The following is a 1,091,482-nucleotide window of genomic DNA, read 5'->3' as shown; positions in this document are numbered from 1 at the left end:
CGCTAGTAATAAACAAATAAAATGTAGAGTGATTGTTTGTCTGTCTGTCTAATTGAAGTATGTATCTAATTGAAGTATGTATTTGCTTTCCAGGCCCCAGCGGTGTTTGCCTCAGTGATGCTGCTAAAAATCTTCGGTCGCAAGAAAGTTTGCATCACATTCTACACACTGGGCGGCGTGTGTGTACTCGCCTTAGGTTTCGTGCCCAAGGTCTTCTGGATGACCTTGACTTTGGGCTGCATTGGAGCTATATGCGTGACGATTACCACCACCAGTCTGCATATTTACACATCGGAGTTATTCCCGACGGTGGTGCGTAACATGGGGATGGGAGCATGTTCGACGAGCATGCGCGTGGGTTCAATGATCGCGCCGTTCGTGGCGGATTTGTCAAAGACGGCGCCGTGGATGCCGACCGTCGTGTTCGGGCTGGCGCCGCTGGTGGGCGCGCTGGTGTGTCTGCTGCTGCCCGAGACCAAGGGCACCGCGCTGCCTGACAGCATCAGAGACGTTGAGGACAGCGCCTAATGCTGGATATAGACTAACTGCACCGAGTCCTCGTCTGCGCGGTACAGATAAGCCGACTAAAGACCAAATGTGACGAGTTCGTTTACGCGGTACAGATAAGACGACATGAATGAATGAGTGAATGAATAAATGAAGAGTGCGCTTGCCATTCATCATGGTATTAAAGATGTTAGACCGATACCAAAACTATCCTTATACAAACCTCATTGAATTCTCGTCTGCACGGTATAGAGTGCCGGGTATAACGTTATGAATTACCTTCATTTAACTTCACAACATATTTGAATGCTTTTTTAACGGACGTTAAATAACTCTCGTGTGAATGAGGGCTAATAGATGTTAGACAGTGACAATAATTCAAAGACAAACCGCGTCGAATGCTCGTCTCTACTACGGCTCAGGGTTGTAGGATATGACGACATGAATGAATAAAATTAATGAATTAATGAAGACTATATCTATAAGATGGTGTTATGCGTGTAACCAATGATTATTTTATACTAAAGATATATTACGTGCCTACAAAATCACCGCAAAAGTGATCTGAATTTAGCGACTCCAATGAGCGCACACATGCACAATTTTGTGTTTAATTACTTTATATATATGTCTATATATAATTTTTACACTTCTTAAACACAACTCGACATTTTAAACAATATTATGTGTTTAAGTATTATGTGTTTAAATAACTTTCGTTGTTCAATAAGCGACTAAATGAAATTAAGACAATTATTCACATTATTGTCCGTCTCAGTTTTGATGCGCCAGTGCCCTATCTATAGTATAAATATCGTTGCGTGTAGCCAGCAAATGAGAGAGATTGAACGAGACGAAGTGGACACACACACTGTCGAGTTATAAAAGCAATGTTACAGAATAACGCTACTGAATACGAATCTCTCGCATAAAGTCTCTCTTTCCTACCTAAAAACTGTGGAGCGGGTACAGTCAACAATAGTTCAATGGTCGGGCATCAAACCCATGGCCTTACGGTGATGAGACTTGCACCTGCGGAGCTATTAGCAATTATTATTTTATAATGTTTAAATACCTACATAAGCTGATGATACTTATTTGACGTTTACTTACTTGACTTGTATTTAAATAATTAGGAATATTTATAGTTATTTAAATCAATACACAAACATATTGTAAATGAGAATGTAATCACTTAATTTTGTTGTTCATTAAAATTATAACATTTTGAGTTTAATTTCCCTCGTTTTAAGGTTTCCTCACTCTTCCTAAGAATATTTTTTTTTAATTATTAATAATGAAATTAAATGGCTACTCACGTTAAGCCAGAATGTGCTTAACTAGTTTTAAATTAATCTCCATTATATTGTTATTATAATAAAGGCTTCTCCTTTAAATGGGACATAAAAAAAGCTTACAATACCTACCTGATAGTCGTCTCGCACTCACTCTACCAACTTCTTAAGCTCTTATAAAGATTTCAGTTCAGTTAGCATTTTCGAATTCAATGTGGTTGATCGTAGAGAGCAACATTTCAAATGAGAGATGGTAGAGATTATATTATCTATACTTGATATTATAAAAGCGAAAGTAAGTTAGTCTGTCTGTCTGTCTGTTACCTTTTCACGGCTAAACGGCTGAATCGATCAAGATGAAATTTTGTTATAATGGTAAATGGAGCCTTGAAGCAAAATATAGGGTACTTTTTGACCCTAAAATAAAAATAGAAGGGGGTGAAATAGGGGTTGAACGTTTGTATTCATTTTTAGAGTTACAGTTTTAAAAATTTGTACATAAATCTTAAAAAAATACGTAATATAATGTGATTCAAGATTTTTAAAATTCATACCCTAAAGAGGTTGAATGGGGGATGAAATTTTACATTACCGTGTCATATCAGGGAGACAGAATCAAGACCGGGAGCCGCAGCAGAAAAAGCTGAAACCGGTAAGTGGCTCAAGTATGCCTCTCTGACAGAGAGTTACATATTTGTACCTTTTGCCGTGGAGACCCTTGGGCCATGGAGTCGCAGTGCCAAAAAATTTTTCCGTACTATTTCACCGCGGCTTGTTGCCTCGACTGGTGACAGAAGGGCTGGCTCATTTTTTGCGCAAAGGATCAGCCTGGCTGTCCAGCGCGGAAATGCAGCCAGTATTCTTGCCACCATTCCACGTGGCATGATTTGTATAGTTATTAGGATAAGTTAGCTTAAGTTCCTTATTGTATTCTTTCTCACATTGATTAAAGATATAAATTTTTCATTTCGAATTCTATAATATGATTGATGGTAGAGATAATAATATATAATGATTTCAGATGAGGTTGTGATTTATAAATCTTTGCATTTTCCTGATAACATTCAGCAAGCAGAAACTTGCATAGTTATTTTTTCAAATTTGTCACGTTTCGTACGAAAATTGCAAAGGTAAAAAAAGATAATTGTAGTAAATATTTAGTAAACCCAAGTTAACAGACGTGAACAATTAGATCTGAGTAACTCTTTTTTTTCTTTTACTAATGTGTTATACTATACAGGGATACAAATTAAAAGCATATCGTCAATAATTATTTATTTACAATATCAATATCATTTATATACAAAGTTATGTCTAAAAATCTAAATAACAATAATCTTATCTAAAACTATAAACAATCAAAAAATATTTCTGCTGGCCTATTCACTATTTTGGTCTTTATTATCAACCTATTGAAGTGGACAACAAACTGTCATCTATGATATCCACCGTAACGTAAGCACCGGATGACGTTGTTATTTGTAACATATTATGTGGATGACTTTTTGTCAATTGATTTGTTTTTTATTTTGATGGATTGATAATACAGACCAAAATAAGAAATAGGTCAACAGGGCAGCCTATTATAATTTATATGCATCATCAACAAATTGTACTTTTGCATATGTATGAATCATCTAGTTTTGTCTGTCAACCCATATTCGGCTCACTGCTGAGCTCGAGTTTCCTCTTAGAATGAAAGGGGTTAAGTCCACCACGTTGGCCCAATGCGGATTGGCAGACTTCACACACGCAGATAATTAAGAAAATTCTTTAGTATGTAGGTTTCCTCACGGTGTTTTTCCTTCTCCTTCGCATTCTTCACTCATTCATTCATGTCGCCTTATCTGTACCGCGCAGACAAGTGCTCACTGCAATTAGTCTATGCACAGCATTAGGCGCTGTCCTCAACATCTCAGATGCTATCTAGCAGCGGGGTGCCTTAGTCTCGTTTCTCATTCATTCCTTCTTTCAATCACTCATTCATTCATAACGTCATACCCGGCAACCTATATCGCGCAGAATTCAATTGTTTTTTAAAAAAAAAAAGAATATTTGCCATATTTTTTATAATATGACCAATATTCCTATTCCCCTCCGACTAGTAGGGAAAGACTGTGCTAATAGTGGGTACGACAATAATAGACCAACGGGGCGGGTATCGAACCACCACCCCTCGGTGATGAGTCCAACCACTCCTACCGTTGAGCTATTGAGGCTTAGATCATCAATGCGTTTTGTCTATAGATAGTCTTGGTATCTGTCTAACATCTTTAATACTATGATGAGTGGCAGGCGCATTCATCATTCATTCATTCATGTCGCCTTATCTGTACCGAGCAGACGAAGACTCGCTGCAATTAGGCTATACACAGCATTAAGCGCTGTCCTCAACATCTCTGATGCTGTCCGGCAGCGGAGTGCCCTTGGTCTAGTTTCTCATTCATTCCTTCTTTCATTCATCCATTCATAACGTCATACCCGGCAATCTATACCGCGCAGAATTTAATGAGTTTTGTCTATAGATGGATTTGGTATCTGTCTAACATCTTTAATACTATGATGAGTGGCTGACGCATTCATCATTCATTCATTCACCCATTAATTCACTCATTCATTTCACTCATTCATTCACTCATTCATTCACTACAAGTAAGACATGAGGTCTTACTTGTACCGTGCAGACGATTACTCGCTGCATACCCAGCATTAGGCGCTGTCCTCAACGTCTCTGATGCTGTCAGGCAGCGCGGTGCCCTTGGTCTCGGGCAGCAGCAGACACACCAGCGCGCCCACCAGCGGCGCTAGCCCGAACACGACGGTCGGCATCCACGGCGCCGTCTTTGACAAATCCGCCACGAACGGCGCGATCATCGAGCCGACGCGCATGCTCGTCGAACATGCTCCCATGCCCATGTTACGCACCACCGTCGGGAACAACTCTGATGTATAAATATAGATACAGGTACATACTATGGATACGCAGCTGACTCCTATGCATCCTAATGTTAAGGTGATCCAGAAAGTGTCGGGAACAACGCCGAGGGTCAACACGCAGAGCCCTCCGAGAGCGAGGAATGTCACTACCGCGGCTTTGCGTCCGATGTGTTTCAGCAGCCAGACGGAAGTCAGGATTGCTGGTACCTGAAAAATATTGGAAAATTTATAATCATTTTAATTTGGGAAAACGATACAGGCATATTCATAGCTTTAAATAACTTCCACCTATTGTTTCTTTATTTTTTTGGTTTCTTTTTTTTATTAGGCCAAATCTTGAACCAATAGCCAATCAATTGAAATCAATGCGCAATTAGCTAATCAAAATAAATAATTTGCGGAGAAGAATACGAATTGGTCATGTCCACCGTACTTTTACTTTTACGAGGGCAAAAACGACAGTAATCAACTCTGGCTATAAGTCCTTAATTATTAATATTGAATTTACGTTAAAAAATAATTTGAAAGTTACCTAATTAGATTTCTTTCTTTAATACATACTTAACCGGAAAACGACTGAAACTTTATTTTATTTAGTATCGACTTGCGCTTGATGGCTGGAGGAAAGCAATGATGAAGTCTTGATTGGAGCGCTTGCCTAAAAGATGCCTATTCACTCTTGCCTTGTATATACACAAATCATAAGTGTTAGGGAAGACAGAAGCCGTACAGAAGGGCATTCCATATCTGCGCTGTTTTTATTAGAAACTAGCCGACGTCGCGCGGATTCCGCTTGGTTCCTGTTCCCGTAAGAATACGGAGATAATATATAGCCTATAGCCTTCCTCGATAAATGGGTTATCTAACACTGAAAGAACTTTTCAAATCGGACCAGTAGTTCTTGAGATTAGCACATTCAACCAAACATACATACAAACTCTTCAGCTTTATAATATTAGTATAGATGTCGAGTCGACTGGACATCACCAACAAAACGATGCCAATTCTAAGGAACTTCTAAATGGGCATTGCACAGCAACCAATAATACCCACCTACTTCAATGAAATACAAACCTGTATAGCACCAACGGTTGCTACAGTGAGGAAAGGGTCTGGACTGGTCTGGCTGACATACTGATTGAAGCCATAGTACGTGAAGCCAGCGATCATCCAAAGGGTGGTGGATGCAGCAGTTTTGAGGACGAGGCCCGGTCTGATTAGATCTCCATAGTTCGGCTTTGTATCTGTAGACTTATCTTTAATGTCTTCGGACATCTTTTTCAGTGTCTCCTCTATTTTTTCTGTGGGCAGACCATTCCTGAAACATTTAATATTATAATCAAAACCTTAATTATAAAACATAGTTGGTTTGGTTTGTTACAGCATTTATATCTCCAGAATTTATTAATGAATATGGATGATTTTTTGGAATAGCAACTTTTATTATTAGTTAAGTATGAAGTCTGAAATACTTATAGAAAACATTGGGACAAAAAGCGCACAGGGCTGAAATCGATTAAAATATGTATTAAAAAGTCATAAAAAGTCATAAAGTCATTATTTGTTCATACAAAAATTCTAACTTTTTGTATGAACAAATAATACGGGGACAATATATAGCCTATTTGCCTTCCTCGATAAATGGGCTATCTAACACTGAAAGAATTTTTCAAATCGGACCAGTAGTTCCGGAGATTAGCGCGTTCAATCAAACAAACAAACTCTTCAGCTTTATAATGTTAGTAAAGATGTCTAGTCGACTGGACATCACCAACAAAACGATGCCAATTCTAATGGAAAAACTTCTACATGGGCATTGCACAGCAACCAATAATACCCACCTACTTCAATGAAATAAACTGGAAGTTGTTAGCCGTTTTTTACACCATTTAACTACACAAAAAGACATTTTTACGGAGCTCCCATTCGCTGCCCGCGAGTATTTTATCGAAAAACCCGTCTGCGTTGAAGAAGCCTGACAGTCAGGGAATGCGGTTTTAATCTTCCGTTGTGAGCCATTTGAAAAATCTTTATATTCCTCTATCGCGCAGAGCATGATATTGTGTTCGCATATTGCCCTTAGTTTACTTTATATTTTTTTACATGTCACGTAACGGATACGATGGGCGACCGGTCGTCCATTTAGGAGTCAAGTGGTTAACCGACGAACACGGTTACAACTATACGATACATCGATTCTATAAAGACAGTTTTTGTTATCGCATCGTTGATCATTATACTTACATTTCCGCGGCTCTGCTCACAATCTTGGTCGCTTCCTCCACCTTGCCCACGCTCACCAACCATCGCGGGGACTCCGACAACAGGAAGAAGTACCCCAGATATATCAGCGGAGGCACCGCCATCGCCAAGCTATATGTATTCCAATTTCTGTAGAAGTATGCGAAAGCTGGTATCGTTATGTGCCCCACAAGGAATGGTATTTGAAAGAGACAACCGCATATCTCTCTGTACTTCGGCCCAACTGTTTCCATTACAATGACGAAAGAGATGACCATAGTTCCAGATGTTGCTATCCCCAAGAAGAATCTGAGGATCGCGAAGGTTATGTAGTCTTTGGGAAATGAGACGGCGAATCCCATTACTATTACTGAAGTTATAGATGCCAGAAAGGTGTATTTTCTGCCGTATCTGAAAAGAAAATTTTAGAAATTACATTTTTACTTCAACATCGAAACTATTTGACAATCTCTCTGGTGCAAACGATGGTCAAGGGTTCGATTACCAGCTTGGATTTTATCTCATCATCATTATCAGCCGATCGATAGGCCTCTTAGACCTCCAAGCACAAGGGTTTCAAGCCGCCAGCATCCAGCGGCTCCCTGCAACCCGCTTGATATCCTCGGTCTACCTAGAATTTTATCTATCATCATCATTATCAACCCATATTCGGCTCACTGCTGAGCTTGAGTCTCCTCTCAGAATGGGAGAGGTTAGGGCAATAGTCTACCACGCTGGCCCAATGCGGATTGGCAGACTTCACACACGCAGAGAATACAGAAAATTCTCTGGTGTGCAGGTTTCCTCACAATGTTTTCCCTTCACCGTTTAAGACACGTGATATTAATTTCTTAAAATGCACACAACTGAAAAGTTGGAGGTGCATGTCCCGGATCAGATTCAAACCCACGCCCTCCGTAATCGGAGGCCGAGGTCTTATCCACTGGGCTATTATGGTTCTATACTAATACTTTATTATTAAGAGCCACAAAAGCTCAGACATAAAGAACTTAAGCTATTTTATATTCGTGGGCTGCTGGCTATTTACTAAATACTTATGTTTAAAAATTAAGTCGAATACTTTAAACTCATACGTCATTTGTATGACAGTTAGGTTAGGTACCTATCACAACTTTTAGCAGTCGCGTCGTTAACTCGTTACGCAAGTAATTTAAATAATAGACGCCTAACTGCAGTTAATATCTTAATTACAATACAATTCAGTATAATTAACGCGAAAATTGAGATTTAGAGCATAAATTATGTTTTAAAGCAAGCACTTTTACTCTTTTGCCATGTAATGCCTTGTTTTATTTACAACTAGCGGACTTCCGCGACTTCGTCCGCGTGGTTTTTAGTTTTTCACAAATTCTTAGGCTAACATGGATTTTTCCGGGATAAAAAGTAAGTGTTAATCCTTAATACCAAATATATATCTCAATACCAAATTTCAGCTAATTCGGTTCAGTAGTCGAGGCGTGAAAGAGTAACAAACATTCATATCACCAAAATCATCAGTTTTCGCAAATCTCGGGAGACCACGGATTATTTCGGGATTAAAAGCCTATCTGTTAATCCAGAGTAAAGTCTATTTCTATTCCAAATTTCAGCCAAATCGCTTCAGTAGTAGCGGCGTTAAAGAGTAACAAACATCCAAACTTCCATACAAACTTTCGCGTTTATAATATTAAGTAGGACTATCAAATGTTAGTGACTACATTCGGATTCAATTTAGTTAATTTATGATATTTTTTTACCAATAAATTTAATGAAACAAGGTTAGTTGGTAATTTCGGAGATTAACGTAGACCGACAACAATACGAACTTACTTATTTATGTCTTGTGTCTTTTTCGTAATAAATTGCAATAATAAGTGATTCGTAAAATGTAAAATTCTTTATATATCCGACAATTAGGTTTAAAGATTTAGTGCGTCCAAACAAACTGACAAACATACAATTAAAATCGATAGTTTTGATACAGATTATACGATTGTATTGTGTATTAAATAATTTTCGCTAACACACATTTTAGCTAATTATAATTAACACAATATTTTCAAAGAAACAATGCAGTAATGCATTTAAACTTGTTGTTCGGAAAAAATTGCGATTACTTTTATTGACCAATTTCCACGGATTTTGTTTGCCCTAATTCCAAAAAGAAACACAAAATTAAAAATAAATTCCAAAGGAACTAATTTTAGAACAAAAAAGAATTTGGTAATTTCACACTTTTATTAGTTCTGAATTTCATAGATTTATTGTGTCAACTACCTCGTTGATCTCGGTTACTCTATATGGCTTCGAATCACAAAGTCCTGGGTTCGAGTAGGTTCGAGTAGTGGCTTTAAAATACTGAGCTTTTTTTATTCTAGTATAATTTAGCCCTTGACTGCAATCTCACCTGATGGTAAGTGATGATGCAATCTAAGATGGAAGCGGATTGTTAGGCATAGGATGAAAATCCACATTTCCATTTCGATTTCTACATCGTACCGGAACGCTAAATCGCTTGGCGGTACTTCTTTGCCGGTATGTAGGTAACTAGCCATACGTTGGCTGAAGCCTCTCACCAGCCAGACAGACCAATTAGCCCAGCCGGGAATCGAACCCAGGACCTCTTCTTGTAAATCCACCGCGCATACATGGTGGGTACTATAATATCCCTTCTATACCTAATGACACAGACATTTTTATTACATTTTATATTTCGGTAACAATGCGATTTTTTTTTTTTGTATATCTTTACTGTGGTAGGACTAAAAAAAACATTGGAATTTTCTATGGAATATAAGTGAATGAATGAAATAGCTCTGTAATCTGCCGCCTGTTTAGCCTTTTTTTTTTTTTTACAAGTTAACCCTTGACTACAATCTCACCTGATGGTAAGTGATGATGCAGTCTAAGATGGAAGCGGGCTAACTTGTTAGGAGGAGGATGAAAATCCACACCCCTTTCGGTTTCTACACGGCATCGTACCGGAACGCTAAATCGCTTGGCGGTACGTCTTTGCCGGTAGGGTGGTAACTAGCCACGGCCGAAGCCTCTCACCAGCCAGACCTGAACAAGTTAAGAAAATCTCAGCCTACTGGTAAATCCACCACTGCATAGGCCTGTTTCTGTTGTGGCCTATTTTAAAGGCCATAACGATCAATTGTGGCAAAAAGTTCACCGGGTCAGTTACGTAGTATTGCATAAGTATCAAAGTATCATAGTTCACAGGAGGTTTGAGAAGCTTTCTATTACTTCCTACTTAGAACTCACTCGACCTCAAATACCTTTAAGTTCTACGCACTTACAGTCGCGTGGTTGCTCAAGGCTTAACTAAAATGCCAACACTTTCACAACTATGCATTATTATAATTTAAAATTCTATGCATTAGTAATTAAAAACCAAATTGAAACTATTTAAATAAATGTTTGGCTGAGGTTATTTCGAATTCACAGCTGTCTAAGAATAAAATAAATCTATCTATACCTACATATAATAGGAAATATATTTCCAAAATTATCAGGCTGATGCCAAAAATGCAATTAGTAAAATGTTTGTCTGTCTGTCTGTATGTTCGTCATAGAAACAAAAACTACTCGACGGATTTTAACGAAACTTGGTACAATTATTTTTCATACTATATGGTTATGGTTTTCGTATTGGTAAAGCTATAAGCTAACTTTATATAAAGTAAGTACTCGGACCAAGATTCAATGTACGCCTGCAAAACGTAAACGTTATCGTAAAATCTGCCTATTATAATAATTGAGATTTTTTTTAAACTATACTAATATTATAAAGAGGTAAAGTTTGTGGTGATTTAGGGAACAGATTTTAAAAATTTTATTACCACTAGACAGCCACATTATTTGTGAGTGTCATAGACTATATTTTATCCCCGTATTCTCACGGGAACGGGAACTACGCGGATGAAACCGCGGCTAGTACTATATTATGTTTTATAACGAAATTTTTGTCGATAGTGCCTGTGTTAGTAAGTCTCATAATTTTTGACTTACGGAGTGATGTACGTCTGTTAGACGTGTTAACATTGTAATAGGTAGATGTTTATAGGGTTAAAAATGCGTTGGAACTTGGAGTTTTAGAGATAGTTTTAGAATTTCGAATTCGTCTCTATCTTACTCCATCTACAGTATTATGTTAGACAGAGAGGCATACAGATAAATTCGGGACTCAAAACTGTCGAAAAAAGCATCATTACAGAATGGTGCTAGTGACCTTCTGTGAACATAATTTTTGTATACATTTTCATGTTCAGTGCAGTTTAAGAGGTGGGATCTTATATATTTTAGGCAAATCTTATCGTAAGATCTGGTAATGTTGGCTTATCATTATTTATCTTCATCTTGAAATATCCGCTTTTATTTATAAAATATTTTATTTATATGATATGAGTATTATATAATGCACAAGTATTATTTTCATTCAAGTGCCTGCTGGGTAACTAGCTATTGTCCACGACTTCGTCCGTGAAAAATTATAATAGTTAGGCAAGTGTACTATTTTTAGGGTTTACTCCTTAAGAATCAATTTTTTAAGTGTGAAAAAAATATGGGCAGCTAAATTCGATGAACGAATGACCGCATTACGATTTTTGTGCGCAACCTATTCTGCGCACCTTTCACTAAGGCGTAGTATTGGGACGTATATAGTGTATGCTGTGGGGCAACATACACTTATTTTTTTTGGTTCTCCATACAAACTATTGACTCCTATTATCAACCCATATTCCGCTGACTGCTGAGCTCGAGTTTCCTCTCAGAATGAGAGGGGTTAGGCCAATAGTCCACCACGTTGGCCCAATGGGGATTGGCAGATTTCACACACGCAGAGAATTAAGAAAAAACTCTGGCATGCAGGTTTCCTCACGATGTTTGCCTTCACCGTTTGAGACACGTGATATTTAATTTCTTAAAATGCACACAACTGAAAAGTTGGAGGTAATTCCGAATCCAATTCAATTGTCTAGTAGGTATACCAAACTTATAAATATTGCAGTAGATACTATATTGTTTATGTATCTAAAAACTGTTAAAGCATAACTTGTAAAGAGTTTTTTGTGTACCTTTTTTAAAAACAAGACTATAAAAAAATAATAACATTGTTTTTGTTGATTTGTTTACAACCAATAAGGTTGTAATCAAATCAACAATAAAAAATAATAAAAACTCCTGCGTCGGAAAACTCGTGGTAGATTTTGATCAGCAATTTGGTTTTAAATTATACAATACAACAAATCTTGATGGTGTTTTATACTTATGAGCTACAAAAACTGGTACATAAGTAGTTAACAAGTAATTACTTGTTACAAGTCAATATTGTATTGTATCTCGAACATGGACTTAGACCGCAGTCCGCGATTATACGTAATTTTTGCACCAAACTGTATGCGTCTATTTATTATAGGTATGACGCATCCAATAATAAGTACCTACAAGTATCTTACCAGGGGCGTAGCTAGCGCCGTGTCAACCGTATCAATGATACTGCAGGCTACAGGGGGCCCTTGCGTGTAAATGCAAAAATTGTAAAAAAAAACATACATACAGCCGAACGTAAAACCTCCTCCTTTTTGGAAGTCGGTTAAAATATAGGTAATCCATCAATCTCTTGTTTTCCCTGGTCAAGCGTGCGCCCAAAAGTTAGGAACATCCTACACAGGGGTGTAGCTACAGGGGGACTACAGGGCCCTTAAGTGTAAAAGCAAAAATTTGTAAAATTAAAACCACAATTGCACTCAGTCTGATGCTTCCCGAGGAAATCATACGCTTTGATTCCGTCCATCGCCCGCATATCATGGGAGTGTTATCAACGATCTTGCTAGACTATAGTACACACCATGAAACATACCATGTTTGACATAATACCTCAGGAAGACAAAAACATATTCGTATCGTATCGGCTGCCATTGGTCGATTATGTATTTTTCTCTTCACGATATACCTATGTCGTGGCGCGCATCGTAGGCTTCCTGGTCAAACCAAGACTGATAGTTGTTAAACAGCAAGATAAGCAAGACCCTTCAGTAGAAGGATCTCTATAGCAGTATAAATAACGCATACCAGCGCCCACTGCGTGATGATCGTGTTCTGGAACGGCTTGTCAGTTCTACGGTACCTGTCGGAGAGGAAGCCGAACATGACGCTGCCGAGCAGCACGCCCAGCTGCAGCACCATCTGCGCGAAGCTCGCCATCCACGTGCGCTCGCAGACCAGCGCCCACTGCGTGATGATCGTGTTCTGGAACGGCTTGTCAGTTCAACGGTACCTGTCGGAGAGGAAGCCGAACATGACGCTGCCGAGCAGCACGCCCAGCTGCAGCACCATCTGCGCGAAGCTCGCCATCCACGTGCGCTCGCAGACCAGCGCCCACTGCGTGATGATCGTGTTCTGGAACGGCTTGTCAGTTCTACGGTACCTGTCGGAGAGGAAGCCGAACATGACGCTGCCGAGCAGCACGCCCAGCTGCAGCACCATCTGCGCGAAGCTCGCCATCCACGTGCGCTCGCAGACCAGCGCCCACTGCGTGATGATCGTGTTCTGGAACGGCTTGTCAGTTCAACGGTACCTGTCGGAGAGGAAGCCGAACATGACGCTGCCGAGCAGCACGCCCAGCTGCAGCACCATCTGCGCGAAGCTCGCCATCCACGTGCGCTCGCAGACCAGCGCCCACTGCGTGATGATCGTGTTCTGGAACGGCTTGTCAGTTCAACGGTACCTGTCGGAGAGGAAGCCGAACATGACGCTGCCGAGCAGCACGCCCAGCTGCAGCACCATCTGCGCGAAGCTCGCCATCCACGTGCGCTCGCAGACCAGCGCCCACTGCGTGATGATCGTGTTCTGGAACGGCTTGTCAGTTCCACGGTACCTGTCGGAGAGGAAGCCGAACATGACGCTGCCGAGCAGCACGCCCAGCTGCAGCACCATCTGCGCGAAGCTCGCCATCCACGTGCGCTCGCAGACCAGCGCCCACTGCGTGATGATCGTGTTCTGGAACGGCTTGTCAGTTCAACGGTACCTGTCGGAGAGGAAGCCGAACATGACGCTGCCGAGCAGCACGCCCAGCTGCAGCACCATCTGCGCGAAGCTCGCCATCCACGTGCGCTCGCAGACCAGCGCCCACTGCGTGATGATCGTGTTCTGGAACGGCTTGTCAGTTCCACGGTACCTGTCGGAGAGGAAGCCGAACATGACGCTGCCGAGCAGCACGCCCAGCTGCAGCACCATCTGCGCGAAGCTCGCCATCCACGTGCGCTCGCAGACCAGCGCCCACTGCGTGATGATCGTGTTCTGGAACGGCGCGCTGTCGTACGCGTAACGCGCGCACTGCGCGTAGCACGTGCCGTTCTCTCCCACGCGGCTCGAGTTGTCGCCGAAGTCCTGGCACCAGAACACCAGGTTCGGCGTCAGGAAGATGATGGCCATCTGCACCCAGCCCGACGACAGCTTCACGAGCGACACCGTCGCTATCACTATGCATTGCCATTTCCCGAACTGTCCGATCAAATTCGCCAATGGATCATCCTTCTTTATTTGTGTGGATTGCACCGGAATTATTCTTTGCACCATTTTGATGTTTTATTTGGTCGGTAAATTATGCAGCTATTGAGTTAAGAAGAGAGCATTGTTGCGTTGGTATCTGTAATGATAAAAAATAATACTACCTTTAGCGGACTTAGCGGGTTACATAAATAACAAAACCAATGTCGAACTAAAAGTTCTAATTCGTAACATTTGTCAGGACAACTTAATTAACAAATCAAAATGTTTTTCAAAATAACACCCTAGAATTGCAGAGAATGATCTTGAATGGAGTCACGCACTTGTGTACGTTGTCTGTAGGGTTAAGGGCCTTTTCAACTCAAGTCACTCTCCCCACCTATCCCATGTAACCCATAAAGAATCACACAAAAAATGTGGACGGCTCGAACGCCACGACAATACTGAAGTCGTTCCCGCCAACCGATTGTTACCCCTCTCTAACTCCCCACTTGATTTTTTTTTAAACACAGTAAACGTAGTAAAGTAACTCATAATTCTAGGTGAGTTCTAATCTCAAAAATGCTATGTTTGTATAGATAACTTTGTATAAAAATAACAATGAATAAACAACCAAAGTTCCGTATATAACTATAAATGTAGGTAGTTCAAATATCATAAGATATGCACACACTTGTGCACCAGACAGGTTATATGATAAAGCTAATCCTTATCACTTTACATTTGTGTCAATATAATAATATCATAATTATGTTACTTATGTATGTTACTTACGGGTTCGAGTCCCGTGTTGGACTGTGAAATAAAGATGTATTACACCGCCGTGCCTCAGAGATTACGTTATGCTGTTGGTCCGGGACATTATCATTAGCCAGTTACTTATAGTGTTAAAAGACCTAGTTAAAAACCTTATGCACGCTGTTTTGATAATGTTTGTTTAAAAATCAAAACATAACCCTAAAACCCGTCAGCGCTCATTGAAGCAGCGTGGAAGGTCCAAGCTTCGTATCTCCTGTTTTATAAGAAAGGAGAAAAGGAGATATTTGTGTGTATATTTGTATTTGGCTGTTTACGATGTTAATAACGTAGAAAACGGCAGAGATTTATATTGATAGAATATTGACAAAGGTTTCAATTTCTCCTTCATAGAAACATGACCTTCCTTCAATTAAAAATATCCTGGCTGAGTTTGTTGTGGGCTCTTTACTTCATATGTTTAATTCTTAAGTCTTCGACTTCAATCATGACATAATTTGATGTTTGACGACGTGCTTGTAAACTAAGCCTACTGGAAATAAATGAATTTTAACTTTGACAAGGATTTAACGATTTCTTTTTATTTCTTCTACAAATAAATACGTTGCCTAAATGATAGAGGTTCGTAGAGTCTAGCGTTAAACTTTAATTTGACCATCGATTAATGGTGGCATCCACAGATCCCCACTGTTGTGACGCATCGCATCTAACGGATTTTAGTATTCTTTGTATAGAAAGTCCACTGATCCGCATCGTAACGATCGCATCGAACGGATTTTATCTACCTATCGTAAAATTAAAAATCCGTATAATGCGATGCCTCCGATACGTACAATGTTGATTTGTGGACGTCTACCATAAATGGTAGAGGAAAGTAGCGTCATGCGATAGACATTACTTTGAATAGCTTGTTTTTCGTAATAAAACTTTGAATTTCGAACAAATCACTTCCTATGTGTTATACTTTATGATACTTTTTATCCCTATGTCTCTCTATTTTCTTAAAATCGAACCCAGAACCAAACATACAAAAGCAATTTTATCTGCGACAGAGGTCGTCAAACTTTATGTGTGACGAACTAATGACGTCATGTTAGATACCGATAGACGCCATATTTCGTTCAAGGTGATATTTTTAGGTTAAAATTGCATAAATTTGCAACTTTATTAACTCAGATTTGGATTTTTTACAAGTATAATTACCATTTGCGTCTTCAATTTTGGAATTTTAATAATCCAAATTGAAATTAATCTTATTTCATAAGTAAATAACGGTCATTTGATTAATGTTTTGTCCTCGAAACTGAATTCTATTATCTATACCTCTTCTATTTAAAAATTTTGATACAACATATTTTCATTTATAATGTTATAATTTTCGTGTGGTTTTCACTAAATGACTGAGTGTTTTTAACTGAATGTCTGAGTGATTCATTTGGAAGATATAATATATATATAATTCATCAAGAAAAACAATTTTTTACGAGTAACAGAAGTAAAAGAAAATTTTACGCGCGTTTTGTGTTTCCCATAGGTATCCATAGATGATCTCAGACATCTATACTTACTAATATTATAAAGCTGAAGAGTTTGTTTGAACGTGCTAATCTCAGGAAATACTGGTCTGATTTCAAAAATTCTTTCAGTTTTAGATAACCCATTTATCGAGGAACGCTATAGACTATATATTATCTCTATATTCCTAAGGGCACGGGAACCACGCAGGTGAAACCGCGCGGCGTCAGCTAGTAATATTATATTCCTATTTTACAATTTGAATAAGAATGCTATGATAATATTATGCAAAAAATTAATTCAGTTGCGTATTCGCATAAATAAGGTCTCGGGCGATATATAAATTTTGAACCCAAGGTCACACCACCAAAAGGGGCTTTTTAACCGACTTCCAAAAAAATCTGTTCAAAACATGGTATTATGAGTGGAAGTGACCTTGGTGATGATATCTCTCATCACCGAGAAGTCGTGGTTCGATATCCGAGCGCTGTACTATTTTCAAACCCACTTTTATCCTGATTCCTAATCTAGTCTTTTCAAGTGGTAAAACGAGTAAAAATCATTTGAGATCTTTTAGTCAGGTTATTGATTAACTCAGCTACTACAATCAAGAATTTTCGTTAATAAAAAAGTTGAACGTCTCATCGAGTTGAAGCTACTCACGGAAAATTAACTTGATAGTAGTCAGAATTTACAAGATGGAGGTCCTGGGGATTGAGGTTTTTCTTAATTGTTCCAGATCTGGCTGGTGGGAGGCTTCGGCCGTGGCTAGTAACCACCCTACCGGCAAAGACGTACCGCCAAGCGCTTTAGCGTTCCAGTACGATGTCGTGTAGAAACCGAAAGGGGTGTGGATTTTCATCCTTCTCCTAACAAGTTAGCCCGCTTCCATCTTAGATTGTAGCTAACTTGTAAATAATAAAAAAAAAACCGTTCAGGGCGATTAAAGTTACAAAATCCATGTATGACGGAATTGTTACCCTTTAAAAGTTATATATATAGCTGCATGTAATGTTTTGTCAAGGGTTTCCATGCAGACGAAGTCGCAGGCGTCCGCTAGTAGTTAATGTCTATACAATTTTACGATCCTGTTTATGCCAACGACTTTCCTAAAAGGACATCAAACGCTTATGTAAGCTTGCAACTGGTTGGAGTAATTGGTACACCACCGGTTACTTCAATTAAGTTATTTTAATATCACAGATTAAAGATTAATAGGCAGATAGAGCGCACAGAACACTCTATATACAAAAGTCAAAAACGAATACATTCTCGAGTCAGTACGAATCGAAGCGTCGCATCAGTAATTTTCCATATTATTCAAGAAAAATGGAGTCATATATGTTTTTAAATATTTTAAAAACTGTTCACAAAAATAAAAGAACTAAGATGGAGTATTTTTATTGGTATTCATTGATTATTATATTAATTTACGCAATTGTTGTTAGTGTTAAATTTTAAAATACAAATTATAAAAAAGGTTTGTATTTGCGGATGTCAAGGCTCACTCTGGATCATCTTTATTCTGTGATTGATAAGTAGTTTTGTCGCATGTTTTCACCTAACTACCGGAGAAGAGAAGAAACCTATAAGTAGTACATTCATCAGTATAATTTCCATATCATCCTAATGGAAGAGGGGTTTTGGAGTCACAATTACACTACTCCCAGTGGCGGTAACATGCAACCAAGTGAAGAGAAATAGACAAAAATATCATCCAATAGCGGTGGAGTTGTCCCAGTCCCATCTCTTTCGTCCCAGCGCAACGAAAGAGATAACGGTGTTTCCGGTTGTACCTCCATTAATTGCATTTTGTCTATTTCTCATAACGATCTCTGAGCTGAGGCAGCGTCCGATTCAGCTGAATGACTTCATATTATATTAAGTACTAGCGGACGCCCGCGACTTCGTCCGCGTGGAATTCAGTTTTTCACAGATCCCGCGGTAACCATGGATTTTTCCGGGATGAAAGTAGCCTATGTGTTAATCCAGAGTAAAATCTATTTCCATTCGAAATTTCAAATCGCTTCAATAGCCGCAGCGCGAAGGAGGAACAATACAATACTTACACACTTACACACAAACTTTCGCCTTTAGAATATTAGTGTGATTAGTGTGAAGTGTGATGGTGTGATAGACAGACTAACTATGTAAATTCTGAAATATATATTTTTTTTTTATTATTCTTTACAAGTTAGCCCTTGACTACAATCTCACCGGATGGTAAGTGATGATGCAGTCTAAGATGGAAACGGGCTAACTTGTTAGGAGGAGGATGAAAATCCACACTCGATTTCTACGCGACATCATACCGGAACGCTAAATCGCTTGGCGGTACGTCTTTGCCGGTAGGGTGGTAACTAGCCACGGCCGAAGCCTTCCACCAGCTAGACCTGGACCAATTAAGAAAATCTCAATCTGCCCAGCCGGGGATCGAACCCAGGGCCTCCGTTTTGTAAATCCACCGCGCATACCACTGCGCCACGGAGGCCGTCGAATTTAAGTGTCTTTAAGTAGTTTGTAAGCTCTGTAAGTTTGTCAATTTTTTTTTGGCTGAATATAGGATTTTATTATTATGACCATGGGTTTTAGCTAAAGCTATGCTACTAAGTCTTAATATTTTTTTTTATTCTCTACAAGTTAGCCCTTGACTACAATCACACCTGATAGTAAGTGATGATGCAATCTAAGATGGCAGCGGGCTAACTTGTTAGGAGGAGGATGAAAATCCACACTCCTATCAGTTTCTACACGACATCGTACCGGAACGCTAAATCGCTTGGCGATACCTCCTTGTCGGTAGGGTGGTAACTAGCCGCGGCCGAAGCCTCTCACCAGCCAAATACATATATTTCGCGATCTTGACCCGCCCTGTTGCGCAAGTCGGTTACGTTAGAGCACTTTATACAGCATCTTAAGGTTACGTTACTATGTAAGGCATTGTAGAGAGTGATGTAAGTTTTGTGTTTATGGTAATATTGTGAGTTACTGTTAACTGGCGGACGCCTGCGACTTCGTCCACAACAGTGACGAGAATACGGTTGCTGATCAGGGTATGCACTAGTTAGACAAATTAACTAAACTGCAAAAGTCTGCATTTGATAAAAATTAAGAAAAAAAAATGTTAGCCGTCACTAGTGGCCCGGCAAATGTGAAACATCGATATTATATTATATTGGCCCTGAAACATAAGATGATTTTTTTAACTCGTATATTTTATGGTGCCTACAAAATGAAATAAACGAATAAAAAAATTAAACCCTAGTATAGTTAAATAGGTCTTTGAAAGATATGCGGGGTCAGATACCTACATATTGTCGATGTAGGAATCCGTTTGTAAAATATTAAGCTTTTAAAAGCTAATTTTTGTTAGAGCCTGGTGTCCCCATCCTCTACCGGCTAAATAGTTGGATACATGACAAAAATCACGAGAGTAGAATATATAACGAAATCACATGGAAAACTATAACAGTTAAGTAACAATGACTGAGTAATGTCGACCAACTTAAAAAAACGTAATTGGAATTCGAAACTTACATACTAATTCCGTTGATAATTCAAAAATAAAGTTGTCATTAAGATAACTAGAAACCTGAAATATGGTAGAGGTATGTATATATATTTATTACTTCTACAAAGTGATAAAAAGAAAATTAGAAAAAAAAATTTTGGGTTCCTTCCCTTCCCATGCAAAGTGAGGATGAATTTTTTATCGTCTATCCCATGGTGTAAAAAGCTCATTATTCGCAGTGGATACGTTCTCTAAATGTGTCGCGAATACAGAAACCGTGAATATGGAATGGTATTTTATATGGGATTATAAGGGATACGTTCTTGGGTGACAAAATAAATAACAAATATATAAAAAAAAAAAACAATTAATTGAAGTTATTTACTAATAACTATTATCTTCAGTCTTAGTTTAGGTTTGTGACTTGTGAAACTATTTTTTGCTTGACATTTTTTAAAAGCTTCTTTATATTCAGAGTAATTCTGAATATAAAGAACCATTTTAACCATCCATTCGCAATTTCGGCAATAGGTATTTGCAAGTTAAAGTTCAGCACATTTTACGTGAGTTTCGTCAGTCAGATCCGCGAATAACGAAATATTTAGCGAAATAGGAATTGGGACGCAATTTTTTAATCTGCGAATAGTGAAAATGTGAATAAAGGAAGCGTAAATAAGTTGCTTTTACTGTACTTTAGTGAAGTATATTAAAGTGCTAACTTATTCTACAGAACACTACACTGCGCGTGGCCCGACATACACTTGGCCGGTTTTTTTAAGACTGTCTAGGGGTGGTTTCCTCCGTTTTTGTTAGATGGTCGGAGCCCAATCAAGTTTTGAAACCGCTGCGATAAATGTTTGGCGACTGGAAACATGATTTCCCATTATTATTATTGCTAAGAAAATTTAGTATTTGAAATAAAAACTTCGGTCTAAGAATTATTAGAAGAATAAAATCTTTAAAAAAAACAACCAAGTTCAAAATCACAAAAATAAACTAAAAACCGAAAATAACAGCGCATGTTCTACCTAATCACTATGAAGGTGGTGCCAATCCAGTGGAGTATTAATAAAATAAAGCCGTTTTTGAAAGAACTGTCTGAAAATCCTAAAACATCATGATAAAAACGGCTTGATTTAATACATCACAGTGTTGGCACCGCCTTCAAAGTTATCAGGAGATCCTTTCTGATCCAAAGCCATATAAGCCATCCACTGCACCTACGGAGTAGTTAAATATGCCAACATATAATTACAATGTTCAATGATTGACGTGTTAAGTAGGTCTGAAGATATAGGTATACGTAATACGGGGTCATTGGACTATGAATGAGTTGTTTAATGAATATCGATGTACGTAGAATCGGCACAGTAAAAATTTTTTTGAACAAATAAATCATAACTTAACAAAGATATTATTTAATTAAAATATGTACCTTCCAAAATGATTTTTTTTGAAGATTATGTCAGTAGGTATAATTTTAGAAATTATACTATATATATAATCATATTTATATTTCAAAGTTATTTCGCAATTATATAAAATATTTACTTTTTATTTTGAAGCAAAATATGCTTAATTATTAATTTATCTATCGTATAAAAACTATAAGCTATCATCATACTTCTACGAAGCTCGCACTTATCCAATAACAGCTTGACAGGTTTTCAGGCAATAAGGCGCCAGCCAAACTCTCCAATGAGATCCGTTATATTTCGGGATACAATAATCCGTTGTTTTTCGTCGTCATCAACCCATGTTCGGCTCACTGCTGAGCTTTCCTCACAATGTTTTCCTTCACCATTTGAGACACGTGATATTTAATATCTTAAAATGCACACAACTGAAAAGTTGGAGGTGCATGCCCCGGACCGAATTCGAACCCACACCCTCCGGAATCGGAGGCAGAGGTCATATCCAGTAGTTTTTGAGCCTATTCATTACAAACAAACAAACATACAAACAAAGTTTTCCTCTTTATAATATTAGTATAGAAGTATAGATACGTAATAAGCCACAATGTCCTACAAATTGCGTGGTACATTATCTCGTTCCGACGCTCTGAAATTTTCATTTCCTGGTAACTCAGTTAGCTACCAGAATCAAGATATTTCGTAAATAAAAAAGTTAATCGTCTCATCGAGATCTAGGGATCCCTAACTATTACTGTGAACTCCTAGGAAAACTCGGACTTTGCGATGATCATTTCTCCACCTCGCGATTCGCGTCCAAGTTGCCGGTAGGTAAATTAAAAGCAGGCATCTCACCGAAGTGAAACATGTAGTTCCCGTGCCCATGACAATAGGCTGTGACACTCACAAATAACTTAGCTTTCTAGTGGTGAAAGGATTTGCAAAATCGGTTGAGTAGATCCAGAGATAACCCAGTAGAACACAACAAACTTTGCGTCTTTATAATATTAGTATAAAGACGCTTTGTTGTCCTGTTTTGTCAGGAATCAGGAGTACAAAATGTTCTAGGGATCCCTCACTATAAGGAAATAAATATAATAAATACTTACATTAAATAAAAATATTATACTATGAATTAAATTCAATATTTTAACTGGCGCGTCTCTTCGCGGCAATGCACAACACAAACACTGAATCTGTACTTTGTGTTCAACTGCAAGTTACATGTGAAATATGTATTCAGACGTATTGCGAAACTGCCGGTTCAGTAAACTTGCAAGCTCTATCTAAGTTCTACACTACATACGATTATATATGACGCCGACGCTCCTGGCAGCGTTAATAATTAGAATTTTTAAAATTTTTAAGTAAGGCCAAAAGCTTAATTTCGTTTATTTATTGAGAAAAGTTCATTTTGAGTCGTCAATACCTTGTTTTGTTTATGTTTTTTTACAAATAAGAGTGATAGCAGCAAATTTGTTTTTTTAAAACTAAAGGTATGAAGATGCTTGACGTGAAAGTCTGAGTCCACGATAAATTCAGCTAGGGTTCTTTTTGTTGTTACCATTTCTCAATTTTGTACGCTTTGTAGGCAGCCACTTATGCTTATAATGCAATTAACTTCAAGCTTTTTCATTTTATTTTATTCGTTAGTGTAACTTTAAGCATTGACAATATGAGCATATTATGTATATGCATATAATAATTATGAAACAAACCAAGCATTTGACCATTTAAATATTTTTTTTCCTCCATTAAAATAATTATAATTCCAATATTCAAAATTATAAAATTACTAAAATCATAGTACACAAATCATGCGACGATGATACTGATCTCATAAAAAGAAGTCCTAAACTTCTTCATATAGAAAGTTTTCCAGTATCACCTATGGTTTTATTAAATAATTATTAATATACAGTAATAAAAAATGTTAAATACTTACAGGATTTAAAATCAAGTGTAGGTATATCTAATTAGGTTATGTTCCAGTGTTATATCAATATATCACAAAAGTAAACAACGAAAATTATTTATGAGAAATTGAATATTATTATTAAATTGTCCTTTTTCACACGCGTCTAGTCGAGGCAAACTACTACACAAATACTGAGGAAATTGTATCTCAAAGTTGTCAATCGGTCAGTGTATGCTGCGTGCGAAACGACAATTCGGATATATTGCAAAATTTCCGCCCCAATAAACTTGCAAGCTTTCGCGTCGAGGCTCTACTGTAGGATTAAATGAAAATAGAAAGTATATCCATATTAGGGTTGCAACCACCATTTTTACAGTGATGTAATTTTTTTCTGTCATAAATCTATAATAATAATCATCACCATCATCATCATGACCCGATGGACAAGTCTTTTGCTTTATGTAGGCCATTTGATATCCAAGCACCAATTTTTACTGACATCCGTCAAAAGAAAGGACATGTCCCAATTTTGTATGAAGGCTGGGCCTTTATTCCGAGTGTCGACTGAGGGGAATAAATTATTTTTATCTTGAAAGAACATTAAATACAGTTTTTAAAACCTAAAATAAAAAAAAAATAAAAAAAAAATTTAAATTTAAATTAATTAAATAAAATGTATTTTTTACTATCTAGCAACATTAATTAAGAATTTTTATTATGGCAACATGCTTGTAACTCACACCCTCACAGATTGTCAGTAATCTTCGCGTTCGTTTATGGCGTTTTTAAAAACTATTTAAGGATTTTTTTGGTTAATGCTTCTCAGTCTACGATTTAATGTTAACTTGTGTTTTATTGACATTTGACAATATTACATGACATTGACAACTTACACTGGATATGAATTCAATTCCAGTGTTTTTTTATTGGCTGTTTTGAACACTTATACTGTATTGTCTATGCTTAATTTGTAGACAAGGAGCGAAACAAAAACAATATTTATCTAATTAATACGGGTTCCAAAAATTCTGAAATTATTTTCTCAGCAGCAATTTGTATCTTTTATCGGTAAAAAATACTATCGACCTGCTTAAATAAATAATAAAGGCCCATTAAAAATTGTTACATACCCATGCCTCGGAGAACACGTTATAACTTCGTTCCTGATCATTTTTTTTGGTATGCGCGGTTAGTTTTACAAAACGGAGGTCCTGGGTTCGATTCCGGGCTGGGCAGATTGAGATTTTCTTAATTGGTCCAGGTCTGGCTGGTGGGAGGCTTCGGCCGTGGCTAGTTACCACCCTACCGGCAAAGACGTACGGCCAAGCGATTTAGCGTTCCGGTACGATGCCGTGTAGAAACCGAAAAGGGTGTGGATTTTCATCCTCCTCCTTACAAGTTAGCCCGCTTCCATCTAAGACTACATCATCACTTACCATCAGGTGAGATTGTAGCCAAGGGCTAACTTGTAAACAATAAAAAAAAATCATTATCATTAACTCTATATCCCATACTACAGGAGTTGGGCCTTTTAAATATGCTGGAAGTGATGATTATTACTAATCATTCATTCGATCATACACATACAATACTGAAATCAAGATTTTTTTTATAGTAAGTAGTAAAGTTACGAGGTCGAGTTTGTATGAAAGGTCCAAGGGCGGTCAACGGTTCATTATGACCTTTCGAATGTTAATAGGTAAACATACTGTAAAACCATTGAACTGTTTGGAAAGTTTAATGAAACAAAGATTTGTGTTTTACGCGTGCAAAATTAAAAATGTTAATGTTGATAACTAAAATATATCTCTCAAGGCTCTACTTGCTACTTGTGTTGCGGGTAAACTATTTCTTCAGACGTATTGCAAAATATCCAAATCATTAACTATTTCGTACCTCAATGTGTCTCATTAAGATTTAATTTATTTTATTACATTAAAAACCAACACATTAACCACATAGTGAGGAAATATCACTTACGTCGTGTTGATGGCAAACTGTATCATAAGGAGTGGCGTGCATAAGGTGGTCTGTCAGGGTATGCACTAATAAAAAAATAACCGAACTGGGAAAATTTGCAGTGATAAGCATAAAGAAAAACATCTCTTAGGGTATGCAGTACTTTAATGCATATATGAAGTGCACGCCATTGATAAGGTGTAGGCTATTTATGTCCTGAAATTCTAATGAGCATTTTCAATACTATGCTGCTACCAGCCACCCAGATGGATAAGTTAAAATCTTTATTAAAATGAAAAAAAATCTATCTTTAACTCTCAGTTACTTAATCTCATTTAATACTAAAATTTCAGTCATCGACTGTCAATGATTTGTTACGAGTAATTTACAATAACGATTTAAAAATATGATCAAGGCATTAAAATTTTGCATAATAAGTAATAACCAACGGCAATTATCTTTAGAGTTTATCAGGTCAATCTAAGTAGCAGTTTATTTCACAGTTTTATAGCATAGTCATTAATTTATTGCACAAATTAAAATTAATAAAACTGTTATTATTAGAGATTCTGCATTACATATTGGCTGCCTTGTTGGTCCAGTGGTTGACCTATGTTGATCCGGATTCCGAGGTTCAGGCTATAAAAGTCTGAGCTTTTCAGCAAAAATTTGAGTATGTTGTAGTTATGAGTAGTTATGAGTTGAGAAAATGGCGGTATTACACCTCCATGCCTCAGAGAGCACGTTACGCCATCGCTCCCGGTCATTATCATTAACATATGACAATTATTGTAAAATAATTTCACATTATCATCTTAAGCTCAACAACCTGCTTATGGAGCTGGTGGGTCTAAGCTCCATATCCACTCATTTACAAGGAGGGAGGCCAGTAGGCTTAGTATGCGACCAACGACAGATCTCGTGTAGAGAACTAGACAACTGTCAATCAATGGCGGCGGAGATGACCCAGTCCCATTTCTTTCGACACAACGCAATGAAAGAGTAGCGATGTTGATAGGTGTCCATTTCTCTGCATGAGTTATGTCGCATGTTAGGCCTACTGGCTATGTAGTGGGCCGGTAAAATGGGGCTGATAATGATGAAAACTTTATTTACGATTGCATTATGTAAGTTCTACGACGTCTAATGCTTTAGATTTATTTAAAACTAGCGGACGCCCGCGACTTCGTCTGCGTAAATTTCGATGTCAACTTTACTACTACCCCTACCCTACCCCTACCCCTACCCTACCACTACCCCAACCCTACCCTACCCAACCCCTACATCTACCCTACCCCTACCCCTACCCTACCCCAAACCTACCCCAACCCTACCCCTACCTTACCTACACCCTACCCTATCCTACCCCTACCCTCCCCGTACCTTATCCCTTTCCTACCCCTATCTCACGCCTATCCTACCCCTACCCTACCACTTCCCTATCCTACCCGTACCTCTACCCTACAACTACCCTACCTCTACCCCTACCCTACCACTATCCTAAACTCGGCCCTAAACCTACCCTACCCCTACGCTTTCCTACCCGTACCCTACCCTACCCTACCTTGTAACTTCTCTATCTTACTCCTACCCTTGGCAAAATCGGTCCAGCCCTTCGAGAGTGGTGTGATGACCAAGGGAAATAGAGACTTCTATGCTAATAATAAAAAGTAAAGTTCGTGTGGTTGTAGGAGATAATCTCTGGATCTACTGGACCGATTTAGAAAATTGTTTTACCAATAGAAAGCTACGTTATTTGCGAGTGTCATAGGCTATGTTTGTTCCCCATATTCACACGGGAACGGGAACTACGTAAATGAAAGCGCCGGGCGTCATGTAGCGGAATTTCTGCGTCTTTTAGAAATTTTGTATTATCTCCGAAACTATTTAACTAATTAACATACTGTAAAGGGCAAATCTTATCTCCATAATATCCTTGTGATTATTAAATAATTTATTTTAATAAGGATTAAAGTTTAGTTGTATAAATAATGACGTAAACCTAAGTATATAAAATTAATAGTTTTTAAAACACAAAAGGTACTATATCTGCTAATATATAGAAGATAGATATATGGTGTCGCGGACTTTTTTGTAGAACTTTTAAAGATACATAAAGTCTCCATACATTAATTTCAATTTTACACAATAGTTAAGGCAGCGCATGCGAATAAGTCTGTTTAAGAGGATTTTCAGTCCGACCTGTATGACAAAAACTGTGATAACTCGGCTAATATATATGATACCAATATAAAATATAGCCTATAGCACTCCCCGATAATGTAGCATTCTACTGGTGAAAGAATTTTTAAAATCGGACCAGTAGTTCCGAAGATTACCCCATTTAAAAAATGTGACAAACTTACAAACTTACAAACTTTACCTCTTTATAATATTAGTATAGATTATTTCATAGTATATTTCTGTTAAATATAAAATGTAAGTAGTATTTAAGTAGTTAATTTAAATAGTATTAATATTATTGTGCACTAGCGGACGATCGCGACTCGTGGAATTCAGTTTTTCACAAATCCCGCGGGAACCATGGATTTTTCGGGATGAAAAGTAGTATATCCAAAGTAAAATCGATTTTCATTCCAAATTTCAGCGCAATCGCCGAAAATTGACAAAGTTTCATACAAACTTTCATCCCCTATTTTATCCCCTTGGGGGTAGAATTGATCAAAATCCTTTATTAGCGGATGCCTGCATCATAACATCTACCTGCATGCCAAATTTTAGCTTGATCCGTCCAGTGGTTTGTGTTGTGCGTTGATAGATCATTATGTCAGTCAGTCACCTTCGAGTTTAGATACTTTTGTAATTTTGAAGTTTAAAATAAAATGTGGGGTAAGCAAAAAGTTATATTTTGAGTGTCATTACAGATTCAACTTAAGTGCTTAAATTGACCGTGAAATGTCTCTTTGACCGTGATGTCATGTTTTCCGGCCGTTTGACACATTCAATGGTTTCACAGTTCACATGCAGCATAATAATGAGCTACTTCGCAAGGATTTACTGATAACTCACTTACTGTTTATTTACACGAGTGATTCTTCACTTTTAATACATTTACAACCACTTTAGTACACTTGGGAGTTATTAAGATATTTGCGTCTTAGAAAAAGTAGGCCGTTTACATATCAACGAGAAAAGAAGGTTTTTGAGAATATTTGTAATAGAAGGTAGCACACAATGTCACCCTAAATCCGCAAACCCGTATTGGGGCACCGTGATGAGTGTACTATTCTATAATTCTATACTAAAAAAAATATATAGAGATAAAGTGTGTGGTGTTTTAGGGGGTAATATCTGGATCTACTTAACCGATTTTGAAAATTCTTTTACCATTAGAGAACCACGTTATTTGTGAGTGACATAGGCTATATTTTATTCCTGTATTCTCGCGGGAACTACGCGGGTGAATCCGCGGGGCGTTGGCTAATATCTAAGTGAGAAGGCCTTGTAGACTGCTAGGTGCGTTATCTACAATTGGGGATGATGACTAGGTTTGAATATATTGATTTTTATGATACATTCGGGTAAATAAGGTCAATGTTAACTAATTTATACATAAAAAGCAAAGATTGTCAGGATATTTGCAAAATAAATAAGATTATAAAATTTCTAAATCTTTAATCGTAATTAAATGAAAATTCATTCAGTTTTAGCTTTCTTAAAATAAATGTGACATTTTTTAATACATGACCTATAAACATTAACGCACAAATTACAAAGATATTAGTAGTTTTGTTTGAACGCCCATATATAAATCTAACGATCATTATGTACCTACGACGTCATTATAGTAGGGGAGCCCGGGATGCTAAATTTGCAGTTACTCGAGCGTCATTGAGACCGATTACATTTGGTAGATTAAATTATAGGAAGAATAAATGGTTATTTACTTTTTCCGCTTTTAACGGTGGAAAAAAACTACAGACTTTAAAAACAATTTTTATTACTTTGGCTTACTGAAATTGTAAGAAAATTTTAGCGATTAATTAGGAGATTATTTCCTTAAAAATAAGTAAAAAATTAATCGCACTCGTACCTCGAGCACTAAAATATAAGGGTTTAATTTTGTTACTTTGAAACCCTCCCATTCCATTACGTTACGCTCAAATCGTCAGATTTTCGAAATGTGCAGTTTTTAGCTATCAACTCACCTACCTTATCTTAATCTGACGTGCTGGTTGAGTATTTATGAAGTTAGTTTTTTTTTGGTTGCCCTAAACGTACCCACCAATATTAAGGGCTCATACTCGGTGGAGGTACTCGACAAAGTGTAAGGTATAGTCCCTTATGATTATCTGCCGCGCTCGAGTAACTGCAAAAATCCCCTCTTCGGCTCCTCTACTATTAATTCGTACCATTCAGTATGGGGCGTTTTACAGGGATCCGCGCCAGCGCTGAAAATCTGACTTCATAAATCCCCGTAGCTTCGAAAGTAATGATCGCAGAAACCCTGTTACTTTTACAAAATTGCTTTACTATTAGTATACTCTTAATTTATATACAATTTAAACAACTGTCATCATCCCTATTGAATCGGCCGACGACTTTGTCGATGATGATGATATTGATTCGGTGGATCCACAAACAAGGCTATATAGATGTTACCAGATGTTACACTTAAGTTTATACTGATAACAGTATCAGACACTCAACTTTGTGTTATGTAGGATGATGGACGTATCAATACGTAAAACGCGTTGTGGATTATCTTAAAATATGCAGATGAAGATTAAATTTTGGTTTTGATATGAAACTGAAACATATGATATACTTTGTTGGGTTTGATATGAAACCCCCAAAAACTTGAGACTGCTTTTTTTTTGACGGCCGCGTATTTTTGTACCTACTTCCCTCTTCGTCAGTAGGTAGAGACCTTGCTTTTTGCATCCACATCCTTCGGTTCGATTCCCCTGGAAAATATTTGTGTATATGGGTGTTTTCAGTATCAGGTTGTGTATCGTTATACAGGATGATCGAGAGTTATTTCCCATATATACAAGGTGTTGACAAGTCTGAACTGCATAACATGTTTTTTTAATGAAACAAAAAACTTTTTGTGTTTTGATACAAAGTAATTCAAATAATTCAGACTATCCATGTAAGACACGCCTTTATTTAAAATTGCATTTTAAAATTTTACACATTGGCAAAGTCATAATTTTACGGATTAAGGGACACATTTTAATATCTATTTATAAAAAAATATATTAATTAATTTACTCTGAAAATATTAATTTTAAAACACAAATGTTCTTTGAACATTTTTAATTATTATTCGGTAAATGTTTTTATTTTATTCTTTACAAGTTAGCCCTTGACTACAATCTCACCTACTACTAGGGGCTACCTTGTTAGGAGGAGGATGAAAATCCACACCCCTTTCAGTGTTTACACGACATCGTACTGGAACGCCAAATTGCTTGGCGGTACGGTTTGTCGGTAGGGTGGTAACTAGCCACAGCTGAAGCCGGTGGGAGGCTTCGGTCGTGGCTAGAAGAAGTTACCACCATACCACCTATCAGACCTGGAACAATTAAGAAAACCTCAATCGGTCCAGACTCCGTCTTGTAAATCCACTGCGCCACGGAGGCCATCAGACCCTCAGACCAATTATTGTATAGGACCTGCCTCGCTAGACGTTACTTTTCTGTCAAAGTATATGATCAACGATCTAATGCGATTATAAAAACTATCTCTATAGTGTCGATGTTAAATAGTTGTAATCGTGTTCGTCGGTTAAAGAGCTCCGTAAAAATACCTTTGTGTAATTGAATTGTGTAAAAAACGAGCAAAAACTTCTAGTTTAGTATAAGATATATACCAAATCTAAGCTCGTTTTCCTCAGAAAACGACAGACAGGTCCTTCTATAATTGGTCTGAGGTCAGACCTTATGGTCGAATTGCGTACCCTAGTTAAAAACTGTGTGCAAGCCACTACTAGCAGAGTATGTCCTACATCCTGTTCTACTAAGCTTCTAATAAACCCTATTAGGGTATCAAGTGAGGCAACAATGCCATAAGCCGCCATGATGTCATATCACTTTCTACCACCTACGCAAGGAAGTGGACATTTCCACCACACTTGCGTTTCCGAGTTGAGAGTGTGCAGTCAAGCAGACAGATGGTAAGTCAGATTTTGTACTCAAACTATCTATACTAATATATTATAAAGCTGAAGAGTAAGTTGAACGCGCTAATCTCTGGAACCGATATGAATAATTCTTCCAGTGTTAGATAGCCCATTTATCGAAGAAGGCTTATAGGCTATTTATTCCCGTATTCTATAAGAAATGTAAACAGTAATTGTTATCAATTGTAAATTATAATACTGTATGACTTTTTCAAAAGAGCAACTGTTGAGTTTTTTGCCGGTATCTTCTCAGAAGAACCTGCCTTCCGGTGGTAGAATCTTTACAAATAGTCAACTGACGTGTCAAAAGTGCTTGTAAACTGAGCCTACTTGAAATAAATGATTTTTGATTTTGATTTTGATTTTTGATTCCTGCGGGAACGGGAACTGCACGGGTGACACCGCGCGGCGTCAGCTAGTTTTTTTATATATGTCGCGTTTTCTGACGAAAGATACGTACTTTTATCGATGCAAAAATGCACCTCTTTACCCTGTGGCAGAGTAAAGATATATAGAGTAGTCCGACTCGGCCGTATTTTTGAAATAAATACCTACAGCCGCGCGGTACGTAAACATGTGATAGGGCTGCCAGCCTCCAGCATTGTTTATTTATTTATTTATTTATATGGAAGACCAACCGCAGAACATTGTATCGTGTATACATATTGATTACATACGTTGTGTTCAATGGTGAATGTTCAACTTATTATAGATCTTCACAACGTTTACAATATTTAAAAAAAATATAATACATAGTTCATGTCATCTAACTACAATATATATCTTAATTCTAAAAATTAAAAAATATTACAAACTATTTACTACAAATTGAATTAAAACAAAAAAAAAATAAAAAATACAAATTAAATTAAAACAAACAAAAAATGAAAAAATACAAATTAAATGAAATTAACAGAACAAAAGTACAATAATTCAATTCAATTCAATTTAAATTTTTGGTTTTATGGGTACAATAATTGAATATCGGTTATTAAATGAAAATGTAAAATAAAATAATGTCAAATAATGTCAAAAAAATGCCAAGGAATAAAAAAAAATAAATGTCAAGGAATAAAAAAAAAATGTCAAGGAATAAAAAAAAAATGTCAAGGAATAAAAAAAAAATGTCAATAATGTCAATAATTTTCAATAATTTTTCGCCGAAAGTCGATATATTTGTTGTGGAATAAATCGATGTCTTTCTGTTTTGTCGCAAAATTATTATAAGTATCTGATATCCTTGGTAAAGGAGAATGTTGACCTAATTTAGTTCTATATGGCTTGTGGTATAGCAATTTGCAAGGATACCGAGGTTTATTCGTGCGTGGTGTTCGAAAAGAAAAGCTTTGTATTAGCTCTGGACAATCGATTTCATTATTGAATAATTTGTATAAGAATGACATCGACAATAACCGTCTTCTATTTTCAAGACTGTCCCTCTTAAAAAATGTAAGTCGGTCCACGTAATTACTAAGATTTTTATTAAATCTAAAGGAGAGTTGCCGTAACAACCGTTCCTGTACCCGCTCAATTCTTTTAATATGAATATTAGTGTATGGAGCCCAGACTGCACAGCAATATTCGAGTTTGCTCCGTACGTAGCAATCAAATAGTTTTATAATTGTGCTACATTGCTTAAAGGTTTTAGAGGTCCTGAGAACAAATCCAAGTGATTTATTTGCTAATTGAAGAGTTTTGTCTATATGTGGCACAAACGTAAGTTTGCTATCTAAAACAATTCCTAAGTCCCGAATAGTGTCTACTTCATTCAACTGTTTGTCATTGATACTATAGACAGATAATATTTTTTTCCTGTTCCGTGTGAATTTGATATGATAACACTTGTCAACATTTAGAGTCATTTTGTTTGTAATACACCAGTCATTTAACCTAGTCAAATCTTCCTGTAATAAATTTATGTCAGCATTGCTTCGAACAATTCGCGTCAGTTTCAAATCATCCGCAAAGAGACTTGCGTTGCTATTATGAAATATGTCAGTTATATCATTTATAAATATGTTAAAGAAAAGAGGTCCTAGGTTAGATCCTTGCGGTACGCCCGATTCAGCTATAAACTCTCCAGATTGTTGTCCATTGATGACTACCCTTGACTTTCTATTTTCAAGATAAGATTTGCTCCACTTTAAAAAGGTATCTGTGATGCCATGTGCTCGAAGTTTACTTAGTAGCATACGGTGATTAACCTTGTCAAAGGCTTTTGAAAAATCAGTATAAATTGCATCGATTTGACTACCGTCATCGATACATTCTGCAATATTTGCAACGTGCAATAGTAGATTGCAGTTTGTTGAGCGTTTGCGAATAAATCCATATTGCTTGTCACTGATAAATCTTTTTAAATGGTTATACATATGTTGGTAAACTAATGACTTAAAAGCCTTTGCCATGGTAGATATAATAGATATGGGACGATAATTTTTTACACTTTTCTGTTCCCCTGATTTGTGGACAGGAACGATTCTGGATTCTTTCCAAGTGTCTGGAAACTGGCCATCTTTTAAGGACCTGTTAAAAATTATTGTAAGCGGTAAAGATAACTGCCATGCACATTTGATTAGGAAGATCGGAGGTATATTATCTGATCCAGCGCCTTTGTATTTGTCAAGTCTTTTTAGTTTTTTATATACATTTGACCGAGAAAGATTAAGATATTCGATTTCATCAAGAAAGTTAGAATTAACAATGTTTGATTCGCTCGCGTAGTTCATATCTCGTTCATATACCGAGGAGAAATGGGTTGCAAATAACTCACAGATTGACTTAGTGTCATTAGCTTTTATATCATTCAATGTCATAATGGGTGGATATACGCAGCTTTTGTTTCTAATGTTTTTTAAATGTGTCCAAAAATACTTGGGGTTTTTCCCTATTTCTGTTTCTATTCTGCTTATATATTGATTATAGCAAGTTTTAATTAACTTATCACAGTCCTTCCGTAGGTATTGAAACTCTAATAAATCTAATGGGTTATTATACTTTTTAAATTTCATATGATATTTACGTTTTGTTTTTAGTAATTTTATTAGTTGGGGAGAAAACCAGACAGGGTAGGTTATACATTTGTGTTTTTTTAAAGGGACATGTTTATTAATAATATTACGCAAAATCTTATAAAATTTAGCAACCATTGTATTGACATCATTGCAGTCGGAAAATTCATCTATCCACAATATAGCGTTTAAGTCATAAATTATTTTATCGTAGTCCGCCTTATAAAAGTTCAAAGAATTTCTAGATGTATTTATATTCTGATGGTCGCATACTGGTAGATTGACGTTCATTTCTAGAGGGGGATGATAATCATCTATATTTCTTATTGGATTATTACTTTCGCTGACCGTAATTTCTTCATTACTTAAAATCAAGTCCAAAATTTTATTTTTATGGTTATATACGAGATTGTATTGCTTTAAACTGTTAAGAGATACAAAATCAACTAAAGAGCTTTTAAGTATGCAGTTACTATAGGAAGAAGGTAGTGCCTCAGAAGCATTAACTGCAGAAGCAGACCAGATTATGCCACTCAAGTTAAAGTCACCAGCTATTAGTATTGAGCTTTTAGTTGTACTAAAAACTTTGTTGGTGTTGTCAATAAAATTGTCTAGTAGAGTGTTATTAACTGGTGGTGCTAAGTAAACGCCACATATATGAAAGGAATGTTTGCCATGCTCAGTCTTTAAATCAAGAGTGACCCAAACATCCTCACAGTCACTTTCCCAATCCATTTCCCTTCGTGATGTGAGGTGTTTAGTGACGGCAATAAGTACACCGCCTCCAGTTTTTTTATGCATAGATGATAAACAAGTCTCCCTATCACGTCTGTATACTTGATATCTATCATCGAATATTTCCCTGTCAAAAATACTATTATTGAGCCATGTTTCGGTTAATATTATAATATCATAATTATGGCTAAGTATTTCGCGGTACATTTCATGAGTGCTAGACCGCAGCCCCCTGACATTCTGATAATAGCATTTTATAGTATTGAATTTTGAAAAAAAAAATGTAAATTGTCAAGCATTACAACTCTTATAACTAAAAACTATTTTAAATTATTAATCGTGTCCATATTTCTGATAAACTTATACTCAGTTGTCTCGCTTTTGCGCATATATATAAATCCACGCTTAACCCATACGAACTTATAATTTAATTCTTTAGCCTTCTGACGCGCAGCAGCATGCAGACTTTTTTGAGTCGGCGATAAGTGTTCGGCTACATAGAGCGGTTTCTTTTCACCACTAAGGCCGACATGGCCGGTATTTAACTTATCCCCAACTTTCCCACCCTTTTTGTTGAAATTGATAACTGCAGCTAAATACTCGTCACGTATTCTCGGACAGCTGAACTTTACTACGACAGATCTGGGCCTGTGACTTTCTTTTTGTATCTTAGATGTTCTTGTGCAAAGGTGAACATCTGATTCGTTAAGGCTGTATTTGGTAGTGTTTGCTATCTGCTTGATTATTGACAATAAGTTTTCATTTCTATGCTCTGGAAGACATTGAATTTCCACATTGTTTGCACGCGAATGTTGCTCCAACTGAGACAGTCTTGTATTAAGATCGTTTATTTTAGTTTTTAAAATCATATTTTCATTTTCCAGCAGGTTAATACCCGTGATTTTTTGTTGTATTTCTCTCTTGAGCTCTTCATGTTGCTGTTCCATAAATGAAATTGAATGGGTAACTTGAGTAATATGATCGGTTATTTCCTGCAGTTTAGAGTCAAATTTAGATACTATACTAGTTTTAAAGACATCAAGTAAAGCCTTCAGTTCCTCTCTCACGACCTGGCGTACATCGTCCAATGATAAGTCGTAAGGTGCGCCGGAGTCACTGTCAGACAACTGGGATTTTTTGCGCTTATTTCTCTTGGTGACATTCTTGCTGGTTTCATGATTGCCACTTATATTATTATTTTTATAGTTATTTGTTGTGATACGAATTGGAGTATTTGTACTGTCTGTTCCAGGCCTAGGACGATTGCACGAGGGGCACAACCAAGAGGATAGAAATTCTGGAGTTAAGTCTTTAAATAGATCATTTGTAACGTTCACACAGCCAAAGTGATAGTTTCTCGTACACGATGCACATTGCAGGATTTCGTTTGTTTTGATATTAACGCTGCAGCACTCGTACGTTTTAACTGGCCGTGTTTTCGAAGAGCTTGCCATAATTATTAAATTTTGTCGTTTTTCGAATTCGAGCTGTCAATGTTATTTACACACTAGTATTGGATGAATTGCGTAGAAAATTTAAAATTGAAAAAAATCATCTCGCACGCTAGCAGGATTCGATCTCGGGGTCCAACGGTTCAAGTCCAAGAGCTCTCCAACTACGCCATTCGGTCATTGATTAAGTCGGCGTAATTGTAAATCCGTATTAGGGTGTCAGGTAACTTGTTACGTCAATGTCAAATGTCTATTTGTTTTACTTATACCGCACTTTAATTATTATTCATTTATAGATACCGGATCACAAATAATTTTCAAAAGCCGCTATGTTGATCACTAAAACTTAAGTTTATTAAATGGGTGTTGCTTTCACTTCCACGATAAGGTTTGCAATTGATCAGTTTATGCTTTTATATCCTCTATATTTGCAACTTTAATAATTACTGGGCACTTGTTTACATTTGATAATAACGGTCACTGTATTCACAATTCGGCGAAACATACATGTTAATGTGATTTTTCGGTTTTACTCGTTTCGGTAGTAATAATAAGTAACTTATATTGAGATTAACACTAACAATTATTGATTATATTGTAGTTAGACTATTAAAAAAAAGAATTAATTAGCGGAGCCAATGTTGTTCGTTTAAATGACAGCTGTCAACTTTTGTAATAGGGATGATGACAGTTTTTTAAATTGTATATAAATTAAGAGCACGCTAATATTAAAGCAATTTTGTAAAAGTAACAGGGTATCTGCAATCGTTTTTTCGATTTAAAGGGCCAGTTTTGCGGCACTGCCGCGGATCCCTGAAAAACGCCCCATACAAAATGATACGCACGTATCATCTAATTACGATAAAATATTTTTAGTAGATTTTAAAATTTTATAATCTTATTTATTTTGCAAATATCCAGTCAATCTTTGCTTTTTATGTATAAATTAGTTAACATTGACCTTATTTACCCGAATGAATCATAAAAATCAATATATTCAAACCTAGTCATCATCCCCATTATATTTGCTAACTTTGTGTTTCCATTTAGTTTTGTGATTGATAAAAATATTAATCAAACTTTATAAAAATAACGCGAGGCTTTTTTTCCTAGTCGTCATAATTAAAAAATTCAATACACCGTGCGTTCGTCTGTCTGCACCACAAGCACGCCCCGAGTCAAAGTCAAACTACTGCTTTTGTATATTCTGCCTGTGGATTTTCTTTTTGTTTAATTTTTTTACAACTCAGCCCTTGACTACAATCTCACCTGATGGTAAGTGATGATGCAGTCTAAGATGGAAGCGGGCTAACTTGTTAGGAGGAGGATGAAAATCCACACCCCTTTTCGGTTTCTACACGACATCGTACCGGAACGCTAAATCGCTTGGCGGTACGTCTTTGTCGGTAGGATGGTAACTAACCACGACCGAAGCCTCCCACCAGCCACCTGGACCTGGACCAATTAAGAAAATCTCAATCGACCCAGCCGGAGATCGAACCCAGGACCTCCGTCTTGTAAATCCACCGCGCATACCACTGCGCCACGGAGGCCGTAAATTGGAGGATTATTTACGAATCTGTATTGGAGAAATGAATTGAAGAAGAAATTTTACATTTTATACAGTCTGTAGGGGCGTAGGTACCGCCGTATCAGCCATATCATTGATACGGGTCCCCGGAATACAGGGACCCCTAACGTGGGGTCCGTTAGTATTATAAAATATAGGAATATAGAAATCTATGATAGCGATTCAAAAATTAAGAAAAGTCGCCCTCTGAAGGTATTAAAGTTTGAAACTTTGATAAATATCTGTTATTTTTCGTTAAAGAGGCCCCCTAAATTATTTTCAGGTGTAATATGTATTTCATAGTATTGTATATCTTTTATTTTATTTTTCGATAAAAAGCCTCCAAAATAATTTCAGGTGCAATATGTATGTCCTAATATTGTCGCAGTTGATGTTCGCAGCAAACGTGTTAAGTCAGACGCCTGATACTAAAGTATTAGCAAAATATGATCCAGCAGAATTGCTAAGGTAAGCCAAAGCCAAATTACTTATTAATAAAAATATTTTTTTAGGTAATTAGAATAATTAATCAGTCCTGGATTAGCTTATACCTAAGCTGTTTATGCAATTGCATATGGCATCCCGTTTAGGGGCACCAGAGTCGACCGGGAAACAAAAAAAAATAGCACAAGAAGTTGAAATGAAATCCAAAATTATTAACAATTTTTACGATTATTTCTTTTTACTTCGTTCACTTATGGATAGAGGGGCATACAAAGGAAGATTGCTGGCATCGAGTTACCTTAATCCGGCACTTTAATTAATAAATAATAATAAATATAAATACAGAATCAATGCTTCTACGGAATTCAGCTGCAAATCTCGCAATAGGCGTACCCTATTTAGTAATACAAGGCCCTATAATGCGCAATTAAGAATATAGATGAATATCTAAGTACTAAACATGACTCCATACTTCTTTTTCAGAAAAATCTTCAACACAAACGATACAAATACCATATTACCTAGAGCTTATGGCTTAATACAATTCGAGGGCCAAACATTGCGACCAAATTTCGTCAATTTCGAAACAGATAATCAAGAGGTCAAAAATGATGATATTTACACACACGATACTGTTAAATTTCAAAACGACGAACCCACGTATAATAATAATGCCCAATACCAAAATACCAAAGATGGTTCTAGAAAGAAGAGGCGTAGGAAGAGAAAGCCTAAGCAATATAACTATGGCCTACAAGATCCGAGTAGTCCTTATAGCCCTGAATTTGGCCCTGTACCGTATCCAACGTATCCGGGACAATATTATAGTAAGTTTTTAGGGTTACGTACGTACGTATAGTACATAAACGGAACCCTTTTTTAATTAATGTATTACTATCGGCCGCACGCGATTACTTTCAGAACAGTCATCATTATCAACCCATATTCGGCTCACTGCTGAGCTTAAGTCTTCTCTCAAAATGAGAGGGGTTAGGCCAATAGTCCACCACGCTGACCACTGCGGATTGGCAGACTTCACACACGTAGATAATTAAGAAAATTCTCTGGTATGCAGGTTTCCTCACGATGTTTTTCCTTCGCCGTTTGAGACACGTGATATTTAATTTCTTAAAATGCACTTACCTGAAAAGATGGAGGTGCATGCCCCGGACCGGATTCAAACACACACCCTCTGGAATCGGTGGCAGAGGTCATATCCACTGGGCTGTCACGGCTCAGTAAGAGGTGTGAGTAAATAATTCTATCTACGCCTTCTTTCAAAATACCATTATTTAATGGCTACCATATTTAGACTATATTATTACAATGTCACATTGTTAGTTAACATCTATACCTACTAATATTATAAAGCTGAAGAGTTTGTTTGTTTGTTTGATTGATTGAACGCGCGAATCTCAGGAACTACTGGTCCAATTTGAAAAATTCTTTCAGTGTTAGATAGCCCATTTATCGAGGAAGGCTATAGGCTATATATTATCCCTGTTTTCTTACGGTACTGTAGTTGATATAAAAGTATGAACGCCTGCCAAAAAACAATTGCAATACGAGCAATAGGGATGCTTGCCAATGAAATGACGTACCTATATTACAACTGCCTCTGGTAATACCTGGTATTGGTCGGTTAGTAGTGCCTATACATTCTTATAGTGTAGTATTGCAGGGGATGATTTTCCATTTCAGACACCCTTATGATTTGACAAGCACGTTAAGCTGAGTCTTGCCCTAATATAACCGAACCTACCCTTATATTTCGTCCCTCATTAATTTTGGTGTGCCAGCCCCAATGCTTCATGACCTTTTAGCCGATTGGAGAGATGTAATAAAAGACTCGGTTTGTAGTCAGAATGGAATATCAATGGAATATATTTCGATCAGAATGTATTAATTATATACAGTTTACATTAAATAATATTAGGTACGCGCGACAGTAATCGAAATCCAAACGACCAATCACAATAACGTTGGTTGATATTGCGTTCTATATAATCGCGGCGCCGATGGTGATGGCACTAGAATTTGGTGTAGGTACGTACTCCGATGATCGGCGGCTCGCGAAGACTGCACTTGTATATCAGCTCGCCTTGCGCGCATAGTTAGTCAGCTGCGGCAAGGTGCAGTGAGCGGATGTATGTAGGTAGGTAGCTACAACCTGAAGAAGTGTTTGCACACACATCTGTGCAGTATAATTCTTGCGTGTCGATAGCCTCTCTCAAAATGGCCGCTGAATTTATCAGTCGGGAGAATATTAAAAATGAGTAAGTAGTATAACTGGAAGTAATACCAAATGTGTTGTCTACAGGACCGCCTCGCCCACGACCGTCTCTCGCTTCAGAAGCCCTATCAGCGGTGACCGGAGCCCTAACATCCATCGCCAAGTATGACGACTACCAGTGCGTGCCGCGACTGCTGTGCGAGGCGGCGGCGGGCGGCGCGCTCGGCAACTCGGGGATATTGCAGACTGTGTCAGGGCTGCAGCCTTTACTGACGTAAGCACTCGCCTAGATACCTAACATCCATCGCCAAGTATGAACTACCAGCGCGTGCCGCGGCTGTTCTGCGGGGCGGCGAGCTCGGCAACTCGGAGATATTGCAGACTGTGTCGGGGCTGCAGCCTTTACTGACGTAAGTACTTGCCTAGATACCATTTACTTGACTTACTGGGAGAAAAAGTGGATTATGTGGGACATATCCACTAAAAGCCCTTCTTAGCGACCCTCTGCTTATTTCAATAGGCTCTGGGACCTCAAACATACTCGCTGGTGCATCCATAGCACTACGTCTCTGGTGCTTGTCTAGGGGTGAGTATAATTACTGCGTATAGCAGCTTGTACAACTGCAAGCTACTATCTTCCCGGTAATTAAGAGAGGACAACGCCCTGATCACTATTACCCCTAAACCAGAGGAAGACCTGGACGATGTAAGCAGAGTCCCCACTCTGGCCGCTTGCGACTCTGAGGTCCATACTCACGGGATTAATAATGGAGAGACAGTTTTGGAAAGCTTCTTCGTCGCCGTCTCACAGCTTGGTTGGCTGGCTATGTTATCCTCCTGCCTCTATGCCTCTTTTTAATGTCAACCAAGTAAGTCTATAGCTTGTAAGAGAGTCAGTAGGTAATAGGTATATTCTAACGCCAGGCGACTCTTTCGCACACATTCCAGAAATACTTACCTACATAGGTACCCCGCACCCCGCACTAGAAAGCGCAGTGTTGGCCGACCCCCCATTAGGTGGACTGACGACATCAAGCGAGTCGTAGGGATTCGCTGGATGCAGGTGCCTTAGGATGTTTGGAAGTCCCTACAAAAGGTCTATGTACTGCAGTAGACGTCCATTGGCTGGATAGGATAATGATAATGACGTAGGTACCTACTTACTTTGAGCTGTCTTCAGGCTTTTTAAAAGTCTTAAGTAGGGTAAAAGCCTTCAAATGATTATGATGGTTTTCAGACTTCTATCAGCGTACAACGGTGTGACCAGCAATCCGCTATTCGTGTTCGGTCGCGCCGCGCTGCTTGGTGCCTCATCTGATAGCAGTCCTTCCACGTGCCGGTACGCGTATCCGCTGTGTCCCACCGACCCTGAGCAACTGGTCCATTATCTGAACAACCATAATGGAGGATTCTTCAGGTAGGATAAAACTAAACACCTACGTTAATTTATACTTTTACATTTCATAGCAGTCGTCCCATGTGGTTTCAGCTGCTGCGTAGGTATTTATTTCCACTCTCGAGGAAATCTGGAGATAAAAAAAAGCCTTTGTTATTTTCTGATACTGAAAGAAAAGAAAGAAAGATCTTTATTTTTAATTAATGCCACATATCACATTAAATCTAAATTATATTATGGCTTAACTGTCCACTGAAACAGTGGAGCACTAAAGAATTCCCTGTAACATGTGGCATAATCTAGAAAAAGGCCCCAACTCAGCATTTTGCCGCATACTTTCAATAAATAAGGATGCAGTATTGATCTTCAGTTAGGAGCCAGTTCAGGTGCCTTTACTGTACTGTAGCTTTTTATTGGTGAACGAATTTTTAAAATCAGTTCAACAGTATCGAAACCGATTCGTAACAAATAAGAGCATGCAAGAGGTTCAGATCCAGCTGTAGACGTCCATCGGATATTAATGATGATGAAGATGATGATAAAACAAAAAATAATTACCTCTATATACCTATAATATTAATTGGCTCAGCAAGGCTGATCTGATGATAATGATCTTATGCAATCATATTCATAGCCTGGAATAGGAAAGTTATTGGAGTTACTTGTCCATGTCTTGAAGAGAACGGTCTTAGTTATTATTAGACTAGCAGACGACGCTCGGTTTCACCCGCGGCGTTAAAATATAGCCTTTAGCACAGAAAGAATTTTTCAAATCGGTTCATTAGTTTCAGAGGCTATTGAATATAAACAAACAAGCAAACAAACAATCAAATATTTCCTGTTTATATTAATATTCAGACCATAAGCCCACTAACCTGAATTCCAGTCTGTGGTACGATTAAACGAACAAAATGCACAAATATTTTGTACCTATTTACTTAATTGCGTAATTCCTTTTTCATGTATTTTTGGTTATAGGTTCTTCAGCGCACCACAGCAAGGACAGCAGGACGTTGAACAGTTCTACAACCAACTGTCGCAAAACTACGGTCTTTATGACCCCAACCAGGGTTACGATCCGATTGGTAATCAACAAAACTATGGATTACATAACCAACAGAATTATGGCTACTACAGACCAGGTCTTTATTCTAATTACGACCAAAATTATGGAAACCGCTACCCTTATCAAAATAATCAACACATTCGTTTCAAAAACAATGACAATTTCAGCGAAAGTTCTAATAAAATCGAAAAACGTATTCAAAACAAACCAAATACATTTTACATTGACGATTTAGAAGATGAAAATCCAAAATGGACGTTTCCAGAAGGCAATGTAAAGCCAGTTAATTATGCAAACAACCAGGAATTTAATTCATATAGCTCTTATGATAGTAATGATAATAGAATAAATCAAAATTACCTTTATAATAGTAATCGATTTAATGATAATAGAAAAGGCAAAACTTTAAAGTTTCCGGGAGCCAAAAATGAGGAAGATTACTTACAAACTAATTTAGATAATAAACCTGGTCATTTTTTCCCGGATCAGAGCAATGCACAATATCTAGAATATAATACAGCGACGCATTATAATCATGGTAACAAATATGACCATTTACAATATTTAAATTCAGATTATAATAAATATGATAATAAACAAGACTATTATGCTCAACTAAATCAGAATTATGATAACAAATATGTGAACAATGTTAATGCTAATCCATATTATACAAATAATAATAAATATTACAATCATAATAACGGTTACATAAATAATAATAAATATAGCAATTATAATAACGATTTTCAAAATGGAGTGCAAACAGTTTACGTTGTTAGAGGTAACGGTGATCCAAACAATCCTGAAGTTTATAAACTAAGACCAGGACAAACCATACAATAAAGGGGAATATAAACACATATACTCATAAATCAACCACACACACACACTAAAATTATAAAGGCGTGTGTGTGTGTTTATGTTTGATACTCCTGCACACCACAAATACAGAACCGATTTAGAGATAGGCTACTTCTAAATCAGGTTAATCCATAGTCCTCACGGGATTTGTGAAAAATGTAATTTCATGCAAAATTGTGTCGTATAGGAAATCATAAATTACATCGTAAACCGGTAACCTAACCAAAATAATGTTGTTTTATTTTAATCCATTATTATTTATTATTATAATCTATACTAATATTATAAAGCTGAAGAGTTTGTTTGTTTGTTTGTTTGTTTGATTGAACTCGCTAATCTCAATTTTTCAAATCTGAACTACTGGTCAGATTTGAAAAATTGAGATTAGCGAGTTCAATTTGAAGTTCAATTTGTTTGAAAAATTCTTTAAGTGTTAGATAGCCCATTTATTGAGGAAGGCTATAGGCTACATATTATTTCCGAATTCTTACGGGAACGGGAACCACGCGGGTGAAACCGCGCGGCGTCAGCTAGTTAAATATAAAGTACAGTTAGCCGTTGGCTTGATAACTTTATCACGTTTGGGTTCTCTATTTTTCTCGTCTCTTTTTTTCTTTGATGAATATGCATCTGTATTCACTTATCAGCAGGCTAATTCACTATCTTTGACGTACTTATGCTAGTTGACATAATATTATTATACGAAACTATCTTTGAAGCACGCTAGTTGACGAAAGTATCTAATGTCGAAATTGTAAAAAATGTCATCCGGTGTTTACTAGTGGATGTCATACAGTTATGTAGATGACATTTTTTTAATTGATTTGATGTTTATTTTAAAAGATTGATGATAAATACCAAAATAATAAATAGGCCAGCTTTGCTTTTAATAATGAAAGCCACAGAACTCGTTTGTCATTAAGTGGTTTACCGTAATTTTTTTTTATACGAAATATTTTTTTTTTGTACCTTACAGGTTGATGGACCCTGTTGATAGATGGGCAGCACTTTAAGCACGTATGAAATGTTGATCTGTTTATAGGCAATGGTTTGCTACTTACTATCAAGTGAGACTTTTGCTTTGTTTGCAATTATCACTAGAAAAAAAAACTGGACACTCAATGGGCCACTACTTTTTTTTTATTTACAGTTAGCCCTTGACTAACTTGATGGTTGATCTCACTTGATGGTAGGTCATGATGCAATCTAAGATGGAAGCGGACTAACTTGTTGGACGATGAAAATCCACCCCTCTTTTGGTTTCTACACGACTTCGTACCGGAACGCTAAATCGCTTGGCTAAAACCACGGCCGAAGTCTCCTACCAGCCAGTATAATGCAGGATGGCCGTGTAATATCACGTATAATATCAAGTTTGAGCCATTTGCTTGATCCACAATTATTTCAAATATAGCGTCAATTGAAGTTCAGTTACTGTCATTGTCGAGAATATTAAATTCAATGAAAATTCCACTTATCATAACACGACGACGAACGACCTTAACTTTATTTTCGTTAAACCGCTCGCCCTTTGGAAAAGGCGAACAGGGCGTCTTCTCTGTTCACGACACGACATACAATCGTATCTTGATCGTATAGATTAAATTCGATCGAGGTACGATTGTTTCAACATACTACACTCGTAGTTGACGAATATCGTCATGTTTGACTACTTAAAATTAGATAGACCATTTACATACTAAATTCACCCACGTAGACGCCGTGCGGTTTCACCCGCGTGGTTCTCGTTCCCGTAGGAGTATGGGGATACTATACAGCCTATAGCCTTCCTCGATAAATGGGCTATCTAACACTAAAAGAATTTTTCAAATCGGATCAGTAGTTCCTGAGATTAGCGCGTTCAATCAAACAATCAAACGAACGAACGAACGAACGAACGAACAAACAAACAAACAAACAAACAAATAAACAAACAAACAAACTCTTCAGATTTATAATATAATATAGTATAAATTGTGTTACACGCTGATCATTGGTGAAAGAATTTTAAAAATCAGTTTACGCCTGAAAGCGTAATAAACATAACCAACAAACCCAACCCTTATACAAGAATGCCTCAATCCCGTAAGGGTCTAGAAGAAACCACCGGGGGTAAAAGTTTCCGTAATACCCGGGCAAGGAGGCAAAGCCTTAAGGCCCGTACCTTCACCTGACTCACTCGAAAGGACAAGACAACATGCAGTAAAATACAAACAAATTGAAAATCGTATTTTTAGGAATATATAAGCAACACGTAAGCCTGTTTGGTACGTTGTAAGATAACAAATCGATTAAAATGCGTGTTTTATATAGAAGTAAATGGACTTTAATCGGGATCATGGATGGTTGCTGCCCACAGCGTGGAAGCTCTTTCATTGTCACATGTCTACTTGGAACAAGATAGCGTTAGTTCGGTTTGCTTTCAAGAAGACAAGTCTAATGAAGATGACATTAATGAACCGTCGGAGAGTGTAACGGAACCTTCACTCCCCACCACTCAACCCCTCTCCCAGCGCGAAATGCGAGCAGCGGCGCGTCGCGCAGCCGCTTCGCAGTTTGGATCGTGCCGCGATGCAGGAACCAGCTCATGACTAAGGGCCCCGTATGGGTTCGAAACTTGTCGGGCATACTCCGACCTAATATCACGTGAGTTTTAGCCGTATTTCAATTAAGTAAATGGAACTTTAATGAAGAATTACTTTAGAAGTAGTAATGTTACGAAGAAAAAAATATAAAGGGTGAAATAGGGGTTATATAAAAAGTTATTATTAAAAGAGTTAATAACGTACGAGCATGAACTTAAAATACCGACAGATAGGTCACTTCTAGTAAAACGTTAAAAATCTTGGCAAGGTAAGCCAATGTATGCAAAACGCAACATTACGCAGAATCTTGCTCTTATGCCGATCACGACGAGATAAATTATTTAACAGGCAAGTAAGAAGGCGATCAGTTTCTAAGAAAACTTGGTTTGCTTGGAAAATCGCTTTAAAGCCCCTTCACACTGGTTTCCTGGATTACAATGTCAATGAGTGGGATATGGGGCTTAAACCCACCACTCACCTTAGGTTGGCGGCTTAGTGATCACTAATGATCGGCATTGACTTCTGATTCGAGTAACGGAGGTGACAACACAATCTTCCCAACTCCAGGCTGAGAATCTTTAGGTAACGAAAATTTCAATGTAGGAAGATAAGTTCAGGAATTCATAGCAAGACTAGAACGGCCTCCGTGGCGCAGTGGTATGCGCGGTTGATTTACAAGACGGAGGTCCTGGGTTCGATCCCCAGCTGGGCCGATTAAGGTTTTCTTAATTGGTCCAGGTCTGGCTGGTGGGAGGCTTTGGCTGTGGCTAGTTACCACCCTACCAACAAAGACGTCATCGCAATCGCCAAGCGATTTAGCGTTCCGGCTAACGGGAGCTTAACCAGACGTTAATGGTAATGTCCAGGTTTAATAGGTCAAAGTCAAAGTCCGTGGCTAGTTACCACCCTACCAACAAAGACGTCATCGCAATCGCCAAGCGATTTAGCGTTCCGGCTAACGGGAGCTTAACCAGACGTTAATGGTAATGTCCAGGTTTAATAGGTCAAAGTCAAAGTCCGTGGCTAGTTACCACCCTACCGGCAAAGACCCCGAAGTAGCGTTCCGGAACGATGTCGTGTAGAAACCGAAAGGGGTATGGATTTTCATCCTCCTCCTTACAAGTTAGCCCGCATCCATCTTAGATTGCATCGTCACTTACCATCAGTTGAGATTGTAATCAAGGGCGAACTTGTAAAGAATAAAAAAAAAGAACCCAAAGACAAATTGTCAATGAATAACGCATTGTCCCAACGCAATGAAACAGAGGGCGATATTGGTTCACATCCACCTACACCTACAGGAATGTGCCGTTTACAAGTTACGACTTTTTACATCTATTCGAAAAAAGTCGTGACGTATAAACGGTAGGTAGAGTATGTTCGTGACATTTGCCGTTTTAGGCAAAACGAGGGTTCTCGCCGCCAGGGGGCGCCTTGAACTTAAATTGTTTTTACATCGCAGCTAGCTTCTACCTCTGACCTTGTGCGTGTACTTGTGCGTTAATTATATGATTCTTAATCCTAATATGCCCGCCAAACCGCATTGTGTTAACATGGTGAGTCTAAACTCCATGAGCCCTCTGTTATTGGTACCTACTTTACCACATTTAAATATATGGAAAGTATTGTATTATATTTTTGACGTGGATACGTCTTTAAAATTGCTTCCATTCCAAAAAAAACGTATACCTACGTACGAAAATCGGGGGATAAAGTTAGCTATTGTAGCTACGTAACTATCATATCTATACAAAATGTAATTACACCATTGGATAGCTGAAGAATCAAAGAATTATATACGCTAAGTTTAAATTATGATACGTCATATGATTGGTCTCGGTTTTCGAAATTTCAATTTCAAAAATTGCTGAGCTCGAGTCTCCTCTCAGAATAAGAGGGGTTAGGCCAATAGTCCACCACGCTGGCCTAATGCTATTGACAGACTTCACGCATACTAGAGAAGAAGTTTCCTTACGATGTTTTTCCTTCGCCGTTTGACACGTGATTTTCTTAAAATGCACACAACTGAAAGTTTGGAGGAGCATGCCCCGGACCTTATTCGAACCCACACACGGAATCGGAGGCAGAGGTCATATCCACTGGGCTATTACGGCTTACAGCATACAATGAGTAAAAAATACAAAACAACAATGATATTAAATACTGTTAGATATGTTACTAGCGCATGAAAAGTGAGGCGCTCAAAAGAATAAAACAGTCAACTCAATGTTAGTTGTGATCAACAACGAACATTATTTAAACAAATAATACCTAAATATCGTCTACAATGTTGAGTTACAATTATTTATAGCCAATTTATAGCCTCAATAGCTCAACGGTAAGAGTGGCCTCATCACCGAAGGGTGGTGGTTCGATCCCCAACCCGTTGGTCTATTGTCGCACCCGCTCCTAGCACAGTCTTTTCCGACTAGTTGGAGGGGGATATTGGTCATATTATAAATGACTAGCGGACGCCCGCGACTTCGTCCGCGTAAAAATTGATGTAAACTTCTCTACCTCTACCTTACCCTGCTCGTAAACCTACCCAACCCTACCCTACCCTACCCCTACCTTACTCCTACCCTACCGCTAACGCTAATCCTACCCTCCCCCCACCTTACGCCTACCCTAACCCTACCCGGAACCTATCCATACCCTATCCTACCCCTAATGTACCCCTACCCTACCCCTACCTTACTCCTACCCTAACCCTACCCTACCCGTAAGTTTGTGTGGTTGTCGGGGGTAATCTCTGGATCTACTGGGCCGATTTGGAAAATTATTTTACCAATAGAAAGCTACATTATTTGCGAGTGTCATAGGCTATGTTTGGTCCTCATATTCATACGGGAACGGGAACCACGTAATTGAAACCGCGGGCGTCATATAGCGGCATTTCTGAGACTTTCAGAAATTTTGTATAATCTCCGAAAATATATAACTAATTAACATACTGTAAAGGGCAAATCTTATCTCTATAATATCCTTGTGATTATTAAATAATTTATTTTGATAAGGATTTAAGTTTAGTTGTGTAAATAATGACGTAAACCTTAGTTTAAAATTTAAATAATTTATTAAAGTACTAAAGGTACTATATCTGCTAAAATATAAAAGCTAGATATATGGTGTCGCGGACTTTTTTGTAGTACTTTTAAAGGTTCAAAAAGCCTCCATACATTTATTTCAGTTATACGCAATGGTTGAGGAAGCGCATGCGAATAGGTAAGTTTTTCGGTTTGACCTGTAAGAGAAAACCCGCGATAACTCAGTAGTTATATATGATAGGAATATAAAATAGTAGCCTATAGCACTCCCCGATAACGTAGCATTCTACTGGTGAAAGAATTTTTAAAATCGGACCAGTAGTTCCGAAGATTACCCCATTTCAAAAAATTGTTACAAACTTACAAACTTACAAACTTTACCTCTTTATAATATTAGTATAGATATAGATATGGCAAATATTCTTTTTAGAAAAAAAAAATTGTCGAGTTGTATGTTCAGGATGTGTAAAAACTATAAATTCATAAATATATAATGTAATAAAAGACAAAGTGTGCATGAGTGCGTTAGTGTTCAGTGCCTATTATTCGGATCACTTTTCACGGTAATTTTGTAGGGTCATAACCAAACAAACAAAGCGAATAGTACTCGTAGAGCTTACTGTGCCGTGGGAGACTAACATTCCGAAGGACCACAGTTTAAAAGTGAATAAATATTATGGCAACAAATGAACTAACTAAAAATGGCTGTGTAGTTAGTCTGTACGCCGTAGAAGTAGGTGCGAGAGGATTACCAGCAAAATCTCTCTAAAACTTGCTTAAAGACCTTGGCCTCTCTAGAAGTGCAGCTAGTTCTATATTAGAACGAGTATCCAAAGCTGCTCTAATAGGATCTTACCAAATTTGGATAGGTAGGGAGAACAACACGAGCAGAGAAGGGGAGTGTTGATCGTTCGTCAAGGAATTCCTTAACCCTACATCCAGTAGTAACAAGTCCTGGACTTTGCTTGGTGTATTTCTCTCTACCACGCGATGAACCCGGCACCCGCACGGTGAATCCATGGAATGCTAAGATATTCGTCTCTGATCTTTAGTATAAAATTATCATTGCAAAACAATATCAGCACAAGCATTTGTAAGATAGCCAGCAAGTCTTGTGAGAACTGGTAGGTAACGTCGTATTGTCATTTAAAATACAAAATGGCGTGACTTGCTCTGAATCTACACAAGTCGTATAAGGGCACAAAGCGAATGCAAATCGCTGTAGTATATAGCCACATGTTATATAACTCTACGCGCCGTGCATCTCGAGTCAAATAAACAAATGCAAGGTTTTCCACTGCAGTGTTGCCAGTGAAAACGCTTTTTACCTTATTATAGGATACATTTGGTGACTATGTTGAAGAACACCTATACCTCGGACAGTTGATATCACCTAAAGGTAATGTAAAAGAAGTCGAAAGAAGAATAGCAAACAGTTGGAAAAGGTATTGGGGCTTAAGGGAAGTAATGAAAGACAAAAACCTAAACATAGCAACAAAGACCAAATTATTCAATGTCTGCGTCCTACCAATCCTAATCTATGGAAGTCAAACATGGGCCATAACGAAAAACGTAGCCTGCCATAAAAAAAATAAAGTTTATTTTTAACCGACTTCAAAAAAAGGAAGATGTTATCAATTGGATGCGTATTTTTTTTAAATTTGTTATTTCATAACTTCGTCATTTACAAACCAATTTTAAAAATTCCTTTTTCGTTTGAAAGAGTATACTTCCAGATTGGTCCCATTTAATTTTCATCAAAATCGGTTTTGTAATTATGTCTGAAAATCAAAATAACAAATACGTCTTTGAAGTCGGTTCCATTTTTATGTTACAAAGATTATTATATTTACATTTTCTTTTTCTTTTATTTAAATTATATTCAAAGTTTTTATATGCATCCCCTAAGGATAAAAACCTCCTCCAATGTTTTCCACCTTTCTCAGTTTTTAGCTGAAGCTTGCTTAGGGGTTTGGCCTACCACGCTGGCCCAATGCGTATTGGCAGACTTCACACACGCAGAGAACAGACAGACTGACAGAAATTATAACACCCCTCTTTTTGCTTCGGGGGTTATTTAAGTCATCGACGAAAATTAAAACGCTGTTATTGTTATTTTAATATTATTGACTATTTTTAACCGACTTCAAAAAGGAGGAGGTTCTCAATTCGGTCGGTATTTTTTTTGTATGTACACCGATTACTCAAAGACGCCTGGACCGATTTCAAAAATTCTTTTTTTGTTTGATACATACATCACCGGCTTAGCACCGCCTTCATACTGATCAGCAGGTAGAACATATTATGATGTTATTTTTCGCTTTTTAGTTTAGTGGGTACGTTTTTGGGTTTTGAAGTCGGTTGTATTTTTTTTATTAAAATTTTTATTATTTGTATAAAAAACGGGTAGTTTTGGTATTCAACACTGGCAACACAGCCTAAGTTATTCTCCTCACACAAGAGCGGCGCTTTTGTTGATGTGTCGGTATGATTTGTCACGCAAAAACGCATCGGTATGTCTTTATGTAACCGTTTCCGTACTTTGTTTGTCATCAAACGTCGCTAACTGCACCTGCTGAGAGGAACGCCTAATAAGGTTTTCCGTGTTTGCATAACACATTTTTATGTGTTTCTTGGAAATAGCATAACTTAATTAAGAGAAAAGCGATTTATCAGTAGCGCTGTTCCACAACAATGCCTCTTTGGCCCAGTGGTTGGCTAATGCGGCTTCGTATTACAAGGTCCTAGCTTCGAGTCATGTAATACTGAGATTTTCTTTACTGTAAGCAATTTTCAGTTGGATGATGAGAGCCGTGATAGCCCAGTGAATATGAAAGCCTCAGCCTCCGATTCCAGAGGTATGGGTACGAATCCGGTCCGAAACATGCACCTCTAGTTCAATTATGTGCATTTTAAGAAAGTAAATATCACGTGTCTCAAACGGTGAAGGAAAAACATCGTGAGGAAACCTGAGAATTTTCTTAATTCTCTGCGTGTGTGAAGTCTGCCAATCCGCATTGGGCCAGCGAGGTGGACTATTGGCCTAACCCCTCTCATTCTGAGAGCTCAAACTCAGCAGTGAGCCGAATGGGTTGCTAATTTATTAAAATAAAGAGATTTATCAGTAGAGCTATTCTATCAATACCTCATTGGTCTAGTGGGTAGCCAATGCGGCTTAGGATCACGAAGGCCCTAGGTTCGAGTCAGGGTATGTAATACTGAGCTTTTTTTTATTCTAAGCAATTTTCAGTTGGATGATGAGAGCCGAGATAGCCCAGTGGATATGACCTCTGCCTCTGATTCCGGAAGGTGTAGGTTCGAATCCTGTTCGGGGTATATACCTCCAAGAGTTATATTTAAAAAAATTAAATATCACGTGTCTCAAACCACAGTTCTACTCTGCTCAAACGGTAAAGGAAAAACATCGTGAGGAAACCTGCATACCTGAGAATTTGTTTAATTATCTGCGTGTGTGAAGTCTGCCAATCGGCATTGGGCCAGCGTGTTAGACTATTGGCCTAGTCCCTCTCATTCTGAGAGCTCGAGCTCACCAATGAGCCGAATGTGGGTTGATAATGATGACGATGAATTTTCAATTAAATTTTCCAGCTATAGAATGAGAAGCTGGTAGAGTGTACTGATGTTAGTTGTCCACATATTCGCATCGTACGTATCGAACGCATCGTATCAAACGGATCGTAATATTCTTCGTGAACACACAAGTGCGTCCACTAATCCGCATCGTACGGATCGCACTATACTACCGTAACGAGAGTTTTTTTAACGGACGTTAAAAATGCGTTCAAAGAACTACGAAGTTAAATGAAGTCAATGAAAATTTTGACGGCCTCCGTGGCGCAGTGGTTTGCGCGGTGGATTTACAAGACGGAGGTCCTGGGATCGATACCCGGCTGGGCCGATTGAGGTTTTCTTAATTTGGAAGCTTCGGCTGTGATCAGAAGGTAACACATACGATGTTATTTTTCGCTTTTTAGTTTATTTTTGTGATTTAGAAGTCGTGTAATTTTTTTTGTTAAAAAGATTTTATGTACTAGAAAATTCAGTGCCGCAACTAGGTATACCATCAGGCTTGTAGCGAATTAATTGGATGAAGCAACAGAAAAGTCTCAAAGTAATTTTTTATTGTTAGATTACTTCTATAGACAAGCTCTATCACTAAAAGCTCTACTAAGCCCTACTACGAGTTACTATGAAAACCCCTAGATGCATTAAGACGAAAGTGTTATCGTAAAACTCACAACAACCGTGGCCGTGACCGTGAATGGCTGAAGTGGGTGCATAAAAGTTGCTCTTCACGCATCCAATTAGTTTTTATAGCGTCCGAGAGAATAACCTAGGCATTCAGACCGCGCCTTGGTCTAAAGTTGACGCTTGAGGTCATAGATATACGTAAAAATAGATACAACACAAACTCTGTCGCATCATTCTTTTATTATTGTCGACACTTACGGATCATGCCTTCCTCTTTATTTTTTTTTCTGATAACTATGGGTACTATACTAATAACCTAAAACCAGATTTTATTTTATTATCACACAGCGGGGCTAAACAATCGGGGTCAATTTGTAAAGTTATTTTAAAGCTAAAGTAATTTTGTTTTTTTTTTAATTTTAGTCTTTTACGAGTACAAGCCTACTATAAAACGAAAAAGGTTTAATTCGTAAATAGTTTAATTAAAATAATGAACTATATAAAACGAAGGAGGTTTTATTCGTAAATAGAATCGTAATAGGTACTATACGAGTACATAGTAAGGCTCTGATTGTTTGATAAAAATACTAAAATGCAGTGTCCAAAATGCGTATTTTTTTTTTGATTTTTTATAGAGTTGCAATCGGAAAATTTGATACTTATTATTACAATCAGATGGAACTTCGAAGATTAATATTCATTTAAGAAAAATTAAACGGTAACACATAAACAAGATAAACATGGCTTTGCCTCAAGAATTTCATTGACGTCTGAACAGGGTGAATGGTGAACGATCTTTGCCTGTCGCCAAATTTAGTTGAAAACACATATTAGACAAATTCAAAAAAAATATAGAGCTTCAAGGTGCGTTTGCAAAAAAAAATTAACATTGACGATGGTGATGCTTCTGTGCTCGATAAACTACGCAAGCAGGAATAAAAATATAAAAAAAAAACTATTTTCACCTCCTCACTTCCATGGTCTCATCGGGGGTTTTGAATGAGCGCAGAAGCATCACCAGAGAAGTACCTAGTAGTAGTATCACACTATTATCAGTGTAGTAGTAGTAGTAGATAGTAGTAGTATCACACTAGTAGTAGTAGTAATAGGTGGAACGTTTTTTTTTTAAATTTGTGTACTGAAGTTCTTCTAGCTAGTTAAGCTCCTTAATGGTACCTCAGTGGCAACGCCGGGCGTTTTACGCGAATGCAGAAGCATCACTTGATGGTGTCTGAAGGCAGAAGCAGAAGAGATGAGGGAAACGATTCTCTCTCAGAGTTTGGCTTATAGCCGTCCGGGAAGGAGCATATAAGTCCTGACGGCTCTGTGACCGCGGATGAATTCGACGTTCGGGTGACTTTAAAAATAGGGGACCTCGTCTTTGTCGGCGAACGTTAAAGATTCTAGGATTTACTATATCAACGCTGGATACCAATATTTTGTCGTTCGCAGTGAAAGTCGAAGGACGCACGCCAGTCTGCCTCCGACGCCCGAATAGCGTGGTCGTGTCGCGTCCGGTTAAGTGAACGCGCGTTCGAAAACTTAACGTCTATCACTCAAGTTCTGATTTAAGTATGTCACCTTTTGTTTTTAATATTATATAAGCCACTAAACGGATGTTAACGGTTGTTAAAAATAATTATCGTGTATTTATGACCGTTGCCAATTTTTCGGCCCCTTTCGGTTTGTATGTGTGCATAAATTATTTTTTTGTTTTTTTTTCTTGTTTGGAGTCGTCACCTTGACTAAAACGTTAGCGTTTGAATCTTTTGAATTCGTTAATATGTTACACAAGTTAGTTATGAATTTAAGATTATTTAACGGTTATTTGAGGAACTAATAGTTTAAGAAGCTCTATGTGGTATAATTTGAAATTAACTGTTGGAATTTCGTTGCAAAAATAAATGACTCAAACGCTTGCAGTTGGAAAGAGGTTTTATATTTTTTATACATAACTAGCGGACGCCCGCGACTTCGTCCGCGTAAATTTCGATGTCAACTTTACTACTACCCCTACCCTACCCTACCCCTACCCTACCACTACCCCAACCCTACCCTACCCAACCCCTACATCTACCCTACCCCTACTCTACCCTACCCCTACCCGCTCCCTACCCCTACCCTACCCCTACCCTACCCTACCCCTACCCGCTCCCTACCCCTACCCTACCCCAACCCTACCCCTACCTTACCTACACCCTACCCCTACCCCCATCCTACCCCTACCCTCCCCGTACCCTATCCCTTTCCTACCCCTATCCCACCCGTACCCCTATCTCACGCCTATCCTACCCCTACCCTACCACTTCCCTATTCTACCCGTACCTCTACCCTACCACTACCGTACCTCTACCTCTACCCTACCCCTACGCGTCCCTACCCGTACCCTACCCTACCATGTAACTTCTCTATCTTACTCCTACCCTTAGCAAAATCGGTCCAGTCCCTCGAGAGTGGTGGTATGACCAAGAGAAATAGAGACTTCTATGCTAACAATATAAAGAGGTAAAGTTCGTGTGGTTGTAGGAGGTAATCTCTGGATCTACTGGACCGATTTGGAAAATTGTTTTACCAATAGAAAGCTATGTTATTTGCGAGTGTCATAGGCTATGTTTGATCCCCATATTCACACGGGAACGGGAACTACGTAAATGAAAGCGTCGGGCGTCGTATAGCGGAAATTCTGCGGCTTTTAGAAATTTTGTATTATCTCCGAAACTATTTAAGTAATTAACATACTGTAAAGGGCAAATCTTATCTCCGTAATATCCTTGTAATTATTAAATAATTTATTTTAATAAGGATTAAAGTTTAGTTGTATAAATAATGACGTAAACCTAAGTATATAAAATTAATAATTTTTAAAAACAAAAAAGGTACTATATCTGCTAAAATATAGAAGATAGATATACGGTGTCGCGGACTTTTTTGTAGAACTTTTAAAGATACATAAAGTCTCCATACATTAATTTCAAATTTTCACAATAGTTAAGGCAGCGCATGCGAATAAGTCTGTTTAAGAGGTTTTTCAGTCCGACCTATAAGAGAAAACCCGCAATAACTCAGTAGTTAAATATGATAGAAATATAAAATATAGCCTATAGCACTCCCCGATAACGTAGCAATCTACTGGTGAAAGAATTTTTAAAATCGGACCAGTAGTTCCGAAGATTACCCCATTTAAAAAATGTGACAAACTTACAAACTTACAAACTTTACCTCTTTATAATATTAGTATAGATTAAGATTTTAATACATAAGCGAATAATCAAAAGAATTTTCTAATTATAACACTTAATTGCTATGAGTTCTTTTTTATGATCAAATAAATTAAGTAAAAGTTCCGACAGACTGATGAGTAAGCTTCTGTTTTTTTTTATTATTCAAATACTAATAGGTTTCTACTATCTACCTACATAATATGTACGAGTTACTTAGCTGCTAAATTACTTTTTTTTAACTAACTTTACAGTTTACACTGCTTAGAGCTACGAGTGAGATAAATGGATCTGACTCTATTTGATAAGTTTTGTTAGCTTGAATGGATAGGCGATGGTTTATTTACGATTTATGGATCCTCAGAATAGAGAATTTCATAATCTAAGGATTTACCATAACGTTTTTTTAAAGAATAGAATACATATGAAATTCGTTGCTAAATAATGTTAATTTTATCTTGCTTTGTTAAACTATGAAATTGGATTAACTGGTAGGTATTTTCTCTCTGTAAATTATTAATATTATAGATAGGTAAATACCTACACAATAATATTAATCATTTACGTAAACCTAGATAAACGTTGATTTTTTTAAAAGAGTAACTTGAGTTGACTTAACTACTCTGAACCGGTAGTAGAGTCACTACTAACAGATAGACTGATTCAACCAACTAACGAATAGGTTATCGATAAAGATAACGCCTCCGTGGATATTTTGACGCCCCCCGTGACGCAGTGATATGCCCGATGGATTTACAAGACGGAGGTCCTGGGTTTGATCCCTGGCTGGGCCGATTGAGGTTTTCTTAATTGGTCTTGCTCTGAGTTAGCGTTCCGGTAGAAACCGAAAGGGGTGTAGATTGCCATGTCCGCTTCATAAATTGCATTATCACTTACCATCAGGTGAGATTGTAGCTTGGCTTTTGATCGTTCATAACACTCGGCGACGAATGAAAAACCGACGACTGATGCACCTCCTTCCCCGCACGCACGATTTCACACCCATGCAATCTTTCCCCCGTCGCCCGCATACCTATCATGGGAGTGTCATCAACGAACTTGACAGACTATAGTCAAGAGAGAAAATTAAAAAAAAATATACCTTTAGCTTACCTACTTCATAGATACTTAAACACACTGTCTTCTTTTAGGATTCATTTGGAACCTAAAGAGAAGGAATGTTCCATCTAATACAATATCACGTTGTCTTACCTTAGTTAAAATGCTTGTGTACACCATTGCCTCTAGGCGACAGGTATTTTTGTCTTCGGCTAGGTTTATCTTAATATTTCGCTTCGTTCGTTAGATAAGTGTGTAATTTTTATTACTAGTTTTCGGTAATCCTTTGCAAGTATTTTGGGGTGTACGTGAGAAAATGATAGTGGAAAACTGTGACGTTTCATCATTATGTGTGTTATCGTTGTCAACTGATAAAAATGATGTTTTGGGCGTTAACACAACGGTGACACAACACTGATTAAGAGTGTGCAATATGTAATTTGGTGGTTACAAATGGTTCTGGATCTCAGATTCTGGAAAAGTTAGGAGCCTGATATTTGGGTAAATGATATTTCAAAGTGTTAGCTTCGTTATGACTATACAAAATACACAATTTGTAAAACTTTTCTCGATAGTTTATTTTTTTGAAAAATACATGTTTTGTTCACATTTTACTTTCAATCTCAGGAAAAGGAAACTTATTTTCTTACATTTTTGTTTTGTATAGAAAATTAGGTATATATCTTGAACATGCCCATTTTGTTTTTCGTTATGTTGTTTAATTTACTTGCAATTAGGTAAAAATGGTTTTGGTCGCTCACGTCATAAAATTTCAATCAATCGTCAATCGCTCCGTGCTTTTCACTCACGTGAAAGTCATAATTCGGCGTCTCGCTTGCGCTTTGAATTTTATCTACATCGTACCGACGCGCTGCGTGCTCTTAAGTACTACCTAATCGAATGATTATAAATTGTGTACACGTGCTCACACTTATTTGTTTTCACTGTCTGTTATGATGAATTGATTCTCGGGTCATCATCACTTTGTTCACGTGGAATTTAGTTTTTCACAAATACTTCGGGAACCATGGATTATTCCGAGATGAAAAGCCTATGTGTTAATCCAGAGTAAAATCTATTTCCATTCCAAATTTCAGCCTAATCGCTTCAGTAGTCGCAACGCAAAGGAGGAAAAAACATACACACACATACACTTGGCTGGTGGGAAGCTTTGGCCGTGGCTAGTTACCACCCTACCGACAAAGACGTACCGCCAAGCGATTTAGCGTTCCGGTACGATGTCGTGTATAAACCAAAGGGGTGTAGATTTTCATCCTACTCCTAACAAATTAGCCCGCTTCCATCTTAGATTACATCATCACTTACCATCAGGTGAGATTGTAGTCAAGGGCTAACTTGTAAAGAATAATAAAAAAAACACACACACACCACACACACACACACACACACATAAACTCTCGCCTATATAATATTAGTGTGATTCATCATTATCAGCCGTTGCCACGATGGACTCCTGAACATAGGCTTAAAAAGTTTTTTAAGAACGTACAACCAACACAACGTTGAGCCACCTGCATCCATCGGCTATCAGCATCCCGCTTGATATCTTCGGTCCACCTAGTGAGGGGTCGACCAACACTGCTGGTCGCTATTCCAACACCTTGGGACTCTAATGCCCATCGGTTTTTCGAACTATATGCCCCACCCATTGCCCCTTCAGCTTCACTCGATCATGGGCAAGGTACGCAAAACGCTGGCGCTATTACCTCTCTCTATTATAGATACGTGATAGCCCAGTGGATATGACCTCTCCTCCGGAGGGTGGTTCGAATCCAGTCCGGGGCATGCACCTCCAACTTTTCAGTTGTGTGCATTTTAAGAAATTAAATATCACGTGTCTCAAACGGTAAAGGAAAACATCGTGAGGAAAACTGCATACCAGAGAATTTTCTTAGTTCTCTGCGTGTGTGAAGTCTGCCAATCCGCATTGGACCAGCGTGGTAGACTATTGCCCTAACCCCTCTCATTCTGAGAGGATACTCGAGCTCAGCAGTGAGCCGAATATGGGTTTAACGATTAGTCCACTGGAAAGCAAGACCTATTCGTCAGGTCTTGGATCAAATCATGGGTCAGACATAGAATTAAAAATTGTTTTTGCTATCTGATGACCATGGGCCTAAAATCACAAATACTTAGTCATTAGATTTAATTCTTTAATTAAAGATTCCTATTTAAATAATGCGATACACGCAACTGTATATTATTTCAAAATAAGTACGAATTAATATCTATATCAAGTAGACAACACAATTGATTAGTGTAACTTTGTAAACAGTTATTGTTTCATGAAAATGAATATAACCCGATAAAACTACATTGAGATGTGTGTAGTGTAAATTAACTGCTATCTATAGATAAGGCAGTGTATATGAAAATCTGATTACATACGTAATGGGTTTTTGAGATAAGAGCGAGATACGAGCACACAAGGCTGTTGATAACCCGATTACTGGACCAGTCGGTTTCTATTAGTTTTCTCTTACACGGAATAATAATGCACGGAAATAGGTTTGATTATTAAATATTTGACAGACAGACATACAGACAGACAGACAGATTGACAGACAGACAGACGGACAGATATATAGAGAGACAGACAGACAGGCATATACATAGACAGACAGACAGATTGACAGACAGACAGACGGACAGATATATAGAGAGACAGACAGACAGGCATATACATAGACAGACAGACTGTATCCTGTCCCCATTGTGGACAAATTAAAAATGACGTAAAACGTTGTAGAAAACTTTTGAAAAACTTTTTTTGAAAACGAGTGGACAAACATGCTACTGGACAAACATGCTACAATTTGAGACACGTGATATTTAATTTCTTTAAACACACAAAAAATTTAGAGATGCATATTCGTTTCGACCCTACGCCGTCCGAATGGAAGGCAAAGGTCAAATCCACTATTAAGCTTATAGACAATATTACCACATTTTATTATTTGTAAAATAGGCATAAAGAATGAGTAGCATTATAACCAGTAGTTACTCTAACACATGCCAGCTATTCGCGTGGGCTAACGGCTGTATCCGACAACTCACTTGTTACTGTCAATGACAGCTTTTGCTTTTGATCACTGTCTGCCCACGCGTGAACTTGTACATTGAAGGCTCTGTCGAACTATGTTATAGAGATGCCTGTCGATAAATATTGCTTTGAGTCCAATAGACAGACTGACACCTGTTTTTCAGCCTTCTTTTTTTTCTGTTGTAAAGTACCAATTTGTATTTCCTAAGATTACGATCTAGTTTTATGGTCTAACTAATTAGTAATTTGACTTTAACCTAAACCTTGTAATATATTACTAATTTATCGTCCAGTAACTTATAGTCCGGTCAATTTAGACATTTGAAGTTACATAAATTCCCACCAAGCTGAATATCGGTAAGATTGTTTAAAATATCATTAAAAATAAAATCTGAAAGTTCCCCATCTTTCCCCTGTAAGGAAAAAATTTTATTCAAGGTTTCACGATTTTCAGCAAAACGGTAAGTTTTATCATAAAAATACCTCAGAAAAAAATTGTAGATCATAAAATTATCTACAAAAATTTATTAAATCTTTTTTTTCTACGAGCCACTGTTTTTGAGATATAACGATTCAAAAAGTTGTAAAAGTTGTAATCGTCATATTATGCACAAGTACACCACGTATTGATAATTGAAACAGCAATTGAGTAACTCAATTTGACAAATACAGCTATTTTTGTTGGTGAAGATATAATTCTTTTTGAATCGTTATATCTCATAAATGGAGGCTCGTAGAAAAAAAGTTTTAATAAATTTTTTTGTAGATAATTGTATGAGCTACAATTTTGTCTAAGGTATTTTTATGATAAAACGTACTGTTTTGCTGAGAATCACGAAAAACTCATTTTTTTTACCTTTGACCTTAAATAAATTTTTTTCCTTACAGGGGAAAGATGGGGAACTTTCAAATTTTATTTTTAATGATATTTTAAACAATCTTACCGATTTTCATCTTGGTGGGAATTTATGTAACTTTACTCTTATTTTTTGGTTTAATTTGACCGGACTATTAATCTTAATCTTAACTATTACTTGGGCCATGAAATCGCAGTGTCAGAAATTTATCTGAATCATTTCTCCGCGGCTAATTGCTTCGATTGGTGACAGAAGGGCTTGCTCATTTTGCGCAAAATATAAGCCTGGTTGTCCAACCATAGAATTGCAGCCAGTATTCTTGCTACCATTGCACGTGGCCATGATTGACATATCCTAATAACTATACAATAGTTATTGTGTATTTTATTTAGATCTTAAAGCGGAACAAATTCGTCACACATGATTTTATTAACACAGCGCACGCAAAGTAAGGTCTCATAAGGATTATTTCCCGTTTTTGCCACATTTTTAATAGATGCTCCGCTCCTATTGCTTGTAACGTGATGTTATATGGTCTATAGCCTTCCTCGATAAATGGACTATCCAACACTACAAGTTATTTTCAATTCGGACAAGTAGTTCCTGAGATTAGCGCATACAAACAAAACAAACTTGCCAGCATTATATTAGGTATGGATGGAAAGTCCCAATACATGCCCAATCGAAATATCGAAACATAAAACGGATATTTCCAAGTGTGTGTTAGGCTGCAGCCAAAAGCTTGTACGACACAAATACGAGTTCAAGATCAAATAAAATATAAATGAAAGCGAAACTCGTTCAAGAACTATTTAAGAGAAATCTCGGGTCAAAACATTTGAAATACGCCGCTGGGACCAGGTGCTACCAGGTCAATGTGTGATGCCTCTGTTACCAGAGACCATTTTTTTGTGTTTGTTGTAGGTTCCTAAAGGTGAACATCTTTTAAATTAAAAATGTCTATGTCTAGTTATTTTATATGCCGTAAAAGTAGGTGCGAGAGGAATAACAACAAATTCCCTGTACAGAGATTTTAGGATATTATCCTTAAAGACCTTGGCCTCGCTAGAACTGCAGCAAGTTTTTCTATAGAACGGGTATCCAAAGCTGCTCTAGTAGAATCATAGGCATCACCAAAGGCTGGTTAGGGAGGACAGCACGAATGGTTCGTTCGCGTTGATCAGAATGGGCTATGCTCTGAGTTTTTTTTTTGTGACACTCGGTGGACCTGACACCCGCATGCTGAAACTCTACAATGCTAAGATATTCGTCTCATACGACCACAGCAGTGTTATTGGGATATGAATGAACGAAACAGAGACGAGCTTGAAGGCTACAAAAAGGCAAGATGTCATTGCAAGACACCGAGTAGGTTTTCAAGCCTATGTCATAAACATTCCTAGACCTCGTACTCAGCGTTTTGCCGCTTCATTTTTTACACGCATGTCTAAGGCACGGAACTCTCTCTGTATTTCCAGATTCTTACAACCTAGACATCTTTAAGAGAAGAGTGAATAGGCATCTTCTAAGCAAGCAAATTTTAACTTAAGCCATATTTACACATACAATCAGATGAGATCCTGGTTCATCTTGCTACTCTACTATCTATTTCCTATTGCAACTCTTTTTCGATTGTAACTTTACTGCCCTAGGGCAGGAATACAAAATTTCCGGCCGATACTTGGACCAAATCGACCTACTTTTCCGACAGGGTAATACGAAACGTACGTTTCCGTTAACCACCAAATTGGCTTAAACAGTGTTTAAATATACAATTTCTACATACGTCACATTAACTATGGGATTCTATTTTATCTCATCTCGATCTCGATTGATCTCAATAGCCCTTTATGAATAATTCAATAGCGATCGGTGATGGTTCGGTTCTTTATGGGTGATCTGGGTTATTGGGCCTAGCGAGTCTGGGATTTGGGTTATTATTGGGTTTTCTATGTATATTGATCGTTAATAGCTGATAGATAAATGGTTAAACAAGATTTTGTTTGGCCAACCATTTTCTAAAGGCGTGACCGTCCTACGTAGATTATACCTGAAAGCTATGGTCTGAGAGCTAATGGAATTTTTTGAGTAAGTATTTGAGTACTTTTGAATACTTTTGTATATCTCTTGTACTTTAACACAGAACTGGAGATCCAGCTGGGAGTAAAGCGTTTCTCTCTTTTGCAAATAATATGATTGAGAAATTTTTTCTTTGGGATTTTTATGCAAAAAATATTCTTGGGGCAATCTAAAATCTATACAATCAGGAAGCCCATCTGCTGTGTTCGTAAATTTTGACATAAAAAAATGATTTATATTTACTTTAATTAGGTACAATTCCAGTCCAACTCACTGTCAAAAACTTTATGTTAAAAGTGGATAATACGTTTAGCAATAGCCCAACGGGCAGGATTCAAATCTGTGACCTCTCAGTATTGAGTCCTCTTAATCACGGAGCTATTAATATTAATATAATATTATTGCGAAAGTAAACCGAATTTAGCTCCATTAACCAGCGAAACGAAGATGGCTTGTTAACATTCCGCGCGCTGGTTTTGTAATGGCGGACGTTGGGCCCGACCGATACTACGAGAGCCAGTGGTAGCTAGACATGATTCATTTTTGTATCCTTTTAAAGAATGAAAGAAATAAAAGAAAGAAAGCAAGATCTTTATTTTTTAAAAACCGTTTTGATGTTTTCTGTTTTCACCCCTTTCGGTTTCTACAGGAATTCCGTAAGCCGGTAGTATACGTTTGTCTAACAAAGCCAGACCTGGACAAATTAAGAAAATCTCAAACGGCCCAGCCGGGGATCGAACCCAGGACCTCTGTCTTCTCCACCGCGCATACCAATGCACCACGGAGGCCGCCCAAATCCTACTTTTTTCTGTTTTTGGAATTATTGTATACAAATAAAATAAGAATAAATTAATAAATCTATACTGATAATAAAACTGTCACAGGTCAAAATTTGTACGTTGAAGATATTAAGAAGTAAGAGCCCTATATAAACGATAGAGAAGCAAAAATTTTTTTTTTTATTTTTTGTCTGTCCTTATTTTTGTTGACCGGGCATCAATCTTAAACTTAGCCCACTTACATCTTAGATTGTATCATCACTTACCATAGTCAAGGGCTAACTTGTAAAGAATAAACAAAAGAGGTTTGTCTTGCCACCACAGGCTCTCAGTCCACGACGGAAGGTGTCCGGCGGTAGAACAAATATAGCTGGGTCACATTCTAAGGGCCATCGCTTCCTGGTGGAACGCCGAAATAGATCAAACGAACTACCCGATCACTGTATATTAATTTTCACTACTTTAAGTAATTTTTAACCCCTCACCACAGATTAATCAATAATATACAGATGGAGCTAGCTAAATGCGGATTGGCAGACTTCACACACGTAGAGAATAAAGAAAATTCTCAGGTATGCAGGTTTCCTCACGATGTTTTTCCTTCACCGTTTGAGACACGTGATATTTAATTTCTCGGAAAAAAGTCGGAGATGCATGCCCCGGACCGGATTCGAACCTACATCCTCTTAATCGAAGGCAGAGGTGATATCCACTGGGCTATCACGAAACTGTCTACTTAAAGGATACTAAGACAAAGGGCTCAAAAGGGCTAGAACCCAGAGAATAAAAAAGGAGTCGTAAAGCTTATTATTAAAAAACAAAAGAAAACTTTTTAATTTGTGTCTGTTTATGGAGCCTTATTTAACAAAGGAACGTAATAATCGTAAAATATTTACTATCACAACGGCTTTTCTTTTTATGGCGATTTTTCCATGATATACCTTTCAAAGGATTATGGATATACCTTTCAAAGGATTATGGATTTAGATCCATCTTTGAAGAAATTGAATTTTACTCGTAAATTGCATCGTAATATTTTTATTATTTTATGGAATACTAAATACTTACCTATCGAAACTCAAAAGATCAAAGTTTGGATTTTTTGAAATTGGATCGTTTCATTCGGTCAATTCTGTGACCTCTGTAAAAAGTAGTATTTAATTAAAGACAAATACAGTAAATAATATTATAATTTAAGTTAATCTATATATGAAACGTTAAACTGTACAATACAATCAAAATATAAATTCTTCGACTTAATAAAGTTTAAATAAGTTCTTTAATACACGAAGTTTTTTCCGTAACATTTCCTGATCCAATGTTGACGAGCTATTATGGCATCCAATCCATTGTATACAATAAAGAACCCTATTTTAATAAAAATAGAAATCAAAGTTGATAACAGCCTAAAAAATCATAGATGCAGTGTTATGTGACAAATTAAATGATGTGGTTGATAAAAATTAATAGTCTTTAATGTGATATAAATAAGAGTTATTGTTGATTAAATAATCGTTTTGTGACTGTAAAATGTTTGTCATTGGACGGATGCGTTTCAAATGTCGAACGTGAGGGGGTTCTGATATTTTTTTTTATTGGTTGACAGATATCGCGGGAAGGAAGATTACCGTTTAGAGTAAATGTCGGTCCCGGATTCAATTCCCGGTCGTTTATTTATTTATTGAACTAGTCAGTAGTGTTTTGTTGCACTTTATATTCGAACTGTTGCAATTAATTTTATGATCACAATTTACAATGATTTTTGACAACATGTTTGTTCAGAGAAAATTTTTTCTTATTACCTTTTTTGTTTTTTTTTTTTTTTAATTTTTTTAACAACTTTAAAGAATATGTAAAGAATTCCTTGATTGCCGTCGATTTGTCTAGAATCCCATAATCATATATTGACCTGGTAAAAATATCTTTAAATCGGCCAAGACGTCTTTGAGTAATCGGGGAAAAAATAAAAAAAGTATCCCAAAAAATTGAGAACGTTCGCCTTTTTTGAAGTCGGTTACTGCTATTTCCATCGTGTAGATATTTAAATATCATAAACGTATGTCACAGATATAAAATTACGCCACAAAAACCAAGTTTATTTACTCGGCGAGACTTGGAAGCTTCTTTGATTGAAATATAGTTTTTAATGGTTATCAAATAACAAGTATTAGTTACATTTGACTTAAAATTTTGTTTCAAGTTCAAGACTAAATCGCTCGACACCATATTATTAGTTTTTTTTTTTTAATATTTGTTGTATTAATATACAAAAAATATTAAAAAAAAAATATTTTCTCGATCACTAATGAGGCAACCGCTTTCTTCTTAGGCCACATCTATAGGTACTTATCATCAGATATTGTAGTCAAACGTGACTTGAGCCTATCTATACTTCTATACTAGTATTATAAAGCTGAAGAGCTTGTTTGTTTGTTTGTTTGTTTGTTTGTTTGAACGCGCTAATCTCAGGGACTACTGGTCGGATTTGAAAAATTCTTTCAGTGTTAGATAGCCCATTTATCGAGGAAGGCTCGGGGATCAGAGTCACTCGCGTCCGTAGGTAATACCGAAGTTTGGTTCCATCCCTTGATACCCTACACGTGACCCCTGGGTGGTGCTAAATGAGTGACATTTCATGAGGTGGTAGACTTCGGTCGTGGCTTGAAAAACCACCCTGCGATCAAAGCCGCGTCGCCAAATGACTGATTATGGCAGGTAACTGTTATGATTAGTCGTGTTCCGGCGTGTTGGTCGCAAAAGCCGTCATAAGGAATTGGGTCTGTACAGTAGCTCTGCTTTCTGTGACAGAACCTGATCTGTGGAATTGATGCACCGGAAGTCTCGATTTGGAGGGTAGCGGGATCCGAAGCACGGTTCTCCGCTGGCCGACCGCAGTTAGTAGGGGGCCCAATTGTAGGTTAGCCACCTACGAAAGGCTGCCCCGCCAACTAGCGAAAAATCCTGGAATGGCATCCATCGTGCCGGTTGGCGTCCGGAGAGAGGGTCCGATGGCGAGTTCCAGGGGGGTTCGGGCGTCCCCGCAGTCTCCATTCGAGCCTTTCATTAGTGTATCTTTTTTATCAGATTGTGGAGTCTATGATTGCAGAGCCTCGTACAACTTCCACTTCCTTTACCCTATTCACTTCATAATTATGCAGCACAAGAAAAAGAAGAGTAAATTTGTTCAGCGGTTGCACCCCCTCTCTCTCAAAGTGCATCTCACTAATATAAGGGGATTGCACTCTAATCTCGTTGCAGTCCATCATCATCTTGAGACTGAGAGGCCGAATTTATTCTTCTTGACGGAGACGCAAATCAGTAGTCCAGCAGATGCAGCGTACCTGCATTACCCGGGATATGCGTTGGAGCACAATTTTAAATCTCACGCTGGGGTGTGCTTGTTTGCTCGTAATGACATCTGTTGCCGACGTCTCCGTAACTTGGAGGTGCCCAACTTCTCCATCTTGTGGTGCTTATTGGATATGGGCATGGAGCAGATCGTGTATGCTTGCATCTATAGGTCGCATACCGGTGATCAGGAGACAACTCGGATGTTTCAATATCTTACCCAGACGGCTGACATTGCCCAGCGTCGGTATCCAGCTGCTCAAATAGTATTTCTGGGGGACTTTAATGCTCATCACCAAGACTGGCTGTTCCCATACCAGACTACAGACCACGCTGGAAGAGAGGCTCTTAAATTCTCCTTGTCATTAGGTCTTTCTCAGCTAGTCCATGAAGCGACGCGGATACCCGACATTGAAGGTCACACACCTAATTGTCTGGACCTTCTGCTGACTTCCGACCCAGACCAGATTACAGTGTCAGTTGCCGCACCCCTTGGCACATCCGATCACTGTGTGGTCAAGTCGGTCTCAATGTATTACCCTCCAAAGTCTGGCTCTGCCGGTACTAGGCGGGTATGGCGGTTTAAGTCGGCAGACTGGGATGAGATGCGGCACTTCTTTGCATCTTACCCTTGGCGGCAGATATGCTTCTCTTCTAATGATCCGTCGAGCTGCGAACAAGCTATATCAAAGGTGATACGTCAGGGTATGGAATTTTTTATTCCATACGCTGACATATCTCTGGATGGCAAGGTTCCTCGGTGGTATAACTCTGCTTGCGCTGATGCTGAAATTCTTAAAAACTCAGCGTTTGCAGCGTGGGCTGAAGCCCGTACCACTAAAGCTCCGGATATCTCTGCAAAGAAGAGAGCATTCAACTTAGCTGCCAAGTCCTACAAGAAGGTTCTAAAGAAGGCTCGTTTCAACCGTACCAACCGCATTGGGGCCAAATTAGCATCTTATCCACGGGGTAGCAAAGCTTTTTGGTCTCTTGCGAAATCGTTTGAAACCAACTTCTGTCGTCCTTCGCTTCCACCCTTGCTGAAACCGGATGGATCGCTGGCTTTCACCTCAAAAGACAAGGCTAACATCTTAGCGACTCTTTTTGCGGAAAATTCACAGCTCAATGCTGGGAGCACCTCCCCTCCAAACATACCATCATGCGACACTGTTATGCCAAAGATTCGCATACGCCAATGTGAGGTTTTGAAGGTGCTCCGCAGCTTGGATGTGAATAAGGCTAGTGGTCCTGATGGAATACCAGCAATTTTATTGAAAACATGTGCCCCTGAGTTGTCTCCTGTTTTAACTCGCCTGTTCCGTCTCTCCCTCAAGTCTGCTCAGGTTCCGAAGGCTTGGAAGGTTGCTAATGTACAACCTGTACCAAAAAAGGGAAGCCGTGCCGACCCGGCCAATTACAGACCTATTGCAATCACTTCCATACTTTGTAAAAGTATGGAACGTGTATTGAACAACAGGCTCCTGGCATACCTCGAGCAAAATGATCTCCTGTCGGACCATCAGTACGGTTTTCGTCGCAACCGTTCGACAGGTGATCTTCTAGTGTATGCCACTTACATCTGGGGTGAAGCCATCGAGAAGCATGGTGAAGCGCTCGCAGTTTCACTAGACGTCTCGAAGGCTTTTGACCGGGTCTGGCATGATGGCCTTTTAAGTAAACTTCCTGCCTACGGGATTCCCTCTAGCCTATGTCGCTGGATATCAGATTTCCTGAGTGAACGATCATTTCGAGTTGTCGTAGACGGCAGCTCGTCTGATCCAATGGCAATCAATGCCGGAGTTCCTCAGGGATCAGTTCTCTCCGCTACACTCTTCCTGCTGCACATAAACGACCTGCTCAAGCCAGGTTTATTTGGGTATGCCGACGACAGCACTGTAACGGATAGATATATGTCCAGTCCTCGCGCTAGTGGGGCTGAGACCCTTGAGCAAAGAAAGACATTGGTAGAACGTGTCAATTTGACCTTAAACAAGGTGTCCGACTGGGGAGACGCCAATCTAGTCAAATTTAATGCTACCAAAACACAGGCGTGTTTATTCACTGCGAAAAGGAGTCCATTCCAGTTTACTCCTACTTTCCGGAATACACCTGTTCCGATCACCGACAGTATTGAGCTTCTAGGTATTACAATATCGTCCAAGCTCAACTTTGGAGAATGCATTGAGTTCAAAGCAGAAACAGCTGGTAAGAAGCTCGGTATCCTAAATAAGGTGAAGCGCTACTTCACGCCGGAACAGCTTCTTACTCTTTACCAAGCTCAGGTTCGTTCGTGCATGGAGTACTGCTCCCATTTATGGGATGGATCGGCCAAATACCAGCTTGCTGCTCTGGACTCGGTGGATCGCCGAGCTAGAAGGCTCATCGGTAACGAGGCGCTAACTAATGCGAAATTGCAATCATTGGAGCATCGCCGAAAAGTTGCCTGTCTGTCGGTGTTCTACAGGATTTATTTCGGAGAGTGCGCTCAGGAACTTTTCGATCTAGTTCCCTCTTCACCTTTTTACCATAGAACTGCCAGGCATCGCAGAGGTCTGCATCCATACGTAGTTGATGTCCCCTGGACTCGTACGAAGCGTTTCGGTTCTTCGTTCCTGATCCGCACTGCGAAATTATGGAATGCCCTTCCAGCTTCCGTTTTCCCTACCACCTACAACATGGGTATATTCAAGTTAAGAGTGAATAGGCATTTTCTAGGCAAGCGCGTTCCACCTTAGGCTGCATCATCGCTTACTGTCAAGCATGATTGCTGCCAAGCGCTAGCCTATATAACGTAAAAAAAAAAAAAAAAGGCTATATATTACCCCCGCATTCTTACGGGAACAGGAACCACACGCGAGCTAGTTTCATATAAAAAACCACGTACCGGTCAATGTCAAAATATCATTATACCTTACCTTACCTTATCAGCCGATAGACGTCCACTGCTGGACATAGGCCTCTTGCATGGACCTCCAAGCACAACGATCTCGAGCCGCCAGCATCCAGCGGCTCCCTGCAACCCGCTTGATATCCTCGGTCCACCTAGTGGGGGGTCGACCAACACTGCGCTTTCCGGTGCAGGGTCGCCATTCCAGCACCTTGAGACCCCCAACGTCCATCTGCTCTTCGAACTACTTTGCGACTCGTTGAGCTATGTCAGTGACTTTGCTTCATCTGCGGATCTCGTCATTTCTGATTCGATCACGCAGAGAAACTCCAAGCATAGCTCGCTCAACCTAATCCTTTAATACCATTCATAATTGGTCTAAAATAAACCAATTATTCATTGGCATTTCAAAAACAATTCATACTTTTTTTTTATTCCCAATTTTTTTTTTTTTTTTTTTAATCAAGGGCTAACTTGTAATTCCAAATTTACAAGTTAGCCCTTGATTACAATCTCACCTGATCATCTGTCAGTGATGATGCAATCTAAGATGGAAGCGGACTAATTTGTTGGGAGGAGGATGAAATCCACACCCTTTCGTTTTGTACACGACATCGTACCGGAACGCTAAATCGCCAGGACCTCCGTCTTGTAAGTCCAACGCGCGCCACGGAGGCCGTCCATTCATAGTTGGTTTAAAATAAACCAATTATTCATTGACATTTCAAAAACAATTCATACTTAGTTAAGACGAGTTAACGTGAAGTTAATTTAAAACGAAACTCAACCGCCAAAATGCGAATCGATTACTGCCAACTCAACTTTTAAAAATTTATGAAAAATTAACTTTATGCCAAACACAATAAGGTTCATAATACGCTGTGAACGTGCATATATCGTATAAGGCACGAGTCGACCGTGAGTCAAAATGTACTGTGACTAATGCGAGGTTCCGACCTTAGTCAATAGTCAGGAATACGTATTGTTTCATGCGACTTTACTTGAAATTAATCTATACTAGACTTCTACATACTATATCTTTTTGACGGCCTCCGTGGCGCAGTGGTCTGCGCGGTGGATTTACAAGACCTGGTCCTGGGTTCGATCCCCGGCTGAGCCGATTGTGATTTTCTTAATTGGTCCAGGTCTGGCTGGTGGGAGGCTTCGGCCGTGGCTAGTTACCACCCTACCGACAAAGACGTACCGCCAAGCGATTTAGCGTTCCGGTACCATGTCGTCTAGAAACCGAAAGGGGATTAGATTTTCGTCTTCCCCCTAACAAGTTAGCCCGCTTCCCTCTTAGATTGCATCTTCACTTACCATCAGGTGAGATTGCAGTCAAAGGGCCTAACTTGTAAAGAATAAAAAAAAATACTAATATTATAATCGTGATAGCCCAGTGGATATGACCTCTGCCTCCGGAGGGTTTTTCGAATCCGGTCCGGCGCATGCACCTCCAACTTTTCAGTTGTGTGCATTTTAAAAAACTAAATATCGCGTGTCTCAAACGGTGAAGGCAAACATCGCGAGGAAACCTGCATACCAGAGAATTTTCTCAATTTTCTGCGTGTGTGAAGTCTGCCAATCCGCATTGGGCCAGCGTGGTAGACTATTGGCCTAACCCCTCTCATTCTGAGAGGAGACTTGAGCTCAGCAGTGAGCCGAATATGGTGGGAAAATGGGTATAGATAAGGAATATTATAAAGATGAAGAGTTTATTTGTTTGAATCAATCTCAGGAACTACTGGTCCGATTTAAAATATTCTTTCAGTGTTAGATAGCTATTTATCGAGGAAGGTTATAGGCTAAGACCAATAAGAGCGAAACACCAATGAAGAACGGAGAAGAATAATTCAAAATAGAGGATTTTTGCCTATAGAGAGCTTACTTTGCTTGCGCTGCAAATAATCCCCCTTAAAAGTTAGACTAAGTCGCGGGCAAAAAACCCAAATCTGACAAATACTGCTTTTAAGCTCGTTGATTTGACCAATAAAAATCTTTATGGGCATGAAAATTCAAAACATAACAAAATAGTCGCCATACCATAAACGCGGATGTAGTTTTGAGCTTAATTTGTATTCCTTAATGATGAAGAAGCTTGGAGGTCATTAGATAAGCTACCACCTTCACACAGAAAGTAAAACTAAAAGAAATTGTATTGATTTTAAGTAAGTATTTTAAATTACAATATTTTTTTTAAAAGAGCAACTATTGAATTTCTTGCCGGCTCTGCTCAGCAGAACCTGCCTTCCGAGCCGGTGGTAGAGTCTTTAAATGGCTTAGACGCTTTTGAAAAAGAATAAATACTTAAAACAACAAAAAAAATACAAAATTAAAATTGAATAATTTAGACAAAGAATTAGCATGCAAATACGCCCTTATTGCTATAAGCAATTTCTACCAGGCAACCCCTAACGAGAGAACTTGCGAAGAGAGAGCGGGAGAGATAAGGTAGGTACTTATGTCTCGCCACCGAGGGTTCTCTTTCTACCATAGGCGTACCCACCCTAAAATGGACGTGTGCCCACCCTAGGATTTTGGGCTATCAATATGGAATTCTATTATGATACTAATAATAGACTTGATGTGGGGGGCCAGACCCCCCTAGTAAATAATCCTAGATACGCCAATGCTTTCTACAATATTTAATGCCTATTTAATGTAAAGATATTCCCAAGGCAGGTAAATGCCTGACAATTTGCGATTTCAAGCAGCGTCTCGTTAACCTTTGCCCTGTCGCCCATCAATGGGCAATGGCCATGTCAAATATTTGTGGAGACAGCCCCCTGCGATGCGCTCGCTTAGTAATTGCAACTTCCAATCATAAATATCTATTTATTCTTAGCTCTATGACTCGATGGTCTAGTGCTTTACGTGCTTCAATTTATGAGGTTTCGAATCTTTGGGTTCCGCTACCTACCTTTTTTTTAATATGTACAAGTTAGCCCTAGACTACAATATTACCTGATGGTAAGTGATGATGCAATCTAAGATGGAAGCGGGCTAACTTGTTAGTAGGATGAAAATCCACACCCCTTTCGGTTTTACACGACATCGTACCGGACCGCTAAATCGCTTGGCGGTGCGTCTTTGCCGGTAGGGTAACTAGCCACGGCCAAAACCTCCCAAAAGCCAGACCTGGATCAATTAAGAAATCGGCCCAGCCGAGGATTGAACACAAGACCTCGGTCTTGTAAATCCACCGAGCACACCAATGCGCCACGGAGGCCGTCAAAATACCTACCTACTGATAATGAATCTTTAGTGTAAGTACTTCACGTTGCATTGCTAAATTTATCTCCAATAGGAGATTGTCCAAAATTGTATGGAGCCCAGGTCTCGTCAGGTACCCTAGCGGAAATAAAAGAAAATATTTTTTTAACTATATTTGATTATACAAATCTACGAATTTACTGTAATTCTTTTGAAATAATATTTATTCTCTCCCAAGAAATGCAACACTATTAAGGCGGATTAATAATGGCGGATTAATGACATTTTCAATGCAGTAATCGATTTGACGTTTGCTGTCAATTGTCATGTCATGTCAAACATGTAGTTGCTTTAAAAGCGCCATCTTGATATAACTCAAAAACTTGGGTTTTAATTTTATTTATTTCTTTTTATTTGTTACATTTATTCATTTTAATAAATTTTAATAAGATCGTTGTATATTTAAAATTTTATTGATACGGAGTACAAGAGTGGACCTGAAATGGACCATCTCCTTTGTGTTTAAGAAAGTGCTGGTATATCGCCTAGTCAGGTAGCAGGTAGCGGCGGGTAAACGTTAGGATCTCGGAAACCTGCGGCTGGCGTGGTGGGCGTGGGCGCAAGGCCGCGCGTGGGATGCGCAGGCGCTGGCGCTGGGAACTCGTCTGGCGGGTTCATTTTTGTGTGAATTTATCGAATATTTGCCGCTGGCTGCCTAACGTTTCGTAAGGCTTAAGTTGTTGAATGTTAACTGTAATCTTAATAAGAAACAGTTAATTTGTCTCACAAACTAATTTGTACCATGTATCAGCGCATAGGCCTCCCCTTCCCCCCCCCCCTCGGCCTAGGGGAGGCCTATGCCAAAAGGCAAATTGATAATTCTGATACCGATGTCGAAGAGTAGAATAAATTGATTTATAAAATAACTACATAAAATAATATTAATAACATCAAAATTAAATGCATGAAATAAGTATAAATTACGTTATAGGTATTAATGTAAAATGTAAAATACTAATAATAATTATGAAATGTATCTATTATCAGTAATAAAGGCTATTTGTATTTGTATTTGTATCAGCGCATATGCAGCGTGCTCTTTGTTCTGTGATGTATCAGATTTTTATTGTTCTTTATAAGTTCTTCTTCTTAATCGTACACTCTTGGCAGAGTGGTCGTGGTTGCAGCGATGATCTTTATAAGTTAGCCTACTACAATCTCACCTGATAGTAAAGGGTGATGCAATTTAAGATGGAAGAGGGCTAACTTATTAAGAGGAGGATGTAAATCAACACCCCTTTCGGTTTCTACACGACATCGTACTGGAACGCTAAATCGCTTGGCGTTACGTCTTTGCCGGTAAAGTACTAGCCACGGCCGAAGAAATATACTAGCGAAACTTTATGTATTTTTATAATGATGATCCTGAAATACATATAAAATATAACTTGTTTCTGAGAAAACTAGATTATAAAAAAATATTTATAAACTATTTCTATACAAAACATAAGTATATATATTTTACTATAATAGCCGGTTTAAATATATTAGAAGTTGGACCCAACTGACAGTTAACCCAGTTTAGGGCATAATCAGTAAAAGTGAAAACCGCCCAAACACCGAAAGTGAGATAAAGTAAACACACATACAGACACACTAACTACTACCTGTAGTGATTAGCATATACAAGGTCGGAGTTTCACTCGTTAACGCCCTTTGGTCACTTTCGATAACTCCCAAAAGATTAGCGATTTTTCCCTTTCCATTTTCTTTTACTCGTAAGTTAAAGAACAGAGAGCTTTTACATCACAGAACACAGAAAATTTGAAAGCATAGACAGACATACTATACTATGGTGGCGGCAGATCGTTCACTTTACGGGTTGACTCGTATTTATTGTTTGATTTTTTTTGTTAATTTAGTTTCCCATATATGTTAATTTTGTTATTTTTTTTTACTCTGTTCTTTTTTGTTTTTTGTTTCATTATTTTATTTTACTTAGTATAAATTATCTAATATGTAATCTATACTTCTATACTTCTATATCTATACTAATATTATAAAGAGGTAAAGTTTGTAAGTTTGTAAGTTTGTCACATTTTTCAAATGGGGTAATCTTCGGAACTACTGGTCCGATTTCAAAAATTCTTTCACCAGTAGAATGCTACATTATCGGGGAGTGCTATAGGCTATATTTTATATTAGTATGATATATATTCGCCGAGTTAACACAGTTTTTGTCATACAGGTCGGACCGAAAATCCTCTTAAGCAGACTTATTCGCATGCGCTGGCTTAACCATTATGTAAAATTGAAATTAATGTATGGAGGTTTTATGTATCTTTAAAAGTTCTACAAAAAAGTCCGCGACACCATATATCTATCTTCTATATATTAGCAGATATAGTACCTTTTGTGTTTTAAAAATTATAAATTTTATATACTTAGGTTTGCGTCATTATTTATGCTACTTAACTTAAATCCTTATCAAAATAAATTATTTAATAATCACAAGGATATTATGGAGATAAGATTTGCCCTTTATAGTATGTTAATTAGTCAAATAGTTTCGGAGATAATACAAAATTTCTAAAAGACGCAGAAATTCCGCTACATGACGCCCCGCGCTTTCAATTACGTAGTTCCCGTCCCTATGTGAATATGGGAATCAAACATAGCCTATGACTCTCGCACCACGCTAATAGGGCTGGACCGATTTTGCTAAGGGTAGGGGTAAGGTAGGGAAAGTATAGGGTAGGGTACAGGTAGGGTAGGGGTTGTGTAAGGGTAGGGTTAAAGGTAGGGTAGGGGTAGGGTGGGGTAGGGAAGGGTAGGGGAGTGTATGCCTAGGTTAGGGGTAGGGCCTACCCCTATCCTAGCACTATCCAAGGGGTAGGGAAAGGGTAGATTACGGGTAGAGTAGGGTACGGGTAGGGTAGGGGTAGGATACAGTTAGGGTACGGGTAGGGTAGGAGTAGGGTAGAGGTAGGGGATCGATACTGAAAATTTTTTGACCGGGCATCACGCTGAAACTACAGAATGAATTCAAATGATACTTAAAACGATTTGGAACCATAATACGGAGAAGGATAATAGGATACTTTTTGTCGCGAAAACAAAATCAGAAATGGGTGAAGTAGGGGTAGAAAGTTTGTACGGAAAGTCCTTAATTTTTCTAGGTACATTTGTAAATGTAAAATGATAAGTAGACTATTTATTAGGTATAAGTTATAAAACTTGCAAAATAGAATGTGAAATAGGGGTTGAAAGTTGACATCGATTTTTACGCGGACGAAGTCGCGGGCGTCCGCTAGTACTTATAATAAATCTGTAGAGAGGTCAATTCTGTACATGAAATATATTTCCAAAATTACTATCAGGGGGTGATTAGTGATCGATACTGATGCCAAAAATGCAATCAGTAAAATTTTTGTCTGTCTGTCTGTCTGTATGTTCGTTATAGAAACAAAAACTCCTTGACGGATTTTAACGAAACTTGGTACGATTATTCTACATACTCCTGGGCAGGTTATAGTATACTTTTCATTACGCTACGATTAATAGGAGCAGAGCAGTGAAGAGAAATGTTGAGAAAACGGGAGAAGATACTCCATTTTTTGAGCTTCCGTCGCGTGTACAGCCTTAATGGTTAAGGCTACATAGAAATCACGTATGACGGAAATGTTCTTCTTAAAATTATGTAAAAAACCACAATAGCATATATATGTCTATCTTTTATGGTTGACTCACAATAACACGTGTAACTCCCGATAGCTTAGCAGTTCGGAGCTTTCTAATAATATTTGTCTACTCTTATGTTTATAACACTCTTCACTCATCCCTAATTAAAAAAGGTAACATTATTACCTATTCAATAAAAAAAGAATCATATAAATCGGTAAAGAAACACCAAAGTTATACATGAAATACGGTAAGCCATTGCGCGTGAATACTGATTCATGCTATACGGATTATTTTTGTGTTACGGTCACCGCGCTCGACGCGACTTGCGGCGGGAGGAATAAAGAGATAAATAAAGAAGTGCAGCCTTAATGGATAGGGTAGGGTAGGGTAGGGTAGGGGTAGGGTAGAGGTAGTGTAGGGTAGGGGTAGGGCAGGGTTAGGGTAGGGATACGGTAGGGATAGGGTAGGGTAGGAGTAGGGTAGGGGTAGGGTAGGATAGGGGTAGTTGAAAGTTTACAACGACTTTCACGTGGACGAAGTCGCGGGCGTCCGCTAGTCATGTATAAGTTTTAAGTTAAGACACGTCACGTAGACACGTCCGTGAACACACAAGGTTTCACCTGAAAACCAGCGCCACAGCTCGCTGTGGTATCGTGCTGAGGTGGATACCATTTTTGTCCACGAGCAGATGTATGTATTGTACGTTCTGTTTGTTTATTTTTATTTCATTACTTGTGTGTGGACAAATAAAGAGATTCTACTCTACTCTACTCTACAAAATTTCAACATTAACGAGGACAAAATCAAGAAGCCCTTTAGCGCTATTCTCTAATAATGTATTTTTATACTGGACACGTTGGGTTACCGATTTATATCTCTCGCATTCCATTTTATCGTGTTAGGTTAGAGTTAGACAAAGAGCGATAAAAACAATTATATTTTAATACTGTAGATCGGTTACGTACCTACAAAATCACCTCAACAAATGCTCAAATCTATCTTTAATTCCATTATATATTTATGTTTATATAGTTTTTACACTTCCTGAACACACAATTACACATTGTAGATGATATTTAGGTGTTATTTGTTTAAATAACGTCCATTGTTGACCACAACTAACATAGAGTTGACTATAAATTTCCTCTTTTGAGCGTCTCATTTTTCATGCACTAGCAACACATCTGACAGTATTTAACATCATTGGATAGAAACGAATTTAGTGTTAAGATGTTGAAATTGGCATGCTATTTTGTTCACCATTTGTATCAAGATCTGTAACAATTTGCAAATAAATAAATTTGAATTTGAGACTTACTTTTTTCGAGTTTTAAAAACATAGTCGATACATTCCTTAATCACAACTATCAATTATAAGCGACTATACTTAAATTAAACTAACTTGTCATTTCTATCCTCAGACGAATTAATAACTCTATGTTTATATCTGATCAATCTAAAATTTTATAAGTTAGAAACATTCAAAACAAACAAGTAAATAATCTTAATGAAGCGAGCTATGCATCGGCTATGCAACGCAGTTAAAAATAACAGCTTTATGCCGACGCGGTATTTATAGAAAGTTGATAACGCTTATGGGTAACGGCCCTCTTTGCCATGCTGTTTATGGTAAAGGAAATACATTGCTGCTAAATGAGATAATTTAATGAACACCATCGCCGATAGTTACACCATGCAAATAATTGCATGGTTAGATTTAATCGGTTTCAATGACTTTCTTGTTTAATCTTTTCCTTATAGCAATACGTGTGCCCCGCATTTTAACTCGCGTAGTTACCGTTCCTTTGGTGATACGGGGTTAAAATATAGCCCATGTCAGTCGCTAACAATGTAGTTTTGCACTGGTGTATGAATTTTTAAAATCGGTTTAGTGTAAAGCAAAACAAATTGACATTAACTGGATAGCTTTTAATTTCGCTCGCGTTCTTTTTGTCGATCTTTATGGTTATTTTTAACCCGCAAGAAAAAATAGGGGTGCTATGTATACTGTCTGTAATATCATAAATCGCAGACAGATGGAACGATTTGGATGCGTTATTTTAATAAAGAGTTAGTTATTTTCGATAAACAAATCCTTAGGATTGGCCATATCAGCTTATTTCTACAATTACATTCTGTTAATTCGACGCGTATGTTTTTTTCGTCATTTAATAACCAATTTAGAAAATTCTTTTTTTGTTTTAATCTGAAAACCAGTTTACTAAATTCTTAGTTAAACTCAAAATAACTGAAATGCATCTTTGAAGTCGGTTCCATTTTTATGTTAAAAAGATTATTATTATTGTTATGCGATTACTCAAAGACGCGTGGACCGATTTTAATATATATTTTTTCTTGTTACAGGTTACAAGGTCACTTAAATACAGCGACTGTGTTCCTCGACTCATTGCAATGTGAAGTTATTTCGAAAAATAATCCAAAATAATTTGTGTGTGTGTGATGTGACAATGGTGGACTAATAGTGCTGCGATTTTGTGGGATTTCTTACTATTGGTAAGTTAATATTTTTTTTTCTCCCTCATTTATTTATTTCTGCTTTTTTTTTAACTTTTAACAATGTTACATACAAAATATAATAGAAACACGATTTAAAATTTATAAAAAAAATATATATTTTTTTATTGTTAAATCAAAGGAACAGAGTTTATTATTGAATTATTTCTAGCGGACGCGCGTGACTTCAATTCAATTTATCACAAATCCCGCGGGAATCATAGAGTTTTTCGGATTAAAAAGTAGCTTAAATGTTACTAATTAACAGTTTTATCTTCCAGTAAAAGTTCCATTACAATCAGTTCAGTTATTTCAGAGATTAGCCAGAAATAATTATACAGACATGGGGGAACTTGAAAAGCTTGTTGGTTTATCAGTCCTTCCTCCAAAGTGATCACATACAATGTTATTTTTCGCTTTTTAGTTTTATGGAAACATTTATGTGATTTTGAAGTCGGTTGGATTTTTTTCGTTATTTTTTTTTTTTTTTCGATTTTTAGTGATAAACACATAATAATTTTATTTGTTATTTTTTTTTGTATACCGGTTTTATTTTCATTTTTGTTGCCTTAAATATGAAATGCGAATAAACAAGTAATGCATTGCTTCTTTATTTTTCTTATTTACCAAAAACAGCTGATCCGAGTCATCGAAACGTATTGCATACATAAGTAAGTAAACATTCTGTTGGGACTGAGGGAGAGCCTGCTATAGTTAGACTTACTTTATTTTAGGAAGGCTGAAAGTTGATATGAGAGCCGTGATAGCCCAGTGGATATGACCTCTACCTCCGATTCCGGAGGGTGTGAGTTCGAATCCGGTCCGGGGCATGCACGTCCAACTGTTCAGTTGTGTGCATTTTAAGAAATTAAATATCACGTGTCTTAAACGGTGAAGGAAAAACATCGTGAGGAAACCTGCATACCAGACAATTTTCTTAATTTTCTGCGTATGTGAAGTCTGCCAATCCGCATTGGGCCAGCGTGGTGGACTATTGGCCTAACCCCTCTCGTTCGGAGAGGAGACTCGAGCTCAGCAGTGAGCCGAATATGGGTTGATAATGATGAAAGTTGATAAGCTGGAGTTAGAGGCTATTCGTAGTAACGACGATTTGTATAACTCGCAAGTGGGAGTTCCGAATTCAAATCTATCTTTCTCTTTCTGTAGTATCGTGTTAGACAGAAAGAGATAGAGGTGAATTCGAAACTCGCACTTGCAAGTTATACAAAACATCGTTACAGAATAGTCATGCATGTCCTACCATAGGTATACCATACCAACCATACCTATATATACCATATCTACGAAAAAACACCATTAAAGAGAATTCTAAGGGTTTCTGGTGAATAAAGCTACTTCATCATCATCATCATATCAGCCGATGAACGTCCGCTGCAAGACATAACCATTCTGTAGAGACTTCCAAACACTTGTTGTCGTCAGTCCACCTGGTGGGGGATTGACCAACACTGCGTTTTTTGGTGCGGGGCCGCCAATCCATGAAGCTACTTAATTATATTATTTATTATTATATTATACAATACTTTACATTCATTTACAAGCTGACGCCGTGCGGTTTCACCCGTGTGGTTCCCGTTCCCGTAGGAATTCGGAGATAATATAATATAGCCTATAGCCTTCCTCGGTAAATGGGCTATCTATATCTAACACTGAAAGAATTTTTCAAATCGGATCAGTATTATATTCTCTTAAGACATGATTGATTATTCATAATATTCCGCAAAATGGATATATCAAAAAAAAAATAGCTTCTAAGACCCTTGGGCCCAATTCTTGAAACCTGCTTCTTGAAGCCAGCAGTCCAAACTCTTTGATTGATTTCCGTAAACATACCTATGGTAGGAGCTTAGGCTGACAAATTTTCAGCCTACCGATGAGGTAAGTCTAGCGACCGCAGGTTCAGTCTAAAATAAACATTCATTTGTTATAATAACATTGACCTATTCCGGCCTACCAAATACACATTTCACATTCGTTGTTTGTTCATCTTGCCATACATTACAAGTGGTTATCTTGGTAACAGATATACCTAAGTGCAAGTGGTTATTTGGCAACGGATAAAAGTGCAAGTGGTTATAAAAGTGAAGTGATAGAGCTCGGTGGTGTTGTTGACCAACTTTTTATAAAGCGCGTAATATGTATTTTGATAGGTTATGAAAGAGATTCTCAGCTCATGCTTCTATTTAGCTAAAGGGGATGCCTCAATAGTGCGTTGCGTCGTCGCAATGGAGAAACGCATTGTATGCCGCACGCCACGTTGTGTTAACGCAAGACGTTGCAGTGCAAGAGGACAACGCACGCACCAGTGGCGGATTTACCTTGGAGTGGCAGATTTTAGAGGGCGGTAAATTCGTTTTGTCTTACAGAAGTAAAGAAAAACATCATTAAAAACGAGTACTTAGAGAAAACAAGTTGTGTGAAAATTTTATGAATAAACGAAATAGAAATGTAATCAAGACTAGCATAAATTTTAAAATTACAATTTTTTATACAGAGCAAAATGAAATTTTAAGATAAAGCCGTGATAGACCAGTGGATATGACCTCTGCCCCCGATTCCGGAGTGTGTGGGTTCGAATCCGGTCCGGGGCATACACCTCCAACTTTTCAGTTGTGTGCATTTTAAGAAATTAAATATCGTTAAGCCGGTCATGATTATTATTATCTGATAATGGCATCGCCTTAAGCAGTCGCCTCAACCCGCTTTCGAGCAGTGTGGTGGTTCTAAGCTCTATATCCCCTCTCTTATATGGAGGGAGGCCTGGCTAGGCATATGATGATGCTCTCTATCAATTTCAAAGTATTGTTATAATAACATTGACCCACTGTCTGTCCAAGTGTCTGTATGTCACAGTGCAGTGAGATTGAGCACTAAGTGCCTATCTGTCAGCGCACAACTCGCGGTCGATTGATAGAAATTACACAATTGCACTCACTTAGCGCCCATTGACCAAGTTTCTAGAAGCTTCAAGTCAGAAGCGGAAGCGATTTTTGACGTAAAATACAGCTTAAACAATATACTCAATTTTTATAGTAGTAATTGAAGAACCTAGTAGGTGGCCCACTTCATGGTAATTGGAAAACCATCGCTTATAAATAGAGAAATACATTAATCGACTACCGTATGTCCAAGTGTTTGTATGTCACAGTGCGCCACTCGATAGAGCAGTAAGTGGTTATCTGTCAGCGCAAAACTCGCGGTCGGTTGATAGAAATTACACAATTCCACTCACTTAGCGCCCATTGACCAAGATTCTAGAAGCTTTAGGTCAGAAGCGGAAGCGATTATTGACGTAAAATACGGTTTAGACAATATACTCCATTTCTATAGTAGTAATTGAAGAACCTAGTAGATGGCTCACTTCATGGTAATTGGAAATATATCGCTTATAAATATAGAAACACATTAATCGACTACCGTTTGTCCAAGTGTCTGTATGTCACAGTCCGCCACTCGATAGAGCAGTAAGTGGTTATCTGTCAGCGCAAAACTCGCGGTCGATTGATAGAAATTACACAATTGCACTCACTTAGCGCCCATTGACCAAGATTCTAGAAGTTTTAGTTCAGAAGCGGAAGCGATTTATGAAGTTTTTTAAATATAGTCCAAGTTTTTCATAGCAGTATTTACGGACCAAGCCCCTGAATGGTAAGTAGAAAATCATCGCCTATAACAGAGGGACATTTATTACGACATACAAGATATTATGTGCCTTGCAATGACGCCTTTTGTGCGTTTATCTTAGGCATAAATGTTAAGCCTCGTGCCTGTTATTTAATTTCGTACCATAACTTTCAGAGCAGAATACAGTGATGCTTTCTTAGCATCAAAATCTCACTACAATATAAAGGATAACATTACTACCTGTTTATTCCATTAACCTATTACTATAAAAAGTTAAATGTAAATTCAGCTTATAATATTATAGTCTTTGCTTGTATTGTATACCTAGAGGATTCAAATTACGTGTCTGTCATGAAAAATTATTTTATTTTTTATTTAAATATTATAAAACGCTATCTCCTTTAACTTACGCCATAGAAGAGTAAACAATTTACTTAACGGTGAAGAAACAAGCCTGTCAACCGCAAATTGAGTTTTTGCTTACTGTTAGTGTTTTGTTTTATTTGCTGCCACACACACCCTGTATAATATACATGTTGTTTGGTCTTTGTATTTACAAACTATGCAATATACAGTTGCTTCGTGAACTCACAGAGACCGTTTTCTTCGCTCTCTTTACAGCCTTTTGTTGAAGTTACAGCCCGTATAAAATACATGATGTTCGGTTTTTGTTTTTATAAAAATTTACGTAACGTATAGTATCGTCGTCGTTATCAACCTATATTCGGCTCACTGCTGAGCTCGAGTCTCCTCTCAGAATGAGAGGGGTTAGGCCAATAGTCCACCACGCTGGCCCAATGCGGATTGGCAGACTTCACGCACGCAGAAAATTAAAAAAATTGTCTGGTGTGCATGTTTCCTCACGATGTTTACTTTAACGTTTGAGACACGTGATATTTAATTTCTTAAAATGCACACAACTGAAATGTTGGAGGGGCATGTCCCGGACCAGATTCGAACACCCTCCGGAATCGGAGGCAGAGGTCATATTCACTGGGCTATCACGTATAGTATGCAATAGACAATTACTTGATGAATTCACAGACAAACTTGTAACCCTTTGTTTGGGTCCCTTCCCAGCTATTGTTATGAACTTACTAGAACAGCTATGGACACCCATGGTATGCCGATCTTCACACACTTGGATATTAAAAGTAACCACATAACTAAGCATCCCAATGAAATACAAATATCAGTCTAAATTAAAACTTGTCTTTAGTAATAGTAGCGGACTAGCCGCGACTTCGACCGAATGTAGACCTCCTTAATCCGGCCCGCTCGCATAATTCGTTCTTAGTATACGAAGAATCTAATAAATATGTTCAATCAAATTATGAATCAATCATGCACCGTGACAAATCTAATCACCAATTTAATGACAGTCATGTGTCAAAATTCGAGCAGCTCCAAATAGTTTTATGGAACCCAAATGGCCTGTCACACCACTCTTTAGAAGTTAAACTATTTTTTAGAAACCAATGGCGTAGTATCGGAAACCCACTTCACACAAAAGAGCTGGTACGTTACAACTTTCAAAAGGCTCACGAGACCGAGCACCACAAGATGTCATGAAATAGACACTACATTATTATATTAGGGCAAATCACTGGATTTCGCACCAAACACGCCAAAATTACTTAAAATCCCGCTGAATGTCTCACGGCAGATTGCAGGAATAATGAGAGACTAAAAAAAAAAAAGTATACGTCTACTACCTATAAACTACCTCCCTGCCAAATTTGAACTTAGTACGTCAAGCGGTTTTTAAGATATCGTGATGAACGCATTTATGTATTAAGATGGTAAAGAGGAAAGATTTGATAGTTTGTTTGCATTAAAAAGGCTCTAAAAGTACTGGAGTGATTGGAAAAATTCTTTCACCATTTGAATCATACATTAATACCTATGAACATAGGCTATATTTTATCCCCATATTTCCTCAGGAACGGATACTATACGCGGGTAAAACAGTGTACTAGTAGAAAACTAGTTCAATATGAAACACGATTTGAATCTGCAACCCATCGTATATCAATCCACCCTTAAACCACTAAACACGAGGTGTAATGTGCGGAAAAAAACATAAAGCCTAATCATCAGTAGGCTGCGTGCAGCCAACCTTCGTCAACAGATGTTCGCGGGAATGCCTTAAGGTGGGTTTTCGCAAGCTTACGTATATGGTGAAACGGGTCATTGCTAGCCGAACGTGACCTTAGGCAGGCGCCACACTCGCAGAGATCGTGTATCTTAGAGATTTACTAAATTGATATAGTGTTTATTTAAACTGATAAATTATGTATTAACTGTCGGTAGGCGCTGTACAGAATCGCGATACTTATATTTATTGCTAGACTAGCGGATCTCCCGCGGTTTCATCTGTGTGCACAAGGTTTTTGGACTATACCTACGTACAAATTTTACAAAATTGGTAAATGGAACCTTGCAGCAAAATATAGGGTACTTTTTGACCCTAAAATAAAAATAAAATGGGTGAAATGGGGGTTGAAAGTTTGTATGGAAAGTCCTTCATTTTTAGAGTTACACTTTTAATTTGTTCATAACTCAAAAAAAAAATAGGAAATTTAAAGTGATTTAAGAATTGTTAGAATTTAAACTATCGTGAGTGTTATTCATAGGCTAAATCTCACGTGAAATTGATAATATACATGTTGTTTGGTTTTTGCATTTACAAACTATGCAATATACAGTTGCTTCGTGAACTCACAGAGACCGTCTTCTTCGCTCTCTTTACAGTCTTTTGTTGAAATTACAGCCGTGTTTAATAATCAATCATTATAAATCAAGAATTTTTAAAATACAACCCCTGATGTAGTGAAATAGGGGTTAAAAGTTTTTTTTTTATTCTTTACAAGTTGGCCCTTGACTACAATCTCACCTGATGTTAAGTGATGATGCATGCAGATGGAAGCGGGCTAACTTGTTAGGAGGAGGATGAAATCCACACTCCTTTCGGTTTCTACACGACATTGTAACGGAACGCTAAATCGCTTGGCGGTAGGGTGGTAATTAGTCACGGCCGAAGCCATAGCAGTTTACATTGATTTCCGCACGGACGAAGTCACGGGCGTCCGCTAGTAACAACATACTGGTCAAGTTAAGTAATAAGCTTATTTCATTGAATGTCATGTTTACCATTAAACGTGGCTTGACCTTATTTTAACCCATAGTTCTGATAAAACAGCCATATGGCTATGAGCAAACTTTGACAAACCTACCCTTGACCTCAAAACGCGGACTAAATGCCGACTGACCTCAATATTGTACAAGTAAAGGAAAAAATGTAATAATGTTTAATGTTGTAGTTACTTTTCTAAGTAACTCAATCTGTATGTATAAATAGAGTTAATATATATCAATAAGTTATTATTTATTATACAGAGTGTGTATGTTTTCCATAACTCTATGGTTATATTCTTTAAGGGAAATTAATTAAAAATGTCTCTAAATAGAATAAGGATGATGACAGTTTTTTAAATTGTATATAAATTAAGAGTACGCCAATAGTAAAGCAATTTTGTAAAAGTAACAGGGTATCTGCGATCATTACTTTCGGATCTACAGGGATTTAAAGGGTCAGATTTGCTGCGCCCACCCACCCCATACACAATGGTACGAAATAATGACGTCGTAGGTATATAATCGATCGAATCGATCGTTGGATTTGTATGGGCGTTCCAACAAAATTACTTCTTTATTATTTGGACGTTTATGTTTATATTAATTGATTATGAAACACGGCTAAAACTCACGTGATATTACGTCGGAGTATGCCCGACTAGTTTCGAACCCATACGGGGCCCTTAGTCATGAGCTGGTTCTTGCATCGCGGCACGATCCAAACTGCGTTTTATGTTTATAGTTCATGTATTAAAAAATGACACATTTAATGTGAGGAAGCTAAAACTGTATGAACTTTTATCTAATTACGATAAAAGATTTTTAATAGATTTGAATTGTTATAATCTTATTTATTTTGCAAATATCCATAACATTGACATTATTTACCTGAATGTATTATAAAAATCAAGATACTAAAACCTAGTCATCATTCCCATTGCACTCAATAACAAAAACATTTCAACATAAATAACTATAATAAGTAAATCGAGTTAGTATACTCATCAGAATATGAGGAATGTTAAGTGAATCAACAAGTGCATCCCGGGCCGACTCATTGCTACTAAAAATAATAGCACTTCAGAGAATATTTGTCATTTTATTGATATGCGTGTAATGAGACGGTACAAAAAAGGATTTGTGTGATGCGTAAGGTCTGCTGATAAGGGAAAAATAACTTGAAGGCCCTTGGAGGAACTTGAAGGAAGAAATAGTTAGAAGGCCCATCACTCATTTAATGAAATAAGAGATTTTATAACACGCATTTTCAGATTTAATTATCTGTGATTATGATCGGAATTCGATATTCAAATAAATTTTATTCGAAAGGTGTCTTAATCTTAATTAAAATTCAGTCAAATTGTTTTTAGTTCGTGTATGCAATGGATAAACTGAAATAAATGAAACGCCTTCAAACCAACTTCAAACTAATCAGAAGGTGGAACATAATGTAAGTACATTTATCGCTTTTTCGGTTGAAGTTTTAGTTTTTTTATTGAGAAAGAGTACAAATAGGGAACTTATGCTAACTTACCCTAATAACTATAGAAATCAAGCTAACGTGGAATGGTGGCAAGAATACTGATTGCATTTCCACGTCGGACAGCCAGTCTTATGTAATTTGTTTTTTAAATAAAGAAAAACATGTATTTTGCTCAGCCTTGTACGTATTCGATATTCCATATAATAAGCTGTTAGGTACCTCATTTAGGTTTAAGATGATATTTATTCTCATAAAATGTCCTTCCAGCTTTTGGTTATCCCTACCACTTTTACAGTGGACTAGCTAGCTAGTAGCTGTTGCAGGGGCACCCGCAGGGGACCGTTCACCCGCTGAGTTTCGAAACGGTCCCCTGGGGATGCCCCCACAACGTCTATGATTTCCACTGTTTGTGAGAGCCGTGATAGCCTAGTGGATATGACCTCTACCTCCGATTACGGAGGGTGTGGGTTCAAATCTAGTCCGGGGCATGCACCTCCAACTTTTCAGTTGTGTGCATTTTAAGAAATTAAATATCACGTGTCTCAAACGGTGAAGGAAAACATCGTGAGGAAACCTGCATACCAGAGAATTTTATTGATTCTCTGCGTGTGTGAAGTCTGCCAATCCGCATTGGGCCAGCGTGGCGGATTATTGGCCTAACCCCTCTCATTCTGAGAGGAGACTTGAGCTCAGCAGTGAGCCGAATATGGGTTGATAATGATGATGATGAATGATGATGTGTGTCTTCAACTCAGGAGTAAATAGGCATCTAGGCTTGTTACAACATTGCAGTGGCGTAGAGTCCATAAAAGCCGATTCCCGCCGGGTTACCGTATAAAAATCATTTACATATTCATAATAGTAATGAGTATTGTATGTATGGATTTATGTGAAACCATATAACGCAGTATGAATTTCCTTTTCTTTGGGTTACCTTCGACAATATTCCAACCTTCGCCACTGCAACATAGGCTCACCTTACTTATATCAGGCGTGATTGGAGTCAAGCGTTCGCCTGTATCATAAAAAAATATATAAAAAATCTTCTTTATAACCATTTTCCGCAATTTCACGACGTTCATCATAATTTTACCATCCATTTAAGGTTGTACCGCCCACACGATTTGAAGACATTTCGTGATGGATACGGATTTATGTAAAGTTATATGAACATTATGGTAATTTTATTAGTTTTAAAGGGAAAGAATTAGTGGCCATTCTTCATGAATACGTAACACCAAGGGAATGGTGTTACGAAAGATGTTTTCTATTCATTATGCCAAGTAGTTTGCAAAGATAGAGAGATACCTTTGTAACATACGTGTATATGGTGAAACGGGTCATTGCTAGCCCAGATGGCGTAGGTTCGAATCCTGTCCGGGGTATGCAGCTCCTTTACAGTAATGTGCATTTTAAGAAATTAAAAATATACCATGTTCCAAATGTTCCAAAGGAAAAACACTGTGAGTCTACATGTACCTAAGAATTGTCTTAGTTCTCTACATGTGTGAAGTCTGCCAATTCGTATTAGACCAGCGTTTTGGATATTAGCCTAACCCCTCTTAGTCTGAGAAGAGACTCGTGCTCAACAGTTAGCCGAATATGGGTTGATAATGATGATGATGATATATCAAGAATCGTCGACTGAATTCAACCAAAGCAGCCATCTTTTCTTTGCAAACTATATAAACCTAAACCTTTCTAAAAACCGTTTAGTTGTTTGCGAGTTTATCGCGAAAAGACAGACAGACGCGACAAAGAAATGTAATAATGCTTACGGTTTACTAATAATCTGAGGTTATCAATTCAATAAATGTTTAAAATATATCTAGGTATACTAATATTCTAAAGAGTTAAAGTTTGTGGTGTTTTAGGGAGTAATCACTGGATCTACTAAACCGATTTTCAATATTCTTTTACCACTAGAAAGCCACGTTATTTGTGAGTGTCATACGCTATATTTTATCCCCGTATTCTCACGGGAACAGAAACTACGCGGGTAAAACGGATAGTCACTAATAAAATAGATGATGTGTAATTCGTTTCCAATCCACTTACAAGTCTAAATAATTCTGTACCATTTCCGTTTCTAAATTTTTTAAATTCCAAAATAATCCCCGCAGTACAAAATAAGAGGGGAGTGAGGATAGGTCGGGGATCGGAAATATATTTAGCTTTCTAAAGTCTTAACTAAATCCCCTACACAGGTGTCCAAATTGTAACTAAATCGTCTATTTTTGGTTACCAAAAACAAATTTTTATCTTTCGTTATTTAATACGTATGATTACGGATAAACACTTGAGTGTGCAGTTATATCGAATGGTTTTAACGTTAACTGAAATAGTTGTTGTTTTTGTGCTATAGGAGCAGTTTTTCACGTTTTGCTGTGATTTTGAACAGAAAGGTCTTGAGTTCCTTTAAGTTCCCAGCTCAGTTAGTTTAGTTCCACGTTTTCAGCTTTCCACTCAAGTATACTTGAGTGGAAAGCTGAAAACGTGAACTTTCCCTAAATTACCCCTATCCTACCTCTATCCTACCCCTTTCCTACCCCTATCCTATCCCCTCAGTAAAATTGGTCCAGCCTTTTGTGTGTGGTGCAATGACCAAAAGACTATAATTTCCCAAGCGACTTCTATGCTAATACTATAAAGAGGTAAAGTTTGTGTGGTTGTCGGTGGTAATCTCTGGATCTACTGGACCGATTTGGAAAATTCTTTTACTAATAGAAAGCCACATTATATGCGAGTGTCATATTCACACGGGAACGGGAACCACGTAATTGAAGCCGCGGGGTCTCATATAGCGGCATTTCTGCGACTTTCAGAAATTTTGCATTATCTCCGAAACTATATAACTAATTAATATACTGTAAAGGGCAAATCTTATCTCTATAATATTTTTTTGATTATTAAATAATTTATTTTGATAAGGATTTAACTTTAGTTGTGTAAATAATGACGTAAACCTTAGTTTAAAATTTAAATAATTTATTAAAGTACTAAAGGTACTATATCTGCTAAAATATAAAAGATAGATATATGGTATCGTGGACTTTTTTGTAGAACTTTTAAAGGTTCGAAAAGCCTCCATACATTTATTTCAGTTATACGCAATGGTTGAGGCAGCGCATGCGAATAAGTAAGTTTTCGGTCCGACCTGTAAGAGTCGTAACTCAGTAGTTATATATGATAGAAATATAAAATATAGCCTATAGCACTCCCCTATAACGTAGCATTCTACTGGTGAAAGAAATTTTAAAATCGGACCAGTAGTTCCAAAGATTACCCCATTTCAAAGAATTGTTACAAACTTACAAACTTACAAACTTTACCTCTTTATAATATTAGTATAGATTTAAAAAACTGTCATCATCCTACCAAATCTAATAACTTGCCGCGACCGAGTATACGTTTAGCATGATGGGTTCTCCCTACCATAACATTCGTAAAGGCACGCTCGACAAAAGTGTCTGACATAAGAGCGTGCCCACAAAAAAGACAAAAATAAATCCTATTCGGGGAATATGGCGCGGAATGCAGCTGCGATGATAGCTGATCGCTTGCATTCCTCCCAAATTAACTGGTGGACTCGTGGATTAAGCGAAATCATTTTTACTGTGAAACTCAATGATTTAATACTATTAGATATGACAGCGTGTAGTAACTGAGCCGAACAATGTCACTTCAATTGGCTTAATTTAATTTAGTCGCATAGTAACTAACGAAACTTTTTGACGGCCTCCGTGGCGCAGTGGTTTGCGCGGTGGATTTACAAGACGGAGGTCCTGGGTTCGATCCCCGGCTGGGCAGATTGTGATTTTCTTAATTTGTCCAGGTCTGGTTGGCTGGCTTCGGCCGTGGCTATTTACCACCTTATCGGCAAGCGATTTAGCGTTCCGGTACGATGCCGTGTAGAAACCGAAAGGAGTGGATTTTCATCCTCCTCCTAACAAGTTAGCCCGCTTCCATCTTAGACTGCATCATCACTTACCATCAGATAAAATAAATAAAATAAAATAAATAAAAGTTAAGGATTTCTTATAAATTTAATTTAAATTTCATGTATTTTTTAAAATTTTCCAAAAGCTTGATGTGCTAAATGCACACAACTGAAAAGTTGGAGGTGCATGCCCCGGACCGGATTCGAATCAGAGGCAGAGGTCATATCCACTGGGCTATCACGTATCCGTATATCGTATTAGGTACTATTAATGAAAAATTAACTAACCTATTCTCAGACGTACCGAATATACACAAAAATATCATGAAAATCATTTTAATAGAAATCGTTTTGGAGGAGTATGACAAAGCAACTAACATGACACGAGAATTTTATAATCAGAAGAAGGTTAGTGCGCTAAAACCTGAAGAAGTTTTGTCGGTGTTGTTCCAACCAATGGCCAGGATATACTGGAAATTGGTTGGACCAACTGGCCACTTTGTAGATTATGAAGACCTCTGTCACAAAAATACACAAAGTTAGTATATATGCCCCTCTGGAAAAACTCGTTAAAGTCACCGATCCACGAAAACGATCCACGAAAAACCTGCTGATGGCCGTCTAAAGTCCTAACCACCAGACCGGACTTGAGCCAATTGAAAAATTGAGCTGAGAATAGGACCAGGACCTCTGTTTTATACTAAAGACTTGTATTTACCAAATGCGATACAAATTTATACGAAATTCTTTTTGTTATTCGTAACAAGACCAAATAATCTATAGTTTATAAACAGTTAAGGCTTTCGGTCCTGTATTAGGTGCTTAACAAGTCCATATTGTAACAGGCCATTATTAAATTAAGAACCAAGATACCATAACAAATATTTCAATTTAATATTTTAATATCTACGATAAAGTTGCAACTTTTCCCCGTTGTAAAGTAACAAAGAACCTTGTCACAGTAATAGCAGCACTAGGTAAGGCTCAGGAGCTAGTGGCAGCTAGTGGCCACATAGCAGTCAAGATGTCAGCGTATTATTAATCTGTTGTTAGTAGGAATCGAACCAAGGACGCCCGGCTACGACAGATTGATACTGTACCGACGTTTGTTACTGCACAGGGTTGTCAAACGGTCAGATATTATTTTATCTTTTTCTAGCTGACGCCGCGCGTGTACACCCGCGTGGTTCCCGTTCCTGTAGAAGTACGGAGATAATATATAGCCTATAGCCTTCCACGATAAATGGGCTATCAAGGAATTTTTCAAATCGGACCAGTAGTTCCAGAAATTAGCGCGTTCCAGCAAACACACTTACTAACTTTTCAACTTTGTAATATTAGTATAGATATAGAAAGAAAGAAGGATGAAGTAATTCCATGTGACTAATTTAGTTTTTTGATTTTTACTTGATTTAGTTATGAATTTAGCCTAATTCTTTTTGTTATTAACAGACTTCAAAAAAAGGAGGAGGTTTAAAATTCGATGAGTAATGTTTTTTTTTAAATGTTTGTTACCTCATAACTTCGTTATTTTTTAAACAATTTTGAAAATTATTTTTTTGTACTATGGCGTATGGCGTACTATGGCGCTTTCGTTCATTATACTAGGACACATTTAAATATTTTAAACAAAAAAATTTAATTGACTTCCAACACAGTGATGCATTAACTCAAGCCGTTTAAATTATAAAGTTTTAAGATTTTCAGACGGTTCTTTTCCGTGGTTCTTTTAGAAACGGCTTTAATTAATACGCCACTTGGCGTAGCAAATACGATGTTATTTTTCACTTTTTACTTTACTTTGTGATTTTGAAGTAGGTTGAATTATTTTGGTAAAAAAAATTATATTCAAAATGCGTTTTAAATTATTAGCAGCTCGAAAAATATAAAATACTTTAGAAAATTGGCAACCCTACGAATCAGGCTGCCATTGTTAAGAACGCACAGCTACACTTGTCTGAATTGATTACAATAACACATCTTAATATTTCCTCGCGCACTGAGGTGAGTTACACGGACTTTTAACTCGTTATTAGGTATATACTAACAGATGCCCCGCGGTTTCTCCTGCGTAGTTCCCGTTCCCATTGAAATATGGGGAATTTAATTAGTCCATGATACTCACAGATGACGTGGCTTTCTATTCATATATTTTTTTCAAATCGGTTCCATGGATCCAGAGATCCTACACAAATTCAAAAACATGCAAATACACTAACCTCCTTAAATTATTATTAGTATAGATTTGCATATCGCAGCTAAAAATATCTTAAGGCTATATTTGGATATTTTATTTTTTGTAGTCTGATTAATGGTAGGATTAGCCGTGGCTTGTAGTCCAATACTTACCGCTTAACGAATTAGTTAAGCGTATAATGCACTGCTTACTATTCACATGTTAGTTTCTACTTAGACTCAGAGATTCTCATCTAAGAGAACTTAGAGATAAAACGAAGCCAGACCCCATCCCCAGACGTATGTGCGATTCGACTAACGGTCGTGGGGTCTGGTTTTTAAACCTTCTCGTTACCTTGCAAAGCCAGCCTCTCAACTCTGGTAGGGGTATATATAGGCTGTCGAATTTTGAACCTTCATTAAATGAGGTAATAAAGGATCCTGTATAAATACGGGCATAAAATAAAGCCTAAACTCACACAAATATGGCTATCTATTGGTAAAAGAATTTTTAAAATCGCTTATGTAGATCCAGAGATTAACCCTAAAACTTTTATGCTCACTAACTTTACCATAATATTAGTATAGAATACCTATAGATTTGGAAATCGATTTATGAATGTATTCAATTATTCATTCAATCGCCATTCACAACTGATCTACTTGTATCAATGTTTCATATCACTCTTGGTAAAGTGACAAATATCAGACGCCATTACTAGATAGTGGCCGCGGGACAAGGGTGGCGACCCCACAAACTTGGTTTTAGCTTTATACTGACCCCCCTACACAGCAAAAAAATAAAATTGCGTCCTCTAAAAAACGCAAGTAAGGCCTAAAAAATGTAACATTTCAATGGACTATATTGTTATTGCCTTTGGAAAGGATTGTGTAAGTGCCGTAGGCTCCAATGAGACCACAACGGCGTCACTGGGGGTTTTGGGCAAGCGCAGTAGCATCGCCTCATGGGGTCCGAAAGCAGAAGCGAAACGAACAAAGCGTAAAGAAGAAATGTGGGCGGAACGTCTCTTTGAGCGCGTCTTCTCTGCAACTCGGTCCTCGGCTTAGAGTGCCGTTCGGGAAGGGTGTTTTAGCATGAATGTATCAGTCCGGGCGCCATCGAGAACGTGGGTTTTAACCCACGTCTGGGTGACGTCAGATATCGGGGACCTCGTCTTCGCCGGCGACGCGAAGCTTGAGTTTGTGTTGCCTGGGAAGCATTGTCGTGATGTCATCGTCAGGATCGTAAAGGACGTTTTTCGGGCGTCTAGATTTACAATCGCCTATATACATATTGCCCATGTTATCGTTATGTTACAAATACAAATTGCGCTATATTTCTCTGCGTCTGCGCGAGAAAGGCCTTTGATTATTTTGCACACGCAGATCACATGAGCTTTTTTTTTTATTAAATAGCATAGATTGAAGATAGCAGCTCCGTTGTTTCCAGTTAATCAGTGCTTTTGAGCTTACCAGGTCGTTGACCCTAACGGCTTGCATAGTTATGGCTTGACAACTGATTGTATGAATATTAACACCGGCTGGCTGATTCTCTTATGTGATAACTGGTTTATGCTTTACGATTGAGGCATGCTAAGTCATGATTTTATTTTTATTACATGCTTTTATTTGCATTGTTGGTCTAGTAGATATAATAAATGGTTTCGATTCAGAATGTCCTGGATTCGAGACTTTTACGGGTTTTGAAATTTTGAAATAGTTTCATAATTTCTTAAATTGTCTCCAAATAAATGAATAAATGAATGAAATATTCTTTATTAGAAATGGTAAATGATTTTTTTAAATCGGTTCAGTAGATTTAGAGATTACTAACCTCACAAACTTAACCTCTTAATAAAATTATACTTAATTTATTATCTTAGATGATAATTCGATACAGAATAATCAATTATTTGTCCTTGTACCAAACTCCAATCTGGCTCAAACATTTGCCCAAACATACCATAGACAAACTAATTTGATTGGGTGCAAGTGTCAACGGCTGAATGGGTGGCGGTTATATTTGTCTGAAAAAAAAAGATCGTAAATAGTTGGCGGGCGCCGCGTGCCGCGCGCGGCGACAGCGCACCTGTCAACTGTGCGCCATTTTGAAAAAATATATGCCGCGATTTGGCGGGAAATGTGACGTTCGGTATTTGAAATGGCGTTTCTTTATCAAAAATTCTATATTCTGATTGGCGGGAACTGTGACATTCTTCGTTTCTTTTTTTTTGAAACTGGTTATAGGCTCTCGGTTCTGGTGATTTTGTTATGTACAACAAATGTATTATGTACAAGTAAGTGATAAAAAATCCAAGTCTCGCAAATTGGTTCTTTCCTTCCCATTTGAGTATTTTGAATAGATTTTATAATCTTCATCATCATAATCATCATTATCAACCCATATTCGACGCTCTGTTGAGCTCGAGCCTCCTCTGAGAATGAGAGGGGTTAGGCCAATAGTCCACGCTGGCCCAATACGGATTGGCAGACTTCACATACGCAAAGTATTAAGAAAATTCTCTGGTATGCAGGTTTCCTCTCAATGTTTTCCTTCACCGTTTGAAACACATGATATTTAATTTCTTAAAACGCACACAACTGAAAAATTGTAGGTGCATCCCCGGACTGGATTCGAACCCACACCCTCCGGAATCGTAGGCAGAGTTCATATCTACTGGGCTTTTAATCTTCATCATCAGCCTATTTTTATTGACCCATAGCGTTAGGTCTATGTTCTTTTATGAGAGGAAGTTAAATCCACCACACTGCCCTATTGCGACTGGACTTTATCGCTATCGATATAGAGTGAATAGTTAATCTTTGACTGTAACAATCACTGTCAAAAGTAAACCTAGCGACAGTTCTTCCCCGGACGAACTTTCTCACGAAGAGCACTACTACTAACAAAAGTGACTTTCTATACTACTATACTTTCTATACTCGTATATACCTGATAGGGATAGTAAGGGATATCAAATAAATGAATGAAATAGACCATAGTTATCATTGAGATTTATTTGACAGGTCTAATGAAGCGGCTACACGACACCAATTGGATAATGCCACCGAGAGTGGTCACTGCATACATTAACCACAATATACAAGCCATAAACGTTTTGCAATCGAATACTATCGTATTATATCATAGACATCTTAAATGTAGAGCGGCTATTAATGTAATATGAATGACAAATACAAACACAATTAAATAAATACATAATTCATTATTGCCAGACCTCCCTTAAGGAAGCTGGAAGGACGTAGATATTTGACTCACCTTGCTGTTCCAATGCGTGTAGGTGGGCTAATAAAATACATACACACACAGTTAAATAATATAAAAATACGGTAAATACATTGTTTGTTTTATTTTTTATATTATTCAATATTATTCTGTGATAGAAAAATATTCTTAAATTAAATACAAAACGTATTAACGATTTTGTATGATAAAGTAGTATACTTATGTAACAAATTTAATTGAATTGAAAGAGGGATATATATGAGAACAAAATTTCGTTTGCTACTCGAATTGGCGTAATGATTCCGTAGTTACTATTGTCCTATTTATAACATGTAGATAATTTAAATATCCTTGTTATTACAAAACGGCGTTTAATAATTCGTTAGGCTGTCTGTGGAATGTGTGATCTTGTGGTTTGATAAGGTTTTTCCTTGAGTTTAGGAACAATTAAAAAAGTGTTTATTTTTATTTTAAATCTATTCACGTGGCGCTAAATTTGGCTAGTCATTACTTTACATATCTTATTATATTACATATAGTACATGTATTATTATATTTTTTAATAGACATGTTTTTTAAACCTTCTATCTTCTATGAATTTATAAACATTTTCTTAATAATCACTTTATCTTTTGGTGAAAGCCTTATAAAGTTTTTTATTTTACTAGCTGACGCCGCGCGGTTTCACTCGCGTGGTTACCGTTCCCGTAGGAAAACGGGGATAATATATAGCCTATAGCCTTCCTCGATAAATGGGCTATCTAACACTTAAAGAATTTTTCAAATCGGACCAGTAGTTCCTGAGAATAGCGCGTTCAATCAAACAAACAAACTCTTCAGCTTTATAATATTAGTACAGATTAAATTTATTCGTGCTTGCCCTGACCACAAAACCTGTGCATCTACTTTATAGTGATGCAATAATTAATCAGGCCAAAGGATGCCACAAGTTTGTACCATTGCAATAAAAATCTATCCGCACAAAGAAAATGCGTTAACCTCATTGCAAATCTGATGTGAAATTAATCAGGATGTGGCTACTTGCTCCTTACGAGGATGCTGCGGCCTACTGATCTGTTTTATCTACATCTTGCGTTGCAAAATGCGTTGATTTTAACCTGGAGGTGTTAGTTTCGATTCCCAGTTCGGTGATTTAGTAATTTGCTGACTAGCAAGTTTTATTCGTTGTTGTTTCTTACGGGCTGATCCAGCACAGTATATAATTTCATACAAATATGAGAGCGGGTAGAGGGGGGGGGGAGGGTAGAAATTACTTTATGATCTTTTTTGATATCTACCGAAATATGTACAAAAAATAAATTGTGCCGTCTGGGGTTCATCCCGTTTTCGGGGTCACAAAATAAATCACCAGACTGGTCCCTTATTGACCCGAATTGGGAATCGAACAAAGGACTTCCTGGAAATAATAAAGTTTGGTAACCGCATAAGTTGATCATATCAAATTTAATATAAGTAATATTAATTTCGTATAGCACATGGAATACGGGTCTGAAATATATCGATATCAATTAATAAAAGTTAAGGATTTCTTATAAAACTTAATTTAACTTTTTTTTAAATTTTTCAAACGTCATAAACGCTGTCGTCTGTTTTGTGACGTCACAATTTTACTTGATGTAACTTATTTGATGTTACTTTAAACGTCAAACTAAATATTACTTTTAAACGTCAAACGGTTTTCACCCTTTCTATCCATAATTTTCTAAACTGAATAACTGACATTACATACATAAAATTAGATTGTAATATTGACAAAAAAAATGTATTATTAATTGTATTATAATTTATTGTAATTTGTATTGTTTATTGTATCTGGTATTGAAATAAAGGCTATTATTATTATTATTATTTCCATAAATTTTACTCTCATTGTTATTATTATCCATAACTAGCTGACGCCGCGCGGTTTTACCCGCGTGGTTCCCGTAGAAATATGGGGATAATATATAGCCTATAGCCTTCCTCGATAAATGCTATCTAACACTGAAAGAATATTTTAAATCGGACCAGTAGTTCCTGAGATTAGCGCGTTCAATCAAACAAACAAACTCTACAGCTTTATAATATTAGTATAGATTTTGCGTTAAAGTAGTCCTCCATAATCTTTTTAATTCAAATATTCATTACAATCTGTTCAGTAAAAAGATAACGGAGTTACTTTTGCATTAACGAGTATAAAGATACAAGAAAGTATGTAAAATAAATATGACTCCTGGTAAAATCCATTGGATTTATCAAATAATTTAATAACTTGAAGGCTTTCAAGTGTCAATGTCACTTATATTGATTGCGATGTTATCGCATTACGCAATAACCCTAGCGGCGTTACAACGACAAAGTAAACCAATTATGAGTATGCGTCGAAAAGAACAGTCTTTATAAAATTATGAATACTTTCTCACCTTGAAAAGAAATTCACAAATTAATTTTTAATAAATGAAATGGTAAAAATGTTTTATTACGTAACGTCAAAAGTCGACAAACTTACGGGATATTTTTTCTGACATAGTGAAATAATACTGATCGAATGATTTATCTATTATTTTTCGTCATTTTAGGGTTACCTACCCCAACAAGAATATACAGTAAACCTTGTATGGCCACTTTAATGTCTGTCTGTCCGTCTGTCTGTCTGTCAAGACCGTGACTCGTGGAGATTATAACAGTACTAGTAGATGCCACGCGGTTTCACCCACGTGGTTTCCGTTCCCATAGGAATACAGGGATAAAATATAGCCTATAGCCTTCCTCCATAAATGAGCTATCTAACACTGAAAGAATTTTTCAAATTGGACCAGTAGTTTCTGAGATTTGAGTCCTTCAGAAATTAAATATAACGTGTCTCAAACGGCAAAGGAAAACATCGTAAGGAAACCTGCATACCTGAGAATTATCTTAAATTCTCTACGTGTGTAATGTCTGCCAATCCGCATTGGGCTAGCTGGACTATTAGCCTAATAACCCTTCCATTCTGAAAGGAGACTCGTTCTCAACAGTGACTCGAATATGGGTTGTTAATAATGAAGGAGAGACTCCTGGTCCCAGTGGCGTGCATAAGGTTTTAACTAGGGTATGCACTGTAAGTAAAAATTGGAAAATTCCTTATCCAATCAAGTATTCTGTGGTCCAACGCATGTTTGTATTGGGTTCTCAGGGTAGGCAGTACATTTTTCTATCTATGAAGTGCACTGGATCACTGATCAAAAAAACTGATGATGACTATGTAAACCGTAGTGTAATGCTAGCCACTCACCATCCAATCTGCGTGATGTCATGATCATCGCGACTAACACACGATCACTTTTATCGGATGTCCTGCCATTTGCGCTGCAGGCAGTAGCGTGCACTTCATAGATGCAAAAAAGCATTGCCTACCCTATGGAGTCAATACAAACCTATGTTGAACCACAGAATACATAGTTTGTACAAGGAATTTTCTAAATGTTCCTTCAAGTGCATACCCTAGTTATAAACCTTAGGCACGCCTTTTTGACGACCTCCGTGGCGCAGTGGTATGCGCAGTGGATTTACAAGACGGAGGTCCTGGGTTCGATCCCCAGCTGGGCCGGTTGAGGTTTTCTTAATTGGTCCTGATCTGGCTGGTGATTGGCTTTGGCCGTGGCTAGTTACAACTCTACCGACAAAGACGTACCGCCTAGCGATTTAGCGTTCCGGCACTATGTCGTGTAGCAACCGAAAGGGGTGTTGATGTTCATCCTACTCCTAACAAATTAGCCCGCTTCCATCTTAGATCGCATCATCACATACCATCAGGTGAGATTGTAGTCAATGGCTAACTTGTAAAGAATAAAAAAAAACGCTACTGGCTGCAGGCTCGTGGATTTATTGGATGGTCAGAGCATTATAGTTGTACCAAGTGTGTATTCACCCTAAACCCAAGTGATTCACCCGCTAAGCGTGTCGCGTGAAACATAAAAACAAATTAATTTTGATGCGTTTAGCGTTGAATTTATGGCTTAACATTTTTGTTATAATGACGAGGAAGTGGCCGTTATTCTGCTTGCCATCATGGCCATGCGAAATTGCGCCGAAGCGCGCACGTAATTAAGGTCAATTTGCGTTCAACTTTAATCAATTCGATACAAACACTGCACGTCTGTCTGTCCGGTGCACTTAATACACTTACGTACAGCTCCATTATGACTTGCACAGAGTAGTTCGATCACAGAGACTATCATCATTATCAGCTACAAGACTAACTAAGACTAAATTGTATATTAATTATTTTTTTTAATAAAACATTATGATTAGACCAGCATGGATTTTATGGTAGGAGAGACCATGAGGTAATTTACTGGATGAGCATAGGGAAGATATTAATTAAAATCCCATGCATATTCCCCATTACGTTGCATCGTGTCGTTGCAACGGATCAACGCGTGCTATGTCACACCTGCGTAGCGTTGACGCACGACGTAACAGGGCAAGAGGATGCACCTAGTCAGTCTCAACATGGTCTATGACATACAAAACAAATGAGCTACGTACGTCGTCCGTTGATATGTCGATTGCGACGATGCAACGCTTTAATGTGGTATGTCATCTTCTATACTAATATTATAAAGAGGTAAAGTTTGTAAGTTTGTAAGTTTGTCACATTTTTTAAATGGGGTAATCTTCGGAACTACTGGTCCGATTTTAAAAATTCTTTTACCAGAAGAATGCTACATAATCGGGGAGTGCCATAGGCTATATTTTATATTGGTATCATATATATTAGCCGAGTTATCACAGTTTTTGTCATACAGGTCGGACTGAAAATCCTCTTAAACAGACTTATTCGCATGCGCTGCCTTAACTATTGTGTAAAATTGAAATTAATGTATGGAGATTTTATGTATCTTTAAAAGTTCTACAAAAAAGTCCGCGACACCATATATCTATCTTCTATATATTAGCAGATATAGTACCTTTTGTGTTTTAAAAATTATTAATTTTATATACTTAGGTTTACGTCATTATTTATACAACTAAACTTTAATCCTTATTAAAATAAATTATTTAATAATCACAAGGATATTATGGAGATAAGATTTGCCCTTTACAGTATGTTAATTACTTAAATAGTTTCGGAGATAATACAAAATTTCTAAAAGACGCAGAAATTCCGCTATATGACGCCCGGCGCTTTTATTTACGTAGTTCCCGTTCCCGTGTGAATATGGGGATCAAACATATGACACTCGCAGATAACGTAGCTTTCTATTGGTAAAACAATTTTCCAAATCGGTCCAGAAGATCCAGAGATTACCTCCTACAACCACACGAACTTTAACTCTTTATATTATTAGCATAGAAGTCTCTATTTCCCTTGGTCATACCACCACTCTCGAAGGACTGGACCGATTTTGCTAAGGGTAGGAATAAGATAGAGAAGTTATAGGTAGGTAGGGGTTGGGTAGGGTAGGGGTAGGGTTGGGGTAGTGGTAGGGTAGGGGTAGGGTAGGGGTAGGGTAGGGTAGGGGTAGGGTAGGGGTAGGGTAGGGTAGGGTAGGGTAGGGGTAGGGTAGGGGTAGTAGTAATGTTGAAATCGAAATTTACGCGGACGAAGTCGCGGGCGTCCGCTAGTTTTATCTTTACCTCTTTTGTTATCGCCGCGTTGCAACGACTTGCGGTACGAACGGCTTCAGTATTATATATCAGGCGTTCGAGCCGTCCATATCTCTTGTTGTGTAATTCTTTATGGGTTACTTGGGATAGGCGGAGTGAGTGACTTGAGTGGAAAAGGAGAGTGTTTGTTAACAGTCAAAGGCGCCTTTAACCCTACACACAACGTTCACAAGTGCGTGACTTCACTCAATGTCATTCTCTGCCATTGTAGGGTCTTATTTTGGTTATTTTTGTAATCACTTCTGAGTCTGCTAAAATTATATTCTATTTTTAACTAAGACAAAACATACCAACTTTGAATTTATATCTTTGATAAATGATGATTATTCTCTGTTCGTTAGGTTGTCTGTGTCTAAATTCAGTGCAGTTTAATACATAGGATGAGTAATGGTGATCATAATAGTATGACGATATCAGAGACGTAGCATTTGAGCATGCACTATGTTTTGAGTGTTTGTTTTAAGATGTAGATCATAAGACCAATAGAACTCTTCGTAATATAACTCATCTAGGGAAGTACTGCTTAGTTCTGTCGCCAAATTGCATTAATATGTACATAATACTTTTGGATTTTCAACAAACTTAACGATTTGATTTGATGCGTTCTCATCCTTATCCTTATTTATTTATTTATTAATATCACTTGTCTCAAACGGTGAAGGAAAACATCGTGAGGAAACCTGCATGCCGGAGAATTTCTTAATTCTCTGCGTGTGTGAAGTCTGCCAATCCGCATTGAGCCAGCGTGGTCTATTGGCCTAACCCCTCTCATTCTGAGAGAAGAATCAACAGTGAGCCGTATATGGGTTGATAACGACGATGCTAGCAAATAAATGATTTGATTTGATACAAATCCAAATGTAATTGGTCTGAGTTTTGAACCGATGAGCAACAGTGAATAAACAAAAAAAAAACAACTCAAAGTAAATCCGCCTTTGGCATTGAGTTTTTTATGTCCCATGTCAGTAATTCTTAGCACGTACCAATCAGCGCAGTCATCTGGCCGGTGTGACAACCGTCGGTGCAATCAATTCAATTAATTCAAATATAATTGGCGCCGAGTGAGATAATATCGACACATGTATGACGTGCGGTGTAAAGCAGGCGTTTTAGAGATCCGTTCTATGCCCCTAAAACGCCTGTTTTGTGCCATGTAATTATTGTAACTTTTTTGTATATGTATTAACTACAATCTATTATGGTATTGGTGGGTTTGGGCACAGAGAGAATAAATTAATTGATACTACTAAAAGGAATTTTGACGGCCTGGTCCTGGGTTCGATCTCCGGCTGGGCAGATTGAGATTTTCTTAATTTGTCCAGGTCTGGCTGGTGGAGGCTTCGGCCGTGGCTAGTTACCACCCTACCGGCAAAGACGTAACGCCAAGCGATTTAGCGTTCCGGTACGATGCCGTGTAGAAACCGAAGGGGTGTGGATTTACATCCTCCTCCTAACAAGATAGCCCGCTTCCATCTTAGACTGCATCATCACTTACCATCAGGTGAGATTGTAGTCAAGGGCTAACATGTAAAGAATAAAAAAAAAAGGAATTTGTTAGGCGACGGTAAAAGGAAATGTTGAAAGGGAAATGCCCAGGCAGACGTTCGTGGATCAAATGCAAGACATTCTCATAAAGGCCAGGTCAAGTACACAGGCCAAATCAAGAGTAATTAAGGATGAAATTGTATGAAAAGATCGAAGAGAATAGTAGAAGTGAGATGCATTGATCGTAGCAAATGGAATGACGTGGTATCTGCCACGGGAATGATACGTGTCACGTGACGATATTTATGTATGAACCATACATAAATATTGTCACGTGACACGTATACATACAGTATGGCTAATTGGCTTTCGATATAGTGGTAAGGTGTACAGACAAAAGTTTGACAGGCAAGTTGGTATGTAAATTCTTATCCAAATTAGTAGTATTAAGTATCAGTAGTTTAAAAAAGCTCAGAGAACCAAAGATGGCAAATAAACCTCCTTTGTAAAAATATAAAAAAATCAAATTTCTGAGCGGTCAGACTCATCGTCGAGGGGTGATGATACAATCAGTGGCGTGCACAAGGTTCTTAACTAGGTATGCACTATAGGTACAAATTGTACAAAATGGGAAATTCCTTCTCCAATACATCCTGTGTAATGAATTCTCAGGGTATGCATTGTGTTTATGCATCTTTAGGTCTGGGTTCGATCTCCGCCCCGTTGGTCTATTGTCGTACCCACTCCTAACACAGTCTTTCCCAACTGGAGGGGAATGGGAATATTGGTCATATTTAAAAAAAGATATGGCAAATATTCTTTTTAAAAAACAAAAAAAAATATATAGTACCTACGGAACAGTTAGCTTTCATTACAAGTCGCACTTAATTAATTTATTGACGACTAATTAATAAATAATGTAACACGCGCTTTTTTGTGTTGCAAATCTGTTATTAACATAAATCTTTAAGGAAAACGTATTGGTTTAGCAGTACGCTCGCTGATTTATTTATAATACCTATTTTAAAACATCTATTCAGATTATTTTTCCTGATCTCAGTTTATCATCCGATTAACCAAGCGGTTAATACCTTCTGCTCGTTAAGTAACTTATAATTATGTAAATCAAACATTCAGTAGGTACGTATTTTTAATATAAAGCATATGAAGTAAATGGTCCTTGGGCTCAGGGCTGGCATATATAAAACACTGCTGAGCTCGAGTCTCCTCTAAGAATGAGAGGAGGCCTAAGGCCAATAGTCCGTCACGCTGGCCCAATGCGGATTGGCAGACTTGACACACGCAGAGAATTAAGAAAATTCTCTGCTATGCAGGTTTCCTCACGATGTTTTCCTTCACCGTTTGAGACACGTGATATTTAATTTCTTAAAATGCACACAACTAAAAAATTGCAGGTGCATGCCCCGAACCGGATCAGAACCTACATCCTCCGGAATCGGAGGCAGAGGTCATATCCACTGGGCTATTAAGGCGCTTCTATCCTGTGGGAATATTGATATAAAATATATGTTACTCATTTTTTTATCGTCTAAAGTAGTATAGTAGAAAGCTTATATTCTATACAATAGAATGACGAATAAAATATATAATTTTAAACTAAGAATTACACAGTATAAAGGAGGGGGATAAATTTAAATTTATAATAAACTAGCTGACGCCGCGCGTTTTCACCCGCGTGGTTGCCGTTCCCGTAGGAATATGGGGATAATATATAGCCTATAGCCTTCCTGGATAAATGGGCTATCTAACACTGAAAGAATTTTTCAAATCGGACCAGTAGTTCCTGAGATTAGCGCGTTCAATCAAACAAACAAATAAACAAACAAACAAACTCTTCAGCTTTATAATATTAGTATAGATAAAATACATTGATAACATAGCTCTCTATTGGTAAAAGTATTTTCAAAATCGATACAATAGATCCAGAGATTACCCCCTACAACTGTACCTCTTTATAATAATTTCAAGTATACATTAGTGTTGTTACCATATTGACTGAGTTCACAAATCAAAGTGCTTCGAACTGAAAGTAAAACAAATAACTCACGCAGCTGCTTCGGTTATGACTAATGTTATAACAAGCGTCACTCAGATCTTATCGAAACGTTATTATTGGAAGTACTTTCGCTGGCACTTGTTATTAATCGTCATCAACCCATATTCGGCTCACTGCTGAGCTCGAGCCTCCTCTCAGAATGAGAGGGTTTAGGCCAATAGTCCACCACGCTGGCCCAATGCGGATTGGCAGACTTCACACACGCAGAGAATTAAGATAATTCTCTGGTATGCAGGTTTCCTCACGATGTTTTCCTTCACCGATTGAGACACGTGATATTTAATTTCTTAAAATGCACACAACTGAAAAGTTGGAGGTGCATGCCCCGGACCGGATTCGAACCCACACACTCCGGAATCGGAGGCAGAGGTCATATCCACTGGGCTATCACAGCTCTTGTTATTAATACAAGTACTTATATGTTAAGTAATAGACTAATTACTACTTAACATCAATTTATAAATCCAAAATATTATCAATAGCTTGGAATAACTGACAAAATCGGACCAGCGTATAAGCCTATTATGGTAATCCCTCTCATTCTGAGAGAAAACTCAACAGAGAAAAAAGTGATTTTAGACTGTTACCAACAAGCTGATAAAAAACTATTTTCTTTAACGCTAAAACCTGATGAAACAGGAACATCACAAAGGCCTTTTATATACGATTAGTCCGGGCTTTGGTGTTCCTCGTATTTCTTTATGGTTACTTGTATTTAAGAGTGAGAAAAAGAAGATAGACGCCATAAATTTATAACACATTGTTAATGTGTAGTCGGCGGGTTCGTGAGTCATTGTATGTGCCCCGAAATGGGAGCCCTTGACGCTACGATACGTTATGTACGCTTGTGTGCGTGTCGTCGAAGGTAATTAACTTATCTCTTACGCTCACATAGTCACAGAAGTGACTTACGTTTGGAGAAAATTGTTAGGTGCTGCGGGTCTATAGGTTATTAGTCTAAGATAGCCTTAGAATTGTGGTGCTGGAAAAGAATGCTTGGCATATCCTGGACACAGTTCATAATCAACATCTCAATCTTCAAACAGCAAACATCAAACAGAGTCTTTCTTCTATCGTCCAATGTCGTATAGTAACTTTATTTGGACATATCACACGAGACGACACACCCACAGAGCGACTTGTGGTGCAAGGAAAGATGAAGGGCACAAGAGCACGTGGCAGGTCACCGATGAGCTGGACTGACCAAGTGAAAACCGCTCTCCATGGCTCGCTCCTCGAATGTGCTAGGAGAGCTGCTACGGGAGAAATGGCGACGGTTAATGAGACTTGCCACTTAAATGACCACGACCATTTTGTCAAAAATATAGTGTGTTTTCAAAGAAGAAGAAAACCTGATAACAATAAATGAGAATGAATGAGGCATTTTGTTAAACAAATCGACAGTTATATGACTTGAATCATAGAAAGAGCTATAGGACTGGATCATTGGAAACTGCCATCTTCCAAAGCCACCACGTTCTAAATTCCGTAATTGACCACAGTTATTACCTATGCTATACAGTGGCGTCCACTTCATAGACGCAAAAATGCACTGCCTACCTTAAGGACTCAATACGAACCTATATTGGTATTTTTTTTTTATTATTCTTTACGAGTTAGCCCTTGACTACAGTCTCACCTGATCGTAAGCGATGATGTAATCTAAGATGGAAGCGGGCTAACTTGTTAGGAGGAGGATGAAAATCCACACTCCTTTCGGTTTCTACACGACTAAATCGCTTGGCGGTACGTCTTTGTCGGTAGGGTGGTAACTAGCCACGGCCGAAGCCTCCCACCAGCTAGACCTGGACCAATTAAGAAAACCTCAATCGGCCCAGCCGGGGATCGAACCCAGGACCTCCGTCATTTAATCCACCGCGCATACCACTGCGGAGGCCGTCAAAATCAACAACTACCTGCATGCCAAATTTCATCCCGATCCGTTCAGTGGTTTGGACTGTGCGTCGATAGATCGCTATGTCAGTCAGTCAGTCACCTTTGAGTTATAATCTAAATATATATAATAATTAGACATAAAATTAGGGATGTCTGGCTATCGCAGACTTCTCGTAGTATTGTTTCATAGAAACAAATCGAAAATCAATGACATGAATGAAACTTTTTACACCGTCTAGCGGTGAATGGTCATTTTACGTAAATATCTTTGCGCGTGGCCTGTGGGCTTATTTGCGTAACATTCTACAATTAAATGACTACATTTCGTCAATGTTTTCTCACGAATCTTATAAGTATATAGAAAATCTTACAGCTTTTTTTTTGGTATATTTGTACTTATTTTTTTTTGGTATTAGGAAAAGGAAACTTTTCCAATAGTTTTGAGAATTATAGTCCTAAATATAAATTTAAAAAAATGTGTGTTGTATTATAATATATTAAGTGTTGTTTTTTTATATTTTAAGACCTAAAAAAACTTAAAAGTAATAAAAAAATATGATTAATTTTCGGTAAATTAAATAAAAATAAATAAGGTAATTCAACTTTGTCTTGAAAAGTTGTTTGTTTATTGTTTGAACTATTGTAATTTTTACTTTAATTAACACCATTAAATATTGACATTTCAAAAGTGCTTGTAAGGTAACCCTAATTAAAATAAATTAACTTGAACGACTTTGAATGATTATTTACAACTAAAGATTAAATATAGACAAAATGGCAGACAAAGCTTGTTTAAATTAATAACGATTTCGTATAACTTTTAATTGTGAAACAAACTTTACATAGTTTATGATTTTAGCAATTTTATATATTTCGTGGGCTTCCAAAGTTAACAAGTTACCTGATGAAAAATTGTTTCAAAATAATCATTTCTATTAGTCTAGTCGAGGAAAAATAAAACTGTGAATTATAATTCCGACGATTATTCACAGATTTTTCCTCGTCTACACTATCTGTAAAATTATTCCTACGATTTTTCCGCCAAAACTCCGCTGTGTCTTTCTTTTTGTGGTCTTTTGAAAAGAACATTTACTGCATACCACAGCTAATTATGTTCAAATATTTACATTCAAGTACCTACTCAATGTCACATAGAAAGTCTTTGGTGAAAGTGTTTTGTTCGTATCTTACTATTTATGTAGGTATTTATATATATGTACGTATGATTTATTAATTTTAATCCTTTTGTCTTTGTGTTACAGGCGATAATCCTGTAAATGCTTTGAGTGCAATAGGGTTATTTATTGCCTAGTGTTCCGCCCTTGCTCTGTGCGATGTTACTGGGTTATTCAGACAGTATGTCGTAAATTAAGAAAATATATTGAGATATTAATATAACGATTTATATTTTATAGACCTAAGTAGACTATAAACTACAAATCGATCATTTAAAGAAAAAAACTGCGGTAAAAAATAAAACAGTTTTTTGTTGCAACGCATTGTTTATGCTTCTTCGAATCGAGAGGTTCTAAAGATCTGAATTTGTGAACTGCAGTTCTGTAATGTTAGGTTTCTCTTCTGTCCAAAAAAGGAGTGTGGATTTAATCCTCCTCCTAACAAGTTAGCTCGCTTCCATCTTAGATTGCATCATCACTAACCACCAGGTGAGATTGTATTCAATGGCTAACTTGTGGAGAATAAAAAAAAGCATTGCAATAGTCATCATCATCATCATATCAGCCGATGGACGTCCACTGCAGGACATAGGCCTTTTGTAGGACTTCCAAACATCACGATACTGAGCCAGCGAATCCCTGCGACTCGCTTGATGTCGTCAGTCCACCTGGTGGGGGGTCGACCAACACTCCGCTTACTAGTGCGGGGTCGCCATTCCAGCAACCAGACCCCGACGTCCATCGGCTCATCGAACTATATGCCCCGCCCATTGCCACTTCAGCTTCGCAACTCGTTGAGCTATGTCGGCAACTTTGGTTCTTCTGCGGATCTCCTCATTTTTGATTCGATCACGCAGAGATACTCCTGACATAGCTCGTTCCATCGCTCGCTGTGTGACTCTGAGCCTTTTTATGAGGCCCATAGTTAGCGACCAAGTCTCGGATCCATAGGTCATCACTGGCAACACGCACTGTTCAAAGACTTTTGTCTTGTAAGATTTGTTTGTAAGATTGCAATAGTACATCCCACAAACTCTTTCACAAAAGCTACTATTGGCGGTGACACCATTGCGCCCTTTTCAATACCGTGATATTAACAGAATGTCATAGAAACCTTGAAGCCTGTTATTAGGTTACACAAGTAGCCTGATCTTAGCTATTGGGCTGTTAATGCTATTACAGGCTGTACGGGCTATTATAAATGTCACGACGCGGTAAGCGTTTGCATTCTCACAGTAAACTGTGTACACTAGCGTCGAAGCTATGGGCTAGAATAGTATACAATCATTGGCTACAACCAACGATTTTATACTGTTAGATATGTTACCTACGTGCCTACAAAATCACCGCAAAAAGTGATCCGAATTTAGCTAATCCACTGAGCATAATTTTGTGTTTAAAAATAAATAAATAAAATAAATTTTGTGTTTACTTACATTATATTTAGGTATGTCATCATCATTATCAACCCATATTCGGCTCACTGCTGAGCTCGAGTCTCCTTCAAGAATGAGAGGGGTTAGGAAAATATTCCACGACGCTGGCCCAATGCGAATTGGCAGACTTCACACACGCAGAGAATTGAGAAAATTCTCTGGTATGAAAGTTTCCTCACGATGTTTTTCCTTCACCTTTTGTGACACGTGATATTTAATTTCTTGGAGGTGCATGCCCCGGACCGGATTCGAACCCACACCTTCCGGAATCGGTGGCAGAGGTCATATCCACTGGACTATCACGGCAGCAAGTAAGGTATAATATTCCTTAAATATAAAAAATATATTTTGTCGTGCGACATGTCGTATGTTTGTCTCACATCCAAGTGTTTAGTGTTCAGTAAACGGTGGACCCCGAAGGTCATTGGGGTCACGCGGTCGATGCAAACAAACACACACTTTCACAATAGTGTGTTTATGTTGTTTGCTCTCGGACACTTTATGGTGGGTGCAATTAGACACTACGCTTCTTCTATAGTCTGTTCGTTTAGATGTGTCCAATTAGTTTCACGTTTGGACAAAATTCCTACATCGGAATTCATTGTCTACTGATGTAATTTTTTTCAATTTTTATTTAATTATAAGTCGGTCCTTGACTGCTATCTCACCTGATGATAAGTAACGGTGCAGTTTAAGATAGAAACGGTCTTACTTGAAGAGGTACAAGTATATTGTAACTACAATATAATTAGTAAAATGAAAACCAAAGCTGCTTAACTACGGTTGACGATCGATTTATTAGCGGTGTCAACAAAACTACCACCCTCATACTACCACTATAATGTAAAATCAATAACGAAACTTAAGGCCATCTACAGTCTAACGTATTGCAACATTTATTCAGATACATTTTATGGCACCGGAAAGCGCAGTTTTGGTCGAGGTAGACCGAGGACATCAAGCGGGTTGCAGGAAGCCGCTGGATGCTGGCGGCTCGAAACCGTTTTCTTTGAAGTCCATGCAAGAGACCTATGTCCAGCAGTGGACGTCCATCGCCTGTAATGATGATGATGATATGGTAAAAAATAAGTTTGGATAGAAAAACAAATAAAACATTTGTTTATCGTATACCACACTCGCTTCGAATCCATCTGGTGCTTTATCTTTATCATGAGCTTTATCTCTGTTCGCCGTTAACTTTTGTATAATTTGTAAGCAATAGTTAAAAAGCAGCAGCCTATGTTACTAACTTTTACATAAAGAAAATTCAGATTGTATGTAACAAATGTCATCTGGTGCTTACTGACAGCCTTTCGTGGATATCATACAGTAGGTAGATGACATTTCTCAGTGAATTTAATGTTTATTTTAATAGGTTGTTAATAAAGACCAAATTAGTGAATAGGTCAACTGATAATGGAAAACATAAACAACACACCACAGAGCATGCAAGTAACATAAGTATTCTATAAAGCGCTATTTGCAAATTAAACACCACAAAACAAACATACCGTTCAGATTTGAATGAAACAATGCTGTTTAGCAGCAGAAATAAAAATGGCAACAGTAGTTCCCTTGACAGGGGTTTTTCACAACGAGCCCAATGGTTCAGAGGCTTAAAAGTCAAAATACAATAATAATATTTTACACAAAAATACTTATTTTTAAAAATTCGAGCGACTGACTCAATCCGCGTCGAACTCTGTCCTTCACAAATCCCGCAGGAGTCGTGAATTTGCATTTCATAATATTAGTATTAGAATAGTTTTGTATGGGTTTAGTTTTGATGTCTTTCGTCAGTCGACGCCCTTATGCGCATTGTATTTTGTATCGATTAAACGAAGTACTACCAAAGTCCTTGAAGGCAAATGCTAACCGGTAGTAAGTAGGCAGGCAGGTATTACCTATAACAGATTTTTGTAATAAAAAATGTTAGTTACGCGTTACTTACATAACTTTGTGCATAACGCCAGCAATACACAATCAAGTCTGCAACGCGCTTAGGGATGTAAAAGTAAAAAAATCGAAATAGGGTTAAAACTATGGTTTTTATTTGTCGTCTATTTAAATTGATTACACAATTAATATATTTTTATTTTACCACATTCCACCTCGTCTCCGGGATCTCCTTAAAACGCATAGACTTGTACTGACCTGAATACCTATTGAAAAGAAAAATAAATTTATTTAAATCCTGTTAGTTACGTACGTTACAGCACGATAATTCTCTTTCTACGATCGCTAACGCTTCGAAAACTAGAAAGATGTATGGGAATGACAAATCTTGATCACGGGACCTGTCGATAGCAAAATTCATTCCCATACATCTTTCTAGTTTTCGAAGCGTTAGCGATCGTAGAAAGAGAATCGACGTGCCACTTGGATAGGGGGCAGCTCAGCATATGTCGTGCACTACATACATATTACACGGCGCTGATTTTCAGCTTAGATTCTAAAGCACGCCATTGACGATCAAATTATTCTCATGTTTCTTCAGCACCCACGACTATAACTGATCTTGTATTAGTCGCTGTGTGCATGACGGCTCGATTATACTTATATGAAACGGCTTATGAAACGTCTCCGTTGCCGTTTGCGCTGCAGAAACGTGAGAATAATGGACCGTCAATGGCTGATTTAACAAACATAAAATATGTCGAATAATAAAACTCAAATGCATTATTGCATTCTACATCCAAGTTGCACACATTAAACCTTCCTTTTTCACAAAGCAACACAAGTTTCGCAACATCACTTGAAACTTTTAAAAGCTTCAATTAATAATTGTATTAATTTTTTATACACATTGCAGTATGGCGATTGACAAATCGACAGTGCAAATACAAACATAACAAATGACATGAATCTATTATATATTCAGAGTCACAATTATCCGCCAACTTTAATATACTCGCGTCATATTAAAGGCGGATAAATTGTGTCTCTTAGTATTACATTACATTTACATTATCAACCCATATACGGCTCACTGCTGAGCTCGAGTCTCCTCTCAGAATGAGAGGGGTTAGGCCAATAGTCCACCACGCTGGCCCAATGCGGATTGGCAGACTTCACACACGCAGAGAATTAAGAAATTCTCTGGTATGCAGGTTTCCTCACGATGTATTCCTTCACCGTTTGAGACACGTGATATTTAATTTCTTAAAATGCACACAACTGAAGAGTTGGGAGGTGCATGCCCCGGATCGGATTCGAACCCACACCCTCCGGAATCGGAGGCAGAGGTAATATCCACTGGGCTATATGGCTAAAAAAAACAAGTGCAGCACTTTGTTGTTTTGCCGATATTGAACTACTAGCTCTAAACTGCCTCATTGGTCCAATAGTTAGCCCTAAAGTGTGAGCTTTTAGCGTTTTCTATGTTCTATGGGTTGGCTTATGTGGCTTTGGATCACAAAGTCTTGGGTTCGAATCCTAATTCGGACAATGAGATACTGAGCTTTTTTTATTCTTTACAAGTTAGCCATTAACTACAATCTCACCTGATGGTAAGTTATGATGCAATCTAAGATTAAAATGGACTACCTTGTTAGTAGAAGGATGAAAAATCTACACTCATTTCGGTTTCTACTCGACATCGTACTGGAACGCTAAATCGCTTTGTACCACCTACGCCTTTGTACTACCAGTCAGACCTATTAAGAAAACCTCAATCGGCCCAGCCAGGGATCGAACCTCAGGACTTACAGGATCTCCGACTTGTAAATCCACCGCGCATACTACTGCGCCACGGAGGCCTTCATAAAGGAGCTTCTTTCTTCCAAAAAAATTTAGTAAAATTGTGTGTTCATGCTTCTTATCCCTGATAATGATGATGCTGATGATGGTAATGATGATGATGATGCTGATGATAATGATGATGATGGTAATGATGATGATGATGATAAAGCTGCTGTAATTGTGTGTCAAGAGCATGAATGCCTGCAGCAAGATACACAGAGATCAGCGCCGTTACGTAATTGATATTCTTTAGAATACTTCCCCGGAAGATCTATCTAGTACACCACATACAAATAACCCTACTACTACTTCTTTGCGCAGTCGAAATCGTTACTCTGCAAAAGAAAACATTTTTATCCCGTGTTGACAGCCCTAGTAGATTAGTGGCATTGACCTTAAATCAATATCGGATTACACAACACAACAAACTTCGTTCAGCTCAGTCACTGACGCGCGACGGGAAACTGCCACTTGACCGACACACTATATACGTGTAGGGTTGTCACCTGGTTCAAAATTTAATAAAATATTTTTGTAATATTTAGAAATTAGGAGTTTACATAAAAACTTTTTATATAAATTTCAATGAATTTAAATAAATTTTGAATGTTAATTTTAAATTAAATAATGTAGTTTTAAACTATTCAATAGGAATTATGTGTAGTATAACATCGATCAAGTAAGATAGTAAGATATTATACTAATGGATAGGCATCAGACTTTATTTACAGAGTTATTCTTTTTTACAAATAACTTCTCAGTAGTTGGCCGGAGTATGGCTTGGTCTTTTGCTCGCAATTTATGTCTTTTACTTATTGATATTGATACAGTGAGATTCCTTCCTGATTCTTTCTGATACTCTTAATCTTGTCAAAAGTCACATTTTCGCTATGAGGTTACTTAAAATTGATTTTTAAAAGTCATTTTTAAATAAAATTGCTGTTTAAATGCTCATTGGCATACTCAAATTATCACTTATTGCATATTATAACAATAATTTATTCACTAAATACTGTTTTATTATACAGTTTTAAACGGACACGACCATAAAAAATGTGTAAAAATATTAAATTGGGAATCGTAAAAATAGTCTTCTTGTTTTAAATGGATTCGTAAGACCTCGGAATTTATAATAAGTAATTTGCCGTAAAAACCGTTGACCGTCAAATAAGATTGTGAAAATTCATATTATTAAGTATGCATTGCAAATATTAGCACAATGTTTTATCGTATTAAGCGAATGAGTTACTTAAGAACTGTATTTTTTTTACTAATTTTGTATGTCACGAGGACGTCAAGTAGGTAAACACATTATTTATTAATTTATAATCAATTTCATAAAAAAAATACTTTTTATGTAAGACAAGCTTGTACTTGACTGCTTGTAATCTCAAGAGATGATAAGTGTTAATGTTGTAATGATTTTTAGAGGCTTTTTGGCAGTAAAGTTATTCTAAGTCATATTGTAAATCTTGAAAAAATATACAACCTACTTTATAAAACTAAAAAACAAAAGATAACTATGTACAGCAATGTTTTATCTATTGATCAGATTAAAGTAGTGCAATTTCGTATGTAACGAAAAAACTCTAAATCTACTGGACCGATTCAAAAAATTCGTTCACCAATAAAAAGCTACATTATTAGGGAGTAACATAGGCTATATTTGGTCCCCGTATTCCCACGGAAATGGGAACTACGCGGGTGAAACTGGTTCTGTATAAACTTTATTGTATAAAGTGGCAACCCTACATAAATATTAGGGCCAACGCACATCATGTGATTGGAAACAATAATAGAGAATGACGTACGCATTTTGTTTAATGTAAAAATGATTATTACGCCCTTATTGTCATTTGTATAATGATGGCATTGTGTTACAGAATAGGGGAACAATCGATGATAATTTTTGTATTAGTCATTGATAGCTTATTAATGGATTTTGGGACTGATTTTCCTGGAGTGGATCCTAAATAATTATTATGAATACAATAATAATTATTTAGGATCTTTATTATTTTCTGTTATGAACTGTAACTCACCACTTTGCGCGTTACGTCTAGTAACTTTAAAAGGCTTTATAATAAAGCCTTTTCTAGTGCACAAACAGCCTATTTAAGGCATACTCCACGGTTCTCTCTTTATAGGAGGAGATTTTCTGAAGTCTCAAACCGCCAAGTTCTCAATCTTTGGGCTGCTATTGTTTACTTGTCAGAAGAAAGAACAGCCTAATACTTTATAGCCCAACCCACCAGCCTAATTCACTAACTTTGAAGTCTGTTAGTTGACATATACGAAATTGAGATTCTATGTAACAAATGTCATCCGGTGCATACTGACAACCCTTTGTGGATATCATACAGTATAGCTTGGCAAGTTTGTTGATGACACTCCCATGATATGCGGGCGACGGGGGGAAAGATTGCGCGGGTGTGAAATCGTGCATGCGGGGAAGTGAGGTGCATCATTCATCGCTACACACCCCCCGGCCCGTGCGGTCCATCGGGAGGGTTACGAACGAACTTGCCAAGCATTTCTCAGTTAATTTGTTATTTATTCTAATAGTTTGTTAATAAAGACCAAATTAGTAAATACGCCAGGCTTCGAACGCAGGACTTCAATATCCCAAAGTCACATGTAATAACCACAGAACCAACAAAGCGATGAATAAAATGCCTATCATTTATATAAATACCCATGTATTTATGGAATATTAACATTATTACATACATGGATGATTCATGAAATACTTGACTACATAAATTGTAATAAATAAATATTTACCCGTTAAGTAACTGGTACCAGGAAGTGTTTGTCTGAATGAATGAGATCTTTGTCTGCGTGTTTTGTTAAGTACATGTATGTGCTTGTTAATGTATGGAGTGCATGTTTGTTTGTTTTTCAATACAAATATTTTTATACTAGCGAACCAGGTCTACTCAGACCTGAGGTGCGATTCCACTGTTTACACTCGTCGACGAACTTTTCGTTTACAGCACATTATCATCACACATGCGAATTTGAACTTTATGTTTTTATGATGCCAAATATTTTTTTCTTTATTCTATCCCATGGGGAAAAGGCAAAGGTATTACACCGTACAGCCATGTCATCAGTTTATATCATATATTCATATCAAATCTATGTATTCAAATTCAATTTTACTGTCGACGCACAGACATGTCTTCAGTGTCCTGCCAAAATTAAAATATAACATCGCGATATTTAATTTTTTTAAGAAATTAAATATCACGTATCTCAAACGGTGAAAGAAAAACATCGTAAGGAAATCTGCATACTTGAAATATTTCTCAATTCTCTGAGTGTGTGAAGTCTGCCAATCCGCATTGGACCAGCGTGATGGTGGATTGACCTAACTCTCTCATTCTGAAAGGAGACTCGAGCTCAGTAGTGAGCGGAACATGGGTTGATAATGATGATTACTATCCATTGGTTGACATGATGATGAAGATCCCAAAACGTAATTCATGTGAATGTAAATGTCTAGTTAAGTGTTTTTTTTTTTTCTAAAAACATTTTCTCCAAGTTGCCCAATGAATGAATGTTATCTCACTTCAGTAAGCTCGGTGGCTGTTATCAATTATTTGTCTGATAAGGAAACTGAACGAGGGCGTTGAACTCTGTTGAAATTTGAATACATCTTAGCTAGCTTTAGTAGATGGAACTAATAGAGCATAGAACATTCCCGTTAGCTAGGTCAAATTCAGAAGTTTTTTTTTATATAAGAAAATCTTATGCCCATATCTTCACGCCCAATATTTTTTTAATTGATGGACTTAGCAGATGGTCCACCTAGTGGTAAGTGAAAACTATCACCTAATAAAGCAGCAGTGATTCAGTTACAACATTGTTAGAATAGTCATCGTCGTATTGTTAGAATACCTAAGTACCTTTTAGAAAACACAGAAAATGGCTGAAACCAATTAATTCGTCCTCAAGTAGGTAAACAAATAGGGTTTCTTTTTATATATTTAGATATACATAAATGTATGTATTACAATATCTACACATCTTATAGTATAAGCGTATTAGCGTAGCTTTTGTAATGGGTACTAAATCATAATTTAACTCCTAAATAATAAACATAATTATATACTATATGCAATTGTAATACAGTTAAGGAGAGGACGTGATAACCCAGTGGATATGACCTGTGCCTCCAATTCCGAAGGGCGTGGGTTCGAATCTGGTCCGGGGCATGCACCTCCAACTTTTCAGTTGTGTGCATTTTAAGAAATTAAATATCACATGTCTCAAACGGTGAAGGAAAACATCGTGAGGAAACCTGCATGCCAGAGAATTTCTCTGCGTGTGTGAAGTCTGCCAATCCGCATTGGGCCAACGTGGTGGACTATTGACTAACCTCTCTCATTCTGAGAGGAGACTCGAGCTCAGCAGTGAGCCGTATATGGGTTGATAACGAACGAACGAATATAGGTAAATCATACAGTCACTATAAAACTCCCATGCTCATCACACAAACATTTTTCACGTGGGAATCGAACCCACAACCTCATTATACCTTTGACCAGTAGGATCACTAAACGACCATACGGCCATCAAGTTTTTCGAGTCAAGTCAAATCGATTAATCATCAAAACAAATTAGTCCAACCGTTTCGACATCGAAGCTAAGTTAACACTTAACCGCCACTTACCTCAACGCGTAAGTAACGAGTAAGTTACACTAAACAATCGGCAGCAAGTGGTTAAATACAAAAGTAAACATTTACTAACATTACGTCTTCATTATAATAGTGGCAAGCATCCAACGCGACCTATACTACGAATATATCTTACAAATTGCTTTTTTTGGCAATTTTATCAGAATTTTATTTTTATTAATTAAAGTATGTTGGATTGTATTTAATTTTAGGATTTAAACACATTTTAAAAACACTAAGTTATTTTTCAGTGATCTCTCCGTATTCTCCGTCCAATTGTAAACGAATAAAAAATCTTTTTTAACTGACTTCCAAAACGAGGAGGTTCTACGTTCGGCTGTATGTATGCTTTTTTTATGTATGTCCAGCGATAATTCCGTCATTTATGGACCGATTTTGATAATTCTTTTTTTTATTATTTCTATTGCTTTATTTTATTGTAATGCTTGTTTATTTTGGCATACGTAATCGAATCAGAATTGAGGAGATCCGCAGAAGAACCAAAGTCACTGAATAGCTCAGCGAGTCGCGAAGCAGAAGTGGCAATGAGCAAGGCACATAGTCTGAAGAGAAGGACGTTGGAGTTCCAAGGTGAACTTAGATTTTTATCGCTTCAAACTTCGGTGGATAGCTTACTCAAATAGTTAGTTCAGCCAGATGTGGTCAAGTAGGTCAAAAACACGCGTCTCACGGCCGGGCCCGTCAGCCAATGATCTACAGAAATGATCTATAGATCATCTATGTAATTATCCGCACGTGCACGTCAGACACTGTCATTTTATGGATGTACTTGTACATACAAATTTATTATGGAAAATATAGTTCCTAAAACTCTTCTCGTTGTATTTACGCATCTTTTAAATTACGCAACGGATTTACAGCAGCAATATAAGTCCAAACCAAGGTAACTTAAGCTTTTGGCTGGTGGGAGGCTTCGGCCGTGGCTAATTACCACTCTATCGGCAAAGACGTACCTAATTCATCATAAGATAGAGAGATTCAAGAAGAAGAATTATACGTACATATACATATTTGTTTGTTTGTTTGAACGAGCTAATCTTAGGAACTAGTCGTCCAATTTGAAAAATTCTTTTAATGTTATATAGCCCATGTATCGAGGAAGGCTTTATATTATCCCCGTATTACTCCGGGAACGGGAAACACGCGGGTAAAACCGCGCAACGTCAGCTAGTCATCCCATAAAATGAAAAGATAAAAAATACTTAACTGAAACTCATTTCATTATATCAAAGTGAAGTGATGATAAGAAGAAGGTAATTTCCGCCATCTTGAAATTGAAGGTAAGGTGAAATTTTCGCTGCCGCAAATGATAAGCTTGAGTGCGAATACCTATAAAGTACCTACTAGCCTTCTTAGGAATTACAACCTACCTCTTTGAACTCTTTCACGTGGACGAAGATTATTTTATACTAGTAGACGCCGCGCAGTTATACCTGCGTAGTTCCTGTTCCCGTAAGAATACTGGGATATAATAAGGCTTATAGCCTTCCTCGATAAATGGGCTATCTAACACTGAAAGAATTTTTCAAATTGGACCAGTAGTTCCTGAGATTAGCGTGTTCAACCAAACAAACAAAACTCGTCAGCTTTATAACATTAGTACCTACTTACAGTAAACTTTCACCTTCCTTCAAAGACAAGCATGTCCAAATTAAGTCCAAGTATTTCTTCTATCTATAATATCTTGTAGTTAAATGATGATAAAAAAAGACGTGATAGCCTAGTGGATGTGACCTCTGCCTCCGATTCTAGAGGGTGTTGGTTCGAATCCGGTCCGGGGTATGCACCTCCAACTTTTCAGTTGTGTGCATTTTAAGAAATTAAATATCACGTGTCTCAAACGGTTAAGGAAAACATCGTCAGGAAACCTGCATACCAGAGTATTTTCTTAATTCTCTGCGTGTGTGAAGTCTGCCAATCCGCATTGGGCCAGCGTGGTGGACTATTGGCCTAACACCTCTCATTCTGAGGTGAGACTCGAGCTCAGCAGTGAGCCGAATATGGGTTGATAGAGAAATGAGGCGGAAGTGTTTCCTTGGCGACGTTTACTCACCTCCTATGTCTTATCTAACCTTTGATATTATGAACTGAGGCTCACAATCACCAAACAAAATGTAATGTATTTTAAAATATTCATTTATTTCAATTAGGCTTAGTTTACAAGCACTTTTGAAACGTCAGGTTATTAGATAATGGTGATAATATTTAGTTAAAACTTAAAATTAAAGTTACGAGGGCAAATAAACATTTGCTTTTAACCGGTCTACTAGTACATGTGAGTTGCAAACTTTAATAATTAAAATAAAATATTGTATTGTTTCAGATTTCTCCCTGTGTCATGGTGTAGTAAATTGTAAGTATTATATAATAATTATATAATTATTTATTTATTTTGCTATCATCCGCGAAAATTCGGCGAACCCATGCGACAACGTCACCCAGGTCCGACAAAATACTCTCTACGTACGTTTCACCCCGAAACCGGAGCATCCTCAGGAGATGTTGACTCTACAACGTGCAATTGCAAAATCATTATATAATCATGATGAACTTCTGCAAAGTAACGCCTGCTTCTATCCAATATTCTATAATATTTTTTGTTCTTTCACTTTTGCTGAATTAAATTAGGATTAGTGGATGCAAAACGTTTTGTTCGAGTTTTTGCTGGTGGGAGGCTTCGGCCGTGGCTAGTTACCACCCTACCGGCAAAGACGTACCGCCAAGCGATTTAGCGTTCCGGTACGATGTCGTGTAGAAACCGAAAGAGGTGTGGATTTTCATCCTCCTCCTAACAAGTTAGTCCGCTTCCATCTTAGACTGCATCATCACTTACCATCAGGGAGATTGTAGTCAAGGGCTAACTTGTAAAGAATAATAAAAAAAAAAAAAACTGCCTGGATATCCTTTACGTAAGGAATATACGTATAATTTCGCGGCATCTTGCTGTTCTGTGAACTGTGGTACATAATATGAAAGCAGGAAGTTAGTACCCATAACACGGCCTCCGTGGCGCAGTGGTATGCGCGGTGGATTTACAAGACGGAGGTCCTGGGTTCGATCGTCGACTGATTGAGGCTTTCTTAATTGGTCTAGGTCTGGCTAGTAGTAGGCTTCTGCCGTGTCTAGTTACCACCGGCAAAGAAGTACCGCCAAGCAATTTAGCGTAACAACATTAGATTGTATCATCACTTACCATCAGGTGAGATTGTAATGTATATTTATTTATTTATAAGTGACTGCACACTTTTCAAATTATAAGCGTCTTCTAAAAGTAACACATGCAATATTGCGATAGTGCTGCAAAGTTTTAAATTTTGTCTGTGATTAAGATTTGTTTTATTCTACCAATGATTCTTCCAGTACGGATATCACGATCAGTGTTTTTTTTTATATTATCGTACAAAACAAAAAGTGCTCTGTTTTTTATTAAGGTACACAATTAGCCATCCTCTAAGCTTACCCTAGACCGGAGGTACTAACGTACTAGAACGCTAAATCGCTTGGCGGGACCTTTATGATGATACAAATGACTGAATTAACTGCACTCTACCACCATGTCATGTTCGATAATGTAATGTCGGGAATCGAATTTAGGACCTCCTTTTACACTTATTTATTTAAAGGTATATATAACTATTCAAAGTGAACTAAAGCGTTCATTTTCTACACAGGTCGCAATTATAACATTGATTTAGCCATATATGCCATATATGGGCAATTTGCGCATTTCTCGCCATAGTGTAGCAAGGTCTCGTTCCCCATGTCCGCTGAGTATGGCCATACACCATACATGGCCACACATTGCTTCCTAGATCGCAAGTTAAGCATATAAGAGCGGATTAGAACAAAAGATGTTAGGTAGTGATTCGTGATACGCGGTTTTTGCGACTAACCATCTGGTTGTAGTAAAAAATTTTGCACAATTTTGGGCAATTTATGACAATCCATATTAGTGCTAACTGCTTTGTTGATCCAGAGGTCAGCTTCTATGGATTGTAAGGTTCTGAATTTTTCCAATGTCGGGTTATGTTAGAAATTATTAGTAGTTAGCAGCCAGGAGTTGGGAAGTTCGTGGTGTTTCAGTCCCTTGCCCAATCATCAGCTTGGGCGAAATTTAAAAAATGCACAACTTTGGACAATTTGATTACACCCATGTTAATGATAACTGCATCGTTGGTCTGTGGATAATAAGGTTTTAGGTACTGTAAGTCCAAGGTTATGAACGAAATTCTCAGTAGCCTAGAGTTGGGAAGATGGTGATGCTTACACGCCTGTAGTTCAAAGAGCACGTCAGCTGTCATTTCCAATACTTGTTATCATTTATGTCTTCTAAGTTAAGGTAACTCGCTAACCGACATTGGAGTAGAGTGTTGGATCTAAAGTCCAAACTTAAGAATACATAGACCGTTAAAAATAGGCCTGAGCATAGTAAGATCTTTAATTAATCAAATAAACATAAAGTTGTTAAAGGAGATGGTCCATTTCAGGTCCACTCTTGTACCCCGTATCATTAAAATTTAAAAAACACAAGGATTTTATTAATATTTAATAAAGTGAATAAATATAAACTAAATAAAAAGAAATAAATAAAATAAAAACCCAAGTTTTTGAGTTATACCAAGATGGCGCCCTTACAGCAACTATGACATGACAATTGACAGCAAACGTCAAATCGATTACTGCATTGAAAACGTCATCAATCCGCCATTATTACCCATAATAGTGTTCCATTTCTTGGGAGATAATGACTATTATTTCGAAAGAATTAAGGTAAATTCGTAGATTTGTATAATCAAAAATAGTTTAAAAAAATATCTTCTTTTATTTCCGCTAGGGTACTACTAATCCTGGACTCCAATTTTGGACCATCTTCTTTGAAACTAGTCTAATTTGCTCTTTATTGTGAATGGTTTTATCACTTAATATCAGGTTAAATAGCTTCGTCAATTATTTAATTTTAATAAGCCCAATTAAACCCAGTAACGACGATCTTTGACCGCTTAATCAATAATCCGTGTGAAGCCAGTTTGTTTTACTAGTATAATAGCTGTGTAGGACATAACATCCGGCCGTTCGAACTTCGAATGCATCGCGGGTCTTCAAGTGTGAGCTTCCGGCACACTTTAGGGTTGTCACCTTGACTATTATGTGTGTCGTTTATGAGGGTAGAGATAAGAAAAGTTCCTAACTGAATGGATACATAATACATAGTACAAGCTTCTACCATTTATAGTGTTGACGTGATTTTTGAAGTCGAAAAGATGGAGAGTGACATAGGTTACTTTTGTCTCTTTCTAACCTCCCACTCCCCTAAAATGAGGGGTAAATGTTTGTATGGAGCATTAGTTTCGAACCAACCTTTTCAATTGTTGAAAATCGCATTGAAATCAGTTTTCAATTTTTAGATCTTAACGTATCGACTAACGTATAGTCTGAAGTTATTCATACATATATTAATGCATCCTTTTCAAAATGTCATATAATGCTAATGTAAACCCTCATTCGCACGAGAGTTTTTTTAACAGACGTTAAAAAAGCGTTCAAATATAGTATGAAGTTAAATGAAGATCTATTTGCAACGCTCAAAATTTAAAATACAACACTGCTCGAAAAAAAGCGTCATGTTTTAAAAACGCTGTCGAGTGAACATATACTTGAAAATGCATTTGTTGTGTTTGAATGTCCGTTAAAAAACTCTCGTGCGAATGAGGGCTAACCAGTTTTTAGAATTATAAAGTGAATCGATTCAAAATTCTGAAAACTGGTCGGCTCACTATAACTTTTTTTTTATGGTAATAAAGGGTTTCCAGGTGGACGTAGTCGCGGGCGTCCGCTAGTCGTTATAAAGTTATACAGCCGCAAGCCAAAACAAGTTTGTTATTAATAATATACCAGATTCCAACAAAATATATGCTTACTCGGTTTTTTTAGCAAGGAAATGCATTCTTACCTTTGCTAGAACAACGGCATTCTGTTGACATAAATTGATCGATTGAATACAATAAAAACTCGTTTTATTTACACAATGTAGTAAAATGTTATTTATTACGTTTACATTGTATTATTTTATGATCTTAAGTATAAAGTATATAATTAAGAAGTAATCAGTGTTAATTAATACAACATGTAATATAAGGGTTCCGTAGGTTTGGGGTTTCCGGGGTTTATTTCTAGGAAATAATATAAATTAAATTTTGAAAAACTATCTCCATCCAAAATTTCTTTTAAACAAAATGCTGATAATTTCAGATTTGCTTAGCCGATTGGCTTTTGCATTTTGCATACTTACATATTTGCATGCTAAACTCTCTCTCTCTCTTGTAAGCGTTATCGAATAATCCATATTCCATACGTTTAAAGCATTAGAAAGCCATACACAGGTATAAAAAACCTCTATTTTAATAGCTTTATAAAATAATCCGTCCGTTTAGGAGTTAAGGTGCCACACATATATATATATTTATATTATTTATTTATTAAAAAAAAACATAGGACACTTAAAATCATCGTTCGTTGTTTGGGTGTATGCAGTAGATACATTAAGCGCAGTATCCTAAATTGACGTAAGCGAAGCTGCCGCCAAAAGCTAGCTTACCATAATTTTAAGTTCTCTATATCGGAAACTTAATTAGAAGCCGATCCAAAAATAGTAACAAATGTTTTTATCGGGTCATTGGAACAACGCTTTGTTCGAGCGCTAAAAGTGCAAATAATCGTCAATTTATTCCACTTTACATGCCAAACGGCTATGCAAATACGATTAGCCTTGCTAAAGTAACCTGTTAGAGCGAACGCATGATTTAATATGTATCATTGTTTAATGGTATTTAAAGTGTTTAACTGTTTAATGGGACGGAACGCGTTTCGATTTGACCACAGTTACGGATTCAATCGTGACGAAATTAATGGATCGGTTTGATAAAAAGTTTGTTTATTCAGTTATTTTAATGTTTTGTGTTGCGCCGTGTAGTTTCCGTCCACGTGAGAATACAGAGTTAAAATATAGCCTATGAAATTTAAAACAATAAAAACGCTGTCGAGTGAGTGAGTGGGTAAAAGAGTTTTCAAAATCCGTTCTGGAAATCTTGAAAATTAATCAAACAATACCATAAAGTTACCTGTTTATAATACGAGTATTAGTAGGTAATTGTATATATCTTATTTATTTATTAGACCTTTTTTAATATTTAACAATGTTGATATAAAAATAAAATACAAAACTAAAAACCTATTAAAAATATATAAAAAAAAACAACCCTCCCGCTGACATTTGAGTGCCCAAGCAACCGGTGGTCAGGGCTCCAGTCCAGAGTGAGGAACCTCCTCACAATACGCGCCGTCTCAAGAATTACTGCCTTCTGTATCCGACTCTTGATCCAACAGTTAAATGAAAGTTCCTTAAGGTGTTGGTCGAAGCTTTTAGATATAAGACCATTGACTGAAACAACTATCGGAACAACATTAGTTGATTCAATATTCCACATGGCGGTAATCTTGTGAGCGAGGTCCAAGTATTTTAAAACTTTTTCCTTTTCGGTTTTAACCAGATTATCTCCGCCCTGATTATTATTATGAACCATTATGTATTTGTTTGTGTTTTCTTTTTTGAAATAAAAAAATCATCGATAAAAGGTATTGTATTGCCCAACCCTAGATACGAATCAAACAAAAAACAATAGTCTGTTGTGTCCATCGTATGCGACCGTTATGGGGCGTAGAGCCAAACGTCCCGATTGACCCCAATGCGTCACGGTCCATCGACTATGGTCAGGTTTTAATGCAGAGCTCGTTAATGTTTTATCGACATGTCTAAATATTTCGGCTATTCAATGCACCGCACTATATTTTAACTATGTATACTATCTGTATGCTAACTATTGTACCAAAGCCACTGACGTAGCTCGACAATTCGCGAAGCTGAAAATCATCCCCACTTTACATATAGGTACATGCATACTTACACAAGAGATGTGGCACGGTTTACATCGTCGGATTTATCTTTACTTCTGTCAGTTTTAAAGATTAAGGATGTGTCTTCAGCAAACAGTACTATCTCACAGATGCTGCTGACATGGCAATGGTGGTAAATCGTTTATGTATACTAGGAATAGAAAAGGACCCAGAATTGAACCCTGTGGGACGCCCATTGTGTTGCCCAAAAACCGCGCGACTTTGAATCATTTATACCTTTTGTGTACTATCACTAAGATAAGAGGCGATGAGATCAAGTGCAACACTTTTTATGCCATAGTGGCTTAAGTTAAGTAAAAGAGTGTTATGGTCAATACAATCGAATGCTTTGGACTTTGCTTTTGGTTCCTTGTGGACTACTGAACCCTAAAAGTAGGAGCAGCGTGATAGGACTAATTATATCTGACTCTAGCCACTGGTCTAATATCGTGACCCCTCTAGAGGAGAGAACCGGTTTTGTAATGGGCCGTTAAAAATAGATCGATAATGAATAATATTGTAAAGCAAACACAATCATCGTCATTCAACATTAGCAATCCATTTTTCGACTCACGAGCAAGAGTCTCCTCTCAGAATGAGAGAGGTAAGGCCAATAGTCCACAACGCTGGCCTAATGCGGATTGGCAGTCTTCACACACGCAGAGAATTAAGAAAATTCTCATCTATGCAGGTTTCCTCGAGATGTTTTTCCTTCATCATTACCGACCGGATTTGAACCTACGCCCACCGAATCGAAGGCAGAGCTCACATCCACTGGGCTATCATGTCTCTAAGCAAACACAATAGTATAATCTAATGATGACGATGATGGATTACACAGACGATATAATACAGATCAGAAGTAACCGATACACGATCTGGTTGCAAAGGTCGCCAGAAGCTTGCAGCTTGCGCAAGCAACCGGTCCCGCTCGCAAGGTCTGTGTCACTATGCCGATGTACTGGCGCTTGAGCAATTGGACTTAAGGAATGCGACACTAATTCACCGCCTATACAAGAACCCTGCGGTCCCATTCCTGTGGGATTATGGGAATAAAAAATAAATAAGAAGAAGAACGAGTATCCAAAGCTGCTCTAATAGGAACTGACCGAATTTGGCTAGACAGGGAGAACAACACGAGCAGAGAACGGGGAGTGTTGATCGATCGTCAAGCAATTCCTTAACCCTACATCCTGTAGTCACAAGTTCAGGACTTCCTGTTACTTTTACAAAGTTGCCTTAATATAAGCATACTCCTAATTAATATACAATTAAAAAAACTGTCATCATCCATATTCTATGCAATCAAAAAATCAAATATTCCATCTATATCTTCTTTATGTTTATTAGTATAGACTTAGCGGATACTAATGATAGATTTGCTGAAGCTTATTATCTCTTACGTAAATGTTCAAGCTTAATAAGTCTTCAGTAATCCGAAATTAAGTTCACGAACTTTTATTTAAATATTTTATAGAGGTAGTTTGTGAGGTTATAGAACCTACCGAACCAATTTTGAAAATTCTTTTACCAATAGAAAGACACGTTATCTATTTGTGAGTGTATATATATTGTATCTCCGTACTGAGAAAAATATGCAACTTATGAGCTATTTACGGGAGCTTGCAAATTATTATTAACCACGGGTGCAGCATACGTAATATAGATGATGTATACTTACAATAGTTTACTGTGCCATTTAGAAGCAACACCATGCATATGGAGCTTATAAAGAAAATGGTGGCGGTTACAAGTGTATTTAGTGTGTAGTTTGCTACGTATTTTAAGTATGGCGTTCCAAGATTTTTTTCAGTACATATTCCAAAGGGAATATTATGGGTGAAACTGCGGGGCGTATTGCCAGTATGTGACGAGTGTGTCGCCAGCTTTACCGATTACTCTCAAACCAAATGGGTTATGATGACGCCTTCCGTTCTAGACGCAGTTAAAGAGCGTCAACTCGCGATTTCCCGCCAATCTGCGCTATCCGATACTCCGTCCGTCCGTTGACAAATCTGTGGGCTGCAGGCTATAAGATGTTTCACATGCAATATTCTGTACAATCTAGCAACGCTGACGCAGCGATGAACTTACGAGTAAATTAACTTTAGGTACATCATCAACCTTATGTTATTTTATTTATTTAAGGTTGGAAATAATTAAAGCTATAATCACCTATTTCGTGATATACGATGCTTCGTGCGTCCGTTAACAAATTTGCGGACTTCAGGCTTTTCATAAAATAATGTTATTATAGTAAGAAAGATTTATGAACATATCTTATTAAATAAATTAATTGTTCCATTAAAAACAAATCTGTGTTATGAAATAGCAATTTTATTAGGATTGTGGTCATTTAGTAGCCATACTGTTTATTTTTTCAAAGTGATTTTTGAAATTTGCGAACTTACGAGATGTTTTACGAGCGTAGTCTCTAAGTATACAACCTAACAATGCTGATGCAATCACTGATTTTAGGATCACATCATGCTAGTCGCATTGTATTTTAATTATTGTTTTATTTTCTCTTTCCATTGTATGATGTGTATTATGAATAAACTATTCTTTCTTTCTTTAATTTGACAATACGACATATTATTTAGTTTATTCAAGGTTGGGACCGCCATAGTTTTATTTATTCTGTATAACGTGACGATGCTGATGCAGCTATTAACTTATAAATAAGTACGTAAAATGATGTAAAATGTAGAAAAGTTAATATTATACGAGTAGGCTTCGCGCATGTGTTTTTTGTGGCTTCGCTTAGCTTCCGCCAGTATTTAAAGCAATGTTTATGGTTTTAACAATTTCGTTTGTGGTTTAAGTTATTATCATTAGCATCAATACTTAATTACAAAACATATTTTTATGTTTACTATTTCGTACATTGTTTCGTTTCTTATTTACAGAGTTTCTTATTTTTAAGAAACTATACAATGTATGTAATGTATCTAAATGAACTAGGTAAAACTTACTTTGTCTCTTCATGTGTGATCCAAGAAACTTATATAATAGTAAGTTCTAAAATATGGAAATGACTTATTTTCTATTAATCTTCGTCGTTATCAACCAATATTCGGCTCACTGCTGAGCTCGAGTCTCCCCTCAGAATGAGCGGGGTTAGGCCAATGCCCAATGCGGATTGGCAAACTTCACACACGCAGAGAATTAAGAAAATTCTCTGTTATGCAGGTTTCTTCACGATGTTTTTCTTCACCGTTTCATTTATTAATCTTACCTACTCAAAATTCAACGTTGAATCAACCAACGAACGTGCTGTTTCACAGAATAGTCGCCAAGTAATTGATACACAGACGGATAGGGTTCAACGATCCGGTTTCTAGAGCTGAGATTGTAAGTAAACCCCATCACGACCCCGATGACCTCCGTTAAATACAACCATTGATGTGTCGCTCAACTAGAACAAGATCGGGATTAACATGGAACTGAGCTATGGATAAAAACGATCTACATGTTATTATAATCAAAATATAAACTCCTGTTCTTTAGACGTTTTTAAGGTTCCGTATTCATCATCATCAAATCACTATCAGCCCATGGACGTCTACTTCTGGACATAGACCTCTTGCATGGACTTTCAAATACAACGGTCTTGAATAGCCAGCATCCAGTGGCTCCCTGTAACCCGCTTGATGTATTCGATCCACCTAGTGGGAGGTTGTCCAACACTGCGCTTTCCGGTGCGTCGTCCATCGGCTCTTTGAACTATGTCGCCTGCCTATTGCCACTTCAGCTTAGCGACTCGTTGAGCTAAGTCATGGTATAGTTAACAATAACGTTAACTCAATATAACTCAATATTTCACATGGCGGTAATAGTTAACGATATTACCGCCATGTGAAATATTGAGTACCTACGCAGTCAATATACCAATAGTCTTTTCAGTCAATGGTCTTATAGCGAAAGCTTCGACCAACATCTTAAGAAGCTTTCACTTAACTGTTGGATCAAGAGTCGGATACAGAAGGCAGTGACTCTTGAGACGGCGCGTATTGTGAAGAGGTTCTTCACGCTGGAGCCCTGACCACCGGTTTTTTGGGCACTACCCCACATCGGGTGGATTGAATGTTTTTTTTCTATAATAATGTTTTGACATTTGGTATTTTTTAAACATTGTTAAAAAATAAAAATAAATAAATAGGAGCAAAAAAGTACTATTGTTTCGATGTCCTGCGGTAGGAATCCGTATTTTTTGCATTGAAATCGCCTTCAATAAAACAATAGCAAAAATCCGATTTCACGCGGACAAAGACGAGGGCATCAGCTAGTTATATGTATAAATTTGTACTTCACATGGATAATGTATTATTATTTTCTGAGCTTAATTATTAAGTGCGTGTTAGTTCAGAAGCGCGAACCAAGGTCGATTTAGTTAACCACTGAAGCGTGTTCAGAGAACCTCTATTACGTATATAATAAACTGTATCTGAGCTTTGTCTGTGCTTATGTTTTTTTAATTATTTATCTAACTTTTTTAAAAAAAAATTATCATTGCCATGCCATGCCACATCTTTATATACCCGATCCCCTCCAATAAGTCGAAAAAGACCACGGCCGGGGATCGAACCTCGACCTCTCGGTGATGTGTCCGGCCCCTTAGGTGATACCCCCTGGTATAAGTATGTGGGTAGTACTTAATATTACTGTGGTACTAGGTACCTACCTAAAAATTGCTTATTGAAAATTTTCTTTCCCTTATTTGACATTTTTTTTTTTTACTAGTTAGCCCTTGACTACAATCTCACCTGATAGTAAGTGATGATGCAGTCTAAGATGGAAGCGGGCTAACTTGTTAGCAGAAGGATGAAAATCCACACCCCTTTCGGTTTCTACACGGCATCGTACCGGAACGCTAAATCGCTTGGCGGTACGTCTTTGCCGGTAGGGTGGTAACTAGCAACGGCCGAAGCCTCCCACCAGCCAGACCTGGACTAATTAAGAAAATCTCAATCTGCCCAGCCGGGGATCGAACCCAGGACCTCCGTTTTGTAAATCCACCGCGCATATCACTGCGCCACGGAGGCCGTCAAAATTTGTTTCACCTACTTCTTTTAGTCAATTGAATGATGATTACGCCAAGTTAGCTGCGATCTCATCTGCTGTCAAGTGACGATATAGAAAAAAAAATACAGTACAGTAGACTGGAAAAGCTTTTCCTTTATCGTGTTGAAGTGTCCTTTATAGTGAATCAGGCAGCAATTTTGATAAAGTTTCGACAAGGTTAAAATTCATTTATGTAAGCCATGATTCATCTATTTTTTATGTTAAGTTACCGGAAACATAGTCTTATAACCTAATATGATCCTATATACCGAGAAATTGCTTGCTCATAGAAAAATCTAAGTATTTAAGTGATACATGAAATACCTAATCTTATCTACATCCAAGGAAAAAGTTCTACTTGTCCCAAATACTTAGTAAGTTACTTATTTATCTTGGTAACCGCTGGTCATAGGGTTTTCCAATGTAAATGTACTGTATACTTATGTAGCTCTTATGTTTAAAAGTAATTTTCGTTTTAAGATTAGTCCCCTAGGTATGATGTACATGATAATTATATTTCAAGGAGTAATCACACAAATAATGAAAGTAAATGGAATGAAAGAAAAAGCAAAAGTTCTACTTGTCCCAAATAGGTATAAGTAAGTTACTTTTTATCTTATCAACCGCTTGTCATAGGGTTTTCCATCAGAAATGTATACCTAAGTAGCTATAAAGTTCTAAGAATGTTTTGTCTAAAATTAGTCCAAGTATTATTGTAGGTACCTATGTATCTAATTATATTTAAAAGAATAATCTATACTAATATAATAAAGCTGAAGAGTTTGTTTGTTTGTTTGTTTGATTCAACACGCTAATCTCAGGAATTACTGGTCCGATTTGAAAAATTCTTTCTGTGCTAGATAGCCCATTTATCGAGGAAGGCTATAGGCTATATATTATCCCCCTATTCCTACAGGAACGGGAACCACGCGGGTAATACCGCGCGGCGTCAGCTAGTTCTTTCATAAATTGATATGAATAAGGAAATCAGTCGATATCGGGTCAGCTTTCAACAAAAACCGCATCATAATTGGTCCATTTATGTTCAGTGCTACCATGCTGCAGACAGATATACCTACACACGAAAAAAGTCAAACATAATGCCCCGCATATTATATTCGGTAGTTAGAAAAGCTAAGCTTTTCTAACTACCGATCAATGAATGTTGGGCGGTGAAAGGGATGGATAGTAAACGAATGCATGTGAACGAAATGCGTATGTTGAGATGGATGTGTGGTGTGACAAGAATAGATAAGATAAGGAATGAGTATATATGAGGAAGTCTGAAGGTGGCGCCAGTGACAGAAAAATTGAGGAGTAGAAGGTTAGCTTGGTATGGACATGTAATGCGTAGAGAGGAAAGTCATATTACTAGAAAAATTTTGAATGTGCAAGTGGAAGGTCATAAGAGGAGAGGAAGGCCAAAGAAGAGATGGTTGGATTGTGTGAAAGAGGACATGTGTGTAAAAGGAGTGGATGATGAGTTGACGAGTAATAGAGACGTATGGAAAAGATTGACATATTTTTCCGACCCCACTTAAGTGGGATAAGGGTAAGGAGATGATGAGTTAGAAAAGCTAAGCGAAGCTGTAATGTAGCTAAGCTACACATCAATAAAATTTTCATCACCATAATCGCTAATACAAGCCCTTGGTAGCTTAAAGCTTTAGATTTAGAACAGTCCATTCGCATCCGCGGTCCAGACCTAGTATATCAAGTAAGTATATAAATAAAGTGAGGTAGTCTCTGTGAGGTGTTCGTCGTATCTGTGACGGCAGCTGCCACGGCGACCGCACAATTACACGGCAGAGTGACGCCGGCGTGACACCGCCGTCACGTGTCACCGTGACCGTTATACATACCTACCTACATAAATAGATAAATAGATAGGTATATTGTCAGTGGCTTGTGCTTCATATATGCGAAAATGCACTGTGTACTTAACCTAATGACTCATTACGAATCTATATATTTTTTTTTATTTTTTACAAGTTAGCCCTTGATTAAAATCTCACCTGATGGTAAGTGATGATGCAATCTAAGATGGAAGCGGACTAATTTGTTAGGAGGAGGATGAAAAACCACACACCTTTCGGTTTCTACACGACATCGTACCGGAACGTGTAATAGCTTGGCGGTACGTTTGTCGGTACCAATTAAGAAACCTCAATCTGCCACACCGGAGATCGAACCCAGGACCTCCGTCATGTAAATCCACCACGCATACCACTGTGCACCGCGCATACAGTGTAAGAACCCTCGTCCTTACTATAAGATAAGCAAATCACTGGCTCATTTCTCCTTCCTTTAATTTTTAGTGTGTGTAGCAGAGCCGTGATAGCCCAGTGGATATAACCTCTGCCTCCGATTCCGGAGGGTGTGGGTTCGAATCCGGTCCGGGGCATGCACCTCCAACTTTTCAGTTGTGTGCATTTTAAGAAATTAAATATCACGTGTCTCAATCGGTGAAGGAAAACATCGTGAGGAAACCTGCATAACAGAGAATTTACCAGAGCATTACCTTAATTCTCTGCGTGTGTGAAGTCTGCCAATCCGCATTGGGCCAGCGTGGTGGACTATTGGCCTAACCCCTCTCATTCTGAGAGGAGACTCGAGCTCAGCAGTGAGCCGAATATGGGTTGATGGCAGTAGTATTGTAGGTATCTATTTAGTAGACACAAACACTACAAGGAGTAAAGTTTACTCATACTAGTATTTCCAGCAAGCCGGAAGTATCGTACTACGCACTTTCAATCATAGCATTACAGAGTCGCCGCTAAGGGCACGATGCTGTCCCGTCGACCTAACCAAATTGGGAGGACCTTGCCATGAGGCCATTCGAAATATGTGACTCTGAACACTGATACCAGTACCTTTGCATATTTACGTGCTGTTTAATTATTGTTGAATACTAGCCGACGCTTCAAGGTTTTACCCGCGTAGTTCCCGTTCCCGTGATAATGCGGGGATAAAATACAGCCTACAACTCTCGCAAATAAACGTGGCTTTCCAGTGGTGAATTATCAAAATCAATTCAGTATATCCAGAGATTAGAGAGTGGATACGTGATAGCCCAGTGGATATGACCTCGGCTTCCGGTTCCGGAGGGTGTGGGTTCGAATCCGGTCGGGGCATGCACCTCCAACTTTTCAGTTGTGTGCATTTTAAGAAATTAAATATAACGTGTCTCTAACGGTGAAGGAAAACATCGTGAGGAAACCTGCATGCCAGAGAATTTTCTGAATTCTCTGCGTGTGTGAAGTCTGCCAATCCGCATTGGGCCAGCGTGGTGGACTACTATCATTGTAATATTACAAAGAGGTAACGTTTGTTGTATTGTGAGTAATCTCTGGATATCGTCGTCGTCGTTATCAACCCATATTCGGCTCACTGCTGAGCTCGAGTCTCCTCTGAATGAGAAGGATTAGGCCAATAGTCCACCACGCTGGCCCAATGCGGATTGGCAGACTTGACACACGCAGAGAATTAAGAAAATTCTTTTGTATGCAGGTTTCCTCACGATGTTTTTCTTCACCGTTTGAGACACGTAATATTTATTTTTTTTAAATGCACACAACAGAAAAGTTGGTGGTGCCCCGGACCGGATTCGAACCCACACCCTCCGGAATCGGAGGCAGAGGTCATATCCACTGGGCTATCACGGCTCTAGTCAGACATTAGTCAGACATTAAATTTAAAAAAAAAACGGGAGCAAAGCCGCGAGCAACAGCAGTAGTAAACAAAACACAACTATAATAAAGCTTGACTTTAGAAGCTAACTATTTGCATTATAAATCATCTTGTTTCAAAGTTCGTAATGAATATCATCAAGTTACTTCTCCAGGGCATAATCGAGATCATAAATCTATAGCTTAATACAGCCGTAGCCAATTATATCAGACATCGTAACCTTGGCATTATTCCGCCAACACACCATGGATTATCCCATAGATAATGTTAGACCACGAACCATGATTATTGTTACGATTAATAGTGAATTATCCAATTTGTTCTGCCTCCTCTTTATTTTTAACGAATTGAAAAAACAACACAAATACAGCTTTATTTATTTTTAGAAGAAAAAAGGAGTTCTGTTCTATAAGCTTTTGAAACTATCAAAAGCTAATGAACAGAAGTACTTTTTTTGTAAAGAAAGTTTGAAAAGGGCGTTTTATGAAGAGCTTCTAAAGTAAACTTTTTTAAATAATTGACAACAAAATTAAACATCTTTGTCTTTTTCAAAATATACTTGTGATTTAAGCTTTAAAAAGGCTTGTATAAAGAGCTTATGAAATAATTAGTTCTTATAACCACAGCTTGTAAAGGAAGCTGTTAAGTAAGTTAAGCTCTTTTAGATATAGCTTTTGAAGGAAACTGCATTGAATATTGACTAACTCTTACTCTCCAACTCCAATTTTGTGAATTTATGGTCTTTTAGACAGAGCTTGAAAGGAAGCTTCCTTAAACAAGCCTTGTCAAAAAACAAGACTTGTTTAAGGAAGCTCTGTAAAATAAGCTCTCTTATAAATAGCTTGATATAGAACTCATGTTACTTCCTATAACTTCAGTTATCTGTCCGTGAAAGTTCCGTCAAAACGGTTCGGCTTTTTCATAGATCAGCCGGAACAAACGACATACAAAAATTTAGATTTTTTTGAATGAGTGCATTTAGTGAAAAAACTGTTAGTTTAATACTATATCTACTACCTATACTTGTTGCTACATCCAGGTTACTCAACTGCCAAAGAAAAACAAACCGTACAAATAATTTGATTGTGTGGGAGTAGATTAATTTCCCCGATGGTTTAATGTTTAACTAATCGTCAATCAGCCTTGACGATGGGTCACGCGAACGCCATGTTTCATGTCCACCAAAAGACGGAGGTTGTTTATTGGTTGTTTCATAATAAAAATACTGAACTTACGTTCTTTCAATGAAAAAAAAAAATATTTCAATTACGCTTAGTTCACAACACGTCAGCTTTTAGCGATTTCTGTTTTGTGGTTTACAAGCACTTTTGAAAAGTCATGTTATGTCATGATTTAATGTGGTAATAGGGATGATGACAGTTTTTTAAATTGTACCTATATAAATTAAGAGATACGTAATTAGATTATGCTAATAGTAAACCAATTTTGTAAGAGTAACAGGGTATCTGCGATCATTACTTTCGGAGCTACAGGCATATAAAGGATCAGATTTGCTCCACTGCGGATCCCTGAAAAACGCCCCATACAAAATGGTACGAACTAATGACGTCGTAGGTACATAATGGTCGTTAGATTGTTATGGACGTTCAAACAAAATTACTAATACGTTTGTTATTTGTGCGTTTATGTTTATCATCATCATCAATATCAACCCATATTCGGCTCACTGCTGACCTCGAGTCTCCTCTCAGAATGAGAGAGGTTAGGTTAGGTTAGGTAGGTTAGTCCACCACGCTGGCCCAATGCGGATTGGCAGACTTCACACACGCAGAGAATTGTAAAAATTCACAGGTATGCAGGTTTCCTCACGATGTTTTCCTTCACCGTTTGAGACACGTGATATTTAATTTCTTAAAATGCACACAACTGAAAAGTTGGAGGTGCATGCCCCGGACCGGATTTGAACCCACACCCTCCGGAATCGGAGGCAGAGGTCATATCCACTGGGCTACCACGGGTCAACGAGGTAGTGTCTTGGTAATAATATTGGTTTTAAGTTACTCATACAAGCAAGTTGCTTTGCGTTTTTATACGCATACTTCTCGTGGTTCTCGTTTACGTGAGAATATGGGGATAAAATACATACATATAGCCTATGTTATGCGCTGACAATGTAGCTTTCCTTTAGTAAAAGAATTGTTCAATCGGTTTTGTAGTTTTAGGCGTGAAAGTGTAGCAAACAAACTCACATTATGCATTAATTATTAACCGACTTCCAAAAAGGAGGAGGTTCTACGTTCGGCTGTATGTATGTTTTTTTTTTTTATGTATGTCCAGCGATAATTCCGTCATTTGTGGACAGATTTTGAAAATTCTTTTTTTAATAGTTAGTATTATCACAGAAAACCTATGTACAAGGTCTAGTTATTACAAAACGCACGCTTTGGTAGGTACAGATCAGTAGGTATCCATTCTACATTGGTATTTTTGCAATCTCCGTCCTCCTGAAATCTATCTATAACATAGCATATTGTTTATCAATTCTCGGGAGCAATCCACAGCATTTGCATCCCGGGTCGATCTCAAATGTTTATACGAAGCGTTCTCGAAACTTGCCGATATCACCACAGTTTAGCTATCACATGTCTGGCAATCCTTGAGTGCGTTTGTTTCCATCGTCTCTTAACTTTTCTTTATCAGACAATTTGCTATTTCAACGGCCCATAGTGCCGGCTTTCTGAGAGACTGACAACGCTGTTGCAATGCGTGATGGCAGATCTTTTTCTATAAAATGCAGTATATATAGAAAAATATATAATATAGTGTACATAGACCTACTCGTATATTTAAAATATTACCAAAAAGGGCGATTTTTTGATTAAATAAAACGAATTTATTGACCAACATCATCAATAGATTAGGATATAACCAAAAGTTATCCAAAAATCGAAATCTATGCTGTCAAAGTCCCAGGCATTGTCAAAAAAGTTGCTGTAATAGTAAATAAATAGCATGATCAAAATCGCAAAAAACTTATTAGACAATTAAGAAGCAAAGAATGAGGTGTTTTTCACTTTATTATTAATATTCATAGAGAGTCAAGTACCCCATTTATGACGTCACATAAAGAGTTATTGAGAGTCATAAAGAACTGTATAATTAATAACCCGTGGTAATACTTAGCTATCTACTCTGAGTGCGTTCTCAGAAATGCTCCCGTCATCGTTCTGCTAACTTGGAGAGTGGAAAGTGATAAGTTTGATTGTTCTCACGAAGCTCACCTCTGTTGTAGGTACGTGTCATAGCCTAGAGACATACCTTACTTAGACGAAGCTTCGCACAAAGAGTTTATACTATTAGATATGATACTAGCGCGTCGAAACTGAGGCGGACAAAAGTGGCTAATTGTCTTAATTTCATTTAGTCTCGAAAGTTATATAATCAAACTAGCGGACGCAAGCGACTTCGTCCGCGTGGAATTTTGTTTTTTACAAATCCCTCGGAAACCATGAATTTTTCCGGAATAAAAACCTATGTGTTAATCTATGCTATAATATATCTCGATACCAATTTTTAGCTATCAAAGAGTAACAAACATTCATATCATCAAAATCATCAGGTTTCGCAAATCTCGGGAAACCATGGATTTTTTCTGGATAAAAAATATTAGTAGGATAATATATTAATATGGACTACAATGTTGTGAGTTATGTTGTGAGTGTTCAGGAGGTGTAAAAACTATAATTATAGACATAAATGTATTATGTAATCACAAAGTAGTGCATGTGCGTGCTCAGTGGAGTAGCTTCGGATAACTTCTTGCGGTCATTTGTAGGCATGTAACATGTCTATAGTAGATAATCTTTGGCCTCGCACGTAGAAATGGTGCAAAACTTTTTATCTCTGACACGTTCGTAGGAATCTCAGTTTGAAACTCGAATTCGTCAATTTTAAGCTTGACGTCTCAACCGACCAACTCTGATGCATTTGGTAATGTGGTTTTCAACACAGAGGCCCTGGGTTCGATTCCCATCATATCAACCCATATTTGGCTTAATGCTGAGCATGAGTCTCTTCTCAGAATGGGACGGGTTAGGCTAATAAACCACCACGCTGGCCCAATGCAGATTGGCAGTCTTCACACACGTAGATAGCTAAGAAAATTCATGCAGGTTTCCTCACCGCTTGAGAGACGTGATATTTAATTTCTTAAAATGCACACAACTAAAAAGTTAGAGGTGCACGACCCGGACCGGATTCGAACCTATACCCTCCGAAATCAAAGGCAGAGGTCATATCCACTGGGCTATCACGGCTCTTATATTATTATAGCACGGATATCACGGCTCATTCTCAGCTAGGGTCAATTTTGGATTATTAATTTTCTAAAATTGGCTCAGATCTACTTTGGTCTTAGACTTTGTCATTGCTAGTTATCATCCTACTGGCAAATGTACTGCCAAGCGATTTAGCCTTCCATGATTATGTAGAAAAGTTACTACCCACGACCAAACCATCCATCCACCCATCCATTCAGTTGGATGAATAAAGATCCTCCTTCCCCACGGATATAAAAGTGTTGCTGCAAGCGCAGTGTTTGCCGATACTATCCGTTAACAGGCTCGGGTGTTGGCATTCAGACAACGCGTAGGCTGACTGCCTGTTTTGTGTGGAATAAGTCATAAGCGTTCGCGGAAACGACATTCAGATCAGCACATACATTAAATAACGCTAGACTGTTTCGTTTGTATAATGTACTATTTACATTAAAGTTTAACATCTTTGAAGTTTGCAAAACACGACTAAAGTTTGTAGATGATGTCTCTGATTGGTTACCTCCTTAGATTTACGAGTCGCTACAAGGTTACCTCACTCTGAGAATCTGAAGTCCTATAGTCACGGGACCATTGATCTCAATTAGATAAATATTTCTAAGCTAAGGTTCGAGTCTCATAAGCAACGCCTTCAGAGAATATTTCCCCCTAAGTTATTTATTTATTGAAGGTGATAACTTAATGCGTTATAGCTGACGTTCGTACGTTTGACACATGCACTTGACAGAGCAAACTTCGGACTGCTATTACGATCACAGACTATTTTAAAAGTTCTATGTTGCATGCTGTGAAAATGTTCTTCTCATCTCTCCGTCAATAGAGAATTCAATGATTAATTAGATTCAACTATAGCTTGGCAAATTCGTTCGTAACACTCCCGGGGGGTAGCGATGCCCCGCTCGGATGACCGCGCAGTCCTACCCTCTGCCCCACACGAGCGCAGGCTTTTCCTCCCGACGCCAGTATATCATGAGAGCGTTAGCAACGAACAATTAAAGCAATTACTTTAAGTTATTACTTTTGTAGAGAGTGCCCAGACTCATACGTTTTTTTTTAATTTACCTCTTACTCATACGTTTTTTTTTTAATTTATCATCCATATGATACTCGTATGTCCGATCTTATTAATGTTGCGCAGATTGTTTGCTGGTGTGATCCGTGAACAAGCTTTGACATTGTAAATTTTAGTTTTAATATCGCTAACTTCTCATAACTTGTACCGTAGACCGGCATAGTTGTCCTATTATGTTGATCACATTGAGCATTGCCTATAAGGACGCCCAGGTGTACCGCTGCGACGAAATTTTAGAAAATATTGCTCATAGTATAGTAGGTGTCACGTAAAAAGAACACTGCAATCTTCTAAAATTAATAAACCAATTAATACAAAACAGGTTTCTGTTTTATAGTCTTTGAGATGAGCTCGACCAGGGAAGAAATTAAAAGTATATAGTCTTTGAGATAAATATCGACCAAATCGAAGAAACACGAGCCAATTTTTTACGGATACAACTTGGAATATCGTATGACTAGATGACGCCGCACGGTTTCACTCGCGTGGTTCCCATTCTCTAGGAATACGGGGATAAATTGCCAATAGCCTTCCTCGTTAAATGGGCTGTCTGTCACTGAAAGTATTTTTCAAATCGGACCAAAGTTCCTGAGATTAGCGCGTTCAATCAAACAAACAAACAAACTCTTCAGCTTTATAATATTAGTATAGCTTTATAAATTACAAAAAACAATTTATTAGGTAAAATGTAAATTATACAAACTCAGTTTGTATAACAATCATGCCAGTTTACAATATGTTTTATAAGAATTAGGTTACACAGCTTCTTTTTTTGTCAAACATGACATCCATATTTTACTGATTTACTGTAGAGTCAGTTTGTTTGTACATCATTTGTAAAACGAAAGTTATCTACACTAATAATATAAAGAGAAAAGATTTGATTGAGGAGAAATTACTGAACCGATTTGAAAAAATCTTTAACTGTTTGGAAGCTACCCTATCCCCGAGTGCTATAGGCTATATTCGATCCCGTTTTTCCTACGGGAACGATAACTACGCGGGTGAAACCGCGTGGTTCCGCTAGTTTGTAATAAAAAAACAAATTTCACTCAAGCGAAGTCGCGCGTATCCATTAAACTAAACCGAAATTGTCAACTCCACCCACGGCTGTACCTTTTAAAATATTAACGGATTAATAAAGTAGGACCTTTTGTATGACAGGAATAATAAAAAGCTTTCTTTAGACAGTTACGTCACGTGGGCAGTTACGAGTCGGTCCCTTTGTGGCTTTCGTGCCGCCGCATCGCGTTGAGGGATCAAATTTAGGGCGTGGTGACGTCAATTGCCTCGTGGGTACAGTGGTTGCTAATGTAGCAACGGGTCACGAGATTCTGGGTTCCATCCCCGGTTGGGCCGATTGAGGTTTTCTTAATTGGTCCAGGTATGGCTGGTGGGAGGGTTCAGCCGTGGATATTTACCACCCTACCGACAAAGACATGTAGAAACCGAAAGAGTTGTCGATTTTCATCCTCCTAACAAGTTAGCCCGCTTCCATCTTAGATTGCATCATCACTTATCAGGTGAGATTGTAGTCTAGGGCTAACTTAAATAAGTAAAGAATAAAATAAAAAAAAGAATCCTGGGTCGGGAAATGAGATACTTTGCATTTTTTGGGATGTTGATGATGTTACACCCTATAGTGCCTCGGAAAACATGTCGAGACGTCGACCGCGGTCATTATGATTAATATATTATGATATGGTCGTTACAGAAAATTTATCACCCTTAAAACCTAAGCTCGCCAACCTCCATTGTAGCAACGTTGTGGGTCTAAAGATGGAAACTTGGCCCTTCAGTGGTGTCAATAGGCTGATAACGATATAAAATAAAAAGAAATGACGTCACTCAAAAAGCTCTTTGATAAAATTGTTAATAATGTATTCTTTCTCCTTATCCACAGAGCAAGTATGGAGAGTCGCGTGGGTCTGGACTACATAGTAGAGCACGCAGAGTACGCCGGCAAGCTAGCGGCCGCGCTCACCTCTCCCACTGCCGCTGTCAAAAAACAGGTAACAAATGTATATACTAGTACCTATCCACAGAGCAAGTATGGAGAGGCGCTTGTGTGGACTACATAGTGGAGCACGCAGAGTACGCCGGCAAGCTAGCGGCTCGCTCACCTCTCTCACTGTCGCTGTCAAGAAACAGGTAACAAATGTATTTACTAGCAGACGCTATCCACAGAGCAAGTATGGAGAGTCGCGTGGGTGGACTACATAGTAGAGCACGCAGAGTACGCCGGCAAGCTAGCGGCCGCGCTCACCTATCCCACTGCCGCTGTCAAGAAACAGGTAACAAATGTATTTACTAGCAGACGCTATCCACAGAGCAAGTATGGAGAGTTGCGTGGATCTGGATTAAAACTCCTCATAGCCATTCTTGGCGTATATTGGGAGGATCCCAGATCTGCGAAGAACATTCCTAGATCTATTTTACTGTATGTAAATATGGTATAATTTGTATCTTTCCCGGGGTTGCAAAAGAATATCCTTTAATGAAATGAGTAGTTCTCCCTTTGTCCACTAATCTTACTTTTACAACCCTTTGCTTGATGAGATGAGTGGTCAGAGCTTCCCCACTGTGCACTCATCTTACTACCTTTTTGCAACCCTTGTGATTTAACGTGTATTTTTCAATTTCAGTTTGCTATAATGATGCTGTTTTAATTACCAGGTGTTCGAGTTACTGTCGGCGCTGTGTGTATACAACGCGGATGGCTACGCTCGGGCGGTCGACACGCTTGACAGATACAAGGTATACTATGACTAAAAATCATTTTTAGTACATATTTTTATTTCTGTATCGTTCTGAAAAGTGGGTCCAATTTCGGACATCTCCTTTAAAGCCTCCTTTCGGCAAAGATTCTAATGGTGTAAATCCAAATTTTCAGCTTTGTATCGTTTTGTATAATTTGCGCCCGAGTTTTTAAGGAGACTGGGTTTCTCCTTTACATGAAAAATTATTATCATCAAAACAACAGAGTCGCTTATTTATATCTATCTATACTTATAGTAAAACTGGACCAATTCTATACATTACTTTGCAATTTGAGATTTTACTTATACCATTTGTAACACCAAACGTTACCAAAAACGTACTACTAGCGCCATCTAGAACTTATAATAAAACTGTAACAGGTCAAATTCTGTACATTCTGTACATTGAAGCTATTTTAATTTTTTTTTTTGCAGGATATTGTATATACGATACTGAAGCTAAAAATATTTTTTTTCGATTGTTTTGTCTGTCTATCCGTGTTTTTTTGTTATTCGAGCATCACGCTGAAACTACTGAATGAATTCAAATGAAATTTGGCATAGTTTAAGACCGGTTGAAAATACGGAGAAGGTTACTTTTTATTGCGAAAATAAAATGATGAAATAGGGGTTGAAAGTTTGTATGAAAATTCTTTCATTTTTAGAGTTACAGTTTTAAAAATTTGTTCATAAATCATAAAAAAAATACGAAATATTGTGATTCAAATTTCTATTTTTAACCGACTTCCAAAAAGGAGGAGGTTCTACCTCCGGCTGTATGTATGTTTTTTTTTTATGTATGTCCAGCGATAATTCCCGTGGCAATTTCGTTGATGACACTCCCATTAAATTATTTTAATTTTATTTATTTACGAATTTGCCAAGCTTATGGTCACTTACAGGCTCTGAAAGGCGACCGCTACCGTCTGACGGTGGTGGTGGAGGAGCTGAAGAGCGCTACCACCATCGACTACAAGACCGCGCTCGTGGCCTTCATCAACTGCCTCATCATCTCCGCGCCGCGCCTTCCCGACAGGATACGAGTTAGAAACGAGTTCATTGGTGGGTTCCATCATCATCATCATCATCATATCATCATCATCAGCATCATTCAATTGACAAGTTAGCCCTTGACTACAATCTCTGATGGTAAGTGTAAATCTAAGATGGAAGCGGGCTAACTTGTTTGGATGAAGATGAAAATCACCCCTTTCAGTTCCGATCAATAGGTCAACGGTATGCCGGTATTCGATCCCCATCGGCTAGCATTCTGGTATCCCCGTCTGCTAGAATATTGTCGTATCCACTCATAACACAGTCTTTCCAACTAATTGGAGGGAAATGGTAGTATAAATAATTAAAATTAAAATAACTAAAACTGAGCCCTTACAATATATTCAAGAAATACACGTCATCTAATTTTTCAGCTTGCAAGGGTTAAAGTCTTAGACTAATAATATATAGAACTGCAACACTATTTTTTCACTCCAAACGTAAGCCACTACTGTGGCTATGTGGGCGTACCACTCGCCGACACGCACACAAGCGTACTTATCGTTGCGTAGCGATGCGTCAAGGGCTCCCATTTAGGGGCACATAAAACGGCTTACGCATCCTGTGACTACACACTATCTATGTATTATAAATCTATGGTTAATATTTTTTAAATTTTTTCAGGACTTGGACTACTTCCAACACTTAGTAATCTAAGGTAAGAAACATTTTTTTTTATTTTCAATTATGTCGACTCCATGTCTTACAGAATACATATTTAAATCGATCTCTATTTGTAATGTAAGCTTTCTGTCTGTCTATATACTTCTTTATCTACGCAAAGATTATTCATGATCGTTATTATAATCATTATTATAATAATCATTCATAATCATTATTGTAATAATGAATAATGAGGGCGGCCAGGTAATGTAGTAGGCCTTAGAATATACTCTAAGGCCTACTACAGGCAGGCCTCCGTCCTTATAAAAGAAAAACGATTTTACGTGGTTATAACACCAGGAACTCCTCTGAGTATTTTAATAACTGAAAACTTAGATAAAAAAAAACTCAATTTTACATAGTAGAAACGACCCAATGATAATTTTATACTATAGACAGGTTATGTGTCTACAAAATCACTTCAAAAAATAATCCGACCTTAACTACACCACTGTGCGCACACATGCACAATTTTGTCTTTAGTTCCATTATATATTTATGTATATACTTATAGTTTTTACACTTTCTGAACACACAACCATTTAGGTACTATTTGTTTAAATAACGTACGTTGTTTTATAAGTGACTAAATGAAATTAAGACAATTATACACATTTGTCCGCCTCAATTTTGATGCTAGTACTCTAGTATAAAATATCATTAGTACGACCGAGGACTCGAATCCAGAACTTTTGATCCGAAACTAAATTGGCTAACTACTTGACCAACGAGGTATTTAAAAGAATTAATCATCAAAATGTTAGAACTTGGTAGATAGTTGTTTAGTTTTAGTTTTTTCTCTAAACGCCAATACATGACATGCGTCGTCCCAATAATATTTTACAAGCCGTTCGTGACCGTAGACCAAACAATATCGCTACATCATTGTGAGAACACTGGCTCGGACTAAATGCCACGGACCAGCCTGCCATTACTCTGTGATCTTTTGAACCATTCGCCAGTGTTTTGGGCACTTTGTCTGTGGTCTAGTTTGATGGTGTATACTTCGCAGTTAGACGGTTTGATAGGGATGTACAGATTAATCAATATTAGGCAGATAGAGACATTCTCGAGTTAGTTCGACACAAAGCGTCGCATGTATTTTAAGGAAAATGGCGTCTTATGTTTTTAAATATTTGAAAAAATAAAAATAATTATTTAAACTGTTCACAAAAATAAAGAAATAAGACGGAGTATTTTTTATTGGTAATTATTGAATAATATAAATTCACGTAATTGTTGTTAGTGTTAAATTTAAAATTACAAAAATTTTTGCTTTTCTTAGGTTTCACCGGCTTCACCATGCTGCTTGTAAATACTCGTTCTGTATGACCTTTATTCTGTGTAGGGATGGTGACAGTTTTTTTAGTCATCTTTGTAATTTGTGCGTTTATCTTTATACTTCACGAAATGAAAATGTCATAATGAGTGGAATAATAGTAATTTTTTGACGTGACAACGTCTTGTAATTTGATGGAGCCGGATTAACACTCGTAAAAAGATGACGTCATGCGTCGTTCTAGAGTTGCCAACTTTTTTTACAACAAATAAAGTATATTCTAGTCTATGAAGATTATTAAACAGTATTTTAGAAAAACGAACATCTTCTATTGAAAAATGCAACCATTCCATCAGTATTTTCTTATGACGTTGTCACGTTCAACTATCATCAGTAAACCGACTTTACAGACAACCGATTTTTTTATTTTATTTTATGACATGAACATACATTTATACATAACAACTTTATTTAATCAATTATTGATTTAATTAAATACAGTTGTGAAAACGCAGGCTTCAAATAAAGTGATCAGTCTCGTAGCTGGCGAAATTGACAGTAATCGATGCAGCGAAACAGCAAATTAGTGTAACGAAGCCGAACTTGTACTATTAGTCAATCAGATTCTTTATCTTGTATCGTTTCGAAATACCTACTTGTGTGGTACGAGCTATCTAGCCTTGTAAAGACTAGGGTATACTAGTTACAATTTTGCTCTATTCATCCACAGATTAAAGAATAAAAGGTAGACAGAGCGCACAGGACACGGCAGTGATGCAGCCATTCCAAATACCAATTCAAAAACTTAATACACTCTCGAGTCAGTACGCCACAAAGCGTCTTATAAATCTTATATTTTTAAATATTTTAAAAACTGTTTAGAAAAACTTATATAATAAGATGGAGTTTTTTCATAGGTAGGTAGTTATTGAATATTAGTCTATTATGATATTAATTTACGTAACTGTTGTTAGTGAAATACAAATTATAAAAAAAAAAATCGTATTAGATAGCAACAATATGCGGATGTCAAAGAGACGTTGGTTTTTTATGGGCTTCACCGGATTCACAGTGCGGTTTGTAAAGACTCATTCTTTATTCTGTGCATTCATCATTATCATTAAAAGCCGAATGACACTGTCGGACTTCTAAAAACCAGGGTCTGGATACGCCAGCGTCAAGCGCCTCCCCAACCCAACTCCCAACAAAAAATAAAAACGTAGTGACTTATCTTCAATTAGTCGTCTATTTATTTCAATATCTACGTTATGTCTGTATGTATTTTTTTTATATAATATAATGATTGTTACGCCTTTAGCTCCGTGACAGCCCAGTGGATATGACTCTGCCTTAGATTCGGAGGGCGTAGGTTTGAATCCGGCCCGGGGCATGCACAACCAACTTTTCAATTATGTGCGTTTTAAGAAAATTAAATATACGTTTCACAAACGGTGAAGGAAAAACATCGTGAGGAAACCTGCACACCGGAGAATTTCCTTAATTCTCTACGTGTGTGAAGTTTGCAAATCCGCAATAGGCCAGCGAGGGGGACTAACCTAACCACTCTCATTCTGAAAGGTGACTCATGCTCAACAGTGAGCCATATATGATGTATTAATGACGTCTTTAGTAATAAAAGTTGTCAGTGTGTTCACAGCTTTAAACTCTTATTAATAAATTGTCTCTTAAATCATTCTGAAGTACAGTAGCCACTTTTTTAACCGACTTCCAAAAAGGAGGAGGCTGTATGTATGTTTTTTTTTTATTTTTTATTTTTTTTTTATGTATGTCCAGCGATAATTCCGTCAATTGTGAACCGATTTTGAAAATTCTTTTTTGTTTTGTAGGGTTTACTTCCAGGGTGGTCCCATTTTTTTCATGTCAGGATCTGATGATGGCATCCTGGAGAAATTGAGGGGAACTTTCGAAAGTTGTAGAGACGGCTAGTACGTTTATTAGTGTTTCCATAAGGTATTTTAAACCACTACAACTTTATGAAGGTTTGGAGTTGGTCTGATGATGGAGCCGAAACACAGACGATGGAACTCGTCAAGGATTTACAGCAATCACCTTTTGTTTGGACTTGAAAAATTTGTATTGATGAGAACTTTCCACCTAGATGGATTGTGACTGTATTAAGGGTCTGATGATGAAGACGAGGGACAGTGAAGAGAACTCCTCGACGGTTCACAGTAGCTACCTTGTGTTTGGACTTGATAAATTTGTATTGATGAGAACTTTCCACCTAGATGGTTTGCGACTGTATTAAGGGTCTGGTGATGAAGATGAAGCACACTGAAGAGAACTCCTCGACGGCTCACAGTAGCTACCTTGTATTTGGACTTGATAATTTTGTATTGATAAGAACTTTCCACTTAGATAGGTTGTGACACGCAGTGGGTATGCTAACACTAAAAATAAAAAAATAAAAATTTTAATAAAAAAAATTCAACCGACTTCCAACTCAAAAAATAACTTTAACTAAAAAGCAAAAAATAACATCCTACCTATGTGCTACCTTCTGATCAGTTTGAAGGCGGTGCTAAGCCAGTGTCGTGTTTTAATTAAAGCTGTTTCTGGAATAACCACAGAAGTTTTGTAGTTTAAACGTATTTAATTAAAACATCACTGGCTTGGCACCGCCTTCAAACTGATCAGAAGGTAGCACATCGGTAGGATGTTATTTTTTGCTTTTTAGTTAAAGTTATTTTTTGAGTTGGAAGTCGGTTGAATTTTTTTTATTAAAATTTTTCTCTGAAACTATTTTACGAAAGCTTGTAACTAATCATTAGTATAGATAAGTCGTTACCCTTGAATCTAGTTAGGGTTTTTTTAGAGAACTAAACTTAATTTTTACAGAATTATATTAAATAAAATGCATTCTACTTTAAGGTAAACAAAAAAAAAACTTTGGCTGAGTTTGTTGTGGGATCTTCTCGGACCAAGGCGCGTTTGGAACCCTCGTAACTTTAATTTTAAGTTTTCGACTATTATTACCACCATTACATTAAATTATATTATGATATAATCCTGACATTTCAAAAGTGCTTGTAAAGTAAGCCTAATTGAAATAAATGAATTTTGAATTTGAATTTTGAAATTTTAAGCAATAAAGCTCTAAAATGCAGCAAATAAATGAAAATGAAACGAGAGCTATAATGTCGTCGTCATCAACCCATATTCGGCTCACTGCTGAGCTCGAGTCTCCTCTCAGAATGAGAGGGGTAAGGCCAATAGTCCACCACGCTGGCCCAATGCGGATTGGCAGACTTCACACACGCAGATAATTAAGATAATCCTCTGGTATGCAGGTTTCCTCACGCTGTTTTCCTACACCGATTGAGACACGTGATATTTAATTTCTTAAAATGCACACAACTGAAAAGTTGGAGGTGCATGCCCCAGACCGGGTTCGAACCCACACCCTCCGGAAACGGAGACAGAGGTCATATCCACTGGGCTATCACGGTATCTACGAACTTAAAGCTACCTATTTGTTTCACATTTTCAATTCAAGCTCATGAAAGCGATATCCTATCTTTAGTATCCAAGTTGATATCGTTGATTAAACGCAAACGATTCTTAGAAATAATTTGCTAACAATATACTGAGTATTTCGGACCAATTACACCTTCCGGTCTAAAGTCCACCGTCCGTTTGTCCAAAACGCCATAAAAGGCTTTGCGTGGGCCCACGCTGGCCGCGCCAAATATGGCGGTGAATAATATTACTAATAAACGTACTAACGACTCGATTTGAATATATTTTTGTATTACAGCGATTTGTTAGGTTGATTTTTTATTCGATTTCTCCTTAACACGTGATATCTCATCGGATATCTATGAAATGGTGTAGTTTTATGTAAAAAATCTTAAAACAAGTCAGTGTAACTCACTCATCATTATCGCCTCCCTCTTTAGGAGATTTTTTTTTTATTATTATTTACAAGTTAGCCCTTGACTACAATCTCTCCTGATCGTAAGTGATGATGCAGTCTAAGATGGAAGCGGGCTAACTTGTTAGGAGGAGGATGAAAATCCACACCCCTTTCGGTTTCTACACGGCATCGTACCGGAACGCTAAATCGCTTGGCGGTACGTCTTTGCCGGTAGGGTGGTAACTAGCCACGGCCGAAGCCTCCCACCAGCCAGACCTGGACAAATTAAGAAAATCTCAATCTGCCCAGCCGGGGATCGAACCCAGGACCTCCGTCTTGTAAATCCACCGCGCATACCACTGCGCCACGGAGGCCATCATATGAAGCTTAGGCCCACCAAACTGGATAAATGACGTATTTTGTGTCAGGAAAGCAATGTTTGAAGATAATAAATTATTATTTTGTCGATTATTTTATATTACTTACTTACCATTAAGAACAAAGACGAGTCAAGTAGAGAGAAAGGTCCTTTACGGGATAATCAAATACAGGGAGCATCGACTGTATACATCTACACCCATAGCAACAAGTATTCTTCGTAAATTAATGAAAAATATTTTACTACACGTTGAGAAATCGGCTTGCTATGAATTATAGGGTCCTCCTCAGGTGTAAGGGAACGTTTTTAATAGATACAAAAACCAAGTATTTGATTGCCTGTGGTCTCCACACTAGATTCATCTGTATCGTGGAGACCTTAATTTTCTTATGTTTTCCGTTGGACTAGGACTACATTACAAAAAGAAATACATTACAAAGAAGAAAAGTAAAGTAAAACGGTAAGCAGAAACGTTAGATAGGTGTACACAATTATTTTATTATATTAGGTGTATATGTATAAAAAAACGCGCCTCTTACGCTAATGGTGTTGTGGAAATGAGTTTTGAGCAAAACGAATGTTGAAGTAAACTTTGCGACGGCCGTACGCTAAATCTATTGATTTGACAAAAAAAAAGGTCATTACATAAATTAAAGGAAATTTTCTCTAGTGTAATTTATTACATACCTATTTTAATCGTGCACTAACGAAAATATTAAATCATTAGAAGTTTGTCAACACAGAATGGAAAGGAGTATACTTAACATAAAATTAAAAGATAAAGTTCGATTAACTAAAATTAGAAAACAAACTAAGATTATAGATATTAAATACCAAATTAGAAAACTAAAATGGAAATGGACTGGACATCTAATAAGAAGCAAGACTGAAAAATGGGCCAAAGAAGTGACAGAATGGTGTCCTAGATACAAAAAAAGAAATAAAGGAAGACCGCATCGTCGTTGGGAAGACGACATCAAAAAGATAGCAGGAATAACTTGGACGCGGAAAGCACAGGACAGATCTTTGTGGAGAATACTTGGGGAGGCCTATGCTGAAAAGCAAGACAATCCAAAAACCGGTGTCTAAAAAAAAAAAAACAAAATATGCATTAATTTACATAAACCTGTTTATATATTTTACGTGTTAGATTAAGATGAAATGTAAATTGTAAGATTGTTAATAAAGGCTATATTATATTATATTATTTTAATCGTAAAACGAATCGGAAAGGAGATATTGTCAAAAAACTGTTATTAGACGCCATCTTTACAAAAAAGCGGCGCGAGCGGCAAAGTTACGAGGTGGCAAAGTTGAAATTTGCAAGGAGCACATCGAAATCTATAAGATTACCAATTTTCAAAACTTCCGGAAATCTTTTCAGGTAACCTCATTTCGTAGCACCAAGTGACTGTACTATCTAAAATACATTTCACCTGTTGTCCAGGCATGAAGCTGCCAGTCACCCGAACTTGGGCGTCCAACTCGACGTGTTCGAGGAGCAGCGGGAGAGCGACGAGGCGCAGGGCCCGGGGGGCATCAACCTCAACTCGCATCTAGACGTGTTCTACGCTATCTTGAAACAGGTATATTAATAGAAAAACACTCGGATTAAAAGTGTCGGGTAGGAGAAAAATACTTTGCGACATTTACTCATACCTACAAAATATACAGAAAAAAAGAAAAATAAAATTCGGAATAATGTGACCACAAACACTGTGATACGAAATAGGCTACTTGAATCTTTTGTAAACAGTCTTTAAACTGAATTATGGAAATATTATAAGCTATATTTTATTTTGTCCCGTCAATAATAACCAGTAAAAAATTTAATATAAATGAAAAAATATCTACGTAAAATTTTTGCCGCCAAAACACAACACATTAGCAAGTGACGTCATTCATAGAGATAACAGCGTGATTGGCGTTCGCAGTGATGTGATATATCACGTCACCGCAAGCGCCAATCACAAACCGATGCCTTGTAGCGAATGACGTGATAGTTTATGATTGGCGTTTGCGGTGACGTGATAAAAATACAATTTTGTTTTATAAAATATTACAACTACGAGATTATTTTCACTAATAAAAATGTGATTAGAGTTTCTAGACATCTAAACTGCCTATATGCAAAAAATCTTCTTAGGTTTATACTGCAGGCCTATTGATACGCTTGATTGGATGTTGGCTCGCGCCGATTCTAGATGGCGCGACTTGTTTCCGTAAAGAGTAGGGAGTTAGAGAGGGGTAGCGATCGGGCGGGAACAAATGGCGATATAAGGTTTTTGAAGCCGATTTTACGCTCGCCGTTAAGTCGGCTTCAGTAATCTCGTGGCGTTCGAGCCGTCCACATTTCTTGTTGTGTAATTCTTTATGGCTTACACATTACGCTTTAAAAGCTTTCTTTTTCTATATTCAGGATAGCTCCCTGATTTTGCTTTCCATTGGTGTAGAATATTTCTATTTCAAATCGGTCTAGTAGTTTTTGAGTTTATTTATTTATTTATTCGTTACATACAAATCTTTCTTCTTTATAATATTAGTATACATGTGAGGAATAATCATCGATCGTAAATCGTTAGATGGGCCTCTAAGCGTCGCGGAATTGTCATTGGTTTTGCATATTGAGTACGTCATCACTCGTAATACATTTCTCTTTAGTCATGGTGGCTTGTGAGGACGAAGGCATAATTAAGGGATTAAAATAAAAAAATATATATATATTTTTAAGTCCACGTCCATTCACAGCATGCGCTTGTTACGTACTAAGATAAGATGTGCATGCACGTCTTTGTGCATTGACATAAAATTGTGCGTTCATTAGTATGGAGGGGCCCATCTAACGATTTATATCGATGGAAATAATAGTATAAAATTCCGTTTTGTTCAGGTTTCAGACACACCACAAGAAATCCCATTCCTGAGCATTCTCCAGCACTTACTGCGAATAGACCCCAAAGAGGCGGTCAGCGATATCGTGTGGGACACAGCGGAGACACTGGTGCACCGAGCCACACTCCTGGAGACCAGGGAAGATGCTGCCAAACTCCTCAGAGCACCCAGTGTACAGGTAAGTCATTACTTCTTTTTTTTTCTAAGACAAGTTAGCCCTTGACTGCGATATCGTCTAATGTCACGAGTAAGTGACGTGCACTCAAAAGATGGAAGCGGGCTTACTTGAAAGTAGGTATATTGTTTACCTATTGTTTATTTGCAAGAATACAACATTCCACTAAATTAATAGTGTGCAAATATAAATATACAAATAGTCACAATTACCAAATTAAATGAAATGAGATTAAGAAAAAGATAAATACAGTCACAATTACTAAATTAAATTAAATGAAATTACAAACAAAACAGAAAAAATAACACCAATAGTCATAATTACCAAATTAAATTAAAAATAAAAATAAAATAAAGTTACAATTGCAATACAATATACAAAATTCATTATTTTTACAATTAACATTTTTACAATTATTATTTTAATAGTTCTTTGACATTATAGTAGGTTTTACTTATCAACCAGTCGTATAATTTTCTTTTAAATTTATACAGGATGCTCTGGAGTATTTCCCATAACTTAATTAAAAATGTCTGAAGAACATGTGTTCTAAAATGAATATTTTCGGAGTAAATAATATTCCTTAAATTATGACGTAGCCAAACTGATTCCTTGATAAATATTATGAAGTAGCTAATAGCTTACTAGTGAAGTGTGGACTGCCATTTGCAATATCTCGTGGATATCGACAGTATTACCACTACGATTACGTATTTTAAAGTTTTACTATGTAAATAATTAGCTATATATCCCTATATGACATTCTATGTAAATTATTGACTGTATTCCTAAGTTATTTCATGTAAGCATTGACTGTATTCCCGTATGCCTAAATTTTACTAAATGAATTATTGACTATTCCTAAGTTATACTATGTTAATTATCGACTATATGCCTAAGTTACTCTATGTAAAATATTGAAGGTATTCCCTTCTTCTTTCTAAGGTGCCTCTCCGACTAGCGAAGGTTGGCAGTCAGTTTCTTGAACTCGTCTCTATTTTCTGAGACTTTTCCATACTGACGACTAGGGAAAATAGTGCAGTGGTTTCCCGTTGCCTTCTGCAAGGTATTCCCAAGTTATTTTAAATATAAACTAACGTAACAGATTTTTTAATGTGACAATTTCAGGCTAAGGTGGGCTGCACGTGTCAGCATAGAGACCTCTCAGGGTCCAACCGGAAGCAGAGTCTACAACGAGCATTGTCTCCACCGCCGCCGCCGCCGCCCGCGCCCGCGCCTCCTCCTCCCGGTAAGATCTATCTTCTAGTGACCTTTAAAGGCCTCTAAAGGCCGCGACATATCTTGTGATGACAATATGACACACTGTCGACCAATAGCAGCCTAACCAATAATATCACTCAGTCCCGGCCAACAGCCTTCAGAAGAAATATCAATGTTGTCTATCATATGTTTTGCTAAAATAATAACAACAGGCGTTCTTTACAAGTTACCTTGACTACAATCTCACCTGATGGTAAGTGATGATACAATCTAAGATGGAAGCGGGCTAACTTGTTAGAAGAATGAAAAAATCTTCACTTTCGGTTTCTACATGACATGGTGGCTAAGTTTAACTGCAATTGAGAACAGAGGTCTCTCGGGGTCCAACCAGAAGCAAAATCCGGTCATTATAGTAATTGTTTCAAAATGGATGAAAGCCGTGTATTAAGTTTAAAGAATATTTGCCATATTTTTTATAACATGACCAATATTGGATAGAAGCAGGCGTTACTTTGCGGAAGTTCATCATGATTATATAATGATTTATTTATTTTGCTATCATCCGCGAAAATTCGGCGAACCCATGCGACAACGTCACCCAGGTCCGACAAAATACTCTCTACGTACGTTTCACCCCGAAACCGGAGCATCCTCAGGAGATGTTGACTCTACAACTTTGACAAGACTTTGCAATTGCACGTTGTAGAGTCAACATCTCCTGAGGATGCTCCGGTTTCGGGGTGAAACGTACGTAGAGAGTATTTTGTCGGACCTGGGTGACGTTGTCGCATGGGTTCGCCGAATTTTCGCGGATGATAGCAAAATAAATAAATCATTATATAATCATGACCAATATTCCCATTCCCCTCCAACTAGTCGGGAAAGACTGTGCTAGGAGTGGGTACGACAATAGACCAACGGGGTGAGGATTGAACCACCACCCTTCGGTGATGAATCCAACCGTTCTTACCGTTGAGCTATTGAGGCTTTTTAATTTTTTATCGAGTTTAAGCACCATATACCCACATTATAAGCCGTTACAATGGGCTGATAATGAAGACCTACTTGTGAGGAAATACTATCCTTGTCAAATAGATCTCGAACGATAAGGATATCACTCTAATCAGCTGAATTCTGATTTTCTATTCCAGCGATCCCCCCACCATTACCACCCGCGCCGCCAGCTCCCCCCGCACCCCCCGCACTGCGCGGCGCTCCCCCTCCCCCACCGCTCGGCGCGCCCTCACCCCCGCCGGCGCCCGCGCTCAACATCAAGCTACCCCAACAAGAGACGCCGCTGCCGAAGACAAAAATGAAGACCATCAATTGGAACAAAATACCCAGCAATAAAGTGAGTGCTTATTAAAGTTTGAATATTAATGCAGGTAAGAAAGAAGAAAGAAAGAAAGAAAAAACATTTATTTCAAAAAAATAAATTTAACCTTAACCACTTAATAGAATAATTGTAGTGTAGTGCTCAATACTCAAACCGCTTAGTCTAAACATCAGAACACCAATGTGTCATATTTGGCACAACCTTGAAAAAGCATCCAGCTCAGCATTGTGCTGCATGTACCAAGAGAATATTGGACATACAGCGCTGATTTTCAGCTGATAACCTTAAACCTGGCGACACCACCTACCTATCACAATAAATAAATATCAGTTAAGTTTTAATGCAGTCACTACAAAAGTGATTTTAAGTGAATTTTATATTTTCATGGATAATCACGTAACATTCTTTATTAGCGAATAATAAATTTTCGTACTTAGGTATAATCTACATTATTTGTGCTAGTTTAAAGATTATTATTTGCAAGCATATTTATTTAACGAAAGATTCATTAATTAAAATAAGTTAATCATTAACATTTTTTTTTATATAAATAAATACCATAGAATAGAATAATATCTGAGGGCACGGCAGTGCCCCCGCAAGTCGAGCAAATTTCTTATTTCTTGTACTTATTGTGTTACCACAGAATTATCAAACTATAGGTCAAATAATTTTCTCTCTAGGTAGTCGGTCAAAACAACATTTGGTCGATCGTAGCGTCGAGCCACAAACATTCGCCGAAGACGGAACTTGACTGGAGCGAGATCGAAGGACTCTTCTGCCAACAGGTATTTATACAAAGTGCTATTCGGTAACTTTATTCAGTAGCGCTATTTAGTAGTGCCATTCAGTAGTGCTATTCAGTAACTCTATTCAGTAGCGCTATTCAGTAGGGCCATTCAGTAGCGTTATTCCGCGCATTTAAAAACTAGCAGCCTGTTGGATTTAGCCCATTGTGCCAATGGACCAGGCTTCATCGCCTTGGGTCGGACTATGTCGTAGTCCATATTATATCTTCTGTATATAGAGTTGCGTTGTTGCCCGTCAAACCTCATTGAAGTTGCGTGGTGCGTAAGCTCCTTAACCACCTTTCCTCTAAGGAGCCTTGGTCCAATAGTCCACCAATAGTTCAATAGTCTTGGGCTAAGAATAATGATTATTGTGCAGGTACAGCCACCGGGTTCAGCTGGTTCATCACCACGTCTTGGTCGAAGTCCAATTTGTGACAACTCCGGGGAGAGGAAACCGAGGAAGGAGCCGTCTGAGATCACACTCCTGGATGGCAAGAGGAGTCTCAACGTCAACATTTTCTTGAAGCAGTTCCGAAGGTATTTATTCAGTTATGAGAACAAAATTATGTGCGCTCAGTGGAGTAGCTAAATTCGGCTAACTTTTTGCAGTGATTTTATCGACACGTGACATGTCTGTCTACACTAATATTGTAAAGAGGAAAACTTTGTTTGTATGTTTGTTTGATTGTAATGAATAGGCTCAAAAACTACTGGACCGATGGATTTTAAAAATTCTTTCACCATTCGAAAGCAACATTATCCACAAGTTTTATTTTGGAAAAAAATAGGGTTTCGTAAGATATTTGAGGTTTTCAGACACAAGGTGTAAAAAATCAACCACAAAAGTTACTTATAGATTAGGGGTAGGGTAGGGGTCGGGTAGGGCTAGGGTAGGGGTAGGTAGGAGTAGGGTAGGGGTAGGGTAGGGATAGGGTAGGGGTAGGTGAAAGTTTAACGCGGACGTAGTCGCGGGCGTCGGCTAGTAGCATATAATGTCATTGATCATAATCTGAATCTCATTCTAATAAACCGACTTTCAAAAAGGATAGGGCACTTATAAAAACTGTAAACTATTCTATATATTTTTTTTTGTTTTTTCTATAATTTCCAGTTCCAACGACGACATAATCCAGCTAATACGCGAGGGCGCTCACGACGACATCGGCACTGAGAAGCTGCGAGGGTTGCTCAAGATCCTGCCCGAGATGGACGAGTGCGAGATGCTCAAAGCGTTCAGCGGTGACGTCACCAAGCTGGGCAACGCTGAGAAGTTCCTCATGCAGCTTATCCAGCTACCCAAGTAGGTTTCAAGCTATTGTAACACTAGTCCATACTAATACATATGTACTGGTGTATATCTATATCACCATTCCACGTGGGTATGATTTGTATAGTCTATTCTATATCTACCTATAATTATTCTATATTCTATCTATTCTATATCTATATCTATACTTATAACAGAACTGGTCGAATTCGATACATTTATTCGCAATTTAAGATTTTACTTATACCATTTGTAACACCAAACGTTACCGTGACATAGAGTACTACTAGCGCCATCTAGAATCTATACTTATAATACGAATTCTATACATTTGGTATGTTTACAGCTACAAGTTGAGGATAGAGTGCATGCTGCTGAAGGAGGAGTGGGCGTCCACGGCGGGGTACTTGGAGAGTGCCATCAACGCTATACTGGTGGCCGGAGACGACCTCACCTCCTCCAGAGCTATACAGGTTTGTGCACTATTTTGTTGTCTATAATCTATATATGTAGCAGAACTACTGGATGTTGGCAGCTCAAAACTGTGGTGTTTAGAAGTCTATGCATGAGATCTATGTCCAACTGTGGACGTCCATCGAATGTACGTAACCATGGAATATTTACGTAATAATTAATCTAATATAGATTAACCAGCAAAATCTCTCTATAACTTGCTAAAAGACCTTGGCCTCTCTTGAAGTGCAGCTAGTTCTATATTGGAACGAGTATCCAAAGCTGTTCTAATAGGATCTTACCAAATTTGACGGCAGGGAGAACAACACGAGCGGAGAACGGGGAGTGTTGATCGATCGTCAAGGAATTCCTTAACCCTACAACCTGTAGTCACAAGTCCGGGACCCTGCTCGGAGTTTTTCTCTCTACCACGCGATGGACCCGGCACCTGCTCGGTGAATCCATGGAATGCTAAGATATTCGTCTCACTCTTAAAATACTTTCCCACCTATTTTCGAATAACGGTTTTTGGAATATTTAAAGTGCCGTAAGGGTAAAACTGAATCCTATTACTAAAACTCCACTGTAAGTCTGCCAGTGAGCTGACTGTATTTCATGAATCGTAATAGACAATTAAATTTTTTACAGATGGTGTATTTCAGTTGACGATACTATGACAAATACTAAAAACAGAATAATATTAGTGGGTTCCCATACATCAAACGTGATATTTTTTTGCCCGTTTTTGCTCGATGTTGACATCAGCAACATGTAGATATTTCAAATATTCTCACAATATTGAGTTAAATAAGAATGAATATTTAAAGGGGTTTCTTACAACTACAACAGACATAATAGTTTGCCGTTTTTATAGATACGGAACGGCACGGAACACTTCGTGTGCGAGTTTGCACTCGCACTTGGTCGGTTTTATTTAATACTAGCTGAAGCCGCGCGGTTTCACCCACGTGGTTCCCGGCCCCGTAGGAGTACAGGGATAATATATAGCCTATAGCCTTCCTCGGTAAATGGGCTATCTAACACTGAAATAATTTTTCAAATCGGACCAGTAAGTAGTTCCTGAGATTAGCGCGTTCAATCAAACAAACAAACCCTTCAGCTTTATATAGATTCTTTTGTGTTTCTTCTCAAAAATCATTTATTTCAAGTAGGCTCAGTTTACAAGCACTTTTGACTATTTGTAAAGATTCTACCACCGGTTCGGAAGGCAGGTTCTGCTGAGAAGAAACCGGCAAGAATCTCAACAGTTGCTCTTTTTAAAAAATCATACAGTATTATAATTTACAATTGATGACAACATTACAATTTCTTACAGTTTTTCTTTTTGTGTGAAGGTGGAAGCTGATCCAACGGCCTCCAAGCAACTTTATCATTGAGGAACTCGTCAATGTTGTAGTAACCTCGACTAAGTACTTAAATGTTTTTTGACACATTGCTTAAAGCTATGCATTGGCAGGTCCATCACAGTCTTGGGGATCTTGTTATAGATTTTTTTTTTAATTCAGTGCATTTTCTTTCAGGAAATCCTATACATAGCGCTAATAGCAGGCAACTTCCTGAACGCGGGCGGGTACGCGGGCGGCGCGGCGGGGGTCAAGCTGTCGTCGCTACAGAAGCTGTCGGACATCCGCGCCAACAAGCCCGGCATGAACCTCATGCACTACGTCGCTATGGTGAGTAACGCCATCGACATTATGCATCGAGTTACTATATACACCCTCAATACACTACTTGTGAAGTCAATCGAAGTTATGAATGTTATTTAAACGGGTACATACCACGATAAAAAGACGAGATTTTTTAATGTCGATATTTCGACCCAGTTGCATGGATCGTGGTCACGACGGAACTGAAGTTGCGAGATGAGAAGTGAAGTCAGCTGTTAGGGGCAGAATCGATCTACCCTCTTTCTGGTTCTTTTTCTTTTTTCTTCAACAACACTCAAGACATCGATTTTATTATTATGCGTATCGCGGCGCCCTATTGGTTTGCACAATTCTACCACCGGGTCAATCAATCGAAGTTAATCGAAGTACTTAGTGGATAGTGTAGACATAAACTTCGCTTCAACTCGTGCAATTTAGCTGTTAAGGGAAATTAAAGGCGCGAACTAGCGTCGGTAAAAGAAGGAGGCGGGTAGTGTGGTAACTTGAACTTTCCTGTGCCGGCCAAAGAACGGCGGTTATGGGCGTTTTTTTATTTATTTTTTATTCTCTACAGGTTATCCCTTGACTACAATCTTACCAAATGGCAAGTGACGATGCAATCTAAGATGGAAGCGAGATAACTTTTTAGGAGTAGGACGAATTCCACACTCCTTTTGGTTTCTACACGACGGAACGCTAAATCGCTTGGCGGTACGTTTTTGTCGGTAGTGATCATGCGCTGTCTTTGTGGGGTGGGAGGCGTTGGCGCGCGGCAGTCCTCTGCCTTAGGCTTGATGAGCTCATGTGACGCCTCGTACACGGCACTTTGCACATACTACACACTGTTGATTGTTTTGTGCGCGACTCGAGTCGATAAGCGGAGATTTTTGCTCACAGGCAAAATAATTAATTTGTCGCTTATTACACGCGTGTTCGCTGTTTTACTAACAGGTGGAAACCTAGAACTTTCAGGGTGTCACTTCAGGGCGGAAGTTCTTACGGCCCCGGGGCAGTGTTGCCATGATTAAAAAAATCACGGTATTTGGTGTGAACATTAGCCTTGCCTCGCTCAACTTCCAATTGTTATCGGTTTTTGCCCGAGTCATACTTCTCCTAGCGAGTCGAGGTTCGAGGAGGTCGAGGAGGAGATTAGCATAGTAGTGTAGGGAGGTCGAGCACCTCGCTACACTACTCTGCTAATCTCGGGACTTCGTCGAAGAACTGAGACGAGTATATTTAAGATACCAGTAATCATAACTGCATCTCTTTCAAGTGCGACGATATTGCGCCACTTTATAGTTTCTTGCTAGCTAACTATAGAAAGCAGTAAACGCCACGTGGCGTAAATAAAAGACGTAACCTTATATTATAATCCTTAACCGTTCTGACCTGATGTTAAGTGACGATGCAGTCTAAGATAGCAGCGGGTTTACTTGGAAAAGGCGCAAGTATATTTTTCCCTTAAGTACTTCTAACGGTTGCTACACAGCATCATACATAGTTGATTTGAATTCACAGCAAGCTGAACGCAAAAACAAAGAACTGATCCACTTCGCTGACGACATCCGTGTTTTGGAAGAAGCATCCAAAGCGAGTGTGGAGCAACTCCACAACGAGATCAACACGCTGTCGCAGCGAATCAGCACGCTCAAGCGAGACATACAGAACACCACGCATCTCGACATCAAGGAGCAGATGTGGGACTTTTTACAGGTACATTTCGAATTATCCATACGACAAAGACTTTGTAAAAGGAAAGAAAGTGTAGCCACCAGTTGCAGTGAACAACATAATATGCTTCGTAGCAGCCCATTGTAGACAATATTTCATGCGTGCGAGTGTAATTGTTGTTTTTAAATTATGTTCTATTTTACTATTTGATTGATCATCAATAGAAGAGAAGTTGTCGTTTCACTTGGTTGTAAGTAAAAATGTATAATTATAGACATGTGATGCGGAGGGATGAATGTCATTTTACCAGAAGAATGATGAAATTGTAAATGAAAAGGAGATGGTTGGAGTATGTGAAAGAGGATATGTGTGTTGTTGTGTGTAAAAGTAGTAGATGATAAGTTGAAGAACGATAGAAGACAAGAAGCGACTAGAAGAGATTGACATATTTTGCCGACTCCACTTAATAGGGGTAAGGGAAAGGAGATTAGGTAAGTAATGGTATTAATATGGAAGGGCAGGCAGTTAATTAAAAGCTCGAATCGAATGACTTACTAAAAGTGGACTAAGAAAAAAATTTGTGGGCAGTATTTTTTAAATTTGTTTTGGTTTACCGACCTTTGACTTTGACATTATGGTTTTGTTTCTACAGGTTGCTGAAAGAGAAGTATCGGCTCTAAACAAAGACATGGAAGAAGTGGAGAGCATGAGAAAGCAGCTTGCAGACTTCTTTTGTGAAGATCCCGTTTCATTCAAACTTGAGGAATGCTTTAAGGTAATTCTTATGAGTATATAGAATATAGACGGTTCTGTCTTATGGTATTAATTATGAAGTAGACAAGATAACACCAGATGCTATTTTAAATAAAATATCTTAATATCTTAATTTATGTATTTTTATTATTTAATTTATCTGCTGTCTTCATCACACTAATCGTATTTTAAATAATAGATCATAATATAAATATTTTATGTGAAAAGTTGAAGATACACGTAAAACCGACGATATTATAGATACTTGGTTTATTATTTTTCCAGATATTTGTGACATTCTGCACCAAGTTCCGATCAGCAGTTAGCGACAATGAGAGGCGAAGAGCGCATGAGGAACAAGCAGCTGCCAGGAGACGAGCTCGTGACCAGGCGGCCATTAACGTAGCCAAGACTAGGGCAGGTTCGTTCAATAAAGCACTTCGTTATTCATTACATACTGAAATAAAAATAACTCCTAGAATTGGATTATTATTCAATACAGATATACAAAATTATCTAAATCTTGTGTACAATTGTATAAAAAATGTGAAGTACAAAAGTTTTAAGTTAGGCATTTGACTAAGTCGAACATCACATTTACAGCTATTTCAAATATTTTTATAAAATTAAATAAATTTCACAATATTTTGAATTATTGTTGTTATTAATTTTGCAGAACAAAAAAAAATGTTCCCATAATTGATATAATGTAAAAGATTGTCTTACAAGGGTGTCTTTGAGGTCCGCTCTTATTTATACATGTTATCGTCAATGCTTTATTACGGGCATGATATTTTTTAATCACAGTTTCTTAATATTCAACTGAAAGTAGATTAGTGTATCTTTATATGATTGATTCCAGAAACTAAAGCATATTGATGTAATATTTGTTACAGGTGGTAGTATGTGCAGTACACCGGTGTCGGAGTGCGAGTCGCTCATGGAATCTCTGTTATTGGATATAAGGAATGGTCTGGGTAGAAGATCTTTAAGGAAATCACACGATCCATCGCCTTCACCAGGTATATTTTAAAATTCATTTGTTTAATTTGTAATGTATTTCTTTGTTGTCATATCCTGAATTTTATAATAGAACTAAAGTGTTTTTAGATAGCATGGGTACGGTGACAGATGCCTGTATGACGTTCATAATACGTACTATTATCGTGAATCGCGGCAAACTTTCGAGAGTGAAACGAACTGTCACCCGCACCATCCTACATGAAACAAACTGTAACGGACTAACCGCCGTGGTTCCTGTTCCCGTGGAAATATGAACGAAATGATACGAAATACGAATACCTATGTTACTCGTTAATAATAGTATACTCGTAGCTTTCCATTGGTGAAAAAAAATTTAAAATCGGTTTACTGGTTTACTGGTTTGAAATCTTAAAAAAGTAATTCCCAATGATTGAACTGAAATTTTCTATACCTAAAAAAAACAGTTTACACATATTAATAAATTTAAAAAAAGGGAGATCGATGGGTCTCTAGTCGACTTTCTTAGTGAGAGTATTTTTTCGTCTTTCAAAAGATATCTCGTGACGCGCATATTAGGCCTACAGCCCAGGAGTCATTTGACCCTTAGCCCTTGGTAAGAGTATTTTTATTTTATTTTGATTTATCAATACAGACGTGACTCCCACGGGTAGCCTGCGGCGCAGGAGTAGAGCCAGCCCGGGAGACGATGAGGATGGCTTGCTGGAGTTCCTGCGACACTCCTCGCCTGCTGCCAACGAGTTGAGAGAGAGGAGTGCTTGGGGGAGCCTGGGTAATACACTATTTATTATATAAAAAAAATTAGGGTTCCGTAGCTCACAAGGAATCCTTATAATTTCGCCATGTTTGTCTATCCGTCCGCTCTCTTTATTATCTCTGAAAATTCGTCTTGGAAGAATAAATGTTACTATAGTCCACCTCGATACTAATGTCTATATGACAGACCCAAACAACAGAATAGGTTCAAGGAGCAAATGAACCATTAGACCAACAAGACAGTAGGCAGTAGGGAACACATTTTTTTATTCTTTACAAGTTGGGCTGTGACTGCAATCTCACCTGATGGTAAGTGATGATGCAGTCTAAGATGGAAACGGGCTAACTTGTTAGGAGGATGAAAATTAACACCCTTTTTCAGTTTTGTACCGGAACGCTAAATCTTTGCTGATACGAAGGTAACTAGCCACAGCAGACCTGGACCGAATAAGAAAACCTCAATCGGCAAAGCCGTAATCGAACCCAGGACCTCTGTTTTGTAAATCCATCGCGCATACCACCATGCCACGGAGGTCGTAAAATACTGTATTTCAAGAAATAATGTTCAATTTTAGACCTTATTACAATAACACACGATTCATTTCAGATCGCTCGTGGTCGCGTCGTGGTCCGGTGCGCGCGCGGCTCGAGATCCCCGATAGAGAGCGAACGGGAGAAAGGGACAGACCCGCCTCCCCGCGCGCCTCGCCACCCTCCCCGCCGTCGCCCGCCGTACCAGACACTACCACCGCTAAACCGAAGTACGGAACCATTTACAAGATTTTTGTCAAATATGACAATAATTTTCTACTGACTATCGACTGACTTCTGACTATCATTTATTAATATGTCCTTTTTTTAAATTATAAAAATATAAAGTAGATGGTCCAAAATAGTATGGAGCCCAGGATCAGTCATTGTACCCTGGTGGAAATAAAAGAAAATATTTTTTTAAACTATTTTCGGTTAAACAAATCTACGAATTTACTTTATTTCTTGCGAAATAATATTCATTCTCTCCCAAGAAATGCAACACTATTTATGTGTAATAATAGCGGATAAATGACGTTTTCAATGCAGTAATCGATTTGACGTTTGCTGTCAATTGTCATGTCATAGTTTCTTTAAGGGCGCCATCTTTATATAACTCAAAAACTTCGGTTTTAATTTTATTTAGTTAGTTAAATTTATTCTCTTTAATAATTATTAAAGATTTAATAAAATCCTTGTATTTTTAAATTTTAATGATACGGGGTACAAGAGTGGAGCTGAAATGGACCTTCTCCTTTAACACTATTAAAAATTTATAAAAAAATTACAATACCTAATATATATTTTTTTTGGTTTATGAATACTGTTGTACTAATAATTAAAAATGGTAATTTATATGTTGGCGCTTTCAAATTTTCGATATTGCATATCATTTTAAACTTTTTAGAGTTTCTAACATTTCTTCAGAAATATATATAAAGGCGAATGTACTAAATTCCACTTCTGATAACGGAGAAGCCGTAGCCTCAGGGCAGGTTCTAAGCTTTACGTGTCAAGGGATGGCAGATAGGTACGGTACACAAAGTAACATCGATCATTACTGGATCGACCGACAGTTCTACCCTCTAACTACAATATTGATCAAGTATAGAGCTGATACTATTAAATGTAAACCAGGATTAACTATCGTATAGTAGAGAGTCAAGCACGAGCGAAATCACGGACTGGCAAACACTAGTAGCAGGGTTAAAGGATCCTTTTACAACATGTTCTCCGCTCGTATTGATTCCCAGCTAAGTAACTAACAATGCCTAAACTTCTCACTTTCACTATTTAACAAATGGAAGACGATTATCAATTCCGAGAACGCGATTACAACTGAACTGCTCAATTAGCAAACTACAGTGGGGCAGGGTGCCTCACTCTGTCAAACATACCGGCTACGCGCCATTTGGACGCGATGCTATTAGACAAGAGTCACGTTATCAACCTTTTACAGTCTTATTTATTAAAACAGTAAATAATTAAATCACAATTACTTGAAAACTTGATTCTAATATTATCACATTAATTAACGTAGATTTTGCTAACCGATCAAATAACTCACTCCGCCGATGGCGACAAGCCGACGTATACCTATCAAGTTTTATCCAATTATCTTTAAGTATGACGTAGTTGTATCAGTTTGTACTACTACTTAAAGAAAAAATGCATCATACATCTATCACTGAAAACTGCTTCGAAATCGGACTAGTAGTTTTGGAGATAAGTGGGGACATTGATTGTATAATTTTAAAAAAATTACGCCCCGTCGTGGGTATATAAGTACTCGAAGTCTTTAGTACGTTGTACGTCTTGACGTTCGAAATTCAAAATTAAATTCACGCTAGCGAACAAAACAAAGTTTCCTTCGCTGATACAGTTTAACCAAGAAACTTTTTGACTTTTTGAACTAGTGAGATGTTTGTTCCCAGGGAATGGCGCCAGAAGATCGAGTCGTGGCTGCGCGCCAGCAGCGAGGAGGAGCGCCGGCCCCGTCGCGCACCCTCGCTGCACGCCACGCTGCACCGGCGCTCCTTGGAAAACGATTCCGGTACACACTTTACTAACATAATAGGGTAGTTGACACTTTTTTGAAATGGTCTTAAATAGTTCATTATCGTTTTTGTCGTCGTCGTCGTCATCAACCCATATTCGGCTCATTGCTGACCTCGAGTCTCCTCTCAGATTGAGAGGGGTTAGGTTAATAGTCCACCACGCTGGCCCAATGCGGATTGGCAGACTTCACACACTCGGAATATTAATATAATTCTCTGGTATGTAGGTTTCCTCACGATGTTTTCCTTCACCGATTGAGACACGTGATATTTAATTTCTTAAAATGCACACAACTGAAATGTTAGAGGTGCATGCCCCGGACCGGATTCGAACCCACACCCTCCGGAATCGGAGGCAGAGGTCATGTCCACTGGGCTATCACGGCTCACATTTTCGTTTTACAAGATTGAATTTTTTTTTATTGAGACGTAATTAAATGAAAAATTTAGTTTTTAAATATATTTTTGACAATATGATCCAAAACGCTTGTAGGCCATGACGGTCTATGTTTCAACTGTTTCATGACGTCACTATAACAAATCTCTTACAAACGGAGCGTTTGACAAAAATATTGGTATAACAATTAGTTTAACGTTTAGTACATCAAGTAACATTGAACGTCAGAAAATGGACGACAGCGTTTTTGACATTTGGCAAATTTGAAAACAAAATTTTAAATTAAGTTTAATAAGAAATCCTTAAATTTATTAATTATTATTGATAATTATATTTCGGACCCTTATTCCATTTAAGTACTATGCGAAATTAATATTGTTTATATTAAATTTGATATGAGTCAACTACCCTATTCTATTGATCCATTGTCCATGATCTCCCGAAAGGGAACAGAGGTGGTTACCGGTAAATCTAAATTTCCCTGCGCTTTACCCGGGCAAAAGGATATAATATCTACATTTATGTTCTAATCAACAGTTCTCCAATACGAGTCCTGCTATGGTAACATTATACATACACTAGAAGAGTAAAAATGTTGAGGTAAAACTTATTTACACGCGCTTAATTTGGGGAGTAAGCCAGTGAATGCGTAACAAAAAGTGTAATCGGGTGAGGCGAACGGACGTTGAGAGAGAGAGCTAAAGAAGTTTTACTTCAGTGGTGTGGTCTAAAGTACACTCATTTTATACGCAGAGAGCGAGCGCAGTACGACGCTAGACACGCTGGCGGAGGGGCGCGCGGAGTGGCGCCCCGCCGTGCCCACCGACAACGACCTCGTGCGCGCCATCGAAGCCGTCGAAGGTAAGAACAAATTCTCCGTTTCTAAAAAAAAAAGGCGCCACGACAGTATATTGCCGTGTGTGACATAGCATACACAAAGGTTCCTATTAAAGAGTATTCAGTGTTTTAAAAATGATAAATACGCTTCAATAAAAGAGCATACATCGCTCATTTTCGAGCATTGACAAAGTAGTTATTTGTGCCGGTGAGTGCTAATCACTTAATAACTTCAACCAAAAGTGAACCCAATGAAAAATAGACCAGTAGTAGGTAGACAGAATATTAGATTCTAAAACCTGGTATTGTTAAATAATTGAAAGTTTCTGTGCTTTCCAGATGTTCAACCGAAACCAAAAGAAAGATTACCGTGGAGGAAGACGGAGGAAAACGAAGAAATGCGACGACTAAGGAGACAACGATCGCGTCCGCAGATAGAGTCCCCGCAGCCTCTCGTGTCCATCTGTGAGGAGGAGAAGCGGAAGCTGCCCGACATCACCGTTACCAGTGCTAAAGACCAAACAGACAGGGCCGACCGAGTTGGCATAGATTCCGACAACATCGAAACACCGCCAGTGCAAAGGAAAATGTTCAATCCTCCACCAGAAAGAGAACCCTGTCGAAAATTCCACCCCTCCCTTTCAAGTTCTAGTCTCACAGATAAAGCGTCAGCGGAAATGAAGGATTTGTGTCAGGAAATTTTAGGCGACGGACAGTTCGACAGATTCTCCGCAGCCAGAAGGACGAGACGGTACAAACGAACTCCGGAGTCTAGTTCACCAGAAGAGGAGAAGAAACCGGAGATTCCAACGGAGCTCGTCGCAGAGACACAAGTTATCAGACCGTCTAAGCTAGACATCCAAGCGTCATATCCACTTGACACGCCAAAAGAGATAGCCGTAGCGAAACCAGTGGAAGAAGTGGTCAAAGACGAGAAGGAGGTGCGCTTGAGACGTTGGCAGGACAGACTAAAAAACCAAAGTACCCAAAGCACAGACAAAACGCCAGCCAAAGATAACAAATCGGTGCCATATTCAAGGATGAGGCGGCAGACTTCGATAAATCAGGAGGACGTCCAGAAAGCCATCAGAGAATTGAAGTCACCCACGCAGACACCTACAGGTGTGTGGTCTAGGAGTGCTTACAGAAGATCTTTGAACGTGAAGGATAAGCCTGTCACAACCGAAAGGACAACGTCCCCAAGGATACCAAAAGTCAAGAGCGAGCACGAACTGAATGACGAAGGTTTCGAAGAGACGCAGAGTCTGAATTCAGAGAGCGCATCCCAAGGCGCTTCGTCGGGTTGTAACATGGATTGTGAATCTCCTACGCCGAAGAAAGCCACAGAAATCCCAAAGAAAATACCTACCAAAGAGACAAAAACGCCGCCGCGGACACCGTTTGATCCGAAGCGGCCGTTCGCAAAACGGGCGAGCTCTTTACGAGTCGAGAGGTCTGCTTCCCGGGCGTCTTTACGGAGTTCCAGAAGCTCTTTGAACAGTTCGGCATCCGTAGCCACTGTAAAAAGAGCTCCCGTCCCAGTGAAGCCAGCTCCGAAACCGATTCCAAAGCCAATATCCAGGATGCCTGCGTCCAGGTCTTCTTCGAGTGGAAGTTCTGTGGGTGCTGCGAGACCTCCGATGAAGACGACTACCAAAAGTTCAGGGTTCATGAGACCCACACAAGCTTCTAAAGGAAGAGGTACAACTCCCCCTACAGGATTGAAAACTACTGTGAAACAGAATTGATTTGGGGTTTTTGTATGACAAGATTATTTAAACATGTCTACAATTGGAAAAATGTTACATTTGACACGCCAAGGGCGATAGTATTATAAAACACAAAATAACCAATTATATTGTTAAACAAAAAAAAATAATTATTGGAATCTTCAGATAAAAACGGTGCTGAATCTCAATGAATAAAAATCTGAAGCTTTCAATGACTGAGTCTAATCTAAGTCTAACACCTAGATCTGTCTAGAATTGAAATTATAATTTAATTATAGAAAAAAAAAATGCGTTAAGAATTATTATTATTGTCATAATAATTTGGCCCGTACGTAATTTTTACGAAAAATTTTTATCTATTAATTTTATAATTGAAAAATTCCAAATGATCAATTTTTTTTAGGTTTACGCTTTTTTAATGTGCCACGATTTTGTACGGGTAATGTAAACATTTTATTCTAAGTTCAACATACCAGTGATTTTTAATTTTTAATTAATTTTGGATATAACTTTCGTTTTAATAATTTAATTTTTGATAAATCCATAAAACTATTTTCTAAAAAAAATCCGTCCAATCACCATTGCACAAAGTTTTTCTAACTACCCACTTTTACACATATGCATGTGATTTTTGATAAAATGCAATTTACAAAATGTTTACACATTTTCAATGAAAATATTACGATCTGATTTTATACGTAAGCTATTTTTAAATAGTTATCTAGAGATATTTTATCTTCACCAAGTAAACATATGTTTTAACACCAATATCTTATTTTACGTGTTTATAAATTTTATTTACTAAAAGGAAAACAATAAATTTATATTCGTCAAGAGAATAGTTGTTATTTATTTATATAATATCGTTATCAACCCATATTCGGCTCACTGATGAGCACGAGTCTCCTCTCAGAATGTGAGGGTTTAGGCCAATAGTCCACCACGTTGGCCTAATGCGGATTGGCAGACTTCACACACGCAGAGAATTAAGAAAATTTTCTGGTATGCAGGTTTCCTCAAAAAGTTTTCCTTCACCGTTTGAGACACGTGATACTTAATTTCTTAAAATGCACACAACTGAAAAGTTGGCGGTGTATGCCCCGGACCGGATTCGAGCCCACACCCTCCGGAATCGGTTTGAACAAAAGTCAACCGCTACAGGAAATATCGCAATCACTTTCATTGCGTTGGGACTGGGACTACGTCCCCACTGGTTGAAATCTACTGGTCTATTTCTTTTCACGTCTTTGATCGCATGTTATATATATATCTTGTATCTTGACCCTAAGTGGAGTTAAAATAAGGTTAAAATAAACCAGGGGATAAGAAAACTCATTTATGTTATAGGTAACATTTTAATATCATTAATTTAACAATAAACTAAGCCTATCTTAATATCTTCGCGTACTTAAATGATCATCTTCATGTCAAGCGTGATTTGGCCCGCTCTAGACAAGCGCGGTCCACTGTAGACTCATTATCAATTACTATCAAGGAAAAAACGAAATTTCGCACAACAGAAAGAAACAAAAAAAACAATAACTAAAATAGTTTCCAACATGATAAGATCCTAAAAGGGTCTCCACGCAGGCGAATAAAGCGCGATGCGCATTATGATGAAGGACAAAATGGCAAAGATGATTATTTGAGTTCAGTTCTTTGTTAGGCAGCGTGCATGCCGTCACGCTGCTCACGGGAGCGATATTGTAAAATAATATTTTTTGCTAAAAATAATGTTCTAAGTATGGTGTATGATAATAATAATCATGAATTGTTTAGTGTGGGCATGGAGAACTTGTCGGGCAGGGAAGATGAGTGTTAATGCTTTTTAAAGGGATCCCTTACACCAAAAGTCACAAGTCCTGGAACCTGCTAGAGGTGTTTCCTCTACCACAAAATGATGGTACCAATAATCATTGTCGCTGATAACCATCATGTTACGTTGTCCTGCAGTGGATGTCCATCGGCTGTTAATGATGATGACGATCCATTTTTTATTTGATTTGACGAAGTTACAGTAGCCCTCCGTCCACCAGCTCTATGACTAAGTCTGTCATTTTCTTACGACACTTCGCGTTGGATGACAGAACTGGCATCATTTCTGACGGGTCCACCACTTCGCTCTCCTGTTAAAAAATAAATATTCGATCATCACTACAAGATATTAACACATGAGCTGTGGATAGCACAGTGGATTCATATCCATCCATCCACCCTCCGGATGTACGTTAAAATCCGGTCCGGGGCATGCACCTCCAAGTTTTCAGTTATGCGCATTTTAAGATATTGAATATCACGCGTCTTTAACGGTTCAAATGAAAAAAAAAACACTTGGAAATCGATCCATCTATTGAGTGCTAGAATGCCAGAGACACACACATCGATGTCAAACTTATAACAGAAAAAACAGATGAGGCTTACCTTCTCCTGATAAAGATTAGGTGCTTCGTTTCCGTCGCAAGTCAGAATTGGGTACATATCCAACGCACTCCCTAGACCGAAGTGACTGCTCCTTTTAAACTCTTCTTGTAACCTAGAATTAATAAAGATTATTGGTTTTTATTAGTACTTAAGTACTTTCCATGATATTAAAAAAAAAAAACAAAATGATTATCCTCCTGAGTAGAAAACCGCATAGCAAAACAACTGAACGATAAGGATCGGGACCGATAGCTTAAAGAGCTCTCCCAAGCGCTGGGTTGAATACCACCAACTTTCTCATTTATAACTGCTACAGAAAATTTCTTGGAAGAAAGAAAATCTAGTTATCTAGAGGCTCAGGACTCGAACCCAGGATCTCACAGCATCAATATAGTTAGCAACACAGTGCTTATCCTCATGTGCCTGTAATTTACTACACAATAACTACTCACATATCAGTCAGGGTATCTTTATCCATGATATTTCCATCGCTCATCTCCGTGAGTTTGGCGTACAGTTCGTCAGTATAGTAGCTCAGTAGTCCGTCCAGGTGTTCCGTACGTTGCTCCTTATCCAGGCACAGGTAGATGAGGAAGGCCAGGTCTGATGCTGGGGACGCGTAGCGCACTAATTGGAAGTCCACGATGTACATCTGGAGAATTTCAAACAAACTAAATTCATTGTCATGTCAGTCAATGTTCAGAACCAACAATTCCATTCTAAAGGAAGGAAAGACTTTGCCACACCTCCAGAATTTAGGATTACTCTGATACACTGGATACTGATGATCCGTGGTAGAGTGTTCCCATAATGCAGCCAATCACCAAAAGTGGAGGAGCATTGCACAGAAAACATCGATCATCGCAGCAACCACGACCACTTTGCCAAAAGTGAGTGGTTAAGGAGATTAAGAAGACCTAAATGATTGTGGTAAGTGTAAAACCATCGCTTATGTATTCATAATTCTATATCATTCTATTGAGTGACATTGCGAAGGGTAGTGCATGCAGGAACATGACCTTCAAAGTGCTTCCTGTGTCCATCAATAGCTTATAGGCGGGCGGCAGTAAAATTTTCCCCGAGCGAGAACAAGGTCTGTCACAAAAAGTTCTACTACTAAAAATTATAGGTAGGTACATACTCGTATTACCTAAAGTAGAAGCATTTTTAAAGTCCAGTTTGTAGGTGCGTCTACGGAATTGGAATAACAGATTCTACTGAAAAGATTAACAGTAGGTACTTCTTGACTGAAATATAAAAACGTCCATCGGTCTAGCACCCTATTAATGAAATTTTCCTTCAATATTGTATATAGCAATGCTGTTTGGCAGTATCGTCCGCGGACTAACTCTGAAAGTTCTACCACCTACTTTTTTAATAGACGTTAAAATAACTAGAAGAATCTCACCTCAGCAATGTCACCATTGACGTATTTGAATAAGAAATTATTTGTCCAGCAATCGCCATGGCATATCACAGCCAGCGGCTCTCGAGGAGTCACCCGGTCCACCATGGTGTGGAAGAAGGTGTCCTCAGAGCAGAACCGCTTGAAAGGCTCCAAATATTTGTCCTTCTCGGGCACATCTTGGAGTTCTTCTTCCACCATTGTGATGGCATTGCGTATGGCTTCTGTGTAGTAGGTCCTGTAGTATTCTATGTTTTCCGTCAAGAAGAATACTGTAATTAACATGAAAGTTTTTCTTAGCATTTTGCATGTGGAGGTAGGCATCGGCCGTGGTTAGTTACCACCCTAACGGCAAAGACGTCATCATAATTATCAACCCATATTCGGCTCACTACTGAGCTCGAGTCTCCTCTCAGAATGAGAGGGGTCAGGCCAATTAGTCCACCACTCTCTGGTATGCAGGTTTCTTCACAATATTTATCCTTCACCGTTTGAGACACGTGATATTTATTTTTTTTAAATGCACACAGCTGAAAAGTTGGGGGTGCATGCCCCAACCGTATTCGAACCACGCCATCCGGAATCGGAGGCAGAGGTCATATCCACTGGGATATCACGGCACGGCAGACTGCAGAAAGAAATAATGCAGGCTTGATAAAGGAAAAAAAAACATAAATATTAATTACTTTCTGAATGTTTTTATACTTATTCAAGAAAATATAAAACGACAGTTAGGTTCACTTATTAACAAAGATTTTAGGCTTTACAGGCATTTAATAAAAGAGATACAAACCTTCAGAAATACCATCGTGAACATTCAGCAGTTCATAGAACGCTTCCGGATTATAGTACTTCATGGCCAACGAAATGGCATGGAATTGTGCTATATGCTTCAAAACAAAATAGCATTGTTCGATACTCAACCCTTGTCTACGATCTAGCATCACGAAGCCGAGCTCCTTCAAATCCTTCAAGACAACCAAATCGTTACGCGCCAAGTAACACGTGGGGATAGCTTTGAATGGATGCGAAACTTTCTCCCATTTGCTTTGAAAATTGGAGAATGCTGGCCATATTTTGTTATAAAAGGCAACCTCATTGCAAAACAGCTCATCGCTTTTGAAGGTTTGACGGCATATGATGCTCTCTGGCAGACATTTGTATATGATGGAGCCTTGCCAAGATTCGTACACCTCGTTGCCATCTGTGTCGAGACGCTTTCGGGTGCCTTTTAAACTTATCCGGTATACCATTGAGGTGTAGTTGTCTCCGCGCTTGGAACCCGGAGCGCCCTGTGAATGTAAACAACAATACTCGTAAGAACTGATGGACAGCCATTTTTTTCATCATGTCCTCAATCTTCAAACACTAGGCTTCACTTTGGCTAGAGATCCTTAAAGTTTGATAATTAACGGTAGTTTTGAAAAGTTGTCGCGAAGCTGAGCAACTGGCGACAGGGAACACCTGAGTGGAAATGTAAAAAATAGATCCACGATTTTTGGAGTGTACCTACTTAAGTAAGGTCTGATAATTCCTGACGTTAACCGTGCACCTGTGATTTTAAAGTATTTGATGATATTTTAAAATCACATGTTTATGCAGCCGGTTTAAGGCGACTTTCACTTAAGATTAGTCAAGTGGAAAACATTATCTTACTGGAGCGTATTCTTACAAAGATCGAAATGCTGCTTGATAATTGTTGATAATCAATAAGCATGGTCTTTCTGCACCATAATGATTTGTTTCATATTTAGTGCACCATACAATTTTGGAAATGGAGGAGGTTAGTCAATTAATCTCCGATTATATTAGTCACCGATGTCAACATGCCTTTAAGATCATGAAATATCAACATGCAACTTGCCTCAAAGTCCTGTAAAGTAACATCAGGATGCTCCTCCTTTATGAGGTCCTGAAGAAACTCCAAATTTACGCTAGTCATATCAGTGTTTACTATATCGACTGAGGCTAGCTTCCGATGATGGATGCAACACCACCGGTACTGATCAGTAGGTAATGGGTGTCTATTATGTTGCAAATATAGGGTAACCATCCTGCATAGATTATTTTTTGTAACTATTTTATACTAGAGATATATGTTTATGCAAAATGCCTAGAGCAGGTTGGACAGGAATTTTTGCCCTAAATTCGTTGGGAAGTACAAACTAATTTTTCAAGAATTCCTTGGACACAGAAATGATAGAGATTTAATATTTTTTAATAATTATGTGTGCCTTTTTAATTTGTAACTTTAAGTGGCAACGGAATGAGTTATTTTCATTAATAACTTATCCCGTTTCCACTTAAAGTTGCAAATTGCTGCCACAAGGTTCTGAATCAGTCCCCAGAACGCTATTTAAATCTGAGTTTAATTTTTAGTGGCTCTTTTTAACTGACTACTTAAGAATTAATATTGCCTTAGATCTGTTCTCTTGGTTGGTTTGGTTTGTTTAGACTACAGTCGTAACCGTAGTGGGTACTAAATATTATACCTACCTATATAGGTATTTTACACTATTTATATAGTATACCAGAACACTATAGATAGGTATTAAACACTGTTATAAAATGTGCCCATGATACGTAAAAGACTGCATCAAGTTAAAAATCAATTAAGGACAGTCTTGAAATGTTAAAAATCATGAGGAACCTACTCAGCGGGAGTTGTGATTGAAATGCTTACAGCAGAGGGGTCCCGTAGATTGAATAATGTGATGCTGACATTGTTCAACGACGTCCCACCTTCCTCTACGTAATAGAGTTCCTGTACTTATGTTGGTAATGTTGATGAACTAAAATGGTGTTAAACAAAAAAAAAACCCTGGCTGATTTTGTTGTAGGCTCTTCTCGGACCAAGGCACCTTTGTAACCATCGTAACTTTAATTTAAGTTTTCAACCAATTATTATCACCATTAATATTTACATGCGGTTTCGAAAGTGTTTAAACTAAGCCTAATTGAAATAAATGAATTGTGACTTTGACATTATATCCACACAGACTATCGCGTTTATTATATTAGGTACTTACCTACTATTTATATTTATTTATTCTATAGACGTGCTGTTGTCAATTTTTTTTTTATTGTTTACAAGTTAGCCCTTGACTACAATCTCACCTGATGGTAAGTGATGATGTAGTCTTAGATGGAAGCGGGCTAACTTATAAGGAGGAGGATGAAAATCCAAACCCCTTTCGGTTTCTACACGGCATCGTACCGGAACGCTAAATCGCTTGGCGGTACGTCTTTGCCGGTACGGTGGTAACTAGCCACAGCCGAAGCCTCCCACCAGCCAGACCTGGACCAATTAAGAAAATCTCAATCTGCCCAGCCGGGGATCGAACCCAAAATTTTCAATAAATACCTAATTTAAAACATTTCAGCTATACAGGAAGAAAATTTTTTTAGTGCGGATATTTTTATATTTTGTACATAAACAAAATTTAATGATCACGTATTTTTTCTTTTTTTTTTTAACTCAAAAATAACAAAATTATCGTTAGCTAAAGTTATTTACTTTTGAACAGAATTTTAGGGTCACCCTATTGTGCGTTTATTTTATTTTCGTTTGATACCTAAAGGACGTCACCAGATCACTTTTAAGCTGAATATATCTTGTTTAGTAATAATATGTACATTATTTTGTTATTTTAGAGACATAAATAAAAAAAAAAATACATAAAATGTATCGAACTGTTTGTAGATTTATATTCTATTAATGATACAGAACCACGAAAAAAAATATCCGCACTAAAGACCGAATCACCCTGTATACAGCTACGGATAGCCGTGATAGCCCAGTGGATATGACCTCTACCTCCGATTCCGGAGGGTGTGGGTTCGAGTCCTTTCCGGGGCATGCACCACCAACTTTTCAGTTGTGTGCATGTTAAGAAATGAAATATCACGTGTCTTCTAAGCTGAAGGAAAAACTTCATGAGGAAACCTGCATACCAGAGAATTATTTTAATTCTCTGCGTGTGTGAAGTCTGCCAATCCGCATTGCTCCAGCGTGGTGGACTATTGGCCTAACCACTCTCATTCTGAAAGGAGACTCGAGCTCAGCAGTGAGCCGAATATGGGTTGCTAAATAAACAGCTAATGATTTAAATAAACCTTTCCAGGAAAAAGTCTCAAATTAGCTAATGCCGCTTGCGCTGTAAAATATAAAATTCTTTTACGCTTTCGATAAAGATGTTACAGTACAGTCGGGTACATTATCGGTTCGTTAGTTAGTAAAACTAATTTAAAAATTTTAGCCTTTGATTTTTACTTGTATTAAAATTGACAAATATGAAGTGTCGCTTACTATGATTTGTCGGTCATATGTCCGATTTGTGCCTCCCCCGGTGCTGTTTCTAGCGGATTTTTTTTAAAACACTTAGAGGAAAATGGCTCATTATTTCATAGCCGATCTGTTATTATATTACATCTATGTTCATAAGAAGTAACAGCAAGGATGTAGTAAATAAGCTATTGGAAAGTAGGTTATAATAGTATGTACGTAGCATTGCTCTAGACCGGACGTGGCACTAAGTAATGAATTTTATGTGCGCAATTGAACCAATGCTGAGACCAATTATAGAAGGACCTGTAACGCACCCATAGTCACGGACAAAATTGTCTGTCATTTTCTGAGGGAAACGAGCTTAGATTTTGTACATATCTTATACTAAACTAGAAGTTTTTGTTCGTTTTTTACACAATTCAATTACACAAAAAGGTATTTTTACGGAGCTCTTTAACCGACAAACAAGATTACAACTATTTAACATCGATTTTATAAAGACAGTTTTTATATATTATACATTTATATATTATACAGAAAAGTAACGTCTAGCGAGGCAGGTCCTATACAATAATTGGTCTGAGAACCAATGCGATTCGGTTTCCCCCGAGGGTTCTGTACAAATAATTTTTCGACTTAATAGTAACATATTTGAGAGCAGTGATAGCCCAGTGGATATGACCTCCGCCTCCGATTCCGTAGGGTGTGGGTTCGAATCCGGTCCGGGGCATGCACCTCCAACTTTTCAGTTGTGTGCATTTTAAGAAATTAAATATCACGTGTCTCAATCGGTGAAGGAAAACATCGTGAGAAAACCTGCATACCAGAGAATTATCTTATTTCTCTGCGTGTGTGAAGTCTGCCAATCCGCATTGGGCCAGCGTGGTGGACTATTGGCCTAACCCTTCTCATTCTGAGAGGAGACTCAAGCTCAGCAGTGAGCCGAATATGGGTTGATGACGACGAGTAACATATTTTATTTGAATAATCTTTTTTTTTCAATATGGAAATATATTTAGCCAATAATCAAGTATAAATATTTTTTATCAAATTAATTTGTATTAACGACAGTGGTAAAATAAAATAATTTATCGTCCCGTATACTGCGGGACCGTCCCGTAATGCCGTAATCCCGCTGTCAAATAATTAGTAAAATAGTCCCGTAAAACGTTGGATGCGTCCCGCATGTCCCGCATTTTCTACCACGCGACACACACATACACAACAATAGCGCTGCATCTATATGCGTTGCGCGCGGCAAGCGTATCGCGCGTGATTTCGTTCTCTCTTTCTCTCTACAGAACACATGAGGCGTAAGAGCGGGAGAGGCGCGCGCGCGAGTGATTGAATTGTTTTTGATTTAAAAATTAGTGTGATATAAGTACAAAGGCATTTGACTTTTGTACCTAAGTTGTATGTTTTTATGTAATTTTGACTAAAATTCAAACCTAAGCCTATCCACAAAAAGTCCGGCATTCAAACTTTAAAAAAGTTGGCCACCTTACTTGTGCACCTTTACAGAATTTGAAGAAAGATTATTTATATTTGAATATAATGCATTCTACTATAAGAAATAAAACTCTAAAATGCAGCTTAACATTAAAAATGAAACGAGAGCTACATGTGATACATACGATTTTCCCGCCAAATTCTAGTTCTGTTCTACAAACTTACTAAGACTTGACCATAGACAAGTAAAGAGATCTATGGAATTGACTTTCCCGCTTAAATCAATCTTAGGCCTAGTTCGGACTTTAGTATTTTAGTCGAGTACGAACAATTTTTGGATTTACCACCCAAAAATTGTTCCACGACTAGAATAATTAGAGTAGTCTGTACGGCCTCTTACATTCAGTAAGTAAATGGTCAAAAAATAAAATAATTTAGGCACAATACAATATTTGTGTACATATTTTTTAACAACATGAGTAAGTTAATGTAAAATAACTGAAGTAAATAATTTTTATCTTATATTAATAAAGTAAAAAAATATATACATTTCAAAAAACTTATGTTTCTGGAACGACCAACGTCAAGAATTTCGAATGTAATGTCATTGTCATGTGTCACATTTGACAGTTGCGAGGAACACATTACACATTTGAATTGAACAGCTGGAAATTCGATATTTTCCAATATGCTGCATATTTTAAATGTCGTGATTCGTTTTGAATTCGATAGAAAAATTTATAGTCAGATCGGGTAGGTATTTTAAACAATGTAAATAAACAAAAACAGCTGACTCAGGGGTGCTCAACATTTTACTACAGCATTATTTACGAATATTGTCATGAAATAAAACTTCCTTTGATAACCAATATTTTTTTTATTCTATATTCCTATATCCTGTTATTTATCTAACAGATAATGTTTCACTTATATTCAGGGTTCCGTAGTCAATAAAGAACCCTTATAGTTTTGTTTTTTATTATGTATAAGCAAGCATAAGGTATCCTCGACATATTTAAACACATTAATCAAAACGGTTTTCTCGGAGGACGATAAGGGTGATAGCTTCGTACGTTTCTTTTTTGGTGACGGAAACGATAGCAATGCGGAATAACTGCTCCGGCTAGTACCAGGCTCCGCTTCACTCATTTTCGTACTAAACTAAATAAAATTAATTAAACAAATAAAAAACCCGACTGCCTATATGATACAAAAACTGAAAAGAAAAAAAACAAGTTCAGTCCAGAAGTGTAGAAAAAAATTAGAAAACAGTCGGGACCTATTATATTGAATATAATGATTTACGTCTAAATTTTTTAATAGGTCCCCACTTTAGTTTAATCAGTTTTTGTATCATTTATGCAGTCGGGTTATTCGTTTATTTAATTATTTTATTTCATAATTTTTAGTTAGATAGATGGTGAATTTCGGATTTATTTGTTACGTTTGTTACAAAGTACGATAGTGTATACCTACGTCCAATCGAGGATAAGTAAATATTCAAAAAAATCTACGGAACCCTCGGTGGGCGAATCCGACTCGCACATGTCGAGTTTTATAATCAATATATTTAATTTAGTCTATTTAAGGTATTTTATAACTACACTTCATAAACCTTATAGTCGTCCGCCTCGCGTATTATGTATATACAATTAATAAATAACGTTTTTCTAATTGTAGTTTTTTTTTGGCCATTATATACCATTTTGAAATTCTCACAAAAAGCCCTTGAATTTGATTCCCTTGTTGCAATATTTATAAAAAAATCACCTCGATTCTATAGCATCTCACAGTCGTCTTGTTGGTTTTTTTTTAATTTCACCTATCTAAGAACACTTGGGTTATTAAAACAAATCTAAGGATATCTGAATTACGTAAATCCGTTCAGCGGTTTCGAAGATATGAGGTAATAAATAATACATACAAGATACGCGCGAAAAACAAACAACAAATAAACAATAATTAACAACAACAACGAAACGAGAACAAAACGAAATAATAAAAATTACAAAGGAAGAAAATACGCCCAACAGTCTGGATTTAGTTAACGAATACTGTGAGGTAGGAGTATTAGTCACAGACAACAAATAAAGTAGTGTTTTGTGCTGTGAAGTGTGTGTGTGTGAAATGTCAAATCTTCTTTCACTTAATAACACAAAATCAAAAAAATAATCATAGTATAGGGTATTTCTGCAATAAATGAAAGGTAAAATTCACATTAAAATAAAAGAAAACATCTTCTTTTGATATGAAAATACGACATTTATAAAAATTATTAAAGTTATTATTTAATTTTATAAATGCACATTTAATACCCATAAAACTCAATATCTTTATTTTTCATAATGGTTTGTGACTCATGTCTGCTTGGGTTCTTTTTATGTCGTTTGTATTGTTTTTGTGCAAACTCTATATATTTAACATAGAGGAATTAGAAATGGAAATGCATCGCACCCAAATGCAGCAACAAAATTGTCTGTCGTTTTTTGAAAGGGACGAGGTAAACTCAGTCATTGAAAATATTTAACAAGAATAAATAATAAAATATTTAACAAGAATAATATAATCTGTACACAGAACGTTAAATTAATGGATTGATGTTCTGTTCGTTCGTTCGTTAGAAGAATAGAATCGATTTTTCTTTTAGATATTGTTTTTATTACAAATTTATTATAAATTATAATTATGTTTTTGACGACCTCCGTGGCGCACTGGTACGCGCGGTGGATTTACAAGACGGAGGACCTAGGTTCGATCCCCGGCTGGGCCGATTGAGAATTTCTTAATTGTGCCAGGTCTGGCTGGTTACCACCCTACCTACAAAACGTATCGCTAAGCGATTTAGCGTTCCGGTATGATGTCGTGTAGAAATCATACCATCCATCTTAGATTGCATCATCACTTACCATCAGGTGAGACTGAAATCAAGGGCTAACATGTAAAGAATAACAAAAATAAAATAGAAATATTTTCAAATTGAACGTCACGTCATCTTTTACTGAATTAGAAGTTGTTGGCCGTTTTTTATGCCATTGAACTACTTACTACACAAACCGGAATATTTAGGGAGTTTTTTAGACGACGAAAACGATTACAACAATGAAACATCGATACAATCGAACAATCTAACGCGTTTGTTAGTTTTTTTACACGCGTTAGCCGCTCAACTATCCCAGTCGATTTTACAAACACTTCTAAATGCCCCGCTCTATATAGATATATCGTTGATTCTTTGACAGAGAGGTAACGTCTTGCGAGGTAGGTCCTTCTATTATTGGTCCGAGATAATTAATTTATTGTTTGTGAATCCGGGCTCAAAAGGGTTAGAACCCAGAGCCGTAAAGCTTATTATTAAAAATACAATGTATGTGAATCGAAACGAAAAGTGTCGCCCTAAAAGAACCTTTTTGAGAAGTGATATGGTTGTGTAAAAAGCCTAAAGTTGTGGACTATAAATGGTGCTTCAGTTTATGTGATGCAAGATTAAAGTGTTCATAAAATAGTCCTCTGATTCAAAGTATTCATACATTATCTATAAATTATTAATAATAAAATGCCTGAAGACTCAGTAGTGTATTCTGAAAGATATTATGATGATGTTTACGAGTACAGGTTTGTTTTCGTAAGTTTTATTAAAGTTTATTAAATTGTATCACGGATTAACTAAAAAGAATAACTTAATGCCCTTTAATGGTCTTACTATAGTGAAAATTGGGTAGTTTCAAGTCATAACATTTTCAATGAGTGTTTGATAGCAAATAATGATTAAAATAAACTTCTTTTTATTTTTCTTTACAAGTTGGCCCTTGACTACAAACTCACCTGATTGTAAGTGATGATGAAATCTATGGCCTGTGATATCCAGGCCTTTCTCAGCTATAAAAGCTAAAAGTTTAAAATCAAAATTCATTTATTTTAAATAGGTTTAGTTTACAAGCACTTTTGAATCATTAATTTCATGGTTTGTAATGACTTTACACTGGTTAGGAAGGTAACAACCCATGACCAGAACCCAGGACCTCTTCATCTATCTTAAGCAGCATAGTCATCTTAAACAAATAAAAATAATGACTGTTCATAGTCAGTATACATTTTAAAATGTATGTTTAAGAATCCACGTACATTATTTTAAAAGAAGATGTGATTGTTATAATATTATTGCCAGAAATTAAAATAGAATTGTTGCAGAAATAAAAACAAAAAAAAATTAAAAATCCAATTTAATTATAATTTTTCGACTAATTATTATCACCATTGTCTAATAATATTATTTGATTTGTTTAGACCAAAAATAGTTAACAAGGCAAATAATACAATGTGTGATGTAATTGAATCATTCTAACATGATTTTTTGACTTCCAGGCATGTTCACCTACCACCAGACATGGCCCGTCTCGTACCAAAGTCCCATTTAATGACTGAGACAGAATGGCGTAACCTCGGAGTCCAACAGAGCCCTGGCTGGCTACACTTCATGGTACATAACCCGGAGCCTCATGTACTATTGTTCCGTAGACTTAGGACTGATGTACCAACCCCTAAAAATTTAGAACAAAGGTTAGATGATTCATCACTTAGTGAAATAAAGTGTTAATATAAGGTCTGAGCAAATAATTTAAATAATCTAATAGAAATAGTATATAGCCCTGTAGAGCAAAAAGTCATCAAGTCCCACAATTGCTATTTGAGAATAGCATAAAAAATTATGAATATTAAAATTATCAAAAACTTTAAAAGCTGATTGATAAAACAGTGGTTTTCAATGACTTTTCGCTCTACAGGGACGATTGTATATAACATATAGTGGGCTATTCTCTAAAAAAAAAAAAAAATTTCCAATCCCTGTAATAATTATATATATAGATAATATGCTATTATCAATGAAAAACCACTTGGTAGTTTTAATTTTAATAGTGATAAAGTTAGTGAATAGCCAAAATTATGTCAAAATGTCACTGATATTCCAGGTGAGAGAATTGACATCAAAATCAAAATATGTGATATCTTTAAGTTCATATTTATTGTAACATCATAACAATTAAAGCAAAAAAAACACCATCTTAAGTTTAAAAATAATGGAATTTTATATTTTTAATTTTTATTTGTGGTTGTCTGCGATTTCAAAAATTTTATTTTAAGTTTTCTTTTATTTAACAATTTTCAAGATTTACTTAATTTAATATTACAGTTCGTGTGCAGTAGCATGATGCAAGTGACAGTTCTTCGAAGTTGCTGCGATTCACGATATTAGTACATATTAATATATATTAATTATTTAATTAAAATTATTATTAGTATATATTAAGTACGTAACGCAAGCAACTGTCATCCGCACCATACTACAGCGCACTAAGTGTAGGGGTGAATTATCCTTACTCATTTACCAAAAAAGTGTTACCCAAAAAATCGTTTTGTCTGAATTACATACATAAAAGTTTGAAATTTTTGAAGATGGCCTAATTGACCTGGTGTCATGTCATTTTTTTTCTCGGCGCACAATTGGAGTGTATGGATAGAGGAGGACAAACAGACAAACAAATGTTCTACGAGTATATGACTTTAAGACTGTTATAGTATTTACTATTTACGCTATAAAATGAAAACTTGAAAATACTTAAACAAGGGTTTGTCTATTATTTAATTAACTGAGGAGTTAAGACTTTTATTACAGTTTTGCTACAAAAACAATCAGGGTCCGGCGCTTTGTCATTAATTATAGTGAGAATACTTATTAAGTATGAGATAAGCCTTAACTACCCATGTTGAATTTAAATTGTATATTTTATAAAGTTAGGATTTCTAAAAGATATAGGCCTGACCAGATTAATATAAAACCGGCCAAATGCGAGTCGGAATCGCGCAGCATTCCGTGTTGTTATCTATAAAAACGGCTAAAAATATTTTATTCTGTTTTGTATTTGTTGATGGATGGATGGATAGTGGCAATAAAAATACACCAACAAAACAAAATTTCAATTTAGATATCACGGTTTATGACAGACGGAAGGACAGACGGATGGATAGCATAGTCAATTAGTAATGGGGTCTTGTTTCGTACCCTTTGGGTATGGAACTGTAAAAACCTGGATTGAGGGTGCCCCAAGTACTGTTTATCAGGTGCCAAAATGCTAGTAGACAAAATTAGTTCTTTTTTTCCGCAACTTGGAGAGGTCTATTATGTTTCTGGTCAGGCCATAATTTCAAAACGAATTTTATAAGATTCTAAATAAAAACTGTTAATACAATAAAGTTATTCATAAAAAGTTAGAATGTCTTTTATTACCGGAAAGCTTCGCTTTGACTTATGGGCACTTCTTTCCTATTCCTACTCATACCCCTACCCTGCCCTTGTCCCTTTGCCTACCCCTAAATTCATTTGTTACAAAAAATGTGATAATTGAAGAACCGCTCGACCGATTTTGTGCAAACTTCACAAAAATCTACTAATTATTAATAGTCGGAACAAAGCCTAAACATTTGGTTTGGATAGGTGTGCCCGTTCTTGAGTTATAAAATTATAACGAAAATTGGCATTGATTTATATAGTAGGTATACAGGGTCACTGGAAACGTACAGCGATCCCTTTAAGGGGTGATAGTAGGGATAACTAGCTATCAAATTGAATTGTGTTTTATGGGGCAGAAAAGTACCGATTTCGAAAAAAAAAGAGGCTTTTCTCTTTTAAGAAATGTGTTTTTTTTTAAGAAATGTGGGCTACTCTACTTCCAAATGGATTATAAAATAAAAATTGCTTATTTACTATTTTATTAGTTGTTTTTGGTGTTCTTACTTCATTAGTTGGTAACAACCATAGATTCGGTACAAGTACCTAACAACCTAAGGTAACAACCTATTATAGTTAGGGATCCTAGAACATTTTGTACACTGATTACTAACAAGCTAATTTTTCGTGAGTAGCTTTATCTCGATGAGACGATCAACTTTTTTATTCACGATTTCTTGATTCTGGTAGCTAACTGAGTTACCAAGAAATGAAAATTTCAGAGCGTCACGCAACGCATTAGATTATAGATTTTTGATCTTTTCCAGAGGGGTAACGGTTAGCGAGCCAAGTCCTGTTATTAATGGTCTAAGATTGCCACGTATAATAATAATAATAGTAAGTGAGTGGGAGCATTTCGTTTCAAAAAATGTATGATTTTTGAACATAACACAAACGTCAACAATTTAGGATGTCATGTGTGACATTTGACATTTGCTAGGAAAGGAACACATTTGAACTGCTGCTGTCAGCTGGAAATTCGATAATTTCTGCGTTTTTTGAACTTCGTAATTCGTTTCGTTTCATTTAATATATTTGAATGGTGCTGCAGTATATGTGATGCAAGAATAAAGTGTTCATAATAGTGTTCTGATTTGAAGTATTCATACAATAACTAATATTAAAATGCCCGTAGAAACTATAGATTATTCTGAAAGATATAATGATGATGTTTACGAGTACAGGTTCGTTTTCATAAGTTAATTAAATTCCAATATGCTAGCATAGCTCATTCCATAGCCCGCTGTGTGACTCGCTTAGTAACATAGAATTAGGAATTTGATTTATTTTATTACAACAATTTACTTAGCTGTCTTATTTCAAGGAAATTTACAACATTTAGGCATTTCTCTTACAATGAAAAAATCCTTTTTTCCTTTACTTTTTTATTTTACTACATAATACTTTTCCATATTAACTAATGTTGTACTACAAAATATCAAATCCTTTAAGCTTACAATATAAATGTCAGGATTGACTACAAATAAAAGACAAATTAACTTTGTCAAAGCAGGTTCAATAACAAAATCACCTAGTAAGGCTTACTCAATCCTATGTTCAGCACCTGATTGGACTTTATTAATGGATATGTATGAGAAACATTATAAAATCCCAGCGATGACACTATTTTGAGATCTAGACCCGACCTTTTGACAGATCCTTTTGTTTAAACATACAAAGCCAATAGTACTTGTTGAGCTTATTGTGCCGTGGGAGACTAACATTCCGAAAGACCACAGTATAAAAGTGAATAAATATTATGACCTAACAAATGAACTAACTAAAAATGGCTATGTAGTTAGTTAGAGGATTACCAGCAAAATCTCTCTATAACTTGCTTAAAGACCTTGGCCAATCTGGAGGTGCAGCTAGTTCTATATTAGAACGATTATCCAAAGCTGCTCTAATAGGATCTAACCAAATTTGGATAGGTAGGGAGAACAACATGAGCAGAGAAGGAGTGTTGAAGAATAGATATAGAATATAATTCCTTAACCCTACTTCCAGTAGTCACAAGTCCTGGACTTTGCTTGGAGTTTTACTCTCTACCACGCGATGGACCCGGCACCTGCACGGTGAATCCATGGAATACTAAGATATTTGTTTCACACTAACAATAAACTAAGCCGTTGGTATCAACCAATTTTACTTGTCCTCTCCCCAAACCCCAAAATCATTATTATTAGTAAAAGTACTTTATAAATTTTACCCTTTCAAATGTTACTTGTACTAAAATTAACACTTATGGTAAAATAAAAGTGTTACTTACTATAATTTGATGCCCATATTATGGTGGATACTTTTAAAAACCTTAAGAGGAAAAAAGCTCATTGTGCTAACATGATTTTTGTCTTCCAGGCACGTTCGCCTACCACCAGACATGGCCCGTCTAGTGCCAAAGTCCCATTTAATGACTGAGACAGAATGGCGTAACCTCGGGGTCCAACAGAGCCCTGGCTGGCAACACTTCATGGTACATAATCCTGAGCCACATGTACTATTGTTCCGTAGACTTAGGACTGATGTACCACCCGCTAGGAATTTAGAAGAAAGGTTAGACAATGTCAATGATGCATCACTTAGTAAAGTAAAGTGTTAGTAAAAGGTCTATTCTGTGCAAATAATCTAATAGTATATGTACAGGGTGTCCCATAATTAATGGATAAAACGCAAATGATAGATACACCACCTAATTATCTTATCATTGATATGATATTTGTTGCTACTTGTTGATTAGAGAATTCAATAAAATATTCAGTATATTTAAATTGCTTTTAACAAGGAGATCCATAAAGGAGTGGAGATTTGTTTTTATAATATAAGGATTAAGCTCGTGCTTGCACGCTCTCACCTGATGTTGATGACATAGGGATGGAAACTTCATGCAGTGCAATGGTAAAAAGGTGACATTGGTGGTGGAAAAATAATTGTTGCACTCTAAGCTTTTTCTATGAAACAGATGAAACATTATTTATAAAAGTAGTATCATGATACATTAGTAATTCAATTCGCAGTATTTAAAAAAAATCAGATCCTTTAAATCGTAATTACAGCAGCTACAGCATTGAAAAAACTGATTCAAGATGAAAAAATTTGCTAAATCTGAAAAAAAATATGACTAGGAATTTTTTGAAAACTAATCAAATTAATTTTAGATAATTAGCTGGTGTGTCTACCATTTGTGTTTTATCCATTAATTATGGGACAACCTGTATATAGTGGGCTATTCACTAACTTCAGAGTGGTAACTCAATCAGTTTAATATTATATTATATTAAAGTAATTAGATGAGAGTTAATTAGATAGATTTTTTCAAAAATGCTGCTGTTGAAGTCCATACAGAAATTTTCAAATCCCTGTAAGAATATGAATCACTTGTTAGCTTTCATCATTTAAACCCATATTCGGTTCACAGCTGAGCTCGAGTCTCCTCTCAGAATGAGAGAGGTTTGGCCAATAAGTAATCCACAACGCTGGTCCAATGCAGATTGGCATGCTAGCTTTAAAGGTAATTAATAGTGATCAAGTTAGTGAATAGCCAGAATGATGTGAAAATTTCACTAATATTCCAGGCACTAAGGTAATTGACGTCAAAATTAAAATATGTGATGTCTACATTGACATTTATTGTAACATCATAACAATTAAAGTAAAACAACAAGCATTAAAAAAAAAACATTTTTAATAATTAGGGTTAATTTAATGCTATTGCATATATTTATATATTATATTTAATGCTAATAGAGTGCCTGACATAAATTTTATTTTATTTTTCAACAATTTTCAAGATTTACCCAAAAATATTAGGGGTGAATTTCACTTATTATCTTGTAAGTAAAAAAAAAATTCTATGAAGGTAAGACGTTTTTATTACCCCAATCTATATTTACCTAATGCTCCTCATAATGATATAAATATTTTAATTACTAGTAGACTTGTGAAGCTAGCTAATTTTAAGAAAGTCAGACACTGTTTCAAAATTTTTTTCAGCTATTATTTTATTTAGCTTTGACAAAAAAGAGAGTTATAGGTAAACCAAAAATTCTTCTCTTTAAGAAGAAAAAGTGTTTATTGTTTAATCGGCAATAAACTTAGATATTTCTAAAGTAACAGATACTTTTTTATTATTTGTATCCAACTTTGAATTTGGGTTTTATGATTATTATAATAGGTGCTTAAAACTTGTATGAGGTATGTGGCCTTATGACTGATATAGTATTTACTTTATAGTGAAAACTTGAAAATACTTAAATGAAGGATTGTCTATTATTTAATTAACTAACCAGTTAACCCTCATATTCAAGTTTTTGAAGAAAAGCTAGTTAAAAATTTAAGTGAGAATATTAAATATGCCTTACATGTTGAATTTAAATAGTGTATTTCATAAAGTTAAGATGTGTATAGGACATAGCTCTGACCAGAAAATAAATAACCAGCCAAGTGCGAGTCGGATTGGCGCAAGAAGGGTTCCGTAGGTACCTATATCTATTAAAACGGCAAAAAGTATTTTATTCTGTCTTGTATTTGTTGATATAGCGGCAACAAAAATACATCATCTGTAAACATTTCCAGTGTCTATTCATCCTGCTTAAAGTCGAACGGATGGACGACAGTCTTAGAATTAGGGTTCAGTTTTACCCTTTCCGTTCATAAAACAATGGGACCACCCCGACCCTTTCAAACAAAACAAGAATTTTCAAAATTGCTGGACATACATAAAAAAAAACATACATACAGCCGAACGTAGAACCTCCTCCTTTTTGGAAGTCGGTTAAAAACCAGGATGGAGGGCGCCCCAAGTACTGTTTATCGCATCCCAAAGTGCTAGTAGACAAAATTAGTATTTTTTTCCCGCAACATGGAGAGGTTTTTATGTTTCTGGTCAGGCCATAATTTCAGAACGAATTTTATAAGCTTCCTAATAATAATTGTTAATATAATAAATTTATACATAAAAAGTTAGAATGCCTTTTATTTCCTTGATTTACTAGTTAATTAAACTGTGCATTTTAATGACTTCATAAAAGTAAGTTAACAGGTTAACTAACCTACTCATGGAGAGACAAGTGTAGCTGTAAGTGGCAGGGCGAACAAAATATCAAGGCCCGAAAGGCCAAGGCACCTTTAATCGTACCGGAACGCTAAAAAGCCACGGCCGAAGCGAAGCCTCCCTAAGTACACCCTGGTGCAGAGTTGTGAAATAAAAGGACAATGTACTATGCAGAACGTTTATTTGGATTTAACTTCTAAAACATTATAAACATAGTAAAAATATACAAATAAATGCGAAAGTAGTATATTTTATATAACTTTGCCAATACTTTTAGAACAAAAAAGAAATAAAAACTCGTCCTACATGTTAAAACAAATAATATAATAAAATTATTAACAATATATTAGTTGGTTTAATAACATTTTTTTTTCTTCATTCGTTAAGTAATAAATTGTGCTTTTCATATTTTCTTAAAATCTATAATAATAATAATAATATATTATAGCCAAATTAAAACTAGAATTAGCCGCCGGAACGAAACAGAATTTTTAAAATGAGTTGCCAGTTATAAAAACGTAATATACCTACTTACCGAATTAAAAAGTTATAAAAACAAGTTATAATATTCCAAAAACTTCTTATTTACGTTGTATTTTTCGTTTTTATTAAATTAATACTATGTATACGATTTATTGTCAAAATAAATACTTTAAAGTAGGTTTTCGTATTGTTTCTCAAAAGTGCAGACCACCAGACCAGAACAAGTGTTGTAAGTAAAACTTGCAATTAAGCAAATTATGTATGATGTTAAATAGGTAACAAACCTATTTAATTAAGTAATTGGAATATTACATTTTGTTATTATTGGAAACAATATTGGCCGAATATTAAAACAAGTATTGATATGGTTAATTGGAAGTACTTATTGTAAAGTTAGCGTCAACAGTTTACTTAACATTCGTATAAAAGTCATCTCTCCAATATAATCTTATCTAAAAAAGGTAGGCGTCATCTTACAAGTAGATACGATACAAAATATCCGAACTTACGAACGGGACATAGAAACTGTCACATTCAAATATAACTAGGGAGCGTGGACGTAGCCAGGAACGGGTCAGGGGTAGTCACTAGTATGTATGTATAACTAACGCAAAAAAAAACTGATTTCAAAGAGATTAATCATAATAATAATTGATAACAACTGGTTTGATCTGTCTAAATTAATGAAATTTGGTCAATACAAAATCTAATTAATAAAACAAAATAATATTTAGTTTTTTTTTTTTTTTTTTTATTCTTTACAAGTTAGCCCTTGACTACAATCTCTAAGTGATGATGTAGTCTTAGATGGAAGCGGGCTAACATGTTAGGAGGAGGATGAAAATCCACAACCCTTTCGGTTTCTACACGGCATCATACCGGAACGCTAAATCGCTTGGCGGTATGTCTTTGCGGGTAGGGTGGTAACTAGCCACGGCCGAAGCCTCCCACCAGCCAGACCTGGACCAATTAAGAAAACCTCAATCTGCCCAGCCGGGGATTGAACCCAGGACCTCCGTTTTGTAAATCCACCGCGCATACCACTGCGCCACGGAGGCCGTCAATATAATCTGTACAAAATATAAGATAATCTGTACAAAATTGCATAAAATAAAATATATGATTTTTATTGCAAATAGCCCGAAAATAATAAAAATAATTGACCTGACCTCCTTGACCACCTTCTATTGTTAACAAAAAGTCTGGCTACGCCCAAGCCAGGAAGAAAGGTGTAATGCCTTTGTAATAGTGAAAAAGATTGGTTACATGATTTCCATAGCCACTAAGAAGAATTTCCTACTATTTCAGACTTCGATAGTTAACAGAAAGTGACTAATGAAGTAGAAAGCTGGATTATTCATATATTTTTTCATCTAATGATACATTTTTTTGATAACTCGATATATGTAACATACACATAAGATGTGTTCACATGAAAATTTCCAATTCAGTATCTGAATAAAATTAATTTGAAAATAAATGTTTTTTTTAACATTACAAAAATCTACTCATTAGTAGGTATTTATTTTAAGACCAACTTTTGGTAGTTATTAACTTTAAAATACAGGTAAGTGTATAGGAATGTACCTATATCGTTGTTGAATTATTATCAAAGTAAGAAACTTGAAACTTTACCAATGTAATTGGAAAATTCCGTGTGAACGTACATTTAAATAACATGCTCGATATTTATTTGGCTACATCTAATACTACTGCAAAACCGTTTAACGAATTCATTAACTACGGCCATAATGTGAATGGCATAATATTGTACGTTGAGAAACGGGACTTCACCTAATAACAATACACTTTCCACTAGAACGTAGGCCCTTGCGTCGCGTTATTGGTAAAATTTACCGGTTTGCAATCAATAATGTCAACATAGGGTACATTAAAGCTAACATTGTGATAATATATTTAAAGCTTCAGAGCCCTTTTAAGCCGCTTCACGAGCCAGCGAAAGTTTTGTTCAAATCTCTTCAAACTTTAATTGTAACTGTACAAGTCAGTTAAATCTACTGACTATTTTTCACTGAAATTACATTATAAATTTGAATCAGTACAAACATTTTGATCAAATCGTTCGCCAGCTCTAGAACTATCAGTTAAATATGTCGTTCATAAATCGACATGTTTCTATTCGCTTTAAAAGATGGCGTTCGCGCTTTTTTTAATGTGATATTATATCGCATCAGTAATATTTTACAGCAAAAAATGATATGGCAATTTACAAGAAGTGATATGATATTTTATGGATATTGTACTAATAGATATGTACTTAAACGATTAATAAAAAAGTTCTTTCGCAAGTATTTATTATGTGGTATTGACAAATTTGGTACATCTTTCTTTTATTAATAAAGTATAAGTAAATGCTCGTTACATTGTCTTTTTCGTTGAATCGCTTCGCTTCGGCAACAGTGCTAAGTTATCATAGCAAAAAAACTACTAATTGGTAGGAAATTTATACAAACACTACCAGTGTGTAAGGACAAAGTAGAAGTAGAAAAATGGTAGGACTCAATCACGATACGTACTGCAACAATGGCATGCCCTTATCTATACAATAAGCGTTGCATACGAATATCGTCTATACGTAACCGTAGCTATCATCAGTGTGTTCGTGCGAACAGCTGATCAACTTGTGGCTCCGATCCTAAGGAAAATATTCCTGTGACCCATTAAATGCCAAGTGTAAAGGAAGCCCGGTTTTGTTATTAGTGTTATGGACATGAAATTAGGCTTAGGGACCACGCCTTAATTATGTCACACTTGTGAAAGGACACTGTGTTACTTTATCTTAAACAAAATTATGTAGAACGATTAAATAGGTAACTATAAAATTAATATATGTAATCGAAAAAAATATTAAACTTTACTACTTTCATTTTAAAATTAAAAGAGATTTTGTTTGTTAAATAGAATTATGAAATCTCGATTATTTTATATTGACGGAGAATAAGAGGTACAAGGAATTTGTGTGACATAACTAATAGATCGCAGACGGTAGTTTGTATAAGTTTTGTACAGATAAGCACGTGCGAGTATTGTTAGTGATGAGTCGAAAATTAGTTTTAAAACGTGTAACTAAAAATGTGTTGAATTTATAAAAGAAGGGGAACATTTAAAATTGTGCTACAAAATCATATTCGAGTGGTAGATAAAGCGTTGTATCTTTGGTAGATTAAGTAGACAACTCAACAGTGTTGCCAGAGCGATAAAAAAGCGGTTACAAAATGCTACCATCAAGATATGATGACATTTGCCCGCTTCAGCACCATAGCGCGTTGGATCGAATGTTCTCGAAGTTGAAACCTATTTTTCTTTCTCTTCCGGTTTCCCGTTGGTGTATTGAGGAGGTGAATTTGTGTTCTGGGATTGATCCTCCGTCATTACTGATACTAGTTCTTCAACAGCTCGGCCAAGGTCATCTAAAAAAAAGAAATTTATAAAAATAAATAAAAAACGTAAAAGTAAAAATTTATTAAATTAATACTAAACTAAATTATAATTAAGGATTTATATGGTAAGTAAACATCTTTGATTTTCAGCTCCAGCGTATGTTTTACAAATTATTAAGTTTTTGAAATAAGCATAATATATTACCTCAAGGTATACGTCCTGTATGGTAGCAATAAAACAAATAACATGTTAGTATAAATATAGTACAACTATAGTATTACTTAACATAAAATGATAAATACTTTACGAATGTAGTAAGTATAGGGATAAAATGCTACAAAATTTGGACATAAAATATTCTTTTACATAATAAAATCATGCAAAATAATAATTATATACAATTACATAATATTACATACATATTGGTTATACACATACTGTATTAAATAAAAAAAAACCATCAAACATTTTAGTAAAATAACAAGAACGCTGCAAATAAAGATAACAATGACAAATTATTAAAAACAATTGTTTGCAGAAAATCTTTGGAAAAAGCAAAACCGAAAATGATGACATTCCTCTAATCACACTTGGCTATAGTTGCTCAACAACAGTATTTATATCATTAGATTTTTTAATTACTTGTACTAGACATATAAAAAACTAACGAGTAGGTACAGCAGATATTAATGATTTGAACATAGCAATACTGCATAAATGTCTTTAGCCAATTTTGCTTAAGATTAAATAAAGCAATAGTATTATTTTGCTTTATTTGTAAAAATGTAATAACATTGCAAAAAAAATTATAATCATTACAGATGCTAGGAATAACTAAGAATTTTTTGTTGTTGCAAAAATATTTGAGTTTTTGGCTTTAATAGGTTAGTTGACATTTTTTTTAAATAGTCTTAAATTGTTCATTATCATTTTACTAGATTGAAATAAAAATATTATATTTTTTGAGACGTGAATACTTAAAAATTTCAATTTTTAAATACTTGTTGACAATACGAGCCAAAACGCTGTCAGCTATGATGGTCTATTGTTTTTATCGTTTCATGACGTCACGTAAATACTGAACCTTAACCAAACGGTTTAGTGTTTGTCAAAATTATTAGATATGTAACATTATGACGTCACTAAATGGACGACAGCGTTTTTGAAGTTGTAAAAAATTTATGACCCACATAATTTTTAAATTGAGTTTTCTATCAAATCCTTAACTTTTATTAATTAATATTTATTAATTTAATTTAATGTATTTCGGACCCTTATGGGATAAGGGTACTACACGAAATTAATATTGTTTATATTAAATTTGATATGAGTCAACTACCCTATTATTAGGGGTATTTTTCATTCTGTCCACACTGACAGTTGAGCAACCGTAAGCCGTGTCTGACCTGCGCAGTGCATGAGCGAGTGCACGGCGTGCGGCGGCGGCGGCGGGCGCTCCATCTCGCGCGCCTCGCGCTCCGCTCGCCCGCCATCTTGTCATATACGTCACTCGTTAAATTGGCGGCCATTTTGTGTCAGCCATTTTATATTGCGTAATGTCATTAACAAATTCTTGCGTATACGAGCGAAGAATGTAAATAAAAATTATTAATGACCAACACTGTGTTCTGTAGTTGGAGTTTTGTTGATTCTTGGTAGGCGAATGTAAAAAAATTGCAGTAAAAGTACGTGGCAGGTAAACAACAATGTTCTTAATTGAAGCAGAACTGCCTTAATTACAATATGGCGGCGGCATTAGAGTGTCAATTTCACATTAGAATTGATGTCAATCATAAATATTTATTATCGCGCCAATAAATATGAAATGAGTTAAAATATGTTTGACGTAACCAACTGTAAATTTGTATAGTTGTATATAGTTGTATTCTATAATACATTTTGATTTATTTTAAATTTGAACACATTTGTTGACAGTAGTAGGTCTTTTACATATTAATTATTACGTTAATAGTAATTAATAGAGTTCTTTCGCTCATTTTATTGGCTGTGGGTAAGTATTACAAGTACCTAATAATAATAGAAGGATGCTGTGGTACTTACTGGTATCATGGTAGAGCCCGTTATGCAGCTTGGCGGGCGAGTCGGTGGCCAGCTGAGAAGCGGTCACGGAGCGCGTCTGCAGAGTACCGGTACGAGCGCCGGGCGAGCCTTGCGCGTTACCGCCCGTTACTGCCGGCTGAAACAATCAATAATTTGACGTGAAACGTTTTAACTCCAGCGCAGGATAACGCTAAAACCACAGTCCGAGATTGTCACCTCAAACTGACCCCTAAGGAGAATATCGACTTAACCGGCATGGAAGCTAAGCCTCGAGGAGCCCCACACTAGGAGATGAGCCTCAAATAGGTTTAAAAAACCCAATCATCATCATGACCAGCACATTTTATTGGTCCAGGGACAAGCATATTTATAGGAGAGATGATTAGTATCTTAGACCTATCACGCTACTATAATATAGTTTTTGAAAGATATCAGATTTTAATAACTTTACTAGACAAGACCCACTGGCACACCACTAGCACTAACTCCTTTAGTTAAGATTGCTGCACAATATCTCTGAAAAAAAATACCCACTACATACGACACCGCATATAGGGGTACAACACATAACTCATCAGAAGAAGTATTATTGCCATGTTTATCCTGTCTTGCATCAAACAAAGGTTTTTAAAGAAAGTACAGAGGTCTAACATCTATTGAGTAACGCAAAATCCTATCAAGTCTACAGAAATAGTACGTATATACGTACCTCATCCAGAAGTCTGCGCAGTCGCTGCAGCTGCGCTTCCAGCTGCCGGTTGTGTTCCTCCAGGATCTGCATGCGAGCCTCCAGCCGACCCTTGTGCTGTCGCAGCAGACGAGCTTCTGCCATCATGTCCTGTAAGCCGGAAATTCATTGAAGATCAGCGTTGAGATAACAACAAAAGATCTCAGCTAAGGATAATAAGCTTGTAATATTTCAGGCGAAGGTGAAATGTAACAATTTATTACATGGGGTTTTGTTCAAAAGAATTATGGAAAAACATTAGAAGACTTCTAAAAATTGTACTGAATTTTATTTTTCTCAGTTGTAAATTTTGGTGGATTGGTTAATTTAGATCCTAATACCTGAACTTACCAATCAGACGCTATCTGAATTTACCAATCAGTTTTATCAAAATCATTATGATTTTAATAAAAAGAAATCAACGGGAATTTAATAAATGTGTAATTAAGGTGTACGGAAAAAAGTCAGATATCAGGGTAGTCAGAAACGCAACCTCTAGTAATATTTTGTGGTTTTTGTTTTCATTCCTTTGTAAGACATTACCCAGGGGTTATTAAAAACATCTTGAATCTTACCTGATCGACCGGCGCATTTCTGCCGTCGGCATGAGCGTGCTGTTCCTCGGGAGTGGAGCCAGGAGTTTGCTTGGCCTTCAGCCGCTCGTACTCCGCTTGGAGACTGGCGTTCTCTTCCTCCAGTTCCCTGTAATTTAACACCATGAAAGTTTGTATAAGTCATCTTAGAATATATTGGAACCTTTGGAAATGCAACATGTCAGGGTATTCTGTTTCACACGAAGAGAGCGGAAAAACAATAGGTTTTTCGCTTTCAAACAAAGTTTGGTATTGACAGTCACAGCCAGGCACACTCTAGACGTTGAAGCCAAAGTCTTGCCATTGATGGACAAGTCAAGGATCTATTGGATGTCAGTTTTGTCTAGCGGCCGTCTAAGAAGAGGACGAGTACTAACCTGATCATAGCCTCCAGCTCGTGTCTCTGCTCGCGATGTATGACGGACACCACGTGCACAGGCGAGCGGGGCGCGTCCTCCCCCTCTCCCTCCGATGCGCCGTTGAGAGACGCGCAGTATTGCGCTATCAGGGCGTGCTCTTCATCGCTGAAAATGTGTACAAAGGTGCAATCAGTTAGCTAGCAATTGTTAATAATAGTTTCAATATCAATATCATTCCTGTTTACTTATTTTTATTAAATGAATGTAATGAGCATGGTGGAACAATGACTTCCGTCAATATGGCGGCAAACGCCATATTGGCGGATTGGCGCCAACAACACAGAGTCTGACTATAAAAGATGATACATATTTTACAATATACTCTAAATAAATTGATTATTTAGAGTATATTGTGTTATATGTAAAGAAATAAATAAATCAGTGCGATAAATTAGTTTGATTTCACAATATCATATTCAGTTTGAAGGGCATAAAATTGTCATGTATGAAAAATAATATTGTTGCGAATGTTCAATAAATTTAGTAATATCTCGATGGTTAATAGATTTTCAGCTCAGGCAATGTGATATTCTTGTTTTTGAACCTTGAATTAAGAAATATGTTATACCTATCGGGTGTATCAGCAGCCCTGGCCCCGAGCTCGACCTGCGCCAGGCGCGAGGCGTACAGCTCCAGGCGCGAGTGCATGTCGTCGGCACCTGTGCCTGTGCCGGCGCCATGTTGCGGCGACGGCGCGGGCGACTCCAGTGCGTCACCTGTATACACCAAACTTATATTTATACAAGGCACGAATTTTCCAAATGTATGTATCCAACACTATCTAAGGAGTAATGGGATCGTGTACCATGATATCAAAAAGACCCTTTTGTATTGACTACTAGAACATGCACGATTACTTAATTTTTAGAACGGACTTTTTAGGTAGCAGAAATAGATTTTTTCTTCTTCTTTGACTTTCATTTATTCGAAGCTTTGCTTAAGACACTGACTTTTCTTCTAAGAGAGTTTGAATATAAAGTAATAAGTTTGAAACTGTAACGATTACTATCAGCTGTAAAAAATCTGTTAAATTTACCCTATGCGTGGCGCTCATTTATAGTCATTGGTGCCTCAAAATACTCGTAGAAAAAGCGCTATCTTTTTATTTGTGATTTCGATGAACTCGTTTTATATATACGAGTACAAAGACAGTTCTCCATATCTCTGTCGTCTATCAAATTGAAGCTAAAAATATCCACGTACCCTCAAGTACAGTCTGCACGGGCAAGTAGCCAACGCGAGGATGCTTCTTGAAGTACCTCGCCGACTTGAACTTGTTGCGCAGAGCTCGCGTGAAGTCGCGGACGTCTTCGCCTGATGTTGTCTGGAATATTAAAGTACCTAAGTATATTGTGTGATTGTGGATTGTATATTGATATACCATATCATAGTGTATATCGGAAATAATCTAAAGAATCCAGTGAATAATTTTAAACATGTGGATATTTGATATTTCGCTAAGCTAAGCTCGAGTCTCTTTTCAGAATGAGAGGGGTTAGACCATTAGTTCACCACGCTGGCCCAATGCGGATTGGCAGACTTCACACACGCAGAGAATTAAGAAAATTCTCTAGCATACAGGTTTCCTCACGATGTTTCAGTTAAATAACAAGTGGTATTATTATTTGCTACAAAAGATTCATTTGATAGATCCTTAAATATGAAGGATTCTTTAGCTCTAATAATTCCAGTTTTACGAATACAGGTTCAAATTGACTTTCTTTGAAATTCAGTTACATTATTTGACCAAAAAATATCACCAACCTCTTTCCTTCTGCCTCTTTCCTTAGCAAGCCCTTTCTCCTTAAATGAGGCGGAATTTGGATCTTTACGCTTTTAAATCAGGACAGATTTATTTAATGGTTATTTTCATTAACTTACAGCTGTGCAGTACTCCTGCATGGGATGCGTGAGCTTGTGGTTCTTAGCTTTGCGGCCGTTGAAGAAGCACTTTTGGCACATGTCGAAGTTGAAGCATTTGAGACAGCGGTACCTGACAAATTATAATGAAATTAATATGCGACAAACCCAGGTGTGTGAATGGTTAAGGCACATAGTCGTAGGTTTATCGTGACATATCTACATACAGAGCCTCAATAGCTGATCGGTAAGAGCGATTGGACTCATCACCGAGGGGTCGATCCCCACTCCGTTGGACTATTGTCGTACCCACACCTAACACAGTCTTTCCCGACTAGTTAGAGGGAAATGGGAATATTGGTCATATTAAAAAAAAGATATAGTAAATATTCTTTTTAAAAAAACAAATAGTTATCGTTCTACTTAAGTAACGCATCTTGTCTGCTACCCTGATGCAAACATAAGGTCATGGCAGCAGGCTGACTGTGTATCAGTTAAATGTTAATAAGTTTTATGTAAGACAAAGAGTTTTCAAATTATCTTGACCTCAAAAACTTTTTGCCTTTTTGATAAAACAGTATTCCTTGTCATCCTGTCTGCTTTTTAAGTTTAACTACCCGCATATGATTTAAAAGAAATTTCATGTCAAAGTCATTGTCAGCAATATATTCTACTACTGAAAGTCTTCTTAAAAAACTTTACCTATTTCCATTTCACACTTACCTCTTCTGTTGTCTCCTTCATAAAGGAGAATTTATTTATTGTAAGGGTAGCCCAGATAGATATTTATTTTATTAAAATGTAAATAAGCCATTGTTTGGATAACAATGACCGACGAGATTTACAACCATAGCTTGGTCACTACCGATGCATCTCCACAACCACTGATGCATCTCGCTTCCAGCCTCTGCCCCGCGCGCATGACTTCACACCCGCGCATTCTCTCCCACTGCCCCCCCCCCCCCCCCCTCCCCTCCAATATAACTTAGTCAAGTTATATTTTTCTTGAATCAGTTTTTTCAATGCAAAAATTTGATTTACGCCCCCCCCGCCGCTGTTTCCGCGGGCTCGATCGCAACACGGCGTAGTATCACCGGATCTGACGAACCCGGATTAGACACCACGGACCTAAATAGGCCCCACCCAGCGCCCCGCCTGTCGTTGCAGGCGGCGTTGAACTCCACAGAGAGGGGCCAACGCCCCGATCACTGTTACCCCGTGACCCGTGAGGGTTACCGAGGAAGACCCGGTCGTCAATGCGATTACATAAATAGGTGGTGTATCTACCATTTGCGTTTTATCCATTAATTACGGGACACCCTGTATGTAAGTTAATAGCTCACCTGAATCCAACAATGGGGTACTCCTTGCATATATTGCACTTGGCCTGGTGCTTGGCGCTCTCCGCCGCCGCCAGCCTGTGCAGCACGGGCAGCCACACCATGGACTGCGGCTCCTTCTGCAGCCACTGGAGGAAGTGGAACGCTTCTATGAACTGGAGCTGACCGTCCGCGTCTCTTTCCAGAGTCTTCTCTTTGGTGTCTTCTTTCTCCTTTTCTTTCTCTACTGCAATTACGTGAAAGACAGAGTTTTTACAATAAATTAAGTGGAGTCCTAGTTTCAGAAATGTTAGCGACAAATTCTTTTTCGTTTCTCATACTCGGAAATTATTATTAGTATTTAACACGGGTAAATATAATAATAATACCTCGGGAATTTATACTTTCCACCCTCGGTTAACAATCTACTATTTTGGTAACAATCTTGTCACCATTGTACTACTATACAGTACTTAATAAGCTTGTTAAGCAAATTTTTCAATACTTAATTGTAATTTTTTTTTCGGTTGCTTGCTATTTAGTGGAAGTTGTAGCTAATTGTTATGATCAATGAATATGCTAGTCGATTGACCCAACGAATCCAAGCGGCATTCAGAAACGACCTATACAAATGCCGTTAATATAAATAAATAATTCTTTGAATTGGTGGAAACAACCACAACCTTCTTGTTTGAACAAGCACAATGATAGTTAAATGGTAATAAACAATAACGCACCTGTTTTCCTATCCAGCGTGCTGCCTCTATTGCCTTCCTTGGTGGCGACGGAGGCCTGCTCGAAGCAGCTGCGTACCGACGGCTCAATGTTGGACCCACCGAACGCTGCCACTTCGCCCAGTTGACGTGGAACCTGGATAAAATCACCATCACATGAATTTAATTTAATTTAAGCTTATTAATCAAATTTATTTTCATTAATTTAAGAACAAGTTAATTATATTAAATATTAGGTGTTAGTGATTTATAACCTCACTTTTTAATTTGTTTGTTGGTAAACAGTACCTACTCATCAAGAAAGGCTGTAGTATAGGCATAGATACCTACTATAATAAAATACGAAAATCGAAATCAGATCTTGGAAACAAATAAACTGCCAACAACATTTGCTAATGACAGGTCACGTGAACAAGATCTGTGATTCCCATAAATCTGTAAGCTATTGGCTAGCAATTGTTAATAATAGTTTCAATATCAATATCATTTATGTTTACCTATTTTTATTAAGTGAATGTAATGAGCATGGAGGAACAATTACTTTCGCCAATATGACGACTGAATGTAATGAGAACAGTTGAATAATGACTTCCGCCAATATGGCGGCAAACGCCATATTGGCAGGTACACGGAGTCTGGGTATAAAAGACGATGACGGCTGTCATAGCGGCTTTCATTCTTTGTTCAACTGTCTTAGCGAGAACACCTATCAAGTTATTGTGGGTACGCATTGCAATATTATTAAAATATCAATATCAATTAAATAATCAATCTATTTAAAGTAGGTATATGGTATTATGTATAGAAATTATAGTTTGATAAATTTGTTTGATTTAACACATTTTTCTACTTTTCGAAGCGATAGCGTTCTTAGAAAGAGAATCGACGTGTCACTTGGCTACAGGGGCTGGATCGACTTAAATTTTTTTTTTACTAAAAAGCTACACTTTCTCCGTTTACCCGCGGGAATGGGAACTAGGCGGGTGAAGCCGCGATTAGGTACTGGTTTGATATTGATATTCTATGCACTAAAAGGTATTCTAAAGAAACAAAGAAACAATTCATTAATTTAGGCCATAAATAAAAGAAAAACACTCACTTGAATGCAGTCATGTAACAACAATCCCAGCTTTCTTTGGTCGGCGCGACACGATGGATCGGCGATTAATCGGAACAAATATCTGAAAATGATTAAATAATTTTAGATCTTGTCTTATTAGCTACAAAATAAAGTCTTACGTCTTTTAAGAAATTAAATATCACGTGTCTCAAACTGTGAAGGAAAACATCGTGAGGAAACCTGCATACCAGAGAGTTTTCTTAATTCTCGCGTGTGTGGAGTCTGCTAATCCGCATTGGGCCAGCGTGGTGGACTATTGGCCTAACCCCTCTCATTCTGAGAGGAGACTTGAGCTCAGCAGTGAGCCGAATATGGGTTGAAAACGACGACTTTTTAAAATATTTTTCACAAACAATCAAGTAGCTACCCCAGGCTTGTAGTTACCCTAGATTTACTCACCTATATTTCTCTTCCAAATGTCCCTTGCACAGCAACACTAGGCCAACTTTGAAGCTCAAGACGCGGATCTGGCCGGTCCTCTGGCTGTCGTACACGTTGAGCAACCAGTTGATCGACAGATCCAGGCAGAGCGGCACGTTCACTAGACTTGGGTTTTCTGCTGCAATCACCTGTGAATAACAACGTTTTTATCTTCCACTATAGTCTCTAAAGTAGGAGCCACTATTGACTAAAATGCACACTGAATGGTCAAAGTTTTCTTCTTCTGGGAGAGGAGATTTGGATATTCCACAAAGAGGAAGAAAGGCTTTAGTGGCTTTGTGACTTTTTAACGATCAGTAACAGATGATCAAAATTTTATTCTCGGCGTAATGAGCCACCACCAAATTCTCAATTCAAGGATGCTATTGAGGTTTTCTTGGAAGAAAATATCGATATTTCATAGCTCGATCCAGGACTTGAACCTAAAATCTCGAGGGACGTCCACTGCTAGATCCCTATGCTAGATGCCTATTGATCCCTTAATGTTAAAAAAGAGCCAATAGTGTAATAATTTACCTCGTACAACGAAGTAAGAACGGTGATCATATCAGGAATGTCTATGAGGCGATCATTCTGCGCTCGGAGACCGTGCGAGTCGAATGCCTCCAAGGCGGCTGGTAACTGGAGCATATGCACTGAAAAACATACATTATATCAGTAAGATCAGAAGAAAAGAAAGAATAAATTTTCCCTACTTTTCGAGCTAAAGGATAGTGAAAATTTTCCATATATTACAAGAAATTGACATTAAACTCAAGTTAGGAAGTCGCATATTGAAATTCTTAGGACTCTCGGCGAGAAAATGACTCCATAGACTGACTCTGGCCAAGGTGGTAGGCACCAGAGCACGCAGCTGATCAATCACGCCTTTGAGTCTGTATTAAATTTGCCATTTATATATGGAACTAAAAATATCGTTGATCATAGTAATGACTTACTGCAAAGCGCCTTTTGAACAGTCCTCAGTTTCAGCGCAGTTCTGTACGCCGAAAACCGGACCTCGTTGAGGTCAGCTAGCGAGTTCATCAGCTCAATCATCTTTGGATGGTCCCAGTGCGTCGTTTCTAATTCGTGACTGAAAAAACCAGTTAAAGTTTACATTTGAAGGAAATTATTTAAATGATCATAATGTTTACGCTCACTTCCTAATTGCAATATTATAGTAGACGCTTCTATTCTTTCTGTAGTACAATTCCGTCATATATTTTAGCTTATATATTAAAAAAAACAGAAATAGATAATTATCAGTAGATGAAGAACCATCATAATTTTTAGTGTCCAGTTTTAGCTTTAACAATTTCAGTCCACTTTTAATTCCGGTTATTGGTGTGATTCGGGTTTATCTCAATCTTTATAAGGCTTCAATTAAGCAAGATAAAATACCAAGATCATCATAATTAACCGAATAACGTTCACTGATGGACATAACCCTCTTCCAAACATCGCACCATAAAGCCGCTCACATCCAGAGGTTTCATCGGTCCGCTTAGACTACGTTATTCGGACCCCTTTATCAGCAATTTCAACAGACCACAAACCGACTATACCTATGATATAATTTAATCGTCTGCACTTTCTTTCCGAGGTTATCATTGGGACCCCTCCTCAGCGTTTTGAATATACTACGATAGTATGATGCAATTTTACGTACTTAATATAATAGGGTACGTTGGCGGGAGTGACAGCTCGCTCCCAGGGTGTGCGCACGGAGCCAGCGAGGAAGCCCTGCGCGGCGCCTGCACCTCCGTCCCGCGCCACCCCGGCTAGCTGTCTCGCGCGCTCCTCTCCACCAGCTGTCAGTGCTGATACCCTGGTACCAAACAGAGATGATATTAGAACTCATGATCATTCATCATTATAAGCCGTTGAACGTCTACTGGGCTCTGGCATTCCAAACACGACCGTCTCGAGCCGCCAGCATCCACTGGCTCCCTTGCAATCCGGTTGATGACCGATCCACCTAGTGAAGGGTCAACACTACGCTTTCCGGTGCGGGGTCGCCATTCCAGCATCTTGGGACCCTTGGGACTTGGATATGATCATTTACCTATTGAAAATGACCATGCCTTAACTCAAGGATAACAAAGACACTCATACATTACACGGGATAAGTTGAGTTGTAGTTGATCTAAAAACAGGTCAATGTCCGCTAAGCGAACATCAATTCAATTGAAGGTATAATTGACAGTTCTCTGTGCAAAGCCTGCATGGAGGAGAACGAGACACCGATACTAGTTATGCTTAGATACAGCAACATAACAAAGCATTGGTTTCTCTTATACACCCCGGTCGCCGACACTCCATGAGGCTATCAGCGACCTGGGCAGTTTACTAAGTTTCTGGAGCTTCGGTTGGCTGGAATGACTACGCAAAACGGACCTTACAACGGCCAACATAATGGCCAAGTGCAAAAAAGGCCCAGAAACGAAGCAGAAAAAGAAGAGAAGATCTATGTACCGAGCAAATAGAAAATTGGGGTAATTTTTATCAATTACGTACCTAGTGTTCAAATCCTCGAGTCTTCCAACCAAATGTTCAGGCAACTGGACATTGTCTCTCGCCATGGCCTGGGCCTGGCCTCGGAGCTCGTCCACCAGCCTCTTCAGCGGAGGAAGCTGGGCCCTGGCGCGGGAGACGGCGTCCAGCTGCGCGCGCGCATCTCTGGCGTCGCCGGGCGCGCGCCATGATGCGCGGGCGGCTTCTGCAGTCTGCACCCGCGATGCTAGCTCGTCGAGGGATGTTGTGAATGTGCGGACACGCTGGAAAAAAACATGGAACATTATTAATATTTAAAATGATGATTTAAAAACAATTAAAAAACTAGGAAAGACGAAAAATAATAGACAAACTGTCTTGTCACGCAGATCAAGGTTTTGGTAAGATGGTTTTTATATAAAGGATATAAGATAAGGATGTAAGATAGGATGTTTTAGTAGTAAGTCGATGCTAGCACTAGGTAATTAGGCAGGTAAAACAGTTTTTTCACGAGGGTTCTGAGGTTTATGGCGTATTCGCAGTATAATAGACTACTTGACGCCGCGGAGTTTTACCCGCTTGTTTTCTGTTCCCGTAGGAATACGGAGATAATCTATATACCTCCTTCCTCGATAAATGGGCTATTTAACACGGCAAGAATTTTTCAAATCGGACCAATAATTTCTAAGATAAGCGCGTTCAAGCAAACAAACAAAGAAATTTATCTACATTAGTATCGATTTAAAGATTTTTAGTAACCAATATTTGCCAAATACCTTTAACATGGCTGCTATCCGTGTTGTTTTGTAATAAGCAAGAAACACGTCTGGTATTTGCAAAATATAATCGACTAATAAACTGTAGTAAAATTTCTAATATTCTCAAACTTCCTGTATACAGTTGTTTATATCGACATTGGCCCGAAGTTGTTGCCAAAGACTGTAAACTTTACAGCATACTAGCAGACACACGGGATTTTGTTCATGTTCTGTTTTTTTTTCCGATAGTCAATCAATTTCTGGATAAAATCCAGGGTTAAATGGTTAAATAAAAACAGGAACAAAATAAATATATTTGCACAATACTTACACAAAGAATCAAAGTGAGACTGTCTTTAAGGATAATTTCAAAACGTACCTATGCTTTAAAAAATTGGGAATATGGTCGACATTGTCGGGTAGGTAGGTATAGGGTAGATGAGGAAGACCAAAAATCTTGAAAAAAATTCAAAATTCATTTATTTCAAGTAGGCTCAGTTTACAAGCACTTTTGACACGTCAGTTGACTATTTGTAAAGATTCTACCACCGGTTCGGAAGGCAGGTTCGGCGGAGAAGATACCGGCAAGACACTCAGCAGTTGCTGTTTTGAAAAAGTCATACAGTATTATAAAATCTTGTCCTTTATTAAACTATGTTCTAGCACAGAACTAAAGCTAAATCTTAAAAGCGAGGACTTTTTTCCAAAAAATATGCTTGAGACACAGAACTTCACTATTTGAATTTTAAATTTAGAGATATTAAAGTAAATACCCAAGTGTCCAAAAAATATAGTGCAATAGTGACTTTATCAACTTGTGGCACAAAGACCGTTTCACCGTTAATATTTACGGAGATATTTGAAATATTAAATCTATACTAATATACAGGGTGATTCGGTCTTTAGTGCGGATATTTTTTTTCGTGGTTCTGTATCATTAATAGAATATAAATCTGCAAACAGTTCGATACATTTTATGTAATTTTTTTTTTAATTTATGTCTCTAAAATAACAAAATAATGTACATATTATTACTAAACAAGATATATTCAGCTTAAAAGTGATCTGGTGACGTCCTTTAGGTATCAAACGAAAATAAAATAAACGCACATTAGGGTGACCCTAAAATTCTGTTCAAAAGTAAATAACTTTAGCTAACGATAATTTTGTTATTTTTGAGTTAAAAAAAAAAAGAAAAAATACGTCATCATTAAATTTTGTTTATGTACAAAATATAAAAATATCCGCACTAAAAAAAATTTCTTCCTGTATACTAAGCTGAAGAGTTTGTTTGTTTGGACGCGCTAATCTCAAGTGTACTCGATTCACGTCAATAGATCTGTACATATAAAACGAGTCGAGCCGTCGGTCCGTGACAAGATTCCCTAGGACAACCTTGTAAGGGAACACGGTAACCTTGGCAGGACTGCTCGGGTTGCCAAGGTTGTGTACGCTTACTGTATTTATTACCACTGGAATATATACCATTTATTGTAATATAACTGAATTTTACAGTTCTATGTATATTGTACTAGCGGACGCCCGCGATTTCGTCCGCGTGAAAATCGATGTAAGCTTTCTATTTTAACCCCTTCGATTTATATTTTCGTAAAAAAATGTCAAACACTTTTTAACCCTTTAGGGGTAGAATTTAGGGGTAGAAATAATACTTTTCTGGTAGTACCCACACCAATTTTGACAAAAATAAACTTGAAAACTTTCTATACAAACTTTAAGCCCTTCTCATTTAATTTTCGCGACTTAAAGTATTTAATAGTCTTCTTCGTATTATGGTTTTGAATCGTGTCAAGTATCATTTGAATTCATTGAGTAGTTTCAGACAGACAGTCAAAAAATTAGATTTTGAAAACTCAAAATCTAAGGGCGTTTTGCTGGTTTTTTGTAGTTTCATTTGGATTCGTAGTATTTTCGCGCAGCACAGCAAACTCAATACATTATTAATATCTCTATTCAAGCAGTAAAGCACAAAACTCGATTCCCAAGTCCCAATTGACTGGCTTTTAAGACAAATTGGTACTGAATACCAATTATTCCATTACACTACAGACTGCTTTATATCTTAATTACACCCTGGCCCGGTTACAGCCAGATGCATTTGCACCCACTTTACACCCTTTCCCGATGTCAATTAACTAATTTGCTGTTCACGTTTTGATGTAACTTAATTGGTTATTTAAGTGCCTGGTTAATTTGAAGCAACGAGTGCAATGATGTGGCAAAAAGTATCCCCAGTGTGAATCATTGTCAGATGAAGTGTTAATGACCGGATGCTTGCCAACGATATTTTTTACTATAGATATGTTACGTGCCTACATAATCACCGCAAGTGATCTGTATTTAGTTACTCCACTAAGCGCACACATGGACAATTTTGTGTTAATTTACATTATAAAGGAGATCATTCATTTTGGGCCCTTTTTAAAAGTGCCGGACAACAAAAAAAATGACACGAATCGTTAGAACTTCCCATTTGGAGTAACTATGACATAAAAGAGCCACCCGACAACTTTTATGCCATATTAGCTATTGCTCCAATCTATACTTCTATACTAATATTATATAGCTGAAGAGTTTGTTTGTTTGTTTGTTTGTTTGATTGAACGCGCTAATCTCAGGAACTACTGGTCCGTATTGAAAAATTCTTTCAGTGTTAGATAGCCCATTTATCGAGGAAGGCTATTTGCTATATATTATCCCCGTATTCCTACGGGAACGGGAAACACGCGGGTGAAACCGCGCGGCGTCAGCTAGTTATTAATAATTCTAACGAGTCGTGCTATTTTTGTTTGGCCGGCACTTTCAAAAAGAGACTAACAATGTATGGAGCGTGAATGATCTCCTTTAAGTATACATAGTTTTTATACTTCCTGAGCACACAACTTGACATTGTAGACAATATTAATGTATTATTTGTTTAAATAACTTTTGTCGTTTACTATGCGATTAAATGAAATTAAGACAAATTATAAAAAAAAAACTTTTTTTTTAATACAGTAGGTACAAGCTCCTTATTCACGCTATCTTTATTCGCGTTTTCACTATTCGAGGATTTAAAAAATGCAACCCAATACCTTTATTCGCGGCAAAATATTTCTTTATCTGCTCTGGAAACTTTGGTCGCAAATATTGCCGAAATTGCAAATCTTTTTGTTCAAAATTTCATTCAAATTCGAAAAATACCGAAAAATTATCAATTCATTGGATGGATTCCATCCAAACTGTATATATGGATATATTCGTACATATCCGAGAGGACGGGCCTAGTTAAAATACATGAGATTCATAAAATTCATTGTCTTAACAGAATCCCCGTTTCCGATTCAACGCTACGCGCACGGCAAAGGGTTTGACAAATGACATGGGAACCGAAAAGCTCTGTAAAATTTCCCTAAACGACATTGTGAACGAAGGCCTGCGACAGTCAGACCTACCTCATTTTATGAAAGCTGAAACTCTACCATATATACCATATATTATAAATGCGAAAGTAAGTCTGTCTATCTGTCTGTCTGTTACCTTTTCACGGCTAAACTTCTGAACCAATCAAGATAATGCTTAAATGGGACCTTGGAGCAAAACATAGGGTACTTTTTGACCCAAAAATAAAAATAGAAGGGGGTGAAATACGAGTTGAAAGTTTGTATAGAAAATCCTTCATTTTTAGAGTAACAGTTTTAAAAATTGGTCATAAATCTTTATAAAAATACGGAATATAATGTGATTCAAGAATTACTAAATTTCAACCCCTAAATTGATGAAATAGGGGTTGAAAGTTTACATTGATTTTATAACGCGGACAAAGTCGCGGGCGTCTGCTAGTAGGTTAATATGGTAACTGCGTCATTAGTCCTGTGGTTAGCTGGTTCAGCGACGTACAATGAGGTCCAGGGTTCGAATCCCGGGTCGGACCAACAAAAAAATAGACGATCAACTTTTTATTTTCTTTACAACACTTTCACCTGATGGTTAATTATGATGCAATCTAAGATGGAAGCGGGTTAACTTGTTAGGAGTAGGACGAAAATCCACACCCCTTTCGGTTTCTACACATCGTACCGGAACGCTGAATCGCTTGGCGGTACGTCTTTGCCGGTAGGGTTGCAACTAGCCACAGACGAAGCCTTCCACCAGCCAAACCTTCATATAATATGTCTGGTTTTCACAGGCTCTGGTTCTATAAAGGACATTATTCTATTGCCTACTGAATTGGGATCCGAAGAGATTGTCAAGGGAAAACAGCTCTTATAATAATAGACAAAAGGTAGCCAGGTAAGGCTTCTGTTGTATAAAACACGCAATCCGTCACGTGCAACACAAGCCTGAATTTTAAGAAGGCGTCACAGATGTGCGTTCGCTAGATTTGTCTTGTAAAGGATTTAACTTGATATGTAATGTTTTGAAAAAAAAAATAGGTCTAGTCCTTTCGCCTCTTCCATATAATAGAGAAGAACAATAATAAAAATGGTTTTTTGGAAGTTTTTTTTGTTTTGTTGATTTTGTAGTTACAAAATCACAAGATTAATAATAATTAATAATATTTTTAATGTTTTGAAAAAAAAATCGTTATATCTAGTGCATTCGCCTTTTCCATATAATAGGAAAGAATAATAAAAAATGGTTACTTGGAAGTTTTTGTTGTTTTATTATGTAGTTACAAAATCAATAAAACAACAAAAACTCATGTTACAGATTACACTCTATGTTATAGAGACATAGAGTAAAAAGTAACATATGTGTGCCTATTTGGCTAATGAAAGTAGAGACTGAAGTTGCCCGCCAAATTTAAAAAATCATTTAAACAAATTAAAAAAAACACGCGTTATCATAATTTGTTTAAATTATTTTTTTGTTCGTGTACTACCTATAAATAAGTATTAAACTCAGTTATTCCAATATTTGAACTTTATTTTTCAGAATTTACTGTTTTTTTTTTAATTTGGCGGGTGAATTCAGTCACTACTTTCATTTTCACTTCACTTTCAGGTTCAGGGTACCTATGGTCTTATCTATTCTAAATTAAAAAAAAATATTACTATTATTAAACTTTCGCGTTAATAATATAAAGTTTGATGAATGTGCCGCGATGCAAGAACCAGCTCATGACTAAGGGCCCCGTATGGGTTCGAAACTAGTCGGGCATACTCCGACCTAATATCACGTGAGTTTTAGCCGTGTTTTATAATCAATTAATATGAATAACACTCACGAGTGTAGTTTAAATTCTAAAATACATGTAGGTATTTATATTTTGGTCTAGTATTTTGGTCAAAGAAATAAATTAAAAAAAAAAAAAATAGGCACCTCTAACAGTTATAGATCTTTGCCCGCTAAGGTATGCGAGGGACGGGACTCAAGTGCGTCGATTACGGCTCTAATAGCAACGTGAGTGGCAGTTGTAAAGGGAAAACCCTATTCCCTCTCCCTGGGGCCGACCACCAAACAATCCGCGATGGTAATGGGACACATAACACGCTATTTGCATCTTAAGCATAGAGCCATAGAGTTCTAGAATTCACCACAGGTATACTGGTAGTGGTGGTAGGTAGTACGGTATACTGGCTCAGACCAATTATTGTATAGGACCTGCCTCGCTAGATGTTACTTTTCTGTCAAAGTATATGATCAACGATCTAATGCGATTATAAAAACTGTTTCTATATAATCGGTGTTAAATAGTTGTAATCGTGTTCATCGGTTAAAGAGCTCCGTAAAATACCTGTTTGTGTAAGAATCGGTCAAAAACTTGTAGTTTAGTACAAGATATATACCAAATCTGAACTCGTTTTTCTCAGAAAATGACAGACAATTTTGTTCGTGACTATGAGTGCGATACAGGTCCTTCTATAATTGGTCTAAGGTATACTGGTAATCAAAGATTTTATACTAATAATTATAAAAAAACTTGGTGTTAAACTGTATTATACGACTGTGTTCTTAGTTTTAAATAAATTTGTAAAATGGTGGTAAACAAAAAAAAAACCTTGGCTGAGTTTGTGTGGGCTCTTCTCGGACCAAGGCGCGTTTGGAACCCTCGTAACTTTAATTTTAAGTTTTCGACTATTATTACCACCATTAGATTAAATTAAACTATGACATAATTTTGACCTTTCAAAAGTGCTTGTAAACTAATAAAAATAAAAATAAATTTGAAATTTAATAAGAATAGATTAGATATAATTTCATTCATTCATACAAAAAAAATCGATTCTTAAGTAAACTCCAAAAAAAAATCAATTCAATTTATTTCTTAGCACAACATATAAAGTGTAAAAACTGTACATACATAAACATATAATGTAAGTAAATACTAAATTGTGTGCGCTCAGTAAAATTTGGATTACTTTTTGCGGTGATTTCTAGGCACGTAAACGTATCTAATAGTATTAAATCGTTGCTAACTACATAAAAAAGTCGAAAGAAATAGTTTATTACGATATTAAACTATATCTTTAACTAGATTAAGATATTAGATGATGAAAAAAGATAAAGTCAAAAGACATACGTGAAGTACCTACTCCATACTAAACGTACATTGTACAGCTAATGGACCATCTTACACCCGGTTTGAATAACAATTCTGTTTGTTTCGTAGAATTTAACACATTACTATTAGGAATTCGTATGGTACGTGTTGTAGTTACATTCATTACATTCCATACATTTATTTATTTGATTTATTTCATCAACACTGCGTATTTTAGTGCGGGGTCGCCATTCCAGCATCCCAACCTTTATCGTCTCTTTTTGAACTATGTAGTTGAGCTATACCTAGTCATCATCATTAACAATCCATATTCGTCTCACTGTTGAGCACGGGTGTCCTCTCAGAATTAGAGGGGTTAGCCTTATAATCCACCACGCTGACGTCACGTAGAGAATTAGAAAATTCTCAGGTATGTAGGTTACCCCACGATGTTTTTTTTCACCTTTGATAAGATGATTAATTTCTTAGAATGCACATACCTAACTGAAAAGTGTGAGATTCATGCCCGAAGGCAGTAGTCATATCCATTCCATTGGGCTATCACGCCTCAATGTCGAGCTTACGGTGATAATATTTTTTTTCCTATTTAGGATCACTATCAGATATTAATAATAATTTCCGGAAGCAATGGCTTATAGAGCTTTTCGAGGCATGAATGATACTGATATTCGGATTCGGTTTCGGCCGTAAAACTAGTTTAGGTCGGACAGTATCAATAGGTAATTTGTAATTTAATACTCAATTTAAATATAACCCCCCTCCCCCCTTCTTTCCTAGATATAATCCTGACTACGCTCATGTTTCGAGGTAGGGGGTTTTAAATCCAACTTTCCAAAAGCGGGTTGAAAATTATAACTGAATGTTTCTAGAAGGAAAAAAGGACAGTATTTCATAAGACGAAACGGACTCAAATCCACGATCTCGTGTTCCAAAATAACAAAGGTAGGCGATTCGGCATGATTTAAAAAAATATACAGGGTGAAAATTAATTAAAAACGTCTAAGGAACACGTGTTCTAAAATGATTAGTTTCGGAGTAAAAAACATTTCTTTTGTAAACACATCTTAAGTTGTGTCCCTTATATCGCGTCCTTATATTTTTACCTAGCCAAACTTATTCATGAAGTAGCTTACTTGTGAAGTGCGGAGTGCCAGTTGCAATATCTCGTCGATATCGACAGTCTTACCACTACGACTACGTATTTTAAAATGCAAGGATAGATAAAGGCGTGTGTTACATGGATAGTTTTTTAGTAAAAAAAATTGTTAATCAGTTCGGCTCCTATAAGTGAACTTGGCAACACCTTGAAGTTATGGTAAATTCTCCCGAGCACCCTGTATATTTCCGTGCTATCCCCAGACCTCATAAACGTAAACCACGTAAACTTCAAGCTGTGGAGTGCAGGAAAAGTGTCTTGTACTTTACAAAGTAAAAGTGGAAGGAAAAATGAAAGTTTAACCATTAAAGTACGTGAGGTTGTGCATTTCGCGACTAATGAGATGATGCCGCTCGGTGGTAGGTGATCATTATGCTCGAGGTATATAATTAATTCCTTTGAAGTTATTATGGGAAATAGCAGAAGGATTGTGTATAGTCGTACATTTTTACTTAAACTGTCTGTTATGGAAGTTGGGACCGCTATTATTATTATTTTTCCTTTATTAATATCAGTGGCGTGCATAAGGTTGTCGATCAGGGTATGCATTAGTAAGAAAAAATAACCAAACTGGGAAAATCTGCATTTAGTAAGGATTAAGAAAACATCTCTTATGGTATGCAGTACTTTAATGCGTGTATGAAGTGCATTGATTAATATTATTAGAAAGATGAAAGATTTGATTGTTTGTTTGTATGTAATGAAATGAATGTAAGGTAGGGTAGGGCAGGCCTAGGGCAGGGGTAGGGTAGGGGTAGGATAGCTTGGGTAGGGGTAGGGTAAGGTAGGTGTAAGATTGCAGTAAAATATAATAATCTCCGATCAATCTTCTTCTTGAAGCTATTTCTACCCAAATGCAAAATTTGCTCGTGGTAAATGTATTCAGAAACTTTTTTGAGGGAAGATCCAACAGCAGTAAATGGTACAATCTTATAATATACCTACTGTCAATAGTACTGTCAATATACTAGTAAGTTCATAATAGTTGAGATACCTACCCAAGTTAAAATTAAACCACAAAAACTGTTAATTATTTATTTAAGTTTAAAACTAACTGTACGGGTTAATAGGACACACTAACTTCCTAGTTAAAGTTTATGCATCAGCTTTCGTTACGAGTCTATTTTTGGTTCCGCAGTTAGATGCACGAATACAGATAGACAGACCACACAGCACAGTCACGAGTGTCAAGATTATACTTAGAATAATTTAATTTTAAAGCTAGCGGGCATTCGCGATTTCTTGAGGAATTAGTTTTCAACATCCGGTTACAATACAATAAAGCCTCCATGATTTTTCGATCTCTGTGGCGCAGTGGTATGCGCTGTATATATTACCGTAAACTCACTTGTGATATTATAATCTGCCGTCATATTGTGAACTGAAAATACTGATTACAATTTATCGTGTTATTTTTCGGTATAATATTATAATATAATATATTCGGTGTTATATTTCGATATATAACCTATCGGAAGTGAAACCTAAAAATAAAACGTTAAATTGTAATCAGTATTTTCACAATGAAAAATAACACGTTAAAATGTAATCAGTATTTTCAGTTCACAATATGACGGTAGATTATAACATCACGAGTGAGATTATAAACTAACGTATTTTATAATCTAACCGCGACATATACACTAGCCGGAGGTACTGGGTTTGGTCCCCGGCTGGGTCGATTGAGGTGTTCTTAATTGGTTCAAGTCTGACTGGAGGCTTTGGCCGTTACCACCCTACCGGCAAAGACATAAGCAATTTAGCGATACATATATAAAATTAGATTATAATGACAATTAGTTAAAATAAAGTTAAAAAGTCGTAATGTTAAAATAAAGTTAGGAGGGTTGCCACACGCTTTGCTCCGAGAAGAAAGTGCAAAAAATATAAATGCGAAAGGTTATCATCATGATATCTCGAAAACTTGACGCACAAAGTTAAAATTTGCCGTGGAGGTAGTTCCTAGGTAGTAGACGTCCACTTAGATCGGATTTTGTGGGAGGGCCCGATTAAGGAGGTCTAAGAGCGGACGAAGTCGCGGGCATCCACTAGTAACACTTACATACCTAATATCTATCCTAATATTATAAAGCTGAAGAGTTTGTTTGTTTTTTGTTAGTTCGTTTGTTTGTTTGATTGAACGCGCTAATCTCAGGAACTACTGGTCCGATTTGAAAAATTCTTTCAGTGTTAGATAGCCCATTTATCCCTATATTCCTACGGGAACGGGAACCACGCGGGTGAAACCGCGCGACGCCAGCTAGTTCACTTATAAATTCTATAATACAGCAAAAATATTGTCATCTTGTTATACTGATAAAATGGCAGTCATTTACTATAGCAATATGATATTGCAACTTCCCACAATCACGAGAGCGTAACGAGACACTGTACCCATCCCATCCTATCAGGCTATCCGTAAAATGGACACGAGAGAGATCATGACTCCCTTAAGACATCGTGTATCATAGAGATAAGCATTCCAAAAAGGATGGTTTTCCAGCAAAAATTACCTGCATTGAAAGGGACGCTTAGTAAACTAACCATAGCTTGGTATAGCTAAGGTCCGCCTTACAAAAAGGATGATTTTCCACCAAATAATACATGTATTGTGTCGCTTAGTAAATTAACTATAGCTTGGTATAGATAAGGCTTGCTTTACAAAAAGGATGGTTGTCCACCAAAAATTATCTGCATTGGGTTGCTTAGTTTACTAACTATAGATTGGTATAGATAAGGTCTGCTTCTCAAAAAGGATACTTTTCCACCAAAAATTACCTACATTGATAGGGACGCTTAGTAGAGTAACTATAGCTTGGTATAGCTAAGGTCCGCTTTACAAAAAGGACGGTTTTCCACCAAAAAATACCTGGATTGATAGTGACGCTTAGTAAACTAACTATAGCTTGGTATAGCTAAGGTCCGCCTTACAAAAAGGATGGTTTTCCACCAAAAATTACCTGCATTGAGAGGGACGCTTAGTAAAGTAACTATAGCTTGGTATAGCTAAGGTCCGCTTTACAAAAAGGTTGGTTTTTCACAAAAAAATACCTGCATTGAGAGGGTGTTCTTAGTAAACAACTATAGCTTGGTATAGATAAGGTCTGCTTTATAAAAAGTATGGTTTTCCACCAAAAAATACCTGCATTGAGAGGGACGCTTAGTAAAGTAACTATAGCTTGATATAGATAAGGTCCGCTTAATGGTGGGAATCCACATATCCGCACCGTAAGTAAAGTGAAACGATTTTCGCGGAACCCCTGAGGGCCATTCACGGAACCTTAGGGTTCCGCGGAACACTTTTTGGGAACCGCTGCCCTACAGTACTCATTTTTTTCGCTACGCATCGCATCGTATTGTCATGGAGAGCCAGCCTAAGACATGTCGTACAGATAAGCAAAGTTCCACAAAAAGTAAGCGAGTCGTTATGCGAGATAACACGCGCTGCTTATTTTGGTCAGCAGAAGTAATTTCCGCCTGCGGCTATATGGTTACCATGGGGTTGTGATTTCCGGGATAGATAGGGTTTCTAACCTTACAACATTTTTGAACCTTTTCTTGTTAAAATGGAGTTTTAATGAAATTTTTCAACTTAAAAAATATCATTCATTAATTGGTAAAATTAAAAAAAAATTAAAACTGTTGTGTTATACTATTCTTAGTGAAATGGTTGAACGCACTAGTCGTCTCTACGATTTTCGTAAGTTTCCCTCGACTTCTCAAGGATTTTCAAAATCGGTCCACAAATGACGGAAACATCACTGGACATAACTAACATACATACAGCCGAACTTAGAACCTCCTCCTTTTTGGAAGTCAATGTCAAAGAGATATTTAAACATCTTTTATTAACTTTAATAATGAGTAATAACATTAACAATTGAATTATTATGCCAACTTACAATAAAAGTATTAATTTTAGGCTACAATTAAATTTATTAACAAATTTAAAGAAGTGACATTGACAGGTGTCACAACAGCAATCTCTGAGCGACTGGATTTTAACTTAGATTGATTATAATAACTTTGTCACTTAACTGTTAAATTATCGAGATTAAAGACAGTTGTAAATGTTTGTAAGTAACATTTTTGTTACCTACTGCCTACAGCCAGGCTATGAAAGTGCTCAGAAATAGCAAGAACTGGGTCACAACTCCCCCTTTGAATGTGCTTAAGCTTAAGCTAGAAAAATAAGGGTTTTGGAACCTAAGTATGTTAAAGCCCTTTTAAGTGCTGCTTATTTCATTAAAATCGGCTAAACCATTTAAAAGCTATGAGAGGATTACATACATAAAATTCCATAATTAAAGGAATTATAGGACTTCGCTGAAAAGTCTTTACTAACTTAGATTGATTATAACTTAAGATTAAATTATCAAGATTAAAGACAGTTGTAAATGAAAATTTCTGTTACCTAGTGTCTACAGCCAGGCTATGAAAGTTTTCAGAAAATGTAGAAAAATAACAGGGTTTTTGAAATCTAAGTTGGGTAAAGCCCTTTTAAATACTGTATATTTCGTTAAAATCGGTAAAGCCATTAAAAAGTTGTGAGAGGACATACTAACATAAAATTCCATAATTTAAGAACTTAGGAGTTCGCTGAAATGTCTTACTAAAGTGCGGCCGTTTAGAGATTGCGTTTCTAACACCTGTCAATGTCAATGTCATTGTCAATAAGATAAATAATGTCAATGTCAATGGGATATTGAAATATCTTTTATTAACCATAATAACGAGTAATAAAATTAAAAATGGAATCATTATGCCAACTTACAATAAACGTATTAATTTTGGGCTACAACTAAATTTATTAACCAATTTAAAGAAGTGACATTGACAGGTGTCACAACAGCAATCTCTGAGCGACTGGATTTTAACTTAGATTGATTATAATAACTTTGTCACTTAATTGTTAAATTATCGAGATTAAAGACAGTTGTAAATGTTTGTAGGTAACATTTTTGTTACCTACTGCCTACAGCCAGGCTTTGAAAGTGCTCAGAAATAGCGGGAACTGGGTCACAACTCCCCCTTTGAATGTGCTTAAGCTTAAGCTAGAAAAATAAGGGTTTTGGAACCTAAGTATGTTAAAGCCCTTTTATATGCTGTCTATTTCGTTAAAATCGGTTAAGCCATTCAAAAGTTATGAGAGGACATACAAATTCGATAATTTAAGAACTTAGAACTTTGCTAAAAAGTATTTATTAACTTACATTGAGTATAACATTATCACGTAAGAGTTAAATTATCGAGATTAAAGACACTTGTGAATGAACATTTGTGTTACCTACTGCCTACAGCCAGGCTATGAAAGTGCTCAGAAACAGCAGGAACTGGGTCACAACTCCCCGGTGAATAGGCTCACGCTGGAATATAATAGGCTTTTCAAAGATCTCCCAATTGACACTATTTCTAGATTCCGCAATGAAAAATCCTTATCCCAGGCAGAAGTATTCCAATTTGCAGTCTGATTTTAAATTTTCTCCCCGGTTTTGTGAATAAATTATTTCCCCCATTTTGTGAATAAATTATTTTGTCCACGTTTCGTGAATAAATTATTTGAACTAGTGGTCTAGTAATCGATATTCGAATGTTAATTCATTACATTTTTTTTAATTTAAAATATTTTTACTTATTTTTATTTTATGATAAATACTAAGTAGGTACTAGCAGACACCTTAAGGTTTCACCTAAGTAATTCCCGTTCCTTTGGGAATATGAAAACAAAATATACCCTATTTTACTCACTGATAATGTAGCTTTCCATTGGTAAAATAATGTTTATAATCGGTTAAGTAGTTTAAACATAAAAGCGTTTCTGGTGGGAGGCTTCGGCCGTGGCTAGTTACCACCCTACCGGCAAAGACGTACCGCCAAGCGATTTAGCGTTCCGGTACGATGCCGTGTAGAAACCGAAAGGGGTGTGGATTTTCATCCTCCTCCTAACAAGTTAGCTCGTTTCCATCTTAGACTGCATCATCACTTACCATCAGGTGAGATTGTAGTCAAGGGCTAACTTGTAAAGAATAAAAAAAAGCGTAACGAATTATGTGAGTTAAGCGACGATTGTCACAATGATATCTATAATTGATTGATATTGCATACAAATTAGTTACAATAGATATTAAGTAACTATTACTTACGTGGTTTAACTTCGTGATTGAGTTTAGTTATCTGTGCCGTGTTGTAATATTATAATAGTAACTAGACAGCAATTAGCACCTTTCCAATGTTGCGAGAGTTTTTTGTAAAGGTTAATTGCTTAAACCGTGATAGAATAAAAATAATGGAATACGTATAGTACTGTAATTTTGGACGTGAATACTACTTTAAAATTGCATCCATATTAAATTACTCGAAATGCAAATAATTTTTTACAGAAAGAATGTCCCAAGAACGACGGTTATTGACTTTTGAATTATTTATTACAATAGGGATGATGACAGTTTTTTAAATTGTATATAAATTAAGAGTATGCTAATAGTAAAGCTATTTTGTAAAAGTAACAGGGTATCTGCGATCATTATTTTCGGAGCTACAGGGAATTAAAGGGCCAGATTTGCGGCGCTGCCGCGGATCCCTGAAAAACGCCCCATACAAAATGGTACGAACTAATGACGTCGTAGGCACTTAATGATCGTTAGATTTGTATGGGCGTTGAAACAAAATTACTAATATCTTTTTTATTTCTGTGTTTTTGTTAATTATATTAAAAAATGTCACATTTAATGTAAGGAAGCTAAAACTGTATGAATTTTCATCTAATTACGATAAAAGATTTTTAATAGATTTAGAAAATTTATAATCTTATTTATTTTGCAAATATCCAGTCAAATTTTGCTTTTTATGTATAAATTACTTAACATTGGCCTTATTTATCCGAATTTATGATAAAAATCGATATATTCAAACCTAGTCATCATCCCCATTGCCCCCAAAGCTATATATATCACTTTGCCTATTTTGTGCTCCTCTTTTTTTTCTTTTTGTTTTTTTTTATTCTTTACAAGTTAGCCCTTGATTACAATCTCACCTGATGGTAAGTGATGATGCAATCTAAGATGGAATCGGGATAACTTGATAGGAGGTGGAAGAAAATCCACACCCCTTTCGGTTTCTACACGACATCGTACCGGAACGCTAAATCACTTGGCGGTACGTCTTTGTCGGTAGGGTGGTAACTAGCCACGGCCGAAGCCTTCCACCAGCCAAAAATCTCTTTATGAAGTCCAACAAAATTTGGATACGCGTCGAATTAATATCCTCCTCCTTTTTTGAAGTCGGTTAAAAATAGGTTGTTAATAATGAAGTATACTTCTTCTTAAACTGGTAACATCGTAAATAATAACTGTATCTACCAGTTTTGCTAACGTTTCGCATATCACGAACTTAATGCAATTAATCAGTGTGTGTCCAACTTAACAGGTTCGTTGACCCCCGGAATGACGGCCTCCGTGGCGCAGTGGTATGCGCGGTGGTTTTACAAAACGGAGGTCCTGGGTTCGATCACTGGCTGGGCAGATTGAGATTTTCTTAATTTGTCCAGGTCTGGCTGGTGGGAGGCTTCGGCCGTGGCTAGTTACCACCCTACCGACAAAGACGTACCGCCAAGCGATTTAGCGTTCCGGTACGATGCCGTGTAGAAACTGAAAGGGGTGCGGATTTTCATCCTCCTCCTAAAAAGTTAGCGCGCTTCCATCTTAGACTGCATCATCACTTACCATCAGGTGAGATTGTAGTTAAGGGCTAACTTGTAAAGAATAAAAAAATAATGAGGAAACGGGCGAAATCTTAATAACGAGGTATTCACCAAATCATAGACTATTTTATCAACTAGTTTTTATTCTTTACAAGTTAGCCCTTAGCTACAATCTCACCTGGTGGTAAGTGATGATGCAATCTATGATGGAAGCAGAAGCAGGCTAACTTGTTAGGAGGTGGATGAAAATCCACACCCCTTTCGGTTTCTACACGACATCGTACCGGAACGCTAAAACACTTTTTAAATTTCTTCGTTAAATACAAAAATATATACGGTCGAATTGAGAAACCTCCTCCTTTTTTTGAAGTCGGTTAAAAATATTTTTTTTTTCTTTTTATACTAGCTAGTGCAGTTAGTTATTTTATAATAACTAAAATAAATATTGGTTTAGTGGTTTAAACATGATAGCGTAACAAACAAACAAACTTACATTTGTATTTACGAGTACCATAATAGAATTCCTCTTAGAAATATCATTATCAATATCTCTAGATCACTATAATAATAATAATCATTTGATCCATATAAGGGCATTATACCTAGTTTGGTAATACAATACAGGTATAAAATATATCAATATCATATGGCTGTGATATCATATATCTTCAATAACAATGCACCCTGATAGATTATTATCACCGGCCAGTGGCGTGCATAAGGTTAATGTCTCAGGAAAGCACTGAGCAAACAGATCATTTTAAAACTGAAGTTACATTCACTCCATTATCTAGGGGGCTGGATTCAAATATAGGAATCATTATCATCATATCAGCTGATGGACGTCCACTGCAGGACATAGGCCTTTAGTAGGGACTTCCAAACATCACGATACTGAGCTATCAACAAATCCCTGCGACTCGCTTGATGTCGTCAGTCAGTGGTCGAAATATAGGAAAAAAAAAAAATAAGGGGGAAATATATGAGCAGAATCAGTTAATTGCGGTTTCGTCATCTTTAACAACTCATACTCGGCTCACTGTTGAGTACTAGTATGCTCTTAGAATAAGAGGGGACAGGCTCCACCACGCTGGCCCAGAGAGGGCAGAAAATTCTCAAGTATGCAGATGTTTTTCTCGTTGTTTTTTCTTCACCGTTTGAGACACGTGATATTTATTTTCTTAAAATGCATATACCTAACTGAAAAGTTGGAGGTGCATGCCCCGGAGCGGACCGGATTCAAACCTACGCCCTACGAATCGAAGGCAGCTTTGTGCTTTACGTCTTCCAATATACTCGTGCCCGCCAATCCGCAAAAAGCAGTGTCATTGGTTTAAGCTACATAACTTCATTCCTCTATCGCATGGTTATTATGCTGATAATGATGAATTATTGCTTGTAGTATAAATTATGAAAAGAAAAGGTAAGTACTTACTAGGTATATAGATAAAAAATCCCCTAAAGCAATTACCGTAATAGTTTACCGTCTATGAATACGTAATGCCACAGTATAGTTCTGTGGTAATGGTATACTACGTCATAATAGGGTCAATGACCTCTAGCTGTCAGTCAGCAATAACAAAACTTATAGCTAATGGATACTAGAAAATCCCCTCAGTTTTACCTGCGTAGTTCCCAATACCATTGGAAATGTGGGGACAAAATATAGCCTGTGACACAAATAATGTGGCGTTTTTATGGGTAAAAATAACTTTTAATTGGGTTAGTAGATTCAGATATTACCTGACGTTACAAACTTACAAACGGTCTTTATAATATTAGTAGTATAAGTTTGTTTTTTTTAAGTTAGCCCTTGACTACAATCTCACCTGATGGTAAGTGATGATGTAGTCTTAGATGGAAGCGGGCTAACTTGTAAGGAGGAGGATGAAAATCCACACCCCTTTCGGTTTCTACACGGTATCGGTTTCTACACTTGGCGGTACGTCTTTGCCGGTAGGGTGGTAACTAGCCACGGCCGAAGCCTTCCACCAGCCAGACCTGGACCAATTAAGAAAATCTCAATCTGCCCAGCCGGGGATCGAACCCAGGACCTCCGTTTTGTAAATCCACCGCGCATACCACTACGCCACGGAGGCCGTCAAAAGTTAGTGGATGCGTGCGACTTTATTCACGAGAAATTAATTGGATTCCAGGATCGGGATAAAAATCTATCCTCCCTCCCCTACCTCTATCTTCCAGTGAAAGTCTCGTTAAAATCGGTTCAGCTGTTCCAAAGATTTGCCCAGAAAAACAGAAAACAAACAGACAAAAATTAATAATTAAAAAAAATTAGACCCTTTTTTTGGAAAATAATTTCTTTGTAGTTCATAAAATTATTTTTATTAGCTTCATTACTTAAAACAAGTATTTAAAAATAATTTCTGATTAGAAACTTTCTGATTAGAAACGCTTATGTAATTTTCCAACACATAGTACGTAATGCACTGAAGATAGGGATTTATGTAGAAAAACCAATAAGTATACTTAAAAACCATACGACCAACATACATTTTATTATTTTAATAGGCCTTGTGTCACTTATCCCGTAGAGTATGCCGCGCTATTTACGAGACACCCTGTATGTGTGTTCAAATATGCGGCTGGGTAAGTAAATCTTCAACAAATCCATGTAACGGTAAGCAGTAATAAAAAGTGGCAGTAACCGTCGGTCATATTTAGACCTTGCAACTAGTTGTAAGGTAAACGGGTAGTAATCTTGCTGGAATCTTCGTTCGTCGACATTATCCTAGCGTTGCCTGTGTGCGTTTTTATAGTGACGCCATATCTGTCTGTCTGTCTGACTTTTATTATAGGTGATTACAAATATAAGAAAACTAATGTCGAACAAAGGTTATGATTCACAACACTTGTCAGAACAAAAGCTTCACAACACTTGTCAGGACAACTTAATTAACAAATCAAACTGTAACCAAAATAAGACCCTAGAATGGCAGGAAATAACCTTGAGTGGAGTCACGCACCTGTGAACGATGTGTGTAGGGTTAAAGGATCCTTTGACAGATATCAAACACTCCCCTTTTCCACTCAAGTCACTCTGCCCGCCTATCCCAAGTGACCCATAAAGAATTACACAACAAGAGATGTGGACGGCTCGAACGCCAATTTAAAAGCGGCCAACGCGGCGATAGCGTTTGAGAAAGTCTACCAATTATAATTAATACAAAATAGTGTTAAAAACAAAAGTTTATTGAAATATCGCATTCTGCCCGATTGATTCGTACATTCACCGCTGGGCTGCGCTGGGCGATTATTATATAACAGCTTTGTATCGGTAGGCTGTTATTTATGATAATCGCTTCACACTTATCTGTATTGCGGGCGCAGTTTTATGCTCTGCGATATGTATTGTCTGCGGTATTAAATATTGATGTTTTATGCAAATTGTGTAAAGCTTATTTCAAAGATTTACTGTATGCATGAAATAAGTTTAACTTCTATTATTATTGTTAAAAATAAATAATTTGATAACTCGGCAATCTTGAATAGCTAATAAAAATAGAAATAATGTTGTAATTACTAACATAATTTATGACGATATGCCCGATTTAGACGGTAAGTGATGATGCAGTCTAAGATGGAAGCGGGCTAACTTGTTAGGAGGAGGATGAAAATCCACACCCCTTTTCGGTTTCTACACCGGAACGCTAAATCGCTTGGCGGTACGTCTTTGTTGGTAGGGTGGTAGCTAGCCATGGCCGAAGCCTCCCACCAGCCAGATCTGGACCAATTAAGAAAATCTCAATCAGCCCAGCCGGGGGGGGGGAGGCTTCGGCCGTGGCTAGTTACCAGGTTGTACCTGCAAAGACGTACCGCCAAGCGATTTAGCGTTCCGGTACGATGCCGTGTAGAAACCGAAAGGGGTGTGGATTTTCATCCTCCTCCTAACAAGTTAGTCCGTTTCCATCTTAGACTGCAGCATCACTTACCATCAGGTGAGATTGTAGTCAAGGGCTAACTTGTAAAGAATAAAAAAAAAGTATGCCGCGTGGGTACTGCCGTTTGCTTTTCAGAAACGTCAGAATAATTGACCGTCAATGGCGACATTTAGACTACTATTTCCTACAATATTTATATCATCGACAATTTAACATTCAAGTAAATGTGTTGTGTATCAAAATCGAAGTCTACGCCCGCCAACTTGCGAGTACAACCTATTCAAATAGTAGCCCAACGTTCAAAGCTGTTACGAAACTCAGCGGTGAATGAACTAAATCATTCAGGAAGGATTTGTAATTTCAATCGGCGTATTTATTTGAATTAATTCACGCCTAGTATCACGCTGTGCTAATTACGGGCATTGAATATACAGATATGCTGCTTTCGATTTTTTTTCTATTTTGAGGTAATCTATGCCAATTAGAAAAGAAAACCCCATTTAGTCGTAAAATAAGGATGGAATATGAATGGAATTTCAAGTATTTATATATATGTTTTGTTATTAGGAGTAGGCATTATCTATATCTATACTAATATTATAAAGAGGTAAAGTTTGTAAGTTTGTAAGTTTGTCACATTTTTTAAATGGGGTAATCTTCGGAACTACTGGTCCGATTTTAAAAATTCTTTCACAAGTAGAATGCTACATTATCGGGGAGTGCTATAGGCTATATTTTATATTGGTATCATATATATTAGCCCAGTTATCACAGTTTTTGTCATACAGGTCGGACTGAAAATCCTTTTAAACAGACTTATTTGCATGCGCTGCCTTAACTATTGTGTAAAATTGAAATTAATGTATGGAGACTTTATGTATCTTAAAAAGTTCTACAAAAAAGTCCGCGACACCATATATCTATCTTCTATATATTAGCAGTTATAGTACCTTTTGTGTTTTAAAAATTATTAATTTTATATACTTAGGTTTACGTCATTATTTATACAACTAAACTTCAATCCTTATTAAAATAAATTATTTAATAATCACAAGGATATTATGGAGATAAGATTTGCCCTTTACAGTATGTTAATTACTTAAATAGTTTCGGAGATAATACAAAATTTCTAAAAGACGCAGAAATTCCGCTATATGACGCCCGGCGCTTTCATTTACGTAGTTCCTGTTCCCGTGTGAATATGGGGATCAAACAGAGCCTATGACACTCGTAGGGGTAGGGTAGGTTTAGGGCCGGGTTTAGGGTAGTGGTAGGGTAGGGGCAGTGGTAGGGTAGTTGTAGGGTAGAGGTACGGGTAGGATAGGGGTACGGATGGGATAGGGGTAGGAAAGGGATAGGGTACGGGGAGGGTAGGGGTAGGATGGGGGTAGGGTGTAGGTAAGGTAGGGGTAGGGTTAGGGTAGGGGTAGGGTTAGGGTAGGGTAGGGGTAGGGTAGATGTAGGGGTTGGGTAGGGTAGGGTTGGGGTAGTGGTAGGGTAGGGTAGGAGTAGGGTAGGGTAGGAGTAGGGTAGGGTAGGGGTAGTAGTAAAGTTGACATCGAAATTTACGCGGACGAAGTCGCGGGCGTCCGCTAGTTTTTATTTATAAAGTAGCGGACGCCCACGAATTCGTCAGCGTGAAATACAATTTATCACAAATCCGAAGGAACCATATCCTAATACCCTATATAACCTATTTATCCAGGATAGCCTATATTATGTTGCCTATATTATGTTGCTATAAAATCGTTTACGAAGTCGTGGGCGTCCGGAATAAACCATTCCGGACACCGCGACTTCGTCCGCGTGGAATTCAGTTTTTTAAAAATCCCGCGAGAACCATGGATTTTTCTGGGATGAAAAGTAGCCTATGTGTTAATCCAGAGTAAAATCTATTTCAAATCCAAATTTCAGCCAAATCGCTTTAGTAGTTGCGGCTTAAATGAGGAACAAACATACACACTTACACTCAAACTTTCGCATTTATAAGTGTGGTGTGGTGTGAAGTGTGATATGTTATGATAATAATTATTTTGTTTTTGGCGAAACTGTAATAGATACGCGTAGCAACAAATTGCGGTACGGACGGCTTCAGTGTGCTCGTGGCGTTCGAGGCGTCTACATCTCTTGTTGCGTAATTCTTTATATGTTACTTGGGATAGGCAGGGAGAGTGACTTGAGTGGAAAAGGAGTGTTAGTCGACTATCAAAGGATCCTTTAACCCTACACACATCGTTCACAAGTAGGTGACTTCACTCAAGGCTTTGGTTACAGTTTGATTTGTTAATTAAGTTGTCCTGACAAGTGTTGTGAAACATAACCTTTGTTCGACATTAGTTTTCTTATATTTGTAATCACTTTTGAGTCCGATTATATAAGGTGCCTAGTAAAAATAATTATTGCTAACAGGCAAATAAACAAAAATGAAAATACTAGTAGAATAAATAGTATACGCAGGATATTACAAGAAAATTAATATTTCTATACAGATGTTAATAAAATAAACAAACGAACATACACATTGCCGACGATATATCAATACTAATTAGTGTTCTAGGCTAGGTTCTGAGTAAAATAGGGAACGAGTTAGCATAGACAAGTCGTACGCAGACCAAGTCTGGCTAATTGGGTACCAGTTTCTATTGCGTAGGCGCATTCGCTAGATATGTGTACAACGTACATACGGACAAATTGAATTCTTTAGGATATAAGGCTGTTTATAAAGAGGTAAAGTTTGTGCTGTTGTAGAGGGTAATCTCTGGATCTACTGAATATATTTTGAAAGTTTTTTTACTACTAAAAAGCCACAGAGTAAAGACGATACAGAGTGAGTCTTTACAAGCAGCGTAGTGACGCCGGTGAAACCCATAAAAAAACAAACGTCACGCGTCTCCATGACAAACGTTTTTCATAATTTGTATTTCAGAATTTAACATTAACAACAAATAGGTACGTAATCAATAATTACCAAAAAAAATATCCTACATCTTATTACTTTAGTTTTTGTAAACAGTTTTTAAAAAAATTAAAAACATAGGACGCCATTTTTCTTGAATAATATTGAAAGTTACTGATGCGAAGGTTCGTGTCGTACTGACTCGGGAGTGTATTCGTTTTCTGAATTTTGTATTTGGAGTGACTACGACACCGTCGTGTTCCATCTGCTTATTATTCTTAATCTGTGTAGAAAGCCATGTTATTTGATAGTGTCATCGGCTATATTTCATACCCGCATTCTCACGGGAACGGGAACTACGCGGGTAACACTGTGGAGTGTTGGCTTGTATATGCTAACACTGCGGGGTGTTGGTTTGTACATGGTAAAACTGCGGGGTGTTGGCTTGCCATAGTAAAACTGCGGGGTGTTGGCTTGTACATGGTAACACTGCGGGGTGTTGGCTTGTACATGGTAAAACTGCGGGGTGTTGGCTTGTACATGCTAACACTGCGGGGTGTTGGCTTGCCATAGTAAAACTGCGGGGTGTTGGCTTGTACATGGTAACACTGCGGGGTGTTGGCTTGTACATGGTAACACTGCGGGGTGTTGGATTGTACATGATAAAACTGCGGGGTGTTGGCTTGTACATGCTAACACTGCGGGGTGTTGGCTTGTACATGATAAAACTGCGGGGTGTTGGCTTGTACATGATAAAACTGCGGGGTGTTGGCTTGTAAATGGTAAAATTCATCATCAATTCATCTTTGAGTCATTGTATCTTATAGTTAAGGTATTATTAGACACTTGCCGGTCGCGTGGCGCAGTGGGTAGTGACCCTGCTTTCTGCATCCACGGCCGTGGGTTCGATTCCCACAACTGCAAAATATATGTGTGATGAGCATGGGGGTTTTCCAGTGTCTGTGTGTATTTATACATTATATAAGTATTTATATGTAGTATATAATTGTATTAATATTATAATATCAACTATCTTAGCACCCATAACACAAGCTACTCTGTATGCTTACTTTGGGGCTAGATAGTGATGTGTATTGTTTAAGTATAATTATTTGTTTAAGACTCAAGAATACGGTGTTATTTTCTATCCACAACCCCGGCTGTGTACAAAGTCATATCTCCGATGTACAGCTAATCCGGGCCAATCCGCGCGGCAATAAACCAACATGGCCGTCACAACCGGATATCCGGGCTTTGCCGGCCCGATGGAAACAGAGTCTTCGGAGATTGCGAGCCTTGGCGATTTACTGCCTTTGTTTTGTGGCTCAATTATGGAATAGACATCAAATTACTATCATTCCATCCGATAACGAATGTGTTAGTAATGTTTTTGACAGTTTATCGTGTGTTTTTAACACGCTTATATTTGTTATATTGTTATATGTATGTAAGAAAATCTTGGAATCTTAATTTGACCCACTTCCCGGTCTTCCGTTAGGATGAAATTTTGCACACGCTCTGAGTTCTGATAACAATACATGACTAGTTAAGAAATATCATTACAAATCCAATATGGCGGCCTCCCCAAGATGGCGGACTGGCTGTTTGAAATGCAACCCCATCCATGTGTTTCAAGTGTGTTTTTTAGTGTTTTAAACTATTATAACAAAATTCAAGTAAATCAAATATTTCGATGATAGATAAACAAAAAGAGTACAGTAACTAATAGTAGTATGACATATATCGTCTGCATAAGAATCAAATTCAATATAAAGAAAAAAGATTTGATTGATTGTTTGTTTGCATTGAATAGTCTCCGAAACTACTGAACCGATTGGAAATATTCTTTCACTGCTGGAAAGCTACACTATCCCGGGTGCTATAGGCTATATTTTATCCCTGTATTCCTACAGGAACGAACTACATGTGAAACCGCGTGTCTGCTAAAATAAAGGCCAAGTCAACAGTAGGTTCTCTAAACCGACGTACCTACAGCCCTATTCGATGTTTATCGATGACAAAGGCTTATGATTAGAGAAATTCAAGTTATTCGAAAAGAAAAAAAAATCAAATCCAATCGAAGTCGCAGACGTCTCTAGTAATGAATTGAAGTATGAATTGAAATAAATAAAGTATAGATAAGAAAAAATATAAAACACCGTTATCACATCACAAAAGGATCCGCTAAAGACATTGCAAATAAAAAAAATGCATTCTCTACGGAACACCCACAAAGCCTGAGTCAGAGTCAATATTGCTATGAGTTATCCTGCAAACACGTTTATTCCAAACAAAAGTAAACCCTATGACGTTGCAATTGAGTTTACATTACGATAAACTTTTTATGGTATGAAAATCGCCTTGTGATTTCATCCCCGATTGAACCGTACTACTCCATACAGATACGAACAAAAAAGCGTCTTAAAATTAATAGAAATAAAGTTGAAATTCAAATGACTTTGAAAGATATTTTAATAATTATTAAAAATGAAAGCTAAGTTTATTGAAATAAAGTTGATATTTCATTGCGTAATGACATTATTATTCATATCGTTATCCAGGAATGTTAAACCTTGAGGAAGCATCTGCTATTTGAAATTGTATTTTTTTATTGTAAAAACTTTAACTATTTTGTGCTATTATAAAATAGTGGTCTGTTTTTAACATAAATTACTTATAGTGATTGTTAAGGGCATGCTAGTCGAAACTAAGTACTTATTATTTACATCATGCTGTGTCGAGTTTATTAAGTTAAAATTTACGTTTACGCATAAAGAGTTACTTACGTGATTTTTTTTAAAAACATTTTTTTTACATAAGTAATAAAAAAGGAAACAACTTTAATGGTTAAAATTTTTCGGTAAATATTTTTTTATATTGTTAGGTTTTTTAACGAATCCAGTCTGAAAAAAAATAACATGTCTGGCGCAACCTTAACAATAACAATACTTATAACCAAGTAAGTATTAAATTACTATGAATAATCTTTCATGCTAACCACTCTCCGTTCGATAAGACCTCATGCCTGCAGCGCTAACGACTTGACGTCCAATAAAACTAATGTAGCTTACTTGATCGCCAGTGGCTCACATCATGCCGATCGCAACCAACACACGGTAAATTTTATCGGCTGTCAAACCGTTGGCGATGCAGGCATGTAAGCACATTTTATCGTCAGTGGCTGACATTACATTGTCGAACTATTTTGTGTACCGTAGAATGAAAAAGAACATAAAATAATTATTATAGAACATAAAATAATTATTATTAATATTATATAAATGTTTATATCATAAAGTAATACGTATCTCTTTGTATAGTTTAATTTTGTAGTTTTAATTTTCAAACCTGTTTCGTAGAATACCTAGTAGAAAGTACTTTCTCCCTTACCTGTAACAAAAGACAATATTTTAAGTAAGTACACATTAATTATTTCATATGTTTTGTGGAAATACTTTTGATGTAAAATCTCTGACGGCCTCCGTGGCGCAGTGGTATTCGCGGTGGATTTACAAGACGGAGGTCCTGGGTTCGATCCCCGGCTGGGCCGATTGAGTTTTCTTAATTGGTCTAGGTCTGGCTCGGCTCGGTTGTGGCTAGTTACCACCCTACCGGCAAAGACGTACCGCCAAGCGATTTAGCGTTCCGGTACGATGCCGTGTAGAAACCGAAAGAGGTGTGGATTGTCTTCCTACTCCTAACATGTTAGCCCGCTACCATCTTAGATTACATCATCACTTACCATCAGTTGAGATTGTGGTCAAGGGCTAACTTGTAAAGAATATAAAAAAAAACAAAACAAACAGATGTTAGTTTAAGCGAATTATAATAAATACAGATAAAACTATGCATAATTTGTGTCTGTCTGTCCTTTCACTAATAACTCTGAAAGGACATTCATTGATAGCTTTACAAATTGGCTGTAAGATATTTTGAAATGTTCAAAGTAATAGGCGCAATTTATATTTATTTACAGAAGTTAATTATTTTAACTTTGAGATAATTAGTTTACTGTTTCGACGAAAGGGCTTTCAAGTCGACCTTTTAATAAATAACTCTAAAACAGCAATTATTTACGGTTATACTTGGGGGCCTATAGTCACCTCTTTCCTGACTATGGGCCATATTAGAAGGCTCAAAGTCAGGAAGGAAAGCCAAAAGTCAAAAGTCAAAGTGGGCGATGGAGCGAGCTATGCTTGGAGTTTCTCTGCGTGATCGAATCAGAAATTAGGAGATCCGCAGACGAGAAAAAGTCACTGACATACTCGTAGCTCAGCGAGTCGCGAAGCTGAAGTGGCAATGGGCAGGCCACATAGTCCGAAAAGCCGATGAACGTAGGGGTCCCAAGGTGCTGGAATGGTGACCCCGCACCGGAATAAATATATATATCATAATAAACTAATATATATAGTCCGGGATCCGTAGAAGATTTTTACTAACAAGTTAATTTTTCTTGAAGAGCTTCATCTCGATGAGACGATCAACTTTTTTATTTACAAAAATTCTTGATTCTGGTAGCTAACTGAGTAAACAGGAAATAAAAATTTCTGAGCGTCAAAACGAGTTAATGTACCACGCAATTTGTAGGACATATTGGTTGTTAAGTTGTATAACTATTAATTAAGCATCAGTAAAAAAAACAGCTGATTTGAAACAACTTTTAATAACCTCGTAATCCTCGTAAAAGTTATGGAGGAGGGTAGTTTACCAAAAGTTGTTAGTAACCATGTTTTTTTACTGTACAACTTAACAGTGTCCTTCAAATTGAGTGATACATTAACTCGTTCCGACGCTCAGTAATGTTTATTTCCTGTTAACTCAGTTAGCTACCAGAATAAAGAATTTTCGTAAATGGGTTTATTAAAAACGTTGATCGTCTCATCGAGAAGAAGCTACTCACGAAAAATTAACATGATAGTGATCGGTTGTAAAAAATCTTCTACGGATCCCGGACTAATACCATAGCTATGACAAATTATGACACAATTATGACAAAGTTCTATGTTCCATACACTAATAGACACTTATAGAACGACGTTAAGAGTATATTAATGGCGCTATGTGTTACGGTGTGCGAGTCACGTATGGACGAGTGTGACTCATATCATGGGCTTTGATATGGGATTGTTTGAATCTCTTTGTTGAATTGTGCCTATACATTGAATGGATGTCCATGGGTTTGTGAGTATGGGGTCATTGTATCAATCTGAATGCTTTAAAACGACGGATTTTTTACGTGGCATAGTACTGGAAAGGTAATTTGATTAATATGTATTTATAATAGTTTAAAAGGCACTACCATACCAGTAGCACTCTACTGTAAAGATGACTTTCGAACCGTGATTATCAAATTTGTCTCTAATTCTCTCTATCTATAATATCGTAATAAACAGAGAGAGATAGAGACGAATCCTTAAAAAATACTGCGTATGAAACATCATTACAGGATGACAGTTGAGTATTTGGATCCTTAAAACCTGCTACCTCCCAAAGAAACCACGATCCAAACTCCATAATTGGCTACCGTACTTATTAATGGCAGGAGGATGAGCTGACAAATTTTCAGCTTTTATAAAATGACGAAGGTCTAAGGTCCACGGGCTTTTAGACTATAAATCTATAATACTCGTATCGTAGACTAGTTGACGCCGCGCGGGTTTACCCGCGTGGTTCCTGTTCCCGTAGGAATACGGGGATAAAATATAGCCTATAGCCTTCCTCCATAAATGGGATATCTAACACTGAAAGAATTTTTCAAATCGGACCAGTAGTTGTTGAGATTAGCGCGTTCAATCAAACAAACAAACAAACTCTTCAGCTTTATATTAAAATACTTATTAGTATAGATTAAAAACGACAGACGTTTAAACGAATGAGAGACAAAGTCTACAACACTACTCTATTGGTTGTGAATTACAAAACGACATACTGAACCACTGATAGAGAGACAAACAGGAGATTCCTCGTTTGTGTACGTATACCGAAAAACGTCTAGTTTAAATATTTAGCTTACTGCTTTTTGGCACTCCACCGAGCATTGGAGGCTGTTGTTCTAGCTAATATTGGTTGTTGACATTATGTCGCGGCCATTCTTCGCGAGGTTTACTTTTCCTCGTGACAGTTAAGTGAGCGTGTTACCTGTTATAACTAAACATGTGGGAGCTTTATCTTTTTAGGGTTCCGTGTATTAGAAGTTCTTTAACTATCTTGTCCATTATTAACAAGCCATATTTGGATTACTGTTTATAAGTAAACGTGTAGGAGCTTTATCTTTTTATCGTTCTGTGTATTAAAAGTACTTTAACTATCTTGTTCATTATTAACAAGCCATATTTGGATTACTGTTTGTAACTAAACGTGTAGGAGCTTTATCTTTTTAGGGTTCCGTGTATTAAAAGTACTTTAACTATCTTGTCCATCATTAACACGCCATATTTGGCTTACTGTTTATAACTAAACGCGTAGGAGCTTTATCTTTTTAGGGTTCCGTGTATTAAAAGTACTTTAACTATCTTGTTCATCATTAACAAGCCATATTTGGCTTACTGTTTATAACTAAACGTGTAGGAGCTTTATCTTTTTAGGGTTCCGTGTATTAAAAGTACTTTAACTACCTTGTTCATAATTAACAAGCCATATTTGGCTCACTATTAAGAAGGAGTCTACCACCACGTTTTCCTTCACTGATTGAGACACGTGTTATTTGATTTCTTAAAATGTACATAAATTAACACGACGTATTATTTAATTTCTTCTTCACATAACTGAAAAGTTGGAGGTGCATGCCCCGGACCGAATTCGAATCTACGCCGTCCTAATCGAAGGCGGAGGTCATATCCACTGGGCTATCACGGCTCTCACTGTGTCTCTCACCTATCTTGATACAGTATTAATAATTTGACTGTCTGTGTTGTGCCTTGGTCCAGTGGTTAGTCTATGTGGTCTTCAGATCACGAGGTCGGAGGTCATAGGTTCGACTCATGGGGAGCTGTGAAATATTGAGCTTTATTCTTCTAAGAATGTTTCAGTAAAAATTCTCAGCCCGGAGTTGAGAAGTTGGTGTAGTTGGTTTGTGGTTGACCCCTACCCCTACTCTACCACTAACTACCCTACATATTTTATGATTCTATCTTTTATACTTTAGGCAGCGTACGCAAAATAAGTAACTTTTCTGGTTGATTTTTTACACCTTGTGTCCGAAAAATTCAAATATCTTACGGAACCCTATTTTTTTCTAAAATAAAATTTAGATTATATTACTTGTGGATAATGTAACTTTCGAATGATGAAAGGATTTTTAAAATGGGTCCAGTAGTTTTTGAGTCTATTCATTACAAACAAACAAATAAAGTGTTCCTCTTTATAACATTAGTATAGAAGTATAAATAAGCTGAAGAGTTTGTTTGTTTGCTTGAACGCTCAGGAACTACTGGTCCGATTTGAAAAATTCTTTCAGTGTTAGATAGCCCATTTATCGAGGAAGGCTATAGGCTATATATTAGTCCCGTACTCCTACGGGAACGGGAATCACGCGGGTGAAACCGCGCGGCGTCTGCTAGTAACTAAATATTTCAATAACCACGGTCAGCTTAAAAATTTAGTGCGTCATTTCTAACAGTTATAATTGACACATTTTGTACTCAACTGTCATACATTAGAATAAACTAATGAGTCAAATACACCGTTATATACGACTCCACACTTGTTATTCCGGTCTGAAGATTGCTGATGATTTTAGACTAGTTTCATCAAAACGGTGTATCCTAATGAAATACATCGCGTCATGTAGTATTTTTTTATTCTATGACAAGTCAGCTCTTGACTGCTATCTCACCTGATGTGAATTTAACGGCCTCCGTGGCGTAGTGGAATACGTGGATTTATGAGACGGAGGTCCTGCGTACGATCCCAGGCTGGGCCGATTGAGGTTTTCTGATTTTTTTTTCTTTTTCTGAGATGGAACCGGGTTTACTTGGAAGAGGTACAACAATATTCTTCCCATACCTCTGATAGTTTCTACGCGGCATCGCGTATTTAGCGTTCTGGTAGAACGCTAAATCGCTTGGCGGTACGTCTTTGATAAACCAAAGTGTATCACCAGACAAGACCTCAATTTTCTAAATTAAATGAAATGTTATGTATAATAATTTATATTTTATTAATATTAAATATTGATTTATATGATTGGCTAATTAAATATATCAATGTTATAAAGAATAAAAAAAAACATTTTATTTTTTTACGTCTTGTTAAAATTTGTGTAGTTAGTTATAACATAATGTTGTTAAATATATCTAACTATTATGAAATTGTTATTGTTCCTTAAATTTGGTAAAATACTTTTATTTTTTTAGTTTAATTCTATTTTCATTTAACATTTAACTTTAGTTTGTTTATTGTTTTAAGTTAAAATACGTTATCAACCATATACGGCTCACTGCTGAGCTCGAGTCTCCTCTCAGAATGAGAGGGCTTAGGCCCATAGTCCACCACGCTGGCCCAATGCGGATTGGCAGACTTCACACACGCAGAGAATTAAGAAATTCTCTGGTATGCAGGTTTCCTCACGATGTTTTCCTTCACCGTTTGAGACACGTGATATTTAATTTCTTAAAATGCACACAACTGAAAAGTTGGAGGTGCATGCTCCGTACCGGATTCGAACCCACACCCTCCGGAATCGGAGGCAGAGGTCATATAGCCCAGTGGATAAGTTAAAATACAACAGTTATATGTCGCTGCGTGGTTATGTATATCCGTGGTGTCACCTGGATGAGGGTATCAGCTGAAAATCAGTGCTCCAGCAATTGGTTGGATCATCAAAATGCTGAGCTGGTACATATTTTCAAGGTTGTGCCAAAGATGACAGTGTGGTGTTTGATGCCTACTTCTGCTACTGGAGTTTGGGTCTTGTCTTGCTCAGGTGGTTGAGGCTGTGTCGGTGCTTCGGACAATATAAAAATAAACCTTTTTTCTTTCTTTCTTTTCTTTAAATTTTACGAAAAAATATTAGGAATGGGTACAATAGTGCAGAGGGCTCGAATTCCTGACCTCCCGGTGATAATTCCAGCTACAATTACTGAGCTATTCAGGCAGTTAAGTGGGTCCTATGTGGACAATAGTACCCATCAAAATCAACGCAGGAAGCTTATCCGTGGAGATGAAATTTCCACAAAGGTTCGTATAATCCGTGCGGCCACTAAGTCGGAATTTGTCGGGTTCACCCGGAGGGATTTAAAAGGGTACCTAAAGGGTCACTTTGGTCTTCCCGAATTTGTGGTCAACCGCTTGGTCAAACATAATTTTAGCCCCAAGTTACGGAGACGATAGATACTAAGATTTTGGGCCAGATTCGACAGTTAATTTTCATTAAAAAAAAAAAAAAAACTCCAAAGACCGATTCGGATGGCGTAGGTTCGAATCCGGTCCGGGATATGCACTTCGAACTTTTCAGTTGTGTGCATTTTAAGAAACTAATTATCACGTGTCTCAAACAGTGAAGGAAAAACACTGTGAGAAAACCTGTATACCTAAGAACTTTCTTAATTCTCTTGGTGTGTGAAGTCTACCAATCCGCATTGGGCCAGCAGGAGACTCGTGCTCGGCAGTGAGCCGAACATGGGTTGTCAATGACGAAAGTTACATTCAGCGACTACACTAGTTTTATTATCACTTGGGTAGTGCTTAATTTACACCATACAAGCTCTTTCTACAATCGCAAACGCTTCGAAAACTAGAAAAATGTATGGGAACGACAGATCTTGATCACGAGACCTGTCGATAGCAAATGTCATTTCCATACATTTTTAACCGACTTCCAAAAAGGAGGAGGTTCTACGTTCGGCTGTATGTATGTTTTTTTTTTTTTTTTTTTTTTATGTATGTCCAGCGATAATTCCGTCATTTGTGGACCGATTTTGAAAATTCTTTTTTTGTTTTGTAGGGTTTACTTCCAGGGTGGTCCCATTTTTTTCATGTCAGGATCTGATGATGGCATCCTGGAGAAATTGAGGGGAACTTTCGAAAGTTGTAGAGACGGCTAGTACGTTTGTTAGTGTTTCCATAAGGTATTTTAAACCACTACAACTTTATGAAGGTTTGGAGTTGGTCTGATGATGGAGCCGAAACACAGACGATGGAACTCGTCAAGGATTTACAGCAGTCACCTTTTGTTTGGGATTGATTAATTTGTATTGATCAGTACTTTCCACCTATATGGGTTGTGACTGTATTAAGGGTCTGGTGATGAAGACGAGGGACTGTGAAGAGAACTCCTCGACGGTTCACAGTAGCTACCTTGTGTTTGGACTTGATAAATTTGTATTGATGAGAACTTACCACCTAGGTGGATTGTGACTGTATTAAGGGTCTGATGATGAAGACGAGGGACAGTGAAGAGAACTCCTCGACGGTTCACAGTAGCTACCTTGTGTTTGGACTTGATAAATTTGTATTGATGAGAACTTTCCACCTAGATGGATTGCGACTGTATTAAGGGTCTGGTGATGAAGACGAAGCACACTGAAGAGAACTCCTCGACGGCTCACAGTAGCTACCTTGTGTTTGGTCTTGATAATTTTGTATTGATAAGAACTTTCCACTTAGATAGGTTGTGACACGCAGTGGGTATGCTAACACTAAAAATAAAAAAATAAAAATTTTAATAAAAAAAATTCAACCGACTTCCAACTCAAAAAATAACTTTAACTAAAAAGCAAAAAATAACATCCTACCTATGTGCTACCTTCTGATCAGTTTGAAGGCGGTGCCAAGCCAGTGTCGTGTTTTAATTAAAGCTGTTTCTGGAATAACCACAGAAGTTTTGTAGTTTAAACGTATTTAATTAAAACATCACTGGCTTGGCACCACCTTCAAACTGATCAGAAGGTAGCACATAGGTAGGATGTTATTTTTTGCTTTTTAGTTAAAGTTATTTTTTGAGTTGGAAGTCGGTTGAATTTTTTTTATTAAAATTTTTTCTAGTTTTCGAAGTGTTTGCGATCGTAGAAATAGAATCGACGCGCCGCTTGGCTACAGTTGCAGGTGTTAGCTTCATATGGCCAGTATTCCCCATGGGTTAGACGGGTAGATAACTGGTGGGTCAAAGAGTGGGTAATGGGTCGTAAACTCGCTATAAAAGTTGCATCTTGCTATAAATCTTGCTGACAATTACATCCCGGCAGTAAAAATACAATGTATTTTTATCTACCAAGTTGTATGCTTAGAACGGCTACCAAGTCCTAAATACATTTGTATGTACATTTCTATTAGAACATTACTGTCTAGGCAGGAAGTAAAGAAATTTATGGCTGAAAATAATTTCTGATGTGATTTTAAGTAGGTATATATACATTTCAATAAAGCTGTTTCCTAATGACTTGACTAATATATTTATTAGGCTTACGAGGAAACCAATAAAACGGTTGTATTTAATTGCAGAATATAAAACTTAGATATCTATACTAATATTATAAAGAGGTAGAGTACCTACTCTTTATTATCAACCTATTGAAGTGGACAACAAGTCAATAATTGACAAAGTATAATCTACATACTATATGATAGCCACCAGTAAGCACCGGATGACATTTGTAATTTGCATCATAGTATGTGGATGACATATTATCAATTGTTTTTTTTTATTATTTGATATAAAGACCAAAATAAGAAATAGGCCAGCTGATCAAAATTGAGATTCTATGTAAAAAATGTCATCCGATGTCTACTGACAACCGTGTGTGTATATCATAGAGTAGGTCAATGACATTGGCTAGTTGATATTATGATTGTTGTTAACAATAGGCTTTACGGAATACGAATCATGCGGTTGATATTGATCAGCTGTTAATTCTATTAGGTAGCTAACTTAGCTTAAAATAAGTGAAATTAGACGGTCTCCGTGGCGTGGTATGCGCGGTGCATTTACAAGACGGAGGTCCTGGGTTCGATCCCCGACTGGATTGATTGAGGTTTTCTTAAGGTCGAGGTCTGGCTGGTGGGAGGCTTCAGCCGTGGCTATTTACCACCCTCCCGGTAAAGACGTATCGCCAAGCGATTTAGAGTTCCGGTACGATTTCGTGTAGTTAGCCCGCTTCCATCCAAGATTGCATCATCACTTACCATCAGGTGAGATTGTGCTCAAAGGAAAACTTGTAAAGAAAAAGAAATTGATTGACTGGCCCTATTTTGGGCCGCAGATTGTCGTCTTCCAATCTTCAAACTTCAAAATGCTATCAAGTCGAGGTAAAATAGTAACTTAAGTTATAATAAGTTAAAATAAAAAAAAATCCTGATCCGGTTATTGTCCGCTCTAGATTTATTTTCGAAAAACCTGTTCCCCAATTAAACAGGTTTCTGCATGTGCCGTGAATATATTATCATGAGATATCATCATGAAAAACGACTTCCCATTGCAATCGATCTTCTAAAATATGAATCGTTATTTAAATAACTAGTAATTAAATGTTTAGCAGTAAAAAAAAATTGAGAGCTATTATAGCCCAGTGGATATGACCTCTGCCTCCGATTCCGGAGGCTGTGGGTTCGTATCTTTGTACTTTTCATTTGTGCGCATTTTAATTAATTAAATATCACGTATCTCAAACGGCGAAGGAAAACATCGTGAGGAAACCTGCATAATGCGTGTGTGAAGTCTGCCAATCCGCATTGGGCCATCGTGGTGGACTATGGCCACTCATTCTGAGAGGAGACTCGAGCTCAGCAGTGAGCCGAATATGGGTTGATAATGATGACGAGTAAAAAAATTAGAAACATATTTTGATTTTTTTATACAATAATCATAAATTTTATACACTCGTCATCATCCTATATCTAAGGGGCCAATGCAAAGCTGATGACTTCTTTACTAACGGGGTTTTAAGCCCACCATGCTGCTCCAATTAGGGTTCGCGGCTTTTACGTTTGATTCCGAAACCACCGCAATTTTTTCAATTCCCTACTGAGAATGCTAACTAAAAATTTAGAAGTCAATATTGCTTCAGTTAACACGGCTTGTATTTAATTTTTAAATACATATAATTATAATGAAGAATAATATAATATACCAATACTGAGCAGAAGTTTTAATAGTTCATCTTGCATAGTAAAATACCGGAACCTGCTATGAATCCGATAGCGATTGCCCAATCGCAATTGCGCCAGAGCCTAAGGTTCATTCGCACTCAATATACAGGAGGTAGCAAAAAATACATATTGATGATTATTATGAAAGTTCTATTAATATTATTTATTTATAAAAAATATATTTATTTATTTTATTTGGAAAATCAACAGCTGAAGCAATGTTAATACATATCAACAATTTAACATTTATCATCATCGAGATGATATCATCTCGATGATGATAAATGTTAAATTGTTGAAAATTAAGATTACATTAGATTAACAAATATAATTCGATAAATACATCTATCACCTAAATTGAAATAAAATAAAATAGTTATAAGACATAACTACGTCGTCTAGGTAAATATTATAAAGTTCATATAAAATCATACATGAAAAAGTAAAGCTTCAGTATTAATAAAAAAATACATCAAGCAGTTACTGCGTTTGAGGTGAACAAAACACCATACATTCTAAATTCCGACTCCTATAATAAAATTAAAGAAATGTTTACTCAAAATGTTTCAGTTCATGTATTTTTACTAACATCCTGCGCACGAACGAGTTGGAGCGGTCAGCGAGTTGTTTATTTGGCGCGGACTAATGAAGCGTTCGCAAACTGTGCTAAATAAATATATGAGCCGCAGACAGTTCTGAAGTATCCGAACTCCGAGTACACAAACTATTTTTGAGTACGATTTATATGCAGTACTTTTTTATATGCAACTTTGTTTCATGTGCAACTTTTGTTTTGCGTGCAACTTTGTGTGATCACATTGTGTACCGTGACTTTGTTTTCGTAGTTTTGGTATTTTCTGGATAACTTTTTCCTTGCGTCCTATTTAAATGAAACAAAGTTTAAGGCTGGCTATCCGTGGAAGTTAAATGTGTATAATGGGACTCAGTTGATTGTTTAAAAGTAGTGCTTGAAAAATAAACAGAAAGTCAGACATTTCTGAAATAGATCTTTGACGTCTAAGTTTTGTACCTAAGCCACTTTTATTTAAATAAATATTAACATAACTTTATAAATAATTAGCGGACGCCCGCGACTTCTTTGGCGTGGAAATCAATATAAACTTTCAACCCCTATTTTGCCACTTTAGAGGTTGAAGTTTAAACAATCTTGAATCACATTATATTTCGTATTTTTTTATCGATTTCTGAACAATTTTTAAAAACTCTAACTCTAAAAACCGAGGACATTCTATACAAACCAACAACCCCTATTTCACCCACTTCTATTTTTACTTTAGGATCAAAAAGTACCCTATGTTTTGCTACAAGGTCCTATTTACCATTGTATCAAAATTCTTGATCGGTTGAGCCGTTTCGCCGTGAAAAGGCTAAAATTAATATGTATGTATAATTAATATGTAAAAGAAAAAAAATCCTAACGAATAAAAATAAATCATGTTTTAAAAAATTGGCAAATATTAAAAAAAATCCTTAAAAGTATTTACAAGTATAAAAAAAAGAATCAACCTGTAAATCTTATTTCTGTTTCAATCGCATCGTGCGACAATGAATTCCTGCGGTTTCGATATTTTTTCACAGCATCTATTTCTTATCTTGTATTATCTTAGAAAACCGCAAATAAAAAGTGACAAAAAGAAGACCACCATCTCTGTGTAAAGGCCGTGGGAACGATTTTGGAAATCCGATACCAGCGGATGTGTGGACATGATCAAAAGACAACGATGGAGGGTCTTTAGATCAACTTTAGATGAAAGGAAAAGTAGACGAAGATATCGAATTAAAAAATGTAGTTATACGCAATCTAAAAGTATGAGCCGTGATAGCCCAGTGGATATGACCTCTGCCTCCGATTCCGGAGTGTGGGGATTCGAATCTGGTCCGCGGCAAGCACTTTCAACTTTTCAGTTGTGTGCATTTTAAGAATTTACATATCATGTGTCTCACACGGTGAAGGAAAAACATCGTGGAGTTTGCCAATCCGCATTTTGCGAGAGTGGTGGACTAAGACTTAACCCCTCTCATTCTTAGATTCTCCTCGAACTCAGCAATGAGCCGAATATCTATACTAATATTATAAAGAGAAAAACTTTGTTTGTATGTTTGTTTGTAATGAATAGGCTCAAAAACTACTGGACTGATTTTAAAAATTCTTTCACCGTTCGCAAGTTATATTATCCACAAGTAACATAGGCTAAATTTTATTTAGGAAAAAAATAGGGTTCCGTAGGATATTTGGGTTTTTTGGTCACAAGGTATAAAAAATCAACCAGAAAAGTTAGGTACGGTAGGGGTAGGGGTAGGGTAGGGGTAGAGGTAGGGTAGGAGTAGGGTCGGGGTGGGGGTAGGGTAGGGATAGGGTAGGGGTAGGATAGGGGTAGTTTAAAGTTTACATTGAGTTTCACGCGGACGAAGTCGCGGGCGTCCGCTAGTGGGTTGATAAAGACGATAGGTTCGTAATACATCCTCAGGGTATGCAGTGAATTTTTGTAACTATTACTACTATCGTGGGCATTATTGTACAAAATTTTAATAAAACAAGTTAAAATTAACAATTTAATTGTAATTATCGCTACCTTCTGCTTACGAACCTATATGAAGGATAAATTTTCCATTTTGTACAATTTGTATGTACAGAGACTACCCTATTTAAAAGCCTTATGCACGCCTCTGGTACCTGTCCTTACTATGTTATAAACGACAGTTTTCCACTCAATATCAGATAGACGATCAACTGTTTCCGCCAACTATGTATAAAAATAATGACTTGAAAAAAAACGCGTGCGTCTTATGATGCACGTATGGGTGAGAGAAAGGGAAGCCAAACAGGGTAAACCGATTCGTTACGCGTTACGTTACGAAGCGGTTTATTTACCACCCATAAGAAGGTATTACTTTAATAAAAACACTTTACCAACCAATTCGTCTTCCTCCAAAGCCCTCATCAGCTCATAGTAAAGCATCTCCGCCTCCTTCGATATCACCACCTTTTCACCTTCACAGCAGTTGATCTCGCACGCCAAATCCGTTTGGAGATGCATGTTTATTGTTTTGTTTACACTTCACTTACACATCAACTCTTTGTTCACTTCACTTTACCATACACTTCATGTCACTTTTTCAATCACATTGTCAGTTATTGTTTATATTGTAAGTATAGTTTTATTTTATATCATGAATTAACTGCAGACGATCAAATTGTTAGAAAAACTATTTGATTTGACAAAACGGTTGATAGTCAATGGGGTGGGTACCTTAACTACTCAGACCAATTATAGAAGGACCTGTATTGCACTCATAATCACAAACAAAATTGTTTGTCATTTTCTGAGAAAAAACGAGCTTAGATTTGGTACATATCTTATACTAAACTAGAAGTTTTTGTCCATTTTTTACACAATTCAATTACACAAAAAGATATTTTTACGGAGCTCTTTAACCGACGAACATGATTACAACTATATATTTAACATCGATTCTATAGAGACAGCTGTTGAACCACCACTCCTCGGTGATGAGTCCAACTGCCCTTACCGTTGAGCTTTGAGGCTGTATATAAATAATAAGATGGTGGTGACGAATTTTCAAAAGACAAACGATAATTCTTTATAATAATTTTCTAGATAAAAATACATTTGTACTGATCTGAAAAACTGGCTTAGAATAGCTTAGCGTATGCAAACTTCCTGGATTACTTTATTCATGCGAAAAAACATATGTAAAAAACATTTATTGGTTTGTTACAATATGTTAATCAATCAATCTTTATTTTGCCAGAATATGGTATTAATTGTTATTATAAGTAGCTAATATTTAATAAGTTTCTAATTTGAGTACAAACACACGTCACAGTCTTTTATTATATACTTAATTCCTTAACCCTACATCCAGTAGCCACAAATCTTGGACTTTGCTTGGTGTTTTTCTCTCTACCACGCGATGGACCCGGCACCTGCACTGTGAATCCATGGAATGCCAAGATATTCCTCTCATCTCTCTGCTATATGTGCAGATAGTGTATAAATTGATTGAGAAATGCTCTAAAATACACTTTTAAGAAATTAGTTAACGCAAAAGTGGGCTCCAAGGCACAGAAGTTCCAAGAAATTTCAACACTTCAACGACAACTTTTGTCACTTTGACACACTTAAAGGACCTCTTGCGAAATAATATATTGCTCAATTTTTGTCGCCACTGTCAAGTAGGTGGTTGTTATTATCAAAATTGCTTAAAAAGATTGCCTGATTTTATCATTGCCTTGTAAATGTATTAAGAATTTATTTTTATTATGTTGAAATATTTTGAAACGGTTGAGGCTCGATAAATTCAGTGCCTTAATGGCATAATTGTGTTGGTTTAAATGGCAAGTGTTGGTTTCAATCCCGTATTAGGTTCGGAAAATATTAATTCGAAATTGGCTTGAATCAACGACGTAAATAGGTAGGTACAATATAATGTCGTTGGCTTGAATCGTCTCTCAACTTAGTAACCTACCGTACAAAAAGTAGGTACAGCTGATTTACCCAATAACCACGTTGGCATCTGTGATTGTCACTATTAAATGATATACCAGTAAACCGATACAAATTTTGAAATAAAATTTAAAGAGACAAAGTAGATCCTGCAATTTTTTTTTTAATTTCAGTAGGACTATTTGAATTCACCGCTATCTCTCTCTGTCTAACACGATACTATAGAAAGAGAAAGATCCAGGACTTCAGTTCGGCTAATTTATTAGATAAATTGAAATGTCAATTTGCACTGACATTTAAACCTTAACTGGAAAATTATTTTGAATTTCGAAATCGATGTATTGAGGTTATCGTAATCGTGAATAGCAAATGCTAAGTGAATGAACCTACTCACTGATTGACTGAAGTGATGAATGAATGATTTATCCATATCATGGATTCAAATGATTTGCATCATTTGGTTAAGGGGCTAGTTTTGGATCAATAATATTTGATTTGGTTCATTGAGATCGTCACCGACATACCTTAACGAGTTGCGAAACTGAAGTGGTAGTGGGTGGGGTCCATCGTCCAACGGTTTCTTCGAACCACATAGTTCCAATGGACGTTGGGTCCCAAAGTGCTGGAATGACGACCCCGCACTAGAAAGCGCAGTGTTGGTCGATCCTCCGACGACCAGGTGGACTGACGACATCAAGCGAGTCGCAGGGATTCGCTGGATGCAGGTGGCTCAGTATCGTGATGTGTGGAAGTCCCTACATGAGGCCTATTGTCTTTCAGTGGACGTCCATCGGCTGATATGATGATGATGATTGAGATCGTAGGGATTTTTACCTACAGATTTTTTTTTATTCAACACAAATGAAGTCTTGGGTTCATCATCATCCTTACTTACTAGTGGACGTTCACTGCTGGACATAAACTGTTGTAAGTAAGATAAACATTAACTCTTGTGTCAGTTGTAGGTAAGTGGATTTAGAATTATCATAATATTATAATATTTTTTTTTATTCTCTACAAGTTAACCCTTGACTACAATCTCACCTGATGGTAAGTGATGATGCAATTTAAAATGGAAGCGGGCTAGCTTGTTGGAAGGAGGATGAAAATCCACACCCCTTTCGGTTTCTACACGACATCGTACCGGAACGCTAAATCGCTTGGCGGTACGTCTTTGTCGGGTGACACCGAGGGTGGTAACTAGCCACGGACGAAGCCTCCCACCAGCCAAAAATATGTAAGCGTGTTATGTTTGCATCGAGTATTATCTTTAATAAGGTAAGTCAAATAATTGTAGGGGGTTTTGCAAACTAATAATAAAAATTGCTAATTTAAAGTAAGTACTTAGTTAAAATATTTTAGATAATATTGCCGCGATGAAAATAGTTTGGCAAGTCGAGCACATTTAAGGCAATAAAGTACAGGCTAAGACAAATCAGTGCAAGCCCCTTGCGGGCTAGATCCTCTGGGACTCTGCCAACACTCGGCTATTATTACATTGCTCCCAAAGTGGATATTATTTTGAGTCTTACTCATGGCTTGTTAAGTTGATATTATTCATATGGAGATTTAAATATCTAATTTGACAGATCTATCGTCGTCATCAACCCATATTCGGCTCACTGCTGAGCTCGAGTCTCCTCTCGGAATGAGAGGGGTAAGGCCAATGGTCCAACACGCTGGCCCAATGCGGATTGGCAGACTTCACACACGCAGAGAATTAAGATAATTCTCTGGTATGCAGGTTTCCTCACGATGTTTTCCTTCACCGATTGAGACATGTGATATTTAATTTCTTAAAATGCACACAACTGAAAAGTTGGAGGTGCATGCCCCGGACCGGATTCGAACCCACACCCTCCGGAATCGAAGGCAGAGGTCATATCCACTGGGCTATCACGCCACATGACAGATCTATAAGTAGATCTATCCATTTCCGCTAGGTATGTTGTGAAAAGGATAGCTTTACTTTCAACACAGCCCAACCGGCTATGAAATAACTGTCAAGAAATTCTCAGTACAACTTTCAGTTTGAAGTTGGGAATAGACTATTTGACACTTTTTTTTAAATGGTATAAATTGTTCATTATCGTTCTACTAGATTGAAAAAAAAAATCATATTTTTTTGAGACGTGATTAGGTAAGTAAATGAAAATTTTAGTTTTTATTATTTTCACAATACGAGCTACAAGCCTCAGCGATGACGGTCTATATTTCAACTGTTTCATGACGTCACTATAACAAATCCCTTAAAAGAGAACGTTTGACGAAAATATTACTTAACAATTAGTTTGACGTTTAGACATCACTTTCGTAGTGTGTTAGTGACGTCACAAAATGGCCGACAGCGTTTTTGACGTTTGGAAAATTTTAATAAATACGTGGTATTTAAATTAAGTATTAAGTTTTTTTTTGTATTCTTTACAAGTTCACCCTTGACTGCAATCCCACCTGCTGGTAAGTGACGATGCAATCGAAGATGGAAGCCTCCCACCAGCCAAAAAGTAAGTATTAATTAGTAAATCCTTAACTTATTAATATTGATATATTTCGGACCTTAGATACATCAAAGTTTCGGACCCTTATTCCATGTACTACACAAAGTTAATATTGTTTATATTAAACTAGCTGACGCCGCGCGGTTTCACTCGCGTGGTTCCCGTTCCCGTAGGAATACGGGGATAATATATAGCCTATAGCCTTCCTCGATAAATGGGCTATCTAACACTGAAAGAATTTTCAAATCGCACCAGTAGTTCCTGAGATTAGCGCGTTCAATCAAACAAACAAACAAACAAACAAACTCTTCAGCTTTATAATATTAGTATAGAAGTATAGATTTGATATGAGTCAACTACCCTATTTGATAGTGTTATACTACCGTGCCTCACGTTTTAAGCCATTGGTTCATTTATTTTCGTCACAAAACCTTAGAACTGTTGTATATTAAGAAGTGACTAAAACGTACCAAACTTAAGTTGTCTACTATATTTACCTACAACTGACAAACTTTTTAGCTTTTTAGCTTTTTAGCTTGTCAATATATATATAACAGAATAGTATATGTAAGACAAAATATTAATTTGTACAAACGAAAAGGAGATTTAAACCCACGTCTTACTAGACACGGGCATAAGTTAGTTATTTCTGCATATCGTCTCCAAAGAGTAAAAAAATCTTTTGTAGGTTTGGGTGTACTCTTCTATAACAAGATCCCCAAGACTGTGATGGATCTGCCAATGCATAGCTTTAAGCAATGTGTTAAAAAACATTTACTTAGTCGAGGTTACTACAACATTGATGAGTTCCTTAAAGATAAAAGCGCTTGGAGGCCATTGGATCAGCTTCCACCTTCACACAGGAAATAAAACTATAAGAAATTGTAATTGTTATCAATTGTAAATTATAATACTGTATGACTTTTTCAAAAGAGCAACTGTTGAGTTTCTTGCCGGTATCTTCTCAGCAGAACCTGCCTTCCGAACCGGTGGTAGAATCTTTACAAATAGTCAACTGACGTGTCAAAAGTGCTTGTAAACTGAGCCTACTTGAAATAAATGATTTTTGATTTTGATTTTGAGCTTTTATAAAATAGAAGATGTGACCACCGCTGGCTGTCACTCTATTCGGACTTCATAGCAATTAAAAAGTTAAACACAACACACGCAAATTATTTACGAATGTGTGCATTTCTAAAGGGAAGCGTTCACGTAATTAGTTTAGCATTTCGCACCCGGAAACGGCGCAAACGGTCCCAACTTAGTCCAACGCTGGCTAAATTAGTGAACGCTTCGAAGTTGGCGCCAACGACACGGCAATGTATAAACAAATTGCAGTGTCGGCGCGAATTACGCGCGCATTCATCCTCGGCGCCCGAGTTACCAGTTTTGCCCACAATTTAATTTATGGAGTCAGTAAAACTACAGTATTTTGAACAAACTGTTATATTTAACTTGCGTGTAACAATATAAATTTAAATATGTATTTCGCATGTTATTTCCAACAAATGTAATATCAGTTGTTCAGGTTTGAGTGTTCCAAATAAATTTCCAGGATAGATTAAATTTAAATACAATTGAAGGTACATAGTGATGTCATCATTATGTACCCATATTTGGCTCACTGCTGTGCTTGTCTTCTCTTAGAATGAGAGGGATTTAACCAATTGTCCACCACGTCCAAATGCGGATTGGCAGACTTGACACACGCAGAGAATTAAGAAAATTCTCAGGTATGCAGGTTTCCTCACGATGTTTTCCTTCACCGTTTGAGACACGTGATATTTAATTTCTTGAAATGCACACAACTGAAATGTTGGAGGTGCATGCATCCGGACCGGACTCGAACACACATCGGAATCGGAGGCATAGGTCATATCCATATATATATGGATGAATGTTGTGCCGATTCATTGTTTATTAAATTTGACTACCTACACTCTTAATTCAGGATATTCAAATCATGGAATTTCTGTCCAACGAATTCCTAATCCAAAAGTTTCCTTTAAGTTTCTAAATTCGACGCGTATATTTTTTTTCATGTATGAACTGCTCAGTAAAAGGTCATGCGTCTTTTTACTGAGCAGTCTGATTTTAATAATTCCTTTTTTAATTGAAGGGAAATTGAAATATTTCGAAGTTGGTCCCATATAAATTTGAAATAGAAGATTTTTAACCGAGGGTGGAAAGAATCAATTCCCGAGGTATTTAGACGCACGAGCGTAGCGAGGTCGGCTAAAGTCCGAGTAGGAATTGTTTAGTTTATTTTTTTGACGCATTCTAGGCTTACCGAGGGAGGAAAGTAGGTGACAAGAGAAATACAAACACTAGAAGGACATTTATATAATGTAGATCTAATAAAGAGCCTATCAACCTCGGCCGACTTGGCAGTGAATGGGGATCTATCACCAAGTAATTCCAGTCATTTACATTCAGTCTCTATTTCGTACAATATTGTTATTACCCTTTTGGAAGGACACGATTTCTAGAACCTAGTCTCTAGCATCATTTAATGGTAGGCGTCCACTTATCCGCATCGTACATATCGGACACATCGCATCAAACTGATTTTTAATTTAAGCCCTCATTATGCACGAGAGCTTTTTTTAACGGATTTTAAAAAAGCGTTCAAATACAACAAATGCATTCTCAAGTAGGTATGTGTTTTACGACAGCGTTTTTAAAGCACGACGCTTTTTTTCGAGCAGTGTTGCATTTTCAATTTTAGGGGTTGGAAATAGAGCTACATTTGACTTAACGCTTTTTTAACGTCCAATAAAATGATTCTCGTGCGAATGAGGGCTAAAACGGTACGGAACGGTAGATAAAAAATGACAGGCCTCCACTGATCCGCTTCGGTAATATTCTTATTATATAAAATCATACAAGTTTCAAAAAAATTTTATACACTTAAGTATTTTAACCTGCAATAATTAGTTTTAAAATTCCATGGTCATTGCCTTTTGGTAATTGAAAACTTAAGTTTTCACAATTATTTTTAACGACCTTCAATTTTCAGACCGACAGTTTTCATAATTATTTTCTAAGTATTCTTCAAACTTTTATCTTATTACTAACTAACTAACTAAGCGAACTAATAGCATTTTCCGATTAAGTTAGTAAAAAATAGAAGTCTCAAAATGGTGGTAATAGAAAAGAAACCCAGCACCGCCATTAGATATTAATGCCGCCATTCAATATTTTCCATTTCGTTTCAAGAAAATACACTGTTCCTAGTAAACCGAGCAGAAAGTGAGTTTCGTTTGAAACGCGAGTGAAAATAAATCGGTCGACATTTGAGACGGCCTGCCTTGAATAAAGATGGCCGCAGATTTGTATGCGCGTCGCGCGTAACTTTGCGCGGGAAAAATGACAGGACATCTGCTTTTTTATCTGTCACCGTGAGTCATGGCGCCATTTTTGCAGATGGACGTGAGTGTTGCGTTATGAATTTGAGTGCCACCCACATTTTTAGTTAGTATTGAAGTTATTTTAAGTTTTTTTTAAATTACAAGTGATTTGATTTGGTAATATCACTATCGGATCTTAATAATGACAAGGACCGACGGCTTGACGCGCTCCCTGAGGCACTAGGGTATAACAACATCGACTTCACAACTATATTGGAGAAAAAGTAATGCTCAATACTCCATAGTGTGACAATCGACCCAAGATCTCGTGATCCAAAACCACACAGATTTCAAGAGTTTCAAATAAAAAACAGGGCCTAAAAGAGGACTGTGGGTAAATTATGTAATCCATAGCCATAGGTTCTTACTATGATCTACATGATAACAAGGCTTGATTGGTCACAGCATTATACAATATTACAACACATAATCATCATGAAACGATTTGGTAGTGCTCGCCTAGGTCCGTGAACCGGTAAACTGAGTCACAAAGTAAACTTCCGCGCGAGTTTCAATACGCTCTCTGCACGTGAAAGTGACGCCCTACAATGTGCCATTGTGCCCTGAGACGTACCTAGCTGAGTGCTGTTTAGATATTTCCAGAGCTAAGTGTATCTATCTAGCACTTATGGTACTAATCTATGTATTCTACTAGCGAAAGGTAATTTGGCAAGAAGGTTATTTTGAGTTAACAGACCAGATTCAAGTGTAAGTCTAAGGGCGGACGAACTAGAAAACGCAGTGTTGGTCGATCTCCCACCAGGTGGACTGATGACATCGAGCGAGTCGCAGGGATTCGCTGGAAGCAAGAGGCTCAAGATCGTGATGTTTGGAAGTCCCTACAAAGACCTATTTTTTTTATTTTTTTTTATTCTTTACAAGTTAGCCCTTGACTACAATCACATCTGATGGTAAGTGATGATGGAGTCTCAGATGGAAGCGGGCTAACATGTTAGGAGGAGGATGAATATCCACACTCCTTTCGGTTTCTACACGACATCGTACCGGAACGCTAAATCGCTTGGCGGTACGTCTTTGTCGATAGGGTGGTAGTCACGACCGAAGCCTCCCACCAGCCAGATTTGGACCAATTAAGAAAACCTCAATCGGCCCAGCCGGGGATCGAACCCAGGACCTCCGTCTTGTAAGTCCACCGCGCATACCACTGCACCACGGAGGCCGTCGCCTATGTCTTGCCGTGGACGTCCATCGACTGATATGATGATGATAATGATGATGATGATGTTGATGATGAAGGAAGGCGGATCATTTATGTATCTAACGAATAAACTCAAAAATACTAGACCGATTTGAAAAATACTCTCACTGTACACTCAGCTACATTCTTAGGAAGTAACATAGGCCATATTTAATCTCTGTGTCTGGTAATGGTAAAATGACAAGCAAGTCAACGGCAATCGTCTACAGATCATCAAACGGATTTTAGTATTATTTGTATAGAAAGTGCGTCCTCATCGTACGCATCGCATCGAACGGATTTTATCTACCGTAACATTAAAAATCCGTTTGATGCGATGCGTCCAATACGTACGACGCGGATCAGTGGACGCCTACCATAAAGCACCTGATTGCAATCTCAATTCTCACTTCAACTAATACCTTGTAAAAGGTACAAGTTTATTTTACCCATACCTGTCTAAAAAGTACCACCTTTTGTAAAGACATCAGAGGGTCGTGACGATCGCGTGGACGTAAAGGCGAATTTCTAAGGAATTGAAACAGCGCCATCTATTGGCACTACTGCACAACTATTTCAATTCCATATAAATTCCCGTTTACGTTAACGCGATAGTAACAATGTGAAAATATTGAAATCTCACACTAGGCACCCAGACCACGAAAAGAGTACAGACGTTTCAAAAGATGTACAAACAGGGTTCATAAGGTCGTCGAAATGTGGACAGACAGGACAAATCAATCTTCGTTTCAGTTATTAGTAGTTATTGCGACCGGCTATCGTCCGATGCAATTGCATATATTAATCTATATTAATTGAGCAATATTGTTGCAATCTGTTAATTTGCTACTGCTACTAAATAGTCAAGGTGGAATAAATAAGCTACTAAATTGAGTTGACAACTTGATAATTGCTACAGAAGTTATCGACCTAAAGAAGAATAGACAGGAATAAACAGTGCCTGAAGAATAAAATGGGCTCAAAGTCACTCAGCGTGCGATGGATCGAGCTTCTTGGATTGAATGATTCTACCAAGGTCACCGACAGCTGAGCGAGTCATAAAGCTGAAGTGGCAATCGGTGGGGCATTTAGTTCGAAGCGCTGATGGACGTTGGGGTCCCAAGGTATGGCAACCCCACACCAGATAGTGCAGTGTTGGTTGACTCCCCCACTAGGTGGTGGAGTGTATAGGGAGCCGCTGGATCCAGCATCCATCCCTACACCGATACACTCGAGACCGCGTTCTTTGGAACTATGTCCAGCTATGGACGTCAATTGGCGAATAATGATGAATGGCGTTGATGATTAGTTTCGTTTGTCTTTCGCCCCAGAATAGCAAAGCACCCCAAAATAACGCCTGTTTCTATTCAAGATTTGGAAGAACTCCTTTTTTACATGTAAAACGTATAATATTAACAATAAAGCAATTAAATAGGAGGCTGATATATTTTTTAAATTGTCCTTGTAGAAAAGGAGTTTCGACTGGCTGCTCAAAAATAAAAAATAAGAAAAATATTTATTTTCACGGATATAAGAAAGATAAGTGCTAAGTGTTCTGTGATTATTATAATTGCTGTCCTGAATGATTGCTGGCAAACAAGAAATACCTATTAAGTAATATAAATTTAATTGCGAATCAACACGGAATATCTGTACTTATAATAAAACTGAAACAGGTCAAATTCTGTACATTGAAGATATTTTGAAAATTTTTGTTGGAGGGCATTATTCAATCGATACTGGAGCCAAAAATATTTTTTTTTCGACTTTTGTCTGTCTGTCTGTCCGTGCATTTGTTGACCGGGCATCACGCTGAAACTACTGAATGAATTCAAATGAAACTTAGCACGGTATATGACCATAATACGCAGAAGGTTATAGGATACTTTTTATTGCGAACATAAAAAAGGGGAAAATGAAATAGGGGTATAAAGTTTGTATGGAAAGCCCATCATTTTTAGAGTTACAATTTTAAAAATTTGTTCATAAATCATAAAAAAATTCAAGAATTTTGAAAATTCAATCCCTAAAGTGGTGAAATATTCCTTGAAAGTTTTCATTGATTTCCTCGCGGACGAAGTCGCGAGCGCCCACTAGTTATAAATATAAAAGCTTTATTAGTTTATTCCAATATCTAGTTACACCCAAATAGGCGCCGTATATTGATAACAGACAAACAGATATTAATAACAAACAAATAATAAATTAACCACTTGACACAATTTACTCTAATCCATCAGTATCACTGCACTATGTAAACCGAGCCGATACACAACTAAACGCCATGAGTAACTCTACACTGACATACGAAACGGGATCATTCGAGTCCCGCACAATAATCTCTCGACAAACAACGCAAAAACACGACCAGAAAAAAAATAAAACAAAAAAAAAAGCGAAGATCAAAACTGCAAGAATCCGATCGGCGTGCAAAAAGTTTGCAGACGAAAAAAAAACAGTTTACCGTTTAGAAATATAAAACGAAGTGTTAAACTAATGTTTGTGTATTTGTAAAAATTGGCGTTATTATCGCGAATATATAGGTTAATTAAAAACAAATGCGAAAGTGCAATGTTTTGATTAATTAATGTTTATTTATTCAATGTGGCGCGAGGCGCGATCGCGCGGGCGCCTGGCAGCCGGCCGCCATTACACTGGACGCGTCAAAATGCAAAAGCTATAGCGCGCCCTGCGCCGGCGCATGTATTTACATAATCGTTATTGTACTTGGTCCTGCCATACGTGGTCTCAGCGTAGTGTGGCGCCTGCAATTTATCGATAAAGCTCAAAGGTAGACTAAGAACAACAGAACGTAGACTCAAAGTCAAAGTTCATTTAATTCAATTAGGCTTAGTTTACAAGCACTAACGTCAGCACTACCGTATATGGTAGATCGCTTTAGCTTTTTATTTACGTACTAAGAACGATCAAATAACACATTGCCCGATTGATAGGTACTAGACGTCTCGATAACGAATGAATGAACGTCATTTCTATACATTTGTAATTTTCGAAGTTTTTCGTAAGTTGTTGTAGAAAGAGAATTTTGGAAATTTTAAATAGAGTTTTATGAAACCCTTACTGAAGTAAGCGAAGTTTCGAAAATATACTTGTTACAATATAGTTTAAAGTTTTTTACCACATTAGGATCAAAACTCAATCTAATATTTCAATATTTTTGATGTAAACAGTATGCATGTTATTGTATTGGTTGTTCATGCAGGAATATAAAAATACGAGCTTGCTTCCTTCCTTGTACGTAATAACCTATGTACCTCTAATAAAATAATTATGCAAATCTCTACACAATATCCATAAAGTTGAATTATCATATAAATTGATTAATATCTACGTAATATACATTATAAGAAAGTAATTATAGTAAATACATAATATTGTTTATTATTCAGTAAAAGTACAATAATAATAATCTTTTTATTTGCTTAACAATGAGTTAAATTTTTGGGTTTAAATTAAAACCAAAACTCTTAATTATGAAAATTATAATAAAAGTATTTACTTTACTAATAGATAATTTACACCAATTAATTAATTCTAGCTAACGCTCAGGCAACTATGACCGTAATTGCAAGATTTTGTTAAAATTGTGTTGCCTGCCACGGGATCTCTACATAATCAATCTTATACACAGCTTTTTTTTACTTATTTATACGCTTTATTTGTGAGAAAACAAAAAATATAACAATTAATTAAGAAAATAAGAAGTAAGATACAAAAAGGTGACCTTATAGTTTAGCTCGCTTTATAGGGACCTTTTCCAGGCAATCTCAAGTTCAGAAAAATATTAGATTGAAGTATTATGGTAGTTCATATCGATAAAGTTTTTACATCCCTTTTTAAGAGTCGCTAAAGACAGAAGCAGTGATTCTGCGACACAAATAAACAATGAGGGGTATTGTTTTTTTATCGACATCTCAAATAAGAGCTTTTTTAATAAGAGGGGTGGTTTGATGCGGGTTGAGAGTGGTTATGAAATGAATATACAAAAAAAATGTATAGCCATGCCATCAAAGTATGCAGGTTCATTAAACTCATGGTATAAAAGTATATTTAGAAAAATAACATAACATTTTTATAGACTTGTCTCTATTTGATGTTATTTTTATACTATGAATATACCAAGAGAAGTCTGCGACTTTGTCCGAGTATCCATTTAGTAATTTAAAAGATTAGTGAGATAAATAGACAGACAAAAATTGATATTTTTATGGACATTTTTTTTATGACACTCCCTTTAAAATTTTTGAAATTATAGTCACTACCACCACGAAAGAGCGGCGATAGCCCAGTGAATATCTAACTACGATTTCGGAGTGTGTGGGTTCGAATCCGGGCATACACTTTTCAGGTGTGTGCATTTTAAGTAATTAAATATCACGTGTCTCAAACGGTGAAGGCAAAACATTGTGAGGTAACAACCTGCATACCAGAGAATTTTCTTAATTCTCTGCGTGTTGAAGTCTACCAATCCGCATTGGGTCAGCGTGGTGGACTATTGGCCTAACCCCTCTCATTCTTATAGGAGACTCGAGCTTAGCAGTGAACTGCAATCTGTAATGGTCATCAAGATTTATCAAGTGTTGATGATAATGATCGGGACGGTTCAACTTGCTCTTCGAGGCACGGGGTCACCAACTTGCTCTGGGCTGTTTAATATTTCAAAAGAATATTTCAAAAGCCGAGTATTTCCTAGGCTGCAATCTAACCCAGGATCTCATGATCGAAAGACTTACTGGAGACCTCATTAGGTTGTTCAATATTTCAAAAGAAATAAGAATTAAAAGCCGTGTATATCATAGGCCAATCTGGGAATCGAACCCAGGATCTCATGATCAAAATACTGATTGGGTTCCTCATTATCCAAAGACTAATAAGTAGGTACGTCATTGGTATTTATTGCAAGCAAACATTTGCAGGCCGACTGTACTTAAAGCATTATAATCAGTTGTATGTACGTATGTTTATGTGTATTATGCTTGCCACCCACGGTCCGATTTACTCACATGCCTGCATCGCTGCCGGCATGACGTCTAGTAAAACTTATTGTGTGTTGGGGTCGCGATTTTAACTTCAAGTAGAGCCGGTCGTTCACATCGCGACTTACACACGATAAGTTTTTTTGAGACGTCATGCCGACAGCGTTGCAGGCATGTATCGGACCGTGAAAGTGTAGAAGAGTCATAATTTATCAACCCGCGGCAATGGAACTATGTGATGAGTCAAAGCTCCATATCCTCTCTCCTAGGCCATTGAAATGATGATAATGATGGAGCCTGGACTGATATTATTATTGAACCAGTAGTATAGTTTATTACTAATAATAGTCTATAGTATCATCACTATCAATCCATATTCGGCCCACTACTCAGCTCGAGTCTCCTCTCAGAATGAGAGGGGTTAAGCCAATAGTCCACCACGCTGGCCCAATGCGGATTGGCAAACTTCACAAACGTAGAGAACTAAGAAAGTTCTCTATGCAGGTTTCCTCACGATGTTTTTTTTCACCGTTTGAGACACGTGATATTTAATTTCTTAAAATGCACATAACTGAATAGTTGGGTTGGCCTGGACCGAATTCGTACCCACACCCTCCAGAATCGGAGGCAGAGGTCATTCATATCAACTGGGCTATCACGGCACTCTCTAATAGTATAGTAGTATAGATTTTTTTAATTAGTGTTGGTCCCGATTTTATGCCGGCTGCGCTGCAGGCATGTGGGTACATTTGATCGTGTGTGGCTAGCATCAGTGCGTGTTGTGTGTATGGGCAGGATGCTAACAAGCGGATCACGGGAACAAAGCGCTCTCCGTTACGGGTCATCGGTTCACTTCCGCGTTCAAATTGTTGTTGTTAATGGTTCCGTACATCAAAAACGATACATGGTTCGATAAAGAGATTACATTAAACTTTTTTTATAAAAAGCCTATCTTTATAGCTCAACACGTTGCGTTACGGGGTCGATTGACCTCGTACCGCAGGCCTCCGTGGCGCAGTGGTATGCGCGGTGGACTTACAAGACGGAGGTCCTGGGTTCGATCCCCGGCTGGGCAGATTGAGAGGTTCTTAATTTGTCCACGTCTGGCTGGTGGAAGGCTTCGGCCGTGGCTAGTTACCACCCTACCGGCAAAGACGTGCGGCCAAGCGATTTAGCGTTCCGGTACGGGACCGTGTAGAAACCGAAAGGGATGTGGATTTTCATCCTCCTCCTAACAAGTTAGCCCGCTTCCATCTTAGACTGCATCATCACTTACCATCAGGTGAGGTTAGTCAAGGGCTAACTTGTAAAGAATAAAAAAAAAGAAGAAAAGAGTGTACGATACACGGCTGGGATGCAGCCATTCCAAATACAAATTTAAAAACGAATACATTCTCGAGTCAGTATGACACAGTAGTTTTCAATATTATTCAAGAAGGCCGTCAAAATACTGTGTTAGGAGTGACTACGACAGTCGAGCGGGTGGGTATCGAACCTAAGACCTCTCGGCGTTGAGTAAATAAATTTCCAAGATTGAGCCACACATACAGTCATACAGGGCGAGTTAAACAAAAGCTTGTATAAAAACAAAGTTAACTCACATTTAGCATTGCAATGCACGTGATTCAACCGCGTTGTCAATTTGCATGCGAGATATGGCCGCTAGGGGTACCATGCGTTTGCGATTTTAAGAGTGTGCAATATGTGATTTGGTGGTTACAAATGGTTCTGGATCTCAGATTCTGGAAAAGTTAGGAGCCTGATATTTGGGTAAATGATATTTCAAAGTGTTAGCTTCGTTATGACTATACAAAATACACAATTTGTAAAACTTTTCTCGATAGTTTATTTTTTTGAAGAATACATGTTTTGCTCACATTTTGCTTTCAATCTCAGGAAAAGCAAACTTATTTTCTTAAAATTTTGTGTTTTATAGAAAATTAGGTATATATCTTGAACATGGCCATTTTGTTTTTCGTTATGTTGTTTAACAGACTAATTATATGAGGATCTGCCTCGCTAAACGTAGCTTTTATATCAAAGTATATGATCAACGATCTAATGCGATTATAAAATATTAATATTATATAGTCTCTATAGAATCGATGTTTCATAGTTGTAATCGTGTTCGTCGGTTAAAGAGCTCCGTAATAGTACCTTTTTGTGTACTTAGTTATAAGATCATAACATAATTTAAGCTCGTTTTCCTCAAAAAATGACAGACAATTTTGTTCGTAAATTCGATACTAGTCTTTATGTAATTAGTCTGAGGTGGTATTATTATTATTTTTCGTTTTTTGGCATAACCTAAAAACGAATCGAATTGAAAACCTTCTTTTTGAAATAGGTTAAATTAAACGTCAAATTGAGGATTCCGGTTTATCGTCAATAAAATCAGTATTGATGGATACTCTACTCGGAGCATGTGCTAGTTTTTAATTCAGCCGCCAGCCCTAGATACAGTTTGCCTATTTTATGCGCATCCAAGCCTGGCTTTATTTGCCAACTGCGAATTTAGGCACCGAAAATTCTATTATCCATTTATAGCCCACGGACATCTATTGGAGGAATGGCAATGTATGTTTAATATTAGCTTTGTATTCTAAACAATGAATAATTTATTTATTTTGTTACTCTCCAAACAACGCTTCGCAGACAACAATAAATTCTCTAGAAGGTATATTTCACTCTGAATCCGAGTGAAATGTTTTTTTTATGCAATATATATTGCGCCTGACTACTATTAAGGTCGCCATTGACGGTCAATTATTCTCACGTTTCTGAAAAGCAAACGGAAGTACCCACGCAGCTTACTATACAAGTCATGTACGCAGTGACCAACACACGATCAATTATAGTCGTGGGTGCTACAGAAACGTGAGAATAATTGACTGTTTGTGGCTAGAATTAGTTGAAGCTCGTTTATCTAGAAGATGCCTATTTACTCTCACTTTGAAGGTATTTAAATTAGAAGTGTTAGAAATGAGAAACGCCGGAAGGGCATTCCAAATTTTTGCTGTTGGAATTAGAAATGTGGATGGATTTACAAGACGGAGGCACTGGATTCGATTGGTTGAGGTTTTCTTAATTGGTACAGGTCTGGCTGGTGGTAGGCTCATTCTGTATCATTCTGTATTCTGTGGAGATACGATAAACTTCCAAGTTCTTTGTCTCTAAATCCTTGCCAGTATTATAAATATTAATTAATAGGTACACTTCGACAACTATGGTGCTTCGAGAGCTTAATTAAGTTAGCTATTAGGTGATATGAAGTTGAGCTAAGTTGTAAGTTGAGATATTGCTGTCAAAGAAATTCTGAAATGGAGTGCCCGACCACCTGATAAGACCTTTTTTTTTGAAAATTTAGCAACAGAAAACATAGGAAATATTCATCTTTAATCCTACTTCCTACTAATATTATGAACGCGAAAGTTTGTTTGGTGTTTGTTACTCTTTAACGTCGCAACTACTAAACCGATTTGGCTGAAATTTATCTATCTTCGTTTTAAATTTCAGCCTTTTCCGCCAAATACCCTGGATTAACACGTAGGACTACTTTTTATCCCGGATAAAGCCATGGTTCCCGCGGGATTTGAGAAAATCTGAATTCAACGTGGACGAAGTCGCGGGTAATTTTATAAAGAGCTGAAGTTTGTGATATTGTAGGGAGTAATCTCTGGATCTAGTAAACCAGTTTTGAAAATTCTTTTATAATTGGAAAGCCACGTTATTCGTGAGTGTCATAGGCTATATTTTATCCTCGTATTCTCATGGGAAAAGGAACTACGTACGTACTACTAACGCTAAATCGCCTAGCAGTACGTCTTTGCCGGTAACTAGGGTGGTAACTAGTCACGGCATATGCTTACCAACAGACCAGACCTGATCCAATTTGGAAATATATAAAATCTGTGCTGGGAATCGAACTTAGAACCTCTCTGTTAAGATCCATAGCACTACCAGCTGCGGCAGAGAGGTCGATAAATTATTGTCACCTCAGAACTACATAACACCCAAATGGACTTCCTAAAGTAGACACACTGTACTACTCCTTTTGAGTCAATATACAAAACTAAACTATGAAATGGACAAAGCACTTTAGTTCACAGCATCAAATGAAAATAACTCGCTACATGCCCCCTGGCGATCAGAAGTTTACACCGCTTCGCATATATCTGCTGAATAACTCCATAATAGATAACTTTATTTTGGTTCATTAAACAGTTGCTTGAGAGGCGTGATAGCTCAGTGGATATGATATCTGCCTCCGATTCCGGAGGATGTGGGTACGAATCCGGTCCGGGGCATGCACCTGCAACTTTTCAGTTGTGTGCATTTTAAGAAATTAAATATCACTTGTCTCAACCGTTAAAGGTAAAACATACACAGATTATAATGTGACATTTGTAAAGTCACAAATGTCAAAAAACTAACGTTTAGCGCGCTAAAATGGCAGTCTTATACGTATAAGTCAGATATTTTGAGAATTTATTTTGGAGTCAATAAAAATTTTCCGTAGATATTATGACATGCAATATCAGAAATCGATTAAAAATAAAAACAATACTATACTATATTCTATAGTGATCGAACCAATGACGTCTCAGTGTAAAATCCTTTTGTCTCGTTATCAACCTATATTCGGCTCACTGCTGAGCACGAGTCCGCTCCGCTCAGAATGAGAGGGGCTAGGCCAGTAGTCCACCACGCTGGCCCCATGCGGATTGGCAGACTTTAAGAATTAAGATAAAAAATCTGGTATGCAGGTTTCCTCACTATGTTTTTCCTCCACTGTTTGAGACACGTTCGAACCTACACCCTCCATAATCGGAGGCAGAGGTCATATCCACTGGACTATCACGGCTCACAGTAGAACTATTGAGGTTTAATTTGAGGACCTCCTGTTTGTAGGTTAATTAATTCGACCCAAAACTCCTTTTCATACCTGTTTATCGCGCAGCCATAACGCAAACAAATTACATTCAATAACGAGCAAACATTCAACACTGAGCCCGGCCGAGACTGATTGGATTATTACTGTTTATTTGTTTGTTTGTCCAACACAATGTTTGTGTACCCGAAGTACCTCCTAATAACCTGGCATTCGAATGACCTAGATAGAACGAGGTAGGTATTTCATTCCATTAGGTAGACTCGTATGAAAACATACGTCCTTTATCAGTAGCGCTATTCTGTAAGCCCTCATTCACACGAGAGCTTTTATAACGAACGTTAAAAAAGCGTTCGAATACAACAAATGCATTTGATTTTTCTACAAAATACAAAAATCGTGCAATTTAGTCATACAATTTGTTTTGTTTTTTAAATATTTGCCATATTTTTAAATATGACCAATATTCCCATTCCCCTCCAACTAATCCAGATAAACTGTATTTGGAGTGGGTACGACAATAGACCAACTGGGCGGGGATCGAACCACCACCCCTCGGTGATGAGTCCGACCGCTCTTACCGTTGAGCTATAGAGGTTTCAAATTTGCTGAAAATTACATTAGGTAGTAAGCGTTGATATTATATTTGGTAATTATTCTTGAATGTTAGTTCAATTAGTTAAACTTCTATAGTTTCTACTACAAACTAAGTTTTTCCAAAAAATGGCCCTTATTTTTATGTTAAACGAATTTATCGCTTTTATTATTAGAAATCTATATCTATACTAATAAATAAATATAAAGCTGAAGAGTTTGTTTGATTGAACGCGTTAATCTCAGGAACCAGGTCCGATTTGAAAAAAATCTTTCAGTGTTAGATAGCCCATTTATCGAGGGAGGCTATATATTATCCCCGTATTCCTACGGGAACGAGAACCACGCGAGAACCAAGTCGCTAAAAATGCATCTACATTCAAACTTCACCAATGAAAACTAGCACAATCCAAAATACGACCCACCTTTACAAAACATACCTTGTAAAACAAAATATTCGCAATTTATTTAAAAAAATCGCTTTAATCTCGTACACTACACCCGCTAATACTGCAACTGAGTCCACAACTCACAGGGGGCCGGATGCGGGAGGGAGAAATTAAATAAAATCCTCCATAACGAGCCAAAGCCGTAGTTCGCTATTTAATTATGAATTTATGAGCAGCGGGGAAAATGCAAACCTAGGCGGAAGATGTGGGGCAACGGACGGGAACAAGTCACAGGCGGTAGCGTTTTCATAACCGCAACACTGAGCGATTATAAAAAAGTTATTGAATTGAATTTGCAATGTTTATTGCTTGTTTTTCGATTGGAATCTTTAGAATTTGCAAACGTTTCAAGTTTTTAGAATAAAAATTACATTTTTACATTACTAGATACTTGTCAGTGCTTTATTTAACACTAGAGTACGCCCGCGACTTCGTCCGCGTAGAATTTAGTTTTTCACAAATCCATCGGGAAACCATGGATTTTTCCGGGATAAAATGTAGCCTATGTGTTAATCCAGACTATAATATATCTCAATACCAAATTTCAGCTAATGCGGTTCAGTAGTAGTGGCGTTAAAGAGTAACAAACATTCAAACATACATCCAAACATAAATACAAACATTCGCGTTTATAATATTAGTAGGATAATTTTAGCTTTTATGTATCTACTGAATGATATAAAATAAACAACTGACTTTTGATGCTTATTAAATATTAAGACTAGTTCTCGAAATGCATAACTGGAAAGCAATGTTGAGGTAAATCAGTACATTTTACTAAGTATTATCTTGCATACAAGAACTTAACTCTCAGTAATACAATTGTTATGGATGGCGGGAAATTTGAACATCGAAACAGACAGTAGATTAGACTTAGAGGCGACTTATATCACGGCTTATATCACTTATTAGACTTATATCACGGCCTTTACTGAATAATCTGCAACAGTTTATAACTTGGACCACACATACCGCTATCGCTTATGACTATTCCCGTTCTTGTCCTGTTTCTGGTTAATTAAGACACTGTTGTGAGCGCGCGCGGCACTTACAGCGGGCTAAATAAATAATGCCGCTAGTACTTGAAGTGGATTTTGGCAAAGGAATCACGTAGACAGACACAGTAGTTTATGTACTTTGTTTTATCCTTTTCCTTTTATTATCTATTAGAGGACGCATGCGAATTTGTACACGTAAATTTTTACAAATCCCGCGGGAGCCATTGATTTTTCTAAGGTCTATATGTTTCTTAATAACCTCCTCTATCATCCAGTGAAAGTTCCATAAAAATCAGTTCAGCCGTTCCAAAGATAATCCCGGACGAACAGCAATACAACTGATTGTGAGTAGGCCGTGATCGGCCTGGCATGACGTCATGCACATCGCCTACACACGATCAGATTTATCGGATGTCAAGTCATTAGTGCTGCAGGAACGTGAGCTTATTGGAGGGTGGGTGGCTAGCATTAGTCGTCCGTTAAAAAAGTTCTCGTGCGAATGAGGGCTAAGAGTCATTTCAAGAAGCTCCGATTGTGAAACTTGCGTAGAGGTATTTCTGTCGAATTTGGGTTGTCGCTTGGATTTGTTAGTTAATCGCTGATAACAAAATAAATTAGTCGCTATATTTATAATTAATTTCCGCATAGTAACACCTGTTTCTATTTAATATTCAATTTGAAATTCGCAGTCCAGTTTACAAGCAGTTTTTAAACGACAAAGTTTGACCATTTGTAGAGAGCACCTACCACCGTAGAGCCGTGATAGCCCAGTGGTATGATCTCCGCCTCCGATTCCGGAGGGTGTGGGTTCGAATCTGATCCAGGACATGCACCAACTTTTCAGTTGTGTGCATTTTATTAAATTAAATATCACGTGTCTCAAACGGACCGGATAATTTTCTTAATTCTAAATACGCATTGGGCCAGCGTGGTGGACTATTGTCCTAACCCCTCTCATTCTGAGGAGACTCGAGTTCAGCAGTTAGCCGAATATGGGTTAATAATGACCTACCGCCACTCCTACCGATTAGAAAGGCAGATGAGCCAGTTTTCACTGAAGCAGCGTTGTGGGTCTGTTACTTATATATCTCCTCATATCCATAAGAAGGTAGCCCTGGCCCAGCAGTGGGCAAATTGGCTAATGGTCACACTTCACAAAAATATTATAAAGACGAAAGTTTGTGTGTAAGTGTGTAAGTATGTTTGTTCCTCTTTTACGCTGCGGCAACTGAAGCGATTTGGCTGAAATTTGGAATGGAAATAGATTTTACTTTGGGTTAACACATAGGCTACTTTTCATCCCACAAAAAAACCATGGTTCCCGCGGGATTTGTGAAAAACTAAGTCCCACGCGGACGCTAGTGATAAATAAATGTTTAAAGGGTTGTTACGTCATTTGTCGTTAATAGTAATTGTAGCAGTAAATCGCTTTGTATTATTTATCGCGTCATAAATACAGGGCAGGATGTCGTCGATTCAGATACACAATGCCGGTAATTATGTAATAATGGGTGTGGAATAGAAACGGGACACGATTTAGAATGGTGACTATTACGTTTATGCTAAATGTAGACGTACATTGTCCCTTTGGTATAGTTGAAATTAGTGGCGGACGCCCATGACTTCTCCCGCCTTTAAACCTCCTTAATCCGGCCCTGTCGAAAAATCCGTTCTTAGTCTACTAACTATAATCTACCTTCCTGCCAAAATTCATCTTTCTACGTCAAGCGGTTTTTGATATTTTGTGATGAGTGACATTTCGCTTTTAAATATTTAGAAAGGGAAAAAATTATAAGGTCCTGGGTATTATCGGATACCTACTAACTATAGATTACCTCCCTGCCAAATTTCATATTTCTAGGTCAAGCGATTTTTGAGATTTCGTGATGAGTGACATTTCGCTTTTAATTATATAAATAGCGATCATATGAAGTCTTGGGTTTTGAGTTCATTAGTTTATGTTTTTGCCTTAAATAATAATCAGCCGATCAGCTCCTCTTGTTCACAAACGAACCCGTCATTTCGGAAAAGGCACAAGTCACATTCTTTTTTTTTATTTTGGCGCAATTTTACTTACATAATTATTTATGTAGTAGTATGTACCTATGATGTATGAGGTGGACTGACGACATCAAGCGAGTCGCAGGGATTCGCTGGATGCAGGCGGTTTAGTATCGCGATGTTTGGAAGTCCCTACAAAAGGCCTATGTCCTGCAGTGGACGTCCATCGGCTGATATGATGATGATGATGATGATGTACCTATGTAGTATTACATAATACATCATTTACATATTCCCTGTGAAAAGGGTGCGCTTCATACATCACAAGTCAACTTATAAGGCAAATAGAAATTGAAGTCTGTTTGAAAATTCGAGTCCTAAGGAATTTAAAAAATCCAAAAAAAAAAAATATATATGATGTTGAATATTCCCCAGGCAGCGGTAAACTACAGTAAAGTAAGGTTCTATTTTAATAGCAACGTACTTACTGTTGATCCTGTGTTTAGAAAACAGCGTTCTTACCTGTAATGAAAAAAAGACATGAAAAATTATTCTCTTGGTTTCTTAAAAAATATATTTCTAAAGGGTTTCAATAGATCTAATAAAGTTAATTTTAAAAAGAAATACTCAAGGGTAGTTTTTAATAACAAAGACTAGTCTTTAAATAGTCACACAAGTGGCTATTTAAAGACTAGTGTGACTAGTGGAGTGAAAAATTGTTAGGTCTATAGGTCATTAGTCCAAGTTTTTAGGTTTTTTTTTAATGAGGTATGACTATCGAAAGTTATCGTACAAACATCTAAAACACAATCAGAAAAAACTATGCGCGACAGAAAACGACAGAAAAACAGACGCCTCTCAGTTTCACTCGCATAGTTCCCGTTCCCGTAAGAATACTGAGATAAAATAGTCTATGACACTCTTAAATAACGACACTCTTAAAAAACTGTTGAGTTTCTTGCCGGTATCTTCTCAGCCTTCCAAACCGGTGGTAGAATCTTTACAAATAGTCAACTGACGTGTCAAAAGTGCTTGTAAATTGAGCCTACTTAAAATAAATGAATTTTAATTTTGATTTTGAACGTGGCCTTCTATTGGTAAAAGAGTTTTCAGAATCTACAATACCTACAATGCCTCTTTATAAGATTAGTATAGACGTCCGCGTGGAAATCAATGTGAATTTCAAGCCCTATTTCACCACTTTTAAAAAAAATAAATTTTAAGTTTGAATTTAAAAAAAATTTGAGTCCCATTATATTTCGTATTTTTTTATGATTAATGAACAAATTTTTAAAAACTGTAACTCTAAACATAAAGGACTTTCCATACAAACTTTCAACCCCTATTTCACCCCCTTCTTATTTTATTTTCGCAATAAAACTATCCTATAACCTTCTCCGTATTATGATCTTAAACCGTGCCGAGTTTCATTTGAATTCATTCTGTAGTTTCAGCGTGATGCCCGAATAACAAAAAAACACGGACGGACAAAAAATCGAAAAATAATATTTTTAGCTTCAGTATCGATTATGTAATGCCCCCCAACAAAAATTTTCAAAATATCTTCAATGTACAGAATGTACAGAAATCGTATTATAAGTATAGATTCTAGATGGCGCTGGCGTCCGTTATGCCACGGTAACGTTTGTTGTTACAAATGGTATAAGTAAAATCTCAAATTGCAAATAAATGTATTGAATTCGACCAGTTTTATTATTAGTATAGATTGTTGCTAAATAAAGAGCAAACGGTGCCAGTACTAATACAGAGCAAGTGACGCGTAATGTCGGCATCGGCGCCGGCGGCGTCGTATATCTGTCATACATAATCACGATCTCACGGCACAAGGGCTCGGCTCCGCAACTAATGACAGCCACTGACGATCAAGTAATCTCACATGCCTGCAGCGCTTGCGCTTCATAGGCGATAAAACTGAGCGTATGTTAGTCGCGTTGTGCATTATGCCGATAGCGACCAACACGCGATCAGTTTTATGTAACGTCAAGCCATTAGCGCTGCAGGCATGTAAGATGACTTGATCATCAGTGGCTGACTTAATAAAGCATTTACTCAGTTTGCGGAACATTTTTTTTTATTGTTCACAAGTTACTAGACTACTAGACCACTGGCTGGTGGGAGGCTTCGGCCGTGGCTAGTTACCACCCTACCGGCAAAGACGTACCGCCAAGCGATTTAGCGTTCCGGTACGATGCCGTGTAGAAACCGAAAGGGGTGTGGATTTTCATCCTCCTCCTAACAAGTTAGCCCGCTTCCATCTTAGACTGCATCCATCACTTACCATCCGGTGAGATTGTAGTCAAGGGCTAACTTGTAAAGAATAAAAAAAAAAGACTACAATTTCACCTGATGGTAAGTGATGAACGTCACATAAAACTGATCGCGTGTTGGTCGCGATCGGCATAATGACATGCACAGCGCGACCAACACACGATCAGTTTTATCGGCTATCAAGACGTTAGCGCTGCAGACATGTAAGATGACTTGATCATCAGTGGCTGACTTAATAAAGCATTTACTCAGTTTACGGAACAATTTATTGTTTATTGTTTACATGTAAGCCCTTGACTACAATCTCACTTGATGGTAAGTGATGAAGCAATCTAAAATGTAAGTGGGCCAACTTGTTAGGAGGAGGACGAAAATCCACACCCCTTTTCGGTTTCTGCACGACATCGTACCGGGTGGTCTACTAGCCACGGCCGAAGTCTCCCACCACCCAGACCAGGACCAATTAAGAAAAACCTCAATCGGCCCAGCCGGGGATCGAACTCAGGTCCTCTGTCTTGTAAGTCCATCGCGAATACCACTGCGCCACGGAGGCCGTTTAACTAGTAAAATCGAATTAACTTTTGACAGTGGTCGCATGCAATATTTTGTATATGTAAAGCCCACAGATTAAAGAATAGTAGGCAGATAGAGCGTACAAAACACGGCAGGGATGCAGACATTACAAATACAAATTCAAAAACTAATACATTCTCGAGTCAATATGACACAGTAATTTTCAATATTATTCAAGACTAGCTGATGCCGCGCGGTTTCACCCGCGTGGTTCCCGTTCTCGCAGAAATACGAGAATAATATATAGCCTATAGCCTTCCCCGATAAATGGGCTATCTAAAACTGAAAGAATTTTTCAAATCGGGCCAGTAGTTCCTGAGGTTAGCGCGTTAAAAAAACAAACAAACTCTTCAGCTTTATAATATAAGTATAGAAAAATGGCGTCTTATGTTTTTTAATATTTTAGAAAAAAAAAACAAGATGGAGTATTTTTATAGGTAATAATTGATTAATTATTAGTCTATTATGATAACAATTAACGTAATTGTTGTTAGTGTTAAATCTAGAAACACAAATTGTGAAAAAAGTTTGTTTATGCGTATGTCAAGAAGTGACGCTTGTTTTTTTATGGGTTTGACTGACCCCACCGTGCTGCGTGTATAGACTCATTCTGTATCATTCTTTAATCTGTGGTAATGCCATAATAACATCATAATGTCATAACGTATGCACGTATGTACGTCAGCGTCAATATCGCGCGGCACACTCGACGAGACATCATCGCGTTAATGTATGCACGCGCACGCTCGCACGTCCATCCAGACATTATTACAGGAATATGCAAGCCGAGCGTTAAAAAAACATCCTGTATAAATTCGTTATCATTTTCTAGCTTTTGACATTTAGGTTTATTTTGTGTGCTACGCAGTTGCAGTTATAAACTAAGATAGGCATTGTAAGTTCATAAATGCGAAAGGTCATTGCTGCTTGACATATAAAATTTGGCAGGGAGGTAGTTCGTAGGTAGATTTTGCAAAATTAAGGAGGTCTAAGAGCGAACGAAGTCAAGGGCGTCCGCTAGTATTGTAATAAATGGAAAAATCTTTTCTAAAACAATTCTAATATGTTCGTAATCAGTACTTAGGGTAGGCAATCCATTTATGCTTCAATGAAGTGCAAGATACTGGCGCAAGGTATATTTTGTGAGAACAATAAGAAAAATAGATCTTCCTAAAATAAACACGAAAATTTGTATGGATATTCGTTACTGTTTCACAAAAACTACTAAATGGATTTGGCTGTAATTTGAATGGAGATAGATTATATCTACCCTAGAATATCAGTGTGAAAAACTAAATTTGTAAAAATGCATGAAATCCACGGGCTACCTCTAGCATATTCATATTATAAGGCTGAGATTTGTATTAAGGTTTCAAAATTTAAAGAAAAATATAATTCCCAGACCCACGATATTATTAATGACCTATTCAACGATACCTATGAGATAACCGAGTGAAAAAAAATCATCTCTACTATAAATGTATTTAGTCTAAAAAAAATTTTTATTTTTTATTTTACGACTTTGTTGACATTTTTAATATTCATTGATCATACTCATTATAAATTACAGCTTTCTAGTAATAATAGTGTCTGCGCTAAACCGCAGAGAGACAAACGGACATGGCGAAACTATAAGGGTTCCTTGTGGACTACGGAACCCTAAAAACGAAATAGTAGAGCTAATTGTTGGCAAGTTTATTCAGAAAAGTACTATTATTACGCTTATACATATACTGCGGAATGAGGGGTTTTCATTACTATACTACGTTTAGAAGATTCTCTGATAAATTACGGGTGAAGTATAATATAAAGTCGAATTGACGATCAATTGGAGATAAGCCAACCCATCGGAGATTTGGAGGTTTTACTTGGTTTTAAAGAGATCTCTCTCCCTATTGAAGAAATTTGCTGTCACTGTACGGAAGGGAAAAAATACATAATCAGGAAAAATCCAAAATGGATTGTGGGTCGCAACACTAACGAGCTACGGGGCTGCACTGAATCTCTTGAAATAGTGATGTACGGAGTTAACGACATTGTCGATGAAAATTGTTAGTGACTAGCAGAGGACTCGCAGTTTTATTCGCGTAATTTTATTTCCAGTGGGACTGAGGGAATAAAATACCTACATATACTTTCAAAATTTACCGAATGAACCGCATACCGAAAGAAAACGAAGGTGACTACGAAGCGTCGGCGGACATTACACACAAAAACTTCGTCATCTATATACGTCTTTTATTATACATCTTGACTAAAAGTAATTTACCTAATAATCTGTTAAAACTCAATAAAATCAAACCACAAACGAACGGGCACTGTTTTAATTAAACAAATGTTTTTAAAATATAAGTAGCCAGTTTTCAAGGTTCACATCATAAATCATCCGAGTAAATTTTCTTCGGTAACCATGCGAATAGAGTCGCCAGACCCTTCCAAAAACACTTACGAAGAAACTTCAAGGGGTATTTGTGTAGAAAATAAACAAATGAGCAAGCCAGGACAATATTTCAAAGTTAAACCTGGATTTTTTTCTAGGGCTGAGGTTTAGTAGAGATCGCTAGTAATAACTTAGCGATAAGGCCGCCTTTTGCTTTCTTATAATATTTTTTTTTGTTTTATGTATTTATTTATTGTGGTATACAAAATGTAAATAAAAAAATAAATAACAGCATTCGTCCACAGGAAAAGTATTGATTGAGTAAGTCATGTTGAGATTGGTCATGTTTACTTTATTATTGAAAGTATCGATAGTATGTGGACGTCACTAGCACTCATCGCAAGTGGTCGCATAACGACATCGATAACGAGCCCGGCATTGTTATCGACGAATGCAAAGCAACGCTGACTTGCCACAATTATATCTTATTTTATATACTTTTAGGGTTCTGCTGCTTATATTTGTAGATGGTAAAAAGTTACATTGTAGAGGATTATAAAAATCGAGTGAATTTTATGAACTGAAAGACGTAATAAATCTAACCTAAGTTTATAAAAAAAACCTTTTACAATATGTTTCAACGTATTTAACTAAATAATATTGTGGGATGGTGGTGACAAAAATTTTAGCCGAGATTTATTACCATGTTATTTGTAATAATATAAATTAAAAACAAAACGATGATTGTTCGATCTAAATTAAACTCATACGTAAATTAAACTTACACGTATTTTAAATTGTATAAACAAAATTAAAAATTAGTACCAATTCACAACGATCAAAAAACAAGGTACGTTACAAACTAAGCAAAACCTGTTAAACTGATAAAGCTTTGGCAAAGAAGTCAAAATCACAAGTATGCGGAACCCGCAAACTATTAAACCAACCGTAACTTACCCAGTTTCCTCAATTTTTTAAATGTAAAGCACTTTAATTATATTCGTTGAGAGCACTTCAAACTTTCATTTCATCCCGCCCCTGCGCTGCCCTAAGATAAAAGATCCCCTTCAGAATCCTTTTTTGAAATATTGAAATGAATGTCAAAGGCCAGTGTTTTATACATTCCCGAGTTTATCTGTGCCATAGTTTCATTCACCCCGTGTAACAAATGTACAGTATAGTTTAATCATCGATTGAAAAACAAACTTCTTCAAAGTATGACTTTTCATTCTAGATTAGAGTGCAGATGTTTTATCTATTAATTACGGGACACTCTGTATAACCATAGTTATATAATTAAATTAAATTGAATAACTGTTACAAAACTTAATTATCCGTTAGTTTACGCCGCACCTGCCACACTGCAGTAGGTTATCAATAATAATCGCCCTCTTAATAAAACCTTTACTTAAAATAAATTTTCTACATTTAGGTATTAACAGGATATTATAGGAATTACATATACATTTAAACATTATATATTCAAATTACGATTCGTGAAGGTCACAAAACGACACACCGATAGCATTTGACTTAATATCAATGATTCGGTGGATGCAGGCGGCTCATTAATGTGATGTTTGGAAGTCCCTACAAAAGGCTTACTTTTATTAATGATAATTATAAATATTATTTTGTAAAAAGCGGCCAGTTTCTAGCAGTAGCGCTATTAATAGATTGATAGATTTATCATAGAACTGTATATTAGCTAAACTGTGGTTTGTATGATACCTCTTCCTCAGGTACAAGTTTTTAAATTAGTTGGTGGGTAGTTTTGTAAAGAGTTTGAAAAAAGAACGCAGTTTTTGGAGCGAGCTTTAGGGACGGCCGAGTTCCAAGCACCTTGTTACGTCCGTCGAAAGTTTTTCGTGGATAAACGAAATAGACATTGAAAGAATGATGAGATTTTTCTTCTAAATCTTTATTATTTTAAAGATTTATAAATTAAATTAAAAATGATTTTATTAAACAGAAGCAAACTTTACTCTATATAAGATCATTGTGAGCAATTAATTTTTGTGTTTGCAATTCTTCACGAAATATCTACTTTTGAATCCACCCCGAATCGACCCGACGATAAATCCTTTCTTCGTGTCATCAGATGTTGACTCGTAACGTATTTTGTATCATTATTAAAAATTGTCTAAATACGACAAGCCTTGGGATAAGTAACATATATTAACTAACTCGAGCTGGGAATAGAAACCAAGACCTCTATGTTGAGAACAAAAACACTACCAACTACGCCGAAACAACTTCAAAACGTCAAAGAGGAGAATATTTCATTTTTAGAATTTAAATAATTGTGTATGTTATTCATATTAATTTAGTATGAAACTCGGCTAAGTCGGAGTATACCCGACTAGTTTCGAACCCATACGGGGCTCTGAGTCATGAGCTGGTTCTGCAAGAACGTTCACGGCACGATCAACACAGCGCAGCGATGCAACGGGCGGCAGCGCGCTGTGCTGCACGCAGCGCGCGTTGAGAGAGGGGTTGAGAGGTACGGAGTGAGTTACACTCTTCAACGGGTCGTGAACGTCATCTTGAATTGATCACTCTTTTTATAAACAAAAGAACTAACACTATCTTGCTCCACGCTAATTTCTATTACTTCACGTATCGTACGAGGTACTAGAAACATTAATTTTTACATAGGATGTTACAAAGAACCTACGCAAGTCCCGAACGTGAACACTCTACAGTTGAAATATAGAAGACAGTGCTATGTACTCGTATGAGTACAGTGTCACAGTGACTGCTTATTCACAAAGGCTTTACGGATCAACGTGGATACAGAATGCATTTCCACTCGCAAGTCTGCATACATATTGCATGCACAGTTCCCATTGCCTTGCCTTGCTGTAGTTACCTTATGACTTCAGTGCAGGTCGTCGGTTTGAGTCTGGGGTTGAAATAATTGGTATTTATGACACTATCATATAATGAAGGCCATTGTAGCATGACTGATTGTCGTGAAATGAGGCGCAGACTGCACAATAGACAGCACGAGTACGAAAATGGCTTTTTACGGGCAGTGGCATACGATACTTTTTCTACAACCGTGATTAGAGAATTTAAAAATTCACAAAAATTGATAAATAACTAGCGGACGCCTGAGATTTCGTCCGCGTGGAATTTAGTTTTCCACAAATCCCTCGGGAACCATGGATTTCTGGGATAAAAAGTAGTCTATGTATTAATCCAGGCTATAGTATATCTCGATACCAAATTTCAGCTAATTCGGTTTAGTAGTCGAGGCGTGAAAGAGTAACAAACATTCATATCATCAAAATCATCAGTTTTCGCTAATCTCGGGAAGCCATGGATTTTTTTCGGGATAAAAAGCCTAATTGTGTTAATCCAGAGTAAAATCTACTTCCATTCCAAATTTCAGCCAAATCGCTTCAGTAGTAGCGGCGTTAAAGAGTAACAAACATTCAAACATACATCCAAACATCCATACAAACCATCGCGTTTATAATATTAGTCGGATATGTCCTCCTCTATTTTGTATCGGCATGGCCTTCTAGATTTTCTCTCTTATAAGAATATTATAATAGCCTGAGTTTTTCTAGCCAATGATATGGAACTATTCGTATTTAACGATTTAAAAAAAGTCATTATATCACCGTTTACCCGTGTACCGTAATCCGCATTGGGCCAGCGCCCACGTGGTGGATTATTGGCCCAACCCCTCTCATATTTAGAGGAGACTCGAGCTCAGCAGTGAGCCGAATACGGGTTGATAATGATGAACGAAGTAAAATAGACCTTTTAAGGCTTTTAATATTTCATGTGAAGTTTAAATACCAAAGAGGTCGTTAACCCTCGTAATAATGTAAGCAAACATTATGTGTATCGGTCCTTAGAAAGCTTTGTTTCGTTCGGCGCGGATTAGGGCAAAGTCAGACAATGGTCGATGCAATTAATCTGAACATGCCCTGCAATTAAGAACGATAGAATTAATGGAAGGGCCCAGAGATAAATGGGTCATCCACAACCTATTTGTCACACTAGTACCCAAAAGTTTCAGATTCTATTACAAGTCGAGAGTCAAGCCTGTTTTTAAAATTATTCAGTACCAGCTTTTTAATTAAGTATATACGTATGAAAGTATGCTACTTACGTACGTATAAGTATATACCTAAAAACAAGTATAATGACTGTTTGATCGCGATAATCTCAAAACTACTGAACGAATTTTCATGCACTAATAGAAATCTTGTTTTATGAGGGAGGTAGCTATATTTTGTTATGTGCACCCTACAGACGAGCAAGCACTGCACACTTGTGGGTAGGAAAAGTTATAAATGTATTTTTTGCGTTAAGTCGAGGCGTCATGCACGCAGCGACCAACACACGATCAGTTATAGCCGTGGGTGCTGCAAAAACGTGGGTATACTTGACCGTCAATGGCAAGCTTTAGAGGTTTTTGTAGATTGAAATATTAAATAATATGGAGCTTTTATCGAAAACGGTGCCTGGTCTATTAGAGATGTGTGGTGGATTATTCCTCTTCTTTTAAAGTTATGGATGTACAAAAAATAACGCAGCGGTATTTATCTATCTGTTAGGGATAGTTTACTATAACCATTCTAATCATATAGTATTATAATATAAATATAAAATACCAATTTATATAAAAAATATAATATTTTAATACGTCTGTACGTCCAGTAAACAGTGTATCCATGTTTATTGCTTATTATAAAGCATTCATTGAACATCAGATATTCAGGTCGCCATGGGCGTGATCTGGACTGTGCGATGGATATTAATCGAGATTGGGCATGCGCAAGTTTCCTGCTTATCATAGATTATGTTATTAAAATAATGTGTCTATTCAGTTCATTTGGTTTTATACCTAATATGGAATAACCTCTGTGAGGCAAAACAGTTCAAATTTTTTTCTGATAAGGATTTCTGAAAGACAACGAACAGCAAATTATTATCTATCTCTTACTCAACTTAACTATGTAAGTTGAATAAATATCTAGAAATTATATAATCGAGATTGTACACAACAAAATAAAATTTCCCAGAAATGGATCTTTTCAATTTCATAAATGAAAAAATTGTTAGGCATTGGGAAGCTTTAAATTTGACACTAATACTTTATTCACTTTTATGTTTATATATTTTAATGTCAAAAGACTTACAAAGTGGACTACTTTAAATAAAAAATCTCTGCTATTAAGTGTTTAAAAATAGGTAGGAGTATTAAGTGAAGGTCAAATCTAAGACAAGATTTGACTCTACAGCTCAAAGCTGTAGAGTTACTAAGGCTTCTTTTATTGCTTACAAAATATATGATATGAGTATTTTGAGGTAACATACATTTTCATAATCTTTCAAAATATTAAATAAACTGCCGTGCCGAATAATAGCTGGCCGACAAAAGGTGATGAATGCAAAATCTTCCTACGCTCGACATAATAACAATGGACATCCGAATTTCAATTCTCTGTTACGATGAAGCATTGTCATTTGTATGATGTTAAACCATATATTTAGGGATTTACTTATATTAACTATTTTTGCACATCTGTACTTCTATACTAATATTATAAAGAGGCAAAGTCTTTGAGTCTACTAAACCAATTTAGAAAGTTCTTTTAACAATAGAAAGTTACGTTATTTGTGAGCGTTATAGGCTATATTATTTTAATATCTGTATTTCCATTTAAAGGGAATAGCAACTATTCCAGTAAAACTGCGGGCATAAATAAACAAATTGCGCGGAAAGTAGCTCTGATTACTCGGACAAAAGTCCTGTTTATGTTTGATATTTAGATCAAAATTAGCATTTATATAATATTTTGCATTAAAATTCAATTTCGTAGGTCTTTTTCTTTAGAAAAAGAAAACTTTTTTATTTATTTTCTATATCTAATAACAGGCGGCAAGGTTCTTGCCATAAAATAAGTCCATTTAACTGTGTTAAATTTGCATTTTTCATACAGTTGCATAAACCATCAGCTGTATGAATAATATGTTTGTATATTGCTCACTTAATTGAATTTAGATAGCTAAAATGCTTTTCAGATAGCATTTGTACGGTGACAGTCGCCTGTATGATGTTCATAATACGTACTATTATCGTGAATCACAAAAACCTTTAAAGAGTGAAACGAACTGTCACACGCACCATCCTCCGTGAAAAGAACTGTATGTGAACTCAATTAAGTGAGTGTAAACACATGATTTTAATCTATGTTCGAACAGCCCTATCTGGTGTTTAGAAAATATAATCTTTGACTATTAAACGTAAACTAAAGCGAGATCACGTGCCCTATTGAGCAAGTCGCGTTTTGTTATTATAACAACTTATTTCAATACCTTAGGAGTTCAGCCGGAAATCCGGTTAAGATTTTCTTAATAAGAATGAATGCTTTTAATTTGAAATAAGGTCGGCTTGTCTACATCTTTCTCCATAGTACATGATACTAGCAAATGCCCTGTGAATTTACTCGCGTAGTTCCCGTACCCGTAAGAATACAATATAGCACTCACAAATAACGTGGCTTTCTAGTGATAAAAGATTTTTAAAGATAAAAGACTTAAAGATAAAAGATTTTTCAAAAACGTTACACTCAATCCAGTGATTGCCCTACTATATAACATTAGTATATACTATCAGACGCCCGCGACTTCTACCACAACAAAATCAGTATACCTTTTATTAAACGATGATATTTTTAGAAGATAGAGAAATGTGTATATTAAAAAAAATGTCATATCTTTTAAATATGACCAATATTCCCGTTACCCTCCAATTAGTCGGTAAAGTCTGCGTTAAGAGTGGGTACGACAATAGTCCAGTGGGCGGGGATCAAACCCGTGACCTCTCGGTGGTGAGTCCTGCACCTTTACTGTTGAGGCTATAGTAATACAAATGTATGAAAGAGGAATATCCCACCATACATTGTAATAGTAACTTTTACCTAACGCTTTCAGGTGTTATCTAATTATTATGACCCGGACGAACGGCCAACTCCGGGCTGAGAATTTAAATGAAATTTCTTAGAAGAAAGGAAAACAAAAAGCCAAATTACAGTTTAAAGTTAGAATTAAAAGTGTAACGGCAAAATCCACCTCAAAATGGCGTTTTTTAACCTAAATCTGACCCTTCTCCACTTAACCTACAGCTGTAGCCTAGAAACTACACTTGACCGTTTGCCGCATGCTCAACGCATAGGTAAGTACCAACATACTCCGTTAAATATTACGTGAATTACTTCTATACCATCTATAACTATACGTAATCTTTGCTAATAGTATAAAGAGGTTAAGTTTGTGGTATAGTACAGGGTAGGTAATCTTTGGATCTACTTAACCGATTTTTTAAATTATTTTACCACTAGAAAGCCACGTCATTTGTGATTTATAGGCCAAAATAACTTGAAATAATTATTGCAATGTGTTGAAAGAAGTGTGAACGGATACAAATGCACTGAACAACATAATATGTCATTATAAATAATATTATTATTATTTTTAAAAGTTATTACAATGAATAAAATAATAAGTATCATAATTATTTTTCAAGTACACTCCTATCAGTTATAATTTTAACTTCGCAGCGCCATCTATAGCTTAGTACGCGAAATGCTACGTCATTTCATACAGCGCTATCGATTGTACTTGTTGAATCCAACAACTACAAATAGATGGCGCTCTATTTGACTATTTTATAACGCTAAAAGATTTTAAAGAAATAATTGTAAACGGTGGTGTAAATCTTAACTTCTAAGCACTAATTAAATGATCTCCCGATCATTCTTTTCCAATCCTTTTCGTGGCTGAGGCACTTAGCTTATGGATCTGACCGGTGGAAGGCCCCAGACTGTGATATCTTGTAATTGTTATATTTAAAAACTACAAATAGATGGCGTTTTATTTTACGATTTTTCATAACTCTTTTTAGAGAGAAAATTGTAACCGGTGGTACAATAACTTTAAAAACTAATTAAATGAGGTCATGCTTTTCCAGCTCTTTTCGTGGCTGAGGTACTTATTTTATTGGTCTATCCGGCGAAGGGCCCCAGACTATGATATCTTCGCTATCCTGCGCTAGGGGAAAGCACATGTGTGTATGACACTTTTTAACTTTATTGTACTTAGTACAATTAATGGATAGCTACGAAACCTTTTAGCATTCACCTAATCTAACAATGTAGATAAGTGTAAGCACGAACTCAATGTATTAGCGGTGGATTTTCCTAAATAAATGTGCACAAGCCAGCTCACCTGCACTACGTCGTCCAAGCACCGGCCCCACGCGTCGCTGCGGTCGACCAGCGTGTTCCACTTGTCAGCAAGCTTGGCCACCTCGCGGCGGATGGAGCGCGCCAGCTCGCGGGCCTGCTCCTCCGCCGAGCGGTACCCTCGGGAGTCACCCTCGCTGTCGCGGCTTGCTGCTGGAACAAATTGCATATTTTCATCATCATCATCATCATCATATCAGCCGATGGACGTCCACTGCAGGGCATAGGCCTTTTGTAAGGACTTCCAAACATCACGATACTGAGCCACCTGCATCCAGCGAATCCCTGCGACTCGCTTGATGTCGTCAGTCCACCTGGTGGGGGGTCGGCCAACACTGCGCTTACTAGTGCGGGGTCGCCATTCCAGCACTTTGGGACCCCAACGTCCAGCGAGGAGTGCGTCAGGGAGATGTGATCTCTCCGAAGCTATTTACCGCCGCACTGGAAGACGTCTTTAAGCTTCTGGACTGGGGCGGACTTGGCATCAACATCAATGGCGAGTACATCACTCAACTGCGGTTCGCGGACGATGTAGTCATCATGGCACAGACTCTGGATGACCTTAGTACCATGCTCAATGACCTCAGCAGCGTTTCTCAACAGGTGAGCCTGAAAATGAATATGGCAAAAACAAAAATAATGTGTAATGCTCATGTATCGCTCCACCCAGTTATAGTTGAGAACGCTGCACTCGAAATTGTAGACGAATACGTATACCTAGGACATATGATGCAGTTAGGTAGGTCCAATTTCGAGAAAGAGGTGAACCGTCGAATCCAACTCGGCTGGGCTGCATTCGGGAAACTTCGCGACATCTTTTCGTCCGAAATTCCTCAGTGCCTGAAGACAAAAGTCTTCGAACAGTGCGTGTTGCCAGTGATGACCTATGGATCCGAGACTTGGTCGCTAACTATGGGCCTCATAAGAAGGCTCAGAGTCACACAGCGGGCGATGGAACGAGCTATGTTAGGAGTGTCTCTGCGTGATCGAATCAGAAATGAGGAAATCCGTAAATAACTAAGTTACCACTCTCCTCATTGACACGTAATACTCATTTGTGAGGGTCGTTACCACCTCCATTTATGATCTTTTCCTCACAATGTTACGTGTACGTATGTGGCTGGGCAGATTGAGATTTTCTTAATTTGTCCAGGTCTAGCTGGTGGGAGGCTTCGGCCGTGGCTAGTTACCATCCTACCGGCAAAGACGTACCGCCAAGCGGTTTAGCGTTCCGGTACGATGCCGTGCAGAAACCGAAAGGGGTGTGGATTTATATCCTCCTCCTAACAAGTTAGCCCGCTTCCATCTTAGACTGTATCATCACTTACCATCAGGTGAGATTGTAGTCAAGGGCAAACTTGTAAAGAATAAAAAAAAAAGTAATTTTGTGTTCTAAATCGAAATACCTGAAATACGTCCTTGAAGTCGGTTCCACTTTCATGTTAAAAAGATTATATTAAATACCTACTACAAACGACTCCAATAAAAACACCTTAAACTCATGATTTAATTTATCTACATACGTTACACATTACGATATCACATGCTGGCTCAAATGGCTCAAACGATCAATTAATATAGAACAGCGCGTGCATTCGGGAGGAATGTAATAATGACGCCATTACTTCCGACCCAAGGAACACCGGCTTTGCACTTTCTGTTCCAATGGAATCAGGGTTTATCTCTCCATAAGGATTTACACCATGCTAACACGTTCTGAAAATACGATGGAAGAAAAATCCCTTTAAAATATGATCCATACTAACTTTATAAAGAGGTTTGTGAGGTTTTAGGGGGTAATCGAGAGCCGTGATAGCCCATAGATAGATAGAAAGTGACCTCTACCATAGATTATGAAGGCTCGAATCCGATGCACGACAATGCACCTTGAACTTTTCAGTTATTTTAAGAAATTAAATATCACGACCCTCAAATGGCGAAGATAAAACATCGTAAGGAAACCTGCATACCTGAGATTTTTGTCAATTCTCATGTGCGTGAAGTCTGCCCAGCGAAGTGGGCCAGTGTAGTGGACTATTTGGCCTAACCCCTCTCATTTCTAAAAGGAGACTCGAGCTCAGCAGTGAGCCCAATGTGGGTTGATAATAATTAATGAATGAGGGGGCAATCTCTAGATCTACTGAACCGATTTACATAATTCTTTTACTTAATAAGCAGATAAAAAGCCACGTTATTTGTGAGTATTATAGGCTATATTCTATCCCAGTGTTTTCACAGGAACAGGGACTACGCGGGGGAAACCGCCGGGCGTCGGCTAGTCATCTATATATGTATCTTTTTATGTTGCTTGGCTGGTCCATACCCTCTCTCCTATAATGAGATTAAATTTATGACCTCTGCCTTTGATTCAGAGGCCGCAGGTTCGAATCCGGTCCGGGGCATGCACCTTCAACTTTTCAGTTCTGTGCATTTTAGGAAATTAAAATATCACGTGTCTCGAAAGGTGAAGGAAAAACATCGTGAGGAAACCTGTGACAATTTTTGATTCTCTGCGTGAATGGAGTCTATGGATAAGCCTAACCCCTCTCATTTTGAGAAGTGACTCGTGCTCAACAGTGAGCTGAATATGCGTTATAAATGATAGATGACGATCTACCTAAGTAAAATGAAGTACAGGCATATAATATGGGTTAATTTATAACCCATATTCAGCTCAGCTCATCAGATAGATGATGATCTACCTAAGTAAAATTAGTACAGGCAATCACTTAGACACTTTAGCATAATATTATTACAAGCAATGTATCAGATTTAACTGAGATTAGAGATAATGCAAAATGCTATCCGAACGACATAAGGAATTTTGAGAGGGTAACAAAAATTCAAAATAAAAATTCGATGAATTCATACCGTCCCGCCTGTGAGTAAACGCGCCATTCGCTCCACTGTGGAGATTCGCCGAGGAATATTTCGAATTTTTATCTCCGCATTTTTCATTACTGAAACTCCGTTAGGGCTGCCAGAAATGCCAAGCATACTTGGAAATGACAGCGGATTTTGTTGATATTTAAAAGACCGTATTTTATAATGTTTCCGGGTATTTCATTAACAAATTTTTGGAAATGCCTTTTAGTTTTATTTGACTATGCCGATGTCAAGGAGATGCGTGACGTTTGTTTTTCACATGGGTTTCACCGCCTTCACCACGCTGCTTGTTAAGACTCATTCTGGATCATTCTTAATTCTGGCTACTTAAATATTGTTAAATGGTGAATAACTGAGTTTGTCGTGAGATTCTTCCCGAACCAAGGCGCTTTTGGAACCTTCGTTACATTATTTTAACTAATAACTTATACATGACATTTCAAAAGTGCTTGTAAAAGCTTATTGACATCAATAAAGTTTATCTTTGTCTTAAATATGTGATCTTATAACTGAAATTTGAATGGAAATAGATTTTTTTCTGGATTAACACATACGCTACTTTCATCCCGGAAAAATCCATGGTTCCCGCGGGATTTGTGAAAAACTGAACTCCACGCGGATGAAGTCGCGGGCGTCCGCTTGTGATCTAATAAATGTGGTACTAAAGTACACGATAGGTAAATAAGTTTATATGAAACTTAAAGCGATTTAGCGTTACGGTACGAAGTGTGTGAAGGTGTGGATTTTCATTCTCCTCCTAACAAGTTAGCCCGCTTCCATCTTAGATTGCATCATCACTTACCATCAGGTGAGATTGTAGTCAAGCGCTGACTTGTAAAAAAAAAAAATAAAAAAAAATATGAAAACATACTTTTTCAGTCAAGTGCCAACCCTAGAGTCAGTGGCTAACTTCATACTTGAAATACACGCCCTTGCAATATGTTGCAATGTTAAATTGTGTGATGCATTTTTGTATGAAAAAATTATACATTTTATTTCGAGTTACTAAATAAAAACGAGACATGAATTTTAATATTATAATATTTTTGCCGGTTTTTAAGAAAAAGCGATATATCATAAAAAAGTACTGCTCATAATAAACACAGCTTTTTAAAGATTGTCCGTCGTGACAACAATGGATAAACTTGCATTTGTAGAAGCGAAGTAGCCTTTAAAAACTTAATATAGAATGTGAACTTGTTTGTTTGTTACGCTTTCACGACTAAACCACTAAGCCGATTTTAAAAATTCGTTCACCAATGGAGAGCTACATTATTAGCGAGTGACATAAGGTATATTTTAACCCCGTATTCTCACAGGAATGGGAACTACGCGGGTGTAACTGCGCTTCGCTAGTGATCATCGTTATCAACCCATATTCAGCTCACTGCTGAGCTCGAGTCTCCTCTCAAAGTGAGAGGACGTTAATACACCACGCTGGCTCAATGGCAGACTTCACACATTCAGAGAATTAAGAAAATTCTCTGGTATGCAGGTTTCCTCACGATGTTTTCCTTCACCGTTTGAGACACGTGATATTTAATTTCTTAAAATGCACACAACTGAAAAGTTACAGTTGCATGTCCCAGACCGGATTCGAACCCACACCCTCCGGAATCGGAGGCAGAGGTCATATCCACTGGACTGTCACGGCTCTTACTTCACGACCACACACTATCTATATGTTATATATCTATTTTATGAACATTACATATTACAACTTTAATGATGGGGTCCATTCTCTACACTCAATATTAAAAGGGGTACCCCCATACGCAGGGGAAGAAGGGGGCATTGTTTAGTGCCATTGTAACCCATCAGTTTGTACGCGATTGTTCTCACCATTTCACAATAGTTGAATTGATTCTGATTATTACACCGACCATTATACGCGGTTCATTGGTATTTAGCGTTTGCGGTCCAAATGCTTTATACAACGCTATAATAATTAAACTGGGCTATAATATAGCTAACTTACAACGTGATATTAATTTGAACGACTTTATGGTGAACATATCCATAATTTATGATGCGAGACGGTGATGTGATTTTATGACTTTGTGCTTTACCCATTGATGTGTAAGTTGTCATATCTTGACAACTTAAACAACGTAACAAGATAATAAGACAAGTGTGAATCGGACTCGCCCACCGAGGGTTCCGTGCTTAGGATTGTTATATCTACAACATCTAGTTAAGGAATCAAATTGTGCAGTTTTATAGACCACCTGTTTTTCAAGATTTAATACCAAATGTATAGTTTTAACATAATAGACAGCACGAGTGCTGCAATGGCTAATTACGTGCACGTGCACTGGCATACAAATACAATACTTTCTCTATGACCATAGAAAAATAAATAAAAGAATTAAAAAAACTTTGTAAATAAATATTTGGCGTTGGGCATCGGCGCTCGCATCGCGATTCCTCGATTTTGTATCGGCGTGGCCTCTTAGATTTTGTCTCTTATAAGGCAGACTAAATTTTTGTAGATACTGCCATGGAACTATTTAAAAATTTTAACAAAAATCTTTGTAGCGTGGTTTACCCGTGTGTCAGGGTCTTTCAGTTCTTTAAGATATATGCCCTGCAACCTTGTTTAGGGACCTTTATGATGTCCTGATCTAACTGTTGTAATATATTTGTCGCATTTGGAATTACACGCGTGTGACTTGTGTCTTAAGCGGGTTCTACTGTAGCTTTGTGATATGGTTTGAGATTTTTTATTGAGTAGATTATGAAAGGAGAATGCCCACTGGCCCATAAAACGTCGGCCCAGGGAACCCAGGTATACCCCCGTACAAAAGTATATGGAGATGATAATATGATGTATCAATAAGGATCTGGTTAAATAAATGGCTGAATAAAAGTATGTTTCTTGAAGAAAAATATATTTTTTATCACTGTTATAGGGCAAAATGGTACATTTGAAGATTCTTTTGTTGTATGTATGTATTGTTGTAACGTTGGAGAAAACTTTTTTTGATATAGTAATAATTTAATTATTAAAATAGAATTTTCAAGATTTGGTGGTCGAAGCCGCAGGTGGGCATTCCCCTTTAACATTGTTACAGAATAGCGCTACTACTGATCTAATTAAAATAAGGCCTATAGCCTAACCACCGTATAAACAAGGCAGTTAAGATTGATGTATTCGTATCTAACTCTTCAGTTAAATCGTTCATCGTTAACTCTATCCAACGTAATTGTTACCATCAAGTCCACTAACCAATGGGTTACCCATACCCTAAATCAATTACAAACAATTCAATCGAACCTTGTCCATCGCATGACCGCTTTCTATCAACATTCGCAATTACTGGACGGATGTGAGTGTGCTTTGTTGCCCCTTTGACCCATTTCTCCCCCTTCATACACGGAATCGCTAAAGAGATTAGTGCCACACGTAGTGTTGGAATTAGCTTGAAACGTCAAGTTTGTTTTGTGCCTATTATTAGTGCCTAGTCGTAATTTTTAATATTTTCATACTGTTACTATCGCGTTGACGTAAACGCCAATTTATATAGAATTGAAACAGTTGTGCAGTAGTGCCACTAGATGGCGCTGTTTCAATTCCTGAGAATTTCGCGTTTACGTTAACGCGATAGTAACAGAATCAAACTGCCACTAGGCCCTCAGATTGTACAGGGATAAGAATGGATACAAGAAACTTATTACATTATGATATAAGTGTGGTAAGTTGAAAATTACAGCCGAGGCGATATTGCAGCTCGAGCCAAAGGCGAGAGCTATAGTAACGAAGCAGAGGCTGTAATTATCAAAGCGCACGTATGTCATACGACGCTTTATAACACATTAGCGAGTAAACACACTTTACACACACTTTCTGAAAATTAATTTGCATCTATGCCGGTTTTGCATTTGATGACATTTTGACACGCTTGTCATTTTTACAAAGATAACAAAGTACGAGCCAGTATTAGTATTAAAATGAATTAATATTTTTGTGTTTCTGATACAGATACATTATTGACATTAATTGTCAAAATTATTATAATGAAATAATTAAATGTTTATATATTATATTTTATCTCACAAAATTAATTTTATCATAAAATGTTAAGCACTTCTCTGCCATAAAAACTCTTTGCTAAGATTTTAAAAAAGTACCATTCGTTTTTAGGCGGATTTACGTTTTAAATTACATTACAGCACATGTGTGTTTAACTTTACATTACGGCACATGTGCGTAATGAGATGCATTACAATACTGAAATTGGTGAAATAAGAGATAGTGTCATAAAAATTATTACAGGATGTGTATGTGCTTTGTTAACCTTTTTGAACCATTTCTAGTCCTTTAAAGGCTGAATTACTAAATTGAATAGTTCAGACTTTACTAGAACCGCAAAACTCATAGGTGTTGTACTTTGAATATTTATTATGCCTAAAGTTATAACTATGAAAGCTCAGTAGATATGACCTCTGCCCTCGATTCTGAGGATGTAGGTTCGAATCCAGCGATGTGCGCCTCCGATTTTTCAGTTATGTGCAAATTAAATATCACGTGCCTCAAACGGTGAAGAAAAAACATCTCAATTCTCTGCGTGTGTGAAGTCTGCCAATCCGCATTGGGCCAGCGTGGTGTACTATTGGCCTAACCCCTCTCATTCTGAGAGGAGAATCGTGCTCAACAGTGATCCGAATTATAAAATCACGTCGTCACTTGCTCTCAATCAATTAGGTATTATAGCAACAAAGGTACTGATATTCCACACCCACCCGTATTATGCCTCCACTGTATGCATAGGATCTCAGTTCGTTACACAGAATTAGCATGACGGCCTGCATATGCATAATCATAAAGCATCATGCATAACTGATTAGCATGCAAAGAATACATTGCACGCTCTATAACAGATCTATGGTTAAGCCTGTTAACAAAGATGTGTTTCGATATGAATATAGTGTCCAATATTTAGCTTTAAATTACGAAATCGATAAATATTAAAAATTATTATATTTAATTGATTCTGAAACACGGCTAAAACTCACGTGATATTAGGTCGGAGTATGCCCGACTAGTTTCAAACCCATACGGGGCTCTTAGTCATGAGCTGATGATGAGTTTTAGCCGTGTTTCATAATCTATACTAATATTATAAAGCTGAAGAGTTTGTTTGTTTGTTTGATTGAACGCGCTAATCTCAGGACCTACTGGTCCGATTTGAAAAATTCTTTCAGTGTTCGATAGTCCATTTATCGATAAAGGCTATAGGCTATATTTTATCCCCGTATTCCTACGGGACCGGGAACCACGCGGGTAAAACCGCGCGGCGTCAGCTAGTCAATTAATATGAATAACACTCACGATAGTTTAAATTCTAAAAATTATTATATTTGTTAAAAAATTTTTAACACGTATACAAGTATTAGCGATACCCGCGACTTCGTCCGCCTTTAGACGTCCTTAATCCGGCCCTGTCGTAAAATCCGTTCTTAGCGGATATCTAGGACTATAAATTAGCTATCTGCAAAATTTCAGATTTCGTAATGAGTGAAATTTTGCTTTTTTTAAATGTTTGTGTGTGATGTTTTAAATGATGAACAATTTATTGAATCAAAAGATTTAATTATTTTATAATTATCTAGATATCGCTTACAAAAGCATTTTTTTTTTTGCAAATAATAAGAAGGAAAGTTTTCTTGTTTTTTTCTTGTTTATTAAATTTATTTCTTTAATCGTAGATTATTTTTAATTTTTAAAAAGTAAACCCTTGACTAAAATTTTACCTGAAAGTAAGTGATGATGCAATCTAAGATTGAAGCGGACTACCTTATTAGGAGGAGGATGAAAATCCACCCTGTCGGCTTCTACCCAACATCGTACCGGAACGCTAAATCGCTTGGCGGTATGACAGTTTAAAGACTACACGCCCTTGAACAAAAATTACATGTGAAATGACCCAACGTGAATAACGCTTAGAAGGCTGTTATATCGTTACTATCTGTTGTTAAGAGCTGTGATAGCCCAGTGGATATTACCTCTGCTTCCGATTCCGGAGGGTGTGGGTTCGAATCCGGTCCGGGGCATGCACCTCCAACTTTTCAGTTGTGTGCATTTTAAGAAATTAAATATCACGTGTCTCAATCGGTGAAGGAAAACATCGTGAGGAAACCTGCATACGAGAGAATTATCACAATTCTCTGCATGTGTGAAGTCTGCCAATCCGCATTGGGCCAGCGTGGTGGACTATTGGCCTAACCCCCTCTCATTCTGAGAGGAGACTCGAGCTCAGCAGTGAGCCGAATATGGGTTGATGACGCGTATCTGTTACAAGCCTCGACTTGCTAATTTATTTCAAACAGAATTCGCTTCACAGCGCGCGTTGCAGTAAAATCCCTCAGATTTAAGTTTTGCGGGTAGTAATAAAAAGGAAAATAGTAACAGAAATGAAGCAAGTAACGAAGTTACCTCAGAAGCGATGCAAACCTTTGAATGCACAAGCACTCTTTTAATTAAAGCCGGTCTCAATCCCGCGATGGACGGCAGTAATTCAGAGCCTTAATTACTTCTGTATAAAAATTCCAGTTCAATTCCTTAAAAAATAATTTTTAATGAGATTTGTGTTTTCTTAATTAAATTCTTGTGTTTTTCCTTAAAAAAATCAAGGTGGAATTTGTAATTTGTAACTGTTAATATTTAAACCGTAGACAAAAAATATAATAGACGTAAAGATACCATAGTCGGTTTCTCCAAAAAAAGAAAAAGTAGACAACCAACGCGTGGGATAACGTTTTTTCGCGTACGTTATTGCGATTTCTCTTATGTCAGCCACGTTCAAGTAATCTCACAGGCCTGCAACGCTAACGGCTTGACAGCCGATAAAACTGATCGTGTGTTGGTCGCGATGTGCATGAAATCTACCGAATGCCATCAATACACGATCAGTTTTATCGGACGTTAAGATTATTTGATCGTCAGTGACATTACAAGAAAAATCTTAAGAGCAGCCTGGAGATGTAAAGTTGGCATATCACCGTGCCTCGGAGAGCGCGTAAAGCCATCGCGCCTACTGATCTTTCACTGTCTACGGTCTATCGTCCCATCGGACTATGAGATTGAAGGAAAAGAGAATGCACCTGTGCTTGTGGACACACTTGTGCTCTTGTGTATGGTTAATCTCTCCATTAGACTAACCGCCGTGGCCGAAAAAAGAATAAAACAATTCGGTGGTGTTAAAATTATTGTCAATTATGTAAATAGTAGATTTTATGCATTTAAAAAATATAAAATAATCTCAGTGTGAGCCTAAAATTATAGTAAGTATTAAGTAATCAATTAGCTTTAAGTATATTGGTGAAAACATGGTTCAGTGAAACCAATCCAACCAAGTGATCCAAATATCGAATCGCATACATTGTATTCTTTTTCAAGGGGATGCGGACGCCCCATCTATCTATCTACTTTTCTGTCTGCGTAAAAAGTTGTAACGAAATTTAAAGTAAGAATGACGTGCGATTGTAGAGCACATTTGCCTAAATAAGCGCTCTAGCTACACTCTCGCAACTCTAATGTACAATTGGCTAGATTATACACTCTACTCACGTTCGGTGTCACTGGTGTCTGAGAGCGGCGGTTCGTTGGCCACGTACTGTCTGCCACTCAGTAGATTGCTCTCGACCACCGGCCGCTTGTCTTCCAGCTGTCTCCTAAACGCTCTATGGTCGTCCTGGTGAAAATAAAAACAGTATTTATTTATTTTATTTATAAAAACTTAATTGCACAAAAAGAAAATAACAAAAGAACACATAAATTTTTAGGCAATCTAAACATAAATAATCTTAATATCCTGTGAGATGGGAAATTGCAATACAATAAATAATAAGTACTATTCACTAAATAATAATAACTAATATGATAAATAAATAAAAACACTACAATTAAATATTTCCATATTATAAAGTTTGTTTATTATGTATGTTACAAATCTATCTATATTATTTTTGTTTATTCTGTACAAGTGAGCACTTGACTACCTCACCTGGCGATGAAAAAATTGTGTGTCTGTAGTTTAAATATTATATAAATAAAATAGTACTTAATATTAAAAAAAATTCCTCGTTGGTCACGAGGATAAAATGGTCTTGGATTTGAGACCTGGGTTGGTTATGAAATATTGAAGAGAGTTTCTATTTTTCAAGAAATTCTCAGCAAAATACTCAGTCCGAGTTGGGAAATTGGCAGTGTTACACATTGTGCCTCCGTTACAATTGGCAACGTACTAAAGATATTAAAACACTTTTTAACTAATAAACAGATGGGTGAAGGTCGTTTCTAGTAAATATCTTAGTTTCTAATAGAGGAAGACTATAGATTTTAAGCCTAAGTGCCTTTAATAACCTAACTCTTCAGACCAGATCACACCAATACTTCTAGGCGGTCGAAATAAGCATAACGATGGTACTTCTTCACAAATCGCTTCCGACTTCCAAAAAGGAGGATTTTATTTTTATTCTTAGTCTTTATTCTTTACAAGTTACCCCTTGTCTACAATCTCATCTGATGGTAAGTGCATCGTCACTTACTATCAGGTGAGATTGTAGTCAAGGGTCTAAGATAGCAGCGGGCTAACTTGTTAGGAGGAAGATAAAAATCCACACCCCTTTTTGGTCTCTACACGAAGTCGTACCGGAAGGCTAAATCGCTTCGCGTTACGTCTTTGCCGGTAACTAGCCACGGCCGAAGTCTTCCACCAGCCAGACCTGGACCTATTAAGAACCCAGGATCCGTTTTGTCGTCAATAGGAGCTTCTATATTCGGCTGAATGTATGTTTTTATTTGTGTACTTTCTTGCTATTGAAATTTGCTACCATTTGTCTTTCTACAGATAAAGTACATTCTATCTTCGGTCATAAATGTCAGCATCCGAGCCCAGATAACACTATCGATTGCCATTGCACCGAGGGCTCGTTATTCATAATTTCCGCACTTGCGCGGAATTTATTGCGGACGGCGTGCGGCAAGAGAAATATGCTTTCCGCAAACTCACCGCGAGCCGAGTCCGCTGTCTACGGCATCATTATCGTAAACACTGTCTTCTTTGCAATAAAGAGGAAATACATACGAATTCTGTATTTTTTATCTTGTTTCTTTTTCATGTTTTTGTGAAATTCTGCGACATAATCTGCGCAAACTAAACTGCGCAGTTAAATTGAAGGTCTGGGTAATCTATAGGTTAATCCTACTATCCTATCCTACTTAATATTATAAACGCGAAAGTTTGTATGGATGTATGTTTGGATGTTTGTTACTCTTTAATGCCGCTACTACTGAAGCGATTTGGCTAAAATTTGGAATTGAAATGGATTTTACTCTGGATTAACACAGGCTACTTTTTATCCCGAAAATATCCATGGTTTCTCGAGATTTGCGAAAACTGATGATTTTAATGATATGAATGTTTGTTACTCTTTCACGCCTCGACTACTTAACCGAATTAGCTGAAATTTGGTATTGAGATATATTATATCATGGATTAACACAAAGGCTACTTTTTATCCTGGATAAATCCATGGTTCCCGAGGGATTTGTGAAAACTAAATTCTACGCGGGCGTCCGCTAGTTATTTAAATGTCAATGAAGTTGTTAGTATTATGACAACCTTTAATTAACTTGTCCTTTTAGTTGTGTGTGGTTTTATTGGATGCTAAATTACCACACAGTATTGGCAAACACTGTAAGTGCAAGTAAATTTTTAAGTAGATAAATATTGTTTGAGATACACTAAATATTGACTCGAAATATCACAAAAACAACTCAGAAAACTACTTGTATTGCAGTAAAAATGTAGTGAAACGAAATACACGTGTTGTCTATAACATTCATTGAAATTAAACAGTATTTCTATAAGTCCTTACCAAAATAAACACTAAATTCACACACAAAATACCTTAACTTCAATAAGGGGATTTGTAGGCTCCAGATAAGGCCGTTAGCATGTCGCTACAAGATTATGTCAACAAGGATTCACTGAATAAATTTGTATTCCCGATGTGATTACGTTCCGAGGTATTCCTCGTCTGCGACAATGCTATACTGACAGTGTTCTTCTTTAGAGATTCATTTACTGATGATAACTTGAAGTGAACAGGCTTTTTGAGAATTTCGTATACACTCAATTTGAATGAAAAAATTGAATCTATACTTATAATATTAAGCTGAAGAGTTTGTTTGATTGAACGCGCTAATCTCAGGAACTACTGGTCCGATTTGAAAAATAAATTCTTTCAGTGTTATATAGCCCATTTATCGAGGAAGGCTATAGGCTATATATTATCCCCATATTCTTATGGTAACGGGAACCACGCGGGTGAAACCGCGCGGCGTCAGCTAGTTTGTTAATAATTCTCTACAAAATTCACTTAATTTAACCACTAATTCGTCTCGAATAAAATGTGATTTTAAATCAAAATAGATATGACCTCTGCCTTAGATTCGGAGAGCATAGGAGCATAAAATGGTGAAGGAAAAACATTGTGAAGAAACCTACATATCTAGGAATTTTCTATAGGTGTGTGAAGTCTGAAAATCCGCATTGGGCCAGCGTGGTGAACTATTGGCCTAACCCCTCTCTTTCTGTTACAATGAAAATATTTGATACATAAGACTGAATTTAATGAAGTTTTTTTAATCATAATCAGTCTATTCTAACTTGACTATTAACACTAACTCTACCATACAATAAGGCAGTTTCTACCAAGAAGAGCCGGTAAATAACAATAAATTTATTAGAAAAAAAAAAAACTAAAAAGACAACACACGAAAATGTGCGTTACGCGTTTCCAAAAATAATTAAATCGACACGTTAGAATACAAATAAACATTGCCTCGAAATATCGTTTATTTCACTTTCTAAATTTTCATAAATTATTTCAAACCATTTAGGAGTAGTAAAAACTACCTCTGTATTAGAAGACTCCGCTCTTCCATAGCTAGTACAGAAATAACAGATTCCAAATGAACATTTAAAAAAAAAACAATACATGAAAATGTGCGTTACCAAAATTAATTCAATCGACACGTTAGAATACAAATATACACATTGTACAATTACAATCAGCTGGGCGATGGGAACTGCTGTTGATAAATCTACCTACATGGCACAGCCGTTATTGCTCGTGGACGCCATTTTGTGGTGCGATGCCGACCAAAATGGCGGCGCATCCGAAACGATTTTCACCGGGTGATTTAACGTATTGTTGCGGTCTGTGTAAATTGTTTATCACATATTGCGATCTCTTTATTTTTATACCCCCTTTTTCATATACTTTTATATGTAGGTATATATAAAATTTGCTCTTTTAGTGTGGCATTATAAACTATTAGATATTATGTAACGTCAAAACTGAGACGAGCAAACCACCTCTTTGGCGTATTTTCATTTAGTCGCATAGGCACGTAACGTATCTAATGGTATAAAAACATTGGTGTAGTCGCTAATAGCTGAATCGGAGTTATTTTTGGATTGGTCAGGTAATCTGGCCAAGAAAATGAAAACTTTGCTATGTTGCGGAGATAAAAGGACATAATTGCTTCTATACGCATTCTAACCGGTTCCTTTATACAAACCACCGCTCTAAGACTTCTACAGCACACAGACCCACACTGGTTGTCGGTGAACTTAATTCGACTACTACTACAAGAGAGCGAACGTCACTAATATGTGGTGCTGGGCCCGACCCATATACTCCAACAAGCAGCCAGATGAACTGGACATCGTTCTATACGACCTCAACCTCTTTCAGATTCTCACACGCCTGTCTATACCCTTTATTACAAGTAAAGCAACCTTCATCACAAAATATAACTTTTAAATAGCCCACAAATTACCAATTAAGTAAGTCTAAATTGGCCTTTTACAGAACAGTCGAACATTTAGCTATCGAATAAAATAATTATAATAATCAATAAAATCACTAATGAAGTCAATTAGAGGGATGGAGACAAAAAAGGGAAACAATAAAAACACTTCTAAGAGAAAAGGAGACAACAAAAGGGATTACTGTCCATGGCAAGGAAACAGATTAGTTGCCGACACCGCGTCAAGTGAAACTTAAGGCGCTTACCCACTAGAACGGTGCGAGAGATGTGTATCGTGTTGTCTTGTCAATCTTGTCAATTCTATACTTATCCTATGGATCTTAAGGACCTAGGTACCAGTTCTGGGTCAGGCTATTGAATACTGGGATTTTATTTCTTCCAAAAAAATTCTTAGTAACGGCCCAGAGTTGCGAAATTGATGGTAATACAAACCTATTCCTTGAATAGCTCAAAAAGCCCTCGGTCTCAGTGATTAAATTCACTTCTGATAGTTACATGCTCAAACATTACTACCATAAGCTCGCCTGACATCAATAAAACTGAGTATTGTGCCTAAACTATAAATCTATGTTTAAAATCTATTAAGGGCTTCGGCGTGCAATTTTTATTAAAACTCATTGTTAAAAACACTTAAAACCTTTTTTATTGGCCTAACCCTACTCTAGACTTGCTAAATGCTAAATGATATTGTTTTTATATCGTCCACATACGGCTTACTACACCGTTTAGTATTACTTGAAGAGTTTTTCAAGTCGAAAGTTTCTCGTCGTACCCCTACTGCGCTAATGGACATCGTGCTTTAAGAGCGCGTCTATTTTCTTAGCTCTGGATACTTTGTTGAGTATCCTTCCGTTTCTATTGTTGGTAGTATTGGAAATTGATGGCACTTATATCCGGAGAGGTTCTCTTGTTGGTAATAAGGCACTTTGTACTTTACTTTGATCTCTTGTTGCTTTGTCAAATTGCTTGTAAGAAGGTGGTACAAAGGTGATGTTTTGAGCTTGTCAATTTATGAGGTGCGATGTGAAGCCAATTTTTGAAGTGGAAACTTCTTTAGGCGCTGATAAAAGATTTTGCTCCTTTGAACTTTTATTAGAACCACTTTCTAAGTTGCGATTGGACTTAAATTTGGTACACCTAATTGCATATTTTTGGAGACAATGAAGGTACCATGGAGTTGATGCGATGGCCATAGGTACTCCTAAACTAGACAATATAAACCAATCGAGTGTAGATTCATTTGGCTTAACAAACACTCCAGTGTTATAATATGGAAGAGCATTTATGTAAAATCTTGTTCTTTAAATATTAATTTTTTTATTTATTCTATATTTTGTTTAACATTAAAGGATAATTTCTTTAACTTTAGGTTAAATTATGTAAACGGTAATGGACCATGACAGTTTTCAGGTCGCGTTTGCTAGAGAGACATAGATTCCCGTATGGTTTCAAACGGCAAGGGAAAAACATCGTGAGGAAATCTGTATACCTGATAAATTGCTAATTTCTCTGCATGTGTGAAGTCTACCAATTGGGCCAGCGTGGACTATTGACCTAATCCCTTTTATTTCGAGAGGAGATTCGCGCTCAAAAGTGATCTGAATATGGATTGCTAATGATGAGTATCAAGGAGTATCAAGCCTCGCTTACCTGTTGCTTAGTAAGCGCATTGTTGAGCGGGAGTCTAGCGCTCAACAGTAAGCCGAATATGGTTTGCTAACGATGAGTATCAAGGAGTATCAAGATTCGCTTACCTGTTGCTTAATAAGCGCATTGAGGTCTCCCCTGGGCGGCGCGAGCGCGTTCAATTCAGTCTCCTTGCGTATCACCCACTCGGTGAGCTCCCGCAGGGATAGCAGCAATGCTGACCAATGCTCTGCGTTGCTCTCCAGGCGGTTCCTGGAAAATACAGTGTTATTTAATACCGATTGATACGTAATGTATCAGTATAAGTTATTGTGAAAGATTCTGTAACAATCCGCCCGTAATATCCAGCATAAAGGCGGAATTATATTTGTCTGACGTGTCGTGTGACGTATGATACCGATTCTGTTATGATGCGTCACGACACGGCACGTCAGACAAATAAAAATTCGGCGTAACAGAAGTTTTGCGGCGTAATAAAAGTATGCTAGTACGTTCTATCTAGAACACAACAACAAATAATAGTACGAACTCTAGAATAAGAAATATCATCTCATCTGTTATTTAAGCGTGATAAGAAATAAATGATAGATAACATTAGCACATTGCAAACAGGTTGCCTATTTTGAACTTTGGTTGGTGGGAGGCTTCAGTCGTGGCTAGTTACCACCCTACCGACAAAGTCGTACCGCTAAGCGATTTAGCGTTCAGGTACGATGGCGTGTAGTAAACGGGGTGTGGATTTTCATCCTACCACCCTACCAGCAAAGCGATTTAGCCTTCCGGTACGACTTCGTGTAGAGACCAAAAAGGGGTGTGGATTTTTATCTTCCTCCTAATAAGTTAGCCCGCTTTGACATTAGATTGCATCATCACTTACCATCAGGTGAGATGGTGGTCAAGGGCTAATTTGTAAAGAATAAAAAAAAAACCACAATGTATATAACTATCTACCCTGCACCTGCAGAACTGCAGGTCACTCTCAAAAATGTTATCGCCTTAAGATTTAAGTCCATATTGGAGCCTGGTCTGTCTATCATTAGATTAGTCTGGTCTAATGCGGGTTAGTCTGGTCTGGTGACCCAATAGTGACAGGTATCCAACCGATAATACAACGTCTATCGGCTGCTGCTAAACTCATAACCCTTCTTTTTTGCTCTGTCGGGTAAAAATAAAGATATATCATATTGTTAACAATGTTCTGATATGTTTTGTGGCTCGAAATGTTTCAGCAAGTTGGCTCGGCGTGAGACGCTAGCAATTGTTGAAAATTGGCCGACGCTCAGCTGCTTAATATGTTAAGCCGCGGATTTAGATAAAACTAGAGATGGTATCTAGTCGATAACTTTAACATTTATATTTATACTAATATTATAAAAAGGAAATATTTGATTATTTGTTTCGCATTTAATAATATGTTCTGACCAAATTACCGGGCCAATGTGAAAAAAACTTTCACCAATGGAAAGTTACATTATCAAGGAGTAGCATGGTATATATTTTATTCCATTATTTCCATAGGAAAAACTAGGCGGGTTAAACTGCGGGATTCTGCTAGTTAATAATAACTTTAATAAAACGGTAAGTAGAAATCGTTTAAAGTGTTTATTTGTCACACAAAAAGTTTTATTTACAATTTTCTGAAGTTCAAGAACTGGCTGTCCTAGCTAGATATTATGGATCTGTGTTAAGAATAAATCATAGAAAGAAAAAAAAATGTAGTGATTCAAATGTAACAACGACATGATTTTATAAGAGAGCAAAAATATAATAACAGGAAGTAAAAGTAATTGAAATTGTAATGATCTTACCAATTGTTATCTATATACTTTTCATAAAAAAAAGAAACAGTTTGCAAGCACTGTTAAGGCGGACGGTTTCGATTTTTTTAATGAAAAGTATAACTATGATAATGTATTTTTTTTAAAAGAACAAAGGTTGTCTTTATGACCAGCTCTTTTTAGCAGAACCTGCATTCAGAACTGGCGGTAGAGTCTCTACAAATAGTAGTTTACTTGACGTTTCAAAAGTGCTTGTAAAGGTAGCCTACCTACTTGGTACAAATGAATTATGGTTTTTTTATCTGTGTAGGGGTAGGGAAGGAGTAAGTGCTAATAAACAAAAGCGATGCTTGATCGGGTCCGCTTCTTTCTATATAAAAGACTATCTGACGCCGCGCGGTTTTACCCGCGTGGTTTCCGTTTCCGTAGGGAAATGGGGATAATATATAGCCTATAGCCTTCCTCGATAAATGTGCTATCTAACACTGAAAGATTTTTTCAAATCGGATATCAAATTTAAAGTATTTTTAATCGATATCGATATGCTTAAGAAATCACAACCCTACACAGTTGTATAAATCGCAACGTTTGCAAAGATTTTTATTCTGGCACGAGCGCTATAAACTTTAAGGGTGCCAAGATGAATATGCAATTACTAACTTTACTATGCCCCATGCTGAATGATTAAAAGCTTTAAAACCCCATATCAGAGGGTTTGAGGTTAAAACCCATGTCGAAACCGCTTTTTGAAATTAGATTGCTTTGTGTTTAGAATAAATTAGATGTTAATAAATAGTTAAAGATGTAAAACATGTCAGTTTTTTAAATTGTATATAAATTAAGAGTATGCTAATAGTAAAGCAATTTTGTAAAAGGAACAGGGTATCTGCGATCATAACTTTCGGAGCTACAGGGATTTAAAGGGTCTACTACTAATGACGTCGTAGGTAATGTAATGCGTTCAAACAAAATTACTAATATCTTTGTTATTCGTGCGTTTGTTTATATATATATAAAAATAAGTCGGGTTTTCCTTCCTGACGCTATAACTCCAGAACGCACGAACCGATTTCCACGGTTTTGCATTCGTTGGAAAGGCCTCGGGCTCCGTGAGGTTTATAGCAAAGAAAATTCAGGAAAAGGTAGGATAGGGGTAGGGAAGGGAAGGGTAGGGGTAGTTGAAAGTTTACATCGAGTTTCACGCGGACGAAGTCGCGGGCGTCCGCTAGTAGTTCATATATTGAAAAATGTCACATTTAATGTAAGGAAGCTAAAACTGTATGCATTTTCATCTAATTACGATAAAAGATTTTTAATAGATTTTGAAATTTTATTATCTCATTTATTTTGCAAATATCCAGACAATCTTTGCTTTTTATGTATAAATTAGTTAACATTGAACTTATTTATCATAACAATCAATATATTCAAACCTAATCATCATCCCCATTATGGATTATTTCACGATAAAAAGTAGCTAAAATTTTGCTCAATAGACCATTCTTTTTTCCAGTGTAAGTCCTATTAAAATTTGGTCAGCCGTTGTATAGATTAAACAGGACAAACATACATACAGAAAATAAAAAGATAGTTCGTTTCTTTTTTAATACCGACAGACAAATAGACAAGTTTTATAAAACAGCAACCAAAAAAAATCGGACATAATAACATCTTTTGGGTCTCCTAATCAGTTATGCAATTGTATTTAATATAACTCAATTGTCACCAAAACGAAGCCCTCATTCATGTTTCGTGTGTTACCCCTGTACCGTGTTTGAGTTTCGCTGACAGGTTGCACCCTCGGCGGTTGGCCCCTTTGATCCCACGAGATATGCGGGGATGTGGTCCCTACCCGGAAGAGGGTTGTTGTTTAATTTTGAAATTTTTTCTCCAAAGCATTCGTCCCTTATTAGATTCAGCAGGGTAGAAATTGTGAGTAGGAATGTTTTCCTACTAATATTATAAACGCGAAAGTTTGTATGTATGTTTGGATGTTTGAAAGAAAGAAAGAAAGAAAGAAAATTATTTTATTTTGTTTGGATGTTTGTTACTCTTTAACGCCGCTACTACTGAAGCGATCTTTACAAATAGTCAACTGACGTGTCAAAAGTGCTTGTAAACTGAGCCTACTTGAAATAAATGATTTTTGATTTTTTGATTTTTTGATTTTTTTGGCTAAAATTTGGAATGGAAAATTTGGATTAACACATAGGTACTTTTTATCCTGTAAAAATTTATGGTTTCCCGAGATTTGCGAAAACTGATGATTTTAATGTTATGTATGTTTGTTACTCTTTCACGCCTCGACTACTTAACCGAATTAGCTGAAATTTGGTACTTAGATATATTATAGCACGGATTAATACATAGGCTACTTTTTATTCCGGAAAAATCCATGGTTCCCGAGGGATTTGTGAAAAACTAAATTTCACGCGAACGAAGTCGCGGGCTTCCGCTAGTCTTCTATATGTACAGGGTATCTTGTAAATATTACGAATTTCAGTCGGACGAAGTCGCAGCTGGTTAGTAAATAAATCTAAAGCCACCCTTATCCATCACAAATGAATATACAATAAACATCTTTTACGCCCGCTTTCGCTCGTAAAACTCGAAATAAAGATGTCCGCACAATCCCACTTTTATTTCACTATGAAATCACTAAACAGCTCTCTTTATGGTGCTACGTATGCAAAATACCCTATCTGTGGGTAGGGCGTGGTATCATTTATAGCGATGAGATTTTAAATATATTACCCTAGCTGCCGAGCGGTTTCACCCGTGTTGTTCCCGTTCCCGTAAGAATACGAGGATAATATATAGCCTATAGCCTTCCTCGATAAATGGGCTATCTAACACTGAAAGTTAGTTTAGTTCGGTTACCAATCGGTTCACCATTGCAAAGACAGGCAGACACACATAGCGGTAAAACTAATAACGCCCCGTTATTGCGTCCGAGATAAAAAACCAACAACATTTAAAAGTTTTATTTGTATAATAGTTACCGCCGCGTGGTTGCACCCACGTTGTTCCTGTTCTCGTGGGAATATGGGAAGAAACACAGCTTATAACACTCGGCGATAATGTAGCTTCCGAACAGTGAAAGAATTTTTCAAATCGTTTCAGTAATTTCAGAGCCAAAATGCATACAAACAAACAATCAAATCTTTCCTCTTTATAATATTAGTTACATACTCGTAGGTAACACCCCACATTTATTATTATTCGGAACAAAAATCGCTATATCTGCCGCCATACCTTCAAAACTTTTTATATGCAATTGAAAGGCAATAAAAACCACTTTACGTCTAATACATATCTTATCTGCCAGCTACCGCGCATACAGTAGGTTTTATAATCGTTTTATGGTCTACTATAATAGACTGCTCATATACTGAGTATGGTTACTATTGAATTTTTTATTATAATACTAGCAGACGCATGCGACTACGTGTGATTTTTTTTCCCGAAGCTATGTAGTTTTAACGACAAAAAGTAGCCTTGACGATAGAGAATCATAATAATCCATCTCCTTTCTAAGTTTTAGCTAAATCGGTTTAATACTTAATTGCTTTATGAAGGAACAACAAACTTTCGCCTAATATTAGTAAGAAATAACCTATGTCGGCAACTTAACTTAACTTAACTTTTTTTACTTTACCACGGGAACTCTTTAGTTTTACTAAATGTGGTCAATGTGCTCTGAGCAGTTGATAAAATTGTACTTTTTATCAACTGTTGATTTTATTGCTGGATTTTCTTTTAGCAGATCCTAAGAAAACTAATCTTCCAAACTGGTGGTAGAGTAACTACAAACGGATAAAACTGTCGTTCCAAAAATGCCTGTTCGAAAAAACAAGATTATTTCCTAACTTTGTAACGAATTTTCTTAAAATCCTACCTGTAGTTTTGCAAGAAAGAGTAACAAATATATCCTTTAACCTTCACTGCCTTAACACAAACTTACGCATTTTTAAAGCTCCTAACATAATCCCCACAGAACAAAGAGCAATTACGCCTAGTTTGGACTACTTTAGTATCTAAGTCGAGTACGAACAATTTTTGGATTTACCGCCCAAAAATCGTTCGTACTAACGTAAAATAGTCTAAACTAGGCCTAAAGCTGGGCATAAACGGGGAACCCTCATAACTTTAATTTTTAGTTTTTGTAACTCAAACCGTAACGTTACAAATAGGCCTAATTAAAATAAATTAACTTTGAGATTTTGACTTTATAATATTAGTAAAAAGTATAACAACATCGAGTCCCAAAGGGGAATTCAATAAATAATGTCGACGCCGCAGCAAAGTGTTTGAGCTAGGCATCGCTGGTTGGAACAAGCTAGCGCGCCGCAGCACACGGGCATTCCTCGCGTGTTTCTTGCATTCATACAAGCGGAATGTTCACGAGATGCCGGATTGTTCGCTTATTTACATACTTCAGTTGTCTTAGCCCGTCGAGATGGATGGTGGCTGTGCAAGGAATTTTTGTGGCGCATATTAAATTTTACAAAATATGAGCGAGATTTTCGGCGAGTTTCCGTGTAATTTAATATTTAGGTAAAGATGTTTTAGCAGAAGATCTGAATCTATAATCTATAATAATATTATAAAGCTGAAGAGTTTGTTTGTCGCTAATCTCAGGAACTACTGGTCCGATTTGAAAAATTCTTTTAGTGTTAGATAGCCCATTTATCGAGGAAGGCTATAGGCTGTATATTATCCCAATATTCCCACGGGAACGGGAACCACGCGGGTGAAATCGCGCGGCGTCAGCTAGTTATAAGAATAAGAATAAATACTTATTTGAAATATTCAGTACTAGCGGACGCCCGCGTGGAATTCAGTTTTTCACAAATTCCGCGGGAACCATGGGTTTTTCCGGGATGAAAAGTAATTTATGTGTTAATCCAAAGTAAAATCTATTTCCATTCCAAATTTCAGCCAAATCGCTTCAGTAGCCGCAGCGTAAAGGAGGAACAAACATACTTACACAATTACACACAAACTTTCGCCTATTATACGACTGTGTGCTTAGTTTTAAATAAGTTTGTAAAATGGTGGTAAACAAAAAAAAAATAAACCTTGGCTAAGTTTGTTGTTCTTCTCGGACCAAGGCGCGTTTGGAGCTCTCGTAACTTTAATTTTAAGTTTTCGACTATTATTACCACCATTAGATTAAATTATAAATTATGACATAATCCTGACATTTCAAAAGTGTTTGTAAAGTAAGTCTAATTGAAATAAATAAATTTTGAATTTTTGAATTTTGAACATACATAAAAAATGTACACGTCGATTGATAATCTATATAAGTACATACATACGTTTTTTGTTGGTTTCAAATACAAAAAGTCTTTGGAAATTGTAAACCTCGTTACATTTTACGACGGTATAGACTCAGTCGCTAACACATTCAATCCATTTTATTCTATTTCTGAATCACAGCGTCGCTAATAATTAATTTACGTCGAGTGCGATAGGAGTGGTAGCTATCGGGTGACTTAATACCAATTAGAGCCGCATCGTAATTGGCTTAGTTGCGGTCTGACTGATCGGCGCAGATGAAGTTAACTGTATAACTGTATGACGGATATAGTGTCAATGGACACGTATATGTGAATACATGACAGATATTGTATCAATGGACACGTATCCATCTCGTTGACGTGAGAATAGTGGATCGTCATTATCTGACGGCCTCCGTGGCGCTGTGGTGTGGGCGGTGGATTTACAAGGTCCTGGGTTCAATCCCCGGCTGGGCCAATTGAGTTTTCTTAATTAGTCTAGGTCAGGCTGGTGGGTGGTTTCAGCCGTTGTTAGTTACCACCTTACCGTCACAGACGTACCGCCAAGCAATTTACGGTTCCGGTACGATGTCGTGTAGAACAATGTGTGTCGATGCCTTCTTGTAGAACGGGATTAGGATGAATATCTTCACATAGTTGACATATACGATGTCCGGTGCTTACTGGTGGATATCATACAGTAGATAAATGTCATTTATTCAATTGATTTGATGTTTATTTCAATAGGTTGATGATAAAGACCAAAATAGTGAATAAGCCAGCAGGTATGAATGAATGAATGAATGAATGATATTTTATTCATGAAAATGTACGTTTAACATGATGGTACATATTATAGCACATGGTACACATTATCTTAAATAATTAAATACATTTGAATGCAGAAAAAATAAGAATCTAAATTAATACAATGTCACAATTAGAAAATAATAAGTTAGAAAATGTCCATGTCCATAAAATAATCTTGAATGTCATAATAACTTTTTTTTAATAATAAATTATAAATTAAGGTAAGATTGCAATTAGGATACACTTATTTCAGATACGCTAGTGGTAATTTAAATTGTTATTAAGCTACGAATTGCGGTACGAACGGCTTCAGTGTGCTCGTGGCGTTCGAGGCGTCCACATCTCTTGTTGTGTAATTCTTTATGGGTTACTTGGGAGAGTGACTTGAGTGGATAAGGGAAGTGTTAGTCAATTTTCAAAGGATCCTTTAACCCTACACACATCGTTCACAAGTGCGTGACTCCACTCAAGGTCATTCTAGGGTCTTATTTTTTTTACAGTTAGATTTGTTAATTAAGTTGTCCTGACAAGTGTTGTGAATCATAACCTTTGTTCGACATTAGTTTTCTTATATTTGTAATCACTTTTGAGTCCTATAATAAAATATCTAATTAAAATCAATACATTTAAATTCGTAATATTAGCAAAATATAAAGTGCACTAGTCAAAGGGAAGTCCAGTAAAAATGGCCGCTCCCGGAAATGAAATTCCCGACGGATATTTATAGCGCTGTCAATGAAGGCTGTTCGCGTACAAATCGCCTAATTTTCGCTCACTTAATCGAAATGTCACAAATGCGAAGTAATTTGATTTTCGCGAGGTTTTCGTAAACTCGCTTTTGCAAGTGACTTTTATATTTTACTAGCTAACGCCTCGCAGTTTCACCCGCGTAGTTCCCGTCCCCGTGAGAATACGAGGATTAAATATAGCCTATGTCACTTACAAATAACGTGGCTTTCTGATAGTAAAATTATTAAAATCGGTTCAGTAGATCCAAAAATTAACTTCTACAATACCACAAACTTTACCTCTTTATAATATTAAGTATAGACTAGACGCCGCGCGGAATTAAGAGTACTTTCTGGACTATTTGTTTGTTATCACACCAATATTATAAAAGCGAAAGTTTGTGTGTAAGTGTCAAAGTGCGTGTGTAAGTATGTTTGTTCATTCTTTTACGCTGCGGCTACTGTAACAATTTGGCTGAAATTTGAAATGAAAATAGATTTTACTCTGGATTAACACATAGGCTTTTCATCCCGGAAAAATCCATGGTTCCCGCGGGATTTGTAAAAAACTGAATTGCACGCGGACGAAGTCGCAGGCGTCCGCTAGTATCAAATATTACTGTAAAAAGTAAAAAGTTACAAACCTGATAGCCATACTCTTGGACTTGAGATGGTGCCACCTCTGGTTCATCTCGTCGAGACGCCGCTGCAGCATCACAGCGTCCTCTTGCGAGGACAATGACCCCAGCAAGCGCCGCCCTGTACCCGTGAGCGACGCGTACACATCCCGGTGTGTCTCGATCTCCGATTGGAGGTCCTGGAACAAGGAATGGTTGGATCTAACTATTCATAAAAGATAGAGAGGTTCTAGAACTGTTCTTAGCAGGCGTTGAGGTTCTAGAACAGTTCTTAACAGTAATAGTTATGAATATTTACTCTGTAGTTGAATCAAATAGATGTTGTTAGCGTTGAGTTGCTAGAACTGTTCTTTACAGGTGTCAGGGTTCTAAAACTGTTTTTATTATTTGTGGTAATCAAACTGTTCTTGACAGCGTCGAGGTGCGACAATTGTTCTTTACAGGGATTAAAGTTCTAGAACTGTTTATGAGAGACATGGTTTTGATTATATGTAGTTCATCGTTTTTATGCTTACTAGTCAGCACAGCTGTTGCTTGCAACTTGAAGGGTTTGCCAATGAAAATATGTAATTAGTGTGTTCTTCTTCTTCACTGTGATTGTTCTTATGTTTAGCAGTCATTCAGCATCGCTATGCTATGGTTTAAAGATACGTTTGTAGATGAATTGAAAATAAGCCCAATGCAGAATATACACCATTTTGTGTTTAAATATTTATGGATCAACATAAGGGCCATAGCTCATCAGAGTCACCCGCAACGGACGTACTTCAAAGACAAATAAAACTAACAGGCTGATACATCAAAGCTCAAACTAATAGAAGTAGATTTATTTTGGTTGTGTTAGTAATTGTGTTTAGTTAGTTATGGTACCTATAAAATGTCAATTGTAAATGGAATTTCGATCCTAATAAAAATTAAAAAAAAAACACAAAAAAATGTCTATGAAAATTAGCACTTTTGCAAATTTTACCATTTTAACAGTAGGTTGCAGTAAAATTCTGAAGTTCTCAAGACAGTGAAAAAAAGGTGAAAGTTTGTACGAAAATTCTTTCAATCAACATCAAAATTGCGTGATTGCAAAGTGTTTACCACTCAAACTGTCTGAAACAAACGCACCCAAAGTTCATACGTGACGTTACATCAACATAGGACGCGGTATCCTTTAACGAATTCAATTTAACGTCTTGTGACGAGCCGCCTATGAATATTAATACTGTGATCATGACGCCGGTAATTTGTGAACGTTAATGAGGGTAGATACATCAAGTTTAAAGGGCGAAATATGGTTTGTTTACTTACTAGAAGTCCATTGTTAAGATTATGAAGACCTGGGTTCGAGTCCTAGGTCAGGCTATTAAATACTGAGTTTATTTTTTGTTCCAAGAAAATCGCTTGCGCGTCATTTTCGTACGTCTATACGTACGTATTCAGCCTCTATTATGTGATTTCGCAAAGAAGAATATTGTTATCGCCGCGTTGCAACGACTTGCGGTACGGACGGCTTCCGTGTGCTCGTGGCGTTCGAGCCGTCCACATCTCTTGTTATGTAATTCTTTATGGGTTACTTGGGATAGGCGGTGAGAGTGACTTAAATGGAAAAGGGGAGTGTTTGTTTAACAGTCAAAGGATCCTTTAACCCTACACACAACGTTCAGAAGTTCGTGACTTCACTCAAAGTCATCCTCTGCCATTCTAGGGTCTTATTTTGGTTACAGTTTGATTTGTTAATTAAGTTGTCCTGACAAGTATTGTGAATCATAACCTTTGTTCGACATTACTTTTCTTATTTTTGTAACCACTTCAGAGTCTGCTAAAATAGGACGAAAGACTGATCATATGATTTATTGTTTAAGACTTTGATTTTGAACAGTTGGCAACTGCCAATGTGGGCACAACACAAAAAAAAATCAATACATTTATCTTCACTCTCTCTTTCTCTGTGATTTAAACAGGAGTTATTGTTTTGTTAGTGTTTCTAAGTGCGCCATTTCTCTCTAAGACCCGGATTCGAGAACAAATCGCTGCCTTTCCAATACTGACGGGGGGAGTTATTTCTAGATCTAGAATACCTACACCTTAGGATAAGAAACTGAGATAGATAACACACTGATAGTATAAAGGCGAAGTTCATGTGTATGTTTGTTTGTTTGTTAATCCTTTACATCGCAACTACTTAACCGATTTGGCTGAAATTTGGAATGGAGATACGAGTATATTGTACCCTGGATTATAACATAAATTTATAATTAGAACTCTTTTAACAAACATTTTTACTTTATTATTGACAGTGTTCATTGATGAAATTTTTAGCAATAATTGTGTGACATACAAATATTCATTTTATTTGTATATTTTTCGTGTAAAAGAATTTAGCTTTTTTATAGTTCAACCATTATAGTTAAACGAAAAAGCAGATATCTCACAAACGTAGGAAACAACACTTTGCAGGATATTCTAAAAACATCATTATCAACCCATATTCGGCTCGCTGTTGAGCACGAGTCTCCTCTCAGAAAAGAGGGGTTAGGGTAATTTATACCACGATGGCGGCGGCTGCAAAGCAAAAGGCAGACACACGTAGAAAATTCTCAAGCCTGCGGGTTTCCTCATGACGTTTTGCCTTCACCGTTTGAGTCACGTGATATTTAATTTCTTTGAAAGCATATAACTGAAAATTAGGAAGGAACCTACGCCATCTGAATCGATGGGCAGAGGTCAAACCCTCTGGGCTATAACGACATCTATGCTAAAAATATATCCTACTTAACACCTACGGCTCAGGATGTTGGGAAATGGGTGGCATTTAACCATACGAATTACTTTGCCTTACAAAAAAGCTCTTTTTACAAGCGATGGTTTTCCTCTTACTATCAGTTTTGACGGCCTCCGTGGCGCAGTGGTATGCGCGGTGGATATACAAGACGGAGGTCCTGGGTTCGAACCGCGGCTGGGCAGATTGAGATTTTCTTAATTTGTCCAGGTCTGGCTGGTGGGAGGCTTCGGCCGTGGCTAGTTACCACCCTACCGGCAAAGACATACCGCCAAGCGATTTAGCGTTCCGGTACGAACCCAGAAACCGTGCCGTGTAGAAACCGAAAGGGGTGTGGATTTTCATCCTCCTCCTAACAAGTTAGCCCGCTTCCATCTTAGACTGCATCATCACTTACCATCAGGTGAGATTGTAGTCAAGGGCTAACTTGTAAATAATAAAAAAAAAGTCAGGTCATTCGCATAAAAAAGCTACAACACTTACAGGACACTAACGGAAGAAATAAATATGATGGGATTACTTCCCCAGATAAAACATAAAGAGCTCATCTAGAAACACTAAAGAGTTTTGCAAAGTTCGTAAAAAACGATTGAAGTAAAACTCAAGAATACGCCTAATCCACACGTAGGCGCAAATTAATAACGTTTAATTAAAAAGTTTCAAGCGCTCACAATACTGTAATCCCGCCCTCGAGCGTGCTCAACTCTTCATTTTACTTTCGAGATTTTCAAAATAGGTGCTTTTATATGGATTCGATATTTGAATATAAGGATGTTTGATTCGAGTTTAATACAAAGTTCAGTTCATTCAGAATTCTCAAAAAAGTTGCTACGACATGTAAGATCTTTAATAATTCGTATATTGCATGTTTACTCGTAATATCTTTGGATCTACTTAACCGATTTTGAAAATTCTTTCACCAGAAGAAAGCTACATTGTTTTTGAGTGTTAGACTAATCAATTTTATTCCCATATCTCCACGGGATCTGGAGAACACGGGAACGGGAATTCCTATGCAGGAAAACAGTGGGACGTCTTCTAATTCATATGTAAGTTTACTAGCTGAAGCCGCGGTTTCGCCCGCGTGGTTCCCGTTCCCGTAAAAATACGGGGATAATATATAGCCTTCCTCGATAAATGGGCTATCTAATACTGAAAGAATTTTTCAAATAGGACCAGTAGTTCCTGAGATTAGCGCGTTCAAACTAACAAACTCTTCAGCTTTATAATATTAGTATAGATTTGTTTTGAGTTCTATTCTTAGTTAAGTTCCAGTTATTCAGTTCGGTTTTTTTCATATAGAACATGGCGTCTCGTCACTGCCATTAATTTGTGATTGCTGGATGTATTTACTGACACTTGCACAACACGGATTGAGATTGATGTAAGAATCCACAAAATTAGCCCACGCTTCTTCGTTTTTCGTTTACTCTTGACAGAGTGGTCGTGGTCGTCATTTAGGGGTAGTAGCAAACTCACTATCCGTCGCCATTTCTCCCGTAGTGTACCCAGTAGTAGTAGCTCCTAGCACATTTGTGGAGAGATCCATGAAAAGCGGTTTTTACTTGGTCCTGCGCATTGGTGACCTGCTACGCACTTTTGTGCCTTCGACCTTTCTTTTTACCACAAGACGCTCAATGGACGTGTCGTCTTGCCATGTGAAAGACGCTGTTTGATGCCCAGTTGGAGGATTGAGATGTTGGTTCCGAACTTTGTCCAGGATTTGCTAAGCATTCTAATCGCTTGCTTTCAGAGTCCAACAGTTTAGTCTCTAGAGCACTACAAAAGAACAAACATACTTAAACTAATATAGACATAACCATCCCTTGTCGTAGTCGGTTAAAAATATTACTCAGTTTTTTCCAATGTGCCATACATTACGTACTTTTAATAGGACGTATAAAACTTGCATCAAAGCGTATAAAAAGCAGCAAAAAAGCTGTATAAAAGATCTATAGAAGCTTATCGCAATCAGCGTTTCCACTACGGAGGGCCGATCACGTATTTTACAGTTGTATTTTTAATTATTACCACGTTATTGTATTAATGTTCGTATTTCGGCACGCGTGATCTGAATACCCGATATAGCTCTTTCGCTTCTGTCGAAATTCGATGTAAAATGTACGAATACGTGATTATTGAATTCGCAAGCTATTGAATATTTGCATGGATTCAAAAATATAATAACACCGCAATGTATTATATGCTGGAAATTCGTATAAAATATTTTCATATTTTATTAAAATATCCCGACCCAATATCTCATATTATGTTTCAGAAGACAAAATAATAATAAGTCTGCCATTAAGAACATTTTTTTTTAAACAAGTTTTTATTATTATTTTGTTAATAAAATGAACTAAAAAGTTAAAAACTTTATTTCATACCACCTAGTATGAAAGTACTCGTTGATACGAATCAAATGAGCCCAAATTTCATGGGGTTTCGTCGTTTAATTACGGAGTTCCTATGGCCACCTTCCAGCTCCTTCTTCAGACCCTGGTTACCATAAAGTACCAAAGTACTCGTCAAAGCGAATCAAATGAGCTGAAACTTGATGGTATTGCGTCGTTTAATTACAGTTCCTATAGCCACCTTCCAGTTCCATCATCAGATTAGCTCTGTGTCAGAAAAATATCGCATTGTCCAGACAACGGGACAGATGAAACTAAATAAGTACTCTTTTTTTCCTTCAAAGGTTGAGGGCCAGGTATGTTAACAGCTACATTTAAAAGCAACCGTGTTACTATCCAAACTCCATAGTACACATCCTACTAATGGAAGGTGAATGGGATGACAATCTTTCATAATGATTTTTGATAATATGAGATCACTAGAAAAGGGGGGTCATGCGACACAGAAATGCTTAAAACAATTGTTTACATACATGAATGTTGCCCTCTATTATTTATATAAACCGAAACAATCGCAAAGAACTAATTTTAGAAACATTTGACCTTGATTAACTTACAGGCACAGTCACGAGTTTTATAAGACTTACAACAGTAATTAAAAAGCCAAAATGAAGGTGTATACGAGTTTACAGCATTGAGTATAGTTTATATCTTGTTCCGAGGTGAAATCTTTATTGGACAGGGATAAAAAGGCTTCCAAATAAATAGACAGATATTGCTTTACAACCTGTCTGCCATTTACGGTAGCCAAAAACTCCCCATCGAGTGCGCTGTAGTGTAAACAACGTGAGAATTCAATCCCGCTATAGCCAACGCAGAGGCGGGCTCGCAATAGTGATATCAAAATGTCGATAGAATTACTATCGATAGTTGTCCTTGGAAAAATGTGTTAGCATATGAATATGGTTATCAATAGAATGGATATCACATAGTGTTTATAATTAATAGATTAAACTGTGCTAATAGTACTATGTTTTAACGTACGACATGTACGATTAACTTTGCCAGAAGAGAGGTAACTAACCACCACAGACGCGACCATCAGACCAGACATGAGCCAATTTAGAAAATACAAAATCCGAAATTGACTCGAACTTGGAACCAAACTCAGGACCTCTTTGTTGAAAGCCACATCATCACCAACTAGAAAGATGTTCATGTACAGAATTGATAGTTTTGTCTTAGTAGTCGCCATTTTATTTAAATTATCGATATTTGGGAATATCACAACGTTCAGTTGAACACGCTCGTAATGTTTTTCCAATTGCCTTTTCGCACCAGCCGAAAGTTCCGTGCACATTTAAAAGCTGCATTGCACCTCAGCCGACAGTTCCGCACGCCTGGTGTGTTACCGACCGATAATTCCGACGCGTTAGTTTATGTGCTGAAACGTTCCGCAGTTATGTCGCTAAACTTCGACTTTACTATTTTACAGTACTCTTTTTTATGCAATAAAGGCTTGCGCTTGACTACAATTAGGCCTGATGGAAGCATTAATGCGGTTGAAGCACGCTTACCTAGAATCAGCCTATTCATTCTCGCTTTGAAGGTAAATTGTCTACGTGTCAGGAAAAAAGAACCCTGGAAGGTCATTCCAAATTTTTGCTGTGCGAATTAGAAATGTGTTGCCTGGACCTCCACAACGTAAGGAAGCTACAGTACTGTCGAATACTTATTATCGATACTATCGACACTGGTCTGTACGCATCACTAGCTCGCGGCGATCGTGTAAAGGCCCACAATCAACGCTTTTACACTGACGGGAAACCGATAACGAGTTTACCGAATGGTGTGTCCATTGTTTCCATCTTCACTACACTTCACTACAATCGACAACTATGTTACATTAATTTAATTTATTTAAGTGCAATATCAAGACCGGGGCAAGGAATTTTGGCGGGACTTCGTAGGACGTGTTTCTTGCAAGTCTAGTGAGTCTGTATATAGACATATATATATTAGTCGGTATATATTAGTCTGTATATAAGAGGTATATATAGACTAATATATACCGTCTAGGGCGGTAATGTAGGACGTGAAGCGTTGCGAAATGTTGCTCTATATTAGGAGATGATTTACATTTTGGTGGGACAACTGTTTGGTCTTTGAACTATTCTTCATTCTTTTTAGAGATCAATCTACTACATTATCTACATACTTTAAATTACAGTAAGGAAAAATACAGTAGGCATATTTTTTTCAAGATTTGATTGATTTGATTGATTGAAAGAATATTTGCCATATATTTTAAGTTTTTTGTGACCAATATCCCTGTTCCTATCCAACTAATCGGAAAAAGTAGGTAATAGGAGCGGATACAACAATTTAGTCTAAGACCTGTATTAGAAACCACCTACTTATCTATTTAATGCATGGAAAGTGTTTTACATCAAATTTAGTACGTAAATAATATATTGCTGGTAGGTTGCCTCAAAAAATCCTAGCCAAACTATCAGTAATGACAGTTAATGATACTTTGGCCAGGAAATATTTAGGTCACCTACTCGTAATATATTTTTGAACGTTCTAAATTTGATGTAAAACACTATTCATCCATTAAATAGATAGGTGTAGGTCTTTTCTAATACGGGTCTTCTTCTAAATAGTCCAGCGAGTGGTATTCGAATAATGAAAATATAAAGATTTCATAAAGTTTTTAAAGGTATTTATGCTATAAAGTTTCATATAACTCTATAGCATAAATGCCTGAGATCACCAGAAGGGTATACAATAAAATTAAAAATAACTTTATAGCATAAGTTCTTAGAATTACCAGAAGCCGTAAATACTATAATGCGGGCCATAGTCTCTTTGAAGCAGTTGTGTTACTTAAATTAGTTAGCAGACGTAGAAAAGCGTTTAAAAGATTAAGTTCGCGAGGCGCCTGCCATGGATTGACACAGAGCAAGATAAATGAGTCGGTAAACTAAGATGTGAGTGAAATTAAAACGAATGAGCATTGTAAAATTGCAGAGCATTAATCAAGTTAGCCGGGATTAAGATGTGAAGCGGGCTGGAATGTTTTTTACTTTACTTTTTAGTTTAGAAGTAAGACACGGTTTTGGGGGACTAAATTCCTACATTTCTATTGCTTTACTGTTACCAGAATGACAGTAAATGATTACGTAAACTAAGATGTGAGTGAAATTAAAACGAATGAGCATTGTAAAATTGCGGAGCATTAATCAAGTTAGCCGGGATTAAGATGTGGAAGCGGGCTGGGTTGTTTTTTTACTTGACTTTTTAGTTTAAAAGTAAGACTCGGTTTTGGGGGCTTAAATTTCTACATTTCTATTGCTTTACTGTTACCATAATGACAGTAAATGATTACGTAAACTGAGATGTGAGTGAAATTTAAATTTAATGATAAAGTTGCTTGGAGCCCGTTGGATCAGCTTCCACCTTCACACAGGAAGTAAAACTATAAGAAATGTAAACAGTAATTGTTATCAATTGTAAATTATTATAATACTGTATGACTTTTTCAAAAGAGCAACTGTTGAGTTTCTTGCCGGTATCTTCTCAGCAGAACTTGCATTACGAACCGGTGGTAGAATCTTTACAAATAGTCAACTGACGTGTCAAAAGTGCTTGTAAACTGAGCCTACTTGAAATAAATGATTTTTGAATGTTTTATCTTGGAGAAATCTAATTGATTTTATTTTACTGGGGTTTTATTTTACTTTTTAATTATAGAAGTATGATATATGTAGGCATAATATAATTTCGTTGGGTTCTAAATACCAACATTTTTATTTCGTAGCTGTTGTAAGATACAATAATAAAGCTACGAGTTCGTAGCTACGCAGCTATTCTGTAACGATGTCTTGTGTGTCGTAAGTGCGAGTTTCGAATTCACCTCTCTCTCTACCTAACACGATACTATAGAAAGAGAAAGAGATGAATTCGACACTCGCACTAGCAAGTCATACAAAACATAGTTACAGAATAGCCACCTGCAATAAATTCCAGCGAATTTCCCTCCACTGTGGCGTAAGATAGTGGTCATATGTACACGTAAAGCTTATATTTCTGAATTGCATAGCCGGGCATGTGGTTACAGCTTGCACGTGAGAACGTCGGATGTTCAGACGACGCTAGCCGAGTGAATACCAATTGGCACCTGGTCCAGATATTTGTATATAATTGCGCTGAAGTTTTAAATAAAAATATACAGGGTGTCCCGAAAATAGTACAAAAAACTTTGCAATGTGAGCTGACATCAAGGCATACTAAACTAACGCGATATATATATTAATCGAAATTTACGGTTTTTAAGTTATGTTAATTTTTCTACAAAATTTAAAAACTACCTTCAATGCAATTTAGTCTGTATATATATATGCCGCGAAGCTAAATGAGTGGCGATTCTGGGTATGTGTTGCAGTGACATCGCGGAAAAAAATCCAAATAAATATTTGAGCGATAAATCCCAGTATTCTTCTATTCAATAACAAAAATCGAACATAGAGGTTCATCGTCATTATTCACAACCCATATTCAGCTCAATGTTGAGCATAAGTCTCCTCTCAGAATGAGAGGGGTTAAGGCTCAGTCCACCACGCTGGCCAAATGCGGATTGGCAGACTTCACACACGTAGAGAATCGAGAATATCCCAATTGTCTTAATTACAAATTAAATTAAAGAATATAATTTTCTTTATTTTCTTTAATTTTTTCAATTCTCTTCCACGCTAAACTTTCATCATTATCATCATTATTAAACCATATTCGTTTAGGCTTTAGGCCTTGGGTTTAGGCTAATAGTCCACCACGCTGGCCCAATGCGGATTGGCAGACTTCAACCACGTAAATAATTGAGAAGATTCTCAGGAATGGAGATTTCCTCACGATATTTTTTTCGACATCGTTTCAGACACGTTATATTTAATTTCTTAAGGCGTACATAATTGAAAAGTTAGAGGTGCATGCACCTGACTGGATTCGATACTACGCCCTCTGAATCGAAGAGAGAGGTCATATCCACCGGGCTATCACGAAACATAGAGGTTAATCAATTGAAAATTCAACGTAAAGGTTAATCCTCCTTCATTCCCAAATAGAAGTCGAGTCGGGAAAAGTTTATTTTTAAAACAACAGTCTACAAAATGCAGTAGGTAGGTACACCGATAGATTAGTCCCAACCACAAACGGATTGAAAAGTAGAGATCGGGAGGTACATAAATTCTCAGAAACGAACCAAAGATAGTTGCTATCGTTCGTACGAATGAGCGAGTCGGCAAACTGACTCTACTGCGGTTCTAGTAGGGTAACCAGCTTTCAGTAATATATTGTATGGTATCCTGGTTTTGTATGGGGCTTTTTGACCTTGTCTAGAAAATATGCTGAGGTATTTATGCTGCCAAAAAGCAATTTGCATAGCTGCTATACTGTCCGAAGGCACGTTTGCCAATGTATTGCAGGCACATGAGTCTTAACACCTATGAGGTGTTAAGACTCAGGTGCCTGCACACCTGTCACCTATGATATCAGGTTGACAGGTGCAGGTCAGTGCAACGTAGTTGGTATGCAAGTGTGTCTGTCTGCATGGTTGTTTATGTTATAGGTGATGTTTTTTCCTATAACATAACCACAATTGGTTTCTTCAATTAGGAGTATTTTTGGATAATGTGAAAATTAAAGTGGAAAGCTACAGGGATAACAGGGATAGCTTTGTACCTGGCCACCCTACATCTAGCTCGTAATCTCAGGTGCCCGGGCCGGTTATATCCAGTTAAATCCTGTTACAACCGGTTACCAGGCTGGGGATTACCGCCTTGATCCGGTTTTCAGTCGTTTCCGACTTGATTTATTCACTTTCCGCATTTTTTTTGCACTGTGGGTCAAGTATACATACGAGTACCTACTTGATGTTATTTTAGGTTACAAACAATGTTTTGTTTTCGACTTTACATGACTTTGCTGCTAGTATAGCACCCCCGCACTGGAAAGCGCAGTTTAAGTCGATCTCCCATTAGGTGGACCGACGACATGGACCGGGTTGTAGGGAGCCGCTGGATGCTGGCGGCTCGAGACCGTGGTGTTTAGAAGTAAGTCTATCCAAAGGCCTATGCCCAGCATTGGACGTCCATCAGCTATTAATAATAGTGAGCTTTGCAGAGCAGCTTTATTCTATAAAAATCTATAAAATGAAGTTTGTTTTAATATACGTTTTATTGTATTTTGTTCTTTTTATTTTTGTTGAACTATTGTAAGTGTTGAAGAAAAATAAAAAGACGAAAACCAGCAAGAGCCCAAACTCGATGTGTTATCTCGATCTTAGTCTTGTTTAGTTTAAACAAACACTTGTAAAATCGCACACATAAATGTTTTTTTTTTGTTTTTTAAAGTCAAAATTTATTCGATTGTATCTGCATGGGCCCGAACTCAGATATGTGTTTATCTGTGGAAGTGTAAAAACGCGTGAAAACTGCAAATATTTGTGAAATAAAATGTAATTTTCTTGTTTAGTTTAAATAAAAACCTGTAAAATCAATCAACAACCAGATCTATTTGTGAAATGAAATCTATCAACAGGAACGTTCTCCATTGAATTGGGGCATCAGTAAATGTTATTTGTGATTCAGCAAAGGCCAAAGGCTTTCAGCGTGGAAACCATTATACATATTACTAACAGTCAACGTTGCCAGTGCGGTGCAAAAACGCGGCGAAGCAAAAATTTAATATCCAAGATGGATAGTGAAATATTTAAGGCCAGGATTTCAATAATGCGTATAGTTATGGCGGCTTGCGGTTTAGCTCTGTGCTGGGAGGAAAGTTTAAGGTATAAACATTTTGCTGAGAATTTTTGTGATATATTGCTTGGTGTTGTATTTTTACGGTGTAGTAATGTTGGTGGTTGACGGGTTCGTTTTGGTACTATTCTGTTCCACGCTAAACTTTAATAACTTTTTCTTTAAAATGATATACTAGTAAGCACGGTGCACGTTAGACCGTTGTAACGGAGCAAACTGAAAATCAGCGCTGTGCACTATGCACAGCATAAGGCTGAGTTTGCGACCAGTTGCCATTTTACTAGGTAGGCGAGTAATAATAATTAGTTTCTTTTTTTTTTTATTTTTGTATTATAGCTTAAGCACAATAATTAAAATTAAATTGATTTTATGTATGCCTAGTAATAAGTATGGTAATAAAGATTATTTATTATTATTATTATTATACATGCATTCTACTCTCACGCCCGGTACAAAATAAATATATATAAAAGCCAAAGGGAAAATAAATAAACTTACTTAAATACACAAAATAAATAAACTTAAATGTATATTACATAAATACATATATGCACCGGGCGGAGGATTCACCCCGGCAGGGAGACCAAACGGCCGGGGGTCAGGGCGACAGGTGGAGAAACCGGCGGACTATCCTAGCCGAGTCCAGCAAGACCGCTTTTTGCATCTTGCCTGCGAGCGAACTGCCACGGAACCCCAGCCGCCTCAGATGGTGAGCGAGGCTGACTGGGATCAAACCGTTGGCAGATATAACGATGGGGATGATTTCAGTGGACTCCACATGCCACATGGCGGTAACCTCGTGAGCCAGATCTAGATATTTACGTTTTTTCTCTGTCTCAGCTCTCACAAGGTTCTCGTTATTATTATTATTATTAATAAGTAAAAATATAATTTAGAAAGAATTGCGTAGGTATATCTAAGTTATCATCATCGTCACCAAATTGCCCAGACTTTGACAGGCCAGAAGACATGTACCACGTGTTGTTGGAGTGTGTCAGAAACGAGGCAATGCGACGGGAAGTACTGCTAAGATTTCCTGCACTAAGAGAGGTGGGCGGCTGTAATAGTTCACTGGCACATCCTCAGTCAGAGGAGGCCAGGGCGCTGGTACAGCTTTTTAGGAAAAGTTTTAAGATTTAATTAAATTTTAAGATAAGCATTATTACAAAGGCGACTGTCCAAAATGGACTCAGCCTTTCAAAATAAAGATTGAAGAATGATGATTTTAAAATAAAGATTAAAGATGAAGTGAAGATAAAAAAAAAAAATCATCATCATCATCATATCAGCCGATGGACGTCCACTGCAGGACATAGGCCTTTTGTAGGGACTTCCAAACATCACGATACTGAGCCACCTGCATCCAGCGAATCCCTGCGACTCGCTTAATGTCGTCAGTCCACCTGGTGGGGCGGCCAACACTGCGCTTACTAGTGCGGGGTCGCCAGTCCAGCACTTTGGGACCCAACGTCCATCGGCTCTTCGAACTATGTGCCCCATTGCCACTTCAGCTTCGCAACTCGTTGAGCTATGTCGGTGACTTTGATTCTTCTGCGGATCTCCTCATTTCTGATTCGATCACGCAGAGATACTCCTAACATAGCTCGTTCCATCGCCCGCTGTGTGACTCTGAGCCTTTTTATGAGGCCCATAGATAGGCCCATAGGCCATTATAACTTAGATTAGGTCGCTAACGACCAAGTCGCGACCAATCTAAGTTATAAGAATTCGTAATTTGAACCTCCTTGTTTGTTCAGGAATGACGGCAAGAGGCTCGACCGGATGACAATAGTACTGTGGTCTATGGGCTTTTAAATGGGATGGGACCTGCGTAGATACGTTGGCAGGGTCTCATCTCTCGCGCACTTCCAAAAGACCTGGCACAGTTGCTAAATATGCTCAATTGTTTAATAATCCATTATATACGATTTCACAAAAAATATTGACTTATGTGAAACTTGCAGGCTAGTACAACATTTTTAAGTTAGTAAGTTAGTGAGTTACATCTTAATAAGTTTACCTCGGAATTTGAGATACACATTTGTGTATTTTTTTTTTATTGAGGAAATACAATGGTAACTTTCCAAAATAACTATACAATTTATGCCTACTTCATACCCATGGAATGGTGACACGAATATTGGCAGCATTGCCGAATACGAATCCGGGTGTATTTAAGAATACGTGCATGCTTACACACGAAATTTCACCTGTATAATATTTATATACTAGATTCTGGCTGTAAATACTGGAAAGTTAAAAAAAACAACAAACAAAAAAAAACAGATCTACAGATCTATTGCTTTCGATCTTTTGCAAGACGATGTATGACTTGGTTAAGGGTTATACCCGGACACATTCATTTAACCGTGCCGCGAATCGTTAATGAACCGGATTTCGTCCCTAGCCGGACATGGGCCGGACAAAATGGCGGATTGCCGCCGAAATCACGCACGTGATCTGTCACATTTGTCATTTTTCGTGCAATTTAACACGGGATTCGCACGCACGTGTTTAGAATTTAAATGGCCACCGAAAAAATAAAACTTTTATGCTGATATTCATGACTGGTTATTGTTTTATTGACAACTTGTTTCCCGCGGCTTCGGTGGCATGTAGAAGTTTTTAATGAGAAAATTTTGATTGTTTGGACACGTTGGGAGCTATTGCAAAAAATTGGGCGGTCGGGTGACTTGATTGCTCAAAATCACACTAATATTATAAAGGCGAAAGCTTGTGTGTAAGTGTTTGCACACAAACCTCGTGCAAATGAGGGCTTATAAGTCAATATTCGTCCGGCATTAAGTTAAATCAATCAATTTTACAAGCACTTTCGAAACGTCAGGTAAATAATAAGAATTTAAGTCACGTTACTTTTTTCGTATTTCTGACAGCAAACCTTTTCATTTGACATCCATATCATGGGGGTGGATTTTAAAACATTCAGTCCGCCATCTTGGAGAGGCCGCAATATTGGATTTCTATTGACGTTTCTTAACTAGTCATGTATTATCATCAGAACTCAGAGCGTGTGCAAAATTTCATTATAATCGAAGTCAAATGGGTCAAATTAAGATTCCAAGATTTTCTTCCATACATAATTACAAGTGAAGCTAGTATAAAGCGTGTAATTAGTCGAAAACTTAAAATTAAAGTTAAGTAAATGACCATTACAATATAATATATTCGTAGCTTCAAAACACTACCCTATTCATTGTAGAAACAATGAAGAGGAGTCAATACCCATAACCGAACTCATAAAAGTCAAATATTCACAACATTAAACTCCAAACAAACGAAAATGCAACATAAACTGCTAGTAACGTCTGTTGCAGTTATATTTGAGTTTCGCAACTGTTATTAGTTCTACGCCATATTTGTACTGACTGGGGAGGTTTGTAGAACAAACTCACAAATACACACGCTTTACAGTTCAACTGTAAAATATTACTTTGAGCTCTTGTGTTTATTATTTCTTTGTTTTATAAATATGGTATAAGACAAACGGTGACGGAAAAACATCGTGAGGAAACCTGCATACATGAGACTTTTCTTAATTCTACGGCTGCTGGGAGGCTTCGGCCGTGGCTAGTTACCACCCTACCGACAAAGACGTACCACCAAGCGATTTAGCGTTTCGGTACGATGAATATAGAAACCGAAAAGGGGCGTGGATTTTCATCCTCCTCCTAACAAGTTAGCCCGCTTACAACTTAGACTGCATCATCACTTACAATCAGGTGAGATTGTAGTCAAGGGCTAACTTGTAAAGAATAAAAAAAAAAAAGGTGAAGGTGTGAAGTCAGCCAACCCGCATTCAGCCAGCGTGGTGGACTAAGGCCTAATCCCTCTCATTCTAAGAGGAGACTCGTGCTCAATAGTGAGCCGAATATGGGTTGCTAATGATGATGATGAAATAAGATATCGCTCGCGCTTTTGAACTTTGTTAACCAAGAGCCCGAACCCATTCATGTCCATACCCTAGTGGATAAGACCTCTGTCTACGATTCGGTGGACGTAGGTTCGAATCTGGTCCAGGGCATTCCAAAACCTCCAAGTTTTCAGTAATATGCATTCTAAGAAATTAAATACGTGTCTCAAACGGTGAAGGAGAGCATCGTGAGGAAACCTGAAAATTTTCTACGTGGGTGAAGTATGCCAATCCGCATTGGGCCAGAGTGGTAGACTATTAGCCTAACCCCTCTCATTGTGAGAGGAGAGTCGTGCTCAATGGTGAGCCAAATATGAGCTACTAATGATGATGAACAACAAACAAATCTACACTTAATATTATAAAGAGGTAAAGTTGTAGGGGGTAATTTCTGAATCTACTGAACTGATTAGTTAGCGACGACTGGCACTGAAAATCCACGTTATTTGCGAGTGACACAAGCTATATTTTATCCCCATATTCTCACGGAAACGGAAACTACGCGAATAAAACCGCGGGTTGTCAGCTAGTGAGAAATAAGCGTTTATTATCTAAAGTCTGAGCAATACTAAAGATAATTTCAGTTCAGTTCCCAGAGTTAGTTCGGAACAAACAAATATCAATACAAGTGACAGCTCTAAAGTCCGCGTAAACTGTACCCGGGTATCCTAAGCCCCGGCCTTCGTATACCGGCATCAATTCACCCCTACCTGCCGGCTTTACCAGCACCTGCGACCAAGTACAGACTAATCAAAGTATTGTGCTTCTAAACTAATATTATAAAGCTGAAATGTTTGTTTGAACGCGCTTATCTCAGGAACTAATGATTCGAATTGAGAATTTATTTTCGTTCTGGATAGCTCATTTATGTAGCAAAAACGGGAAAATATTATTTTTAAAAGCTTCCGTTGCGTGAGCAGCTTAATCAGCTAAGTAAGAATCATGAATGACGAAATTGTTCCATAAAAAGCTCTAAATAAAAATCCGGAACAGTTTTTGTTTTTTTATTACTAGCGATCCGCTCTGGCTTACCACGGGTATAATGTAAATCTCTGATATATTTTTTGTGCTACAATATATGTACCTAATAACATATAAACCTTCCTCATGAATATAAATATAGCAGAAAACTGCATTAAAATTAGTTGCATAGTAAAAAAGATCTAAGCGGACATACAGCGGAAGCGACTTCATTTTATATTATGTAGTAATAGTGACAATGGGTGGGGCACATAGTTTGAAGAGCCGATAGACGTTGAAGTCCCAAGGAGCTGGAATGGCGACCCCGCAATAGAAAGCGGAGTGTTGCTCGACCCTCACCAGGTGGAATGACGACATCAAGCGAGTCGCAGGGATTCGCTGGATGCAGGCGGCTCAAGGTGATGTTTGGAAGTCCCTACAAAAGGCATATGTCCTGCAGTGGACGTCCATCGGCTAATATTATGATCAATGATAGTGAAGGTATACCTACTTAAATAACCTTTTTTTATGTTAATTGTGTTATCGCCGCGTTGCAACGACTTGCGGTTGCTCGTGGCGTTCGAGCCGTCCACATCTCTTGTTGTGTAATTCTTTATGGGTTACTTGGGATAGGTGGGGAGAGTGACTTGAGTGGAAAAGCAGAGTGTTTATTAACTGTCAAAGGAGCCTTTAACCCTACACACAACGTTCACAAGAGCGTGACTTCACTCAAGGTCATTCTAGGGTCTTATTTCGGTTACAGTTTGATTTGTTAATTAAGTTGTCTTGACAAATGTTGTGAATCAATTACCTTTGTTCGACATTACTTTTCTAATTTTTGTAATCACTTCTGAGTCTGCTAAAAATTAAGGGTTTCCTGACGGATGAAGTCGCAGACGGCCGCTATTGCGAAGTTAAAATACTACTTAAATATCTGCTAACTTTGTACAGTTATGGCAAAATGGAACAAACATTAATTTAAGTTACAGGTCCAACTTCCAAGTCTACAAAGTGTAGCTGGGTAGCTTGCCTGTTTCCTAGGTAACTTAAGCCCTGGACCATTCCGACATCAATTCATTTCAACTTGCCGGTATTACGCACACCTGAGGCCAAATACAGACAAATTTTATTCACTTAGTAAAGCGAAGATAAAACTGTATTCAAAGTATCTGAAAACGTATTTCTAACAATTATTATAAAACACTGTTAAATTCACGCAATATAACGTTGGAGCAAGCACTGTTTATTTATTTATTTACTATTTATTTATTTATTGCAACACCTACAACTATACTACAGCCTTTCTTGATGAGTACTGTTTACCAACAAACAAACGTCGTGGTACCCGATCCATCTACTTATACATAACATTTGTAGATCAAACCTCGGTCACCACTCCATAATACCCAGGCTATGCAGACAGAGAACTATCCAAGAAAGATAAGTCCATCGACATCTACTGTGACAAGATACATAACTTCAAATCTAAAATAAAAAATACTTATAAGAGCTCTGTTCTATAATTCGCCCTACAACAATAGTCTTCTTCATTTGATTTTCAATATATTTTATTTAAATTTTTAGTTTCTTTAATTTGTATTTCTGTTTGCTACAAAAAGCTACTAATGATGAAAGTTAACTCTAGATTATCACTGCTCTGTGTTAATATCGGACATAATATAAAAGTGAACAGGCAGGTAAACGTGGTAGATAATAAATCTCTTTTAAAGAACCCCACAGCAAGATGGATCGAGCGCTGCCTTGCCAATAATAATGAGCCGTGGCTGAGATTGCGTCGGGGATTTATGAAAACAATATATTATAATAGGCCATTAATTATGTTACGGGACCTCGAATGTAGTTCACGATAAGATTGAGCGTGCGAGCCTTTAATGAGGCTCGAGGTTGAAGCCTCAATAGCCTGCCATTATGAGGCATGTAATAATAAATATATCAAGTTATATTTATAATATAATATAGGCTATATTATTTCCATTCCCGAAGGTATACGGGGATAATATAGCTTATAGCCTTCCTCGATAAATGGGCTATCTAACACTGAAAGATTTTTTCAAATCGGACCAGTAGTTCCTGAGATTAGCGCATTCAAGTAAACAAACAAACTCTTCAGCTTTATAATATTAAATAGCTGACGCCACGCGGTTTCACTCGCGTGGTTCCCGTTCCCGTAGGAATACAGGGATAATATATAGCCTATAGCCTTCCTCGATATATGGGCTCTTTAACACTGAAAGATTTCTTCAAATCGGACCAGTAGTTCCTGAAATTAGCGCATTCAAGCAAACAAACTCTTCAGCTTTTTAATATTAGATAGCTGACGCCACGCGGTTTCACTCGCGTGATTCTCGTTCCCGTAGGAATACGGGGATAATAAATAGCCTATAGCCTTCCTCGATAAATGGGCTATCTAACACTGAAAGATTTCTTCAAATCGGACCAGGAGTTCCTGAGAGTAGCGCGTTCAATCAAACAAACAAACAATGTCAATTAGTATGACCACACACGTCCCGATTATAAAATCCGGAAAGCATAGGTTAGCGAATTTTTTCATATATATACTTATAGAGAGGACGTCTGACGAGGCCAGACGGGTGATCAGTCCTAATAAGGGACCATTCCACCCAATTCCCGTGGTAAAAGGACACAGGTTCACTGGTGTCTCGACAGTGTTCCCCCCTCAAATCTTCCTGTAGCCTTCGTGAACCTAACATATCCCCTATATAATTTTTTCATTCTTATTCTACAAAAAATGTAATCCATATACCTCAGTCGCGCAACATCCGGAGGCGGATCTATATTAATGTTGTTTGCAAATGCCATCAGCTTTATAATGCCCCGGAGCGTGGAAACGACCTGACTTGTTGGACATTTTTTAGTAAGTCTCCACACGATACGGATTGGTAGGTACACTGAAAAATTGCTTGTATATTCTGCTAATATTTTCAAAACTCAAAATTCGTTTATTTCAAGTAGACTAAGCCCACATTCGAACGAGAGATATTTACAACGGAGGTTTTACTTTTGTTTTTTTTCTTTTCCTTTCTAGGACTGAGACTAACATAAGTAAGTTATAAAACTTGATTAAAAATGTTTGGTTTTAATATTGTATAATGAATGATCAAGAAAAATTCTCAATATAAGATTTAAGACTTATGTATAAGACTTTTTAACTACGAATAGTTTAGCAAACAATATTTCTTCCGTTCCAACTCCGCATATAAAAATGTACCGAATTTCCACACATATCGGGAAATATACTCGGTCGGTTTTAACATTGTATATTGAATTATCAGGAAAATACCATAGTGTTTTTAAAGAATTGTCTACAAAATTCCTGTAATATAAGATTTAAGACTGATTTTTTAACTACATAATAATTTAGCAAACAATAACTCTTTCATTCGTACTCCGTGTATAAAAATGAACGGAATTTCCACACGCATCGGCAATGTAATTACCGGGCCCTCACCGGGTGGTTTGCGGCCGCCTGTAAGAGGATTAGCCCGGCCTGGCCGGGTTCCGTTTTAACACTGTTTACGCAACGCAAACTAATTTATCAAAGCTTACTTTCATTACCTACGAATTACTTCTATTGTATTTTTTTTATCTATACTCATCATTATCAGCCGATGATCGTCCACACGTCCACTGAGCTGGACATAGGCCCCTTGTATAGTCATCACGGTATCGACCCGACAGCATCCTGCTGCTCGCTGCAACCCGCTTGATGTCCTCGATCCATGAAGTGGGGGGTCGACCAACATTGCGCTTTCCGGTGCGGGGTTGCTATTCCAGCACCTTGGGACCTTAACATCCATTGGCTCTTCGAACTATGTGCCCTGCCCATTATCACGTAAATTTCGCGACTCGCTGCGCTATATCGGTGTCTTTGGTTCTTCTATGGATAACCTCATTTCTGATTCTATCACGTAGAGAAACTCCAAGCATAGCTCGCTCCATCGCCCACTGAGTGACACTAATAGCAGATATTTGGATTGAATGGGCTCTGAAAATACTGGACCGATTTGATAAATTCTTTCACTATTGGAGTCCTACATTATTCCTATTGAACATAGGCTATATTTTATCCCTGTATTCTCACGGGAATGGGAACTACGCAGATGAAACCGCGGGGCGTTGGCTAGTCGCTTGTACAGGCGATGGCTCTATCACATGAAAGATTTGAAAACACACACGCAAATTGAGAACCTCCTTATGAAGTTAGTTAAAAATAGGTCTTATTTTTACAAGTTAGCCCTTGATGATTACCTGATGGTAAGTGAAGATGCAATCTAAGATGGAAGCGGGCTAACTTGTTAGGAGGAGGATGAAAATCCACACCCTTTCAGTTTCTACACGACATCTATACTAATATTATAAAGCTGAAGAGTTTGTTTGTTTGTAAGATTGAACGCGTTAATCTCAGGAACTAAACAGGTCTGATTTGAAAAATTCTTTTAGTGTTAGATAGCCCATTTATCGAGGAAGGTTATAGGCTGTATATCATCCCTGTATTCTTACGGGAACAGGAACCACGCGGGTGAAACCTCGCGGCATCAAAGGCGATGGCTCTGTCACATAAAAGATTCCAACGAATTGAGAACCTCTTTTTGAAGATATATAGTTAAACATAGTTAAAAGGACTCACCGTTTCGAAGCATCGCATCTCAGCAAGCAGCAAAAAGTTGATATGTATGAAACGTGCATCCTCACACGATCGTGCCTTGACTCTATAGCCAGGCCTGTTGTAGAAATACTTATAACCCGTATATTCCGAACTGTCTATATTCACTTTTAAGGCACCTCTGTACTCATAATCCCCGCCGCAGCCGTGACAGAGTCCTTTCGTAATAAATTTTTCAAACAGTCCTAAGTGCTCGAACTTTTTGAGTTTCCCGAAGTTTTCCCAGGCCGCCCCCGACGAGCGAGGGCGGCCAGGCCATGTGCCCGAGTTGCTCTGAGGCCTGAGGCCTTGTGGAGTCCTTAGCAGCTTCCACGCTTCGGTGGGCCTATCAGCTGGTTGGTCCGGTCTCCATCTCCATTTTGAGATCACCGATTCTGATTAAGGACTTATGGTTAGTCCAGGCTTCTCATGTTTGTTGCTTGATTGTCACTTTGCGATGTCATTTATCACTGGATTTTTGAATATTTGTGATATGTGTCAATGGAGTTTTAGCTTAGCAGATAAGATTTTGATTTTTATTGTTTTTAATAGACATAGAACATCACCAAAGCTCTATTTTCATGTCTAACTACTAAGTACTTATTTTACTTACAACAATGGAGGATTCATACAATATAAGTAAGAAAAAGTTTGCAGTATTTTGAATAGATGTGTGGGCCTAACATAGGACTAACGACATATATCGTGAAGAGAATTAGACAAATATCAACCAATAGCGACGAAACCAGAAATATCGCTATTACTTTTATTGCATTGGGACGAAACAAATAGGACTGGGACAACTTGCGCCGCCATTGGTCTTTTTTTCTCTTTGTGTAATATGTCGTTGGTCGCATACTAAGCTTACTGGTGTTATACACGGTTGTCTGATTTTCGGGGAAAATTGCGAAATAAGTGCATTTATTCTTACCGACTATATCTATAAACAATACTCTATACGAGCCGTGATAGCGCAGGGGATATGATCTCTGCCTCCGATTCCGAAATTTTCAAATCCGGTCCAGGGCATGCACCTCCAATTTTTCAGTAATGTGCATTTTAAGAAATTAAATGCCACGTGTCTCAAACGTTGAAGGAAATACATTGTAAATTTTCTTAATTCTCTATGTGTGTGAAGTTTGTCAATCTGCATTGGGCCAGCGTGGTAGACTATGGCATAACCTCTCCCATTATTAGACGAGACTCGTGCTTAGCAGTGACTATGGGTTGATAATGATGATGATGATTATACTAGACGACATATATGGCATCAGTTTTTAATAAGCAAAACCATTATCCAGATCATTACTCCGAACAAAATACCCACAATAAGAAATTAATCCCCAGCAAAACGGATTACAACATCAAATTCGTTTCTTACTGACTAAGCTCGGCGAGTCACAAAATCGGTTTATATTTGGATGCGCTAAATGGTTTTTGTTTTCGGCGGGCAATGTAAATCCTTAAATCTCTGTTCACCCCTCGAGTAACAGAATATGGGGTGAAATGGAAATATTTTTACATTACTATAGATATTTTATTCGTTTGATTTAAAAAAAAATATTAAAACTGTAGGTAGTTTTAATATATTTTTTTAAAGCTATTATATTAACTACATATTATAAAAATAAAAAGGAAATCTACTAAATTAAATTATATTAAAGACTCAGGCGTTGTAGAATTCGTCCGAATCGATGTTCATTGACCCAAAAGGCAATAGATAGGTAGCTAAGATATATGTCATTTTATGTTACGATTGGTTTGAAGTTTTTTAACTGTCACGTATAAACGGCTAAACAAATTTCGATGTGGCGCATTGGTTACTGTGATTAAGAGATAAGATACTTCACTTTTCTGTGTACAGCGTCTATTCGTGCAAATTTATCTCCGAAACTTCAAGAATTTGTTCAAGCGATTGCACATAATTATAGATTTCTTGGTGCTTTGGTTCCGTATTAAAATAATAATAATAAATAGCCAATTTTTTATAAGTTTCTTATTAGATGTTGTATGTTTTTAGTAGTATTATAGATATTCTGTATTTTATTGCAATGTTAAAAATAAAATAAAAAGCGCACAAATAAATAAATGAAAGACTTTAATAAAAGCCAAATTTTAAATGAATGAAGATTTGAGCGTTTAGTGACGCGTATTGAAAATACTTTAATACTATACTTTTTTACTTTTTAAATTATTTAAATACTAGCTAACGCACGTACGCCTTACATACGGACGTACATTCCTTCCTCATCTAGACATTAAGGTAATCAAATCAATCACATAATACTGGAACGTTATTCTGTTCTCAAGCAAATGTCTTATCCATCGACTTTGATTCCAGCATCTTTAATACTTTCAGCCTTAATTCCGGCGATTCCCATCTAATTGCTGATTTTCTAATTAATCACAGGGGAGTATTTGATTAATTATTAGGCCTCTGATGGCATTAGGAGTAGGGCGAGGGTGGAGGGGGATGTAAGATGATTTAGTGATTTCACCTTAAGGTTACGTTTAAATTAGGTTACGTGCCTAATTAATGGGCAAACTGTACCTTAATTTGCGTTACGGGGATTTAAATTTGAGTATAGTTTTGCTTTGTTGTGAGAGTCGAATAACAAAGATAAAACTTATAATACCCTATTTGAAAATTAAGGTTCTTTCCGTATTATATACAAACACGAGAAGTGTTATTATTCCGTATTATTCCTTCGAATAATTTCACCGCATTTGCCTCAATTGGTGACAGAAGGGCTGGCTCATTATTCAGGATCAGCCTGGCTGTCCAGCGCGGAAATGCAGCCAGTACTCTTGTCACCATTCCACGTGGGCATGATTTGTATAGTTATTAGGATAAGTTAGCTTAAGTTCGTTATTGTATTCGTTCTCAATAAAAAAAATTAACACGAGATATTTTCAATTTAGAAAACTGCTTGTGCTTGCTTACGTTGGGCTTGAATTTGCCTTTAATTTGAACGTATTAGCTTGCTCGTAGCTCTCTATATTTCCGCTTGTGCAAACTAAAATTCCACGCCATTACAATGGCTTCTTTATCACGAAATTCTTATAAGATCACTTTGTTATTCGTCTGTTTGTGTGACTGGAATGTGTGGAAATCAATTTGAAATTTAAACCACATATTCAGGTATATGGTTCCATGAAGTTGTGAAAAACTGAACCTTTAAAGTTTATGTAAAAATATACGGCCGTATTCAGGGATACTAAACTCATAGAGTACTCTTTGCAAATAGAACTATGAAATTTGACAAGTTACATCGTAATACTACTATTACGTGAGAGCCGTGATAGCCCAGTGGATATGATCTCTGCCTCCGATTTCGGAGGGTGTGGGTTCGAATCCGGTCCGGGGCATGCACCTCCAACTTTTCAGTTGTGTGCATTTTAAGATATTAAATATCACGTGTCTCAATCGGTGAAGGAAAACATCGTGAGGAAACCTGCATACCAGAGAATTTCTTAATTCTCTGCGTGTGTGAAGTCTGCCAATCCGCATTGGGCCAGCGTGGTGGACTATTGGCCTAACCCCTCTCATTCTGAGAGGAGACTCGAGCTCAGCAGTGAGCCGTATATGGGTTGATAACGACTACTATTACAAGAAAAAAATCTGTAATTTACACAAAAGAATCCTGACTACAGGATGTCTAAATATTTGCGGTATCACAAAAGGTTGAGAAAGAAAAACGACTATTTTGAATTTTTGCAACGAAGTGTCCGTTAAATTTTAATTTTGTCTATAAGTACACGATTTTCATAGAAAGAGAAATGACGTTACATACAATAATAATGCAGATGACACATTTTTAAGTTATAAGCTAAAGTCCACACTTTCAGAATATAGGGTTCGACCATACTATCAACAAAGCCATTCTTTGGCGTTAACAAATTCGAAACTACGAGTATTGTAATTAAATCTTTAACAAGAAGGCCTCGGAAAAAACTTCGCAATTCAATTCCTGAACTATTCATAATAATACTAAGTACGTATCCTACGATGATTTATTTGTCTGTCCATCTAGTTATTGATATCTAGCCCGTACATGAATAAAATTCTTCAGGAAGAGTTTTACAAAATGAGTCGTTTAATCGACTACGCATATTGGTTTCATGGTACGTTGGCTCTATTAGCGCGACACTTACTCATCCAGTGCATACAAACTGAAAGAGCACACAATTGTTTCGTGGCCAGCAATTAAGCTAGCGCCTGGATTGGTGCCAGGCTGATCTTTGACATTTGTGTTACCAATTGCCAGTTCTGATAGTGAAGAAATTGATGTGAAAATGGCTTACTAAAATAATTCATAGATAAGAAAGATATACAGACACCTGTGTAATTTAGTTGATTTGAGAACACTCTTTTAACCACTGAGTAACCACTATCTAACCACTTATCGATTATTTGAGTCTATTTTGCCTGTTTTTGCACTCGCTTCTAACAAAATATCGTATTTCTAGCTTTCAAATGATTGTTAAGTTTGTAATTGAAAACAATAAACTAAATAAATGTCTTACAATTTCCTTTTTTAAAGCCTTTTTTGAAAGAGTCGTTTAAATAACTACGCATATGGGTTACATAGTAGCGTCCGCTCTATTATTTATCAATCAATCTAGGTGCTTTAAAAACACCGATTGATTTTTTTAAACTACTAACTACAATAGCAAAATTATTGTGCTGTTTCGTTTTGATGTTAATATTTTATAGCTCAAGAAGAAACAAGTCAAAACAGAATGCCTTGAGACACAATCTACGGTTCTTTTGACCTATTTGGAGCTATTTTGACCAATTTTCACACTTTTCTAGTGCTATTTCATTTCAAACATTTAAAAGACTATTACATTGTATTTAAATACAAAATAATTGCACAATTTTATTTACTCTAAAACTTTCCATGCAAACGTCGTTTAAACGGCTACGCATATATATTTCATAGTAGCGCCCGCTCTATTAGCGCGACACTTAATTAGTCTTCCAGCGCATTTTGAGTCATTTTGTACCATTATTTAAAAGCTATTTTGATTAATTTTCACACTTTTCTAGCGCTATTTCATTTCAAACATTTAAAAGACTATTACATTGTATTTAAATACAAAATAATTGCACAATTTTATTTACTCTAAAACTTTCCATGCAAACGTCGTTTAAACGGCTACGCATATATATTTCATAGTAGCGCCCGCTCTATTAGCGCGACACTTAATTAGTCTTCCAGCGCATTTTGAGTCCTTTTGTACCATTATTTAAAAGCTATTTTGATTAATTTTCACACTTTTCTAGCGCTATTTCATTTCAAACATTTAAAAGACTATTACATTGTATTTAAATACAAAATAATTGCACAATTTTATTTACTCTAAAACTTTCCATGCAAACGTCGTTTAAACGGCTACGCATATAGATTTCATAGTAGCGCCCGCTCTATTAGCGCGACACTTAATTAGTCTTCCAGCGCATACAAACAGAAAGACCACACAATTGTTTCGCGGCCAGCAATTACGCCAGCCCCTGGATTGGTGCCAGGCTTGGCTGCTAGGACGGTGCACTTAAAATTCACGATTGTTTTATGGTTACGCGTTTCAATTATCCCCGAGTTTTTTGGAAAGGAGACAGCAATTTCCCGTCTCTTATGACCTTTTATTCTTATATGGATGTCTATGTTAGTAACCGTTGCATTGGGTTTTGGGTTAAAGTTATTTAGGACAATTAAAATGTTGATAACACTTTTCTACATATAGGATATGTAGTAGATTAAGCCTAATATATTATTTCATTCATTATAATTCAATTTATTAAATATAGAGAATTTTCTTTACTTCAAGAAATTTTAAATATAATACTTAAATTTTACCGTAATTGATACATAAAGATTTGAAGACCTCTACATTTACAAACACATCGCATATACATGAAATATTTTTAAAATATATAATTTTTTAGAAGCGTCTGATGTTTAAATTTGTTTGCTTGCGTGTATATCATGAGAATTATTTAAAAAAAAACATGTTTTAAATCTGTTGATTTAAAGGCAAATTTAATTTGTGCGATTAACAATGCAATGACGTAAATTATACATTACTTTAAAATTTTACAACGTTACAAACGAAAAAAGAAACAACATTAGCGATAAGGCCACCAATTGTACATTAGTTTTTAAGTTAATTTCTTGCCTGTTATTATTATTTTTGGTGTACAATAAAGTATATTTCATTCATTCATTCATTCATTCAACTTAAACCATTTTTAAAAATAATTAAATTATTAAAATTCCCAAGTAGCACATGTTTTTCATAATATTAGTAGTAAAGCTTATTTAAAGTAAGAAAACATTTGGTTATTGCAAAAGCTGCAAAACTTGCGAAGCGTTTTATTACCATTCGTAGAGTCTTTACTGAAAGTGCTTCCCACATAAAGAGAACGCTAAACGAACCAAAACGACACGGTCTCGAGCGGAAACGACATACGAAAATTTGCCCTACCACCATTGATATACATTGCCAAAGATGTGTTGGTAAATATTAATAATGTAAGATACGAGTACTCACAATTTAGGTTCCATTGTGTAGTGACCCAGCAATAACTTTATACTGTTAGATGGATTCTTTCATAACAAAACTTATTTCATTTTATAAACTACTAGTTTTGAGATTATTTCATAGACTTGTGGTTTATAACGATGCTACTTGCCAAATTTTATAGTTCTAGGACAACGCAAAATTCCTTGTGTTTGGTTTCCTTTAAAAGTATTGAATTATGCGGGAATAAATAGCTATATCTTTTTTAAAATACACTTAGAAGTTTGATTTTTTACAACTTCATAGAACAGTAGAGTTGAGTATATGGTTTAACTTTCAACTTGATACCTCCAAGCGTTCCCAAAATAACAGATGGGTGGACTACAAAATTATCTTTAAAGGGTTCCGTTTCCTTTTGAGGATCGGAAACCTAAAAAAGAACAAAATATCGATAAAAAGATGAAGATGGAAAGCGAAACAAACAAACAAAATCACTTTCACATTAATAATAATATTAGTAAAGACTAATTTGAAACTTTTGAAAAGTCCAACTGAGCGACTTATCCTTAAAATTTATCATCTAGAGCTAAAGTTTAAAGAGAAACTTCAAGTAAGTTTCTAAAAAGTATCTTCATTATACACTACGTACTACAATATTTTCGTCTAAGCATCTGGCTGTCTATATAGTTTCTGCATCAACGTCTTTAAAACCGGTTAATACCAGATAAACCCAGATAAGTTCGTAAAAATCCGGTCTTAACCAGATTTATTTGGCAGAACGGATTCACCCCTTTACATGGTGTAGGAGAAGCAAGTTTCACTTGGTTTGCGAGCTTGGAAATACAAAATATGTATACTAAATTCCTAAAACATTAATATTATCTATCACTATACCAAATCTCATCCAATTCATTCCAGTAATTTTTGCGTGATCCTTCCAAACTTTTACTATTTTAGTATTAGTTATTTACTAAGAACATAGTTATCCCCAATGCTTACTAGTTTTATTTAAACGAATTAAAATCATTCAAGAGAATGCAAAATTATTACGATTTTAAAGATAATTCATTTAAAGCCAAGCTCAATTCATATTATGTCCGAGTTTTAATTAAAATATGCATTTGTAAATGAAATAGTTTATTTCAATAATTAAAATAAGTGTGTCGTTAATGCAATTCATTATTTTGCAGCGATATTTAAAGTAAAACTTCGTAATAAAACATTTTACTGGATTATATCTATTCGTACAAACGATGTCGCTTGTAGAAAATATATTATACCATTGTATTCATTTTTTAAGCTGATTCTCAATTCAATTTTCATTATCAAAATGGCTTTGAATAAGTTATTTGATAATTTCTAACATTATTTACATTTTATATACTATATAGCTAATTATTTATGTATAGTATTAACCCACTAAAAAAACTACAGAATCAATTCGACATCACCAATATCTGACAGACTCTCTACGCAGGTATCTCCCGGAAACTAGAGCAAGTCACGCCATCCGATGATTCCGCATGGCGTGGCTTTTTATTGGTAGAAGAATTTTCAAAATCGGTTAAGTACAATCCAGGCGAAACTCCTATAAAATCACAAACTTTTTCCCTCCTCTTTACAATATTACAATATTAGTTAGTAATTGAGAAAACCTACTTTCCATTAAGACAGCTGATGGACGACTTATTATCGCATCTTGTTGTACAAATATTCCCAGCCAGTCCTTCAGCAGATAGTGGTTTATAAAATATGGACCCCTCTAGAAGTGTATTAGCCGGATCGTTTAGGAAGGCTCAGGAAATGAAGAAATCCGGTTCGGGAGGATGGCTGAATTAATGGAATCTTGTTCCAACCGTCTGAGAGATGAAAAATGCCCGGGGTTTATTTTGCAGAGTACCTACATCTACTGGACATTTTTAGATTATGCCCCATTTAATGTCGTTCGTCTGGGGTGACAGGAAATTGTGTTTAGGATGGAATCCGACGAACAACCGATTATGAGATAACTTTTTGGGGGCGTCTAAATGGGAATTTGGAAATGATCAGTGACGTTATAATGTTTGACTATCCTTATATTAATGACAATGAACTGGATCATTTAAACATGCTTCTCCCGTCTTTGTGTAAAGTCACGAATTTCCCAACTTTGAGAATTACAATTTCAAAATTTCTTGGCAAAAAGAAAGCTCAGTATTTTTGATACTTAGAACTCAAACTTAGACCCTCGTAATCCGAATCCACATAATGACTACTGAACTTACATTTATGAAATAAATATTGTTATCTTACTATATAAATGTGAAAGGTCATCACGACATCTCGAAAACCGCTTGACGTATGAAGATGAAATTTGACAGGGAGGTAGTCAATAGTTGGTATTGGTTAGACAAAGAAGGTCTAAGAGCGGACGAAGTTGCAGGCATCCGGTTGTCTCGTATATTTGTAGCCGGTGGGAGGCTTCGGCCGTGACCAGTTACCACCCTACCGACAATGACGTACCGCCAAGCGATTTAGCGTTCCGGTACGATGTCATGTAGAAACCGAAAGGAGTGTGGATTTCATCCTACTCCTAACAAGTTAGCCCGCTTCCATTTTACATTGCATCATCACTTACCATCAGGTGAGATTGTATTCAAGGGCTAACTTGTAGAAAATAAAAAAAATACTTAGAAGTTCAGCATCTAATAGCAAGACTCGAACCCAGTATGTCGTGATCCAAAACCACATAGGCTAATCACTGGACAAATGAGGTAGTTACTAATACATAAATTAATCTCAAACAGTTAGCAGATTATCAAACGGGTCCAAGATGGAGTATCTACCAGACCCCCATCGGTGCAAGTTGGTCAAAGTTTCGTCCGAACTTCGTCAGTAATCAGAACTCGAGTTTGTGGCTGGTCAAATATCTGATTCTGTGAACTATCTATAATAGTTTGGAGTACATTAGTTATCTCTACACTGTTTTAATCAAAGTGCATATTAATTTGATACCGTTTTGGGGCAAAAGTTGGTATAATTTCTCTGAAATGATATTATATATTTCGCGTTAATTCAATTTTCAAAAAGTAATTTTGCAGAGAGTATATGAAAGGATGGCAATATATTATTTAATATTTAGCTTAAGAATTGTGTTATTTTTAGGGTTCCGTGTGAAAAGTGTAAAATGGGGGTTTATTGCTAAAATTCCGCTGTTTGCACGTCCGTTTGTCACCAGGCTGTCTCATGAACCGTGATGGTTAGACAGTTGAAAATATTACAACAATCTATTCTGATGGTAAGTGATGATGCAATCTAAGATGGAAGCGGGCTAACTTGTTAGGAGGAGGATGAAAATTCACACTCCTTTCGGTTTCTACACGGCATCGTACCGGAACGCTAAATCGCTTGGCGGTACGTCTTTGCCGGTAGGGTGGTAACTAGCCACGGCCAAAGTCAACCAGCCAGACCTGGACTAATTGAGAAAATCTCAATCGGCCCAGCTGGGCATCGAACCTAGGACCTCTGTCTTGTAAATCCACCATCCATCCAATTCAGCTTCGCCTCATTGCACAAAAATCATTCGTGCTACAATTCCCCTCGTTAAATGAGAGATAACTATTATGTTGCCATTATTATAATCATTATCAATCCATATTCGACTCACAGCTGAGCTCGAGTGTCCTCTCAGAATGAGAAGGATTAAGCCAATAGTCCACCACGCTGGCCCAATGCGGACTGGCAGATTTCACACACGCAGAGAATTAAGAAAAATCTCTGGTATGCAGATTTCCTCACGATGTTTTTCCTTCACCGTTAGAGACACACAATTAAAATACACACAACTGAAAAGTTGGAGGTGCATGGCCCGGACCGGATTCGAACCTACACCCTCCTGAATCGGAGGCAGAGGTCATATCCACTGTGCTATCACGTTGCCACTATAACCAATAATATATAAAAAAACAGAATAAAATAAATATATGTATAATGGACGGGCTTCCATACAAGCATGATATTTTTAGCGGTTTTGTTGATAATGGTATCCCAATGGAACCCTACGTGCGCGAGTTCAACTCGCACTTGACCGGTTTTATTTTGCTAATTTTGCTTGCATATTTAACGATTTCGTTCTCAATTTCTAATTACCAAACAACTTAATATAAATGGGAAGTTCGTTAACTCAAACTTTATTGGAAGTTCGTCAGTTTCCTCCGAGGCTTATTAACTGAAACAATAAATAAGATTTGTACTTTAATTCGGATTATAATTACGGCAGCCCCGCGTCTCGGAGCGCCATGTGCCTTTTACGAGACTTATTTCAAACAGTTGCTGCAACTGTGTTGTGCTAACTTTGCCTTTGTTATGATTCGTTTTAATTTTTCCACAAAAAATGCCGCCTGTGACGGGCCAGGCTTAGTAAAACACAGGGTATAACTTCTAAAAAGCCGGCTCATAGCAAAATGTGAAAAATGATAGCGGATAGCGAAAAAGTCGTTGATTCTTTTAAAAGGATGACGTACGCTGTCATCACATACGTTCTGTTTCTGTAGGTGCAGATTACATAAGAATATTTAATTTAATTTTAATAAAATTAGAAGAAGATACAGTGGGCAAAAATTTATACAATATTGCTAACTTTGCCCACTTGAGTATTTCTGTTATTATAAAACCTATTAATTTTTAAAATAGATAAATTTAAATATTGGACAAAATTAGCTATACTATCAAAATAAGAAATGAATAAACGTATTAGATGCCCTATAAAAAAGTCACGAAAAAAAATAGAAGAAGGTGGAAAAACAAAAACATTGAAAGGATGAAAAACATTTGTAGCAAACTTAAGTGTCCTTTGTCTCAATAGATTGCACAATCCTCATTCAAGAATAAGACTTATTAAAACGAACTCAAGCCGTCCTTTAAAGTCACCGAAAGTCAATAACAAATAGGTCAGCCATTGATTCGATGAGCCATTTAAACAGAGCATAAATTGGAATTCTCCTTTGCCTACAATCGCACGGAACGAGTTTCCGATTTTCGATTGCTAACCGGATCTCTGTTAAAACTGACTTGGATGTTAACTTACTGGATGGTGCATCGAATTTTAATTGTTGGCGCCCTGTGTAAATGTTTTGTTAGGGAGCTTACACACTGCTTAATTATTGACATGACTATTTTGGTATGGCTCTCTAATAATGGCAAGAGACCTGATGAATAAACCTGGTTTCCTGGGAAAAGAGGGGAGGGGGGGCTATTATTGGACTCTAATAAATCAAATCAAAATTCATTTATTTCAAGTAGGCTCAATTTACAAGCACTTTTGACACGTCAGTTGACTATTTGTAAAGATTCTACCACCGGTTCGGAAGGCAGGTTCTGCTGAGAAGATACCGGCAAGAAACTCAACAGTTGCTCTTTTGAAATGAAAAAGTCATATACTATTATAATTTACAATTGATAACAATTACAATTTCTTATAGTTTGACTTCCTGTGTAAAGGTGGAAGCTGATCCAACGGCCTCCAAGCAACTTTATCGTCAAGGAACTCATCAATAGTGTAGTAACCTCGACTAAGTAAATGATTTTTAACACATTGCTTAAAGTTGTGCATTGGCAAGCCCATCACAGTCTTGGGAATCTTGTTATAGAAGACTTGCGTCTTGCTACTTGCGCAATAAAAGCTTATGCCAGTAAGTTTCTTTTACATACTGGAGCTTACATACTGCTTAATTATTGACATGACTATTTCGGCAAGGTTCTCTAAAAAAGGCTCTTACCACCATAAATATTCCTGCGCATATGGAGCCGTCAGGAAGTCGGAATAATGGCAAAAGACCTGATGAATTGACCTAGTTACCTGGGAAAGGGGGGGAGGATGAGGCTATTGTTGGACTCTACTTGCGCAAAAAAAGCTTTTACCAATAAGTTTCTTTTAGGAGCTTACATACTGCTTAAAGAAAGAAGAAAGGAAGAAAAGATCTTTATTTTTAAGTAATGACACATATCACATTAAATCTAAATTATAACATATTATGGCTTAACTGTCCACTCAAACAGTGGAGCACTAAAGAATGCCCTGTAATATGTGGCACAACCTAGAAAAAGGCCCCAACTCAGCATTTTGCCGCATACTTTCAATAAAAAAAGTATGCAGCTCTGATTTTCAGTTAGGACCCAGTTCAGGTGACTTAATTATTGACATGACTATTTCATGGCTCTCTAAAAAAGGCTTTTACCACCATAAATATTTCTGCGCATATGGAGCCGTCAGGAAGTCGGAATACATGAGACCTGATGAATTGACCTGGTTTCCTGGGAAAAGGGGGGAGGATGAGGCTATTATTGGACCTTAATTTGCGCAAAAAAAGCTGAAACCAGTAAGTTATACAATTTGACTCTCTGATTAAGAGTTACATATTTGTTTGTTATTTCACCGTGCCTAAACTACCTCAACTGGTGGCACAAGAACTGGCTTATTTTTTACGCAACTGATCTGCAAAGGATCCCGGAAATGCAGCCAGTATTGAGCGTATTGGCCAGTATCCACTTGGGCGTGGTTTGGCTATTATGATAAGTTAGCTTAAGTTACTTATTGTATTCTTCGTTACTAAAAAGTATTCCTTTTTAGTTCAATTTCTATAATGAAGCAAGACAAGCAGTGATAGCCCAGTGGATATGACCTCTGCCTCCAATTCCGGAGAGTGTGGGTTTGAATCCGGTCCGGGGCATGCACCTCCAACTTTGCAGTTGTGTGCATTTTAAGAAATTAAATATCACGTGTCTCAAACGGTGAAGGAAAAACATCGTGAAGAAACCTTATCAGAGAATTATCTTAATTCTCTGCGTGTGTGAAGTCTGCCAATCCGCATTGGGCCAGCGTGGTCGACTATTGGCCTAACCCCTCTCATTCTGAGAAGAGACTCGAGCTCAGCAGAGAGTCAAATATGGGTTGATAATGATGATGATGAATGAAGCAAGAGCGAAAGAAAAATAGATAAAAAGGAAGAAAGAATGAAATAAATAAAGAACTCTAGTAATACAACATTAACATCCAGCATCCCTACATCCGTGTAAACTTCCTCTCAATTTTACCGAAGTGCTGCCGATGTCTCAAACACTGTAAGATAGAGCCCAGCGCGGTCACTCCACTAACTAAACTCTCCAGTTAACTAAACTCGGTTCTATTTGAACTTTAAATACATAGTTTATGTTTAGCTTGCGGTTAACTGAAGTTGCTGCAATAAGCTTGTTTATTAAGTTGGTTTCATCTGTTCTTGTAAATATACTCGTAGATATAAATATTATATTTACAGAGTAACCAGAGTGGTTCTTTACAAACAGTGGGTGAAGCGTCGAATCATTTTAAATATTACTAGTGGACCCGGTCAAGCTTCGCTTTGACTTATGTGCACTTCTTCCCCATCCCTACTCTACACTACTCTACCCCTATCATACCCTACCCCTTGACTCTTAAACGTTTGTATGGGAAATAGAAAAGGGTTGTTTTTATGGTTTTCCCGGCAAATATTCTAATTTTTCTCACCTTTTAAACCTTCCCTATACCTCCACGAACATTTGAAGACCAAGATAAGATAAATCCGTTCAGCCGTTCTCGAGTTTTAGCGAGACTAACGAACAGCAATTCATTTTTATATATATAGATTATGTGTGTACTTTAAGAATTATCAGATATTTTTAAAAACTCAAATCTCAAACCCAATAGTGTTAAAAAACATTTGATTGAACATTTATTGCCTAATTTTTGGTGAGAATATTTTAAATATAAACTAGCAACACTGGACAATTCTCTGGTAAAAAAAGTTTTGTATTTGAAGATCCTTGAAGGGTACGACACCGTCTTGTTCCGTACGCTACATCTGTATATTATAGATTAATCTGTGATCTACGAGTATATTTGCAGTAGAATTGCGGTTGTCTTTGGTAGTAATGCTAGCCATTGAGGATCAAGTATACCCACGTTTCTGCAGTGCTGCCCGCAGTGAAAACGTTTCATGTATGCATCGAGTCGAGCCGTCATGCACGTGATAGATTATTTTATAAAGTAGTGAAAAATAAATACAGCTCAAAGTTGAGCTGATAAGCTGATTGATAATATGTGTTTGATTCATTGTGAAATTAGACCTATGAGATAATTATTACGTTAATTAAATATTATTTAATATTTAGATAGTATTTTTGTATTAAATAATAAAGTTTAAATGAAAATACAAACAGTTATGTTACATGACGAATTTCAAAGTTTAGGTGACCAAATATGACGTCACGTGTTCTATTTAAATTGAAATTCAAATATCATTACGTAGAACATAATAAGTCATTTACATTTATTATTATTATTTCCGTGTTTTATATTCTTAATTATACTGTTTCGATAATTCTTCATATATTATTTAAAGTAAAACTAAGTCTGTTCCAATATTATTATTTGTTTAAAAAATCATTATTAGTTAGACATATAAATAAATAAATTTCATACACGCAACGACCAACACACGATCGTCGTGGGTGCTGCAAAAACGTGGGTATACTTGATCGTCAATGGCTAGCATAATGGCAAGGTATGACTGACGCGTCTTTTTAATGAATATTTGTCATATCTTTGTATTTTTAATATGAATAATATTCCCATTCCCCTCCAACTAGTCGGGAAAGACTGTCGGAAACAACGGGCGAGAATCGAACCACCACCTCTCAGTGATGAGTCCGACCGCTCTAACCGTTGAGCTATTGAGGTTTCTATTTTGTTAACCGTAGGTTTGCAAATAAATCATTCTGATTTTTGATTTACCGTATTGTAAAATGGTGGTCTTTAGTTTGTACCTGTAACAAAAAAACAATTTAATTAAATAAAATTCGTAAGCGCTTTACACGTAGATATAAAAATACTCATCATCATCACCATTATCAACTAATATTCGGTTCACTACTGAGCACGAGTCTCCGCTCAGAATGAGAGGGGTTAGTCCTTAGTCCACCACGCTGGCCCCATGCGGATTGGCAGACTTCACACACGTAGAGAATTAAAAAAATTCTCAAGTATACAGATTTCCTCAAGATGTTTTTCCTTCACTGTTTGAGACGCGTGATATTTAATTTCATAATGAAAAAATCTAGTGACAAATGATAATAAATACAATAATATTTTATTTTAATATGTAGGTATACATAGTAACCCCATCTTCCCCCTTTAAAATATAAGTATACTAGCGGACGCCCGCGACTTCGTCCGCGTGGAATTTAGTTTTTCACAAATCCCACAGAAACCATGGATTTTTCCGGGATAAAAGGTAGCCTATGTGTTAGCCTATGCGTGCTATAATATAATTCAATACTAAATCTCAGATAATTCGGTTAAATAAACGAGGCGTGAAAGATTTAACGAACATTCATATCATTATAATCATCAGTTTTCGCAAATCTCGGGAAACCATGGATTTTTTCGGGATAAAAAGTAGCCTATGTATTAATCCAGAGTAAAATCCATTTCCATTTCAAATTTTAGCCAAATCGCTTCAGTAGTAGCGGCGTTAAAAAGTAACAAACATCCAAACATCTTTCGCGTTTATATTATTAGTAGGAAGTGGGATGTTTAACATGTTCAATCGTTATAATAACCGCCTTATCGCATTACAAGTAAACTGTAGCAACAAAGGGAAAGAAACGACGACTCGACACGCAAGTTTGCACACAACTCTCCGTGCACTCTCCGTTTCTCCGTTCCAAAGGATTCAGCAAAAGAATATATTATTCCGTGTACGCCTCAGAGCTGTTTAGGAGAGTGGCACAATTTTGGCGTGTATTCCCTCCGAATGGTGAATAAAACAAATCTGTCTTCGTGGCGTTTAGCTCTTATTTCCATCCACTTCCCTGCTATTTCCTATTTGGTGTGTAGTCCAAGGTAAAAGCGATACTCTTTTCATTATTACCTCTAAGCCTTCACAGAACATAGAGTGCTTAAGTTTGCTTGAAATATTATGTTAGAAACAATAATCAAAGCATTTTTGTGCTTTTAAAACACAATTGTATTAGTAACTAGCGGACGCCCGCGACTTCGTCCGCGTTGAACTCGATCTAAACTTTCAACTACCCCTACCCTACCCTACCCCTACCCTGCCCTAACCTTACCCTACCTTACCCTACCTCACCCATACCCTACCCCTACCCTACTCTAACCTACCCCACCCTTACCCCGTTTTCTAATTTTTATTAATATGAACTTTATACAATAACAATAAAGCTCAAATTGACAACGTTTTAGCCAGAAAAACATTTGTATGGGAAAAAGCTATTTTTATGGTTTTTCCGGCAAATATTCGAATTTTTGTCGCCGTAAGGACCATCCTAAAACTTCACCGAACATTTAAAAAAAAGAATTGGCCAAATTGGTCCAGGCGTTGTTGAGTTATGCGCTTACCAATGCATTTTGCGATTCATTTTTATATTATAGATTCATGAGTCAATAGTATATTCCTTTAATTGAATTAATGTACTAAATAAAAAAAAATAACGACATAAATTCTTTAAAATTTGATATATTATTTAGAATATAATATTAAGAACTAGCGGACGCCCGTGATCCGTCCGCGTGGAATTTAGTTTTTTACAAATCTCTCGGGAACCATGGATTTTTCCGGAATAAAAAGTACACATACGCAAACTTTATTAAAAAAATATTCATAAAATAATTGCTTTTTTATTATTGAGAAAGAATACAATAAGGAACTTTAGCTAACTTATCCTAATAACTATATAAATCATGCCCTCGTGGAATGGTGGCAAGAATACTACTGCATTACACGACAGCCAGACTGATCCTTTGCGTAAAAAATGAGCCAGCCCTTCAGTCACCAATCGAGGCAACTAGCCGCGGTGAAATGATTCGGTAAAATTTTTTGGCTCTGCGACTCTTGTCAGGGTCTCCACGGCAAAAGGTACAAATATGTAACTCTCTGTCAGAGAGGTATACTTGAGCCACTTACCGGTTTCAGCTTTTTCTGTTGCGGCTCCCGGTCTTGATTCTGTTTCCCTGATATGACAAGTTGCTAATGTGTCAACGCATGTAGCGTCCCACATTAGGGCCCGCCAAATTTCTAGAGAACCAGCATCAATCCACCAGGTTTCTTGCCATCATCTCGACTTATTCCTGAAGGCTCGATTAGCGCAGGAATATTTATGGTGGCAAGAGCCCTTTTTATTATATCATTAAGAGAGCCATGCCGAAATAGCCTCCACTCCTTTGCTTACAGCTTTTAACTTACATAGATCCTTATATTTATATTCACAGTTATCGGTTAGCGAAACGGGTGCTCAATGCCTGTTAGCTGTTCCCTCTTTCACGATCTTTCTACCTGAACGCATTATATGATCCAAGTCTTTATCTTGCCGACTAAGTTCGGATTATTGCCTCGCTCCGAACTGTGTATATTTGATCGTAAAATTCAACGTATCAAACTTTATCCGTGGTATATTGTTCAGATATAAGATGTGGATGTAAAATAATACGTATATAGTCAATCTATACTAATATTATAAAGCTGAAGAGTTCGTTTGTTTGTTTGATTGAACGCGTTAATCTCAGGAACTACTGGTCCGATTTGAAATATTCTTTCAGTGTTAGATAGCCCATTTATCGAGAAAGGCTAAAGGCTATATATTATCTCCGTATTCCTACGGGAATTCCGTTCCACGTATGATAAGCTAAAGCTCCATTCCCTCTCTTTTAACAGGGGGAAACCTGCAGCCTATTTACTAATTTTGAGTAACTTTAGTTGATATAGCACGAAATTTACCAAGTAGCTATTGTTAGTAATTGTTAATGCAAGTGATTTCGTATTACCTATTTATTTAATGATAACTAATCAAAATTTAGATTATAGGAAAAATTACATCCGGGTGATACTGACAACACTTCGTTGATAACATGGAGTAAATATTGCACAGTAGATATTTTGATTTTCGTTTGAGCTTTACGGAATACGAAGAAAGCGGTTGTTATTTATTTGATGTTAATTATAATTATAATAGGTATCTACTACACATGGTGCGGATGACAGTTTGTCGCGATTTACGATAATAGTACGTATTATGAACGTCGTAAGGCAACAGTCACCCGTAGCATGCTACAGCGCATATAGTATATACCTCAAAGTTAGTTTTTGACGGCCTCTGTGGCGCAGTGGTATGCGCGGTGGATTTACAAGACAGAGGTCCTGGGTTCGATCCCCGGCTGGGCCGATTGAGGTTTTCTTTATTGGTCCAGGTCTGGCTGGTGGGAGGCTTCGGCCGTGGCTAGTTACCACCCTACCGACAAAGACGACCGCCAAGCGATTTAGCGTTCTGGTACGACGTCGTGTAGAAACCGAAAGGGGTGTGGATTTTCATCCTCGTCCTAACAAGTTAGTCCGCTTCCATCTTAGATTGCATCATCACTTACCATCAGGTGAGATTGTAGTCAAGGGCTAACTTGTAAAGAATAAAAAAAAATGTCTATGAATTATGATGAATTTACTTACAGCCCGCTTATGTTTTACGCCACACATGACCATTTCTCTCGGCGGCGTTCAAGACACGCGAACAACTATGCCGTGCTCATTCCTTTTGACAACAGCCTGTATACGTTATTTTGTGCTTTATTTATTTATTTACGTACACTTACAATGAAATAAAAAAAATGAAATGAATGAAAATATATTTTATTGTACACCACAAAGAAACATACGATACAAAATAATGGAAAGAAAGAAAATGCACAATAGGCGGCCTTATCGCTAAAAAGCGATCTCTTCCAGGCAACCCAACGAAGAAACTAATAATAAAAATTATAAAGATATAGGCTAGGGTGTACAGAAGTAATATATGAAAGAAAATAACGCATAAAAAAGAAAATAGTTAAATATGTAACAAAATACTAAGAAATATCAACATATATAATATACAATACGATACATATACCACATAATACATATTGTATATTTACAATATTTATACATACGTATACGAGTATATATATAAATACAGATATATAAATAATAAATACAAATGTATAAACATGTAAAAAATATATATAAACATGTCATAAACACAACAAACCATGACGATAATTATTAAAAAAAAAATATACAAAATTTACAATATACATATAGGCATACAAAAATAATATATAAATAGCTCACATTGACTCATACGTACATCTATGACAAGTGTACACAACATTCACTAAATAAACATGTAAACAGTCAAATATCACACAAGGAACAAAAGAACTGGTATAACTTAACTTAATTATTACGGGGAAGAACTCGCCGACAGATGATCGGTGAGTTTTTTTTTAAAGACATTATAATAATTCAAAAATATGTCGATGCCAGGTATAGAACGTGATAATTCATTATATTTTGCGCATATACGAGCAACGGGGGCTTGGTTTCCGAGATGTGTTCTAGCGAAAGGGATATGAAATGTTTGTTTTTGCTATGTTTAAACGGTTTTAACAGTAGTAGCGTACTGTGACAAGACTAGCAAGTCCAGGAAGTAGCACAATCATCCTTGTTTACGACAAAAGACAGTCTACCTGAGATTACTAGATCACGAAATCTCGAAAATCGCTTGACGTATAAATTTAAAGGAGAATGCCAGATCCTGACCCAGTCCTAACTTAGAATTTTGCAAAAAATGTACTAAAAATATCCAATTTTTAATTGTTTTTTAATAAACCATTTTCACTGTTAAACTCCAGAATAAAAATCTGCCAAAAAGAGTAATTAAATCCATTACGATAATTCTCGTAGCAGACATTGTTTACTTATTTTTTAAAAACCTTATTTCGACCTTGGGTTCGAGCTGTTTAACGTTTTTATTCCATTTTAATCACTTTATGTCCAAATGGTGGAAGGTGGAAAAAATCTAGAGGTGCGAAGTCTGATTAAAATGTAAAAATAAACTGTCATAACACTGTCAAACTGTCAAAACACGTAAACACCTCGGAGTAATTTGAATTTTGAATATTATAATCACGCATGTTTTAATGTATTGCATGTGCCTGTGTATTTACAAAACCCAATCACGACGTTTTATATCTATGTATTTCATAATAACTGCACATACTTAACCTTAAAATCAAACTTCAATTTAGATTTATTTTTATATCCCTAGTTATAAAGGGTTAAAAGGTAATATTTGTTTAATAGTACAAAAAATCCAATAAAATGATATATAATTATTAATTATATTGTTGCAAATTAATTTTTTTAGAGGGTTAAACTTCTTTACATTGTCTAAGATTGTCCTTTGGCAAAGAGGTAGCTTATAGTTAGTAGATGTTCGCAACGAACTGATTTTGTGACAGAGCCGGATTAAGGAGGTCTTAAGGCAATCTAAGTCTCAAAACTGTTTTTAGTTTATTAAGATTAGCGAGTGCAGACAGACATCAACAATTAATGTTAAAGATTTAAAGAAAAAATCTACATGCACACACATTAACGCACTCAGAAACACACACACACACACACACACAATCAATGTCGTATACGCACACTTTTATATTGCACTGTCTTTGGTGATGTAGACGGCAACGATTATAATTAATTACAATTAATTATAACAACTAATAAAATAGTAGCACATTTCATACATTCATCGTTCTATTAGTTCAGTAATTAATATTGCTTCACGCCGTTCCTAGTAATGACGCGTTTCAGAATACCGTTTAATTGCACTTCTGTAATATCGCAATTATTACCGAATATTACTGAATATTACCGTCCTCTGCGTACCGTTTTAACGCTAAGGTAACGCTATATTATTCGATTATACACTAATATTACCAATTACATTAAATATGTTAATGAAAATGTTCTATGATTTCGTTGGATTTGGTTATAACTATAGAAAATCATCATCATTAGTCGATGGATGTCCACTGCTGGACATAGGCCTTTTGCATGGGCTTCCAAATAGAGTAGTCTCGAGCCGCCAGCATCCAGCGGCTCCCAGCAACCCGCTTGATGTCCGCGGTCCACCTAGTGGGGGTTCGACCAACACTGCGCTTTCCGGTGCGAGGTCGCTACCCCTACGAAAATAACACTATTTAACTATAGTAAATATTACTCTTTAAAAATGTCATTTTCATCTTTATAATGTACTAGCGGACGCCCGCGACTTCGTCCGCGTAAAAATCGAGTCAACTTTCAACCCCTATTTCACATTCTATTTTTTTTTGGAGTTTACTCCTTAAGAATCGATTTTTTATATATAAGGCGCCCGGTATGAGAAAAATCCGAGGGGTAAAACCAACTGAACTAACGAAAAAGTGTCACGTTTTTGGTCACCTTTAGTGCGCAACTTTCTAATTTATTTTAATGATTATATCATTGTAAGAGTAAAATATATAATGTGAAGTATTTTATAAAGTCTATTAGTTATTTTACAATTCTATAAATTTAGTTTTATAGAATAAATGTCATTTCATAACTTATTGGAGTTCACTCCTTAAGAATAGATTTTTCATATATAGCCTCCGTTATGAAAAAAATATGGGCAGTAAAATTCGATGAACGCATAGCGTTACCTTTTTTGTGCGCAACCTATTCTGCGCACCTTTCACCGTGCGCTGCCGCCAACAGCGTTCACATGCCTAGCGCGTCCGCACACACGTGCACGCTGTTGGTGGGCGCGCACGCAGCGCTGCACCTCGCTTGCGCACCTTTCACTTTTCAGGCGTTGCTATTGAAAAGAGTAAACTCCATCCGTGCGTCGGAGCTGACACACACTTTTTTTATTCCTTATAAGTTAGCCCTTGACTACAATCTCACCTGATGGTAAGTGATGATGCAGTCTATTTTGCAAGTTTTATAACTTATTCCTAATAAATAGTCCACTTATCATTTTACATTTACAAATGTACCTAGAAAAATTAAGGACTTTCCGTACAAACTTTCTACCCCTACTTCACCCATTTCTGATTTTGTTTTCGCGACAAAAAGTATCCTATTATCCTTCTACGTATTATGGTCTCAAATCGTCTTAAGTATCATTTGAATTCATTCTGTAGTTTCAGCGTGATGCCCGGTCAAAAAAAAAGGCAAACAGACAGACAAATAATAGAAAATAGGCTTCAGTATCGATCTCTTACCCCTACCCTACCCATACCCTACCCTACCCGTAATCTTCCCTTTCCCTACCCCTACCCTACCCCTACCCTACCCCTACCCGACCCCTACCCTACCCCTACCCTACCCCTACCCTACCCCTACCCTACCCCTACCCTACCCCTACCCTACCCTACCCTACCCCTACCCTACCCCTACCATACCCCTACCCTACCCCTACACTACCCCTACCCTACCCCTACCCTACCCCTACCCTACCCCTACCCTACCCCTACCCTACCCTACCCCTACCCTACCCCTACCCTACCCCTACCCTACCCCTACCCTACCCCTACCCTACCCCTACCCTACCCCTACCCTACCCCTACCCTACCCCTACCCTACCCCTACCCTACCCCTACCCTACCCCTACCCTACCCCTACCCTACCCCTACCCTACCCCTACCCTACCCCTACCCTACCCCTATCCTACCCCTACCCTAACCCTACCCTACCCCTACCCTACCCCTAACCTAGGCATACACTCCCCTACCCTGCCCTACCCCACCCTACCCCTACCCTACCTTTAGCCCTACCCTACCCTTACACAACCCCTACCCTACCTGTACCCTACCCTGCCCTACCCTATACCTTCCCTACCTTACCCCTACCCTTAGCAAAATCGGTCCAGCCCTATGAGCGTGGTGCGATGACAAAGGAAAATAGAGACTTCTATGCTAAAATTATAATCTTTGGATCTACTGGACCGATTTGGAAAATTGTTTTACTAATAGAGAGCTACGTTATTTGCGAGTGTCATAGGCTATGTTTGATCACAATATTCACACGGGAACGGAAACTACGTAAATGAAAGCGCGGGGCGTCATATAGCGGAATTTCTGCGTGAATTTAGAAATTTTGTATTATCTCCGAAACTATTTAACTAATTAACATACTGTAAAGGGCAAATCTTATCTCTATAATATCCTTGTGATTATTAAATAATTTATTTTGATAAGGATTTAAGTTTAGTAGTAGAAAAAATTACGTAAACCTAAGTATATAAAATAAATATTTTTTAAAACACTAAATGTGCTATATGTGCTAAAATATAGAAGATAGATATATGGTGTCGCGGACTTTTTTGTAGAACTTTTAAAGGTACATAAAGCCTCCATACATTGATTTCAATTTTACACAATGGATAAGGCAGCGCATGCGCATAAGTCTGTTTATGATGAATTTCGGTCCGACCTGTATGACAAAAACTGTGATAACTCGGCTAATATATATGATACCTATATAAAATATAGCCTATAGCACTCCCCGATAATGTAGCATTCTACTGGTGAAAGAATTTTTGAAATCGGACCAGTAGTTCCGAAGATTACCCCATTTAAAAAATGTGACAAACTTACAAACTTACAAACTTTTCCTCTTTATAATATTAGTATAGACTAGTAGACGTTTCTCGGTTTCACCGCGTAGTTCCCGTTCACATGAGAAGAAACAAATAACGTTTTCCAGTGGTACAAGAATTTTTAAAATCGATTCAGTAGACCCAGAACTTACCCCCTACAATACCTAACGTTAGTATAGATGCAAGAAACATTTTCAAAATACAAAATAAAAACAAAGATAGTATTTATAAAAAACTGGACGTAATCTAATTGTTAAGCTAAAAACGCAGATTAAGCTTAATGTTCTGTGAATTAACTCCCTTAAAAACCCAAGGGTAAGATCAATACCGCCAGCATATTGGTCAACACCAATACCCTGGCGCTATTAAAGTCCTTTTCATTAAATAAGTCCCGTGGCTAAAACCTGAACTGAAATTGACAGAGCTTACACAAATGACACTAAGACCGCCATTACCAAATGACAATCAGCACCATTAAGACATTAGCGCCGCGTCTGGGGAACTTCTTTCATGAAACGGACATTTCCTCTTTCCTTTTGAAAGTTAGGTTATGTCGTTATGTCAGTCAGAATTGACATTTCAAAAGTTCTTGTAAAATATTAATATATATTGTAAATAAAATATATTTGAAATAAACAAATTCTGAATTTTGAACTACTACTAATTTTTTTCAACAGATATCTGACTATTTTCGTAGTAAAACAAAAAGGAATAGGGTAAAACTCCCAGATCTCGACCATTAGCGTGATTCGTTTCGGCTTGCTGACGTCAGGTGGAGTCGAGGGCCGCTCGCAAAAACCGCGCAGAGCACATCCACTCGAAACAGCCTGACTGACAGTCATTATCAATGAGTTGGATTTTTATCTTGTTGGTTCGTATTTCTGAAAATACTGAAAGAGATCCGAGTAATGTTTCCATGAATAGATGTATTTGAAATCGATTTTATTTATGGAAAACGAGTTCGTTTTACATAACCTGCCATTTGTAAAGCGTGACGTGCATTACGCTATATCTATCAATTTAAGACGTAGATGTTAAGCAGAGTCTTTTTTACCAGACAACCCCTGTACTTTAGAGAAAGCGACACTGTTTAGAGGTGAGAAATTAGATTTGCAGTGTTTCTTCCCAGGAATAACTCTCCCAAAGTGCTCTACTAATTTGATTGATTTACCCTAATTATAAAACTCAATTTATTGGGATCCTTATATTTCTACGGTTTAGGGGCAGGACTCAATACCGAAAAGTTATGGTTCGACCATTTCTTTTTAATCTGACATATGACAATACACACCCATTTCGATTTCTACACGACATCGTACCGAACGTTAAATCGCTTAGCGGTACATCTTTGCCGGCATTGTGGTAACTAGTCACGGCCGAAGCCAGTGGTAACGACCAGCCAAAAAACCCCTGCCTTGTCCTTTAAAGTGGAAGAGAATGTAGGTCATATTTAAAGAAATACGGCATATTTTATTCTTTTATATAAACTTCCATATTTCGTTACATTAAACAAATACTGACGGTAACACATTTGGCGGCACTTAACCGTCAAAATGCTAATATCCGTTGACGTGAAAAGGTGGAAAACTCCCCAACATACGTGCCCCGGGACTGAATGGAGGCGGAAAATTGCCACGTTGACCGTTCGGCCTCTAGCCAGCTGTCAAAGGCTTTGCGTGCTTTTTATATCAATTTGTGAATGCATGCGGAATTCCGTGAGGTTTTGCGGGTTCACTGTAACGTGTGTACAAGTTACGAGTACAGGTTTGTGCAGTGGCGGAGCCAGGAATGTGTGGGAGGGGCGTTACTACGCTGGGGGTGGGTTTTAGTGAAGTATCTAACGAACAAAAAGTGCACTATGTTTTATTTTACACTTTGTGGTCATCCGCGACTTAGTCCGCGTATTTGTCGGGCATAATACAAACTTTTATTCCCATTTTTTGATAAGATAAGGAAGGGAAAGTTTTTGTAAAATCCGAAATTTCCGAATACCCTTATTATTAAGGGACAACAGGTAAATTGAAAGTAAACTTTTACAAATCCGTAAGACGAGTTTCAGACTCATTTTCACAAATTCAAAAAAAGTTTTATTAAGTTGTAAAGTACCAGATATTTACCAGATGTACGTTTAGTGAGTTTGGGTAAAAGTTCAATGATATTGAGTCCATATATTATATTACAATATGATTTTTAATTCGCTTGGCTAGGTGTGAAACGCCCTGAATTTTGTAATACTTACAACCTGATAAGGTACATCATTATGATAAAGGTCTCTTCTAAGTTTCATCTTAGGCCACATCTACACTTACTAGCAGATAAGATTGTAGACAAAATCTAGCCTATTTCATTGAAAAAATCAGACATTCCCCCTCTAGATCTATCACTGGATTTTTAGGCTAGTTGTATTAAAGCAGGGTTTCGCAAACTTTCGGCTCCACGAACCCCTGTTAAAATTTCCAAGAGACAGCGAACCCCTTAATAATTAATGAACCCCCCCAAAGAAAAAAATAAATTTGACTGTTGAAGAAAATAAGGTTTATATTTATAGGTGTGCTTGTTTCTTGTCGCAAATGGATTTAACCTTAATTCTCACTTGGTATCTTGGTTATCAAGCCACTATACGTAAATCTTGTCACGGACCCCCTACCGTCGAATGGCGAACCCCTAGGGGTTCGCGTACCCCACTTTGAAAAACCTTGTAAGAAAGGAACAACATTTAAGCTTGTAAGTAAATAATAATATTATTTAGTTTAACTATGCAAGGAAAGCCAAAGGCAAAAACGAGCTTGTTTTTCTTCTCTTCTCATATTTCAAGTAACACCTGTTTCTATCTAATGTTTCAAGACTTCCCAGTTCATTCAAAGCATCACGTCTGTAGGTGGATTGCAAGTTCGTTTTATATTCTTGTTATAGAGTAGGAGCCCATTGTAAGATTTAGATCTTGAAGTTTATCTTTTTAGGAAAATTAAACGTGTCTTTTTTAAACATGACCAATATGTTTTATCAATTAATGTCATCAAGCGATTTTACGTAATTAAAAAAACACAGCAAAAAGTGATCCGAATTTAGCTACTCCACATATGCACAATTATGTGTTTACTTAAATTATATATGTACCTATGTAGGTAAATAGAGTTTTTACACTTCCTGAATACACAGCTCGACGTTTTAGATAAAGTTAAGGTATTATTTTCAGTATTTTTTCAGAATTTAAGACATTTAGTCACCTTTGATCACCTCAGTTTCGACGAGCTAAAGTGTTTTTCAGACAGCATGGGTACGGTGACAGTTGCCTTCATTCATTCTCAACCCATATACATTCATATAAAATTATCTGATGTGCAGGTTTCCTCACGATGTTTACCTTCACCGTTTGAGACATGTGATATTTAATTTCTTAAAATGCACACAACTGAAAAGTTGGAGGTGCATCCCCCGGACTGGATTCGAACCTACGCACTCCGGAATAGGAGGCAGAGGTCATATCCACTGGGCTATCACGTCTCGTAATTGCCTTATGTAGTTCATAATACGTACTAATATCCTGAATCGCGGCAAACTTTCAATAGTGAAACGAACTGTCAGCGTACCCATTCTATCTGAAAACCACTATAGTGGCATATCTAATAGTAAATCTTTGAAATCACGTCTATTTTTCGATTTATCCTTAAATACTCATAACAACGGGATCTACACAAACAAAACAGCTAGACGCTAGTTTAGTAAAAAAAAACGATACTCGGTAAAAATTAATTTATGTATTCAGTTAACATTTTTCACCACCGGCTCTGCGAGTAACCGTTCCCCGTTCCTGAAGCCTTTGAGTTATTTGCAATAGCTTTGAGCAAATATTTATGAATGGAATTCTTTTGATAAAATTGTGAATTCATTTTTTACATTCTGTAAGCACTTAGCGTTTTTATTCGATACTTCTTCGAATTGGGAATAACTTGCTTTTACAATACCGTAGATCAAATGCTGAATGTACTATTCACTGTTATTGTGTTGTTATTATGTTATCTATAATCCTACACTAATCTATACTAATATATCTCTCTCTGAATCTACTGAATCTACTGAATCTACTGAAGCGATTACGAACATTCCTTTACCAATAGCTACAAGCTACAAGCTACGTTGTTTGCGAGTTTCATTGGCTATATTTGATTGCCGTATTCCCACAGGAACGGGAGCTCGGGTAAAACCAAAGGGCGTCTGCTAGTATTATAATAAAGGTAAAGTGTTTGTGAAATTGTACAGTGTAATAATTTTGTTATTACTGAATTTTGAAAACTCTTGTCAATAGAAATCCCACGTTATTTGTGACTGTCATAGGTACTTATCTCTGTTTTCCTACGGGAACAAGAACTATGCCGGTGAAACCATGGGGCGTCCACTAGTATGTTATATGAATAATTCTTGTATCTGATAGAGTTAGGGTGATCCTATGTCCATCAACCTGCAATGAAGCAGCTTGGTAGGTCTTGGCTCTATATCCTCTTTTCTGTAAGGAGGGCTTCAGTGGCGCAGTGATATGCGCGGTGGATTTACAAGACGGAGGTCCTGGGTTCGATCTCCGGCTGTGCCGATTGAGGCTTTCTTAATTGGTCCAGGTCTGTCTGGTGGGAGGCTTTGGCCATGGCTAGTTACCACTGGAACTAGCCACGATTTACCATTCTACCGACAAAGACGTACTCCCAAGTGATTTAGCGTTCCGGTACGATGTCGTGTAGAAACCAAAAGGGGTGTGGATTTTCATCCACCTCTTAACAAGTTAGCCCGCTTCCAACTTAGATTGCATCTTCACTTATCATCAGGTGAGATTGTAATCAAGGTCTAACTTGTAAAGAATAAAAAAAGAGGTAAACCTTGAGGTGCCCTGTGGTGGGGCGTCAAAATAGGCTGCTAATAATAATGAATCATTTGGATGCCCTAATAGCCCAGTGGTTCTAGGCAGAGATCATGCCTTTGATTCGTAGGGCTTAGGTTCAAATCCAGTCCGGGCCACTTCCAAATTTTCAGTTATGTACATTTAACGTGTCTCAAACGGTGAAGGAAAAACATCGTGAGGTAACCTACATACCTGAGAGTTTTCTCAATTTTCTACGTATGTGAAGTCTGCTAATCCACATTGGGTTATTAGCCCTCATTCGCACGAGAGTTTTATTAACGGACGTTAAAAAAGCGTTTAAATATAGTAATAAGTTAAATGTCATTTCTAACGTCCAAAACTGACAATGCACACTGCTCGAAAAAAAGCGTCATGTTTTAAAAACGCTGTCGTGTGAACATATAACTTGGAAATGCATTTGTTGTATTTGAACGCTTTTTAAACGTCCGTTAAAAAGCTTTCGTGCGAATGAGGGCTTAACGTAATCCTTCTCATTCTGACAGGAGACTCGTATGACAGTGTACCGAATATAGATTTTTAATGAAAAATTATAAAGGACTTTAAGGTTTAAATTAAGTGCCCATCCAAAGTGTTCCTTATTGCTATCGGTCCGGTGTTATCAGCCAATCACTTCCCTCACACCAAGTGTCTATTAAGTGAAATTACGCTAAAGCCGCTCATTCACGACGGTATCTGCTCTGTCGGTGAGCACGCGGCTTATCCGCTAATTGATCAGACGGCCATCTGCATTCCGCGCGACCAGTTAGGCCACGGCTTTGTAAAAGCAGCGAACATAAGGTCACGACGTTATAAAAAGGGCGAATGCTTTGTTTTTTGGCATCTGACATAGCTAGTTTCAGTGATTACAAAAATAAGAAAACTAATGTCGAACAAAAGTTATGATTCACAACATTTGTCAGGACAACTTAAATAACAAATCAAACTGTAACCAAAATAAGACCCTATTGGCAGAAAATGATCTTGAGTGAAGTCACGCACTTGTGAACGTTGTGTGTAGGGTTAAAGGATCCTTTGACTATTAACAAACACTCCAATTTTCCACTCAAGTCACTCTCCCCCAAGTAATAATAGGGATAATGACAGTTTTTTAAATTGTATTATAAATTAAGAGTATGCTGATAGTAAAGCAATTTTGTAAAAGTAACGGAGCTACAGCGATTTAAAGGGTCAGATTTGCGGCACTGCCACGGATCCCTGAAAACGCCCCATACAAAATAGTACGAATTAATGACGTCGTAAGTACATAATGATCGTTAGATTTTTTATGGGCATTCAAACAAAATTACTAATATATTTGTTACTTGTGCGTTTATGTTTATAGTTTACATATTAAAAAATGTCACATTTCATGTAAGGAAGCTGTATGAATTGGCATCTAATTACGATAAAAGATTTTTAATAGATTTTGAAATTTTATAATCTTATTTATTTTGCAAATATCCAGACAATCTTTGCTTTTTATATATAAATTAGTTAACATTGACCTTATTTACTGGAATGTATCATAAAAATCAATATATTTAAACCTAGTCATCATCTCCATTGTGGACAATACTATTTAACAATCACATATTTTTACGCGCTAAAAGAAATGATCGTAACTACCCGTAAGCTAAAATCTCACTATGTTATCACGATTCTAAACGCATTCGGACTTCGGGCGATTAATTAATCGATAAACGTATTCGTTCACTAAATGTAGATAGCGGTGAATGTAAGGATAATTTCGCTGATGAGTTTTTTTTTCATTCTTATTAACAAGGCTGGGCAGATTGAGATTGTCTTAATTGATCCAGGTCTGGCTGGTGGGAGGCTTCGGCCGTGGCTAGTTACCACCCTACCGGCAAAGACGTACCGCCAAGCGATTAGCGTTCCGGTACGATGCCATGTAGAAACCGAAAGAAGTGTGGATTTTCATCCTCCTTCTACCAAGTTAGCCCGCTTCCATCCTAGACATCACTTACCATCAGGCGAGATGGTAGTTAAGGGCTACTTCACTTATAAAATATATATATAAGTCAGGCAGCGCGGGCTGTCGGTCCATTTAAACAAAATATCATCACAGAATATCGTAAAACCCTTTCACACTACGTATTCCATTTTGACGTGTAAGACCAATAACCCTATCTCCCAGTTCGCGAAGTACGTTATCAAATGTCTCGTGTCCACTGCTCTATGTTAACTTATGTGCCAATTTCGCCTACACTAAATCACCGATGGACTTCGCACGGAATAAATTGCTCGTAAATCCTTTTATAACCCCGAACTAGTTTTCGTGATGGCGCGAATTTGCTCCCTCCCTTCGATATAGTTGGTATATTTGAATTTGGAACGCTTATGTGCAGTAGTTTAGTTTTATATTAACTGGGGCAAACTGATTTGACCTATATATTACCTACTCCAGCTAAATAGTTATTTACCCTTGAAATAGGGATAATTATTATTTTGTAAACTTGTATGTACAAGTTTTTGTGTTCTAAAAGATATCTCAAGTCTCATAAAAACTCGTGTCTGCGTCGAAGTTTTTTAACGTCAAATTAAAGGTTTTTTTTTTAATTCTCTACAATAGCTCTTGACTACATTCTCACCTGATGGTAAGTGATGATGCAATCTAATCTAATCTAATCTACAAAAATCAGTTTATTGCAAGTAACTCAGTTTCTATAGCTCCAACGATTAACATTTTTTACAATTATTAAAAAAAATTAAAAACATAAAACTTTAAACTAATATAGTTTATAAATGTTTTTTCATGCTTCCAACTGAAGCCTCAATAGCTCAACGGTTAGAGCAGTCGGAATCATCATCGAGGTGGTTCGATCCTCGCATCGTTGGTCTATTGTCGTATCCACTCGTAATACAGTCTTTTCGACTAGTTGGAAGGAATAGGAATATTGGTCATATTTAATATTTAAAAAAAAATATATTATGAATATTCTTTTTCCAAAAAAAATTTTAGTTTTTAGATTATAGGTACCTATTACGTATTATACAATCGGCCGTAATTAACAAAAAAATTGAATGTTTGAAAAATATAAACTTTATTTTATATTACCTATTGCTTGAGCCGGTACAAGTAGGTATATACCTACTTGTTGTCATTTCATGAAAATATAAAAACGCGCTGTAGAGTTGGATGACACCTATGGCTTATCATGTAAGGTGCAATTTTGCGTGGCTAACAACGGCCACCAATCAAATGATTGATGCTTCAAAATGACCAAATAAGGTCATAAAACGCTTTCGCGCTGTCGACCGAAGCGACGCGTTGACTGACGACGGTCGGACTCCGATTTTCGCGCCTCTCGAAGACGGTCGTGCACTTCAAACGCAACGCATTAAAAGTTTAAAGACAGTTGTCATTACACATTACGCAGAACTAAAAACTTAGTGAAATCCTATAGTGGTGCCATTCCAGCGTGGACATCTAGAAGCCATTAACGACGCCCGCAGAAAGCCGAAAAGCAAGGTAAGTCCATAGGCTGTTATCTACTGTTCTATTCGTGTAATGTTTGAATGAAATGACAACTGGTGTACTTTGCTCAATTATACGCCGCCGCCAATTAAAGTTTGTAAAACGCATCAACCCCCACAAGAAAGGTGGGACACTATTTACACGTGTCACACCATAAGTTTGGTCCATTCGAGCCTAGGATAGTGTTCTAGCTATTAACAGTAACTAAAATTCATACCTACGTCATACGTTAGGCATACTCATATAGTTTTTTCTTCCGCCATCTTTGTGATATCCAAAGAACGCTTATAACTTAATTACATGTCTTATCTCTTGTTATTATGAAGATTTAAGTCATTCCGCATTTATATATACTTACGTAAAGAATATCTAAGTATTCTCGTAAACTCCGCGATCGACATTAAGTTCGATACCTACCTACCGCCACGCGCGCGCCGCTTCACGCAATCTTTGTGTAATATCATCACGAGATTAGTTATAATTTATTTAATTCTCATTTTCTTTTCTTTTCAATAAGATGGAGAACAGTGAATTAAAAATGCAGTTGAATATACTTATTTGCAAAAAGGAAAATATCTTCCAAAGACTAAATAGGCTATATGATAGTTCAAAGGCCATTTCTACCTTCGAGTCTAGAAAAAATGATACTTTTATGAACGAGTCTGAAACTATCGCATTACATGCGAAGTTCGAAAACATATTGGATAGCATAAATGATTTATCATTACAAATAAATCCGAAAGCCCAGCCTGACTACCAGGCGCTGGATTCATTTGAGGATCTGTACTCAACAGTGAAAAGAGTTAGGAATAAAATTTTGTCAAATACTAATAATAATTTGTCAAATACTAAGGATGAAGCTCCAGCTACCCACATTAATTTGGCTCCAATACAAATTCCCTGTTTTGATGGGAAACCACAAAACTGGGCTATATTTTACGAAACATTTAAGGCGAACGTACATTTAAATAAAAACTTAACAGATTCACAAAGGGTTCAATATCTTATTTCTAAATTGACTCAAGGTGCATTGACCTTTACTGCAGGCTTAGTTCCAAATGGCGATACATATAATATCATTTGGAATAACTTGGTGAAAAAATACCAAGATAAACGCGCATTAGCTACTCATTATTTAAATAATATTTTCGATTTGAAAAACTGTTCTAATAATGTAAACAGTTTAAATATGTTTATAGAAAAGTTTTCTTCTTCAGTCGCCGCACTAAAACAAATTGATATTTCCGATCTTACAGATTTTATTTTATTACACTGTGCCTTAAGAAAGATGGATTCGCAAATAATACAAAACTTTGAGATGTCTTTGCAATCGAAAAATATTGATATACCTACATACACGCAATTAGTAGAATTCGTTCAAATGCAGGTAAAAATTCTCGAACGTTCTAACACTTCGCTTCAAAAAATATCAAATTCAAATTCCCGTAATACCTACAAAACATTGATTGCACAGACTGATTTTTCAAGTAACAATGCAACGACAAATTCTTGTGAATTATGTAATCAAAGTCACTCGAATCTTTATAATTGTAAAAAATTTATAGAAATTAATGATCCTTTATCGAGATTTGAATTTATTAAATCAAAAAATGGGTGTATAAATTGCTTATCACTTTTTCACAATTTAAGATCATGCAAGTCAAAGGTCACCTGTTTTTGTAACAAAAAGCATCATAAGCTATTGCATAGGGATAATAATAACACTAAATACGCACAAAGGAATACATCAGCTGTTTGCAACAATGGACAGAGTGAAACTGCGAGAATAGTGCCGTCTCCCTCTGACGCTAGGATAAACACCTCTCAAAATTATGTCGCATCCTTCTCTAACGCACGCCATACGAACACTCTGATTAAATCGAACATGAATGAAGGTAGGTCAAATATACTACTCGCGAGTGTTGTTGTAAGGGCTACGCCTTATAAGAAACGTAATAAGGTTGATATTAGATGCCTGCTCGACATCGGATCGCAAAATAATGTTATAACTTTAAAATGTTGTCAGATGTTAAGTTTACCTATAAAGCCGATATATAATTCATTCATTAAAGGAATAGGAATGAGTTCACAGCCTATTCATGGTTATGTAACGTTAGATATACAATCGCGAATTTATCCTATGAATAAATATAATATAAGGGCACTTGTTTTAGATTGTTTAACAGACCAGTTACCGACACAATACGTTAATACGTGTAACATGGACTATATCAGCGATATACCTCTCGCAGACCCTACCTGGAATATCCCAGGCGGTATCGATTTGATTCTAGGCGCGGAATTATTCCCGCACATATATATAGGTAAAAAAATTATACCTGAAACGCACGGTCCTGCAGCGTTACTTACTACATTTGGATATATATTAATGGGAAGCTGCAATCAGTATTGTGAACAAAGTAATAACTCCTTTACCGCGCTAGCTATAAACGAGTTAAGTTTCGATCTGCAAAACTTTTGGGAATTAGATCAAATTCCTGTTAAAAAACATTTTAGTCCAGCGGATATCGAATGTGAGAAATTATATTCAGAATCGATTTCTCGTAACGAAAATGGACGATACTCAGTAGCTTTGCCATTTTGCAAAAATCCTACTATATTTAATGATTCATATCGCAACGCATATCGACGATTAATTTCTTTAGAACGGAGACTTAATCATGACTCCACTTTACGCACGCAATATAACCAAATCATAAACGATTATTTGAGCTTAGGTTATATATCCGAGGTTAATGATCTCGAAAAAAGGGATGAAGGATTTTATTTAGCACACCATCCCATTATTCGGCCAGAAAAAATTACTAGCCCAGTAAGGATAGTAATTGACCCTTCGGTTAAAAATATTAATAATATTTCACTAAATGATATATTACATGTCGGTCCAAATTTACAAGCCGATTTGTTTACTCTTCTTTTGAACTTTCGATTATTTCCGGTAGCAATGACTGCGGACATTAAACAAATGTATCTTCAAATTGAAGTTACACCACGCGATAGGAAATATTTAAAATTTTTATTTCGTTTTCACGATAAAGAACATATCCGCATTTTTCATTTCAATCGCGTTCCCTTCGGATTGAAGTCAAGTCCGTATCTCGCAATGCGAACATTACAGCAATTGTGTAGTGAGGAAAATAAACGCTTTCCATTGGCGAGTGAAATTGCCAAATCACAATTCTATATGGATGACCTAGTACACTCAGAACCGAATGAGGAAACAGCGAAAGAATTATCACGAGAATTAGTCTCATTATTCAAATCTGGCGCCTTTGAGCTAGTCAAATGGACCAGTAATTCTACGTCACTGTTAGATAATTTACCGAACACGCACCGCACAGTTGTAAATTTTTCTGATAAAAATAATATTTGCAAGGTGTTGGGTCTCGCCTGGGAGCCTAAACCAGATATATTTCATTTTACCATCTCGAAATTGGATGATAAATGTACAAAACGCACGATTTTATCTTTTGTCGCTAGGCTATTTGACGTTTTAGGTCTTGTGTCACCAGTTATTTTGTACGCAAAATTACTTATTAAAGAACTTTGGATAAATAAAGTTGACTGGGATGACACACCTTGCGAAAATGTAACTAGAAAATATCTAGCATTAACGAAAGAATTCTCTCTCTTATCAGATTCTTTACAAATACCGCGTCATACTGGCATTAAAGAGGGAAGCAAAGTAAATATTGTAGCTTTTTGTGATGCAAGCCTTAACGGATATGGATGTGTGGTATACTTACACATTACAGATTCACATAACAATATTATTGTAAATTTATTATGTTCTAAATCGAAAGTATCCCCACTGAAAATAACTACACTTGCCCGGTTAGAGTTATGCGCCGCTCTTTTAATGTCGAAATTAGTTAAAATCGTAAAGGAAACTTATTCTACTCGCATTAATATTGAAGAAATTTACGCATTTTCCGATTCAACCATCGCTTTGTCGTGGATAAAATCCTCTCCGCATAGGTGGAATACATTTGTAAGTAATCGTGTTTCTCAATGCCAAGAAAATTTGGATCCACAACATTTTTACCACGTAGCAGGAATTGAGAATCCTAGTGATTGTTTATCACGTGGTATGTTACCAGCTCAATTAATATCGCATTCACTTTGGTGGAATGGTCCAGAGTGGCTTAATAGACCACCTTCTGAATGGCCCAAAAGTCATTTTTTTCCCGCGACATATGAAACGCTGCCTGAGTTTAAAAGTAATACTCTAGTAATAACTAACGTTCAATGCGAACAATCTATATTATATAATTTAACGCAACGCTTTTCCTCTTGGAATAAATTAATACGCACTGTTTTATATGTTTATCGCTTCGCTAGACTTTTGCCTGACACTGGAGAAGTCAATAAAATATTTTTTGTTGAAAACGCTTTAATAAAAGAAATTCAACGCGTTCATTTCGCTGATGAAATAACCCGCTTAAAAAATAAACAATTACCATCAAAAAAATTACAGAAGTTGTCTGTTTTTCTCGATGATAAGGGAATTGTACGTATAGGAGGGAGGCTTTCGAATGCAGATTTACCCTACGAAGCCAAACATCCGGCCTTGCTTCCTAAACATGATCACGCAGTTGACCTAATAATTGATAATTATCATTTAAAGAACTGTCATACCGGAGCAGGTCTTTTAATGTCGATCATACGACAAAGATTTTGGATTCTTGACGCTAGGACGGTTATTAGGTCTAGAATTCATAAATGCAATATTTGCTTTAGGACAAAACCTTCGCATCCTTCTCCAATCATGGCTGACCTTCCGTCTTATCGCCTCCAGGAAGCAAAGGCCTTCCTTTTTACAGGAATCGATCACGCAGGTCCGATTCGCATAACCCTCACTCGCAGACGTGGATATCAGTCACAGAAAGCGTATATATGTTTATTCGTGTGCTTAGTGACAAAGGCAATACACATAGAGCTCGCGTCAGATTTAACATCAGATAACATGATATCCTGTTTAAATAGATTCTTGAGTAGACGCGGTCCAGTAAATACCATCTGGACTGACATGTCCGGGACGTTTATTGGAGCAAAGGCTCAATTAGATGAAATATATTCTCTTTTACTTAGCTCAGACTATAAAAATAAATTTGGTTTAGAACTACAAAAAAAACGAATAGAATGGAAAACCATTCCGCCGCGTTCTCCACATTTCGGTGGAATATGGGAATCAAATATAAAATGCGTAAAAGCTCACCTTTATAGAGTCATTGGCAAGCAACTCCTTACTTATGAGGAATTATCTACTGTACTCACACAAATTGAGTGCATCCTCAACTCGCGCCCGCTAGGTTTAACAACATCTGACCACCAGCCCGATATTATTACACCAGCGCATTTTCTAATGACCACGCCTTTAGAATACTTTCCAACGACAACCTTTAACCCTGAAAGGCCTAATTTAAAGAATCGAAAACAGTTACTCGATAGCCTCGTTATGTCATATTGGAAGAAATGGCGTTTGGATTATCTGCACACTTTGCAAGTCAAAGGCAAATGGTGTACACCGGACAATCCAATCACCGTAGGTATGGTTGTGTTAGTTGAATTTGATGATGTACCACCTTTGCAGTGGCCTCTTGGTTTGATAACCAAAACGTTCCCTGGAAAGGATGGTGTAGTACGGGTCGCTTTAGTTAACACTAAAATGGGTGAATATAAACGCCCAGTTGTAAAACTCTATCCACTTCCCACGCAATAATAGTTACGCAAATAAATATATTCTCTGTTGTTAATAATTAATATAAGTATTTTTCTCTTTATAAAATAATTTAATGTTTAGTATTTCTTTATAATCTTTAATATGACACTTCGTGAAGGCGGGGTGTATACTTGAGCCGGTACAAGTAGGTATATACCTACTTGTTGTCATTTCATGAAAATATAAAAACGCGCTGTAGAGTTGGATGACACCTATGGCTTATCATGTAAGGTGCAATTTTGCGTGGCTAACAACGGCCACCAATCAAATGATTGATGCTTCAAAATGACCAAATAAGGTCATAAAACGCTTTCGCGCTGTCGACCGAAGCGACGCGTTGACTGACGACGGTCGGACTCCGATTTTCGCGCCTCTCGAAGACGGTCGTGCACTTCAAACGCAACGCATTAAAAGTTTAAAGACAGTTGTCATTACACATTACGCAGAACTAAAAACTTAGTGAAATCCTATAGTGGTGCCATTCCAGCGTGGACATCTAGAAGCCATTAACGACGCCCGCAGAAAGCCGAAAAGCAAGGTAAGTCCATAGGCTGTTATCTACTGTTCTATTCGTGTAATGTTTGAATGAAATGACAACTGGTGTACTTTGCTCAATTATACGCCGCCGCCAATTAAAGTTTGTAAAACGCATCAACCCCCACAAGAAAGGTGGGACACTATTTACACGTGTCACACCACCTATAATTGTATATCTAAATTATATTAGAAAAAATAAACATTTTTCAACTATTTAAATAAGGCATTGTACATTTGAATTCTGCTTTTGTACAATTTGATTCTATTCAATTCTACATCTGAAGCATTTATCTGTATTGCGAACCATAACCAAAATCACAATATTCCGAAACAGAAAGTTCTAGACTCCGTTATGGCGCTCTCGGGTCGTGTTTTGTCTAAACTTATTTATAAACCCGGTCTAGTATCTAAACTGAGCTACATTGTTTCAAAATTCAGCGCGCTAGGGAACTGGCCGAGATATAAGAAACAATATCTAGGGTCCGGATGCTTTATATAGCTGACAAGTAACACGTAGACGACAAGACATTACTTTAGACATGTCCATATATGATTTTGAAGTAAAACTTCTTTACGTACGCATAACTTGTGGAGTAAGCTGGTGGCGTTACGAAAAGTGGATATTGAGAGGGAAAGCAAAATAAGTATAGTATCACATTCAACTTATTATAACGGCCTACTGCAAGGCCAGACCTCTCTCAAAGCTCAAAGACAATACGTTGCTTCAACTCAGCTTGGAATGCTTAGATATTGAGTTTGGGCTTATTTAAGTAACAAACAAATCTTATGTTATGTTACACATTAGAAAAATACATAATGCGTAAAGCATTCTACTTAAAAAACAAAGCTATTAGTTTACAGCGGATATACTATTAGTTTATATATTCCACTATCTGGAAAACAACGCAACGTCTTGTCTGTTTGATTATTATTATAAGTTAGAAATCTTCTTAGCGGGTTGCTATTTTATGTTAGATTCCCATTTGGGAAACATTGCTATAAATCTACTCAAAAGCTCAATAATATATTAATATTTTTGCTTGACCCTATGGTATTGCATTTTACAAAAGCAACTGCAACGTAAGGCAACTCCCCAACAAACAAGGGGTCTCGTTTAAGTTTATAGCGGAGATTTTCCGCTATCTAGAGTACAACGCAACGTCTTGTCTGTCCGTTTATTATAAGCTAGAGACCTACTTAGCGGGATAGGTTGCTATTTCTGTTGATTTACAGTGTACTCGCTTTTTGTTTCACAAACTGCTCCCCATGAGGTATTAACGGCTGAAGAGGGTACGTCGTTCAAATAGTTTATACACTTGCTGGTTTATGAAATATAAATGCTTGCTCAATTTTAGTACGATGCTGAAACTATTTTTATTTTTCTTGTTGGTGTTGCCGGTAAGATTAAGAGCTATTTCCGCGTTTCGTCTAAGTATTACTAAAATCACACTAATGTTGTGAAAAACTGAATTCCACGACGACAAATTCGCGGCCGTCCGTTAGTTAAGAATATTTATTTATTTCACTCTTAAATAACTACTAATAGTGTAGGTATAAATAGCTATGGATATGACCCCTGCTTCCGATTCGGGAGTGTGTGGGTTCGAATCCGGTCCGCAGCATATGCACCTCCGACTTATCAGTTGTGTGCATTTTAAGGAATTAGATATCACGTGTCTCAAACTGTGAAGGAAAACATCGTGAGGAAACCTATACCAGAGAATTTTCTTAATTCTCTGCGTGTGTGAAGTCTGCCAATCCGTATTGGGTGGTGGACTATTGGCCTAACCCCTCTCATTCTGAGAGGAGACTCGAGTTTAGCAGTCAGCCGAATATTTTTTTTTATTTATTTTTTTTTTTTTTTAAAGAATATTTGCCATAATATCTTTTATATTATGACCAATATTCCCATTGCCCTCCAACTAGTCGGGAAAGACTGCGAATATGGGTTGATAACGAAATATCGCTATTATAACATTTTTTTTATTTACAGAAATTATTACTATCATAATAGAAAACAGATATTATAATTATGTTCGAATTGGTTATGGCTCTTCAACTTTATCAGCTAAGAACCATTTGCTCTTAGCTTTCAATCAAAGAAAGCTGCATCATAAAGAGTCTATTAGTTTAAATTTAGAAGCTACGATGCTACAAACATACACATACGTATAATATTATTTATTATGATGGATAAATAAAAAAAAATATTCACCAAGCAACGTTGCCACATCGTTGCAGTATCCCTTAATGTAAGCTTCTAAACAAACACACTTGACAAATCACAACCGTCAGAGGGGAGGCCGGGGGTGATTGATGGTGCGCTCACATGTTTGCACTCGAGGTAATTCGGTAGGAATTGGATCGGGTATAGTTTATAGATGGCCACTCGACCCGACCCTCCTCTATACGCTGTTGATGTAAGACGTCTAGGGTAGGTAGGTTTACACAAGTTACAATAAAGAGTTACTTTTAATCGCCGTCACATTTAACAATAAAAAAAAAATCACTTTGGTGTTATTTGAAAAAAAAAATTAGTGTGTGTGTGTCTAATGTATTTCATTGCAAACATCGATCGTAGATCAATAGATGGGCCCCGAAGCGTCGCGGAATTGTCATTTAGCAAATACTTACCCATAAAAAGTAGCATCTTTCCTCTTTATTCGTGTTGCGGCATGTGTTTTTACATTTCCAAAATGAACACGAAGGCATAATTAAGGGACTAAACAAGAAAAAACAGTAAAATGTTTTTGACATAAATCATTGTGCGTTCTTTAATATGTAGGGGCCCATCTAACGATTTATATCGATGATTGCAAAGTATCATTGTTGAGCCATACATCTGCTGTGGATTATCTGGTTTTGGTGTGAAACCGTATTCGCATTTCCGCAAAGAATACATACTCTAAAATTTATAAATCAAACAGATTAGCGTCGGCAATGAGGTTTTGAGCAACTAATTTGGTCAGAATTGGTTCGGGTAAAGTTCATAGATGGCCCATTCAACCCTACCCTCCTCAAGAATACTGCCTAGAACAGGGTAGGCGAACCTTTATGCATCAACGTGCCTTTTTTTCTAAAAAATGTTTAATGGGGTCATTGGCGTGCCATCAAATAATTTTGACTTTCTGATTATTTGGAGAATAACAATAATAAATACTATCAAAACTCTTTATGAAATAAAGTAAACAAAAGAGGTACATTTTGGAATGTTTTTATTACACGCATAAATTAAATTATTGTAAAATTAGTGTGACTTCTGTTGCTGCAGGTTAGATGACAAATAATTTATGTCAAATACCTACTTTACACATGTTTTATGATCGGCGACGTGCCCAAAATATTGTGTCGTGTGCCATCAATGGCACGCGTGCCATTGGTTCGCCTACCCTGGCCTAGAATATGGAAATGTGTTGGTTTCTACGGAATAATAATATGAACAGTTATTTCTGATCAGTTTAGATTTTAGATAGACAAGGGCAATGATAAAACTCTTGTTAAAAAAGGTCTTATCGTAACGAACGTAGAGAAAAATATTTAATCTAATGCCACTTACCATCCCGCTTGACGTCTGATAAAACTAATCGTGTGTTGGTCACGATCGGCATGATGTCATGCACATCGCGACCAACACACGATCAGTTTTGTCGTCTGTCAAGCCGTTAGCGTTGCAGGCATGTGAGCTTACTTTATCGTCAGTGGATGATGTAAGGGTGGTAAATATGTTCAGATAAAGTCAAGGATAAATCCTTTTGTTTTAAAAATGTACTTTTTAAACGTAGTATGCATTAAAAGAAGGTCTTATCGTAGCGAACGTAGAGAACAATATTTAATCTAATGCTAGCCACTCACCATCTGATAAACCCGATCGGCATGATCTCATGATGTCATGCACATCGCGACCAACACACGATCAGTTTTGTCGGCAATCAAGCCGTTAGTGCTGCAGGTATGTGAGCTTACTTGATCGTCAGTGGATGATGTAAGGGTGGTAAATATGTTCGTCTTATAAAAAAACCTTTCGAAATAAATCCTTTTTTTCTGAAGTCCATTTAACATTAGTATGAGATAAGAGTGATGCATTGCTAGTTCGGCTCAAATCCGTCTGTTCGCAATCCTTCTCAACATTCGCGGAAATCCGTTTCAAAGATTAAGAAGTCAGTACTAGAGCGCACTCGCTTGCCGGCTTTAGTTTTACTATCGACTTTAGGGTTGCCACATCAATGAATACAATTAGTACCTATTAAACTGGTAATAATAGCCGCTGGATGCTGGCGGCTCGAGACCGATGTGCTCGGAAGTAAATGAAAGAGGCCTATGTACAGCAGTATGATGATGATGATGATGATGATGATGATGATGATGTTAATATTAGAAAATACCTTAATTATGTACTAATATCGTAATCATAAAGGTAAGGTGTAAGTACTTAACTATTAAGGTTACGTGCTAATATCAAATCCGAAAAATATGTTTTTCGATCCTCAGGCCTCACTCATTAGACCATTGACCATCATCATATCATCATCGATGGACGTCCACTGCAGGACATAGGCCTTTTGAAGGGACTTTCAAACATCACAATCCTACGCCGCCTGCATCCATATAATCTGACTGTGTAAATGCCGTAGGCTCCTTATGGGACCTCAGCGACGCCACTCCAGCTTCGCGAAGAGCTATGTCGGTGACTTTGGTTCTTCTGCGGATCTCCTTATTTGATTCGATCACGCAGAGATACTCCAAGTGTAGCTCGTTCTCATGACTCTGAGCCATCTTATGAGGCCCATAGTTAACCTAGTCTCGGAATCATAGGTCATGGAGGTCATGGTGAAAAGATCTTTCTTGTCTTCTTGAATTTTCACTTCATTAGAAGGGTTTTAAATCTACTAAGAAAGAAAGATGTTTATTTTAAGTAATGCCACATATTGCGTTCTTAAATTCTAAATTATTCCATAGCTTAATTGTCCACGCAAAAAGTGGAGCAATAAAAAAAGAATGCCTTGAAATATGTGGCATAACCTAAAAAAAGGCCCTAACTCAGCAATTTGCCACATACTTCCTACACAAAAAAGAAGTATGCAGCAGATTTTCAGTTAGGACCCAGTTCAGATGCCGCTACTACTACAACTACTAAGAATCCAGTTACACCGCCATCTAAGTATTACCTTTTCTATTGTATTAGTTGCAAATCGCTTTCAGCGCTTTAAAGCAATGCACTGATAAGTGCCAGCCATCCAGACCAATACATCATGAGACGGGCGGTCCGCTGACAAACGTTGAGCCATTAAATACAGCCGATCGATCACTGTCAGTTAACAGTGAAAAAAATACATTTTACGCCCGTCATTTCGACTGAAAAACAAATGTTTTTAACACAACATCTAATAAAATACATAACATCGGGACATTTATTGTGATGCTTTAATTTTTAAACGCCTATGGAAATAAAATATTTGGCACGATTGGGAAACTGTTGACTAATAAATGTTTGATTTTTAGTTTATATAATTTCATAAAACAACGATGGCTATGATATTTATTAGAAATACTAGTGGACGCCCGCGACTTACTCCGAAAATTTTCTTTACCAAAACCCCAGCGAGAACCATGATTTTTTTTGGTATAAAAATAGCCTCAAATACCTAACCAAGGATATCTAAAGGTATCCTTCCGTTCTTGACGATCGCGACGACCGCGACTTGCGACCAATGGATATATGGAGCACTAGACAAAGCATGAGACCATCCATCCATATAATGCAGTGGGTCGCGCGGTTGCAGGTCGCGGTCGCGCGTCGCGGTCGCCAAAAACGGAAGTCTACCTTTACAGTGCAAGTTATTTGCAAAATGCTTCTTGTATAGATTAGTTTATTGTATGTAAGTATTTAAAAAGTTAACTTACTAAGTGATATGTTAAAGTTTAATCGGAATTGGCAACATTTTTGCATACGTAGGTATGTAATATGTAGAAAAGTGGCAGTATGTATACCATACCATACATCTACACACTTAGTTATATTGAAAATTAAACCACTAGGTATGTGTTTAAGGGATTAAATCATTATCAACCCAGATTAAGCTCACTGCTGCGCTAATGGGACATGTTGGGTTTTAGCTCCAAAATCTTTTCTTCTGGCCATGCAGTAAACTATTTAATTAAAAAACTTATTTTATTGGCAACCCTACATGGTCTCCGCCCCACCATCAATCAACGACCTCCGTCCGTTCGCAAAGACGTTGCTGTGTAAGCATTATTTCAGCACTCTCTCGTTCTCGAGGGTTTTCTCGACATTTTCTTTAATTTTCATTTGATAGCTGATGAAGGAGGTAGAGTTTAGATAGAGAAATGCATTCCTGACAAAATTGCTTGGAAATTAAATGTATTACATGACAGGCTACTTATATACCTATTGTTAAATGGTGATAAACTAAAAAAGGAAAAACCTGGCTGAGTTTGTTGTGGGCTCTTCTCAGACCAAGGCGCGTTTGTAACCCTCGTAACTTTAATTTTAAGTTTTTGAATAATTATTATCACCATTATCTTAAGTTTAATATTATTACCTGACGTTTTGAAAGAGCTTGTAAACTAAGCCTATTTGAAATAAATGAATTTTGACTTGACTTGACTTAATCAACAATCATTGTAATCAATAAAGTCTATGTAAGCTAAATAAGTTCGAAGAGCCGATGGACGTTGGGGTCCCAAAGTGCTGGAATGGCGATCCCGCACTAGTAAGCGTAGTGTTGGTCGACCCCCTACCAGGTGGACTGACGACATCGGGCGAGTCGCAGGGATTCGCTGGATGCAGGTGGCTCAGTATCGTGATGTTTGGAAGTCCCTACAAAAGGCCTATGTCCTGCAGTGGACGTCCATCGGCTGATATGATGATGAAGCTAAATAATTTGCAGTATATATCTGTACTGAAGTTTGTTTGCTTGAACGCGCTAATCTCAGGAATTACTGGTCCGATTTAAAAACATATTTCAGTGTTAGATAGCCCATTTATAGAAGAAGACTATAGGCTATATATTATCCCCGTATTCTTATGGGAACGGGAACCACGTGAGTGAAACCGCGCGGCGTCAGCTATAATGAATATGTATGGATTTTTAAAAGGTAACCCGCCAGGAATCGGCCTGTATGAACTCTTCGCCGCTGGTACATACTCTACATTGATCGCTTACACGTGTAATATAATCTAGAAGGAAGAACAAAGTGCGTAATACAATGAGCCGTGGCGAGGGTCACGCGTGCTTTATCACGCGTATCTTGGCCTACTCATCTGAGGATGAAATATCTACCACCCTATAGGTAAGTTTTGACGGCCTCCGTGGCGCAGTGGTATGCGCGGTGGATTTACAAGACGGAGGTCTTGGGTTCGATCCCCGGCTGGAACGATTGAGATTTTCTTAATTGGTCCAGGTCTAGCTGGTGGGAGGCTTCGGCCGTGGCTAGTTACCACCCTACCGGCAAAGACGTACCGTCAAGCGATTTAGCGTTCCGGTACGATGCCGTGTAGAAACCGAAAGGAGTGTGAATTTTCGTCATCCTCCTAACAAGTTAGCCCGCTTCCATCTTAGATTGCATCATCACTTACCATCAGGTGAGATTGTAAAGAATAAAATAAAAAAAAGTGATGATGCAATGGATGGACTCTAACTTGTAAGGAGAAGGATAAAAATCCACACAAAGCTGCATTATCAACGATTAACATGGGCTATGTTTTTGCCTCGTAATTTCACGTTAACGAGAAAGAACTATACAGGTAAAATCGCGGGGCGTCCACTGGTAAAAAATACTTATCAAAAATCCCCAGTAGGTATAATACAAACACGCTGGTGACTGGACGCGATGTGAACGAGATAGAACACGTGGCGCGGTCGTTGTGACCCATTTTCCACTTACCTACTGCCTCATTACGTTAAATTTTCCCTGCAGAGTGTTTATTAGGTTCTGTTTCAGTTATAGCATGCCTATGTCATCAGTATCAAGCCATATTCGGCTCACTGCTCAGCTCGAGTCTCCTTTCAGAATGAGAGGGTTTAGGCCACCACGCTGGCCCAATGGGGATTGGCAGACTTCACACACGCAGAGAATTAAGAAAATTCTTCGCATCGCTTCAAAACGGCTGAGCTAATATTAATGCAGCATTTTTCATTTTTACAATTTACAAATAGTAAAATATGCTTTACATTATAGTGCCAATAAATGCTAATAAAAACATCTCGAAATATCACCAAAATAAGAATCGAATCTGAGACGTTTCAAACGCCTAATCACATATTACGAGTAGATCGTAAAAAATAGTCGTTAATCTAAATTAGGTCTTAAAATATATAACAAAGTACAATAAATCCAAATTAATGCTAAAGACAAATTGCTGCCCGCCGCCGGTCAGGGACACTTGTACCCGGATCCGGTCCCGCGCCGGACACACCCGGATAATCCCGGTTGCGGACAGGTTAATCTCGATCATGGTCCGGACAAAAATCCCTGCCATGTCCATTACGACGGAATTTATTGCCGTCCGCTATTTAGAAGATAACAACATGGATTTAGAGAGTAATCTATCTTAAAATTAAAAAGATGGCCCTTCGTCGTGTCTATCTGTCTGTCTGTCTGTTCGCGATAAACCCGCAAACTAACAAACGGATTTTCATGTAGTTTTTGACGGCCTCCGTGGTGCAGTGGTATGCGCGGTGGATTACAAAACGGAGGTCCTGGGTTCGATCCCCGGCTGGGCCGATTGAGATTTTCTTAATTGGTCCAGGTCTGGCTGGTGGGAGGCTTCGGCCGTGGCTAGTTACCCTACCGACAAAAGACGTACCGCCTAGCGATTTATCACATCGAGATTGCGCTAAGTTAAGTCCCAGTGGCCCTGTTCCCCGGAAATGGGTATGTGGTCACTGCAATAAGGGCAATAAAGGTAAAGAGGCCTCTAAAATCGCAAGCGCAGCCAGCCCTACAGATCTAGCGGAGGCAGCGACTCCTAGGGCACAGGCAACTGAGAACGCTAGCATGCAGATCAGTGTCGCTGATAGCATCGTGTCTGAATTAAGGCTTCTGCGTAGCGAAATGTCGTGCATGCGAGGAGAAATGGCGCGGTTAAATTTAACCATAACTGAGTTCAATAGCCGAGTTGAAAACATTGAGGCTAGATTGGCGCGCTTGGAGGAGCAGTCTGTGACACAGGAGCATAGTGACGGTGCCTCAATGCAATCAGTTATTTCCCGTCTACAGGAGCAACTCAATGAACGAGATCAAGACCTTTTGTTAAATGACGTAGAAATAACTGGGTTGCTGGAAACACCGGGTGAAAATCTCATAAATCTAAGTAGCCTTTTGGCAAAAAAATTAGGAGTAGACATAGAAAGCCGTGACGTAGTTTCTGCGGTGCGGCTGGGTCCGCGGCGCGCGCCACTGGAGGGCAGGAGTGACGGCGCGAGCGGGCAGGAGCGGCGCCCGCGGCCTGTTGTCTTGCGTCTCACTCGGCGCGCGATACGAGACGATTTGTTACGAGCAGCGCGCGTTCGTCGAGGCGTCGACTCATCGGGCATCATAGACTCCGCGCCGAAACGATTCTACGTTAATGAGCATCTCACTAAATCAAACCGGCAACTATTTTATAAAGTGCGCGAGGAGGGCCGCAAGAAGAACTGCAGATTTATGTGGACCAAGGGCGGTCGTATTTACATACGTCAAACAAATACTTCGCCTGTGCTTCGTGTGCGCACCGAAGCCGATATTGATAAATTTTTTTCGGATATGTCTATTTGATTATAATGTATAAAATTAAAATATCATACCGTTTATATAGATGTAAGGGTTTCATGTCTAATATTAATAATATTTTACAGTTTTTAAACCTTTCACAACTTTGTATTAAGTATATAGTATTTAGTATTTCCAAGTTTATGATTGTTTCTACAAATACAAATTATTTATTTACAATTAATTATTTACAATTAATTATTTATTCATATAACAATGTAATACCGTACTCCTATAGTTTAAGTTTATTTATGTGCTTTGTAAAACCTAAAAATTATAGTAATTATTTTTTAATAATTTTAAATCTGTTTAAAATTACATATTTTATTTTATTGCATTATTACTTATTGTCGAATTATACTGTAACGCTCAGAATACCTACTATACATTTACTTTCTTTTTTAATGATCATGACATTTTATACTTTTATTTTCTCTTTGCTTTATTATTTATATACAAGAAAACTATATACTATCAAAAATTTGATGAGTATTTCTCAGTTTTACATAACATTTTATTTATTCAATGTTATGAGCGGTACGATAATAGTAGAAGCAATTATTTTATGTAGTTATTTTTTATTTAAATAAATTATTTATCTTTTTTCGTTATGTAATTCAATTGTAAGAAATTTTTGAAAATTGGTTTCCTAAACGCAGGATCTCTTGGTACAGGGCATGATGAGTTCTTGGTAGCCATGGATCGCTTTAAGGTCGACATTATGGCGATTAATGAAACCTGGCTGCGCTCTGGTGAGGAAGGTCGTGCTCCTTCGGTCCCTGGTTATAGACTGCAACATATTCCTCGGCCAGGCGCTGTTCGAAGGGGTCGTGGTGGTGGCGTTGCCTTTTATATCAAAAGAGGTATCACGACGAGGACATGTTCGTTTCCCCGACATGAAACGGTGGAACAAATGTGGATTGGTCTGACTATAAACTCCCTTAAAATTGCAATAGGTACCGCATATCGACCCCAGTGGCTTAATGTTGATCTGTTTTTAGATGTTCTGACAGATAGTATTCAGTCGCTATCTAATTATGATCATGTAATTTTAATGGGAGATTTCAATATAAATTTATTAAATAATAATGACTCTAAATCAATGAAATTAAACACTTTTTTTAGTTATTTACAATTAACGCAAATAATATCCTCCCCTACTCATTTTACAGGAACAAGCGAAACTTTAATCGACACTATATCTAGTAATCTCCCAGTAAAAAACGTCAATGTTGTACATATACCATCCTTGGGTAACCATGCTCTTCTTGAATGTGTTTTAAGTGTAAAAAGAGATAAAATACCACCTAAGCTTATTGAATTTAGACCACTTAAGAGTATTTGCCTAGATAGTTGGAATAAAGATCTTGGCGAAATACCGTGGGCTAATATTCACTCTTTAAAATGCGTTAATAAAATGGTTTCGTCTTTCAACGGGTATGTAATGGATCTTTTTGATAAGCATGCTCCTCGGAAGACAATAATGGCCAAAGAACGTTATTGCCCATGGATAACGCATAACGTTAAGTTAATGATGAGATTAAGGGACGATGCACACGAAAAATGGCGTTGTGATAAATGTGAAGCAAATAAAATTAACTACATACAGTATAAACATTTGGTTATCGAGTCCATTCACAACGAAAAGCGCGCTTATTTCAAGCATGATATTAATAATAAAATAAAATTTCCTAAAATAATGTGGACTAATTTAAAAACTACTGTGCTGCCTAACAAAAAAGTTTCATTACCAGCACATTTCACAGATGTCGAGGCAATAAATGCTCATTTTCTAAATGTCCCAGGTGCTAACATTACATCTTTATCTCTTCTTACCTATTATGAATTTAATCATCTTTATAGCGATTCCTTCTCTTTATCTACTATTTCTGAAATTGATATTTTAAAAATTCTTAAAAATCTTCACTCGAATGCTGAAGGTACTGATAAAATTACACTGGACATGATGTTTATGACACTCCCGCAAAGTGTTGACACTATTATGACCATAATTAACACCTCGATTACTAGCTCTGTTTTTCCAAATGACTGGAAAACTGCTTTGATTCGTCCCCTACCTAAAATACCAATTCCCCAAACACCTAAAGACCTTCGCCCGATTAGCATTTTACCGTGCTTCTCAAAAATACTAGAAAAAGTAGTGCACTTGCAGGTTTCAGCATACGTAGAGAAGCGGAAAATTTTGCCGGAGTATCAGTCCGGGTTTAGGGCTGGTCGTGGTACAGTGACGGCTCTGTTGGATGTCACAGACAACATACTTACATCGCAGGATGCGGGTATGTGTACTGTTCTTGTGCTTCTCGATTTTTCTCGAGCATTTGACAGTATCAATGTTGCACTCTTATTATCAAAGTTGTCATATTATGGGTTTGATATTGATACTGTTAAATGGTTTGATAGTTATCTCAGTAACAGGACACAGTTTGTGGAAATAGCATATGATGATGGCAGTAAACGGCGTTCAACATCTACGTTAGTACCTAGAGGTGTACCACAGGGTTCGGTTTTGGGTCCGCTTCTCTTCATTATATATTGTGCGGATATAATCCAGCAGATTAAAAACTGCAAGTACCATCTGTATGCTGATGACCTGCAACTGTACTATTCCTGTAAGCCGGAAGATGTTGATAAAGCCGTTAATTTGATTAATGAGGACCTTGATCGAATAGCAGACTGGTCTGAGTGTAATTCTCTTGTCCTTAACCCTTCAAAGTCAAAATTCATTTTATTTGGTACAATTAAACAATTGCATAAAGTCAATTTGGAGCATGTCAATATTTCCATTAGGGGTAACATTTTGGAGCGAGTTTCCCAAGCACGTAATTTAGGTCTACTTATGGATTCTGGCCTTAGGTTTTAGGATCATGTGGCAGAGGTAGTTCGAAATTGTTTTTATCGGCTAAAAATCATTTATAAGGTCCGCGATTACCTCTCTCAGGAACTACGTATAAAATTGGTCGAATCTTTGGTATTGTCAAAGCTTAACTATGCAGATGTTGTATTTGGTCCTCGACTTCTGTGTAGAACCAAGCGCTTAATACAACGAGTACAAAATGCTTGTGCTCGTTTCTGTTTTAATGTCCCGCCAAGAACTCATATTACTCCATTTTTGAACCATCATAGTTTGTTAAAGATGAGAACTAGAAGAAAGTTACATTTGGCGTGTTTACTGTTTGGAGTTATTAAGGAGGGTAAACCACTGTATCTTCTTCATAAACTCACTTGGGCGGCTGATGATGAAACCGTGCGTCGCAGCTGCCGACATCAATTTCGGGTTCCCCCTCACCGTACTGCCGCGTTTAGAGGGTCATTTACATACTCCGCTACTAAATGCTGGAATAATATTCCCCCACCAATAAAAAAAATCAAGTCTAAATTTAAATTTAAAAAATTATTGAACCGATTTCTCCTCGACAAACAGATGGAATTCCAGCATCATGTGGCGGAGTTTTCTTTCTTATAGCAAATATTTATATATTATACTATGTGTAACTTATATGTGTAATCAATATTATATTTATTAATGTACAAATTTAGTAATTATTCATTCATATTACATTTTTTATATAAATATTCTTTTTCTTTTTTTATTTATTATGTAGTTATAGTAAGTAAATATAATAATAATAGTATAGTTATTAAACTTGGGAATAAATTTGATTGTTGGTTTTAATACTGTAGGTACTTTAATGTTATATAATTTTTCTTTTTGTTCTTTTTTATATGTTTTAAACTAGTTATATGTTTTAATTTGGTTTTGCTTTAAATATAGGTTTATGTTGCCTGTTTTCATGGTGGCACTTAGAACTGGGTCCTAGCTGAAAATCAGCGCTGTATGTTCTTTGTTTATGGGGAGCATACAGCAATATGCTGAGCTAGGACCTTTTTCTAGGTTATGCCACATATCGCAGGGTATTATTCTTAAATAATTGTGGTGTGTGGCATAATGTAGTAATAAATATATTTTCTTTCTTTCTTTCTTTCTTTCTTTCTTAATTTAAGCCATTTCTGACAGGACCACATGAAACAACATTGTCTGCAAAATCTAAATCTATAAGATATGCTCACATGGCTTGAATTAATACATCACCGGCTTAGCACCGCCTTCATACTGATCAGCAGGTAGAACATATTATGATGTTATTTTTCGCTTTTTAGTTTAGTGGGTACGTTTTTAGGTTTTGAAGTCGGTTGTATTTTTTTTATAGTTTTTAGATTATATGTATTAGGTATTATATATGCGGTTGTAATTAACAAAAGTCATTATTTAATTCATCTTAGTTGAAAATTTGTAAAATATATACTTGATTTTGTTACAGCCATCGATGTATATCTAAGTTGTTTTAGTGCCGCGAAAACAATAAATATTTTTCAACTATTTAAATAACGCGTTGTACATTTGAATTCTACTGCTGTACAATTTAATTCTATTCAATTCTACATCTGAGGCATTTATCTGTATTGCGAACCCTAACCAAAATCACAATATTCCGAAACAGAAAGTTCTAGACTCCGTTATGGCGCTCTCGGGTCGTGTTTTGTCTAAACCTATTTATAAACCCGGTCTAGTATCTAAACTGAGCTACATTGTTTCAAAATTCAGCGCGCTGGGGAACTGGCCGAGATATAAGAAACAATATCTAGGGTCCGGATGCTTTATATAGCTGACAAGTAACACGTAGACGACAAGACTTTACTTTGAACGTGTTCGTATATGATTTTGATGTAAAACTTCTTTACGCACGCTTGACTTGGGGAGTAAGCTGGTGAATTGCGTTACAAAAAGTGTAATCCGGCGAGGAAAACGGACATTGAGAGGATGGGCAAAATAAGTTTTACTAGTGTGGTCTAAAGCAAATTAGTTTTTTTTAATAATATGAATTTATTCTCCCGAAAAGACAGAAACCTAGTCTCCTCAACATCTTTATTTTCATAATGAACTTATTATGACAGCCTTCTGTAGGGCCAGACTTCCCTCAATGCTCAAACACAATACGTTGCTTCAACTCGGCTTGGAAGGCTTAGCTTAACTCATAGAGTTTGGGCTTATTTCACTAACAAACAAATCTTATGTTATGTTAGACATAATGCGTAAAGCGGATATATTCCACTATCTGGTAAACAACACAACGTCTTGTCTGTACGATTTTATTATTATAAGTTACAAATCTACTTAGCGGTGTAGGTAGATATTTTTGTTAGATTCCCATTGGGGAACATTGCTATAAATCTATTCCTTAATAGCAATAATATATTAATATTTTTGCTTGACCCTATGGTCTTGCATTTCACAAACACAACTGCCGCGTAAGGCAACTCCCCAACAAACAAGGGGCATTGTTAAAGTTTATAGCGGAGATTTTCCGCTATCTAGAGTACAACGCAACGTCTTGTCTGTCCGTTTATTATAAGCTAGAGACCTACTTAGCGGGATAGGTTGCTATTTCTGTTGATTTACAGTGTACTCGCTTTTTGTTTCACAAACTGCTCCCCATGAGGTATTAACGGCTGAAGAGGGTACGTCGTTCAAATAGTTTATACACTTGCTGGTTTATGAAATATAAATGCTTGCTCAATTTTAGTACGATGCTGAAACTATTTTTATTTTTCTTGTTGGTGTTGCCGGTAAGATTAAGAGCTATTTCCGCGTTTCGTCTAAGTATTACTAAAATCACACTAATGTTGTGAAAAACTGAATTCCACGCCGATAAATTCGCGGCCGTCCGCTAGTTAAGAATATTTATTTTTCAAATAAATATTCTTAACTAACTTCTTAAGAATATTTATTTTTCAAATAAATATTCTTAACTAGGACACTCTTAAATAACTACTAATAGTGTAGGTATAAATAGCTATGGATATGACCCCTGCTTCCGATTCGGGAGTGTGTGGGTTCGAATCCAGTCCGGAGCATATGCACCTCCGACTTATCAGTTGTGTGCATTTTAAGAAATTAGATATCACGTGTCTCAAACGGTGAAGGAAAACATCGTGAGGAAACCTATAGCAGAGAATTTTCTTAATTCTCTGCGTGTGTGAAGTCTGCCAATCCGTATTGGGCCAGCGTGGTGGACTATTGGCCTAACCCCTCTCATTCTGAGAGGAGACTCGAGTTTAGCAGTGAGCCGAATATTTTTTTTTATTATTTTTTTTTTAAAAAGAATATTTGCCCTCCAACTAGTCGGGAAAGACTGCGAATATGGGTTGATAACGAAATATCGCTATAATAACATTTTTTTTATTTACAGAAATTATTACTATCATAATAGAAAACAGATATTATAATTATGTTAGAATTGGCTATGGCTATTCAACTTTATCAGCTCATTTGCTCCATTTGCTCTTAGCTTTCAATCAAAGAAAGTCGCATAATAATGAGTCTATTTGTTTAAATTTAGAAGCTACGATGCTACAAACATACACATACGTATAATATTATTAATTATGGGGGATAAATAAAAAAAAATATTCACCAAGCAACGTTGCCACATCGTTGCAGTATCCCTTAATGTAAGCTTCTAAACAAACACACTTGACAAATCACAACCGTCAGAGGGGAGGCCGGGGGTGATTGATGGTGCGCTCACATGTTTGCACTCGAGGTAATTCGGTAGGAATTGGATCGGGTATAGTTTATAGATGGCCACTCGACCCGACCCTCCTCTATACGTTGATGTAAGACGTCTAGGGTATGAACACAGTGTAGGTTTCCACGGGATACAATAAAGAGTTACTTTTAATGACCGTCATATTTAAAAATCAATAAAAAAATCATTTTGGTATTATTGTAGAGCCATACATCTGCTATGGATTCTCTGGTTTTGGTGTGAAATGCACGTAAAATACGAGCATGACCACTCAACCCGACATCCTTTTATTTTTTTTTTCATATATATTATTATATATTATGTATATTGTTGACGCAAGACATCTAAAGTAGATATGGATACGTGTAGGTTTCTATTTGTTGAATTCTCTTGCTGATAGTCTGGTTTTGGTGTGAAACGTACGTTGACAGTATTTTGTAGCGTTGAGACATAAGTAAAACGTATTTTCATAGATAAAAAACAATACGATTAAAAAATCAAAATAGATTAGCGTCAGAAATGAGGTTTTGAGCAATTAATTTGTTAAGAATTGGTTCGGGTATAGTTCATAGATAGCCCATTCGACCCTACCCTCCTCTAAAATACTGTCTACAATATGGACACCTATATGTTTCCACGGAATACTCGTAATATTATGAAAACAGTTACTTCTGATCAGTTTAGATTTTGGCCAGGCAATGATAAAACTCTTGTTTTAAAATCGAATGCATTACACGTATTAAACAACATCATTAAAAAAAAGGTCTTGTAGCTAACGTAGAGAACAATATTTAATCTAATGCTAGCCACTCACCATTCGGCTTGACGTCTGATAAAACTGATCGTGTGTTGGTCTCAATCTGCATGATGTCATGCACATCGCGATTAACACGTGATCAGTTTTGTCGGCTGTCAAGCCGTTAGCGCTGCAGGCATGTGAGCTTACTTAATCGTCAGTGGCTGACGTAAGGCTGGTAAATATGTGGGATATAAGAAAAAACCTTTCGAAATAAATCCTTTTTTCTGAAGTCCATTTAACATTAGTATGAGATAAGAGTGATGCATTGCTAGTTCGGCTCAAATCCGTCTGTTCGTAATCCTTCTCAACATTCGCGGAAATCCGTTTCAAAGATTAAGAAGTCAGTACTACAGCGCACTCGCTTGCCGGCTTTAGTTTTACTATCGACTTTAGGGTTGCCACATCAATGAATACAATTAGTACCTACTACGCTGGTAATATTAGAAAATACCTTAATCATGCACTAATATCGAAATCATAAAGTGTAAGTAATTAACTATTATTACGTACTAATATCAAATATGTTATTCTATCCTCAGGCCTCACTCATTAGACTATCATCATTATATCAGCCGATGGACGTCCACTGAAGGACATATGCCTTTTGTAGGGACTTCCAAACATCACGATCCTGAGCCGCTTGCATCCAGCGAATCCCTGCGACTCGCTTGATGTCTTTACTCCACCTTTTGGGGAGTCGATCAACACATCGCTGCCTAATGCGGGGTCGCCATTCCAGCACCTTGATACCCCAACGTCCATCGGCTCTTCGAACTATGTGCCTTGTACTTCAGCTTCGCGAACTGCTATGTCGCTGACTTAGGTTCTTCTGCGGATCATTTGATTCGATCACGCAGAGATATTCCGAGCGTACCTTGTTCTCATGACTCATCCTATGAGGCCCATAGTTAACCAAGTCTCAATCTCTCAGTCTCAGTCTCAAAAAATGAGCCAGCCCTTCTGTCACCAGTCGAGGCAACTAGCCGCGATGAAATGATTCGATAATTTTTTTTGGCACTGCGACTCCATGGCCCAAGGGTCTCCACGGCAAAAGGTACAAATATGTAACCCTCTGTCAGAGAGGCATACTTGAGCCACTTACCGGTTAGTTCCTTATATTCTTGAATTTCACATGATAAAGAAGTTCAAATCTAAACTATTACTAAGAATCCGCTTACACCGCCATCTAAGTATTACTTTTTCTATTGTATTAGTTGCAAATCGCAATAAGCGCTTTAAAGCAATGCACTGATAAGTGCCAGCCATCCAGACCAATACATCATGAGACGGGCGGTCCGCTGACAAACGTTGAGCCATTAAATACAGCCGATCGATCACTGTCAGTTAACAGTGAAAAAAATACATTTTACGCCCGTCATTTCGACTGAAAAACAAATGTTTTTAACACAACATCTAATAAAATACATAACATCGGGACATTTATTGTGATGCTTTAATTTTTAAACGCCTATGGAAATAAAATATTTGGCACGATTGGGAAACTGTTGACTAATAAATGTTTGATTTTTAGTTTATATAAATTCATAAAACAACGATGGCTATGATATTTATTAAAAATACTAGTGGACGCCCGCGACTTACTCCGAAAATTTAGTTTGCTACGAACCCCGCGTAAAACCATGGACTTTTTCGGGATAAAAATAGCCTCAAATACCTAACTTCTGAAGTCTAAAGTCGGTTAAACCGTTTAAAGTCAGTGTAGTTCGGACAAACAACTGAGTGTTTGTTTGACTGACAGACAGACTAATAGACAAAAAAAATGCTCATTGTTTTGTATAGATTACTTCACACTTCACATTCACTTCACTTTTTCAATATTATCACACTAATATTATAAAGGCGAAAGTTTGTGTGTAAGTGTGAAAGCGATTTGGCTGACATTTGGAATGGAAAAAGATTTTACTTTGGATTAACACATGGGCTACTCCCATCATTTTGATCCCGGAAAAATGCATGGTAAAAAGTTAACTTATCAAGTAATATGTTAAAGTTTAGTCGGAATTGGCAACATTTTTGCATACATAGGTATGTAATATGTAGAAAAGTGGCAGTATGTATACCATACCATACATCTACACACTTAGTTATATTGAAAATTAAACCACTAGGTATGTGTTTAAGGGATTAAATCATTATCAACCCAGATTAAGCTCACTGTTGAGACAATGGGACATGTTGGGTTGCGCCAAAATCTTTTCTTCTGGCCATGTGGTAAACTATTTAATTAAAAAACTTATTTTATTGGCAACCCTACTTGGTCTCCGCCCCACCATCAATCAACGACCTCCGTCCGTTCGCAAAGACGTTGCTGTGTAAGCATTATTTCGGCACTCTCTCGATCTCGAGGGTTTTCTTGACATTTTCTTTAATTTTCATTTGATAGCTTATGAAGGAGGAAGAGTTTAGATGGAGAAATGCATTCCTGACAAAATTGCTTGGAAATGAAATGTATTACATGACAGGCTACTTATATACCTATTGTTAAATGGTGATAAACTAAAAAAGGAAAAACCTGGCTGAGTTTGTTGTTTGCTCTTCTCGGACCAAGGCGCGTTTGGAACCCTCGTAACTTTAATTTTAAATTTTCGAATAATTATTATCACCATTATCTTAAGTTTAATATTATTACCTGACGTTTCGAAAGAGCTTGTAAACTAAGCCTATTTGAAATAAATGAATTTTGACTTGACTTGACTTAATCAACAATCGTTGTAATCAATAAAGTCTATGTAAGCTAAATAAGTTCGAAGAGCCGATGGACGTTGGGGTCCCAAAGTGCTGGAATGGCGATCCCGCACTAGTAAGCGTAGTGTTGGTCGACCCCCTACCAGGTGGACTGACGACATCGGGCGAGTCGCAGGGATTCGCTGGATGCAGGCGGCTCAGTATCGTGATGTTTGGAAGTCCCTACAAAAGGCTTATATCCTGCAGTGGACGTCCATCGGCTGATATGATGATGAAGCTAAATAATTTGTAGCATATATCTGTACTTACGAGTAGTTAAGAAAGCTAATATTATAAAGCTTGTTTGCTTGAACGCACTAACCTCAGGAATTACTGGTCCGATTTAAAAACATATTTCAGTGTTAGATAGCCCATTTATAGAAGAAGACTATAGGCTATATATTATCCCCGTATTCTTATGGGAACGGGAACCACGCGAGTGAAACCGCGCGGCGTCAGCTATAATGAATATGTATGGATTTTTAAAAGGTAACCCGCCAGGAATCGGCCTGTATGAACTCTTCGCCGCTGGTACATACTCTACATTGATCGCTTACACGTGTAATATAATCTAGAAGGAAGAACAAAGTGCGTAATGCAATGAGCCGTGGCGAGGGTCACGCGTGCTTTATCACGCGTATCTTGGCCTACTCATCTGAGGATGAAATATCTACCACCCTATAGGTAAGTTTTGACGGCCTCCGTGGCGCAGTGGTATGCGCGGTGGATTTACAAGACGGAGGTCTTGGGTTCGATCCCCGGCTGGACCGATTGAGATTTTCTTAATTGGTCCAGGTCTAGCTGGTGGGAGGCTTCGGCCGTGGCTAGTTACCACCCTACCGGCAAAGACGTACCGTCAAGCGATTTAGCGTTCCGGTACGATGCCGTGTAGAAACCGAAAGGAGTGTGAATTTTCGTCATCCTCCTAACAAGTTAGCCCGCTTCCATCTTAGATTGCATCATCACTTACCATCAGGTGAGATTGTAAAGAATAAAATAAAAAAAAGTGATGATGCAATGGATGGACTCTAACTTGTAAGGAGAAGGATAAAAATCCACACAAAGCTGCATTATCAACGATTAACATGGGCTATGTTTTTGCCTCGTAATTTCACGTTAACGAGAAAGAACTATACAGGTAAAATCGCGGGGCGTCCACTGGTAAAAAATACTTATCAAAAATCCCCAGTAGGTATAATACAAACACGCTGGTGACTGGACGCGATGTGAACGAGATAGAACACGTGGCGCGGTCGTTGTGACCCATTTTCCACTTACCTACTGCCTCATTACGTTAAATTTTCCCTGCAGAGTGTTTATTAGGTTCTGTTTCAGTTATAGCATGCCTATGTCATCAGTATCAAGCCATATTCGGCTCACTGCTCAGCTCGAGTCTCCTTTCAGAATGAGAGGGTTTAGGCCACCACGCTGGCCCAATGGGGATTGGCAGACTTCACACACGCAGAGAATTAAGAAAATTCTTCGCATCGCTTCAAAACGGCTGAGCTAATATTAATGCAGCATTTTTCATTTTTACAATTTTCAAATCGTAAAATATGCTTTACATTATAGTGCCAATAAGTGCAAATAAAAACATCTCGAAATATCACCAAAATAAGAATCGAATCTGAGACGTTTCAAACGCCTAATCACATATTACGAGTAGATCGTAAAAAGTCGTTAAACTATAAATTAGGTCTTAAAATATATAACGAAATACAATAAATCCAAATTAATGCTAAAGACAAATTGCTGCCCTCCGCCGGTCAGGGACACTTGTACCCGGATCCGGTCCCGCGCCGGACACACCCGGATAATCCCGGTTGCGGACAGGTTAATCTCGATCATGGTCCGGACAAAAATCCCTGCCATGTCCATTACGACGGAATTTATTGCCGTCCGCTATTTAGAAGATAACAACATGGAATTAGAGAGTAATCTATCTTAAAATTAAAAAGATGGCCCTTCGTCGTGTCTATCTGTCTGTCTGTCTGTTCGCGATAAACCCGCAAACTAACAAACGGATTTTCATGTAGTTTTTGACGGCCTCCGTGGTGCAGTGGTATGCGCGGTGGATTACAAAACGGAGGTCCTGGGTTCGATCCCCGGCTGGGCCGATTGAGATTTTCTTAATTGGTCCAGGTCTGGCTGGTGGGAGGCTTCGGCCGTGGCTAGTTACCCTACCGACAAAAGACGTATCGCCTAGCGATTTAGCGTTCCGGTACGATGTCGCGTAGAAACCGAAAAGGGGTGTGGATATTCATCCTCCTCCTAACAAGTTAGCCCGCTTTCATCTTAGACTGCTATCACCACTTACCATCAGGTGAGATTGTAGTCAAGAGCTAACTTGTAATAAAAAAAAACGTTCTGGGTTTGATCCATGGCTATATGTCTAGTTATAAGCCACAGGAGAATTCCTATCATGATTAACATGGATAACACTAAGAGAAAATAAAAAATTAAACGTTAAAAACAGAATACATTTATGAAACGTTAAATTAAATCGTTAGAAACAAAATTCCGTGAAACAAAATCCGTTGAAAAAGACTTCGTATCTTTCTAAACATCGATAAAAAAACGTTACAAGTCGATAGCAAAAATCGTGTCACTTTTAACATGGTGATAGGGCTGGGAAACGTATCGATATCGACAAATATTTATTTTCTGCGTGTTTCTACGAGTCACGTTTTTAGAGATTTTCTTCTTTCGGCTTCATCAGAGCATTGTTAAGCATTACGCAATCCATAATCTCTAAAATCTAGAATGTGCTGTCTATAACTGTCGAGAGATATTTATTTCATTATAATATTAATAAATTAAATAAAGAACGTTGAAAATAATTTAATTGAATGAAATACATATATCGAATATAATCTTTAAGTTTTCAATAACTCGTATAATTACGGAATAACACTAGCAGGTCTTAATCGTTGGATCGCAAAATATAAATCAAATAAAGACATATTAAAAAAAAGTGTGTCAGCTCCGACGCACGAATGGAGTTTACTCTTTTCAATAGCAACGCCTGAAAAGTGAAAGGTGCGCAACCGAGGTGCAGCGCTGCGTGCGCGCCCGCCAACAGCGTGCACGTGCGTGCGGACGCGCTAGGCATGTGCACGCTATGGCGGCTACGTACGGTGAAAGGTGCGCAGAATAGGTTGCGCACAAAAAACGTACCGAGGGGTATAAATGAAAAATCGATTGTTAAGGAGTAAACTCCAATAAGTTATGAAATGACATGCGTTACGTTTTTTGTGCGCAACCTATTCTGCGCACCTTTCACCGTGCGCTGTGCCGCCAACAACTTGCACATCGCACCCATGTGCACGCTGTAGGCGGGTGCGCACGCCGCGGCCTGCTGCACCTCGGTTGCGCACCTTTCACTTATAAGGCGCGAGTATTGAGACGTGCTTCGAGCTAACTTTTTGTTTTTTTTTAACATACACACTTTTTTTTGTTGGTAAACAGTGCACATCGAGTAGGGCTTTAGTAATACTTATGTTAAAGAAGACTAAATGTATAGAATTGTAAAATAACTAATAGACTTTATAATATACTTCACATTATATATTTTACTCTTACAATGATATAATCATTAAACAAACAAGCCCAATAACATATAGTATATAGGTATAGTCGCCTATACAGCATACCCTATGTACGTCTCAATACACTCACAGCTAAATTAGAAAGTTGCGCACTAAAGGTGCGCACCAAAAACGTGACACTTTTTCGTTAGTTCAGTTGGTTTTACCCCTCGGATTTTTCTCATACCGGGCGCCTTATATATAAAAAATCGATTCTTAAGGAGTAAACTCCAAAAATTTAATTTAATTTTAAGCTCTTATCAATGGAACAACACTACTAACTCTGAATCATTGACTCGCAAAGTTAAAACAAGGAAGACAGCGGCGAAAATCGCAAAAATAGTCCGTGAACGGGTTAAAAAATAAGAAATTCGTCGGACGAGCGACCGCAACGAATCGCATCACGTCGCGCGACCGTGCAATTAATGGCGGTAACTAGAACGAATTATCGATGTCGATAGCCTCCGGTTAAACTGCGATTATCGCTCCAGCGATACTGGTGGATTGATTCCGTCCAGAATACAGGTGGTGACACACTTGGGAAATCTGAATAAAAGCGAAAGGTCACGAAATATCGAAAATCGTTTGACGCACAAAGGTTAAAAATAGGCAGGCAGGTACTTTATAGTTAGTAGTCCGCTAAGAACGGATTTCGCGAGATGGCCGGATTAAGGAAGTCTAACTCCAGACGCAGTCGTGGGCGTCCGCTAGTTTTAATATATTTAATTATGTATTGGAGTAATTTATAGCTATTAAAAAACAGGGGTAGAATAAAACTGTACTTTTTCCAAGTAAGCTTGCTTCCATCTTATGACTGTATCGTCACTTAACATCAGGTGTGATCACAATCAAGGGTGTCATTGATAAAGAAACTTGTGCAAACACTAATCTATGGTAACTCTGATATAAACTAATCGTTTATGACAAAGATATGGTCATCACAGGGCCTCTAGCCATGTGGCATGTCGATTCTCTTTCTACAAACGCTAACGCTTAGAAAACAAAATGTATTTTTTTTCAATTTGATCGACAACTTGATCACGTGACCTGTCGATAACAAATGTCATTCCCATACATTATATAATTTTCGAAGCGTAAACGATTGTAGAAAGAAAATCGACGTGCTACATGGCTACAGGCCCAGGCTTATTTATAAACGTTTATCGTAACTTAATTTAATGTATATCTACCAATTCCAAAGCTAAGTTTTTTTGGAATCTCAGGAATTACTCATTTGAAGTGAAAAAATATTTTAGCTTTTATAGCCCATTTACTGAGGAAGGCAATAGTTATAATATTACAGTAGCTACTACATGCGATAACTTTACATGAGTGACTTTAGTTCGGTATCTTCAATTTTCAGAAAGCGAGCGAGTTAGGCAAATAGCAAAGCTAAACTTTTATGAGAAAATTTATGACCCGTATTCAAGATTCCTTGCAAGATGTAGTTTAAATACGGGACATTAACTTTCTCGTATTATCGTGTGTAGCAACGCAATCGCCAAATACGAACAATTCATAGAAGTTAATCACTTTTAAGTTGAAGTTAATAACTTTTAAGAGCCGTGATAGCACAGTGGACCTAGCGACATACCTCTGCCTCCGATTCCGGAGAGTTTAGGGTATGCACCTCTAACTTTTCAGTTATGTGCTTTTTAAAAAATTAAATATCACGTGTCTCAAACGGTGAAGGAAAAACATCGTGAGGAAACCTGCATACCAGAGAATTTTCTTAATTCTCTACATGTGTGAAGTCTACCAATCCGCATTGAGCCAGCGTGGTGGACTATTTGGCCTAACCCCTCTTATACTGAGAGGAGATTCGAGCTCAGCAGTGAGCTGAATATGGGTTAATAATGATGATGATGATGAATCACTTTTAAGAAAGAAACGATCGATCGTTCTATAATCAAATGAACGATTGATTTCGAAACGATCAGTCTTTTTATAATAGAGCAATTGATTTCACATACAAAACGATTAACAATGGAAACTAGGTATATTACGAGCTCATTGTACCCACACCCTAGCACCCATCGTGATTAGTACATATTAGTGGAACTAGTGATGTATGGCAATTACGCTATTAAAGCATTATCGATAATGTTCTCATGAAGCCTTAAATACGAAGATATGTCCAGCGATGATGAGATATCGATATTTCATTACTGAGCTTCGGAAACCTATTTATCATAAAGTTAATTATTATTACCTAGCATAATTTTATTTAACTAGGGCTGGTTATCTATACTTAGGCTGACTATTATAACCCATTATTAATAATATTGTATTTCTATACTTTACTAGATCAAGTTAATAAAGCTAAAACAATTTCAAGATTAATAAAAACCAGTAAAGTAAACGTATAACTTAAATAGCGAACTTAAAAGTTAAAGAAAAGACGTAAATAGCTTTAGAATAACTATGCTAATTAATTGTAGTATTAATACAAAGATGACAGTCATTTAATTTTGTATACACGTCGTTAAGGATACAAACTAACATAGATCACCCTTTTGAAACCATTCAGAAACCTACTTATAGTTCCCGAGGGATTAAAATTATATGTTTACGAATGGGTGAGAACGCGGACAATTTTCATTATTTACATGATATTTAAAAACGCTACACAAATTGTTTAGTATAATGGATAAACAAAGAAATAACTATGAGTTATACGTGCTGAGGTATCAGACAAAGGATGCTGTTATTACAGCGAAATTTAATTTTTCCACTCCACGAAACGGAATAACAAACCTTTAAAAAAATCTCACAAAAGCCAAAAGTGAATATTAAAATGAATCCAAATGCAACAATTAAACGTATTCAAGAACCACTCGCGGCCGCTCGCCCGTGCATTGATTACCCCCATTTAAACAATTATCGGCCCGATCATTCGTTCAATAGTCCATTCATTCACTCGTTCGCCGAACAAATAAAACCGATGCGAGTAATGCCGCAAAATCGTTTACATTTCATTGGAGTATCCCCCTGTATATGGGTACTCGTATTAAGAGCAGTAGGTGTTAATGTGATTAAATATAGCTTTTGCACTCTTGGGAAACTATGTCTTATTTGGTAGTTTTGACGACCTTACTCGCGCAGTTGGTAATGCTGTAATTCTCAACAGAGATGTCTTAGTGTGACGTGAAGGGTAGCAGCGACAGTGAATAAACCATCATTTTGTAATAAAGGATACACCACGAGCAGGACCCAGGACTTGTGATTTTGGGAGTAGTCTGAAGGGATCCCCTTAGAATGCATAAACTCTCACCTTCCCTGCTCGACATGTTCTCCACATTAAACAATTTATGATCAATAGTTACAACACAAAACATTATAATATACAATAAATCATTATTGAACAAAATCACTAACGCGACTGGCATAAAATTATAATTACAATAAATCATTATTGAACAAAATTACTAACGCGACTGGCAGCGTGATAGTGACCATGCTGCCTAACAAACAACTGAGACTAAATCATCAAATACCCTCTTATGGTACCAAAACTGATAACTGCCCTCCACAATAACATTAATATTGAATGATAATACTATCCGTAATCGAAGAACTCGTAACACTAGGTTCGATTTCCATCTCAGTCAGTTTAGGATTTTATATTTACATTGGCTCTGGTATGGCCTCGTGGTAGGCATCGGCAATGATTAGTTAACACCCTACATTCAAAGACGTACCGCCAAGCAATTCAGTTTTCAGGTAAAATGCCGCGTTGAAAGCGTCATAGGTGTGGGAAGATTAAATTTGTTACTCTTGATCGTCACTTATCATTAGGTGAGATCCTAGTCCAGGGCCAACTTGTCCCCATACCCCACTATGACTACAATGGGTGTAAAAACACAGGGTTCCGAGTATATCTCAAAACCAGGGCTCGTTCTAGACTTTTGCCTGCATGTTCTAGGGCCACTGTCAACTTAAGAGAAAACTTGAAATCTCAAGGAGCTGTGTTAAAAACGATAAACGATATAGATACGAAACTAAGTCACCTGGGTGTTAAAACACCATAGTAGCTTTTAGGGGTTAATGTCTATTAATAAAAATATAGCTTCGTAACCCAAAAATGAATTAAAGGTGAATTGATTCGATTAGAATTGCCAACTGATGATGATATTTTATTATCTTAAAGCCCTATTCAACCCGACGATGTTTTTTGCACGAGCTGTAATGAGCTCTTATGACTGAGTATAGTTATCGATATTACGGCTAATGAACATTATACAACCCTATGCATTGACGCTTTGCCCACAATTTTATATTGATACTGCAAATATAAACCTAAAATTCCGTTCTAACAGTTTCGTAGTAAGAGCAAACGCATAATCCAAAAATACCTTACACCTCGATTTTGAAAATTCAATCACAAAAACATACAGCGGCGGAAATGGCTCCATATAGCCTGTGAAATGGTAAACGTTACGCCATTCAATATTAAATTCTATCAGCCTAGATATAAAGTTTAAATTCTAGTATGCCTTTGCTAGTGTTAAATAAAGAATGACATAGATTGACTATCGACTTTGTGGTAGTTGGTTTTAGGGTTCAAATTTGAATAAAGTTTAAAATTTGCCAGATCTATGAAGGCATGTATGTTACCTATATTTGCTATTCGTGAAATACTTGTAGTCCGTTGGACACACCGCATTCATGTTTAATTTTATTTGCTCGGTAACTGATTTTATGGAACCCACCGACCCACATTGAGGCAGCGTGATGGGCTCTTCAAATACTCTCATTTATAGGCGAGAAAGGTAAGAAATTAAATTTCACGTGTCTCAAATGGTGAAGGAAAAACATCGTGAGAAAACCTGCATACGTCAGAATTTTCTCAATTCTCTACGTTTGGGCGCTTTGGGTGAACTTTTAGCCTAACCCCTCTTGTTACTCGAGGAGACTCGTACTCAACAGTGAGCCGAATATGTGTTGCCATATTGTAAGACACTGAACATGTGAATTGTGAACATAAACCTATATTCAAACTTCCAAAGAGTTAGTTGAATATTAAGTGTATACATTAATACTTATAAGAGTTAGTTAAATTGTAAGTGCATACAATGTGCTTAATTCTTCCCGTGGTCTTTTATTTCGTTAGATTCACCTTGAGTAGTACAATGAAACGGTATAGTATGCCAAACTTTGAGCCCGCTCTAAGCACGAGGCGTATAGATAGAGCATCTATACAATGTGCAAATTCAGAACGGGCTAGATGTTTGGAGCAGACTAAACTATGGTTTTTTTGAAAACAATAAAGTTCATGATATAAGATAATACAGTAAAAGCTCATTATTCGCGAGGGATACGTTCTCTAAATGTGTCGCGAATACAGAAACCGTGAATATGGAATGGTATTTTATATGGGGTATTTTATACGTTCTTGGGTGAAGAAAATAAATAACAAATATAAAAAGAAAAAACAATTAATTGAAGTTATTGATTAACTTATTTTCAGTCTTAGACAATTGTTTGAAGAATTTTGAATTTTTTTCTTGCTTGTCATTTTTTAAAAGCTTCTATTAAGAGTGATTTTAAGCAGTGGCATTCTTAAACCATCCGTGAATAACGAAATATCCAGCCGCGAATATAGGAATTGGAACGCAATTTTTTAATCCGCGAATAGTGACGACGTGAATAAAGGAAGCGTGAATAAGGAGCTTTTACTGTATTAGAGTCCGAAACGGTGCATAGCGGCTTGGTATTAAAACACTACTATATTTACCTTACTTCGTTCATCTATACTAATATTATAAAGCTGAAGAGTTTGTTTGTTTGTTTGTTTGTTTGATTGAACGCGCTAATCTCAGGATCTACTGGTCCGAATTGAAAAATTCTTTCAGTGTTAGATAGCCCATTTATCGAGGAAGGCTATAGGCCATATTTTATTCCTGTATTCCTACGGGAACGGGAACCACGCGGGTGAAACCGCGCGGCGTCTACTAGTTATACTATAAAATGCATTCGTATTTTAATAATCTGCTATTATAAATTACAAATAGCCATTACCGACTGTTTTGTAATATCAAAAAGCAAACTTTGTACAAACATTTGCCAAAACACTTTGCACAAATTAAAACAAACAAAATCCGTATTAAAATCACCGAGCATATTACAATTAACAAGATAGCAAACATCCCCTATAATTCTACATAATGCGAACACCAAATATTTGGTGTGGAGTGTTAATTTGTACAAGGCTGTAACACAACCGTGAACGCAGTTACATCCTCTATTATTATTATTAGGGGATTAGTTGGTACACCTATCTTGTGGTACAATGTGTGAGAAACGAATTTGTCTTGGAAACAACATTGTTGTAAATGTAAATTGGAACATAATTTTAATAATAAAACCATGCAAACTTTAACATCCCCTGTTATTATTATTAGGGGATTAGTTGGTACACCTATCTTTTGGTACAATGTGTAAGAAACGAATTTGTCTTGGAAATAACATTGTTGTAAATTTAAATTTGAACGAGCACATAATTTTAATAATAAAAACATGCAAACTTTAACATCCCTTGTTATTATTATTAGGGCATTAATAATACAACTATCTTGTGGTAAGATGTATAAAAAAACAAACACTTACATCCCCTATTATTAAGGGGTCGATTGTAAGGTCTGAAAGAAATGTGTTTGCCTGAGGAAAACCATTGTTGCAAATGTTACTTTGATTTCGAGCATATAAATATAATCATTTATTTATTTATCACATCCATATTATAATCATTACTGGGTAAACCTATATTGTATTAGTATTATTACTACTAGAGGATTACTTAGTACACCAGTAATGTGGTACATTGGTGGAAACGAATTTGTCTTTTAAACAAAATTGTTGTAAATTTTAAAATAATTTCGAGCATAGTTTACATACTCTATGAATATTATTAGGGGATTATTTAGTACACCTGTCTTATGATACAATTTATAAGAAACGAGTTCGTCTCAAGAACAACATTGTTGTAAATGTAATTTTTGTTTTCGAGCATATTAATATAATTCTAAAATCGCGCACCTTTTACATTCTCTAATATGATTAGGGGATTAGTTGGTACACCCATTTTGTGGTACAATTTAAATATGAAGTATTATTTGACAAAGAATTTAAAATATTATTGAATTATTCAATAAATAATTATAATAAAAATATGTCAGCATTAACATACCCTATTATTTAGAAATTTTGATTTTATCTAGGGGTTTAAGTTATAAGATATGTAGGAAACATGTTATTTTTACAACGTTTGGTGCAAAAAGAATGATGTTAGAGAAAGGCAGTGGACCTTTTAATGACCTTTTAAAGACCATGGGTTGATTCCCACTACTAATACATGTTTGTGTGATGAGCTTGTATGTATTCGAGTATCTGTGTCAGTTTCATATACATATATTTTATTTAACGAATATTCATAAGCTATCTTTGTACTCTTTTTTTTTATTCTTTACAAGTTAGCCCTTGACTACAATCTCACCTGATGGTAAGTGATGATGCAATCTTAGATGGAAGCGGGCTAATTTGGTTGGAAGAGGATGAAAATCCACATTCCTTTCAGTTTCTACATGTCATCGTACCGGAACGCTAGATCCGGTACGATTAGTTAATTAAATTCAATAATTGTTCAACATTAACGCTTAGCAACTATGTTAACGCGTTAGAAATGTCGTCATTTACATATTACGAGTATATCTTACTAAAACGCAAAAGTTCCGTTTTGTATGGATGTATGTTTGTTACTCTTTAACGCCGCTACTACTGAAGCGATTTGGCTGAAATTTGAAATGGAAATAGATTAAACTCTGGATTAATACATAAGCTACTTTTTATCCCGAAAAAATTAATGGTTTCCGAGGAATTCGTGAAAACTAAATTCCACGCGGACGAAGTCGCGGGCGTCCGCTAGTTACAGCATATTTTAATGCTCCATCATCAGACACATGCCTATACTATTGGGAAAGGCTTATTATAGTGTTAATGATTATATTAATGATAAAAAAAACTTGGCGTTAAACTGTAATAAACGACTGTGTGCTTAGTTTTAAATAAGTTTGTAAAATGGTGGTAAACAAAAAAAAAACTTGTCTGAGTTTGTTGTGGGCTCTTCTCTTCTTTTAAGTTTTCGACTATTATTACCACCATTAAATTAAATTAAATTATGACATAATCTTGACCTTTCAAAAGTGGTTGTAAACTAAGCCTTATTGAAATAAATGAATTTTGACTTTTATTGTAGCTATGTGGCACGTCGATTCTCTTTCTGCAAACGCTAAAAATTAAAAAAATGAATGACATTTATTATTGACAGGTCACGTGATCAAATTATCGATCGAAGCTGTCATTCACATACATTTTACTAATTTTTGAAACGTTAGCGTTTGTAGAAAGAGAATCGAAAAGCCACATGGCTACAGTAGTATAGACTGGCCTGCAGGGTTATTATGTATCTCAGTGTGCCATTCAAATAATGAGTCACTACATCGTTTTTCGTCATATTTTCGCGTATGCAATCATCTAACATCGTATTTTCAACGAAATGACATAAGTATCTTTATTTTACGTAAAGTGGCAGTAATATTGAAGAGGGAGTAACAATTAGTAAGATTGTATCAACTAAAAATCCGTTATTTACGTATTTTCGTTGAAATAATCATGTTAGATGATCGTAAAACAATAAAATCACTGCTATTTGATAAAGAATGACGTAGTAAAGATAATTTCTTTGAAATAACTATGTTAGATGATCACAATTACGAAAACATGTAATAGAATACAAGGCATTTTCCAATTTTTACTTATAGTGCCATACCCTAGTTAAAAACCTTATGCACCTCACTAAGTCGAGCATAATCTAAGTAAATACCTTCTAGTAGTAATGTAGAGCATATTTGTTTACCTAAAACAAAAAAAATGCAATTAATAAATATTCCAATTACTCATATAATTTTTTTTAATAATTCAAAGGGAATATATAAAGAGCTGTGATAGCCCAGTAGATATGACCTCTGCCTCCGATTCCGGAGGGTGTGGGTTCGAATCCGGTCCAGGGCATGCACCTCCGACTTTTCAGTTATGTGCATTTTGATAAATAAATATCACGTGTCTCAAACGACTCAAACTTTCCTTCACCGTTCAGACATACTTAATGTCTTAAAATGCACACAACTGAAGAGTTGAAATGACTGCATTCGAACCAACACCCTCCAGAATCGGAGGAAGGGGTCATATCCACTGGGCTATCACTTACTCAATTATATACTACTAGCGGACGCCGCGTGGTTTTGAACGCGTGGTTCCCGTTCCCGTGGGAAAACGGGGATATTTTAGCCTATAGCCTTCTTCGATAAACGGGCTATCTAACACTGAAAGAATTTTTCAAATCGGACCATAGTTCCTGAGATTAGCGCGTTAATTCAAACAAACAAACAAACTCTTCAGCTTTATATATTAGTATAGATACCAAACAAACCTATACTTTACTATCACAAGTGACTATAGAACTAGAAGTTTGTCTGTCCCGCGTCAAATTAAGTCGGTCTGTTGTGGGCTAACATTATTAAATATTTATACTCAGGGTAAACGCACGGATTTTAGGACCACTCTAAAAAGTTTACTCTCCTCGGGCTTTTAAAAATGTATAAGGGTATCACTTATTTAGTATACTTAGATACATGAAAGGACACGAATCTTAGGGAAAGAGAAAAGTTTTTATACATAAGAAGGATACAGGGATTAGGGGACAAATTTTCCAGATATAGAAAAAATGTACATGCATTTCAAGCCTGCTAATGTCAACGACCTTGAATAACATTTTCCATACATTTAAACAGACATCTTTAATTTTGGGGTTTTTATTATTTATTTATACACTTTATTTGTACATCACAAAACAAGGAGAGAAACAATATAACCTTTTTTTATTTTATTCTTTACAAGTTACCCCTTAACTACAATGTCACCTGATGGTAAGTGATGATGTAATCTAAGATGTTAGCGGACTTGTTAGGAGTAGGAAGACAAACCACACGTCTTTGGTTTCTATACGAAATCGTACCGGAACGCAAAATCGCTTGGCGGTACGTCTTTGCCGGTAGGGTGGTAACTGGCCACGGTCGAAGCCTCCCACCAGCCCAAAAAAAAAATAAAGAAATAGGATACAAATTATCGCTCACAGCAATCTCTTATGTAAAAATCATCATCATCATATCAGCCGATGGATGTCCACTGCAGGACATAGACCTTTTGTAGGGACTTCCAAATCCCTTCCAAATCACGATACTGAGCCACCTGCATCCAGCGAATCCCAGCGACTCGCTTGATGTCGCCAGTCCACCTGGTGGGCCGGCAGTCGGCCAACACTTACTAGTGCGGGGTCGCCATTCCAGCACTTTGGGACCTTGGGGTCCATCGGCTCTTTCGAACTATGTGCCCTGCCCATTGCCACTTCAGCTTCGCAACTCGGTCGGTAACTATGGTTCTTCTGCGGAGATCCGCCATATCCTCATTTCTGATTCGATCACGCAGAGATACTCCTAACATAGCTCGTTCCATCGCCCGCTGTGGCGAAGTAAACAATGGAAGCGAAAAATATTTTAGACGATAAATAAAAGAAATCCCGAATAATCCCGCAGTCTGATCGTACGACGTCTTAATCTTGGATAGATCCCGGGGGAATCTAATAAGCAGTCATCAAAGAATTTGCGGGATTGCGAACATTTTTGTACGGTGTAGTCAAAGATAAGACAATTTTACTTATTAGAAGTTTCATTCCGTCCACGTTGTTATTAAAATAACTACTGTATCACGTCGTATTTAGGTTGAAATTAGATCGAATTTTAGCTATATACCTACAACCTATACAAGTAGCGGATCAAAATTAGACTTAAATCTATATCTGGAGGTTTAATCTTTCAGTCCAATAGAACTTTTAGCGTGACATGAAAGCAAACGTCTGCTTTTATAGTAAAAAATGCAGACAAGTAATATCAAATAGGTATGTATATATTTTTTTTAATCATTTATGGTCTTGGTCTTCTTATAATTTCTAAAAAAGTACTAAAAAAATTAAAATATTGGAAAAACTAAGAAAACTTCCTGTTTTTTTTCATGGATGTTGTTCAATCACAGCTCAACGGCTGAGCGAATCTGGATATGATAGATATAGTCTGGTACAACACATATGCTATTTACTATTCTCACTTCAATGGAATCTAAGGGTTTTAAACCGGGGGCTACAGCTAGTAACTCAATAAATAACAAAAATCCCGGAAAACCTCGCAGCGTGATTGCAAAGCTTCGTAATCTTAGCGCGATTAACAATAGATCCCGCGAAAATCTAATAAGCTGTCCCACAAAATCATTTGCGGGATTGAAGGCGTTTGGATCCCGTGCAGTGTTAATTTTTGTAATATATATTTTATTTTTAGTGCCTAATATTGTTTTAATGATGGTTTGGCTGGTTGTAGGTACTTTCCGGTAAAGAAAAGAGAATAAGGATTTTAGTGCGATGAAACCTTCAGGGTAGATTAACTTGTCTCTTTCAAGAAAGTCCGCTTCAATCGTAAAATGCCTCGTCTCTCAGCAAGTGAGATTGTAGTTAAGGGCTAATTTGTCATTGAACAAAAAAAGTGCTAAAAAAGTATAACATAAACCATTACCTCGAAAATATAAAAAAAATAGAAAAATTTCATCCAATTTCATCAGATGATTTTGACAAAATCAAGTAAGTATATAAACCATACGCACACAAACAAAAAAACACAACCACATATACGTACATATTATTTTTTTTTATTAATTTTTTAAATTAATAAAAAAAATAGCTAAAAAAAATAAGCTCCCACCAGCCAGACCTGGACTAATTAAGAAAACCTCAATCAGCCCAGCCAGGGGTCAAACCCAGGATCTCCGTGTTGTATATCCACCGCGCATACCACTGCGCCACGGAGGTCATCAAATCTATACTTAATACTATAAAGGTGAAGAGTTTGTTTGTTTGTTAGATTGAACGCGCTAATCTCAGGAACTACTGGTCCGATTTAGAAAATTCTTTTAGTGTTAGATAGCCCATTTATCGAGGAAGGCTATATATTATCTCCGTGTTCCTACGGGAACGGGAATCATGCGAGTGAAACTGCGTGGCGTCAGCTAGTAATAATATAATGTTAAGAGTTGTACGTGTGTTTAAATTTCGTTACATGACAAATTCTACCAGTATACACTACTGCCTACATACAAAACAACTTCGATCCCAAAAGAAACAAAAAAAAACAAAGAACCCAATATTAAACACGTCATCCCGGAAAACGGCAAAGCCCCGTAACCTCAGCGCGATTAACAATAGATCCCGCGGGAATCTAATAAGCAGTCCCGCGAAATCATTTGCGGGATTGGAGGCGTTTGGAGCGCGTCCGGTGTTAATTTTTGTAATTGCCTTTAGTGATATAACATGACAAAATCTACCAGTAGGTATACACTACTGCCTACATACAAAAGAACTTCGATCCCAAAAGAAACAAAAAAAAACAAAGAACCCAATATCAAACACGTCATCCCGGAAAATGGCAAAGCCCCGTAATCTCAACGCGATTAACAATAGATCCCGCGGGAATCTAATAAGCAGTCCCGCGAAATCATTTGCGGGATTGGAGGCGTTTGGAGCGCGTGCGGTGTTAATTTTTGTAATTGCCTTCAGTGATATTAGGTTAGCCGGCGGATCCGGTGTCCCGGAATTCGTCCCGGAATCCACCCACTTTCATTACTCCGGAATCTCTCGGGACGCGGACTACATTTTGCGCGTCGCTCCACTATGTGGTTAGATTAAATAAGGGATTATTTTACTTGAAAGACTGGCAACCGAAAATTATTTTTCATCAAATTACTGTAACTGTGAAAAATTAAAAAGATTTTTTTAAAAATATTACTAAAAATCAAGCACTTCATTATTTACTAGGTATACTTTAAGACACCCCGGGTAGTTCCTGTTCCCGTGAGAATACGGCGACAATATAACGCCTATAACACTCGCAAATAACGTGGCTCTCTGGTGGTTAAACTATTATCGAAATTCAGAGATTACCCCCTACAATACCACAAACTTTACCTCTTATAATATTACTATAGAAATATAGATTAAAGTGATAGCCCAGTGGATACGACCTCTGCCTGCAATTCCGGAAGGTGTGGGTTCGAATCCAGTCTGTGGCATGCACCTCAAACTTTTCAGTTGTGTGCATTTTAAGAAATTAAATATCACGTGTCTCAAACGGTGAAGAAAATCGCGAGGAAAACTGCATACCAGAGAATTAATTATCTGATTTTAAGTCTGCATTGGGCCAGCGTGGTAGACTATTGGCCTAGCCCCTCACATTCTGAGAGGAGACTCGAGCTCAGCAGTGAGCCAAATATGGATTGATAACGATATAGATTACAGCTGTTTATTGGTATTAATGTAGACTCCTGATTTATTGAATGACCTAGATCTAGAGCATAGCCGATGGCCCGAAAACTCAGATAACGCACTTACAATAATATGCTAGCATACCTATACCATACCATACTATACCATACCAGCATACCTATTATAATTTGGTGTCTTAAATATTACCAAAACAAAACTAAATAACACTTTTTTAGAATTTAAACTATCGTGACTGTTATTCATATTAATTGATTATGAAACACGGCTAAAACTCACGTGATATTAGGTCGGTGTATGCCCGACGATCCAAACTGATCGCAGTTTGGATCGTGCCGCGATGCAAGAACCAGCTCATGACTAAGGGCCCCGTATGGGTTCGAAACTAGTCGGGCATACTCCGACGTAATATCACGTGAGTTTTAGCCGTGTTTCATAATCAATTAATATAAATAACACTTATAAAATTTTAAATAACAACTAATACAATTTAATACCATTAGTAAAGCAAGCATGAGGATATGATCACAGTATGACAATAAATTCTGCTATCAGAAATTGGAAATGAAAAAAATACAATGCCAAATGTGAAAAACAGTTTTTGTTTCCACTACTCCAACGTAAAAGGAACCTTATAACAATAAAAATAAAGTTGGTTTTCGTTAAACATCACACGCAGGTACATGGTGTTCCGCAATTTTTCATTAGGGAGAGTTTATTGATTTTGACATTGTTTTTGGGTTGTTCTCGTGACAAATGTCTACATTAGCTAATCTATAGCTCACGTTGATGTTCCTCATTTTGCTCGAATGAGTTTGAGTGAGTGATGTGTGTGCTTTTTGGAACAATATGAGGATTTTTTATACTTTTACTTATCATCAAAAGACTTTCGATATCTCACACCAAAGGATACTTGTTAAATAAAACTAATTATTTATATGAAATGTTATTTATTTTTATTTCACCATTATCATTGAGGGATTATTAATAGCCCACTACTTGCTTAGGTTGGACTTTTTAGGATACATTTATAGTAGGGGAGCCCGGGATGCTAAATTTGCAGTTACTACAGCGTCATTGGAATCGATTAGATTTGGTACATTAGAAAAAATAAATGCTTATATATACTTTTTTTACTGAAATCAGAAAACATGAGCGATTGCTCACGTGTTTATTTTTATTCAAAATAAGTTTTCATTCAAAAAATTAACCGCAATCGTGGCTCGATAACAGAAATATAAGGGTTTTATTTTGTAACTTTGGAACCCTCCCATTCCATTACGTTATGCTCAAATCGTCAAATTTTCGAAATGGACACCTATTAGCTATCAACTCACCTACCTTATCTCTGACGTGCTGGTTGAGTATTTATGAAGTATTTTTTTTTTAGTTGCGCACTTACCAATATTAATGGTTCATACTTGGTGAAGTGAAGTTATTATTCCCATATGTTCAACTGCCGCGCTCGAGTAACTGCAAAAACCCCCTCTTCGGCTCCCCTACTATTAGACCAACCACGCTGCTTTAATACGATTATGTCAGGGATTTCACGGATATCAGGTTTGCTCTCCAAAACATAACATTTCGCCTGCACTGGGCTGCCACAAATATTCTTTTGAAAATCTCAAAATCTCATAGCCCACCACGAAACGACCCAAAATTATTAAGACTATTAATTTAAAATATTATCTCACATTGATAGAATAGTACTAGTAAAAAATTTAACTAGGAAAACTACGTAAACAAAATTATATTGTAATTACATAACTTTTTAACCGACTATAAAAAAAGGAGGAGAGTCTCAATTCGAAGCGTATGCTTTTTTAAATGTTTGTTACCTCAAAAATTCGTCATTTATTAAACAATTTTGAAAATCCTTTTTTTTGTAAAAGAGATTGGTCCCATTTTTATGTTAAAAATATTATAATTAGTATTATAGATTATAGATATTATAGATTATATATAGTGAACCTGAAAACATAACCATCTTAATATATGATAAAACAGAAAAGGCTCTAGTCCCATATACCTATGTAATATGCCAGTAATATTAATTTATGAACCACCGACCAACTATCACACATTTCACCTTAATAAACTCCCTAAAGTATTACAAGTTATATTACGAATGAATATGTACACGACATTTCAAACGAATTTCAATTCAACAGCCATAACTTTAGAGATCACTTTCACTTGCGAAATGGAACGTTATTAATCAATGTCTAAGATGAGTGACGAATATGACATGGTGTAAAGGAAATTAGCTTATGAAATTCAGTGTAGATTATTGAACTAGACATGATTGACATTTCTTGTGTAGGGGTGGGAAATTAGGGTGCGATTTTGAATCAACCTATATGTTATGTATGAATGAATTTTCTAATGTGGTTAAAGCGAAGGATAGATGGATGGTTTGTAACATAATCAAACCAGAACGGCTAAAAGGATCTAGACAAAATTGGGTATATGTTTATATAAATAGCTTTTTGACTAAAAAAAGGAAAACAAGGTAAAACGGCGGAGTTTTAAATATCTTTTATCTCTTCTCTAGAAAATTCGTAACTTTTTATATTCTTTTTAACACCTGATCATATCTCTGGTCTTTCTAGTTGGTCCAGAGGTTAGCTGTTGTGGCGAGGTCCTAGGTCCTAATTTTGATATTTAGGAATTTTTTCTTTCTTCTAAGGATTTTTCAATAAAAAATCTCATCCCGGAGTGAGTTAGAAAGTCTATAATTTTATTTTTGTAACGTGCAGGGCTTAAATAGATTATTTTACGGGTTTCTGAGATTAGCGCATTCAACCAAACAAACAAACTCTTCAGCTTTATAATATTAGTATAGATATTACTAGCTGACGTCGCGCGGTTTCATCCGCGTGATTCCCGTTCCCGTAAGAATACGGGGATAATATACAGCCTAGAGACTTCCTCGATAAGTGGGCTATCTAACATTGAAAGAATTCTTTAAATCTGACCAGTAGTTCCTGACAATGCAATTGCAAAGGTTCTATGTGATTTCTATTAATATTCTCCGTATGATTATGATGGTCTTTTATAAGAGCAAGATTGATTTGCTATTTTACGTAGTTCCATATGTTCTATTCAGTAGAATAGTTACGTTGTACTATCGGACGTCGCTTAATGGGTTATCATCTACGGTTATCATAGACAATGGCGGATAGATTTACGGCGGCGTCGTAATTTGTCAGACGTCCGTCGTGAGGCGTTTGATAGTGCCGCCTGATGGATGGGCTCGGCGCTGTGGACTATTGCTTTATTTTCGTTAATAGAATATCAGTAAAGATGTCGCGTTACTTTCTTAAGTTTGACAACATACGTATGATCACAGAATAAAGAATGATCCAGAGTCTTTACAAGCAGCGTGGCGAAACCGGTGAAACCCAAAAAAACGAACGTCTTCTTGAAATCCGTATATTGAAACTTTTTTCATAATTTGTATTTAAAAATTTAACATTAACAACAATTACGTAATTTAGTTTTTGTGAACAGTTTTTAAAAACATAAGACGCCATTTTTGAATTATATTGAAAATTGCTGATGCCATACCTTGGCAAATTCGTTTGTAACACTCCCGATGGCCCAGTATCATATCAGAACGCTAAATCGCTTTGGGGCAGTGATATTAAATACTTTTAGATGTGTTACTAGCGTATGAAAAATTAGTTAATCAACAATGAACATTATTTAAACAAATAGTACCTAAATATCGTCGAGTTGTGTGTTCAGGAAGTCTAAAAACTATATATTCATAAATTTAAAATGGAGTTAAAGACAAAATTGCGCATATGTGCCCTCAGTGTTGTAGATTCGGATCACTTTTTGTGGTGATTTTGTAGGGACGTAACCGATTTAAAGTACAAAATTGTCATAGCTTTGGGGTAATTCTTTGTCGGTAACTACCTCTTGATCTGAACCAATTAAAAAAATATAGTTAATCTTATAATCTCAACATGATAAATTAAATTTCTAATTCACTTACGAATGACAGCTTTATAATAACTAAAAAATATGTCCACCGTTATAATAATGGGTCATCTGTAACACATAACTCTTTCCTTATAAGTCGAGTCATATTTTCCCCTCACCGTTATACTGTGTCGAATGCCATTGCCCTATAAGGGAATCTGGAATTATCTATCTCTACTGATTTGATATTAAACCTTAAAATTTGAGCAATAAGTTTTATTTTTGAACAGCTAATCTACATTGGCTTAAACAGTAGTCGGAAACAGAGATTTAGTTTTCGAATTTAGCATAGAACTTATTAATATTTTCATCACTTGTTCGGAAAACCTACTTTTGCTGGCTGCTGGCTATATCAGCAAACAGAATTCGTTTTAACTGCCTCGGCAGACAAATATTTTAACTTTTAAAAATATCAAAGTTTCGAAACGAGGCTGATCTGAAAGTATTTATAAGTAACTAATTTCTTTAAATTAATAGATTTACTTAAAACGTTATTAATTTCCATTTCCATTTATAATAAAATATAGGGTTTAATAAAAACGATAACCCTACCAATATTTTTTTTGAGGTTAGAAATCATTAGAAATCGGGCTATCATTACAAATATTATGACACCGCATTCACTAAAATCGTTTCAGTATTTACGGCGCTACGGTGGAACTTCTTAGAAGCAGGATGAAATTCACACTCTTTCGGTTTTTACACGACATCGTACCGGAACGCTAAATCGCTTGGAAGTACGTCTTTGTCGGTAGAGTAGTAACTAGCCACGGCCGAGGCCTCCCACCAGCCAGAGCTGGACTAATTAAGAAAACCTCAATCGAACCCAGGACATCGTTTACTAAAACCACCGCGCACACCACTGCGCCACGGAGGCCGCCTGTACTGTCACTAAGTGTCTGCTACTCAGAAGTATTAAACATTAATTGTTCCCAGAAATAACGCTTAACACAAAGAGGTCTCAAATGGTAATTTCATGGCCCGAAGGTCCAGATGGCCTATACCTATATTCACCGGTCATTAACCCCATATGTCTGGATAGACTAAACCGATTCTAATCGTGCAACGCAATGCAGTTATTGATCGCATTCCGTTAATAGAACGGCGACCGACCGCAGGTACGCTACGCCGGGAATCGAACCCACTTACCGCCGCGACCGCACCTCCGCTACGCTTCCTGCTTAAGTGAGTAAAACAGGGTACCTTAAGATTATGGTTTATGATATAAGCACCTTCTAGGACAACGCTTTTCACTGTAGGTCGTATTTTACCATAAGTTGTGATTGCAGCCAAGCACTAATCTATATTAAGTAAATGCGTTATCAACTGAGTCTTCGAGATCGAGCCCTCAATAATTTCCCGAATTATCATTTAATAACGCGTTGACTGGTCAACCTTATTTTAATAGTCATGATTATCAAGCCATATTCAACTTACTGCTGAGCTTGAGTCTCCTCTCAGAATGAGAGGGGTTAGACCAAATAGTCGACCACTCTGGCCCAGTGAGGATTGGCAGACTACTCGTAGAGAATTAAGAAATTTCTTCTGTACCTATGCAGGTTTCTTCACGATGTTTTTCCTTTACCATTTGAGACACAAGATATTTAATTTCCTAAAATACACATAACTGAAAAGTTGGAGATGCTTGCCCCGGACCGGATTCGAACCTACACCTATCTACCTCCGGAATCGGAGGCAAAGGCCATATATGACTTCTTTTATTAGGAAGAAATATTATATAATATAAAATAAGTTTCAAATCAAATTGCAGTCAAATCCAATCCCAAATCTATCACAAACTATTGAAGTTTAATCTGTAAGGGATTTAAGGATCGAATGCAACCATCTCAATGCATCACGTTGGATTGCAGCACATATCTGGTAAAATATGGTGGACATATTTCGAACTGTGACGGCCACGCATCTACAGGCTTGAAGTATTTACAACCTTAGCTATTGCCTACATAAAGTAAGGGTTATATTCCATAAAAGTCCTACCAATTACATAACTGTCATACAAATCACATTACTGTCCTACAAATCGCATAACTTTCCTACATATCTCCTTCATAACTGTTCTAACAATCAAATTTTATTACAAATTTCGTAGTATTATCTGTCCTTAAAATCCTATTATTACAATTAATAAATAGGATGACATCTAGAAAATAGTCATAACGAACGAGTAAAATGGTTCTCCTACAACTCACATGATATTAGAAATGTAGTCATCTCAATGCATCATGTCAAATAGCGGCACATATCTGGTAAAATATGGCGGACATATTTCGGGCTGTGACGGCCACACTCTACAGGCTGCAGCGCTTCAAGCATACACAATGAGCTTTAGCTATTGCCTACCTAAAGTAAGTGTTATATTTCATATAACTCCTACCAATCACATGACTGTCCTACAAATAGCATAACTTTCCTACATATCAGATCTGTCCTTGAAATTCTATTATTATTATTATTATTATTATAAAAATAGGCTGGCAACTAGAAAATAGTCATAACAAACAAGAAAAGTGACTCTCCTACAATTCACATGATATTAGAAACGTAACCATCTCAATACATCACGTCAAACAGTAGCACACATCTGGTAAAATATGGGGACATATTTTGTTCTGTGATGGCCACGCATCTACAGTCAGCGTTTGACGTATTTACAATGAGCCGTAACTATCGACTATCCTATATATAAAGTGAGGGTTATATTCCATTTAAGTCGTACCAATCACATAATTGTCTCACAAATCACATAACTGTCCTACAAATCACATAACTGTCCTACTTATCACAACAATCACTTTCCTAACAACCAGCTAAATCTACAAATCACATATTATGTGTCCTTCAATTGAATTCGTTAATAGTAATGAGCAATCCGGAAAATAATAGATCATATATCACTGAAACAATTGAGACTATAACAAAATAAGCGCGTTATCACATTAGCCATGAACCCATATATTTGTTCTAACCCGCCAATCTGCATTGAAGCAGTGTGGTGTGTCTAAGCTTCAAATCCCATCAATGACCTTGTAGTAGGTCATTCAATTCATATCTGTTATTGGTACGACGACTAGATTAATACTGGCCTATGATAATTTTAATAATAATTTTGTACGTACAAAAACACAACCCTTGTTTGGTAGGTCGGGTTAAAATTACAGAAAATCATAATTGTTGTACCAATAATTCTCTACTACGACTAAGGCAGAACAGTAATAAACAAATAAGCTGAACAGAGATTAAACTTGGCCCCTCGCCAAGCGATTATTGCGTACAGTACACACCCCTATCAAACCGTATCTCCTACACTATCTAGCTCCTGTACCAGGCTTTGTAAAGCCAACCATCCATATAGGAGCGAATAAAGCAAACTATTCAATGCGATGATAGAACACGGGTCAAATTGTAGATAAAGGTAAATACATTTATAGTAAACAGAAAAATAAATAAAAGAGTGCATACTCACCAATGTAACGAAGAATGAATAACAATTATAAAGCAGTATTAAATAATAATATTATAATGTGTTTACCCTTATGTTCTAGTATAAAACAAAATAACTTAATATCTACTAGTGGACGTCCATGATTCTATCCGCTTGCAATTTTGCTTTTTTTTTATTTTTAAAAACAAAGCCTGTACAACAAAGTGTGCTTTATCGACGAGTGGAAACCTCAAGAATGTTTTTTTGGTTTGTAACAGCAATTGGTATGGGCATGAGTTATACCAATAATATTTTTAAAATATATTTTATTGTTTCTTCTTTTGCCGCCCTTATTTTTTAATTTTTTGGCCCTTTTCAGCGCTTTTTAGAGCACATAATATTACAGGTCGGTACTTTTTATACATAATAACATAGTATAAGCAGTGTATAGCACTGGAAATCAGCCTTAAAAATGAAAACCCTGCGCAGTATTGCTATACAATACAAAATTAAGGTTAGCTCTTCTACTATATGGTATAAAGGTTAAATTCGCAGTTACATTTAACCGTGTACAACTCTGTTAATTGAGGTAGTATTATCAAGTGTAACTAGGAAGCGGTTCTCTCTAATACTGTGTTAACATTGGTTGAAGCCGGAACAAAAAATGTTAATTGTGTTGGAAAGTTAAAAAAGTATAACTCAGTCATAAATTAAATATCACGTGTCTCAAACGGTGAAGGAAAACATCGTGAGGAAACCTGCATACCTGAGAATTTTCTCAATTCTCTACGTTAGTAAAGTCTGCCAATCCGCATTGGGCCATCGTGGTGGACTATTTTGGCCTAACCCCTCTCATTCTGAGAGGAGACTCGAGTACAAATATGGATTAAAAGGAGGAGAGGAGAGTGTCAGATAGACTCATGAGGTAACTAGGCTAACATTTTTATACATGATTGAACCATATACTGTTAGTTTTTTTGTTTATCTATTTGTTTAAACAAGTAAATTGATTTTTATGCCGATTCTAGATAACACAACTTGTTTGGTTCGAGTTGTAAAACTACTGTAGTACAGCAAAGCCTTTGTTTACGTTTTCCATATGTGAGAAAACGTACGACAAGGTTACGTTACGTTTATGTTTACGTTTATGATGTGTTTACAAGTGTCAGATTTGGTATGTTTAAAGTATAGCACTTCATAGATACAAAACACACTGTCTTTTATATTCTTTACTAGCTGACGCCGCGCGGTTTCACCCGCGTGGTTCTCGTTCCCGTAGGAATACGGAGATAAAATATAGCCTATAGCCTTCCTCGGTAAATGGACTATCTTACACTGAAAGAATTATTCAAATCGGTCCAGCAGTTTCTGAAATATGAGCGTTCAATCAAACAGCTTTATAATATTAGTATAGACAAGTTAGCCCTTGACTGCCATCTCACCGGTGTCCTTATTATGTATCTCAGTGTACCATTCAAACACTGGTCACTACACCGATTTTTGTCTTACTATCGTTTTTGTGACTATCCAATATAGTTATTTCTATGAAATTACCTTGTATATGACATTTGTCATCAAGTGGTAATGATCTTTTGTTTTAACTATGGTCTAACATGAATATTTCAACAAAATTCGTAAATATCAGTTTTTCGTTAAAATAACATTATTACCTGCTAATCCCACTATTAGAATAATGTTACCTTATTTAAAATGACGTTTATTGTGTCATTTCGTTGAAAATACAAAGTTAGATGATTGACAAAAGCGAAAATATGATGTAGTAAATGATTACTTGAATGGTACACCGACTTACATAATAACCCTGCAGATGGTAAATGATGATGTAATCTAAGATGGTAGCGGGCGGGCGGGTTTTCTAGATTTCCCGATGGCTTTAGCTTTTTTTTAATTTATATTGTAATAAAAAAATATTTTGAGCGTTATTATTAAATTTTACAAATGAAAATATGAGTTAGTTGAATAAAGCATAGGTTATCTATAATATAAAAATGAATCGCAAAATGCATCAACTATAATAAGATTTTCGGAGTAAACTCGAGTATTGTTGCACCGTCTGGTCACCGTATACTAAAACTCATATACAAAGAATTGAAAGAGTACAACTACGTTTTTTAAAACAGCTATCTTATAAATTTAAAGTCAAACTGCATAATTATACAAACAGACTGACTTACTTTAAGAAAGAGAGTCTTGTAGTTAGAAGAGGGTTAATGGCTATGACATTCTTATTTAAATTATTTAACCATCAAGTTGACTGTTCTGATTTGATTCAAAGATTTCCGATTAGAGCACCGCGCATTAATAGGCCTCGATACCCGTGTAATCTGTTATATCATAAGACCTACAGAACAAAATTAGGCAAATTTTCTCCCATTCCTCGGATGTCGGACCTATATAATGAGTGTGTGAAACATCAAAAGGATATAGATTTATTCCACAATAATCTTAATAATTTTAAGCACTCAGTAATTGATGTACTGAATGCTAATACTTAATAATAATAATATTGTGACATCCTATAATGACTTCTTAAAATTAATAATTTCTTCATATTGACATTTAATATTAATAATAATTTCAGTATGTAAATATAATTGTATTGTATTCTTAATGTATTGTAATTTTTAGATTTAATTTTCTTGTTTATTTTTTTTTTAATTTTATGTGACTTATTTTTTATTTTAATGGCTTTTAATTTATTGTAATCCGACATTTTTTTTTAGATATTAATTTGCATTGTATATTTTTTGACATTTCATTGCTGACAACTGTAGTTTTGACATAAGTTATTTTAATTAGTGAATGCTGTGATAACCTGTAATTAGCTGGGCAATAACTTAGTATATTAATGTAAATTATTGACATGTGACATTGTATCAGCTGTTGGTTGTCCTTATTAAATAAATAAAAAAAATAAATGCATTGGTAAGCGCATAACTCAACAACGCCTGGACCAATTTGGCCAATTTTTTTTTTTTAAATGTTCGTTGAAGTTCTAGAATGGTTTTATGGCGAGAAAAATTCGAATAATTGCCGGAAAAACCATAAAAATAACCCTTTTCTTTTTGCCATACAAATGTTTTCTAACTAAACTGTACGTTTAGGCGTAATTTACGTAGGGTAGGGTAGAAGTAGGGTAGGGGTAGGTTTAGAGGTATGGTAGTGGTAGGGTAGGGGTAGGGTAGCGTAGTTCGTAGTTGAAAGTTTACATCGAGTTTGACGCGGACGAAGTCGCGGGCGTCCGCTAGTTACCAATAAAACAGACGCCTGCTGTTACATACGCAAACGGTAATTACTCATTCACATTACAATTAAAGCAAAGCATAAATTATCGGAATTAGCATTAACAACGAACATATTGCACGTAGATTGTGTAACATGGGTGCGAATCGGGTGTAACTTATATGAGCCAATTACTTCATATTCATACTCTTTGGAAAGAAGTTACTTATTCCTAACATTATACTTTTTATGTGGTTAAAACGAGTAGATATTTACACATGTAACACAGTAAATCAATAAATATACATATAAAAAAAATTAGGTTTATATGTATATTTATTGACAGACAGACTGGTGACAGAAGGGCTGGCTCATTTTTTGCGCAAAGGATCAGCCTGGCTGTCCAGCGCGGAAATGCAGCCAGTATTCTTGGCACAATAGGCATAATTTCTATAGTTATTAGGATAAGTTAGCTTAAGTTCCTTGTTGTATTCTTTACCAATAAAAAAAAATAAAAAAAAAAGTTTGTAATGTATATTTATTGATACATTTGCTAAACTTTAAAGATTTCACAGAGCCGCAACGCATCGGACGCATCGCACTAAACGGATTTTAGTATTTTTTGTATAGAAAGTCATACAAGTGCGTCCACTGATCCACATCGTACGGATCGCATCAAATGGATTTTATCTACCGTAAAATTATAAATCCGTTTGATGCGATGCGTTCGATACCTACGTAGGTGTATTAAAAAAATAAACAAAAAAAGAATTTAATTCAAAGTATGCCAATTTTAAGAATTAAATTTGTCATTAATAAAATAAACTAAAATAAAAAAATGCAGATCTGTGGACGCCTGTCATAAGATACCAAGCATTTATGTAAACAAAACTCGTCAACAGCATGATTTTGGAAAAATTCCCAATTCTCATGCGTTTTTATTCACTGCTTCACATAGATACGAGTACAACATAGCAATCCCACATAAGGTCATTACACGAAATTACGACATCGGACGTCTCCCATTTTTAAGCAATTACCTCCTACGTACCAACTCGTCTACACCGGTGATTTTGAACCTGATTGTTGCTTAACTTGCTTTCAAACTAAACAATGTATTATGTTGTATGTATCTTATGTGATACATTGTTTAATTGATTAAATTAAATTCATAATGGCGTTACTACAAGTATATTTTATGTTCATGGTCATCATTAAAAGACAATAGACAAACCAATCAGGTTGATGGCTATTTTTTTTTGTCGTGATTATTATTATTATAAATATAATTATAGACACAAACTTATGCCTTTATTCTACTATTAGTGTTATTGTTGTTCTAATAGTAGTTACCTATCGGACCAACAATTAAAAAATGGAGAAACTAAGAGTCAACAGACCTAGAGCGAAAACCTTTGACCATAAGATGCTTTAAACTTTTTTATAAGAAATTAACGTTTTTAATTTAATCTATAATTCAATTTGAATACTTAATTTTTAATTTTAAAGTAGAGTGTTTAATTTTAGCTTGACTTTTCGATCGTGAGTTGGATACAGTAGCACTTCTTGGAGAAGGCGCGTTTTGTGAGGAGTTAACTCACTCTGAGGCCCTAAACACCTATTGCTAGAGTTCTTGAGGAAAACTTTTTTGTAATTTTTTACGAATCATTTGTATTAGATTTTTTATATTATAGGCTGGCACAAACTATAAAAATTGTAAAAACATAAATGAAAAAAATATACATTTACAGCAACAATTGATGAAACAAGCAAATAGCCCACCTGTGCCTAGTGGGAGTTATCAATATTTTTATACTGTTACTATAGCGTTAACGTAAACGCGAATTTATATGGCATTGAAACAATTGTGCAGTAGTGCCACTAGATGGCGTTGTTTCAATTGCTTAGAAATTCGCGTTTACATGAACGCGATAGTAACAGTATCAAACTGCCACTAGGCTCTATGAAGTAAAATGGAAAACCATGCCTTTCATCTGAGGCTGAGTCCTTAAAACTTGAATCCAGGACCCCATGATTAGAGATGATAGGTCAACTACCCAATAGACCAACGAGGTTCCAATATTACTATTTGTATAAAGGATCAATTCCTTCGTTGTTATTTCATTGGTACAAATTGCCCAATAAACAAGGTAGAACAGTTGAAACTGTCACTTATATGCGTGCGATAATAGTCACATCCTGTACATAGTTTGGGCTGGGACATCCTGTAGCTGATTGGCTCAGTCACATCGTTGAGATTTATTGCTTGTTTCACTATACAGGATGTGTTGATTGTTGGATTGGAAAGCGGCCTATCTGTTTTATATGGTAGTTGTAAAACTCTTTGTAAGTTGAGCTCATCCTAGCAGTATTAAAGTAGTAGGTAGTAAAGTTTTTTTTTATGACAGAGCAATGTCCAGGTAAAAATAAATATGGATACTGCCGCCATACTTATTTGTTATATATTATTATATGTTATACTTATTTGTACCACCCAACATTATTGCAACGAGTTATTCCCAGAAAATAATAGCAAAATCAATTAATTATTTAGTTAGCAAAGGTTCGCGAATTGAAGGCTGAAATGCCCCCTGAACACTCCGACCTAACTTTTAGACTGAATTTCGACACTTCCAAAAATTATCATACTATAATATATCATCTAATTTACAAAAAACCTGGACAAATGCTAAACCTAAAACCTTAATCATGAACACTCTTTCTACTAGTAAAACCGCAAGAAAACACGTTCCGTAGATTTTGAATTTATTGCAGATAAACAGACGTACAAAAGAACTTTTTTATTATAAATTATGTACAGATTCTTAATCAGCTTGCAAAGAAAGTTTGCTCGTTTTTGATATTAATTGTGTAAATTAACTGAAATTGTAAATTATTATGTTTTCATACCATATCCATTTGCATATTAACGTTGCACTTATTCAATACTTTATCTTTGAATACTCGTATTGGTAGCTGAATGGATTGAATAAAGTAATATTTGGCCATAGCCCCAATATTGAAAGAGTGAAATGAAAATATTTAAAATAGAGCACAAAAGTCTACTCATTTAGTGAAAATACGTGTATAAATTATGAACAAGAATTTTCTCCGTTTCAAAAATGTATATAATATTTTCTAAGTGCACGTACCTACTATTCAAACCACGATTCGGGGATTCCCCGTGTAAGGTCGGGGGAAAGCTTTCAAAAAGCCCGTAATAAAAGCCGAAACTAATGATCGCACCAAACGAAACATAGTCGGAACGTATGACGGGGCTTTTACAAACCGAGGCTTTGCCGACTTAAAAAACTGCACCACTCAACTTTAGACCTTCCCACTTTTTAAATAGAACATAAATTCCTTTGCATCGCACATAACGCTACGGTCTCCACAACGCATGCCTTTGACAGTTACTGTTCTATAAACTTGCCTGGAATTAAATCTGGATTCAAAAACAAACTTTATGCAGCTTGGTTTATGGGCGAATATTGCGCGTAATAAATTTATAGTAAGCAAGAGCATTATTCAAAGTGATCTGAGCCGCTCTGCACAAATAAGATAATAGAATTTCGAGGATAGATTTGACATACGATATTATGGTATTGTGGTGGTATATAAGCGTCTTATAGATTCAAAAGCTTCAATATAGAGGTAAAGGAAACGAACGATCCCCTATAAAATATACCCCTTAGTAAAATGCATTATTTCTATTTTATAAACATCGGAAATGGAGTTGGAATATTTTATAACTCTGCGATATACGCGGATTTAGAAATGTACAGGGAATTGCAAAAACATCCCCTTTTAACTCAAAAATACCTGAGGTTTTAAATTCAACGACACGCCGATTTTTTTCCGCTTTTGGGCGTTTTTCATTCACTTGGCCGATTTATGAGAACTTTTTTAATTCGCTAGGGAAAAGCTTCCGAATGGATCCAGTAAAAATATCCTTAAATCTGTTTTATTTGTTGGTTTTATCACTTTACAGGGCACAAAAATTTTTTTAGAAATGTCTTGTCTTTAAAAAAAATAAAGTATTTTTTAAAAATTTCTTCTAGACAGCAACGCAACGATTCGATCGAATATATCACCGTTTTTCATTTTAATAAATATAAAACAGTTTTCCATGAAGGATTGAAATGTTGTTCCATCTCCGCTTTGATATGCTTTTATAACGTTTTAAACAAGAGAAGTGAAAAATAATGTATACTCAAAATATGAAATACTCGTACTCTTCATCGCTGAAATGGCCTTTTATTTAAAGACGGCACAAAATAATCATAAGAAATCCTACTACACTAAAGTTGCCACTTCAATTAACTCGTGCAAACATAATTATTTTTTTCTCCTGGCATTAGTCGGCGTTTATAAAGTAGTTTTTATTGAGTGATCATAATATTGAAACATTATATCACTCGGACCAGTCGCTGAGTATAGAGTTGATGTAACCTCGACAGATCGGGGCATTGGCACCAATTGTTGCGAATTTTTTGCTGTCTTAAAAGAGGAATCACGCCATAGGACTGAATCGGATTTAAAGTTGTTTGAACCAGTACATTAAATAGTATTAAAATTTGTGATTGTAATGTATGTACATAATAGGATGCGGTTTTTGTAATATATAGATGATAATGCAGAGGTTTTCAATACATTATGAAGTTCGGATAAGTGAATAATAAGATGTTATCATTTTTCTATTATGTTGTAAAAATATTCTTACAGTATAATCGTTAGTTTTTTTTAATTAATGACTGACTATGGTATTTATTTTTACACTTTAGTGGAATTAAAAAAAATCGTCTATACGGGCGAACTCTGTTACACACATCGATACAAAGTTATGAATGAAATATAGATACTCGTATATGTGTATGTATTAAATGTGATACATCTTTTGTTGTTGTTATGTAAATATGTGTTAATTAGAAGGGTTGGAATACGGGCGGGGTGATATACCCCGAGGTAATGAGACTGTGTGTTTGTTAGGTACTCTTGGTGTCAAATAAAAAGACCACCGGAAAATATATTTTTTTTAAATTAACGACATTTTTTTTTACTTAGAAGTAAGGTCGATGCAGTATGCAGTAATTTCCGTGTACAGAATTTTATTCTCTACATCCACAACCTATTTTCTAATCTATTTTTAACTGTATAGGTCAGCTAGAGCTCGATCGTAATCACAATTGATAGTAAGTGGTGATGCAGCAGTGGAACATGCAAAGACACATATGCCGTAGATGGGATGAAAGCATGTAATACAATGATTTATTCAAGACTAATATAAGAGAACGATACTGTCCCTGATCTAAGTAAGAACTTGTATATGGTTTTGAACCTGTATAAAGTTGCTGCACTAGCTTTTTATACAAGTTATACCTATAGCCACAATTTTTCGCTGCATTAAAACAAAGTATCAGTTTTATTTGTACAAATGTGAAGTACAAATATTTGCTTTAATAAGAGCGCCATAGTCGTATCAAGCAACACATATATATTTAGTGTTTATAATACACTAGCGGACGCTGTACTTTATTTTGTTGACTTCAAAATTTTTTGCAAAATCTATTCTCAGCGGACATCTACTAACTATAAACTATATTCTTGCTAAATTTCAACTTTGTAAGTCAACCTTTCGAATATATTAGAGTAAAATCGTATATATTTAGATACACTTTATTTAATAAACGCCTCATCGCTCTTTCTACGTGACACCTTCTATACAATGGCAATAGTCAAACGTATATTCCGGGCGACGACAAAAAACCTGTCAAACACATTCGCCACAGCCTTCTACGGCGATAACAATAACAATGGAGATATCGTATCGTGATAGTGAAAAATTGTGGATCGGGCCTTATACCTACTCGCAACTGGCGTATTTAAAATGTGTTACTAGTACTTAAAAGCTATGAATGTATTTTAAAAGGATAATAATTATTTTTAAAGCTCGCCCACCCGCACTAGATCGACATTCTGGGTTTAAGCTCCATATCCCCCCCTCCTTTGGGTAGGGCCTTCAAAATAAGCTCATGATGAGTAATCATTGTTTATATATTTTTACTAGCTGACGCCGCGCGTCAATTTAAAAAATAATCCCTCGTCAAATTAAATGGTTAACCCGTAAACTCTGCTAAAAGAAAAGTAAAGAAACAAACAAAACCCAATTAATTATACAAATACTTGAACGTAGTACACTCACGGTGGTTTTAAAATTCATTAAAACCACACGGTAAAAAATCTGGAACCCAATTAATGAATACCTACTCAGGACCGCGAATCGATTTCAAGCAAAATCGATGCCGGCAAAAAACATAACCTGTCTGAAAGTTAAATAAGTTTCAGTAAGTACTCGTTTAAGTAAGTACATTTAGATGAGCCTGTGATAGCCACACTTTCGGTAATTTTATAAAAGCTGGAATTTTTTCAGCTCATATAAAATGGCTTTTACCATAGGCAAGTATAGCTCGAACCTGGCTCGAATGACGTTTGTTTATGGTACTGAGTGAAAAAAGTTTTGATTAATTAGTGTTCGACTGAATTTTTGGTTGGCTCGGGTTCCATTGTAGGTAATAATACACGTTTATTAATTGATATCAGTTTACAGTACTTATTTTTTTCGTACGAATGAATTACCACATGATTATTGGTTCATTATAAGTTTCGGAATTGGATTTTGACCGAAACTGAGACTAAAGCCGACACTCGGTTTCGGTTTCGGCCGTCCAATGTTGTGATGTTAATGCTACTTAGCCTCATCCTGCGGGGTTTGGTGATAACTTTTGGTGTTTGGTGAAGGGTTGCCATGAAGCTAACCAATGACAACCCATATAAGCCTCAGAGCACGAGTCTCCACTCAGAATGCGAGAGGTTTGGCTAATAGTGCACCACGCTGGTCCAATGACACACACACGTATAGAATTAAGAAAATGCTCATGTTTCTCACGATGTTTTTCCTTTCGAGATCGTAGACGTGATATTTAATTTCTTAAAATACAAATAATCATGCCACGGACCGGATTCAACCTACGTTTGCGTTTGTATTTTGTTAGTTACCCCCATAAACAAGGTTTAATAAATTAGCAAAGGTCTGGCAAATGCAGGCGCTCAGACCAATTGCTTTTTTGGCTGTGGCCAATCTGATTAACGAACTAATAGAGCTTTCTCTTTATCGATACAATCGACAGATTACTCGAGAAGTTTTACTTATGCTAGTTGACTGACCACTTTAACCAATTTTTGATTTGCTGATTGACCGTATAAATCCGGAAGTGGATTCAAATCATGGTCATGGTCAGAATTGATAACATGACCATTTAAATACGAGTACTATAACACCCAAGTTGGACTCAACAACGAGAGCGTGTTACAATAATTTTAAATAGTTTTAAAAACTAAAATAACACCCTTTTAGCACGCACTAAAAATTACAAATATTAGATTTAAGTCACGTGACAATTTTTTTAAAATTCCTGATAGCAAACCCTTGAAGCACATACTTTTGCTTTTGAAGTGTGTTCATATTAAAAGTGAAGCTATCAAAGGCGTGTAAAAAATGCTGTTAGAGAGAATGTCCAATTCACCTTTTTTATATTATCTGCAAGTTAGCCCTTGATGGTAAGTGATGATGCAATCTAAGATGAATAATCTGAGAAATAATGTCCCTAGACACTAGTTTACAGCTTCGCGGTAAACCTTCGAAAAACATCAATAAATATTTTTTAAATAAAAGAGCTTTAAAGTTTTAGGTTGCCACGAAGCTAGCGGTCTGTCGACTGCAGACACGATTCCTCATGATATACTGTAGAAAATATTAAAATAATTACTATACTACACTAAAAGTACCATTCGGTTCTTAGCGACCGCGACCTGCGACCACGACTAGGTCACACGACACGCCGCTTAGTATCTATACTAATATTACACAGCTGAAGAGTTTGTTTGTTTGTTTGATTGAACGCGCAAATCTCATGAACTACTGGTCGGATTTGAAAATTTCTTTCAGTGTTAGATAGTCCATTTATCGAGGAAGGCTATAGGCTATTATTATATATATTATATATTTTATCCCCGTATTCCTACGGTAACGGGAACCACTCGGATGAAACCGCGCGGCGTCTACTAGTGAATTTATATGGAGCACTAAACAAAGACCGAGACAGCGTCACGCGACCGGTCAGCGTGGAACGGTGGGTCGTACGACCTGGTCGCGGTCGCAGCTCTCGGACGCCTAGAACCGATGCTACCTTTAAACTTACAAATTTCATTACACAAAAGATGCTGGGCAATATAGTAACAGAATGTTACCCCGAAAACAAGTTAAATGAGGCTTTAATTACCGAAACCTTGTCCTAATTACGGTGTTTATTATCAGTGGAGATGGCCGCGATAGCTGTTTAGTGTTGCGATAACCATCTTTACATTAGAGACCGTTTGAAAACGCTCATTGCGGTGAAAAGTTTCCTTTTATAGATAAAAACGGTATATATTTCGTTAGACATTCTATTAGATATCAAAAATGAACATCTTCAGTAAAAAGGATTCAATTAGAAAACACTTCATTGCGCATATAATATTTCAACATCAGCATCATATCAGCCGATGGACGTCCACTGACATGAGGACATATGCCTTTTGTAGCGACTTCCAAACATTACGATCCTGAGCCGCCTGCATCCAGCGAATCCCTGCGACTCGCTTGGTGTCGTCAGTCCACCTGGTGGTTGCTCGACCAACACTGCGTTTTCTAGTGCGTCATTCCAATCCACCATTTCAGATGATATTTATTTACTTTCAAATACATATGTTTCCCATTTTTTTGAACTTAAACTTAATTTTCCTAAACTAGCGTTAGCGTTACTGATATATGCGGCAAATACTTTTGTTATTTAGTAAGAAAACCAACTGCCTTGTTGGTCTAGTAGTTAACCTATGTGGTTTCACATCACGAGATCTTGGGTTCTAGACCTGTGTCTGGATACGGAGTCCATTTTGTTGCTTTTAAGAAATTTTCAGTCATAATTCTCAGCTTTAAGTTTGGAACTTGGTAATGTTACCCCTGTGCCTCGGAAAGAACTGTAGGTCTTCAGGCTCAGACATTATAATCAACATCTAAATGGTCATTACAGAAAAGTCATCCTGCCAGTCCGCATTGAAGCAGTCCGGTCTAAGTTCTATATTCCTCCTCCTATAAGCCTGGCCTTGTAGGCTAATAATGATAAAAAATTATCCACACGATTCGACCATACAAACAAACAAACGTATTTATTTTTTAAAAACAAATTTATACATGCGTCTTTGATATAATAGAAACCGTTTAACATACTTCTTTGATATCATCTGTTATTGAAAACTAACAATACAACAATGTATATACAAAAGCTGTGCTAGCACACTGGATATGACCTATGCCTCCAATTACTGAGGGCGTAGGTTCGATTTCGATCCGGAGCATGCATCTCTAACTTTCCTGTTATGTGCAGATTAATAAATTGAATATCACGTGTCTCAAACGCTGAACATTGTGAGGAAACATACATAAATGAGAATTTACTTTCTCTACGTGTGTGAAGTTAACATTAAAAAACTTTTTGCTTGAAAAAGTATATTATAAAATTAATGACTTTTTGACCGAAAAACAATAAATCCGCCTCTCTACTTATCTTATCTTATCTTATGTTATGTTAAGTTAAGTTTTACTTTGTAGTTACAACACCCTCACAGGGTTCCATTTGTAATAATTATAACATTTTATTTATGACATGTGTTAAATATTATAATGGAAATGTAACGTAAATAAATAAATGAATAAATGAAGTCTGCTAATCTGGAAGAAGTAGAAAGAGGAGACTCGTGCTCAGCAGTGAGCCGAATATGGATTGATAATGATGAAACTAACAAAGTCTGCGATAATAACAAACCCTATAACCTACATACTTGTTTGATATCATCTGCTATTGTAAACCAACAATACAACAATGTATATATACAAAATGTGAAAGTGTCCGTTTGTTTACACTTCATCAAAGCTAACGCAATAATCGCATAATGAAACCCCGTGGCTAAGAAACACCCACTCGCTGCCAAACCGTAATGTTATTAGAATTTATTGTTATAACTTCGGGTTGAAGAATAGCCCAAGGGAAAAGCCATTATATATTTTTTTACCCAACTTCCGAAGAGTTACCTATGTTTTTTTGAGAAATAGTAGGTAAATATATCGGTTTCTCCCGCGTGGTTACTGTTCCCGTAGGAATACAGGGATAATATATAGCCTATAGCCTTCCTTGATAAATGGGCTATCTAACACTGAAACATTTTTTCAAATCGGACCAGTAGTTCCAGAGATTAGCGCGTTCAATCAAACAAACAAACAAACAAACTCTTCAGCTTTATAATATTAGTATAGATAGTAATTTAATACTCTTTAAATATAATCATTATCAAATCATATTCGGCTCACTGCTGAGCTCGAGTCTCCTCTCAGAACGAGAGGGGTTAGGCCAATAGACCACCACGCTGGCCCAATGCGGATTGGCAGACTTCACACACGCAGAGAATTAAGAAAATTCTCTGGAATGCAGGTTTCCTCACGATGTTTTCCTTTATCGTTTGAGACACGTGATATTTAATTTCTTAAAATGCACACAACTGAAAAGTTGGTGCATACCCCGGACCGCATTCGAACCCACACCCTCCGGAATTGGAGGCAGAGGTCATATCCACTGGGCTATCACTGCTTATATTTGGAACGTGGACGCTTACGTTTATTTATAGTAAGTTAAGTAAGCGCCTCTTGATTTAGTGTAGGAAAACTAACTTAATCACACTATCACACTAATATTATAAAGGCGAAAGTTTGTGTGTAAGTGTGTAAGTGTGAAAATGTGTAATTGTGTAAGTATGTTTGTTCATCTTTTACGCTGCGGCTACTGAAGCGATTTGGCGGAAATTTGGAATGGAAATAGATTTTGCTCTGGATTAACACATAGGCTACTTTTAATCCCGAAAACATCCATGTTTCCCGCGGGATTTGTGAAAAACTGAATACCACGCGGACGTCCGCTAGTAAATCATAATATCAAATACAGTTATTACATCAACAAAGTATAGAAAGTAAGGAAAGGATAACAGAAATAAAAAAGAAAAGAAAGAAACGAATTCAAACATGGCGGAACGAATTGGACCAATAATTACAGCCATAATACAAATCCGTAGTAATTACAAACGCGTTACCGATGCTAATGTATGGAAATTTTTGAAATTGAAAACCGAATTAATAACGGTCGTTACGTATTTATTGTGGAATTAAGTGGAGTTTGATTTAGGGGGGGAGTGGGGGGAATACATTTGGGAGTAATTTATTTTTATTGGAAAAGTCGGGGAGATTGGAATTGTGTATTGTATGGTAATGATGGACTTGGGGTTGTGTGCGACAGTGCGATGTATACGGCTGCGGGTTCGTTTTCCGGTTGAGTCAATTTAGGAATATTCGACTAGACTTCGATGAGCCGTGATAGCTCAGTGGATATCACCTCTGCCTTCTATTCGGAGGGTGTAAGTTCTTGCACCTCCTTCTTTTCAGTTGTGTGCATTTTAATAAATTAAATATCACGTGTCTCAAACGGTGAAGGAATAACATTGTCGGTAAAGCTGCATCCCCGAGAATTTGTTAATTATCTAGGTGTTCAAAGTCTGTCAATCCGCATTGGGCCAGCGTGGTAGACTCCACGAGGTAGACTCCACCTCCCTCTCATTCTGAGAGGCAACTCGTGCTCAACAGTGAGCCGTATACAGGTTCATAATTTATGATATCAGTGTAAGCGCCAATCACAGGTTATTTATTATACTTCAAATTGAAGCATAAATAGCTAAAGGTCTAGACTAAATTAGTGGATTAAGAAATATGCATGGATTTTTAAAGGTAACCCGACGGGAATCGGCTTGCACGCACTCTTCTGCCTTGCTACACATACCTCTGACAGTTTCTACGCGGCATCGTACCGGAAAGCTAAATCTCTTTGCGGTATTTGTCGGTAGCGTCATAATAACTGGCCACGGCCGAAGCCTACCAACAGACCAGAATTGAGCCAATTTCGTAAATTCTAAACTGACTGAGCTGGAAATCGAACCCAAGATCTCTCTGTTGAGAACCTCTCTCTGTTGAGCACTAGCAACTGCGCCAAAGAGGTCATCAAAAACTTAACCTTAACATAGGTCCGCGCTAAAAGAATGCCATTCCAATATGCCTAATACAACCTTTGAACATACCGAAACGGGTATTTTCATTAAGGCTTCTGTCAAGCTACTAATTCCCCGCAAGGTCAACCTCGCGGACCAAACAGTCGTTCTACAAAATGACGTAAGACAAAGCCTTAACGTGATTAGCGAATGCGTCACGGAGAAAAATCATTGGCCGAGAGCGCGTGGGATAATAAAAGGAAATGCTTAATCATCCGCGCCGTGATAACCTAGTGGATATGACCTCGGAATTTGTATCGTAGGTTTGTATCCAGTCCGAAACATGCATACCTGAGAATTTTCTCAATTCTCTACGTGTGTGAAGTTTGCCAATCCACGTAACATCTATTACCCTAACTCTTTTCGAGGAGACTCGTGCTCAACAGTGAGCCAAATATGGGTATGGCCGGAAAACCATAACAGCAACACATCACAAGCCGGCATGTGATCATATAGAAGTTACTAAAATTTAAAAAACCAATGCAATAAAAATTGCATGTATGTTTATGTATTGAAATTACATATTTTTTAGGACATTGGATCAAGCACTTCCTTATAATTTACCATCACCTCTCAAACTATAATACAGTAGTAAAATCTTACCTAACATAATCTTATGAATGGCACCGCGATAACGTATACGCATGCGCTTACTCCATTGACACATCTCATTCAACTCGAACTTTCAAACTCACTTCACTTTTCACAACACTAAAAACCACAGATAAAAATCACAAAACACTCACGTGTACGATAAAAGACCTAATAATCCAATCGGGGTACTATAAACAACCTAATTCAAAATGGTCGCCGAATGGAACGTTTTCAAATTCGCGCGCTGTCACTCGGTACATGCACAATCAAAAATGTTTATTATTATTTTTTCTTTATAGTTCACGCGCTTGCCGGTTCAAGCGATCACATTGACTGAATAACGGCCCGATTGTCCGTCCGTGCGTCCCACTCTAGCGTTGCGTAACACTAACGGGTCACAGAGTATTATTTTATGTACAGAACGGTAATCTTAAGTGTGAACTAACCTTATTGGGAGACATCATAAATATTCCTATTTTATACGATACTGTTCACACGTTCACACTGTCCCGAAGGAATTCTGGGCCGCTGATCAAAAGCAAATATGTTCTAGATTTGTATCTATTATTTATCATTTTAGCTCATTAAAATATTGTTTTATATGAATTTTTGATTATACACACATTTTTTTGCAATGATTTATCTGATTTTCATCAGGTGGATCATTTGCTTGAATCGTCAAATAATTGTTATAAAAAATTATGATCTTCTGAGGTTTCGTCCACGTGGTTTCAGATTATTCAAATAACGATATTATGTCAATGATAATTTTATACTATAGATCGGTTGCGTCCCTACAAAATCACGGCAAAAAGTGATCCGAATAAATAGTCTACAATACTGAGCGCAAACGTGCAAAATTTTGTCTTTAATTCCATTATATATTTAAACATATATAGTTTTTACACTTCCTGAACACACAACTCGATATTGTAGATGATATTTAGGTATTATTTGTTTAAATAACGTTCGTTGTTGACCACAACTAGCATTGAGTTGTGTATAAATTTCCTCTTTTGAGCGCCTCATTTTTCATGCGTTAGTAACACATCTAACAATATTTATTATCTATACTTCTTGTTGTAATGGAATAAGATTATCAAAATGTAGTCGTTTTTCAATGTTTAAGTCACAAAACAAATTTTGAAAATTCATATTTCGCGTTTAATGAAAACTGCCTAAATACTAGTAGGTTTTAAGAGTTACTAAAGTATCATGTTCCAAAATTCCCCGGAAGAAATCTTACAAAACACAATATTTTCAACAAAGTAAGTATCAAAGGAATCCTTTCAAATTCTAAAATATAATATTTATAACTCGCAAGCTTCACTTTTTAGAATTCACTTATTAATATTTCACTCACACAATAGGATTTGAGTTTAAGATTCATACAATCTTAAAAGTTATTTAGTATTTCGAATTTGTATGAGAAGTTGATTAAAATTTTTCAGTAGCTGACACCGCGCGGTTTCACTACCGTGGTTCCCGTTCCCGAAGGAATACAGGGATAATAAATAGCCTATAGCCTTCCTCGATAAATAGGCTATCTAACACTGAAAGAACTTTTCAAATGGAGCATTACTGAGATTAGCGCGTTCAAACTAACAAAGAAACAAAGTCTTCAGCTTTATAATATTAGTATAGATTAAAATATCTACATATAATACATCGGTGAGCCGTAAAAGCTTATTAGACATCTACATCTGCCTTCGATTCGGAAAGCGTAGGTTCGAATTAAGCCTGGGGCATGAGAATGTTCTTAATTCTCTATGTGTGTAAAATCTGCCAATCCGAATTGGGCCAGCATGGTGGAGTATTAGCCTAACCCCTGTCATTCTGAGAGGAGAAGATTCCTTAGAATTTCTTATTCCGAGAGAATACAAGAATAAAATTTAATAACACTCACGAAAAACGTGGCTTTATTTTAGGAGAATAATTTTTAAAATCTATTCATCTGTTCAAAAGTATACAATAAATCAAATCTAACCTATTCATAATATCAATTTAGAGTGATCTTCTTAAAGATAATGATTATACGCAATCAAATTCACTTTCACGTAAGAAGTAATTATGCGACCAAAAATGATTAATAATTAAATGATGACGAACACAGTCGTTGGTCTTTATTAATGATTTTTAATAAAGACCAACGACTGTGTTCCTTGCGAGATACTCAGTAGTTTCTGCCTTCTGAACCAGTAGTCACTACAAAACCTATTTAGCTAAACTAAATTTATTCAAAGTATAAACAAACCCTACATTAAATAAATTTTTTATTCAATTTGATAACACAAACATAGTGTGAGAAAATCAGCGAAAAAATTGGCCTTAAATTGTTCGTTCAACAAACAAACTTTACAAAGACAGTTGAATCACGATTTCTATTTATTTCCAAAACGCAATTCATTCCCACCAAAAATAGACAAAGAAAACAAAATGGTACTGAACTCTTTGCCGCCATGGTCTATCGCACATTTTGCGTAGGCGCCATAGTTCATTGTCACATGCTCAGACGAATTATAAAGGGACCTGCCTCGCTAGACGTTACCCTGTCATAGCATAAGATCAACGGTATAATGCGTTTATAAAATCGTTTTGAGTAGTTGAATAGCATAAAAAACGGTCAACAAAACTCCGTCGGTTTACAAAACGATGAAGTTACGTTTCATTTGTAAGTATTAATAACTTAATTAAATCAACTTTGTAATAAAATAATATCGAACAATAATAATAGATTCTACAATAGTAATCGAATATTCTTACCTAGTATAAGTGATGTGTGTGTTAGTTAGTTTAAAAATTACGCGTGTGTATTGCGAATCAAATTTATAGTTGTCTGTAGAGTAAGGACACAAAATATATTTATTGGTGTTAAATATTTTCGATGTGTGAGTTTACTTCGAACCCGGAAAAAAACAACAGACAATTTTGTTAGTGTATTTGGCTGCGATACAAGTCCATATGTATTTTGTCTGAGGTCACATGCTGCTAAAAAACGCTTACACGCACTTGAAACACTGACTGTACCGGTGGACTAAACTAGGCATATTATTTTGTCTGTGGCCTGACATGTGGGTGTCAGGAATGTGCATAGATTAAAAATAATTACAGACCAAAAAGCGGATGATTAATTATGGAGTTTTGAAGCTTCGTTTGGTTAATAAAAGTGGTTCCGTGATGATAATCTGTTTGATACATTAATGATAGGCTGTGTCAATCGTTGTTTTAATAAATACCTCGTTTAAATTGAACATATGGCATAGTGATGGGGAAGTTTATTAGCCACGTTAATTAAATAGCAGTTATAAAAGTCATTAGTAGATGGAGAAAGATTAACTTATAAATATTTTAAAATATTTTTTTCTAAATTAGTGGGTAGTGGAGTAGGTTTAAAACCACATTTTGATAACTTTTTGACTCGTTCATTTATTTGTCCTTTTTTAATATAATTAACAATGTTAATAAAATAAAAATATAGTACAAAACACTATTCCTTCTGAATCATACCTTCTGTATCCGGCCCTTGATCCAACAGTTTAGCGAAAAATCAGAAGTTTTTGCTTAACTGTTGGACAAATGCTCAATTGTAAGCCGAAGCTGTCATTTTAAACTGTTATTATTAATTTTTTAACGGCCTCCGTGGCGCAGTGATACGCGCGATGGATTTACAAAACGGTGGTCCTGGGTTCGATCCCCGGGCTGGGTCGATTGAGATTTTCTTAATAGGTCCAGGTCTGGCTGGTTCCGGTACGATGTCGCATAAAAACCGAAAGAGGTGTGGATTTCATCCTCCTAACAAGTTAGCCCGATTTCATCTTAGATTGCATCATCACTTACCATCAGGTGAGATTGTAGTCAAGGGCTAACTTGTAAAGAATATATATATTAAATGTCTTTTTTCTGTCTGATAGCTACACTAAAGCTAGGTATATTGAATATTGGGCATTAAGAGGTCCTATTTGGCTTTAAGAAATGATTCATCGAATTCTTATAAATTGGAACCGGAAATATTATGATGAATATTGCCATTTATAATGATGAACTAGCTCGTCGACGAATTAAGTATTCTTTTGCCCGAAATTGATTAATTTATAAAAAATAATAAAAAAATCAACTACCCAACTAACAACTTTGACGGCCGCGTGACGCAGTAGACCCTGCTTTCTGCATCCACGGCAGTGGGTTCGATTCCCACAACTGGAAAATATTTGTATGATGAGTATGGGACTTTTCCAGTGTCTGTGTGTATTTATACAATATAAAAGTATTTATATGTAGTATATAAATGTATGTTAATATTATAATATCAACTATCTTAGTACCCAAAACACAAGCTACTCTGTATTCTTACTTTGGGACTAGATACTGATGTGTATTGTTTAAGTATATTTATAAAAAAAATAAACTACGGGCTGAGCAATTTTACTGATAATTATTTAACAATCCTACCCAAGACTCGAACCCTTAACCTCGTGATCTGAAGCTACATAAGCTAACCACTGGACCAACAAGGTTAAGACTAACATATTAAATTGTAATACAAATCCGTACTCAATTCCTAGTTACTGTTTAACTGGGTAATGAACCCGGAACGTTATGGAATGCTATACAATACGCCGCAGTGTGTAATAACATTAAATATAGCACACGATTTTCGCACTAAACAGGATACATTAAAATCTATAATTGCATAACGACGCTCGTTACATTGTATAAATTAGATCAAAAGTTTTGGGTTACCATTTACTTTGATCCGATTGTTTGAAGTCATGTAATAGCATTACACCGTCTCGATGGATCAGTGAGTAGCCTATATCCTATCATGAAGTCCTAAGTTCGATTCTTGGATTAGGCTAAGAAGTAAGCTTATCTTTGCGGAATCATTTATGATGGTGCTTTTGCTGTTTCTATGATTCACTAATTTTTTATCGTTCCGCCGCGTTGCAAGAACCCGCTCATGACTAAGGGCCCCGAAACTATTCAGGCATACTCCGACTTTGTGCCACTGAGTTTTAGCCTCAATTAATTTAATTTAACTAAAAGATGCACATTTTTGATGCTGACTGTACTTTATAAAGTTTTGAAGATGTTAATACAAGATGAACATTACATACTCTTAGCCAAGATTACTTAAATACGTTTTTCTATTTCACGGTAATACAGCCTTTATTGCAATGCCATAACGGTCTTTATTCCGTGAGCGGAAGTGGAGCCTTGACATCAAGGGTCGAGGACTTTTCGCTAACAGCAGAGAGGCCTCTTTGTAATTGACCTCGACTTTATAGTACCTACTTATTTGATGAAAGATTATGTGTAGTCAAACCTAAGTAAAGTAAGTCATAAATATACATTATAAGTAGCATTTAATAAACAACATTCCCTTTCTTTTCCAAATACCTAGGTAAAGGATAAAAATTGATACTTCACAAAAAAAAATTAATGATTTTATGTAATTAGCTCTTTTTATATATTTCTATAGTGTTTCGTATTATATAAAAATGCTTATATGCCTATTAGCATTTTTTAACGGACGTTTTGGTCATTACTTCGTCATTTATTAACCAATTTTGAAAATCATTTATTGGTTTGAAAAAGTATACTTACAGATTGGTCCCATTTAATTTTCACAAAAATCGGTTAAGTAATTTTGTGTTAAAATCGACATAAAATAAGTGAATGAATTTGCCAATACTGTGGCGTTTATAGTCATTATGCTAGGACGAATTATAGACAGAAAAAAAAATTAACAATACGACCGATCAATAGAAAGGACATAGGTACCTACGATGTTATTTTTCGCTTTTTAGAGTAATGCATCTATAAATTTGGTTTTTTTTTTAAAATCTATACTTATATTATAAAGCTGAAGAGTTTGTTTGTTTGTTTGATTGAACGCGCTAATCTCAGGAACTACTGGTCCGATTTGAAAAATTATTTCAGTGTTAGATAGTCCATTTATCGAGGAAGGCTATAGGATATATATTATCCCCGTATTCATACGGGAACGAAAACCACGCGGGTAAAACCGCGCGGCGTCAGCTAGTAATTTTATAAAAATAGCAAATACTTATTACATAAATAAACGAAAAGTTGTGGTTGATATCCTATAAAATTATTAATTTAAAAGGGTAACTGTAAAGAGTCGACAAGAGTCGACTCTTTTAAGCAAAACCTGTCCTGCTGCTGTCACAAATAGTCTAACTTGAAAAGTTCAAAAGTACAAAAGTATACAGAACATAGAAAACGCTAAAGCTAAAGCTTTAGTACAGGTCGTGCCGACTAACTTGACACTTCGAATGATGTGTGTATCTAGTTTCTTTGGTTGTGTTCGGTAGTTAGGTGTCAAGTTAATGCGCACGAGTTATATTTGTTATTATAAACGATCGATTGATATATCGAACTGTCGATCAAAAAATAGATCAATCGATTAAAAATAAACAAAATTAAAATACCAACAGTATTTATCGCATTGGCATAATTAATCTCAAGATACAATTGACTTTCAATCAACGTGTTAAGTTTAAATTAAAATTCTTCAAATCAGAAACAATTCCATTCCTTTCTATTTAAGGGCGCACTTAGAGACCTAATAGTTTCACACGATACCGCTATTTGAGCGATTAAAGCTGCACTCACATCAAAAGATGGAAGCGATAGCAGAGCTATAGCTACGGTTTATTTTCTGATTGTGTAAGTACGATAGTCTCCATAATGGGACCTGTAGTATTTATGTATTTATAGTGGTGTTTGTCTCAGGCCGGCTCTTTTACAGCCAGTTTCTTCATGTAAAGCTAAAGTAAAAGTAAAAGTAGTAAGTAGTAAAGAAGACTTTATTTTTCCGTGATTAAGACCGTCACTTTTGCGTTATGACGTTACTTTGACTGTTACTTACGATGAAGAAACTGGCCGTTAGTGTCAGGCCGGGGATAGGGGGCTCTCTCGGTGTCAGACCGGTCGTATGTGATGGTGGTGCGTTGATTAACCAAAGATAATCGACGAATACTACAGGATCTAAGCGTCACCGGGAGTTGGCCGAAGGCAGAAGCAGAAGAGATGGGCGGCTTTAAAGACAGACCTCGGGCTTCTCTGTTTTGGCCCGATTGTATCAGTACGGGCGCCCCCGAGATCATGAGTTTAAAAGGTCCACGTCTGAGTGACGTATATCTGAGACCTCGCCTTCGCCAGCGAAGACACTGTGCTACTTGTATTTGTTTGCTTGGGAAGCGATGTCGATCGTTATGTCGTCGTCAGGCTTGCAAAGGACGATTTTCGAGTATCTATATATATATATAAAAAAAATCGTCCTTTACAAAATATATATATAGCTAGGTGGGCAATTTCATTTTTATAATAGACATAATGTGTGTAAGCGAAAGTTTAATGCCGTAGTTTACAGAGAGGTCATGTGTTCGATTTTCAGCTCGGTTCAATTTGGTATCTTAAATTTTGTTCTTATATCAGTCAATATATTTATTTGCATTTAGATACATGCGAACTATTACAGGTGGTAATAATTATATTCATTCATTATGTAGACTTATTTGAGATGCAAATTACACAATTAGGTATTATTATTTAATTGAACAAATTAGCATTTAGATTATAATCAAAATTTACATTAACTCGTTAATATTTGTATTATGTAAACAATAAACCACCACATATATATTTAAGTAAAGTAATGCCAAAACGAATGCATACTGTTAAAAATATATTATTAGAACTCATATAGTGTCTAACTCCTAATAGTTAGATTACCTATCTAACTCTATCATAGCGTAAAGTCTTCTACGTTAATCTTAGCTTTATGTTCTTTAAAAATCCTACACTTTATTCAAAATGCATGGACATTTATTTCGCTTTCACGGTGGCAAATTTCTAATTCCTAGCCTATTCACTAATTTAGTATTTAATCAACAACCTATTAAAATAAACATCAAATCAACTGGGAAAAATCCATGAAGGGTTGTCAGAGGCACCGGATGACATTAGTTACATAGGTACAATCTCAATTTCGTATATGTCAACTAACGTACGTCAATGTTAGTGAATTAGCCTGCAGGTTTGCCACAGTAACAGTTACGATATATGCGGTAAATAAACCCATACTCGTATTACTTCCAAGTTAGCGATAAACCGCATTGACACTTATCGTCATCGTGCGAGTTTAAAGCTATAGCTTCAGGTCCTTTTTTTTATTTAATAGCCATAATAATTAAATATTTAATAAAAAAATAAACCTAACCTAATAAAAATTATAACTGGAGAAATGATGAAGTATGTTGAATTTGAAGATGAAATACGTTTCACTCGCTTCTATCCACAATATTATCGCTTTGTCGGTACAACATACCTAACATTCAATTTACGCGTAGGAAGTCGGTAATAGATTGATGGCAGGCACTTGACATGTGGACAGGTTCGTGCTTGACCGAATTGTGCGCCGGCTTCACTTTCCCATTGTCGACTGTTTACACAACATGAGTTGATAGCCCGCCTACTCACTTTGGAGTAGCATGGTCTAAATGAGTTGTATCCCGTTTTTGAGGCACTGTGAGAGAGAAAGAGTTACTTTAGACAAAAAAAATAAACCTTGGCTGAGTTTGTTGTGGTCTCTTCTCGGACCAAGGCGCATTTGGAAACGTCGTAACTTTAATTTTAAGTTTTCGACTATTATTACCACCATTAGATTTAATTAAATTATGAAATATCCTGATATTTCAAAAGTGCTTGTAAACTAAGCCTAATTGAAATAAAAGAATTAGTTTTATTAACAACCCATATTCGATTGACTTTTAAGAACGAGTCTCCTCTCAGAATGAGAAGGGTTAGGCTAATAGTCCACCACGTTGGCCCAATGCCGACTGGCAAACTTCATACACGTAAATAATTAAGTAAATTCATCTCTTGAGACACGTAATTTCTAAAACGCACATAACTTAAAAGTTGGAGATGCATGCCCGGAACTGGATTCGAACCTACGCCCTGCGAAACGAAGGTAGAGGACATATCCACTGGGCTATAACGGCTCTTACGTAACTAAATATATAGGCTACATCTTTTAGAGTTTTGTAATGACGTGTTGGTCCCCACTAGGTGGACCGACGACATCAAATAGGTAAAATGATTAAACGGCTGAAGATCAACGAACGAAACTAACGAAAGAGCAGAAGAAGAGTTTAGATCTCTATTTTTCCAGCAGTGGACGTCCACTGTCTGATGAGGAGTATGAAAATGAAGTACAGGATGTCTTAACGATACCGTTGGTATAGTAACTGCATCAAGTAAACTAATATGAAGACAATTATTTAAACATACTCGAAACTGGAATCAAGTTCGACTTCTACACTTTCTCTATATCGAAGTTATGAATGAAGCCGTTGAAACATTACTATTAATTCTCGCCTACATATCGAATCTTTTAAAAACTAGCTCTCCCCACTATCTATTCATTTAGCCTCAATAGCTCATCGGTAAGAGCGGTTGGACTCATCACCGAGGGGTGGTGGTTCGAGCCCCGCCTCGTTGGTCTTTTGTGGTACCCACTCCTAGCACAGTCTTTCCCGACTAACTGGAGGAGGGAATATTGGTCATGTTATAAAGTATATGGCAAATATTTAAAAATAATAATAATAATATGACCAAAAATATATAAGCTTAGAAATGGAATAAGATATGGATCATAATTATCATTATCATTCGATGTACGCCCACTTCTGGACATAGGCCTCTCGTATAGACTTCCAAACATCACGTCCACTGCTGGACATAGCCATCCAGCGGCTCCCTGCAACCCGCTTGATATCCTCGGTCCATAAAGTAGGGGGTCCACTGACTGCGTTTTACGAGCTCGCTATTCCAGCACCTTGGGGCCCCAACGTCCATCGACTCTTCGAACTATACTACCAATTGCCACTTCAACTTTGGGACTCGCTGAGCTATGTCGGTGACTTTGGTTCTGCGGGTCGAAGCATAGCTCGCTCCATCGCCTCTGTGACTCTGGCCTTCTTATAAGGCCCATAGTTAGTGACCAAGTCTCAAGTCTCAAGAATATGGATAAATGGAACGAAAGAAGAAATTTAGAACACAAAATAAGCTTTGCGGTACTTCTGAGGTCAATTTAAGGACTTTAATTTCGTCCATCTAACCAGTAGTGAAGTGAGGCATAGTTCTAAAGCATACATTGTCAGCTGTATGGTGAAATTGGTGTGTAAAGCCATTAGTTACGACACCTGCTATCGTGTAGGACACAAAAGCAGCTATTGCTTTATTGCGCGCGCCCGGTATTCGCAGAGAGCCCTCGACGCTGACTTGTGTGGGTGATAAAGGCGTGTAGGGAGACAATGTTTACGGCATTTTTATAATTTTATTTTTTGGAGTTTACTCCTTAAGAATCGATTTTTTATATATAAGGCGCCCGGTATGAGAAAAATCCGAGGGGTAAAACCAACTGAACTAACGAAAAAGTGTCACGTTTTTGGTGCGCACCTTTAGTGCGCAACTTTCTAATTTAGCTGTGAGTGTATAGAGACGTACATAGGGTATGCTGTATAGGCGACTATACCTATATACCATATGTTATTGAGCTTGTTTTAATTACAAAGAAATTTTATTTCATATCCTTATATTAATACTATAAGGATATGAAATTGCTCGATATTATATAAATATATTAATAATGGAGATTGTAGTCAAGGGCTAACTTGTAAAGAATAAAAAAAAAATCTGGAATATTTCAAAGAAAAAAAGATTTTTCAAATTTGGTTAAGAAATGACGAAGCAACGAAGTAACAAACAAAAAAAAAACATACGAGTCGAATTGAGAATCTCCTCCTTTTTTTTAAATCGGTCAAAAATTAACCAACTAACACGTCTATTCATACCACAATTATGCAGCTTATCTATACATCGTCTAATCTAAGTATGGGCAGAATAAACTTGCACGTCTTCTAAAATAGCAAACTAGATCCATGTTAGAATTATGTGCTCGCAAATTGCCACTTAGTTTAACTTGTTGATCTATGTCGCTATTTTTAGTTCTTTTCATCTTCAAAAATCTTTGGCAGTTGTTCGTTATAAGACGGTTCGAATTACATTATAAACTTCCTCAAATTGATATTCGATAGCAAATAATTTTATACAAAGCACAACCACACAAATGATAGTGAAGCTAACCGGATCGCGCAGTGTTGGTCAACCCCTAGGTGGAAAAATTAGATTAAGGGGGTAACAGGGACCCACTGGTTGCATCCAAAAGTGGTCTTCCATCGGTTCAAAATGACGATAATGATGATAACAGTGAACCATTAAGTAAAATAAATATATGATGATAATTATAATAATGAGAAATGTCCTGAATTAGTAGTAACCATGTCCACCCTACGCCAGGCTCCGCGTCATATGTAGACGATTCGACACTCCAGTCTGAATAGTCTGAAAGTGTATCGATTCGCGCACTAGTACAGTGGCCTGGATTCTCTCTTGAACGCGTGTAGCGAGTGCAATCTATGGGATATGAATTATAGAGAATTCGTGATGGTTTTTTAATTAATAATTTATGTAGAGTATAATTAATTATTATCAGCTTGCTTTATGGAAAAGATATATGACATTTACATGTTAGTCCTTGACTACAATCTCACCTGATGGTAAGTGATGATGCAATCTAAGATGGAAGCCGGCTAACTTGGAAGCGGATGAAAATCCATGCCACTTTTATTTTCTACACGACATCGTACTGGAAGGCGTTACGTCTTTTGCGGTGGGGTGCTAACTAGCCACGGCCGAAGCCTCCCACCAGCCAAATACAGCCAAATAAAGAAACCAATGGACCAATAAAAAAAACCTCAACCTCAACGGTTCGGTTCAAACGGTGAAGGAAAGACATCGTGAGGAAACCTGCCTGAGAATTTTCTTAATTCTCTACGTGTGTGAAGTCTGCCAGTACACATTGGGCCAGCGTGGTGGACCAAGGCCTAACCCCTCTCATTTTGAGAGGAGACTCGTGCTCAATAGTGAGCCCAATACGGATTGTTACTGACGATGATAGACTGATATGTAGTTTATTTTGGAAGCAAAACAATATCGCACTAAATATCGCGGTGTCAATTTCAAAAAGCTATTATATCCCGTCGACAATGAGGATATTGTGTTATGGACGAAAATCAATTAAGGTTGAATGGGAAAGAAAACACTTGAAGACAAAAGAAAGAGCATTCCAATTTTATTTATTTACTAGCCATTGTGCCAGCTTTGCTTGCGCAATATTCGGAGTCGAGATTCGTGTAATAATTAAGTCCGCCCACGACTTTGAAGGTCTAATTTTTACCATTTATAGACAAGTTGAGATTAAAATATTATGATGATTTATTTTTCAAGTCATTTTTGAAGAATTCTTTTTATGGCACACTCACATTCATAAAAACCTTGAAAAAACTAAGCATTGCAATACAAAAATTTGCTAAAATAGCAAAATATGATACAACTCTTATTACATCTTAGGTTATATTCTACATATTGTTTGGACGGTGTTTTTATTTTTATTGTTTACAAGATAGTTCTTGACTACAATATCACCTGATGGTAAGTGGCAATCTAAGATGGAAGCGGGTTAACTTGAACGGGAGAATGAAAATCCACACCCCTTTCGATTTCGACACGATATCGTACCGGAATGCTAAATCGCTAGACGGTAGGTTTTTTTTTTTTATTCTGTACAAGTTTTTTATTCTGTACAACTTAGTTAGCCCTTGACTACAATCTCACCTGATGGTAAGTGATGATGCAATCTAAGATGGAAGCGGGCTAACTTGTTAGGAGCAGACTGAAAATCCACATCCCTTTCAGTTTCTACTCGACATTAACGTTAAACGTAACGCTACGTCTTTGTCGGTAGGGTGGTAACTACCAATGGCTGAATCATCCTTCCAACTAAAACTGTATTTTGGATGATAAAAAGTGCTGACGATACATTAATGATGAACATTTTTTATGTAATTGAAGTTTAAACAATAGACATTAACATGAATGTGTTAAAATATCACAATGCGAATTATCACCATTATTCATAATTTAGAAAATTCTAGAATTACTTTAAGCGTTAGAGAGAGAGATGAAATAGCAAAATATGTAGACTACATTATGAACTTTCACGTTTAATATTATTTTGAACTTTCAAATATGAAATTCAGTTCTATTCTGCATAAACTGAATTGGCCATCCGAAAGCTTTATTAAATTTCAACAAAAATATGCGCGAACTGCCAAAACTGTGGACTATTCAACACTCTCCCGAAAGTGTAATATTAAAAATTCAGCCATTTTGACTAACACCTCGTCTCGAATTCCGTCCGCTCCAAAGTGTAACGTTATTCCGCCATTTTATAGACTTAGAGCTTGCAACAGCTAGATCTACTGCATTTCAGGCCTGATGGACAATTAGCCTTACCGCTCTTATTCTGAGAGGAGACTTGAGCAGCAGTGAGTCGAATATGGGTTGATAACGACGACTTCATTTCAGGAAGGTTGGAAGTTCCTACTACAGGTAAGTCATCGTCATTATCATTACAACCCATATTGGCTTACAGCTGAGATCGAATTTTTTTTCAGAACGAGAGGGGTTAGGCGAACAGTCAATTAGTCAATTATGGAGTTAGGAATGCGGCTTCGTGAGGACCCGTCTTTAGGAACCTTTTAAGTTCTCTTAAACCTTAGCACCACTCATTATTTCCAGCCATACAACTGGGAAGCTAGGTCCTCCCTATACTTATCCACTGGTCCCGGCCAATGGGAATCACTGGTCCCCGTAATCAATCGACCCATGAACGCCTGTGGGACATTCGTATGCCCGGTAGATTTAGCGCGGCAATACTTTTGTCGCTGTAAATTTTATTTAAACTGTGGCGTTCTCTACGTTGCTCTCTATTTGTGGAGTGTGTACAGCCCCTTTTTTCTATCGACAATAAAGAAACTTGTCACTTTTCATTTGTCAAAATTTGATTTTTGAAATGTCGGGTACTTGATTTTATGGTTAATTTAATGATCGAAGTTTAATGATTTTGTTAATGAATTTCTAAATTCTTATGGTTGTTTTCATGGTTTTTTATTCTAGAAAAAGTGTACTTTAATCTGGTGTATAGATATCGCAGTGTTGTCTAAGAAAAGTTTGATTGATTTTGAAAAAGTTTATAATTATAAGAAAAACAAAATAAAAGTCAAAGTTTAATATTTTTTATTAAAAGTAGATATTTTTTGGCTGTTTAAATACAACGATAAAGTTATTCTCTATATTCTCCCCTGCACGACAATTTTATTTTCGTATACGTGCGATACTTAAGTCGGCATCTGTCGAAAGCAACCCCAGTCCAAAATCCATAAGCATGGGTACGGTGACAGTCGCCTGTATGACGTTCATAAAATGTACATTATCGTGAATTGCGGCAAACTTTCAACAGTGAAACGAACTTTCACTCGCACCATCCTACATGAAATGAACTGTAGTTGACTTTTCGCAGCTTTCCATGTCAGTGAAGCATGTCCGGCAACCGCAGGCGCTCGGTCTACACCATCTGTTCATAATTTAAGCTGAAATATTCTAGATAACGTGGGTGTCTTTCGACAACTTTCCCCCTGGCGTCGATTGACAAGTCAGTATGATAATAACTAAGTTCTGAAACATAACTGCTGCCGTTTGATCTGTCTTGTACGCGGGAGGCTCTAGCTAGAAGGTCTTGGATTCGATTTCCAGCCTAAGCTGATGATGAGATCATCATCATCAATCGTTGTAACAAACAAGCTTCTTATAAATTTCCAAACATTATAATTCAAACTTCATTTATTTCAATTAGGCTTAGTTGCTTGTAGCACTTTTGAAAGGTCATGATTATGTCATAATTTAATTTATCTAATGATGGTAATAATAGTCGAAAACTTAAAATTAAAGTTACGAGGGTTCCAAACGCACCTATATTATCATGAGCTAACTACATCCAGCAACCTGTTTGAAGGCATCACTCCACCAGGTTTGATGTCTTCAAACGAGAGGTCGAACAACATTGCGTTTTCTGAATGTCCATCACTTACCATCAAGTGATACCAAAGCAACCGATAAGTTACAAAAAACAAGGAAGCTGAGGCACTTTTAAATATAATATACTAGCGTATTTTGCGTTCCCATAGCGTAGCATAAGTGACTTGCTAATAATGTAGGTTTCCATTGATGAAAGAAATAGTCTTAATCACTTTAGTAGTTTAGGCGTGAAACGTGACAAACTGTCTCAAATTTGCATTTACTTATTATATTATTTATGTTGTTACTCGCTAATAATGTAGCTTTTCATCGCTGAAATTTTTTTATTCGATTTAGTAGTTTAAACGTAAAAACGTAACAAAATAATGATCACAAATTCGCATTTATAATATTAATATACGAGTACGGAATCAGCAAGTAATAGGTAACTAAAAAAATAGGAAACACATTTAGTGTAGTCCACATGAGGTGAAATATGACCCTCTTACGCGATTGGTTCGCATCGATACACCGCGGTGCTATTTGCTAATGTAGAGGAGAGTGGGGCGAGATGCATCACTTGTTTTATTTATTATTTACTATCTATATCAAATGTTCGTAAAGTGTAACTGAATGGAAATATACTTTTTTCTTTCAGTATTTTTTTTACCTACTCTTGACAACCTAACAAAATTTCATGTAAATTTTGCTCAGGTAAATGAGCTCTTAAAAGTATAACTAACAAACATGAGTACTGTTTACCAACAAAAAAATGAAGGTCGAAAACGCATTTCATTTTATAACTTATTTTTGGTTTGTTAGTAAAATTATATATATAATATATTAACCATATCTATCTATCTAATCGAACATATTTTCATTAATATAAGAACTAGTTAATTATAATTAATATTAGGTGTGAAATGACTAGTGATTTATACCCTCATTATTAATTTGTTTTTTTGATAAACAGTACTGTTCAAGGAAGGCTCTAGAATAGTTCATTTTCAGGTTTGCTATTAGTATGACTAGATTGGTCATCCTGAATTGGTTTATAAATTTTTGATTTTACAAATTAATGAATGATAATTGGTACGATGTTATTTTTCACTTTTTAATGTTATACATTTTCTTGTTATAAATTTTCGTGATTTACGAATTCGCTTTAGCTATTTTTTCAATGAATTTATCAAACACTAGCGGATGCTCGCGACTACGTCCACGTGAAATTCAGTTTTTTACAAATCCCACGGGAACCATCTTTTTCGAGATAAAAAGTAGCTGATATGTTACTCCATGACCTCCTCTGTCTTCCAGTAAAAATCTCGTTAAAATCTGTTCAGCCATTTCAGTGATTAGCCCGGACAAACAGACAGACAAAATTTAAAAAAGCTTGATTACGTGTGGGTATCGTGCAAATAACTATAAGCATTTGTAAAATGTTATTTTGAAATCACAGACAAGACACTTCAAATTCATTTATATGTATTGATATACTAACTTTAATATTTTCATTTCGAACAACACGAAATTAAAAAAGCAGCAAAAGCTACTACGAATAAAACTGCATTAATTGACCTCCAGTGGGCGCTTAATAAAGAAAAGTATAGGAAAATACTTTAAGTTCGCTTTCAAACAATTTTCCGATATCCAACCGCGGTGAAACTAACTTCGCAACTTTAACCACAACATTTATCGGCTAACTACATTAAAAGTTTTGTTTAAGTTAAACGTGAATATAATTAAAATTAATTATAAATGTATAACCGGTAAATGAACCTCTTTTGCGTACAGAATTATTTAGTTTATTAGAATTTTAAGGTGAAGTTTGGAGTGCTTATTGATGTGTATTGTAACCCCGGAAACGGGTAACATGGGTCAAATGAGAATGGCGAGATTGCATGTATTTTGGGACTAGCTGATAAAAGTAGCGTACATAATGGAAACCCATTAATGGTTGTTAATCGAGATTAAACTAAGAAAAAAGCAAATGGTAACCAATCTTGAAAAGCAGGGAGAAAAGAGATATACCATAAAATTAGAAGGTATCTATGCAAAAGAATAAATGTGAATTTTATACTAAAAACACCGCCGCCGATATACAACTGCGTGATTGCTTTGTAAATACGACAAGGCGTTTCGGTCTCAGGCAACAAGTAGAACAATTTTACCATGTTAAGTATAGAAGTAATCTTGATTCCCGTTCTGTAAAATTTCAATATTTTTTTTACAAGCACCTTATAAAATAACAGTTTTAATTAATACAAATATAAGAGTGTACGACACTTCTGAGTGTGACTCCCACTTTCGCCATCCTCATTTTGTGTTTGTCTACACTAAAAGGACCCTTAACACTTTCGCTGCAGCACTGATTTTTCTGTACTTTCCTCTGGTGTGGTACGAGGTCAATCGACCTCGTAACTCTTAAACACGCTAGACGTACAAGGTCAATTGACCTGGTAGCGCAGCGAACGTGTTAAAGGACCTGACTTAGATCGATATATCTAAGTATAATAGCTTGTATAATTAGAAAAGAAAAGGGAACATTGACCATGTTCAATTTGTCATGACACGGAGCTAAGATGAAATGAATATACAATATTTATTTAACATCATTATTATCAACCTAAAAAATCATTATTCGGCTCACTGCTGAGCACGAGTCTCCTCTAAGAATGAGAGGGGTTAGGCCAATAGTCCACCACGCTGGCCCAATGCGGATGCGGCCCATTCTGAGAGGAGACTCGTGCTCAACAGTGGGTTCTTATTGATGATTAATCTTACCCAAAGTTAAGATACAGGACCAGTACCCATACAAGCTAACCACTGAACCATAGAGGTATCCACCACGTGTAGGCGAGTATACAATAAAAACAAAGGGTTTTCATAAAGGCGAACAGGATTGAGCGCGAGTACTTCCGGGATACGGATGCTATAATGACGGTTCCGCACCTCTGCGATAGCGGATATTGAGTCCTACATACATTTGCATTGCCCTATTTTGTTTCGCTCAAACCTCAATAGCTCAGTGGTAAAGAGCACCCGCTGGACTATCGTCGTCGTATACAGTCTTTTCCGACTAATTGGAGGGGAAAGGGACTATTGGTCATAAAAAAATTTGAGCATACATTAAAATAGTAAAACGGCTAACATCACTTGATTATTCCTGGAGTATACCCAAACAGTTTATATCTGGTAAGTATATAGTCAGTGAAAATCATAATTTTTAAATAATTAAAAAAAAAATAAAAAAACCCGACTGCCTAACCTGCTTGCACCTTGTCTTCCGGCTTGATTATTTAAACAACATTTTTCTAATTGTAGGTTTTTGATTAAGGCCATGATATATCATTTTGAAATCTTGATGAGCCCTTAAATTTGATACCCTTATTGTAATATTCGAAAAAAAAAATTCACCTCGAGTCTATAGCGTCTCACAGTCGTCGTGTTGATTTTAACTTCACCTTTCCAAGAACACTTGGGTTATTAACACAAATCAAAGCGTTTTAGAAGATATGAGGTAATACAAAATATTACTTACATACATACATAAATCTATACTAATATTATAAAGCTGAAGAGTTTCTTTGTTTGTTTGTTTGAACGCGCTAATCTCAGGAATTGCTGGTCCGATTACAAAAATTCTTTCAGTGTTAGATAGTCCATTTATTGAGGAAGGCTATAGGTTATATATTATCCCCGTATTCCGTCGGGAACGGGAACCACGCGGGTGAAACCGCGCGGCGTCAGCTAGTACAAGATACGCGCGAAAAACATAACCCTTCCTTCAGTCGGGTAAAAAAGAAAGGATTTAACCCATTTAGACCTGAAACTATTTTTTTGTAAAATAAGTGTTTTTGTCTAATTTAATGACATCATATAATGTCATAGAACATAGAAAACATAATAAAAAAAAAATTACAATTACATAGGGAGCCCGGAAAGGGCCGTATTCTATGTGATACGGTAGGCCTAAACGTATGCATAAATTCAAAATCGGTCCACAAATGACGGAATTATCGCTGGACATACATAAAAAAAAAAACATACATACAGCCGAACGTAGAACCTCCTCCTTTTTGGAAGTCGGTTAACAAATTGGTTTCAAGGATACTTCATAATAATTTATAACATTTGGTGTATCCTATGTGATACGGGTTAAAGACAAATCTCGAAGATCTCTTGGGCCGTCGCTACACAAGCTGACACGTCAAGTCTCACGAGATGTGTGGGGAATGGTGTATATACAATAAACACAGGGGTTTTCATAATACGGAAGCTGTAATGACGGTTCCGCACAGCGATTGCGGATATTGAGTCCTACATACATTTGCACTGCTCTATTTTGTTTCACTTGTCTACTGTAATGAGGACAAATATCTGGGAACGGTGGTTTTAGGGTTCTGTATCTTAAAATAAAAAAAAAAAACGGAAATCTTATATAATCCCTTTGTTGTCCATATGTCTATCGTTTATGAACCTTTATCTGAGGAACGCTTGCCGGTATCGATAAATTCTTATACTACTAAGGTTTAGGTGCGGTTGTAAAAAAATTAAACTTCAAAGTAAATATACGGCCATAATTTACTTCCCGTTGACCTAGAACCATGAATTTTGGGAAGTACTCGTAACATCGGAAGTACAAGAAAAATATCACAAAACTATACATTTGTAATTAAATCTTAAACTACAGGGGGTCTAAAATTCGGGAAAAAATCGACAAAAACTGCACAATTCAATTCATGAACTTATAAAAAATGACAAACTAAAGACTTACATTTGTAATTAAATGTTAAAACTCTCCAAAAACTGCGCAATTCCATTCCTGAATTATTTTACTACGCACGGAACCGTCGGTGGGCGAGTCCGACTCACACTTGTCCGGGGTTTTTAAAGACTCCTACTCGAAATATTTGTAGATTAGTTTAATTAATATTCTTTTTTCCTTACGAGAAAATTTCGATATTAATTTTACCTCATGATAACTGTTCCTACTCCGTCATTAGAATAAATTATGAATTTTATTCCTTTAATCGTATCTCTCTCCCTAATGGAAAAGCAAGTGTATATTTTAGAAACACTATTTTACATCCAAAGCATGTTCACAGCGCTTTAAAAAAATAAACAATATTTTCAGTTACAGAACACCTTTGCAAACAAAGCCTCTAACAGCGCTTTATTATGTAGTCTCGGGCCATCAAGCCTGCACCGAAGGGAACTATAAAACACGAACAAATTATGATATTTAATCTACAACCTTCACCAAAACAGTTTCAACTTTATTTCCACCACCATAAAGCACAATTTCGTTTCAATTCAATCTAATAACTGTAACATTGTTTGCAAGCGAATTTAAGCTTTATTTCTGGGAGATAAGTCTTAGTTTTGTATGAATTATATTACTTAAAAATACATGACTGTTTAACAAAGATGAAGAATTGATACTAATGGTTCTCGCTTGATTTTACTTGACTACGATGCTGTGAAGTGAGAAATTCCTTCATCGCAGCTCGAGTAATGAACGAGCGTAATACTTTTTTATTCGAGCTTGACAAATAGGTTCATTTTCATTTGGTAAGTGATGGTTACAAAAAAGTATTATAGAGACACGACAAATACAATTTATTTTTATTGCAGCGTTCCTTGGTGGTCTATAAATCAGAATTAATAATAATAAACTTGAGCATCGTTTTGAAACTAATTTTAAGTGTGAGGATAATAAATATTAGATGTTTTTAATTTAACAACGTGAAATGCACCAGGTATGGGTGCATATGGGTAAATAAATTACGTGAGCTGGAATCTTTGTAATATTTTTTAAATTAACAATTTTGTTTTAATATTTTGTACATATTTATGCAAATTTTATTATTTTATCTTTGATAAATCTTGAAAATAAACTCAGCAATTTTTGAATTAAGTACTTTTTATAATTTTTCAATACATTTTTCGTCTTATGACGTGACAACGTCTTATAATTCGATGGAGCGATAGGCGATAAAAGATGACGTCACGCGAAATAAAGTATATTCATGTATATGAAGATTATTAAACAGTATTTTAGAAAAACTTATGACGTTGTCACGTTCAACTATCGTCAGTAAACTGACTTTACAGACAACCGATTTTTTATAATATTAAATTAACGTAATTTTACATTATTTTACTTCATTGACATATTAAATATAGGATTGGTTTATCAAATTTTAATCGAGCTTTATGAAATACATAGAATAATTGGTTAAATCAAATTTCAATCGAAATGCATTATGTACAAATAGTAGGGGCAATAAAACGCATAGCGCGGAAACCGCGTCATGTGTTAGTACTAACTCGGTACCCATTAACACCGACAGATGGCGTTCATACCTGCACTTCGCAACAATTAATTGTATTGGAAACTCAGCTTAATACTCCAAACAATAAGGTGCTATTTAGAACGACATTAATAGTTTGAAGTGTTTATGGAAATTTGGACTTTATTAATGTATAATAGAGTTGACAATTGGATGGGTGTAAAGTTAGTGGGTAGTACTGAATTCAATAAGACCCTTTTGAACCGGTTACGGCCTGTGGTTGCGGTTTCGGTAGCTCAGGATGTGTGTATCGCGAGCCGTGGTTATGGTTTTATGGGTCGATTATCATTATGAAGTTGTTTTGACTGCATAATTAAAAAAAAAAAACAAATGCAACAATAATTATAAGATACTGAAGAAGCTTTTAACCTATGACAAAATAGTGGCATCGCATATTTTAGCAATTCCTTCGACGAAAAGCGTTGTTACAAAAAGCTTTAGTACTATTAGAACTTAGAAGTATACTTGGAATTTTCATTATCAGCCTATTTTAATGGACTATAGAGCCAGGCCCTCAATCTTTATACAAGAGGGAATATGGAGCTTAGAACCAGCACGGTGCTTTAATGCGGCTTGGAGGGTGATAACGTTAATTTCCTCAACGACCACTATCATGTGGTAATGACCGGGACCGACAGCTTAACGTGCTCTCCGAGGCACGGGAGTGTGAGACTAGCTTTCCAACTCGATTCGATATTCGATTCCCAGGATTCGAACCCAGGACCTCGTGATCCGAAACTACAAATAGGCTAACCCACAGAACTAAAGAGGCATTTAACTTTATATTAGTAAAGACTAACTACCAGAAGTACCAGGCTATCATAAATCATTAAGAACTTCAGCATTAACTAAACAACTATGTGATTCTCCAATAGACTTAAATTAATGGAGTACAAATTATGCCAGGAGTGATATCGTATATGCAAGGGACTTGTTTATCTCGTACTTTGTGCACATGTTCGAGGTCAACTATTCCGGGCTGAGAAGAAAAAACTGGAAAGTATAATATTACTAGCGGATGCCCGCGACTTCGTCCGCGTGAAACTCGATGTAAACTTTCAACTACCGCTACCCTACCCCTACCCTACCCCTACCCTACCCTACCCCTACCCTACCCCTACCCTACCCCTACCCCTACCCTACCCCTACCCTACCCCTACCCTACCCCTACCCTACCCCTACCCCTACCCCTACCCCTACCCTACCCCTACCCTACCCCTACCCTACCCCTACCCTACCCCTACCCCTACCCTACCCCTACCCTACACCTACCCTACCCCTACCCTACCCCTACCCTACCCCTACCCTACCTCTACCCTACTCCTACCATACCCTACCCCAACCCTACCCCTACCCTACCCTACCCCTACCCTACCCCTACCCTACCCCTACCCTACCCTACCCCTACCCTACCCTACCCCTACCCTACCCTACCCCTACCCTACCACTACCCTACCCCACCCCTACCCCGTTTTCTAATTATTATTAATATGAACTTTATACAATAACAATAAAGCTCAAATTGACTACGTTTTAGTTACAAATCATTTGTATGGGAAAAAGAAAAGGGCTATTTTAGGGTTTTTGCCAAAAAATTAAAGTTTATAATTAACAAATAAAAAATAGGGGTTGATCGTAGAGGGGTGAAAAATTGAAAGTATTATGAGATTTTTTATTGTAAGTCATCAAAAAATAAAAAAAAATTTTACCAAAAAAAAATTATAGTTTTTAATTAACAAATAAAATATAAGGGTTGATCGTAGAGGGGTGAAAATTTAGGGTTGTATGTATTTTTGTATGCTGTGTCATAAAAAAATAAAAACAAAAAATTTTGCCTAAAAAATAAAAAAAAAAAGTTAGGGGTGGACTACCCTTAACATTTAGGGGGATGAAAAATAGATGTTGGCCGATTCTCCACCCTGGCCGACAATCACGCTAAGGATCACAAAAATCGGTCGAGCCGTTTCGGAGGAGTTCAAGTTCGAACACCGCGACACGAGAATTTTATGCATTAGACAGTCCGAACCAGATTCGAACCCAGGACATTGTGATGTGCAACACATGGGCTAACCAATAAAACAACGAGGCAGTTAGAAGTATTAATTACCAAAAGTACCAGGCTATCATAAATCATTAACAGTATAAACTAAACATTGTACCTATGTATTCCTTCAACAGATAAATGAATGGAATACTAATTTATGCCAGGAGTCGTATCGTTCATAAACTCTCCAGGGACATGTTTATCTCGCATTGGACACATGTTCCAATTCCGGGCTGAGAAGAAAAAACTAGAAAGCATATTATAGTCCGACCCAAATTCGAATCCATGACCTCTGCCGTGACCTTGTGATGCGTAACCACATAGACTACACTAAAACTACGAGGAATTTAGAAGGATTAATAACCAAAAGTACCAGGCTATCATAAATCATTACAAGTATAATGTACCTATGTATTCCTTCAAGAGACAAATGAATGGAATACAAATTATGCCAGGAGTCATATCGTTCATAAACTCTCCAGGGACATGTTTATCTCGCACTGGTTACACGTTCGAGCTAGTTCCCCCCCTCCCCCTCAGAGGTAGATGGAGGAACATGTTCAACCGACTAATTTGTATGCAACTCCAATTATACAAGTATTTCTTGAATAATTGAAGTTCTTGTACCAACATCAGTTTCTCTAACTAATAGTTTATAGGGAATGTTTTTATTACGCAAAACGCTAAAAGGGTCTCTTAAAATTTCCAATTTTGGGAGTATAAATATGGTATTTTGTTTTTTACGAATTAGGCTTACCATGACTACACTTGATGGTAAGTGTCAATGTCATGTATGGTAAAATTCGCTCATAATGTTTTTAATTCAACTTTGGTTATTAGTAGTCGTCGTCATCAACCCATATTCGGCTCACTGCTGAGCTCGAGTCTCCTCTCAGAATGAGAGGGGTTAGGCCAATAGTCCACCACGCTGGCCCAATGCGGATTGGCAGACTTCACACACGCAGAGAATTAAGGTAATTCTCTGGTATGCAGGTTTCCTCACGATGTTTTCCTTCACCGATTGAGAAACGTGATATTTAATTTCCTTAAATGCACACAACTGAAAAGTTGGAGGTGCATGCTCCAGACCAGATTCGAACCCACACCCTCCGGAATCGGAGGCAGAGGTCATATCCACTGGGCTATCACGGCTCTACTAGTAGTGGCTATTTAATATTCTATCGGCAGTTGAGTGCAATTTATAGATGCAAAAATGCACTGTTTACCTTCAAGACTCGAACCCGTATTGAAGAAAGAATTTTCCATTTTGCACAATTCGCCTACCTTAGTTAAAAGGTTTGTGCACACCACTGACGTTTACAAAGTATTTGTAAAATTGTTTACTATACGGCTTTACGTTCTTGTACGATGCTGCTAATAAATCAAGACGTGGTAAACCAACTGTAAGTCTAACTGAAATAAATCTTTGAATGATCAAAAAGTAAAGTTAGGAATTAGTTATATTTAAAAACATAAAAATAATTATGAATTTGTTACCCTTTTGAGTCATATTCATGTTAGGAACATGAATATGACTCAAAAGCTGTATATGATATTTGCTCGCCGCCATGATGAATTAATTACCTGAAACAAGGAGACATTCTCAATTTAATTAGGTAGATTAATATACAGGATGTGTAATTATATAATTATAACATAATATATTATGTATTAATTACATTGAGTAGGTAATTAATATTAAGCCGAGGCTTTTCTCAAGAGAGATGTAGAGCTAGGAGTGATCACGCTGCTCGAATAAGGAGTTAATTAATTTTTGACACTGACGTCTCTAAGTGGATTGACGTGCTTAGCTAAGCACGATATTTTTTTTATCTACCAATACACCATCGATCTCCTATTAAAAAGTGGATACACAATCAGCGACCAATAAACTTCCCCAGTCAATGAGTGCCAAACACAACTTCTTGGCACTCAATTCAAGGCGCATTTGCAAATTCAACCTTAAACTCAATTGAAATCATAAGAGGTCAATGACCTACACCTATTAAAACTTTTCAAAGAAAATCTTTTTGTCTAACTCAAACCTTTTAACACTAAATATCTGAGATATTGTAAAAAGATATATAAACAATGGCACTTTAAAACCTTAGGTTTTTGACGGCCTCCGTAGCGCAGTGGTAAGCGCGGTGTATTTACAAAACGGAGGTCCTGGGTTCGATTCCCGGCTTGGCCGATTGAGATTTTCTTAATTGGTCCAGGTCTGGCTGTGGCTTGGCTGTGGCTAGTTACCACCCTATAGGCAAAGACCGCTAAGCGATTCAGCGTTCCGGTACGATGCCGTGTAGAAACTGAAAGGAGTGTGGATTTTCATCCTCCTCGTAACAAGTTAGCCCGCTTCCATCTTAGACTACATCATCTCTTACCACCAGGTGAGATTGTAATCAATGGCAACTTGTAAAGAATAAAAAAAAAGGTTCATACGCGAATAAAACCGCGGGTATCCGCTGTTTACAGAGCAAAGAGTACCCATAGACAAGAGCAAAGCTTTTAACTTTGATGACGGTGCAAAATTGCATTCGTAAGCCTTTCTGATGTGGCGTGACTTTAGATCGTAGTGATGGTGTGATACTTAACAGTTATAGAACAGAAACCTACTTAACTCGTAAGTACATACAAAATAATTTCATATTTCAAATAGGGTTATATACAGGATGTCCCGTAATTAATGGAAAAAAACGCATATGGTAGATACAACATCTGATTAACTAAAACTAATTTGAATGCAAAGCTTTTTTTACAAAAAAAATAAAACATTGTTTATAAATATAGTAGGTATATATTAGTACATTGGTAATTTATTCCGTAATGTTTGTCAAAAATCAGATCTTTAAAAACTTCATTACAGTAGCTAGGTACATCATTGAAAAAAACTGATTCAAGATTAAAGAATTTGAAAAATCCAAAAAAAACAACATAAATTGGTCACCCTAAGGATTTTTTCAGACTATTCAAATTAGTTTTAGATAATGAATTAGAAGGTGGTGTATTTACTCATTTGCATTTTATCCATTAATTAAAGGACAACCTGTATATAAATCTTTTTTAATCGGAAAAATAGAAGATTGAGGGTCTAGGTCCTTGATACTTACTTTCTTCCAAAGCCACTACGATCCATATACATTATACGTACTCCATAACTATGGTATGAGCGTGGGTTACATACTTTCAGCGTACATTAAATGAGGCATGTCTGACTATCGCACCCTCATTCCATTTCCATTTGGCTTTGGTTGTAATATTAAGATGTGCAGACAGACGTTTCATGGGGTCAAACTAAAGGAGTGATATCGAAGCAGAAACATGTTTGCAAATTACTAGCAGACGTCCCACGGTTTCACCCGCGTAGTACCCTCTACCTTTGGGATATGGAAATAAAATATTTCTTATGTTACTCGCTAATAATCTAGATTTCGATTGGTGAAAGAATTTTCAAAATCGGTGTAGTGGTTTAGGCGTGAAAGCGTATGAAACAAACTCACATTCACATTTATAATAATAAATATTACCTACCTATGTTACTCGCTGAAAATGTAACATTTCATTGGCGAAAGATTTTTCAAAACCAGGTCAATAGTTAAGGCATGAAAGCGTAGCAAACAAACGACCTCACATTCGCATTAATAATATTGGTTAGTATGATGACAGATGTTTAAGAATGGTTGCTAAAAAATAACCCAAAACCTAAATAAATCTAGCATTTCGGAAACGTCACATCCCAAGTCCTAGCCATAAATTCCAAAGACCCCAGCTGTCTGCTACAGGGTGTATTAATATTCCGCATAAGAGGATAAATAACTGTCAAACTGTATTAAATTTCAGAATATAATCTTTGGTAGTAGGCATTTCCTCCCGCTGTTATGAACAATGGTGATATTATGTAGAACGGGCGACTTCAATATACAGCGTGCTTCATTTGCGATGGAATAATTAGAAATTAGAAGTCAGCTCTGTTCGTACACAATACATTTTCACAGGTGGTTTTCTTCGATTTCCTTTTAGTAAAAGCTGTTTCGTTTCGTAAGAACCCTCTGCAAAGTATCGAGATTAACTTTTGGTGTCATCTTTGCAATTTTTACGTTTTTTTCTGTAAAAACCTCCCTTATGTCGTATAGAAAATGAATTAATTACGTATCTAAATAAATGTGTTCAAAACATTTACTAAGTCGAGGCAATTAACAAATTCTCTGAATGATAAAAATGCTTTCTTTATACAGCAAGTGAGAGCCGTGATAGCCCAGTGGATATGACCTCTGCCTATTCCGGTGGGTTTTGGTTCGAATCCGGTCCGGGGCATGCACCTCCAACTTTTCAGTTGTGTGCATTTTAAGAAATTGAATATCACGTGTCTCAAACGGTGAAGGAAAAACATCGTGAGGAAACCTGCATACCAGAGAATTTTCTTAATTCTCTGTGTTTGTGAAGTTTACCTATCCGCATTGGGCCAGCGTGGTGGACTATTGGCTTAACCCCTCTCATTCTGAGAGGAGACTCGAGCTCAACAATGAGTCGAATATGGGTTAATAAATATGATGATGATATAGCAAGCATATATTAAAAGAAACTGTTATGATTTTAACTATTGTAAGTAAATTATTACATGTAAATTAAATAAATGAATTTTGATTTAAAATAACACCGCAAAGTAAAACCTTAGGAACAATATTTTCAACGAAGGAACGTTGCATAGCCTAAACAGAGGAACAAAATATCAAGTAATAGTAATAACTCGACGTCTGTCGAACTGACATGCCCCTGCCCGTCTGTAGCAGGCTTAATAATGTAAGAGACAGGGCACCTACTACCTACGTAATCAGAGTGACGTGGCGACAGCTTGAAATTATTGCCACGTCGAAAGCCTGGAGTAGTGTACACAGATTGAATTGAAGAATAAAAGGCAGATAGAGCGCACGGAACACGGCAGTGATGCAGCCATTCCAAATACAAATTCAAAAACTAATACATTCTCGAGTCAGTACGACACAAAATGTCGCGAGTCAGTACGACACAAAGTGTCGCATAAGTAATTTTCAATATTATTCAAAAAAAAAATGGTGTCTTATGTTATTAAATACTAGTAGACGCCTCCGCAGTTTCACCCGCGTGGTTCCCGTTCCCGTAGAAATACGGAGATAAAACATAATCTTTAGCAGTTCTCGATAAATGGGCTATCTAACACTGAAATAATTTTTCAAATCGGACCAGTAGTTCCTGAGATAAGCGCGTTCAATCAAACAAACAAACAAACTCTTCAGCTTAATAATATTAGTATAGATTTCAAAAACTGTTTAAAAAACTAAAAAAATAAGATGGAGTATTATTTCATAGGTACTTATTGCTTATTAGTCTATTATGATATTCATTTACGTAATGTTGTAAGTGTTAAATCTTGAAATACAAATTATGAAAGAAAAACTTTCTATATGCGGATGTCAAAGAGACGCGTGACGTTTGTTTTTATGGATTTCACCGGCTTCACCGCGCTACTTGTAAAGACTCATTCTGTATCATTCTTTATTCTGTGGTAGTATAGTATGGCGGAAATATTACACATAGAGCTTTAGACAGAGATATTTTGAGACTACTATAAGGTCAGGCCTCCTTCCTTATAGGAAAGGATGTATGGAGCTTAGACCCAACAAACTGTTCTAATGCAGCTTGGCAGGATTACGATGATAATGTCAAATTAATTAAAGACCACACTACAACATGATGATAATAATATAAAAGTTTTTGTGTCTTGTTTGCGTTAACTTTAATTGTATTCTGTGTAAGTTCGGGTTATTTTAAATTACTTAACGGAATTTCATATGGTTTTTACCAATAGAATGATGTTGAAAAGAATAATTTATAAGACTTTAAAACTGTTTACAATAATTTAGCCGTGCGAATCCGAAGGCATAGTTACTAGCGTGAAATAAAAGTATTTTTTTATTATTCTTTACAAGTTAGCCCTTGACTACAATATCACCTGATGGTAAGTGATGATGCAATCCAAGATGGAAGCGGGCTAACTTGTTAGGAGGAGGATGAAAATCCACAACCCTTTCGGTTTCTACACGACATCTTACCGGAACGTTAAATCACTTGGCGGTTCGTCTTTTTCGGTAGGGTGGTAACTAGCCACGGCCGAAGCCTCCCATCAGCCAGACCTGGACCAATTAAAAAAAACTCAATCGGCCCAGCTGGAGATCAAACCCGGGACCTCCGTCTTGTAAATCCACTGCGCATACCACTGCGCCACAGAGGCAGTCAAAATATCTTATATCATTTTAGATACTTAAACACATAAAAATTTCAGATCTAGAAAAGATGTAAAATTGTAGCTGATTTTAATTTTTACAAATATGTATACATTTTAATTTTAATTAACACAGCTTAAAATAAATCATAAACATATTTATCCACGGTAATTTATCTTAATAAATTCAAACGTCAAAGCGTCCGGGAATTGTAAACAATACCCGAGCAATGTAAACAAACACTTGTCAACTCGGAATGATTGATCGTCAAACGGTGTGAAACATTTCTATTGTGTACTATTATTTTTTTATAGATAGTGGATGTAGAATTTCGATGGAATAAACAAATGAAAAACAGCCGGTCAATTCACTAAGTTTGGTAGCTAACATAAGCTACCTAATAACAAGTTTTTGTTATCGCCGCGTTGCAACGACTTGCGGTACGGGCGGCTTCAGTGTGCTCGTGGCGTTCGAGCCGTCCACATCTCTTGTTGTGTAATTCTTTATGGGTTACTTGGGATAGGCGGGGAGAGTGACTTGAGTTGAAAAGGGGAGTGTTATTCGACTGTCAAAGGATCTTTTAATTAAATTAATTAATTAAATTAATTAAACACATCGTTCACAAGTGCGTGACTTCACTCAAGATCATTCTCCGCCATTCTAGGGTCTAATTTTGGTTGCAATTTAATTTGTTCATTAAGTTGTCCTGACAAATGTTGTAAATCATAACCTTTGTTTAACATTAGTTTTCTTATTTTTGTAATCACTTTTGCGCCTGCTAAATTTTTTTTTCAATTAACATCATAATCCTTCACTACTATCTCAGCTGATGGTAAGTGATGATGCAAACTAAGATAGAAGCGAACTAACTTGTTAGGAGTAGGATGAAAATCCACATCTTTCAGTTTCTACACGACATCGTATCGGAACGCTAAATCGTCAAGCGATTTATATTGAAAAATTTTCAAACAGTGCTCATTCATTGTTGTTCTTATAAAAACGGCTTAAATTAATACGACACAGGCTTAGCACCGTCTCTGAACTGATCAGCAGGTAGAACATAATAATATTATGATGTTATTTTTCAATTTTTAATTTAGTGGGTGCGTCTTTAGGGTTTGAAGTCAGTTGTATTTTTTTTATTAAAATTTTATTATTTTTTTACATAGAAACTCAATTTCGTATATCTCAACTTGCATACGCAAAGATAGTGAATAAGCCTGCCGAAGTACTCATATGGCAGTAGCCATTAGAAGAACAGAACAAAGACTTCTCATTATCCCGAAAAAAATCATGGTTCCTGCAAGATTAGCAAAACAAAGAATTTCACGCAAACGGAGTCGCGAACGTCCACTTCGTTTGATAATTTGATATCCATATTAAAACTTCATCATCATTATCAACCCATATTCGGCTCACTGCTGAGCTCGAGTCTCCTCTCAGAATGCGAGGGGATAGGCCAATAGTCCACCACGCTGGCCCAATGCGGATTGGCAGACTTCACATACGCAGAGAATTAAGAACATTCTCTGGTATGCAGGTTTCCTTCACCGTTTGATACACGTGATATTTAATTTATGAAAATGCACACAACTGTTAACTTGGAAGTGCATGCCCCGGACCGGATTCGAACCCACACCCTCTGGAATCAGAGGCCGAGGTCATTTACAAACTTCGACACTCAACAATTATGTTCTATGAAGAACACAAGGGCAGAGTACAAGCCGAAATTATATTGGTTCGCGGGAAAAATTTAAAATTGCAAACAAAGATAAAACAGCACACACAATAGAGCCTTCGCGCCTAACCGGATGCGCGCCGGAAACGGAAGCGACTCGCTAATGACGGCAGCGCCATCTATGGTGAGAACTGCGCGGTAGTAACTTAAATATGACGCGAGTGAGGGTAAGTTATGTCTGAATAAACGTAAATGCATAAATAGGTAAGAGAAATTGTGCTGAGTAGTATTTTTCGATACTTAGGTAATTAATTTATGTATAGTCATCATTCACAACCTATATGCGACTCACTGTTGAGAACGAGTCTCCTCTCTGAGTGAGAGGAGTTAGGCGTATAGTCCACAACTCTGGCCTAATGAGTATTAGCAGACTTCACAAACGAATAGAATTAAGAAAATCCTGAAGCTTTTCCTTCACCATTTGAAGCACGTAATATTTAGTTTCTATTTTATTTCATTAAAATGCACATTAATTGAAAAGTTGGAGGTGCATGCCCGGACCGGATTCGAACCTACGCCCTCTGAATCAAAGTCAGAGGTAAGGTTTTGATGTAAAGCTGATTTCACCATATAAATGAATATACCAGCGGCGAAGAGTAATGAATATAGTATAATTATAGTATGTATGGCAAACCATAACACGCGGTATGAATTTCCTTATCTTTGGGTTACCTTCGACAATATTCCAACCTTCGCCACTGGTATATAATACAAATAAATACTTATACATTATAATACATACACACCTTGACACTGAAAATCATCAATGTTCATCACACAAACATTTTACAGTCGTAGTAATCGAACCCACGACCTTAGATACAGAGAGCAGGGTCATTAACCACGACGCCATGCGACCGTCTATTTAATTAAAAATAACCATCACCCTTTTATTTCAATTCGTCGCCGATTGATAAATATTCACACAATTATATAAATTAAAACCCACCATCAACATAATCCGAAATCATAAAATTAATTAATGAAAATCACGGTACGCAGCGAATTAACATAATGTTTGCATTGCATTACAATAACCGCATATCACTAATTACATTCCTTATTAAACAATTGGTTTATGACTGTTTACTTTTGGTATTAATAAAATCGTATCCATACTAATATATAAAGCTGAAGAGTTTGATTGAACGCGCTAATCTCAGGAACTACTGGTCCAATTTGAATTTTTTTTCAGTGTTAGATAGTCCATTTATCAAGGAATGCTATATGCTATATATTATCCCTGTATTCCTAAAGGAACGAGAACCACGCGAGTGAAACCGCGCGGCGTCAGCTAGTAAAGAATAAATCAAGATAATATTTTAGCCAAATTAAAAATAAAACCATGATTTGCATAATCTGTACTAATATTCAATTTTGTATTAGAGCCGTGATAGCCCATTGGATATGACCTCTGCCTTCGACTCAAAGGCCGTAGGTTCTAACTCGGTCGGGGCATGCTTTTGCACCTTCAACTTTTGATGTGCATTATAGAAATCACGTGTCTCAAAAGGTGAATGAAAACTTCGTGAAGAAACCAGAGAATTTTCTTAAATCAAAAAAAAAATACTACACGAAATGTTAAATTTGATATGAGTCAACAAACCTATTATCATATACGTGATATACTCGGTCCCATAAAAAGTGCAATGCAGTTAGACAGTAAAAGTTATTCGCCTTCATAATGTAAGTACATAATATTTTAAACTATATCTATGTATAAAAACGTAGTTATAAACGTCAGTGTCAAAATTAGTGACAGAGATTGAACAAAGGCTACCTTTTTGTTAAAAGACTAACTGACACGAAAAGAGATGTTTTATTCGCTGAAATGTATTAAGAAATGTCTGGAATAAAATCAAGGGACGGCCCGCATTGTCCGGCCTAGTGTAAAGCTGTGATAGTAATATTTAGTTTTACAATAGCCGAGTGTGTCTTTTGAACCGTTTATCATTTATTCTCAAAATATATTTTATAGTAACACTAGCTGACGCCGCGCGGTTTTACTCGCGTTGTTCCCGTTTCCGTAGGAATACGAGGATAATATATAGCATATAGCCTTCCTCGATAAATGGGCTATCTAACACTGAAAGAATTTTTCAAATCGGACCAGTAGTTCCTGAGATTAGCGCGTTCAATCAAACAAACAAACTCTTCAGCTTTATAATATTATAGTGTAGATTGTGCCTTTGTCGCTAACTAATAAAAAGTATTATAAGAAGAGTCAGTCACACAGCGGGCGATGGAACGAGCTGCGTGATCGAATCAGAAAGGAGGAGATCCGCAGAAGAACCAAAGTCACCGATATACTCGTAGCTCAAACAAGTCGCGAAGCTGAAGTGGCAATAGGCGGAATATTTTCGAAGAGTCGATGGACGTTAGGGTTCCAAGGAGCTTGAATGGCGACCCCGCACTAGAAAGCGCAGTGTTGGTCGACCCCTCATCAGGTGGACTAACGAGCGAGTCGCAGGGATTCGCTGGATGCAGGTGGCTCAGTATCGTGATGTTTGGAAGTCCCTACAAAAGACCCATGTCCTGCAGTGGACTTCATCGTCGCGACTTCGTCCGAGAGAAACCCTACCCTACTCTCACGCTACCTCTATCCTATCTCTACCACCACTCTAAGTATCCTACAGCCTTTTCCTGGTTTTAAGCTACCTCTCCACCAATTTTCAGCCAAATCGTTTCAGCAATTCTTGAGTTATAACTAGAGTAACTAACACGACTTTCTTTTATGTATATAGATTGATTTAACCCGCGTGGTTCCCGTTCCCGTAGAAATACGGGGATAAAATTTAGCCTTTAGCACTTGGGGATAGTGTAGCTTTCCAACAATGCAAACAAACGAACAAACAATCAAATCTTTCCTCTTTATAATATTATAGTTACATGGTAGTATTAGTAGCCAAATTAAGAGATAAAGAAAAAAATTAAATACTTCTATTGTACACTGTGACTACAGTCCATAGAAATATAATATAGAAAAATATATTATAAAATTCTCAAGCTTCGCGAGATTCTGTACATACAATGGTTTGCTAATGAATTATATCATTATTTTTAATCTTATATTTCTATGGACTGTGGACACATACCACATAAAAAATGTCAATCTATTTCAGGAAAAGTGTTTTTTTTTAATATTTTTTTATATTTTATTACAAGTTAGCCCTTGACTACAATCTCACCTGATGGTAAGTGATGATGCAGTCTAAGATGGAAGCGGGCTAACTTGTTATGAGGAGGATGAAAATCCACACCCCTTTCGGTTTCTACACGGCATCGTATCGGAACGCTAAATCGCTTGGCGGTACGTCTTTGCCGGTAGGGTGGTAACTAGCCACAGCCGAAGCCTCCCACCAGCCAGACTGGATAAATTAAGAAAATCTCAATCTGTCCAGCCGGGTATCGAACCCAGGACCTCCGTCTTGTAAATCCACCGCGCATACCACAGCGTCACGGAGGGCGTAAAACGTGTACGTTTAGACAACGTTTGACGTTTTGGACAACTTTAGGTAGAAAAATATTTAAGAGAACTTTGTATGAAAGTCAGTATCTTTGAAGTTATAATAATCAAGGGTTTCCACGCAAAGTCGTGGGAGTGCACTAGTAAAATAAAGTGGAAAATGTATAGTACATGCGGTATGCAGTAAATAGGCTTGAAAATACGTGGTTTGAAATGAAAAGTTATAATTTTCCCCCGTTCATGGACATCGGAAAATTTAGTCACACCTCATTTTAATGTGAGGCAGTGTTTATTAAATTCTTTTAATAAGTTAATTGATTTGCCACGTCTATCCACGCGTAAAGAATATTTTGTTTAAATACCATAGTTTGGGTTTATTCGATATCTTTGGTGAGTGGTTGTCTCCGCTCACTGCGCGGTCCAAGGTTCGGTGCCATGTTGTGGCAATTTTGGTTGTGTGTCGCGGCAGCGGTCCTCGTGTGCGCGGAAGATGGTGAGAAATTAAATAAAAACTATACTACAGCCGATGTGTACTGATTAAGAAATTACGGTAGAAAACGCCTATAATTTCGTAACTTATTCATTTTAAATTATGTATTGTTTGTTTATAAACTATTATTCTAAACATATTATTATTAATATCTTATTAATCGAATTAAATTTAATAATATTAAAAAAACTCAGTCTATACTTTCATAGTTTAATTAAATGACTAATTGTTGTTAAATATTGACTTTAGTAGGTATATTTATTTTATATAATGATTGTCAATATGATTACCTATGTCAAAAAAGATTCCGACGAATTGATAACCTCCTCCTTTTTTTGAAGTCGGTTAAAAATACTTTCAATATACTAATCTTTTTGTTATATAAGAATAAAAGTTAAAATCAATAAGCAATGGGTTAAACCAGCTGTTAGGATAAATTTATGGGATTTCGTGTTATAACTGTTTGATAAACATTACCATTTAAATATTAAATACATATATGTTTAGAGAAAATGTATCGGATTACAAAATGTATTCTATGTTAAATAAGTATTTCATCATCATCATTCTCAACCCATACTCGGTTCACTGCTGAGCTCGATTCTCCTCTTAGAATTAGAGGGGTTAGGCGAATAGTTCACCACTCTGGCCCAATGCGAATTGGCAGACTTCACACACGCAGATAATTAAGAAAATTCTCTGATATGCAGGTTTCCTCGCGATATTTGTCCTTCACCGTTTGAGACACGTGATATTCAATTTCTTAAAATGCACACAACTGAAAAGTTGGATGTGCATGCCCCGGACCGGATTCAAACCCATATCCACTGGGCTATCACGTAATAAGTATTTAATAAAATTTAATTTGTGTTACTTTGATTTTATTGGCACTTTAAAAAATAATAAGACCGAGTGATTCTGCAAATAAACGATCCGTACGAAACATTTACATAATTGAAGTAAACAATTGATTGCGTTAGTACTAAAAGCAAGATACCTAATGGATATTGTACACCGTATATTAAGTGGCCGACCGTCGTCCATAACATAATCTCTCTTAATCCCTAAAAACTTATAGATATTAAAAAAAAACACAATCTTCATATTTAACTTTTCAATATTCAAAGGAGGCTTACTTTGGGCTAGCATAAAGATAATCCGCCTCACCATAGACAATAACTTTAAAAACTCTACAATATTGCATTTGAAACAGTTCGCATGTCTGTAAATCTATAACACTCGCAACTTTAATTTTAAGTTTTCGACCAATTATTATCACCATTATCTAATAATATTATTACCTCACGTTTCGAAAGTGCTTGTAAACTAAGCTTTACTAAAATAAATGAACTTTGACTCTGACTTTTTACTTTGACTTTGACCTTTTAGATGACCAGCTCGGAGCACACACGCACGATGTTTTCTGGCTGTGACGTCACCTATCAGATATTTTCGGGCTTACTTTTTACGTGTAATACTTCTAAAGAATACTTTAGAAGTATCATACCTAATGCGCTTTATTAATGTGCAAATACGTGGACCAAATAAATCTGTGTTACTCGCTGACATAACCTCTGCCTCCTCCTCAGTTGTGTACATTTTAAGAAATTGAATATCACGTGTCTCTATCGGCGAAGGAAAACATCGTTAGGAAACCTACATACCAGAGAACTTTCTTAATTCTCTGCGTGTGTGAACTCTACCAATCCGCATTGGGCCAGCGTGGTCGACTAATTGGCCTAACTCCTCTCATTCTGAGAGGAGACTCGAGCTCAGCAGTGAGCCGAATATGGGTTGATAATGATACTCGCTGATAACGTAGCTTTCTACTTGTAAAAGATTTTAAAAATCGGTTTAATAAACAAATGAAAAATCAAAGATTATCTATTTATAAAATTTATTTCGATATGGAGACAAGAAATGCATAAGAAATTCTAATGAAAATGTCCGTTTTCCAGAATCCCCCGAAGATCGTAGCGCCATAGCGGAGGCCACTGCAACAGCCTACGCGAATGCGGGTGGTTTTGGACCTACACCCTATCCTTATAACGGTAACTCAGATGACTTTTAACCTATAGCCTTCATTACACCTTTACAGATACATAAATATGTTAAAATTAAAACGAAAAACTACTAAAAATAAGATGAAATAGTAAGTAATTGGTCTGTTAAGACGACTTTTTTTATTACGATTAACTTTTTTGAGTATTACGAACTTTAACTATAAGACCATTTGTTTTTATGATCATAAAAATTAACATATTGAAATACTTGTTGTATCAATAAATTTGAGTTAATTCCTGTATCCATAAAATGGTAAAAATAACGTTTAGAGTAGGAATATGTACCTTTATAGACAAAGGATAAAGTAGTAGGTAGGTAGTATGTACATATTACACTTAAGATTTTTTGGGTAATTGCAGACTTTTTGGAAAATTGTAAACCAAAAGTTTTCATAAAAAAATAATAATACCGTACCGTACCGTAGTTAACTAACCCCTAAAATCGTTTTTTTCGAAACGACAAAATGATCGTCAAATAAATCCAAGTATTGCTCGTTTAAATCCTACTAATATTATAAACGCGAAAGTTTGTATGGATGTTTGGATGTTTGTTACTCTTTCACGGCTCGACTACTGAACCGAATTAGCTGAAATTTTATATTAAAATGTATTATAGCCTGGATTAACACATAGGCTACTGTTTATCCCGGAAAAGTCCATGGTTCCCGAGGGATTTGTGAAAAACTAAATTCCACGCGGACGAGGTCGCGGGCGTCCGCTAGTATAATATAATATGTTTGATTTATTTTACTTTTTTTTTACACAGGCGGTGGTGGAAGATGCTCGAGGCCCGGCGAGTTGTACTACTCGCGCGGCGTGGCGGGTGAATGCCTCATATGCGCTTGCTTCGCTTCGAGTTACGGCCTGATCACTTCAAAGTGCGCATCCTGCGCAAACTGTCCAAGTAAGTTGTGTTAAAATACAGTTAAAAGCTCCGTATACACGCTTTCTTTACTTGCTTTTTCAATAAATTGCGGATTATAAAATAGATGTAAAGAGAAAATGTTCATTAGAAAAAAACTGCAACTCAATATCTTTATTCGCGGCTAAATATCTTTTTATTCGCGGATCTGACTGCGACATAAAATCTGCAAATTCAAACTTTAACTGCAAATACTGCCGAAATTGCGAATAGAATAGGTTGTGTCATAATAAGTATATTTAAGTAGATGTTAAACAATAATTTGCTTCTTTACAGTCCAACCGCCGCAACCTTTCCCAATACCAGGTAATTTACATAAACAATTTATGCCTATACTCAGAGGCACAATTATCCGCCCTCTTTAATATGGCGCGAGTACATTAAAGTGGGTGGATAATTGTGCCTCTGAGTATATTTTAAATACTAAGAGGCACAATTATTAATTTGGGATGGCAGACCGACACGACCGGTGAGAGATCAAGCGCAGGACCGACGGCTTTACTTGCTCTTCGAGGCACGGGGGTGTACTAACACCGACAATCCCAACTCCAGGATGCTATTAAGATATTTTTTGTAAGAAAACTCCCAACAACCTATTTTTTTTACTATCCTGACCCGGGATTCGAACCCTGGACCTCGTAGCTGAAGCATCTAACCACGGGACTAATGAGGCAGTACAATGAATTAATAACTAACTAACCTAACCTAACAAAAAAATTTTTTGGGGCAGTGCCAAATCCATGGCCTGCGCCGGAACCATGGCCATCACCAGTTCCAGTTCCAACACCAAATCCAATTTGTAAGTATTTTTTTCAATATACGGACATCACTAATTATGAATGTTATTTAAACGGGTACATACCACGATAAAACGACGAGATTTTATTGTCGATATTTCGATCCAGTTGCATGGATCGTGGTCACGACGGGACTCAACGTTCAAATAACATTCATAATGAACAACCACGAAATAAGTTTAAAAACATCACTAATTAGTCCCAAAGGTAGCTTGTGTTATAAACACTGTGCTAAAATTGGTGATTTTGACTGCGTTCGCAGTGGTATGCGCGGTGGATTTCGGCTGGGCCGATTGAGGTTTTCTTAATTGGTCCAGGTCTGGCTGGTGGGAGGCTTCGGCCGTGGCTAGTTACCACCATACTGATAAAGACGTACCGCGTAACGATTTAGCGTTTCGGTACAATGTCGTGTATAAACCGAAAGGAATATCCACATTCCTTTCGGTTTCGTCCTACTCTTATCAAGTTAGCCCGCTTCCATCTTAGATTGCATCATCACTTACCATCAGGTGGGATTGTAGTCAAGGGCTAACTTGTAGAGAATATAAAAAAAAAGTTTCATCTTAAACATGCAAATGCTTATATAATGTATAAACACACACAGACACTGGAAACACTCATGTTCATCACACACATATTTTCAAATTGTGGGAATCGAACCTACGTCCGTACATGCAGAATGCAGGGTAATTACACAGTACACTGCACCACGCAGCCGTCATTTTAAAGATAGACTTGTAACTCATGTAAAAAAACATAATTACCTCGAAAGACTAACAGTTTTTTGGTAAGAAATATTATCTAACTAAACAATAACCAACATTAGGACTAAGCAAGACTAAATCCTGACGTTTAGTCTTGAATGATCTATCTATCTAACCACTGTATTGTATTGTAGCATAGAAGTTTAAAACTCTGTTCTGTTTCATAGGCCCACCACCTATAATAATACCTGGCCCGGGCAGACCATACCCCGTACCGGTACCAGTTCCAGGAAAAAACGTCTTAATTCCTGTACCAGTACCCGTACCATCACCACCGGAGAAGATATACGTGCGCGGCCCATCTGTACCAGTCCCCGTACCAGTTGACAGACCATACCCTGTGTCTATACCTCGGCCGTACCCTGTACCATCACCACCGAAAATAATCCCAGTTCCTGAACCCATACCGGTACCAGGACCGACACGAAACATCCCCGTACCAATACCGATTCCTTCGCCACCGGTAAATGTTCCCGTACCAGTCCCAGTACCCGGTCCGATTAGAGATGTGCCAGTACCTGTACCCGTACCGTCTCCACCTATGCCTTTACCGTACCCCGTGCCGCAGTATATCCCAGTACCAGGCCGGGATAGATTGGTACCTGTACCAGTACCTATAACTAGTAAGTATAAATATTTTCATTAGCTATGTTATTTGTATTTCTATCTGAAATCTATGTAACTTGATGAACTTTCGAAAAGGAAGAGATTTTAACGAACCTATACTAATATTATAAAGCTGAAGAGTTTGTTTGTTTGATTGAACGCGCTAATCTCAGGAACTACTGGTCCGATTCGGAAAATTATTTCAGTGTTAGATAGCCCATTTATCGAAGAAGGCTATAAGCTGCATTTTATCCCCGCATTCCTACGAGAACGGGAACCACGCGGGTGAAACCACGCGGTTTCAGCTAGTTTTTTACAAAGAAAGATTTGTCCTATTTACATTATTTATTACATAAATAACACGGTAGTTCCTTATATGTTATGTGGTTGTATTTATAAAAAATAAGACGTAGAATAAGCCCATTTTTTTAATTTTCAAAATGTTTAGCATAAAATTAATTTATTTATTTTAATTAACCAATTAAATATTCATTATTTTTGCATTACAGACACAAAGATATACACTGTTCCTTACATCATTTATATCGGTAAGTAAATTATCTTTTTATGAGACTTTAATTTCACAAAAATAGATTTATTCTTGCGAAATTGACAATAGTTAGCATTCTCTATACATTTATTAACTTTGCAGAACCACTATGCAGAATGCAACAGCCGCTATTGCCTTTCTCACTCCCCGGAGACAGCTGTCACATCCACATTTGCAAGATCAGATACAATTATGTCTATATTGAATCGCAACTTATACCAGGATGCTGTAAGTTTTCTAAAGCTATACTTTCCAAGTTACGAAGCTATCAAAATCTGATCAAAATGTAACTGATAAGGTTATTTTAAACTAGCAGACTGCAGTGCCTTGAACCGCTATAAGACTTCCTCAATCTGACCTTGTCGCAAAATTCGTTCACAGCGGACATTTACTAACTATAAACTACCTCCCTGCCAAATGTAAACTTTGTACGTCAAGCTCGGGCTTCGAGACGCAAGATGCACTAACGAGGAGTATAGCCACCTCCCGTCCGTGTTGGCCGGCGCCCAAGGTCGGATAACGCCGTCTTCCTCTAGTCTCGGTTTATATACTGTGTGTTAATCAGCCTGACGTAGTCTGCGCCTGTAGCTAGCTTCGACAATGTTTTTGGTATGTGAGAGTGGTGGAATCTTTGCTGAGCTGGTTGGGTGCACTCCGTTACACAGTTTTCGATATATTGTGATGTTACTTTTCGCTTTATACATAAATAGATATATTTTCTCTTTCAGATGGTCCAACACCTTTGCCATCGCCGATAGGTTGGGGCGGATCATCCGCCAGTGCGAATGCCAACGCTATCGCCAATGCCGGAGGTTGGGGAGGAAGTTCCGCTGATGCAAGTGCAAACGCAAACGCTGGTGGATATGGTGGTTGGTCGGGAGCCAACGCCAATGCCAACGCTAATGCATTTGGAGGAGGTTACGGTTGGGGTGGGAGTCAAGCTGATGCAAATGCTGCTGCAAATGCTTTAGGTGGAGGCTGGTCTGATGCGAGTGCCAGCGCTAATGCCAATGCAATGGGAGGCGGTGGATATGGAGGCTACGGCGGTATTTCGTCAGCCGATGCAGCAGCCAATGCTGCATCTGGTGGTTGGGGTGGATACGGATCTCAAGCGAATGCTGCAGCTAACGCATTAAGCGGTGGTTATGGTGGTCTTTCGTCAGCACAAGCCGATGCTGAAGCGAATGCTGCCTCTGGCGGTTGGGGTGGATACGGATCTCAAGCGAATGCTGCAGCGAACGCTCTATCTGGAGGTTATGGCGGATACGGCGGTCTTTCGTCTGCGCAAGCCGATGCTGCTGCTAACGCTGCCTCTGGTGGTTGGGGTGGATACGGATCTCAAGCTAATGCTGCAGCCAACGCTTTATCCGGTGGTTACGGTGGATACGGTGGTCTTTCGCAAGCCGATGCCGCAGCTAATGCTGCGTCTACAGGGTAAAATTCCTGCTTACTGCTGATCTACCCTCTTAAATCAATGAATGCCTTCTAGTCTCCGTATTGGTATATTTTGATGTTCTATAACTATGTCTTCTTCTACTTAAACAATATAAAGGGTTTATTCCTTATTATTTTCCGTCAGTCACTGCTATTATCAACTATAGGCGCAGAATAAACTGAGTCGAGACCACACACATCATCTACTATATTTTTGTCTGTCTTTTCATTTTAGTCACTGTATTTTAATTATTGTTTTTTGTTGTCTTCTCTTATACTGGGTATGTCAAATAAACCATTTTGTTTGTTTCTTAGTGGATGGGGTGGATTATCGTCAGCTCAAGCCGATGCATCAGCACTGTCTGGTGGTTATGGCGGATACAGCAGTCTTGCCGATGCAACAGCAAATGCTGCAGGAGGATATGGAGGCTGGTCTGATTCACAAGCGAACGCTTTAGCTCAAGCAAACGGCGGGGGTTATGGTAGCAATGCATTAGCACAGGCGACAGCAAACGCCCAAGGAGGAGGCAATTGGGGAGGTTATTTCAAGAGTGGGGAGGACGACGAAAAAAATCCTAAAGAGTAGAACTATTTGGAACATCTTTTAATTTATAAAGTACGTATTTGCACATGGAAATATTTCAGAAATGTTGCACATGAAAATATACCTATGAATTAATTCAAATTAATTTAAATACCAATTATTTAATTAATTAGGTAATTTGTAGCAAAAAGGCACTGTTTATGACTATGAATAATAATAATTGAGGAATGAGGAATAATAATTGAGGAATTCCTTGAAAAACTTCTAGTGGAGTAATATTCTTAAAGACACTGTGACCGTAAATTTCATGATTTTGAGTTATTAAGGAAATATAGTTAACAAATAGTTTTTTCTTGTTCACAGGTCACTCTCAATATGATCTCCACACAAAGACTTGGCACGTACCTTGGATTCGCAAAAAGTAGAATTATAAAGCATTAGAAAATAGATAACTTAGCACGCTTCTTACTTTTATAAAATAAATTAGTGGAATATGATATACCTCGTTTTATTCCAAAATTATAAACCATTATAATTACAATCGTAGAGGATCTGAACATAAGACCTACCTTTACTAATCTGAGAGCCTAGTGGCAGTTTGATATTGTTACTATCGCGTTAACGTAAACGCAAATTTCTAAGGAATTGAAACAGCGCCATCTAGTGGCACCACTGCACAACTGTTTCAATTTCATATAAATTTGCGTTTACGTCAACGCGATAGTAACAGTATGTAAATATTGAAAACTCCCACTAGGCACACTGTTTATTGGATGAAAAGTTTAAACGAATGTTAAGTTACGTTACGTTTACGCTTAAACAAATTCTTCTATTTTATAATATTAGCCCTTTGTTTGTGGTCAAAGATCCCGTATATATCCCAGATTAAAGGTTATAAATAGATAAAGGTATCTAATTAAATATAACAATATATATTTATATATATATATGTGTGTGTATATATATATATATTTCCAATGGACTGAGAATGAGAATTTCAGTCCTGGATATGATTTATTGACATTGAATTTGATATAAAAGATCAGATACGGGATCTTAGACCACAAACAAAAAGCTAATATTATAAAGTAGAACAATTTGTTTAAACCCTAATCTTTGGAACTACTAGTTGAAAAGACTCTTTATATAAACAAATATATACCAGAAAGCCATTAATGGTAGATAGGGATAGCTTAGGGAAATTTATATAAAAGATTATTTAAAATCCTAAGGCTTGTCCACGCAGACGAAGTCGTGGACGTATGCTAGTAAGTAAATACGACGCATATAATTTTCAAAAGTCAGGTGCTTTAGGTAACTGAAATAACATACAAATGATTAAAATTTACAACTGCTGTAAATCATGCACGAGAGCTAATGTGCAATAATTTGAGCTGATATGTATTACAAATGGCGCTGGTAGAACGAATCATATTAGTTTCTAATCTGGAATTCAATTTCATTTCTAACCTATAAATCAATCTGACCTGCAATTTTCACGGAAGGCTGTCATGTATTTAAAACTGTGTGCGTAGCGCAAACCGTTCAGTTTCAATAGAGGCCTAAATAACATCGTTAGGAATAGATTGCAAGAAAAAGTGGATCGGAAAGAGATAAATTAGATAAAGATGCGGGGAGGCTTAGTCGGGAGCTTCTGCTTCCTTGCCTTCCTGTTATCTTCGGGTGTCAATGGTCAAAATGTTTTAAATTCCCAAGATCTCCAAGGTAAGGTGTGCAAAATTCTATTCAAGCAATTTTAAAAATTAGTCACCAAAGTGGATCATCGATTAATGGATAAATTTATTAAAAAAAGTTAAAAGAATGTGACCTTGCTCCGAGGTAAGGTGTTTTTATCTATAATTCAGACATGTCATTAAAATAATTAGATTAATTGGATCTATGGTAAATGAATAGAATAATCAACTCAACTTGAGAGTTGAAGACATTTAGTGCCTTTGTGTTTTGGTCTTTAAATGTTTCGATCTTTCAATTATCTTTCTCATTTCTTTTATAGGAAATTATTAAATGTCAAAGAGTTAAAAGCATGAAGCATGAAAGTCACTTAATTCGTTTGACATAATGGTTTCTTGTAAGAAGTTAAGCATGAAATGTTTTTTTTATAAGTCGCAATGTCCAACCCAGGAACCGTGGAAATTTTTTGCAATTGATTACTATCAAATTAATTTTCAGTGAGTAGCTTCATCTTGATGAGATGCTCAATTTATTTGTTAACGAAAATTCTCCATTCAGGTAGCTAACTGGGTTACCAGGTAATAAAACTGAGCGTCGGGTCGAGATAATGTACTAGGCAATTTGTAGGACATTATGGCTGTTAAGTTGTGTAACCGTTGGTTGCTGGTTAGTAACAACTTATAAAATCAAAATCAAAATTGTTACTAAACTACAATTTAACTGTACTAAAGTATTTGACGCATTTACTCACATTGGGCTTTTCCGAATTGCAAAAAATCAAAACTTTTCATGGAAACATAATATTCGCATTGCATTTTGATACAACATTTTTTATGATTTCATTCTCACAGTAAACTGGACAAATTGTCCTAGTTCGGTTTGTTTTCGCACGTCAATTAGCCTTGGTATATAAATGCATACTGACTATATTTTATTTTTCTTTTATTTGTTTTTTATTGTAACTGAAAACATGAATTTTTCATGTCAAATTTATTAGCAAGAGGAGTTAAATACCGTAACAAAAAAGCTACACAAAAATATTAATACAAATATATATAAAAATAAATATAAATGATTTTTTCAACAAATATTTTCAAGGTGCCAAAAACGATGCACAAGCAGTAGTGGGTATAGAACAACCAGACTACAAAGACCAAATAAATCAATATGATGCCAAAAAAGAAGAAAAACCAACTGATGTCGCTGAAACCAAAACTGAAACTCAAGCAAACCCTCAGCATGAAGTGAAACCTAATTGGTCTGTTCCACCGAATAAAAATTCGCAAGCTGCAGTCTCTGCACAAATATCAGGAAACAGCGGAAGTAATCCCGGAGATTCTCATGGTTATGCTACTTCAAATGTGAATACAGTACCAAATGCAGATGAAGGATGGAAGTCGGGTGCTCAAGATGATTTTGATCCGATGTAAGAATAATCCCTTTTAAAACTTAACATCTACCTTAATTATTATGGTATTACAAAATGATAGACAGGGCGAGACCTTATTAACGGCCCAGGCTTGCAACCGATAGGAGCAGGTTTAAAGGAACCTTAGATAACATGCCAATAATCTTCTTGATAGCTCGTGGAATCTTTCCCATTCAGATCAAACATTATAAAACAGTAAAATACATACCCCTATTACAGTCAGTAGTGTCACAATATCACTTAAATTCAAGTTATTCTTCGTCAAGATCAGAAAATAGAATCAATCGAAACTACTATTTTGTTATTTTTTTTTTGCTCTGTTCTTTTTTTGTGTTTTTTGTTTCATAATTTTATTTTACTTAGTATAAATTATATAATATGTAATCATGTATAAGTTTTAAGTTTAGACACGTCACGTAGACACGTCCGTGAACACACAAGGTTTCACCTGAAAACCAGCGCCACAGCTCGCTGTGGCATCGTGCTGAGGTAGATACCTTTTTTGTCCACGATCCTATGTATGTATTGTATGTTCTGTTTGTTTATTTTTATTTCATTACGTGTGTGTGGACAGATAAAGAGATTCTATTCTATTCTATTCTATTCTATGTTTTTTATCCGCGTCACGTAATGTGACGCTTTAGTCAAATGTTTTCAATGGTCGAAAAATCACGGTGCGAATGTTTTATCAGCAAATGAGATGAGACCTGTTACTTCCGTTTATATAGATCTGTGTGCCTAGTGGGAGTTTTTAATATTTTTATACTGTCACGTAACGTAAACGCAAATTTATATGGAATTGAAACAGTTGTGCAGTAGTGCCACTAGATGGCGCTGTTTAAATTCCTTAGAAATTCATGTTTACGTTACGTGACAGTAACAGTATCAAACTGCCACTAGGCCCTCTGGATCACCTAGCTACCAAACGCAACAAAACAAACATCAAACAAGTCAAAAACAAAAGAAGAAGACTAGTTATTATTCCAAATTCAAATATTTCTAGAATTTAGATGAAATCTCATCTGTTTTTTCTTTTGTTTCATAAAACAACAAGGAATGATGGTGAAAACAATGATACGCCAAATCCAGATGAGAACAGTAAAATGGGAGGTAACTTTAAAACCTTAGTTATCTTATTGTATTGAAATTTTCATAATGATATTCATCACTACAATAATCATCCTTTTCAGGTGGCTACGGTATATACGGAGCATTTTCTGGTAATAATTAATGTCAATTAATACATTAAATTAATAAAAATATCTCTATTAATAAAATAATAAACTAAGAGCCGGTGAAACCCCAAATTTTCGTCATTTCATAAAAGCTGAAAGTTTGTCAGCTCATTCTTCTACCATAAGTAGGTACGATTGCCAGTTATGGAGTTTGGACCATGGTGGCTTTGGGAGGTAGCAGATTTTAAGGATCCTGACCCTCAACCGTCTAAGTATAAAGTGTATTTTTTTCTTGCTTTCTTCGGCATAATATGGGAAATTCTATTCCCAGTCGTCAGTCACTTATCTTCACGGCAACTCTTCGAAAAACACTATTTAATTTGAAACTTCAAGGGTCTCTAGCGAAGGGTTGCCATGAAGCCAAGTGTCTGGCAAATGGGGATATCATTTCTCATATTATGCCGATAAAAATATAAAAAAAATATACTATATACCTAGACGGTTGATGGTCTGGATCCTTAAAACCTGCTAACTCCCAATGCCACCATATAATATTTTTTATTTATTTATCCTACTAATATTATGAACGCGAAAGTTTGTTTGGAAGTATTATTACTCTTTAACGCTGCTGCTGAAGCGATTTAGCTGAAATTTGGAATGGAAATAGATTTTACTCTGGATTGACACATAGGCTACTTTTTATCCCGACAAAATCCACGGTTTCCCGAGATTTGCGAAAACTGATGATTTTGTTGATATGAATGTTTGTTACTCTTTCACACCTCTACTTCTCAACCGAATTAGCTCAAATTTGGTATTGGGATATATTATAGCATGGATTACAACATATGCTACTTTTTATTCCGAAAAAATCCATAATTCCCGAGGATTTGTAAAAAACTAAATTCCACACGAACGAAGTCGCGGGGGTCCGCTAGTTATTCTATAAAATACATATTAAAATTAAGTACAAACTCCATAATTGGCTACCGCACTTACTTTATGTTAGGAGCATGAACCGACGGTTCATGCTCCTTCAGCGTTTATAAAATGACGAAGGTTTGGGGTCCACAGGCTCTCCGTCTATTAAGTCTGAGTTACTCTAAATTTTTACTAATTATCACTATTTTACTATTAGGAGCCGTATCAAGAGTAGTTCCACAAAACGAGTTTATCCATCCACTGTTGATGCCAGGTAATTAAATATCATTTAGAGCTCGTATTCATATTATATAGGTATTGATATCAAATTATTTCTCTATTTGGGGAATAATTTGTGTATTATTTTTCCATTTGGATAATAAATACAATTATTCAGATCTATTCGTTGAATAATCATCATTATCAACCCATATTCGGCTCACTGCTGAGCTCGAGTCACCTCTCAGAATGAGAGGGGTTACGGCAATAGTCCACCACGCTGACCCAATGCGGATTGGCAGACTTCACACACGCAGAGAATTAAGAAAATTCTCTGGTATGCAGGTTTCCTCACAATGTTCTCCTTCACCGTTTGAGACACGTGATATATAATTTCTTAAAATGCACACAACTAATACAACGTGGGAATATGCCCGATTAGTTTCAAACAAATACAGGGCCCTCAGTCATGAGCTGGTTTTAGCAACGTGGCATGAGTTTTAATCTTGTTTCATAATCCGTTATATATAATAATAATTGTTAAATTAATTCTATATGAGGCTTTTAAATTATTTAAAATTTCCTTTTTAGGAGGGCAAAATCTTGTAAGATGTTCGCGAGCAAATGAAATACACTCAGTTTGGACTCCGATGTACAAATGTCTGGTGTGTGTCTGTGTTAGAGAGGGTTGGGGTTTGAGTCCCGTCTGTGTCAATTGCAACAGCTGTACACAACCAGCAAGGGAACCAGCGGATAATTCAGTGGTTATAGTCCCACCACCACCGCCTCCAATAATTCCTGAATCACCCCCAATAATGCCAGGATCACAAGGTAAGAAAGGCTTTTTTTCGACTTTTATAATTATAATAACCACCAGCATACCTTGAATCACCTCCAATAATACCTGAATCACAAGGTAAGAACGTTTTTTTTTGTAATTTTTTTTATTAATAATCTTATTTTTTTTTTATTATTTAAAGGATTTAAAGAATAATAACTAGCTGACTCGGCAAACGTTGTTTTGTCTATTAAACTAATATTATCGCTATTGAAAAGTAGGGATTTAACGTTGTACGTATTTTTCCCATCATAAAAAAATTTGCAAAATAATTAAAAAAACATTTTTTGGGGCTTACTACCGAATATACATATCGGTTAAGCAACTTTGCAACTAATGTTGACACCTGAATTATATATATACAGATGTAATACCCCTGATATTTATTGTAAGTATGTGATGAATTGAATTATATTGCCAACCAAAACGATTCAAATTCAAACAGCTAAAATATGTAACGCACATAAAGAAGTTCTTAACTGCTAAAGAATCGATTATGTTTGCGATTTTTTAGATATATTTTTAGTATCTAACTTAAAGAAATATTGAAACTATTTGAGTAATTTAACTTAGTCGTAACGTATTTATCTTCCGTGAAAAATTGTGGAGAATTGTGATTACATTCGGATATAATTCGAATTGATTAGCGATTTATTATTAAGTGTAAGTTGCTTTGAAAACTATTTCACTTGATCTACAGAATACAACTGCACGGTTCTAAGACTTTGAAATAAAATTGCAAACTTCTTATGACATATTTTACATAATGGACTATTGCAAAGAGCCTCGTTGTTTGAATATTTTAACAATGACGTCATTTAATATTTTTTTAGTATCTTGCTCGCCGTTACCAACTAACACGCCTTTCGAAAATCCACTCAACCCTTGTCAAACGTGTGTATGTACGACAATCATCAACTCATTCGGCCAAGAAGATGTGCAAATCAAATGCGAGGAGAATCCAAGTTGCGGTAAGTTTTTATTTTTTTACAAGTTTACCCTTGACAATCTCACCTGATGGTATTAAGTGGCGATGCAATCTAAGATGGAAGCGGGCTAACTTGATAGGAGGAGGATGAAAATCCACACCTCTTTCGGTTTCTACACGGCATCGTACCGGAACGCTAAATCGCTTGGCGGTACGTCTTTGTCGGTGGGGTGGTAACTATTCACGGCCGAAGCCTCCCACCAGCCAGACCTTGACCAATAAAGAAAATCTCAATCGGTTCAGCCGGGGATCGAACCTAGAACCTAGTTTTGTAAATCCACCACGCATACCACTGCGCCACGGAGGCCGTCACTTAACATCAAGTGAGACGCAGTCAAGGAAGTTCATAGATCGTAGATCGTTAGATGGGCCTCAAAGCGTCGCGGAATTGTCATTGGCTTCGCACATTGAGTACGAGTTTGAGTTCATCAACTTACTATACTCAGAGGCACAATTACCCGCCGACATTAATATGACAGAAATATATAAAAGTGGGCAGATAATTGTACCTATATATTGATGTTTAAATTGATATTCAACCCTGACAACTTATTGGACTGGAACACACATAAATAACTAAAACTTTTGTTTTGTTCCAGTTACCCCGCCGGAATTCATTCCGATACGTAAGTATGAAAGCAATAGAAACAGTCAATGTTTACTTTGATCCCTTCGCGTGATGGAACCAACAAATATTTGTTTTGTTTGCAGCCCCTCTACCCGTACCACCAAGGCCTGTACCGAGTACGTATACTATCATAATATTATAAATAACTAGCTGACGCCGCGCGGTTTTAACCGCGTGGTTCCCGTTTCCGTAGGAATACGGGAATAATATATAGCTCATAGCCTTTCTCGATAAATATGCTATCTAACACTGAAAGAATTTTTCAAATCGGACCAGTAGTTCCGGAGATTAGCGCGTTCAATCAAACAAGCAAACTCTTCAGCTTTGTAATATTAGTATAGAGTATAGATATAGCTCCCAACCGAATTTAATTAATTTTTTTGGTTGGCCTGACGAGGTCTAGGTCCGAGGACCTTAAATAAAAGCTATAGATATTATCTATACCTAAGTATATACTGTAATCATTGATCTCCTATTAAACAGTGGATGCACAATCAGCGGCCAAAGAACGTTCTCATTCAATGAGTGCCAAAGACAACTTCTTGGCACTCAATTCAAGTAGTCGCATTTGCAAATTCAACATTAAACTCAACCCTTAACGTTGAATTTGCTATATTTAAAGGCCTTTATCCCATCTTTACCAATAATTCTACAGTCAAAGCATAATTGGCCCAGTTTTTAAGTAAAATTTTCTACATGATTGTGCGTCCTTTTATTATAAGAGGTCAATGATTGTAATGACCAATATTTTACAAAAATATCTGATTATACACTTTTGTTATTAATCATCATCATCATCATCATCATCATCATAACAGCCGATGAACGTCGACTACAGGACATAGGCCCTTTGTAGGGACTTCCAAACATCATGATACTGAGCCTGCATCCAGCGAATCCCTGCGACTCGCTTGATGTCGTCAGTCCACCTGGTCGACTAACACTGCGCTTTCTAGTGCAGGGTCGCCATTCCAGCACCTTGGGCAATGTCCACCAGCTCTTCGACTTTTTTGTTATTAATAATTTGATAATATTATTTATCAATCTATCATCAATGTCCACAGTGCCACTCTGCGAAAATCTACCTCTCAACGTCCAGTTCCCTCATCCGACGGAGCGATGTATGCTATGCAAGTGCGTGATAGAAACAAACGCATGGGTTCCAGAGAAGAAGATGGCATGTCAGCCGGATCCGGCTTGTGGTAAGTGATCAAATAAATGAATAAATTATCCTTCCATATAAAATAAAAATTAATAAATAAATTTGGAGTTGTTATGAGAATTACCTATTCTCAACTCTAATGAATATACATTACTAGCGGACGCCCGTGACTTCGTCCGCGTGAAACTCGATGTAAACTTTCAACTACCCCTACCCTACCCCTACCCTACCACTACCCTATCCCCACCCTACCCCTACCCTACTCCTACCCTACTATATAATAAAATATCATATTGTCATCCATACGTCATTACATATCTGTCATTATACGTCAATTAGATAGCTTTCATTTGCGTTTTGCGTTTCATGTCAAGTCACACGGGAATGCTATCGAACGGGATAAAAAGTATTCTATGTCCTTCTCCTGGCTCTAAACTACCTCCCTGCCAATTTTCAGCTAAATCGGTTCAGCCTTTCTTGAGTTATAAGTGGAGTAACTAACACGACTTTCTTTTATATATATAGATTATAGGACTCAAAAGTGATTACAAATTTATAAAAGCTAATGTCGAACAAAGGTTATGACTCACAACACTTGTCAGGACAACTTAATTAACAAATCAAACTGTAAACAAATTAAGAATAAGATAACATGAATATGGTCGTAAAAGTTCGATCTTTAACTCGTTTCTCGAAAGGTTAAAATAAAAAAATAAACAATAATTTACATTCTTCTTTCCAGAAAGGTATCCCTTACCACCAACGCCGGAATATCCGATGATACCGGAAACTCCCATAGTACCGGAATATCCAACAATTCCGGAATATCCCATAATACCAACACCACCCCCGACACCGCCTGCACCATTGCCGCCAATAATTCCAGATAACACTCCAGGTCCAACGGACATTGAACCAAGTAAGTTAACAATTTTATTATTTCATACTCTCAAATCCTCATCACCAGACGATGGATGTTCACAGTTCGACATGACTTCCTGACACATGACATGTACTTTATGCAGACAGAAATGACCTGGTGATATGGACTCTATACACTGGGATATAGAGTCCATATCACCAGGTCATTAATAGGGTATCAATAATAGGGTAATTGACTAATATCAAATTTAATATAACATTATGATATTAATTTCGTATAATACCTACATAGATTAGGGGTCCGAAATATATCGATATTAATTAATAAAAGTTAAGGATATAATAAAAAACTTAATTTAAAAATCATTATATTTTTTCAAATCGTCGATGTACGTCAAAATCATTTTGTGACGTCACAATGTTACTTGATGTACTAAACGTCAAACTAATTGTTAACTTGTTGTATTTGTCAAAAGCCGAACTGTTTCATGACGTCACGTTAAGAAATCCCTAACAAACGGTTTGTTAGGGATTTCTTAACGTGACGTCATGAAACAGTTGAAATACAAAGATCATCGCCGACAGGCGTTTTGGGCTCGTATTGTCAAACAATATTTAAAAATTAAAATTTTCATGTCACGTCTCTAAAAAATATGATTTTTTTCAATCTAGAACGATAAAGAACAATACAAATACCATTAAAAAAGTGTCAACTAGCCTATTGTACCCGTAGAAGAAGTTTTCCAGTTTGTATAATTTATATTATTAGTGCATACCCTAGTTACAATCTTGTGCACACCAGTGTCCGTGATATATTTTATTTTATTTTTGTTTCAGTTCCCTGGCCGCCAATAGTACAGCCTGTGCCAAAACCGCCAAGCCCTCTCCCTGGACCGCCACCGCGTAAGTTACCGCGTAAATCATCATTCATCTTTATCAACCCATATTCGGCTCACTGCTGAGCTCTAGTCTCCTCTAAGAATGAGAAAGGTAAGGCCAATAGTCCACCACGCTGCCCCAATGCAGATTGGCAGACTTCACACACGCAGAGAATTAAGAAAATTCTCTGGTATGCAGGTTTCCTCACGATGTTTTTCCTTCACTTCGAATACTTCAACTTCGTTCGTTTTTCGAAAAACAAAAAAGTATTGGATATCTTCACCGTCACAGTATTATTAAAAACAACTGTTTAATTTACATTATAGTCAATGGTGTACAGTAAACCATAATTGAATGTGTAAGTGGAAGGACATAAGAGGAGAGGAAGGCCAAAGAAGAGATGGTTGTGAAAGAGGACATTGTGTGTAAAAGGAGTGGATGATGAGTTGACGAGTAATAGAGACGAATGGAAAAGATTGACATATTTTTCCGACCTAACTTAAGTGGATAAGGGTAAGGAGATGATGTTGTGGAGTAAACCATAATATTTATTATTACAGATGATACCTGCAGACCGTACCCACCAAATACACCCTTCCAGCACCCATGGGACGACTGCCAAATCTGTATTTGCAGCGAAATATACGCCAACAACATCGTCAACATCGAAGTCAATTGTTACACGAAAAAGTCATGCTGTAAGTAATCCACAGACTCCACACCACGACAAAAGTCCAGCTCAATCATCATCATTATCAACCTCTCCTCTCAGAATGAGAGGGGTTAGGCCAACCACGCTGGCCCAATGCTGATTGGCAGACTTCACACGCGCAGAGAATTAAGAAAATTCCTTGGTATGCAGGTTTCTGCACGATGTTTTTCTTCACCGTTTGAGACACCTGATATTTAATTTCTTAAAATGCACACAACTGAAAAGTTGGAGGTGCATGCCCCGGACCGGATTTGAACCCACACCCTCCGGAGGCAGAGGTCATATCCACTGGGCTATCACGGCTTTTCAGTCCCGCAGCTGAAATCTGAACTAAAATTGACAGCGCCTTACACAAATGTCAGTAAGCGCCATTAAGACATTAGTGCACAGGACTTTTTTCGCGGCGCGGAGTATAGTTAAACTATAGTTAAAGTTGGCGAAACAAAATTAGTATTTACATCAAAATAACTATGAAATCTGATATATATGGTAAATTAAGAATTAATTATAAATTCGTTTTTAGGTATCGAGCCTCCAATACCTGGTAAGTAACCGTTTAATTATTATTTTCAAAAGTATTTATAATGTTCTCCCTACCACGTTTGCAAGAAATAGGTACGCGCCAATTAACGCGCCTACCATATTTGCAAGGTTACCATCAGAAAAAACCTTTGATATTTGAGATTATAATTATATTCTTTATTGTTATACTTTGTTATAAAAAATAGTATTATTAGTATTAAACAAAATAAAAAAAACATTTTAATAATAACACTGAAGTTCACTGAAGGTAGCCAACCTTTTTTTTATTTACCTAAAAAATATACAATGATCTTATATTTTGTCGTATTAATTTTAACCTTCCAGAACCACCTTTACTTCTGCCTCATAAACGTAAGTAGAAATATTTTTTTTATTTTAGTATTTAATATTTGACTAATTAAAAAAAATAACGGTTATTTTTCTTTTAGCATCACACCCGCCTAATATGTTTGGTATGTGTCTATTCAATTTATAAATTAAAAAATAGTAACTAAATAGGTTTTAATAATTGTTTAGTTAGCTTACGCCGTGGCTAGTATACAAAGGCGTTCACTTATCCGCATCGTACATCAGAACCATAGCATCAACCGGGTTTTTAATTTTACGTGAGATTCGTTCGTTGCGATCCGTACGATGCGGATTAATGGACGCCCTATCTTTGCTCAATCGGTATAATATACGTACCACCAAGCGATTTAATATTCTGGTTTGATGCAAATTCAAATTTAAAGTAGGCTTTAATTTACAAGAACTTTTGAAACGTCAGATTAAATGGTGATAAGTAAAGTCGAAACCTTAAAATTAAAGAAACGTGTGTTCCAAACGCGCCGTGGTCCGACAAGAGCCCATAACAAACACAGCCAGGGGTTCCTTTTTTGATGCTGAGATTTAAAGATACAGGTTGAATAAACTCATATATCACCTCAGACTGCACAGTCGCTTAACATCAGGTGAGATCGCAGTCAAGAATAAACGAAGGATAAACAGCTTCAACAATAAACCTACCTAATACATAACTTATAATAACAATAATACACTAAGCTCAACAGAGCCGCACGAAAACAACAGAAAAGAGAAAAAATAAATGCGTTTATCTCGAACAGGCAACGCGGAGCAAATAAAACCAAAAAATTTACGACACTCCACACGACATGACCGTCAAAATTGACAAACGGGTGAAAAAATGGGCGCCATACACAACCGCCACAGGTGCTGTTAAGGGCGAATACATAAGCGAGCTAAATTACCCGGCGATCCGAGAAACGGGAGCATTGAAAGCAGTTTGTGAAAATCAGTTTCACGATCGAAATTCAATTATAAATTCATTCATAAATAAATAAGTATATGAGTAATAAGAACTAAATAACTAATTGCTAAAGTTCATGAAAACATTCTCTAGAAAAAGCGGGATTTTGCAAGTCGTTGAACTAACTGATAAATTTTAAAAACAGGAAAGCAAAACTTATAGTATGCTCTAATAAGTTAAGGGTATCACGGTCTAATTAAAATCGATTCCCGAAGACACAATAAACTTCACACACATGCCAAAGTCGAAAACAAGAAGGGGAAAATTGGGCACTGATGTCAGCAAAATAGAAACGTAATAACAGTAAAAGGGCCCACTGTTTGTAAGACAATAATTAAAATAGAACTAAAATTAAGCAAAGGTTCAAGGATATAGTACATAAATTATTAAATATCTTACTTAAAAATGTATCGTTATAAGCTCTTTTACGTTAAAAAAAAAATATTCTACATTTTCATTAGGTCCTCCTTGACGTATCCTTCAATGGCTTCAACGTCTAGAGTGCACCAGGATGTAACTGGAAAAACCAAACTTAGTTTTAAAATTCCGGTTGCACGACTGGCAAAATAACTGACCACTACTATTGTAGATATAGGTAGACTTTTGCCTGGTCTTTCGAAGGTGCCTTTCTACATCTAGATCTTCTAAACGTTTCGCTTCAAAGGATTTTAAAGCTATTTGCTTATAGAGTTACGCAATTTGATAATTCTTTGCAAGTGTCAATATTCAAAACCGATTCTCTATAAAACACCTTCAAACGTGGGGGCTGTAAACAATCACCACAGGTGTCATAAAAGTCGAAAACATGAAAGGGGAAATTGGGCACTGATAGGAGAACGGGGAACTCTAAAAGGAAACGCAATAACTGTATAAGGGCCCACCGTTTGTTGGGCAATCATTGTAACAATAAAAATAGCAAGCGTTCAATGATTGACCACGAGCTAAGTGGATTGCTTTCTCGATGCCCATTTATCGACCTGTCACCCTTGGGGTTCCCATTCCAATAGATCTTTATGTGTAACTCATTGTTGTATTTTCGCCCGTTCCAGGTAAGGACGTTCGTTGTAAGAGTTATTGTGTGAAATAACTTATTTTTATTGTGGGACAGTAATGACCAATTCGGCTTTTCTTTGTTATTTCAGGACCTCCTCCATTGTATAGCGACCTTGTATTTCTTGGTGAGTTATGATTTTCAAAGGCTGTTTATTGAGATTAAAAGCAAATAGTGAGTATAACTGTGGAGTACTACTCTTGTATTTGGTAATTTATCACAAAAATATTTTTATATAGTTTTGTATAAATAAATGTAAATAAAATTGGTAAAGTAATGTTTATAATTCCATATTTCTAGAACAAACATGCCGGTTCAGAGCTCCCAATCAACCATATGTCGACAATTGCAACATCTGTACTTGTGAAGTAGAGTACCAATACGTATATGCGAAGTGCATTCCACAACCCAATTGTCGTGAGTACTTACAATCATCACTTTTATAGACCGGCCAGGAATACAAATCTATTGGGCCACTAGCATTTTTAGCATGAAATTTGTCTCTATTAGCATCCAAGTACAGAGTACTATGTGTTTCTAAAATTAATAGTTTATCAGTAATGATCTGGTGAAATTTTTGACGAAAATAGTTTCTTTTTCAGGTCCAAGGTTCGATAGCAACGCTGGTGCAATGGCCATTGCTCAAGCTAATCAGCAATCAGGAATAGCAAATGCACTACAGGGATACCAATCTGCTTCATCTGCCTCCCAAGCGTTAGCCCAGGCCAGTGGATCAGGGCTGTCTTTCCCAAATTCTTTATCTAATACTGCTGCAGGTTACAATCAAGGCAATAACCAATACCCTTATTTTATAAGAGAATCTCCATCCAGCTCAGCTGAGGCGTTGGCAAATAGTCAAACAGGGAGTACAAATATATCTCCGTATGGCAACTATCCATATTTACCTGGAAGCGGACTGTCTAATGCACAAGCCAATGCCTTAGCGAATGCTCAAACATCTCTGTCATCTCCATATGGCAATTATCCATACACCTCAAGTGGTACTTCTAGTGCACAAGCTCAATCACAAACTATGGCTGAGTCCAGTAATTTACTTCCTGGAATGTACGGTGGAGGACAATCAACTGCGCCGTCCCAAGCTGAAGCTTTAGCCCAATCTGGTAGAGGTTATGGACTCTATCCTTATTTGCCAGGTAGTCAATCTAATACCCAATCTCAGGCCGAAGCTATAGCCAATGCCCAATCCCAATTTTCTCCATATGGTACATATCCTTTTCTCGGAAGTAATCAAGCACAATCCCAAGCTGAAGCAATAGCCCAGTCCAATAGTTTACCTTCGTTTGGAATGTATGGTCAAGGAGGACAATCTAGTGCGATGTCTCAAGCTGATGCACTAGCTCAATCTAGTGCTATGTCACAAGATGCATTAGCTCAATCTGGTGGAGGTTATGGACTTTATCCTTATTTGCCAGGTAGCCAATCCAATGCCCAAGCTCAGGCCGAAGCTATAGCCAATGCACAGTCTCAATCTTCTCCATATGCCACATACACTTTGCCTGGGAATAGTCAAGCTAGTGCACAAGCAGATGCAATAGCTGCTTCTCAATTGTATCCATCAATATACCCGTATCCAACTGATAATGTAGAACCACTATATCAGCCTGGAAGCAACGCATGGGATTCTTCAGCACAAGCGCAGGCGAATGCTCAGTCATCATCATTTGGAAATCCAAATGCTCAGTCGTTATACCCATATCCAGGCAATAATCTAGGCAACGCTTGGGATTCTTCAGCACAAGCGCAGGCAAATGCTCAGGCATCATCATTTGGAAATCCAAATGCTCAGTCGTTATACCCATATCCAGGCAATAATCTAGGCAACGCTTGGGATTATTCAGCACAAGCGCAAGCAAATGCTCAGGCATCATCATTTGGAAATCAAAATGCTCAGTCGTTATACCCATATCCAGGCAATAATTTAGGCAACGCTTGGGATTCTTCAGCACAGTCTCAAGCATCATCATTTGGAAATGCTATGGCTCAATCACAAGCATTAGCACAAGGCGGCGCAAGTAAGTTAAGTGTATTTAATAGTGTAACTGTTTCCTGTGTAACTAACTGACCTCTACCAATTTAAAACTTCGGCAAGGCAATACATTCTGGTGGAAGTGTAGGGTTTGTAGAGAACAAGACTTCAAATAGAGCACTGTATGCTATCAAAGGTATTGGGCAAAGGTGTGTGAACCTAATATTATGATTCACGCAGTGAATACACTATACGCTATGGAGAGTTTATATAAGAGCATGTAGAGTTGGGTCTCCATGAGATCTAATAACTTTTTACAGTGCAAGCAGTATGAATTCGTATTGGCATTACTTTACATGAAAAAGTATTCGGTGTGATTTAACTTTATTCTTTATACATCAAAAAAAAATTAAAGAAGCAAAATTCGAACAAATTTAGTATTTTTAGTTACTCTATGATATCTTGGTGGTATGATAATATGATGATACCATAGTTGAATCGAAATGTAGCAAAACTAATTAAGATGTGCCCTTCGAGTTAGGACTAATTTGTGATCATTGCAAAGAAACTAAAAACTTGTTATTAAAATTTTGCCTGCTGGGGCACTTTTCTAATTGATATCGATTTGGAGAGATTTTGGATATCTAGTTAGTATATTTCTTTTTCTTTTAGTTATAATAGTTATTCAGATAATTTTCAGTTCGATCTAAAACTAAGCTAAATAAGTTTGTGTTAAAAAGCTTCCAGAAAAATGATTGCTAAAGGCAAATGTTACACTTCACACGAGATTATATTAATATTTGAGTGCGATAAGGCTGGACATCAAGCAAAATGGCCGAACGTTGATGGCTGCTTCGAAAGTACGAGTAAAGCTTTCACCGAAAGGGGATTTCATTAAACCCTGAGCATAAACGCCCGAACTCCATTAGGGAAACACCATGATATCCCCCGTGCAAACGTTCTTAACAGTAAATATGCATTACAGGGTATTATTCCATCTTATGATATTCATCAAAAATATCTTATATACTAATATTATAAATAAAATTACCTCTTTATAATATAAGAATAGATTTGGCTAAAATTTGGAACAGAAATAGATTTTACTCTGGAATAACACATAGGATAATTTTCACCCCGGAAAAATCCATGGTTCCCTCGGGATTTGTGAAAAACCAAATTCCATGCGGACGAAGTCGCGAGCGTCCACTAGCTGTCTAAATTCTTTTACCACTAAAAAGCCACGTTATTTGTAAGTGTCATAGGCTATATTTCATCCCCATATTCTCGGATTGAATATTACGCGAGTGAAACCGCGGGGCGTCGGCTAGTCTACTCTAATAAGAGAGTAGAAATCAAATGACTGTACTTTGTTTACAAGGACTTTTTAGAAAAAGATCTAGTTGGTTGGTAGTTAGCATATTTGGCTTCGAATAGCGAGGTCTGGGGTTCGAACCTTGGGTGGAGTTATGAAATAATTGCGTTGGCCGGCGACTTCATCCGCGTAAAATTCCTAAAAAACACTTTATGTCCAATTTGGTACAAGTTTTCCGACTTAGCTGATTTTTTTTAAATCATATTTTTCATGTTATTTGAAATCAGAAACCTTTTGGTGTGGGAACAAAATAATTTTAATAGGCTGTGTAAGAATTAAAACATACAAACAAATACTAATTTGATGAGATTATTTGCTATTAAACTATTTTTTGATGTGCAGGTGCTCAAAGCATAGCGCAAGCCGCGGCGATGTCTGGGAGACCTTTAATAAAATCGGGTAAGTTTCAAAATGTTTTTATATGAGACACCTCTAAGGGTACAGGGTTGATAGCTTTGTGGGGCGGACAAAGGGTAGCAATGCTTTCTGTGGGGGTATCAAGCCGAAGTTACGGATATTTTTTTAACATGCGTATAGAACGAGCCTGCAATAGTTAGACTTACTTCGTTTTATGAAACGAATAAGTTTTTCAGCCTAAACTTCAGGCTGAAACACTTAAGTAAATCATCATCCTTAGGTAAACGGTAGCAAATTATGTAGTTCGGACCGTGGAGGCTTTGGAAGGTAAAGACAAGGATCCAGACCCTCAATAGTGGTTCAAGGTTTCGATGGATTATTATGAGATATTCGAGTAAGAATAAGGTCAATATTAACTAATTTGTGAATTTCAAAATCAATTAAAAATCTTTTAACGTAATTAGATGAAATAGTTCGTAGAAATGTTTTGGCACTACGACAGATTGTTATATACTATAGATCGGTTACGTGCCTACAAAATCACCGCAAAAAGCGATACGAATAATAGGCTACAATACTGAGCGCACACACAATTTTGTCTTTAATTCCATTATATATTTATGTATATATAATTTTTAGATATTTAGGTATCATTTGTTTAAATAACTTTCGTTGTTAACCACAACTAACATTGAGTTTTGAGCGCCTCATTTTTCATGTGTTCGTAACACATCTAACAGTATTTAATATCATTGTTGCGACTCCATGGACCAAGGGTCTCCACGGCAAAAGGAACAATCAATATGTAAGTCTTATCCAAACTCCATAGTTGGTTACCTTACTTATTTGTCAAAGGAACATTGGCTGTCAAACATCCTTCTTAAGGTAGACTTCCGTTCTTGGCGACCGCGACGCACGACTGCGACCTGCGACCACGCGACCGACTGCTTTATATGGAGCAGTAAGAAAAAGTGGTCGCGCGTCGCGGTCTCGCGCTTTGTTTAGTGTTCCATATAAATTCATACTAAGCAGTGGGTCGCGCGGTCGCAGGTCGCGGTGATAGAATGAGGCATGTCTGACTACGACCGGCTCTTAAGCCGTAGGCCGGTAATACCGCGGGTCCTGTCAACTTTTGGGATATAAATTAAAAATATATTAGCCAGAGCAGATGGCGTGCGCGTCTCATGCAAATTCCGTTTAATCAAACTTCCACGGGAAGTCCTCGTTCGGAGCTTACTACTTATTGGATTTTTTCGTACACAACGAATATTTATGAAAAATTATCTTAGAGGCTAAGGTTAATTCAATTTTTTTTATTAAAATATGTATTAGAAACAATGAATAATTGAATATTTGGTTCCGGCTTTGTGACTCTCAAACGATCACTATCACATGATAATGACTATGAAAAAGCGATGTAGAGGCTGCTCGGAAGTACTTCCTATAACTGTCGGTTTTTATTCTCTATAAAATGAAAATTTTCGGAATGAAAAAAAATTTGTATAGCATCTTGGGTCTGCTGCTATTATACCTTATAATACCTACGAGCCTACAATATAAAATTATTTTGAAAAATAAATAATATTTAATATACTATTATTAAAAGAAGATGACAAGTCTTAATGTCATTTTATTTGACCGAGTTAACAAAATACTATTAACATTATTCCATTTACTCGTTACCTCAAATCCATCTCTATAATGTTTTTCCAATCTCTATTTCTCTTTATATTTTCGTAACACAATTTCTACATGAATTACAAAGATACCATTATAAATAATTGTATTCGGTTGTGACTTTTTTTTTTTTATTGAGAAAGAATACAATAAGGAACTTAAGCTAACTTATCCTAATAACTGTACAAATCATGCCCACGTGGAATGGTGGCAAGAATACTGGCTGCATTTCCGCGCTGGACAGCCAGGCTGATCCTTTGCCCAAAAAATGAGCCAGCCCTTGTGACTTAAATACAATTAAATAACTTGAACAAATGAAATCTATACAAGATTAATAAATGCCTCATTAGCTCCACGGTAACCGGTTGATTCCCGATGAGAACTAAAGAGGGGAATGGGGAATATTGATCACACATTGTTCAAATAGATCAATGACAATCTATACTAATACAAAGAGGTAAATTTGTGGTATTGTACGAGTAACTCTGGATCTACTAAACCGATTTTGAAAATTCTTGTACCACTAGAAAGCTACGTTATTTGTGAGTGTTACATGCTTTTTTTGTCCCCGTATATTCACAGGAACGGGAACTACGTGGGTGAAACCGTGGGGCATCTGCTAGTAACTAATTAGTAATACAAGCAAATGTGTTGTATATTTGTTATGCTTTTGCGTTTTACTTTAGTTTTTTAACCTGAAACATGTTACAACATTCATAATACATACATTTGGTCCACAATGTTTTATAGGAAAAGGGTTATGCAAGTACAACGGTGACAAATACCACCACAACTGCCAAGCGTGCTCCTGTTTCGCAGAGGACGACGGAAAGCTATACTCCCTCTGTCTGGGCAACCCTTGCGCGTAGGAATACAAGGTCTAGGACACTTTCTTTGCAATACAATACACATCATTCATCATCATCATTATCATAGTCTAGTGGCTTCCTGAAATCACAGATTTGGTCGACCCCCGTCTAGGTGGGTCGAAGACATTAAGCACGTTGCAGGGAGCCGCTGGATGCTGGCAACTCGAGATCGTTGTGTTTAGAAGTCTATCCAAGAGGCCTATGTCCAGCAGTGGACGTCCATCGGCTGTCAATGATGATGATGAATATACCTAGTCATCACTACATGTGAAGTTATCTCACTTGCTTCTATTTTAAGTAGAATTATGCACGACACAAAAGCACTAAAATACAGTCTATCACGTATTTTTATCTTTTCTATGCTTTACTAGATTACTAAGGTAACCAAGGTTTAGCTTCAGTCACATGGACACACATTTTTTTGTATATATCTTAACAAAACATAGCCTTTATTGTACACTCTATAAACTAATTTATTTGTATCAAAATCAGTTTATTCTTTTTCGAGATTAACGTGAATGTACATTGAAGATTTTAAATAAAGTTATGAGTTTTTACGTTTATTTCATGTAACCTCAATTTTTAATGATAATACCTACTCGTTTATGTTTTATTTTATGTACAGAATAAATTATTGCCACATTTCACTCGTTACGATTATTAATACACATCGTCCATTATAATAACTGGAGAATAACCATATTCTTTAATTCAGTCACGTTATAAAGAACATAACGAAAACATATTACTATACATATTACATTACTATACATACAACGAAAACATATTACTAACATTATATAACATATTATAATAAACAAATTTTATTTTCAGGTCGCGAAGATGAAGATTCCTCCAACTCCTCAGAAGAATAAATAGACGGAGAATTAACATCAACGACTAAAGAAGCTTAAGTTTTAGTGATTTTTTTACGCAATAGCAAAATAACAGCACGCTTACACTAAATAAAGTAACTTTTGCAAATGAGGTTATAATTTGTTTTGTTTTTTTTATCTATCGTAATTATTTTATCGAAACTTTCGTGCATTAAATACTCTCTGCTGAAACGATTGCCATTGTTCCCGAGGGAGAAAAAACGCGTTTTAATTCACTAATAATAATAGGTAGTTATTATGTTTAATGAACTATTATTAATAATCGCACCAATAAAATAGTAATCCAAGAAGGCTTCACAATAAAGTAAGGTCACGATCCAATAAGTCGCGATTTGCATGACATCATGCATATCGTGACCAACACACGATCAGTTATATCGGATGTCCTGCCGTTAGCGCTGCAGGCACGTGAACTTATCTGATGATGAGTGGCTAGCAATACATGATAGGGTAATAATTAATTGTTATATTAATATATTAAATTCTTAATAAATAAAGGACTATTAAAAATATTTTGCAGGCACGAATTCAAAATGTATTGTATAAATCATCATCATCATCATCATTGTCAGCCGATGGACGTCCACTGCTGGACATAGGCCTCTTGCATGGACTTCCAAACAAAACGGTCTCGAGCCGCCAGCATCCAGCGGCTCCCTGCAACCCGCTTGATGTCTTCGGTCCACCTAGTGGGGGGTCGACCAACACTGCGCTTTCCGGTGCGGGGTCGCCATTCCAGCACCTTGGGACCCCAACGTCCATCGGCTCTTCGAACTATGTGGCCTGCCCACTGCCACTTCAGCTTCGCGACTCGCTGAGCTATGTCAGTGACTTTAGTTTGTCTGCGGATCTCCTCATTTCTGATTCGATCACGCAGAGAAACCCCAAGCATAACACGCTCCATCGCCCGCTGAGTGACTTTGAGCCTTCTTATAAGGCCCATAGTTAGCGACCAAGTCTCGGATCCGTAAGTCATCACTGGCAACACGCACTGTTCGAAGACTTTCGTCTTCAGGCACTGAGGAATTTCGGACGAAAAGATGTCGCGGAGTTTCCCAAACGCTGCCCAGCCGAGCTGGATTCGGCGATTCACCTCTTTCTCGAAATTGGACCTACCTAACTGGACTGTGTGTCCTAGGTATATATATTCGTCTACAATTTCGAGCGCAGAGTCCTCAACAATAACTGGGTGAAGCGGTACATGAGCATTAGACATGATCTTCGTCTTACTCATGTTCATTTTAAGACCCACTCGTTGAGAAACTCTGCTGAGGTCGTTGAGCATGGTACTAAGGTCATCCAGAGTCTCTGCCATAATGACCACATCGTCGGCAAACCGTAGTTGAGTGATGTACTCACCATTGATGTTGATGCCAAATCCGTTCCAGTCCAGAAGCTTAAAGACGTCTTCCAATGCGGCGGTAAATAGCTTCGGGGAGATACATCTCCCTGCCGCACTCCTCGCTGCAATTGGATTGGTCTCGTAGTCTGATCCTGTATACGGACTGACATAGTGGCGCTTTCATACAAACACTTCAACACTTGGATGTACCTGTAGTCGATCCGGCATCTCTGCAAAGACCTCAGCACAGCCCAAGTTTCCACCGAATCGAAGGCTTTCTCATAGTCCACAAACGCTAAGCAAAGTGGCTTGTTATACTCTTCGGTCTTCTGTATAACCTGCCGCAGCGTATGTATGTGGTCTATGGTGCTAAAGCCTGCTCGGAAACCGGCTTGTTCGGGGGGCTGGAAGTCGTCAAACCTACGGGCGAGACGATTCGTGATGACTCTCGAGAACAACTTGTAGACATGACTCAACAACGAGATGGGTCTGTAATTCTTCAGTAAGGTATTATCACCTTTTTTGAAGAACAGAACCACCACGCTCCTGTGCCATGCCTTAGGTGTTGTGCCCTCGTGAATGACGGAATTGAACAATCGCTGAAGGACCTTAAGTATCGGTTTTCCACCCGCTTTCAGGAGTTCTGCTGTGATTCCGTCATCGCCTGGTGCTTTGTTGTTCTTAAGTTGTTTGAGAGCCATACTAATCTCGTATAAGCTGACGTCCGGGATATCTTCGGTATAGTGTCGAGTCAATTTGGCTCTAGGATCTTTGGCCAAATTGTCAACAGGCTTTTGGGTAGAGGTGTATAACTGTCCGTAGAACTCCTCGACCTCACTCAAGATCTCGGGCTTAGAAGAAATGATATTGCCCTGATCGGTCTTCAAACGCGTCAACTGTCTTCGACCAATAGACAGATCTCTCGCGAACACTTTCGAGCCTCGATTATTTTCGATTATATCCTTGATACGCTCGGTATTGAAGCGTCGCAAGTCGCATGTCTGCGATTTAGAGATCTGTCTATTAATCCGACGGAACTTTGACGCGTCTGTTGAAGACTGCAATCTCATTTCTTGCCTCTCCTCCATGAGCTTGAGTGTGTGGTCCGAGAACTTGTTGGTTCTTTTTGTACGGTGGGGTTTGAAAAACTTAGACCCAACCGTATGGACAGTTTCTACAAGCCTGTTGTTTAGATCGTCCACTTCAAGGCAATCTGCTAGGCAATCGAAGCGATTCTGTAACTCCAGTTGAAAGCTCTCGGGGTTTTGGATTTGGGCACGAGTAGGTCGGAGCGTAGATTTCACCAGTTTGTACCGTTCCAGCTGTAAGTTGATATTCAACGTGCCTCTTACCATTCGGTGATCACTACCGGTTTTGACCCTGTTGATCACAGAGACATCGTTGAATATATGCCGTCTGGTAGACAAGATGAAATCTATCTCGTTTTTCGTGGAACCATCAGGGCTCATCCAAGTCCATTTCCTATGTGGTGGCTTCTTGAAGAAGGAGTTCATCATAAAAAGACCCTCCTTCTCCATGAAGTCAGCCAACATTTGACCCCTCTGGTTCCGTTGCCCATAACCAAATTGCCCCACTCTCAACTCTGAACCGCTCCTCAAACCTAGCTTTGCATTGAAATCCCCCATCACAATATTGTAGTAGGAGTGGGAGGTATGTATGGCTTTTGATATATCCTCATACAATTCCTCTATCTCCTCGTCGGTTTGTGTCGAGGTCGGCGCGTAAACCTGTATAATCTTCAACGAATACCGTTTGGTAATTCGGAGAATGAGGTACGCTACCCTACTCGACACACTCTCGACTCGAACAACATTGTTCACGAGGGACTTGCGGACGATAAACCCAACACCACCCTGGGACAGTTGGTCGCCCTCCCGGTAGTAGAACAAGTTGCCGGATTCCAAGGTTATCGAGTCCTCCCCCTTTCTTCGGACTTCAGACAAACCTATTACATCCCAGCGCAACTTGCTTACTACTTCTTCCAGCTCGATCATCTTTTCGTCGGTCCTTAAGGTGCGTGCGTTAAATGTTGCCAGGTCCAGTCGTCGGGGTTGGCAGCGGAATCTCCCCCGGAGATTCTTGACACCCCTTGCCCCGCCGTTACCACAACCGCTGCCAGAGCCGGGAATAGCGGGGCCACCGGGGACTAGGGGCTGTTTATTTTTGGCTGTATCCATACAAGGTTGATGCCCACAGAATGACCACGCTGGGCATGCGGGTTGGTCATTCGCAGTCCTAGACTTCTCGCACCGGTGTCGCTGCTGCCCGACACCGGTCTGTGATACTTGTGTAGTCTAGCTGAATTGAAATGGTTATACCGCCATTTATCGGTCGCCAGAGCCTCGTCGGTCCATCTGCAGGGTGCACCACGAGCAGGTGAGGTTGGCAGTTGGGGAGGCTGACTGGTACTAGCCTCCCCCTTACACCCCTATATATTATATTGTATAAATAAATAACTATAATGATACAAAGAGATACATGATGTAGAAATAATTAAATCTGGGGCCACGCATGTTAAATTTAATTTAATAAAAAACAAGGGAAATGTTTATACAATAGACGGTAAATTTTATTTAAACTCCGAGAGTCATGAATAGTTGTTAGTTTAAATCGAATAAACAGATGAAAAATAATTATAATTACTACTTTAATGTCAGAAATTATTTCCTACAATATCTTGCCGAATCTTGCTAATAATGCCGGTATCTTTAGATTGGCTTAAAGGATCTTTATCGTATCTATCTTTGCAACACAAAAGTAAAATGCCGCCGATATCTTCAGATTGGCTTGTAACCTTTATCGTATGTAACTAAGAATCAGACCAACGTTAGCTTTTAAATAAAAGAAACCACATCATGAATACTTTTTGCAGGTTAGGTTTAAAGCTATAAATGAAAAATAATATTTCTGGAAACAGTATAAAACATTACTCACAATATGATATAAAATATATCGCTAGCAAGTTGTATACTTTTTGTGATAAAGTTATAGTATGAAGTATAAGGCACATCCACATCTGTAGGGTTATTTACGGTTTTTTATAACTAAGCAATGTGCGTTATCAATAATTCATCTTTAGAATACTCTAAAACCATACTATAGATAGAGATAGACATAAATGAATATGACACTTCGTCTAGTTACAAAAATATCGTTACTAAATAGGTTATCAAAGTAAACTCAGTCACCGAGTCCTTATTACGCTGTTAAATTTTTTGTACATATAGAAATTTTTAATGAAACTTAATACTTTCTATCGCGATGATTGAAGGAACAACTAGTTGGCTCGTATGATGTTATGTATATTCATTATCCATAGATTAAAAAAAATATAAAATATTCTGTTACGGAGTTACTTATTTATTACATTACTTCGCTATGCCTATATTTTAATTAAAAGTGTTAGAATGAAAACAAATTTCTAAGTCTATCTTAAGTGATGGTTTTCACTTAATATTAAGTAAACTATCTGATGGATTCGTTAAGTTCACAATATAAAAACATACATGAGATAATGTAATCCTAGATTTTATTTATAAAAATATTACATTACCAGTTAACGTCAGATGTGAACGTACCCTTATGCTGAAAATATTATTAAATGAAAAGAATGAGGCCGTGCATTGTTTTGCTCGTAATTAGTGGTAAGTGTTTTTAATAATACGTTTAATGAAACTCCGCTTTGTTCAAACTTTTTTTTGTTCTTTTAAGCGGCTTTTAGATGTAATCTCTTGGAAAATTAATTATATTAAAAAACTTAAATGTAAAAATATTTAAATACATTTTTGCTTAATGTTGATCATCATCAAAATCGTCATTAAGTCATCAGCAAATAATTAACTCAAAGGGACTCATAATATAAAAAAATTTAAATATGGTTTTCCATGACATATACCTACATGTGATAGAGATGAGATCTTGTAAATTAATCTCAGAGTTAAATATGTTAGAGCACTTACCTATATTTTCAAAATAATGATTAGATACAAGTCAAATAATTGCTGCAACAACCATAACAAAGACAGTTACGTACGTAGTTAAAAGTTTTACATAAGTAGTTACGACATTACTCTACCTGTTGAGAACTTTATAATGGACAAGTATACCTTTTTTCGCCGAACTCTGACAAGCTTTATCCCAAAGAAACTTACTCGTCATCAACCCATATTCGGCTCACTGCTGAGCTCGAGTCTCTCCTCTTCTCAGAATGGAGGAGTTAGGCCAATAGTCCACCACGCTGGCCCAATGCGGATTGGCAGACTTCACACACGTAGAGAATTAAGATAATTCTCTAGTATGCAGGTTTCCTCACGATGTTTTCCTTCACCGATTGAGACACGTGATATTTAATTTCTTAAAATGCACACTGAAAAGTTGGAGGTGCATGCCCCGAACCGGATTCGAACCCACACCCTCCGGAATCGGAGGCAGAGGTCATATCCACTGGGCTATCACAGCTCAAAGAAACTTAGTATTAGGCATTCTTATGATTCTATTAATCTACTATATCCTTCCTTCCTTCCTTATCAGTCCAGGTCCACTATAGGCCTCTTGCATAGACCAAGCACAACGGTCTCGAGCCGAAGGAACGGGGTCGCCTTACCAGGACTTTGGGACCCCAACGTCCATCGGCTCTGCGAACTATGTTGCCTGCCCATTGCCACTTCAGCTTCGCGAATCTACTGTATAATATTAAGCTGTTAATAATTTTAAAAGCATCTAATTTTATTAAAGTTTCATTAAATATAATTCCACAGTGATTCAGAAACAATTTTTCAGAACAAACACTAAAGTCCCAAGTAACATTTTCTTATTGAATCATCCATTATTTCTTAAGTACGACGAAAAGAATGAAAGATGAAAACGGGCGAAACGTATTTGCTTTAGTCTTTTAGTTAAGCTCATACAATTTGTCACGCCGTAGTTGGGGATAAAAAGTGACAGCCTTATGTCACGTCACTCGACAGAATAGTTTCCCTCCCTTTTATTAATAGGGGTTAGAGATTAACTTGTGTTATATTATGATGAATCCGATTCTGGAAATGGTTGATTTATTCTGTAGTTATTTCGCATGGGTGTAATTGGTTCTTTTTTTTGGGTAACTTATTTTCTCTATGTTATTTTGATCATCATTAGAAAACAGTCGGGACCTTAGATATTGGATAGAATGATTTTCTTCTACATTATTTTATAGGTCCCGACTGTTTCCTAATTGCTTTCTACACTTAGATAGATAGATAGATATACTTTATTTGCACACCACAAAGACAAAACCAAGTGAAATAAAAACAAGTTAGGAAGAGATCAGCATACAAAAGGCGGCCTTATCGCTAAGTAGCGACTTCTTCCAGGCAACCTTCGGTTTAGGAAAACTTAAGGACATCAGCAGGTGGCGTAAAACAAAAATAACCATAGTATTAGTAATACACATACATACAAATAATTTACATCCTAATACATAAACAATATTACACAAATACCTACAATCATGAATAAAATACATATCAAAATATACTAATAAATACATTATATTGAAGAGAAATAATATATACAGATCGTCTTTACCGCACCAGATAATGAGTCTTTACGGCATTTTTAAAAATGTCCAGTGGTTTTGATTGCCGTAATGTATGTTAAAAGGGAGAGTTTAAAGGGAGAGCATTCCATAACTTAACGGCTTGCACAACGAAAGAATGTTTATAAAATTTCGTCTTATGCACGGGTAAACATAGACACACTTCTGGACTGATCTTGTTTTTTTTCTTTTCAGTTTTTTTGTACTTTATGCAGTCGGGTTTTTTTATTTGTATAATTAATTTATTTTTTATAAAATACAGTATCAGAATGCTACGAAAAAGGGCTTACACCACACGAGCTAACATTTATTGATGATATAAAGAACATTGCCGGCTTCGGCGACGCCCAGCACAGGGGCCCGCAGTGGTATGACTACGACACAGTCTCTTCTGGAGAGAGTGGCAGCGATTTGAAAAGCGAACACTCGGAACTTACCAGGTATAATAATATATTCTTCACTTAAATTCAATAAAAAAAATAATAAACATAATAACTTTAAATAGTTTGTCGTTATCAACCCATATACGGCTCACTGCTGAGCTCGAGTCTCCTCTCATAATTAGAGGGGTTAGGCCAATAGTCCACCACGCTGCCCCAATGCGGATTGGCAGACTTCACACACGCTGAGAATTGAGAAATTTTCTGGTGTTCAGGTTTCCTCACGATGTTTTCCTTCACCGTTTGAGACACGTGATATTAATTTCTTAAAAAGCACACAACTGAAAAGTTGGAGGTGCATGCCCCAGACCGGATCCGAACCCACACCCTCCGGAATCGGAGGCAGAGGTCATATCCACTGGGCTATCACGGCTCTTAAATAGTTTAAAAAACTAAAACACACGCTTTTGGCACGCACTAAAAATTACAAATATTGGATTTAGGTCACGTGACTGGTTTTTTCGACAACAAACCCTTTCATTTCATATTGATCATGGGGGTGGATTTCAAACAGTCAGTCCGCCATCTTAGGGAGACCGCCATATTGGATTTGTATTGACGTTTCTTAGCTAGTCATGTATTGTCATCAGAACTCAGAGCGTGGACAAAATTTTGTTTCAAATCGAAGACCGGGAAGTGGGTTAAATTAAGATTCCAAGATTTTCTTACGTTGATACATAGTTACAAGGAGCTGGAGTGTCGACCCCGCACTAGAAAGCTCAGTATTGGTCGACCCCCCCACTAGGTGAACCGACGACATCAAGCGAGTCGCAGGGGTTCTCTGGATGCAGGCGGCTCAGGATAGTGATGTTTGGAAGTCCCTACAAAAGGCCTATGTCCTGCAAGTGTCCTAATAATGATGATGATGATTATGATAAAAATATAGCTTTTATATATCAAGAACTGCCATTGAAAAAACGCACAGAAGAAATACGCTTAAATGCTTTATAACCGACAAAATTGAGGAACCAAGGAATGTCCTCAATTCAACGTCTATATTTTTTATGTATGAACACGCGTAACTTTTTACTGAGTGTCCAACTTTGGGCGATTTTGATAATTCTTTTATTAATACTCATTACTATAACGTATAACTTTTATAAGAGTTACTTCTGAGGTTACTTGGATAACTACAAAAAGTCAAATTTTTACCTACTTAACTTATTATTGGCGTCTCTCTTTCTTCGCAAGTCCTCTCGTCAGGGGTTGTATAATAATTATAAGTTTTAATTATTAATTTTTAATGTTTTTATTTATTTTTGTGTGTGTACAATTAAGTATTCCCTTCTTCTTCTACTTAATTAACATAGATTTTAGAACAAAAGACTGACGTGTTATATACATTTTTCAGCTCTATAAATGCTGAGAGTAGCATATCTTCAAGTCAATCCTCAGAAGCTTCTTCAATGGAAACAGATGGAAAAAGACTCGCGTAAGTTTTTCATACAAGATGTCGTCTTTTTTCTTCGTATAATTACTTTCCCTTCGACTTTAGAGATTCATATCCCTAACTTGAAAATTGATGAGTTCACTAAAGAAATTTTCATTCCCTCCTTTACTCATAATATTTCCGTGTGAATATCCAAGAATCAATCTATCTCTGTACCAGAGTTCATCAAAACTAAGTAAGCGATTTGAATATGAAAACCTTAAGTGAAGATAAGAAAATTAAAATTATAAAAAGTATCACAAAGCTTGAAAAAATATAAAAGTCAAAGTCAAAATAGTTTTATTCAGTAAACACTTTGTTCAATTAAAATCGCCTAAGCCCGACGAAGTCGCGGGCGTCCGTTAGTTTTTATATATATTTTTAACCACTTGACAGCAACCAGGTAAATAAACATATCCGAACATACGCCCCGATAAGCCCCCCAAAAAAACCCTAAAAATCTACCAAAACCCGACAGACAGACAGACCTACTAAAAACATTACGACGACTTATTTATCGCACGTATTCGAAAATAACTTATGATCGCTAAGTAAAATGGACTTAAATTGCAAACACGTCTCGGTCCGAGATCGACCTATAACAAAATTAGCCAAAGTTTCTCATTCTTGTTATCACCATTCCACATTCTCAAACTAAGTGCCAAGTCATATAGTGTAATTCATTCCAGAATTTACAGTACAATCTTTTAATTTTTAATTCTTTCGACTTAATCATCCTAATTCCTACTAATATTATAAACGCGAAAGTTTGTATGGATGTTTGGATGTTTGTTACTCTTTAACGCCGCTACTACTGAAGCGATTTGGCTAAAATTTGGAATGGAAATGGATTTTACTCTGGATTAACACATAGGCTACTTTTTATCCATGGTTTCCCGAGATTTGTGAAAACTGATGATTTTAATGATATGAATGTTTGTTACTCTTTCACGCCTCGACTACTTAACCGAATTAGCTGAAATTTGGTACTGAGATATAATATAGCATGGATTAACACATAGGCTACTTTTTATCCCGGAATGATAAATCCATGGTTCCCGAGGGATTTGTGAAAAACTAAATTCCATGCGAACGAAGTCGAGGGCGTCACTAGTTTACAGTATCGCAATGACCTATGTATAGGACAAAGACGTATCGTTCCTGTAAGCCATGCCCTCACGACATGATGAAGAAGTACAAGAACCACGGCATCAAGTGGATATGTGGCGGCTACCAGCGTGCGCGCAGGTCCTTCAAGAGTGACTGTATGATGAAGTATAGGAACTGTCAGGATGGGACCAGTGAGTATTACGACACACTAGAGTGACGATTTTCATAGCGCTGTTCGTAAAGCTTAGAATTTAATAGAGAGATTTGAATTGTATATTTTATATTTTCTACTGAGCATGGGAAAACCAACAGAGTTTCTGCAGCTAGTTCAAAGGAGGAAAATAATAAATGAAGGTTTTTGACGACCTCCGGCACAGTGGTATTCGCGGTAGATTTATAAGAGTTTTTTTTAATTGGCCCAGGTCTGGATAGTGGTAGGCTTCGGCCGTGACTAGTTACCACACTAATGGCAAAATAGCGTTCCGGTATGATGTTGTTTAGAAACCGAAAGGGGTGTGGATTTTCATCCTCTTCCTAACAAGTTAGCCCGGATCTTAGATTGCATCATCACTTACCATCAGGTGAGATTATAGTCAAGGGTTAACTTGTGAAGAATAAAAAAGCGGGTAACTAAAACCGTACAGATTATTGAAAATGTCTGTAAAGATTTTCTAAGAAAAACAAACTCAAAGGAACACCAATGAAATACCATAAAAAATATCCGTTGATATTATTATTTTCTCAATTCTTTATCTTCTATTCAACATAAATAAAAGCACTGGAAAGCTGCTATCTTTTTAATCGCAACCGTTGAGGTACTACATGCTAGAGAAGATATTTAAAAAAAAAAGATCATGTCGCATCATAAAAACAAAATTGATTAGTTGATATACTACAAAATATAATAGAAAAAGTCATTTTCGCAAAAAAAAACATTTTAGGTCCATAGGATTTAGAAAATATCGGAAAGAGATCGCTCTTTGAAGGGTTTTGGTAATTACTTACCATTTTTACTGTTATACTGCAACCGTTGAGGTACTACGTGCTAGAGAAGATATTTGAAAAAAAAATGCACCATAAAAACAACGGGAATAACAAATTGAAGAAATTGCTGCAGCGCTTAAACATTAGTTAAGTCGTTCCATGCTATAAAAATAGTCAACGCTAGATCGCTTATAGAATACTGCTGATTAGCCACGAATTAAGCCGCGGATGCAGTTTCGGCGGCGTCGTATGTTATTTCAACGAAGCTCCTCTAAAGATCTGATGTAGTGCGTTGACGCACTGCAGGTTGGGCATACCATGCGTTGGTGCGGTACGACGACTCAGCGCAACGCATGACTTGGGCGCCACACGCAATGTGGCGCTTACATCTATACAAATATTATTAAGCTGAACAGTTTGTTTGTTTGATTGAACGCGCTAATCTCAGGAACTACTGGTCCGATTTGAAAAATTCTTTCAGTGTTAGATAGCCCATTTATCGAAAAAGGCTACAGGCTATATTTTATCCCCGTATACCTACGGGAACGGGAACCACGCGGGTGAAACCGCGCAGCGTCAGCTAGTTTTAGTATATAGCAAGCTATCAAGAAACTGATGTGATATGCAGCGATATCGCCGTAGTTGAACGAAACGCAATAAGAAATCAGTGGTATCTTATCTAGTACGTAGTAACTCAATGACCGAAACGTGTAATTATTGCGAGAATATGCAAGTTGTGTTTCTTTTATTTTGCTTTTTACTGATTTTTTTTTTTCAGTAGGTACTTTTTTTTTTTAATTTTCAGTGTTCGTGAAAGTTTACGATCGCCGCTGCAAAGACGACCCTCACCACGGAAGGCACTGGTTTTATATTTATAAAACTTGAAAATTATAGCTGTTTTATTTAAATGCACCATATTTCGTTTGCATAATGAAATCGTTATTTATTTTAGTTATTTGAGTTTCATACTCAAATAACTGAAATAAATAACAGTATTTTTATGACCTTTTCAGTTATGTAGTCCTTTTCATATTTACAACTATTTACTTTTTTTCCTATTTATATTTACAACTAGTAGTAAGGAGAGTCATGACGATAAAGTGTACTACTTACTTGACCATCGACTTTTAAATGATAGATTTGATGATAGGTATTAAACAGTTACATTATACAATATTCGCATTTAGCGGTGGGGAAAAAACAACTTACATATTAACAAAATTGAGTTAGTGATTTCTTTAAAAAACGATAAAGAAATAAATTCTATTCTTTGTTTCCTTATGACTTTAATGTCGTAGAAAGTCATCCAGCAGATAAAAACATAAATTCAATAAACAAAAGCCTTTGAAAACTGGGAAGAACAACGTGAAATTCAATTTGTAAAGAATACAATATTCAGTCAAACAAAATGAAATAGCTAAAGATGTATCGAGTCAGTGCAGTTTCACAAAACTGTTTTATGGAATAACGATAAATGTGGCCAGTAAAACTATTTCGACAGCGTAAATGGAAAACTGAATAACTGCCATACCAAATGTTTCATGCGTTTTACTGCATTTTAGAGTTCCTAAATGTAAACGAATGTAAAATAAACCATTATTATTGAATGTTTGTCTCTCTGTCTGTCTTTTATTCCGTATCCTTTTTCTCAAGATCGCGAATACCTATTAAATTAAAATGAATACTCAAGTCTGCACTCCTGTAGAGTTAATCCTCATTGTACCTGGCAGCTTTTAGTTTTTAGTTGTTAGTTATAAATATTATTTAACTTCAATTATTTATTAATAGCAATCGATAGCATTGTAAGATTATTTATTTAAATCTGTTGATTACAGTCAATAAAAATTGCATAGTCAGAATATTATATTGAGCTTTTATAACAGTTTTTAATGCGAGTATCTTTGGAAATTAAAAAAAACTTATTCTTTCTTTACTACTAAAAAATGAATACACCTAAACTTGTATATACTTTCAAAACGAAAATGTCAAATCATAAATAAAAACTAGCTCCCGTTTATTTACGGTAATAGATACGGGCAATTTTACGTTTCAAAAATGTTTTTTTTTAATGTCGCTTATTTGGTTTTTCTACTGCGCCAACGATTTATGATTTTCCGCGAGCGTTTCTAGAAAAATTTAATATGAAAATAGTTTACTTATTCGATCGCGATGCAGTTAAAAAACCGTGTTGTTGTATTATTAGTGTTAGGTATGTTTCAATGAATTTTTTCTTTTACAATTTTAGATTACTTCAAGTTTAAATTTGCTAAGCTATAGGCTAGAAAACTTAATAGACAATGTTATTTTCGCATAAAAGTCATTTAAGGTCCATACTAGCATTTAGTAAATATTCTTCTCTTTCAAGGGTTTTAGTAATTCTTTACCGTTTTTGCTATTTTATTTTAACTAAAATTCTTTAATTTTTATATTTTCGCACTAAACTTACTTCCGTGAGTGTTATTCATATTATTTTATTATAAAAGCCGGCTAAAACTCACGTGATACAACATCGGAGTATGTCCGACTAGTTTCGAACTAATACGTCAGAGAGTGTAACGAAACCTTTATTTACTCCGCACCCCTCAGCCCCTCTCCGAACGCGTCGCAAGAAACAGCTCATGACTAAGGGCCCCATATTAGTTCGAAACTAGTCGGATATACTCCGACGTTGTATCTATCAAGCGAGTTTTAGCCGTGTTTCACAATAATTTAAAACTTAGGCATTATTTTATTAATTTAATCGACAAAATATTTCTAGTGGACATCGCAGTATCTCTAGCATCAAACGGCACCAAAATAGATGAAATCAATAACTTAGAAGGATTAGAAACTAGGAGAAGGAGAGAACGAATGAAAAAAAAAGGAAGATCAACGTCATCGGATGAAGCAGGATATTGTAACAAGTTTTCAATAGCTCATTTTTACTTTTTTTTTTTCATCTCGGGCGTGCACTTGACTACAATCATGCCTGATGGTAAGCAATGATGAGGTTTAAGATGAAGCACGCTCCTAGAAGATGCCTATTCACTCTTGCCTTGAAGGTGCACAAGGCAAAGTGTCAGGAACACACACGCCTTGAAGGTGCACAGGACACAGACGCCGGAAGACACGGGAACAGACAATACGCGGATGGACCGCGGGGCGTTGGCTAACTCAATTTACTAATCGTTTTGTGAATGACTATCGCGTCTTAGGCATGATGTCCGGAAGTAAGGTTTCTCTCAATCGATTTACAATTTAAGGAGGAAGTCCCAAACTGGCGCAAGTGTCTAAAAAGTAAAATGTTAGCTTGGTTCGAACCTGTAATGCTGATTTCAAGGGGCTAGTTTAATTTAGTATAATGTAATTTAGTATAATTTCAATTTATTCAATATGCAGGGCGGGCACATCTAATATTAATTTAGTATAATGTCAGTTTACTAATTAATTATATTTTTAATTAAACTCAGTAACAACTGACGAAACATCGAACGAAAGCCTAAATATATCACCGGATGATACTTCGACGAGCTCTGGTGAAGATGTCAGAAAACCGAAGTCTTCTGCAGAAAGGAAAGGCTGGTATGGTCAAATTCTATACTACATAATAAAACTGTAACAGTTCAAATTCTGTACATTGAAGATATCTTAAAAAAAATAGCCGGAGGGCATATATATAATCGATACTGAAGCCAAAAATATTTATTTTAGTCTGTCAGTCTATCTGTCAGTATTTAATATTGACCGGCTGACTGCTGAAACTACTGATTGAATTTAAATGAAACTTTGCACGATTTGAGCCCTTAATACGTAGAAGGGTATCTTTTAGTTGCGAAAGTTAAATCAGAAGCGGAAGAAACAGAACATATAAATAGAAGGGGATGAAATAGAAGTTCAAAGTTGACATCGATTTCTACGCGAATAGTCACTCATCACTATCTATATATTCTAATGCTTAAAGGAGAAAATGGCACAGAAAATGCAAGCCCTGTCCCGAAGACATGACTAAGAAATGGCGTGACCCAAGCATCAAGTGGATATGCGGCGCGTACCAGCGAGCGAGGAGGAGTTTCAAGAGCAAATGCATGATGGAGTACAGGAATTGTCAGGATGGAACCAGTGAGGATATTTTTTTTTATTCTTTACAAGTTAGCCCTTGACTACAATCTCACCAGATGGTAAGTGATGATGCAATCTAAGATGGAAGCTGGCTAACTTGTTTAGGAGGAGGAAGAAAATCCACACACCTTTAGGTTTCTACACGACATCGGAACGCTAAATCGCTTGGCGGTACGTCTTTGTCGGTAGGGTGGTAACTAGCCACGGCTGAAGCTTACCAGCCAGACCTGGACCAATTAAGAAAACCTCAATCGGCCCAGCCGGGGATCGAACCCAGAAACTCTGTCTAGTAACTCACAGTGCATAGTGCATACCACTGAGACACGAAGGCCGCTAATTGAGATCAGAATGTACAGTTTGACCAGTTTTCAACAATATTCACAAATTTAATAGAAAGAAGTGAATAAATCTTAGCCAAAACGAGAGACTAACGTATATATTTATATAACTAGCTGATACTGAATAGCGCGGTAATACCCGCGTGATTACCGTTCCCGTAGGAATACGGCGATAATATATAGCCTACAGCCTTCCTCGATAAATGGGCTATCTAAAAATCGGACCAGTAGTTCCTTAGATTAGCACGGTCAAGCAAGCAAACAAACAAACTCTTCAGCTTTATAAAATTAGCATAGATTCTTAATATCACACAGTGACGAAAAACCAGGTGAAAGCTTGTGTGTTTGTTTCTCCTTTGCCCTACTGAAGCGATTTGGCTGAAATTTGGAATTGAAATAGATTTCACTCTGGGTTAACACATAGACTACTTTCATTCCGGAAAAAGCCATGGTTCCCGCGGGATTCGCGAAAAACTAATTTCGCGAAAAGTTGCGGGCGCCCGCTAGTTTAAAATAATTTATTTAGAGAAGTATTTGTTTTCCAGTGTTCGTACACATCCATGATCACCGTTGCGCTGACAGCACCGCGGGATCACCTCAACTGCGTGGGGAGCACTTCTTTTATGACTACAGGGTTGCTCTGAGCGATGACTCTTCCGATAGCAAAAGCAGCAGAAGCAAAAGCTCGCAGACTGATGATACCTCAGATAGTATATAAACCATCGATTCCCAAAGTGGTCCAGGTCCTCAGGGGTCTACGGAAGACTCAGTGGGGGCTACGCTGACGTGACATAAAAATGGGGGGTTGGATAGAAACAGGCATTACTTTGCGAAAGTTCATCATGAATATAATATAAATGGTTTATTTATTTTGCCAACCTCCGCGAAAAGCCGACGAAGCCATGCGAGAACGTCACCCAGGTCCGATAAAATACTCTCTACGTACGTTTCACCCCGAAACCGGAGCATCCTCAGGAGATATCGACTCTACGTGCAACTTTGCAATTTTTTGCATGCGTTCGTCGGCTTTTCGCGGAGGATAGCAATCATTATATATAAAAATGGGGGTCCACGAAAACTTATCTGGTTTCATACCGAATGGGGAGTTTTCTAAATAAAATAATTTTGAATTGATTGCTTCATTATGCTGTGAGTACTGTGTTGTAGGTTATAGGGGGTATTAAGGCTAACATATATATTTTTTCATCTTTATGTGAAACTAGCTGACGCCGCGCGATTTCACCCGCGTGGTTTCTGTTTCCGTAGGAATACGGGGATAAAATAGCTTATAGCCTTCCTCGATAAATGGACTATCTAAACATTGAAAGAATTTTTCAAATCGGACCAGTCAGTTCCTGAGATTAGCGCGTTCAATCAAACAAAGAAACAAACTCTTCAGTTTTATAATATTAGTATAGATTTAGTAGACTTAACTATACGTTTCGATGCTTTACAATATATTTTAAGTGAGCACAAAACAGCGCAAACCTGTAAATCAACCTATATAAAAATCCTTCACCAAAAAAATGTAGCACATTTTCATCTTGAAAAAATATTTTACAGGAACGTCCGCAGTCCACCATCTTTGCTTTTAGTCGAAAAGTGTGTTTTACGTTTTAAAGGGATTCATCACAATAATTTACCGCAAAAATAGTTTAAAATACCGCCCGGCAAAACAAACCACCTCAGAAACCTTCATACTCTTTTACCCGGTCCATTACCAGCGTATTTACAGCTTCAACACTCATTTACTCTCGCCACGGAGAATACGCCTTTATTCCTGTACAAATAGAGTTCAATAGGACCGCAAAAGTAACCCTACCCTCATTTTACACTATACAAATTTAAGTGAAACACCCATACAAAGGAAAAGGTTCTTTGTGCGTGTAATAATAGGGTCGGATGGAGGGGGACTATTATTTTGGGTAGCTGTGCACTTAACGTTTCATTGTAGTCTGTCTGTCTGTCCGTCTCGATGACAAATTGTTCACTTGGGGCGATTAATGTAGTTGTGACGTCACATGGATTCATGGTGTATTATGATAATAGGCTAGTGTATAACATTGAAATTAAGATTTAATTAACAGTGTGCATTTTCGTTTATATCTGGAATATACCCCGGTTATAGATATGCTTTCAATGTTCTTTTTATTTTTAATTATTTATTTTCTAACCCTATTAAAATGACTGCTATAACTTTTCGTTTTTGTTTTTAGATTTTTTTTTTAATTTACTGATCCAAATCGTTTAAAATGTTTTATGTACATAATCTGAATTTGTAAAGTCCTTTTAAATTTGCCTATTACTTTGAAACCGGTTAAGGTTTTCAAAAGAAACTAAAACTAGTTTCAGACAACGACGATGTGATACTTATATAATCCAGTCAAATGTAAGATATGAATAAACTATATTTAATTATTTAAATACCTTTCAAATAAGCGCTATAATCTTAGATACCACTTAGAAATACTTACTCAGAAAATCTTACTTTTTACTGATATTCAGGAATTTCTTAAGCAGTCAAATGTATTCTCGTAAAAAATATTATTTACAAGATCTTTGTTCCCCGTCATAAAATATACGATACAGCCCAAAAATAATAACCAAGGGTTAATCCTGCGGCATATGAAAGTATAGGGGTGAACGTAATATAGCGTTACAATAATATATGAAATAAATTCGCACCGGGTCCATATTACCCCCTGATATTGGAGGGTTGGTACCATTATTAATATTCCTATTATATTCCCTTTTGAAGGCCTTTGGATAAGGAATACCTTTGTGATACTACACAAAGCGAATAACATGCAAAAGAAGCTTTTTTATTGATCTATATTCTTTACTAATAATATAAAAAGAGAATTATGGGCAACATCACTATTTAATTTATTTATAAAATATATAGGTATGCTTTATATACGCCTCTTGTATGATACTTTGCATATTATTTTTATTTTACTTATATGTTCATCAATATGCCTACAAACAAAGGCAACGCTTACTTTGGGGCTAGATAGTTTTTTTTTCTGATTGTGAAAGTGCCGTAGGCTCCTTAAAGAGACCTCAGCGGCGTCACCGGGGGGTTTGGGCGAGCGTAGAAGCATCGCCTGATGGGGCCTGAAGGCAGAAGCAGAGTAAATGGACGGAACGACTCTCTAAGGGCGTCTCCTTTGAGACTCGGACCTCGGCTAAGAGGGCCGTTTGGGAAGGGTGTTTTGGCCTGAGTGTATCAGTCCGGGCGCCCCCGAGAACGTGGGTTAAAAAGCCTACGTCTGGGTGACGTCAGATATCGGGGACGTCGTCTTCGCCGGCGCCGCGAAGCTTGTTTGTGTTGCCTGGGAAGCATTGTCGTTCTTTTTGTCAAAATCGGGATCGTAAGATACATAGTGTGTAGATGTGTTTTGTATGATAAATTGAATAACCAATAACAATATCAATGTATTAATATCAATGGATATGTAATATCAATGGATATGTAGAAAATTTTAGGGTAGTCCACCCTTATCACTTAGGGGTGTGACGAATAGATCCATTCCCAGACATACTTAATTTTGTGTGTGTAATCGTAGCATACAAAATTTCATGAAAATCGATCTAACTGTTTCGAAGATGTAGTGTTCGTGTATATATACACCGCTAGTGGGGTAGTGTTCGTGTATATATACACCGGTAGTGGGCGAGAGCGGCCAGTCTATGGCTGGCATCGAGAGGAGGCGGACGTGTGCAGCTGGCCATTATAGTGTAGTGGTGAGACGGTGACTTACTGCTATTACGGTAAGGACAAGGGACCTTACAAGTGGCGACGAGGTGAAAAAAAAAAAAATAATGTAAGTAGTTATAATTTTTATCCGTAAATTGTTGTGTTCTGTTACTTGGTAATTGGCAAAATCGCTTGCCCAGACTACGGACCCGGTTCTTGCCTGCCGGTCTGGTTTGCAGCGATTGAGCTTAAACTAAGTCGCTGTGTAGACTATGGTCTAGGTTACAGCGACTAAAAATAAAAAAAAAAGAAAATGAATACAGCAATGCGGTTAGTCAGTTTTATTTTTGAAAAGGACAGAAGGTCGAAGTAATAATTATTCTTTTAATACTGTTGAATAAATTTAATGTTGTTTATCAAGACATTGTGTGATGATAGATAATCAAATGACATGGCATTTTATGAGTGTACAAGTGATAGACATGTCGTAGCGTGGCAATTTCGTTAAGTGGGCAAGTGATAAGCCAAATAGCTAAATTAGTTACCTTCGTTGAGTCGAGCGATCCGTAAGCCGGGACAGTATCCCGCAGCGATTAGCTGGAATAGGCATATTCCGTTTTGTGGAGTACGCCTTGCGATTTGCTAGCTAGACTGTCAAGTTCACTATACCTAAGAGTTGTGTTGTTTGCCAGTTGGAGTGACGGTCTTACATACATTACGTATTTACTAAATGACGTATACAGGAATTTAAATTTATTTATCGTCACATCAAGTATTACCCTCAAAATTAAAGTTTAATGGGTATCGATATTCGTTGCAGGTATCACATTGTACAAACTTTATGATAAACGTCGGGTATAGCCATAGTAGTTGTAGTGTGAATAAGCGTTTGAATAAGCGATAGCCTTGTCTCAACGTTTTATGATGAGGAAGGCGGTATTCGTGAGCTTCAACGTTGTTTAATGGTGGTGTTAAGAGTCCCGTGTTACAGCGATAGCAATACGGTGCTACAGTACACAATTAAGTGAAAGTAATTAATTGAGGAACAAATTAGTGATTAGGTAAATTGCTAGTGTGTGCGTGTACATTACATTGCCATAGCCGATTTCTGCTTGCTGGTCTGGCTTTTACTGATTAAGCTAAACTCTAAAAAAAAAAAAAGAGAATACTGAAAAGTAGTAAAATTAATAAAATAAGGGGTCGGTTGTGCCATTTAACGGCGGTCAATCTCGGACTGATTTATTAATGTTTTATGTTTGTCCTCATAATATTTCAGCTAATACATTACAAACGTGATCTAAATCTAAAACCATGGTTGATGGTTTGTATAATTTGAAAAGGGATAGAAGTGATAAACGTTAAATGGTCGAATGTAACTTTTACGATGTTTTACATAATTTCGATGTTTATCAAACGTGAGCATAATAAATAATAAATACTCTTGGGAAGTATTACCCAAGTTACATTGTGTGATGTTAAATACATCAAAAATATCCAATGGATAGCCAAACTTCCCAGTAGCGTGCACTTCAATAGTCATTAAAGTACGGCATACCCAGGCCACTGAGACCTTCACATTTATAATATTGGCAAGACTAAGCTAAACTTATAAGGAGTTTAATTACATTGCGAATCGTGCAGGAGTTGGCGTAATATGAAATAAAACGCGGTGGCAAGTCTAATAACTATTTAATTACAACCAACATGGCAATAACAATGCATTCGTCTTCGTCTGTTGATGCAGCTTGGTGTTCTGTGTCAAGCGCATAAGTCGCCCGCGTCGATAAACATTGGCATACTGCAATTTGCGCACGGGTTTGTGCGTGAATTGAATCTATCGTGTGAAGTGTGATAACAAAATGTTGTGGGTGCGGCGTGTAAATGGATATGTAGTGTTGGTATGTAAGTATGTATGTAAGTGTGACGATGGTGTGGAAAATATTAAATTAAATATTTCAAATAATAATAATATTATAAATAAATAATGTATATAACCTACTCGTACATCGATCTTTGAGATAAGGAGTTTACTAGTGAAAGATGAGAATAATCGAGAGATTTAATTGGGATTTAGGTTGAGCAAAGCTAGTAATTGAATAAAATGTTGGTATGGGGAGTGTTGTGAGGTTGTTGTAGTTGTGTCGTGGTCAAAGGGGTCACTCCACTGCGTCGTGGGTGTTGGTCGTGAGCATGACATGGGCTATGTTGTGATAGAAGGGGACGTTCAACTTGTGGTTAAGGTGATTAAGTGTTGTGAACGCAAAATGGTGTAAAGGATCTCATAGTAAGAGACCATTCTGAACGAATGTGGACATGGAGATGTCACTAAGAGTTGCTGTTCGATGGTGAGGTGGTGCAGAATTGTTCTGTCATCGTGCAGGTGACACTCAAATAATAATTATTTGTCATTGTATTAGGGTATTAATACTAAATCACTGTGTTAGTTTGAAGTTATAAATAGCCAAGGAACATCCGAAGTCAGGCGGCGTGTTATGTGAGCGACATTGAGGGAGTCGCTAAAAGTTGTAGTTGTTTTACATTTGAGTTATTTAGTATCATTCGATTAAAGATTTGTTGTTGAACGTTGAATTGAAATTTGTTGTCGTTTCACCCTTATGTGTGTGTTATGGTGTATTTGATAGACTTCTTAATTGATCAAGCAGATGCCATTGTTTAGCCTGCAAGTTTGTACAACTTGATGAAATTTAGTTTTCTTATTTTCAAAGAGTTTTTATGATGGTGCTCGCAATGCGTTGTGAAGTGAAATTGCACAGGATCATCATTTGGTCGGATTACAACAAGCTATAATTATTGATTAGTCATTTTGCAATGTAGGTTGGTGGAAATACTTTCATCAAGACCTAGCGCAGTTACGTTTAAGTTTTGACGCAATTTAACTATGTATAGGTGCATGATTGAGTTTAGCAGGTGTTAGCAGTGGACTGTGAATGGCAGGGAGAACAGTCCTATATATATATATTAGAATGAGAAACAATAGCCATTGGTTTGAAGTCAAACAACATTGAGACTAACAACGAATGAGCGGGTCAGCGTAAGTTTCAATTTTACAAGACTATTTGTTACAATTAAATATTATAACAAAGTAAGAGCATTGCGGCAAAGTTAGAATTATCTGTCAATTATTGTGACAGCTTTTGACGGGTACTTAATAATACTTGATTAATGAAAACTGACATTTGTGACAGGTTCAACCAAACGAATGTTCGAAATATCATCAGATTTGCTTTATATGTTGTCTTCTGCACAAAAAAAAAAAAAAAATTACAGAAAGATAGTCAAAATGTAAGACCGCTATGTAAAAAAAAAAAAAAAGATAGAGAGAGAGAGGAACTGTTGAGTTCTCTGTCATCATTGCTTCCAAAGTAATAGTATTAGAGTGCCGTCCAGTGTATTGATAAATCTGACTGCATTAGTGTCACTTGTGGAGCAGGGGGTTCAATTAGTGGTCGATCCTACGATGCTTACAGACTTTCTTAAGAGTGTCATCTGTAATACGGAAATTAGTAAAAACAAAAGTATATTGAATTTGAATAAGGAACTCTTAAAGTATAAAACTGTCATCTGGTTTAAAAAAGTTGAGTTCCTACACAGCTTTTGCCTTAACTGGAACTATGTGGTACGGACATCTCTAAAACCAAACAAAAGGATGTTCTTATTTTGTGATGTTAGTAAACATACTGAAATTGTAACGTATGCCTGGTTGACAGTTACGTTCCGTTATGCGAAAATCGCTATCTTAGCGATGTCTCATAATGCTCAACAGACTATTTAAGGCGGTGCTGGCGTAATTAATTTGGCGTGATGAACTCCAGACGTATGCGGTTTATCTATTTTTGCAGTAGGCAGTTCTCTGCCCAATGATCACACAGTTAACTGATTTGCCAGTTCAGTCCAAAAGTCAAGTCGGGCCAAAAGAAGAAGGAATCTGAAGAAGAAAAATGTATTTGGAACTTCGGAATTTCATTAAATTGAAATTGGGTTAAAAGCTTCGGAATTCCATTAAATTGGAATTGGATTAAAACCTTCGGAACTCCATTGAATTGAAATTTGCTTTGGAATTCCATTAGATTGGAATTTGCTTCGGAATTCCTTTAAATGGGGATTGGCTTCGGAATTCCATTAGATTGGGATTAGGTTAAAGACTTCGGAATTTCGTTTAATTGAAATTGGGTAAATAAAACTTCGGAATCCCATTAGATTGGAATTAGCTTTGGAATTCCATTAAATTGGAATTGGCTTCGGAATTCCATTAGATTGGAATTAGGTTAAAGGCTTCGGAATTTAATTTAATTGAAATTGGGTTAATACAACTTTGGAATTATATTAGATTGAAATTAGCTTCGAAATTCCATTAAATTAAAATTGGGTTAATAAAACTTCGGAATCCCATTAGATTGGAATTAGCTTTGGAATTCCATTAAATTGAAATTGGGTTAATAAAACTTCGGAATTCCATTAGATTGGAATTAGCTTTAGAATTCCATTAAATTGGAATTGGCTTCGGAATTCCATTAGATTGGAATTATGTTAAAGGTTTCGGAATTTCATTAAATTGAAATTAAAACTTCGGAATTCCATTAGATTGGAATTGGCTTTGGAATTCCATTAGATTGGGAATAGGTTAAAAGCTTCGGAATTTCATTATATGGAAATCGAGTAAAAAACTTCGGAAAGGAAAAAAAGAGGGAGAGTATTGGAAGAAAGTGGAAGATACTTTCGACTACTTTAATCCTGAACCACATGTGGTTGGAAATCAATAGGTGGAGAGTATGGTAGGAGTAAAGGAAATATAACAATAATTAAATTTGTTAAATAGGAAGGGATGTAGTGTTCGTGTATATATACACCGCTAGTGGGGTAGTGTTCGTGTATATATACACCGGTAGTGGGCGAGAGCGGCCAGTCTATGGCTGGCATCGAGAGGAGGCGGACGTGTGCAGCTGGCCATTATAGTGTAGTGGTGAGACGGTGACTTACTGCTATTACGGTAAGGACAAGGGACCTTACAGAAGAGATACGGAAAATTTTAAATATAAGATTTACTTAATATTCCCACTTGAATTTTGAGAAAGTAGATAATTTTTGATAAATTCAGCGACAAAAATTAAACATCTTATTTAACTCTTCAATTCCCAGTGTCACCTGGAGGTGACAGACGTTTAATATTTTTTTTCTACCAGAAGGAGATATTATTTTTCAAATTTAATATTACTGTTTCGAAGCCAATATGTAACATTATCAATTATTTTTTTTTGATAACACTAGCAATATGTCATGTGTCAAATTCATTCAGTTGTTTAGCGCGAAATTGAAGGAGTTTGAGTTTGTGTGATCTCTTGCGATATAAAGTGAAATATAAATGCCTAGACCGTAAGTATTGTTTTTTTACTTATTACATGTAATAAAGGAATAAATAAGCTGTAGTACAAATGTTTCTTATTCTAAAAATAACTTATAGCGTTATTGTTACAACGTCGGAAGTATGCAGTGTCACCTGTAGGTGACACTGGGCATTGCAATAACAAATTGTCCTGATTTCATTCTAAGCAAAAACTTGTTACATTTTGGCCTTATCGCTATGTGGTGATGTTTTTTTATAACTTTATTACGTATTACAGGTTGACCTTGGATTATAGTTGCAGGCAGAGGAGAACTCAGGCGATATTATTTCATTTCTCCTTATGATCGTGTTGTTACAAGTGAAGATAGAGGGAAGAAACGAAGCTAATATTATACATCTCCCAGTCGCATGCTTTGCTGTCATGTTGTAATACGAAATATACTTTACTATTATTCCGAGTAGTTACGAGAGCAGAATGTTGGGGTACGGGTACTGGTCGGGAAAATCGTCTGGACTACTGCAATTCATAAAACTTGAGAACGAGAGAAAGAGCTAGGCTCTTCCTTACGTCAAGCTTCTGAAGAACATATTGTAGCTAAGTAGCATGACAACAGCATGACTTAGTTTGCTTAGCTTAGATGCAGCTTGTCAAATGAATGTCTAAACTGAGACAAGAGATGGTCAAAAAACAACTAGCCTTACTGCGTTTTCCGGTGAAATGTTGCTACTTGCAAAAATGTGACAAGCCTTCGATCGGCAATTTGTGAATCTACCTCCGCAGATGATGCTGAAAGTCCCTACTGAGGTTAGGAGCGCTGGAAGAGCTGACAACCACTCACAAATCGACACTCAACGAAGATGCGTATGTACAAACCACCACACTATAAAATGTATCCCAATGCAATATCGGTTTGCATATAGTGTTGGTACAGCTTTCACAGTAAATGAGTGTTCTTTTTGTTTACATATTTATTATACACATTATTATAGAATCTGTGGTTTCATTCCTACTGTAAGAATAAGAAAAATGTTGTTTCCTATAAGTATAGTCTCAAGTATACTTATAGGAAACAACAATGCCTCAATGCCCAGTGTCACCTGTGGGTGACACGCCCATAAAAAAAAATGGGGGTGGTTCATTTACATTTTATTTATTTTTTTGTAATAAATAAGTGTTTGTAAGCTATGTTATCCAAAGAAAAATTAAAAATCTATATTAGCCTTGACATGGGAATTGAAGAGTTAAGAAGTCGTCGCAAAAAGAATTTTCTCCGAGTAAATAATGTTCGCTATTTTTCATTCGCATCTGTGAACGAATGAGTGAACGAATACGCTCGCGTCGCGACTGCGATGAGTTGTGCAACTTAATAACGTTTTATATTGCACAAAATAAATATTTCGAACTTGAGTTTAGAACGTTCACATCTCTAATAGACCAGGTGCTGTGAGTATTGAGTGTGCATAATCCGAGGACCGCATTGTGTTTAAAGTTTTGAATTCTAAGTATTTTCAAAAATACTTAGTTACTTTTTGTGGCATAAAGAACGTTGCAGGTAAACTAGCAACAAGATCTATTTACATATTTAAAAAAAGATTTTTTTTTCATAAAATAATTTGCAAGTAGAGTAGTAAGTTCTCTATTTATTGAATATTAGCTGACGCCGCGTGGTTTCACACGCGTGGTTCTCGTTCCCGTAGGAACACAGGGATAAAATATAACGAACCTTCCTTGATCAATGGGCTATCTAACACTGAAAGATTTTTTTTAATCGGACCAGTAGTTCATGAGATTAGCGCGTTCGAACAAACAAACTATTGAGCTTTATAATTATAATATTAGAATAGATAAGTAGGCGTCACATTGCAGAAGTTAATTACAAGCAATTAATGATTTTTTTTAAATCTACGATGCTGTACCCAGTTTAACTGACCAATCTGCCTCCATATACCTACTTTTATACTCATTTAACATCAAGCCATCCTCAGAAGATTTTGACTCTAAATAATCAACCAAAGTTCTTTAATTACATAATAATTAATTAATAATATTATTATTGTAACTTTTTTTCCAAAATGTATTAAATCCACAGTTAATCAAACTTTGTCAATATGTTTAAAAGACATCCAAGAGCACAACAAAACAAAATTCAAAAATGGCCGTAGTATTTTAATAATGCGCCAAAACACGGAGCACCCGATCTTATATATTCTACAGTAATATTAACAGCGTATTTAATTTAGCGGGGTAATCAACGACAACCCCATTCCGACCCTCTGTCGCCACATCATGCCCTCAAGGGCGTCGACACGCGGAGCGTTTTAAACGCATTAAAAACCATTACCGCGATATTGAGTGCAGGCGGTCGCAAAAAGCAGACTCCCTCTAGAGGGAAGGGATGCAAAGTTCTAATCTGCCGAAGTGCCCGACCACTTTGTCCTTTTTTAATGTCTGTGTATCTAAAAATAATCATCTTCAGCCTAGTTTTAATAGCCTACTACGCAGACTATAATTGCTTATAAGAGAGCGAGATTTATCATTATTATAGTTTAATGTAGGCTGAAACGGTTTGAACGAGTTTGATGGTTTTACAAGATAATTTTACAGCAATACTTGTTTATTGTTGTGAAAAAAATATTTTCACATCTATAGCTCAAAAATAGCACGTTTGTTGCGTAAAACTAGCGAGCAAAAGTCGTGTTTGTTCATTACGTGAGAAAAATAATATTCACATTCTTATAACTTTAGCTCTTTTTAATGCCACACTAATGCCACCATTCACAAAGGAGGTTGTTTGGTGAATGAGAATTTATTTATATTAATTATATTATTAAAAAAGGAAACATGAAAAAATATATACATCGGTTTCGGAATGATATAAAACTACATTGTTTCAAAACCGATAAAAAATTTCAATTATTTTATTACATATTTATTATACAGTCAAATTATCCGAACGTAAATATAACTAAAAAAACTTTACTAAAATCTTTATAAGCTCGCTACTAGCTAGCTATCTAGCTGTGTAATAAAATGTGTGTAAAAAATTGAATACTTTTTGTGATTAACCGTCTAGTTTGTAGTCGGCTTAATCATTGTCAACGAGTTGACCAATCAACGCCGCACGGCTCAATTACTGCGAACAAGCCCTTGCTGTAGCCTGCGAAGTGACGGCTCGATTTATTACCAGATTTATGGAATATTTTAATATTATACCTGCAAACGGCTACTTTATGTATTTTAGTTAATAATATCATGAGGTAATCAGCGGTTTCGCGTGTCGTTTAATTAAAGTTAAATAAAAAAAATAATTGACTGCTGGCAACACGGGCAGGGGGCATGACAGTGCTCGCTACAAAGTCACAAGGCACAGTCGTAATTATATTTTACCCGTAACTAATAATTACTTTGTATACTAAAGTATAAGGGAGACAAATATCTCAGCAATCCATGAATTCACCGTGTGGATGTAGCATCCATCGCGTTACAGAGAGAAAAACTCCAAGCAGAGTCCAGGACTCGTGAGCAACAGCCAACAGACGTAGGGTTAAGGAATTCCTTGACAATCGATCAACACTCCCCTCCTCCGCTCGTGTTGTTCTCCCTGTCTAGCTTGGTAAGATCATATTAGAGCAGCTTTGGATACCCGTTCTAATATAGAACTTGTTGCAGTTCTGGAGAAGCCAAGGTCTTTAAGCAAGTTATAGATCGATTTTGCTAGTAATCCTCTCGCACCTACTTTTACAGCGTACAGACGAACCACATAGCCATTATTATTCAATTCATTTGTAAGGTCATAATACTCGTATTTATTCACTTTTATACTGTGGTCCTTCGGAATATTAGTCTCTTACGGCACAGAAAGCTCTACAAGCAGGTACTATTTGCTTAATTAGTTTGGAAAAAAGGAAAATGTCTGGTCTAGATCTTAAAATAGCGATAGTATTATAAAGTGTGAGCTAATACAAAATCGCCATGAATATGGTTCACAATTCATGACTTCCAATATAGCTGTTGAAAAGTTTTACAATTTTAAGCACCAAATAAGTAGTACTAAATGTATTTTAACTAAAAATTAACAACTTACGTTTGTTGGATGTTTTGAATAGTTAACGTTCACTCTCATACCTGTAAAGAAAAAGAAGTATATTAATATAAAGTCAAAGTCAAAGTCAAAATTCATTTATTTCAAATAGGCTTAGTTTACAAGCTCTTTCGAAACGTCAGGTAATAATATTAAACTTAAGATAATGGTGATAATAATCATTCGAAAACTTAAAATTAAAGTTACGAGGGTTCATGTTAATGGAAACAGATTGCCTTGTTGTTGTTTGGTTAGAATATATGTGGCTTCAGATCACGAGGTCGTAGGTTAGACTCCTGGGGTCATGGAATAACTACTGAACTTTTCTTTCTTTTAAGATATTTTCAGTAAAAACTCTCAAACCGGAATTGGAAAGTTCCATACACGACAACCTGGAAATTAACGCCAGACTAGGACCTAAGCCTAAAAAGCAATGCATGCACAAATGGCAAAGCACTTGAAGCTTCTCGAAAGTTCCGTGACCTAGAAAGACATTAGCACACTTGCTCAACTACCTCGAAAATATAACGTACTCCAAGCATCAACTGCTAAATTGATTTCCGCATGGGTTGAGTTTTAATAAAATGTAATTAGGGCCCCAAATTGGCGGAGGACCCGGGCGAAATTAAATTTAAATTTTGCTTATTCATTATGCTGTTTGCTGTATCGGAAAATAAACAAAGTATTAAATAGAAGCAGGCGTTAATTTGCGGTAGTGCATAATGAATAGGGAATGATTGAATTTTATCGATTTACATGATATTTCGTAATTGAATAGTTTAAAAAAAAATTTTCGATTGAATCTCATTTATCGTTCACTAATAAATAACAGACTTTTCTTTTTTTATTTAATTTAATTAAATCTTTACTAATATTATAAAGCTGAAGAGTCTGATTGTTTGCTTGAACGCGCTTATCTCTGGAAATACGGGTCCGATTTGAAAAATTATTTCGGTGTAAGATAGCCCATTTATCGAGGAAGGCTATAGGCTATATATTATCTCCGCATTCCTACAGGAATGGGAACCAAGCGGGTGAAACTGCGCAGCATCAGCTAGTAATAACATATAATGATACAGTAAAAGGAGCATACATGAAGAAGTTAGAATGAGGGTATATATTTCTAATGCTGAATATCCTTATGGGTCATCATATCATCTGCATGTTCTATCAACTATTGCTATGATAAAACTGAAAATTCTGTAAACTCCCAAATGTCATGAAATTATTAATTACAATCTCAAACAAGTCATGAATATTCTTTCGGTGCGCTTTCATTTCAGACCCCACTCGAGTATATTTGCAAACATTCGGTTATCTTCCCCACTTTCACCCCCCACAACTTTTAATACAAAAAAAAATCGCTTTATCAGTTCGGAAGCTATGGTGCCACAGACAGACAGACAGACAGACACGTAAATCTTATAACACCCCTCTTTTTGCGTCGGGGGTTAAAAAAAACTCATTGCTCCAGTGTTCACAAATTATAATATCCGGAATTTGAGTAATGACTTGGGCTACCAAGTTATGATTCATGGGATCTTTCTTTGAACAAAAATATCAGAAGCGTCCCTAAGTTTTTTAAGTTGTCGGGTGTCACCTCTGTATCTCTAAAAGCACGTTAAACAATCACTATTGGTTAATAATTCCTTAAATAAATCATTAAACCTGATATAGATTACTAGCGGACGCCCACGACTTCGTCCGCGTGGAATTTAGTTTTTCACAAATCCCTCGTAAACCATGGATTTTTCCGGGATAAAAAGCAGTATATGTGTTAATCCAGGCTATAATATATCTTAATACCAAATTTCAGCTAATTCGGTTCAGTAGTTGAGGCCTGAAAGAGTAACAAACATTCATATCATCAAAATTACCAGTTTTCGCAAATTTCGGAAAACCATGGATTTTTTCGGGATAAAAAGTAGCCTATGTGTTCATCCAGAGTAAAATCTATTTCCATTCCAAATTTCAGCTAAATCGCTTCAGTATTGGCGTTATAGAGTAACAAACATCCAAACATCCATACAAACTTTCGCGTTTATAATATTAGTAGGATAGAGTCAAAATCTCCTCCACATTGAAACACCGTAATTATTTCCAAATCCCCTATAAGAAATTCAGGCCCCGCAGTGGGCTGTTAAAAGTTATCTGATGAAAATCCCATATAAATATGAAATGGGCACACCATATAAATACGAAATGGGCACACCATATAAATATGAAACGGGCACACGCAAATAACCGTCGAAGAACAATATGAGAGAACAGAAGCTACAATGTTATATGAAAATATGAGTATAATAATAAAAAAGGGTGTTACTTTTATCAGAGGCTCGCCAGGGCAGACCGCTGTCGTTAATTTGAACAACCGGACCTAATAAAAATTTATAAGGGCAGCTGACCGTACATGACACCGTAGCACGTGTGGGATTAATTTATGCTTTTTGAGACAAATTTTTTGGATGGTAATTAATTTTTGTTAGAATTATTCATAACTGGCTGGTTTTTTCGAAAAATAGGCTCCCACCTGTTGGAAAGCAGTGACGCGGTATAAGTACCTAGAAGATGAATAATCTCTAGCAGTGAAGGTGTTTAATTTATAGGTGGCAGGAAACAGACGCCAGATGAAAATTGTTTAGTACGAGTTGCCTGGATCTAATACTACTTGTATTTTGGGATAGGCGAGGACAATGACTTGACTTTTAAAAGACGTCTTTAACCCTACATACAACGGTCACAAGTTCGAGATTTGACTCAAGGTTATTCTCTGCCACTCTGAGGGTTTATTGATAACATTCTTAGGTGTGGTAGAAAAGAGAAGGAGGAATGCGATGGTGAAGTTGGTTCCTGCGCACATGTCAAAGTATATTATCCGATGAAAAGCCGACAGACAAGCAATATTGAGACAATGCTGCAAAGTTTGCAATTTCGTCTGCCTCAACAGTTCATCGGTTTGTTTGGTGTATATGTAGATGCAAATATAAAGTTATGTTAAACTTCGAGTCTTCGATCAGTAGCAATAGTTCATTAAGTATGTCGTTTTGAACGTGTTTGACTTGAGACTCAAATTTGATCATCGTAATGATACAGTAGAAGAACCAAAGTCACCGACATAGCTCAACGATTCGCGAAGCTGAATGGACGGGCCACATAGTTCGAAGAGCCGATGGACGTTGGGGTCCTAAGGTGCTGGAATGGCGATCCCGCATTACAAAGTGCAGTGTTGGTAGACTCCTCACCAGGTGGACTGACGACATCAAGCGAGTCGCAGGGATTCGCTGGATGCAGGCGTCTCAGTATCGTGATATTTGGAAGTCCCTACAAAAGGCATATGTCCTGCAGTGGAGGTCTTGACGTTTCACTAACCTTTTAATTTTGATAGCAAACGCTGGCTGACTGACGCCCTGATTTGATACGTACGGTGTGATAGTCGGCCTCACCTCTTGAAATAATAATCTTTACATCTCGAATCTAATCCAGCTGGCGTACTTAGGGTGCGTCCCAGTTTATGATTTCATGGCATCCGTACGTTAAAATTTAATCATATCAGCGCCGGCAATTATACATTCATAATGAAATGGATTTTATTACGAGTAGACTGAATCCAATTTCAAGTCGTTGTTGTAAGCAGATAAATTATAATTATTTTTAACATAATTAAAGTTCATGCAAATGAAAAGGAAATAGTAGTCTGAGATCGACATGACGTCGCTCGATCTCGTGTTCGTGCCGACGCTAGGTGGCGCGACTTGTTTCCATAAAGAGTAGGGAGTTAGAGAGGGGTAGCCATCAGATAGGAACGACTGGCGATATAAGGTACTCGCCGTTCGTTCTAGCTCATTTTTGTCGTGGCGTTCGATCCGTCTACAAATTTTGTTCGATAATCCTTCATGGGTGATTTTAGGATAGGCGGGGAGAGTGACATGAGTGGAAAAGGAGAGTGTTAGTTAACTGTGAAGGGGCCCCTTAACCCTACACACAACGATTACAAGTTTGTGACTCCACTCAAGGTTATTTATTCTCTTCCATTTTTGGTTACAGTTTGCCACTTCTGAGCTATGTCAGTGACTTTGGTTCTTCTGCGGATCTCCTTATTTCTGATTCAATCACGCAGAAATACTCCTAACATAGCTCGTTCCTACACCCGCTGTGTGACTCTGAGCTTTTTTATGAGAGCCCATAGTTAACAACCAAGTTTCTAGTTGTCTAGTAGTATGGACATCTAGTTTGCATGGTAGATAATAATTCAGATCTCTGAACCAGAGTAGGTACATAATAAATAAGCCACAACAAAAGTAATACTCGACATCAAAAGACTTTCTCAAACAAATAAATCAAAGTCTTTCTTTCTTTTATGTGTATTTTTTTACAAAGTGGTTAATGGCCCAATTTATTAGCGCTAACTGTATAACGAGTGATGAAACAACTTTTTTTATTGCAAAGACTGGAGACGGTAAAATACAAAAGATATAATGATAAAAATAACGTTTTATCTTTTAAGATGAGTAATATTCTGTTAATAATAATATCAGTTATATCTTTGTAATAAGACCTTTTTGACGGCCTCTATGGCACAGTGGGTTCTGGGTTCGATCGAGGTTTTCTTAAGTAGTCCAGGTTTCAGTCGTGGCTAGTTACCACCTTACCGGCAAAGACGCACCGCCAAGCGATTTAGCGTACCAATACGATGTCGTGTAGAAACTGATTGGGTGTGGATTTTCATTCTAACCCTAACTGATAAGTTAGCTCGCTTCCATCTTAGATTGCATCATCACTTACCATCAGTGAGATTGCAGACAAGGGCTAACTTGTAATGAATAAAAACAAAAGAAACTATATTTCAATTTTTGTATAGGTTAGCGCTTTACTATTTTCATATCTAGTGGTAAGCAAGCAAAGCAAAGTGCAAAGCTAAGCTATGTGGCTATTAGGGCTATTAGTGGTGTAAATAGTTGGGAGAGCGATAGACATGTGGAACCCAAGGTGCAGGAATGGCGACCCCCCGGAAAGCGCATTGCAGGCCTCCCACCTATTAGGTGACCAACGTGCAGTTCATCAGTGGACGTCCATTGGCTGACAATGATGAATATAAAAAAAAATATTAATAAAGCATTCAGCTTAATATACAATGTTTTTTTTTCTTTTGTAAAGTACCAATGTGGTACTTCATAAAATAACGATCTAGTCTGCGTATGTGACTAATTAGTAATTTAACTTTAACCTAAACTTATAATATATTATTATTATACTAAGGTCCATAACTTAATTTTAGTCTTTCAATAACTTCCTTTATCCAAAGGTTGTCTGGTAGATATTGCTATAAGCAATAAGACCGCCTTTGCACATACTTGTCTACTATGTTTTCTTTTGTTTTCTTTGTTATTGTTTTTGTTTTGTGCAATAAAGTATAAATAAATAAACTATTACGTCTTTAGGTCACTTTGTTCACGTGATCTTTCATATAACACTTAACACTACATTATCACTAGTCATCAAACACTAACTCAAATGGTTTCGTCCGTCTAATCTATTACCTACTAATATTTTAAAGCTGAAGAGTTTGTTTGCTTGTCTGTTTGTTCGTCTGTTTGATTGAACGCGCTAATCTCAGGACCTACTGGTACAATTTGAAAAAATCTTACAGTGTTACATAGCCCATTTATCGAGGAAGGCTTTAGGCTATATATTATCCCCATATTCTTACAGAAACGTGAACCACGCGGGTGAAACCGCGCGGTATCAGCTACTAAAATATATTAACCATATCTAATTGTTCTAAGCTTATTAATCAGATTTATTTTTGTATTAATTTAAGAACAAGTTAATTATAATATAATATGTAATATACAATAATATAATTATTATTAGGTGTGAAATGACTAGTGATTTATACCATCATTCTTAATTTGTTTGTTGGTAAACAGTACTCATCAAGAAAGGCTGTATAGTCACTAAACACTAACTCAAATGGTTTGATCAGCCTAATCTTAATATACAATGTAAAATAAAACAATATTCAATACTTAAAACATTTCAACAATTCCGAAAACAAGCCGTAAGCGCAGTACAAAGTTTCCACATCCCACATACTAAACACAAACAAACTTATACAGCATGAAACTACATCGCAAACAACGAAAGAGTTTTCACTTGAACTCAGAAAATTCACTTATGTAGCGTGATTTCCAAGGATCTTGTCCAACCGAACTTTAATCCGTACCTACTACCCCGGACTTACTGTGGCGCATGTTACAAGAGACACGCGATTATGTCAAGAAAAGCAATTACAACCAGAATTTTATTTCGTCGTCATCAACCATATTCGGCTCACTGCTGAGCTCGATTCTCCTCTCAGAATGAGAGAGGTTAGGCCAATAGCCCACCACGCTGGCCCAATGCAGATTGGCAGACTTCACACACGCAGAGAATTAAGATAATTCTCTGGTATGCTAGTTTCCTCACGATGTTTTCCTTCACCGATTGAGACACGTGATATTTAATTTCTTAAAATGCATACAACTGAAAAGTTGGAGATGCATGCCCGGACCGGATTCGAACCCACATACTCCGGAATCGGAGGCCATATTCACTGGGCTATCACGGCTCTACGAATTTTATTTTAGTAAACTTTTATTAATTATTATTTTTTTGGCATTAATGTATAATTGTAATCACAATAATTGAATAATTGTATTTAGCTGTATTAAGCACTGATCTACTACAGTTTTTATCTAATACTTAACCGCTTCAAACTTAATTTCATAGTCCTCCAAGCATATTTAGCTTCAAGAGTTTTGTATAGAACATGTATGATCTAAGCCTTTAAGTAACTACTTAAGTCGCAGCAAAGCGTTACTTAGCTACGGATTTAATATCACGATACTGCTACCATATTCACGCATTAACTTTTCATTGAAAATTACTCGTATTTAAATGCGTTTAAGGAGTCCGAGATAGACACAGTCTCTTCATCTTTCTCAGCAACAAGTACTATTAAGTAATATAAACTATTTCTGAATAAATAAATATTATATTTTTAAAATACATAATTTTTTTTACGTTAAATTTTTATCTACTCTCATACGAGAGTTGATGCAGACAATCAAATTATACAGTTACAGTAATTGTAAATACAATGATTACAGTTTTTAGTTAGTTTGAAATATTACTATGCATATAATAGTTCATTCAGTATGTCTTATAAGGAATCATATTAACAGCTTATACTAATCAAAGTAACACACAAATGTTATAAAAATAACCACGAAGAAATCGCATTTCAAATCCAAAACATCTTAGATCTCTTGCCTTACACCACAACACTACGGGTGGGGGGGCCTCATAAATATTTTATGCGATCTAAGAGAGCGTTGGGGGGCGTTTTTGTCGGTTAATAGATTGCCGGGGCATGACGAACCGACCGCCTGTATCATCACAATGCCATTATGGCGGTGCTTTTTTCAATGCAATGTGTTAACGGGCAATTTATTTGCACTGCAAGATGGATGGTTCGAATCCAAAACGGCCCCCCGGTTTGTTATTTGTTGCGTTCAATCCTTTTCAACCTACCCCTAAACGTTTAGTTATGTAAACTGTTGTTAAGTATACTACTACATATCTCTGTCAAATATATTGGATAGGGGAGCCCTTGATGCTAAATATGTACTTACTCCAGTGTCGCGAGGATTAGGTTTGGTAGATTTTTTTTATCTGAGAAGAATATTATTAATGAAATTTAATATACTTACTGTTAATTCTTAGGTTTAATTTATATTGTTGTATATACTTGTTGTGTAATTCTTCATGAGTCACTTGGGATAGGCGTGAAAAAAATGAGTGTTAGAAATCTGTCAAGGGATCCTTTAACCCAACACACATCGTTCACAAGTCCGTGACTCCACTCAAGGTCATTCTCTGCCATTCTAGGGTCTTATTTTGGTTACAGTTTGATTTGTTAATTAAGTTCGACATTAGTTTTCTTATATTTGTAATCACTTTTGAGTTTTTTTTTTTTTTTTTTTTTTTTATTTATTTATTGAGAAAGAATACAATAAGGAACTTAAGCTAACTTATCCTAATAACTATACAAATCATGCCCACGTGGAATGGTGGCAAGAATACTGGCTGCATTTCCGCGCTGGACAGCCAGGCTGATCCTTTGCGCAAAAAATGAGCCAGCCCTTCTGTCACCAGTCGAGGCAACAAGCCGCGGTGAAATAGTACGGAAAAATTTTTTGGCACTGCGACTCCATGGCCCAAGGGTCTCCACGGCAAAAGGTACAAATATGTAACTCTCTGTCAGAGAGGCATATTTGAGCCACTTACCGGTTTCAGCTTTTTCTGCTGCGGCTCCCGGTCTTGATTCTGTCTCCCTGATATGACACGGTGCTAATGTGTCGACTCATGTAGCGTCCCACATTAGGGCCCGCCCCATTTCCCAAGGAACCAGCGTCAATCCATCAGGTCTCTTACCATCATCCCGACTGATTCCTAACGGCTCGATTAGCGCAGGAATATTTATGGTGGCAAGAGCCCTTTTTATTATGTCATTAAGAGAGCCATGCCGAAATAGCCTACCGCCACTCCTTTGGCATGAAAGCCCGTGGATTCCAAATTTACTCACCTCTTTCCCACATGGACATTTGTGCTCTAAACACAATGGTGTACCCAATCTGAGTCCTAGAGCCACACGAAAACTTTCGTTGTCTAATAAAGTGCCAAGATTTTTCGATGGCAAGGCATGGAGCCAATACCCAGATTCCTTTTCGGATAATGCTAGAAGCCTGGCTCTATCTACAGCACTTGTAAGATTTTGAACTAAATTTTCATGTGTCAGCTGAACCAATGGAGCATCCCAAAGTTTTTGTGTAGTACGTTCCTTTGGGATGTCAACGTTGGGACATCTGACCTTCCAACTCTCTAGAGCCTCTGTGGCATAGGTTATGCAAACTGAATTGGAATTAAGAATACGAGAACTGAGCTCTTTTATACTATGCACAGAGGAAAGAAAAGCCGGAAGAGCAACACTAGAAATTTTTCGCACGCCGATGCCACCGTATTTGACCGGTAAAGTAGCTTGGTTCCAAGACTGATCATCAAAATGTAAATTTAGAATTTTTTCAAGTGTGATTCGTAAGGTGGCATCCATATTTTCGAGTTGACCAGGAAATTTCCAAATTGGGCTAGACCGTAGAACGTACATTAATTTAGGTACAAAAAGGCAATGTTTTAGAATCGAAAAAGCTATGTGAGAATTTAGAGAGCCCAATTTGTCTGTATTAGCCGAAAATGTTTTGAGTCCTATAATATATTTAACTGCATTGTAGTTACTAAAACTAATTCCTCAGATAAATCTCAGCACTCGGCAATACAGCAAAAGTTTGAATCAAACAATCGCACAACACAAGTACGAGTACAGAACATTGCGAATTTGTGTTACTGCCGACTATCTACATTCTACAAACAGAGCGGGGAACAGCAAAAACTATTTGCGAAGGAATGGACTGAGCAAACGCAGTGCTCTGAAAACTGGTACCAACTAAGCAACAACGTGGAACTATTTTAGGATCGTCCGAACGGAACACAAATGATTGTGATAGTGTATAAATAGTTTGTTCTAATTGTAGTTGTTTGTCATATTGGATTAATAAACGCAGGTCTGCGAAATTATATTTAGCCAACTTAAAAAATGTGGTTCTATGTTCAACTGTATTGGGTATTTTACTGTTTTTTGTGGTCCAATTGTGAGTTTTTATTAGTTTGATAGGGCATTAAAACGGTTCTATGTTGTCTTTTTCATCATCGTCAACAACCCATATTCGGCTCATTGCTGAGGAAGAGTCTTCTTTCAGAATGAGAGAGGTTAGGTTAATAGAAAATTAAGAAAATTCTCCTCACGATATTTTTCCTTTAAGACACGTGTTATTTTATTTCATATTTTTTTTTTATAAAATAAACTAAAAAGCGAAAAATAACATGGTATGTGCTACCTTTTGATCACTTTCAAATCGGTGCCAAGTCAGTGACGTATTAATTAAAGCCGTTTCTGAAAGAACCACGGTCTTTAAATCCTTAAAGCTTATGATTTAATTATGCACCCAGTGAATGACCTCTTCCTCCGATTCCGGAGGGTGTGGGTTCAAATCCGGTCCAGGGCATGGATCTCTAACTTTTCAGTTGTGTGCATTTTAAGAATTTAAATATCACCACGCTAGCCCAATGCGTATTGGCAGATTGCACACACGCAGAGAATTAAGGAAATTCTCTGGTATGCAGCATATTTAATATTATTAAGACAGACACGCGATATTTAATAACTAAAAAGTTGGAGGTGCATGTCCCGGACCGGATTCGAACCCACACCCATCGGAATCGGAGGCAGAGATCATATCCACTGCTATTACGGCTCTCGATCGATCAATATCCGATGGTAATAATAATGATCGTGTACAAATAACGTAAAAAAATGGCTAATCATTGTCATGATCAAAGTCAAAAGGATAAGTAGCCAGTTGGTACGTCCACGTATTAAATTCCTAGCTCCAAAGCGCTTGACTGCTCTAAGGGCACCGTCACGTAGAACACGTAACCTACTTAAGGGCTGGAAACTGGAGCGGTGCTAAAATATTTACCGCCTTCGCCGACACTTAAGGGTCTGCCTTTGCGTTTTATATGACTTTTGTTAATCTGTAATGGGTTGAAGCTTGAACATGGGATCGCTTGATTTATACTAATATTTTAAAGAGTAATGTTTTAGGAGTAATCTCCGGATACTAATCGGATTTTGAAAATGATTTTACCAATAGAAAGACGCGTTATTTGAGTGTCATAGGCTATATTTTATCTCCCTATTCCCATTGAAATGGAAACTACGCGCGAGAAACAATAGGGCGTATCTATACTAATATTATAAAGCTGAAGAGTTTGTTTGTTTGATTGGTTGAACGCGCTGATCTCAAGAACTACTGGTCCGATTTGAAAAATTCTTTCAGTGTTAGATAGCCCATTTATCGAGGAAGGCTATAGGCTAAATATTATCCCCGTATACCTACGGAAACGGAAACTAAGCTAGTAGTACGATATGATGATTGATGTTAGTATAAATAAAACACTAAACACTGGACCAAAGAGGTAGTTCAGCTGGCTATTCACTATTTTATTTTTATTATCAACCTGTTAAAATAAACATCAAATCGGTTGATAAATGTTATCTACTTACTGTATGATATCCACCAGTAGGCACCGGATAACATTTGTTACCTATGATCTTAATTTCGTATATGTGAACTGTGCTGACCACTTAAATATATTTGTGTGGTTTGTTAAGTACTGTAATCAACAAAATTAATGATATGTTACGAATCAAAAAGTGACTTTTTATTTCAATATAGAATAATATTTGCTTTCAAAAAGGTACACAATAAATTTATTTCCAGCGCTATTTAATCATAGTGCTACAAGAATTCTAAAAGTAATTTAAAATGACAAATTATCTTTAGTATTCTTATATATCGAAAGGTAGTCCCTTAACCAATGTCTGAGCCTAAGATTCTTAGCCCGATGATCTTTTAAGCGACGATCTCAAAACTTTGGAGATTTAAAGTTCAGCGTTTGAACATCGACGAAATAGCTTTTTGATGTATTTCAGCGATGAATTATAGATTTGATCATCGAATCCGTTCTTAATACGGTTTATATATGTAATTTTGATTAGGAACGGTTCATAAGATTCAGGGTTTGGATTTTAGACAACACCTATTAAATATGTTTTTTACTTCTTTGTTTTGTTTTTTCAATGACAGTCTGTGGTTGGAAAAGGGACAGATAGTAGAAGAATGCATGTGAATGAAATGTGTATGTCGAGATGGATATGTGCTGAGACAAGAATTGATAAAATAAGTAATAAGTATATAAGAGGAAGTCTGAAAGTATACATGCATCATACAAAGACAAATTGAGAAGTAAAAGGTTAGCTTGGTATGGATATAGCATCTATTGCGGAGGCGCGTTTGGAACCCTCGTAACTTTAATTTTAAGTTTTCGAATAATTATTATCACCATTATCTTAAGTTTAATATTATTACCTGACGTTTCGAAAGAACTTGTAAACTAAGCCTATTTGAAATAAATGAATTTTGACTTTGACTTTGGAGGGATAAAAGTCATATTACTAGAAGAATATTGAATTTGCAAGTGGAATGAAAAGAGAGGAGAGTGTGTGAAAGAGGGCGTGTGTGTAAAAGGAGTGGATAATGAATTGACAAGTAATAGAGACGAATGGAGGAGATTGACATATTATGTCGACCCCACTTAAGTGGGATAAGGGAAAGAATGATGATGATGATGAGTCTGTAGTTGGAAAGTCTAATACTGACTTTCCAACTACAGACTCATCATCTACATTTATAACTACATGGTAATATCTCTAGTGTTCTCCAACGTCATGTAAGACATTGATTGACCTTACCGGTAGAATTAAGATGCGAGATAAAGACAAATGTCGACAAATAGCGGTGGAATCGAAAATATCGCTGTCTTTTTCAATGCATTGGGAAGACAGAGAGCGATATTTTAACTCTATTTCTATGCTTCGTCAGTATGGTCTTTTCACGTGAGCTCTGCCATGAAAAGCTCTAGTAAAAGTAGGAAAAATAACTACCCAAAAGTCGCAAATATAGTAGCATATACACAAATGAAGTAGCTACTAGTTATTAGTTGTTAGATCAAGAACAAGTCATAATAATTAACTTGATCATGTATTCCCGGAGCTTAGTCAGCAAATTTGACACGCGATGTCAATGATACGTGCTCCTAGTCGGGCCGACATCTTGCATATTTGATTAATCCGGAATCCTTGCTAATGGGTGGTCTACACTGGTCATGTTTCAAGTTACTTGCTAAACCACCTTCACGCAGAAAGTAAAATTATGAGAAATTGTAAATATATTAACAATAATTGTAATTTTTTTTAAAGAACAACTGTTGCCGGCTCTTCTTAACAGAACTTGCCTTCCAAACCGGTGGTAGATACTTTGCAAATAGTCAACGTTTCGAAAGTACTTGTAAACAAAGCCTACTTGAGATAAATGGATTTTGATTTTGATTTAAATGCAGGTAAATACGATTTGGTTCGCTGAAACACCGCGTTTCTGTAAATTTTCTTTAAAGAATTTCATTATTTTAAAGAATCAAACGTTTTCTGTAGATTTCGTTTCGAATTCGAAAGTCAATTTTAGACTATTCCTTTATAGGGTCTTTGTTTTTTTTAAATATTCATGTAAAAGAGTAATCAAAGCAAAAAACAGTTTTTTATTACATTTTTAGTATTAGTTAATAACTTCGGTTCTGATAATGAAATGAAATGAAATGAATAATGAAATGATAGATCGATAAAAAATTTATACGTTTATAAAGATATAATTTTGACCATAATGTGGTAATGGGCACTCAGTTTCAACTTTTAAAAGTGGCAAGTAAACTTGCAGCCAGTACACTAGCCTCGTGTAACAAAACCATAAGCGTTGATATTAAACTGTAAGCCATGTCGGGTAATTAACACGACAAGGATTATGTTGTCGTCTATATTAATACCATGGGATGTTTTGGACGAATTTTATATGAACCGAATGCGGTCTCTGCGGCGGTATAAAGCGAAATTGAAAATGTAATTCCATCAGTGAATTGAAATGTATTATGAATTCTATTATTTATTGATTTATTTAATTATTCTAAATATCTAATACATTAAATGTATTAAGTATTTTTGCCACATAGTTCGAAGAGCCGATGGACGTTGGGGTACCAAAGTGCGGCGACCCCGCACCGGAAAGCGCAGTGTTGGTCGACCCCCCAATAGGTGGACTGAGGATATCAAGCGGGTTGCAGGGAGCCGCTGGATGCTGGCGGCTCGAGATCGTTGTGCTTGGAGGTCTATGCAAGAGGCCTATGTCCAGCAGTGGACGTCTATCGGCTGATAAGATAAGGTAAGGTATGTATTATAGCAAATTTTTTGAATTAATAATAAAATCATCATTAACAACCTTTTTTAACCGACTTCCAAAAAGGAGGAGGTTCTACGTTCGGCTGTATGTATGTTTTTTAACGGCTCACTACAGGGCCAATCTTTTCTCTAGTGACGTGCACCGGGGTTTTAACTAGGATAGGCATTATACATATTGTACAAAATAGAAAATTCCTTCTCCAATACAGATTCGCAATGAGTCCTCAGGGTAGATAATGCATTATCGCATCTATGAAGTGCACGCCACTGCTTCTATATAAGAGGGGGTATGGAGCTTAGGCTCACCACGCCTTTCCAATGCGGTTTGGCGGGTTCATCGCCAAAGTAAAATATATTTAGAAAATAGAGCGGCTAAGCAAAGGTTTATTGGTTAGTAAGTTAGGTGACTACAGTCTCACCTGATAGTAAGTGATGATGGAATCTAAGATGAAAGCGGGCTTACTTGTTAGGAGGAGATGAAAATCCACACACCCCTTTTGTTTTGTACACAACATCGTACCGGAACGCTAAATCGCTTGGCGGTAGGTACGTCTTTGTCGTTAGGGTGGTAAAGGGGTTTCTACGCGCCTACTGCTGTAATTTAACAATTCGTTTCTGTTGTACTGCAGTTTAGTTTAACCACAAGGTAAAGCCCCTACTACTTACTTCAAAGCGAAACCGTCTTCTGAAAATAGAACATCTATAATATAAATAAAAGCCTCTTTCAGTATGGAGCTCTTCCCCTTTATCAGTACAATTTCACCACCTCGTACTTTTGTCTCACTTTTACGACACAATCTGATTTTCGCACTAGTGCCTTCTTATTTACAGATAGATGGGTGCTCGATGGGGTTGAAATCTAATATAGGGGTGTCATACACCGCGAAATAGATTTTCCATTATCTCTATTTTCTCTCAAAAGTTGATATGTTGAGGTGTGGTTATTTCCCGTGGCGAAAAATCATGCCACTGAATAATAGGGCGGAAAAGTTATCTACCTTAAGAATAATACTTTTCTATTTTATTTTATACATATAATTTTTAATAGTAAAAAAGGGGTTAGAAAATTAGAGGTATGAAAGTTTACGTAAATGTCACAGTTACCTATTCTATTCATTTAAGTAACCTACTTAAATGAATAGAAATTAAATTTTATTTATTTATTTATTAATTTAAGGACAACCAGCAGCTAATACAATGTCACATGTTAATAATTTACATAAAAATAGTTATTGCAGCCGCAGCATGAAAAAGATAAAACCCGTAAGTGACTCAAGTATGCCTCTCTGACAGATAGTTACATATTTGTTGTACCTTTTGCCGTGGAGACCCTTGGGCCATGGAGTCGCAGTGCCAAAAAATTTTATCGAATCATTTCACCGCGGCTAGTTGTCTCGACTGGTGACAGAAGGGCTGGCTCATTTTTTGCGCCAAGGATCAGCCTGGCTGTCCAGCGCGGAAATGTAGCCAGTATTCTTGCCACCATTCCACGTGGGCATAATTTTTATAGTTATTAGGATAAGTTAGCTTAAGTTCCTTATTGTATTCGTTATTGCACAGCTAATTATAGGTTATCACAGCATACACTATTATGTCATAAATACAGTTGTTAGAAATTAATTAATGTCAAAATATACAATGCAAATTAAAAAAATGACAGACTACAATAAATTAAATAATAAACTTACTGTGTACTTATTTGTATTTATTTCGTAGTAGCGGACGCCCGCAACTTCGTCCGCCTTTAGACCTCCTTAATCCGGCCCTTCTCGCAAAATCCGTTCTTAGTGGAACTCTACGACGTATGAACTAACTCTCTGACAAATTTCGAGATATCTTGATGAATGACCTTTCGCATTTATAAATTGAGATTTTCAAATAAAAATGCATCGTATGCATCTATTACTTGTAGTTCAGAAGCTAAAATACCACAGACAGACACGTCAAAGTTATAACACTTCTTTTTTTACACCGCATTTTAAAAACATGGCAAATGTTCTTTTGATAAAAAAAAGTTATATTTTTCCCTGGATATATATTTTCATACACAAGAAAAACGGAAAATCAGAACATATTTGAAAGCATAAACAAATTTTCATAAGTTTCCCAACAGGTCTAAGATGTACGAAACATTCGTTCGTTGTTATTTTTTTGTCCTCGCAGTTTTTACACAACACCATAAAGCACGGGGTCTTATGCTGCATAAACCCATAATAAAACTTATATAACCAGAGTAAGCCCAAGGATTTTATGAAACCGAAGTATGTTCCGGAGAATTTATATACGTTTATACATTGATATTTATTATGTTTTGGTGATCTTTCTAGCGCAGTTGAACTCCTGGTTTTGTAAATTAGATGCTCTATTTTTACCTTGGCTCCTAATCTATACATCTTTAAAATAAATCTATACTAAGATTATAAAGCTGAAGAGTTTGTTTGGTTGAACGCGCTAATCTCAGGAACTACTGGTCCGATTTGAAAAATTCTTTCAGTGTTAGATAGCCCATTTATCGAGGAAGGCTATAGGCTACATTTTATCCCCGTATTCCTACGGGAACAGGAACCACGCGGGTAAAACCGCGCGGCGTCAGCTAGCTATATATATATATATATATATATATATATATAGCAAAAAGTGACCCATTTTGAAAACAAAGATGTGGCAGGGAGCTACTTAATAGTTATTAGACGTCCGCTAAGAACGAATTTTGCGTGAAGACAGGCGGTCGAAGTCTGTATTTGTTCGAGATAGACTTGAAAACTACAGAACGAATTTTCTTGTAATTTTCAGCAATAGAGTGTTTCATGAGGAATGTTAAGTTATGAAAGTCTAGGATTTTCATACATATATGACAATAATTGTTGGAAATATTAGGAAACTCAAGCCACCTGGTATGTTCGTCGAAGGATGGGATATGTAGAAGCTTTTATAGAAGGTTTCCACGCAGGTGAAGTCGCAGGCGTCTGCTAGCTAGAAAAGTCAAAACAAACAAATAACTTAATTGAGGTATCAACGCAGGGTCTGAATTCTTAGGCAAATACGAAAAGCTCAGTATTTCACTAAGGGTTCGAACTCAAGAACTCAAAAAGCCGCTTAGGCTAACCACTGGACAACAAGGTACCTACTTACTAGTAATTTTTTACACTCGGCTGCCATCTACAAGGCATCCGAGATATTTCTTAATAAATTCGCTCCGCAAAGCGGAAAATTATCAATAATAAAAAAGATTCTAAGACGGCCCGGCGTTATGGACGAGCCTTTTGTTTCTGTTGCACTAATTTGAGTCCTAACACTGAATCATAAAGTTCATTTTTCTACAAACTTAGATTTAGTAGTGTTATTTTTAATTAGGCTTTTGTTTTTAATAAAAAAATATAGAATATCATGCTATGACGCTTATTAAATTACAATAAGTATACTTCTCGACAAAAACATCGGATAAATAATACAATCTATAATATGAATAGCTAAAAGTGTTGCTAAACGCAAATCTCGAGAACGGCTGAATCTATTCGGCTAATTATTTTTTAAGTTTTTAGAATATTCCTTGAAGTACGACGATGGTTTTCAGGAGGAAGGGGTAGGGATAGTGTAGGGTTAGGGTGGGAGTAGGAAAGGTGTAGGAAAAAAGCGAACATAAGTCACCTTGACCGGGTCCGCTAGTTATTAATAAAGTAGTTATTACCGATGCCTACAATTTATTTTCAAACTTTATAAAATTAGGGATTTTTGGTTAATTATTTTAAAAAACTAAAATCTACAACTGCATCAAAAAGTTAAATATGATTTGATGTCAAACTATATTATTTATGTTACGGGATTTACTAACGCTTTAAAAAACGCAACCCAGATAAGATAGACATAGTAGGAAAACTATAAATTTTACCACCACACATAAATCAACGCCACGTCAAGCAACGCCGCGGTATATCCATATATCAAAAAATTAAATCAGCCTCCGGGCGCCGAGCCAAATGGAAATATCAATACAGTGTATTGAGGTTCGAGTGAACACAGTCCATGGGCGCTTACATTAATTACAGTTTATTTGTATTGGTGCCAAATTGTCGACGAACCGGAACATTAGCTTAGATCTTAAGCTGCAATTCCACAAGAGAATGACGAATTCAAACCATTATTTATTAGTACAGTAGGTAGGTGACGATTGCGACCTCAAACTATAACTAAACTTTACGTTCTATAAAGAACGGTTACAAAGTACAAAAATATACGCTTCGAACATATAAATTCTTATATATATTTAAAAAATATATACTCTTATATATATTTCGGCCGTTGAAAAATAGAGAAATATCTATGGAAAACCAACCCAAAAGACAAAATCAATGCTCTAGTTCATAAAATTGTCGCCGATAAGTTCTTTGAGATGACTGGAATATCATCGATCTCAAGGAATTGCACAAAAAAAAGATTTTCAGCCCCGCCTTCTCCAGGTAAACAAAGGAAACGTCGACATTAGGGATGTTTTGAACTTCAATATAAGGTCAAAGAAGACCTTAATATTTTTCTAATGTAATTACTGATATTAAAGGTTAGTTCCCTAAACCCAAAAGGGACATGAGAGGTAAATATTTTGCCACTAATTTAAGTGGAAGTAACTTTTTCCCTACCACCTTCAACATGGTCTTTTTCAAGTCGTCATGAGTGAATAGGGACCTTCTAAGCAAGCACGATTTACCATAGATTGCATCGTTGCTTATGATCAGGCTTGATTGCAGCTAATCTGGTCTATACATCGTAAAAAATGGTAAAACGAAGTGAAGTAGAAGAGAGAAAGAAGTTACACATTATCTTAGGTTTAATTACAAAAACAACAACATACAGACGAACTAAATATCGGGAAGAAACTAGCGAATGATATTTTATTCAACCCTCGCGCAAGATGTTCGAAGAATCGGTATCCCTACAAATATCCGCAAATAAATTTCCGTTTTAACAAACTCCTCGAGAAAGTTATTTTGTCTGTATTAGTTTTTCACTTTTTTTCGTATTTGTAAACAGGTTGGAAACTTGTGGAAACTTGTTGAGCGAACGAAGTTGATAAAGCCACGTAGATATCGTGACTAAGTTATTTGGTGGTTGCGTTATTTGGTGGTTGCGTTATTTGGTGGCTGCGTTATTTGGTGGCTGGGTTATTTGGTGACTAGGTTTTGTAGTGACAAGTTTATATTGGGGCTAGGCTATTTGGTGGTTAGTTTTTCGGCGCATACAGTTTGTAGAAAAAGAACAGTAATTCACCAGCGCGTCAGATAAGTGTGGTTTTGATTAATTAACAGCTAAAAAGTTAAAAGGTTGAACAGAAACGAAGTTTTATTTTAGAATTTAAACTATCGTGAGTGTTATTCATATTAATTAATTATGAAACACGGCTAAAACTCACGTGATATTAGGTCGGAGTATGCCTGACTAGTTTCAAACCCATACGGGGCCCTCAGTCATGAGCTGGTTCTTGTTTGTTAAAAACGAAGTTGCAAAATAAAACCGTTGTTAAATAAGGAAATTTTTGAAAACGGAAGTAGTATATTAGCATTTTGTTTTTCCTATCTATCAAATCGAATAGGTCATTTAATACGAGGGACAAAGCGCGTTGCGCGTAAAAAAGTGGCTAATTGTCTTAATTTCAGATAGTTGCAATGTAAATAACGAAAGTTATTTAAACAAAATAATACCTAAATATTGTCTACAATTTCGAATTGTATATTCAGGAAGTGTAAAAATTATATACACTTAAATATATAATGTAAGTTAACACAAAATTGTGCATGTGTGCGCTCAGTGGAGTACAATAATCGGTTCACTTTTTACGAATGTAGGCACGTAACATATATATAGCATTAAATCATTGGGTACCCGCGTTGCTTTACTACGACTATTGAAATGCAACATTATTATGACTACTGAACGCAGAATGTATTTAATAGATGACGTAACAACTAGATTCAGTCTGTGATAGGTATATGTGAGTAATTGCACACACTTTAATACATAAACTTATGTAAATCTCTTGCCAATAATTACACCTTTTGCGTATAAATAATGCGTAAAGGAAAAATACATATTGCAGTAAAAAATGCGTGAAATAACTAGTTTTAAATATGTATACGCATGTTGAAATAGCGCTGTCAGATACTGCCCGTAAATTCGCAATTACGCGTGCAATCGCAGTGGATGTATTTTTTAATACGCATCAACGCTTTTGCGTTATGTTCATGTAAACTTAAAATTAATGCATAACATATGCATATATACATAAATAATAAATAATGCTATTTTGACTGAGTATATTGTTTTTAAACTTACTCATTACTTTAATTGCACACAAATGAAGAGTTAGAGGCAGAAAATCGGAGGCAGAGGTCATATCCACTGGCTCACGGTTATAAAAAAAAAAATGTCACATGTCTCAAACGGTGAAGGAAAAACATCGTGAGGAAACCTGCATGCCAGAGAATTTTCTTAATTCTCTGCGTGTGTGAAGTCTGCCAAACCGCATTGGGCCAGCGTGGTGGACTATTGGCCTAACCCCTCTCATTCTGAGAGGAGACTCGAGCAGTGAGCCGAATATGGGTTGATAATGATGATTACTTTAAATATTAGAACAGTAGTCGACCCGATTAAATACTTGTGTGCGTGAAATTATCTTTTTTTACTAGTCCCGAAAGTCCCTAGGAACAAATGACTTTTCCGGGATACAAAGTAGCCTATGTTCTGCTCTAAGGTCAAATTTATCTTAATACCAAGTTTTATCCAAATCGGTTAAACGGTTTAACTGTGAAAAGGTAACAGATGGACAGATTTACTTTTACATTTATAATATTAGTAGATTATCGTAACTGTAAATGTATAATACTTTTGAATATGTCAATGCAGGTTGTTTTTATTCGTTTACAAGTTAACCCTTCACTACAATCTCAACTGATGGTAAGTGATGATGCAATCTTAAATGGAAACGGGCTAACTTGTTAGGGGGAGGATGAAAATCCACACCCTTTCGGTTTCAACACGACATCGTACCGGAATGATAAATCGCTTGGCGGTACGTCTTTGTCGGTAGGGTGGTAACTATCCACGGCCGAAGGCTCCCACCAGCCAGCCTTGGATCAATTGAATCAAATACCTCAATCGGTCCACCCGGGGATTGAACCCAAGACCTCCGTCTAAAACCACCGCGCATACCAGTGCGCCACGGAGGTATACATTTTGAGAAGATACTAAATAATCACGTGTTTACTCACGTCTCTACATCTATACTAATATTATCAAGAGGTAAAGTTTGTAAGTTTGTAAATTTGTCACATTTTTTAAATGGGGTAATCTTCGGAACTACTGGTCCGATTTCAAAAATTCTTTCACCAGTAGAATGCTACATTATCGGGGAGTGCTATAGGCTATATTTTATATTAGTATGATATATATTCGCCGAGTTAACACAGTTTTTGTCATACAGGTCGGACCAAAAATCCTCTTAAGTACCTTTACCGTACCTTAGTAGTAGTACCTTTTGTGTTTTAAAAATAATAATTTTTAAAACACAAAAGGTACTATATCTGCTAATATATAGAAGATAGATATATGGCGTCGCGGACTTTTTTGTAGAACTTTAAAAGATACATAAAGCCTCCATACATTAATTTCAATTTTACACAATGGTTAAGGCAGCGCATGCGAATAAGTCTGCTTAAGAGGATTTTTGGTCCGACCTGTATGACAAAAACTATGTTAACTCGGCGAATATATATCATACTAATATAAAATATAGCCTATAGCACTCCCCGATAATGTAGCATTCTACTGGTGAAAGAATTTTTGAAATCGGACCAGTAGTTCCGAAGATTACCCCATTTAAAAAATGTGACAAACTTACAAACTTTACCTCTTTATAATATTAGTATAGATTAATGTATGGAGGCTTTATGTATCTTTTAAAGTTCTACAAAAAAGTCCGCGACGCCATATATCTATCTTCTATATATTAGCAGATATAGTACCTTTTGTGTTTTAAAAATTATTAATTTTATAAACTTAGGTTTGCGTCATTATTTATGCTACTTAACTTAAATCCTTATCAAAATAAATTATTTAATAATCACAAGGATATTATGGAGATAAGATTTGCCCTTTATAGTATGTTAATTAGTTAAATAGTTTCGGAGATAATACAAAATTTCTAAAAGACGCAGAAATTTCGCTACATGACGCCCCGCGCTTTCAATTACGTAGTTCCCGTTCCCGTGTGAATATGGGGATCAAACATAGCCTATGACACTCGCAAATAACGTAGCTTACTACTGGTAAAAGAATTTTTTAAATCGGTCCAGTAGATCCAGAGATTACCCCACTTTAGTTTTTTGGGAAATAGTCCTTTGGTCATCGCACCACGCTCAAAGGGCAGGACCGGTTTTGCTAAAGGTAGGGGAAGGGTAGGGGTAAGGTAGGGAAGGTGTAGGGTACGAGTAGGTTAGGGTAGGGTAGGGGTAGTGTAGGGGTAGGGTATGGTACGGGTAGGGTAGAGTACGGGTAGGGTACGGGTAAGGTAGGGGTAGGGTAAGGGTAGGGTAGAGGTAAGGCAGGGGTAGGGTAGGGTTAGGGTTAGCGGTAGGGTAAGGGAAAAGTAGGGGCACAGTAGGGTTGGGTAGGTTTAGGTAGGGGGTAGGGAAGATGTGTACATAAGTAAAAGCGAAAGCGAAAGCATGACCGCTATCACACTAATATTTTAAAGACGAAAGTTTGTGTGTGTGTATGTTTGCTCCTCCTTTACGCTGCGGTTGCTAAAGCGATTTGGATGAAATTTAAAAAAACTTATTGTACGCGGACGAAGTCGCGGGCGTCCGCTAGTACAATATATAACGAAATTTTATTGTTACCCTCAAATAATACGTAACGAAAAGGTAAAGTACACGTCCGAGTATTTCTGTCGATGCAGGTTGCATGCGTCGTTAAACTGAAGTGGCATGTCTCAGAATGCGACAATTCATATCCAGAAGCGAAGCGACATGCGGTAAATGCCGACCGAGTAATATTTACGTATTTGGAGGCACGGTAGTGAGCCCACCAATGCGAAAACGACAATATATCGACAGATTATAATGAGGTTATAAAGTAACGTATTTTACAATGGGGATGATGACTAGGTTTGAATATATTGATTTTTATGATACATTCGGGTAAATAAGGTCAATTGTTAACTAATTTATACATAAAAAGCAAAGATTGACTGGATATTTGCAAAATAAATAAAATTATAAAATTTCAAAATCTATTAAAATTCATACAGTTTTAGCTTCCTTACATTAAAAGTGACATTTTGTATATGTGAACTGTAAACATAAACGCACAAATAACAAAGATATTAGTAATTTTGTTTGAACGCCCATATAGATCTAACGATCATTATGTACGTACGACGTCATTAGTTCGTACTATTTTGTATGGGGCGTTTTTCAGGGATCCGTAGCAGTGCCGCAAATCTGACCCTTTATATCCCTGTAGCTCCGAAAGTAATGATCGCAGATATTTTGTTCCTTTTACAAAATTGCTTTACTATTAGCATACCCTTAATTTATATATAATAATAAAAAACTGTCATCATTCCTATTTAACGGTGACATATACACGCTAAGATTAGCACATAAAAAAAAAAAAAAAAAAACATACATACAGCCGAACGTAGAACCTCCTCCTTTTGGAAGTCGGTTAAAAAATTATAAAAATCTGTACATTTTGTTCCCATCTCTTGGAATAAGGATGAACGTTAATATAAATTCGTAGAGAACTTAAGACGTTTAATACAGTGCGAGCAATATGCGTAGGCAATTGCCTTTATTTACCAAAACATGTTTTCAGTGACATCGTATTTTAAATATAACAATTTTATTCTAATCTCTTAAATAAACAACAAGCAAACTCCTCGCGATTACATCTCGATCCCGTAGAAAGACTAGGATAGGTACAATATAGTTTATGTCACTTTTTTAAGAGGTACCTTACTATTGTTGAAAGAATTTTCAAAATCCATCGAGTAGTTTTTGAGTTGAATCGTAACAAACAATCAATTCTTCCCTCTTTATAATATTAAATGCCTTAAAGACTCACTATCTGGTGCAGCAAAGACGATCTGTATTTATTATTTCTCTTCAATATAATGTATTTATTAGTATATTTTGATATGTATTTTATTCATTATTGTAGGTATTTGTGTAATATTGTTTATGTATTAGGATGTGTATTACTAATACTGTGGTTATTTTTGTGTTACGCCACCTGCTGATGTTTTTAAGTCTTCCTAAACCGAAGGTTGCCTGGAAGAAATCGCTACTTAGCGATAAGGCCGCCTTTTGTATGCTGATATCTTCTTAATTTGTTTTTATTTCACTTGTATTTGTCTTTGTGGTGTGCAAATAAAGTATATCTATCTATCTATCTAAATATTAGTATAACTAATACTTTAGATAATGTAAAATATATTTCTACTAGCTGACGCCGCGCGGATTCACCCGCGTGGTTCCCGTTTCCGTAGGAATACAGGGATAATATATAGCCTATAGCCTTCCTCGATAAATGGGCTATCTAACCCTGAAAGAACTTTTCAAATCGGACCAGTAGTTCCAGAGATTCGCGCGTTCAATCAAACAAACAAACAAATAAACTCTTCAGCTTTATTATATTAGTATAGATTGATACAAGTTGCATAGTAACACTAAACTGGCACGTTTCAGCAATAGCATTGTGGGGTAATTTGTACCCAATAGCGTCAGCGACGTGCAGTGAACGTCGCTGGATTGCTATTATCTTAAAACGTCCTACGTAAGTGGCGTTTTCTGTGGTGAGAGAATTTTACTGCTGGCGTGGGTACTTTTTGACGCCATATTTTGCATTGACTGTGAAAGGGTTATGCTTTTAGTATATCTAGGCAACGTTTGCAGGTACTATAGACTTACATAAATGCGGTATGGTGGTAAAATACAGAAATGAGTAATATTAATGTTTTTAGTGTATTTTAACGCCTATATTTTCGGTCTAGTTTTTCTCTCTGTAGGAGCTGATATAATATGGAGTTAGGACTCACCATTCTATGTTAGTACGGATTGGCAGGGAGATTGGTAATGTTTGTATTTGTAAATATCACTATCTGATGAGATTGATAATAATTATAACAATTAACTTAAATTGTTTTTAATATACGAGAGTGAGGTTTCTAGTAGTAGTAGCGACTAAAGTAAAAAGAGAAGTAGGACAAATTCAACCAATAGCGGCGCTACCGAAAATACCTACATCTATCTTTTTTATTGCATTGAGATAAAAGAGATGGAACTAGGAGGATATTTTGTCTATTTCTCTTCAGTTTGTCGCGTTGCAAGAACCAAAGCATTACTAAGAGCCCCGTATGGGTTCGAAACTAGTCGGGCATAACGTTGTATGACGTGAGTTTTAGCTGTGTTCCATGATCATTAATATTTCTTTTCAAAAACTAGGCTAAAATTCACGCAATACAACTTCGGAGTATGCCCGATTAGTTTCGAACCCACACGGGGCCCTTAGTCATGAGCTGGTTCTTACAACGCGGCGCCATTACTAAGGACCTCGTATGGGTTCCAAACTAGTCGGGCAAATTTCGACCTAATATCACGTGAGTTTTAGCTGTGTTTCATAATCAATTAATATGAATAACCCTCGTTATCAACCCATATTCGGCTCACTGCTGAGCTGTCTCCTCTCAGAATGAGAGGGGTTAGGCCAATAGTCCACCACTGGCCCAATGCGGATTGGCAGACTTCACACTCGCAGAGAATTAAGAAAATTCTCTGGTATGCAGGTTTCCTCACGATGTTTTCCTTCACCGTTTGAGACACGTGATATTTAATTTCTTAAAAAGCACACAACTGAAAAGTTGGAGGTGCATGCCCCGGACCGGATTCGAGCCCACACCCTCCGGAATCGGAGGCAGAGGTCATATCCACTGGGCTATCACGGCTCCAAGTAATAACCCTCACGATATTCTCTTACTAAGGCGCGTTTGGAACCCTCGTAACTTTAACTATCTCGTAATTTTAAGTTTTCGAATGATTATTATCACCATTATCTTAAGTTTAATATTATTACCTGACGTTTCGAAAGAGCTTGTAAACTAAGCCTACATGAAATAAATGAATTTTGACTTTGACTTTGACTTTCATAGTTTAAATTCTAAAACTGTAGTTATATATGCATAGACGTACATACAGATAGACACCTGTACACGTGTCAAACTGCCTATCAAATAAGCCGAACCCCACAGCTTAGCATCATACATTCCCCTGGGATCGCTCGCTAAATCCTTATTTGCATTCATGAATAAATTCGTTGGAGCGCGGCGAAAATTACAATTTCGGCAGAAAAATCTGGCCAAGTGTGAGTCGGTTTTTATAGTAACGGTTCAAGAGCTGAAAAGGCATAACCAATGTTTTCAAAATATTCAAAGAAACATGTTTAACTCTTGTTAAAGAACTCAAGAATGGGCTATACTGAAATTCGCGCAATTAAAAGGGAAATACCTTGTATCATGAAATACTACTTAAATGAAATGAAATGAATGAAAACATGACTTTAATAAAATAAATTTGCTACAACGTTTTAAAGTGTCCCCAATAGGGACAGGTAGATTTTTTTTTTACAATATCACCTGATGGCAAGTGATAATGCAGTCTAAGGTGGAAACGGGCTAACTTATTAAGAGGAGAATGAAAATCCACACAACTTTTGGAAGTGGCTGGTCCACGGCTAAAGCCTCCCACCAGCCAGATCTGGACCAATTTAGAAAATCTGAATTTGGCTAGCCGGGGATCGAACCCAGGACCTTTGTCTTGTAGATCCACCGCGCTTACCACTGCGCCACGGAGGCCGTCAAAAGATATTGTTGATCCTGTGTACTACGTCCCGTTCCCGTAAGAATACGCGGATAAAATAACGCCTATGTCTATGTCACTCACAAATAACGTAGCTTTCTAGTGGTTAACGATTTTTCAAAATCGGCTCAGTAGATCCAGAGATAACCCCCTACAACACCATAAACTTAGCCTCTTTATAATATTAGTATGGATGATTTTTGTGCTATACGAGCTTTAATAGATACGGATCCCTAAATAACTTTAAATAATACACATCACAGATTTCTGCTATCACAAAGATATATTGTAATACTAATAAATTGTAATAAAAAATCCTCATTTTGTAAATTTTTAGAAAAGTATTATTATTTTTGGTGAATATAATGTAATTTTATATGATTGATGATGTAATTTTATATGATACCCCTTCGACTAATTATTGTAATATAACCTTTCTCTTGAAAATATGTTGAGTAAAGACATAGATATATTATCTATACTAATATACATGGATATTTTAGAAATACCTCATTATAATCCTATCCTACTTCCTACTAATATTATAAAGGCAAATCTATACTAATATTATAAAGAGGTAAAGTTTGTAAGTTTGTAAGTTTGTCACATTTTTTAAATGGGGTAATCTTCGGAAATACTGGTCCGATTTTAAAAATTCTTTCACCAGTAGAATGCTACATTATCGGGGAGTGCTATAGGCTATATTTTATATTGGTATCATATATATTAGCCGAGTTATCACAGTTAATGTCATACAGGTCGGACTGAAAATCCTCTTAAACAGACTTATTCGCATGCGCTGCCTTAACTATTGTGTAAAATTGACATCGAAATTTACGCGGACGAAGTCGCGGGCGTCCGCTAGTGTTAGTGTGTAAGTGTCAAAGTGTGTAAGTATGTTTGTTCCTCTTTAAGCTGCGACTACTGAAGCGATTTGGCTGAAATTAGGAATGGAAATAGATTTTACTCTGGATTAACATATAGGCTACTTTTCATCCCGGAAAAATCCACGGTTCTCGCGGGATTTGTGAAAACTGAATTCCACGCTGACGAAGTCGCGGGCGTCCGCTAGTGTTTTATAAAGCATCCATCATCCATCAGATAAAGAAAGTACATATATAATACAGTCAAACAAAGATTAAGCAATTACATTTTAAGTTGTAAGTTAAAGTAACCCCGCTTTACATAAATACCATCAATTGGCTCGTACTCAAGACGCTTAACCATTCTGCAGTTTTGGTAGGACGGTAACTTAACCGCAGTCTAAACTTCGCACTAGAGGGCGCGCCGCTAACTTAGCCGAATTACGTACACCCTTAACTTAAATTGACGTTATCAACCACTACTTGAACTGAAAGATACGTGAAACTAATGCTGTTCTGGTAATAATGTAATGGGTAATTTATCTTGTCGCTAGTGGTTTAACTAATTAGTTAATCCAGAAGTTAGTAGTAGATTTGAATCTCGATGTCTTGGGTTCGTGTCCTGAGACCGGCTGTGAAATACTAATTATGCTGATAATAAGGATCCTCCTGAAAAAGACCAACAAAGTTTTCTCTCTACCTCCTTTTAATAATGAATACGAAAACATTTTGCTAAATAAAATGTAAACACCCACTTGCCGTGTTTGCCGTGACGGCGCTAAAAATGTCACGTCGGAAACAATCGCATTGTAAAGTAATTTGTTAGTTAGTGCCGCTAGTTCTTGAAGGTGTTGGCTCAGTAATTCTTTACTGTAATTCTAAATTTCCGATTAAAACTACCACCTATATCTATACTAATATTATAAAGCTGAAGAGTTTGTTTGTTTGTTTGTTTGATTGAACGCGCTAATCTCTGGGACTACTGGTCCGATTTGAAAAATTCTTTCAGTGTTAGATAGCTCATTTATCGAGGAAGGCTATAGGCTATATATGATCCCTGTATTCCTACGGGAACGGGAACCACGCGGGTAAAACCGCGCGGCGTCAGCTAGTCTTAAAATAAGCCAATAAATTTCTTACGTCCCTTCTCTATTTTATTTTTAACAATAAATATTAAGAAAACAGTTCTCTAAATAAGAATGTAAACACCTATTTGCCGTGTTTGCAGTGACGGCGCTAAAAATATCACGTCGGAAGCAATCGCATTGTAAAGTAATTTGTTGCCGTTAGTTCTTGAAGGTATTGGTGCAGGTGTTGGCTGTGCAGAATCACCAAGACCCCAAAGACGTCCAGTTAATACGCAGTCTAGGTTTCCAAATACATCCTTATGTACAAGAAAATTAACAACTAGTACTCCCTTTACATTTTTCTAACAATAAATTTTAAGAAAACAGTTCGCTAAATAAGAATGTAAACACCCATTTGCCGTGTTTGCAGTGACGGCGCTAAAAATGTCACGTCGGAAGCAATCGCATTGTAAAGCAATTTGTTCCCGATAGCTCTTGAAGGTGTCGGTGTACAGATTACCTATTATCTGGGAACGTTCCACGAGTGTGGAGCACTTTTAAAGACATACTTCTTTAGAATGTATTCTCTGGGCATTGAGAATAAAATCTTGTAACAAAAACATAATAGAATGTTCTGATTGAATTAGAATGAATGTCGACAAAATCCGCACATAAATATATTCATCTGTACTTGTTCATATTGTTCATATTATAAAGAGGTAGAGTTTGTGATGTTGTAGGTGATCTCTGGATTTTTTATAGACAGCGAAGCGAAAGTTTGAATGGATGTTAGTTTAGATGTTTGTTTGGATGTTAGTCTGGATTTTTGTAACTCTTTACCGCCGCAACTACTGAACCGTTTTGGCTGAAATTTGGAATGGAAATATATTTTACTCTGTATTAACACATAGGCTACGCCCGCGACTTCGTCCGCATGGAATTTAGTTTTTCACAAATCCCTCGGGAATCATGGATTTTTACAGGATAAAAAGTAGCCTATCCATGCTATAATACATCGCAATACCAAATTTCGGCTAATTCGGTTAAGTAGTCGAGGCGTGAAAGAGTAACAAACATTCATATCATTAAAATCATCAGTTTTCGCAAATCTCGGGAAACCATGGATTTTTTCAGGATAAAAAGTAGTCTATGTGTTAATCCAGAGTAAAAACCATTTTCATTCCAAATTTTAGCCAAATCGCTTCAGTGGTAGCGGCGTTATAGAGTAACAAACATCCAAACATCCATACAAACTTTCGCGTTTATAATATTAGTAGGATGAATATTTAGATTTTACTGGCGGACCCGGTCAAGCTTCGCTTTGACTTATGCGCACTTCTTCCCTATCCCTACCCTATTCCTATCCCTAACCTACCTCAGTAAAAAATTCGTGTACGTATCAAAAGGAAAACATGCTCTAAAATTTAACAATTTTGACAGTGTGTGTGTAGCTTAAATAATATCTCATCAAGGCCCTCCTTGCGTTTTATTTATCTTTTCACAAAAATTTGTACATAAAAAGGGAAACTTTTGTACAGGGAAGTCTCGTTCCAACTTCGGTCATTACGGGGACGGATTAGAGCGTGTTCCGAAATTGCTACAACCTTAAATGGGTGGGATTAATGTGTGAGAACAAATATTACGGAACCCAAAAAAATTATAACTGCCCGAAAAACGATATAAATTAAGACCAATAGCCGCTTACAAACAGCCGTGATTAAGAAGCCTTTGTTATTATTATTTACTAGCTGACGCCGCGCGGTTTCACTCGCGTGGTTCCCGTTCCCGTAGGAATACGAGGATAATATATAGCCTATAGCCTTCCTCGATAAATGGGCTATCTAACAAGGAAAGAATTTTTCAAATCGGACCAGAAGTTCCTGAGATTATCGCGTTCAATCAATCAAACAAACAAACAAACTCTCTCTCTCAAGTATAGATTTGACATTTTTAGAACTCCTCTGTTTTTATGTATTTCTTTACACATAAAAGGAGACAAATCTACCCGTAGTAGTATAATTAAACAAATCTGATATTGTTTTCATTCTTTACAAGTTAGACCTTGACTTGACAATCTCTTGTCTTGACTTGTAAGTGATGATGTAATCTAAGATGGAAGCGGCTAACTTGTTAGGAGAAGGACGAAAATCCACACCCCTTTCGGGTTCTACACGACATCGTACCGGAACGCTAAATCGCTTGGCGGTACGTCTTTGTCGGTAGAGTAACTAGCCACGGCTGAAGCTTTCATCCTTTCATGTAGATTCGTTGGTTTAAGGAACTCTTGACCTGATATTTGTGCTAGGAATGTCCTGGATTTGCTTTTTTATGCTTCCTGTCATATTTAACTTACACTATATTATAAGTAGTGGCACTTCCACGCCTCTATGCACAGCCATTCTTGCCTTTCAGGACACTGGCTAAACACAATCGCATTCAGAGCACCATTTACCACAAAAGGTAGTACAAATATACCTATAACAACAAACAAAAACATCAGCATCTCGCACATAATATTGGAGTACACAAGGAGGTAAAATCTCGATAAACCGTACAAAAAATGGCTGAATTTTTGACGTCAAAGAACCGTAGGTACGGCGCTCGCATAAGCCTCCGTAATGTTTTTTGGAATACAGATAGCAAACTGTTTGATGAATGTTTTACATTCTGTACTACATATGATTTAGTATTTGAGTTACTAAGGAAAGAATTTCATTAGTTTAATATTATTTTATTTAATCTATACTAATATTATAAAAGCGAAGTCTGTCTGTCTGTTCAAGATAAATTTTGGTATAATAGTAAATGGGGCAAAACATAGGGTACTTTTTGACCCTAAATTAAAAATAAAAGTTTGTATGGAAAGTCCTTCATTTTTAGAGTTGCAGTTTTAAAAATTTGTTTAAAAATCATAATAATAAGTATTATTAACCAATTCCGGAGGGTGTGGGTTCGAATCCGATCCGGGGCATGCACCTCCAACAATGGGTTGATAACGACGACGACGATCATCAAGATGAAGAATTTATTTGTTTGTTTGCTTGAACACGCTAATCTCAGGTACGACTGGTCCGATTTGAAAAATCCCATTTATCAAGGAAGGCTATAGACTATAGAAGATAATAAATATTATCCCCATTACTACGGAAACGGAAATCACGTGAGTGAAACCGCGCGGCGTCAGCTAGTTTTATAAAAACTCTCCACTTAACATCAGGCTAACTGCTTGCCCTATAAACTAACACAAAATAACGAATTTATTAGACATATATTTAGCATACAACGTAAAATAGTACATGCTCACACAGAGAAAATCAGAAGCACAATTAAGGCCTAAATTAAAATAAATTTGTACCAAGAAATCACAATGACTGAAATTCCAACCAAAAAGGGCTCCTTACAAACCATTATACAGCCATAATCCGACTAACTCATTTGGAACTCTATGCAAACGTAATAAGAGTTAAATCCGTATTAACATCACCATGTGTTCCTTCATTAAAATACCTTCCTTTGAGAGGCAGTTTAGCTGAAATGAGAGCTATATGTAGTAATGGAATGTTCTAGAATCATCAAAATACCGATTTGAACTATAAACACGACCGGCCATAACCTGTTATTACAGTAAAGCTTGCAGCATTTTATGGCCGTTTTAAAGGACGTAATTAAAAATAATGGGACATATTATGGTTCTATTTGAGATTTTTAATAGTTCAAGCGATATTCTGCCTTTAATAATACCCGTAAATATGATTAAAATAAAAAAATGTGTGCAAAATTATATGAAAAATTTAATTTTCGAAAGCCAGACATTTTTGAGGGTTAGAATGTTTTAGCCTATACTTCTACCTTATAGGTAAATACGGTTTAAATCGGTTACTAATTATAGACTGTGGTTTGGTGGAGTGTAGCAGGTTTTAAAGGTCTAGATTCTCCTACTCCTCCTCTAAGTGAAAAACCTAATTTCTCCGGGATATCATGAGGAACCGTGTTTTTTTTTTATTCTTGACAAGTTAGCCCTTAACTACAACCTCACATGATGGTACGTGATGATGCAGTCTAAGATCGAAGCGGGCTAACTTGTTAGAAGGAGGATGAAAATCCACACTCTATTCGGTTTCTACACGACATCGTACCGGGACGCTAAATCGCTTGGCGGTAGGGTGCTAACTAGCCACGGCCGAAGCCTCCCACCAGCCAAAGTCAGGTTCATAACAGATAAAAGGTCACATATCTGAACGGGTTAAAATTATTTACTCTGTTACATTGTACAACACAATCATCAACATCATGACGTCAAAGGCATATTTAGTAAATATTGCAATGCCATTGTCAATATGAATTATTTACTCATCTACATTCAAGTACTAAAGTAATCTTGCAAATGTATGCACGTATTACTTACAATATTACAATTCACTTTTACTTTGAAGTTGCACGTACATGGAAAAACGGATGCCGGAAAAGGGATCCATATCTAAGAAGTGCGTATTTACGAGTACCTACGCGAATCCGCGCGTATCCCAGGAATGTCAATTACGCGAGGGCGTATCCCTTTGATGTCACTAATGCGAGGGTCTCTCAAGGGGTTTCATTGAATAATAAACAAACGTTTTAATAAAACAGATAAATAATTGATTATCTGCTGTAAAAAGTTTTGAACTTGCGTGGCTATTTGTTTATATTGTAGGAAGCTTGGGAGGTAGAGTGCTAGACCGCCAAGCGATTTAGCAGTTCTTTTAGTCTATCATGATATACCAGTACGCATGTCTTTTAACCCTCGAATGTCTCTTAAACTTAAGGGTGAAATATACAAAACGGTTGTAAGACCTATCGTGCTGTACAGAACAGAATGTTGGCCAGTAAAAGTGACGAATAGTAGAAGAATGCTTGCAAACGAAATTTGTTTTGTTCTCAAGGTTTTTATAAGAACCATTTCTTGATATTTCGTCCGCAAAACCATAAAAACTATACCTACTCATATACTAAGAGCCGTGAAAGCACCATGGATATGATCTCTGCCTCCGATTCCGGAGGGTGTGGGTGCGAATCCGGTCCGGGGCATGCACCTCCAACTTTTCAGTTGTGTGCATTGTAAGAAATTAAATATCAAGTGTCTCAAACGGTAAAGGAAAACATCGTTAGGAAACCTGCATACCAGAGAATTTTCTTAATTCTCTGCGTGTGTGAAGTCTGCCAATCAGCATTGGGCCAGCGTGGTGGACTATTGCCCTAACCCCTCACATTTTGAGAGGAGACAAGAGCTCGACAGTGAGCTGAATATAGGTTGATGATAAATAAAAAAAAAGTCCGCAAAAGTTTTGGACGGCCTCTGTGGCGCAGTGGTATGCGCGGTGGATTTACAAGACGGAGTCCCTGGGTTCTATCTCCGGCTGGGCCGATTGAGGTTTTCTAAATTGGTCCAGGTCTGACCGGTGGGAGGCTTCGGCCGTGGCTAGTTACCACCCTACCGACAAAGACGTACCGCCAAGCGATTTAGCGTTGCGGTACGATGTCGTGTAGAAACCGAAAGGGAGTGTGGATTTTCATCCTCCTCCTAACAAGTTAGTCCGCTTCCATCTTAGATTGCATCATCACTTACCACCAGGTGAGATTGTAATCAAGGGCTAACTTGTAAAGAATAAAAAAAAAACCATAATAAAATAATGAGCCCAGGTTGGGCTCACTGAACTGTGAACGCGTTAAGCAATAGAAGCTCTAGTAAATTACTATTTAGTAAAACAATCGTTTCCCCTATTGTTAATATGGGAGGTGTTCGTGTATGCATTTAACAAAATAATTCGACTATGTTAAAACGTCATCCCGTAATAACCGAAACTATAATGCGGTTGCCTAATAGTTTAGTTAAGTCCTAACTACAACAAAGGCAGCGTTGGCATCCCGTCTGCGCTCGCGTGAATTCGTTTATCGCCGCAAACTTGTACACAACTATCAACCTTACCGCACAAATAACAAAGTCCAAATTCCAACATACTCCGCAAAATGATCCAGATAACTCGAAAACCTCCACAACTTGTCGAACTAATACTCTTCTTACCTCAAAATGGCCAAAGTTGAGCGTAAGCTTTATTAACTCGCAATCCATTTTCAACTTTAAAGTTCAACAGGTTGGATACAAATTCGCTTGTAGCGCGTTTAAGTGTATTGCGATCTTAATTTAGCAAATTGTGTGCGAATGACAACCGATTCACATAACTTATTTACTACGAAGACATCGATACTAAAAATAGTGAATAATTGGTTTATTTTGCTATTATCCGCAAAAAACTAACGAAGCCATGCGATAACGTCATCAAAATTATGGGAATCAGTTTCGCATTGCTAAACTAAATAATTGATAGAGGTAAGACTTGATTGTGTGATACGAAAACGCTCCGTAGGTACTAGACTGGTTTAAAAATTGTTTCACCAATGGAAAGCTACATTATCAGCAAGTAGACTACATTTTTGTCCCTACAATCTCAGGTCACTGATAGCCGCAGGGCGTAGGTTCGAAACCGGTCCGGGGCATGGACCTTAAACTTTCAGATATGTGCATTCTAAGAAATTAAATATTACGTGCCTCAAATGGCGAAGGAAAAATATCGTGAGGAAACCTGCATAATTAAGAGTTGTCTTAATTCTCTACGTGTATGAAATCTGTCAATCCGCATTGGGCCAGCGTGGTCTACTATTGACCTAACCCCTCTCATTCTGTGAGGAGACTCGTGATCAGCAGTGAGCCGAATATGGGTTGATAATGATGATCATGATGAATCTCCAGGAAATGGGAACCATGTGTGTAAAACCGAAGGTTCTCTACCCGTATGGTAAAAGTTCCCATGGATTATATTATTTTGATATATGATTATCTGTAACTGAATTTTAAATCTATACTAATATTATAAAGCTGAAGATTTTATTTGTTTGATTGAACGCGCTTATCTCAGGAACTACTGGTCCAATTCGAAAAATTATTTCAATGTTAGATAGCCCATTTATCGATGAAGGCTATAGGCTATATATTATCCCCGTATTCCTACCACCACGCGGGTAAAACCACGCGGCGTCAGCTAGTGAAATTATAAAATACTTCGCAAAATGTTATGCACGTTAAAGAAATACCCCTTCTCAAGAAATTCCATTTAAATCGGAGAAGGTCACACGCCTCTTTTCGTTTTTATCACCCGTCTATCAGACAGCTCGTTAGGACCCCGTTGCCCTCGTGGAACGTTCCCGAAACGTTCCCAAAATGTTCCCGAAATGTTACCCAAATTACGGACACCTTTCAGCAAGGATCAGGGACAACTGGCATTTTCACTCGAGTAACTAATTCCCGAAGATTTTCACTGTGAAATTGAATTGAGGGAGACTGAAATTTAGACAAATTCGTTTTACGATAGAAGTCAAGGAAAAACTCGAATGAAGAAAATATGACCTTTCTGGTGTTTTTCTTTTCGTTTACAATAAGGACGTCCTAGATTTAATTCCCGGTTTAGGTCTATTCAGTAGCGTGCCTTGGAAGGGCCATGTAACAAAATTAGTTGGGCACCCAATAGATGAGCGGCAAATCCCGAAAAATCTCTGGAGGTTTGATTTACCGTTAACTCTTTCACCACAAAGTAATTGGTACCAAAATGTTTATAGTAATATATATATACTACACAAGATTTTTTATTGGGTTCTAGTGTGGGAACATTGAAATAGTGTGGATTTCATTTTACCAATTCTTGTTTTCACGCTTAAGGGCCCCTGTAGGTCGGGGGCCCCGTATCAATGATACGGCTGATACGGCGGTAGCTACACCCCTGGGTCTATTCAGGATTTCTTAGTTTATGTCTGGTTTGGTGGTAAGCATCAGCTGTGGCTAGTTAGGGTAGGCAGACCACTTCCATCCAATTGATATGACCCTTATATATGCCCGTCGCTTCATTTATTCCCATAAATAGTTTCATACAAGTTCCTCGATTTAGGGTAGAGTTCCCTTTACAGCATATCCATTCACCCTCGCTTTATGCCTTTTATTAGTTTCATTTCAATTCCTTTAATGCCTAAACCATCTAAGCATACCTTTCTCGATTTTAGTCATCACAACTTCTTTTATTTCTAACTTTACGTTGGGAAACACTGTAATAAAAATAAAACAAACAATCAAAACTAAACAGTTCCTTGTAACAATGTTATTTCAACTCTTTGTGAGAAAAATAGACATTTTCCCGTACCGGATAACGAGATGGAATGATTTGCGAAAAACGGCAAATTACCGTTGGCCCCCGTCCGAAATAAGCGCCCATTGTAAACACAAACAGTGAATTGACACATTCAGGACCTCACAAATAGGGGCTCCGGATGCCGGAGATAGTTGTTAAATTAGGTGTATTCTTCGACTGAAGTTATTTTTCTGAAATGTGTATTCTTTTGGGAGGTAAAGGATGTTTTGAAGTATTGAATGTTGTGGAATTGGAAATTTAGAAAATACTAGAAGCGCTATTGTTTAAACTATCTTTTTATAATTTTGTGAATTATCTTTTTATAACTCAATCCATTATATCTTTCTGTATCTATAATAACGTAACATACAAAGAGAGAACTTAAAAACATGGTCATTTAATAAGTATTCCGGAAATGTAAGACATTCGTACATTATCTTCAAAAACTTAGTCACAAATGCTATTTTCGCTCCGGAAAGGGTTAATTATGTAACAAACAAGTAGGTAGTTTCAATGTATTCGAATGTTCTTCATACTAGTAAGCCCCAGTAAAGTTAGCGTACAACATAACCTCAAATAACCACCTCGGCACAGAAATAATCTGTTTAAAAATTCAAATCCCACCGCTTTCCGTTCCACTTACTACGTAATTCGCAGCTTTTGCTGAAAACACTGTAAATGTATTTAAATATAAAGAAATTTCAAAACATGCTTAAGTAGTATTTTCTTTATATGTAATCTTTGCATTTAAGTAGACATCATCATTATTAAACCATATACGGTTCACTATTGAGCACAAGTCTCCTCTCAGAATGAGAGGGGATAGAGATTAGTCCACCACGCTGGCCCAATGCGGATTGGCAGACTTCACACACGAAGAGAGTTAAGAAAATTCTCAAATATGCAGGTTCCCTCACTATATTTTTCATTCACCGTTTGGGACATTTCTTTCGCCACTGCTTTCGGTTCTACACGACTTTGTACCGGAACGCTAAGTACAGTATGTCTTTTCCGACAGGGTGGTAATTAGCCACGGCAGAATACTCCCACCAGCCAATGGGTAGTAATAGGTAGGTACTACTATGCTTCTTGCACGCTGTTCGCGCTTACGTCAATCTATATGCAAAACCCATTATGACAAAAACTCCCTTACTGGGTTTTGATATGGGCCAGCCGCTTCAAACATGACTATAACCAAAATTAAACCCAAAGAACACTACATTAAAACTCATATTGCTCTGGTTACACAACTCTAATAAAACCCGCCGCTAATTGAGAGCCGGTATTTCGAATATACTGCGGAATCCGATAAACGTTGTTTGCATTCGGGGGGTAGATAGAAAAAAGTTATTTTGGAAAAAGTTTAATATTTATTGCTGCCGCTAAATGATTTTAAGCTTTTAACCCGGTTACGTTTCGCTTTGTGGCCTACTTTTTAGCTTGGCGGTTCGGTGGACTAAAACCAGAGGGTCTAAAGTCCATTCCCTAGCTGAAAAAGAATTGTGGTGCATAGAAATTATGTATGAATGACTCGATTTCACGTGCCACATCGCTACAAGCCCTGACCTGAGCCAGTTGCGAAAATATCAAATCCTTAACTGTCCGCGCTGGGAGTCGAACTTGTTAAAAAACCACAACACTATTTCTACGCCAGAGAGTTCGTCGTCGTCCTTTTTAGTCACATTAAGCACTCATTCGCACGAGAGTTTTTTTTAACAAACGTTAAAAAAGCATTCAAATATAGTGTTAGTTAATTGAAGGTCTATTTTTAACGCCCAAAATTAAAAATGCAACACAGCTCGAAAAAAACCGTCGTGTTTTAAATACGCTGTCGTCTGAACTTATACTTGGGAATGCATTAGTTATATTAGAACACTAATTAACGTCCGTTGATAAAACTCTCGTGCGAATGAGGATTCCCTTTTCTTAGCAAGCATTTCTTATTTCATCAAATAAAACAGAAATCCCTTAAAAGACAAAAGCCCAAAAACAGAATGGCGGCAATTTGCTACGTATTGTCGTTCCTTGCATTAGCCGACAATAGCGGGCTTGCCTCATAGAGGGGCGTGATGAGCCTTAATCCCGTTGTACGTACATTCATTTCATTCATTGTTTGAATGAAAATGAATGAATTGTTTGTTCATTCAAAAAAATATATTTCTTAAATAAAACGCATACTTGAAGTTCGTCTCTTGTTCATTCAGATAATTTTAACTGTGTATACCTATGTAGTTACTATTAACTAGAGCCGTGATAGCCCAGTGGATATGACCTCTTCCTCCAATTCCGGAGGATGTAGGTTCGAATCTGGTCCGGGGCATGTACGTCAAAATTTTTAATTATGTGCATTTTTAGATAATATCACGTATCTGAAACGGTGAAGGAAATACATCGCGAGAAAACCTGCATACATGATAATTTTTTCAACTCCCTGCGTGTGTAAAGTTTAAGGCCTAACCCCTATCATTCTGAGAGGAGACTCGTGCTCAACAATGAAGCAAATATGGGTTGTTAATGATAATGATGATAACTATGTATGCCCATAATAAAATTATGTAAAGATTAAAGATACAAAATTAGTAAAGATTTTTAATAATTTAACAGATAGTCTACAACAGCTGGGCATAGTTCAAGGCAAGGTTGAATTTCACCCTTTTCTAAGTATATGTATACCTCACAAAAAGGGTTTTAGATTATCACCCTGAATACTTCAAAACCTTTATACCGAAGCGTTAAACTTTCTGGGAAGCAACAGGTGTATTAACTAAACTTAGATATAACCCACGCAAAAACAAATCCTAAAACCCGTATACCGAAAGTTCATTTTCAATTATAACCGTGACATAAAAGAGTTATAACTAATCCCTTATTTAATATATTCATTTGAAACAAAGGAGTTTAATATTTTAAACACGAGCGGAGTTCGGGTGTTATAATTAATGTAATTATAATGTAAAGTAATTAAAAGGTTACAGATATTTAAAGATAAAAGGAATTTATCTTGATTAACAACGGGTGGTTCAGAATAAAAGATAAATTGTACAGCCAGTGTTTTGAAATGATAATTACCGATGCTCCTCTCTGGTATTTTTTTAAACTGATTTGCTTAATTACTTAATTACTTACTTACTAATAAGTTTATTTTATCATTATTTATATATACCTAATTTAATGGATTTTGTTACTCATCTACAAAAGGACTAAAAGATGAGAAAAAAGGGATATTTAGTTAACTTACCTACTTTATCTTTATCTGACGTGCTACTTGAGTATTTCTCCATTTCCCCTCTCCTATAAGGCGAAAGACCTGGCCCAGCAGTGGAACGTGCGCTAAAGCGCCCTTAGGGATGTTAATGTGGAAAATATATCGAAATATTCGAATATTAATTTAATAGAAAACTTACTTATCTGCAATGTTTATGTAGAATGACTTTAAACAGCGCTTACCTGTAAACAAAAAAAAAATATTAAAAACATTGTAGGTACATTTTAATAGTAAACTGTATTGATATAATCAGAATCAAAAAGCCATGATAATATAAGTTAAGACCACTCAATAACGTTATCCACTTTCAGAAAGAACGCTCAACGTTAATACACTAAGGATTTAAGGCACTGTGTTGCCATGACAACGTTATACTGCGCCTCTCTTAATCACAAGCCATCAATCACCGGGGACGCTGGGTGAAAAAGTTACCGAGTACTTAAGAATATAACGCACCTGGGCGAGTGGATTGGCTTAACTTGCTAAAACTCGTGAAAAAGTCTCAAGGAAGATGTGTAACGTAATGACAAAGTTGCATTAGCAACCTTCTGTTATGTTTATCTTCTATTGGTAATTTTATTTAGTTCCTGATATCAAAAGCGTGATGTCATTTAAAGATTCTAATGCGGAGCATTGTAACGAGTTTTATTGTAACTCACACACTTTATTAAAAAACTGCGTGCAACCACACGCTCGCTTGCAGTTTGACTCAAGAACCAGCTCATTATTAACGCCCTTAAAGGTACAAAACTAGTCGGGCATACGCCGACGTTGTGTCATGTGAGTTTTAATATATGATTTCTATACTAATATTATAAAGAGGAAACCTTTGTTTGTATGTTTGTTTGTTTGTTTGATTGTAATGAATAGGCTCAAAAACTACTGGACCGATTTTAAAAATTCTTTTACCATTCGAAAGCTACATTATCCACAAGTAACATAGGCTTAATTTTATTTTGGAAAAAAATAGGGTTCCGTAAGATATTTGGGTTTTTCGGACACAAGGTGTAAAAAAATCAACCAGAAAAGTAGGGTAGGGGTAGTTAGGTGTAGGGTAGGGGTAGGATAGGGGTAGTTGAAAGTTTACATCGAGTTTCACGCGGACAAAGGCGGGCGGGCGCCGGCTCGTGTATAATATAAGTGAATTTACAAATATATGAATATATGATGATACAACGTCGGCGTATGCCCGACTAGTTTTGTACCTTTAAGGTCGTTAATAATGAGCTGGTTCTTGAGTCAAACTGCGAGCGAGCGTGCGTTTGCACGCAGTTTTTTTCATAAAGTAGGTAATATAATTATGGTGTTTTCTAAAGTAATATGAATAACATTTAAATTCTAAAATGGATTCATACGCGTTAATTTAACATTACCTATTGGTTTATAAAATATATATTTTCATCAAATAAATTACATAATAATAATAATTTCAAAATGTAAATGTCTATAAGATAAATATGAATACATATTATTAATCATCGTACTCCCGTGCATACATCAAAAGTTTGTGTAAACTGATAAGTCCATTTAAAAGGTTGTTTGAAAATTAATCGAACTTTTAATCGGGCTTTCACAAACTGGGTCTAAGTGCATTCGCAAATGGCGTGGTGTTAGCCGAACGATAATAATTTTAGCTCCTTATCGATCAGTCTGGGAGCGAGCCATCTCCTTAATATAGATCGGTTATTTTGTCGGTTTATTTGTATTGGATTATCTTGTTGCTTGTATATTGTTGAGCGTGATATATCAGTCGAGCTTTTTTACTGCAAATAAGTATATTAAATGTTAAACTTTGTTGGCCAAAGAAATAAACACGGATTAAGATTTAAACCTTAAGAGCGCGCAGCGCGTCGGTACGATATGGATAAAATTCGATTCGCAAACGAGACGCCGAATTATGACTTTCACGTGAGTGAAAAACACGGAGCGATTGACGCGCGACGCAAATTTTATGACGTGAGTGCCAAAACCATTTTTACCTAATTGCAAGTAAATTAAACAACATAACGAAAAACAAAATGGCCATGTTCAAGATATACACCTAATTTTCTATACAAAACAAAAATTTAAGAAAATAAGTTTGCTTTTCCCGAGATTGAAAGCAAAATGTGAAACAAAACATGTATTTTTCAAAAAAATAAACTATCGAGAAAAGTTTTACAAATTGTGTATTTTGTGTAGTCATAACGAAGCTAACACTTTGAAATATCGTTTACCCAAATATCAGGCTCCTAACTTTTCCAGAATCTGAGATCCAGAAGCATTTGTAACCACCAAATTACATATTGCACACTCTTAATGTTCTTTAAAGTAAAGTGGACCTTATTACTACTTTTTAAAGTTCACAATGTTTATAGGTAAATATACACTTACCAGTGTATGTTTACTGGAGGCCTATAGCCGCCATATTTTTTACAACCATTGATGTGTTCCGTAGACCCCGTTCCAGTAGTAATATCGAAGTAAAAGTAACGTACGTATTCACGATTAAAAATTATCTCCGTGCCTAGATCCGTTGAGCCGTTTAGCTGTAAATTGTGTATCTAAAGTAACTATTGGCGTTATAAATAATACTGGATACCTATAATTATAGCAAACGAAAGTGGTTTGTTACCCAATTTAGGCAATAACGCTACGCCGTTTTTGACAAAATTAGGCATAAATGTTTATTGCTTCCTGGAAAAAGAAAATACTTTTAATACCAAAAATTTAAGAGAAAAAGCAAAAAAAGTTGCGCGAGCATCAAATAAATCATTTAAAGGTTTACGTGTGATTTTTTTTCAAAAAGTATATCAGCCATATTTGCCCTCCAACGACATTTTCTGGCATACAGGTTTCCTCACGATGTTTTCCTTCACCGACAGTGGTATGCGCGGTGGATTTACGAGACTAAGGTTTTGAGTTCGATCCCCGGCTGGGCCGATTGAGGTTTTCTTAATTAGTACAGGTCTGGCTGGTGGGAAGGCTTCGGCCGTGGCTAGTACCACCCTACCGACAATGATGTAACGCCAAGGGATTTAGTGTTCCGGTACGATGTCGTGCAATAGTACGAAGGTACGAAATGTAAACAGTAATTGTTATTAATTGTAAATTATAATACTGTATGACTTTTTCAAAAGAGCAACTGTTGAGTTTCTTGCCGGTATCTTCTCAGCTGAACCTGCCTTCCGAACCGGTGGTAGAATCTTTACAAATAGTCAACTGACGTGTCAAAGTGCTTGTAAACTGAGCCTACTTGAAATAAATGATTTTTGATTTGATTGATTGATTAAGGGGTGTGAATTTTCATCCTCCTCGTACCAAGTTAGACCGCTTCCATCTTAGATCGCATCATCACTTACCAGCAGGTGAGATTGTAATCAAGGGATGTAAAGAATAAAAAAAATTGCCTAATAGGTGTAAACAAGTTATTTCAAATTTAAGTCCATCCCCTTATAAACTGTGGAGCTTGTAGCTTAAAAAATAACAAACATACATCCAACATTCATTTAGCAGAATTAAAAGTGAAATTTCCGTAAGCAAATCTAGTTACATTCCGCGGACGAGTAACAAATTCCCGGTTAATTACACAGACCACAGCGGATCCGGCTTAAGCCTCGCGCCGGTTAACCGGTCCGTGCGAACAAAGCTTACCCGGTTCAACGCTATTAATGGCGGTTTTACTATGTAGTACCTTTACCTTTGGATAATCAAAATTAACCTTAATGTATAATCTATTATATTTACTACCGCCGTGTCTGTTTATATCGTTTATATTGCTGTGTTCCGTTTTGATAAGTTATGTTTGCATGTGAGGCCACGTATTAGGGCGCCTTGCGTGCCCGGCAAAGTATAGCCAATGACATTTTATACTATAGACAAACATGTATATAATGTATGTATGACTCTCCATTCAGATACTCCACTGAGCGAACAAATGCACAATTTTGTGTTTATTTCCATTATATGTTATGTACAGTTTTATAGACATACAACTCGACATTGTATACAATATTAAGGTATTATTTATTTAAATAACGTTCGTTGTTTACTATGCGACTCAAAGAAGTTAAGACAATTATAGATTTTGTTCGCCTTAGTTTTGACGCGCTAGTGACATATCTCTATTATAAAATCATTGAATATAGCTCTGTAAGATGTTTTTCCACTAAGATGACGAATTCATACGCTTTTATTCTGTTTCCCATTATTGGCTGTTAAAAACCCTTGGCTTATTGTTATTAAAGGAACCTATTTTACTGCTGGTACTATTTTAACCAATGTGGTAATATTATGTCCGTTAGTTATCCTATAAAACTAATGCCTGAAAAATTTCATAAACCAATTTAGAGCTACGTTACTTGTGATCTACTAATAATAATTAATTAGTTCTAAAAAATAAAAAAGGGTTAACACGTTCACTGCGGTTCGAGGTCAATTGACCTCGTAAGTCTAGTGTTCAAGAGTTACGAGGTCGATGGACGTCGTACCTCACCATACAAAGTTTTTGTATGTGGTTAAAAAGCCTCGTACCGCACCAGAGGAAAGTACAAAAAAATCAGTGCAGTGTAGATTTTCAAAATAATTTCATGAGATCCAAAGATCACCAATGATAGACTTCTAGACGCCTCCCATGACCAGAAGACTGGCCCAAATTTAGGCCAGACAATCAGTATTGCCATACAACGCGGCGTTACTGCCAGCCTTCTGGGCACTCTACCTATAATCATCGATTCGGATGAATTCTACGACGTCTAAGTCTGTAGATATAATTTTATATTTCCTTGTATTTTATTTTTATAATAAGTTTAGGTTAAGTTAGTTACTAGTAATTTAAGTAAAATTTACAAATAAAAAATGGCGACTTCTGCGATTGAAAGACTGCTTCCATTTAATGCTATTATCTCATTATTTAAGCACGCACTTGAAATTTTAGAGTTTATTTTTGTACACTCAAGATAGAGTTAAAATAATCACCACTTTGCTAGCGCCATTCACGAATGCACTCAAAGGCAGTCAATTGAACACTTATTTATAAAACATTCAAATTATATCGCTAGATGTTTCTATTGCGCGTCAGTTTTCTTAGTGGGCACTTCCTTCCGGTTATAGAAAATTTTAGTTACGACTGCAACATTTTATATACAGTCTATTTTTTGAAAAAGTTTAATATTTTTCATGCCTAGGTATTTTGTTTCAAATGTACTTATTCGTTTTTAAGTCTGGATTATCTATTACTTTCTTTTACTAGAAATTTTTGAAAAACCGCAAACAAATATATAAATGCATATTGTATATAATATATTATATACGTATATATTATATAATGTATATATGTATAAATTATATAATATATGCATATAAGAAAGAAAGAAAGAAAAGATCTTTATTTTTAAATAATGCCACATATCACATTAAATCTCAATTATAACATATTATGGCTTAACTGTCCACTCAAACAGTGGAGCACTAAAGAATGCCCTGTAATATGTGGCATACCCTTGAAACCATATTACATATTTCATGTAACTTTTATAAACAAATCAACTGGATCATAAAAGTTAACCAGTTCTGGATGGATAAAAAGGAAAAAGAATAAGATCTTAATTTTGATACAAAGTTTTTCATCATAAGATCTCGAGTCCTGGGTTTGGCTATAAATATTTTCTATTTTCGCATAATTTCTAAATGAAAAGCAGTGATGGAGGTAAGTCCTAAACCCTTTTTCTATAAAAACAGGACCACGCTGAAGTCTATTATTATTACATTATTTTTTTATTATTTATAAGCCACATTTTTATCAAATAATAAAATACAAACATATATAACTGTATGTATCAAAGAATAAATACTTAAAATAATACTTAGCAGAACCAACCGAACGAATAATGAAGTGATTTTCGGATAATTACAAAGGGCACCCCTTTTTGCGGCCCTTATACAATGAACGGGCGCATTTATGTGTCTCGAGGGATGAAAGAGGGTATTTAGGTCCTTATAATCTAGTTGTCAAGACAGGACAAAAACTTGGGGTTACAATAAAACTAAATCATGATAAACCTTATCCATGTAAGTGCCACCATTTTTATTTCTGACACCAAACACAAATATTGTACATTAGAATAGCTGACGCCGCGCGGTTTCACCAGCGTGGTTCCCGTTCCCGTAGGAATACAGGGGTAATATATAGCCTATAGCCTTTCTCGATAAATGGGCTATCTAACACTGAAAGAATTTTTCAAATCGGACCAGTATTTCCTGAGATTAGTGCGTTCAAAAAACAAACACTTCAGCTTTATAATATTAGTATAGATATGTCACTAGCGCATCGAAACAACGAAAGTTACAACGAAAGTTATTTAAAAAAAAAAATACCGACCGAATTGAGAACCTCCTCTTTTTGAAGTCGGTTAAAAATATTAACTAAATATTGTCTACAATTTCTGACAAGATCGAGTTGTGTATTCAAAAACTATATACATAAATATATAATGTAAGTAAACACACAATTGTCCATGTGTGACGCTGTGAGAAATAGCTAACTAAATTCGGATCAATTTTCTCGGAGACTTCGTAGACACGAAAACCACCACATGTTTCGCTTCCTTGCCATAAATGTCACATACTCTAACTTTGAGCAGAGCTCATAATTAAATATTTTAATCCTGTGCCAAAACTGAGACAGTCACATCGTGATTCTCTTAAAATTTAAATATTATTCAATTATGGTGGACCGTATCAGCTATGGCGGTTTGCAAATAAAGCGGCGTGCGAACAGTCAAACGGTTTCAACGTTTTAATTAGTGGCGAGTCGCGCAGAATTATATTCACGCTGCTGGCTTTAGGGCGCAATCCAGTGCAAGCTATATCACACTTGTAGTGTTTGTGTATACTAAATAAATACCTACAATACTACATACACTATCTCATGTACATTGGTAGTGGGGGCAATTGGACATTAACATGAAACAGCTCTCTCAAAACTATTTTGATAGAGCTGCCATCCATCCCAACTAACTAGTGGTTGAGGCCTGCAATTACACTTCCAACCTAAACGCTAACTGCAAGCAGAGGCGTCCAAAAACGTCCTTTACGATCCAGACGATGACATAACAACCGACAATGCTTCCCAGGCAACACAATCACAAGCTACACAGCGTCTTCGCTGGCGAAGACGAGGTCCCCGATATCTAACGTCACCCGGACGTGGGTTTTCTAACTCACGATCTTGGGGGCATCCGGACTGATTCACTCAGGTCACGGTTACCTCCTCCAGAATGGACCTCTAAGCCGAGGTCCAAGTCTCATAGGAGACGCCCTTAGAGAGCCGTTCCGTCCTCTATCTTTCTTTCAGCCTACGGGTCACATCAGGCGATGCTTCTGCGCTCGCCCAACCCCCCCGGTGACGCCGTAGTGGTTCCGCAGGGAGCTATCGGCACCTACTCAGACAGAAAAAAAAGGCAATGGGACAGTCTATCACCGGCGCTTGACCGGGGTGGTCGTGTGTGGTCTGCTTGCCATACCAGTGTAGGAATGAGCCAGTGATCAGCTTATCTTATAGAAAGGACGAGGGTCCTTACAACACTAATATTATAAAGGCGAAAGTTTATGTGTGTGTGTAAGCGTGTATGTTTGTTCCTATTTTGCGGTGCGGCTACTGAAGCTATTTGGCTGAAATTTGGATTGGTAATAGATTTCATTCTTGATTAACATAGGCTACTTTTCATCCCGATTTCAATTTTTTCATGGTTCCTGAGGGATTGTGAAGAACTGACTTCCACACGAACGAAGTCCGAAGTCGAAGACGAAGAGAAGAAATATATATCCATAAAAATATAATGAAACGGAATAGTTCGCTTCTTTAAACGAGTAGCGGAGAATTGTGTTCATGCTACAGTTATATCTAGATGTAAGCTATATCTTGCTATTTTATCTATCAAGACTCATATTATGAAGCTGAATAGTTTGTTTATTTGTGTATACGTTTGCTTAAACGCTCTGAAATAACAAGTCGAAAATATAATAAATCAGTTTATTTCATTAAATTTTAGTTAAAATGACACAAGAATAAATGTCCCAGACCAAATATTGTTGAGCCAGTAAGGGAACTCTATTTCTACATACTCTTTTTCAAACAAGATAACCATTACCAACTGATCCTTTGATACATAGCTCAAACACCTAATGGATTTTTTCAAAAATCACCTCATTTATTTCCCAAGAGATATAACTAGTTAAAATCATAAATTCTCGCAGACAACGAGCATCAGATAATAAGATGTATATATTTTTTAGTACTTAACGAGTATTTAAATATCTCCATAGTATATCTTGCACTACAACACGAGCATAGCACCTAGTTTGCAGTGCAGTATTATACCTACTTTGTACCTACTGTAGGTCGGTGCATTTAAAATTTTTACCTCTTTGCAAGGTTTAACTTAAACATTGAACTGTTAAACCGAGAGCCTGTGATAGCCATACCTAATTTAATCTAAAAATAAATAACATGAATAGTTTAAAAAACTAAAAAACACGCTTGATACTCATATCATGTGCATTTCAAATAACCTGCCCGCCATATTGAATTTAAATCACGTGATTTTTTTTTATGTTCCTGACAGCAAACCCTTTCATTTGATATCCATGTGATGCTCAGCTTAGCAGTGAGCCGAATATGGATTGATAATGATGATGATAATGAATAAGAAGGTAAGAACGATAGCCAATAGGTTAGTTGACACTTTTGACGTGACAAAGTCTTATAATTCGATTGAGCCTGCACACTCGAAAAAAGATGACGTCATGCGACGTTCCCTCGCTCTAGGGTTTCCAACTTTTTTTACAAGATATAAAATATATTCTGGTCTATGAAGATTATTAAACAGTATTTAAAAAAAAACAAACAGTATTTTATTTATTTATTAAACCCGTAAACACTAAACCGTATAATAGCAAGACTGAGAGAAGCAAAAAATTGGACATTTTTTAGTTAGACGTTTATTCCTCTAGTGACATCAAGTAACATCGTGACGACAAAAAATTTAAAAAATGTTTTTTTTTTAATAAAACTTATATTAATTAATATCAATTTACTTCGGACCCTTCTTCCATGAAATCAATATTGTTTAAAATCAAATTTATACGAATCTTTGTGGCTTTGAATGTTAGCAGGTTACAAGGTTCCAGATCCTCAATTATCCAAGAATAGAACGTTTTTTTTAATATATTCTATGAGATATCAATAATGTTTCTATAATAGAAAGCATATGTACTCGTAAGTAGGGATAACTTTCAGTATTCCTAAAATGTGGTATCCTTGTTATCACTGGCAAAGTCAAAGGGAAGAGACCTCGGGGACGTAGCCCGATGCGTTGGTCAGATCAAATCCGCACCACCCTCGATACAAAAGTTCACGAAGCTCTACAAGTCGCGGAAAGCCGAGCCGCATGTCGCGACATCGTGCGGGAAAAAGTCGTGAATGTGTGATAGGGGACACGTTGATACGTTTAAAGTTTTAAAGCTGCCAAAAGGAAGAAAACGAAGGGTCGTAAATTCGATTTTTTGTAGCAGTAAGTAGAAAATAAAAAATGCCTCGTGGGTTCAGTGATTAGCCTATGTGGCTTTCGATAACAAGTCCCAAGTTCGACTTCTACGTCAAGCTTTTTTTCTTAGTTTAAAAATGTTCCGTTCGAAGTTAGAATGTTTGTGGTGCTCTCACTGGTACCTACCTGGGAGAGTCCGCAAAGCAGTCGATCCCGATCTTTATTATAGTACTTTTTCGGTAATATATTGTCTATTGTGATTGTATTTTTCTTAATTAGTACCTATCATATATTTTTGTTATGACAGCTTTTCGTAATTTTTTTTTTTTTATTAATTTTTTTTTATTTTTTTTTCTATAGTAAAATAAAAAAAAATACTATGATCTGATAGTAATCGTTTAAAAGTTTACCTAAATCAATTTAAGTCCAGCAATCCGCATTGCAGAAGCGTGGTGAGTCTAAGCTTCATATTCTATAAAAAGGGAAGATCCTACCTACAATGTGAATGAGAGAGTAATCTAACATTAATAAACCTTTTCAAAAAAGAAAGCAATCATGACTTTTATTACAAGTCTTCATAATAAAAATCTCGAAAAATAAAAAAAAAAACTGGAAAGAAAAGATAAATACGAGTATAAAGTTGAAAAGTTACACTCCAGTGACCTAAAAATAGAGCCGCGGCAAATGAGTGCGTGATTACAATGGGCCCTCTTTTTGAAAAGCGCGAGAGAAAAATTAAAAAATATCCAGAGAAGGAAGTTGTTAAAGTACAGCGCAGACTTGCGACTTGTGAATTGACTGATGAATATTTTGTGTCGAAAAAACTCGGCAAATTTTATGATCACCCAGACTCAACAGATTGTTAAGTTGAAAATATTTCCTCAATGCACGTTGATTTTTAAGCATGTCCTATTAAATAATATTGATAACTAGCGGAAGCCCGCGACTTCGTCCGCGTGGAATTCAGTTTTTCACAAATCCCGCGGGAACCATGAATTTTTCCGGGATGAAAAGTAGCCTATGTGTTAATCCAGAGTAAAATCTATTTCCATTCCAAATTTCAGCCAAATCGCTTCAGTAGCCGCAGCGTAAAAGAGGAACAAACATACTTACACACTTTCACACTTACACACAAACTTTCGCCTTTATAATATTAGTGTGATGTGATGTGAAGTGTGATAAATACACGTTATAAGAAGCAAATTGTCACAAGGCAGCACAGACTTGCTACAGTCGCAGGTTCAGTGAATGACATGCTATTAACCGCAAAAAAACTTACAAAAATAAATTGCATCACTAACTAAACAAAACTAACAAAAACCCATAATGTTTCAGTACGAAACAGTAGCATCCTCAGAATTTGATTCTATAATGTTCGACTGTACAAAATGAAACGGTATTTTTCACGGTGTAGCGTAGACTTGCTACAGTCGCAGCATGAGTGAACATCATTGATAAAAACCGTCAGAAAAAAAATCACCCTGAAAGATAAGGATAGCTAGATTGTAAAAAAATCAAGGCTTTGTCGACCCTTTTACAATGGCATATTAGTTTGAATTTAAGTTTTATACGTGTAAGATTAATCTGCAAAATTACTTATCCGATTTTTTTAACCGAAAAATATATTTTAGTAATTTAAAGTTACATTTTACTTTTTTTTTAATCTAGTAAAAACTAGTTCAGATTTAACAATAAAACAAAACTTTATAATTTACGTTTTCCGTTTAAACAATAAGTAAGATAAATACGAACCTACGAACAGTTATTTCTGTTTCGTAATCTATTATTAAAAGTCATTTGAATAATTATACGGCCTTTTCCATATAATGCATCAATTTTGAGATCACAATTTAATAAAAATGGCAGTTTGATATTTAAAGAAATATACCTTTTTTTGTTACAAAAACGGACTATTCTGAATAATTTTCGTAGACCGACGTTCTAGATAACCATTGCGACGGGAAAGTTGTACGTTTGCAATGTAAGACAATTGGAACTAAACGAAACTTTCGAAAGAAAACCCTTTTTGGTTTGTCTCCAAAATAGTTTTCTGTTGCAGCTGGACTTTTAAATATAAAATCGGGAAGTTCAATTTTAATATCGCTTCCTGCAGCTTCCCCGGCCTTTGTCAGATGCCGGGGGTAGAATGCGACGTGGATGTAATAAAAACTTAGTTTTCTACCCTACTTTGATCTATTTTAAAGTAAAGATTTGTTTTATTTTAGAATTCAAACTATTCATGTTATTTTTAGCAGACTCAGAAGTGATTACAAAAATAAGAAAATTAATGTCAAACAAAGGTTATGATTCACAACATTTGTCAAGACAACTTAATTAACAAATTAAACTGTAACCAAAATAAGACCCTAGAATGGCAGAGAATGACCTTGAGTGAAGTCACGCACTTGTGAATTTTGTGTGTTAAAGGGTTAAAGGCGCCTTTGACTGTTAACAAACACTACGCTTTTCCACTCAGGTCACTCTCCTCGTCTATATAATAAAGAATTACACAACAAGAGATGTGGACGGCTCGAACGTCACGAGCACACTGAAGCTGTCCGTACCGCAAGTCGTTGCAACGCGGCGATAATATTATAAAACACGGCTAAAACTCATAGATCTAATTCGAAGTTAAATAAGCTTACCCCATACATTGATCCATACAGATCCATCCAGACAATCGATGCAGTTTAATCAATCAATCAATACCAAGTTAAAGTGTTTGTCTATCATTTTAAAATAACTGTGTTTTTTTCATGGACCTACTTAAACATAATCATCACATGATCAAATCATATAATCAAGCTTTTTTATATCGTCTGTCTGTTTGTCCGGGCTAATCTTTGGAACGGGTAAACAGATTTTAACAGAACATTCACTGGAAGACAGAAAAGGTTAAGGAAAAACATATCGTTATCAACCCATATCCGGCTCACTGCTGAGCTCGAGTCTCCTCTCAGAATGAGAGGAGTTAGGCCAATAGTCCACCACGCTGGCCCAATGCGGATTGGCAGACTGCCACGATATAAGACATACCAGAGAACTTTCTTAACTCTCTGCATGTGTGAACGCAGAGAATTGAGAACATTCTCTGGTATGCAGGTTTCCTCACGATGTTTTCCTTCACCGTTTGAGACACGTGATATTTAATTTCTTAAAATGCACACAACTGAAAAATTGGAGGTGCATGCCCCGGACCGGATTCGAACCCACACCCTCCGAAATCGGAGGCAGAGGTCATATCCACTGGGCTATCACGGTTATGAAACATATAGGCTACATTTTATTCCGGGTATTTGTAAAAAACTAAATTTGACACAGCTAATAACATTTCCGGCTTATCTTAGGCGTTTTATCATAATAAAGGAAGTAACTTTATTTATTTCGAGCTGCAAACGTGCAATCCTAAGGCAAGCAGCATGAATAAGTAAACCAGAGGGCACTTAATTACGAATTCAACCCTGCACCCTGTCCCGACTGCAGCGGTGATATAATTTGAATTTGACCGGATCTCATCTACTATTAATTGGGCCTTTGGATTAACAAGTTAAGATCCACTCGGTAAGATATTTTTTAACAAATATAAAACAAAAATATGAAATAAACAAAGTTACCTATATATAATATGTAGGTAACTTTGTTTATTATTATTAATGAACTTGCGGATGCCCGTGACTTCGTCTGCGTGGAAATCAATGTAAATTTTAAAGCCCTATTTCACCACTTCAGAGTATAAATTTAAAAAATTTTTGAATCCCATGATATTTCAAATTTTTTTTTTATGATTTATGAACAAATTTTTGAAACTGTAATTCTAGAAATGAAGGACTTTACAAACTTTCAACCCCTATTTCACCCCCTTTTTAATTTTTTTTTTGCAATATAAAGTATCCTATAACCTTTTCCGTATTATAGTCTTAAACTGTGGCAAGTTTCATTTGAATTCTTTCAGTAGTTTCAGCGCGATGCCCGAATAACAAAAAAACATGAACAGACAAACAAAAAATGAAAAAAAAAAAATTTTTAGCTTCAGTATCGATTATAGTATTGCAAAATATCTTCAATGTAAATAGAAAATTTAAAAGAAATACAATGTAAAAGAAAATTTCAAAATATCTTCAATGCACAGAATGTACAAAATGTACAGAATTCGTATTATAAGTATAGATTCTAGATGGCGCTAGTAGTACTCTATGCCACGGTAACGTTTGGTGTTACAAATGGTATAAGTAAAATCTCAAAATGCGAATAAAAGTATAGAATTCGACCAGTTTTATTAAAAGCGATTGTTAATATTTTTGTCCAGCTCGCGACTCGAATCCAGGTCCTTCCAAACGGCTTACAAATAAACCAGACAATAAACTGTTAATTTAAATAGATAAGGCAAATACAATATAATCCGAAGAGGAAATAAAAACACTACATGCGGGAACTAATTTTTCCTGCGAACTTTCTATGAGGTGCTTGACACTGTTTTTTTAATTAATGTTTTTTTCTCACAGTATTTTATAATTAAACACAATATGTTGCGGTGGCTGTGGATTAAATAAACTAAAGCTTGCATCATCATCATCATCAAACCTTCTAGCTTTTGAGAGAGAGTTGTGACCCAACACACTGCTCCAAAACGGATTGGCGGGCGCCTGTAATATGTGTCTCTGTAACTTTTACTATCAAAGATAATGATAATGAAAACATAACGAAGTTACGGCTTCACTTACTCTTTGAGGCACGGCGGTGTACCAACATAAGCTTCCTAATTCCTCAAAGAAAAACACAATATTTCATTGCCTTACTTAGGACTCGAATCCAGGCCCGTACAAGCTAACCGATGGACCGACGAAGCACCTTTATGTATACTAATAATATTATAAAGACGAAAGATTTGAATGTTTGTTTGCATTGAATAGGCCCTGAAACTATTGAACCGATTTGAAAAATTCTTTCACTGTTGGGAAGCTACACTATCCCCGAGTGCTATAGGCTATATTTTATTCCCATGTTAGTACGGGAACTGGAACCACGCGGGTGGAACCGCGCGGCGTCTGCTAGTAATATTATAAAGTCAAAGTTAAAAATAGTTTCTTCGAGAAAAACAAACTATTTTTGGATCAGCAAAACGTTTGATATTGTTTTTCACATTATTATGAAAGAGACAAAGTCGTGATAGCCCAGTGGATATGACCTCTGCTTTCTATTTAGTAGATGTAGGTTCGAATCCGGTCTGGGACATGGACCTCCAACTTTTCAGTTATGTACATTTTCAGTTTAATAAGTTAAATATCATGCGTTTCAAACGGTAAAGGGATAACATTGTAAACCCGAAATTTTTATTAATTCTGCCAAGTTTTTGCCAAGCATTCTGCTGCTACTGTGAAGTCTGCCAATCCGCATTGGGTCACCGTGCTAGACTTATAGCCTAACCCCTCTTATTCTCAGATGAGACTCGAGCTCAACAGTGAACTGAATATGGGTTGTGATGATGATGTTATTATTAAGAAAATCAGGTGGAGATGTTAAAAATGTTGCAAACTTAAAATTAAAGTTGCAACTTCAATAAACTGTGAAATATTAATTTCAAAATGAAGAAACAGACGATCTCCTTTTTTTTGCACTCAATTTATTTCAATGTCTCTATTAGCAATATAATAAGAGCCAAGATAGCCCAGTGGACAAGACCTCTGCCTCCGATTCCGAAGAGTGTGGGTTTGAATCTGGTTCAGGGCGTGCACCTCCAACTTTTCAGTTATGTGCATTTTAAAAAATTAAATATCACGTGTCTCAAACGGTGAAGGTAAAATATCGCGAGGAAACCTTAATACCAGTGAATTTTCTTAATTCTCTGCGCGTGTGAAGTATGCCAATCCGCATTGGGCTGGCGTGGTGGACTATTGGCCTAACCCCTCTCATTCTGAGAGGAGACTCGGGCTCAGCAGTGAGCCGAATTTGGGTTGTTTATGATGATTAGCAAAATAATAACTTTTAATAAAGCAAGCAGTAACACATAAATTAAATTTTCTATAGAAAGCGATGAAACCCTACACCCCGAGTATAGGGGTATCGATTTCAGCTTTAGCACCACTGCGAGACGGCCAACAAAGAAAACGCGCCTTTGAAAATATTTTCCGAAATAATGGATAGTGTGGACAGAATAAGTTTTAAGTGGGTGCCTTTTAACGTTGAGTGGTGTATTGTTCATTACCTTTGTAGGTATTATACGATATTATATTTTCTTTCGTCTGTAAAGTAGAATATAAAGCTGAAACAATTTTGTGAATTGTGCATAAATTGAACGTTAGAAAGGAGCAATTTCTACGAGGATTTCATAATATATCAGAAGCTTTTGTGATTAATAATACACATTTCTAAAATAATATTACCCGTTTCATAAAAATACTCAGTGCCTGAAAACGAAAGTCTTCGAACAGTGCGCGTTGCCTACGGATTCGAAACTTGGTTGCTACCTCACTCAGCGGACGATGGAAAGAGTGGCTTGGAGTTTCTATACGTGATCGAATTAGAAATGAAGAGATCCCCAGAAGAACCAAAGTCACCGACATAGCTCAACGAGTCGCGAAGCTGAATTGGCAATGGGCAGGCCACATAGTTCGAAGAGGCGATGGACGTTGGGATCCCAAGGGGATGGCGACCCCGTACTACAAATCGCAGTCTTGGTCGACCCCCCACCAGGTGGACTGACGACATCAAGCAAGTCGCAGGAATGAGCTGGATGCCAGCGGCTCGGGTTCGTGATGTTTGGAAGTCCTTACAAGAGGCCTATGTCCTGCAGTGGACGTCCATCGGCTGATAATGATGATGATGATCCTGGATCAATCGATACTTCAAATTATAAAGTATTATCTGAATAATAGATACATACAGGTACTCAAAGTATATAGACCTTCTGTATACAACACATTCTGTGTATTCCCATGTCCATGTATAAAACCTCAGACCAATTACAGTAGAACCTGTATCGCACTCATAGTCACGAACAAAATTGTCTGTCATTTTCTGAGCAAAACGAGCTCAGATTTGGTATATATCTTATAATAAACTAGAAGTTTTGCCCGTTTTTTACATCATTCAATTACACAGAAAGGTATTTTTACGGAGCTCTTTAACCGACGAACACGATTACAACTATTTAACATCGTTTTAGTTTTTATAATCGCATTAGATCGTTGATCATATACTTTGACAGAAAAGTGACGTCTAGCGAGGCAGGTCCTACACAATTGGTCTGAGTATAAAACAGAAGTTGGTTTACTTTTAACTTCGACACAATAACTCGTAAAAGGTGTACAAGAGCGCGTCCAATATTGAAACAGTCCGCGGGGTGTCGTGAGGTACATTTTTGCGATATTAGAGCCACCTGCGTTCGTTGTTGAGATGAATGGATGCCGCAAATATTTTATACGGTACACCGCCGGGAAATTTTTAGACAAACTTTATACCCTGTTTGCACTGGAAGTCGTAATTTGTATACTTTAAGGGTGCGTTCTCACTTGGAAACATATTAATTAGACTGGCATAAGTAGCATTTGTAACATTTTTTTTATTCTTTACAATCCCTTGATCACAATCTTACTTGATAGAGTAAGATGAAAATTCGCATCCCTTTCGGTTTCTACACGACATCGTACCGGAATGCTAAATCGCTTGGCGGTATGTCTTTGCCGGTAAAATGGTCATTAGCCACGGCTGAAGATCATCAGTTTTCGCAAATCTCGGGAAACCATGGATTTTTTCGGGATAAAAAGTATGTGTTAATCCAGAGTAAAATCTATTTGTATTCCAAATTTAAGCCAAATCGCTTCAGTAGTAGCGGCGTGTTAAAGAGTAACAAACATCCAAACATACATCTAAACATCCATACAAACTTTCACGTTTATAGTTTTTTTTTTTAAAAGAATATTTGCCATATATTTTATAATATGACCAATATTCCTATTCTCCTCCAACTAGTCGGGAAAGACTGTGCTAGGAGTGAGTACGACAATAGACCAACGGGGCGGGGATCGAACCACCACCCCTCGGTGATGAGTCCGACCGCTCCTACCGTTGAGCTATTGAGGCTTAAATATTAAATTAAATTATAGTATTAGTAGGATTATAAAGAGGATAGATTAGATTGTGTATTTGCATTGACAAAAATTGTTTTGAAACATTTCTTCAATTTTTAGAAGCTACATTATCCCCTAGGCTATATTATACATCTTATTCCTACGGGAACGAAAAATAAGCAGGCAAATCACAAAGGTTCTGCAAGTTTCACTTTATTTTTCTTGTTAAATAAATAATGTTACGTTTTCACGTAATACAAAAAAAAAACTTTATTTAACAAAAATACAAACGAAAACACCAGAAAGTCAATATTTTGAAAAACATTCATTCTTGTTTGCAAACGTTTACAAACTCATAGTAGTCCTACAAACCTAAAAAAAACTTCGCCAAAACCCACCTGAAAACTTTCAACAAATGAACTTGAGTTGCGAGAGAAAATTCTTTTCATGGAAATGAATAAGTTTTTCTCTGACAAAAAAATAATAAACCTATTTTTGCAGTTCTGAAACTGAAATTGAATTCAGCGAACGGCTTCTATGTAAGCTTTTAATTGGTATGACTTGACGTAAACTAAAAGTAACTTGAATTACTACTTGGGTTGCTATTAAAAAATAATCGTGGAAATATTTCAAAAAGGTTTTACCAAATAGGACTCCTTTATACCTCTTTAATCCAGCCTTGTTGCTAAATCCGCTCTTAGCAATCTACTAACAATAAACTACCTCCCTGCCAAATTTTATTTTTCTACATGTACAAAATTTAAAAATTAATACATTCTCGAGTCAGGACGACACGAAGCGTAAGCGTAATTTTCAATATTATTCTAGAAAAATGGCGTCTTATGTTTTTAAATATTTTAAAAATTGTTCACAAAAACTAAAGGAATGAGATGAAATTTTTATTGATAATTATGGATATATGTATACGTACGTATATCTAACAAAGCTGAAGTGGCAATGGGCGGGGCACATAGTTCGAAGAGCCGATGGACGTTGGGGTCCCAAACTGCTGGAATGGCGACCCACACTAGTAAGCGCAGTTTTGGCCGACCCCCCACCAGGTGGACTGACGACATCAAACGAGTCGCAGGGATTCGCTGTATGCAGGTGGCTCAGTATCGTGATGTTTGGAAGTCCCTACAAAAGGCCTATGTCCTGCAGTGGACGTCCATCGGCTGATATGATGATGATGATGATACGTACGTAATTGTTGTTAGTTCTAAAATTTGAAATACAAATTATGAAAAAAGTTTATATATGCGGATGTCAAGGAGACGCGTGAGTTTTTTGACGTGTGACGTTGCTTGTAAAGACTCATTCTGGACATTCTTTATTCTGTACATTTAGCATGTCATTAAAATTGATTTTTTTTTGTAATTTTTTTATTCTACAAATAAGCATAGCAGTAATATTACCCTGGCCGAGCTCTAGAACATTAATAAAATGAACCTTTTGATAAATCCTTTGCTTTAATTAATTTCTTCCTCGACCGTTCCACTATCTTCACAAACTAGAAGCAATGACGTTTCTCATAAAGCCCGCCTTTGTTCTCACCGCACACCCCTGTACCGGAAGTTAAAACGTGAACTAGATTTTTCTATGCCTTTTGTTTATATAGGAAAACTGCAGTGGGCCTTTTGTTCGAAAACCTATAATGGTGTAAAATAACCGCCCGTTGGGAAAATGATGGTGGGAAATTGAAAATGTATGTCATGTTACTGATAGTGGTCCTTTTGAGAACATTTTTTATTTAAAAAATAGCAGACGCCTGTAACTTCGTTTGAAATTTTGTTCTAAAAATCCCGCGAGACTCATGATTCTTCTGAAATAAAAAAAAAATGCCTATATTCTGCTCATAAGTGCAATTTATCTCCATACCAAATTTCATTCAAATCGGTTCAGCGGTTTAGGCATGAAAAGGTAACAGACTGACAGACAGTCTTACTTTTGCATTCATAATTATTACGGATTCTTGTACGTATAAGTACGATTTGATTTTGATTTTGTTTTTAGATTAATTTTCCGTTAATTATACCGGCAATCACTCTTTACTCGTAGACACGATTAAAACAGTAATAAATGTGGTTGTAATATATTCCCAAAGCTAGTTTTCTTGCTAAAAGTTCTAATATTTTCGTAATCAAGATGAATAATTATATACGAAATTAGGGAATAATTGATTTATATTGTTATTCTCCGCGAAAAATTAGCAATATAAATAAACTAGCTGACACCGCGCGGTTTTACCTGCGTGGTTCCCGTCCCCGTAAAAGTACGGGAATAATATATAGCTTATAGCCTTCGTCAATAAATGGGCTATCTAACACTGAAAGAATTTTCCAAATCGGACCAGTAGTTTCTGAGATTCGCGCGTTCAATCAAACAAACTCTTCAGCTTTATTATATTAGTACAGATTATTCCCATTTCATAATGAACTTACGTAATGTACGTAGCGCCTGCTTCTATTCAACATGCACAAAATTGTAATAGGATGAGGCAGCAATGCCAAATAGTAAACTGACTTTCAGGATTTGTGTAAATAAATTGTACAGTCACGTACAACAAGCATAACTCAAAATCGAGCATTTTTTCGAGTAATTTGTAAATAACGATCGGCTCACAGCGCCTAATGACGCGTCGACCGATTTTGTTAACTCATCTCTAATCGCCAGTTTATTGAGAGCTCTGTCGGATAAAAAGAATTGGACGTGTAAGTACTGTATGTAAGTAGATCTTTTTTAAAGCTGCTTGTTTTTTATTTTAGTGGTAAAGTGCAGACTAGTGTTTCACAGTAATTGACAGAGAATGCGTCGGTAAGTAAAACAGAAACAATGTTCTAAAGAAACTGAAATAATGATCTAAAGAAACGGCTTAACTCTGTTAACTTAATTTAAGTCTTAAATTGGTAATCATGAGCTTGTAACGCGTAAACCAAACTGAAAAATTACGTATGCCTTTTGCCTATATCGTTAACTTACAAGTTACTTATAAGAGTGTTCCGTTTTCTTACAGTCTGGATATAAAATTGTAATTTACCATAAGATTAAACATAACGCAAATAATAAAAGAGACTAGAAAATATGTAATTGTAACTATTTGTAAGAATAGACATAAATATTTTCCTAACTGAAAATCAGTGCTGCATACTTTTTTTTATATAAGAAGAACTTTTTTTGTAAAAAAAAACCATTTTCTAGGTTATGCCACATATTGCAGAATGTGTATTTAGAATTTAATATTGTAATATGTGGCACTAAAAATAAAGATTTCTTTCCTCTTTCTTTCTTTAAATACAAGAGAGGGGTCTTACTTGGGTGGCATGTATAACAAATTACATCAATGTAAACAAGCTAAACGAAAATGTCAGTTAGACTGATGTACTTTTAATTTGTGTACTCGACTGTAATGGGGGATTTACTTTAGTCGGGAATTTATTGGTTAATAAAAAAAACATAATGGGATTTTGCGAGTTTACGGCCTATAGAGGATCTATGGCTATGGTTTTATTTAAAGTTTCAGTACTTCTGTGCTTTATATGTAAATTAAAGTTTGACGGCCTCTCTGGCGCAACGGTATACGTCATGGACGCCAGGACGGAGGTCCAGGTCTGGCTGATGGGAGGCGTCGGCTGGGGCTAGTTACCACCCTACTGACACAGACGTACTGCCAAGCGATTTAGCGTACCGATACGATGTCGTGTAGAAACTATTTTTGATTATACAAATCTACGAATTTACTTTGATTCTTACGAGATAATATTCATTATCTCCCAAGAATTGCAACATTACTATGGGTAATAATGGCGGATTGATGACGTTTTCATTACAGTAATCAATTTGACGTTTTCTGTCAATTGTCATGTCATATGGGCGCCATCTTGATATAACTCAAAAACTTGGGTTTTTATTTTAATTATTTTTTTTTATTTAGTTAGATTTATTCACTTGAATAAATTTTAATAAAATCGTTGTATTTTTTTAATTTTAATTATACGGGGTACAAGAGTGGAACTGAAATGGACCATCTCCTTTAAAACAGGCCTACAGAGTAGTCAATAGAGATCACAAATAGAATAAATGCAGTAATTGGTACCTTTCCTCACAGCGTGAACGACCCAGCGTCGTCTTTCAAACAGTAATTCAATAAGGGGCACCCTTTCAGCTAAATTCTGTTATATATTTTGAGTCCTCGCCTTAGTGCCAGTGGACATGGAAATTATATTATCAAGACCTTTGATTTTGTATGCAAATGGAAAATGTCAATGTATAAGTTGAGTTAAAGGGAAATTTCAAATGATCAAAATTCAAATTATATTTCAAATAGGCAAGTACTTTATAAAAATTACGTTAGTTTAGTTAAATTCACTACAAATACCTACTGTTAGATTTACTACAAATATAGTGAATCTTATACCAGTTCGGAAATATCTACTGAGAACTTAAAATAAAAACGGTAACCGAGAAGGACTACAATTAGGAAATAATTTGATTTTAAGTCAAAGATTTTTAAAAATATAAATAAGAGTAGTTCCAGGATATAATTTTACACATCACACTAATATTAGAGATAAAAGATTGTGTGTAAGTGTGTAAGTATGTTTGTTCCTCTTTTACGAAGCGGCTAATGAAGCGATTTGGCTGAAATTTAAAATGGAAATAGATTTTACTCTGGATTAACACATAGGCTACTTTTCATCCCGGAAAAATCAATGGGGTCCGCGGGATTTGTGAAAAACTGAATTCCACGCGGACGAATTCGCGGGCGTCTGCTAGTTTGCTAATGAATTCTAACAATAATCTTTAATTTTTTATCCTCTGAAGACGTGAAACTTAGGCTCTAATACAAAACTAATCATTATCTTATCAACTTTGCTTGTGACGTCATTGAAGAACGTTATTTTCGTTTTCAATTTTGTGCTCGTATTTCAATCTCCATATTTTTATAGTCTATCAAAAAGAGACTCCATTGTCAAAGACTAGACACAATAGACGGTACGGGAAAAAGGTTACAAATCAAAAAACGAAGTATCCCCTATTTTAATTTTTTTCACCCTAAAGTGAAAAAAAATCTACCCTCATTTGCGAGTGGCTGTCCCCGCGATTCCTCCCAATTGACCTAATTATTAACGTCGGGGAAAAAATGAGTTTTAGTGGCTTAAAAATTGTAATTTGCCTCGGATTCTCATTTGCGCAGCTTGTTAAATTTGGTTTATGATTACTTTATATGGTTCCGCTCAAATAAACGTACCTACTTATTAAAGATCCTTTTTTTGGACTCATTAGTTGAAAATATAAATTTACGTACTGCAAAGATTGACGCTATATTTTTAACAAGCTATTGTAGTTCTATTCTGAGAAGAATTTCGTTTAGATCGCAGAACATAAAGTAGTATGCGAGGCGGATTTACAAGACGGAGGTCCTGGGTTCGATCTCCGGTTGGGCTATTTGCGGTAAAATATGTATGAGGTAAAATATAACATGATTCATTTAAAAAACTAAAAACCACGCTTGATTGGTCTAGCTGGTGGGAGACTTCAACCGTGGCTAGTTACCACTCTACCGGCAAAAACATACCGCCCAGCAATTTAGCGTTACGGTACGATGTCGTGTAGAAACCGAAATGGATATGGATTTTTATCCTAAACCTAACAAGTTAGCCCGCTTCCATCCTAGATTGCATCATCACTTACCATCAGATGAACAAGGGCTAAATTGTAAAAAATATAACATGAATCATTTTAAAAACTAAAAAACACGCTTGATACCCATATCATCATTTCAAATAGCCTGTCCGTCCGCCATCTTGGACGTCCGCCATATTGGATTTAAGTCACGTGACTATTTTTTTGTATTCCTGACAGCAAACCTTTCTAACCATATCAAGGGGGTAGATTTCAATCAACCCGTCCGTCATCTTGGGAAGACCGCCATATTGGATTTGTAATGTCGTTTCTTAGCTAGTCATGTATTGGCATCAGAAATCGAGCGTGTGCAAAATTTAATCCTAATCCAAGACCGGGAAGTGGGTCAAATTAAGACTCCAAGTATAAGTGAAGCTGATATATTTTATTTAATTAAACTGAATTGTTTAATTTTAATTTATTTGACTTGGTTAATGTTAATTTATTCTTAATTTTTAATTTGTTTGAATTTGAAACAAAAAAATTATTTTGATTGTTTAATATTCATTTTGTAATTTTAGATTTATTGTTGTTATTATTATTTTTAATTGCTCGAGAAACGAATTGGGATACAGTTTCCCAATTCGTTGTTTCTCTGGGCATATTTCATGTGTAATAAATAAATAAATAAATAATATGCGTGTTAAAAAAAGCAAACAAGAGGTCATGAAATATTTCACGCACCATCCACATTGGAATCGATTTTTAAGTCATCAGAAATGGTAATGACAAGTTGATTACTTAACAATTTTGAACACGAAGGTAATTACAAATTTTCATGTCACATCAATGATTAATATTTTTACGCAACTGCGATATAACGTAGGCGTCCACTTATGGTAAGCGTCCAGACATACAGATCTGTCGAAGGACTTTCTTTTATATCGCGTGATTTTAATATATCAATTAAAATTACACGAGTCCCTTCGTCAAAAGTTTAAAGAAATAGGTATACTAACAGTAGCCTGTCAATATATATATAACAGTATAGTCTATGTAAGACAAAATATTAATTTGTACAAACGAAAAGGAGATTTAAACCCACGTCTTACTAGACACGGGCATAAGTTAGTTATTTCTGCACATCGTCTCCAAAGAGTAAAAAAATCTTTTGTAGGTTTGGGTGTACTCTTCTATAACAAGATCCCCAAGACTGTGATGGACCTACCAATGCATAGCTTTAAGCAATGTGTTAAAAAACATTTACTTAGTCGAGGTTATTACAACATTGATGAGTTCCTTAAAGATAAAAGCGCTTGGAGGCCATTGGATCAGCTTCCACCTTCACACAGGAAATAAAACTATAAGAAATTGTAATTGTTATCAATTGTAAATTATAATACTGTATGACTTTTCAAAAGAGCAACTGTTGAGTTTCTTGCCGGTATCTTCTCAGCAGAACCTGCCTTCCGAACCGGTGGTAGAATCTTAACAAATAGTCAACTGACGTGTCAAAAGTGCTTGTAAACTGAGCCTACTTGAAATAAATGATTTTTGATTTGATTTGATATAAAGCTCGTATGTACAGATATCGTTAATATTTACACGTGTTAGAAAATTAAATAAGAAGATTGTATTAACGGATATGCTACAGTAGATTTTACAAACAACCTTGTTATAACTGTAGTGTTGTCAATATACGTAGGTACCATGACGTATAATGACGAGTAATTCTTTGTTCTTGAAACTAAACTAAAATAAATAAATAGATTGTAAAAGGTATATTGACAAAATTCATAAGTGAAGTTATGTCAATATACGTATAGATAAAAGATTGATATTTGACTATTTTCTTCTTGTTGTTTGTTCCGTTGGAAAGGTATAAAAACGTGGCTACATGGTTGACACTGGTTCAGTTTTTGTGATTATATTCGAAGAATTGTGTTATTAAAGTGGTGCGTTTGTGTGTGAACCTCGAGTTTCTTTTCTCGCCGCCCCTAACACACGTTATACATAGGTATGCTGACAAATGTATTTTGATTTTTTCATTAATTAATCTATACTAATATTATAAAGCTAAAGAGTTTGTTTGTTTGCTTGAACGCGCTAATCTCAGGAACTACTGGTCCGATTTGTAAAATTCTTTCAGAGTTAGATAGCCCATTTATCGAGGAAGGCTATACGCTATATTTCATTCGCGTATTCCTGCGGGAACGGGAACCACGCGGGTAAAACCGCGCGGCGTCAGCTAGTTTATTAATATTTAAACAAATTTCATTTTTCATTTTTATCTTTTACGTACGAAGGAATAACATTCTATTATTAAAAAAGTTATAAAATAAAGCAACACAAAGGGAAGCTTATCTCTGAGATATTACTCGGAGCAGTGCTGGGAAGTGAGTCAAATAAAAATGATTTCATAAAATATTGTATACAGTTTCTTCTAATATTTTTATACAAGCTAAAGAAAGCTTTTTAGGTTTCTTGACCGAATCAAGAAATTCCGTAACGGAAATAAATAACTCAACTATGCGCGGGACGCACGTTTTTTGAGGTGATAATTGTCACGCTGAACGTGACGTATTGGAGTGCATTTTTTTCGTGATCGGCTTAAAGGTGGTGCCAAACAACAAAATAAAATTTAAGAATTTGGCATAGCACCGCCTTCAGACCGATCAATAGAAAGGACATAGGTAGGTACGATGTTAATTTTTCGCTTTTTAGTGTAACGTATCTTCAAAGTCGGTTAAATTTTTATGTTAAAAAGCTTTAATTTTAATTATAATGTTAAAATACACCTTCACCGCGTTCTACAAAGTAACAAAGGTTATATTTAAACCCCGTATTTTAACGGGAAAGGGAAATAGCGGGGAGTCTCATGGTATTGAACTTTCGACGTTTCAGTTTTAAAACACAACATTTTCCACTCTTTTTTTTAATTCTTTACAAGTTAGCCCTTGACTACAATATCACATGATGATAAGTGATGATACAATCTAAGATGAAAGCGGGCTAACTTGTTAAGAAGAGCGTGTAAATCCCGATCCTTTCGGTTTCTACACGGCATCGTACCAGAACGCTAAACCGTTTGGCGATACGTCTTTGCTGGTAGGGCGGTAACTAGCCACTGCCAAAGCCTCCCACCTGACCTGGACCAATTAAGAATACCTCACTCGGCCCAGCCGGGGATCGAACTCGAGACCTCCGTCTTGCAAAATCCACCGCACATACCACTGCGCCACGAAGGCCGTCTGTCTGGTCATAAACACCAAATATAATTTATCGATAGTGCCCAGTAGTATATTTACTACATTTTCTTTTCAATATGAAATACACCGTTGTTCCCGGCAATATATCCCGCCTACCTCCTTCGATTTCCATCATATTCTGCCCTTTATCAAATCTCCGCCGTGTGACCATTCAGCAATATTGACCCATAATACTAATACAATAAAGCGCATATTTCTATAACTATTGTTGGGTCAGCTGCTGTGTTGAAAATCCAGGGACCGATTCAATAGTTGATAACTGCTGGTGATATAAAATATAGCTTTTTTTACTTGATTTGTAAAGTATGCGAGTCTTTATGTGTATGGTTGTCTACTAGTTTTTGATTAATTTCTATACAATAACTTTAAATAGTTTAAAAAAATATATTCTATTCGTAATAACTTAGAAACGTTATTACTATATTTTATTCTTAATAACGTTTCTAAGTTAGTCATGTATTGTGATCAGAACTCAGAGCGTGTGCAAAATTTCATCCTAATCGACATACATAGAACCTTGGGGAAGCCGCCATATTGGATTTGTAATGACGTTTCTTAGCTAGTCGCGTATTATCATCTGAACCCAGAGCGTGTGCAAAATTTCATCCTAATCGAAGACCGGGAAGTGGGTCAAATTAAGATTCCAAGATTTTCTTACATACATATTTACAAGTAAAGCGTGTAAAAATGAATTTTAATATATGTATATTGTTTTTCTACAAGTTAGCCCTTGACTACAATCTCACCTAATGATGCAGTCAAAAATGGAAGCGGGCTAAGTTGTTAGGAGTAAGATGAAATTCCACACCCCTTCCGGTTTCAAGACGACGTCGTACCGGAACGTTAAATTGCTTGGCGGTACGTCTTTGCCGGTAGTTTGATTCTTTTAAGCTGGTGTTTAATCGCAATTTCCAGAATGCTGGGTTTTTCGATAATTCATTGTCCCATGATTCAAACCACTCATCTCATGTTATGCTAATGGAGGTTGCGGTTTTCTTTGACCTTGAAACCTGCTTCCCAGTCCAAACTCCAAAATTGGCTACCATACTTACATATGGTAGCTATGCTGACGAACTATCGGGCTTCATAAAATAAAGTAAGTCTGGCTCTATCAGGCCGTATAGTCTATTAATAAATCTGAGATAAGACACGAATAAGACCATTAATTTTAAATCTAGGTATGCTAATAATTTAAAGAAGTAAATTTTGTTGTAAGGGGTAATTTTGACGGCCTAAGTGGCGCAGTGGTATGCGCGGTGGATTTACAAAACGGAGGTCCTGGATTCGATCCCCGGCTGGGCCGATTGAGGTTTTCTTAATTGGTCCAGATCTGGCGTGTGGGAGGCTTCGGCCGTGGCTAGTTACCACCATACCGACAAAGACGTACTGCCAAGCGATTTAGCGTTCCGGTAGGATGTCGTGTAGAAACCGAAAGGAGTGTGGATTTTCATCCTCCTCTTAACAAGTTAGCCCGCTACCATCTTAGAGTGCATCATCACTCACCATCAGATGAGATTGTAGTCAAGGGCTAACTTGTAAAGAATAAAAAAAAATTCTTTGGATCTACCGAACAGATTTTGAAAATTCTTTTACCACTACAAACCACGTTATATGTGAGTGTCATAAGCTATAATTTATCCCCGTATTCTTACAGAAACGGGAACTATGCGTCTGAAACCACGTAGCGTCGGCTAGTATGCAATAAAATTTAATACTAACGAAATTATCAAACAAGTTGAAAAAGCTTCAAGTTAGTTAAAGTGTTTCGGTGTATTTTTTGCTCTACTCTCAATATTTCAAGTGACGCTGGAGTTTTTCTAGTCTCCAACTGCACTTCCTGGAGTTGCGCAATTAAGTGTGTCATTTAATAAAAGCTAGGAATAAAATGTGCAATAAGTGTACACATTAAATACCCTAACATACTATCCTTGATTGGTTGTACTGCTGGGTTTAAAATATTTATTATTTCACTAAGAATTAACTCATTCACTTATGTGAAACTTACAGGCTAGTACATTTCAGTTTGAGCGTACAAGAATAGTAAAAAGTAGGAATAATAGTAGTGCTAACAAATAAACTATAAACAATAATATAATAACAAATATACAATAAGAATTATAACGTGATAAACAAAAATACATAATAATTCAATTTTTAATGACTATTTGCAGGTTGTATTATATAAGGGAACTAGCAGACGCCCGCGACTTCGTCTGTGTGTTATTCAGTTTTTAAAAAATCCCGCGGGAACTAGATAACTAACTAAAATCCATTTCCGTTCAAAATTTCAGCCAAATCGGTTCATACTATGAACATTAATTTCTTCCCCTATACGTAAAGTGAGGCTAATTTTTTCTCGTTATGCCATAGTGTGTGATAATGATAGTGTGTATTGTATTAGTATTTTTGCATTATAAGGGTTTGAAGCGCTCATTAAATCTACGGAACCCTACACTGCGCGTGGCGCGACCCGCACTTGGCTGGTTTTATTTAAGAATATTGTAAGCTTTAATGTCTTAGGTACTACCACAACATTTTATTTTACCAGCTATTTTCTTGTAAGAATCATTTTTAATTGCCAAGTTCTATAAAGTTTTCTTATAGAATATTCTAGAAAGTAAAAATATTTCCACGTACTCCAAAAAGCTTGTAATAACATGTCCAACACCTAATACCTTTTTCTTGGTAACAATTTTCGTCCAAGCAAATAGCTGTAACACAGTAAAAGAATTCCCAATTCCCGTAAATAAACGTTGACCGGGGCGATATTAATTTTCTCTCGATTGCTACTATTTTCCCGGGAAAGACTCTTTTCCGATATTACAGTGCCGCAGTTAGGAAAACTGCAGTAAATATTGCGTATGTTAGATTAATTGCTTTTCATTCCGCCATTATTTTTAAGAAGTTTGTTTGTTTGAAACGTTTTGCGTCAACGTTCCTAATAAGAACTGCCAAAATGTGGAATGCCCTTCCGGCGTCTGTGTTTCCTGACACGTATAATTTTGCACCTTCAAGGCAAGAGTGAATAGGCATCTTCTAGGCAAGCGCGCTTCATCTTAGACCTCATTATTGCTTTCCATCAGGCTTGATTGTGGTCAAGCGTAAGCCTATACTACATAAAAAAAAAGTTAACGAAAAGTAGGTACTTTAGTTGAACAATTTTGTACTACTTTTGACCCACGATGACAAAGCGAGATAGGTAAAGGAGATGGTCCATTTCAGGTCAACTCCATTGTACCCCGTATCATTAAAATTTTAAAAAAAATACAAGCATGTTACATTTATAACTAAATAAAATTAAAACCCAAGTTTTTAAGTTTTATTTTGATGGCGCCCTATGGCAACCATGATTTGTCAATTGACAGCAAACGTCAAATCGACTACTGCATTGAAAACGTCATCGATCCGCCATTATTACCCTTAATAGTGTTGCATTTCTTGCGAGAGAATGAATATTACTTCGAAAGAATTAAAGTAAGTTCGTAGTTTTTTATAATCAAAAATAGTAAAAAAATATATTTTCTTTTATTTCCGTCACGGTACAATGACTGATCCCGGGCTCCATACAATTTTGGACCATCTCCTTTACTGTGTGAATCTATGTGTACATAATAAGAACCATAGCTCGTCAAACACGATTAGGATTTGGTCGAAGGAGTTATGGATTGAAAGCTGATTTAAAATGTCATTAACCATGACAAATATCGGATAAGCTAATCCGAAGGACGATGTTGACATCCTCATTTCTCTGTCGAATTATTTTCAATCGATTTCAAACTGTCAAATTAGTTTGGAACATTGCAGACGTGCAAATCTAGACAATACAATCAGTTCTGCTATTGAACTGTGAAGATCCTGGGCGTAATTGCGCATCGCGTTTGCAATCAGCAAAGCTTCGATTGTAACATGGTGGACTTTATAATGAAACAATAGCAATTGTAATTACTGTATGTACAACAGCAATTATAGTGGAAGTTAGTGTTAAAACTGTTCCAAATCTATTACCTTTATTATCAAACTTGCTGACGCCGCGCGGTTTCACCCGCGTGGTTCTCGTTCCCGTAGAAGTACGGGGATAATTTATAACTTAAAGCCTTCCTCGATAAATGGGCTATCTAAAACTGAAAGAATTTATCAAATCAGACTAGTAGTTCCTGAGATTAGCGCGTTCAATCAAACAAACAAAAAGACAAACAAGCAAACAAACAAACAAACCTTTCAGCTTTATATTATAAAATTAGTAATTAGTATTAGTAAAATTAGTAAATTAGTATTTGTATTAGTATAGATTATCATTAGCGGATGTTCCGCGGTTTTACCTATAAAATATTGCGCTTATTCCTCAATCGTCGGTGTTTCTCGTTAATAGGTACTCTCTAGTGTTTTAGTTCTAATTTCCCGTTTCCTACTTAAAAAGGTGTCAGCTTTCAGTGATTCACTAAACTAAGCCTATGATGATGATGATCACTAATTAGTTCATAAGAGGCCTCTGTAATCTATCGTTATCAACCCATATACGGCTCACTGCTAAGCTCGAGTCTCCTCTCAGAATGAGAGGGGTTAGGCCAATAGTCCACCACTGGTCTAATGCGGATTGGCAGACTTCACACACGCAGAGAATTACGATGTTTTTCTTCACCGTTTGAGACACGTGATATTTAATTTCTTAAAATGCACACAACTGAAAAGTTGGAGGTGCAAGACCCGGACCCGATTCGAACACACCCTCCAAAATCGGAGGCAGAGGTCATATCCACTGGGCTATCACGGCGATTTGGCGAATGTCAGTAAATTTAATATCATAAAGTAAAAAATTAAACCCACAAACGAAATGCTGACTTAAGGAATTAGGATGGCAGAGTGAACACTACTTTCTCTGTGTAAAACTCAAGGGCCCTCTAGCGGCGACGCCTTTACCTAGGATAATGGCTGTGAATAATAAATCTTTTTTGAGTATGACATTAAACTTTATTAATAACTAGCTTTGCTCCGTAGTTTCACACGCCGCAAAATCGTTAATATTAAACTTGAAATATGAAGGACTTTCATACAAACATTGATAAAACCTTTTGGGTACAATTTTTGGTAGTTTCAAATAGTGCTTAATACGTAATTCATCTATAATAGTTTTCATTAATTTGAACTTTTTAACTTTTTAACTCAGAATACAGAAAACTATATCTGTACCTAACTTAGTGTTCCCGTACGATGTCGTGTAAAAACCGAAAGGGTTGTGGATTTTCATCCTTCTCCAACCAAGTTCGCCTGCTTCAGGATCAGGTGAGATTGTAGTCAAGGGCTAACTTGTAAAGAATAAAAAAAAAGTTAGACGCGGGAGCGGGCAAGTATTATCTCTGTCCTTATCTATCGTAGGCAATCATGCTGTCAATTTGTTTATATATTTATATCGCCTCATTAAACGTACTATACATTCCAATTTTAAAACACAAACTCCATTTCAAATAGCCACAGCATACTTTTAACGGTAAGGTTCATATTACAGTAAAAACTAACACAAATAAAATCCAAGTAAGTGCACCTACTAATTTTAAGACTGCTAACAAAATAGCACTGTTGCTTTTAGCGGAGGATATATCAAATGTTTTAAACATCACGAGACGATAACGATACGACCAAGTTAGGCTGCCTGTTCACCAGAGCAGAGTGAGCGTAGCGGAAAAACGGACTAAGGGTCCGTTTATATATACAGACATTTAGCGTGCCAGACACGTGCCGTGGCAGACAAAATAATATTCTTCTATACAGTGTTTATTTACGTATTTATATATATCATAACGCGGCCGCTTAGACGTTGACAGACTGTAGATATAAATATGATAATAAACACTGTATGGAAGAATATTATTTTGTCTGTCACGGCACGTGTATGGCACGATAAATGTCTGCAGATATAATAATACATACATGCGGAGCTAACTAATGTTGTCCACCGGAGCGGAGTTGCAGACTATGTTAAATAAATAAATGTTAAATTTAATTTATTAAACCCCGCTCCGCTTACCGGTCCACTTAATAGGAGCGGAGATTTTATGCAATCCTATTGGTTAATATTTCTCCGTTTCTCGGCTGCGCTGCCTCGCTCCGCAGCGGTGGACTGGTAGCCTTATGGGCTGTTTATCGTATGCCGTTTCCACTTTGACGATCTTTTTAAATAGTAGCAGTTATCTGAGAGGTAGAGTGAGTTTGTGGTTAGATGTTCAAATAATTGTTACGCTTAGTATCGTTTTTATTAGTAAACTAATTTTAAACTATAAACGACTATCTCATTGTCTTCTTAATATACCTTCATTTAAAGATATTTGAAAAAAAGTGGCCTAAAAAATATTCAAGGCTTGTTAAGGGACATGAATGTTTGCTAAAGTATTATTTACAAGTAATATTATTATTGGCAGACCACGTTATCGGTGGGTCGACGACATCATAAATTTTACCGACAAAAACTGGCTACTGAAGGCAAAAGACCGATCAAAATGGCAGCACCTGGAGGAGGCCTTCACCGTAAAGGGTTCTTCTTTTAAATAAAAGGGAAGATATAATAAATAAACATTTTAAAATTGTAAAATTACTTAATTTATCAATTAACAAATTAAAATACTTATTACCTAATTAATTGTAAATAAGAAGAAATAAAAGGCTTTTTTATTTTATATTTATTTTAATATTATTATTTACATTAACGACAATTTCCGTGTTTTTGACTATGCTGAATTTTACTTGATTCTCAATAAAATTAGATCAAAATATATACGATCAAACATAAACAGAAAAAAGGGAGAGGTGAAAAAATATTGCGCTCTATATTATCTATAAATAGTTTTCCAAAAAAAAAATGTACGGTCAATTCACAGTTATTAATATAATTTGTTGTGGTTTAATTATATCATGATCATCATATTAGCCGATGGACGTCCACTGCAGGACATTTTGTAGGGACTTCCAAACATGAAGATCCTGAGCCGCCTGCATCCAGAGAATCCCTGCGACTCGCTTGATGTCGTCAGTCCACCTGGTCGACCAACAATGGGTTTTATAGCGGTTTTATATATATATAAAATTAAACAATGTTGTTTTGCGAATATATAATATATATATTGGCGCAAAACTACGTTGGCGTTTTGCAACGAACTACGTCATCGCCAAACGATTCCGATTCACGTTAACACGTGACTCACTACAAGCTCCCCACTACAATCTCAATAAAAAGGCATGCACTGCATCGACAGTGGCATTCGTAGTCGTGCTGTCGTACACTTCGGACCTCTCTGTGACGTCATTGCGCTGTTAGACAATTAAACGAAGTTTACCAAGCACTAGTGAAGTTTGCTTTGCAAGAATCTAATACTAGTATGAGCAATGTTCAAGATGCCGACAATTGTGACGTCACTCTTTTTAAAAATACCTCGGAAACTCTTGCTCCGTTATATATAACATAAAAACAATGTTAATAAACCTCTGGAATTGGTAAGGAAGCATGCACTCCGACGCCCGAGCTTTTACATTTATAGGCTATTTATCAAGAGGAGATGTGTCGTAAAATTCGTTGCCTCGGATGGAATACTCCATTATTGAATAGTGTACGTGGAATTTTTGCGAGAATAATCTAGAGGGGAGTTTGTTTGGTTGTTTCCGTTTTAATACGTGCTTAAAATTGCCACAAACCCGAAGAATATTGGCCAATTGAATTGTTCAATCTATTCAGTCCTGTTGCAGCATACGATATTGCTACAAGTATTGTTTGTACTCTGTACTGAATTGCCTTTGTGAAATAAGGAATTGCTTTAAAAGGATTTTTGGAATTTTAGAGATGGTATTGGGCTTTGTACGAAAATTTGTTCTTTAAGGTTAGAAGAAAGGTGTATAGCTTGTATGTAATGTATGTATGTATATTGTATATAATGATTGGGGTCTCAAGATGCTGGAATGGCGGCCCTGCACTAGAAAGCGCAGTGTTGGTCGACCCCCCACCAGGTGCATTGACGACATTGAGCGAATCGCAGGGAATCGCTGGATGCAGGCGGCTCAGTATCGTGATGTTTGGAAGTCCCTACAAAAGGCCTTTATCCTGCAGTGGACGTCCATCGGCTGATATGATGACAAATGACTGAGGAGACAAGAAGACAGAGAGAAGAGTGACACATATTTTTTTAAACATATTTGTTACAAACATTTTTTTTAACTGTTTACATTACTGTATATAATAAATTATATTATTGATATAGTACATATAGTCACATAAGTTTTTCGGTTTCCTAATGAACGTAGGTACGTGTATTAGCAGAACAACGCAGTTTCACCCATGTAGTTCCCATTCCCTTATAAATACAGAGATAAAATATAGCCGATGTTACTCCTTGATAATGTAGCTTTTAACCGGTGTAAGATTTTTTAAAATCTGTCTAGCATTTTTGAGTTTATTTGTAAAAATAAAAGTCTCTTTGTAGTATAAATAAATATTGTGTTCCTTTTAAATCGTACATTGTAAAAGCGTATACAATCAACTAATTGCCGTGGACAGTGAAGGCGCTCGTGCAAGACGATACAACTCTTCTTAATAACATTTCTTTTTTAATCCCTTTACTCTGTCATCACCCACAGCGCCGTTTCCACAGTGGACACTGTAATTTATGTTATGAGATGAGCTCTCATAAATAATGCACGTTACACTTTATACTCACCAGTTTCTGAAACTTTAATCAATCAAATTAGCGAATCAGCCAATTAAACGAAGTTTATTTGTATGTATAAAAGCTTAACTAATATTATAGAGGTAACATGATCGCTTGTTTGTTTTGAGTTACATCAAATATCATCATTAAAAACTAACATGAACAGGTAACATATGACCTCTTGTTTTTTTTTAAGTTACATCAAAAAGTACTCAAAAGTATGTTATCATTAAAATTCATCATCATCAACATCTTCACCGAGTATCATTGGCTATATTTTTATACCCGTATTCCTACGGGAACAGGAACTATGCAGATGAAACCTCAAAGCGTCTGTCAGTTAGAAAAAATTGAGTGACATAAAAAAATACAAAAATAAAAGATTTATTTTTAATTTTTGTGTATCTATCACCTACTGGAACCACCGTCATAACAAGAAAAAGTTCTTGAGGATCGTATAATTTCACACGAACTAGACCACGAGTATAAGTTGCTAGTAAAAGCTGGAAATCGAATTCACATTTAAGTTACAATGCATGGCATTTCCCGCTACATCTGGGTAGTTTTTGAAAAACAAAATTTTAACACCCTAAAATTAATAGATAATAACAAAAGAAATACACTCTCACAATATTATAATACGAACACCCAAAGACTTACAGCGAGTGAAATTGAAATAGATGGACCAAAATAATGAGGCAGGGGGTCTTAACATTTCAACCTCTTCATCCCAATCCGTGGATTTTTCATATTGAAACAAAAGGTATTTTTCAAGAAGGAGGTCAAGTGAGGCTGAAATCCAGTCGACAATGCGGTGGAGGGACCTACTCGTACAAAGCGGGCTTTTTGAAATGGGGAGGCGATATATGGAATGTTTTTTGTTTGTTTAAAAGAACCAGACCAATGGGTCTTGGAGCTAAAGTTAATAACTTCAACGTTTATGGACGCCAGTATTCAAATTTTATTATGAACCGTCATTGTTTTTGAAAAACTGTCTTTGAACTATAATGCATTCAACTTAAAATATAGACCGTTATTACAGTAAAATCGTATACTCTGATCGTTTTACTTTGGGTTATTAGAGCATTAGGTAAATTTAAGTATTTTCTTGTAATTGTATGCAAGTCAAGTCACTTGTACTTAAATGTACTTAAAACTTTGCAATACAAACCGTAGAGATTTGGAGTCATTCTAAATGTCATTGAGTTTTTTATTGTACTATATCACCACGCAACCTCACCTGATAGTAAGTTACGGGAATACGTTGAGCAGGGAAGTTATTATACCCTCTAGAATCTACTACTGACACAATATAATATTATATCTGGCTTTATAAAGCAGCTGCGTATAGAGCTACGGAAAGGGGGTAAGTTAGTGTCTTCTCTTAGGCGTGTTGCTCTACGCAGGGTACCCCACACTTTCAGGGTAAGTGTTTTAGCGAAATCATATTTTTTAATGGGATGCCTACGAGCTGCCGACATTGTGTTTAAAAAACTGGCAACACTGCCTTCGTGATGGATTTTTGTTATACCGAGTTGGATAATGTTTTTTTGTTTTCAGGTCACTGTTGCATCATAACTTTGCAACAATGTTTTTATATTTTGTAATATTGTGTTGTTTTTTAATGAAAAGACTTATGGTTTTTATTTTGTTAGTAAAATTTTACAACATAATTTCAGTAGTTTTGGTTGGGTCAGGTCCTGAGTTCGAATCCTGGGTCGCTAAAAACCTCGCTGTTGTTAAAAAACTCCGGGTTGTTTTTTCTTCTAAGAATTTTTTTTCTAAGCTCGCTAACACGAATTGGAGCAGCGTGGTTGGTCTCAGCTCCAAATTTCTTAAGGCCTGGCCCTATTTAGCCTGTGGGCTATTAAAAAAGCTGATAATAATAATCCGAAATTTTGCTTATGAGAAAGACGTGACAAAGACATCCTCTAAAAGTTTCCAAGTGCAAGTATTTTGCAGTACGAGTCCTCATATCTTTTAGTCTGTCTGTTGTATTGTTTAGTATAGTATAAATACTATAGTAATTAAATTAATGATATAGTAATTGCAGTAATGATGTATAGCTTGGCAAGTTCCTTGATTTCATGATATGCGGGCGACGGGGAGGGAAGGACTGCGCAGGTGTGAAGTCGTGCGCGCGGGGCAGAGGCTCGAAGTTGGGTGCATCAGTTATTTGTTTTGCTGTCATAGCTACCCGCCTCCCGGCCCCCGCGGACCATCGGGAGTGTTACGAACGAATTTGTCAAGCTACAGTAATTGAACTAATGATGTCCTCGGTCCACCTAGTGGGGGGTCGACGAACACTGCGCTTTCCGGTGCGGGGTCGCCATTCCAGCACCTTGGGTCCCCAACTTTTCTTCGAACTATGTGGCTTGCCCACTGCCACTTCACCCCACTAGGTGGACCGAGGATATCAAGCGGGTTGCAGGGAGCCGCTGGATGCTGGCGACTCGAGATCGTTGTGCTTGGAGAACCATGCAAGAGGCCTATGTCCAGCAGTGGACGTCTATCAGCTGATAATGTAAGGTAAGGTAATGATGTAGTAATACATAGCAAAATCAATAGAACACCGAAGTAAAGGTAAACATTGTTCAATTCAAAGTAACACGGATACGTACGAATACTTTCCCAACTCGGGAATCAAACTGGGGCCTATTTGCATTGTTTGCGAGGCGGATGGCGAACTTTCACCCAACTTCTGGGTGCACAGATGTAATTTGGAAACTAGGACGGAACAGGTATTGTCTTTGTTTGATTTCAAAATCGTATTTTAGGTGTTTTAAATGGAAAAAATAATTTTCTTCAATCAGCCAGACGAAGTCTTTCTTCAAATTGGCTTATTCCGATTTCTGTTTCTTATAAACCACGGTGGAACTATGTATTTTTTCGGTATAAAGAGTATCCTGTGATCTGCTCAATTATCTTCATTGAAATTTCATCCAAATGGGTTTTGTGCTTTAACCATGAAAAGGTTAGACTGACAGACTTACTTTCGCGTTTATATTATTAGTGGGGATTGTAAAAGTTAACAATCGTCGTTATCAACCCATATACGGCTCACTGCTGAGCTCGAGTCTCCTCTCAGAATGAGAGGGGTTAGGCCAATAGTCCACCACGCTGGCCCAACGCGGATTGGCAGACTTCACACACGCAGAGAATTAAGAAATTCTCTGGTATGCAGGTTTCCTCACGATGTTTTCCTTCACCGATTGAGACACGTGATATTTAATTTCTTAAAATGCACACAACTGAAAAGTTGGAGGTACATGCCTCGGACCGGATTCGAACCCACACCCTCCGAAATCGGAGGCAGAGGTCATATACACTGGGCTATCACGGCTCTAAACTTTTGACTTAATTGTCAAAAGTTAACAATAATTGTGTCTAATGTAATAAAATTTTTAATAATGTCTTGTATTTTATACTTATATTGTTAAAAATTAAAAAAAAAAAGTAATAAATAAATGAGAGATGACAAACATTGTGTCTTATTTTAAAGTATTTTAAAGAGTAACAAACATCCAAATAAACATCCATACAAACTTTCGAGTTTGTAATATTCGTAAGACTAACCGACTTTCAGCGGTTTCACCAGCTTATTTCCCATACACAGTGAGAATACGTGAATAAAATATAGCCTAGGACACGGTCAATCGGTCGGTTTATTAGAGAGAGATTACCCCCTACAACACTACAAACTTTACCTCATCCTTTTGCCTACTTAAATCTTAAACTAACCTGAAACTGGGAATCAAACCCAATATCTCTCTGATGAGAATTACAGTACCACCAACCGTGTTGATTCGTGGATTTGTAATTCTAGAGCACTCGTACAATGATTAAAAAAAACATTTGGTTAAAACGTGATAACATATCAAAGCCGACGTACGTACCATGTCATACGTATCTAGTTGAAGGCATAGTTTAAAAGTTCCACACACAAGGTTAAACAGTGTCAGTCGGGTAAGCACACATACGTAGCAACCCTACACCGCCGCGGGCGAGCGACTCGCAGTGTCACAGTGTAAACTGTTACTATACATGTCTTGTACACGTTTAAGCTTATACAACCAACTTTATGTTAGCTATATTATATTATAACAATGAATAATTTGACGAATTAAACGTAAGCTTGCATTTGCACGAGAGTTTTTTAACAAACGTTAAAAAGCATTCAAACATAATCATCATTATTTTCAAACCCATATTCGGCTCACTCGAGCTTGAGTCTCCTCTCAGAATGAGAGGGGTTAGCCCAATAGTTCACCACGCTGGCCCAATGCGGATTGGCAGACTTCACACACGCAGAGAATTAAGGAAATTCTCTGTTATGCAAGTGTCGTCAAGTATATGTACACGTTATACTATACAATTGTATTTAAACGCTTTTTAATGTCCATTAAAAAATTTCTCGTGCGAATGCGGGCTAAGACAAGAAAAATAACGCACCGAATGAAATAAGTGTTAGAAGGTTATAAGTATTAAGTAGCTAGTAAGTATAGTAGCTAATAATTATGTTAAGAATCCCTCTCAGCATAACCTGCCATCAAATTCAGTGGTTGAGTTTCTATAAATAGTTAAAACTAGCGGACGCCCGCGACTTCGTGTGGAATTCAGTTTTTCACAAATCCCGCGGAAACCATGGATTTTTGTGGGATGAAAAGTAGCCTATGTGTCCAATCCAGAGTAAAATCTATTTTCAATCCAAATTTCAGCCAAATCGCTTCAGTAGCCGCAGCGTAAAAGAGGAACAAACATACTTACACACTTACACACAAACTTTCACCTTTATAATATTAGTGTGATGTGATTATTGTCTCAAAAAAGCTTAAAACCTAGGACTATTTAAGACGAATTTTAAATTTTGATCTAGAATATGATGATAATAAAACGAGTAATATCATAATAACGATAAAATTTGCAATTCCAATGTATGAGGTTACTTTTAAGCTGAATTTAAACTTTAACATATAAAAAGCCTGCAGCACGTGTTAGTTGCCTCGAGCGTTCATTTCGTACTTATCCGACTTTTACTACGTACTCTTTCACTTGCGCAAACGTAAGTGGAAAGTTAGGTTATTTTTTTAACTACGCGAATGTATTTAAAATTCCATACATGTAAAACGTTAGTGAAATAATAATATAGGGAATTATAGTTAGTTTTCTTAACTCCTAAAGAAATAACACTGTAATTACACTGTAGTATGACATTAAGCAACCTTTGGTGCACACAGTCTATAATATTACCTACCAGTATTATTAACAATATCTACATCTATGCTAATAATTCAAGAGGTAATGATGTGGTATCGTAGGGTATAATCAGATGATCTACGAAACCGATTTTAAAAATCTTTTGCCACTAGAAAGCTTCGTTATTTGTGAGTGTCATCCTACTAATCCTACTAATATTATAAACGTGAAAGTTCGTATGGATGTTTGGATGTATGTTTGTTTGCATGTTTGTTACGAAAAATTCATGGTCCCCTAGGGATTTGCGAAAAACTAATTCCACGCGGACGAAGTCGCAGGCGTTCGCTAGTAGGCTATATTTCATCCCCGTATTCTCGTGGGAACGTGAACTAAGTGGGTTAAGTTGTGGGGAGTCGGCTAGTATATATTAAGTTAATTTACTAGGTACATCAACTGTAATAAATAAGTCCAAGCTCTATTCTAAGGCACAAAAATCATAGACCATGTAGAGTTGCTATGTGCATCAAGCCAGTTTAAAATACATATTCAACTAAGGTTTCGGTTCTATCTTGCGGGTACCTAACATATCTAATTTCAAATATTATAATGACTGAAGCGATTGGGATAAATTTGGTACAAATTATATGCCTCTAAACATGAATTTATCCGTATTGTTAAATTAAATTTGTGAAGTTCGTATTTGTTATTGTAAAAAGTATTTTATTCCAGAAAAAATCATGATTAAAATACAGAATTATACCCAAATCGAGTTGCGGGCGTCCGCCAGTTAATGATAATTGTTAAAATTTGTTTCGTAATTAGCAAGTGCACCGACCCGGCAAATTCGAGTAACTCCCAAGATCAAAAGAAGAAACAACAAATAACACGCAAGTGGCTGCGTCAGAAACTTGTATTAAGTTAGTTAAACTTTAATACCTTTTGTTAAAACCACGTACCTACTTGTACCTTCATACTAGTAATTCACGTTTCCAAGATACCTCTGGAAACCAACAACTGTTAACAAATAAACTTGCGAGGCACTCGCTTGCGTAAACACCCGTTTTTGAACGCTCAAATTGGATTTAGTCCTTTTTAAATACTACGCTAACAAACCCTGCATTATGTACGACGGACCAGAATGGGTCCACGATGTAAACATGGCCCCAAACAGGTACAGACGTGAATAATTTATTATCTCTCTTAACTAAGCGCTTCACCTGAAAATCAACGCTATATATAATATGCTTTTCTTACAATTGTAGCAGAATTTTGAGTTGGGATCTTTTTCTAAGTTGTACCATCAAAGCGAATTTTTTCGATTTTTTCTGCTCTTGGAGTATTTTGTTAAGTTTCTAGAATATGTGAGTAGTATCCTTGTCTTGGCATAGTATAAAACAAAGTCACTTTCTGTCTGTAAGATTAAATCTTTTAATGTGTGGCATGGTGGAATTTTAACATGGTTTTCATTACTCAACAGAGTGAATCAAGAGGAAGATTTACACGTTCTTGTACAGTTTACATTGTTTTCCACGGAAACGAAGTCGCGTGAGCCTGCTAGTAAATGATAAATAAAGTTTTCTTTCTTTCTTTACCTGTGAAAACCGCTCCTGGGCGTCGAGTATGTCGATGAAGAGTGACAGCTTGTGGTCCATAATAGGGAAGCCATTCCTCGGCTGCGCTAAGAGGTGTCGCACGGCCTCGCGAACCGCTGCTGGCGTGCTGGGCGTGCCCGGAGTGCCCAGAGTGGGCACTGGGCCCATCAGACCCGAGAGCCCATGGAACGTTGCGGATAACTTCGGCGCACTTTGCACACCACCTGGTAACGATAGTCTACGCGACGTCGCCGGCGGCACTGCACCGTAACCGTTCGTCATAATCGCGGGCCTTTGCAACTGGTGGTCACTCCTGGAAGACGGTAGATTGAAACTCGCGCGCGGTAGCGTCGCAACGCTTTGCAAGTTGGGTACAGGTCGTCGCGGTATCGGCTGCAAGAGCGGCACGGACCACTCATCTTCGACAGAGCCTATCGAATGCGGACGGCGCGGTACCGGTGGGATCTGGCGCGGGGACACCACGCTCTGGGGTCTCCGCGGCCTCCGGTCGGGCTGTATAGGCGCTGGCGGAGTGTACGGCGAGAAACCGCCGAAGTCAGAGTCGATAGGTAGCGGCGGTTTGGAGGGTTCCGGCGCAGGTGGCGGCGGGTCGTCCCAACGCGGCCAGGCGAGGGTCAGCGAGTCCGGTTTCCGGGGCGGAGCGGGCCGGAGCCTGCCCGCCCCCTCGGTCATGGCGGGCGCCGGCAGGGTCACATGGCGCGCCGCGTGCGTCGCGCGCGGCGTCCGCCGGCCGACTGGCGACGCCGCCCGCCCCGCGCATCGACGCCCGTGTTTTGGTTCCTTTGGCTCCACGTTTTTAGCGCTTTGAGTTCGGATTCATAGGTGGGAATTGCATTGAAGAGTTTCCGTTCTATTTACGGGCACGGCGGGGGGTTGAGAGCACAGATTTTTAATTAAAGATAACGAAGCGAAGGAATTCAAATGCCAAAAACATTCGTACCTGCGCTATTCATAATTTTCTCTTTACAGTATATGGTGTAAAACGTTTTTTTTTATTTTTTGCACGGTACGAACATTCACAACTCGAAGCCTACTCAAAGTAATTAATCAGCAAAAAAATAACGATACTACTAAAAAGGTTGTTATTCAAAAACATCATAAACAATTAATAAATAAAAATGATTAGGTAACTGAAAAGAGAACAGTAATCAAGCTAAAATGCTTAATTACACGTAGCCGCTGTCTACGAGGCTCTACGAAGCTCTACGAAGCGCTACGTAGCACTTTAAACATACATTGTTGTAGCCTGAATACACACGGCAATGAAATGTGTGACATTCTCACTGGCGTAACAGTACATTAATTTGAATACTTTGAATTAAAATAAATAAATTCAATTTTCATATAAGAATCCGTGGAATCTGTAATGGCAAGGTAAGAAAATCCTCATTTCATAATGTTCTAAGTTTGTAAGCCTTTTTTTATGCTCCTGATTCATTGCTTAAATTTCTTTCTTCGTTCTTAACGTTAATCAAATATAGAATATGATAGTGGTGGTTAAATATTATAATATTTTATTCAAATTAGAAACGACCTTCACCCATCTGTTCAGTGGATGAAAAGTGTTTTATATCAAATTTAGTACGTTAATATATTATATATTCATTATTCATTTATTAATAACGTTGTGGATACTGCTGTACTCACAACAATACTAGCTGAGTGAGGCTTATTTTATTGGCACAACACATTTACTAGCATTACCATAAAATAGTTTTAAGATATATTATGTATTAGTATTAAGTTAGTATGTGATTATGTGTTGTGTTAATAAATAAAATATTTTCTATCTATCTATCTATCATAAAAGGATATTTTTAATTAGTACATTGAAAATGACGCGCAAATTATTTCGTTTGGGTTATTAAAGATAGTAAATTAAGTTATTTATTAAATGAATCTAACTCTTGTAATGATACAAAATCATTTCAAATATAATTAAAAATTTCAACAAATATTTTTTTTTTTTTTGTTTTATAAATGTGTGTTAAATGTTGATTTTAAGTCTACATGATAAATTCTGTTGTAATCGATTTAGCATGTATGTACATACTGGATAGAAGCAAGCGTTACTTTGTGGAAGTTCATTATGAATAAATGACTTTGCAATTGCAAGTTGTAGAGTCAACATCTGAGGATGCTCCGGTTTCGGGGTGAAACATACGTAGAGAGTATTTTATCGGACCTGGGTGACGTTGTCGCATGGGTTCGTCGGCTTTTTTTTATTATTCTTTACAAGTTAGTTAGTTGACTACAATCGCACTTGATGGTAAGTGATGATGCAGTCTAAGATGGAAGCGGGCTAACTTGTGAGGAGGAGGATGAAAATCCACACCCCTTTCGGTTTCAACACGGCCTCGTACCGGAACGCTAAATCGCCTGGCGGCACGTCTTTGCCGGTAGGGTGGTAACTAGCCACGGCCGAAGCCTCCCACCAGCCAGACCTGAACAAATTAAGAAAATCTCAATCAGCCCAGCCGGGGATCGAACCCAGGACCTTCGTCTTGTAAGTCCACCGCGCATATCACTGCGCCACGGAGGCCGGCTTTTCGCGGATAATAGCAAAATAAATAAATTATTATATAATCGTACATACAATCTGTTTCAATTAATTATAGCAGAGCTCCATAAACAATTTATTATTCAAACTTGTAATTAATGACTTATGAGAATTAATTTGATTAACATTTCAAACAACACAACTCGCGCTACTTTGCTAAGTACTGTTGTTACAAAGGTGAACTAGCGTCACAAATTGTAACTTTTGACTTGTTGACTCGCATTCTCTTTTCTGCTCTTTTGTCTACATCTTGTCCTGTTCAGTCAGTGGCGTGCACAAAGATTTAACTAGGGTATGCAATATACGTACAAATCGTACAAAATAGATAACTCCTTCTTCTATTTAGGTTTGTAATGAGTGCCGTGATAGCCCAGTGAATATGACCTCTGCCTCTGATTCCAGAGGGTGTGGGGTCCTTTCCGGCATGCACCTCCAACTTTTCAGTTGTGTGCATTTTAAGAAATTAAATATCACGTGTCTCAAACGGTGAAGGAAAACATCGTGAGGAAACCTGCATACCAGAGAATTTTCTTAATTCTCTGCGTGTGTGAAGTCTGCCAATCCGCATTGGGCCAGCGTGGTGGACAATTGGCCTAACCCCTCTCATTCTGATAGGAGACTCGAGCTCAGCAGTGAGCCGAATATGGGTTGGTAATGAATGTGTCCTTATGGTAGGCAGTGCATTTTGCATACCACTGGTAGTCGTGACTAAGCTGAGACGTGATAGCCTAGTGGATATAACCTATGTCTTTGGTTCGGAGGGCGTAGGTTCAAACCTAGGGGCGTAAGAAGCAAGCATTTTAAGGAATTAAATATCACGTGTCTCAAACGATGAAGGAAAACATCGTGAAGAAAGTTGCATACCTGAAAATTTTCCTAATTTTCTACGTGTGTGAAGTCTGCCAATACGCAGGGCCAGCGTGGTGAATTAAGGTCTAGCCACTCTCATTCTGAGCGGAGACTCGCACTCAATAGTTAGCCGAATATGTGTTAATAACGACTAAGCTCTATATTCCCTCTTCAATGTTATATAAGGAGGAAGGCCTAGTCGTGTAGTGGTCTGTTAAAATTGGCTGATAATTATGAGATATTTATTAATTTTCATTAAAATCTAGCACCTACCTACATCATACAGACTAACCACATGGCCATTTTTATTTAGTAAATTTGTTAAAACATAATATTTATTCACTTTTATGTTGTGGTCCTTCGGAATTAATTATAAAGGTAAAATCAACGCAAAGTATAAACTAGTAATAAAGTAATCCGTAAAAAAGTTATCAAGCAACTACGCTAAGTCTGAAAGCTGATTAAAATTTGTTTCATTCACAAAATGTCCCTCTGGCTACTGAGGCTTAACTAAGTAGTAAGAACAGCTAAACTTCAAAGTGGATATTTTATAGAGTAACATTTTTAATGGCTTATAACGAATTTTCGTGTAATTTTGTAATAAGTTGGGAGTGGAAGAGGATATTTTTGGATTTACCTGAGCACAGCAGAGTAACGTATGGGAGGATAACCCATATCATGATTTTTTTAAAAGCAACTGTTAAGTTACTTGCATTTTTCTTCTCAGCAGAACCGGTGGTAGAATCTTTACAAATAGTCAAGTGACTGTCAAAAGTGCTTGTAAACTGAGCCTACTTGAAATAAATGATTTTTGATTTTTTTTTTATTTCATCATCCCTTAAGTTACTTTGATTCTGATTTCTCCGCATGTGTGAACTTTTGATTTGCGGTTACCTTTTTTTATTCTTTACAAGTTAGTCCTTGACTACCATCTCACCTGGTACTTAAATGATGATGTAATCTATGATAAGGAGGAGGATAAAAATCACCCCTTTCAATTTCTACACATCGTATCTGAACGCTAAATCGCTTGGCGGTACGCCTTTGCCGGTATAGTGGTAACTAGCCACGGCCGAAGCCTCCCACCAGCCTGTCCAGCCGGGTATCGAATCCAGAACCTCTTGTCTCTTGTCTTGTAAATCCACATCACATACCACTGCGCCACGGAAGCCGTCATAAGATGAGGTGGGCTTTAAAAGCTCAAATGAGTTCATTTTGAAAATCTAACGATTTGTGCGCAATCTAAGGAAACTGATCTAGGATAAGGTTATTTAAAAAGGTAAATCATCCTTCCTTCCTTCCCGCCTCCCTCAATAACTATGGGCTATCTAACACTGAAAGAATTATTCTAATCGGACCAGTAGTTCCTGAGATTAGCGCGTTCAATCAAACGAGCAAACTCTTCAGCTTTATAATATTAAGTACAGATAAAGACACCAAAACAGAGGTATTTTATTTTTATTTATGAATTATTTTTAAACTTTTAAAACATCAAGTGTTACTATTAGTAGAGACTCTACCATCGGTTCGAAAGGTATGCACTGAAGAAGAATCGACTAGAAATTACCGCGAGCAAAGCCGCAAACCAAATAGTAACTTATATTCTTTAAAAGAAATCCTTCAGCGAACCCTTATAAATAGTAGTTACGTAAACCTTTTCACGGATAGAAATATATCCTAATTCAAAATAAGGCGAAAAAAGGAATACGAAGGAAAAATGTAGTAAGCTGTACTTTATTTTATTGCTAAACCATTCGCAATGGAGTTTGTACAACAAACAACTGCGGATAACGGCGCGCTAGTGACGCGGGTTGTCGATAGTGTGCTGTTATATCGGTGTTTCAGCTTGAGCGATGCGGAATTGCTCTAGTGTTGTACTCGTTTATCGATACTTTCTTTTCGGGACCTTCTGATACAGGTCTAGTACTTAATAGAATGTCCCAGCTCAATCAGCTATGTAAACTTGATAAAACAATCATTATATTTCTTTTATTTACTTATACGGAAAAAAACTTATGATATGAAGGAAAGAATGTGTTCTAAAATGCGTCCATAAATTTGAGATATTAAGAGATAATTTGAAATAAAAATGTATTGTTTATTTTATTCGTTGTTGTTTCTACAATAAAACTGTGTTTTTGTGTGTTTCACTAAAGTGATGTGCTCGCGTGTCGATAGTTTTGTGAAGCACGAAAACATACAGATCTATAATATCTATGTGTCTTAAAATAACATCGACTTATAGACGATGTAACTGTAACTTCATGTCGATAGTTTTAAGTTATCATCAACTTTAATAATTTGTACTTAGACATAGTGATGGATGGATAATTATCGATTTTAATTATTCATTCCATAGTCACTTGGACTTGGACTTGGACTTGTAAGGCATTAAATTGAATTAAAGTCATAGTCACAGAAGATCGCTCATCTATGGTAAAGTAGAAAACCAGCGTTTTTTAATAATAGAGGAGACGTCCTAGATACAACTTAATTTTATTTATGTAAAAAAAATAACCCGAAAATTGTATACGCTATACTACGCTTGTCAGCCTAAAGCATAAGCGAGATAAAAAAACTGATGTAAAAAATATAGAAATCTGTTGTTTATTTCATTCGCAGAGAAGTATCTCCTGCTGTACAAACAACTGCGGATAACGGCTCATGGGTTGTCGATAGCGTGCCGTTTGGACGGTGTTTCTGCTCGAGCGACACAAATTGCTCTAGTGTTGTGCTTGCTTATCGATAGATTTTAAGTTTTCAGTTTAAATCGTTTTACTCCGTCCTATTTTTTTTTAAAGACGGAAGCATGAGTGAGTCATTAAAATATAATATTATGATATGTAAAACAATAAGTAAAATCAATATCTTATGTGATGTTGATTTTACTGCCTGCCTGATGCCTGACAGATTTTATTTATTTTAGAATTTAAACTATCTTGAGTGTTATTCATATTAATTGATTATGAAAAATGGCTAAAACTAAAAAAAAAAAACACGTGATATTAGGTCGGAGTATGCCCGACTAGTTTCGAACCCATACGGGGCCCTTAGTCATTAACTGGTTGATTTTATTTATTTATATGAAATGGGTCACTCCGTCCTTATAGGAGAGAGGGTATAGAGCTTAGACCCACCACGCTTAGGGTTATATTGATAATTATGTTTTTTTAACAAACACTATCGAATATACTATCGACTATAACGTTCTATACGAAGCAAGGGGTATAACACAACCAACTATCCGATTCTGAGCTAAAAACTCTTTAGTGAAAATTTCTTAGACGAAACAAAAGCTCTGTACTTCACAGTCTGACCCAGGACTCGAACCCGGATCTGAAACCACATAGGCCACTGGTCCAACGAAATAGTTTATCTATACCTACTTATAATATAACGGTACGAATTCTAAGTAAACTTTTCTTTCTTTTTCTTCTAGTAAAGTTTGTAGGGGTAATCTCTGTATCTACAAAACCGATTTTGAAAATTCTTTTATGACTAGAAAGCCACGTTGTTTGTGAGTGTCATAGGCTGTATTTTATGACCGTATTCTCACGGGAACAGAAACTAATTGGGTGAAACCACGGAACGTCGGCTATATAACACTACCTGACGCCGCGCGTTTTTACCCGCGTGGTTCCCGTTCCCGTAAGAAAACGGGGATAATATATAGCCTATAGCCTTCCTCGATAAATGGGCTATCTAACACTGAAAGAATTTTTCAAATCGAACCAGTAGTTTCCGAGATTAGCGCGTTCAATCAAACAAACAAACAAACTCTTCAGCTTTATAATATTAGTATAGATAATAAGATGATACACGCTGCATTAAGTTAATAAATTCTTGCAAGTCACATTACAAAATGTTGTTTAGGAAAAGACTTTTCCCCCTTGTAATAAATCTGAAGGTTTATAAGTAAAGAAATATAGGGCCCGCGGTACGGTATTGGTATTTGGGTGGAAAAGGCGAAATCCGGAAGGAATTTTTTTAATCTCGATCATAAACAAAAGGCGGGGATGGATCAAAGGAAACTCCAGGATAGTCTCGGCTAATACATTAATGATATATTGAATAGCACCCTCATAGACGGACAACTTCGTCCTGATTGTTTTTTTTATTCTTTACAAGTAAGCTCTTGACTACAATCTCACCTGATAAGTGATGATGCAGTCTAAGATGGAAGCGGGCTAACTTGTTAGGAGGAGGATGAAAATCTACATCCCTTTCGGTCTCTACACGACATCGTAACGCTAAATCGCTTGGCAGTACGTCTTTGCGGATAGGGTAGTATTTAGATACGGCAGAAGCCTTCCACCAGCCAGACCTGGATCAATTAAAAAATCGCAATCGCCCCAGCCGGGGTTCGAACTCAGGACCTCCGTTTTGTAAATCCACCGCGCATACCATTGCGCCACAGAGGCCGTCATATTTAATAGAAAATGGGTTTTGAATATTCGTAATTTTTTTTCTTTAAAAGAATATTTGCCATATCTTTTATAATATAACCATTTCCCTCCAACAAGTCGGGAAAGACTGTGCTAGGAGTGGGTACGACAATAGACCAACGGGGCGGGGATCGAACCACCACCCTTCGGTGATGAGTCCGACCGCTCTTACCGTTGAGCTATTGAGGCTATTCTCTGTGTATGTGAAGTCTGCCAATCCACATTGGGCGTGGTGGACTATTGGCCTAACCCCTCTCATTCTGAGAAGAGACTTAAGCTCAGCAGTAAGCCGATAATGGGTTGATCAAATCAGAAAATTAAAAATAATAAACGCGGTATTCATAATACAGGAGATAAAGCCCTCATACTTATTCAATATTTCTAAGTATCGGATAAAGTAATAACCATTTCGAAGTAAAATGAAAATACTTCCATACACCGCTCCATAATATCGAAAGCTTTCCAAATGCTCGAGCACTTGTAATATATGGCACGGAATAGCATCCTTTCAAGGAGTGTTGGTATCGAAAATAACCATCCTTGAGAGTTCAGAGATTTAGTAGTTCGTTGCCACCATATGGGATTATTATTCGTTTATATAAGAAAGAAAGAAGAAAGAAAATAAGTTTATTCACTTTTTAGTGTCACAAACAGTACATCCTATCTTAGATATTACATGACTGTCTGTGACACCAAACAGAAAGGGTTTACAGCTCAGCATTAGCCGTTCATCGCTGGAAAGCAATGCACAGCGCTGATTTTCAGCTGAGACCCGGGTGACGTCACAGTCAGTTATAATTATAAACTAAAAACTAAACTAAACTAAATATCAAGACTAGCGGACGCCCGCGACTTCGTCTTAGACCTCTTTAATCCGGCCCTATCGCTAAATCCCTTCTTAGTGGATACCTACTAACTATAAATTACCATACCAACTACTAACTAGATTTCGTGATGACCTTTCGCATTCATACATATAGTCAAATTATCGAAGACGCCACGCGGTTTCACCCGCGTAGTTCCCGTTCCTGTGAGAATACGGAGATAAATCATATGCTTATAACACTCGCAAGCAACGTGACTTTCTATTAGTAAAAGAGTTTTCAAAATTGGTTCAGTAGATACAGAGATACAACCCTACAACCTCACAAAGTTTACCTCTATAATAATGTACCCGTGATAGACCACTTTGGCTTTGATTCGAAGGGCGTAGGTTCGAATTCGGTTCGAACTTTGCACCTTCTACATTTCACTTTAAGAAATTAACTCACTACCTCAAATTTAAGTGTGAAGTCTTCTAATACGCATTGGGCCAGCATGGTAGAACTTTAAGACTAACCCTCTCATTCTAAGAGGAGACTCTTGCTCAACAGAGAGCCGTGTGTCGGGAACCCATATAAATGATAAATATGTAATACTAGCAGACGCCTAGCGATTTCATTCGCGTTTTATTAGTAACAGACTACATTTTATCCCCTTGGATATTGATCCAAGAGGATAAAATGTAGTATGTTACTTGCTGAAAATGTGACTTTCGAATGGTGAAAGAATTTTTAAAATCGCTCGAATAGTTTTTGAGAAAAATCGTAAAAAAAAACTAAAGTATAAAATTTCAATCTTTATAATATGACTAGCTGACGCCGTGCGGTTTTACCCGCGTGGTTCCCGTTCCCGTAGGAAAACGAGGATAATATATAGCCTATAGCATTCCTCGATAAATGGGCTATCTAACACTGAAAGAATTTTCTAAATCGGACTAGTAGTTTCTGAGATTAGCGCGATTAATAAAGATAAGTATAGATATAGATTTTGGATTCTCGTGCTTTAAAGAGTACTTTCTACATAAATAATGTAAAGATAAATTTTATATAAAAAAAATCACTTAGTGACATTGGTACAATCATAATGACCGTTATTTTAGAGCAATTCAAACTTTAACAATGCGCATCGATAATTAACTTTTTATTACTGCACGATTATTTTTCTCTTTACAAAGTTGCAGTGGTGCCATTTTTTTTTCAAAAAGTCAGTATCCACTGTTACAGCTAACGACTTTTTAATGTGAGCCGGTGGATATTATTTTGCAGACTAAATTGTTTTTTGCTGAGTGTCATTACAACCAAATACTCGTTGTAATATCACTTACGGGATCTGCAGTCGTGGGAATTTAATTAAATTTAAGTAAATAAACATATTTGGACAATCCTACTAATATTATAAACGCGAAAGTTTGCATGGGTGCTTGTTTGGATGTTTGTTACTCTTTAAAGCCGCTACTACTGAAGCGATTTAGCTGAAATTTGAAATGGAAATAGATTTTACTCTGGATGAACACATAGGCTACTTTTTATCCCGAAGAAATCCATGGTTTCCTGATTTTCCGAAATTTGCGAAGATTTTGATGATTTGAATGTTTGTTACTCTTTCACGCTTCGACTACTGAACTGAATTAGCTGAAATTTAGTATTGTGATATATTATAGCTTGGATTAACATATAAGCTACTTTTTATCCTGGAAAATTCTATGATTGCCGAGGGATTTGTGAAAAACTAAATTCCACACCGACGAAGTCCCGGGCGTCTGCTAGTATATTATAAAAACTTTATTAAAAGCCTCCGTGGTACAGTGGTGTGCACAGTGCATTTACAAGACGGAGGTTCAGGGTTGATCCCCGGAAGCCGATTAAAGTTTTCTGAATTGGTCCAGGTTTGGCTGGTGTAAGGCTTTGGCGTGGCTGGTTACCACCCTACCGATAAAGATCTACCGCCAAGTGATTTAGCGTTCCGGTACGATGTCACGTAGAAACCGAAAGGGGTGTGGATTTTTATCCTGCTCCATCAAGTTAGCCAGCTTCCATCTTAGATCACCACTTACTATCAGGTGTGATTGTAGTCAAGGGTTTACTTGACTACAATCACACCTGATGGAGCGTGGTGAATTTAAGGTCAATGTCCCCACTCCTGCGCGAAAGAATGCCAAGCGGTTCCGCATTGACCACGGAGCACGGGGAGGAGGGATTTTATCCTCTCCGACAAAAAAAAATCCCCTCTCCTTTGAAAAGGAAGTTTGACTCTGTAGTTGACTGAAATACAATAATAATGTTGATGATGACGTCACAAATAAACTCCAACAACACATTAAAGTTTTTGAATAAAAGTTTTATAGTCTCTGCGTTGTGTATCCTGTCTGCGATAACATAGTAAAACAGCCTTAAATATATAATGTCCAATATCAAACTTCGAAACAATATTTGCGGAGCACGTAAATATAAAATGTTGTTAGTAAAAATAAGTTCTTGATTGTAATATGTACGGAATTCTGTATGTGGGGCAAACAACTTTTATTTGAACAAAACCACTGACAACCAAATACTGCCGAAATTAATAAAGTTCTACCGTAATTGTGAATGAAACTCTAAGTTTATTGCACACTACTATACGTACCGCAGTGAAACACAACGATCCGACTGATATTAGATATAATGATATAAATAAGTAAATGTATCTTTCTGCTATGAAAATCAGCTAGCTAGCTGAAAATCAGCGCTGTATGTTCTTCGTTTATGGGTAGCATATAGCAATATGCTGAGCTAGGACCTTTTTAAAAGTTATGCCACATATCGCAGGGTATTATTCTTAAATAATTATGATGTTTGGCATAATGTAGTAATAAATATATTTTCTTTCTTTCTTTCTATGAAAAGGGATATTTGGAACTTAAACCCACCTTACTGCTAAAGTATACTTTAGTAGGCTTGAATTAGGAACTTTTGATTCACAAGTAAGAAAAGCTTCCCAATTCCAGGTTGTTGATGAATTTCTGGGAAGAAAATAACTCAATATTCGAACCCAGGACCAACTACGGTGCGCTATTAAAAAGATTTCTTTGTGATTTTTTTCGTTCAAAAAATACATTTAACAGTTGAACGAGTCAAAACAGGGATTCTTATCTTTTTAGAAGTATTTGGAACATTTTGAATTAAAAGTTGAAAACAAAAGGTCGTGCTTTGACGGCTTCACAAGAAAAACGCGTGGCCACGGGAATGAGCGGCGCGAACAGCGGCGCGGCAGATTGTGCGTTACAAGTGCGTTCATTAATCGGAATTGTACGGATCGCATCGAACGTATATCTACCGTAAAATTAAAAATCCGTTTGATGCGACGCTTCAGATACATATGATGCGGATTAGTTGACGTTTGCCATTAGGCGGCAAAGCGACATTTTTATACCCAAGAAAAGATGCCAACGCCTAGACGGTTTCTGAAATATTATTATTAAATTAAAAAAAAAATAATTATTTAAAATTTTGTTTTGTGCATTTGTTTCTTACAGTAAATATAGATAATATTATGCGAAATTTAAGGTATCAAATGTAATCTGCCTTCGGGTGATTATTTTAATCGAAATCCGCGTCAGTCAGTGGTGCGAATTTCATTTGTTCCACAACGCGAATTATCGCTGCGAGATAGGAGTCAGTCCCGTGGCCCGCAATAGTATGAGCGAGCGTTTTATCGATAACAAGGGTTGCCTATTATCGGACGTCTTTCTTTAGGGCCGGTCGCGCGGAAATATTGTAATTCCTTACTTAAGTCCCTGATTAGCGATCGTGCAGTTATGCCACAGATAAATGACGACGAATAAAAATGGCTCCGATTACAACAAATTACATAGGCCGTGTTAGCATGTACTTTTGTAAGTATAAGTAGGTATTTGTAGAAGTTTATTTTGAGCACTTAATAATTTATATATTTTGCAATTCTCTGCAAAAACAACGAACTTAAACTTCAACGCCACCCACGTATGACAAAAAAGTGTGTGTCAGCTCCGACGCACGAATGGAGTTTACTCTTTTAGATCTACTGTCTAAATAGGTGTATTTTGCCCCGCAGTATACACATATTTATAAACTCGCATCTTAAAGTCCTACAAATAAATTTGGACAGAACGCGAGCTGCCCACGACCTGCTCGAAGTAACTGCGAGAAATCACAACATAGATGTAGCTATAGTAGCGGAACCAAATAAAAAGATAGCGGAGAACCGTGAATGGATTACAGATAGGAAGGGTGACGCAACTTACATAGTTTACAATAGAGAGATGCAGGCTAAAGTAGTGCACCGGGGAAACGGCTTCATCGCGGTGGCTATATCTGGTCTTACATTGTATAGCTGCTACTTCTCCCCAAACTATAGCTTCGAAGAATTTGAGCAGGATACAAATGACCTTTTCGACAGCATACAAACACAACGTGGGGAAATTATAGTAGCTGGAGACTTCAACGCAGCCTCAAAAGTGTGGTCTAAGAAGTCTGAAAATGCCAGAGGGCGCCATATAATGGAATTACTTGCAAGTAAGGACATGGTCATAGTCAACGCAGGGGATAGACCGACATTTCAAAGAGGTCCGAAGAATTCTACTCCAGATATCACATTCGCAAGCTTTGGTCTGGCACAGCAAATTGTGGAATGGCAAGTCTTGGACGAAGATAGTTTAAGTGGACACTGCTATATAAAGTTTCAGGTATCCCAAAACAAGGATGTACTGCTAACGCAGTCACAAATGGGGTGGAAGCTAAACGAAATCGACCAGGAAAAGATGGTAGAGATACTAAAAAAAGATAAAAGTGAAATTAGCACACCGGAGGAACTAGTTGCCTTGACTACGAGGGCCTGTGACAAAGCGATGCCAAAAAAAGGCCTTCCTCGTAAAGCACCTGTTTACTGGTGGAATAGGGAAATAGGAGAAAAAAGAAAGTACTGCACTAGCTGCCGTAGAAAATATACGCGTGAGAGGCGGAAAAACAAAAGGGGACCTATAAATATTGATGGTGCTGCGGATCAAGGTATTCAGAAAAAGAGAGAAGAATATAAGTCTGCCAAAATAGCATTGCAAATAGCAATAATGAAGTCAAAGACGGAAGAATGGAAAAAGCTTTGCGACGAGGTGGATAAAGACATGTGGGGACTAGGGTATAAAATCGTCACCAAAAAGATGCGGCCACGCCCACCCGGTTTAGAAATGGAATTAATAAAATCCGTGGCGGCGGTCCTCTTTCCAGCACACAAAACCTTTGGGCGAATCATAGCTGATGACTCTCAACCCGTGGATGTAACAGAGGACGAGTTGAAAACGGCGGCGGAAAACTTAAAACCTAAAAAAGCGCCCGGACCGGATTTTCTGTATCCAGAGATAGTTAAATTGGCCGTGCAAGCTATACCAGAAAAAATAAGACAGATCATGGATGCGGCGTTCAAATCTGGAGTTTTTCCGGCAGTCTGGAAGACGGCCAATTTGATCCTGCTTAGGAAAGCCAATAAGCCCAAAGATGACCCATCTGGCTATAGACCGGTCTGCTTGCTCGATTGTTACGGCAAGCTGATGGAGAGACTTCTAGTGAATAGAATAGACAAGCTCCTACCAGAACATGGAGGTCTCTCAGAGCACCAGTACGGCTTCCGGCAAGGCCGATCTACACTAATGGCCATCAAAAGGGTAGTGGAAACCGCTGTAGTGGCGAGACAGGGCTCACGCAGGACTAGAAGGCTTTGTGCCCTAATATGTCTCGACGTCAAAAATGCGTTTAACTCTGCTCCTTGGAAGGAAATTCTGTTAGAAATAAGAAAAAGAGGTCTACCGGGCTACTTACAAAACCTCTTAAGTAGCTATCTAGAGGACAGAAGTATAATCGTCAGAGACAACAAAGGAGTGACAGAAGTAATAACTGTCAGTAGCGGGGTACCACAAGGGTCAATATTAGGTCCAACCTTATGGAATATTCTGTATGACGGTGTTTTCACGCTAGAGCAAGAAGAAGGGGTGCAAGTGTTAGGCTTCGCGGACGACCTTGCCATTGTGGTGGTGGCCAAAACAGAAATAAGCCTCATGTCTCGGGCAAACAAAGCGCTTGAACGAGTTAATGCATGGATGCAAAAGAAACAGCTAGCTCTGGCACCCGAGAAAACGGAGGCAGTCGTATTTAGCGGAAGGCGAAAACTGCAACCCATTAATTTCTCAATTCAGGGTACTGCAGTGACACCTAAAGACCACGTTAAGTATTTGGGAGTGTGGCTTGACAAAAACATAAGTTTCAAGACTCACATTGAGGAGGTAGCTCAGAAGGCACAAAAATTGACCGAGGCACTATGCAGGCTGATGCCGACAAGAGGCGGTCCCCGAGCGAGCAGAAGAAGAATTTTAGCGTCGGTTGCCCACTCTACTATACTTTACGGGGCACCTCTGTTCAAGAAGGCCATGAATGTGGAACTGTACCGTAAAAAACTAGAGACGGTACAAAGACGCCTTGCGATAGGAGTATGCGGTGCCTACCGGACAGTCTCCACAGAAGCAGTGCTGGTCATAGCAGGACTGGTCCCGATAGACAAGCTAGTAAAAGAACGGGCCCTATTGTTCGAAAAGAGAGATCAAAATCCCCATGAAACACGTGAGAACACCTTGAAGGAGTGGGAGAGAGAATGGTCGGGTGCAGGGAAGGGAAGCTGGACCCGCGAATTAATCCCTGATTTAAAGGCCTGGCTACATAGGAAGCATGGGGAGGTAGACCGCTGGCTTACACAAGCTCTCAGTGGACACGGGGTGTTTAATACCTACCTCTTCGCTATTGGAAAGGCGCCACATGAAAAATGTTACTTCTGCGGAGAAGAGGACAATCCGAGGCATGCTCTCTTTGAATGCCCGGGATGTGCAGACGTGACAGCAGAAGCACAGGAAACAGGGGAGTTTAATGCGCAAACTCTTGTTGCTCGCATGTTGGAGAGCGAAAACGAATGGCACAAATGCGCTAACACGCTCCGAACAATAATGGTTCGGAGGGAAACGAGAGAAAGACAAGAGAAAAAGGAATGCGAGGAATGATAACTAATCGGTCAGCACGAAGTAATGCTACGCGGTTCCGTGCTGACCCAAGAGTTGTGGGGGGTTATTTTTAGTCCGTGCGAGTCGGACATGCCCTGCCTGACGGCAGAAGTCCGTAGGGATTTTTTTCCTCCCCGCTAAGAAAAAAAAAAAAAAAAAAAAAAAAAAATACACATATTTAGACAGTATAAGTGAAGGGTGCGCAGAATAGGTTGCGTACAAAAAACGTAACGCTGTCATTCGTTTATCGAATTTAACTGCCCATATTTTTTTCATGACGGGGGCTATATACGAAAATCGATTCATAAGGAGTAAACTCCAAAAAACCTTTGACTTTTCTATCGGAAATCGAAGTACCCTTTTTTGGGGATATTGTATAATAAAGATTATTGTTAAGTCTTTATGCATAATTGCAATATTAGGTAAGTAATTACTAATAGTTAACAATGTTCAAGCTAATGTGAATTGAAATTAAACTAGTAATCTCCGGAACTGTCTGCTTGTTAACCAGTGTAATTTTTTCGACAGGCCTCCTCATCTATACAGCGCCCGTTATAAAAGGTTCCCCGATATAAAATGCATTCGTTCGTACAAAATCGGGAAGCCAAGGCTGGAATTGTTTTTAAACGACTTCGGAACGATTCTTCTAATCGGCGTTGATTCGTGAACATCGTTGAAGCATCGGCTTTATCGATATCCAATAGAATGGTGGCTATTATGTAGACTTTTGAGACTTTGTCTAAGCCGATTAACATCGCTGGCGCAGTTGATAACGTCTTGGATTACGGCGGAATCCCGTCTCAGGTCCATTTAGGATTTCATATTTTCTAATTTAACTCAATAGCTTTATTACGTAACGATGTTTTTAGTGAGTTTCGAATTTGTCTCTCTCTTTCTCTGTTTAAAGTATTGTGTTATATAGAGAGAGGTAGACATGAATTCGAGATTTACGCAGGTGAGTTGTAAAAACACAGTTTCAGAATAGCGCTACTAGTTTTGTAGCAGGCTTCGGTAGTGGCTTTTCATTTACAACAGCGTGGAAACTAGACAAATATCTCCCTACCATATTTCATCTTTAGCGGATTTCGATATTTCGTAAAAATATATCGATATCGTTTTGTGAATTTGAGTTTATCGAGAGTGACAGACACACACACGGGAAAATTATTAAATATTAATACTAATTAGGTAATTAATATGTTATCTGAGCTGAGAATTGAACCAGAGACATTATATATTCTTTTTAATTTTAATTATATAGGCACATACCGCTTCCGTCTATAAAAATATTCGTGAGAACTTTCCAAAATAATATCGCCGTATACTGACAATAACGCAGGTGGTAGGTATGGATTAATATTTGACAAATCCCAATTGATTCGACTTGATATGCGCATTATGTATGAGGCGATTGTCACAGCGCTCGTCACGTGTGAAGGACGCCTTATGGATTGAGAGCCTGGATAACCCAGACTTACCTATTTCTAATTTTTTTTATTCTTCACAAGTTAGCCCTTGACTACAAACTCACCTGATGATAAGTGAATCAATCTAAAATGGAAGCAAACTAACATGTTAGGAGGAGACCATCCCTCTTTCGGTATCTACGCGACATCGTAGCGGAACGCTAAATCGCTTGGCGGTACACCTTTGCCGATAGGGTGGGAAATAGCCACGGCCGAAGCCTGGACCGATTAAGAAAACCTCAATCGGCCCAGCCGAGCATCGAACCCAGGACCTCCATGTTGTAAATCTACTGCGCAAACCACTGCGCCACGGAGGCCGTCAAAACGACGTATCAGTACGATGCCGTAGAAGCCATCAGAGATATGGGTAGAATAAATTTGTACCTCTTTCAAGTAAGCCCGCTTCAGCGAGATCACAGTCCAGGGTTAACTTGATAAAGAATAAATTAAAAAAAAATTACATGTGGCACTCGGGGACTGCCGGAAAGCTATTGCATAGAATTTTTATCAACTTATGCAATTATAATTATTTATTCATTTTATTTATGCAGTATTTCTTTTTCTTTAGAAAAAAATAAAAATTAAATGAATAAATAAATAAAAAAAATAAGTTGAGCTGGAATCGAACTCTGGTTTAATAAGTTTTGTTAAGTTAAGTTAACGTTAAAGTTACGTTAAAGTTAAAGTTAAGTTAGCAATTTAGTTTCACACCACGTGTCCAGTTGAGTCATATGATAACGTCGAAATGTGTTAACTTGCTGCATGGCTTGGGTGTAAGGTTTATTTTCGTTACGGAATTTCTTGATTCGGTTACTGCACTCAGAGCCCGCGATAAAACCTATGCAATAGCTTAAAAACAAAGAGTGTCATGTCATGTCTGGCGACCGCAGTCTCTCGGTCTATTATGTAGATTTTATTATTACTAACTCATATGCCGAGATAAATCACATCCCGTGTGGGAGGGGCTTTAGGAAATAAAGAAAATATCGGCATTATTTTTGTGCTAGAATTATGTCTTCGCGTTTCTTACTTATCCTTTTCCACATTTTCTTTTTTTTGCAGATTTACCTCCGATGTGACGGCTTAAGTTATTTGTACCCCGAAATGTGAAATGAAAAATATCTTTTTGAATTCACTTACCGGGTAATCTCTAAGTAGGTATACTAATTTTCTCAGAACATACCTGAAAAAAAAGAACTTGATTAGAAATAGAATTTCATTTTTAGTAATATTAATATTGGGGTCCCGAGTTGCTGGAATGGCGACCCCGCACCGGAAAGCGCAGTGTTGCTCGACCCCCTACTAGGCCGTTGGATGGTGTCGGCTCGAGGCCGTTTTGTTTGGAAGTCTATGTAAGAGGCCTATGCCCAGCAGTGGACGTCCATCGGCTGATAATGAAGATGATGGATATTAAGAAAATTAGTTAGTTGCTTTTAGACCTTACTAGCGGATGCCTGCAATTCAGTATTTTTTAAAAATCCCGTTTTAACCATGGATTTGGTTAAAAAGATTAGGATAAAATAATATCTATCTACTATTATTATAAAGAGGAAAACTTTGTTTGTTTGTATGTTTGATGGTTTGTTTGTTTGATAATACTGGACCGATTTTAAAAATTCTTTCACCATTCGAAAGCTGTCCACAAGTAACATAGGCTACATTTTATTTTGAAAAAAAATAGGGTTCCGTAAGATATTTGGGTTTTTTGGACACAAGGTGTAGAAAATCAACCAAAAAAGTAGAGTAGGGGTAGGTAGGAGTAGGGTAGGGGTAGGGGTAGGCTATGGGTAGGCTAGGGGTAGGGTAGGGGTAGGGTAGAGGTAGGGTTGGGGTAGGATAGGGGTACTTAAAAGTTTACATCGAGTTTCATGCGGACGAAGTCGCGGGCGTCGGCTACTGTAGCATAAATGTAAATTCAGGATATATTTTTCATTCTAATTTTCAGACAAATCTGCCCCTCTAGCTAAGTGGCACGTCGATTCTCTTTCTACGATATCTAACGCTTTAAAAACTAGAAAAATGTATGGGAATGACGAATCATGATGACGTGACGTGTCCATAGCAAATGTCATTCCGATACATCTTTCTAGTTTTCGAAGCGTTAGCGATCATAGAAAGAGAATCGATATGCCATTTGGCTAGGGGGGCTGTTTTGTAGTTGCGGCGCCAAGTAATAACAAACATACATACTTACATATAAATTTAATTGTGTTTTAAAATCCATAATAAATTAAAAAATAATAACATTAAAAAAAGTTAAAAAGGATGGATAACAATTTTTTTACAGAACTATATACTAAACCATACGATGCCCATACCAAAAACTCACCCTTTTATAGTTTAAAGTAATAGCTAATAAGCAATTACCGAGTTCCCCTTTCGGAGTGAGTAGAACGGTGCACCGCACGTAATACAACTTTGCCAGGCAATTTAAAACTGCGGCAAAGTTTAGATCATGCAATACATTACCCCTCTGTTCGGAACATACGCAAGTTAACAGCGGTTAGCCGACTACAGTGAGGACGGGACTATAGGACCCGGAAGTGATACTTCATTATTATAGACCTTACTTGTCATTGCAAAACTATATAACTATACCAATATTAAAAAGAGGAAAGATTGTTTGTTTGTATGTTTTAAATAGGCTCTGGAACTACTGAACCGATTTGAAATTTTTTTTCATTGTTGGGAAGCTACAGTGAAAAAAATTGCTATAAGGTATATTTCATTCCCGTATTCCTACGAACGGGAAATACACGAGTGAAACTGCGCGGCGTCTGCTATCTTTAAAAAACTGCCACATCAAACTACGGGCATGTCTCGCAATAACTACAAAACTTTTATTAAACGCAAGATTATAGAAAATACGTAATATAATGTAAATGTTTATGTATAAAATAGCTTAGAAATGAAGTGCACTATCTACTTATATAGGTACCTATTGTTAAATGTTGATAAACAAAAAAAAACCTGGCTGTGTTTCTTGTAGGCTTCACGGACCGAGGCTCATTTGGAACTCGTAACTTTAATTTTAAGTTTTCGAGTAATTATTATAAACGTTATCTAAAATTATTATTACCCTTTTGAAAGTGCTTGTAAACTAAGCCTAATTGAAACAATTTGATTCGAGTTTTTTTTTTAATATAACTACATCTGTAAAGAGTGGTTGGTTAATTCCGAGTTCCGAGTTTGAGTTTTTTTAATATAACTACATCTGTCCAGAGTGGTTATAAATGATTTTTTAGTTTGAGTTAAAGTTTTTTTAATATAACCGCATGTGTCCAGAGTGGTTAGCTTATGTTGATCGCAAGGTCACTCACTCACTCTGTATAGATAAAAATAAAAGATAAAGACGATTCTGAAACTTACACCGTAAAACATGGTTACAGAGTAAAGCTACTGTTTAAATTCTCAGTTTACATAATAAAATATTTGCAATCAAGACCTTAATTAGCACCACTAGAAATGCTACAGTATAGAAAAAAAAGGAGAACTGAAAAATAATATCAGAAATTTATAACAACTCCGCAATAATAGAGGAAAAATAATATCAATGTAAAAATGTTGAATATAACGCCAAGTTATGATTTCGCTGAGCTCAAAGTGAGCTCGGTATAAGTTTGCGCTTAAAGACGTCGCCTTTACAACGTTATTGTAGAACTGTACAGTGACCATACACGACGTTTAATATAGGACACGTCCTATTTTTATGGTAAACTAACAGACGCTTTGCGGTTTCACCCGCGAAATTCCCGTTTCCATGGGAAGACAGCGATAGATTATAACCTATGACACTTTCAAATAATGTGGCTTTTTGTTAGTAAAATATATTTTAAATCGATTTAGTAGATACAAAGATTACCCCCATAAACGTCACAAACTATAATTTATCTTTATAATACGAGTTTAAGTAAAATTTATGATTTTAATCGTAATGTAAACTTAAGGTTTCATGATGTGTGTGATGTGTAACCTATTTCAAATTTAAATATTTTTTTCCATTGTAAATTTAAGTTATTTTTGAAAAAATACATCTATTTTGTCACTTTTTATCATAGTATATTAAATTAATGGTGACAAGTAGTCTTAGATTTTGAATAACGAATCTTTGTTTGAAAAAAAAACGTAATAAATTCTTTAGAAAGTCGTAAAATTTACAGGTTCTAAAACGTGATAGGAAAATAAGGTTGAAATATTTGAGGTCAAGAAGTTCAACCATATTGTAAAATAAAATAAAGCTAAACTCTACATGCCTTCAAACTTATTTATCGGTGAAATTATTTGAATGAATCAAATAAAAATGTATTGCATGTAAAATTGCATGTCCGAGTTTATCAAAAAGCGTGGTGTCACCACATAGCACAGTTGTCGACTGATGCGTTTTCCTGAAACTTTTAAACCAGCGCAAAGATCAAAAGTATTTTTTAAAGTTGGATTTCTATTTGCAGAGCGAATCTCGTTTCGGTGAGTTTTGTATTTTAAAAATGAAGAATACGGTCCGTGTTCGTATCGATTTTATACAATACAGAGATTATTCTGACAGACACGCTGGCTGAATGTCTGGACTGCTCAATCTACAAGCATTGGCTTTCAGTCTCAGACCAATTATAGAAGGACCTGTATCGCACTCTTAGTCACAAACAAAATTGTATGTCATTTCCTGGGGAAAACGATCTTAGATTTGATATATATCTTATACTAAACTAGAGGTTTTTGTCCGTTTTTTACACCATCCAACTACACAAAAAGGTATTTATACGGTGCTCTTTAACCGACGAACACGATTACGACTATTTAACATCGATTCTATAGAGACAGCTTTTATAATCCCAATAGATCGTCGATCATATAGTTTGACAGAAAAGTAACACCTAGCGAGGCAGGTCCTATACAATAGTTGGTCTGAGCTTTCAGTGCACCAGGAGCCTAATATAAACTAGCAGAACATACCAGTATGTATAAATAATACGGATACATATACTAATAGTTAGCCAATTAAATAGTGTAATATTAATTTTAATTACTATATTTATATTCTTTTTATTTTGTGTGAAAAAAAACGTGGGTAGACCACAGAAGCGATGGACAGATGACAAACTGTATTAAAATAGCGCAGGAAAGAGATGAATGGAAGAAATTGGAGGAAGCCTATACCCTATCAAAGGGATTCCTATAATGATAAAAAATAAAATTAACAGAAATACTCATTATTTATTCAGTATCATCATTTATTCAGATCATTATTTAGTATTTCTAACATAGTTTAAGTAAAAACTACAAAATATATTGTAATTAGGTTTAAGGTTTATGGGAAATAAAGAGGCTTTATTATTATTATTATTTTGTATGTTCTACACTGGGTTTTTACCTTTAAATAAACTATTATTATTATATGGGTACTGATGTACTCACAACAAATTTTAGCTGAGTCAGGTCCATTTTTTTGGCACAACATATTTTCTATATATATGTATTAGTTTTAAGTTATTATGTAGTTATGTGTTGTGTTAACAAATAAATGATTTCTATTCTATTCTATTCTATATTATTATCATTCATACGTGTAACATAGTTGTCTATACCAATAATACAAAGAGGAAAGATTTGATATTTTGTTTGCAAGGAATAGGGTCTAGAATTATTGGACTGATTTAAAAAAAATTTTCATTAATGGAAATACGGTGTACTACTTTTAAGTGCATGGATTAATTTTTTCGCTTATTTTTAAAAACGACACGAAATAAGCGTTTATAAACGCTATTTTTTAAATTCGTATTTATGAGTATTAGCTTCAAAGACACAAAGAAAGATAATTTTGTATGTTCATCTGTGACTGTGTACTCGAACCTAGGTTAATAACACATTATTTTGTGTCATAAATTCAATTAATACAACAATAAAAATACACATTCTTATAAATACAATTGTGTGTTAAGTGTCTGTCTGTAATTTCAAAGTAACTGTTTTTCAAGTGCTTATGTCACACGATACGGAGACACAAATGAATTAATATTCTTTTTTTTTAAATGTCTGTGTCATTATTTATTATTATTTTTCTGTTTTTTAAACTTTTAAACACAACAATCCTTATTTAGTATAATAAAAATAGTTCTAGAGAGAGCCTGTACTAATATTATAAAGAGGTAAAGTTTGTGATATTTTAGGGGGTAGTTTCTTGATCTCCTGAATCTATTTTAACCACAACTAGAAAGCCACGTTATTTGTGAGTATTATAGACTATATTTTATCCCCATATCTTCACGGGAACGGCAATTACGCGGGTGAAACCGTGGGGCGTCTGCTAGTATAATATAAATCATTATTTGACGGCCTCCGGGGCGCAGTGCTATGCGCGGTGTATTTACAAAACGGAGGTCCTGTATTCGATCCCCGGCTGGGCAGACTGAGATTTTCTTAATTTGTCCAGATCTGGCTGGTGGGAGGCTTCGGCCGTGGCTAGTTACCACCCTACCGGCAAAGACGTACCGCCAAGCGATTTAGCGTTCCGGTACGATGCCGTGTAGAAACCGAAAGGGGTGTGGATTTTCATCCTCCTCCTAAACAAGTTAGCCCGCTTCCATCTTAGACTGCATCATCACTTACCATCAGGTGAGATTGTAGTCAAGGGCTAACTTGTAAAGAATAAAAAAAAAAGAAAAAAAAAAGCTTTTTAGTCTGATTACTAAACATCGAAAATGCAGAAACATTTACTTACATTATTAATAAGATTCTATAATTAATAATAATGGGAAAACGTTTGCAAATTGCGTGCAAATTACTGTTCGCTTTAAACAATTTCCGCATTTACTGTTTCGTTTACTTTCCAAAATGGCTGCAGGCGGTCGTTAAAACTTCCTCGCTGAACTATTAACGAATTCGTATCGAACTTGTTAATATAAGTTGCAATCTCGAAATATTATGTAAGCAGGAGTTTGTACTGTGGGTGCGACAGGAAGCCGTTGCCTCCAAGTTTACTTGTAAATAATCAGGGGTACATTGTTCGCCTTTCATAAACTTCGAGTGTGATGTTTGTTTGGTTAGAGTTTTCCGCTTGCTCTACTTATAACCGAAGGTCTTTTAAAAATATGTCAAATAAAATCAGATTTACTACATTGTAATAGAGTTGTGAATTGCAAGACAAGTTCTAGCAACGTTTGGACGATGCGTTCGCGACATGAATCCGAGGAACTGCGAGAACCATTTTAGACTACCACATATTACAAGCACCCCTCCATAGATGGCGTTTATTTTAAAGTAAGAACTGCTACGAACTATTTATTATAAGCTACAACGTATTACGAGCATCCCTACATAGATGGCGCTTTTTTATAAAGTTCAAATAGTCAGTGCTTTTTAATACCAATAGTACGTAGTCGTAACGTAATACATCCGATCTACAATAGATGTCGCTAGTAACACAATTGTAGCGTTCAAGTGATTATATAGCATCAGTTCTTTATTGCCATCTATGATTTTGTATAGAAACTTTTTACACGCGCGGTTCAGTCTTGATGTAGCAGTTAAACCACTCTTTACTAGAGGGCGCTGGCAGTTGTTAACAATATTTGGTAGTTTCGGACTGTTTTCGTTTCGTTATGAATAAATAAGTTAAGCAACCCATGTCTCGAAACAAATACAACGCCATCTACGTTATATACTGTTTTACAATGTGTTTGAAACCAGATGGCACTGTGTTCATACGACTAAATTAACAATTTTTAATATTTAATGTGATCATTCTTCTTATTTTTAGGAATGGATATTTACATATTATATTATGGATTTTGTACAGATATTAAATGTCCTAGTAACTAACAAAACAAATCAGTTAATTATAGAAATACGGAACTACAAGGTTCGTACGAGTATATGCAATTTCTGTACCTTTAGCAAATGAGGATCGCGTTCAGCAGCGTCCAGCAATGACTCCGCTTCACTCAGCCAAGCCACGAACTTCTCCAATGATCGGTCGAAGTTTTGCAGCGATGAAACCGCTGAGTGGAGAGCTTTTCCTCGTGCCACAATGCTACGAACAAATATGAAGAAGTGTTAACAAATTATTATTTAAAAAAATGTGTGAGATTAATTACCTGCTTGATTAATTATTAGAGCTACTTTCTCTTCTAAATCGATATTATTAATAGCCCCACAGTTATGGGGCCAGACCCAAATCCAAAAGATCTTAGATTCCATCGCCCCAAAACACCGTAGGAAAATACGACAATATACAGTAGGAAGGGCCTTTGTATACCGTGTACTCACATTCTTCACGCTCTGTACGACTAACAGGAAAAGGAAAAATAATATCGTTCATGCTAGAATATATGATTTTTTTTAAAGACAAAGATATTAGCTGCATGGGCAAAGACAAGGTGGAGTATCTCGAAGTCCGTAATGTCTGACCTCTCGAATGGAGATTACCCGCACGCTTCATAGACAAAAATGTCCGAAGAGACTTGTACTTATCTTATGACAGTGGAGCTTAAGTTAACTTGCCCGGGCAAGAAGAAGTTAAAACATGCATTGCCCGTGTTTTCGGTGAGTGTGGGTTTTTACATATTCGCAACAGTAAACTTATATTATGGAATTGAAACTGCGCCATCTAGTAACAACAAGAGAAAACAGTAATCTACGAATAGATGGCGCTGTTTTAATTTCGTTTAATTCAGATTTACTTTAAAATGGTATGGAGTTAAATCAAGTAGATACAAGAACCACTGATAGATGGCTCTGTATTTGTGTAAAATTTAAACATAGTATTGAATTTACATTTGAGCTGTGACAGCCCAGAGATATGACCTCTGCCTCTGATTCCGGGGGTGTAGGTTCTAATCCGATCGGGGGCGTGCACCTCCAACATTTTCAGTTGTGTGCATTTTAAGAAATTAAATATCACGTGTCTCAAAACGGTGAAGGAAAAACATCGTGAGGAAACCTGCATACCAGAGAATTTTCATAATTCTCTAGTATGCAATCCGCATTGGGCCAGCGTGGTGGACTATAGCCTAACCCCTCTCATTCTGAGAGGAGACTCGAGCCCAGCAGTGAGCCGAATATGGGTTGATAATGATGATGATTGAATTTACACAATCGAATAAGTGGAAACTCGCACTCATGGTACTGATACTGGTGAAAAATAGTGATAGATTGCTATGCATGTGAGTCACCTGTTGTTCAGCTCGTTGTACCGATGGTTGATGGCTTCGGTCGCGCGTTTGATGCGGGTGGTGTCGTCGTTACGGTACACTGCGATGAGGCGCTGCGTCAGCTGCCCGAACAGTTCCACCTGGTGCTTGTACTGGTGAACCTCCGCATGGAACGACTGGAGACAGACATGAATACAACATAAGTATATGTTAACGAGTATTGCCATAGATAGTTTTTGAATCTCTATTATTGAATCAGTTATTTTTTTATTCAATGACAATTAATTTAACCTGGAAATTGTTTATGATTGTAGGTAATGTAATAATTTCAATTTTCAGCTGCTGATATTATTTATCGACGAAAGAGTTTATTTTAATTATATGTGGTCATTTTAATGACCGAAATTCCTGTCTCTCATACGTCTCCATACGGCACGTGAGCCTTCATAAGCCACACCGTGTCTGCATGAGCCACACCTTGGATCAACGTAAGTCACCCATTCACCATTTGCTTCATCAGCTGCATCTCCAGCACGTCAGCGCTCTCATGGCGTCCAGACGCGTCTCTTTACGTGTGAGCCACGTCGTGTGTCTGCTTGAGCCACACCTTGTCTATGCGTGAGCCACTCGTTTCGTTTGTCCTAGTGGATGTTAGCTACATATTCACCTTTTGCACCCTCAGCTGCATCTCCAGCACGTCAGTGGTATGTCCGGGCGCTATTATGGCGCATAGACGCGTCTCCTTACGTGTGAGCCATGCCTTGTATCTGCGTGAGCCACTCGCTTCGTTTGTCCTAGTAGATGTTAGCTACATATTCACCCTTTGGTCCCTCAGCTGCATCTCCAGCACGACAGCAGTGTGTCCGGGGGCAGTCATGACGCCTAGACATGTTCCTACACGTATGAGCCTCGCCGTGCGTCAGCAGGAGCCACGCTCTGTATCTGCGTAAGCCACTCGCCTCGTTTACCCTAGTAGATGTTAGCTACATATTCACCTTTTGCTCCCTCAGTTGCATCTCCAGCACGTCAACGGTGTGTCTGGGCGCTATTATAGCGCCCAGGCGCGTCTCCTTACGTGTGAGCCATGCCTTGTATCTGCGTCAGAAACTCGCCTCGTTTGTCCTAGTAGATGTTAGCTACATATTCACCTTTTGCTCCCTCAGCTGCATCTCCAGCACGTCAGCGGTGTGTCCAGGGGCAGTCATGGCGCCCAGGCGCGTCTCCATCCGTGTGAGCCACGCGTCGGCATCGCGGCGCCTCGCTTCGTAACGCTGCGAGTCGCCCAACATGGCGTCCAACTGTGCCTTACGTTGCAGTACGCGCGCGTTTGCTTCGTCCCAGTGCTCTCGGAGTGCAGTGACTGTAAAAAGATGAAAAGAGAATAGTTATATACAATGTAATAAAAGGTAAATCATAGTAAAGAATAGGTGTAGCTATTTTGGAAACAACCGTACGTGAATATAAGAATTTTACGTGAATATGTCCTGGCAATATGGTTGATCCGCTCGGCCGCATTAACAGTGAAATTCATAGACGTTGCAGAGGCACCATAGGCGGGTGAAACCACGCGGCGTCAGCTAGTTCTTTATACAATAACGCTGTTCTTAATGTTGTTTTGTTGTTGGTGCAGTATGGACCCAACGTCCATCATGTGGACTGCCTATTGCCACTTCAGCTTCACGATTTGCTTAGATGTGACTTTGCTTACTCTGCGGATCTTCTCATTTTTGTTTCGATCACGCAGAGATACTCCAAGCATATAACTCGCTCTATAGGCCTCTCAATGACTTTGGGCCTTTTAATAAGGCCTATATTTAGCGTCCAATTATTACTACTTAAATACATAAACAATTACTCAAGTTTATTAACTGATTGTTGAGCATTGAGACGTTAATAGTCAGTTACATTTATAGACAGTTGCAATCCCGACCTAGACTAAACCAATTATTATCTGACTTGCCTGGCATGGCGCCAGATGTTCTATAACAGATTCCTGTCTATCGCAAGAATTATCTATACTGCATAGTCACATACGTGTAACGAATTAGCGAGGTGGGTTTAAGCTCCAAATCTTCCTACAGAAGCGATGTGAGTCTGTTTAATATAATTCTAAAAGCTTATGTACATAATCTTATTAAGTATATTACAAAACCACTGTTTCTATCCTCCTAAATCTCTTTACAAGGGATAACGATGTTCTATACACTGTAGCAGGTGTCACGCAAAAAGAGCGCTAGTAGTCGAATATGGTAAATATTTTATTAATTTACAGAGATAAAAGTACAGAGTCACATTACATTTAAAATTGAAATAATAAATTAATGCATAAATGACATCAGAAATCAGCTTTCGCCTCGTCAAAAATCACGTCTCTAAAAGCAAGAGAGATTTACAGAGATTGATGATTCATGTTATTATAATTATTATACTCGAATTTCACCTAGTCTCTTCGCACAATGGTTTGTGTTGAAAATCTTTAGTAAGTTAGACAATCACGACAAAATCTTTCAAATCTTCAGTTAAAAAATTTCGCATTGAATTACTTATGCTTCTCAGTTCTACTCATTAAAATTAAAAAGAATAGAAGTAAAATACAAAAAAGCAATCTTATCGCTCAATAGCAATTTATTATGTACTTATTATGCTTAATTTTATGTACATCTGATCTGAGAGATTCTAGAACTCTAAATGGGTCATAAATACAATCTTGTTTTATACAGAAACGTTAGCATTCACATTTATTCATATAAGACTGGCAGTTCTCTTTTTACGCACCACCAACTATAACCTTTAAAAGCCTTCTAGCGTTCTCATCTTAGCGAGGGTCTGATTCCTCGCTCCGGGCGGAACATTACTCAACATTCAAATTGGAAAGCCATCCACGACAAAACAAATGAAATCAAATAATACAGAAAATGTTCAAAGAAAACGGAAGCAAATATGGCGCACGCAAATGTTTGGAGAGAGAATGAGAGAGAAAAGGGTAACGTATTGTTTGCTAAGGTGGAGACACAATTAATAAAAGTATCGTCGGATCGATAAAAATGCCAAGTGATTCATTGACAAATTTTTATAAGATTTTATAAGCCCTCATTCGCATGAGAGTTTTTTAACGGACGTTAAAAAAGCTATAAGCTAATTATCACGCTAGGAGCGTGTTGCGTAAACGGTTGAAGTTTCGCAAAATCATGTATAACAGAATTGTTCCCCTTAAAAAGTTAAACGAAGTCGCGGATTAACGTTAGCGTTAACCCAAAGTAACTATTCAACGCGGACGAAACGGGCGGAAGCTAGTTACTAATATTAGGTACTTATTTCTACTTTTACTAATCCTACTAATACTTTAACGCCGCTACTACTGAAGCGATTTGGCTAAAAATTTGGAATGGAAATAGATTTTACTCTAGATTGACAGATAGGCTACTTTTCATCCCGAAAAATCCATGGTTTTCCGAGTTTTGCGAAAACTAATGATTTTGATGATATGAATGTTTGTTACTCTTTCACGCCTAGACTACTGAACCGAATTAGCTGAAATTTGGTATTAAGATATATTATAGTCTGGATTAACACATAGGCTACTTTTTATCCCGGAAAAATCCATGGTTCCCGAGGGATTTGTAAAAAACTAAATTCCACGCGGACGAAGTCGCGGGCGTCCGCTAGTACCTAAAATTATAAAGTTTGTGGTGTTGTCCCAAAAACATAAATTTTCAAAATCAGTTACTATTTCTGGATCTACTGAACCGATTTTGAATATTTTTTTACCACTAGAAAGCCACGTTATTTGTAAGTGTCATAGGCTATACTTTTTCCCCGTATTCTCACGGGAACAGGAACTACGCGGGTGTAACCCCGAAGCGTCAGCTAGATGTTTTTAACTTTAATCAATTATATAGCAAGAGTCAGGAAACAGGAATTCCGTTGGCAAACGTTCCGCAAATAATTACAATTTCCCAGATTATCCGGCAGTTTTCCCGGTGAAATAGGAAATTATATTTATTACGTTTTCCAGCCGAACTCCTTTCAATCAGCATTACGTCCCGTTTTCCGTATGTCATGCATAATTTAATAAATTTCTCATGCATACGCTACGTTACAGACATGCCGTGAAACGAAACGGATTGTGCTTTTATTTTGTACTAGATTTTATTTCTATTTCTATCTATGATAGAGAGATGGACAGATAGATAGAGCGATTGGTTACGGATAACATATATATAAATTAATTGAATTATACAACAGAAATCAGATTACTTATTACTTAATTCTAAATTTAACGTTTTACATTATATGTATTATATTATATAAATTTATATAAAAGAATTATAAAAAAAATCAGTTCAAATATCCAGATCAAAATATTACCCCCTACAGCCTAACAATCTTTACTTCTTTAAAATACTAGTCTAGATTATATATCTACCTGCCTGAACAAATTAAAAAATAAACATCTAAAACCATATCCACATTATTATTGTGTTTCTAATCAACATCATCAAACATCGGTTTCAAACACAATATTTATGTTTCAAATGTACTGTATAAAAAAGGCCATTCCGAAAAATGTAAAAAGGTATAACACACCCTTTATGAAATGGCCTTTAATAATAAAAAAGTAAAAAACATTATTTTACATACAAAAACCCAATCTCCCTAAAACAACAAAGGCTCTTTGTCCACCGTCGCCCGGACAGAGCAACACTTGAATAAATCGAGGGCACTGTGTACCGTTTACACGTTCATGCAAATCGTTGCAGTTCCACGTTAATAGAACTAGAGCCTGCGGTGGCCACACTTACCTTAACATAGGCAATTAAAGTATTCAGAGAATATACCTTGAGCAGTCCCAGAGCCCTGTCCAGGTGCAGGTTTATGGGATCCCTTCCGACTAGCCAACACCCACTTTCACTGCTCAAGCTATTCTCCCCGAGCCTATTCCAAACTAGGGTATGCATCATCATCATCATCATATCAGCCGATGAACGTCCACTGCAGGACATAGGCCGTTTTCAGTCAGTCAGTCAGTGGGGTTCTACCAACACTGCGCTTTGTAGTGCCGGGTCGCCATTCCAGCACCTTGGGACCTCAACGTCCATCGGTTCTTCAAACTATGTGCCCCGCTCATTGCCATTTCAACCACGCGACTCGTTGAGCTATAACCGTGACTTTGGTTCTTCTGCGGATCTCCTCCTGATTCGATAAAACCGCGCGGCGTCAGTTAGTGGCTAAATAATTAAATACCATAAAAGCGTATATTTCGTAAACGAGTTGTGGCAATATGCAAATCTCCCGTGCACCAAAAGCACACGGCAGCGAATGAGTTTAGCGTGGCGTGAAGTGTGTACACACGATTAGCGCACGGTGCAGAGAAGGTACATTACTTTTATATAATCATAAACTAGATTCTGTTAGCAGCTTTCCTCGCAATAATGTAGATTTTATCAATTAATTACATGCCAGACAACCTCCTATAAATAGTTACTTTATCCCTACAGAACATGTAACCTACGATTCAAATTAGAAAACTTAGCTTACTTGGTTTTAAATATCAAACTGGGAACAATTTATTTATATATATATCAAACTTATTTACTTAAAAATATACTGCGAGTAAATTGCTTAAAAAAATCAAGCCAAACTATTATTAACTGATGGCTTGAGATCGTTTCTAATTCGGATGTCCTATTACTTTTTTCAGGATTGAAGATATTTTATGTCACTCTCTCAATTGAGACAAATTAAATATTAAAATAATAAAGCCCAAAAATCATTTAAACTACACACCGAGAGATCGTGGGTTTCATCTGCCCTCTTTGAAATATTGTCTAATTGAAGAGGAAAAGAATATTGGTATTTTATAAATATAGCAAAAATGCCTTTTTAGACATAAAAGGAAATTCCATAACACCACACTAAGTTGAAATTTTTAAATGGTTTTAGTTAAGGCTGTAAAATAAGACAGGCTGTAAAATACCACACAAACGTGCTATTGAAAAACATAACTTTCCTTTAACGGGCATGTAAAAATAATACACGATTCAATACCACATGACGATAATCTGGTTAAAGCTGAAAAGGAAAAAGTATCAAAATACTTGGATCTTGCTCACGAGATTACCGCCATGTGGAATGTTGAGTCAACTATTATTGTTCCGATAGTTGTTTCAGTCAATGGTCTTATAGCGAAAAGCTTCGACCAACACCTTAAGAAGCTTTCGCTTAGCTGTTGGATCAAGAGTCGGATACAGAAGGCAGTGATTCTCGAGACGGCGCGTATTGTGAGGAGGTTCCTCACTCTGGAGCCCTGACCACCGGTTGCTTGGGCGCTCAAATGTCCCGCAGCGGGAGGGTGGATTTTTTTAATAAATTTTTAATGTTTTGTATTTTATACTTATATTGTTAAAAATAAAAAAAAGAAGTAATAAATAAGTGAGAGAACTAAAACGATTCTATTTGCTGAACTAATTAATTGTATAGTATAATATAAACACAAAATACATAATAGTAAAAGACTTTAACTTATACCTATTACTATAACAAACGATATTGAATATCAAAATTTCCTTTCCAGTGAACTAATTAACTCCAAATTCATATTATTTGATATGAATGAACAAAACCTTATTAGATAATAATTTGCAATAATTTCGTTGAATTATGAACAAATAGGTGAGGATTTACTCACTGCTAGCAAATTAGTTGATGTTTTTTATTGGAGATATTTTTATTATATGCGAGATATTTTTATTATATGAAGATTAAACACAAATAGAACCTTGATAGCCCAGTGGTCTTCGATTCAGAGGTTTCAAACAGTCCGGGACATATGCATCAAACTTTTCAGTTATGTGCATTATTATAAAATTAAATGTCACGTGTCTTAAACGAAAAACATCTTGAGGAAACCTGCATACCTGAGAATTTTCTTCCTTCTTTACGAGTTTGAACTCAATCAATCTGCATTGTACCAGCGTGGTGGACTAACTCTGAGAGCAGACTCATGCCCAACGGTGAGCCGAATATGGGTTGATGAAACATAAATAGCAACTTTTTATACCGCGAAAATAAGTTTCCGGGGGAAGGAAAAATCAGAATTTCATGATTACTGATTCGCGGGCGTCTGCTAGAGAAAACAAAATTAATAACGCAGAATACACTACAATAGATAAAAAAATAACAAAATCCGCGTATTTCATTTACCCTATTATACGGTCCTCGTAGTCGTGGATTCAATTCCTATACGGCAGGGCTATTCTGTAATGATGTTATGAATTACTCGTTTGTATCTCTCTGTACAATACGTTGCTGTAAAAAGATGGAGGTGAATTCGAAACTCGCGCTGGTGAGTTAACAAAATATCCTTACAGAATAACCCTGTTGCAGCTAACTAGAGTAGTTAAGTGCTGTGAAAACACTACGAACGGTTACAACTTTAATGGGGTCCACTGTACAGCGCGGAAATAAATGGACTCAAGCACAAGCAATCTCAAGCACAAGCAAGCACCGGCGGCGAGTAATTAAACGTCTTTGGAACTTTACCAACTGCGGGCTGTTAGTGCTGAGTACGTAGCTTGGACTGAGCTTGCATGGCCAGACATTCCCCGTTTTATTTAAGCTGTAAGTTCGTCAGTCCATGCTCATACCACGATAACCAATCATGGTGCTTGGACTGTGTTGGCTCTGGAAAGTAGCAGATTTTAAATGTCCAGACCCTTAACCGCTATAGTTAATAACGACATCATCAATAAATCAAAAAAATAGACTCGAATTGAGAATCACGTCCTTTTTTTGAAGTCGGTTACAAACAGATCATCATCATCATCATCATTGACGTCCACTGTTGGGAAGCTACAGTATCATCTAGTGATGTATAGGCTATATTTTATCTTCGTATTCCTAAGGGAACGGTAACCACGCCGGCGAAACCGCGCGGCGTCTGCTAGTACTAGGTAATTAAGAAATTGGACCCATGAAACCTACTACCTTCAAAACCATCACTTCAACCATAGGACTACCCATTTATGGAGTTGGGTACTCCAAAAATGGGTACTCCTATGGTAGAAGTATGGGCCGACTAACTTGAAATCGACATAAATTGTGGTATTAATTTATAAAATGAAACACGGTTAAGACTCACGTGATATAACTAGTGCCCAACTAGTTTGAAACCCATGCGGGGTCCTTAGTCATGAGCTGGTTCGTGCAACGCAGCACGATCCAAAGTAGCCGTGTTTCATAACAAATAAATTCACGATAGTTTAAATTCCAAAAGAAAGTAGGTCTGGGTTTTGCAGGCCCTCGTTCTAACTCTTGTTCTGGGGCTTGTACCAACTTTACTTACATCGTTTGAACTTTGTTACACATTCATTAAATATAACGCATACTCAACTTTTTTTGTTGACTAACTATACTACGCCTGTCGAAAGGAATTTAGACCGGACGCTTATTATAGGACTCAAAAGTGATTACAAATATAAGAAAACTAATCTCGAACAAAGGTTTATGATTCACAACATTTGTCAGGACAACTTAATTAACAAATCAAAAATATTACCAAAATAAGATCTTAGAATGGCAGAGAATGACCTTGAGTGGAGTCACGTACTTGTGAACGATGTGTGTAGGGTTAAAGGATCCTTTGATAGTCGACTAACACTCCCCTTTTCCACTTAAGTCACTCTCCCCGCCTATCCCAAGTAACCCATAAAGAATTACACAACAAGAGATGTAGACGCCTCTAACGCCACGAGCACACTGAAGCCGTCCGTACCGCAATTCGTTGCTACGCGGCGATAACACGCTTTTGAGGGAATAGTAGAAAACATACCAGGGCCAGTAGCCATAATAAAATTAACTTTGAAAGATAAAATAAAATAAAAAAAATTTAATTATTTTTTTAAAATAATTTTGACAATAAATATCAACCATTTATCGGTAACAGAAATACAAAAATATTAATTTACTTTATTAGTAATACTGGCTGTTTTTGGTGCATTTGCCTAAAAAAAACGCACGCACATAGCTATCTATGGAAAAATGACAAGCGTATCAAAATGTTATTATAGGGAAAATAAAGATGCAAATTCACTTTCAGAAAGTGTGTTCTCCCGCAAATGTGTTCTAAAACGTCGTATGACATACGTGCGTTTTGATAATTACAGCCTCTGCTTCCTTACTATAGCTCTCGCCTTTGGCTCGAGCTGCAATATCGCCTCCGCTGTAATTTTCAACTTACTTACTACTTACTGCACTTATATCATAATGTACTATTATGTGGCTAACTTGAGGAATAAGTCAAATTTGAATTGGGTAAGGAATCTGATTTTATACAATTTGTACGCGTTGTGCTTACCCTTGTTACGATTCTTGTGCACGCCACAGGTTATATAATAACCGTAATGACGTCTAATCTTAATGAAGCAGTAAGAAAACAAATGGACGCAATCTCGAGCACCGGCGTCGGATAATTAGATGTCGTCGGAAGGAACTATGAGGGAGTAACGTAACTGTCTTTATTATTTTCACTAGCTGACGTCCTGCGGTTTCACCCGCGTAGTTCCCGTTCCCGTGGGAAAACGGGTATAAAATACAGCCTATTACACTATCACTAACGTGGGTTACTATTGATAAAAGAATTTGTTTTTGTTGCCAAAATAATATAAATAAGAAGGGAGAGAGTGTGAGTGAGTGTCACACATAGAGAATTAAAAAAAATGTCTGGTATGCAGGTTTCCTCACGATGTTTTCCTTCACCTATTGAGAGACACGTGATGTTTAATTTCTTAAAATGCACACAACTGAAAAGTTGGAGGTGCATGCCCCGGCCGGATTCGAACCCACACCCTCCGAAATCGAAGGCTTAGGTCATATCCACTGAGCTATCACGGCTCAACCTTCATTTAACGTCCGTTAAAAATACTTTCGTGCGAATGGTGGTTAATTCTTGAGATCGGTAAATGTAAAATATAGTGATTCAAGAATTTTTTAAATTCTATCCCAAAATGGTAGAAAGGGGGTTAAAATGTACTGTTTATAAGGTCTAACTTTTGTGGTCGAAAGTCTGCCGATTGACGGTCAATTATTTTCACGTTTCTGTAGCGCAAACGGCAGCGAAGACGACCAATACACGATCAGTTATAGTCACGGGTGCTGCAGAAACGTGAGAATAATTGATCGTCAATGGCGTGCATAATGCATACCGCCATCTAGTTTAGAGCTATATTCAATACCGTCTTTACCATAAGGGCACATGGGGCCCGTGCCCAGGGCCCCTATTCTCAGGGGCCCCCAAAAGACTGACAATATCCTTTAAAATGTCGGCTAAGGATTACACCTAATAGAAGATTTTGCTCAACAAAATCCCAAAAGCAACTGTTATTGTAATTGTAACCAAAAAACCAGCAGCATTCTAAGATCATTAATGACATATTACTTTAGTATTAGTATAATTCCCTTTTTTTTCTTTCTAAAAGGCCCGGGCTAGGCTGGGACTCTTGGGCCTCAAATTCTTGTATGCCCAAGGACCTCAGCCTAGCATAAGACGGCGGTGGCTATATTCGTTGTAACAATATTTAAGTTACAAAATATAAGGCAGTGTGTCATACAATAATTAATAAGTAAGAAACTTGAAAACCTTACTAACTTTAATAGCATCCAATGAATCGAGGCAGGAATAAATGGGACTCAAGTACAAGCAATTCTAAGGAACGGTAGCAAGTAATTAAAGATCTTTGAAACTTTACCTGCTGGTTACCTACATCGGTCGTGTTTCCTTGTAAACTTTGTTACCAACTTAACTTACACTGTTAAGTGATTGTTACGCATTTTGATGTTAGATATATTGTATAGCAAAGGGGCATGCCCATCGGCCCATACGTAAAACCCAGGGATACCCCCGTACAAAAGTATCATCATTATCAACCCATATTCGGCTTACTGCTGAGCTCGAGTCTCCTCTCAAATTGAGAGAGGTTAGGTCAATAGTCCACCACGCTTGCCCAAATAGGATTGGCAGACTTCAGAGCGCAGAGAATTAAGAAAATTCTCTGGTATGCAGGTTTCCTCACGATGTTTTTCCTTCACCGTTTGAGCCACGCGATATTTAATTTCTTAAAATAAAATGCACACAACTGAAAAATTGGAGGTCTGGCCTCGGACCGGATTTGAACCCACACCCTCCGGAATTGGAGGCAGAGGTCATATCCACTGGGCTATCACAGCTCATATATAGTACAAAAGTATATGTTGTTAATAATATGGTGTATAAATAAGGATTTGGGTTTTTTTTATCACTCTTCTAGGACAAAATGTCAAAATGTACCTAAGCGACAAAGTAACATTTGAAGCTGTATTATTTTTTTTGCTACAAACAAGCTTAACAAACAAGAAAACGTACAAACAAACGTACGAACGTAAACGTACGTTTTTTGAAAAAAAAAAATTAAAACTCACGCTTATGGTCAAACGATCTTAGTCCCCGATGAATTAAAAATGTCACAAGGCACAATTATCCGCCCTCTTTAATATGACGCGAGTATATTAAAGTGGGTGGATAATTGTGCCTCTGACTATATATAAAATTTTTGATATTTAATTCAGCAGTCAAGTAAAATCTAGTATCACCAAAATCAAAATATTTATTGTTTTATTCAACTTGTTTGTAAAGTTGCTAACTTAGTCAAGTAACTTTGATGATGTTTAATAAAGTTACGTACAAAAATAAATGAACCCGGGCAATTCCAAGCAAAGGATAGTAATTAAACTTCAACGGGTTGTTGGTGTTGAGTCTGTTCCTGCCTTTTTCTCGTTCCAAGCTTTGAACTAAACTTAGATAATTTAAACTTTACCGGTTCGGATTTACTTACGTATTAAATAAAAAAAATAACCCTGTGCAGCATGTGTTTATTTATCTGAACGCGATAAACTCAAAAACAAAACCACAAACAAACAATAAGCAAGCTTCTTCCATAACTAGTTCATATGTAGTAAAAAATCTACTTAAAAAACAGCTCGAAATGTTGACATAATGACACTAATATCATAAAGACGAAAGTTTGTGTGTAAGTATGTTTGTTTCCTCATTTGGGCTGCGGTTACTGAAGAGATTTGACTGAAATTTGGAATGGAAATAGATTTTACTCTGGATTAACACATACGCTACTTTTTATCCCGAAAAAATCTATGGTTTCCGCAGGATTTGTGATAAACTGAACTCCACGCGAAGTCCGCTAGTTATGCTGTAAGCTACTTACCTAAATGAAAGATCCAAATCGGTGACCAAAAATTTTTTGAACCTTATTGAAACACAAAAAAAAATTTAATGGAAAAATGAGGCAAAAAATATTTTTAACAATTTTATATGAAAAAGTTATATGAGTTTTCAAATAATTTATTAATAACAGTATATGAGTGTGTACATAGCACCTTGGAGTTATATAATATTACTATTTTTTTTTATAAAAACCTTTATTGTTAAAAATTATAGTTGTTATATTGATAAAAAATGATTTCAATATAAAATTGATACCTATTTTATTATTTTATTAAAACAAACCATTATTTTTTTTATTTAATTTGTGAACATTAATCTTGGTTATTGTCACACGGTTAATGATTACATCAAACGGGAGTCGAACCTTTCAACAGTGACCTTAAGTGCAACAACTGGGCGTTGGTCTTTGAGACCGGGAACCCGGATATATTCGCTGAAAGGAAAAAAAAGTATTTAAAACTGGTCCACAGCTTTTGAATGGGAATGTCGCGAATGAGATGTTTATTTTTTTCGGCTTAAATTCAGATGTGGACTGTTAGTTCACTTATTTATACTAGTAGTAGTATACTAGTAATAGTATAAAAGATTAGTACTAGTAGAGTAATGATACAAAAGAAAATGCTTTAATAAAGATTATATTTGAAGGTATATGTCTACTTTAAGTTATTTGCATAGGTATTATAAATGCATATGAAAATATGTTGTAGGAAATAGTAGTCCGAGACGGATATGACGTCGTTCGATCTCGTGTTGGCTCGTGCCGATGGTAGGTGGCTAAAGAGTAGGGAGTTAGAGATGGGTAGCGATCGGGCGGTAACGACTAGCTATATAAGGCGTTTGCCGTACGGTCGGCTTATTCTAGTGGCGTTTGAGCCGTTCACATTTGTTGTTGTGTAATTATTAATGGGTTACTTGGCATAGGCCGGCAGAATATCTTGAGCAGTGAATGGCGAGTGTTGGCATGTCGGAAGGGATCCCTAAAATCTGCATCCGGAGTCACAAGCTCAAATTGTCTTCCAATCCTCTTCCATTCTAAGGTCTTGTTTGGTTACAGTTAGATTTGTTAACATTTTTGAAGTCAGTCAGGTACAGATCGCGAGATAAAGAAAGGAGACTTTTTCCTAATCATCGGTTTTCCTGTTAACCAACTGATAAATAACTTGCTCTTTATTATGCGCCCAGAGGCATTGTTCCAATCGATAACCCTCAGTCAGCGGGTTCGACCATTATCATACAACCGTCTCCTCTCGGTCGATTAGACCTCGTTAAAAAAAGATTTGTACGCCGGCGGTGGCGTTTGTAGCAGATTAGAGATTACGCGTCGATGGGGCTGTTCGATAATAACCGTCATTCGATTTTAAATATTTTTGCGAACATTTTTTTGTAATCGGTCTTTCATTCTTTGACATTTACTTTTACGGCCATATTTTTCCTTTATTCATTCATCTCCATTAAAAAGTGAAAATTTTAAATAGTAGTTATTTAAAGTTCACTTTACTTTGAGGAAAGAGGATTAAATCTTAATCCATGTTTATAAATATGGCCCTTAGTAAGCAGTTTCTACTGTTTTCTATACTCGTTGATAGTTTTCATGTTTTCTTAGACTATATCGCAGTGTATATATCACTGCCATAATATAATCATTATATGCATTTTCATATATTAAACATATACACCTTCTTGTGTAGCTCGTGTAAGTAAAAGAACGAATACCCTCCAAAAAGACAGGTAGATAAATCTTCTTCAATAAGATGGAAATGAATGTTAAATTTAATTTGATGACATAATAGGCACAAGACTGTATATCATGCACTTAATCCAAGGGTTTTATTAACTAACCCTTTCTAAGCCATCGCAGATCCAACAAGCTTTACGTACTATTTAAAGTTCCTTACAGGCTAAAACGACGAGACGCGATTCCACCAAAGAACGTGCTATAGCTAAGATATACAAAATAGTTACCATTACTATTTAACACTCATTCCTTGAAAATTAATAGACAATAGAATCAATTGAAATTAATGAATTATTTCAAGCGTAAATGGCTATTTATACAATAATAATAAATCAAATTTTTAATAAATTATATTTAAATTAAAATAATTTATGGCCTAATTGAAGGTTGATGAAATTGTGTACGAATGAAAAAGTCTCAGGACCTAAACGAGAAGGATTTTTTGTGTTGTGTTTTACTCAAACTGCTTCACAGTTCTTCTTCTAAATTTATCTTTCATTCTTAATTAAATTAAAAAAGGGTTTAAAATTTAAAGAGAATATTTTTTTAATAAAACGAATTGAAAGTATGCTCCCTCCTTATTTTAAAATTAATAGAACGAATTGATTTCAAGGATTTATTTTGTAGGTCCCTGGTTACAAAGGAACACTAAAAAATTTGGAAAGTTTAGCTTTGAATGGAATATAATCCTAACGCTCTTCACTAAGACTAAATTACTCCGGTTTTCAACATGGCCACTTGTAAGACGGTCCAACAAAGTTATAATTGAATTCGGTTAGTTTCAACCCCTTTCAACCGAAGAATAACATTTGAGCAACGAAAAATTGTGCTCGAAAGTTCCGGGTTGTAAGATAAATATAACGTTCACGTTTGTTTACTGAACTGAATTAAATATTGAACGTATATATTATTACATATATTCGTAATAAGGTATATACTCTAAGGTATATATTAGAAAATGTATACTTCTATACTAATATATAAAGCTGAAGAGTTTGTTTGATTGATTGAACGCGCTAATCTCAGGAAGTACTGGTCAGATTTGAAAAATTCTTTCAGTGTTAGATAGACCATTTATTATTTTATTATTATTATATTTTTTATTTATGCAGTATTTATTTTTCTTTAGAAAAGAATAAAGAATAAAAGAATTAATATATAAAAACAAATAAAAAATGCCTTTACGTTGATCTGGAATCAAACTCTGGTTAAATAAGTTTGCCCAATAGTTTCACACCACTGTCCAATTGAGTCGATATGATAACGTCGAAACGTATTAACTTGATGCACGCTTCGGTGTTAGGTTTATTTTCGTTACGGAATTTCTTGATTCGGTTGCCACGCTCAAATCCCGCAAAAAGAAGTTTTCACTTCAATAATAATATCATTACACTAGACAATCTAGAGCCATTTTCTACAATTTACTTTTTCAAGTTTATTTCAGCGAAAACAACAGATAAATTCAGTCCAATCTCTGACGTCAAAACACCAGTTTTCCAACCAGCCGTGTAAAATATTTATCTTTAAAACAAAAACAAAAGATGAACAATGAAATTTCCACCGCTTTACAGGGGTGTATAAATTTACGCCGTTCACAAAAACTATGGGCAAAGTACAAGCGTGGGGTTAATTATGCCCCAGGATAAAGTGGCGAGCGTAAAAAGGGGTCGACCGTTCCAGGGTTTTCGTTATAGGGATAATTATTTAAAATCGGAATATTTATTAAAGTAATCAAGACCATAATTCATAACGTAATCAAATCTTAATGCCACCTTTTCGCTAGAAAACTTCACGGGACTTAAATAAAATTTGGTTAAATTATATTAAAGTAGGATTAAAAAAAACATTTGGAAAATAAGGATATTTTAACCGACTTAAAAAAGGAGGCGGTTTTCAATTCGAGTCCACGTTTTTTTGTGTGTATGTTACCTGATTTGACAGACCAGAAGATATTTATAATGTTATTTTTTGTTTGAAAGGGTTGAAAGAGTTGAAAGGGATATTCCTGAGGTGGTCCCATTATCATCATGTCAGGATCTGATGATTGGATCCTGGAGAGATCGAGAGGAACTTTCAAAAATAAATAGGGAAACTATAGCGTTTGTTACTTTTTTAAATAGGCATTTTAAAGCATTACAATCTGATGATGGAGTCGAAAAACAAACGAGAGATCTCTTCAACGGCTTACAGCAGTTACCTGGTCTTTGGGCTTGATTAATCTGTGTCAACAAGAACTTTCCACCTAGATGGGTTGTGACTGTCATTAGGGATATGATGATGCAGACGAATGACAGCTAATGGAACTCCTAAACGGTTTACAGTAGCTACCTTAATGTTGGGATTAATTTATTAGTTTTGATGAGATTTCCCCACCTTTTTTAATAAACTTATTTAAAAACTGTAACTGCAACACACGGAGATTAAATATAGCCTAAGCTACTCGCTGATGACGCAGCTTTCCGTAAGTGAAATAATTTTTGAAATCAGTTTATTGGTTTATCGATTTATTACTTACAGGGAAATTCAGTTTTTACAAACACCGCGTGAAACATGGATTTTTCCGGAATAAAATGTAACGTTGATTTGCTCCAAGGTTCAATTTATGTCTGTACCACTTTTCATCCAAACCGGTTTAGTCGTGAAAAGGTCAGACAGGCGGACAAAAATACCTTCTTCTTCATTTTTAGTATTAGTATGAATTAAGCCATGAACTGACATAGCTCATTGAGTCGCGAAGCTGAAGTGGCAATGGGCAGGCCACATAGTTCGAAAAACGATGAACGTTGGGGTCCCAAGGTACTGGAATGGCGACCTCGCACCGGAAAGCGCAGTGTTAGTCGACCCCATACTAGGTGGACCGAGGATATCAAGGGGGTTGCAAGGAGCCGCTGGATGCTGGCGGCTCGAGACCGTTGTGCTTGGAGGTCCATGCTAAAGGTCTATGTCCAGCAGCGGACGTCTATCGGCTGATAAAGTAGGAAGGTAGACCATGAATGTGTAACTAATAATACTCATATTCGTATTCATAAAGCATGGATTTAAAATGAACATATTCGTCCCATCCACCCATCCATTCATTCATTCATTCATTCACTCACTCATTCATTAATTCATTCACTCATTCATTCATTCATTCATTTATTCATTCGTTGATTCATTCATTCATTCAAACGTCAAAGCGGACATCATACTGGTATACATAGTAAACAAGTCCAGTGGATAATTTCCCTCTAGCAAAAAGTTACGGCCAAAGTACTACGCTTGGGGGTTAATTAGGCCACGCTGCAAAGAAAAAGGGCTAAAAGCGTTTAAGGGTTTTTGTTGGAACCGTAATCTACAACTGGCAAGATGAAACTTCTTGTCCGCAAACGAAAAAGGACAAAATATATCAATTCGAATAAAGAATAACTTCTAATATAAGATTTTCATTAAACTATTGTGTCAATAATTGGAATTCTTTTTTGTAGACCTACATATTAAAATTAATTTATTTTAAGGCATAGTTTACAAGCACTTTTGATACGTCAAATTTATTTTTGTTAAGACTCCACCGGTTCGTAAGGGACGTTCTGCCGAGAAGATACGTTAAAGAAACTCAACAGTTACTCATTAAAAAAATATACTTTATTATGATTGAAAATAGTTAATAAAATCATTACAATTTATTTTATATTTACTTCCACTGTGTAGGTGGAAACTGATCCAAGCAATTTTATCATTAAGAAATTCAAAAATTGTGTAGTAATCTTTAGTTAATAAATGTTTTAACACTTGTCTTGGGGATCTTGTTAAAGAAAAGTACACCCAACACTACGAAAGATCTTTTTTACTCTTTGGAGACGATAAGCTGATATAACTGACTCATGCCATTTCTGATAAGACGGAGGTTCCATATGTACGCTAATTAAAAAAAAATGGGTTGTGTTGGCTTTGGAATAAAGCAAATTTCAAGGGTTCAGACTCTCAACCGTCCACACTTAATAGAGGTTCCATTTCAAAGTGCATTATTTAATTAAATAAAAACACAAATATTAACAGCAACATAAGACTGTAGAATTTTAGAAGCGCGGAGACAAATAATTTATGAATACAATAAAATTCATAATAACAAACATTCCGCTTTCTCCGCAAACATCCACTTTGTCTGAAAACCTTTTCCTCCAAAAAAAAAACCATAAAAAACAACAAAGCACAAAGGCAAACCGCAAAAAAATCCGCTTTGAAGTCCCCGATACAAAAGGCGGAAATTCTTCGAGCAATCTTTTCCGCCCCATAATCTGAGAGGCTAGTGACCCTATGACGTCACTTCCGCCCAAGTGGGGGTGAAATAAAGACGCATCATAAGTAATGAGATTCATCTTGTAACTTCTTTTGTTGGGGCTTTTTTTAAATGTGATTCATTAAAAATACAGAAAAAATCATCCCGTATTTACCCCTCTCTATGTTATTTTTCATACGTATTTTTTTACCGTTGAGCTATTTAGGCTCTTAGTAGACTACTATTTTCTTTTTTTTATTCTTTACAAGTTAGCCCTTGACTACAATCTCACCTGTTGGTAAGTGATGATGCAATCTAAGATGGAAGCGGACTAAGTTCGGAGGATGATGAAAATCCACTCCCCTTTCGGTTGCTACACGACATCGTACCGGAACGCGAAATCGCTTAGCGGTACGTCTTTGCCAGTAGGGTGGTAACTTGCCACGGTCGAAGCCTCCCACCAGCCAGACCTGGACCAGTTAAGAAAATAGGAAATCTCAATCGGCCCAGCCGGGGATCGAACCCAGGACCTCATTGATACAAAGCCACATATAACCACTGGACCAATGAAGCATTATGTTAACATAACCTAATTATGAACCAATCAAAAAATGTGATTCAAAAAGAAAACTTAAAATCATCTTCCGAAGTTTCATTACAGTAGGGAGACTATACAGAAAATCTTTTTATCGGGACAATATCCCAATCGGGATATAAATTCACATTTCACATTCGTTAGACAGTATACTCGGTCTCAGCAATGAAAATTTTTTACTATAGATGAGCTACGTCCCTACAAAATCACCGCAAAAAGTGATTCGAATAATAGGCTACAACACTGAGCGCACACATGCACAATTTTGTCTTTAACTCCTTTATATATTTAAGTCTATATAGTTTTTACACTGACTGAACACACAACTCGACATTGTAGACGATATTTAGGTATTATTTGTATAAATAACGTTCGTTGTTGACCACAACTAACATTGAGTTGTCTATAAAGGAGATGGTCTAAAATTATATGGAGCCCAGGTCCAGTCATTGTACCCTAGCGGAAATAAAAGAAGATATTTTGTCCAACTATTTTTGATTATACAAATCTACGAATTTACTTTGATTCTTACGAAATAATATTCATTATCTTCCAAGAATTGCAACATTACTATGGGTAATAATGGCGGATTGGTGACGTTTTCATTACAGTAATCGATTTGATGTTTGCTGTCAATTGTCATGTCATAGTTGCTCTATGGGCACCATCTTGATATAACTCAAAAACTTGGGTTTTTATTTTATTTATTTCTTTTTATTTAGTTACATTTATTCACTTTAATAAATTTTAATAAAATCCTTGTATTTTTTACATTTTAATGATACGGGGTACAAGAATGGACCTGAAATGGACCATCTTCTTTCCTCTTTCGAGTGCCTCATTTTTCATGTCCTAGTAACATATCTAACAGTATTTAATATCATTGGGTCTGAGATGATATGGGCTTAGTAAGCGTTTGGAGCCAATAAAACTATCTGACACAACCGTCATCGCACTTTTCTATTGCGGTCGCGGTCCCCGGGGTGGCGCGATCGGGCATATTGTTTAAATCGGGTTGCGGGAAGCTTACGTGTTAAGGGTGTGGTTTCCTTTTATATTTATGAATTGTGAAATGGAAAAGATAGGAAAAAACAAAGAAAATGCTTGTTTGTAGATATAAATCTATTACTAAAGCTTCACATTTAATAAAAAAGCCGTTGAGACTTTTTAGCAAATTTTTAATTAAATGAAGAAAAGCATTGAGAATAAATACATATTGTCTTAAGAGGCCAACACAAGGCTAGTTAATCTTTCTTTTATTAACGTCGTTCAAGACTGTTTATAACTAAGTACCTGCCTACAATTAAATTATTAAAAAACAACTAAATACTAAAGACTTAAAAAGGTTTACAATAAAGCATAGCACAAATGCGTTTTATAAAATTACTAAATTCAAACCAATGTTTTACAAAAATAAGTGTAATAACGACGTGTTAGTGAAATACTTAACAGACCTTTCAATAAATCATATTTAGAGTAATAGCAACTACTTTAACTGTAATTAATTAAATGGAAAATAATATTAGCGTAAAAGTGTTTCGAAGTTAATTAACTAAAAACTATCTCCAAAAGCATGGCAATACTACTGAAGTACTGAACTATTTCAAAGGAAACAAGGTAATTAGAAATTACTAATTAGCCGTCCGAAGATGGAAGAGCAAGAACTCAAAGTAACGGCGGAGAAAGGACTCTTTATAAAGGTCCGTTCACACGACAATATTCGATTTTTAGTCTTTTTGATAGAGTAAAAATATGAAACAGGTTTCCAAAGTCTCGGTTCGTGTACGCGCGAGTATAGAAAGGTAAAAATGCGACCAACGAGATAACCTTGTGAAGAGAAATAGACAAATTTCAACCAATGGCGGTGCAACCGGAATTATCTATACTAATCTATACTAATATTATAAAGCTGAAGATTTTGTTTATTTGTTTGGACGCGCTAATCTCAGGAACTACTGGTCCGATTTTAAAAATTCTTTCAGTGTTAGAGAGCTCAATTATTAAGGAAGGCTATAGACTATATATTTTCCCTGTATTCCTACGGAAAGGCGAACTATGCGGGTGAAACCGCGCGGCGTCAGCTAGTCTATACTAATTTCTATATACTAATATTATAAAGCTGAAGAGTTTGTTTGTTTGTTTGTTTGATTGAACGCGCTAATCTCAGGAACTACTGGTCCGAATTGAAAAATTCTTTTAGTGTAAGATAGCCCATTTATCGAGGAAGGCTATAGGCTATATATCCCCGTATTCCTATTCCTACGGAAAAGGAAACCATGCGAGTGAAACCGCGCGACGTCAGCTAGTATACTAATATAATAGAGCTGAAGATTTTGTTTGTTTGTTTGAACGCGCTAATCTCAGGAACTATTGGTCCGATCTGAAAAATTCTTTCAGTGTTAGATAGACCAATTATCGAGGAAGGCTATATATACTGCCCATATTCCTTCAGAAACGGGAACATGCGGGTGAAACCGCGCTGCGTCAGCTAGTCTATAAATATGTCCGCTATCTCTATCATTGCGGTTGTGTCGAAAGAGATGAGACTGGGACAATTCTGCCGCTATTTGAACGACATTTTGTCTATTTATCTTCACTTAGTCGCATGTTAGCAATTCAGGTGAAACTGTAGATAAGGGCTAGTTTGTTATTGAATAAAAAAGTAGCTATCGCTTCGCTTCGTAAAACCCGAGATTGCTTTTCGTGAACCCCGACATCCCGGAATCAGAAAAAGCACCCGCCACACTACACATAGCACTGCAGCAATATAGTGAAAGGGCAGCCTTATTCGCGATTCACAGTCGAATAAAGAATGATGTTATTAATATCATACGTATCTCATAACTCAGGGTGCCGTACAACTTGTATCTGGACGGGGGATGAATTACAATAGGGGTGTAATCACATGGAACACAATGCCAGGGGATTTTGAGTCTTAACATAGAGCTAATAGGGTATGAAGTGGTTTAATTGAACATTTAATGGAGTATTCAGACGTGTCGTGCGTATACTATTAAAACTTTTAACATTACGATTGTAAAAGTTTAAGAAATTTCGAATTAGGAATTTTTTTTCGCGCAGTTTAGTCAACATATCTTGCTTAAGATGAATAGATCGTAGATTTGATTTTAAGGTTTGTTAATTTAAGATGTTTCTTAGTTAATCGAGTCCTTCTTTCTTGTTATTAAATACATTTTTAGACGGCCTCTGTGGCGCAGTGGTATGCGCAGTGGATTTAATGACGGAGGTCCTGGGTTCGATCCCCGGCTGGGCCGATTGAGGTTTTCTTAATTGGTCCAGGTCTAGCTGGTGGGAGGCTTCGGCCGTGGCTAGTTACCACCCTACCGACAAAAACGTACCGCCAAGCGATTTAGCGTTCCGGTACGATGTCGTGTAGAAACCGAAAGGAGTGTGGATTTTCATCCTCCTCCTAATAAGTTAGCCCGCTTCCATCTTAGATTACATCATCACTTACCATCAGGTGAGATTGCAGTCAAGGGCTAACTTGTAATGAATAAAAAAAACTTGTGAGTAAAAAAAATAATTATTAAAATATCGAAAAATAACAATAAGAAACAAGTGATGTTTATTAAATATAAACCTAATATTCTCCATATTATGTAGGTATGTACACTTTATTAAATGAATATTATCTCTAGAAAGTAAGTTCTTCATTTTAAAGTAGACTTTGCTACTAATAAGATAGAGTCCAAAATATAATGAACATGTTGTTCATATTACTCTGCCCCAGTAATAACCGAGTGTTTGTTTATAGTTCAATATCTTTCTGTGACACTATTACACCATGGTTTAGCAATCATACAGATGATTTCAAATTTCAGCGAAGAATAAAAGTAGAGACTACGTACCTACTAGTATTACAAATCGTTAAAAATCTTATCTCTACTATATAAAAATAAGTCGGGTTTTCCTTCCTGACGCTATAACTCCAGAACGCACGAACCGATTTCCACGGTTTTGCATTAGTTGGAAAAGTCTCAGGCTCCGTGAGGTTTATAGCAAAGAAAATTCAGGAAAAGGTCGGGGTAGGGTAGGGTAGGGTAGGGGTAGGGTAGGGTAGGGTAGGGTAGGGTAGGGTGTAGGGGGTAGGGTAGGGATAGGGTAGGGTAGGGTAGGGGTAGAGTTGGGTAGGGGTAGTTGAAAGTTTACATCGAGTTTCACGCGGACGAATTCGCGGGCGGCCGCTAGTAATTTATAAAATAAAGTTCGACTATAATATGAAGTAGAATAAAAGATTTTTTACACCTGTTAAGTGGTAGAAATGGCAGATGAAAGCCATTGTTGGCCGTTACAAACTTTGAATAAAGAAGCTTTCCATAGGCAACGCAAACGAAAACCGCTTAAATTTATAACTGGGAAATATTCACATATTGTGTTGTTTAATTATTTTATACGAGTATTTTAAAATCAACAAAATTATGTGTATGTATTACGTTCTTAATGCTCTTATCTTGAAACATGTTACTGTGTTTGTTTCTTTATTCTTCCAATACTATTTATAGTTTGCATAAAATGTGGTAAAATGCAAGCAAAATAAACTAAAAAAATGCAAGGCCAATAAATTTTATTAAACTCACCAATCTAAGATATTTTTGTTTTTTTTTTTTGTGATAACAGTAACAGTGGATATCAAACTCTGAGTGAGACTGATTCCGAACTGTATGATTCTAGAACTACGTTCTCTGCGATCTAGGATCCCTCAAGAAAATGTTTGGTATTCAGGGACAATCGCCTACCCTGTGGAATATTAGAGTCGTTTGTCAAAGTTAAATAAAGAGACCGTATTACAGTGGCTCGGAGGATATGCGGATGAGGGTGGAGATAGCTTTCAAATTAGGATACATAATACTGTAGGATTTTGGAATACATCAATTTTTTTGTGAATTTTTATGATATTTCCCAAAAATGCGGTGCTTTTAGACTGCAAACATTAGAGTATCACTGAAAGGTTGCCTGCTAATTGGTATTTTTTATCAACAGTATATTATCAAGAAAAAAATGTATTGTGTAGACATTTCCCTAAAAGGCTCCAAAACTACTGGACCGATTTTGAAAATTATTTCACTAATAGAAAGCTACATTATCAGTGAGTAAAATTGGCTATACATTATCCCCGTATTCCCACTGGAGAAATCTAAGAGTGAGAAACCGTGGGGGATTCGCAAGTGATAGATGTTGTGCTTGAATCTCATGCCTGACGGAAAGTATATGAGGACCGCCCCTAAAAACACTTACCTTAAAATTGTTCAAGTTGTAGGTGGTGGAAAATACAGACGCATAAAGCGCATACCACACTTTTACTGTACGAATTGGAAATCATAGATGCAAAATTTAGCAATTTCTTGCAAGTTTTGTTTTTTTAATAAAAAAAAAAATATATTGGTCATATTATAAAAAATGTGGCAAACATTTATAATACGACCATATTATAAATGTTTTTATAATATGACCAAAATTCCCATTCCCTTCAAACTAGTCGGGAAAAACTGTGCTAGGAGTGGGTACGACAATAGACCAACGGGGCGGGGATCGAACCACCACCCCTCAGATGCTCAGGATGTTTTCGATACATCTGCTTTACTTTTTTCAATATCTATAATTCTAGTAATCGCAGTAGAATTATAGATATTGATACCTCCGAATGTAGAGCAGTCCTTCCAGCTTCCGTTTGCCCCACAAAATTAATTAATTCTTTTAGACAAGAGTGACGTATCGCATTCCACAGTAATGCTGATTGGCTACTAATGAGGTTGTTGTATTCCGGTAACTCGTAACCGTTATTTAACTTAATCAACAAATAATCTTTAAAAACAAGATTATATGCTAGTTAAGTTAAGCTCCCTTCGTGGTACGAAATCAGCTTAGTAGCTTATTCACGGGAGGAAGTAAATTAGTTATCTCAACTTAATCCGCCATCTTAGACGTGACGTCACCGAAATCTCGTCTGATAAGTGAGATTACGAGAATATTATGTAAAGTTGCACTGTGTTGTGAATTTACATTTGTAGCAAATAAAATAAGTGTGAAATCGCACAATTTAATCTGTATATTAGGCGATCAGGCAGTTTTATAACTATAGGTACTCCATAAATTATATATATAGACCGGAAGAGTTTTCTACAATGGCATGTCGTTTGTCTTCATCATCAGACCCCTTATGACAGTCAAAACCCATCCAATCTAATTAATCAAGTCCAAACACAAGGTAACTGTTGTAAACCGTTAAAGAGTTCCCTCGTGTGTGTTGCGACTCCATCATCAGATCGACTCCAGACCTTCATAAAAATGTAGTGCCTTAGTGGTTAATGAAAAAAATATAAAACGCTATAGTTGCCCTTACGATTTTTGAAAGTTCCCCTCGATTCTCTAGGATCCCATTATCAGATCCTTACATGATTACTATGGGACCAATTGGAAAGTATACTTTCTCAAACGAAAAAAGAATTTTTCAAATCGGTTCAGGCGTCTTCGAGTAATCGGTGAACATACAGAATTGATAACCTTCTCCTTTTTTTGAAATCGGTTAAAAAGGCGCTTAATGATGATGAACCGAGGAGTTGGGGGAGGTTATTTTTTTTTTATTTTTTTAGTCCGAAGAAATGTTTTCCTCCCGGCGAAAAATAAGCCTATAAATAAGAGGAATATGGAGTTTAGATCCACTATGCTTCTCCAATACGGGTTAGCGTGCTTAGTACTTGAATCACTCACATTAAAGTAGCGTATTTGTTTTTAAGCTCCATATCCTTTATAGTGAGCTGTTAAATAGGATAATGACGATGATTATTCTTTTGTGGTAACAACTTTGAATGCCACTGTAATTACCAACTTGTGATGAATCGTAACAGTGGTCAAACCCACAATCGTGAGACAGCAAAAAAGGGCTTATTGACGGAAACTCGGCACAATACGGGGTATGATTGGAAAACGGGGACGCGGGGCAATGACCTTGCCGAATTGAAGGGGGGCGCTACCCATTCAACAACTCGTGTGGAAGGTCTCCTGTCATTAAGTTATACGACCCTTTTTGTGAGAGGTGTCGAAAAGTTACGTATCTATGACACGGGTGTCTTTGTATTCTGTGTTGAAGGTAGATAATCGAAAGCTTTTGAAGTGGTATTTAATAATTATAGAATTTGATATCGCCATATTGACTAACAACCGTGATAGCCCAATGGATATGACCTCTGCCTCCGATTCCGGAGGGTGTGGGTTCGAATCCGGTCCGGGGCATGCACCTCCAACTTTTCAATTGTGTGCATTTTTAGAATTTAAATATCACGTGTCTCAAATGATGAAGGCAAACATCGTGAGGAAACCTGCATACCAGAGAATTGTCTTAATTCTCTGCGTGTGTGAAGTCTGCCCATCCGCATTGAGCCAGCGTGGTGGAGTATTGGCCTAACCCCTCTCATTCTGAGAGGAGACTTGAGCTCAGCAGCGAGCCGAATATGGGTTGATAATGATGATATTGACTAATGATTGGTGCGTGTTGCCTACGGATCCGAGACTTATCAGAAGGCTCAAAGTCACTCAACGGGCGATGGAGCGTGCTATGCTTGGAGTATCTCTGCGTGATCGAATCAGGAATGAGGAGATCCGCAGACGAACCAAAGTCACTGACATAGCTCAGCGAGTCGCGAAGCTGAAGTGGTAAGGGCAGGCCACATAGTTCGAAGAGCCGATGGACGTTGTTGTCCCAGGGTGCTGGAATGGCGATCCCGCACCGGAAAGCGCAGTGTTGGTCGACCCCTCACTAGGTGGACCGATGATATCAAGCGGTTTGCAGGGAGCCGCTGGATGCTGGCGGCTCGAAATCGTTGTGCTTGGAGGTCCATGCACGAGGCCTATGTCCAGCAGTGGACGTCTATCGGCTGATAAAGTAAGGTAAATAAATATTGACTAATCGCTTCAAAATATGCCGTAAAAAGCCGCTGGTCATACGTGTGGCTATTTTATAACGTCCGTTAAAAAACGCTCGTGGGGGTGAGGGCTAAATGTCGTAGAAATAGTTAACCTCCGTCATGTAAATAGTTTTATTTACATGATGGAGGTCCTGGGTTCAATCCTCAGCTGGGCAGATTGAGGTTTACTTAATTGGTCCAAGTCTAGCTGGTAGGAGGCTTCGGCCGTGGCTAGTTGCCACCCTACCGTCAAAGACGTATCGCCAAGCGATTTATCGTTCCGGTACGATGTCGTGTAGAAACCGGAAGGGGTGTGGGTTTTCATCCTCCTCCTTACAAGTTAGCACGCTTCCATCTTAGATTGCATCATCAGGTAAGGTTGTAGTCAAGTGCTAACTTGTAAAGAAAAAAAAAACACCATAAGCCATCTAATCAAGTCGAAATATCATTTCGAATTACGATTTAAAACATCCCATTCGCGTTAACGATCAAAGGCCCGTTCCACATCTCAATCGATCCTTATTCCTTACAAAAGTGAGCGCTCCGGAGCCCTTTTCACATAAACTTAATTACGCCTGTAAAACCCGCGGACGGAATGCAAATGGCCGAGTTGAGAAGGATTCAGAGTTCCGACAGATGTTCCAATTAGGTAATGGCACTGTTTGATTGAATTAATGTACGAATAAAGAAATAATATGGTAAGTAGTAGAATTATTTTGTAAGAATTGTTATCGCCGCATCGCAAAGACTTGCGGTACGGACGGCTTCAGTGTGCTCGTGGCGTTCGAGCCTTCCACATCTCTTGTTGTATAATTCTTTATTGGGTTACTTGGGATAGGCGGGGAGATTGACTTGAGTGGAAAAGGGGAGTGTTTGTTAACAGTCAAAGGCACCTTTAAGTCTACACACAACGTTCACAAGTGCGTGACTTCACTCAAGGTCATACTCTGCCATTCTAGGGTCTTATTTTGGTTACATTACATTCGTTTTCTTATTTTTGTAATTACCTCTGAGTCTGCTACAAGAATGCTAATTGTAGTCCGGGGATACACCGCTGAGGTTATTTTTTCTTGCACTGAGGTTTTTTTTTGCAATGAATATAATTCAATTTTATGTTATTACAAGTACAAGCGCTTAGCTTAACACCTATTCCATAGGTTAAAGAGCGTAACGTATTACTGGCATATCCTGGGCAGTGTTGCTATTAATTAATAGGCAAAGGTTTTTTACAACTGTTACTTCTACTAACTCTGCAGAAAAATACAAATAATAATAAATTGCTGCGAGCAATAGTGTTGTGAATGTGTTGGTATTCAATGATATTAAATACTGTTAGATGTGTTACTAGCGCATGAAAACTGAGTCGTTCAAAATTATATATTAATAGTATAAAATTATCATTGTTGGTATTACGATTTCTTTCGTTTCTATTATTTTTTGTTATTATTTTATTCGGACATAAGATATGTCGTTCTGGTAGCTGTTGATGAAGAACGAACTTCTAAAGCAGTAAACATTTCGGTATGCTATTAGCATTACATTACATTTTTATAAATAGTTATAGCCACAGTCATGTAATTAGCAATTGTAGCATTAGTGCTACAATTGCTAATTACGTGCAGTGGCATACCATACTTTAAATAAACAAAAGAATTAACAAAACTTGGTAAATGTTACTTGAAAATAGTAGATACAGTTGAACATACTATCAACGCCACGTTTTCCTTCAATTTCTTTCTTTCTTTGTTTATTTCTGTCTACTCTCCATCCATTTCACTTTTGTACCTTATTTCGTATCTATTTTAGTATTTTTGGGCCAGAGTCCGTATTTAATAATTCAAACCACGGCCATGTCATGAGCCGTGAACTTTTTTTCACTGTTTAAAAATAAAGTTGCAAAAAGATTTCTATTTTATTGTAGCGAGCTCAAAAAAGGTAAAATTAAATAAAAATCACTTTTTATATGTAAAAAAGTCTGTCTGTCAGTCATTTTTTTTCTTTCAAACATTTATTCAACTCGCAGTGCTCATTTATTTAGGTCACATTGCAAATCAATTTCAAAACACTTATCTTCAAACGAGTGAGTACATATTTTGCTTTTTCAGAATAAAGAAAGAAATTTAAAACATTTTAAAGACCAAACCTTTTTTAAGGTTCTGCTATAATTAAAAACATTTTTTAGAGGAATTCTGTAGTTTGTATTCGTTGATCAACCATTCATTTGTCTCCATTTAATTTTCGGTTTTTGCAGTGAATAGCGAAACAAATCAATTATAAGTTATTCATATTTCCCTGTACAGTTAATTGGCAGTGGGTCATTTTGCACCGGGTCACTCTGTTGATCAGAATTGTAAAATATTATAGAATAAGAGCTTGTGACTGAAAAAACTTGGTCATTTTTACAATATTTGTTTGTCAGCCCATGGTCAAAACGTACGTACCTACGCTCGGTTGAACGTAAATATGATAAGAAACTAAAAAAAATAATAATCGCCAACAGTATAAAGCCTAATTTTTATATTTTCTTCAGACAGCATAAGAATTAATGTCTACAGTCGCAAAACTCATAGATTAATGGAAACCCTTCGTTAGAGACCCTTTAAGTTTAATCTTTTCATCTAAGCAAACGCTATGCTAAAGGAAATATAAAATCCTACGCTTTTTACTTTGACAATTTCTATTCCATTTCTGGACCTTTGAAATATGTACCTCCAAAAGCCAGTATAGTTCAAACTCTATAGTTGCTTTATAGGGATGAAAGGTCGCCTGTGTATTTATTCAGAGTAAAATCTATTTTAATTCCAAATTTTAGCCAAATCGCAGCAAAATTGTATGCCCTATTTTATACCCTTGGGGTAGAATTGATTTCAAACCTTTCTTAGCGGATGCCATGGATAACATCTACCTGCATGACAAATTTCAGCCCGATCTGTCCAGTGGTTTGGGCTGTGCGTTGATAGATCACTATGCCAGTCAGTCACCTTTGAGTTTTATATATTTAGATAGCTAACCAGACTCTCATATCACAGCACGTAATGGATGATAACCGCTGCAAAAGCATTTACTGCCAAATATTCACTACCTAACTACAGGTAAATAAATACAAAATATTTCACAGTGCATAACGAATCAATGAAATTGCTTACTTATCTAAGGTATCTCAAATAAGATACTTTAGGAGCATGGTACAATCTTTCTGCTTTAATGACAAAGTTTTGACTATAACTGGCTCTTCGACTATTATATATAAACATAATTCGCGTATCGCAGTGCGTGCGGCGCTATCGGCCGTAGCCGCCATTACGGCGCGATTACCATATCGCGATGCCGCCGCTGTAATTAATGTTGTGGCACCCCAACCTCCATCGGTGTCGATTGAAGGACTGTTTCTTGAAAACCACCTTCGCCTTTATATAATGATTTATTTATTTTGCTATCATCCGCGAAAATTCTACGTACGTTTCACCCCGAAACCGGGGTTTCCAAAACCGAAGATTGCAAAGTAATTCATTAGACTTTGCAATTGCACGTTGTAGATTCAACATCTCCTGAGGATGCTCCGGTTTCGGGGTGAAACGTACGTAGAGAGTATTTTGTCGGACCTGGGTGACGTTGTCGCATGGGTTCGCCGAATTTTCGCGGATGATAGCAAAATAAATAAATCATTCTATAATCATGATGAACTTCCGCAAAGTAACGCCTGCTTCTATCCAATACCTTCGCCTTTATTTATTTTAAAATAATGGTTGCTATAGCAAACAATCATTCAAAATCAAAATCAAAAAAATATTTATTTCAAGTAGGCTCAGTTTACAAGCACTTTTGACACGTCAGTTGACTATTTGTAAAGATTCTACCACCACAAGAATAACGGAAGGCAGGTTCTGCTGAGAAGATACCGGCAAGAAACTCAACAGTTGCTCTTTTGAAAAAGTCATTACAGTATTATAATTTACAATTGATAATAATAACTGTTTACATTTCTTATAGTTTTACTTCCTGTGTGAAGGTGGAAGCTGATCCAACGGCCTCCAAGCATCTTTATCATTAAGGAACCCATCAATGTTGTAGTACCCTCGACAAGAAAACGAATAAACAAACCAATCATGTATGGTCATAGATCTTAGCTTGACGTTGTGGACAAATTTAAAGATGTTTTAAATATATCGTAAAATGTTGTAGCAAATTTATTTAAATAAAGTAATGATTTCATTATTAAAGTAGTATAAACAAGATTTTTTTTTATTTTTTTATTCTCTACAAGTTAGCCCTTGACTACAATCTCATCTGAAGGTAAGTGATGATGCAATCTAAGATGTAAGCGGGCTAACTTGTTAGGAGTAGAATGAAATCCACACTCCTTTCGGTTTCTACACGACATAGTACCGAAACGCTAAATCGCTTGGCGGTATATCTTTATCGGTAGGGTGGTAACTTGCCACGGCCGTAGCCTCCCACCAGCCAGATCTGGACCAATTAAGAAAACCTCGATCTCCGTCTTGTAAATCCACCGCGCATTCTACTGCGCCACGGAGGCTGTCAAAATTTTAGATATAAATAAATTGCCGGGTGGTTAGGGTAAGCTTGGGCCGGGGTTGGGTATTCCCCATAACACACAGGCTAATTTATCTCCCGAAAATCTCCATGGTCCACGCGGAATTCAAAATAACACAAGCGTCCGCTAGTTGTTAATAAAAACATTCCGCCAATCGTTAATAATTAAATAATTAATACTTAAGCATTGTTTATCATCTCTCTTAAGCTTCCTGAGGGAGTCGTTAATGTTTAATTCTGAGAAGGCGGATAATTTACGGAGGCACCCTCGGCAAGGCTCTTGTAAGTGGGGTAGAGGATCGCCTAATGCGACGGTGTAAGTGTTACGACTCTCAACCACTCGCTTTCTCTATAATCTTACGGAAATTGCAATGTTTGAACAAATATGCTTTTTTAAGGACGCTTTGGAGTTAACTATCATCTCACACGATATTAAGTGACGACGATTAACTTATTCGTCTCGAAACAGTTAATATCAAATTAAGTAGTTCTTAGAACTTAAGAATCATTTATTTGAAAAAAGTTAGACATTTAGTTAAAAATACCTATTAGGTAAGAATGTTTCAACGTTAATAAATATACAAATGTTTAATTAATAAAATTAAAATTTAATGACATTAAGTTTAAAAGGAATAAAATTAATTCTATTTTTTGAAGCATCAGCAAAGTACTCCTTTATGGAGTAGTCACATTTTTGTATTAGAAACTTTTTAAAGATTTTCTTTAAGTGTAAGTTTGCTGATGATTCCGTCTGCCAGGTGTTGTGGCAAGTTGTCATAGATTTTTGTGGCCATATCCTAAATTCTTTTGTTAAATTGCATTAGAAATATATTTATTTATTTATTTATTTAAGTAATTTCGTTCATCGTTTCGTTTGTTATGGTTAAAGTTTTAACTACTTACTACTTAACAACTCTACAAACTGCGTTAAGAGATACCTATAGATAAAATATACAAAAACTGATTTAAAAATCGCTCATTGATTTATCTCTTAATGAATCTCTCAAAAGTTGTATTTACAATGAAAATAATTAAATTGAAAATTCTGATTTATAAATTTTAATCAAGAGTTTTAATTAATTCAACGTTTCACAAACAGCAAACAAGCTAAAGTATTAAACCAGTTTATTTTTTGGTGACGGAATATGTTACAAAATATATCAATTGTAACAAAATATCCACGGCCGGTTACCTCATGCATAATTCACCATCAATCATCCCCGCACTCAGAACCCGGAAGCGATTTCTCGCATATTTTGTAAATTCTCGAATATTCTCGAATTTTCACCCCTTATGTTGTTTACCCCTGCCTCCTCTTCATCGTATTTGGTAGACTGTCTAGTAGGAGCGTATCGGTTTATTTATGCCCTTGCTGCTTTTATTACGCTGACTTTTTACAGCAATATTTTTAGGGTCCCGTACCTAATAATGTATACACGGCATACTTATTTTATATCTACTTACAACATGAGTTACTGGTGAACGCCCGCGTCTTTGTACGAGTGAAATTCCGTTTTTCATGAATTACGACGTCACTATCCTGCCATATTTACTATGGGGCATTCTTTAGCGATGCTCGGCAGCATCGCATTGATATATCTGTATCGTTATCGATAAAAACCGTTATCGCAGATACACAGTTACTTTGCTTTACTATTAGAAAACTTTTCATTATTAACGTACAAGAAAGAAGAAAGAAAGAAAATATCTTTATTGCTACATTATGCAATACATCACAATTATTTATAATAAATACCCTGCGATATGTGGCATAACCTATAAAAAGGTCCCAGCTCAGCATATTGCTTTAAGAAGGCTATATGCACACTCACAATGGTTATTTACAGATCAAAAGAGAAGCATTCTTTTATTAGATATTCATAGCACATAATAGTTAAAGAAAACATCACTTAACCAAGCTATTTTTGCACTTTGACTTAATTGTTCTCACTTGATAACAATCGGGCGCAAAAGTCCTACAGTCGGAATTTCTCAAAAACATTCACCCCTATGGTTTATCTACCCCCGGCCTCCCCTTTCCGCCATTTTAGATTGTCTGCGCCTAAAATAAACGCGCGACGAAGATATTTGAAGTTTGTATGGGCAATAAACAAGGCTACGAAAGAATCGCTTGGGCCAATTTTTTTATTTACTTGACAAATGCATTGCAATGAGATAATTTAGTCATCAATACATGTACAAATAAAATTGTAGTGCCTGCCTGCGATTTAAAATTAGCTGAGTTTTCTCAAGTGCTTATAATTATTTACACGATACCAAATCCCAAACAAGCTTTATTAAAATATTTGTCTGTCTGTCTTTTTGTTCGGGCTAATCTTTGAAACGGCTGGACGGGTTTTAACAGGACTTTCACTGGAAGATAGAGGAAGATACTGAGCAACATAGTGTTCTTTTATTCCTAGATTTGTGAAAAACTTTAGTTTTACGCGTACAAAGTAGCGGGAATTTGCTAGTCAATCAATATAATTAAAAACTTTCTTATTATTAAATATAAAATGTAGGTAGCATTTACGTATCCATTTACATAGCTTTAATGTTATTGTACATATTTTTGTAGTATTGAACCCAACTTGGAATTAATAAATATATATGTTATCGATTTGTTTTTGTGGTACGCTTCCTCAAGTAGCAAAGACAACGAAGTTCCAGTACGATACCGCATAGAAACCCTCAGATGTAAGGGTACTATAAACAAGTTCTGTCACAAAAACCTCTACTGCTATTAAATCTAATCTTTAAACTATAACTCATCAGAAAATTATTTTTTAACAGATCTTAAAGAACAATTCTACTATCTTACTATCCTACAAATATTATAAAGGTTTTGTGTTTCTTTAAAAGTTCTTACTAAAGCATACGAAACATTTTGTTTTCATATCTTGAATAGCCGTTCTATCTTAAAAACATATTTATCTCATTGACACGCTCGTGACTACGCGCCTTTATGCCGGCATTCCGGTCTTTATAAACGAACTATTACGCTATCAAAGAACATTTGACTCCCAAAGTCTCACTAACTCAGTAGACAAAAGGATCGTTTTAATTTAAATTATGTACAGTAAGAGATAGAACATGCAATAATATTTTTTTGCAGTGTAATATCTAATGAACTTAATTCAAAATTCGAATACTCAAAAATCGCTTGACGTGCAAAGTTAAAATCTGCCAGGTTGACAGTTAGTAGGTGCTAACATGCGTCCACTGATCCCAAAACAACGTTTCATCATAATCATCATTAACAACCCAAATTCGGCTCATTATTGAGCACAAGTCTCCTCCCAGAATGAGAGAGGTTATACTAATAGTCCACTACTAGCTTAATGAGGATTGGCAGACTTCACACACCTAGAGAATTAAGAAAATTCTTAGGTGTGCAGGTATCACGATGTTTTTCCTTCACCATTTGAGACACGTGTTATATAATTTTTTAAAAGTTTATAAAAGTTACTTATAAATAGTCTAATTTAAGATTTCAAAAATTGTTTATAAACTAAATCTACTGATTTACAGTAATATAGGGTAGCGTACTTAAACACGTGCCGTGATAGCCCAGTGAATATGACCTCTGCCTCCGCTTCCGGAGGGTGTGGGTTCGAATCCGGTCCGGGGCACCTCTAACTTTTCAGTTAGGTGCATTTTAAGAAATTAAATATCACGTGTCTCAATCGGTGAAGGAAGGAAGGAAGGAAGCGTGGTGGCCTAACCCCTCTCATTCTGAGAGGAGACTCGAGCTCAGCAGTGAGCCGAATATGGGTTGATGACGACGACGACTTAGACGCGATTAAATATATCGTAAAAATAACCTTGGGACAATTTAACTCAAATTTTAACTACTGTATTGATACACATTCTCACCCCCATATGGTGTTTACCCCTGCCTCCCCTACGCCATATTTGTCTGTCTGTGTCCAAATCGGTCGCGACACCCGTGACTGCGCAGTTTGCCAACCTTCGCCGCTTTTAGAAATTAACCGTTTTGTTATGTTGATTGGTAACTTAATTTGCTAATAGCATCTACATTCTATATATAAACGATATATTTATGTAAACGTGACAAGTTATTTTTATATTTAAGGTGTACTACGTCATTATTAATAACCCATTTTCAGCTCACTGTTGAGCACGACTACTCTCGGAATAAGATAGGTTGAGCTAATAGTCCACCATGCTGACCCAATGCAGATTGGTAGACTTCACACACGTAGAGAATTAAGAAAATGCTCAAGTATGCAAATTTCCTCACGATGTTTTCCTTCACCGTTTTGAGACACGTGATATTTAATTTCTTAAAATGCACATAACTGAAAAGTTGGAGGTGCATGCCATGGACCGGATTCGTACCTACGCCCTCCGAATCGTACGCAGAGGTGATACCCACTGAGCTATCACGAATCGAAGGCTGAGGTTATATCCATTGGGCTACGTATCACTACTAAATATAAACAAAATTGAAGTATCTGCCTTCACAATAACTGTGTCTTCACAACAACCAAGTGCAGGTTGTTTACATGCTACTGAAACACAAACGAGTTTTTATTAATTTTATTGTCTATCTGTTTGTCCGGGCTGATCGTTGGAACGGCAGAACTGATTTTTACGGGACTTTCACTGGTAGTAGAGAAGGTATTTGAGCAAAGTATAGACTACCTTTTTATATCGGAAAAGTTTATGGTTCCCGCAGGATTTGTGAAGAATTAAAGTTCGTGCAGACGACGACGTCGCGGTATTTCGCTAGTAACTTGATCCAAATTTAGTCTCAAGAGTATTGGTACAACTTACGTAGTGGTAACATTATACTTCCTTTCTTCTTAAGGTATAACTTTGCGAGACTGACTTACAAAGTCAACACAACAATTTCCAGTAACTTAATATTTTCGCTGGTTTTCTCAAAAAACTTTCTATTCTTTTATTTTTATCGGAAAATTTTGCGATACAAAACTCAATTGGCAACAAGTTTTAAAGCAAAACTTTTTAAATATTCCAGCGAGTTGAAGAGCTGTTGGATATTTGTGTTTTTTTTTCATTTCTATTTGTTACTAAGCTGTACCCGTAGACTCAGTTCTCGTGGGAATATCGGGATATAAAGTAGCTTAAGCTTTCCCTTACTATGTTTAGGTCTGTTACACACTTGACTGCCACGTGGCGCAATGAGTAACGTGGTCATTAAATAGTTCCATAAATCATGATTTCCCACAACTGGAAAATATTTAAAAACCGCTTGACGTACAAAGATAAAATTTGGCAGGGAGGTAGTTTTTAGATAGTAGAGGTCCGCTACTACCAGGTTTTGCTAGACGGCCGGATTAAGGAGGTCTAAACGCAGATGAAGTCGTAAGCGTCCGCTAGTATATAATATTTGTGTGGATATTACCTACCTACCTACCTAGTATACCTTAAGTGAAACTATTTTATTGATTTTGCTTAAGATTGATTCACTAATTGATCTATTTTGACATCTGTTGTCGAGCAATAATTTCTCCAAAATTTTCTCGTGTAATGCTCTACTAGCGTCCGCGTGGAATTTTCACAAATCCCTCAGGAACCATGGATTTTTCCGGGATAAAAAGTAGCCTACGTGTTAATCCAATCTATAATAATTATATCTCAATAGCAAATTTCAGCTAATTTGGTTAAGTAGTCGAGGCGTGAAAGAGTAACAAACATTCATATCATCAAAATCATCAGTTTTCGCAAATCTCGGAAAACCATGCATTTTTCCGGGATAAAAAGTAGCCTACGTGTTAATTCAGAGTAAAATCTATTTCCATTCCAAATTTCAGCACAATCGCTTCAGTAGTAGCGGCGTTAAAGAGTAACAAACATCCAAACAAACATACGTCCAAATATCTATACAAACTTTCGCGTTTGTAATATTAGTAGGGTAGGATAATACAACAGGATTCAGGACCATGAAGTCAAAATTCATTTCTTTAGTCTCCCAGTGATAAATTTTTGGAACACGATGATTTCCTTTAACAACCCTGCCTGAAAATATTGGCCTTTATCTCGGAGACCGCGCATTGAAAAGAGTTAACGGATCATAAAATTCCTGAGCAAACGACTCAAACGGATCAAACTACTCCACGTTTACGTACGTCGGGTTGTAAAAAATACATCAAAGTTGTGAGAGAAGTTAATTCTATCGTTTTAACTAACATTAGAAAAAGTATTGTCAACTAACCAATGGTCTTAATGGATGATTCTTCATAATGACAAAACCTTGCTTCTTATAAGAGAATGGTTCTAATAGTGAAGGCCACCAGGTTGTTCCAATACAGATCAGTATTGAAAACCAATTACATTAACATGTGATCAAAGTGAAGAGAAAATAGACAAAATGTATGATATGGTCGCATTTTAGTGCCACATACTTAAGGTATGTATTTGATTGTAACAATTATCAGATTGGTAGAATTCACACACGCAGAGAATTAAGAAAACTCTCTGGTATGCAGGTTTCTTCACGATGTTTTTTCTTTATCGTTTGAGACACGTGATATTTAATTTTTTAAATGCACACAACTGAAAGGTTGGAGATGCATGCCCCGGACCGGATTCGAACAACTCCGGAACCGGAAGCAGAGGTCATATCCACTGGGTTATCACGACTATAATTATCAGATATCACTACGGATTTAAGCACATTAAGCCGTCCCTTACATCTATCATTGGCTTCAAACCAGAACTAACAGTTTAACATGATCAACATGCCACCAAATTTTGAATTCAGGACTGACTATGATATTTTTTGGTAAGACCCCGAATCTTAAAGACTATTCCGAAGAACTTCATGAAGTCTAGCTTCCAAGATTTACTTAACCAGCAACCAGCTGTGGGTTTACGCTCCAAATCTCCTCTTCCAGAAGTAAACCTACCTGGCCCTTCAGTGGGCCTCCAAAATAGGCTAAAGATGATGATGATGATGATGATGATGATGTTAATGATGACTTTTGATGATTGAGTTTTATGTCAAAAAATTGTGAAACAAAATAGCCCCCGTGTGACCTAACAGCAAAAGGGGTCGAACCAGTAACCGGGTTATCTAAACAGTATAAATAAACGAGCAGAATATTCCCCGAGCCAGTAAAATTCTGCAAAGAACGTAAATAAAGCCATTTCTATTTTGAAATGGCTGACATCAAAGACACACTGATGAATTAGGATTAGATAACTTTGTTAGTATAGTACTTTGTATAATAAAGGATTTTTTTAAACACAGAGACTTATATTAACAGCCCTAAAACAGACAAAACACAGTTTCTTTCAATTTATTTTGATAGGCTTTATAAGCCATAAAAAAGAGTGTTTTGTATCGATCCGAGTGATTATATGTGAGCGTTTCTTCCAAACTACGGTTCCAATTTGGTTAAACGGATTATTTTTATTAAAAGGACATGTCCCATAATGGGCCTTTATTATTTATAATTTATAATCAGGTCGATAGTATTTTTACACGGATAGAAGATACAAATTGCTGTTTAAAAAATAATTTTCAGAATTTTTGGAACCCGCATTAATTAGATAAATATTTTTTTTGTTTCACTCCCTTGTCTACAAATTAAACATAGACAATACAGTAGAAATTCCTGGAATTGAATTCCTATCAGATGTCATACGTCAATATGACACAAGGTAAAAAGAAACATTAAATTGTAGAAAGAGAAGCACTAAGCAAAAAAAATCCTTAAATTGCTTTATAAACACCCTATACGAACGCTACTACGCGAAGATCACTGACAATCTGCCAGGGTGTGAGTTACAAGCATGTTGCCATGATAAAGACTCTTAGTTAATGATGTCAGCCAATGAAAAAATACATTTTATTTAATTAATTTTAAAAAAATGCGGGCTCCAAAATTTTTTTTATTTTGGGTTTTAAGCCCTATATTTTATGTTCTTTTTAGATAAAAATAATTTGTTCTGCTTAGTTGATACTTTAAATAAAGGCCCAGTCTCCATACAAAATTAGGACATGTGCTTTCCATACAAAAAGTGTGATAAAAAGTGTGTGTCAGCTCCGACGCACGAATGGAGTTTACACTTTCAGATCGACTGTCTAAATAGGTTGCCCCGCAGCTTACACTATGTACGTCTCAATACTTATGCCTGAAAAGTGATAGGTTGCGCACAAAAAACGTAACGCTGTCTTTCGTTCATCGAATTTTACTGCCCATATTTTTGGAGTTTAATCGTTTCTTAAATTATCATTACAAAGATTATTTATCATCAAAAATACAGAAATTGTTTGTTTATAACTTAGATACATGTTTATAATGAATCAACTGACAGAGATGACAGTAAACATAGACACATCCTAAGTCATGAATATTATTTAAACGAGTACATACCACGATAGAACGAGATTTTTTAATGTCAAAAAAAAATCTCGTTCTATCGTGGTATGTACCCGTTTAAATAATATTCATAATGAACAACCACGAAATAAGTTTAAACACGCGGTACTTAACTAAGCAATACATAAACATCGGAAAAGTAATGGTTGAGCAAAATCCATGCCAATCGGTTGTAAATCAGCCGAAATAATAAGTTGTGACAAATAGTGACTGGTGCGATAGGATCATAAATTTCATGGGATACCAGTACGGTAATAGTGCAAAAATATTACGTTTTTACCATATTTCGGGGATAAATCAAAGCTCTCCACTCGCAAGTGACAGTGATATGGTTATATTTTGGGTTCAGTTTTCAGGGATGTGCTTATTTAAAGTATTTATGTATAGATAAGTTTATTATGGTTGTTAGACTTCCTAAGGTGTATTATACATTAAATTTTAAGTGTGCAACCTCAATTTATATATTGAAAAAAATAATGTTCCAGATTTTACTTACGTTTTTTAAAAATTCAAGTTCAAACTGCCATAATTTAACTACCGAACGTTTTATTCGTCTGACTTTAGTTTGAACTTTTCCTCAATAATAATTAATTTATGTTCAACAGTTTCGGAGATAATCAATCAAAGAGAACAAATATTTATTTTAAAACTGACTTCGTATTATATAAGAAATCCCCAAAACGAAAACCTCACCTAAATCAGATAGTTAAATACATGCGGTTGGAAAATAGACAACTTAATTTGAATTCTGTAAAAATTGTACAAACACAATTTCGTATTAATTGATTATGTAACACGGCTAAAACTCACGTGATATTAGGTCGGAGTATGCCCGACTAGTTTCGAACCCATACGGGGCCCTTAGTCATGAGCTAGTTCTTGCATCGCGGCACGATCCAAACTGATAAAATTCTAAAATTCTAAAAAAAACACAATTTCGTTACCGTTACGTATACTTGTAAAGCAAAATTTTTTAGTCAGTAAAAATTAAACAAAAATAATTCCTTTACCTATATTTACGGAGATTGCCACAGTCTCCAAGCAAACAAAAAGACAATTACGCGCACAAACTTTTCACTGAATTCAGTTTTTAAGCACCCAATTTCGGTGGCGAGGTGGACTTTTTAACAATTTACATGTTTCAAGCCCCATTAATATTTACCACGTGCCCCAAATCCGGGGCTAATCCTCCCTAAGTACAGTCGCGCACGTTTTGTCAAATGTCCACTGTATTTTGACGTTTACTATTAAATTACAACTACTGGGTAATTAAGTCCTTATTTTATCTTTATACTTGGGTTTTATAAAGGTCCTTAACAACGAATGATGTAAAGTTCTGGAGAATAAACATATAAGATGAACTTAACTAGTTTACGTTTTTTTTCGAGAATATTAGTCATATAAGTTCTTTGACGATTTAAGGAGTGGAATTCTGAGGGATTCGTAGTAGTTTTTATGTCCTATAAATATTTACTTTGTGTTCCAAATTCAGGTCTAAGCTAAGTATACTCGCGCATGTTTTGTCAAATGTCCAAGGAATTTTGACGTTTACTATTAAATTACAATTGCGGGAAACTATTTCATAGTTTAAGGCCTTATTTTAATTATTTTATTTAGCACAATACCTACGAATTCACAAAGATTCTTAACAACGGATGTTGTGAAATTCTTCTGGGTTTAACCTCTGCTATCTGAAAAACCCTGTTATATTTAAACAAACTTCAAAAATAGAACCTGTATTCGATCCGTAAACGTGAATACTGACTGACCTCGTAATGGACTTAAACAAGAAATTAATAAAATGTTTAAAACAAAAACCTTTTCTCGAAGACTGTATTTCCGGCATTAAATATATTTTTTATAAAGCCAGACAAAGCGTCCCTTTGTCTCCATTGTGTTTTATCACGACACAAAATAAATAAACAAACAATTAATTTTCAATATAACTAATCCCCTATGAAAGCGTTTCCATTGTTGTTCGTAATGGACATAACTTTTAACGCAATTGGCTAATTGAAAGGACTTTTGACCATTACAAAAACCACCTATTGTATTTATAATACGAGTTTAAGTATATGACTGAGGGCCTAGTGGCAGTTTGATACTGTTACTATCGCGTTAACGTAAACGCGAATTTGTAAGGAATTGAAACATCGCCATCTAGTGGCACTACTGCACAACTGTTTCAATTCCATATAAATTCGCGTTTACGTCAACGCGATAGTAACAGTATGAAAATATGGAAAACTCCCACTAGGCACACTGTTGATAGTTTTGGTCATGGCTAGTTACCACTTGTACTGTTTTACCCACTGGTTTCACTCAGACTAAACTTGACTTCGTTTTTAGGGTTCCGAACGTACGTAGTACCAAAACGGAACCCTTATTTTTCATATTGAGTAAGTGACGATGGAGTGGGACAGAATCACCAAAGCATCGCCTGTTGAGACCCGAAAGCTGAAACTAACACAGAGGACGGAATGATTCTAAGGGCGTCTCCTACAAGACTCGGACCTCGGCTTAGGGCTATTCAGGAAGGGATAACCTTAGCCTGAGTGAATATGTCCGGACGCCCCCAAGACCCAGAAACCATCTACTGCAAATGCAAATAATCTTATTTGCATTTAGTAGATGGTTTATGTGAAGTTTGCACAAAATCGGTCGAGCTGTTCTTCATTTATCATATTTTTTATGCACAAATGAATTCAGGGGTAGTAGGGTAGAGGTAGGGTAGGGTAGGGTAGGGCAGTGTAGGGTACGGTAGGGTAGGGGTAGGGTATAAGTGCACATAAATCAAAGCGAAGCTAGTAGTAAATAAAAAGCGTAACATGGTACCTACAACACATTCAATGTCTAGCATCCATCACCCCGTCCTGCTACGCAGTGCAAAATTGCCGTGTTCCGGTTAGAAGGTACGGTTTACCGGTGGAATTACAGGCACATGAGGTTTAATACTAATGCTTCAGGTTAACGGGCGTAGGTCGGAACATTGCAGGATATGTTTTTCACACTACAATAACATTTTACCGCGGCTGGTTACCTCAGGATTCGTGATAGCCTAGTGGATATGACCTCTGCCTCCGATTCCGGAGGGTGTTGGTTCGAATCCGGTCCGGGGCAGGCACCTCCAACTTTTCAGTTGTGTGCATTTTAAGAAATTAAATATCACGTGTCTCAATCGGTGAAGGAAAACATCGTGAGGAAACCTGCATATCAGCGAATTATCTTAATTCTCTGCGTGTGTGAAGTCTGCCAATCCGCATTGGGCCAGCGTGGTGGACTAATGGCCTTACCCCTCTCATTCTGAGAGGAGACTCAAGTTCAGCAGTGAGCTGAATATGGGTTGATGACTCTAGTTACCTCAACAGGTGACAGAAGGGCTGGTTCATTTTGTGCGCAAAGGATCAGCCTGGCTGTCCAGCGCGGAAATGCAGCCAGTATTCTTGCCACCATTCCACTTGGGAATGGTTTGTATAGATATTAGGATAAGTTAGCTTAAGTTTCGTATGGTATTCATTCCCAATACAAAAAAAAACACATGAGGCAATAATATTCTATTGGCTGATGCCAACTTAACAATGGTTAAATGGGTTGATAATGATTTTAACAGTCCACCACAGGGCCAAGAAATTACTGAAATTACTGGTATATTGCGATGGTTAGTTCTGTGGTGAAAGATGAAGTTCTATAGATTGAAAAGTTCCTGGGCGCACCTTTTTATAAATCTAGGGCCATCTTAGTATGGTTGATGAACCACCACAATCTAGACCAGCATACCAGAGAAAACGCGAGACTACATTCAAATTTATGCGGATTCTTCATCAACAGCTTTTTACGCAACATATCTATCCTACGTAGTTAACTGGTTCCTGGTGAGATGTTAAAATGCACGAAGGTTTAGGGTCATTTCAGACACAGCGTGTTTCTTTTGCGCGTATACGGTCTTTTCAGCACACGCGCTTACACACGCACTATATTACGCGCTTCGAAAAACCGGAGTCGCGTAAATTGGCATATCTCGGTGCGTTCTCTCGAGCTGGTGTCGTGTCAGTATCTCTGGGAGGTGTCACTCGCGGCTCGCGCTTATACGAGCTTAGAAACGCGTCAACGCTCGTACGAGTTGAGCGTGTGCCAAAAGACGCGCCTACGAGTACATACGCTTCCAAAAACGAGCTCATACGCGCGTATAAAACGCTAGTCTGAAACCGCTCTTACGAGTACAAGACAGCAAAATAATATTCATGTAGTGTCAGCATTATTTTCTTACAGTCAAGACTTGCTCTGACTTGTTTCTAACAATAGTTTCATTACTTGCGTTCGTACTTCAGCAATTTCACAACGTTTTACTAAAATAGTAGTGCATGCTTTGTTGAATATGCATTCCTCACAGCTGTTTCGCTTTGTTTACTTATGCAATGAAACTTTCTAGCAATATATTTGGATACTGGCTGACACCGCGCGGTTTCACATGCGTGGTTCCCGTTCCCGTGGGAGTATGGGAATAATATACAGCCTATAGCCTTCCTCGATAAATGGCCTATTTGACACTGAAAGAACTTTTCAAATCGGACCAGTATTATACAAAATGTCGTTACAGAATAGGCTCTCAGAAGTTTATTGTGCTTCGAACCTAAAAATAGCTAACCATCTCTTGGAGGTCATTTTTGAGTTTACATAAAGGTAGAATTGGAAGAATAATAATAAAAATCTTTTATTATTCAAAGCCTTAAAAATAATGTACTTAAACAATAAAATCACCCTGTATTTACGTACCTACCCTATTATTCATGGCCCAAATTTAAACGTAGTCCATAAAAACCTTCCGCCCGCTCGCTCGGCGCATAATTTTCCACGCTAAACAGGAATCGGTAAAAAACGTCTTCATTTCCAGAATTTTTATGAACACCCCGTGTAATGTCATTTTTTTGCATGCCTACTAAAAAGTTTCCGGATATTTTGTATCTTGTTACATAATTAGTAAAAGTACTTTATAATTTGAATTCAAGTATTAATAATAAGTAAAGTTTACCTGTAACTGAATTCAGGGTCAGTTGGGTTATTCACTACTTGGGCGCCTTTCAAAGAATATATCTATACTAATATATAAATCTAAAGAGTTTGTTTGTTTGTTTGATTGAACGCGCTAATCTCAGGAACTACTGGTCCGATTTGAAAAACTTTCAGTGTTAGATAGCCCGTTTATCGAGGAAGGCTAAAGGCTGTATATTATCCCCATATTCCTACGGGAACGAGAACCACATGTGTGAAACCGTGCGGCGTTTTTTCTAAAAGTGACCGACTGAGCGTATCACCCAAGTAACGTTAAAATTTTCGCTTACCATCTCACAACAAAGGCTTTTAGTTCAAACAATCACGTACCTGTGAACAAAAATAAGAAAATAAATTTTCAGTGAACTAAAAAACACTTAAATGGATGCCCTAATGATTACCTAATATTATAAATAAATTTTAAACTTTAGATTTAGACAGTTGCATGCGGTATAAACTTAAAATAGATTTGCATTTTATTTTTTTGGTCCTTGCATTTATGTTTAATGATTTTATTATTTGTATGTCTGTTGGTAGACCAAATAAAGAGAAAAAAAAAATTCTCCATAATAAGTGCATCAATAAGCATTAAAAACATCCGCAGAAGAATTAAGTACTACACTAGATATTGTAATAAACAAAAGCAGAAGAACTATGAAAATTTTGCTCACGCAAGTTACCAAACACGAGTCACACGATTAAAATAAGGCCGGCCACATACACTCGTTTTTTTTTCCGAATCCGATTTCCGTATTCGGAAAACCGATCCGATCAATATAAAATATATCAATTGACGCACACGTACGCTTTTTAAACGGAATAAATTCCGTGCGTATGTAACGAATGCGAGCCCTTGCATATACATTCCGAATGAGAAAAACGCGTCTGCGCCTCACGGAATATTATTATATATATATATATATATATTATTTTATTATATAAATAAATAAATATATATATATATATATATATATTGTATACGGCCGGTCTAAGAGTCGAGGTAAAAAGAAAGTAAGTACAATCAGCCGCAGATATTTGTAACATTAAATCCATCGCACTCAAAACGTCACAAGCTTCTAGTTTGAGTTGGTGTCATCAACCCATATTCGGCTCACTGCTAAGCTCGAGTTTCCTCTCAGAATGAGCGGGGTTAAGCCAAAGGTCTACCACGCTGGCCCAATGCGGATTGACAGACTTCTGTTACAAATAGTCCCTGCTTCCCGCCTATTTCGTATAGGTAAGTGTCGCCGCCTAGCGTATAGTAGCGTCATTTCATTTCATACTTTTATGACTTCCGGTTATTATAGTTAAATTTAATTAAGTAACAATGATTATCAATCCGAACAGTGGAGAGGTTATTATTAATGATTTATATAAATATAATTATTTATTTTACATGATATAAATTCATCATTGGTTATTTTACTCTTGACAACTATGACGTCACGTTATGATTTAGTTTGTATTTAATTTCTCAACTTTGTGTTTCGATATTTTAATATTATTTTACGATCGTTATAAATATCTTTTAATTATTAATGTGTTTTAGATAGAATTATAACGTTTGGTTTGTATAATAATACTCCGGAACTATTATTAAAACGTACTTGTATTGTTAACATATTCGTGCTACCAACAGTAGACACTAACTTTGCAAATATTATAAAATAGAGGGTTGTTTAGCAGATTCATTGATATACTACCATCAGCGTGTAATATTAACATTATAGCGGAAGCTATGCTGAAATTGTTATCGAATAAATTTGTGTACAGTGAAAATATTATTTTACTTCTCCCACCTTCTGTAACACTTCACACACGCAGAGAATTAAGAAAATTCTCTCAGGTTTCCTCACGATGTTTTTTCTGCGCCGTTTGAGACACGTGATATTTATTTTTTTTTAAATGCACGCAACTGAAAAGTTGTAGGTGCATGCCCCGGACCGGATTCGAATCCACACCCTCCGGAATCGGAGGCAGAGGTCATATATAACCCTAGAGTTATGGGAAATACTCCCGAGCATCCTGTATAAGAGCCGAAGTAAACAAACAAAGTACATTGTACAATCAGCCACAGATCTTTGTAACATTAAATCCATCGCACTCATAATGTCACGAGCTATGAGTGTTCTTGTCCGCGTTCAGCGAAGCTGTTATCTCCGTAACCCATTTACAGACAAAGCACACGAGATATTACGGATGTAGTTTCGAAAACAGATTATGCATTCTATTTCAAATGTGGAGTGAAAACAATGGTGAGTGTAACCACTATATTTACAGTTAAAAACTTTATACAAAAATAAATGAAGTGAAACGAGTGAATACGCTATATCTAATGCACTTATATCGTCAACGTAATATGCTTTATGTTTAAAGTTAAACAATGAACAACAAATACCTGTATAATGTATGTTTTTTTTTTTAATATTAAATAATTAACAGGAAAAGCAAAGTTGAGGAATTAGAGGTTAGCTTGGTGTTGGTATGTGAGCGTAGAGATGAAAATCATATTACCAGATAAATGATGAAATTGCAAGTGAAGAGGAATTATTCGAGACAAAAACGCCAAAAAAGGCTTAAATTTCACAAACTAAGTAGCCATTTTACTATAACCCTCTTGGGCTTAGGATACAAAGTTAAACACAAACATCATCCGCTTTAACATCTTATTGTATACCTGTTACATTATATCCATTGCACTCATGTGTCAAGAGTTATGAGTGTAGTTCTCCCAAAAGAGTAAAACGAGAGTACCCAAAGTACTCTTTACATAGCTAAGAAAATCTGCATAAAAATCGGTCCATCTGTTTTGTATTTACCATGCCATAGACCGAGAGATACATTATTACCCACAGTAAGCCAAAAACGATAACTAAATTGCGCCGTGGTTCACAAATAGTCACCAAAGTAGTACTTCGAAATACAAAACAAAACATCAGCTGTATGTAACATCTTATCCTACACCTGTTACATTATATCCATCGCACTCATGTGTCACGAGATAAGTTTACTTGTCCCAATTGGGTGTCGCAGGCACTTACGTACACCGTACATAAAGTACATAGCTAAGAAATTTGTTTCCAAATTCATTTTCTATAAAAAGATTGACTGACTGACTGAAAGACTGAATCCAAATCTATCTGTTTTGTATTCACAATGACTAGACCGAAAGATACATTAATAGACACAGTAAGCCAAAAACAATAACTTTTACAGAACAGAAAACGCTAGAAACTAAAACTTTTTATTTCTATAATATGTGTTAACTACCTACATTACGGTAACAAATGGTCACCAAAGCAATACTTCGTGATACAAAACTACGACAAAACATTTGCTGTATGTAACATCTTATCCTTCACCTGTTACATTATATCCATCGCACTCATGTGTCACGAGTCATGAGTGTACTTGTCCCAATTGAGTGTCGCAGTCACTTATATAGACCGTTAAGGAACAAAGCAGAAAATACTATAGCTATGTGATTTTCACCTCAAGGCTCGAGAGTACTTTTTTTCTTTTTTTGTGTTGAGTGGATGAAGTTACAATCTTATTGGTAAAAGTGACTCTGTAGCACTAAAACACTTCGGTATATTTTTCAAGGTACGAGCAGAGCCAGACCTATTTACCTGAGAGTTTTCTTAATTTTTTGCGTGTGTGAAGTCTGCCAACCCACATTTGGCCAGCGTGGTGGACTATTTGGCCTAATCCCTCTCATTTTGAGAGACTCGAGCTTTTAAATATGAGTTGATTATGATGATGATGATGACTTGCAGACGCTCGCGACATCAGCCGCCCTAAAACCTACTCTCTCGCAAAATCCATTCTTAGTGGACATCTTTCCATTATAAACTACAGTCAAGCGGTTTTCTACCTTTCGCTTTTATATATTTAGATAAACAGTCAGACGCCCCGCTGTTTCACCCGCATATATTGGAAAATCAACATTTCCAGTTTATGTGCTAGATGAATTAAAAAAAATTGGTCATTATGAACTTCCGCAAAATAAGCCTGCTTCTATTCAATTTAAGGATTTATTTTGTTTTTTATGCCATATAGTAAGTTCTATATTCGGCTAGCTCCCAGGTATCAGCTGTGAGGTGGTTGACCCGATCTCTATCGATCCCATTCACGCGTAGATGTATAAGGTACTACTTACGGGAAATGGTGCTTGGTAGATAGTTGGGATACTTTGATTTATTTTTAACCGACTAAGATAAGATAATGAATTTATATTTTTATTTTTTACAAAATAGCCCTTTACTAGTAAAGGGTATTTGTAGTAAAGGGTATTTGGGTAAAGGTAATTGTAGTAATTTTTTTAAGAGTTTACATCGATTTAATACAAGTCAAATTTATGTTAAAACATTTAAGTATGTTACCGTAATAATATACCGAAAAATAACACGTTAAATTATAATCAATATTTTCAGTTCACAATATAACGGTAGATTATAATATCCAGAGTGAGATTATAAACGTATTTTACAATCTTCCTGTGACATTTACATGCAAAGTAAGGCTTGCTTATTTGCACTGAAATGTAAAAAATTCGCAAAGTGTAAGTGAAAGAAAATCACGTTTGTTGTAAAAAGCCCCCTTATATAACAATTTTATTCTGTTTTTTAGTATTTCTTGCTAGTATAACGTAATGTGTACGGCGTGAATCTGAGTTTTGGTTCTCTACACTAGGACTAAAGTGAGGGTACTTGAGTCAAAATATACATTTCTGTGAAAGCCCAGTGACCTATGCCTCCGATTCCGGAGGGTGTGGGTTTGAATCCGGTCCAGGGCATGCACCTCTAACTATTCAGTTGTGTGCATTTTAAGAATTTAAATATCACGTGTCTCAATCGATGAAGGAAAAACATCGTGAGGAAACCTGCATACCAGAGAATTTTCTTAATTCTCTGCGTGTGTGTCTACCAATCCGCACTGAACCAGCGTGGTGGACTTTTAGCCTAACCCCTGTCATTCTGAGAGAAGACTAGAGCTCCGCAGTGAACCAAATATGGGTTGATAATGATGATAATTATTTATTTCACAGAAATATATTGGACGCGGTTGTTAGGTATATTGTGATCCCAAGGTTGGGGTAACTCCCCAAAGTATACAATTCGTTCCCCCACGCGGTGTATCATCCAGTTTGCATTGCGGCCGACACGCGTGACCGGCTTGTGAATGAAAGCCTTACGTAAAAGTTCGAATCTTGTGAGACTGAAAAGCAATACGTACTTTGCGATTCATTTCCAAGTAATATTTTTATGTTGAATTCATTTGACTCTAGATGGCGCTGTTCTAATTTTACGTCGCGCTGTTGAATTTTCATTCTGTTGGAAATTAAATATCAAACTGCCAGGCAAAAGAGATTTTCAACTAGTCAATGTTCCTTGGACGCGTTAGTAAACGGTTGAAAACCAATACGTACTTTGCGATTCGTTTTCAAGTAAGTAATATTTTTATGTTGAATTCATTTGACTCTAGATGGCGCTGTTCTAATTTTACGTCGCGCTATTGAATTGTCATGTTAAAAAGTAAATATCAAACTGCCAGGCCAAAGAGGTTTTCAACTAGTTATCCCTCTGACACGTTAGTTAAGTAAATCCTAAAACTTCATTTTGCCTGTGTGGTTGCTAAGCAACGGTTTTTCGATTAACGGGTTTCGATGTCATACGTCACTATCACTCTAAATGGTTTAACAACGTGATTTGTGTTGTACTATACTACCTGCAATGGCAAACCATATTTAGGGAATAGAAGAATGAGTTATCAAGCCATGCGAACTCGAAAGGGCAATTAGGTACAAAGTTATTTTTCCAGCTCACATCTGTTGTAAGTCCATAACGTAAACGAGTATAAATAGATTGGCATTGCAATCAACTCGTTACAGTTTGGGCTTGAGTAATGACATTCAAATAAACGTCTGCTCAGTGTCTAGATTTATTTCTCGGCACTGCCAGTCTTATTTAGGTGTTTATAATTTGAAGATATCTCTAACAAGTTAGGTATGTGTTGTATAAACTTAGTCCTGCATTCTGTAAAGATACAGCGTTGAGCTAACACGGCAACTTCGTTGTTATTGATACTTTATTTTTGCCAACCTTAACATAAAGCTCAAATTCGAATAAGAGACGAATATCTTAGGATTCTATGGATTCACCGTGCGGGTGCTGGGTCCATCGCGTGGTAGAGAGAAAAACACCAAGCAAAGTCCAGGACTTGTGACTACTGGATGTAGGGTTAAGGAATTCCTTGACGATCGATCAAAACTCCCCTTCTCTGCTCGTGTTGTTCTCCCTTCCTAACTACCCCTACCCTGTTAGAGTTCGTCGACGAATGTAAAATGGCGGAATATTACCCTAAGGTTCATTGAGATTTGGGAGGCTTTGGCCGTGGCTAGCTACTTTACCGGCAAAAACGTACCGATTAGCGTTCCGTATGATTTCGTGAAGAAACCGAAAGGGGTGTGGATTTACATCCTACTTCTAACAAGATAGCCCGCTTCCATATGAGATTGCATCACCACATCTGGTGAGATTTTAGTGAATCACTTGAAGAGCTTCGCCCTGCTATCAACTTGACATAACTTTAAATTCAATTTGATTTTTTTTAATAGTAAAAAACAATTAAAACATTGAACAAGCGAAAATAATTTAAGGATATTTCTAAAAATCTCTTTCTTAATAAAATTCTCATATTTTTCCGTAAGCAATAACGTACAAATGTCTACTCTTAGACTAATTGTTCTAAGATAACTCATCATAACTTACATTTTTCCGCTATAGCTTGGCAACGTCAGTTGTTACACTCCAGGAACAGGGAATGAAAAACGTACGACTGATGCACCTCACCTCCCCGCACGCATGATTTCACACCCGCGCAGTCTCCCCCCGTCGCCCGCATATCATGAGAGTGTCATCAACGATTTGCAAGACTATAGCGATAACGTCCAAATGTCTACTCTTAAACTTGTTAGTTAACTGGATATTCAAAAGCATCCCTCAAAGTAATACCTCGTCCCGGAAAATTCCCAATTCAATTATAAAATTAACAAATTAAATCACGTCTTCATCAAAATTCGACCGAAAAAGAACTGAAAGTTTCAAGAACACTTGGGATTTACAACGATTTGAATAAAATTCCTTTGAGAGACTTGATAAAAATTTGCATAATATATTTTTTCTAATTTACAGGTCAACTTCTTTCAAAATTCCAATCATCAAGTTTTAATTGTTTTGTTTTATAACAGTGACTAACGACTACTAAACTATTACAAATTTCCTAAAAGATATATATTTTCAAACGAAATTTTAGCCTTAAATCTAAAGCCGAAGACTTTACTCTTTTGTTCTTTCTTTCCTCATTTTTCTTTTGATTCGAAAGACGTAGGTTCGAATCCGGTCGAGGACATGCATCTCCAATTTTTTAGCTTTTTCAATTGCTTCAAACGGTGAAGGAAAAACATCAAGATGAAATCTGCATACCTGCTAACCCCTCTCATTCTTTTAAAATAATTGTATAACTTTTTAGTAATAGAATTACAAATGTAATAAAAAAATCATTTACGTTAACCTGGTTCTAGCATTTACAATTTATAATGCCTAATTGAGCTGGACTACTAATTTAACCAATCGCAGCTACCCATATATAAAGAAAACTTATACGCAAAATAACAATGTCGGTTTATTAAAAGATAAGGTAGAAAAATTCATTAAACCTAGTTTTATATATGAAAATTGGTAAGGAAAAAGGGCACCTTGATTAGAACCTTATCCGTTGGAATCGATATCCGGGTAAAATGTAATTTTGGATAATCGAAAGCAGAACCCCGGTGTAAAACGTGCGCAGAACGTTCCGAATTTCATTATGAAATTGTTAACTGAATCGCGCCTTGAGCATTCCTATGGGATACGATGGAGGAAAATTTTTGAAAATGTGTTCTTTTCACACAATTTTATGGTAATATCTTGTAGGGATTAGGTTATAGAAGGCTAGCATATGACTTAACCTTACCGTACGATTATGAAAATTGTTAGTTAATAATTATTTTAACTATATTTTAATACAGGATACTATGGGATGGGAATCCAGCCGCGTAATTCCGTATGAGTTTATTTCACCGTATGATTATGAAAATTGTTAGTTAATAATTATTTTAATACAGAATAATATCGGATGAGAATTCAGCCGCATAATTCCCGTTTCTTCGGTAATACTGGTTTAAAATATACCTGATGTGACTCGGTGATAATGTAGCTAATAAAAAAAAAATTAAAATCTGTCATGCAATTAAAAAAATCTTTTCTCTTTAAATTAATCTTAATTTTAAACAAGACTATCAGTTCAAAATACAATTCCTGGATATGTTAATATTGACTTTATCGGACCCTTAACTTTTTTTAAGCAAGAAAAACTAAATTCGACTACACCTCATGTAGCTATATCATCTTGTGTTGTACTATGTTTCGTGTAACAATTAACGTAATCATAAATACAGAGCGGGGCACAATAATGTACCCCTAAAATAGCAATAAAACAAGCTAACAACTGATTAAAATAGTTAAGGCACGCAATATATTAAGTTAGGTACCAACAAAATACAATTTGTCGCTCCCCTGGGTGGAATGAAATTTTCAGACTCTTCAAAGCCAGTACAAACTATTGCTGGGGCAAACAACAAACTCACTGCCCTGAATAATAACTGTTACAATCATAATAACTTACAGAATAATAATATTTCAGTTTAACCACAACAGTAATAGTCTAAGATCCAGCATTACAAACATATAACCTCATCGTTATTTATTATTGATAAGAAGTGAAATGATAGAAAATATTTACAGTGACACATTGCAAATAGGTTGCCTAATTATTAGTAGTTCCTAAATCTAGGAAAGCATGAACTACATCAAAAGCAATTTTATACAGTTAAGCATATAATGAGCTTTCATTTATTACGACTAAATAACTGATGAGGCTATATAAATAAGTGTCCTCAACTGTTTATATCTTCCAACCCCACAGTTGCAGTGTAAAATCAGGTAACCTAGTTGGGTTTTCAATTCTGTTGGGTATATTATTTTAACCAGTGTGCGATTTTTTTTATTAATCGATGAGGGAAACAGGTTAAATAAATTTAATAATTTAATACAATCTGGCCGCAACTTTACAACCTATTTGCAATACGTCATCAACCCATATTCGGCTCACTGCTGAGCTCGAGTCTCCTCTCAGAATGAGAGGGGTTAGGCCAATAGTCCACTACGCTGGCCCAATGCGGATTGGCAGACTTCACACACGCAGAGAATTAAGATAATTCTCTGGTGTGCAGGTTTCCTCACGATGTTTTCCTTCACCGATTGAGACACGTGATATTTAATTTCTTAAAATGCACACAATTGAAAAGTTGGAGGTGTATGCCCCGGACCGGATTCGAACCCGCACCCTCCGGAATCGGAGGCAGAGGTCATGCCAACACTGGGCTATCACAGCTCATAACGTAATTTGCAATGTGTCAATGTTATTACTTTCTATAATTTTTTTTCAATAACAGATGAGGGTATATATTTCTTATGCCGGATCTCGTACTATTAGGGTCTGTCCATATCATACGCAAGACCGCCTTAAATAGGTCAAGAAGAGCTTTACGACGTAATCAGCTTGTGTCGGGCCGACTCATCCAATTTGATTCGCCAATTTTTTACATACTCAAGTTACTGACAATCGCCAAGCTATGCCGGAAAGGCCGTATAGACCAAGAGCCAGAAACAGCGAGACCTTCGCCATTTTATAAAAACTGAATGGTTGTCAGCTCATGCTACTACTATAGTAAGTAGGTACGGTAGCCAATTATGGTTAGTTTGAACCGTGGTTACTTTTGGAGGGTTTCAACCATGTAAGTATAAAGCGTAACCTATACTAATACTAGCGGACGCCCGCGACTTCGTCCGCGGGAAACTCAATGGGAACTTTCAACTACCCCTATCCTACCACTTCAATTTTTATTTTTTTTATGTCATAAGAACCTTCTCCTGACAATATATCAAAAAAAAAATGTAATATCGGCCCAGAAGTTCTCGCGTGATGGCGTGACCAAGGGATATATTATGGACTAGCTGACGCCGCGCACTTTTTACCCACGTGGTTCCCGTTCCCGTTGGAATACGGGGATGATATATAGGCTTCTGGATAAATGGGCTTTCTAACACAGAAAGAATTTTTCAAATCGGACCAGTAGTTCCTGAGATTAGCGTTCAATCAATCAATCAAACAAACAAACAAACTCTTCAGCTATATAATACTCGTATTAGTATAGATTATTTTTTATATTTATAGATAATAAAGTGGTAAAGTTTGTGGTATTGTAGAGAGTTATCTCCGGATCTGTTGAATTTTAAAAATAATTACAACAAGAACTAAGACAGATTTCGAACATGCTTATATCCTAAACTAATCCGATCTCTGAGACAAATCCATACTATTCAGGGGATATCTTTATCGTTCGTCCTCTGTCCGCAGCGTAGATATGTCCGATTTAAATCCGAGGCACATCCGAGGTATGCTTATGGATGACGGAGAGAGAACGACGAAAGTTGGATGTACTGCGTAAACTAGCACGCAAGATTATTCTATGACTACTTCGGAGCCTTCCGAACCGGTGGTAGAATCTTTACAAACAGTCAACTGACGTGTCAAAAGTGCTTGTAAACTGAGCCTACTTGAAATAAATGATTTTTGATTTTGATTTTTATTTTGAGCGTATTTTCACGGATTTGCTCTTACTGCGGTTACAAAACTAGCTGCTAGCAAAATGGTCTTATTGTTCTCGTTAATTTCATCATCCGCAATTTTTATTACTATTATTTTTAAAACTAAGTTTGTTTGTTACGCTTTAATACCTTGAATATTTAATCTATCACAAAAGTTTTTTAACATATTTACTATTGCGAATGTATAAATTAGTTTAATGAGCTTTGACGTCATTATCATCTATACTAATATTATAAAGCTGAAGAGTTTGTTTGTTTGATTGTACGCGCTAATCTCAGGAACTGCTGCTCCGATTTGAAAAATTCTTTCAGTGTTAGATAGCCCATTTATCGAGGAAGGCTATATGCTATTTTATCCCCGTATTCCTAAGGGAACGGGAACCACGCGGGTGAAACCGCGCAGCGTCAGCTAGTTCAACATAATTATTATCAAAAATACATATACATTGTCAGAAGTAGGAGGCACATACAATCTTTAATTTGAGGAAAACTGTTCTCGTGAATAAAAAAATAACTTGACGCGAATCCTTGTCTAGCAAGTAACTAAGTAGGAGGCACATACAATCTTTAATTTGAGGAAAACTGTTTGTAATTAAAAAAAAAAACTTGACGCGAATCCTCGTCGTCGTTCGAATCGTCGTCGAAGTAATGACTAATACAAGAAGCAACAGCTTTAGCGCTTTATCTATGTTCAATGTAAATGAAGTCCTCATTGTCAATTGGCAACACTATTTGGTAACGATTGGCAACGAATAATAACAGCAGTCAAATGACCGTTTGTAGGCCTCCACTGCAGAATGGTCAGCGAAGCCGATTAGCTTAATTCGCATCGGTAATCCACCCTCGATTCAGACCGATCCCACATCGATTAGTGTGGGGAGACCCTTACAGTAGCAGTAATGGCTGTAGTAAAATACACGCACACGTATAAAATCATGAGTGGACGTTTTGTTCTGCTCTTGATTATAGCTGAACTTGTTCAAATATAAGTTAATTAAAAATAGTTCGATGTTAATAACCTGTTGTAACAGTGTGTTATTTATTGGATAATTTTACGCTATTGTTTGTGTTTTTTTTTTATTCTTTACAAGTTAACCCTTGACTACAATCTCACCTGATGGTAAGTGATGATGCAGTCTAAGATGGAAGCGGGCTTACTTGTTAGGAGGAAGATGAAAATCCTCACCCCTTTCGGTTTCGACACGGCATCGTACCGGAACGCTAAATCGCTTGGCGGTACGTCTTTGCCGGTAGGGTGGTAACTAGCCACGGCCGAAGCCTCCCATCAGGCAGACCTGGACAAATTAAGAAAATCTTAATCTGCCTAGCCGGGGATCGGGGACCTCCGTCTTGTAAATCCACCGCGCATACCACTGCGCCACGAAGGCCGTCAAAAACGTTGTGTTCAACTCTATCACAATCTAGTTGATCATTTAACAAAATCTGTATAAAATACTAGCTGTTGCCGCGCGGTTTCACCCGCGTGGTTCCCGTTCCTGTAGAAATATGGGGATAATATATATATATAGCCTATAGCCTTCCTCGATAAGTGGGCCTTCCTCAGTAGTTCCTGAGAATAGCGCGTTCAATCAAACAAACAAACTCTTCAGCTTTATAATATTAGTATAGATTTTATCTTTTTCAGCTGCCATTTTGTCTTTTGTTGGCATCCAATTTGACGGCCTCCGTGGCGCAGTTGTATGCGCAGTGGACTTACAAGATGGAGTTCCTTTGTTCGATCCCCGGCTGGGCTGATTGAGGTTTTCTCAATTGGTCCAGGTCTGGCTGGTGGAAGGCTTCGGCCGTGGCTAGTTACCACCCTACCGACAAAGATGTACCACCAAGCGATTTAGCATTCCGGTACGATGTAGTGTAGAAACCGAAAGGGGCGTGGACTGTCATCCTACTCCTAAGAAGTTAGCCCGCTTCCATCTTAGATTGCATCATCACTTACCATCAGGTCACATTATAATCAAGGGCTAAACTTGTACAGAATAAAAAAAAAAGATCGCAGTGTCTGAGCTTTGACGTGGTATTTCAAGATATCATCAAAAGTAATATGCTTCTACCGCTGTGCTTTGGAGAACATAGAAGATGTTGGTCCTACTAAATTAAACAAAAACTGCGTCCTACAATGTTCACCTGTGTTCATACATACAATTATGCACTGAAATCTAAAGATGAAAGCTGTTCTCATGATATGTAAGATTGCTAGCCACTCAATAGGACAGCGGGTATTTTTAGTTACTGTGACAAATCACTATTACGGATGACGTAATTGAACTAAAATAATGAACAAGATTGACCGTGTTCTTCATTCAAATCCTCTGGAAATTTAACAAAGGTTGTACATCAATAAACTTGGTCATGCTAAAGTAGTCTTTATTACAGTCAAAATAAGGTTTTAAGTCAATTGGGGAGTAGACGCTTAGGCGCCGCTCGGAGCTTAAGTTCAAGTGACCGTGGCGTAAGCGGCGGCGCCGAAGCGTCGCGCCAGAAATCAAGGAACTAGCCTAACTGAAAAAGCCCAAAGTCCACAAATAGGTACTTTAAAAATAATAAATCTAACCATACCTGATTCTGGACTGTGCCCCATAGAATGAAGGTCCTGCTGTGATCTCCTCCTCTGCCTATACTCAGCTCTATAATCAGGCCACCTTCCATACTGAGCGGGAGCATTCAGATACTCCTGAGACGAAAACCTCGAAGCACGCGGAGGCGAAAATCCAATCTGGCCATAGTAATCCTGGCGAAACACCACATCTGGATGGTTCATACCGCCTTGAACGATTTGGCTGCCAAAATGGTTCCTATGGCCCAAGTACTCCGGCTTCATAAGAACCGGCCCATCAGTTAGTTCATGCCCATGGATGGATGTCGAACGCTGCGGCCCGTATTCTCGCATGCGGTTAGAATATTCAAGTCCCATGCGATGAGGAGAATAGTCCAAGCCTCGAGGACCCATCTCGAAGTGTCCCTGAGTTCTACCACTCCTGTAGAAGTGTGGCGAGAAAGGGTTCTTACTATCATGGTTTTGACGATTTGCGTCAGCTCTATTGGTTTGTTTGTCTTCTACTTTGGTTTTATCATCAGGTTTGTCCTGATTCTGACTAGCTTCTTTCTTCGGGGTGGATTCTTGGGAGTTTCTCTTCACAGAATCGGATGCATCTTGCGATGCTCGTCGGTTGAATTCCTGGATTTTCTCAGGCACAAAACCCTGCTGAGGCATTTGAGACATCTTCGCTAACTTACACACACTACGTAAATGGCATCAAAACTGGTTCATTTATAAATCACTACTGTAAAATTTACTACACGTAAAGCGCGTATATCAAAAGTGCCTTATACACAAAGTGCCACATTTATAATGTGCAAAAAGTTTATAATAGTTTATAGGAAAATGATCACAACCGTATACACAAGGGCTGAACACACAGATTTTGATGCGTGAGTTTTATTGTGACATGATTACAATTAAAATAAAAAAAAATTACCACACATTATCTCCAATATGCTCTCCCAGAATGTGTGGCATAACCCAGAAAATGGCCCCAGCTTAGCATAAAGCTAAACCTTTTAAAAATATAACAGATCTTCAGCTGAAACCACTCAAATAAAACTAATTGTTTAATTACTTTATTATGTTCCTTGTGCTTTATTATCTTGTAGCATTTCTATCTGCCAAAATTGGATAACAATTTTTGCAGAAAATAAAAGAAATATAAGTTCGATATTACATTCGCTCCCTAGACTCAGTAAACGCATTATTGCAGTATTGCTAGTAATACAAAATACCCCTGTAATAAGTTGGAAATTGGAATGCTTTAGGAATAAAATAAACTCGCTTTAGGAATATCTATGATATTTCCTGCCTCGGTTTTAAAGACTTAGAAAAAAAAAATATTTTGTTAAAATATGTTTTTTAAGTTATAAAGCTGCATTATTTGCTATCTCGGTGTCTTTCGAAGGATAAAATCAAGACTGACATAAGTTACATGACATAATTTTTGCTTGATTAAGTGATACGAAAAATACATTTTATAGCATATCTTCTATGAAAAAAGAGAGAAAGTTTTTCACGTAAATTTCAAACGCCGGTGGTAATATTTGTTAGTTTAAATCTGAAACTATTTTACTAATTTCCTAACTGTCTGTTAAAAAGTCCTACAAAAATCCTTGTCAACTTCGTTCGTAACACTCCCGATGGCCCGCGCGTGCCGGGGGGCGTGAGCGATGAATGAAATACCCACGACTGATGCACCTCAATTCCCAGCACGCACGATTTCGCACCCGCGCTGTCTTTCCCCCCGTCGCCCGCATATCATGGGAATGTCATCAACGAACTTGCCGCATCGTCATATGTCAAATCTAAGTCAAGTTAACTTGTCAGTCATTAATAAAAAAAATATTACACTACTTTTCATTAATATATATTTTTTAATTCCTAATGTCACTATAGGATACTAAAACTAGAGTTACAGGTGTGTATGTTGTTCTCTGAACAAATTAAATTGTTGGTTTGGAAACAAGGAAGCTCTCTAATAATAATTAATGTTACTTTTAATTAATAATGGTATACCCACATATAACAGTCAGGGTACAAAGTACTAGTCAGGACAGCATAAATCCGTTATTATTCTTACATGTACCTAGATATCTCTATTTAAATACACGTTTTTAATTTGATTTTTTTTTTCATCCGTATCCGTATTTGTATTTGTTTATTACGTATAGTTTAAATTCCTAATTTTACGTACACAAAATTATGTTTATTTCAAAACTATGATTTTAACAAACTTTTATATAAATGTAATTTTTACCATTTAATTAGTCAATTCGATTATTACTATGCTCACTGATTAATGTAGTATACTTTTATTACAAAGTTTATAGTCTATACTTAATATTATAAAGAGGTAAAGTTTGTAAGTTTGTAAGTTTGTCACATTTTTTAAATGGGGTAATCTTCGGAACTACTGGTTCGATTTTAAAAATTCTTTCATTAGTAGAATGCTACATTATCGGGGAGTGCTATAGGCTATATTTTATATTGGTATCATATATATTAGCCGAGTTATCACAGTTATTGTCATACAGGTCGGACTGAAAATCCTCTTAAACAGACTTATTCGCATGCGCTGCCTTAACTATTGTGTAAAATTGAAATTAATGTATGAAAACTTTATGTATCTTTAAAAGTTCTACAAAAAAGTCCGCGACACCATATATCTATCTTCTATATATTAGCAGATATAGTACCTTTTGTGTTTTAAAAATTATTAATTTTATATACTTAGGTTTACGTCATTATTTATACAACTAAACTTTAATCCTTATTAAAATAAATTATTTAATAATCACAAGAATATTATGGAGTTAAGATTTGCCCTTTACAGTATGTTAATTACTTAAATAGTTTCGGAGATAATACAAAATTTCTAAAAGACGCAGAAATTCCGCTACATGTCGCCCCGCGCTTTCATTTACGTAGTTCCCGTTCCCGTGTGAATATTTGGATCAAACATAGCCTATGACACTCGCAAATAACGTAGCTTTTTATTGGTAAAACAATTTTCCAAATCGGTCCAGTAGACCCAGAGATTACCTCCTACAACCACACGAACTTTACCTCTTTATATTATTAGCATAGAAGTCTCTATTTCTCTTGGTCATACCACCACTCTCGAAGGACTGGACCGATTTTGCTAAGGGTAGGAGTAAGATAGAGAAGTTACAGGGTAGGGTAGGGTACGGGTAGGGAAGCGTAGGGGTAGTGTAGGGGTAGGGTAGGTTTGGGGCCGGGTTTAGGGTAGTGGTAGGGTAGGGGTAGGGGTAGAGGTAGGGAAGTGGTAGGGTAGGGTAGGATAGGCATGAAATAGGGGTACGGGTGGGATAGGGGTAGGAAAGGGTTAGGGTACGGGGACGGTAGGGGTAGGATGGGGTAGGGTGTAGGTAAGGTAGGGGTAGGATGGGGCTAGGGTGTAGGTAAGGTAGCGGTAGGTTTGGGGTAGGGTAGGGGTAGGGTGGGGGTAGGGGTAGGGTAGGGTCGGGTAGGGGTAGGGTAGATGTAGGTGTTGGGTAGGGTAGGGTTGGGTAGTGGTAGAGTAGGGGTAGGGTAGGGTAGGGGTAGGGTAGGGGTAGGGTAGGGTAGAGGTAGTAGTAAAGTTGACATCGAAATTTACGCGGACGAAGTCGCGGGCGTCCGCTAGTATACTATAATAGGATTTTGAAACGATATACAATGAAATGATGCATGTAATAAATTCTACACCGCGAGCCTGTGGGTTAACTACACACAGAAGTGTATGGACACCCTAAGGGTGCAATATAAGAATGGGTTCAGGATGCTGTTGGGCTTGCCCCGGATTTGCTCAGCGTCAGGTCTGTTTGCGCAGGAGCGGACAGAAGATTTTTATGCAATAATTAAAAAACGAAAGTCATCCCTCCTAGCAAGACTGCGGGCGAGCCCCAATAGGATCTTGAACATGTTAGCAAGCAAGACTGACTCGCCGATCCTGCAGAAATTTATTTCTGTTTTGGTGCGGTGAGATAGTTTTTATTTTCTTAAATGTAATTTGTGTACCTACTAACATAATTTTTAAGTTTGTAACTAACCAATAGGCCTTTGTAGCCATAAATAAAGAAATTATTATATTATTATTATTATAAATGTTATAACGCCGCTACTACTTAACCGATTTGGCTAAAATTCGGAATGGAAATAGCTTTTACTCTGGATTAAAACATAGGCTACTTTTCATCAAGGAAAAGTCCATGGTTCCCGCGCGATTTGTGAAAAACTAAATTCCACATGGACGAAGTCGCGGGCGTCCGCTAGTAATACATATACATATAGTATATACAATATTATCTTAGGTTTGCTTGGGAATTATATTTATTTATATCATATGTTCCTATGGATTTGCAATTCTATTTCCATACTTGAAGGATAGTTTGAGTCCTTAGCTTGGACCTGACATTGATAAGTGTGGCTAGACCCGAATGCAAAACATACACACACATGGCAACCCTAACAAAATAGACTCCTAAAATTATTATTCGACAACGCGGTGCCTTCATCCAATTATTAAACACACCACAGTACAAGCGAATTCAAATTCTCCGTACAAGCATTTAAGACTGTAATTACATTAAACACAATATTTCATAACTAAAAAATATTTTTCCCCTACAATACACAAATTGCGCGAATCGAATATCAATTCTATTATAATGTAGTTTAACGTTCATTTCTTTTTGCTCCGATAATATTATGCGTAACATTGATAGTTAACGAACAATGAAACTTATTTCAATAGCGTTAAAGTCGAAAATATTTTATTGCAATCATAAAGTCAGATACGAACAGGAGCGTGCAGATTTCCTTGCTTCAGATTTCGTTCAAACTAATTTGTTACTTACAGTATTCAATATTAAGTTGATTTTTGATTGCAGTTCAAAGTGAACACTTCGTTAGACACCCCGAGGCGTCTGTGATAATTCAATTTATTTATTTGTGGAGCGAAGTCTGGATATGAACTATGTATAGAAATTGTATAATCAAGCCTTTGTGGTCTAATACGGGAAGTCTATTTTAGGTGTCTGATTCTTTACTAATGAGGAACAAAACTTCACGATCGATAATTTAGGTTGCATTGTGGAAGATTTATTTAGTAGGTACTAGCGGACGCCCGCGACTTCGTCCGCGTGGAATTTAGTTTTTCACAAATCCCGCGAAAACCATGGATTTTTCCGGGATAAAAAGTAGCCTATGTGTTAATCCAGACTATAATAAACTTATAATCTATGTCTATTTCAAATTTCAGGTTATTCGGTTCAGTAGTCACAGCGTGAAAGAGTAACAAACATTCATACCATCAAAATCATCAGTTTCTTGCAAATATCCGGAAAGCATAGATTTTTTCGGGACAGAGAGCAGCCTATGTGTTAATCCAGAGTAAGATCTATTTTCATTCCAAATTTCAGCCAAATCGGTTCAGTAGTTGCGGCGTTAAGGAGTAACAAACATCCAAACATACAATCTTTCGCGTTTATAATATTAGTAGGATTACTAATTTAAAGACTCGTTTATATTGTTGTAAACGACTTTTTAGAAATGGCAATCGGACTACATAAGCATATTTACATCGACATTTACATTTTGTCTATTTCTCTACAAGAGATATGTCGTTCTAGGCTTATTATCGACTAAGCGCGCATTCGCATCTGTACATCAATTCACACTGTTGGACGTAATATAGAAATAAAAGGAAATATCGACAAAATTGGGTTAGATAAGCCCAGATTAACAAACACATATATTTTTAAAAGCATTAAAATACTGCCCAATAATCAGTAAGAAACTGATGAACAAAAAGATGGGATCAGCATATCCTTTATATATCAGCATATCATATTATACTCTACGGAAACGATTTGTTCCATAGTTGATAGCTTATGCTAATAAAACTCATCTTAAACGAAACTACCTACTTTAGTTAAATCCCTGTGAACCTTTTACCTAACAAACTAACACTATTTATCTTCAGAAAACCACCTAATCGTTTAGCCCACTAATGTAGAGTCCCGCAACACTCAGGCTAAGGGCTAAACGCTTGGCGCGCGTCCAGAATATCCGCTACTGTCACTACTATATATACCTACTGTACAAGTGTTATACAGTGACCAGGTATCGACCGAGCGACTCGAGTTTTGACTATACGCCAGTTCAAGAGTTAAGCCCAAACATTTTGCCCAAAAAGCAAGTTATTGGGCAAAATTTTATTGCTTATAAGTATTAGTAAAACATTGTTAATTGTTATAGACGTTTAAAAGATATCATTGACATACTATTTCTCCGCGTAAAAGACTTGATACATCGTCGATAGCTAATAAATAAAATGGTTCAATGCATAAAAAATATTTTAAATGAAACTACTTCAGCAAAAATCTCTGCGTCGTTATTACTTAACAAACTAACACTATATATCTTCAGAAAACCATCTAATCGTTTCACCCACTAATGTAGAGTCCCGCAATACTCGGGACAAGGGCTAAACGCTTGGCGTGTGTCCAGAATATCCGCCACTATCACTACTATATATACCTACTGTACAATCATTACACAGTGACCACGTATCGACCGAGCGACTCGTGTTTTGTCTATACGCCAATTCGCACTATTGGACAAAGTCTCGTAATCTTAACTACGAGTTATCGTTAAAAACGAGTAAATTCAGTTGAACCCAAACATTTTGCCCAAAAAGCAAAATATTGGGCAATCTTTTAATACTTAAAACCCATTCCAGTGTAAGTAAAAATGAATAATTACAGACATCTAAAGATAGCATTAACATGCCATTATTCCAAAGAACTTGTTACATCGTCGTTGGCTTATAAATGTAATGCACATGTAATGGTATAATAAGATTCCTCTAGAGTAAAACTAATCTAGCGAAAATCTTCGAGCAACTATTACCCAACAAACTAACTCTCTACATATATCTTCAGAAAACTACCCAATCGTTTAGCCCACTAATGTAGAGTATTGCAACACACGGGGTAAGGGATAAAGGCTTGGCTCGCGTCCAGAATGTCCGCCGCTTTCACTACTATAGAGCTACTGTACAATTGTTATACAGTGACCAGGTATCGACCGACCGAATCGCGGTTTGACTATACGCCAGTTTGCACTATTGGACAGTCTCGTAATCATGGGTACACGTACAACGGCCAATCACATGCCCAAGTGCGGAAACGGCCCAGAAGAAAGAAGAAGAATCATAAGTGCAAGTGATCGACAAAATACGAGTAAGTACAGTTAAGCCCAAAAATTTTGCCCAAAAAGCAAATTATTGGGCAATATTATATAGACGTTTATGTCGTTCGTTTTATGGCAAGTTCGTTGTTAATGATATTTCAAACATAAAATTCAAATTCAAATAAGAGGTGATATAGGCGAAAAGTTCGCCATCGACTGCAAAATAGCGGAATCGCACCCCAAGTATCGAAGGCAGACTTGCAATTTGACTCTATGCCAATGCGCACTATCGGATGAAATGTAAAAATAATAATAAGCTTCTAAACAAGATTCCAAACCTCACTACCTTCTTCTTTACTTTTGAAAAAAATGTATCAAGGTGAATGATCATGAGCGGTTTCAATGATTACGTGTTTTTCGAGGTACGAGGCTTTGAGAACCAACAAACAAATTTCCCATTTATGATCTTTCTTACCATTAGTCGAACCCAGGACCTCGTAACCGAAGCCCCATAGTCTAATTATTGGAAAAACTAGGCAGCCACTGAACATAATAGTCAGAAAGACGAAAAGATTTTTCATTACGCAACACCTTTTGCGAATAATCTCTCGAAAGTGAATATTTGTCTATTCTAAGCAGCTTTATGGCTACCGTGCAAACACATGGACCTTTAATATAGTGATTTTATGCCCTAGAAAATAAACCGACGCGAGTGCCAGTGATCTTATGCCGACGTTAATTATAGCACAGTTTATGAGCTATCAAGCCAACAATAGACACACAACAGTAAAACATCACGTGGATACTAGCAGGAGTTATTGGTAGAGTAAATTAAGATTTTTAGTTATAGTTTCAATAATACATTTATGTACAAAAACACGAAAAATATTCTTTTTTAGATGTAATATACTATTTAAAATGAATTAATTGGATTAAGTGGATCTCTAAATATTTCCTTTCATTAAGGGGCTCTAATATGAAATTAATTTGAAAAAGTTTCCATCAATAAGTGGAGTAATTGATCCTCGTAGTGGGTGGTAGGTACTACCTTTGCATTGTGAAGCCATAACATAAAGTAGATATTAAACTAAATGAAAGGTATTGGAATGCTATCAAAATTATTTTAGGGATCCACTTAATAGTGATTGTGAAAAATTGGAAAATTACGTAAAAGGAAAATTTTGATTAAGTTTCGACCCGACCTTTTTTTTATTGTAATATTTTTTAAAGCGTTTTTATTTATTATTAGGTAATTATCTATTCTCCTCTCAGTGAAATTGGAAATTTCAATAACCCCCGAACGTCATGAAATTACTAATTACAGTCTCGATAAAGTCTCTTTTAGTGCGCTTTCATTTGAAACCCCACTCGAGTATATTTGCAGACAATCCGTTACTCTTCCCCAATTTAACCCCCACAACTTTTAAACGGCTCAACCGATTTGCATCAAACATATCTAAGAACACTCGCGCATAAGTCATCTTTAATACAAACAAAACTAAATTGAAATCGCTTCATCTATTCGCGAGTTATGGTACGACAGACAGACAGACACGTCAAACTTACAACACCTCTCTTTTTGCGTCGGGGTTTAAAAAGGAACAAACAAAACCATAGGAAACCACAAAAAGGAAACCACTGACGTGTCAAAAGTGCTTGTAAACTGAGCCTACTTGAAATAAATGATTTTTGATTTTGATTTTGATTTTGAAAGTATTAATTATAGTAATGCACTCATTAATAGCATGTCCAAAGCAATATTATGTTTATTCGGCTCTCTATGGAACCGCGTCGCCAACGTTTTCAATGAATTTCGATAGCTTTCATTTCGGCTTTCAGTTTAATTTCGCCGAGTCTCCACTATTTCGGACACAGACTTTGTGGAATATACAAATGTTCCATTTTTGAACCGACTTCAAAAAAAAGGGTTCTCAATTTCAACGCGTATGTATTTTTACATCATTTATTAACCAATTTTGAAAATTATTTTTTGTTAGAAAGAGTAAGTAAGTAATTTTGTGTTACAATCAAAACAAGTGAAATATGTCTTTGAAGTTGATTAAATTTTTCTGTTAAAAAGATATTTTTTTAAATTAAAAAGTAAATAATTCTTCCGTGAATTTTGACTTATTTCCCAGATACAAATAACACTCAACATTTTACCAACATATTATTATTTGAGTATTTTTGTTATTCTAGTGAGAATAAGCACGTTTATCCTACTTGAAATAGAAACATAATTCTCGGATATTCCCTACATAGTAGGCAAGTAATACACCCGAATCCGAGACTTTGAACAGTACCGTCAACATAAAAAATCAGTTCATAACAATATCTATGAGATTGTATGAGATATAACATTTTTTTAACTGACACAATTCATTGTTTATCAACACAAAAGTCTTGGTCCTGGTCAGTTTAGGATTTTATCTATACTAATATTATACGGAGATTGATATATTCAGCAAATAAAGAATTTTAATTTGACAATTATGAAACTTTCGATTTTGAAAATTCTTTAACCATAATATAACCACGTTATTTATGAGTGCCAAAGGCTATATTTTATCCCCGTACTCCCACGGGAATGAGAATAATGCGGGTAAAACCGTGAGATGTCTGCTAGTTTTTTCTACATTGGCTCAGGATCTCGTCTGCTATCCGTGGCTAGTTAGCACTCTACCGCCAAAGACGTAACGCTAAGCGAATTATCGTTCCGATATAACGCGAGAAACCATGGACAGAATAAACATGTACCTATTTTAAGGAGGCCGTATTTTTTAAATAATTGAATAACCAAGCAGATAGCACACTTGATGGTAAGTGGAAACCTATCGCCTATTAACAGAAAAAAACTTCACTGAGTAGGTATTCAAGGAACACATCCTACATGTTACAAGTCGATTACAAATGGTATTAACATTCATTATATTAGGTATAAGAGGGTATTTGATGACTTGAGCTTAGTTGTCTGTAAGGCAGCGTAGACACCGTCACGCTGCCACGAATACCACAAAATAATGGTACAATCACTGTCGCTGCTACCCGTCATGTCACAAAAGTACCACCCTATATCCATCAACTTAAGGCATAAGTGTTAAGCCTTATGTGTATTTAATTACACTGCCCTACTAATTACGTGCCCTTCAGACCAACACACAGCATTACTGAATAGCAGTAGAACCTCCCCAAATTATCTGTAACAGGCTCTAATTTTCATGCAACTGATTCATACAGTATCACGTAGAAATGCCACGTTTTTGCCTCAAGTACAACAGGATCAAACACTGCTCATTCCGTATTCACAGCGCGTAGTCCCCCCCCCCCCTCTACCCGTGACACGCGTCTTTTTGTTCGAGGAAATAGTCCCGATGCATTTCAAAAGGAGCTTAGATAAAGCTGTTTATTACGTTTGGAATAAGATCCCTTATCTTGTACAGGTTGTAACGCTTGGTAGTAAGAGGGAATCATGGAATAATGAAAACTTTTAGGGAGAGATTTCAATCGCTGAAATTAGCTATCAATTTATTTTTTAATATCACGTGAAATTGTGGTTTTCGATCTTAATTACACAATCCGTGATGATAGCCTTCTACAGTGGATATGACCTCTGCCTTCAATATTCTAACGCTCGGTTATAAAGTAACGGGGAATAATGAAAACTTTTAATGAGAGAATCAATCGCTGAAATTAGCTATGAATTTATTTTTTAATTTTACGTCAACTTGTGGTTTTCGATCTTAATGTAACAAGCCGTGGTGATAGCCCAGTGGATAAGACCTCTGTCTTTGATTCAGATATAGGTTCGAATACGGTCTGGGGCATGTACCTCCAACTTTTCAGTTTTGCGCATTTTAAGAAATATCAGGAAGAGAAGGAGACTTGTGTTCAACAGTAAGCCGAATATGAGTTGTTAAAGATGATGATGATGAATGAAACAAAGTCGTTGATAAACTTCTTTCTCCAGACTTTATTTCATAACAAAAGAATATAATATTATTTTATTCATTAGAAATTCATTAGAAATTCAATTTTATTAAACTAAATTCAAAGAAACGACCATCACCCATCTGTTTATTGAATAAAAAGTGTTTTTATTTATCAACATAGGCGTATAGAGAGGATGGGCCGGGTGGGCCGAGCCCACCCTATAATGGTTCAGTGTCCACCCTAGAATTCTGGGTTACTGATTTAAAATTATATGATGGACGGCAAAATACAAAATATACAAAGAAAATCAATAAAATCAGTAGACCCGTTTCAGAGGCCAGCTTCCACAAACATGGTAAACGTCTATATTGAGTGTCGACTCTGCTCAGCAGCATATCAAGGGTCAGGCCCACCCTAGTAAACAATTCTAGATACGCCAATGTGTATCAAAGAGAGCGGCTCACGGACATCTAAGCATTCCAAGGATTCACCGTGCGAGTGCCGAGTCCATCGTAATAGGGAAAACTTCGCGCAAAGCTCGGACTTGTGACCACGGGTGTCAGGTTAAGAAACTCCATTACAACCAATTAACACACTGCTCTTATTATTCACTCTGACTAGCCTATGGTACGATAGTTGATAGATAGATAACTAGGTTGCCTAAATAATTTCTAGCCAAAGTATTATTACTAATAGTGCTCGTAGTTAATAATGGTTAATAATAGTGTAGCGAGGAGAGTACAGGCAGCCCACTCGAAATATATTTATTAATGTACTAAATTTGATAAAAAAACACATTTCATCCAATAAATAGGTAAAGGTCGTTTCTAATTGGTTTCTTGAACTTTTATTCAAACTGTAGATGAAATTCTTAAATTATTAATGACCTAATAGCAGTGGACTCCTCCATTGCTATTACTGTAATTATAAAACCACTTCTAAGTACAACTAACTGAAAAAAGAAAATTAAAAAACAGCGGACACATAAGCGTGTAAATAATACTGACGTAAATAAAAAAGGATTTTCAACGAATTAAGTATTTCCGGTTCTTTGTAATCTGTCAAACAAAAGGAAAGGTCTTGATAAAAAACACTTTTCATCCAATAAAAAAAGATGAAGTTCGTGTCTAATTTAAATTTTTGAATTTAAACTTTAGATGAAATTGTTAAATTATTAATGCAATAATAACCAGATGTCAATTGCCATTATTTTAATAATAAAGCCAATTCTAACAACGACGAAGTGGTAAAAAAGTTTAAACATAAAAGTAAAGGCCACGGAAACATAAGCGTGTAAATAATACTGACGTAAATAAAAAGATGTTCGCCGAATTAAGTACTTCCGGTTCTTTGTAATCTGTCAAAAGAAGGAAAGGTCTTGATTTGATCTCGCTGCTTATCCTCATTTCCGGGTTGCTCGGATCAATTTGCTGAAAAAGTAACTAATTCGTCGCGTCATCGCTGGTATAGTAAGCCAATTAATGGAGTTTGTCCAACGGATAATGTGCGAGGATTATCGGATATGACCTTTTCAATTTTGAACACATTGTGAACGTTTTTCGGGGACAGGTAGGTATTAGTTATAACAAATACATGAAATTTGTAGCTATTGAGGTTTCCTAATTGGTTGGCAGACTTGTTGTTGGTAGCGTTCCGGTACGATGTCGTGTAGAAACCAAAAGAGGTGTTGATTTTCACCTATCAGGTGAGATTGTGGTCAAGGGATAACTTGTGAAGAATGTACAAAACATGTGTTTTTACCAACATATATGTGAACCAATAATTTGTTTTGTATTTGTACCCATATTTTTTTTAAAGCCAAGCGGCAACGCCATTTATAAGTGTCAAAAAACCCTCTATATAAGAAACGTTGACTTTCATATTTATCAAAATTTAAGTCCAAATCAGGTTTCCTTTCTTATCGGCCAGGGATATGGAACGTATGCCCACCAGGCGGCCCCAATGCAGGTTGGCAGGCTTATGGTAATATTTCACTCATTGAGAAATCACTAGCAGGTGATAATGATAAATTATTGGGATCGACGGCTTAATCCTAGAGGTGATGGTGTAACTGCACCAGCTTCCTAACTTTGGGGTAAGAATTGTTTTATTTTTTATTTTTTAGAAAAAGAAAAAGCTCAACATTTCGCACGACTCGAACCTAATATTTCGTGATCCGAAGTCACAACTTACCACTAGACAAATCAATCATTTATTAATCTTACAATGTTCAGTTGTAATTTTCTACATAGAACTTTGTACAATGCAAATTAAATTTTCGTTTCTTTTGCGGACGGTACACTATACAGAGTGTTTTATATTCGCGTCCCATCTCCCTCCCTCCCCCCACGCGTCTTGTCACGGAGGTAAATAGGCGGCCACTATTCAGTCTAGGCAACCGACGCAGACTAAGTCACTGGATGGACTAAATATAGTTTATGGGACATTACGACGGACTATGATTTTAAAACTACTTTAGACTATGAGTTTTTAATACGGAAGTTATCTTTTTTTATTATTTTTTATAAGTTAGCCCTTGACTATAAACTCACCTGATTGTTAGTGAAGATGCAATCTAAGATGGAAGCGGGCTAACTTGTTAGGAGGAGAATGAAAATCCACATCCCTTTCGGTTTATCCGCGACATCGTACCGGAACGCTAAATTGCTTGGTGGATCTTATGATCTTATCTGTTTTTATTTTATCAACTATCTATTAATATTATAAAGAAAGGATTAGAATGTTTATTAGTTTTTTTGTTTGCATTGTATAGGCTCCGAAAGTACTGAACCGATTTAAAAAAATATTATACAGTTAGGAAGCTACACTATCCCTGGGTGCCATAGGCTATATTATCTCCGTATTTCTACAGGAACGGGAACTACCGCGTGGTAATTTTAATAAATTCTAGCGCCTTCTAACCTACGATAGAATAATAATAAAATACAAGTTATAAATAGCACACAGGTATGATGTTGTATTTCGTTTTTTTTTATAGTAAATATTTCAGTTTTGAACTCAGTTGAATTTATTTTAATGGAGATCTTGAATTTAAGTCTAAACACCTAAACCATAGACATAAATTTAGATTATTTCCTTGGGTAGTAATAATTTATCTTTTCTGCATGGTAAACTTACCCAAAACCATGAACAAATCGCTTTTTTTTTCGTAAAACTGTGTGATTTATTTGTGTAAACCGTTTCTTTTGGCGCTACGATTTGTTTTGTAGATCTTATCAGTATAATTAGTTTTTAGGTCATTTATTATTAACTACGTATACTTTTATATATGTACTAGGGGACGCCTGTGATTTCATCCGTTCTTTAATCCGGCATTGTCGCAAAATTCGTTCTAAGTAGAGGTCTACTAACTATGAGTTACCTCCCTGCCAAATTTCTTTTTTGTACGTCAAGCGATTTTCTATATTTCGTGACCTTTCGCTTTTATTTATTTAGATATGTAATAGATTAAGAAACTAGTGGAACAGGGCTTTCGATAATACATTGTTTCTAAACCAAACGAGGTAACGTTTATAATTGAAAACCCCCCAATCATGCAACGATAAAAAAAATAGAATAAATGTTCAATCCATACTTCCATACTAATATATAAAGCTGAAGAGTTTGTTTGTTTGTTTGGTTGAACGCGCTTATCTCAGGCACTACTGGTCCGATTTGAAAAATCTTTCAGTGTTATATAGCCTATTTATCGAGGAAAGCTATAGGCTATATATTATCCCCGTATTCCTACGGAAACGCGCGGCGTCAACTAGTATTAATATAAAATAACGTTTTACTTTTGCTTTTCTGTCTGAAATTCTTTAAATCAGAATTAATTAACGTCTTTATAAAATGGTTATTATAGGTGTACCATTCAACTGTCTAAATATTTAATTGAGGTTGCTTATGTAAAAGACATAACTGCTGTACATCGAATTTACGTACGTTTGTACTATAATTTACATCTACAATAATCTAATTCAAACCAGCAATTGTAGTTTTTTGTCGTTTACAGAAAAAGATACTTATTGCGTGTAAGAAGATCCGAGACTAGAATATTTTGAAGTAAACGGAGATAGTGCACTTGCGATATTACTACCCATCTTTGCCAAGATATTATCTTTTCATAGTGATGCAAGTGTTGCTTTATCGATAAAATTATTACATTTAGATATAGTTCCCGGTTTCGTTTGCATTAATGTAAACTTTGTCAATAGAGCAAGTTGTTATTACATACCTACCTACCTAACACCTACCTAACACCTACCTACCTACCTAACACCTACCTACCTACCTAACACCTACCTACCTACCTAACAGCATATTGTATGGGCGAAAGGAAAAAATGTATCATAGTTAACAAAACAAACAACTTTGCATTTATAAAACAAACTAAAATTGTATTCAACCTAAATAATCAACATCAGTGAAATGCGATATATTTCGCTGTTTTACTACCCCATCGTACTTATTTTAAGGATTTGCGTTATTGCTAAATTGGCTAAGATACCTATACTTTGAAGCTACGATAATATATTTAAATGTGAAAAGTGATTATTAGCAAAATAAATTAATTATTTGATTGTATTTTTTTTTCATAATTCGCCAAATAATGTGTGCTTCTTTTCAGTACTATACATACAATTACGTTCTTAGTCACATACTTCACAAAAACTGTTTTTTTAATATTTTTTATTATTAATATAGGTTCGCGCTTGATTACAATTTATGCCTTATGGGCAGCACTAATACGGTCTAAGTTGGAGCGCGCTTACCTAGAAGATGCCTATTCACTTTCCTTTGAAGGTTTATAAATTGTAACTGTCACAAAGCACGTGAGATCTACAAAAAAGTAGAGCAAGCACAATCAATTTAACATAAATCCATGAAAAACTATAAAGGTGCGAAATGAACAACAAAAAACTAGTGTTTACAAAACAGACGCGTAGTTTATCGATAACATTTTTGCGTTTCACTCTTAGCTTGGAACGGCTCCAAGCTGGTACAGTCGCATCAATCAATATGTGTATGCTAGCCGCACTTGTAGTGAAGTACAGTCGACTCAATGAGCCCATTTCCGACTGTACTTCATGGGACACTCGAATCGCGAATTCACGTTGACCTATTTTCGACGGGTTTAAAAAAAACAACTGTAGCATAATTTACTTGTTAATTCCAATTCATGTATTTTTTCGTTTATTTTTTTGGATGTTAAGTTCATCATCATCATTATCATCATATCAGCCGATGGACGTCCACTGCGGGACATAGACTTCCAAACATCACGATACTGAGCCACCTGCATCCAGCGAATCCCTGCGACTCGCTTGATGTCGTCAGTCCACCTGGTTGGGGGTCGGCCAACACTGCGCTTACTAGTGCGGGGTCGCCATTCCAGAACTTTGGGACCCCAACGTCCATCGTCTCTTCGAACTATGTATATACATGTTAAGTTCATAACAAACCTTATTTAAAAAAAAGGTTTCTTTAATTAGAGGTTAATAATATAAATTTTAATTATTTTAACTTGAAAACGCATAAAATAAATTCAAGAAAACTACATTTTATACAAAGTAAAATAACTTATCACACTATTATTATGAATGTGAAAGAGTTAGTTTGTTACTTGTTCTAAAATCGACCGCTCTATCTTGACGAAAATAAAGATGGATTGAGTCTTGAAAACGGGCTAAAATCGCAAGATATTTAAATAAATCTAAAATCTTTGCAGAAAAAGCCACGGGCATCCACTAGAGCAGAATATTCACAGAAAACTTTTTATTATATTCATGTTTATATTTTACGGTTTTAAATCTTTTAGTAGGACAATAATTATTAGAAACTGCCCCAAATGACTTCCTGTTAAGAAAATTGTGGTTTGTATGGGAAAAGACTAACATGGTTTCTACTATTTTAACATTCTATTGTATTACATTGAAAAAAAATGCAGAATTAGTCAAGCTCTCAAGTTTTGCGCTTAAAACATTTGGCGAGTTCTTTTTATTTTATAAATTACTAGTAGACGCCACGCGGTTGAGCCCGCGTAGTTCCCGTTCCCGTAGGTAAACGGTTATAAATTATAGCATACAGCATCCAGGGATAGAGGATCTTCCCAAGAGTGAAAGAATTTTTCAAATCGGTTCAGTAGTTTCGGAGCCTATGCAATGCAAACAAACAAGCAAATCAGGAAGATTTGTAGTAGTATGAATAATTAAGCATATCAAATTCAATACGTACATCTATAAAATAAAATATCGATATATTTTGCAGGCAATCTCATCACTACTTTGGAAAAGGTCCAGACGGGTAGTGTCGACCCAATAAATATGTATAGCCTGGCCCGCTACCGAGGAGGATTCCGGCTCCCAATAATTTATAATTTAAGTGTTGTCAGAAAATCCTTGTGTAGGATTATAAGGATGTTAGGATTACACAACTAGGAGAATGTAAGGATTTAGCTGTAGTATAATTGACTCCCTCGTTGGGGTAATAGTTGACATAGTGGACTACGGAATATAAGATACTGGATTTTTAGTCTTGGGTTAGTATATGTTTGATCGAATCAGAAATGAAGAGATGTGCAGACGAACCAAAGTCATGACATATCTCAGCGAGTCGGTAAGCTGAATTGGCAATGCGTAGGCTATATAGTTCGAAGAGCCAATTGACCTTGGGAACCCAAAGTGCTGGAATGGCGACCCCGCACCGAGGACTTCAAGCGGGTTGCAGGAAGCCGCTGGATGTTGGCGGCTCGAGACCGTTGTGTTTGAAAGTCCATGCAAGAGGCCTATGTCCAACATGGGACGTCCATCGAATGATGATAATGAAGGAGTTAGAAACTTACTGTTACGTACAAAATTCTGTATATTATTAGAGTGATGTTAAAGAGACAAGTATTTTAAGTTTTGTTAAAACTACAAGGAACAACTCACACCTGATGCTTTACTAAAGCGAAATTAAAACATCGCCGATTTAAACCGATTTGGAAACGCCTGTCATCGCCGCGGTTGTAAAATGCCCGTTAAACTAACAAGCAACTCTGTATTTACAGTTTTCAAACAAAACTTTATAATCCCGGCACCGAAGATATTTAAACATCGTAGTAGTGACAGATAGGATTTCAAGAAAATCAAGAAATAAGTTTTAAAAAAATAACAATAAATTTCATGACCGACTACAAAAAATTAGTTTCTATATGTGTTGCTATGATAAAATAGTGAATAAAACTGTAACGCTTATACGCAAAAATATATTCAAAAAATATATAAAAACCTCTCTAGCGAAAAGAAGTACCTACCTAATATATTGTAGTATCAGTTCTGTATATTTTCAACAATATTTATAAATTCTCTTTATCTTTATCTACACTAATTAGTGTAATAAGACAAAGGTAAAACAAACAACATATCCTATAGATTCAGAATAAAGGATTATCAAGAGGCTTTTTGGTCATGACTGCGTGATCTAACTTGGATTTTGATCTGTCACTTTTTCGCGAAAAATATCTAAAAGTAAGCACACTTGCAGCTATACATTTTTACTTTCATTAATGTCGTAAAAAATGTATAAATAATTTGATTAGTCTTTCTAAACTTTAAACATATGTCTTTGTGAAATCTCGTAGGTAATATTTACGACCGACAGTCATACAGGAATCAGTTCAAGTCAATAAAATATACAAACACACAGGAAAGCAGACATTTGCAATACAAATATACTCGGATTCAAAAATATATTAATAACTATGGATTATACTCTAAGAGAGGAGACCATTGTACAGTTTATATTTAAGAAAAAAATCCATGGAAGAAATTTCTTTAATTATTATTTTTAGTCATTTGCACTAACAGTTCATGTACTAAATATAAACAGGCTCTGCTGTTTTTATTTTCCGAAAAATACTGAGTTAAGACTGCTACTGATGTTAACGACCTTGAACGTCGTTTTGAAGCGAAATATCAAAACAATTATTTAATTGCAATTAAAAATATATTAAATTTACAAAATATAGAACAGGATAACTTATTCTCAAGAATCTGAAGTTTCATTAGTTATATTTAAATATTTGGTTTGGAGAAAAACTGCAAATTTTAAAGTTAGAGTTTTTTGAGATTCAACTAAAGCAAACCTCTTAACTTATAATCCAGTGTAGCAGCCCTTTTATAGAATACATTCCTTATCAAAAATTATGTTATAAACAATATTTATATGTTATAAACAATGTTAATATGTATATGTAATTATGTATGTTGTTGCTTAAACAAAAAATCACCTACTCTTAGTGTATTATTTATAGCGGATACGTTATAGTGATTTGTTGCACTAAAATTTATGAAGGGCAGACCTTCCGGCTTAAAAACAGTGTTTTTAGCTGTTTTTTTAAACAGTCTTATTCATAACAAGTTTAACTATAAATAATTTCACCAATTTGTTATATAGCCTACCCCCTTCCTCGATAATGGACTAACCTACACAATTTTTTTTTCAATTCCAACCACTATTTTCTGAGATTCAAAAAAAAAAATTCAGCTTTATAATAATAGTTAAAATTTTTTTTATAAATTTTTAATAGTGTTTTGTATGTTATATTTATATTGACATTGTTAAAATTAAAAAAAAAGAAGTAATAAATAAATGAGAGAAAAATAAAGTATATAAATGAAAATCAATGCTGGAATGAATACCAAAAAACTAAACATTCGTTCTCGTAAATAACGTGGTAACGATCGCTCCGGGCAAGGGTTGGACTGATAAGCAAAAAGCCTTTGACCCCGAACTGTCCCAGGTGATAACTTATTTAGGGCGCAGTTTTGACCGGGCCGGATTATGGAGACCCGGGCGGGCAGTATTTCACTGTGTACATTAAATATGATTTCTTTCGCCAAATTGTGATGTATAATTCAATTTGTTATTTGTTAACTGGCTTGTTTGTCCAAATTTTAGCCTATGTATTTGTGGATATGATCTCTGCCTCCGATTCTGGAGGGCGTGGGTTCGAATCCGGTCCGGGCCATGCACCTTCAACTTTTCAATTGTGTGCATTTTAATAAATTAAATATCACTTGTCTCAAACGGTGAAGGAAAACAACGTGAGGAAACCAGCATACCAGAAAATTTTCTTAATTCTCTGCGTGTGTGAAGTCTGCCAATCCGCATTGGGTCAGGGTGGTGGACTATTGGCCTAACCCCTCTCATTCCAAGAGGAGACTCGAACTCAGCAGAGAGCCGAATATGGGTTGATAACGACGATACTTTAGGACGAAGTTATAAAATGAAAAAATATATATGGTCGGTTAAAAATGAAGTAGATATACAATTTACGTTAAGTTGTCCGCCATTTTGTAAATATATCAATGGGAAAGCTATGGGAATGTGGAGTGTTTAATTATTGTCATGTTAAAATAACCTCTCTCATAATGACCGGACCGCGTTGAGTTTTAATTAACTACTTACTCGTAACGTTGGATGGATGTCGTTGCTTAACTTTAATTAACATAAAAGGTTTTAAATTTTGATGAGTTAAATTTTAACGTTAATAAATTTATCTCGGTCAATAACTATCAAGAAAATATGTGAATTCGTCTGTGACATCTCTCTCAGTCTAATACGATCCTATAGACAGAGAGAGATAGAGACGAATCTAAAGCATTATTTATATGTTTACCATTATGACATGAAAACTTTAATACAGAATATGACTCGAATAACTGGACTAAGAAGTAAGCAGTTAAGTTCACTAAGTATAAAAAATTTGCTTTTGTCAACAAAAATCCACTATAATTCATACCGGTCCTTTTAACCCTATTACGGGTTCTTTTGCCCACAGTGCGGGCTTAAAGGACCACTTGATAGGGCTCTCTAAATTTATACGAATATTATAAAGCTGAAGAGTTTGTTTGTTCGTTTGCTAATCTCAGGTACTACTGGTCTGATTTGAAAAATTCTTTCTATGTTAGATAGTTATCGAGGACGGCTATAGGCTATATTTTATCCCCCGTATTCCTACGGGAACGGAAACCACGTGGGTGAATCCGCGCGGCGATAGCTAGTCATCGAGTTTTAGAAAATAGTTATATGATATTTCTTTACTAATTGTGGTTAATTGCACTCTACTCTTCTTCTCTATTTTTTGACTGCCTTCGTGACGCAGTGGTGTGCGCGGTAGAATTACAAGATGGAGGTCCTGCATTCGATACCCGGCTGGGACTATTAAGGTTTTCTTAATTGGTCCAGGTCTGGCTAGTGGGAGGCTTCAGCCGTGACCGGTAGGGTGGTGGATACAACACCAAGTTATCTCGCTTCCATCTTAGATTGCATCATCACTTACCATCAAGTGAGATTGCGCTCAAGGGCTAACTTGTAAATAATATAAAAAACATACATACAGCCGTACGTAGAACCTCCTCCTTTTTGGAAGTCGGTTAAAAAGTCAATTGTCTGGTAGTTAATTTTAATATATGTTAATTACTCATTCGTCTTTAATCTATTCTGGAATTAATATACTCTCAAATTAGAATGCTTACAACAACGACCTATGGCCACAGTAAATTGTGTATTCTTTGAAAAACTCCAAAAACATTACACCAAACAAAGCTTAGGTTTATGTGTAGATTAACAAAATAGATAAGTTATTCATTGTAATATTAATTATTTTGTACTATCATCATTTATTTTGTACTATAATATGAAGTATAACCTATACTTAATACACACGATATCAACAAGTCACGAGTGATGGATGACTTAGCGAAAGCTCCGCCCAAATTACCCCTTATGTAATCTACTATCGATAGTAAATTACCGTTATTTCTTGACTTTTAATTCAAGTAAGACCTACACTAAACTGCTTATAATTTCTTTTTAATACAAATACGAAAGTCTTATCATGCCTTAACTAATTTACTTATTTGCACATACAAAAAGCTTTAACCCAGAAAATTAAAAAAAAATTAGAAAGTTTTGAAAAAATCTTCTATCGTGGCTAGTTACCTGGCGGTATAGAAGCACCACCAAGCGACTTATATAAACTAAGAATTTTCCAAGAAACATCTACCACTTTTAAGTTTAGCTCTTTACAATTTAAGACAACGTCAGCATTTTATCATCAAGAGAGACCACAGTCAAATAGAAATGGTCTCTACAGAAAGATCCTTAATAATAGTAAATTAATAACAATCTATACTTCTATACTAATATTATAAAGCTGAAACGTTTGTTTGTTTGAACGCGCTAATCTCAGGAACTACTGGTCCGATTTGAAAAATTCTTTCAGTGTTAGATAGCCCATTTATTGAGGAAGGCTATAGGCTATATTTTATCCCTGTATCCCTACGATAACGGCAACCACGCGTCTACTAGTTATATATAAGCCCTTAATTCCGAAATATTGTTTTTATTTATAAATTAGAGGTCCTGTTGGCATAGGCCTCCTCCACTAAGTTATATTTTGTGCTACCCTCCTCCAGTGGAAAGAGACCCTTAATATATGTTAAAATACCAACCATTTTCATACAATACGACTACGTAATATTAACATCGTTCATGAAACTCCAAATGAGCGGATACTTGATACATACGAGTACATGGAAAATATAATTTCGGTAAAGGGAAATCATACGCTCTTTTACATCCATTTACAAATAGGTACATGATGTATTCTCGTTATGTATATTATTACAGTGTAATTTTCAGAGCTCTTTATTCTTTAATAGTTAGCCCTTGACTACAATCTCACCTGATGGTAAGTGAGGATGCAATCTAAGATGGAAGCGAACTAACTTGTTAGGAGGAGGATGAAAATCCACGCCCCTTTTGGTTTCTACACGACTTTACGCCTTTATCGATAGGTGGTAACTAACCGCGGCCGAAGCCTCTCAGCCAGACCTGGACCAATTCAGAAAACCACAATCAGCCCAGCCGGGGATCGTAGTCAGGACCTCTGTCATGTAAATCCATCGCGTATACCACTGTGCCACGGGGGTCGTTAAAATTATTTCCCTCATTTTCCCTTCTAACGCGAAGGTAACATATACTTTGTACATCTCGATGGAAAAATTAATGATGTCTACGAGTTCTTAACATACAGATACGACATGTTGCGAGTAATTTTTCCGACTTTTCAAGCGTCTTATGTTCCGGGAAAAATCCTTTGATATATCGAGAAATCGTGGCGGAGAAAGTAAACATTAATAAGGATAAAAGCTGAAAAATCAAATATATCATGAAAAGGCAATCTTCTCTTCATTACAGGTGTCATTTTGGTATCGCTCCATAAAGAATATTCCATAAAGAATATTCCAATACTAATGTATTAACATTGGGAAGAAGTGATACAATTACCACACGCCTTAATTTGATTTTCATGCCATGTTTAAATACAATCGTCATGAAATTTCAGGCATGATTTTCATGACAGTCGTTCATATACCTAGCAACAGGTTTAGAAAATATTAAAAAAAAATACAGCCAGTTAATAAATATAAACAGTCGTGGAAAATTGTATATCCCGTGATACCCATATGACCCGCAAGTTATTTTCTCAAATTTCCGGTGTTCCTTTAATTTATACAAAAAATCCGAGGCAGGCTCACTAATCTAATAAAGCACAATATGGAAAAAAATGTAATATGTGGTGAAAAGCACAACCCTCAACAAAAACATACGACATAGATTTTCGGAGTGACAAAAATCCGAATCGTTGTTTCGATAACAACGATGATCTTGATAACAATACACAGAGTATAATCACAATAAAACTCACGCTTATACAAAAAAAAAACACTTAGAAACACTATGATATGTTTGTTTCAGGCCGCGCTTAGACGCGTGCAGCCGGCAGGGCGGGCCAACGTCGACTGGTCTCTCCCCCCGCGATAGGTTAACGATCACGTCCCGCCGATAACACAGCTCGTCTTGCCGGGCAACGGTGCCTGGCCTTGAATAACGATGGTGGAAACAGCCCCAGGTCCTATCACTAACTGCCCCTAACATCTTTGTATATAACCTCAACCTTATATACTCGTATTCTAACAGTTTATATATCTCAGTATAATACTGTAGGTAGTCTCGTGCTAGGAAACGATGCCTGGATTAAATAACGATGGTGGAAACAGCCTCAGGTCCTATCACAAACTGCCCCTAACATATTTGTATATAACCTCAACCTTATATAATTTTTTAGCTCGGTAGAATACGCTAGGTAGTCTTGTAGCAAGAAAAGATGCCTGGATTAAATGACGATGGTAAAAACAGTCCCAGATCCTTTCAGTAACTGCACCTAATCTCTATCTTTCTATATGTCCTCAACCTGATGGTATTTTTACATAGCCTCAAACTTAATTACGTACATTAAGGAGTTAAATAACATAAAAGCATTCAAGAAATCGAATAAATCCTACATCCTCACAAACTTGGACAAAATATTGAAAAAACAATGTAATTCAAATTTTGTTACAATAATGCATGCTGTTTGCAAAAATGACGATATGTTAACTCTAAATTAAGTGAACAGTACCTACGTTCTTTTTTGGAGAAATAAATATCTTTAAACTGACCTCAAACTTATAAACTTACTCGTATTTTAACAAGTTTTTAACTCATACCCCATATCTCGTGCCAGTAAATGGAGTCTGGATTAGATAACTATGGCAGTCAGTCCCAGATCCTATCACTAACTACCCCTAACATCTTTTTAAATAACATCAAACTTATAGTATTCTAATAATTTATTTTGCTCTGTAGGATACCCCAAGTTGCCTTGTGCCAGGAAAGGGAGCCTAGTTCTTATAAAGATGGGAAGGTCGAGTCAACCCTTAATCCCATCACTCAATGCCCCTAACATTTCTTTATTTAACTTCAACCTCATATATTCTATTTCTTTCGCACACTAGCATACACCAGGTGCTATCGTGCCCAGAAATTATGGTCCCAAATGTTGACAGTAATAACAGCAAAGGAGGAGTGGTCTTATCTCTCACTCATTCTTTTAATATAGTTTTAATGGCTTAAAACGTAGAACGCTATTCCCGATTTTGGTTACCTATGAAATCTGGTCTGAACTGGAAGGGCCTGAAATTGGACTTTTAATATTACTATAATATAAAAAATGGACTGCTTTTTATTACAGGTAGGTAGTTGTATGAGTATGTGTGTAGTAATATGACAAACCTATTTCTTCTTCAATCTTAACATATAATGTAGCTAAAATAACAGTCATTGAAAAAGACTAGGAAGAAAGATTTTAGCTAATGACTTAGACTGAAGTAGACTCACTGCTTTGCTATAAAATCATGGAGGCAAAAATATAGGATTTTATTTTTAATTTGACTCGAAGAACCACCACAATCAAAGCACCAGAATTATTTCAAAATGGCGCTAAAGCCACGATTTTTTTCCAAACCTTAAACAAAACCTAAAAGCTAGCTAAACCCGAAGCTTCACAAAACTTGTAATGAATATTTGGTTGACTGTACACGTCAGATCTAAAAACGAAGATAAAAAGTCAACAACGCAACGTGGCCAAAACACCCAAATACGTGCGTACAAAAACTATTCAAAAATTTCGGCATCCGTTCTGCCTCTATCTCTGTTTCTACTATTTCCGTGACAATTCTGTAACTAAAAAAAGATATGTTTACGTGTTGTAACGTCAACTTAATTCATAGTTAATGTATTAATGTTTTAATTTTAACTATTATTCTATATAACTCTACGAAATATGTGAGTATTTTAGTATGGTATTGTACTTACTGAAGGTATTTGTGTGCATTTAATTTTAATAACTTTTAATAAAAAAAAAAAACATAATTGAATGAGAAGGTAACAGTCTGCAAAAAAATTTATCTTAGTGAATAGAAGCATTGATTACTTCCAAAAGTTAATTACGAACAATGAATAATTAAATTCACGCAATGCAAGCAGGAATACAACCAAATTTCGACCAACATTTCTTGCAAATGAGTTTTGACTAATCGCTTTTATATTTTAATAAAATGGGGTAAATATAAAAAAATAAATTATATATTTATCGTAGTAATCTGGTTCCAAAAAAGAATTAATCCAAAAACTAAATATTTTAGTATCCTCACTGCATAAATGTGCACAAATTACCGTACGTTATGAATGAAACTGGCACAATGCGTAGACGTGAATTTGAAAGTCCCTTTGAAATGCGTAGAGGGTTCGTAGATGCGTAGGGCTACGCAGGGGTCGTAGAGATAAGAGACGCGTAGACTGCTACGAGGCGTAGCGAAGTGATGTAGTCAAGTCGATATTTCTTTTACATCGATATATTACATCGATTAATAAATAAACTTTAAGTATGTGTTATATAACTTTAATTTTCATCACTTATTCATTGCGTTTATCTAGTAAACAAATACCTTTTTTTCGAGGTTGCTAATGTCTCCAGTAATGTTTGTTTGTTACATTGTTCAAACATTTAAACATTTTTGTTCACATCACTGTTCAGCGAACATTATATTAATTAGTATAAGTACTATATCAAGAAATATTAGAGCTGTATCATGAGAAAATTAATATTTGCTACATATTTATTTATCATCCAAGCTATTAATTGAAAATAATTGTCAAATATCCCTGGTATGTAAGATATCAGAAAATTAAATGTCAGCTTAAATGTCATCGTGGTATGTCCTAAATTTATAAATATGTATTTATGTCCAACATATTGCTATGAATTCTAGTGCCTCAATTCACAGCGAGAGATTGTATTAACAATTAAAATGTGAACACAATATAAGACAACAAAACAATAGAAACTTAATAAGTTTAACAACAATAGTTTCTGTTCATAATCCTCAGTAGTTCATTTAAAAATATCCTTGTAAGTGTGTATTATCACATTTTTGATAATAATGTACAAAAACGCCTATTACATTATCTAAATTACTCTTTTTGTTAAACTTAATAGTTTTTAATATACATATCGATATCTTATCGATAGTAAATCACGCCACACTAGGTAAGGACGGCCGTAACAATAGTATTGTAGCCGTAGTAATCGCCCACCACCTGAAACCCCTTTACACTTAAGCTAACTACTTTTAGAGCCATGAATATAGGAATTTCTTCGCAAGAACACTGCGCGCAAGTTAAGGCTAATAAATGTGGATATCGATATTATGAAAACGAGCTTTTGACAATGAACTAAAATTGAATAAAATGTCTTTTTTTTTTCTTTCTTTATTACTCTTACAATTACATAAACGCTGACGAAGATGGTTTTCACCTACTGTATTATCAACTACTATAACATTTAAAAGTATATTTTAGTCTTCATTATTAAATATTACCAAAAAAATTGTATATTTAAATCTATATAAATATAAAGACTTTCACTTTCTATTGAATAAAAAAATGTATAAAAATAAATTTGTAATTTGTAATAATTATAAAAGACTTAAATTGAAAAAATTGCTTTTGACTGTTTTATGAAAAACTCGTTTAATGACAGAAATTTACATTAATTTTAAAACGAAATAAATTAAAAAAAAATGAATTTTTTGCTAAATTTTTTTAAAAAGTTTTTAATTCTATAATTTTTTACATAATCCGTATTGAAACGGATTTTATCGATAATATTGTTATTCTATCATCTCATCACTACTACGAACGCGTCAATATGGACAACGGTGGTTACCCTCTATTGAACATACTCTACTATACATACTACTTTTTGCTTTGTTTTTAATTCACCTGTTTCATTTGGCAGTAAGTTATCGTTACATACAGAGAAGCGAGACAAAAAATGATAATTAGATTATGAATTACATGTGTCTGCTCACGTTTAATTTAGTTTTTCAGTAGTAACCATAGATTTTACCGGAATAAAAATTTGCAAATGTTGACCAATAACATTCACTACATTTCAGTGAAAGTCCCATTAAAATAGGTTCAGCCGTTCCAAAGATTACCCCAGATAAACAGACAAACGAATTTTTTTTTTGTAAGTATCATGTTAATGACTATGAGCACTTGATATTTTATATTATATTCATGAATTTATTATTATGAATTTATTTTAATTTAAAAAAAAGCTTGCCCCCTGGAGTTCTATTTTAAAACTAAAAAAAAAGTTAGAAGTTATTATTACACTAATATTATAAAGGTGAAATTTTGTGTGTGTGTGTAAGTGTGTAAGTATGTTTGTTCTTTACTTACGCTGCGGCTACTAAGTTGAAATTTTGAATGGAAATAGAGTTTACTTTGGATTAACACACAGGCTACTTTCATCCCGAAAAAATCCATGGTTCCCGAGAGAAGATTTGTGATAAATCGAATTAAAATCACGCGTACGAAGTCGCGGCCGTCCGCTAGTTATTAATATTTTCTTAAAAAAAAACTATACTACAATATCCATAAACTTCACAACAAAATACCTATTCGTCGTCGTTATCAACCCATATTTTGGCATTACATATTTAACCCGGATTGGCAGACTTCGCACACGCAGATAATAATTAAGAAAATTGTCTGGTATGTAGGTTTCCTCACGATGTTTTCCTTCACCATTGCACACGTGATATTTAACTTCTTAAAATACACACACACAACTGAAAAGTTGGAGTTTTTTGACGGCCTCCGTGGCGCAGTGGTATGCGCGGTGGATTTACAAAACGGAGGTCCTGGGTTCGATCCCCGGCTGGGCAGATTGAGATTTTCTTAATTTGTCCAGGTCTGGCTGGTGGGAGGCTTCGGCCGTGGCTAGTTACCACCCTACCGGCAAAGACGTACCGCCAAGCGATTTAGCGTTCCGGTACGATGCCGTGTAGAAACCGAAAGGAGTGTGGATTTTCATCCTCCTCCTAACAAGTTAGCCCGCTTCCCGCTTAGACTGCATCATCACTTACCATCAGGTGAGATTGTAGTCAAGGGCTAAACTTGTAAAGAATAAAAAAAAAAAAAAAAAAAAGTTGGAGGTGCATGCCCCGGACCGGATTAGAACCCACACCCTCCGGAATCAGAGGCAGAGATCACGCCTGTATTATACCTATTATTATAATAAAATTACTAATTACTCGTAATAACGGGTACGGTATAGGTTTGTCATTAATAATATTTTTGTATTCATAAAAATCGAGGTTTTTATAATATGACAGTAAAAAGAGGGTTATTCATAATGAAAAATTGATTATTCAGAATTGACCTAAAGGTGTATTTATTATGGCGTAACTATAAACCTATGTGCGTGTCGGAAGTTAAAATAGAACGCACCATATATTTAGCCGAGCCGAGCCCTAATAAAGGGGGTGCGGTGGTAATATAGTACTTATTACACAGCGAATGATACTGAAATGGCTTTTCACTTCCTGGTAACAGTTGGGAAATTATATTCCTAATAATTGTTTCGTGGTTCTAACTGGTAGTGTATTTCACTGGTTCTAACCTAGCCAGCGGCAGAAGAGCGCGGTGTTTAGAGGTTCAGAAGAGTGGACGTCCATCGGCTGACGATTCGAGACTTTTTAACATTGGTGGGAGGCTTGGGCCGTTGCTAGTTACCACCCTTTCCACAAAGACGTACCGCCAAGCGATTAAGCGTCCCGGTAGGATGTCGTGTAGAAACCGAGGAGTGTGGATTTTCATCCTTCTCCAAACAAGTTAGCTCGCTTCCGTCTTAGATTACATCAGCAAGTGAGATTGTAATCAAGGGCTAACTTGTAAAGAATAAAAAAAAACATAAAAATGGAACCGACTTCAAGTATTTAAGTTATTTTGATTTCAACACAAAATTACCAAACCGATTTTCATGAAAATGAAATGGGACCAATCTGTAAGTATACTCTTTAAAATAAAAAAAGAATTTTCAAAAGTGGTTCAAAGTTATGAGGTAACAAACATTCAAAAAAAAACATACGCGTCAAATTAGGAACCTCCTCTTTTTTTTGAAGTCGGTTAATAAAATGACCTGCCTCTCTAGACGTTACCCTCTGCTTTATGGAATCGATGTTTTATTGTTGTAATAGTTTTCGTCGTATAAAGCTTCCTAAAAATGTCAGTCTATGTAGGTAAATAGCTTTTAATCTGTGACTTCCACGAAGAAACCTTAGACACCAGTAAGTAGCCAAGACAGGCAAAATCAATAGCACCTATAAACTATCTAAATTAATAACTTCAAATGTGCATCTAACCGATTTAGATATAGATTTTGAATCTTAGCTTTAATAACTTAAAGTATACAATCGTTTTACTACAAACTTTTTTGTATCTTTTCACTAAAAAAACAATATATTATCAACCTTATGATTATATTCATAGAGTTCGTTTTGAAACGGCTACACAGTTAATATATACATTACCACCTCCAGGGAAAGGATTCAATTTCGTTAACGCAGAGCAAGCAACGGTAATTACCATCGAGCAACACGTTCAAAAGACTACATTATTATTTGTTATCATATATATATATTAGTTTTAACTTATACAAAAATTAACAAAATTATTATGTGTAAGAATTCATACGGTAAAGTATTGTAATGTAATATAAAATACATTACTTTAAATGTTATCTAAGAATTTAATAAATAGATAATACAAATAGAATTTTTTTTTTGTAATAAAAACTAATTTGCAGATTCAATATTTATTAAAAATGCTAATTAATATTTTGGTTTTAGAATATTTGTCCGTATGTTTCTGTTTACAAGTTTACTGCACTAAAACCGAATTGACCGATTTTGCACGTAGATTAAGGAAACATTAGATCAGTCTACAGGCGTGTTAGATTGAATCAAACTTACACTTCTAATTTATCTGAATAAAATCAAATTCCACGAGATCGAAGTCAAAAACATTTATAAGACCAAGTGGCCCATTACTTTGGCTCTATAGAATTATGTCATCTCTACCAGAACGGTAGCGATGTTATTTGGTAATTAGGAAGAGAAAACTTTGAGTTAAAAGCTATGTTCCGTGATCCAACAGTAGTATCGAATCAATTATTAATATCAATAATTGAAAATTTGCATTGATTTATGACTTAAGTATAATTAAATAATTATCTAATATTAATTTATATGGAGTAATCCATCTTTGCTCGATACGGTAGGCGTCCACAGATCCGCATCGTACGCATCGTACCCATTGCATAAAACGGATTTTAGTATACTCTCGTGTTTCGGCAGGCGTCCAGAGATTCGCATCGGACGCATTGCATCAAACGGATTTTAGTATCCTTTGTTAAGAAAGTCATACAAGTGCGTCCACTGATCCGCATCGTACGGATCGCATCGACCGGGTATTATCTACCGTAAAATTAAAAATCCATTTGATGCGTCAGATGCGTACAATGCGTATCTGTAGACGCCTACCATTATCCTACATCCTACTAATATTATAAACGCGAAAGTTTGTTTGGATGTTTGTTACACTTTAACGCCGCTACTACTGAAGCGATTTGGCTAAAATTTGGAATAGAAATGGATTTTACTCTGAATACAAAGGGTACTTTTTATTCTGGAAAAATCCATGGTTCCCGAGGGATTTCTAAAAACTAAATTACACGCGGCCGAAGTCGCGGGCGTCCGCTAGTTGTTAATATTTTATAAAAGTTTAAGATACTGAACGCTAATTCGGTTATGTTGAGTATACAGCGAACTATCTCATACAAATGGCAGCGCGGACTTGTTCCACTAAAGTTTTAAAAAAATATCCACCATTGTCAAATCTGCAATCGGCCAGTGATTATGTAGGTACTAAATAACATATTTATTCATTTATTAGTTGTTAAGCTTTATTTTTAGTACTCCTTGAATATGTGAAATGTATAGAACTATATTTCATTTGTCGGTCTTAAAATGTTTTTTACATCAAGCAGTTCTGTAAGTGGCTAGACACATTATCCACGATCGTTGTGTACTTTTTTTAACATGCACTGTGTACTAGTTGTAGGTATGTCAAATAAAATAAAAATAAAAATAAATAAAACAAAACACTTCAAATTAAATCACTTAAGAGGATAAATTTAAAAATCTACGATCTTCCTTCATAGATTTTTTGCTAGATACCCCAAGTGGACTCATAATAATCAATGCAGGGACCCGCTCGGTCTCCACGGGGAGATATCGATTGAATAATTTCAAATATGCAAATCTTGAATCATGAAAATCCCGCTTTTACCCTTACTTAACCTTTTCTTCCGTTTTTATTACCCATTTTTATTATCACAACGTTTTTATAATGTTACGCTCTATTTGCCCGACTACCGAAGTATCTTATAACAAGAAGTGAATAGGCATCTAGGCAAGAGTTTAAATATACTCAGAGGCACAATTATCCACCCACTTTAATATACTCGCGTCATATTAAAGTGGGCGGATAATTGTGCCTCTGAGTATAGTATTCAATATACATAAATATAAACCAGAAAGTTCGTTTATAACTGAAGTTTTTTATGGTATTTAATCTAAAATATTTAGTTCACAGAATTAGACTACAGTTAAAGTATTTTCTTGATTCATTATTCATTCATTATAAACAACCCATGCTCGGCTCACTGTTGAGCACGATTCTCCTCTGAGAATGAAGGAGTAAGAGAAGAGTAAGAAGAGAAGGAGTAGGAGAAAGAGAAGGTAAAATGCGGAAATTCTCAGGTACGCAAGTTTGCTCATGATATTTTTCCTTCACCGTTTGTGACAGGAGACATTTTTAATTTCTTAAAATGCACATAACAGAAAAGTTTTGGCTGGTGGGATTCTTCGGCCGTGGCTAGTTACCACTCTACCGGCAAAGTGATATGTGAAATTACTTAAAAATAAAGATCTTCTTTTCAAAGACGTACCGCCAAGCGATTTAGCATTCCGGTACGATGTCGTGTAGAAACCAAAAAGGGGTGTGGATTTTCATCCTCGTCCTAGCAAATTAGCCCGCTTCCATCTTAGATTGCATCTTCACTTACCATCAGGTGAGATTATAGTCAAGGGCTAACTTTTAAAGAATATGAAAAAAGGTTAAAGGTGCATGCCCCGGACTGGATTCGAACCAACGCCCTCCGAATCAAAGCAGTCATATCCACTGGGCTCTCACGTCTCTCTTGATTCAGCTTTTGAAATGCAATTTTTAAAATAATATATAAACCGAAGAAAATCTCACAAAAATACAAACCGCACTAATATTAATTAATTATAAGCAACCTAAAATAAAAGTTTATTTTAGGTTGAAGAACTAGATCGAACAAAACCGTTAAGTAAATACAATTACTTTAGGTACACTCAATACAAAATTGTCAAGGATTTATATTTAACAACGAGACAAAACGAACAGAATTCGTATCAATTAATTTGCAAATCGTTTAGAAAGATTAATGGTCCTCAATTCGAGATACGGCAGCGAAGCCGAGGGGTCTTTAGTACTGTCTGGTTGAATGTACCCATTATGGTATTGGACTAGTGTCTGTCTGTCCCTGATTTTGTGTCCCCAATCAGTAAAATGTATAAGGCTGCCTGCACACAGTCAATATCTATACTTATTATAAATCTGTAGAGAGGTCAATTCTGTACATCCAATCCTACTAATATTATAAACGCGAAAGTTTGTATGCATGTATGTTTGAATGTTTGTTACTCTTTCACGCCGCTACTACTGAAGCGATTTAGCTGGAAATAGATTTCACTCTGGATTAACACATAGGATACTTTTTATCCCGAAAGAATCCATGGTATCCCGAGATTTGCGAAAACTGATGATTTTGATGATATGAATGTTTGTTACTCTTTCACGCCTCAACTACTGAACCGAATTAGCTGAAATTTGGTATTAAGATATATTATAGCCTGGATTAACACATAGACTACTTTTTATCCCGGAAAGTTCTCGAGGGATTTGTGAAAAACTAAATTCCACGCGGACGAAATCACGGGCGTCCGCTAGTACTTATAATAAATCTGTAGAGAGGTCAATTCTGTACATGAAATATATTTCCAAAATAACTATCAGAGGGTGATTAGTGATCGATACTGATGCCAAAAATGTAATCAGTAAAATTTTAGTCTGTCTGTCTGTATGTTTGTTATAGAAACAAAAACTACTCGACGGATTTTAACGACACTTGTTACAGTTATTCTTCATACTCCGGGGCAGGTTATAGTATACTTTTCATCGTGCTACGATCAATAGGAGCAGAGCAGTGAAGGGAAATGTTTGGAAAACGGGAGAAGTTACTCCATTTTTACAGCGACACTACTGTAAGGGCTGGATTAAAGAGTTTAGTTGTCAGTATAACTGTTAATGTGTAGGGTAACGAATACGAAGTCCTGGGTTCAATCCTGTGTTGGCGGTCGGTCGGGTTATGTAATACATAGCTTTTATTTCTTCTAGAAATTTACAGTAAAAATTCATCGGTCATTATTATCATTAATATCTAAAAGTTTTAACCCTATTACCCTATCGACCCGTATTGTGGCAGCGCGGTAGGCCTAAGCTCCATATCCCTTTTCCTATAAGTACGGAGGCCTGATAATGATAAATTAAATTTAATTGAAAACGCGTCACAGAAAAGCTAACGGATTTTTTGAAAACAATCAATGATATTAAATAAAATTTACACGTTGATATAGGATAAGTCACGCAACGCTGGAAGAAAGATCTTCCTACTAATATAATAAACGCAAAAGTTTTTATGGATGTTTGTTTGGAAATTTGTTACTCTTTAATATCGCAACTACTGACCCGATTTGGCTGAAATTCGGAAAGGAAATGGATTTTAATTTGTATTAACACATGGGCTTTTTTCCATCCCGGAAATACAATATAATTTGCCCAATACGTTCACGTATTTAAGACACTAGCTGACGTATTCATTCCCGTAGGAATACGGGGATAATATATAGCCTATAGCCTTCCTCGATAAATGGGCTATTTAACACTGAAATAATTTTTAAAATCGGACCAGTAGTTCCTGAGTTTACCGCGTTCAATCAAACAAACAAACAAACAAACAAACAAACAAACTCTTCAGCTTTATAATATTAGTATAGATATCCTATAATTACAATATAATTTGCCCAATACGTTCACGTATGTAAGACATAAATATAGAGTACGTACAATCAGCTTCCTTTATTACCAGGTGAGAATAAAACCCCTCGAGATATTGCTACTTACCGGCTAACATCTAGCCATTCTTGTACACTGCGCAACTTAAAAAAAATCTAAACAGTACAAGCCAATTTCACCACTAAACCTATTACAATAAAAGCTTAAATCCTGTAACATTAAATACAAGACCACTCAGCTCGTGAATCAACGCCGGTCCAAGATTTACAACCTCTTAGTACAACGGTCGAAAAAGTTGTGAACAGTTCTTAATCCATTCTAATAGAGACTAAAACGTTTCAGAACAAAACTTTGGTGTGCCACCGTACGATAAGGTGGAGTTGTATAAAAGTAAAAAAAGAAAAGTGGAATTCAGAGCCTGTTTAAGTGAAATTGGTTATGAGGGTAGTAAAAGGAAAGTATTTGTGTTAAGAGCATATTTATGATAGTCAGAAATAATATATTTTGAATAATAATTTAAGTATAATATTTGGGTTATATATCACAAACTAAAACTCAAACTTTATTAAGAGGTGCCTTCCCTTAAAAAAGTTTGAGGTTTAGTTTATAAATAGTTAGTACAGCCGACGAACCCATGGGACAACGTCACCCAGGTCCAGCAAAATACTCTCTACTTACGTTTCACCCCGAAACCGGAGCATCCTCAGGAGATGTTGACTCTACAACGTGCAATTGCAAAGTCTAATGAATTACTTTGCAATCTTCGGTTTTGGGAACCCCGGTTTCAGGGTGAAACGTACGTACAGAGTATTTTGTCGGACCTGGGTGACGTTGTCGCATGGGTTCGTCGGCTTTTCGCGGATGATAGCAAAATAAATAAATCATTATATATTTATGACGAACTTCCGCAAAGTAACACCTACTTCTATCCAATGTTTAGTTTATGATCTATTTCCCAAATATTACTACGCACTGCCACGACCGCAATGTGTTGGTCGGTCGGTGAAAAATCATTATATGAAAAACGTTGATTTTCTTGAGGGCCTAGTGGCAGTTACTGTGAATTGAAACAGCGCCATCTATTGGCACTACTGCACAACTGTTTCAGTCCCATATACATTCTCGTTTACGTTAACGCGATAGTAATAGTATGAAAATATTGAAAACTCACACTAGGCACCATGTTGGCCATAAAATTACATCGAGTGATCATCTATTTCGTTTCAACCTTCTAGTCCTTGCAGGATAATGATAAAAATCATCTTTTTTTTGTAAATTAACTATTATTTTTGTATTTTTCAAAATATCCACTCTTACCTTTCCCATGTAGCTGCTGTCTGTTCTCGGTGCCTTTAAGACTCTCAGCGGTGTGGAGCAGCTCGTCCAGCTGAGGTTTCTTCTGCTCCAACTCTCTAAGAACACCCTGAAAGACAATTTAATATTAGCCATTTTTTATGGCGGTACCTCTTTGCTGAGCCACCTTCATCATCCACAACCCATATTCACTGTTGAGCACGATTCTCCTCTCAAAATGAGGAGGGATAGGCTAACAGTCCACCACGCTGGCCCAATGTGGATTGGCAAACTTCACACACGTAGAGAATTAAGAAGATTCTTAGGTATGCAGGTTTCCTCACGATGTTTTTCCTTCGCTGTTTAAGACACGTGATGTTTATAATTTCTTAATATTCACATAACAGAAAGGTCAGGCAGGAGGTGCATGTCCCGGACTGGATTCGAACCTTCACCCTCCGAGTCGTAAGCAGAGGTTATATCCACTAGGCTATCACGTCACTAAGTCAACTTTGAAACTACAAAATCCTAAACTGGACTGAGTTAGGAATCGAACCCAGAACCTGCCTGTTGAGATCCACATCATTACCAATTTCGCCAAAGAGATCAACAAGCTTCGTCTTCCATACACAACTTAGCCAACAAAATCGTTAGAAACAGTTAGCTTAACACAATAATAACGTTCAATTTTAATATTGTACGTAGAAGCGTGATTTAATTTCACAACGTTCACAACATTCATCACCATTCATCAACATTTATCATCTATGAACTCGGAGGCAAGCGCGACCTGTCAAAGATAAGGAACTCGTGCCGTGGCGTTATTAAAAGAAACCTTCGTGCAAAGGTTTACCCGGAGCTATCAGGGAAATGAAGGAAGCGAGCAAACACCATTGCCTTCAAGGCTTGCCTTGTAACGTATTAAGTAAATACTCATTCAATCGATTCTTATGTAATTCAGGTACAATGTAATCTTAGGCTTCATTCACATTAACGCAAAGTCTGAACGAATTGTCGAAAATAAAAAATATTATAGTCCTACTTATAAATGCGAATGTTTGTATGTATGTTTGTTACTTTTTAACGCCGCAACTACTAAACCAATTTGGGTGAAATTTGGGGGAAACATGATTTTTTCCGGGATAAAAAGTAGCCTATGTGTTAATCCAGAGAAAAATCTATTTCCATTCCAAAGAGGAATGTCCACTGACCAACGTCATACAACGTCTGCCCAGGGAACCCAGGTATACCCCCGTATAAAAGTATATGGAGATGATAATATGATGTATAAATATGGATCTGGTTTATTAATTGGCTTAGTAAAAGTATGTTTCTTGAAGAAAAATATTTTTTTTTATCACTCTTCTCGGGCAAAGTATTCGCCGGTGTACCAAATAGTCCAGTTATTTTAGGTTTCATCTGGGGAAAAATTCCTAGTGAGTTGAATTTTTGTATACACCTTTATTACGGCGTTATTATGAAGTTGTGAAAAATCGACATCGATATCGAGCCGGCTAAAAAAATTACAGAGGTCAAAAGGTCACGAAAATCAGTTTTTTGCAAATATTTCGCGACCTATTGCTCGGACGTCAATAGAGGTCATTATAAAAATTGTTCCTCATAAAATTGTCTACAAAAAATGTCTCTTATAGTTTTCTGTAAAATTAACGGTTTTCCGATCATAGCGCTGAGAAAGCGACTATATTGTGACGATGCACTCGTTTCCTCACCACCTTCGAGGTAGAATGCAAGGCGTGTTTTTTACATGGTTTCCCCCGTAGGCATAATCCATGATATATAATGAAAGTTTATTTTAATTAACAATTAATATTTTTTTATCAAAATTTTGAAAAATATCGAAAAAAATAAATTTTTGCGAATATTTTTTTTTTTATTCATTGTCAATATTTTCAGCTTCACTATCGTTATTGGCTACTGACAAAATGTCAAGTGGAGTTATTTCTTGATTTAAATCTACATCTTCATCATTTTCATCATTCGTTGACTCGGCGTTTAAGCATGACTGGCCGCGGCAATGCTCACAAACTTTTGAGCATCTCAATCCAATTTTTTTGCATCCACATTTGCCGCCACAACCTTTTGTACAATTACAAAAGATTGTATTCAGTAGTTCATCGGGTGCTGGTGGTAATAAAGTCATTATTGGATGCAGCATATCATTTTTTAACTCCCAACCCCACTGTTCTGGATCGATGTCTCTTCCTAGCCAGGTTTGTATTTGGTAATATGCTCGAAAAATATGCTGTTGAGCTGAAGAAGTAGGTGGTAATGAAGGAAATTTTACAGCTGTACTTTGTCTTGTTAATTTAGCAAAGCTGTAGCTTTTATCTGTAATTATCAATTGAATTTTCTGATTTTGGAGCACCGTATACAGCTAGTAGAAAATGTATTCCAGTATTGACAATGACATCTCGAGAGCAATTTTCTTGTTGGAATATTTCTGTACAATTGTTTAAATCGGGTCTTTTTTCAAACATCTTCATGACTTTCAATTTTCCTTTCCCAAAAAGTGCTGAAGTTGTATCGCATCCGGTCATGGCATGCAGAAACAGAATATTTTTTTTGCAATGTGGATACTTGTTGAGGCTATCAGTCGAGTATATTTTTGTTTCAGCATTGTTTTTTCCTGGTTTTTTGAAAAAAAATGGATGTAGATTGATCAAGTATTTGAGTGCGTGCTATGAGTATACTCAGTCTAACTGGCAGTAGCAGGTATAAAGGGACGGGTCTGGGAACAATGAAATACGAAACATCTGCCATTGTAGGTCATTAGAATGAGATATAGTACGTCTTACTAATACCTAAACCCCTATACGATAAATATATCTTTCTGGAAACATCTAAATGTAAAATATAAGATTTAGAGACATTTACAAACATTACTAAAAAGCAATTGAGTTTACGCCTTGGTGTACGGTATACAATACCGTATGTGAGTGCATTCTTGCCGCTTTCTCAGCGCTATGATCGGAAAACCGTTAATTTTACAAAAAAACTATAAGAGACATTTTTTGTAGACAATTTTATGAGGAACAATTTTTATAATGACCTCTATTGACGTTCGAGCAATAGGTCGCGAAATATTTGCAAAAAACTGATTTTCGTGACCTTTTGACCTCTGTATTTTTTTTAGCCGGCACGATATCGATGTCGATTTTTCACAACTTCATAATAACGCCGTAATAAAGGTGTATACAAAAATTCAGCTCACTAGGAATTTTTCCCCAGATTGGGGTATAAAATGCCTAATATTACTGGACTAAAAGCGGCGAAGCAACTGTAAGCTGTATTATTTTTTTTTGCATTATTTTTTTGTTTCCAACAAGCCTAACAAACAAGAAAACGAGAAAAAACCAATCAGAAGTCTTAAAAATATCGTAAAACTTAGGATGTATGGTCAAAGATCTTAGCTTGTTTCCATTGTGGACAAATTAAAGATGAATTAAAAATGTCGTAAAACGTTGTAGCAAGCTTTTTTGACAAAGCAATGATTTCATTATTAAAGTAGATTTATCAAGATATTTTTAGATATAAATAAATTGCTGGGTGGTTAAGATAGGCCTAGGCCGGGGATAGGCATTGCTCTTTCAGCCAAATCGGATTAGAAGCCACAGCATAGAGAAGGAATAAACAAACACAAAAATTCGGATTAGTATATGTACACCTAGCACAGTATAGAATATTAATTATTCCCACAACATTGCAATCAACTAACTGATTGACATTCATATATAGAGTGGCGTATAATGATTGCAATCGAATTTATAGTGCGTAATGAAAATCCGTTTAACTATATACGACTGAGCGAATTTGCAGTTCGCGCGGCCCACACTACGTTTCTGAACAATTATTTAAAACTGGAATAATGTTTAGTTTTTTTTTATTCTCTACCTAAGTTAGCCCTTGACTACAATCTCACCTGAGGGTAAGTAACGATGCAATCTAAGAAGGAAGCGGGCTAACTTGGTAGGAGGAGGATGAAAATCCACACTCCTTTCGATTTCTACATAACATCGTAACGGAACGCTAAATCACTGTGCTTCGGCCGTGGCGAGTGAACGATTCATGAACAATTTATTTATTATCTTTAACAGCATTGCCAACTTGCGAGGAATTCCCCAAAATTCGGGCGTTTTTTGGGGAATTGCGATATGTTCTTTCCCCGATTTGGGGAATTTTCGACATCCTTAACCGGCATATGGGCTGTGGTAAACAGGAAATTTGGACTTAACGGCGTTTAATTTATTTAAACGGTTGATTATGTTTTAACGAATGTCGGTGAACTCGAACCTTAAAGTGAACGAACTAACCAATGGACCAACGAGTCATATATTAAATCAAAAGTTGCGAAATTTGCAATATCGCAACTTTTAACTGTGGCTTCGTGAAACCAATTCGCGTGTAATATGATTCAGTTGCACTCATTAAAGCGATACACTCGTGAGAGTCGTGAAGCGTTTCATTTAATTATTAAGCGTACAAGTGCTTAAATATTAAATTTTAATGCTATTCGCGGTGGTGAAAAAAATGTATTTTGACTAAGTATTCAAAATTATCCAAATATAAAGGATGCTCGGGAGTATTTAACCATGCACACACACACACACACACAAACATGCTCACACACATTCACAAAAAATTTGTTAAAATTCTATAGAACATTTTTATCTTTTAATATTAATATACCTGAAATTGTATTGTAGCTTTGTATAATATGTGTATTCTGTAATCTTTGTGGCCTTAGTTTTAAGTTTATGTAATCTAATAATTATGTACCTACTGTTACGCTGTTGATTACAAATAAATTTATAAAATAAAAAAAATAAAAATAACTTCGTGGTGTACGAACTGCGTAACTAATTTAGTTTTAACTAATAAAACCTTTATTTTCATACAAAGTTCAAATAATTCCGACTATCCATGTAAAACACGCCTTAATCTATCCTTACATTTTAAAATACGTATTCGTAGTGGTAAGACTGTCGATATCGACGAGATATTGTAACTGGCACTCCCCACTTCACTTCATGATATTTAATAATGAATATGTTTGGCTACAGTTCGTTTCATGTAGCATGGTGCGGATTACAGTTCATTTCACTCTTGAAAGTTTGCCGCGATTCACGATAATAGTACATATTACGAACGTCATACAGGCGACTGTCACCGTAACCATGCTCTCTGAAAAACACTTTAGGTCATAATATAAGCATGCAATATAAGGGATACAATTTAAAATATATTTACAAAAGAAATATTTTTTACTCCGAAAATATGCATTTTAGAATGTCATGTTCCTTAGATATTTTTAATCAATCTTCCTTAAAGAACATAGAGTTATGGGAAATAATTTCGAGCAACCTGTATACAGAATAATGAAATTTTGACTATAATACCGAAGAACCTCGGGAAGTACCTCAAGTCTTACTACTATGATAAAAAGGGTGAAGGAGGAATTAGATCAAACAATTGATGAATACCCTCTAAAATAAAGTAAAGAACACACCTTTCAATAAACTTCAATTAACAAATTGTAGATAATAATATGTGTGTTTATACATTTAAAGCCAAGTATAAAAATGAAAATATATACAGGGTGTCCCGTCATTATTGGGTAAAATGTAAAAGGTAGATACACCAACTAATTATCTAAAACTTATTTGAATAGTTTTCCAAAAATTCCTAGAGTGACTTTTGCTGTTTTAATTAAGGTCAGATTTTTGTCAAACATTACGAAATTTACAGAAACGGATTTAATTACCAATGTATTATAATACATATTATAAAAAAAACTGTTCAGGCGGACTGCTTCTATTTTTTTTTTGATGAGGATTACCTATATTTCAAAGATTTCGTTTTTATGTTACAGAATATACGCGAATATGCTTTTAACTGATAGGTAACCGACAAACATTATAACTTTTAAGAAAAATTGTTTTATGCAATAACAACATACCATTTGAATTCATCTGTATTTTTTTGTAATCTAAATTAAATACTTATATATAAAAGCGAAAACCGCTTGACGTAGAGAGATGAAACTTGGCAGGGAGGTAGTATATACTCCTAGTTTAAGGACATCTAAGGGCGAACGAAGTCGCGGGCGTCCATTAGAACTATATAATTGTATGCCAGGAGAATTGGAATTTAGTTCTATAATAAATATATTATAGAACTAAATATGTATTAATGTTAAACTAAATAGGTATTTATGTTAAAGTGCAAAAAAAAAAATTTAAAACGCGTCCGCTCTCATCGATGGGCACTGCCCAACTGATATAGTATGATTGTATGAACTTAATTTACGGCTTACGTTCAAGAATAGTATCGTAGCTAGCCGGCGCGGCGGTTGCCTAGCAACCACCCCCGCCACGCTCACCCCACCAAAGCTAAACAGCACATGTGCGGAATTATAGTGATGTCAAGTATTCTATCGATGTTTTTACATGAAACATCGATAGCTGATATTATGTTTTTAATTCTTGTTATATTATAATCATACTGATATCTTTAACGATAGCAAAATATGTTTCGAATTTCTAAGTTCAATGCACTCGATATATTCAATTGATATCGTCATTTAAATAAAGTTAAAAAAAATTCCGGTTTAAACATTTTTTAAGTATATCCGTGCCTCGAAAAGCTATGCGCAGCTCTTCGAGGCACGGATAGTCGTTATTATTCAAACTCAAAACTCGTTTATTGTATGCAGACTTTGAAAACGTAAGGTTCAACTACTCGTTAAGAAACTTAACAGTTTCAGTATCTTTACAAATTCAAAACCTTAATCCCGCAATCTCGTATTAAAGCAGCATGGTGCGTCTAAGCTCCATACCGCCTTTCTTAAAAGTTGGGAGGACTGGCCTGGGCTGTCCAAATGACGATGGCACTGTAACTGTATCTACTTCGTTCTTCTTCTTCTTCTTAAGGTGCCTCTCCGACTAGCGACGGTTGGCAGTCAGATTCTTGAACTCGTCTCTATCCTTCGCGAGGCGAAATAATTGTGCGGCGCTCGCGATCCCTACTCTATCTACTTCGTTACATTGATTATAAATAGTTTTCATTTCCTTTTTTAAACTTTTTTCTACTTATTTGTAAATCACGTATTACAAATAAGTCCTGGTCAAACGAGCTGACAACGAATGCCTATGATTAACATTTAGCAACATAGAATATGTTTTTCTTCTAGTTCCCTCAGAATTAAAAATTCATTAATTTCAAGTATTCTTAGTTTTACACTTTATTAAACATCAGGTTTGTTTGTTCTGAATTAGTTCTGGTCTGGCTGATGAGTAGTTAGTTATTACCCTACCATAGATTGCATCATTACTTAAAATCAGGTGTGATTGTAGTCAAGGGCTAACTTATACTTACAACTTGTAAAGAATAACATATCATAACAAAGAAATCTAAGGGCTAAAGTTATAGTTAAATGTTTAGCCCTTAGATTTCTTTTTTATGATAAATAATAGAATATGTTGAAATAATACAGACTTTTTTGTTGTTTTTTTCTTTACAAGTTGTAAGTACAAGTTATAGTTAAATGTTATCGACTTTTTCCTTCACTAAAAATGACGCTTGCGTACTACCGACATCTGCTACGCTATATAAACCGGAGCTACAAGAAAAATCGTTTAGTTGGTAGGAAAAGAGCATCGAATGTAGGTCTAAGCTCTATAACCTTTCTCCTATGAAGTAGTCCTGACCCGGCCTGGTTTGTAATTGACCGTTCAAATAGTCTGATAATGATGAGTGGTCGTTACAGAATTTAACATTATCAACCCATCAGCACGCATGGAGGCATCGTGGTGGGCCCAAGCTCTATAACCTTTCTCCTATAAAGTAGTTCTGATCTGACCTGGTTTGTAACGAGCCGTTCAAATAGACTGATAATGATGAGTGATCGTTACAGAATTTAACATTATCAACCCATCAGCACGCATGGAGGCAGCGTGGTGGGCCTAAGCACCATAGCCTTTCTCCTTAGGAGGCCTGGTCTGGCCTGGAATGTAATGGACCGTTCAAATTGCCTGATAATGATGAGTAATCATTACAGAATTGAGGCAGCGTGGTAGGCCTAAGCTCCATAGCCTTTCTCCTATAATAGAGGCCTGGTCTTTATAATAGGCCGTTCAAATACTGATAATGATGAGTGGTTATTTAATAATTTAACATTACCAACCCACCAAGACACATTGCAGCAGCGTGGTGGTTCTAATCTGCATATCCCCTCTCCTATATGGAATGGAGGCTTTATATGGCTGTTCCAATAGGTTGATAGTGATGAATATTTCTGTTCACAGAACCGCAGATTGCAAAAGCTGGCAATGTAAACATAGGAAACTCAGTTACCATCAACTAGGGTTGCCAACATTTTTTAAGAACAATATAGTATTATTCAGATATATTCATAAAAAATATAGTACGCTTAAAGAAAATATGGTATTTTACGAAAAAACACGTTTGTTTTATAAAAACAATATTTATTTACACTTATTGCATTTTTCAAGAATTTTTGTCTTTGAATAAGAAATTACATAAATGCTTTTTCACGTTAAATATTTAAAATTTTAATTTTATGTTCGTAATACATTAAAATAGACAACTTCGGATTCGACCACAATGTTCATAAAGTTCAAAATAAAAGATGTTTGTAAAAGTAAAGTTGTTGAAAATATAGTATTTTTGTGTACTACATATTTCATCAACAGTATAGTACGGTTCAGTGTATTATAGTAGGTACGGTTGGCAACCCTTACCACCAACAAATATCTCTGAGTGCATTTAATTAACGAAATATAAACAACAGTCGAGCAAAGGAAAGCCCTGTTGGCATTTTCCACAGGGTTTGTTAATTAAAAACAAGATACGATATTTTGTACCACTAGTTGTTAAAATGCCTATTTGCTCACCTATTGCCCTGATTAAGAGTTATTTGTTGTTAACAAAAAGCAGTCTGTTTTCTGTTAAAGAATTACCTCTTACATTAAAAAAAAGGTTATTGCTTTTTATAGGTCACTTTACCAGTGTCATCTATCTAAATCTATACTTATAATAAAACTGTAACTGATATTCTGTACATTAACATATTTTGATTTTTTTTTTGTTGGAGGGCATTATATAATCGATACTGAAGACAAAAATATTTTTTTCGATTTTTGTCTGTCTGTCTGTCTGTCTGTGATTTTCTTGGCCGGGCATCACGCTGAAACTACATAATAAATTTAAATGAAACTTGGTACGGTTACTTTTTATTGAAAAATAATATAAGGAGGTGAAATAGGGGTTGAAAGTTTGTATGGAAAGCCCTTCATTTATAGAGTTACAGTTTTAAAAATTTGTTCAAAAATCATAAAAAAAACGAATTTTCAAATTTCAACCCCTAAAATGGTTAAATTACCAATATACCTTCAAATAGTCAAAATCAAAATTCATTTATAACAATAAGGTTTATAGACTACAAGCCCAAGGACAAAATTAACCGGTGAAATGAACTAACGTGAATAACGTGAATAACGCTGTTCTATATCAGAAAATATATAAAGCTGCAGTTTGTTTGTTTGATTGAACGCGCTAATCTCAGGAACTACTGGTCCGATTTGAAAAATTCTTTCAGTGTTAGATAGCCCATTTATCGAGGAAGACTATAGGCTATATATTGTCCCCGTTTTCTTACGATAACGGGAACCAAGCGGGTAAAACCGCGCGGCGTCAGCTACTATATTTATATTTCCACTGCAGAACTCAATATCTGCATCAGTTTATGAACGGAAATGCATTTAGCAGACGAAGCTCCTCTATTCTCTAAGCTGGTAGATCATTTCTCTTAAATGTAATCCAAAATCAATGACGTTGCAACTAAGCCTTGTGGTTTTGAACAACGTGTCAAATATCCCTCGCTACATTACATCCGAATGTGTACTTTATTGTCATTGATCAGAATTGCTTTTTCATTGGTAAGAATTAACGATAACATACCATATATGGTGCATTTGTTACTTGTGCAAGTGAATATTGGAAAATAAGCCTTAAATTAATTTAGGGCTTTAGGTTTGATTCCCGCTTGTTAGATTTATCCTTCACCATCTCAAGCCATTTCTTAAGAATCTTTGGTTAGTCAGGAATATTAATTATTGTTATTAATTATTCTACTTAAAATAAAAATAATTATTATGCCTTTATTTAGCTGTTTAATCATCCAACCACCAATCTTATAAAGCAGCAACATATCTCAGAGCATGCATCTTACTCATCATCATCATTATTAACAACTCCTATTCAGCTCACTGCTGAGCACGAGTCTCCTTTCAGAATAAGAATGGTTGGGCTAATAGTCCATCATGCTGGTCCAATGCGAATTAGGACACACGTAGAAAATTAAGAAAATTCTCAGAAATGCAGGTTTCCTCACGATGTTTTCCATCATAATTTGAGACACGTGTTCTTAAAATGCACATAACTGAAAAGTTGGAGTTGCACGCCCCGGACCAGAATCGAACCTACGCCCTCCGAATCGAAGGCAGAGGTCATATCCACTAGGCTATGTGTGATAGCCTAGTGGATATATACTTTAAGATGTGCAATATACAAAAGTATAAATATACCTCATAATACTTTAGCTATCGGTTTCAACACGATGAGGGTAGTTTCATCATTCCGTGCACGTAAATTATTTTCTTTATACCCGGCGTGTGGAAATCGATATGAATTTGATGCACGCGGTACTGTCGCGTACAAAAAACTTTATTGGTGTTATTTCATGGTACAAAGGGGCTGGAAATTGGAATTTTTTGACGGCTTCTGTGGCGCAGTGGTACTCGTATACGTTGTTTATTTGCAAGACAGAGGTCCTGGGTTCGATCGTTGACTGAGCCATCTGAGGTTTTCTTAATTGATCCAGGTCTGGCTTTGGTCGTGGCTAGTTATCACCCTACCGGCAAAGACGGTACGATGTCGTGTAGAAACCGAAAGGGGTGTGGATTTTCATCCTCCTCCTAATAAGTTATCCCGCTTTCATCATAGATTGCATCATCAATTACCATCAGGTGAGATTTAGTCAAGGGCTAACTTGTAAAGAATATAAAAAAATTAAATATAAACGATTCACAAAAATATATTCTTCTACCCCCATTTCGTAATCTACTCAATATAAAACTTCAAACCAAATCACAAAGATATTCCTTCCTACAGGGCGTATGGTATGGTTACCACACGGATAAACCGTGCTACAATGACTCTTTTTTAATTTTAAATAGACTCCACGCCACGAAAGAAGTCCCACGGCTAAAACCTGACCTAAAATTGACAGTGCCTTACACAAATGACAATAAGACCACCATTACCAAATGACAATAAGAGCCATTAAGACACTAGCGCCGCGTCTACGGGACTTGTTTCGTGGCGCGGACTCTAGTTCCATGTCAATGGCTATAAAATTCAGGCTTTCTTACAAGAGCCCCCGCCCATACAAAAATCGAGAAGGCCATGCCCAAAGCCAGTTGTATGCCATATATATACTAGCGGACGCCCGCGATTTCGTTCGCGTGGAATTTAGTTTTTCACAAATCCCTCAAGAACCATGGATTTTTCCCAAATAAAAAGTAACCTACGTGTTAATCCATGCTATAATATATCTCAATACCAAATTACAGCTAATTTGGTCTAATAGTCGAAGCGTGAAAGAGTAACAAACATTCACATCATCAAAATTATCAGTTTTATCAGTTTAAATGGTTTCTCGGGACACCATGGATTTTTTCGGTATTAGCCTATGTGAGTATGTGAGGTCAGAGTAAAATCTATTTCCATTCCAAATTTCAGCCAAATCGATTCAGTAGTAGCGGCATTAAAAAGTAACAAACATCCAAAAATTAATACAAACTTTCGCGTTTATAATATTAACAGGATTATATACCAAATTTTGTTAATTCTTTCATCTCTTTTTCATGGTCGTAGAAAAAGTATTGTTTTCCACTGCTCGTAATTAGCGATTGTAGCACTCGTGCTACAATGGCATAATTAACTATTTTCGAATGGTGGTCGCGAAGCTAAGCAACTGGCGACTTGAAACATGATTTCTTCCTATCTATTGATTGGTTCCTGTCAAGATATCCAAAGTAACCCCAGTTAGGACCGCCAACATTTTGCAAGTTTACGACGAATTTGGAATATATAATGCGAATAAATCGCGAAATGCGTTCAAAGTGATTGAATTATTTATCTTGTGGACGTGATTTGGTTAGATTTGCAGGAATTGGGAAACTTTTCAAATTTATTTCGCCTACCAATACAAGTCCGTTTACAGTTGACAGCAAACGACGAAGTTTTCAATTGACCCGGTACACGTGTAAGTTTGTTTCGACGATGTTTTCTGTAGTTCTAACATGCCACCAACGATATTATCTCGTGAAGAGAAATAGACAAAGGAGGTTGGCGAAAGTGGGAGTCACACTCTAAAGTGTCGTACACTCATATATTTGTATTGATTAAAACTATTATTTTGTAACATGCTTGTAACAAAAAATATTGAGATTTTACAGAACGGGAATCAAAAGAAAAAAGTGCATTTTATTAATAATAAAAGTCGCCTGCAAATTTATGAAGCAATCATGAAATTGTATGTTAGCGGTGGTGTATTTATGTACACATTTATGTATAAATAGGGTACCTACTAATTTAAGGTATATCATTTTTCCCTGCTTTTATAACTGCTTACCATTTACTTATTTCTTAGTTTAATCAAGATAAACAACTATTCATAGGTTTCCATTATGCACGCTACTTATATCAGCTAGTCCCAAAATACATGCAATTTCGCCATTTTCCTTTCAACCGCAACCGGAAATAACGCTATATTTTTCATTGCGTTGGGGAAAGAAAAGGGACTGGGACGACTCCGCCGCCATTGGACTGCATTTTGTCTATTTCTCATCATAGGTCCCATTTTAGCACTACAGATAAATTTTTTATGTTTTTTCTGTAAAATTATATTTTAAACTTCTTGATTTTGTAACGCTGACTTGAAATAAGGGTAATCTTCTATAAAATATTTCCCTTATAATATCATACCTTCACGTGAAAGTACTTCTACGATTTACAAGGTGGCTTATCTAGTAGTAAGCTTAATGTTACTGAGCTCGACCAAGAAAGTCATAGTCATAAAGTCAAACTCGAAAATATTTTTTTTCAATTAAGCTTAGTTTACAAGCATTTTAGAAATGTAATATTGTAACACAAACGAAAGTCCATGACAGAACAGTGGGTATGACCTCTTCCTCCGATTCCGGAGAGTGTGGGGTCGAATCCGGTCCGGGGCATGCATCTCCAACTTTTCAGTAGTGTGCATTTTAAGAAATTAAATATCACGTGTCTCAAACGGTGAAGGAAAACATCGTGAGGAAACCTGCATACAAGATAATTTATTTAATTCTCTGCGTGTGTGAAATTTGCCAATCCGCATTGGCAGAGCGTGGTGGACCCCTCTCATTCTGAGAGGAGACTCGAGCTCAGTAGTGAGTCGTATATGGGTTGATAACGCCGAATACAAACGATACGATTGAGATACAAAGAATGTGGCCCGACGATTCTCTTTCTACGATCGCAAACGCTTCGAAAACTAGAAAAATATATGGGAATGACAGATCGTGATCACGTGACCTGTCGATAGCAAGTGTCATTTCTATACATTTTTCTACTTGTCAGCCTTCACCGAACAATCTCCGTCGTGCCTTATCCATCTACTTGACAGTTGACAGCAAACTGTGCCCAGTTGGCACAATGAAAGCCATAAAGAAGAATTTAATTGAATTACATTTTTCTAGTTTTCAAAGCTATTGCGATCGTAGAAAGAGAATCGACGTGATACTTGGCTACAGAGGCTGGATAGGATAAAAACAAGATGACTCGCAAACTGTTCGAACTTCAACGCCAAGGCAGGCTTGTGAGCCCGCGGACCGCCTTACGTGTCTCAAATCCTATTTTTACCTAATTTAAATTCATCCCGTGTATATGATCGATCCATGGGGTGGCGGTTACCATTCCTTTGATGTAAACGTTATTTACGTAGCCCCGATATGCTAGATAACTCGGTTATGTATGGCAAAAGCCTTTGGTTGATTGGTTTATGTCAGACTCCGATGTCCGTAGAGAATAAGGTTGTGGTATGACCTTTGAAAATCCGTGATATCCCAGTGGATATGACCTCTGCCTCCGTTTTCAGAGGGCGTAGCTTCGAATCCGGTTCGGGCATGCACTTCCAACTTTTCAGTTGTGTGCATTTTAAGAAATTAAATATCACTTGTTTCAAACGGTGAAGGAAAACATCGTGAGGAAACCTGCATACCAGAGAATTTTCTTAATTCTCTGCGTGTGCGTAGTCTGCCAATCCGCATTGGGCCAGCGTGATAGACTATTGGCCTAACCCCTCTCATTCAGAGAGGAGACTCGAGCTCAGCAGTGAGGCGAATATGGGTTGATAATGATGATGACCCCTTTGGCACAGTGCGTTGTTTTATACTAAAGAAATAAAAGGTTCTATTTTCAACGAGGGTTAGCTAATCTATGAAAATTTTCTGAAATCCTTAACCTCAATAACTCTAGCCGACCAGAAAATGTTTAGGCCAGGCAATATATTTTTTAACTTACTCGTCCTACTAATATTATAAACGCGACAGTTTGTATGGATGTTTGTTTGGATGTCTTTACTCTTTAACGCCGCAACTACTGAACCGATTTAACTGAAAATGGAAATATTTTTCATCCCGAAAAATTCACGATTTCCGCGGGATTTATAACATTTCATTTACGCAACCATCAAGTATAATATTGTGAAGACAATGAGTTATAAATAATTCATAAATAACAACCCATATTCGGCTCACTGTTGAGCACTAGTCTCCTCACAATATGAGAGGTTTTAGGCCTTAGTTCACCAGGCTAGCCAAATGCGGATTGGGATATTATTAACTATAATAAAAAGCATACAATCCAGTGGTTGTTAACAACCATCCTATAAGGATGGAAGGCAACCATCCATTATAGCTCGGGTGGAGTTTATAAGATGATTGTGTGTGTACAAACCTTCTGCTTGTCAAGTTGTTGCAGTATGTCGTCGACATCGCCGACGGCGACCGGTTGCGCCCGCAGCATATCCACCTCCACCGACAACCAGTCACGGATCTAGACAACCAGTTGAATATTAGTGACTTGATACATTTATGTGGAAAGTTACATGTACAGCTACGAACTTTGAAGTAAACAATTCGTGTCCTAAAAATCTATTCGTTTAAAAGTTGCCACAGACCAACTTCATACTTTTAATATCTCTCCGTTTCATGTCAGAGATTGAAAAATAAATAAAATGACAACTTGCAAACAAAATAAACTAAAATTCTCAAAGCTAATCCCGTAATTTGTGTTAAGTAATAACCCTAAAGTAATTTTCCCGAACAATAAAAGCATCCACAAACTCAACATGTATCGGGTTTCAATAATAATAGACGAAAACAATATCGGGAAACGGCGTAGTCATTTTCAAAGGTCCCCTTTTGTGAAGGCCCTGGGAGGCCTACAGAGGCCGGAGGTTTCGCGGGTTACGGTCATCTGGGACCGCAGCCCGTTACGTCGTCATTTCGAATACTGATTTACAATACTGCCACCCAAAATGTAAACACACGGTTGATTATATTTGAAATAAAAAACGCAGCGTTTTTGATAAGTTGTTTTTTTTATTTAATATAATACACTCAGAGGCACAAATATTAACCGCCCACTTTAATTTGACGCGAGTATGTTAAACTGGGCGGATATTTGTGCGCCTCTGAGTATATGTTTATTTTTGCTATTCAGAGCTGCGCTATGTACAAGTTCAAGATGTCTTAATGATCGAAAACTTATGTTAGAAGTGGCACTTTAAGACGACGTTGTTACTAATTTTGCTTCTCATTATGACAAGTTTATTAAAAGATTTAATGTGAATAAGTCAAGGATTATGGAGCTATGTTCTGTGTAAATACTAATCATTTAGTAACATCTTTATCTTGATTAATTTTGTATGTACTAATATTAATTTTGTCCAGAACAAAAAATATTTATAGGTTTAACAAACATGAAATAAGTAACTAATCTTATTATTTTAATTAACATAAAAATATTCTAAACATAATTTTGTAAGATAACTAGTTTTTTACAAAAATAACGTCAGCTTGGACCTGAAAATCAACTATTAATAGAAAAAAAATCGAGCACGTTTTAATTTTAAATCTTCATTTTGTGTCAAAAAAGAGGAGGTTTTAATTTTTTATTAACGTTTGTTACCTCATAACTTCGTCATTTACTTTGAAAATTCTTTTTTTGTTTGAATATACTTCCAGATTGATCCCATTTCATTTTCATGAAAATCGGTTTACTAATTTTGTGTTAAAATCAATATAACTGAAAATTATTATTATTAATTAAAATAACAAAATAAGTAATTTATAATTTTTATAAACTGGTTTGATGTTGTGGTAAATTTTTACAGTTATACAAGTATGAAGAAAATATACAGAAAACGCGGCGTGTATCATGCTAGTTGTGTCCCATATGTTTACAAAGATCCAGTACAAGTATATCGTTTGGCCGGAATGGGCCGGGGTGTCCTGATCGCAGGGCGAAGGTTGAGTTAGCTGGTGGCTTAGATTAGAAACATATTGATTCAGTATTTTGTGCCGCATAGCAACAACGTTATTTACTCCATTTTTTTTAATATATTTTTTTTATTGAGAAACTGGCGAACCCGTCAAGCTTCGCTTTGACGTATGTGCAATTCTTCCCTATCCCTACCCTACCACTACCCTACCCCTACCCTACCCTACCCCTACCCTTAAGATCTATAATTGACTTTTTGATTAAACGTTTGTATGGCAAATAGAAAAGGGTTATTTTTATGGTGTTCCCGGCAATTATTCTAATTTTTCTCACCTTTTAAACCTTCCCTATACCTCCACGAATATTTCAAGACCAAGATAAGATAAATCCGTTTAGCCGTTCTCGAGTTTTAGCGAGACTAACGAACAGCAATTCATTTTTATATATATAGATAATACAAAAAGAAACTTAAGCTAACTTATTCTAACGACTATACAAATCATGCCCACGTGGAATAGTGGCAAGATAACTGGTCTACACGACATGGTGACGGAACGTTAAATAGCTTGGCAGTACGATGTCGTGTAGAAACCGAAAGTTGTGTGGATTTTTATACTCCTCCTAACATCTTAGATTGCATCATCACTTACCATCAGGTGAGATAACTTGTAGAAAATGCCGATGCCTCCCACCAGCCAGACTTGGACCAATTAAGAAAACCTCAATTGGACCCAGGACCACTGTCTTGTAAATCCACCGCACATACCACTGCGCCACGGATGTCGTCAAAATTAGTTTACGTAAAATTTATTTATTTATTTATTTACGTACACTTACAATATACATATAGAGACATACACAAATAATATATAACTAGCTCACATTGACTTATACGTACATCTATGACAAGTGCACACAACATTCACTAAAAACTAAAAAACATGTAAACAGTCAAATACCACACAAGGAACAAAATAACAGATATAACTTAACTTAATTATTATGGGGAAGAACTCACCGACAGATGATCGGTGAGTTTTTTTTAAAGACATTATAAGAATTGGAAAATATGTCGATGCCAGGTATAGAACGAGATAGTTCATTATATTTTGCGCATATACGAGCAACGGGGGCTTGGTTTCCGAGATGTGTTCTAGCGAAAGGTATATGAAATGTTTAAATGTTTAAAATCAATAGTTATTATTGAAATCTGAACACTAAAACCAATTTCCGAATACTAACACAGAAAAGAGGTTTTAAAAGCGTTTTCATAGTAAAAAGAACAAGTCTCAAACGTTTGCTGAATAAATCTCGTTGCCCTGAGGAGGAACTGAATGTAGGCTCAGGTCGTGCCCGGTGAATTCACTATCAAATTAATTTGCCGTAGGGTGATTACATACGTAGCGTTTTTCCTTTGAAATATACTAATATTATATAGAGGTAAAGTTTATGAGTTTGTAAGACTATAGGGGGTAATAATTCATCATCATCATCATCATTAATCAACCCATATTCGGCTCAATGTTGAGCACGAGTTTCCTCTAAGAATGGGTGGGGTTAGGTCTTTGTCTACCACGCTGGCCAAATGCGGATTGGCAGACTTCACACACGTAGAGAATCAAGTAAATTCTAAGGTTATATCTACTGAACTGGTTTTGAAAATTTTTTTACCACTAGAAATCGACGGCAAGTGTGAGTGTCAAGGGGTATTTTTGGTTGCGTATTCCAAGGGGAATACGAAATATGCGGGTGGAATTGCGCGGAGTCCACTAGTCTTTGAATATTATTAACAAACCAATCCAAACCAATTCCACCAATGGAATAATTTAAATTGTATTCCATGGGTGAAAGAATTTTGTCGTGAAAGAGTAACAAGCATACTCACTCAACACTCAGCATTTATAATATTAGTTTTATTCTTGTAAAATAATAAGGATAGTAAAAGTTTTATCAAGCAGCCTATTTTGGATAGCCCAGTGGAGGGTTATCAAAAATAACCTTCCTTTATAGAATTCCAAGTGAACGAAGTCGCCTTGGAAACAACCGGCTATACATCAGTTTTAATTTGAATTTTTAATTTTGAAAACGCTGAGCGTGTAGACACCCTTATTTAAACTCCAGGATCAGATTAGCCAGTGAATTGGCCGTGATTACATTTGTAACGGCACTTCGTTGCGACATCTTTGCACAATGTTCGACTCGTCTGTTTTTTTTAATTGTAACGGGACCGCAATCCAGGTCTTTGGCGGCCGTGAAATGTAATTATGGATAATAATAACCTTGTCTGTTTATATTAATATAAAGAGGCAAGATTTGATTTTTTGTTTGTTTGTTACTGATAGGATCCGAAATATATTAAAAATTCTTTCACCAATAAAATGCTACATTATTAGCCAGTAACATAGGCTATATTTCATTTCCGTTTTCCCACGGGAATGGTAAACTACGCGGGTGAAACTACGAGTGTCTGCTAGTTTATTATAGGTTGTGTAATGGCAACTTGGCAGGTACGATTCATGGGCGTCTGCTAATGATATGAAAAAAGAAAAAAAGCGAATTTTATACAGTTTAATTTCGGCTGGTGAGAGGCTTCAACCGAAAGGGGTGTGGATTTTCATTCTCCTCCGAACAAGTCCGCTTTGAGAATGTAGTCAAGGACTAACTTGTAAAGAATTAAAAAATAAATACAAAGTGTGTTCAATAACCATTAAAATAATAACACTACACAACGTATTTCCATGTTAACTTTTTTGATATTTTCTCTGTTAAGATAAATATAAATCTTCAATATAAATTTCTCAATTTCATTAATTTATTTTCTTATTTTATTGCCTAATTCTCTCATCATAATATTCTAAAAGTGTTTAAATAGTTCTAGCCATTTTACCTGTGTAGAAATGTATAAAAATATATATAAATAATATAGTAAAAAACATTAGAAATCTCATAAAGTTGCTACAGAAATCTCAGGAAACGAGAATTTTTAAAGCAAAACTGCGCGATTGTGCGGAAGAAATAAATGGAGTGAGCGATATTAGCAAAGCGTTCGCCTTTGTGTGGCGTACACAAATGATTTATATCTCTTTAAGATGGGCGTCCACATATCTGCATCGTAAGTATCGGTCGCATCGCATCAAACGGATCGTAGTTTTCTGAAAGCCACAGATCTGCATCGTACGGATTGCACGAATCTACCTGTCGGCATTACCGATGCTGATGCTCCGAGCGGCAACTTTTGGGATATGTGCCGATGACGTCATACGGAATGCAGAACAATAGACGAAACATGCAAAATCATAATCTGCATGCATTTCCGAGTTCAAAATGTAAACAGAATGCGGTCCTCATAATGGGCACACACAACTCCTCACAAAGTTTGGTCTATCTATGGAGTACATAAGACGTAGGTCTTGGGTTCGATCCCCGGCTGGGCCAATTGAGATTTTCTTAATTGGTCCAGGTCTGGCTAGTGGGAGACTTCGGCCCTGGCCAGTTACTACTCTACCGACAAAGACGTACCGCCAAGCGATTTAGCATTCCGGGACGATGTCGTGTAGAAACCGAAAGGGGTGTGTGTGGATTTTCATCCTCCTCCTAACAAGTTAGCCCGCTCCTATCTTAGATTGCATCGTCACTTACCATCAGGTGATATTGTAGTCAAGGGCTAACTTGTAGAGAATAAAAAAAAAATCTATGAAGTACATTTCGCTTCCTTTCACTACGAAAATTATGAGATTATAAGAGTGACTTCAGCAATCCGATTGTTGGTACTTTCGTCGGCAATCCGATCGCTGCTAATACTGTGTACGCGTTGTAAAATGCGTTTTATGCGATGCGCCCGATATTTAGGACGCGTATATGTGGACGCTTATCTTTATATCGCTTTGTCAAGAAGATGTACCGTAGTCAACGTTGTTGCTCGAGTTAAGAGTTAAGCCTTTCAAGGAAAATCCAAACTAAGGTTGTTACTGTTGTCCTCGAACAATAATTTTAATAATACAAATTTTGAAAATAGAAATACAAATTTTTCTTATTCATTAAAATTAGCATTATAATCAAACAAACAAATCCTAGTTGAATTTTAATTTTAAACATATAAGCCGTTTCTAAGCGAATATCAAAAACATATTATTAAACAGCCCCTGTTTATATAAAAAACACAGAAAACGATAACTTTATTCTTCAGAAAGTGAAATTTTCATGGAACTCGTAGGTATATGTTTCAAAATAGATATGGTTTCATCTATCGCTTATCATCATCCCTTTGTAGGGTATATTCGATATGGGCTGTCAAGCTCAGGTATTGAGACAATTATTGTTGAGCCTTTGATGTCTGTAATTTCACCGCCAATCACATCCCTATAGACCGAAATACCGACGTTATTTGCCGGTTTTACCCATGGCGATAATTGAGCGCTATGAGACAGCAATGAGCGAGCAATGCCATCAGAGATACAAAAATGTACTGCCTACGTAAAATAATACCTTACGAACCTTTATTAGGCATTTTTTTATTCAGTAGGTACAATTTGTATATACCTAGCCTACCCTATTTAAAAGCCTTATGCACAACACTATCAGAGAGAGCCCTAGTAGCTACTATGGACCCCGCCGTGACCCCACCCGCACTTCCTACTCTGTATTACACTAACTAGTGGTAGATGCGTTACCTGTAAGACGCTGGTGTCGAAGTGCGCGAGTAGCGCGGCGAGCGAGCTCAGCGACGGGCCCCGCCGCGACCCCACCCGCGCCCCACACTGTATTACACTAACTAGTGGTAGATGCGTCACCTGTAAGACGCTGGTGTCGAAGTGCGCGAGTAGCGCGGCGGGCGAGCTCAGCGACGGGCCCCGCCGCGACCCCACCCGCGCCCCACACTGTATTACACTAACTAGTGGTAGATGCGTTACCTGTAAGACGCTGGTGTCGAAGTGCGCGAGTAGCGCGGCGGGCGAGCTCAGCGACGGGCCCCGCCGCGACCCCACCCGCGCCCCACACTGTATTACACTAACTAGTGGTAGATGCGTTACCTGTAAGACGCTGGTGTCGAAGTGCGCGAGTAGCGCGGCGGGCGAGCTCAGCAACGGGTCCCGCCGCGACCCCACCCGCGCCCCACACTGTATTACACTAACTAGTGGTAGATGCGTTACCTGTAAGACGCTGGTGTCGAAGTGCGCGAGTAGCGCGGCGGGCGAGCTCAGCAACGGGCCCCGCCGCGACCCCACCCGCGCCCCACACTGTATTACACTAACTAGTGGTAGATGCGTTACCTGTAAGACGCTGGTGTCGAAGTGCGCGAGTAGCGCGGCGGGCGAGCTCAGCGACGGGCCCCGCCGCGACCCCACCCGCGCGCCCCACTCTGTAACAATACATTACAATACGTTACATTACATTACACAATACATTCATTAAATACATTACAATACATTACATTACATTACACAATACATTACTAGCGGACGCCCGCGACTTCGTCCGCGTGAAACCCTACTACTACTCTACCCTACTCCCACTCTCCAGCTACCCTACCTACAGGGTAAGAGTAGGGACTCAACCCTACCCCTACCCTACCCCTAACCTACTCCTTCCCTACCCGCGACGGAAGCTAAAAAATTGTAATGAGTAACTTCTCCCGTTTTTCCAACATTTCCCTTCACTGCTCTGCACCTATTAATCGTAGCGTTATGAACAGGTCCTATAACCTGCTCAGGAGTATGAAGAATAATTATGCCAAGTTTCGTTAAAATCCGTGGAGTAGTTTTTGTTTCTATAAAGAACATACAAACAGACATGACAGAACATACAGAATGCAAGCGATTCGCACTACACGAAATTAGTCACGTACTTACGCGAAATAAAACTTATCCCAAGTTACGGTAAGTTAAATAAAGCCTCCGTCGAAGTCAGTAACGTAATTATAGAAGCTACAGGAGAAAACTAATTTTGTCTACGAAACTACACTTACTCGGTTACTCTTTGCGAGTGGAGTTTCGTTTGAGTGATGTCTTTTTTGTTCGTTTTATAAAGAAGTACGAGAATATCCATTCACGCTTTTTTTCTGGTCCCTGTAATGACGAGATCTTCCTAGCGCGGTTTCACTTGTGTGGTTCCCGTTCCAATAGGAATACGGGGATAAGATATAGCCTATAGCCTTCCTCGATAAATGGGCTATCTAACAGTGTAAGAATTTTTCAAATCAGACCAGTAATTCCTGAGATTAGCGCGTTCAATCAAACAAACAAACAAACTCTTCAGCTTTAAAATATTAGTATAGATGAAAGTTTGTAACCTCCTACTTTTTCTTTTAATCTTCAAGTTAGCTTGACTACAATCTCAACTGATGGTATGTGATGATGCAATCTAAGATGGAAGCGGGCTAAATTGGTAGGAGGAGAATAAAAATCCACACTTTCGGTTTCTACTTGCGTGGCTAATCGCTTGGCGGCACGTCTTTGCCGCTAGTGTGGTAACTAGTCACGGCCGAAGCCTCCCACCAGCCAATTTTGGAAGGTAGCAATTTTACGGTCTTTAGGATTTACGGTGTTTGTAAGCTAACCGTATTTGAATAATACATTTTTGATTTATTAAACCAAAATTAAGCTACACAAATCGTAAGAACCGTTCTACTAAAGATTGTGTTATCGATTATAAATCAGCAAAAACTGCATTTCTTGCCGGTTTTCACTAGAATCTACCTTCTAAACTAATAGTAGAATCACTAAAAACAAACTTATCGTCCCAAAACTGCTTGTAAAAAATATGTTTTGATTTTTGAAACGAAAATGAATTCGCAGCGATTAACCGGTAAGCCGCACAAATCGCCAGTATCGGGTTATGTTATCGATATAATCACCCGCGTATAATCCCGCTCGTTCACTCCCTAAACCCTATTAACAAAGGATCACGTCAAACCCTTTAGGATTGCGAATAAGTTGATTTTGCTCAAATATCATCATCTCATGACATTGAATATTACCCGACAAAAAAAATATAAACGTTGTATTGTAACAAGATTAATTCGCTCCGCCAAAACTAGATGGCGGTAATGGTAGATTGACCCACGCTATCGGTTGTCGTTCGGCGAAAGGCTATATGGTGGCCAACTCAGTCTCAATATCATCAAATTTCTTACCATTAGAATGAGTAGTGGTAACTACTAACTAGTGCTACCACCTTTCATGGGACACTATTGCAAGCACCAGTCCGGTATATAGATTGTATATAAACTTAATAATCGGCAAGTACCTAGTGCTTCCACCACTGATGGGACGCTATTTGAAAGACCTCACTTGTAGAAAATGTACAATAATTATAGAACCAATAAATAAATAAATAATTCTTTTACAGTATTAATTAATAAATAAAAGATTAGAGAACAACAAATTACCTGACTTACTTCTCTATTAATTCATTTAATTACATTTTATTTATTGAATTGAAAAGTACAATAATAATTACACAATACGGGAACGGGAACCACTCGGGTGAAACCGCGCGGCGTCTAGTAATAAATATTTCAATTTATTAAGAATATTGGCAAGAAAAATTTAAGTGGCTCTAAAAACTGAAATTTTGTAAATAGCAATTAATAGCACTTTCAACTCAAACAACAAAGGTTGCCTACCCCAGCCACAAACATATCCACATTGTAGCAGCGTAGATTGTCCAAGTTTCAAAATTCCGTCCCTTATAATGAAATGGGCCATTTAAATAGGCTGATAATGATCCGATCAGGCCACTACAGGCTGTATTAGCGACATACGCCGCAAATCCAACGCACTCCCTCCCTAATCCCTATTAGCAGAGGCTCACTCCGAACCCTTTGGGAGTGGATACAGAGCACCGCGGCTTTGTTTACAAGAACGTTCCGTTTACATACATTATCGCTTGAGTTTAACGTTATTTTGTTAACGTTACGGCATTGTTACGGCTTCATTTGTAAATCAGTGAGCAGACGAAATTTTATCGCAAGGTTCGGATTGAGGTCATCATGTTTACACTGGTCAAACTTTTGTCAAAAGTGCCTTGTATCACTGGCATTTTGAAGTGATACCTTTATATCGGAGGGTAAGCCGTTACGTTACGCGTTACGGCGCCGCTGGCTTGCTCAAGAATGCTGTTTGTGTGAAAATGTTTTTCGCACCTTTCCAACCATTCATCTATGGTTTATACATCATCAAAACCATTAGACAGAGGTCTACCTCTGTCTAATGGTTTTGATCTATGTCCAATGTTTTCTTCAATCTTAAACCTCTGTTTAATATCATAGATGAACTCTAAGTAATAACCTTAGCTTTTCCAAAGTTAAACAATTCGTAGCTCATTAAACCCACCCGGTACCCGACCCGCGCCGCCTCGTCGCTAGGCTTCCACTTGACAGGTGAACCACGGGTGGACGCCGCGTTGTCACTAGTGAACCTCGCGTGGTTAACGAGTTTCCGAAAGTCGACAGGTAGACCACGGATGGCCGCCGCGTTGTCAACTCGCGGTTCACGCGAGGCAAGCATGACAACATCGAGCTATCATTGAGTGATCCACTCGCGGTCGGTGCGTGGACACCTCACGTTCGAGGCGATCCGGTGATGGTCCGAAATTGATGTAGTGAGCGAATGCCTATACAAATCCATACGAAGAATACTAACCACTCAAGGCGAGGCGGTCGGGTCCCGGGTAGGTCTAATGAGCTTCGACCTTTTTACATAGATTCAACTTAGATTAGTTAAAGTTATCACGTCTGTCAAACGTCTCGAGACGTCCCTTTTTCATTTTGTTTTCTTTTTTATTTATTTGTACTTATATTTTACTTTGTTACCTACTAGTAGAACTGCCTCGTAGGTCTAGTGGCTAACTTATATGGCTTAGGATGAATTCTAAAGATTTGAGAGTTTGGTCGGGCTATAAAAGAATGAGATTGAGATTGAGAATGAGGACTTTCTTCTAAGAAGTTTAAATGTAAATTCTTAGCCCGGAGTTGGGAAATTAAAAGTCAGGTCCAATTTTTTTATTTTTTTTTCTGATTTTATTTTTCTGTTTATAGTGACCGGTAACGCCACAGTATAGGCAATTTTGTTCACTTATTACGATTTTAACAAAAAATTACTAAACCGATTATCGAGAGAATGAAATGAAACCAATCTGGAAGTATATACTTTTTCAAACAAAACTGGTTCTTCGTATGTAGGTGAATGTGTATATATATATATATATATATATATATATATATATATATATAGATATACATAATTTATATATAAATTATGTATATCTTACTATTGTATGTATGTATTATTAGTATGTAAAGTATATGTAGTTTGTTTATTATTTATTATAGCACTATCCGTTTTCTATTACTTGATTTATTATATTGCGGGTTGTCTGGAGGAGATCGCTTTTAGCGATAACACCGCCTTTGTGCATATTTCTAATTACTTATTTTGTTACTTGATGAATATTTTTTTATGTGCAATAAAGAATTTATCTATCTATCTATCTATCTATCTGAATTTACTAAATTGGTTAATAAATGACGAAGTTCTAAGGTAACAAACATAAAAAAATATACGATTCAAATTGAGAACCTCTTCCTTATTTGAAAGTCGGTTAAACATACTAACAATCTTCAACTCTTCGATGTAACGTACAATACAAAACCAAATTCAAGTGGAAAAATTCAACCTGGAAATCGTCGGAGCACCTTTCAAGAGTCACGTATCTCATTAGACAGCTCGTATGGAATTTACACCCTTCCCAACTGGCTCGTGTGACTATAATATACAAGCTATTTTAATCTTTAACTGTATTAAAATAACAGTTACAATTCTTTGAACATATTTTTAAACTCGCAACTATCGAATTCAGATTTGCTACACTATACGGGATTTTATTTGTTTAAAGGAGTTTATACTCTATGTTCCATAGATTTATGGATCAAAATGAATATTTTCTTATGTCATAGTAAACTACTATCAATCAAGGTAAGAATAGGTAAACTTTGTTTCCTCTCAACAAACTTCGATTTTAAGGTAACACGTTGTGCTAACAGTAGGGGAATGCTAAATGGTGATTTACTCGAGCGTCGCGGGGACTTATTTGGTAGATTAGGTTATAGAAACAGTAAAAGGGTTTATATTTCCGTGGTAGAAAACCGTCTACAGATTTTCAAGTTTTGATTGATCATTTGTTTTGATTAAATATAGTACATTGTTATACAGAAGTCTAAAAAGACTCATTATATACGAGGTATTTTTAGGGCACGAGCCGTAAGGCGAGGGCCGCTAAATAGAAACCGAGTTTATAATGGGTTTAGCCCCGCGTGTTACACTATACTGTTCACTACTACTCAATGTTAAAATTCTTTTTGCAAACGCATCTCGCATCTCAATAATAAAAAAATACGCATTCCACAGACAAGAACGCTGCAATTCGAACCTACTCTCTCCAAATCGAAGGCTGAGGTCATATCCACTGGGCTATCACGCAAAATATACCTCCTAAACTATATCTCTGCTTCATCTTTGCGGTTTTTTACGCGGTTTTCGATATTTCGTGATTAGTGAGAACAATTCGTTTTTATAATAAAGATAAAACGACGTGATCTTACCCTACCGTGCTAATAATTGTGCATGTGTAGGTCACTTTAGGGTTACAACTTTTACAAATAAGTATAATATGAAAAGTGTCTTAGTAAATACTACAAGCTCGTGATATGTACGTTCAATATACCCTTTTCGTACCAAGGTCGTTCTAAATAACCGTTATTACCGATGAAGCCAGCGAAATGTGAATCAGTAACGCATACGGGTGAAGCCCACCGACCTGGATAACTCGCTGGAGCTAACTCGGTCGACACACTTATACTTTACTGTACTATTTTGAATAATTCTTTGTTTTATTGAATGTCAAAGTTAGCGTGCTAACTTTACAACTGAAGTTGGCACTTTTGACACTTGCACTTGACATAGATCTTTACTTCGCCACGTAACAAGTCCCGTAGACGCGGTGCTAATGTCTTAATGGTGCTCATTGTCTTTTGGTAATGGCGGTCTTATTATTTATTTATTGAAGTAGTTTAAAAGTTTCTATGTTGTCGCTGTCAATGTATTCATTTCTCTCCGAAAATAGAGGATTGTTAATTAAATGCAATAAATAATCAGATTCAATTCAAAGGGGTCGTGATAGCCCAGTGGATATGACCTCTGCCTCCGATTCCGGAGGGTGTGGGTTCGAATCCGGTACGGGACATGCACCTTCAACTTTTTAACCGACTTCCAAAAAGGAGGAGGTTCTACGTTCGGCTGTATGTATGTTTTTTCAGTTGTGTGCATTTTAAGAAATTAAATATCACGTGTCTCTAACGGTGAAGGAAAACATCGTGAGAAAACCTGCATACCAGAGAATTTCTTAATTCTCTGCGTGTGTGAAGTCTGCCAATCCGCATTGGGCCAGCGTGGTGGACTATTGGCCTAACCCCTCTCATTCTGAGAGGAGACTCGAGCTCAGCAGTGAGCCGTATATGGGTTGATAACGTAAAGCAATTCGTTTGAGTTATCACTTTTGTCGAGCGTCCCGAGACGCACTTTTTAGGGTTTTTAGGATAACGCGACTGTAAGGAAAAATAATAAGCCTTAATAGCTCAAGGGTAAGAGAGATCGGACTCATCACTGAGGGGTGATGGTTCGATCCCCGCCCCGTTGGTCTATTGTCGTACCCATTCCTAATACAGTTTTTCCCGACTAGTTGGAGGGGAATGGGTCAAATTTAAACAGATATGGCAAATATTCTTAAAAAAAGAAATGGAACTCATTACTAACGCCATCTTGTACAAGTTACGGATACTACGTCGTACATTTTTAACCTGTCACATTTTTAAAGTGTATGAGGTAAGAATTTAGACAAATCCTACTAATATTATAAACGCGAAAGTTTGTGTGGATGTTTGGATGTTTGTTACTCTATAACGCTTTTTCTCTGTGGGTAGGCTTAAAGAAAGTAACACATTTAAGTAATCTCTTATATTTTCAATTTTAAAATATATACAAGTGTTATTAAATATATACATATGTACCTGTGAATAGCCTAGGCTTGCCAGCTCCTTTTGGTTATATTTGCACAGGCTTTAAGCTTCTTTTTGTGACAGTGTGCTATTTCACATATCCTAACCTCACTTTTGGTTTTTTTGTTTTCACTGTTACTAAACTTTGTTTAACATGGAGTCTCTAAAAAGTAACATAAACGAAATCAGTGAGCACTTCAACAGAAGAATGGAAGAGTTCCAAAAAGAGTTAAGAGCAGCAATCCCAGCCACAAGTCCAACATCAAATTTAAACTCTCAGTTTCTAGCCTTCCGGACATTTGTTTTGACTGCACTGGAAAATCTGCAACTACAGCTTGAGCTTCTTGGCAAACAACAGGAAGATTTGGAGATGCATTCCAGGCGAAAGATTCTTCTAGTGCACGGAGTTCCAGAAGAAGAAAAAGAGGTTCTAGGAGTTAAAATTTCGACCACCTTGTCTGAGCGCCTTGGGCTGCCGGAGTTGACTCCAGAAGCAATTAGCCGCAGTCATCGCATGGGTCGTCCGGGTGATAAGCCACGGGCTGTTGTTGTCAAATTTAAGGACTTCTCGCTGAAGAATATGGTTTGGTCATCGAAATCTAAGTTGAAAGGCACAGGGGTCACTTTGTCAGAGTTCTTAATTAAAAGCCGCCATTCAATTTTTCTGGCGGCTCGACAACGATTTGGCGTAGCCAAGTGCTGGACAAAGGATGGAAGCATTATAGTGCTTGACCAGACTGGTAAGAGACACCGCATCTCGTCAATGAAAGAGATGAATGCTATCCCGACGTCCACGCAGAATGCCTCTGTGCCTATTGCTGCTCCTTCAGCCACGGGTGATGCTTCTCGGGACACCAAGGGTGTCAATGCCAGGTTGAAGAGAACGGGCAGGAGATAAGCCGTGTATAGCCGTCTTTCGTATTTCGTGAGCTGTGTTTCTCATTGATCCGTTTTATTTGGTATTATGATTTAATTCACAATTTTAGTTTATGTTTAATTAGTTTGTTTCATTCAATTACTTATTACTTATTAGTTATATTTAGAAAACGCAGGTAAAACGTTAATTTTGCAATTATATTTTGACGTCTGTAATTTTAACACATCACACTGACATTGACGAGAGATAGATCTGTCAAAGATTATTAATCAAAGTCAAAATGACAGTTTGTCTAAGTTTATACCACAGATGTTGCTATATTTTTATAAATCCTCTGAGACTAAAATAGACAATCATATTCTTACTTTAGTTTGCTGTAAATTGTAAGATTGTAGATCTGTTTGTAGTTCTGAATGTTTTTGTACTAGCTTAGTTTATTTTTATTTGTAATTTTGCTGTAACTGATTTTTTTTTTTTTCTCTTGTACTTTAATATACTTTGTTTCTCTTTTTATTTTTGTAAATCTGTGTAAATGTATATATTTCCTGTATATCTTTATTTGGCTGCTGGCGGTTTAGGATAAATAGGTGCATTTTTTTTTAGCATTTTTAGACACTTATCATAATTTATTTATTATTATTATAACTATTTTATATATAAATATTTTTGTATTTGTTTAATATTTTTAATTACCTATGTCATGTACCAGTTTAGATAGTGATATATTTTTGTCTATGTCGTCTAGTGATAATAGTTTCCACAGTACATCTTTCCTTCCACTCGATGAAACCCTTGATTCTCACTTCTCGGATTGCCAGAAAAACTTTAATGTTATCCACATTAATGCACAAAGTATCCCGGCTCATTATTCTGATATGCTTGCGTCTTTTGATTCCCGTAATATTCATGCCATTCTTGTTTCAGAATCGTGGCTTAAATCTTGTTTACCATCAACGTCCTACTCGTTGCCGGGTTTTAGGCTTATACGCAATGACCGCGTGGGTAAGGGTGGTGGTGGAGTGGCGATCTACTTGCGGTCTTATATTTCTTTCTCTATTGTTGATTCGTCTCCACAACCTCCTTCACCTGATGCGGCTGAGCACCTGCTGCTAGAAGTTGTCCTATCGCAAACAAAAATTCTTCTTGGCGTGTTCTATTGTCCACCATCTGTTTCTAATTACTTTTACTCATTTGAAACTTTACTGGAACAAGTAGTCCCCTTGTATAGTCACAGCATAATTCTGGGGGATTTAAATACATGCCTAGTTAAAGATGACTATCGCAGTAAGAAGTTAATGACTGCAGTTGAATCATGTAGTTTATCTGTCCTGCCACTTACTGCTACACATTATTCTCCTGGTTGTACTCCATCTCTTCTTGACCTTATTATTGTGTCTTCTCCTGATTTCGTCTTCAAGCATGGTCAATGTCCAGCTGAAGCATTTTCGTATCATGATTTGATTTATCTTTCCTATAAATTACGTCCTCCTAAGGCAAAATCGAGAATACTTCTGCAGCGTAACTTTGCTGGAATTGATAAAAATCGCCTTTGTGATGATGCTACGAATTTGGATTGGTCTGTTATTGCAGATGCAGATTCAGTTGATTGCAAGGTAGACTTATTTAATACCCTAATAACTCAGCTCTATGACGTGCATGCTCCAGTAAGGCCGATTAAAATGAAACACCTACCTGCTCCTTGGCTTTCTGATGATATAAAAATTTATATGAACAAAAAGAATTCTGCAAAATATAAATATAAAACAACTGACTCTGAAGCGAATCGTCTTAAATATCATAAGGCTCGGAATCGCTGTAATACATTATGTAGAGATGCACAACGACGCCACATTTTTAAATCAGTAGAAAATGGCAATTCTGCCAAAACTTGGAAATTTCTAGAATCTCTTGGAGTTGGTAAATCTTCCCCTAATAATCCTATCAATATTGATATCGAACATCTGAATAAACATTTTGCTACTTCCGATACGATTGATAGTATTGATAAAGAACGTACACTTAACATTCTTTCTTCTGCTTCAACTCCTAATCATTTACCCTTTTTCTTTGAGTCTTTCACTGAATGTGATGTTAAGAAGAGCATTTTATCGATCGTCTCAAATGCTGTCGGTTCTGATGACGTGAGCCGTAATATGATCATTCCCATCATTGATATTGTTATCCCAGTTCTTACCCATATCCTAAATTATTCCATCCACTCCAGTAAATTTCCTGAGGCATGGAAGAGTGCTCAAATTATTCCATTACCTAAAAAAATTACCCCTAATTCCTTCTCAGACTTTCGACCTATTTCAATTTTGCCTTTTCTGTCAAAAGTCCTTGAAAAATTGGTTTTCCGACAGTTGAGTCTTTTTCTTAGCAAGCATTCCATTCTAAGTCCCTTTCAATCCGGTTTTCGCCCTGGTCATAGTACGGTCACAGCTTTAGCAAAAGTTACTGATGATATCCGCTGGGCGATGGATAATAGACAACTCACAGTCTTAGTTCTGCTAGATTTTAGTAATGCTTTTAACACTGTTGACTATGACATTTTGTTGGGTTTATTATGCTCTCTTAACATATCTCCATCGGTGGTTGACTGGTTTCGGAGTTACCTCAATGGCCGTAAACAGCGTATTCGCGTTCACGATTCTTTCTCATCTTGGTGTGATGTTTCGGCCGGGGTACCTCAGGGTGGCGTGTTATCTCCTTTACTCTTTTCCATATTCATTAATTCTATCACTCAATGTTTCACTTCTCTCTACCATATGTATGCAGATGATGTGCAAATATATCGCTCGTCAACTCTTGAGAACCTTGGCTCTGCTGTGTCTGCTATTAATAAAGATCTAAATGCAATTTCAGTATGGAGCAAACAGTATGGGCTTAAGGTTAACCCTATTAAATCAAAAACAATTATTATTGGCAGTCCTAGTCTAATCTCAAGAGTTGTTTGGGGCGACGTACCACCTATTATTTACAACGGTGTCATGATACCGTATTGTGATTCGGTTAAAAACCTTGGAGTTGTTATGGACAAGGAATTATCGTGGTGCATGCATATCAAGGAGTTGAGTAGGAGGACGTTTGCGACGTTGAGTTCGTTACGACGCCTACGTTCTCTTCTTCCAATTCCTACCAAAGTTATGTTAGCAAATTCTCTCCTACTCTCTGTTCTCGATTATGCGGACGCAAGCTATCCCAGTTTGACTGAGGACTATCTTAATAAACTTGAGCGACTTCAAAATGTTGCAATTCGGTTTATATTTAGCCTTCGCAAATATGACCATATATCTGAATTTCGTCAGAAACTCAAGTGGCTTCCTATTCGCCGTCGCCGGGATCTGCATGTACTTTCTCTTCTGTACTGTGTGCTCTTTAATCCAAAATATCCTCCTTATCTTAAGGAGAAATTCACATTTCTGGGAGTGCAATCAGAGCTAAGAACATGTCGTGCTCTTACTCTGTGTATGCCTTTCCATAGGAGTAAATTTTATAAGTGTTCATTTGTTGTTCGTGCTGTTAAGCTATGGAATGCACTCCCAGTCGACATTCGGAAATCCAAATCCCTTGATATGTTTAAAAAATCCGTTAAGACATATTATCTTAGTCACTAGTTACATATTTTATTTTATTAGAATATTTATCATACGACATAATGATATATTTATATATTAGTTTATTTTATGATATTTATAATTATTATATAATTTGTGTATTATGGTTTATGTATTAGTGTGTAGTTATTTGTATGTATGTATATGTACAATATTATTACGTACACACCACCTACAGTTGTCCTAATAAGTTCCTAAGCCTAAGGTTGCCTGGAAGAGATCGCTACTAAGCGATAAGGCCGCCTTTTGTATTCTACTTTTTCTTGTGTTTCTGTCTTGCTTGTTTTCTTTTATTTTTGTGGTGTACAAATAAAGTGTATTAAATAAATAAAAATAAATAAACGCCGCTACTACTGAAGCAATTTGGCTAAAATTTGGAATGGAAATGGATTTTACTCTGGATTAACACATAGGCTACTTTTTATCCCGAAAAATTCCATGGTTTCTCGAGATTTGTGAAAACTGATTTTAATGATATGAATGTTTGTTACTCTTTCACGCCTCGACTACTTAACCGAATTAGCTGAAATTTGGTATTGATATATATTATAGCATGGATTAACACATATGCTACTTTTTATCTCCAAAAAATTCACGGTTCCCGAGGGATTTGTAAAAACTAAATTCCACGCGGACGAAGTCGCGGGCGTCCGCTAGTTATAAATAATAATTTAAGGAAGTACTAATAACACGCTAAGCGGTAGAGAGCTATACTTTTTTTTCTTATAAATTCTCATAAAAACAAAATAAGTAGCGAAGCTCGATCAGATATTTATAATCTATACCTACTCGTAAGTCTATGTCGTGTAGTGTCATGTTCTCACGCCGCCATATTGGATTATTCGCTTTCAGACCCTTTCACATTGAAACTTAATTAAAATTCCCGGGAAGAAAAGGGATAAATTTATGTATTGCTGAAGAATTTTGGTATGCATAGCCCGAGCGTGTAATGTTCATGAGAATGTATCAGAGTTCTTCGTAATAACACCAGACATTATAAAAAAAAATGCTTTTTATTTCTTCTTATTAACAGTAAGTGCTAAGTATTTTAATTTGTTAATTGTTTAATTTAAGTAAGTTATAATTTTAAAATGTTCCACATAATTAACATCAGGTTAATAGATATAGAACAATGATGTTAGAAGAAAAACGAGGTAGATAGGTTAAACGCGGACTACAAGTGTCACGTTAAAACTATGCTAATTAGCAAACCTGAGCTCAATCGCGGCACTGTCATCGCGCCGTTGACAACGAATTTTTGTGTACCAGTTGTAAGCATCGATTGTGGTTTATGTAACCTATCTACCTCTCTTTTCCTCTAACACCATAGATACAAGTCTTAGACCTTCGTGATTTTATAAAATCTTCTTAAAACATTGAACTGACTTGAAAGATGCAATATTCTAAAAAACAGTAATACGTCAAAAAGGTTTTTAAGTTTATTTTTTTTTGGCACCGCTTTAATCTACGCAATCGCACCAATACAAAGAACATAAGTACGATGTTATTTGTCGAGAAGATAAATCATTAATGAACTCGAATCATGCGAAGTTCCAGTTGAATTCATTTAGTAGTTTCAGAGATATCCGTTTTTTAAAAATACTTGTAATGTTGAAAACTTTCTTGGATTTTTTAAATAGATTAGTTATTTGTATGATAAAAATTAGTTTCAATATTGTGATGAAAATTAAATTGCCGGCGTATATTTGCAATGGCACCGTCTACAGTACTACGCCTGATTTTCGTACGTATCCTACGACCTACGTAATATTTTAACGGCCTCCGTGGCGCAGTGGACTTACAAGACGGAGGTCCTGGGTTCGATCCCCGGCTGGACCACTGAGGTTTCCTTAATTGGTCCAGGTCTGGCTGGTGGAAGGCTTTGACCGTGGCTAGTTACCACCCTACCGACAAAGACGTGCCGCCAAGCGATTTAGCTTTCCGGTACGACGTCGTGTAGAAACCGAAAGGGGTGTGGATTTCGTCCTTCTCCTAACAAGTTAGCCCGATTCCATCTTAGATTGCATCATCACTTACCACCAGGTGAGATTGTAGTCAAGGGCTAACTTGTAAAGAATAAAAAAAAAATCAATAACTTTTAATATCATTCGCCCAGACACCGGATCGCAAAGTGATGGCGCCCGTGCACTCTATTCGCGCGTGTCTCATTGGTCTCTTCTTCAAAAATATAGACATTAAAAAAAATCTTTTACTTTTTTCTAAGATTTGGCGCCTGGAGCGACTGCTCTTTTCGCCGTATGGACGGGCATAGCACGACTTGGTAGTGTGTGCGGCTAGCCTTACAGTAGAAGAGACCACATACGTGCAGCTATAAGCCGTTTTCACAGTTTAATTTGTTACAAATACTTATAAGAGAATCTGAATTCAACCGTTAAATACCAAAGATAACAACGTTATCAGGTACAAATTCGTTGTACAAGCGCTCAAACGCTCAGACCGCTTTTAATGCAAATAGCTAAATGCTATCGGGACGAAGACAATGTTAGCACAATGGAAATTAAGGTGGTGATACACAGGGATTCCACCGGTTTATCATCGAAGTCATCATTTTAGCAGACCCAGAAGTGATTACTAAAATAAGAAAACTAATGTCGAACAAAGGTTATGATTCACAACATTTGTCAGGACAACTTAATTAACAAATCAAACTGTAACCAAAATAATACCCTAGAATGGCAGAGAATGACCTTGAGCGAAGTCACGCACTTGTGAACGTTATGTGTAGGATTAAAGGATCCTATGACTGTTAACAAACACTCCCCTTTTCCACTCGAGTCACTCTCCCCGCCTATCCCAAGTAACCCACAATGAATGACACAACAAGAGATGTGGACGGCTCGAACGCGACGAGCACACTGAAGCCATCCGTACCGCAAGTCGTTGCAACGCGGCGATAACAATCATATGATGCAATCTCTTTAATCCCATCTACGAAACGAAGAAGAGGAAAAGGTGTTTAATGCTAGCCATCAACTATCGCGATCGTCATGATGTCATGCACATCGCGACCAACACACGATCAGTTTTATCGGATGTCAAGCCGTTAGCGCTTTAGGCATGAGGGCTTATCGAATGGTGAGTGACTAGCTTAAGAAAATACTAAAAGACTACTTATTTGAGAAGTGCTACTAAGCTGTAAATTACATAAATATATAAAATTGAAGCATCTAACTGTGATTTTAAAAGAACTTTGTTTGAAAAGAAACAGACGAAATTTTTGAAAAAAAGCTTAATTGTGTTTTAGTATGTATCTTAAATATGCACTTGAAAAACATAGTTATTTTGAAATTACATACGGACATTTAATTTATATTTATATGTATTAATACGTCCTTAAATGTTATCTCAGTGTGACTACATCTTAACTAAACCAAATGGATTCCAGAGCAGTAAACAGCGAGTCGAAACGCGCGATCTGCACTTAATCGACACGATCTACAGCTATCAGTGCTTGCATTTTGGACTATTCTAGTATAGGAGCCAACTGAAAATTCTTCTATAAATACCAGACATCAATAACAACCCATATTTGACTCGCTGTTGAGCACGAGTCTCCTCTCAGAATGCGAAAGGTAATCTAATAGTCCACCACGCTGGTCCAATGTGCAGATTTCACACCTAGAGATTTAAGAAAATTCTCAGATTTGCAGGTTTCTTCACGACGTTTTTACTTCACCATGTCACGTAATATTTAATTTCATAAAATGCACATAACTGAAAAGTTGGGGGAGCTTAATTACGTAACTAATTCAGTTCGATTTCGCTTGCCTGAACCTAAAAAGCTAAAATTATTCAAAGGGTATTCAAAATGGATGCCTTTGTACAGGTAGGCACTTAAATCAAAACAAATTGATTAAAAACACCCCCAACCGCGTGCCAATACAAATAAAAATTGTGCTTTATGAAAGCGGTATTTAAAAAACCATAGAAAACTACCCTTTGGCTGAAACAATGCACCATTCATAAGTCCACTATTGAATGGACATATGTTTTCTTGGCGCCGCAGTTTTAGCTGTTGGCTCTTATAGTGTAAGGGGTAGCGGATATTTTTCAACGGGTACCTATTGTGTTCACGCTCTACTTGCGGGGGCGGTGCGTCGATACGAACGTATAGTATAGAACCTTTGCATATAACGCGTGGTATGAATAGGGGCTATCAGGTATTGATTAGTAGTTCAATAGTTTATTATACATCACTAGTGGACACCCGCGACTTCGTCCACGTGGAAATCAATGTAAACTTTCAAGTCCTATTTCATCACTTTAGAGTTTCAAATTAAAAATTTTTGAATTCCAATAAATTTCGTATTTTTTTACGATTTATGAACAAATTTTTAAAACTGTAACTCTAAAAATGAAGGATGTTTCATACAAACTTTCAACCCCTTTCAACCCCAAATTTTATTTTCGCAATAAAAAGTATCCTATAACCTTTACCGTATTATGGTGTTAAACCGTGCCAAGTTTCATTTAAATGAATTCAGTAGTTTCAGCGTGATACCCGAATAACAAAAAAACACGGACAAGCAGACAGATAGAAAAAAAAACGAAAAAAAATATTTTTAGCTTCAGTATCGATTATATAATGCCCCCCAACAAAAATTTTAAAATATCTTCAATGTACAGAATGTACAAAATGTATAGAATTCGTATTATAAGTATAGATTCTAGATGGCGCTAGTAGTACTCTATGCCACGGTAACGTTTGGTGTTACAAATGGTATAAGTAAAACCTCAAATTGGAACAAATGTATAGAATTCGACCAGTTTTATTATAAATATAGAATAGATAGATATAGATTATAAGTATATTATGAGCCCAGAGTATGTTTTACTTTATTAGAGAAGATATTTGGATCTTACATCCCACTGTTTTACAGATGTCAGCCTATTTTAACAGTTCAATAAAAAACAAACACCCTCTTTATAGGGGAGGAATCTGGATTGGAAACCTTGGTTATTTGAAGATGTATAGATAGTTCAATCCACGATGACGCGCCCCACTCTTTTTTGGAATTGCTTACAGTGCAAGTGTGCAATAAAAACTGCTAGAATGTGTGTTCTATTACTACGCAACAAGTAGCAATGTGTGCACACGAAAACAAAATTAAATCATAACGAATTTCATATTTTACTAAAAGTATGTTTTGGGAAGGAAGGACATTGTCAGGAAACCTACATACCAGAGAATTTTCTTAATTCTCTGCGTGTGTGAAGTCTGCCAATCCGCAATGGGCCAGCGTGGAGGACTATTGGCCTCATCCCTCTGAGATCCATCCCTCATTCTGAGAGGAGACTCGATTTCAGCAGTGAGCCGAATATGGGTTGATAACAATGTTTGACAAAATTTGGCAAAGAGTGGGGCGCGTCTTCGTGAATTGATCTTACTATAACCAAACATCAGACAGAGACGGATTTTTTCGGATATTGAGTAGATTTCTTTGGATATCAAACATAGATTTTTTGGATACTCTTTGGAGGTTATTAGGAGACAATAAACAAAAATTGACTCTTCGTTCATTATGCCATCATGTAGTAGCAGTGTAAAAATATTTTTCCTAAATATTTCACCCTAATTACCTCGACTAGGTTTGTTTCAAGTCAAGCTAGGTTATGTTTCTTATTGATTTAAAAATAAAACAACATGAAGAATATATAGTCATAGACGCTAAAATTTGTATGCATGTCTGTTACTCTTTAACGCCGCAACTGCTAAACCGATTTAGATGAAATTTAAAATGAAAAAAGATTAACACATAGGCTACTCTTTCTACTCTCAAAAATCCACGGTTTTGCGAGATTTGCGAAAAACTGATGGATATGATAGTTTGAATGTCTGTCACTCTCTATCGTCGCGAGTACTGAACTAAATTAGCTGAATTTTGGAATGGAGATAGATTATAACTTGGATTAACATATAGGTTAGGTTAAGTTAGGTTTTTTACTTATATTTAGATAATGACAATCGTACCGCGGAACCCTAAAAAGGATTTCAAATGACATCACCTAACAGCGTACCAACTGCTATTACCCCAACCCAAATTGCCATGACATTTACCAACCAATTTTCGCATGAAAATCATACGAAAATCAACCTTACACTCAATCACATACAGTTGATTATTCATGAAAATAACCACGAGGCACGGAGTAATATTGTAATAGAGATTTTCAGAGTAATTGAGAAAAAAAAATTGAAATACATTGGGGAAGGCGTGATCGAATAAAAAAGAAGCGAAAAATGTATTATCTACGAGTACCTACATCTGTAATTTGAATTTTTCGCTTTTACTTTCTTTGATGCCAATTTTGGGGTGCTGGTAAGCTTGTCGATGACAGGAAAGTCGTTTCCGGCAGGTATTTTTGCCATTTCCGGAACATATGTATGTATACAATAACTCTCAATCCAATTTACATATAAATATTGGCTTTAAATACTTGATGGATTCAAACGATTTGAAAAATTCAATTTATTATCAGTCAATTTTAATGTATTACCAAAAAATATATAATGTCGTCAAATCGAGCTGAAAAAGGAACCCAGGACCTCTCTATTGAAAATCACGGCATTACCACTGCGTCAGAGAGGTCGTCGATTAGTAAATCTATACTTCTATACTAATATTACAAAGCTGAAGAGTTTGTTTTTTTTTGTGTTTGAAGAGTGTATTTGATTGAACGCGTTAATCTCAGGAACTACTGGTCTTTCAGTGTTAGATAGACCATTTATCGAGGAAGGCTATAGGCTATATTTTATCCCCGTATTCCTACGGGAACGGGTACCACGCGGGTAAAACCGCGCGGCGTCTACTAGTGCATTATAACGCGAATCTACCAGTGAAAATAAAAGGTCCTCACTGAATAAAATGGAGCCATTTTTTTTATTCTTTACAAGTTAGCCCTTGACTACAGTCTCACCTGATGGTAAGTGATGATGCAATCTAAGATGGAAGCAGGCTAACTTGTTAGGAGGAGGCTGAAAATCCACACCCCTTTCGGTTTCTACACGACATCGTCCCGGAATGCTTAATCGCTTGGCGGTACGTCTTTGCCGGTAGGGTAGTAACTGGCCACGGCCAAAGCCTCCCACCAGACGTGTGATCCGGAAACCGGGGATCGAACCCAGGACCTCCATCTTGTGAATCCTTCCGCGCATACCACTGCGCCACGGAGGCCGTCAAATATATATCTAGCATACCTAAATCTCTGATCAAAACGCAACTGAAGTGCTGAGTCAAGGCACATAGCCATCAAATAGCTCGACTAATTATGCAATTAAGGGGGCACCGTGAAACGCGTGAACCTCCGCCATTACGTGACGTCACAACATGGCGGAACAATGGCCTTTTATAACGTCGTCAACTAATGAAAATGCCAGATTGCCCTTTTCTACATAAAAGCTTAATAAGACTGGAACCTCCACTCAGCCACACCTTATATTTTGTTCGTAAAATTACGGTTTACGGAGCTATTACCAGTCTGGGGTTTTCAAGTTTGTTTGTTAGTTAAAAAAAAAAGAATTCCTACATTTTATAACTAGCAGAACCTCGCGGTTTCACCCGCGTAGTTCCCAGTCCCGTGGGAATCATCATTATGAACCCATATTCGGCTCACTTCGAGTCTCCTCTCAGAATGAGAGGGATTAAGCCAATAGTCCACCACGCTGACCCAATGCGATTTGGCAGACACGCAAAGAAAAGAAAATTCTCTGGTATGCAGGTTTTCTCACAATGTTTTACCTTCACCTTTGAGGCACGTGATATTTAATTTCTTAAAATGCACACAACTGAAAAGTTGGAGGTGCATGCGCCTGACCGGATTCGAACCCACACCCTCCGGAGTCGAAGGCAGAGGACATATTGAATCCCGTAGGAATACGGATATAAAATAGATCCCTTGTATTTCTTGCGATTGCATCCCTTGCTTCTTCTATTCTGTTCAATCCTTTTATACAAGTATATCGGTTGCGAAAACAGTTTATTTCGATACTCAAAAACGAGCAATGGCACAAACGTTATGCTAGAGTCTCAGGTTTTCTCTAATGAGAACTAACTAATGAGACATGGGGAGGCGAATATTCAGACGTCACACTTTTGTGTATGGACGCATTTGGATATTCGGAACTATCTATTGAATAGATATAACTATCTATTCAATAGATAATAGGTAGTAGTAGTAAGGGATGCAAAAGTTTCTATTGCATCCCTTGCTTCTTTCTCATCAATCCTTTTATACAGATTCGTCTGTTTATGGTACAGTATTTCGACACTCGAAAACGAGCAATTGTGCACAAACCTCGTGCTAGAAACTCAGGTAACTAATGAGACATGGGGAGGCGAATATTCACACGTCGCACTGCATTCGGGTATTCGGGGCGCGAGCGAGGAATTTAATTACACCGGCGCGTGAAAAACTGTTATGCTCACTCATATAAATTTCGAGTGCCATTTCATACAATTGAGCGGGAATATGAAATGAATTGGAATATTCAAAATTAATTACACAGACTAATATTACGAGTTAAAACTTTTCCCTCCGCCTTTTGAATTTAGAGTGGCTGAATCTTTACAACTACGGAATTTAAACGGATTTGCCTGCCAATACCTTATTGAGAAATAGTAAAATAACAAACTCAACTTTACGAGCTCTTCGTTGTAGAAGTTTATTTCTTTGATTACAAACACTTCAATTAAATTAAAATTAAGAATCAAAATAATAATAAAATTTAAATTTTAAATAAATAAATTATTATAACAAATATAAACCATCCAATTGTTCACCCATAGGCAAGGTACCTAATATGCTGGCGCTGTTACCTCTCTGGACGGCAAGACTTATCTTTTGCTACAAATAAGCGCTCTTGGGTCACCTAACGTATGGATCAATTTGTCGGACTTAGAATTAAAATTTTTTTTTGGGTTTCTGTGTGCCTAGTGGGAGTTTTCAATATTTTCATACTGTTAGGTACTATCGCGTTAACGTGAACGCTAATTTATATGGAATTGAAACAGATGTGCCGTAAGAAACAAAAAAGTACAACAGAAAAGTACAAAATTAATTATTTTTCTCTTTGATTCAGCCTATCCCATTAACTGCGAAACTCATATTAAGGCTTTTAACATATAATCCACTCTCTGTTTCTCATCTTTCTCTATCTTCCTCTCTCGCACACAAACACAAGTACAAACTCAGAGAAAATTCTCTAAACATATGCATAAACGATACACTCAGCTCATATTTTAATTTTCACTTGTTTAATCAACAAAATGCTCCCTTAGGATGTGACGTCATTAATCATCTAATGAGTTATGAAAAATCGCGCAACATAACTCCCATGAGCGGAATACTTTCTATGGAACAGCTTCCACGCCCTCAGACCTGTCCAAACTTGGAGATAAATTTCAAAATAGCAATTCATTACTTTCGTATTCCCACAGCTTAGGTATCTTACAGTATGGTGATGTTAATACGTATGGTTAATACATGTTTAAAACTAACGGACGCCCGCGACTTCGTCTGCGTGAAATTAATTTTTTTCACATATCCCTCCAAGAACCATGGACTTTTTTGGGATGAAAATTTCAGCCAAATCGGATCAGTAGTTGCGGCGTTAAAGAGTACCAAACATCCAAACAAACATCCATAAAAATATTCATACAAACTTTCGCGTTTACATTAGTAGAATGCATTAAAATGCAGTAGGATATTTATATTTTTTGATCGAAATTAGATAAATCTAATTTTTGTCCGCTAACAACTGTCGTACTTACAATTAACACAAATTATTCGTTTATTTAAAATAATATTTTCATATTAATGATAATAATTTAAATATTTTCTGATAGACAGTGGCGGGCACTTCCATAGACATAAAAAGTGCACTGACTACCCTGAGGCATTACGTATCTGCATTGAAGAACTAATTTTACATTTTGTACAATTTGTACGTAAGCATAATGCTTACCCTAGAGATCCGTTTTTATACTCAAAATTTGGTAGCTATAAAAATATAGTAGATATTTTTAGTAAAATAATAAAATGACGATATATATTTAGGATAAAACTGTGTGGGAGTTTTCAATATTTTCATACAGTTACTATCGCGTTAACGTAAACGCGAATTTATTTGGAATTGAAACAGTTGTGCAGTAGAGCCACTAGATGGCGCTGTTTCAATTCCTTAGAAATTCTCGTTTACGTTACCGCGATAGTAACAGTATCAAAAGGCCACTAGGCCCACTGTATGATGGTTATACAAAGCCACAGCAGTAAAAGCTAGAACTCGTGATATTAGCGAACCGAAACGCACCTGTCCTGATTGTAGGATTACCAACGGATTTCCAAAAAAATTAAATATAAAAAAAGTTACTTTTTGTCGCATCCTACAATAAATTTGTAAAATTTAAACGTTTTTATTTTTTTTACAGAAATACAATAGTTACAGTAGTTTTTAGGTCAAAATCGGAATTTACTACGATTTTGTCACTCTGACAGTCCAAGGGATGATGTCTTCACCCCTACAGGATATGCGAGTAAGTCACCCCGTCCGTCACTAAGTCCTGTCAACATCAATCAGCTAAGAAGCGTGTCACTTGACGCTGGTGCAAGAAGAAAGCGAAGCGCGATTTCAAAATTTTTTTTACCTTTCTAAGAATTCATACAGCCTCTCTCTAAGAATTCCCACTTCGTTGGATTATTATCTTACCCACTGCCAACACAGTCTTTCCCGACTAGTTTAAGGGGAATGGGATTATTGGCTATATTTAAAAAAGATATGGCAAACATTCATTAAAAAAAAATCGTAATCACAAATGAAATGAAAAAAATATGGAAACCTTATAAAATCTCTTTGTTGTCTATCGATATGTCTGTCAATTCCTTTTATTTAGTAAATGCGTGGTGTAGCAAATTAAAAGTTTAAAGTACTTCCCTTTGATCTAGAACTAACACATTTATCAAGTAATCGTTATAGACCAAAAGGTAATAAACAGTCATAGGCCATAAGTAAATCTTTTAAAATTGATAGAAGGCCTCGGCCTACATGAACCATTTTGATGATTACCACTACATATATACTCGGATAGTGATGATAATGATTATTATCAGAAGAAGGTCAATAGCAACTAAAGGCATTCGCTCCTAACTTACACCATTTCTTTCTAGCTCAAAGAAATTGTGCCACCTGAAAGTAGCTTGAGAGTGAAAAATGCACCGCGTCAATAGACTGATACCTACTACCCTTTTTTATTCGACTACGACAAAGCAAAGGAAGAATTACAATTTTAGCAATCTACGACTTTGTAGGTATGTTCGTCCGTAGCGGCTGAACTATTAATCCGATTTTTCATTTTTTATTGTTTACAAGTGTTTATTTATTGTTTACCATCAAGTGTGGTCATGCAATGATGGAAGATGATAACTTGTTAGGATGAGGATGAAAATCCACATCCCTCTCGGTTTCTACACGACATCGTACTGAACGTACTGACTAATTGACTATATTCCAACCGACTTCAACAACAGGAGGAGTCGATTTTACCTTGTGAACCTCAACTTTTTACTTGATTTAGGTAATTTTTTTCTTGTATTTGCAGAGGACCCATTTTTTTAAATCTAACCCTACTTTAGTTAGCAGTTATGTTGCAATCGAGTAGAGTAACAAAGTTATTCTCAGTATGTTTTGAAATATTTGAGATAGTTAAAGCGACAATCCATAAATATCGGTAAACAGCGGGACGTCTCGCACTGACGTAGTTCCCGTTGTCGTAGTAATCTTATCTTAGGGTAGGGGTAGGTTAGTGTAGGGTAGGGGTAGGGGTAGGGTAGGGGTAGGATAGGTTTATGGTATAGGGATAGGGTAGGGGTAGGGTAGCGGTAGGGTAGTTGTAGGGTAGGGTAGGGTAGGGTAGGGGTAGAGTAGAGGTATTATAGGGGTAGGGGTAGGAGCAGGGTAGTGTAAGGTAGGGATAGGGAAGAAGTGCAAATAAATAAATTAATAAGTCAAAGCGAAGCTTGACGGGTCCGCTAGTACGGGTATAAAATATGGCCTATTGACTCGCTGGTATTGTAGGTTTCCACCGATGAAAGAATTTTCATAAAATCGGTTTAGCGATTTAGATGTGAAAGCGTAAAAAACAAACTTACTTTCGTATTAACTAGCGGACGCTCGCGACTATGTTTGCCCTTTGACCTCATTAATCCGGCTTTATCGCAAAACCCGTTCTTAGCGGAAACGCACTAACTATAAGCTACCTCACTGCCAAATTTCATCTTTATACGGTTTTGGAAATTTCGTGATGGATGATCTTTCGCAATTTATTACAGACTAGCCGACGCCCGCGACTTTGTCCGCGTTAAAATCGACGTAAATTTTTAACTGTCCCTACCCCTACCCTACCCCTACCCCTAAACTAAAAAATTCAAGATTTTTAAATAAGAAAATGGTTGTTGTGCCTCACTCGACATAGATTGATATAGTGTATCGCGGACTTTTTTGTAGATATTTATAAGATCTACAATTAATTTGAACATTTTATGGTTATATCTTCTATAGTTTAGGCAGCGTACGCAAAATAAGTAACTTTTCTGGTTGATTTTTTACACCTTGTGTCCGAAAAACCCAAATATCTTACGGAACCCTATTTTTTTCCAAAATAAACTTTAGCCTATGTTACTTGTGGATAATGTAGCTTTCGAATGGTGAAACAATTTTTAAAATCGGTCCAGTAGTTTTTGAGTCTATTCATTACAATCAAACAAACAAACAAACATACAAACTTACAAACAAAGTTTTCCTCTTTATGATATTATATTACAGATAAGAATGACTTATCTTCAAGTTGTGGCTTCGATACAACCTATAGTACTGAGCAATCGCAGATTATCGTCAGAGCGTCTGATCCCGGATAAACTCGATATATTAAAGTTGTCCGGGACCGGCTAATACCTAATACCGACTGCCTACCGGCGCTGTATCAACTTGTCTTCCCATTCACGCTTTCAGGTCACGTTCCTTTATTACTTTTTATGACTCTTGGTAGATAAAGTTTTACTTGGCAATATACTGTACTGTTTAGATTACTCGATAACCTATAAAATCATTTTTTTTTTATTTATTTATTAGGTTTATTTACAATCACTTACACTAATTAAAATAATACAATGTAACTAAGTTATAAACTATAAGTGTAGTGATTATTTACAAATAAACACAGCATGAAATAAAGAAGAACAGTAAATAAAAGATAACTTAAATATCACAAATAAAGAACATACACACTAGTATTATTAATTGAAAAAGAATTAAAAAAATAGAGAAAGAAAGGAAATGAAATAAGGTGAGCACATTTTAGTCATAAGAGTACCAAGTAGAGATGATTTTTTTACAAACACTATATAAATGATTCAGATTGATAATGAGATATTCGTAAGTTTGCCGGTTTATAGTATGTAAAGAAGTTTTTTTAAGTATAGGAAATAGTAGTCTGAGACAGATATAACATCGCTCATTCTCGTGTTGGCTCGTGTTGACGCTAGGTGGCGTGACTTGTTTTCGTAAAGAGAAGGGAGTTAGAGAGGGGTAGCGATCGTTTAGCGGGAACGGTTTGCAATATAAGGCGCTCTTCAGTGTGCTCGTGGCGTTCGAGCCGTCCACATTTCCTGTTGTGTAATTCTTTATGGGTTAGTTAGGATAGGCGGGGAGAGTGACTTGAGTGGAAAAGGGGAGTGTTAGTTAACAGTCAAGGGATCCCTTAACCCTACACACAACGTTCACAAGTGCGTGACACAAGGTCATTCTCTACCATTCTAGGGTCTTATTTTGATTACAGTTTTATTTTTGTAATTAGATAAGTTGTCCTGACAAATGTTATGAACGGTGAAATGTAACCTTTGTTCGACATTTATATTTGTTTTTTATTTTTTATTTATTTTTGTTATTTTTTTTATTTTTGTAATCCACTTCTGAGTCTGCTAATGCAAGTATTTTTTTAAACTATTGACTTTTTGCATTTTGCACGTCTGATAGAGATGTGGATTTTTATAAAAAAAATATACCCAATTCTATATACTATTCAATTTAGGGTTATAACCGAATGCTTATTTTAAGGCAAAAAATATTACGAAAAATTTTTAATTCGTTCCCAAAGTTTATTTTAAAATAAAGTTTAATAGAAAATTTTTCGTTCCTTAATGTTATTTTAAAATAAAGTCCAATAGAAAATTTTAAAGGCAATATTTTTATCAAAGTAAGCCTAGAGGTTTAGAAGTTTAGATCGCTTTCAGGTTTCAATTTGGCGGTCTTAAAGGAGGATGGAATGTCTTTGCAACGAAGCTGGTATTCGGTATGGAGCCAAGACTTTATGATGTATAGGTATTCAACGACGTCTTTATCTCGAAATATTTACCTTGCAAGCTGAAACCATGTTTATTTGTTACTAGCGGACGTTCGCGACTTCATCCGCCCTTAGACCTCTTTAATCCAGTGTCTACACGACATCGTACCGGAACGCTAAATCGCTTGGCGGTACGTCTTTGTCGGTAGGGTGGTAACTAGCCACGGCCGAAGCCTCCCACTAGCCACGATATATCAGTTTAACAAATGATGATGTTTTACTAGGTAAACTATAAATAGTTATTAACGAGAGTGATAGAGAGTGGGTTTGGCTATGTTTTAATTAACATTTAGTCTCGACAGACTGAATTTAATTATCTTAAACACTCCTCTATTCAAAGCATTGACATGGCTTTTCAATAGTTGAAGGAAAGTTTATATAATACTTACAGGCATGATTTGTATTGTTACTAGGATATATCATTAAGTTAATCATTTTTTTTTTTATTGAGAAAGAATACAATAAGGAACTTAAGCTAACTTATCCTAATAAGTATACAAATCATGCCCACGTGGAATTGTGGCAAGAATACTGGCTGCATTTCCGCGCTGGACAGCCAGGCTGATCCTTTGCGCAAAAAATGAGCCACCAACTCTCTGTCAGAGAGGCATACTTGAGCCACTTACCGGTTTCAGCTTTTTCTGCTGCGGCTCCCGGTCTTGATTCTGTCTCCCTGATATGACACGGTGCTTATGTGTCAACGCCCATCCATGCTCTTACCATCATCCCGACTTATTTCTGACGGCTCGATTAGCGCAGAAATATTTATGGTGGCAAGAGCCTTTTTTATTATATCATTAAGAGACCCATGCTGAGATAGCCTACCGTCACTCCTTTGGCATGAAAACCCGTAAATTCCAAATTCACTTAACTCTTTTCCACATGGACATTTGTGCTCTAAGCACAATGGTCTACCCGTCTGAGTCCTAGAGCCATTTATTAGCCATTTATAGTTTATCATTTTGTTGTTAATTCGAAACTCTACAAATCTAATAAAGCATTAATTAAATAAGAAAATACAATTCACTCCAAAACAATGCTTATGTATTGTACAAACAGATTATGTATGTGAATTTCCCGACTCTGTAAATGACATAATCCCTAAATTGGGAGAACAAAACAAAGCTGACAATATAATAGTGAACAAGCGAGAACAAATACCAAGTGAGCAAACTTTCAAGTGAGATTACGGAGAGATTAGGATTCGGGACAACTTACAATGGAATTCTCAGCTCATTGAGTAGAAGCAAATAACGGCATTTTCATATAATAATGCCTACTATATAGTATATGCGTTTATGATTTATTCACGCTTGGATTACTAGTATTGTGATATTCATATTCAAATTTAATATTTCCGACTGATACGGAAATGGGTTTTTTTAAAGAATATTTGCCATATATTTTATGACTAATGTTCCCTTTACCCTCTAATTAGTCACACACTGTGTTAAGCGGGATTTGAACCTGTGACTTTTCAGTGTTGAGTCCGACCCGTTAACTGGTGGAGCTATTCATCATTATCATCATCATTTTAGCCGATGGACGTCCGCTGCAGGACAAAGGCCTTTTGTAGAGACTTCTAAACATCACGATCCTGAGCCGCCTGCATCCAGCGAACCCCTGCAATTCGCTTGTCAGTCAGTCAGTCGTCAGTCTACCTGGTGGTGGAACAATGCCAAATATTTTACTTAAAAAGAAATAAAATGGGACATTTTTATGTTATGAAAATTATAAGCTAAAAAGTATATAAATAGGCTAGCGGACGCCCGCGACTTCATCTGCGTGGAATTTAGTTTTTCACAAATCCCTCGGGAACCATGGATTTTTTCGGGATAAAAAGAAGCCTATGTGTTAATCCAGGCTATAATATATCTTAATACCAAATTTCAGCTAATTCGGTTCAGTAGTTGAGGCGTGAAAGAGTAACAAACATTCATATCATCAAAATCATCAGTTTTCGCAAATCTCGGGAAACCATGGATTTTTCAGGATAAAAAGTAGCATATGTGTTAATCCAGAGTAAAATCTATTTCCATTCCAAATTTCAGCTAAATCGCTTCAGTAGTAGCGGCGTTTTAGAGTAACAAACATTCAAATATACATCTAAACATCCATAGAAACTTTCGCGTTTATAATATAAGTAGGATATTGTATTTAATAATAAATAAAATCAGACATTTTTAAGTTATGAAACTTATAAGCTGAAAATAAGTTTTATATGAACGCTGAGTACCTATATATATCAAACTAGTGAAGCTTTCAATCCCCCAGTAGGTGGACTCAAGCGAGTCGCAGGTAGTTGTTGGATTTAGAGGCTTAGGATCGCTGTGTTTGGAAGTCCTTACAAATGATCTATGTCCTGCAGTGGACAGCGACTTTTCATTTTGTAGACTTTTAGGTAAAAATTAATGACAATGGACTGTTTATATACCTACCAATAAATATTGCGAGATTTACTAATGCATGGTTTTTGAAAATTTCAACTTTATTGGGAGGAAATGGAAGAAAGGACTTCATAAAAACTCTGCTCTTGAAGGATGAATGTATAATAATCAGGATTTCCACTCAAACAAAAGTAATATATTTTTATTTGTACTTATCTGTATATTGTTTTTAGCAACTCAACAAAGTATTAAAACACTTCTTGCTGCCTGAACGATTAGATCTTCTAAACTATTTACCGGATTTTAAAATAGTTTTCATCAATAGGTGTAACTATAGATAGTAAATTAATTTTATTACAAAATAGTGAAAGCCTTAATGTCAGCCATTGACCATCCAATAAATCCACGTGCCTGCAGCGCTAACGGCAGGACATCCGATAAAAATGATCATGTGTCGCGATTGGATGGTCAGTGGCTTACATAACAAAATTAATACTTATTGTTTAACACTGTTTCCCACGCGGACGAGGTTAATTATCTAGCAGATGGTTAATTGTCGGCCTAACTTGGTATCTTAGGCCAGTAAAAATAATCTATACTAATATTATAAAGCTGAAGAGTTTGTTTGTTTGATTGAACGCGCTAATCTCAGGAACTACTAGTCCGATTTGATAAGTTCTTTTAGTGTTAGATAGCTCATTTATCGAGGAAGGCTATTTATATATATTATCCCCATCCTACCGTTCCTACGGGAACCACGAGGGTGAAACCGCGCGGCGTCAGCTAGTTTAGACATAAGAAAATTAATTTTCAAATTTTATAAAAGTCATCAGTTAGTATGTATTGACATACAATATTTATCAGTATTGCTTCCTCGGTTTTCGAAGATGCACAATTTCGTATGAAGTAGCTGTCGGGAACATCACGGCAATTAAGGGATCGAATATTGCCGCATTGCAGGTGTAGTGGCAGACCGGCTTATGGGGAAAACTGTTTAGATCATTTTAGAGACCAATATACTTCAATCATATTCATTCACAAAGAGATAAGAGCCGTGATAGCCCAGTGGATATGACCTCTGCCTCCGATTTCGGGTGTGGGTTCGAATCCGGTCCGGGGCATGCACCTCCAACTATTCAGTTGTGTGCATTTTAAGAAATTAAATATCACGTGTCCCAAACGGTGAAGAAAAACATCATGAGGAAACCTGCATATCAGAGATTTTTTTTAATTATCTGCGTGTGTGAAGTCTGCCAATCCGCATTGGGCCAGCGTGGTGTACTATTGGCTTAACCCCTCTCATTCTGAGAGGAGACTCGAGCTCAGCAGTGAGCCGAATATGGGTTGATAATGATGATTCATTCACAAAGTCTGTCAATCCGTTATTTTTTTTTTTTTCAGAAATGTATTCATTTATTCACCAAATATATAAGATTTAGAACGAACATAATTATAAAACACAGACAAACACAGACAACCACAGAGATTTGAATTTGGTGTCCATCTGCAACTAAACTTAAGGCCTAGTTCGGACTTCTTTAGTATTTTAGTCTAGTACGAATAATTTTTGAATTTACCGCCCAAAAATTGTTCGTACTCGACTTAAATACTTAAGTAGTCTGTACGGCCTATCATAGAGAGTGAATTCAGTAATTACGTATTTATTCTTGTGTTCCTTTGAGGTTTTTTTTACAGTAAAAGTCTGTTAAGCCTCGACAGATCAGCAAAGAGGACAGAACTTGCAGTTATTCTACTTTCAAACTAACCTCGTACATTTAGTTAGTACATAAGTATTTTGCTTCACTTGGTATTTCGAAAAAGATGGTATTAGAAAATTAGATAATCGAGTAGATACTCGTTGTTACATAAGTTTTACAATAAAAAAACCATCTTCAACATTGTGCTTTATTATAAGTAACCTTGTTGCTTGTTAATATATTTAATAGTTTTATTTCACGGGTATCGATAAAGCAAAATATATGCATTTTTGTTCAGTTGGCGTATCTAGGGTAACCAGGCATTCGGATAAACACGGAAATGGTTAGGTTTTTAGAATGCCCGTCCGGGGTGTCAGTAATGACACTGGAAGCCAAACCCCTTTTTACCCGACTGCAAGAAGGGTTATATTTTTGTATGTATGTATGTATGCAATTTTCTTTATTACCTCATATCTTCTAAACCGGGGATTTAAGTAATTAAGATATCATTAGATTTTTCTTAATAACTTACGAAGTGTTCTTAGATAAGTGAAGTTAAAAACCCAAAACAATGAAAGAAAGACTTCTAAGATTGCATCATCATCCGTCCGCTTCCCTCTAAGATAGCATCATCATTTACCATCAGGTGAGATTACAGTCAAGGACTTATTTGTAGGGAATATAAAAAAAAATCTAATACAATATATTAATTCCAGTTGTGGGAATCGAACCCATGGCTGTAGATGCAAAGAGCAGGCACTCACTGTGCCACGAGACCTTCGATATACGAATAATACTTAAGAAATAATTTTATCTGTCCGGGGTTTCAAATACAAATGTCCGGGTAAGCTATTTAATCTGTCCGGTTATTTGGAATCAAAACGTGGCCACCCTGGAAATATCTATACTATGGAAACATAGATACCGTCCGGAAAACAAAGCCAATAAGGCACGTCACGCGACGCGTCACGTCAAACTCGCATAAATCACGTTTACGGCGCGCCGGGTTCGATTCCCGGTCGTCCGAGATAACATTACAATAAATTTTCAACTAGAAATTCGCTTACATTATTCACGTAGGGCGAGTCGGGTGAAAAGAGCATCTCTAACTGCTCGTATATCTATCTATCTATCTATCTATATATCTACCCAACTATTCTATCTACCTATCTATCTACTTGTAGATACTCGTATATTTGACGGATTTACAAAACGGAGATCCTGTGTTTGATCTCCGGCTGGGCCGATTGAGGTTTGTTAATTGGCCCAGTTCTGGCTGGTGGGAGGTTTCGGCTGTGGCTAGTTACCCTACCGGCAAAGACGTACCGCCTAGCGATTTATCGTTCCGTTACGATGTCGTGTATAAACGGAAACGGGTGTGGATTTTCATCCTCCCCCGAACAAGTAAGCCCGCTACCAACTTAGATTGCATCCTCACTTATTATCAGGTGTGATTGTAGGCAAGGGCTAATTTGTAAGGAATAAAAATATATCCAGATTTATAACTACAAAAGCTTGTATGGATGTTTTTTTACTCCTGCACTTTGAAGTATGGAACGAAGATAGATATAACCTGTATCAACGAATAGGCTAATTTAAAACCATGATTCCCATGTGATAGTGAAAAGCCAATTCACACGCGGACGAAGTCGCCGGCGTACATTAGTTCTCTAGTTATAAATATGCAAATGCATTGTTTGTTTGTTTCTTACGCTTTTGCGCTTAATCTACTTAACCAATTTTGATTTTTTTTACCTTAGTAGCCACACGAAAACACAGGTGAAACAGAGGGGCATCCCATTTTCTAATGAAAAACTCAAAAAAAAAGTAATTCGTATTTCGTAGGATAGATGAAATAAATAAATAAAACTAGATAACACAAACAAAATAATACAAAGACATAAAAATAGAGGTACTAAAATAATACCTATTCAAAAAACAATTAATCAATTTATATCTTTTCACACAATTCTGATTCCACGTCATCTGATGAACCATGTTTTTCAAAAAGTCAAATAATAATAAAACGATGTTTTCCCTAATTATTTGTTACTGTTGGTTGGAAACATTAAATATGTATTTTAATAAATTCACGCGCGTGTAAAAAATGGTTCGCCATCCCTGACTTTATCTCAGGACATAAAATTTACGGGGTTTTCGCAAAGTAATTTAGATTACATTACAACAAAAAAAATCCCAAGCGTAGGTTGTTTTTTATATAGAAACATTAAATATTTCTTACTGAATGGTTCCACCCACGTTGGTCCCGCTTTTGTGTGAGTATTAAATGAAATCAATAGTTTTTTACTTGCCAGAATGTGGTACATATTGGTATATATACATGTACATAGTTTGATCGTGATAATATAGAATGTGAGGTTTTTTTATGAAAGATGGGAATTCGTTCGACAACCACGCCTGAATAATGACAGGCATCCACAGACCGCATCGTTCGTATCGCATCCATCAAACCGATTTTAATATTATTTGTACAGAAAGTGTGTCAAGTGATCTGCATCTTACGGATTTTATCAATCGTAAAATTAAAAATCCGTTTGATGCGATGCGTCCGATACGTACAATTCGAGTCTGTGGGGGCCTGCCATAATGCAGTAATGCATTATGGCAGGTCTAAATTAATGCCCAAAAGAAGCCATATCAATCTAGCCTTGAAGGTGTTCTAATTGTAGGTGGCTAGAAACACTGATTCCGGAAGGGCATTGCAAACTTTTGCGGTGAAAGGAAATTATTATTTTTGACACATTCACTATCAGATCTTAATTATTATTACTGATACCAATGGCTTAACGTTATCCTCTGGGTTGCGGTACAAAATTTCCTAAAAAAGCTTTTTATTATTTCGACCGACCCGCGACTCGAACCTAAGTCTACATGACACAAACCCAGATAACCCATCTGGGTTCACTCACTGGACGAATGAGGCAATTAGTTAGATATAAATAGGTTATAGGTATGTATTAATTACAAACAAAAAAGTCATGTGTATGAAAAGGTTTACCTCCTCTGGCTTAAGCTTTTGATTTAAAATTCACGGTCCTATAACAAGAAATTTAGATTACATAACAAGATTGTAGAATGGATTCAAGGTCGCCGTCGACACAATCTGTTTCAGGATGAGACTGTTTAATTAAGAATGAGACCCTTAACTTTGTACTGAATAAACCAGATATACTATTTTCTGTTTCTAAATTGTGAAAACGACCCTTTATTTTGTTTTTTTTAAATCAGGACATTTTTTTGTTTCTTAATTAACTTTGGTAAATATGCACTATATTTTACGTTAGATAGTTTAACGTCTTCATTCAACATTCATTATCAACCCGTATTCGGCTCACTGCTGAGCTCGAGTCTCCTCTCAGTATAAGCCAATGGACCACCATGCGGATTGGCAGACTTCACACACGTAGAGAATTAAGAACATCCTCTGCTATGCAGGCTTCCTCACGATGTTTTCCTTCACCGTTTGAGACACGTGATACTTAATTCCTTAAAATGGTTCTTTTTTGGTTATTTTTTTTTAATGAAATTATGTTTTAGGTAAACGATATCTGAATAAAATAAAGTTTGTTGGAAGTTAAAGTTTTCTGGTATCAAATTTTTATCCATACCTGTATTATAACTGCAATAAATGTGAGTTTGTTCGTTTGTTTATCTAAAATTATCCATTGTTTAATATGTTAGAACCATAGATTAAGGATAGGTCTAGAAATTAGTAGACTAAGGTCTTAACTGACTTAAGGGACTACAACCAATAAACTGATTTTGGTGAGCATTTTAATATTCAATAGTTCATGATCTAAGCACCTTTATAAGGTACTTTAGTAGCTACCTCAGTTAATTTTTTAATAAAACCAGTTTTTCATTAAAAAAGTTACAACGTCTTTTGATGTTGAGAGAATAATAAAATTAATATCCCTCTTAAAGAATCCCAGTTATTTGTATATTAAATACCTCTGGAGTTTGTTCCATTCTTTGTAGCGAGAGAAAAAATCTCTTGTATAAGATATTTGAACGGTACATTTATAATGTTCCATAAGTACTCGTGATTGTATGATGTAATATTGCTTGTAACATACAGTGGGAGTTTCAATATTTTTATACTGTTACTATCACGTTAACGTAAACGCGAATTTATATAGTATTGAAACAGTTGTGCAGTAGTGCCACTAGATGGCGCTCTTCCAATTCCTTAGAAATTCGCGTTTACGTTAACGCGATAGTAACAGTATCAAACTGCCACTAGGCCCTCAGAATTGTTGTCACTTCTGTTGATGATAAAATGAAGATTTACGAACTTACTGAAAATCAAACTTGAGACCTCGCTAAGTTGGAGAGGAAATTGGTGTACTGGCAATGTTTTTAAAAGACAATAAATATTTTTTATTAAAAATATATGTGTTTATTGCATCAGGGGTTAAAAACAAAGAGTTCCAACTTTCCGAGGTAAAAACGGTTTATAATATGCCTGAAAAATATGCTTTTAAAAAACCGGAAAGGCCATATTACCACCAAAAGTAGTTTAAAAAAAATCGCGGACACAGGAATACGAGTTAAACAAAAAACATTCGATTTTGAAGTCCATTATAAAGCCTTCGAAAGTATGCGAAGTTGTAACCATTAGCCAGTATAAGGACAATACTAAGGACGATAATCGAACCCCGACAATAAATAACACAAATGGTCGCACAGAACACGAGGAGCAATAAAAACCGTAAAATTCATGTATTTGCTTTGATTCCGATAATGTATTGCGTTTCGTTAGCAAATACTCGAACATCCGAGATATCCGAGAGGATTCGAGCTTTTAAAAGCTACAGTAGCTCCGCGGTTGAGACTCTGGACAAGGAGTTCTGAGTTTTTCAACCAGACTGTTGATAATAGTCTGGTAGAGCCATAATTTATAATTTTGAAAAAAAACAACACGTAAATAAGATAATTATTTTAAAAAGAAAACCGATTAAAAATAACACATTCTGATGATATTATTTTTTATTAGAACAGATGTTATTATATGAATCAATATCTACGTAGACAACGAAATCAATTGACAAATGATTTATGTAAAAACAAAATAAACGATTTTGACATTCCAAAACAATATTTTTAACTTGTTATTTATAATATAAATAATTTGCAACAAGTTGAGGGAGTGTGTGCTAGTAACATTTATATTTGAACCATCACATTATATTTGACGTCATCATTAATGATGATGATAATGCACAACATTATCATTATCAACATCATTTTACCAAATATCAAATCGCGATTCCTAATTTTTTACTGAGTCCACGCATAAATTATTCTGTTTTTTAAAGAAATGCGATGGATGCTGTGCATCGGTCTATTTGTTTCTTTGTCTACTTGCACTTATCACAATCGGTCTATTTGAAGAAAGAATATTTCGATTTTGACCTAGAAAATAAAAATAATAGAAGGATAACCGAATACCAAGCCGTCTTAATAGAGCCAAAATGCCAGGCAACTAAGACTAGTGCTTTGCACCCTTAAGGGTTCACCCCTTCGCCATTATCTGATTATTTATTGCCTCGTGCACCCCTGATTTCCGGAAAATACCTTCCGCCCAGGGCTGTATCACAAAAACTATCCTAAGAAGGTGGATGTGAACTTTATATTATTTAAACTATAATGTTGTTTAAGCAGATTCAACATTTCTTGATGAGTTGGATTGTGATTTTAAATGGTGAAATTGTCATTTGAATCATTAAATACTTAATAAATAATTTGCATGCCAAATTGGCAAGATACATTTACCATCTACATCTACCGACCACCTGTTTAAATATAATGCACTAGCTGACGCCGCGCGGTTTCACCCGCGTGGTTCCCGTTCCCGTAGGAATATTGGGATAATATACAGCCTATAGCCTTCCTCGATAAATGGGCTATCTAACACTGAAAGAATTTTTCAAATCGGATTAGTAGTTCCTGAGAGAACAAACAAACTATTCAGCTTTATAATATTAGTATAGATATATCTGCAAATAAATAAATTGATTGATTGATTGTTTGATGTACCATAGTTACAGTTTTTCGCGGAAAATTGCAAAAGAATCATTTTTTTATTATTTTTAGAAAACTCCATAATATAAGCATTTAGATAATTTAAAATTACCCTACATATCCTATGTAATAACTTTGATTTTTTTTTACGAGGAGTTTCAGTATATAGTGAATATATTTGTTTCTTTTGTCCGCGTAAAGCCGACGAAGACTTCGCAACAGAAAATTTTAGAGTCAAGATATTCTGCCCCCCTAGCCAATTGGCACGTCGACTCTTTTTCTACGATCGCTAACGCTTTGAAAACTAGAAAGATGTATGGGAATTACATTTGCTATCGACACGTCACGTCATCAAGATCTGTCATAGCCATACATTTTTCTAGTTTTCGAAGCGTTTGCGATCGTAGAAAGAGAATCGAGGCACTTGGCTAGGGAGCTGATAATTTTCTATCGGATCTCTTGAATGACGTTGTCGCTTGGATTTGTTTGGTTTTTCGCGGATAATGGCAAAATAAATCAATTATTCACAATTTATAAGGAACTGCACTTAACATCTGTTTTTATTTAGTACATTTTAAACAAGTAGGTATTTATACATGTAAAAAGTAATTTGTAAGTATTAAAAAAAACCAAATGAGTTGTAAAATAATACACGTCTAGTCAGCATAAAACCATAAAGGTTGGAGAAACCTTAGAAAACCAAAAGTTAGACTTCAAAGGGATTTAAACTGAACAGGGAATTACCACCATTCCTCTTTGGTTACCACATATCTAAGATTTATAGGTTTGCGTCATTTTATACAATTTTCTGAATTATGTATGCAAGTAGCTCAGAATACAGAAAAACACCAGAAGATGTGATTGCGTGAAAACATAAGACGCCATTTTTCTTGAATAATATTGAAAATTACTGATACGACTGACTTGAGATTGTATTCGTTTTTGAATTTCGTATTTGTGACGGGTACGACACCGTCGTGTTCCATCTTTCATTGACTAATCTGTGGTTGGACACTACAGAATCTGAAGATTGTAGTAAAATACATAATAAGGATTCTCAATCGGTCAATTATGATGGTGTCATCCAAATGTCATTGTGATATTGGCGCTTGAATTCGTCTGTATTTTAACAAATACTTTGGGGCTACAGACAAGGGCTATTCTGCAACGATGTAAAGTATAACTAGCAAGTCTTCTCATTCTATAGTATCCTTTTAGAGAGAGATAGAGGTGAATTCGAAACTTGCGAGTTAAACAAAACATCGTTATAGAATAGCCCTTCTGAACTTGACACAGGACTTTCAATAGCCCGCTAAACGTTCCATTTCAGTATTCAAATGGAACCTTGCATTTTCATATCTGTTTGCATCCATCTGCGCTCTGAGGACGCTCCCGTAGAGTGGAACGTGAGCAAAGTGCGTTTTAGAGGATATATGCGGTCTGTCTACTTATGTGCTTAGTACTTATGGAGACTGGGCCTGCGACGCCCAGACATGCCCAATTTTATAAAGGTTGAAAGTTTGTCTTTGCTCCTACCATAGGTGGATACGGTAGCGAATTATGGAGTTTCTGTACGGGCTAGGTAGAATGTTGACATTTTGTCTGTCTTGGAAGTCTGGATTGATACCCTTTTTTCCCTTGTTTGCCACAAGGGAAAAAAGGGTATCAGGTTTCAAGGGTCCAGGCCCTCGACCGTCTTACCATAAAGTGTATAACTTAGTTTAACGGCAACCTTTCGAAAAACATCCATAAAAATTAAACTTTAATGATTTCAAAGGTTGCCATGAAGCTAACGGTCTGGCTACTGAAGATTCTTCATATTTTTTTGTCATCATCATAATCATCATAATCATCACTAACAACTCATGTACGGCTCACTGTTGGGCGAGTAACCTCTCATAATATGAGGGGTTAGGCTAATAGTCCACCACGCTGGCCCAATGTGGATTGGCAGGCATCACACGCGTAGAGAATTAAGAAAATTCTCAGATACGCGGGTTTCCTAACGATGTTTTTCCTTCACCGTTTAAGACAAATGATATTTAATTTTTAGTTACCATTGTCCGTTGTTAAATCTATACTAATACTATAAAGCTGAAGAGTTTGATTGTTTGATTGAACGCGCTAATCTCAGTAACTACTGGTCCCATTTGAAAAATTCTTTCAGTGTTCGATAGCCTATTTCTCGAGGAAGGCTATAGGCTATATATTATTGCCGTATTCCTACGGTATCGGGAACCATGCGGGTGAAACCGCGCGACGTCAGCTAGTCTGAAATAAAATCTAACCAAAATTTTGAAAACAACAGTAAAAATAAATTCAACCAACTCAGTGGTTAATTAAGCTTTCACTCTGGTGACAGAAGGACTTTTAAAATTAACATTTCTTGTTTATTTATTAAAATATTTCAAATTACAATCTCCCTGAGTGTTGACTTTGCGGTCACTGCGGCGTTGTGGCTTCATTTTGGAAATTAAGACTCGGAATTTCATCTTTATTATAAAGGGGAATACCATCAGGCTTAAAAACTTTATTTCCTAAATGTATACTGACTAAATATTTCAGTTTTATAATTAGAAAATTTAGACAATCCGACTTAGTCTAAAGCCTGTATACTATTTTAACCCCAGACGCAAAAAGGGGTTATAAGTTTGACGGCCTTCATGGTGCAGTGGTATGCGCAGTGGATTTACAAGACGGAGGTCTTAGGTTCGATCCCCGGCTGGATCGATTGAAGTTTACTCTCAACTAGTCCAGGTCTGGTTGGTCGATAAGAACGTATCACCAAGCGATTTAGCGTTTCAGTACGATGTCGTGTAGAAACCGAAAGGGGTGTGGATTCTCGTCCTCCTCCTAACAAGTTAGCCCGCTTCGATCTAAGACAGCATTATCACTTACCATCAGTTGAGATTGTAGTCAAGGGCTAACTTGTAAAGAATTTAAAAAAAAAGAAGTGTCTATCTGTCTGTCAGTCTGTCTGTGGCACCATAGCTCCCGAACGGTGATTAATGCGCGAGTGTGTTTGGATACATTTGATGAAAATCGGTGGAGCCTTTTAAAAGTTCTGGGGGATGAAAGTGTGGAAGAATAACTGAATGTCGGCAAATATACTCTAGTAGGGTGTCAATTGAAAGCGCACTGAAAGAGAATATTGATGACTTGATCGAGTGTAATTAATAATTTTATGACCTTGGGGAGTGTTTAAAATTTTCAATATGATGTTATTTTTACTTGTAAGAAACAATATACTGTTGACTCATTTGAAATTCAATATAAATTGAAAAAATAATATATATTTTTACAGCTGATTTATTCCATGCAATAATGTTTATTTGCGAAATTTTTTATAATACGAGTAAAACAAAAAAAAAGTCGATATCTCGAATTTCTTTATTGGATCTTTATAATATAAATAACACCTGCTTTCAAACAAAAAATACTGTATCATAATTAGAGAAGCTTATTTAAAGTTCTAGTCGAATACGAATCGATTAGTTTGTAAAATAAAAATACACTATCAGAGTTATTTTTGCATTTATAATAAAAGTGTAATTGAAAAATTTCACTTATTATAAGCTTAAAACTGAAACTTTTCATACATAACACGTCAATAAATAATAATTTATTTATGTCGCTTTGAAATTAAGGTAACAATATTACCCATAGCGTAATTTTTCACTGATAACGCGTATCATATAATGAAAACATAGTACGAAGTTTTCGTACGATGTACAAATAACAACACAAATCTATAGTACCTACTTAAATTATAAAGTTTCTTAGGTTATAGGTAATCTCTGAATTTACAAAACCGATTTGGAAATTCTATTACTAATAGAAAGCCACATCTTGTGCGAGTAATATAGACTATATTTTATCCCTGTATTCCCACGGGAACGGGACTTATTCGGGAGTCTGTTAGTTGTAAATAAAACTATCCCTAAAGTCTATTGTTACAAATTTGTGGTTTAATGCGAAAACATAAAACCCTCGTTAACAGTTTCACAACAGTACAGACAAACAAGTTCACACAAAACAATAGTCGTTGCATGCGTTTATTTCGAGTATCCCCTATAACTACAAGTAAATTACAAGTTACTTCAAACCCTATACCTTTTATCAAAAGGACGTACCTTCATTAAACTTGAAAAACAAAAAACAATCCCCTGAAAACACAACACTTGCACGTAACAAAACACACAGATTTACGATCAAAAACACGTGGTACACTGACAATAACTATCCGGACACACGTCGGTCTCGCACGGACGCCGTGGTGATACTGACGTTACTGACGCTTAGTTTTCCCAAACGAGAGGGAAATTTTCCCCTTAACCACCCCTCTCTTTTTTACTACATAGTCTGGTGTATCTCTTTCTCGCTTCAACTTTTCCTGGTGGTTTCAATGCGTCCGCCGTTTCATTGACGCTCGCAGATTAAATGTTGTTTTCTTTCACAGTTCGAAATATGGAGAGTAATATATTTCCTATTGCCCCTTACCGTGGACTCCAAGGTATTTCGATCACTTAAACGAAAATTATCCTTAACTCTTAAACAGTAGAGTGTATTTCTTTTTGAAGTTGTCCAAAAAAAAGTTTTTAGGGAGTATTCGCGCGTATTATTTTGTGTGATACCTACTAACTTCCATTATAAAATGCAGCTTCCGGCTCTTTATGCGATTCCTTTGAGCTCAGCGGTGCCGGAGTTTTATAGACTTCGGCCACGAGCATTGGCTTTATTAATAAAAACGAAATAAAATGAAAACACAATGGTTCTTTTTATGAATATTGCTGGCCAATTCAATTTATGTGTAACGAACAACATTGTGAATGTATTCATGGTGCAGCTATTCGTTATTTTTCTTCAATATTTTTTTAAATTGTTTTGCCAATATATAATAAAAATAACTAAAACAAAACAATTACAAGGTTTTAGATCTGGTGATATTTTTTTAATTTTAAACTTCAACTTTCGTTTCGAAATAAAGAGTTTAATACCGGATACGCATCTCTGTCAACTAACTTTGAAAAGTTACGAATACCTTAAGATGTGCTTTTCACCCGAGGGTGGCGAAGCTAAAAGGAAGGAATAGTATTTCATCAGTATATGTATGTATATATGTTTCTAATTATTAACCGACTTCCAAAAAAGAAGCGCCTAATAGTAGATTGTTATACAAGGGGCTAAAAAGACCCATTATATACGAGGTATTTTTATTGTTAAGCCCCGCGTGTTACACTTTTCACTACGATTGCGAGGAAATAAAATAATTTAGTACAGTATTCAATGTTAAAATTCTTTTTGGAGACGCAGCTCGCAACTCAATTAAATCAACTAAAAAAATACGCATTCCACAGACAAGAACGCTGCATTTCGTTCCAATTTCAAATTTTAATCAAACAATCAGGGCCTCACATGTACTCGTGCCCACCTATGATGATTCTATTTACGAATAAAACCTCCTTCGTTTTATAGAGGTCATTATACTCGTGTATGAATAAACTATTTACGAATTAAACATTCTTAGTTATAAAGCTAGTACTCGTAACAGACAAAAATTAAAAAATCAAAATTACTTTAGACCCTAGAGGCTGAAATGCTTGTTTAGCCCCGCTGTGGAGTGGTAATGTGACAGTGTTTTTGAGCAAGAGTAGTGAAACTAATTTTCGTTTCTTTTATTTTTTTTCCATAATCGAGTTACAATTTTGAGTAAACAACAGTGAGTAAACCTACAGACCTGAAATTCTAAATAAATGAATAAATTAACGAGTAATATGAAACAAAACATGCAAGCTACGTAAAATTTCTACGCCCTTAGTAAAAACTCCACGTCATCTTTATTAATATTATAGAGGGAAAGTTTCTGAGGTTGTAAATGCAATCTCAGGATCTACGAAACCGATTTTGAAAATTCTTCTACCAATAGAAAGTCACGTTATTTGCGAGTGTCACAAGGTAAATTTTATCTTTGTATTCCTACGAGAACGGGAACTACACGGGTAAAACTGCGCGGCGTCTGCTAGTATTTGATAAGACAATCGTCTGGCACGCTCAACGCTTAGCAGGTACACAGATAAGCGAGTCACGCTGTGACGTGACCCACGCATTAATCACGACACGCTGCCTGACGTGAAAGCGAAAAATTGCCCATTATTCCAAACTTTGTTTCTACACGCTCGCCTGATATAATGCCATTATGTTTTTCTAAGAAATACGAGCTTTTTACACCACTGGAAAAAAGAGTTTATAGTTTTCGAGTATTGAGTACGTATTTCTGAAGACAAAAGTCTTCGAACAGTGCGTGTTGCCAGTGCCAGACCTTGGTCGCTAACTATGGGTCTCATAAGACGACTTTTTGACGGCCTCCGGGGCGCAGTAGTGGTGGTTCGATACCCGGTTTGGCCGATTGAGGTTTTCTTAATTGGTCCAGGTCTGGCTGGTTGGCTTCGGCCGTGGCTAGTTACCACCCTACCAACAAAGACGTACCGCCAAGCGATTTAGCGTTCCGGTACAATGTCGTGTAGTCCAAAAGAGGTGTGGATCTTCATCCTCCTCCTAACAAGTTAGCCCGCTTTCATCTTAGACTGCATCATCACTTACCATCAGGTGTGATTGTAGTCAAGGGCTAACTTGTAAAGAATAAAAAAAAAGAAGGCTCAGAGTCACACAACGAGCGATGGAATAAGCTATGCTAGGAGTATCTCTGCGTGATCGAATCAGAAATGAGGAGATCCGCAGAAAAACCAAAGTCACCGTATAGCTCAACGTGTCGCGAAACTGAATTGGCAATGGACGGAACATAATTCGAAGAACTGATGGACGTTGGGGTCCCAAGGTGCTGGAATGGCGACCCCGCACTAGAAAGCGCAGTGTTAGTCGACCCCCCACCAGGTGGACTGACGACATCAAGCGAGTCACAGGGATTTGCTGGATTCGCTGCAGGCGGCTCATGATCGTGATGTTTGGAAGCCCCTACAAAAGGCCTATATCCTGCAGTGGACGTCCATCGGCTGATATGACGATGATTATTATTATATTCTAATCACATCTCCTTCACCTTATCCCACTTCTGAATATCTATATAGATTTACAATCATCTATAGTTTTTATATTATGAAAGAGGTATTTTAAGCCTAAGCTAGAGGATTTCCAAATTGGCGACTGTCATAAATAATATCATGCAAAATTTCGGTAATGTGTCTTTTTTGCCGGTGATCGAACCCAGGACCTCTTGTAAATCTACCGCATATACATTCGAGGCCGTCGAAAATCTCACAAATTCATATACCTTTTTTAATACGAGTTTAAGTAATTGATAATTGCCTGAACATACTGATAAGGTCATCCCATCTGACCCGCTAAACGCTGAGTATAGATAAGCGAGTCATGGTGTGACGTGACCCATTAAATCTGACGTGAAAGCATAAAACTGCTGATTATTTCAAACTTTGTCTAACACGCTTGCGTTCTAAGACGCTATTATGTTTTTTCTAAGAAACTTTAATAGATAGTTTTTTACGTGACGTAAAAATAGAAGTTTGTTATTAGTTCTCATAATGTTTAGTCTATTTATAATTCGTAATTACCTAATTAAAGAGATTTGATAGGACTAGTGAATCTGACAAGTGTTTTTTTTAATTCTTTACGCGTTATCCTTGACTACAATCTCACCTGATGGTAAGTGATGATGCAATCGAAGCTGGAAACGGGCTAACTTGTTAGGAGGAGGAGGAAAATCCACACCTCTTTTGGTTTTCATACCGGAACGCTAAAACGATTTAGAGGAATCGTATTTTTTTTTTCTTTTATAGCATTGTTCCTACTTGTCTTATTTGTAACTAGCTGACTCCGCGCGGTTTTACCCGCGTAGTTCCTGTTCCCGTAGGAATTCGAGGACAATATATAGCCTTCGTCGATAAATGGGCTATCTAACACTGAAAGAGTTTCACGGACCAGTAGTTCCTGAGATTAGCGCGTTCAATCAAACAAACAAACTCTTCAGCTTTATAATATTAGTATAGATTTCAACGGGAGTGGATTTATAAAAATATACCCACGTAGTATCTTCCAAATAGTTGAAGAATAACACAACATTTTTAAATATAACTTGTTTATACAATGCTTGCTTGGTTACTGAAAATTCAAGTTTCTACCTCTCCTCCTATAACCTCTTATAACTCCGAAGTTATAGGAGGTTGAAAATGGCCTAAACTTCAAAAGGATGGTACGGCCGTGCCGCGTTTCAGCAGGTAACTCAAAAGTACAATATCCCCATCAGCTAAAAAAAAATAAGAGAAAAGTCCAGTTGACATCCAAGTGAAAAGTAACACTTTGCTTCCCTACGTTGACCTTAACAAGGTTCACCAGACGCATTTCGTTTTTTATGTAAAAAAAAATCCCGTCACCGCAAAAAACGAGATGCGCCCTTGACGCACAAAAGCTGACACAACAAGACGTCCTCGAGGACCCTCCGACATTCCTCAACGAGCAGTTGTAGGGAACGAGATTTTGCAACTATAATTTCAATGTCACAAACATTATATATTTTATATGTGTTGTGTATACTGTTGTTATATATTATGTTGTTTATTGATTGCGAACTCCGAGTGCTGAAGACGATTGCCGGTGTGCGGAAAAAATCAATCGAGTTTATATCACACTATTAAGTTATAATAAGAAATATTAAAAAAATGTATATTTATATTTAAATAAATAAAACTTTTTAGTTGTGTTTTAATAAATTAAATATCACGTGTCTCAAACGGTGAAGGAAAAACATCCTGTGGAAACCTGCGTACCAGAGAAATTGTGCCAGCGTGGTGGACTATTGGCCTAACCCCTCATTCCAAGAGGAGACTCGAGCTCAGCAGTGAGCCGAATATGGGTTGATAATGATAATGAATGATGATGTGGCTAAGATCACGAGGTTCTAGTTTGGCCTATAAAATACTGAACTTCTCTTTGTTGAGGAGTTGGGAAGTTGGTGGAGTTACAGTTACGTTTCCAATAAGCTTCACCGGAACGTAAAATAGTACTTATCTTCAATCTCTTACCTAGTCACGACCAAAACTACCAGAGAAGATAAATATCTTTATTTACCCCACCCGGAAATCGAATGCAAGACTTCCCAGTTATTAGCAAAGTATTATGCTGCATCTAATAAAAATATTTATAACAAACTCAATTCGTGGCTAGCTAACGGAATTTAAACTTTAACATAAACTTAAGTAAATCTATTTTCCTCTGACGTTACAATATTTGTATGTTTAAAATTACTTTGTATCGGTACAAATCTTTCATTTTACATTCTAACCGCTATTTTCTCATTTGTTTTAAGAGCTGTGTCCTAGTTAAATAAAAGCATCCTTTGTTTATATACAGCGTGTTTTGTTTATTTATATTTATACGCGCACTTCACAATATATCAAACATACAAATGACATATTGAGTGTAATACAATGTATTGAAGAGAAATGTAATGTCAGTCGGGTTGGAGCGATTCGCGGCTGTCTTCCATTTAATTAAACAGTTTCAATGCTAAATCGTTTGTTTGGTCCGCTTTATGCAGATGAGTACAATACTGATGATTAAATCTGCCTACAAAACTTATGTCGCAACCATTCAGTAGGGAACTAATTGGACGCCTAGGCTTGTTCATTATACACTGGCATCTAATAATATGGCTAAGCAGATAGTTACTTGAACTTGAATCAGTAAACGTTAAATATAGTAGCCCAGAGGTCTACGATAAACACCACAACATATCTTGTTAAAAGAAAAAGATCTCTTTCTCTATCTCTTTAGTCCTATCGCAACGAAAGAGAGAGCGATATTTCCGGCACATTTCGCCCGATATTGGTCGACTATGTATTTTTTCTAATTATTTACAATCATCAGGTGAGATAGTAGTCAAGTGGTTAGCCCTTGACTACTATCTTAAACATAAGGTAAGTGATGATGCAATCTAAGATGGAAGCGGGCTAATTTGTTAGGAGGAGGATGAAAATCCACACCCTTTTTAGTTTCTACGAGGCTTAAGGACTAGAAACATAAACAGAAATTATAAATACATGGCGCCTTATCCTTCCCTACTGCATAACGCCGTCCCGAAATGAATCTCGCGTTGATCCCATGTTCAGACGTACGTAATAATGTCAGCAAACCCAATACTGACGTCAAATAAATCGCACGCATTTGTTAGCCTTAATAGTACCTTCATGGTGGGTACGACACAGTTTAATAAGCCGAAAGTATCCCACATGTGCGTAAAGCCACTACTTACTGACGGCCTCCGTGGCGCAGTGGTATGCGCGGTGGATTTACAAGACAGAGTCCCTGGGTTCGATCCCCGGCTGGGCCGATTGAAATTTTCTTAATTGGTCTGGCTGCTGGGAGGCTTCGGTCGTGGCTAGTTACCCTACCGACAAAAAAGTACCGCCAAGCGATTTAGCGTTCCGGTACAATGTCGTGTAGAAACTAAAAGGAGTGTGGATTTCATCCTACTCCTAACAAGTTGGCCGCTTCTATCAATAATAAAAAAATATGTTAAAATTACGTACATTATTCATGTGCATATTTTAATTAATTAAATATCACGTGTTTCAAACGATGAAGGAAAAACATCGTGAGGAAACCTGCATACCAGAGAATTTTTTTAATTCTCTGCGTGTGTGTAAATGGCCTAACCCCTCTTATTCTGAGAGGAGACTCGAGCTCAGCAGTGAGCCGAATATGGATTCATGATGATGATGATATTTTAATGAAATAATTATTTACTAACCCTAAGAACCATAATAGGTACTTTTATTACTTGGTCTATGATAGATTAACTGTATGTTTATTAAACTGTGGTATAGTCTCTAGACAGTCTTGAGACTTGAAACGTCAACGCGTACAGTATACGTCTAGACGGTCTGTGTAATGCAAATGTTCTGATAAACACTCACGTACACGCATTCCGTCCGCGTGTAAATGGGCGTATACAATGCATAATAAAGAGGTTCTATTATAACTTTTTAGGGTTCCGTATACAAACTTTGTTATAGTAAAACACCCGCTGCGCTTTAACAAAATATTTTAGGTTTGTATTTAACCTGTAAGCTTTAACAATTAATAGACATAAGGTTTTTTGTAGCCAAGCAGTAGCTACTTTTTTAATAGTATTTTATTTCCAAGCAAAAATCTTGCTTCAAACGACATACTAAAACTCAGTAGATTTAGAAACACCTTTCTTTTTTAAATCAGTTCAATAACCAGCTATGTCTTGCACAATATTATCAAACTATATTTTTAGTTAAAGAGCCGTGATAGCCCATTGGATATGACCTCTGCCTCCAATTCCGGAGGATGTGGGTTCGAATCCTTTCCGGGGCATGAACCTCCAAATTTTCAGTTGTGTGCATTTTAAGAAATTAAATATCACGTGTCTCAAACGGTGAAGGAAAACATCGTGAGGAAACCTGCATACCAGAGAATTTTCTTAATTCTCTGCGTGTGTGAAGTCTGCCAATCCGCATTGGGCCAGTCTACTATCGGCCTAACCCTTCAAATTCTGAGAGGAGACTCGAGCTCAGCAGTGAGTCGAATATGGGTTGATAACGACGATATTTTACCCCGGCCAAGAAACATTTTCAGTAAGATACTCCAAAACATAAAAAATATAAAAACATACCGTTTACAGGAAAGCGTAAAGCAAACATACCTGAAAAAGAAAAAACAAATAAAACTCGCTGACAGCTTAACGATAAAAGAGGCTCCTATGTCAAGTTTCCTGCTAAACCCATTGATATACAAAACCAAAGATAAATCCATAAATTAAAAAAAAAAAACAAAAAATTAAAGTATTAACGGAGAGTTGTTTGTTTTTTATTTTAACTGGTTACGTTTAATAGTTATTAACCACTAAAAATAACCTGCATATCTGAGAATTTTCTTAATTCTCTAAGTGTGTGAAGTCCGCATTGGGCTAACGTGTTGGACTATTAGGGGAACACCTCTTATTCAGAGAGGAGACTCGTGCTTAACAATGAGCTGAATATGAGTTGTAAACGACGAATAAAGTTAATCTTCTTTTTTATATTGATCTTATGCTTTATTTTATTTAACTTGATTTTGTCGGCCTCCGTGGCGCAGTGGACTTACAAGACGGAGGTCCTGGGTTCGATCCCCGGCTGGACCGATTGAGGTTTTTTTAATTGATTCAGGTCTGGCTGGTTGTAGCTTTCTCCGTGGCTAGTTACCACCCTACCGACAAAGATGTACTGCCAAGCGATTTAACGTTCCGGTACGACGTCGTGTAGAAACCGAAAGGAGTGTGGATTTGATCCTCCTCCTAACAAGTTAGCCCGATTCCATCTTAGATTGCATCATCACTTACCTTGTAGTCAAAGGCTAACTTGCTAGATAGTCGTCGAAAAAAGAAAATTTGTAATTTATGGTTTTTATATATCAATGTAAATAAATAAAAATAAACGCAAAACATCAACAGTTTGCATGTTACAAAGCAATTACATAGTTGCTATAACAAAAGAAAACTTTTAAAACACATCAAAACTGATTTTTTAAATCTCCCTAACAGCACCCCTATTAATTAAATTTTACAATTTATCACGCGGCATGGAAGTACCGTTGTAAATTTTCGAAATTTATAACGACGTAGTAGGTATATAAATAAATTGAAATTAATGTCGGCATACTTTATGAACCTACTTTTTTGTGGCACTTTATATGGATGTTCTGTTTTATGGAAGTCTGATTTTTCTCTCTATATAGTAGTAAGGTTAGATGCGTTTTGCGTAATAGCATAGATGCGTTTGCATATGTAAACTAAAGCAACGTCAGCATAGCAGAAAAGCATTGTTAAAACTTAGTGACCCAGGGGGGCGTGACATCGAAACCCGATTATTAAAGAACCGTTGCTTAGCAACCATTTACAGGTTGCTAATGATATAATTTAAAAACATGTTTCTGTGTAACTGACACTTTCAGTTTCACATATTTAAAAAACTTTTCTAATGTAAACTTAATAATATTTGGTTAATCTACAATAATATCATAAAAAGGAAAAATTTGTATTTATTTAGGTAACGAATAATTTCAAAACTGATTTGAAAAGTTAACTTTTAGGCTTTATTCGGACTATTTAGTAGATGGTTTATGTGAAGTTTACACAAAATCGGTCGAGCGGTTCTTCGTTTATCACATTTTTTGTAACAAATGAATTCAGGGGAAGTAGGGATACGGTTAGGGTAGGATAGGGGTAGGGTAGGGTAGGAGTAGGGTAGGGGTAGGAGTAGAGTAGTGTAAGGTAGGTATTGAAAGAAATGCACATAAGCCAAGAAAAGCTTGACCGGGCCCGCTAGTATCTTTAATTATATAGAAGCAGCAAATATCAATATGAAAATATGTCACATTAATTTAGCCTCCAGTTTTGAGTTACCTACATAAAAAAAAATACTGATTCATTAAAATATAAAAAAAATGCACAAAAACAAGCACTTTGACACGGGTCACTCTTATTTAAAATTCATTTAAAAATCCCGCTGAGTCAGCGCATGGTAATGAGGCGCTCATAAATGTCAAAGTGCTGCCCCGGACGACATTATCATCGCCATGGCTATTTACGTAGTGCTGTTAGTTGATTAGGTTCTTCATTATATTCGCATTATGCTAGACCAGGTATTTCATGCATTTATTATCATCAAAGTTTAATAATAATGTACGTATGACACACGTCCATTCTTTTTCTCATGCTCTTAGACACACGCACACACCGACTGACACACACACTCTTACGCTCATTCACTTACATACAACTTGCGAATTTTTAAATAAATTTTGTACTATTTTTCTTATATGTGATTAACTTCATAATATTTTTTTTTATTCACTATCATTTCTTTAGATAAATGACTGATGATGATTCATTAAAATAAATGACTAGCGAATCCCCGTGACTACGTCCGCCCTATGACCTCTGGCTCCCTCATAAAATCCTTTTTTACCGGACGTATTCTACAAACTACGAGTAACTTCCCTCAAAGTCAAATATCTTGTTCTTCAATCTTTAAAAATAATTATTATTAATTAGCGGACACCCGCGACTTCGTCCGTGAAGAATTCAGTTTTTCGAAAATCCCGCGGGAAATATGGATTTTTCCGGGATAAAAATTAGCCCATATGTAGCAATACAGAGTAAAACCTATTTCCATTAGAAATTTTAGCCGAATTGCTTCAATAGCCGCAGCATATTTTTTTGACGACCTCCGTGGCGCAGTGGTATGCGCGGTGGATTTACAAGACGGAGGACCTGGATTCGATCCCCGGCTGGGCAGATTGAGATTTTCTTAATTTGTCCAGGTCAGGCTGGTGGGAGGCTACGGCCGTGGCTAGTTACCACCCTACCGGCAAAGACGATACGATGCCGTGCAGAAACCGTAAGGGGTGGACTTTCATCCTCCTCCTAACAAGTTAGCCCGCGTCAATCTTAGACTACATCATCACTTACCATCAGGTGAGATTGTAGTCAAGGGCTAACTTGTAAAGAATAAAAAAAGCAAATAGGAGGAACAAACATAAACACTTAATCTTATTGAGATACTAATTAGTTTGAAATAACAAAAAATCTAACATTTAAACAGTGTCAAAAAATTCAAGTACTATGCACTATCTGGAGGGTTAGAACATACTCAATACTCATATTCGTACCTATTCTGAGGGTTAGGTCCAAGTATCTAATAAGAAAAGTAACGCAGTGTCTATAACTTCGGGTCAGGGGTGTCGGTTCGAATCCAATCCACTTGATCATGTTATTTTATTCAGCAAATGTGCTCGGTAAGGGGTCGGATACACTGATGCTTTAACAACTGCGTTTTATTCACAGAACAAAAGCGCAAAACAAGAGTTGGGAAATTGACGGTGTTAAACCTCAGAGAAAAAGGTAAGTGGATTCGATTCCTACAACTGAAAAATATTTGGAAGACAAGCATGCATGTTTTCAGTGTCTAGGTTACATTATATCATACTTAATATCACGCTAGTTCAATGCCGATTGGCTTATATTTGACTTATAAACGCGAACGTTTGTATGAATGTTTGTGTGGATGTTTGTTGCTCTTTAACGCCTTAACTACTGAAGCGATTTGGCAGAAATTTAAAACGAGGACAGATGATACCCTGGATCAACACATAGGCTACTTCATCCTGGAAATATCCATGGTTCAAGCGAGATTTGTGAAAACTAAATTCCACGCGGACGAATTCGCGGGCGTCCGCTAGTAGGAGTATATTAATCAATTAGCTTAGTACCCATAACACAAGCTACGCTTACTTTGGATGCTAGGTGTTCATTTATGTATTGTTTTAATTTTTTTTTTTTTATTTTTTTTTTATTCTTTACAAGTTAGCCCTTAGACTACATTAATCACCTGATGGTAAGTGATTGAATTGAATTGAATTGAAGATGGAAGCGGGCTAACTTGTTAGGAGGAGGATGAAAATCCACACCACTTTCGGTTTCTACACGACATCGTAACGGAACGCTAAATTGCTTGGCGGTACGTCTTTGTCGGTAGGGTGGTAACTAGCCACGATCAAAGCCTCCCACCAGCCAGACCTGGACCAATTAAGAAAACCTCAACCGACCCAGCTAGGGATCGAACCCAAGGACTTCCGTTTTGTAAATCCACCGCGCATACCACTGCGACACGGAGGTCGTCAATATATACTTAGAGGCACAATAATTACCCGCCCACTTTAATATGACGCGAGTATATTAAAGTGGTTAGATAATTGAGTCTCTGAGTATATTTACTCGTATTTTTTTTACCCCTCTCCGCTATTGAGTCTTCGACTGTGAAGTACATCTCACGAAGACTCAGTTGTACCTATGAGTATCTGTTCTCAGCCTAATACGAGTATGTACGCCTAACATTATTGATTCAACAAGAGTTATCACCAAACCTTTCTACATAAAGGCAAATAGGAAATTAATATTCCACGCAGGAACTGTTTTCATGTACAAAGATAATTTCATTTTATTCCTGGCTCCGCAGTTCAGCCGTTTTGTTGTGAATACATGTGATAATGTTAATAGCGAGACAATATCCATACATACTAATCATCATCATTAACAGCCCGGCTCATTGTTGAGCATGGGTCTCCTCTCAGAATGAGAGGTTAGGCTAATAGTCTACCACCACCATATGCTGAGGAAAACATAAAGAATTACACTTTATACTTAGACGGTTGAGGGTCTGGATCATTAAAACCTGTTACCTCCCAAAGCCAGGGTCCAAACTCCATAATTTTCTACCGTACTTACTTATGGTAGAGCATGACCTAACAAACTTTCAGCTTTTATAAAATGATGAAGGTCTGGGATTCATGGTCTCTTAGACTATGATGATAGATAAATGTAATAAAATTAAAAAAGGCAATATGAAATTCCGCTTCAACTCTCTAAATAATATGACGAGTATATACAAGAGTTTAGAATTATATATGAATTGACACGTGATATTAGGTCGGAGTATGCCAGACTAGTTTTGAATCTATACGGGGCCCTTAGTCAAGAGCTGGTTCTTGCAACGCGGCACGATCCAAACTCATGTTTGAATCGTGCCGCGTCGAGATAACACTCACAATAGTTTAAATTCTAAAATTATATATGAATCTTGAAAAGTCTTTCTTTTTCGAACATTGACTTCTAAAACTTTAAAGGTTTATGTTATACATACTTGAACTTTCGACTTTAAAACACTTGAAATTCAAAGTACATTTTAAAAAGACGTACGATCAGTAAAAGCAATAAAGTTAACCTTGCTACGAGTGCTACGGGACGTAGCAGCGTCGTAGCGGACTTAAAACCGTAGACCGCCGTACCTTACCTCACCTCAGAGAACCTATATTGCGGAGCATTGAATCTTTAACTACGCCCAAGAGCACTAAGCTTAGGTTTAGTAATCCTACATACCTAGTACATGTCGCTAGACAAAATGTTGCCATAGTAACACTAGTAAGGGCTCCTTGTGGACTACGCAACCATAAAAAAGCGCCTTGTAACTTAAATTTTGGAGGAAAAATCGTGTTCGAAAAATATATACTTAACTTACTTTACTTAACAGTGGCGTGCACTTCTTAGATGCATAAATGAAGTGCGCAGCCTGAGACTTCATTACGAACCTGTATTGGATAACCAATTTTCCATTTCGTACATTTTCACGTATAGTGTCTAACCTACCCTAGTTGAAAACCTTGTGCAAGCCACTGATACTACGACCTTCTAGAGACAAGCAGTTAATAATAAAAAACCCTATCTAAGTCGTGTCTATAGACTTTGATAAAACCATATACTTAAAGTCGATTTTGATAAAACCACATAATTAGAGTCGAAAACAGAATTACCTCTTTTTTAAGAGTATCTCGGTTAACAACAAATACGAAATTTAAATATCTAAAATCTCAAAGTAAACAAAAACAAGATAAATAATATTTCTAAAATACCAAAGTTATATACTCCTAATATACTGGTAAATTTCACTGGTAATATCAGGCGAATCGATCGATAGCTCGCTTTTTCTACTATAAACAATTCTCTATTCAAATAAGTCTTAAAATTGCTTTTAAAACGCTCATACAATGTAGAATTTTTCGTATATAAATTCGTATAACATTGTGTTAAGTTCACAGCGATCAATCTACACCAGAAGGCTACATACAAAAAGTCTGTAGATTGCCGGAACACTAGCCGCTAACCTAACCAAGACTAAGCCTTTATTGCGAGGGCGTTAAAGTCGAGAATTTATCGCCAATTCCATAGACAACGATGGGCCATAAAGCGTCTGGCGGTCCCGCAACAATCTGCAGATGGCTGTACTGTGTGATATTTTACGAGAATTTTACATTTTTTTTATACTTATAATGCTAGTTGGCCTCGAGAGTAAAGCTTTTTAATGTTTATACAAAAATAAGAGGTTTTGCTAGTAAAAAGGTCCCTGAATGCCAACCACTAGTATATCAAAATCTACATATCTATCACTATTCACTAGCCCGCGACTTCGTCCGCGTGAAACTCGATATAAACTTTCAAGTACCCCTATCATACCCCTACCCTACCCCTAGCCTACCCCTACCCCTACCCTACTTTTCTGGTTGACTTTTTACACCTTGTGTCCGAAAAACCCAAATATCTTACGGAACCCTATTTTTTTCAAAATAAAATGTAGCCTATGTTACTTGTGGATAATGTAGCTTTCGAATGGTTAAAGAATTTTTAAAATCGGTCCAGTAGTTGAGCCTATTCATTACAATCAAACAAAAAACAAACAAACATACAAACAAAGTTTTCCTCTTTATAATATTAGTATAGATATACCCATCTTAAACCTTGTGAACTATGTTCTGTGACCGTACCAAGAATATTGACATTTCACCACACTAATATTATGTAAGCAAAAATTTGTGTGTGTGTAAGTTTGTTCTTCCTATTACTACTACTAATACTCCTACTAGCGGCTACTAAAGCGATTTGGCTGAAATTTGGAATGAAAATAGATACTCTGGATTAACACAATGGCTACTTTTCATTCTGGATTTGTAAAAAACTGAATTCCACGAGGACGAAGTCGCGGGCGTCCGATAGTCCTTTATAAAACGGGATAAATAAGTCTGTACATCGCAAACAATACAAGGCAAGTTAAATAAAACCTTTTAAATAGGTCAAAGTTAATAAAACACGAGAAATTTTATTTAAGAACACTAGAGGGATAGCACAATTACTTTTGTTTGCACGTTCGCATTCCGACTCGTTGTGTAGCATAATCTCAAAACAGGCTTTATGCAAAGCGCATACCAGAAATGTTTGCCGAGTTTTTTAAAAGAACGACCCATTTTTACATCGGGGAGGCGCAAAAAAAGCGAAATGACAAACAACAATGGCTCAAAGAACTGGGCCGCGGCAACGAGGGCGCTAATAGCGGATACTGGGAAATAGGGAAATGGGGGGAAATGCGGCGTGTTCAGCTATCAAACCTAACCTAAATGTGAGAGAACAGCAATAGTTATACATTATAGTTTTTTTCTGATTGTGTAAGTGCCGTAAGCTCCTTAATGGGACCTCAGCGGCGTTTGGAGGTTTAGGGCGAGCGCATTGCCTGATGGGATCCTAAGGCAGAAGCTCAAGAAATGGGCGGAACGACTCTAAGACTCTCTCGGCTTACAGGGCCGCTGTGGAAAGGCGTTTTAGCCTGAGTGTATCAGTCAATCATTCCCGAGACCAGAAATATCAGCCTATATTAACCACTTTGTAGTGGTGAAAGTAGAATAATACTAAAAGTCTCTCTCATGGAAAAATCACACTCCATATCATGTTAAACTTTCTTACAATGACTGTCACCGGAAACGTGCTCTTTGTGCACGGGAGCATAATATTATCGCGTACACTGCCTCGTCCAGAAGTTAGTCTGATATTATCGCGTATACTGCCTCGTCCAGAAGTTAGTCTAATATTATCGCGTATACTGCCTCGTCCAGAAGTTAGTCTAATATTATCGCGTATACTGCCTCTTACAGAAGTTAGCCTATGTGGCTTTGGAGCACGAGTCCTGGATTCGATTCCTGGATCGAACTACTGACCTTTCATTCGAAGAATTTTCAGTAAAACTACAAACCCGGAGTTTCCTCCGGTCACCCTCGTGTCTCGGAGATTACGTTTTGCTATCGGTCTCTATCATTAAATTTTGATAATGGTCGTTAATATGAATTTAACATTGTCACCCGCCAATCGGCATTGGAGCAGCGCTAAGGTTCTTAACTCTATAATCATTCTCTTATAAGGAGGGAGGTCTGGCCCTACAGTAGGCCTTTGAAAATAGGTTGATGATGATGATGACCTAGAATAACCATCTCACTGTCGTAGCATAGCGAAACAAATATATAGGTATAATATTTACGAGTTACCTGAACAGTGAGTTGTAGTTTCCTTCATAGATGCTAAAATAGACTGCTGAGGAATCATTAAGAATCTGCATTGAAGAAGGAATTTGCCATTTTTCAATAGTACCTACCCTAGTTAAACCCTTGTGCACACCAATGTAACATAACTGCAAGTACTATGACCAAGTAAAATTCATATTTTATGGTAAAGTACGCACTGATAATATTATCTTTAACACAATGGTTACTTAACAAGTCCAGTCGAAGTTACGTTCTCAGACCGCTGGGAAAGTTAGCGCATGGAACTTATAAGTTAAATTCCTGAGCGTTTGTCTAGCGTCGAGATATTTCTATGAATGCTTAAGGATGTTAATATTGTTTGGTAAAGTAGGGAACTTATTACAAACTAGCTGACGCCGCGCGGTTTTACCCGCGTGGTTCCCGTTCCTGTAGGAAAACGGGGATAATATATAGCCTATAGCCTTCCTAGATAAATGGGCTAAACACTGAAAGAATTTTTCAAATCGGACCAGTAGTTCCTGAGATTAGCGCGTTCAATCAGTCAAACAAACAAACAAACTCTTCAGCTTTATAATATTAGTGTAGATAGGAGCACCTATTTGTAATAAGTACGTAGGTAATAAAATAATAGTTATTTCAAAATAGTTTTCATTAATGAAAGTAAAAAGTGGCTGTGACACACGGACGGACGGACAGATGGACAGAAATGACGAATCTCTATAGGTTCCGTTTTTGCCATTTGGTTACGGAACCCTAAAAAAGAGGGTATAAATCGCTAGTCATTTCGCACCTAATAAATAACTTGGTTTTAAAGAAAATAAATTCGATTAATTAGCATAGAACAATTAGATATAGTAATATATTTTGAATAACATTTTATAAACAAACAATACATAATGTAAAATGGTAATATAGGTTAGAGCGCGCTTGCTAAGAAGTCTATTCACATCTTTAAACATCCTCCCGGACGGATTTCAATTTAGTTTCTTTTTGTACGAAAGGTGACATACGGGCGAGTGTTCTGAGATATGTTTAATGAAAATCGGTTAAGCCGTTTAAAAGTTGTGGGAGGTGAAAGTGGGAAAGAATAACCGAACGTCTGCAAATATTCTCGAGTGGGGTCTCAAATGAAAGCACACTGCTAGAGAATATTGATGACTTGATCGAGAATGTAGATAATAATTTCATGACCTTCAGGGGTTTTTCAAATTTTTCTTGGTCTGACCATTTACATAAATAATTAAAATATCTTGTTCTTTTTTTTTATTCTTTACAAGTTAGCCCTTGACTACAATCTCACCTGATGGTAAGTGATGATGCAGTCTAAGATGGAAGCGGGCTAACTTGTTAGGAGGAGGATGAAAATCTACACTCCTTTCGGTTTCTACACAACATCGTACCGGAACGCTAAATCGCTTGGCAGTACGTCTTTGTCGGTAGTGTCGTAACTACGGCAAAGCCTCCCACCAGCCAGACCTGGATCAATTAAGAAAACCTCAATCAGCCTTGTAAATCCACAGCGCATACCACTGCGCCACGGAGGCCGTCAAAAGTAATTTATTTAAACTGATATAGTAATTCAATTCGGCTTGATGTTTGTATTTCTGCTAAGTATAGGCCACGTAAACTCAACGTTTTTTAATTAAACAAGAGAGAGTTAACAGAAGGGCGGGTGTCACTGCCAGCTGATCGGGAATTAGCGCGCTAACTTTTTTCATTAGCCAACTCCGCTGGCTGCTAGCCATGTAAATTTAAAATTCAAATGTATTAACCCTGTGTAGGTACTCCCAAGTTTTGGTTGATTTTCCCAACCTCTTGAAGTCAGTTCATCTTTTAAACGAAACATAAATGCTACTATTTTTTTATTAAGACTACTTTTTTATTAACATTGGCATTCACTAACAAACAAATTAAATAGCCCTTTGTTGACACTGAGAGGTTTCGTTAGAAAAGGAATTTAGAGGAAATTCAACCATTCGTATATAGTAAGCAGGCTTTGTATTACGTCACGTTTGCATACGAGTAAGTTATCATATGTAATACGATCCAAAGTGGGTGTGCGAATCTGAAAGTGTGTAGACTAATTGATTGAAATAGAATCGTATAAGAGCATTATAAAATACTATACCCTGTATGCCAGAGCAAAATATAATTCATATAAAAAATATCGGTATGAACAGTAATTTTCAAGATATATTTTTGTCTAGCTATAAAATTCCGCTTTCGCTATGGTCAACCGACATTGTGGTAAGGTAAAACAAGTACAGTGAAGCAAATTAGTGTTAATGGATAATGCCATAGAAATCTCAGTCCCCTGGCATGGCCATTTTAAAGGCCGTCGTATTAGCTAAATAAAAGTGAACGACTTAGAAATGTAATATCTTAAACTAGATCGTTATTCAGATTCAAAATCAAGAGCAAGTGCTAAATCCATAATAAACTAACTAAGCCCATCAGTGTCAAAAATTTATTGTCAAGTTAGGTCGTAATAAATTCCAGCCTAGTTCTTCATTTCTAATACCTGATTAAAAAGATTAAAATAAACTTGGAAAACTTGTAATCTAATTACTTTGATTAAAATAAAAGCTTGCAAAGCCAATTTGTTAGAAGATAAAACATATTTAGACGTAGATACTTGGTTAAAATTTGCAACACTGTATTTTGAGAGTTTAATTAGAATTGCAGTGTTACTTAAAGCAAAGACAGACTAGCGACATAGGTAGGTAAAGTTTTTCACTGTATTTTTATTTTTCCTTTACAAAAGGAATATTAACCATGCCTATATTAGGAGTGGTACAAAATAGTCTAAACTTGCGAATTTGTGGTAGACTCATAATCATCATCATCATCATCATCTCATCATCATCATCATGGAACTATTAAAACTTTTTTAATAATAGTAGTAGAGACCTTTGTGATAAAGTTCGTTGTAAGACGTACTACTACGACACAAATTGCTAGATTTTTTTTTTTTTATTATTTACAAGTTAGACCTTTACTACAATCTCACCTGATGGTAAGTGATGATGCAGTCTAAGATGGAAGCGGGCTAACTTGTTAGGAGGAGGATGAAAATTCACACCCCTTTCGGTTTCTACACGGCATCGTACCGGAACGCTAAATTGCTTGGCGATACGTCTTTGCCGGTAGGGTGGTAACTAGCCACGGCCGAAGCCTCCCACCAGCCAAAACGATTGATGATAGTTCAACTATTGCTGCAATAATTATAAACCAACAGGTCGAACGGGTATTAAAGCTAGATTTTTTCAACTAATATACTTTTAAAGGGTATTTTTTTAGGTGTTGAATGTTTTTAGTAACAACACCAACGAATACACAGGTACTAGTCTAGTACGTTTTAAATTTCAAATTAAAACTAATACGACAAAAAGTCTTACAACAAATTGTCGTACGTGTGTTCTAATATCGGCTTTCCCTATTTAACTCCCAAACTGCCCGGGCTATTATGTTTAGCGAACAACTAAACAGTGTTACGTCGAATTATCGCGGCTGAACTATGGCTAACACTAAAATTAGATTTTGACTACACCGTGGATGTAATGTAAACAGACACATCTGCTTTATATCAAAAATGTTATTGTGTGTAACGTGCTTTACAGGATCAGCTTTTACATCGTTAGACGAGTAAGTGTTAAACAGGACCAAGCGATACTTTGTGAAACTTCATTGTGAACCTTTGATTTACGTTGCGGTTATCTGCATAAAAATTGCGGAATCTAGCGGATACACGTTTCACTTTGAAATCGGGACATCTTTAGGATATCAGATAATTGTTTAATTGCGAAGTAAGTAAAAGTAGTGACTTTATAATCAAAAAATATTCATATAAATAAAACGATTCTGGTTTTATATTATCTGAAGGTTAGTATTATCTTGGTTCGGCGACATTCAAAAGGGCCAGCTCATAAAAAAAACGTTCAGTAGTTAGGAGAGTAGTAGTTCAGAGTCGATTGCCTAAGACTTTGTCTTAGGACATCCTGGATTCGAATCCTGGTATTTATCGTTCTAACCTTATTTAATTATTCAATTATATTTATTAAAACATCATAAATTTCCAGTTTAGTATATCAATATTAGGTAAAATAAACAGTAAAGTGCGACCACCCATAAACTCATATTTGCGTACCAATGCAGTTTTATAAGGCCAAATAAATCGCGATATTTCTTTATGCCATATATTATGGGTAGATAACACGAAATATTTTTTTTCAAATAACTTTTACCAGGCTCATACGCACATTACACTTATGTATTGCATATGAAGAACCGCCTCGTTAGAACAGCAGTTAGCTATTGTAGCTTCGGATTAAAAGATCCTGGATTTGCATTCTGGGCTTTGTCGTAGCTATTAAGTCTTCTATTAAGGATGTCATTTTAATGCCAGGTAAAATCATATTTACATATTCAAGCTTCAACAAATATAGCAATAGGGTTGAAAGTAGAATTTATTTAGCCTTAATTAGTGTGGTTTAATTTGTTAATCAATACTAGGTTAGCGAATGAAACAAGCAGTTATTAGATGAACCATTTATTTGCAAACACAATGCACACGACTTTTTACAAATGGCACATAGTAAGACAAAACAGCGTAATTATGGAGCAAAGAAATATTAGACATTATTCTAACAATTCGGTATCAAAAGTTAGCATAATTACGTTTTTTGTTGTCGAATCAAGTAGAAATTGACATAATATATGTTTATGTCACTTATTTTAAATGAAATTAGACCAAACTAACGAAAATATTGAAGATCACGCATAAAATATGCGCACAAAATACCTTTTGAAAGAACTTTCCATATATTGTTTTATAAAAAAAAATCTTGTCATATATACCAGTTTCAATCTAATTTAAATCTATATTAAATTAATTCATTTCGCGGATCTTATAAACAAAAACAAGATTTTCTATTGTTAGAATTTACTTATAAACCTTTCCTCCATATTCCAGTATTGTTAACTTAGCAACAGGTTTAGGGAAATGTTGGATTTTGTGTAATTATTTTCAAAAAGAAAAAGGATCTTCTATTAAATATTACTTTCTATCCTTTAATATGAGTTACTAAAAAGAAATAAAAATACGCTTCGAATGAAGAACATCCTTGTTTTCTTAAGTCGGTTAAAAATAATCAAATCCAACATTTAGAAACAATCACAAATCAACCTGCACCCAATATAACCATATTCAGAGACGTTCGATTTGATCAATCAATCAGACTCATAAAGTCTAAAGGTCGCTGCATACGTAACGTGTTGCAAACCAGATAACCACGACAAATTATTGGAAATATAGTTTCACACAAGTTACATAATAAAAAGTGAAAATATGCACTAAAATAACTCCGCGCAAACGGTCGAAACGGCGACGTGGTAATCTACTTAATAACACATCAAGTAGCCGCTTTATTTACGTCCCAATTCCGTTCCATATGCAGCGACCTTAAGAATATGGTGTCAAGTGTTAGTAGCGACAGTAGCCAAAACCAAATCCCAATCTAACTACAGTGTTAAGTGACGCCCACTCTCAAGCGACACTTACCTAATTGACTCTCCGATGACTTCTCGCTGTCGGAGGACTGACTCCCCGCCCTGGGGACTGACGTCCGAACTGAGACTGAGTTCTCCCGAGATCTCGAACCTTCTCGGGATTTGGAAGCTTCTCGAATGAACGCCCAGTCTTCTTTCAGCTTGAGGACTCTTTCCCGCACTTCTGGGGACACTGTTTGTTTGGCGGCGACGCATTCTTTTTCAATGTTGTTGTAGTTTTCTAACACCTCGCGGATTTCTGTTTCCTTGTCTTTTATGATGGTCTGTAAAAAAAGTAAGAGTCAGTAATGCTTTGAGGTGAAAGTCTGAATAACTGATCAACAAAATAAACCAGACTAAAAACAGAACAAAAAGAATTACAGCTTTCTAGTAGCAATAGTCTTTGTGCTTAACTGCAGACAGACGGACGGAGAGACGAGAATTTATTTTGGACTACGGAACTCTAAAACCATTATGAAAAAAAAACAAGCCCAATAACATATAGTATATAGGTATAGTCGCCTATACAGCATACCCTATGTACGTCTCAATACACTCACAGCTAAATTAGAAAGTTGCGCACTAAAGGTGCGCACCAAAAACGTGACACTTTTTCGTTAGTTCAGTTGGTTTTACCCCTCGGATTTTTCTCATACCGGGCGCCTTATATATAAAAATCGATTCTTAAGGAGTAAACTCCAATTATTTAGGTGCCCAGAGCAGCGGATCGCATCTATAACAACGTCCTTTACGATCCAGACGATGACAACGCAACTCAATCACAAGCTACACAGCGTCTTCGCCGGCGAAGAGGAGGTCCCCGATATCTAACGTTACCCAGACGTGGGTTTTCTAGGTTACGAACTTGGGGGCGTCCAGACTGATTCACTCAGGTCACGGTTACCCACTCCTGAATGGCCCTCTAAGCCGAGGTCCGAGTCTCATAGGAGACGCCCTTAGAGAGTCGTTCCGTCCTTTATCTTTATTTCAGCCATCGGGTCTCATTAGGGGATGCTTCTGATGGAGTCATCGGCACTTACTCAACACGAAAAAAAAATCTATACCAAATAATAGAATATGACAAATCCTACATTATCGGAAACAAACTCAAGGGCAAATCGTATAGATAATAATACAAAAGTATGTTTGTACTATTGTATGTTTCAGCACTATCTCGCTTATTAAATAACAATCCCTCTCTGCCAAAGGTCGCTTGTTAAGAGATTGCTTTTAGTATAAAGGCTGCGTTTTGTTCGCTTCTGTTTTCTCTTATTGCTCGACTGAATTGTGTTAGCCGTTTTGTACTGCATTATCAGTACGGAACAAAGTGGTTACTTCAATAGAATTCGTTCCACAATTGCAACGAGCCATATAACTAGATTATATATCTTTAGATGTTTTGAATAAAAACCAGAAGTTACTTTGCCAAATTTTAGAACAAAATAATAATGTTTTGTCGGTAATACGTCTCTAAAATTGCTTTCATGGTTCAAAAACGACTTAACGTAAACAAACGGGAGATAGTTTGGTGTTGCAGCTACGTCTGAATGTTTTAAACCACATACGTTAATCTCACAAATAGCTCTCAACGAATGTTTCAGCATAAACCTCGAGCATCCTCAGGATATGTTTATTCGACAATATTCAATTTTAAAGCAATTAACTGGCATATAAATCCGTCACGAGTGGTTTCTTGCCCAGAGATGATGATGTTTGCTATTCACGTACGACTATATAGATGACGATAGTGATGTAACTCACGTCTAAGTCCGTTGGAGCGGCGTTGGGCAAGTTGTCAGCTAACGCCAACCGAGCCCTCGTCTCCATGGCCCACGCCAGCGCCGCGTCGAGACGCGTGGCATATTTGCCCAGAGCAGCCAGTTTACTCTTCACGTGTGACTGTATAGATGATGACAGAAATGTAACTCACGTCTAAGTCCGTCGGAGCGGCGTTGGGCAAGTTGTCAGCTAACGCCAACCGAGCCCTCGTCTCCATGGCCCACGCCAGCGCCGCGTCGAGACGCGTGGCATATTTGCCCAGAGCAGCCAGTTTACTCTTCACGTGTGACTGTATAGATGATGACAGAAATGTAACTCACGTCTAAGTCCGTCGGAGCGGCGTTGGGCAAGTTGTCAGCTAACGCCAAGCGAGCCCTCGTCTCCATGGCCCACGCCAGCGCCGCGTCGAGACGCGTGGCATATTTGCCCAGAGCAGCCAGTTTACTCTTCACGTGTGACTGTATAGATGATGACAGAAATGTAACTCACGTCTAAGTCCGTCGGAGCGGCGTTGGGCAAGTTGTCAGCTAACGCCAACCGAGCCCTCGTCTCCATGGCCCACGCCAGCGCCGCGTCGAGACGCGTGGCATATTTGCCCAGAGCAGCCAGTTTACTCTTCACGTGTGACTGTATAGATGATGACAGAAATGTAACTCACGTCTAAGTCCGTCGGAGCGGCGTTGGGCAAGTTGTCAGCTAACGCCAACCGAGTCCTCGTCTCCATGGCCCACGCCAGCGCCGCGTCGAGGCGCGTGGTGTACTTGCCCAGAGCCGTCAGCTTGCTCTTCACGTATTCACCGTGCGCTGACAGGTTTCCTTGAGCCTGTTAAAAAATTACAATGATAAGTATATTCCAGTTACGTTATCTGCGGCTTGACTGCAATCAGGATAAATTTTGTGTTATATTTTTTAATAACTCAACAGTTTGAATTTCGAATTCGTCTATGTTTCTCTGTTTATTGTGCTAGACAGAAAGAGAGAGAGATATTCGAAAACTACAAAAGCATGTCAACTTAAAATAAGTATAATTCTTTGGCAGAATTAGACGTCTAGTAATTCGGCAATGTTATTGATTCATGGCCCGGTGATAATGAATTTTTCAGCTGCTTGGAAGTTTCCGGTAGAACTAAATTATTGTTTTAACAAATCTTCAAATGTCATTGTTTCTGAAACACTTTGGGTCTATCGCAATTTTTCTCGTAGGATTACCGGATAGTAGCGTAGGATTTAAATTTTAAAACGCTTCGCAAAACCTCATTTGTTTAGCGTTTATACAAAATGTTTACTTAAATGTTGGTTTTTATATTTCTTTTACATAAGGAAGTTATTTCCTGTTTGTACCTAAATAAATAAAGTTTTGGTACAGTAGGTACACCACAGGAGTTTGAACGTGTTCTAAGGGAGGTCGGCTTTACGCAGTTGTTTATCTAACTTGTTTAACTTCGCCAGGCCAACTTCAAAAGGTATTAAAAGAAATTTCATGTTGATGTTAATAGTACGAAGATTTTGTTACGGAGAACCTGAAGTTTTATAACTTAGGTAAAGTATACAAAAGTATACAAAAATATCATAACTCTAAATACTTCGTTTTTTGGGGTACCGTACCTAAAAAATTGAGTGACGATAGTCAACCTCTGCCTTCGTTTCGGAGGGCATAGATTCGAATCCGATCAACTGAAAAGTTGGAGGTGCATCCAATTTTTCAGTTCTGTGCATTTTAAGAAATTAAATATCAAGTATCAGCGTTACGGTACGCTACGTACTACAATGAGCCGAATATGGTTTATTGATGATGATGAGGACCTAAAAAATTATGCTAACCTTCTTGTTGCCCTATTCTCTAGGTAAGGTATAAGGCGATTCTATAAAATATGAATTTAATGAATAGGGGTTAGTTGAAAGTTTACATCAAGTTTCACGCGGACGAAGTCGCGGGCGTCCGCTAGTACTTCATAAAACGTACATTTTATTATTTCATACGCTCCCAAAGTTCACTTGGTTATTTAAAAACTTCGCAGACAGCACACCGTCCCGATAAAATGGCAAAATGTAGGAAGCGCAAAATTATCTTACCCGAAACGTACTATCAACATCAAAGTTGTTTAATACCCTCAAACTTTTCCAGTGAAAGTTGAAACACGAAAACAAATAACCACCTTAAGTCCTCTTCCGCTGTCAACAACCTAAAGGTGAGCGTCCACAATACATGCTAAGATGATAACGTATAGCTCATAAACTTTACCACCTACGCCGATACAACGTCGTATAGAAACCGAAAGGGGTGTGGATTTTCATCCTACTCCTAACAACTTAGCCCGCTTCCATCTTAGATTGCATCATCACTTACCATTAGGTGAGATTGTAGTCAAGGGTTAACATGTTAAGGATTTAAAAAAAAACCTTTCTAACGCCGACACTGGGTACGATTCCCATTTGGGCTATTCAAGATTTTATATCTTGTAACGTGGCTCAAGTTGGTTAGTAATTCTCATCATTAACAACTCATATTCGGCTCACTGTTGAGCACAAGTCTCCTCTCAGAATGAGCGGGTTTAGGCTAATATACTCACTTCCACCCTGCGCCTACTCTACCTACACTACCTACCCCTACCCTACGCCTACCGCACTCATACACTAATTTTTTTTTAATTTCAAAACTTTGTAACTTATATTTTTTAAGAGGTAAAGAAAACTGAACTTCACATCCCTAAATATCCGCTGAGTTTATCATTCGTGTATTTAAAAAAAATCTCAATTTTTTAAAGTAAAAGATTCATTTACTAACATTTTTACAGTGCTCAATCAATTACCAAAAAACCATGTTTTTGTTTTTAAATCGATACTTCGAATAATCAGTCTTAGATCAGCAGTAACTTTAAAAAGAACTGAACAAAATAAATTCTCGATAACTTAACACATTTCTTGTTTTCTTTCATCGTACCCTCGACCTATATAAGTTTATTCTGTCTTGGGCGGTGACATACTTAAATGAACTCTTTCAATACGTGTACTAGTTTTCTACTGTTAAGATTCTTGGGGTTTTTTATAATAGTTGACCGAATAAATAGATAGTGAACATGGAGATAATAAAATCTTTTTAACAAAAAAATTGAACCAACTTCAAAATCACAAAATTAAACTAAAAAGCGAAAAATAACATCGTATGTGCTACCTTCGAGGTTTATTTTTGTGATTTTGAAGACGGTTAAAAAAAGTTTATACTTAATCTATACTAATATAATAAAGTGGTAAAGTTTGTGGTATTGTAGGGGGTGATATTTGGATGTACTGAACCGATGCAAGAATATTCTTTAAAGGTGGTGGGTAATAAATTACTAGGTTATACACATACTAAAGTCTGTATGTCTATTTGTTACTTTTTCACGGCTAAACATATGGACCGATTTGGATGAAGTTTGGTATAGAGAAAAATAAGGAATTGTAGCAGGGCATAGGCTATTTTTTATTCCTGAAAAATCCATGGTACCCGCGTTTAAAAACAGATTATATTTTATCCCCATACGGTGCGAATAACAGAACATAGAAGCGTTTTATTGCTGTTTACAGCTTTTTACAAAAGTACTGGCCAATTGGCAATTTCTAGCATACAAAACAATTACACATACAAGGTTTTTTATTGTGCTCTCTGTAGTCTTCCAGTTTCTTTTATCTTGTACGTCGATGACGTACTTCAGGTATGTGTAGTGTGTACCTACTGATTCTGAACTTAAGGTATATAATAATCTAATGGGAAAAAGTACGAAGCACTACTCATTCGCAAGTATAATGGATGTCCAGCCTTAAATTCAGTAGCTCAGCACTCCGGGCGAAGCATTCGAATTTATTTGCCGATAAACAGGAAATATGCTACCGTTGCCAAATAAAAATGATATAAAACCACTGCTCGCGAGCAAACGAGCTTTATGAGCTTTAAAAACCTTATAAATTAATATCGTAAATATTATATTATGTTCCAGAAGGTCAGTACAAAATTAATGTGTAATATCTTAACTCCTTTTAGGATACTCCAAGATGAAAGTGAATTTAATTTATACTGAATTTATATTTCTGAACGCTGGGTAATAATTTTAAGACTAACATTTATGAATATAAAATTTTAATAAATAATACTTTATTTGGTTTGATATAAAGATTTGACGACTTTTTAAACGTCGTACTAAAAAACTATGCTGACCTCATACATTTATAAGACCTAGATAGTGTGTAGTCGCAGGATTCGTAGCCGTTTTATGTGCCCCGAAATGGGAGCCCTTGACAGATCGCTACGCTGCGAAAAGTACGCTTTTATGCGTGTCGGCGAAGGTAATTTAGCTTAGCTCTTACGCTCACAGAAGTGGCTTACGTTTGGAGTGAAAAATTGTTAGGTGTTGCGGGTCTATACATTATAATTCTAAGGCTAACCTGCTTTGGAACAGACTTGAGCTATCTTACAACAGAGTTCCTATTTTCGGAACCAGAGTATCGAACTTGGGTTTGATTACCAGTTGGGGTCAATTTACAGCAATTTCCTAAATTGGCTTCAACCGTGGCTGTTTACTAACTCTACCACTAAAGTATCGCTATTAAAATACCATCACAAGTAGAAACCAGTCTCTTCATGGAAAACTAGCTGACGCCACGCGGTTTCCCGTTCCCGTAAGAATACAGGGAATAAAATATAGCCTACAGCACGCGGGGATAGTGTAGCTTCCCACTTCAGTAGTTTCGGCGCCTATTCAATGCAAACAAACAATCAACCAATCAAATCTTTCCTCTTTATAATATTAGTATAGAAGTATAATGAACTCGTGGTAAATTAGCAGAATAATTCAGAACGTAGTGTCACTTACAATCAAGTGAAATAGCAGTCAATAATCAATAATCAAAATATCTTTAGCGATAATAAACGACAAATTGTTATCGCCGCGTAGCAACGACTTACGGTACGGACGGCTTCAGTGTGCTCGTGGCGTTCGAGCCGTCCACATCTCTTGTTGTGTAATTCTTTATGGGTTACTTGGGGTAGGCGAGGAGAGTGACTTGAGTGGAAAAGGGGAGTGTTAGACATCTGTTATTTTGGTTACAGTGACAAATGTTGTGAATCATGACCTTTGTTCGACATTAGTTTTCTTATATTTGTAATCACTTTTGAGTCCTATAATAAAATACCTACCCAATAACGCAACCCAAAGACTTCCAACACACATAGACGTACCTACCACACAATAATTTCATATTTCTCCATACACGTATATGAATACAACGTCTGAAGCTGACAGTGGCAGATATATGGGCGCTATCGCAAAGGAAAATATCTCGCAGGCTTTGGAAGCAACTCAAAGCAATGCACCGCAGTACTTTCTTGGACTATTTGTTAAGTAAACATACGCTCATAGCTGCGAGCGATGCTTTGTGAGATACCTTTGACGTACAAACGACGTACACCATCTGTGGCGTCTAATGTGCAAAATATATTCAAATTCAATAGAAATAGAAATACAACGAGGATTGTGTGGGCCAGACTTGCGTCATTTTATAAAGGTTAAAAGTTTTAAAGGCAGGCGTCCACAGATCCGCGTTGTACGTATCGGACGTATCGGACGCATTATATTAACGGATTGTTAATTTTACGGTAGATTCGTGCGATCCGTACGATGCGGATCAGTGGACGCACTTGTACGACTTTCTATACAGAGAATGCTACGATCCGTTTGATGCGATGCGTCCGATGCGGATCTGTGGACGCCTAGCATAATGCCCCTGGACAAGTGTGGTAAGTCGAAGATCTTAGATCTCAAAACATAGATCGATCTCTTTAAGTTGCTCTGTAGCGTTGTTCGCCGCTGCACGTTAAATAAAAGCATAGCATTCCAACAATTACACCATGAGGCACTCGATGATTTAAAATTGAAGTCGAAAATTAACACAACAAATAACATACAACGTCCAGAAAAGCGACGAGCATATGTCTAATGCCAGCCATAGACTAATAATAAAAAGTCCAGACTCTATCTCCTGAACTTTAAAGTGACGCGCCCCAATTCTGCTTCGGAAATACATACACACCGATACGCACACAGATGCACATATGAAGCCAGAGCTCCATTAGCTTCCTAAATCTGGCAATACACTCACACCATACCATCCATCTGCTATTATTATTAGTCTATGACAGCTCTACAAAACAAAGTCAGGTAAGACCCTAAGGGTTTAACTATGCGCAGGTAGGCACGTATATCGGATACGGCTATCGCGGCAGACGGAGGGCTCGGAGGGTCGTCGAGTGCACAACCCGACTACTCTTACGTGCGATGTTAATTAGATTCCTTGCGTAGCCACGCATTGTCTCAGAGTGAATTGTGAGTGTAGCACAAGTATTGAGTGTAATGGCAGGCGTCCACTGATACTGATACGCGGCGTCGACCATCGTAACCGTGCGCGCTGATAGCTACGCGTTATTCTGAAACGCTCCATAGAAGTTCATACATTTCGGCTGTCAGCGTCCGTTTAGCGTGACTCTAAAACCAGCCTACCTGTGAAGTGAAGCTACGTAAATCTAATAGAAGAAATTCGCCAGTGTCACAATCGTGTCCCTAGTCATAGTCCCTACGGTCGGGACAACAATAGCCGAACAGGGCGCACCGTTCAACCCCCGGGACGGCCAGTTACGCACGGATTACTCCACACGCTTGTCCGTTATACAAAAACAACGATATTATACCTATCTTCAAATTTATTTTCGCGTATTCATTTGAAAGTTGCGTATCATCGTATGTCGTCCGTTTTTTACATACAAAGATACATTTAAATTAAAATAAGAATGTTTCATTTTTTTTTTATTCTTTACAAGTTAGCCCTTAACTACAATCTCACCAGTGGTGATGCAATTTAAGATGCAAGCGGGCTAACTCGTTAGCCAGACCTGGATCGAACTCAGGATCTCTGTTTCATAAGTCCACCGCGCATACCACTGCGCCACGGAGGCCATCAAGCTAACTAACATAATCTTAGTATAGAAATATAGAAGTATAGATCAGGGTTCCGTTATACGTACCTACACCTACATACATTCGATATTCTAAAATGGGTCTTAAAAACAGGCCTTATTCCAATACAATATAGCACACGTCCAAAACACAAGTAATGCCAGTGATCAAGTTACAACAATAGCTCGCGACGGACCCGCGCTAAATCAAGGAATCCTACACTCCCCCTGGACTGTTCGTTAGGTATGAGATACAATACAGGGACAGCCTGTTTGAGCCAGATCTTCGATCCGAGATGAAAATTTGACAGTTCTTGCTTCTAATATAGGTATAATAAGTACGGTAACTAACTATGGATAACTAACTAACTATAGCGACTTTATAAGGTAACGGGTAATTTAAGTTAATTTGTAAATAATAACTTTAAATAGTTTAAAAAGACACGCTTTTAGCACGCACTAAAACTCACAAATATTGGATTTAAGTCACGTGACTATTTTTTCGTATTCCTGACAGCAAACCCTTTCATTTGATAGCCATATCATGGGGGTGGATTTTAAACAGTCAGTGCGCCATCTTGTATTTGTAATGACGTTTCTTAGCTAGTCATGTATTGTCATCAGAACTCAGAGCGTGTGCAAAATTTCATCCTAATCGTAGACCGGGAAGTGGGTTAAAATAAGATTCCAAGATGTCTTTCTGACATAGTTACAAGTGATTAGGGAGGCCGCCATATTGAATTTGTAATGACGTTTCTTAGCTAGTCATGTATTGTCATTAGAACTCCGAGCGTGTGCAAAATTTCATCCTAATCGAAGACCAGGAAGTGAGTCAAATTGATATTCCAAAATTTCATTAATTATATTATTTTACATACACAGTTACAAGTGAAGCTAATATATAGCGTGTAAAAAGTGTTACAACTTATTATAACTGTTTTAGAATTTAAACTATCGTGAGTGTTATTCATATTAATTGATTATGAAACACGGCTAAAACTGCACGATCCAAACACGTTTGGATCGTGCCGCGATGCAAGAACCAGCTCATGACTAAGGGCCCCGTATGGGTTCGAAACTAGTTGGGCATACTCCGACGTAATATCACGTGAGTTTTAGCCGTGTTTCATAATCAATTATTATAACTGAGTTCAAAATAGTAAATTCTGTATTCAACCCGCCAGTATGTATGTTTTTAAGTCAGTAATTCTCTCAATAACTACAAACCGATTGAAATGGGGTTTCAGTTATTGTTTTTTTAAATAGGGGAGATTTTAATACGCAATTAGAAAACGAAACTTTTCCCCCAAAAAAAAAACAATTTATTTTAATTTAATTTATGCAAATAAGCCTCTCAAATTACCGCAAAGCATAGGCGCCTCAACAATAACAATATTTCATTGTAATACAAAACGAAATCCCCGTGTAAGGCCACCCTAAGTCTCTAGTCAACCCCAAAATACGAGCGGGGGTCGCGGCGGCCCCCACTAATTTACGCGCGGCTATAATGTGTCGTCAGCGACTGCATCAACCGGCGCGTGCAAATTGAGTGCAGCCAGGTTATTGCGTGGGGTACGATATACCCCAACCGATGTTAATACTTGTTTTTCCTATTTACTTGAACAATGGCGAACAGTGGTTGTATCTTCGTTTAGTTGTTGTTTTGGTAATCGGAATTTATGTTTGTTTTCAATGGGAGACATATTTTTGAGTACCTTTCCTTATTACAAACAGGAAAATTATCTCTTTTGATAGAGCCGGCTGCACACTCGAAAAAAGATGACGTCACGCGTCACCCTCACTCTAGGGTTGTCAACTTTTATTACAAGAAATAAAGTATATTCTGGTCAATGAAGATTATTAGACAGTATTTTAAAAAAACGAACATTTTCATTTGAAAAATGCAACCATTACATCAGTATTTTCTTATGACGTTGGCACGTTCAACTATTGTCAGTAAACCGACTTTACAAACAACCGTTTTTTTTTGTTACGCATTCTCGCTTTAATTGTTTATAATCATCATGGTCACGTAGTATTATGCTGAGCTGGGGCCATTTTCTGGGTTATGCCACACATCGCAGGGTATTGTCCTTGATGACTGTACTAGAGATATTGTGATGTGTGGCATAATTTCGAAATAAACGCATTTTTCTTTCTTCTTTCTATATCATAGCATAACAGATTGTCAGGGTTACAGAAAAGCTGATGATAAAGAAAATAAAGTGGTGTATTATCAGAAAAAAAACATCTATACACTAGTGTAAATAATAAATAGCCTTGTGTATAATAAAGAAGTTCTCTACTTCTTTTTTTTGAACTTTCTCTAAGCTCTCAAGTGCTTAAGAAATTTTATTAGATGAATTTATAGGAACTATGAAGTCTAACAGTCTACTTAAAGAGCACATTGTATAGCTTCTAGCTAGACTTTCAGCTTTTAGTCAATTCAACTCGACGAAATACCAGCCCTCGGTACAAACCTTTGTACAGAATAGTCTAAATTGTACCGTGTAGTAATCACGGGCACCAATCACCGACGCATACTAATTCACTGGCTCACGCCATCGAAGGGGGTACTTTTAATCATTGTTGTGGTATTCAATTGGCTGTCGCACCGTATGGTAGCTGTCGTTAGCAGTTTAGGGTTGATTTGAAATGGTCATTGACTTTTGAGTATCAAAACAGTACAGGTTGTAATTAATTATATTAAGCAAGTTAAAACTACCTTTTCAGAATGTAGCAAAGTTTTAAAGAATTTGCAATTTAATTTATTACAATTAGTAATGAATATCTGCAATAAATGTTTCTTTAGACCATAAATTATAGCGGAACTTGGTCGCTGCGTAGCGAAGTCTCGTGAAGGGAGAAAGCTGGGCATTTTGCCAATTTTACAATTTATACTTTACAGTTTGTAGTTAGTAAACTCGTTTGTAAGAGTATAGCTTTTTACATTGCATATGTATTTTATTGAGTTTATCACGGGTCAGCGTAGTAGATTATAGATATACTATTAGCCTAACCCCTCTCATCCTGAGAGAAGAGCATAGTCAACAGTGCCGCCGAATGTAATAGAAGAATAATTAATGATGATATACATGTACACATGTACATGTAAAGGAAACAGTTAAACGTTTACGTACCTTCTCTAGCTCGTCGCGAACGCCGCGCAACCGGCGGACATCGGGCGAATCTGGAGCGGAGCGAATCTGCGACTCAGCCTCCCTCGCCGCTCGACCCAGCTCTTCCTCTCGCGCCTGCACAGATGAAACGACATACTGAACCTAACCTTTTGTGTGGTATTTAATGGCAGGCGTCCACTGATCGCTTCGCATTGAACGTATTTTATCTAGCGTAAAATTAAAAATCCGTTTGATGCGATGCGCCCGATAAATAAGATGCGGATCTGTGGTTTTTTGCCATAAAACACCACCTTTCAGAAGTCTTCTTTTCCTAGAATAATATTATAAATACGAAAGCTTGAAGACAGATTACTCGTAGCTTCTTTTTCACGCAAAACATTAAACGGATTTTGATAAAATTTGGCACATTTTAAAGACATTTTTAATCCGGAAAACTAAAGAACTCCCACGGGTCAATAAAACCTTCTAAATTAACCACCAACAATGTCGCGAGCATTAGGTACCTCCACAATTAATGTATTGTAGGAAATACTAGTCTGAGATGGATATGACGTCGCTCGATCTCATGTTGGCTTTTGCCGACGATAGGTGGCGCGCCTTGTTTCCGTAAATAGTAGGGAGTTAGAGATGGGTAACGATCGGTTGGCGGGGACGACTTGCGATATAAGGCGCTCGTCGTACGGTCGGCTTCAGTATGCTCGTGGCGTTCGAGCCGTCCACATTTCTTGTTGTGCAATTCTTCATGGGTTACTTAGGGCGGGGAGATTGACTTGAGTGGAAAAGTGGAGTGTTAGTTAACTGTCAAGGGATCCCTTAACCCTACATACAACGTTCACGAGTTCGTGACTCTACTCAAGATCATTCTCTTTATCATCATCTTTACTTCCATTCTAGGGTTTGTTTTGGTTACAGCTTGATTTGTAAATTTAGTTGTCCTGACAAATATTGTAAGTCATACAGACATTGGTTTTCTTATTTTTAACCGACTTCCAAAAAGGAGGAGGTTCTACGTTTGGCTGTATGTATGTTTTTTTTTTTTGTAATTCACTTCTGAGTCTGCTAAAAGTATAAAACGTTGAGGTATTAAACCATATTTAGGCTAAAGTATGTTTGTGCTATGAGTATATTGAATGGTATATTCTTCCTGTTTTCCGCGTTTTTTCGTTTCCGAGATCACAAAACATATTAGAATGAATAATAAAACACGTTCAGACAAGAGCATGTTAGTAGGTATAATGTAATAAATGTCTTAGCCATGTCTTTCTCGAGATATATGTCAGACGTTCCGGTAATTTATATTGAGTGCTCGAGAACAAATTCCACTATCTATAGTCAGACTGTAAACATTTGTTTTATAAGGTTACATCCTAAGATACATGGATCTTCCAGTTGACAGATCTAGATCAGGGCATTGTGTACTCAGTATTTGCTGTAGCTCCCTAAAAAGAGCGTAGCATGAGTCACCAGGGGATAAAGCAATGTAAAAGCTCTACCAGAGTCGAATCCGAGGCTTTAAACAATTAAATGTCGGCTTAGATGCTGCAGAAGGTTCCAGAGGGTTACAAAAAATCACCATTAGGTGCCTATTCCAGCTGAAGTTTGGCGGTCATGTATTGAAAGCTCTTCCGGTCTTTTGCAATATTTTCAAAGCTGTGTGTATGCTAACTTGGTCGACTCTTTGATATCAAAATCAGAATCAGAATCAGAATCATTTATTTGGAAGAAACATTAAATTTAGTTATACAAAGATGGTCTTATGTATTAGGTACCTAACAATGATTCACAATTATGGTATACAAATGTTTAAAATTAATCATCTATCCACTTTCTTCGCTGTCGTCCTCGAGCACGTTTTCTGGGTGTCGTACCTTCTAGGATCAACCTAGAAAACTTATAGAGGGATCCCCTTTGCAGATGCCCGAAAGATGCGATTTTCCTCTATTAATGATTGTCATGTGGCTTCGGTCACAATTGACTCTTTTTAAAACTTGATCATTCGAAACGAAGTCTTTCCAGGAAATTTATAAGACTTTCCTTAGCCCCCACATCTCAAAAGCTTGCAAAGACAAAGTACAAACGTCTTTTAATATTTCAAGTAGGTTTAATATACAAACACTTTTGCAATGTCAAGTTAGTAGTGACTCTATCATCGGTTCGGAAAGAATATTCTGTCGAGGAGCCGGCAAAACATATCATAAGCTGTTTTAAAATAAATGTTAACGTTTGACCTAATAATATTATGAATAAGCACGAAAGTGTGTAAGAATATTTGTTAACACGCAAAAAGTATTGAAAACAATTGAAAAGCCAACAGCGTGATGGGATGGAACGAGGAATATAGTAGGTCAGGAGTAGCATTGGGAGGATGTATCCAAGAAGGTCGCCGAGAGTGGGAAGAGGCAGAAAGGTGGAGATCGATAAAGATGGGCTATATCAAAGGACGAGCTGCAAAGTGAACATGAAAATATAACCAATTAGCAGCAATAAGGCCTCATTTTATTAAGCTATTGCGTAGTTTTTATCGCGGGCTTTGAGCGCGGCGACCGTATCAAGAAATTCCGTAACGAAAATAAACCTAACACTTAATTAACACATTTGGACCATCATATCGACTGAACTGGACAAGTGGTGTGAAACTTAGGGGCAAAACTTATTAAACCAGAGTTCGATTTAACTCAACGTAAATACATTTATTATTTTTTTTATTTTCTATTCTTTTTTAAGGAAAAAAATACTGCATAAAATAAATAAACAATTATAATTGGATAAGTTGATAAAAAATGCTGTGTAATACCTTAACCGCGGCAGTCCCCGTATTTTTTTATTTATTTATTCGACTATGCCAGCTACTTAACGATATGATGCGTGGGCTACAAGTATAAAAGCGACCTATTTTGTTTCGTATGTTCAGTACATTTATACAGGAAATACAGAAGAAGAATAGACAGGGGACCAATTCGTAGCCTATGGCACGAATCACTGTAAGCGGTGTCTAGTTTAACTCAAGTCCGTGGTACAAACAATAGCTTGCCCACGCCTAATGCAACACGAGGCTCGCGCCATAAATTTGTTTTACGACACTGCAAGCCGCTGGTGCGACGTACCGTCGGTATAGCAAGAAACTGTTTAAAATATATTTTGGTAAAACCTTTCTGCTGCCATGGTCTTTTATTTGTATTCCCAATTCACTGTTTTGCATTGTGTTCCGTATAGCAAAAGAAATATAAATATATTTTAATGTAAAATTTCTATGTCATCATCATCTGCATGCATCTGCTGGACATAGGCCTTTTGTAGGGACTTCCAAACATCACAATCCTGAGCCGCCTGTATCTAGCAAATGCCTGCGACTCGCTTGATGTCGTCAGTCCACCTGGTGTGGGGTCGAATAACTCTGCGCTTTCTAGTGCGGGGTCGCTATAAAATGTATATTGTACGAGTTATTAAGGAATAAAGATTTTTCATCTTCGCACAACTTCGAGCGGGTTGCAGGGAGCCGTTGGATGCTGGCGGCTCGAGACCGTTGTTTGGAAACCCATGCAAGAGACCTATGTGCAGCAGTGGACGTCCAACGGCTGATAATGATGATGATTTCTCATGTTCAGGGATATATATTAAAATCGTTTTGGTTAATAAAAGCTAAAAAGGTTATGTTTAAAAATTTGTATAAGATTTATGTTCCGAAGAATTTCGATATCTTTCAAATTTTTATACATATTTTAAGCGCAATTAAAATAAGGAAAATTTCTCGTCTTCAAAGATATATTTTCAGATTTACAACATCATTTACATATTTTGAATTAATATCATTAAGCTGACGCCTATTTCTTGGTTATAAAAACAGAAACTTTCGGCTTGCTGAAGGAAAAAAAAACTCTTTATGACAATTTTATATCGGCTGGCATGAGCAATCATTCATAATTTACTTTGAACCATTTTTCATTCAGGAAACTGAACTTTCGACGAAACTAGTGTAAATATAAACAAACGAAGAAAACAAAGTGAAAATTTACCTCAAACTTATAAAAACGGTTAGAATACACTGTCAAATATACACAAAGCTTTTACTTCATTCACTAAGGTGTAACTATGAACAATATATTTCACTTTTCGAAATATCCCGTCACTAAAATGCTGAAAGCGAAATGTATGGGCGGACACTCACTGAAAAGCCGCGTTTGAGACTACCACCGGCTGTGTACATATATTCCAATGCATCTATTATTTTGTACATTGCAGCACAAGGGAGTTTGAATGTTCTTTCATTGGAATAAGGATTATAATTCCTTGAATTGTTCTAAAGGAATACGACTGTTTGTACGTGGAATACAAACACGAGGATGGGACAGGAATATTTTCATGGATTCGGAAATAACTCGCACGTTACGTTAGTAGGGCATTTCACACCTTTCACTTTCAAATAACACTACATTGTTTAGCTTTTATCTCTAATCTATACTAAAGAGATAAAGTTTGTAAGACTGTAGCGGGTAATCTCTGGATCTACTAAACCTATAACTTAATTAACTCAAAAACTACTTGGCCGATTATACAAATTCTTTCACCATTACAAAGTCACATTATCACCGCGTACACAAGCTATAATAATTTATTCACGTATTCCCACGGGAACAGGAACTTATTCGAGTAAAACCGCCAAACCTTAATTGGTTACTTTACACCTTTTCAACTTTAAGATAGCTAAACGGATCTGGATGAAATTTGACACAGAGATAGATTTTAATCTGGAATAATATTATAAGTTATTCGATTACAGGTGCTATTGACATTCATTATTTAGGTTATTGTAAGAGAGGAGGTATCAGTGTTGGTATGGATAAGAGGGTATTTGATGACTTGGGTTGTTTGTTAGGCAGCGTAGACGCCGTCACGCTTTGTGCAATAATGTTTTGTGGTTTTTTTTATCATAAATTGTTAGTGTGGGCATGGAGGACATGTCAGGCAGGGAAGGTTTTCTAGTCGGAAGGGAAGGGATCCCTTAAACCTACTATCAAGGTCACCAGTTCTGAGACCTGCTCGATGTGTTTCCTCTACCACAAAATAATGGTACAATCACTGTCGCTGTTACCCATTACGTCACATATATAGTTTACATTTTATCTGGATATTCCCATATACATACAGCCAGTAATGCCGTACGTACGGATCGATTTGAGAAGCAAAACAGTAAAAAGAAAAGCCATATAAATATAAAATCCACACATGCGGCACACAGAGGAGGAAAAAATGTAAATTTAACGATAAAAATAGTGGACATTTATTTCTGTACGCGCCCGAAATAACGGTTTGTTGTGACAACTGCAGCAGCGCGTTCATATTAAAAATATATTAGGAGACGAGGGCGATAGCCTGGAGTACAATGCAGTATTGTTATTTTACCATTCTAGTAAGTATTGCGAAACAAACAAATAGCCCACCTGATTTTAATGGTGGTAAACCATCGTGAGGAAAACCTACATACCTGAAAATTTTCTTAATTCTCTACGTGTGAAATCTGAAAACCCGCATTGGGCTAGCGTGGCTAGCTATTGGTCTAAGACCTCTCATTCTGAGAGGAGTCATGCTCAGCAGTGAGCCGAATATGAGTTGATGATGATGATGAAAAAAAACAGAAATAGACAATTTTCAACCAAAGCAAATATCGCTATCTCTTTCATTGCGTTGAGACGAAAGACAACTCCGCTATAGGACGATATTTTTTAACTATTTCTCTGCATTTGTTTGCATGTTAGAGCCGCGGGATTTCAAATTAACTACCGATAACGTAGTAAGTATAGAAACCATTCACCATTGGCTAAAAACACGAGAATATTGTCCTTCCTAATTGATTGCTTTACTAAATCAATGAATTAAAAAAAAATATTTAAATGAGCTTGTTGAAATGCATTAGATTCTCTACCGCAACATTTGAAAAATAGGTTACGTGTATTTTATTAAACAGAATATGATTTATAACTTGGATTAATTAATACGCATATCGAATGTAAATACAGACATTGAATGTTTGAACAAGACCTTTTGAACATTTTTTCTACGCGATTCCCACGTTTCACCGTTGATTACACGCCCCATTCGTTCGCAGTCGAGTGGTAGAGTCCTGAGGGACCGCGATTTTAGATTGGAAACCTGGAAATGAGTTTAAAATTTGCGTTGCGATATTCCGAACTTAAATAAGAGTGACGCTCATGATATTTTATGTCCGTTTTTGAGAGAATCTGTTCTAATTAAGCGAACGAGCTATGATAAAAATGTTTTTTTACTTGCAGTATTTTAACGTGCTATATGTCGCAACTCGCTACTTTCGAGTTGAATTTGTCAAGTAATAGGACGCCTAGGTCGTATAAAATGGAATGAAAGAAGCCCAGTGGATATGACCTCTGCCTTCGATTTGGAGGGCGTAGGATCGAATCCGGGGTATGCACCTCCAACTTTACAGTTTTGTACATTTTAAGAAACGAAATATACGTGTCTCGAAACGGCGAAGGAAAAACAAAAATTAGATTTATACAGCTACCAAATAAAAAAAAATTTGATAGTTTTATTTTCAGTACATTTGCTGATTTGTTTTACTTAATTTAATTTTTTGGCTGGTGGGAGGCTTCGGCCGTGGTTAGTCACCACCCTACCGACAAAGATGTACCGCCAAGAGATTTAGCGTTCCGGTACGATGTCGTGTAGAAACCGAAAGGAGTGTGGATTTCATCCTACTCTTAACAAGATAGCTCGCTTTCATCTTAGACTGCATCATCTACACTTACCATCAAGTGAGATTGTAGTGTAGTACTAACTTGTAGAGAATAAAAAAAAAATTGCTATTGACTTTTTAACTACCTATTCGTGTCATTAGAAAATGTTGTACTCCAGAAGTCGTCTTATGCATAATTATTATATTGTTAGTCTGTGTATTTTCAACAAATAATGAATAAAATCCATCTAATATATAAAATTATCGTGTCACAATGTTCGTTCCCATACTCCTCCGAAAAAAGGGTAGTTAGGGGTAGGGTGGGAGTAGAATAGGATAACCAAAGCGAAGCTTGACCGGGATCGCTAGTATTTAAGTAAAAATTTACCCACTAAAAGGTATACATTTTTAAAAAGGGGGTAGGCTTAAAAACTCTCAATAAGCAGAGGTCCGGCCGGCGACGCGATCGCTAGAGACAACTTCCGGCGGCGTCTGTCGCTTCCTCCCCGCCCAGCGAATATTGCGTTTGCGAATCATATTTTCCCAGTATTTTCGTTACAGTTCCCCAATGCTTGCCGTTCGAATAAAATTGATTCGCAACAGAAATAGATTCTATTTTTAACCGACTTCCAAAAAGGAGGAGGTTCTACGTTCGGCTGTATGTATGTTTTTTTTTTTTTTTTTTTATGTATGTCCAGCGATAATTCCGTCATTTGTGGACCGATTTTGAAAATTCTTTTTTTGTTTTGAAGGGTTTGATTCCAGGGTGGTCCCATTTTTTTCATGTCAGGATCTGATGATGGCATCCTGGAGAAATCGAGGGGAACTTTCGAAAATCGTAAAGACGGCTAGTGCGTTTGTTAGTGTTTCCATAAGGTATTTTAAACAACTACAATTTTATGAAGGTCTGGAGTTGGTCTGATGATGGAGCCGATACACAGACGATGGAACTCGTCAACGATTTACAGCAGGTACCTTTTGTTTGGGCTTGATTTATTTGTATTGGTGAGAACTTTCCACCTAGATGGGTTGTGACTGTATTAAGGGTCTGATGATGAAGACGAAGAAGAGTTAAGAGAACTACTCAATGGTTCACAGTAGCTACCTTGTGTTTGGCCTTGATAAATTTGTATTGATGAGAACTTTCCACCTAGATGGGTTGTGACTGTTTTAGGGGTCTGGTGATGAAGACAAAGGATAGTTAAGGGAACTCCTCGACGGTTCACAGTAGCTACCTTGTGTTTTGACTTGATAATTTTGTATTGATGAGAACTTTCCACCTGGATAGATTGTGACTGTATTAGGGGTCTGGTGATGGAGATGAAGGAGAGTTAAGGGAACTCCTCGACGGTTCACAGTAGCTACCTTGTGTTTTGACTTGATAATTTTATATTGATGAGAACTTTCCACCTGGATAGATTGTGACTGTATTAGGGGTCTGGTGATGGAGATGAAGGAGAGTTAATGGAACTCCTCGACGGTTCACAGTAGCTACCTTGTGTTTGGACTTGATAAATTTTATATTGATGAGAACTTTCCACCCATATGGATTGTGACTGCATAGGGGGTCTGGTGATGAAGACGGAGGACAGTCACCTTTCACGTTTTTCTGAATATTCATATTACGTGTGGATAAAGGGGGAGTGAAACTTTGTATTTGAGTTAAGGTAGTATTTTTAAAATTGGGATTGTAGGACTTAGATACTTATCATAAGAAAATAACGTTTCAACTAATTGCTCATTAATTTTTGTTCACATTCAGTAGGTGTGCTAACACTAAAAATGAAAAAATAAAAATTTTAATAAAAAAAATTCAACCGACTTCCAACTCAAAAATAACCTAAACTAAAAAGCAAAAAAAAACATCTTACCTATGTGCTACCTTCTGATCAGTTTGAAGGCGGTGCCAAGCCAGTGATGTTTCAATTCCAGCCGTTTAAATTACGTAATTTCTGTAGTTCTTTCAGAAACGGCTTTAATTAAAACACTGGATTGGCACCGCCTTCAAACTGTTTAGAAGGTAGCACATAGGTAAGATGTTTTTTTTTGCTTTTTAGTTTAGGTTATTTTTGAGTTGGAAGTCGGTTGAATTTTTTTTATTAATTGCTGTGTAAAATCAATTTATATAAATAAAACTCGTTCTTCGTTACCCAATACTAGTTTTTATTTTGTTTATTTATTCATATTCAGGCAATAGCATATATTTTACACTAGCTGATGCCGCGCGGTTTCACCTGCGTGGTTCCCGTTCCTTTACGAATACAGGGGAATATTTAGCCTTCCTCGATAAATGGGCTATCTAACACTGAAATAATTTTGCAAATCGGACCAGTAGTTCCTGAGATTAGCGGGTTCAACCAAAAAAACAAACAAACTCTTCAGCTTTATAATAATAGTATAGATTATATAAAACCCCTACTCTACTCCTGTAGGGTAGGGGTACTTAAAAGGGGTACCCTACTCCTACCCTACCCTACCCCCTACCCCTTTTTAAATATAGTAAATCCGTTCCCGCGTGTTGGCGTGACCAAGGGATGTATTTTTAAATATTATAGATATAGATTTAAAAAGCTTAATGTTACCCTAAATTAAAACTTAATCTGGTTTTATTTCTCACAAATGTGCCTTGCTTAATTTGCGCTGGCCCTTAAGTATACAAAAATCGTACATCAAAAAAAAAACAGTGTATATTTTTCTACAAGAATTATTGCACATTTTAAGATGTCAAGAGTACCAATATCCACTAAATCCGAAACCTATACTGTCACAGTTTTGGCTTACCCCACGACTCTGGCTCAAAGCCAAGTGTACACAAACCTTTCTCACAATGTAAAAACAGCTTAAACCTTTCCATCTTAAAGTTCATTTTACGTTAGCACAAAGTAGATTGTTTGTAACAAATATTTGAACAAAGTTTACAGCTATTTAGTTCGTATTACAAAGTCAATAAAGTTTAAAGTTGCCAGCGTGTTGATACAGGCTTTGTTTTTATTATGGTTCTGTACCCAAAGGGTAAAATGGGACTCTATTACTGAGAGTCCGCTGTCTGTTCGTCCGTCCGTCTGTATTTCTGTATTTCATAAACTGAGACAATTGCAATTTTCACAGAATATATCACAGAACAAAATACCTCTTGTTGCTGTGACAACAAATAATAAAAAAACGGTGCTTCTCGGAACGCTCAAAAGAAGTGATATTGCTTTAATTAATTGAATCCAATTAATTATTAAATTTAATTAACAATCCTCTATAGTCGGAGAGGTGAAGAACTTTTTGACACCAACAATATAGAAACTTTTAAAATAGTCTGTGGTCGTAAAATCAGTCCGAAGTTCGCTATTTTTTATATAGTATATTAACTATTACGTAAATTAATATAATATTCAATAATTACCAATAAAAAAATACTCCATCTTATTTCTTTAGTTTTTGAGAACAGTTTTTAAAATATTTAAAAACATAAGACGCCATTTTTCTTGAAAACTAGTAGACGCCGCGCGTTTTAAACCCGCATGGTTCCCGTTCCCGTAGGAAAACGGGGATAACATAATATAGCCTATAGCCTTCCTCGATAAATGGGCTATCTAACACTGAAAGAATTTTTTCAAATCGGACCAATCAATCAAACAAACAAATAAACAAACAAACAAACAAATAAACAAACAAACAAACAAACAAACTCTTCAGCTTTATATATTATTAGTATTGATATATAGAAGTATAGATTAATCTGTGCCCTTCCATAAGAAGTTATCACTTCAAAATATTTAAGGGGGCTCCCATAAAACAAAGGTAATTTTTTGTCGTTTTTATTGATATTTAATGGTACGGAACCCTACTCGCGTGTGTCCAACTCGCACTTGGCCGGTTTTCAGTTTTAGCACCACGGCTAGATGTCGTATCTTGATCCGGTCCGTTTCGCTCGGGGTAAGCCCGTCCCGTGTTTCTGTTTTGGGCTTTTGCTCGTTATTTGCCAGTTTCGTCGACCACTCGAATTTGTGTGCAGCATTCATTAGCGTATGTCTGTCGTCTGTCTGTCTATTGATTGCGGTGTCGGCTAATCTTATGTACCAATACATGTACCTATAAGTTTAAGACTCAGACCAACTATTTGTATGGGACTTGCCTCGATAAGTGTTACTTTTCTGATATGATCGACGATCTAACGCGATTATAAAAGCTGTCTCTATGGAATCGATGTTAAATAGTTGTAATCGTGTTAAAGAGCTCCGTAAAAATACCTTTTTGTGTAGTTGAATGGTGTAACAAACGGACAAAAACTTTAAGTTTAGTATAAGATATATACAAAATCTAAGCTCGTTTTCCTCAGAAAATGACAGACAATTTTGTATGTGACTATGAGTGCGTTACAGGTCCTTCTATAATTGGTCTGAGGTTTAAGGTGTTTGTCAAAAGAAAACTAATATAAGAAATCATACTTTACTAACGCTTAAAAAACTTGGAAGTTGTCGTATTGTTGTTAAGGGTAATTACTTCAAAACAAAAATCACTTCCTTGACATTGAGCATAGCTTCTTTTGATTTTTTGAAGATGCGAGCCAAGAAATAAGGAAATAATTTTGTCTGTGACTGTGTGTCTGTGACATGACTCTCTCATTTGTCGCATCGCAATGAAAGGGATGGCATAAGCAAAGTTTTCTTATTCGTCCTATTACTATGAAGGAGAGCTATATTTTCGATTCTGTCACTAGTCTCTTTTTTTTATATATTTTACAAGTTAGCCCTTGACTACAATCTCACCTGATGGTAAATAATGTTGCAATCTAAGATGGATTCGGGCTAACTTGTTAGGAGGAGGATGAAATCCACACCCCTTTCGGTTTCTACACGACGTCATACCGGAACGCTAAGTCGCTTGGCGGTACGTCTTTGTCGGTAGGGTGGAAACTAGCCTCGGCCAAAGCCTCCCACCAGCCAGACCTGGACCAATTAAGAAAACCTCAATCGGTCCAGACGGGGTTCGAACCCAGGACCTCCAAAATCAAAATCAAAATCAAAATCAAAAATCATTTATTTCAAGTAGGCTCAGTTTACAAGCACTTTTGACACGTCAGTTGACTATTTGTAAAGATTCTACCACCGGTTCGGAAGGCAGGTCCTGCTGAGAAGATACCGGCAAGAAACTCAACAGTTGCTCTTTTGAAAAAGTCATACAGTATTATAATTTACAATTGATAACAATTACTGTTTACATTTGTTATAGTTTTACTTCCTGTGTGAAGGTGGAAGCTGATCCAACGGCCTCCAAGCATTTTTATCATTAAGGAACTCATCAATGTTGTAGTACCCTCGACTAAGTAAATGTTTTTTAACACATTGCTTAAAGCTATGCATTGGCAGGTCCATCACAGTCTTGGGGATCTTATTATAGAAGAGTACACCCAAACCTACAAAAGATTTTTTTACTCTTTGGAGACGATATGCAGAAATAACTAACTTATGCCCGTGTCTAGTAAGACGTGGGTTTAGATCTCCTTTTCGTTTGTACAAATTAATATTTTGTCTTACATATATTATACAGTTATATATATATTGACAGGCTACTGTTAGTATACCTATTTCTTTAAACTTTTGACGAAGGGACTCGCGTGATTTTAATTGATATATTGCTCGAATTGCTCTTTTTTGAAGTACAAATATAGATTGTATATCGGCAGCCTTGCCCCACAATAAAATACCGTAAGACATTACGCTGTGAAAGTACGCAAAATAAACAAGCCTAGCTGTATCGACATCAGTAAACTGTCTTATTTTTCTCACGGCAAATGCCGCTGAGCTAAGTTTACCAGACAGTTTTTCTATATGAGCACCCCACTGAAGTTTACAATCCAAGGTCACTCCCAGGAAAACTGTGGAACTCTCCATTTCTAGTGTTTCACCATCGATCATTATAGACTTATCTAGTTTTATAACATTTGGCAATGAAAACTCAATACATTTTGTTTTCTTAGCATTCAAAAGTAGATTATTTGCAGTGAACCAATGCGACACATGCGATATGGCACGGTTTACGTCGTCAGAGTTATCTTTATTTCTGTCGGACTTAAAAATTAAGGATGTATCATCAGCAAACAGTACAATCTCACATATGCCGCTGACATGGTATGGTAAATCGTTTCTCCGTCTTGTAAGTCCACTGCGCATACCACTGAATAGGCTGTCATATGTCGTTCTTTCGTCTCATAAAATAAACGAAATCGGCGGTTTTGGTTTATTTAAGTCTTTCGTTCATGTTTTTAAGACTATTGTTTTTTTTGAAATCTCAATAGAGTTGCGCTTGACTACAATCATGCCTGGTGAAAAGCAATGATGAGGGTTAAGTGCAACAAACACTCATACCATCATATCCATTGCTTTTTTGAAGGCAACCATGGATTTTTTCGAGGCAAAGAGTAGTTGTTGATCCAGACTATTACCATCTTCATTTTATTTCAGTCAAATGAGTAAAACACTTGTGGCGTTAAAGAGTAACAAATATCCAAACATCCATACAAACTTTGGCGTTGATAATATTAGTAGTATAGTAGGAAGTACGGTGAAGGAAAACATCGTGAGGAAACCTGCATACCTACTACTCTGATGCGATCGGCGTCCAATTTATTAGTTGCGGCGATTTAGTTGCTGTTAATGTGTGGGCTGTCATATATCGCTATACCTGTTAGTATACTCGGCAACTTGGTCGGCCAACTAAAAGTTGCCAATGAGCGGGGGCTCTAAGATCCTTACTTATCCATCCAACACCAACAATGCCTCACTCTGACTCAGACTGACTGACTCACCTTGACGAGGCTCAACCTGATGGCCAGGCTGGTGTGGTCGGAGGGGTTGGCGCTGGTGGTGAGCAGCAGCTCTCGCACGCTGTGCAGAGCTGTCTCAGCAGCGCTCACACCCTTCTCGCTGCTTGATCTCTTTTCAGATTCAGAAGCCCTGTTAAGAAAAGTTTATATTATAACTCAATGCTCATGCGATCATCATCATCGTGACCTTCAGCTGCTGCAGCTTCAGCTGAAATCTTTAGGGCTGTTAGTATAAGGAAAACATTTTTTTGTCGTTTGGATGTCACGCTCGCAAACGGTGCACATCGAGCTACTCGTAAGCGCATAATACCCTCTGTTTTAGAAAAGATTCCCTATCTTTTCTAAAACAAAGAACCCTTTTTTTAACCCTTGATTCAGGACAAAAAGCTGTTACCGATGAAGTATAACGATGAAGATAAGACATCTTCGCAAGAATCGATATGTCACCGGTCACTGGTTTAATGTCGCTGAAAATTAATCTCTTAGTTCATTGATTCACTTGTCCCGCAGTTTGTTGAGAGCGAGCGCCGAGTGTCGCGCTCACAAATGGTGCGCATCGAGCTACTCGCGGACGCATAATACCCCCTCTTTTAGAAAATATAGGCATTTAAACCTTGATCCAGAAAAAAAACCTGTTAATGGTGAAATAAATGACGAAGATGATGAATATAAGATGAATCCTTCGCCGCAGTCGAAAAAACGCTTCTGCAGAAAAGTTTTGACAAAGGTCTATGTTACCGGTCATTGGTTGAATGTCGCTCAAAACTCACTAGTCTCGTAGTTCATTGACTCACTTGTCCCGCAGTTTGTTGAGCGCGAGCGCCGCGTGTCGCGCCCGCAGGTGGTGCGCGTCGAGCTGCTCGCGGATGGCGTTGGCGAGCGCGCCTCCACAAGAACGCACCACCGCGCGACCCATTGCGGTGATCTCGTTCGCCTCGCGTTGACGCGCGCGAACCTGTTCACGAGAGCCCCAGAAGGGGGAGAGTGAGTATCAGGGGCAAGGAGCGAAAAGAGAAAATAACTTGTAGGAAGAAATAAGGCGAAGTCAAGAAGGCGTCCCGGGAACACGCAAAGAGCAAATATCGGGTTCGCCTTCCCTCGATTCGGCCCAAATTACCGAGAGTTTGAAAAGGCCATGGGAGGTGGAGGGTTGTTCACGAGAGAAGGAAATGTAATATTTAATTGATATTAATCTATATACATATATATAAATGAATCCATAATTATATCCCTTAGTCACGCATTCTTTAGTGCTCCACTGTTTGAGTGGACAGTTAAGCCATAATATGTTATAATTTAGATTTTATGTGATATGTGGCATTACTTAAAAATAAAGATCTTTTCTTTTCTTTCTTCTTCTTTCTTTCTTTCACGCCATCACGTGTGAACGGCTGGGCTGATTTCACTATTTTTTTAATGTGTTTAAATTTAAGGGTAAAGTTAGGGTAGGGGAGGTATGGTAGGGGTAGTTGAAAATTTACATCGAGTTTCACGCGGATGAAGTCGCAAGCGTTCGCTAGTTGATTATAAAACTCACATGATGCAACGTCGGAGTCTGGCCGACTAGTATCGAACCCCTACGGGGCCCTTAGGCAGAGTGAGCGGCCGCTCGCAGCAGGTTTGCTTACAAGAAGATAGATCCAATCAAGATGATATTCATGAACCGTCGGAGAGTGTAACCGAACCTTCACTCGACCTTTTTCAAATCGGACCAGTAGTTCCTGAGATTAGCGCATTCAATCAAACAAACAAACAAACTCTTAAGCTTTATAATATTAATGATGATGATATTAATACATACCTGTTTCTCCAACTCCTCCAACTGCTGCGAAGTGACATTCTCTGCCGCGGAGTCTAAGTCCCTTTCGAGAGCGTCCAACGCCTCACCGCCTTTTTCCAAAGCCGCGTATAGTGCTGCCCATGAAGTTTGACAACGGGACCATCTACATCAGAATTTGATTTTCAGCTTATTTTTCACGCACGTTGTGACCCCAACGTTTATCGACTCTTCGAACCAAGCACCCAACCGTTGCAACTTCAGCTTAACGAGTCTTTTAACTAACCTCCTTATTTCTAATTCGATTACGCAGAGAAACTCCGAGACTTAATAGTAAATCATTAGATGGTATTTATTGATGCAGTGTCTCTAATTATTTCTTTTTAAAACTACCCATAAGGATACACGAATTTGTACGTGGATCTTTTATAAAAGAAATCTGAAGTTTTTACTCTTATTGTTATTCTATCACTCATTGAGTGTTTCTGCTAATATTAACAATGCTTTTACGTAGTTGTGACGATTTTACGTAGCTGTGACGTCATACGTCTGCAGTATTTAGTGTAAAGCGTTTTTGAGCGATCCTGAGTAATTATGTTAACATAAACAACACTCAACCAAATCTAAGGAGTTTACGTAGTTGTATCCATATTTCTGCAGTATAAAGGTTTATTTCAGCGACCCAAGATAACGCTGCAAAGATTGCTCTACTATTATCATGTTTTAGGAGAAGTGGATTACAAAAATAAGAATACCAATGTCGAGCGAAAGTTATGATTCACAACATTTGTCAGGAAAACAAATCAAATTGTAATTAACAAATCGAGAATGACCTTGAGTCAAGTCACGCACTTGTAAACGTTGTGTGTAGGGTTAAAGGTACTTTTGACTGTTAAAAAACACTCCCCTTTTTCCCCTTTTTATTCAAGTAACCCGTAAAGAATTACACAACAAGAGATGTGGACGTCTCGAACGCCACGAGCACACTGAAGTCGTCCGTACCGCAAGTCGTTGCAACACAGCGATAACACAAGCATGTTTTAGAAAAAAGAATATACCTTTCATGTCGATCTCGGTATGCGTCCAACAGCGTGCTCCACTCAGCACGCAACTTATCCCGCACGCGCCGCACTTGCTCCGCACCAGACTTGCGCACGGCCCACGAGTAAGAGCTCTCTATCTCTTCCACTTGAGATTGGACGTCTTCCATTGAGGACTTTATTCTCTGTTCAACAAAACAAAAAGTTTACTTCTGACGAAAGAAGTATTTATTTATTTACATAAGTACATAAGTTATTCAAACCGGCCAAGGACGTGTTGGGCCACCTGCAGTGTAGGGTTCCGCAGTTGTAAATCATCAAGACTTTAAACAACTTTATACGATATATGTCGTCATGCTTGCTTATACAATTATTGTATTTCAACATTATAAGCTTGTTTATTTTAACGGCCTACTAAGGGTTAAATATAGTGGGTTTATTGCACTGACTTACAATGAACAAAAAAAATAAACCTTGGCTGAGTTTGTTGTAGGCTTTTCTCAGACCAAGGCGCGTTTGGAACCCTCGTAACTTTAATTTTAAGTATTCGACTTTATTTACCATAATTAAATTAAATTATGACATAACTTGACGTTTCAAAAGTGCTTGTAAAGTAAGCCTAATTGAAATAAATGAATTATTGAATTTTGAATTTTTAAATAACAGCTGTCAAAAATAGTATCTGCGCTAAGCCGGATATAGCTAAACTATAAAAGTATTTTGTTTACCACGGAACCGTAAAGAAGATCATTACTTCCATAATGAATTTCATCAGTAACGGTATTTACGTAAGCAAAATCACGGCGCAAAATTAATATAATACTCTTGGGCGTAGCGAGGTACGAGCAGGGGGTGACATAAGTACTGATCCCCCACCCCCCCCTAAAATCCTTCCATCCTTAACTGCTTATGTGTGAAACTTACTCAATTGAAGTATAGTTGGAGCCCCCCCCCCCATTGTATCCTAGCTGCGCTTATGATAACACTAAGCCAAGTAGCATACCGCTAGAGCGTCCTCTTGTAACGGGAACTCGTCGTAGTCCTTCCCAGCGAGCGGCGGCGACCGCAGCGCTGACATGATGGTGGTGATAGCTTCGCGCGCGCGGTTCGTGCGAGTCACGAACTCGCCGCTTCGCGTGTCCGACGTGTCCTGAGTGCAAACATGATGTTCAATAACCTTAATACACACACAACACACTTCAAAACCTTGGCCACCGTCAGAAGGTTTCTAGTCGTTCGGTATTTTACAAAATATATTTCGGCGAGTGTGCGCAGGAGTCACACTTCCAGACATCGGGTCGATTTCCATCTCTATGTCATTGACATCCCTAGAAGTCGTACGAAGCAATTTAAACATCTACAATTACATATACACGCACGTATCCACACGCACCCACAAGTCGCTCGAGTCATCATCATCATGATCAATCGATGAACGTCCACTGCTGGACATAGGCCTCCGGACTGCCATACACAATGGTCTACCGAACCGAATGCATCCAGCGAATTCCTGTTACCCGCTTGATGTCATGGTCGACCAATACTTCGCTTTCCGGCCCAGAGTCGCTATTCCTCCACCTTGGAACCCTAACATTCATCGAGTCTTCGAACTAAGAACACGACCTTTGCAACTCTTATAAATACTTCGACGACTGGTTCCTCTGCAAATCCCTATAGTTTTAATTCGATTATGCAGAGACGAGACAGAAGTCTCGGAGTCTCTGCAGCTCGAAAATAGGGATTTTAAAATGAATTTACAATTACATCCTGACTTTGAAAACAATCCCATTTTTAATAGAGCTGAGCCGAAAATTTAAATAATAATAAATTTTAAATTAACCTAAGCTGGCAATCGAACTTAAGATTTAAAAGACAGTATTACAAACTGCACTATATTTTAGTTAGAAGAGTAAAATTGAGAAGAAAACTTACCAACTTCTTCTTATCCTTCTTTGGCGATGTCGCCTCATAAGCGTCCCTTATCTTGCCAACCATCATCGCCACCTCAGTAGCTGCTTTCTCCGGAAAAGTTACTCTCTGAACCCGTAACTCACGGCACAAATCTTGTATTCTTTCCAAATCATTTTCCCGATCCAAAAGTTCAGCTTTTATATCACCGCCCTGTTTCATTTTCGCTTCGAAATCTGTGGATGCCCCCCATTTTTGTAAACTCTCTATAAGTTGGGTTAATTCTTTGACATCGTCCTCTGCTTTTAGGGCAGCGTTTCTTTTGGTCTCAATTTCAGACATAACCATGGTCCATTTGTTACGCAGTTTGTCCTGGAAATGTGTCTGGAGATATTCCGCCAATTGTGGGTTGTCTTTGTGCTTTGTGTAGACCAGACTGTCTCCGCGGGATATCAACGCTGCTGCGTCTGGAGCCACAGACCCTAGCTGGTTCTTCAGGATCTAGACGGGAATAAATCATGATCAAGAAAGGCAACACTTGTGTAGCTACATATAACTGAAGCATAAAGACTTAAATAACCCAAAAAGCTTATACTCAAGTCAATCGTCCTTCAATAAAAGCACACAGATAAGATTTAAAGCTTATAGTTCACATAAATTCTATGTGCAATCAAAGTAATGTATGGGAATGTAAATAGAACATCATACCCAAAATTATTTACGCGTCTTAGAACTGTCCTAATGCCAAACATAACAGAACTAGAGCTACGATAGCCAGACATAAGACCATTGAAACCTGCAAATATTTAAAGCCACCACAATCTTACCTCTATAATTGGCTACCTTGATTAGATGGAAGGAGCATAAGATGACAAACTTCACAAAGTGTCTGGTTACCACTAGAGCCTAAGATTAGCCAAAAATACTACTAACCTCTAGCCTCTTAGCAGGATCTCTTTCACTGGCTACTCCACCAACTGTTAACAACATGACATGCATCCGCCGCGCCATGCGTTCAGCCGCCGCTTCGAACCGTTCCAACTCATCGTCACACGCAGTTGGGAATCGTTTGCGTAGCTCCGACGTTGACTCGATGACTTCTGAGGTCTCGCTCATGTCGTCATCCATGGTGATATCGGATTTAGTTCCCTGGTGAGAACCGTTACTTAGAATCAAAAAATCATGAACATGAAGATCGAGATGTCTAGCAGTTTTTTTGTTCATCATGTTTCCATAATAGAGATTTAACTTAAAATCACAAGAATCATCAAACTCAAACGCAAGATACTGACGATTCGTGTCTAATGTTTGCTTGGTATTTAAAAACTTCGTGTACCGTCACTAAAATGAAAAAGCTCTCAATGACGAGTTGAATATAGAATTTTTGTTTTAGTTAATAAGTTTCCAAATAATAACAAAGTGATAAAAAATAGAATACTGTTATTATGTGGGTAGTATTTTAATCGGCTAGACGCGGCTGCGCCCGCGCCGTTATGTGGCAGTCCAGATTATAGACTAATCACGTATACAGTGTTTCATTTTTATCCATATAAATATTAGAGAAATAACAGTGGCGACGAGGATAAGATTACTTACTTCATAGAAAAAGGCTATTTCCTGGTTAAATGGCTAATTGTCCAAATTTTAATAAAGTCAATCAAATATTGCTGTTGATTATGCGTTTTTTTTGGGAAACGTATTAAGGATTCTCGGGACGAATATTGTTGTAAACTTATCTTTATCGTGATAAGTATAAATAAATGCATTAAATAGCTAAAACACATACCTGAGAATAGTCATCGGTGCGTTGATATTTTTCATTCACGGGTTTCTTATCTTTAATGGGTATCTGTGATTTTAGGCCTAGCAGCGGACTAGAAGAGGATTTACTCTTTGGCGACGGAGAAACCTCCTCATCTTGCGTTGGTTTGGGCGACATGGCCACTACTTGCACTTGCTTTTTAGCTTTGTCGTCTTTAATTGGCATCGACGTTGACAACGGTTCTTTTACATCAAACTCCGCTGCTGAGAGACGCACCTACAAGTGTGTGAATTTTAGAATTAACTAAAGTTTAAAAAAAAAATTTTTTTTTTAAAGAACCGATTTCAATAATTCTTTCACCAACGGAATGCCTTAGCTAATATAGACTAATTTTATCCCTACATTCCTACCGGAACGACGAGGGTGATACTGCGAGGGGTCCGCTAGTATAATAAAAGGAGTAGTGCTACATCTTAATACCTCAACAGTTGACGGACCAAAACTAAGGCCAACCTAGAATTTAGTGACTAACCGTAGTCTTTGACAGAGCGACACACAACAATGTTTTGGCTTACTTCGTCTACCTGAGGCACAGATGGCCTTACGTGCCTGTAATTTCACCGTCAATCACCCTTTACTGGAACACAGCAATGCGGAAGAAAATGCGGTATATATATTATAGTAACAGATTTCGCCTTTACTACCGCATTTTGAACAATATTATGTCTTATGTTATTCAAAGTATCATAAATAGTAACTTGGGTAAATTTTTCATTTATTTCTTAAGTAACTGCTGCTTGGCATAAAAAACATTAATTTGTAATGAAGCACGCTCACTTTAACCTTCCTAATATGTCCCGCTCGAGAATAAATAAAAAAAACACAGCGGTTATTATTAAAAGAATATTATACCTGCGGTGCATATTCTACTTCTGAATATATGACTTCTTCTTCCACAGCACTAACCGGCTCATTATCAGCCGATTCCGGTTTAGCATTATCTATTTCTACAGCTTTACCACCATCTAAATCTTCTACTGTGTCAGTTGCTAAGGTCTCAGTAGCAGAAGGTTCAGGCAACGCAGCCTGGTCTTTAGGAACCTCGTCCAATATCAAATACTCATTGACCTCATCCCTCATCAAATTCATTTGAGCTTCGTTTTGTCTTACGGCTAAATCGTACAGTAACGGACATTCAAGATTCACTCCTTCGAAAGGTGTTGGAGGCGGTGTTCTCATAGACATATCTTGGTCTTGCTTCTCTAATTCCGGTATTAAATCAGGAACATCTATCGACACTTTCATAACTTTAGCTTTCTCTGCATCGTTTTCACCTCTTCGTTTTAGTATTCCTAGTGTAGGTTTCATTCGCTGTTCAAATGTTTTCACTTCGACGACAAAAGTTTTCGGCTCTGACCCCAAATCGACTGACGATCGTTTCGAATCACATTCTTCTTCGGATTCAATGGATTCGTTTTCCGTATCCTCAATAATGTTGACAGTTTCCACAGTTTGGGGAATAAATTCCATAACAGTTTCCACGGTATCAGACGGATATATTTCCATTGGCTCTATAGGACTGACTGTAGATTTCACGATTTCATGTTCTTTAACTTCAACGACATGGCAAGGGTCTTGCTTAGCAGTTTTAGGAGGTAAAGGCGGCTTAGGTTCGATTTTGTTCTTAGATATTTGTGTAAACAAATCGCTATCTTTCAATAGATTAAAAGTGCTACTGTCCTTCCGTGACGTATCCGGAGTAGATGGAACGGAGCCCATTACAGAAATAGATCCCTCGATAGAATCTGTCGACATTGTACTTGTGATGCTATCTGTCATAGGACTATCGGCTTTCTTTTTGCGCCTTTCTAATGAAGATCCTCTACTTCTGTTTCCTCCTTCTTTGACTTCTTTTTTAATAGGAACAGGACTTTTCAATGCAAGAGGTATTTTAGACTTTTTAAATTCCGGCCTCTCAGTTTCAGGTGAGTTTACCGGACTTTCTAATCGTCTTTTGATCGTGTCAGTCACGTTTTCGTATTCGATTATTGTTGTTTCTTTATCGTCTGTACTTGTTGCGGCCTGCAAGCACAAACCGACGTAAGACTTGGTACGTTAAAGTTTGTTAAGACTTGTTATGTACAGGTTAGTCGATAGTCAATGATCCCATTCGGTGTAACGATCGAGATAATCTTACAAGTATGCATGATTCCCAAAGCATCGCATAATGAGTGAAAGCATGATCCCTGCGACTCTTTGAGCCTTTTCGCTGTGATATGGTCTTTATGCTGTGATACATTAAGCGTTGATACACCACACAAAAATTACACCAACACCATTTCACTTATTTACACACCTAGTTATTTACAAGTGAAGTATCGCCATAAAAATTTACAGGAAGTTTACGTCGATTCACGTAGCATAGTGTTTTGTACGTTTAGATGTTTTTTTTTAGTAATGGAAGTCACACAACAAACCGTATAAGTACTTTTTAGTTTATTATAAACTAGTTCACTTGCACACTCATGTAAACAATTCACTGATAAACAATACCAAATGCCGGCCGACGAAGCGTCTACGTGCTATCGTGTATAAACAGTGACAAAATAAAAGCATAAATGAAAATTTTTGCGGAAAAACTAACTTATACGATAGGAAAGTTTAAAAAAACACCCACAGAAACAACAGATATGAAATCCAAGCACAAACATATTAAAGTTAAAAACATTAATTCGATTAAATTTACATCCATTAAATTACGTAATATAATTTTTTGTACAGCAATATACACAATTCTGGGATAGTCTTTTAGTGCAATATAATACAACAGTGATACCATTAAAAAATACTACGTAATTTATGGATGCTCTTTTGTATTTATGATTTGAATTCAGGGTGACTTACACCAAATGTAGACATTACTAATTCGAGTATATAGAGATGACTGGATGATTTTTATCCTTAGATCAATTTGCGGCAAACTTTCATCAATCTAGTTAACTTAGACAGATTTACAGAAGACGTCGAAGTTTCTACGATTTAGATGTTTGAATAACATTTACCTAAATTTTTAAATTGATTATCGATGTCAGTATTTGAGTTTTCAATACTTAATTAGTTGATGCAAGTCACTCTTAGCATTAAAAAATATCTGTTTAGTATAAATAAGAAAATTACTTACAGTTATCTTCTCCAATATTCTCTCCCATTGTTTCGTTAATGCTTTATTGTCCATATTCTCTACATCGCTCGCTTTCCCTCGTACTTCAGTTTTCAGCAACCTCAATTTGGCAGCAGATAAAGTCTCAGGACTCTCCAACTCCTGTTCTATATCATTTAAGTATCTTTGGAGGGCTTCCACTTCAGTCTCTTTCTTTCCTAGGCCATGCCGCTTTAGATTGTCCCATCTTGTATTTATATCGTCTATCTGTTCCCTAAGACTTTGAAGGTACACCTGGTCGCAATTTTTGCCAAATTCCACATAATTTGCGTTCAGTTTATCCTTGATTGCCTCCATTCGGGACATTTCTAGTTCTAGCGTTTGCTTCCCAACGTTTCCTAAACCGTGAAGCCATGATGTGAGAGACTGTAAATCATTTTGTATTTCCCTAGCTGTCAGTAAAGCTGTCTCTAGCTTGGTCTTCGATTCAGTGACGTGGGCTCCGAGTCTGTTGTAGAGTTCTTTCAACATGTCAATCTTTTTGGAGAATTCTTGTGGTTCTGTAACTGCCTTCTCTTCGACCATCTTACGACCGGTCTTTATTATGGATTCAACTTCGGATTTGATTTCACTCAGTGTACGGTAGAATCTCTGAGAACAATAAATATTGTAAGTCAGGAATTATTATGTATTTTATTAATTTCCATATTCAATTGAGCATTTAATTAATAATTTGAAACACAAGAGAGTGTATATTTACATTAGGATAATGATTGATACCAGATCTTATATACAACAGAGTGTTGTATATAAGATCTGGTTGGATCTATAATTTTTTCAGGGCAAAAAATAAGTATAATTTGACTACTTTTATAAGTCCATGTGGCTTTGGATGTAGTAGTAAGACAACAATTGGCAGACATTAGTGTTCAATCTTATAGAAACGAAACGAGCTTTCAGTTATTGTACACAAATGCGCCTGTAGGCGTAACATGCGACTAATAACATATGAAATGAAATGAAATGAACAAAAATCAACCAATAGCAGTGCAACGAAATATCGCTGTCTTTCTATGTTGGGACGAAAGTGATGGATTGGAACAAAACAGTCGCCATTGGTCGACATTTGTCTATTTCTTTTCACGAGATATGTCTTTAATCTCATGCTAGGTCGACAGGTGTGTTACTTTACCACTACATCCGAAGCCAGACGGACTTCCCAGAATGTCGGGATGATATTTGACATGCAGGAAGATGTTATGACGTAGGCATCCGCTGAGAAAGGATTTTGATCAATTCTACCCCCAAGGGGATAAAAGTTTGAATGAAACTTTGTCAATTGCGGCGATTTGGCTGAAATTTGGAATGAAAATAGATTTTACTCTGGATTAACACATAGGCTACTTTTCATCAAGGAAAAATTCATGGTTCCCGCGGGATTTGTAAAAAAACTGAAGTCGCGGGCGGCTGCTAATATTAGAATATTTTTGCTGCAGCATTTAAATACAGTGCTGTGAATTAACAAATTCGCGCCAAAACGTTAAAAATTTTTAATGACAAAAAAAATCTTACAATCCACTTGAAAAATCCGACGCACAGAACCAAAATGAAGTGAAAAAAATACAAATTCATTTCCAGCGCGGATACTGGTGACTGTAATTGGTCAGGTTAGTTAGTCGTCTAACGGTAGCGGAATGCTCGGGCGAGGCGATCGCGGCTGAATCAATCGCGTAACTCCATTGTACTACGCCGATTGATTGTAACCACTGATGCATGATTCTTTTGGAGGTGGTATTTTTTAAATCATAAAACTGTGATTTATCTATGTACGCAAAACTAGTGGCCCGCGATTTTACCCGCGTAGATTTCATTCCTGTAGGAATATCAACATTATTTTTTTTTTACTATTGCGCTAGCCGTAAGTTTAGAAAAATAAACAAATGGAAATTATTAATACATACAATAAAATAATAATTCTAGACTACAAAATAATCTCTTTGCCACATTGTTTAGTTGTAATTGTAAACTTTAACTTAATCATTAATTTACTTTATTTAAGTGGTCAGTTCTATAGTTAAACTTTCCTCTTGAGTTTTAGTGTCGTTTGGAAGTGTCGAGTGAAAAATTTCTTAAATTAACCCATGATTCTCAAACATATATTACTGTTTTTTATTGTTAATGGTAATGCATGTATTTCAAAATATCTTTTCAAGTAGGCAAATGTAAGGCGGTACGTACAGGCGTATAAAACGGATAAACTTTATCAAAACAGAATTTAATTTTCTTTAAATTTAATCAAAAAATTATTCCTTATATGTATTTAAAATTTACAGTAGACGTCGGAAAACATAACATGAACATTGAACAATATTATACTTTTCATTAAGATGCCCACTCCAATAATTTGTAAATCATGCAACAAATGCCCAGAATCCTTTCAACCGCCGCACGATACACAATAGTTTATTGAACTGCTCATCGTACTTATTGATGAGATTAATATAAACGCATACATCTAACTGGATCTATACGAGTATGCGTTTTGCTTCAAAGTAGACGTCACTCTTTAGATGTTTCTTTTAGGGTTCCGTACCTCAAAAGGAAAAAAAGGAACCCTCAAAGGATACTTTGTTTATCTGTCTGTCTGCCTGTCAAGACCCTTTATTTCAGGAATGCGTGACTTGAAATTTAAACCTTAAACTTAGGTCTACAGTTCCATGAAGTTGTGACAAAATCAAACGTTTTAGTTTACGTAAAAAAAATACGGACGATTATTTAGCAAAAAACTTATAGTTAGATCGACTCAAGGGAATCAAAACTTCGGACACTTTCCGTTGCCTAAAACTATGAAATTTGGCAAGTAATACCCTAAAGAAAGATAATAAAGACCACAAGTACAAGAAAAAATCTCAAAACTACACATTTGTAATCAAATTTTAAAAACAGGTCTATGAAATTTGGAAAAAGCTCGGCAAAAACTACAATTCGATTGAGTTTCTAAAGTAATCTTTTACTACTATTATTAAAACTGGTATATTTCGGACCCTTACTCCAAGTACTATAATACATGGAACATTTAGTTAGTCTTGTAAAAAAGGGGAAAATAAAAAAAAAGTCTTGGTCAAAAAAGTCGGCTTGACTTTCTCTGTTCTCTTTCATAAACTCGCAAAAAATTGCAGCGATTGGCTTGACTTTCTCTATATGTTTCCTATACTAATATCATACAGAGGAAAGATTTGATTGTATTTGTATGTTTTTGGCTTTGGAACTACTGAACCGATTTGAAAAATTCTTTCACTGTTGGTAAGCTACAATATCCCCGAGTGCTATAGGCTATATTTTATCCCCGTATTGGAACGGGAACCACGCGAGTGCTACCTCGTGGCGTCTGCTAGTCATAAATAAATATCATAGCAATAAAACATTTGATGAAGTACAGCTTTTTTAGCTGAATAAAGGATTTTGTTATTATTATTTTTTTCCCTATTTTTTTTAAATTTTCTCCTTTTTTTTTAAATTTTTAACAATGTTATACATAAAATATACAAAACACAATTAAAAACTTATAAAAAAAATTCAACCCTCCCGGTGCAGGACATTTGAGTACCCAAGCAACCGGTGGTCAGGGCTCCAGAGTGAGGAACCTCCTCACTATACGCGCCGTCTCAAGAATATCGCCTTTTGTATCCGACTCTTGATCCAACAGTTAAGCGAAAGCTTCTTAAGGTGTTGGTCGAAGCTTTTCGCTATAAGACCATTGACTGAATCAACTATCGGAGCAATAATAGTTGACTCAACATTCCACATGGCGGTAATCTCGTGAGCAAGGTCCAAGTATTTTGATACTTTTTCTTTTTCGGCTTTTACTATTATTATTATTAAGTATATTTAGTAACCCTAAACACATCAGAGGCTTCGAAACACCAACCGCAAGTCGCAACCGCTAATTGCGTCCCGCCACAAATCAACGCCAAAACTGATATTAGTTTGCGGGAACTATAAATTCGTGATACTAAATATATTATGAACAATAAATTATATCCGATATTTGGTGTTCTACTAAATATAACTTAATTTTATACTAATATTATTATATTACTTTGACGGCCTCCGTGGCGCAGTGGTATGCGCGGTGGATTTAATGACGGAGGTCCTGGGTTCGATCCCCGGCTGTGCCGATTGAGGTTTTCTTAATTGTTCCAGGTCTAGCAGGTGGGAGGCTTCGGCCGTGGCTAGTTACCACCCTACCGACAAAGACGTACCGGCAAGCGATTTAGCGTTCCGGTACGATATTGTATAGAAACCGAAAGGAGTGTGGATTTTCATCCTCCTCCTAACAAGTTAGCCCGCTTCCATCTTAGATTACATCATCACTTACCATCAGGTGAGATTGTAGTCAAGGGCTAACTTGTAAAGAATAAAAAATAATAATAATAATGATGATTTTTAATTTTAAATTTAGTGCTAGAACTCAAAGTGTATGTGTAGTGTTTAATTCCTTAATTGTATATTATAATGCTTCGATGTTTAGGTACTATTTCGATCGGAAATGGCCAATATAAAAATGTATCTATACTAATATTATAAAGCTGAAGAGTTTGTTTGTTTGATTGAACGCGCTAATCTCAGGAACTACTGGTCCGATTTGAAAAATTCTTTCTGTGTAAGATAGCCCATTTATCGAGGCAGGCTATAGGCTATATTATCCCCGTATTCCTACGGGAACGGGAACCACGCGGGTGAAACCGCGCGGTGTCAGCTAGTAAACAATATTACTTACAAGACAAGTCCTCAACTGAGCTCTTACAGCGTCGGGATCCGCGGCGCGTAACGACAACGCAGCGGCCGCGCCGCGCTGTACTTCACGCAACGCGTCAGTCGCACGCGTCAGTCTTGACGCAAGTCGCGACGCTTCAGATTCCGACTCCATTCCGGACACGGTCACGCTGTTGGATTCTTCGTCCTGTTCTTTCTTCATTAGTTTGAGTTGGTCCTCTGTTTCATTTAGGTTGCGCTGTTTCGGTAAAAGATATTTTATTTATTTATTTTTATTTATTTGGGACAGAAAACATTTACATATTAGAGAATAGCAAAAGCTTAAATTACCATGCAAAGGAGTTAATAAATATGTAAACAATAACACTATCCACGAATTACGCAAATTAAGAATTAGGGAGTCACAAAACATACCTATAAATGACATTTACAAGACAAACAAGGAAAGTGGTTAACATAAAACAGGGAATAGAAGGAAAAAGTACACAAAAGACAATAAATATTGATCTTATTGATTGATTGATATATAATAAAATATTGATCAAATTCATTTTTAATAAGCCTGTATAGTTTGTTTCAATTAATATAAATACATATATAATAGCGAAAGGTCAAGAAATATCAAAAAGTGCTTGATGTACATGGATGAAATTTGACAGGGAGGTAGTTTATAGTTAGTAGACGTTCGGTAAGAACGGATTTTGCAAGAAGGTCGGATTAGGGATTAATATTTTCCCTATTTTTACACCTGACCAAATACTTTAAGTAAGCCAAAAGCCTCTATTAGAAATTGATAGGGAAATAGTCTCTACGGAACGGGTGGGAGTCGATCCCTAGACCAGTCGGTTTTGAATTTGGCTCCTAAGCCTAAACCTTTAAGTCTATTCCGAGCGCATTACTAACACTTGACAAACAATGTCATTCAGTATTTTAGGAGTATTTTCGCTTGAGTTCGAAAATTAACTCAAACTTTTAGTACTAAATCAGTTCAGAGTGCCAAAATAATAGATGACTGATGATAACTATAATCGGAGCGACGTTACCGCTGACACCTAAAATCTTGTATTGCGCAGCACCATATATATAGGCACGATGTTCCGAACGTCATAAAGACTGCATAATGGTGTAGTGGATGGATGGATGGATGGATGGATGGTTGGATGGATGGATGGATGGAAGGATGGATGTATGTATGGATGGATGGATGGATGGATGGATTGATGGATTGATGGATGAATGGGTGGATGGATTGATGGATGGATAGATAGATTGATGAACGAATGAATGAATGAAGCACGTACCCGAACGTGGTCCAACTGGTCGCGCAGGCGGTCGGCCGCTTCTAGCTTGCCCGCTTCGCGATACGCTTCCACTTGTTGTTCCACCTCGCGCAGTACTTCGCGCTGCGCTGCGAACTCCACGGGCAACTAAATAATTGGGCATGAAATAAAATATAAGAGAATGATTTACTAATAAAACTAAATAATGGTCGTGCGAGAAGTCAATTTGAAAAAGAAATATTTGCCTCATCTTTTAAATATGACCAATATTTCCAATCCCCTACAACTAGTCGGGAAACACTGCGAATTGACAGTCAATCCAGCGGGCGGGGATCGAACGACCAATTTGAAAATTTGATCAAATATTTTCCAGTTGTAGGATCCATCCACGGCCTTGCAGAAGGAAGGATCACGAACTTACACTTTGTACAAAATACAATATTATTTATACCTAAATTTTTTTTTTAGTCTATAGTTATACTTTATAGGCTCATCTTTGAAGGCCCTACTCTGCAAAGCAGTCACAAGTTCAGGCTTCAAAAGTTGTCTATTGGCTAAGTGGGAGATTGGGGGACTCTTCACATATTATACAGGCGTTCACCAAAGGGGGGATAGATGTAGGTAATGTAGGTACAATGAAGGCCCTGCTCTGCACAGCAGTCACAAGTTGTCAAGCTTCAAAAGTTGTCTATTAGCTAAGGGGGAGAATGGGGGACTCTTCACATAACCCAACGGCGTTCAACGAAGGGGGGAAAGATGTACAATGAAAGCCTTCTATTGGTACCTGTTGCTCGTCTATGGGCTCGTCTCTGAAGGCCCTGCTCTGCACAGCAATCAGCCACTGCTGCAAGTTGTCGAGGGACACTTCACACCGCGCCGCCTCTCGAGCCGCCGCTTCCAACTCTGCGGTCCTGTCTGCTGCCTGTTTTTTTGACATTTTTTTTCTAGTCAGGTATATAATTTTTTTTTTTTTATTCTTTACAAGTTAGCCCTTGACTACAATCTCACCTGATGGTAAGTGATGATGCAGTCTAAGATGGAAGCGGGCTAATTTGTTAGGAGGAGGATGAAAATCCACACCCCTTTTGGTTTCTACACGGCATCGTACCGGAACGCTAAATCGCTTGGCGGTACGTCTTTGTCGGTAGGGTGGTAACTAGCCACGGCCGAAGCCTCCCACCAACCAAGGTCAAATCGAGGCCAAATGCGTAATATAAAACCATTGTTTGCTATAGACAAACGTTACCATCAGGTGAGTTTGTAGTCAAGGGCTAACTTGTAAAGAATAAAAAAAAAACGTGGAAACTCTTTATTACAATAATATCATCAATAGGAATGCAAATTTAGTAAAATCTCGCCCTGTGTCAATGTAAGAAAGAAAGAAAGAAAGAAAGAAAGAAAGAAAGAAAGAAAGAAAGAAAGAAAGAAAGAAAGAAAGAAAGAAAGAAAGAAAGAAAGAAAGAAAGAAAGAAAGAAAGAAAGAAAAGTTTATTCAGAATACACATCATACAAAGAAAAGAGAGAAAAAAAAACAATAAATTAAATACATTGCAACTTGCATGATGTGATCCTAAAAGGGTCACCACTCAGCATATTGCAGTGTCCGTAAGGATACCGCGCTGATCTTCCGTGGAGCCATTAAGGTGACGTTGACGACCATTAAGATGTATGGATGGATGGATGGATGGTTTGATTGATGAATGGATAGATGGATGGATACCTGTTTCTGCAGCGCCTCCCAGCGGCGCGTGAGGGCATCAATCTCGGCTCGTATCCAGTTGGGCATGATGTGAGCGTCGGCGAGCTGTCGGCCCACCGCCTCTATGCGCGACATGCGCTCCTCGCTGCGGTTGGACACGTAGTTCTCCAGGTCCTAGACAACAGAAACTAAAGTTGTACAACATGGCCAAGTTATGGTACGATTAGATGCTTGGCAAGTCTCGACAAGCATCTGTCAACACAGCATGCAGTGTTTGATGAGCTTGTCGCCACTTTGAGCTAGTGAGCTTTTGAATACGCGGTTCTGTTTTGCGAGTCCAACACAAACATACAACATCCTTCGATGTTACTACGCATATCATTATATGAACTCAAATAGAACTCGTCCTAAACATCGACGTGTACTCTCGTTTCTTTGGTGAGTCTGACACACATACACCAATATACCCACACATACACGCACTGTCTTTATTACGCCATTTACTCTGATAACTTACATAGAGCTTGTCAGAGAACATCACCCTGGGCTCTCTATTCTACGTCTATTTGGATAGTCTGACACACATTTAACTATACACACGCACGCACGCACGCACACGTACGCACACACGCACGCAAATACACACGCACGTATAGACGCACGCCTTACACAAACATACATACGCCTTCACCCATAGCATCCGCCATACCGCCGTCTTTATGACGCCATTATCTCCAATAACTCACATAATATAGCTCGTCAGATATATCTTCAGCATCGGCGTGGGCTCCAGCCTCTTTGGTAAAGTCGCCGCTGCAACCCACCCAGTCGTGGACGGCCTGTTGGGCGAGCCTGGTACGTAGCTCGCCCGACACGTGCCACATCTCTACGCTCCCACGCACGCGCTCGCACACACACGCACGCATGCAATCACACACACACGCCCACATACTGTCTTTATTAAGCCATTATCTCCATTAACTCACATATAGCTCGTCAGAGATGTCTTCAGCATCGGCGCGGGCTCTCGTCTCCTTGGTTAGTCGCCGCTGCAAGCCGTCCAGCCACGCCGTCTGTTGAGCGAGCCAGGCTCTCAGCTCGCCCGACTCGTGCCACGCCTCTGCTAGGACCCTGTTACAGACAATTAGAATTAAAGCTTTTATAATTAAACTATTGCGTATAGTGATGAACTACGGATACGAGACCTGGTCGCTAACTGTGGCCCTCATAAAAAGGCTCAAAGTCACTCAGCGGACGATGGAGCGAGCTATGCTTGGGGTTTCTCTACGGGATCGAATCAGAAATGAGGAGATCCACAGCAGAACCAATGTCACTGATATAGCTCAGCGAGTCGCGAAGCTCAAGTGTAAATGGGCAGGCCACATAGTTCGAAGAGCTGATGGACGTTGGGGTCCCAAGGTGCTGGAATGGCGACCCCAACTAGGTGGACTGACTCACATCAAGCGGGTTGCAGGGAGCCGCTGGATGATGGCGGCTCCAGACCGTTGTGTTTGGAAGTCCATGCAAGAGGCCTATGTCCAGCACTGGACGTCCATTGGCTGACAATGATGGCCCATAGTCAGCGACCAAATCTCGGATCCGTAAGTCATCACTGGCAACACGCACTGTTCGAAGACTTTCGACATGACATAACTACTTAATCGTAATGAAGATATTGTGTTTAAAGTGTTAGATCTAAATATTAATGGTAACAACTTACTTGTATCTTTCGTAAACGGAATGTGTGGTTCTCGTCCATCCAGCGTTCAGTTGAGTGAGCCGTCTGGCCAACGCTGGAGCACTCTCCGCTGCTAGTAATGCTTCGTTTCCTAAAAATAACATAAAATGCAATAATAGTATCGTCGTCGTCGTTATCAACCCATATACGGCTCACTGCTGAGCTCGAGTCTCCTCTCAGAATGAGAGGGGTTGGGCTAATAGTCCAACTCCTCTCAGAATGAGAGGGGTTGGGCTAATAGTCCAACTCCTCTCAGAATGAGAGGGGTTGGGCTAATAGTCCACCACGCTGGCCCAATGCGGATTGGCAGACTTCACACACGCAGAGAATTAAGAAATTCTCTGGACACGTAATATTTAATTTCTTAAAATGCACACAACTGAAAAGTTGGAGGTGCATGCAACGGGCCGGATTCGAACCCATACCCACCGGCATTGGAGGCAGAGGTCATATCCACTGGGCTATCACGGCTCTTGGCTTATTTAGTTTAGTATATGTAAATTTTAGAAATCTACATAATATTAAAATTTCCTTAAAAGACTTTACCATAATAATATAACCTGTTGTTTCAAAAGTTCTTGTAAACTAGGCCTACTTGAAATAAAATAAAAGAGTTTATTTGATGATATTACTTCTCATTCTGAGAGGAGACTCGAGCTTAGCAGTAAGCCGAATATGGGTTGATAATGATGATGATGATGAAACTAAATAAACAATCATCGAATTAGATACCATACTTTAACAATAATTTGAAAACTACTCACCATCCTCATTCAAATTCCTGAACTCGGGCGTTTTGTCATCACACTTGTCCTTCAAAGTCTGAAACCTTGTCTTCATCTGATACAACTCAGCAGAATCGGTGATATTACATTCATCCTCCTTAGGCATCTCATCTTCAAGATTCGCCAACCATTTCTCCATATCATCTATTCTACGGAACAACCCTTCGGACTTCTCTAAAGAACGCCTTAAACCCTCGTTCAGTTTCAATGCAGCCTCCGTGATGACGTCATATCGTTTACGCAACTCTTTAATGTCCGTTTTCAAAGATTTCGACAGTGAATCGTCGCAGTCTAGTATTGTTTCTTTGGTTTCTTCGATGCTATCTATTTTCTTTTTGTACGTAGTTTGTTGCTCGTAGTATTTCTGTAGTTAAATATTATTTTTTTAATCTTACGATATACTACGAAATGCGCATTTCATGGACCATAAACATAGATCATCATCATATTTTTAATGATCCACTAATAAGTAATTACCCACAGGGGTAGGCCTAGCGATTGAAACTCTCAATCTGAGAATGTCTACCTACGGCTTGATGAGTATATAATGTACTGAGGTGTAAAACCGCCCACATCAAAACTCCAGTCTGTTACGGGTTTCCCGATTACTATAGGGTATTAGATGAATTGAGTTTAGTTGTTTGTTAGACAGCGTGTACACCGTCACGCTGCTAGTCGCGTTAGTACAATAATGTTTTGTTGTAATTATCAATAATGTTTTGTCGTCGTCAATTGATTAGTGTGGGCATGTAGAACATGTCAAAACATGGCTGGGAAGGTGAGTGTCATTGCTTTCTAAAGGGATCCCTTAAACCTATACTCAAGTCACAAGTCCTGGGTCCTGCTCGAGGTGTTTCCTCTACCACAAAATAATGGTACAATCACTGTAGCTAAAACTCGTCGTCATATGTATATTATTGAGAATTTCTCGGGAAACTTAACAAGAATCATGATCGTCATTAGCTAAGTTCTAGACCAAGCAAAAATATAGATAATATTATGTAATCCAAAAAATACATTCTCAAAAGACATTTACACATCCAATAAAGCTACTTACATTACTTGTGTCCAATAGCCTTTCCAATTCCTGTACATCGCCAAAAGGCACGGATTTGTTGTTATCCACAAATTCTTGAACTTTATCCAACCACTGAATCATTTCTCGTTGTTCAGATTCCAGCTTATCTAATAGTTCTATACCTGAAAATTAAATATTTTATTTCAAAAAGATTTTTTAAGCTACAATATATGGTCATTTAAAAACAACAAAAAGCTTGGCATTTCTGCTTAGGTCTAAAACCAAAGCACAGATATAATAATTATATTGTCTTCGCTTAAGCTTACCTTTTTGATTTTTAACTATCTTCTGTTCCAAAATAGTTTTTGAATCACAGAACCTCATGACGAGATTTTCTACGCTGCTCCTCAAATTCAACTCCTCTACACTCCCTTTCTCGTACTTCTCCCTTCTCTGTTTCACTACACTGTCATAAGACGCTTGCAGATCGTCGAATTGTTTTCGTATCTGTTTTAATTCTTCCAATTTTTTACTCATTTCGTCTTTCGAAGATATTATCGCGTGTTCAGCAATTATTTGCGATTCCATATCTTGTATCTTTCTCTGGACGATTTTGTATTCATCATCGCTCTGCAATGTCGGTGTTCTTTTGTTCAAAGCTATCTTGATCTCCACTTCTCTCTTACTGAGATACGTCAATAGCTCTTCGAAGTCTTCGTTAATTCGTTTCGAATCCCTTTCGATTTCGTCTTTGTGCGATTTCGATATCGATTTCGTGAGTAATATTATAGATTGTGCGTTTAACTCCTTCAATTTCATTTCTAACTGTTTGACCGCGCGTACTCTGTTACGTAAATGTATCAGTTGATTGTTAGTCGGCGGTTCCTTTAGCATTTTGTCCTTCCATTTATGGACGTCGTCGAGTTCCCTTTGCAATACTTCTACGTTCTTGTAGAAGTTTTCCTTGTCCTCTAGAAGGTTCAACATGTTTCGTATGTCTAGAAGAGTTTTTTGTATGCCCTCCCATCGTTTCTTCAGTTCTTCTATACTGTCCGCGTGTTGTTGTGCCTCTTCTGAAAATAGATGGTTATTTCAAACTTTGAGTTGAATAATAATTAGTTGTTCATAAGACATTCAATTTGTAAATATATACAAATAATTTATTTATTTTGCTATTATCTGCTGCACTTTGTAGAGTCAACATCTCCTGAGGATGCTCCGGTTCCGGGGTGAAACGTACTTAGAGAGTATTTTGTCGGACCTGCGTGACGTTGTCGCATAGGTTCGCCGGCTTTTGGCGGATAATAGCAAAATAAATAAATTATTATATATTCATGATGAAAAGTAATGTCTGCTTATATCTAACATTCAATTTGTATGTATGTCAGAATTTCAGCTATCGTGAGTTACCTCGTACTAACTGTTTAACTTCGAAAGTAAATTTGTCTGTTTCTGATTTTGTCTATTTGTTCACGCCACCTAACTGAACCTAATAACAAGGGATAGGCCATAGGTCGAAGGTCACTTTGTAGGACGTATTTATTGCAAGCATTATAAAGTGTAGATATAATTATAAGCGTTAGTTTTCCACTAACCACTTTTATAGTTAACAGTTGGGTACTAAATGGTAAGCGTAAAACTCTTCACATCATCTATCTACTGTTCAACTATTTAAAAAAGACCTTTTAACGAAGATTCAGAAACCTCTGCAAACGCCAATCGTATCTCCTCGCTTTCCCGCGACTGGTCGTTCTTGTAATGTTGTAAACTCAGACCAACTATTGTATAGGACCTGCCTCGCTAGGTGCTACTTTTCTGTCAAAGTATACGATCAATGCGATTATAAATCTAATGCGATTATAAAAGTTGTCTCTATAGAATCGATGTTAAATAATTGTAATCGTGTTCGTCGGTTAAAGAGCTCCGTAAAAACACCTTTTTGTGTAGTTGAATAGTGTAAAAAACGTACAAAAACTTCTAGTTTAGTATAAGATATATACCAAATCTAAGCTCGTTTTCCTCGGAAACTGATAGACAATTTTGTTTGTGACTAAGAGCGATACAAGAGCGATACTAAGTGCGATACAGGTCCTTCTATAATTGGTCTGAGGTTGTAAATCAACTGGTCGCTGAGTAGTTTACCTCTCAGCGAAGAGTCGGCAGCCAATCGCCTCTGTATCTCCTCGACGTTGGCGAAGTCTGCGCGCTGCTCCTCGCTCTCGCGCTGCACTCGCTGCAGCAACGCGCGCGCTGAGTCGCGCGACTGGTCGCTCGATCCTTCACTTAGCTCTCTCATGCACTGGAACACAAGATTAACAGTGGAATTAAGTGCTAGTACTACTGTTTACACACAAAAATATGGAGGAACAAAACTTTGAAACACAAATTTCCCCCACATTCCATGCAGTGAAATATTTATTTTAATTATCGAGGATTGTGTATGTTACCGTTAAATTATAAAATACGTTAGTTTATAATCTCACTCGTGCTATTATAATCTGCCGTTATATTGTGAGCTGAAAATACTGATTACTATTTAACGTGTTATTTTTTCGGTATATTATAATCTATCGGAAGTGAAACCGCTAAATTGCGATCTTAAATGTCAACTGTCTGAACTTGCCCTGATTGGTCGGCCTTACAGTAGACCGTTCTGTGTCCATAGACTTAGGAATAAAAGATAAATAAAATACTTCAAGAATTGTACCATCACATATTCAAATAAAATACTTCAAGAATTCAAATAAAATACTTCAAGAATTGTACCATCACATATTTATTTATTATTTATTATGCCTAAAGACTGACCCTAAATAAGACCTAAGGACACCCGAATTGTCATGTTCTAACCTAACGTAACCTAACCTAACTTTAGATTTGACTGAATTATATTTATAATTAACAATAACAACAGTGTTGAAAATTAAGTGTTTAAATTAAGAAACGCACTGGCCATCCCTCCGATTTGTTTCTTTTTTATTTGATTTGTCCATTGTAATTTTTTACTATTTATATTATGTCCGCTGTAATATTTTTGTAACTCTATGGTAAATTTATCCTGATTGACAATTTTATAGTTTCACTACCTATAGATTATAATATACCGAAAAATAACACGTTAAATTGTAATCAGTATTTTCAGTTCACAATATGACGGTAGATTATAATATCACGAGTGAGATTATAAACTAACGTATTTTACAATATAACGGTGACATATATAACATTATTACTTATTCATGGGTTTCTCTGTTTTTTATATCCCCAATGTATATTGAGATTGCATCCAAAAGGAATAAATGGAATTCAATATGTTTAGTAGCTTGCCTCCATCACTAAATGCATCCACCTCTACTATTTGCCTTCTTTCTTCTTCAAGGTCAAATAAACTAAACTGTCTATACCGTCTATCTATACAAAATTAATATTTTCTAATAACAAGAGACACAGTGAGAGCCGTGATAGCCCAGTGGATATGACCTCTGCCTTCGATTCCGGAGGGCGTGGGTTCGAGTCCGGTCCGGGCATGCACCTCCAACTTTTCAGTTGTGTGCATTTTAAGAAATTAAATATCACGTGTCTCAAACGGTGAAGGAAAAACATGAGGAAACCTGCACAACGGAGAATTTTCTTAATTCTCTACATGTGTAAAGTCTGCCAATCCGCATTGGGCCAGCATGGTGAACTAATGGCCTAACCCCTCTCATTCTGAGAGGAGACTCGACCTCAGCAGTGAGTTGGTAATGATGATGATGATGATGAATAACAAGAGAAACCAGGAATGAACTTTCGGAGATTGTGAATGACTAACTTACATCAGCTAGAGCCTTCTCAGTGAGTTCAGCCCAATTGTCAAACACTTTGTATCCAATCTGGAAGTCGGCGCTGGACTTATCGCTAAGGCGCGGTTTCTTGGTGCGGTGGTCGAGTTCTAACGTGGTGGTGGTCGTTGTTATTGTGGTGGTACCATCCGCACTCGATTCCGTTGAGATGTCGAACTCGAAACCTAGTTCTTTGATCTGCAATAAAGCGAATTGTATTGCTGTAAGAAATGAACAGTTTTAGTTTATTTCTTTTTTAAACCTTTGAAAAAATTCAAGATTCTGTCATGTACACACATAAGCTTCTCTGACTGGGTGCGTTTGATCTCATATAGCATCAATTTTGAATGGTTTCATATTTAATCTCATTAAGCAACAATTTTAAGTTTACCACTTTAGTTATCTTTTTTTTTTCTTTACAAGTTACACCTTGACTACAATCTCCCCTGATGGTAAGTGATGATGCAGTCTTAGATGGAAGCGGGCTGACTTGTTAGGAGGAGGATGAAAATCCACACCCCTTTCGGTTTCTACACGGCATCGTTACGGAACGCTAAATCGCTTGGCAGTACTAGCCACGGCCAAAGCCTCCCACCAGCCAGACCTAGACCAATTAAGAAAATCTCAATCTGCCCAGCCGGGGATCGAACCCAGGACCTCCGTTTTGTTAATCCACCGCGCATACCACTGCGCCACAGAGGCCGTCAAACGTCAAAAAAATCACGATTCTTTCACAACCTCTGACTTTGAATAACTAAGGACGTGTAAAACTACAGTCACATAATTCTACAAAATGTGATGTCATTTTAAACATAATCTAATACATATGTCGTAGACACCTTAATAATATTCTGAACCAGTGAATCTAAATGCAAGCGTTGATATCTCTTTCTCGTATCAATCTCATATTCAAAGTCACTTACTCTGTCAGCTTGCACTCGCAGGATCATCTCCAGAGCGTCGAGTCGATCGTGCAGCGCGTCACAGTCGTCGGCCAAGCGCTCCGTCCCTTCAATCGCTGACAGCCGCTGCAGTAGCACAGCGAGACCGTGTCGTTGCGTCGCTAGAGACGAGCTACAGCGCTGCAGCGCTGAAATGCGTTCAAGGACTTCTCCGATCTCGCTTGCTGGGTATGCTTCCATCTGGAAAGAAATATAACTCCATAAGATTGAATACTTCGATTTTAAATCAGAACAATTTCTCTCATTACTTTATGTCTCCTTTGACCAAGTCCTATGGGATTCAGAGACCTCAGACTCTTGTCTGATTCAGACAATTCGAGTTAACAGGGTTTGCTTATAAACACTCACACCTTTGTGACTGTGGCGAGAAATCATTTCTTGGTCACTTAACCAAGAAGCGACGAAGATGCTGTGCACAGATGATTGTGATGCCCATATATTTATTATCTGCGATTGTCACTGTCCAAACATTAATTTATTTTTGAAGAATAACTTCTTTACTCACACTTGTTTTGGGGAGTAATTTGGTAAATGCGTTGCTAAAATTGTAATCGGGCGATGCGTGCTGCCATCTACAGGCATAGTAAAACAGTGTTATTGTAAACTACCAGTAGATGGCGCTTTTATAGAACTTTGAAACAATACCCTTTTAGTACACTTCCTGTTGCGATATAGTTATGCCTGAGGCTCACAGATGGCGCTATGTTTTTTTTTTTATTGAAAGAAGTGTTACTTCAGTCATGTGGTCTACACTCAGACCAATTATTGTATAAGACCTGCCTCGCTAGACGTTACTTTTCTGTGAAAGGGTCAACGATCTAATGCGATTATAAAAACTGTCTCTATAGTATCGATGTTAAATAGTTGTAATCGTGTTCGTCGGTTAAAGAGTTCCGTAAAAATACCTTTTTGTGTAATTGAATTGTGTTAAAAACGGGCAAAAACTTCTATTTTAGTGTAAGATATATACTAAATCTAATATCGTTTTCTTCAAAAAATGACAGACAATTTTGTTCGTGACTATGAGTACGATACAGGTCCTTCTATAATTGGTCTGAGGGTCTACAGCACACTCGTTTTTTGTAACAGACTATAACTTCCAGAGGCATGCTTAAGATCAGAACTCTGAGCTAATCCTCAGCCTCTGATACACCTGGCTCATACAGCACCTGTTTCAGGTCCGCTTCCAGTGTGTGCACTTGTTGATGCAGCTCAGCGCTCTGCTGGTTCAGCTCGGTGCTCTGCTGGTCGAGCGCGGCGCCCCGCTGCAGGCGCTCGAGGCGCGCCAGCGTCCACTGGCACGCGTGCGACCAACGCTCGCCCAGAGCTCGCAGCTGGTCTTCGATCTCTGATACACCTGGTAACAAAGTAAAAAAGAGGGTTATTCAATTCTCAATTTGATGATTTTTGTAGTAAAACTTTTTTATGCACACTCGACTTGAATAAATAGTTGGTGAATGCATAAATAAAAGTGTGATCGAACGATGCTTCCCTTTTCTCCTCATTGTGTAAGTGCCGTAGGCTCTTTAGGGGACCTCAGCGGCGTCTCCGGGGGGTTTGGGCGAGCGCCAAAGCATCGCCTGATGGAACCCGAAGGCAGAAACAGAGTAGATAGGCGGAACGACTCTCTAAGGGCGTCTCCTCTGCGACTCGGACCTCGGCTTAGAGAGCCGTTCGGGGAGGGTGTTTTGGCCTAAGTGTATCAGTCCAGGCGCCCCCGAGATCGTGAGTTAAACACGTCTGGGTGACATCAGATATCGAGGACCTCGTCTTCGCCGGCGAAAACGCTGTGTAGCTTGTGTTTGTGTTGCCAGGGAAGCAATGTCGGTCGTTATGTCATTGTCAGGATCGTAAAGGACGTTTTTCGGGCGTTTTTCGGACGACAATCAGCGTTGGGATAGGGGAATGATCGTTGTCGATCATTGGTCGAACTGTGCCGAGGCCTTGCCTCCTTGCCCCGTCTCGGGTAGGAAGCGGAGGAACTTACTCTCCCTGTGGTTTCTTCGAGTTTCGGGGCTTGCCTTTGGGTCGGGATGAAGTTTAATGCTCCTCAGACTGCGATTTGTCACTAACCTGTGCTAGGGCTGTCTCCTCCAGTGGTTTGTCTCACGCTGGTAACGACTTGGTCGTCATCGTACACGGACACACACTTTGTACACTTCAATAACCTGTTGTGATGGTTGCGTCTCATAGATGGCGCTTTTTTCCCATTTTCGAAAGAAGTTTCACTTCAGTCGTGTGGTCTAAAGCACACCTGTGTTTAGTACAGATAGAGATGTACAGAGTAACTCACTGGCCAAGTGAGCGTCGTCGTCGTCGACAACGAGCACGCAGTCCGCGAGCGCGTCCACGAGCGGTTGCTGGCGCCGCAAGTCCGCGTGAAGCGCCACAGTGCCCTCCAGCGCCTCACTCGGCCCGGACGCCTGCTCCTCGGTCTCCATGCGTGACATGCGGTCCTCTGTTGACGTCAGCCATTGGCTGGAAACAAACAATTACAAACTTATTAACCATGAAGCAGTGGAAGATCTACCACCTCGAACACATTTTGCGAAACGATAAATACCGTTTGCTTCAAAAAGAGAAGTAGGAGAAAGGAAGAATTCCCGGCTACGAAACATAAGAGGAGTGGACTGGCATAAAAACAGAAAAGGAAAAATTAAGAAAGCTGACCACCGATCCGACCTTAATTAATGGAAAAGCACTAAAGAAGTAGAAGAAACAATTACAGCTTTAAATACAGCGGTTTAAGAACTTTGCGGTCTAGATTCTTACACACTTTAACCATAGGACTACTAGATTTCTCAGTAGTCTGCACTCTTAAGTAGTCGATATCACTTGGACCTGTGCGAAACGTTTTGTTTGTGTGTTCCTACGATGATAAATGTTTCCTCCCATTAGTTAGTAAGGGGTTCGCTGTCACTTCGAAATTTTAACAAGGGTTCGTGGAGCCGAAAGTTTGAGAAACCCTGGTCCAGAGGGATATTTTTCCTCTCCGCCATACCGAAAGGCGTTGAGTTGCTGATGTTGAGCCCGCATCAGCGCACGATGCACTCGCGCCTGTTTGTCCATAGCGCCCAGACGCAGTTGTTCCCAGCGTTGGTTTAGCAGACGCATTTGGAGCCGGACCTGGAAATATCACAAATTGGGTATTTTTCACTGTTATTTCCTTTATATTCCAGGAATAGTTGAGCAAGTGAAATGAAAAAAACAGCTGGTTGGTAACAATGTCTGATGATCCTCCGACCTCCTAACTTTGGAAATGTCGCTTCGATTTGCTATGGATTATTTTATTAGATTAGAAAATTATATAATAGGCTACTTGCCTCTTTTGTAAACAGTGTTTAAACTGAATTATGGAAGTATTATAAGCTATATTTTATTTTGTCCCGTCAATAAAAACCAGTAAAAAAATTAATATAAATAAAAAAATATCTACGTAAAATTTTAATAAAACATTAGCAAGTGACGTCATTCATAGAGATAACAGCGTAATTGGCGTTTGCAGTGATGCGATATATCACGTCACCGCAAGCGCCAATCACAAACCGATGCCTTGTAGCGAATGACGTCACAGTTTATGATTGGCGTTTGCGGTGACGTGATAAAAATACAATTTTGTTTCATAAAAATATTACAATTACGAGATTATTTTCACAAATTAAAATGTGATTAGTTTTTAGGCATTTATACTGCCTAAATGCAAAAAATCTTCTTAGTTTTATACAGCAGGCGACTAGCCTATTATTATAAGTTATTTAATAATATGTTAAACATGCGGAATCTATTGAGGGTTACCCGTGAATGCTGATTGGTAAATTAGGATTCAAGGTTTACCTCATTCGCCTCATCTCTTGATAATGCTTGCTCTCGGACCAATCGTGCGCCCTCTTCCAAAACGGCACCGACGCGACACTGTTGTTCAGACAACTCCAACAGGAATTTCTGAAATTTATAACATAAATTACCATTATTATATGAATAAATAAATAGCCTTTTTATTTTCTCATCTTCACAAAAATTTTACAATTGATTTGACTTAATGTAAAGTTTAATTAATTACAATCTTTAAAACAACACATTGAACACCGTATTATATAATAATATTATTATTACATGTAGGTATTAATCATTGACATCCAATAAAAAATACATGTTATTATTATTAATATTCTATTAATTAATTAAAGTGATTTGTTTAAGCAATAAATCTAAAAATATACATTTTATTCATGTATGATTATTATATGGCGCCAAAATTATTTTTTTCCAATCAAAGTCTTAAAATATCTGACACATTTCATTCAAAACAGCGCTTATATGAATTTTACTAATATTATAAACGCGAAAGTTTGTATGGATGTTTGTTACTCATTAACGCCGCAACTACTTAACCGATTTGGCTGAAATTTAAAACGAAGATAGATAATACCTTGGATTAACACATAGGCTACTTTTTATCTTGGAAAAATCCATGGCTCCCGCGGGATTTGTGAAAAGTGAATTCCACGCGGGCGAAGTCGCTGGCGTACACTTGTGTATACATAACGTCACAAATGTCAAAAGACACTATTGGTTGGTTGAACTAATGTAAAAGAACGTCATTTTTCGAACGGACCAATAGCGAATAGTATAGTCCGATGCAAACATTATGACGTCACGAAAATTGCTTGGCGCAGGTTGTACATATAGTACGCTAAAGTAAGCGTGAAGCAAGTTGAAAATGTCATAAAGTTTGCATCATAGAGTTAGGGTAGAGGTAGTGTAGGGGTATAATAGCAGTAGGGTAGGGTAGGGTAGGTGTAGGGTAGGCGTAGGGAAGAATTGCACATTAGTAAAGCGAAGCTTGACCTGGTACACTAGTTTTTTAATAAATGACGGCCTCCGTGGCGCAGTGGTATGCGCGGTGGATTTACAAGACGGAGGTCCTGGGTTCGATCAACGGCTGGGCAGATTGAGATCTTAATTTGTCCAGGTCTGGCAAAGACGTACCGCCAAGCGATTTAGCGTTCCGGTACCGGCCGTGTAGAAACCGAAAGGGGTGTGGATTTTTATCTTTCTCCTAACAAGCAAGCCCGCTTCCATCTTAGACTGCATCATCACTTACCATCAGGTGAGATTGTAGTCAAGGGCTAACTTGTAAAGAATAAAAAAAAAAAAGAAAACGAACATTGACTTTGACATTATAAAACTCAGAACTGGACACTACATAGATACCTCATGGGAATGGAAGTGTTCTTTCAAAGCGGCAAGGTACACGCCCGGCTGGTCGTCTTCCTCCACCGGTAGCGGCGAGGCGTTCAATCTCTCCTCCCCGTCGAGCAAGGCAGCCAGAGCGTCCTCTAACGCGGCGCCGTAAGCGCCTAACTCCACGGAGCAAGTCGTCGCCACTGACACGGGACGGGATGCGGCAGCGCTGCCACCACCGAAAACCTGAGAAGACATCATCATCATTATCGTCGTCGTCGTCATCAACCCATATTCGGCTCACTGCTGAGCTCGAGTCTCCTCTTAGAATGAGAGGGGTTAGGCCAATAGTCCACCACGCTGGCCCAATGCGGATTGTCAGACTTCACACACGCAGAGAATTAAGATAATTCTGTGGAATGCAGGTTTCCTCACGATGTTTTCCTTCACCGATTTAGACACGTGATATTTAATTTCTTAAAATGCACACAACTAAAAAGTTGGAGGTGCGTGCCCTGGACCGGATTCGAACCCACACCCTCCGGAATCGGAGGCAGAGTTTATATCCACTGGGCTATCACGGCTCTATCATCATTATCATGAAACGAATATCTTAGCATTCCATGCATTCACCGTGCGGCTGCCGGGTCCATCGCGTGGTAGAGAGAAAAACTCCGAGCAGAGTCCCGAACTTGTGACTACAGGATGTAGGGTTAAGGAATTCCTTGACGATCGTTCAACACTCCCCCTTCTCTGCTCGTGTTGTTCTCCTTGCCTAGCCTAATTTGATAAAATCCTATTAGAGCAGCTTTGGATACTAATATAGATACTAACTGCACTTCTAGAGAGGCCAAGAGATCTTCTATATAAATCTCTATAATAGGAGAGTGGTTTTGGAAGTTAAACGATATCCATGTGCGTTGGAGGCTTTAGGATGATGTTTGATTATGTAACAGTCAATGTCAAATGGTAACTATGCTTAACATGTGATTGTAGGCCAATACAGGCATATAATTAATTATACTTTATACAAAAAAAAATATCCTGGAGTGAATTGAAGAGTATATTTTTTGACAAAACTTACTTACAAAACTTTTGTTTATAGTCTTATTGAATGACGCGTGTATCGTACGCGTACGCGTGTGAAATATTATTAATACATTTAATTTGATTGACAACCCTCAGATAATGATTTTTGTCACTTTCAAAGTGAGAAAGTAGCGAAAATTACGTGACATGTATCAAGTGTCAAAGACTGTGAAGCTATCACGCACACTAATCAGATGGTGAAACTGGCCCCTAATCATTGAAGTCTTTTCAACACCAGTGTCTAGCATGTGTCAAAGACTTATCCCGTGACGACATATTGTCAACCAATAGCGTCGAAATCGAAACTATACCCATCTCTCTCCCTTTTGCCCAAATGAAAGAGAACGGTAATTTTTCTCACATCGAGATTATGTTGTTGATCAACTTGTAGATAACGTCGAAATCGAAAATATGTCTCTCATTTTAGTCACATTGCAACAAAATAAAGAACGATATTTTTGAATTTAATCGTGTCTCGAAATATACTCAGAGGCACAATTATCCGCCCATTTTAATGTGGCGCGAGTATATTAAAGTGGGCGGATCATTGGGCCTCTGAGTATATATTATTGAGACATACTAGGCTTAAAGAACTCCTGTACCTCAGCGTTAGCATCCACAGGGCTGGTCTGATCGTCTCCCACATCTGCAGGGTCAGTTTGTTCCACGTGTTCTGCGTTGTCTGTCTGTGTGACGTCACTGTGCGGCAGTGATTGGAACAAGCACATCACATACATCATTATTGACTTCTTGTCTGGATTCGGTGTGTTTACATCTGGAATGTAAATAGGTTATGGTTAGTTAACATTTTGACGAACTACGTGGCGCAGTGGTATGCGCGGCGGATTTACAATACGGAGGTCTTGGGTTCGATCTGGGCCGATTGAGGTTTTCTTAATTGGTCCAGGTCTGGCTGGTGGGAGGATCCGGCCCGTGGCTACCTACAAAGACTTACCACTAAACGATTTAGCGTTCCGGTACGATGTCGTGTAGAAATCAAAGAAATTGTTCAAACAAATCATTTGTATGAACAATTTCAAGATGATTGGTCAAGTAGTTGAAACAGGAAAGTTAGTAAACAATATACAGGTACTGATTATTGCAAGTCAGCAAGTTTTTCTTTGCTACGAGTCCGCGTAATATGTATGGACTTACGGAACAAACAAAAGAAGGAAAAACAAGAAGAAACCAAGCGAGGAGTTCAATTTTAGAAGATGACTGAATCCTTGCCTCAATCAGAGTAAAGTAATATGCTGAAGTTAAGTATACCTTTAAGGTCCAGAAGTTTGAATCTCTAAATATCATTTCGCCCCCTGCGTCACTATACTCTGTACTGTGTACCTCCTCCTAGCGAGGACCCAGTAGAGAGTTTTCTCTTTATAAATACCTTTGAGAGCCAGCTGACTATTCATGGCATGACATCACTGCGCTTGACAACATACCTCAAAATCAAAAATCAAAAATCATTTATTTCAAGTAGGCTCAGTTTACAAGCACTTTTGACACGTCAGTTGACTATTTGTAAAGATTCTACCACCGGTTCGGAAGGCAGGTTCTGCTGAGAAGATACCGGCAAGAAACTCAACAGTTGCTCTTTTGAAAAAGTCATACAGTATTATAATTTACAATTAATAACAATTACTGTTTACATTTCTTATAGTTTTACTTTCTGTGTGAAGGTGGAAGCTGATCCAACGGCCTCCAAGCATCTTTATCATTAAGGAACTCATCAATGTTGTAGTAACCTCGACTAAGTAAATGTTTTTTAACACATTGCTTAAAGCTATGCATTGGCAGGTCCATCACAGTCTTGGGGATCTTATTATAGAAGAGTACACCCAAACCTACAAAAGATTTTTTTACTCTTTGGAGACGATATGCAGAAATAACTAACTTATGCTCGTGTCTAGTAAGACGTGGGTTTAAATCTCCTTTTCGTTTGTACAAATTAATATTTTGTCTTACATAGACTATACTGTTATATATATATTGACAGGCTACTGTTAGTATACCTATTTCTTTAAACTTTTGACGAAGGGACTCGCGTGATTTTAATTGATATATTGCTCGAATTGCTCTTTTTTGAAGTACAAATATAGATTGTATATCGGCAGCCTTGCCCCACAATAAAATACCCTAAGACATTACGCTGTGAAAGTACGCATATTGTAACACTTAGACAAGGACTCAATGATAAACTTTTGGGGGCCAGCTATGTATCTATAGCCTGATATTGCTGGCCTGTTGCCATAGCCAGACGCAGTACAACGCAGTGGAGGACTCCATACATACCTTCAGGGTCCAGCAGTCTATCGAAGGCCACCCCGTGCGACCAACTCTGTTATGTGTTTTGTCTCTACACCTTAGAGAGCCAGTCATATGTCTATGACATGTCACAGCGCCTGATGCCATACCACCACACTGTACTATGCAGTGGAGGACTCAATACATACCTTCAGGGTCCAGCAGTCCATCGAAGGCCACCCCGTGCGACCAACTCAGTTATGTGTTTTGTCTCTACACCTTAGAGAGCCAGTCATCTGTCTATAGCATGATGTCACAACACCTATTGCCATACCAACACAATGCACTATGCAGTGGAGGACTCAATACATACCTTCAGGATCCAGCAGTCTATCGAAGGCCACCCCGTGCGACCAACTCTGTTATGTGTTTTGTCTCTACACCTTAGAGAGCCAGTCATCTGTCTATGACATGTCACAGCGCCTGATGCCATACCACCACACTGTACTATGCAGTGGAGGACTCAATACATACCTTCAGGGTCCAGCAGTCTATCGAAGGCCACCCTGTGCGAACAACTCTGTTATGTGGTTTGTCTCTATACCTTAGAGAGCCAGTCATCAGTGTATGGGATGATGTCACAGCGCCTGTTGCCATACCAACACACTGTACTGTACATACCTTCAGGGTCCAGCAGTCTATCGATGGCCAGATGTCGCTGCGCCAGCGCGAAGGCGTGCTCGAGCCTCTGAGCCGCGCTCAGACGCAGCAGAGCCGAGTAGTCGAAGAGCTGCGGCCTCCAGCGGTGCAGTAACGCGTTGAAGGCCAAACCGTCCGACCACGACGATGTGAAGTTCTCCACTTTCACTCCCATGTAGTTCTGTGAACATTATATCAATATATTGTAAAAGTGTATTGCAGTCTAAGATGGAAGCGGGCTAACTTGTTAAGAGGAGGATGAAAATCCACACCCCTTTCGGTTTCTATACGACTTCGTACCGGAACGCTAAATCGCTTGGCGGTACGTCTTTGCCGGTAGGGTGGTAACTAGCCACGGCCGAAGCCTCCCACCAGCCAGACCTGGACTAATTAAGAAAATCTCAATCTGTCAAGCCGGGGATCGAACCCAGGACCTCCGATTTGTAAATCCACCGCGCATACCACTGCGCCACGGAGGCCGTCAAAACCATCCGGCCGTCGTATTGTACTAACAAGTAGACGCTTATTTTTAACCCCCAACGCAAAGAGAGGGGTGTTATAAGTTAGACGTGCTCCCGAACGGATGAGGCGATTTCATTTTAGTTTGTTTTGTATGAAAGGTGAGTTATGTGCGAGTGTTCTTAGACATGTTTTATGAAAATCCGTTTAGCTGGTTAAAGTTCTGGGGGCTGAAAATGGGGAAGACGAACTGAATGTCTGCAAATATACTCGAGTGGGTCCCAAATTTAAGCGCACTGAAAGAGAATATTGATGATTTGGTAAAGAGTGTACTTAATAATTTCATGACCTTCAGAGGTTTCAAATTTTCAATTTTATGTTATTCAATGTACAAGCACATGAAAAGGTAATAAACCGACAGACTTACGTTTATGCGTGTATAATTAGTATGAAACTATGGATTACAAACGGAATGATTTCTATTTTCATATAACAAATAAACTTAAAATCAGACAGAAATCAAGAATTGTTTCACTAAAAGAAAGCTACATTATCAGGTAGTATAACATAGGCTATATTTATTTAAATAATGAATATTTAATTTACCTGCGTGTGAGTTCGACACCAGGCAAGTAGAGTCTTTTCAAGGTTGGTCTGTTGCAGTTCCGACATCAACTCCTTGAGATGGTAGTGGACTTGCCAGTGCAGAATTATGCTCCATACTAGACCTGGAATTACACATAAAACAACATATTAGAAGACAACAATGATTAATAGCCTACATATGTTATATTATGAAGGTTAGGTGAGTGACTAATGTAAGCTGATTTATTTGAAAAAGTGTTAGAAACACTGAGATAAAAATTTTTAGAGGGGATTTTCGGATCTATCATAGCGTGTAGATCCAGTGCCGGTCATGCATCTCCAACTTTTTGGTGCATATTTAAGAAGTTAAATATCATGTGCCTCGAACTGTGAAAAACATAAGGAAACTTACATGCCTGAGAATTTTCTTAATTATCTAGGTGTGTGAAGTCTGCCAATCCGCATTGGGCCAGCGTTTGGACTACTAGCCTAACCCCTCTCATTCTGAGACGATACTCCTGCATAATATGGTCTTGAATATGGGTTGTATAGGGGTCTATGACATGAGCCTCACCGAGTATAAGCTTGGGGTTGCCGTCGACGATGTCACCGCTGCTGATGTTGACGAGACGCACGCCCGCCGCGGCCAGCGCTCGCAACGCTGCGTTAACGTTGTTGAGTTGGTGAACTCGCATGCGACCTCGCTCGCGTTTCTGCAACCATTCAAAGATAATAATGAATATCAAGCTCGGCTGGGCAGCATTCAATAAACTTCGCGACATCTTTTTGTTCGAAATTGCTCAGTACCTGAAGACAAAAGTCTTCGAACAGTGCGTGTTCTGAGACTTGGTCGCTAACTATGGGCCTCATAAGAAGGCTCAGAGTCACACAGCGGGCGATGGAACGAGATATGTTAGGAGTATCTTTGTGATCGAATCAGAAATGAGGAGATCCGCAGAAGAACCAAAGTCACCGACATAGCTCACCGAGTCGCGAAGCTGAAGTGGCAATGGGCGGGGCACATAGTTCCAAAAGCCAATGGCCGTTTGGGTTCGAAGGTGCTGGAATGCCGACCCCGCAATAGAAAGCTCAGCGTTGGTCGACCTCCCACCAGGTGGACTGACGATATCAAGCGAGTCGCAGGGATTCGCTAGACGCAAGTGGCTCAGTATCGTGAAGTCCCTACAAAAGGCCTATGTCCTGCAGTGGACGTCCATCGGCTGATATATGGCGGCAAAATGTATGCGAATGAAAGCTCCGATCGACAACTTCATCACGTGACCTGTCGATATTGAATGTCATTCCCGTACATTTTTAAATTTTCGAAGCGTTAGCGTTTGTAGAAAAAGAATCGACGTGCCACATGGCTACAGGCCCTGGTTGTTTAATCATTTAAAAACACAACTTACAAACTGCTGTGCGGTAAGTATCTCCAGTAGAGACAGCAACACTTCTCCATCTCGCAGGTCTTGGAACAAGTCTTCTACTAACGGCTTTCCATTCTGAAATACAACAGTTATATATATATAAATACTTTGATATTCCTTTTTTTTTAACTTATCGTACAAGCTATACGTATCATATTATTTTTTGCCTTTGTGTTGGCACAAATACTTTCTGCAATACCACGTCGGACGGACAGGCTGAAAAAAATTTAGTCAGCCCTTTAGTGACCAGTCGAGGGCAGTTAGGTACGGTGAAATAGTACTAATAATTGTGGTTTTCGTGTATAAAAGGTTACGCACGAAAATTACTTCGTGAAAATTGACGACTAGGTGAAACCCGACTAAGAAACTGGCGTGTGGGAATTGACGACTAGATGAGACCCGAATAAGAAACTGGCGTGTGGGAATTGACGACTAGGTGATACCCGACTAAGAAACTGGCGTGGGAATTGACGACTAGGTGAGACCCGACTAAGAAACTGGCGTGTGGGAATTGACGACTAAGTTAGACCCGACTAAGAAACTGGCGTGTGGGAATTGACGACTAGGTGAGACCCGAACTGGCGTGTGGGAATTGACGACTAAGTTAGACCCGACTAAGAAACTGGCGTGTGGGAATTGACGACTAAGTTAGACCCGACTAAGAAACTGGCGTGTGGGAATTGACGACTAGGTGAGACCCGAACTGGCGTGTGGGAATTGACGACTAAGTTAGACCCGACTAAGAAACTGGCGTGTGGGAATTGACGACTAAGTTAGACCCGACTAAGAAACTGGCGTGGGAATTGACGACTGCGTTGGTCAGCGTTAGATGGGCGATGGTGGGGCGGTGACTGTATAGGGGATGAAATCACCCACTTTAGAGCCTTCGAGTTGGTTCGTTGGTTAGTATGCGCATTGTGCATACACTTTGGATACCATATAAGGTTTCGCAAATTTCTTGTTAAATAAAACAATCAAGTGGTCCAAAGTACAGATCTACGAGTAATTACGAATACATATAACTACAAATGTATGTAGACACATGGGTGCTTTTAAGTGATACTCAGTTTAAATGTAATGTTAACAACTAACATATACAGCTAACAGGGATAACGTTTTACGTAAAAGCATTTTTAACGAGTATCTACCTACAATAGGGATGATGACAGTTTTTTAAATTGTATATAAATTAAGAGTATACCAATAGTAAAGCAATTTTGTAAAAGGAACAGGGTATCTGCAATCATTACTTTCGGAGCTACAGGGATTTAAAGAGTCAGATTTGCGGCGCTGCCGCGGATCCCTGAAAAACGCCCCATACAAAATGGCTCGAAATAATGACGTCATAGGCAATGTAATGATCGTTACATTTGTATGCGCGTTCAAACAAAATTACTAATATCTTTGTTATTTGTGCGTTTATGCTTATAGTTCAAATATTAAAAAATGTCACATTTAATGTAAGGAAGCTAAAACTGTATGAATTTTCATCTAATTACGATAAAATATTTTTAGTACATTTTGAAATTTTATAATCTTATTTATTTTGCAAATATCCAGTCAATCTTTGCTTTTTATGTATAAATTAGTTAACATTGACCCTATTTACCCGAATGTATCATAAAAATCAATATATTCAAACCTAGTCATCATCCCCATTCAAAGACATTCGGCTTTAACTATAAATTAAGCCTTGGCACACAAAGTTTGTAAAGTAATGACTCTCTATCCTACATTGGTTTCAAAGCCAGATTCTAGTAAGAAAGAACCTGCAAGAAATTCAGTCGTGGCCATAAATGTAGATGTTGTCTTTGTATATTAGTTGAGATACGAGAGGCGTTTCAAATGCAACCATTCATCTATTTTATCAATTACACAGTCTGAAGAAAGTAATAAAGAAGATAAGAAGCAAAATAATTCACATTCTATTTCCTTTTGCAGTTATAAAACTCATAGACTATAGATTCAGTGGATATACTTAGGTCTAGAACATTAAACTGTAACCGTAACGGGAAGTCGGCAAATTAGTTTTCAGTGTTTGTAACCGTTTTAGTTTTTACAGCTACCATACAAACACTAATTGGCCGTAATTGGTACAAAGCGATGCGAACGGTGCCATGGTACTCGTACTTTTTTAAAGCGATCATAGACCCCCATCAGTGTTAATAAAGACGGCGTATAAACAATTTTAGGCTAGATAATGAGTAATAATAGTTTCTATATTGATAGACTAGTTTAAACGTTAGGGTTCATTTACACGAGCGGCATCTCTACCGACGACCGCAGTCGACTGCAGTCGGCGACGTCTCGGCGGCAGGCGACGGCGTCGCCGACTGCAGTCAGTGACGTCTCTGATGTAACATTCGCACGAATGCTCATTACAAGTGAATGTTCAAGTCAATAATTTAAAAAATAAAAGTACTATAATTATGTATTATGTACATTACCTTAGCGAGTTGTGAGTTTATCCATTTGGCGAATGTTTTCTTTTGTACATCCTCTCTTTCATCTGCAAAGAAAACAAAGAAACTTGTTATTTTATACAAAGTAGGCAATTAAAATATATTCTATGTTGATCAAAACATCATATCACATATCGATATTTTTATCGACTCTTAGAGCATTCCATTGTACAGTCATTTAGTTAAAAATAAAACTTTTTAAGTAAGTAAAAACATTTTCAAGTGATTAGGTATCTTAGGATTCTACTTAAAGGTAAAATGTTATTGTTAAAGTATTTGTAACTGAATAATTTTGTGGGTAATTGAATCAACTGTTCAACGTCATCTTTAACTCAGACTTCACACAACTTGAGAATTACTTAAGAGAATTCTCTGGTATGCAGGCTTCCTCACGATGTTTATGCTTCACCGTTTGAGACACGTGATAATTAATTTCTTTTTAATGCACATAACTGAAAAGTTGAAGGTGCATGCCCCGGACCGAATTCGAACCTACGCCCTCTGTAACGAATGCAGAAGTCATATCCAAGCTATCACGGCTCTCAATCTACTGTTACTTTATATAAATTAAGTAATTACAAAAGTCGTCACAATCTTCCAAATTCAATCTCGATCCAACCAACACTTCCCATGTTTTCAATAATGTTAACATTCTACCATTTTAATTTCTCTTTACGCTCCATATTTTCAACAGTTCTTTGTATTGCATACTTCCATATTAAATAATTAATGAGAATTATGATTAAGTTCCTGACTTCGTTGAGAGTTGACTTATAAAATCTTCTTTAATTCGAATCTCTTCAAATAAAAACAATACTCATTGCGATGTCTTATTAAATTTCACTTTATCGGTTCTGTTAGTATGATTCTATTAGTTCAATTTAATTCTCTAGTTAGTACTAGAAGCAGTTCTTCCTTCAAATTACTTTTCCTAACTTTTGTACCACTATAACATCAACACATTAACTCTTAGAACTTTATAACAAATAGAACATTAAGCTACAAAATCACAATACAATAGCTTCGATGGAGAACTAGAATTAGCACTTAGGTAAGTAACTATTGAAACCTCGAAATCGATATCCAATGTGGGCTTTGAGGTGAATGCGATTGATACGACTGACCAAGATACTGAGCACAAGTGAGTTAGCACCGAATTAGCGAGTAACCGATAAATCTAACGTAACATGTGAGACATGTTTACTGCAGCCCATATTCATTATAACAGTGCTGTTAAAAATATAGGCTTGCTAATAGAAATCTAGAAAGATCTACTAGCTACGCCTGAGAATAAAGTAATCTATAACGGCCAGTCTAAGTATTAGAAAAAAATTTAAGATAGATAGAAATTATTTCTTTTAAAATCTAAAAGAACGTTCTGAGATGTATATAGCCTAAATTTTTACGATAAAGTAAGTTATAACAGCAAATTCAAATAAACCGGTTGCAGTAGCAAAGTAGGAGAAAATACTAAGTTGCACTAATAATAATTGATAGCACTAATTTCTAGTGTTATCTTGAAACTATCAAGATACATGTAGCTTACATAAAGGTAACGTCAAATACGACAATAAGAGAAAACCACGCAATTAAACAGTCGAACAGTAGGATCCTAAAGAAAGGCACTACACTATTTAGTTATACTTGAAGTTAGAAATAACTCCGAATGTAAATAATATTCTCTTGTAAACTGAAACTAACAAGTTGGTGCAGCAAATTGAAATAGACTATCAATTGGACAATGGAAACCCGATCGTCCCATTAATAAATGGAAAATATAAATCAGCTTCAATCGTTGGTCGTTGAGCAACGTTTAGATACTGGGATTTTTTACATACGTAGGTACTCGTATTGTCAATTTCACAATCACTAATTTGGTCTTTATTAAAAACCTTTAGAATCAACGTCTAATCAACTGCGAAATGTCATCTACCTACTGTGTGATATCCACGAAGTTGTTACATAGACCCTCAATTTCATATATGTCAACTAATATAATTCAAAGTAGACCTAAAGGAAGAAATACATAATATCATCACGGCTCACTCCCGTATACCCCTTAGCAGATACGAGGTTCTTTTACAAACTAGTATATTCGCATATCTCCCTTGATTTTACATTCTCATCAATTTCGTCGTCATTTCATAGAAGGACGAAGGAAGAAAATATTAGGTAACGATGATTTCAAAAACAATGTGACATCTAAAATGTTTGACTAAAAATTCATGTTTCCTAAAGAAAGACGTCGCCCAAAATTAAGAATTTCCCTTCCTATAGGATATTTGAAGGCAACAAGAAATTCACACAAATTTTTGCCTTTGCTTTACAAGTCAGTGTAACAAATATTCCAAAAACAACGCGACATCTATAACGGTTAAGCAAAAATTCATGATAGACCCCCAATATATTGCCTACAATTAAGAAGTTTCCTTCCTTCAGAATATCCCAAAGTAAACAGAAGTTTCCTTCCTTTCTGTCTTCAAGATATCTCAAAGCAAAAGAAGTTTCCTTTCTCTCCCTTTTTTCAGGATATGTCACAGTAAAAGAAGATTCCTTCCTTTCCCTTTCTTCAGGACATATCTCAAATTCATCGGATCGGATATCGCAAAGTAAAGAGAATTCCACACAAATTGCTCCACAAGCAATCGAGTTCATGTTATCGATGTTCAATAGAAGCACTAGTAATACCAAAGCACTCTCACTAACAGAGCTAGATGTTCGACTATATATCGAAGACTGGACTGGATATGCCCAGAAATGAGTGTTAACAGATTTTGCTTTACAAGTCAGTGTAACAAACATTCCAAAAACAATGCGACATTATAGACCCCTTAGACATTGCCTACAATTTAGAAGGTTCCTTCTTTTCCCTTCCTTCAGGATATCTCAATTTCAAAAGGGTTACTTCAGGATATTGCAAAGTAAAGAGAATTCCACACAAATCGCTCCACAAGCAATCGAGTTCATGTTATCGATGTTCAACTGAAGCACAAGGTAATTCCAAAGCACTCTCACTAACAGAGCCAGCCGTTCGACTATATATCGCAGACTGGATATGCTCAGGAATGAGTAGTGACAGATCCCGTTAGATGCGCTCCGACGGATATAAAGCTGCGACTGCATTGTTATGTAACGCCGCTTGTCTGGCATGCAAATTTGATGTAGAAATAAATGTGTATGTTGTATCCGCTGTTATATAATGACATAGTATAAGTAACTAACTAAATATTATAGTTAGTGAGTTTCGTGAACCCCAGACCTTCATCATTTTATAAAAGCTGAAAGTTTGTTAACTCTTGCTCCTACCATGAGTAAGCACGGTAGCCAATTACGGAGTTTGGACCGTGGTCGCTTTGGGAGGTAGCAGGTTTTAAGGATCCAGACCCTTGATAACCTCCGTGGCGCAGTGATATACGTGGTAGAATTACAAGACGAAGGTCCTGTGTTCGATCCCCGGCTGGGCCGATTAAGGTTTTCTTAATTTGTCCAGATTTGGCTTGTGAGGGGGGAGGCTTCGGCCGTGGCTAGTTCGTTATCAACCCATATACGGCTCACTGCTGAGCTCGAGTCTCCTTTCAGAATGAGAGGGGTTAGGCCAATAGTCCACCACGCTGGCCCAATGCGGATTGGCAGACTTCACACACGCAGAGAATTAAGAAATTCTCTGGTGTGCAGGTTTCCTCACGATGTTTTCCTTCACCGATACCGTGGCTAGTTACCTACCGGCAAAGACGTGCCGCCAAGCGATTTAGGGTTTCGGTACGACATTGTGTAAAAACCGAAAGAGGTGTGGATTTTCATCCTCCTGTTAACAAGTTAGCCCGCTTCCATCTTAGATTGCATCATTTACATCAGGTGAGATTGTAGTCAAGGGGGTAGTTGACTTTCGGAGCAAAGCGAAGTAAAATCAATTGTTACCAGCGATACAAGTGAACAATAGTGAACTCGGCTACGATTTTGGACAACGCAATTCCTACATTTGGAAGTGTGTATTGATAATTGGATTAAGAAGTGGAATAAAGTCTTATACGAGTCACCATGTGTTTCAATCAAAAACTTCGAACCTGAATTTTGATGTTTCGTAACAAGTACGGCAAACTACGATCATCTGAACCCAGCCCAACTTTACACCGCACCTTTTGCCTGTAGCCTTGCGCCCGACCTTGGAACACCAAATATTATTGGTTAACAACAAAAAATGTCTATAATGACTGACAAGAAATTATTCACGAATGTATATTGGAAGATGATTCATTTTAATATTAGTACGGTACATGCTAACAGTAATTGATTGCTGATCTGCAAATGTAGACTGTTTTTATCTGTCTCAATCTAATATACTTATATTATGTACAAATGTATCAATTCTTTCACAGCTTCAAATTAAAACAAGTCTCTCAACCATCTGTGTACAGTGCATCTTCAGTTATTTTGGACTTATCACGCCGTGGTAACGACAACTTGGAAAAAAATATTGTGGTGGGAAATGTGGAAGGCAAACGGCCACGAGGTAGATCTACACCCCGAACGTCGAATCTTCTCAAGGAAACAGCCCGCATACATTCGTTTTCCGTATTCGTTTTCCTAAAGCGTAATTTCGATTTGGAATTCAGTGAAACTAGTTTTTCTTTATTTGAAATATACCAATGTTATCGCAAGGGCTCGCATTCGTTACGTACGCGTGGAAGTTATTCCGTTGGCAGAAAACGTACATTTAATGTATTATGTGTAAAAAAACGATACATTGGTTTTTTTCCTAATTCGTTCGCGACCGGCCTAACAAAAGTTTTTCAAATGAGTCGTATCGTATTATATTCATAAAAAGACTGGAAGTGTACTGCAATATTATATGCACTTGTCGTCTACCGTATGATTTAATATCTAAAAACATTAATATGCAAAAAAACAGTGAGACGAGAGTCAAGGTCATTTTTTGCACGTTCGAGATTATATTTCCTTTGTTTACATCCTCTCATTTGGATTTTGATATTTTTTTTATTTATAGCAATATAATATTATTCATTGGTATGTCCTTGTCATGTTGGTATGTACTTAGATATATTAGTACAATACATTATGATCAGGCTATAGGCTATAGGCTAGGCTAGGAATTTTCCATTTAGTACAATTTGTAATGTATAGTTGTTAGTTAAAAATCTATTTCACGTCGCTAGCCACAGCTGAAGTAGCCTTTATGCTAGCCACTCACCATCAAATAAGTTCTTGTGCCTGCAACGCTAATCTGCATGATGTCACGCACATCGAGACCAAAACACGATCAGTTTTATCGAACATCAAACCATTAACGCTTCAGGCATGTGAGCTTACTTGATTGTTAGTGGCTGACATAACGGTAGGACATCCAATAAGAATAATCGTCTGTTGGACGCGATCTGCTTGATGTCCTGCACATCGCGACCAATACACGATCAATTTTGTCGAACGTCAAACCATTAGCGCTGCAGGCATGTGAGCTTACTTGATTGTCAGTAGCTGACATAACGGCAGGACATCCGATAATACAAATCGTCTGTTGGTCGCGATCTGCTTAATGTCACGCACATCGCGACCAACACACAGTCAGTTTTATCGAACGTCAAGCCGTAGCAGCCGTGCAGATCTAACTGCAGGCATGTGAGCTTACTTTATCGTCAGTGGCTGACATAACGGCAGGTCATTCGATAAAAGTTAGCACTGCAGGCACAAGAACTTATTGGATAGTGAGTAGCTAGCATTACGAACGAAGTAGACTACCGGTTAAAAAAACATACATCATAACAGTGACCCAAAACAAAATCATCGTAAAATGATAATAAGTAAATGATAAAAAAAACTTGACTTGTTCCCCCATATTAACCCATCCGTCGACCTTCTACGGGCGGTCACTGGTCACACGTGGGCGGTGCCCCTATTAAATGGAAAGTTATGCCCATATCCATCCTCCTCGCTAGCCCATATTAGTCAATTCTCGCTTGGCGTTGAGGTGTTACTAAATGTCACTACATTCTTTCTTGGGAACAATGCAGAGTAGGTTAATCTATACTAATATTATAAAGCTGATGAGTTTGTTTGTTTGAACGCGCTAATCTCGTACTAATCCGATTTGAAAAATGATTTCAGTGTTAGATAGCCAATTTATCGAGGAAGGCTATAAGCTATAAGTAATTATATTATCCCCGTATTTCGACGGGATAGAGCCGTGATAGCCCAGTGGATATGACCTGGGTTGGGTAGGTTGGAATCCGGTCAGGGGCATGCACCACCAACTTTTCAGTTGTGTGCATTTTAAGAAATTAAATATCACGTGTCTCAAAAGGTGAAGGAAAAACATCGTGAGGAAACCTGCACACCGGAGATTTTCTTAATTCTCTGTGTGTGAAGTCTGCCAATCCGCATTGGGCCAGCGTGGTGGACTAATGGCCTAACCCCTCTCATTCTGAGAGGAGACTCGAGCTAAACAGTGAGCCGAATATGGGTTGATAATGGGTTGATAACGACCAAACAAACAATTAAACTCTTCAGTTTTATAATATTAATATAGATTATTTCAATAGGTTGATTATAAAGACCAAAATAGTGAATAAGTCAGCTGAACAACAAAAGGACTAGGTTAGAACGCGTCTAAGTCCGTTTATTTTCTTTTTTTATATTCTATAGACACGCGGCCGGGATGCCATACTAGCCGCCACGCTGCGATGCCGACGAGATTTCTCTTCATAAAAAACACCACTTGCTTCCAACAAGTGTTTACTTACATAGAATGCTAACAGATAAAAGATCGTTTGCTTCGGAAGCTATACTTTTTTTTTTATCTTAATGACTCTAGTGCGTTCATTCAATGCTGGATTCAAGCTATTATTTTAAGTGTCATTACTACGCACGGTCAAGACCTGCATTCTGCAAAAACACAGCGCTGAGACATCGTTCGTTTCCATGGCAAATTCGTTGCTAGAGACATTTTATGTTCCATCCTATAAACATAAAGTTCAAATTCGAATACGACGTGTTATAGGCGAAAAGTTCGTCGACTAGTGTAATATAGCGGAATAGCACCCCTGGACTGTAGCCCTGTGGCGCATCGATTGTTTTTCTACAAACGCTAACGCTTCGCACTATCGACAGGTCACGTGATCAAGTCATCGATTGGATCTGTCATTAGTTAGTAAGAGAACCGACGTTTTTGTTGAATTTGAAAGGTATTAGTTTTAGAAACAAGTCGGAAATAGGTCGTAAACCATCGCGATGAATCAAAATTAAAGACTGAACGATTATAAGTTTGTCTCCAATCCATAAGGTAAGTTTTGGTATAATTTAAATCAATTTAGGTAAAAATTTTATTCGCCTCTAAGATTTAATATTATGCCATTGTTAGCAGTCTTCGGTTTCGCACCATACACATATTTTAACACAATAAATAAAAGGTTGGATACTCTCTCGTTTCTTTCAAGAATTTGAAAATATCTTTCAGTTTTGGACAGCCTATTATTTAAAAATTAATGTAGTCTATAAAAGAGATAGTTCAACACGAGAGAAATCACAGAGCACATCTATATGATATAAGTATTTGTGCTATAAAAAAAACAATTTATCTAAATATTGTTATTGCAGAAATAATTTATTTAGGATCCAGCAAGTAATTTATTGGCAAGGCACGCCCGCCGAGTGTCGAATACTCAAACGCATAGAGTTAAAAGGACAATGCCAGACAATGTATAGAAGTTTGACCCACTAAAAAAAATAATTTGCAACAATATATTATATATCATTTTATTGGATTTTTTGTACTATTAAACAAATATTACCTTATAACCCTTTATAACTAGGGGTATGAAAATAAATCCAAGTTGAATTTTGATTTCAAGGTTAGGTATATGTGCAGTTTATTATGAAGTAGATAACGATAAAGCGTCGTGATTGGTTTTTTTGTAAATACAGAAGCACTTACCACATGCAATACATTAAAAAAAACGTGATTTTATTATTTTCAAATTACTCCGAGGTGTCTATTACGAGTTTTGATAGTTTGACAGTGTTATGACAGTTTATTTTTACATTTTGATCTGACTTCGCAGTTCTGGATTCTAGCCATTTTGAACATAAAATATTAGAATGCACTAAAAACGCTCTAAAGGGCTCGAACCCAAGGTTGAAATAAGGTTTTTAAAAAATAAGTAAACAATGTCAGCTATGAGGAAATAACGTAATGGATATAATTACTTTTTTTGGCAGATTTTTATTCCGGAGTTTAACAGTAATAAAAAAAATTCAACCGACTTCCAACTCAAAAATTAACTTAAACTAAAAAGCAAAAAATAACATCTTACCTATGTGCTACCTTCTGATCAGTTTGAAGGCGGTGCCAAGCCAGTGATGTTTTAATTTAAGCCGTTTAAATTACAAAATTTCTGTGGTTCTTTCATAAACGGCTTTAATTAAAACATGACACTAGATTGGCACCGCCTTCAAACTGATCAGAAGGTAGCACATAGGTAAGATGTTATTTTTTGCTTTTTAGTTTAAGTTAATTTTTGAGTTGGAAGTCGGTTGAATTTTTTTTATTAAAATTTTTATTTTTTAATTTTTAGTGTTAGCACACCTACAGAGTGTGAACAAAAATAAATAAGCATTAGTTGAAACGTTATTTTTTTATAATAAGTATCTAAGTCCTACAATCCCAATTTTAAAAATACTACCTTAACTCATATACAAAATTTTACTCCCCCTTTATCCACACGTAATATGAATATTCAGAAAAACATGAAAGGTGACTGTCCTCCGTTTTCATCACCAGACCCCCTATGCAGTCACAATCCACATGGTTGGAAAGTTCTCATCAATATAAAATTGATCAAGTCCAAACACAAGGTAGCTACTGTGAACCGTCGAGGAGTTCCCTTAACTATCCTTCATCTTCGTCACCAGACCCCTAATACAGTCACAACCTATCCAGGTGGAAAGTTCTCATCAATACAAAATTATCAAGTCAAAACACAAGGTAGCTACTGTGAACCGTCGAGGAGTTCCCTTAACTATCCTTCGTCTTCATCATCAGACCCTTAATACAGTCACAACCCATCTAGGTGGAAAGTTCTCATCAATACAAATAAATCAAACCCAAACAAAAGGTACCTGCTGTAAATCGTTGACGAGTTCCATCGTCTGTGTTTTGGCTCCATCATCAGACCAACTCCAGACCTTCATAAAATTGTAGTGGTTTAAAATACCTTATGGAAACACTAACAAACGCACTAGCCGTCCCTACAATTTTCAAAAGATCCCCTCGATTTCTCCAGGATGCCATCATCAGATCCTGACATGAAAAAAATGGGACCACCCTGGAATCAAACCCTTCAAAACAAAAAAAGAATTTTCAAAATCGGTCCACAAATGATGGAATTATCGCTGGACATACATAAAAAAAAAAAAAAAAAAAAAAAAAACATACATACAGTCGAACGTAGAACCTCCTCCTTTTTGGAAGTCGGTTAAAAATGGTTTATTAAAAAACAATTATTTAAAAATTTAATATAATTAGTACATCTACATTTTCCGCAACATTCCGAGTGAGGACTGGGTCAGGATCTGGCATTCTCCTTTGACCCTCAGCGGGTGAACAATCCCCTGGGGGCACCCCTACGACTTTAAGCCACTGTTAATCTATAACGATGCTTGAATAATGTAACTAACTTCCAAGTAAGAATTTAAAAAAAGTTAAGAAACAATTGTCCCTAATGGTCATGTGGGTACTGAGACATGTTGTTCCCCTAGCTAATGACATTCTCGCGTGCCTTGCCAATAAATTACTTGCTTTCATTCATCTTATTATGCACAGTCCTTATGCAAGCGTCTTAAGCCAGGCGCACACTACGCTGCGATCGATCCCATAAACAAATAATATACACATAAGGCCGGTTCAATTTTAGTAGTCTACTAACCCACGTCTTGCGGTTTCATGCGTAGTTCCCGTTCCCGTGAGATTACAAGAATAAAAAATTGCTAATGACACTCACAAATAACGTAGCTTTCAAGTGGTAAAGGAATTTTTAAAATCGGTATATTTTTAATTTATTTGAAACACCTACACCTAGTACACAGGACATGTTCTTATTATTTTTTTTATTTGTTACAAGTTAGCCCTTGACTAGAAGCTGACCTGATGGTAAGTGATGATGCAATCTAAGATGGAAGCGGACTTACTTGTTAGGAGTAGGATGAAAATCCACAAGGATACACACCTTTTTCGGTTTCTACACAACATCGTACCGGAACGATAAAGCTGGTTTTAGAGTCTCGCTGACCGTCGGCGCTGACAGCTCAGCGCTTAGCGCGCCGACCACCGCACGCGCTGACAGCTACGCGTTATTCTGAAACGCTCCCTACGAGTTCATACATTTCGCCTGTCAGCGCCGATGGTCAGCGTCTTGACAGCGTGACTCTAAAACCAGCCTTAATCCATTGGCGGTGCGACTTTACCGGTAGGGTGGTAGCTAGCCAGTCGAAGCCTCCCACCAGCCAGACCTAAACCAATTAAGAAAAACTCAATCTGCCCACCTCTGTCTTGTATTTCCACCGCGCATACCACTGCGCCACGGAGGCTGGCAAAGTAGCCGGATGTGTGCACTTGCCCTTAACCGTTTCATCGTCGTTTCACCGCAATTTGAGCAACAGTGGCATGTGTGAAGTCATTCATCAAACAATCAGTCTCACACGCTAATCACGTCGCCTTCAGAAGCATTTGTCATTGCGGCAACTCAACCAGCAAATTGTATCATTTAAGATTTTACAACTGACATAAACGAGTCATCCTTTAATGATGCTGTGCCTTGTTTTGTTTTTAGCCAACTAGTGCCATTTAATATCATAGTTAGGCGTAGACAGAGAAATAAATAGACAACTGAGTGGTATGCCAAATGATATTCGATTTTAACGTTATTTTAAATTTTAAATACAAAACACGCTACAAACCCGTTCAGTAGTTTCGGGCGTGATGGTAACAAACACACACACTTAAATACAATCTTTCGTCTTTTTAATATAAATGTAATTTTAAAAAAAAACATTACTAATTGAAGATTGTCAAACTTGTTTAACCCGTCGTAGTGCTTGAGAATACGTCTTGCGTTATTACACCTAATATCGAACCTTACTGTCTTTTATTAATTGGATCTTTACAGAAATCGAGCACAAATTATTTTGTTTAGGGTTGCTATATATATTTGTCTATTAAACTTCTCTGTCTACGTGTTTAGGAAACCGAAATATTTCGTTGGGAAAAATAAATCCATTAACTATTTATACGGTACAATGGCTTCTTATGGAACACGCGCAAACAATGTAATAAAATTACAGAAAAGTACTAATTATGAATGTTCGTTACTCAATGGCTGAAATAATCTACATGAACTTTGTTACAGAGATAGTCACTAGAATAGAATTCCAATACACTGATATTCCACCAGGATCTAGGCAAACTAATTCCTGAGGTGCAGCTAATATAAAATATGGAAAAGCAAGATGAGTTACCATATAACAGAACTTTCCAAAACCCCTTTATAAATGCTAACATTCGGTAACATTGTGGGATTCAATTAAGTTTTTCTCGAAAACACACGAGAAAAAATCTACCGCAGTATAACCTACTCCAGAACGTGGTTCGAGTGCCTTATTGGGCCTGTTTAGTACGTGAAAGTCGTGTGAAAGAATTATATTATGGTTCTCGTATTACAAGTTCTGTGATATTTTATTTCTATATAATAATTATAATATGCTCCCGACTGAAATGTTTTTCTTTTCGGCCAATCTCATGGTGAGATTAACGCACAGGTGCAATATTTATTCATTGACTACAGGTAACTATTATCATGAACATAATTATTATATACAGGGTTTCCAAGGTCATAAAATACAAAACTGAAAATACAAGGCTTTAACCCCGTAACGGCTGAGCTGCATTCCGGAAACTTCGCGACATCTGTTCGTCCGAAATTCCTCAATGCAAAAAGTCTTCTAACAGTGCGTGTTGCCAGTGATGACCTATGGTTCCGAGACTTGGTGATGGAACGAGCTATGTTAGGAGTATCTCTGCGTGATCGAATCAGAAATGAGGAGATCCGCAGAAGAACCAAAGTCACCGACATAGCTCAACGAGTTGCGAAGCTGAAGTGGCAATGGGCGGGGCACATAGTTCAAAGAGCCAATGGACGTTGGGGTCCCAAAGTGCTGGGATGGCGAACCCGCACTAGTAAGCGCAGTGTTGGCCGACCCCCCACCAGGTAGACTGACGACATCAAGCGAGTCGCAGGATTCGCTGGATGCAGGTGGCTCAGTATCGTGATGTTTGGAAGTCCCTACAAAAAGCCTATGTCCTGCAGTGGACGTCCATCGGCTGATATGATGAACCCCGTATTGCCACGGAAATGCGGGTGAAACCGCGAGGCGTCTGTTACGATTTATACATTTTTAAAAAACTAAGAGACACTTAGGTTAGCCACACTTTGAGACTCTTTAATAATACATCTACAGCGGTGTTTTCCCGAGAATTGCTACGAAGCTAAATAAATGACTTGACTCCTCGTGAAATATCATAGTATATATCAGTACCATAATGTTTTTTCTAATTTACAAAGCGAACAACGAATGGACAAACAACATGACAAAACTCATTAAATCGACGCGTAGAGGTGACTATTTTTAACTTATACGTACATTTATGAACAGGAGGAAATTCTCGAAGGAACGGGAGATAGATGTTTGTAGATATGTCTGTTTTGAAATATAGATAACCTATCTTAGCAAAGTTTGACATCGAATAAATCATCATCATGATGAGTTTATCAGTCTTAGACTAATAACCTATAGACCCGTAACATCTAACAATTTTTCACTCGTAATCACAGCCAGACCTGGACCAATTAAGAAAATCTCAATCTGCCCAGCCGGGGATCGAACTCAGGACTTCCGTTTTTGTTAATCCACCGCGCATACCACTGCGCCACGGAGGCCGTCAAAATGATGACATGAAAGGATTGTCTTGAAGTTACCGTGACTGATGCGAGTATGAACCTGTAGCTAGCAAACGATCAGTCAAGTCACGAATGCCATCACACACTCATCATTCAAACCGTATGCGGCTCATCATATAAATCGTAAACTTTATAACAGAAACACACTTTATACTACGCATGTCACTTGTAAACTCCATTCCAGATTCAAAACTTTTTTTATATGCCGTTAAGGGGCAACGATCTCATGACGGAGCGCAATGGCGAAGTGGCATTTTATTTCTGTCACGCTATTAATATTGATCAACCCCTATCCCAGTGAAACAACGTGGTGGATTAAAGCCATAGCCTCCTCAAAATGATGACATGAAAGGATTGAGGAAGAGGATAAAGTTGAAAAGCCTCCTTTGAATTAAAATCGCAAATTAAAAATAAACTCTGTTCTCGTCGCTTATCAGGGATTTGTTATCATGAAAATTAATAACGTCTTTATTTTGAATATTGTTTATTGAGCTGACGAAAAATGGCGAAAACTTATGTGAATAAGTTGTCAATTTTTCGTCAGGTACAAGAACAACTACAAGAAAATAAAAACGATGACACGACAAATGAGCGATGATCGTTGAATAAATACTCGCCGTGCAATTTGAAATATTCTTTAATGCTGTTTTAAGTGGGTACGACGATTCGAGTGGTGTGTTGTAAGTGTGACGTTGTCCTAACACTTATGCATACATCATTGTAACCAACTAACTGTTTCCCGTAACCGAGTGACACGTGCTTCCTCTTCAATGACGGGCTAACGCCGCGTAGTTTGTTTGCGTATCATTTGTCACCATTCTGAGAGTTTGTTGAGGTTAGTCGTAATCTGTCTTAAGAGAAATACAAAAAAACTAATGTTTCTTTGTGTGTTACTTAGATGTTCTTCTTATGACGTATTATGTAATCTACTGACGATCAAGTAATTTCACATGCCTGCAGTGCTTACGGCTTGACAACCGATAAAACTGATCGTGTGTTGGTTGTGATGTGCATGACATCATGATGATCGTGACCAACAATCGATCAGTTTTATCGGTTTTCAAGCCATTAGCGCTGCGGGCATGTGAGATAACTTGTTCGTCAATGGCTGACATTATGAATAGTTTATATTAGGTACCTACTGTAATAATAAATAATAATTTATTTAGGTAATCTAGTTACAATAAATTAAAATAATAGTTCAGTTTCGGAAATTTCTCTATTGTTTGTACTTTTTTCTAAATTTACCGTTTCATAAAAATAAGAACCTCCTCCAAAGTCTTTGATCTTTTAAGTTGTTCTCAAATTATGGCGCGGCGAAGGTAAATATTTGCATATTAATTATTACTTTTAAATTATATTTACATACATTAAGAGCCGTGATAGCCCAGTGGATGTGACCTCTGCCTCCGATTCCGGAAGGTGTTGGGTTCGAATCCGGGTCTGGGCAAGCACCTCCAACTTTTCAGTTGTGTGCATTTTAAGAAATTAAATATCACGAAATTTCAAACGGTGAAGGAAAACATCGTGAGGAAACCTGCATATCAGAGAATTTCCTTAATTCTCTGCGTGTGTAAAGTCTGCCAATCCGCATTGGGCCAGCGTGGTGGACTATAACCCCCCTCATTCTGAGAGGAGACCCGAGCTCAGCAGTGAGCCGAATATGGGTTAATAATGATGATGACCTACTGTAAAAATAAATAATAATTTATTTAGGGGATCTAATCAATTACAATAAATTCCAATAATAGTGAAATTTTCGGAAATTTTTCTATTGTTTGTACGATTTACTAAATTTATCGTTCCTTAAAAATAAGAACCTCCTCCAAAGTTTTTGATTTGTAAAGTCGTTCTCAAATTATGGCGTGGCCAAGGTAAATATTTACATATTCATTATTACCTTATTTCAAATTATATTCACAAATATCAAATAAGCTTTGTTACATACACTATTGAAAAACAATTTCTGTAAGTAACGACTACCACCAGTTCAAATTATTTTCACATAGATCGAGTAAGCTTTATTACATGCACTTTAAAAACAATCTATATGTATTGACTCTACCAATGGTTCATAAAGTAGCAAGCAGCAAGTTTCTATGGGCCGTTTAGTGCAACTCTTGCGCCGGCTGTCAAAACATTCATTTCCGTCAATAAACGACATCCTTCGACGTTGGCGTACATTTTAACAACCCTGAATGTTGACATGTTCATTTATTTTTAAACTAAACAAAAAATTTAATATATCGTCCGATATTCCTCAGTGCCTGAAGACAAAAGTCTTCGAACAGTGCCTGTTGCCAGTGATGACTTATGGTTCTGAGGCTTGGTCGTAATGGTCGATTTGTAATGAATCATCATGGTAAACATTGCATTATTGCATATTTGAAGTGCACACCACAGCTGATGAGGTTGTAGCTTGCACTTGCCTAGAAGATGTCAATTCACTTTTACCTTGAAGGTGTTCAAATTATAGGTCAAAGCATAGACGCCTTTGTCCGAGTTGCCTAGATTATCCACCAAGAGTGCCACCACATACCCAGCTATTGGTGGCACCGTTCCCGACGTCTTGCTTTTCTGTGGTAGAAAGGGTAAGGAGATGCAAGTTCTTGCCAAGACAAGAAACATGTCAAAATTCAAAATTCATTTATTTAAAGTAGGCTCAGTTTACAAGCACTTGAAAATAAAGTAAATTACTTGTACTATATTTTCATTAGGCTACGAAATATGGAACAACTTCGAGTATAACACGCTCGAGAGATTTTTAATATAAATCTCGGAGCCGGCGGTATTCTGCGTTTATGAACATTTAGATCAAACCCCAGTGCTTATAAATCAAAGCATACTCTCTCTCATATCTATACTATAATATTATAAAGCTGAAGAGTTTGTTTGTTTGTTTGAACGCGCTAATCTCAGTAACTACTGGTCCGATTTGAAAAAATCTTTCAGTGTTAGTTAGCCCATTTATCGAGGAAGGCTATAGGTATAGGCTATACTCGTATATTATCCCAGTATTCTTACGGGAAAGGGAATGTCTTATATTTTTTACAACATTTCAGATACTATGTCAGACTTGGCAATGCGAAACATCGTTAACACAAAGCAGTAACTATTTTCTGGAAGCGTTTCATCATATATCTGTCCCCTATAAATAAGAAGGAAATATAGAAAAATGCTAGAATATCTCTTTTTCTAGGTATGTCATAGTATGGTAGTTTCTTGGATGTGCAACTCTTTCATTAGGTAAATCTCGTAGAGCCGGATTAGCTTTCTAATAGGTTCTACAATAACTTCAGCCTAACAAAATGGTCAAGCCCCAAAATAAGGTTTGTATCCAAGACTTCATATTCGTGTAATTTAGTTTTCCACAAATCCCGCGGGAACCGTGTATTTTTCCAGGACAAAAAGTAGCCTAGTTGCTCTATGACTTCCTCTATATACCAGTGCAAGTCTCGTTAAAATCGGTTGAGCGGTTCCAGAAATCAGCCCGGACAAACAGATAGACAGATAGAGAAGATTTTAAGAAAAGTTAGATTAACTCTCATCACTTGACAAAATGTAGTTATTTTAAAATCACAGACAGGCACTTTTATTTTTATTATAAATATTTATGATTAATTTCTCTACGTGTTGTGTAGAGTTCGTTTCATGTAGGATGGTGCGGGTGACAGTTAGTTTCACTCTTGAAAGTTTGCCGCGATTCACGATAATAGTTCGTATTACATATTATGTTAGTTACGTCATACAAGTGACTGTCACCGTACCCACGCTATCTGAAGAACACTTGTGTGCTGTTGATAATCTTCAATATCACAGTAAATTGTCTCAAAAAATTGGTGTCATGATCATGACGTCACTATATGTAATTTTCACGCACACAGACACGCGGTGTCAGGGGTTATCGACTTTGCCTTAATTTATTTTAATAGAGTATTGTTTTAGTCACTGTATGTCCATTTGAAGCTAAGACGTTTCAACTAAGTCTATTTTTCTTTGGAAGGACCACTCCGCTTTCGATGTAGCAGTAAAGTGACATCATTAATGTATTGTATTTGGATCCAGGAACAAAATATTTATTCATGACCTTTTCTCAAAGTTTGTGTATGTGATATTCATGGCAAGTCAAACAAACTTATGAATTTATCGAATCATGGTGGTAGAGCGTTTTTCTTATAAGTAGACAACATCTAGATTGTGTTCCTGATAATGACTACTTGGAAAAAATAATGTAGTGAAAAGTGTAAAAGGCAAACGGCGACGATCTTCAACCCAATGGTCGGATCATCTCAAGGAAACAGGAGCCTACACCTTTTATAGTGCCATCCAAATGGCCAGCGTCTGTACTTGATGGAAGAGCATTATATACTGAAAGATGGTCCTGATCTTCAGTCATGAGGGACCGACTGGGGAGAGAGAGATAACAAATATGTCCCATAAAAAATATCTAATAAAATTATCACTTTGTATTAAATATTATCTTTCTTTATTTATAATTGGTGGGCCCATGACATTAAGGACAAGAAACTGTTGAATGGGGCACGGGGTTCAAGGCTATGGTATTTTGAAGAACGTGCAAGAGAACTCATCAGCTGATAGTGATGAAAATGAAATTGAAAATAGAATTAATTCAAATAAATTCACTCAAAGTAACTAAAAGTAGTATTGAAAGTGAAATAGGCACCCAGTGTCACATTACATAAGTTACATAAAGCTGTAACATGAAACCGTAACTATACTGCATTACACATAATCCTGTGCAAAACAGAACTTGATATTTTGTAAGCTGAGGTGTCTAAGAGATTTAAGTTTGCTTTCTTTAACAGAATTGGGGCATGACAAATATGCAGTGCTAACTGTTGTATTTATAATACTGTTGCCAACCTGTGTGTTTACAAAGAGATGCATTTATTAAGACAATTTAGATCACATATTAGGCAACAATTAACTTTATTTGGCACAATTTACAAGTATTAGCTTTATTAGGCTATTATTAGGCAACTATTAACGATAAAATTTACAGGGTCAGACCTCCCTCTTTCTTATAAAAAATTAAATAAGGCGCTCAGACCCACCCCATTGCTCCAATGCAGGTTGGAGGGCTCTGGATGATAATGTGAAATTCACTTGTCACATGTTAATAATATAAAAGGAAGTTGTGTTAGTTACACTACTTATAACACAAGAACAGCTGCACCAATTTGGCTGAAAATTGATGGAGAGGTAGCTTAGAGACGGGAGATGGATAGGATACTTATGGTAGCATAGGGATTGAATAGGGGTAGGGTAGAGGTAAGGTAGGAATAGGGTAGGGGTAGGGTAGATGTAGGGTATTATATGGTTTCACGCGGAAAAAGTTTCGGGGGTGTCCGTTAGTAATTAATTGATCAGCATAGAAAACTTAACATGCTGAGGTAAATATGAAATAGTTTGACAGTTATAAACAACATTAAAATCTGGCTTGCCAGGATTGTATCAACCTTTAGAGACATTATAATGTCTGTGCTAGCAAAGGAAAAGTCCAAATATATTTTAACTTGTTCTTTGCTAGCCTCTTAGTTAATTACTCTTATTCATTCTTGAAGTAAACTAGCTAAATGACTGGTGCAGTCACAACTGTGGTATAGCACCCTAAATTATCTATGCCTGTAAAGCTATGAAAATTCATTTATTTAAAATATTCATGCATTCAATTATTATTATATTTCAAACCACCTTTGGTATAAATAAGTTATATTATGTTTGTAATGTTTACAGTTTATACAAGCAAGTAACATTCTGGTAACCAAGAGATGGTACCAGACAACATGGAAGTCCAATAAGGAGGTGGGATGACAATATCCACCTAATTCTGGGGTCTTGCTGAACCAGAGTTGCTGCTGACAGGGTGCAATGGAGGCAATTGAAAGAGGCCTATGTCAGGCGACACTACAAACAGTGGGACATATATAATGTTCATGCATTTAAAAATAGTTAGGTCTGTGATTTGTGTGAAATATATTTAGCAGCAATGATCTGCCCAACTATTAATTGTAGATCTGTGAATTCAGATTTGAATATTTTTTGTCCAGATCAGCAGATGTAAAGTTTCTTATTCAATTGGTGTTGGTACATGAGGTCTTCATTTTATCTTTTGTTTAGTTAAATCCATCAGTGATCAGTTACTACGAGGTAATTTTTTTTGATACAAAAGGATTTTATTTATTATTTAGGTTGAAGGCTGTTTCATTAGAACCTCTTCGTGTTGTGGTCATACATTGGTTACTGTCCACCAAGCAACTCTTCCATGGTGGATCGCTTTAGCCTTTTGCTCTTACCAGGCATTATCAATTTGACTAGACTGTTTATCTGTTCTTGCAGTCTGCTTTTGTGTTTTTATGGAGTTTTTGTATGTGAGAACTTTTAATCTTAGTTATTTATTAATATTAAAAATACAGAACTATGCAACAATAGCAATATTTCTATACTAAATTATTAAAATAAATATTTCATTTGTGCTTTAAATAACTAAATCAATCCTATGCAGACATTTAAATTACAATGAAAATAACTAAAACTAATAACCTGTATTTTAATAAAACTAATAATTTTGCTAAAAGAATCTACATTATTGACCTAAATACACTTTTTCAGTATCACAAAATCTCTAATCAAACTATTGGATAATCTAAGAGTCAGAGGAGTCTGTCTTTATTACTTTATCAAATATTTACCTGCATAGCGGAGATAAGATATCGCTCCTGGTTACCACTTAAAAAAGTACAACTAAAACATGTATTATGCGTAACTTTATGGCGCGATACATAATTGCATCATAAGTAGACATAAAACGCCGGAATCAAGGTCTTAACAACTTGAAGAGTTAAGTAATACGATTGCTTTTGAACGCTGTGGCGCTCAAGCGAGTCGCATGTTCTAAATTAGTTCACTCACCCACACAACTCGGCTCCATCTTCTTAAAAATTATCTCCGCCAGATAATCTGCTTTTGGGCCAAGTTTAAGTGATGATACCAACTTTCTTAGACATGACAACACAAAACCACTCCCACTGAAAACTTATTCCAAACTTTGAAACAATCACAAAACTTTTCACGAACTCTATCCGATAGTTTGTAAACGGTGATTTTACACAAGTTTTAAGCACTTTTATCACTTTCACACCCGGGAATTGATGAAAAAAGCAATTAAAAGTGTAAAATTCATTATCGCGGACAGCAGCGAAACGAAATTCCAATTTACAAACAAGTTGAAAACTTCGAAACTTCAAACAAAGTGACAGGAAGGCTGCCGCTAGCCGCGCACGTCGGCTGTCGTATGTACAGATTAAAAACACTCTATTTACAGTTACGTACGACTCGGAGGAATTGAGGAATTGAAGTATCAAACAGATAACATCTGTGGTTATAGTAATTTAAATTACAGTTGATTGTTAATTGTTTAACAATCTAATTTTTATACCTAGTTTAAGTCCGAACGCACGTAGTACAAAAACGGAACCCTTAATAATTTATCAGAATACTATTTAAAATAACAATAGCATCATCATCATGTTATTAATGGTCTAAGTTATTACCACCCCATATTCGGCTCACTGCTGAGCTCCAGTCTCCTCTCAGAATGAGAGGGGTTAGGTTAGGTCAATAGTCAATTACGCTGTCCCAATGCGGATTAGCAGAATTCACAAATTTTCTGGTATGCAGATTTCCTCACGGTGTTTTTCCTTCACCGTTTGAGTCACAGGTACAAGCTTCGGACCGGATTTGAATTCACAACCTCCGGAATCGGACTCTGAGGTCATATCCACTGGGCTATCACGGCTGTATTAATAATAGCATGATAGTTTTAAACAAGAAACTGGAATTCAGCGTAGGCTTAAATTAATATTATTAATTATTTTAAGGGTAATTACTTATGTACCTACTTAAACCATAATATAAGTCATACAACTGGCGCTCAATGCATGAAAAAGTGTTCAATTTTATATGTTGGCTGGCTTTCGTTGTTTTTACCTGTAAAAAAAATAATAAAATAATTTTACTTACATTTGCTGTTGTTGAGATGTATTTCATAGGGCCCAGTTTTATAGGGCGAAACTTCGCCGATTTCCACAATCCATGTTAACTGGCGCTGGCGCAACGGCGACGGTAGTGCCATCTCGTAACGGCACAAAACATCACAACGCAAATTATCACTACGCACACCACTTAGTCACAGTAGCCATGTTTTACAATAGATGTCGTTTATTTATTTAAAAGTTCACTTTCACAATATTTTAAAGTTGCATGATTGAATATTTTATTTTCTTTTATTTTTATTTGCACAATCACTATTAGATAAAATGCTAGAAATTATGAGGAAATAATTTAATGTAGGTACGGACCTCGAGGTTTCCACCTTGCCATAATAAGCGCAGATATCTAAGCATCTATAAGGCGCATTTGTTGATGCTGTGGTTCTCATTCTCAACAGAGAGGTCTTGTGTTCGATTCCCATCTCGGTCAGCTAACGATTTTATATTTTCTAAATTGGCCTAGGTCTGATCTGATGGTAGTTACCAACCTACCGGTAAAGATCTAGGTATCTACCGCAAAGTGATTAAGCGTTCCGGTACGATGCCGCGTAGAAAAATGTAGTGATGCAAGTAAAAAAACTATGAACTTGAAAATTAAAACAGAAACTCCTATATTATATATAATAATAGAGAATATTCAAGCCTAGTCATCATCCCCATTCTTTATACAAGCACCTCCAAGTTTAATGAAACAAAAGGACTACTTAAAGCAAATATTATCAAGGCACAGGGCGAATTCGTAGGTCCAAGGGTGCAGAGCGGAGATGTCTCAAGGTGAACCGCGCTTAAAATAGCCGAAGCAGATAAAATAGGGCAAATAAAACAAAATGGGCCCCGCTGACCGCTATTGGCGAAAGTGCATCGTATTTTGCAAACCCGTTGGACTAAGTTCATGACTATAGGATGCAAGCACTTTAGCCAAGTAGCGAATTATGAAGGTAGGTCCACTTACTAGTGTATTTTCTTGACAAGGTATTCTGTCTAAGACACCATCGATCGTAGATCGTTAGATGGGCCTTAAAGCGTCGCAGAATTGTCATTGGTTTACACACTGAGTACGTCATCACTCGCACATTTCTCTTTATTCATGTTGTGGTTTGACACTTCCAAAATAAACACGAGGGCATAATTAAGGCATTATAATAAGAAAATACAGTAAATATTTTTTTTAAGTCCACGTCCACAGCATGCGCTTGTTACGTACTAAGATGAGATTTCGTCTTTGGTTAATGACATAAAATTGTGCTTTCTCTAATATGGATGGGCTCATCTAACGATTTATTTTAATCCCTTAATTATGCCTTCAAGTTCATTTTGGAAGTGTAAAAACACAAGCCACAACATGAATAGAGAGAAATGTGTTACGAGTGATGACGTACTCAATGTGCGAAACCAATGACAATTCCGCGACGCTTTGAGGCCCATCTAACAATCTACGATCGATGCATGGTGTAGTGTTGCGGGCCGCAAACAATAAATAAATTACTTCTTAGGTTTTCGCAATAAAAATAATAATAGTTTTTTAAATTGTATACAAATTAAAAGTATTTTATAAATAACGTCTCTGAAATCAACTATGCGCAGGTAATAAGTAAATACAGTGCACAAACAAAATGCATGAGGGGTCAGGCGATTATTGGTGGGTGAAAGGCGCGGGGGTTAGTTATCAAAATGGTTTAAGTAATTAATACTAGATGTCCTAGTGGGCCAACAACAAAAGTACGAAGGATCGCAGGTTGAATGTAACTGCCGGTCTAACATAAACTTAAACAATTAGACACAAATATTATTCAATAGGAATGCTTGAATGGCATTCAGAAAACGAGCATTCCTAACGTCGCGTGTAGGAAACTGATAAAACTGATAAGATACTAGATTTGGCTTTAGGTTGGGCAAGAACAGCTGTTGTAGAGTTTAGGATCGTCAATTTGTGCATTAGCCCGTTCGTTCGTTCGTTATAAACCCATATTCGGCTCACTGCTGAGCTCGAGTCTCCTCTCAGAATAAGAAGGGTTATGCTAATAGTCCACCATGCTGACCCAATGCGGATTGGCAGACTTCACACACGCAGAGAATTAAGAAAAATCTTTGGTATGCAATTCGATTGAGACACGTGATATTTAATTTCTTAAAATGCACACAACTGAAAAGTTGGAGGTGCATGCCCCGGACCGGGATTCGAACACTCACTCTCCGGAATTGGAGGTGGAGGTCATATCCACTGGGCTATCACGGCATTAGCCCGTGGTAGGTAGGTATTAACTTGAAGTTTTACAGAGCATCAATTTATACTAAACTAGCATACAATCCGTGGTTTCACCCGTGTAGTTCCCGTTCCTATAAAGAAATGGGAGTTAAAATATAGCCTACTAGCGGACGCCCGCGGCTTCGTCCGCGTGGAATTTAGTTTGTCACAAATCCCTCGCGAACTATGGATATTCCGGGAACCCCTTTTTTATTTTTAGTTAATTGTTTATAACTTTTGCAATTTTTGCGAGCAGGCCTCAATTTTTTTCAAAAACTATCTACATTCAATTCCGAATCGAATGACACCTCAACCATTTTTATAGGAGACGGAGAACTGTTTTTGATTTAAATGGCACATATTAACCAGTGTAGTAAATAGTTATGATTGAAACACGATAATAACATTAACATAAAGCTTGGAAAGCATTTTTTTTTCGTTCGAATGTCCCCAAGGGACGAGCAAAGCTGAGAAGTTGGAAGCCATTAGGTAGAGCGGTTAAAGTATTTTTTTTTTTTACAACGTAACATCACCTGCTCTAGACTCGTGTTTTTTTGTCGCGTGTGCTGCGGTGGAGCCTTTTAAAATCATTTCACACAATGATAATAAATAGTATGAGATCCGGCATAACAAATATATACCCTCATCTGTAATTTATTTGGGATAAGAAATAAATAGAAACTGTTCACATTGACACATTGCACATAGTTTGCATTAAATTACTGCCGGATAGTATCAAATGTTTTTTTTTATTTATTTAATCTCCTCGTTAATTAAAAAAATCGTACACTAATTAATAGAATATACTCAATATAATTAAATAAGTAAAGGGTGCCTTCCTTCAATATATTCCTTTCCTTCACAGTTCGAGACAAGTCATACCTATTTAATTTCTTAAAATGCACAAACTGAAAAGTTGGAGGTGCGTGCCCCGGACTTGATTTGAACCTATGTTTTTCGAATCGAAACAGAAGTCATATCCACTGGTCTATCACGGCTCGTAACTCTGAGAATCCATACTAATATTTTAAAGCAGAAGAGTTTGTTTGTTTGTTTGATTGAACGCGCTAATCTCAGGAACTACTGGTCCTATTTGAAAAAATATTACAGTGTTAGATAGCCCATTTATCGAGGAAGGCTATAGGCTATACATTATCCCCATATTCCTACAGGAACGGGAACCACGCGGGTAAAATCACGCGGCGCCAGCTAGTAGGTGATAATAATCCTCATTAAAATGTATAAAGAAAGAAAGAAAAAAGCTTTATTAGTGAATTATGCCACACAACACAATTTGTTCTTGAACAATATCCTGCGATGTGTGGCACAACCCAGTAAACGGATCCAACTCAGCATAATGCTACATACTCTTTAAATAAAAAGAGCATGCAGCGCTGGTTTTCAGTTGGAACCGTTGACCAGATGCCGCCACAAACACAGCACACAACAACATTATTAACTAAAATAAACAATTATTAACTAAAATAAACTAAAATAAAGTGAATGAATGTAGTAGAGGTGACAAAACAGCTAAATACCGGCCCGCCGTTACGCAGCTATGCGCACTATTGTGTCGAGTTGAGTTATTTGTGGGGGGAGATACGCGGTATGCATACCATAATAACTAAAATTAGTTTTGGTAAATATTAAGTAGCCATACGCAAGCTTTTTAGGACAACTTTCTATCTTATAACATAATTTTTACACAATTGATGAATTCCTTATTGGAGGCTATTGTATCAGATTATATCTTCACATAGGATAAAAGTAAAGAAGTTGTAATGTTTGTATCTCTATTCTCTTCTTAGTAGACTAGGGATTCCCGAAGTGCGTTCAGTAGAAATGTCAGGAGCATTTCACAGTTACATTATCGTTAGTGTCGATATTATAAATGGTGGCAGGTGGCAACCCTAAGTATAACTCCGTACAACTGCTATTTGGACAAAAGATATTTATACCTATTGTATTTGTAGCAGCCCTAAAGAGACGAAATACAGCGAAGGGTGCGTGAGAGGGGACTAAGATTAACTGACATTTCTCGCTTGTTTTAGATCTCTCCGACATGGGACATGGTTACTCGGTCGGTAGATATATCAGAACATAGAAAACGATAAAAGCGAATACGCTATTTAGTAATTCCGTGGTAGATATTGTTTATTAATTTCAATACCATGTTTTGTTTTGTTTTGAGGTGTTAGAGCTGTAACGCGTAATATCCTATACTGGTTATTAACCAAATATTTCAAAACACATGCGATATTTCTAAAGAACAGCTGTGTTCTTTAGAAACTTGTACCTATTTGTATTTTCACTTGTAAATGGCTTATATTCTGAGGTTTATAAATGAAACTTACATAAAAAAATTGGTTACAGTTTTTGCAATAAAGTTATAGTGTAATTTTTGAATTAGTTAAATATGTTACGAGATATTAAAGAAATACAGAAAGTATATACATACATAGAGAATTATACCATCACCTTACATAGAGTAGCAGTATTATACATCTTTGTATAAATAAACCAAGTTATTTATATTACTAAAAATAAGTTACCCGTTCTTGCATGTTAATAACTCAATGAATAAAATAGTTAGAGCTTTTTATAGTTTATAGCAGTTAGTAAATGTGCCGGCGAAGATTTTAATGGTCGGCCATTCGCGGCTTTTACAACGAGAGAGTTTGTATGAGATGTACATACACACAGATAAACTTACGAATGTTTCCTATTCGATTAATAGCCTGTGATAGCCAGATATACCCATCACACTGATCCTACTAATATTATGTTTGTTACTCTTTAAAACTCCTCAACCACTGAACCGATTTGGCTGAAAGGAGATGGTCCAAAATTGTATGGAGCCCAGGATCAGTCATTGTCCCTGGCGGAAATAAAAGAAATTTTTTTTTAACTATTTTTGAATATACAAATCTACGAATTTACTTTAATTCTTTCGAAATAATATCGATTTGACGTTTGCTGTCAATTGTCATATCATAGTTACTTTATGGGCGCCATCTTGATTTATCTCGAAAACTTGAGGTTTAATTTTATTTATTTCTTTTTATTTAGTTAGATTTATTCACTTATTTATATTTTAATAAAATCTTTGAATCCTTCTATTTTTACAAGAATAGACCTTAAATGAACCATCTCCTTTAAAACAAAGATAGAACCTAGTACCCTGGATTAACTTATAGGCTACTTTCATAACGGAAAAAATTCATGGTTCCCACGGGATTTGTGAAGCATATGTGTTTTTAATTTTTCTCTATATATTGTAATCAAAAATGATATTCCCATCAATTTGATTTATCCATAGGGAGGTTTCCTCTTCCCTGTGGATAATATAAAAAAAACCTTTGTAAAAAAATACGTTTGGACGTTTTGATGGCATATAGTATTGTACTATATTTCGGGTCTGAGTACATATACTGTTTGTTGTATGTGTTGAAGAAAAATATGGTACGTAAAAATACTATATTTTCAACACTGAAATTTTTAAAAACACATTTTTTACTTTAAATCTTTATGAACATTATCATCAAATCCGAACTTGTCTATGTTATCGAATTCTGAATTTAATGACAATTTTTTGATTTTAATTTCCGAACTTACAAAATGAGGTATGTCTGGCTATTCAGACCCTAATGTATGACATAACACAGACCGCGTGTAAAGCTTGTTGAGAGAGTTTTGTACAAACCAGCTAACAGGCGATTAATTCTAAATAAGTGAAATTGTTTCCTGAGTAATCCATTATTATTTTCAAATAAACGTCTTTTCTTATCTTTATAGGTCAACCGGTTTTCAATATTTTGTGATGAGTGACCTTTCGCTTTAATACATTTAGAATATGTTACGGAACCATATTTACATAATAATAGAAAAGAGAAGAGACCTAGGTCTTTTGCAGTTCTTATTTTCTATGCGAAAAAGATTATCCAAATGAAAAAAAAATACAAAAATTATAGGCGAACAAAATTGCGAGCAACTCTAAGTGTTTAACATTGTCTGGTTATTTTAATCAATTCGGGTCAGCAGTTAGCCGACGAAGCCAGTTAACTGAGTTGTTACTTGTTACAGACAGGGAATGAGCGCTGAGTCAGCAAATTAAATGCGTCGACTGACTTTCTATTGATATTTATTTGTGCCTACTTATTTATAGATTAACGCGTTCCATATTACTTGTATTGCCACTCAAAGTGATAGTTAATTAATTAGATAGTCGTGCTTGATCGTAAAACCTGACATTTATACTTACTTTTATTACTGCCATATTATATTATATCCATACTAATATTATAGATACACTTTCGTATCTATAATATTAGTATGTATGTAGTCTGTCTGTCTTCCTGACTGTCTGTTATAGTTCGGCCGCTCAGAGATTGTGTTTCTGACACCTGTCAATGTCAATGTCAATGAGAGAGATAATGTCAATGAGATATTTAAATATCTTTTATAATTTAATAATTTATTATTTTAATTTACAATTGATGACAACATTACAACTTCTTACAATTTTACATCCTGTGTGAAAGTGGTAAAAATTGGATCAGCTGGAAGCTGGATTGGATCACATCCATTTTTTTTTAAATTTGGATCAGCTTCCAGCTGATCCAATTCTTGGATGGAAATAGATTTTTATCCCGAAAAAATCCATGGTTTCCCGAAATTTGCGAAGACATCATTTTGATGATATGAACGTTTGTTACTCTTTCACGCCTCGACTACTGAACCACAATAGCTGAAATTTGATACTGAAATATATTATAGCAGGGATTAACACATACTCTACTTTTTATCCTGCAAAAATCCATGGTTCCCGCAGGATTTGTGAAAGGCTAAATACCACGCGGAAGAAGTCGCGGGCGTCCGCTAGTTTGAATAATATTGAAAGTGGTGCCAGTTATAGGTACACGAGTGAAATAACGGGTAACAGCTAATATGAACATTAATATAGGATCAAAGATTGTAGAGCTGGGTAATTGAACTTCAAGGTATGTATGGGCAGTCAAACCGCTCGAATTCCGCTGACTCAGCATAATTTATTTTTACCCTTTTTAAGCCCTTCAACTTTACTTAATCCCTCCTTTGTAAAGTTTCTTGTGATATATTATTATCATGAATTCAATGTGGATTTTTTTATTTTACTGAGTAATTCGGTGGTCAATACAGACATTGTGATTTAGGCAAATCATTTATATTAGAACTAGTTGTGGTCTTTAGGTTATAACTTAAAGCTAGTTCAGGAGTACATATCACTAAAAATGTAAAAATAAAAAAATTCCATAAAAAAATTTAACCAACTTTAAAATCAGAAAATAAACTGAAAAGCGAAAAATAACATTGTACGTGTTACCTTCTGATCACTTTGAAGGCGGTGCCAAGTCAGTGACGTGTTAAAAGAACACAGGAAATAACTGTCTGAAAATCGTACAACTTTATGGTTTAAACTTCACTGTATTGGCACCGCGTTCAAAGTGATCATAAAGTAGCACGTACAATGTTATTTTTCTCTTTTTAGTTTATTTTCTGATTTTGAAGTCGGTCACATTTTTTTATAAATTTTTTTTTGAAAGTTAAAGAGAAAAAAAAAACAATTGAAAAAATTTGTGTGATTTTAAATGAATTAGTTGTAGAGGTATTTCACTGTTTTTCAATGTCAGTACGTCACCTACCATGTAAAGTGACTTGTTCTACCTACAACCTCTACCCAATTGGTGGGATGCACAAGGTTGCAAAAACCCACGCTGTAAATACTAATTCGAATAAGTTTAAGTTTGTCACTAATTGTTAAGTAAGTACTTGAAAATTTTTTCCTCCAAAATCTAGGTATATTTTAATGCCGAAGAGTTTGTTTGTGTGTTCGAACGCGCTAACCTCAGGAAAAAAAATTTCTTTCAGTGTATCTAACACTGAAAGAATTTTTTTTACCCATTTATCGAGGAAGGCTATAGGCTATACATATATTATCCTCGTATTCCTACGGGAACGGAAACCTCGCGGCGTCAGCTATTAAAATATAAATTATAATAATATATAATTATATTAAAATTACCAATATAATTACTTTTTAACCGACTTCCAAAAAGGAGGAGGTTCTACGTTCGGCTGTATGTATGTTTTTTTTTTTTTTTTTTTTTTACATACTAATATAATTATTATATTGGTAAGTAAAAGTGGCAGATAGAGCGCACAGAACACGACGGTGTCGTAGCCGCTCCAAATACAAAATTCAAAAGCGTATACATTCACGAGTCAGTACGACACGAAACGTCGCATCAGTAATTTTCAATATTATTCAAGAAAAATGGCGTCTTATGTTTTCAAATATTTTAAAACTGTTCAAATAAACTAAAGAAATAAGATGGAGTATTGTTTTTGGTAATTAATAATTATTGATTATTAAATTAATTTACGCAATATGTAGTTGTTAATGTTAAATTTTGAAATACAAATTATGAAAAAAGTTTGTACCTACATGTATGATGTCAATTAGACGCGTGACGTTTGAGTTTTTTATAGGTTTCACCAGCTTCACCACGCTGCTTGTAAAGACTCATTCTGGATCATCTTTGTTCTGTGGTTTTGTTTTGTTATTTTTTTCAGTACTATTTTTCAGTACCAAGTACTTAGTTACTTTAAATTAAATAAAGTAAGTAGGTACCTGTACTATGTACCTAATAAAAATATTAAGCTCGATGCGCGTAGGTACATAAGTAAATACTGCAATTTCAATAAATAATTTGCAAATAATGTAGCTATTGACAGCTATTCAAAATGACTTAAAACTCGATTAAGGCTAATAACAATGTGATCAAAGTGAAGCATTTTATCTTACACAATAATATTGTCCTATAGATATTTATTTGTTGAAAAGAAAATCATATATATATTTTTTTAAAAACTTATTAGTACTTCTGATCTTCTGTTTTACTTAGATCTTGACTACAATGCAATAGTTGCGGGCATCCGCTTTTTTAAATTCGTTATCAAGTTAGCCCTTGACTGAGATCTCACCTGCTGGGTTATTATGTCAAGCCGGTGTACCATTCAAACAATCAGTCACTACATCGTTTTTCATCCTATTATCGGTTTTGCAATCATCTAACATTGTGTTTTCAACGAAATTACATAATTATTGTAATTTAACGTAAAGTTAAATTAGCATTAGTCGTGGTAGTAGCCCATAGTAATATTATTTTAACGAAAAACTAGTTACGTAATTTCGTTAAAAGAATCATGTTAGATGATCGTAGAAACAAAGGTGCAGTCAAGGTCATTTCGTTGAAACAACTATTTTAGATGATCACTAACACGGAAATATGATGAAAAACGAAGAAATGATGACAGTTTTTTAAATTGTATATAAATTAAGAGTATACTAATAGCAAAGCAATTTTGTAAAAGTAACAGGGTATCTGCGATCATTACTTTCGGAGCTACAGGGATTTAAAGGGTCAGATTTGCGGCGCTGCCGCGGATCCCTGAAAAACGCTCCATACAAAATGGCACGATTTAGTGACGTTGTTGGCTCGCTGATCGTTAGGTTTGTATGGGCGTTCGAACAAAGTTACTAATATCTTTGTTATTTCTGCGTTTATGTTTATAGTTCATTTATTGAAAATGTCTCTTTTAATGTAAGGAAGCTAAAACTGTATGAATTTTCATCTAATTACGATAAAAAAAATTTAATAGATTTTGAAATTTTATAATCTTATTTATTTTGCAAATATCCAGTCAATCTTTGCTTTTTATGTATAAATTAGTTAACATTGACCTTATTTACCCGAATGTATCATAAAAATCAATATATCCAAACGTAGTCATCATCCCCATTGTATGGTACACCGAGATACATAATATGCCCGCTGATGTTAAGTGACGATGCGCTTGGTAGCGGACTTATTCGGAAGATGTACAACTTTAGTCTACAAATACCTCAGACGGTGTCTATGCGGCATCGTACCGGAACGCTATATCGCTGGGTGGTAACTAGCCACAACCGTAGAACCAGACAAAGCTAGTATATTTAAGTGAATAGTTGATTAGGTATGTACCGGAACGCTAAATCGCTGGGTGGTAACTAGCCACGACAGTAGTACCAGACGAAGCTAGTATTATAATAAGTGAATAGTTGATTATGTAGAAATTTAGTGACAAATAGATCGATATAACTCGCGGTATTATCTAATCGCGTCGCTATATGGAACACAAGAAGCAGTAAATATCAATTATCGCTAGCACAGTGCACTATATCAGGCTATCATGGCCATGCTTCAATTTGTCACACGCATTAAATAATAGAACAACAATCATCATTATCAACCCATATTCGGCTCACTGCTGAGCTCGAGTCTCCTCTCAGGATGAGAGGGGTTAGGCCAATAGTCCACCACGCTGGCCCAATGCGGATTGGCAAACTTCACATACGCAGAGAATTAAGAAAATTATCTAGTATGCAGGTTTCCTCACAATGTTTTCCTTCACCGTTTGGGACACGTGATTTAATTTTTTAAATGCACACAACTGAAAAGCTGGAGGTGCATGCCCCGGACAGGATTCGAACCTACGCCTTCCAGAATCGGTGGCAGAGGTCATATCCATTGGGCTATCACGGGTCAGCACAACGATACACTATTTTATTGAATGTGTGAATGGAAATATTATGTAGTACGCCTCGCGTTTTGACCCACTTAGCTCCAGTTCCCGTGAAAATACGGAGATAAAATAGAGTATATGTTACTCGCTGAAAATGTAGGTTTCCATTGGTGAAAGAATTTTTTAAATTGGTTCAGCGGTTTAGCTGTGAAAACTCATTTTCGCGTTCATTATTATGTACTAGACGTCCTGCGATTTTACCCGCATAGCTCCAGTTCAATTAAAAATACGGGGATAAAATAAGGCCTATAAAACTCACTGATAATGTAGCTTTCCATAGGTGCAAGAATTTTTAATGTTTAGCGGTTTATCTGTGAAAACGTAACAAACAAACTTACTTTCGCATTAATACTTTGTCATCATCAATCATCAAAATCAAAAATCATTGATTTCAAGTAGGCTCAGTTTACAAGCACTTTTGACACGTCAGTTGACTATTTGTAAAGATTCTACCACCGGTTCGGAAGGCAGGTCATCACCATCTATCCCATCATTGACCTAGGTATTTATTGGATAGATGGACATAATATACTCGTATCATATCGACTATTTTCGGTTTCATTTTCATATAGGTAAGTACGAAATAACGTTAAAATTTTCCAAAACTTAAAGTTTCCCTAGCCCTAACAAGCCTACTTAAAAGCCTTACATAATAATAATATTAAGGAAGGAAGAGGAAGTATCTGCCTGCTGAAATAAAGAAGCTAATTTGACAGCTTCAGAAAGACATTATTCAGTTTCTGCTCTTATACATACTCGTAAGTAGATAGGGGATATGCCTAGTATTTATTTCCTAGATTTCATTATGATTACGTGTTATCTTAGCTGTTGATTATTATTATCTACCATTTCAATTGAGAATAATTATGAAGTGTTACTTCGTTATTAGGAATTCCTATAGGATTCCTTTACTAATCTTTTATACTAATAAAGCTGAAGAATTTGTTTGTTTGTTTGGTTGAACGCGCTAATCTCAGGAACTACTGGTCTGATTTGAAAAAATCTTTTAGTGTTAGATAGCCCATTTATCGAGGAAGGCTATAGGCTATATATTATTCCCGTATTCCTAAAGGATCGGTAACCACGCGAGTGAAACCGCGCGGCGTCTGCTAGTGTTTTTATATGGAGACAATTTAATTTAGTCGCTTTTCACATTCAGCATTGTTTTGAACATAATATAGCTAAGATTTAGATCGAGAAATTAACACAATATGTGCCTGTCTATTTAAAAAAGTACCCAAATATATATATATATATATATATATATAATTTAATTATTGTGGAAATTCACATTAAAATCCGGGAAAGACGATTTTTGTTTTGTATGTAAAATTATCACCAATGGCAACTAATATGACCACAACCTATTATCTATGACCACAAATAAATAAACAAGTTCAGGAATTACGTTTTACGATTTCGCGTTCGATTTTCAAACGTAGAGTTTCCGAACGTTCAACGCGTCTCTACGGTCGACTGAGCGGCGGGCGACTGGAAAAATGGCGGGAATGCATCTGCTTGTCTCTCGATTTATAAACATTGAAATGCAATTTTCGAACGTAAATAAATATGGTCGATGCCATCGCGTGTTGCATATTCAACTATGCGCGTGCTCGCGACTCTGCCCAAGTAATTTTGTAAGATAAGATTTCATTCGTATCCACAGAATAGAGAATGATACAGAATGAGTCTTTACAAGCCGCACAGTGAAGCCGGTGATACCCATAAAAAACAAACGTCACGCGTGAGTGTCCTTGACATCCGCATAATGTTGCTATCCACCATATTATTTTAAAAAGTTTTTTTATTATTAGTATTTCCCTACAACAACAATTACGTAAATTAATATCATAATAGACTAGTAATCAATACCCATTTAAAAATATTCCATCTTATTTTTTTTAGTTTTTGAGAACAGATTTTAAAATATTTATTTTTCTAGAATAATATTGAAAATTACTGATGCGATGCTTTGTGGCGTACTGACTCGAGAATGTATTAGTTTTTGAATTTGTATTTGGAATTGCTGCATCACTGACGTGTTCCGTGTGGTCTATCTGCCTATTATTCTTTAATCTGTGTTTGTATCTTATCTACCATATCAACCTATTTACTCATCGTATTAATCAACCAAATTTTTATGGCCCTACCTCCTTATTATGAATTAGGAACTTTCAGGTCTACCTATCCAACATGTATCAGGCAATGTTTCACTCCGTTTGCTATCATTTGCACACTAACGTTTGCTATCTAACGTCAAAAATAATAATTAAAACGGCTAAATGTCCTCTGCAAAACCACGAACAGCCCAACACTGGGCCATTTTTGAAAACTCGGAAGAAAGGAAAAATTTAATAGAACAATATAGGACTCGAATCGAGGATCCCACAATCCCAAATCACTTAGCCACTTATGACACTATAATTAACACATGACCAACAGATCAGTTTAATTTTTAAAACGCTGAAACGACGAAATCCACGCGAAGAGAAGAGCATTAGTTATGAAGGAATATATCGTGTGTTTTATTACAATAATTTTGAGCTAATAATCGTATATGGCACTAATTTAAACAACAATTTTCCTCGCAACAACAATAACAGTTTGAACAACAAAATACAAACACGCCGTCATGACATCGAGATACGACTATCTACCATGGAATGTAGCGGCAAAATGTCAAAATGTTGTTTAAGAACAAAAACAGTAATCAATTCGCTTGTCACATTAAATAATCGTTGTCTTTTTGTTTACTTTGTCCCATGTGTGGGTACCCATGAGGCGTGTATCAATGTCGAGAATACAATCTGTTTATCTATACTTACTAATATTATAAAGCTGATTGTTTGTTTTAACGCGCTAATCTCAGGAACTACTGGTCCGTTTTGAAAAATTCTTTCAGTGTTAGATAGCCCATTTATCAGCAGCAGTGGATGTCGGTGATAAGGATGATGATTATATAGAGCGAAAGTAAGTCTGTCTGCCTGTCTGTGAAAATTAAAAAAAGGTCCCTTAAACCTTATCACTAAACGGCTAACAAACACTGTCAAGATATGGGACACTTTTATTACATAATCCAGATTGACAGGTCGATGCACTTAACTAAGATACAGGTGCGGCGAGATCTGTAACGAGATAATGATAAATCTTTTCAAATATTTATAGAGTAGGTAAGTCGGTACTGAATCTGTAGCCAAGTTACCTGATTCTCTTTCTACAAACGCTTCTTCTTCTCCTTAGGGTGCCTCTCCGACTAGCGAAGGTTTGCAGTCGGCTCTATCCTTCGAAATAATTGTGCGGCGCTCGCGATCCCGGTCCACTCTCTAATGTTTCTCAGCCAAGACTTCTTCCTGCGACCAACGCCTCTTCTAACAGCAACCTTTTCCATCAATATGAGCTGTAGAATCTAGCTAGCTAGCTAACTAGCTCGTATCTCTCGTGTAAAACCGAGGGCTAGTAATTAATAAGAAGTTTTAACCAAATCTATATCTATACTAATATTATAAAGAGGTAAAGTTTGTAAGTTTGTAAGTTTGTCACATTTTTTAAATGGGGTAATCTTCGGAACTACTGGTCCGATTTTAAAAATTCTTTCACCAGTAGAATGTTACATTATCGGGGAGTGCTATAGGCTATATTTTATATTGGTATCATATATATTAGCCGAGTTATCACAGTTTTTGTCATAAAGGTCGGACTGAAAATCCTCTTAAACAGACTTATTCGCATGCGCTGCCTTAACTATTGTGTAAAATTTAAATTAATGTATGGAGACTTTATGTGTCTTTAAAAGTTCTACAAAAAAGTCCGCGACACCATGTATCTATCTTCTATATATTAGCAGATATAGTACCTTTTGTGTTTTAAAAATTATTAATTTTATATACTTAGGTTTACGTTATTATTTATACAACTAAACTTTAATCCTTATTAAAATAAATATTTAATAACCACAAGGATATTATGGAGATAAGATTTGCCCTTTACAGTATGTTAATTACTTAAATAGTTTCGGAGATAATACAAAATTTCTAAAAGACGCAGAAATTCCGCTATATGACGCCCCGCGCTTTCATTTATGTAGTTCCCGTGTGAATATGGGGATCAAACATAGCCTATGACACTCGCAAATAACGTAGCTTTCTATTGGTAAAACAATTTTCCAAATCGGTCCAGTAGATCCAGAGATTACCTCCTACAACCACACAAACCTCACCTCTTTATATTATTAGCATAGAAGTCTCTATTTCCCTTGGTCATACCACCACTCTCGAAGGGCTGCACCGATTTTGCTAAGGGTAGGAGTAAGATAGAGAATTTGTAGAGTAGGGTAGTGTACGGGTAGGGAAGCGGTAGGGCCGGGGTAGAGGTAGGGTAGGGGTAGGGTAGAGGTAAGGGTAGGATAAGGAAGTGGTAGGGTAGGAGGCGTGAGATAAGGGTACGGGTGGGATAGGGGTAGGAAAGGGATAGGGTACGGGAAGGGTAGGGGTAGGGTGGGGGTAGGGTGTAGGTAAGGTAGGGGTAGGGTAGAGGTACGGGTTGGGTAGGGTAGGGGTAGGATTGGGGTAGTGGTAGGGTAGGGGTAGGGTAGGGTAGAGGTAGTAGTAAAGTTGACAACGAACTTTACGCGGACGAAGTCGCGGGCGTCCGCTAGTAATAGATAAAGCTTACAATCAACATATTGCTGTCTATTGCACATGCACAGCATCCTAGTGTAGCACAGATGTTATCTCCGAACTTCTGGCGGTCATTGACCCGTCTGTTTATTAATTTAGCGGTTCTGTCAACCGAGGCACTCAGCGACACGGCTAGCTTCCTAATAATTGAAAACGTGTCAAAATAGTCCTATAATGAAGAGTACGAGTAGGTACTAACAAATTATATTTTTTTTTAGGGTTTCGTAGGTACCTTATAAGGAAAAACGGTACCCTTGATCACTAACACACACTTTAATGAAAAGCACACTAATTTAAATTTTTAGGGTTTCGTAGAAAATTTCATCAAAGGAAAATCGGTACCTTTGATCACTTTGTTGTCCGCTATATATGTCTGTCTTCAAAAACTAGAAAAATATATGGAATAGTAGATTGTTATACATACAATACAAGGGGCTAAAAAGACCCATTATATACGAGGTATTTTTAGGGCCCGAGACGTAGGCGAGGGCCGCCTAAATAGAAACCGAGTTTATAATGGGTTTAGCCCCACGTGTTACACTCTGCTTTTCACTACGATTGCGAGAAAATAAAATAGTTTAGTACAATATTCAATGATTTATTTTAATTGAAAATTAAATGTACAAAGTCTACAATTTGTATATTAAGGGAGATGCTTTTACCCGGTAACATAATTTCCGACTACTTTGAAGATAAATAATGAATATATGAGGTAAACGTGGAAGATAATAGTTTAAAAAACTCCTTTCGTTAGTGAATCCATTCGTTGTTGTTTTCTTCACTTATTAAATTTTTCGAAGGTGTCGTAGATAAGTATTTAAGTAAATGCGTCTCGACTTTGATGGTAACAGATTGAACATTTCATCCATCTCCAAATTAGGATCACCATACTCACTAGACGAAGACAACAATAACAATTATTGTTGAAAAATATGTAAGTTACGGTCACAAATTTACAATGAATTTCGGAAAAAAATCAAGTGTGTATTATTCACGCCAATTGTTTTTTAAATTCTCGCTTTTTAATTTTATTTTTTTCACATGAGAAAAAGGCAAAGGTATTACACCGTAAAGAATGTCCCATGTCTTCAAATCTCGCTCTATTCGCAACTCAATAAAAATTAAATAAAAAAATAAACGCATTCCACAGACAAGAACGCTGCATTTCATTCCAATTTAAAGTTTTTAATATTTTTTTTTCCAAAACAATCAGGGCCTTACCTATAATGATTCTATTTTCGAATAAAACCTCCTCCGTTTTATAGTAGGCTAGTACTTGGCTAGTACTCGTAACAGACAAGAATTAAAAAAACAAAATTACTTTAACCCCTAGAGGCTAATATGCTTGTTTAGCTCCGCTGTGGAGTGGTAATATGACAGTGTTTTTGAGCTAGAGTAGTGAAAATGACATTTGCTATGGACAGATCACGTGATCAAAATCTGTCATTCCCATGCATTTTTCTAGTTTTCGAAGCGTTTGCAATCGTAGAAAGAGATTCGTTGTGACACTTGGCTACAGAGGCAAGACAGACCGACAGCATTCAACTTCCGTTAACCTAGAACTATAACATTTTAATTATAATTTTGCTAAACTATACTACTAGAAAGTTTAAATGCTATCAAACAAAAGCAAGTGATAGAAGAATCTCTCTTCTTACTAATTGACATTGACTATATTAAATCATGCAGACGGGTCGTTATTTGCTTCAACGCCTGTTCTATTATCCGAAATGGTTTCGAACGCAATTTAATTGTTCCGCGTCTCGTTGCCCAACAGGTTCTCATTGTGAGCAGTGGTTACCAATTACGATCACGCATAAATTAATATTTGACCGAGATTCGAAGTTCAACGGAATATTCAGGGTTGCCTACTAAATACTAGATTAACGCTGCCTCTCTCTCTCTCTGCCTAGTAGCTCTGTCAAATCATCACAATTTTCAATTTTGCTTATTAAACTTGCTCTTTCATTTTCAATTTTCGAGTTGACTTCTATAACTTCTTTCCTTTCCAGGTTTGTATTTATGTTCTTTGGCCTACTGTATTCGATCTCTTTATTATGTAACCATTCAGGGCCATTCCACCACAGTTTATTTTCTTTCAGGCTTGTCAAGGGCATACCTCTTGAGGCTAAATCAGCAGGGTTGTCTTGAGATTGTACGTGATACCAATTGTGATTCCCAATGTCTTCTAGAATCTCAACTACTCGATTTCTTACATAAATGTTCCATCTTGCAGGATCTCCAAAAAGCCAGGACAGTACTATAGTGGAATCTGTCCATGCATATATCTGAGAGGTTGGTATTTTCATGGCTTCTTTTATTTGCTTTAAAAGACCAGCAAGCAGGACAGCACCATTCAGTTCAAGACGAGGTAAGGATTTAGCTTTTGTTGATGCCACTCTTGATTTAGCTGCTATGATTGTAATTGTTACTTTTCCTTCTACGGTGATTACTCTCATGTAGGCTACTGCACCATAGGCTCGATTGGATGCATCACAAAAACCATGAACTGAGACATTTTTCATTAAGGATTCAGATGTTTGAAGCCATCTGTCTATTTCTATACCTGGTAAGTTGAGAAAACTGTTTCTTAAATCCATCCATTCCTGAGCTATTTCTTCAGTAACATTCTCATCCCAGGCCATACCTTGCAACCACAATTTTTGTATAAGCAGCTTCGCCGGTAAAATTGATGGTGCTAACCAGCCCAGCGGATCAAACAACCTTTGAATATCAGACAGGATTGTTCTTTTCGTTATGCGATCAGTTAACGCAGGTAAGTTCAGGTTGTATTGGAATTTGTCCGTTCCAATATTCCAATTCAATCCTAAAGCTCTTATACTACCATCTATGTGTATTTCTAGATTTACTTTAGTGCTTCTTTGGCTTAGCTCAAATTGTTTCAGGAATTCTGCATTATTCGAACACCATTTTTGTATAATAAATCCTCCTCTTCGCAATATGGAATCTATATCCTTTGCAATTTTGATGGCTTCTTGTAAGTTATCCTTCCCAGACATTAAGTCATCCATGTAAAAGTCTTGTTTTATAACTTGTGCTGCATCGGTATGTTCATAGCCTTCATCTGTGGCAACCTGATGTAGCGTGCGGACGGCTAGATATGGTGCCGAAGCTGTCCCAAACGTGACTCTTCCTAGTCTATAATCTTTTACAGGTTCGTCTTGGTTACTACGCCATAGAATTCTTTGTAGATTGCTGTCTTCTTTGGTTACCAGAATCTGGCGGTACATTTTTTGTATATCAGCCACAAAACATACTCTTTTCATACGCCATCTCAAAATTAAGCTCCTCATGTCATCTTGTAGTTGAGGGCCTACAAGTAATTCGTCATTTAAAGACACTTTGTTAGATCCCTTTTGCGATGCGTTGAATACTGGCCTCACTTTGCTCGTTTCTTTTTCATATTTAATAACAGCGTGGTGAGGTAGGTACACAGCAGGAACTTTCATTTCTTCCTTTGGTACCTCTTCCATATGATTCAAAGTTTTGTATTCTTCCATTATTTCTATGTATTCTTTCTTCAATTTCTCATCTTTCTCTAAGCGTTTTTCTAATTGATATAATCTTTTCAGAGCTATATCTCTTGTGTTTCCTTCGACACATTTTAGTTTTTCTGTTTTTGTTGGCAGTTTTACAATATATCTTCCTCCTTCTGTTCTGGTGGTTGTAGTGTTATATATTTCTTCACATTTTCTTTCTTCAGGCGTGGGTAATCTTGTTTCATTTCTTTCTTGTTCCCACATGTTCTTTAGCATATCATCCAGATCCAGATTCAGGTGCATGCTTATAATCTCATCTCCTCTCATCTGCCTCAATAGCTCAACGGTAAAGATGCCGGTCTTCGGAAGGTACCACCGAGAGGTCGAGACCGTGGTTCGATACCCACTTTTATAACAGTCTTTCCCGAATAGTTGGAATGGGAATATTGGTTATGTTTTAAAAATATGTCAAATACTTATAACGCCTCAGAGAGGCAACATGTAACCCTCGGTCAGGCACCTTTCTCACTAATTTCAATCGCAATTCAACCCAGAAATGCTGCCTGTGATCACAGCCTGTGATAGAAAGACAAAAATAATAATGAATAGTTATTATTTTTATCTTTCTCATAAGTCCTCTACCTAGACCAAAATAGTAAATAAGATCAAAACTTTTTTTTTGATTAACTGAAATCTGATCGACGTAATGTAGCCAATTCCTTTATTTAGTCTAAGATAAGGCATTTCGTTTGTGAAAGTCTAGCCACAGCCCACAGCTCAGTGGGCCATCTGTTAATTCCGTAAACGTATTAATTATGAATTTCGTGGTACCTATTTAAAATATGTGGCAGCCCTACTACCTAGCAGTGCTATTGTTCTACATACTTATTTAATATTCATAAGGAGATATTATGTGTTTGAAAATTGAAGGCAATGTAGGTATTAGACGATGTTAGGACGACAGGAATTTTAAAAGCAGAATTATTTTTCATTTGGTGAAATATTTCATTTTTGTAACAGATACCACAGAGTCCACAGACTTTTATTTAGCTAGACGCCGTGTTTGATTTTCTGTACGGTAGACCTAAGTCTAAGCTATGCTAACATTATGAAGAGGTGAAGTGTGTTGTATTGTAGGAGGTAATCTCTGGATCTACTGCACCGATTTTGAAAATTATTTTACCACTAGAAAGAGTGTGAACTATTGACGAGTGTCATAGACTATATTTTATCCCCATATTTGTACGGAAACAGGAACTACGAGAGTGAAACTGAAACCACAAGGCATCAGCTAGTCATGGTCAAATTGTTTGTTGCCTATGCAGAGATTACAAGAGATTTGATAATTTGCGAAAGCAAACGTAACTAGTAATTATATTATGTAGGTAACCATACGCTCATTGGAAAATTAAAGATTATAAATACTGTAAAAACTTAGTTATAATTGTCGAGATAAATGTGTAGAAGTCCGGAATACGTACTAAATAAATCGTTGTGGTTTAAACCAGGCGCTGTGAGACCTGGACTAAAAATGGACCAACACACCTTCTGGCAACATGCATAATAGTAATCTGCATATTTTTCAAGTTCAAAACTGTAAACATTAAGCGGTCTTCGAATTGTGCACACTGAATACCTCACAGCGCATGGTCTACCTACTACCTAAATCTAAATAAAACGAAAAGTTCGCGGTATTATATTACATTATATTGCCTTCACCGTCGTAGTAAAGTGGTTCTGGTCCTGAGTTCTGACTTCTGGTTAGTCGAACGAAAGAGCTCATGAGAGTGAGTACGCTTGTACGGGAGTCTAGCTAAATGTTAGTCCGGGGTTTTTATAATTAGGGAACTTCTTCTATATTCATACTAATATTATAAATGCGAAACTAATCCTGTCTATCTGTCTGTTACCTTTTCACCACAGATTAATAGATACTTGAACACTCATATCCTACTCTTTGACTTAAACAATTTGGATGGTACAGGGATTAGTTGTATGTGCCAGATTTTTCATTTTCCCTCTTCCCCCCGGACCTCACCAAGAAGTGGTTGTGTTTAACGTTACAGTGCCAGTTTTATTTTAAAATTCAAAAGCCAAATATTTAAACGTTAAATAGTGCAAAATAATAGGACATTATAACGTTAAAAGAGGTCAGTGTGAAGTGCGAGTAATAAACCTCCTAATACTTTCTGTTACCCTGGTACATTGAATTTTGTTAGTGCAGACTTTAAACATTCGTTTTCCACAAAGTGACACTAGAGTGACATTACAGTGACATTATTATCATCACAGAATATAAACATTACAAAGTACATCAAATTGCAAAAACTTTAAGAACAAATTGACATAATATAACTACCAATCTGTTATGCTATCCTGGTACTTGGAGCGTCACTTTCAAATGAGCGTGGGCTAAATTATTATTAAAAACATTTCATTCAGTGCGTGTTTAATATACGTCAGTGGCAAATCAGAGGCAATTGCTTATTTTGTATGTCATCCGTACCTAGAAACTGACTACACGCAAAACATACCCACCCGCCAACAAAGAAAAGTGACTATACCGCCATACTGTTGAATGTTAACTTAGACCTACATCTCAACTGCACCTTATTACTACGTATTAGAGAACATTATTGCTTAACCACATTTGTTTATTTATTCTTGGTGCTCTTTATTGATAATTATAATGGATAATACCCCAAATAAGTCTGGATATTGTTCAGATAGTAACATGGAGATTCGAGACGACAAAACCCCACCCAATTTTATAGCCTTTAGAAGTAAGAGAAGCAGAGAGACTAATATTTGTAGTGAATTTGATGATTTTAAAAATGAAATTAAGTCCATGATTACTTCGTTATTCTCTGCTCAGTCAAATGAACTGCAAAAAATAGCCTTATCCCAGAAAGAGATACAGAATTCCAATGTGAATATAGAAAGCTCTTTGGCTTTTCTAACCGCTCAAAATGAAGAGTTTAAAAAGAAAATAAATGTACTCGAAAACAAAATAAAAGAGGACAGCCAGTACATCTCGGTTTTGGAGGACAGGGTTGAAGATCTTCAAAGATCAAGTAGAAAAAACAATTTTGAGATCAAAAATGTGCCGTATAAACCGAAGGAAACCAAGGAGGAGCTTATAGACATGGTTATGTGTTTATGTGAAAATACTGGATATAAAATTGAAAAAAGAGACATTACTGATATATTTAGAATCTGTGGAAAAGGAGAAAAAAGTCGGAATACCCCCATAGTAGTTGAAACATCGTCTACCTTGTTAAAAACTAATTTTCTTAAGAAATGTAAGGAATTCAATATAAAAAATAAGAGCAAACTACGAGCCAAACACCTAGGGTTCCGCACAGAGGAAGAGACCCCAGTCTTTATTGCCGAGCAACTTACAGCGAAAGGATCTCGACTTCACTTTCTTGCTAGAGACCTCGCAAAATCTAAGTCGTATAGATTCTGCTGGACGGCCTTTGGAAAGGTGTACGTTCGAAAGGACGAAAATACGCCAATTGTAAACATAACCAGTGAGGCCCAAGTTCAAAAACTATTTCAACAATGACTAGTCATTTTAATTTACGGATTTATGAATGTATTCATTGGTGCTTTTATGTTTATTATTTTAACTGTAATTCTTCAAGTAAATCTATTAATAAGCAACCTAGCGATTAAGCTAAGATTTTACACTATGGAGCTTGTACACATTAAACCACTATTTAATTTATATTCCCATACAAGTTATATATACTCTAATTACTATACATTACGCAAAATTACATATAAAATACACTCTACGTACACACTTACTTCTGAGAACCTACGGCTTATTTTATTACTGATGATATATCTCACGTTGTCAATTCATCAATTCTACTCTAACCTAATAAGCAACCCTTTTACTAAGTCTACACCTTATACTGTGGAGCAAGTACACGTTATACTACTTTTAAATTTCTATTACCATAACAGACATGTCCTTATAATGTACTCTCATCAACATAGAATACGTAAAAATACATATAAAATTCATTGTACGTCCACATGTATATCTTGGAAATACTTATGGTACATTTTGATATTTGTTACGTTACTAATACTAATAACTCTTTATATGTACATTTACATAAATCATATGAATATTTTTCTCTTCGGACATTATTTGAATAACTGTGATAGTGTACTTCAACACTCAAATCATGGATAGTCAATTATCCAATGCGCAAGAATTAGACCGCTCAGACATATCTCAATCTACTAACTGCGACCTAGAGGATTTAGGTAATATTTTCCAAGTTCGAGAGCAAGATTTTACAGTCTTAAATCAAAACATCCGTAGTATCTACTGCAATATACACGACTTGGAAATCACACTTTCATCACTTCATTTCGACACAGATGTAATAGTATTAACTGAATGTTGGTTAAACCCTAATAAAAATATTCCAATTTTACAAGAGTATAACAGTTTTTCTACAACAAATTATTTTAACCAAAATGATGGGGTAGTAATTTACATAAAAAAATCGCTAAATGCAGACATTAGCGAGATAAAAATATCAGACGCATCCTGCCTTAAAGTTGAATTAAATAATTGCATAATTATTGGTATTTATCGTTCTCCCTCCAACTCTTTTGCAGATACATTTATAAACTCATTGCACAGTTACTTCGAAAATCTTAAAACTTATAAAAATATCATTTTAACTGGTGACATTAACATCAATATCATTCCCAAAACTACAGAGCAAACTAATGAGCGTAACAACAGGTCGAATTATCTGAATATGCTCACTACTCATGGATTTTTACCCGGACATCTACTTCCTACACGAGAATTTAGTTGCCTAGATCACCTATTTCTAAAAAATGTCAATAAAAATACTTCTGCACATGTAGCTGTCCTAAACACCACAATTACTGATCATCTCACTGTATTACTTAACTTAAAAAACGTAAAATGCAGGAATTATGTCCCAAAAACTAAAACTGTAACTAACTTTAAAAATGCTCTTAAAACTTTAACTGAAAAAAATATTTCTAGATTGCTTTTTAGTGATGACCCTAACTATATTATCCATCAATTAATCAGTGAAATAAAAGAATCCTTACAATTAAATACTAAAACGGTTAATATACCTAGAAGTAGACGCACTATTAAACCATGGATTACGCCTGGTATCCTACGGTGTATAAAGAATCGTAATAAGCTACAAAAAAAATTAAAACTAAATCCTTTAGACGAAATCTTAATATTATCATATAAACGCTATAGAAATTATTGCAACAACCTTATTAAAAGACTCAAAATAAAATATGATAGGGAGAAACTAGAAAAATCTTCTAAAAATTCCAAGACCCTATGGAAAAATATTAAAACTGTTACAAATCTAACGAAATCGCATACTGACAACACTGTCCTACTTAAACTCAAAGCATCATCTATCCAGTCAGTTAATTGTGTTAATGATTATTTTGCCAATATCGGTAAAAAATTAGCAGAAGACATAGTAACAAGTGATCAGTTAAAATCATACACTCCAGACACACCTCATTACCAGCTTTCTTCTTTTGTGTTATTGAGCACGTCTGAAGATGAAATTTCTATTATACTTTCTGGTCTCAAATCTAATAGCTCCGCTGGTTGGGATAATATAAACACTAACTTTTTAAAGATAGCAAAAGGAGTAGTTATTCCAATTATTTGCCACTTCACTAACCTATGTTTCGAAAAGGGAGTTTTCCCCAGCTCTCTAAAAGAAGCTATTGTTACGCCGATTCACAAGAGTGGTACCAAAACCGATTTAAATAATTACAGACCCATATCTGTCCTCCCGGTCTTAGCTAAAATTCTTGAAAAGTGTCTTAACAAAAGGCTTATAAACTTCTTTGACAAATACAACTTAATTTCTAACTCACAATTTGGCTTTAGAAAGGGATGTTCGACCGAAGATGCGATATTTAACTTAAGTTCATCAATCATTGAAAACCTTGATCAAAGAAGAAAATGTCTGTGTGTCTTTCTCGACTTAAAAAAAGCCTTTGATACAGTATCAGTCCCTCTCCTTGTGAAAAAGCTAGATCATATGGGAATTAGAGGTACTCCTCTAAAATTATTGCAGGACTATTTGACAAACCGTAAGCAAAGGATTAAAATAAGAGAATATGTTAGTGAAGTGTCAAACATATCTTTCGGTGTCCCACAGGGAAGTGTCTTGGGTCCAACCTTGTTTCTTGCTTATATAAATGGTTTATGCCACCTAAACCTTAAAAACGCTAAAGTTTTCTGCTACGCCGATGATACTGCTATTGTCTTTTCGGGGTCCTCTTGGAAAGAAGTCAAAAGATGTAGCGAGGAAGGTCTCGCTAGGATTTCCTTGTGGCTTAATTTGAACCTTCTTACTCTAAATACGAATAAAACTAATTATATATGCTTTTCTATAAACAATAATACACAACCTGACAATGATTTTAGCTTAAAAATTCACAAATGTAACGATTTCAATAGTCAACATTGTTCTTGTCCTCTTATAGATCAAGTTTCTTCAACCAAGTATTTGGGAGTCATTATTGACCAGAATGTATCATGGTATCCCCAAATCGAATTAGTTGCCAACAGAGTACGAAAGTTGACTTGGATATTTAAAAAGCTCAGGCATATTGCTTCTACTGAATTGCTTACCAAAGTATATGTAGTTCTAGCCCAATCAGTCATATCTTACTGTATTTCTTTGTGGGGCGGTTCCGCTAAATCGCGATTTATTGAGGTTGAAAGAGCTCAGCGTTATTTATTAAAAGTGATGCACTTTAAATCTTACCAATTTCCTACTGATCTATTATATTCATTAAGTAAAATGCTAACAGTAAGGCAATTATATATTTTAAATGCTACTCTAAAACTACATAAGTCTCTTCGCTTTGATCAGAGCAGGATAAATAAAAGAACAAATACTATTGCATTGCGTATGGTTACTTCTAAAACAGTATTTGCAGCGACACAATATAAAAAACAGTCATGTCTTTTATACAGTAAGATAAACAAACAAATAAATATTTATCCATTAAACTTGCATGACTGTAAAAATAAAGTAAGTTCGTATTTGCAAGAGCTTAACTATGATCAAAGCGAAGATCTCCTAAAAATTCGTAAATAAATTTACATACATGTATTAAGTACAACATCTGATACAATTTCACACACACACACACACACACATACACACACACACACACACACACACACACACGCGCGCACGCACATAAACCAGCGTTTATTGCATGTTGCATGTTAAGTTAAGTTTAAATTTGTTATTAAGGAAGAGCGAGACCTTCTGATACAGGTTTTAACTTAAAAGAAGGTCTCAGCCACATCAGAGACTGTAAAACTATAAAATAATAAAATTTCATTTCATTTCATTTCATTTCATTTCATTTCATTTTGGATATTCGAACACATACAGAAAGAAACTGTGTTGGCAGTTACAAGAATGTCGGGAACTTAGATCAGCTTCCCGAAAACTGACTTACTGTGTAGGATAGGACCACCTCTACCTCTCTCACCTCACCTCTTGTATCTTGGAGTTGGCTACTTTCCTGCTAGCATTTGTACATCATAAATAGTAAATTAGTCACGCTATCTAGTGATTACGTGAAGAACTTCGGAGATACAAGGTAATAATATTGTTTGTTAAGCGTTTTACACAGATGGCGCTGTAACTACTAAAATAGTTGTATAGGCTGGCAATAGATGGCAGGATATTATATTTAGCTGAAGCTAGGGAGACGAGCCATTTTGGGCTATAGAGATAGACCAGACGCTGCAAGGATGTGACCCACTTCCCTGTCTTCGATTAGGATGAAATTCTAGAAAGATCGATGTTGATCTACTTTCCCACCAGATGGACTGACGACACCAAGTGAGTCGCAGTAATTCGCTGGATGCAGTATTGTGATGTTTGGAAGTCTCTTCAAAAGGCCTATGTCCTGCAGTGGACGTCCATCGGCTGATATGATGCATGGATTCACGCACTCCCCAATTCAAGCGTGCGTAAAGAAGTTTTACTCTTGAACCTACGGAAGTAATCAAGCCACAACAATTCGCGAATTATTGCCTGAAAGTGTATCGCGGAGGGCGCGGAGAGTGCGGAGGGAGGAGGAGAGACGTGAGGCCGATGAATTAGGAGGCCGGCGACGACATCGCCGCCTCGCACCGCTCATTATCGTAATGGCGCGGGGCTTTGCTGCTTCCCTGAAATAAACCACTGAATGAAATCCTTTTACAGGCCCGTTTGTTTTTATTCTTTACAATTTAGCCCTTGACTACAGTCTCACCTGATGGTAAGTGATGATGCAATCTAAGATGGAAGCGGGCTAACTTGTTAGGAGGAGGATGAAAATCCACACTCCTTTCGGTTTCTACACGACATGCGGCCACGGCCGAAGCCTCCCACCAGCCAGACCTGGATCCATTAAGAAAATCTCAATCGGCACTGTCGGGGATCGAACCCAGGACCTCCGTTTTGTAAATCTATCGCGCGTACCACTGCGATACGGAGGCCATTTTCTGATCGCTGTCATGAGCAGTGGCGTGCAGTTCATAGATATTAAACAGCACTGCCTACCCTTAATAAATAATGCCTACCCTTAATCATCATTCATCATTATCAACCCATACTCGGCTCACTGCTGAGCTCGAGTCTCCTCTCAGAATGAGAGGGGTTAGGGTTAGGCCAATAGTTCACCACACTGGCCCAATGCGGATTGGCAGACTTCACACACGCAAATAATTAAGAAAACTCTCTGGTATGTAGGTTTCCTCACGATGTTTTCCTTCACCGTTTGAGACACGTGATATTTTAATTTCTTAATGCCTACCCTTAATGCCTAGACAGAATACAAGCCTGCGTTGGACCACAGAATACATAGACAAGGAATTTTCCAATTTTTACTTACAATGTATACCCTAGTTATACCTTATGCACGCCACGGTCATGAGTTATCTTATTACAAGAAAAAGAAAAATACCTACTCTGTTCTGTACTCTGGTCAGGGGATCCACGTCAGAAGTGCGTCACGACGAAGTGCCTTAAATTATTAAAACTAGCAAACCCCGCAGTTTCACTCGCGTATAGTTCCCGTTCCCGTGCAATTACAGGGATAGAAATATAGCCTATGTTACTCACTGATAATGTAGCTTTCCATTGGTGAAATAATTTTTTAAACATGTAGGTACTCAAAGTATGATTATTAATCCTTGCGTGACGCTAAGCCGCATAAACGATTTATTCGCAAATTAATGTAGAGTCGCGAAATAACAAAAATTCCTACATCGTAGAGAAAAGCAAAAAAAACGATAATTATAGTTCCCTTCGTAAAAAAATCATAATACTTAATAACTAATAAGCAATGTGGTAGTTAAATGAAACGGTCCAAATCAACACTCTTCTTAGATATTGTCTCATAGAGTTCTTTGACTAACGCTATGTCTAAGTAGGCACTAACTAATTAACTAATCAACCTTCCGTTCTACGCCATGCAAATACTCGTAAATCGCTTTCTTTAAGCGTAAGTCTTGGCGGTTAAGAAAAAAAAAAAGTAATTGAAGTTCGATTAAACAAGCCAAGTCAGTCCCACGGCAGTGGTTGTGCGACGCGTGCCTGACACGGAGGTTCTATAGACAAAATAAACCTTCAGTCTTAATTCGATACCTCTGAAAACCCAATCATAGAAACTAAATTAAAGCCAAACTAAAAACTTAAAACATTTACTTAAAAACAGTGATCGAAAATCAAGATAAAATAGCTGAACAAACCTTCCGTCTCGATCTCTTTGAAAATATATATCTATCAATCCCCTAAAGTTTAAGCCTTTCTTAATAATAGTGTTTTAAATTGAAGATTAAAATTTTAAAGATAAAACCGATCAAACCCTAATCCTTGATCCAATACATCAGAAAACCTAATCCCAAAACCCAAGTTTAAATCAATCATATTTAAAAACAGTGTTTGAATATCCCAGTTCCAGATTTTCAGTTTTTCGATACCTCTGTTCGTAAAATCTAGTATTTCGATAACTCTGAGAACCATAAACTCTTCACCAAGTTTAAACCATAGGTAAAATCAAGATTTTAAAGATTAAACTTTGTTTAACGTTAACCTGGACAACACAAAAATCAGTATTAATGGTACTTTTACATAGGAATATTTAAACAATTATAAAAGTTTAAATTAATCTATAGATAATCCTAATTCTTTATTCTTTTATGTACTTATGTAAACATAATATTTATTTGTGTTTAACATCATTGGTGTGTCAATACAAAAACGACTTTAATCTCGTTTTGTTCTTATAAGATTGAAAGTAGTTACAAAAATAAATCCATTCTTTGAACTTTAGTGAGTGTTTGTATTTAAATCTATACATGTCTTGATCACAAACAATGGATCAACCAGTTATTCATTTAGATCTAAGCGATTCTATAAGTATGACAAAAATAAATAAAAGTGAACAGGACAAAAAGTGAAATAAGAAGTGAAACATGAATGGCGGTAGAGCTGACGCATCAACTTCCACCGATGAAGTAAAGGTTCGTAACAACATAGAATTTTGCTTAAACTTTAAAATGATAAATTCAGATTGAATTACATCTTGATGTTACTTCACGGCTAACAGCTGAAGGGATCTAAATGAAAAGGACAGAGACTATAGTCCAGTAGGTATACCATAATATTGTCATATATCCCGATATACTGACAGGAATGGGATCTACGCTGGTGAAACCGCGGGACAAGGTTATAGTGAATAACATTATTTAAATATATGTATAAAAGCGAAAGGACACGTCAACCAATGTGACGTGACCTAGTTAATAGATGTCTGATAAGAATTGATTTTGAAATAGGGCATGATTAAGGGAATCTAAGGGCGGACAAAGCCGAGGGCGTCCGCTAGTTTATTATAAATATATCTTTATATTATTAATTGAGTAATTGAAATATATGTGATGGACCTGCCAATGCATAGCTTCAAGCAATGTGTCAAAAATATAGTCGAGTTTATAAAGATGCTTAGAGGCCATTGGATCAGCTTCCACCTTCAAACAGGAAGTAAAACAATAAGAAATTGTAATGTTGTCATCAATTGTAAATTATAATATTGTATGATTTTTTTTTTAAAGAGCAACTGTTGAGTTTCTTGCCGGTTTCTTCTCAGCAGAACCTGCCTTCCGAAACGGGTGGTAGAATAACAAATAGTCAACTGACATGTGACAGTGCTTGTAAATTGAGCCCACATGAAATAAATGAATTTTGGAATTTGAATATATTTTTTATGTTTCCAGGGTCGGCCACTCTGTCTGTTCTACTTCACGCATCCATTCGGCGTGCTCTCCCCAGAGCCGCCCACGGTTTCTGTGGCACCGCAGAACATCGCACGCACCTACGTCAACATGGAACCAGTTCCACCGTTCTGGACCTCGTCTTCCTCTCCTGGATACGACACCACCTCAACACGTCCGAGCTACGACCTTGGCAATGCAACAGTCCACAGAAACCCAATAAATCTAGTCAGGAACTATGAGCTTGATTTAAGGAGGGATTCTGTGTCATCCTCATTATTTTCAAGTGACATGTGGTTCAGCTCAAGTGGTAGCTCGAGATTTGGATGCGATCGACGTGTTGTCCCCTACAATAGAATATTGCCGCCTTTACAACTTCCTACGCCGCGAGATTTACCACTGGATTTCGACAGTTCAGACGATGTTTGGCCCAAAAAGTGTTTGAATCCTGGCAAGTTCTCGTTGCCTCCGATCGACTTGCCCGTGAGTTGTGTGAGCGAGGATTTCTTCGATGACAAAGTGTCAGTGTGTGATAGTGAAACGTTCAAGAGACATCGGCGAGTGTTTGGTGTGAGGAAGCAGAGGAGGAGAATGCGAGCCGGCAGCGTCAGGAGAATGATCACTTATCTCATCCAGCGAAACGTAAGAGGTATGTTGTTTAGGGTCTTAGATGAACATTCTCAGACTTCTTTACAAAGAATAAGTATGAAAATATTTGAAAGTTTATTACATCACAGTCTGGTATCAACCATTTAATCATATTCATTATCATCATTAACATCAGCCTTGGTCCGAGAAGAGCCCACAACAAATTCAATCAAGGTTCATTTTTATAGATTTTTTTATAGATAGAATATATTCATTTTTAAAAGAGGTAGTAATGTGTATCAAGCAGAATCTTCTTGATGCATCTTGATGCTTCTACAGGAAAAGTCACTTATTTGTCAAATTTTGACATTTATGATTGACGTTGGCATGATAATTTACACAAGTAATTTGAGCAAAATATGCCAACTGTTTAAAGCAATATTGCCAGAATTTAATCAATATCGTACTATAACCAAGTAGTCTCAATTAAGGGCATTTTGATTTTGATATAATAACGATCATGGGGTCCCCGCTTGAATTTTGCCCCATAGTGAACATTTGCTGTTTCTGTATACCATTACGAATCGCAGCGTTTATCATATCAATATTGGGTTTTATTTGGTCAGCAGTGTATATATATTTGGCCACATCGTCTGGTGCATCCTCACTTGAAGACGTGGGTTTTCCAAGCTCATTCACCGAGCCCAAGCGTTATTTTCACGGAATATTTGCTGCTGTACTAATTGTTGCATCAATAATATTGCTTATAGCTGCAATTATTGAAAAAGATTCGTTATGCGAACTTTATGTGTGGCTGTTGGTGTTATATTTAATTGTGTTTGTTATAATGAGTTTAATTGTGGTGGTTTTAGCTATAATTGCGGGCAGTATTTTGTTCGCTTGCCTGTATCTTTTAGTTGCAATAGTCGTAACGTTGGTGTGTTTGTATTTCGCTTTGGTTGTTGTGAATTATAGTACGACATTACCATAAAGTGTATGTTTTTTCTGCTTTATCATAATCAAATGTCTATTTTCTGTTTTCGTACATTATTTATAATAATCTAGTTGATCAAATTCAAATTCAAATTCAAAATTCAAAATTCATTTATTTCAAGTAGGCTCAGTTTACAAGCACTTTTGACACGTCAGTATTTGTAAAGATTCTACCACCGGTCCGGAAGGCATGTTCTGCTGAGAAGATACCGGCAAGAAACTCAACAGTTGCTCTTTTGAAAAAGTCATACAGTATTACAATTTACATTTGATAACAATTAAATTACAATTTCTTATAGTTTTATTTCCTGTGTGAAGGTGGAAGCTGATCCAATGGCCTCCAAGCACCTTTATCGTTAAGGAACTCATCAATAGTGTAGTTGACTAAGTAAATGTTTTTTAACACATTGCTTAAAGTTGAGCATTGGCAAGTCTATCACAGTCTTGGGGATCTTGTTATAGAAGAGTACACCCAAACCCACAAAAGATTTTTTAACTCTTTGGAGACGATATGCAGAAATAACTAACTCATGCCCGTGTCTAGTAAGACGTGGGTTTAAATCTCCTTTTCGTTTGTACAAATTAATATTTTGTCTTACATAAACTATACTGTTATATATATATATATACTGACAGGCTACTGTTAAAATGCCTATTTCTTTAAACTTTTGACGAAGAGAATCGCGTGATTTTAGTTGAAATATTGCTCGAATTGCTTTTTTTTGAAGTACAAATATAGAATGTATATCAGCAGCCTTGCCCCACAACAAAATACCGTAAGACATTACGCTGTGAAAGTACGCAAAATAAACAAGTCTAGCTGTATCAACATCAGTAAACTGTCTTATTTTTCTCACTGCAAATGCAGCTGAGCTAAGTTTTCCAGACAGTTTTTCTATATGAGCGCCCCACTGAAGTTTACAATCCAAGGTTACTCCCAGAAAAACTGTGGAATTCTCCATTTTTAGTGTTTCACCTTCGATAATTATAGACTTATCTAATTTTATAACATTTGGTAATGAAAACTCAATACATTTAGTTTTCTTTGCATTTAAAAGTAAATTGTTTGCAGTGAACCAATGCGACACATGCGATATGGCACGGTTTACATCGTCAGAGTTATCTTTATTTCTGTCGGTCTTAAAAACTAAGGATGTGTCGTCAGCAAACAGAACAATCTCACATATGCCGCTAACATGGTGTGGTAAATCGTTTATGTACACTAAGAATAGAAAAAGACCCATAATTGAACCCTGTGGGACGCCCATTATGGTTTTTTTTTTTTTTTTATGATCACTGAGATAAGACGCAATGAGATCAAGTGCAACACTTTTGATTCCATAGTGGCTTAACTTGAGTAAAAGAGTGTTATGGTCAACACAATCGAATGCCTTGGACAGATCACAGAACACACCAATAGCATTCTTAGAACTTTCCCATGCTTCATAGATATATTTTAAAAGTTTGGCACCTGCATCAGTTGTGTTGCGACCTTTTGTAAAACCTGTTCAGGATTGTTCAGGATGAAACAAGTTATTTAAATTAAAATGACTTAAAAGTTGATTTAAAATGATTTTTTCAAACACCTTGCTAAGTGTAGGCAGTATTGTAATCGGTCTATAATTATTAAGATCAGATTTGTCACCTGATTTAAAAAGTGGTATCAATTTGCCATGCTTCATCAGGTCCGGAAAAATACCCAAGTCCACACATTCATTAAAAATAATAGCTAAGTGGGGGGCAATAACATCAATGATGTTCGATATTACTTTCACTGACATGCCCCACATATCTCCAGTTCTTTTTAATTTTAACAGATTGAAAGACTTTTTTATGTCTAATATAGTTATATGATGAAATTCAAAAAGAATGTTGCACTCTTTAACATTGCCTCTTAATAGCCTCTGGGCTTTCCGTAGCAGAAGAATCCAGTGAATCTGTTAACAAGATAGGGACATTCTGGAAAAAGTCTTCAAAGGCATTAACAACCTCGTTATCAGTGTTTACCTTTTTATCCTTTACCATTAATTGAAAACTCATGTCACGCGGTTTAATTTTGCCCGATTCTCTATTAATTATGTTCCAGGTGGTTTGTACCTTGTTCTCAGACTCAATTATTCTCTGTTTGATGTGTAACGATTTCGCAAGAACACAAACACGTTTGAAAATTTTCGAGTAAGTTTTTACATAATCTAAATAAGTTCGCGTTTGGTTATATTGTTTTTCCTCGTACAACTCGTACAGTTTGTCTCTACTTTTGTAAATACCTACAGTAGCCCATTCGCTAAACTTTAATTTTTGGCTAGTATTAATGCGTTTAAAGTTAAAAAATTTACTAAACTCTCTGTCTATTGTCTTGAAAAGTGTACCAAAGAGCATGTCGGGATGACTATTTTCAAATGCAAGACTAGGAATTTTAGAAATAATTGTGTTTTTAAAACCTGAACCTGAACCTGATCCTGAACAGTCCTCCCATAGATTCATCATCATCAGCCTATTTAAACTGCTCTCTACATGGCCAGGCCTCCTTCCTTATATCGAGGGAACATGGAGCTATACTCGCCAATGCGGGTTTACGGGCAATAATGCCTTCAAGAAATGGCACATGTAATGTATGATATGAGATGATTTGCTAAATCACTGATTGATAACTCAATTAACATACATTAAAGCCATACTTGATGAAAAGCGATTTAACGTTCCGGTACGATTTCGTGTAGAATTCAAAAGAGGTGTGGATTTTCATCCTACTCCTATCAAGTTAACCCGCTTCCATCTTAGATTGCATAATCACTTACCATCAGGTGAGATTATGGTCATAGGCTAGCTTGAAAAGAAAAAAAAAGGTTATCATTCTTCTTGATGATCCAAAAGGTCGATGGTTTGTCAAATTTTGTTATTGACAGCCCCCTTTATGATTGACGTTGGCGTGTCATTTCTTGTACCTATTTAAAGCAAGATCGCCAGAATTTAATAAATATTGAACTACAACAAATTTTTAAAGCTCACATTGCTGATAAAATAACGATTAAATCATGTTTAATTCTTGTCCCACAGTGAACAAATGCTGCTTCTGCATACCACTACGACCGGCAACGTATATAATAGCAATATTGGGTTTGTTATCGGCAGTACGATACATATTCGCTGTTACACCATCCGAAGTTTCCAGGTTGGAAAAAGCGGGCTTTCCAAGCTCATTTTCCGAGCCCATGCGTTACTTTCACGGAATATTTGCTGCTGTACTATTTGTTGCTCATGTAATATTATTTATAGCCGCTCTTATTGAAAAAGATTCGTTCTGCGAACTCTATGTGTGGTTATTGGTGCTATATGTAATTGGGTTGGTTATCATAACTTTGATTGTGGTGGTTTTAGCAATAATTGCGAACAGTATTTTGTTCGCTAGCGTGTATTTTATAACTGCAATACTGTCAACGTTATTGTGGTTGTATTTCGCGATGGTTGTCGCGAATTATAGAATGACATTGTAACATAAAATGTTTGCTATTTTAACTTATTAAAATTTTATACTTTCTGGATTCTTTCATTATCTCTAAGACTAGTTGAGCGTGTAATGTAGTGACGTGATATGACCTCTGCCTTCGAATCCGGTCTGGGGCATGGACCTCCAACCTTCCAACTTTTCCTTTCAACTGGACAACAAACTCTTCAGCTTTATAATATTAGTATAGATTATCACAACAGAAAACGCTAAAAGCTTAATAAAATAATGATAGATGACACGTGAACGTGATGTTTTTTAAGTAAAAATGCAGCATCAGCGTAATAGGTTTTTATTTAAAAAAAATATATTTTTTTTCGGAATATTTGCTTTATCATTGCAATAAAACAAATAAAACCGATTTAGTCGGTTTTTATTCTAAAGTGAGAATCACTTTAGAATAAAAACCCCCTTTTTAGTAGGTATTTCACATAATATGTACCCAAGTATTTATTAGGTATCCAAGGGGTGTGGATTTTTATCCTCCTCCTAACAAGTTAGCCCGTTTCCATCTTAGGTGAGATTGTTAAAATCAAGGACTAACTTGTAAAGAATAAAAAAAAACACATAATATGTTCAGTGCAAGCGTTGCTATATAAAACCAATTGCAGAATATAATTGTCTAATTAAAACACTAAATACTATTGTCTATAACAGTAATCAGATATTTTACTGTCACGAGATTCAGAACTTTTCTTTTCCGATTGCTTTGTTCATTTTACTCAATGTCACCTCAAAATTATTTCATTTTAACTTCACTTATATAAGATGTTGACTTACAAAAATAGATCTAATCAGATACTTCACTGTCACCAGATTCGGAACTTCTCTTTTCCGATTGCTTTGTCCACTTTACTCAAAGTCACCTCAAATTATCTCAATTTTAACATAACTTAAATAAGATGTTGACTGGCAAAAATAGATCTAATCAGATATTTCACTGTCAGCAGATTCAGAACTCCTACTATTTTCTGATTGTTCACTGTAATCTGGATCTCCTGAAATTGCCTCGATTTTCACTTCACCTACATTAGAATCATCTAAATTGTAAGACAATGAATCTTCTACTGAATGGCAGTCCACAGGGTTCTCTATTGGTTTCTTTCGTATGCCTTTAATTACTTTGAGAATCTCAACTTTCGCTTCCAATTTTTCATCGTCACTCATTTTCTTGAACGACGGTATAAGTGACATAAGAAAATGTTTATCTTCGTCTATCATCTCCTCTTTATCCGTAGATTTTGTATGTGTTTCTGGAATTAAGACAGATTTTATTGCTTTGTGTTCTAGTCTATTTTGTAGACGCTTCCGTTTCTTAACTTTCTTCTTTTCCTCTGTTACTTTTCTTTTGTTTTGCCTGTTAAAGAATTCATCGAGTTGCGGCTCTACTACGGGATCAGGTGAAGGTGTTTCTTGAGGTGCGGAATGTGGTAAGAGATACAGCATGTGTTTGAAGTAAACATAAGTCTTCCTTCTTATGTCGCGTCCTTCTCTAGCCTTCTTCTCTGCTTCTAGATGTCTTTTGAAAGTGTCGCGTAGGTTGCGCCATTTCTTCATTAAATCTGTAACTGTAGAGAGTCAGATGTTAAGTACCTAATTATAAATTAACGGTGTAATTGTAATATATTGGGGTACCTACCCATAATGATGTATATTTTTTATAATGGTGTTATTAAAGGTCTTTAAAAAAAATTTAAAGAAACACTTTTTCCTGATAGTGTTAGGTTTAATATTGGGCATGATTTGTATAGTTATTAGGAGTTACCTTCAGGTTCCTTCATTATTATTAACCCATATTCGGCTCACTGCTGAGCTCGAGTCTCCTCTAAGAATGTTAAGTTCCTTGTTGTACTATTTCTCACCTATCAAAATCAAAATTCATTTATTTTGAGTAGGTTTACTTTACATGCACTTTTGAAACAAGTTTGACTATTTGTAAATACTCCATCACCGGTATACCTATATTTTGACGGCCTCCGTGGCGCAGTGGTATGCGTGGTGGATTTACAAAACGGAGGTCCTGGGTTCGATCCCCGACTGAGCCGATTGAGATTTTCTTAATTGGTCTAGCTGGTGGGAGGCTTAGGCCGTGGCTTTGGCTAGTTACCTAGTGGCCTACCGACAAAGACGTACCGCCAAGCGATTTAGCGTCCCAGTACGATATCCTGTAAAAATCGAAAGGAATGTGGATTTTCATCCTCCTCCTAACAAATTAGCCCGCTCCCTTAATCTTAGATTACATCATCACTTACTATCAAGTGAGATTGTAGTCACGGGCTAACTTATAAAGAATAAAAAAAAAGATTTTTAGATGTATTTCGATTATAAACTATTGACAACTAGCTGACACCCGTCGGCTTATTTCCGACACGTCCATCAGCAATTATCGTCATATTTCCATCAACTTCAGCAACAACAACAACAGCAACCACAACAACAACAACACCAACAACAACATCAACCCCACCAACAACAACAAAACTTACACAAAATATAAACCGCATACAAATCCATTTAGTAGTCTTTGAGTTTATTGCGAACAGACAGACAGTGGAGGCAAACAGTTTTGTACTCGTAATAATATTATCGATAATAGTGTGGAACTGTAACTTATTGCAATTTTACCTCAGAATAAGAATTTTACCTTTGGATTCCTGCTCCCAATCACTGAAACAATCCCAGTCAGTGAATAAAGTCTTTGCTATTTCAGTCCATACTTTGTGTTTAAATCGCAAATTGGCGCGTTCGGGACTATCCTTCGCGTACAAAACTGGCCATTTTTGTACTTCCCGGATTATACTCAACGGGTGGATTTCCTCCAGAATCTTTTTATTACTCCCCATTATTCCTAATTCGTGCGACGTTTCAAAAGTCGCGGGTAAAATATATCCATCCACTTCACTCGCTACCGCTTCGTTGATAAAAGAGCGAGATAGAAACACAAACAAATGTCACGGTTACATCGCAAACGAGTTTCACCGAACGCCAACGAATGGCCACGGAGTTATTTTACAATGGAATCTTTATATCAAGAAATAATTTGTTGCTTTTAAAAATCACTTATTAACTGAAATTTAAACACAAATAAACTGTTTATTAAGACGATAGATGTAGCATAAAACACACAGAATTGTTGTTTGACTAGTTAAATTGGTTAAGTCAGCTAACAGCGCCACTTGTTCGCTAGCGTCCGCCCACAGAAAACGACGCGATGCGATGACAATCGACATTCGACATGAGAATTGCGAAGCGAAGCGGGACGAGGTTGCCCCGCCTTGCCCCGCATTCCTTTGGCACCCGACTCAAAATCGACCGGCCTTTTTCCAACGACAATTTATTGCCTGTATCGAACGATTTCATTATTTATTTTTAAGCCGGTAATCGAATGTGATTTTGTCTTGTCGCATTCGATTGCGATAAAGATAATATTATAATATATTTAAATTTATATGGAAATGTAACAGCGCCATCTATTCACGAATTGTGAATTGTAAATTCAAATCAAGACAAAATACAATCCACAAATAGATGGCGCTGTTCTAACAATTCAATAATGTTTAATTTTTTCATTAAAACTTTATGTATACGCCATCTCTTGTAACCCTAAGAAAACACGAAACACTGTGCGTTAGTCTGTGCTAAATGTTAGATGGCGCTTTTACAATTTTTTTTTTTAGTTTTGTTTAAAATAATAATTTTTGCTTTGATATTTAAAATTTTCAAACATTTTAATACGATATTATTTTGTAAGCATTGAAACTAGTGGGCTCATTTTCTTTTTAATATTTATAACTCTTTTTGTCCTAAGACAGCAAAAATACGATTCCCCCAATCTATCCCTTTTTTCCATTTCTGGGGCCATTACATGGTCCAGCCTCAGCGCAGTGAAAATGAGAAATCTAAGTCCAAGCGGGGTAGGTACTGGATTGACACTTCAATTTGATTCCTAATCCGGGAGGATATAAGTATGAACGCATCACCCATTACAGGCAGGTACCTACCTATTACCAGTACAATTGGAATGGATATTTTAGTTGTCATAGTTTACTCAATACTTGCATAAACATAATCAAGTAGTCAAGATAATCCAACAGCTTGCACTTCAGAATGGCCTTATCGATTCTGAGATGCCTTACTATAGGTACGACCCAGCATCAATTCTTGAAAATAGCAGTGCATTGTTCTACTAGGACCTAACGATTATATATCACTGAAAGGTATATTGTATCCAATAGACCTGAAATAGTGTTAGTCGATCGGTCAGTACGTACGCCGTGCAATAATTGTTGATTATTACTTTTCCACATGACGTTGATCTGGTTAAAGCCGAAAAGGAAAAAGTATCAAAATACTTTGACCTTGCTCACGAGATTACCGCCATGTGGAATGAGTCAACTATTATTGTTCCGATAGTTGTTTCAGTCAATGGTCTTATAGCGAAAAGCGTCCAACATCTTAAGAAGCTTTCATTTAACTGTTGGATAAATGAAAGATGAGTCGGATACAGAAGGCAGTGATTCTTGAGACGGCGCGAATTGTGAGGAGATCGCTTGGGCACTCAGCCCGCAGCGGGAGGGTTGATTGTTTTATAAATTTTTAGATGTTGTTTATTAATATCAATTAGGTTGCTTTCATTTTTCAATGGTTGTTGACTGACGATGTGGCACTTAAAGACATGTTCCTAACTGCATAATTGCGTGACCACTTACAGTTGATAAGTCCATCCTGCTGCTCGATGGAAGCGAGCTGTGATCTGATAACATTATAATCGCCAATTGACACCGAAACTGCCGGATGAAACAATGAATTATGGGTGCAGTGGCACACCCAGAATCTTTCTACTCTCTGTTTATAGAGGTCTGGTAATATGTAATGTCTGAGGTAGGTATTGTTATATTATTAACTAGCGGACGCTCGGACGGACGGACCTCTTTAATCCAGCCCTAACAGTAGTTTCGCTGTAAAAATGGAGTAACTTCTCCCGTTTTCACAACATTACCCTTCACTACTTTGCTCCTATTGATCGTAGCGTGACGAAAAGTGTACTATAACCTGCCCAGGAGTATGAAGAATAGTTGTACCAAGTTTCGTTAAAATCCGTCGAGTAATTTTTGTTTCTATAACTAACATACAGACAGACAAAAATTTACTGATTGCTTTTTTGGCATAAGTATCGATCACTAATCATCCCCTGATAGCTATTTTGAAAATAGATTTCATATACAGAATTGACCTCTGTACAGATTTATTATAAATATAGAAGATTATAGACTAAGCAGCTTTTGCTGAAGTCAGCCATTGACGATCAAGTAATCTCACAAATAAACTTAGCTAACGGCATGAACTGATCGTGTGTTGCTCGCGCATACGCGTCTATATTGTTGTGCTTCTTATTGCTTCATATTCAGCCGGTTCTTAAACGCATTTAGTGATTTTGCGGTTATCACATCCTCAGTTATTGTATACGGATACCTCCTATCACAGAATACATAAATGTGTTCTGTGATAAGGCGTAATCTCTGGTCTACTAAACTAATTTTGAAAATTCTTTTACCACTATCATCATCATATCAGCCGATGGACGTCGTGAACGGGAAAAATGCGGGTGAAACCGGGTATTTGTATTTTTGTATGTAACGAATAAACTCAAAAACTTATAATTTTCAGTTGAGTGCATTTGTAATTATTTATTGAGGTACATAATTATAACTATCGGGCTTACGATATTGTTTTAACCATCTAAAAATTCTTCTCCTTAGCATACACGCTATATATTTTATATAAGTACATGCCTACCTGCTTAAATTAAAAAAAAAACCGCTGCAACCTTTATAAATGAGGTCAACTGTCAATTATTCTGTGAGTGCTTATTTTTTTCAGCAATTAAATAATTCTTTAAAATGGTCGTTATTGGCTTAATAACCCTATCAGTTTTACTATAAAAATATTTTGACAACTTTCAAGGGTTTCCATAAATTTATAAATTTCCCAAAAATACATACCTACCTATAGTTATTTTTGGAACTGTATGACATTACATTTGTATAAAACACTCCGTCGTTCATCAAGATGGGTACCTATCCTAAAAAAAGTATAAAATGTATAGAACCTCCTTTTTTGAAGTTGTTAAATAAAAATCCTTTATGTATATCGAAATATATTGAGGTAGGAGTGTATTATTATAGCAATTTAATAAAATATTCGAACAAAACATACTAAAATTTTCAAAATTCTATGGTCTCATAAAATCAATAGGGATCGAAATAAAAATAAACAAAACAGAAACTGAAATAATCGCAAAACATTTTTTTTAATTTTTCGTTAGGAAAATTCCGAGAAAATGTCATTGCATGGTGACCCTACACTTCATTAAGTCTATTGATGCATGAAGAGTTAATTTGGCGGAGGCACAATAATAAAAATGCTGTATCGATCATTAAGGTTAATTAGCAAACTTAACGAGTTATTTTTTTATTTAATTTAATAATTTGCATGTATTTTTATTTTAAACCGATTGTTGATACTTACAAAAATATCATAAAATCTAAATCATAAGGGAAAACTTTATTTACTGCGATGTAAACACTTTAGACACAGTACGCGATTATATCAATCAGATTTTTACATTTGACATCAACTGATAGTATTCTGTGATAGTCCAGTAGATATGACCTCTGCCTCCGATTTCGGAGGGTGTGGGTTCGAATCTGGTCCGGGGCATGCACCTCCACCTTTTGTGTGCATTTTAAGAAATCAAATATCACGTGTCTCAAACGGTGAAGGAAAAACATCATGTGGAAACCAGATAATTTTCTTAATTCTATGCGTGAGTGAAGTCTGCCAATCCGCATTAACTAGCGTGGAGGACTATTGGCCTAACCCTTCTCATTGCAGCAGTGAGCCGAATGGGGATGATAATGATGATGATAGTAGTCGTTAAAGAATTAACATTATGTTGGGCTGGTGGAAGGCTTCGGCCGTGGCTAGTTAGTAGTTAGCTAGGCTAGCCACCCTACTGGCATAGACGTACCAAGTGATTTAGCGTTCCGTTACCATGTCGTGTAGAATCATCAAAGAAAGAAAGAAAGAAAGAAAGAAAGAAAGAAAGAAAGAAAGAAAGAAAGAAAGAAAGAAAGAAAGAAAGAAAGAAAGAAAGAAAATATATTTATTACTACATTATGCCACACATCACAATTATTTAAGAATAATACCCTGCGATATGTGGCATAACCTAGAAAAAGGTCCTAGCTCAGCATATTGCTATATGCTCCCCATAAACAAAGAACATACAGCGCTGATTTTCAGCTAGGACCCAGTTCTAAGTGCCACCACGAAAACAGGCAACAAAAACCTATATTTAAAGCAAAACCAAATTAAAACTTATAACATCATCACTTGCGGTCAGGTGAGATTGTAATCAAGGGCTAATTTGTAGAGAATATAAAAAAAATATAGTGATAATGCCTGCAAATCCTCATTGAAGCAGTGAGGTGGGTCTTAGGTCCACCTTCCCTATAAGGAGGGAGCTCTAGCACTATAATGGACCTTTAAAATAGACATCAGGAATAACGGAGGAAAAAGGGGAAATCTTTGTCGATCTCGCGGTCGTTTTTCTTCTACAATGATCACCACAATCATGCTTTAGTGGCGTGGAAGTGAGACTTATTAAAACTAAAATTAGTCTTGAATTAGTCTGTTACAAGTCTACTTGCCCAATAAGTTTAATTGTTCAAAGACTTAACTTCCTTCCGCGGAACCTCGAACGGAGGCCGCCGCCGTCACTCAGTGTTGCCGTATTCAAATTAGTTGCCTATTTTTATTCAAATTTGTCTAATACTAATAGACCGCCAGTGGGGAGCACTTAATATAAGCTAAAATGCACTGCATACCCTGAGGACCAGTAATAACTAGTATTGGAGTAGGAATTTTAACCGACTTTCAAAAAGGAGGAGGTTTTATGTATTTTTTTATACGTATTATATATGTATTTTTTATATGTAGGTAGGTACGTTTTTTATGTATGTCCAGCGATATTTCCGTCATTTGTGAACTGATTGTGAAAATGATTTTTTTTGTTTGGAAGGGTGGTTTCTGAAAGAACCACAACAAAGTAATTTAAACGACTATAATTAAAATACGACAATGGATTGGCACCGCCTTCAAACTGATCAGAAGGTAGCACGTAGTAACGATGTTATTTTTCGCTTTTTATATAATAATAGGACTATAATATAATAATAGGGTAGTTCACTCTTATGAAATTTAGTTTAAGTAAACAATAATAAATTCCTTTTTTTTATTCTTTACAAGTTAGCCCTTGACTACAATCTCACCTGGTGGTAAGTGATGATGCAGTCTAAGATGCAAGCGGGCTAACTTGTTAGGAGGAGGATGAAAATCCACACCCCTTTCGGTTTCTAAACGGCATCGTACAGGAACGCTAAATCGCTTGGCGGTACGTCTTTGCCGGTAGGGTGAAAACTAGCCACGGCCGAAGCCTCCCACCAGCCAGACCTGGACAAATTAAGAAAATCTCAATCTGCCCAGCCGGGGATCGAACCCAGGACCTCCATCTTGTCCTATTAAATGGAATAAGGATCCGAAATATATCAATATTAATCAATAAAAGTTAAGGATTACTTATAAAACTTAAGTTCAATATCACGTATTTTTTAAATTTTCCAACCGTCAAAAACTCTGTCGTCTATTTTGTGACGTCACAGTGTTACTTGATGTATTAAACGTCAAACTAATTGTTAACTAATATTTTTGTCAAACGCTCCGTATGGTAAAGGATTTGAGCGCCTCATTTTATGACCTAAATAACACATCTAACAGTATTTAACATCATTGTTTATATTATTATCTGATTCCTTGACTACTTGGGCATGTCGAGACCAAAAACCAAATCACAAAGAGAAACATCGAACATGTCCTGATTGGCACAACCAAAAAGATACCAGCATCACAAGCTGCATGAACCAAGCAAATCAACTTAACCCATATTCAGCTCATTGTTGAGCACAAGTCTCCTCTCAGATAGGCCAATAGTCTATCATGCTGGCCCAATGCGGATTGGCAGACTTCACACACGTAGAGAATTGAAAAATCTCAGGTAGTTAGGGAGATTTCGTTTTTTTTATTTTATTCTTTACAAGTTAGCCCTTGACTACAATCTCACCTGATGGTAAGTGATAACTAAGAAAATCTCAATCTGCCCAGCCGGGATCGAACCCAGGACCTCCGTTTTGTAAATCCACCGCGCATACCACTGCGCCACGGAGGCCGTCAAAAAACTATCGTGAGGAAACTTCCCGAACTACCTTCGTTCTTCGTTCGAGAACTTTTGAATGCACTTTATGATTATTCCATGTCACTAAAAAAAGATTTTTATCTTTAAAAGGCTGCCTTTTATCTAAATTGATTCACAGATACTATCCATTTGATGGATGCGATATACTTATCAGTGACTTAAAATAAATGGGTTGTAATAAATGATTAACACTCCTATTCTATAGTCTAAGATCCGGCGTCAGAAATATATACCCTCATCTGTTATTTATTAGTGATAAGAAATAAATGATAGATAATAATATTCACAGTGACTCATTGCAAATAGGTTGCCTAGTTAAAGTGCGGTCAGACATATTTTTCATATAATATCTGGGAAATCATGAACTAGGTCAAAGACCTGCCTAATAGAGTTGAATTAGTCATAAAATAAGCTTTCATTTGACATATTAGAAGACTTAATAACTGTTGAGGGTATTTTAATAATATTACTTAACTGTTTATATCTGCCAACCCCACAGTTGGAGTAGTAAAGCACTTTTTAAATTCTTTTTCTTCTTTTTAAATATACCTATATTCTATGAACTAGTATAAGTTTTTTTTAAATCAACCAATGAGGGAAGGTTAAATTCTACAAAATAAATAATAATTTAATGCTATCCGGCCGCAATTATGCAAGCTTTGTGCAATCTATCAATGTGAATGTTTTCTATCATTTATTTCTTATCCCAAATAAATAACAGATGATGGTATACATTTCTTATGCTGGATCTAGAACTATATATCAAAATCATATTAATATGTTCGTTCGATACACTCGTAATCATAATATAAACATAAATCGATCAATACATTCCATTAAAAATAATAATCAATACTGTCCTCTTTAATCTCTTCTCAACTTGAGAAGGTACTTTCTGCATCCACGACCGTGGGTTCGATTCCAACAACTGGAAAATATTTGAGCATGGGTTTTTTCCAGTATCTGTGTGTATTTCAGTAGCGAAGACTGAAATTTTCTCATAGGTAACTCTTTCACGTGTTTTTTTTTAATCTGAATGTGTTAGGAATCGAGTTGAGGAACCATCGCCCATGGTGTATTTAATATTTATACATTATATAAGTATTTATATGTAGTATATAAATGTTTATGAAAATTGTAATATCAACAGCTATCTGTTAGTACCAAAACATAAGATACTCTGTATGCTTACTTTGGGGCTAGATAGTGATATGTATCGTATTCGTTTAAGTATATTTATTTAAAAAAAAAACTTATGGCCACAGCTTTCCATTCTGGAGCTTACTCTAGCCACGCTGCTAAAATGCGACTTGGTGGGCTATTTTTTGCATTATGATGTTAATGATATTAACAGGAAAGGTTGAAACGCCACCTACTTCTACTATATGTTGCTTTCTTCTAAGAAATTCTTAACTCCGGAAGTGAGAATATCTCCGAAGAAAGAAAAGCCTCAGGTTATTTACTGATAGATAAGTAAATATTCGGCTAACTGTTGAGTACGAGTCTCTTCTCAGAAGGAGAGGATTAGAGCTTAATCCACCACGCTGGCCCAATGATTGCCAGATTGCCAGATTTCACAAACGTAGTGATTTAAGAAAATTGTAGAATGCAGGTATCCTCAAGATGTTTTTCCTGCACCGTTTAAAACATGTTATATTTAGTTTCTTATATTAGTTATTTTTCTTTTCTTATAAAAAAAATTAGTAAATGTATCAAATCAAATTTATTCGTTTATTGCAGTTTTTCTATTTGTGACTCTTACTCGGTTCGGAAGGGAAATGCTACTGAAAATAATCGTCAAGAAACTTAGAAAAGCTCTCCTCAACCGATTGAGGTTTTCTTAATTGGTCCAGGTCTGGCTGGTGGGAGTATTCGGCCGTGGCTAGTTACCACCCTACCGGCAAAGACGTCAAGCGATTTAGCGTTCAGGAACGATATCGTGTAGAAACCGAAAGGAGTGTGGATTTTCATCCTCCTCCTATCAAGTTTGTCCGCTTTCATTTTAGATTGCATTATCACTTACCGTCAGGTGAGATTGTAATCAAGGGCTAACTTGTAAAGAATTAAAAAAAAAAAGGTTTGAAAAGTAGGGTACTTTCGACCCTAAAACTCTGCAACACAACAAACTCGACCCAAGAAACGAAAAGACGTACCCAAGTATAAACTACCAACCAACTAACCAGACAAGAAACAAACCAGACCAGAGGTTTGCGACAGTATTAACCGGCCTCCGTTACAGGTCGCACGTGCCGCGTTCAGTTAGAGCCCACTCGGGCTGAACTGAAACGAAAGTACGTAAAAGACGAAATTAAAAAAAAAAACGAAGTACCGCGAATCTTAAATCCCTAAAGGGTGTTGATCGCGGTGCCGATTTTTTTCAAACCTTTTTTTCCGAAGTTACCGATTATTTCCAACTGGTCAATTGGTCGGCCGCTCGACGTCCGTTCGAAGTTAGTATCGATTTTTTTTGTTATGCTAATGCAGTACTTAAAGCTTTCGGCTAAACTGAAGCCTTTTGCCAATGATATGTTATGTATAGAGAGTCTGTATGCACAAAAAAACGAGATCGCGCATCTTAAATACCTGAAAGGTTGATCGCGGTGCCAATTTTGTAAAACATATTTTGCGAAGTTACAGATTTTTTAAATGCTCAATAAAATAAAAGGTTTCAGTTTAGTCGAAAGCTAAACCAATGATATGTTATGTATAGAGTTGGAAGTTTTTTGTTTTAAGTACAGTACACCTTGATTATTTAATCAATTCAACCAAATTCAATCAATGAATTCAATTAAATCCGTGGAGGGATAAACCGATTTTGTAAGACTTACGAGTATTTTGCTAAGTTGCGAATTTTTTGAAGTGGTAACAAAATAAACTATTAAAAAGCCTTCAGTTTAGCTTTCGGATAAACTGGAGTCTTGAAGGACTGAAAGCAAACTAGGGCACTTTTACTAATCTTGTATGTAGGTACTTGAAATAAAAAAAATATCCAAAAATTTCAATTCGGTCGAATGAAGTTGTGGGGTAAGGTAGGTTTTAATCTATCTATCATTAAGCTGAAGAGTTTGTTTGTTTGGTTAAACGCGCTAATCTCAGGAACTATGGGGCCGATTTAAAAAATTCCTTCAGTGTTAGATAGCCCATTAATCGAGGAAGGTTACAATCTATATATTATCCCCGTATTCCTACGGGAACGGGAACCATGCGAGTGAAACCACGCGGCGTCAGTTAGTATGTATATAACATGTAGGTAATTATATATTAAAAACTTTTCAAGGTAGGTAATTTTCCCCTTTGACATTTAGTCTTATGATAAACAATTTTACCTCCGTCCACGTTTACGTTTATTTTCGATTAATTAATCTTATAGCCTATAGGCCTACAGGCCTTCCTCCTTATAAGAGAGGGAATATACGAACAGAGCTTAGATATAGCGAGGACCTACCATTCCAATGCGGGATGGCGAGCTCAGGGTGGTGATGTTTCTTTAACGACCACTATCAGCTGATGTTAACAATGATCATGGTCTATAGCCATGTGGCAAATCCATTCTCTTTTCACAAACGCTAACGCTTCGAAAATTAAAACAGCTATGGGAATTCACTATACAGGTCACGTGATCAAGTTGTCGATCGTATGTCATTCCCACAGAACAGACAACGCTAAAAGCTAACGCTGTTAGCAATAGAAGTAGCAAGGGGACGTGGCCGGCGTACACCCGGGTGTGCGGAACAACGCAAGCGTGTCCGCGCATGTACTAGCAGTCTTGTTTTGTTCTGTGACAAAAGGAATAAATAATATTCAACTCTAAAGTAAGGGTGACATATTTCATTTTTCACTAAATATTAAACTGCCATTTAGGCCACGCTCCTGGATACGCTGGTTTCAATACAAAGAATTGGCACTTTATAAATATAGTTACCTACCTCTTATATATGTGGTCATTTCCATACATTTTGTTAGTTTTCGGAGCATTAAAGTGAAGCATTTTGGCTGGTGGGAGGCTTCGGCCGTGGCTAGTTACCACTCTACCGGCAAAGACGTACCGCCAAGCGATTTAGCGTTCCGGTACGATGCCGTGTAGAAAACCGAAAGGGTCGTGGATTTTCATCCTCCTCCTAACAAGTTAGCCCGCTTCCATCTTAGACTGCATCATCACTTCATTTCACCATCAGGTGAGATTGTAGTCAAGGGCTAACTTGTAAAGAACAAAAAAAAAACGCCGCATCGGAAACTTTTTGCCGCATGCCGTTTTGCCGTTTTTTTTTATTCTTGAAAAGTTAACCCTTGACTACAATCGTAAGTGATGATGCAGTCTAAGATGGAAGCGGGCTAACTTGTTAGGAGGAGGATGAAAATCCACACTCCTTTCGGTTTCTACACTACATTCTCTAAAAGCAATAGTTTTAGAGATATTTTCATGAAAATGAATATTATTTTTGAAATAATTATTATGACTTTTGTTAATGACTTTGTAATTTGCGTTTGTTTTGAAATGTTTGCACATTTTCCTAGACGCCATGACGAATCCAACGCCCTATGGCACGTATTCGTATTTTTATTCGCAGTAATCAAGAATTAACACGTTTTTAAATTAAACTATAGGTTTTATTTAAATAGGTTTTATTTAAAAAAAAAAACTATAGGTTTTGTATAGGTGAATTAACACGTTTTTAAATTAAACTATAGGTCTAAGATGGAAGCGGGCTAACTTGTTAGGAGGAGGATGAAAATCCACACTCCTTTAGGTTTCTACACGAAATTCTCCAAAAGCAATAGTTTTAGAGTTATTTTCATGAAAATGAATATTATTTTTAAATAATTATTATAAATTTTGCTTATGACTTTGTAATTTGCGTTTGTTTTGAAATGTTTGCACATTTTCCTAAACGCCATGACGAATCCAGCGACCTATGGCACGTATTCGTATTTTTATTCGCAGTAATCAAGAATTAACACGTTTTTAAATTAAACTATAGGTAAGTTAAAACCGTAACTGATTAAATTTTAACATTATGCATACCATGACTATCGGATACCTACACGTGACTTCTTTTTTGACGTTATTTACACGTGAGATATTTTTTTATTTTCCTATTATTTACTAGTAGACAATGACATAAACATATCTAATTACCTCATTTTATGAAGAGTTTATAGCCTTTTTAGCTTCTTTCTGTTTTTATAAATATCTTTAATCGGGTTTAAATAGGGGTTGAAAGTGTGTATGGAAAGTCCTCCATTTTTAAAGTCACAGTTATAAAAATTAGTTCATAAATCAAGAAAAAAATCAAAAATGTAATGTGATTCAAGAATTTTTAAATTCAACCCCTGAAAGGCTAAAAGGGGTTGAATAATATAAATAATAATAATAATCAGTCATTTATCAAGTTATATTTGTAAAATTGGTCTTTATAAGCTTTGTCTAACATTAAAAAGGAACTTCAAAAATTTCACCTCTGAAGGGTTAAAAAAGGGCCGTGATTGTTATGTTAGACAGTTGAAATTTTCACAGAGGCTCCCATACAACCAACTTGATTTCTTTTTCGTTTTAATATTTAATAGATAATGGTACGGAACCCAATAAAGTTCAGTCATATTATGTATTCTGTAGTTCAGCCAGATAAGTAAGAGTAGGTTTCTTTTTTTTTTTTTATTCTTTACAAGTTAGTCCTTGACTACAATCTCACTTAGTCACTCACAATCACTAAGTGATGATGCAGTCTAAGATCGAAGCGGGCTAACTTGTTAGGAGGAGGATGAAAATCCACACCCTTTTCGGTTTCTACACGGCATCGTACCGGAATGCTAAATCGCTTGTCGGTACGTCTTTGCTGGTGCTAGGTAGGTATATGTACTTAGCCGGTGTACGATGTTGCCGTATTTTACATTAGCATAGATTACATTAGCATAGATTAAGGTGCAAATCAGCCGCATTTCTGATATTATTATATAGTAGTAAATCTCTTTTCATTATAGTATAGTTCGTCCGGCAAAGTACCCAATGTTTAGTGCTTCTGCCAAAAACCATTACTAAAAATATTATACAGAACCTCCTTCATTTGAAAAGTTGGTTAAAAGTATTAAAGTGTAACATATGTTTAGCTATACTAATATTATAAAGAGGTAAAGTAGTATTAGCCCAGTGGATATGACCTCTGCCTCCGAATCCGGAGGGTGTGGGTTCGAATCCCGTCCGGGGCATGCACCTCCAACTTTTCAGTTGTGTGCATTTTAAGAAATTAAATATCACGTGTCTCAATCGGTGAAGGAAAAACATCGTGAGGAAACCTGCATACCAGAGAATTATCTTCATTCTCTGCGTGTCTGAAGTCTGCCAATCCGCATTGGGCCAGCGTGGTGGCCTATTGGCCTAACCCCTCTCATTCTGAGAGGAGACTCGAGCTCAGCAGTGAGCCGAATATGGGTTGATGACGAAAGTTAGTAAGTTTGTAAGTTTGTAACTTTCTTTGAAAGGGGTAATCTTCGGAATTACTGATCCGATTTTTTTTATGCGGACGAAGTCACGGGCGTCCGCTAGTACTTAGAATAAATCTGTACAAAAGTCAATTCTGTACATAAAATATATTTCCAAAATATTTATTATTATTAGATGATTAGTGATCGATACTGATGCCAAAAATGCAATCAGTAAAATTTTCGTCTGTCTGTCTGTATGTTCGTTATAGAAGTTACCCTTCGCATGAACTATAAAGTGTATCAATTCAGTGAAGTATGAGTAATACCATTCTGTGCCGGATGCAGGTCGGAGCCAAGATCGCAATCGACGTAAAGCTTGTCTCCACTTCCTTACATGACGAACGAATTTAGTTCATTCAAGCAAATTATAACTCCCTAACCGGCGCCTTGCGGTTTCACTCGCGTAGTTCACGTTCCCTTGAGACTACGCAGATAAAATATAGACTATGATACTCAGAAATAATGTGGCCTTCTAGTGGTAAAAGAATTTTCAAAATCGGTTCGGTAGGTCCAGAAATTATCCTCTCCAACTTTACCTCTATAAATTATTAGTAGACGCCGCGCGGATGCACCCGCGTGGTTGCTGTCCCCGTAAGAATACGGGGATGAAGTATAGCCTATAGCCTTCTTCGATAAATGGGCTATCTAACACATAAATTTTTTTTTTAAATCGGACCAGTAGTTCTTGAGATTAGCGCGTTCAACCAAACAAACAAACTCTTCAGCTTTATAATATTAGTATAAAATTGCTTTTTTTTATAATTTTAAGTACCTAGTTAATATAAATAGCTTACGATAATTATAATTTATACCTTTCTGATAAAAAAAAACCTTTTAAAACTAAAAAAAAATTAAAAAATAAACTACAAATACGGGTTTTCCATGCGGCAGAAGTTACGAAGTCTTCTATATCCTTGGTTTCTTAGTACTTTTGTCGCAGATGAGTTATAGGGTTTAAAATATTTATTATTTCACAAAGAATTCACTCATTCACTTATGTGAAACTAGTTTGGGCGTACAAGAATAGTAAAAAGTAGTAATAATAGTAGTACTAACAAATAAACTATAAACAATAATATATGATGTTATTAGATTTTTAATTATGTAATTTTATATTTTTAGTGGTACACTGTAAGCAGGATATATCTCAGATTTAATTATGTGTACTGTGCTTAACACTGCAATTCATTCCCATGGCAAATGTTAACAACCTCGAGCTCAGACCAATTATAGAAGGACCTGTATCGTACTCATAGTCACGAACAAAGTTGTCTGTCATTTTCTGAAGAAAACGAGCTTAGATTTGGTATATATCTTATACTAAACTAGAAGTTTTTGCTCGTTTTTTACACAATTCAATTACACAAAAAGGTATTTTTACGGAGCTCTTTAACCGACGAACACGATTACAACTATTTAATATCGATACTATAGAGACAGTTTTTATAATCGCATTAGATCGTTGATCATATACTTTGACAGAAAAATAACGTCTAGCGAGGCAGGTCCTATACAATAATTGGTCTGAGACCTCGAGAGCTTTCGACTCTGTCTTCCCATGAACTTTGCGATGGGGAGATAACTCCACAACGGCTCTGTTCATGCTAATAGCTCACTGATGCGTGTTGTAATGACCACATTACAACACTTGGGGCTTGTGATCTTGTTACGGTTTCTTTTTACCGTTTCCAAGTTTTAAACCTTGCAAAACATTCAAAATAAGCTCATATCAAAAATGTTGCATTATTTTTGACTTTTAAAGCCTTGATAATTAATAATTTTGCTATTAAGTAATACCTGCTTCCTACGTACTTAATTTAACCTACTACGATTTAACCTAAACCACAAGGTTCGGGGTTCGATTCATAATTGCATTTGGAAATATAAAGGCAAACTTTTCTATAGGAATTAAAATTGTCAGAGTTATAACTTGTAGCCGATGATGTAGATTAAACCATATATCAACCAATATTCAGCTCAATAAGCTCGAGTCTCCTCTCAGAATGCGAGGGGTTAGGCCAAAAGTCCACCACGTTTAACCAATGCGGATTGGCCGACTTCACACACGCAGATAAATATGAAAATTCTCTGGTATGCAGGTTTCTTCACGATGTTATTAATTCACCGTTTGAGACAAGTTTTTTGACGACAAGACTGACCATTGCTGACATATGAATACAACTGCGGAACCCTAAACTGCGCCCCACACGCGTTATTTTACCTAAACACATCATAACAATTCGGCAGCTTGTGTAAGGCATGCACCACTGGTTGGTAACCAGGAAGGAAGTTATAAGTAAGGCAAACTTGCACAGTGTAGAAATTTTTAATCATAAATAACGCTGAGCCAGCGATAAAAGACGCCATAACGCGGTGTGCGAAATGATAGACGTAAAGTGAGCAATAAAAGTGATATACTGCACTGACGAGGAAAAGTATACCTGCTTGAAATATACGCTGTAAGAGGAAATTCTCTTGACTTACTTGGATTACTCGTACTGCAGTATAGTTTCTGATTTCTCGTTTTAACAAAATTATAAGCTTTTATTCTGGTTGATCAGGTTTTGACGGCCTCCGTTGCGTAGTGGTATGTGCGGTGGATTTACTAGACGGAGGTATTGGATTCGATCCCCGGCTGAGCCGATTGAGGTTTTCTTAACTGGTCCAGGTCTAGCTGGTTGTGGCTGGTCTAGCTTGGTCCACGGCTTCAGCCGTGGCTAGTTACCATCCTACCGGAAAAACTTAACGCCAAGCGATTTAGCGTTCCGGTACGATGTCGTGTAGAAATCCAAAGGGATGTGGATTTTCATCCTCCTCTATTTTAATGAAATCCTTAACTTTTATTAATTGATATCGATATATTTCGGACCCTTATTCCATGTACTATTGTTGTTATCAACCCATATTCGGCTCACTACTGAGCTCGAGTCTCCTCTCGGAATGAGAGGGGTTAGGCCAATAGTCCACCACGCTGGCCCAATGCGGATTGGCAGACTTGACACACGCAGAGAATTAAGAAAATTCTCTAATATGCAGGTTTCCTCACGATGTTTTCCTTCACCGTTTGAGACACGTGATATTTAATTACTTGAAATGCACATATCTGAAAAGTTGGAGGTGCATGTCCCGGACCGGATTCGAACCCACACCCTCCGGAATCGGAGGCAGAGGTCATATCCACTGGGCTATCACGACTCTCCATGTACGATATGAAATTAATATTCGTATTGGCTATCATACTTACCTATGGTAGGAGCATATGCTAACAAATTCTGGCTCCATTAGATGAGGTTTGTCTGGGTATCGCAAGCTCTCAGTCCATTAAGCTATTAGGTACAGCGTGTTAATCTCTACCTCTGATTGAGTGTGGGATGATCTAAATACCCCATTAACACATCCGCACCGTTATAATAACACAATAAAATCATCGTCAGGAAACTTGCATACCAGAAAATTTTCTCAATTCTCTGCGTGTGTGAAGTCTGCCAATCCGCATTGGGCCAGCGTGGTGGACCTGTCTCACTCTGAGAGGAGACCCGAGCTCTGCAGTGAGCCGAATATGGGTTGATACCGAAACACTTGAATGCAATATTATTTTTTCTTGATTTTAGCAATTGAATACACTTAATAGAGGAAAATAACCCTCCTTTTTTTTTTACTGTACCTACAAATAAGAAAAGGTGAAATATTACAAAAGTTTGTTTTTTAAAAATTTTACAACCCTATATTTTGGTAATGGAGAAATCGTAATTAAGGGCTAACATGTAAAGAATAATAAAAAGGTTGCCGCATGAGCTGACAAACGACTTTTATAAAATGTGGACGGTCTGACTCCACATCTCTTTCTATATTTCACAAAAGTTTCTATATTAAAATATTCGCAATTGAAGTATAATCCCGCTTTATTCGAAACGCTTATTCAAATCGCGCCAACTATGCAAGCCGCGCTTTATTCCTCGACTCATCTTTATCAATATCTAAGCGGGGGCGGCTAGTGGTTGACCTAGTTTTTTTAATTTAAAATTCTCTTATTTGATGCTGTCTCTTAATCCATAGTTATTTTTATGTTTAGACTAGTTGAGGTCACGTGGATTCACCCGCGTGGTTCCCGTTACCGTAAGAATACGGGGATAAAATACAGCCTATAGCATTCGGAGAAAGCGTAGCTTCTGAGCATGATTTGATTGTTTGTTTGTTTGTAATGTTTCAAATCGATTCAGTAGTTCTCTGTAACTAAGTATTGATAAATTTTTAGGTTGCCTATGTTAGTTAGTGAAATTATTCAATTATTATCTTTGTTACGTTACGTTACGTTATCAACTCATATACGGCTCACTGCTGAGCTCGAGCCTCCTCTCAGAATGAGAGGGGTTAGGCCAATAGTCCACCACACTGGCCCAATGCGGATTGGCAGACTTCACACATGCAGAGAATTAAGAAATTCTCTGGTATGCAGGTTTCCTCACGATGTTTTCCTTCACCGTTTGAGAGATTATCTTTGTATTTACTAGTAATAAACAATTTTTTGAACCTAAGACCTTTCTTACATTTCACCCATGAACAATTTCGTCGAGGTTACTGAGTAATGTATACCAAGACGGAAAATTATCATGTACCAAACCGGTCAGAACACAATTACCTAACAAGGTCGGCGCGAATGACTTACGAAGCGACTAGTGGTTGCCCCTGACATTGTCTGCGTATACGGTATCACTATCAGTAGGTACTTAGTGAATCTCCTATAAAGTAATTGCCGATATCATCATTATTAGTATCTTTTAACGTTCCTCCTCGAATGAGGAGATCCGCAGAAGAACCAAAGTCACCGACATAGCTCAACGAGTTGCGAAGCTGAAGTGGCAATGGGCGGGGCACATAGTTCGAAGAGCCGATGGACGTTGGGGTCCGAAAGTGCTGGAATGGCGACCCCGCACTAGAAAGCGCAGTGTTGCCCGACCCCCCACCAGATGGACTAACGACATCAAGCGAGTCGCAGGGATTCGCTGGATACAGGTGGCTCAGTATCGTGACGTTTGGAAGTCCCTACAAAAGGCCTATGTCCTGCAGTGGACGTCCATCGGCTGATATGATGATGATGATGATGAACGTTCCTCTAAGAAGCCAAACCTCGTTATAAGAGACAAGGCTATGCCCAGAGATTTTACCCGCATAGCTTAATCTGGCACTTAACCACTATTATAATGAAATGAATGAATGAATGAATGAATGAATGAAATATACTTTATTGTACACCAAAAATAATAATAACAGGCAAGAAATTAACTTAAAAACTAATGTACAATTGGCGGCCTTATCGCTAATGAGCTATTATAATTATTTTAAGCAAGTTTTTTTGTTTTATTATTGAGAATTCTGAAAAGGAGATATTAAGTGAGAATTCTTTACTCGTTATTTGGGCCCCTCGACTAAATTTGATATAGGGCCCCCTCCAAAGAACGCTACGCCACTGGTTTTCAGATTTAATTTATAAGGTTATCGTTTGAATAAACCATTACACTTATGGTTTATTCAAGCGATAACCTTGTGGTCTCAGAAACTGGTTGAAATGTAACCTTAAATTATCTGCAAGTTCAGAGGTTAATAGCTAGAAAAAGCAAGTAACGTTTCAGTGATTATAGTTAAGCAAACTTGCATAATTATGTAGGTCAACGATATTTTATACTATAGATATGTGTCTACAAAATCACCGCAAAAAGTGATCCGAATATAGCTACTTCACTGAGTTTTTGTGTGTTTAATGCCATTACATATTTATGTATATAGAGTTTTTAAAGTTCCTAAACACACAACTCGACATCGTATACAATATTTAGTTATTATTTCCCTTTAAAATAAATACCTTTCGTTGTTTACTATGCAACTCAATGAAATTCAGACAATTGACCGCTTTTGTTCGCCCCAGTTTTGACGCGCTAATGACATATCTATAAATTATAAAATCTTTGATGTAGGTATAATTAGATGTAGGTATTATTAGATAATTGTGATTGCGTATCACAAGGAGTTCGAGTCTTGGGTTGGACAATGAGATTTTGAGCCTTTATTTCAAAAAATTCTCAGTCAAAATTCTTAGCTCGGAGATAGGAAGTTGCGTAGTAGATTCCCAACTGTTTAGCCTTTTAGTTATGTGTGTAGTACCTACTTATTTAATGTATGCATGTAGATATGAGTTTCTAACGCAACCTTCAAGACAAGAAATAATTTACTCGGCCAGAAGAAACCTTAATATTGAATATTCAAATAAATGTAAAAACCATTGCCTTACTAGCTCTATTGTCCAGTGGCCTGTCGATCGAGTCCTGCAGGACTAATCTGTAACCACAGAACAGACAACGCTAAAAGCTAACGCTTTTAGCAATAGAAGTAGCAAGGGGGCGTGGCTCGCGTACCCCCGGGTGTGCGGAACATCGCAAGCGTTTTCGCGCATGTACTAACAGTCTAGTTTTGTTCTGTGACAAAAGGAATAAATAATATTCAACTCTAAAGTAAGGGTGACATATTTCATTTTTCACTAAATATTAAACAGCTATTTAGGCCACGCCCCTGGGTACGCTGGTTTCAATACAAAGAATTGACACTTTATAATTCTAGTTACTTCTTATATCTGTGTCTGTAACGATGTTTCTAAAACGCGCTAGTGCAGGTTTCGAATTCACCTCTCTCTGTCCAACACGATACTATAGAATGAGAAAGAGAGATATTAATTCGATACTCTCACTTGCGAGTTATACAACATCGTTGCAGGATAGTACTGCAGGCTGGTAGGATATATTCATTTCTCATTATTCAAAGAACGTTTGTTCAGTCACCTTATTACTACACCCAAAGCCAAAATCTGTCTTCTTAAAATAGAATATCAATAGTATATACAGTGGCGAGCACTTCATAGATGCAGAAATACACTGCCTACCCTGAGAACTCATTAGAAACCTGTATTTGAGAAGGATTTTCCATTTTTAATATTTTTTCTTATAATGCATACCCTAGTTTAAACCGTTGTGCCCGCCACTGAGTATATATAAACCTTATATAGGCTATGCCGTCGCCGCCGCCCGCTAGACGCGCCGCAGTCCTGCAATAATTAGGGTTGTAGATTTCTTTACTATCGAAAGCATTAGGAATGTGTTCCACTACAAAGTAAAGAGACCAGTGTCAAAATCTGTCTATATCTCGCCGGAATCATAGAGTTTTTTGGTATAATCGAGGGTATAATCTCTCTCTATATTATTCCAAATTTGAGCTAGGTTCAGTAGTTTTTGCGTGAAGGAGTCACAAACATCTATACAACCATACTAATTTTCGTGTTTATAATATTACTTTTTGTATGCTGTGGCAACTTCACCCTTGTCAAAGACCAATCAAAATTCGTTTTCACTACTCTTGCTCAAAAACACTGTCATATTACCACTCCACAGCGGGGCTAAACAAGCATTTCAGCCCCTAGGGGCTAAAGTAATTTTGTTTTTTAATTCGTGTCTGTTACGAGTACTAGCCAAGTACTACCCTACTATAAAACGGAGGAGATTTTATTCGAAAATAGAATCATTATAAATAAGGCCCTGATTGTTTTGAAAAATAAATAAAAGACTGTAAATTGGAATGAAATGCAGCGTTCTTGTCTGTGGAATGCGTTCATTTTTTTATTTAATTTTTATTGAGTTGCGAATAGAGCGAGATTTGAAGTCATGGGACATCCTGTACCTACGGTAAAAATACCTCGTATATAATGGGTGTTTTTAGCCCCTTGTATAACAATCTATTTTCTTTGTTAGATAGCCCATTTATCGAGGAAGGCTATGGGCTATATATTATTCCTGTATTCTTACGGTAAGGGGAACTACGCGGGTGAAACCACGTGGAGTCAGCTAGTAATTTATAACGTCGGACTGGTGTTAAGTGTTAACCCTACAGAGTGCTATGAGTCATGTCGATACTCGTAAGCCCCAATGTCGCATGCAAATAGACCAATAAAGGTGTTTGCGCTATTTATAGATCCGCACTGAGGAAATCAATTGACACTACTTGATACTTGTACTACACTAGCTTTTACGCACGTCTTCGTCTAAATATAGAAAGAAAGAAAATATATTTATTACTACATTATGCCACACATCACAATTATTTAAGAATAATACCCTGCGATATGTGGCATAACCCAGAAAAAGGTCTTAGCTCAGCATATTGCTGTATGCTCCCCATAAACAAAGAACATACAGCGCTGATATAACATTTTTATGGTTTTTTATTCTTTACAAATTAGCCTGCAAAGTTGACTACAATCTCACCTGATTGTAAGTGATGATGCTACCTAAGATTTAAGCGGGCTAACTTGTAAAGGAGGAGGAGGAAAATCTACATAAAATGTTTGACTCTATCACTTTTATTCGAATATAATTATTCATGTAGGTAATGATTATAAGTAAAGCTTCGACAAACACATGACTGTTGGATCAAGAGTCAAATACAGAAGGCATTTTTGACTACCTCTGTGGCGTAATTGCGCGTGGTGAATTTATAAGACGGAGGTCCTGAGTTCGATTACCGGCTGGGCCGATTGGTCCAGGTCTGGCTGGTGGGAGAGGCTTCGGCCGGTACTACAAGGCGTATTTAGCGTTCCGGTACGATGTGTAGAAACCGAAAGGGGTGTGGATTTTCATCCTACTCCTAACAAGTTAGCCCGCTTTCATCTTAGATTGCATCATCACTTACCATCAGGTGAGATTGTAGTCAAGGGCTAACTTGTAAAGAATAAAAATAAGGCAGTGTTTCTTTAGACAGCGCACATTGGTTGCTTCAGAACCAATAATTAAATTAAACACGAAAACTATCGTGTTTAATTTATTGATGTGGTTTAATGTAAAAAAATTAGATAAAATACCTCATAAAAAATAATTAAATAAATGATTCAAAAGTCAAACTACCTACTAAAAAAAAGTTTTTATCATTACCTACTAAAAGTGCTCACTTCAATATTTACAGATGGAGTTAATTAAAAAAACTTTATTAATTTTTACAAGCTCACGTTTATTTACTTCCGTAAATAAACAAGTTCAGAATAAAACCACCATATTAAATTAAAAAAAAAACTTGTTATAACATAATTCAAGTGGGCAGTGTCCAAGTGGCCGAGGCGGCTGACCTAGATGCAGCCCGGGTCAATGACCTAGGACACCTGTAATTAAGCCCTATATGCTACGTGTATGCGATACTTTCTTTTTAATGGTAACCATGTTTTTATACACGACTTACCCCATTCATCATGATCAGCCTATTTTAACGACCCACTACGCTACTCCAATGCGGTTTGGTGGGCTTAGGCAAAGATTTTTATCCTATTAGATATACGACTAGCAATGGCACTAGCGGTAGCGCGTCGAAATTTAGGCAAACAAAGGTGGCTAATTGTCTTAACTTCAATTAGTCGCATAGTAAACAACGTAAGTTATTTAAACAAATAATATCTAAATATTGTCTACAATATAGAGTTGTGTGTAAAATATAAAAACTATATGACATACATAAAAAGTAAATAAACACAAAATTGTGCATGTGTGCGCTCAGTGGAGTAGAATTCGGATCACTTTTTGTCGGCACATGTCTAATTGTATAAAATCGTTGGGCTTGGGGTGATAATGTTATAATCGTGACCGAAATCGTCTTAACATGCTCTCCGTAGCAGGGTGTTAGTATCATCACCAATTTCCCAACTCCGGGCTGGGAATTAACTAAAAAAATTATAGAAGAAAGAAAAACTCACTATCTCATATAGCCCGATTCAGGATTCAGAGGCAGTTCCCCTCTTATACCTCTAAAAAAGGGGACTTACGAATGTAGTCGATAGTTGTATAGATTGTCTACTTCTAGAAGTCTTTCCCTGTTACATCATGTCATCGGTCCATCTAGTGGGACTCGCGATCCCAACGTCCATCGGCTCTTCGAACTATGTGCCCCGCCCATTGCCACTTCAGCTTCGCGACACGTTGAATTACTGATTAGATCACGCAGAGATACTCCGAGCATAGCTCGCTCCATCGCCATGCTGAGTGTCTCTTAGCCTTCTTATGAGGCAGGGGCGTAGCTACACCGTATCTGCCGTACCAATGACTAGCGGCCTCCGTGGCGCAGTGGTATGCGCAGTGGATTTACAAGACGGAGGTCCTGGGTTCGATCCCCGGCTGGACCGATTGAGGTTTTCTTAATTGGTCCAAGTCTGGCTGGTGGGAGGCTTCGGCCGTGGCTAGTTAACACTCTACCGACAAAGACGTACCGCCAAGCGATTTAGCGTTCCGGTACGATATCGTGTAGAAACCGAAAGGAATTCATCTTATTCCTAACAATCCACACTGGATTTCATCCTATTCCTAACAAGTTAGCCGCTTCCATCTTAGAGTGCATCATCACTTACCATCAGGTGAGATTGTAGTCAAGGGCTAACCTGTAGAGAATAATAAAAAAAAACAAAAAAAAAATCTTTCAAAAGAGAACGAAGTTTTAATATGCAGTAAAATCAACTCTGTGGTTTTAGTGAAGACAAAAGCGAAATATGTTTCCATTCCGAAAATTGAAAATGTTTTTCATATTTTCTTTGTGCGCCAAACGAGCCGTCTCTTTAATAATACAGATTCAAAATAGAGTGTTTGAAGTAGATAGCCGTTGCTATGCGGAAATTTATCATGTACTAGTGAACGCTAGCGATTTTGTTCGTAAGGAACCCCTAAATCACGACATTGTTTATCTATTTTATTGTATAACTAATCTTTTATTTGTTTTGTAGAAGAAGCTTTGAGTGCAATAATTAAAAAAAAACATTTTCATTATCATTTTAAAAACTTGTACACTTATCGAGTTTTATAAATTGATATAAAACTTGTATCAAATCTTTATAGTTAAAGTAAAAATGTATAGAAGGTGCTGAGAGTTTTCAATACAAGAAAAAAAATGTGCACATTGTAACTTTTTCTTCAAAATGTATAATAATATCTGCCTAAAACGAATACAGTAAGCCTATGTTCTGCAGTGGACGTCCATCGGCTAATATGATGATGATGATTGTGTAAAGTGTTCATTTTCACGAAGAATGCAGTAGGTATTTCAGAGTAGGTACCTATATAAAAGTTTTGTCAATCTTTTCAGGAGGTAAAGCGAGACACGCGTCGCCGGCTCTCCGCGAAGCTTTGACCGTGCTGCGAGAGGCGTGGGCTGAACCTAAAGCGCTCAGAGACCGTTGGTAAGAGATACCTACAATACCTATATCTATACTAATATTATAAAGCTGAAGAGTCTGTTTGTTTGTTTGATTGACCGCGCTAATCTCAGGAACTACTGGTCCGATTTGAAAAATTCTTTCAGATAGCCCATTTATCGAGGAAGGCTATATGCTATATATTATCCCCGTATTCCTACGGGAACGGGAACCACGCGGGTGAAACTGCGCGGCGTCTGCTAGTAACGTTATATACCTACCAGTGGCGAAGGATGGAATCACAGTATATATTTTTACTGTGATGGAATTTAGATGAACGAAAGGACGTTCCAAAGAAATGGAAATTCATATAGCGTGATACAAACAGGTTTTTCATATATCTAGGTACATTACAACATTGAATATGCATGGATTTTTAAAGGTAACCCGCCGGGAATCGGCTTGTTTGAATACTTATATTTTTCAACGACCTTTTTATTTTACCTTTATCTTGGCATCATTATCAATTCATAATGCAATTTAAGTAAGTTGCGGCCTAACTTAGATCTGAGTGCCTAGTGGGAGCTTTCAATGTTTTCATACTGTGACGATCGCGTAAATGTAAACGCGAATTTCGACTTGTGGGTCTTCTCCGGCCCGTGTGAATGGGGCGGGGCTACGGGCCTCGTGACAATGCCTCCTTGAACGGGTGTGTCGGGGATCTTGCTCCCCCGGTACTCTCTTCCAACCCCTCCCAGAGTTGAGGCCTTTTTATCGGCCTAAGGGTTTAGGTAGTGTCGAATCCGGTGGCCCCGAGCGGACTGCGATTCCTCGCTATCCTGCGTCAGGGAGGTAAACGCGAATTTATATGGAATTGAAACAGTTGTGCGGTAGTGCCACTCGATGGCGCTTTTTCAATTCCTTAGAAATTCGCGTTTACGTTTACGCGATCGTTACAGTATCAAACTGGCACACTGAATGTATGAGCAGAATTATTAAATCCTCATATAAAATCCACATAGAAACCGTCAGTGATATTAAAAGCTTTTAGTGAATACAAACTTGCATCTGCCTGCCTTCCGTATTGATAGTAGAGTCTCTACAAATAGTCAAACTTAACGTTTCAAAAGTGCTTGTAAACTAACCCTGAATTTTCAATTTGAATCGATGAAAGTAATATCAGAAAATAAAGAAATTTATGACGCAATCCATTACTACTCGTTAAATTACGCTGATGACGTATGGAGCGGAAACGTGGACACTGACGATTGGCCTTATCCTCAAATTTAAAGTCGCTCAGCGAGCTATGTTAGGAGTATCTCTGAAGGATAAAATCCGGAACGAGAAAATCCGTAGAACGAAAATAATTGATCTAGCCCAAAGGATTAGCAAACTGAAGTGGCAGTGGGCGGGCCATAAACCACGTACCAGCAAACGCAGTGTGGGACGCCCTCCAGCTAGATGGTCCGACGACATCAAGAAGGTAGTGGGAAGTGGCTGGATGAGGAAGGCGGAGGATCGTGTGTGGTGGCGCGCTCTCGGAAAGGTCTATGTCCAGCAGTGGACGAATACAGGCTGTTGATTGATTGATTGATTGATTGAAATTACCCATTTGGTACCATTGCCATCATGTCTCATCATCTCATCATCATCTGATGATGGAATCCTGGAGAAATTGAGGGAAACATTCGAAAATTGTATGGGTGTCTAGTGTGTTCGTTAACTTTTCCATTTAGTACTTTTAAGCACTACAATTTCATGAAGGTTTTAAATCGATCTGATGACGGAGCCATAAAACAGACGAGGGAACTCCTCGGCGATTTACAGCAGTTACCTTGTGTTTGGGCTTGATTAATTTGTATTAATGAGAACTTTCCACATAGATAGGTTGTGACTGTCATTTAGGGGTTTGGTGATGAAGACCAAGGACAATTAAGGGAACTCCTTAACAGTTTACAGTAACTACTTTGTGTTTGGCCTTGATTAATTCGTATTCGGGGCTTGAATTAATACATCACCGGCTTAGCACCGCCTTCATACTGATCAGCAGGTAGAACATATTATGATGTTATTTTTCACTTTTTAGTTTAGTGGGTACGTTTTTAGGTTTTGAAGTCGGTTGTATTTTTTTTATTAAAATTTTTGATAACTACAAGTCGTGTAATTTTGGTTCGGTAACCTACTAAAGGGGCACTTTTATTAGATTCAAGGACTTTATTAACACTACAAAAACCTACCTTCTTCGGCTCTGTAACGTAGGAAGCTAACGACCCCTTGCATAAAAAACGAGTTGAGAAAGAGGAAAACCACTAAAGTCCGACCACATAAGTACTCAGTACTGTAACTTAATAGCCGGGCAAAGCCTCCAAGGTAGTGTTACAAACTTATATAAGAAACCAAACTGCGCGAAAGTACCTACTGAACTAGGGGACTGCGACTGTCAGACATACTTCATATATATGAAGGCTGAGACTATGCTCACTATTATTGGTAAGTACGGTACCTAATTATGGAGTTTTGACCGTGTAATATTTTGACCCTCCAAAAAAATTACCAATATTGGAAAGAATTATTATAGTTTATGAACTGAGCTTGGTTTTTCTTTTCAGTTTTTAGGGTTCCAAACGTACGTAGTACAAAAACGGAACCCTTATTATATTTTATGCGTTCGAAATTTGGATTTCTTTAATTAATTTATTTTTTTTACACTTTTTAGTAACGATAGATGGAATTTCGGATTTATTTGTTACGTTTGTTGTGTTCCCTTTTTAACATATTTATTTATGTATATTACATAGTTACATACAAGATACCCGCGAAAAACATAACCCTTTGTGCAGTCGGGTACAAAATACTTCATTATTGGCTAACGTACTTACCTACGATAAGAGCATATGCAGCCAAACTTCCAGCCTTCATTAAATGAGGTATATCTGGCTATTGCAGGCCCTTAGTCCTTTATATGAGAAACCAAACTGCGCAAAGGTACTACATGTTCGCATTACTGGCGAGGTTTGGGCGTTTTATTGCTATGATATTACTTCGAGGCGGCGGTAAGGAAAATGTGTCTCGAGTAGGCTTTAACCCTGCCTTTTTTATTTCAGCTTTGTTTATTTTTTTAAAGCATAATAAAACAATAGCATTGCGGGATTTAGGAAAATAAAGCATGCGTTTTTTATTCCAACATGGCCGCCACTTCGTCCGCCCTTAGACCTCTATAATCCAGCCCTTATCCGTTTCCCCGATTTCCCAACATTTTCCTTCACTGCTCTGCTTCTATTGATCGTAGCGTGATGAAAAGTATACTATAACCTGCCCAGGAGTGTGAAGAATAATTGTACCAAGTTTCGTTAAAATCTGTCGAGTAGTTTTCGTTTCTATAACAAACATACAGACAGACTGAGAGACAAAAATTTTACTGATTGCATTTTTGGCATCAGTGTCGATCACTAATCACCCTCTGATAGGTAGTTATTTAGATTTAACGCAATTTTAGCAGACTCAGAAGTGATTACAAAAATAAGAAAACTATTGTCGAATAAAGGTTATTATGATTCACACAATTGTCAGGACAACCAAAATAAGACCCCAGAACCAGAGAATGGCCTTGAGTGAAGTCACGCACTTGTGAACGTTGTGTGTAGGGTTAAAGACGCCTTTGACTGTTAACAAACACTCCCCTTTTTCACCCAAGTCACTCTCCCCGCCTATCCCAAGTAACCCATATAGAATTACACGTAAACAAGAGATGTGGACAGCTCGAACGCCACGAGCACACTGAAGGCCTCCGTACCGCAAGTCGTTGTAACGCGGCGATAACAGCAAGTAAAACAGCAAAACATAGCATAGTCCATTTATAAATACCAATCTCAAACCAAAACAAGGCGTCCCTGTCTGAAGATGATGTAGGGAGCATCAATTCTGCCTCTCAAGCGAATGCGAACATGTGCATTAAGATAACTGTCGGTCGATGCAATTACTTCCTTGCGTTGTTTATTATTAGACTACCCGCACATGCTATTTGTGATGTCTTCTCCGGCCTCACAGAATAAAGAATGATCCAGAATGAGTCTTTACAAGCAGCGTGGTGAATGAAACCCATAAAAAACCAAACGTCACGCATCTCCTTGACGTCCGCTTAAACAAACTAGGGCTTTTACTATACCACTACTACTTACTAATTCTTAGTTATTATACTTACTTAACTTACTTGTATCAATGATTATTATTAGTTTTATAATATAGATATGTTACTTGTCTACAAAATCACCGCAAAAAGTGACCCTGATTTAGCGACGCCACTGAGCGCACACATGCACAATTTTTTAAGAGTGAAACGAACTGTCACCCGCACCATCCTACATGAACAGAACTGTAATTGTCTGCCTCAGTTTTGATGCGCTACAGTTCGTTTCATGTAGGACAGTGCGGGTGACATTTCGTTTCACCCTTGAAAGTTTGCCGCGATTCACGATAATAAAATGTTTTTCTGATAGCATGGGTACGGTGACAGTTGCCTTATTACGTTCATAATACGTACAATATCGTGAATCGCGGCAAACTTTCAAGAGTGAAACGAACTTTAGTGCCCTATATCTAGTACTAGCTGACGTCGCGCGGTTTCACCCGCGTGGTTCCCGTTCCCGTAAGAATATGGGGATAATATACAGGAAGAAATTTTTTCAAGTACGGATATTTTTATATTTTGTACATAAACAAAATTTAATGAACACGTATTTTTTCTTTTTTTTTTTAACTCAACAATAACAAAGTTATCGTTAGCTAAAGTTTAAACATTTAAACAGAATTTGAGGGTCACCCTATCGCTGTACTAAGTAATAGCACAGTAATAGGCAACTACAAAATCAGCTGGTAGGTACTAGGTTAGCGAGCGCCCGCGCCGAGGGCCGTTGACCTTTCTACGTTTATTTTTGTACCTATTATTTTTTATAATAATTAAAGGTCGTCACTTTTGAGTTGAGTATCGATTTTCCCTTCATACTTTATTGGGCTTAGGACCATCAATAATGCGTAGTAATAATAAAAATTATAAACTTTCGATTGGAATAATAAAATACAAATGATGATTATTATTACGCAAACTTTTGCATTAAAGGATGATTCGACTTAAATGCGCAAGCGACGGCAGATTGTCTGTCACTGGTCGCCCATCGGCAATTCGGCAGGCGTCCTCAGGGATTTTTCGATCCCCTCACCCCTGCCACCCCCGTCAGCCGAAGCCGAATGACTACTGCCGGTATTTCTTTGTCGGCGTCTTACAAAGTGCCGCCAGCAGTTGCGCAGTTTGTTTGGGAATGTGTCCATTATTTTGTTATTTCTGAGACATAAATTGAAAAAAAAAATTACATAAAATGTATCGAACTGTTTGTAGATTTATGTTCTATTAATGATACAGAACCACGAAAAAAAATTTCCGCACTAAAGTCCGAATCACCCTGTATAGCCAATAGTCTTCCTCGATAAATGGGCTATCTAACACTGAAAGAATTTTTCAAATCGGACCAGTAGTTCCTGAGATTAGCGCGTTCAATCAAACAAACAAACAAACAAACAAACAAACAAACAAACAAACAAACAAACTCTTCAGCTTTTAATATTAGTATAGATAGAATATTGTTGTTTTCACAATCATAACAGAAAATATCGTAATTTTAATAAAAAAATATGTTAATGTTTTGCTGGAATTTCGGTCGTGATCTGATTCTGTTGGCTACCTTCCCTATCGGGTAGGGGGGAGGTAGGAGTGGGAGGGGAGCCAAGTGTCGCCACGCGGGTGGCTTGCGATACTTTTAGAGTACCGCAACATTTATAGAAAACTAACAAAAAGTGTGACTCATCATGATGACGTATTCATAGAGTTAAATTTTATCACACGCATACAACCAGACGATGTGTGTGACTGATGTGAATGCATAGTTTACAGATTTGAAGACAATATAACATGGAACATAGAACCTCGTGTTTTTTTGAGTTGGATAAGGATTATTGGTCTTTAATCGATACTTTATCGGCTTTACAGCTTTTTATTTATTACTAGCGGACGCCCGCGACTTCGTCCGCGTGAAACCCTACTACTACCCCGACCCTACCTCTTCCCTACCCTATCTTTACCCTACTACCCTACCCCTACCCTAACCCTACCCTACCACGCGACGGCGACGGAAGCTGTATGGAGTAATGGAGTAACTTCTCCCGTTTTCTCAACATTTCCCTTCACTGCTCTGCTCCTATTGACCGTAGCGTGATAAAAAGTATACTATAATCTGCCCAGGAGTATGTAGAATATTTGTATCAAGCTTTGTTAAAATCCGTCGAGTAGTTTTTGTTTCTATAACGAACATACCACGCCACGGAAGCTTAAAAAATTTAGTAACTTCTCCCGTTTTTCCAACGTTTTCCTTCACTGCTCTGCTCCTATTGATCATAGCATGATGAAATGTATACTATAACCTGCCCAGGAGTATGAAGAATAATTGTACCAAGTTTCGTTAAAATCCGTCGTCCGTATAAAGAACATACAGACAGACAGACAGACAGACAGACAAAAATTTTACTGATTGCATTTTTGGCATCAGTATCGACCACTAATCACCCCCTGATAGTTATTTTGAAAATATATAAATATATTTATAGTACAGAATTGACCTGTCTACAGATTTATTATAAGTATAGATTTTTCGGGGCAGGGAGGTGTAACACTACCAAATTGTAGAACTTAACTTAAAAATTCTTAGAGGAAACAAAATCCTCTCAGTATCTCCTTGCCTTAGCTCAAAATCAATCAAATTTTTCCCAGAAGACCGGTAGTAGGTATATTTAAATTAATTGTTTTAAATTAATCGTGAAAGTACTTGGAGTACTTACAGAGTAGCGTAATGAAAAAAAAAGCTTTTGATTTTTCTAAAAGCCAATCCGATCTTTGTTGAAAATTAAAAGTTGTAAAACTTCGCCAATCCGTCCCGACCTACTTCTACAACAATAACAGACTTTTCCCGGCTTCCGTATTTCATTGTACGTTCAAGAGGAGTTATAAAATCTCAGGATTACCTACTTACCTAATACGGGGAAAATAATTTACTGCTGCTAAGAAAATTGTGCATTTTTTACTCAGTTTATAATTTTATTTTATTTCAGTTTTGTTTGTTTCCGTTGATCTATGGATTATAAGTGTTCGTCCCCTGGGTTCAGAATTTGTTTTCTAGTTATCTATGTGGGTGCCAAATTCGATAGATTATAGAACTTAGGATTACATTAAAGCTCAATATTTGACTTTGCTAATTTTTGCATAAAATCTGGTATCTTTTTAAACAGTTTATATATCTTTATCAATTTCTTTACTTTCGCGTATGCTGTTTTAAGGATTTTATTTGCAGGCAAAATTCATATCTTCGAGGTTTAGTATATTCTAAGTTCTATAATCTATAGAATTTGGCACCCACTTACATATCATTTCTTTTGTAGGTAAAATCGATTAAAATTCACATTTTATATAATGAATTTGTCTTCGTTTTTCACATTTATGTTTTGATAGGATTTTTATACCAATATTTATACAAATTTTTTGACGACGTCTTTGGCGCAGTGGTATGCGCGATGGATTTACAAGACGGAGGTCCTGGGTTCGATTCCCGGCTGGTCCGGTTGAGATACCACCCTACCGACAAAGACGTACCGCCAAGCGATTTAGCGTTTCAGTATTATGTCGTGTAGAAGCCGAAATGGGTGTGGATTTCATCCTCCTCCTAATAAGTTAATCCGCTTCTACCTTGGGTTGCATCATCACTTACCATCAGGTGAAATTGTAAAGAATAAGAAAAAAAACAATCTATACTAATATTATAAAGCTGAAGAGTTTGTTTTTTTGTTTGTTTGTTTGTTTGATTGAACGCGCTAATCTCAGGAACTACTGGTCCGATTTCAAAAACTCTTTCAGTATTAGGTAGCCCATTTATCGAGGCTAGGAAGGCTATAGGCTATATATTATCCTCGTATTCCGACGGGAACGGGAACCACGCGGGTGAATCCGCGCGGCGTCAGCTAGTAATAAATATGCGGAACCACACAAAATAAACATCATATTCCAACAACTCCAGCGCCATAATGAAGGTAACCTGGATATCGCGGACAGATATTCCACTAATTGCTTACCGCGAAATACACACAACACAATTTGCAAACGCTCACGTAACACAATTCCGTAACAAACACAATTGTAACACAATTCTGAAACAAACACAAATTGTAACACAATTGTGGAGCGATGTCGCTCCGTTGTGTTGTGCTTTGTTGTTATGATTGATGAACTTTGAACTTTAATTACTGCTAGTAAAAGATTTAAACTTCGCTTGAAAAGAATCGAATGTAAGTCCGCATTTTATCATTTTCCCAAAAAAGGTCCGGCGAGATTTTTAGAAAATACAATGTCACGCGAACGAAGTCGCTGCCGTTCACTAGTTAATAATAATAATAAAACTGTTTTAAAGTTTCACTTAACCGTTGGTTCAAGAGTCGGATACAGAAGGCAGTGATTCTTTAGATGGTGCGTATTGTGAGGAGGTTCCTCACGCGCCGGTTGCTTGGGCACTCAAATGCACCGCAGTGGGAGGGTTGATGTTTTTTATAAGTTTTTAAAAGTGTTTTGTTATTATATAAAATCTTTTACTAGCAGTAATTAAAGTACAAAGTTCATTAGAAGACACCTCGCGTAGGTATACTAGGAGACACCAATGAGAAGGTACGCTATCAGCAAGTAATATAGGCTATATTTCATCCCCATATTCCCACGGCAGTGAAACGGCGGTGGGCTGTCTGCTTTAGTACAATAAATACATTTTCACTAAAAACCTGCGTACCTAACTAATCTTTACATGAGATTGGACATCAAGGCCGAAATTCGGGGGAAACATTAATAACTCAATTAATAAGCACTAAGTAAGCTGGTAATAAAGAGTTATGAGCTATAAAGTCAGCCCTTATAGCGCCCAGTCCTATAAGGTTTCCTATATGACATGTAATAACGATTATAAAAATTCTTTGGATACCATTATCAGCGAGTAACATAGACTATAATTATTTTGTCCTCTTATCCACATGGGAACGGGAACTACACGGGGCATCTTCTATCAGTATATTCGTAAATCTTATTAAACTAAACTAAACTCAACTCATCATCATCATCATCATATCAGCCGATTGACGTCCACTGCAGAACATAGTCCTTTTGCAGGGACTTCCAAACATCACGATACTGAGCCGCCTGCATCCGAATCCCTGCGACTCGCTTGATGTCGTCTACCTGGTATGGTAGGACCACATTTTCAAGTGCGGCGTCGCCAATCCAAAAACTTGGGACCCTAACGTTCATCGGCTCTTTGGACTATGTGCCCCGCCCACTTTAGCTTCGCGACTCGTTGAGCTATGTCGGTGACATTGGTTCTTCTGCGGATCTCCTCATTTCTGATTCGATCACGCATAGATCAAACCAATGTTCCAATCCGTTCGTAGTTATTGGCTGTCAAGGCCGAAATTCGGTAGAAACATTAATACCCATTAAGTAGGCTGGTAATAAAGCCTTTACCCGGTCCTATAGGGCTTCCATTAGATTGCGTGACATGTAATACGTATGGATTAGTTGTTTAAAGTCGACGTAATGCAGTTATGCAACTGCGAGCGGTAAAAAACTGTTGTTCTCTTTAAAACAGATATTCTTTGTGTCATTATCATCGCTTACTGCCGATTGACATCCACTGCTGGACAGGCCTCTTGCATAGACTTCCAAACACTACTGTCTTAAGCCACCAGCATCCAGCGGCTCCCTGCAAAGACCAACACTGCGCTTTCCGGTGAGGGGTAGCCATTTCAGCACCTTAAAACTCCAACGTCTATCGGCTCTAAGAACTATGAACAGATTCGCGACTCGCTGAGCTATGTCAGTGACTTTGGTTCTTATGCTCAGTTCGGATTGTTCATTGTGTCATCATCATCATATCAGCCGATGGACGTCCACTGCTGGGAATAGGCCTCTTGCATGCACTTCTAAACACTACTGTCTCGAGCCGCCAACATCCAGTGGCTCCCTGCAACTTACTCGATATACTGCGTCACTTAGTAGGGGTCAACCAACACCGCGCTATTCGGTGCGGGGTTGCCATTCCAGCACTTTGGGACCCTAACGTCTATCGGCTCTATGAACTATGTGGCCTGCCCATTGCCACTTCAGCTTCGCGACTCGCTGAGCTATGTCAGTGACTATAGGCACATTTCTGATTATTCCTTGTGTACCTATTAAACGGAAATTCATTGTTTGTCAAACAGTAATTCCTTATTCTTATGCCAACGCTTGAAGCGTCGTAATTAAGTGCTGTAGTAATGTTCCAGGAGACAGAGAGCGAATTCCTGGAAAGTAAAAGTTAAGTAAAATCGAAGATAAACCTTTTTCATGTCACTCTGCGGTTTTAATAGTGTTATCTTCTTTGTTATCTATATCTAAGAAGAGGTTGCTTTGAATCTAATTACATTTTTTAAATCTCGGGAGAAGTTGGGGGGGGAGGAGCAACTGACTTGACCCTTCCTACCCTTGGCGATGGCCTTGGCCTTGGCTATTTCGTCAACTATTCAATGCCTTTCTCTTCACCGGTAGGTGCGTTCATACATAGCTAATTAAAATTTCTCAGTAAAGTAAGAAAAAACCCACAAACCCGATCATCGAACTAATGTCCAGAACTTTCCGATTAAAACAAATACTTATGTATAATTATAATATGATGCATACATTTTGAAATTACCCGTTAGATAAGCCACTAAATGGCAGTCATATTAGCAAGCAATTAATAGGAGACGATCGTTAGAACAAACCACATGAGTCATAACTACTTGTATTGACGTATAGAAAGGATCGATGGGAAACATTAAATAGTAATTTAGTAAATTAAATTAAACAGTGAATTTTGCAAATTAAATGATGCAAATTACCAATATGAACTGTAATAGCCCAGTGGATATAACTTTTGCCTCCGATTCCAGAGGGCGTAGGTTTGAATACAGTAGGGGCATGTACCTCCAACTTTTCAGTTGTGTGCATTTTAAGAAATTAAATATCACGTGTCTCAAACGGTGAACGAAAGACATCGTGAGAAAACCTGAAAATTTTCTTAATTCTCTACGTGTGTCAAGTCTGCCAATCCTCATTGGCATTCTGAGAGGAGACTCGTGCTCAGCAGTGAGCCGAAAATAGGTTGATAATGATTATGATGATGATGGGATATAAGTAGGTAGGTATGCATTATACCCAAATTACTTAACCGCATAATGCAAAGTGTTTTATCACTCTAAACGATTATCTAATTTGCTTAAGTAGATGGATAATTATAATTACTCGGAAATCTAGCAGCAATGTGTGAATCAGTTTAACCTACATTGCACTTCTAACATTGCTTAAGGCTGCCTTTGGAATCTAAGAAGTTATTTTAAATATCTGGGCTTTCGTTGGAATCTAAGAAAGTATTTTAAATATCTGGGCTTTCTTTGGAATCTAAGAAAGTATTTTAAATATCTGGGCTTTCTTTGGAATCTGAGAAAGTATTTTAAACTAGCTGACGCCCCGCGGTTATGCCCGCGTGGTTCCCGTTCCCGTAGGAAAACGGGGATATTTCCGAAGCCTTCCTCGATAAATGGGCTATCTAACACTGAAAGAATTTTTCAAATCGGACCAGTAGTACCTGAGATTAGCCCGTTCAATCAAACAAACAAACAAACTCTTCAGCTTTAGATATTAGTATAGAGTATAAATGTCTGGACTTTCTTTGGAATCTGAGAAAGTATTTTAATAATTCTGTACTTTCTTTTTTAAATATCTGGACTTTCTTTAATTAATATCATACACTACATCATCATTAATAGCCGGTGGACGTCCACTGCTGGACATCCTCTTGCATGGATATCCAAACAAAACGGTCTCGAGTCGCCAGCATCCAGCGGCTCCCTGCAACCCGCTTGATATCCTCAGTCCACCTAGTGGGGGGTCGACCAACACTGCGCCTTGTGGCGCGGGGTCGACATTCCAGCGCATATTCGGCTCACTACTGAGCTCGAGTCTCCTCTTAAAATGAGAGGGGTTAGGCCTTAGTCCACCACGCTGGCCCACTGCGGATTGGCTGACTTCACACACGCATAACATTAAGAACATTCTCTGGTACGCAGCATTGATGCCAGCAAAAAGTGCATGCCCCTGAACGGATTCGAACCTACACTCCCAGAATCGGAGGTGAAGCACCAATATCCACTAACTTCTTATAATCTTTTTCCAAAGAACTTAAACCAAGACGAACGTAGTCACGTGTAGATGCTAGTGATCATCACATCATCACAAAAAGTTAGATTTATTTGTTTGTTATTTATTTCTTGCTTAACCAATGAATGTATGTTACTTTTCAAAATTGTAAATTTAAAAATTCGAAAATTAAAAATTCAAAAATTCAAAGTTCATTTATTTGAATTAGGCTTAGTATACATACACTTATGAAACGTCAAGTTATGTCACGATTTAATGGTGGTGATTAAAATCGAAGGCTTAAAATTAAAGTTACGCGTGTTCCAAACGCGCATCGCCTTTATATCTCAAAAATCAAAGAGTTTTGTGAGAGAGAGAGAGGATTGTGAACTGATCCTAACATTTTATTCCAGAAATAAAATAAAAAAGATTTTTTTACCCAATTCCAGAAAAACAAAGTCAAAAGCATCCACTATGATAGTTGTACCTACTCTCATAATTTAAAAAGTGCATCATGAGTGCTCTTTTTAATTAACCCGTACTATATGAAGTTGGAGATATATTTTATTTACACTCAAATAGTTCAGTTATAATTTATAGCGCAACCTGCACTGGAAATATTATTCATGAATGAATCACTTCAGTGCCTTTAGAAATTCAGATCAACTCGGTCTTCAGTTCAGTCGTTCACTCGTTCAGTCACCAACTTGCTCTCCTAGCGAACAGACGTATGTTACACTAAAAATAAAATAAAATACCATCGAACATGTGCTAACTCCGAATTTAAAATAACTTCAGTGTGTTGCTTAAATAGATTTTTTTTTTGAAAATGGAACGTCACGGCCACGGATGCTTTATTATTGGACGTTGAAAGGTGAGCACTATTATGGCATGGTTGTTTAGAAATTTCCAATTTTATTTCCGTAAATGTTGTGGTTTTTAATAACAAGCTTGTTGTCGGTTTCTTATCAGTGTTGCGTTTGGAACGAAAGCCTAGTTTAATGTTGATAAATATAAGAAGAAATTACTCATTTCTGTAGATTACCATCGCCCATGACTTTTTAATGACCAAAATATGAAATAACTTTATAGCTCAGAACTTGAAAATAGATCGATGTTCTATATACGGGGAATGAAAGGCGTCCATGCGTCTCGTAAAATGCATTGTTAAACGATTTTTTTTGGGCAAGTTTTTCACCAATTTACCTTTTTCTTTGATTTATTTGATGACGTTTCTTTACCGTTTTAAGTTAAATATAAAACTTGTTAAATAAAACGACAAAATATAGGAAAATCCATGTGTAGGTAGATACTGCAAAATTTTTTGTTACTTAGCTAAGTACATAGTTTTAAGTCTAATAAAGGAATAGTGATAACTGTGTGTACCTAATCGTAATTATAGGATTTAGAATTCTCTTTTTATTTTTTTTGAAACTGCTGCGTCTAAAGACTAAGACCTAGCCTTTTTATTTTAATGGGCGTAATGAGTTTTGCGTGACCTTGTGCAAAGCGTTGCTATGATAAAAACAACGTTTTTCTACTTAAAAGAATTTATGCTTGTTCAAATAACTAGTTTAACAAAGAAACTTCTTAATTTTATTAATGTACTAGCAGACGCCCGCGACTTCGTCCGCGTGGATTAATATAAACTTTCAACCCCCATTCAAGGGTGTGACCCTACAATTTTTATTTTGCGGTCAAAAAGTACCTTATGTTTTACTCCTAGGTTCCGTTTATAATTATACCAAAATTCATCTTGATCGGTTTAACCGTTTAGTCGTGAAAAGATAACGACCGGACAGACAGACAGAGAAATTTCTAGATAATTGATACATATAATAACTTAAGCTTCACATAGGAAGATCTTACGTTGGGAAATTTCTATTTAACTGGAACATATCTCTTCTCTTCAAGTTTATTATTTCAACGATCGCTCGTTTGATGTATGCGCCAAATGACGGCTCACACTTTGTGTCGTACACCGAGAACTTGGGGTCGATCTCGGACTTATAGACACCGCTTGCTCATCATCATCATCATCATCATCATCATCTTCGGCACAATCAACGCCACCTATTTTAATTGCGGACAACAGGGAATATAGGAGGCTAAACTTTGTTTTATACGAGTTTTAATGTATAACGAAGATTTGTGATCGATTTAACGTATAACACACTACCAACAGTTTAACTCCAGGTTGAGAGTTTTTACTAAAATATCTTAAAAGAAAGAAAAACTCAGTATATATTTCCATGATCCGACCTAGGATTCGAACACATAAACTCGTGAAGTCAAAGCCACATAGCATTACGACTGTACTAACGGGGCAATTAATTTAAATATTATACCCTGAATATTATATATCACTTACCCAAAGTTTTTCTACTATTAGATATGTTACGTGCCTACAAACTCACCGCAAAAAGTTATCCGAATTTAGCTTCTCCACTGAGCGCGCCCATGCACAATTTTGTGTTTACTTACATTATATATTTGTGTATATCAGTGGCGAAGGTTGGAATTTAGATCAAGGTAAGCTGTCCCAAAGAAAAAGAAATTCATACAACGTGATGCAAACTCCATATATATTTATATTCGTTACAACAATGAATATGTATGGATTTTTAAAAGGTAACCCGGCGGGAATCGGTTTGCTTGGACTCTTCGCCGTTTTGTATATATAGTTTTTACACTTCCTGATCACACAACTCGACATTGTAGACAATATTAAGTATTGTTTGTTCAAATTTATTTCGTTGTTTACAATGTGATTAAATGAAATTAATACAATTAGCCACTATTGTCCGCTTCAGTTTGGACGCGCTAGCGACATATCTGTAGTATAAAATCTTTGCACTTACCTATCAAACCGTATTATTGTAGAGACAACAAAAAAGTTACCGTTTAAAAAAAAAGTGTTCTTAATTCGTATATTAGTAACACAGTTAGTCGTAGCATAAGTTTGCGTGTCTTAATAATAAAAAAAAACAATCTTAGTTTCTCGGTTCGCATGAGCTGTTGTCCCCATTTTAGTCGTCGCGTGATTCATATAGCCGCAGCACCCATGTGCCTAATAGGGGACGCTTTATTTAGATGATCGGTTCGTTCCGAGTTCACAGTTTGTGATACTTTCACTTTGTTATGGATTTGTTATAATAATCTCTAACGGAGGACTCAAATTCGAAGATGACATTTGCCTTTACGATTGAGAGAGATATTGTTACAAGATCCTTGATTACAGGTGGTAACATTCATCATTTATGTTATTGTAGAGGGCAGGTATCAGTGTTGGTAATAAATAAGAGGGTATTAGATTACTCAGTTGTTTGTTAGGCAGCGTAGACGCCGTCACGCTGCCAGTCGTGCTAGTGATTTTGTGCAATAATGTTTTGTATTGTAATTATTGATAATGCTTTGTGTTGTAATTGAGACATGAACATGTCGGGCAAGGTGCATTCTAAAGGGATCCCTTAACAAAGTCACAAGTCCTGGTATCTGCTCGAGGTGTTTCCTCTACCACAAAATAATGGTACAATCACTGTCGCTGCTGTACGTCACGTCACAATATATTTACGAATAATTACACCACTTTTTTCTGATTGTATAAGTGCCATAGACTTCATAGTGGGACCGCAATTAGGGATGCAACATCGCTCATAATAAACATCGATATTTTCAAAATTGAAACACCGATGTTAAAAACATCGATGTTAAAACATATCGTTTGATCCCTAACCGCAGTGACGTTACTTGTTTGATGCTTCTACTACTTGGGTTTTGGTCTCGACATACCCAAGTGGTTGAGACAACAGACACAATAATTAGTGTTAAGATTGTAAACGTTCTTTTGATGTCATTCGTCGTAAAAATAAATCGTATATTTATTTTATGTCACCATAAAAACTAAATAAAAACAAAAACAACAACATAAAGAATGGTGTCTCATATTTTTACCTATGTGCGTCAGAAGTAGGGTAATGTTTTTCGCGCGTATGTATGTTCATTTCTTACAGCCCAAACGTTATTTTTTCTTTCCTTCATAAATTTGTACTTTGAAAAACGCTATACAGATAATTGATTAAATTTGTTTCAAGAATTATTAAAATTTCACCCCTATGGGGTTAACAGAAAACAATATAATAAGAACACACTGTTCTTATTATATTTTTTTTTTATTATTGGTTTGCTAAACTGGCACAATGACTTAACCTAACATATATTAAAAATAGCTTCTTCTCATCCCCACGTAATTGTGCCTACTTGAAGCAAACACAACATGCTTACATAGGGTACATAAAACAAATTATTAACTTACTCTAAACAAAAAGAAAAAAGACAAACAATCAAAATGATGATGAAAAAATAAATGTGAAGAAGTAATCGACCAATAACATTTAAGGAAACCTAGTTTACTTGACTGCGTCAGAAGGACGTGTAATGTTTTTCAGGCGTATGTATGTCCATTGTCTCTTTGGCACCCTCTACAGCACAATCGTTCTTTTTCTCTTCTTCTATAAATCAATACTTTGAATATTAAAAGTAGATGTAGCATGCTCGAGAGAGTGCAAAATGATATAGAGATTTAATGAGGTGATTAGCTATGCGGTGAAATTGTTTCCCTTCACACTTGAACGGCTCCGGAGCAAACGGTTAACAGTGATTAGGCGCTCGGTGGAAACTGCCCAGATATGGAACACTGCATACCTTGTAATCATGTATTTAAGTATTACATGCATTTTCTTAGATATCGTTGACAGTCTGTAATAGTACCTTTATATGGTTCCGTAGTCAACAAGAAATTCTTTGTTTAAAAAGTGTCTACATGTAAAGTGAGGATAGGATTTTTCTCGTTTATCCCATGGCATGGATTGGATAGGTCTATTTTTTTATATTCTTTACAAGTTATCCCTTGACTACAATCTCACCTGATGGTAAGTCATGGTGTAAACTAAGAAGAAAAGCGGGCTAACTTGTTAGGAGTAGGATGAAAATCTACACCCCTTTCGTTTTCTACACGGCATCGTGCTGGAACGATAAATCGCTTAGCGATACGTCTTTGCCTCCGTATTTGTTGGCCTGCACCACGAAGACCGTCTAAAATAATAGTAAGTTTATTAAGAGTCTGTTAAAACTAGAAAGATTAAATTTGGTGTATATAGTGTTGGTGCCTAAACAGAAAATTTCAAATCCAATTTTATTCAAATTTCGTACATTCAAAGTGAGGATGATTTTTTCATTGCTTATTCCATGGTCTGGATGTGTGTATTAATATCGGTATTTTTGTGCATTAAATAACGGTTTAAAGTGCTAATTTAATCTACGGAACCCTACAATGCGCGTGGCCCGGTTTTTCATTTTACTCTGAAGAAAGTGTGGAAGTTATCATAACCAAATTCTGAAAAGAAATTAAAGTGATCGAACATTGAACGTTTTCAGACTTTTTTCATATCACGGGTAAACTCATTTAAAAAGTTTCCCAAGTATCTTCCAATAAGTAAACATACGTGCCTTGGAGGTACCGCATACTTCCTAAATATTATTTCATTGGCTTGTGGCAAAATGCCAGCTCGACGGCTCAACCAGTAACTAAACAATAGGATCGAGAGCAGTTGTACCCGGTTTGGCGAAGTTTCAGAGAATCCTGTAAGCCAGGCAGTTTGTCTAACCTGGATAACTTTTAAACTGTTTATAACAGTAAATCAATACTAATAACAATGATATTTTATACTAGAGATAGGGCACTAGCGCATCAAAGCTGAGGCGGACAAAAATGTACATAGTTGTCTTAATTTCATTTAGTCGCTTATTAAATAACTAGCCGACGCCAGCGACTTCGTCCGCGTGAAACTCGATGTAAACTTTCAACTACCCCTATCCTACCCCTACCCTACCCCTACCCTACCCCTACCCTACCCCTACCCTACCCCTACCCTACTCCTACCTACCCCTACCCTACTTTTCTGGTTGATTTTTTACACCTTGTTGTGTCCGAAAAACCCAAATATCTTACGGAACCCTATTTTTTTCCTAAACAAAATTTAGCCTATGTTACTTGTGGATAATGTAGCTTTCGAATGGTGAAAGAATTTTTAAAATCGGTAAAAGTTTTTGAGCCTATTCATTACAATCAAACAAACAAACAAACAAACATACAAACAAAGTTTTCCTCTTTATAATATTAGTATAGACGAAAGTTATTTAAACACGTAATATTGTCTACAATGTCGAGTTGTGTGTTTAGGAAATGTAAAAAACTATGTATACCTACATAAATATATGATACTAGCTGACGCCGCGTGGTTTCACTTAACTCGGAGTCGCTAAATTCGGATCACTTTTTGCGGTGATTTTGTAGGCACGTAACATATCTATAGTATAAAATAAGCATTGACTAATAATATAAATGCATAACACTGTGATAGCCCTCTTGATATGATCTCTGTCTCCGATTCCGGAGGGTGTGGGTTCGAATCCGGTCCGGGGCTAGCACCTCCAACTTTTCAGTTGTGTGAATTTCACGGCAAAAGCGCTGAACCGATTTTGATGAACCTATAAATGACAAATAAACAAATAAATTGTTTATTTGTCACGAAAATTAAATAGAAGGGGGTGAAATAGACTATTCCTTCAATTTAAGTTAAAGTTACGAAAATAAATTCTGAGATACATATGAGGTACCTATAGGTAATTTAATCTTTTTGAATTTCAAAACTAAAGGGTTGAATTTGTCTGAAAATATAAATCAACCATTTTATGAAGTTATATTTTTGAAAAATGTTATTTAATGTGTTGCAACAATTTTGAATATTTCATATTAGGGTTGATTTTTTTTTATGAAAAATTGTAATTTTCATGTAACGTTTATGGTAACTGATTTATTGACAAATAATAGTTATAATGTACTGGGGTTAAAAAGGGGATAAACATTGATTTTCTCGCGGACGAATTTGCGGGCGTTCGCTAGTCAGTAATATACTGTAGAATTACTTTGGACAGATATTTATAGCCACCATAAATTCCAGCTAACACTAACAAAACCAAGTCGACCACAGGATTCCTTCTAGATCAATGTGCTGTACTAATACAGGAACTATTTTGGTCAGACTTGACGCTTCTCTAGTCTATAGATCTCTAGTCTATGGCTGTTTCCGCAATGCAACCGATCCTTATCGTTTGGAAAATCCAATAGGCTAGTTGACACTTTTTTAAACTGTTTTAAAATGTTCATTATGGTTTTACATTGAAAAAAAATAAAAATTTTTTTTTGAGACGTGATGAATTGAATATTTTAGTGTTTAAATATGTTTTGACAATACAAGCCAAAACACCAATCGGCCATGATGGTCTATATTTCAACTGTTTCATGACGTCACGTTAACAAATCGGAGCGTTTGACAAAAATATTAAATAACTATTAGTTTGCAGTTTCGTACATCAAGTAACATTGTGACATCACAAAATGGACGACAACGTTTTTGACGTTTGGAAAATTTGAAAAAATAAATGTTTTTTAATAAAGTTTTATATGAAATCCTTAACTTTTATTAATTAATATCGATATATTTCGGATCCTTATTCCATATAGTACATAAAATTAATATTGTTGATATTAAATTTGGTATGAGTCAACTACCCTATTACAGAAATAAAAAAAACTAAGTGCATGTCGGGTCATGCGCAGTGTAGGGTTCCGCAGAAATACGTCAACATTACCGACAGATTTTTGGATGATCGACTACAACTCTGTCTATTTGAATTCGTATTTATCTGGGATTCCCTTTTAATTCAATTATAATATGTAGATGTGAATTTCTGACGAATCTTTAGACAACCAGGATTGTTTCCCTTTTAAATTCATTATACTTCTGTGAATTTATCGACGAATCTATTAATAACCATTTAGCTTTATTTATTTAGCAGAGTAGGAATGGGACATTTTTGATTCAAGCAAAAATTAGCACTTATAACCTCAATATGTCCTAACCACACCCATAAACGAAATAAGGGTTTCTTGAGGACTACGGAACCCTAAAAAGGTGTTAAAATACGCGCAATATTTTCAAGGGAACTATCCTACTACATTCCACCACTATTGTATACGACCCCGCACCAGAAAGCGCAATGTTGGTCGAGCCCCCACTAGGTGGACTGAGGACATCAAGCGGGTTGCAGGGAGCCGTTGGACGCTGGCGGCTCGAGACAATGTCCAGCAGTGGACGTCCATCGGCTGTTAATGATGATGATAATAATTTTCAAAAAGATTTATTATGCATACTATTTATTGCATTATGCTCAGATACTTGGCTTTGCATGAGTCAGTCTAAGCAACGGTTGTACGGTCGATTGGTCCCGGCGTACTTTTGTTGGGATTCCAGTTCTATTCCCGGCTCGAGTGGACATAAGGGCGCGCTTTGTGAGGCCACGAGTCAATGTATAATTAAATTAAGGAAACAGTAAAACTAACGTTGAGGCTAATTAAAAAACTGAATAGAAATATCTTGATGTCTCTGCACTAATTTAATCGTATTTCTTATTTTTTTAACTTAGGGATTTTTTTCATAAGTATTACTTACTAATACCATATGTAAATACGATAGAAATATACGGAGTTTATTTCGTGGTGGCTTTGGGAGGTTTCAAAGGTCCAGATTATCAAGTGTCGCCATTAAAATCGCGTACGAAATTTTCTAATTTACTAATTGTCAATTATCTTTAATGTAGGAGTCGCGCTAACACTTGGTTTCTAATTGTACCTGGGCAGATGACCGCCATTTTGGTTTTACTTGCCGGGGTTACTATGATTGGTATCTACTACTTGAAAACGCTTCTGTTGACGCGTGGCCCGTGGCCCAACTCATGTTGATACTCATAAATTCTCAGAACTCCCCCCTATTTCTCGGTCTGTGTAAACAAAGCAATAAATTCTTAATAAGAAAAGAGGGTAAGTATTATGCTGACTTTAGCCATTAATATCATATTGATATTTTATCATGAATTACGGTGAAGCTTTTTGTGAGATGAAACGAGGTCTATATGCTTATCATCCTACTAATATTATAAACACGAAAGTTTGTATGGATGTTTGGATGTTTGTTTGTTGTCTGAAGCGATTTGGCTAAAATTTGGAATGGAAATGGATTTTACTCTGGATTAAAACATAGGCTACTTTTTATCCCGAAAAAATCCACGGTTTCCCGTGGTTTACGAAAACTGATGATTTTAATGATATGAATGTTTGTTACTCTTTCACGCCTCGACTACTTACCGAATACTAACCGAATTAGCTGAAATTTGGTATTGAGATATATTATAGCATGGATTAACACATAGGCTACTTTTTATCCCAAAAAATGGTTCCTGAGGGATTTGTGTTTTGTGTTTGTGTTTCCGCTAGTGCTACCAATAACGTGAAGAGAAACAGACAAATAACAACCAATTACAGCGCAACCTGAAATATCGCTTTCATTGTGTTGGGCAATGATAATTGTATACTATAGATAGGTTATGTCTCTACAAAATCACCGCAAAAAGTGATCCGTATTTTGTACACACGTAATATATCTATAGTGTAAAATATCGTTGGTTGTTATACCTACGTACGTCAAAAAAGCGAATAGTAAAATTGTACTACCTAACCTAACTACTTAACTAATCGATTTAAAGGCGGTGTCAAGTTAAATAAGTAATGCCATAATGTTTTTTTTTTTTTATTCTTTACAAGTAAGCCCTTGACTACAATCTCACCTGATGGTAAGTGATGATGCAATCTAAGATGGATCGGGCTTACTTGTTAGGAGGAGGATGAAATCCACACCCCTTTCGGTTTCTACACGACATCGTACCGGAACGCTAAATCGCTTGGCGGTACGTCTTTGTCGGTAGGGTGGTAACTAGCCACGGCCGAAGCCTCCCACCAGCCAAAATGTTTTCCATTTTAGCACATTTTCTTTATAGCTCTGTGAGATTCAATCATAAAATTAATGTATGCAGAAACGCTTCTCTCAGTTACATAAATAGCGAGCATATTTTCTTTGCCACGCTCCGTTTCCCCGGCCTTCCACCATCGCGTTATCATTAATTATTACAGTTTCCAATAACCTGCGTGGAATGGAACGTGCTGTTTAATATTTGCTGGACGCCTTTGTGAAATATAGAGCGAGAGCTTGCGATACCCAGATCTACCGCATTTTAGGGACGGTGACAGTGGACATAGTGGCACCCCCAGGGCTTCATTTAGCCCCTACAACGACTATGAATTCCACTGTGAAAGATTGTCAACCCAAAAATTGTGTTGGATAATCATCAATCAGTTTTTTAAATTGTATATAAATTAGGAGACTGCCGAAAGTAAAGCAATTTTGTAAAAGTAACAGGGTATCTGCGATCATTATTTTCGGAGCTACAGGGATTTAAAGGGTCATATTTGCGACACTGCCACGGATCCCTGAAAACGCTCCATGCAAACTCATACAGTTTTAGCTTCCTTAAATTAAACGTGACCTTTTTTAATAAATAAACATAAACGCACAAATAATAAAGATTTTTGTAATTTTGTTTGAACGCCTATACAAATCTAACGATCATTATGATCGACGACGTCATTAATTCGTGCCATTTTGTATGGGGTACGTTTTTCAGGGATCTGAGGCAGTGCCGCAAATATGACTCATTAAATCCCTGTAGCTCCGAAAATAATGATCGCAGATACCCTGTTACTTTTACAAAATTTCTTTACTTTTAGCATACAATTTAATAAACTGACATCATCCCCATTATATTAGGTAGACAACATACGTTAAAGTTAGTGAATTGGCCAACTGCATTGGCTACCTTTACTTATGACAAGAGCATGGGTTATCAAAATTACGGCGTTTCTAAAATGAGGAATGTCTAGGTAACCCAGGCTTTCGAGCTATGAAGCGGATTGTTTAATATTTGCTGGACGCCTTGTTGAAATACGAAATCTCATCAAATATAAACGTCTTACACTCGAGCCTATCTGTGCTACTGTTTACGTAGAACGTGTTTAGCCTTAAAATAGTTATTTAATTCATGTTTACATTGAAATGGTTATTGAAATGAAGAAACTGTTTGTTATTTTTCAATTTACACATCATAGCTTTTAAGCAATTGGATTGTATAATGATTTATTTATTTTGCTATCATCCGCGAAAAGTCGACGAAACCATGCGACAACGTCACCCAGGTCCGACAAATACTCTCTACGTACGTTTCACCCCGAAACCGGAGCATCCTCAGGAGATGTTGACTCTACAACGTGCAATTGTAAAGTAACGCCTGCCTATCCAATAGCAATTGGGTTGATTATTATGCGGTTTTATGCTGATCCGATAGTAATAATCTTTGATCGGGTCTTTTCATCAGGTTTCTTTAGCTCAGTTTTTTTTTTCAATTATGTTTATTGTGTTGTTGATTAATTTCTGACATAAAAGTCCCTATTGTAGTTAAATTTATGAGTGTATGATATCTCAAATTCGCTTTGGTCCTTTAAAAACCGATTTTTGTTTTCTTTTCTTACCTACTCTGAGGATTCTGTTCATTTAGACAGTCTTAAATTTATAATAAGTACCTCATATTATAGCATGGTATGGATAGACAGATAAAATATTACTCAACTAGCATTTTTTGCATCGTCATAATTTATTTGTAAAGAGGTTTTCATTTGGGAGCCCCAGTCTACGCCGCATTTATCTACGATCTACATAATCTAGTAAAAGGCTTACAAGGCCACTTAACTTATAGTACATTTTTACTAAGTTATTAGTAAAGAGTAGGTAGGTAGGTAGTATGACTGTATTTAAAACTTGTCATCTGACTTAAACTCTGAACTCGTAACTCTACCTGAGAGTGTGTAGGTATCTAAATTAATATAAATTCAATAAGAACGGTCGCAAGTGGACGCCTGCCATTTAGTTCGCGTGAAATTCGGTTTTTTACAAATCCCGCAGGAACTTTTTTTCTTGGATAGAAAGTAGCCTATGTCCTTCTCCAAGGTTCTATTTATTACTGTACCAAAATTCATCTAAATTGGTTTGGTTTAGTCGTGAATTCATCACAAATAGATACTTTCTCATATAACCTATACCTACCCAAAGATATTTTATACTATAGATGTGCTTACAAAATCACCGCAAACAGTGAGTCAAATATAGCTACTCCACTGAGCGCACACATGCACAATTTTATATTCAATTCTATTACACGATTTCGTTATCAACCCATACTCGAGTCTCCTCTCAGAATGAGAGGGGTTAGGCCATTAGTCCACCACGCTGGCCCAATGCGGATTGGCAGACTTCACACATGCAGATAATTAAGAAAATTCTCTGGTATGCAGGTTTCCTCACGATGTTTTCCTTCACCGTTTGAGACACGTGATATATATTTTTTTAAAATGCACACAACTGAAAAGTTGGAGGTGCATGCTCCGGACCGGACTCGAACTTACTCCCTCCGGAATCGGAGGCAGAGGTCATATCCATTGGGCTATCACGGCTCACCAAGGGATATAAGGATCATTTATTTTTTATTTAAATAGATGTAGATTAATAGAGTTTATTTCGTTAAGATTAGACATAACATTTCTACGCGAACAATGTCGCGGATATACACTAGTAAATAAAATAAACAGGTAATGTTTCTAATATAAGTATTTTTTTTTGCGTTTTCTGGGAAAGGGGAAGCCTTAATTACTTTGACACATTGGCCTCGTCCCACATCGGGGTGACAGTTTCATTTGAGTTCCCGCAGCGTTAATGACTGAACGTGATATGCGGCTAAATGATGGCTCCATCTTCGTTAGTCTTTTATAGTTATAGAGCTTTATCTAGTTACTAGCTGACGCCGCGCGGTTTCACCCGCGTGGTTCCCGTTCCCGTAGGAATAAGGGGATAATATATAGCCTATAGCCTTCCTCGATAAATGGGCTATCTAACAATGAAAGAATTTTTCAAATCGGACCAGTAGTTCCTAAGATTAGCGCGTTCAATCAAACAAACAAACTCTTCAGCTTTGTAATATTAGTATATATACCTTTTTACTATATTTAATTTTATTATATTCTCTGTACAATTAGATACCCTAGTGGATATGACCACTGCTTCCGATTCCGGGGGGCGTAGGTTCGAATCCGATCCGGGGCATGCACCGCCAACTTTTCTGTTGTGTGCATTTTAAGAAATTAAATATCACGTGTCTCAAACGGTGAAGGAAAACATCGTGAGGAAACCTGCATACAGAGAATTTTCTTAATTATCTGCGTGTGTAAAGTCTGCCAATCCGCATTGGGCTAGCGTGGTGGGCTATTGGCATAACTTCATTCTCTCATTCTGAGAGGACACTCGAGCTCAGCAGTGAGCCGAATACGGGTTGGGAAGGTAGATAAAATCCTGGATTGACATAAGCTAATCTTGTTCACGAAAAAGTCCATGGTTCCCGCGGGATTTGTGAAAAGTGAATTCCACGCGGGCGCAGCTGGTCTTATTTGTTCAAGCGGATAAAAACTCTGTTTGTCGCCGATAGCTTTATAGCGATTTGGTTGCTAGCGTAACTCTCAAAGCGAAGCTTGACTGGGACCGCTTTGTCAATCTTAGTCATATGATAAGTTTTTGACGGCCTCCGTGGCGCAGTGGTATGCGCGGTGGATTTACAAGACGGAGGTCCTGGATTCGATCCCCGGCTGGGCCAATTGAGGCTTTGGCCGTGGCTAGTTACCACTCTACCGACAAAGACGTACCGCCAAGCGATTTACCGTTCCGGTACGATGTCGTGTAGAAACCGAAAGGGGTGTGGAAATTTTCATCCTCCTCCTAACAAATTAGCCCGCTTCCATCTTAGACTGCATTTACCATCAGGTGAGATTGTGGTCAAGGGCTAACTTGTCAAGAATAAAAAAAAGCCTCATGTGCCTGACTTGATTATTACACACATCATTACTGCTTAACTTAGCGTCAATCTATTTTTTATAGCCCACTAGGGCCAGTTCTTTCTTTGTATACTCGTAGAAAAGGGAATTTGGAGTTTACAACATGACGCCAATGTGGGTTGAATAAGTAAGATGTTAGTAAATTACGCCTATTTACATTGAGGCCTTGTGATTTCAGGAAAGCGGTGAGCGAGGACTCGTGTGAAACGTGCGAGCAGGCCAGCGTGCGAGCTAACATGTGGAGCGGAGAGGTGCCAGCGCGGGCCTCGGCCTCGCCCGGCCTCCTGCGCCGCAGGTACTCCATGCCCGAGACCATCATGAGGAAGTACGTATCCACTGTCAACTATCTCTCTGTTCTCTCATTTCATTACCCATAGAATGAATACGGTTTGCAAGGCCTCGTGTGAAACGTACAAGCAGCGTGCGGGGTAGCATGTAGAGCGGAGAGTGTACTCCATGCCCGAGAGCAACATGAGCCCTATCTTATCTCAATTCATCATCATCATCATTATGACGAGAGCCGTGGAAAGGTACCCGCAAGGGACTCGACTTCAGCTTCGGTCTCCTGTTCTCATCTTCCTTCTCTTACTCCACGACTGAGGCCATCATTAGAAAATACTGTACTACACCTCAAAACCAATCGACTTTCCCAGTGCGAAGATATATTCCAACAACAAATTATTCTAAGTTGAACTTGAAACTTCGAATTGCTAAAATTGTGTTACTCATCATTTATATTATTACAAAGCTTTTTTATTTTAAAATACGGGCTGGCGCTTGACCACGACCTCACCACATGATAAGTGTAGATGACCTAAGGTGGAACGCGCTTACCTAGAAGATGTCTATTCACTCTTGCATAGGTTGTTCGCATCAGAAAAGACAGACTTTGGGAGAGAACTCTATAGCCTAGTTCATGTGTACTTGTAAGAAATTATGACACAAAACGTTTAGAACAAGGGATAACAATGATTTTGACAGAAATTATATTATCATTCCAGATATCGGTTAGCGCAACAAAGATCAGAAAATGAATGTGAAGACGCCGGCAGGTGGAGTGCGACCGGTGCATCATCAGGAACGCGAGCTTCTTGCGCATGGTGCGGCGCTCGTGCCGCCGGGGCGCGACGGGAGAGAGAACATATGCGTAAATCCGCACTTTTACGCCTCTGGGGACGAGCTGGGGCTTCACCTGCGAGAGCTTGCCCTTGCGTCCCCTGCGCTCCCTGTGGGACCCGTTCTTTGGACGCTTCCCATTCCGAATTGCATACTTCACCGCGACGATTACGCTTGGATACATCCCGAGATCGTAACTCAGATTCATCAGGATCTCCAGCACGAGCCATATCGTCTTGCACAGATCCTATAACAGACGTATCATTACCCAGGGAGATATCAAGACCGATTGTACCAGAGACAAGAATAGTTCGGACACCAATTGACAGTCCAACGTTACATATCGATGATCGATCATTTACCGACTCCTCAGATGCTTTTACAACATCGATGCCTACTATGAAAGAAGTTGGATACAGAGGATCACAATATGCCCAGATATCGACAAGTGATTACATTGATGGTCGAGTTAGCGAGAGATCTATTAGCGCTGAAAACGAGGAAAGCAACATGGTACCGTATACTAAACCATTATCTTTAGAGACACCTTACGATATATTAGAAATTGTCGTTTCTGAAACATTGGATATTCGTCCTGCAGCTATTAATAATGTTTCACCTGAAAAACCTCCGCAAATACTCAGAAATCAGGCAGCAATCACTCAAAAGAATTCAGTGGTTCCTCAAAAGAATTCAGTGGTTCCTCAAAAGAATTCAGTGGTCCCTCAAAAGAATTCAGTGGTTCCTCAAAATAATTCAGTAGTTCCTCAAAAGAATTCAGTGGTTCCTCAAAAGAATTCAGTTAGTCCACAAAAAAATTCAGTGATACCTCAAAAGAATCCCGTGATTCCGCATAAAAAATCTCAAACACCAAACATAGACTTAGATGAATATGTTTCAAACATACTAGTAGAGAGTCTCAATTCATTGACAGACCAATTGGAGTCAATGAACGCAACAATTGGTAACGATAGAAAAATGAGTATTGTTGAGAAAGAAATAAAAGTAAAACTTCAGAATACAGGTGTTAACACAATTGTGCATTTAAGTCCGACTTCTAACAACCAAATCATTTTTGGCAATGAGGAACTGTATGAAAGTGATAATAGACGTGATGACTGTAATAACCCACGTGACATTTGTAGTAGTAGCAATATTCGTGAAAGCGCTATAAGTATTGAATCTAATAACAACTTTACATCAGCGGAAAGTTTAAGAATTGACGATGCAACACTTCTCAATAGTCAACCTAAAGTCGAGTCGTTTATAAATATTCCAAGTGATACTGTAAATAAGGCGGTCTTACAACAGATACAAAAACTTTTCCAGGAAGAGCTTCAAAGTATGGAACCTGAATTGAACTCACCAGACGGTCCTATGCCGAGCATCTCGCATATTGAAATTTCAAATGTCGACGTATTCATAGATAACAACGGTGGCCTTTTCTCCAATAGTGATGAAATTGAAGTGCAAACTCAAAGAAATGCCTCTGAATATGAAGTCCTAGGCGGTGTTGGTGCAGGAAACTATTTTGAAGAAAATGACGATAATGCTATTGTTCCTCGGTTTTCTGCTTTTCCACACACAGAATCAATGGAGGTGAATACTTCATCATCAGAGGATGCTGAACTGTTGGGTTCTGATTGCACAAGTCTTGTTGATAGTTTAGATGACCCAAATTCACCGCGATCTATCCTTCTTCGAAGGTCCTTCAATAATAACAAGCGGAGTGAGCTTGTTCGATCTGCTATAGACGTTTTAGATTTACTACCAGAAAATGCTGATAAACATGACATCACATCTCCGAAAGAAAAGGGTGAAGCCTTCTTCATAAGGATAAAAGATGATAATTGTGATTGCGAGAAAGAAAACATGATTGTAGCAGATCATATGCCAGAAACAATAAAGCAAAGATTATTTAAGAGACACCGAAAAAGAGAACTGCGTATGGAATGTGCAAGACGAAGTAAAGTTAAACAACTAAAAAGGGATTTAGAAAACGAAAATCTCCAAAATCAAAAAGAAGTGTATCGATCAAAAAAAGAATTGGAGAAAGAATGTATGGCAATAATAAATGCACTAATTGATGATGTCATTGCAAAGATTGCACAAGACGAGTATAAGTGTATGCGTATAAGCCAACGTTCAAACAAATTAGTTGCAGCTAAGTCAGATGAAAACCTGTTAAGAAAACATTGGAAGAAGGATAGTGAAAATAATAATAACAGGAATGCTCGTAAGTTGTCCAAGAATGCAGTATCACATTCATGTTCAGAGAACCTTGATAAGGACTACAGAAAAGGAGAACGTCTTCTTCGTGGGAGAGTCTCTATGCAAACACACCATACTTCGAATTCATCTACAGACGAGAGCCCTCCGAAAAGGATCTACCAAAAATCCGAGATACGCGATGGGAACAAATGTATAGAAATTCTTGAAATTCTCGAATATGTGAATAGTTCCCAAAACTCTGACACGACAAACTCGGATGAAAACCACAATTTGAGCTCAAGGAATAAGAAATCGAGAATCCCTGTACCGGTTAACGAAAAAGTCCAAAGGGTACATAATAGCAGTTCACAAAGAAACCAGAAGACTAATGGTAGCAGATTAACTCCACCGATCCTCTCAAAAGAGAGAAACGGCAAGTCGAGTCATTTGTTGGCCAACATGTTACTTGACGCGTTTGAAGACGACGACGTAACTCACGATGTGCCAGTTCGTCGCGCTTCCGTGCCTTGTGAATCACGTGCCAGGTCAAATTCCTTGCGTTTCAAAAACGTATTCGACATCATACCGGAGGAGCGAAGTAGTTTAAGTATAGAATCGACTGACGATTCCTACACACGGAGAGCATCCGCCCCAAGTTTAAGCGAAGGCTTACATTCCACTGATCAAGACGAACGACGAAGACCGCCTGAATCTCAAAATCGGTCAAAAGAATTAAAGATTCCTGATGTGAGAAATACAGGGACATCTCCTATGACGGATCCGTATCGTTCACAAGTGAGTGTAGGCGCAATGACGTCACCTATACGAAAGTCAGCTGGGACCAGTCCTATTCGGATACCCAGTGCGGAACCGAGCGAACGACGACATTACCAGTCACCTATCAGCTACCAACAACAAAAGCCCAAGCGAGTGACGCCTCAAAGACGGGAAGAAGAAGGTATCTCACGCACTCTCGCACCAATCTTATCACACCGCACAGCTTCCACTATATTTGTAGAATAATTCCGATATTTATTACGAGTAAACATTATTAAAACTATTCTAGAAACCCATAGTTGAAACGCTTAGCATAGATTTGGACCAATATGATAATTCCAACTATAGTCAATTTAATCTTCCAATCCAATCTTCTTCAATTCAGCTAGATAGGACATGTCATAATTAATCTTTGATCTTGCCAACTCATAAACTTTTCTGTCAGATAAATAGTATGGGTCAGTCAGAACACTGTTAGCCTGTATTCACATTGACGTAGAATCAAGGCAAGCATCGCAATAAGTTTATGATTATTGCATTAAAGAACTCTATTCCGAATTTTTAATTTGTGAATTTTGTGAAATAATACAATAGCTTCTTGTAACACGAAGCGACGCTTTACTTCGACTCTGCGCCACTATGAGCTTTATAAATCTACGTATTCAGAACGTTTTAATTTTGTTTGTAAGAGAGTTAGTAGTACGTCGATTTCACAATGTCATAAACGTTTCTCGTACGCGTTTGATCACGGCGTTTGCATTCCTGCAGTGCGCAACAACCAGAGCATTGTATGCCGTGCAATAATTCTTGCAGTGCGCAACAACCAGATCATTGTATGTCAATACGCTTACGTCAAACGATGATGAGATAGTGTTCCACATAACGTAGTATTTGTAAGAGAAAGTACAGGGTGTTTTGTTTAATTGAAAACTGTTAACACACAATTATTATGATTTTATTTTATTTATTTATAATAGCTTTATTGCACAAAAAAGAAAGCAACAAAAGAACACATGAATTTTTAGGCAAAATGCGACCTTATCACTTATAGTGATCTCTTCCAGGCATTTTATTTGCATTTCTTCTTATAGTTATAGTATAGATGGTTGATTGCTGGCGTAACTATCAAAGCGTAGTTTGACTGGGTATTTTTTTATTTGATCTTATTTTATTTTAATTTATTTGTGTTGAGAATACATAGAATAACAAATTTCTTTTTGTGACAAGTCTTTTTATTTTTTTATTACCTATACCCTATACCTCGTCGTAAAAGTGGTGTCCAAATATTTTTCGGATTTTGTTAACGCTAGGGAAAAAGGATGCTGATTTCTGCGTTCTTTCCGAAGGGGCTTGTCATCTAATCTACGGGAGTTATTTAATATTAAAGAGCTATTATTTTGTTACTGAATTAGTAGACTGATTTTTCTTGTAAATAAATCACCCTGTATAACAGAGTTTCAAACACCAAAGTTATAACATTGTTACGTCACAGTATTTCGAGACGAGAGGCACTTGCGAGCACTGATGTAGTATAGAATATATTTTTGTGGTCTGAAATAAAAATATACTGAAATTAGTTTGCAGTTTTATTTATTTGTTTTTTTACCACTTAAGGTAGTGCTTACCCACAAGTAAATTGTACAGAAAATGAGTCAATCAATAGAGTTGTGAAATAAATATGGTTTTTTTCTGCACTTTATATGCAGTGGTGTGCATATACATGATCTTAGGTTCTCAAAGTGGACAATTATGCCCACATGTGGGTGCTTAATACTAAATACCTACTACTTGCACCTAGTGATGTGTTTTTCAATGTTAAAGAATACGCGCCTACGTTTACGCAAGTAACTACTACAGTATTAGACTCATGCTTTGTTTAGTTTATTGCTGGATAATTAGCAATTTTTGTTTTAGAACACAACACAGCGCAGAAATTACGTAGTATCAAGGAACTGTTAGATCTCACGCTTGCTGTGATTTACAACATTCACTATTGTTAATGAATTACCTTATTAAACTACAATATAAATACTGTAATACAAAAGCCTCAACTCATTACTAATTCCTTATCTTTCATTACGCTAAATTAAATATAAAAACTCAGCATACTTCACTCCCCATACTTCTGCGTGAACAATTTGGGAATCAGGAGATTAGCAGAAGAACTATAGTGACCGACATTATTCAACGAGTCGAAAAGCTGAAGTGATATTGGGCGGAGCATAAAAGTCCTAACTTAGGACTTATATGCCCTTATTGCACCTTAGGACTGATAAGGTGCTGAAATGGCGACCCCGCACCGGAAAGCGTAGTGCTGGCCCATCTTCCACTAGGTAGACCGAGGATTTAAAACGTATTGTAGGAAGTCGCTGGATGCTGGCGGCTTAAAACCTAATTGTTTGGAAATCCTTTTAAAGAGCCCTATGATCAGCAGTGGATATCAATCGGCTGATAATGGTGATGATGATAATGACGATACTTCACTTTACTTAATTGTAAATATAACAATGACTAAGTTCATTGGTAATTGGGCCAATGAACTTGGCCATTGGCCCAAGTTCACTGGTATACCCTGTTTGACAATAGCGCCATTGGTAAGGTTCCTTTTAAGACGGTTAATCCTTAATATTATCTAGCCTCCCTACGTTATCAGGTAATTAGATGCTATTGATTGACCATTCAAGATTATAACATCGCTAACCTCCCAACTACGGGCTACTGAGAATTTCTTTTAAGAAAAAAAGCCCAATATTTAATAGTCCGAATAACGACTAGACCCTTTGGGAACCTCATGATCTGAAACAGCATCTAGTTATCCATTGATCCAATGAGGTATTTAATCGTTCCTCTGAGTAAACCCATCCTTCAAAAGTAAGTTGATCTATGTCCAAAGGTCCAACAAGGCGTACATCGGTGCCATTAACAGAACCCACTAGACGTCTGCGAGGTGGTTACAGCGAATCTGAGACAGCGAATCCTCTCTTCCGTCTAAAGCGTGGGAAGAGGCAGGACGGACATGTCAGCTCCAATGTCATCGGCTCTGAAAGACGTTCTTCAGAGGAAGTGTCTTCTGTCGGAGATAGAGACAGAAGGAAAGAGAAGTCAAGAGTCAAAGATGTATTGGGATGTAGGCGAGGGAAGACTGAAGTTAAGGTAGGTGAACTGATGTACTTACTCTACACACACGAAATTGACCTTTGTACATCTTACCTAGTCATCAAAAGTGTACAGCTTTCTAGTCCGCTCTGATATTGCTATATTCTGTACTGGTATTTAGAGGCGGACTCGAACTTTGGCGCATACTGTACTTAGTGATAGAAGCAACTATGTAAATTAGGGCGAAGCCTCATTAATGCGTTGCAACGTATCAACGCATTGTATGCCTTGCGTTGCTTTGACACACGATGTCTAACTCGTAAACACATTTCTAATTAGTACAGCAAAAATTTGGAATGCCCTTCCAGCGTTTGTGTTTCCTGCCACTTATAATTTAAACACCTTCAAAGCAAGAGTGGAAACGGAACGAATGAAACCGCGCGGAAGCTAGTTTAAAATATATGGAAAACGACGCAGTTTCGACGCTACGACATCGTAGTTTAACGCAATGCACTAATGGCGCATCATTCTTAGTTAGCAGGTATTGCTCAGAAAACAACATCAGGTATCTACCACTTTTAGCCATGAGATGCTAAATTTACAGATTTTTAATTGATTAAAGAAGTATCATAGCTTATGACAAGTAAGACACCAAACTTTTTAAAGGTGGAGTCACATAAGAAGGAGCGGGTACAGAAGACCGCTTTCGGACGGAGTGAGGAAGATGGCGCGGAGGAGATGTGGAGCTCGAGCGAGTCGAGCGGCAGCTTGCTGTGCTCTCTGGCGCCGGCATGGCTGACGGCTCGCCGCAGACGACGACGCGCCGCACCGCCTGGTGTGGATATACCTTTATATATACTAGCAGACGTCTGCAACTCCACAAATCCCGCAGAAACCATGATTTATCCGGGCTAAAAAGTGGCCTTTGTTCTGCTTCAAGGTCTAATTTTACTATAGATAGATAGATATACTTTTTTTCCACACCATAGTGACAAAAACAAGAGAAATAAAAACATCATGAAGAGATCAGCATACAAAAGGCGGACTTATCGCTAAGTAGCGATTTCTGTCATGCAAGCTTCAGTTAGTTCAGTGTACCTACCAAATGTCACCCAAATCGGTTTTGTGGTTTAGTTAGTTAGGTAAAAAATAGATAGACTATCGCATTGTTTATAGTGTGATTGAGGAAATTATTATAGTGGCTGTTTTTCAATTTGAACAGTATCTTCATCTTCATCGTTGGTCTATATTAACAGCCTTAGGATTTTAGTAAGACCCTACTAGGACCAGCTTTGGATACCCATTCTAATTATAGAACTTGTTGCAGTTCTAGTGAAGCCAAGGTCTTTGGGCAAGTTAGAGATTTTGCTGGTAATCCTCTTGTACTTAAGGCATACCAACTAACCATATACCCTAGTTATTTTTAGTTCATTCATTTCTTAGAAAAAAAAGTAGAGTACATAAAGTACTATCTATTTATGACTATAGGAGAATGGGCAGTGACAGTCGCTGGTTCCTGTCCAGCAGCCTTGCCCAACGACGTGGAGATGCGGCTGCGCTTCCCCGACCCCAGCCGTCGGTCAGCTCCCGCGCCGACCCCGCAGCCCCCGCCCCCGCCCCCGCCCGCCTGCCCCCGCGCCGTGAGTACACTTTGACTACACGTGGAGATGCCGCTGCGCTTCCCTGACCCCAGCCGTCGGTCATCACAGCGCCGAACCTTCGGGGTAAGCGCGGGTGTTGACCATAGTTGAAACTGAAAGCCAGAAACACACGCATAACATGTCTGACAAAGTGCTGCCTCATGTCTAACCTGAGGCGTAGGCGGTAAGCCACATGTGGGTAAGATCGAAATACAACAATGATGCATAATTAAGCACGCTGATACCTACTTTCTCGGACAACCTCTGTCACAAAAAGGACTACTACTTACTATCTTTTGGTTATAATCATCATAATTCTAAAGGCTCATTCTTTTTGGATACGAGTATAAGACACATCCCTCTTAATACCCTCACGTACTTCTAGCCCTTATGTTCAATTCCTGCATAACTCATGGGCTCGTCCAGACCATTAAAGAAAAGTTGAGCCCGAAGACTAGAAGAACATAAGTGGAAGGGTGGCCTATCTAAGGGAATCGCTTGTCAAACTCTAACCTCGGTATACCGGGGTTCGAGTTGACGTACGTGACGTACGTGAGGGTATGAACGACTCTGTAAGAGTCTACAATGTCTTGACGATGGGAACTTTCTGCACCGGCTCACTGCTGAGCTCGAGTCTCCTCTCATACTGAGAAGGGTTAGGCCAATAGTCCACCACGCTGGCCCAATGCGGATTTGCAGACTTCACACACGCAGAGAATTGAAAAATTCTCTGGTGTGCAGGTTTCCTCACGATGTTTTCCTTCACCGTTTGAGACACGTGATATTTAATTTCTTTAAATGCACACAACTGAAAAGTTGGAGGTACTTTTTGCACAATTATTGTATAATCGTTGTAGGTGGAATGCGGCGCGCAATGCTCGCAGAGCGGACGACCTCGCCGGGTGCTGGACGACGCGGGCAGACTCACACTCACCGTCAAGAAAGAGGCTTCAGGTTAGACAAGCATTAAAAAAACTCATATAGGTAACATGCAAACAGCTAGCGATTACTTAAAAACATGACCAATGTTTACTTTCCTAAAGGTTAGGAGGAGTCATTATATGGTTTATACATGTCTTTACTTCTTACAAGTTTATCATCATCATTATCGATCTTGGCAGAAGAATGGGATCAGAGCATATTGTACTGAGGGAAGTTATGACTTACTCACTAGCTTCTTCTTAATCGTCCACTCGTGAGTGGTTGCAGCGATGAGCGACGCCTTGCATGCGTGCAATGCTCTTCCACTTTTGGAGATTGGCTGCAGTATGGATGATTATGTAGCAGACTTGACTAAATCCGTCGAGCGGGTTGGAGATCGGCCTCTGAAGATGCACTACCAACCGCTCAATTGAATCATGATTTCTGGAGATGTGGCTAAAGAACTTTAAAACCCGTAAAAGCACATTCGACAAAAGTCTTTCTTGTAACTTTACTTCATTGAGAATGGAAATGTTGGTTCTGAACGCTGTCCAAGGAAGTCCAACAAACGTCTCCAACACCACTTCTCACTCACTAGCTACGTTTCATCATTATTAGCCAATGGAGTTCCATTGACGGACATATACCTCTTGTAGAGACTACAAAATACCATGGGCTTGAACCGCATGTATCCACCGGCACCCTGTTATTAGCTTAATGACCCTACCCACCTAGTAGGGGCTGCGTTTTGCGGTGCAGGGTCGTCACCTTTTGACCTTACGAGCACATTGTGTTGACGTTCCAGACTCTTCAATCGTAGCGTCGAAGAGTGTCAAGAAGTCATCGGATCTGCTGCCCGATCTACACACGTACCGCGCCTCGCGCAGCAAAACACGCAGCTCCGTCAAGGTAAGAGGCTGATTCATCATCATCGTCATATAATAGCTAATCATCGGGCGAGATTGCAGTCAATCCGCATTGGGCCAGCGCGGTGATCGATAAGCCTCTCATTCTAAGAGGATATACTCTCTTATCCTCAACAGTGAGCTAACAACGGAGTTGTTAATGATGATGATGATGATGATGATGATGATGATGATGATGATGATGATGATGATGATGATGATGATGATGATGATGATGATGATGATGATGATGATGATGATGATGATGATGATGATGATGATGATGATGATGATGATGATGATGATGATGATGAGGAAGATGATATGCACAGTTGATCAAGCGTACAATTTACCAATGTAAGAAGGCGGTTGTTTCAGACGCGGCGAGGGTACTCCCTGCACTGTTGGCTACCGGAAGACGAACCTACGCCGATAAGGTACCAAGCATTTTTCTTTTATAAAGTGATAATGGACAGCCCAAGCAGATAACCCACCTGATGGTAAGTGGAAAACTATCGGTTATACAATAGATTTTAATGCCACTGTCTGTTGCACAAGTGATTTTTGTGCAAGATGGACTTAATAATAGACAGCTCGAGTGCTACAATGGCTGATTACGTGCAGTGGCTATACAGCACGTAATACACTACTTTTTCTGATGGTAAATGGAAAAACCATCGACTATACATATAGCTTTTTTATGCCACTGTCATCTGATGAAGGCCATTGTAGCACAGGTAATTTTTGTGCTATGCGGTGAAACCGAATTGCACAATAAACAGTGTGAGTGCTACAATGGCTAATTACAAGCAATGGCGTACACTACTTTTTCTGATGGTAAATGGAAAAACCATCGACTATACAAATAGTGTTTTATGCCACTGTCACGTAGTGAAGGCCATTATAGCACGAGTGTTTTTTGTGCAATGAGCTGAATACGAATTTCATAATAGACAGCACGAGTGCTACAATGGCTAATTACGTGCAATGGCGTAAAATAATTTGTCTACTATCATAATAAAATAAATAAAAGACTAACTTGAAGCTTAACAACTACTTTGTTAAGTAGTTGTTAAGATTCAAGGTCATGTATTGGTAGACATAGACATTAGTGAAGGTTTTTTTGCAGAGCACGTAACGGACTGGCAGTGGAGGGCAGTGCTATCGTACCTCACCGGAAACCGCGAGTGCCTTCGATGAGTGAGCGAGATCTCACTCGAGGACCCTTCTCAAGACACCTCCGTCATCTCTTCTAACCTCCTCTTCCGTCCTTTAATGCGTGAGTGAGATCGCACTAGATTGCTTTCAATGAATTACCGAGATCTCACTCAAAGACCCTTCTCAAGACTTCACCGCCATCTCCTTTTACCTCCTTTTCCGTCCTTTAATGTGTGAGTGAGGTCGCACAAGACTGCTTTCAATAAATAAGCGAGATCTCATTTGAGGACTCTTTCAAGGCTTATCAGTCATCATTCTCAAATACGACCTCCTATTACTTTAATGAGTGAGTGAGATCTTACAGGATTGAGTTCAATGTGTCAGCGAGATCTCACTCGAGAACGCTTTTCAAGACATCTCCTTTTCCTCTTCTAACCTCTTTTTCCGTCCTTTAATGCGTAAGGGAGATCGCACTAGATAGCTTTCAATGAATTACCGAGATCTCACTCAAAGACCCTTCTCAAGACTTCACCGCCATCTCCTCTTACCTCCTTTTCCGCCCTTTTATGTGTGAGTGAGGTCGCACAAGATCAATTAATAAGCGAGATCTCGTTTGAGGACTCTTTTCAAGACTTCTCAGTCATCATTCTCAAATACTTTCCTATTACTTTAATGAGTGAGTGACATCTTACAGGATTGAGTTCAATGAGTCAGCGAGATCTCACTTGAGGACCCCGCTCAAGACACCTCCGTCATTTCTTTAATATATGACCTCCTTTTCCTTCCTTTAATTAGTGAGATCTTACAGGATTGCCTTCGTTAAGTGAGCGAGATCTCTCTCGATGACCCTTTTTTGAGCACCTCCATCATCTCTTCTAACCTCTTTCTAAATAAGACCTCCTTTTCCTTTAATGACTGAGTGAGATCTTACAGGATTGCCTTTATTGAGTAAGCGAGATATCACTTGAGGACCTTTCTCAAGACGGCCTTTTTTATTATTTTTTCCTCTATTAACCTATACGAACTGTACTTACAAATTAGCGGACGTCCCCAATTTCTTCCGCATAAGATCTGCCCCCATAACCAAGTGGCACGTCGATTCTCTTTCTACAAACGCTAACGCTTCATAAACTAATAAAATGTATGCTATGTATGGGAATGACAGATCCGATAACTTGATCACGTGACCTGCCTAAAGCCATACATTTTATATTTTAAAAGCGTTTGCGATTGTAGAAAGAGATTCGACGTGTCACATGACTACAGACCCTGGATTGTTTTATTCACAGTTTTTCTGATGTCCCATCTCAATGAAATAATAACTTACTAACTAACCCTATGTAAAAGTAGGTATTTTTGAAATGCCTAAATATATTATTGTGAACATAAAGACAAACAGACAATGTTTTTTATTATTTTACTATCACTTCAAGGTCCGTTCTTAATTATTATTGGAACTTAAATTATATGTAAAGAACATGATTGGTATAGTATTTAATACTTTTCTGTTTTGTATGTTAATAAATATTTATATAACTATACTATTACATAGATTAAGTTAGAAACGAAAGTAGTGATCCTAGTAAAAAAAATATGTACGTACAAAATTGTTAACCAATTATAAAGCTGTTTTTAATTGTATTTTGTATTTTTATTTCTATAATTAAATAAAAATTATTACATTACTATTCAATGAGATTATTTTTGCTATTCTCCTACAATGGGGATGATGACTTGGTATGAATGTATTGATTTTTATGATACATTCGGGTAAATAACGTTGTTGTTAACTAATTTATACATAAAAAGCAAAGATTGTCTGGATATTTGCAAAATAAATGAGATTATAAAATTTCAAAATCTATTAAAAATCTTTTATCGTAATTAGATGAAAATTCATACAGTTTTAGCTTCCTTACATTAAATAATGTAACATTTTTTAATAAATGAACTATAAAAATAAACGCACAAATAAAAAAGATATTAGTATTTTTGTTTGAACGCGCATACAAATGTAACGACCATTACATTACCTACGACGTCATTAGTTCGTGCCATTTTGTATGGGGCGTTTTTCAGAAATCCGCGGCAACGCCGCGGATATTTGCAATCATTACTTTCGGATATTTGCAATCATTATTTGCGGATTTAGCTCCGAAAGTAATGATCGCAGATACCCTGTTCCTTTTATAAAATTGCTTTACCATTAACATACTCTTAATTTATATACAATTTAAAAAACTGTCATCATCCCTATTGGGTATGGATAATTGTAGAGTTAAAATCTGGTGAGAATGCTCCAGTTTCGGAGTGAAAACTTACTTTGAGGCAACGATATTTATATACTAGAGATAGGTATGGCACTAGTGCGTCGAAACTGAGGCGGACAAATGTGGCTATTGGAAATTGTGGCGGACAAATGAAATTAAGACAATTAATTTCATTTAGTCGCTTATCAAACAACGAAAGATATTTTAACAAATAATACCTAAAAATTGTCTAATGTCGAGTTGTGTGTTCAGGAAGTGTAAAAACTATATATAGGTACATAAATATATAACGTAAGTAAACACAAAATAGCGCATGTGTGGAACAGCTGAGTTTGGATCACTTTTTGCGGTGATTTTGTAGGCACGTAACATATTTACAAGTATAAAATATCGTTCCTTTGAGGGCACAGAACAGACAACGATAAAAGCTAACGCTTTTAGCAATAGAAGTAGCAAGGGGGCGTGGCCCGCGTACACCCGGGTGTGCGGAACATCGCAAGCGTGTCCGCGCATGTACTAGCAGTCTTGTTTTGTTCTGTGACAAAAGGAATAAATAATAACAACTTTAAAGTAAGGGTGACATATTTCATTTTTCACTAAATATTAAACAGCCATTTAGGCCACGCCCCTGGGTACGCTGGGTTCAATACAAAGAATTGACACTTTATAAATCTAGTTACCTCTTATATCTGTGTTTGAGGGTATTTGTAAGGTTTAGGTGTCGTTGCCGCTTGTTTGCTTCATTGTCACTAAATATACTTCGTGAAGACATTAAATTCAATTCTTTTATTTATGAAATAAATAAATTTTACAAATAATTTAAGAAACAACCCTTAAGCCTACTTTGTTTTTTCCTTCTTACCCTTAGAATTATCTTTTTTCACTACCCTCCTTATCAGCTTAATTCCTACAACTAATACTATCAGCAGTACAACAAGTATATCTAAATGCATCTTCTGGTAACAAGGCACAGATAGGGCAGGTGACTTCAAATGGCTGGCTCCTCCGGTTGCGACCACGTGTTCTATCCAGAAGACCAGCTCGTCACCTGGTTGCTGGTTTCTGTTGTGGTAGATGAACGATAACTCTTTCGCCTTTGCTTTGTATCTGTAAAAACAGGATAAATAATTAATTATTAATGTTATTGTGGACAGGGGTATCACTGTTGATATAAATAAGAGGGTATTTGATGACTTGAGCTGAGTTGTTTGTGAGGCAGCGTAGATACCGTCACGCTGCCAGTCACGTTATTGATTATGTGCAATTGTGTGTAATTATTATGCCAAAGCTCACATGTTGGTCCCCAAGCATCGGTAGGTATGCTAAAATGACTGGCACACCAAAGTGTACGGTTATTTATTTAATTTTAACTATTATTATAATAATTAATGTAACTTACTTGTTACTTTCCAACATTTTCTGTATAGCGACATATATGTGGTCAGCCATGTCTTCTGCCAACGTGATCGCGATGCCAAAGCCCTTCTTGGCCACGGAGCGCATATTAACGTATTGGTCCCCAGCTATCGGTATGCCAATGACTGGCACGCCGAAGTGTATGGCCTCAGTCGTTGATAGCTGGCCGCCGTGCGTGATGAAGAATTTCAGGTTTGGGTGAGCTGAAATTATCAAATTATACATACGAATAATAAAGGTCATTAACTATACTAAAAGGTTATTTATTTATTTATTTATTTATTTGGTCCACCAGTGACTGTTGCAGCATTTACACAAATACAATCTAAAAAAAACACAAACACAAGGCTCTGCACAATCAAATGAAGGTAGACACGGCATGCACATTTCCGTAATATTAAAATAAATTGACGATTACATTAAATCAATTACATAAGAAAAATTTTTTTTTTTTTTTTTTATTTATACTTTATTGCACAAAACAAAAACAATAACAAAGAAAACAAAGGAAAACATAGAAAACAAGTATGTGCAAAGGCGGTCTTATTGCTTATAGCAATATCTACCAGACAACCTTTGGATAAAGGATTTAATGTAATTAATAAAATGCGGGATAGTGCAACAAAAAAAATATATATATATAATAATAAAAATAGTATATTTATATATACTACATGTATAAATATAAAATATACATAATATATAATAAAATAAATAAATAAAAATATACATTTTACAGGTTAAGAGGTAAAGTTTGTGGTAGGGTTAAGGTAATCTCTGGATCTACTTAACCGATTTTAAAAATTCTTTTACCACTGGAAAGCCACGTTAATTATGAGTGTCATACTTTATCTCACAGGAATAGGAACTACGCGGGAAAACCGCGAGATGTCGGCTAGTTTAACTAGTTATTAATATACGGACGAGTAATAATACTGAAAATATGTTAGAAGAAAGGAAAGCTCAGTAGGTGTCTCAGTACACAGCCCGACCCAGATCCCGAACCCAGGACCTCGTGATTTAAAGCCATAAAGGCTAACCACTGAACCAGCGAGGCAGTTCTTTATCTAAACCAAAAAAAAAAAAAATAGTTCGTAAATACGTTACTTTTTTTTTTTTTTTTTTAAAGGTAAATTCATCCTTTTTACCATTCCTTTACGGTGCAAGGCTTTGTGCTTTTAATAAAAAGCACGGTGGGATCCGCCCCATCGCTGTTGGTTGTACTTTTCGCCGTTTGGCGGCAAAATTAGCGTGTAGACACATTGTCACTACCCTAAAGGAAAAGTTTCAACCTATTCAAGTAGGGTTTGGTAGTAAAGGTGGTTGTGAGGCAGCAGTACATTCGGCTCGTACATTCTTAAAGAATGGCGAGGTTGAAGTACTGCTCAAAGTAGACGTGAAAAATGCTTTCAATTCTTTGGATAGGGCAACTTTGCTGAACGAAGTTTCAACGCATCTTCCTGAAATTTACCCATATGTTTGGCAATGTTACAGCTCAGATACCAAATTGTTTTTTGGAAATAACGGTATTAAATCTAGTGTAGGCGTCCAGCAGGGGGATCCTTTAGGTCCAGCCCTTTTCAGCTTAGGGATACATAGCCATATCTCAAATTTAACATCTAAATTTAACATATGGTATCTTGATGATGGAACTATTGGAGGCAACGTGATTGATGCCTTAAAAGATCTTAACGAAGTTAAGCAAAAATTTAGTCAAATTGGTTTAGAATTAAATTACTCGAAATGTGAATTATTTTTCACGGAAAGACTGTCGCAAGAACGACAATTACAGGCTTTTGAATTATTTAATAGAATTGCTCCCAATATTAAAATAGTTAACAAGCAATCACTTTGCCTACTTGGTGCTCCTCTTTATGACGAAGCCATTCAACCCAATTTGGATCAAAAACTCAAAACATTTTCGGCTAATACAGACAAATTGGGCTCTCTAAATTCTCACATAGCTTTTTCGATTCTAAAACATTGCCTTTTTGTACCTAAATTAATGTACGTTTTACGTTCTAGCCCAATTTGGAAATTTCCTGGTCAACTCGAAAATATGGATGCCACCTTACGAATCACACTTGAAAAAATTCTAAATTTGCATTTCGATGATCAGTCTTGGAACCAAGCTACTTTACCGGTCAAATACGGTGGCATCGGCGTGCGAAAAATTTCTAGTGTTGCTCTTCCGGCTTTTCTTTCCTCTGTGCATAGTATAAAAGAGCTCAGTTCTCGTATTCTTAATTCCAATTCAGTTTGCATAACCTATGCCACAGAGGCTCTAAAGAGTTGGAAGGTCAGATGTCCCAACGTTGACATCCCAAAGGAACGTACTACACAAAAACTTTGGGATGCTCCATTGGTTCAGCTGACACATGAAAATTTAGTTCAAAATCTTACAAGTGCTGTAGATAGAGCCAGGCTTCTAGCATTATCCGAAAAGGAATCTGGGTATTGGCTCCATGCCTTGCCATCGAAAAATCTTGGCACTTTATTAGACAACGAAAGTTTTCGTGTGGCTCTAGGACTCAGATTGGGTACACCATTGTGTTTAGAGCACAAATGTCCATGTGGGAAAGAGGTGAGTAAATTTGGAATCCACGGGCTTTCATGCCAAAGGAGTGGCGGTAGGCTATTTCGGCATGGCTCTCTTAATGACATAATAAAAAGGGCTCTTGCCACCATAAATATTCCTGCGCTAATCGAGCCGTTAGGAATCAGTCGGGATGATGGCAAGAGACCTGATGGATTGACGCTGGTTCCCTGGGAAATGGGGCGGGCCCTAATGTGGGACGCTACATGCGTCGACACATTAGCACCGTGTCATATCAGGGAGACAGAATCAAGGCCGGGAGCCGCAGCAGAAAAAGCTGAAACCGGTAAGTGGCTCAAGTATGCCTCTCTGACAGAGAGTTACATATTTGTACCTTTTGCCGTGGAGACCCTTGGGCCATGGAGTCGCAGTGCCAAAAAATTTTTCCGTACTATTTCACCGCGGCTTGTTGCCTCGACTGGTGACAGAAGGGCTGGCTCATTTTTTGCGCAAAGGATCAGCCTGGCTGTCCAACGCGGAAATGCAGCCAGTATTCTTGCCACCATTCCACGTGGGCATGATTTGTATAGTTATTAGGATAAGTTAGCTTAAGTTCCTTATTGTATTCTTTCTCAATAAAAAAATAAAAAAAATACGTTACTTATAATAAGTGCGTACTTAGATAGTTTACAATATGCGTACTTAGATTTTTTTTATTCTTTACAAGTTAGCCCTTGACTACAATCTCACCTGATGGTAAGTGATGATGCAGTCTAAGATGGAAGAGGGCTAAATTGTTAGGAGGAGGATGCAAATCCACTCTCCTTTTGGTTTCTACACGACATCGTACCAGAACGCTAAATCGCTTGGCGTTACGTCTTTGGCGGTAGGGTGGTAACTAGCCACGGCCGAAGCCTCCACCAGCCAGACCTGGACCAATTAAGAAAATCTCAACCTGCCCAGCCGGGAATCGAACCCAGGACCTCCGTTTTGTAAATCCACCGCGCATACCACTGCACCACGGAGGCCGTCAGATAGTTATCAATATAAGTAGTTAGGTATTACGCACGTATTATACATACGCGTTTTACAAAAAAGTATACGTATTTTTGCATTTGAAATATTGTATGCATAACACTTTAGATGTGAAAGAAACGTCGCGGACAAAAGCTAATAATATAACTCATCGTGGGTGAGGTATAAATATAACTGAATTCAACTCTATGATCCATCATATCCATGGATTTTGGTACAAAAATAATCTATTTGTCAATCCAGTGTGCTTATATATAATTTCAGCCAATTGGTTGGTTATTGGTTCATTAGATGAAACCTGAAATAGTAACGTACCTACTTTCGCATTTTTAATATAAGAACATCAAATTGAAAATTTTGAAATACCCGCGAATGTCATGAAATTATTAATTACACTCTCGATCAAGTCATCAATATTCTCTTTCAGTGCGCTTTCATTTGAGACCGCACTCGAGTATATTTGCAGACATTCGGTCATTCTTACCCACTTTCACCCCTAAAACTTTTAAACGGCTCAACAGATTTGCATCAAACATATCTAAGAACAATCGCGCATAAGCCACCTTTAAAACAAAAAAAAAACTAAATTGTAATCGCTTCATCCGTTCGGGAGCTATGGTGACACAGACAGACAGACACGTCAAACTTATAACACCCCTCTTTTTGCGTCGGGGTTAATTATAGTATTATTTTGATGTGACGGCCTTCGTGGCGCAGTGATATGCGCGGTGGATTTACAAAACGGAGGTCCTGGGTACGATCCCCGGCTGGACAGATTGAGGTTTTCTTAATTGGTCCAGGTCTGGCTGGTGGCTAGTTACCACCCTACTGACAAAAGACTTACCGCCAAGGATTTAGCGTTCTGGTACGATATCGCGTAGAAACCGAAAAGGGGTGTGGATTTTCATCCTCCTCCTAATAAGTTAGCCCGCTTCCATCTTAGATTGCATCATCACTTACCACCAGGTGACATTGTAGTCAAGGGCTAAATTGTAAAGAATGAAAAAAAAAATTCATCCTCCTCCTAACAAGTTAGCCCGCTTCCATCTTAGACTGCATCATCACCATTAGTTGAGATTGTAGTCAAGGGCTAACTTGTACAGAATGAAAAAAAATAATTTCATCGTCCTCCTAACAAGTTAGCACGCTTCCATCTAAGACTGCATCATCACTTACCATAAAGTGAGATTGTAGTCAAGGTCTAACTTGCAAAGAATAAAAAAAAACATACCGAGTATAGCCAACTGTGGAGCCCATTTAACCAATTGAACATTAGCCGGAACTTTATCCAAGTCCTCTTCAAATTTCCAAATAACCGTCTGTTTTAGTTTGGCGAACATGTCCAGTAGGGTTTTCTTCATGTTTTCCGACATGTCTGCACTTTTCCAGTTACTGCCCATGCTGAAGTATATTACTCCGTACTTCGCTTCGTCCATAAGCTTCTGTAGATCCTGGAATTTATGAAACGTATTTTTTAGGGTACCGTAAGGCCGCATTCGCACTAGAGTTTTTTTAACGGATGTTAAAAAAAGCATACAACAAATGCATTACGGAGTTACACACGACAGTGTTTACAAACTCTTCAACTTTATAATATTAGTATAGATATTAACGCTTTTTTAACGTCCGTTAAAAAAACTCTCGTGCGAATGGGGGCTAAAACCTGCATTATTAAGTAATTGCTATTATTTTATGCGGGCGTTTATGTGATACTTCTGATTAGATGTTTTTTGGGTAGCTATTTATTATAAAGAGGCGTGATAGACCAGTGGATATGACCTCTTTAATTTAGAGGGCGTAGGTTCGAATGCGGTTCGGAGCATGCACCTCCAACTTTTCAGTTATGTGCATTTTAAGAAATTGAATATCACTTGTCTCAAACGTTGAAGGAAAAACATCGTGAGGAAACCTTCATACCAGATAATTTTCTTAATTATCTGCGTGTCTGAAGTCTGCCAATCCGCAATGGGCCAGCGTGGTGGACTAAGGCCTAACTCCTCTTTTTCTGAGAGGAGACACGTGCTCAACAGTGAGCCGAGTATGAGTTGTTATTTATTCAATAACTATCTTACCTTCGGCAAAGGTTTGACAGTCCTGTCAATATGGTATCCAGCAATGTACTTAGCACTCTGCGGCAATCTAAAGGGCGTGCCGATAGAGGGATGCGAGTTAATAAACATAAAGCTGCCGTTGTAGACCGCCTCGTCGTAAGATGGCAGAGTGAGGCCCTTAGCAGCAGCGATACTTGTGAATGTCTCATGGTATAACGTTTTCTCCCATGGCGTGAAGATTACACTATAAGCAATTAACAAACTCATGACTGTATTCTCCAGGAACGAATACATGTTTTATTAAATGACTAGCGGACGCCCGCGACTTCGTCCGCGTTAATTTCGATGTCAACTTTACTACTACCCCTACCCTACCCTACACAACCCCTACATCTACCCTACCCCTACCCTACCCCTACCCCCACCCTACCCCTACTCTACCCCAACCTACCCCTACCCTACCCATACCTTACCTACACCCTACTCCCATCCTACCCCTACCCCCATCCTACCCCTAACCCCATCCTACACCTACCCTCCCCGTACCCTATCTCTTTCCTACCCCTATCCCACCCGTACCCCTATCTCACGCCTATCCTACCCCTACCCTACCACTTCCCTATCCTACCCGTACCTCTACCCTACCACTACCCTATCTCTACCTCTACCCTACCACTACCTTAAACCCGGCCTTAAACCTACCCTACCCCTACACTACCCCTACGCTTCCCTACCCGTACCCTACCCTACCCTGTAACTTCTCTATCTTACTCCTACCCCTAGCAAAATCGGTCCAGTCCTTCGAGAGTGGTGGTATGACCAAGAGAAATAGAGACTCCTATGCTAATAATATAAAGAGGTAAAGTTCGTGTGGTTGTAGGAGGTAATCTCTGGATCTACTGGACCGATTTGAAAAATTGTTTTACCAATAGAAAGCTACGTTATTTGCGAGTGTTATAGGCTATGTTTGATCCCCATATTCACACGGGAACGGGAACTACGTAAATGAAAGCGCCGGGCGTCATATAGCGGAATTACTGCGTCTTTTAGAAATTTTGTATTATCTCCGAAACTATTTAAGTAATTAACATACTGTAAAGAGCAAATGTTATCTCCATAATATCCTTGAGATTATTAAACAATTTATTTATAATAAGGATTAAAGTTTAGTTGTATAAATAATGACGTAAACCTAAGTATATAAAATTAATAATTTTTAAAACACAAAAGGTACTATATCTGCTAATATATAGAAGATAGATATATGGCGTCGCGGACTTTTTTGTAGAACTTTTAAAGATACATAAAGTCTCTATACATTAATTTCAATTTTACACAATGGTTAAGGCAGCGCATGCGAATAAGTCTGTTTAAAAGGTTTTTAGTCCGACCTGTATGACAAAAACTGTGATAACTCGGCTAATATATATGATACCAATATAAAATATAGCCTATAGCACTCCCCGATAATGTAGCATTCTATTGGTGAAAGAATTTTTAAAATCGGACCAGTAGTTCCGAAGATTACCCCATTTAAAAAATGTGACAAACTTACAAACTTTACCTCTTTATAATATTAGTATAGAGTATAGATGGCGTTTTGGGCACGTACAATGAAAAACACAAACAAAACTGATTTACAAAGCGAGGGTATTTGGAAATGTTGAAAGGCGAAGGCCAAGAACGTACCTGGAACAAATACAGGACATCTATACTAATATTATAAAGCTGAAGAGTTTGTTTTGATTGAACGCGCTAATCTCAGGAACTACCGGTCCGATTTGAAAAATTCTTTCAGTGTTAGATAGCCCATTTATCGAGGAAGGCTACAGACTATATTTTATTCTCGTATTCCTACGGGAACGGGAACTACGTGGGTGAAACCGCGCAGCGTTTACTATTTTTTTAATAAAGGCCGAGATCTTAACCGGTGAACTTGTATTAAATGACTGATAAGAATGAGAAAAGTAAGGGAGATAAGATAAGGGTCGTAGCAAGTGGATGTGGTATTTGCCTACCCCTAAGGAAACGAGGCAAGATGCATGTATGTATGGACGGTCCAAGTAGATTGTAAGAAGAAAACCATGTTCCTACTTATACTAATATTTTAAAGAGGTAAAGTTTGTGGTGTTTTAGAGGGTAATCTCTGGATTTACTGAATAGGTTTGGAAAATTGTTTTACCACTAAAAAGCCATGTTATCTGTGAATGTCATAGGCTATATTATCCCCGTCCTCCTACGGGAACGGGCACCACGCGAGTGAAAGTGATTGAAGTCGGCTAGTCTTCTTTAAACTAAAATAACAGGCATTCACCTAAATATAAGCATCTTTTTCATCATAGTATAAAACTCGAGGAATCTCTCCCAATAGCTCAGTGGCGGTCTACTGGCAGAGAAGATGTCCACATTAAACGCTGGGTTCGGTACCTCGTCGATGAGCTTCATGACTTGCCAGTGAGCTTCTGTAGATGCGAACCAGATCAGTGGGCACTGGAATAGAGGAGCTATCCTGGAAAAGTAAGATAGCACATCATCATCATCAATACACACGAATATTTAACTTCTTATGAGGTTTATATTTTGCTATAGACCTCCTAAGAAGGCTTGAGCTCTCAAGGTGCTGGAATGGTGACCTCGCACCGGAACTAACGACGCGAGTCGCAGGGATTCGCTGGACGTAGGCGGCTCAGGATCGTGATGTTTGGAAGTCCCTACAAAAGGTCTATTTCCTACAGTGGACGTCCATCGGCTGACATGATGATGATGATGAAGTGAAGGTGAAGAAGTATCCTGAATAAACGCAAAAGTTACTGGACTGATTTCAAAAATTCTTGCACCAATAGAAATCGCAGTAATAACCGAGCTAATCTTTGAAACGGCTGAACTTATTCCAAAGGGAAAATAGAGTAGATTATTAAGAAACATTTAGGCTACTTTTAACCGACTTCAAAAAGGACGAGGCTCTCGGAAAAATCTTCGGATAAATCCATGGTTCTCGCAAGATTTTTAAAAAACTGAAATCCACGCGGACAGGGACGCGGGCGATTGCTTGTTCATGTTGGTACTGAATACTTTGTTATTAACGCTCAGTGATTATTCTTATCGATAGAGTAACCATAATATTGATAGTTAATTGTTATCTAGTGATAGTAGTATTGCATTTGTATGTAACATCTTCAATGACAAATCACTAAACACTTCTTATAGATATCTACTTTAATCATCATCATGACATAACACTACTAACCTAGCGATGACGTCAGAGAAGAACCACTAAAGCACCACCGCATGGGACTTCTGCTTGGGATCCTTGAGGAACTGTATTCCCTTGTTTATGCTGAGTGTGAAATACATGATCATCATGATTTAACACTACTAACCCAGCGATGACGTCAGAGAAAAACAAATCAAGCTTCTGCTTGGGATCCTTGAGGAACTGTATTCTCTTATGTATGCTATGCGTGAAATAAATGATCATCATGATTTAACACTACTAACCCAGCGATGACGTCAGAGAAGAACCATTCAAGCACCACCGCATCAAACTTCTGCTTGGGATCCTTGAGAAACTGCACCAGCTCTTCAGTGCCCAGGATTTTCTTGTGTATGTCATACGTGAAGTACATGAAGAACACTGAGTCACCAAAGTTCCCTTTGCCAACCATATTCTTTATTTTGTACGTGTCATCTGTAAAATCGATATTATAACACATTTGCTCGTAAAGTATCTCTTATTTCACCAATTTCAATATTGTAATATATCTCATTACGCACATGTGCCGTAATATAAGGTAAAATGCACAGTAGTAAGGTTTCCTCACGATGTTTTACCATCACCGTTTGAGACACGTAATATTTAATTTCAATAAATAAATTGCAACCATTTCATCATAGCCGTGATAGCCCAGTGGATATGACCTCTGCCTCCGTTTCCGGAGGGTGTGGGTTCGAATCCGGTCCGGGGCATGCACCTCCAACTTTTCAGTTGTGTGCATTTAAAGAAATAAATATCACGTGTCTCAATCGGTGAAGGAAAACATCGTGAGGAAACCTGCATACCAGAGAATTATCTTAATTCTCTGCGTGTGTGAAGTCTGCTAATCCGCATTGGGCCAGCGTGGTAGACTACTGGCCTAACCTGGCATTCTGAGATGAGACTCGAGCTCAGCAGTGAGCCGAATATGGGTTGATGACGACGATTATAATTATTATGCTTTCGTAGGCGACGTTGCAGGCTAGAAAATTCCATAAAACTATTACCGTTAGCCATAGATGCCTTCATCTTTTTCCCTGTCTCTTCTAGATTTACTTCTGTTAGGTTTGGAGATGGCTTTTCCGTCGGAAATGAAGTGACGTGCACAACCTGGAATCATCATTTGTTAATTATTTATTTCATCATCATCATTAACAACCTAATACCGCACATTAGAGATAGTGGCGTGCATGGGGTGTTTAACTAGAGTGTGCACTGCATGTACAATTTTATTACAAAGTGAAAAGAATCCTTTTTCAATGCAGGTTCATAAAGACCCCTTTTTTTATTCTTTACAAGTTAGCCCTTGACTACAATCTCACCTGATGGTAAGTGATGATGCAGTCTAAGATAGAAGCGGGCTAACTTGTTAGGAGGAGGATGAAAATCCACACCCCTTTTAGTTTCTACGCGGCATCGTACCGGAACGCTAAATCGCTCGGCGGTACGTCTTACTAGGTAACTAGCCGCGGCCGAAGCCTCCCACCAGCCAGACCTGGGCAAATTAAGAAAATCTCAATCTGCCCAGCCGGGGATCGAACCCAGGACCTCCGTCTTGTAAATCCACCGCGCATACCACTGCGCCACGGAGGCCGCCAAAAAAACCCCTTTAGGATAGGCAGTGCATTTTTTGCATCTATGGAGTATCATACTTCCAAACATCACGATCCTGAGCCGCTTGCATCCAGCGAATCCCTGCGACTCGCTTGATGTAGTCAGTCTACTTGGTGGAGGGTCGACCAACACTGCGCTTTCTAGTGCGGGGTCGCCATTCCAGCACCTTGGGACCCCAACGTCCATCGGTTCTACGGACTATGTGGTCTCGCACGTTGCCATTTCACGACTCGTTCAGCTATATTTGTGACTTTGGTCCTTCATATCTGATTCGATCACGCAGAGACACTACGAGTATAGATGTGTGACTCTGAGATTTCTTATGAGGCCCATAGCAAGCGAGCATAGCTGGGCACCGTTAATCAAATAGTTAACTACGTTAATCGTTAATCCGCTACAAAAAAAGTTAGCTTCGTTAAACGTTAAAGCGTTATATTCCGGAAGAATTAACGCAAGTTAACGTTAATCGTTAATCCGTTAATATGACTGGTTAATATTGCATTTTTATATCATTGTGTGAGATCCCCATTGGAAAAATAAGGGTGAGCACTGGGGAAAAGTGCCATAATTTGTTTTTAGTTGATTTTATCTATAATTTTAATATAAATATAGTAATTTGTTGATTTCTTTGAAAAAAAAAATCTTTCATCATTTCTTACTTGTCTAAACCTGTTAATAGCGTCGCGCGGTAAATAGTGGGCATCGGACTAACGATTAACGGACTTCTGCATATTAACGGAAGTTAACGGGTCCGTTAACATTTTTAATAGTTAATCCGTTAATCAAAATGTTAACTTCGTTAATTAACTATTAACGGATTAACGAGTTAATGCCCAGCTATGTAAGCGACCAAGTCTCGGAACCATAGGTCATCACTTGCAACACGCACTGTTCGAAGATTCAGTGGAAAAAAAGAAGGAGAGGGGAAGATCGAAGAAGAACCTTCAGGCACTGAGGAATTTCGGACGAAAAGATATTGCGAAGTTTCACGAAAGAGGCGAACCGCCGAATCGAAGTACCTAACTGTACCATACGTCCTAGGTATATGCATTCGCCTACAATTTTGAGTGCAGCGTTCTGAACTATAATTGGGTGGAGCGATACATGAGCGTTACACATTATTTGGGGGCAAGGGTTATAATGTTAAATTAATTAATGACCACATTCAGATGTTAATTATAATGTCAAAGACCGAAGGTAATAACGTTCTCTGAAGCAATGGGTGTAACACCACAATTCCCCAAATCCGGCCATAGAACCAAACAGGTAACTATTTAATTAACTAGCCAACGCGGTTCTACCTCAGTAGTTCCCGTTCCCTTGAAAATACGGGGATAAAATATAACTTATGACACTAGCAAATAACGTGGCTTTCGAGAGGTAAAAGGATTTTCAAAATCGGTTTAGTAGATCCAGAGATTAATCCCTACAACACCATCAAAATGTATCTCTTTATCAGTGGCGTAGGTTACCTTGGAGGGGCCCCGTATCAAAGTTAGTGGGGGAGGGGGGGGGGGGGGGGGGGTTTTAAGTAACCAGCGGCAAATCCCAAAAATCTCTTTAGCAGTTATTTTAAATTATGTTTTATTTGCAACGAGAAGCACCAAATTAAGTAAGATTGTAGGATACATTTTACTAATTTTTTTACACACGGTAGCTACGCTCCTACTCTTTATAATATTAGTATGGATCATATATCTAACAGCACTTAATGCTGCATATAAATTGATCATTTAGGTTAATTACATAACTTACTTACGAATGTGGGTTGATAACGAACACGAGTAGTTCGGTGTTTCGCTATTAGCAATACATACCTCATGACCAGCTTCTAACAGCCTATTGACGACCCCGTGACCCAATATGCTGTGACTCTTGGAGTACATCGGGAAGAACACCAGGATCCTCAACGCTTCACTGGATGACATCATTAGAGCTATGGCTAAGCCGAAAACGATGATATTCTTCGCCATCTGCAGGTAGAAAAAAAAAATTCAGCAATTGAGTTTGTCTGGTAGTTTCGGTAGTGGCTAGTTACCACTCTACGGGAAAACACGAACTGCCATGCGATTTAGTTTTGGTACGATATCGCATAGAAATTGTATTTTTTTTTTAATCTTTACAAGTTAGACCTTGACTAATATCGCAGCTGATGGTAAGTGATGATGCAGTCTAAGATGGATGCGGGCTAATTTGTTTGGAGGAGGAGGAAAATCCACACCCCTTTCGGTTTCTACACGACATCGTACCGGAAAGCTAAATCGCTTGGCGGTACATCTATGCCGGTAGTGTCGTAACTAGCCACAGCTGAAGCCTTTCACCAGCCAAACCTGGAACAATTAAGAAAATCAATCGGCCAAGCCAGGGATCGAACCCAGGACCTCCGTTTTGTACATCCACCGCGCATACCACTGTGCCACGGAGGCCGTCAAAGAATATAGCTTGTAATTCCTCAGTTAAAATTTTATTACCGTTAATAAAGTTATGAAGTCACAGTTAATATTATCTATATATAATAATAATAATAATAAAAGACATTGTAAACTAGTTGTCAATCAAACAATATTAATCTTAGACACGTGATTCAAAGATGAAGATAACATCTCTAGCTTCTAGGTCATATTCATAAGTCATAATAATTATCCCACAGATCTGCATTGAGACGGTATGGTGGGTCAAAAGTCGCCTCTTTTCTCGTATAAGATAGGCATCCAATACCCCGCATTGAGACAATAATGAATTAATAGACTATGTAGAATATGTAGACTAAGGAATTTAAGAAATATACCTAACGTTTCTCAAACGGTAAAGGAAAAACATCGTGAGGAAACCTGTATACCAGACAATTCTTAATACTGCGTGTGTGAAGTCTGCATTGGGCTAGCGTGGTGGACTATTGGCCTAGCCCCTCTCATTCTGAGAGGAGACTCGAGGTCAGCAGTAAGCCGAATATAGGTTGATGATGAATGGAACCAATTCGGTTACGGAAAGGATGCCCGATATATGATAGAAGGATTAAAACTTGGAAACTTAACCAACCATTCACAAATGTGGGTTAGAGGGTTTAGCATGACAACTTTTGGTTCTGTAAAGATCACTAGAAGGTCGTGATAATTAGTTTATCTTAATGACAATAAAGGCTATGTTATGACTCTCTCTGAAGAATAAAATCCGGAACGAGGAAATCCGTAGGAGAATTAAATTTATCGACGTAGCCAAAAACGTCAAACAGTTTTTAGCAAACTGTAGTGGGAGTGGGCGAGCCATATTTGTCGCAGAACAGATGGCCGCTGGTGCAGACGTGTTCTGGAGTGGAGACCACGTACCAGCAAGCGCAGTGTAGAACGCCCTTCAGCTAGATGGTCCAACGACATTAAGTGGCTGGATGAAGAAGGCGGAGGATCGTATGTGGAGATGCGCTTTCGAAAAGACCTATGTCCAGCTGTGGACGACGACGACGATGACTTTTTTATATATCTCACGTCACCATATCCTTTAAATTCCGTACACTCTTTGGGTACGGAACCCTAAAGGATATGGTGGACCATATCCTTTAGGGTTTCAGGTCCACTCTTGTACACCATATCATTAAAATTTAAAAAATACAAGGTTTTTATTAAAATCTAAGTAAGTCAATAAATCTAACTAAATAAAAAGAAATAAATGAAATTAAAACCCAAGTTTTTGAGTTATACCAAGATGGCGCCCTTAGAGCAACTATGACATGACAATTGACAGCAAACGTCAAAACGACTACTGCATTCCACATCATCAATCCGCCATTATTACCCGTAGTAGTGTTGCATTTCTTGGGAAATAATGAATATTTCGAAAGAATTAAAGTAAATTCGTAGATTTGTATAATCAAAATTAGTCAAAAAAAATATTTTGTTTTATTTCCGCCAGGGATGACTGATCCTGGGCTCCATACAATTTTGGACCATCTTCTTTGTCATTCAATATTTTGTAGGGACGTAACCGATCTAAAGTATAAAATTATCATTGCATCTAACAGTGTTTAATATCATTGTCGTGTATAATATGATACCGGTGTAAATAAAACTTTACTGCTCTGCATACAGTTATAATCTTAGGCCGCATCTCCACTGAGACGAATCGAATATAAAGCGAGGGTCACACTCGGGCGTTCAACTTGTGCTAATGATAGCGTTCGAATCCCAAGATGTGCCAATTATAGCAAATCTTAACTGGTTTTACAAGAATTGAGGGAATCCTCGTCGTCATGGACCCATATTCGGCTCACTGCTGAGCTCGAGTCTCCTCTCAGAAAGAGAGCCATATGGCCAATAGTCCACCACGCTGGCCCAATGCGGATTGGCAGACTTCACACACGCAGAGAATTAAGATAATTCTCTGGTATGCAGGTTTCCTCACGATGTTTTCCTTCACCGATTGAGACACGTGATATTTAATTTCTTAAAATGCACACAACTGAAAAGTTGGAGGTGCATGCGCCGGACCGGATTCGAACCCACGCCCTCCGGAATTGGAGGCAGAGGTCATATCCACTGGACTATCACGGCTCAGGGAGGGTATCCTCACATATTATTAATAGGTACCTACATCATCATCGTACCTTTTTAACGGTTCTACCCAAGAAACTAAAAAGCGAAAAATAACTCGTATACCTATATGCTACTTCTGATAACTTTGAAGGCGGTGCCAATTCAGTGTCGTGTTTTAATGCTTTAATTAAAAAAAAGTGTTTCTGAAAGAACTACAGTAATTTTGTAATTCTAACAGCTTAATACATCACTGGCTTGGCTTGGTAAGATGTTATTTTTCGCTCTTTACTTTATTGGGTAGGTTAATTTTAGTGTTGGAAGTCGGTTGAAATTTTTTTATAATTTTTTTAATTTACTGACTTTTAACGATCTCCGTGAACCACTGGTGTGCGCGGTGGATTTACTAGACGGTGGGTTCGATCCCCGGCTGGATCGATTGAGGTTTCTGAATTGGTTCAGGTCTGGTTGGTGGGAGGATTCGACCTTGGCTCGAAGGTCGAACCTACCGGCAAACACTTCTTTTTTTTTAAAGTTGGCCTCATGAGTTCTCCTTCATGTACGCAGGTTTTCCCACGATGTTTTTCCTTCATCGTTAGAGACACGTAAAATTGGTGGTGCATGCCCCGGATGCCAATATTTGACCATGACCATATTTGACTTGATAAAATGAGGTAAGTCTAGCCTTTGCTGGCTATTATTCTATTATAAGTGTAATTATTATCTATCTACCCACCTTTGTTTTAAAAATAGAGTCCTCAAACTTCAAGTCTTCAAATCCATCTATATATTTCACAACAATACACGTAGCAACAATGTAGTAAATATTATGCACTTAAAAATAGTCACACGCACACACACGGCCAATGGTCCTTTGCAGACTGAATCACTCGCATACAGCTCGTTGAAATGTTTCAGTACCACGGAATTACATTTATCTAGAGGCCTGCATTAAAAAAATATCTTAATTTACTAAAAATGGTTACAATACCAAGTAGTAAATTTTCTGTGAACAGTTACCTTGATTTCCTTCCCGTTTTTCCATAGGACATAAGTGTCAAGTACTTTTTTTTAATTGTCTTAAATTGATCAATATCGTTCTAACTAATTAAAAAAACATTTTTTAAGACGTGATTACATGAAAATTTTAGTTTTTAAATATTATTTTTATTTTATTTTGGCAAAAACATTCCTTACAAAACAATAATAAACTAGTAAAAAAATACAATCACAATAGACAATACATTGCCGAAAAAGTACAATTATGAAATCCTTAACTTTTGTTTATTGATATCGATATATTTCGGACCCATAATCCATGTACCATACGAAAATTATTTATATTAAATTTGATATGAGTCAACTACCCTAATAATCAAATACGCCAACCAGCATTGGAACAACATGCTGGGTCTAAGCTCCATATCCTCTCTTTTGTAGCTGAATTTTACCGCAATTCAAATAATTTACGGCAAATTAGGTGCAGTATACAAAAAATGCAGCACCCTTGCACAAACGGCGTACGGCATCTAGTTAAATATTCCTCCGTGATACCTAGGTAGGTCCTAGCTCTATGATATAATAATAGTACAAAACCAATTTAAGCTATTGAATACGATACAATAGTAATATTCAACTGTATTTACCTGTTATATTTGCGACATGACAAGGTCATTATGATATCATGAGTCTTACTATGTCAGCCCTCCTTGCGAAGTGGCATGTCGATTCTCTTTCTACGATCGCTAACGCTTCGAAAACTAGAAAATTGTATGGGAATGACATTTGCTATCGACAGGTCACGTAATCAAGATCTGTCATTCCCATACATTTTTCTAGTTTTCGAAGCGTTAGCGATCGTAGAAAGAGAATCGACGTGCTACTTGGCTAGGGGGGCTGTAGCTTTTTACAGTTTCTTCGGTATGATTTATGAGCTTTGGTGGACTTACCTTATCAGCCGATAGACGTCCACTGCTGGATTTAGGCCTCTTGCATTGACCTCCAAGCACAACGGTCTCGAGCCGCCAGCATCCAGCGGCTCCCTGCAACCTGCTTGATATTCTTGGTCCACCTAGTGGGGGGTCGACCAACACTGCGCTTTCCGGTGCGGTGTCGCCATTCCAGCATCTCGGGACCCCCACATCCATCGGCTCTTCGATGTGGCCTGCCCATTGCCACTTCAGCTTCGCGACTCGCTGAGCTATGTCAGTGACTTTGGTTCGTCTGCGGATCTCCTCATTTCTGATTCGATCACGCAAAGCATAGCTCGCTGCATCGCCCGCTGTGTGACTTTGAGCCTTCTAATAAGGCCAAGTCTCGGATCCGTAGGTTATCACTGGCAACACGCACTGATCGAAGACTTCTTCAAGCGCTGAGAATTTCGGATGAAAAGATGTCCCTGAGTTTCCCAAACGCTGCCCAGCCGAGCTGGCTTCAGCGATTAACCTTTTTTCTCGAAATTGGACATATGAGTACCTTGGTAATATTGGTGGACTTACCACGGACATATAGGCTAAGTAGACCTAAAGCCTAGATTTATGGGGGTCGATGGAGCAAAATTGTTCGTCTTTTGTAATGAGCATTCGTGCAAATGTTACATCACAGCAATATACGAGAACATTATATATATAAAATATACATATACATCACAGATATATACAAAATATATCCAGGTCATGTTCATTGCATTAAGGAAAATGGTGTTATTCCCCTGAGGCTTGTACTATTACATTTGTGAGGTTTGTATCCATCATTAGACATCAATAAGGTAAAGAACCTTATTAGTCATGACTTTGTGCTCCGTGCATGTTTCCTCGTGTTTACCCGACTACGGATTTGTGCATGAATAATGTATTTCTTCGTGAGGAAACCTGCATACCATAGAATTTTCGAAATTCTCTGCGTGTTTGAAGTCTGCCAATCAGCATTGGGCCAGCGTGGTGAATTCCTATCCCCTCTCATTCTGAGAGGAGACTCGAGCTCAGCAGTGAGCCGAATATGATGAAAAATTTAAAAAAAATCGAAAAACCGCGGCCGAGCGCCGCCGCACCGCACCGTGTGTCTTCTCCCTCACTTTTTAGTTCAGGAGTTTGTGCTATAGCCCTTTTCATAAAACAAATCCCGTAGACGCGGCGCTAATATCTTATTGGCGCTCATTATCATTTAGCAATGGCGGCGGAAATCAAATTAATGACCATTGTGTTTGGAGGTCCATGCAAGAGGCCTATGTCCAGCAGTAGACGTCTATCGGCTGATAAGGTAATGGCGGTCATTGTCATTTGATTAAGGCGCTGTCACTTTAGTTCAAGTTTTGCCGCGGGACTACTGTCATGAAAAGGACTCTACGTCTATAGTTCAACCTGAAAGCTGAAGGTTTGTCAGCATTACTACAGTATTATATTATGAGAATACTAAGGCTATCAGTCAAGAAGTCCATTTATTTATTTACTTCGTACTATCGTAATTACTCGCAAATGCCAACCGAAGTTTATTTTAGCGCTCACTGTTCGAAAATAAACTACGATTGATGGATTAGTTTTATTTTATTATTTGCTAAGCGCCATCTTTATTTAATATCCTGAACTAGCAATCGGACTGCTTTTTAGCATAAGTGCCGATATACACCACTAGATGGCTCTGACATCGCCTAACATTTTGTTAAAGCGCCATCTACTTTAAAGCTCTTAAACTTGTGGAACGGTAGGATGTATTTCTGAAACGTAGCTATCGTATGGCGTAAGAGTGTCTATAAATGTCGATAGATGGCTCTGATATTTCCAATAACCTTTACGAGGAAATAATTTATAATGTTCTAATTTGTATTTTGTAGTTATTCCATTCAACATTAAACAGTTTCTAAAACCGAGCGATATCTCTTTTCATCTAAAATTCTAGAATAACGTGTACAATATTTAAAGTAGATAATTAAGTATACTTACTCAGAGGCACAATAAATCCGCCCACTTTAACATGACGCGAGTATATTGAAGTGGGTGGATAATTGTGCCTCTCAGTACATTTGTATAGCTCCATATCCCATCATATAGGAGAGGGGTTATCAACGATATTTTATACTAGGGGATATAAAGTTCAGACCCACCTCGTTGGTTCAACGCGGATTAGGATGGTGGGCGAGGTGATAACGTTTGAATATTTAATGACCACTATCTTATGTTAGTGTTAATGACCGGAATCCGGCGGTTTTACACCATTATCATCATCATCATCATCAGCCGATGCTCGTCCACTGCTGGACATAAGCCTCTTGCATGGACTTCCAAATGGACGGTCTCGAGTCGCCAGCATCCAGCGGCTCCCTGCAACCCGCTTGATATCCTCGGTCCACCTAGTGGGGGGTCGACCAACACTACGCTTTCCGGTGCGGGGTCGCCATTCCAGCACCTTGGGACCCCAACATCCATCGGCTCTTCGAACTATGTACCTAGCACCAGTCACCCTGCAGAGTGACTGACGAGGCTCTGGTGACTGACTAATAGCGGTATAACCATTCGAAAACAGCTGGATTTTGACGGCCCCCGTGGCGTGGTGGATTTACAAGACGGAGGTCCTGGGTTCGATCCCCGGCTGGGCCGATTGAGGTTTTCTTAATTGGTCCAGGTCTGGCTGGTGGGAGGCTTCGGCTGTGGTTAGTTACCACCCTACCGGCATACGCCGATTTAGCGTTCCGATCCGATGTCGTGTAGAATGAAAGGGGTGTGGATTTTCATCCTCCTACTAACTAGTTAACCCGCTTCCATTTTAGACCGCATTAACACTTACCATCAGGTGAGATTGTAGTCAAGGGCTAACTAGTAGTAAAATAAAAATTTTAATAAAAAAAATTCAACCGACTTCCAACTCAAAAATTAACCTAAACTAAAAAGCAAAAAATAACATCTTACCTATGTGCTACCTTCTGATCAGTTTGAAGGCGGTGCCAAGCCAGTGATGTTTTAATTCAAGTAGTTTAAATTACACAATTTCTGTGGTTCTTTCAGAAACGGCTTTAATTAAAACATGACACTCATGACTCAGAATGAGAGGCCTAACCCCTCTCATTCTGAGAGGAGACTCGAGCTCAACAGTGAGCCGAATATGGGTTGATAACGACGACGACGATTTGCTTACCCTCATCTGTTATTTACCTATTAGTGATAAATAATAAATGATAGATATAATAATCACAGTGACACATTGCAAATAGGTTGCCGAGTTAACTTGCTTCCAGACACATTTTTCATACAAAATCTAGGAAACTATGAACTAAATCAAAGGCAACCTAATAAAGTAAATAAGCTTTCATTTGAACTATTAGACGACTAAACAACTGATGAGGGTATATAATAGTACATTATGATATAAGTGTGTTAAGTAAAATTACAGCCGAGCCGATATTGCAAGATCGAGCCGAAGGCGAGAGCCATAGTAAGGAAGCAGAGGCTGTAATTATCAAAGCGCACGTATGTCATACGACGTTTTATAACACATTTGCGAGAAAAACACACTTTCAACACACTTTCTGAAAACGAATTTGCATCTTTGTTTGTTTTCCTTACGATGACATTTTGATACGCTTGTCAGTTTTGCACAGATAGCGAAGTGCGTGCGTTTTTTTTAGGCAAATTTACCAAAAACAGCCAGTATTACTATTAGTAAAGTAATTTAATATTTTTGTCTGTGTCATAATATGTTACAGATAGATGGTTGTCATTTATTGTCAAAATTATTAAAATGAAGGAATCGAATGTTTTTTTATTATATTTTATCTCACAAAGTTTATTTTATTAATAAAATGTGGAGCACTTTTCTGCCTGAAAAAGAAAAAGTACCGTTCGTTTTTAGACAGATGATAAAGGTTTTATATTACATTACGGCACATTTTACTTTACATTACGGCACACGTGCGTAATGATATACATTAAAATATTGAAATTGGTGAAATAAGATATACTTTACGAGCAAATGACAAAACCTACAATTGAATAAGCAGGCAACCTTTAACCTTTTTCAATTCTTTTGGGTATATTTTATTAACTAATATAACTTTTTTTAATTACCCATGAAGGAAGTAGTCCAAATAAATAATAAAAAAAAACATTTAATAATCCGTCCGCAACCTATGTGTCAATCTTGTATTAATGTGAATATTATTAATTCCTTATACCAAATAAATAACAGATGACTGATGAGGGTATATATTTCCTATGCCGGATCTTTTACTAGTATATTTAGTCAGTGTATGTAAATTATTATGACTCATGTGTCTGTAAATACACTAGTAATTTAATAACTTAGAGCCGCATGGCAACAACAACGCCAAGAGGTAGTGGGTTCGGACCTCGCCCCATGGACTATTGTCGTACCAACACTTAGCTCTTTACGACTAATTGGAGGAAAATGGGAATATTTGTAATATTTAAAACATATTTACAAAACTAATATTGAGAACTTGTAATAGCCAGCCAGCTAATTCATTATCTTTGACGTAAGTTTGACGGCCTCCGTGGCGCAGTGGTATGCGCGGTGGATTTACATGACGGAGGTTCTGGGTTCGATCCCCGGCTGGGCAGACTGAGATTTTCTTAATTTGTCCAGGTCTGGCTGGTGGGAGGCTTCGGCCGTAGCTAGTAACCACCCTACCGGCAAAGACGTACCGCCAAGCGATTTAGCGTTCCGGTACGATGCCGTGTAGAAACCGAAAGGGGTGTGGATTTTCATCCTCCTCCTTACAAGTTAGCCCGCTTCCATCTTAGACTACATCATCACTTACCATCAGGAGAGAGGTGAGTAGTCAAGAGCTAACTTGTAAAGAATATTCTTGTAATTTTCGTATTCCGTATAGTCCATTGTTTACATAAATCACAATGTCAACTGCGAATTGTCATCTACCTACGAGTAATGTAAGATAACAACTAAAGATTGTCAGTATGCACTGGGTGACATTTTTTACCTATAACCTCAATTTTGATCTTAGCATTAAATGAATTGTGTATATGAAATCATATGTTTTAGAATCACATCACACTAATATACAATACAGTTCGATTCCCACAACTGGAAAATATTTGTGTGATGAGCATAGGTGTTTTCCAGTGTCTGTGTGTATTTATACATTATATAAGTGTTTATATGTAGTATATAATTGTATATATTATAATATCAACTATCTTAGCACCCATAACACAAGTTACTCTGTATGCTTACTTTGGGGCTAGATAGTGATGTGTATTGTTTAAGTATTCAGTATATATAATATCCAGTCAATCTTTGCTTTTTATGTACAAATTAGTTATTGACTTTATTTACCCGAATGTATCATAAAAATCAATATATTCAAACCTAGTCATCATCCCCATTAATAAATGTGTAAATTAACATATGTTTTTATTTTAAGTGTTTAACACTAAACTTCACTACAGTTATTCATCAATATCAGGTAAGTAGGGGGTCTACCCAACACGGAAAAACATGACAAGGGGTCTACGACATAAAAAAGTTTTGGGACTCATGTTTAAACAATGTATTAAATACTTGTATAGTAGTTTTTTATAAAGTAATAGGTAGGTACGAGTACAACAGTTGTAAAGTTGTTAATTTTTAAACGACGTCAGCTTTTCCTTAATGATCGCCATAAAATTTTAATTAATAGACGTAAATACGAATATTTTTTGCTTTTTAAATAGGTACTTAATAGTTATAAACCTTACCTTTCCTTTATAGTTTAATTATTTTGTTTGTTTAAGTTAATATAATGATGACAAATCTTGTTAGGCTACCTATTACAACTTTTGTCGTCATTTAATAAAGAAAATGTATATTTTTTAATTAAAAAAAATATTTTTTAACCGACTTCCAAAAAGGAGGAGGTTCTACGTTCGGCTGTATGTATGTTTTTTTTTTTTTTTTTTTTTTTTTTTTTTTTTTTTTTTTTTTTTTTTTTTTATGTATGTCCAGCGATAATTCCGTCATTTGTGGACCGATTTTGAAAATTCTTTTTTTGTTTTGAAGGGTTTGATTCCAGGGTGGTCCCATTTTTTTCATGTCAGGATCTGATGATGGCATCCTGGAGAAATCGAGGGGAACTTTCGAAAATCGTAGAGACGGCTAGTGCGTTTGTTAGTGTTTCCATAAGGTATTTTAAACCACTACAATTTTATGAAGGTCTGGAGTTGGTCTGATGATGGAGCCGATACACAGACGATAGAACTCGTCAACGATTTACAGCAGGTACCTTTTGTTTGGGCTTAATTTATTTGTATTGATGAGAACTTTCCACCTAGATGAGTTGTGACTGTATTAAGGGTCTGATGATGAAGACGAAGGACAGTGAAGAGAACTCCTCGACGGTTCACAGTAGCTACCTTGTGTTTGGACTTGATAAATTTGTATTGATGAGAACTTTCCACCTAGATGGGTTTTGACTGTATTAGGGGTCTGGTGATGAAGACGAAGGATAGTTAAGGGAACTCCTCGACGGTTCACAGTAGCTACCTTGTGTTTTGACTTGATAATTTTGTATTGATGAGAACTTTCCACCTGGATAGATTGTGACTGTATTAGAGGTCTGGTGATGAAGATGAAGGAGAGTTAAGGGAACTCCTCGACGGTTCACAGTAGCTACCTTGTGTTTGGACTTGATAAATTTTATATTGATGAGAACTTTCCACCCATATGGATTGTGACTGCATAGGGGGTCTGGTGATGAAGACGGAGGACAGTCAGTTCACACTCAGTAGGTGTGCTAACACTAAAAATTAAAAAATAAAAATTTTAATAAAAAAAATTCAACCGACTTCCAACTCAAAAATTAACCTAAACTAAAAAGCAAAAAATAACATCTTACCTATGTGCTACCTTCTGATCAGTTTGAAGGCGGTGCCAATCCAGTGTCATGTTTTAATTAAAGCCGTTTCTGAAAGAACCACAGAAATTGTGTAATTTAAACTACTTGAATTAAAACATCACTGGCTTGGCACCGCCTTCAAACTGATCAGAAGGTAGCACATAGGTAAGATGTTATTTTTTGCTTTTTAGTTTAGGTTAATTTTTGAGTTGGAAGTCGGTTGAATTTTTTTTATTAAAATTTTTATTTTTTAATTTTTAGTGTTAGCACACCTACTGAGTGTGAACTGACTGTCCTCCGTCTTCATCACCAGACCCCCTATGCAGTCACAATCCATATGGGTGGAAAGTTCTCATCAATATAAAATTTATCAAGTCCAAACACAAGGTAGCTACTGTGAACCGTCGAGGAGTTCCCTTAACTCTCCTTCATCTTCATCACCAGACCTCTAATACAGTCACAATCTATCCAGGTGGAAAGTTCTCATCAATACAAAATTATCAAGTCAAAACACAAGGTAGCTACTGTGAACCGTCGAGGAGTTCCCTTAACTATCCTTCGTCTTCATCACCAGACCCCTAATACAGTCAAAACCCATCTAGGTGGAAAGTTCTCATCAATACAAATTTATCAAGTCCAAACACAAGGTAGCTACTGTGAACCGTCGAGGAGTTCTCTTCACTGTCCTTCGTCTTCATCATCAGACCCTTAATACAGTCACAACTCATCTAGGTGGAAAGTTCTCATCAATACAAATAAATTAAGCCCAAACAAAAGGTACCTGCTGTAAATCGTTGACGAGTTCTATCGTCTGTGTATCGGCTCCATCATCAGACCAACTCCAGACCTTCATAAAATTGTAGTGGTTTAAAATACCTTATGGAAACACTAACAAACGCACTAGCCGTCTCTACGATTTTCGAAAGTTCCCCTCGATTTCTCCAGGATGCCATCATCAGATCCTGACATGAAAAAAATGGGACCACCCTGGAATCAAACCCTTCAAAACAAAAAAAGAATTTTCAAAATCGGTCCACAAATGACGGAATTATCGCTGGACATACATAAAAAAAAAAAAAAAAAAAAAAAAAAAAAAAAAAAAAAAAAAAAACATACATACAGCCGAACGTAGAACCTCCTCCTTTTTGGAAGTCGGTTAAAAAATATTTTTTTTAATTAAAAAATATACATTTTCTTTATTAAATGACGACAAAAGTTGTAATAGGTAGCCTAACAAGATTTGTCATCATTATATTAACTTAAACAAACAAAATAATTAAACTATAAAGGAAAGGTAAGGTTTATAACTATTAAGTACCTATTTAAAAAGCAAAAAATATTCGTATTTACGTCTATTAATTAAAATTTTATGGCGATCATTAAGGAAAAGCTGACGTCGTTTAAAAATTAACAACTTTACAACTGTTGTACTCGTACCTACCTATTACTTTATAAAAAACTACTATACAAGTATTTAATACATTGTTTAAACATGAGTCCCAAAACTTTTTTATGTCGTAGACCCCTTGTCATGTTTTTCCGTGTTGGGTAGACCCCCTACTTACCTGATATTGATGAATAACTGTAGTGAAGTTTAGTGTTAAACACTTAAAATAAAAACATATGTTAATTTACACATTTATTAATGGGGATGATGACTAGGTTTGAATATATTGATTTTTATGATACATTCGGGTAAATAAAGTCAATAACTAATTTGTACATAAAAAGCAAAGATTGACTGGATATTATATATACTGAATACTTAAACAATACACATCACTATCTAGCCCCAAAGTAAGCATACAGAGTAACTTGTGTTATGGGTGCTAAGATAGTTGATATTATAATATATACAATTATATACTACATATAAACACTTATATAATGTATAAATACACACAGACACTGGAAAACACCTATGCTCATCACACAAATATTTTCCAGTTGTGGGAATCGAACTGTATTGTATATTAGTGTGATGTGATTCTAAAACATATGATTTCATATACACAATTCATTTAATGCTAAGATCAAAATTGAGGTTATAGGTAAAAAATGTCACCCAGTGCATACTGACAATCTTTAGTTGTTATCTTACATTACTCGTAGGTAGATGACAATTCGCAGTTGACATTGTGATTTATGTAAACAATGGACTATACGGAATACGAAAATTACAAGAATATTCTTTACAAGTTAGCTCTTGACTACTCACCTCTCTCCTGATGGTAAGTGATGATGTAGTCTAAGATGGAAGCGGGCTAACTTGTAAGGAGACCTGGACAAATTAAGAAAATCTCAATCTGCCCAGCCGGGGATCGAACCCAGGACCTCCGTCTTGTAAATCCACCGCGCAATCCACTGCGCCACGGAGGCCGTTAAAAAATGTTATGCATATTTAAAAAAATCCAATAATTGATTTTATAAATATGAAATGAACGACTGAGGAAAATATTTAATAAAATTCAATATCTGCAAAAGTAATTATCATCGATAATACTTTGATAAATATACAGGGTGTTGGATCTTAGAGTATACGAACAAGTCTTATCGTTGTAAGCAATACAATATTTTTTGCAATGATACTAGTAACTGAGCGCCACAGATCGATTCACAGACAACGTTCATATCACCCAAGTGGCGGACATGTGTTGTTGTAGTAGAATTGTTGTTTTGTTGACACTGGTGTTGAATTGTTGTTATGGATACAAGGTGCTCGTTGTGTTCCCTGTGCCAGGGAAGAGTCATTCCATCCTCGGGGAGGGCTATGTTAGACATTTATTAGCTGCTGGACACGAGGTAATTATCAATACATATTAATAACACTAGCTGATGCCGAGCGGTTTCACCCGCGTGGTTCCCGTAGGAATATAGGGATAATACGTAGCCTATAACCTTCCTCGATAAATGGGCTATCTAACACTGAAAGAATTTTTCAAATCGGACCAGTAGTTCCTGAGATTAGCGCGTTCAACCAAACAAACAAACAAATTCTTCAGCTTTATAATATTAGTATAGATTTCCTTTTTTTATAATTTTAAGTAGTTAATAGTTTATATTAATACAATGTTATTAATATTGGAGTGTCAATGATTTCAAAATAATAGTGTTAAAGGTTATTTACTCAAAACAAAAACATTAACACGATTTTTAAATTTTTGTCTGTCTGTCAGTTTAATCTTTGAAATTCAACCGATTTTAATGGAACTTGCACTGGCAGACAGTAACATATCATTGAACAACATATAGGTTATTTTTATCCTGAAAAAAATCCATATCCATCCATATCCATATCCATCCATATCCATCCATCGTAATTAACGTAATCATATTTAGTTAAAAATATTAATATAGAATTAAAAATAAAGTTTCAATTAAATATTAAAAATAAAGAATTATTTTAAAATAGTGATGATATTCGTTGGATATCCGCAGAACAGATGAAAGCTAGCGGTTTTCTTAATATCTATGATATCTATTAAAAGAAAATGATATCTGGAGCAATTTTGTACAAAATTAAACGAATTTTGCGTTTATGTCCATAAAAACACCTTCGCAAAGAATACATTATTTTAGAAGAAAAGGCATTGCCGTTTTGAGCTTATCTAATTGCCAGAGATTTAATATTACTGCGTATATAATGTACAGTAGGTAATTCTTAGTTTATTTTAAAACGATTATTTCAAATGCTAAAATTTTGCTGCCACGTAGACTAATAAAATTTGATAAACAAATACCACCTTTAAAAGATTTTCCTGTTTTCGAAAAAAAATATTACTCTAAAAAGGATAATAGTGTGTTATCCTTAAAAGATAGACTATTAGGTAAAGCCTTTTTAGAAGTTTTCAAGGGTGACGATTCCGTCGTGCATAATTTTTACGTAACTTTCATCGATTACGCACAACAGAAGCTCTCAAAAGGAAATTTATTTTCTCGTTTTTCGCCACATTTTTCGTTTGTTGATTCTCCACTCCTGTTACTTGTGACGTGATGTTATACAGCCTATGTAACTCTCTAACTAACATAGCTCTAAACGCCCTGACTTCGTCCGTGTAAAATTTAGTTTTTTACAAATCCCTTGGGAACCATAGATTTTTCCGGGATGAAAAGTAACCTATGTGTTAATCCAGAGTAAAATTTATTTCCATTCCAAATTTCTGCCAAATCGCTTCAGTAGCCGCATCGTAAAGAATGAACAAACATACAAACAAAATTTTGCCTTTACAATATTAGTGTGATAGATATCATATCCACAATGAGATAATGCTATGCAATTGGCCATCAAGAAAAGATAATTCTTTAGTCGGTGACGGTTTCCATCTGATTTATAGTTATTGAGAATAATTAATTTTTGTTTATATAAGCCCCTATTCGCACGAGCGCTGTTTTAACGGGCGTTAAAAAGAGTTAAAATAGAACAAATTCCCAAGTATAGCTCACACGTCAGCGTTTTAAAAACGCGACGCTTTTTTCGATCTGTGTTAGATTTTCAATTTTGGGCGTTGGAAATAGACCTTCATTTCATACTATATTTTTTAACGTCCGTATAAGTAGAAAACTCGTGACGAGTATTTAATTTTGTACAAAATTGCTCCTGATGTCAATTTCTTTTAATAAATATCATATCACCACAAGCGTTAGCTTTTATCTGTTCTGTGGATATCCAACGAATATCACAGTTTTAAAATAATTCCGGAAAAAAGTAATGAAATTCTATTTTTAACCAAATATGATTACGTTAATTACGATGGATGGATATGGATTTTTTTTGGGATAAAAATAACCTATATGCTGTTTAATGTTATGCTACTATTTGCCAGTGCAAGTTCCATTAAAATCGGTTAAATGTCAAAGATTAAACAGATAGACAGACAAACATTTAAAAAGCGCTCGTGCGAATGGGGACTTATTTTTAGCAATAAAGACTACGTCCCTTCGTCATTGGGAGAACACGAATATTCACAATTATTATGCAGACATTATTTATTAGAATTTATTTATTTAATTTCATTACCAAGTTTCTAATAACAACAAAAAAAAAATAGAGACATTATGTATTAATATTATGCAGACAATAATTTTAGTCTTACGTCATTTTTTGACATTAATTTTAAATTTATGACTAATTTGACATTGATTGATTTGATTTTGTATTATACCTGACATGGCATTTATAATAATACTAGCTGCCGTCGCGCGGTTTCACCCGCGTGGTTCCCGCGGGGATAAAATATAGCCTATAGCCTTCCTCGATAAATGGGCTATCTAACACTGAAAGAATTTTTCAAATCGGACCAGTAGTTCCTGAGATTAGCGCGTTCAAGCAAACAAACAAACAAACAAACTCTTCAGCTTTATAATATTAGTATAGATAGTTTGACATTGTATAATATATTCTGACAGTTTATTAATTAATGATCTTCTTCTATTATGTAGTAAGTAACATTAAAACTGAAACTGCTATAGTTTTATTGTTGTTGGTTTTTTTTAGTTTTATGTTATTTTTTATTTGCTTATGTTAGCATAAGCAGTTAGTAATATAACATTATTTTTAATATTCACACACCTGTTAAGGTAGAAAGTATAAGGGCATGTATCTAAAAGAACAAACTGTAAACCTTGCATTTTCTAATGAATAAATGAATTATTATTATTATTATTATTATTCTTCGATCTCGAAATAAGTTAAGACTAACCTGGGCATGTAGCCAACTGTCACGTCGATTCTTTTTCTACGATCGCAAACGCTTCGAAAATTAAAAAATGTATAGGAATGACATTTACTATCGACAGGTTACGTGATCAAGTTGTCGATCGGATCTGTCATTCCCATACAATTTTCTAGTGTTCGAATTGTTAAAGTTTGTAGAAAGAGAATCGACGTGCCACTTAGCTAACCGCCCAGTTCCTATCAGTCAAAGTTTAGGTATGTACATATTTTTTAAAATACTCTTTCCTCGGTGGTATAATTTCTAATTAAAATCAATCTGGCTGCCAAAGGTTTTATGCTAATATATATAAATAAATAAAATAAATAAATATGCTTAAATAATACACATCACTATCTAGCCCCAAAGTAAGCATACAGAGTAGCTTGTGTTATGGGTGCTAAGATAGTTGATATTATAACATTAATATACAATTATATACTACATATAAATACTTATATAATGTATAAATACACTCAGACACTAACTATAACTAACTATAAGATATGTCACTAACGCGACGATACTGAGGCGAAAAAATGTGGCTAATTGTCTTAATTACATTTAGTCGAATAGTAAACAACGAAAGTTATTAAAATAAATAATACTTAAATACTATCTACAATGTCGAGCTTTTTCTTTTTTTTAAATAAATTTGTCACATCTTTTAAATATGGCCAATATTTCCATTCGCCTCCAACTAGTCGGGATAGACTGTATTAGGAGTGGGTACGACAATAGACCAACGGGGCGGGGATCGAACCACCCCCCTTCGGTGATGAGTCCGACCACTCTTACCGTTGAGCTATTGAGTTGTACATGTAATGCAAGTCAACACAAACTTGTGGATGTTTGTACTGTGTGAAGTAACTAAATTCAGCCACTTTTTGAGGTGAATTTGTAGGCACGTAACATATTTATAGTAAAAAATATCGTTGATTTGCAAAGGTTGCATTCAGATAAATACCTTTTTTTTATTCTTTACAAGTTAGCCCTTGACTACAATCTCACCTGATGGTAAGTGATGATGCAGTCTAAGTTGGAAGCGGGCTAACTTGTTAGGAGGAGGATGAAAATCCACACCCCTTTCGGTTTCTACACGGCATCGTACCGGAACGCTAAATCGCTTGGCGGTACGTCTTTGCCGGTAGGGTGGTAACTAGCCACGGCCGAAGCCTCCCACCAGCCTTGTTATATTTCTGCAGTAATATAGTATTATATAATTTCAACTGCATTATTTATCGTTCTTAACGCGATAATTGTTATTAACATTAAACTGATAAGAATTACAGATAACCTTAAGTTAAGTCAAATAAGGTATTATAAAATATACTTGAATAAGCGATCACTATGCAAGATAACCCTCCGATTTGACGACATCCGTGGCGCAGTGGTATGCGCGGTGGATTTACAAGACGAAGGTCCTGGGTTCAATCCCCGGCTGGGCCCACTGAGATTTTCTTAATTGGTCCAGGTCTGGCTGGTAGGCTTTGGTCGTGGCTAGTTACCACCCTACCGGCAAAGACGTACCGTCAAGCGATTTAGCATTCCGGTACGATGTCGTGTAGAAGCCAAAAGGGGTGTGGATTTTCATCCTCCTCCTAACAAGTTAGCCCGCTTCCATCTTTGATTGCATCATCACTTACCATCAGGTGAGATTGTAGTCAAGGGCTAACTTGTAAAGATTAAAAAAAGAAGATAGTATCAGTTATATTTGTTTATTAGTTATATGTATACTGGCGTTCGCCATCGACTTTGTCCACGCGAAATTCAGTTTTCCTCAAATACCGCGGGAACAATGGATTTTTTCAGGATAAAAGTAACGTATATATTTCTCCATAATCTCCTCTATCTACCAATGAAAGTCCCGTTAAAATTAAATTAACCCTTAATTTAACATGATAATGATATTTTTAGCTTTTAATATGGAAAATAGCTGACGCCGCACGGTCTTACCTGCGTGGTTCCCGTTCCCGTAGGAAAACGGGGATAATATAGAGCCTATAGCCTTCCTCGATAAATGGGCTATCTAACACTGATAGAATTTTTTAAATCGTAGTAGTAGTTCCTGAGATTAGCGCGTTCAATCAAACAAACAAACTTTTCAGCTTTATATATTAGTGTAGACATGGAGGTGAACAAAGTGACCTAAAAACGTAATAGTTAGTGAAAGACTAAGATTAAGTTATTAGACATTATCTCAATATAATAGTTATATAAGTATTATAGGTTTAGGTTAAAGTTAAATCACTAATTAGTAACATAAGTGGGCTAAATCGTAATTTTATGAAGTACCAAATTGGTACTTTACAACAGAGAAAAAAAAATCGCTTTTTAGTTAAGTTTCGTGTTAATGCAATCTTCTTCTTTCTTTTGGTTTATTGCTGTTTTTTTTTTACCTAAATTGTAAATTGTATATCAACCAATGGGGATGATGACTAGGTTTGAATATATATATTTTTATAATACATTCGGGTAAATAGGGTCAATGTTAACTAATACATAAAAAGCAAAGATTGTCTGGATATTTGCAAAATAAATGAGATTATAAAATTTCAAAATCTATTAAAAATATTTTATCGTAAATGAAAATTCATACAGTTTTAGCTTCCTTACATTAAAAGTGTAATTTTTTAATAAAAGAACTATAAACATAAACGCACAAATAACAAAGATATTAGTAGTTTTGTTTGAACGCACATACAGATCTAACGATCATTACAATGCCTACGACGTCATTAGTTCGTGCCACTTTGTATGGGGCGTTTTTCAGGGATCCGCAGCAGCGTCGCAAATATGACTCATTAAATCCCTGTAGCTCCGAAAGTAATGATCGCAGATACCCTGTTCCTTTTACAAAATTGCTTTACTATTAGTATACTCATAATTTATATACCATTAAAAAAACTGTCATCATCCCAATTGTAGCATTAAAAATGGGAAGACATTGCCTCTTGTAACACAGTAATTACTAGTATAGGAGGCAGGGTTTCAAACTGATTGTTAGTTAGTTTGATATTTTTTTTATTCTTTAAAAGTTAGCCATTGACTACAATCTCCCCTTATGGTAAGTGATGATGCAGTCTAAGATGGAAGCGGGCTAACTTGTTAGGAGGAGGATGAAAATACACACCCCTTTCGGTTTCTACACGGCATCGTACCGGAACGCTAAATCGCTTGGCGGTACGTGTTTGCCGGTAGGGTGGTAACTAGCTACGGCCGAAGCCTCCCACCAGCCAGACCTGGACTAATTAACAAAATCTCTATCTGCCCAGCCGGGGATCGAACCCAGGACCTCCGTTTTGTAAATCCACTGCGCCACGAGGCCGTCAAATAAAGATTTATAAAGATTTTATTTTATTATTTACAGGTGACGTACATAACACCTCTGCCAGTGAAAGATCCTCCACCGAGACTGCGTCAAGTTGATGTATCGGAGAATTTTAAATTTCTGCCCAGTAAGATTTAATACTATTTAATTTCTGCCCACTAAGATTTAATACTATTTAATTTCTACCCAGTAAGATTTAATACTTCATTATTATAATCGAAATAGCACTCGTATTGGTTTCTCACTGGTACGTCGATTCTATTTCTACGATCGCAAACGCTTTCTAAAACTAAAAAAAATGTATGTAAATGGCAGATCTTGATGTATTTTTTTTTAATTTTATTCTTTACAAGTTAGCTCTTGACTACAATCTCACCCGATGGTAAGTGATGATGCAATCTAAGATCTGGAACGAGGTAGCAGCTGAAAATCAGCGCCTCTTTGCCAAGTACTTTGATTGGTTTATGCGGCACAATGCTGAGCTGTTACCTTTTTTCAAGGTTTTGCCAAACATGACAAAGTGGTTTTTGATGCTTCAACTACTTTAGTTTTGGTTTTCAATTTTTAAGGTGGTTGAAGCATCAAACACTAAAATAGTGTTTACTTAGGCATTATGGTGCATGGTACAATTTTGTAAATAAATGTTTTTTCTTCTTTCTTTCTTTTCTTTCTAAGATAGAAGCGGACTAGCTTGTTAGCAGGAGGATGAAAATCCACACCCCTTTCGGTTTTTGTACACGACATCGTACCGGAACTCTAATCGCTTGGCGGTCCGTCTTTATCGGTAGGGCTTTATTTTGATCACGTGACCTGTCGATTGCAAATGTCTATGATAAATATGTATACATATAAAATAAAGAGGAATTATAAATTAACGGTAATATGTCGCTGTAAAATTCAATATCTACGTGATTCTGTACATTTGTGTGGTGTTTAGAAATTACATACATTACACTAACTCTTTGTGTATATATTGTGTTATGAATGGCTTACGTATCTACACACTGTATAAAAGGAATCCGTATGCAAATATTCACGCTAAATCATGTCTGTCAATTATCCTTTTATTATTGAAAAATCTTAGCACTTCCACAGAGATAAGCGTATCTAAATCCGTGGATCACAAATACCTACGTAGACTAATATGAAACTATTTAGATGTAGAGATCTTAGTGTTTGTTTGTAGACTACTGAATGGATTTTAATGCGGTTTGTACCGTTAGATAGAGTGATTTATGAGGAAGGTTTAACTAAATACATTTTTCAAGGTTTTGTATATCGGTGTCTCGTTTAAGTTCTGAAGTCTGTCTTACTTAACAAACACCTTTCAATTCTAAGTATGACTTAGAATTGAAAGGTGTTTGAGAGTGACCTACAGGCTAATTCACTAACTTTGACGTACGTTAATTGACATAGGTATACGATATGAGATTCTATGCAACAAATGTCATCCGGTGCCTACTGGTCACTCTTCGTGGATATCATACAGTAGGTAGATGACATTTCTCTGATTTGATGTTAATTTTAATACTAGCTGACGCCGCGCGGTTCCCGTTCCCGTAGGAATACGGAGATAAAATATAGCCTTTAGCCTTCCTCGATAAATGGGCTATCTAACACTAAAAGAATTTTTCAAATCGGACCAGTAATTCCTGATATTATTTATTTCTTATCCCAATTAAATAACAGATGAGGGTATACATTTCATAAGCAGAATCTCGTACTATAACTAAAAGAACTATGCTAACACATTTTTTTTTAATTTACAGATATCTTCGACGTTAAGAAGTTTATGAGCAAAGAGCTAGACATACAGAACTATTTCCTTCTACACAATGTGTTGAACGGTATGTTGTATGACACGTACCGAATGCCCGTCATACAGAAGTTTATAAATGATCCAATGGAGCGATATGACGCTGTGGTGGTTGAATGGTTGTATTCGGAGTTAAGTGTTGGGTAAGTTGAATACTAGGTTCCTTATAAACGATATTATTACGTTAACGATAGTTACTCAAGTACGGGTGATATTAATATTATTTATTTATATTATTCTATAAAAGATGTGATGGTAAAAAAGAGGGTATTTGATGACTTGAGTCAACTTCTTTAGGCAGCGTGAACACCGTCACGCTGCTAGTGGCGTTAGTGATTTTGTGCAATAAATTTGTGTGCGTGTGTTTTGTAATTATTAGGTAACTAGCGGAAGCAAGCGACTTCGTCCGCGCTTCCTTCTTAATCCGGCCCTCTCGTAAAATCCGTTCTTCGCGGACCTCCACCTTCTTAACTACCTACCTTACAACTACTTACTTCGTAACTACTTACCTTATAAACTACCTACCTGCCAAATTTCATCTTTGTACGTCAACCGGTTTTTAAGATTTCGTGATGAATGCCTAAAACCTTTCGCATTTATATATTAAAGACAATGTTTTGTGATGTAATTATTGATCATAAATTGTTTAGTGTGGGCATTGTGAACATGTCGGGTAGGGGAGTGTTCAGTGTTGATGCATTTTTAAGGGATCCCGTAAACCTACACACAAGTCCTGGGACCTGCTCGAGGTGTTCCCTCTACCATAAAATGATGTTTCACTGTCGCTGCTAACCGTCACGTCATAATATTACAGGTACAAACAGAGAGGTAACCTCTAGCGACGTAGGTTTAATGGTAACTAATGGGTCCGAGAATATAATAAATTATCCTGTAGAGAATCTAAGACATATCTGATTGGTAGATAAATAATACTTATTTCCGTGAAATCTATATTGCTCGGTTTCCTGGCAGTGCCGTCAAGGACAAAGTTATGTCATTTAACCACGTGTTTACATTTTACAAAATATGGTAGACGGAGAGCCCACGAACAAAATGGATTTTTTTATTAATATTTATTAAGCAATATAGGCTTGCAGTTGACAATTAGGCCTGATGGAAAGCGATCTAAGTTAGAGCGCGCTAGCCCAGAAGATGCCTATTCAGTCTTGCTTTGAAGGTGTTTAAATTATGAGTGTCAGGAAACACAAACGCCGAAAGGGCATTTTTGCTGTACGAATTAGAAATGTGGATGCAAACTCGTTTCGTTTCGTACGAGTTGCGTGGAGATCGATTCTTGTTCTTTATACTCGTCGTGGCCTATAACAAGTTATAATACAAATTGAACTTTATTTTTACGGGATGCCAAAAATCAAATAACAACGACGTTGCCATGGAAACGAGCGATGTCCCATCGCTGTAACTATACAAAATGCAGGGGCTGGACATCCACAATGTAAGGATATCACTGTTCGCGGCGTCTTGCTGTTCTGTGCTAGAAAGGAGAACGAGAAAGAAGATGGCTGGGCAGATTGAGATTTTCTTAATTTGTCCAGGTCTGGCTGGTGGGAGGCTTCGGCCGTGGCTAGTTACCACCCTACCGGCAAAGACGTACCGCCAAGCGATTTAGCGTTCCGGTACGATGCCGTGTAGAAACCGAAAGGGGTGTGGATTTTCATCCTCCTCCTACCAAGTTAGTCCGCTTCCATCTTAGACTGCATCATCACTTACCATCAGGTGAGATTGTAGTCAAGGGCTAACTTGTAAAGAATAAAAAAAAGAATAAAAAGTTCTTGAGTACAGTCACCAAAGTATATCCCGATCCTAGAATGCGACAGTTTTGCAAAGTCTGCAATTTTGCCTGTATCAACGGTTATTATTTACAATGATGATACATATTTTTAAATTAATTTTCTTCTGTTTACAACCTCACTGCCACAGTTGGTCGTGCTGTGGTTCTCATCAGAGAGGTCCGGGGTTCGATTTCCAGCTGGCTGATTTAATATTTTCTAAATTGGCTCGGGTCTGGTCTAGTGAGAGGCCTGCCGTGGCTAGTTAACACACTACCAAAGACGAACCAAGCGATTTAGCGTTCTGGTACAATGAAGCTTAGAAATTGTCAGAGGTATGGGTAGAATAAACTTTTCCCTCTTCCAAGTAAACCATCTTAGATTATATCGTCACTTAACATCAGGTGATATCACTGTCAAGGGATTACTTGCCATTAAATAAAAACATAATAACATCTTTTTACCCGACTGCAAGAAGGGTTATGTTTTTCGCGCGTATCTTGTATGTATGTATGTAATATTCTTTATTACCTCATATCTTCCAAACCACTGAACGGATTTACGTAATTAGGATATCGTTAGATTTGTCTCAATAACCCAAGTGTTCTTAGATAGGTGAAACTAAAAAAATATAACAAGACTACTGTGAAACGCTATAGACTGGAGGTGAAAAATATTTTTTTTTTCTAATATTGCAATATGGGTATCAAATTAAAGAACTTTTTGTGAGGATTTTAAAATGGCCATGTTTAAAAAAAACTACAATTAGACTTAGACTGTTTTCTAATTGCTTTCTACACTTCTAGACTGAGCTTGTTTTTTTTCTTTTCAGTTTTTTTATGCTTTATGCAGTCGGGTTTTTTTATTTGTTTAATTAATTTATTTATTCTAATGGTTCATCTGTTTTTAAGTAAAGACTGTCGTCTAAAAAGACTATGTGAGGCGCACGTCAATATGATCAATCAAACCATTTATAGTTAGGCCAGAAAAAAAAATAGCAGAAAACATTACCCTCCTTCTGACGCAGTCGGGTAAAAATAGGAAAAATATAGATATTTTTGCATTTAAATGTGCTAATTAATTATTAATATGGCTACAATTAAAAACAACAGCTAAAATTATTTTATTTAGCGGGCAGGTCATCTACTCAGATGAGAATCTGGGTGGTTACTGGCCTCGAACCTTAGCCTCCGTACTTGAATTTCTTTCTTTGTTTTGTTTGTTAACCCACCACGTTAAACAAATAAAAGGGTATATAAAAACAAAGAAACCGAAAATTATAAAATCAGCAGCGTATTACTTTTGTTTTAAAGGATTAATGCCAAAAATAATCCACATAGGAATGTGGATAACGGTGATTGGGCTCTTGGACTATGTAGAGTCTACTTGGAGTCTACCGAATTTTAATTACCTACTAGAAAAACATCTTAAACAATCACTTGTAAATAGGCAATACGACTTTTTTATTTAGCTAATGGTCATGTTTAATGTATTACTTAAAAAAAATCGTATTCTCATGTCATTGTTTGACTAGTTGGTAGTATTATATAGATCCGAATTAAAAACGAGCTTCACCCATCTGCTTACTGGATGAAAAGTATTTTATATCAAAATATGTCAATAAATATATTGTTGAATTTAATTAATATTTTTTAGGCAAACCAATGGAGTTTTTCCCAACCCAAAAAAAAGTTCAGTTTAAATGATCAATTGATTACTCAAAAAACTTTTGAATGTTTTTATACATTTTGTATTAGTTGTTGAAACTTATGTTACTCATCTATACTAATATTATAAAGCTGAAGAGTTTGTTTGTTTGTTTGTTTGTTTGATTGAACGCGCTAATCTCAGGAATAACTGGTCCCATTTATCGAGGAATTCTATAGGCTATATTTTATCCCCACATTCCTAAGGGAACGGGAACCACGCGGGTGAAACCACGCGCGGTCAGCTAGTACAAAATATACATAAACATTTTATTTTATTAAAATCCGTCAAGCCATTTCGGAGGAGTGCAAGCATGACACAAGATTCGTATATAAGTATGTTTTCTTTTTTTTCAGGTTTTCGTCAGTGTTCAATTGTCCGTTTATCTGGTCATCATCAATGATCCCACACACGGCGGTGCTTTCGCTGATAGATGGTCACGTGAACCCCGCATACTCTGTCGACCACTTGTCTAGAGACTACACGACCACCTTCTGGGACAGATTGTACCACTGGTATTACATAACCAAGCTTAGTTATCAAAAATGGTGAGTCGCAAAAACGTATAACAATAGTGCGTAGTTTTTACAGATGGTGTTTGCAGACTGTATTTGAGCCGCAGGTCATCTTCTCCCAAGTATGTTGATCGGGGATGGGTTTCAAGTCTTTGCCGCCTTGCCCGGGTATGACGCGGAGGAATTTGCTACCCGGTGATTTGTTTTATGTGGAGTTTTGATTTTGAAATGAAAGACACGTCTGTTTAAGAAACACGTACTCGTACGTTTATAACTGCTCAATAATTATGCGCTACATTATGTGTGTGTTACCTACACTTAGAGACTCTTAAAGTATATACATACTTCAGGTTCCTTCCAACCTCTTTCGGGGCTAAGGCATCTTGGCTTATGGGTACGAATTCGTCTTGTTCAGAGTCTCTGCGCGGACAGCGATTATCCTGCGCTGGACATTTTTGTATCCAGTACTTTGTCTCGTAGTGGTAGTGTCGCTGTGATCCTGACACACACTAAGACCTTGTCCTGTAGTGTCTCTTCCTGTGTTTTGTCCTACAAGGAGGGCGTCGTAGTATAAGATTCGTGACGATGAAAGATTTGGCTCATTTTGAGATTATGATATTTACGATGAATATAAAATAAAATTTTGTTTTTTCTGCGGAAACCTGGCAAATATATGCGGCAATATCACACATATCCGATAAAACTCCAACACAAACATTCCAGCTAAGTAAAATGGCAGTAATTTTGTGTTGAAAGTATCTTATCAGATGCCGCATGGTGTTGCCGTTTGAATTGCTAGTTTCTAAAAAATAGCAGCCTAGCAAGAATGCGAAGTAAGTTAATATATATTTACGTTATGAACTTCCGCAAAAAAGTCTGCTTTTATAAACTTATTCAATATTTCGTTATTTTATTCTCCTGAATGGGTTTAGACCACTACTTTAGCCCATTTCAATTAGAATTGAAATGTAATGAATTTGGGTATATTTTTTTATTATAATCTAAGTAGGTAAATTATTAATTAATATACATTGACCGTTGTATATTTTTGGCCTGTGTCAGCAGGTTTTTCGAAAATCATAAGAAAACTCACATCATTTCGATATATATTGAGGCACGCAATAAGTCCTCATTGCCATGGTGATGGAATTCACATCATATAGATTCATATTAGCCAGTAATGTCGTTATAGTCCCCACTGCGGTCAGCGGTTACTATCTGAGGCCACCATGGGAACCAATTTATTAAAATGATATGCAGCTATTTTCATAAATGCATTCAATTGTTATATATTGTATGACAGGACAATTGGTATGTATTTTATGTGGACAATTGTCTGAATGTCGTACTGTTGCGTAAGATTAATGACGTGACTTGAAACTGGCTATTTGTAAGCAAGGTCAGAGTGAAGCTAATATATAATGTTGTAATTAGCGGACGCCCGCGTCTTCGTCCGCGTGGAATTCAGTTTTTCGCAAATCTCGCAAAAACCATGGATTTTTTTTCAAGATAAAAAGTAGTAGTCAGGGATCCGTAGAACATTTTGTACAACTGATTACTATCTATATATTTTTTTTTACTTTAACACCTTTGATAAACTACTCTCCTCCCAACTTATGTCGATATCGAGGTTATTATTAGTACTTTTTTTCCTTTCCTGATTATTTCAGTTAGTTACCAGAATCGAGAATTTTTGTAAATAAAAAGTTAATCGTCTCATCGAGGCTACTCACGAAAAATTAACTGGATAGTTAATCAGTTGTAAAAAAAGTTCTATGGATCCCGGACTGTGTTATATGTTAATCCAGGTCTTTAGCTATCTCCGTTTTAAATTTCAGCCAAATTGGTTCCGTAGTTGGGCCGATATAGAGTAATAAACATCCAAAGAAATATTCATACAAACTTCCGCGTTTATAATATTGATAGGATTCGTTCATAGGTTTCTATTCATTGAATGCACGTTAACCAAGTCCCACTAGGTAGACCGAGGACATCAAGCCAGTGCTGAAGCCTTTGTCAGACAAACAAAGGCCAAAGGTCAAGACCAAAACCAAGCAGCTTAAGAATAAGAAGCAAGGGTTATCTTCCTTGCTTCTTCCACTCTCATTAATTCTTTCTTGTACATAAATCCTTTCATTAAGCTCATCGGTCGGCATAGAACATGCTATGTTCGTGTGTAGTGGAAGGTCGTGAACTGCTTAAAGTTACGGGAATAAGAGCGGTTTCAGACTAGCGTTTGATACGCGCGTTTGAGATCGTTTTTGAAAGCGCATGCAACTCGTACGAGCGTTAACGCGCTTCTTAGCTCGTATGTATGTTGATACTGACACGACACCACCGGTTCCAGCGAACACGCCGAAATATGCCCGTTTACGCGATTTTTTGAAGCGCGTATGGTGAAACGACCTTAAACGCGCAAAAAAATACGCTATCTGAAATCACTGTAAGGCGAAAACATGTATGTCTAGTAGTACTTCAAAATCCGTTGTAAGCTCTAGTAAACTAACTACACAAAGATACATACATACATATTTGTTAACATTTTTTTACTCCATACCTAATGATATCAATAAAACATAATTTTGCTAATTAACATTAATATATCCATTGTATTGACGAGGATGAATTAACATAATTATAACTTAATAATGCTTATTAATCACGTACTAGTAATTATTATTATTTCTGCGTGTTTGCAAACTAATGAAACGAGAACACAGAGAGACAACGTTTATACCATTAAGTTAAAGACTGACACGTGGTTAAACCTACCATTACTTTTCCACTTACGGGATGTATACAGGACATGTTGGTAAACCTAATAAGTTTTTATAGTCCACGAAAGATCTCATGGAACGCTTCATCTATTACTAACTAGAGGACGCCCGCGACTTCGTCCGCGTGAAACTCGATGTAAACTTTCAACTACCCCTACCCAATTCTACCCCTACCCTACCCCCTAGCCTACCCTATCCCACCTTTTCCTGAATTTTCTTTGCTATAAACCTCACGGAGCCCGAGACCTGTCCAACGAATGCAAAACCGTGGAAATCGGTTCGTGCGTTCTGGAGTTATAGCGTCAGGAAGGCAAACCCGACTTATTTTTATATAGTAGAGAAGACATTATAAAGAGGAAAACTTTGTTTGTTTGATTGTAATGAATAGGCTCAAAAACTACTGGATCGATATTAAAAATTCTTTCACCATTCGAAAGCTACATTATCCACAAGTAACATAGGCTAAATTTTATTTTGGAAAAAATAGGGTTCTGTAAGATATTTAGGTTTTTCGGACACAAGGTGTAAAAAATCAACCAGAAAAGTAAGGTAGGGGTAGGTAGGAGTAGGGTAGGGGTAGGGGTAGGCTAGGGTTAGGGTAGGGGTAGGCGTAGGATAGGGGTAGTTGAAAGTTTACATCGAGATTCACGCGGACGAAGCCGCGGGCGTCGGCTAGTTTCATATATTTTTAACCCCCGACGCAAAAAGAGGGGTGTTATAGGTCTGACGCGTCTGTCTGTCTGTGGCACCATAGCACCCGAACAGATGAGCCATTTCAATTTAGTTTTTTTTTGTATTAAAGATGACTTATTGGATTGGATATAGTGCATGGAATTCATGATAGCCCAGTGGATAACCTATGCCTCCGATTCCGCAGGGCGTGGGTTCGAATCCGGTCCGGGGTATGCACATGCATTTTAAGAAATTTTTGTTTCTATAACGAACAGACAGACGGACAGACAAAAATTTTACTGATTGCATTTTTGGCATCAGTATCGATCACTAATCACCCCTTGTTTGGAAATTTATTTCATGTACAGAATTGATCTCTCTACAGATTTATTATAAGTATAGAAGATAACACCTTGATCTTTGAGTGTTTTTCAAAATTTTCAAATTCATGTTATTATAATTAAAGGTCAGAACGCGATGCATACAATGACCAATTCAAGAACGTATTCGGAGAGGCGATAACCAGAAGGGGTCACAAGCTACCACAGTTTGACGATGTCAGATACAATGGGTCCCTCATGCTGGGTAATTCTCACCCTGCGACGGGGGATAATGTGGCTTTGCCTGAAAACTACAAGCATATTGGAGGTTACCACATCAAAAACGTTGTCGAGCCCTTACCAAAGGTAATGTGTACTTAAGGAACAAGGTATTTATTTAAGTTATATATTTCTTATAAGGTATTTATTTAAGGAAAGTATACATGTATTTCTTTTTGTTTTATGCTACAAACCTACGAGTATTGCCAAATAAACAAACTTAACAATTATTGAAAACTATAACCCGACTACATTATTAAATTAAAAGCAAAAATCTTTTTAAAACAAAGCTTTTATTTAAACGCTCTAAAAATAAAAGAAGAAAATTACAAGTTAAATAAAAGCCGAAGTTTGATGGCCTCTGTGGCGCAGTGGTATGCGCGGTGGATTTACAAGACGTTCCTGGGTTCGATCCCCGGCTGGGCCGATTGAGGTTTTCTTAATTGGTTGAGGTCTGGCTGGTAGGAGGCTTCAGCCGTGGCTAGTTACCACCCTACCGACAAAGACGTACCCAAGTGATTTAGCGTTCCGGTACTATGTCGTGTAGAAACCGGAACGGGGTGTGGATTTTCATCCTCGTCCTAACAAGTTAGTCTGCTTCCATCTTAGATTGCATGATCACTTACCATCAGGTGAGATTGTAATGAAGGGCTTAACTTGTAAAGAATAAAATAAAGCTTTTTAAAAAAAGAGTCTAAAGGGATGAAACAAGAAAATAATTCAGATAGAAATCGAGAAATGCATAGTTACAAAAGTGACCAAGGTAAAGGCGTGTTCGCACTCCTATACCTCTCACTATGTAAGTTTAACATACAGACGGCACACAGTACATCTACTTCCACGTCTTTACCTTGACCACTTTTTAACACTGAAAGGATTTTTCAAATCGGGCCAGTAGCAAAGTAAAGATCAGTAGTAAACAAACTCTTCAGCTTTATAATATTAGTATAGATGATATTTCATTTTCAGAATTTGCAAAAACTGATGGACGAGTCCAAAAACGGCGTTATCTATTTCAGCATGGGCACCATGCTACAGAGCAGTGGCATACCAGATGACATCAAGAACGGACTACTCAAAGTGTTTGGCGAACTGAAGCAAACTGTCATTTGGAAGTTGGAACAAGTTATTCCAAATGTACCAAAGAACGTTCATGTTGTCACCTGGGCACCTCAGCAAAGCATTTTAGGTATGTACTAGCGGATGCCCGCGACTTTGTCCGCGTGGAAATCAATGTAAACTTTCAAGCCCTTTTTCACCACTTTAGGGGTAAAATTTAAAAAAAATTTGAATTACATTATATTTGGTATTTTTGTTATGATTTATGAAAAAAAATTTAATAATGAAGGACTTTCCATACAAACTTTCAACCCCTATTTTATTCCCTTCTCATTTTATTTTCGCAATAAAAAGTGTCCTATAACCTTCTCCGTATTATGGTCTTAAACCGTGCTAAGTTTTATTTGAATTCATTCAGTAATTTCAGCGTGATGCCCGAATAAAAAAAAAAACACGGACAGACAGACAGACAAAAAATCGAAAAATTTTTTTTTAGCTTCAGTATCGATTATATGCCCAACAAAAATTTTCGACTCCTGCGCTGGAAATATGTACGGCGTTTACGGGTAAAGTATCTGTATATGTGTACAAAAGTAAAGGGCTTGTAGTCTATACACGGTGTGAAATCACGCACGGACCATTAGGAATGTTACGAACGAAGTTGCCAAGCTATAGGATCCATATCCCCTTTCCTATTAAAGATTTTATGCTATTAGATATGTTACGTGCCTACAAAATCACCGCAACAAGTGATGCGAATTTAGCTACTCCCCTGATTATACTTCCTATGGCAAACAAAAGTGGCCAATTGTCTTTATTTCATTTAGCCGCTTTGTTACACAACGAAAGTTATTTAAACAAATAATACGTAAATATTGTCTACTACAATGTTGAGTTGTGTGTTCAAGAAATGTAAAAACTATCATCAATAACAACCCATATTCAGCTTACTGTTGAGCACGAATCTCCTCTCAGAATAAGAGGTTAGGCCCTACCACTACGCTGGCCTAATTCGGATTGGCAGACTTCATACATGTAGAAAATTAAAAAAAAACTCAGGTATGCAGGTGTTAACTCTTCGCTGATTGAGTAATAACTATATCTATCTACATAAATATCATCATTATCAGTCGATGGACGTCCACTGCTGGACATAGGCCTCTTGCATGGACCTCCAAGCATAACGGTCTCTAGCCGCCAACATCCAGCGGTTTTCTGCGATCCGCTTGATGTCCTCGGTCCACCTAGTGGGGGGTCGACCAACACTGCGCTTTCGGGTGCGGGGTCGCCACTCCAGCACCTTGGGACACCAACGTCCATCGGCTCTTCGAAGTATGTGGCCGACTCATTGCCACTTCAGCTTCGCGACTCGCTGAGCTATGTCAGGCCCATAGTTAACGACCAAGTTTCGGATCCCTAGGTCATCACTGGCAACACGCACTTTTCGAAAACTTTCGTCTTCAGGCACTGAGGAATTTCGGACGAAAAGAATAAATACAAACATAAATATATAATGTAAGTAAACGCATAATAGAAAGAGATTCCGCTGAATGCATGTACTGTCCAGAGGAAGATGATGCGGAACACACTTTATTCCACTGCCCAAATTTTGAACAACAGAGAGAATTAGTAAAACGTCAGGTTGGGAGCGAAATAGAAGTTAGAAATCTAAGCAGCATAATGCTGGATACGAAGGAGAAATGGGAAGCTATAAGATTTTATCTGGAAGGAATAATAAAGTGTAAAGAGAAGGACGAAAGAGAAAGAAATAGACCTCGGTGATACATAGGCAGGGGTGTTGGTGGTAGGTCGAATTGGCAGGAACACCAACGCCTCGGGGTCAGGAGGGGCTTTTTTTAGCCGGTAGGAGTCCGGCACTATCCGGTTCAGGATGTCCATAAGGATTTTTTTCCTCCTTAAAAAAAAAGTAAACACAAAATTGTTCATGTGCGCATTCAGTGGAGTAGCTAAAGTCGGATCCACGCCACATCGCAGCCACGTAACATATTTAATACTATACGATGTATAAAATCTTTGATAGGAATGAGGACATAGACAAACCACGCTTCCCCAACTATGACTAACTACCGACCTCTAAAATGGAGGTTCTATGTTCAGCTGTATGTATATCTTTTTGCACTTGCTTGCAGCGCATCCCAATTGCGTGCTCTTCATCACACACGGAGGTCTCCTCTCTATAATGGAGACCCTCAATACAGGAGTGCCCATAATCGGAATGCCGTTCTACGCTGACCAATACCTCAACATAGCAAGAGCTTCGGCCAAAGGCTTCGGGATGCGTTTAGATCTTGATGAAAAAGCCCCTGAAAATCTGAGGGTGGCCATAAAGGAGATGGTGGAAAAACCAAGGTAATTTGATTAAATACAATAATATTATAAAGAGGAAATATTTGTAGTTTTGTATTTTTAGGTAAGTCAAAAACGAATAGACCAACTTTTTTTATACTTTACAAGTTAGCCCTTGACTACAATCTCACCTGGTGGTAAGTGATGATACAGTCTAAGATGGAGGTGGGCTAACTGTTAGGTGGAGGATGAAAATCCACACCCCTTTCGGTTTCTACACGACATCGTACCGGAACGACAAATTGCTTGGCGGACTTTGCCGGTAGGGTGGTAACTAGCCAAACCAAGTCCAACCAACCAACCAATAGAAAGTTACATTATTAGGGAGTAACATAACCTACACTTTATCCACGTATTCCCACGAATTCCTCCCTCAATATCCGTTTACGCTTAGATGTCATTCCAGAAATCTTAACTCTTTTTCCAGCTACCGTCAAAGTGCAAGGGAGTTTTCCGCCATCTTCAAAGACAACATAGCGTCACCAGGTCAGCAGTTGGCTTACTGGGTGGAGTACGTCATCAGAACACAAGGAGCCTTCCACCTTCGTTCCCCAGCGCTGCAGACCAGCTGGTATAAAAAGCTTAGCTTGGATATACTTCTAGTTTTACTACTCGGTTTTATTTTAAGTTATAAGTTTTGTAAATCTCTATTAGTGGTTAAAAGAAATGGGAGTGGTCATAAGAAGAAAACAGCTTAATTAATTAAATTTTGTTTTTATTAATACTTTCGTTTTATTAAAAACTTTACAGTTTCTCGGGTATTTGTTCCTGTAAACAGATAGACAAACAGAGATAACATAATTACAAATATTGATGTTTTGTGTTCTACTCCTTTTTATTATAGATCCTATTCAAGTTTTAATAATTGTACTGATTGATACATTATTTTATTTAATTTAAAAGAAATTCATATTCATATATAAAAGATTTTTTCATTTTAATTAAAGTGTGTTTTTTATTGTAAACAAAGACGCTTCGCGGCATTGTTTCGTTAAAACGCAAACTTGTTTCTGTTATCCAGTAGTTCTTTTTTAATTACGTTAAAATAACGTTACGTTTAATAAATTGAAAAGATTTTTTTCAATATATTTCGATCAAGAAAACAAAACAAATCACAAAGCAAGCAAGGCAAAATCTAGATACAAGTTCTGGTACCAGGGCACCATAGACGCAGGAGAGTCTAGATCCGGTGCAACGCGAATTGATAAAATTCTCTGGTATGCAGGTTTCATACCAGACGATGTTTTTCTTTCACCGTGTGAGACACGTGACGGTATATCGCTTATGGGCTATATAATAATATTTGGTTTTTTGTGGTGGTTTCCCCGCTATGAGAACCATCAGTATATGGTACGTCTTCCATATTCTCCGAATACCAATAATAGGTAATTATATTAATGCCTTCTTGGATAGCTCTATTATGACTTCTTTTGTAATTAAGTCAAACCCAGGTGCTTACTTGGTATCTAGTTAACTAATTAGTCGTGCTATTTCACGAGGAGATATCAACTTTGGATAATTATTTAGCTGATAAACTAAGCTTAATTAAAATTTCGAATTTTGACTTCGATTTTGAAATTTTAAAGTAGTATTTACGATTAATAGGGTAGTAGATTCATATCTTTACTAAAAAGAATATTAATTTCGCATAGTACATGGAGTAAGGTTTCAAAATATATCGATATTAATTAATAACAGTTAAAGATTTCTTGTAAAAATCATGTATTTTATCAAATTTTCCAAACGTCAAAAACGCTGTCGTCCATTTTGTGTCGTCACAAAGTTACTTGATGTACTAATTGTTACTTGATCAACTAATTGTTAACTAATATAGCGGAACCCCAAAAGGTCTTAATGAACCCTGAAAAAATGTTATGAGTTACAAGACTTTAAAGTGATCGATAAGAATGACTACAAGATAAATCCAAGACAAGATCTTGGTATATAAACTGAACCTGGTATCGTATTAAGCACATAATTATAATATTTATCTCAACGTCTCCTATAAATTGACACTGGTGCTCTGCCATTAATGCGTGAATGTGTGAATTCTGAATATACAGGATGTCCCGTAATTAATAAGTAAAACGCAAATGGTAGCTTCGCCACCTAATTATCTGAAACTAATTTTAATAGTGTTACAAAAATCCTTAGAAAAAGTTGCAATCTGCACACTTTGAAAATATTTTTTGTATTAAAAATTTAGCACCTGCCATACATTTTTACTAGCAACTTTTTAACTACAAAGAGTAGACACAAGTTTAATACCAATTTACCAACCTCGATAAGTGTATAAGTTTTTTTTATTATGGCACTTCAGTTCCATACTATATTTAACAGGACAATTTTTTAAATCGGGTCCTCATAATGAAAAAAAATATAATTATCGTACTCAAAGCTTCTTTTACAAAACAAATAAAACATTATAAACAAAAATAGTAATATAAAAAAATATAATTATCGTACTCAAAGCTTCTTTTACAAAACAAATAAAACATTATAAACAAAAATAGTAATATAATATTAACCTTGGTTATTTAATCCGTAATGTTTGACAATAATCAGACCTTTAAAATTTTAATTACAGCAGCTAAGATATACGGTACGGTAATAACTGATTCAAAATAAAAAAAAAAACTCGGAGAATCCGAAAAAAAAAATATAACTGAGTCACTCTAGGGATTTCGAAAAACTATTCAAATTAGTTTTAGATGATAATTAGGTGGTGTATTACATTAATTGCGGAACACCCTGTATTACATAACATAAACTAATTTTAGATTGGAGCAGGATATTCTGAATATTTTATACAAGAACTAGGTACTATAATTTTAGTTAATAGGCACTTGACTTCGTGGTCACTCCTCGAAAAAACTGTTAAGAATAAACTACGAAGAGTCGTTGTCATATAACTGTTTGGTTTTGTTGATTTCTCTTGATACATAATCAACGCAGATTCTCAATCTATTGTCTGCTTTTGTAGCCAAGTGGTACGTCGATTTTCTTTCGCTAACGATTCGAAAAGTAGAAAAATGTATGGGAATTACAGATCTTGATCACGTGACCTGTCGATAGCAAATGTCATTCCCATACTATTTTTTTAGTTTTCGAAGCATTTGCGATCGTAGACAGAGAATCGACAGAGCCACTTGGCTACAGGGGCTGGTCTTTATTTAAAAAAATTTAAAACATTGAAATGTGACGAAACCAATTTCGATCCAATTAATGGGAAAGACAGTGTTAGGTTTTGGTACGTGAATATCCCATGACCTCTCGGCGTTGTTGTTTACCGTGGATCTGTTGAGATCTCAAGTTGTTATGTTACCGTTGGATTTACAAAGAGTCGTTGCTTCGTTGATTTTAAGGGATTTTGCCATATCTTTTAGATATGACCAATTTTCCCGTTCCCCTCCAATTAGTCGAAAAAGATTGTGTTAGAAGCGGGTATAATCATAGAATTATAAGTACTTGTACCGACTCATAAATCTATGGCACAGTAAAAATATGTGTCTATGGGTACAACAATAGCGGGAATCACCATTCGGTGATAAGTCTGGCTTCTTTACCATTGAGCTATTGAGACTCCGAATTCTAAGGCCGGCCGCATACACTCGTTTTCCGTATTCGTTTTCCTAATACGTAATTTCGATTTGGAATTCCGTAAGACTACCGCCGACTTTACGTTTTTGCTCATTCGGAATATATACTCAAGGGCTCGCATTCGTTACGTACGCACGGAATTAATCCCATTCGAAAAAAATCGTTATTTAATATATTCTATATTGATTTCATGCATTCATATTTCCGAACATGGAAAATGGATTCGGAAAACGAATACGGAAAACGAGTGTATGCGGTCGGCCTTAGAGCCATTAGAACTGGCTAAATATCACGAACACGTCATAACTTGTAGGCAAAACTTAATCTTTTCTGGAATGTTAATAGTACAGACTGAATAATTCGCAGACAATATTCATATCACCCAAGTGACGGCCATGTGTTGTTGTAATAGTATTGTTGTTTTGTTGACACTGGTGCTGAATTGTTGTTATGGATACAAGGTGCTTGCGGTGTTCCCTATGCCAGGGAAGAGTCATTCCATCCTCGGGGAAGGCTATGTTAGGCATTTGTTGGCTGCTGGACACGAGGTAATTTTATAGAAATTTAAGTATTTTTGGAGTTTATTGGAGTTTACTCCTTAAGAATCGATTTTTTATATATAAGGCGCCCGGTATGAGAAAAATCCGAGGGGTAAAACCAACTGAACTAACGAAAAAGTGTCACGTTTTTGGTGCGCACTTTTAGTGCGCAACTTTCTAATTTATTTTAATGATTATATCATTGTAAGAGTAAAATATATAATGTGAAGTATATTATAAAGTCTATTAGTTATTTTACAATTCTATAAATTTAGTCTTCTTTAACATAAGCATTACTAAAGCCCTACTCGATGTGCACTGTTTACCAACAAAAAAAAGTGTGCATGTTAAAAAGAAACAAAAAGTTACCCCGTCACGAAGCACGTCTCAATACTCGCGCCTTAAAAGTGAAAGGTGCGCAACCGAGGTGCAGCAGGCCGCGGCGTGCGCGCCCGCCTACAGCGTGCACATGGGTGCGGACGTATGTGCACGCTGTTGGCGGCAGCGCACGGTGAAAGGTGCGCAGAATAGGTTGCGCACAAAAAACGTAACGCATGTCATTTCATAACTTATTGGAGTTCACTCCTTAAGAATAGATTTTTCATATATAGCCTCCGTTATGAAAAAAATATGGGCAGTAAAATTCGATGAACGCATAGCGTTACCTTTTTTGTGCGCAACCTATTCTGCGCACCTTTCACCGTGCGCTGCCGCCAACAGCGTTCACATGCCTAGCGCGTCCGCACGCACGTGCACGCTTTTGGTGGGCGCGCACGCAACGCTGCACCTCGCTTGCGCACCTTTCACTTTTCAGGCGTTGCTATTGAAAAGAGTAAACTCCATCCGTGCGTCGGAGCTGACACACACTTTATATGTCCTTTTTTATTTTTTAACTATGTTAATACAAAACGTAATACAAAATACTATTGAAAATTTATAAAAAAAAAATCATCTCCCACGCTGCGGGACATTTGAGTGCCCAAGCAACCGGCGGTCAGGGATCCAAGGTGATGGAACCTCCTCACAATACACGCCGTCAAGAATCACTGCCTTCTGTATCCAACTCTTGTTCCAACAGTAAAGTAAAAGCTTCTTAAGCTTTTTGCTGTAAGACCATTGACTGAAACAACTATCGGAACAATAATAGTTGACTCAACATTCCACATGGCGGTAAGGTATGGTAGAAATTTAAGTACCTCTATTAATGAATTCTTTTGACCTACTGACCGATCGACTAGCACTGTCTGTCAGCCATAATTGTTCAGTCCAAGTAGAGCAATGCACTGCTATTTCAAGAACTGTTGATATAACCGCTGGGTCGAAAAGTAAGGCATTTCAGAATGGATAAGGTCTTATTGAAGAGCAAGCTATTTGTGGATTATCTTGGTCACTTGATTATTTCTATGCAATTATTCACACACAATGTCCGAGGGACTGTCCAGAATGATGACATATTTCACTAGGGTTGCATTTTTTGAGAAAAATATAGTATTTTCCAGATTTAGCTTGATAAATATAGTACGCTCAAAGAAAATACGTATTTTGTGGAATATGCGAAATAAAACATTCATTATTATATTTATAAAAACTATATTTATTTGTATTGTTTTTCAAAAACAAGAGATGGTCCAAAATTGTATGGAGCCCAGGATCAGTCATTGTACCCAGGCAGAAACACAAGAAAATATTTTTTTTAACTATTTTTGATTATACAAATCTACGTTATCACTGCTGAGCTCGAGTCTCTCAGAATGAGAGGGGTTAGGCCAATAGTCCACCACGCTGCCCCAACGCGGATTGGCAGACTTCATACACACAGAGAATTACGAAAATTCTCTGGTATGCAGGTTTCCTCACGATGTTTTCCTTCACCGTTTGAGACACGTGATATTTAATTTCTTAAAATGCACACTACTGAAAAGTTGGAGGTAAATGCCCCGGACAGGGATTCGAACACACACCCTCCGGAATCGGAGGCAAAGATCATATCCACTGGGCTATCACGTATCTTACCTACAACCTAGCTTGGGTGAAATAATTGAATGCATTACTTTCAGGTGACCTACATAACGCCTTTCCCAGTCAAAGATCCTCCGTCGAGACTGCGTCAAGTTGATATATCAGAGAATTTTGCATTTATGCGTAGTAAGATTCTTAATATTACTTAATTGAGTACCTGTACGTCTTACAAATAAGCATGCTTCATTTGAGACTGCATTATCACTTAACTTTTTGATGGCCGCCGTGGCGCAATGTATGCGCCGTGGATTTACAAAATGGAGGTCTTGGGTCGATTGAGGTTTGATCCAGGTCTGGCTGGTGGGAGGCTTCGGCCGTGGCCAAGCTCTTTGACGGCTCTTTGACGGCCGCGTGGGTAGTGACTCTGCCTTCTGCATCCACGGCCGTGGGTTCGATTCCCACAACTGGAAAATATTTGTGTGATGAGCATGCGTTTTTTCCAGTGTCTGTGTGTATTTATACATTATATAAGTATTTATATGTAGTATATAATTGTATATTAATATTATAATATCAACTATCTTAGCACCCATAACACAAGCTACTCTGTATGCTTACTTAGGGGCTAGATAGTGATCTGTATTGTTTAAGTATATTTTATTTATTTATATTTAAGCGTTTGTACCGGTACGATGTCGTGTAGAAACCGAAAAGGGGTGTGGATTTTCATCTTCCTCCTGACAAGTTAGCCCGCTTCCATCTTAGACTGCATCATCACTTACCATCGGGTGAGATTGTAGTCAAGGGCTAACTTGTAAATAATAAAAAAGAGGTGGTTGATATAATATCATGTTAAAGTTGTGAAGTCCAGCTGGCTCTGTAGTAAGCTGTTGAAATAAGCTATTAATGATAATGAAACTGAAACTCTTTTTTCTCGTAATAAGGAGACTCGTACTTACTCATGCTGCTAAATATGGATTGTTAATTATGAAATTCATATTTTATTTTTCAGACATATTAGACGTAAGGAAGTTTATGAGCAAAGAGTTAGACATACAGAACTACTTCCTTGTACACAATGTGATGAACAGTATGTTGTATGACACGTACCGAATGCCCGTCATACAGAAGTTTATAAATGATCCAAAGGAGCAATATGACGCTGTGGTGGTTGAATGGTTGTATTCGGAGTTAAGTGCTGGGTAAGTGGCTAATTTTCATAGATATCATGAGATATAGAAAGAATGTCAAAAACAGGTTTTGATGAAAATGATTCACAACATTTGTCAAGACAACTTAATTAACTAATCAAACTGTAACCAAAATAAGACCCCAGAATGGCAGAGAATGACCTTGAGTGAAGTCACGCACTTGTGAACGATGTGTGTAGGGTTAAAGGATCCTTTGACTGTTAACAAACACACCCCCTTTCCACTCCAGTCACTTTCCCCGCATATCCCAAGTAACCCATAAAGAATTACACAACAATAGATGTGGACGGCTCGAACGCCACGAGCACACTGAAGCCGTCCGTTCCGCAAGTCGTTGTACCGATCTCAACAACATCTTTGAACAAGTGAAGCTAATATAAAGCGTGTAAAAAAAAAACCGTCAAGCCATTTCGGAGGATTGCAACTATGCAAGTTGCAATCCTCCCAGCAGTGTATTTAATTCACGTATGTTTTTTTTTCAGGTTTTCGTCAGTGTTCAATTGTCCGTTTATCTGGGCATCATCAATGATCCCACACACGGCGGTGCTTTCGCTGATAGATGGTCACGTGAACCCCGCATACTCTGTCGACCATTTGTCTAGAGACTACACGACCACCTTCTGGGACAGACTGTACCACTGGTATTACATAACAAAGCTTAGTTATCAAAGATGGTGAGACCCGTATTTTTTACTAGATCCATGACAACTTATTTTGAGAGCTTCTAGAAGATTTTTTTGCATTGTTCTTACGTCTGTAACAATAATAGGAAGCTTGTTTTGAATCGTGAGTCCAGAAAAGTAGCGACAAAATAGTTACAAAAACCACTACTTTTGAAATAGGTGATCCCGACCAAGTCACTCGTTTCGTTACGTTTTTTGAAAATGACGTAATGATGAAACGTGACACACTTGCTCCCGTATGCATCGCAACGATGGAACGATATTCGGCGCTTCGGCCGACAGCGTTGATGAATATTCGGTACCTATCAATCAATCAACACCTGTTTTCCTACCCTTGGTTTTACCATCTATCTTTGAACTTTATTATTCTTACAAATAAAAATACAATTTAATAGTATAACATTAACTTCTCCTAATTATCGTTGCGGAAGCTCTAAGTCATTAAGTCTCGCTAAATAGTATTTAATTACTAATTTTTAATTACAGGTCGGAACGCGATACTTACAATGACCAATTCAAGAACGTTTTCGGAGAGGCGATTACCAGAAGGGGTCACAAGCTACCACAGTTTGACGATGTCATATATAATGGATCCCTCATGCTGGGCAACTCTCACCCTGCGACGGGGGATAATGTGGCTTTGCCTGAAAACTATAAACATATCGGAGGTTACCACATCAAAGATGTCATTGAGCCTTTACCAAAGGTAAACATTCATAACTATTATTAAAATAGGTATATATAAAAACATTTTACTAAATTTATAAGTTAGCCCTTGACTACAATCTCACCTGATGGTAAGTGATGATGCAGTCTAAGATGGAAGCGGGCTAACTTGTTAGGAGGAGAATGAAAATCCACACTTCTTTCGGTTTCTACACGACATCGAACCGGAACGCTAAATCGCTTGACGGTACGTCTTTGTCGGTAGGGTGGTAACTAGCCACGGCCGAAGCCCCCCACCAGCTAGACCTGGACAAATTAAGAAAACCTCAATCAGCCCAGCCGGGGATCGACCCCCAGGACATCCGTCTTGTAAGTCCACTGCGCATACCACTGCGCCACGGAGGCCGTCAAAAAATATATGAAAAATCGATTGTAAATTTTTATAGCTTTACAATCGATTTTTCATATATAGCTCCTAGTATGAAAAGAATATTGACAATAAAATTCGAGGAACGAATGACAGCGTTACGTTTTTTGTGCGCACCTTTCAACGTGCGCTGCCGCCAACAGCGTAAACACATGCGTGCGGACGTGCACGCCGCGGCCTGCTGCTCCTAGGTTGCGCACCTTTCACTATTCGCGCGTTAGTATTGAGACGTACATAGTGTATGCTGCTGGGCAACATATACTTATTTAGACAGTCGATCTGAAAGAGTAAACTCCATTCGTGCGTCGGAGCTGATACACACTTTTTTTTTTAAATAATATTAACAACTTTTCCTATGCTTTAAGCATATGACAACTCTTCATTTAATTGGATTGTTACGAACTATTGTTCGAAGATTTGGTACGAAACACCTGGAGAATCGTATGAGACTTTATTCCATTCTTAATCCGAGCATCAATACACACTTCCAAACGTAGGCAATATGTTGTCCAAAATCGTAGCCGAGTTCACTATTATTTACTTGTATCGCTGGTTTTACTTTTTGTTACTCCGCTTCGCTCCGAAAGTCAACTGCCCCACGGAAGCCGTCCAGCGCATATTTATACCCGTCAGAATAATTCTAAACCATTCTGCGAACGCCTACACGCGTGTTTTTGTTCCACGAAATTCGACAAAAAACAATAACAAAAGTTTAAAAACAGCTAGACATTGGCGAGTGATTTTGAACCTTATGTCTCAAGTAATAGGGTTCTCCGCAACAGGATCTTAAAACATCATAGATGATGATGCTTCATTCAATTACGTTTCAGGATTTGCAAAAACTGATGGACGAGTCCAAAGATGGAGTGATTTATTTCAGCATGGGCTCTATGCTGAAGAGCAGTGAAATACCAGATGATATCAAGAACGGATTACTCGAAGTGTTTGGCGTACTGAAGCAAACTGTCATTTGGAAGTTGGAACAAGTTATTCCAAATGTACCAAAGAACGTTCATGTTGTCACGTGGGCACCTCAGCAAAGCATTTTGGGTATGTATGACAATCCGCCAACCAGCATTGGACTAGAGTGGTAGTTCTAAGCTCCATATTATCCCCCTTCAAGAGCCTGGCTTTGCAGTGGACCTGTAAAATAAGATAATGATATTTTTTTAATTAATAGATATAACTGCCTACCACATTGCATTCATTTAGTGAGTCTGAGCTTCGTAACTGTTCTTACCTTACAACCCTTTTTACTCTTAAAAGTAATTACTCACGACTAGTATCGCACCCAAATTGACGACCAAAATTGTCTATCATTATATCATCATCATCATCATATCAGCCGATGGACGTCCACTGCAGGACATAGGCTTTTTGTAGGGACTTCCAAACATCACGATACTGAGCCGCCTGCATCCAGCGAATCCCTGCGACTGACTTGATGTCGTCAGTCCACCTGGCGGGGGGTCTACCAACAGCACCTTGAGACCCCAACGTCTATCGGCTCTTCGAACTATGAGCCCCGCCCTATTGCCACTTTAGCTTCGCAACTGGTTGAGCTATGTCGGTGACTTTGGTTCTTCAGCGGATCTTCTCATTTCTGATTCGATCACGCAGAGATACTCCGAGCATAGCTCGTTCCATCGCCCGCTGTGTGACTCTGAACCATATGTCATCACTGGCAACACGCACTGTTCGAAGTCTTCAGGCACTGAGGAATTTCGGACGAAAAGATATTGCGGAGTTTCCCGAATGCTGCCTAGCCGATGCAGCTGTCATTATATATAAGACTTTGTTTCACTACTTAACCCAAGCATCAATACACACTTCCAAACGTAGGCAATTCGTAGTCCAAAATTGTAGCCGAGTTCTCTATTGTTCACTTGTATCGCTTGTGTCCCTTAATGTTCACTCTACTTTGTTCCGAAGTAAACTGCCCCGATCGTCCGCTCCGACGCGTATTTATTCCCGTCAGAATTGTGTAGACCATTCTGGAAACGTCCATATGCTTGTTGTTGATTCCAAGAAATTCGACGTAAACAAGGCAATCTTAAAATGGTAAACAAACCGAAATGTGCGAGCAATAATCAACCCTATGTCTATAGTAATAGGGTTCTCCGTAACAGTATCTTCAACTGTAAGTATGTATGTTTTTTATTTTTCTTTGCAGCGCATCCCAATTGCGTGCTTTTCATCACACACGGAGGTCTCCTCTCTATAATGGAGACCCTCAATACAGGAGTGCCCATAATTGGAATGCCCTTCTTCGCTGACCAATACCTCAACATAGCAAGAGCTTCGGCCAAAGGTTTCGGGATGCGGTTAGATCTTGATGAAAAAGCCCCTGAAAAATTGAGGGTGGCCATAAAGAATATGGTGGAAAATCCAAGGTAATTTTATTTCTATTATAATATTGTTATAATATTGTGTTATATTTTGAAAAAAGGGTGGGAGCAATATTACTGGTGTGATAGCTTCAGAAGGTAGTTGACTCTTAAATGTCCAAGAGGAAAACAAAATTTTAACAGTTTACGCAGCGCACGCAGCGCAAGCTCTCATAGTAAAATTCCCCGATTTTGGAATATTCTTCGATGGTGCTCCGCTCCTATTGATCTTAGCGTAATAATATATGGCCTATAGCCTTCCTCGATAAATGGGCTAACACTGAAAGAACCTTCCTGAGATCAGCGCGTTTAAACAAACAAAATCTTCAGCTTTATAATATAGATTTTAATCCTCTTACCTTATCCGTAAGGTAATTAATCCGACGTCCACTGCTGGACATAGGCCTCTTGCATGGACCTCCAAGCACAACGGTCTCAAGCCGCCAACATCCAGCGGCTCCCTGCAACCCGCTTTATATCCTCGGTCCACCTTATAAACTAAGCCTAATAGAATTAAGTGAATTTTTGAATGTCATACTCTTTTTCCAGCTACCGTCAAAGTGCAAGGAAGTTTTCCGCCATCTTCAAAGACAACATTGCGTCACCAGGTCAGCAGTTGGCTTACTGGGTGGAATACGTCATCAGAACACAAGGAGCCTTCCACCTTCGTTCCCCAGCGCTGCAGACCAGCTGGTATAAAAAGCTTAGCTTGGATATATTTCTAGTTTTACTACTTGGTGTTATTCTAAGCTTTAAGCTCTGTAAATCTTTATTAGTGGTTATAAAAAATGGCAGTGGTCATAAGAAGAAAACAGCTTAATTAATTAAATTTGTTTTTTATTAATAGGTACTTTTGTTTTATTATCAACTTGCGAGACAAACAGATAAAAAACACAATAATTCATTTGTTAAAGCTCAATTTGAAAATTTTATATTTTTATAAAACTACAGACATTACTACCTTTAAAATAGATATTTTAATTTAAAAACTCTTAATGTGATTAAAATAAAATAAATATTTTTTATATCCAATACCTATGTACCATTTATTACAATATAGTAAGGGACTTGACATAAGGGGATTCTTTTACATAAAAAAAATATATCAAGTTACATATTATTTTAATTTCGTTAATACGTTAAGTTTTCTTCTGTTTTCCTATTGTTTTTTTAATTCCAATGGTAATTAGTAATGTTTTTTTCAATATGAAAATTAAGACCAACGCAACGAATGCAAGATCTAGATAAAACTTCTGGTACCAGGGCATTATAAACGCAGGGGAGCGCAGATGCGGTGCCCCGCGCGTCTTTATGACGTGTTCTACCCAGTGGACCAACTCTTTCTCTGGGGGAACTGTCCTGTCGTGGTATATCTCTGATAGTTCTTTTGCTCTGGTAGTATATCTAAAATAACAATGAAATAATGTTAATAATAATAATAATAATAATAATTTATTTATTTGCTTTAAACATGGGTTACACTTGTTATAAAATTAAATATACAATTAATTATTCGATCCAAACATGTCTTGCCTATAGGCGTGCAAAATATTTATGAAATGTGTGAATGGTTATTTGAAGGACTTCAGTGAAAATCCATCATGTGTCCACCCATCGTGTGTCCATCACATCATCCACCTATTCATTGAAAACTTTAATTTGGATACATTTCTTAGCACTATATTAGAATTTTATACAATTTATCGAAAATTTGTACTTTTTCTAGTACTTACTGTATAAACTAGTAGTAGTAGTAGAACTAATATCCACTGCTGAACGCTGTGAGTCTAGACGCGCGCATATACGAGTAGGTATGTACAATTCTCAGGTTTTAATGATTAATTTTGAAACTATTTAATTCAAAATTACAATAAAAATATGTTTGTGATCCTCTTTCATTTGATATTTAACGCGATAAAGTTTGAATTTTAATTTTATAATTTTCCAGGTTGCACCCTAAAAGTGATTTTCATATTTAAAAATTTCAGTATAAAGCTTACTTACTTAGGAAATTCTCAGGTGTGCTGGTTTCCTCACGATGTTTATTCCTTAAGTTTTTCTTATCCACTTCAAAATCATTTAATGCTGTAAAGCTATTAATAGTACTTACTTGGAGTCAGCGAGCATATCTTGAATAGCAAACTCTAGGTCCTGAGTCATTGCGTATGATAGATCTACTTTCTTGGCGTATCCCATGTTGACAGCTCTTTGAACGTTAGCATACTGGTCGTAGAAAGCTGGAATTCCTATGATGGGCACTCCGAAATGTATTGTTTCAGTGATAGATAGTAAGCCGCCGTGGGTGATGAATAAGATACAGTTATTATGTGCTGTAAATAAATTTTAATTATTGATTAAAAACATTAACAGTCGTCGTTATCAATCCATATTTGGCTCACTGCTGTGTGCTCGAGTCTTTTCTCAGAAAGAGGGGTTGCACCTCCAACTTTTCAGTTGTATGCATTTTAAGAAATTAAATATCACGTGTCTCAAACGGTGAAGGAAAGAAATCGTGAGGAAACCTGCATACCAGAGAATTTTCCTATTTCTCTACGTGTGTTAAGTCTGCCAATCCGCATTGGGCCAATGTGGTGGACTATTGGCCTAACCCCTCTCATTCTGAGAGGAGACTCCAGCTCAGCGGACAGCCGAATATGGGTTGATAATAACGATGATGACATACCTTAATAGAATTAACTTACCCAATGCGTGTTGCCAGTGATGACCTATGGTTCCGAGACTTGGTCGCTAACAATGGGCCTCATAAGAAGGCTCAGAGTCACATAGCGGGCGATGGGACGAGCTATGTTAGGAGTATCTCTGCGTGATCGAATCAGAAATGAGGAGATCCGCTGAAGAACCAAAGTCACCGAGATAGCTCAACGAGTTGCGAAGCTGAAGTGACAATGGGCGGGGCACATAGTTCGAAGAGCCGATGGACGTTGGGGTCACAAAGTGCTGGAACGGCGACCAGGTGGGCTGACGACTACAAGCGAGTCGCAGAGATTCGCTGGATGCAGGTGGCTCAGCATCGTGATGTTTGGAAGCCCCTACAAAATGCCTATGTCCTGCAGTGGACGTCCATCGGCTGATATGATGATGATAATGATTAAAAACAGTAACAGTCGTCGTTTTCAACCCATATACGGCTCACTGCTGAGCTCGAGTCTTTTCTCATATTAAGTTGCACCTCCAACTTAATATCACGTTTTTTTTTATTCTTACAAGTTAGCTCTTGACTACAATTTCACCTGATGGTTAATGATGATACAGTCTAAGATTGAAGCGGGTTAACTTGTTAGGAGGAGGATGGAAATCCACACTCCTTTCGGTTTCTACACGACATCGTACCGGAACGCTAAATCGCTTGGCGGTACGTCTTTGTCGGTAGGGTGGTAACTAGCCACGGTCGAAGCCTCCCACCAGTCGAGTGTCTCAAACGGTGATGGAAAAACATCGTGAGGAAACATGCATACCTGAGAATTTTCCTATTTCACTGCGTGTGTGAAGTCTGCCAATCCGCATTGGGCTAGCGTGGTGGACTATTGGCCTAACACCTCTCATTCTGAGAGGAGACTCCAGCTCAGCAGACAGCCGAATATGGGTTGATAATAACGACTTTAATAGAATTAACTTACCCAATGCGTGTTGCCAGTGATGATCTATGGTCCGTCTCTTGGTCGCTAACTATGGGCTTCGTAAGAAGACTAAGAGTCTCACAGCGGACGATGGAGCAAGCTATGCTCGGAGTGTCTGTGCGTGATCGAATCAGAAATGAGGAGATCCGCAGAAGAACCAAAGTCACCGACATAGCTCAACGAGTTGCGAAGCTGTGTGGCAATGGGCGGGGCACATAGTTCGAAGAGCTGATGGACGTTGGGGTCCCAAGGTGCTGGAATGGCGACCCCGCACTACGAAGCGCAGTGTTGGTAGACCCCCCACCAGGTGGACTGACGACATCGAGTCGCAGGGATTCGCTGGATGCAGGCGGCTCATTATCGTGATGTTCGGAAGTCCCTACAAAAGGCCTATGTCCTCCAGTGGACGTCCATCTGCTGATATGATGATGATGATGAACTTACCCAATATACTTTGTTGTGGAGCCCACGGTACAGTGTGCACATTGGTGGGTCGTTCTGGCAAATCCTCTTCGAACTTCCATACAACTGTTTGCTTCAGTTTTCCGAACATACTCAACAAGTCCCTTTTTATTTCGTTCGGCAAATGCTTGCTTTTCAAATTTGAGCCTAAACTGAAGTAAATTACGCCGTGTTTTGCATCATCCATCAGTTTTTGCAAATCCTATTGGTGAATTATAAATGTTTTTCTTAATTTGATTTTAAAGGTATTTTCGGTATTATATACTATTATATCATAAACATTGTTATCATCATCATAAACTGGTTGTGATCGTTAACAAATAGTCCATATTATCAACCCGCTTTGAAACAGCGTGGTCCATATAGTCCCTTCCCTTCCTTCTGAGGAAGATCTGGTCCTGTAGTAGCCAGTAGGCCCTTAAAATAGGGTGAAAATGATAGTGACCAGCGCATTCATCATCATCATCATGTCAGCCGATGGACGTCCACTTGACATAGGCCTTTTAAAGGGACTTCCAAATATCAGTCCACCTGGTGGAGGGTCGAAACACCCCTTACCCCGCCGTTACCGTAATCGCTGCCAAAGCCAGGAATAGCGGAGCTACAGGGAACTAGGGGCTGTGTTATATTTGTTCGGTCCATATAAAGTTTTGCCCGATACTGACTGACTGACTACTGACTGACTTCGTCCGCGTGAAATTTAGTTTTTCACAAATGCCTCGGTATCCATAGATTTTTCCGGGATGAAAATACCTATGTTTTAATCAAAAGAAATATCTATTACCATTCCAAATTTCAGCCAAATCAGTTCAATAGTTGCGGCGTTAAAGAGTAACAGACATCCATACAAACTTTCGCGTTTATGATAGGATAAAAAACTCCAGAGTAAATTTACCTCAGTTAAAGGTTTAACATTCCGGTCAATATGAAACCCTCCGATAGATATAAAGTTCTGAGGCGCTCTCACAGCCCCACTCATAGACGGGTGCGAGTTGCTCAGGACTAGAGATCCGTTGTAAGCTAGAGATTCAAATGACGGCGCGATGTTTCTTCTCTCGCGTATTAAAGGTGCAAAGTTTTTCTCGTATACCGCATTGTCGACTATTGTGGTCCATCTGTAATTAATGTTAGACTAAATATAAAAACCTTGGTCTGAATAGAACTGTATCAAGTTTTATATTGGAACGGGTATCTAAAGCTGCAATCTGTAAAACGTTTTCTACGCGGCAACGCACCGGAATGAATCGTTTGCCGGTACGTCTTTGCCGGTAGGGCGGTAACTAGCCACGGCCGAATTAGACCAGAGCTAAGACAATTTACGAATTATAAAACCGTAAACTTATACTGTCTCAGAGCCGTGATAGCCCAGTAGATATGACCTCTGCCTCCGATTACGCAGGCTGTAGGTTCGAATCCGGTCCGGGGCATGAACTTCCAACTTTTCAGTTGTGTGCATTTTAAGAGATTACATATCACGTGTCTCAAACGGTGAAGGAAAAACATCGTGAGGAAACCTGCATACCTAAGAATTTTCTTAATTCTCTGCGTGTGTGAAGTCTGCCAATCCGCATTGGGCTAGCGTGGTGGACTATTGGCCTAATCCTTCTCATTCTGGGAGGAGACTCGAGCTCAGCAGTGAGCCGAATATGGGTTGATAACGACGAAACTGGACGTTCCATGTTGAGACTCAGCACTATTGACTGCGCTAGAGAAGTCGTCAAAAGTGTTTTTTTTTAGACTATTTAAAGGCTTTGGTTTACCATTTCAACTCAGGAAGGCCCATCTGTTTGGTCATTTAATACTGTAATAAAATCCTTTACTTTTTTGTTTTTAGTGTACCCATAGCCACAGAATCTATACTTCTATACTAATATAAAGCTGAAGAGTTTGTTTGTTTGTTTGATTGAATACGCTAATCTCAGGAGCTACTGGTCCGATTTGAAAAAACTCTTTCAGTGTTAGATAGCCCATTTATCGAGGAAGGCTATGGGCTATATATTGTTCCCGTATTTTTACGGGAACGAGAACCACGCGGGTGAAACTGCGCGGCGTCAGTTAGTACATAATATATACTCTGTGACATACGGTACATTTATGACCGTAAACGTCACAGTATGGGCAAGTTCCTTCACTTATTTCAGTTATTTTGATTTTAACACAACCTTACTAAACTGATTTTCGTAAAAACTATGTGGGACCAATTAGGAAAAATACTTTTTCACACGAATAAGTAATTTTAAAAATTGGTTAATAAATGGCGAATTTATGGTAACAAACATAAAATGGCATAGGCGTTTTGAGGACCTCCTCCTTTTTTTTAACAGTGTTTTAACAGTGTTCAGTTTAACAGTTTTTCCTTCGAACAGTGCGTGTTGCCAGTGATGACATACGGATCCGAAACTTGGTCGCTAACTATGGGCCTCATCAGAAGGCTCAAAATCACTCAGCGGGCGATGGAGCAATCTATGCTTGGAGTTTCTCTGCGGGATCGAATCAGAAATGAGGAGATCCGCAGACGAACCAAAGTCACCGACATAGCTCAGCGAGTCGCGAAGCTGAAGTGGCAATGGGCAGGCCACATAGTTCGAAGAGCCGATGGACGTTGGGGTCCCAAGGTGTTGGAATGGCGACCCCGCACCGGAAAGCGCAGTGTTGGTCGACCCCCCACTAGGTGGACAAAGGACATCAAGCGGATTGCAGGAAACCGCTGGATGCTGGCGGCTCGAGATCGTTATGCTTGGAGGTCCATGCAAGAGGCCTATGTCCAGCAGTGGACGTCCATCGGCTGAAAATGATGATGATGATGAAAAAAAGTAAGCTTACAGCATCACGACAATCCTCTTGATGATATGCAAACCCAATTCCGCAACCCGTTCTCTGAAGGTCAGGGGTAGAGTGCTTGATGATACTGCGTCGACGCTGTATGCTGGGTTGGTAGCTTCATCTATCAGATCAAATACCATCCAGTTTAGGTTACTTGGTGAAAACCAGATTAATGGACAGTTGTATAAGCCTGCAAAACTAATAAATAAAAATACTTTATGCATGTCCGTACGTTGTTTAGCTCAAAGACTAATACCTTGTTACGGGACTAAGAAAACTATCAAAGTTATTTAAGAAACCTGCATACCAGAGAATTTTCTTAATTCTGTGTGTGTGAAGTCTGCCAATCCGCATTGGGCCAGCGTGGTGGACTATTGGCCTAACCCCTCTCATTCTGAGAGGAGACTCGAGCTCAGCTGTGAGCCAAATGTGGGTTTACAAACTTTATCTCTTTATAATATTAGTACAGATAGATTCTTACCCGGCATGTATTGTATTGAACATGAACTCTGAAATAACAACATCGAAGTGCTGATTATTATCAGCTATAAGTTTTTGTATATTTGGGTGTTCTATAATAAGCCTACTTCTTTGTAAAATGTCCGGCATAAAGCCCGTCATCAAATTTAGGCTGTTCAATCTCTTTTCAAAGATAGATTTTGTGTGAAAAAAATCGTCTGAAAAAAAATTTTTTTATTCATTCTTGTACATGAAAATCAAACTGTGTGCCTAATGGGAGTTTTCGATGTTTTCATACTGTTACTATCTATCGCGTTGACGTTAACGCGAATTTATATGGAATTGAAACTACTACCACTAGATGCCACTGTTTCAACTCCTTAGAAATGCGTGTTTACGTTAACGTGATCGTCATAGTATCAAACTGCCACTATGCTCTCAGGTAGGCGTTACATTCCAAACAATTGTTGGTCAGAACCTCCAGAGTGAGGAACCTTCTCACAGTACGCGCCGTTATAAGGCTTACCGCCTTCTGTGTCCGACCGATCCAACAGTCAAGTGAAATAAATATTCTTAAGCTTTCCAGACATAACACAAGCTACTATAGCGTTTTCTCCAGCGTAGACGAGATTCCCGTTATCTGACGTCACACAGACGTGGGCTTTTTATTTCACGATCGCCGGGGCGCCCGGGCTGATTCACTCAGGCCAAACCACCCCTCCCGAACGGCCCTCTAAGCCGAGGTCCGAGTCTCACAGGAGACTCCCTTAGAGAGTCTTTCTGCCCATTTACTCAGGCGATATTTCTGCGCTCGCCCAAACCCTCCAGTGATGCCGCTGAAGCCCCATTAAAGAGTCTACGGCGACGAAATAAACAGAAAAATCAAAAATTAAAAAAAAAGCTTGTTTGTATTTTAGTATTGCGTAAAGACTAAAACTAAGTAATAATGTGTAAAACTAGTACCCAGACAGACAGACATTTCTATTTTATTTATATGTATTAATTAAAACAATAAAATAAATATTGCGTTACGTTACGTACGTTACCTCGTCGAGGTAGGATGCCGCTAATATCGACTACAGTAACTCTTGGGAGGGGTTTTTCTGGTGGAATTGTTTGTATATAAGTAATCTGTAACAGATTAGATTTACAAAATATTATACGAGAATATATTTGCGTATGAAGTAAAGACAGACAATTAAGGAGTACCTTTAAACACAACTGATGCAAGACAGCTAATATTTTCAGGTGTATCATAATTTGTAAATTCATGGGCTCTTACGGTGTCTTTTTCCTTTGAAAAAACATTGTGAGGAAACCTGCAGACCAGAGAATTTTCTTAATTCTCTGCGTGTGTGAAGTCTGCTAATCGGCATTGGGCCAGCGTAGTTGACTACTGGGCTAACCCCTCTCATTCTGAGAGGAGACTCGAGAGGTTGATAATGATAAGTTAAGGTTGTTAAACTAAATAATAATATTAATGTAAAATTTGATTCACTTGTTTGTGACACGGTCGGTCTTTCTTCAAAGGGCTAACTTTTAATTCATCAGATTGTTAAACATTGACAACTTGTGCTCTGGCGCATCGTAAGTCGGCGATCAATGAACGGCCTGGCCTATAGTCTGGCAAATTCGTTGATGATACTCCCATGATATGCGGGTGACGGGGGGAAAGACTACGCGGGTGTGAAATCGTGCGTGCGGGGAAGTGAGGTGCATTAGTCGTGGGTTTTTCATTCATCGCTACACCATCAGGAGTGTTACGAACGAAGTTGCCAAGCTAATTATACTTGGCAAGTTCTTTGATGACACTTTCATGATATGCGGGCGACGGGACGGGAAGGAATTCGCGCGTATGAAATCGTGCACGCGGGTCAGATAGATGGACTGCGCGGGTATGAAGACGTGCGCGCAGGGCATCGCTACCTCCCTCCCGGCCCCCGTGGACCATCAGTGTTACGAACGAATTTGCCAAGCTATAGATACTACTACTACTACGACATACATTACCTCATGACCAGCGTCAGTTAAATGTTTGATGAGTCCTTCAGCCAGGATTGCGTGGCTTTTACTCAACGTTTGTGATATCAGTAAAATCCTATAAGCTTCTGACATATGAACCGTGAAGCTTGTTAATATAAATACCAACGGCTTCCACATTTTCTGCAACATACGATGGTTTTTATTATTATTATTATTTTTATTATTTATGAAGGAAAATCTACCGTTAATACATTAAGTTCATGCTTACATTTAATTACAATTTTAGGATATGGACATGCTTAACTATTTATAAGATTTTCACAATATTAAAAATTTTTTACAGGGTATATGATATGTCATTAGTTTTTTAGCTACAACGTGATTATATATATTCTAATCTAATCTACAATATAATCTAAGATATTAAGTTATTTTAGAGGTTAGACTGACAAATAAAATTTTAGCATGACTATGTATTTGCGGCGCTTGCCTTTGAGACTTTAGGCCCATGGTCAACAGATACTAATTATAAATTTAAACTTAATATACTGTTAAGTAATTTTTAGCTTTAATTTATTTTAATGAATATGTTGTTCTTGAAAATAATTATTTTAGCATGGTAATAGTTTAATAATTCACTTTATGATCGGACGATAGAGGCTTTACCATATTTTTCTCAGACGCTTGAGTTTTCAGTACCTAAGCAGGCATTGTATAAACATGGTGTATTTCAAATTTATGAATAGTCAAAGTTTCTTAATTTTGTCACTTACTCACTGGACTGATCATAAAAGTTTCCAACGGACATAAAAGCTTAAATTTTAGCATACAAAGTTTTTAGTGTATAAATTAACGCGAATTAATTCCGAACCTGTTTCCCGTGTGTGGAAAACCGAATGCATGTAATCAATATCATCATCATCATCATCATATCAGCCGATGGACGTCCACTGCAGGACATATGCCTTTTGTAGGGACTGCCAAACATCACGATACTGAGCCACCTGTGCGCAACCTATTCTGCGCACCTTTCACCGTGCGCTGCCGCCAACTCGGTTGATGATAATGCAATAGCTGCCATTGAAGATGCTGCATCTTAATCATGCTCACTACTTAAACAACACCGTAGTATAAACTTATTTGCTGTATTAGTCAGTCAAAGGACTTACATTTTTTCAACCGACGAAAAAACGGAGAGAAGGCTTTAAAGACTGTATCGTGTTTGTTGTTACTGAAAAAACCACATGAAAGAAAAAATATGTCTGAGAAATCTGTATCTTAATGATAGTAAGGTAAACCTTGAATACATTACCGGTTTGGCACCGCCTTGAAACTGATCAGTGGGTAGTAAACACTTTAATGTTATTTTTCGCTTTTTAGTTACGTTGGTTATTATGTTTTCGAAGTCGGTGGTATTTTAAGATAAAAATATTTATATTTCAACCTGTATTTGGCACACTCGCTAGACTAGACAGAAATAAGTGTTTCTGTATGCCGTTCTGTAATGCTTTATATTGTTATTAAATGCATAATTCGCCCTTCTCGGAGAACAAAATGGTAACTGTCATTACGCGTGTTTTAGTATTATTTAATTTTTGAGATCTATAGGTGTTAATACATTGCTTAATTGCTTTTTTTTAAATTTTTAAGCAACTATTTACAGAGTTACAAAATATTACATTAAATAGTCACTGACATTAAGGTACGAGAATAAAATGGGTACATAATATTACTATAATGTATTCCTACTTCTTAGTACGGTATACAGTAATACAATGGGGATGATGACTAGGTTTGAATATATTGATTTTTATGATACATTCGGGTAAATAGGGTCAATGTAACTAGTTTATACATAAAAATCAAAGGTTGACTGGATATTTGCAATATAAATGAGATTATAAAATTTCAAAATCTATTAAAAATCTTTTATCGTAATTAGATGAAAATTCATACAGTTTTAGCTTCCTTACATTAAATGTGATATTTTTTAATATTTGAACTATAAACGTAAACGCACAAATAACAAAGATATTAATAGTTTTGGTTGAACGCACATATAAATCTAACGATCATTACATTACCTACGACATCATTAGTTCGTGCCATTTTTGTATGGGGCGTTTTTCAGGGATCCGCGGCAGCGCCGCAAATCTGCCCCTTTAAATTCCTGTAGCTCCGAAAGTAATGATCGCAGATACCTTGTTCCTTTTACAAAATTGCTTTACTATTAACGTACTCTTAATTTATATACAATTTAAAAAACTGTCAGTATCCCTATTGCCTTCCGGTACTTAAAATTTAAGACTTGATTATGATAAAATCAGTTACCATTTTATTTGCATTCAAAACCGCTGCGCGCAAGTCATCATAACTTTCCTAAACACCTTTTTTTTTTCGCGGGGGAAATCTGGGAGTCCTAAAAACCTACAGAATAAAATGTAAGTGCAGAATACAATATTGGATTCCGCTCAGGTTGTATAGTGAATAAAATGGTAATCAACATTACAAAAACACGATGGTGATTTGTTTTCGGTAACTATTTCTTTTTTATTTAAAACTTTTACCTCTAGCCTTATGTCGATATAACGTGGCGAAAGCTAAATAAAGAGCTTTCTCAATTTTATCTACGTTATTACTTTGTCAACAATCCTCAAAAATCGTTTTTTTTTTTCTGAAAAATTAGTTTTTTGCAATTACGGTTTTATTTTTCGGGAACGACGAATTATAACAAAACAGGTTATCGCGTTTAATATAAAGACAAATCTTTACCTCCTCACACTTCCATAGCCAAGATAATAAGTGTGTGTGTGTGTGTGTGTGGGTGTGTGTTCGTGCGTGCGTGCCTGCGTGCGTACGTGCGTGCATGTGTGTGTATGTAATGTGTGTAAGTAATGTGTGTATGTAATGTGTCGACGCAAATGTTAGTGTCACTTTATATTTTGAAGTAGTTTGTAAACCCTTTCATAATTTTAATTATTAAGTTACGCTGTCACGGTTCTTTTACAATTATTTGTAATTTTATTAGTTGTTTTTTCTAAATACCTATTTTTAAATTGATTGAACGGTATATACGGGTATTAGACGGGATATAGACGGGTAGCTTGGCCTTGAAATTGTTTTTCACTAAAAAATACACGTACCTACCTGTTTAGCATTTATGATAATACCTAGACAAGGCGTTGGTAAATAACCTTGATGTCTCAATTCTGCTAGTAATCAAGTATTATATTTGGTTATTGCTAACCGCGAGATGCACAAGCGTTAATATACGCAAGTGATAATCAAAGATTGTTTTTGAACCCATATTCGGCTTACTGTTGAGCACGAGTCTCCTTTCTTTGAATAAGAATGGTTAGGCCAAGTGCCAATAGTCCACCACGTTGGCCCTATGCGGATTGGCAGACTTCAAACACATCACATAGACAATTAAAAAATTCGCAGCTATGCAGGTTTTCTCACGGTGTTTTTGTTTTTCCTTCACCGTTTGAGATACGTAATAATTAATTTCTTAAAATGCACACAACTGAAAATTTGTAGGTGCATGCCTCGGACTGGATTCGAACCTACGCCCTCCGGAATCTGAGGCAGAGGTTATACCTACTGGATAGTCCAGTGGATATGACCTCTGATAAAATGACAAATATTCCCCTCCATTTACACATTTTTTTCTGACTGTGTAAGTACCGTAGGCTCCTTATGAGACCTCAGCGGCGTCACCAGGGGACCATCTACACGGAAAACACCGTCTAGATGGTCCTCGAATGAATACTCAGTTGTTGTGAGGACTAGGTACGATTATAGATCGAATGACGACCATTTACCGTTGAACTATTGAGGTTATAATTAGTCATACTTGATTAGTGTCTTGTAAATCTGAATTTAACTTTTCATATTCAGTTTTAGCCCAGAAACAAAATATCATCATCATTATCAGCCGATGGACGTCCACTTGGTGGACCGAGGACATCAAGCGGTTTGCAGGCAGTCGCTGGATGCTGGCGGCTCGAGATCGTTTTAATTGGAAGTCCATGCAAGAGGCCCATGTCCAGCAGTGGACGTCCATCGGCTGTTAACACGTTCGCTGTGGAACGAGGTTAATTGACCTCGTAAAAGTTACGAGGTTGAAAAACCTCGCCCGCGCCATACAATGTTTTAGTACGAGGTCAAAAATATGATGATGATGATATTAATTTACGTAATTATTGTTAATGTTAAATCTTGAAATACAAATTATGAAAAAAACTGTATATGGGGATGTAAGAAGACGCGTGACGTTTGTTTTTTTTCTTAGGTTTTACCGGCTTCACCGCGCGGCTTGTAAAGACTCATTCTGTATCATTCTTTATTCTGTGATGAGGATTTACGAAATAATGTTAGATATTATTTTCTTATTTTAAATCTTTAATTATCATTATTATTACAAATTCGTAGACTTAAATATCTAATAGTTTCCTAGAAAACAAGAGACTTTGTTGTGAGAAGGAACAACTCTGCAATTGTATAATTGGTTGGTTGACAAATGTTTTTACTCTGTGAAAGAGTTGTTTGAAATTATTAATTACCTAATCTATAAGACTATCATTATAGTAATGAATCTTATGATATCTTAAATTAATATTTTAAAATATAATATACTTAAAATAAATACTTTGAAATGTTTACATGTCATGTAGCAAAACAATTGTATAAAATATATTTAACTGTATGTTTATTGCAAATAAATTGAATTAGAACAGTGTGCCTAGTGGGAGTTTTCAATAAATACAGTTACTATCGAGTTAACGTAAACGCGAATTTATATGGAATTGAAACAGTTGTGCAGTAATGCCACTAGATGGCGCTGTTTCAATTCCTTAGAAATTCGCGTTTACGTTAACTCGATAGTAACAGTATCAAACTGCCACTAGGCCCTCTGGTTGCATTCTAATTTTTATGATTTCGTTTAATTTGTGATATTGTTTGTTTATTTTTTTATTTAATAATTACTAAATTATGGCAACCGTTTAGTGTCATTTATTTTTCTCTTTTCGACTTCTTACCGAATTAGTCTTTTTAAGTTTATATAACAAAAGCCCGAAAGTATACTTTAATAATAAAACTATTATTAATACGACCAGGACAAGATCTAGATACAACTTCTGATACCAGGGTATCATAAACCCAGGAGAGCGTAAATGCGGTGCGCCTCGCGTTTTGATGACGTGTTCTACCCAGTGGACCAACTCTTTTCCTGGAGGAACTGTCCTGTCGTGGTATATTTCTGATAATTCGTGCACTTTTGTGGTGTATCTAGAATAACAAAAATTGTTTATTAACTTCCACCTATTTCATAAAAAATGTCATGATATCTAAATACTAGTAGACGCCCGCGACTTCGGTCCGCATGAAATTTAGTTTTTTAGAAATCCTTCAGAAACCATGGATTTTTCCTTCATGACCTCTGCCTCCGATTCCGGAGGGTGTGGGTTCAAATCCAATCCGGGGCATGCACCTCCAACTTTCCAGTTGTGTGAGTTTTAAGAAACTAAATATCACGTGTCTCAAACGGTGAAGGAAAACATCGTGATTAAACCTGCATACCAGAGAATTTCTTAATTTTCTGTGTGAAGTCTGCCAATCCGCATTGGGCTAGCGTGGTGGAATATTGGCTTAACCAGCGCCGGCCCGAAGTAAATTTTAAAATGGAGCGAGATCCAATTATGGCGCCTCTCCTCTTTGTTCCTAATAATATGTAGATACCTATGAAATTATGAGTGTAAAATAAGAATGGAACGCGAACATCTCGACCATCCTCTGAGGTGACCAATTGAATATCAGTCGCAGTACAGTCTACGGTTGAGAAGGATTATCATTTAGGCGCTCTCTAGGATTTGGCGCCTGGAGCGGCTCCGTTCGCCGTATGAACAGGCCGACTCTGGGATTAACCCCTCTAATTATGAGAGGAGACTCGAGCTCACAAGTGAACCGAATATGGGTTGATAACGAATAGATCAATAGATCAAGCTGCGATATGGAAGGAAAGAAGAAGGAGAATAGCGTGGGCAGACATACTTTCGCCATAAAATGCGGGATATCTGACTATCGCAGACACCTTGTTTTGTAATGTTTAAGAACTATGCTAACTTACTTAGGGTTACCAAGTATATCCTGGATCGCTAACTCCAGATCTTTGGCAAACTCGTAGGTCAAATCGACTCTCTTCGCGAAACCCATACTGACGGCTCTTCCAACGTTTACGAACTGATCATAAAACACTGGTACCCCTATGATGGGCACACCATAATGTATTGTTTCAGTTGTTGACAGGAGACCACCGTGAGTGATGAATATGATACAGTTCTTATGTGCTGTAAACAGAAAGCGTGCATGATCACTGGCCCTTAAGACACGGGCTTACTTAATTTAATAATAATGTACTCAGAGGCACAATTATCCGCCCACTTTATACTCGCGTCATTATAAACAGTGCTGAGTATATTATACTATTGTATACTAGGTATATATACAATATATATACTAGGATACTGAGTATTTTCCAATGAACATTTCTTATTTCTATTTCTTAATAATTTGACATAAAAATTAATTCAGACAAACAACATTCGCTGCGTCGCCAAAGCAATGCGACAATCTCTTTTTGATCTTTAAAAAATCCAATAAAATAGTCCTCTTAATAAAAACCACTCTATGAAAATTTCAAAATGTGCTACCTCTTTTTACGCGCTGGGACTGCCAATCAAAATATAAAATTTTTGAAATTTTGAAAAATACAAGATATTTTTCAAAATCTACTCACTCAAACTCACTTCAAAGGTACAAATTGGTTGAATCATTCTAAAGTTATGAGAGTTTTGAGAGTAATAAGTATTACACACACACGGCAAAAATAGCTTTCTACAGTCTCAACTCGAAAAACTCGATTTTCGGAAAACAGTGTGTAATCAAAATAGCTTCCCTACTTGTAATATATAACTAGTGAGAAGTAAAAAATCCTTTATGATTCCAAATTTTCTATAAAATTACCTAATATACTTTGTTGTGGAGCCCACGGTACAATGTGAACATTGCTGGGTCGGTCTGGCAAATCCTCTTCGAACTTCCATACAACTGTTTGCTTCAGTTTTCCGAACATATTCAACAAGTCTCTTTTTATTTCGCTCGGCAAATCCTTGCTTCTAAAATTGGAACCCATACTGAAGTAGATGACGCCGTACTTTGCGTCATCCATAAGTTTTTGGAATTCCTGTAAGTATAATTGATTGATATTGGTGTCAGGTTCCCCGATGTTGAGGTCCTGGTAGAGGAGGTAATTGGCATATACGCATGTGAGTTGCTCAGGATCTACAGTGCTATTCTGTAACAATCTTTTGTTCATCTAGCAAATGGGAGTTTAGAAATCATAGTAGGGGAGCCCGGGATGCTAAATTTGCAGTTACTCGAGCGTCATTGAGACCGATTACATTTGGTAGATTAAATTATAGGAAGAATAAATGGTTATTTACTTTTTCCGCTTTAAGCGGTGGAAAAAAAACTACAGACTTTAAAAACAATTTTTATTACTTTGGCTTACTGAAATTGTAAAAAAATTTTAGCGATTAATTAGGAGATTATTTCCTTAAAAATAAGTAAAAAATTAATCGCACTCGTACCTCGAGCACTAAAACATAAGGGTTTAATTTTGTAACTTTGAAACCCTCCCATTCCATTACGTTACGCTGAAATCGTCAGATTTTCGAAATGTGCAGTTTTTAGCTATCAACTCACCTACCTTATCTTAATCTGACGTGCTTGTTGAGTATGAATGAATGAATGAATGATATTTTATTCATGAAAATGTAGGTTTAACATGATGGTACATATTATACAATTGAGCCTTTATACATTTTACCATAACTGGTGTATGAATAATCTTAAATAATTAAATACATTTGAATGAAGAAAAAAAAGAATCTAAATTAATACAATGTCACAATTAGAAAATAATAAGTTAGAAAATGTCCATGTCCATAAAATAATCTTGAATGTCATAATAACTTTTTTTTAATAATAATTTATAAATTTTACATTTAAATATTGACCAGGGCATCTCTTTTAGACTATGAGGAAGTTTATTATATATTTTTATTGCCATACAAAAAGAACTCTTGGCATATATTGTCAATCTTGTGGGAGGTCTAACCAATTTATTTTTGCGGCATGTTCTCAGATTTGCGTTGTTGGTGTGAATAGAGAATAGACTAGGGTTTCTTTTTACAAAAAGAAGCATTTGATATATGTACTGACTAGGTAATGGAAGAATTTCAAGTTTTTTAAATAAAGGTTTGCAGCTATCCAAAAAGTGCGCTCCGTACATAGACCGAATACATGCTTTCTGACGTATAAATGCTCGATTAGCATCTACTGAATTGCCCCACAAGATTAATCCATATTGCAGTATGGACGATACATAACCATGATACGCTAGTAAGGCAGTCTTTAAATTTGAGGTTCGACTAAGCCGTCTCAGGACATAGGTGAATCGGTCTAATTTTATACATAGTTTGTCCACATGGTCTTTCCAATTACAGTGTTTGTCTAATAAGAGGCCGAGGAATGATACAGTATCTACTTCTTCTATTGGCATTTGATCATATACAATACATAGATTTGATGGAGTACTATTGTAGGTCAGAAATTGAACACATTTAGTTTTTGTTGTATTAACTGATAGGTTATTAGCGTCCAGCCAATCCTTAGTTTTCTGTAATGTGGTGTTAATTTCGTTTTGAAGCATGTTTTTGTCTTTGCATTTAATTGTAATTGTAGTATCATCTGCGTATAGAATGCAGTCATGAGGGATGTGTTCTGGTAAATCGTTGATATAAATTATAAATAATAGCGGTCCTAAGACACTCCCTTGAGGTACACCGTAAGGGTTTAGATTACTATAGCAGCAACAAAACCTTTTACAATGACTATTTAAAGTTTGTTGGATTTCGACACATTGCTCACGCTGGCCTAAGTAGCTTGTTAGCCACTGGAGCCCTTTTCCTCTTACCCCATAACGTTCCAACTTTCTCAGTAGTGTCTTGTGACAAACTAAGTCGAAAGCTTTCGACATATCAAGGAATACTGAAGCCATGTTCATTTTTTCATTTAACCCTTCTGTTATAGTTTTATTTAGTGCGAAACACGCCAATGTTGTACTCCTATTTCTCCTAAAACCATATTGCTGTGATTTTAATATTTTATTACTCTCTAAAAAAGCAGTTATCTTGTTACACACTATTTTTTCGAATATTTTAGACAAGATAGGGACTAGTGTTATGGGTCTGTAATTACTAATATTATTTTTATCGCCTTTTTTAAATATGGGTTTTACTATAGAATACTTCAATTTATTGGGGAATATACCATTCAAGAAAGAAGTGTTTATGATGTGGCTTAACGGAGTCGTCAAATAATCAGCACATAGTTTAATAACTTCAGTATTCAAGCCATCATAACCCGTTGACTTGGAATTTTTCAGTTCTATAATAGTTTTCCGCACGTCATACTCGTTTACAGGATGAAAGAAGAAAGTGTTGGTGTTATTACTAATGATGTTAGGTTTTGTAGGGTTATTAAAAGAAGCTGAAGGATATTTTTTACTAACGCTAATAAAATATTCATTGAATACATTAGCGATTGAGGTTGGATTTGTGTGTATTATGTTGTCAGGGGTGATTATTTGTTTTATTTCTTTCTCGACTTCTGATTCATGTACCTTTGAATTTATAATGTTCCAAGCGGCTTTACTTTTATTTTTTGATCTTGAAATGTAGTTACTATTCGATATTGATTGAGATTTTTCAATGCATTTTTTTAGTAATTTTGAGTATATTGAGTATTTTTTTTTATTAAGACGCTTGTTTGAAGGTGCATGTCTATATCTTAGATAAAGAATTCTTTTATTAATACACGATCGTCTTATCCCTTTAGAAATCCAATTATTTTTTATTTCTTTACTAACCATTTTAACTGTGATTGTAGGAAAGCAAAGATCATAAAACAGAGTAAGTAGTTCATGGAACGTGTCAAATGCTGTATTAGTGTCAGACTCTAGCAGAACATCATTAAATGACAGTGCAGATATACATTGCTTAAATTTTGATTTGTTACTTTTAGAAAAGTCGCGTCTCTTTTCAAACCAGAATTTAGTGACTGGTTTAAGTGAATTTTTGTTTTTGTTTGTCAGACTCTTGAATGTTAGGGTTTGAGCAGTCTCGTGATCTGACAGAGCAAGATAGTGGACGGACCCGTGTACCGGTTGATTGGATATATTACTTACTATTAAATCAATGCAAGATAATTTTCTTGTAGGCTTTGTAATATGATTAGTTAAATTGAAATTCGACAATATAGAGAACAGCCGTTCTGAGAATTTATTTTTATTTAACACATTTATGTTCCAATCACCACATAAAATAATATTCTTGTGTAATTTAATATTTATTTTAATTAAGAGTGTCTCCAATGATTCAAAAAATATACTAACGTCAGATGTTGGTGTCCGATAAATGCATATTAATGTCAGGCTGAGGGATGTAATTATTACCCCGCAATACTCGAAATCGCATTCAAGTGGCTTTACGTGCTTATAAATATTTTGTGGTAGTGGCTCATACTCTAGTTCATTACTCAGAAGAATACATACTCCACCTCTTTTTTGAGTAGTTCTCGTGAACTGCGATGCTACTTGGTAATTTTTTAGTTTTAAATTATTTTCGGATCCCCTTTTAATGAATGTTTCCGTCAAACATATAATATTAATATTTTTTAAGTTGTTAGTTTTCATAAAATTCTGTATAGTGATTTCAAATACGTCTAACTTATTTAAAATGCCTGCTTTATTTTGATGCAGAAGCATATGTTCATTGGTCTCGAAAAAATAATGATGAACTTGAGTTTTCCCGAGTAGTGTGTTGAGTGTTATCAATATCGATATTGTTTGTGTTAATATGGTCCGTCTGTGTGCATGCGTTAACAAAATATTTTAGGTTACTGTTTTCGTCAGAAGTTCTAGTATTGTCAATATTAATTAAAGTCGTCTGTGTACATGTGTCAGTAAAGGATTTTTTAGTTGTCGCGCTTAGCCTCCGCCTGTGGTTTTGCCATCTTAATTCATAGTCTATGCGTAATAATTCCTTTAGTAAAGACCGGCATACGTGAGTCGCGAAGTAATTTCTCTTGGGTATTGTCCGTGCATAGTCCATATCTACAAAAACGGAATTATTTTGCATGCTGCATAAAAATTTAAGTTCGTAATTTAAGCATTTTTCGTTAAGATATTTATTAAACGGAATTTCGCTGACTATTATATTTGTATTATTTATATTGCAAAGCCATTGGCAGATACTGGATTTAAATTCATGAGGACTGCTGTCATTCATTCCACCCAGGAAAATGACATAGTCCTCCTTTGTCAAGAGTTTAATTTCTGACCTATAAGTATTAATTATATGACATACTTTAGCATTTGGTTTCCAGAAACTAGTAACCGTAAATTTGTCCCCTACTAATTCTTGTAGTTGGCGGCAGATGTCAGATGCCTTGTTGGTCGCCCAAGACTATTATCCGCCGCTTATGTATTGGTATATCGGTACTTATCGGCGGCCCGGGTAATTCCGAGATATTATTTACATCTTCCAAAATATGTGTAGACTGGTGAGGGAACGGTGCTGATACGGATTTCATTCGCTTAGGTGATGGTTGACTGGGTGATGTTAAAGGTGCAGAGTTCCTTCTACTTCTTTTTTTACCAATCGTCGATGATTTTCGAATTTCACTTTTGGATGCTTCTTTGGTCCTTTTATACTCCTCAACGTCTCGTTTCAATAATTCGTTTTCTGCATTTAGCTTATTAATTTGATGTCGGGCATTTTCCAGTTCAACATTTAATTTATGTATAATTTCGTTTAGATTAGTAGTGGTTTCGTCATTAGTACCCATCGTGGTTGTTTCGAATATTGAAGTATCCATGTTTGAGACATCACAGAGTGACGTGGATCTGTGAATTTTTCTGAAAGTAATATTATCCAAATCCATCGCTGGATATTAATAATTAATTACTAAATATATTTAAAACGTAAAAGTGAATATTCGTCGGTGTCAGGTTTCGAACTCGGTCCTGGGTAGTTTATATGGCTGCGAGAGTCGGTCACTCAGCCACTCGGCCAGCATCAATTACTTCATTTTGTTGAAATGTTAGTAGCTATTGATTTCATAGCAAGCAACAAGCTGCCATCTGTTATCACTTGTATGAATTATGTGATGTCCCGATCATCAGTCAAGTCTGTTGATATAAACTGTTGATATAGTTTATGTAATCACCGTCAGATGTCTATATATTTTCATTCTTTGCTCGTGACTGATTGGTTGTTCTTTGTTTATCTAATGAAAAGTCATTTAAATAATTATAATAACGGTATCACAACAAGTAAAAGCTAAGAACTTCTAATTTTTCACAATGTAGATTGTTTAATAGGCCAAATAGTCAATAGAGATAACTTCTGATCAGTAAACTATCCTTAAATTTACGCTATAATTACAGTTTTTCAAATTGTATTGTTGTTAAGTTCGGGCACAAAATAAGGAACTTGTCCATATTATAACACTTTGCCAACAATGTCACTAAGCATTTGCACTTCACTTAACACTTTTACGTCTTTAAACTACCAAAACAACTGCTTAAACTATTTTTCGTGATTAAAGTACGCGGAGCTAATGTTTACAATGGATAGCAGCACCATCTCTCTAGAGTCTTTATGAAGTTGGTTTTTTTTTGGTTGCCCTAAACGTACCCACCAATATAAAGGGCTTATACTCGGTGGAGGTACTCAACAAAGTGTAAGGTATAGTCCCTTATGTTTATCTGCCGCGCTCGAGTAACTGCAAAAATCCCCTCTTCGGCTCCTCTACTATCACCTCTATCTTTCTCATTATAAAGTATCTTGTTAGACAGAGAGATATAGTGATGAATTTGAAACTCGCACAAACGTGCACGCGTGACGGTGTCTACGCTGCCTAGAGCAACTGAGCTCAAGTCATCAAATAACCTCTTATATACCAACACTGATACCTCCCTTCCACAATAACATAAATCATAACCACCTGTAATCGAGGAACTTGTAACAATATTGTACACAAGAAAAATAAAGTTTCATATGCAAATAAACTAAAGAAAAATTTAAATAAAGTAAAAATATTCTACCTGTGTTAATGGTTTAACATTCCGGTCAATATGAAACCCTCCGATAGATATAAAGTTCTGAGGCGCTCTCACAGCCCCACTCATAGACGGGTGTGAGTTGCTCAGGACTAGAGATCCGTTGTACGCTAAAGTTTCAAATGAAGGTGCGATGTTTCTTCTCTCGCGTATTAGCGGTGCAAAATGTTTCTCGTATTCCTCATTGTCGAATCTTGATGACCAGCTGAAATTTAATGTTTTAAAATGGTAAGGAAAACTTCGTGCCAGAGTCCGACTCGCGCTTGGCCGGTTTTTACCCGACTACGGCGAAGCCAAAAGGAAATGATTTTGGCAGTCCATGTAGGTACGTATGTATCTACTACTGAATTGATTTTAACGAATGAGGTGTCAAAAGATTCGTAATATAAAAAAAATATATAACGGAAAACTCCAGGATTCTAAACTCGAAAAAAAAATTGAGATAATTATTACGTGTTTGGTATAAAACATTTTCTTGTTTTGTTCTTTTTACACCCCTTTTTACGTAGTCGGATTAAAGGTTTTAAAATTTATTTTTTTACGTAGTCGGGTTATAGGTTTTTTTTATTGGTTAAATAAATGTCATCACGTAGTAAATACGTACAATATTCGTATAAGTTTGTTGTTCAAATAACTGATCAACTCTTCAAATCGTTGTGTGAAGCTCATGGGTGGAACGTTGGTTGACCATATCCCGACACTATATGCAGGGTTGGTTGGCTCGTCTATTAGCTCAAATAAACTGGAACAGGGGTTCGTTGGGGAGAACCAGATAAGGGGGCAGTCGTAAAGTCCCGAAAACCTGCAACATATTAAATGTTTTCATCAAACAAAGAACAAACAAACGGAAAATAAGCGGGTTAAACCGCCGAACCTAATTTTATTTTAAACTAGCAGACGCCCGCGACTTCATCCGCGTGAAATTTAGTTTTTCACAAATCCCTCGGGAATCATGGACTTTTCCGGGATAAAAAGTAAGTTATGTGTTAGACCAGAGTTATTTCTACTTCCTTTCCAAATTTCAACGAAATCGGTTAAGAAGTTTCGGCGTTTAAGAGTAACAAACATCCATACAAACTTTCGCATTTATAATATGACAATTAAAAGTAATGGACTTTCCATACAAACGTTCAACCCCTATTTCACCCCCTTCTATTTTTATTTTAGGGTCAAATAGTATCCTATGTTTTGCTCCAAGGTCCCATTTACGATCATACCAAAATTCATCTTGATCGGTTCAGCCGTTTAGCCGTGAAAAGCTAACAGACAGACAGACAGAGTTATTTTCGCATTTATAATATTAGTATAGATTATTATCTTTATGTCTGTTCCAAGCTAATCTTTAGTTTACGGTTGAACCGATTTTAATAGAATAAGTAGATAACTCCCAGTGAAAGTTTCATTAAAATTGATCTGGCCGTTTGAAAGATTAGCCCGGAAAACAAAATGTATACAAATAAAGTTATAAAAATACTAGCGGCTTCAAGCTTCGCTTTGCAGATGTGCACTTCTTCTCTATCCCTACCCTGCACTACCCCGACCCTACCCCTACCCTGCTCCTACCCTACCCCTACACTGCTCCTACCATACTTAGACCTACCTTAATACTTACTTACCCAGCGTATAAAGTATTATACAAAAACTCCATAATAACGACGTCGAACTGTTGGCTTGTATCTTTAATCAGTTTTTGAACATTTGGATGCTCTATGGTACGTTTGGATTGTTCTAAAATTAATGGGACAAACCCAGTCGCTTCACTTAAATCAGATGTTTTGTCCAATATATTCTTCAGGTTTATTATATTGACTGCAAGATACAACAAAATATGAAAAGAACCCTCTACTTTCACATTTTTTTTTTATTCTCTATAAGTTAACCCTTGACTACAATCTCACCTGATAATAAGTGATGATGCAATCTAAGATGGAAGCGGGCTAACTTGTTAGGAGGAGGATGAAAATCCACACCCCTTTCGACATCGTACCGGAACGCTAAATCGCTTGGCAGTACGTCTTAGTCGGTAGGGTGGTAACTAGCCACGGCCGAAGCCTCCCACTAGCCAGACCTAGACCAATTAAGAAAACTTCAATCGGTCCAGCTGGGGATCGAACCCAAGACCTCCGTCTTGTAAGTCCACCGCGCGCACCACTGCGCCACGGAGGCCGTGCGGTAGTGGCGTCATCTATACGAAGCACAAGACGATATTACTTATCAAAACAGTTCTATGTTAATGGGAATTAACCCTATGAAACAAAAAATATTCAGTTAACGTACCTGGAAGGACCATGTTGTCACTAACATCGATTAGTTTTACACCTGGCAAAGGCTTCTCTGGTGGAATGCAGAATATGTACGTAATCTGTAAAAAAATATGTAAGTAATTATTTAATTATTATCCTATTTATAACTCTAGAATCCGATCATTATGATAATAGATAGGAATTTAGTAAAATTTTAATTACATGAAAATATTTATGATGATAAGGTAAATGGTTTTTATCAAACGCTAGCTTATAGGAGAATCAATCATTATGATTGATAATAATGATTGATTTCCTCTAAGACATAAATATAGAATAATAAAGATAAATTTAGATTTTTTACCCGGCTGCATGGGTAGGGTTATGTTTTTCGCGCGTATCTTGTATGATTGTAACTATGTAATATTCTTTATTACCTCATAATATCTTTTATAACACATTTGCTTGTTGCATTTCAACAATTTCAATATTGTAATGTATGTCATTACGCACATGTGCCGTTATGTAAAGTAAAATACACATGTGCTGTTTATGGGCTGCTCATTTCCACTTCAGCTTTGCGACTCGCTGAGCTATGTCAGTAACTTTGGTTCTTCTGCGGATCTCCTCATTTCTAAATCGATCACGCAGAGAAACTCCAAGCATAGCTCGCTCCACGCCCGCTATGAGCCTTTTTGGTCGGCCACTTCAGTTTCGCGACTCGTTGAATGCAGGCGGCTCAAAAGGCCTATGTCCTGCAGCGGACGTCCATCGGCTGTTAAGATGATGATGATGATGATGATGATGATGACTCATTACCTCATGGCCAGCTTCGGTTAAATGCCTAATGAGTCCTTCAGCCAAAATGCCGTGGCTTTTACTGGGGGTCGCTACTGTAAGTAAAATTCTATAGGCTTCTGACATACAAACTGCACTAAGAATTGCTAATACAAATAGCACTGGTTGCCACATTTTCTGTAACAATAAATATCAATGAAATATAATTTATAGTGACTTATTAATTTGATACCCGTTAGTGGGGGTAATTAAAAATCACGAGGTTGCCATTTTAAGAGACCGCCATCTGAATTTAGAAATACGCTTTACCATTCACATTGTAATATTTCAACTTAACCGGTAGGAGATAGAAGTTTTAAAATTCATTTAAGATATTTGATACGAGTGTTTTACTATACTCGAAAAGAACATTTTTATGTTGATATATTTCTTAGTTTTAGAAGAAATTATAAAACAGTTATTTCTTCATCAAGTGAGCAAAGTTTGTATTTGTTTGCCGAGTTTGAATCCCGAACAAGCGAAGGATTCCATAATTGAATCACGAGCGTAGCGAGTGATTCTAGGTTAGAATCCTGAGCGTAGTAAGAGATACAAAAGCACAAGAGACAAATACTTTGCTCTCGTGTGATAAATGCAACTTTTCACCTCAATAGCGTAAAAATACAAGACGTGAGTATAAAAAGTCCAATTCACTGTCAATTACTTATTGTTTTAATTCAATCGGAGTTAAATTTTCACTCGCTAAATTAAATAATCACAAATTTTTTTAAGCTTTTACAAAAATTGCGTATTACAAAATTTATTTAAAAAGAAAGATTGTTTTTTTTTTCGCTACGTTTTCGCGTTCAGATATTTTTTGCATCATTGCATCATTTTGACATGGCGAAACTATAAAGGTTCCTTGTGGACTACGGAACCCTAAAAAATTAAGTGAAGATACGAATTTGAGACATAGTACGAGTAGATTACTATAAACAGTTACTTACCGAAATAAAGAAATGAATTTTAAGTCAGCAGGTTCTTCGTTAAAGCGATTCATTAATTAATTACAATACACGCACTCACGGTCTAGACCTCTTTGCGACTTTGCCTAAATGACTATTCTAGTAAATAAGTTACTGTTACTATTTTGATCTTATACTCACTTTATTACTCTATTGTGACTAGTATTTTCTTTAATTGAAATTGTCTTCATTCATATATAATCTTTTTAACAGAATAATGGAACCAACTTCAAAGATGTATTTCAGTTATTTAACATTATTAACGTATTATTTTAACACAAATTTACTAATCAGATTTTCATGACAATTAAACGAGACCAATCTGGATAGTATAGTCTTTCAAACAAAAAGAGAATTTTCAAAATTGGTTAAATAATGACGAAGGTATGAGGTACCAAACATTTCATAAAAAAATTAAAAAAAAAAAAACATACGCGTCGAATTGAGAATCTCCTCCTTTTTTGAAGTCGGATGAAAACTTGTTAAAAGGATGTAACACACAACATTCTAATTAATAACAACAACTTTTTGTTTTTTTATTAATGCTCAGTAAAATGTATTTTACTCAATACTACATAAGTACTTTAAATACTTTGTAAATAGATACATTACAATGGACTGGTGTCGATTGTCCGCAAAATGAATATGAATGAACATTTTGCTTCTGATAAATGGAGATAAAATAAGGCGACGCATAAACGTAGCGGGTGGACGGAGGTCCCAAGGTGCTGGAATTGCGACCCCGCACCACAAAGCGTGTTGGTCGACCTGCCACTAGGTGGACCGAGGACATTAGGCCGGTTGCAGGGAGCGGCTGGATGCTGGCGGGTCGAGACCTTTTTATTCGGAAGTCCATGCAAGAGTATTATAAAAAGACTATTATTGGACTACAATAGGCTATTAATGATGATGATGATGATGATGATGATGATGATGATGATAAACATAGCAATTTAGGTTACTTCATTACGAACCAGAAACTGCCTTCCGAACCGGTGGTACTCGTAGAATCTTTACAAATAGTGATGTTTTAAAAGTGCTTGTAAACTGAAGCATCTTGAAATAAATGACTTTAAAATTTAGAATTTGAACGAGTCTATTTTTGGATGAACCATAGACATATAGATAGCATGGGACTAACGACATATCTAATGTCTCGTGTATATCTCTCAAAATTTCGCTCAATGACGATGGCGTACTCCCAGTCGCTTATGGCTCTTTCCCAAAGCAATGAAAGAGCGCCACCATTGGTTGGATTTAATCTGGACATCCACTGCAGGACTGAGGGAGAAGTTATACGGTGCGGTGTGGTTGCGGCGGCCTGGATATCAATATAAATCAATGACTAGCGGATGCCCGCAACTTCGTCCGCGTGGAAATCAATGTAAACTTTCAACTATTTAACCACTTTAGGGGTTAAATTTTAAAAATTTTTGAATTACATTATATTTCGTATTTTTTTTCATGATTTATGAACATTAACACTGTAACTCTAAAAATGAAGGACTTTCCATACAAACTTTCTAACCCTATTTGACCCCTTTCTCATTTTATTTACGCAATAAAAAGTATCCTATAACCTTTTCCGTATTATGGTCTTAAACTGTGCCAAGTTTCATATGAATTCATTCAGTAGTTTCAGCGTGATGCCCGAATAACAAAAAAACACGGACAGACAGAGAGACAAACAAAAAATCGAAAAAAAATAATTTTAGCCTCAGTATCGATTATATAATGGCCCCCGACAAAAATTTTCAAAATATCTTCAATGTACAGAATTCGTATTTTAAGTATAGATTCTAGATGGCGCTGTCGTCCGTTATGCCACGCTAACGTCTGTTGTTACAAATGGCATAAGTAAAATCTCAAATTGCGAATTAATGTATAGAATTCGACCAGTTTTATATAGTATATATATTATATGCCACACGGTGCGCTTCGGCGCCGCACCGCATGCACACTTTCTGCTACTGCGCCGCACCTGAGGCTTCACTCATAGGCCTTTTGGTAGAGACTTCCAAACTTCTGGAAATATATGATTTAATAAAAGTGACTACGTTTGCACGACGCCTAAAAGTGATACATTAAGTACTGAAAGAGAAACAAACGGTGATTTTCGATAACAAAAATGTGTGAAATGATTGCAAAATTATTTATAGCTACAAATAATAATAATCATCTACTTGTTGTTTTAATTCAAGTGACAAGTGACAATATATTGATTATTATTACACATACTATAGAAAAATGTTTAGTGGATACTAGTAAAATAAAACTACTATACATATAATACTCCATACAAGAGTACTTTGCTGATGCTTTGTACAGTTATTAGGATATTTTTGTTCAAAGATAAGTTTATTAATATCAAAATGATCGCATATTTATTATCTATGGTAATATCTTCATCACTATACACTTTCATGATCACAATTGACATCATTATCTTTATAACCTAATCCCACTTTAGTGCACTCAGCAATAATATTGTGTTCATTCACCTCTATCAAAATGACGATGGATAATTTTTACACTCATAATAATATATATATATATATATATATATGTCGGAGATTAGATAGTAGGAAACGTCAAGTACTGCACTTGGGTGAGGTTTATGCCATGAAGGCCTGTACATGTGTAACATGGCCAGTTGAGATGTCAGTGGACGTTTTTAAAAGAAGAAAAAGAATATGGAATATGGAATGAAAAATTAGAACTGTCATAAGAAAAATGGGACGAACGGCCTCATGGCATAAAACTTACCGCGTTTCCATCCAATTTATTATTGTTAATTAATTGTTATTGTTAAATAATTTTGTGATTACATTAAAGTGATTATTTTGCTATTTACTGGCAATATTATTTCCAAGATTCCATCATAGCTGACCCATACATATTCAGTCCTTCGAAATCAGAAGTGGAAACGGATCCTGCGACCCACGTGAATCTGTCAGTAAAGCTGGTTGGCAGGCTATAGTCGGGGCACAGCAAAATACCAAGTGACTCTTCGTAAAAGCGCTTTACAATCCGCCGCCTACTAAGGACAAGACCAGTGTACCCAACTGTCAGGCGAAAGATGCAGACACGGACTTGAGCTTGGCTAACGGAACAACGGATTTATTTTGGTTGTCGGATCGTGATGTCCAGGGGAGTAAACTTATTCTTATGCTTAGTAAGGCTATGAAAGGCTCAGCCGCAACGTGGTTTTCACAGATTGTTTTTCCTAATATGTAGAGAGTAGAATTTGAGGAAATGTTTCTCTCTCGCTTTAATAACTTGTTCTTTTTCTTTCATGTGAACCACTGTAGTATAATAGGAGCTAAGTGTTGGATTGCCAATTTAATCAGACGTTCAGAGTCTGATAAAAAAGAAACAAAGCAGCAACTTGAACTACGTGTGCGGATTACCTGGTTTAGTAGCATCAGCTGACGCAGACTGGTAGCGAAGTAGTGACGGTCACAGCAGAGGTTCACATGTGTAAGCTACAAGCTGCTGATCAAATTATCCGGTGATTTTGTTTTCTTACTTTTTGATAGTGCTTATCGGCTTCGCTGGTATCATGCAGGCAGATGTAGCGAGTTCTTTTATGAATAATGTAGATGAGGCCGAGAAAGTGACAATTTTTGGTCAACGCTGAGATTGAGATAGTATCTTAGGATGATATTGGATGATGATTATGATGATATAGCATTATGGAGTTTGTGTTGGATTATCGCATTATACCTGGAAGTTCTGGCACCCTTATTGCCTCCGAACATAATGAGTAAATTTTACATAATGGTTTGTTGTTTGACTGACAATACGAATAAATGGTGTATGTAATTAATTGATTCGACCGAGTGGGCCGACATTTTCGTGACATTTCGACATTTTCGACATTGGAAGTAGACGATTGAAAGTCCGCGTTTCGTGGATCGACGCTCTCGTAACATTCTAAGCTTAGATGATGAGAAGGTATGGTCCGTATTTCGTCTCGACTTGATACGCTTGAAACTATTGCCTTTATAGTTATGCCTCAGCTCTCATATCTACGAAATTCCATGTTTGTGTTAAGTTTAGTTGTACCCAAATCTTTTGAATGTTACAGCCGTTCGTGCGACAGTCAAAGGACAGTTCCGACTTCAGAACTCAACACTCAAGAGTAGCACTCAACTTACTGCCAAATCTAGCAGAACGAAACGAGTGGACGTATGCGGTGTGATGAGGTCACTGTTGATTGTAGTTAAAGACTGTATTTCTAGACTAACGTAGACTTGCTGGAAAATTACAACACGTAGTCGTTAAGTTTGTAGGTTCAAGTTTTATCTCAGATTACTATAATATCTGATACAGTGGCGAGCACAGAACTTTACCTCAGGGTATGCATTATTCTTTGAACGCAATTCACATACTAATTAGAGTGCCTCTTAGGATCAACGTTAGTCGTTGTTAAAGTGTAAAGGTACTAAAATACTGTACATTATTATCAGTGATATGAAATTTCAATTTGATTATAATCGATTATACTTTTTATTGAGTTCTATTTTAGTAAGGTATTCAATATTTTTGTAACACAGTGTAAGTTTTAGGCACAGGGTACGCGTGTATGCATCTATGAAGTGCAAACCCCTGAAATGTAATCACGCAGTAGAAATCCTAGTTCACGGTATACTCGATGATTTTCTGAATCGTCAACGTTACGGGCAATTTAAGCGGCAAGAACGAAACCGAACTAAACTCGATCCTAAGTATAGAAGACCTTTCAAAGTTGCAGAAGTATTACAATTCGAAACAATACATTTCCGTTACGATTTTAAAAGCCTTCAACTCTAACCGTACTTAGAAATACGTACACGATCGCTTACGCAAAATGCCTGATTGTGACAATTTTAATGACAAGGACGTCGACTTTCGAACAATGACGAGGGGGTGGTATGACGTAGTATGCAAGTCGCTCAGATAGCCTGCATGTTCAAGCTAAATGGCTTGGAAATGCAGGTAGTCGTTGTGGATATCTGGGTACCAGGTGGAGGTAGCCCAATGAGTTGTCTGATGGAGGCAACGCCGTGTGGATATCTGGGTACCAAGTGGAGGTATCCCAATGAGTTGTCTGATGGAGGCAACGCCTTGTGGGTTTCTGGGTACCGGATAGAGGTCACCCGATGAGTTGCCGGATGGAGGCAACGTTTTGTGAATTTTGGTTACCGGATTGAAGTAATCTTACGAGTGTAAGTTGCTGGATGGAGGCAACGTTTTGTGAATTTTGGTTACTGGATTGAAGTAACCATATGATTGTGAGTTAGAGTATTGCATACTAACATCAAACCTTGACTGTTGATTTTCTTTGAGATTAGAGATTTTGATAAGTGCGTAGCAAGACTTACAGCTTTTGATATTATAAGCAAAATTAAACGTTAATTAGACAAACCGTTAATCCTGCGAATTTTCTGACAGATGCTAATGTCACTTTGTAAAATAATGATACCATATTTATTGTCTTAGTGATATCCTGTTCTGTATAGGTAAATAATAGTGCCTCAGTTCTTTCGCTCTCAAAGAGGAATTTTGAACAGAATTATGAATTTATCATAACGCTTTGTGATAGACGGTTGAAAGAAAAATTGTGTAAATTATTTAATTGACCAATTCTTACCTATTTGCCCTAGTCTCTAAGAGTACCACTACTTCGGCTTTGAAAATTTAGAGCAATGAAATTTATAATGAAATTCTAAGCATTGATTTAATTGTATTTGTCTCAGTTATTAGTCAAATTTAATAAGGTCTTAGAATAATTTTATTTTCATCACTGTGACTCAAAATAGGTTTTACGTTTATTATTAAGCCATAGACTGAGAAATTTCTCAATAAATAACAGATGTAACTGTTACTAATTTGGTTCAGAACATATTGAGTGAGTCATGTTCGTTCACTTTGTCACATCACTATTTTTGATTCAATAAAAAATGGTATCACAAAAAACTTAATTGGAGATCGCTTAATTTATTATTCGACAAGCGACATAGAATGTAGAGAGGTATTTATTTCAATAATAATGACAAAGCTATTTTAGTGTTTGCGTTTAGTTAGTTTTGATTTGAAAGGAAAATAAAACTAAATTTGATAGGAAATTTAGGGTCCTTCGTAATTACAGAAGTTTTAATTAACGGTCGTTACGAGCTTAAAAGCATAGCAGGTAGTTCCAGCCGAACTCTCAAAGACTTCCATGAGAATTTTCGCGCTTTGGAGGAAGATGCCAATAGGTCATGTACCACTTGAAGTAAGCGTTGTTAATGATGTAAGTGATGATCATGATGTGAGATGATCAATAGCAACTCGAGTAGACTATCGGCCGTGAAATGCGTGTGATCTATGTGATGGATGAAGTCGCAATCCATGTGATGGATGTGCGTGAGCAATTGCGATTGCTCGTTCGGCTGTGAGAGCCGTGGTGAGAAGAGTGTTGTCTCGAGGAGCTGTAGAAAAATGTTCATGTTTTGTTACTATTGAGTGTAGACATATTCACGTTAAATGAGAGTAGTACATGACTGTGGCGGATGACTCTAGAAGTCTAGAGATTTTAATTGATTGAGAATCTGTTTTCTCGTTTTGTGGTTAATTAAAGACACTAGGTAAAGTGAAGTTTAATTCTATCATAAGAGGTGATGACGATTTAGTTAGTAATGCGAAATCTGTCTATAATTGCCGTGAAAACCATGAACGATCTACGCTATTTCTGTTATGCCAATT

General features: G+C 37.0%; 20 protein-coding genes and 1 long non-coding RNA gene across 27 annotated transcripts in view; 12 read left to right on the top strand and 9 right to left on the bottom strand.

The window, feature by feature from the left end:
• The window catches only part of LOC112057721 (organic cation transporter protein), an 8,705-nt gene extending 6,961 nt beyond the window's left edge, over positions 1-1,744 (top strand). Inside the window, exon 5 of the mRNA XM_024098255.2 lies at positions 94-1,744. Coding sequence (XP_023954023.1) covers positions 94-528 — 435 coding nt within the window. The 3' untranslated portion in view covers positions 529-1,744. The remainder of the gene's footprint in view (positions 1-93) is intronic.
• Positions 1,745-3,060: 1,316 nt separating this feature from the next.
• LOC112057722 (solute carrier family 22 member 6-A) lies at positions 3,061-23,781 on the bottom strand. The gene is made up of 5 exons (XM_052888356.1): positions 23,635-23,781; positions 14,164-14,634; positions 6,984-7,391; positions 5,814-6,057; positions 3,061-4,946 (listed from the first exon to the last, which is right to left on the bottom strand). The coding sequence occupies exons 2-5, from the start codon at positions 14,562-14,564 to the stop codon at positions 4,512-4,514; spliced, it is 1,488 nt and encodes a 495-aa protein (XP_052744316.1). The 5' UTR covers positions 14,565-14,634; positions 23,635-23,781; the 3' UTR covers positions 3,061-4,511.
• Positions 23,782-38,843: 15,062 nt separating this feature from the next.
• LOC112051289 (probable serine/threonine-protein kinase clkA) lies at positions 38,844-44,715 on the top strand. The gene is made up of 5 exons (XM_024089869.2): positions 38,844-38,949; positions 39,409-39,752; positions 41,246-41,432; positions 42,396-42,575; positions 43,533-44,715. Exons 1-5 carry the CDS (start codon positions 38,846-38,848, stop codon positions 44,464-44,466), a joined length of 1,749 nt encoding a protein of 582 aa, XP_023945637.2. The 5' UTR covers positions 38,844-38,845; the 3' UTR covers positions 44,467-44,715.
• Positions 44,716-55,779: 11,064 nt separating this feature from the next.
• LOC112051290 (inverted formin-2) lies at positions 55,780-173,281 on the top strand. Its single transcript, XM_024089870.2, has 25 exons — positions 55,780-55,900; positions 80,881-81,030; positions 123,149-123,178; positions 144,800-144,908; positions 145,573-145,653; positions 146,558-146,717; positions 147,333-147,366; positions 154,354-154,492; positions 155,797-155,976; positions 157,102-157,222; positions 158,346-158,545; positions 159,214-159,318; positions 159,698-159,858; positions 160,433-160,621; positions 160,935-161,061; positions 162,583-162,735; positions 164,227-164,421; positions 165,032-165,154; positions 165,418-165,553; positions 166,029-166,154; positions 166,769-166,906; positions 167,498-167,651; positions 169,356-169,474; positions 170,629-170,736; positions 171,052-173,281. The coding sequence occupies exons 4-25, from the start codon at positions 144,807-144,809 to the stop codon at positions 172,458-172,460; spliced, it is 4,260 nt and encodes a 1,419-aa protein (XP_023945638.2). The 5' UTR covers positions 55,780-55,900; positions 80,881-81,030; positions 123,149-123,178; positions 144,800-144,806; the 3' UTR covers positions 172,461-173,281.
• Positions 173,282-173,801: 520 nt separating this feature from the next.
• LOC112051296 (uncharacterized) lies at positions 173,802-178,272 on the bottom strand. The gene is made up of 6 exons (XM_024089881.2): positions 178,133-178,272; positions 177,062-177,560; positions 176,272-176,540; positions 175,316-175,515; positions 174,864-174,975; positions 173,802-174,568 (listed from the first exon to the last, which is right to left on the bottom strand). The coding sequence occupies exons 1-6, from the start codon at positions 178,208-178,210 to the stop codon at positions 174,455-174,457; spliced, it is 1,272 nt and encodes a 423-aa protein (XP_023945649.2). The 5' UTR covers positions 178,211-178,272; the 3' UTR covers positions 173,802-174,454.
• Positions 178,273-182,647: 4,375 nt separating this feature from the next.
• LOC112051286 (cyclin-dependent kinases regulatory subunit-like) lies at positions 182,648-186,785 on the top strand. Its single transcript, XM_024089867.2, has 3 exons — positions 182,648-182,746; positions 185,460-185,617; positions 186,368-186,785. Exons 2-3 carry the CDS (start codon positions 185,559-185,561, stop codon positions 186,597-186,599), a joined length of 291 nt encoding a protein of 96 aa, XP_023945635.1. The 5' UTR covers positions 182,648-182,746; positions 185,460-185,558; the 3' UTR covers positions 186,600-186,785.
• Positions 186,786-189,233: 2,448 nt separating this feature from the next.
• Positions 189,234-193,253, top strand: LOC128199328 (cyclin-dependent kinases regulatory subunit-like). The gene is made up of 2 exons (XM_052888355.1): positions 189,234-189,472; positions 190,647-193,253. Exons 1-2 carry the CDS (start codon positions 189,414-189,416, stop codon positions 190,885-190,887), a joined length of 300 nt encoding a protein of 99 aa, XP_052744315.1. The 5' UTR covers positions 189,234-189,413; the 3' UTR covers positions 190,888-193,253.
• Positions 193,254-194,084: 831 nt separating this feature from the next.
• Positions 194,085-896,448, bottom strand: LOC112053903 (dystrophin, isoforms A/C/F/G/H). 5 transcript variants are annotated; one of them, XM_052888349.1, is made up of 64 exons: positions 896,150-896,448; positions 875,070-875,131; positions 872,605-872,697; positions 871,770-871,908; positions 871,217-871,338; positions 870,134-870,332; positions 867,811-867,983; positions 866,150-866,365; positions 864,770-864,877; positions 863,937-864,061; positions 863,229-863,413; positions 862,105-862,292; positions 860,897-861,115; positions 859,968-860,171; positions 858,295-858,451; positions 856,479-857,225; positions 856,192-856,334; positions 855,114-855,498; positions 854,332-854,440; positions 853,598-853,742; positions 852,633-852,785; positions 851,697-851,834; positions 850,934-851,059; positions 849,637-849,870; positions 844,878-845,507; positions 842,609-843,778; positions 841,721-841,972; positions 840,868-841,083; positions 839,959-840,435; positions 839,030-839,176; positions 838,045-838,211; positions 837,011-837,152; positions 836,004-836,164; positions 835,192-835,339; positions 821,687-821,800; positions 812,220-812,384; positions 809,796-810,066; positions 748,464-748,552; positions 741,646-741,744; positions 726,571-726,676; positions 633,172-633,383; positions 632,045-632,199; positions 630,762-630,903; positions 309,630-309,802; positions 300,492-300,636; positions 294,463-294,586; positions 283,990-284,156; positions 208,997-209,256; positions 208,149-208,307; positions 207,436-207,572; positions 207,014-207,132; positions 206,456-206,625; positions 206,036-206,117; positions 204,940-205,072; positions 204,227-204,449; positions 202,905-203,016; positions 202,227-202,347; positions 201,592-201,739; positions 200,982-201,128; positions 200,587-200,713; positions 199,994-200,122; positions 199,285-199,420; positions 198,630-198,716; positions 197,414-197,442 (listed from the first exon to the last, which is right to left on the bottom strand). In XM_052888349.1, the coding sequence occupies exons 1-64, from the start codon at positions 896,259-896,261 to the stop codon at positions 197,429-197,431; spliced, it is 12,258 nt and encodes a 4,085-aa protein (XP_052744309.1). In that variant the 5' UTR covers positions 896,262-896,448; the 3' UTR covers positions 197,414-197,428. The 5 variants fall into 5 exon arrangements, with proteins under 5 accessions (XP_052744308.1, XP_052744309.1, XP_052744307.1 ...); XM_052888348.1 differs by lacking the exons at positions 197,414-197,442; positions 198,630-198,716 and adding an exon at positions 194,085-197,252; XM_052888347.1 differs by lacking the exon at positions 197,414-197,442 and having other exon boundaries at positions 198,054-198,716.
• On the top strand, positions 367,011-469,748 carry LOC112054195 (uncharacterized). Of its 2 annotated transcripts, none has more exons than XR_008251977.1 (5): positions 367,011-369,835; positions 467,607-467,699; positions 468,478-468,615; positions 468,910-468,939; positions 469,364-469,722. XR_008251977.1 is itself a non-coding variant. In XM_052888352.1 (5 exons), exons 1-5 carry the CDS (start codon positions 465,594-465,596, stop codon positions 469,501-469,503), a joined length of 459 nt encoding a protein of 152 aa, XP_052744312.1. In that variant the 5' UTR covers positions 464,871-465,593; the 3' UTR covers positions 469,504-469,748. The 2 variants fall into 2 exon arrangements, 1 of the variants encoding a protein (XP_052744312.1); XM_052888352.1 differs by lacking the exon at positions 367,011-369,835 and adding an exon at positions 464,871-465,651 and having other exon boundaries at positions 469,364-469,748.
• On the top strand, positions 478,949-494,873 carry LOC112053896 (proline-rich protein 36-like). The gene is made up of 17 exons (XM_052888353.1): positions 478,949-479,595; positions 480,436-480,573; positions 481,190-481,216; positions 481,302-481,334; positions 482,283-482,420; positions 483,123-483,299; positions 484,100-484,165; positions 484,702-484,839; positions 485,377-485,397; positions 485,721-485,747; positions 485,825-485,848; positions 487,845-487,880; positions 488,054-488,170; positions 488,356-489,786; positions 491,458-491,514; positions 493,900-494,027; positions 494,853-494,873. Exons 1-16 carry the CDS (start codon positions 479,415-479,417, stop codon positions 494,016-494,018), a joined length of 2,730 nt encoding a protein of 909 aa, XP_052744313.1. The 5' UTR covers positions 478,949-479,414; the 3' UTR covers positions 494,019-494,027; positions 494,853-494,873.
• Positions 503,641-506,726, top strand: LOC128199329 (uncharacterized). The gene is made up of 3 exons (XR_008251978.1): positions 503,641-503,724; positions 504,865-505,022; positions 506,621-506,726. It is a non-coding gene; the product is annotated as an uncharacterized LOC128199329 (long non-coding RNA).
• Positions 690,017-714,406, bottom strand: LOC128199327 (uncharacterized). Its single transcript, XM_052888354.1, has 2 exons — positions 714,005-714,406; positions 690,017-690,979 (listed from the first exon to the last, which is right to left on the bottom strand). The coding sequence occupies exon 2, from the start codon at positions 690,790-690,792 to the stop codon at positions 690,055-690,057; it is 738 nt and encodes a 245-aa protein (XP_052744314.1). The 5' UTR covers positions 690,793-690,979; positions 714,005-714,406; the 3' UTR covers positions 690,017-690,054.
• A 17,198-nt stretch (positions 896,449-913,646) lies between the features above and the next one.
• On the bottom strand, positions 913,647-915,527 carry LOC128199311 (uncharacterized). The gene has a single exon (XM_052888294.1). The coding sequence runs from the start codon at positions 915,525-915,527 to the stop codon at positions 913,647-913,649; it is 1,881 nt and encodes a 626-aa protein (XP_052744254.1).
• A 9,391-nt stretch (positions 915,528-924,918) lies between these two features.
• Positions 924,919-931,446, top strand: LOC128199310 (uncharacterized). Its single transcript, XM_052888293.1, has 3 exons — positions 924,919-925,851; positions 926,605-927,250; positions 931,355-931,446. The coding sequence occupies exons 1-3, from the start codon at positions 925,804-925,806 to the stop codon at positions 931,444-931,446; spliced, it is 786 nt and encodes a 261-aa protein (XP_052744253.1). The 5' UTR covers positions 924,919-925,803.
• Positions 931,447-932,262: 816 nt separating this feature from the next.
• On the bottom strand, positions 932,263-934,925 carry LOC112054093 (uncharacterized). The gene is made up of 2 exons (XM_024093752.2): positions 934,332-934,925; positions 932,263-933,255 (listed from the first exon to the last, which is right to left on the bottom strand). Exons 1-2 carry the CDS (start codon positions 934,528-934,530, stop codon positions 932,612-932,614), a joined length of 843 nt encoding a protein of 280 aa, XP_023949520.2. The 5' UTR covers positions 934,531-934,925; the 3' UTR covers positions 932,263-932,611.
• Positions 934,926-943,209: 8,284 nt separating this feature from the next.
• LOC112054205 (uncharacterized) lies at positions 943,210-996,861 on the top strand. Its single transcript, XM_052888291.1, has 11 exons — positions 943,210-943,450; positions 958,635-958,728; positions 985,096-985,242; positions 985,919-989,265; positions 991,915-992,174; positions 992,784-992,952; positions 993,606-993,757; positions 994,615-994,711; positions 995,484-995,587; positions 995,962-996,020; positions 996,713-996,861. The coding sequence occupies exons 3-11, from the start codon at positions 985,154-985,156 to the stop codon at positions 996,837-996,839; spliced, it is 4,404 nt and encodes a 1,467-aa protein (XP_052744251.1). The 5' UTR covers positions 943,210-943,450; positions 958,635-958,728; positions 985,096-985,153; the 3' UTR covers positions 996,840-996,861.
• Positions 996,862-998,409: 1,548 nt separating this feature from the next.
• Positions 998,410-1,016,315, bottom strand: LOC112053925 (UDP-glucosyltransferase 2). The gene is made up of 9 exons (XM_024093545.2): positions 1,016,176-1,016,315; positions 1,012,734-1,012,889; positions 1,010,310-1,010,412; positions 1,009,548-1,009,737; positions 1,008,364-1,008,558; positions 1,006,071-1,006,293; positions 1,005,230-1,005,449; positions 1,000,411-1,000,630; positions 998,410-1,000,118 (listed from the first exon to the last, which is right to left on the bottom strand). The coding sequence occupies exons 2-9, from the start codon at positions 1,012,887-1,012,889 to the stop codon at positions 999,851-999,853; spliced, it is 1,575 nt and encodes a 524-aa protein (XP_023949313.1). The 5' UTR covers positions 1,016,176-1,016,315; the 3' UTR covers positions 998,410-999,850.
• A 10,566-nt stretch (positions 1,016,316-1,026,881) lies between these two features.
• LOC112053932 (UDP-glycosyltransferase UGT5) lies at positions 1,026,882-1,047,344 on the top strand. The gene is made up of 8 exons (XM_024093554.2): positions 1,026,882-1,027,083; positions 1,033,363-1,033,450; positions 1,035,093-1,035,282; positions 1,038,990-1,039,181; positions 1,043,064-1,043,283; positions 1,044,166-1,044,385; positions 1,046,406-1,046,625; positions 1,047,050-1,047,344. Exons 1-8 carry the CDS (start codon positions 1,026,931-1,026,933, stop codon positions 1,047,318-1,047,320), a joined length of 1,554 nt encoding a protein of 517 aa, XP_023949322.1. The 5' UTR covers positions 1,026,882-1,026,930; the 3' UTR covers positions 1,047,321-1,047,344.
• Positions 1,047,345-1,050,551: 3,207 nt separating this feature from the next.
• Positions 1,050,552-1,058,940, top strand: LOC112053941 (UDP-glycosyltransferase UGT5-like). Of its 2 annotated transcripts, XM_024093566.2 has the most exons (8): positions 1,050,563-1,050,770; positions 1,052,819-1,052,906; positions 1,053,733-1,053,922; positions 1,054,414-1,054,605; positions 1,055,101-1,055,320; positions 1,056,538-1,056,757; positions 1,057,881-1,058,100; positions 1,058,644-1,058,940. In XM_024093566.2, exons 1-8 carry the CDS (start codon positions 1,050,618-1,050,620, stop codon positions 1,058,912-1,058,914), a joined length of 1,554 nt encoding a protein of 517 aa, XP_023949334.1. In that variant the 5' UTR covers positions 1,050,563-1,050,617; the 3' UTR covers positions 1,058,915-1,058,940. The 2 variants fall into 2 exon arrangements, with proteins under 2 accessions (XP_052744481.1, XP_023949334.1); XM_052888521.1 differs by lacking the exon at positions 1,057,881-1,058,100 and having other exon boundaries at positions 1,050,552-1,050,770.
• A 283-nt stretch (positions 1,058,941-1,059,223) lies between these two features.
• LOC112054211 (UDP-glucosyltransferase 2-like) lies at positions 1,059,224-1,068,686 on the bottom strand. The gene is made up of 9 exons (XM_024093913.2): positions 1,068,629-1,068,686; positions 1,067,487-1,067,639; positions 1,066,523-1,066,607; positions 1,065,499-1,065,694; positions 1,065,018-1,065,215; positions 1,063,090-1,063,309; positions 1,062,177-1,062,396; positions 1,060,205-1,060,424; positions 1,059,224-1,059,498 (listed from the first exon to the last, which is right to left on the bottom strand). The coding sequence occupies exons 2-9, from the start codon at positions 1,067,634-1,067,636 to the stop codon at positions 1,059,234-1,059,236; spliced, it is 1,554 nt and encodes a 517-aa protein (XP_023949681.2). The 5' UTR covers positions 1,067,637-1,067,639; positions 1,068,629-1,068,686; the 3' UTR covers positions 1,059,224-1,059,233.
• Positions 1,068,687-1,072,421: 3,735 nt separating this feature from the next.
• Positions 1,072,422-1,085,223, bottom strand: LOC112057081 (UDP-glucosyltransferase 2; the record flags this gene model as incomplete). The annotated part of the gene is given in 9 exon segments (XM_052888446.1): positions 1,072,422-1,072,751; positions 1,073,590-1,073,809; positions 1,074,486-1,074,705; positions 1,080,694-1,080,913; positions 1,081,313-1,081,510; positions 1,082,325-1,082,517; positions 1,082,986-1,083,070; positions 1,083,771-1,083,926; positions 1,085,188-1,085,223. Coding segments are annotated over 8 exon segments (1,569 nt in total). The 3' UTR covers positions 1,072,422-1,072,471.
• Between the last annotated feature and the right edge of the window lie 6,259 nt (positions 1,085,224-1,091,482).

This window comes from Bicyclus anynana, chromosome 22 (assembly GCF_947172395.1).
Source record: "Bicyclus anynana chromosome 22, ilBicAnyn1.1, whole genome shotgun sequence".
Taxonomy (NCBI): Eukaryota; Metazoa; Arthropoda; class Insecta; order Lepidoptera; family Nymphalidae; genus Bicyclus; species Bicyclus anynana.
This window is presented reverse-complemented; position numbering and strand designations above follow the sequence as displayed.

What these genes read in the sequence shown, in the direction of transcription:
- LOC112057722 (XM_052888356.1), bottom strand. Translation starts at nt 14,564, where the DNA reads ATGGTGCAAAGAATAATTCCGGTGCAATCCACACAAATAAAGAAGGAT. An exon ending in TTCGGCTTCCTCTCCGACAG is followed by an intron (nt 7,392 to 14,163) that starts GTACCGTGGAAC and finishes TTTTCTTTTCAG; the next exon opens with ATACGGCAGAAAATACACCT. An exon ending in CAACCGTTGGTGCTATACAG is followed by an intron (nt 4,947 to 5,813) that starts GTTTGTATTTCA and finishes AATATTTTTCAG; the next exon opens with GTACCAGCAATCCTGACTTC.
- LOC112051289 (XM_024089869.2), top strand. Translation starts at nt 38,846, where the DNA reads ATGTATGTCCTAATATTGTCGCAGTTGATGTTCGCAGCAAACGTGTTA. An exon ending in GATCCAGCAGAATTGCTAAG is followed by an intron (nt 38,950 to 39,408) that starts GTAAGCCAAAGC and finishes CTTCTTTTTCAG; the next exon opens with AAAAATCTTCAACACAAACG. An exon ending in GGGCTGCAGCCTTTACTGAC is followed by an intron (nt 41,433 to 42,395) that starts GTAAGCACTCGC and finishes GATGGTTTTCAG; the next exon opens with ACTTCTATCAGCGTACAACG.
- LOC112051290 (XM_024089870.2), top strand. Translation starts at nt 144,807, where the DNA reads ATGGAGAGTCGCGTGGGTCTGGACTACATAGTAGAGCACGCAGAGTAC. An exon ending in TCATGCACTACGTCGCTATG is followed by an intron (nt 162,736 to 164,226) that starts GTGAGTAACGCC and finishes TTGAATTCACAG; the next exon opens with CAAGCTGAACGCAAAAACAA. An exon ending in CGTAGCCAAGACTAGGGCAG is followed by an intron (nt 165,554 to 166,028) that starts GTTCGTTCAATA and finishes TATTTGTTACAG; the next exon opens with GTGGTAGTATGTGCAGTACA.
- LOC112051296 (XM_024089881.2), bottom strand. Translation starts at nt 178,210, where the DNA reads ATGACTAGCGTAAATTTGGAGTTTCTTCAGGACCTCATAAAGGAGGAG. An exon ending in TCACGATGGTATTTCTGAAG is followed by an intron (nt 176,541 to 177,061) that starts GTTTGTATCTCT and finishes TGTTAATTACAG; the next exon opens with TATTCTTCTTGACGGAAAAC. An exon ending in CTAATCTTTATCAGGAGAAG is followed by an intron (nt 174,569 to 174,863) that starts GTAAGCCTCATC and finishes ATTTTTTAACAG; the next exon opens with GAGAGCGAAGTGGTGGACCC.
- LOC112051286 (XM_024089867.2), top strand. Translation starts at nt 185,559, where the DNA reads ATGCCTGAAGACTCAGTAGTGTATTCTGAAAGATATTATGATGATGTT. An exon ending in GATGATGTTTACGAGTACAG is followed by an intron (nt 185,618 to 186,367) that starts GTTTGTTTTCGT and finishes TTTGACTTCCAG; the next exon opens with GCATGTTCACCTACCACCAG.
- LOC128199328 (XM_052888355.1), top strand. Translation starts at nt 189,414, where the DNA reads ATGCCCGTAGAAACTATAGATTATTCTGAAAGATATAATGATGATGTT. An exon ending in GATGATGTTTACGAGTACAG is followed by an intron (nt 189,473 to 190,646) that starts GTTCGTTTTCAT and finishes TTTGTCTTCCAG; the next exon opens with GCACGTTCGCCTACCACCAG.
- LOC112054195 (XM_052888352.1), top strand. Translation starts at nt 465,594, where the DNA reads ATGTTGTGGCAATTTTGGTTGTGTGTCGCGGCAGCGGTCCTCGTGTGC. An exon ending in CCTCGTGTGCGCGGAAGATG is followed by an intron (nt 465,652 to 467,606) that starts GTGAGAAATTAA and finishes TCCGTTTTCCAG; the next exon opens with AATCCCCCGAAGATCGTAGC. An exon ending in TACACCCTATCCTTATAACG is followed by an intron (nt 467,700 to 468,477) that starts GTAACTCAGATG and finishes TTTTTTACACAG; the next exon opens with GCGGTGGTGGAAGATGCTCG.
- LOC112053896 (XM_052888353.1), top strand. Translation starts at nt 479,415, where the DNA reads ATGTACAAATGTCTGGTGTGTGTCTGTGTTAGAGAGGGTTGGGGTTTG. An exon ending in TTACACGAAAAAGTCATGCT is followed by an intron (nt 484,840 to 485,376) that starts GTAAGTAATCCA and finishes ATTCGTTTTTAG; the next exon opens with GTATCGAGCCTCCAATACCT. An exon ending in TATCGAGCCTCCAATACCTG is followed by an intron (nt 485,398 to 485,720) that starts GTAAGTAACCGT and finishes TTAACCTTCCAG; the next exon opens with AACCACCTTTACTTCTGCCT.
- LOC128199327 (XM_052888354.1), bottom strand. Translation starts at nt 690,792, where the DNA reads ATGTCTCAAATGCCTCAGCAGGGTTTTGTGCCTGAGAAAATCCAGGAA.
- LOC112053903 (XM_052888347.1), bottom strand. Translation starts at nt 896,261, where the DNA reads ATGGCACTACCGTCGCCGTTGCGCCAGCGCCAGTTAACATGGATTGTG. An exon ending in CTCAACAAACTGCGGGACAA is followed by an intron (nt 835,340 to 836,003) that starts GTGAGTCAATGA and finishes TTTTCTTAACAG; the next exon opens with GGCTTCTGAATCTGAAAAGA. An exon ending in CGTGCAGACTGTACTTGAGG is followed by an intron (nt 201,740 to 202,226) that starts GTACGTGGATAT and finishes TGGTGTATACAG; the next exon opens with GTGACGCACTGGAGTCGCCC.
- LOC128199311 (XM_052888294.1), bottom strand. Translation starts at nt 915,527, where the DNA reads ATGTGGGAACAAGAAAGAAATGAAACAAGATTACCCACGCCTGAAGAA.
- LOC128199310 (XM_052888293.1), top strand. Translation starts at nt 925,804, where the DNA reads ATGAATGGCGGTAGAGCTGACGCATCAACTTCCACCGATGAAGTAAAG. An exon ending in CTTCCACCGATGAAGTAAAG is followed by an intron (nt 925,852 to 926,604) that starts GTTCGTAACAAC and finishes TTATGTTTCCAG; the next exon opens with GGTCGGCCACTCTGTCTGTT. An exon ending in CATCCAGCGAAACGTAAGAG is followed by an intron (nt 927,251 to 931,354) that starts GTATGTTGTTTA and finishes CGAAGTTTCCAG; the next exon opens with GTTGGAAAAAGCGGGCTTTC.
- LOC112054093 (XM_024093752.2), bottom strand. Translation starts at nt 934,530, where the DNA reads ATGGGGAGTAATAAAAAGATTCTGGAGGAAATCCACCCGTTGAGTATA. An exon ending in TTGGGAGCAGGAATCCAAAG is followed by an intron (nt 933,256 to 934,331) that starts GTAAAATTCTTA and finishes GACTCTCTACAG; the next exon opens with TTACAGATTTAATGAAGAAA.
- LOC112054205 (XM_052888291.1), top strand. Translation starts at nt 985,154, where the DNA reads ATGTGGAGCGGAGAGGTGCCAGCGCGGGCCTCGGCCTCGCCCGGCCTC. An exon ending in GAGGGAAGACTGAAGTTAAG is followed by an intron (nt 992,175 to 992,783) that starts GTAGGTGAACTG and finishes AACTTTTTAAAG; the next exon opens with GTGGAGTCACATAAGAAGGA. An exon ending in CGCCCGCCTGCCCCCGCGCC is followed by an intron (nt 993,758 to 994,614) that starts GTGAGTACACTT and finishes TAATCGTTGTAG; the next exon opens with GTGGAATGCGGCGCGCAATG.
- LOC112053925 (XM_024093545.2), bottom strand. Translation starts at nt 1,012,889, where the DNA reads ATGGCGAAGAATATCATCGTTTTCGGCTTAGCCATAGCTCTAATGATG. An exon ending in GAAGGCATCTATGGCTAACG is followed by an intron (nt 1,009,738 to 1,010,309) that starts GTAATAGTTTTA and finishes TCGATTTTACAG; the next exon opens with ATGACACGTACAAAATAAAG. An exon ending in AAAAAGATGCTTATATTTAG is followed by an intron (nt 1,006,294 to 1,008,363) that starts GTGAATGCCTGT and finishes AATTGCTTATAG; the next exon opens with TGTAATCTTCACGCCATGGG.
- LOC112053932 (XM_024093554.2), top strand. Translation starts at nt 1,026,931, where the DNA reads ATGTGTTGTTGTAGTAGAATTGTTGTTTTGTTGACACTGGTGTTGAAT. An exon ending in GAATTTTAAATTTCTGCCCA is followed by an intron (nt 1,033,451 to 1,035,092) that starts GTAAGATTTAAT and finishes TTTAATTTACAG; the next exon opens with ATATCTTCGACGTTAAGAAG. An exon ending in GAGATGGTGGAAAAACCAAG is followed by an intron (nt 1,046,626 to 1,047,049) that starts GTAATTTGATTA and finishes CTCTTTTTCCAG; the next exon opens with CTACCGTCAAAGTGCAAGGG.
- LOC112053941 (XM_024093566.2), top strand. Translation starts at nt 1,050,618, where the DNA reads ATGTGTTGTTGTAATAGTATTGTTGTTTTGTTGACACTGGTGCTGAAT. An exon ending in AAGCTTAGTTATCAAAGATG is followed by an intron (nt 1,054,606 to 1,055,100) that starts GTGAGACCCGTA and finishes TTTTAATTACAG; the next exon opens with GTCGGAACGCGATACTTACA. An exon ending in AATATGGTGGAAAATCCAAG is followed by an intron (nt 1,058,101 to 1,058,643) that starts GTAATTTTATTT and finishes CTCTTTTTCCAG; the next exon opens with CTACCGTCAAAGTGCAAGGA.
- LOC112054211 (XM_024093913.2), bottom strand. Translation starts at nt 1,067,636, where the DNA reads ATGTGGAAGCCGTTGGTATTTATATTAACAAGCTTCACGGTTCATATG. An exon ending in CGGCATCCTACCTCGACGAG is followed by an intron (nt 1,065,695 to 1,066,522) that starts GTAACGTACGTA and finishes ATTTTTTTTCAG; the next exon opens with ACGATTTTTTTCACACAAAA. An exon ending in AAGAGGATTGTCGTGATGCT is followed by an intron (nt 1,063,310 to 1,065,017) that starts GTAAGCTTACTT and finishes CATTAATTACAG; the next exon opens with ATGGACCACAATAGTCGACA.